The sequence below is a fragment of the Schistocerca serialis genome, chromosome 3, assembly GCF_023864345.2.
Source record: "Schistocerca serialis cubense isolate TAMUIC-IGC-003099 chromosome 3, iqSchSeri2.2, whole genome shotgun sequence".
NCBI lineage: Eukaryota > Metazoa > Arthropoda > Insecta > Orthoptera > Acrididae > Schistocerca > Schistocerca serialis.
In genome coordinates this window covers 577,185,357-578,338,789 of record NC_064640.1, presented here as the reverse complement: position 1 = coordinate 578,338,789, position 1,153,433 = coordinate 577,185,357, and the positions used below count along the sequence as shown (strand labels likewise).

General features: G+C 40.7%; 2 protein-coding genes, 1 long non-coding RNA gene and 1 pseudogene across 7 annotated transcripts in view; 2 read left to right on the top strand and 2 right to left on the bottom strand.

Moving 5' to 3' along the window:
* The window catches only part of LOC126470469 (syntaxin-binding protein 5), a 1,027,167-nt gene extending 864,289 nt beyond the window's left edge, over positions 1-162,878 (top strand). For 2 of the 4 annotated variants that reach the window (XM_050098331.1, XM_050098329.1), the window contains exons 16-23: positions 9,909-10,031; positions 29,590-29,712; positions 35,207-35,410; positions 64,027-64,135; positions 100,919-101,002; positions 116,176-116,271; positions 128,746-128,870; positions 151,644-153,158. In XM_050098331.1, the coding sequence (XP_049954288.1) occupies positions 9,909-10,031; positions 29,590-29,712; positions 35,207-35,410; positions 64,027-64,135; positions 100,919-101,002; positions 116,176-116,271; positions 128,746-128,870; positions 151,644-151,906 (1,127 nt within the window). In that variant the 3' untranslated portion in view covers positions 151,907-153,158. Of the gene's footprint in view, positions 1-9,908; positions 10,032-29,589; positions 29,713-35,206; positions 35,411-64,026; positions 64,136-100,918; positions 101,003-116,175; positions 116,272-128,745; positions 128,871-151,643; positions 153,159-162,482 lie in introns of those variants that run through there. The other 2 variants (XR_007586213.1, XM_050098330.1) reach the window with 2 other exon arrangements.
* A 223,894-nt stretch (positions 162,879-386,772) lies between these two features.
* On the bottom strand, positions 386,773-387,343 carry LOC126470202 (uncharacterized). The gene is made up of 2 exons (XR_007586147.1): positions 387,294-387,343; positions 386,773-386,951 (listed from the first exon to the last, which is right to left on the bottom strand). It is a non-coding gene; the product is annotated as an uncharacterized LOC126470202 (long non-coding RNA).
* Positions 387,344-485,514: 98,171 nt separating this feature from the next.
* LOC126470467 (fibulin-1-like) lies at positions 485,515-1,146,456 on the bottom strand. 2 transcript variants are annotated; one of them, XM_050098327.1, is made up of 26 exons: positions 1,146,360-1,146,456; positions 987,440-987,602; positions 962,953-963,040; positions 959,376-959,565; positions 954,610-954,757; positions 908,846-908,955; positions 899,075-899,206; positions 848,829-848,918; positions 815,471-815,620; positions 809,315-809,452; positions 800,982-801,119; positions 787,455-787,598; positions 773,546-773,735; positions 740,656-740,744; positions 690,435-690,602; positions 614,865-615,065; positions 576,727-576,858; positions 574,800-574,940; positions 565,914-566,108; positions 522,957-523,094; positions 518,325-518,479; positions 518,076-518,175; positions 512,061-512,172; positions 511,826-511,965; positions 501,777-501,906; positions 485,515-486,104 (listed from the first exon to the last, which is right to left on the bottom strand). In XM_050098327.1, the coding sequence occupies exons 1-26, from the start codon at positions 1,146,424-1,146,426 to the stop codon at positions 485,702-485,704; spliced, it is 3,852 nt and encodes a 1,283-aa protein (XP_049954284.1). In that variant the 5' UTR covers positions 1,146,427-1,146,456; the 3' UTR covers positions 485,515-485,701. The 2 variants fall into 2 exon arrangements, with proteins under 2 accessions (XP_049954284.1, XP_049954285.1); XM_050098328.1 differs by lacking the exons at positions 690,435-690,602; positions 740,656-740,744; positions 773,546-773,735; positions 787,455-787,598; positions 800,982-801,119.
* On the top strand, positions 595,506-595,623 carry LOC126472358 (5S ribosomal RNA; annotated as a pseudogene).
* Positions 1,146,457-1,153,433: the final 6,977 nt, after the last annotated feature.

Below are 1,153,433 nucleotides of genomic sequence, written 5' to 3'. Positions count from 1 at the left end.
GAGAAATATCTTAATTTTTTTACATGTACAACAACAAATAATTACTGTTGATTTTGCAACAACAAAAAATGCTCTTAAAATTTTATGTAATAACTACTTTCTCAGTCAATGTTGCATTTTTAACTATCTCACTGTGTGATGAATTTTCATTTAATTAACTGCTCAACTCATTCTGAAATGTACGTTTTAAGTGACTCTAAAATAATTACTGTTTTTGCTGATATGTTGTTCTATATTTTGGTTATAACTGAATAACACTGAAAAAGTCTGGTTCTTTTCCTTTTATGATCACTTCTGTGTATTATGTTACTAACAACGTGAAAGGGAAAAACAGGGCAGTTGTTAGTTTTCAAGCGAGGAACTGGAGTATGCACTCGCGGAACACGATTGTCTGCACTGTCAGGAATCCAATCACATGCAAGCCATGTGCTGTCTAACAGATAACACTGCATTTCCCTGTCGTCTGTTGAAATGCTGCACAATTTCATCATCTAAATGTAGGAAAATATGTTTTGGGAAACTGTGAAGATCTTTGCCAGGAAGTAAGCAAGTTGGAGGAAATCTGAAACTACATCCTCTCCTCATGGAAAGGAAAAAGGTGTAACCCAGTACATGAAAATGTTTACAAGATTAATGAATACTTCAATACAGAATGCAGTAATTGTTCCTCATTCTATTATAGTGGGAAGACAAAGGAAGATGTGTGTGTCTATATATATATATATATCATGACAGGTCTGCTAGAAACATCAGAGATTATATTGTGCCCGAGGACTCTTTTTCATAATTTCTTGAAAGTATATCACAATAAAACTTCATTTTAAGTAGTCATATGGTTTGAATGGAATAAGTTTATTAACAGTTCCTGAAAATGTAATTAATTTTAAGCAAATTATTCCTGTACTATAGTAATTTTAGTAAAATTTACTCTTTTTACCAGCTGGCCATGTAAACTACCATCAGTAAGCTTGACTCTGGTATGGAAACTAGCGATATAAAGGGTTAAGACACTGGCTTTGTATTCAAAAGTTAAGTGGAGTATAGATGAAATTCACATTCACAAATTCTAGGATTTTATTTAATTTACCAAGTCAGTCCATGTATGTATCTGAGAGCTTCCTGCAAGGAAGCTAAACCAATTCCTTTCCACAATCTCGACTACCTGAGCTAATTCTTCTTCTCTAATAATATGGTACTGAAGTCCTCTCAGAAATTCCAGCACCAATTCAGATGTTAAGACTTCAAATAAATTTTAAATAGAATAATTGTCATTCAAATAAACGAAGTGAAGTAACAGGAAAACTTTATTATAATTACAATAAAAATAATTAAATCTGCTTCATTGTTAAGTCAATAGAAATCCAGTCCAACATGTGTTGGAGATTAAAAACTTCCTGAACCTCATTGTGACTCTTTTCTTTAAATCTATCCTAGCAAGTTTCACTGCAAGTCTTTTGTGCTGTTAAGACCATTACTTAAGGTGATGTTGGGAAGAATTTCAGTGTGAAGGAACTTAATGTTTCTAGAGGCTCTACATGGAGTAACCCAAGTTTTCATGTGCCCCAAATTTCACATTGAACGACTATGCATATTTTCATCAGGCTTGTGCCCATGTTTATCTCACAAGTTTGCATTTGATAGTAAAGTAGGTAGCCTTGGGTGGTGAGGGAAAAGAGAGGGGGGGGGGGGGGAGGTGTGAATATTCAGGTTTAATTATTTTTTTCAGGAACTAGAGGTTTGTTCTTAGGTGCACAATCAAGGAATATTTGTAATTTTTCAGTTAAATAGCTGAATGCTAATTTTTTTTATAGCAGAACACATTTATTAAAGTATGAACAGTTTGGTTGCGTGTCACAAGTGATGTTCCATATGAAAATTTTACTTTTCAGGTGCTTGCATTATATTTGTGTGAAGTCCATTGGTTCTCATTTGCAGCTGAATGATTTAGAATGGAGTAAAGGGGTCCACTATTGTTTGGAATTGTTAACAAGATAATTCAGAAGGGATTCATATAGTGTAAAAAATAATTACATAAACAAGGCACTATTATTCTCTATACAGGATTTGTAGTGGCAAATCTTTGATTTTGTTGTGCTTGTTCTTTTGGACTGATACAAGTGACATTGTTCTGGCTTGTACCTCTGGATAAAAACAAAGCTGCTGATAAATTTGGGTCAGAAGATGTGCTGATAACAGGAATGACATTTCTTCTACTGTTATGGGACTTGGACAGAAAATGAAGTTTGCCTTTGATATCTTATTTAATTCCATCCCACCAATGCAACAGACTGAAGATACCCATTTGGTAAAACACCATGCCATGCTACATGAAGAACGCCATCACTGTCTCCTACTCATCCTCATCAGAAAGGAATCATCGAGCCTTCAAAGCCTTTTTTAAGGTATCAGACGCTTGATAATTGTATGGGTAGAGATCAGGACTATAGGGCGAGTGTTCAAACATCTCCCACTTGAGGTGACACAACTTCTGCATTATGATATTTGTGATATGGGGATGTGTGTTATTGTTAATTGTGACCAGCATGGAACTTGGTCCGCCATTCTACAGTGGTGGTTTTCAACAGACATTCTGCACAGACATAAATATACTTCATTATCTGCTGAATGTCTGCTGGTGTTTGTTCTTTGCCAGCCAAGGAAAGAATGACAACATGTAGATGCTGTTTGGATGCATTTGGTAACAATATTGCCATAGTTCACATTTACCTCATGCACGTCAGAAAGACACGAATGCCATACTAGTCCCTTACCAACATGTCGCTGCTTATATACCTTCATCAGAGTCATACTACATTGCATCTAAGTTGTGGCAATATACTCAAATGGAAACTAGCACACTGGACTTCAAATGTGCATCTAGCCATCCTGATTTAGATCTTCTGTGATTTTCCTAAATTGCTTCAGGCAAATGCTGGGATGGTCCCTTTGAAATGGCATGGCCAATTTCCTTCCCTCATTCAGTGGGACCAATAACTTTGTGGTTTGGTCTCTTCCCCCATATCAGCCAACCGTGTGTGTGTGTGTGTGTGTGTGTGTGTGTGTGTGTGTGTGTGTGTGTATGTATGTGTGTGTGTAAAAGAAGGGGGGGGGGCCATGCATACTGTTTATATTTTTTTGTCTTTGGTTATATACAAGGATTTACCTTAATTTAACCCAAAAACTTGCTCATATTATGTGAGATTTTTTAATCTGTAAAAGGACGGATGGAAAGGGGAGGGGAGGTTAATTAAGTAATGTTTTTCTGCACATGTAGCTTTGAGTTTGCCACATAGGAAAGGTTGCTTTGAGTGAAATTCTTCATTGTGTCAGCTGTAATAGAGAAGCATTTTCCAGAATTTTCAGTAAAGTGATCAGGGAATAACAGGAGGCGTCAGGAATTTTGCAAAGGTACTACAGCATGTATTTGGGAGATGGTTAATTCTCAGAGATTTTTGTATGTCTATCTCATTACATTTGAGTAATTAATGTATTGGCATGTAGAATGTAAACTTCAGTTACTTTACGCTATGTCAGTTATACATTGAAGCGACAAAGAAACTGGTATAGGCATACGAAATCCAACACAAAGATACATAAATGGGCATTATATGGCAATGCAGTCAGAAATGTCTATATAAGACAACAAGTGGCTGGTGCAGTTGTTAGAGTGGTTACTGCTGCTACAATGGCAGGTTATCAAGATTTAAGTGAGTTTAAGTGTAGTGTTATAGCAGTGCACGAGTGGAGGGACACAGCATCTCACAGGTAGTGATGAATTGGGGATTATCCCATATGACCATTTCACAAGTGTACCAAGAATATCATGAGTCTGGTAAAACATCAATTCTCCAACATTTGGAGGGTATTTCCCACCTATGAAGGCCTTTCTGAGGCCTTCAGCATACTGGATAAGGAAGTTCCTGTCACTGCAGGTACATCATCCTTGGGTGGTAGTCTATATGGGAGGGATTTTTCGGTGTGGAAGGGATGGCAGCTGTGAAAGTGTAGGTACTGTTGGTGGTTGTTGGGTTTCATGTGGACAGAGGTGTGGATGGAGCCATCAGAGGGGTGTTAGGTAGAGAAGGACCAGGTGAAGCGGTTGGGAGAAAATGTGTTAGATTGTGAAGGAATGTGGGTAAGGTGTCTTGGCAGACCAAGGTGCAAGACCAACCCAACCCAATCCAGCCACTCGGCACCTCCTTTTCCAGTCCTGTCACAGGCTTATCCTACCCGTCAGGAGCTGGGCCACCTGTGAAAGCAGACGTCATGTACCAACTGTGCTGCAAACAGTGCACAGCCTTTTATGTTGGTATGACTACCAATCAGTTGTCCACTAGGATGCATGGCGACCACCAAACAGTTGTGAAGATGAAAGTTGACCACCTGGTGGCACAACATGCAACTGAGGACAACTTGTGCAGTTTCAGTGGCTGCTTCACAACCCCCAACCTGTCTGGATCCTTCCCTCCACCAGCAGTTTCTCAGAATTACACAGATGAGAGCTATCCTTACAGCACATTATCCAGTCCTGTAATCATCCTGACCCTAATCTCAGGTAATCCACTGTCCCTGCATGCTCCACCCAGCAGTTTCCTCTTCTTCCATACGGTCACCCCCCCCCCCCCTCCCCCCCTCCTTCCAATTCATATCTACTTCAGTATCTGCCACTTCCCACTGGCTGCTACAGTTGTGTCAGAACATATATCTGCCATCCATCCCCCCCCTCCCTGCATTCCTGGCTGGCAAACTGACTGCCTCCCTCAGAGCTGCTACCGTCCCCCCCGTCCCCAGCCACAATGCACAATGTCAATGTAGGGGCATAGGCAAGCGCGCGCGCGCGCGGGTGCGGGTGCGTGGGTGCGGGTGCGGGTACGTGTGCGTGGGTGTGGGTGTGGGTGTGTGGGTGTTTTTACTCTGACTCGTCAAAGGATAACTCTAAAAGCTTGCAAATTTTTTCCTTTCTTTTGCATGTGCCTATTGACAACTCAGTGCTTCTGGTTTTCAGTGAGTGGTCTCCTTTAATCCAACAGTATTTACATCAGAGGCGCCGACTTGAAAATACATTTTGGGGGGCAAGAATAATTTTATTAGGTACTACATTTGACAGATAACTTCACATTTCCATTTACACGTTCGACACTCCAAACCAGTCCTATTTGCAGATGACACCAGTGTATTGATTGAAGGTGGAAATAGAAAGGCTCGTAGGCTAGTCACAAATGTAAAGATTTTAGCGTGGTTTGTGAGGAATAAGCTACTGATTAACCCTTAAAAGAGGAAAAAAGAAAAAAAAAAATCACCACTATACAATTCCACACACAGCAAAATTAAAAATCGATTAAAACCAAATATTTCTTTGGAAAACCAAATAATTTTGTGTCACTGAAACAAAATTGCTTTGTTTACTTACAAGACAATCTGAAATGGAATTCCCACATCACATTCTTAAATTTTAAGCTATCTAAAATGACCTATGCAATGAGAATTATATGAAACAACACAAGTGCTGAAGGAGAGAGGTGTATTATGCACGCGTACTTTCCCTTTTGAGTTATGAAATCATATTCTTAGGAAATTCCCCTCACAGCATAACAACTTTCAAGAAACAAAAAAAGATTGTGAGGATAATGAAAAATGCAAACATCTGAAACTCGTGCAAACTACAATTGGCTGGCGACTAGCCCCTACCCCTCCACTTGCTGAAACATCAATCACAGTGTCATTTTAGTCGGAGTATAGGTCAGTAGTGGTACAAAACAAATACATAAATAAAGTTGAAGAAACATACCTTAATTTTTGATGGCAAATGTACTCCTCCTCAGATCATTCCTGTATCTGAACTTGTCACATATGGCATCAAGGTCGAGTTTCATTGATTCATCTCTATGGGCGTTGAGAAGGGCAATGACATTAAGACGATCCTGCCTCATTATAGAACGAAGATACGTTTTCACCCCCCACAGACAAGAAAACGATTGCTCAGCGGTGCAGGACGTTACTGGGATTGTCATCACTACATGTATGAATTTCACGTATTTCACTATGTCATCCAACGAACTAATATTCACAGAATCACTACATTGTATAATCTCATGAAACATGTTTCGGTGGAGAAGCGAGCATTCTTTGTCTATATCTGATTCATAGAAAGATAAAATATCAAATGAATGTTTGTTATCACCAAGAAGAAATTGTTCACTTTGATTTACAAACATAATTATTGAGTTTTGAACCGTGATTCCAAGAAGCTGATGGATGTATCCATTGTTTCATAATACAATCTTCTATATCTGTCACATACTTCTCTGAATGTATCTATAGATGAATTGATGGAGTCATCGTATTTCTTAGGGACTTTTCTTCTACGGGGTAATTTTGGGGAATAAACATCCATATCTTGACATTTTGAAGTTACTTCACCCCAGAATGATTGAAAATTGTTTCTCATAAATTTAATAGAAGTTACAAGAGTGGAAATCATCTTATTGGCCTCCTCTAAGTGTAGGGATTTCCTCTGTAGTGCTATGTTTATGGTATCAATGTGACCAAAGAGTTTTACCACAAGTGATGACATGAAAAAAAAATCATATTTCTGCATATTAATCAAAAAGCCGTTTGGTTTGGCCCCAGTGTCTGAATTGTCATTTCTTCAAACATTTAGAAAAAATTCCTGAAGTTCTGTATAGTTGGACAAAACTGAAGACATTGCCAAGTATCTTACGGCCCACCTTGTAGGACAGAGTGGTTTCAAATTTGTAGAGGCATCTGCCTTCAGGTGAGCAAAAAGATCTAACCTTTTAGGTGAATCTCTCACAAAATGTATTGAGTCCTTCATAACATTTAATGCATTTTGACATTCTGGAACTGCTTTAACAGTGTCTTTTAGTGTTAGATTTGAACAGTGTGCAAGGCAGTGCACAAACATAGCTCTCTTCTCCATTACCATAAACCTTGCCTGGACACCATTATATAATCTGGCCATGTTAGCTGAACCATCAAAGCATTGGCCCCTGCAATGAGATGTAGGCAAATCAAATTGTCTCAAAATGTCAGTAATAATATCAAACAGAGCCTTAGCTGTGGTACTTTGTATTGAGTGTAGCCCTTTCTCCTATCTCTAGCAAAGCATCAACAGATCTTATACAGATACTAAATTGCTCTTTGGTGGCTATGTCTGTTGTTTCGTCTGCTATTATTGCAAAATACTCCGCACTCTTGATATCCTCCAATAATTTTCTAAGAAGTGTATGATTTAAAATGACCAAAATTTCGTTTTGCACATCATGGGATGTCCATTTGTAAGTTTCACGCTGTAGCCATATTAAAAGTAGCTGGTTATCTTCACATCAAAGGCATAATAAATTGTCAAATTTTTATGATTGAGAACTTCTTCACAAGGCATTCTTTTTGTTTGGCACTCAAAATACGCTTTTGACATATTTGATTAACACCAGAAGTAGAGAAAATTATTTTGCGATGACAAGTTGATATTTTCTTTGGTGAGAACTGAACCCCTTAGTGTGTAAGGCTTGATTTGGCCTACATTGTTTGTCCAAGTATATGCAAACTAGTTGCATTTCTGTTATATGTTAAAGGTGGCTATATTTATATTAATATCTTCAAATATATTGTGGTAAGGTGTATAAAGGGAGAAAGAATAAATTTCAACAAAGGAACTAAACGCCAGTTCTCATGTTGTCATAGGGAGACAAATCTTGAGCATGTGGATAAGCTGATGAAGTGCAGGATGCAATCCATCTTGGGTAAACATATACCCTTTTCTCATGTATTCACATTAGGGAGTATCTTTTGTAATTATCAATTAGTATCATGAAGACAGATGGGTGGAAAGGGCTAGGGGAAGGGGAGGTCTCCATAAAACCACTGCTCAGTTTGATAAAGTATATGTACAGTATGAATAAGTGTTTGAGACTCTACTCATTGACTAGAACTAGAAGATTCATGACACTGACATGTGATTCAGGCATCAGCTTTTGTGTTCTATCAGTGTGTCTCCAATATTCTCATTAGGATAGTGAAAAGTAACTTTTTGTGATTGATATGACAGATATCGAGACTCTTCTTAGTTGTCTTACTTCTTTGGAATTAATAATACTGGTAACAACAAATTTTTGACTGTAATTTAAGAAGTGAAGTTATGTTTTGGATGTATTTTATACCTTTCCTTGTTCTTCTTTCTTTCATCTCATTTTTTAAATTTATGTCATCTCTTTTTGTCACTTTTGAGGTTCATACTCCTGCTTCTTCTCCAACTTCCCTCACACAGCTAGCACTGTAGCTGCCATTTATACTTATATTTTGTGAATAATACTGTCTGCATCACTTAATGTTGTTGTTAGAATTTATTAAATTTGTGACATGTCTCAAACCTATGCTAAAGTGGGGCATCAACTGCTAACTTTACTGAAACTTTTATAGAAATAGAAGAGCTAGTAGAGAGATGGTTGGAATTGCATTTGAAGTGGCAGCAATAGATACATGTGGACTTTATCTTTACTCATCAGGTTGGCTTTATAATCAGCTATCATTTACCTTTGCAAAACTTTAGTTTTATACACATTTTAACATGATGCTGTGATTTAGATTAAATGCCTAAAACAACTAGACTAATAAATTAGAATTTTGTGGTTAAGACGAGTCCTTGGTCTCAGAGGAGTGGTGCTTACTGTGCAGCCCAACTGGCTCTGCTAACATAAGGGATAGCCCAGCTGATAGACGGAGAACACACCACCAGCAGTTTTTGATAAATTTTAAGAAACTCCAGTGAGGACTAAAATCTCTCTCTTCCTTTAACATTATCTCAGGATTACTGTTTTTATGTGTAAAAACTTCAATTTCCTCTAGTATGTTTAAGTTATATAGTTTTAGTGCTCTGTAGGACACTGCCATGCTTTCACTTGTCTGACTCAATCTGTGCTTTTGTGTTTTAAAGTGCCCTGTTAATGTGTCAGTGCTCCCTCCAAAGAAATTATTTCTAAAACTTGCCCTGAACTTCCTCCTGTTTTACCTTATATGAAATTTATCACTATCATTACAGATTATTTAGTGGACTCTAGAGCCACCATATTTGTTATGTTTTTCCTCTAATTCATGATGCAACATATTTTCCAAGGCGATCTCTGGTTTCAAAATCTATGATGATATTAGCTTTCTTGAAGCTACAGTTAGTTTACAAAATGGGTACACTTTCATACTGTGGGAGCAGTAGGGCACTGATGTATGCTATGCAGTTGGTGCCATGCTTAAGCACAGATTGTATTGCAACTGACACTGAACTTTGTTCCATGAGTTTTAGGTTATGGTGGTTAAATTTTTACATTTGTTAACTAGTAATGTATGTACCGGTACAACACTTCATTCACATTGATCTTAACTACAGGATCTGATAAAAGCAGAAACCAAGGCATGTCACTAATGTAATAAATGAAAGAAATACATGTTAAGTATTCTAGACAGTTTATTCTCAGTTCCTTTCTTGTGAATCTGGCAAATGCTTCATGTCTGCTTTCACATGAGCCTTTTATTATAGGTCCCACAGATAGTCATTAAACCAAACCAAGAAAGTGTTCATATCTCAATTTTGTTATCCTAAATTAAGTTTCCTGTAGTTTTGCTACAAACAGTTCATGAATATGGGGTTGCTTCGTTCAGAAATTCTGTGTTCAATTTTTTATTCACTGTCTTTGTCAAACTGAGCTACTGCTACATCTTTTCTGATGTTGATTTTAAATACACAAACTTAATTCCCAGACCTGAGTGATTCAATGCCAGAAATAGTAGATTTATTTTTTTATTTTTATTTATTTATTTGCAAGTGTTATGTTTGTATAAAGTAACAATATTATATCTGCACGTAAACAGTATGTTTCCTCTTTTTCTCTGTACAGATCCGACGACGTCTCCCACACTATGGGTTGGCACAAGTCTAGGATCTGTTCTGACTATAACAATTAATCTTCCACCTGCAGGAGAGACAAGACTTACACAGCCTGTTATTGTCAGCCCTTGCGGTTAGTATTCTTCTGTAATTGTGTGTTAACCATGTAGTTAATGATGTTTATTTAATTTAACACTTGCAAACTTTGAAGCTGTATTTTAAGGTTACTTGTTTTATTATGTTAAACATCAGCACCATGCAGATAGTAGTCTATTCCAATTAAAAATAAAAGTCTCTGTTTTTATGTGCTAAACTGTTTTGTTAAGAGTGATGAAAAAGTTTGCTTTTAAAGGCAGTTAAAAAAATACAGTCCTTATCGAGTTACATTGCAAACTCCCTCTGCAGGTCTCGTCAGTATTTTCTTATGTTAAGTGTATTATTGATAAGCTTTCATGTCTTTAGTATGTCCTCATGGAAGTAAAACTGCAAAGCTGAAACTCAAAGAAATTTGTGGAATAACTTGATTAAAAGAAAAGAAGGATCAACTGTTAGGACACATCCTTAGGCATCAAAGGCTAATAATGTTCATAATGGAGGGAATTGAGGGGGTAAAAATTGTAGAGGGGGGCACTACAGGAGGTCAATTCAAGTTGATGTTAGTTGCAGTAGATGTGCAGTGCAGAGATGAAGCAGCTTGTACAGGACAGAGTATAGTGGAGAGATGCATCAAACCCTGTCGTCAGACTCAAGGTCACTGCCACCACCACCACCACCACCACCACAACAACAACAACAACAACAACAACAAACAAACAAGAGGTTATTGCAAATAACATATCCCCCCCCCCCCCCCCCACACACACACACACACACACACACACACTGAGGTTTGTAACTAAAAGTAAGCATGTAGCCACTGTGGATGTCTTTCCTTTCTTTTTTAGTTTTCTGTAGACATTTATAAAATTATTTATAATGATACTAATTAATAATAATTAAATATAGCTGTTTTTTATCCATTAAAAACAGTTTGTACAAATCAGATGGGGGAACTTCAGAAAAAGGCAACCAGTGGATGGGCTATTCGCAAGCTGGGAATAGTGCATTAATCTCCTGACATCACTGTTAACTCTTTTTTCTTTTTAGTAGGGAGTGTTCTGCATACATGGAGGAGACATAATTTCAAGAAATTAAGGTGTCAAAACACATACTGTGTTCTGAAATTCAACGTTGAGTTATGGACACATCTATTAAAACTGAAATTGCTGGCATGAGGAAGATTTCTATGTTTTGTTTATAGAAAATATTATTATGTGCAACAAAAGGAAAGAAATCAGAATAAACAAGTAAAGCACAAACACTTTATTAATAAAGGCACAACTTAGCTTTCATTAATTGCTCCAGGGATGGCAGTTTAGAATAGTGTGTGGTTTTCTTTGATACTTCTGTTGCCAAATTGTTTCTAGAATATAGCATCCAAGTAACAACTGTGCTATGCAGTACTGGTGATCTGGCAAGTCCACTCAGCTGCTATGGAAGAGTAGATATACTGTTCAGATTCAGTAATAATGAATACTTTGAAGACAGTACTGTAGTGTACAGTAGTACAGTGAACACCTCCAAGAACTGTGTATTGGTGCACAACAAGAACCTAAACACTTGTCAGCCTGACAACTTTACTCTGAAGCTGAGTAAGTAGTGGTAACGGATTAGTAACACTTTACACACCCTATAGCATCAGATACACAATACCATAGTGAGGTCAATTGACAATACACTAGAACTACTTGTCTGATGTGTCTGTTGTTATAATGAGGCCACATGGCAATGGCACCTGGGAACTTGGAGGGACATGGGATGAGGCCCGTTTCAATTGACCCTGTCTTTGACACTGTGCTGGCTTATAGCATCTTTGTGGTTGTCAACTTCTTGCTTTGAGTTTCAGTATTCAGTTACTTCACAAATACATTTTAACTTAATGTTTGTTGAAGTTCCACAATGTAGAGGATGATGTTATACTTGCTATACTTTCTGCTACAGGAGGCTTTGTGGCGATGAAGGTCTCATGGTGCACATAGCTCTCCTGCACTTTTCTTCTACAGGGAGACTTCAGTACCCACAGTCTGTTATGAGGCTCATAATCTGTTTGGTGTATTTGAAGCACTGTAGAGAATCTAATGATGTATTAACATTTGTGCATACTCAACATTGACAGTCACACTCTGCTATGCATTGTTTCATGGTGATTATCTGTCATAGTCCTCTAATTTTGCTTTACAACTCCTGTAGAACCAGGTCAATAAAAAGTGTTTTAACCTTACCTTAGGACCAACTGCGTTCCACTAAGACAAATAACTTTTCTAACAATAATGTGAAATTGTCTATTAGTCTCTGAACCAAACAGCAATAGTTCTTGGTGAAGTATTTATCTGAATCACAATACAAATTAATATGAGGTGATTTCAGATTGGTTGTATCAGGTCCAAGCAATACATAGCCAATAAACACATCATCAAAATTCCATATACACTACCGGTGGTGTAAATGACAAGATCATAATTCATAGCGCCATACACAATGTAAACAATCACACAGCATTGAGAGATCACAGGTAGATACAAGTCAAAGAACAGCATAGTGAGGAAGAGACCTACATAGGGTGGCCTTACATTTGCCTGTCAAGAGCTCTCATGACTGGCTTGCGATAGTGGCTGTGTTCCATCTTACAGGTGTACTTGCTGGATGTGCGCAGCATTAAATGTGTCAGTATGTCTGTATCTTCCATTTGTATGTCTGGCTGTGTTATTGAATTTCTCCCCTTTTGAAACAGAACTTAGGTTCCAGTACCTGCCTGGCCAGTGTGTGGTAGGGTGACATGTCTGAAGTGTCTGGGAACTGGTTGACACCACTGTGGAAGGCATCCTTAGAGATGTCTGGGGCCACCAGTGACACCATTGGTGGATCCGGAGCTTCTTGCATTTTCCTAAAGATTTCTGGAAGTGAAAGCATCCCTGTGGAATGCAACATATTTTTTGATTCTACTGATGGTGAAGCCAGATCAGCCTCTTTGGGCACATCCCACATGTTGTAAGAAGAACAGACGAGGTGGCCATACTCCAAGCCCATGGAATGGAGAGAGCTATGATGTGCCTGCGATGGTGGTGCTGGTGGTGGTGGTGGTGGTGGTGGTGGTGGTGGTGCTGGTGGTGGTGGTGGAGGATTTCTCAATGTGGGAGGTTGCTGACCAAAGTTGGTTGCATTATCGGCACTGAATACCACATGTTGCAGCCACCAAAACCACCTGTCCCACCTGCTGTTCTGCCACAGACCCATTGATCCACCCTGGATTCTACACAAATGTGCAAGTCCACATCAAGGCCCCCACAAGCAATGGTGTGGCTGCATCAGCTTCATTTTCCAGCAGCAGGCACGGGTGATCTAGAAGTGTCCTCTGAGGGCTCCAAACACTGATGGGTGTGGACACTTAAGAAGCTAGGAAGGAGCTTAGTGCTGAAGCTGATTTAGCAGACCCTAAGGCATTGAGGATTTGTACTTTGAAAGTGCAAACAAATTATTTTAGCCCATTTGAGGCTGGGTAGAGAGGGGACGTAGTAAAATGAATAATGCCACTGTGTGTCCAAAACATTCTGAAATTGGCTGCTGTGAAATGGAGACCATTGATGGGCTCCAGTGCATGGGTGCACACTCTGTTGCAAAGATTGTTTCCGAGGCTCCCGCCGTGGCTACCATTGTAATTTGCCTGGGCAATGTACAGGAAGCTAGAGGAAGAGTCCTCAGTGATTAACCACCTGGACCCCAACAATGGGCCTGCAAAGTCAGCGCAAACTTGGTTCCACAACTGTTTCGGCACAGACCACAGCAAGAATGACTAGAGTAGGGCCATTTTGTGTACCTTGAAAATAGCACACTGTTGCACCATCTGTGCAACATTGTCATCCATACAAGACCAGTAGACATAGCAGTGTGCACATTGCTTCATCTTGGGAATCTCTTAGTGAGATTGATGCATGAGCTGAAGAACCCAACATTGCAGTGAAGGTGACATCACCCAGCATTGTTCATCATCCTTCAAACCTAAAGTTGATGCCAGTAATGAAAAACAAAAAAGCAAAGGCCAGGTGGATCTGCATCAGATAGCTTGGGAGGCCAATCCAACCAGCCACATTTCAGGATCCATTAAAGATGTGAATCACACAGAGATGCCGTAGCACTACATACCCAGTAAACATGTATCCATAATCAAAGTTCTGTCTGGGTTAGTGGTGATGGAAACCACAAGTTAATAATTTGTAGCAGCTAACTGAAGCAGAGACCAATGCTAGGTGAACCGTGATGAAATGTCACGGTTGGTTCTGTGCGTTTCTTCTTTGTCTGTAGCGCGTTCCTTTTGAAATTCCCACTTCGCGCTCTGCTGTTTTCTCAGCCTAGCCAGAGGGCACTGTGGCATTGCTGTGGCTGGCTGCCTGCCGTGTTTGTGGGAGAGCGTTGGTCAGGAGAAGGAATTCTGATTGCAGACTTCTTGGAGCGTACTGGAGGCCATGCCGTTTTGTTGATGGTTTGGCACGACTCATGTCAGGTGTGATTCATCATTAAAGCCATGATAGCAACCAATGTTGCTGTCTTGGTCACAGGTGGATCCAAGGGCCTGGTTGTCCATTGAAACTCCTATCCCACGGATGTCATTGGACTTAAAGTAAGACGTTTTGACCATTATTTGCATCATTTGCAAGCCACCGGGGATTCCGGCATCTGCAGTAATTCGGAGAAGATTATTTGTTTCATCGGTGTGTAAATCATTCAACAAGGAGCAGTTTATTTAATGTTCACCTTATGCTCATGTTCTGCATGTGCTTCTTGTAAGTGTAAACTTGACTCTCATCTTTGTCTGTTGATTTTAAGCACATCATCAAATTCTGAATCCAAGTAGTGACTTTCAATTAATTAGCTGGGTTCTTTCTTTTCTCGTCTCATGATGCATGTTAAATGGCAAAGTAGAATTGTAGACCTTAACTTGCTACCTCATTTGCATGACATCAATGACAGGTCCTAATCTGTTAACTAATTAAGGTGTGTGGTAAACAAAGGTATTTAAGTATGTTGTTTTAAAATATTATCTGAAATGTGTCAATGATTTATGTTGCGCTAGTTGATTCTGGGGTATGAACAGAAGTGCTGGCACACCTGCCATGTAAGGGAATCCTGCTAGTTTTGATTGTTTTGGAAACTTTAATTGAGTGAGAAACTAGTGTGCTTTAGTCCTGCCTTGGGTTAAAGCTGTATTGGGGCTCTGGCATTTGTACTGCAAGCTGCAACATCATCTTCTTGTTTCATGGCTGTTTTGTTCGCAAACTAGGTGTCAGCCCTAACAATGCTTTGGGCTGGGTGTTTCGCCCCTCAGCATTATACTTGGGTTTCAGCTGAGTGTTCAGTCTATTGACTGTCCATCATATGCCATAACAGTAAGGGTCAACCTGTTATCAGTTCATTTCAATAATGTAGTTAGTTGTAAATTAGTACTGGTTCCATTACCTTCTGACCAGGGTTCTTGCTCAATGCTTGTCTTTAAATACGCCACTAACCTGGTTAGCATATGTTGTGGCTAACTTAATCAGTGCTCAATAGCCCAACACAATTTGTTGGACATCAGAAGCCGTGTGTGTGTTATTTATTCCTTTATTCTAGTCAATATATAAGCATGCTATTCTTAATTTTGTTACTCTAGGTAGCCATTAAGTTGCCTTTTTTGGAGTGTTTTGATGGAGTGCGGCTCCTTTGAGTATAGATTTTTCAGTTTCCAATTTAGTGTTTTTCCACCAGTTTTAATTGTGGAATCTAAATGTCTGTACTTAATGTCATATTGTAAAGAAACGAACTTATTGGAGGTTAACTGTCGCCGTAAGGCATTGTGGAAGGTGCACTTTCCTGTTATTCACCTTAATGTTCTAGTCAATGTGTAAATTTGCTAATTATTTTCCCTTTAAATGGAGTGTCCTGCCTTGATGTTATAAGTGACTGTTTCATAACCAGTTCTTTAATGTGCCTATGTGCATATTTATATTTATCTGAAAACTTAAATTGTGTTTGCCTGTTGAACTTTAACTAAAGTGCAGAAAACTGACTCAGGTGTTTATTATTGTTCTAGTGCTATTATCTGTCAAGTGTAACATGCGACATTTTCTTGGTCTGTTACCAGGTGTTAGAATAAATGCAAATTGCACTGAAGTGATGCACTATTTCAGTTGTTCCCATGATTTCCTATCCCCACATATAATATTTAGTTGTTTCATATAAGACTGATTAAGCCTTTGTTGAAATATTGGAGGGAGGTGCACGTGTCTCACTGGGGAGGCTTATATTTGCCCATGTGACTGGCCTGTGGTATTAGCCATGTTTCAACCACCGGTACCTCATCAGGCATGTGGCAACATTACACATTACACATTACACATATCATCATCTGTTTACACCTCCAATAGGGTAGAGTTTCTGATAAAATCAATTCCAGTGAGTACTTTTCAATTTTGGATCCATCCTATCTTGACAGTTCCTAGATTAGAGTTGATTAAGTTAGGTCTGACATAAGAGAGCAGGAGAAATGGATTCCATACAAAAACAGTTGCTGTCATTAGTATAATATCCATGGCAGTGAGTCCAATATAGTTCTCCTTTTTCTTGACTTTATAATTTTCTGTTTTGCTTTGTGCCAACAACTTGACAGTGACAAATGGTAGTTAGACTGTTGGATGTTGGAGGAGTAGCCAGGACTTAATGGTCTCTCTCTCTCTCTCTCTCTCTCTCTCTCTCTCTCTCTCTCTCTCTCTCTCTCTCTCTCTCTCTCGTGTGTGTGTGTGTGTGTGTGTGTGTGTGGGTGTGTAAATTTTTTAATGGGGGAGAAGGGGGGATATTTTTTTTTCCTAAGCTTTCATGTCAAGCATCATAGCCCATATTTGATTCTAAGCTATCATGGTTTCCTTTCTTGGGGAAATCTGAAGGCAGACTCCTTCAAGACACCAGACACTTTTGTGTGGACCAGACAGGACGTGTGTCTTACAGTTTTATAGACCAACTATGGGTATATTGTGTTTTAGAAAGAAGACAATATCTGAATGTGATTGATACCATCCTCCAAGAGCTGATGAGGCTGACAAGAAATGCATACAAAACCATCCCAAAACAAAGCCTCCTTGTGATGAGGTATCACATCAGGTGTATAGGTTCTTGTCTGCCCGAGAATCACAGGGATTACACGCCATTGTTCACCCTCACACGAAATAAATTTTCGTAAATAGTTTATGAACAGTGAGGCCATTCAGTCTTTGAATGAAGCATGATCTAGTGACTCTTCATGTGGGATAAAACACAATCACAACTTAAAGTTGAAATTGAAAATATAACTCATCTGACTGGCAAAGCCCAGCTTTATTTTTGATTTACTGAGATACAGAATGAACTGTACTCGAAGTTATGTTTTAAACACACATTTTATGACAGCTTAAATGGTCAAAAGTATTATTTTGGAATATTCAATGATAGATTTTAACAATTCTGTGTGTGTAATTTTTCCTAAGGCAGATCAGTTTATCTAATGAATCTATTGTACTGAAACATTGTTACACGCAGTCTTTAAGGTACTGCAGCAGGTGAAATTTGCCCTTGCTGAAGAATCCCTTGTATATATTTAGTATGTAGTGGTGATTCAAATTCCCTGCCTAGACCAAGTAGCCACCAAGCATATGAGGTGGCTCCTCATTCTGATGAGTGTTTACCATGAAATACTGTGGCCCGGTTATTACTAGTTGGTCTCTCACTAATCTCCAAAGCCTTCAATTATGTGTCATTGAATAGTGGAGTCTTGACCTGGCCTGATTCATGATTGTGATTTCGATTACTCCCTTGATTGTTGTATACACTTAAGATGAATTTTCTACTTTCTGAATTCCGTTTTGGTATCTGTTAACTTCACAAACTGTACTGTCATTTACCTCTGGACCTGCCTGTTTTGTTACACTAGTCTCTTACATTGTCACCAATGCAAGTTGTCATAAACTGTGTTCTGCCTATAGAGAGTATGATATAAAAGTGGTGATGAGAACTTTCTCGGCATGCAACTATTATTCCAGTGAAGCATGAGTCCCAAGTTTTTAAAGCTGTGGCAGCAGCAGTTTCAACTACTGCAGCAAAAACAGTGGGACATCCAGTGGCAGCCACAGAAGTAGCAACAGCAGCAGCAAGAAAAACAGTGGGAATCCCAACGGCAACTGCAGACATTGCTGTTATAGATGCTGCAAAACCAACAATAGACAGAAGCTACATTTTACTCGCCTCATCTTCCACTATTTTCTTGTTTTTACAAGGCAAATAAGGGTCTGGAGGTTGATTTATGTCATGCTCTCTCACTGTCTTCCAGCAATAAATGAAGTGGGGCAAAAATTACGCCCACTGTATGATCCAAGTAATTTTACTTTTCCTGATATTTGTGGTTTGCTGACTGACTATTATGGTCACCAAACTCACGTTGGTGCAGCTAGGCTCAAATTTAATCAATGTGTTAAACAACATAAGCAATGTTATGCAGCATAGGCCGCTGACATACTCGACTTCAGTGAGCTAGTGTTCGTATAGCAGCTTGTGCTTTTTATTTTGTGACTTTGTTTATCATCATCATCCTCAGTGCCATCTAAAAGATACCAGAACTTGCTTTTGGTCTCTTTTTTTAAAATATTGTGTGTGTCACAGTTTTAGCAGTATATATTTATGCAGCTTGCAGCACCACAGTCAAGTAGACTGGGTGCACACTGTAGAGCAACCAGTTAGTACTCTCGGTTAATTATCTAACTGTGTGCCATGCACTTGACTTCAGTGTTCATACAGCAGCTCAAACTTTTCATTCTGAGACTTTTTCTATTAATACCACCTTCAGTGCCATCTAAAAACACCAGAGTTTGTTTTCAGTTTCTTGTTTATTGATTAAAGATGGATAGGTACTGTTCCTGTTGCATACAGGTGCCGGGGGAGTAGGTCACTGTCTGTAAAAAGCTGAAAGCTATGTTGGCCACAGCTGGCAGGCTTCAGGCTGCTGCTCTAGGCTGCAGTGGCATTGGGGCACCCGGGCTGAATTCTTTGGCATCTCTGGAGCCTATGGTGTCAACTAGAATTCATGATGCCACTGCACCTCCCAATTGGCCCATCCTCTCCAGTGAACAGTTTCCTGACAGTGGCTGGCGAACAATGTTGGGGTCGCGAACATCTGGGCCAAGGGTGAAAATGGGTACTGGCCACATGGCTGTCCCCTTATGTCAAAAAAGTTTGAAGTATTGCCTGCTGCAGAAAGTACATCTGAGCCAGCACAGCACGTCACACCTGTTGGGACTGGGGCTGATCTTCCTGAGAGGTCTGGTCGAGTTCAGAGAATTGGATTGTTTGTCATTGGGAGCTCCAATGCTAGATAGGTGATCAAACCCTTCAGGCAAATAGCAGACAGATTGGGAAAGAGGGCCATCACTCTTTGCATGCTGAGGGGGGTCTCGTGTGGAGGAGACTCTCCTGGCAGCGACTGAGCACGCTGGGTGCACCTGTTTGCAAATTGTGGCTCATGTATGTATGAATGATGCCTGCTACCTGTGTTCAGAGGCCATCCTTGGTTCCTACAGGCAACTGGCTGGTTTGGCAGAGTGGAAACAGAGCTATCAATTTGCAGCATCATTCCCAGAACTGAACACTCACTCTGGTTTGGAATAGAGTGGAAGGTCTAAACCAGAGACTCAGATGCTTCTGTGACAGTATCAGATGCAAATTTCTTGACCTCTGCTACCAGGTGGATTATTGTAGGGTACCCCCACAAAATATCAGATGTGTACTACACGCAGGAAGGTACTACATGCAGGAAGTGGCTACTTAGGTAGCAGAGTATGTATGGTGTCTACATGTGGGTTTTTCAAGTTAGAGAAGTCGCTCCACAGACCAGATAAGAGTCCAGACAGAGTAGCATTTGTCATAGACGATTGGAGAAAGAAAATGTTAAATACAGTATTAATTAACTACTGGAGCATCTAGGAAAGGTACCAGTGCTAATCTCAATTCTAAACTATAACAGTGCCTGCATACTAACTAGGACAGAAAGCTGGCTGAAATTTGAGGTAGTAGCAATGAAATTCTAAATTCTGATTGCAGTGTTTACCTCAGAGATAAGTTGGATGCAGGTGGTGGAGATGTGTTTATAGCAATAAAAAACATGATAATATCTAATGATATTGTTACAGATTCAGAATGAGAAATAATTTGGGCAAAGATAAGTGTTAAGGGTGGGTCAGACAGGGTCATGGGATCTTTATAAACCCCCTGCCTCAGTAGCAGTAGTGGCAGAACATTTGAGGTGAAACTTGGAGAATATTTTGAATAAATTTCTTGGTCATGTTATAGTTTTGGGTGGAGATTTTAACTTAACAGCTATAGAATGGCAGATTCAAGTGACTGAGATGCATAGTAGGGATGGAAGATCATATGAAATTGTTTAAAGTTCTTTACCTGACAGTTATCTTGAGCAGTTAACCAGAGAAACACCTCATGAAAATAGCTTCTTAGACCTACTGGTGACAAACACACCCGAACTTTTTGACTCCACACACCGTCAGGTGGCTTGTGAGTATGGATGTAGATGTAGACTCAGTTAGTGTAGGACAGCAAACCAGTGGCCATAAGGCAATTACAGAATCGCTGAATATGCTTGTAAATAGGAATACTGTACTCAGTGGTCACCACAACCACATGAACTATCCTAACACACTTCCTGAGAGACCTGAATTCTCAATTCATACCACAAACTAGTTATATAGTGCCCCTGTTCATTAGCCTCATTACTCACAGCATCTTACAGATTCCTACAATAATTCAAAATTGGTGTGCACCTGCACTGAAGGGATCATTGGCCAGCATCACCTTTGTTACATGTGTGTTGTCTGTTCTTTCAGATGTGTTGGTAGTGAGTTGTGTGAGCTGAGAATTTGGGTCTGATGGGAGGCATGCTGTCTGTGTGGTTGTAGCGACTACTGTCTCTGAATAGGCATAGTGGATAGCACATCTTCCTGATAAACAGGAGACCTGCATTCAAATCCTGGTCCAGCACAAATTTTCAACCTGCTACACTGATACAAATCAACACCCACTGGCAGCTGATGTCTTTTAATTCCATTGTGTTTCAATTCATAGTGGCTGCAGGATCAAAATGGTGTCTGTTCTTTTGGGCATGAAAGACAGACATCACATGTACACTGAGTGATCAGAAGTAACCGGACACTTGGCTGAAAATGAATTAAGAGTTTGTGGTGCCCTCCATCAGTAATTCTGGAATTCAATATGGTGTTGGGTATTGGCCTACCATTAGCCTTCATGATAGCTTCCACTCTCGCAGGCATATGTTCAGTCAGGTGCTGGACGGTTTCTTGGGGAATGTCACTCCATTTTTCATGGAGTGCAGCACTGAGGAGAGGTATTGATGTCAGTCGGTGAGGCCTGACATGAAGTTGGCGTTCCAAAACATCCCAAAGGTGTTCTTCAGGATTCAGGTCAGGACTCTGTGCAGGCCAGTCCATTATACAGATGTTATTGTCATCCAACCACTCTGCCACAGGCTGTGCATTATTAACAAGCACTCAGTTGTGTTGAAAGATGCAACTGCCATCCATGAATTTCTCTTGAACAGTGCAGAATGTCATTGTAGGAATGTGCTGTGATAGTACCATGCAAGAAAACAAGGGAGTGCAAGCCCCCTCCATGAAAAACACGACCACACCATAACACCACTGTTTCTGAATTTTACCATTGGCGCTACACATGCTGGCAAATGACGTTCACCGAGCACTCGCCATACCCACACCCTGCTATAGGATCACCACATTGTGTACCATTATTCGTCACTTCACACAACATTTTTCCACTGTTCAATCGTCCAATGTTTACTCTCTTTACACCAAGCAAGGCATTGAGTGGCATTTACCAGTGTGATGCGTGGCTTATGAGCAGCCGCTTGACCATGAAATCCAAGTTTTCTCACCTCCTGCCTAACTGTTATAGTACTTGCAATGGATCCTGATGCAGTTTGGAATTCCTGTGTGATAGTCTGTATAGATGTCTGCTAATTACACATTATGACCCTCCTCAACTGTCGGCGGTCTCTGTTAGTCAACAGATGAGGTCAGCCTGTATGCTTTTGTGCTTTACGTGTCCCTTCATGTTTCCACTTCATTATCACATCAGAAACAGTTGACCTAAGGATGTTTATGAGTGTGGAAATCTCACGTACAGACATATGACACAAGTGACATGCAATCACTGGAAGTAGGTGGCAGCACAATGCACCTAATATGAAAAACGTATTTTTCTGGGGGTGTTCGGATACTTTGATCACATAGAGTATATTCTTTTTGTTGTTCAAATTGTATTTCATTGTAATTTCAGCACAACTCATCAAAGAAACTTTTTCCTATCTAAGTATCTCACAAGATTAAAATATGTCTGTCTTGTGTGCCAAATGAAATAGACATATGAAGTTTTTGGCACTTCCTGGTGGTGGTAGTCATTATGAAGTTTACTCTGTTTTGATAGATTCCTGAAGTTCCCAAGATCCCTTACAAAAGCCCTGAGAATCTTAAGTAAGACTATTTCCAACAGCTTCCAGTTGTTAGGGAAGTTATAAAATAAAGTTCTTTGTCCACTCATTTTTCAGTTTTCATAACAAACTGTGTCATTATCATCTTCTTCTTCTTCTTTTCTTCATCATCATCATCCTTTTCTTCTTCTTCTTCTTCTTCTACGGTTTCCAACTCCTTGTTGGGTCTGTTTGGGACATAAGCCTCTCCTGTCCTCCAACCATGTTTCTCTTTCCACTTTGTCCCAGTCTTCTCCCCTCTTCTTCCCACATCCTCTTACACTAACAATGCATCTCTTGGTCTTTCTGCAGGTCTCTTGCCTCCTATTGTCATTTCGTGAGTGTGTCTTAGTATCCTAACAACTCTCATTCTTTCAACATGTCCATACTATCTTAATGTTGTCTTTTCTGTGGTCTCTTTGCTTTGGCTTCTCCTTCACTGTTTCTCTCTGTCTCTCATTCCTTACTCTGTCCATTCTAGTAAGTCCTGTCATGCTTCTTTGAAAAAGTTTGTATCCTGGTCACCTGCCTTTTCTTCATTACCCATGTTTCTGATGCATGAGTGAGTATTGGAGCATAATATGCATGGTATAACATTTCCTTGCTTTTTAGTGGTACATCCTTGCCCCACACCAGTCTTCTTACGCTCTAGAAGAATCCATGTGCTCGCCTTCCCCTTATACTACTCTCGTCATAATTCCTGCCACTGTCTTCTGTTACACTTCCCACATACTTGAAACTTTCAGCTTCTTTAGCACTTTCCGTCTCATACTTATGTCCATTGCTACTGTCTTCTTATTCCTGTCACTTTACAATTCTTCTCATTAAATTTCGACCTATACTGCATCTCATATATTTAGCCTGTCGTGTGTCTCTCTTACTCCAGTTCCTCACACGATTAAATGATCAACAAACACCATTGCTTTCACATTTTCTTCTACTAATCATGCTGCCACTGCTGTCATTATCTCCTCCAAAACAGTGATGACAAGTAGTTGGGATAGTGCACTCCCTTGCTTCAGCCCATGTTTCTGCAGTAATCAGTCTGTCTCCTCTCCTCCTGCATTTACATAACTCTCACTTCCTTGGTACATTTCCTTTGTTCTCCTTATAGTCAGCCTTCAAATTCCCCTTTTATGAAGGGGTTCCCAGATCTTGTTTCTCTTCATGGCGTCATAATCCTCCTTATTGTACAGGAACACCTTTAGTCTCTTGGAGCTGCCTTACTCTAAAAATTATATCCACTGTTGATCTTCTTGGTCTAAACCCATTTTGTTCCTCTCTGTCCTCCTCCAACTATCTTCCATACTCTCTTTTCCAGGCTCTTCTCAAATACCTTGGCAGCTTGACACATCTAAGTAATTCCCATGTAATTTTGATGTAATTTCCTGTAACCTTTCTTACAGATTAGTTGTAAGATTTTCTTTTTCCAGTCTTCAGGTGTCCTCCTTTCTTCCTCTACTGTTCTCATGACCCATAGAGCCACTGCACTCTAGCAGTGCCAGCTGCTCTCACCACATCGACATTTTCTTCATCCAGTGTAGGTGTTTTCCCTCCTTTTATGACCTTATCACTTTCACTACTTCAGTCCAGTTTAGGCCCATCTCGACATCTATATACCTCCTCATGTATATTTACATTGTGTTTTAGTAAATTTTCAGATCATTCCTTCCATGTTGCCTTCATTTTCTGTACATTATCAACTTTCTTTGCTTCTCTGTTGATCAACCTACATATTCCATAATGCGTTTCTTCTTAGTCTTAACCATTACATAGAGAACTCTCTTATTTATCTCACCATCCTCTCCTGTCATTTTTGTCCACTCTGCCATCCATATCCAATTCTCCTCTGGTACCACTCTCTTAGCCACATTCTTCTCAGTGTATTCCTGTTTTTCTTCCTCTGTTCTCTGTTGAAACTATATATGGAATGCATTTTTTCTATGCAATTTCCTTCCTCACTATGGGGTTGGTGCAGAAGTTCATAGAGTTTTTCCATAAGTTTAATAAACACAATAGATACACATAACAGAAGCTTTAATCACTAATAACACATTCTCCTTCATTATTTACAACAATCTGCCAACACTGCGGTAGCTTTTCAATTCCATGACTGTAGAAATAATGTCGTTTCGAAGCAAAGAACTCATCAAGCGAAGTTTGGAGAGCATTTTCATTTGGATAGGAAGTTCCTTGAAGGTGGTTCAATAGAATGTGGAAAAGGTGAAAATCTGAGGATGCAAAATCAGGTGAATAAATGGGTTACAAAAGTGATTCCCAACCCAACTCCTGCATAGCATTTTTTGTCATTCTACCAGAATGTGAGCAGTCATTGTGTAATGTAATGTGTTTCATTCATCTCATAATGTGCACAATTTCAGAACATGTGTCTGATGTACAGGAGACATGTCAAGGTTACAGTTTGCTTATTTAAAATTTTTTCACACTTACAATAATACTTTGTGGAGTGTCTACTTATTTGAAATTTGTCAGACTTACAGTATTTACATCTACTATAACTATCATAAATTTTTATTACATTTTAGGGATCCAGCTCAAAGTATCACTTCGTACTTCATGAAATCTTTCACAGAGTAGTAGCATCGTTTAGTTAGAAAATCATGTAACTTGCATTTTAAAATATTTATCTTCATATTCATTATGTCACACCCTTTTATTGTTTTGTGAATTTTCATTGCTATATACTGAGGAGTCTGAGCATGCAGTTTTAAGTGATGAGAGGTGAGCATAAAGTTCTATTTATGTCTTGTGTCATATGAGTGTTCAAAATGATTATGTTCAAGTAGCATCACTTCATGCATTCTTCTGATTGTTGTTCTGGGATTGCATCTGCAATATGTCTCAGTTGTTGACAATAACTGTCACCGGGAATAAATTTGTAGTAAACCACACTGTCACTGTTTCACCAGGTGCATAACATTATCTGTGTGCACACGTATTTGTATGGGGAGTTGCAGCTTTATTTGGACTGAGCCATTCCTTTCTTTTCCTTATGTTAATATCAAGGCACCATTTCCCGTCACCAGTAACAATAAAGGATAGTTCTTCTTGAACAGTGAGAATCAATAATGTCAAAATCATCCTCCTTAAAACAAGAAAACAGTTTTCTTGCTGTGTTCTGTCCAATGGCATTATTTTCATACATAGTGCAAATTTTCTGGTTGCTTCCACTGCTGTCACCCTCTGTTGAATTCAAACAGAAGAATATGTCAGAAATGTTCAGATCTCTCCACTTGGCACTTCATTTTCTAGGACCCACAGCTCCGCTCCCTATCTCCAAATGACAAAATGAAAGTAACTACAAATAAAAAGAGACAGTTGATAACTAAACCCATAGTAACTGGACTATCAACATGCACAACAAAAACACTATAAACTTTTGCACCAACCTTGTATATCAGTTCACCTGCATGTTTCTGTCAGTCTTTTTTATCACTGGTTCTTCTGCACGCTTTTTCTGCTGCTTCCACTGTTGTTGTTTCAAATTTTTCTTATTACTCCTCCAGTGTTGTTATGGTCTTCAGTCTGAAGAGTGGTTTGATGCAGCTCTCGATGATACTCTATCTTGTGCAAGCCTCTTCATCTCCCAACAACTTCTGCAACCTATATCCATCTGAATTTGCTTACTGTGTTCATCACTTGTTCTCCCTCTATGATTTTACCCCCCACACTTCCATCCAGTACTAAACTGGTGATCGCTTGATGTCTCAGAATGTGTCCTACCAACTGATCCCTCCCTCCTAGTCAAGTTGGGCGACAAGTTTCATTTCATCTCCTCAGCTAACTTCATTTCATCCCTTGGTAAGCTGCTCTTTACTATTTCTGAAATTATTTTTTGGCATTTCTTGTCTTTCAATGTCCACATTCTTGTCCTTCTTTTCTGCCTTCCTGCCCTCTTTTTCACTTGAATCCCTCTAACCGTCACTACTAGGACAGTGATAGCTGTCTAGGGCTTTGGAAGGTAAATAATTCCATATTTGTGTTCTATTTGTGTCCTGCTCACATATTATGAAGTCTACCATAGATTTATTTGCCAAATCATGTTTGTGCCATGTTACTTTATGACTTCCCTTTTTCTTAAACCTGATGTTGCAACTGCAAGTCCATTCCTTTTACAAAACTGTATCAATTGTCATCCTTCCTTGTTTATTCTTTATCATCCTTCAACTCCTAAATTTTGTAATATCTTCCTCTTTCCTTGCACACTTGTGTATTTATGTCTCCTATTATCATGATCTTCTGTCCAGTTAGTTATCCCTGCATTTCTTCTTCAAATTTGTCATCATCTGTAGCAAAACATCCAACATGTGGCACATATACCAGATGGTTATAATTATAGTGCAGCTACTTACAGCAGTTCAGTGTGGGCTGTAATTATTGTATGGCAGTGGAACTTGTTAGATATGCTACTGCATTAATGCAGGACTGATTTACCCTGGACGACAAATTAGTTCCAACTTTGGTGACCAACTGGAGAGCTGGCACTGTGAATGAAAGAAAGACACACAGAACTGTCAAAATTGGAACTAATTTTTTCCCACCGTAAATCAGATCAGCGTTAATCCATTAGCATACCTACCAAGTTTTACTGCCACACAATAGTTACAGCTCACTCTGGACCTCCATAAGTAGCAGCACTTTAATTACAACCGCCTGGTACTTGTAGGATTTCCACCTCCTTCCCTTTCACTTTCATTTTGACTGGCATCATCCTGTCACTCGTTCCCTTTACCTCCTCTTTCAGCCCTCCTCCCATAATCACTGCCACTGCATGTCTTTCTTCTTCCTCATTCCCATTCCGGTATACACTCAGCTTCCTGCATCGTCTATCCTTCAACCTAGTTTTTGACAATCCTAAAATATCCAGTCTCCTTGTATTTAGTGAATCCTCCACTTCTTCCACCTTCCCTGCTAGCGTATGTTTGAAAGCATGTATTTTATCCACTGCCAGCATGCTGGGCCTATCATAGCTGGATTTTCTATCAGAGTTTTCTCTCCAGCCTTTTTCGTCTGTAGGAGGTATTTCAATTTGATCTCTCAGGCTTTTGCAGTGTGACTGATTAATAGTAAGCTTCTGGGTATTCAACAAAGTTGCTTCCATTTTCTGCACAATATGTCAATGACCGACCCAGCTATGTTCCTCAGGTGCTGTGAGTTTTGCTATTTTGTGTACTTGCTACCTGGACTCTCACCAGACTGTGCGCTACTGTTGGTCTCACACCACTATTGATAGCTGAGTTTGATTCCAGACATCCACTGCTCCCTTTGAAGCTCTATCCATTGTAATATGAAGTTGAAGATGGAAATTGAAAAAGTTGGGTCAACTGCCTTTACTTTATGTGTTAGTTAAGAGAAGACCAGATGGATCTCTGGGTCACAGTGTATATAGAAAATCTACACACTCTGACATCTGTTTTGTGCATTGAGCCATCACCATCCATCACAAAGAAATATGGTGCTAAAGACTCTAGTACATAGATCTTGAACACTTTCAAAGAAGGAGAGACTCACTGGAGGGTTAAAACACCTGTGACAGGTGTTCTGAAGGTATGGGTACTGAATGGATGATGCAGTCAAAATCAGGTATGCCTGAGAAAGAGGTTGAGATTGGGACTGGGTAAGAAAAGCCAAAAATGATTATCCGGAAAGATCAGTTGATAACTATGGAAACATTCCTTCAACTAAGATAAAAAGTATTCTTAATTAAGTATAATCAAGGTCTCCAAAAGCCAGTTGTGTACGCATTCCATGCAACTGTGGCATATCTTACGTTGGGCAGACTATCAGAACTGCCAAGGAGACATGCAAGGAACATCAGCAATGTACCTGACTAAACAACCAAGTAAATCAGCTGTCACCAAGCACTGTCTGAAATATAATCATTAAATGAAGTAAGATGAGACCAGTATTGTGATGTAAACAGTAAGTTTCTGTGACAGCATAATGAAGGCATCTATTGAAATAAGGATGTCAGAAAACCTAATAAACAGGGACATAGGTGTCAATTTAAATAATGCTTAGGGTCTGGCACTCAATTTATCGAAATCTCATCAACCATCACTTTCATCAGAATTGGAAAACACTGAGGGAATTTGTTTCACAGAGTATCAGTGAATGCTCTGTGAAACAAAAGAGCATCAAAAGGCACAGTTGATGACAGGAATCAAACTTGATCATAAATAGCAGGGTGAGACCAATAGTAGTTCCCAGTCAGTGAATACACGTAATAGGAAAACTTGCAGCACCTGAAGAAAACTGGGCCGGATTTTGAAATATTGTGCAGGAAATGTAAATAACAACTTGGCTGAACATTCAGCAGCTCACTATTATGTATTTTAATTTCCCTCCTACCTACAGCCAGGAGCTACTGAAGTATTCCCCAGTCCATCACCTGGGAATGCCCCCTCTGGATTTAAGGCTCACTCAAGAGAATAAACTTATGTCACTGTATTACTTAACAGTTTAATTCTCTTGTGCCTTTTATAACCATTCTGAAGTCTGACATTTGTAGAGTATTTAAGAGAGTGTTTATGGCTTGTCAGCATTAATCTGAAGCATTGTGATGATGTGAAAATCTGAACTTCAAACGATTTGTCACCATCAAGGTCATATGAATTTATCAATTTGTACAGGAAAGAGAGAGATTCTAATGATTTATCTGATAGCTTTATAGTTAACTTAACTGACATGTTTCATGGATCACAATTTGAACCCCAGTGACATAGCCGTAAACTAAATGGAAAAAAAAATCAGATAACCATAATGCTTTCTGTACCTGTTCCAAGAACCATGTACTTCTACTGAAAGGCAGTTATGTTGGAAGTATAAATAAATGTGTTATTCATCCTTATCAGTCTTATTTTATGTGATTTATTATTAGTACATATCTACACAAATTGCCATATATTTTTGTTTTAATCTGCAAAACAATGCTCATTGGATTTTAAAATTTATGTCAAAAATGCTGAGCTCTTGAAATTTTAACAAAACTAATTTCCGTACACAGGCACAATTTTTCGGCTTAAGGGATGTATTCTAACGATGTCATTTTTGGACTGTAATGGTGCACTTATACCATATTCATATGAAGCATGGCGCGACGAGAATAAAGATGGGCGAGAAAAAATAAGTAAGTAAAACAACTAAATATTAGTTCTGTAATGTTGTGTAAAATTTTGTGTGTGTTCTGGAAAGTAAAATGTTTGCTGTAACAACATGCACATGTGCATGCATCTGCCCATGTGCTTGGGTGTGTAGAACATGTGCTCGCGCATGTGCTCTCTCTCTCTCTCTCTCTCTCTCTCTCTCTCTCTCTCTCTCTCACGCACACACACATTCTTAATATAGAAATTGGATGAGATATCACTGATGTGAACTTACCTGCTGATGTCTGTTAAGAAGCTGTTTAATTACATTAACACACATTATGCATGAACTGTGGTTCAGGATCAGATGCAGTTCATACCTGTTGATCAAAAAGTTGTCTGGCCACACCAGGCACCAGGTGGAGTATGTGATTTAAACAGATATCTGAATTCATACAGACTAATACTGTGCCTTATTTCTATACATGTAAACAGCCGTGAAGCATCCATTCCTTTACGTAAATGTTAGTGTAACGTTACTTCAATTTGCTTGAAGTACTTACTGATACAGCATGTTGCAGAGTGGTTAATGGACCACCAGAAAGTTGTAGTCCCCTAAGGAAGTCACAGATTTAAAGTTACCTTTTGTAACAATAAGTGATAAAGGAAAACAAAGATGGCAATCTGGGATTAGATACAGGATTCCCCGTTGACACAGCCAGCAATGTGAGTGGTTCAAAGGTGAAAATTGTTCATTCTTAATAGTGTGAATGATTTATCTAAACTAAGTTCTTAAGTTCGTTAACAAAGTTTGATTTGTAAAGGCTGTTGGGAAAGGTATGTTCTGTATTTTGTGTGTCATCCAGTTTATTGAGTTTTTATTGCAGCCTTTGTTTCGAAATCTGAAAAATGAAAATTATTTCAACCTCTTCATTTGTTTTGAAATATTTATTTAGAATTATAAAATATACACTGGTTTTCCATATTGATTTCTGCCTTGTTTGGTATAGTTGATATTTTTATACAATTTGTTGTCTGCAACTATTAAACAACGCTCTGTTTATATACATTTACATATACATATACTCTTTAAACCACTATGAAGTACATGCCAGAAAATATTTTCTATTGTATCATGTTTCAGAGTTTCTAATCATTCCATTCCCATATGGAGCGCAGGAAGAATGAGTGCACAAATCTCTTTATGCACAGTGGAATTAGTGTAATCTTATTCTATGGGAGCAATACATTGGGGAATGTTTGCAGATTACTACATCTGTCAGTTAATATTGGTTCTTGAAATTTAATAAGTAGGCATTTGTGGGATAGTTGGCATCTGTCTTCAGTCTTTGTCCAATTTAAGTAATTCCATGTGTGACTCATTGATATTTTAGTCATAGCATACTATATTTTTTGTTTTGTGAACTGTGATATTTTACACTTCCAAATATTTAAAGTACCGCTTTGAAACCTTACCTTTTTTTTGTGTGCTGCATGTGGATATTATTTAGGTCTGAGATTCTGTTCACATAAAGCTTGCTGACACACAAACCATTATTAGTTTCTGATGACAAATGGTATTAAATATCACATGTAATACACAAGGCATAAGGAGCCATATGTTCTACTAATGTATATAGGAAATTGCTGACTAACTGAAATTAACAGCTTGTTGAAAATGATTACCATAACCTCAACTTTACATATTTGTTTGTTTTGAATGCATGTGGCTTATTGTATAGCTCATAGAGAGACTGAAATACAGTTAAAAGCACTTCTTTGACAAACAGTTGATAAAGTGAGGCCATTATAATCAGGCACTTGATAATGTGGTAGATCGATAGCCCAGCAAGCATCAGAAATTTTCCTGAATTTTTGAGTTGGCATGGTTGACAGTACAGCTGGATGCCTTCAAGAAACAGTAGAACTGTTTGGCATGGCACTTCATCAATAACAATTGTCTGCCTCACTAAGTGATTAATATATATAAAAAAGATGCAGTGACTTACCAAACAAGAAAGCACTGGTAGATAGACACAATAAAAAACACACACACAAATTTCAAGCTTTCGCAACCCAACGTTGCATCATCAGAAAAGAGGGAAGGAGAGGGAAAGACGAAAGGATGTGGGTTTTAAGGGAGAGGGTAAGGAGTCATTCCAATCCTGGGAGCGGAAAGACTTACCTTAGGGGGGAAAAAGGGACAGGTACACACTTACACGCGCACGTGCACACACACACACACACACACACACACACACACACACACACACACACACATATTCATCCACATATATACAGACACAGGCAGACATATGTAAAGGCAAAGAGGTTGGGCAGAGATGTCAGTCGAGGCGGAAGTACAGAGGCAAAGATGTTGTTGAATGACAAGTGATGTACGAGGGGCGGCAACTTGAAATTAGCGGAGGTTGAGGCCTGGTGGGTAACAGGAACAGAGGATATATTGAAGGGCAAGTTCCCATCTCTGGAGTTCTGATAGGTTGGTGTCAGTGGGAAGTATCCAGATAAACCGTACAGTGTAACACTGTGCCAAGATGTGCTGGCCGTGCACCAAGGCATGTTTAGCCACAGGGTGATCCTCATTAGCAACAAACACTGTCTGCCTGTGTCCATTCATACGAGTGGACAGTTTGTTGCTGGTCATTCCCACATAGAAGGCTTCACAGTGTAGGAAGGTCAGTTGGTAAATCACGTGGGTGCTTTGGCTTTGCCTTTGATCATGTACACCTTCCGGGTTACAGGACTGGAGTAGGTGGTGGTGGGAGGGTGCATGGGACGGGTTTTACACCGGGGGCAGTTACAAGGTTAGGAGCCAGATGGTAGGGAAGGTGGTTTAGGGAGTTCATAGGGATGAACCAAGAGGTTATGAAGGTTAGATGGATGGCAGAAAGACACTCTTGGTGGAGTGGGGAGAATTTCGTGAACTTTGGATCTCATTTCAGGGCAGGATTTGAGGAAATCGTATCCCTGCTGGAGAGCCACAGAGTCTGATCCAGTCCTGGAAAGTATCCTGTCACAAGTTGGGCACTTTTGGGGTTCTTCTGTGGGAGGTTCTGGGTTTGAGGGGATGAGGAAGTGGCTCTGGATATTTGCTTCTGTACTAGGTCGGGAGGGTAGTTGCGGGATGCAAAAGCTGTTTTCAGGTTGTTGGTGTAATGGTTCAGGGATTCTGGACTGTAGCAGATTCATTTGCCACAAAGACCTAAGCTGTAGGGAAGGGACCGTTTGATATGGAATGGGTGGCAGCTGTCATAATGGAGGTACTGTTGCTTATTGGTGGGTTTGATGTGGACGGATGTGTGAAGCTGGCCATTGGACAGATGGAGGTCAAAGTCGAGGAAAGTGACATGGGATTTGGAGTAGGACCAGGTGAATCTGATGGAACCAAATGAGTTGAGGTTGGAGAGGAAATTCTGGAGTTCTTCTTCACTGTGAGTCCAGATCATGAAGATGTCATCAATAAATCTGTACCAAACTTTGGGTTGGCAGGCCTGGGTAACCAAGAAGGCTTCCTCTAAGCGAGCCATAAATAGGTTTGTCGTACGAGGGAGCCATCCTGGTACCCATGGCTGTTCCCTTTAATTGTTGGTATGTCTGGCCTTCAAAAGTGGAGACGTTGTGAGTTAGGATGAAGCTGGCTAAGGTCATGAGGAAAGAGGTTTTAGGTACAGTGGCAGGTGATCGGCGTGAAAGGAAGTGCTCCATCGCAGTGAGGCCCTGGACGTGCGGGATATTTGTGTATAAGGAAGTGGCATCAATGGTTACGAGGATGGTTTCCAGAGGTAACAGATTGGGTAAGGATTCCAGGTGTTCAAGAAAGTGGTTGGTGTCTTTGGTGAACCTGCTAAGTGATTATATTCTCCCCAAGAAAATCCACATGTGTATTTGGAGCTTACAGGCACTCAACCAGGATAAGCCATTTGCATAGTTAGTCCTGGCGAAAACTGTGGCATAATCAGTTGAAGAAGCCAAGGTGGAAAGCAATGTAAATGATGATGAGTCAACAACTGATTGCTCTGAATTTGTATGAACGCTAAAATCTGCATCCAGTAATGAACTGAGCAAATTTTCAGCAGCAGAACTTGACAAATGGATTGACATTAACAGAAATTTAGTTATTGAAGAAGAGCTTACTAATGATGTGGTATTAAAAAGTGTTTTCAACCCCCAGGAGGTACCAGAAAACTGAGAATCATGAAGAAGAAATGTCTATGTCCCACATTTCTTGGGCTGAGGCTTCAGAAGCCTTAAAAACTTGTGAAATTCAATGAGAGTAGCCGACAATACACTGCTTCTGAAGTTATAAATCTGAACATTGTTGTTGTTGTGGTCTTCAGTCCAGAGACTGATTTGATGCAGCTCTCCATGCTACTCTATCCTGTGAAAGCTCCTTCCTTTCTGAGTAACTACTGAAACCTACATTCTTCTCAATCTGTTTAATGTATTCATGCCTTGGTCTCCCTCTACCGTTTTTACCCTCCACACTTCCCTCCAATTTTTGTCAACTGACTCTAAATAATTAAAGGTATGAGATCATTCACATGAGTACTAGAATACATTAAATTTTGGTTTTGTGATAAATAACACAGATCTAAAGGCTGTTAATTGAAATAGGTACTTATGGATTACAATTAGGAATAACTTCAGTAGGAACAGGGAGGGGGTGGGGTGGGGTGGGGGGGGGGGGAGGCAGGCAGACTGACTAAAGACTGCAATTAATTGGTAGAATTCTTAGATGATGCAATAGGTTTACTAAAAAAGGCTCACTACACTACACTTGTCTGTCCTCTTCTGGAACAATGCTGTGCATTGTGGGTTCCGTATCAGATATGATTGATGGAGGACACTGAAAAAGTTCAAAAGAGGCAGCTCATTTTGTATTATCTTGAAATAGGGGAGCGTGTGTCATGGATACGACTTACAAGTTGCAACAAAGGCATTTTTTGTTGGGGTGAGATCTTTTCATGAAATTTCATCACCAACTTTCTCCTCCCTTTGTGATGATATTTTGTTGGTGTTGACATAAATAGGGAGAAATGATCATCATAATAAAGTAAGTGCAACCAGAACCCACATGGAAAGATTTAAGTGTTCATTTTTCCCGTGATAGAGAAATAGTCTGAAGGTGATTTGATGAACCCTCTGTCAGACACTTAATTGTGAAATGTGGAGTAATCCTACAGCTAAAGAAACAGAATAATATTAATAATGCCCTTCTGATATACACATTCAGTGTCGTGGGAAGAAAACATTTTGTGCGATATTGTGTGTTTTTTTACCAATGGGCCTTTCCACCACCAGTGGTCATAAGTGTTTAGCAGAACACTACAACTTACCACCATAAGAATGCTGTCAACTTATTTAAATAAATGACCCATAATGAGTGGAAAAATATCATCACAGTTTCAACATCTTATTTCACACACTTTTTCTTACTCTAGGTAATTACAGAGTAAATGCATAATATTGTTTATGTGGCTTTTTTGTGAACTAAACACAATATTTGTTTGTTTACAGAAACACCTACAAAATCCTCATCTAACAATAGAATGTCTCCAACACTTGGTGGACAGCAGGACCAGTTTGGTGATCGTCAGTTTGTTGTGCTAACTTCAGAGAAGCAGGCCAGAGTTGTTGCACTTCCTTCTCATAATTGTGTTTATAGACAACAACTTGCTGAAACAGATTTTGTGGTTAAGGCTGAAATAATTTCACTGAAAGGTAAGGTACACAGAGTGAACATTCAACTTATAGCTGATTAAAGTAGCAATTTTAGGCACATGGCTTAATTCCTGCATCACATTAATGAAATGTTTTTGTTAAAAACTTTCTCCTACAGTAACAAGCCTAGAGTTTCATCAGTATTTAGTTTTGTCATTGTTGATTAATAAACTATTAATATAATGTGTTCATATTTGTATGTGCCTGTTTACCTCAAAATTTGGGAAAATTTGTGACTGGCATGGATTTGCAACTTTATGACTGTTTAAAGCATATGTTAACATAATAATGTGTACATATAATGTAAAGAGTAAACATAACAATTTGCCATACAGATGAGGCAATGAATCATCAATAAATACATAAACAAGACTGAAAACATTGACAAGCTTTTAGACAATGTCATTCTTAGGAGCTAACTAACCCAAAATGTGTGTGTGTGTGTGTTCGTTCATTTGTTTGGAGGAGGGGAGGTTATCCAGGTTTTTTGTGCTCAGCCACATGTTCTGCTATTGGTTGATCAACTGTGCTGTTGGGCACAGGTTCAGCTTGGGTTAACCCCATGGCGATGGCGGGGGGGGGGGGGGGGGGGGGGGCAGTTAGTTCGTGATACATCCATCATCATACAAGACTGTGCTAAAGTTACACTGTATTGTGCACATGATGGCTGCATTCATAGGTGGTACTGCCTCTGATGAGATAGGATATTATTTTTTTTATCATGCATTTGGAATGGGATATGCTAGCTGGGTGCATATGCCATGTTTTGCACCTCAGATTCCAACAAGGATATAAACCATGAGTAAAACTCAGGACAAGACAGAATTATTGCTCATATAAACATGATAACTATTGTCATTTGTTCTGTTTCCTGCTATTCCTTAGTTGCTTTAAAATATGCATTTCACTTCTTTCTATTTATGAAGCACTCTTAGTGGAGTGTAATCCATGTTTCTTTATATAAATATAACAAATGTATTATGTAGTAGTTACAGTATGTTACTATATTATATTTTGTCATGTTTTTCAGATTAGAAACAACTTTTGTAGCACAAATTTCATGAGGTTAAATTATTTTTGATGTTTCTTATGATTTCCAGTGTTGTGTTATTATTGACCTTGGGGATTTTCTTCCCCTGGAATTTTTATCTTGTGCTTCGAATGACTAATGGATGGTTTCCCTGTGCTCCATGTGTTTATGAAACAAGGGACCGATGACCTCTGCAGTTTGGTCCCTTTAATCCTCAAACCAACCAACCAACCAACCAGTGTTGTTAGTCCATATGTGTGGTTCTGGAGCTGCATTCATTCAGTCCCCATGCTCCGGCTGACCAATTTCTGGCATTTTTCCACCCACATTTATTACAACACATCACTTGCACGTGAATGTATCAATCCTTGTGGGAGCGCTAGCGGCTATTCTTTTTTTTTTTTTCTTTTCTTTTTTTTTTTTTTTTTTTTTGTGTGTGTGTGTGTGTGTGTGTGTGTGTGTGTGTGTGTGTGTGTGTGTATAGAGTTCTGTTTGTTATTGTTTTAGTGGTTAATGTGGTCAGTGAGTTATTGTTTCTATTGATTTGGTCATTAAATACTTTCTTTTTCATTGCAAGAGCTCTCTGTGTGTGAAAGTTGTCTTGAAATGTCAGGAGATTTTTGTTGAAATTGTTCACTCTAATAATTTTCATGTTATGTTCCATGTTGGATGGTTGATGTCTGTTTCATTGGGTGTTCTGCAAAGGTAGAATGGTTATTTTCATTCTTACTGCATCTTATACATTCTTTATACCTAGTTCTGAAATTCCTGCCTGTCATCCCAACCCAACAGTGGTGATCAACATAACACAAAAAATTGATCACATCAGAGCAAGAACACTGCAGTATATGTGGAACAAACATAAATGAAAAATCAGAACACTCAGTGACAAAAATAACCAGAAAGCAAAACACAACAAAGTACAACACACTCACAACCACAGATTTCATCCAAAACTAATAAACCTTGCAGATACTGAATTAAAAGAGAGAGAAATGCAGCTATTAGAGAAAGGGCTCAAACACATCATCAGTACAAAAAATAGATAACAACTACATAGAAAACCTGGTTGTAGAAACTGAAAGCATCCTGACAGAGGAAAAGAAATGGAAAAACAACATTGTAAATATTGGGCTAATACTGGAACTAGTGAATAAATAAACAAACAGCATAATCACCATGTCAAAGAAAAAGCAAAACAGAAAAATTCAAACAGAAAACATCTTCATTAAGAAATTAAAAGAAATATTACAATCTAACAAGAACTGATAATAAAGAACAACATATAGGGGAAAAACTAAAGATTTCATATCCTGTAACAGTAACACAACACTGAAATCTGATCCAGCAGCATGTTTTACATGAAAAACAACCTCCAAGACAACAAACACCTACTCACAGAGAAACAAAAACAAGAGATCACACAGGAGAACTCAAAAGCACCAACACTCAGAAGCCAACTGAAGGTTCACAAACCCCTTATTCCATTGAGGACTAACATTAATTTCATGCATGCAACATCATACCAACGAGGCAAAACATATGAACAAAATCATAATGAAACATTATGAAATGAAGAACAGCAAAAGAATGAAAAACACAAATGAACTTACAACACAAAAGACTTACACATTCTACAAACAGCATTACTCATCTTTTTTTGACCTAGAGAACATGTACACCTCAATACCCACTGCAGACACAATAAAACAAATTGAAGAAAACATACTGACATACAACAAACTACTTTCAGACAATACTAATGAAATAACCAAAACCATCAAAGCAATGACATCCCAAAATTACTTTCAGTTTGAAAAGAAATTTTACTTATAAAAAGATGGGCTTCCAATGGGATCTCCAATGTCTGGAACATAGGCAAACATATTCATCAACCACATAGAAAACACAATCTTTGATACAGTCATCATAGAGAGAGGATACAAAATTGTTTACTTGTACAGATATGTGGAGTAAAGAGAGACAGCAGTAAGCACACATTTGATATTTGCAGAAAGACAACAGCCACAGGTACAATTATACATGCTTCATCATCCAACCACAAAATCAAAAATTAACAGCTCTACGACACATATTCCACAGACTAAATAATATACCACTCAGTAAAGAAAACTATGAAAAAGCATCACAAACAATAAAACCCACCACCACAAACAATGGTTACAACACCCATACAGTACAGACTTGGACAAAAAATCAAAATGCAGCTAAAGAAAACTGAAAACTAGCAGAGAACTCAAGCGCCAAAGAATCCCACAGAAACTTCAGCATGCATGCAAACACGAAACAGTAACCCTCCTGGCATGTCTAACAAAAGAGATGGTAACTTTAACTCGCAAACACAAATCAATACACAGTATGGCAAATGCATTAAAGAAACAGGGATTGCACATTGCTTACAGAACAAAAAACACATACCGGTCACGTTTAGAAACAACAACAACAACAGACAAACCAGATAAATAAAAAGGAGCAGGCATATGCCAGTTAGAATGCCAAGAATGTGAATCTGCGTATATGGGGATGGCAGGCAGGAATTTCAAAACTAGGTATAAAAACCATATAAGAAGCTGGAAGTATGAAAATAGCCATTCTACCTTTGCTGAACACCTGATAAAACATGGTTGTTAACCATGTAACATGAAATTGACATGAAAATTATTAGAGTGAACAACCACAACAAAAAACTCCTGACATTACAAGAAAACTTTCACATACAAAGAGCCCTTGCAGTGAAAAAGAAAGTAATTAATGACTAAATCAATATAAATTACTCACCCTGTAAGCCATTACAACAATAACAAACAGAAATCTGAAAAATAACCCAAGCAAATAATTAATCAACCTCTCTCTCTCTGAGAGAGAGAGAGAGAGAGAGAGAGAGAGAATTGGCAACACTATACACTGTAGACACACACTTGTTGATCATAAAATGAAAAAAAATGAAAAATGCAAGTGATGTGTTGTAATAAATGTGGATGAAGAAATGCCAGAAATTGGCCAGCTGGAGCATGGGAACCAAATGAACACATCTTTGGGACCACACATATGGACTAAGACTGTAAGTATCAATGATAATTTAGCCTCATTAAATTTGTGCTACAAAATTTGTTTCTAATCTGAAAAATATTACAAAACGTAACATGGTAACATATTGTAATTACTACATAATGCATGTATTATATGTATTAAAAAAAACCTTGTATTACAGGCCACTGAAGATATTTCATGAATAAAAGCAGCAAAAAGCATATAGCAAAAAAACAAACTGATTTTCGTTTAGTTGCACAGATGGGCGTTATCTCTGTGAATGATGATTGTTATTATTTGTATGAATCTAATCTAACATACCACTTACGAAGGGTCATAGCAATATTTGATAAAGAATTGAGATGTAAATTTATCACTTTTTTATTGAAATTCTCCATACAGGCTTCCTGGTACTTGAACAGTAGTTTTTAGTGGTGTGTAACTGTGTGAAATTTTATATTCATTAAGTGTCAAATTCTAAAAGCCCACAGAATGGAGTCTAACAAGAATGATTTCAGCAGAACTTTTATTGTTTCGAACTTCAGTCTGTATCTTTCACCTGATCACAAAGCATTAATTACTGAATATACGGAATATATATTATCACTAAACTTTGTCCCCCCCCCCCCCCCCTTGCCCTCCCCAACACCACCAGCACCACCCCCATTCACAGCCAAGTTCTGACCCTAGAATTTACAAAACAGTAGAATTTTTGAACACTAATCCAGTTGATGGTTTCATTTATGGTGAGTCATTCCTTTGTCTGAAAAGATTCCAGAAAAGGTCCCAGAAATGATTCACATAATTTACAAATACATACAATACAAGTATTATAAAAAGTCTCAATGATATCATAGAACTGACCCACTGTCAGTATCTGTTCACTCTCTAACTCGTTTTATAGCAGCTATAAAAATCTTTTCATTTGCTGGTTACACATGTGTTGAGTAACAATTTATTTTGTCTGCAACTTCAGTTATAGGGATACTGTCTTTTTCAATGCACAGAATACTTCTTGATAAAGTAAGCTGTCTTGAAAAGGGCTGAAGGCTGATGGAAAGGAGCGGATATAATTATTTGGGTTTGCTAAGACTTAAAACTCACAGAATGGTTTTTAGGTTTCAACACATGCAGTAACAGATTTTACTGTTTAGTGGCTATATATCCATGAATAAACGGTCTGTGCTCATTTGGACAGCACCGTGCACAATATGAGTAGTACTAAAAAAATGCCATTAAATTTCAGTTAAACTGTAAATCAACTAAATACTTAGGGATTACAATCACAAACAACAAAAACTGGAACAGTGGCAAAGAAAATGTTGCTGGGATGAGTAACCAAAGACAGCATTTTATTTGCAGAACACTTAGAAGATGGGACAGAGAAAGTAACGAGACTGCCTACAGTTGCTTGTCTGTCCTCTTCTGAAGTATTTCTTTGGGGTGTGGGATCCTTATCAAATATGATTGACAGAGGGTTGCTTGTTTTGCGTTATAATGAAATTGGGGGGAAGACCATCATGGATGTAACAAGCACGTGGAATGTCGATCATTAAAACAAAGACTTTTTCATAGCAGCAAGATATTTTCATGAAATTTCAGTAATCAACTTTCTCCTCCAAATGCCAACACATTGGGAGAAATTAACAGTGGAATAAAGTAAGATAAATCGGAACACACATGGAAAGATTTAGATGGTCATTTTTCCCATGTCCTATTTGGGAGTGGAATGGTAGAGAGATAGTTTGTATGGGATTCTGTGCACATTCTGCTAAAAATTTATGTGTGAATTGTAGAGTCAGATGCAGATGTAGATGTGTAGATGTAGAAAACCTGCAGCTGTTCAATTATTTGCACTCTTGTCTTAAAGCTTATAATAAAGATTGTTTTTAGCTTTCCTTTTATTCCTTTGATGATTGGTATTTGTGTTATTTGCTGAAATTGTTACAAAGTTTTTCTCAACATCAGACTTTCTCAATATCTCTAAGACATATAAAATCAAATACTTTACAGTTTCAACACTGATGTTCACCAACTCCAACATTCTTTCTATGATGGTGTCATGTGGATTGTAAAACCTAATCACTATTAAGTTTCCTTAGTTGGAAGAATCTATGTCCCTGAAATAAACTGTGCTTCTTTCAGTTCGTTTATTATTTGCTCCTAGCAAACAGCAAGGCTGTGTTCATGATAACTAATTTGGTTTTTGTCTATGAGCATGAGAATTTCCTGTTGAAAACAGATTTAATTATGCCAGTGGTGCAGTACTTGCCCTTAAAACTCTGGTTGCACATAACTGTATGGTATGCAAATATAGCTTCTTGCCCTGAAAATTATTTCTCCATGTCTGAAACTGCTTTCACCAACAGGTAGTTACTGATTTTTACTCTCAAATAGTTATTCTGAAATCCAGCTTCATGTTTATTGAACTTCACATGAGCTGCTGGGTTGGTGTGTACTGTGTACTGTGTCCTCAGTGAAAAACTTTGTAGCATGAACTGTGCACTGGGCATTCTCATTGCGTCCTTTAATAAACAGAAATTCTTATGCTATTAAACTAGTATTGTTTTTCGTTATGTGAATTTATTTGCAAAAGATTAGCATACAGCCGCATTTAAATACCAATTACGTTACTACTCTGTGAACTGACTTGCAATATGTCATTGATATTTTTGTTCAAAGTGACTCTTGGAACATGTAACTACTGTTTAGTTTGCATGTGTGTTTCCCAGTGATAAACAGTGGCAATATTAAGATACAGTTTAGCAAAGTCACTGCTGTATGCACAATAAACTTGCATACAACACACCAAAGATAGAGCACAAAGTTATCTGCAAGACTGCAGTATCATTCCATTTGTGAAAAAATCATTATAATATGTTGAACTGGGAACTGATATGGTTTTGTTTTCTTAGTATGAGTGAAATGTAATGCCAACAAACTAAAAATTCACTCAAGAAAGGCTTGGTTTTAGGACAGTTCTTCAGTTTAGAAATTTTACAAGAATCTCACTACACAAGACAAAAATCAGTGACATTTTGTTGTCCCCAAAGAGAGATTGAGTTGGAGGTGCAGTCGCTATTAAATGCTGGAACGGTCGTTGCTGCCTCGGAATGGGATTTGCCAGATAGTGGGTCATGTTGTACCAGTACCACGGCGAGCGCTGAGTCGGAAGAGTTCTGGTGGTGACAACATTCTTTATTCTGTAAGTTGTCCATACAGAGGCAATGCCACCTGAGCATAACACATGGCCTAGCGTTCGGCTCTTGGCAGCACAAGTGTGCCAAGCTGGTGTGCTACCTTGGTGGAATAGCAGTGGCTGATGCAGCCTTGCAAACTCCTGGCTGTTGTCATGAATCTGGCAGGCAACAGCATATGCTGGGTGGTTGGGAGGCCACTGTCTGTAGTCAGACAGAAGCATAGGTGTGCAGGTGCCAAACCTGCAACCCTTTGTAAATGCCCAGAGTACCAGATGAAGATGCCCTGCAGTAGATCTTCTCTCGGTGGCACTGCGTGAGATGCAGAGTGGTCAGGTCAAGTAGCAGCGCATAGACTGACAGCTGGCTGATGGCACTGCTAGATGTAGTAGAAGCTGCTCGGCCCCCATGGGACTGCCAGCTGGCACATTAGTACCAGTATGTTTTATTTTATACTATGAATGAAATGTACAGCTAGCAAACCCATTGGTCTCTCAAAAAAGACAGTACAGTAATTTGTTTATAAATTTTTATAAAATGAAGTCTCCCTTCGTAGAAGACATTGTGGATATTTTGCTATCCTCAAAGAGGGAATAGAATGGGATGGAGTATTCAGAATAGAATATTTATCATTTCACATAGGATCATATCATTGAAACATTGTTGACTCAGTGAATACTGTTGTGTGCCTATATACGTATATACACTGCAAGATGTGGCAGACCAAAAAAGTGGAGCAGCCAGAAGTGGAAGATGAAATCAAACTTCACATGCCCCCCCCCCCCCCCCCCCCCACACACACACACACAGAGAGAGAGAGAGAGAGAGAGAGAGAGAGAGAGAGAGAAATGGTTAGGGGGGAGGGGGGGGGGGGGTGATATATATCACAATGCAAAAATCTAAATAGGTTTTACATGTCTTTGTCTTTTTTAAAATTTTCCATGCTGCAACCTTTATTTTTTAAGTATTTTTAATGGTTTGTCTTCGTAGTTTATAAATATGGTTGTGTATATAAGAACAACACACAAATCTGTTAAAAGAGGATGCACACGTATACAGAGATGAATGTAAAAATTTGCAGTGTCTGCTACTTGTCTTCCTTTTGTATAAAATCTTTTGAACTGTAACATCATTTGCTTTTCAAGTACTTTTCTTCCCTAAATTTTAGACTTTTTTGTCCTTGAACTTGGTCCATATTTTATTGCTAAGCTTCGAAGTCATGTAATATGGAGCACTTTCAAGCATGATAAACCTGTGACAAGGCAACCTGTAGTCTGACCTATACCTTATTTTTTAAGCATGTGTAAAATAAATTGCTTCAAAAACTCGTGGGGAGTTTTAATCTCAAAGATGGATATTTTATATATGAATGTACAAGGAATTGTCATTAAGTCAAGGCTTTTAATAATGGTTCGCTTGGTTGTCTATTGTTTGTTTCCATCATAGCTCTGATGATTTTTTTCTGTGCCTTGAACATTCCATACAGCTTTACTTTTTCAACACACCAAAAAATTATGCTGCATCCAACAACTGATATAAAACTTGAATGGTGAAAATTTTCTTAATAGCTAAATCAGTTAAATTACTTAGGGCTATTATTGCATAAACAAAACTGTTTAAATGCTTCACTAAGCAATCTACTTGAGCAGTCCATAAAAAGATTATGTTTATAGTAACTCCAAGAAACTTACGAGTCTGCAGTGATCAGTTCTTTGCCCTCATATTTTAACTACTAGATATATTCAGCAGTTGGTTCTTGAAATGTACATCCCAAAATATTGTTAAAAATAAAAATTGGTCTGGAAAAATTAAAATGAATGAGCATGCTACCCATGTGGTAAGGGCTCAGGAGAAGGTGTGGTGTAATTATGGACCAGGATAATACATAGATTGAGTGCACAGCAGAGCACCATTGTGGATGAGGTGGGAAAGATTGTGGGTTGGATGTTCCTCACTTTCAGGCTTGACCATGGGTTATCAACATCCTGAAAATGATTTGGATAAGTTGCTACAGTCCAGGGGGTCATATTTTGTTGCTGGTTCATGGATGTTGTTGCTTCATAAAGCCGCTTGTGTGGATATGACACAGGAGATCTGTTTGTGGACTAGGTTTAGAGAGTGGTGTCTGTGTGCTAATGTCTTAGTAATACCTTCAGCATCCTGTGCAGCAGATTGCTCAAAACTGCAGGTGTGTAATCCACAGCTGGCCAGACTTAATGGGAAATACTTTTAGTTTGGAAAAGAAGATTGCTTATCAAAATGGAGGTATTGTTGAGTGTCAGTGGACTCCATATGGACAGGGTTTTTCGTGGAGGTTTCAAAGAGGTGGACGTCATGTCTGGTGACATGGCATGCTGGACCGAAGATGATCAGGAGAAGTGGGTGGGAGAGAAGGTGTTAGGACTCTGGAAGAACGAGGATAAATTGTATTGGCTGTGGCTACATATCATGAAGATATCATATCATCAATGAATGAAACCATATAAGGGGCTTAAAATCTAAGGTGGATCAGGAGGGTTCCCCTGGATGGCCCATGAACACAATGGCATTTGAGGGTGTTGTATGGGTGGTCAAGGTGATGCCTCAGATTTGTTTGTATATGTTAATCGTGAAGAAGTGCTTCTTAAGGATCGTGATGTAATTAGTCTGGTCTCTAAGGAATCATGTGGTGGATTTAGTAGGAGAGTGGGACAGGTAGAATTCAAGAACAGAAAGGCCATGGGCATGGGGGATATTGTTGCATAAGAGATTGATGTCAGCTATTAAGAATAAGGATCTGGGATCCAGGTGGTAATGGGGTGGAGATGGTTGAGAGGCAATGAAGGGAGTGGTTTTGTGTCCTTGATGTTTGGAAGTTCTTTCAGAGAGAGTACAGTATCTGAAGTGAAGGAGGTCTTACATTACCAGTAGTACCTTGGCCTGGAGCAATTCCCTGTTTATGGAGCTCCCTGTGTGTTGTTTAATTAGTGTGCAGTCTCTCTGGTATCTTCTGTATGACTGCTGGCCTAGGTTTACTGCTTCATAATGGCAACTCGATCTCTCCCTATCTTTTCATCTTTGTTGAACTGTAGGGTTATGATTATGAAGGAATTATCAGAAACAATCTGAACTGATATCATGGTATTTATCTGCCTTAATGCTGTACCTGATATTCCAAACCCAGTGCAACATTATGAGTGCCAAATATTTACCTATGCTTTGTTGACATTCAAGAACATTTAACACAGGACAATTTTTTTTATTCATAATTCTACCACAGCTGTTGTGACATGATTTCTTGATAAAGTCTAATTAATGAATTGATACCATATAATTAAATGTAACAAATTTTCTAGGCAATGAAACTTCTTTTATTCCTCTTGCTGTTGAATTTTGTAACGAAAACCTTAGGATAAGTACAACAAAAACGTTCACAGATGGTGGCAGATTCATTAATTTTATATGAAGCAACATCTATTAAGAAGGCTGGAGACTCCTCCAAACTTCCGTCTTTAAAGAGAACTATGGATGTCGTGGACTAATTACACTCTCTCAGCAGGCAGATTAAAAACAACAAAATGCCCTCATGTACATCCTTCATGTGTTCCTCATATTATGAGGATGGTGCCATGGAAGTATTCAAAATTTCCACAATGCATTCTCACTGCTAAAGCCGTGCTCTGTAAAAAGTAGGTATCTAAGATATGCAGGAAGTACTTTACTCCAGCTTAATGTGCACTTGTCTTGACATACCTCATGTCCAGGGAAAAAGCTTCACCAATATAGTGTCTCTTGCACTGCTGTGTAACATATCTAACATCTTGAGGACACACATTGTGTTAAGAACATATATCCTACAAACATGAATGCTGAGAGTCTGCTGCTTCATGATTATTTGCTTTGGCATGAACTTGAGAGTAAATATTATCTTTCAGTTGATGAAGCAAACATGTCTATACTTTTGGCATACCCATGAAGTGACAAGCATGTAGTATGTCAGTACAGGATTTGGCAGAATTAATAGTGTGATATATAAAAAGAGCATAACTACCAAACAAATTGGCAAATTTATTGCAACACATACTGAAAATGAAGAAAAAGTATACCATTACACATCATGTGTGCTCTTTACTTAGTTTGAAATGTAACACTGTAGAGATCATCATCATTGCATTCTGTGCACTCCTCCAGCCAGCGAACAGAAGTTTACATCATCTGCTGGGATTTCTCCTGCAGCTAAAGAGGAATACCTTGGTTTCATTGCACCCAGTACCTGTAATTCTGTTTACTTGCACCACTGTCTAGATGAAAATGGGTCTTATGTGACATCAGTATGTTGTTTCGCATCAGCAGGTTGCCTGCTAAAAGTTCGAGGAAGCACAAGTCAAAGGTTTGTCAACCAACTTTATTGTGTTTGTTCAGTTTCTGTACGACTTGTAATTTGTGTGGGTGGAAGTACGGGTTATTATGAATGATGTGCCACAGGAAGCAACCTGACAATGTTAGGGCCAAGGCATGTCTGCAGTGCCAAACTGTGATGGGAGACTAGTTACTTTTTATTCCTTGATGGCAAATGCTCAATTATCTGAACTCCACAGGGTTGTAATTACGTATTGCAGTCTTTCCTCAATGCAGGGACAATGATGTTGCCATAATGTGTGACTCAAATCCTCCTATTCATTCTGCCAGACTACATATAAGGTTTATTTGAAAATTAAGGGCCATTTGCTTATATTTAAATGTTGGCAGCTCAGAACAAAAGTTGCATAGATGCAATATCATCTATTGACTGTTTAGAAACTCACAAAGCCATTTTTGTTTCAATAGGTTTACAGCTGTCAGTGGAAGCAAACAATAATGCCTTCAAAAATCTTCACTCCCTCCTATTGCAAACTACATTCTGTGATCCAATTTTTGTCTGCAAAAGGATTTACAGCTCTTCAGATTCACCAGCATGCCTAGTTTATGGACCTAAAGTAATGTGTGAATGAGACAGTGGTGTTGACACTTCAAAAATGGCTGTACAGAAGTCCATGGTGAAGAGTGGTGTGGGAGGTCAGATATCCAGACTAATTAAATTGTGCAACATGTGGATGAAAAACAGTGCTCTAATTGACTGTTGATGATTGGTGCTCTGGCTGATGAGTTTCGTAATATTGGGCACACATTTATTTACATGATTATCATGGAAATGCTTGAATAACACTAACTGTGTGCATGGTGGGTACTAGAAATATTTATGGACCAATACAAAGAGAAAGAATGTTAAGAGAATGTGCATTTTTGTATCAGTATTGGTAAGGTGGATACGATTTGTCTTCCCACATTGTTGCAGGAAAAGAGAAATGGACATCCTGTACCAATACAAAATCAAAATGGCCAATGTAGTGGTGCCATTCATCTTTACCCAAACCAAACAAGCACAAACAGACACATTACCCAAGTTGAAAAACGATGGGTACCATTTTGTGGGAGTAGAAGGGCATTCTTTAGTTGATTTAATGAAACAAGTATTTCACATGTACTGTCTAATGTGAAACGCTCACCACACTGACAAATTAAACACAAAATTGACAGCATGGGAAACTTTCGTGTGCAATAGTATACCTCAATGATAATGTACCTCCATGCATTGCTTCATGTACTAACAAGGAACCACTTTAGTGTGAGGTTGCAAGTTCAATCCTTAGTAAATCTAATTTGAAAGTGTAGCATTAGCAATTATGACAGTTAAAATATTAGCTGCTTATGGCTTACAATATGGGCACCAGGAGGGTGAAAGGAAGTGAATGTCTGGGATGTGCAGAGATCAACCTTTTATGGGATATATGTATTACACTTCACAAAATGGATATAGTCAACATTCAAGAAATGTTCAAAACAAACCATTATCTTGCATCATGAACACCAAATGAAAAATGGCATGCCACAGTGATCACAAAGTTTGTACCATCAAAATCAGAGATGAACTCCTTGGTAGTTACAAACGATGCTGGATGTCCAGCTAGGTGTCCACTCTACAATCATATTTGTGTAGTGAGGTGATGAGAAATGATGGAATGTGATGAAATGCAACATAGTGTGGAACAGTCTGTCATGGAGCTTATAGTGAAACTGGCTATCCTTCAGCTGCAGACAGTGTGTTAATATGTTTTATAGGCACAGAAGAAACGAACATCCAGAGGCTGAATTTTTCGAATGATTCCAGGTGGTATGAATTGCAGTGTCACACACTTTTCAGGTGGGTTAGTTTGCTCTAAAGAACCTCGATTTTTATATGCAGACCAGCGATTGATCAAAAGCAAGTTATTTTGACCAGCTATTGGCCAAAAGCAGTACTCGTACCATAGTTGTAGTTCTCTCATGCTCATTTTTCCAGTCTTGCTTTCTTTGATGTAAATATTCCCTACTGCCCTTGCAATATCATGCACACAAGAAACAAATGTAGGGGGCAGAACACCTTTAACTTCTCACAGCACAATACATAACTTTCCAGCCAATTTATCATCCAGATTAACAACAGATATAATTGTATACAAATGCATTAAGCCACTGATTTTAGTTGAACTTGATACAACTCTCTTGGTATTTCTAATTTTCAGGGTTCCTTTCACATACGTTTCCTCTTTAAATCTTGATTGGTTGGCACTGAAAACAAATTCCTTACTGAACAATGGGATAAATTTGTGTAACTCATCTACAAATTTCTGATGAAATGTCAACTTCAGCAACTGTTGTAAATATAGTGCAATGTTTGCTTTGTTTATCATTGTCACTGCCGTTCTTTATATAAACACCCCAAGCACTGTAGCAAGTTACTCGTTGACTAAGAAGTTCAACTATACTCTGTAGTCTCATGCTTTGCTCACCATTAGATACCTCCACTCCCACTCCCTGTTACCATTAGCAGTGTATACTATGGTTGCATGGCAGACACTATATGGGCCATCGAATGCTGTAAACATCATTGGTCTTCTGCGACCTCGCACTCAAGGGATTCCTTGTAAGAGTAACATTAACTCTTTCCATTGGAAACTTTTTGACCACCACTTAATTTCCCTGACCCCACACCCAGAAACTACTGCATTTTCTTTTACTTGAAAAAAGGCTTGGTAGACATAAATTTGAAGGTGATGAGGAAATGAAAATTATTTCAATTCCCAGGTGGAGAACTTCTATGCAGAGGAGGTAAAGAAGCTATGTAACATTAAAAAAAGTGCTTACACATGTATTGTGATTATGTGGAAACATTAAATAGGTTTGTAGCAAATTAAAACTGCCAATAAAAGCATTTTATAATGGATATATTTTCTTTCAATCTCTCTCACTTGTAGAATATGGCTTGCATGTGAATGTACGTGGTTCACCATTTGCCCCTTGTTACTCATTATGGAATGAATCTTTCATATACTGGTCTTTTTTTTTCATCAGTCTTCTTACTGGCTTGATGCGCCCCGCCATGAATTCTCTCCTATGCTAATCTCTTCATCTCAGAGTAGCACTTGCAATCTACTTCCTCTATTATTTGCTGGATGTATTCCAATCTCTGTCTTCCTCTACAGTTTCTGCCTTCTACAGCTCCCTCTAGCACCATGGAAGGCTTTCCCTCATGTCATAACAGATGTCCTATCATCCTGTCCCCTCTTCTTATCAGTGTTTTCCACGTATTCCTTTCCTCTCCGATTTTGCACAAAACCTCCTCATTCCTTACCTTATCAGTCCACCTAATTTTCGACATTTGTCTGTAGCACCACATCTCAAATGCTTCAATTCTCTTCTGTTCCAGTTTTCCCAGAGTCCATGTTTCACTACCATATAATGCTGTACTCAAGACGTACATTCTCAGAAATTTCTTCCTCAAATTAAGGCCAATATTTGGTATTAGTAGACTTCTCTTGGCTAGGAATGCCCTTTTTGTCATTTGCTAGTCTGCTTTTGATGTCCTCCTTGCTCCATCCATCACTCGTTATTTTAATGCATAGGTAGCAGAATTCCTTAACTTCATCTACTTCATGACCATTGATCCTGATATTAAGTTTCTCACTGTTCTCATTTCTACTACTTCTCATTACCTTCATCTTTCTTCAATTTACTCTCAATCCACAGTCTGTACTCATTAGACTGTTCATTCCATTCAGCAGATCACGTAATTCTTCTTCACTTTCTTTCAGGATAGCAATGTCATCAGCAAATCATATCATTGATATCTTTTCACCTTGAATTTTTTAATTCCACTCCTAAACCTTTCTTTCATTTTCATCATTGCTTCCTTGATGTACAGATTGAACAGTAGGGACAAAAGACTACATCCTTGTCCGACACCCTTTTTAATATGAGCATTTCGTTCTTGGTTGTCCACTCTTAGTATTCCCTCTTGGCTGTTGTATATATTGTATATAACCTATCTCTCCCTGTAGCTTACCCCTATTTTTCTCAGAATTTTGAACATCTTGCACCATTTTACATTGTCATACGCTTTTTCCAGGTCAACAAATCCTATGAACATGTCTTGATTTTTCTTTAGTCTTGCATCCATTATTAACCACAATGTCTGAATTGCCTCTCTCATGCATTTACCTTCCCTAAAGCCAAATTGATCATCATCTAGTGCATCCTCAATTTTCTTTTCCATTCTTCTGTGTATTATTCTTGTCAACAACTTGGATGCATGAGCTGTTAAGCTGATTGTGCGATAATTCTCACACTTGTCAGCTCTTATCTTCGGAATTGTGTGGATGATGTTTCTCCGGATGTCAGATGGTTATGTCACCAGACTCATACATTCCACACATCAACGTGAATAATTGTTTTATTGCCACTTCCTCCAATGATTTTAGAAATTCTGATGGAATGTTTTCTATCCTTTCTGTCTTATTTGATCTAAGTCCTCCAAAGCTGTTTTCAATTCTGATTCTAATACCGGGTCCCATATTTCTTCTAAATTGACTCCTGTTTCTTCTTCTATCACATCAGTCAAATCTTTCCCTCTCATAGAGGCTTTCAATGTATTCTTTCCACCTATCTGTTCTCTCATCTACATTTAGCAGTGGAATTCCGACTGCACTCTTAATGTTATTGCCCTTGCATTTAATGTCACTGAAGATTGTTTTGACTTTCCTGTATGCTGAGTAAGTCCTACCAACAATCATTTCTTTTTCAGTTTCTTCACATATTTCATGCAGCCATTTTGTCTTAGCTTCCCTGCACTTCCTATTTATTGCATTCCTCATCGACTTGTATTTCTGTATTCCTGAGTCTCCCAGAACATTTTTGTACTTCCTCCAATTGAAGTATTTCTTCTGTTACCCATGGATTATTTGCAGCTACCTTCTTTGTACCTATGTTTTCCTTCCCAACTTCTATTATCACCATTTTTAGGGATGTCCATTCCTCTTCAGCTGTACTGCCTACTGAGCTATTCCTTATTGCTGTATCTGTAGCCTTAGAGAATGTCAAGGGTATCTCGTCAGTCCTTAGTACTTCCTTATCCCACTTCTTTGCGTATTGATTCTTCCTGACTAATGTCTTGAACTTCAGCCTAGTCTTCATCACTATTAAGTTATGGTCTGAGTCTGTATCTGCTCCTCGGTATGCCTTACGATCCATTATCTGATTTCGGAATCTCTGTCTGACCATGATGTAATCTAACTGAAATCTTCCCGTGACACCTGGCCTTTTGCAAGTATACCTCCTCCTCTTGTGATTCCTGAACAAAGTATTTGCTGTTACTATTTGAAATTTATTACAGAACTCAGTTAATCTTTCTCCTCTCTCATTCCTTGCCCCAAGCCCCATATTCTCCTGTAACTTTTTCTTCTACTCCTTCCCCTACAACTGCATTCCAGTCCCCCATCTCCCTTTACATACTGTATTACCCTTTCAGTATCCTCATACATTTTCTCTATCTCTTCATCTTCAGCTTGTGACATCGGCGTGTGTACTTGGATTGTTGTTGCTGTTGTTGGTTTGCTGTTGATTCTGATAAGAATAACCCTATCATTAAACTGTTCACAGTAACACACTCTATGCCCTACCTTCCTATTCATAATGAATCCTGCTGCTGTTATACTATTTTCTGCTGCTGTTGATATTACCCTATACTCATCTGACCAGAAATCCTCGTCTTCTTTCCACTTCACTTTACTGACCCCTACTATATCTAGATTGAGCCTTTGCATTTCCCTTTTCAGATTTTCTAGTTTCCCTACCACATTCAAGCTTCTGATGTTCCACACCCCGACTTGCAGAATGTTATTATTTCATTGATTATTCAATCTTTTTCTCATGGTAACCTTCCCCTTGGCAGTCCCCTCCCAGAGATCCGAATGGGGGACTATTCCAGAATCTTATGCTAAAGGAGAGATCATTACGACACTTCTTCAATTAGAGGCCACATGTCCTGTGGATACACATTATGTGTCTTTGATGCAGTGGTTTCCATTGCCTTCTGCATCCTCATGCCATTGATCTTTGTTAATTCTTCCGTCTTCAGGGGCAAGACAGTGCCCTGAACCTCTGTCCGCTCCTCCGCCCTCTATGACAAGGCCATTGGCAGAATGAGGATGATTTCTTATGCTGGAAGACTTCAGCTGCCAATGCTGATTATTAATAAAATTTAAGCAGTGGCGGGATTCAAACCTGGGACCAAAGACGTTTTGATTATGAATCAAAGACACTACCCCAATACCACAGTTACAACATCGTTCTTAATAAACTGGTCTTAATAAACTTAATTAAGCAGCTTCAGTGATATTCCTCTGTGACAAGTCATACCAAAATTTCAATGAGGCCTAAAGACTTGACAGTGTGCTCATTGTGTTGATAAAGACAAAAGTCTGCATGTGTAGTAATATACTCTATTAGAGTGAACCATATCACAGAACGATCTAATATGGGGATATTATTTGAATGATGATGAAGTTCAGTCTTAAGCAAAGCAAGTAGCAGGCTTTTCTTCATTATTAGGATGCAGGGAAACTGGAGTTCCTCTATGAAAATACACTCTGTGACACACAGCAGCATTTTGCAAAGTGCACATATGGATACAAAATTGCTGCAGATTTCAGTGAATATCATTCTGCTACAGTAACCAGTGTACTTAGACCCCTGATATGTGTCAAATTGCTGAATAAAGGATCATGGATACATGATGCACATACACTAACAGAGGATAAGGATACATTGCTACTCACTGTAAAGATGACACAGTGAGTTGCAGACAGGGACAACAAAAAGACTGTTACTCAATTTGCTTTCAGCCAAAGCCTTCTTCAGAAAAGGAAAACCACACACACACACACGCACATGTTGTTTATTCACACAAGCAAGGAGCACACCTGACCTGTATCTTCAGCAGCTCGTCTTGGAATGCATGCTGGTGATGTGCACTTGAGGTGTGCTTGCTTTTGTGAAGGAATATGTGTGTGTGTGTGTGTGTGTGTGTGTGTGTGTGTGTGTGTGTGTGTGTGTGTGTGTTTCTTTCCAGAAGAAGGCTGTGTCCAAAAGCTGAATGCGTAACAGTCTTTTTTGTTGTGCCTGTCTGTAACTCAATGTGTTATCTTTATGGTGAGTAGCAATCTATAATTTTCCTTATATTACTGATATTCTGGCCTGTAGAGACTAGTAATTCTAGGATATTTACCATTTTGTTCTTTTACTTTTGTGCAAAAAACCAAATTTTTCTGAATCCATTGACTGATAATTGAAGGAAAATTGTGACTTTGAGTGATCATAAGAAAGCTCTCCTGGTGACTTGTCCATTATCTATGTGTAATGACATGCTGTAAGATTTCTGGGATTAATAAAAATAAAATGAAATGACTTGGATAATAATGAGTGAAGTGGTTTTATTCTCAGCTGCATGAATCACATTAGAACCTTCTTCACAAAACTGCTGATGTATTCCTACCAAAATGTTAAGGTGAATTTTTGTCATAGTTTTTTTAAAAGAGTAAACTGCCATTTGACTGTGTATTATTATACACTCCTGGAAATTGAAATAAGAACACCGTGAATTCATTGTCCCAGGAAGGGGAAACTTTATTGACACATTCCTGGGGTCAGATACATCACATGATCACACTGACAGAACCACAGGCACATAGACACAGGCAACAGAGCATGCACAATGTCGGCACTAGTACAGTGTATATCCACCTTTCGCAGCAATGCAGACTGCTATTCTCCCATGGAGACGATCGTAGAGATGCTGGATGTAGTCCTGTGGAACGGCTTGCCATGCCATTTCCACCTGGCACCTCAGTTGGACCAGCGTTCGTGCTGGACGTGCAGACCGCGTGAGACGACGCTTCATCCAGTCCCAAACATGCTCAATGGGGGACAGATCCGGAGATCTTGCTGGCCAGGGTAGTTGACTTACACCTTCTAGAGCACGTTGGGTGACACGGGATACATGCGGACGTGCATTGTCCTGTTGGAACAGCAAGTTCCCTTGCCAGTCTAGGAATGGTAGAATGATGGGATCGATGACGGTTTGGATGTACCGTGCACTATTCAGTGTCCCCTCGACGATCACCAGTGGTGTACGGCCAGTGTAGGAGATCGCTCCCCACACCATGATGCCAGGTGTTGGCCCTGTGTGCCTCGGTCGTATGCAGTCCTGATTGTGGTGCTCACCTGCACGGCGCCAAACACGCATACGACCATCATTGGCACCAAGGCAGAAGCGACTCTCATCGCTGAAGACGACACGTCTCCATTCGTCCCTCCATTCACGCCTGTCGCGACACCACTGGAGGCGGGCTGCACGATGTTGGGGCGTGAGCGGAAGACGGCCTAACGGTGTGTGGGACCATAGCCCAGCTTCATGGAGATGGTTGCGAATGGTCCTCGCCGATACCCCAGGAGCAACAGTGTCCCTAATTTGCTGGGAAGTGGCGGTGCGGTCCCCTACGGCACTGCGTAGGATCCTACGGTCTTGGCATGCATCCGTGAGTCGCTGCGGTCCGGTCCCTGGTCGACGGGCACGTGCACCTTCCGCCGACCACTGGCGACAACATCGATGTACTGTGGAGACCTCACGCCCCACGTGTTGAGCAATTCGGCGGTACGTCCACCCGGCCTCCCGCATGCCCACTATACGCCCTCGCTCAAAGTCCGTCAACTGCACATACGGTTCACGTCCACGCTGTCGCGGCATGCTACCAGTGTTAAAGACTGCGATGGAGCTCCGTATGCCACGGCAAACTGGCTGACACTGACGGCGGCGGTGCACAAATGCTGCGCAGCTAGCGCCATTCGACGGCCAACACCGCGGTTCCTGGTGTGTCCGCTGTGCCGTGCGTGTGATCATTGCTTGTACAGCCCTCTCGCAGTGTCCGGAGCAAGTATGGTGGGTCTGACACACCGGTGTCAATGTGTTCTTTTTTCCATTTCCAGGAGTGTATTTACCTTCTTACTATCTAGATTTTGGCTTTTTTTGAAAAAATATGACATCAGACATCAGGATTATGTTACACTGAGAATATTTCAAGTTGGTGGCCAATGTAAAAGAATTTTATAGATCTTCTTAGAAAATGTGAATATTTCTGGTAAAAAGAAAGTTTTTGCAAATTATAAGGACAGTCTGAAACTAAATGAACATATATGCAGTCTACAGTTTATAATGTGTGCACAAAATATGGATACTAATAAACTTCAAGCCACAAAATATGAACAGCTGATGAAGCAAAATGTGCTGAACATTCCACCAGAAACATCGCCATTTTCTGGTAAGTGCTCAAGTGCGATATACAAGGATGGAACTATAAAAATGTTGCAGGACTAAAACAGTGTCATGTTGCTCAAAATAAGAAATTCAGAAACATAGTTAAGTGACTATGAACAAGCTCTAGTGGAAAATCAGAGTTATGATTTGTGTGAAAACACTGAATTGTTAGGCCTGAAATAACTTCGCAAATAAGTTGGAACACACAATAAATTTGATGTGCTAATAATTTACGTAATTCATGTGATTATCCTGAACTGAACCATTCACCGAGTATAGGGCAACAAATAATCAATGAGACCAAGTTCTTATCATAAGTGATAGTCAAGGCAGAAGCTGTGAGGACAAGCTAGGTAATCATTTCATTATGCAAAGTATTGTCAAACCCATTGCACCAATTGAGGAAGTTTTTAAAAAGATGTACAAAGTACTGATAACTTCTTGGTAAAAAAATGTCAATAGTTGTTGGTGGCTCAAATTACACAGAAAAATCTCTGAAAGTGTTTCACAAAAACATGGCAGAGCCTCTGGAATTCATACTGAAACTAATACACAAAATAACATAATAATTCATCCAGCACCTCTTAGATATGATGTCCAAGACATGAAAGGAAACATCAAATCTGTGAATCACATCGTGATAGAAAAAAATTAGTACTGCCACAGATCTGTGAATGTAGAGACTGACTGTGAATTTTGAACTTGAACAACCAGAAATAAATGAATATATAGTTAATGGTCAAATTTAAACAGATATGGAAAGACTGACATAGGTTTGCCTCTTTTGTATGTATGGCATAAATAAAACAAAACCCTAGCACAGTAATAAACCAAACACAAATGGACAAACAGGTAAAAACTTTCCTGAAGAGAAATAACAGGTAAAAATGACTACCATGAAGTGAAAATCCCAAACAAGAACAAATGGACAATTGTGGACCAGTATGTGAACGGAAACAAGCAAACAGGAAGAAACAGTAACACAAGTGTTGCGTCTGAATTTCAAACTACAAATGTAGTAACAAGGCAGTCATTAATGGATATATGAGTAATAAAGTGCAAGTTGGAAATGGTTCAACAGAAGAAAGGCAGAATCTCACATCCAGGGAATCAACAAGCCAAAAGTCAACAAGAAGAATGCCACACCCGGAAAAAAAAAATAAGGATTTTTTTTCGTATTAGAGACACTCCTGCAAAAAGTGAAGTAAGTGATCAAGCAAGAAATAATACACACATCAAAAAAAGTTTTACTTCAGCCTGGTTCCCAGAACTCCTGAAGACAGACATTGACTGTGGATATTGTATCACACACACAGTCCCTTCGAATTTTCAGAGATGTCACTAAACCCACCCAAAGATGTAAACAACTGTGCATGAGCAGTGCCTATTAGACAGAGTGGGTCCAACAGCCGATCAGTTACAGTCATTCCACCAGGAAGGAGGTGCACGGTTCGCGTTGTCTGCAAAAAGTTTCAAATGGCTCTTAGCACTATGGGACTTAACTGCTGTGGTCATCAGTCCCCTAGAACTTAGAACTACTTAAACCTAACTAACCTAAGGACATCACACACATCCATGCCCGAGGCAGGATTCGAACCTGCAACCGTAGTGGTCACGTGGTTCCAGACTGTAGTGCCTAGAACCGTTCGGCCACTCCGGCCAGCCGTTGTCTGCAGTTCAACCATGCCCAGACGGTCAATACCATGGTTCAATCGTGTCCATACTGTTACTTTGTGCCAGGATGGGCTCTCAACAAAGGAAGTGTCCTGGCATCTCGGAGTGAACCAAAGCGATGTTGTTCGGACATGGAGGAGATACAGAGAGACAGGAACCATCGAGGACATGCCTTGCTCAGGCTGCCCAAGGGCTACTACTGTAGTGGATGACCGTTACCTATGGATTATGGCTCAGAGGAACCCTGACAGCAATGCCACCATGTTGAATAATCCTTTTCATGCAGCCACAGGACGTCGTGTTACAACTCAAACTGTGCGTAATAAGCTGCATGATGCGCAACTTCACTCCCAACGTCCATGGCAAGGTCCACCTTTGCAACCACGGTACCATGCAGTGCGGTACAGATGGGCCCAACAACATGCCGAATGGACCGCTCAGGATTGGCATCACGTTCTCTTCATCGATGAGTGTCGCTTATGCCTTCAACCAGACAATCATCAGAGACGTGTTTGGAGGCAACCTGGTCAGGCTGAACACCTTAAATACATTGTGCAGCGAGTGGAGCAAAGTAGAGGTTCCCTGATGTTTTGGGGTGGCATTATGTGGGGCTGACATACACTGCTGATGGTCATGGTTGCCGCTGTAACAGCTGTACGATATGTGAATGGCATCCTCTGACCGACAGCACAACCATATCAGCAGCATACTGGTGAGGCTTTCGTCTTCATGGATTCTGCGTGGTCAATCTGGACCAACAGTGCCTTGATGAACTTGTGGATAATATACCACGACGAATACATGCATGCATCAATTCAAGAGGACATGCTGCGGGGTATTAGAGGTACTGGTGTGTACAGCAATCTGGACCACTATTTCTGAAGGTCTCGCTGTATGGTGGTACAACATGCAGTGTGTGATTTTCATGAGCAGTAAAAAGGGTGGAAATGATACTTATGTTGACCTCTATTCCAATTTTCTGTACAGATTCCAGAACTCTCGAAACCGAGGTGATGCAAAACTTTTTTTGATGTGTGTCTGTTGTCTGTACCTAACTTCAAGTTACTCCTTCTTCTTCTTCTTCTTCTTCTTCTTCTTCTTCTTCTTCTTCTTCTTATCCATTCCAGGTGTTGACAACCATCTTGGCAGTGCTTCTCCTGTCACTTGCAGCTGTAAATAGCTCTGTAGATATTTTAGATGTCCACATTCTGATGTTCTTAAGCCAGGATATTCTTCTCTGGCCAACATTTCTCTTCCCTCGTATTTTTACTTGGAAGATGTCTGGAGGAGATGGTATGTGTTGTTGTTCCGCATGATGTGTCTTGCTTTCACGGTGGCCAGTACTTCTTTCTCTTTCTTCATTCTTCGTAGAAGTTTGACATTTTTGACATGTGCTGTCCATGCTCCATCAGAACATTCAATTCCTGTTCAATAAACTTAATGAAATAGACATAATCTTAAGTGACCTGATTGATATTGCTGGCTTATGCTTTACCGAGCTTTTGCTTAGTCAAGACACATGAAAGCTGTCATACAACCATCAGTTCAAACTAGCAAGCATGTTTTGTAGGCAACTATATAGGTATGGGTATACCATAGCTGTATATACGTTAGAGAAAACATGGAATTCAGAAGTGTAACTAACTATAATAATGTGGCCAATGAAAAAGATAAAGAACTCTGTATAGTTGATGTACCATGGCAAAATACAGTTATTGTTTGCATAGATGGGTCATCGTATGGAAACAACAAAGTGTTTTATGGTCACATGGAGACATTTCTGGAAGACAATTAATTCTCTCATGAAAAATATAATCATATGTGATAACTTCATACTGATTTCTTGAAGTCCAATAAATTCCACGATTTCCTACAGCTTTTTGATAAAAGCCCTATTATAACTGAACCAACTTGGAAAAAAGAAATGGCAGCATACGTCACTGACCAGAGTTTGATAAATACACAAAAATCTCTGTGTAGCACGTAAGTGGTAAACACAAGTTTTAGTGGTCACTATGCTCAAATTTTTTTTTAAATAGTTTCTCCCAAGGAAAAAAAATCACATTTCATCTGTTCAAAAAACAAACATGCAGGGATAGAGATATTATGTCAAAATCAGTAGAGATTATATGAATATTAGAAAGCAAAATAAGAGACCTGATGTCATTACCTACTTCAGAAAGTACTAATGAATACCAACACACATTATTTCAGAAATAAAAAATAGACAGACTAGTATGTAATTCCAGGAATAAAACTAAAGCAATTTGGGAAAACATAAAAAGAAAAATAGGCACAAGGTAGGTTAATCATGGTGCAGTTAACAAACATATCTCAGCAGTTGGTAAATACATATCATAAAAAGCAGCTCGGCAATAATAGCATACAGCCAGATCAAAGCATTCATACATAGATATTATTCATGTATCCATCAGTACCTGAGGAACTATACTAAATTACCTAATAAATATTCAATGGGTGCTGAAGAGATACTAGATGCTATCATCAAAAATACCAAACTTTTATTTCAAAACCACTAGTAGACAATGTAAACTCATCATTTGAGAATGATGTATCCCTAAATAGACTAAAAACTGCAAAAGTAAAACCTGTGCATAAGACTGTGTCAAATGTGAAATTATTACCTATAGGCCAATACTAGTTATGCTGCGATTCAGCAAAATTATAGAAAAAAATGTTTCTTGTAAAATTTTCAATCTTCTTAAGTAAAGAAATGCTGTAAATGACTCACGACATGGGTTCAGAGCTGGAAAGTTAACACAGTTGGCATGCTTTCCCTCTTTAAATGAAAAACTAAGTGCAGTGGATGATAAAAACAGATATCTTGTGTATTTCTTGATCTTAGTAAAGCCTTCAATGTCAGTGGTCCTGATATTCTCTCATTTCAGTGAAGTAATTTTGGAGTTAGATGCCATTCTGTAAGGTGGATCCAGTCGTACCTTCGCAATCAGTAGATTACAGAAATAAAGTACAAAGACAATAGGACAAGAAGAATCTCTAGTTGCTACGCTAATGAGCAGGACATCAAGTATGGATTTCTACAATGGTCAGTTCTGGAGCCTGCCTTGCTTTGCTTTGTGCAAATGATTTGGCTGAAAAAAGTTACAGAACAACAGTACTCTTTGCAGATGAGACTAATATTCTAATTAGATCACTCAGTGAAGATGACCTTCAGAAAACTGCAACTTCAGTTGTGCGAAACTGAGCACCATGGTTCAGAACCAAAAGATTCATCATAAAGTTTGAAAAAATTGTCAGTTAATTTCCAGGCCATACAAAACCTCCAACTTGCAAACACTGTTTTCCACTCTGAGTGAAAACTGTATTAAATATGAGTGATACAAAATTCTTAGACAAATGTATTCAGGAGGATTTGAAGAGGGCATTGCACCTTAACAATCCAAACAAAAAGCTGAATACCCTTCTGTTTGCTGATAGAATTTTCTCTCGTAATAAATGCTGCCCATCATTGGTAACACGGTATAATGGCAACACGGTTGCAACTGGTGCAAATTGGGGAATTCTACAAATTTATATATATAAAAAAGAAAAAATAAACAAATTTAAAATACAGGAAAAGATTATCAGAGTGATAAAGCAAGCTAAATGCAGTGGTTCCTGCAGACCACTTACATGACATACTAATATCTACAGAAGGGATTACTTTAAAAGAAGACATCTTAAAACATATCTAAGATTTTCACTCATATGAAACTAGGCAGAAGATTACTTAAAATGGCACTGACATTAAATACATTTAAAGCAAAGTTCAAACAGTTCATGCTTGGCCATTGCTTCTACTCTGTCTCTGAATTTCTGGAGCATTATAATATTTAAAAAGATTTACCAAGTATTGTTGATTGTATCGTTAAGTATAATGTCACTTTGTATTATTATTTGTGATAATTTTATGGAAAGGAAAGATTGCTACACACCAATAGAGAAGATAAAGAGTCACAACAGCCACAGCAAAAATACTACTATACATCTGAGGTTTCAGCCCAAAGGCTTTCTTCTAAAGTAGAAAACACACACACACATTCACATAAGCACAACTCGCACACACATGACCACTCTCTCTGGCCACTGAGGCCAGCCTCAGTCTGGGAGCCTGACTATTAATCCAGCCTTAGTGGCCAGGGACAGTGGTCATGTGTGTGTGAATAGTGCTTATGTGAAAGTGTGTATGTTTTCTACTTTAGAAGAAGGCCTTTTGGCTGAAAGCTCACTTCTGAAAGTAAACACCCGCAACAATTGCCGGAATGGTCCAGGCTGTTGGAGGAAGCATTATGGTCTGAGGAATGTTTTCATGGCATTTCCTGGTGGTCTTATCATTCTGGAAGGTGCACCATATCAACAGAAGTATGCATCCATCCTTGGGGACCATATCTAAGCTTTTGACATGAGGTCACAGTAATGTGACTGGACAGTGTATACGTGAAAATCTGTTCACCCTTGCATCAGATAACTGAGTCCTATTGAGAAAGCCTCATATCTGTACACAATCTAATGAACAGGTACACAATCAAGACGTTCATACAAATTACTGTAGGATACTCCCTCTCCCTATCTCTCTCTCTCTTTGAGTTTTTATTTAAATGACTAGTTTGTGTACACATTTTGTAGTGCTGAAATACTAAAATTGTAGCTCATATCATAAGTGTTCACAGAAGACTCAATAAATTTTTTACAAACAGTAATTCTCAATTTCGAATAATCATCTGAGTGACTCCAAGGGACGTAATAACAGAAGCCAATGAATAGTAACATTTTTTCACAGACTTTTAATACAGATTGCAAGAATACAGTGTAGTAGTTGCTGTACAGCATGAGTCAAACATGATAGAACCTATCATTACTGGAAGCTATTTAAAAAGTTGCTCAGTTTTCAGTGTGGCGTCACAGCTCTTTCACCATATTGCTCTGCTGCTTACAGTCACTACAATGATAGGATACATGTACCATAATATTTGAAAATTATCAGGGACATAGTAATTTTGAATGAAGTGTAATTACCTCACCATAAACTGAAAATGGCTTACAAATGCAGTAAAGAAAAGCTGGTATCTGGTTTTCAAAATATTTCATTTCAGTTTACTTCCCTCCCCTTCTTTGATGCAGCCACCACTCCCCTCTTTGACACTGCCCCTCCCCCTCTTTGTAATAGCCCTGCACCCATTTTGATACAGCTTCCCCTGTGCCTCCTCTTTGACATGGTCAATCTTGCCCTAACATGCCCCACCCTGTCTTTGATGGAGCCCCTGCTGCCCTTTCTTTACAGAATCACCTCACCACCACTTTAACAGAACCCCGACACCCTCTCTATGAAGGAGTCTCCGGTGCCCCCTATTTGCAAGAGCACCACCATATTTTTACAGAATCCCTCTGATCTCTGTTTGATGAAAACCCTCATCCATCCATTTGCCACAGAAACCCAGCCCCCCTTTGCCACAGCCCACAATTACTCTTTGAAACCCCACCCTCCCAAGTCCCTCTTCCCTCTTGACTCTCCCCTTTCCTCATCTTTGACTCAGTTCCCCTTTCCTTTGACTCTGACCATCCCCCCATCTCTTAGATGACGTCACTGATTTTTGATGTTGCTAACCCTCTATAACCACACCACCCCACCCCACTCCTGCCAACACTTTCCTCCTTTGTGGACACCCTCCCCTCACACTGTCAACGACCTCCCCCTGTCAACGACCTCCCCTGCCCTTTGTTGATGCTCCCCCCCCCCCCTCCCTGTGTGTGTGTGTGTGTGTGTGTGTGTGAGAGAGAGAGAGAGAGAGAGAGAGAGAGAGAGAGAGAGAGAGAGAGAGAGAGAGAGAGAAATGTATGCTCAGAGCTTGAACTGAGAAAATATTTTTGTTTCTTATGTCTTTGTTGTTAATTTATACATATTTTATGAGTACACCATGCATTTTATTTTGGTTTACAGATAGTGTGTGCTTAGTGTGCTATATTTCAAATGGCCATATTACTGCCTGCAGCCTACCCAGTTTAAGGCCACTTATTGATATTGAATTTCTACCTTTGCCTGATCTGAGGTAAGTGTACCCGTTTAAAATGTACCTTAGTGAAAGTCTTTTTAACAAAATATTGACTAATTATTGTACTATAGATGTGCGGCACAGTTACATCAACCAATTCTTGCCATGTACATATATCCTCACTTATTAAAATAAAGTGCAATATATTAAATCTTAAAGTTTTTTTTACTTTTTTTTATTGTTTGTTACTGTACATATGTATAATATGTACAATTATGCCTCCAGGAAGTATTACTAAAAAATTAATATATTTCACATCCACAAGAATGTTTGCATGTATGTGTCACTGCATCTGCACACTGAAGGAGCTTTCATATTATATAAAATATGTTTCAGGTACCACACACTGTTTTAACCAGTCCAGAATTTTAAATGTCTTGATATTGTCTTGTGCATCACATTTTGCAGAGTAAAGATTCCATCATTTGAAGCACAAAAGTACACATCACATGATTATCCAAAATATGGAATAAATATGCATATAGTACACATGTTTCTTTCCAACACAGTAGTAGTTGAATGCATCATGAATTTCCACAAGGTCCAATACCAGTATTCTTCCTTTACCCTAAAATAGCATGACACTATCCTCAAGACACCCTTAGTCGACTTCTTGGGTTTTTGACATCAGTAGGTAATAAGACAAGCATACACATTAAACAAGATATAATAAAAAATTGAATGTCTGCCTTAGTAGCAGTCAAAAGTTAAATGTTCCCATATTATCCACAATAAAGGACCCCTATGGATCTGTTTTTAGAGGTGTGTGTGTGTGTGTGTGTGTGTGTGTAAAAGAGAGAAATCAATTTTAATTTAAGAACCAAGGTTTTGTCATAATAAGAAGTTTAGTATAATAATGTTACACAAATTTGTACTCAGTTTATGCTTGTGAAACTTTAAATCTGTGATGCAGAGTCATTTTTATTTTATTTTATTTTATTTTATTTCATTTCATTGTTAACTGTACTCTGATTGTGTCTGGAATATACTCCTAATTTTTGGTGCTCCTAATTTTTTGTGTCAGATAATGTGAAAAATCCATTACTGTTGTTGAGTTCGCCGGCCGAAGTGGCCGTGCGGCTCTAAGCGCTGCAGTCTGGAACCGCGAGACCGCTACGGTCGCAGGTTCGAATCCTGCCTCAGGCACGGATGTGTGTGATGTCTTTAGGTTAGTTAGGTTTAACTAGTTCTAAGTTCTAGGGGACTGATGACCTCAGAAGTTGAGTCCCATAGTGCTCAGAGCCATTTGAACCATTTTGTTGTTGAGTTCAATGAGTACTTTTCAAATAGTTACTTGTATTCAAAGAAATTTAGAGCAAGCAGAAAATACCGTAGTTTTCAGATGATATGTTACAATACTTGGTCAGGTCTTCATGCTGACCAATTTCATATTTATAAATTCATCATCATCATCCTCCTCCTCCTCCTCTGTCCCCTTCCTTTCCCTCCTCTGTCCCACTCCCCCCTCCCCTACTCCTTCTCACCACCCCCTCCCCTACTCCCTCTCACCACCCCCTCCCCCACCACCTCCTTCCGTACCTCACCACCAGCCTCTCAAAACCCAATGTAATTAGGTTTATTAAAGAATGTGATACTGAAGAGTGATGAGAGATACAATTCCACCATTTCTGAAGAAAATAATAATCATTATTTGAAATTGAAACTGACCGCTCTTAAAAAATGGGACAAAACAACACCCAGTATACCAGAAGAGACTGACATTTTCTGTATCATATATATTTGCCAATCCACAATAGAATATTTACTCATTTTGTGAGGAACATATTGGTTACACAAAGAACCAAAGCCTTTCAAAAATGAGAAAACGTGAAAAAATGTGCCATTGTGATAGAACTACACAAATGTCTTATTTATGCAAATGCATTGTAACTTGTCACTATATAATTGTTACTGGCATTAAAAATTTCCAAGTACATGTTTTTTGCTGATGATAAGAAGTATTCCCCTTCAGTACACAATTGTTACTTTTGTTTGCTATTATTTTATGGAGAATGAAAGCTTTTCTCCTACTTTTTTATCTCCAGTCACCTATAGTTATTGTTTGTAACTCATTGTGACTGATTTCAAAACATAAAAGACATCTTCAGACACATAGTGTGGGAGATAGATTCATTATACATTCACAAATGTGCTAGAGCTTAATACACGTTTGAGAGTATATTTCATAATTTCCACACTATGAGCTTAATGGTGAAGCTTTGTGTGATTAAAAACTGATAACAAATAGTAAAAAAAAAGTCTTGTGGGATTCTCTATAGTAAGATATTCAGTAGCTGTGATTCTGATGTTTTGCAGCAATTTGGAAGCAACAAGATTGTGTGTGCTGTGGCATTATGTATTGTATATAGCATAGAGCTCTACTGCCAAAAGTCTGATTGAGGCAATTATTTCCCTGGATTTCCTGCATAAGAGCAGTGTAATAGGAAATATGTAATCTCCAAATAAATCAAAAATACTCGGTTCATCCTAATAGATATATGTAAATTTCTTAAGATGTGAGGTGCAATGAATGTTCTGTAACATTTGAAAAAAGAAGTGTATGAGAACCAAATGTAAGACCTGAATAGCTAGCTTATGCACAGGCCAGGTAAGCTTAAAACTTTGAAGTTTGTGAATTGTAACACATCTTTTACATTAGATTTGAGGATGCCAGTTCATAAGGTCAGTAGCGCCACAAAGATTTTCAGTTTCACTCTCTAAGAGTTTAACTCCTAACACATGTCTATAATATGATTAGAATTTCCAAAAGCATGCTTAAGGGGCAAAAATATGGATCAACTGTGTTAGGTAGTAATATGTTCTACTGAAATTAATTTCCAGAACATAAATTATCAAAACAGTTTAATTAAAACATTTTTCTGAGGACAGGTCCCTAAAATTATTCCTACTTAATCCATAGTTAAAGCATGAATGGCTATGGAAATGATAGATGTGCCCTATAGGAAAATAAAAGAACCCACTTGAGAGAAAAGCAAAGTAGCTGTAAGAATATCAAGAACTGAGATGGCATGCCAGTGCTATGCAAAGAAGGGGAGACAGAAAGGTTCAAGGAATATGTAGAAGGGCTACACAAATAAAGACAAGGAAAGGAAGAGGAAGTGGATGAACATGAAATAGGAGAAGGGATATTGCAACAAGAATCTGGCAGAGCACTGAAAGACCTAAGTTGAAACATAACCCCTGGAATAGGTGACATTCCCTCAGAATTATTAAGGTCGTTATGAGACCATACCATTACAAACCTATTCCACCTTGTATGCAGGATATATCAGACAGCCATAGTACCTTAAGGTTTCAAGAAGAAGGTAATAATTCTTATTCCAAGGAAGACAGAGACTGACAGATGTGAATATTACCAAACCATTAGTTTAATAAGTCATAGTTGCAAAATACTGACTTGAATTATGTACCGACTAATGGAAAGACTATACGAAACTGACCACAGTGAAGATCAGTTTGTGTTCCAGAGAAATGTAGGAACATACAAGGCAACAATGGTCTTATGACTTACCTTAGATTATAGGTTGAAGAAATGCAAACCTTCATTTATAGCATTTGTACATTTAGAGAAAGCTTTTTACAATGTTGACCGGACTATACTCTCTGAAATTCTGGAGTTAACAAGGACAAAATACAAGGGTGAAACAATACTGGATTTAAGAGAGTTGTAGGACATGAAAAATAAACGGTGTTTTTCAATTAAATTAGGAAATGCTTAAGGAACTGTATTGGGAAATGAGAGAGTAGAAATACCCCTGTATATTTGATGATGGCCAAAGTAAACATAATATACAATGCAGGCTGCCAGTGGGAAATGTTGTAGGGAAATGGAAATTTGTTAACATTGAATATAAATTTAAGTGTTAGGACTTTTTCTCTGAAGGTATTTCTGTGTTGCATACCGTTGTATGGAAGTGAAAGGTGGATGATCAACAGGTCAGACAAGAGGAGAACAGAATCTTTTTAAAATGTGGTGCTACAGAAAGTTTAGCCGGAGATTAGGTGGGTAGATCAAATAACTAATCTAGGATATACTAAAAGCATTGAGGAAAAAGAGAGATTTATGATAAAACTAGACTAAAAGAAGGTATTTGTTTATAGGATATGTCCCAAGGCTTGAAAGAATTGGAATCCTCAGTCTGATAATAGAGAGAATTTACTTTGTGCAGGTTTTCTGCAAAAAATTTGCATTCTGCTGTATGTTTACCAGATGTCTTGTTCCCATACAATAATTTTATTTTTTTCTACCTCTATTTAAGCACCTCAGCATTGAGTTGCCATGGAGTTAAACCAGAAACTCCCTAGTCTTTGTAAGCAAATCTGAAACATAGCACTATTTTATAAACTTGCATACAGAGACAGTTTACACAATTCTGCAAAACACATTACTGTACAGATTCACTGTGCCACTCATTAATATAGGCCAAAGTGTACAGGTCATTCTATAAAGCCACTGCACAGGTATAAAATGCAGGCTGCACTTTGAGGATGAAGCATAATCAAAAACTTCATATCATGTGATTGTTAAATACGCAGTAGTGCCCAAAATCTTTAACGTTAACTTCATTTCAACTTTCACAGTAGCGTAGGTTGCTAATGAGAATTTTAGGGAAGGAAGGTACACTATGTGATCAAAAGTATCCCTCACCTGGCTGAAAATGACTTAAAAGTTTGTGGCACTCTCCGTCGGTAATGCTGGTATTCAGTATGGTGTTGGCCCACTCTTAGCCATGATGATAGCTTCCACTCTCACAGGCATATGTTCTGTCAGGTACTGGAAGGTTTCTTGGGGAATGGCAGCCCATTCTTCAAGGATTGCTGCACTGAGGAGGTGTATCAATGTTGGTCGGTGAGGCCTGGCAATGAAGTCAGCATTCCAAAACATCCCAAAGGTGTTCTGTAGGATTCAGGTCAGGACTTTGTGCAGGCCAGTCCATTACAGGGATGTTATTGTTGTGTTACCACTCTGCCACAGCTGTGCATTATTAGCAGGTGCTCAATCATGTTGAAAGATGCAATCATGATCCCTGAAGTGTTCTTCAACAGTGGGAAGCAAGAAGGTGCTTAAATCATCAATGTAGGCCTCTGATGTGATAGTGCCATGCAAAACAACAAGGAGTGAAAGCCCTCTCCATGCAAAACACGACCACAGCATAACACCACCGCCTCTGAATTTTGCTGTTGGCATTACACTTGCTGACAGATGACATTCACCGGGCATTTGCCATACCCACACCCTGACTTCAGATCGCCAAATTGTGTACCATGATTTTTCACTCCACACAACATTTTTCCACTGTTCAATCATCCAATTTTTATGCTCCTTACACCTAGCGAGCCGTTGTTTGGCATTTACTGGCATGATGTGTGGCTTATGAGCAGCCACTCGACCATGAAATCCAAGTTCTCTCACCTCCTGCCTAACTGTCATAGTACTTGCAGTGGCTCCTGATGCAGTTTGGAATTCCTGTGTGATGGTCTGGATAGATGTGTGCCTATTACACATTATGACCCCCTTCAACTGTCTGCGGTCTTTGTCAGTCAACAGATGAGGTTGGCCCAGTCAACAGATGAGGTTGGCCCATATGATTTTGTGTTGTGTGTGCCCCTTCACGTTTTCACTTCATTATCACATCAGAAACAGTGGACCTAGAGATGTTTAGGTGTGTGGAAATCTCGCATACAGATGTATGACACAAGTGACACCCAGTCACCTGACCACATTCGAAGTCCGTGAGTTCCATGGAGCACCCCATTCTGCTCTCTCATGATGTCTAATGGCTACTGAGGTTGCTTGATAAGGAGTACCTGGCAGTAGGTGGCAGCACAATGCACCTAATACAAAAAACGTATGTTTTTGGGGGTGTCCGGATACCTTTGATCACATAGTGTAAGTACTGTAATGGTCATGTTTAAAATTACGTACAGAAAACCACATGAACCAGTGGACTTATCATTGTTTGAGGATAATGGTAGGCCCGATAGCCTATTGCCACTAAAATGTCAGTTTTGCAGTCTTGTAGGGCTCAAATTGCTGTACACTACATGCTTTACATGAATTTTGGTGTCCAGGACAGTAATCACTCATACCGATTGGGGTTTCAAAAATTATAGTCTACCATTTTCACACATCTTAAAGATCTTTAGTCCACTAAATCTCACTACTGCAGCTTTTGGGAAATAATATAGTGGTCAGTAGCTCATTGTACTTCTTCTTCTTCACCGTCTTCTTCATTTCATTGATTAAACATTTAAACCTGTTTGATCCTCACAAATTTTTCCAGCTGTTTTTTCTTTATGAAGAATATGGTAGTCCAGGTGAAATTCCCCTAGGAGAGGCCTGTGGCCTCTTGCAAGAGTAGTTCAGTATGGGACTGCCATTTCATGACTCTTATACTTGTCCTATTTTTCTTTTGGGGTTTTCTTCCCTTATCCAGACTGCTGCAGTTTTAGGGAACGACTGACTCACCCTTCACCCAATCCACTCTGCTGTTCTAGAGAGAGCATTGGTCAAAGACTTCTCAAGGCAATTAAAAAGATTACAGAAAACTTCCTCAGAGCACAAAATGTTGAACTGTAACCTTTTGAGTAATGATATAAACACACTAGAGATTACTAGACTGGATAAATGTAGTAGATGGATCAGTTGCATTCGCTGATGACATTGTCATTATAGTGTGTAATGGCTCCAGAATGAATCTGGCGGAGATGACTGATGATGCATTTGGAGGCCACAAGTGAATGGGCTGAAGGGAATTCCTTCCAAAATGCTTGATATAATTAAAAGTAGTCATCACAAGTTAATTATGATGACATTAGTTCAATAATACATAGAAGCTGTGTGAATCTGACAGATATACCCTGTGCAAAATTAGTAGATCAGGGTGTCTACGACCCGGGACAACCGGGAAATCCGGGAAAAACCCGGGAATTTTTTCATCTGGGAGAAAACCGGGAAAAACCCGGGAATTTTTCGGAATTCCGGGAATTTTTCATTTTTTTAGCTTTCAGTTAAATTTTTGTAATTTTGACTGCAGAATTGATTCTCTAGCAAAGACTGTTATTGTATCCTGCTACTGGAGAATGATACTGCAGCAAGAAAATATAAACGAGAGGGAAAAAAATAAAACTTTAGTGGCAAAGGAAATGTGCAATTTACAACAACAAAACACCGTGCACGCACAAGCGTCTGCAAATAGCAAAAATATGTCAAAGGCCGTAGGGCGCAGACTGTAATTCTTCGCAACAATAAACTGCTTGCTATGAGCATGACGTCACAACTGTTCACATTAGGTTTGTTTGACCAATTGCCAGCGGTCTGTTGCAAATGCGGATTTGACTCGCGTATAAGAAGTACCTTCTCCCGCTTCCCGCTACTTGAACTTCGGCTGTTAGCTGTATCGGTAGTAGCAGCAACCAGCCAGATGCAAACGAGAAAAAATTTTCTCCCGCGCCCTAGCTGCCAGATTCACTCTTGCACAGAGTTGTAGTGGGGAGGGGGTTAACCTCCACGTGTTTACGTTAAGTGATTTCGCTGCTTCTCTTCGTGTACAGCGCCCACATCAAATGAAAACAAAACGGATATCAGGTGAATTAAAATACATTCACATAACTACGGAGGGCAAAAATATATTATTAATTTCAATTTTCTGATTTTATTTTATTTCCAAGTTTGTAGCAGTCAAACATTAATCGCCTTGCAGAACAGTGAAGTTAATTTTGCAAGTTTGCTAAAGAAATTTGGCTTTATTAATCTTTCCGCTGAGGCAGTCATTTTACTTGAAATGAAGTGTTTCATTCTACAGTATTGCCTAGTTCCAACTGTTCGCGGAATTTCAAGTGCACGTTATCATCTTCTGCCATACATGGCATTATGCCATAATAAAGAACCAAAAATGAGATCGCAGAGCACTGGTGCTCCAAGAAAATTTACATCCCAAAAACCACACTGAAAAGCTTAATATCGGATGGGATGTACTTCATTGTGAATCTGGAAAAAGCCAATTTGCACTCAAGCCGAATTATGCATTTTAGTATAGTTTACGAAATTCCGATGCTCTTTGGAGTACCCTCTGATGACCTGTTTCTTTTATGGTGTAATGTAAGCTCTGTTAGTGCTTTATACACACGAACATGCGGGCTTCCTACACCAATACAGTTGCACACGCACAATAATGCCTGTTTTTCTGGCGCTCTCTGGCAACTGGTAAATCGAACCTATTTCTAACAGTCTCTGGACAATATTGCGAACGGTGCTTAGAAAAGCGTTACTTTCAAAGTAAATTTCTGAATTATGTTACGTGTGAGAAAGTGGGATGGATATCTAAATCACAGAGCGTTCGTAACTGAACAGTTTGAGGACCAGCCACTTACAAGAATTTCGAGCCGAGACATTTATGTCAGAATTTTAAATTTACTGGCACATTTGTGTGATGTATCTTAAAGGGTAACACACGAAGGAAAAAAAAAAAAAAAATTACATGTGAAAACTTTGCTTCTGTTGTAGCATGTTAATCTTAGAGACCAAAATTATATGTGAAAGCTTAGCTTTTCTTGTAGATATACTGTACTGTGTACATTAATGTAAACCGTTAACTTTTCCTCTTGCATGTTCGCGCTATGGGACATCGCAACCTCGGTTTCAACGCTCCGGAAACTAACGCGCTGTATTTGGTGCAATTCGAATTTATACTTTCGTAATACGAAAATATGCAGCATATATGTTGCTGCAAATCAAAGGTCTTACCAAAACTTCTCTGCCCCGTCATTTCTTTTTTTTTCTTTTCTTTGTTTTTTTTTTCCCCGGGAAGTTCTGCGCGATTGTATAAAAAGTAACCATTCAAAGGATTGATAAGTTTTACAGTTCCGAGGGAAAACCTACGGAAAACCTACTGTCACTTAGGACAGAAAAAGTGTATTTTCGCCCGGGAAAAAGCATATTTTTTAAACGGAATATCCGGGAATAATCCGGGAATTTTTTTTCCTTGTCCCCGTATACACCCTGTAGATATATGCTGTATGAATCTGAGAGATACATACTATGTCCGTGCAATGCCAGGTATGTGCGTCTCTGTGCATGCATTGGTATGTGAGAAACAAATTGAAATAGTTACACAAAAAATTATACTTTTTTTTTTAATTTGTTAGTGAAACACTGTAAAAAATTATCACATAAAATAGTGAAAAAGTTAGTTTCTCCTTTTAATAATTTGTGCCATATGTTTAATTACTGAAACCAAAAATGAAGAAATAATTCTGTATTTTCTATAGTTGCAGTAATTTCTGGTTGAATTTAAATACTGTAAGAGTAAAGGAGACCACTCACCCAAAAGCAGAAGCATTGAGTCATTGACAGGTACACAAAAAAGAAAGAAAATGTACTACTCTTCAGAGCTACAAAACACACACACACACACACACACACACACACACACACACACACACACGAGAGGAGAGAGAGAGAGAGAGAGAGAGAGAGAGAGAGAGAGAGAGAGAGAGAGAGAACTGGCTGAATGTGCAATGCCAGGATTGTATGTGGAGCTCGAGAAGGGATTCCTTCTGAAAGCTAGCAGGTATTCTTTCTTTTTTGTGTGTGCCTCTCAATGACTCAATACTTCTGCTATTCTGTGAGTGTTCTCGTTTACTCCTAAAGTATTTACATAGAGTTTCCATAGATTTGGTGGATGTTTCCACATCTTATATCAAACTGTAAACTAACCTGGAGGCCACAAGTGAATGGGCTGAAGGGAATTCCTCCCAAAGTGCATGATATAATTAAAAGTCATCATCACAAGTTAATTATGATGACATTAGTTCGATAATATGTAGAAGCTGTGTGAATCTGACAGATATGCCCTGTGCAAAATTAATAGATATATGCTGTGTTAATCTGAAAGATACATATTGTGTCTGTGCATGCCCAGGTGTGTGCATTTCTATTATGTTATCCAGAATTATGAAATTTCACTTCCTCATGATACCATCTGCAAAAAAGCCATTCCAAACTGTCATCACCACTTAGTGTCAGGACCACAGCTTAGTCATGCAAAAGGTATTAAAGTTCATGTTATTTTCTCATACTTATATTTCACACCCTAGTTTTCTCACACATGGAATGACTTTTTGATAGGTGTTCATTAGAAGCAAAAGTCTCCTGTGCTTTGTGCAGAGAGAAGCTATGTTGACTATACAGGATGTAACAATAAGATAAGACCAACTTTAAAGATTCATTGCTCACACATGGCAGAAGAAAATATGTTGGGGGGAGGGGCATGGGTCCTGAAACACTTTATTTCCACCTTAGATCTCTGTTTCCAGAATTCCGTATGGTATATTAATCATGTGAAACACACAAGAACAGAACATACGGGCATACCACATGAAATTCTTTCTTAAACGCGATGTTCATAATGCCATTGGGTTATGTCTGGTTAAGCTGTAAATTCTTAGGTTCACAGCCAGTAATTTGTGTTAACATGCAACCCGTGTCATTGTGTTACTGCCATTTAGCATCAACAGTTTTTCTCCTAGTTTCAATATTAATATCTGTCAACATTTAAGAACAGTTTCTGTGGCAGATGGAAAACAGGTGGTGGACCATTTTCCTGGCCTCAGTGTTCTCCAGACCAAAACCTACTGATTCTTGAGTGCACAGGGTGATTCAAAAAGAATACCACAACTTTAAAAATGTGTATTTAATGAAAGAAACATAATATAACCTTCTGTTTTACATCATTACAAAGAGTATTTAAAAAGGTTTTTTTTCACTCAAAAACAAGTTCAGAGATGTTCAATATGGCCCCCTCCAGACACACGAGCAATATCAACCCGATACTCCAACTCGTTCCACACTCTCTGTAGCATATCAGGCGTAACAGTTTGGATAGCTGCTGTTATTTCTCGTTTCAAATCATCAATGGTGGCTGGGAGAGGTGGCCGAAACACCATATCCTTAACATACCCCCATAAGAAAAAAATCGCAGGGGGTAAGATCAGGGCTTCTTGGAGGCCAGTGATGAAGTGCTCTGTCACGGGCTGCCTGGCGGCCGATCCATCGCCTCGGGTAGTTGACGTTCAGGTAGTTACGGACAGATAAGTGCCAATGTGGTGGCGCTCCATCCTGCTGAAATATGAATTGTTGTGCTTCTTGTTCGAGCTGAGGGAACAGCCAGTTCTCTAACATCTCCAGATACTGTAGTCCAGTTACAGTAGCACCTTCGAAGAAAAAGGGACCAAAAACTTTATTGGCTGAAATGGCACAGAAAACGTTCACCTTAGGCGAGTCACGTTCATACTGAGTTGTTTCCCGTGGATTCTCAGTGCCCCATATACAGACATTGTGACGGTTGACTTTCCCGTTAGTGTGGAAAGTTGCTTCATCACTAAACACAATCTTTGAAATGAAAGATTCATCTGTTTCCATTTGAGCAAGGATAAAATCGCAGAAATCGATTCTTTTAATCTTATCAGCTGCAGACAGTGCTTGAACCAATTTCAGACGATAAGGTTTCATAACTAACCTTTTTCGTAGGACTCTCCATACAGTTGATTGTGGAATTTGCAGCTCTCTGCTAGCTCTGCGAGTCGATTTTCCTGGGCTGTGAACAAATGCTTGCTGGATGCGTGCTACATTTTCATCACTCGTTCTCGGCCGTCCAGAACTTTTCTCTTTGCACAAACACCCATTCTCTGTAAACTGTTTATACCAACGTTTAATGCACCACCTATCAGGAGGTTTAACACCATACTTCATTCGAAATGCACGCTGAACAACTGTCGTCGATTCACTTCTGCCGTACTCAATAACACAAAAAGCTTTCTGTTGAGCGGTTGCCATCTTAGCATCAACTGACGCTGACGCCTAGTCAACAGCGCCTCAAGCGAACAAATGTACAACTAAATGAAACTTTATAGCTCCCTTAATTCGCCGACAGATAGTGCTTAGCTCTGCTTTTTGTCGTTGCAGAGTTTTAAATTTCTAAAGTTGTGGTATTCTTTTTGAATCACCCTGTATTTTTGTTCTGTCATTGCAACTACCAAAATGTGTGATTGTATAGCTGCAACAACAGAACAAAAATACTCTCAAGAATTATAAAACAACTACAGACACTATGGTCACACAAATGAAGAATTCAAAACCTACCAGACTTTTATTAATGGGAGTATCGGAAAATTCTTCCCTATTGAACCATGGTACGAGATGTCCTAGTGCCTGTATTATGAAAGGCTGCAAAACCTTACACAGTGTGCTTCCTGTGATTAATGTTCTGTGAAAAATTGTAATAAATGAGTTCTAATATGAAAACAAAGTGTTGCTTAATAGAGGTCCATAAAATTTATTCTTCTTCTGTGTGTGAGGGATGTACAAATTAAAGCTCTTCATCAAAATCAGAATAAATTGCCTTCATAACTTTATTCTGGGGTATAACTTTTAGGTTTCATGAAAGGATATGCTCTAGCCTGTGTTTATTGCTTCTCATAGTGAAGACAAGTGACATAATGTAAGTGAAGTATACACAGATGGAGTTCAGTATTCCTGTTGTTGCTTGACAAATTTTCCCAACTGTATCTTTAGAATTGATTTTCCAAATCAATCATCACTTTTCAATCAGTGCTGAGTTGGCAGTCGTTATGATGGTGTTGAAGCAGATTATATAGGAAAGATGTGTGGTTTTCCTGAAATTTATTTTTCCATTTTATCATAAGGATGTAGTTTTTTAGCAAATGGCTAAAACCATATAACCACTGCTGAAAAACACATGCTTGTAGCAACAGTTTAATATTATAAGGAATATTTACAGGGTGCTTTCTATGGCCAAAAATTCAAGGGTTTTGTCCTCTAAACTCATATGACATTGAATCCAGCCTCTGAGATAAAGTATACCATTACTGTATGAATGTCTCCCCTGGATAGAGTGATACACCAGTGGGCAAAAAAATTATGATCACTGTCCACTGCAAGGTTAAATGCCACTTCATGTAAGAAAGTACATAACTGAAGTAGACAAACGGGGACTCTACCTATGTAACAGCCTGTAAATCAGAAAATATCCTAGTATAAGCATCTTTGACAAAGGGAAGATAGTTACGGCCTGGCACCTGGGACTGAGCATCACTGAAATGATGATGCTGTTCATGTGCTACTGTCATGAGAATCTATGGAAAGTGGTCCAGAGGTGGTGAAACTATGAGCAGAAAACAAGGTATTGGATAGCCAGTCCTCATCACAGAATGTGGATGTTGCTGGCATGCCCAATATGCAAAACAGGATAAGCTGTGATCTGTGACACATCTGATGACAATGTGTTTCATAACACATTGTTCAATGCACATTGTTGAACATGGGACTATGCAGCAAATGAGCACTGTTCCATGTTGACAAAATGATATTGTTAATTAGAGTGCAGCGTGTAAGAGATAATTGAGACTGGGTCATGGAACAATGGAAACATGTCACATGGCTAAATTAATCACATTCTTTGTTACATAAGGTTGATGGTTGTGTCTGGATACGCCATCAGCCAGGCAAATGACTGCTCAAAACATGCAACAAACCATGGATGCAGGACAGTGGGGAAGTATTATGTTATGGTGGACATTCACTTGGGCTTCCATGGAACATGTAATAGAAAATGAACATTATTGTGGACCACCTGCAACCTTGCATGCTTGGTGTCTTCTTTGACAGCAATGGCACTTTCCATCTAGATAATTGTCATTTCAAAAGGCCAGGATTGTGCTACAGTGTTTTGAGGAGTACGATAGTGAACTCACATTGATGTCCTGGCCACCAAATTCATCTGATCTGAACCTGTTGGAACACATTTGGTATGCTATTGTGTACCAGTGTCACACATACAAGCCACTGGCCCATAATTTGCAAGAGTTACATTACATGTGCATAGATACCTGGTGCTGCATACCTCCAGAAATCTACCAGGAACTTCTTGGATCTGTGACATGCAGAATTGTTGTTGTATTTTGTTCCAAAATTTAACCCATGAGTTAGTAAGCAGGTAGTCATAATGTTTTGGTCCATCAGACTGTATTCCAACATTACATGCAGTACATCACATAACGAGAAATGTTCATGAGTAGTTTGAAGAATACAAAAATATCTCTGCACGAAATAAGTTGATCATTTCGGTAATCAACCCCATTTGTTCACTTGATACTTCCTCTATTAAACACCTAGAATTTTAGACTGCCTCAAAGGTGTGTGTGTTGATTGATCTAAACATTACACTGTGGTATTAACACTGCAGCTCAAATTTTAAGAGTCTAAATACTATATGTGCATTATCATATTCAAAACTCTAAGTATATTCCACTGACATATGAGAAAGAAGACTCCTATTAACACTCCATCATGAAAATTGTTTGCAGATATCCACCTCATGAAATAATTATACTTAAAAAATGAATGGAGTTTCTCATGTGAATGGTAGTTTGGCATCTAACAGAAATCCATATATTATGTGCTGAGTGAACTTCGCTGTACTTCAACTCAGCTTGCCACTTCCTCTCTTCTTGTCATAGTATGATAAAGGTGCTATCACCTAGAATAAAGAGGAATTGAATGAAAGAAGAGGCAGCAGTGGTACTAAAGTAATCACACAAAGGGAAACTAATGTAGCTAGCCTTTATTTCACATATTCATCATCTGATTATATCATATTTCATATGCATTTAAATAACACTACTTATATACACTGCAGCAAGAGAGTAGGTGTCAAGTTACGTATGTCTTGTTCACTTTTAAAGCTGACAATGTGATGTGTTCTTAGACTCCTTTCCTGCATTTTTTGGAAAGGTGTTTATAGTGTGTTCCAGAATGCTACTCTCTAATCTCTCCCAATTGTAAATAGATAACTATGAGTATTTATTTGACCCACTTTATAGCTGTTCTGTACCTATTTTATTTCTTTTAGAATTCTGTATCATGAAATGAAATATTTTTTCATTATTATGCTCTTTTATTAGATATATATTTTAATATCTTACTTTGTAACCTTGCTATTAATCATCTTAATAATGAAATCATTATTATGTAATATGTAAATAAGACAGGTTCCCCCATAATAGGGTACATACAAACAGACAATAAGTTGGCAAACAAGTGCTTAGTTTCTTAAATATAACTATATTTTATTTCTGAAATAAAATGTCTTTCCTTGTATGTAAAATATTAGCAGTGTCAAAGTAATTTGTTCTTAGCTTATATGTTCCCATGTGCATAGAAATATAACCTTCTAGGTAACTTATCATTTGGTTATACTTTTATTTAAATAAGACTTTTTTCTACTGGTGCACTTTGTACATTTTGTGCAAAATTTGTATCAAATTTAACACTTCTTTTTAAAAACATTCTGATAGATGAATAGTTTGGTAGGATCTCTTTGGCCAAGTATGTGACAAATAACCATTCCTTTTATAAAAAATGAGCCTAATTATGCTATCATGTGCTTCAGACCATTTCTATCATCAGAATTTTCAGAAAACCATTCTTGTACTTTCAGCCTCTTCTTGTACTTTTATTCTTTTCATCCATTATTATACTTCACTGCATAACTTATGACACTGATGTGTAAAAACGAACTTCAACATGTAAATAATTCAATTAATCTTTGTTTTTGTATTATATGTAGTGATACGAAAATCATAACAACAATGCTACACACTAAAATGCCCTCTAATGCTTTCATGCCTATGATAATTTTATTTTTTAAAGTATCTATTTATTCATCCAGGCAACAGTGACGTCATTTGTATCCCCATATACTGTTAAAAAGGAACTCTGCAGTTTTTTATGATTGAGAAGAAATCATTTCACTATTTTTACATGCGCAGTACATCTGACATAAAACAGATACACGTTGTGTATTCTGCATAAAATACTGTGTGACGACTGTTTTAAATTCCCAGTTTACTGCTGTATAGGGTGTGGAAAAACAGCCTTGCCCAATGTTCTTAATGCTGTTGACAAATTTGACAGGCCTGCTTCAACAACTTTTTGCAGCGAGGTCCCATGCATATATAGATAGATATGTATTTATCTTTTATATAACCTTTGAAAAAACTGGGTAGGAGGTGGTGCTTTCAGATTTCCAAAGACATTTCTAGATGTACTATGGCTGTTTTTCAATATACTCTTCTGTCAGTGTTTAACAACCCAACATTGGAGTAAAACTCATTGTAGTTCTCCCAGAAAAATATAACTATTAAATTCTTCATTAAAGTGAATGAGGACAGTAACATATTGCCCATAGTAAAATAAAAGTAAGACAGATGGAAAAAAGTAAGTAAAACTGCATATTATTTCAGAAGTAACCACCCTAACTGTTAATATGTTTATCCCACCATGAGACAAGACAGTCAGTGCCTTCATGGAAAAATGTTAGCTATTACTTGTGGAACCATGATTGTACTCAGGCATGCACCTCTTGATCCAAAGAAAATTGATGGCCACATATATTTCTTCAGGGCTCCAAAAATATAGAAATTGTATAGAGAATGTGTAAGGGCTTCCCAGCAAAACGTCTGCAGCACAGTTGAAACAACCTTGGCAACATGTGGGTGGGCATTATCATGCCTTCCATCAACCATTTATTTAATTATTTATTTACATATCAAGTTCTGTAGGACCTAATTGAGGAGCAAATCTCAAAGGTCATGGAACTTGTCAGTATATGAACTTACAACATAAAAGTAATAACAGATAAAAATAAATGCTCATGAACCTGAAAAAAAGTCAGTCCATAAGTTTAAGCAAACGCTATCAGCAATACAATGAGAATCAGCTTCATTTTTCAAGGAACTCCTCGACAGAATAGAAGGAGTGACCCATGAGGAAACTCTTCAGTTTCGATTTGAAAGTTTGTGGATTACTGCTAAGATTTTTGAATTCGAGTGGCAGCTTATTGAAAATGGATGCAGCAGTATACTGCACACCTTTTTGCACAAGAGTTAAGGAAGTCCGATCCAAATGGAGGTTTGATTTCTGCCGAGTATTAACTGAGTGAAAGCTGCTTATTCTTGGAAATAAACTAATATTAGTAACAAGAAACGACAATAAGGAATATACATATTGAGAGGCCAATGTCAAAATACCCAGACTCACGAACATAGGTTGACAAGAGGCTCGTGAACTCACACCACTTATTGCCTGAACCACCCATTTCTGAGCCAAAAATATCATTCTAGAATGGGAAGAGTTACCCCAAAACATAACACCATACGACATAAGTGAATGAAAATAAGCAAAGTAGACTAATTTACGTGTCGAAGTATCACTCACTTTCAATACCATTCGAATAGTGAAAATGGCAGTATTAAGTCTTTGAACAAGATCCTGAATGTGGGCTTTCCACGACAGCTTACTATCTATCTGAACACCTAGGAATTTGAACTGTTCAGTTTCACTAATCATACGCCCGTTCTGTGAGATTAAAATGTCAGGTTTTGTTGAATTGTGTGTTAGAAACTGTAAAAATTGAGTCTCACTGTGATTTAACGTTACTTTATTTTCTACAAGCCATGAACTGAGGTCATGTACTGCACTACTTGAAACCTAGTCAATGTTGCACACAACATTCTTTACTACCAAGCTAGTGTCATCAGCAAACAGAAATATTTTAGAGTTACCCATAATACTATAGGGCATATCATTTATATAAATAAGGAACAGGGGCGGCCCCAACACTGATCCTTGGGGCACCCCCCACTTAACAGTACCCCACTCAGATCCCACATCACAGCCGTTATCAACATTGTGAATAATGACCTTTTGCTGCCTGTTGCTAAAGTAAGAGGTGTACCAATTGTGAGCTACTTCCCTTATTCCGTAATGGTCCAGCTTCTGGAGCAATATTGTGAGATCAACACAGTCAAATGCCTTTGTTAAATCAAAAAATATGCCAAGCGTTCGAAACTTTTTGTTTAGCCCATCCAGTACCTCACAGAGAAAAGAGAATATAGCATTTTCAGTTGTCAAATGACTTCTGAAGCCCAACTGTACATTTGATAGCAAATTGTGTGATATAAAATGATCAATTAACCTTACATACACAGCCTTTTCGATAACTTTTGCAAACACTGATGGCATAGAAATAGGTCTAAAATTATCTACATTATCCCTTTCTCCCTTTTTATAAAGCGGCTTTACTACTGAGTACTTTAATTGCTCAGGAAACGGACCATTCCTAAAGGAAAAATTACAAATATGGCTAAATACAGGTCTAACATGTGCAGCACAGTACTTTAATATTCTACTAGACACTCCATCATAACCATGAGAGTCCTTAGTCTTCAGTGATTTAATTGTTGACTCAATCTCCCTCTTGTCTGTATCACAGAGGAGTATTTCAGGTGTCAATCTCGGAAAGACATTTGCTAAGAAATTTATATGATTTCCTGTAGAAACTAAATTTTTATTTAATTCACCAGCAATGCTCAGAAAATGGTTGTTAAATACTGTACATATATCTGATTTATTAGTAACAGAAATATTATTACTGCAAACTGACTTTATATCATCGACCTTGTGCTGCTGGCCAGACACTTCCTTCACAACTGACCATATGGCTTTAATTTTATCCTGTGAATTAGCTATTCTATTTGCATACCACATACTTTTTGCCTTGCTAATAACATTTTTAAGCACCTTACAATACTGTTTGTAATGGGCTACTGTAGCTAGATTGTGACTACTTCTAACATTTTGATATAATTCCCGCTTCGTTCTACATGATATCCTTATCCCAATAGTCAGCCAACCGAGCTGTCTATTAGTGCTAGTACCCTGTTTAGAATGTTCTAATGGAAAGCAACTCTCAAAGAGTGTGAGAAATGTGTTATGGAAAGCATTGTATTTATCATCTATATTATCGGCACTATAAACATCTTGCCACTCTTGTTCCTTGACAAGTTTTGAAAGACTCTCTATTGCTGTTGGATTAACTTTCCTACGTAGTTTGTAATTAAATACGGCATTGGTTAGAGTACAAAAACCTTTTAGTGTTAAAATTTGTGCATCATGGTCTGAAAGGCCAATCACCCTTTTACTAACGGAGTGCCCATCTAGCAATGAAGAATGAATAAAGATATTGTCTATGACTGTGCTACGGTTCCCCTGCACCCTAGTTGGAAAAAACACAGTTTGCATCAGATCATAGGAATTTAGGAGATCTACCAACATCCTTTTCCTTGCACAATCATGTACAAAATTAATATTGAAGTCACCACATATAACTACTTTCTGGTACTTCCTACAAAGTGAATCAAGAACCCTCGCTAGCTTAAGCAAAAATGATCTGAAGTCAGAGGTAGGGGACCTATAAACAACAGCAATTAGAAGTTTAGTTTCACTAAATTCAACTAATGCTGCACAACTTTCAAATATCTGTTCAGTGCAGTGTCGTGATATGTCTATGGACTCAAATGAAATACTGTTTCTTACATACAGAGCCACTCCCCCACCCCGCAAGGAACTCCTTGAGAAACAGCCAGCTAATCTGTAGCCTGGTAAAGGAAGCCTCTGAATTGTCAAATTATTTAAGTGGTGCTCTGATATACCAATAATTTCAGAGTTAACATCTTCATACTGACTTTGTGAAACACAGCAATATGTGGATGCTTTGTAAAAAAATGAAACTGGAACACCCAGGAATGTTGACAGACGGTATCATTCTGTTACAAAATAATGACCACCCACATTTTGACAAGTTTGTTTCAGCTACACTGCAGATGTTCTGCTGGGAAGCTCTTACACATCTTTCATACAGACTCAATCTCTCTCCATACAATTTCTGTATTTTTGGAGCCCTGAAGAAAGACACTCATAGCCACCATTTTGCCTCAGATGAAGAGGTGCACACCTGGTTACAATCATTCTGTAGGCAACTGCAAACATTTTTCCATTAAGTCGTTGGCCATCTTACCTCACAGTCAGATAAATGTATGAACATTTATGGTGATTACTTTTGAAATAACAAACAGTTTACTTACTTTTTCCATGTGTCTTGTTTTCATTTGACTGTCCCTTATATATGCCTCCTGATACTAAGAGGTGACCAGGCTCAGTCAAGTTGTACTCGCGTGTTTTTTAAAAACAATACATGTTTAAAAAGATGAATGATGAAGTTTGAAAAGATGAACTGTGCTTCCTCTGTATGGTGAATGGTTGTCTTCAATCATATAATTTATTTGTTTCACGTGTAATAGAGCAGTTTCATAATACAGTGTTTTAATACAGGATAAAACACATTGTACATAGAATAAATTTGTAATCTTGTCTTGCAGTAATAAAAAATGAAAGTAATGAAATGTATACTAGAGTTATCGCCATAATTAGATGCGCTTTTTGGCTTTATATCAGTATTCTGTTGATGACTTTCTGATTAATAGCAGTGATGTTGTCTCATCTCTGACCACTGATTACAAATTTCTCTTCGTGTAAACAAGCTACAATTAGGACTTCATGAATATTCATCATTGTTCCATTAAGACAGTTGTCTGAGATAGAAATATTTTCCATAAGGATGGCAATGTGTCATGAGCATGTGGAACACAACAGTGACTCAGCTGCAGAAAACATGCCCAATAGAAATTTCATACGATTTTGGCATTAGTGTACTAATTCAATATTGGAATTTTCAATTTACAGAAAGGTGTTACATACCTTTTATGGTGCATATCACAGTGATCATAGTGCAATATTATCTCAGATGACTTCATGCAAACTGTAAACGCGAAGAAGAAATTACTCTAAACTAATCCACTCCAGTACTTCTGCAACAACCATTGATCAGATTTTTATAAATAAAGGTAAACATACAAGTTGTAAATAATGGATTTGGTGATCACTGTACCCAGATTCGAACAGTAACTATTCCCAAAGACATAAAAAATTATAGCTAGTATCAGGAAATTCAGTGATGAAAATGTAGATTACTTTTGGTCTCTCCTGAGAAAAGCAAACTGGACTGATCTTCACAGTTCAAAGAATACTGGTGATAAGTCTAGTAAATCTACATCTACATCTACAAGATTACTCTACAATTCACATTTAAGTGCTTGGCAGAGGGTTCATCGAACCACAATCATACTATCTCTCTACCATTCCACTCCCAAACAGCGCGCGGGAAAAACACCTAAACCTTTCTGTTCGAGCTCTGATTTCCCTTATTTTATTTTGATGATCATTCTTACCTATGTAGGTCCGGCTCAACAAAATATTTTCGCATTCAGAAAAGAAAGTTGGTGACTGATCACCTCACACTTTTCATTATTTAGCATCAACTGCCACCTGCCACACCATACAGTAATCTTTTCTAAATCGCTTTGCAACTGATACTGGTCTTCGGGTGACCTTACTAGATGGTAAATTACAGCATCATCTGCGAACAGCCCAAGAGAACTGCTCAGATTGTCACCCAGGTCATTTATATAGACCAGGAACAGCAGAGGTCCCAGGACGCTTCCCTGGGGAACACCTGATATCACTTCAGTTTTACTCGATGATTTGCCGTCTATTACTATGAACTGTGACCTTCCTGACAGGAAATCATGAATCCAGTCGCACAACTAGGACGATACCCCATAGGCCTGCAGCGTGATTAGAAGTCGCTTGTGAGGAACGGTGTCAAAAGCTTTCCGGAAATCTAGAAATATGGAATCAACTTGAGATCCCCTGTTGATAGCGGCCATTACTTCGTGCGAATAAAGAGCTAGCTGCGTTGCACAAGAACGATGTTTTCTGAAACCATGCTGGTTACGTATCAATAGATCGTTCCCTTCGAGGTGATTCATAATGTTTGAATACAGTATATGCTCCAAAACCCTACTGCGAACCGACGTCAATGATATAGGTCTGTAGTTTGATGGATTACTCCTACTACCCTTCTTAAACAATGGTGCGACCTGCACAATTTTCCAATCTGTAGGTACAGATCTGTCGGTGAGCGAGTGGTTGTATATGATTGCTAAGTAGGGAAATTCTAGAAAAAATACAGTGACAGTTCCCGCACTATATAGAAACTCCAACCTGCAACATCAGTTTTTAACAATGATGGGAAAAAATGTCTCAATCGTTGAGTGAGACAAAAGTTTTTGATATACATATTCAAGAAAATGTGAAATGGGAAGTGCACCTGAATAAACTAAATAAAAAGTTTAATACAGTTATATGCTGTAACAATAGGCTTGCAAAATACAAGCATTGCATCAGTGGTTGGAATGTAGTATGGTAGGGTCCAGACACTACTGAAGTTCGCAATTATCTTTCAGAGGAACACCATAAGTAGCAAAAAGACATTTACACTATAGAAAAAGATTGTCAGAATAATAAAACGTGCTAAAATACAGAGATTCCTGTAGACCAATATTTAAAGGTCTTGATATACTTTAATCTACTGAGTATAGACTGGAACATCCAGGGATTCATTGCAGGAGGTACAAACAACTTGCAAAGTACACATGAATACATTCTCAGAAAACTGTCTTCAGCAGCTAGTTAGACAGCCCACATGCAACGGAAATATCTTAAACCTTGTAGCTACAAACAGGCCGGACCTTATTAATAGCATCAGTACAGAGATAGGTATTAGTGATTATGATGTCTCTCCATAGCGACTATGTTTACAAAAGTTAGTAAGTCCATCAGGGCAGCTAAGAAAGTGTTTCTGCTAGAAAGAGTCGATAAGCAGTTGCTAGCATCACACTTGGACAAGATACATCTACATCTATACTCTGCAAACCTCCTTGAAGTGCACAGCAGAGGGTACGTTTCATTGTAGGAGGTATTAGGGTTTCTTCTCGTTCCATTCAGGTATGGAGCGTGGGAAGATTGATTGTTTGAATGCCTCTGTGCATGCGGTAATTGTACTAATCTAATCCTCATGACCCCTATGTTAGTGATACACAGGGGATTGTAGTATATTTCTAGAGTCATCATGTAAAGCTGGTTCCTGAACTTCATTAATAGACTTCCTCAGAATAGTTTGTCTATTTTCAAGAGTCATCAAGTTCAATTCCTTCCTTCAGTCTGTGACACTCTCCCAGGGATCAAACAAAGCTGTTACCATTTGTGCTAGCCTTCTCTGTATATCCCCTGTAAGTCCTATTTGGTACAGGTCCCACACACTTGAGCAATATTGTAGAATGGGTCGCACGAGTGATTTGTAAGCAACCTCTTTTGTAGACTGATTGTAATTCTCCAGTATTCTACCAATAAACCAAAGTGTACCAACTGGATTACCCATGACAGCCCATGTGATCATTTCATTTCATATCCCTAAAACGTGATACACCCAGGTATTTGTATGAGTAGGCTGATTCCAACAGTGACTCATTGATAGTATAGTCATAGGATACTACATTTTTCTGTTTTGTGAAGTGCACAATTTTACATTTTGGAACATTTAAAGCAAGTTACCAATCTTTGCGCCACTTTGAAATCTTATCAAGATCTGACTGAATACCTATGCAGCTTCTTTAAGACATTATTTCAATATAGATAATGGCATCATCTGCAAAAAGTCGGAGGGTACTATTAATATTGTCCCTAAGGTATGAACAGCAAGAGTCCCAAAACACTTCCCTGGTCTCAACCTATTTCCCTGGGGCACACCTGAACTTACTTCCACATCTGATGATGACACTCTATCCAAGACAACAAACTGCAACCTCCCTACCAAAAAGTCCTCAGTTCAGTCACAAATTTCACGTGATAACTTGATACCCTATATGATTGTACTTTTGACAATAAGCATAGGTGTGTCATTGAGTCAAATGCTTTTTGGAAATCAATAAAAACTGTATCTACCTGACTGCATAGATCCAAAGCATCCATAAAGAATGCCACATGTAGAACACATGTGTGACCCATTCTTGAGTACTGCTGGGGTGTTTAGGGTCACTACCAGATCAGATTACAGGAAGACATCAAAGCAAGTCAGAGGTTAAATTTAAGTATTAACTGTGTTTTTCTTACTTGTCACTTCTTTTTCCATGTGTTTTAGCCGTTAGGAAGCTTTAATTTTTGAGTACTAGTAACAGTGTTCCATAGAATTTGTGTTTGTTTTGAATACAGTCCAGAGACACTTAGTGCTTATTTTCATTGTTTCCAACAAGAAGTATCTAGTAACCACAGTTTAGTCAACTATCAGCTGCCTTTAGTGAATTAGCAGTCTAGTTAAAAGTTGATTATTGAATTCTCTACAGTAAATTGTTGGTTTCTTAGGATGGATAGGATGTGTGACTGCTGTGTATGGATGCAGGAAGAGCTGGCCACTGTTTGTGAACAGCTGAATGTGCTTATGGCCGCAGTCAGCCATCTTCAGGCTGCTGCCTTGGAGTGTAGCGGCAGTAGGGAGTTTGGTGCATCGCATAGTACACCCCAGGTGTTACATGCTTCACCCATGGTCCCTGCTGTCGAGACATCTTCATGGGTACCGGGCGCGGATGGGCCCAAGGGGACTGGCGGGTTCAACAGCGTTCGCATTGCACGAAACGGAGAAACGGAGGGTCAGTGTGGAAGCTGACCATGTGGCATTGCCCACTCTGCCTGTGAGTAGACAGGTGGTTGCTCCTTCAGCAAGGTCTGAGCAGGCACACGAGGGTAGGGGTTTATTAGTGACTGGGAGCTCCAATGTTAGGCAGGTGATGGAGCCCCTTAGGGAAATAGCAGAAGGGTCGGGGAAGAAGGCCAGTGTTCACTCTGTCTGCTTGCCAGGGGGTGTCATCCAAGATGCGGAGGAGGCCCTGCCGGCGGCGATAGAGAGCACTGGGTGCACCCAACTGCAAATTGTTGCTCATATCGGCACCAATGACTCCTGCTGTCTGGGTTCAGAGGTCATCCTCAGTTCATACAGGTGGTTGGTTGAGTTGTTGAAGGCGGAAAGCTTCACTCGTGGGGTGGAATGTGAGCAGACTATTTGTAGTGTCATTCACAGAACCGATCGCGGTCCTCTGGTTTGGAGCCACGTGAAAGGCTTAAACCAGAGGCTCACATGATTCTGTGGAGATCTGGGGTACAAATTTCTTGACCTCTGCTATTGGGTGGAGAAATGTAGGGTCCCTCCGAATAGGAACACGCAGGAAGCAGTTACAAGGGTAGCGGAGTATGTGTGGAGTGCCTATGTGGGTTTTTTAGGTTGGAGAATTTCCTCCCTAGGCCTGACAAGACACCTCCTGAGATGCAACAAGGTAGCAGTAGGCAAAACGCAACAGGGAATGACAATATTAATGTGGTAATAGTAAACTGCAGCAGTGTCTATAGAAAGGTCCCAGAACTGCTCTCATTAATAAATGATCACAATGTCCACATAGTACTAGGGACGGAAAATTGGCTGAAACTAGTTGTTATAGTTTTGGGTGGAGATTATAATTTACCAGATATAGACTGGGAGACTCAAACATTTATAACTGGTGGCAGGGACAAAGAAGCCTTTGAAAATTTTTTAAGTGCATTATAAGAAAACTACCTTGAGAAGTTGAACAGAGAACTGACTCGTGGCAATAACATATTAGACCTACAAACAGACCCAAACTATTTGAAACAGTTAACACAGAACAGGGAATCAGCGATCATAAAGCGGTTACAGAATCGGTGATTTCAGCCGTAAATAGAAATATTATAAAAGTTAGGAAGATATTTCTGTTTAGCAAAAGTGACAAAAAGCAGATTTCAAAGTACTTGATGGCTCAACACAAAAGTTTTATATCAAGTACAGATAGTGTTGAGGATCAGTGGACAAAGTTCAGAACCATCGTACAATATGCATTAGATAAGTATGTGCCAAGCCAGATCGTAAGAGATGGAAAAGAGCCACTGTGGTACAACAACTGAATTAGAAAACTGCTATGGAAGCAAAGCAAACTTCACAGCAAACATAAACATAGCCAAAGCCTTGCAGACAAACAAAAATTACACTAAGCGAAATGTAGTGTGAGGAGGGCTATGTGAGAGGCATTCAACGAATTCAAAAGTAAAGTTCTATGTACTGACTTGGCAGAAAACCCTAAAAGATTTTACTCTTATGTCAAAGGGGTAGGTGGATCAAAACAAAATGTCCAGACACTCGGTGACCAAAATGGTACTGAAACAGAGGATGGCTACTGGTGATGCAAAATCCCGAAGATTGGCTAAAATTTACAGAGGCGCGAAATTTGGCACGGACTTCAATGCGAGATGCCTTTAATAGGTTCCACAATGAGACATTGTCTCGAAATTTGGTAGAAAATCCGAAGAAATTCTGGTCGTATGTGAAGTACACAAGCGGCAAGACACAGTCAATACCTTTGCTGTGCAGTGCCGATGGTACTGCTACCGACGACTGTACCGCTAAAGCGGAGTTATTGAACGCAGTTTTCCGAAATTCCTTCACCAGGGAAGACAAATGGAATATTCCAAAATTTGAAACAGGAACAGCTGCTCGCATGAGTTTCTTAGAAGTTGATACCTTAGGGGTTGCTAAGCAACTCAAATTGCTTGATACGGGCAAGTCTTCAGGTCCAGATTGTATACCGGTTAGGTTCCTTTCAAATTATGCTGATACAATAGCTCCCTACTTAGCAATCATATACAACCGCTCGCTCACCAATAGATCTGTACCTACAGATTGGAAAATTGTGCAGGTCGCATCATTGTTTAAGAAGGGTAGTAGGAGTAATCCATCAAACTACAGACCTATATCATTGACGTCGGTTTGCAGTAGGGTTTTGGAGCATATACTGTATTCAAACATTATGAATCACCTCGAAGGGAACGATCTATTGATACGTAATCAGCATGGTTTCAGAAAACATCGTTCTTGTGCAACGCAGCTAGCTCTTTATTCGCACGAAGTAATGGCCGCTATCAACAGGGGATCTCAAGTTGATTCCGTATTTCTAGATTTCCGGAAAGCTTTTGACACCATTCCTCACAAGCGACTTCTAATCACGCTGCAGGCCTATGGGGTATCGTCCCAGTTGTGTGACTGGATTCATGATTTCCTTTCAGGAAGGTCGCAGTTCGTAATAATAGACGGCAAATCATCGAGTAAAACTGAAGTGATATCAGGTGTTCCCCAGGGATGCATCATGGGACCTCTGCTGTTCCTGGTCTATATAAATGACCTGGGTGACAATCTGAGCAGTTCTCTTAGGTTGTTCGCAGATGATGCTGTAATTTACCGTCTAGTAGGGTCATCTTAAGACCAGTATCAGTTGCAAAGCAGTTTAGAAAAGATTGCTGTATGGTGTGGCAGGTGGCAGTTGATGCTAAATAACAAAAAGTGTGAGTTGATCCACATGAGTTCCAAAAGAAATCTGTTGGAATTCGATTACTCGATAAATAGTACAATTCTCAAGGCTGTCAATTCAACTAAGTACCTGGGTGTTAAAATTACGAACAACTTCAGTTGGAAAGACCACATAGATAATATCGTGAGGAAGGCGAGCCAAAGGTTGCGTTTCATTGGCAGGACACTTAGAAGATGCAACAAGTCCACTAAAGAGACAGCTTACACTACACTCGTTCGTTCTCTGTTAGAATATTGCTGCGTGGTGTGGGATCCTTACCAGGTGGGATTGACGGAGGACATTGAAAGGGTGCAAAAAAGGGCAGCTCGTTTTGTATTATTGCGTAATAGGGGAGAGAGTGTGGCAGATATGATACGCGAGTTGGGATGGAAGTCATTAAAGCAAAGATGTTTTTTGTCGCGGCGAGATCTATTTACAAATTTCAGTCACCAACTTTCTCTTCCGAATGCGAAAATATTTTGTTGAGCCCGACCTACATATGTAGGAATGATCATCAAAATAAAATAAGAGAAATCGGAGCACGAACAGAAAGGTTTAGGTGTTCGTTTTTCCCGCGCGCTGTTTGGGAGTGGAATGGTAGAGAGATAGTATGATTGTGGTTCGATGAATCCTCTGCCAAGCACTTAAATGTGAATTGTAGAGTAGTCATGTAGATGTGGATGTAGATGACAGACTAAAGGCCGAAATACTAAATGTCTTTTTCCAAAGCTGTTTCACAGAGGAAGACTGCACTGTAGTTCTTTCTCTAGATTGTTGCACAGATGACATAATGGTAGATATTGAAATGATGACAGAGTGATAGAACAACAATTAAAATCGCTCTAAAGAGGAAAGGCCGCTGGACCTGATGGGATACCAGGTCGATTTTACACAGAGTACACGAAGGAACTTGCCCCCCTTCTTGCAGCGGTGTACCGTAGGTCTCTAGAAGAGCGCTGCATTCCAAAAGATTGTAAAAGGGCACAGGTCATCCCCATTTTCGAGAAGGGATGTCGAACAGATGTGCAGAAATATAGATCTAAAATTGCTAAAGTCGATCAGTTGTAGATTTTTGGAACACATATTATGTTTGAGTATAATGACTCTTCTGGAGACTAGAAATCTACTTTGTAGGAATCAGCATGGGTTTCAAAAAACATGATCATGGGAAACCCAACTCATGCTATTCATCCACAAAACTCAGAGGGCCATAGACACAGGTTCCCAGGTAGATGCTATGTTTCTTGACTTCTGCAAGGTATTTGATACAGTTCCCCACAGTCGTTTAATGAACAAAGTAAGAGCATATGGACTATCAGACAAATTGTGTGACTGGATTGAAGAGTTCCTAGATAACAGGATGCAGCATGTCATTCTCAATGGAGAGAAGTCTTTCGAAGTAAGAGTAATTTCAGGTGTGCCACAGGAGAGTGTTGTAGGACAGTTGCTTTTCACAATATATATAAATTACCTTGTGCATAACATCGGAAGTTCACTGAGGCTTTTTGCAGATGATGCTGTAGTATATCGATAGGTTGTAACAATGGAAAATTGTACTGAAATGCAGGAGGATCTGCAATGATTTGATGCATGGTGCAGAGAATGGCAATAGAATCTCAATGTAGACAAGTGTAATGTGCTGCGAATACATAGAAAGAAAGATCCTTTATAATTTAGCTACAGTATAGCAGGTCAACAACTGGAAGCAGTTAATTCTATAAATTATCTGGGAGTAGGCAGTAGGAGTGATTTAAAATGGAATGGCTATATAAAATTAATCGTCGGTAAAGCAGATGCCAAACTGAGATTCATTGGAAGAATCCTAATAAGGAAATGCAGTCCAAAAACAAGGGAAGTAGGTTACAGTACACTTGTTCGCCCAGTGCTTGAATACTGCTGACCGGTGTGGGATCTGTACCAGATAGGGTTGAAAGAAGAGATAGAGAAAATCCAACGGAAAGCAGCACGCTTCGTTACAGCATCATTTAGTAATCACAAAAGCATTACGGAGATGATAGATAAACTCCAGTGGAAGACTCTGCAAGAGAGATGCTCAGTAGCTCGGTACGGGCTTCTGTTGAAGTTTCGAGAACATAACTTCACCGAGGAGTCGAGCAGTATATTGCTCCCTCCTACGTATATCTCGCCATGATGATAAAATCGGAGACATTGGAGCCCATACAGCTGCATACTGACAATCTTTCTTTCCACGAACAATATGAGACTGGAATTGAAGGGAGAACCGACAGAGGTACTCAAGGTACCCTCCGCCACACACCGTTAGGTGGCTTGCGGAGTATGGATGTATATGTAGATGTAGATGTAGAGGTGTGCTGCTAGATCTGTTACCTATAGATTTGAACAACACACAAGTATTACAGGGATGCTCCAAGAACTGAAATGGGAATCCCTGGAGGGTAGGCGACATTGTTTTTGAGGAACACTATTGAGAAAAATTTTGAGAACAGGCATTTGAAGATGACTGCAGAGCATTTCTACTGCTGGCAACATACATTTCGTGTAAGGCTCACCAAGATAAGATATGAAAAATGGTGCCTTTTGATTGGAACAGGAAAGGAAGTGACGTGTAGTGGTACAGGGTACCCACTGCCAATCGCCGTATGGTGCATTGTGGAGTACATATGCAGATGTAGATACAGAAATTAAAATAAAAAAACAGACTGAGAGAAATTTATGCTGCTCCTGGTTTGTTTATACATCTGTGAAGCACTAAGCATCACAATAGCTAGCATCGTAAATGAAGAAAATATCTTAAAGCGTAACTGTGATTTTTACTGTAGTGATATAGAAGCATAACCTACATGTCAACACAGTACACATGACATCCTGTTTGAAATAGCAAGTTAGGAGTGCAGCTGAAAGAGTACTTGCTTGACCTCTTCTTCTAGTCTGCTTCTCAGTTTGTGGAGCACCATGAAAATCAGTATAATTGGTGAAATATCATACTATTCTTTCAATTGTCTTATTTGTTTTTATAAATTGGTTACCAGTATGCAACATGTATTGAATTATTTTTCAAAATCATAGTATATGTAAATAATATTTATTAGGTCAAACATTACTTGTATTTTACCTTAAGTGCAAGCTATGTACTAAATCATGATTTACATGGCCAATAAAGAAATAAAATAATAGTACAAATCACCAACTGATAAATCAAAATAGTGCAGCAATTCAGACACCTGACTAACGTTTGGGAGGAATATGGTTCAGGTTAACAACCAGATTCAGGTTTTAGATGGTTCATCTAAGTCAGTGAAGGCATATTCTTTGTTAGGTCCTGTGAAATACACCAGATGGCAATTTCCTTCCACATACGTATCCTGTCTGAGATTGTACTTAATCTCAGTCAACCTTGTCATCAGTGGATCATTAAACCCTAAACTACTTTCTCTGTAGACTGGGCTATTTAGAAATGACTTGCAACCAATCATTGCAATTCTGTCAATACCTCTCTCTACTTTCCACATACATTATCCTGCACACTTTCCTGGATCAGTAATCATGACAGAGAGGCTATAGTAGTAAAAAAGCATAGTCAAAGACTTAAGGTTTTTTTCCAGAATGAGGTTTTTTACCCTCCAGCATGGCAATGGTCCAGATTACAGTTCATCACTTGTCCTAGAGTTTGTGTATCAGGAAGTTTAATATTACGTGTTAAAGGAAGATCCAAAACTGGAATTGTATAAAATGTATGAATGTAGTGTCATTTCTTCCAAAGAAATCAATTCTGCTACCAGTCACTTTATGAATGTTGTTTTATTTTGATGATTGTGGCACATTTTCCGAATATCTTCTGGTCTTCAGGGGCTTGTTGTTATACACTGAAGTGCCAAAGAAACTCATATAGGCAAGTGTGTTCAAATACAGAGATATGTAAACAGGCAGAGTATGGTGCTGCAGTCAGCAATACCTACATGACAACAAGTGTCTGGCGCAGTTGTTAGAGATTGGTTACTGCTGCTGGAATGGCAAGTTATCAAGATTTAAGTGAGTTTGAACATGGTGTTGTAGTTGGTGCAAGAGCGATGGGACACAGTATCTCCGAGGTAGTGATGTAGTGGGGATTTTCTCATATGACCATTTCATCATAAATCAGAATATCAGGAATCTGCTAAAACATCAAATCTCCAACATCACTGTGGCCAGAAAAAGGTCGTGCAAGAATGGGATCAATGACAACTGAACAGAATCATTCAGTGTGACAGAAGTGCAAGCCTTCTACAAATTACTGCAGATTTCAGTGTTAGGCCATCAACAAGCTTCAAGAAAACATCACTGATGTGGGCTTTTGGGACCAAAAACCCACTCGTGTACCTTTGATGACTGCATGACAAAAAGCTTTACATCTTGCCTGGGCCCGTCAACACCAACATTGGACTGTTGATAACTGGCAACATGTTGCCTGGTTGGATGAGTCTCATTTCAAATTGTATTAAGTGGATGGTTGTGTATGGATGTGGAGAGAACCTCATGAACCCCCGGACTGTTCAAGCTGGTGGAGGCTCTGTGATGGTGTCGTGTATGCAGTTGGAGTGAAATGGGACCCCTGATATGGCTCTGACAGGTGACATGTATGCAAGCATCTTGTCTGATCACCTGCATCCATTCATGTCGATTGTGCGTTCCAACAGGCTTTGGCAATTCCAGCAGGACAGCGCAACCCCCTACACATCCAAAATTGCTACAGAGTGGTTGCAGGGATACTATTCTGGGTTTAAACACTTTTGCTGGCAGCCAGACATGAACTTTATTGAGCATATCTGGGATGCCTTGCAACATGCTGTTGAGAAGAGATCTCCACCCCCCTCGTACTCTTATGGATTTATGGACAGCCCTGCAGGATTCATGGTGTCAGTTCCCTCCATCACTACTTCAGACATTAGTTGAGTCCATGCCATGTCATGTTGTGGCATTTCTGTATTCACACGGGTGCCCTACATGATATTGGGCAGGTAAACAATTTTTTTTGGCTCATCAGTGTATATTTGTACATATGGTCATCTAGTTGTGTATTATTCCTAAGTGAGGTGATAATTTTATGTTTTGGTTTCTCAGGTTTATTTTTCTCTTTATAGAAGAAAGAAAAAAGATGAAACTAAATTTAAAATGTAGTATTTTGCTTGTAGTAACACACAACTAGATAATCAGATATAAGAATACCCAGGAATAAGCACCTGAAAATGAGATAAATTCTCAGATAGTGTCATACTTGTAAAAATAAAGCAACATTCATAAAAGACTGGTAGCAGAAAATTATTCCTTTTGAAAAAATAAACTCATATTCATACAGCTGCATGAATTTCCGTAACAGTTGTGTAATGGACAAAGTACAATTAAAATCTATGAAACTGTCCATTAAATAGAATGCATAACTTTCAAATGAAACTTAACTTGCACAGATTGGTGTGTTCATGAAAACACCGATCAGTGCACCAAGCAGGAGCAAGGTGTAATCAGACCATTCATGGATTGAGCTATAAGAACGTGGAGGAAGAAACAGAACATTTAAAAGTTTCATATAGTCAAAATGGCTACTCTAATGCAGAGATAAATAGAGCATGGCCCTCTGGTACTAATGGTGAGAAACAAAAAGCAATAGAAAATCTCTTTTTGTGCACACCGATAATTAGCATTAGCATAATTTTTAGAAAATGTTGTGTGTATGCAAACTATCAGAATTATGGAAAAAAGAACATGAATATTTTAATTCTTCAAAAGCCTGTGTTCTCTGCCAGCTACAGCATAAATATACAGAATCTCTCACACTTTTGTCAAATGTACATTAGAATGACAGAAGGAAGGAACAAGACACTGGACAAAGAACATAATCAACTGTTGTTGAGACAATACTTATAAAGTGACAGATCTTGTGTTGGTGCCAGTGGACCATCTGATACCACAATTTAAACTAAAGTTTTGTGTATGTTTAATCATCACTACAGTATGGTCTGTAGAACTTCCTATATATGAAAACAACTTCAACATGAAAAGAGGACTAAAATTATGGGTATTGGTGTCAAATAAACCAAATACAACAAACTGATTTGTTGTGTAGTCTCCATGACCCAGAGGAGCTTTCCAATGTTCAGCTGACATCATAATGTAGGCCATTGTGTGGACACAGTGTGTCCATCTATTCAGTTGCTACCAGTAAATCTTTCCAAGTATACATTTTGTGAAGTGATTGGGTGATTTAAACGTCACTCTGATGTCAATCTGTTGTAGAATTTTAGAACATGTTTTTTGCTCACATATCATGTCGTTTCTGGAAACCCAGAATCTACTCTGTAGGAATCAACATGGATTCCGGAAACAGCGATCGTGTGAGACCCAACACGCTTAATTTGTTCATGAGACCCAGAAAATATTAGATACAGGCTCCCAGGTAGATGCTATTTTCCTTGACTTCCCGAAGGCGTTTGATACAGTTCCACACTGTCGGCTGATAAACAGAGTAAGAGCCTACGGAATATCAGACCAGCTGTGTGGCTGGATTGAAGAGTTTTTAGCAAACAGAACACAGCATGTTGTTATCAATGGAGAGACGTCTACAGACGTTAAAGTAACCTCTGGCGTGCCACAGGGGAGTGTTATGGGACCATTGCTTTTCACAATATATATAAATGACCTAGTAGATAGTGTCGGAAGTTCCATGTGGCTTTTCACGGATGATGCTGTGGTATACAGAGAAGTTACAGCATTAGAAAATTGTAGCAAAACGCAGGAACATCTGCAGTGGATAGGCACTTGGTGCAGGGAGTGGCAACTGGCCCTTAACATAGACAAATGTAATGTATTGCGAATACATAGAAAGAAGGATCCTTTATTGTATGATTATATGATAGCGGAACAAACACTGGTAGCAGTTACTTCTGTAAAATATCTGGGAGTATGCGTGCGGAACGATTTGAAGTGGAATGATCATATAAAATTAATTGTTGGTAAGGTGGGTACCAGGTTGAGATTCATTGGGAGAGTCCTTAGAAAATGTAGTCCATCAACAAAGGAGGTGGCTTACAAAACACTCGTTCGGCCTATACTTGAGTATTGCTCATCAGTGTGGGATCCGTACCAGATCGGGTTGACGGAGGAGATAGAGAAGATCCAAAGAAGAGCGGCACGTTTCGTCACAGGGTTATTTGGTAACCGTGATAGCGTTACGGAGATGTTTAGCAAACTCAAGTGGCAGACTGTGCAAGAGAGGCGCTCTGCATCGTGGTGTAGCTTGCTGTCCAGGTTTCGAGAGGGTGCGTTTCTGGATGAGGTATTGAATATATTGCTTCCCCCTACTTATACCTCCCGAGGAGATCACAAATGTAAAATTAGAGAGATTCGAGCGCTCGCGGAGGCTTTCCGAAAGTTGTTCTTCCCGTGAACCATACGCGACTGGAACAGAAAAGGGAGGTAATGGCAGTGGCACGTAAAGTGCCCTCCGCCACGCACCATTGGGTGGCTTTCGGAGTATAAATGTAGATGTAGATGTAGAAATAAAGTCTAAAAGTTTTTATCATGAGGCGTTTTTGCATCATCTATTAAGTTTCATGCCATGTCCAGTACTTAGCACATTGCTATTGTATTTTAATGGTTCAGTAGGTGCTGATATTTGGGGAACAAGGAGCTTGTGGTACTTTGGTTAGCAAGATTTCTCTCTGTGTGTCTGATGATCTTCTGCCACACTCAAAGAGCACATGGATGCAAGTGAATCTCTGTGTTGATGAACTAGCCCCTCAAATGATTGCTACAGCATTTATCTTGGCTTGAATCACAGTCAAACACTACTACATTTCAAGATTTGATGGTTTTTCATGAAAAATAACAGTACTGAAAAATCGTACATGTTGGTGCCTGATTAAGGTGATTAATTAAACGTTAGGATATAGTCATCAGTTCATAAGGGTCAGGTCTCAAAATGTTGTTTAGTTACCTTGATTTAGATTCTTATTTGGATTTTTTAAAATTGGCTTTCACTATTTTCAATAACATGATAAAGATTGTAAGAAGAGCCATGCAGTGATTGACAATAATACACTTGCAGACAATTTCATTACTAGGGACACTGCACAGGTTCCATTTGCTTTCCTGCAGATATTGTGCCAGATGAGATAATGCTGATTTGTAGTTCATCTGCTGAGTAGTGTCTGAAACATCTTACTTCTGTCAGTATTATGCATTTCTAATTGAATGACATTTAATTTCATGTGTCTCTGGGGATATGGAACTGTGAAAGTTCTTCTGATTGTCTGGCTAAGTAATATTGTTGTTTTGCATTATGTTCAAAAAGTAAGTGGTTAAGTATGGTGGGGAAGAAAAGTCAGTGCTAATCGTGCTGCTGTAGAAACCGATGAATTAAAATCATTTAATGGAGCATACATTTAATTTAAGTTGCTAAATATTCCTTTATGTCCGATAATCTCACTCTAAGCATACGTTAAAGTTCATTACCACTGGAGGATGTTAGATAAGTGTGTCAGATTGATGTACAGTGAGCATTTATCATAAACAAATGTGACTATCTTATGTGGCACCTGTGTATAGACCATTAATTTGCGATCAACACACACACTGCGTTATTTTTAATATGATTGCTAACATATGAGAACTTTATTCATGGTTAAATTGTCTGTTATTCTTCTTGTTGTGTGTTAACATGATTTTTTATAAATATTAATCCCTTCTACAGCCTGTCTTCAATGATCTCTTTCCCAATGTAACTATAAGTTAAATTATTTTTGCAGTTCTTGCAATGCTGTATCTTCCATTATTTTCTAATCATTTTATTGTTACTAAACAGTGAGGGTGTAATCTTTTATACAATTAATATCAAACAAACAAATATTTATGTGAGATATTGCCTTTTTCTATTAGAAGCACTTAGACTAAAATAAAATTTTATGGTCATTTGCATTCCAACAAGCAAATACCATGACCCCTTTAAACCTACAGAGATGCTGTTCTATGTAATAGGATTGATTTTGAAGGTGTGTGTGTGTGTGTGTGTGTGTGTGTGTGTGTGTGTGTGTGTGTGTGGGTGGGTGTGGTTTTTTTGCAGAGTGCTTGCTTGCACAGAAGTATAGCAATCTTCCTTTTCATGTTTGTATTCAACACTGTAATTTGTATCTGTACATTAATGTTTTGTAGGATTAGATACAGTTATACTGAAAAACTGTTTTTGTGTGTGATATAATTTTCACTGTTTTATCAAAGCTCATTAATAGTTCAAGAAAAGTGATCTTACAACCAAATAAGTACTTCATAACTGTTTACTGGACTTTAAAATGAGAAGTAATTGATATTAGATATTTTATATGTAAACCAGAGTTACACACAGTGCATGAAACTTTTTTTAACAAACACACAGCTTGCATCAAGTCCACTACTAGTAATTAAATAAAGGAGAAGACATTTGTTATTTCTCTAACAAACCCTGCAATCTTTCTCTCTTCCTCTTAACAGTTTTCAGACAACCAAACAGGGCATTGTAGACCCTATGTTATCCATTTGGGGCCAACAGATGTTTGTTAATGAAGACACAGACCAGTAAGTCGACACACTACTACAGTATATACAGTCTACATCAAGTGAACAATTAAGAAAAGAAAAGAAAGTGAACTAAATCACACAGTAGGTTGAAATAGGGTAAACTGGGAAGTCAAAATTTTGTCCCTTGCTGCTTGGCTTACAAATTGTGATATAACTGAGATTTAGTGTCAGAAGACAATGTATTGTCAGAAGACAATGGGTGAATATTACGAACACAATATGCATGAATGAAACAGCATGTCACCATCTTTGGAAATGAAAATAAAGCATTGTAATAATCTTTGATGGATGATGAGTGGTAATTTATCCTCCACAACAAAGGCAAACAAAACTGTTTCAATTCTCAGAAATATAATAGCCATGTTTTATTGCTTAATATATAGTAGAGCACATAAGCAGTCAAGTCTCTATAGTTACAATACGACCTTATCAGAACAATTAGCTGTGGTGGTTAAGAGTGATTGTTAGTATCTAAAATACCATAATATAAACTCATTAAGAAATGACAAAATTAGAGCAAGAGTTACATTGAATTCCATATTCCAGTAGCATGGTGATGACTGCCTTGACAAAGTTAATGAAATGTGTAGCAATCACCTTCTTATTACCTTCCTTGGTAGACAATGAACCATGCATCAGTGAAGAATACTAAATATGTATGCATTAGGTTACTAAGGCTTTCTTTGATATACATTTTCAGGAACACTTGTGGAAATATTGCATAGTTTGTTCTGTCAGACAGTTCAATTTGTTATCTTGTATCTATTAATATTAGGAAGAGTGGAACATAAAAGTAAGCAAAAATTGGTTGACTATCAGTATGAAACAAGATGAGATGTACTGTAAACCAGATAAGATAAAGAATTCCACCACAAAAGCAGAGAGCTAAAACGTGTTCCTGAAAGCTGACAGTTGTTACACACACACACACACACACACACACACACACACACATATTTATTAATTGATACCTGTATTAAATTTTTTTTAAATCCATTGCCACAGCGAATCTACCAAAACTTCACCAAAATGTAATTGCATTTTACATAATCATGTTCGCAAAAAAGAATTTTGCATATGTAATCTCATCTATGCTCTTTCCTGTTGTTAATTTTGGTCTGAATAAAGTGAAAATTATTTACCAGGTGACAATGCAACAATGACATCTGTATCCACATATACTGAAAAAAAGATAAAACCCATTGTTTTTTATGATGGAGAAGAAATCATCGTAGCATTTTTAGCCTCAATACATCTAATGTAAAGCAGGTACATATTGTTTGTTCTGAATAAAATACTGTGTGAAGTCAGTTTTAAATCCACAGTTACTGTTGTACAGATGGTGGAAACTTGGTCTTGCCCAGTGTTCTCAATACTGGTGACAAATTTGACGGGCCCATTTGAAAAGCCTCTACAGCCTCTTGCAGTGATGGCCTCTGTATATATAGATAAATATATAGAAATATATATTTGATTTTTATGTAGCTATTGAAAAAAAGGAGACTGTTTCAGGTTACCAATGATCTCTCTGGCATGTGATTGTTTTCAACAGAACCTGCATTCATCATTTAAAGTCCAACTATGGCATACATTTGAAAGCATACATCTGGGTGAGGGATAGCAGCTGATGAATATATGAGCCTCAGTATACAGCTTACATTCTGTACATCAAGAAATTATGTCTGTTGGTAAAATAGAGAGATTTCTGGGTTTAAAACAGATAAAATCTTGCACTCTGCTTATTGCTGTGTGAGGACAATAGTAAAAATGATTAGACTGAATACAGAATATTAATAAGAGCAAAATACAAAAACTGTAAGGGGAGCACCACTCAGACTTACACTTATATCACATTTGTAACTCAAGCCAGCCATGGACGCTATCAGATTATGTTCTTAGTTGAAGTTCAGATTTAGTTACAGGTTGCGTTATTTAATTTTGCATGCAGATTTGCGTATATATACATATATATATATATAAAATTTTAAGAAATTTATTCTTTCTAAAAAAAAACAATAAGTATCCACAGCACTAAATGCATGCTTGTTTTGAGCTGAGTTACATATACGTATAACAAAATCTTGCACTTTACTAATTTTAGAACATTTGTTTGCTCAAAATTGCACTTCTTTTCTTTAAAAAAATAGCTAATAAATTACTTTATTCTTATTATAGACTGAGAAAAAAGACTTGCCGAGTCAAGCAATACCATTGATAGTAGTAACTAATGTGTATAATGTAAAAGCATGGTTTGTTAAAATTTTATAAAGGAATTTTGTTTCTGTTAGTATGTTAATTTAGGTACACCATGATGATAATGCATGATATATAATGAAACATTTACAGCTGAAACATTAGTGATAAGATGTACACATTAGTACCAGTGGTTGAAATTGAAGCAGCACATTCAGTTTACTCGCTCTTATTCCTTGAAGGACCTCAATACAGTGTCATATAAGGTTAATTAATTGATTCTGTCAGTGAGGGACTGTTTATCATTTTGTAGTATTCCTATGAAATATGATAAGTATGTCATAACAATGAAATAAGTTGTCTTCAAGGAATTTATTTGGTGTTCATAACAGAGACTTCTTGCGTAGGAAAAAAAAGTTCTGTACTCTATTTTTGACAGTACGATATAGCTACTTTCCCCATTTATTACTGCTGGTCAGATATGATACTATTTATGATGATACATTTGGTGCCAACTTAATGGCACATTTAAGCACAAGGAATGCAGGGAAAAAATCTGTTGGTTTAATAGGGTGCCAACCAAACTGGAAAAATGTGATGGGGATGGTGGGATAGGGGAAGAATCATACAATGCTGCTTGAAGTTCCTACAATTACTTTTCCTTTAGTGTTTGTTCAGTTCATCTGCATGTTTCTCATAAGAACAAGGCAGTGTGGCTGATGGCTCATGTAATGGTCAGTCAGCAATATCCAAAATGCTAAAGAGTGTTTTACTAAGGCTTATTGCTCAACAGAGCAAATGATGACAGAGAAAATTTTCATTAAATGTGACACAGTCCATTTGACTATAGTCGATACACTTTGTAGCTGATAGTGGTAACTCATTTTCAGTATGACCCAAACAAACTGGTAGTAAACTATTTGTTGATATGGCATTGACTGTATCGTTAATGTTTCACAGCATGCATCGTGAAGAAATTCATCAATTTTTCTAGAATTACAACAGTATCTGCACAATATTCCTTATGTCAGCATGTACACAGTATGAGGCTGGATATTCTGGTTCTTTACAATAATTTTTTCCATGAGTCTACATCTACATACAGGCATACTCTGCAAGCCCCCATCTGGTGCATAGCAGAGGGTACCTTGTGGCATTACTAGTCATTTCCTTTCATACTCCATTCACAAATAAAGCAAGGGTTAAACAACTGTCTGTCTGTCGGTCTGTCTGTCTGTCTGTGTGTGTGTCTCCATATGAGCCCCAATTTCTCTTGCTTAAACTTTGTGTAATGATCACAAAGATAATGTTAGCAGCAGTAGAATAGCTCAGCAGCTAGGTTCTCTAAATTTTCTCAGTAGGGTTCTACAAAAAGAACATTGTCTTCCCTCCAGAAATTCCCATTTGAGTTCACAAAGCACCTCTATAACATTCACTTGATGACTGAATTTACCACTAACAAATCTAACGGTATGTTTCTGAATTGCTTCAATGTCTTTGTTTAACCTGACCTGGTGGGATCCCAAACATTTAAGCAGTACTTGAGAAAGGGGTTGCACTGGTGTTCCACACACTGTCTGCTTTAGAGGTGAATTCGCACTTTCCTAAAATGCTCCCAATAAACCAAAGTCAACCATTTACCTACCTCTGTTAATGTACTTATGTGTTCGTTGCGTTTCAAATTACTTTGCAACATTATGCCTGGATATTTAATTGACACAATTGTGTCGAGCAGTACTCTACTAATGCTGTGTTAGAATATTGTGGGCTTGTTTTTCTTACTCATATGCATTAACTTACATTTTTCTATGTTTAGAGCAAGCTGCCATTCATCACACCAACTAAAAGTTTTGTCTGTATCCTCCTACAGTCACTCAACTTCAACACCTTCCCATACACTGCATCATCATAAGCAAATCACAGCAGATTACTGCTTATCCTGTCCATCAGATCACTTATGTGCATAGAAAATAAGAGTGGTCCTATCAAGCTTCCCTATGGCACTCCTGATGATAACCTGTCTCTAATAAACAGTCACAGTCGAGAGCAACATACTGAATTCTATTACATAAGAAGTCTTTGAGCCATGACAATCTGGGAACCTATTCCATATGTTCAGACCTTTGTCAATAGCCTGCAGTGGGGTGCCAATGTCAAATGAATTCCAGAAATCTGGGAATTTGGAATCTGCCTGTTGCCCTACATCCAGGATTTGTAAGATATCATGTGAGAAAAGTGTCAGCTTAGTTTTGAATGACCAATGCTTTCTAATCTGTACTGATTTGTGGACAGAAGCTTTCTTTCTTAAGTAAATTTATTATATTCAAACTGAGAACATGTTCAAGATTTCTGCAGCAAACTGATGTTAAGGATATTAATTTATAATTTTGCAGGCCTGTTCTTCTATCTTTGTTATATACAGTAGTCAACTGTATTTTTTTTTTCTAGTTACCTGGGACTTAGCAATGGGCAAGAGATTCATGATAAATGCCAGCTAAGTAAGAGGCCAGATGTTGCAGAGTACTCTCTGGAAAACTGAATTGGCATTCTATCCTGATCTGCGGCTTATTTATTTTCACCTCTTTCAGTTGTTCCTCTACACCAGGGATGCCTGTTAGGTATTATGTCTTCTGTATGGAAACATGTGCAGCAGTCAGACGGCACTGTGTTCATATGATCATTGTGTATGAATGATTTCTTAAATGTGAAATTTAAAACTTCAGCTTTTCTTTTGCCGTCTTTTATTGCCACATGACTGGTCAACACATGCGTGGATAGAAACCTTTGACCTACTTAGTAATTTTATGTTGGACCAGAATTTTGCTGGGTTATCAGCAGAATATTTTTGCTAAGGTATTATGGTGGTAGTTGTATGCTTTGTGCATCAATCTGTTTACAGAGGCACAAATTTCTACTACCTTTCGCCTGTCATTATTTGTACATTCTTTTTTAAAACAAGAGTGCAACATTCTCCGCTTCTTCAAAATTTCCTGAATTTTGTTATTAAACTGCACTGGGTCTTTTCTGTCCTTACTCCAATCACTCAGCGTGTACTTCTCCAGAGCACAATTTACAATCCATTTGAACTTGGCACGTAATACCTCTATGTCCATTATATTGGAAATGAATTATGTCCATTCATTAAGTGGGATGCTAAGAACTGCTTATCTGAGCAAAACTAGTCTCTCAGCCTTCTCAATGGATTTACAGACTTCAGTAATCATCATTTGTATGATGACATCATGGTCATTAATTCCTGTCTCTATACCAACACTGGCAATAATGTCAGGTCTGTTTGTAGCAACAAGGTCTAAAATTTTTCCATTGGGTATGGGCTGTCAAACTATCTGCTCAAGACAGTTATTGAGAAATGTGTTCAAAAGTACTTGGCAAGACTGCCTGTCTGTATCAGCAGAAGTGAATCCATACACTTCCAGTCTATTCTTGGACTGTCTGCTATGTATATCTTAACTGTGCAAAAAAAAAAAAAAAATGATCGCTGTTACAAAGTAATGCTTACACATATCACCATAGTTGCTAATGGCCACTGGTGAATAATGATTTTGGTGCTCACTTGCTTCTGCAGTGATGTAATATGGAATATTTCACTTTTCATCACTAAGTTTTGTCTGTAAAAGTAAGACAATTACAAGCATTCTTTTTGATAATGGAACTAAGGGTAATCCTGTAAAAACTTAGCTTTCTCTTCTCTTCTAGAGGAGTAAAAAGTTTCTCAGTAGTTTACAGTCATTAAAGGTATCTGACTGTAATGTATGCTTCCATGGTGAAATGTGAATTAATATGTGTCTCTACTGTTTTAACAGTACACGTTTCATTCATATGAAAATTTGTTATTTGGTTATTGTTACAATTTACATGGTGACAGTGTAAAAACTTGCCTAAAAAAGTAGTGGTACTACATTTTTTGAGGTTTTTGTACTGAGAACTTGTTTTCCTCTAAATTTTATGTCAGTTTTAATAAACCTGTTGCAGGTGATATGCATTAATGGTGATTATGTTTTTAGGAAGATCCAGATATATATCTTAATCTTGAGCTTTGAGATGAAAACGCCAGATTCATAAAATTAAGTCTGCTGTTAGAGTAAAAGTGTGAACTGAATGTGGTGTTTCAGCTAAGTGATGCTTGGAAATGTATTTTTTTATTTCAGGAAACAGTTGCACCTTGCGAAATTTGGCATTGAAAATGCATCAGTTGCATGTGTCTTGCAAAATTTTTTGCTTTGCTCAAAGGGCACAAAACCTTCTGCATTCTAAAAGACAAGCATTTGTCTGAATGAGCCATGTGATGAAAGTCTCTTGTGAATATTGTATACCGCAATGTTTTTTGCATGTGCATGTGAATGTGATTATGCCTGAGCCTGATTCTGTGCATGTAAAGTTGGCTGTCAGTTTTCAGAGACAACTTTTGACTCATTTGATAATGTTTTGTATTTCTATATTCCATTATTAATAAACCCTATATTAAAGTTGTTCAACAGGTATATTGCCTTTCTATTTCTCTATGTATAAATCTTTATTCATTCTCTTTTTCCTTCCCAGCTTCCTAAATGAAAGATCATTATTTGAAAAATAAATGAAAGTACATGCCCTACTTTTCTAATTTGAATACAGTGTGAAATGCTACATGGGATAAAAAAAATCCCTTTCCTGACTTAGATTTTCTGTGATATTCCAAAACTACTTAAGGCTAATGCCGAGGTTGCAAAAAAAGCCAATTTCCATCACTAACAATCTGCCAATGAAGCTTGTGTTCTGTCCCAAATGACTATGGCATCAATGAGACATTTTTCTTTCTATTTTTCTCTTCTCAGTAGCTGAACTGTCATCAGCAGTTGTAATACAAACTAGCAACTGAAGCAGATAAGTCAACACTCATTAATCCAACATAACTTTTGTTTCAGCCTGATATCTTCCAAATCCATTTTTAGTAATGAAATGTGGACTACAGTGAAATATAACACAAGTGAACTTAATATTTTTATTCCACATCATTTACAGTTACATCTATAGTATGCAAACAACTGTGAAGTGCATGGCAGAGTGCACTTCCCATTGTACCCTGTTGTAGTATTTCTTCCTGTTTCTTTCACATATGAAGAGTGGGAAAAATTATTACTCAGATGCATTTATGTATGCTGTAATTAGTCTAACCTTGTCTTTGAGTCCCTGTGGGAGTGATATGTAGGGGGTCGCTGTATGTTCCTTGGTTCCTCATTTAATACTGATTCCTGAAACTTCTGAAGTAGGCTATTGTGAGATAGTTGGCATCTTTCCCCAAGTATCTGCTGGTTGGGTTTTTTGGCATTGTGACACTCTCCCATGGGCCAAATGTAGCTTAGACCACTTGTTCTTCCCTACTTTGAACTCATTCAATATCATGTGTGTACTAGTCCTGTTTAGTAGAGATCCCACACACATACTTTGCCAATATTCTAGGATAATTTGCTTGAGTGTTTTGTAAGCAATCTCTTTTGTAGACTGATGGTATTTTCCCAGTATTCTACCAATGAACTGAAGTTTGCCATCTGTTGTACCTATGACTGAGCCTATGTGATGAATTCACATCACAGTCCTAAAAATGGTTATACCCTGCTGCGATACTGTAATCCCAGGTTACTATATTTTTTCATTTTGTGAAGTACTCAATTTTACATTTCTGAACATTTAAAGCAATTTTCCAATATTCATACTACTTTGAAAATGTACCAAGACCTGGCTGAACATTTGTGCTGCATTTTTCAGACAGTACTTCATTATAGATAACTGAAGTATCTCAAAAAATTGCAAGGTTATTATTAATATTGTCTGCCAAGTCTTAAATATGAAACATGGGTAGCAAGGCTAGTAACACACTTCCTTGGGATATGTCTGATGTTACTTCTACGTCTGTCAGTAATTCTCTACCCAAGATAATGTGCATCGGCCTCCCTACAAAGAAATCCTCAATCTAGCCACAAGTTTTGTTTGATACTCCTATGACAATAGTTTCATTAACAATTGTTGGCGTGATACTGAGTCAAATGCTTGTTGTAAGTCAAGAAATACTTCATCTGTGTGACTGCCTTAATGTATTGTTTTGAGAATGTCATGTGAAAGGAACAGGAGTTGGACTTTGCATGGCTGATGGTCTCAGGATCCATTCTGGTTATCATGGAGGAGGTCATTGTAGTAGAGATATTCATTATGTTAGAGCTCAGAATATGCTCCAAGATTATACAACAGATGGATATCAAAGATCTTGGACGGTGGTTCTGTGGATCACTCTTGTTACCCTTCTTGTAGTGTGTGCCTGTAGCTGTGGCATCAGTATTCTTTATCAAAAAACTCGCAAATCTGTATAGCAAGGAGTACTGGAGCTCTGTTAGCTGTATTCACACATGATGCATGATTGCTTTTTCTTTGGCCTGAGGTATTAACCATGTTTGCAATATGTCCAATTCAGAATTTCCATTCATGTACCCTTCGGAGAAATGTGGTCTGGACAAGTATTGTGATGAAATCCCAGTCTATATCATAAAATTAGGTGTGTTCTTTTCCAACTCTTGCATATAATGGGGGTTTTGCTTAGACCAGAAGACCACATTTCTCCTGTGTGAACTGTGCTATATTGCACATGCATCAGAAAATAACATTCTTGAGTGAGACAGGGCATTTTGGAATTGTGCCAACAAATTGTGGAAGGCTGCACTTGCTCCATGTTATTGCTGGATAATTCATTCACAAACAACAGTATAAATCATTGTTTGTTGTTGTGGTCTTCAGTCCTGAGACTGGTTTGATGCAGCTCTCCATGCTACTCTATCCTGTGCAAGCTTTTTCATCTCCCAGTACCTACTGCAACCTACATCCTTCTGAATCTGCTTAGTGTATTCATCTCTTGGTCTCCCTCTACGATTTTTACCCTCCATGCTGCCCTCCAATACTAAATTGGTGATCCCTTGATGCCTCAGAACATGTCCTACCAACCGATCCCTTCTTCTGGTCAAGTTGTGCCACAAACTTCTCTTCTCCCCAATCCTATTCAATACTTCCTCATTAGTTATGTGATCTAACCATCTAATCTTCAGCATTCTTCTGTAGCACCACATTTCGAAAGCTTCTATTCTCTTCTTGTCCAAACTATTTATCGTCCATGTTTCACTTCCATACATGGCTACACTCCATACGAATACTTTCAGAAATGACTTCCTGATGACACATAAATCAATACTGGATGTTAACAAATTTCTCTTCTTCAGGAACGCTTTCCTTGCCATTGCCAGCCTACATTTTATATCCTCCCTACTTCGACCATCATCAGTTATTTTGCTCCCCAAATAGCAAAACACCTTTACTACTTTAAGTGCCTCATTTCCTAATCTAATTCCCTCAGCATCACCCGACTTAATTAGACTACATTCCATTATCCTTGTTTTGCTTTTGTTGATGTTCATCTTATATCCTCCTTTCAAGACACTGTCCATTCCATTCAACTGCTCTTCCAAGTCCTTCGCTGTCTCTGACAGAATTACAATGTCATCGACGAACCTCAAAGTTTTTATTTCTTCTCCATGAATTTTAATACCTACTCCAAATTTTTCTTTTGTTTCCTTTACTGCTTGCTCAATATACAGATTGAACAACATCGGGGAGAGGCTACAACCCTGTCTTACTCCCTTCCCAACCACTGCTTCCCTTTCATGTCCCTCGACTCTTATAACTGCCATCTGGTTTCTGTACAAATTGTAAATAGCCTTTCGCTCCCTGTATTTTACCCCTGCCACCTTTAGAATTTGAAAGAGAGTATTCCAGTCAACATTGTCAAAAGCTTTCTCTAAATCTACAAATGCTAGAAACGTAGGTTTGCCTTTCCTTAATCTTTCTTCTAAGATAAATCGTAAGGTCAGTATTGCCTCACATGTTCCAGTGTTTCTACAGAATCCAAACTGATCTTCCCCGAGATTGGCTTCTACTAGTTTTTCCATTCGTCTGTAAAGATTCGTGTTAGTATTTTGCAGCTGTGACTTATTAAACTGATAGTTCGGTAATTTTCACATCTGTCAACACCTGCTTTCTTTGGGATTGGAATTATTATATTCTTCTTGAAGTCTGAGGGTATTTCGCCTGTTTCATACATCTTGCTCACCAGATGGTAGAGTTTTGTCAGGACTGGCTCTCCCAAGGCCGTCAGTAGTTCCAATGGAATGTTGTCTACTCCGGGGGCCTTGTTTCGACTCAGGTCTTTCAGTGCTCTGTCAAACTCTTCACGCAGTATCATATCTCCCATTTCATCTTCATCTACATCCTTTTCCATTTCCATAATATTGTCCTCAAGTACATCGCCCTTGTATAGACCCTCTATATACTCCTTCCACCTTTCTGCTTTCCCTTCTTTGCTTAGAACTGGGTTTCCATCTGAGCTCTTGATATTCATACAAGTCATTCTCTTATCTCCAAAGGTCTCTTTAATTTTCCTGTAGGCAGTATCTATCTTACCCCTAGTGAGATAGGCCTCTACATCCTTACATTTGTCCTCTAGCCATCCCTGCTTAGCCATTTTGCACTTCCTGTCGATCTCATTTTTGAGATGTTTGTATTCCTTTTTGCCTGCTACATTTACTGCATTTTTATATTTTCTCCTTTCATCAATTAAATTCAATATTTCTTCTGTTACCCAAGGATTTCTACTAGCCCTCGTCTTTTTACCTACTTGATCCTCTGCTGCCTTCGCTACTTCATCCCTCAAAGCTACCCATTCTTCTTCTACTGTATTTATTTCCCCCCTTCGTGTCAATTGTTCCCTTATGCTCTCCCTGAAACTCTGTACAACCTCTGGTTCTTTCAGTTTATCCAGGTCCCATCTCCTTAAATTCCCACCTTTTTGCAGTTTCTTCAGGTTTAATCTACAGGTCATAACCAAGAGATTGTGGTCAGAGTCCACATCTGCCCCTGGAAATGTCTTACAATTTAAAACCTGGTTCCTAAATCTCTGTCTTACCATTATATAATCTATCTGATACCTTTTAGTATCTCCAGGGTTCTTCCATGTATACAACCTTCTTTCATGATTCTTAAACCAAGTGTTAGTTATGATTATGTTGTGCTCTGTGCAAAATTCTACCAGGCGGCTTCCTCTTTCATTTCTTAGCCCCAATCCATATTCACCTACTATGTTTCCTTCTCTCCCTTTTCCTACACTCGAATTCCAGTCACCCATGACTATTAAATTTTCGTCTCCCTTCACAATCTGAATAATTTCTTTTATTTCATCATACATTTCTTCAATTTCTTCGTCATCTGCAGAGCCAGTTGGCATATAAACTTGTACTACTGTAGTAGGTGTGGGCTTCGTATCTATCTTGGCCACAATAATGTGTTCACTATGCTGTTTGTAGTAGCTTACCCGCATTCCTATTTTCCTATTCATTATTAAACCTACTCCTGCATTACCCCTATTTGATTTTGTGTTTATAAACCTGTAGTCACCTGACCAGAAGTCTTGTTCCTCCTGCCACCGAACTTCACTAATTCCCACTATATCTAACTTCAACCTATCCATTTCCCTTTTTAAATTTTCTAACCTACCTGCCTGATTAAGGGATCTGACATTCCACGCTCCGATCCGTAGAACGCCAGTTTTCTTTCTCCTGATAACGACATCCTCTTGAGTAGTCCCCGCCCGGAGATCCGAATGGGGGACTATTTTACCTCCAGAATATTTTACCCAAGAGGACACCATCATCATTTAATCATACAGTAAAGCTGCATATCTTTCTCAAACCTTTTACAATGTGGGCACGAATTGTTGACAGTTGTACATGAAGCTCGGCTGCACTTTTGTGAATGGGTTTCACTGGAGATCTCTCAATTGACTGAGTGATGGTGGTAAATGTCTCCTCTTGGGTTTTCTTATGTCCAGTATGTGGCCTGTCTTTGACACTACCTGAAACAAAAGCACATGACTTCCAATCAAGCAGGGTTGCTTTACAAGGTGGGACCTGGTCAAAGCAATCTCTCAAAAAAAAAAAAAAAAACAAACCTCACTATGTCTGTCACTATTCTCCCTATCTACGGATGTCTATGTAACCATATACTAGCCACTAATCAATCATCATCAGTGTAAGTGTGTGCACTCACGTCAGCCATTGCTTTGCAACTGAAACAATACAGAACTGTAACAAAACAATACAGTACTGCCAATAATGTTTTTTGCAAACTTCAGAACAGATATAACAATGAAACAGTTATTTATTTTCTTTAATTGTGCGAAGTCAAAAGGGGTATAGGGGACTTCTCAGACAACCTGTGGATGGGTGTTACCTGTGATTCACTCCCACTACTGGACACTTTTTTTTTCGTCCAGTGTATTTCATTAATGTAAGAATAGTAGTGTTGGAAAACATAAGAAATATTCTTGTTCACTGTACATGAGCCACTCCAGTTCAGCTCAAGAAATAATACTGTCATATTAAAATTTCAAGGAAAGGTGCTGTTAGTGTTTTCCTCATTTTAGTCATATCCTCTTCTTTTTCTCTCCTTTTCTGTACCCCAGTCCCTTCAACAAAATGTGTATTATACAAATATCTCTGCTGGAACTGCAATGATAAATTAGCAATGTACATTTTGTCTCAGGAAGTGACTGAACTAAGATGCCAATTGATGAAAATGGAAAAGTTTAGTTTTATGTTCTGTGTGGGATAGTCACATGTGTGTGACCCAAGTTGTTTTGAAGTGTAATCTTATTAATTTAAGAACAGTTTTGCTAGTGGTCACTTTACTACAACATATGATATCTGCTCTCCACTTAAAGGGATTTCAGCTTCACTAGAATACCTGCACATAATTGTAGTTGTTGACTCCAATCTACCATCACTTGCTAGCAGTGTGACTGGACCTTGGATTCCTTTTATGTACTTTGCCCCTTTCATATACAAACTAACAAGTATTGAAGACAAAGAATTACGTAAACACACAAATTAATCAGACCATCTATCTTATGCCTTAGTAATTTGAAAGGAACATCAGTTCATGAATAATCATTTTTCTGTTGATTAAATGGGTACTAGTTTTCTTGTGTTGGTTATGTATTTATGCTGATCTTTGTCTCAATTCTTTTTTGCACTGTTTGTGATGTGTTTTGTCTCAGTTTAAACAAATTGCAGAACTTATTATTGTTAATATTTGCAACTAAGTAGAAAACAGTAATACCGCAGTTGCATATTTGCATGGGCCAATAAAATGACCAATTCAATAAACATATTTAAAACCAAAACTGCATGAAAAATCTGTGGAAATGAGATGAAGGTAGATCTTAACTGGATAAAAATTGAAAGCTACAGCAGTGTAAATGCATGTGACCCTCTATATAATTATTAAGCATGATAGATGTTACAATTGTTCTATGGTATAATAATTTGATCAAGGCCACAGCAGATGCTGAAAAAAAGTGTAATTGCATGTTACAATCCTATAAAGTGCATGCAGAAATGTTAAGTGCACATTAGAATGTACAGAATCAAACCAGAATCTCAAGCTTCAGTCGTGTGATTTCTTGCTTGTGCTCTCTCTCTCTCTCTCTCTCTCTCTCTCTCTCTCTCTCTCTCTGCCCTTAGTATGCATTCATACAATAAAACAGTCCTTGCATGTCAACGAGTTTTTTCCACTCACTGTTATATATGATACAGAAATACAGAAGAAGATGATTATAGTTATGCAACATTGTTAAAGATTCACTTGATGCAAACACTTAGGATGCTGCGTCAGTACAAGGACTTTTCTTCTCTTAGGGGAAAAAAAAAGAAAATTGGGAGAAGAAGGAATGTTTGCTAGGAGTATTTAGTGTATTAGATGGTAATTAGGTGAGGGGTGGAACATTGGCAAGATGATAATACAGTTTAGTTACACAGGTGCTGAAAAATTGTGGACAAGGACAAGAAAGGTAAAGTTCATAGCTGCATTGTGTTTTTGCGTGTTACCTCTGTATTGTTGCAGAAACCTCTTGAAGATATTGTTCTCCTGCCCAGTGCTCCTTTACTTGCATTCAGTATTGTTCATTCCCTATCAATCAGTATGGTTTATGGTGGTACTGATATCCTTCTATGTGGCCCATTTGCAAATAAATTGCTCAGTATGATTTGTTCTTTTCTTTTTTTTTTTAATAATGCTTGCTGATTTGTGAGGTTGTTTGCTTAATATCTGTTTGTTGAGCGATGTGTACGTTGTTGCATAGAAAACTGCATTACTATTTTATTTTAAGATGGTTACCTATTTATGTGAATGTCAATATAAATTGGAGGTGAGGGGTGTTGGGATTACATGGTAGCCTAACCAGTCTGCCCAAAGCTGTGTCATAATTCAGTTATCTCATTGTAGTTACTAGACCACTTCTGTAGGTTCCATCTGTTTCAAGGATATTTTGAGAGTTTTAATATAAAGCTAAACGTGTTTCTTAATGAAACCACTGTTATTAATGACTTCGTTGTTAATGCTCACTGATATTTGACATTCGTACTTATTAAAACTGTATGCACTATGCTACAGTAATTACAATTTTTCTCCCTCACCACTTCAAAGAGCATGCACTTTCTGGTAATTTTGTTCACAGTATTCATGTTGTAGGTAAATTTGTTTTCATTTTAAAAATTTGTCAATTGTGTGAAGTCATTTATCTGTTGTATGTGTTTCTTTTGTGATGCATTTATTATTCTGTTATAAAAACAAACTAATACATAAATTGCAGCTTGTGTCAGTGTAAATAAAAAAGCCTTAGTTCTTTCAATAAAGTCTCTACACATCAATGTAAGGGTATTATTATGCTCATTTTGTTGTCTCATATCTGCTTCTATTTTCATGTACCATCCTTAGTGTAAGTTTTGTCATTTTTTTGCAAAGTTCTTCTTTTAGTACACGCCCATTTCTATAATTTGAATTGTTTCATAGTCAGATTAATATTATTTTTGCTTTCATTTATTTTACAGGATAGCAAGGACTTTCTGCTTTAGTAATCGTGGCCACGGTCTTTATCTGTGCTCTCCTTCAGAAGTACAGAAATTTACTGTTTCATCAGAGTTTTGGTAAGTAAATAGTCAAATTTGTGTTCTGTTGTCATTTGTAAGGTGAAAAATAGCTGCCAGGTATTCTGTTTTTCATGTACAAGCATGGAGAAAATTGAGAAAAGTTACAGGTAACACAGAGCTACAGAACATCATCTTCCCATTAATGTCTTTCCAAATCTGTATGTTTAATAAGCCTACTAAATTTCAGCAAGATTTTAACAGCTTGAAAAGTATATAACACTTGTCCACATAGTACATGAAGTGATGATACAAGGGTAATGCAAATGAAAACCTTAAAAGTGCTATAATATTTTTAATTGTGGCAATGAATGAAAAACTTAATGTCATTTTTTGATGTAGTCTCCCTGACATTGAGTGCAGGGATTCCACCACTTTGGAAGTGCGTAGACACCCCAGTGAAGGAATTATTTTGGCCTCATGTGTAGTCAGTCACACACTGTGGTTTTCACCTCATCACCACTTTCGAAATGCCTGCCTCCCATTGCTTCTTTGAGTGAGTGCACCAAACAGATGAGACAATAGGATGTGTGTGTGAAATCTTATGGGACTTAACTGCTAAGGTCATCAGTCCCTAAGCTTACACACTACTTAACCTAAATTATCCTAAGGACAAAAACACACACACACACACACACACACACACACACACACACACACACACACACACACACACACACACACACACGCCCGAGGGAGGACTCGAGCCTCCGCCGGGACCAGCCGCACTGAGACAATAGGACTGAGGTGTGGTGAATGCAGAGGGTGTACCAGATATTCAAATTCAATTTCCTGAATAGCCTCAGCTGTTTCACAAGCTGTATGTAGTCATGTGTTGTCATGCTGTAGCAGTAAACCTAAAGTTAGAAGTCCTTGTCGTTTACTCCTGATTGCAGGGTGAAGTTAATTTTTCAGCATGTCTCAATAAAAAGTACTAGTTACTCTCACTCCCCTATCCATATAATGCTCCAAAATTAGTCCATTAGCATCCCAGAAGAGAATGAGCATGACTTTTTGAGCAGACAGTTGAGTGTGGAATTTTTTTGGTTTTGACAATGAGCTGCAGTACCATTTCTTGCTTGACGTTTTTGTTTCTGGTTGGTGATAGTGGACCTAAGTCTCATCAACTGTAACAATTTTCTTAGAAATGCATCACCTTCAGCATGGAAATGATGCAAAATTTCTTCACAGGCATCAAGAGAATGGTACTCCCTGCGGGTCCGGGGGTTAGAATAGGCCTGAGGTGTTCCTGCCTGTCATAAGAGGCAACTAAAACAAGTCCCTCCCCCTCAAGGGGGTAGTTTGCACCTGTGTCCGGAGACGGATGGTTCCATGACTTACATTTGTGGTCATTTTGGTTTTTCGTTTATTCTGGTTTCTTCCTTCCTTCGTTTGTTTCCTTTCTTTGTCCTTCTCCCTCTCTTACTGTCTTCCTTACTTTATACCTTGCCTCCTTCTCCTTGCCTCCTTCTCCTTTCCTTCTTGCCCACCCTATGGTCTACACCTCGGTGTTTGAGACAGTCTGTCCTTTCCTCCCTCTCTCCCTTTTTCTTCCAATTCTTCTTTCCTCCCTGTGCGTGCCTGAAGGCCGACCCACCCGTTCGGACGCGTAGCTGGTGACGGGGTAATGCATAATTCCCCGTCCTGGGTAGACAAGTAAGGCACGCACGTACCCCCTGGTAAAGGCCAGGCCAATTGGTCCCTCCGTCCGTTTCTCAGGAGGTGTGACCTGAAGTGTAAACATTCACCTAAGGCGGGAGCAGCCTCTGAGAGTGTCCCCACAAGGAAGGAGCGCGCCATCGGAGATCTACTAATCATGGGGGATTCATCCGCAATGGATTTCTTTCCTTCTTCTCTCGTCTTCTGCCCAAAAATGGAAACATGACCAGCCACCAGTGACAAAAGTATTACCACCTGCCCCGAAGTTCCTAGTAGTTTCTAGAACTAAGGACAGAAAGGATTTTTCATCTGTCAACCCTTTCGTCATTCAGAAGGGCGTAGATGCCATAGCCAGACCTATCAAGTCTTGTACCAGGATGCATAATGGTACCTTGTTGTTAGAAACTGAGAGTGCCTTTCAAGCACAAAAACTCCTTCGGGCCACACTCCGGTACACGTTCCCTGTCTGGGTGGAGGCTCACCGCACTTTGATTTCATCACATGGTGTGGTATATACTAGATCAATCAATGGATTGACTGACAAGGAGGTTCAGTCTTTCCTCACTGAGCAGGGCATGACGGCTGTCCATAGGGTCATGAGAAAGGTCGACAATGACCTTGTACCGACCCGGACACTTTTTTTTACCTTTGATAGTGTTCAGCTGCCTTCGTGCATCAAAGTGGGCTATGAGGTTATCTCTGTTCGCCCCTATGTTCCAACACCTACGCGCTGCTACCAGTGTCAGCGTTTTAATCACACCCACCAGTCTTGTTCTAATGCGGCTAAATGCGTCACTTGTGGCAGGGACGCCCATGAGGGTGACTGTCCACCTCCGTCTCCTCGTTGTGTGAACTGTCAGGGTGACCATGCAGTGTCCTCCCGCAACTGTCCCATCTACAAGGATGAACGCTGTGTACAGGAAATTCGGGTCAAAGAGAAAGTGTCCACCTCGGCTGCTCGCAAGCTATTTGCTAGTAGGAAGCCCACGCTGCTCCCAGCATGGAAATACAGTACTGTCCTCGCCTCTCCTCGGACTACCAGGGAGGTGTCGACGCAGACATGCAATCTGACCTTTAGCGCTATGGTTGTCCGTTCGTACAGTGCTAAGATCACCCAGTCAACGTCTCCTCTTCCTCCCGTCACCCATAAGACACAAGCACCTTCATCAGCTTCTGCCAAGACTAAGACCTAAAAGTCAGATGCACGGGCCTTCAAGAAGGAACCGTCCCATGAAGACTTCCTACGTACCCCAAACTCCCAGCCATCGACCAGTACTTCGACTAAATGACCTTCCAAGAAGGCTCATAGGAAGCAAAGTTCTCTTTCTCCGCCATGACGCATTTCTTCTCTTGCGCCATCCATCAGTTGCTGCCCCAGGCCGTCATCCGTTTCGCGGGGCCGCACTGCTGTTAGCCGAACATCTGGCCGTTCACCAGTGGAGGAAGCTCCCCCTCCCGGTCATCTTAACAAGATGGCCGATGAACCTATTGAACAAATGGACAATGACTCTCCGCCAATTGATAGCAGCAGCAGTGCTCACTCGAAGCCAGGCCCTCAGCGGCCTTCGAGGTGACCCCTTCTTGCTTCTCCTTTTTCTTTTTCTTCTCAAGATGGCACTTCTTCATTGGAATATTCGCAGCATTCGTTCCAACTGAGAGGACTTAAAGTTGCTGCTACGCTTGCACTTTCTGATCGTCATAGCTCTCCAGGAAACGAAGCTACGCCCATGCAATCAAATTGACTTGGCACACTATGCCTCTGTGCGTTTTGACCTGCCCCCTGTGGCAGGTAGCCCAGCTCATGGAGGGGTTATGTTGCTGGTCCGGGATGATATCTACTATGATCCCATCACATTGCACACTGACCTGCAGGCAGTTGCCGTCCAAATTACTCTCCCCACTTTTACATTTTACATTTGTACCGTTTACACTCCATCATCGTCTGCCGTTACTAGGGCAGACATGATCCAAATTATTGCTCAGCTACCTGCACCATTTTTGTTGACTGGAGACTTCAATGCCCACCATCCCTTTTGGGGCTCTCCAGCATCCTACGCGAGAGGCTCCGTTAGCAAACCTTTTCAACCACCTCAATCTTGTCTGCCTCAGTACTGGCACCCCTACTTTTCTTTCGCACACAACTCGCACCTATTCCCATTTAGACCTCTCTATATGTACTACCCAACTTGCACGCTGGTTTGAGTGGTACGCACTTTCTGATACGTATTCGAGAGACCACTTCCCTTGTGTTATCCATCTCCTGTATCATACCCCATCTCCATGGTCAAGTAGTTGGAATATCTCCGAAGCAGACTGGGGGCTCTTCTCTTCCAGGGCGACTTTTCAGGATCAAACCTTCGCAAGCTGCAAGTCAGGTCGCACACCACACGAAAGTCATTCTCACTGCTGCTGAATATTCCATCCGTCATACTACTTGTTCTCCACATTGCATACCGGCCCCTGGTGGACCGCAGCATGTAGAGACGCTTTACGTGCGCAGTGTCATCGTGTTATTAAGGAAAGCAAGAAAGCCAGCTGGGCTGCTTTCACAAGCACCTTCAACAGTTTTACTCCTTCTTCTGTTGTCTGGGGTAGCCTGAGCCAGCTATCTGGCACTAAGGTCCACTCACCAGTTTCTGGCTTGACGGTTGTGGATGACGTTCTTGTGGCCCCTGAGGATGTCTCCAATGCCTTTGGCCGCTTTTTTACAGAGGTTTCAAGCTCCGCACATTACCGCCCTGCCTTCCTCCCCCGAAAACAGGCAGACGAGGCAAGGCCGCCTAACTTCCGCTCCTCGAATCATGAAAGTTATAATGCCCCATTCACCATGCGGGAACTTGAAAATGCACTTGCCTGGTCACGGTCCTCCGCTCCTGGGCCTGATTCTATTCTTATTCAGATGCTGAAGAACCTTTCTCCTGTGGGTAAAGGTTTTCTTCTTCGTACTTAAAATCACATCTGGATTGAGGGTCATGTTGCCACATGCTGGCGCGAATCTATTGTTGTTCCGATTCCTAAGCCGGGAAAGGACAAGCACTTGCCTTCCAGTTATCGACCCATTTCCCTTACCAGCTGTGTCTGTAAGGTGATGGAACGAATGGTCAACTCTCGTTTGGTTTGGCTGCTCAAATCTCGATGCCTGCTTACCAATGTACAATGTGGATTTCGCAGGCGCCGCTCTGCTGTTGACCATCTGGTTACCTTGTCGACCTTCATTATGAATAACTTCTTGCGGAAGCGACCGACCATGGCTGTGTTCTTTGATTTGGAGAAGGCTTACGACACCTGTTTGAGGGTGGGCATTCTCCGCACTATGCATACATGGGGCCTTCGTGGTCGCCTCCCTCTTTTTATTCATGCCTTTTTAATGGACCGACAGTTCAGGGTACGTGTGGGTTCTGTCCTGTCCGACACCTTTCGCCAGGAGAATGGGGTGCCACAGGGCTCAGTTTTGAGTGTCGCTCTCTTCGCCATAGCGATCAATCCAATAATGGATTGCCTCCCAGCTGATGTCTCAGGCTACCTTTTCATGGACAATTTTACCATCTATTGCAGCGCGCAGCGTACATGTTTCCTGGAGCGCTGTCTTCAGCGTTGTCTTGACTGTCTTTTCTCCTGGAGTGTCGCCAGTGGCTTCCGTTTTTCTGCCGAGAAGACTGTCTGTATTAACTTCTGGCGCTACAAAGAGTTTCTCCCACTGTCCTTACGTCTCGGTCCCATTGCTCTACCATTCGTGGAGACAACAAAAGTTTTAGGTCTTACATTTGACAGGAAACTTAGCTGGTCTCCACATGTGTCATATTTGGCTGCCCGTTGTAACCGTTCTCTAAATGTCCTCCGTGTTCTCAGTGGTACGTTGTGGGGAGCGGATCGAACCATCCTACTTTGCCTATATCGGTCGATCGTTCTCTCAAAGCTGGATTATGAGAGCTTTGTATACTCCTCTGCACGGCCGTCCATCTTACGCCACCTCAACTCTATACACTATACTCTATACTCTTGCGATCAGAGCGTTCTATACTAGGCCCGTTGAGAGTCTTCATGCTGAAGCCGGTGAATTGCCACTAACCTACCAGCGCGATATACTGCTTTGCCGATATGCCTGTTGGCAATTGTCAATGCCCGACCACCCGTCTTATCGTACCTTTATTGATGACTGACTTGACCGTCAATACGGGTTGTATGTATCTGCCCTGCTACCCCTGGAGTTCACTTTAGTCACCTCCTTCAGCACCTTGATTTTTCACTCCTTGCAACCTTTTGAGTGGGCGAGAGCCAAATGCCACCTTGGCTCCAGGCTCAGGTTCACATTCACCTTGACCTCAGCTCACTCCCAAAGGATGTTACCCCAGCTTCGGTATACCGCTCCCGGTTTGTCGAACTTCATTCAAAGTTCATTAATATGATCTTCATTTATACAGATGGCTCTAAGATCAATGACAGTGTCAGGTGTTCTTTTATTGTCGGGGCACACAGTTTCAAATACCGGCTCCATGGCCATTGCTCTGTATTCACAGCTGAGCTATTTGCCCTCTACCAGGCTGTTCTTTACATCTGCCGCCACCGACATTCTGCTTATGTCATTATCCCTGAGTGCCTTCCAGAGCCTCAGTGATCCGTATCTGGTTCATCCTTTCGTGCCCTGGATCCAATGCTCTCTTCAGCAGCTGGCAGACAACAGTTCTCCAGTTACCTTTATGTGGGTTCCTGGCCCTGTTGGTATCCCTGGGAATGAAACGGCAGATGCCGCAGCCAAGGCTGCGGTCCTCCAGCCTTAGACAGCTTCTTGTTGTGTGCCTTCATCTGATTTTAGCAGGGTCATTTGTCAGCGCATTTTATCGTTGTGGCATGCCAATTGGGCTCCACTTACTGAAAACAAGCTTCGGGCCTTGAAACCTCTCCCCACGGCTTGGATGACCCCTTCACGCCAGGTGGGAGGAGGTCGTTTTGGCCCAGTTACGAATTGGACACTGCTGGTTCAGCCATCGCCATCTGCTGACGGCAGTGCCGGCGCCGTTCTGTCCATGTGGGCAATTGCTGACGGTACGCTACATTTTAACATCCTGTCCGAATTTTAATACACTGCGCATTGATCTTGGCCTGCCATGTACTCCGGATGCCATTTTAGCGGATGACCCAGGAGCAGCTGCTCGGGTTCTTCGTTTTATCCACTTGACAAACCTGTCTAAGGACATTTGATTATACTGTTTTCTTTTAATCCCTTGCCTGTTAATGTGCCTTTTATAGTGTTGTCCTTTTTAGTTGCTGTTTTAACCTTGTGCCTTGCAGTGCATTCATAACTTAGTCTGGGCACTAATGACCACTGTAGTTGTGCACCCTAAAACCACGAGAGAGAGAGAGAGAGAGAGAGAGAGAGAGAGAGAGAGAGAGTGTGGTCTTCTGATTTATCAGTCAACTGACATGGCACCACAATGTTCTGCGCTGTACCAATACTAATCTTCAAACTTGTGGCTATTTTGTCCAGAGTTATGTCTATTCTCCTTTACAAGTTCCTCCACTAACTCAATGTTCTTATCTGTCACTACGTGGTGATCCTGCCCTGGTCTTGGGGCATCCTCCACAGAAGTTACACCACTTTTAAACTTCCTGCACCACTTGCACACTTGCTGCAGTGACAAAGATGAATCACCACACTGTGCTGTAATTCTGTAATGAATTTTGATCAGTTTGACACACACACACACACACACACACACACACTACACTACACTACACAAAAAATGTATTGCTGTTCAATAATGGTGAAGTTGACAGTGGGATGTGGGATGGCCATATTGTTGTGGATGCTGCTGCCTTCTCCTGCATTGTGACATCACTCTGCACCCTGTCAGTCACTTTCTGAACCTTAAGGAACACTACTGGCACCTACCAACTCCATCACACAACTTTTCAAAATTTTATGGAACTTGTAAGGTTTTCATTTGAATCACCATACAAAGTTAGGTGTAGATTCATTTGAAAACAATGAGGACAAATTTATATTACTGCTTGTTTATTTTAAGATTGCAGAAAATGCACTGAAAACCACACTGTATTTAAATATTTGCTTAAAAAGTAATACAGTCCGATCTTTTCTGCATTAACCTCAACAATAATTTGGAATGCAGGTTTTCCATTTCAAGAAGTAGAACAGAAATTTGGCTAAGTACAGACTGTACATACTATGCAATGTTGGGTGGAACTTAAAAAATAAAACCTCAGCAGATAGGGGGTAGCAAGTAAGTGGTTTCATTCATGCAATGGGTGCAGAGCTCTCAAAGAAACTCAGTCGTGAGTTGTGCTGTGATAAGTTAACACGTGTTTGTGTCTCTCGTCACGGAAATGGAACCGCATAATATTGTGCAATCGTATGCCATTTCTTTTTGCATTAAATTGGGTGAAAACATGACGACAACATACGGTAAGCTTCAAAAGGCTTTTGAAGAGGAGGTTATGTCAAGAGCTCAAGTGTTTCATTGGCATCAAATGTTTAGTGAAGTCAGAATGAATGTCGAAGATGAAGACCGCAGTGGACGACCATCAACCTCACGAACGGATGTCAACTTGGCCCGGCTGTGTGAACTCGTATCATTGATTGGAAATTTTCTGCGAAAATGATTGCAGAAGAACTGAACATCAATCAAGAAACAGTTTGACTAATAATAACTAAAGATCTTGGTATGAGAAAGATTTGTGGAAATGTGCCATCCCATACTGCTCTGTCAGTACAGAAATTTTTAACCTCAGAACAAATTTCAGTACTACCACAGCCACCTTATTCACTAGGTATCACTCTGTGTGACTTTTTTCTATTTCCAAGAGTCAAAACAGCAGTCAAGGGATACCATTTTCAAACAACACAAGATGTCAAAAATGCTGTGACGAGGGTCTTGGAGGATATTACAGAAGATAAGTTCCAGAAATGTTACCATCAGTGGCAGAAGTGCTGGAAAAAGTGTGTGCAATCAGAAGGGAATTACTTTGAAGGAGAAAACATGAAACTTGACTAAAACAGTAAGCAACTTTTTTTTCTTTTTTTTCACATCAGTCTCATTATTTTATTGATGCACCTCATATGTTGATCTTCCTTAAAACATGAAACATGGTGAAACAGTACTGTTTGCAGATGACAGTACGCAGATGGATAGAAAACAACAAATTGACCTTAAATGTGAAAAAAAACAGCAGCATTAGTTTCAACATAAACAGAAAACCCATCACCAGTCTTTAAAAATGAAAGATGAGCTCTTAGAATGTATATCAATGACAAAATTTCTAGGGTTCCATGTTGAAACATGACTAAAGTGAACTGAGCATATTACTGCCCTCAGAAAGCAAACAGCTTCACCATGCTATGCACTTAAAATAATAAATTCAGTCTGTAGTAGCTTATACACCAGAAAAACATATTTTGCATATGTTCATTCTCATAATATTATTGGATAATATTCTGGAGAACAACTGAGCAGAATGTATAAACAATCTTTAAGCTACAAAAAAGGGCTGTATGAATTATGACAAAAAGTAACTAGAAAAATTGCCCCATTGAGTTGTTTAAATCTATGGGAATCATGACTGTTCATGTGAATACATTTTGCAAACACTGATTCACATAAAGGAGTACTTCAACTAGTACCCAGCTAACAGTTCTGTACATGAACATGGAACCACATCCAGCCACCACTTACATCTCAGTAGGAAAAACTAAACAAAATCCCAATACAGTGTGCACTATAAGAGACTTAAATTATGCAACAAACTTTCATAAGAGATCAAAGACAGAAACATCAGCTGGGGCAACACTGGCCCACTTTTCCATCTTCTTTGACATGTTAAGTTGCAACTGGTTGACAGGGTACTGGTAAACTGTAAAATATATTTTTAGTATTTATATCTCATGTTAGTATTTATATCTCATGTGAGACGAAATCAATATGGTGTTATTTTGGAAACTGTTTATTACTGCAATATGTTTTCAAAAAGTTGGGGCAATGTTACCTTTATGTGGGATGGCTTTGTCTAATATGTTAAAGTACATTCATAGAAGTTAAAAAATACACTGAGCCCATTTAAACTAACAAAAAATGACAATATATTTAATAGATTATTACTAAAGTTCAATGAATTGTTCAATTCAAAAGCTGAGTTAAATAACCAAAATTAAGAGAGATAAAATGAACAAGGAAGATACTAATTAGTTCATTTTAGGACATCAATCGTTTAAAAGCAGAACACATTATAAATGGCAACAAAAAAATTACACCAAGCTGTCTAGCTTAGGAACAGAAAATAAGTTTATTTTAAAGACTTTGGTATTTGTTTAAATACAATAAATACATCTTTTCAGCTTCAGTTGATGATGCTAAACAGTCACTTCTTTGTTCCCTAGCTATTCTAAGAATGCCTCTCCAATCATGTCAATGTCATTTTTGTTCATTGGTAAGCATTAAAGAAGTTTTGTCTGTTTAATGGGACAGTTCCACATTGCTTGAACCCAGAGAGAAAGTTTTGGACCATGGTTCCTTTTACACCCTTCAGCAGTTCATTTAGTAGCACAGAAAACATTTGACAGCTTAATGGGAAAGAATTCTGTGCAAAACTCGCAATTTCATACCACAATGTATAATTAGAAATTTCTTGTTTTACGCCTCAGTCCAAACAAACAAAGCAATAACAAAAACTCCTTACTAACATTAAAACAACTTCCATAACAAATGGTTCAAATGGCTCTGAGCACTATGGGACTCAACTGCTGAGGTCATTAGTCCCCTAGAACTTAGAACTAGTTAAACCTAACTAACCTAAGGACATCACAAACATCCATGCCCGAGGCAGGATTCGAACCTGCGACTGTAGCGGTCTCGCGGTTCCAGACTGCAGCGCCTTTAACCGCACGGCCACTTCGGCCGGCTCTTCCATAACAGATGAACAGTGGTAAGCTGGAAGATCTCTATTCTGCCCCGACTATCAGACATGTCGCAAAACAAGTGCTGCTGCAGAAACAAATTCGTGAACTATTGAAACAGGGCACAAGCAATATAGCTAGTGCTGCTACCCATTGTTTAAGACAAGAAACGTGGATATTCATTGATGTATGTGTGAGCTTTGTAGCATAGAACCATTTTTTCTTCTGAGCCAATATTGCGCACAAAGGGTCAATGTTACCTAAGCTGATGGAAGTGTAACGCATGCCTTTAGGAATACCATAAAAAGTTTCTGCTGAGAAGTGTTTTTGTACTGTCAAGGCTTATCTGAAATGATATGTCAATTTTGTTGACCATTATGCTAATGATTAACTACTGCAATTAAGAGGCATTTTACAATATGTACAAACATATAATATAGTAAGGCAAATAATTTATATATCTATTTATGTTCTGTAATTGTACACATTTTTGTATTTACACTGATCAGCCAGAACATTATGACCACCAATCTGCTGTTGATATAAACCTGTCCAGGCAATAGCTGCGTCACCTGGCATGGAATGACTGCTAGTCAGACACTAGCCCGATGCATGTTGCATCAGTGAGCATGACATCCATGTGTAGAATTGGGAAGGCATACGATCTCTGTGAGTTTCACCAAGGGCAGATTGTGATGGCCTGGAGACTTGGCATGAGCATTTCAGAAACTGCATGACTTGGTGGGTGTTCAAGGAGTGCTGTGGTGAGTGTCTCCAACATGTGATAAGACCAAGGAGAAACCATGTCCAGACATCGTGGTATTGGGTGGCCGCCACTCATTACAAATATTGGATGTCATAGACTGGGCAGACTGGAAAAACAGGACAAGCAGTGAACTGTGGCAGAACTAATGTCAGACGGTAATGCTGGGCAGAGTACAAGTGTATATGAACACACAGTGCACCAAACACTCCTAACCATGGGCCTCTGCAGCCAATGACCCATGTGTGTGCCAATGTTAACACCATGACATTGGCAACTAATGAAATGGGCATGTGATCATTGGCACTGGATGTTGATGCAGTGGCAGAGCATTGCATGTTCTCATGAATCCCAATACCTTATTCATCATGCTGATGGGAGGGCATGAATCTGTCGTTTTCCAGGGGAATAGCTGCTCGACACTTGTACTGTGGGACCAAGACGAGCTGGTGGTGGCTCCTTTATGCTCTGGGGAAAATTTACATTAGCATCTATGGGTACTGTGGAGCTTGGACAGGGAGCATGACAGCCAAGGAGTATCATACACTGATTGCAGACCATGTGCACCCATTCGTGACGATTACATTTTCTGACGACAGTGGTATTTTTCAGCGAGATAATGTGCCATGTCACAAGGTCAGGAATGTGATGCAGTGGTTCAAGAAACACAGTGGTGAGTTCCAATTGATGTGTTGGCCTCCCAACTTGTCAGATCTGAATCTGATTGAACACATCTGGGATGTGATTGAACATGGTCTTAGAGCCCATGGCCCTTTCTCCCAGAATTAGGTGGCTTGTGGGTACAGATATGGTGTCAGCTTCCTCCAGCGACCTACCAAGGCCTCAACGCATCCCTGCCATGACGTGTCTCTGCTATTATCCGTACCAAAGATGGACATACCAGCTATTAGGTAGGTGGTCGTAGTGTCTGACTGATCAGTGTGTGTGTGTGTGTGTGTGTGTGTGTGTGTGTACATTTTCCTTTACAGGTATTTTATAATAATGCTACTCAGATTTGTTTCCATCCAGGAGATCATTTCTGCTGCTTTATAAAAAAAATTACACACACTTAGGTGCTAGGCCCTCTCTCTTATGTTATCTGTATTAGTACAACCAGATGCCTATGATTTCTTTTCTTTTTTCACAGTGCAAGCTTAGCTGAAATGGTAGGAGATTTATTTCTCCCTCATGACATGCCAGAACCACCCAAAGAGAGCTTTTTCAAAGGCCTTTTTGGTGGTGGCTCACGTTCTTTGGACAGAGAAGAGTTATGTAAGTAACACTAAAATAAAATTTCATATATCAGTTTTGTAGCCTTCAGTATTTAGTTGTAGTATCACATAAAAGTACAAAAAACTATCTTAGCTTTCAGAGCAGTTATTGTGGATTGTGGTTTATTTGTATAATAACATACATAATCTAAATCATTTGATTCAGGTTCAGGAGACACATCAGATTGTGGTAAAATTTCATCATAAACAAAGAACAGCTGATATGTATACATATAGCATTATAATAATAATACAATTGTGTTGTAATTAATACAATAAAATCTGACACTTAATTACCCCCTGCTCAAATGGTCATATCATTATCTATGAATTCTTCTATTGAATAGTGGCATTTCTCCCACAGAATCTGCTGCAGACTCGTTTTTAAAATTTCTAGCTTCATATTAAATATGTTTTTGCCCATTAACTTGTGATGTATTATTATCCCCATATAGTGTAGAGTCCATGCATACAATTTCAGCTGGTGTGTGGGTAGCATAAAATTATTTTTATTTCTTTTGTTGTATGTATGGTTAAAATGATTTTGCTCAAATAATTTATATCTGCTATGTAGAAAGATTATAATTTCATAAATTTATATGAAGGGAACAGATAGGATTTGCAGTTTCCAAATAATGGGCAACAAGACTCTGTTTGCTGTGCAGTACACATGCATCAGACAATTTTCTTTCGCAGTTTCAGTATTCGTGTACTCAAGTCAGTGGAATTTGCTAGTATTTGCATTGCAAATGTAAAATTGCTTAGTTTATTTGAGAGGAAGTCAATATGTGTATTCCAGCATAAGTTCTTTTCCTACATTTAATCCCCGGAATTTGACTGTGTTGACTTCTTTTATATGTTGATTGTTATGTTGTATTTTAAGTTCCACACATTTCAAATGTTTGGTTTTGAAATGTGCTATATGGGTTTTTGCAATGTTCAGTTTCAACCCATTTAACTGGAACCAGTTTTCTAAGGTATCCAATGTGTCTATGATGGAGCTCAAAATTTTTTCTGAATCAGTATCTTCAATTAAAACAGAAGTATCATCTGCAAACAGAACTGATGGTGAATTTGTAATTATGGGTAAGTCATTTACGTAGAATAAGAACAGCATTGGCCCCAAAATGGAGCCATGAGGGACATCTTGAGATACTGTACTCCATTTAGAATAATAGGTCACTGCATCTGAGTTGATAGTTATCATTTGTTTTGTGTTGTGTAAGTATGATGTTAGCCAATTTAGAGCATTGTTATTAATCCCATATTTGTCTAATTTGAAGGAAGCATGTCATGGTTCATGGAGTCAAGTGATTTTCTGAGATCACAGAAGATACATGCAACTTTACTCCTCTGAGCTAGTGAGTTGCCTATCTTTTCAATAAAGTTGTTCATTGCATCCAGAGTGTTTTTTCCTGGTTGAAATCCAAATTGATTACTTATAATAATATCATTTTTTACAATAAAGTTTTTAATCTGGTTTGCAGCTACTTTCTCTAACACTTTTGACAGGACTGGAAGAATAAAAATAGGCCGATAGTTTCCTATTACTTCTCATGGCCCTTTCTTGAACAGAGGTCTGACTTCTGCATACTTAAAAACATTGGGAAAGCATCCCTGTTCAAAAGATTGGTTAAATATTTTAGTTAGGGGAGGTGCTATTATGCCATCCACTGTTTTAATCACTTTATTGGGTATCCCAACCCACCAAGCATAGTTTATATTTTTTAATGATAACGTTTTCCACATCCTTAATTGTGACTTTTTAAAATCTGTAAGATACTGTGCTTCTTGGTGGATTCCAAAGGGATTTACTTTAATCTTACACTCTGCTACGTTAACATCTGACCTTGCCACATTTATGAAGAATTCATTTAAACAATCTGATATTTGAGCTGGAGTTACAATGAAGTTATCTTTTACTGTTAATTTCCTTCTCATGGAGAAAAGCGGGATAGGTCAGGGAAAATTAGAAAGGAAAGGCAGTTCACTTCAGTAGAGTGATGAGGGGCGGTGGGATGCGGATGAGGAGAGGACAGAGAGAGAGAGGGGAGGGATGAGGAGACGAACAGAGAGGGAGGTGGGGGAAGGATTAGAGAGTCTGGGGAGTAGTTATATGGGTGTGGGGGTGGGGGAAGAGATGGACTAACAGAAAATTGGAATAAAAAATAGCCAGACAATGCCAGGCTCCTTAACAAGTAATGACAACAACGATGATGATGATGATGATGATGATGATGATGATGATGACGACGACGACAATAGATAAAGAGGGAGGGGGGAATTTGATGTTAGCAGTGAGTAAGTCTAGAAGGGTGTTGGAAACTTACCTTGTAAGATATCCTATCATTCCATTTCCAGAGTTCCAGGAATCTAGTATTTGGTGGGACTATTCAGACACCTTGTTTGGTGTAGCAGTCAGTCAGGTTCCTAGTGTGATGCTGCAGAACATATTCAGCAACTGGGTACTGCGTGTTCCCTAGATGGACAATCCTTCTATTTCCATTCATGTTCTCACCTAGTTATTTTTTCTGTGCAGTGGACATATGTTACTTGGCAAACAAATGTGTGGTTTTGTAAGTTGGTCTATGTTTGAAACCGAAGCGTGGAAAAGACCCACTGTGATAAAAAAAAAAAAAAATTCTGAGATAATGGAAATTACTGCACACTCTGCTTTAAAAAGAACAGAGAAATGTTGGCAGATAAAAATTAGTAGAAATGCATTAGAGTATCAAAAGATTGATGTGCAAAGCATACAACTTCCTCCATCATACATTAGCAAAAGATATTACCAATAAAATCTGGTCTTACGTGAAATCACTAAGCGAGTTGAAGGCTTCTATTCAGTCACTTGTAGTCCAGTCTGGTGTGGTAGTACAAGACAGCAAAGTGAAAACTAAAGTTTTAGTTTAGCATTTAAAAATCTTTGAAGCAGGAGGATCATGCAGTCATACCATTGTTTGACCATCGCACAAACTCCTGTATGGATGACACAAATACGACCATCCATAGCATTGGCATCGCTCCCCTACAACGTGAGATTTGCTTTTGTGTCAAATAAATTTATAATTTTATGTTTTTTTTTTTTTTTTTTTTTTTTTTTTTTTTTTTATATATATATATGATGTACATTTTTTTGTAATTCTACTCAACCTCCAGGTGGTATCTCTGCTTTTTTCATGGGATTATAATAATTGTGTTTAAGTTTTAAATATTAATGCTCACCAGTATTGGCACCTGGTCACCTAGTAGTCTTCCTGAATGGTTCAATTGCCATAATGATTCAGTTTTACATTGTCTTGTGAGTAAAAGATGTGACTCCATGCCTACATATGACATGTTCACTTAAACTTTGGTATGTCTTCACATTGTACTTTGATATATTTTCTGTTTGTTCTGAGTGGTTAGTTAAGTACTATTATGCGCTATGTATTATTTGTGGTTCTTTTGAATTTTTCAGAAAGTAGTTGATACGCAATCTTTGAGTTCTAGGTATTTTTATAGTATCCATTAACACACTAGTACAGTCTTCAAATTACACTGAAGTGCCAAAGAAACTGGTATAGGCATACGTTTTCAAATACAGAGATACATAAACAGGCAGAATACAGTGCTGCGGTCTCCAATGCCTATATAAGACAACAAGTGCCTGACACAGTTGTTAGATCAGTTGCTGCTGCTACAATGGCAGATTATCAAGATTTAAGTAAGTTTAAATGTGGTGTTATAGTCAGTGCATGAACGATGAGACACAGTATCTCTGAGGTAGTGATGAAGTGGGGATTTTCCTGTACAACCATTTCACATGTGTTTTGTGAATATCAGGAATCTAGTAAAACATGAAACCTCTGACACCACTGCATCTGGAAAAAGATCCTGCAAGAACAGGACCAATAGTGACTGAACAGAATGGTTCAATGAGACAGAAGTGCAACCCTTCTGCAAATTGCTGCAGATTTCAATGCTGGGCCATAAACAACTGTCTGCATGCAAACCATTCGACAAAACATCATCAGTATGGGCTTTCAGAGCCAAAGGCCCACTCATATACTGTTGATGACTGCACAACACAAAGGTTTATGCCTCGGCTGGTCCTGTCAACACCGACATTGGACTGTTGATGACTGGAAACATACTGCCTAGTTCGTGAGTCTTGCTTCAAATTGGAGACAACTTCATAAGTCCATGGACACTGCGTGTCAGCAGAGGACTGTTCAAGCTGTTGGAGGCTCTGTAATCATGTGGGGCATGTGCAGTTGGTGAGACATGGGATTCCTGATACATCTAGGTGTGACTGTGACAGGTGACATTTTCATAAGCATCCTGTCTGATCACCTGAATCTGTTCATGTCCATTGTGCATTCTGACAGGTGTGGACAACTCCAGCAGGACAGTGCAACACCCTACATGTCCAGAATTGCTACAGAGTGGCTCCAGGAACACTCTTCTGAGTTTAAACACTTCCACTGGCCACCAAACTCACCAGACATGAACATTATTCAGCATATCTGGGATCGCTTGCAATGTGCTGTTCAGAAGAGGTCTACATCCCCTTGTACTCTTACGGATTTATGGACAGCCCTGAAGGATTCATGGTGTCCTCCAGCACTACTTCAGACATTAGTCAAAGCCATGCCACATTGTGTTGCAGAACTTTGGCGTGCTCGTGTTTGTGTGTGTGTGGGGGGGGGGTCACAATGTTAGGCAGATGTACCAGTATCTTTAGCTCTTCAGTGTATGTGGTCCAAACAACTTTTGCAACATGAGGGTGTACTAACTTGCTACTGAAAGTGTGTTGAGTGGTGGCAAGGAAGTCAGCGTATAAAGATGGCCAGGATGGTTGTTTCTGTATAGTTCTTAATTGCACTGTTCATTTCATTTCTCCTCCTTTTAATTCAAATTTACTGTGCACTTTATCATTCTATCATCTCTGGAATGAAGTTGGCACAGTGCTTATCAGTAATCTATCCATGACCACCTGTTCCTTCATCTTTGCCATTCACTGTTTTTCATATCGTGTAGGTCCTCCTCATCTGCACTTCCTCTCTGACCTTCCACAACCTGTCCATCTTCCCTACCCAAGGAAGGAACAAATAGTTTCAAAGGCACTTATAGTGGTTTGTAATCTTATATGTGTGTATTTGCAGAACTAAGAATTTCACCCTCTGAAGGTAATTACAGGCAGAAATTCTGTCTCATAATCTGATGCTTTTTTCAAGTGAAATTTCCTTTTGATATGCGAGACGATGCTGCAGAATTTGTATATTCACTTTCAGTAGGAACAGTTTTTTCCATGGTGCTCTGTATTTGTTATATTGCATAGTAAATTAGCTACATAATGTTTGTGATGTATACTGTTTCAGTTAGGATTGAATCCTGCTTTTCCTGTCTGTGACTTAACAAATTTCATAATGACTTCTCTTTTTTTAAGGTAGAATAACAAGTACACTGTTCTTGGTCTACTGAATTTTTGACTTATCCTAAGAAGGGCACAATAAGCCAAAAACTAGTATGAAATAAACAAAAATGAATAGAACAAAAACACTGTACTTGTTATTCAGTTTTGAAATTGTTGGAATTGTTCAACCAAAAGGTACTGGAAGAATCCAAAAAGAATTTCTCCTATTCTTGGCTCATAGATTTACTTATAAATACAGAAGTTTGTAGCATCAACTGTAAAAGGTACTTTCATAAATGTCTGCTGTACATATGTTGGCATTTTGCTTTTGTTATTTCTTTTCCACAGTCAGATAGTGGACACAGTTGGAGAACACTAGTAATGCAACAGAACAGTTCAAACAAAGATGTGAAAAGAAAAGCACCTGAAGACTAAAAAACACAGTCAAATACCACCAACAAACATAACACACACACACACACACACACACACACACACACACACACACACACACACACACACACACGTGCACAAAGTTCTAAAGTTCTACCCATGACTCATAGATCTCACAGACACCAAACTTTGTGGTAGAGAAATGTAGCTATTGCAGAAATATTTAAAATAAAATGTGCATCACTCAGTCCCAAAAGTTCTGAGACTGATTTTATTCCTGGCATAAAAGCGATGTGTGGCATCTTGAACTAATAACTGTAAACAACAGTTGTGCAAGTGATCAGTCAGTTGTCAGCAGGTAGTGTTATAGTGCACATGTGGTCAAAGGGTGTCAATATTGGTGCAGATGGTGCTGGTTTTGTCGTTATCACAAATGCTAATGGAGCAACATCTCAAAATTGAGTGTTAAAGACGTCTTCCAGGATATTTTGTAGAAGAGGAATGTATGAGCAAAGTTTCTCACATGTATCTTGCCTCCCAAACTACAACAACTCATATGAGTGCAGTGCCTGTTGCCACATTTGGGAGGTGGGGATATACTAGACATGGCATACACCTGAGTGGCTCAAATGGCTCTGAGCACTATGAGACTTAACATTTGTTGTCATCAGTCCCCTAGAACTTAGAACTACTTAAACCTAACTAACCTAAGAACATCACACACATCCATGCCCGAGGCAGGATTCGAACCTGTGACCGTAGCGGTCACACGGTTCCAAACCGACGCGCTTAGAACCGCACGGCCACACCGGCCGGAACACCTGAGTGGGAGAACGAAAAATAGGTTAGCTGAATTTCTTGCAGGTAATATATGGTGGGGAGGGGAGGGGGCACCATCACACATAGCAAGATCCCTGTGGTTAGCAGTTTCAGAGGGGCACTTTTTTTTTAGGTTAAGATCATGATTCAGGCAGCACCCTGTTTTGAAAGAAACAAAAACATCAGAAGAGCCCCACAAAATGCTCAATATTGCACAGAAAAGTAAGATTAGCTTATGTCATCACAATATTAGCAGATTGAGTAGGAAAGTAGAAGAGCTTCTTGTCTTTCTGGAAAATTTAGAGACCTCTGAAAAGATAGACATCCTGTACCTGTGTGAGCAGCAAATAACCACAGGGTTTGATAAGTTGTAGATCCCTACTGGGAAATTTTGGAGTATTTATTAGGAATCTGGGTTCCTTACTGTACTATTAGTGTAGGTTTTCTAAAGGATTATGAAAGTAAAAATTATATGAGAACTGCATGTGGATCCTAAAACTTGGTCTCAGTAATTAACTTTCCAACACAGATGGATAAAGACAGTAGGATGTTTTCTTTGATGAAACTCAAAGTAAGAAAAACACTGTTTACTCAATAACAAATGCTCTCTCTGATTGTGATGCACAGTTAGTTAGGACAAATAACATAGTTCCTTAGAGTATGGATACTCCCCAGTAAAAATCAGTTGGAATAATTAATAACTCCAGGACAAATGCTTTTAAGAACAGTTTACAGGAGACGACATATGATGTCATTTATAATTAAACAAATGCTAACATAAAATTTAATCTAGTCAATGATAAATTCAGATCATTATTTGAAAATAGTTTTCTGCTTAAGCTAGACACAAAGGACTAATCTATCCAAGCATACATACAGATGCAGAAGAAATGGTAAACAAAGTTCTTAAAAGTATCATTGACTTGTTTTCTGTGAATGGTCTCAACCTCAATTTTAAAAAGACCCAACGGTAAGTATAACACATGGTGAGGAAATAATAAATAGTGTGGAAACTTCAAAATTCTTAGGGGTCCATATTGATGAGAATTTAAGTTGGAATAAACATGTTTTGGAGCTCCTAAAACAACATAGTTCAACTCCATTTCCATTTAGAATCACTGCAAATCTTGTGGAGAGACAAATCAGTAAGTTGAGATATTTGGCATATTTTCATTCAGTAATATCATGTGGAATAATGTTCTGGGGTAACCGATCTTTAAGAAAGAAAGTCTTCATTGTGGAAAAATGTGCTGTGATAATAATATGTGGTGCTCACTCATCTTGTAGACATCTGTTTAAGGAGTTGGGCATTCTCAATACTGGTTCGCAGTATATTTATTCCCTCATGAAGTTTGCTGTAAATAATCCCCTGCAGTTCAAAAGGAACAATGAAGTACATAATTATAATACTGGAAGGAAAAAATTACATTCGTTACTCCACATTAAGATTGTCTTTAGCACAAAAGGGGGTGCACAATGCTGCAACAAAAATTTTTGGTTATTTACCCAGTGAAATAAAATGTCTGACAGACAGCAAAGTAAAATTTGATAACAAACTGAAGAAGTTTCTCGTTGACAACAGCTTCTATTCCATAGAAGAATTTCCATTATTGTAATGTATAAAAGGTGGTGGGTAGGAATTACTAACTCATATCTACATATCTTTTTTTACTTTTGTTTAAAAAAAAGCAGAGATGTTCAGAATGTAACTTTGTGTACAAATTAATTTGTGGTGTGAATGTATAATGACTTGTTCCACATCATTACAATCTATTGTGCAAAATGACCCATGGAATATGTTACTAACTTACTTACTTACAACAATAACAATGTGTAGAAGCCTGCTGTGACTTGAGTGAAATGCAACATGCAAACAATTCTATTCTGAAAAAATGACAAAGTGCAGAAATTCTCATGAAGGGTCAGTACTTCAATGACATAACTGACTCTGAAGGGGCTGCGATATATAAGTTGAATGACATCCCAAAGAAGGGTTTTTCTGATAGTTCCACAGGGCTATATGAACATTCAGTGCATTCAAGTGGTGGGCGGGGGGGGGGGGGGGGGGGGGGGTAGACTATGGAAAGCACCTGATATCAAGACCACCTTCATAACTTTTTCTCTGTTTTTTATTAATTCAGTCTCAAAACTTTTTAGACTGATGAGGTACACAAAAGTAAATGTATACTTCACAGAAAATCTGGTTACAGAATCTGAGAATATTGTCCTAAAGACAGGGGGAGGATCCAAGCACCATGGACATAGGTCTAACAAGAGAATTAATAGGCAAAGAAATGAAAACCATCATGTATATAAGACAAGAAAACACTAAAAACAAGAGAGACACCTGCAGAATTTAAAACTCTGAAAACACCTGGAGAAAAAGTAAATAAGGAAACCATTGTTGCAACAAAGTTATGCAAGTGGAATATGGTGGTTCTTATGCATAAACAAGAGTACATGAATGGAACATAAGAATTTATTACAGGGAATAAAATTATCACACTAAAGTCATATCTAACAAACATGTTCCACACAAAAATGAAAAATGTTATGATGACTACAGGACACATACTTGATGAGATACAGAAAGCACTTATGTCATATATAGAACCTCACGATCCAAAACATGGTAGCCAATGGAGATTTTATGTAGTGAACACAATTGTGAGACTAGTCATAGATTACAGACAAGCATCCACGTAATTATACCCTCGCTAGACACATGTTAAACACACACACACACACACACACACACACACTCACTCACACACAACAGTACAAAACACAAATGAGGAGACAGTGAAGGGACAATTATTCCATAGTTCTGCTACTGCTAGTCTCCAACCAATGGAAGGGATATGACACAGAATGTTGCATGAAGTCCATTATTCATTCTCAGATGGAAAGGCATAGATTTGAAGAGGTTATAATGTCCTGGGTGCACTGTATGGAGATTCTGCCTTGTTGAGTTCAGATGTCAACTGAAACCTTGGCAACAAGTATGCCTGCACTCATGTTTCCAAGCAGTCCAACATCAGGTCACTCTCTCACCTGAATGTCCACAAACTAGGTTATTGCATGATTGAACCCACCAAACTGATGGAGACCCATAATACGACCCATTTCAAACTCTGTCAGATACTGATAATGCTGTCTCACAAGAGTATGTGGCATCTCCATGTCTTTCACAGTGATTATTCAAAATCTGACACTCTTCACACCCCTTATATACTTTAGTAGCCCTGGTAACAATGCTAAACATGAACACCACTAATGCACTCTGGTGGCCAATCTACCTGTCACTCAGAATAGTAACTCTAATTATTTACATACCTGCCAAGTGCACAAAGTTATATTGACATCTAACTATGTCTACTTGATGCTTCACTTTTTTTGTCAGGCAGTATGTACGTCCTCTCTGATCACGATGAACAATTCCTCACCACAAACAAAGTAAATTCACGGAGAAAAGCAGATTTCATTTGAAGAAACTTCAGGGTTATAAAAACACACACACACACACACACACACACACACACACACACACACACACACACACACACACTAAGTGCATTGAAATTTATTGTAAAATGGAAATGGGGTGATCCATGACTCACAAACCCCACAGACACCAAACTCAAAGATGGTAAAATGTAGTTATTGTTTTAAATCTTTCTACAGTGTACATCACTCATTCGAGAAGTTCTGAGATATATTTTATTCCTGGCATAAAAGCAAAGTGTGGCAGCTTGAATTAACAACTGTAAACAACAGATGCACATTTGATCACTCAGTTGTCAGCAGGCAGTGGACATGGGGTCAAAGGGTGTCAATGTTGTTGTCATTGTTGGTACAAATCCTAGTGAAGCACATCTCTAAATCAAGTGTTCAAGACATTCTCCGGAATGTTTTGAGGAAAAGAAAAGTCTGTGCAGAGTTTGTCCCACACACCTTGCCTCCCAAACAACAACAACTACTACTACTACTACTACTACTATTACTACTACTACTACTACAACTGTGCTGTTGCTTGACTGAAATGCAATATGGGAACAGTTCTTTTCTAGGAAAAAATCATCATGGGTGACGAGACTTGGTGTTAACTATATGAAACTATCATAAAATGACAAAGTGCAGAAATTCACATGAAAGGTCAGCGTTTTGAAAACATAACATAACTGACACAACTCACTGTGACATATAAGTTGAACAAACTCTGACTGGGATCATTTGATATCTTTGCTGCTACGTATAGCTCCCAAAAAAGGACTTCCCTGACAACTCACGTGGCTAGCACATTACAGCAGGTCCATATAACAACAGTCACTACACAGGAAAATTAAAGAATTGCTAAGTCACTGGAAAGTAAAAATGCTACTGGAGATGACAATGTTCCTATTTGGTTATTAAAATACTGCTGCAGCCATGAAAGTCAAATCCTATGCCATATTTTTGACGTGTCATTTAAACAAGCAATAAATCCTGAAAGACCAAATTGTGCAGTTGTAACTCCAGTATAGAAGAAGGGATACAGAGACTTCTATCTATCAGCCTGTCTCATTACTCATAGGTTTTTCCAAGTTTTTAGAGAAATTAATATCTGCCAGGATAGTTAGGCACCTGAGTGACCATAATATCATCATTGAATGTCAGTTTGGATTTCAGAAGAGGTTATCAGCAAAATATTTGCATCTACTAGCAATGTTTTGGAGTCCACCAATAAAAAGCTGAAGATGGTGGGAATATTTTGTGACCTGCAAAAGCGTTTGACTGTGTCACTCACCAAATACTTTTACACAAAGCTAAGTACTTACAGAAAAGTGGTACAGCTGGGAAGTGCTTGATTCGTGCTTTTCTAGCAGAAAGCAGAAAGTTATATTGAATAAGTAGCAGAATGCAGAAAGTTATATTGAATAGTGGAGAAAGTGCCTCAACATCATCAAAATGTGGTACCATCACATGTTTAGTGCCACAAGCTCCAATTCTGGTTTCCTACTTTTTATTATTTTTATAAATGATTTACCTCTTTGTACAGAATAATGTAAATTTACTGTCTTTGCTGATGACACTATAGTACATATCAATAGTTCATCAGACAAATTTAAGGTGTCAGTTAATAAAGTTTTTATAGATATTGTGAACTGGTTTAACATACCTGTTCATTGTGTTAAGTACAGTAAAACAAGCTTTATTCAGTGTCGCAAAACCTCTAAAGATTAAGAGATTGGAAGAAAACTGGACAATTTGTGGATAACTAGGATGGATACTTGATGGATACCTGGGTCTACTTACCAAACTGGTCAAGCCACATCCTAGATCTGCTTTATGCACTGCATGCTTTTATAGATATATAGAATTTATTAAATCACTTTTTATGGGTATTTTCGTGCCATTATGGTTTATGAAATCATCTTTTGGGGAGATCTTCTTAAAGAACTTGAAGTTCTGGACAATATATACAGGGTGTCTATCCTAAGAGACGTTAGGTGCATTTTCTCTACTGTTTTGGTAGATATTTGCAATTTCTTTTTTGCAACACATAGCTGGAGTAAGTTTAAAACAGATGTTGCTCATCACACCTTTCATGCAACACCCAGTGTTGATCGAAAGTGTCAGTTTGTTTCCCATTAAAAACAAAATGATTTTTTAAACAGTAATTTTACGTGCCCATTCAATAGAGCAGTGCCAGATTAGTCTATTGTTTTATCAATGTGTATTAACAGGGGCAGTAAAACACGAGGAGTAACCAGTACTCCAGCAGCGACAGCACCACGCTGGCCTGCACTGACTGCTACAAAAGCGGTGCTCATTCACTGCAGGAGTATTGATTATCCTTCATGTTTTACTATTCCTGTTAATACACATCAGTAACATGAATAAAGTACTGTACTAATTGGGGACCACTCTATTGAATGGGTATGTTACACTCAACTTTAAAAATACTTTTGCTTGTAATGGGAAACAAATCAATGCTTTCCATCAATGCTGGGCACCATATGAAAGATGCGATGAACAGCATTTGTTTGGACTGACTCCAGCTACATGTGGCAAAACACCAGTGAAACTGCACTTGATGCTCCATAGAAGAGACACATGGTATATATATTCTGTGGAGTGTTTCGTTAGGGAAAAAACCAAGAGTCAATTGGAGTCATTACACTAGAAGAAATAAAGGCATCCACTAGGAGCATACAAACTTGAGTATGGTAAAAAATATTTTTAATCCCTCCCTTCAAAAATTAAATCTATAGTTGATGATTAACTCAAGGCAGTTCCTATTTCAAGGATTCTTCTACAGTATAGAAAAATTCCTGAAGCATAGTGTATAATATCCATGTAAATGTAAACATTCAGGTACATTCCCACATCCTTATTTGTGTGCATGTTTGTTTATTATTATAAGCATATTTAAATACTTTATTTTTCTATGGTATAATAAGAAACAGATTAGTACTATTTACATGATTTCATAGAGTGTAACCACAACAAACTCCTAAAACTGATGTGTTCCACATCTTGTGGTGTATTCACAGCACTGATCACCAGAACATAAAATAAATAAATCAACAAACAAATTTACAGGAAAATCACCATAACAGGTGTCAGACACCAAACCACCCACAGTCTCAAAAACAGTCAGCTCTTAGATGCAAGCTCCACAGATTGTATAGATTTTCGCCAGAGAAGCCCAACTACAGTAAGGAGCTAGACATAATAACTCAAATAGCAAAATAATAGCTGAGAATCTCTGGTTACAAAATTAAAAAATAAAACAAGCCAGACAAATGAAGCTACATGCCACACAAAACCAGAGACCCACTACACTCATGACAAAATTGGACACCAACAACATTACTCCACAACAAGGACTTGCCACACTAATATGAAAAGGTTTTTCATAACGGAGAAGGTCTCAAGGGTCATAGCAAAAGTGAAAAAAGGAACATTTTGCAAAAGCCTATTCTCTATATTCAGTATTCACACAGTTTATGACATGTATATGCTGGAAACAGTTAAAGTGAAAGAAGATACTAAGGTCACAAACAGGAACATGGAAATTTACAATTATGATACAGATTTTCAGATGGCTAACAGAAGATTAACCATAATAGCAAAATGCCCCAATGTCAAAGGATATGTTTTTCATAATTTCTTACCAAATGAAGTTAAGATGTTGATGGGAGATAATTGTAAAAAGTGGCTCAGGCAATGGCTTACCCAGAAATGCATCATAACTAGGATTTAACATCAATGATAATGTAAGAAGCAGTCCTGTACCAGCAAGAAGCATAGTAATTGTAGCATATTATAAAATACTTTTTATTTATAGGTGTAAAAATACATACATTGTTAACTATGCTATCCATGTAAAACTATGTGTTATGAGCACATAATAAATATATAAAAAGCATCACAACTCTAAAACTCAACAGAAAAGCTGGTACACACTCACATATGCAAATAAAATAACACACACAACTGTTAACATCCTAAGGAAACAAGGAAGTGATAACTCCATACAGAAACATTTAAAGAGAGAGGATGACACTGACATAGATTTTAAAAAGTCTGGCATTTGCCAACTTTAATAAAACAGCTACAATGTTTTGTACTTGAAATAGATCAGCAGGAACATTTGAAGTAAGATGAAAAGATCATAATAGAGTACGAAATATGGCACCAGTCATTCAACATTTGCCAAGCACCTCTAACATGAAAACCAAAACCCTAGCACAACAGAAACAGACATGAAAATAATTATATTCGGTAACAAAGAAACACTTACTAACAGTGCCAGAAAATTTCTAAATTCTAAAAGTAATCACAGAAAATAAACACATACTAAATGGTGAAATAAACATTAGCAACCAACTACTAAAAATGTAACCAGTAAACAGTAACCCATCTCTAGTCACTGTAAAAATATTATGACCTAATCTGGGCAACCATACTCAATCATGAACACTCCATTCCAGTACCATAAAGAAACAGCTTCAGCAAAGTAATAATTTGAGTGCATGCCTTCCCCTCCCCCAGCTCCTCCTCCTCCTCCTCCTCCTCCTCCTCCTCCACCCCTGCCCTGACACACACATATGTATGTGCAAGGACATGGGCACACCAAACATGAGTACTAAAAGTAAATTTAAGCTTGAGAAATGTTTAACATCTTGTTAAACTAACATCTAAACGAAACCACATTGCTAGAGTGACCACTGATGATGGTTTTGTGTAAAGCAAATTTATTTGGCCTAAATATGATAAGGTATAGTTGTTGCAATGGCATAACCTCCATATTATTTGTTTCTTATTCAGAGTGATCACATATAACATAGGGGTACTAGAGATGTACATGCTACATGCCATATTGGGAGCCAACATTTATTGCCTAATTCAGTTATATGCACTAAGTGCTGTATGTTTGGGTTGCTTCCTGGTGCTGTCTTACACCTGCATCCTGCTTCAGCCTGTGCTGAATATATCTGTTGTATCTGCAGTGACAACTCCACCTGTCATCAGACAGATATCATCAAAGAGACAAAATAAACAGTGATTATAATGATTAGAGATTCCTACTGTGATGTTTCTCTGAGTATGAATTATTCCATTGACAGATACACAAAGTCTGTAAGTTGCTTTCTTTGGTACAGGATACTCTGAATTTTGGTACTGGATCAGAGCCCATCCAAGCTAATACCACACATATTCTGTCAGGGACTGATTTAGACATCTTACTGGCCATAAGAGCATGTCAGCTTCATAGACACATAGACGCAAGAGACATATGTGGACAAGCATTGTCCTTTTGAAAATTGCCACCACGATATTGTTCCATGAGACGTAACACATGAGGGCACAGGATGTCTGTGATGTGCTGTTGTGCTATCAGAGTTCCCTCAGTCACATTCATACCCGAAGACTCCCCACACCATGGTGCCAGGAGTAACATTTCTGTCCCTTTCCAAAACATTGGAAGAATGAGACCTCATCTTAGGTCTCTGCCACACTTTCCAACAATGATAATCCAGGGCAGTGCTGCCATTCACCAGCAGGCTTTGCTCTCTGGTCACAGCATCACTCTGGATGCAGCCGTTTCTGTTGTGTTAATGGCAGCCTATGCATGGGACACTAATTCCGTAATCCAGCTACTGCTAGTCTCCAACCAATGGTGCAAGCTGACACAGCAGGTTGTAGGGAGTCCATTACTTGTTCTCGAATGGCAGATAAAGATGTGAAGAGGTTACACTGTGCTTGGTGCACAATACGGTGATCATACCTTCAGGTAGTCAACTGAAAGTATACCTGCCCTTACATTCCCATGTCGTCCAACATCAGGCCATTGTCACATGCAAATGCACCACAAAGTTGGGTATTGCACAATTCAACCAGCTGGCCAAATGGAGAACTACAATAAGGCCTACATCAAACTGTGCCAGATGCAGATAATGCTTCCTCATTAGAGTACATTACATTTCTGTGTCTGTAGCAGTGATCACTCAACATCCAATGCTGCTTCTTGTGCCCCTTGTATACTTTACCAGGCCTGGTAACAACACTACATATGAACAACACTAATGCACTCTGGTGGCCAATCTACCTATCATGGAATTTTGTAACTCTAATCATTTACATATCCACTGATGGTGTGTATGTGTATGAAGTTATGTCAACATTGAGCCATGGCTTCTGGATGCTTAACTTTTCTGTCAGGCAGTGTATTTCAAATAGTACAGTTCATCGAATTCAACAGAGTGTAAGGGAAATGATGTGTCACTTAAAGAGATTTTTATAGTTCAAAGGGCACTGTAGAATTGTATATAGCCGAACAACTCATACTGGCCATGTTTAATGTTACACTAAAACCATAGGTTATACAGTGTGCTTACTAGTTACTTGGAAGAGTCCAGTATCTGTTTGAGAACATGTTACACATTGTCAGTTTCTTCACCACCTTATTTGCAAATTTCACACACATGTCTAAGTCTTGCGAGTATAGACATCATACATAGCACAAAGGAGCCCCTACCCATCTTGAAATGGGACTCAAACCAGAAGCTTCACCTTGATGAGGCAGGAATGCTGTATCCAGATCATGGAGGCTGATTGTGGTAGTGTCATGTACAGTATATTTCTTATTTCACAGAAAACTGAATGCTTGTCACAAGAGGAAGTGGAGAGATTTTTTTTTTTTTCCCCCCCCTGTAATACACACTCTTGGTCTTTTCATTTTTGAATCCCTTCACGGAAGTGTTCTTAAAATTCAGGTACTTGACTATGTGTTTACTTTAACAAAATTTGTGACAAAGTAAGCTTAAACTAATTAGTCTCACATCTTCTGCCCTGATAGAAGCAGGGCTCTTTTTTCACTATTCTCTTTCACCCCTCACTTGTATATCCTAAATAATTATGTTATTAATCTCATCTGCTCTCTGTCTGCTTCCGTCTCAATGAAGATTAGAGAGCAAAATTTGTTTAATGGTCAGTTATAGTATGAACATGGTAACATAACTCATCACTTGGCCCTCTTACATTTTATTCTATAACTAAATTTGCTATGCAGCTCATTGATCTCTGTGACTTTTTTTTTGCATAATCTACATTTCTGAAGTAGAACATCCACAATTTTGTGCTTTTCATTTGCAATCCATGAAAGAACTTCACTTAGTGACTAGTGACACCCCACTGCCATCTTGCCTCCCCCCCTCCCCCCTCCCCCCCCTCCCCCCCCCCCTCTCTCTCTCTCTCTCTCTCTCTCTCTCTCTCTCTCTCTCATATGCAGTACCCACATTGCCACCAAAATCCAAAATCTATAGTTTTCAAAATATTCCCAGTTTCTCTCATCTTCAATACCCTCATGGCCACCAAAATCTATAGTTTTCAAAATGTTCCCAGTTTAATTATATCACTGAAATTTAAATAAAGAATTGCACTGAATATCATCACAAATAAAATCATCCACCTCTTCTCTACAAATTATAATTCTTCAAACCTCAAGAAAATGGATAAGATTAATGTTCTCCTGACATTGAGGACTTATGAATGGAGCTCTAGCTCATGTGGACAGTGGTAGTGGAGAGAGTTGGGTCTGATCTACCTGAAGTAACCATCCTGCATTGTCCTAAAATGATTAATATTATCAATGAAAACCTAAATCTAGAAGACTAGGCAGGAATTTTGAATGTACTGTATTCCCTCTGCAGCAATTATAATTAGTGGGCTTTACAGTGTTTCATAAAAGTTAGACTATGTGATCAAAAGTATCCAGTCCCCTGGCTGAAAATGACTCAAAAGTTCGTGGTGCCCTCCATTGGTAATGCTGGAATTCAATATGGTGTTGGTCCACCGGTAGCCTTGATGACAGCTTCCACTCTCACAGGCATATGTTCAATCAGGTGCCGGAAAGTTTCTTGGGGAATGGCAGCCCATTCTTCATGGATTCCTGGACTGAGGAGAGATATCGATGTCAGTCGGTGAGGCCTGGCATGAAGTCGGCGTTCCAAAACATCCCAAAGGTGTTATATATGATTCAGGTCAGGACTCTGTGCATGCCAGGCCATTACAGGGGTGTTATTGTCGTGTAACCACTCTGCCACAAGCCGTGCATTATGAACAGGTGCTCAATCTTATTGAAAGATGCAATCACCATCCCCGAAATGCTGTTCTACATCTACATTTATACTCTGCAAGCCACCCAACGGTGTGTGGCGGAGGGCACTTTATGTGCCACTGTCATTACCTCCCTTTCCTGTTCCAGTCGCGTACGGTTCGCGGGAAGAACGACTGCCTGAAAGCCTCCGTGCGCGCTCTAATCTCTCTAATTTTACATTCGTGATCTCCTCGGGAAGTATAAGTAGGGGGAAGCAATATATTCGATACCTCATCCAGGAACGCACCCTCTCAAAACCTGGACAGCAAGCTACACCGCGATGCAGAGCGCCTCTCTTGCAGAGTCTGCCACTTGAGTTTATTAAACATCTCCGTAACGCTATCACGGTTACCAAATAACCGTGTGATGAAACACGCTGCTCTTCTTTGGATCTTCTCTATCTCCTCCGTCAGACCGATCTGGTACGGATCCCACACTGATGAGCAATACTCAAGTATAGGTCGAACGAGTGTTTTGTAAGCCACCTCCTTTGTTGATGGACTACATTTTCTAAGCACTCTCCCAATGAATCTCAACCTGGTACCCGCCTTACCAACAATTAATTTTATATGATCATTCCACTTCAAATCGTTCCGCACGCATGCTCCCAGACATTTTACAGAAGTAACTGCTACCAGTGTTTGTTCCGCTATCATATAATCATACAATAAAGGATCCTTCTTTCTATGTATTCGCAATACATTACATTTGTCTATGTTAAGGGTCAGTTGCCACTCCCTGCACCAAGTGCCTATCCGCTGCAGATCTTCCTGCATTTCGCTACAATTTTCTAATGCTGCAACTTCTCTGTATACTACAGCATCATCCGCGAAAAGCCGCATGGAACTTCCGACACTATCTACTAGGTCATTTATATATATTGTGAAAAGCAATGGTCCCATAACACTCCCCTGTGGCACGCCAGAGGTTACTTTAACGTCTGTAGACGTCTCTCCATTGATAACAACATGCTGTGTTCTGTTTGCTAAAAACTCTTCAATCCAGCCACACAGCTGGTCTGATATTCCGTAGGCTCTTACTTTTTTTATCAGCCGACAGTGTGGAACTGTATCAAACGCCTTCGGGAAGTCAAGGAAAATAGAATCAACCTGGGAGCCTGTATCTAATATTTTCTGGGTCTCATGACCAAATTAAGCGAGTTGGGTCTCACACGATCGCTGTTTCCGGAATCCATGTTGATTCCTACATAGTAGATTCTGGGTTTCCAAAAATGATATGATACTCGAGCAAAAAACATGTTCTAAAATTCTACAACAGATCGACGTCAGAGATATAGGTCTATAGTTTTGCGCATCTGCTCGATGACCCTTCTTGAAGACTGGGACTATCTGTGCTCTTTTCCAATCATTTGGAACCCTCCGTTCCTCTAGAGACTTGCGGTACACGGCTGTTAGAAGGGGGGCAAGTTCTTTCGCGTTCTCTGTGTAGAATCGAATTGGTATCCCATCAGGTCCAGTGGACTTTCCTCTATTGAGTGATTCCAGTTGCTTTTCTATTCCTTGGACACTTATTTCGATGTCAGCCATTTTTTCGTTTGTGCGAGGATTTAGAGAAGGAACTGCAGTGCGGTCTTCCTCTGTGAAACAGCTTTGGAAAAAGGTGTTTAGTATTTCAGCTTTACGCGTGTCATCCTCTGTTTCAATGCCATCATCATCCCGTAGTGTCTGGATATGCTGTTTCGAGCCACTTACTGATTTAACGTAAGACCAGAACTTCCTAGGATTTTCTGTCAAGTCGGTACATAGAATTTTACTTTCACATTCACTGAACGCTTCACGCATAGCCCTCCTTACGCTAACTTTGACATCGTTTAGCTTCTGTTTGTCTGAGAGGTTTTGGCTGCGTTTAAAATTGGAGTGGAGCTCTCTTTGCTTTCGCAGTAGTTTCCTAACTTTGTTGTTGTACCACGGTGGGTTTTTCCCGTCCCTCACAGTTTTACTTGGCACGTACCTGTCTAAAACGCATTTTACGATTGCCTTGAACTTTTTCCATAAACACTCAACATTGTCAGTGTCGGAACAGAAATTTTCGTTTTAATCTGCTAGGTAGTCTGAAATCTGCCTTCTATTACTCTTGCTAAACAGATAAACCTTCCTCCCTTTTTTTATATTCCTATTAACTTCCATATTCAGGGATGCTGCAACGGCCTTATGATAACTGATTCCCTGTTCTGTACATACTGAGTTGAAAAGTTCGGGTCTGTTTGTTATCAGTAGGTCCAAGATGTTATCTCCACGAGTCAGTTCTCTGTTTAATTGCTCGAGTTAATTTTCAGATAGTGCACTCAGTATAATGTCACTCGATGCTCTGTCCCTACCACCCGTCCTAAACATCTGAGGTTTTTTTTTTTTTTTTTTTTTTTTTTTTTTTTGTGGTTTTAGGGCGCAAAACTTCTATGATCATTAGCGCCCAAAACATCTGAGTGTCCCAGTCTATATCTGGTAAATTGAAATCTCCACCTAAGACATGCTGAGAAAATTTATGTGAAATGTATTCCAAATTTTCTCTCAGTTGTTCTGCCACTAATGCTGCTGAGTCGGGAGGTCGGTAAAAGGAGCCAATTATTAACCTAGTTCGGTTGTTGAGTGTAACCTCCACCCATAATAATTCACAAGAACTATCCACTTCTACTTCACTACAGGATAAACTACTACTAACAGCGACGAACACTCCACCACTGGTTGCATGCAATCTATCCTTTCTAAACACCGTCTGTACCTTTGTAAAAATTTCGGCAGAATTTATCTCTGGCTTAAGCCAGCTTTCTGTACCTATAACGATTTCAGCTTCGGTGCTTTCTATCAGCGCTTGAAGTTCTGGTACTTTACCAACGCAGCTTCGACAGTTGACAATTACAATACTGATTGCTGCTTGGTGCCCACATGTCCTGACTTTGCCCCGCACCCGTTGAGGCTGTTGCCCTTCCTGTACTTGCCCAAGGCCATCTAACCTAAAAAACCGCCCAGACCACGCCACACAACCCCTGCTACCCGTGTAGCCGCTTGTTGCGTGTAGTGGACCCCTGACCTATCCAGCGGAACCCGAAACCGCACCACCCTATGGCGCAAGTCGAGGAATCTGCAGCCCACACGGTCGCAGAACCGCCTCAGCCTCTGATTCAGACCCTCCACTTGGCTCTGTACCAAAGGTCCGCAGTCAGTCCTGTCGACGATGCTGCAGATGGTGAGCTGTTGAACAGTGGGAAGCAAGAAGGTGCTTAAAACATCAATGTAAGCCTGTGCTACGATAGTGCCATACAAAACAACAAGAGGTGCAAGCCGCCTCCATGAAAAACATGACCACACCATAACACCACTGCCTACACATGCTGGCAGATGACGTTCAACAGGCACTCATCATACCCTCACCCTGCCATCGGATTGCCACATTGTGTACCGTGATTCGTCACTCCACACAACATTTTTCCACTGTTCAGTCGTCCCATGTTTATGCTCCTTACACCAAGCGAGGCATCATTTGGCATTTACTGGCATAATATGTGGCTTATGAGTAGCTGCTCGACCATGAAATCAAAGTTTTCTCACCTCCTGTCTAACTGACATACTACTTGTAGTGGATCCTGATGCAGTCTGAAATTCTTCCATCATGGTGTAGATAGATATCTGCCTATTCTACATTACGACTCTCTTCAACTTGTCGGCGGTCTCTATCAGTCAACAGACGAGGTCGACCTGTACACTTTTGTGCTGTAAGTGTCCTTTCACGTTTCTACTTCACTATCAGATTGGAAACAGTGGACCTAGGGATTTTTAGGAGTGTGGAAATCTCATATACAGACGTAAGACACAAGTGACACCCAATCGCCTGACCACGTTCGAAGTCCGTGAGTCCCGTGGAGCACCCCATTCTGCTCTCTCACGATGTCTAATGACTACTGAGGTCACTGATATGGAATACCTGGCAGTAGGTGGCAGCACAATGTACCTAGTATCAAAAAGTATGTTTTTGGGGGGTGTTCGGATACTTTTGATCACATAGCATATGTGAGAGTAATGAAAAGCTGAACATGTTTACAGTACATGAAATAAAATATGCTGTCATTGATAAAAGCTACATCTCTTAGGTCCAGTAATTCTATACAGACAGGTTACCATTCAATTATGTACATAAAAATTAATTGTAACCGTTTCTCAGCATATGGACCGTACCCTTTTTTAACACATAAGCTCAGTTATCACCCACCAGTTACCATTAGGTATAGAAACAAAAATACAGTCTTCTCCACATTGTACTTCACACAAACAATGTCATGTAGCATAGTGGTGATTAATTTTTATTACCTTGGATGGCAGTCCCAATTACGAATTCTATCTCAAAGTTTTAACATATTCCAGTGAAAGACATGAATCAACTTCTAACAAAGTGTGGTAATGTTTGATCTTTATTTCACCATTATCAGCTGTTCTAGGATAATATGTATTTTCTGTGCAATCTGCAAGTTTTTTTTGTCATCCTTTTAATCTTCTTCTTCTCAGTTGGTGAAGCAAGTGGCAGAGCTTCTCGTAGTGTGGCCAAGCACATTCCGGGACCTTCTGCTAACATACAAGAAATGGGTCAACGAGTTGGGACTGTGACTGGCGAAATAAGTCGAGCCCATCAGTTGATGGTGGAACGAGGGGATAAGCTATCCCAGTTAGAGGAGAGGTCAGCACGGATGATGTCAGAAGCTGAGAACTTTTCACAGTCAGCACATAATTTGATGCTCAAATATAAAGACAAAAAATGGTATCAGCTGTGAAATAATGGGGCACAAAAGTGGTGAAAATTTTTAAGACTTTCTCCAAAGTCACTTGAAGAAATTGTTCTACCAAAGCAGCATAAAAATGTGGAATTTGTAAGTAGTTTGTAAATATGTTTTGCATAATGTTTTGTGAAAAACTTAAATACCTCTTAAGGATATTCAAACATATGCCTTGCGTGGTAGTATCAGATTTTAGGAAGGTTTTCACATTACATTCAGAAGTATTTAAACTCTTTTAAACAGTTAAACTTAGCTCTGCAATAGAATGTTTGATTCGATTGATTAAAAGTCAAGGAATTTAATAATCTGTGACATAGATCTCTATCAGGCCACAGAAGTAATTGCAGTTGTGAAAGAAAGAATTAATGTCACTGTTAAAAAGGACGTGAACATTGTTACATACCATAATTTACTGTGTAAAAAGTGAAATGCAATATTTTAAACTGTTTCATGCCTTTTGTTCACTTTTTACTTTCTTCCACAATCCTGTCCCTGATCCTGTATCCCAAAATACCATAAACTAGTGCATCAGAGTTGATCCAAAGCAAGCAAAAATTGTTATGTTAGGATGTTATATTCACTACAAAGAAATTTTAAAATGTACAGTAATGTGGTACAAATTCTATCATTATTTTTGAAAGAAAGATAGTACATGAATGTCAGGTTTAAGAGAAAAAAAAATAACAGAAAAAGACTAACAAATAAAATAAAATATTCTTCCGTTTACATTGAACCAAAATTGGAAACAAATGTTGAATGTGGTCAGGGATTGATGTGTACAATGCCAGTTTTATAATTGTTAGTGTATTGCATTTCAGTTAATAAGGTATACATATTACTTTAGAGCATGGTATTGGTTACCTGGTTAATGGTGTATACATGTGACAACAATGTGATATCTACTTCAACCATTATTCAAAGATAAAAGTCCCGCAGGCGGGCTGTTGTGAATGTCCTGTCACAGAAGTGTGTGGGGCCAAATACCACAAACTATGTGGCTTTGTGCCAGCTTGTAAATACTTCAGTGTGCTGATTGTTAGAATAAAATGTATTTATTTATATCTGAATGTGAGAAGTAACATTTGTGTGTGACTGATAGTGTGATTTTGGAACTGTACATATACTCAAAGGGTTGAAAATGCATGTATATGTGTGTATATGTGTGTTGAGGAGAGGGGACAAAGAGAGAGAGAGAGAGAGAGAGAGAGAGAGAGAGAGAGAGAGAGAGAGAGAGAGAGAGAGAGAGAGACTTCATGCCTGCAGTACTTAAGGAGAAACCTACAAATGCAGTATGTTATAACAGTGAAGAGAGAGATTTATCTAAGGCAGGGGTAAGTAGGATAATTTGTAATTACAGTATGAAAATCTCTGTGGCAGCAATAAAGCAGAGAATTCTGTTGTACTGTGTAGTGAAGGTTTTCTTTCTTTAAAAAAAAAAACAAAAAAGAAAGAAAAAGAAAAAAAAACCATGGAATTTGTCATCAACAAATAAAGTTTCGTGAGGGATTGCTGCAATAGATCAGTGTGTCTGTGTGTGTTTATAGCCCTCTCCAATTTCTTTATTGATGTGGAGATGTTTATACTTCAACATATGTAAATGTACCTAAGTGCATGTATATCTTTCAAGTAATACAGAAATATTATTTGTGGTATGACAATGAAGTGGTTGTTATTGAAATTAAAAATTACTTAGCTGTTATATGTGTAACAGGATTTGATTTAAAGTTTTAGTGTGATATATGAAAGATCTTCATTAACATTTGAAACATAGTTGAAGATGTGTTATTGTTTGAAACTTTTATTGTGTTTCTTAGTTTCTGATGTTTGTTTTTAACTTCAAAAAATATAATGTTAGTTTCATGTCAGTCTGGTTATTTGTTACACTGTTAAGCTTTCAAATAAATTAATCATTGATTTCATTTGGTAAACTGCAACATATTTCATTTTGTAACTGCAACATAAAGGCAGTTTTTATTTCCTTGTTGCTGTTTAAATGTTGATGTAATTCTCTGTAGAAGGAAAATGAAATTTCTTGCAGATGAGTAAAAAGTCTGTCTCTAGTTTAAGTAAAAGCATTTGAAAGATGTTCTTCCCTTGAAACGGCATGTGAACATGTAAATAGAATGAGGTTTTTTATCAATGAGAACATTTTGTTAATGGCATTATTAAACTGTTTTAAAAGAATGGTGAATACTGTTAACTGGAAGTATGAATGTAAAGATAGAAATACAGAACATATTTTGTATTTTGTTAACTGAATTAAATTTGTTTATGCCACAGTCTAGTGTTGTTGCATTTGTGAATTTCAAATATATTTTAATGTGGCTGTTTCCATTGTATTTTTAAACATTCATAATCATAGTATGCTATATAAATAAATGAGTAATCATTTCATCATAGTGTTCATTGTATTAAAAACCAGTTATGACATCAGTACTTTTATATTGTCCACTAAAATTTAGATTATAACATTGAAAATTGACGTGTTGTCCTAAATCTTGTTTTAGATTAGCAAAACTAAGAGGAGACCATCTGTACACAATACTGTTACCCACATGGTATGCTTGATAAGTTGCCAGGACAAATTTGTTTCCACTCTGATATGAATAACTATATCAGCTGCTTTGACTCAATGTTACATTGTTACTGAGTCCACTGCAGAATATAAAATACCACATTTTAGGTAACTGTGCTAAGAAGTAATAGTATATTATCTCACTTCCTCTCAAAAGTGACACTTACTAACTCATTAGGTAAGTTTCAGACTATAGGCTTAAATGGTTCAGAGATACAGCCTCAGTTGATCCGCTGTTTTAATAAATGATGTGATGAATGTGGTACTTGTTTTAAAATTGCACATTTCAAAAAAAGTTTTGTATCAGTTCCGAGAGTTCCGGAATGTGTACAGAAAATTGAAATAGAGATCAACATAACCATTATTTCTGCCCGTTTTATTTCCCATGAAAACCACACATTGCAAGTTGTACCACCATACTGCAAGACCTTCAGAGGTGGTGGTCCAGATTGCAGTACACACTGGTACATCTAATACCCAGTAGCATGTCCTCTTGCATTGATTCATGCCTGTATTCTTTGTGGCATACTACCTACAAGTTCATCAAGGCACTGTTGGTCCAGATTGTCCCACTCCTTAATGGGGATTTGGCATAAATCCCTCAGAGTGGTTGGTGGGTCACGTCATCCATAAACAGCCATTTTCAACCTATCCCAGGCATGTTTGATAGGGTTCATGTCTGGAAAACATGCTGGCCACTCTAGTTGAGTGACGTCATTATCCTGAAGGAAATCATTCACAATATGTGCACATTGGGGGTGCGAATTGTCATCCATGAAGATGAATGCCTCGCCAATATGCTGCCAATATGGTTGCACTATCGGTCGGAGGATGGCATTCACGTATTGTACAGCGGTTACGATGTCTTCCATGACAACCAGTTGTGTACACTGGCCCCACATAATGCCACCCCAAAACATCAGGGAACCTCTACCTTGCTGTACTCACTGGACAGTGTGTCTAAGGTGTTCAGCCTGACTGGGTTGCCTCCAAACACATCTCCGACGATGTCTGGTTGAAAGCATATGTGACACTCATCAGTGAAGAGAACGTGATGCCAATCCTGAGTGGTCCATTTGGCATATTGTTGGGCCCATCTGTACTGAGCTGCATGGTGTCGTGGTTGCAAAGATGGACATCACGAGTGCAGTTGCACATCATGCAGCCTATTGCGAACAGTTTGAGTCGTAACACGACGTCCTATGGCTGCACGAAAAGCATTATTCAACATAGTGGCATTTCTGTCAGGGTTCCTCTGAGCCATAATCTATAGGTAGCAGTTATCCAGTGCAGTAGTAGCCCTTGGGCAGCCTGAGCAAGGCATGTCATTGACAGTCCTCGTCTCTCTGTATCTCCTCCATGTCCGAACAACGTCGCTTTTGTTCACTCTGAGATGTGTGGACACTTTCCTTGCTGAGAGGCCTTCCTGGCACAAAGTAACAATGTGGATATGATCGAACCATGGTATTGACTGAAACTTCCTGGCGGATTAAAGCTGTGTGCCGGACCGAGACTCGAACTCGGGACCTTTGCCTTTTGCGGCAAGTGCTCTACCAACTGAGCTACCCAAGCACGACTCACGCCCCATCCTCACAGCTTTACTTCCGCCAGTACCTCGTCTCCTACCTTCCAAACTTTACAGAAGCTCTCCTGCGAACCTGCAGAACTAGCACTCCTGAAAGAAAGGATATCCTTTCTTTTAGGAGTGCTAGTTCTGCAGGTTCGCAGGAGAGCTTCTGTAAAGTTTGGAAGTTTACAGAAGCTCTCCTGCGAACCTGCAGAACTAGCACTCCTGAAAGAAAGGATATCCTTTCTTTTAGGAGTGCTAGTTCTGCAGGTTCGCAGGAGAGCTTCTGTAAAGTTTGGAAGGTAGGAGACGAGGTACTGGCGGAAGTAAAGCTGTGAGGATGGGGCATGAGTCGTGCTTGGGTAGCTCAGTTGGGAAAGCACTTGCCCGCGAAAGGCAAAGGTCCCGAGTTCGAGTCTCGGTCTGGCACACAGTTTTAACCTGCCAGGAAGTTTCATATCAGTGCACACTCCGCTGCAGAGTGAAAATCTCATCATGGTATTGACTGTTTGGGCATGGCTGAACTACAGACAACACGAGCCGTGTACCTCCTTCCTGTTGGAATGACTGGAACTGATCAGCTGTCAGACCCCTCCGTCTATTAGGCGCTGTGCTGCTCATGCGTGATTGTTCACATCTTTGGGCGGTTTAGTGACATCTCTGAACAGTCAAAGGGACTGTGTGTCTGTGATACGATATCCACAGTCAACATTTATCTTCAGGAGTTCTGGGAACTGGGCTGATGCAAAACATTTTTTGATTCATTTCTGGCTTAGAGAGCAGCCAGAATATGTAGACAGAAAGTAATACTACAGAAACCTTCAGTCAAGTAACTATTTTGCATAACTTGCAATGTTAGATTTACACAAACTACTTGTCTTTAACTCGTGAATGGATGGGTTTGATAACACACATCCTGAAGAATAAATGAGTATTTAATTAATTATGGATAGCAGGTGGGTTGGTTAAAATGGTAGATCTTGAATGCAACATGCAGGATGAAATAGATGTTAGAGAGCACAGTAGTTATGCAGATTAGAAAAGAGTTGCACAAGATAGAGTAATGTGGAGAAATGCATCAAACCAGCCTGCAGACTGATGACTACGATGACATGGAACACATTGCATGAACTGTTTATTCATACTGGACTAGTCCAGTAATTCCGAAACACAAGGATTTGTGTAATGAAGAGGATATACATGGTCACAGATTTCCTTATCGCATGGTTAATGCAACACTGGAACTTTTGCCACACTAAAAGCATGCAAAATATGGTTATCCTTCTGCTGAGCTGTCATCTATCTCTAGCAAAGTGTGAGAAAAATTGAATGCAGCATTCAGTTGAATTATAATATTTCAGAAGAAAGATAAGAGCACTCAAAAATTTGAACTTTGATGACCTTGTGAGAAAAGTATATGTAGATCTAGCCAAAATCCAGTATCACATCTTGTTTTCAAAACACAGTTTAATTTGCACTCCTTGGACTTAGAGAGAGGGTACAGTGATTAAGGCACTGATCTCACCTTATGTGGCAGTGGGGTTTAAATCCCCATTCCAATTTAGGTTTCTCACAATTTCTCTAAACTGATTAAGGTGAAAGCTGTATCTGAGTTTGTGCTCTGTCTTCAGCGACCTCCTTATCACCAGGAAATTAAACTTTAATCTTCCTTTTCCAAGTGTTAAGATTTTTCCAATCCCCACCTATCCCAAACATAGGCATAGAGAAACAAATTTCTATACTGCAGGTGTTCCTGAACTACCTCTACTCCTCCGCACCCACAGAATATTCGATTTATAGTTTACCAATTTTCTATCCCCCCTCAGCCATATTAAAGCTCTTCCCCTCAAACAACTAGATCATCATTCCAAACGCTTCCAAGATACTCTTTCATTACTTCCACCTCCAGACATTACTACCCAGGAAGATCAGTGAACACTCTTGAGCACCTGCTTTCTCATCTTTTCAGCTCACCATACCATCCAGACTTGTCCTGTTGAACTTATCTACCTGCCAACATGACAGAAGCTCTCACTGAATAATAAAAAACGCACAACACTGATTTTAACATACCAACCAAGAACTTTAATGCTGCAGAGTTTTTAGCCCTACCCAAAAACCTCACCTTTGGTCCCACAGACAGTCAACTGAATACCATAGTTTTTGACCTTTGACAGCAGAATCATCTGATGCACCATGTCAAATGCTTTCAGCAGGTCAACAAATGCTGTTGATTCTGTTTCTTGTCTATCAGTTTAGTATGCAATTGATGCACTCATAAATGGCAGTTGTTGTTGACATTTTAGTTCTGAATCTGTCAGTCATTACATAGGACATTGTTTTTATTTACAAAGTAGTTGATCCCTGGCACTGATTGGGCATGTATTCATTCCAGTCTTTAATCAGTCTAACTCTTCCTTCACTCTCTTACTGTCCATCTCTTCTCTGCTCTCTTAGTTCATCTGCTCCTATTTTACCTTTCTCTGTTCATTTTCTGTTCCACCTCTCTCTGTCCATCTGCTTCTCCCCTTCTCTCTGTCCATCTCCTCTTCCCCCCCCCCCCCCCCCCGTCCATCCCCCCGTCCCACATCCATCTCCTCTTCCCACCCCCGTCTCTGTCCATTTCCTCTTCCTCCGTATCACTAACTGTCTGTCTCTCTCTCTCTCTCTCTCTCTCTCTCTCTCTCTCTCTCTCTCTCTCTCTCTCTCTCTCTCCCCCTCTCTCCCTCCATTTCCTCCTCTTCCCTTTCTGTCCATTTCCTCCATCCCTCTCTGTGTCCATCTTCTCCTCCCCCAATCTGTGTCCATGTCCTCCTCCCTCCTCCTCTCTCCACATTATCACCTCTACCCCAATTGGATGTTTGTGGTTCTTATCCCCAAAGTATATCTTTCCAGGTAGTAAGTAGTGTGTGTACAGAGATTTACAGTGATGAGCCAAAACATTATGATCACCTGCTTAATAGCTAGTCTGTATGTCTGTCTTTGGAACAAAATACATCACTGATTCTGCATCTCAGGGATCCAACAGTTTGTTTGTACGTATGTGGCATTAGATGTCTATGCACAAGTCATGTAATTCATGTAAATCACTGGCTGCTGATTTATGTACATTCTGATGCCACCGATAGCGACCTATATAGGTTCCATAGGATTTACATCAAGTGAATGTGGTTGCCAAGACATCAATGTGAGATCACTATAATGCTCCTCAAAACACTGTAGCAGAACACTAAGTGCCCAAAACTGGTCAAGAAATTAAATTTCTTATAGGCAACTGGTTGCTTATTTTTTCATTATATAAGACTAAAGTTACATAAAATAGACAAAATACAGAACTTTTATTCCTTAAAAGTGTTTCTTTATGGTTGGTATGGTGGTTACAGAGCAGCTTACTTATATCTAATACATAGCACTTGGTGTATTCTGAACACAGTTTCTTTATTTTAATGTTTGTTTTCCAAATTTCTTTGTTTACACACAAACTATAAATTAGATTGCAGGTATGATCCACTCTGGCAGCTACCATGTTTCTCGATTTATTTGCTTCTAGAAATTCCTGTAGAGTTTTCACAGAGATCTCTGCTTCACTTTTAGCTACCATCATTTGAGCCTATTATACAAATGATAAAGTCATTATCCTGTGTTATTTTTGTCCAGAAATCAGTGTCAACAACATAATTAGTTCCTGCTCCAGGTTTCACTACACTAGTCACTGTTCTGTCATGATTTTTCTCATGGAACAAACTAGATAGATTTCTGCCCATGGCTTTCTGTTAGCGAAAGTACACCAATCTTCTTTCTTGTTCACCCATCTTTGTTGTTTTCATTATTTTCAAAAAGACCATTTATTTTCAAATCAATATTTTTTCAATGTTATCAGAGTCACTTTATTGCAAAACATCATATTTGTTCTTATCGGAAAATGTAACTATTTTTGCACAGTTTGTTGTTCTTTTTGAGGTTCAAGAACTATCTTTGTTCAATACTTTCATCCACTCAGACAATTTATCAAGTTTGTCTTGCATCACTTCATCTGGCTTTTGCTTAGATCATATGTCCCGATTTTCTTTCTTGAGTATAAACGATGTCTCTTCTTGAAGCATTGACAATGAATTGTAAGCTTGAAATTTGTTCATTTAGCATTGTTATTATCATTTTATAATTATCATGAACTCCCTTTTTAAATGCATAACTGTAACTTTTTCTTGAGCTACAATTATGCACTCATGACCATCTTGTAATCCGCTCCAAATTTGTTCCATCTTTCTTTCCTCGGACCCTTCCGAATTACACACATTTCTCAACAGTGGGAAAAAATGGTTATTTATAGTTTCAAAAGTGAGCCTGGCTTGATCATCCTACCTACAGAAAAAGGTTCCAGTAGTGTCATGTTGCACTGCAGCAATTACCTAGCAGAAGATATCTTTCAGCTGTCAGACACCACCAGCTAGAGGTTTTGGTATGGAAGATGTGTTCTAGGATGTCCAGCAAAACCTTCAACGCCTGTTCAAATCTCTTAACTATTTCACCTAAATTCATCACCTTCACTGCCCCAGAATATAAACATCTTCTCTATACACACACATATCTAACTACCCCCCCCCCCCCTACAACTGGTTATAGGCTTTCCCCAGGAGTATTTTCTAGTAGACCAATGCCTATAATCAATTGTCTACAGCCTAATTTTCTATGTCATGGAAACCAACTACTACTTTTAACACTTCTTCACATTTCTTATCCAATTACCACCAAGTCCCAGCGTATGTCTGTTAATGCTGCCTGCCAATATACCACCACTGCCACTACCAACTAGTTGCTGTTACCATTGGGCACTACCTCTCTCAATGTCCTGCTAATTCCAGACCTACCACTCTTGTTCTTATGATGAACCACATCTTCACCCACAGATACATATTATGTGACAGGAATATGTAGAACTAAATTAGTGACACTGTCACGGATTTTTAAAAGGCATCTTTATGTGCCAACTTGGAGGAATTCTGAACTCCTTATCTGCTTCAGGTTCATGAAAAGTATGCTTATGATCTGGACCCAGGGTCAAGACTCTGTCCTCAGTCCTTCATAGCCTTACCTGTATTTTTCATGTATGTTTCATTTTAAGCTGAACTAGCCGTATTCCTGGGTATTGACCCCCATCTGTTTCTGTCTTCTAAAAACTGTCATCCATATGACAACTGTTAACAATATTCTGAGTAAAGAAATACCCACCTGGAGAACCATGCCCATTAGAGCACCTGCTTATGCAACAGAGAAGTTCTGGCCATGGTTCAAATCTGACTGGCAGATTGACAATGAGGTTGGTATGCCAGTCAGCCTGGATGTAGTTTTTAGGTCGTTTCCCACATCCCAATAGGGTAATATCAGGTTGGTACCCATGTTCTGCCTCAGACACACAATACACAAACGTTTAGAAAACTTTCTCAAGCATGCAAATATAATTCACTCTAGTTGGTAGACAGATAGAATACAATGCTTTCATCCTTGAGGGGTGCGGGAGGGGAGGGGGGGGGGGGGGGGGGAAGACAGGAGACTGGTGGGTGACCTAAGACATTTAATCTCCTTAAACCTATAATCAGCAGCAAACTCACTGTCTGAAGATCTTGCTAAGAACTTCATAAAAGCCAGTATTCCCCCTCTCCTCCCCCCCCCCCCCCCCACACTTAGTGCCTCGCCAAACCTAATCCACAAAACCCTAATACTCCAACCACACACAATTACATGCTACAAATTACACCTTAACAACCTTTTCTCATTTCCTGAGATAAAGCAGTGTGTTCCCAAAATCACTCGTCCATTATAAAAGTGATATTCAGGTGCCTACCAAACCTGGTCAGTCCCTATGTCATTCCTATGTCTAAGTTACCAAAACGGCTCATTTCTGGTGAAAGAGCCAGGTAAAATGCCTCTCCTGTGTACGCACAGAGCACATCGTGTTACAGTCTTGACACAGTATATGGGTATATCCTGTTCCATTGGGAGAGGGGCACTAGTTACAGCAGCCATATCATATGATAACTCTTGTGAAAATACTCCACAGACCTTTAAATGGTGTACAACAGGTTGGAAATCCACTGGAATGTTCTGAGTGCAACACAGTCAGCTTTAATGGCTATTTTGTAACCCATTCCAAATGGCTCACAGCCCTCCCTCTTCTTAATGGTTGCATTTCTAGCTTGAATATATGGAAGTCATAGTGATAAGTCTACTTTGTTTGCTTCATATACCTCACTACCTAACTCTAGTCGTCTTACTTTAGTTGTGTTTTTAAACGTTACATTAAGAAGTCCATAAATTTTATTTGTGGATTATTTAATTACTTCTTGGAAGAAGAATACCATATTTAAGGTTGAATAACAAGCACACTGTTTTTGTTCTACTTGTTTATTTTTTTTCTTTTTTTTCTTTTTCAGAATAGTTTTTGGATTGTTGGGATATCTCCAGGAAACAACTGTCATAAAGATTGGCCTTCCTTGTTTAATTAAGGAAGTCCACACAGTTTAGAAGCTGCTGGGTTCATGTTGATCAGATGCCCTAGTTTCATATTTAGGTATTATGCTTTTGCAGGTCTTGGTTTCTAAGTGCTTTGTTAAATGTTTTGGTAGGATCTTTGGTGTGGATATAGTAGGAATTGGGTGTGAGGAGTGGTTTAACTTTCTAAACATCACTTTTGTCCATGAGAACCAAAGTACTACTTTTATCTGGTTTTGTGAGAATGTTGTTATTTTGAATGTTGTTATTTTGAGTAATTTTCATCTTTAGAGTCTTTAATGTGTTCTGGTCCATAGACAATGATGTAGGAGGGTCTAACTCGAGTCATTTAGTGTATGTCATGACAGACTATTGTCTGGTTGCAATGTTTTTGTTTACACTGTATTTTGTATTGACTTTTAATCATCTGACTGTTTTTGGAAGGTTTATGGTGAGTGGCATATTTGAAACCTTTTATTAGCACTTCCATTAACTGTTTCAATAGATTTACTACTCATTCTGAAAAGTTTTGTTTAGATTTTGTTGTTATGGCTGCATTACGATCACACAGATTGTTTATTTTGTGTTTTTGGTATAAGTACATATTCTGAATTATGTTACAGACTTGTTCACATATTTCATTGTCAAAAACATCAAATTTGTGGGTGTATAATATGTGGGAATTGCATGCATTTCAGTTTAACAATGTGTACACATGATGTCCCTGATGCTGTACCACTTTTTTATTTCTTCCTTTATCCATGCATAAATCATGACCTCAATTGCTTTTTCCGCTGCAGTTGATGTGCTTCTTGACTGGCGCACACGTATTTTGGTGTAATATTTAGTTTTTGGCATTATTTATTGAACCAAAGATGTTGTGTTGCCTTTGCTTTTTGCTCGAGTAACCTGCTGTACAGGACTGCTTATAATGTTTAGTTACCCAAGAAATAGTGTCACTTTCAGATGCTAGTTAACTGTTTGCTAAAGATGGCCCAATAAGCCAAGAACTAGTTTGAAAGAAGCAACAGTGTAATTGTTATTCAACTTTAAAAAGCCCGTGAATCTTCATCTGCACATTTCTCTTAGTCTTCCTGTTCTGATAATTTTATCTTGCCCATCCCAGCCCCCTGCCCACTATATCACCATGCAATAATTAATTGCCACTTCTGCCTGCAATGAGTGAGCTCTCTCTGATGCTGGTTTCTATCCTCCTTGCCTGTTGTCCTTCTGTCTCCTATTCCTAGAGCCTCTCCCTTCTTTTTCATTTTCCTCACCTCTCTCTCTCTTCCCCCTCCCCCCCTCCCCCTCCCCCTTCCCCTCACCTCTTCTATGTTCATCTTATTCATTCCACACAGCTACAGGGTGGTTATAATTAATGCAACTACTCTTATAGGTTTAGTGTGGGCTATAATTATCATATGGCAGTGAAGCTTGGTAGATATCCTAATGCGTTAATGCAGAACCAATTTATTCTGGAAAAAAATTATTTCCAATTTTGGTCATGGGGTGAAAATTTGGCACTTTGAATGCAAGAAGGATGTATAGAAATGTTTCCATATGTAATGTATTAGAAATGGAACATTGGCAGAAAATGTCAGACAAATGAGAATGGCATAATGTAGATTTTATTATTAACTGTTGCTTACACAATTTGTTCAATGTGAGTATGAGAAATGTCAACAAGATGCTGCATCCATGAAATGATGTGATCAACTGTTGCTTGCAGCAGTTCTGGTGGAATCTGAGCAATGTGTTCCAGTATATTGGCCTTCAGACCAGGTAGAGACCAAACATATCACTCTTAAATGCGCTCTTTTAGGTACTCTCAGAGCCAAAAGTCACATGGATTCACATCACACAATCTTGTAGGCCATGCATCTGAAAAACCTCTGCAGATTACCCATTTGTGTAAGGTTGCATGAAACAGATCTTCCACTGGGTGACCGACATGAGATGTTGCCCCATCTTGCATAAAAATGGTGGTTTCCACAGAGTTGTGGTTTTCCAAAGCAGAGATTGAATGCTGTACAAGGAGATCTCGGTAATGTGCAGACATCACAGTACACCTGACAGGTGCTCTGGGTGTATTGACTTTATTCTGAGTGAATAAAAATGGATGAGAATAAAGGTTATCATAAATCCAAACTACACAGTCACATATGATGAGTGCAATGGCTCTTAGTGCACAATATGTGGTTTAACAGTACCCTGAATTTGGCAGCTCTGTGTATTCACTGCACCCTGTAGTGTAAAATGTGCATTGTCACTCCAATAAATATTGTCTGACAACATGTCATCAGCTGTGACCTGTGACAGAAACTGAAGAGCAGATTCAGAACATTGCTGTGTATCATGTACAGGTACTAATGTAAAATAGACTGCAAAACTCTCCGTACTGCTGACAATGGGATGGACAAATCTTGTGACACTGAATGAGCATTACCATTATCCAGGGCATGTGCTGGATGGTCACTTACATCAACAGCAATTTTCTCTATAACTTCCACCATGAGGGGATGCCTTCCTCCACCAGGTGCCACACCAAGCTCACCCATGTTTTCAAATTTCATCATCATTGTCATCATCATCATTATTTTTAAGCCATTTAATGACATTAGGCCTCTCCTCAGACCTTTCAGTTGGTGATACTCTCTCAATGCAGCACTTTAATTGCTGCTGTTCACATAACAGTTTCATTCTCTTCTCGATAACCACACTATTCATTCACATTATGGCTTTCAAGTGACAGAGTGGGTGTCACCATTATTGCACCTGGTGGCCACAACTGGAATTAATTTCTTTGCCAGCATTCCACATTAACGCATTAGCAAATATGCCAAGTTCTGCTGCCATATGATAATTACAGCCCATACTTGACCTCCATGAGTAGCTGCACTTTAATTATAACTGCCCTGTATAATGGGATCACAGGATGACTGAATGTGGGCTGTGGTCCACTGTCGAAGATGGGTGCTGGTGTGCAACAGGAGAATGTCCTGGTAAGATTACAATAGCATCTTTAGTACTGATTGTTTACAATTGTGGGACTTGGAAACTGCAAATGATGATGGCAAGTGAGTTGATTATTCCATGATGACATCCGCCAGTATGACATCCTTTGGTTGCTGACCGTGTGTGCCATTGCTGCTGTTGTTGCTGCATTGTGAGAAGCCTGTATTCCCCGGGTGAAGTGTAGGTGTCCCGTCAACAGTAGCTGTGTGTACATCCAACAGTGTCATGCTTCAGTAGCCCAAAGCACAGAAGCCCTTCATTGACATCTTGGCAGAGGTGGCAATGGTTAAGCCTTTGCATCATGCACCCAAAATGGCAGCAAAGTGCTGAGATGCGTGGTCATCATTTTGATGACTTGAAATGTTCCCAGATAGCATGTCATAAAATTTCTTGTCTTTGATACATATGCATTGGTTAACATAACCCAGCATGATACTGTGGTAACACTGCCTGCTGGTTAGGTATGGCTGTTATGGAAATGGAACATGAAAAATTATCAGTTATCAATTATTGAAACTTCCTGGCAGATTAAAACTGTGTGCCGGACCGAACTTGAACTCGGGGCCTTTGCCTTTCGCGGGCAAGCGCACTACCACCTGAGCTACCCAAGCACGACTCACGCCTCATCCTCACAGCTTTACTTCTGCCCGTATCTCATCTCCTACCTTCCAAACTTGCCCATGAAAGGCAAAGGTCCCAAGTTCGAGTCTCGGTCTGGCACACAGTTTTAATCTGCCAGGAAGTTTCATATCAGCGCACACTCCGCTGCAGAGTGAAAATCTCATTCTGTTAACAATTAGTGATTTTCTACTGCTTTTTACGCAAATGGTATGAGTACATTCATGCCATTGATTTGAAATGTTTTACCTATGTCTAGTAACTCTAACAACATAATCTTTTGGTGACTGAGTTCTGCCCTTTGAGTGCATGGGACACAATTTTTTATGTAACGATCAACATTCTGCTTGTGTGCCATCCACCAGTAATTTTTTGCTACTGCGTGTTGTGTAGTTCTGTGACCACTATGGCTGGATATAACTGAATCATGGGCTTGCCACAACAGCTTGAATTGTAATTTTGCTGTACTACTATATGCAACCCACATCTCATCTATCTTTAGGCTCTCTGTCTTCCACACTAAATTGTGGTTGCTTAGTGAACTCCTGACACTGTAGACATTGCTCTGTAAATCAGTGACATTCAAGATAATTGCTTTGCACTTCCTTCCATTCCTCTGTGTACACACTGGCACATTCAGTGGCAATATTTTGCGACTCAGACTGTCTGCATTTACCTGTGATCTACCTGGACAATGTATTAATTCGAAATCAAATTCACTAAGAAATAATGTCCATCTAGTTAACCTATTAGTTGGATCTTTAATTCCTAACAACCATTTGCATACCACATGATTGGTCATTACTGACTAGATAACAGCAGAAGTAAGTTATACCAAAAATAAGGTCTAGAATTTTTTTGCAGTATCTGAATAATTTTTTTCTGCTTCATCAAGATGTATGGATGCTGTGGAATGTTCTTCTGACTTAGCATGTATTGTAAAGCAAAACTGCTAGCACTACATGACAGCATAATATAAATTGCTTTTGGTAATCTGGAAAGGTGAGTATTAGACTAGAGGTCAGTAAGTCGATTAGTTTTATGATCATTATTTCATAATCTAGAGACCACTGAAGTTTCACTCCTTTTTTCACCATTTTGGTGAGAAGTCTTGCAATTTCAGCGAATTTTCTAATAAATTTTTGATAAAAATTGTCAAGGCCTAAATATGACTGTAATTCTTTCACCGTAGTCGGTGTCAGAAAATTTTTGATAGCATCAACAAGTCATTGATCAGTGCATGCACCATTCTGGCCTATAATATGGCCCTAGTAACGGACTTCTTGCAAATGAAATGGCACTTTTCCAGGCGAAGAGCTAACCACAGTGCTGTAGACAGTCAAAAACTTCACATAAACACACTAGCTCCTGGATATCCTTGGACAACATAATGAAATAATCTAAATAGGTCACAAATTGCTTAGATTATAATCCTCACAATACACCATCTAATAGTCACTGGAAAGTAGCTAGCATGTTTTTCAGCACAAAAGGAACGCGTCAATATTAATAATGACCAAAGGGGGTTGAGATTGCTGTTTTCGGACGATCTCCAGATGCTACATCTAATTGATGGTACCTACTTCATAGGTATGATTATTTGTGAAATAATGACACTGGCCCAGATTATCTAGGGTTTCTGTTATACTTTGCGTATGGTAGACATTTGAATTGTCTTCTGGTTTAGATAATGGTAGTCAACAGAACATATATGCTTTGCTGCCATCTGGTGATTTCCTTGGGCTGATGACAGTAGTGGGGCTACAGGGGCATCACCCTACCCCTGCAGTGTTTCCAAATTTATTAAAGATGGTAGATCCAAGATGCTGGCCATAGACGTGACAATTATTATTACTATTATTATTAATAATGTCACACTGACATCATAGTGGGAAATTCAAATTTTGATGGGAAAATAAGTCAATTGGGCCATCTCCACTAACCTAACTCCATCCCCCTGCCCCTCTCCTCTCTCCATCTAGGAATTGGCAGGAAAATGACTCAGTCTGTGTTGGGCTGCCTGATAGAACAGATGTAAGTTTTTATTTTGTATGCAGTGCAGTATATTGTTTAAATAAGCAGGTTGAGCTGTGATTGATCAAGTACTAGGCAGTAGCTCCATCCAGTTTCATCAATAACTGCTAGATGTGGAGTGGACATTTTCGCTATTAGTCTATTGAGATAATAGTGATACATGCAGATTGACTGCTGTCTTTGACGTTCTCCTGGAAAAGGGAACCATCTGCTTCAAAACTGACTTACATCTGCATTACAGGTTGATAGAAAGTGGACAGAGTGACCGGTTAAGGTGTGGTTGTAAGAGGTATAATTTAATGGTAGCCTGATGATAGAAGGAGATGTTGCTACAGGTCATTTATCACACAGTTAACCATTTTTTTCCCCATTATTCTCTTGGGGTGTATCAATTATGTGGCATAACCTGCATTCAGCTCATATACAATTGTGTGTTCGGTGTGTGAGTTAGAGCACCAGCTACATGCAACCATTAACAGCAAAACTCTCCATACCACAGTCATCAAAGGACTTCCAGCCCTCCTCTAGACAAATGAAGATTTATGCAACATACACCATTCCCATCCTGCATCTTGGGGCATAAAATCGAGTCTTCAGTTTCATAGCTATGGTGATTCTAAGTTACTGGCAGGTGTTTGTGAGGTACTGCAGTCCATGTGTATACATCTGCTTGACAGATATTCTGTTTACAGAGTTAGTGGCAGCATGGCATTTAATTTCAGATCTTAAACACTGCTCCTATGCATTTGTCTGTTTCCTTGTAAGAGGCATTCTCCGTTGCTGATGATCATTTTATAGGATTGATGTGAGCATAGTATAATTTCTGAAGTGTGATCGGATGTAAACAGTGGGCGCTATACACCTCTGGAAAGCTATATTGTGCATGTTTGACAAAGAATCCATGTTTTTTTTTTTTTTTTGTACTGAACCCTGACACTAGAACAATACTTCAGAACTGATAGCACAGTTGATTTACATAAAACTGTTCAAACTCCATCCGTCTGGAGCTCCATCATGCATAAAACTACACGTTTTCTTCTTAACTGTCTGTTATATCATCGCAACACTCTCATATCTACTATACACAGCAAAAGGGTGCTAACCTCCTCAACATGCACACATATGGAGAGATCTTGTGCACTTGGATGGGTGCTGTGAGTAAGATTGGTGTGGAACAGTATATGTGAACAGCAGTTATGGACTCAGCTCACTCTGTTCCTTCACAAGACTCTGAACATTGAGCATATAGTAGCCTCTTATTTCTGCTCAGCTGCAAATTAAATTGGTGACACTTGCAGGGAGGGTTGGTCAGAGACAATGTGAGAAGATCTTTCACTCTCTGACCTAATACTAAGAATGCGAGAGTGCTCTGTGACTCCAAGTTGCAAAGGGAATGATTGGCAATCATAATAGTAATTCCAGAATGAGATTTTCACTCTGCAGCGGAGCGTGTGCTGATTTGAAACTACCTGGCAGATTAAAACTGTGTGCCCAACCGAGACTCGAACTCGGGACCTTTGCCTTTCGCGGGCAAGTGCTCTACCAACTGAGCTACCGAAGCACGACTCACGTCCGGTACTCACAGCTTTACTTCTGCCAGTACCTCGTCTCCTACCTTCCAAACTTTACAGAAGCTCTCCTGCGAACCTTGCAGAACTAGCACTCCTGAAAGAAAGGATATTGCGGAGACATGGCTTAGCCACAGCCTGGGGAATGTTTTCAGAATGAGATTTTCACTCTGCAGCGGAGTGTGTGCTGATATGAAACTTCCTGGCAGATTAAAACTGTGTGCCCGCTCGGAACCTTTGCCTTTCGCGGGCAAGTGCTCTACCAACTGAGCTACCGAAGCATGACTCACGTCCGGTACTCACAGCTTTACTTCTGCCAGTACCTCGTCTCCTACCTTCCAAACTTTACAGGAGAGCTTCTGTAAAGTTTGGAAGGTAGGAGACGAGGTACTGGCAGAAGTAAAGCTGTGAGTACCGGACGTGAGTCGTGCTTTGGTAACTCAGTTGGTAGAGCACTTGCCCATGAAAGGCAAAGGTCCCGAGTTCGAGTCTCGGTCGGGCACACAGTTTTAATCTGCCAGGAAGTTTCATAATAGTAATTTAGGCACTGTGATCAAAGTGCTAGAAATATATAGATTGGTATAGGATGCTGTCCAGAATATTTTGGTATATATGTTCAAGAATTAACAATGAATGGCTGTACTACATAGCCATCTATCTACATTCACAATCTAGTGTATAGTACTCACAAAGTAGTGAAGGGGTAGTTTGGCGATGGTATAGAAATTGGGAAGCATGCTGCCATGTCTCTGGTTGGCATTGAAATTATGGACAAACTGGTAAAACTGCTAAAATTGATCACACTATTAGCTGTGGTGCTTATTACAGTACATCGACTGTGTCTTTTCCATCTCGTCCATCCACTGGTACTCTGTTGATTCCCACATTGTGTACATGACTGCAATATAAGGAATCAATCGAAATGGAACACCGAGACATCTGCTACCCTATCACTGTGGAATATGAGATTAAATGTATAGGTCATCAATCACCTTACAGCAGCTGTTTGGAAATGTGCCACAGTGCCACAAACTCTTTCAGTTTCCATATGTTGTGATGTCTTCCGCATTTTTGTCGATAATAAATACAGTCTCTGTCTTTCATTTCAATCATCCTGGGTGTTGTGGGAGCAGCAGCAGCATTATTATTTATACAGTATAGTGTACAGTTTTCTGTGAGAGCCAAAGAATCGAAACATTTTAATGTCAATTTAGCACCTGACACACACTGTGAAGTTTTGGTGGAAAATCAAAATGTATGGCCATGTACAAAGCTCCAGTCAGACAGTGTTTGAACATGTTTCAGCAGAAAAACCAATGTATCAAACAACAATAACAACAACAACAACAATAACAATAACAACACAGGGACCCTCTCTTGCGACTGACAGTCTGTGGGGTATGGTTCCCCTACAGTACAGGCAACGAAATTTTACACTGGTCTGTGCAAGTGACTTCTACCACTGACCACCTACTCCAGTGGACTAGTACCTGTATATTTAATAGAATTACCACATATGGTCAGTGTCAACATGCAGATGGTGCTTGTTTTCGATATATCGGAAGAGAGAGCTGTGGTAAAATCTTATTGAGTTCTCTACCAGGTGATGTTAGCAAAGTTTCTATGGTTCATAGTTTTATTTAGTTGTGTGTTACAAAAATAACAAGGAGGAAGACACTGTGTTGCCAGTGAATACTCGGACACCATTACACTGATGTATTTCTAGTGTGGTAATCATTGGGATACGATAGAGGAGATTAGGTCATGTACAGGAGGGGTATTCGATACTGATGAACTGTGGGTGTTATCCTTCGAAGTCTGTAACTTGGCTGGGGAGGACAACTCTTTCTCGTCAAAATCAGGTGGATTCAAATGCTGTATACTGAAGCCTGGAAGATCTGTGAGAATATGGCAGGTAAGCTGTGACTAAAGTGGAATTGAGAGGTGAGCTCTATACTCTTCTAAGTAATATGGCTATACATATTACAACCTCTCACAGACGCCTCACAAAGCGAGTCCAATGAGAAAATTACAGTTTTCTACAGAGACAGAAATGGCATTAGCAGAAGTTCCATCTTTTGTTTTCTCAATAAATAAGAGACAACATTCTTCCATGAGTTTTGTGCGCTTACAAATTGTAATAGGCAGGCTAAATTTACACCTGTATCCTTACATCACAAGCCATTGTATGGTGTATGGTGGACGGCATCCTGTACTGCTACTAGTCATTCCCTTTCCTATTCCACTTGCAAATACAGTGAGGGAAAAAGACTACCTATATGTTACCCTACAAGTGCTAACTTCTCATATCTTATCTTGGGGATCCTTGAGCAAAATGTATGTTGGCAGCAGTAGAATCCTTCTGTGCTCAGCTTCAAATGCCAGTTCTCAATAGTGTTCCTCGAAAAGAACATCTTCTTCCTTCCAGGGATTCCCATTCCAGTTCTCGAATCATCCATCCACTTATTTGGCAGGAATCAATAGGAATGCATCTATAGGGCTGTATTCTGAGGGGACCCTAGGTCTGCAGACTGGTACACATTTGAAATGTTGTATCAGTACACTGGTATTTTGTTACTGCTCACAGTGTCTGCCTTCCTGGGATATTTTGAAAACACATCCCAGAATGAAACTTCCTGGCAGATTAAAACTGTGTTCCCGACCGAGACTCGAACTCGGGACCTTTACCTTTCGCGGGCAAGTGCTCTACCATCTGAGCTACCGAAGCACGACTCACGCCCGGTACTCACAGCTTTACTTCTGCCAGTATCTCGTCTCCTATCTTCCAAACTTTACAGAAGCTCTTCTGTAAAGTTTGGAAGGTAGGAGACGAGATACTGGCAGAAGTAAAGCTGTGAGTGCCAGGCGTGAGTCGTGCTTTGGTAGCTCAGATGGTAGAGCACTTGCCCGCAAAAGGCAAAGGTCCCGAGTTCGAGTCTCGGTCGGGCACACAGTTTTAATTTGCCAGGAAGTTTCATATCAGCGCACACTCCGCTGCAGAGTGAAAATCTCATTCTGGAAACATCCCAGAACGTTTCAGTTTTGCAGGAGGGATGAGGGGAAGAATATTGTTCAACATCCTGGTATTTACCCCAGCGACTATGCTTACTTCACAAGCCACCATACTGTGTATGGTGGAGGGTATCCTGTACCACTACTAGTCATTCCCTTTCCTATTCCACTTGCAAATACAGTGAGGGTAAAAGACTACCTATATGTATCCCTATGAGTCCTAATTTCTTGTGTCTTATCTTCATGGTCCTCCTGTGAAATTTCTGTTGGCCTCAATAGTGTTCTTCGAAAAAGAACATCTCTCCTCTAGGGATTCCCAATCAAGTTCTTGAATAATGTTCATATGCAGTCTGGTGGTGGAGGCATCATGGGGTTGGAGAAGAGAGTGAAACATCCTACTCTCCCCCGTAGACTGACATGTCTCAGCAGGATTAGTTCAGTAGCAGTATACCAGAATTCTAAGTGACTAACTTCCACCAGGATGACAAGAAAACTGAGACACAGAACGCAAATTGCATTGAATGTCTTCAGCTATTTGATGGCCACCCATCTTGGTATCAGAGGAAGTCCCTGCACCCCCTCCTCAGCTGTTTTCCTCTCCTGTCCTTTTCCTCCCCAGCCCTCCTTCGGCGCGCCCCCCACCTCATCCCCATTTCTCTCCCCTCCTTCTCGCCTCTTTTTCCATTTTGCCTTGTCCCCCTCCCCCTGGCAGATCCTCCCAGGTTTTTATTCATTATCAGTGTGCTGCATTAGTGTTGTGTTTCAGTGCCGTTATACAGTGTCTCCTAGTGATGTGGTTTTAATTGTGTGTGTGACCTATTTATTGTTCATGACTGTTCCATGCAACGCCGGCCATCATGTGGCTGTTTTCATCATTCTATGACTTTTATGCTCTAGCTGTACTTTGACTGGTGCCCTTTAATCTCATGTGTGTTTTTTGTGTAACATACTTTCTTAGATTTTTATCTCCGATTTAAAGCCACCACTTTGTATGCTTTCTTTTCTTCTGTTCCACCTTTTTTGTTTCTATATTCTTCTATGTTTTCTTCTTTACATTGTTTTACATGTCTTTATGTCTCTCAGCTCAAGAGCAGAGCTTATGCTGCTGCCAGCCTACCCCTGAAGAGGAATGGAAATTACAATAAAGGAAAAAGAAAAAAAGTGACTCCTAAAAATCGATCCTTCCAAGAACCAGTGACTCGATCCTTCCGGCTCCTTGATTTTTCTCTTACCATCTGCACTCATCCTATCCACCTCTCCCCCACCCTCACCTACCTTGGACTCACCTCACCTGGATGCCTCATCTCCGATCTATCCAATCCAAATCCCACAACCGCCTCCGTCTCCTTAAACTTTTCTCTGGCCGGATGTGGGGGTTGAATCCCTCTACCATCCCCCACACCTACAAATTCTTGATCTGTCCCATCCTCTGTTATGCCAGTCCCACCTGAATATGCCCTCCCCCCCCCCCCCCCAAATTCTATAAGTCCCTCTAGATCCTTGAGTGGCAGCACTCTGCTTCAACTTCCGTGTACACCTCCCGTCCCTCACGCGGATCCTCTATGACCTGATTCTGTTCCCCCATCTGCTCCTTTTCCTCGAACATATCCGAGTCCTCTACGCCTCCCCTCTACACCTCCCACAGACTTAATCTCCCCATCCCCTGGTTGCTCCTCTCCTCTCCTCTCCAACCCCCACCTGCTGCTGTGTCCTCATCGTTGTGTCCCGCCCACCCTCCACCTCTACACCCTTCATCTCCTTTTCCAAGGCGGCTTCCGTCAAGTTCCCCTCCCAGATGATGCCCTCTCTCCCTCCATTTATCCCTCCTATAAACTCTGACCTTCACCTCCCCCTCCCTACCTCTGTCCTTCTCCCAGACTCCCTCTTCCCCCCCCCCCCCTCCTCCCCTTCCATCCTGTTTTTCCCCGCCTACTCTTCCTTTGACTCCATTCTCTCCCCTCGAGTCCTTTTGCTTTCCCCACCTCTGCCTTCCCCTCTCCTTCTCGTGTCTGCCCTTCCCCCACCTCCTCCTTTTCCTCCACCATATCCGCAAGCTTTATGCTGTCTGCAGGCTTGATCTCCCACCCCCTGGTGTCCTCCTTCCTCTCCGCCTCCCTACCCATTGCCACACCTCTATCACTGTATCCATCCCTCTCTCCACCTCCACACCCTCCATCTCCTACATCAGGGCAACTTCCAGCACATCCCCCTCCCGGATGATGAACTTCACGTGACATCTACCCTCCCTACCAACTGTAGCCTGGCCTCCCCCCTCCCTAGGGCCCCACCTTTTCCTCCACCCTCCTTCCCCCAGGACGGTGCCTGTCTACTTATTGTGTGTCCACAGCTCGTGGTCTTGCGGTAGCATTCTCGCTTCCTGCGCATGTGGTACCGGGTTCAATTCCCAGCAGGGTCAGGGATTTTTCCTGCCTCAAGATGACTAGGTGATGTTGTGTCATCTTCATCATCATCATTAATCCCCATTACTGTCAGAGGAATAGAATAGCAAACCACCTTGCCTAGTATGGCGGTGCGGGTCTCCTGCATCGTCCCCTACGCTCCTCGGAGTATGGGACATCATCATTATCATCACTTACTGTGTGTCTTCATTAGCATTGTCAACACCGTGGTTTTATATTTTAACTTCCACAACTTTCTGCCATTTTACAGTTTTTAAAAAGTCACCATTTTATCGCCTGTTATCTTCTCATTATGTTTTTTTAACTCTTCTGTAGGGTGTTTAGTAGCATATCAAGCTGCCCGGCCCACCTCTGGAGGGGAAATCAAAATTCAATAAAGAAGGAAAAGAAAAAAGAAAGATGTACAGTCCTGTTCAGCTGGACATGGGGATTGCATCCTTACACCATCCCCCAATCCCCCACACCTACAAATCCCACATCCACCCTATCATCTGTTATGCCAGTGTTGCCTGGATCTCCCCCCCCTTGCTTTTATAAGGGCCTCCAAATCCTAGAACACCACGCACTCTGCCTTGCCTTCTCCTCCTTTTCCTCCAACATATCCACATCATTTACACTGTCCCACCTCATCCCCTTCCCCCCACCTCCTTCTTTTCCTCCACTATATCCGCATGCTTTATGCTGTCTGCAGGCTTGAGCCCCCACCCCCTGGTGTCCTCCTTCCTCTCCACCTCCCCACCCATTGCCACACCTCTATCACTATATCCATCCCTCTCTCCATCTCCACACCCACCATCTCCTACATCAGGGCAACTTCCAGCACATCCCCCTCCCGGATGATGAACTTCGCGTGACATCTACCCTTCCTACCAACTGTAGCCTGGCCTTGTTCCCCCCTCCCTAGGGCCCCCCCCCCTTTTCTTCTCCCCTCCTTCCCCCAGGATGGTTTTCCCTCCTCTCCCCACCCCCGAGTCTCTGCACCCCCCTCCTCAGCTGTTTCCCTCTCCCATCCTTCCCTCCCCAGTACCCTTCAGTGCGCCCCCCGCCCCATCTACCCTTCCCTCCCCCACCTCTAGCACCACCTATTCCCCACTTTCTTCTCTTCTTCCTCATACCCATACCCCTGGCACATCCTCCTAGTTTGTCATCAGTGTGCTATGTCAGTGTCGTGTTCGGTGCTATTCTACAGTGATGTCAAGTGCAGTGATTTTAATCATGTGCTGGACTTGTATGTAGTGCTGCTGTCCATGACTGTTCTGTGATATGCCACCTACCACAACTTTTATGCTCCGGCTGTACTTCGCCTTGTGTTCTTTTAATCGTCACAGTGTTTGGTTTTCTGTGTACACAACTTTTTTGATTTTTACCTCCATTTTTACAGTCGTCCCCTTTTGTATGTTATCTTCCATTATGTTCCCCCCCTTTTTTATTTCCTACTTTATGTTGTTTTAAATCTCTCCCTGCTCTGTACTTACTGTCTTTCGGTTGAAGAGCGGCACCTATGCTGCTACCAGCCCACCCCAGATGGGGAACTGAAATTCAATAAAAAAAATAAAAAAAATGCACAGTGCTCCCCTCCTACTCCTCAGGGCTCTCTCTCCCCTATTCCTCCCATCCCCTGAGCAGTTTTCCTCCCTCCTATACCCCCTCCCTCCCCTCCCTTTCCCATGTCTCCCTTCTATGTCTCTGTGCCCCTACCTGACTTGCTTTGCCGTTCCATCTCCTGCCCCACCCCACCCTTCTCCTGCCTCTTGGTGCGCCTCCTGACTCCTCTTTTTTTCTTTTTCTCCCACCCCTTCAGCCCCCTCCCGCACCGAACCTTCCTCTCCCCTCCTTATCCCTCCGCTCAGGCCCCCTATCCCTCTTGAGGTCCCTCCCAGCAGGTTTTATTCTTCGTGTGTGCTCCATCGCTTATAGTGGTTTTTAAGTGTCTCTCATTCTGTGTGTTTATATACTGCAGCCAATTCTTAACTTGTGCATATGACTCCAGTGTCTTTTAAAGCTCCACGACTCGCCAACTGTGTTCTTTTAACATTATGTGGACTTTTTAACTGCCAGACAATGAACATCTCCATGTCAGTGTATATTTTAACCCCCAGTGTCTCAATTTACAATGTTTCTATATCCCCCTTTTCCCGCTTTTTTATGAATAGTTTCCCACTTTTATTTCAATGTAATGTCATTCTGTTGAAGAGCGGCGATTGTGCCGCGGTCAGCCCTCCCCTGCCCATATGGGGCAGGGGAATGAAAGGACAATAAAGAAAAAAAGATGCACGGTGGTACAGTGGATCGCTGTTCTGTTATTATTTTATTCCATCCATATGTTCCTTCCAGCAGCAGCAATTTGCTTGTAGTTTGGCAGGAGGCTAGTCCCCTGTACTTCAGTGATAGCTTGCTGTCCTATAATTACTTCACAATTAGGGCTGTTGGCTAGAGGAGCAACTCTCCAGTACTAGACTAATAGCGAAAATAACCACTCGAAATCAAACAGTTATTGACGAAACAGGAAGGAGCTACTGTCTAGAACTCGATCAGTTGCATCTGAAATTGACATGTTGAATAAGTGGCATCTCTGCCGATATTTGTGTCATTCTCACACGATATTTCGATGGCATAACTTGCTGTCTTCTCCAGGTGTTAACTGAGAATGGTCCTTGAGTGGCTCCAGTCCACTATTTGTATCTGGATGGTGCTGGGCACTCTGTAAATGGTCGACACTGCGATGAGACATGGCGCGACTCCAGTGGTCCCCTATGGTCGCCAGTGTTCCGACTGCTGTCCATGACTGGCTTGGCGATCCTCTGGGTTGCAGTCGTTATCTGAGGTGCGTCAAAGCCGATGTCTAATGTCTGGTGCTTCGTCACATTGCTGTTTCCTCAGTCTCCACATAGGTTTCTTGTTTTGTAACCGGTCCACAATGTGTCGAGTGTTCCACCCGCAGTCTGTGCCTGTCAGGAGAAGCTACAATGGTCGTCTCTATCTGCTCGTATTCCAAACTGCCGTGTTCTGAGGTTCTTGTCGTCATCTGAGGTGTGTCATATCCGACCTGTAATGTTTGGTGCTCTGTCTCATGGCTGTTTTTTCGGTCTACACGTCTGTTTCTTTAGAAATCTCGAAGTGTCCTACGTTGCGTTTTCAGAAACTCAAGAGCCGGATTCCAGGCGGTGCTGAGCTGTTATACAGTGTCAGGGTTGATGAGATTTTCCATGATCTTTATCTCAATGGATTCTTTTATGACACTGTCCGAGTATCTTGGGGTCTCTGTGATAGTCTTCGTGTTATTCTAGCACATCAATTGACCTAGTTCTAAACAGTGTTCCATTATGGCTAATTTTGTTGCCTGTCTGAGTCTGGTGTGCTTCTGGTGTTCTTTACACCTGATGTTCACAGTCCTGGTGGTCGGGCCGATGTAAGACATGTCTCACTGGCATGGTATATTGTAAATACCTGGCTTGCATTGCCCCAGGTCACTTTTTACATTCCGCAGCATTGTCCCAATTTTAATTGGTGCGAAAAATACCCTCTTGATGTCATCTTTCAAGAGAGTTCTCCTGATCTTGGTAGAGATTGCTCAAGCACATGGCAGGTATACCGTCTTCTTCACCTCTTCTGGTTCTTCTTCTGGATCCTGTGGCTGACTGGCAGGTCGAAGTGCCTTCTGGATGTCACTAGAGGAAAACTTATTTTTGCTGAACACCAATTGTAAGTGTTATATTTCTGTTGCCAGACTGTCGGGATCTGACAGAGTATGTGCCCTGTGGACCAGAGTTTTGAACACTCTTTCTTCTGTGCCGGTTGGAGGCAGCTATTGGCTTGCAGGTATACGTCATTGTGAGTAGGTTTGCGGTACACACTGCCAAAATGTGCCATCTGCCTTCCTCTTGAGTAGTACATCCAAGGTTTGAGTTGTCCATCCTTCTCCAGTTCAAATTAATTTTGGGGTGGCGAATGCAGATGTTCCACAAAATCATCTAGCTTCTACCTGCCAGATGACAAAAGTATCATCCTCATATCTGAAAAAAACACTTGGGCTGATATGTGGCCAATGTAAGTTTCTCCTCTTCAAACCTTCCCATAAATAGGTTGGTCACCACTGGCTGCTCATCGCCACCCCTTCTGTTTGCTCGTAAAATTGACTTTTTCCCTGAAGAATTATATCAGAAGACTAGCCATGGAGGAGATGTACTGCAACATCAAGAAGTTGGATAAGCTTTGACAAAGGGAAGGGAAGATTCTGAGTTCTCTCAGTTTCATGCTGAGATGCCAAGAGGGGGTACGTAGTTCCAGTTTTTGCCAGGATCAAGCATAATGTTAACTCCAGAACACCGAACAAGATCAAACACTGAACTAGACTTGCACTGGTATGAGAGAGAGTGCGTGATATGCACCACTGACTATATGTGATGTCCAGGAAGTTTCTGTTTCTCCTCCTTTCCATAGCAGCTTCCTTAACCAATCACGATTGGGACCAGGTTGATGGTGCCTCCTGGTCTCTAGCAGAATGGACCAGGAAGAAGTCAATGGCGTGCCAAGTCTGAGCACCTCAACGACGAAGTGCAACAGAGTGGGGACACATGCAAGGTGGTCAACCTGAGTGATAAGCAGCTCGACGAGACCACCTTAAAAGTACTGAGAAAGGGCCTCAACTTCGCAGAGACTCCCAGAAACGTGCCTGTCGCAGCCCTCATCAGTAAAGTTGAGCAAGCAGCCAACACCCCACCTTCCAGTGTGACCAAAGAGATCCACAGAGAGACCTGCAGGACTCTCACCAAGACCAAGCCATCCAACACCTCAGGAGGTGAAAGGGTAACACTGAGGCAACTCCAGGACGATGACAGCATTGTGTTGATGCCAGCAGACAAGGGTAACTCCATAGTCATCCTAAAGAAGATTGAGTATGACATAAAGATGAAACAACTTCTGGGGGCGCTACATACAAACCAACAGAAAGTGACCCCATGGACAAATTTGACAAAGATGACCAGGGCTCTGCTGAAGGAGACGGGCCTTCCTGAACAAGCCAACAAGAAGATGTGTCCCAAAGCGCCACTACCACCCAGACTTTATGGTTTCCCCAAGGTTCACAAGAATGGGGTTCCACTACGACCTGTTGTTAGCACAGCCACCTATCCCATTGCAAAATACCTGAAGACGTTGCTGGCACCACATGTGGGCAGATATGCACACCACATTTGCAAATCAGAGGACTTCCTATAATGGCTGAGACAACTATACATTGTGGTCTCTGACATCATGGTCAGATTTGACATGGTGTCTCTCTTCACACAAGTGCCACTGAATGACTCACTCATTCCTATTGGAGAGAAGTTTGATGGGGCTCTTCTCGACTTATTTAGGAATGTACTAACCTTGATGTACTTCCTATATGGGGGCGAATTTTGCAAGCATACAGAAGAGGTGGTGATGAGCAACCCTCTACCACAAGTGGTGGCCAACCTATTTATGGAAAGGTTTGCAGAGGAGAAACTTACATTGGCCACATATCAGCCCAAGTGTTTTTTCAGATATGAGGATGATACTTTTGTCATCTGGCCCCACAGCAGGTAGAAGCTAGATGATTTTGTGGAACATCTGCATTCGCCACCCCAAAATTAATTTGAACTGGAGAAGGATGGACAACTCAAATCTTGGATGTACTACTCAAGAGGAAGGCAGATGGCACATTTTGGCAGTGTGTACCGCAAACCTACTCACAATGACGTGTACCTGCAAGCCAATAGCTGCCTCCAACCGGCACAGAAGAAAGAGTGTTCAAAACTCTGGTCCACAGGGCACATACTCTGTCAGATCCCGACAGTCTGGCAACAGAAATATAACACTTACAATCGGTGTTCAGCAAAAATGAGTTTTCCTCTAGTGACATCCAGAAGGCACTTCGACCTGCCAGTCAGCCACAGGATCCAGAAGAAGAACCAGAAGAGGTGAAGAAGACGGTATACCTGCCATGTGCTTGAGCTATCTCTACCAAGAACAGGAGAACTCTCTTGAAAGATGACATCAAGAGGGTATTTTTCGCACCAATTAAAATTGGGACAATGCTGCGGAATGTAAAAAGTGACCTGGGGCAATGCAAGCCAGGTATTTACAACATACCATGACAGTGAGGCATGTCTTACATCGGCCAGACCACCAGGACTGTGAACTTCAGGTGTAAAGAACACCAGAGGCACACCAGACTCAGACAGGCAACAAAATTAGCCATACTGGAACACTGTTTAGAACTTGGTCAATCGATGAGCTACAACAACACGAAGATTATCACACAGACCCCAAGATACTCGGACAGTGTAATAAAAGAATCCACTGAGATAAAGATCATGGAGAATCTCCTCAACCCTGACACTGTATAACAGCTCAGCACTCCCTGGAATCCGGCTCTTGAGCTTCTGAAAACTCAACGTAGGACACTTTGAGATTTCTCAAGAAACAGAAGTGCAGACCGAGAAAACAGCCTGAGACAGAGCACTGGACATTACAGGTAGGATCTGACGCACCTCAGATGATGAACACAACCCCAGAGGACGACAGAGCCGGTCGCTGACGGCAGTCGGAGAACCGACGACCAGAGAGGACCACTGGAGTCGCGCCATGTAGGTGCGGACTGTGGACAGAACATCGACGTGGCGCGGACCGATTACGAGACTCCCAGCACCATCCAGGTATAAATACTGGACTTGATCCACCATAGGACCATTCTGGGGTAGCACCTGAAGAAGACAGCGAGTTATGCGATCGAAATATTGTGTGAGAATGACTTGAACATCCAGCAGAGATCCTGATTATCCAACATGTCAACAGATCGCTGGCAAAGACTGAAGAATTAATGCATCTCAAATTGTTTAAATAAACAACATACTGCACTACATACAAAATAATAAAGATTTATGTCAGTCCTATCCAGCAGCCCAGCACAGAATGAGTACTTTTCCTGCCAGTTTCCAGATGAGGATGGGAGTGGGAAAGGGTCAACAGCACACTTTTGTTGTTGTTGTTGTTGGTGGTGGTGGTGGTGGTGGTGGTGGTGGTGGTGGTGGTGGTGGTGTTGCTGTTGCTGAACTAGGCCAGTTGGTCTCTGGACTTCTAGGTGAACACACACCAAATTTGATATTCCCACCAATAAATTTGAATTTCCTACCTTTTTCCCCAGGCAGCCATCTTGGATTACGTCACAGGAGGGGAGAGGGAGGGCAAACAGCACCCTCTGGTTGTGAACTAGGTCAGTTGGTCTCCAGAACTCAATGTGATCACCCTGGATAGAGCTGTTGTCTAGTGCTCGATCAATGGCAACTCAATCGTTTAAGTAAACAATATACCACACTGCATACAGAATAAAGACTTACGTCCATATTATCTGGCAGCCCAACACAGACAGTCCTTTTCCTGCCAATTGCCTTATGGACAGGAGAGGTGCGGGGGTGTGGAGTTAGGTTAGTGGAGGTAGCCCATTTGATGTATTTTTCCGCCAAAATTTGAATTTCCCGCCATGATGTCAGTGTGACATTGCCACATCTATAGCTGACATTTTTGATCCACCGTGTTGAGTATATTTGGCAACAATGCAGAGTAGGGTGATGCCTCTGTTGCCTCACTATGATGACAATGGGTAGAGATCAGGCACTCTTACTTGTTCCTATGACTCGATTTTGAAGTTACTAGTTTAGAAATTTTTCCATTACAGACTGTAATTACTGCGGGACTCCGTATGGTTTCTTAAAGACAGGCACTTCATTTCGGAATACTTTGTTGAGTTAATGGTGTGGCAAGCAGTGGTGCACGAGGATGAAATTATTCTTCTAAGTCTTTCCATACTCTCCTTGGTCTGTCCTTCTAGAAGTGCAACCTTCTTCCTCAGTATGGTCAAACTGACAGGCTGCCCTACTGTTGCATAATCTTACACAAAATTCCTTTGTCCTAAATTAGCTATCAGAGCAGCATGTGATAGCTGCTCTAGTTCAGAACTAAAGTTATCAGCACTGATGGGCAAAACTCTGCTTTCACATAGAATAAACTAAGTCATGCAAAACATTATACTTTTTCTAACTCTTCATGCACAGACAAAGGCTGAACCACACATAAAGAATGCACCAGCAGATGAGCTCATACATCAACCCAGATTAACTTTCTAGCACCTTTCAGTATGATATACCGCAATTTGACCTTAAAGGACCTTGTATACAGTTTAGGTGGCTCACCCAGCGTCTCGAGTCGTCCTTGTGGCAGTAATGGTAGTTGAACCAAGCGAATCTACATGACCCCCACATACACTGCTCACTGCACAGCACAGCGGATTTAATTCTACTTTCCCAAGCATTCTGTTACTTGCCACAGATACCTGAGATCCAGTAATACATAACTGATCAGATAAAAAGTCTGCCACTGATTTCACACAGAGGTGTCCTGTGTTAATCTTTAGTAGGAAGTTGTACAGTGATATACTGCCTCCTGTACCCTTTAATGTCAGGGTACGAGTTTTTGCTGTGGCCATCTTCCATGACACTACGAATTTCTGTTATTACAACTTCGTTGAAAAAGTGCACAATGTTTACAAGCCTGCCACTGCTGTTCTCTTCAATTAATCTTCATATGACCTATATGATTACTTCTAAGACACTTGATATCTGTGTTAAACTATGTCTCCTTTTACCGCAGTTAGATGACCACATCGGTTGCTGCTGGTGCTACTGCAGTTTCTACTATTTCATTCACAATCTTTGGGAATTCCATATGAACACTGTGTAACATTTCTAGCTGTAAACCTCATAAAAATGCATCCAGTGCTCTCAGCTTCCTGTAATATGGTCCTGTTAGCGTTAGCACCCTGCCATGAGCTCATATGTACTGATATTAAGTTCGTGAATATGCTCCAAAAATACCCTATTGATTCCCCGTATTTTAGGAATATCCTATTCAGCTGTTCAAAGTAGTATCTCGATGTACTTTTCCTCCTATATCTGTCTACCAACCCTTCAATGCAGGGACAAACGCCCTAGTATCTCCTGCTAAAATTTAGTTTAGCTACTCTCAATAAATGCTCATTACTTAAACTTACCAACCTAGTGGCAATCCAAATTATCAAAGAAACACAGACATCATCCCCTGATTTCCCAGAAAATGGAGTGACTTATGATGCACTGTAGCTATCGCTGGTTTGTGGGGCGCTCAACTGCGCGGTCATCAGCGCCTGTACAAAGTCCCAACTTTTACACAGTCCAATTTTATTCACAGCCCAGTCTAGCCACTGTCACGAATGATGATGATGATGATGATGATGATGATGATGATGATGAAATGATGAGGACAACACAAACATCCAGTCCCCGGGCAGAAAAAATCTCCAACCTGGCTGGGAATCAAACCTGTGATCCAGAGGCAGCAACACTAGCCACTAGACCGCGAGCTGCCGACTGTTGATATCGAAATGTATGCCAGGATGTGACTGTCCCATCTTTTAGTTGCCCTAATTTTGTCTGCAACTGCACTGCTTGATTTATCAGCTGCTGAACCGCATCCTGATCCAAAACTTGCTTCTTGCCGAGCTGTTGTAGGCGCTTCAGTCCGCAACCGCGCTGCTGCTATGGTCGCAGGTTCTAATCCTGCCTAGGACATGGATGTGTGTGATGTCCTTAGGTTAGTTAGGTTTAAGTAGTTCTAAGTCTAGGGGACTGATGACCTCAGATGTTAAGTCCCATAGTGCTTAGAGCCATTTGAACCATTTTAAACTACCAGCACAATAATAGAGCATATCCAGAATTAAATTGAAAAGGAAGAAGAAACGATAGAGAAACAATCATACAGTCCCAAAGAAATTGGTAATTCGACACTAACTCATACCACTACATAGGACACTCCTGCTGCAGAACCATAGAACTGACAGCTGTCTTCTGGTTGTTCATCTTCTGGCACAAAGTATTTCACGATGACAGGGTGGTTGGGCATAGGTGGCAGTTCTCTGCCAGAGGTGGATGCAGGTGTGCAGCAGAAGGAGGTCTTAGTGAAGTATCAATAACTTTTTTGTATCTGTTTATTTACAGTCATGGAACTTGGAAACTGCACGTGATAATGGTTAGCAATTTAAATAATCAGTCATGATATTGCCCAGTACGACACCCTCTGGTTGCTGACCATGCATGCTGCTGCCACTGCTGCTGCATTGGAAGAAGCTCGTATTACCTGGTGGAAGTGTATTCAGCACCACAGTGGTAGCTATATGTACTTCCAGTTGCATCATGCTCCAGTGTCCCAGAGCACAGAAGTCTTCCTTTGCACTTCCTTAATCAGGTTATCTTGGTAAGAAATATAACAACATAATGCCAATAAACTTCAACAGTTCTTTATGATAGTATAGAACACCTTGCTTATAAATTTCTGTTCTGCATTTGTTGGGCAGTACTTTGCTGCTATCATATTCATAGGAGACCACCCTCCATCACAATGTACTGTACCTCCAAGCATCGCAATGATATGAGTCCAAAGCAGCTTGAATTTGACCAATATTTGAACTACTACGTGCAACTAAGCCTGTTTTTATTTTTATGTCTTTTACTCCAGGTTCTGTGAATGATTTGTTTGATGGGTCAGTTAACCCAGATATCTCAATCCAACATCATAATTAACAGTAAGTTCTTTGGTGTAACAACACACAAATAACAAACTCATGTATAATATGTATATAGCTTTCCCTGCTATAATGACATTATGTATAAAACTGGCCTTTCATATGTTTGTTGTACCTGATGACAGAAGCAATCATCTGGGTACTCAGCTTTGTCTTGAGTCAGTAGGATGGTTGCATAGTTTGTTTATGGTGTTTTAGCTAGACAGTCTGTAAAATGTGTTACATATACTCTGAAGCAGCCAGAACATTATGACCAGCTACCTAATTGCTGGTACGTCTGCTGTTGGCATGGATCATAGCAGCAATGCGTCATGGCATGTAAGCGATGAGGCCTTGGTAGGTCACTAGAAAGAGTTGACATCATATCTGCACACACAAGTCACTTAACTTCCTTAAATTCCAGGGAGGGGGCTGATGAGCTCTGATGTCACATTCAATTACATCCCAGATGTGTTCAATTGGGTTCAGGTGTTGCGAGTTGGGGGGTCAGCACATCAATTGGAACTCGCCACTGTGTTCTTCGACCCACTCCATCACACTCCTGGCCTTGTGACATGCACATTATCTTGTTGAAAAATGTCACTGCTGTCAGGAAACATGATCACCATTAAGGGGTGTATGTGGTCTGGAACTAGTGTACGATTCCTTGGCTGTCATGGTGCCTTGCATGAGCCCCACTGGACCCATGGATGCCCATTTGAATGTTCCCCAGAGCATAATGGAGCCACTGCCAGCTTGTCTCCGTCCTGCAGCACAGGTGTCAAGAAGCTGTTCCGTTGGAAGGCACCGGATTCGTACACACTCATCTGATGAAGAAGGTATCAGGATTCATCAGACCATGAAACGCTCTATCACTGCTCCAACATGCAGTGCCAATGGTCATGTCCCCATTACAGTCATAGTCGCCAGTGTCGTGGTGTTAACATTGGCACATGCACGGGTCGTCGGCTGTGGTGGCCCATCTTTAGTAGTGTTCAGTGTACTGTGTGTTCATACACATTTGTACTCTGCCCAGCATTGAGGTCTTATGTTAGGTCCGCCACAGTTCGATGCCTGTCCCGTTTTACTACTCTGGCCAGCCTACAATGTACGACATTTGTAATGATGGGTGGCCAACCAACCCGATGACGCCTGAATGTGGTTTCCCCTTGATTTTGTCACGTGCTGTAGACATTCATCACAGCACTCCTCACACTCCCGACCAGTCATACAGTTTCTGAAATGCTCGCACCGAGCCTCTGGGCCATCACAATCTGCCCTTGGCCAGACTCAGATGGATGGGGCACTTTTCCGATTCTACAGACAGACAGCAGGCTCACTGATACTGCATGCACTGTGTGTGTATGTCTGACTAGCAGTCATTTCCCAAAAGATGACTCTGCTATTTCCTGGATGGGTTTGTATTGATAGTTGGTCAATGATCATAATGTTCTGTGTAACACAGAGGTGGACAGAACCATACGAACTGAATGTACAAACTTGTACTGCAGTTCACGCTCTTGTCTGTGTACAAATTAAGTGAGGTCTACTTGATATCACGTAAAATTCTGATCGATGTGCTGCCGCTTTATGACTCTTGTACACAATAACTGGACAGATCAGATACATTTCAGAAGTGTGGCAGTTTTAGTCTATCTCAACACGTTATTCGATAACACAACTGCAGAGAACACTACACACAGTATATTTGTTGTCAGGTTGGCAAAGCAGTGCGACTTGTTTTAACACTTAACGGAGTCTACTGGTACAGAACTAGGGAGCCAAGAGCCCAAGAAGGTTTTCTGCGTAAAGTTTGTAAAGCCAGTGCCTGGTCAGTGTCGTTATACGTCGGTTACACATTTTTCCTCTCTCCATGATCATTTTTTGATTAAGTTAGGAAATTTATGATTTTGATAATGTCAAAGGCAGAGAATTTGAAGGAACTGATAGAAAATTAATTTATGTTTTTCTGTTTCTTTGCCTGATTTGTTAACAACATTAGCATCATCTGCAAAATGACTGATAATTCTTTGCCATCCAAATGAAATGGTACATCACCGAGCTAGTGTAAGAAGAGTAAGAAACCCATGATAAAACCCTTTGGATTGTTGACAGTAATTTCTCCAAAAACTCCGCCCTCCTCCACCGCAACATTTCCACTACCTTAAGTTAATTTTCTACATCCATTTTCTTGAATAAGAGCTAACTTATACATGAGATGAAACGTATATGCCATCACACCACAACACTCTTAACAGATTCTGATAATTGACACAATGAAATGCTTTGCCTCAATGGTAGAAGATCCAAACTGACGGTACTTAGTCACTTACTTTTTTATTATATACTCAGTAAATATATAAATATGTCCGAGTAGAGTAAATCCAAACTGTTATTGACTTAGTATTGCTGTGTCTAATTTTTGACGCAGTTTGCATAAGGAAGGTGCAATGGCCTTGCATGAGGAACCATTCTGTTTTTCTTTCCTTAACAGTTTTAAGGAAGCTAAAGGAAACTTCCAGCATGAATAAATTGGTGGTAAAACCTCAACTTTACCAATTAAAATTACAGCACTTTTTAATACTTAGCCTCGCTATATTAGAAAGGGCTAAGGACTGATTAAGGAATGATGCTGACCACTGCCCAAGCAACGTGTGCCTTACCCCCGAGGTGTAAAATAAATAAATAAATAAATAAAAACTGAAGCTCACATTGTATATTGCAACTACAATTTGAACTTGTCTTAGTACATTAAATAAATTACAGGAAAGTGTAGCTATTAGTTGTCTGCTAAAGAAGATGACATGATAACTAATGAACTTTAAAAGTAAGGTGATTTGTTCCCTGCAAGCGGTGAGATCTGTCACCAACCTACCTGTCGGCTGCTGTCCCGACCGTGGCAGGCACCAAACTTCTTCTTTCTAGCAGAGGTTCAGTTGATAATTGAAATAATGAACAGGACAATAGGTGAAGCTACAGATCAGAAAAAATGCGTCTGTTCTGGTAAAATCATAGTACATTGTACCTCAAGTAGCACACACAAGGAAGGTGAGGTAGCCTGACTTACAAACATGACGACACATTTATAAAAAACGGTTCCTGCCTCTTCTTGATTTAGGTCAAGAATGCTACACAGAAAACGTTCAATCTATAGCGAAGACTTCAATTAACTTAGTCCAACTCCTGGACTATGCGAGAATTCGAGCAGAGAAACCACAGAGAACATTGATTATCGGCAAGAAAGGTAACGGAAGCCTGGGCACGGCACTTCACATAATTATTCAGTAATCATCTTAAATAGCGGCCAGTCTATGGCGTGCCGAAAGATAACCAGTATAACCACGAACGTCGCTGAATGAACATATTGAAAGAACTTAATATCATCTCGAGAGTGGAAGACCACGGCGGAAAACGCTATATTAAACTTGATCACGGATGCCAACGAAGCGGTTGAAACCGAACTGACGTCCGTCGTAGCTGTTCACATCCATTCCACTCAGTCTACTCGTAACTACTGCCTTTCCTTGCCGACTCTTGCTTCTAAAGACGACTGCAGGGGTGTAGAGCCAACCCAACCAGCTTCTGTTACCGCTAGCACTACTGTATGGTGATCAGAGCCCTCAGCTCAGAGGTTGGTGCTCCTACTGTGGTTGGAATTATGGAGAAATGGCGGGCTCTCCTGCGACATTCCGCGGCGAATAGCCGTGACCAGAATTTGAAGCTAACAGGTCCGCCGATAATCGCCATCTAGCGGTGTTGTACACTACTGGCCACTAAAATTGCTACACCACGAAGATGGCCTGCTACAGACGCGAAATTTAACTGACAGGAAGAAGATGCTGTGACATGCAAATGATTAGTTTTTCAGAGCATTCACAGAAGTTTGGCGCCGGTGGCGACACCTACAACGTGCTGACATGAGGAAAGTTTCCAACCGATTTCTCGTACACAAACAGCAGTTGACCGGCGTTGCCTCGTGAAACGTTGTTGTGATGCCTCGTGTAAGGAGGAGAAATGCGTACCATCACGTTTCCGACTTTGATAAAGGTCGGATTGTAGCCTGTCGCGATTGCGGTTTATCGTATCGCGACATTGCTGCTCGCGTTGGTCGAGATCCAATGATTGTTAGCAGAATATGGAATCGGTGGGTTCAGGAGGGTAATACGGAACGCCGTGCTGGATCCCAACGGCCTCATATCACTAGCAGTCGAGATGACAGACATCTTATCCGCATGGCTGTAACGGATCGTGCAGCCACGTCTCGGTCCCTGAGTCAACAGATGGGAACGTTTGCAAGACAACAACCATATGCACGAACAGTTCGATGACGTTTGCAGCAGCATGGACTATCAGCTCGGAGACCGTGGCTGTGGTTACCCTTGACGCTGCGTCACAGACAGGAGCACCTGCGATGGTGTACTCAACGACGAACCTGGGTGCACGAATGGCAAAACGTCATTTTTTCGCATGAATCCAGGTTCTGTTTACAGCATCATCATGGTCGCATCTGTGTTTGGCGACATCGCGGTGAACGCACATTCGAAGTGTGTATTCGTCATCGCCATGCTGGCGTATCACCTGGCATGATGGTATGGAGTGCCATTGGTTACACGTCTCGGTCACCTCTTATTCGCATTGACGGCGCTTTGAACAGTGGACGTTACATTTCAGATGTGTTACGACCCGTGGCTCTACCCTTCATTCGATCCCTGCAAAACCCTACATTTCAGCAGGATAATTCACAACCGCGTTTTGCAGGTCCTGTACGGGCCTTTCTGAATACAGAAAATGTTCTTCTGCTGCCCTGGCCAGCACATTATCCAGATCTCTCACCAATTGAAAACGTCTGGTCAATGGTGGCCGAGCAACTGGCTCGTCACAATAAGCCAGTCACTACTCTTGATGAACTGTGGTATCGTGCTGAAGTTGTATGGGCAGCTGTACCTGTACATTCCATTCAAGCTCTGTTTGACTCAATACCCAGGCGTATCAAGGCTGTTATTACGGCCAGAGGTGGTTGTTCTGGGTAGTGATTTCTCAGGATGTATGCACCCAAACTGCGTGAAAATGTAATCACATGTCAGTTCTAGTATAATATATTTGTCCAATGAATACCCGTTTCTCATCTGCATTTCTTCTTGGTGTAGCAGTTTTAATGGCCAGTAGTGTAATTTAACGGACAACCCGAATCTGAAGTGAAAATTAATTATTTAATTTAAACTGTGCACTTTCTCTAGACCATATGGCAGCATAGGTTGGTGACAAGCCTTGTGAACAATCCGCGAAAAACCTGCACTCTACAAAAGCAGCTGGATAACATCCTTGACAACCGCCGATATTTAGACAGCTGAGCACTTCTCCATTTTCAAGGCACAAATGAAGTGAGAGATCGCTGTGCACAGCAACTTAAAACCTCTGTGGGTAGTGTTCTGTTTTATTTATTTATTTTATTATGGATTCTGTGGATCCATGTAGTGATCAACCATAATGATATGAGGCAAGACAGGTGTACATCGTTATAGTGATACAATAAACAAATGTACTATAACAAAAAAGTAGGGAGAGAGTGACAGTTCTGTTATGCTTTGCGCTGTTGACAGATTTCCCTTCTACATAATCATAAATGACATCATGCATTGTAGCCAGATTTCTCCTAATAGGCCAATTACCCCATGTATAAAAAAGTGGAAAATTGAAAAATTGGTGGGAACTTCAAAAGATTGGCTGTAAATTTAAAATTTGGTGGGAAATAAAAAATAGCCCAGCTGTGCTACTGGGCTTTCTCCTCACTCCTATAATATCACTGTGGGAGTAGGGCTGTTGTCCTAAGTATAAATTGGTTGAAATTTAAAAATCCAAGATGGTTCATTGTCATGTTGGTTTTAAATTAAAAAATTCAACATGGCGGTTTTTGAATAGTGGCTAAGCCTCTATGGGATCAGTATCCAAGATGGTGGCAGACTTGGAATGATGACATAGCTGTATGTTATCAGAATCCAAGATGGCTGACCTGTAATACTGGGGAGTTCTGCATTGTTGCCAGATTTTTGGGGTTTTCTCCCAGATGTCAGTCACCTGAGACAAAGGATGTCTGTTTCCCCTGCATGTCCAAGTCTTCCTGTTAGACAAAAGAAGTTTTTCTGCCACCAGTCTGAGCCTGAGGTTCTGGGACAAAGGGCATTGTCTCCCAAGGTCACCCTCCCTACCCCTTACTGGTTCTGAGACTCAATCAGCCATTATTCACTCAGTCCTGCAGGGTTGTTTATAGCAGTCAGTTCACTTGTGAGATTCCTTGATTTTCTAACATCAAATACTTACAGCTTCTCCTAAATTAAAGTACAATTCCCCCAAAGTCTCCACCTGCCCACTTGTGCTATGCTGTGAAAGTTTACGTCTTTATTTTTAAACGAACACCACACAGAGGGGAAGAGCCCTCCGCACCAAGCCCTGTGCCAGCCCTGTCACCCTGCACTGCTATGGCTGTCCTGATTTGCAAATGGTGTCCATGGGCACTGTAAGGTAACACTGGGCTGCCACAGTACCTGATGCCCAAAGCCAGGCCACTCCAGGTGCTGGCTTTACCCCACTTGGGGCAGCACCCATCACAGCTACCAAGCGCACTACTCTCATGCCACCTGTAATGTCAGCACCAACTGCTCCAACTGTGGGTCAGCCACTCAATCCACCTGCTACTACTGGCATGGGAGCATGATGTTACACCAATGTCTATTTGCCACCCCATTGTTACCCAGAAACTGTCAGATCCCTGCATCCCGTACAGAGCTCCAATAGATACAGGATGTGCACAACTCATGGCCTGAACGTGCAGTGCGAGAGATATGATTGCTAACAGGATCAGTTTTGCCATAATTAGTGGGGCAATGGTGGTTATTAGTGCATTTTCTAAGTGTGGGTTGCATACATTCAGGGGAAGAATCATTTAAGGGCAAACTTGATTGATTTATGACCTTAACAAATTGTTATGCTACTTGATTTATGACCTGCTGGTGGTTGATTTATGCGCCATGGTGATCATCTGTCCTTCTGAGCCAGCCGGGGTGGCCCAGCAGCTCTAGGCACTACAGTGTGGAAACGCCCGACCGCTACCATCGCAGGTTCGAATTGTGCCTCGGGCATGGATGTGTGTGATGTCCTTAGGTTAGTTAGGTTTAAGTAGTTCTAAGTTCTAGGGGACTGATGACTTCAGAATTTAAGTCCCATAGTGCTCAAAGCCATTTGAACCATTTTTTTGTCCTTCTGAGAACCCCCATCCCTCCCTCCCTTTCCCCTCCTCCTCCCCCACCACTGTGGGTAATCCCCAATCAATCATCAATACAAGCACACTTTTGGTACCAAATTAATTGAATAATTAATTAAACTGATCAATTAATTAACCTCTCCCCCTCTGGGAAACCCCCAGCCCTCCTCTCAGATTTCCCCTCTGGAAATTGGCGGGAAAAGAACTCAGTATGTGCTGGAGAGGAAGGATCTCATGATATGAAATTGAAGCCAATGTCAATTACACAGGAGAGGATATACCATTTACTTATAAAGTTCAGTTTTCAGGGATTGGATCTCTCTATCTGCAGGGAAAGGTTCACATCCCGCTATTACATGTCCTAATTACGTAATTACACTGCTGCAGATTGTTGGAAAATTTTTGAGTGATTGCTCAAGTTGACTTGCAGGGATCGACTGAGCTAGTGCACAATACTGTCAGCAGAGGACATCCCACCCTTTCCCCTCGCTCCCTCTCCCCCTCCCTCCCCAACCCAACCAGAAAAAATTGGTGGGAAAAAGACTAAGTCCTTCCTGGAGAGGAAAGATCTCACAACACGACATTCAAATCAATGTCAATAATATACTGCTGCATATTCTTTGTTTAATCAGTTTGCAGGAAACTGGGCTGCTTGGGTAGAGCTCACGTCTGCATCCCACAACCCCAATTCTCATGACGTAATAACTGTAAGCACCAAGGAACGGAAAGAAATGCAGTATAGTAGCCAGTGTTTTGGGTGTGCCACGCATGTGTTTGTCGTCAGCGCGCCGCCGCAGACGTCAGAAGCCACTCAGGGTCTCAATTACAGATCATCATACTAAATACCGCCGACCACGGACTGGAAGTCGGCCTCCTTTGATCTCACGGCCTCAATCGAAGCATCAGGTGGCGGTATGCTGTTGATTGGGAAATTCCAGACTCGCTTCCTGTCTCTGTCCCTCTGGAGAGGCGACTTTCTGTTTGTGTATGTGTGAATCAATGTCTTCAAAAATGAAGGGAGGGCTCCTCAGAATACTGTGTTTCATTTGCTAATGAAGGGAACAAAGGGAGGGCTGACGCAATTTCAGTATAAAAAATAGAACGGAATAGTCCCTTTGCTCTATAATATCAACGTAATTGTTCGAAAATTCACAAGAGTCAAATAGATCACTTAAAACGCTCACCTCCACCTTACAGTGATCTATCTTTATAATAAAACATATTTTCAACGTTTGAGTATCACATGCAGACATTATGCAAATCAAGTAATGAAATTTCCGCCACAAATAGACCATAGCACTAAATATATCCGAGTTTTTGTATGCATTGACATCTGACAATATAAGCACCCTCCTCCATCACAACATTTCCACTAAACATATCTGGTGAAAAAAAATACCATCAATCCCACAAACCTATGATCGCAAAGACCACACCCTCCACCACCCACTGCGTCGCAAAATGGAGAAACAGCTCGACTGCACATGTTGACTGCATTGACAATTTAGCACCAATTCCTGGTACTTCCATGTCTGTCATATCAGACGTTCAGGGACTGGAATCATCATCACAAACAGTCAACTGATCAATTTACGTGGGGGGGGGGGATAATCAACCAGTGCAAACACATGTCATATTTAATCTTCTCAGGCAACACACAACTACTTCTGTTGCCACTCTCCCAACCCACTGGTCACTTTGATAGCCCCACGCTGCCACAAACAAGAGCAGTCAGGCCTGGGCATTCTATGTACGTAATTGCATGTCACAGGTGAAGCTAATCCATGTCTTCCAGTCACCGAAGCCTCGTGACCACTAATGCCAGCAGTCACAGCGCACTGTGAGACAAACAGCTGCAGGTTGGATGTATACAGTAGTTCTAATCAATTCCACCCTGCCATTGCCTCACCTCCCCCCCCCCCCCCCCCCACCCCAATTTTAAAAAATCCACTTCACCCAATTCGAAACGCTCTTGCTTAAATCCGCAGGACAGAACAGGTAGTTGGAATTGTGGAAAGGGGCCAAAAGGGGACTGTCAGTTACACTCAGACACATAACTTTATTTAGTTGCCCAAACAATACAGCAAAAATTTTTGAACTTAGTTATTGGCTGAATAGGCCACACTATCTTGTGCCTTAGGGGCACAACCACTTAAATTTAAAAACGACTGAAAGCCATTAACTTAAAATTCAGACTCAAAACAGAATATTCAGAACGCAGAAGGCCTCACGTAAGTAAGTTCTATAACTTGGCTGAAGGCCCAACAAATCTAACACTTGAAAAGCAAACAAGTTTAATTTAAAGACGGCTGAAGACCCATGATTTAAGGCTGCTGGTAAAATTAATTAAAAAAAACACAAGGCAGAAGGCCTTATCTTTAATTAGGCTGAAAGCCCCACGCAGTCTGATACATGAAACACAAGAACTTTAATTTAAAAACGGCTGAAGGCTGATGTCTTAAAACAACTAAAATAATTTTTAGTAGGCAGAAGGCCCAAAGCTTTATCTTTAAACAATATTATACACAGGCTGAAGGCCCAAACAATCTAAGATTTAACAAGTAAGGAATTTAAATTTTAAAGCAACTGAAGGCCCACTATTTAAAACCCAACTAAAAGCACACAAATTCAAACCATCGGCTATAAGCTATTAAAATACACAAACACCAATAAGAAGAGGCAGTACAGCCAGCGGCGCTCAGAAGTTTTCGGGGTCGGTCTGTACTTGAAATATTAATGTTCACTTAGGGGAGACAGGTAGTCGGCCCAACTATATCCAATCCGCTGGCAACCCAACCAAGAGACAGTCAATGGACCCAACGACAAGACGACAAGACGACTTGCTTTCCACCCAACCAGTGCACAAGGAACTCCAAAGCCAAAACGTAAAAGGCGTAGCCGTCCAAAACCACGTATGTATGAGCTGTCAAAACTACACGCACAGGTTGGACAGCAACAACAAAGTGAGGAAAGGACACTGCCTGAATTTTACGTCAGCGGCCAGGGCAGGTAACTGGAACGCTAACGGCCACAAGGCAGAAAATTCCGCTGGTGCACTTGGACTTCAAAAATCCAAAATACAGTCAAACTCTGCCAGATGGTGGCCAAACTTTCGCCAACTCGAACACTCGCTGTTGCTCATGGGAATACCCCTAAACAGCCAACCATGAAAACGAATAGCACATTGTGAACAGTCTGGCTTCGGTAATTAAATCACCACTCAACGTTGATGTCCTGAGTCGGTGAGCCACGAACCCCGTAGCAATCGGAACAGCTCCCACACACTCCAACACTGCACAGAGACTGCCAGCGGGGCCTGGCCCACTGCACTGCACGGAGCTTTCCTGGCTGATCCACACCAACCGACCGACTGCCACATATCAGCACTAAGACAGCACTAAAATAACTCAGCAGTCGATATTAAAAGCTACACAGTTTCAGGAACACTTGCACGAAGGACTAGACAATACTAACGGCAGCGACTGTGAAGTAACAAGGACGAATCAAGAAGTGGCACATGCAGGCAACCCATAAGCAATCGCTGGCCAATGTACACGTCGTCCGACAAAATGACCGACCGACGACCAACCAAAGTGGTCCACATTCAAGTGATATGTATCGGCAACTGTCAGGCGAGTCATGGCTGTCCAGACCTCTGCAGCCGCTCCCCGACTGAACTTCTGCCGTGTCCTAAGTCAAAAACTGCTAGGGCCGAACTGCACTGCTAGCGCCTCCCAACTCACTGGCAAATCCGAACTAACTCCGAATAAACGACAACCGGGATGTAATAGCTGTCAGCAAAGATAATACGCCAGGGCTTATATCGATAAGCGCCGCTGCTGCCGCTCACGGACAAGCAAGGCGCCAACTCTGTGACACCAGTAATTGAAATTAACATAACGAGGTGATAGTACAGTAAAAACAGGATGTCAAATGAGATATGGCACGAACATATGCCATGCACGGTTCGGGGATGTTACTGACCAAACACGTAGAATTCAGCAGGCGAAACGTAGACTTTCCCCTTTTATACGAGTTATTTTTGAAGACAGAAGAAATTCGGTGCATACACGCATTTTCACATCGCTAAAGTATAGTTACTCGTTGTGAAAATCCACTAAGAGTATTGCAAAGGCTATTTTTCCTCTAAGTATTCTCTCATCAGGTAAAATAAAATCTGTCCTAATCGGCTTAATATCTGTTACATCCTGTATCACAGGACTGGAATATTAAACCCATTTTTGGCTTATGACGGATTGCTACTATTTACCTCTGTCACAAGATCGCACCTAACTTTTGAACTCCCTTAAAGTGATCAAACGCTTCACCACATACTAACTCTCTTAGGGTAACAGCACAGAGAAGTTCTAAATATCAGGTTTATACTACATATCACCTTATAAATTCTGCACTACAGCTGATCTTATTACGATGGTCATCTCTCCCTGTGTAGTGGGAGATTTAAATATTATTAAAAGATATCACTGCAACGAAGAAACGCCCTATTACTGCTCCAACTCCCGAAACATATCCATGGTAACCTGCCAGGCTCCACGTCACTGATATAAAATTGATATGCTAATTAATTAAACTGATCAGAGGTTCACTTTGCATGGTGAGTAATGGTTTTTTTTGTTTTTTTTTTTCATCTGTCAGATTACATTCGCCAGGTAGCTCAAATGGGAACCCCTGGAGGGAGGGCAATGTTATTTTTGAGTAACACTACTGAGAACTGTCATTTGAAGCTGACCACAGACTGATTCCACTGCCGCCAACATGCATTTCGCATAAGCACTGCAAAGACAAGATAACAGAAATTAGCGCTCGTAAGAAGACTATAGGTGGTCTTTTCCCATGTTCTATTTGCGAGTGGAATAGGAAATGGAATGACTAATAGTGGTGCAGGGTACTCTCAAATACATTCTGTATGACGGCTTGCGAAGTAAGCTCGCAGGTGCAGACTATATGTACCTGGGAGCAGTAGTGCAAATTATGTTCTAGCACAGCTTGTTAGTGTAGCTTGCCTACATTCAGGCGCAAACCCATAGTTCTCCTTTGATTGACAGGTCCTTATCCTATTGTCCTGCTAAGTGGATTAACGCCCCCTGGGTATAACCCATCCTTTTGATTGACAGGTTCTAACCCACTTACTATAATGCTTCCCCTTGATTAACAAATCCTTAACCTATTGTCGTCCCACCCCTCCCTCCTCCTCATACCTTCCACCTCCTCCTCCCCCATTCCTCTGGAAACCCACTCGCTGATACAAGCACAATTTTGCTATCAATTTGACTGGCTAATTAATTAAATTGACAAATTAATGAAACCCCATCTGGGAAACCCCCCAGCACTCCTCTTCCCCTCCCACTGCCACCAACTGGAGGGAAAAAGATTTAGTTGGTTGGCCATTTGGCGGGAAATCGATTGCAGTGTATGGAATACTGTTTAAACAATTTAGACAATTTGAAGAATACTCTTTATTTATTTATGGCAGTGTATGGAATATAGTTTACTTATTTATTTAAAGAATTCAGGGGGAAGCCCATCACGGTGCATGGAATACTGTTTAAATAATTTAGTAAATGTGTGGAATATTGTTTATTTAAACGATTTATGGGATACAAGGTGGTGTACCTAATATTGTTTATTTATTTACTTAAAGAATTTGTCAGGAAATTGACTGTGGCATATCAAATACTGTTTCTTTAAACAGTTTCTAGGTGACAATAAAGTATAGAATACTTAAACAATCGTGGCGCATTTTTATTCGGATCGCAAATGGAGATGCAGAGTGGGCTTAATTTATAATTGCTGCCAGAGTCAGAGACGTAAGGGCTCTTACTTTTTATTTTCCCCACTTTTCGAAGCACACTGCTGTCTAAGCACAGACAGGAATATCAGAACAATTATGTATCTAAAAGTTCATGACATATTTCGAAACCCACCACCGATTTCTGCAAATTATGAGAATTTCAGTGGCAAATTACACAACTCAAAAAAAGTTTTGCGTCACGCCAGTTCCCAGAACTCCTGAAGACAGACGTTGACTGTGGATATTGTATCATAGAGACAGTCCCTCTGACTGTTCACAGATGTCACTAAACCCTCCCAAAGATGTAAACAACCATGCATGAGCAACACCTATTAGAAGGAGGGGGTCCAACAGCCGATCAGTTCCAGTCATTCCAAGAGGAAGGGGGAATACGGCTTGTGTTGTCTGTAGTTCAACCATGCCTATATGGTCAATATCGCAGTTCGATTGCGTCTGCATCGTTACTTTGTGCCAGTAAGGGCTCTCAACAAAGGGAGTGTCCAGGTGTCTCAGAGTGAACCAAAGCGATGTTGTTCAGACATGGAGGAGATACAGAGAGACAGGAACTGTAGATGACATGCTTCGGTCAAGCCGCCCAAGGGCTACTACTGCAGTGGATGACCGCTACTTATGTATTATGGCTCGGAGGAACCCTGATAGTAATGCCACCATGTTGAATAATGCTTTTCGTGCAGCCACAGGATGTCATGTTAAGACTCAAACTGTGAGAAATAGGCTGCATGATGTGCAACTTCAATCCCAACGTCCATGGCGAGGTCCATCTTAGCAACCACGACACCATGCAGCATGGTACAGATGGGCCCTTAACATGCCGAATGGACCATTCAGGATTGCCATCACATTCTCTTCACCAATGAGTGTCGCATATGCCTTCAACAAGACAATCGTTGGAGATGTGTTTGGAGGCAACCCAATCAGGCTGAACCCCTTAGACACACTGTCCAGCAAGTAGAGCAAGGTGGAGGTTCCCTGCTGTTTTGGGGAGGCATTATGTGGGCCCGACATACACTGCTAGTGGTCATGGAAGGTGCCATAACAGCTGTACATTACATGAATGCCGTTCTCCGACCGATAGTGCAACCATATCGGCAGCATATTGGCGAGGCATTTGTCTTCATGGAAGACAATTTAAGCCACCAACGTGCACATCTTGTGAATGAGCTCCTTCAGGATAACGACATCGCTCGACTAGAGTGGCTTGCATGTTCTCCAGACATGAACCCTGTCGAACATGCCTGGGATATACTGAAAAGTGCTGTTTATGGACGACGTGGCCCACTAACCACTCTAAGGGATCTATGCCAAATTGCAGTTGAGATATGGGACAATCTGGGCCAACAGTGCCTTGATGAACTTGTGGATAGTTCGCCACGACGAATACAGGAATGCATCAATGAAAGAACACGTGCTAATGGATATTAGAGGTACCGATGTGTACAGCAATCTGAACCACGACCTCTGAAGGTCTCGCTGTATGGTGGTACATCATGCAGTGTGTGGTTTTCATGCGCAATAAAAAGGGCAGAAATGATGTTTATGTTGATCTCTTTTCCAATTTTCTTTACAGGTTCCGGAACTCTTGGAAACAAGGTGATGCAAAACGTTTTTGCTGTGTGTATTTTGTACAGGTGCAGAAACATACATGCCAATTAAACCCTGCAAAGGGGTCTACAGATCATGAATGGAATGAAGTGCAGTATCGTTGCCACCATTTGACATGTCCCACGTGAGTGTCTATAGTCTGGGCGATGAGACAAAGGTCTAAACAGCCCAATGTCTTATTTACAGATCACATTACTAAATACCACCGACCATGGACCAAATACCAGCCTCCTTTGATCTCTCACACCCTAAACAAAGCATCAAATGGTGGCATTCTGTTGATTGGCAAATTCCAGACTCACTTCATGTCTCTGTCTCTTCCAAGAGGCCACTACCTATTTGTCTGTGTGAACCAACGTGTCCAAACATGAAGATGGAGGTATTCACCTCTCCTCAGAATACTGTGTCCCTGTTGACTAATGCTGGAGACAGCCTGGCCAGTTAGCCGTGATGTGTAACACACTGCTTTCCAGGTGGGAAGGCGTGCTGGTCCCCAGCATGAATCCGCCTGGCAGATTAGTGTTGAGGTCCAGTGTGCTGGCCAGTCTGTGGATGGTTTTTAAGGTTGTTTTCCGTCTGCCTCGGCGAATGTGGGCTGGTTCCCCTCATTCCGCCTCAGTTACGCTGTGTCAGCAATTACTGCGCAAACACTTTCTCCTTGTATGTGTACACCATAATTACTCTACCACGGAAACATTAGGGTTACACTTATCTGGTGTGAGACATTCCCGGTGGGGTCCACTGGGGGCCGAACCGCACAATAACCCTGGGTTTGGTGTGGGCGGTGGTGGAGTGAGTGGACTGCTGAAGCCTGTTGTGGAGTTGTGAACGACTGCGGGCTACGGCAGGGACGAAGCCTCTCCATCGTTTCTATGTTGCCATTTCCATACACTACAATACAATACAATGCTGTAGACAAAGGGAAAGCTGACGCAATTTCGATATCAAAAATAGAGTGAAATAATCCATTTGCACTACCCTGCAAAATTAATTGTTCAACAATTTACAGAAGTACAATAGATCGCTTAAAACACTCACCTCCACCTTACAATGATCCTTCTTCATAATAATACATATTTTCAACGATTGAGAATCACACGCATACACTATGCAAATCAAGTAATGAAATTTCCATCTCAAATAGATCGTAGCGCTAAATATATTTGAGTTCTTGCATGGACCAACGTTTGAGAACACAAACACCCTCCTCCACTACAACGTCTCCACCTAACGTGTCCGGTAAAAATAAAAAAAAAAAAATAAAAAAACTATCTTGCCAGCCACACAAACTCGCGATTACGAGTGCACCGTCTGCCGACTGTAGTGTAGCTCTGTCCACGCCAGCCTGGAGAGAGGGACCCACACCCGCACCTGTCTTGTCTGCCCATACCAAACGAAAGATGTAACTATCGAAACGCGATTGGGTTTTTGAAAGTGCTATAGAATTCCTAAATTGGTTCTCTCCCCTACATTCGGAAGGAGGAAGCCTACTGCATGATAGGACAGAGAAAACAGCAAATACGACTGAGAGACAGAATCCACTGCAATGTATTGAAAAGCTTTAAACTCGACACACTTAAACCACGACCTAGTCCGAGGCAGTAGTTGTCATGGATAGATATCAGAGATCACTCAAACACTCGCACATCCTGCGCACTCACCTCCCAGATGTCCACACACACCCCCAAACGCCGCCGGCCGTTCAGAGACCGAGCAAAACTGCTGTTGCGGCTGCAGCCGTAGTTGTGGACGCCCGTGTACGCCAGTGTGCAACACCGCTGGGCCATGGAGGGCATCCAGAAATGAATGGAGTGGTAGGAATTCGAATGTTATCAATACGTCCAGCGCAAACACCGATCATTCTGTATCTTCTCTCACTCAACATGCACACATTCTCTTCTGTCGCACTCACCCAGCTCGGCAGCACAGCCTAACATAACAGTCGCGACACTTCGCCTCTATTTTGTTGCCTACCGCGCCAGCAGCGCCCCATGCGGCCTATAAGTTAAACTGTTGAGTTCGGCGCGATCGTGAAAGCAAATAGTAGGTGTTTATTTTGATTTCTGCAATGGTTTTCACAAGCGGGAGCGTTTGTAGCGCAATGAATTTCAGCAACAACAGGAAGAAGACACCGAAGGTTTCCTAAGGGTCCTAAGAGGTATACACCATCATGTTACTAAACTGTATCGTCAGGATTCGCGTGCAAACTACATGTGTACTAATGATTAATGTTTCGTTTTAGGAGCAGAAAATGGCTAGTTAATAGCAGACAAGAAGACCTTATGTAAAACGACCCAGTTTACCTGTATAATAATATTAAGTTTTGTTCGGTACATTTCGAACAAAACCAGTTCATGAACGCAGACAATAATAAACTCGTGTGGAATGCGGTACCCACACTGTTTGACATTCCAAACACGCCACCTCAACTGACAATGAAGAGGAAACTGCCACAAAGATTCGACAACCCATCTAAAGCTGTAAAACAGTCCTATGACACAGAAGCAGCCATTGCAACTCTCCATGTATCAGTGCCAGATTCGTCAGAATCGTCAACACAGACCTGCTTTGACGAAAAGTGGTTAGATTAAGTGCAGTTATCCATGTCTTACTATAGCGTGTGGAGTGTCAGAATGTGCAGATCGCTAGACTTCGAGCAAAACTATTACGGAACAAGGAAAGTGCCATTAACTTTAAGTATAGACAGCAACAGAAACTGTATCAGGAAGATCAAGTGAACAAGGACAAACGAATGTTGAAGACTGTAGGATCCCGATATTTAAAAAAAAAAATATGCCCTTGGTTGCTGTTAGGCCAGATTAGAATGCCATTGAAAGAGAAACGTGCTGCCAGATGGAAAGATGAAAATAAGGTGTTTGCTCTAAATTTATTATATTACAGCGCTAAGGCATACAGGCTTTTGTCAGAATGTTTTATGCTTCCATCAGTGCCTTCATTACAAAGGTATGTGGAAGGCATACAAATAAAATGTGGGATAAGTGACAATACAGGGTGAGTCACCTAACGTTACCGCTGGATATATTTCGTAATCCATATCAAATACTGACGAACCGATTCCACAGACCGAACGTGACGAGAGCGGCTAGTGTAATTGTTTAATACAAACCATACAAAAATGCACGGAAGTATGTTTTTTAACAAAAACCTACGTTTTTTTAAATGGAACCACGTTAGTTTTGTTAGCAGATCTGAACATATAAACAAATACGTAATCAGTGCCGTTTGTTGCATTGTAAAATGTCAATTACACCCGGAGATATTGTAACCTAAAGTTGACGCTTTAGTACCACTCCTCCGCTGTTCGGTCGTGTGTATCGGAGAGCACTACAACATACATCGCGTTTCTACAGAATGATCTGCCAACGTTGCTCGAAAATGTCCCACTGGAAACGCGTCGACGTATGTGGTATCAGCATGATGGTGCACCTGCACATTCCGCAATTAACACTAGGCTGACCCTTGACAGGATGTTCGACGGGCGTTTCATAGGACGTGGAGGACGCATAAATTGGCCAGCCCGTTCTCCTGATCTTACACTTCAGGACTTCTTTCTGTGGGGTACGTTAAAGGAGAATGTGTACCGTGATGTGCCTACAACCCCAGAGGATATGAAACAACGTATTGTGGCAGTCTGCGGCGACGTTACACCAAATGTACTGCGGTGTACGACATTCATTACGCCAGAGATTGCAATTGTGTGCAGCAAATGATGACCACCACATTGAACATCTATTGGCCTGACATGTCGGGACACACTCTATTCCACTCCGTACTTTGAAAACGGAAACCACGTGTGTACGTGTACCTCACCCCTCATGGTAATGTACATGTGCGTCAGTGAAAAAGACCAATAAAAAGATGTTAGCATGTGGACGTAATGTGCTGTTCCAGTCTCTTCTGTACCTAAGGTCTATCACCGTTCCCTTTGGATCCCTACGTAATTCAGTGCTCTCCGATACACACGATCGAACAGCGGAGGAGTGGTACTCAAACGTCAACTTTAGGTTACAATATCTCCGGATGTAATTAACATTTCACAATGCAACAAACGGCACTGATTACGTATTTGTTTATATGTTCAGATGTGCTAACAAAACTAACAGGGTTCCATTTTTAAAAAAAGTAGGTTTGTGTTAAAAAACATACTTCCGTGCATTTTTGTATGGTTTGTATTAATCAATTATACTAGCCCCTCTCCTCACGTTCGGTCTGTGGAATCGATTCGTCAGTATTTGATGTGGTTTACGAAATATATCCAGCGGTAATGTTAGGCGACTCACCCTGTATATTCCACCTTGTATTATCTCTGATAATGATAAACCAGTGAATATGTCATTGGATGAAATGTCTCTAATGGCAAATTTAACATATGACAGTCCTTCTGACAATGTTATTGGTTTCGAGGACTCAGGGTTGACACACACAGCTAAAATTGTCAACAGTGTGTTGGTGATAATGATTAATGGCATTGTTTCGTGCTTCAGACAACCTTTGCTGTACTATTTTTGTAAAGGAACAGTGGGAACTATGCATTTGACTGCTATATTTTATGAAGTAGTCAAAAGACTTAAGGAAAATGGCTTGGTTGTGAAGACTTGTGTGACTGACCAGGGTTCAAATTTTGTGGACTGTGGAAAGAGACTGGTAGTTACACAAGACAATGCAAGTTTGATATATGAAGAGAAGAAGACCTACATCTTCTATGACACCCCATATTTGCTTAAGAGTATCAGAAACAACCTGTTTAGGTATGTCATAATTCATACATCAAATGATGGTTTGGTTGGTACTGCTTCTTCTGCTTCTTGGAAGGACGTTTCTCAGCTCTACTCAAATGACTTGCACAGAAAATACAAATTAGCTCCCAAACTCACCAAAAACACTGTCGAACTGACAGCTCTTGCAAAAATGAAAGTGGGTACTGCGGTTCATGCCACACAGTGGCAGCTGGTATTGACACACTTGTATTTTGTGGTAGTATGCCATTATCTGCAATTGGCACTTCAGACTTTTGTCAGAAAGTTAATGCCATTTTTGATATCTTAAATACATACAATGTGAAAGGGCTGTGCATCAAAGGAACTGTATCAGGATTGATTCAGAGCATCTGGATGTTCTCCATGTAATGAAGCCATGGATTCACTCTTGGAAATTTGTAGACTGTGATGGGAAAGATTACTGCTTGAAGATAAAATGTGTATAGGAGCTTCTAAGCAATATATGTGCTTTGGAAATGCTTGCTGCTGAGTTACTGACTGGAACAGAATTGTACTTTTTCTCACTTAAAATTAACCAAGACACATTAGAAAACTTTTTTTCAGCTATAAGGCAGAGAGGTGGTTTTTGCAGCAACCCATCTCCAAGGCAGTTTTGTGCTGCATTTAACAACTGTACACTAAGTAAATTGATAAACTCTTCTAATGTGGCAAGCAGTAATTGTGAAGGAATTGACTGGAGTCAGGCAATACTGGTCATGAAATCTGCTCAAACATTAAAGGTCTCACCATTGTTAAGCAGTAGTGATACAAGTTCTACAACAAAGCTACCAAATGTGGAAGTTCCAGCAGACCTTGGAGAACAAAACAGTATGAGATATGTGTTTGGCTACATTTTGAAGAAACTTTTTTCTTTACATAATTGCGTCAAATGCAGGAATCATCTTGTAGACAACAGCCAGTACTTAGATATAAATGACAAATTTTATTGCCATTTCAAATGTTATGAAGACAATTCTCGAAGCTTGGTTATTTGCAATGAAAATGTTAGTTTATTTTTGAGGGATTATGAAGATCAGATGGCTTTAGTTTTTGGTGAACATTCTCCCAAGAAACTGTGGTGCATTATATGTGGACTTGTTGATGGCTATCCCAAGTTTTCCTCCTGGATGTAGTGAAGAAACTAAGCTGCTGTTGATGAAGATAATTCTTAAAGTGAGACTCGTTTACCGGCTGAAATATTGGAATCAAGACTTAGTTTCTAACAACAAGAAAGCAAATAAGAAACTGAAGAATAAGACTCATTTGGGCTGCTGATTTCTTTGGTATGTATTTCATTTACTTCTGTTGTTAGCCACTTAATTTTCCTTGCTTCCTTCGTGTGATGACAGATTGTTTGAAAATTATTCAAATATTGGATTTTGCGTGAAATGTAATGTAATCAGCTAATTAAAATGTTTTCAACATATTTCTCCCACTATTTAGCAGTTTCTTGACCCACTTAGAATAATATAAAGATGAAGATCATACTTGTGGCAACAGGCGACAATGACTACAACACAGCCGTGCGGGATTAGCCGTGCGGTCTAGGGCGCTGCAGCCATGGACTGTGCGGCTGGTCCCAGCAGAGGTTCGAGTCCTCCCTCGGGCATGGGTGAGTGTGTTTGTCCTTAGGATAATTTAGGTTAAGTAGTGTGTAAGCTTAGGGACTGATGACCTTAGCAGTTAAGTCCCATAAGATTTCACACACATTTGAACATTTTTTGACTACAACACAGTAGGCCTACGGAACGATAAATGGGCTGTAGATCCCTTTTGCATGTAGAAGTACATGTCTGTGCTTCATAGTGTGAATCTGTGTGTTTATGGCTCAAATGGCTCAGAGCACTATGGGACTTAACTGCTGTGGTCATCAGTCCCCTAGAACTTAGAACTACTTAAACCTAACTAACCTAAGGACATCACACACATCCATGCCCGAGGCAGGATTCGAACCTGCAACCGTAGTGGTCGCACGGTTCCAGACTGTAGCGCCTAGAACCACTCGGCCACTCCGGCCGGCTTGTGTGTTTATATTCTTTTGATATCAACGTGGTAAGCTGCAGTTCTATCCAACGTCACAAGTGTTTCTTCACGAATGTGTTGTAGCTTGCCACTCGATTCATGGTTTTTATCCATACTTGCGCTTTTTTTATAATCATTTTTTGAAACATCTATGCCTTCTGATACTACACAAACTCTTGAAGGCAAGAAAATAACTCAAATATTTCGTAAATTACGTAGAAAATGGAAGCAAAACATACATTATGCTTACGACGAGTCTAACGTTCACCTTTCTTGCCGCTTGGAGCGATAGTGTCGCTCTATCCGTCAAACGGTAAAAGCTTTTACAGCGGTGAGTGTCGCGACTGTTACGTTAGACTGTGTCAGCAGACGTGCGTCTCGCGGGCCCCGAGGAATCGCTTCATGACGTCATCAGTAAGGCTGAAAGCGTGACAGCGCTGCCTGGTGACTAGACCTGTAAACAACTCTGTTGACGTAAGTGACGTCACACGTTGGCCACAGAGTTTGTACAGACTTGCCCTCAGCTATTGTTTTGGAACGTCAAATCAATCCAGATTGTTTGAATGAAGCTTCCATTAACAGAATTAAATGTAGAAAGAAGGTTTGAATGCGAATAATCTGGATTATGGTGACATAATAATCCGCAGCGTAGTCAAAGTTACACATTAGAGTTTTACGTTATTGATTGAAGCCAACTGATAACAAATTATTGGTCGAAAGGCAGAGTGATTTATAGCATAACACATATTACACATTGAGGACAATGTGTATAAATGTTTTTAACGCATTAACTGCAGCTTACCAATGTAGGCTAACTACCACTGAGACGTTTGCAGCACGAATTTGTCTTTGAACCCATACCAGCAGTAGCAAATGCGGAAAAACAAATCAAATATTTTTCCAGTTTGTGTACGATATCTGTAAATAATATGCATCAAAACACGTCGGATGATTGTTCATTTTCTAATATATGTTTTTTGGGGATGACCCAGTAGTTTTATTTTTTTATTATGAGAAATGCATTAAATGTGGGAAAGTGCATTTAAATACGCCGCAAACAAATATTAGGTAAAGCCACACATCTGTCTGTTATCACAACCGTTATTTCTCATTCGCTGTGTTCCACAACTGTCGACGAAATTATCGCTTTTCAACCTAATGTAGACCTCAGACTATGCTACAAATAGTTATTACTCCAGCCAAGGTTTCTAGGGAAAGGGGGGGAAGGGAGCGAAATCCAGTATAGTGCTCTAGCCCAGATATGTGCTCTTGCCCAGTGTGTGTTACCGATATGCTTAAATTTTGATCGCCGTTTTTCTGTAAACAAACAGCTATATGCCAATCACATCTTCCTGTATGTAGTTTCTCAAAAATCCAGTTTATGTGATCTTAAGATAAAAAGAGCTCAATGAGGGAATATTAATAGATCCAAGCAGTAAGCCTACTGACATCTCCAAATTGTAAGACTGCTATAGATGCAAGTCACTGATTGTCAGAGTGTATCAGTGGGACAAAACATTTGAAGTAAATCACAAAGCTTAGGTTAGTTCAACTATTACTTCTTATTGTAGTAGGCAGTCACAATTTTCTTCCGTATTTTGATGTACATACATACTACACAAGCAACCAAATGGTACCTGGTGGAGGGTACCTTGTACCACTACAAATCATTTTCTTTCCTGTTCCACTCGCAAAAAGAGAGAGGGAAGAAAGGCTATCTACCATCCGAACCCAGATTTCTCATGCCTTCTAAATTTTCTCAATAGTGTTGTACAAAAAGAACATTATTTTCCCTCCAGGGATTCTCATTATACTCACACATAGTTTGAAACTACTGGTAACCTATATAGCATCCAGACTCTGAGTTGCTTCAATGTGTTGCTTAAATCTGACCTGGATCTCAAACATTGGAGCAGTACTCATGAATGTATCACATTATTGTTCTATACGGGTGGTGTAAGTGATCTTCCCCTCATTTCCAGTCACAAACTATATTCATCTTCCCAGAGGAAGGAAGTAACAACCCTGAAAGCTAGAAAGGTTGTTTTTTTTTTTTAAGTGCTGTTTTTCTCTCATACTTTGTACAAGTCATTTCATAATTTTACAATGAGTACTGTCAGCTGTTCATATAATGGTAACATTAAAATCCTGTTAATTTGAACCTTAGTGTTAACATTAACTAGCAATTGCATTTGTGAGTCAAACATTATGTTTAATTATAGTTATAGAAGGAGAAGCTAATAAAATATTTTTTTTACTTTGTATTTTTTTATTACCTTAGGATTTTCAGTTTTCTGCCTGATGTCTAGCAGCAACCTGTTAAAGACTTTCAATCAGAATGTGATATTCCATTCTGAATCGTAGGCAGGGATGTATAGCCTACATGGACATTGTTTTTACTTCCAGTATTTTGCAAGTTCATTTCACTGAACAGAGTAAAATTACCCCTATTATGAACAACAAATACTATTAGGGAGTAAATATGTTGACATGTAAGTGAAAGACTCCGAAGGGCTCTAAAAAGACTTCTGTAAGAAGCTGCTCTATCAATTTTACACAATAATTTTACTCACATGGATAAAATGTTTTGTTAACTTGCCACATCAGATTTGAATAAAATCGCAAGCTTTTCATAGCAGCCTCCATCACCGTCACCAGTAATGGTACTGGTGTGGTGTACTGTAGCAGCACATTAAAAGTGAAACTTCCTGGCAGATTAAAACTGTGTGCCCGACCAAGACTCGAACTCGGGACCTTTGCCTTTCGCGGGCAAGTGCTCTACCATCTGAGCTACTGAAGAACGACTCACACTCGGTACTCACAGCTTTACTTCTGCCAATATCTCGTCTCCTCCCTTCCAAACTTTACAGAAGCTCTCCTGTGAACCTTGCAGAACTAGCACTCCTGAAAGAAAGGATATAGCGGAGACATGGCTTAGCCACAGCCTGGGGGATGTTTCTCATTCTGGAAACCCTAAAAGTGTTTCAATTGAATTGATTCTGCATTATTTCTCTTGCTCATGTCCTTGACTTTAATGCTACCAAGTTGTGTTCTTGTACAGTAATTAGTTTCCATGTTATAACATGTTAAATATAGAAAGTTTAACTGTAACCAAGCAGTAGTTTTCTTTGATGACAATATCAGTTCCAGTGCACAAGTGAATTTCAAAATCTGTCTTGTGTGGTGAAAATCCATTACTGCTGCTATCTTGTGCTGACAATGAAATGACTTTCATAGAAATACTGAATTATTTCATTTGTAATACAGTTTCATAGTTTTTGTAGTTGCTCATGACCTTTACACTTGCATGCAATAGATGTAGCATCAGCATACAGAACTATCCTTGAATTTGGGGAGCAGTATTTTGTCATTTACATAAATCGACAAAAGAAAGTATCCCAGTACAAAGTCCTGGGTACCCTGTATTACATATCAATAATTTTAGATCAGTGTATGCCACTTGCCATTTAAATCAGACTAAGAGCAGCCGACCAGTTGCAAAGGATAAAGTAATCTTTACCTAGGTTTCAATAGATATAAATCTATCTTCTTCAGAAGACGGCCTGGGGACAATGAACATCGTAATATATATTAAGGTATGAAACATGAGTCAAGAATGAAGTTTAACATATATTAGGAAAATATTGTATTACAGGTTGTGAGAAAGGTTCTTGGTACTTACAGTATTATAACAACATGAAGTGATATGTCCTTATCGTTTAGGCAAACATCTGCATAGTTACATTAATCATGTAAAATATAGCCCTGAAAACAGGGCTTGTCAGACAAATAAAATAGGTACATAGAAGTTGCAGAGCGCCTAAGCGACTGAGTAAAATCGGCCAGCGTAGTAGCACAGCGGCCAGGGCAGGTGGCGCTCATGTCGCGAACTATGTGCCGATAGGCGTACTGAAGTAACATTTGAAATATCAATATTAAATGCGTTCTTAAATAGAGTGATAATAAATAAAATGGCAAGCATTTAACACTCCCGTTATGACATTGTGGGAGGTATAGGAACAATAACGTAGATACATACATCAAAAAGACAGGTGGCGCTTCCGCCGTGAGTTACAAGCAGTGGTCTATATAGCCAAAATATAAAAGTTATATTATCATATTAGTGAAGCCCATAGAACATATATAAGTCAAAACATCAAGAACAATCAGTAATGGCTTTTAAGAAAATTATGAGACCTGGTCTACAATCCAGTTACTACGTAATATAGAATAAGAGAAAATTACATGAGGGCTCCTGTAGTGGCAGCCATACATCGTGAGAAGAACACATTATATGAACGGTAGTAAACTGAAAGATTTGAAAGTGCATTATAGCTTCCTGAGGAAATAGACTACTGAGGTTACTATCATTAATGTTATATATTAAACAGTACGGGTTTAAAGCCTTCGAAAAATTGTTTACAGGCAAGGTTCAACTGATCATTCAGTATATTGCCGTCTTTGAGCTCTAGATGTTTAAAAATAAATAGCTCTTCCCACAGATCTAGTCTCCGTCTAGTCTCCTTAGTCTGATTTACGTGGAACCGTTGCTGTAGCGCAGCTATGTTTAAAGTACCACTTGCCATTCTTAAGAGTGAAAACTGATTTGTGTTAGATAAGGTTTTATTAAACTGTGAACAATTATCAGCATTATTACCCAGCCGTTTTCCCAGAGTATTTACTATCTCTCTCTACAAGCAATTGATAGAGATTAGCTTTCCCATCTATAGCTTATCGCAGAAAGTTCAGTAACACCTTCAACATGTAAGGAATTGAGCACCAACTATTGGCACTTTTTGCAACATCACCATAAGGTTTGATATCCCTACTGAAAGACGAGCAGAAATTTTTTGTTAATTGGTGCATAATAAGGTTCTTTTTTGGTATACCAGTGCTCAGTATAAAACTGAAACATCTGGTTTATTAAAACATGCTATTATGTCCAAATCATTGTGCTTACTTCCTAGGCTCGTAAAGTTTTGGAGGATGATCTTTGTTCGCAGGTTGCATTGTCACCACATGTTTTTTCTTTTTTTTGTTTGTAACCATAAATATCCTCATTAAGTAAATCAGATGTACTTGTCAAACTGGGAAGAGGACACAAAAAGGTCACACATGTACAAAATAATAATAAAAGGAAAGATTCAAAACGAGTTTCTTACAGCAAAATGTAAATCTTAATTGTTTTTGGATATATTACTTACTTATATCCTTCATTCAAAAACTTAAGAAGGCTGTTAGTTTAGTGTCTTCAAGGCATAATGCTGTTTCACTGAGCATCGCAACAATCAAGCCTGAGATAGTAGTGTACTATGATACTACCTATGAAGAAATTGATGCACTGGATGCGAAGTGCACTGTTTAGTCTACCCAGCAGGTGTTCCAGAAGATGGCCCTGCACTATTCTATAGCATCGTGAATATTTGTGTGGTATATACATTAGTGATATATTCATCACTGACAGAAAATTTAATAATCACATTTTTCCTTCAAGTTTCTGAAATGGCAGTTGATGAGATCATATCTGAAGAGACAGCTATCAACCCACACTTTCAGCATGAAGTAGGACTACAATTACCAGATTTCTGAAATGTGGATCCAGTAAACCTAGAGCTGCTCTAGGAAAATAAGTAAGATGTGACATGTGTCCCAGATCAAAGATGAGAAAATGAAAGGTTGCTGTATTAGTTATAGCACACAAATATGCAGTGACTAAGAAGTGTGAAATGACTGTGTTCAAAGTTATGTAGACTTGTTTAATTCCTGGTTTAAGTCATTCACATTATTTCATTGCTGTGTTCCCTGCTGCCATCCATTAATACCAGAATGTCAACAACTACTTTGTTACTTCAAAATCTTCAACATGTTCACTGTGGCTGACACAAAGGTCAATAAGAGCTACTAGCCACGAGCTTTTAAGTGTCAGCTGCAGTGAATGTGCAAAACAAGAAAATTTTTGCTATTTAATTTAAAGTCCTATTCAGCTTCCTTTTTCAGGCGTGTTTATTTTTAAATATTAAAACTGATGAGAGTTTCATTACAAGACCCCTAATTTTGAAATCTGGATGACATCATCCCAGCACTGCAACAAAATATGCACCATACACAACAGGTTCAATGTAATCTCTCCTCTCCACAAATTTGCACCTCAGATGTGTTATATGTCTTATATATGTTATACATCATATAATACTACAGTTAATTTTCCATATATCTGAGCAAAACGAGTTATTGTGTGTCCATGTTTATCTCATCTAGGCATTGCATCTTTCCCTTAACTTCAGTGTGCTTTACAATAAAATTTGTATGAAAAGTTTTCTATGTAAATTACCTATTCTACAGCTAATGCTTGTGTAACCCAATGTGCCATTCAGGTGGGTTTACTCGTGTGTCAGTATAATTGTCAGGTTTGGTTTGAAAGGGGTTCTTGAAATATATTCCCACATAAATTTTTATCTATTCTCGGTTGCAAAATATATTATACACTGTCAGTGCCATTTCAATGCAAAGATTTTAAATCATGCTGGGGAATATACCAATAACACAGTTGCAGCATACCTCAGAAATTTAATTTTAGTTGCTTCAACCACAATTACGGACCAAATCTTGCACTGCCCTGTTTTGTGGTATTAACCCGTTGGCTGGCATGAAGGTGCCGGTGGTCACAGCAGATTGCTCTGCTGGTAACAACCAGGTATCAGCAATTTTACACTTTAATCTTACCGAGGAAAAATATTTACTTATATTTGATATCCCTTACGATTTCAAGACAATTTTTCGATTTGCGGTATTTTTATTTAAATCACTACAAAGTTATTCATGAATTCAGTTTTAGATACATATTTAACATAATATATTTAACTGTGTAAAGGATAATTCCTGAAACAGTAATTAGCATTCTAGCTGTATCTTTTTAGCCAAGGCTGTACAGATGCATATACTTCACACTAGTTCCTAAACTACTGCTTAACACATTGACTACCATGCTGCTGACAGCAGAGCAGCACAGTTAATGCTGTATTCCAGACCTAATCATGTCAGGGCCAAGAAATGCAGAAGATAATCTCTCAGGGAGTACTATAATCTAATAATGTAAAATTATAACTAAAAAGGCCATTTCCAGTTATGTCTACCAAGCAAAAGTATGCTTTGAGTCAGTGATTTCTTTTGCCATAACTGACTGTGAACACGCATGCCATAGGATGGTGAATATTTATACTTTGCCTGTGAGAAGCAGCTATGCACATAGTCCAATTTATGTTGAAATTATCACCTGGGTATTTTAATTAAATTTGGTCTACTATAAGCAACATGATAAAGGAATCAAAAGAAAGACACACACAGATTTAATTTCTTTATTAACAATGCTCGGATTTCCACATCACCATGGAGGTACCAAGCTGGATGCGTTACTCGTTTTTTTACATGGCGAGGTTCCCCAGTAGGCCTATAAACCATGAAACAGACAAAAAAGCTACTTCTCGTTGTCTTCTCTTCCTTGGACTTTCACTTCAGAAACTCTGAAACATCCATTACAAAAACACATTACACCACTCACAAACCTGGATTCAGTCACTGCAATTCATATATATTTTACTGTCAAAAATACTGACTATGATCAATGATTAATTGTGAACATTCAAAATTTTCAAATGTGCAGGTTACTGTTAGAATACAGTTACTACACAATTTTTGATCAGGAAAAAGTTACGATGATTGCAACTTAAATTCCGAAGCCATTTTTTATGAGAATACGCCCTTACCACAAATAATCCACATAGATGCATTGAAAGAAACTTTACTGAGTAACATAATGCATCAGAATACTATAGGCACAAAGAATGAAATTTCTGTAGATTTACCATACATTTTACTTTTCTAGCGCATGATAAGATTACTAACGGAAGTTACTTACCGTCCATTGTCTGGAATATAAACTATCCTTTCTCGTCTGCAAACACGTGCTTTTGCAGCAAGTATTATCAATTTTTTTCCGTGATTGAAAAGCTGTAACGCACGCAAATCCCGCCATCATACACAAATCCACAAGGCATCAGCATTTCATGTTCAAAGAATATCCGCGTTTCGAAAACTACCAGCGATATTGGCTTGCATGAGAGACGACGTCATGCCATGATATGACGTCATGATTCCTCGGGGCCCGCGAGACGCTTCTGTGTCAGTAGTGACTTCGCCAGCCCTCGCTGCCTTGGGCAAGATCAGACTGGTCGGCGCATTGTTTGAACCCACAGGCTGAGCTAATCTGTTACTTCCGGATGCGAACTCCTCGTGATCGCCGCTGCAGCCAGCCGCGGTGTACTGCGAAACAAGCAGCTGCAGTTTGGACGTATACAGTAGTTCTAAACAGTTCCACGCCGACATAGACGCCTAGTTTAAAAAGCCCAGATTACTCAACCCAAGACAGCGATGTGGTTGACTATACACGTCGAATTTCTCATGCGAAATATATATTCCTCCCATTTTTACGAGTTATTTTCGATGGTAGAAGAAATCGGGCAATACGCACGGTTTCACATCCCTAAAGTGTCGTTACTTGTTGTGAAAATCCTATACGGGATTATGGCATAGACTGTATTTCCTCTAAGTATTCTTTTATCAGGTAGAAAAATATCTTTTCTTGTCTGTCACGTCCTGCATCACAGGACTAGAATATTTAACTCAGTTTTGGATCACAATGGAGAGCTAAGATCTAGCACTATCACAGTATGCCTTCTCACTTTCAGACTCTCCCTTAAGCTAACAGCAAATAGAAGTTTTATATTACATATCACTTTATAAATTCGACACTACATCGGATTTTATTACGATGGTCGTCTCTCGCTGTGTAGGTGAGAGGCTCTAATATCGTTAAAAGATATCATTGCAACGAAAAAAGCGCCAAGTCAAGAATCATATCTGTGGTGTCCTAACCATCACCTCAAACCGCCAGGCTGCATTTCAGTGATATCAAATTGATAGGCTAATTTATTAAATTGATCATGAGAGTCACTTTGTGTGGAAAGTAATTTTTCTTGTTCCAGTAGTCGGATTGCACTCACAAGGTAGTTGAAATGGGAATCCATGGAGGGAAGACTATGATCTTTTCAAGGAGCACTATTGAGAACCAACATTTGAAGCTGACCACAGGAGGACACTACCACCAGCAACAAAGATTTTACGTAAGGACCGCGCTATTAGAAACGCCATCACAACTACCATGTTACCGTCACCCTGCATAAAAGGCGGTCTTCGTTCTGCAGGCACACGCGGGTCCCTGATAGCGTTACGATTTTTAGTAGAAATTCTGACTGTGATTTGGAATCAAGTCCGTCCAGTCAACCACTTACTTGCGTTGGATCCTACAGAGACGTCTTTTAACGATTACAGCCACTGGCGAATCATATTCGTGCCACCCTCATATCTCGAAATGAGTCACCTTTTTCGAACCTATCTGCTACAGCAGATGTGTTGTGGCCGGTTCCCATGACCCGGTTCCCCCATTGGTGGACCCAGTTTCGAACATAGAACACATCTCTGGATGTAGCGCGTGGTTGACTGCCTTCGCGCCCTATCCCAGACATGACGTGTTGTGGAGCCGCCTCTCAACATCGCTCTGCATGGCAGATCCACTGTCAGACTGTATCGTGGATGTGGTATATTATGGATCTGCATCCCAATATCACTCCGGATATTATGTTTGGGGATCCACCTTCAAGCCCCATTCTGGCCATGATATATAGGGGTATCCGCATCCCAACATCGCTCTTGATATAATGTGTGGCGGATCTGCACTCGAACACTATCTCAGGCCTACTCTGGGTCATGGGAGCTGTCCATGATACATGCACAGGCACAGATATACAGAAAATAGAGCAAGCACACTGCAAGTGTAGAATATGTAGTTAGATGCATTTCGAGTACAGAGTTGTACTATGCCGTCCGACCAGAAAATTAGTGCATTTGCACTAGCTGTTGGCATCTATACTACATTTACAAGCATTTTAAAATACAGAACAAGAAGTGATGTTATGATCGCCTGGATAGAAGTGACAAAAAATAGACAAAATTACGAAAATTGAGGGAAAATACGTATAAATTGAGGGAAAATTCATCGAAATGTGGGGAAATTTAGGGTGAACTTGAATGTCTCGTGCTTGGTGCAGCACAATTCTTGTACCTGGGAATGTGTATGCAACAGCAAGAGGAATAAGAGAAAACATTGACATGGATGCACCGCCAACCAGGGAAACAGTCATTTTTCGTCGACAGCGATAAGGCTGTTGAAATAGAACGTTTAACCAAATGTAGAGTAATAAATTTATATACACTCCCGGAAATTGAAATAAGAACACCGTGAATTCATTGTCCCAGGAAGGGGAAACTTTATTGACACATTCCTGGGGTCAGATACATCACATGATCACACTGACAGAACCACAGGCACATAGACACAGGCAACAGAGCATGCACAATGTCGGCACTAGTACAGTGTATATCCACCTTTCGCAGCAATGCAGGCTGCTATTCTCCCATGGAGACGATCGTAGAGATGCTGGATGTAGTCCTGTGGAACGGCTTGCCATGCCATTTCCACCTGGCGCCTCAGTTGGACCAGCGTTCGTGCTGGACGTGCAGACCGCGTGAGACGACGCTTCATCCAGTCCCAAACATGCTCAATGGGGGACAGATCCGGAGATCTTGCTGGCCAGGGTAGTTGACTTACACCTTCTAGAGCACGTTGGGTGGCACGGGATACATGCAGACGTGCATTGTCCTGTTGGAACAGCAAGTTCCCTTGCCGGTCTAGGAATGGTAGAAGGATGGGTTCGATGACGGTTTGGATGTACCGTGCACTATTGAGTGTCCCCTCGACGATCACCAGTGGTGTACGGCCAGTGTAGGAGATCGCTCCCCACACCATGATGCCGGGTGTTGGCCCTGTGTGCCTCGGTCGTATGCAGTCCTGATTGTGGCGCTCACCTGCACGGCGCCAAACACGCATACGACCATCATTGGCACCAAGGCAGAAGCGACTCTCATCGTTGAAGACGACACGTCTCCATTCGTCCCTCCATTCACGCCTGTCGCGACACCACTGGAGGCGGGCTGCACGATGTTGGGGCGTGAGCGGAAGACGGCCTAACGGTGTGCGGGACCGTAGCCCAGCTTCATGGAGACGGTTGCGAATGGTCCTCGCCGATACCCCAGGAGCAACAGCGTCCCTAATTTGCTGGGAAGTGGCGGTGCGGTCCCCTACGGCACTGCGTAGGATTCTACGGTCTTGGCGTGCATCCGTGCGTCGCTGTGGTCCGGTCCCAGGTCGACGGGCACGTGCACCTTCCGCCGACCACTGGCGACAACATCGATGTACTGTGGAGACCTCACGCCCCACGTGTTGAGCAATTCGGCGGTACGTCCACCCGGCCTCCCGCATGCCCACTATACGCCCTCGCTCAAAGTCCGTCAACTGCACATACGGTTCACGTCCACGCTGTCGCGGCATGCTACCAGTGTTAAAGACTGCGATGGAGCTCCGTATGCCACGGCAAACTGGCTGACACTGACGGCGGCGGTGCACAAATGCTGCGCAGCTAGCGCCATTCGACGGCCAACACCGCGGTTTCTGGTGTGTCCGCTGTGCCGTGCGTGTGATCATTGCTTGTACAGCCCTCTCGCAGTGTCCGGAGCAAGTATGGTGGGTCTGACACACCGGTGTCAATGTGTTCTTTTTTCCATTTCCAGGAGTGTATGTCAGATCACAAGCCCAGGTGTGACCCTAAAGTTATCGGTACCCACTTTTATAAAGTGTCCTTAGCTAAAGAGCATTCATTGTATTACCGTCTAGGATGACTACATTACGCGTGTTTGATACTGTGAAGGAGTTTACGTGTTATAAACCCTAACAAACAGTATCTACTCTGTGCTTCTCTGTACTCTCCGTCAATCACAAACTTGCTGTGTCAGCTAGCAAACAGTTGCTATATGGGGACGTTCTGCTGTATGTGTACTGAGGTAATAGGGATACATGTGAGGTGACTGCTGTCTTTGATGCTTTCCTGGAAAAAAGAGAACCATCTGCCTCTAAACTTGTATGGATCTGCGTTAAGGAACGCTAGGAAGTAGATGAAGTGACTAGTTGTGAGGGAGATGTATCTGCAGAAAAACGGGCAATCGCAATTGTAAATTACGCCCTGCAATCAAAGTGCTAGAAATGTGTAGGACGCTGTCTGGTATACTTTGGTATATATGTTCAAGAATTAACAATGAATGGACATACTACACAGTCATCTATCTACATTCACAATGGTACTCGCAAAGTAGTGGAGGGGCGGTTTTAGCGATGATACAGAAATTGGGAAGCATGCTGCCATGTCATTGGTCAGTGTTGAAATTACGATAAAATTTAAAATTGATCCCACTATCAACTGTGGTACTTATTACAGTACATAGACAGTGTCTTTTCCATCCCATCTGTCCACTGGTACGTTATTGATTACCACATAATGATTGACTGATGTCACTTGTGAAATCTGCTTTCGCAGGACAGAGCAGATCAGGTTGTGGAAAGGGGCCAAGGTCAATTACTGTTAGTTATACAAGAACACACACAACTTTATTCCTCAAACCAATGCAAAGTTTTCTCTTTAAAACAACAAAGATAATTCACAGCTGACGGCCCAAGTAACTCCTCCAAAATAAGTTTAAATGATTTCTTTAACCACACCAGGATTTAGAGTAACGGATGAAGGCCTTACTTAAGTAAAATTACAATATCTTCTCGGCTAAGGGCTGAAATAATATTTCAGATCAGCCAAGGAAATTCTTTAAGGGCAGCCAGCATGATCCATCTCCTCCATTTAATTTTAGCAAATAGAAGGAACATTTTTTCTAAAACAATTAAACATATTGTTCTGAAATTTGGACTACATGTTAAGTGAATATTTCTCTATAAGGTTATAATGTCATGTTAGGAAATATTTATTGGTTTTTGTTTTACAATTTTTTTAAACAGATGTTTATTTTTTCTCTAAAATTTTGCACTTTTTCTTCTATAACTCTTGAATTATACAATATTTTTTTTACAATTTGTTATAAAAATGAAGGAAAAGAAGTAAACAATATTGTGTATAAATTTCATTGATATACTGTTAGCAGTCTTTGAGAAAATGTTCCTCAAAGATGATAATTTTAAAGTTACAGGAAATGGTTTCCAAAGTTTTTTAATACATTCCTGCCCCTTATGAAGGATTATCAGCATCCTCTTCTTTATCCAGTGATAGTTTCCTTTTCACTGGTCTTTTCTTCCCTTTTGCTGCATGTTGTAGGCCTTTGTCTCTTCTTCCTGCCCCCTTAGTCTTCCTTCATCAATTAGGCGCATTGTGGAAATGGTGTTGTGTCCTGGCTGGAAACCTAAACGTTTCAGCACATCACATTTGATAATGTTTCCTTCATTGTATGTTGCCACTGCATCATGCACTCCAAAATGCAATGTTTTTATCTGTACAAACACTCTTTTAGGAATCCTAATCCAAATTAAATTATTTACAGTTTCATTTGGATTTTTTCCCCATGTAAACACTTTTCCAATAAACTTTGCTGTGATAAATCTCTCAATATGGGCTTAATTACATCAATTACAACGTTTGGAAAACTGTTTTTATGGGCATATTCCTTTCCTGATTTGCACTTACACCATGAGTCATCACCTGTGGGGCACAGTGCATGTTGTAGGTGCTCATTTGTTGATAATGCCCATACTGCTCTATTCATATGCTCAATGCTTCTTGTATTTTGCCTAATTGTACACCCATAATACCTCTGCAATCTACCAATTGCTTCTGGGATCCAAATGTCTGCTTTAGTTTGTGCAAGTGAGCCCCCATGCGCTTCTGCACATGCCCAATGCACTCCTGTATTTTAATGTGAATTTCATTGCCATAAGGTTTGAGATCCTCTACAGCTTTATATACCTTAGAATCACCATCTTCTAGATAGTTAGTGTATTGTACATTATACCACTCCAGTGATCTGGAAAAAATTGCTTTCACTCCCTCTACTTCGGTCGCTCCACTCGTGCCGTGAAAATTTGCTTCACAACTTTCACTATGATCGTCCTTGGTATTGCCCTTACATCTCCAATGTTTTGAGAGAATAGCAACATCAATTACTTTTCAACTGTCTCCACTGGTAGCTGTCACAACTCCATTTACAGATTTATGACCTCTTCGTTGCCATGATCCATCTACAGCAACAGTTAAATCTCCACAATTCCAATTATCTGTCACAGCTTCTTCAACTGCTTTCTTCATTGTTGCTTGAGCAACATCTTCAGCAGAAGATCCCACCAATTCATTATAAAATCCAAACTTGGTTGGTGGTTATGGCAAGTTCCTAATTCCACATAACATTGTCCCTGTAGCACTGCCCTTGTCAATGCAACTCAAGCCAAACACTAGCCTAACATTTATATCATACACCTTTTTTCCACTATTACCACTATGAGGAATACTGTTAGAATTAGAAAACGAAACTTCTGCAGCACATTTGTTACACTTCAGTAACATTTTACATGCCAAACCAATGTGTGAAGTTATTTTCAATTCCAGTCCTCTTTCTTTACAAACTTGGGATAATATGTTATGGTTCAAAATATTAGAGGGCAAGAAAATGTTAATTATTTCATTCACATGATTCCTGTCAGTTTCATAGTTTTCAAATTTTTCTTTGGTGTCACAAAGTTTGTAGCTGGAAGAAGTTCTATCACATTCATTTGGAGTAGTCGGTGAAGCAGTCTGAGCAGCATCTCCCTTTGAAGCAACGAAAAGTTTCTTCTTCCACTCATTGTGCCTTTTCCTAAACACTCGATTGCTGAAACGGGGCATATTGATATCCACAAACCAAATATGTAAAATAGGTACAAGCAAAATTCGTCAAATACGCGAAATTGAACAGCTAAACAAAGCAAACTCCACAAGTCAACACACACGGTATAGCATTTATGTTTACCGATATGAACAGTCACTTGTCACAGAGATAAAGCCATACAACGTTGTAAAACAAAACACTGTCTAGGTCCGCAAAGATATCCTGCTTGCAGCCAGCGAGCGGCGCCATCAGAGCTGTTAAGGCCCGTCCACACGCAACGATCTGTCTGCGCAAATGTCTGCGCACATCACATCTGCGCAGACAGATCGTTGCGTGTGGACAGCAGATTTACACCAACCTGAGGTGTGTGCAAACCTGGAAGTTGGAGTTGGAGGTTTGAGCGAAACCTCTCAAATCTGTGGGTTCAAACCACATCTGCGCAGACAAGTTGGAGCGTGTGGACAGGAGATCGCCACAGATCTGGCGCGAAACAGCTGTTTGCTCAGTCTAGTGTTTGTATTTGTGCGCACAGGGCATTAAAATGGCTGATACTCGTCAGTGTTCTCGAGAGTTTGTAAGTGAATTCATTGAAATATATAGAAACCACCTATGTTTGTGGAAGATTAAAAGTAAAGAATATAGTGACCGAGACAAAAAGACAGCACCATACAATGCTCTAACTGAAAAATTGCGGGCAGTTGACGCCTCGGCAAACAGAGAAACGGTAATTAAAAAAAAAAAATTCGTTGCGAACTGGCGAAATTATTTGCGGATGGGTGTCGAAACTTATAATTATCTCTTAAAGCTTGTAACCCCTCATATTATGAGAAAAAATACTTGTATGAGAAGGGCAATTTCTCCTCATGAACGGCTGGCGGTAACATTAAGATTCCTAGCAACAGAAGGAGCTACAAGGATTTGGAATTTTCAACTGCAATATCGAAACAAGCGTTGAGTAAAATAATACCCAACACATGTGAAGCTATTTACGCTGTCCCGAAGGATGAGTTCATGAAGGCAAGTCAAGTAAATTAAGTCTGTCAGCGAACTGTTTGCCGAAAAGAGTTATCCAAAGTTCAGAAATCTAGAAGATCTGGTGCAAGAGTAGATCAAGTAACCAGCCTAGGTTATGGTATTTTGATCTACTTGGCTTTCTTAGTGATCAAGAAACGTCAAGACCAAGCAGGAGTACAATTGAAGATGAAATTGGAGTGTCAATGTGCCAGGAAATGGAACACGAGGTAATGTAAAACAAAACAGGTTCGCCCTGCAACTCTCGCAGTAAATGTACGTGAGAAAACTGCTTTCGCTTTAGCAGCCACTGTCTGCACCATTTTGACCGCTTTCTCTGTTTCCTGCGGTTGGTCTGAATGTTTTTTGCAACACAAGTTGCGAACACAGACCACAACAGAACTTCCTCCATTTCTATATTTCAAAATAACTGAATTAAATTTTTTACGTTTACGGAGAGCGTAGTCGCTTGCCACTGATATTTCTTTTCTACACCGACAGATGGCGGGCGAGTAGTAGATTGGGATTTGTGTCGTGTGAACACACTACATTTGCAGCGATCTTTTGCATGTACAGACATCTGCGCCGATGTCTGCGCAGACAGATCGTTGTGTGTGGACCGGGCTTTACACCAAGTTGCTACAACCATTTACACGGCGCGTCAACTTTGCAGCGATTAAAAACACACTTAGAATTCACTTAGAAGGGTGAAACTTGATTTGTTTTATTCAGAAAACTCCAAATAATTTTTTAATAAATAAAGCCAAAAAACGTTAATTTTGTAATTTTCGTCATTCCGGCTCCCCTTAAAAGTCAAGCTTTTACAAATTCCGGCTAAAGGCCATACTAAGGAAAATTCAAGTTAATTCTTTGGCTGGAAGCCTAATAAAAAAAATTCTTTATATAATAAAGAAAGACTTTAAAGATAATCCTTTACACAGTACAACAGAAAAACATCTTAAGGAAACTTGAAGTATCTTGTCGACTGAAGGCCCAAGCAATTACTCAAGAATAGTTAAAGACAACCTTAAGATCAACATTTACTGCAATGGCTGAAGGCCATTTCAAGAACTCAAAATAATTAAAGAGAAACCTTACAGACAAGGATTTACATATTAAAGCCACAGATTCTGAAACAAACGTGGCTAAAGGCCTAAGTACAGAGCAACAAGAATTTTAAATGAAACACTGCTGAAAGCCTAATCTTAAAGTTGTTATGAAGTTTGGCAGAAGGCCATATACTAAAACATAGAATAGACAATATTAACACATGGCTGAAGGCCTGGCACAGTATTTGTGACCAAATAAAATGACAATCACAAGCAACAAACAGTGGTGCTCAAATGTGTTCCAAGGATTGGCCTGGGGAGGAAATTCTAACCACAGCTTAAGTGAGACAGACAGCCAAGGATATCACTAAACAATCGGGTTGCAGCATGACATACGGACGGCTGACAAACCAACCAACCACCTAATGAATTCCCTTCCACCCGAACAACAGCATGACAACCAAAAGTACCTGCGCAGATGAGGATTGCAGCAGTATTATGTCTTTATAATTGGCGTATAAACACAGTCAAGCACAATAAACTCTCAAAGAGAAAGGGAGAACAACACCAAGCTGTCAAACTACATGCCGTGCCGGACAGCATGAACATGGCAATGAAAACACACTGCCACAAAACTACGCTAATGACCAGGGCAGGTAACCGGAATGTTAATGCCGACAAGGCAGAAGATGCCGCTGGTGCACTTCACTAATAAATTATAATCATTTCAAAGGTTAAACACCATATGGGGAGACGGCTGCAAAATTTTGCCGACTCCAACACACCATCATGTTGCTGCTTGTGGGGACAACCTAGGGTGCAACAACCGGCAATCAACGAAGAGATGTCACAATGATTGAGCTTTCATGACAGGTTTACTGATTACTCAACTCCAGTATGCACGTGCGGTGGGCGACGAACTTAGCAGTTCCCGCAGCTAGCGCCACACACCTCCGACCGCGCGTGCACGCCGCCAGTGGCTCCGGCCTGATCACACACCGCAGAGACTTCCCCGCTGCAACTGACCAACTGCCACACGCACCATGACACAGAAATATAACTGCCACACCAAAGAAGTTAGACCAGTATCACTATCGATAAATGCTGCTGCTGCCACTGATGGAGGGAAGTGAGCAACTTGTTCAGATAGTAACTGAGGGAGGAACAAGACGCTACTCGATGGTGACGAAATGCCCAAAAGAAAAAACGGCATTAACGCGAGACGACCAATGTTTGTGATGGAGAAAGAGTCTTGGCGGAGAGTCGACACAATCCAGGGATGGCAAGCAATAGTGATCGGGTATATGACTTCAGTATGAGGAATCAATTGAAATGGAACACCAAGCCATCTGCTATCCCATCAGTGTGAAAGACGAGTTTCGTAGAGGCTGGCAGTCACCTTAGAACACCTGTTTGGAAACGCTCCACAACGCCACTAATCTCCATATGTTGTAACAGTCCTTTACTTAAAATCATCATGTGCATATGTTGTGGGAACAGCAGCATAATTAACACCATACAATGTCCAGCTTTCAGTCAGAGCCAATGGATTGAAACGTGTTAATGTCAGTTTTAGAGCCTGACATAGACCTCGAGGTTGTGGTGGAGAAAACAAAATGTATGGTGGTGTAAAAGCTGTGTCATACAGTGCTTGGACATGTCACAGTAGAAAAAAATGTATAGACACTCTCTTGTGACTGATAGTCTGTGGGGTATGTCCCTCCTACAGTAAAGATGATGAAACTTTACACTGATCTGTGCAAGCGACTTGAGTCACTGAGTGGATCAATACCTGTTTAGTTAATAGGACCGTCACATATGCCCAATGCCAGCAAACCGACGGTATTTGTTTTCGATATATATGTCGGAAGATAGGATCACGGTAAAATCTTATTGAGTACTCTGTCGGATAGAGTTAGTGAAGCTTTTATAGTTTGCAGTTTTTCTCTGTTGGATGGTACAAAATAACTACAATAGACAGAATGTTTGTGTGACGGACGTGAATGCTCCCTGAGGGATGCTGATCTCCTTCAGACTGTACTACATTTAAGTGGTTTGGAGACATGCAGCAATGAAGTACCAAAATCCTCATCCTTCTTTCAGTTCCAGTACTGTCTTTCATAATAGCTGATGCTGCAGGAGAAACCTTTGTCTTGGCGCTGGCCTTACACATCGTGCACAGTTGGTGGAGCTATGACAATATATCCCCATTTCCACCGAGTGGTCAAAAAAGATGGTCCTGTCGCATTAATGCAGGTCAACCTGTTTCTCCACGGCGTGCAGAAGGTGGTCTGACTTGTGTTCAGTTCCGACTCAAATTGGGATGATGACATGGCCGAAGCTGCAGGGAGGGCGAGGCGGAGACTGAGGGGCAGTCACAAGATGCCGATGGACTGCCTAAAGCCACATTTCAGTTTTGATGTAGCAGATAGGTTCGAAAAATGTGACTCTTTTCGATGTATGAGAGTGGCATGAATATGATTCACCAGTGGCTGTAATCATTAAAAGACATCTCTATACGATGTAACACAAGTATGTGACTTGATCCCAAATTGCAGACAGCATTACTACTAGAAATCTGAACGCTATCAGTGACTCTTGTGTGGGCCTGTAGATCAAGACTACTTTTTGTGCAGGTTGATACTAACATGTTATTTGTGATCGGGTTTTTAATAGTGCAGTCCTTACGCGAAATCTATGTTGTCGGTGGTAGAGTCCTCCTGTGGTCAGCTTCAAACGTCGGTTCTCAATAGTGTTCCTCAAAAAGATCATCGTCTTCCCTCCAGGGATTCCCATTTCAACTACCTGCTGAGTGTAATCCGACTACTGGAAAAAGAAAAATTACTTGCAATGCAAAGTGACCCTCATGATCAATTTAATTAATTAGCCTATCAATTTGATGTCGCTGACATGTGGCCTATCGGGTTGAGGTGATGGCTAGGGCACCGCGGATATGATTCTTGACTTGGCGTTTTTTTTCGTTGCAACGATATCTTTTAACGATATTAGAGTCCCTCACCTACACAGGGAGAGATGACTATCATAATGAAATCATATGTAGTGCCGAATTTATAAAGTGATATGTAGTATTAACCTTATATTTACAACTTCTCTTTGCTGTTACCTTAAGAGAGAGTCTGAAATGAGAAGGCGTCCTGTGACAGTGGACGAAAACTGAGTTTAATATTCTAGCCCTGTGATGCAGGACATGACAGATAAGAAAAGATACTTTTCTACCTGATGAAAGAATACTCATGGGGAATATGCCTATGCCATAATCCCGTATAGGATTTTCACAAGTAACGTTATTTTACCAACATGAAAACGTTTGTATTGTCCGATTTCTTGTATCTTCGAAATTAGCTCGTATAAATGGGAGGAATATAAATTTCGCCTGAGAAATTCGAGGTGTATGGTAAACAAGATCGCTGTCTCGGATTGGGTAAAGTGGGTTTTTTAATCTTGGTGGCCTATGTCGGGGTGGAATTCTTTGGAACTACTGTACACATGAACCATGGACCTTGCCGTTGGTGGGGAGGCTTGCGTGCCTCAGCGATACAGATAGCCGTACCGTAGGTGCAACCACAACGGAGGGGTATCTGTTGAGAGGCTAGACAAACGTGTGGTTCCTGAAGAGGGGCAGCAGCCTTTTCAGTAGTTGCAAGGGCAACAGTCTGGATGATTGACTGATCTGGCCTTGTAACATTAACCAAAACGGCCTTGCTGTGCTGGTACTGCGAACGGCTGAAAGCAAGGGGAAACTACAGCCGTAATTTTTCCCGAGGGCATGCAGCTTTACTGTATGATTACATGATGATGGCGTCCTCTTGGGTAAAATATTCCGGAGGTAAAATAGTCCCCCATTCGGATCTCCGGGCGGGGACTACTCAAGAGGATGTCGTTATCAGGAGAAAGAAAACTGGCGTTCTACGGATCGGAGCGTGGAATGTCAGATCCCTTAATCGGGCAGGTAGGTTAGAAAATTTAAAAAGGGAAATGGATAGGTTGAAGTTAGATATAGTGGGAATTAGTGAAGTTCGGTGGCAGGAGGAACAAGACTTCTGGTCAGGTGACTACAGGGTTATAAACACAAAATCAAATAGGGGTCATGCAGGAGTAGGTTTAATAATGAATAGGAAAATAGGAATGCGGGTAAGCTACTACAAACAGCATAGTGAACGCATTATTGTGGCCAAGATAGATACGAAGCCCACACCTACTACAGTAGTACAAGTTTATATGCCAACTAGCTCTGCAGATGACGAAGAAATTGAAGAAATGTATGATGAAATAAAAGAAATTATTCAGATTGTGAAGGGAGACGAAAATTTAATAGTCATGGGTGACTGGAATTCGAGTGTAGGAAAAGGGAGAGAAGGAAACATAGTAGGTGAATATGGATTGGGGGACAGAAATGAAAGAGGAAGCCGCCTGGTCGAATTTTGCACAGAGCACAACATAATCATAACTAACACTTGGTTTAAGAATCATGAAAGAAGGTTGTATACATGGAAGAACCCTGGAGATACTAAAAGGTATCAGATAGATTATATAATGGTAAGACAGAGATTTAGGAACCAGGTTTTAAATTGTAAGACATTTCCAGGGGCAGATGTGGACTCTGACCACAATCTATTGGTTATGACCTGTAGATTAAAACTGAAGAAACTGCAAAAAGGTGGGAATTTAAGGAGATGGGACCTGGATAAACTAAAAGAACCAGAGGTTGTACAGAGATTCAGGGAGAGCATAAGGGAGCAATTGACAGGAATGGGGGAAATAAATACAGTAGAAGAAGAATGGGTAGCTTTGAGGGATGAAGTAGTGAAGGCAGCAGTGGATGAAGTAGGTAAAAAGACGAGGGCTAGTAGAAATCCTTGGGTAACAGAAGAAATATTGAATTTAATTGATGAAAGGAGAAAATATAAAAATGCAGTAAATGAAACAGGCAAAAAGGAATACAAACGTCTCAAAAATGAGATCGACAGGAAGTGCAAAATGACTAAGCAGGGATGGCTAGAGGACAAATGTAAGGATGTAGAGGCCTATCTCACTAGGGGTAAGATAGATACCGCCTACAGGAAAATTAAAGAGACCTTTGGAGATAAGAGAATGACTTGTATGAATATCAAGAGCTCAGATGGAAATCCAGTTCTAAGCAAAGAAGGGAAAGCAGAAAGGTGGAAGGAGTATATAGAGGGTCTCTACAAGGGCGATGTACTTGAGGACAATATTATGGAAATGGAAGAGGATGTAGATGAAGATGAAATGGGAGATATGATACTGCGTGAAGAGTTTGACAGAGCACTGAAAGACCTGAGTCGAAACAAGGCCCCCGGAGTAGACAATATTCCATTGGAACTACTGACGGCCGTGGGAGAGCCAGTCCTGACAAAACTCTACCATCTGGTGAGCAAGATGTATGAAACAGGCGAAATACCCACAGACTTCAAGAAGAATATAATAATTCCAATCCCAAAGAAAGCAGGTGTTGACAGATGTGAAAATTACCGAACTATCAGCTTAATAAGTCACAGCTGCAAAATACTAACACGAATTCTTTACAGACGAATGGAAAAACTAGTAGAAGCCAATCTCGGGGAAGATCAGTTTGGATTCCGTAGAAACACTGGAACACGTGAGGCAATACTGACCTTACGACTTATCTTAGAAGAAAGATTAAGGAAAGGCAAACCTACGTTTCTAGCATTTGTAGACTTAGAGAAAGCTTTTGACAATGTTGACTGGAATACTCTCTTTCAAATTCTAAAGGTGGCAGGGGTAAAATACAGGGAGCGAAAGGCGATTTACAGTTTGTACAGAAACCAGATGGCAGTTATAAGAGTAGAGGGGTATGAAAGGGAAGCAGTTGTTGGGAAGGGAGTGAGACAGGGTTGTAGCCTCTCCCCGATGTTGTTCAATCTGTATATTGAGCAAGCAGTAAAGGAAACAAAAGAAAAATTCGGAGTAGGTATTAAAATTCATGGAGTAGAAATAAAAACTTTGAGGTTCGCCGATGACATTGCAATTCTGTCAGAGACAGCAAAGGACTTGGAAGAGCAGTTGAATGGAATGGACAGTGTCTTGAAAGGAGGATATAAGATGAACATCAACAAAAGCAAAACAAGGATAATGGAATGTAGTCTAATTAAGTCGGGTGATGCTGAGGGAATTAGATTAGGAAATGAGGCACTTAAAGTAGTAAAGGAGTTTTGCTATTTGGGGAGCAAAATAACTAATGATGGTCGAAGTAGAGAGGGTATAAAATGTAGGCTGGCAATGGCAAGGAAAGCGTTTCTGAAGAAGAGAAATTTGTTAACATCCAGTATTGATTTAAGTGTCAGGAAGTCATTTCTGAAAGTATTCGTATGGAGTGTAGCCATGTATGGAAGTGAAACATGGACGATAAATAGTTTGGACAAGAAGAGAATAGAAGCTTCCGAAATGTGGTGCTACAGAAGAATGCTGAAGATTAGATGGGTAGATCACATAAATAATGAGGAAGTATTGAATAGGATTGGGGAGAAGAGAAGTTTGTGGTACAACTTGACCAGAAGAAGGGATCGGTTGGTAGGACATGTTCTGAGGCATCAAGGGATCACCAATTTAGTATTGGAGGGGAGCGTGGAGGGTAAAAATCGTAGAGGGAGACCAAGAGATGAATACACTAAGCAGATTCAGAAGGATGTAGGTTGCAGTAGGTACTGGGAGATGAAAAAGCTTGCACAGGATAGAGTAGCATGGAGAGCTGCATCAAACCAGTCTCAGGACTGAAGACCACAACAACAACAACTGTACACATTCAAGCTGCAGCTGTTTGTTTCGCAGTGTTCCGCGGCTGGCTGCAGCGGCGGTCACGAGGAATTGACAACCGGAAGCAACGGATTAGCTCAGCTTGTGATGGGTACAAAGAAGGCGCCTACCTGTCTGATCTTGCCCAAGGCAGCGACGGCTGTCGAAGTGACCAGTGTGCGGGGTGAGCACGACAGAAGCGGACGTGAGCGTGTTGTGTGAGAGAAGATTCAAAATGTAGAATGTTTGCAATGGACGTATTGATAATATTCGAATTTCTTCCACTCCAGTCATCTTTGGATGCCATCCATGGATGGGGGTGATGCACACTGGCGTACACGAGCGCCCACGACTGTGGCTGCAGTCGCGACCTTAGTGTTCCCCGGTCTCTGAACAGCCGAGGGCGTTTGAGTGGCTTGGTGTGCTGTGTGTGGACGTCTGGGTGTGAGTGTGCGGGATGTGCGAGGGCTTCTTTGATCTCTGACATCTACTCAAGGCAACGACTACGGACTGGGTTGTGGTTTAAGTGCGTCGGGTGTAGAGCTTTTCAGTACACTGCAGTGGATTATATCTCTCAGTGGTATTTTCTGTTGTCCCTATCCTGTCACGCAGCAGGACTTCCTCCTTCAGAATGTAGCGAAGAGAACTAATTTAGGAATTCTATGTTGCTTTTTAAAACCCAATCGCGACCTCAGATTCCCGATTGATAGCGATCTCGGACATCTATCCATGACAACTTATTACTACGGACTGGATCATGGTTTGAGTTTGTCGTGGTTAATGCTTCTCAATATATTGCAGTGGATTCTCTCTTACAATGGCATTTGCTGTCGTCTCTGTGCTATCATGCAGTAGGCCTTCCTGCTCTCCTTCTTCCAAATGTAGTGGGGAGAAGTAGCTAGGAGGTTATTAGCGTTCTATAAACCCAATCGCGACGTCAGATTCCCATTAGATAGCGATCTCTGACATCTAGTCATGAACAGCTTATTACTACCGTTTGGACCGCGATTCATGTGTGTCGTGTTTATTGCTTCTCAATACATCGCAGTGGACGCTGTCTTGCAGTGGTATTTGCTGTTGTCTCTATTCTGTCACGCAGTAGAACCTTCCTTCCTCCTTCCGAATGTAGCGGAGATAACTAATTTAGGAACTGTATAATACTTTTAAAAACCCAATCGCCTTTCAATAGTTTCATTGCGCGCACGCTTTCGTTTGGTAAGGGCGGGCAAGACTGGCGCAGGTGTGGGGGATCTCTCTCTCTCTCTCTCTCTCTCTCTCTCTCTCCAGGCCGGCGCGGACGAGCTACACTGCAGTCGGCGGACGGTGCACTGATGATCGCGAGTTTGTGTGATCGGCAAGATTTTTTTTTTTTTTCACCAGACACGTTTAGTGGAAACGTTGTGGTGGAGGGCGTTGTTCGTGTTCTCAAACCTTTGTGCGTACAAGAACTCGGATATATTTAGCGCTACGATCTATTGGTGACGGAATTTTCATTACTTGATTTGCAATATGTTTGCGTGTGATATTCAAACGTTGAAGATGTTTTATTATGAAGAGGAGGAGGTGAGTGTTTTAAGCGATCTATTTGAGTGTTTTAAGCGATCTATGTGACTCCTGTAAATTTTTAAATAATTTATTTGAGAGGGTTGTGCAACTAGGTCATTTCACTCTATTTTTGATATCGAAATTGCGTCAGCTTACCTTTTGTCTCCAGCATTAGTTAACAGGAATACAGTATTCTGAGGAGAGATGAATACCTCCATCTTCTTGTTTGAAGACGTTGGTTCACACAGACAAACAGGGAGTGGCCTCTTGGGAGAGACAGAGACATGAAGCGTGTCTGGAATTTGCCAATTAACAGGCTGCCGCCACTTGATGCTTTGTTTAGGGTGTGAGAGATCAAAGGAGACTGATAACTTGTCTGTGGTCGGTGGAATTTAGTAATGTGATCCGTAATTAGGACATTGGGCTGTTTCGACCTTCGTGGCGGCGCACGGACGATAGTTAAACACACGGGACATCTCAAACGGTGACTACTATACCGCATTTCATTCCATTCATGATCTGTAGACCCCGTTTTTAGGGTTTAACTGTCAGTGCAGTATATATATATGTATCTCAATTTGTACAAAATAGTTTGCCGCTGCAATTCGCATAATTTGTCCGTCTGCAGAAATCGGTGGTGGGTTTCGAAAAATGTCATGAACTTTTAGATGCATAATTGTTCTGATTTTCCCGTCTGTGCTTAGACACCAGTGTGCTTCGAAAAGCGAGGAAAATAAAAAGTAAGAGCCCTTACATCTCTGACTCCAGCAGCAAATATAAACTCAGCCCACTCAGCATTTCCATGCGTGATTCGAATAAAAGAGCGCCGCAATTGTTTAAGTATTCCGTACTTCCTTGTCACCTACAAACTGTTTAAAAAAAAAAAAATATTTGATACAGCAAAGTCAATTTCCTGACAAATTCTGTAGCTAAATAAATAAACTATATTACAAACACCACCTTGTATCCCATAAATCGTTTAAATAAACAATATTCCACACATTGTCTAAATTGTTTAAACAGTATTCCATAAACTGCAACCGATTTCCCGCCAAATGGTCAATCAACTGAATCCCGCCAGTTTCTGATAGGGGGAGGGGTGGGATACGTCTGGAAGTTTTCCCTGAGGGGGGTTAATTAATTTATCGATTTAATTAATTAGTCAGTCAAACTGATATGAAAAACTTGCTTGTATCGGCGAGGCGGTTCCAGAGGGATGGGAGATGAGGAGGTGTTGAGGGAGGAGGGGGCAGGAATGGGGGGACAGTAGGTTAAGAATCTGTCAATCAAAAGTAAGGATTATCCCCAGTGGGTCATGACCTGTCCATCAAAAGGATGGGTTATCCCCAGGTGGTCTTAATCCTCTTAGCAGAACAATAGGTTAAGGATGATCAAAAGGGAACAATAGGTTTTTCCTTGAGTGCATGCCTGCCTCTAAATATAGGCCGTCCGCACTAACAAACTGTGCTAGAATATAGTTTGCCGTACTACTCCTGGCGCACTAAAGTCCAAGGACTTTCCGTGATCATTGCCGAATTGATTCTGCTCTTGCTGCCTGCAATGGTCGGAATCCAGGATCCGTTCACCTTGAGGCTTTATACTTCCTTGTTGGAGCTATTCTCACGTTTGTGTATTCTACAGCTTCTCTGAACAAGTGGGTGTGATAGTTCATCTCTAGAGCCGTGTCAGCGAATTTTACTATATGGTCGACCTGACATAGCGCATCCTCCACCACGCCCGATTTCTCCACTTGCCCCAACCTGCAGTGCCGCTTATGTTCTGTGATCCTGGTGTTGACTGATCGTCCAGTCACTCCAGCATAAACTTTTCTGCATCTACGTGGTATGCTGTATATTCTCGACATTGGAAGACTATTTATAAACTGGCAAAGAAGATCAAAGAACGTCTCAGATTAGCAAAGGAGAAAAGGGACTTACAATGTCAGGAATATACAGCAAACCATGCACATCTGTAAAAGCTTATGTTGACATGTCTGGACGATCAGTCAACACCAGTATCACAGAACATAAGCGGCACTGCAGGTTGGGGCAGATGGAGAAATGGAGCATGGTACATATAGTGTACAGCCATGAGCTCGACTCCAGCCCATCACCAGCAGTGGAGGGTGAAGCTTTGACAATGCCAGCCACTCAAGCTGGCGAAACATCAGAAAAATCATCAAAAAAACGTCAACTGAAGAACCCGAGATAGAAGCCAACAGGCAGTTTGTCAACACGTGGCCACAAAAGCCTTAACAATTTTGTACTTCAAGGGAGTTTGAAAATGAGGAGGCATCCTGTGACAGAGGTAGATCTTAGCACTCCGATATGAGCCAAAAATGAGTTTAATATTCTAGTCCTGTGATGCAGGATGTAACAGATATGAAGCTGATTAGAACAGATTTTTTTACCTGATGAGAGTATGCTTACAGGAAACACAGCCTATGCCACAATCCCATACAGATCTTCATAACCAGTAACGATACTTTAGCGATGTGAAAACGCGTGTATGGCCTGATTTCTTCTGTCTTCGAAAATAACTCAAATAAAATGGAGAAATCTACATTTCGCATGCGAAATTAGAGGTGTATGGTCAAGAAAATACCTGTCTCGGATTGGATCAAGTGGATTTTTTAAACTGGGGGCATATGTCGGGGTGGGATTGGCTAGAAGCACTGTATGCATCCAGGCTGCAGCTGTTTGCCTTGCAGTGCGCCACAGCCAGTGGCAGGAGTCGTCACGAGGCTTCAGTGACAGGAAGTCAGGGATTAGATTGGCCTGTGACATGCGGTTAGGTACAAGAAATGCACCATCCTGTGTGCTCTTGCCCACGGCATTGGGGCCTAGCGAAGTGATTAGTGTGTTGGGTGAGCAGAGACAGAACCAGACGTGTGTGTTTGCTTGACAAGGTTCAATATACTGCGAGTCTGCGCTGGACAATTATTCCCTCTATGCAAATAGATCAGTTGACTGCTTGGTGATACTCTCTCCACTTCCTGAGCGTTTGGTATGGCAGGCATTTGAATACTGGCGGATTGGTGCTTAACTGTCGATGCAGTCGATGCTCGCAACACAGCTGTTACTCTGTGGTGCGATGTGGTGGATGGTGGACAGCACGCTATTGCCAATCGCGAGTTTATGTTATCACTAGGGTATTTTTCACCAGATACGTTTAGTGGAAATGTTGTGGTAGAGGAGGGTGCGTTTGTTGTCAAATTTAGGTGCATAGAAGAACTCAGATATATTTAGCTCTACGATCTGTTTATGGTGGAAATTTCATTACTTGGTTTGCATAATGTTTGTGTGTGATACCCAAACTTTGAAAATATGTTTTGTTACGAAGAAGGATCATCGTAAGGTGGAGATCTATTTGACTCCAGCAAATTGTTAAACAATCAATTTTTGATATCAAAATTCCGTAAGCTCTCCCTTTGTCCCCAGCATTAGCTAATAGGAACACAGTATTCTGAGGAGAGATGAAAACCTCCATCTGCGTGTTTGGAGAGGTTGCTTCACACACACAAACAGGAAGTGGCCTCTTGAGAGAGAGAGAGAGAGAGAGAGAGAGAGAGAGGGTCAGGAAGCGAGTCTGGAATTTCCTGATCAGCAGAATGCTGCCACTTGTTGCTTTGTTTGGGACCGTGAGATCGAAGAAGGCAGACATCCAGACTGTGATCGGTGGTATTTAGTATCGTGATCAGTAATAAGGACCTTGGGCCGTTTTTGACGTCTGTGGCGGCGTTCATACGACAGGCACACGTGCAGGGGACCCCAAATGGCGACTACTATGCTGCACTTCTTTCCATTCCTCGGAGCTTACAATTATTATGTCATAGGAAAGGGGGGTGGAGGGCGCAGACTTGAGCTCTACCCACATGGGGGAGCCCTGTCTCCCACAAGCTGATAAAAAAAGAATATGCATCAATAAGTTATTGACACCGATTTGAAATTCATGTCATGAGGTATTTCCTCTTCAGGAAGGACTGAATCTTTTTCCTTCCAATTTTTTCTAGGAGGGGTAGGGAGGGAGGGGACGAGGGGTGGGGATATGACATCCTCTGGTGGTAGCACTGGGCACTAGATCACTCTATCCCTACATGTCAAGGTGAGCACACACATGAAAATTTTCTAAAAAGGCAACTCCTCCAATCTACAGCAGTGTAAATATGTAATTAGGACATGTAGTTACTCGGTGTGAGCTTTTTCTGCCAAATAAAGAGATTGAATCCCTAAAAATTGAATTTTATAAGTAAACAATATGTCATCTTCTATGTAATTGACATTGTCTTCAGTTTCATATCATGAGATCCGTTCTCTCCAGCACATACTAAGTGTAGTTCCCGCCAATTTCCAGATATCGGAGGGTAGGGGGTGGAGGTGGGACAGGAGGGCTAGGAGACTTCTGGAGGGAGTGGTTAATTAATGTATTGATTTAATTAACTAGTGAATTAATTTGATATCAAATGTGTGCTTGTATCAAGCAGGGGGTTTCCCAGAAGGGTGGGAGAGGTGGATGGGGATGGAGAGGGGTGGAGGCTTTATCAGAAGGATGGATTATCTTCAGGGGGTCATAAATCAATCCCCAGGGGGTCATAAACCAATTAACAGAACAATTCGTTAAGGAGGGGGAGAGAGGGTGATAAATCAAGTTTGCCCCTGAATGTATGCTTGCACTTGAATGTATGCAACCCACACTAACAAAATGCGCTGATATTCCCATTGCCCTTCTACTGCCATATTCTGTTCATAGCTGAATATGTTGTTATTCATAGCTGGAACTAAAAGTGTTTGTTTGCCTTGCAGGTTGAAAACTGCCTGTCAGACAATGATGTTTTTCTTCTACCAGGCTGAGTTTCCAGTTTTTCCCACACCTGTACCACATTCCAACACGAAAAAATATATATCTGCAGAGCTATTTATACCAGACAAATGAACATCCACTTGTCAAGAATCTGAAGAAATATTCGACATAATGGAGAAATTTCAGTGCCATCGAAGCAAGAGATATTCTAACATTAGTTTCCTTGTTACACAGAACTGCAATACATTGATTACCCACTTTATTTCCTTGAAGTTACCTACATTGCATTATCGAAATAATATACATATATATGTATAAATTGTTTAAACTATTGTATATCATCGTTTATATATATATATATATATATATATATATATAATAGTTTAAACAATCAAGTTTGGAGTTGTGTTGCCTTAAGTTTCATTCCACTTGGCGTGTTCTTACCACCTCACAGTCTGGCACACCATGAGCCAGGAGCCACATCACCATCAGCTGGTCAGGTTCACACTGAGCTCTGCAGGGCCACATTGGGCCATGGCAACTGAGTCCTACTTGTTCCAGAGTCGCACTGATGACAGCTCCATGTAGAGAGACACCACAGGCATATTACCTAGTCCATAACCTAACATGAAGTTGTATGTAGAAGTTCCAATTTCCAACGCAATTTGGTGTTGTGATTTGCGCATGTATGAGCTGAGTTAAAGTGATGGGAAATAAGAAAAATGCTGGAAGCTTAAAAGTAACTCATAACCTAAACTGAAAAAATTGTGATATATACATTTGTCTTTCTGATGGTGGACCCTAGTGCAGAAGCTCTGAAGCCTAAAAAATAGATTCAGGTACTATGCTTGCAAAATTCATCACAAATAAAAATTGTGTGTGAAATAGATGGCAGCCATTTACTGGCAGTTATACAACCTACCTCTCCAGTACTGCTATGAACTCACCATTATTATATGCAGCAGCCTTGTATCAAACAAATTTGAGAATGAAACACAGTTGTACTCATTCACAAGCCAAATCATAACTGTTTGGGGTCCTTTGGTTTGGAACCGAGTGGAGGGTCTCAACCAAAGGCTTCCTCGTCTCTGTAACGGTTTTAGATGCAAATTTCTGGACCCGCATTATCGGCTGGGGATTTGTAGGACTCCCCTTGATATGTCAGGGGTGCACTACACAAAGGAAGAAGCTACTCGGGCAGCAGAGTACTAGCGGAGTTTTTTTTTTTTAGGCTTGGTGGTAGTTTGATGTACCCTCATGAACCCTCACCAGTCGATACACATGTAGGGAAATCAGACTGCGTTCAGAAATCAGACAGTTCGACTATAAAAATTTTACTCGTAAATTGTCGAAGTATACATAACAAATTTCCCGAAATTGGTGCCCTCCAGGAAAGTTCCCAATCTCAAATTATTCTTCGGACTTAGAGATGGCTAAAATCCGAAGTAAAAAGCTCTGGGATATTTAGTGAGTCTTCGAATGTTTATCAGAAACACAGATTAGACATCGAGGGAGGGGAGTGTCGACAAAAATATTGTCTTTACTGAGTTGAAATTGAGTGTGATATTGAAGTTATCTGGTCGCGCATAACAGGTGTAGGTGAAAAATGAAATGTCGTGTGGAGAGGGCCTTCCATCGGGTAAACTGGTCGCCTGGTGCAAGTCTTTGTAGGTGACGCCACTACGCCGACTTGTTTGTCAATGAGGATGAAAAGATGATGAGGACAACACAACATACGGTCCCCGAGTGGAGAAAATCTCCGACCCAGCCGGGAATCGATTCCAGGCCCCATGCATGGCATTCTGCTAAGCTGACCACTCAGCTGTGGAGGCTGACACAGGTGTAGGTGAAACCACGTTAATGTTTGGATGTTTTTACCGACTATCCGACTCCACTGTGACAGTTCTAGAGTCAATCAAAGAAAGTCTATGGTAAGTTGCCTATTAATATCCAGATCATGCGATACTAGTTGGTGGTGACTTTAATCTACCGAGGATACACTGGAGCATGTATGGTTTCACTGCAGGGGGTACAGACAGATAGTCTTGTGAACCCGTTTCAAATACGTTTTTCGAAATCTGTCTTGAGCAGCTAGTTCGGCAGCCCACACGAAATTGAAATATCTTGGACCTTGTCGCTAGAAACAGGCCAGACATTATCAGGGATTTGTGATAATGATGCCATCAAAGCGACTACGGTTACTAAAGTTAATAAATCAATGAAGAAGGCTAGGAGAGTGTTTCTGCTAGATAGAGCAGATAAGCAGTTGTTAGCATCTCACTTAGACAATGAACTGCAATTATTTAGTTGCAGAACGATGGCCATAGGCGACTTATGGGCAAAGTTTAAAGAGATTGTCAATCGCGCTCTGTACAAGTATGTGCCTAGTAAGTGGATTAAGGACAGAAAAGACCCATCGTGGCGTAATAACGAAATCTGGAAAATTCCGAGGAATCAAAGGCTGTTGCACTCTCGGTTCAAAAGAGGACGCACAAATGACGACAGACAAAGGTTAGTAGACATTCGTGCCCCCGTGAAGAGATCTATGCACCAAGCATACAACAGCTACCATCGTCATACCTTGGCTAAAGCTCTGGCGGAGTACCTGAAGAAATTCTGGTACTATGTAAAATCGCTAAAAAGGTATAAGGCTTCCATTCAGTCATTCGTTGACATGTCTGGTTTGGCAGTAGAAGACAGCAGAAGGAAGGCCAAAATTTTAAATTCCATGTTTAAGAAATCATTCATACAGGAGACTCATACAAACATAACATAGTTTGACCATCGCAGAGTCTCACGTAACGTAGTAATAAGCATCTGTGGAATAGAGAAACAACTGAGAGAGAAGAAAACAAATAAGTAGCCAGGTCTGAATGGAATCCCAATTCGGTTTTGCAAAGAGTGCTCTGTGTCTTGGGCCCCTTATTTAGTTTCCATTTATTGCGAATCTTTCGACCAGTACAAAATGCTAAGTGACTGGAAGAAGGTTCAGGTGACTTCTGTATATAAGAAGCGTAAAAGAACAGTCCTGCAAAATTATAGACCAATATCCTTAAAATCAGTTTGCTGCAAAATTGTACAGCATATTCTGAATTCAAATATAATAAATTTCATAGAGACCAAAAAGCTCATATCCACGAATCAGCACACTTTAGAAAGCATCGATTGTGCAAAACACAGCTTGCTCTTTTCTCACATGATACACTGCTAACTATGGATCAAGGGCAACAGGCTGATTACATATTTCTTGTACTGGCATAAGCTGCTGCCAGCACAACAGTCGGCAAAGATGTAGTGCCAAGATCGATAGTAGGCGCTGGAACAAGTGTACCTATTACTAGAAAGGCCAGAGACACACCAACAAGTAACACGCCGCCAACACCATCTCAACAGCATCGATTTAGGCCGCCGTCGGTGGCCAGAGGGCCTCACTAATTCACTAAGTTACACTCCAGTTTAGCATCTGTCAGTCCATTCGAAGAGCAGGTATAGTTCACATCGCAGGTTATAACAGTACATAGCGACCAGATTAGTGTGCATAGTGAGACTAGCAGTGACACTAAAATTTGTAATAGCAGGATTACCGATATTGTCTGCAAGAGGACTATTACTCATGAGCTTGTACCACAACACATGGACTCTATTCAAGTTAGGTATCCAGTTAATGCAAATAAAGAACCATATTAATCCATGTGTTCATTTGCGATGTAGAAAGAGGATATCAGCCATATATAAGAACATCCTCTCCCTTGCTTCCTTGCGGTACAAGACTCTACAGTGATGATGAGGATACTACATTTCTAGATTTCTGAAATGCATTCGACATGGTACCCAACTGCAGACTGTTAACAAAGGTATATGCATACGCAATAGGCTCCCAAATATGTGACTGGCTCGAAGACCTCTTAAGTGATAGAACCAGTTTGTTGTCTTTGATGCCGAGAGTTCATCAAAGACAGGGGTAACATCAGGTGTGCCCCTGGGAAGTGTGACAAGGTTGATGATATTTTCTATATACATAAATGATATGGCAGACAGGATGGGCGGCAATCTGCAGTTGTTTGCCGATGATGGTGTTGTGCACAGGAAAGTGTCAAAGATAAGTGACTGTAGGTTGCACGGGATTAGCCAAGCGGTCTGTCCCGGCGTAGGTTCGAGTCCTCCCTCGGGCATGTGTGTGTGTGTTTGTCCTTAGGATAATTCAGGTTAAGTAGTGTGTAAGCTTAGGGACTGATGACCTTAGCAGTTAAGTCCCATAAGATTTCACACATATTTGAACATTTTTGACTTTTTGCTGATACAAGATGACTTAGACAAAATTTCTACTTGGTGTGATGACTGGCAGCTAGCTCTTAATTTAGAAAAATGCAAGTTAATGCAGATGAGTAGGAAAAACAAATCCGTAATGTTCAAATAAAGCATTAGTAGTGTCCTACTCGACATAGTCACGTTGTTTAAATATCTAATTTTGTGAAGCGATATGAATTGGAACGAGCATATGAGGATTGTGGTGAGGAAAGCAAATGGTCGAATTTCGTTTATTGGGAGAATTTTAAGTAACGTGTGGTACATCTGTAAAGGAGAGCACGCTAGTGAGACGTATTCTTGAATACTGCTCAAGTGTTTGGGTTTTGCACCAGGTCGGATTGAAAGAAGACATAGGAGCAGTTCAGAGGTGATCTGCTAGATTTGTTACCAGTAGGTTTGATCAGCATGCAGGTGTTATGGATATGCTTTGGGATTTCAAGTGAGAATCCCTGGAGGGAGGAAGGCATTCATTTCGAAGAACACTGCTGAGAATGTTTGTAGAACCGGCATTTGAAGCTGACTGCAGAACGATCCTTTTGTGGTCGACATAAGTGTGCAGTAGGGGATGATATATGACAAATTAGGGGTCATACAGAGGCGTATAGATAGTCGTTTTTCCTATTCTCTTGCTCTATCTGCGGGTGGAACAGGAAAGGAAACAACTAGTTGTGGTACAGGATACCCTCCGCCAAGTGCCATATGGTGGCTTACAAAGTATGTATGTAGGTGTAGATGTATGAGCAGTGGGACTATGGACACACACACCCCTAGCCTGTCTGCCACTCATGCCACAGCATCGACGTGCATGGCTTGACTGGTGCCATAAGTTGATTACTTGGAAGATGGAATGCTGCACTGTGGTATTCAGCAATGAAAGCAGATTCTACCTGCAAGCAAGTGATGGCCGTTTTCGCATACAACACAGCCCTGGTTAGTGCTGTTTCATAGAGTGCATTCGTCCAAGACACACTGACCCCACTACAGGTGTTATGGCGTGGGATACGATAAGCTACAATTGTCGTTTACCTTTGGTCTTTCTAGAAGGGATGCTAAACTGGGCTCAGTATGTGCAAAATGTTGTTAGACCCTTTCATTCGCCGTTCTTGGAACAGCAGGGTGATGCATTTTTCCAGCAGGATAATGCCCACTCACACACTGCCCGTTTAGCTCAGCATACTCTGCAAGATGTGCAGCAATTTCCCTGCACAGCACGTCCCCAATGGAGCACGTGTGGGATATGATGGAACGAGAAGTGACTCGTGTGGCTAGTCAACCAACAACTCTTACAGAACTTCTTGAACAGGTCAAGTAGGAATGGTATAATTTATCCCAGGATAGTATTCGCCATCTGTACCATCGACTGGATACTAGAGTCATACACTCAGCTCCTGCAGTTCCGCCCATGTAGGATACAGCACATACTAAAATGGATGTTTCAACATTGGTCGATATCTGGTACCTCAGAACTGCTTGTGCTATTGATGTGTAAATGTAATCATTTCATGTATTCTGTATGCACTGTTGCAACAATTAAACTTGAGTGAATAGGAAACCCCTAACAGGATGTACTAACTTTTTTTCAGCAGTGTATATGTTATGTGCAAATGAAGTAGTCCATATTCTGGGACAAATTTTTGTACATTTTTTGTTTTAATGTAGGTAGACACACATATCTATAGAAAGTGTTCAGTTTTTACAATAGGCAGACACCACTGCATTGCACACCCCCTTTCTGTGTGAAGGGATGCATTTAAAATTCTTTAAAACTTTTGAACAGTGAATACCTGCACCTAAAAATTAGACAGAAGAGCAGACATAGTTCTAGCTCTGCATTTGAGATGGCAGCAGCTGGAGCAGCTGCTGCCTGGCCCAGGTTGGCCAGGGACTGCAGCAGCCTGGTATTGTCTCACAGTTTCTGTGGACATCATCTGCATCCACGGTCAGTGGCGGTAGTGAGGGGCAATTGAGGAGGAACAGGGATGGCATAAAGGACCCTTTTTCCCAGTGTGGTGTTTGTTTCAAAATAAAGACATGAACTTTCACAGTATAGCACAGGTGGACAGATCGAACCTGAGGGGGGATTGGACTTTAACTTAGGAGAAACAGTAAATGTGTGACTTCATTGGATACAAAACCAAGAAATTCTATAAGTGAGCTGACTGTTATAAGCATCCTTGTAGGTTTGAGCTAGTAGTAGCTGAGGAATAGGGGAACATGACGCTGAAAGTACGTCAGCAGGCAAGTTCAGATTGAGACAGGTTTGTACCTACATGGGGAAGAACCATCCTTTGTCTCAGGTGAGACAGTGCCTTTTGTCCTAGAATTGGTACAAGGAGGGACAGTGACCATGAGAGACAGTGACCTTTGTCTTAGAGCCAAAGGCTCAAACTGGTAGGAGAAAAACATCTTTTGTCTAACAGGCAGGTTTGGACCTGCAGGGGAAACAAATACGCTTTGTCTCAGGTGACTGACACGAGGGGAAAAACCCAGGAAATTTGGCAATGATACAGACCCCTCAGGATTCCAGGTCAGCTGTACTGGAATCTGACATAAAACTACAGCAGTATCGCAGGTCAGCTATGTTGAATCGCCATCTTGAATTCTGACATCACAGAGGATGTGTCAGTATTCAAAGGCCGCCATCTTAAATTTTTGGATTTTACAGCAACATGACACTTCACCATCTAAGATTTTTTAATTTTCCACCAATTTATACATAGCACAACAGCCTATTGTAGCACAATTGGGCTATTTTTGAATTTTCTTACAAATTTTGAATTTCGAGCCAGTGGGGGAGAATGATGATCTGCAAAGGCGTCTTAATGAGTCATTAGTGAATTTGATACTGCAAAGCAGCACTGTGCTTGCAGCTAGCCTTACTTCCCCATTTTCAGGGTTCTCCAGGCAGCTCCACCCTGGCCTTCAGTTGATGGTGCTTTGGATTCTTTGGTTCCCACCTCTGTGGATATGCCAGGCGTACATGTGCACACTTTCATATAAAACTTAATGGACATATGGGAAATACACACAAGGGATGACGAAGTGTTGGCAGAAGTCGCCAAACGGAAGTTACAAGGTGAGGCTCACACTTATGTAAATCCCGTTGAAGGGCTGAGAAATACGAAGTCATCTGATATCTTTGCAAAAGCAATAGTGGATAGATATGGAAATAGGTATAAAGTTAGCTACAACGGAAACAAATTTTTCACCTAATGTCAAAATTCTTGAGTGGTTTTAGAATGCTTTGTTGACTAAATAAATGTTATATTGTGCCACATGTATGTACTGGGGGAAAGTAATGAAAGGAACAAGAAAATACTGAGTGAAGCTGAAGCTCACTATTTGGATGTATTAGTTCACGGGCTTTACCACAGATATTATAGGTGCTGAGGTGAAGTGTGCTTCACTGACCACACGAAGTATGCTGTACTATACGATTTTTCGTTTCTATGTGAAGAGGCCTAACAATTAGTTAAATCTCCCAGCTGGGTAACCCCATTACAAGTGCTTTCATTGCTGAAGTGCGCTGTACTCGTTCGAAACGTCCAGGTCACAAGGCTCCTATGCGCTTGGCACCAGCTTGTGACTACTGTAGAAAGATCGGACATGAGAGAGCAAATTGTCTGATCTAACAGCATTACTCAGCAAGCCAAATAGTTTCCTGAGATGGTAAAGGGACTGCATATAGGAATGCGAATACAGGAAATGTGAACAGAAGCAGTTCTGCTTCTGCCCCTCACTCGCCTGCTGAAAGTGAATCCAGTAAGAGAAGTAGTCTTGCTCAGGTGGCAAAAGTAACTTTTCAGTGTGAGATCTATGGTAGACAGTCTTCCTTTATCACTGATACTGGCACACAATAAGTTATACGTTGCATGGACATGTGGTGTCCATTCTTTCGGATATGTCCAAAAGAGCAGACACCATGCGGAATCCGCAACTGTGATACATATTATGGGAATTGAGTGGAAAAAGGAGGAAGGAAAGGATAGGGAAGGAACTACTGATATCAGCTGCATCGGGAATTGATGTGGAATCAACGATGATCAGTGAAAATGTGTGTCAGACTAGGACTCGAACCTGGGATCTCCTGCTTACTAGGCAGTTGTGTTAACCACTATGCCCCTAACCACTGCCCCACATGGACACGGTGTTTATCACAAATGCATGGTCTATGTCCGTATTCTGCCCAGCTGACTCACACTCCCATCTAGCGCCAACTGTGTGCAGTTCCTGTTCATGTCCTCCACGTCGGAAAGAATAGACACCGTCCATTCATATAACTGATTCATCTCGATGGGTAATGAATTCACATCCTTCAATGAGGATGCACATTTATGTTCGACCTCAAGCAGGAATCTATAATTAGCGAGTATGGAGGACATGTATGAGTACTATGGATAGGTGGCACTAGGTGGGAGCGTGGGTCAGCCAGGAAAAGTGCTGAGATAGTCTGTGCATTTGTGATAAACAATGTGTCTTGGTGGTGCAGTGATTAATGCAAATGCCAAGTAAGGAGTAGATCCCTGGATGGATTCCCTGTCTAGCACACATTTTCGCTTGCCACTGATGATCCTGCATCAATTCCAGATGCTACTTAGTTCATTCCCTTTCCTTTCGTTTCACAACCTCATCACCTTCAATTCAGATAATATGTATTACAGCTGCACATCTCTGAAAGAACAGACACAATGCATTCATGTAGCTGATTTGCCTCAATGGGCAATGAATCCACACTCTTCAGTATGGATGCACTTTTACGTTCGACCTCCAGCAGGAATCTATAATTAGCAAGAATGGAGGATACGCATGTGGACTGCAGATAGGTGGCGCGAGGTGGGAGTGTGTGTCAACCGGGGAGCGGGCTGCCTTACTCAATTCGTTTGTGATAAACACTCAGTCTGGATGGTGCAGTGGGTAACACAACTACCTAGTAAACAAGAGATCCCAGGTTCAAGTCCCAGTCTGGCACACGTTTTCACTTATTGCTGCTGATTCCACATCAGGTCCTGATGCAGCTGATATCATTAGTTCCTAGCATTTACTTTCCTTTCTTCCCCCTCCACCCTCAATTCATTCACATGAGTATTTTGTTTGTTAAATCTAGTCACAATCCAGAACTGAAACTGCTGCATTGTTGAAAAAGATAATTTACCTAAAAGGTTTAAAAACTGTGGAACCAAAAATGGATGGAGGGAAAAACTACTTCACACTCGAAGTTGGTTGGGAGCATAATCACGATTTCGATGCCATCTTAGACAAACATTTCCTGTGCCATTTTCTACACACAGTTAATTTCCACAGAGGAATTCCAAATTGGGAGAAATGTTCACCATTTTGGCAATTTTGCCACTAAGCAGACAGGAGGGAGCCCAAAACAAGTGACCATGTTCCGACAGTCAACTAAAACATATATCAAATTGAAGTTAAAAAAGCCGAGTAAATATCAGCTGGTACAGGGAAAATCGCTTGGATAAGGGTGAAGAAAGAATTTTTAGTTGGAGATTTCTTTTTAGTGGACTCACTAACGAAAAATGAAGTTTAGATGGGAAGCAGATGTGTGAAGTGAGGTGTAAGTCGAATGAGTGCATGTGAAGAGGGTACATTTTTGACAGAGAGGATAGATAATTTTTGAAGCAGAGCCACTAAAATTCCCTGACGAACCAAACGTGCCACAGCACACAAAGTAAATGCCGATGGGACAATGGCCTGAAAGAACAGTTTATATAAATTCCACCTCACTTACAAGCAGCAAAAACTTTAACACCTGTGTTAGGCGGATTGGGGTGTGTTATACCCTATTGTAGCGGCAACACAGTTTAGGATAGGGAAAGTTAGTTTTGTGCGATATTCCGAGCACAAGTTACAGCCAGGTGGAGGGAGGATTGCAGTGAGTTAGGCATACCAGCAGTTGCAAAGGCAAATAGAGGCCACAGGGGCGTAGAACTGCCGGAGAAGGCACACTCAGCAGTTTTCATGGCGCAAGACACAGGAAGAAGGAGGCCACTGGCCAACCTAAGTGTTGTGCATACGTGACTCAGAGCGGTGTGTTAGCAAAACAGAGGCACACAGCCAAGTATAAATAGGTGCCGTTTTCTAACGAGATTCAATTCAAGTGTGAATGCTCTCCTGGACGGCGCGGCATGTCACACCACCGGCTACACACAGCAGCAGATGGGGCGCCAGCATTCCAGTCCCCAGCGGGTCGTTGGTTTGACCCCCTGGTGTTGACGCGGGGACCGTAGCCAGCCAGCCAGCAGCAGGCTCACTACCGCGGACAGTCGTCCTGGCTTCCAACACATGCCGGTGACAACCGGGGCGAGGGTCACAGACTCAGCTGCAGGTCACGGCCACTTGTTGTCGCGGTGTCCTAAGCCACGCCAGTGAAGGAACACGGCGCGGACCATCTTGCAGTTGTCAGCGGGCCGCTTGGCGGCTCCTCGTAGCGGCGCAGAGGCAACGAGGACGGGGACAGCTGAGTTGGCAGGGACGCAGACCGCCGAGTCAACTGTGGCACAGCATCCTGACAACATCGCAACTCCGCTGGCGTACAAGGCTGGCTCAACACAGCATTGCATTACACGGGCCGCTGAGGTGCTTCCTCAGTATTGCTGGGCCCTGTGACTCAGACCAAGAGGAACGAGGGCACTGTAGCTAAAAAGAAGTAAATCACTTGGAAAGTTCTCGCCGAGTTTTTATACGGCACCTCCCAGCATGCATCCACTATATTTGGCATTCATCCACTACATTTGGTGTCAGAATATTGGACGTCGTCTCTACAGTATGACATTCAAGCCCACCATCTGCATTAAAGTCACAAGATGTGGTGATTTTTGACCAGTTTTCTTTTGAGTATTGGACATTTTCTTGCCTTTTTCTGTTCTTTCGAGTATGGCTCCTACCAAACCACATTTTAGATGTTCTGCGTGTTCATAGTATTTTTTGTTTGCAGAGTAAGTGTTAGTGTGTTTGGGGTAGTAAGATTTATTAGTTTTTTCGTGGCATTTAATTACTTTTGTATTGGTTTATGATGATACTGAGTGTGATGATATGGAGCTGTAGGAAGTCAGGTTGTTCGTATACTTAAATATTTTGTTTTGGGACTAACTGGGAATGAAAGCAGCACAATGGCAGAGTCAGGGACGTGAGGTGTGTCGGAACCAGAAGCGGTACGGATTTTGATGGGAAAAGTAGCACAATTGACAGCAGACAATACGCAGTTGAGAAATGAATTAACATCTAGAAGTGAGCAGGAAACTGCATCTGATCAGTCGTTGGAGACTGATCCAGCTGCCGTGAGTTTGATTATTCCGTTTTCTGACAATGCATGTGAGGATGTGTGTTCGTTTGTGGAGGACTTGGAAATATCAGCTGTCATGAATGGTTGGTCTGATGAACAGTTGTTACATGTAGCCAAGATTAGATTAACGGGTGAAGCGAAGACATATGTAAGGTGTTCTGAGGCCTTAAGGAAGGCAGGTCAGTCTAAGCAGTTGAAGGAGGGGCTTTTACAAAGGTACAAGAAACAGAATAGCGCTCGGTACTTTAGGGAGAGGTTAAGTACAATGACAAAGAGACAGGGGAAGACGATAGAGAAATTTGCGGACAGGATAAGAGAAATTAACGAGTATACTTACGAGTCGGGTTAGAGCAATGAAGTGAATAGTGTTCTGTTTCCGGAGGCCGAGCAAAGGACACTTGATAAATTTTTGAGAGGGTTACCGGCGCATATGTCATGGAAAGGGCGTGAAGGGAATCCAAAAGATTCAGCCATTCAGGTGGCAATCCAATGTGAGGAGATATATGTGGCAACAGGGGTACGTGATAGTCAAACAGTGTTTACAGCAGGTATAAAATGCTATAAGTGTGGTCGAACGGGACATGTGCAGAGGCAATGTACCCAGTCACCGAGGAATAAAGGAAGGGGGGGAAGTCAGCAGCGTGGTGGATGGAGATGTGGAGATAGGGGAGGTGGACAATCGTTAAAAGGCAGAGGGGGCCCAAGATCCATCTAAGGGAGCTCCCGTTTAATTTCAGTGCTACAAATACCTGTGCAGAGGTGGAATGTTCAGTGGTAGGATCCATAAGAACTAAAAAGTTTAAGATTTTGTTGGACACAGGGGCGCAAGTGTCAGTGGCTACTAAGAATATAATGGGACAAAGGAAGTTAGACCCACCACGTTACAGGTTTCGTGGAGTGGGGGATAAGGAGGTCACACCTTTAGGGTCAGTGACAGTTGACTTTCGAATAGAAAAGTCCGATTTGATGCATACATGGAGGTAGTACCACGGGTAAGCGAGGGCTATGACATGATCCTAGGAGTAGATTTCTTGCATCAACATCCCAAAATTGACCTTGAACTGTGGAACTTGGTGGTATGTTATGTCAGCTAGGGGAAACTGTTGTCAATGCAGAGCTGCCGCGAGGGGCGTTCAGCGTAGTGAACAAACCAACTGAACTGCGCATATTAGCATTAAGGCTTAATTCGCGTGAGTGTGTGTCTAGTGGCACCGGGAAGTCGCTTTGGGTAAGTGTGGAGTCGAATCTACCTGTGGGTATGGTATGTGTTATTGAACCATTGGAGGATAATGATGTTTTGGGTTCACTGGGTTATTTTGTGAAACGTAGTGTTGTACGCGTACAGGAGGGGAACGACGGGTGAGTAGTTCCCGCGAACGTGGATAATTTTAGCGCTGTAGACGCGAATTTGAGAAAAGGAGTTTCAGTAGCAAATTTGGATGTGCCAGATGACTAAGACTGGTGTTCGAGAGGTAGGCGAGCGATCAACCACTAACTGTCGATAGAACTGCATTGCCTGACAAAATTAAGCATATGAAAGGAGGAGAAAGAAAGCATATGGAAGAATTATTGTAGGAATTTAAGGATTTGTTTTTTCCACTAGGGCCGTTACCAGCAACTTCATTAGTTCAACACAGGACACCAACAGGGAATGAAGCAACTGTTTATCGTAAACCATACGGAATACCGAGGTATTTGCCGCCGATTATGGAGAATTTCATTGATCAGCAGCTTGCGGATGGTATTATAGAGCATAGTAATAGTTGCTGGGGAGCGGGATTGTCGCTGTGCCTAAAAAAATCTACGGAGGGATCTAAGAAATACAGGTTCTGTTGTGACTACCGATACCTCAATAATAAGACGGTAACGGACGCATCGGACATATCGGAGGACAGAGCCAGTATTTTTCTACGATGGATTTGACAAGTGGTTATCATCAGTTAGAGGTGGCTCCAGAGGATCGTCCAAAAACTGCTTTCTCTACATCTGGAGGCCATTACCAGTACATTAGAATGCCATTCGGTGTCAAAAACGCTCCGGCAACGTTTCAGAGGGTGCTAGACAGTGTCTTGAGGGGTTTGAAACCACGGCAGTGCCTGGTCGATTTGGATGACATTATAGTGTTTTCAAGTAGTATGGGGCAACATAAGAGCAGCTCGTTTGCCGTTGAGCCTGGAGAAGTGTCATTTTACAGTAGAAGAAGTAAAATATTTGGGTCATATTATCAGTAAGGACGGAGTGCGAAAAGATCCGAGGTTGGTACAGGCTGTAAGGGATTTTCAGGAACCGAAAACAGTTAAGGAAGAGCAGTCATTCATCGGAATTTGCAATTTCTATCGAAAGTTTGTGAAGGGTTTTGCAGATTTAGCACAGCCATTGACGCGATTGCTACGGAAGAGTGTGAAATTTGAGTGGACAGAAGCGTGTCAAAAAGCGTTTGACAAACTGAAAGAAGTGTTTACATCAAGTCCGGTTTTTGTGTTTCCAGATTTTGAAAAGGAGTTTATATTAACATGCGATGCATCGAATCAAACATTGGGGTGTGTTCTTAGTCAGGAAATTGATGGGAAACAACATCATGTAGCCTATGCGTCTAGGCAGTTGAATGCAGCAGAGAGGAATTACTCAAAAACACAGAGGGAAATGCTTAGTGTAATGTATGGAATCTCATATTTTTTATGTTATTTATATGGGAGAAGATTTCAGGTAGTGACAGATCATGATGCATTGAAGTGGTTGTTGGGGTTGAAGGATCCGTTCACTAGACTCGCTAGATGGGCTGTGAGGCTTAGTGAATTCGACTACAAAGTGGTGCACAAGCCTGGCAAGAAGCAGGGCAATGCAGATGCACTGAGTAGGAAGGTGCCAAAAGTAGAAGTCATAGATTGTGAGCTAGCAGTATGGCAAGAATTACAGGACGCGGACAACGATTGTAAATTGTATCGGACACAGCCACAATTTAATATGTACGATGGTCTTCTGCGCAGGGAAATGAAGTTAGGACCAAGGGTAGTAGTGCCAGCGAAGTTGAGGGATGAGGTTTTAAAGGAAGCACATGATCACGTGTTATCTGGTCATGGAGGGTGTACAGCGACGAATAGGAGCGTGGTGGAGAGGTACTGGTGGAGAGGTAGGAAAGTAGATGTGGATCAGTATGTCGAGAATTGTATACCATGTGCGAAGAGAGCGGATTTGAGTCGGAAACAGATACAGCTACATCGATTACTGGAAGCGACACGTCCATTCTCTTTGCTGGGGATTGATGTCTTAGGACGTTTTGGGAGAACACCTTCGGGGAACAGATTCGTACTGATAACAATAGACCATTTTTCAAATTACGTGGAGATGGTGGCTGCGCCAATGGTCGCGCCAATGGCAGCAATGGTCGCGCAAGCATTAGTAAACAACTGGATTTTGAAGTTTGGTGTACCAGAGACAATAATTACTGACCAAGGGATCAACTTCATGTCAGATTTATTGAAGGAACTGTGTAAATTTTTGAACATAAAGAAGCTGAGGACGAGCGCATTGCATCCACAGGCCAACGGAAGGACAGAACGCGTACACAGAACAATCGGGAAGATGCTGAGTTTTTATGTGGATTCTCATCACCATCAGTGGGACGAGTACTTGTAGCATGTTGTATGCGCATACAATGCAAAAGTCCATACAAATACCGGTTTGTCTCCACATGAGGTAGTGTACGGGCGAAAAATGCCAGAGTGGTGAATCTGTACGTTAATTCACAAGGACAATTCGGAATGTTTGTAAACGGGTACAAACGGCGAATACAAAGGCTCTGGAAAGGCAGGAAGACGCAGTAAAGCGGAAAGGAAGTTTACCGCAGTATAGAGTGGGGCAATGGGTAACGCTGTCCAGCCCCTATACGCAAAAAGAGAAAACGAAGAAGTTCCTCACGAGGTATCAAGGGCCATACCAAGTTGTTGAGACCACATCCCTCGTTAATGTTAAGCTTCAGCTGCCATCTAGAACAACGATAGTACACATTGGGTGGTTGCGGCGATTTAAGGGTTGCCCGGATGTGATTCCAGGCGGCCCGGGTTCCCGGGTTCGATTCCCGGCGGGGTCAGGGATTTTCCCTGCCTCGTGATGACTGGGTGTTGTGTGATGTCCTTAGGTTAGTTAGGTTTAAGTAGTTCTAAGTTCTAGGGGACTGATGCCCATAGATGTTAAGTCCCATAGTGCTCAGAGCCATATTTTTGATTCCAGGTGTGTCACAGGAAGGAAAGGGGAAGAAAGAAAGAGTGAAGAGAGCTGCTAAGCACAGAGAAAACCAGGAAGATAGAGTACAGCATAAAGTACCGTACGCTTTGCGATCCAGAAAGTAGTAGAGTATTTGTAGTTTTTTTTTGTTTGTTTTCGTGTCATGTATCATTGGGTTTGCATAGATTAATTCGGCATTGTATTTTATATGTGTTTACGAGTATTGTGAGCCTGCTGGGGCAGCAGCCTTTTGAAGAGGGAGTAAGGGTTATGGTGATCCCTGTCCTCAGGTCACTGAAAAGGGAAGTGTAGCGTCTGACGTATGTGGAGTGTTGTTGGAGGAGAAATCAAACGCAGTTCTGGAGAAATAAATTTTGCAGCAAAGCCGTAATAAATATGTGTTGAAACATGTCATAGTCGTACGATTTCCTGTTTAAATTTTTAGTTATCGACAGTGCTGTGTCAGGGAAGTCGTGTTTACTGCACCAGTTCATATAATGTAAATTTAAGGATGAAAGTAGTCACACAATCGGTGTTGAGTTTGGATCAAATATAGTGAATGTTGGAGGAAAATCTATGAAGCTGCAAATATGGGACACATGCACGGTGCAGTTATTTTTAGCCAGGGTGAAAGGAATAGACTGTCCAATGGAGATCATGGAGCCAAACTTCAGCTTTCAATGGGTCGGGATGCATTGGATCGTCTCCACCGTCGAGAATTTGGTATACTAGCAAGTTGTTTTGAGCGGGGAGTATTTGCAGAAGCAAAACTTATAGAGCTCGAGGAAAGCGGAATTTTAATCAATGGAACTAAGTATAACACAATAGGACTTTCCACCTGCCAGCGTCAATTTCAGGAGTCACGCAATGGAATGTTACGCATCCACAGCTGTACTGACCAGAAGCCACTTTAGATTGTTGCCAAGGCAGAATCTGACCTTTTTAAATCAAAAAATCAAACTCTGGAACCAGGTCTGTTAAGATCCGTAAACCAGTTCATTTTAGAGCAAGTGCGGCGCATATCAGCCGAACAGATTGTTCAACATGTCGTGCAGTATAGGGAAAGGCAATGGCAAATAACGATCATGTTAAGCACCTCTGTGGCAGATGTCTTCGCGGCCTTAACTTTGTTATATGTTGTTTTCTTTCTGATCAGGTGGAGAGCTAATTCCAAAAGGGAACCAAGGGTAGTCCAAGTCCCAGTGGATTGGATACCGAGGGCATGAGACGAGTAGGTAAGGGGTTGATCGAGCAGTGGTCGCCCAGTAAGGAATTTTTACGTTTTGGTTCATGTCATGGTTTTAAGAGGGCGCTAGACCACATTTAAGTTTTCTAGTTGTAAGGAAGTGTGCCATAGGAGCCGACCCAAACATGTTAAGAACTAGTTAAGGGTCGACCTGGGGCCCGGTCTTTCCTAAGAGGGGAATAATGTAGCGGCACCACCGTTTAGGATAAGGAAAGTTAGTTTTGTGCGATATTCCGAGCACAAGTTACAGCCAGGTGAAGGCCAGATTGCAGTGAGTTAGGCATACCAGCAGTTGCGAAGGCAAATAGAGGCCACAGGGGCGCAGAACTGCTGGAGAAGGCACACGCAGCAGTTTTCATGGCGCAAGTCACAGGCAGAAGGAGGCCACTGGATAACCTAAGCGTTGTGCATATGTGACTCGGAGCAGTGCGTTAGCAAAACAGAGGCACACAGCCGAGTATAAATAGGTGCCGTTTTCTAATGAAATTCAAGTGTGGCTGCTCTCTTGGACGGCGAGGCGTGTCACACCACCGGCTACACACAGCAGCAGATGGGGCACTGGCGTTCCAGTCCACGGCGGGTCGTTGGATCGACTCCCGGACGTCGATGCGGGATCTGTAGCCAGCCAGCCAATGGCAAGCCATTCCACGGCTCACTACCGTGGGCAGTCGTCCTGGCTTCCAACACACGACGGTGACAACCAGGGTGTGGATCGCAGACTCGGCTGCAGGTTGCAGCCGCTTGTCATATCTGCGTCCTAAGCCACGCCGGCGAAGGAGCACGGCGTGGACCATCTTGCAGTTGTCACAGTTGTCAGCGGGCCGCTCAGTGGCTCCTCGGAGCGGCGCAGAGGCAACGAGGACAGGGACAGCTGAGTCGACAGGGATGCAGACCACCAAGTCAACTGCGGCATCCTGATGACACCGCAACTCCGCTGGCTCGACACAGCATTGCATTACACATGCTGCTGGGGTGCTACCTCAGCACTGCGGGGCCCTGTGACGCAGACCAAGAGGAATGAGGGCACTGCAGCTAAAAACAATATATCACTTGGAAAGTCCTTGCTGAGTTTTAACACGGCACCTCCTGACACCCATCCACTACATTTGGCCTCCTTCCACTACACTATTCTTGTTGAATTTGCGACTTTGAAGAAAAGGAACAACTTTCGGTGATCTCCTTAACGTACCACGAGATTTTATTTGGGTGATGCTAGGCCTATAGCCCATAACCATACCAGTTGTAGTCAATTGTAGAAAAAAATATTACAGATCTACTAGAAACAGGAGTAATCCAACCTTCTTACCGGCCAAGGGATCTACCCGTGGTGAAAGTTCCCAAGAAACCTAGCAATAGAGAAAAGGCTTATCGGATTTCCATAGATATGAGAGTGATCAGTAAGTCTGCAAACCCAAGCACCTGCCGCCTTCCAAGGATCGATAACACATTGGATCACCTTGGCAAATGCAAATTCTTCACCACTTTATATATATCGTGCAGGTACCATAAAATACCTCTAGGTTGAAAGATTTGAAAAAGACAACTTTGTTGCGCCCTCTAGTCATTATGAATACCTGAGGATGCCCTTTGGCCTCCAAAACTCTCCTGCTATATTGAACGTTTTGCTGATTTACATTTAGAGGATTTAAAGCTGACTATGTATTTAATACACCAGGATGACATAACTGTCTTTGTACATAGGACGAGAGAGAATGCAATGCAACTTAGAAACATTCAAACTCGTGTTAGTGACATTAATCCAAAGTTGACATTAGAAAACTACAGTTTTTCACAATTACAGATACATCGTCTAGGCCATAAGTTCAGCATTTGGTGTAGGACCAGATCCATGGTTAACGGATAAAGTGGACGATTTTCGAACACCGAGGAACGTAAAAGAATTGCAATCGCTTTTCGGGTTATCGAACTATTATTAATGCTCCCTGGAGAACTATGCAGCCACCACAAAAGCTCTCATAAAAACGGTAAAGAAGGGAACACCTCTTGCACGGTCAGACCTCTACAAGAGTAATATGTAAAGACTGAAATAAACCCTTACAAGTTCATCTGTCTTGGTTTATCCAAGTTTGTCACAATGTTTTATCGTGTCATGTTATGCTAGAGACTTTTCTGTAGGCTGCATGTGAAATCAAATACAAGCCAGCGAAGAAAAAACAACTGGTTACACATGAAAATAAAATGTCGTATGGCTAGGGCCTCCTGTCTGGTAGGCTGGTCGCCTGGTGCATGTCGATGAGGATGAAATCAGGATGAAGACAACACCACAGCCAGTCCCCGAGCACAGAAAATCTCCAGCCCAGGCAGGAATCGAACCCGGGCCCCTCACATGGCATTCTGCCGAGCTGCACACTCAGCTGTGGAGGCGAACATCAGCACAACCCAATCATGCTAAGCAAAAGTACAGCACCACAGGAAAAGAGCTTCTGGCAGTTGTGTTTGGCACTCATGTATTATGTATATGGACGACAGTTCATAGTTATAATCAGTCATGCAGCTTCACAATGGCTATTGAGTTTAAAAATCCCAGCAGCAGACTTGTTCGGTGAGCCTTAACAAATAAAAAAAAAAAAGCTTCAGTGAACATGACTGCATATTCAGACACAATCCTGGCAGGCTATATCAAAACGTAGATGAGTTGAGCAGGAAAACCTATATCCTACAAGTTCAAATGTTCAGATGTGTGTGGATTCTTAAGGGACCAAACCGCTGAGGTCATTGGTCCCTAGACTGACACACTACTTCAACTAACTTATGCTAAGACCAACACAAACACCCATGCCCGAGGGAGGACTCGAACCTCCGGCGGGAGGGACTGCGCAGTCCGTGACATGGCGCTTCTAACCGCGCGGCCACTCCACTCGGCGATCCTGCAAGTAGACGATGTAGTTACTGAGGAATTAAGAAAAATACAAGAATCAGATGCTGAATATAAGACGTTGGCTACTTCACCGGATTTTACTGCAATAGATAACGTATTATATTAGAAAACACATCTTGGAGAATGGACAGTGGTTGCAAAGACTGCCTGAAGGTGCGTATTTCAGCAATGACAGGATGTTTTGACATCGAAGCAGTTCAGAGGCGGACTGCTAGATCTGTTACCAGTAGATTCGAATAACACGTACCTAAGTGTTACGGAGATGCTTCACGAACTCAATTGGGAATCCCTGGAAAGAAGGCGACGTTCTTTTCGAGAAACACTATTGAGAAAATTTCGCGAATCAGCATTTGAAGCTGACTGCCTAACGATTCTACTGCCGACAACATACACTATGTGATCAAAAGTATCCGGACATCCCCAAAACATATGTTTTTCATGTTAGGTGCATTTTGCTGCCACCTATTGACAGGTACTCCATATCAGCGACCTTAGTAGTCATTAGACATCGTAAGAGAGCAGAATGGGGCGCTCCGCGGAATTCACGGACTTTGACCGTGGTCAGGTGATTGGGTGTCACTTGTGTCATGCGTCTGTACTCGAGATTTCCACACTCCTAAACATCCATAGGTCCACTGTTTCCGGTGTGATAGCGAAGTGGAGACACGAAAGGGCACGCACAGCACAAAAGCGTACAGGCCGACCTCGCCTGTTGACTGGCAGCGACTGCCAACAGTTGAAGAGGGTCTTAATGTGTAATAGGCAGGCATCTCTCCAGACCACCACACAGGAATTCCAAACAGCATCAGGATCCACTGCAAGAACTACGACAGTTGGGCGGGGGTGAGAAAACTTGGATTTCATGGTCGAGCGGCTGCTCATAAGTCACACATCACGCAGGTAAATGGTAAACGACGCCTCGCTTGGTTTAAGGAGCATAAACACTGCACGATTCAACAGTGGAAAAACATTTTGTGGAGTGACGAATCACGGTACACAATGTGGTGATTCTTTGGCAGGACGTGGGTATGGTGAATGCCCAGTGAACGTCATCTGCCAGCGTGTGTAGTGCCAACAGTAAAATTCGGAGGTGGTAGTGTTATGCTGTGGTCTTGTTTTTATGGAGTGGGCTTGCACCCCTTGTTGTTTTGCGAGGCACTATCACAGCACAGGCCTACATTGATGTTTTAAACACCTTCTTGCTTCCCACTCTTGAAGAGCATTTCGGGGATGGTGATTGCATCTTTCAACACGATCGAGCACCTGCTCATAATGCACGGCCTGCGGTGGCGTCGTTACACGACAATAACATCCCTGTAATGGACTGGCCTGCACAGAGTCCTGACCTGAATCCTGTAGAACACCTTTGGGATGTTTTGGAACGCCGACTTTGCGCCAGGCCTCACCGACCGACATCGATACCTCTCCTCAGTGCAGCATTCCGTGAAGATTGGACTGTCATTCCCCAAGAAACCTTCCAGCACCTGATTGAACGTATGCCTGTGAGAGTGGAAGCTGTCATCAAGGCTAATGGTGGGCCAACACCAAACTAAATTCCAGCATTGCCGATGGAGGGTGCCACAAACTTGTAAGTCATTTTCAGCCAGTTGTCCGGATACTTTTGATCACATAGCGTGCATTGCGCGAAAGGACCACGAAGATAACATACGAGAAATTACGGCTCATGCGGAGGCATACAGACAACCGTCCCTCGCTCTGTTTGCGAGTGGAACAGGAAAGAGAATGACAAGTAGTGGAACACGGTACCTTCCGCCACGCATTGTCTGGTGGCTTGCGGAGTGTCTATGCAGATGTAGATATAAGTGGTGGAGTTATTACATCTTGTGCTGCTGAATATTGTCACATACATAACTTGAAGATGTCACACGAACTAAATGTACCACTGCACAAAGAAAGAGAGCTTTGTACATGTCGCGAGAATATTTAAACACTTACACGTTTTCTTTCTGAGTAATACCGCCACACTCAAACACGGATCCTAAAAGAAAAAGATAGTGACACAGTTCTGAAATCGTCCCAGAGACACTTCACGCGCTTTTGTGGGAAGTACACTTGTCTTAGAGCACGAACTGCTCCAGGAGTTACTAAATCCAACTGAATACATCTGTAATACAATTCCAAAAATATCAATGTACAGTAGTTTGCCTCAATTATGCAACGTATATCGCAACAGCGGAACATGGATTGTAAAAACAGACTACGACAGACTTGTGAAACCGTTCCTAAGACACTTCGTGCGCTTTTGTGGGAGATCAATTTGTCTTCACGCACGATCTGCTTCAGGAGTCACTAAATCCAACAGAATATGTCTCTAAACGCACTTTCAAAAAGATCGATACACACTAGTTAGCTTAAATTTTGCTCGAATATGGACACCAAAAAGATCGCAGCACACTTGTGACATCTCCCTGAAAAACTTCACACGCTTTTGTGGGAAACAGATCCCCAAACCGATATCAGCTGCAATTTCTGATTTTACACGTCAAAACGACGATATTGGGAAGTCGAAAAAATATCTCTATAACTCTAAACAGGACGCTCGCCAATTTTCGAATTTCAGCTGCTTGTTTGAGGCACTGCCAGAGAGAGAGAGAGAGAGAGAGAGAGAGAGAGAGAGAGAGAAAGAGAGAGAGAGAGAAAGCTTTCTGAGTCCTACAGCTGCTGTGATGTTCATCACTTTTCTGAAACGGTCAGTGGGCTTAGTTTGTATTTGCTGCTGCTGATGGAGTCAGGGGCGCTATTTTCCCCACTTTTCGAAGCACATACCGCTGTCCAAGCACAGACAGGAAAATCAGAACAATTCGAAGCACTATCCTACAAATGAGAAAAACGGCTGGAATTTTCGGTGTCCTACAGCTGCTGTTCTGGAGACGCTCAAAAGCCACAATGGCAGATGACTGACAGCTTCCTGCCAGAGATGAATGGTCTGCTTGAACTCGTCTTTGAACACTTGCACAAAGAAGACACCACGTTACTCTCACAGCTTTCGGTAGATACCTTACCGCCGTCTTGTGCGAATCAGTCTGTAGATGCTCCTGTGCCCTGCACAAAGGATGTCTTGTGAATGAATGCAGCATTCTGATCGGCTCTTACTGAATTTACCCGCCAAACTGCTGCTGCTGCCAGTGTAGGAGCACTGTCCGCCATTTTCAGTAGATGAGACTTTCAGCAACAAAACTATTTTGTACAGATCGAAAAGAAAAAAACATACAGCGGTCATAGTACACAGACAGTTAAACCCTGCAAAAGTGGTCTACAGATCATGAAATACGGAAAGAAACTTGTGTATGTGTGTGTGTGTGTGTGTGTGTGTGTGTGTGTTCCGACGTGTCCACAGAAAATGGTTTTGCCCTGTGATAATGGAAGGTATGTATTTGGGATGGAAACTGCGATTGTCGTAAGGGGAATTTTTTTACGTGGAAAATTATGTTCAGTCATAAGAACGTTACAGATATTTATATTTCCAGAGTCACAGCCGGCAGGAGGGAATATTTGCGATACTTTGCTCATAGTTGGATGTCGTCCAATTGAGGTTACAATCGTAATATTTAATTGGAAGTACAGTGATAAAATACAGTATATGTGGCCACTTTCCTAGGACGATTCTGCCTGGTGAGTGGGTAATACTCGTTGGCAGAGGCCTGTGATGGGAACTATTGACGTTTCCCGATTCTGGTGGGAGTCGGCTGGGGTACACGCATGTAGCTGACTAAACCGTGTTGCCCTCTAGACCAAGGGTTCCCAATAAAATTTTCTCGAGGACCCCCTCATCGAGCATGATTGGTACTTTGTCATATCACAGTATCAAGTACCTAAAAAAGCCAAATTAAGAGTCTTTTTATACGTTTTCTATTTTTGGTACTTAGAAAAAACATTGACATATTCATTATAGAAAAAATATTGAGCTTAAAACTTTTACAACTTAGCCATCATTGTTATTGTTAAATTTTTGATTATTGCTCAAAACCCTTGTCTTCAAATCTGGGTGTTTAGTATAAGAAACTCCTTAAAAAAATAATGGCTGATTGTCGTCTGAAATGCGAGTTTCTGTTGTTAGTTGTAAAGTTAGCTGTCAGCTGCAAAGAGGCGGCGCGCGCAGTCTAAGGCATACAGCAGAACTATTGCCTCTATCTAATTCTAGTTTTGCGCTAGAGTGTGCTAGTGTCAGTTGGCTCTAGGAAGACGCTAGACGCAGAATATAGGGTTCGCTAAAGCTCTGCTCATGCAGGAAGCGGCCAAAAGAAAAAATCTGTTAGCATACGAAATATATTTAATCTACTTTGTATACTAATAGCATCTTGCGGGCCCCTCTGGCATAGTTCGCGGACTCCTGGGGGTCTGCGGACCACCTGTTGGGAACCACTGCTCTAGACGGCTGTATGGCGAACTAATACTCAGTAATGGTTGGGCAGCCTTCGTGATGGTATGTGTTCTCCGTGGAAATTTGAGAAAATTCAAATGTGTGTTGGCGCTTGACCATTATTCCCTCTCATGTAAATTGTCTGGTTGACTGCTTCCGCACATTTCCCATCTTTATTTGGTTGGAAGGCCATTGATTCTAGTGTGTGCTTCGTGCGTCTAGATGGTGAAAAACGGGTGGAAGACACGTTTGCTGCTTCTCTAAACATGGGAAACACCTCAGCTGACTTTGTAAAATAGAAGGATGATTTGGAATGTATTATTTCATTGACATCAGTATTCGCAAGTGGAACCATTAGTTTTCTCTATCCTTTTCGAGTTTTCATGCAAAGATCTTCGCAAACGAGATACATTTTAGTTACTCAGTGGTTTGCATTACGTTCCACCTCGCTTAAGTTTTAGGTTTCTAGAGGTATAATTTCCAGTCTTTATCTTTGGAATTATACTGTACAAGCGATACTGCTATGCATGCGAAATTGCTGTGTGCTTGATATCGAGAACACTCGCGTAAATCGTATGATATTCTGCAAACCACGTGAAAATACATATGTTCTTGTAATCTCAGATTCTGGAAATGGGTGTAGAAAGCAAGCAATCAGGTTGGGGCAGGAAACAGTAATGTCTTTGTGCCGAGGGGAACCGGCCCAGCCTTTGTACACCAGTATGGATTGCGACCGCTTGTAACGCCGGAAATGCATATCCTCCTATTTCCATCTATTGTACTATTATTTTTTTCCTTGTTTTGTTACCTCAAGAGATGACATTTCTGTCTCTTTATATATTGTAATTGTTTTACTGTTTGTATATATATATTTATGCACTTATGTCGATGTATAATTGGTTTGTTTCGTAAATATTATTTGTATTTTTACGCTGGGTCTTGCCTAGGGAAAACTGCTATCGAACGATTACATCGATGGGTCGTGTGAAGAATCAAAGTGTGTAGGATCTTTGGTAGTGTTAACTCTGCCGCGTGGAGCGGCGGGCAGAGAGAGTCTGGCTGGAGTAGCGAGTGGAGCAGGTGTGTTGTGTGAAGCTCCCGCGAGTTGCCGCGCTTTCGGGGTTTGGCAGCATGTCATTGCGCTCGACTTGCGATGATAGTTTCTGACATGGTGTCGCGGACGGGAAGCATTAGCTGGCGCACATCAAGAGCCCGTTTCGTCTGGTGACCGTGTCGAGAAGAAGGCGCGCCAACATCCAGCTTCTGCAACAGCGACGGCCGACAATGAGTGACTGTCGCCACCTCCTCGATCGACGACTTCAAACCTTCAATCAACCAACAAGGAAGACTAAAAGCACGTAAAGTTTTAGAACTGTATGGCAGACCTCAGCTTTTCAAATTGTTCCATTTGCCTCGCAAAATTACAGCAACTTAGCAGGAACCTTTGTTGCTCATTGTCCCAATTGCATTACCAAGCAGGGTCCCTTCCTTTTCCGAAATGAACCCGAGTGTCGTTGAAATTCAAACGCCAGCATAATTCCATTTCAGTGCTTTAATTTCAAAGTTCAGTTAAAGTATTCATAGCTGGCTACAATTTAGATTACGCAAGCACAAATTAAGAGTGCGAGTTTTGTTACCGTATTTTAGCTTACCTGTGACTGCAGCTCAGCTTGGTACGTACTAAATTTTACTATTGTTAATTGTTCATAATCATTTAATTCAAGTTCAAAGCTAAATCTCTTATTTCTAAATTGCGTAGATTCAAGTAGCTTTTGAAATGATTGTTGAGGTAGTCCAAGACTAACCGTATTTTACTGAATTTCGATGTGCTTAAGAAAGAAAGCTTCTTATTAATTTCAGTCACTAAATTAACTTTCAGTTTTCCGGTTTTATTAATTCTTTTGCTAAATTAAGTCAGAGTGCAGCGAAAGTTATTACTTCTGACAAACTTTCAGTTTTCACACTACACGTGTCAACCTTCAGTTGCCACGTTTCTAGTGCTAATTATATGTGTAATTACCTTTCTTTTTCAGTTACTATAGTAATTGTCCTTAGGACTGGCGACCGTAATTTCCCCCAAATCTCAAATATCTAATTACCGCTAGTTAATTGTTAACGTGACGGCCGCACATTTACTTTCTTCATTAACTTTACCCCTTTTCAAATTTAATTTCCACCAGTTTCATTTGCATTTTTCCTTTCATTTAGATGTAACCCTTTCCTCCCTCTTTACCGACAGATTAACTTCGGTGACGATTGCTTTTCCCAAATTTCCATTAGGTACACGCGGTTTAATATTTTCACTGTCATTAAGGTCGATAAGTGAGGGGGAGGTTACACGCTGTCCATGGAGGGGTCTCTCATTGCTCATCAGGGCAGCGAGTGTGGGAATAGATGACTCGTGGTCATTGGCTGTGGGATGACTGAGCGACCTTGCAGGAGATATCTACTGCTGTGACTATATATATATATGGTGAATGTGCTTATGCTGTATGTCTTCACGGTACATGTACGAGTGCCTGATGATCAGTAGCTATATGCAGAATGCAGAAGTGATGATTTTGCATGGCGCAGGATTTGTTTACTACATCGATATGGTATGTGGTGACATAGCCTAGCTGGAGAGCAGTTTCACACTGAAAAATCAAGCTTTCCTCGACAGTAGCAGAGCAATGTAATTGAGCAAGTTTCTTTCCATATTTCATGATCTGTAGGCCACTTTTGCATGATTTAACTGTCGGTGCACTATGACCGCTGCATGTTTTTCTTTTCGCCACTGAAAGTCTCATCTTCTGAAAATGGTGGACAGAGCTCCCACACCGGCAGCAGCAGCAGTTCGGTGGGCAAATACAGTAAAAGCCGATCAGAATGCTCCATTCATTTACAGGACATTCTTTGTGCAGGGCATAGGAGCCTCTACAGACTGGTTTGAACAAGACGGGGCAAGGTATCTACAGAAAGTTCTGAGAGTAATGTGATGTCTTCTTTGTTCAAGTGCTCGAACACAAGTTCAAGCAGAACATCCATCTCTGGCAATATGCTGTCAGTCATCCGCCATTGTGGTTTTAGAGCATCTCCAGACCAGCAGCAGTAGGACACCGAAAATCCAGCCATTTTTCCCGTTTGTTCTGGTTTTCTCGTCTGTCTGTAGACACCAGTATGTGTTTTGAGAAGTGAGGAAAATAACTCCCCTGACTCCAGCAGCAGCAGATATAAACTAAGCCCAGTCACTGTTCCAGATAAGTGATGAACATTACAGCAGCTGTAGGACCCAGAAAGTTTTCTCTCTCTCTGGCAGTGAGTTCCAACAAGCAGCTAAAACTTAAAACTTGAAAATACCCGATATGTTTAGAATTACAGAGATATTTATTTCGACTTCTCAATATCGCCATTTAGACGAGTAAAATCAGATATTGCAGCTGATATCGTTCCCCACAAAGGCGCGCGATGCGACTCAGGAATAGTGCTTCATGGTCTGTTTTTACAGTCATGTTCGAGTTTTGCGGTATACATCACAAAATTGAGGCAAACTACTGTGCTTCGATCTTTTTGGAAGTGTATTTACTGATGTATTCAGTTGGAAATGGTAACTCCTGAAGCAGTTCATTCTCAGGGACAAGTGTACTTCCACAAAAGCGTGAGAAGTGTCTCTGGGTCGGACTGTGTCGTTATCTTTTTCTTTTAGAGTTCGTGTTCAAGTGTAGCTGTGGCAGTATTCCTCAGAATGAAACGTATAATTATTTAAATAGTCTGTAGCAGCAGATATAATATCTCCTAAAGCAGCTCATGTTCAACGACAAAAGGTATCTGTGCACCGGGGATGGGGAGGATGAGGAAGGATGCGGGTATTTCCAACCTGACCGGAAGTGTTTAGCGACTATCACGTGACCGTGCTGTAAGCCAGCACACTCCCTGGCTGTGGCGTGAGCTGGTGCAGAAACTTCGGGCAAAGAACCCGGCATGTTGTCTCTGTTCCAGCAGGGGGCAGATCCTCTGGGGTAAACGTCTTACTTCTTGGACTTCAGAAGACTGGCTGACTGGACTTTTATTGAATTATCTACATTTACAGCACACACATTTATCGGTATGAGTTGCGAAGTGTAACTTAGCCCATATTCTTCTTCACCAAATATTAATACTATCGATGCAATCCTCAAATGCTAATGTCCCTCTTCTCCAGCACAGGCACCTAGTCCATTGAACACAACAAACAATTATATCTGTTCTCCCAGGCCAGCAGCTATACACAGAGTGAGCACTTTTCCTGCCAGTTTTTCCCCAGATCGCCATCTTGAATTACGTCATGGTAGCGGAGAGTGGGAGGGAAGACAGCGCCCTCTGGTGGCGGTACTGTGAACTAGATCAGTCAGACTCCGGACCACATGGTGAACACACTGGATGGAGCTAATGCCTCCGACAACTCAAATTGTGTAAATAAACAAAAAGAAAGACTTATGTTCGTCCTATCAACAGGCCAGCACAGGCTGACTCCCTTTACCGCTAATTCCCTAATGGGGGAGGGGAAGGGAGGGGATTAATGTATAGAAAATAAAGACTTACGTCTATCCTATTCAGCACATCAGCACAGACTGAGTCCTTTTCCTGCCAATTTCCAGATGGTGAGGGGAGGGGAGGGGAGGGGAGGTGTGATGGTAGCGGAGGGGAAGGGAGGGGTGAGGGGGGTAGGTTGGTGTAGGTAGCCTAATAGACCTATTTTCTCGCCAAAATTTGAACTTCTTGCCATGATGTCATTGTGATTTTGCGACATCTATGGCCGCCATCTTAGATCCACCATCTTGTGTAAAATTGTCAACAATACAGAGTGGGGCCATTCTCTCTTTGTCCCACTACTGATGTAGATGTAGCACACAGACATCTAATAATGGAAAAAGATCCACACATGCATTTATTGCAGCCCATTACTGATGTCTGCAATGGAAGAAAGATGTAGAACATCATATTCAAAATTTTCTAAGTGAGTGCAAGCACAAAAGCCAATCATATCTCTTCAATCTTTAATGGAGGGAGCAGGACCTTCTGAAACTTAGCACTTGATACTGTGTGACAGGTGTCTGTATTGGCCAAAAATAACAGATGTGTTTTATCTATCATTGACCATTTCTCTTGCTATAATACAGGGTGTATCAAAAAGAATCATCCAGTTTAAAAAAAATAGCTATTATGTTATTTGAGATATGTGCCTGAACAACATACTGTAGGAAAGAGCAAACTCTCGAGTTTTACATGGTTCCCAGAAAGTAGCAGGAGTGTGCGCCCACTTCAGGTTGTTTGTGTAAATGTAAATCTCCAGGCCATCCCTGAGTGTCTGACACAAACGTCGAATGCATCCACCATAGTTTCACAAGGAGTCCGCAAAAACTCTGTTCATCATGCAGTTGGATGATTCGAACGACTTAATTTACCAACAGGATGGGGCACTGCCGCACTGGCGTTTGGAAGTGTGGGAATTTTTTAATCAGAGGATTACTAAACGATGGATCAGCCACACTGGACCAAATTATTCAGCCTTACATTACTGGTCTCCAAGGTCACCAGACCTGATATATGTGATTATTTCCTGTGGGTGGTTTATAAAAGACTCTGTTGATGTTCCTCCCTTACCTACAACAATAAATGAACTGAGACATCACACAACAACAGCTGTGGAAGTTGTAACTCAAGACATGCTCACTGTGGTGTGGGAACAACTTAAATACTGCATTGACATATGCCATGCAACTCAAGGGGGGCATATTGAACACCTATGAAAAGGTATGAAAAAAATGAATTTTTGAGTTTCCCATTCATCCAAAAAGAAAATTCATTGTGTATATTTATCAGTTTCAGAAATATAGACATACCAAATTGGATTATTCTTTTTGATACACCCTTTATTGTGATAACAATGGAAGATATAACTGCTGTGACAGCTCCAAAAACATATGTCACTCATTTAGTCTACTATCCCAGACGCCAATATAACATACCAATGAACAAACTTTATGTTCAGTCTTATGGCACAGGTGTGGCACCTACTCAAATAAGTGGAGAATCATGCCATGTCACCCTACAATGATGGAAAGGTTGAAAGCACCCATAAAATGGCAGTCAAAATGTTTACACATTATCTGAGCAGTTCACACTCAGACCTGGATCATTAATTGCCATACATCATTTCATCATACAATGGCAGTGTACATGATAAGAGGTTTGACTCACTATGACGTTGTTAATGACTGAAAAATATGTTTTTCTTTCGAGATCGAGAAACTGCCATCTGAAACACATTCCAGTGAAGTCAAGTACCTGGCTAAAATATTAAAGGTTACTTGGAAGGCAGTTCTCCAGACCTACACAACCATGTCCTGGAGGCAACAGCTCCATAGTCGAAAGAATTGTACGATGTCGCAATACCATGTACGAATTACGTGATGTTATGACACACTATTGCGAAATTGAGCGTAACTAGGAAATTCGTATGTCCCTTGAAGGCACTGTTCCACATACTGTATTTCTCGTGTTCTTTCAGTGTTGAATAACAACTCTCAGTTCACAAGACTGTAGTTCACTTTGATCGCTTAACCAAATGTGAAGGTAGCGATATATCACCTCCTTTAGTGAATCCACCAAAGCTCAGAAATAACTATTCAACACAAGAGATAAAGCCCAGTAAAACTGTTATGTAGTGTGCAGTCTTTAAAGGGAATTAGGGGTAATTTATTATAAACTTTTTTTGAATTGGAAACATTTTCTTTCCTTCTACTCAGGAGTCGTCTCCTGGGAAACCATACTCCTAATCATAAACCTCAGGCAGATCATTAGTTAATGGTATTTTTCTGCTTTTCACTCAAGAATATACCCCCATTGGATGTCCACTCTTCAACCTGACCCCTCCCATCCTGTAGATTGCTGTAAATGCAGTTAGATAAGACCCACCATTTGATCCTAAAACCACTGCATTTTAGTGACTGGGCGCCATTACGAACATGATTCATGTCTTTGGGCTTCATAGCTCCCACAACGGCCACATCTGGTTTTTGTTAACCAACACAGTGGGGCATGTGACTCCCCCATGCCACCTGGCACACTCTGTCCTGATAGATGGCCTCAGTGCCCATCTGATGCTTGCTGCTCAGCACAGACATTTGTGCCTAGCGTGAATACCAACTGCTGTTGCCTCTGGCCCATGCCAAGTGCCAATGCAGCTTGCAGTTTCTCTATGGCTCGCTTCCGTAGCAAGCTGCCATACCATCTGTCGCCGGACAGTCCTTGCCGCTGTCGCCTCATGTCGCATTCATCCCTGTGAAGGTTCAGCCGTTGATACTAGGTTCACCACCGACTTGCGAGTGTCTCGACATCACCTCGCCACTGCAGTCACACTGCTACCGTCTCTCTGATGGTCATACATTCTCTGCCCCATCACGTCACAATGTGTCTCGATCCGCATGTGCTGCATGTAATGTACGTGTCACCAGCATGTAATGTATGTGCCGCCAGCCTTTGCCTTTGATCTCCTGTCGCTGATCTGCTGGTGAACGACTCTGAAAGTGTGGAAGCTGAGAAGGCTAGCAAACTATTTTTCTTGCAGGTGTTGTGTCTGGTCGACATATTCTTTTGTCTTGTTTTGTAATATTGTTAGCCATTACATTTTGTATTCGTTTGCTTGTAACTATGCCTGAGACATGCTCCCAGCAAGAAAGCGCCACTGAAGGTGGTAGCGATGGGCCTATTAGAACTCTGCACGAGCAGGTACATAAACTCACATTTAGAAAGATAGAGGAGAAGTATGAGCAGGTACAGATGAAGGAAACTGTGATGAGGTCAGATTTGAATGTTCAGGCTGCTCTTGAGGGGCCTATGGAAGCTGAAGCCAGTAAGGCTGCCTCACAACCCACCATTGTGAGCAGCTTCCTGGCAGTTACATTCATCCTTTCTTTCTAGGGATGATCTACTGAAAACGTATCTTCTTTTCTGAAAAATTCGACGATGTCAGTCACTTTTTTTTGTGGCCAGACAGTTTCCTGTTGAATTGGAGTGAATGATGTTATCAAGGGATGCAGGTACTTGTTTAGAATCATTGTACACACTGAAGAGCGCGAAAAGTTATGAAAAGTTGCAGAGGTGTTAGCAGAGAGGTATTCATGGAAAAGGGGAGTCAGTTATTATCGTGATAAGCTATCCACCTTGTGGTAGAGAATGGGGGACGGTTTTGAGGCATTGGCCAACAGATTCCGAATGATTTCATGTCATACTTCGGGAAGAACATGTAATGATGTCTTGTTACAGGAAGTTGAAGTGTAGGCAGTGGATTTATTTATCCACAGAATAAACCTGCAATTTGGTCATGAAGTCGAGGTGGTGTCACCATCTTCTTTACATGAAGCAGTCCATTTAGGCCTACTGCTTGAGGAAGCATGGCAGTTTGTTTCAACCCATTCATGCAATAACGATTCACTTCCACTGTTTACAAACGATTCAATGACATACACTGAAGGCAGACAGGTATACCATAGACAGATGTCAGTCTCTTTATTGTCTTAATTGTAGGAAGACTTGGCATTTGGGTAACTACCCTTGGTCATGGGTAGAGCGAATCGTAGCTGTGACATATTCGAGAATTACAGAGGGAATGAAAGAATAAACGAGGGAAACGGTCCACCTCTTCCCGCTCTCCAGTAAGTGCTCTTAACCCATTTAATTTTTGTGGGTTGAAAGAGGTGGCAAATGTGAGTGTACTTGGAAAGATGCAACAAAGAAAAGTGACCGATACAGATGCTCAAGTGACTGCACTGTTCATACCTTCTGGCGATAAGTGGGTGCTAAAGCCATCCCACTGCCATATTAGAGAAAGAGGAGGAGATTAATTAGTGTTTAACGTCCCGTTGACAACGAGGTCATTAGAGACGGAGTGCAAGCTCGGTTTAGGTAAGGACGGGGAAGGAAATCGGCCGTGCCCTTTCAAAGGAACCATCCCGGCATTTGCCTGAAAGGATTTAGGGAAATCACGGAAAACCTAAATCAGGATGGTCAAAGATGGGATCGAACCGTCGTCCTCCCGAATGCGAGTTCAGTGTGCTAACCACTGCGCCATCTCGCTCGGTGCCATATTAGTTGTTTGGGGGCTCAAATAATTGATCCTGTAGGAACTTGGAATGTGAAATTGGCAATTGATGGGAGAACATATGAATTTGAGATGGCAGCGTTGAGGAAGTGAGGGCAGAATTTTGATGTAATCCAGAGGAATTACTTTCTGCACCATTATCAGAGTTTGATTGGCTACTGGTGACACACTGCTTGATTCACTGGAACAATTCACCATTTCAGTGGCCACACAGATGCAAGAAATCTGAGGCCTATTTTTCGCCATCTTACTGAATGGCATATCTTGGTGTTAAAAGCCAACCCCCCTGTAACCAATTGTGGTGGCACTGGAAGCCTTCTCTGGTTGATGGCCAAAACCCAAGAGCCTAAAGGAGCTATTTTTCTTGTTGGCCCACTCACCAAAAATGAGGCTCTTGAAAATCTGGCTAGTATAAAAGAGACAGCTAATGAGAAATTGCCTCCAGTGGGAGGAAAGAAGTTACAGAGGGATAAGAAAGAAAATGATTGCTCATAAGAGATATTTCTACAATCATGCCACCCTTGAGAAATCACTTGCAGGAGAAATTGTCACACTTATCAGAAGCAGACTGAGGCCTTTTGCATCCAGTAATAGAAGGGTTCGCGTGATAGTTTGAGCTGAGCTGATATTTCCCAGCCACTGACTTAACATAGCACAAAGTTCCAGGAAACCCAGACGAATAGGGTAAAAATACCCTCGAATACAATACCACTTTCAGTCAGTTGTGGAGGGATTTTCAGCAAAAGCTTGATGCTGGAATGATACAACCCTCCTTCAGTCCCTGGGCCTCATCTATAGTAATTGTACCCAAAAAGTTAGTTACTGGTGAGAAATCTTATCGCTTGTCTGTTGATATGCAAGCAGTAAATAAAGTTACAACACCTTATACACATCTCCAACTTCATATATATGAAACCTGGGATACACTGGAGAATCTCAACATTTTACTGTTGCGGATATGAGGTCAGGCTAGAGTCTGATTCCTATTGCCCCCAAGACAGGTCAAAGACTACTTTTGAAGATGCCTTTTTGTTTAAGACATGCCTGCCACATTTCACCAATTTGCAAATTTGTTGTTACGAGGATTGAAAGCAATTATACACGGTGTTACAAAAAGGTACGGCCAAACTTTCAGGAAACATTCCTCACACAAAGAAAGAAAATATGTTATGTGAACATATGTCCGGAAACTTTCCATGTTAGAACTCATTTTATTACTTCTCTTCAAATCACATTAATCATGTACCAGCGTGACTTCAAACACTTTGTTACAGAAAATGTTCAAAATGACCTCCGTTAGCGAGGATACATGCATCCACCCTCCGTCGCATGGAATCCCTGATGCGCTGATGCAGCCCGGGAGAATGGCGTATTGTATCACAGTCGTCCACAATACGAGCACGAAGAGTCTCTACATTTGGTACCGGGGTTGCGGAGACAAGAGCCTTCAAATGCTCCCATTAACGAAAGTCAAGAGGGTTGAGGTCAGGAGAGCGTGGAGGCCATGGAATTGGTCCGCCTCTACCAATCCATCGGCCACCGAATCTGTTGAGAAGCGTACAAACACTTCGACTGAAATGTGCAGGAGCTCCATCGTGCATGAACCACATGTTGTGTCGTACTTGTAAAGGCACATGTTCTAGCAGCACAGGTAGAGTATCCCGTATGAAATCATGATAACGTGCTCCATTGAGCGTAGGTGGACGAAACTAAAATGAGCACTAACATGGAAATTAAGCGTTTCCGGACACATATCCACATAACATCTTTTCTTTATTTGTGTGTGAGGAATGTTTCCTGAAAGTTTGGCCATACCTTTTTGTAACACCCTGTATGCTTTGTTTATTGAAACGACATTACTGTATTTTTAAAAACAAATGAGGAACATGCCGAATGGCTATGGAGTGTAACTTAATGATTAAAAGAGACATGTTTTTATTTGACATTGGAGAAATATTCTTTTGCAGGATCACAGGTTCATTTTATCATTTTGGCTGGGGTGAAACCAGATCTGCAACTTAAAGAAGCAATAGAGAATTTTCCTACACCTACTAACACGGAGGATTACAAAGTGTTTTGGGTCTTCTGAATTGTTATCGCCAGTTCGTTAATAATTGTACCACAGTAACAAAGGTATTAACAAAATGGTTGAAAAAAGGGTTTACTTTTTGGGACTCTGTGAAATGTGAGACTCCAATGCAACAGGTCAAAGATATTTGAATGACTTCTGCCTTGCTGATATACCCTGATTTTGAGAAACTGTTTATACTGTTGTGCAATGCATATAATTTTGCTGTGGAATGCATTTTAACTCAGGAACTAAATTGGAAAAGAAACCAATCAGTTAGGCTGCTCACCGACTCAACAAGGCAGAACTTAATTATACTGCAGAAGAGAATGAATTGTTTGCTTTGGTGTTTTGAGTTAATTGTTCCACATGCTACCTGTATGGTGGAAAGTTGACAGCGGTAGCTGACCACACTTCCCTTTTGTGGTTATTGAACTTGAGGGACCCCAATACTCAACTGATGCAGTGGGTTTTGAAACTGAACAAATAAGATTATAATGTGCATCATAAACCAGGTAGATTTCATCAAAATGCAGATGCATTAAGTAGATTGTAAGCAGGTGAAGTGCTGGAGCTGAAAGAAGCTCTGAGCCAGAATGCCCAATGTCAGCAGTATGCTACTCTCCTGGATTTCATATCTTAATATGATATTCTATATCGCAAAACTCCCCTTGGGAACTGATTAGTGAGATTCAAGGCACTTTAGCATATTACAACTGCCCAGTGCCATGATAGTATTAAGTTCAGTAACAGCAGAAATATGCTACTTGCTGTGAGCTACTGGTGGAAAAATTTACAGTGTGACATTGAGAATTACATATGTGCATGGCTTTATGTGCACAGTGGGCGCGGCAGATAGAATCATGGATTCCATTGCAATCTTTGCTGGAAGCTTTTACACTATATTTGATTGTAGTCTTGGATATTATAGGGCTTTTCCTACATACACATCAGTAAAATAACTACATCCTGTCAATTATTGATCACTTTTCACAGTTTCTGGTTTTGGTTCCAGTTGCCGATACGATGAGAGAGACCATAGCAAAGGCCTTTGTGAATCACTTAGTATTACTGTTCGGAAGTTCTGATGCCATTTTGATGTACCAAGGTACAAAATTTATGTCTGGCTAATTTGTCCTAGTTGCTAAGGATTAAAAAATGGAGAAACATCCCTTCCATCCTAAAACCGCAGGTTGTGTCCAATGGGTTCATAAAATACTGCAATGATGCTGTCTTATTATGTAAGTAAGACACCTAACTTTTGAGAACATTATCTGCCATATATGTTGTCTGCCTATAACAACAGAATTCATAAACCAACAAAATATATGCTCTATGAAGTAGTATTGGGATGCCCAATGCGATTTCCCTTTGATTTAGATAAGTTGCATCTGGTTGTTGATTTGGGTTAAGCGAAAACTTTAGCCCACTGACTTAAAGCGATATGGAGAAAGATGGACCAAAGGAACCTCAAGGCACCTAAACAGATTTAGAGGGGCAATAAAGGAGCAATATTATTCCCATATCGATGGGGTGACTGGGTCTTGTTACGGAACCCAGCTATTAAGTAGGAAAACCAAAAAGTTCTCTCCACCATATGAAGGAAAATATCAAATTGCGCTTTTGATGTTTCCAGTCACAGATGAATTATGGTTGGAAAATTGCTCCATAATCGTCCATTTTGATAGTTTGGAAACTTATTGTAGACGAACTGTGCCGCCCTTCCCTGTTGTATCTGCAGAACCTCTTTATGACAAACCTAATATTGCAAAGGATACTTGGAAGCAAAGCGATATTCTGTCCCCACTGCAACCTCAATATACTTTGCATTATAAGACCTCTACACTTCATGATAGTGGAAGTAAAGAAACTTTTTATTTGCCTTAACTATTACTGTCCTGTGGGCAAAGAAAGAAAACTAATCCTCTAAAGACATGTAACTTACAAGAAGTGATTGGTTACAATGGAGCATCTCAGCTGATCACAACAGTTCTTCAGTTTCTCTCTTTCCTGTTGTGGTCCATCATACCATCTGTTGTCTCTCCTGATGTTGAGTCGGCAGAGGACCAAAATTTTGGAAAGTAATCACCTTAATCTCCTTAACTTGTTCCACTGTGGGTGATTCTTTCTCTGGTCTCGTTGGCTTGTTACTTTATGTCTTGTGTTGACGCCATTAAATGTTTTCTCACCTTACTGTACTGCACTGCCAGCTCCCATACTGCCAAGATCAGGCTCTTGCCTTTCTCCTCTTGCAAATGAGTGCTACATAACAAGGCATCCAGCACCACCCTGTGGTGCTGTCTGCACTGGCTTTTTACTTTACTATGTATGTATTATTACATTCTGTATGCACACCTGATGGATATTCCAATGCAAAATTGTTTCAGGTTCGAGAGGGTCATAATTGCTAGGTCAGAGAGTATCTTATTACCAGCCAAAAACACCTAAGTTAACGGCTGATTTCCGGCAATTATAGCACACACCTTTAGCAACCTGCACAGGTAGCTATGCATGTTAAAGCACCACTTCCAGGACAAGGAGGTGCGCTGGATCTGGATTGAATCTGGCCAGTAGATTGACGAAGAGGGGCAGTGTGCCAGTCAGCCTAGATGTGGTAGTTAGGCGGTTTCCTACATCTGACTAAGTGAATACTGGACCGGTACCCAAGTCCAGCCTCACGTGCACGATTTGCTGATATGTCGAAAACTTGCACACTTTCCAATGAACCACATTAACATCCAGACAGTTGTGGTATGCACATTCCTTCCTGGGAAGTAATGGAGTGGCGGCAGGAAGGGCATTAAATCACCATACCAAATCCGTTAATAACTATACAGACTCTGTGCAGATGCGGAGAAAAGGCACGAGATAGGAAGTAGGCCATACCCTTAGCAGATATCATTAGGACATGGTAGTGTAATAACACAGTGCAAAATGTACTGCATCTAGAGGTTTATACATAATGGCACACTACCCCAGTACCCAGACCTCTCAATTACTTATCCTCCTCGACTAATGTGATTTTTGTAGCAAGTGTTACCATAGTCAACCAGAAATATGTGACATAGATTGTCCAATAAAGATATAATAACTGGTTTCATCATGCAATGATTTAGGACTTTGTTATAGGCTCTAAAAGCAACTCACGTTTTCCATTAGTAAACTACTATTCCCAGTCTCCAAATTGTCACTCCTCCTTATGGTACCACTGGAAAGTCACTAACATCGATAACTTACTATGTGAGGCAGTTAGAACATTCGCTCACCATGGTATCACAAAATATCTCTAATACAAATACATCTTCATCACATACGCAACATACTGTATTTTACTTTTAATATGACCACTGTGACAGTAGGACACATGTTTCTCCCCTTTTCGTGACTCGTCTGGAAGTGGTATTCCTTCACTAGGCAAAAGTTCTAGACTGAACTTTTGACTGTTGCTCGTAACACCTTTTGTGATGTATACAGGGTGTCTCTGTAAGAGCGTGCAAAAATTTAACGAGACATAGAAGATGCTCCTCTAAACAATTTGAGGTAGGGAAGCTGGGGTTGGAGAAGCCAGCTTAAGGAGATAATAGGAACAATACCACATTACTGTGTACTTTTTTTATTTACGTTAGTCAACTGCAAATACCATCAGTGACACAATGAACGTACCATTTGTACTGTATGTTACAAAATGTGTTGAAAATGACAGCCACCAACCTCAACACAAGTATGACATTGGCAAACAAGATTCTGACACACCCTGACAAATATCAGTGGTATGTTTCGAATCATATGCAGGCAGCTACAATTCTGGTAATTAATTCCATCTCCATATCCACTGTGGTGAATTTAGATATCCCCACAGCAAATAATCAAGGGTATTCAGGTCAGGTGACCTCTCAGGCCATGGAGTAGGACCTCCCCTTCCAATCCAGCGACCAGGAAATACTGTTCTGGTACTGTTCCGTTGTATTGTACTGTCGGTCTTTGAATAGCACTGAGTAATAAATGGGTCTGTCGTTGATGCATTACACGTTATGTCTTGGGACAATGTAAGTACGATATAACAGAGCTACCTAATGGACAAGTAAACAAAACCTGCATCATGACTTCCTGGTAATCAGGCTCGTCCTCCTTGTTTCCTTGCAGGAAATAAGGAATTTACAAGTAAATAAACAGTACAGTATCTGTAAACTTGTACGTGTGTTAGTTGTAAATAAGCTGCAAAACAGTAATGCTAGACAAAGCGGTAGACAAGTTTACTTCCATATCTCCTTAAACTGGCTTCTCCGACCTCAGGTTCCCTGCCTTAAATTGCTCAGTGGAGCATTCTCTATGTCCTGTTACATTTTTGCACGCTCTTACGGAAACACCCTGTATAAAGACGCACAGCAGTTGGACGAATTTAAAAGAAACTCCGCGAGTCATGCATGCTAGAACATAATCACAGGTGCTAGCTAAGCCTGCAGGTTGTTCTGTTGTATTTGACCACGACTGGCACCTGCGCAATGTCCTCTACAATTGAAAGTTTCAGTCATGGTCAGAACAGTGTTCTGTGTGTTCGTGAGTATATTATGTTGGAGCTAAGTGAATTCTAAAGTGGAAAAATTACTGGTATTCGTATGGAGGGCTTTAGTAACCAAGGAAGCCGAAGTCTTTGGTGTTTCAAGAGCCACCATATCAAAGATTTATACAGCATACAGGGAAAGTGTAAAAACATCATCTGATAAGTGGCAAAGCAGATGAAAGTGTGTGTTGAATGGTCATGACAGACTGTCATTGACGAGGACTGAGGTAAAAAATAAGAGGACTACAGCTGCAAAAATCACTGCAGAACTGATGTCGCAGTCACGAACCCTGTCATCACCAAAACAATACAAAGGGAGCACCATAAGCAGGGAATTACAAGGCGAACTGGAATTCCAATACCACTAATCAGTGATACAAATGTCCATAACAGAAAAACAGGATACTAAAGACATAAAAGACTGACCACAGAAAAATGAAGGAAAGTCATTTAGCCAGACGAGTCTTGTTGCACACTGTTACCAACTTCCGGCTGAGTATAAGTCTCGAGTGTGGAATATGGCGGGGGTTCAGTGATGATTTGAGTAATAGGACTACCTTCGTATGGCCTCACTCTGAATTGTTGCCAAACTTATTCAAGATGGCGGCCATGACGTCATCAAAATTAGTGGAGTGTGGACTTGGCAACAGTGCATGACATCATACAAGATGGCTGATTTTGGCGGGAAAATAGATCAATTGGGCTACATCCACTAACCTAAACCCCAGGAAATTGGTGCGAAATTTGAATTTTGGCGGGAAAATAGACCAACTGGGCTACGTCCACTAACCTAACCCCCACCCCCTAGAAAATGGCTGGAAGTTCAAACTCCAACAGGATAATGTCTCGAAAACTGTACTTTTATTTATTATTATCATATATTTTCATTTATTATTATTTATGATTATTATTTATACCATGCACGTGTGTTCGCTATGAGGTCCGGAGTCCAACTTTGTTAGTTCATACCCCTGCCAACAGAGAGTGCTGCCATGACGTTATTCAAGATGGCGGATTTTGGTGGGGAAAACAGGCCAGTTGGGCTACCTCCACTAACCTAACCCCCAGAAAATTGGCGTGAAATTTGAATTTTGGTGGGAAAATAGGTCAATTGTGCCATGTCCACTAACCTAACCCTCCAGAAAAAATTGGAGCCAAATTAAAATTCCAACAGGATAATAGCTGCAAAACTGTAATTGTCTTTAATATTATTCATTATTATCCATTATCATTTCTTATCATTCATTATCATTTATTATTATTATTTATTTTTATTGGCCTACCCCGACCGGTGGGAAGAAAACCATTTGCGTTACATCCATAACAAAAATCTCTCACAAGTTCAATTTCCAACACCATGATCGAACACATGTACAAAATAGTCCACATCCTATGAACTTTGACTGTCACTGCTAACCTATCAAAATCGCGTCAAATAATAAACTGAACTTGTACTAACCTAATTCACATCCTCTGATTCTGCAAGGAAAAAGGACTGAAGTCTTTATTTAAAGCAGTACAGTTATCACTGGTTCTCCAACAGACTTAGTACACATCTTGGAGATGGCGACACACAGTGCGCTCACCACTAGGTCCAGACTCCAACTGACTTAGTTCAAATCATCGCTAGAAGAGGAGGCTATCCCTGGCGCCACCAATCAGCGGTAGCCCACCACTGGTCCAGCGGCCGCCCGGACTGCGCAGGTCCAACGGAGTAAACACGTTTTGCTTGTTCGAACGTGCTGATTCTGACGTCACAGTGGTAGGTTGTTCGTTCACCACGTGTATTCGTCCCTCCCACACGTTTCACGCCAAAATTGTTCGCCTGAGAGTGGAATCTTCCCCCAACGTCACAACAGTCGGTTAGCGATCCACCGCATGGTTTTTGTGACAGATAAAGAACACTCTTGGTGCCAAAGTTGTTTGCTGGAGAGTGGAATCTGCCCTGGTGTCACACAACCACTGGTCCATCACGTGGCGTGCTCGACAAAGAATGCTCTCGCTAAATTAACTGACTCAAGATCATCTGCTCTCTCACACACGCGTTCTAACCAGACATGCGTGTTGCCGCCACCCACCGTCACAAACCCTTGATCGCCACCTCCATACCAACACTGGACATAGTCTTCTGTAAATATGCTAACACCCACATCGCGCATTTAAGCTATCAGTTGCTTAAGTACTTAATCGCATTTCAATTTTAATCATATTAAATAATTCAATTTACAATTTAATATAAGTATGAAAAGCGGTTCAATTATCTAATCTCAACTACTTTCAAGGTCCAGACTGCCACCTTTTCCTAGGAACCAGCGCCTAGATTGAATTCTGGCAGTAAAGAAAGGTCACTTGCGCTTTCTCTACCAACCTAAGAAAATTGTTGGAAAGAAAGGACACTTGTACTAACCTCAGCCACCTGATCACCACTTCCTCCTAGGAAAAAGCGCCTAGTTTGAATTCTTCTGGTAAAGAAAGGTCACTAGCGATTCCGCCATCAACCTAAGAGCCGCGCAGGATTAGCCGAGCAGTCTAAGGTGCTGCAGTCATGGACTGTGCGGCTGTTCCCGGCAGAGGTTCGAGTCCTCCCTCGGGCATGGGTGTGTGTGTTTGTCCTTAGGATAATTTAGGTTAAGTAGTGTGTAAGCTTAGGGACTGATGACCTTAGCAGTTAAGTCCCATAAAATTTCACACACATTTGAAGATTTGAACCAACCTAAGAAAATTGTTACAAACAAAGTTCATCACCACTAACCTAAGTCTCGAGGACGCAACCTCTTCCTACGGGTTTCTGGTAAAAGGACTCAGCCTGCACTAGGCCCATGGATGGAGGAACAAATGTACTTTATTTAGGGATGGAGTATATGTATCACAGAACACACACACTGACATGTACCACACCATACAGACCTGCAAACCATTCCTACATAACTCATTTATAATGCTGAACACAGACGCTTGCTAATTGTAAACAGTTAAAATTAACGCATCACACAGAGACATACAGAAAGCAGAGCAAACGCTCTCCGAATGTGGAAGTGACATGATGCAGTCAACTGCAGTGCTATATAACATGTCCTGATCAATGCATTTGGGCTAGGGAGTGGCATCTGCGCTACTTTTACAATCAGTTTTACAACACAGAAGGAGATGTTATGTCATGATTGCATGTATAGATCTGACCTCAAATTTATAGAATTGCGAAAAGTGACCAGGGAATAGGTGTATATCGACCGAATATAGAGCCTAATGCGGTGAACTTGAGGAAGTACTTTGCTATGTTCTGGTTCGCACCGAACAATTAGTATATCGGACCAAGTATGCTGCAACAAGAGGAATCCCGGAAAACGTGGACATCGAAACGAAGGGAATAAGGGAGGGAGTCAATTTTTTTCACATTGTGGTTGCATTATATTGTATGTGTATTGGGGTACAAGTGATGGCGGATGTATCAGTCACATGACATAGCCTGCATTCTACTCGTATACAGCTACGTGTTCCGTATGTGTTTTTAAACACTGTCTACTTGCGATCGTTAACGGTAAACCTGTTGGTCATCAGAGGACTTACAACTCATGTGTGAAGAAACTTGACACACTCCTCTAAAGGAGCTTTCATTTATGTGATCACCCCTGTCCCATCTTGCGTGTAAAATCGAGACGTCAGGCTCATAACTAACTTAGTGGTAAGAGCTTATGATGCACTGCAATCCCTGTTTACGCATTGCCTGACTGATGCGCCATTTACAGATTTAGTGACGGAATGACTTGTAATTTTCACATGTCGGATGCTGCTGCTTTGCGTTTACCGGTTTCCTTGTAGGATGTATCCCCCGCTAGTAATTATCAGTTTATGTAGGCCTTATGCAGGCATCATATAATTTCTGAACCGTGATCCGATGTGAACAGTGGAGACTATACATCTCCGCAAAGCTATATTGCGCTCGTATGATGCACAGCAATTGTTTTACCATTCGATAAGATAGTTCAGTATAGAGAAACTGTGGAGGAGGATGTGTGTCTGATAGGGGGGAAAGGTTTTAGATCTAACATTATAGCCAGTTTTTAAGTGCAGAACGTCGCAGTCTTAGGAGTGTGCGTGTTTATGTTCTCTATCTTACCAATACGTTCCAAGTACAGATCTTAGACTCTAGAACAATAATTTAGACTTGATAGCTGCTTTGATTTAGGTAAAAATGTATCCAACTCAATTCGTCTCGAACTCCATCACGTATAAAAATAAGTCTTTTCTTGTTCTTCTTAACTGTATGCTATTACTTTGCGGCACTTTGAAATCTGTTACTATACATCGATAAGGAGTGCTAAGCTCCTCGAGATGGTAACATCTCGAGAAATCTCGCACGCTTGGATGGGTTGGGACTTGGAAAGCTATGTTCATTCATGAGACGTGGAGTGTAGTGCTCTTCTTCTGATCGCTTGGAGATAAATTCTCTAACAGTGCTGCAGGTTGTGTTGGTCAATGATGGTGTGAGGTTGGTCTTTTACCCTAAGAAGGGGAGAATGCTCTGTGACTCCCATGCGCTGAGAGATAGATCGTAAATTAAACATTATGCTCGAAGTGTTACAAATATGTAGAGCGTTGTCTGATGTACTTTGATCATGTATGTGTTCAAGAATTAACAATGAATGCACGTACTGCACAGTAATCCACCCACATTCGCAATCACACTCGCAAAGTGATGTAAAAGGGGCTGGTTAGCTGTGATACTGAAATTGGGGGCCATGCTGTCACATCAATGGCCGGTGCTGAACTTAGTGTAAAATTCTTCGAACTATCAAGTCTGTTGCTTAATATACAGTACATCGAAGGTGTCTTTTGCATCACATCCGCGCATCGGTTACCATATAATGATTGAGTGAGATAGTCTGTTTGAGTTGGGTGAGAAGTTTTGTGGGTGGGAGACAACTTCTGGGGATTGCTAGCAGCTAAACAGCGATCTCGTACATGAGTGCAGAATTACGAATAACTGGAAATGGAACGCCAAGCCATCATCTGTTCCGTCACGGCGACATATGAACTTAAATGTAGAGGTCATTAAAGACTTTCGCACGCTAGTTTAGAAACTCTCCACAACACTGCCAAACTCTTCTAGTTTCCTTATGTTGTAAGTGTGTTTTATTTAAGAATAATTCAGTGTTATGCTATCCACGGTAAGAATATGATTTACATAGTGTGATGTCTAGTTTTCTGTGAGAGGTCGTGGATCAGAGCGTCTTAATGCCAGTTTAGAATGTGACATAGAGGTAGAAGTCGTGGCAGAAAAAAGAAATGATTGGCAGTGTACAAAGCGCGTTAGAAAACAGTGTTTCAAACAAGTAAACAGGCCACAGTGGGCGTTTCTTTCGATTTACAGTGTAGTACGTGGGATACGATCTTTCTCCAAGAGTAGAGGTGATGAAACTTTAAACTACCCTCTGTAGTGTATCAATAAGTGTATATTTAATACGTTTGTTCGACCCAGGGAGCAGTAGCGGCAGCAATTTGAGGGGTAAATTCAGTGAGGGGCGAAGTATGCCGTCAGGGCTGCACGCTGTGCTATTGTGGGAAGCATTGCGAAATCTCTCTATCTCCTTCTCTCTGTCTCTGTCTCTATGTCCGCACTGGACCCCCAACGCAGCTGTGCGTCAACGCGTGAGTAATGGCATCTATGTGAATTCTATATCGGATGAAGTTATTTGAGCTTCTATAGTTGTTAATTTTTGTCTGCTGGGGGGGGGGGGGGGGGTAGAGACAGGTTCGAGATAGGTCACTCATTTCGAGATGTGATTCACTTGTGGCTCTGATCCTTCTCAATCAGTCATCACCTTAACTCAGTGGATATATAACGGAACGTCTGACATGGTATCGAGACAGAATACGTTACACATACTGGATAAATATTTAGCGGCCTGAGGGAGTTGCAAATACCGGTCACATACTGCGTTCCTTAGACGAATGATTTTCAAAATTCATCGGGTGTGTGTGTGATACGTACGCATTTGAAGATCGGGTTTATCAAGTGTATCTGTTTGTGTAAAGGAAATGTCTATGTGCTGTTGTAGGGGGGTCTGTGGTGGTATTGATTCGCATTCTCACGTTAATGGTAGCGGTCTTCCGAATGCATATGCCTGTTGGAGTGTAGGAATGTATGATAGTTAACTTTACCGTGTTCTAGACGACCGAATAGCGAACTAAGTATGTCCTGGGCTGCTTTCGTGATCAAGTGCAACTTTGAGAAGATCGCGCGTTTGCGGTGGAACGTTATTCCCCCTCATGTAAATTGTTCGGTCGACTGCTTCTGCACATTTGATGCCTTTACTTAGTTGAAGGAATATGGATTGCGGTGTGTTGGACAGACGTTTGCCTGTTCTCTAGACGTGGGAACGACCATAGTTGGTGTGTAGAGAATATTGATCATCTCGGATCTGTTAGATGACCCACTCCGGTATTCGAGAGTGCGAATATCAGTTTCCTCTACTTGTTTCTAGTTAGTCAATGGTTTACAGCACGCTGCACATCTTTAAAGTTTGGTGTTTGTGGAGAAATAATTTACAGTGTATATGTTGTGCATTATGCTGCGTTAGCAATCGGGAGGCTAGTGCGATGTTCTTGATATCGAGAAGTACATCGAAAATTGACGGTACTCGGTGATATATTCCCTGGTTGGAGATTGGTTTGACGGGCCAATATTCTTGGGAGTATCGTTTGTATTTGATGACCTGTACATAACTTTGCGATGTTTAGTTGTCTGTGAAAAATGGTGATCAGTGTAAAATAGTTTATTACCATTGAGTGTAGCGTCTGTAGAAAGAAAGAACAGTTTGAAGGTGAATACATTGAGGGAACTATCTGTCCGTGCAAATTAGCAATCTTTGCAAAATAACGACAGAGAGCCCCAGAAAGAAAAGGTGGATGGTGCTTCGATAGCGACGGCGTTAGTAATTCGACTGGTAAATTCGATAAGAGCTAATGAGAATGCTCGATTGATTGTGATGTGATATAGCAGCGGTGAGAACATTTGCGTAAGTTGCAAGCAGGAAGGCTATCACGTTGTGTCCGGGAGGAAGACTGGATTAGGCGATATTTTGGTAAACAGATTCTGTTATGGGAAGAATTTCCGTGCATACAAGCTGAGGCATGAAGAAAGCAAGCGTTAACTATTTCTGGGACACTATTCAGTCCCTGAGAGGTCAACTTGGCTCTTATTTTTTGCAAAGAGATGTGACGTAAGAATAATGATGAGAACGTTTTTGATGGCGAGTCGTCACGCAGACGTTTCGCGGCGAGGCGAGAGCCATGCTGGGTAGTTAAGTATGGTTAAACGTGTTTGTGCATGTGTGTGTGTGTGTGTGTGTGTGTGTGTGTGTGTGTCAACACACTCTGCATTCAACAGCAGGGACAAGTGGCACCTGGAGATGCCTCGAATATGAGACTGGTGTGAGCACTGTTTGGAATACAACTTTCACCGGTGTTCGGTGGCGGCGGCTGGCGGCTGCGATGGAGCATGTGAGACCCGATTTATGGCTGCCTCACTTCGCGAGGGTTGTGGCGCGCGCGGTGAAGCGTCAGTCAATCGTCACTTATGGTCCGTTAGAATCGCTAAGGGGGGAAAGTAGGTTCTGCTGTTGTAGAACGGAATTCTGAAGCGTCTTCGCTGGACCACAGTTAGAGTGAGGGTAGAGAGGAAGGCCGAACGCGCGCAGTTCTGCTTGGAGTGTGCATTGTGTGTAAATAAACGCCCTGTCATTAACAGCGCCTACGTACAACTTTGGCCTGTGTTCGGCTGCAGCTCGCGGTTGCGCTCCTGCCCGATAACATCAGCACGTGTGTGTAGGTGAACACGTATTTGGATAGGAATTTCTTAGGTGTTATGTATGAATAGGAGGTGCCGGCACCCCATGCTTGCGGAAGCCGAGCAGGGCCTGTGCGCGGTTTGGCATCTGAGGTATATGTCACTTATCGCTACCTCCTGTGTACTCAATGGACAGGGGGGCTGTGGACTGTGCTTGTGCGCGTTGATTGCATTATTTCGGGAGCGGGTCTGTAGGCCTTCATATGCGCTATTTGAATAGTTTACGAGTACTTAGCGTGTCTACACATCATTGTGCTGTATTATTTAGGAGCAGTTCGGAGGTCTTCAATGAAATTATTTCGGAAAATTAGGAGTTGTTTGGCTATTTAGACGTAAATGTTTTGCACTATTTACGAGCGGTTCGCATGTAGTAAGGCTGTGCGATGTGTTATTTTTAACTGTTTACAATTAGCAAGTGTGTGTGTAGATCATTATAAATGAGTTATGTAGGAGTGGTTTGCAGATCTGTATGGTGTGGGACATGTCAGTGTGTGTGTTCTGTGATACATATACTCCATCCCTAAATAAAGTACATTTGTTCCTCCATCCATGGGCCTAGTTCAGGCTGAGTCCTTTTACCAGAAACCCGTAGGAAGAGGTTGCATCCTCGAGGCTTAGGTTAGTGGTGATGAGCTTCAGTTGTAACAATTTTCTTAGGGTGGTGGCGGAAGCGCTAGTGACCATTCTTTACTGGCAGAATTCAAACTTGTCGCTGGTTCCTAGGAGGAAGTGGCGGTCAGGTGGCTGAGGTTAGTACAAGTGTCCTTCTTTCCAACAATTTTCATAGGTTGGTAGAGAAAGCGCAAGTGACCTTTCTTTACTGCCAGAATTCAAACTCAGCACTGGTTCCTAGGAAAAGGTGGCGGTCTGGACCTTGAAAGTAGTTGAAATTAGATAACTGAACCGATTTTCATACTTATATGAAACTGTAAATTGAATTATTTAATATGACTAAAACTGAAATGCAATTAAGTACTTATGCAATTGATAGCTTAGATGCGCGATATGGATGTTAGCATATTTACAGAAGACTGTGTCTGGCGTGTGTACGGAGGCGGCGATCGAGAATGTGTGACGTAAGCGGGTGGACGCCCGCGGGGCGGTGGCGCGGAGTGTGTCTGGTTATAATGCGCGCGAGAGAGAGCATACGGTCTTGAGTCAGTTAACCTAGCGAGAGCGTTCTTTGTCGAGCACGCCACGTGATGGACCGGCGGTTGTGTGACGCCAGGGCAGATTCCACTCTCCAGTAAACAACTTTGGCGCCGAGCATATTATTTGTCTACCACGAAACCATGTGGTGGATCGCTAACCGACCGTTGTTGATGTTGGGGGAAGATTCCACTCTCAGGCGAACAATTTTGGCGCGAAATGTGTGGGAGGGGGAAATACACATGGCGAACGGACAATGTACCGTTGTGAAGTCAGAATCGTCAGGTTCGAACGAGCAAAACAAGTTTACGCCGCTGGACCCACGCGGTTTGCGCAGCCGCTGGGCCAGTGGCGAGCTATCGCTGACCGGTGGCGTCAGGGGTAGCCTCCTCTGCTGGCGATGATTTAAACTAAGTCAGTTGGAATCTGGACGTAGTAGCGAGCCCACTGGGTGTCGCCATCTCCAAGATGTGTACTAAGTCTGTTGGAGAACAAGTGATGACTGTACTGCTTGAAATAAAGACTTCAGTCCTTTTTCCTTGCAAAATCAGAGGATGTGAATTAGATTAGTACAAGTGCAGTTTATTATTTGACGCAATTTTGATAGGTTAGCAGTGAAAAAACATAAGTGACAGTCAAAGTTCGTAAGATGTGGACCATTTCGTACATGTGTTTGATCATGGTGTTGGAATTTGAACTTGTGAGAGATTTTTGTTATGGATGTAACGCAAATGACTTTCTTCCTGCTAAAATCAGCCATCTTGAATAAATAATAAATGATCATAATAATAAATAGAAGTAAAGTTTTCGAGGCATTATTGTGCTGGAATTTGAATTTGTTGCAATTTTCTAGAGGTTGTAGGCCAACAAAAATAAATAATAATAATAATAATAATAATAATAATAATAATAATAATAATAATTAACGATAGTGAATGATAATAAATGGTAATAAATAATAATAAAGACAATTACGGTTTTGCAGCCATTATCCTGTTGGAATTTGAATTTGGGGCAATTTTCTAGTGTAGGTAGGCCAATAACAATTAATAAATGATAATGAATAATATTAAAGACAGTACGGTTTTGCAGCCATTATCCTGTTGGAATTTGAATTTGGCGCCAATTTTTTCTGGGGGGTTAGGTTTGTGCACATAGCACAATTGACCTATTTTCCCACCAAAATTCAAATTTCGCGCTAATTTTCTGGGGGTTAGGTTAGTGAAGGTAGCCCAATTGGCCTGTTTTCCCAGCCAAAATCCGCCATCTTGAATAATGTCACGGTGGTGCTCTCTGGTGGCAGGGGTATAAACTAACACAGTTGGATTCCGGACCTCGTAGCGAACACACATGTATGGTATGAATAATAATCATAAATATTAATAAATGATAATAAATAATAATTAATGATAGTAAATGATAATAATAAAGGCAAGTACAGTTTTCGAGACATTATCCTATTGTAGTTTGAACTTCCAGCCATTTTCTAGGGGGTGGGGATTAGGTTAGTGGATGTAGTCCAGTCGGTCTATTTTCCCGCCAAAATTCAAATTTTGTGCCAATATTCTAGGGGTTAGGTTAGTGGACGTAGCCCAATTGACCTATTTTCCCGCCAAAATCAGCCTTCTTGTATGATGTCATGCACTGTTGCCAAGTCTACACGACGCCATCTTGGATGACGTCATCGCCGCCATCTTGAATAAATTTGGCAACAATGCAGAGTGAGACCATACGAATGTAGTCCTACTACTGATTTGGGTAGACATACCATAGTATTCCATGGGCCCCATTGGCACTATGCAATGCTGCATTACTGCCAAGGATCTTTTTACCATTTTTGGCTGATCAGGTCCATCCCACTGTACAATATCTGTTCCCCAATGGTAATGCTCTGTTCCAAGAAGACAGATTTGTTTACACAGCTCGCATCTCCCAGTACTGGCTTTGGGAGCAGGAGAATGAACTGTCACATCTCCCCTGGCCACCACTGTCTTCAGATTACAATTTCATTGAGCCTTTGTTGTCTGCTTTGGAGAGAAGTGTGCATGGTCACTACCCATCTCCATCGTCGTTACCTGAGCTTGTCACTATTTTGCAGAAAGAATGGTATAAGATTCTCTTGAAAATCATACAGGACCTGTATGTATCCATTCTGAGACTATAGAAAGCTGTTTTGAGCGCCATAGGTTTCCCTACATTACATCAGGCATGATACTGTGTTGTACTGTTGTTGTTTCCAGATTTTTGTACACCTTCTGTACCTATCAGCAAGGCTACATCAAATGCAATTCATTTTTGATACAGTCACAGTTTGGGAGTAGTCGTTACGATACAGCGAAGCCATCACCAGAATGGTCATGTGGTAGACCATATTAACATCCAGTATGAATAGCGAAGGATATAATGTCTTAAGCACATCTTTCTCTCTTCTCAACTATGTGTTACTGCAGACTGGAAAAATGACTGTGGGTTGTATACTACCTATATGCTTTGTGTTTATACCCAGTTTACATCACTTATGTCATTTACGTCCTGCATTGAGCTAACATTGCATCTGCCCATTTTGAGTCACACCTTGTAGCCACTTCGGATTCATAAGTCCATTAATACAATATACTTATACCTCTCACACAAACACAAATTCTTAATTGGTCCTGATGTGCTTCGTTTCTTTCCATACAGAGACAAGCTGTTATATGCTGCCCAGTTAAGGGTATTCCAGCAGTTTGGCTCCTCGGCCACCTTTTGCACCACCTTTGTATGCCAAGTTTCCAGCGTGTTCTGTACTGAATAAACATAGATAATGAATGTGGTCAGTTTCCCTACCACAGGAACAGTATAGTAATTGACATGTGTCAGCCATGTGTCTGTTTCACTTGCACCGCACACAATTTGTTTTGGTTGTGGGCAATCGGTACCCCCCTAATTACTAAACACCAGGTTGTGTCTTTCACTTGGCAACCTTATTGCTATTCTCTGTGGTTGTATGCCCCCCCCCCCCACAATTTTTTCTGACTGTTTTAGTGTGAGGGGTGTCTTTCACATCACTGAAAATACGTAGTAAATTTATGTCTGTGTGCTAGCTCCACCTTTCAGTGTGGCTATGCTTCCAAAATCTGGTTATGACTCTAGAGCAAAGTTCCCTCTCCAAGGTAATGGCCTAATTCATACACATCCACAATCCTTCGACAGAACAAAAAATACTTTCAGGCCTGGCAGGTAGTATAGTTGGCCCATGCAGTCTACATGCTGCCATTTATTGCTCACCAAGGTAGCCATCACGGTTGGCCTAGGCTTCACCCTCTTACTATGGCATGTGGCCATCAGCTTGACGGCTACATGAGAATGTTTAGCGCAAGTAATTGCCTCCTCTCAAGTCTCAAGATTTCTCTATGAGTATTTTCCGTTGAACAATGCTAAATTATCATTCACATGAGCTTCCCATACTTCATGTGCATACTGTTTCAGCCATTTGAGCTATCCATTACTTATGTCCATCTGCAGAGAGCCACAACACTGTGACACATCATGGGTGTTGACTTCAACAACCAACGGGAAAGGTGTCATAATGCTACCTTTGCGGTTCTCAGGCACATACCTCTGTGAAAATTGATGCTTGAATAGTGCTTGAAGGAGTTGGAGGAAAAGTGTTTGAAATAAATGCAAAGAAATGCTGAATATTCCTTGACTGATGAGCCATCCTATACATCCTCTCTCCTTCTGTGGAACAGGTGGCTACAAATTTGTGGTTCCATATTATTCTATACATAGCTGGGTTGTCCAGATGAGGCTTAAAAAGCTGTTGGAGAAATTTATTATACATAGTTTCTAGAAAAGAAAATGTCTTATTCCCAAAAATCACAGCCTAACAATGCAAATGATCTATGAATGAGAGATAGCTCAAAATTCTTACACACAATTAAGGTCATTAGTCAAAGCATTTCCCAAAAAATTCATTCAGATATTTACTATATTTTGGTACTGACAACAATATTTATAATTTTATAAAAAACGGAACACTATTTCACTGCAGTACTATTTTCATTGGAACCACTGACTGCACAAAATGATTCAAATGGCTCTAAGCACTATGGGACTTAACATCTGAGGTCATCAGTCCTCTAGACTTAGAACTACTTAAACCTAACTAACCTAAGGACATCACACACATCCATGCCGGAGGCAGGATTTGAACCTGTGAACATAGCAGCAGCACGGTTCCAGACTGAAGCGCCTAGAACCGCTCGGCCACAGTGGCTGGCTACTGACTGCACAGCTTGGGAAAAGAGTCAGAGTACAGACAACAATCACATGAGTGTTTTAGGCCTCCAATTTCCTTCCCTGACGCTGATCTGTCAAAAAGACAAGTAATTTATTTTACTACAACAAAAATACTTAAAAATCTAGCTCAAATATCACCAACATCATAATCATGTTATAAATTTTTCAGCAAATAGTAGGCAAGGGAGGTAGAGGATGACATTCTAAATACCTGTACCAATTTTTGTGAGTTTAACTTCAGTTATTTAGGAGAAATGTGTATCTGAATGATGAAAATTCAAGTTTTTGCTAAATCGCAAAAGAAGATTTACAGATTTATTAACTTACCATTACGAACGTTTAGAACATTCCAGCTGCATACTCCAGTTGTCCTCCTGTTTCCTTATCCTTCATACTCTTTCTCTTCATCCTTTTCTTTGTCCTCCTGTTTCCTTATCCTTCATAGTCTATCTCTTCATTCTTTTCTTTATCCATAACTCCTTGGTAGCACCTTCTGCAGCTGTCTCTGCTTCAGTTACCACTTATCAGTAGCAGTTAGAGCTGAATATTGCACCATCATTGAATGTTATTATTGCATCCATTACACCAATCTTCAGCACTGTCAGCCCATCAAATACAGTTTTGGTTATTCTCTCTCATATAAGCTGTTGAAGCTTTCATCTGCATTCGGAGAGAGACCATGCATACATTTCCTAAGTAGATTTTTATTTGCCAGATCCCTATATATAGGCCTAATTGTCTCCATTACAGCAAGTGGTAAGGAATGCTTGTGGTATATTGTAAGCCTGTAGCATTGCTCAACCAGTACTTGCGCCACAAATCTTCCCCTTTCGGACACAAACCATGCTGTGGGGTTTCATTTGTTGACACTCTCTGAAACCATGTTGCCCAAACAGCTCGTCTCATGTTCTCCAAATCTCCTACATTTCTTCTTATTGCTAGTCCATAATATTGGGTCAAAGAATCAGTTTCACTTTTTGTAAAACGACCTGGACCACCTATGTGTTTTCTGTCTGACAGTTTTTTTCCATTGAAGTCTTTACATAATTTTCTCAGCCGAACTCCCATTCCTTTTTGTACATGCAAAACCATTCAAGCTTCTCTATCAGAGTATTCCCATATGGTCTGTCATTAACAACAGTAGAGTGTCCTTTACAGTCTCCATCCTCAAGATAGCCTACGTACCTCACACCACAGCTGACCTCTAATCTTCTAAAAAATGTTTAGAACTCCTTTTGTTTCCATGTTTCCACTTGGGTCATCAAATTTCTTTACACAAACATGGGTGCCAATAAATTTACTTGAACAACCCTGGCAGTGCTTTGTTAGACATTCATAATCTAGCATATTACCGGTACCAGTTTCAGTAAATGTGGCAGTAACAACCCCATTCAGAGAAGTATGACCTCTCTTAGGCCAAGATCCATCAAATGCTGCTACAATGTCTGTATTCTCAGACAAAGCTACTGCTTCTTTTGCTGTTATTGTCCTTGAATCTTCACTTACACCACATAAAGCATTATGTATTAATTTATTGTATCTGTCAACCCTCAATGGAGGTGGAGGCAAACCCATCACTGCACAAAAAGTCTGGGCAGCTCTCCTTCCCCTTCCAATACATCACACTGCATAAGCAAGCTGAATATTTACACTGTAAAGTCGACTATCAATTACTGTCGATGTCACAGATTCACTGTGCATCTTACATGAGGTACAGGCATTCACTAACCGATCTGAAAGACCCTTCCTTCCTGAAAGCCCTCAGAAACGTCAATACTATCTTCACAATTACAGTACTTACATTTCACAGCACTCTTCAAAAGTCTTGACAGCATATTTACGTGCACGATAACATTTCCATCGTTATTGCTGCTCACAATACTAGTAGGCTTGTTCTTATTACATTCAGAAAGCGAAAGTTTACATCTAGAAGCACTGCCTGTAAACACAGTTTCGGCAGGCGACCTTTGAAGCAACTGATGTGCATTATAAGGTTGTGTTTGGAACTGGTTGCCGTGAAACTTTCGTTTGGGGCTAAATTTTTTTACTCTTGGCATTTGTAGCACATGAAACACACACACAGAAACAAGACAACACACAATAACTGCAAAACCACACATGTATGAAATTCCGAAATCATATACTCTCAGATCGTTGTTTACATTCGAACCATAGCCTTCTAGACACGCCTATACTTTGGTTCCGGGAGTCAGTGCCTTCTAGACTACACCTATGTTAACGATCCGTATCTAATGATGGAAAAAACGGAAGAACAAAATAATGCATCATGTATTCTGACACATTTCAGACTGACAGATGGGTGTGGCCCCCGTGCAGCATTATGTTCAACCTCAATTTTAGAAAGAACAGAAAATGATAATGCCCATAAACTATACATTTTTGAAATCAGCATGAAACGTTCTTTTGTATAGACCAGAATTTTTTTTCAAATTTTTGGTATTTTCACGAGCATGTCACCTTAACATAGTCAGTAGTATGTCATACAGGAGTAATTGTAGCAGTATTTCTACGCTTAAAAGTCTTTTATGCAACATTTCTTATAAACAAAATGTACACCTACTATGGATTTTTACACCAGACATAAAATATGGAACATGATGTAGAGCACATAGGATATACGAAGTACAAGTGGAAACTACAAGATGTGACACTTGATGGTGCAACAGTTTCTTGTTCTGTATTATTGACTTACATGCGTCCTGGATAAAAATGGCTCTGACTGACATTAATGTACACTTGACCTTGGGTATAGTGGAAACAAGTGACCCTGACCATGAGCCTCAGGTTTCGCATCCTGCCTGTACACCATTCCTCCCCCCTTGCCCTCCTCTCCCCCATGGACCAATGAAATTAAAGCTCACCTCCCTCTACCCCTTTTATTACTAGAGCACTTGAGTGCATGGCTCCATTCTTTAGCTACACTCCATAGTGAGGGGGAACCATTATGTTTGTTTGTGGTCGGGGTAAGGGTATTTGTTATAAAGTATTATTATTATTATTTTTATCATTATTATTAAAACTACGTAAGTTACACAATTCGAGTTTTACAGTGAGGACCAATGCGTGAATATTTGTTAAAAACAAATAAAATTTAATATTATTACAGTTACGCGAATTTCATCATTTGAGGTGTCAGCAGAGACCACCACCAGGCAGAAACGTATGTGCTCTCATTTTCCACATGTTTCGTATTACTCCATATTTTCCATTCTTTTACGTTTTTTTCCACGATTTAACTTTTTTCCACATTTTTACATGTTTTCGATAGTCTATGTATAAATGTACAAGAATACATGTTTGCATTGCACCGAATTATTTAACAACTAAACCGCTGTTACAGAGACTTTAAATGGTAAACAAAGAGCACAGAACGATTTATAAACAAAATATGCATTATTTAACGGCAAATACGATGTTGCAGAGGCCTTAGAGATAAACAAATACCATAGCACGATAGATAAACATAATAAACTCTTGCTACATCATCACTACTTCAGTTGCTTGTGAATGTGTTAAAACGAGTTTGTTCTCACAACTGGTAAAAATAATGATGTCACAGGGAAATCACAGTAAATATAAACTAAGTTTATGACGTCATAGGCCGCAGGGGGTAGCCGCGTGGTCTCAGGCGCCTTGCACCACGGTTCGCGCGGCTCCCCCCGTTGGAGGTTCGAGTCCTCCCTCAGGCATCGGTGTGTGTATTGTCCATAGCGTATTTTAGTTTGTTAAATTAAGCAATGTGTGAACCTAGGGACCGATGACCTCAGCAGTTTGGTCCCACAAACATTTTATGATGTCATACTAAAAATTATGAGGTTTACCGATTTCCAAGACGCTCATAAATACAGCTAGTACAATAAATACACTGCTAGATCACGAGAAACTCTCTGGGTAAAGATGGGTCGAACGTGACCAGCGAGTTGCCAGTGCGGTAGGCAAGACTTCGAGCGGCTGCAGCTGCGGCCATTACCGCCGTCTACCCCAAGCCGCGAACGGGAGAGCACACCCTGTCCGCTCAACATTGCGCCTACCCATTTCCCCAAGGAATCTGTAATATTTTATAACGCAACAGACCTGGTTGATGGCGGAAAAGACACTTGTACGAAAGCATCCACTCAGTGAGGGCCATCCCGCCCACACGAATGTCGACACACGGGTCCCGACACGTCGGCGGAAAAAAATGGGCGGCTTTGCAGATAAATGACATGCCGTCCGACCCCTTTCACTCTGGACCAGTAAGAAGCAAGCGCCCCTAACCATCCTGCTTTTAATACTAGAGAAACTGCGTGGATGGCACTAGTCTTCGTCAGCCAGCGCTCCAAGTCGAAATAAAAAAGAATAAGATGACAATTAACCTACCACACACAATATGTTAAAACGGATAAACCATGCGTTATTAATGTGTGACGCCACTAAAGGTCTCCTAGATAATTATGGAAAAATTCGAAGTATTTGCACTTCTCTCGCCACCCGAATGAGACTGAGCAATGACTGTAGTGCAGCGAAAGTAAACTACTTCTACTTACCAAGTCGTCGACTTTCCGAGGCCAGCGACACATCTTCCACTAAGCGAATGCAGCCGTAGGGAGCAGCAGCATTCGCGTGCCGTCTGTCGATAAGCCGGGATGAATAACAATTTCGTCGATTATCGCTCGACGACATTCAAAAGACGCACGCGTGAACAATATGGAACCGAACATGTACGTACAAGGAGCAGCATGTGTCTGCAGGAGCTACAGCCAGCGCTGCCGATGCCGCCCCCATCTGCTTCTGACGCCGCCCCCGCCCGCCTCTGACGTCACCTCCGGCCGCCACCACCGCTGCCACGCGCCGCCGCCTCCACTCAGCCTAGAAAATAACACCAAAGTTGCAACGGGTCGAACACATCTCTTTAGGAACGCACTAGCCTAGATAGCTACCGACACACACATATAGGTAGCCGACGGTATTCAAATTGCGGACACCGCGCGCTCATTAGCTGTCAGTAACGACCAGGCAACGATCGAACGGTAACTGGCAGAAGTCTCCCCCTCCACGATCTGTCCGCTCTGTGTGCACATCAAACGGCTGGAAATACCAGTAACGCCCATGCCTACTTATTATCACTCGCAGGCAGAAGGCGACACCGACCAAAAACGTACTACAGCAGCGCTGTGTTAAACACACTTTAATATTCTTCGTGACATATTCTCTAATTCTTGGAGAATTGTCCAAACGAGGTTGCAAACGTTTGTTTCCTTGGTGTCTATTTCGTTGGATGCAAACTTTATGATACTTTGCAGTTTGTAAGTTAGCAGTTAAAGTCCCACGTCACCTGCAGAACCCTGTTAAGTTAGCAGTAAAAGTCCCTCGTCACCTGCAGAACTCTGTAACAAGCTCCTTACTAACATTGTAGAAGGCCTTCTCTGAACCAATCTCTTAAAATTAGATTTGTTAGCGGTAGACCTCATCAACACACGGATGTTTTTGAGATGCTTCTTGATCCCAAGAGAGAAGACGTCGCTTTTTCGCAAAAATTTATAGAATCGACATGCGACAGTACCTGTCACTGCTGAGTGGTTGGTCTTCTAAACAGCAGTCCATACGACAAAATGAGTTGCGTCTTCAGTTGCAGTTACTCGTACCTTACGTACTTGGGGTATTCACGGCTCTGTTTAAAAAGAATAGCTCGATCAAGTCATAGGGTCGAGCCACGCACGGCTGCTTTCATGCCCCGCAGCTAAGTCGTTGCAAATAATAGCCTGTAGCTGTGATCCTGCTCTCAAATAGTCTATGCAATGACTAGAATTGCGCGTTAATAAATTTACAGAAATACAAAATAAAGTTAAATGAATAATTTAATGACGGTGGTTCTATTCTAATGTTTGTAATTGGTCTAGACGACTGAGAAAACGTTGAATGATGTTTACTCAAAAAGGGCCGTCTCAAATAAACGGGAAGTGATTCCACAATATTCATTTAAAATGCAGACAGAAAATACCTTTACCAAATGCAGTTAAGTTATATTGAGAGTGGTACGAGAATGGTAGCAAGATCCCCAAACTAAATAATCATAAAAGGTATGCGAAAACTAAGTCAATTTCGTAATCACAATAAACGAAATATTTACCAGCTCAAAATAATTTAAAGTTCAACGTGGTGATTCACAAGCAGACACACGATACAAATAATAGTAACTCATACTCAGTCTATCCTCAGTTACGTAATTGTAGTGGCAAAAGTTAATGTCCTACTACGGAGCACATTCAGACCTCTCGAAATATAGATTTCCTTGAGAAATTAAAATATGATAAAGGCCGTTCACCGTCCCGGATCTATCACCCAGTTCACACAATACCACAGGCATGTCTGATTTCTTCCAGAGTGAACATCCAGTTGCTCCTTTCAAGATCCAACCGAAAAGTGTCCTCAAAAGTTAAAGTCTCATAGCGACTGTTCACCACCCAGAATCTATCACCCGTATGTCTTCATCACGCATGTTACCACAAGCATATCTGAATTCTTCAAGAACTCGACATGAAGTGTCCTTAATCGCTCCCTTGAAGTGCCCCCCCCCCCCCCCTGCCTTTCTCTGGGTACGCCCATGCTCAGATCAGTCACAATAATTACAAATAAAGGACTGTTCACAAATAAATAAGCTAGTATCCTTGTGCAAGTGCGCTCACATTAAATGACAACGAATTGTCGTTAAATATTGTATAAACAGTTATTTATGCCTTCTTGACGTCAGCGTCTTTTGATTCTCTCTTCAACTGTGGTATCTGCTATGATTCGTTCATCATGAGAATAAACGTGATGTAAGCATTGCACTATGTATTCTTCCGCGTTTGCTGGAACCTCATTGGATTTACGTTTCAAGTGGAACTGCGCCCAAGGTGTCTCGAATATTGTCAAATACGCTAGTAAAAAAATGGCTCAAATGGCTCTGAGCACTATGGGACTTAACTTCTAAGGTCATCAGTCCCCTAGAACTTATAACTACTTAAACCTAACTAACCTAAGGACATCACACACATCCATGCCCGAGACAGGATTCGAACCTGCGACCGTAGCGGTCGCGCGGTTCCAGACTGTAGAGCCTAGAACCGCTCGGTCACATCGTCCTGCTTTCGAATGTCATTTAATTTTTAAGCAAAATGAAATACTACACTGCAAATCTCCCACAATATGCTCCTTAAACGACTAGACGAAAACCGCAACACGTTATCGTTTTTAGCTAACGTACTATTGCAATTAAAAACAAGAATGATGAAAATTCCTGGCTTAACCACGGGGTAATTTTTCTGCATAAACTATGTGTAATTTAAGAGAGTATTGAAGCATTTCACCGTATAGTTAAACATTGAAGGCACTGAAGATATTACTCACAGTCAGTCATCTGGTAATCTCTTAGTTCCTTCCTTATCCGAATCCGAGAAAAAATATTTCCGTTCTTGAAGTGTCATCTGCTACGTTGATAACGAGCCTATCAATAACAGAATCTACGAAGCCAACTAGGCATTTTCTCTTCTTTTATGACGAGCTGTTCTACATCACGCCATCGTTCGGCAGTGACATGTGAAAAAGCTGCGTGCGTTAGTTCCAGTACCTCTGGCAGCTTCACAGTCTTGTTACTTCTAGTGCCAAATCCTGTAACTTGGCTCCAGATCAGTTCTGTTGGGTTCATATTGTAATGGTACAGTAGCAAATGTAAAAATGCAGCATTTGTATGATGTGATCGATGCTGTAAAAATTATTGTTTTTCATGTTAAAACGACGGACCTAGTCCAGATAAAGAGGATTTGGTTTTTCATTTTTGCCTTAAAAATTAAATTGTTATGTTTTCTTAATTTAAGCAACTTTTGTGAACAGTCTTTCATAAAACATCGATAATTAAGAATTTGTATTTGAAATGGAAACAGGAATTTCCGTCCAATACGTATTAGAAACAAGAAGACGTACATTATTTATAAAAAAGATGATGAGTTTTATAATTACGGGATGTAGGTATTACAAACCGAACGAGAAAAAGAAATTATTATTGGGAGCGTTGAACTTACAAACCATTACGTGGATTTGGTTCACATCCCACTACTCTATCGACTGTACCAACTGTACGCAGACTATTTCTAGGCACTTTTTAACCATGTTCCAAGCGCGTGTTTCTCTGCGGAACAGAATGCAGCCTCAGCCATTTTCATACTGCGCATTGACAGAGCGACAATCAGAGCACAAAGCTGCAGAGGCTGTGACTGTACACGATTTTTTAAGTAGAAACAACAGAGCTGAAGAGTGATTATGAAAAACGTTGATGGCTGTTAGTACATTAGAATATCTTAAAGTTTCATTTAACGTAATTTAGTAGTAAGATATCTAATACATAAGTAGGACCTACTTCCAAGAGCGCAACGACACCAGTGTACATGTGGTACAGCTTCTGACCAATCATCGCATTTATGTTTGTTTACATCAGGTTTATTCTTATGATGAACATATTATAACACATGTGACTGACCACTTTTAAATTATAACAGTTTATTAATAGCACATACAATCAACGTTTAAGTAAAGTTACTGGCAAAATAGTAAACTATTCATTAAATAACTGCACAAGTATAACAATATATGAGGTATTCGTACTGTATTCATTTGCTGTGTAAGTGTGGAGAGAACGATGTTCGCCGGTCGGTGTGGCCTTGCGGTTCTAGGCGCTTCAGTCTGGAACCGCGTGACCGCTACGGTCGCAGGTTCGAATCCTGCCTCGGGCATGGATGTGTGTCATGTCCTTAGGTTAGTTAGGTTAAAGTAGTTCTAAGTTATAGGGGACTGACGACCACAGATGTTAAGTCCCATAGTGCTCAGAGCCATTTGAACCATTTTTTGAAAACGATGTTCTGACAAACATTTACGAAATAAAAAAGATAGAGAGACCATAAGTCAATAAATAAAATAGGCACAATTGAGTGGCTTTCTAGGATTACAGCTATCGTGCAATGCTATCATCTCAGAAATTGTTTGTTGAAATCACACGAAGCATTTACAAGTTGTTAATTCAGAGGTTCGTTGTGAAAATGTTTATTCACTGTGAAATATTAACTTTTGATGTTTTAAAGATACTGAAATGTTGCTGTGTCACTGGATGTGCCTCGTTTATCTGAGGTCGCCGATGTATACAGATTTGCATTAACATTTGTCTGCGAGTTATTGCTGAATCTCAAAGAGCTGTAACTCTGTCATTTCTTGGCGCATCTTCGGAACAAAGACCATGCGGATAACGACTGTCCAAATTCCCAAAAAAATGGCTCTGAGCACTATGGGACTTAACATCTGAGGTCATCAGTCCCCTAGAACTTAGAACTATTTAAACTTAACTAACCTAAGGACATCACACACATCCATGCAGGAGGCAGGATTCGAACCTGCGACCATAGCGGTCGCGCGGTTCCAGACTGTAGCGCCTAGAACACCTTCCGGCCCAAATTACCATCCTTGGGATTTTCCCCGTTTTCAGCCATGCGTTTCTTGTCTCTGCAGATTCACCCACCTGGGGCAGTCGTGTGCCGTCGTCCCGCCGCCTTGTACACAGCCAAGAAAGCAACTTCAGCTCTCCCTAGTACAGGCCCTTGCTGGACGAATAACTCGCCCTCATATTCGTAACGTTACAGACATTCACAGCTTACTACATACTTGTCACGTAACATATGAGAAATTAGGTCTCATACAGAGGCCATTACATTATGACCACCTATCTAGTAGCCAGTACGTTCACCTTTGGCACGGATAATAGTGGCGATGCATCGTGACGTGGAAGCAATGAGGTCATGATCAGTCACAGAAGGCAGTTGGCACCCCGTCAACACATACAACTCACCTAATTCCTGTAAATTCCAAGGAGGGGATCGATGAGCATCAATTATGCCCCAGATGTGTTCGATTGTGTTCCGATCCAGTGAGTTGGAGGGACAGCACATCAACTGGAACCCGGTACTGTGTTCCGTGAACCACTCCATCACACTTCTGGCCTTGTCACTTCGCGTATTATCTTGTTGAAAAATGCCACTGCCTTCGGGAAACATGATAATTATGAAGGGGTGTAAGTGGTCTGCAGCTGGTGTATGGTTCTTCATGGCCTCATAGTGCCTTACGCGATGTCCACTGGACCCATGGATGCCCACGCGAATGTTCCCCAAACCATAATGGAGCCACTGCCAGCTTGTCTTCGCCCTGCAGTACAGGTGTCAAGGAACTGTTCTTCTGGAAGATGACAGCTTCGCGCTTTACCATCAACATGATGAAAAAGGTATCAGGATTCATCAGATCATGCAACACTCTGTTACTGCGTCGACGTCTATTGATGATGGTCAGGTGCCCATTTCAGTCATAGTTGCTGATGTCGTGGTGTTAACATTGGCACATGCACGAGTCGATGGCCGTGGGGACCCATCGTTAAGAGTGTTTGGTGGTGTGTGTTCAGACACCCTTGTACTCTGCCCAGCATTAAAGTCTGGTGTTAGTCCTGCCACAGTTCGCTGCCTGCCCAGCCTACAACGTCCGACATCTGTAAAGAGGGAAGGCCGCCTAACCCCACGACGCCTGGATGTGATTTTACCTTGGTTACGACACGTGTTGAAGTCACTCATCACAGCATTCCCCGAACACCCAACAGTACGTGCAGATGCTTGTGTCGAGTCTCTGGGTCATCACAATGTGCCCTCGATCAAACTCAGATATATCTCGCACCTTCAACATTCTGCATATGGGCAGCACGCTCACTAAGGCTACATGCGCCATGTATGTGTCTGACTATCAGCCATTCCTCGGCAGGTGACGCTGCTATCACCTGGATGGATTTATATCGATAGTAAGTTGGTGGTCATAATGTTCTGGCTGGCACAATATGCGCTATTAACCGCGACCTCTCTGACAGGAAATCACGAATACCAGTCACATAACTGAGATGATATTTCATAACCACGCAATTTCACTACAAACCGCTTTTGTGGCACAGTGTCAAAAGCCTTCTGGAAATCTAGAAATACCGAATCACTTTGAAATCAATTGTCAATAGCATGCAACACTTAGTGTGAGTAAAGAGCTAGTTGTGTTCCACAAGAACGATGTTTCCTAAATCTGTGTTGACTGTGTGTCAACAGACCTTTTTCTTCGGGTAACTCATTGTGTTTGGACACAACATACGTTCCAAAATCCTGCCGCATATTGACTTTAATGGTGTGGGCCTGTAATTTAGCGGATTATTCCTACTACTTTTCTTGAATATTGGTGTGACCTGTGCAACTTTCCAGCCTTTGGGTACGAATTTTCGCCTAATGAGTGGTTGCATATGATTGTTAAGTATGGAGTTATTGTATCAGCATACTCTGAAAGGAACCTAGTTGGTATATAGCCTGGACCGAAAGACTTTCTTTTATTAAGTGATTTAAGATGCTTCCCTACTCCGAAGATATCAACTTCTAACTTACTCATGGTGGCAGCTGTTCTTGATTCGAATTCTGGATATTTACTTCGTCTTCTTTGGTGAACGAATTTCGGAAGGCTGTGTTTAGTAATTCTGATTTAGCAGCACTGTCGTTGATAGTATTTCCATTACTATCGCGCTGAGAAGGCATCGAGTATGTCTTGCCACTAACGTACTTCACATACGACCAGAACCTCTTTGGATTTTCTGCCAGGCTTCGAGACAAAGCTTCGTTCTGGAAACTACACTGAAGCGCCAAAGAAACTGGTGTATGCATGCGTATTTAAATACAGAGAGATGTAAACAGGCAGAATACGGTTCTGCGGTCGGCAACGCCTATACAAGACAACTAGAGTCTGGCGCAGTTGCTAGATCGGTTACTGCTGCTACAGGGGCAGGTTATCGGGATTTAAGTGAGTTAAACATGGTGCTATAGTCGGCGCACGGGCGATGGGGCTCAGCATCTCCGAGGTAGCGATGAAGTGGTGGGGATTTTCTCGCCCGACCATTTCACTAGTATACAGTGAATATCAGGAATCCGGTAAATCATCAAATCTCGAACACCGCTGGGGCTGGCAAAAGATCCTGCAAGAATGGGACCAACGACGACTGAAGAGAATCGTTGAACGTGACAGAGGTGCAACCTTTCCGCAAATTACTGCTGATTTCAATGCTGAATCATCAACAAGTGTCAGCGTGCGAACCATTCAACAAAACATCATCAATATGGGCTTCTGGAGCAGGAGACCCCCTCATGTACCCTTGATGACTGCATGACACAAAGCTTTACGCTTTGCCTGATCCCGTCAGCACCGACAGTGGACTGGTCAGACGAATCTCGTTTCAAATTGTATCGAGCGGACGGACGTGTACGGGTATGGAGACAACCTCTTGAATCCATGGACCCTGCATGTTAGCAGGGGACTGTTCAAGCTGGTGGAGGCTCCGTTATGGTGTGGGGTGTGTGCGGTTGGAGTGATATGGGGCCGCTGATAGTCTTGATACGACTCTGATAGGCGACACACACGTAATAATCCCCTCTGATCACCTGCATCCACTCATGTCCATTGAGCATTCCGACGGACTTCGGCAATTCCACTAGCACAATGCGACACCCCACACATCCAGAATTGCTATAGAGTGGCCCGAGAAACACTCTTCTGAGTTTAAACACTTCCGCTGGCCGCCAAACTCCCTAGACACGGACATTATTGAGCATATCTGCGATGCCTTGCAGTGTGCTGTTCAGAAGAGATCTCCACCCCCTAGTACTCTTACGGATTTATGGACGGATATGTAGAATCCATTGCGTCAATTTCCTCCAGCGCTACTTCAGACATTAGTCGAATCGATGCTAAATCGTGTAGCAGCACTTCTGCGCGCTCGCGGGGGCCTACACGATATTATGCAGGTGTACCAGTTTCATTGGCTTTTCAGTGTATTATAAAAATCTCGCATTGAAGTCCGCGCTACGTTTTGAGCTTCTGTAAATGAGCGCCAGCTTTGGAGATTATACACTCCTGGAAATTGAAATAAGAACACCGTGAATTCATTGTCCCAGGAAGGGGAAACTTTATTGACACATTCCTGGGGTCAGATACATCACATGATCACACTGACAGAACCACAGGCACATAGACACAGGCAACAGAGCATGCACAATGTCGGCACTAGTACAGTGTATATCCACCTTTCGCAGCAATGCAGGCTGCTATTCTCCCATGAGACGATCGTAGAGATGCTGGATGTAGTCCTGTGGAACGGCTTGCCATGCCATTTCCACCTGGCGCCTCAGTTGGACCAGCGTTCGTGCTGGACGTGCAGACCGCGTGAGACGACGCTTCATCCAGTCCCAAACATGCTCAATGGGGGACAGATCCGGAGATCTTGCTGGCCAGGGTAGTTGACTTACACCTTCTAGAGCACGTTGGGTGGCACGGGATACATGCGGACGTGCATTGTCCTGTTGGAACAGCAAGTTCCCTTGCCGGTCTAGGAATGGTAGAAGGATGGGTTCGATGACGGTTTGGATGTACCGTGCACTATTCAGTGTCCCCTCGACGATCACCAGTGGTGTACGGCCAGTGTAGGAGATCGCTCCCCACACCATGATGCCGGGTGTTGGCCCTGTGTGCCTCGGTCGTATGCAGTCCTGATTGTGGCGCTCACCTGCACGGCGCCAAACACGCATACGACCATCATTGGCACCAAGGCAGAAGCGACTCTCATCGCTGAAGACGACACGTCTCCATTCGTCCCTCCATTCACGCCTGTCGCGACACCACTGGAGGCGGGCTGCACGATGTTGGGGCGTGAGCGGAAGACGGCCTAACAGTGTGCGGGACCGTAGCCCAGCTTCATGGAGACGGTTGCGAATGGTCCTCGCCGATACCCCAGGAGCAACAGTGTCCCTAATTTGCTGGGAAGTGGCGGTGCGGTCCCCTACGGCACTACGTAGGATCCTACGGTCTTAACGTGCATCCGTGCGTCGCTGCGGTCCGGTCCCAGGTCGACGGGCACGTGTACCTTCCGCCGACCACTGGCGACAACATCGATGTACTGTGGAGACCTCACGCCCCACGTGTTGAGCAATTCGGCGGTACGTCCACCCGGCCTCCCGCATGCCCACTATACACCCTCGCTCAAAGTCCGTCAACTGCACATGCGGTTCACGTTCACGCTGTCGCGGCATGCTACCAGTGTTAAAGACTGCGATGGAGCTCCGTATGCCACGGCAAACTGGCTGACACTGACGGCGGCGGTGCACAAATGCTGCGCAGCTAGCGCCATTCGACGGCCAACACCGCGGTTCCTGGTGTGTCCGCTGTGCCGTGCGTGTGATCATTGCTTGTACAGCCCTCTCGCAGTGTCCGGAGCAAGTATGGTGGGTCTGACACACCGGTGTCAATGTGTTCTTTTTTCCATTTCCAGGAGTGTACATTCATTTAAATTTGACATGCTTTTTTCGTTGTTTCTGCAACAGTGTTAGACCTGTTTCGTGTACCAAAGGGGATCAATTTGTTAATTTATTTGGTATAAATCTCTCGATTGCTGTCGATACCATTTCTTTGAGTTCAAGCCACATCTGGTCTAAATTACATTGTTAATTCGCAAGGAGTGCAGACTGTCTCTTGGAAAGACGTCAAGTGAATTTTTATTTGCTTTTTCAATAAGTTTATTTTTCGTTTATTTTTGAAGGATTTGGGGGTTACAATATTCACTCTCGATATGACAACCCTGTATTCACTAATCCCTGTATCCGTTTTGATGTTCGCTTTTAGCTCAGGATTATTTGTTGCTAAAGGGTTTTCGCAAACTGCTAGAAATAATTTTCAGATAATGCGTTTAGCACAATTTCGGATGATATTTTATGCGTACCTCCAGATTTAAACATGTATTTTCGCCAACATATCGAGGGTAAATTAAGGTCGCCACCAACTTTAATTGTATGAGTCGGGTACATTTTTGAAAGTCGACTCAAGTTTTCTTTGGACCTTTCAACAATTGTATCATCTGAGTTCCGAGGTCACCAAAGTGATCCAATTACACACATCAAAAAAAATTTTGCATCACCTCGGTTCCGAGAGTTACGGAACCTGTACAGAAAATTGGAATAGAGATCAACATAAATATCATTTCTGCCCTTTTTACAGCTCATGAAAACCACGCATTGCATGGTGTACCACCATAAGCGAGACCTTCAAAGGTTGTGGTCCAGATTGCTGTACACACCGGTACCTCTAATACCCAGTAGCACGTCCTCTTGCGCTGATGCATGCCTGTATACGTCTTGGCATACTATCCACAAGTTCATCAAGGCACTGTTGGTCCAGATTGTGCCACTCCTCAATGGCGGCGATTCGGCGTAGATCCCTCAGAGTGGTTGGGGGGTCACATAGTCCATAAATAGCCGTTTCCAATCCATGCCAGGCATGATCGATAGGGTTCATATCTGGAGAACATGCTGGCCACTCCAGTCGAGCGATGTCGTTAACCTGAAAGAAGTCATTCACAAGATGTGTATGATGGGGGCGCGAATTGTCGTCCATGAAGACGATTACCTCACCAATATGCTGCTGACTATCAGTCAGAGGGTGGCTTCGTGTATCATACATACATTATGACGCGCCCATGACCACTTGCATCGTAAGTCGACCCCACATAATGCCACCCCAAAACAGCAGGGAACCTTCACCTTTCTGCACTAGCTGGATAGTGTGTCTAAGGCATGCAGCCTGACCACGTTGTCTCCAAACACGTCTCCGACGATTGTCTGGTTGAAGGCATATGCGACACTCATCGGTGAAGAGAACGTGATGCCAATTCTGAGTGGTCCATTTGGCATGTTGTTGGCCCCATCAGTACTATGCTGCATTATGTCATGGATGCAAAAATGGACCTCGCCATGGACGTTGGAAGTGAAGTTGCACATCATGCAGCCTATTGCGGACAGTTTGAGTCGTAACACGACGTTCTATAGCTGCACAAAAAGCATTACTCAACATGGTGGCGTTGCTGTCAGGTTTCCTCCAAGCCATAATCCGTAGGTAGAGGTTGCCCACTGCAGTATCAGCGCTGGAGCAGGCTGAGCGAGGCATGTCATCGACAGTTCCTGTCTCTTCGTATCTCCTCCAAGTCTGAACCACATCGATTTGGTGCACTCCAAGACGCCGGGACACTTCCCTTGTTGAGAGCCCTTCCTGGCACAGAGTAAGAATGCAAACGCTATCTAACCGCGGTATTGACCGTCTAGGCATGGTTGAACTGCAGACAACATGAGCCGTGTACCTCCTTCCTGGAGGTATGACTGGAACTGATCGGCTGTCTGACCCCCTCCGTGTAATAGGCATTGCTCATGCATGGTTGTTTACATCTTTGGGTGGGTTTAGTGACATCTCTGAACAGTCAAAGGGACTGTGTCTGTGATACAACATCGCCAGTCCAAATCTATCTTCAGGAGTTCGGGGAAATGGGGTGATGGAAAACTTTTTTATTGTGTGTATAAATTTATTATTATACATTTGATGGTTACCCACTTTAAACATTCTGTACCAATCGTCTGTTGACAAAAAAAATGACTGTTTTCCTGGTTCCGGATGCTTTCATATCAATTTTTTACGTATTACTCTTGCTGTCTCATACTCGTTCCCATGCACAAGAATCTTCTGCACCAAGCGGAAGACTTGCATGTACCCACTCATTCTTCTCAAATCGCCCGAATTTGTGACATATTTTGCATCAATTTATGAGTATTTATCCTCTTTTTTCGTAATTTTATCGATTTTATGTCACTTATGCCCATAGGATCATGACATCACTTCTTGCCACATATTCTAAAATTGCTTGTAAATGTGGTACAGTTGTCAATACCTAGTCAAATGCACTATTTTTCTAATCGGGCAGCGTAGTATAGCACTGTTCTCAAATGACTCCAGTCACCCCCAACCACGTATTCTACAGTTCCAGTGCATTTGCACTATTTTCTGGATGTCCGATCACCATTCCCCTGGCTGGTGGATCCAACTTCGAACATAGATCAGATCTCTGGACGTAAAGCATGATGGATCCACCTTCTAACCCTATACCACGTGTGTTGTATTATGTATGCATCTCTGAACATCGCTCTGGATATAGCACGTGGCAGATCCACTTTCAAACCCTATCCCGGACATGGCATATTGTGGATCCACATCTGAACATCACTCCGGATATAACTCGTGGTGGATCCACACTCGAACACTAACTCGGGTCTACTCTGGGTCATGGGAACCATTTGCAACACATACACAGACATCCATAAAATAGAGCTAACGCACTGCATCTGTAGAATATGTGGTTACCACCAGTTCCTTGGGGGGGGGGGGGGGGGATGTCCGCACAGCCCTGAGACGAGACAAAGAAATTACCACCAACGTTCTGAATTCCCGCCAAAATATTCGCAATTCCTGCCGATAGGGTAGGTTGGAAGAGAGTGAGGGGTGTGTGTTGGTGGTTTCCTAAGGGGTTGGGAGGAGGAGGGGGAGGGGGAGAGGTGGAGAACAATAGGTTAATGACGTGTCAAGCAAAGGAGAACAATATGTTTGCCTTTGAGTGCATACTTGTCTCTGATGTAGGCAATCTGCACTAACAAAATGCGCTCATGTTCTCTTTGTTCCCCTACTGATATGAACCTGATCATTAGTCCCAATTGTCCTTCATGGCATGATGGATGTTAGCTCTACTGTTCCACAGACATATCTAATGCATCCTTATTGGCGCTTTACTGTCAGCTGAAATTCTACAGTCCATTCGAGTGCGGCATTGTATCCTTAGGAAGCGCTCATGGTTATTTGTATGTTTAGAAACAACGTCAATGGTGACCTTCTGATAGGCAGAGGATCAGTCATATCAACAACAAACCTTCATGACAAATCATAGTGATGTAAAACTTTTGTTGGTGTGTGTATTTGAAAAATATGTGTAAAAAGCGTATGGATCTTAATTGATAAACATCCCAAAGGAAAGAGGATGTAGTCATCAGTTCCCAAATAGAAAAATGTATAATTAGAGAAAGGATAAGAGGAGAATCAAGTGTCTTCATGTATTGAGTTACTGTGATGTTTATCAATGTAGTCTTCTGTGTTCTTGGTATAATGAGAAGGTATATGCATATTTATAATGAATACGAGGCTCCAAAAAACTCACACTAGGGCAAGGCCATTCACCAAGTACCAGAGTCAGCACTCGGTAGAATGTCCTGGCCACCAAGGACAGAGGAGAGGTGAGGCAGAAAGAGTGTCCTGCATCTTTGCACTTCATGTAGCTATAGGAAAGAGCTGTCCCAGTCACAGCCTCGCTTGCAGAGGCCAATACTTGTGTCGTAAGGAATGAACAAGGTATGCATTCTCTATCTATGGGAAGTGTTTGAAGGGCACTAGAGCTGAATGGCATTTATTGCATATTCCTCAAGAAGTTCCTATGCATGGAGTGGGCTGGGATATCCTCAAACTATGAACGTCACAAGTCGAAAGTGAATATAAGATTTTGAAGATCTCAGATACAAAAGTTTCAGAAGCAGCAAGTTTAGGCAATGACAACGGCAACATTGACAGTGACGTCTGTGACAGGCTAGAACCATGAATTGACAGAAATATGTAGAGAACAAACCTATGTAATTGGAGGTATTTTACCATGAGCTTGCAGTTCTTTGTAATAAGTTAATGAAATACAAAAAAAGAGTACAGAATAACTTGAATACCACTTGAATCACTGCTTGAGAAGATTCTTTTGGTGAACTGTATGTACAATAGTCTGTATGAAGAGAATCAGACTTTTATTGTCCCATGACATAATACATAAATCATTGATTCAAAATACAGGAGACTCGTCAGTATAGATAATGTACCAGAGATACACACAGTGCATAAAACAAAGAACAAAAATAATCGTAACTTACAAAAATCATTACAGATTTATTTCTTACCCTACAAAGAAATCTTAATCATCATTTAAAAATTCCCGACTAAATAGTAACATTTTTGCAGTAGAATGACGCGTAATTTTACCTCCAGGAGACCTAGTTCCTTATAGGAAACGATTTTCCTTTTTAATTTATTATAAATTTTCTTATCCATATATTGAGGAGTCTGGAAGTTGAATTTAACCTATGAGATGACTGCACGGAATTTTCTTTGTTTCTCGTGTCACACATATGTTGAAAATAGTTTTCTCGTTAGCACACATTGATATGTGCAAGTGAGACATTCTCAACAAACCAGCCACAAGCAGCAGCGCCGGTATACTAGTTTCACACATGTGTCATAGAAATTCCTTATCCCAGAACCCAAAATCAGGTCAAGTATCTGGTTAGTGTCAACGTGTTTTCTACCTAGGGAGAAACTGTTACAAAACTGTGGGAGTGAGAAGTAAGAGTGTGGGGCTGCTGTCAAGGAAAGTATAGACAAAAACAGAAACAGTGGAAAAAGCATTTGTCAAACATTTGGTATTACAGACTGATTTGTCATATGGGATGGTGAGCTGCAGGACAGCAGCATCACATGATGTGTATGCTACGACGTGTGAGAAGAAATTACAAAATGCTGACTTCCTTAGTCAGGGTTTAGCCGATATTTTTTTTCTGCTTGCAAGCAGGTTGTCAGTAGAAAAACGTGATTGAGTTGCTAGCATGCCAAATACATGCTCTTCAACAATACAGTCCTTTTGCATAGGCATAAAAAATTATTGACAAAACCCCAGCTGTGAACTTAGTATATAACAGTTATGTATCAAGAAATAATGACTATGTTTGAAACTGTGTTAACGAAATGAACCCTCTTATGCTCTTACAGAGGTGGTTATGCAGGGTGGGTATGAGCTCCCGTTCAAGGTCACAGATGACGTCACTTCTGATGTTGTGTAATAGGGTGAGATATATTCAAGGACACCTCATCATACTTGTGCAACAGGTAAGGACTTCTGGTATCATGTTACATAACTGTGCAACTTTGGGAACAAAGGATACCAGCAATCCCCTCCCCCTGCCTCTCCAGGCCAATGCAGACCCCTGATAAGAACTACCAGAGTCATGTTACACAATAGGGCATATGAGTGCAGATCATAGGTCACTGATATCATTCTGGTGTCAGGTTACACATGTTCTTAAGAGGGGGTATTAGGTTACATACACTATGTGGTCAAAAGTATCCTGACACCCCCAAAAACATACGTTTTTCATATTAGGTGCATTGTGCTGCCACCTACGGCCAGGTACTCTATCAGCGAGAATGGAGCGCTTCACGGAACTCACAGAAATGAAACGTGGTCAGGTGATTGGGTGTCTGTACGCGAGATATCCACGCTCTTAAACATCCCTAGGTCCACTGTTTCTGATGTAATAGTGAAGTGGAAACGTGAAGGGGCGTGTACAGCACAAAAGTGTACAGGCCGACCTCGCCTGTTGACTGACAGAGACCGCCGACAGTTGAAGAGGGACGTAATGTGTCATAGGCAGATATCTATCCAAACCATCACACAGTAATTCCAAACTGCATCAGGATCCACTGCAAGTAGTACGACAGTTAGGCGCGATGTGAGAAAACTTCGATTTCATAGCCGAGTGGCTGCTCATAAGCCACACATCACGCCAGTAAATGCCAAATGACGCCTTGCTTGGTGTCAGGAGCGTAAACATTCGACGACTGAACAGTGGAAAAACGTTGTGTGGAGTGACGAATCACAGTACACAATGTGGCAATCCGATAGCATGGTGTGCGTATGGCGAATGCCTGGTGAACGTCATCTGAGAGCGTGTGTAGTGCCAACAGTAAATGTCGAGGGCGGTGGCGTTATGGTGTGGTCGTGTTTTCCATGGAGAGGGCTTGTACCCCTTGTTGTTCAGGGTGGCACTATCATAGCACAGGCCTACATTGATGTTTTAAGAACCTTTTTACTTCCTACTGTTGAAGAGCGATTCAGGGTTGGCGATTGCATCTTTCAACACGATCGAGCACCTGTTCATAAAGCACAGCCTGTGGCGGAATGGTTACACGACAATAGCATCCCTGTAATGGACTAGCCTGCACAGAGTCCAGACCTGAATCCTACAGAACACTTTTGAAATGTTTTGGAATGCCAACTTTGTGCCAGGCCTCACCGAGCGATATCGATACCTCTCTTCAGTGCAGCACTCCGTGAAAAATGGGCTTCCATTCCCCAAGATGCCTTCCAGCATCAGATTAAATGTATACCTGCGAGAGTGGAGGCTGTCATCAAGGCTAAGGGTGAGTCAACACCATGTTGCATTCCAGCATTACCAATGGAGAGCGCCACGAACTTGTAAGTCATTTTCAGTCAGGTGTTCGGATACTTTTGATCACATAGTGTATGAGGCAATTAGACAAGGATACCCCCTCCCTTCCCCCCAGACCTGCCCAAGAACATGGAATACAGCCGTAGATTCGAGGTCACTTCTGGTGTCAGGTTACACTCGACATTGGGTGCACTGGATACAAATGGCCTTGACAGGGTATATTATGTTACACACTCTGCCCAGGCATCCAGACCCTTTCCGCCCCCCTCCCCACCACCACCTGGAAAAATGTGATTAAATCTTCCCACTCCCTAGCCCCTTTATGGCTAGAGTAGTATTGCGGGATGCGCCATTTGGGCTGTGTTCATCACAGGGAGAGCACGATCGGATTTTTTTCGCCGTCTAGGTGTTGGTATTTGTTGTAAATAGTAACAAAAGCAAGTTATTACACTTACATAAATTCGATCATTTGAGGTCTAGAGAAAGGATCAGTGGGTGAGTATGTTTTAATAACAAATTAAATTTAATATTATTATGAGGGTTAGCTAAAAAATAATACCTCTAAAGTTTCTGTCTGGTCTGAATACTGGTTGAGGTATTAGATATCATACATATTACTACATCAACTTTCCTGCTTCGCTGAAGCAAGTTGCAACCATCTGCGACTAGGGGTCTTTGAAATGTAATGTGCAGCATGACGGTGTGTATCGTAACTACACTCCTGGAAATTGAAATAAGAACACCGTGAATTCATTGTCCCAGGAAGGGGAAACTTTATTGACACATTCCTGGGGTCAGATACATCACATGATCACACTGACAGAACCACAGGCACATAGACACAGGCAACAGAGCATGCACAATGTCGGCACTAGTACAGTGTATATCCACCTTTCGCAGCAATGCAGGCTGCTATTCTCCCATGGAGACGATCGTAGAGATGCTGGATGTAGTCCTGTGGAACGGCTTCCCATGCCATTTCCACCTGGCGCCTCAGTTGGACCAGCGTTCGTGCTGGACGTGCAGACCGCGTGAGACGACGCTTCATCCAGTCCCAAACATGCTCAATGGGGGACAGATCCAGAGATCTTGCTGGCCAGGGTAGTTGACGTACACCTTCTAGAGCACGTTGGGTGGCACGGGATACATGCGGACGTGCATTGTCCTGTTGGAACAGCAAGTTCCCTTGCCGGTCTAGGAATGGTAGAACGATGGGTTCGATGACGGTTTGGATGTACCGTGCACTATTCAGTGTCCCCTCGACGATCACCAGTGGTGTACGGCCAGTGTAGGAGATCGCTCCCCACACCATGATGCCGGGTGTTGGTCCTGTGTGCCTCGGTCGTATGCAGTCCTGATTGTGGCGCTCACCTGCACGGCGCCAAACACGCATACGACCATCATTGGCACCAAGGCAGAAGTGACTCTCATCGCTGAAGACGACACGTCTCCATTCGTCCCTCCATTCACGCCTGTCGCGACACCACTGGAGGCGGGCTGCACGATGTTGGGGCGTGAGCGGAAAACGGCCTAACGGTGTGCGGGACCGTAGCCCAGCTTCATGGAGACGGTTGCGAATGGTCCTCGCCGATACCCCAGGAGCAACAGTGTCCCTAATTTGCTGGGAAGTGGCGGTGCGGTCCCCTACGGCACTGCGTAGGATCCTACGGTCTTGGAGTGCATCCGTGCGTCGCTGCGGTCCGGTCCCAGGTCGACGGGCACGTGCACCTTCCGCCGACCACTGGCGACAACATCGATGTACTGTGGAGACCTCACGCCCCACGTGTTGAGCAATTCGGCGGTACGTCCACCCGGCCTCCCGCATGCCCACTATACACCCTCGCTCAAAGTCCGTCAACTGCACATACGGTTCACGTCCAGGCTGTCGCGGCATGCTACCAGTGTTAAAGACTGCGATGGAGCTCCGTATGCCACGGCAAACTGGCTGACACTGACGGCGGCGGTGCACAAATGATGCGCAGCTAGCGCCATTCGACGGCCAACACCGCGGTTCCTGGTGTGTCCGCTGTGCCGTGCGTGTGATCATTGCTTGTACAGCCCTCTCGCAGTGTCCGGAGCAAGTATGGTGGGTCTCACACACTGGTGTCAATGTGTTCTTTTTTCCATTTCCAGGAGTGTATAATGGGCGATAAAAAAGGTTCCGTTTGAAGACAGTACAGTCCAGAATTGTTATTCCAAACATACAAAATCACCTTGAACATTGAGGCAATCATCCCACCGCAGCAACAGGTTAAAGATACCCATTTGGTAAAACACTTTGTCTTCTTGTGTGAAGAATTCCGTCAATACTTGCTGCACGTTTTTGTCTGACAGAAATCATCGACCCCTTAAGGCCGTTTTTACTGGTCTGAAAGTGAGATAATCGCAGGGGGAGAGAGCAGGACCATAGGGCAGGCGCTTGAGTGTCTCCGACTTGAGTTGACGTAACTTTTGCATTAAATTTATGATATCAGGCCATACAGTATCATGGAACACCAATAGTCCACAAAAGTGATTTTCAGTGGACATGCTGCCTTCATTTGCCAATGGATGTCTACCAGTATTTGTCCTTCTACAGCCAAGGAGAGAATAACAGCACTTTGGTCCTGTTTGAACGCATTTGGTAATAACAATGCCATAGTCCACATTTTCGTAATTACCACACATATATCAGAAAGATGCCAATGTCACACCAATCGTTTGCCTACATGTCAGGGCTTATATACCTGCATCAGAGTCGCGACATGTTGCATATATGTTGCAGTATCGCCCTCAAATGGAAACCTTTTGATTGCCCCTAATATATCGGTCTATGTGAAACTGCATGCTGCCATCGAGTTTCTAACTGCAGAAAACGTGCCTCCAATTGAAATCCATAGGACAATGAACTCTCTGAATGGTGAGAGCTGCATTGCGACATCGGCAACAGTCCAACATCTTGGGTTCACTGCCATCGATCATTCTGCATATAGTGCCTACTTGATTCCATCCGATTTTCTTCTGTCTCCAGAACTTAAAGACTACCTTCGAGGACTTTACTTTGAGAGCGATTAAGGGGTGTCATCAGAGGTGAGGTTCTCGCTCTGTCAACAAAGTCAAACGTTCTATAGTGCCAATATCAACAAAGTAGTCTCTTGTTAGGAAAATGTGCTCATCGCCAAAGTGACTATGTTGATAAACAAGTATGTAGATATGAAGAATAAAGATGTAGAGCATCAATAAAGTTTGTTTTATTTAAAAATCTTTGAGAATTTTCACATTAAAAACACAGAGACGTTACTTTTCAGCCGGCTCTCTTACAAATACATGAATTTCGCATTTCGAGGCATAAGAACAGACCACACCTAGGCAGATATGTACATACTCTCCTTTTCCATATTTTCCACAGTTTTATGTATTTTTCTTATTTTCCATATTTTTCACAGTTTATGAATTTTGCCAGTATTTCCATGGACTAGACGTAAGTGTATGAGATTATATATACTCTTACTCAGTGGCTAAGCTAGAAGATAAAATAATGTCCCAAAAATTCACAAATTAAAATTTACATTTATGCAAAATATGAAATGTTTTTGCAAAATTCTACTAGTAGAAAATTTTATAAATTGCACAATTAGTGAAGGTTTTAAAACTGAAATATATGTATATAGAAATGAAGCTAACAATTATCCCCTGAATAAAATTTTATTATTTTTATTGACTTTTGCACATATAAATCCACACATTCCATATATCTACACTACAGTAAACTATAATCTATTGACTTGTATATTTTGCATTACGTTACATTACATAATGTCACATTAAAATACATCAGTTTTTGTGTATACTCCACACACTGAAAGCCTTTTCAAAATTAAAGTACTTTCGAAATGGCCATTCAGTATTAATCATTAGAAGTTTACTAATTCTTTATGCAGAAAGACAATTCCTGATTTTTGAATTGTTCATGCAACTAAATCATCACCCACAGGTAACTGTGTATAGGTTAATGCTAGCGGCATATTCTATAACTAAATCTATAAGAGGGAATTGTTCACTCATCTCACTAACATTCATTAATTCTACCAGCTCGTTGAATTTCATTCCATTGCATCTAGTTCTCAATACCTTCTTAAATAATGGTTGGTTGGTTCGTAGGTTTGGGGGAGGGGACCAAACAGTGAGGTCATCAGTGTCATCAGATTAGGGAAGGATCGGGACGGAAGTCAGCCGTGCTCTTTCAAAGGAACCATCCCAGCATTTGCCCAAAGAAATTTAGGGAAATCGCGGAAAACCTAAGTCAGGATGGTCGGATGCGGATTTAAACTATCATCCTCTCGAATGTAAGTCCAGTGTGCTAACCACTGCGCCACCTTGTTTGGTCTTAAATAATGCTCATTCCAGTAATAGATCATTTAAATTTATATACATGGCAGAGTTGCTTTGTACATTTATTTCTGTGATCCGCTTATTGCCATACTCATCATATTTTTTGTAGTTTTTAGGATATAGTACATTAAATACTGCTGTATTATCTAAATCATTCGATCTCTCATTTAAATGTATAAGCGGGTTATTTAAGAATTTGCAAATTGTGTACTTAATAACACTTCTACGCTACAGTGAATTTTGCATTCTGTTTGCACAAATTCAAACTCACCTTGAAGTTCTGGAGGTATTTTACCAAGAAAATAACTGTAATTTGGACCATGTTTCAATTTAAGGTTCATAGCCCTCGTATGCACGAGTTCACACAAATTTATGTGCGCCCATTATCTAAATTTATCTTTTGAGAAGTCAAAAACAATTTGTTAACAAATTGTCACAGGGACTACTACACTTTCCTCAAGTTTTTGCAGAATGCAGCCAAGTCTTTGACAATATTTTGTGCTTCTAACCCCTCTTGAACTGAATTGTTATGGCCCACCATGATTCCATGCCTCCTGAATGTATTGGATTGACAATACAAAATCCTGAATGTAAAGAAAAAAAGACAATATTCACAAAAATTTCACACACTTTAGATATCTTAATGAGGTAGCCGCTACTGGTCATTTATCTTTTTCCAGCATGGATACCAAAGAATTCCGGTGTATATATTGTGAATTTATTGCCTCTTGCAGCAATTTTTTTCCTTGGTTCAGTGATTAATTCTTGCATATCTTTTAGCACTTTGGAATTCTTTGGCGACTCTTCAAGGTAGTTATAAATTCTGTTTAGAATATCTAGACACTTTACAAGCTCTGAACTGTATTCAGTTGCTTGACTCACAGCTACAGCTAGCTGATGGGCCACACAGTGCACAGATAATATATGGGGTTAATTGTTTTTAAAAAAATGTTACCATCCTAGATCGAATCCGTGTTGTAACAGGTCCACCATCAGCAGCAATTGAGGAGCATTTTCTCTTATCAATGCCATGCCAATGTAAAATTCCTACAACAAATGATATATACACTCCTGGAAATTGAAATAAGAACACCGTGAATTCATTGTCCCAGGAAGGGGAAACTTTATTGACACATTCCTGGGGTCAGATACATCACATGATCACACTGACATAACCACAGGCACATAGACACAGGCAACAGAGCATGCACAATGTCGGCACTAGTACAGTGTATATCCACCTTTCGCAGCAATGCAGGCTGCTATTTTCCCATGGAGACGATCGTAGAGATGCTGGATGTAGTCCTGTGAACGGCTTGCCATGCCGTTTCCACCTGGCGCCTCAGTTGGACCAGCGTTCGTGCTGGACGTACAGACCGCGTGAGACGACGCTTCATCCAGTCCCAAACATGCTCAATGGGGGACAGATCCGGAGATCTTGCTGGCCAGGGTAGTTGACTTACACCTTCTAGAGCACGTTGGGTGGCACGGGATACATGCGAACGTGCATTGTCCTGTTGGAACAGCAAGTTCCCTTGCCGGTCTAGGAATGGTAGAACGATGGGTTCGATGATGGTTTGGATGTACCGTGCACTATTCAGTGTCCCCTCGACGATCACCAGTGGTGTACGGCCAGTGTAGGAGATCGCTCCCCACACCATGATGCCGGGTGTTGGCCCTGTGTGCCTTGGTCGTATGCAGTCCTGATTGTGGCGCTCACCTGCACGGCGCCAAACACGCATACGACCATCATTGGCACCAAGGCAGAAGCGACTCTCATCGCTGAAGACGACACGTCTCCATTCGTCCCTCCATTCACGCCTGTCGCGACACCACTGGAGGCGGGCTGCACGATGTTGGGGCGTGAGCGGAAGACGGCCTAACGGTGTGCGGGACCGTAGCCCAGCTTCATGGAGACGGTTGCGAATGGTCCTCGCCGATACCCCAGGAGCAACAGTGTCCCTAATTTGCTGGGAAGTTGCGGTGCGGTCCCCTACGGCACTGCGTAGGATCCTACGGTCTTGGCGTGCATCCGTGCATCGCTGCGGTCCGGTCCCAGGTCGACGGGCACGTGCACCTTCCGCCGACCACTGGCGACAACATCGATGTACTGTGGAGACCTCACGCCCCACGTGTTGAGCAATTTGGCGGTACGTCCACCCGGCCTCCCGCATGCCCACTATACGCCCTCGCTCAAAGTCCGTCAACTGCACATACGGTTCACGTCCAGGCTGTCGCGGCATGCTACCAGTGTTAAAGACTGCGATGGAGCTCCGTATGCCACGGCAAACTGGCTGACACTGACGGCGGTGGTGTACAAATGCTGCGCAGCTAGCGCCATTCGATGGCCAACACCGCGGTTCCTGGTGTGTCCGCTGTGCCGTGCGTGTGATCATTGCTTGTACAGCCCTCTCGCAGTGTCCGGAGCAAGTATGGTGGGTCTGACACACCGGTGTCAATGTGTTCTTTTTTCCATTTCCAGGAGTGTATTTCTCACAGTACATCCTGTTAGCGGACACAGTGTTAAGTAGTGCATGTGCATCTTCTCGTTCTGCACTATTTTTACACACATAATTAGAGTTTCTTTTTGAGTAATATTAGTAGACTTGTCTATCATAATTTTGGATGAATATCATCAGTAATTATTTTACGCATTGCATCCTCCATATCATGAATGCTATCATAACTTTCATAAAATACATTGCTACTAAAAGTTAATTTGGTCAAAGAAAGTTTATATGCAGTTCCTTTAACACAGATACCTTCTTGTAGCAATATTTACCTTCGTTATTGCTTAGATGATTTTCATAGGGGCTACTACACTTTCCTCAAGTTTTCACAGGATGCAGCCAAGGCTTTGACAATATTTGGTGCCTCTAACCCCTCTTGAACTGAATTTTTAGGGCTCACCGTGATTCCATGCCTCCTGAATGTATTGGATTGACAATACAAAATCCTGAATGTAAAGAAAAATAAAGACCTTTTAGGTGTCACAGATCTACTTATATCTAGCTTAGAAGTTAGAATGAGAAGTAGGATGTACTTGTAACAAATCTAATTCAATTTAAAGATTAACACAAGAATAACTGTGAACTGAATTGACAAATTGATTAGTTTGGCATTTATAATTTGAACCATGAGCATCTTTTTCAGGGGAACCTAGTTTGAGTTAGATACAAGAAATCATTTTATAATCAGCATTAGCATTACTGTCTATAACTGTTTTATCCTGGTATGTTCTCCCATTTGTTGTGAATGTTGATTAATACACAGCTTACTTGGTGATCGCCAAACAGGTATTCTGTTTTGGGTTCTCACAAAAACTACATACAATACGGGACAACATATCGTTTGTTTGAGTGACATAGTGTTACAGTCTGTTGAAACCTGAAAGGTTATGTTAGTAACCTCTATTGCTCGGTTCTGTGGCAGACCGTTGCCGCATTCTGGAAGAAAAGTCAACATTTCGTTCGTTTTTGACAGACTGTTAAGGTTTGTTTGTGTTTATAACCTAACAGGGATCTCCCTGCCCCAGTGACAACTTTCGCTAGGCCTAAAAGAACAAAGTTCTACACACACCCATTCTCTCATCTTGAAGAGAAATGAAAGGGGAGATAAAAAAATCGTTTATTTCTCTGGCAGAATGTTATCGCATTTTTGCAAATGCTATTTTAAAGTTTGTCCCGTTCTTTGACCTCAAGTAGCAAAAAGCAACAAAAGAGACTGCAACTCAAACCATGATTTTACTGAAAATTATCGCAAAGAATTATTAAACAACAAATATGCTGTTGTAGAGACTTTAAATGTTAAATAAGGCCACAGAGCAATTTATAGGGAAATTACAATAAATACAAATTACCACAACAGGTTCTATAACAACAAATATGTTGTTATGGAGACCTTAAAAATAAACAAATAACCACAATGTTATAGATAAAAAAATAACTCTTGCTACACCATTGACTATACTACTTGTGTCTGTATGTGTTATAACGAGCTTGTTCTCCAATTGGAAAACTCATGATGCCATAGCAAATTCTTCATAAACAGATGATATGATATCGATACAAAATGAGCATTGTCTTGCTTTCAACTACATAAGTTTCAACGACTTTTCATGGTGGCCCAACTACCCACTCCCGATACATATAGATCACATTACATGCATAGGAGACTTTTTAGAATATTTGGTATGGTACAGGATACGAAAACAAATATTCTTGCAAAAAAATCTTCATTAGTTTCGACATACACATTTACACACGAAAACAATTCTTTGTTTATTTTTGTTTAGCATAATTTCAGTAATATGCAGCTTACTTTTTAACTTAACTTAAATATGCATTTGAATCATGTAATTCTTTCTCCAGCCAGTAATTTGACAAGTGCAGAGAAGGTGTGTTCTCGAATTCTAATGCATATTTTTTTTCCTATAAACTATCTCTTTTATGGCTTTAACAGTTAGCTCTGTTCCTGCATTTGCACATTCTTACGGTATATCCAAGTAGAACTTTAAATTTACGAACTCTGCAAACGCATTCCACCATTAAATGTTGTCATCTCATTGGTTGTAAATTCTGAAAATGGCTGTTCTGTTGCTATGTGCATAACACCCAGTCTATCAGATCTAGATGCAATGTAACCACCCTTTTTAAGTGGAGCCAAATGGGAATGGAGCTTTATAACCAGATTTTTCGTGTTTCTTTCAATGTAGTAAACAAGCTCGAATCCGTCATTTATATGAGTACTCAAATATATGACTTAATACCATTGCTATTAACTGTAAATGTTAATATATTATTTTTCCATTTGTATGCAGATTTATCCATACACCATGTTGAAAGTGATTTGCGGCCTTGCCTGTACATCTACAATGACTTTTCCTTTTTCCAGTGCAGATTACATTCCTCCTTTGTGGCAGCTATTTCTGTCATATACTCCAGTTTTTTATTTATTTTATTTTTTAGCTTCGATCTGATCCCTTACCTGGTTCCTTTTTCGTGCACATAACACATTAACTGCAGCTAAAGCAGTAATTTCCTTAATGTGGAATGGTTTAAGTCTGTGAGATACATAGATTATTTCTCTTAGTATTTGTAGGATGACGTTATTCATGGAAATCAAACAAAATTTAGAAATATCTTTAGCTGATAGTATCATGTAGAAAAATGTCCTGGATTATGAGAAGTATGTGCCCCTGCCTTAATATAGCACTTTTGTGTAATAGTTATATTGTCTTCATTCGAATCTGTTTTATGAATCTCCACATAGTTTAAGCAAGTAGTTAAAACTGTATGCAGTCAGAAGCTTTTCTCGTTCTTGATTGTCTAGAAGATTTACTTGCACACAAGTCAGTTTCCAGATATTATTATTATCACAGCAGACGAACTGCAGGACGCTGTTAAACACCACACACCAGCTGTTCTGTAAGTTATTCATTAGTAGAAACCACATGAATATGATAGAAAAGGAACTACAATCGCTTAGTAACGGAAATGCATCAGGACAAGATGAGAAACTTATAAGGTTGGGTGGTTGGTTGGTTTGGGGGAGGGGACCAAATAGTGAGGTCATCAGTCCCATCAGATTATGGAAGGATCGGGTAGGAAGTCCAGCGTGCTCTTTCAAAGGAACCATCCCGGCATTTGTCTGAAGTGATTTAGGGAAAACACAGAAACCTAAACCAGCATGAACGGATGCGGATTTGAACCACTATTCTGCCGAATGTGAGTCCAGTGTGCTAACCTCTGCGCTGCCTCACTCTGAGACACCTATATGTTTCTACAAACATTGTGTGAAATAACTTGCTGCCCATGTAGCAGCAGTTTGTTAAATTCATTTATTGAAACTTTTCAGAACGTTGGTCCGAGTTTTGATTAGTAAATGACTAAAAAACAATTTTTTTACGGTTGCTGGTTTATTTCGCCGTTTTTCTTGCATGTAAATATAATGTCATTCTTTTCATCTCATGATTTTTCAAATTAGAGTAATAGTTTAATATATGACAAAACTTCACAAAACAGAAAGAAACCAAAACGTATCTGTGTGGAGCTTTATCATGACAATGACATAACTCACATTGTCCCACGGGGCATCAGCTTATGACCAAGACCAGTTTACATCACAGAAAATTTTGGAAGAAGTTGCACTTACCTATACTGTGACACAGTGGCGGTTCGTCTTGTGGCACAATGGAGCAGTGAACACCCATAGAATTATTCGCTCCTGAGACAATTTTGCAATGCATGAAAATTTAAAATTTAAAATCATCCATTCTCTTGCCTTTATGACACGTAAAATTATATATATATATATATATATATATATATATATATATATATATATATATATATATATATATATGATCTTCCTCACCAACGTATTCAGTTATGTTTGAAACTGGCGGTCATCTCTCAAGTGTTCTGCTCGACGCACCCCGGAAGACAACATTCCAGCAGCTGTGTTTGTTAGCGTGGGAAGGAGAAGGGAGGGAGGCAGCAGTGTCTCCTATCCTGAGCACTGCAGCAACTTTCAGCCGTGTATCCACCAGGAGTCTCCACTTACTCCCCTGCTGTAGAACCTTGCCGTGATGCTGTTCCTCTTACTCCCCAGTCGGCCCGCCAACATGACTCGCAAGTGGCAGACTTCGAATCTAATTCAAATCTACACTATTCTGCAAATTATCATATCTGTTGTGTTACTGATCGCTGTGAGCAGTTATATTTCTGAAATTGATATATCGACAGAAGTCTAGTCAGTGACGACAGGTAGGCGTTTTCTCTTGTTTGTTATCAATACTGTGAACAGCTTTTACTGTTTGCTACATGGGTAGATTCGATACACAGTTGCGCGTTTGAAAATGTGAGTTTCCAGATCTGCAATATCTACAATAATAAGTTAATATGTGTGATACTTCAGTGCAGATGTCTGGATCAACGACTTAGGAGACTGATGCCCGAGATCAAATTAGCGAAGCAGACCAAAAAAAAAGTATTCAGACCAGGCATGTACGAAGAAGTAGATGGATGTGCGATTGCGATATCACAAAAAACTGTTCTGTTTTCTGTGTTGTTTGTTTGCAAAAGAAAATGGGGGTGTGAAAAAATATGGATGCTAAGAGGCGTAGACAATCTTGGGCATTTAACATAGAAGTTAAAAAACGGGAGCAGTTCAGATCATATACGAACACATACATAGCTAAAGCACAATATTTTAAGGAAACATGATATAATACAACAACTGGGCAGTGCTTATTGGCAATTAGCTGAAAGACACAATGATTATATTCGCAAATATCGTTACACATTCCCTAAAATTGTGTATTGGATTAAAGTTTGCATTGTTTCTGAACTCGCCCTTCAGGACATTATGAATTCAGTGGCTCATCAAATGTAGGAATTTTCCACGGTCTTCTAGATTTCACTGCTGGATTTGATGCTGCACTTAGCGATCATCTTTCGAAGGCTACAGTTTTTAAAGGCACATGTAAAGATAATCAGAATAATTTCCTTTCCTGAATGGTGGATGTTTACCATGACCAAGTAAGAAAGAAAACTGCTGCCACTGATTTTCTAGCAGTTATCACAAATAAGACAATGTTATTTCAGCAATTCTACTGTTTGTTTTCACAGTTATCAGGATAAACCCATAGAAAAGTTTTAGACTTTCCTCACTCGTCCTGAACATTATCCAAAAACGTTAGCAGAATCGCTCTGAGAAACGTTCCTGTATATTGTGGATAACACAAGTAAAGTGATTTCCCAGAACTACGATGGTGCAGCTGTTGTGAGCGGCCGTTGTTCAGGTCTACAGACTCTTCTCAAAGAACATTTTAAACATACCTATTTCGTTCATTGTTATGCTCATAAGTTGAATATATTTTAACCTAAGCAACGAGTCAGAATACGAATGTTAGAAACTTTTTGCTAGCCTTAGTGGTCGAGTAGAAGGTCGCCTCGGTGTGTGCCTGGAGATAAATAATTTCCCAGGCGGCCACATGTAAGGCCGCCCTGTTAGTCTGAACAACAGTTTCCAGGTGCTGTCTGTGGCTGACACTGTCCGTCAGCCAGATGCAGTCGTTTGTCCTGTTTGAGAGGAAACCTCTCAGCCTGCAAGATCTGGTCAATCACAGAGGGTGGGATTGTTGGTACTTGGGAGCTCCAGTGTTGGGCTTGTTATGAGGCTGCCAGGGAGAAAGCCAATGTTCGCTCCATGTGCATACCAGTTTGGGTCATTCCAGATGCGGAAAGGGTGCTTCCAGAAGCCATGAAGAGCAAAGGGTGCAGCCAGCTGCAGGTGGTGGCTCACGTCGGTATCAATGATGTGTTTCGCTTTGGATCGAAAGAGATTCTCTCTAGTTTCGAGTAGCTAACAGAAGGGCTAAAGGCTGGCAGTCTTGCTTGCGAGACGAAAGCAGAGTCACCATTTGCAGCATAGTCGGCAGGACCGACTGCAGCTCTCTAGTACAGAGGTGAGTGGAGGGTCTGAATCAAAGGCTCAGACAGTTCTGCGATCGTTTAGGCCTCAGCTTGCTCAACTTACGCCATAGGATGGTTGGGTTTCGGGTTCCGCTGGATAGGTCAGGAGTCCACTACACGCAGGAGACGGCTACACATGTAGTATGGGCTGTGTGTCGTGGGCTGGGCTGTCTTTTAGGTTAGAGGTCTCGGGGTAACACAAAAAGGGCCTCAGTCTCAAAGGGTACAGGTTGATCACAGGAAGTACGTAGATCCAGGACCCATCGATATAACAGTTGTAAATTGTTGTATCTGTGTTGGGAAAGTAAAAGAACTCCAAGCGCTAACAGAAAGCACTGATGCTCAAATCGTTATAGGAACTGAAAGTTGGCTAAAGCTGGAGAAAAGTTTAGCCGAAATTTTTGCAAAGAACCTAACAGTGTTCAGAAAAAATAGGCTAAACACAGCTGGCGGTGGCGTCTTTGTTGCTGTTAGAAGTAGTTTATCTTGTAGCGAAATTGAAGTAGATAGTTGCTGGAAGTGAGTATGGGCAGGGGTCATACTTCGCAAACGGAATGAAATAAAACAGACATAAAAAAAAGTTTTGCATCACCTCGGTTCCCAGAATTCCTGAAGGTAGACATTGACTGCGACTATTGTATAATAGACACAGTCCCTCTGACTGTTCAGAGATGTCACTAAACCCGCACAAAGATGTAAATAACCATGCATTAGCAGCACCTATTAGATGGAGGGGGTCCGACAGCCGATCAGTTCCAGGAAGGAGGTACACGGCTCGTGTTGTCTGTACTTCAACTATGCCTAGACGGTCAATACCGCTGTTCGATCGCGTCCGCATTGTTACTTTGTGTCAGGAAGGGCTCTCACCAAGGGAAGTGTCCCGGAGTCTTGGAGTGAACTAAATCGATATTGTTCGGACATGGAAGAGAAACAGAGAGACAGGAACTGTCGAGAACATGCCTCACTCAGGCCACCCAAGGCCTACTATTGCAGTGGATGACCGCTACCTACGGATTATGACTCGGAGGATACATGACAGCAACGCAATAATGCTTTTCATGCAACCACACGATGTTGTGTTTGACTAAAACTGTGCGCAATAGGCTGCATAATGCGCAACTTTACTCCTGACGTCCATGGCGAGGTTCATCATTGCAATCACGACACCATGCAGCTCCGTACAGATGTGCCCAACAACGTGCTGAATGGACTGCTCAGGATTGGCATCACGTTCTCTTCACCGATGAGTATCGCTTATGCCTTCAACCAGACAATCGTCGGAGACGTGTTTCGAGGCAACCCAGTCAGGCTGAACGCCTTAGACACTCTGTTCAGCTAGTGCAGCAAGGTGGAGGTTCCCTGCTGTTTTGTGTTGGCATTATGTGGGGCTGAAATACGCCGCTGGTGGTCAAGGAAGGCGCTGTAATGGCTGCACGATACGTGAATGTCATCCTCTGACTGACAGAGCAACCGTATCTGTAGCGTATTGGCGAGGCATTCGTCTTCATGGACAACAATTCGCGCCCCCATCGTACACATCTTGTGAATGACTTCCTTCAGGTTAACGACATCGCTCGACTAGAGTGGCCAGCATGTTATCCAGACATTAATCATACCAAACATGCCTGGGATAGATTAAAAAGGGCTGTTTATGGACGACGTGACCCACCAACCACTCTGAGGGACCTACGCCGAATCGCCATTGAGGAATGAGACAATCTGGACCAACAGTGCCTTGATGAACTTGTCGATAATATGCCACGACAAATACAGATAATGCAAGAGGACGTGCTACTGGGTATTAGGGTTACTGGTGTGTACAGCAATCTGTATAGTGGTACAATCTGCAGTGTGTGGTTTTCATGAGCAATAAAAAGGGTGGAAATGATGTTTATGTTGATCTCTATTCCAATTTTCAGTACATTTTTTGGAACACTCGGAACTGAGGTGATGCAAAAAATTTTTTATGTGTTTATATGTCGGGTCACAAGCCCAGGTGTGAACCCAGAGTTATCGGCAGCCTCCTTATAAATTTTTATAAAGTGTTCTTAGCTAAAGAGCCTTGTATTACCAGCTGGGGTGACTGCAATATACAACTACAGAATGAATCGCGTGTTTGACCCTGTGCAGGCCTGTTTACGTGTTTTAAACTCTAACAAACTGTATTTACAATGTGTTTATCTGTGTTCTCTACCAACCATAGTCATACGATGTGCACTAACAAAAACATTACAAACAGTAGCTGCGTGGATTCTTCTTCTTATTTTTTTTAGCAAAGTTCTGCTGTATGTCTATTGAGTTAATAGTGGTACATGGGAGTTTACTGCTGTGTTTGATGTTTCCCTGGAAAAAAAGAGCCATCTGCCTCTAAACTGTCATGGATCTGCGTTAAAGGATGATACAAATTGGATGGAGTGATCGGTTGAGTGGGGTTGTAGCGAGGTATGATTTAATTGTACACTGATGATGCATTCTAGGTAGAGGGAGGTGTTGCTCCATGCCATTTATCACGCATTTAACCACTTTTTCCTTTGTTCTCTCGGGGTGTATTAGTCGTGTGGTATAGTATACAATTGCGTGTTTTGTGTGTGTGTGACTTGGAGAATTATCTATCTGCGATCGTTAACAGCAAACGTCTCCATGCCTCAGTCATCAGAGGGCTTCCAACGAATGTGAGATGATGAAACATATCCGTCAATGTAAAACCTGTTTCGTTGCCCTCAGAAGAATGAAGATGCCGTACTCCATTTTTCTCACATCTTGGACATAAATCGGGTCTTCAGTTTCATATAGGTAGGAAGCGGTTGTTACTATACTTTTCATGTTCGTCCTATCCAAAATGCATCAAGTGGATCGTTGGAGAGGGGTCAGGTCTTTTTAGTAGGTTGGTGTATAACACGCGCAAATATTCTCGTAGAAAACCAAAAGTACATGGGTATCTCAGCAATACGATCATATACATACGGAAAACTGTGGAAAAAAATATGGGAAGTGACATAAAATCAGAAAAATTCGAGGAAAACCTGGTATAATAAAAGAAATTGACGTGAAATACGTATAAATTGAGGGAAATAGCATGAAATATGTAAAATGACGAAAACCTAGAAGATTATGGAAACTGACTGAGAATACATAAAATTGGAGCCAAATACTATGAAAAGAGCACTGAGCAAAATCAATAAAATTGCTTTTTCCGGAGGAGGAGAGTAAACTGATGTTACATATACACACCTTAATAGTCGAGAGTGGAGGCATTCTAGAGACGTGGCGTGAAGGCGAAACGGCAATATTATCCTGCACATGAGCAATACAACCCAACATCGGCCATAACTTTTGTGTGCCAGAGGAAGGTTACCAGGGGCGGTGGTAAACTTCGGTAAGACTGTTACATCTCCTCTGACTACTAATCGACGTTTTTCTTCCTTCGTATGCATTTTCAGCTGTCTACGATCATTTTATAGGGCTGTTGTGAGCGTATCATAATTTCCGAACCGAAATGGGGCTTGAACTTTGTAAACGACAGGCGCCATACATCTCTGGAAACCTATGTAGTGTTTTTATTACAAAGAATCGATGTTTTCTTCGTTGTTCAAGGTAGCAGCTTTATACTTTACAGTTTGTCACCATAGTTTATCATGGAGAAACTTGCAGGGAGAAAGTATGTCAAGCGCTGGGAATATATTTTTCACACTGGAACATTAACAGCGTTGTATTCCACATTACTTATAGGTCGGAAGCTGCGCCGCTGTAGCAACACATCGTTTTTTAAATGCAGAACCGTGAAGCCTTAGGACTGTATGTGTTTATGTTCCACGATCATTTATTTCTTACCAATCCTTCTTGGTACTGACCCCAGACACTAGAACACTACTTCTGAAATGACAGCACAGTTGATTTACGTAAAATGCTTCAAACTACGTCCTTCTGGAGCTCCAGCATACATAAACCACACGTTTTTTCTTCTTCATAACCGTATGTTATATCATCACAACTCTCTCATATCTGCTATACACCGACAAGGGGTGTTCACTTCCTCGACATGCGCGTATCTGGAGAGATCTTGTACACTTGGATGGGTGCTGTGGGTAAGATTTGTGCAGAACAATCTTCACTGAGCAGCAGTTCTGGACTCCGTTCGATGTGCATAGTGTGCATATAGTAGCCTCCTACTTATGGCCAGCTGCAAATTAGATTGGTGACAGAGTTTCAGCTCTCAATCTTCAACTTTATCCTAAGAATGTGAGAGTGCTCTGTGATCCCCAGCCGCATAGGGGAAGATGGGCAATCGTAATCGTAAATAACGCACTGTGCGTGGTACTAGAAATATGTAGCTCATTATAGGATTCTGTCTGGTATAGTTAGGCATATATATATGTTCGAGAAATAACAATGAATGGACGTACTACACAGTCATCTATCTACATTCGCTGTCTCGTATATGGTAATCGCAAAGTAGTGGAGGGGTGGTTTAATGATGATACAGAAACTGGGAAGCACGCAGCAGCCTCATTGGTCCGTGTTGAAATTACAGAAAAACTTGTAAATTTGCTAAAATTGTTCACATTGTCAACTGTGGTTCTTATTATAGTAAATACACAGCGTCTGTTCATTCCCATGAGCCCACTGGTACACTGTTCATTACCACATGATGATCGACTGACATCACTTGTTTGAGATGGAGAGAGAATGTTAGTGAGAGCGACACCCTCACAGGATGGCCTACACGAAAACAGTGATTGCACACATGACTGCAATATGATGGATCAATCAAAACAGGACACCTAGACACTGCTCCCACATCATTGTAGCAGATGACTTTAAATGTAGTTGTCATCAATCACCCTCGGACAGTTGTTTGCCGGCCGGGGTGGCCGAGCGGTTCTAGGCGCTACAGTCTGGAACTGCGCGACCACTACGGTCGCAGGTTCGAATCCTGCCTCGGGCATGGATGTATGTGATGTCCTTAGATTAGTTAGGTTTAAGTAGTTCTAAGTTCTAGGGGACTGATGACCTCAGAAGTTAAGTCCCATAGTGCTCAGAGCCATTTGAACAGCTGTTTGGAAATACCCCTCAAAGCCACAAAACTCTACCAGCTTCCATATATCATCTTGTCTTCTGCATATTTTTGTCAATAAGAAGCAATGCCTCTGTCTTTCATTTCAATCATCCTATGTGTATTGTGGAAGCAACAGCAGCATAATTTAAACCATGCGATGCACAGTTTTCTGTGAGAGCCAATGGATTGAGACGTGTTAATGTCAGGTTAGCACCTGACACAAGCAGTAGGACAACCTTCGTGTCACCCTAATGGCGTCATCCGAGATGGCGGCCATGAAGTCAGTTGATGACGTCATCTAAGATGGCGGCCATGATGACTGATGATAAAGCAAGTGCCAGACCTCCCCTGCCACTAACCCCTGGTGAGAAGTTTGAATTTTGGCGGGAAGATAGTACAACTGGGCTACCTCCATTAACCTAACCCCCACCCCAGAAAATGGAAGGAAGTTCAAATTACATGAAGACAATACAGCACACCTAAGAAAATGGCGGGAAAGAAGGGGCAATTGGGCTACCCCCCACTAACCTAAGTCACATCGCCCTAGGAGCAGGGGGAAGTTTGAATTTTGGAGTATCTCTACTACTAACCTAAGAAAAAATGGCGGAAAAGAAAGAACACTTCGACTAACCTCAGTCACCTGACACACCACCTCCTCCTAGGGATTCGTGGGAAAAGGACTCAGCCTGCACTGGGTGCTGGAGAGAGGAAGGAGTGTACTTTACTTATTTTGGAACAAATTATTTTGGGATGCGGTGTATTTATCACAGTGATACAGAACACACGCTCTGGCATGCCACACAGCATACAGACCTGCAAACTACTCCTAAATAACTCATGTATAATCCCCTACACATGTGCTTTCTAATTGTAAATTGTCAAAATAACGCACTGCACAGCCTACAGACATGCAAACCACTCTTAAATAATGCAATACATTTACGTCCAGAGAGCCAAACAAGTCGTAATTTGTCAAAATAATAATCCATCGAAAAGACTCTGCAAACATGCTTGCTTATCGTCAAATGTCGAAATCATGCACCAGTCTTTATTGAACCAATTGGAGACAGCACCACCATCCAGTGGATTCGCCAGGAGGTCTGCACTCCAACTGACCTAGTACACATTGCCACCACCAGAGAGCACTATCATCCCTCTCATCAGTTCAACAGCTTTCTCTCTCTCCTGCGATTCTAATGGGACACGTCTGATGTGCCTAGCCTGCATGTGCACATAGTGGCGTCATAGCGTACAGCCCGCAAGTGCATACGGACGTCGCATCTCTATCTAAATAAGCACCAAGTCGTCCTCTGAGCCATGCGGCTGCGTGTTCACCGCTGCTGACTTCATTCCCTTCTGTACCTGCACTCCAGCGAAGATCTATTTGCAAAGCAACTCACCCTAACAGACGCTATAGAGAAACTGTTCCACCGCTCGTGACATGTGTGTGTGATGTGCCTACTGATGTCTCAGATTATGCAACAGAAATCTGCTCGTGATTGTAATGGTACTTGTGGGACGTGTATAGCCAGCGTGTGCATAGTGATGTCACAGCGTACAGCCCGCATACACATAGAAACGTCACAGATCGAGCAATAGAAATCTGCCCACAATTCAAATGGAACACGTGGACGACGCTAACCCGGCCCCGACCCCTCCCCAACCGCGACTGCCACAGCATCGCTCTGGCGTCCATGGGTCGCCCTCCCTCAGTCTAGAGGGTTAGGGCTGCAGCAATCACACCTGCCGCCACACTCCCAGTAAGTAGCCGCTCACACCTACTCTACTGTCACGTCCTTGCTGATCACGTGAGGTACAGCCCACACCCATGTCCACCTCACCACAGAGCTCCAGGGTGCACTCACACCAATCCAATTTGCGAAATGCCTCTGGGCTGCACGTGTATTTACCATTGCTGCCGCTATACCTATGTATACTGACATCACAGACCCCACTATAGAAACCAGTTCCAGAATAGCACAGGCTGCTTTCCCCCTAGTGATCCTAATGGACGATACAAGCTGCATCCAGCCATGCATACCTGCCACAGCATGACTGACACCCTGCCAAGAAACATCCGCAAGGCGACTCGCCATCTAAAAGGTTCTCTATGTTATTCTGACGTCACATGGCTTTGTAAAATAAGAGCCAAGTCGACCTTCGGAAATTGTATAGGGTTCTAGAAATACACTCCTGGAAATTGAAATAAGAACACCGTGAATTCATTGTCCCAGGGAGGAGAAACTTTATTGACACATTCCTGGGGTCAGATACATCACATGATCACACTGACAGAACCACAGGCACATAGACACAGGCAACAGGGCATGCACAATGTCGGCACTAGTACAGTGTATATCCACCTTTCGCAGCAATGCAGGCTGCTATTCTCCCATGGAGACGATCGTAGAGATGCTGGATGTAGTCCTGTGGAACGGCTTGCCATGCCATTTCCACCTGGCGCCTCAGTTGGACCAGCGTTCGTGCTGGACGTGCAGACCGCGTGAGACGACGCTTCATCCAGTCCCAAACATGCTCAATGGGGGACAGATCCGGAGATCTTGCTGGCCAGGGTAGTTGACTTACACCTTCTAGAGCACGTTGGGTGGCACGGGATACATGCGGACGTGCATTGTCCTATTGGAACAGCAAGTTCCCTTGCCGGTCTAGGAATGGTAGAACGATGGGTTCGATGACGGTTTGGATGTACCGTGCACTATTCAGTGTCCCCTCGACGATCACCAGTGGTGTACGGCCAGTGTAGGAGATCGCTCCCCACACCATGATGCCGGGTATTGGCCCTGTGTGCCTCGGTCGTATGCAGTCCTGATTGTGGCGCTCACCTGCACGGCGCCAAACACGCATACGACCATCATTGGCACCAAGGCAGAATCGACTCTCATCGCTGAAGACGACACGTCTCCATTCGTCCCTCCATTCACGCCTGTCGCGACACCACTGGAGGCGGACTGCACGATGTTGGGGCGTGAGCGGAAGACGGCCTAACGGTGTGCGGGACCGTAGCCCAGCTTCATGGAGACGGTTGCGAATGGTCCTCGCCGATACCCCAGGAGCAACAGTGTCCCTAATTTGCTGGGAAGTGGCGGTGCGGTCCCCTACGGCACTGCATAGGATCCTACGGTCTTGGCGTGCATCCGTGCGTCGCTGCGGTCCAGTCCCAGGTCGACGGGCACGTGCACATTCCGCCGACCACTGGCGACAACATCGATGTACTGTGGAGACCTCACGCCCCACGTGTTGAGCAATTCGGCGGTACGTCCACCCGGCCTCCCGCATGCCCACTATACGCCCTCGCTCAAAGTCCGTCAACTGCACATACGGTTCACGTCCACGCTGTCGCGGCATGCTACCAGTGTTAAAGACTGCGATGGAGCTCCGTATGCCACGGCAAACTGGCTGACACTGACGGCGGCGGTGCACAAATGCTGCGCAGCTAGCGCCATTCGGCGGCCAACACCGCGGTTCCTGGTGTGTCCGCTGTGCCGTGCGTGTGATCATTGCTTGTACAGCCCTCTCGCAGTGTCCGGAGCAAGTATGGTGGGTCTGACACACCGTTGTCAATGTGTTCTTTTTTCCATTTCCAGGAGTGTAGTTAACTCTCGCTTTTTGATGTCTCAGCTTGTATGCACGGAAATTCTTGCCCTATCAGGACCTGTTTACGAAAATAGAGCGGAATAACGCCGAATATATTCCTCACAATAGCTTTAATGTGTCACCCCATCCATAACGTGTTACCCTTCATGTTTTCAACACACACAAACGTTCTCACCGCTATGTAGAGACTACTATATCCCAGCACAAAGGATCTGCATGAATTGAGCATTATGACTGGTTCTTATTGAGTTTACTGATGCCATCGGCATCGAAGCACGATCCACCTTTTCTTTCTTTCTGCAGACGAGACTTTCAGTGATAAAATTATTTTGCACAGATCGCTAAATTGCATTGACAGTTAAACCCCCAAAGTTGTCTACAGATCATCAAATATGCACAAGACTCACAAGAATATTGGAAGCCAGGAACATGTTTACCAGTGTAACTACAATGAAATATTACGATTGCTGCTACAGTCTGACACCGAGTGATGTACAGGTAATGTCTCCTCTTGACGGCTGTGATTTGGGAACGAATCTCAGTATCTATAGTGCACATAATTTTCCACGTAAAAAATCTCTCTCATACCCTCGTGGTTATTGATGTGCTGAATCTATATGTCCCTCACGATAGGACACACAGTCATCCTCTCTAGTCATGCCACAAAATAAACCACAATAGCTTTACAATGCAATATACAGTATACACTTTTTAAACAACATAAGGCCACAGTAACTTTACAATGCAATATAGACACATTTAACACAAACAGTGCCGTTAACTTTTATATCTGTACAGCACCCAAAAAAATTGTGGAATGCCTACATTCACACTGGCTATGTGTCAAGACGCTTCTCAGTCCTTGGGAAGCACCGTGGGCCTTTTCTTTCTTTCTACACACGTTACATTCAGCGGCAATAAACTATTTTACACTGATCGTCATATTGCACTGACAACTAAAACTCGTAAAGTGCCATACATATCGTCAAATAAGCTAAGACTCTTACTCAATTACACTGCTATCCCACAGAGGACACGAACTTGAATATTAGGGTGCGAAACTGATCTCCAACCCAGCAATATATAACCGTGTACCGTGTCAATGTAGTAAACATACAGTTCATATCCTCCGCCGCACAAAAGCATCCCAAATGGCTCTGAGCACTATGGGACTTAACATCTGTGGTCATCAGTCCCCTAGAACTTAGAACTACTTAAACCTAACTAACCTAAGGACATCACACACATCCATGCCCGAGGCAGGATTCGAACCTGCAACCGTAGCGGTCACGCGGTTCCAGAGTGAAGCGCCTAGAACTGCACGGCCACACCGGCCAACAAATGCATCCCTTTTGCTTCAGAAAGCCGACAGTGGATTGAAGCCACTCTCAGAATTGTTGTGCAAAGACTGTCTCGTTTCCCCTCCTCAGTACAACCGTGTTACTGTTTCTAGTCCGGACCTGCCTGTTTGCTCGCATTTCTACACCCATCTCCAGACTCTGGGATTACAAGAACATATATAATTTCGCATGGTTTGCACACAGCAGAATCCCACCGATCAGTCACGCAACTTAATACGAAGATATAGACTGGGAATTTTTCTATACAAACCCGAAACATTTAGCTAGTTGGAGCATGCTCTAGACCACTGAGTAACTAGAGTTTTTAGGCTGTTTTCCATCTGCCTCGGCGAATGCGGGCTGGTTCCCCTTATTCCGCCTCAGCTACACTATGTCGGCGATTGCTGCACAAACAAGTTCTCCACGTACGTGTACACCACCATTACTCTACCACGCAAACATAGGGGTTACACTCGTTGGGTGTGAGACGTTCCCCAGTGGGGGGGGGGGGGGTCCACTGGGGGCCAAAACGCACAATAACCCTTGGTTAGGTGTGGGGCGGTGGAGGGGTGAAATGGACTGCAGCAGTCGTCGTGGGCTTGTGGACCACTGCGGCTGTGGCGGGGACAGAGCCTCTCAGTCCTTTCTAGGCCCCGGTTAACACACAACATACAACATACAAGGTGTTTCTAATGTCTAGAGAACCGGCAAACATGTCTTCCGCCTTCTAGACGTGCACACCACAGTCGATCTTCTCTCAACTAAGTAAACATGGGAAATGTGAAGAAACGTTAAAGTAAACAATTCAAATGGGAGGGAACAATGGCCCAGCGCAAACACATGTCCATATTGAATCTTGTCAAATTTCCACGCGATCACATAAGCTATTCAACACATACTAAGTATTAGTTCTTTATTCAGTCGTCTAGAGGACAACACGGTTAATTCATCTACATTCATGCACTCCAACAGGTCTCCCCATTCAGAGGGCTTCTACCGTTAATGGGAAACATGAGGCATCCTGCACAGGTCACCAGCACTGCACTCAAGCACGCACAGTAGTTACTGCGATAGGGTATTTTTAACATGTGGCCAATTACGTCTCTCTTTCTAAGACACATTGGTAGCAGTCCTGAGACCTCAATTGTAACATTTAGTTGTAAGTACAAGAATAAAATACACTCCTGGAAATTGAAATACGAACACTGTGAATTTATTGTCCCAGGAAGGGGAAACTTTATTGACACATTCCTGGGGTCAGATACATCACATGATCACACTGACAGAACCACAGGCACATAGACACAGGCAACAGAGCATGCACAATGTCGGCATTAGTACAGTGTATATCCACCTTTCGCAGCAATGCAGGCTCCTATTCTCCCATGGAGACGATCGTAGAGATGCTGGATGTAGTCCTGTGGAACGGCTTGCCATGCCATTTCCACCTGGCGCCTCAGTTGGACCAGCGTTCGTGCTGGACGTGCAGACCGCGTGAGACGACGCTTCATCCAGTCCCAAACATGCTCAATGGGGGACAGATCCGGAGATCTTGCTGGCCAGGGTAGTTGACTTACACCTTCTAGAGCACGTTGGGTGGCACGGGATACATGCGGACGTGCATTGTCCTGTTGGAACAGCAAGTTCCCTTGCCGGTCTAGGAATGGTAGAACGAAGGGTTCGATGACGGTGTGGATGTACCGTGCACTATTGAGTGTCCCCTCGACGATCACCAGTGGTGTACGGCCAGTGTAGGAGATCGCTCCCCACACCATGATGCCGGGTGTTGGCCCTGTGTGCCTCGGTCGTATGCAGTCCTGATTGTGGCGCTCACCTGCACGGCGCCAAACACGCATACGACCATCATTGGCACCAAGGCAGAAGCGACTCTCATCGCTGAAGACGACACTTCTCCATTCGTCCCTCCATTCACGCCTGTCGCGACACCACTGGAGGCGGGCTGCACGATGTTGGGGCGTGAGCGGAAGACGGCCTAACGGTGTGCGGGACCGTAGCCCAGCTTCATGGAGACGGTTGCGAATGGTCCTCGCCGATACCCCAGGAGCAACAGTGTCCCTAATTTGCTGGGAAGTGGCGGTGCGGTCCCCTACGGCACTGCGTAGGATCCTACGGTCTTGGCGTGCATCCGTGCGTCGCTGCGGTCCGGTCGCAGGTCGACGGGCACGTGCACCTTCCGCCGACCACTGGCGACAACATCGATGTACTGTGGAGACCTCACGCCCCACGTGTTGAGCAATTCGGCGGTACGTCCACCCGAACTCCCGCATGCCCACTATACGCCCTCGCTCAAAGTCCGTCAACTGCACATACGGTTCATGTCCACGCTGTCGCGGCATGCTACCAGTGTTAAAGACTGCGATGGAGCTCCGTATGCCACGGCAAACTGGCTGACACTGACGGCGGCGGTGCACAAATGCTGCGCAGCTAGCGCCATTCGACGGCCAACACCGCGGTTCCTGGTGTGTCCGCTGTGCCGTGCGTGTGATCATTGCTTGTACAGCCCTCTCGCAGTGTCCGGAGCAAGTGTGGTGGGTCTGACACACCGGTGTCAATGTGTTCTTTTTTCCATTTCCAGGAGTGTATATATGTGAGTGGGGAAGTTGAGGAAGTACTTGCGTATCTTCTGGTTCGCACTGAACAATTTGTACATGTGAACAAGTGTGCAGCAACAAGAGGAATCCAAGAAAATGTCGACATCGAAATGAAGGGAATCAGGGAGGCAATCAATTTTTTCCCCACAAGGCAGCATTATACTGTATGTCTATTGAGGTACCAGTGATACACACGAGTTGGCTACTGTATCTGATGCTTTTCAGGAAGACAGATAGCCATCTCGCTCTAAACTTACTTGCATCTGTAATAAGGATAACAGAGGGTGCATGCGGTGATCGACTGAGATGGAGCTGTAACGAGGTACGATTTAATGGTTGACTGATGGTGCATTCTAGATGAACTTCGATTTATGCGATGTACTCCATCCCCCCTGTCACATCTTGGGTGTAAAATTGAGACTTCAGCGTCATAACTAAGTTAGCAATAGGTGCTTGTGAGGCACTGCAATCCCGTGTACACATTTGCTGTTTACAGAGTTAGTGATGGAATGACTTGTAATTTCCATGTCGGACGCTGCTGCTATGCATTTATCTATTTCTTGTAAGAGGTATTCGCCATTACTAACGATCATTTTATATAGGGCTGATGCAGGCATAGTATAATCTCCGAACCGAGATCGGATGTGAACAGTGGGTGCTATTCATCTCCAGAAAGCTATATTGTACTCGTATCACACAGAGCCATTGTTTTAAGGAAGTAGTTTTTTCGTTTTACAGTTCGATAGCATAGTTTATCGTATAGAAACCAGGAAGAAGGATGTTTGTCCTGCGCTTGAAATATATTTCTTACATTGGAAAATTTAACAGTGCTACATTCCATACGACTGATAGGTTGGAAACGGAAGTGATCTAACATTATAGCCCATTTTAAGTGTAGAACTTTGTAGCCTTAGGAGTGCGTGTGTTTATGTTCTGTCTTACCAATACCTTCCAGGTACCGATCCTAGACTCTAGAACAATACTTTAGAGTAGATAGCCTGGTTGATTTTACGTAAAAATGCTTCGAACTCCATCCGTCTGGAGCTCCTTCGCCCATAAAAATCATTCGTTTCTTGCTCTTCTTAACCGTCTGCTATTACATCACGACACTTTGAAATTTGTTACTATACATCGATAAGGAGTGCTAAGCTCCTCGCCATGGGTGCATCTCGAGAAATATCATGCACTTGGATGGGTGAGGACTCGGAAAGCTCCATTCATTCACGAGTCGTGGAGTGTAGCGGTCTTCTTCTGATCGGTTGCAGATTAATTCGCTAACGGTGCTGCAGGGCGGGTTGGTTAACGACAGTGTGAAGAGGGTCTTTCACTCTGTAATTTTACCCTAAGACAGCGAGAATGCTCTGTGACTCTCATATGCATAGATATAAATCGTAAATTAAACACTGTGCTTGAGGTGTTAGAAATATGTAGAGCCCTGTCTGGTATACTTTGATGATTTATGTGCTCGAGAATTAACACTGAATGGACGTGGTGAGGAATCATCTATCTACATTTGAAATGATACTCGCAAAGTAGAGAAGGGGTGGTTTAGCTATGATACTGAAATTGGGGAAACATGCTGTCACATCATTAGCCGGTGTTGAAGTTACTGTAAAATTGCTAAAATTGTTCCGACTATCAACTGTGCTGTTTATTATTACAGTACATCGACAGTGTTTTTTCCATCCCATCCGTGTGCCGCACAGGATTAGCCGAGCTGTCTCAGGCGCTGCAGTCATGGACTGTGCGGCTGTTCCCGGCGGAGGTTCGAGTCCTCCCTCGGGCATGGGTGTGCGTGTTTGTCCCTAGGATAATTTAGGTTAAGTAGTGTGTAAGCTTAGGGACTGATGACCTTAGCGGTTAAGTCCCATAAGATTTCACACACATTTTTTTTCATCCCATTCGTGCACTGGTGCGCTGTTGGTTACTACATAATGGTTGACTGACCATGCTTGTTTGAGTTGGGGAATGAGTTTTGTGAATGGGTGACACCTTCTGGGGGTTGCTAGCAGCGACCACATAAATCAGTGCAATGTAAGGAATCAGTCGAAAGACAGTGCAGAGCCATAATCTATTCCATCACTGTGAGAGATGAGTTTAAATGTAGAGGTCGTCAGTCACTTTTGGACAACAGTGTGGAAACTCTCCACAGTGCAACCAAACTCTTCTAGTTTCCTTATGTTGTAACTGTTTTTTTTTTAAATCATCCAGTGTTTAGGTAACAGCAGTAATAATATGGTTTACACATTGCAACGTCTGGAGGTGGCCCAATTGACCTATCTTCCCTCTAAAATTCAAACTTCCCGTTATGGAGGCCATGGCAGAGGGTGTGCGGCACTTTCCAGCCACCTTGAGTAGTGGTACTCGCATCATCAGATAACGTCACGGCAGTCATCTTAAATGACGCCAATTGCGTCACAGTTCAACGTCTTGGATAACAGTACTTTGGGGGGTGGGGGGTGATGTCCTTGTTGTCTGCGAGAAGCAGTAGATCAGAACGTCTTAATGTCAGTTTAGAACCTGACAAAGACCTCAACGTCGTGGTAGAAACACAAAATGTTTGGCAGTGTACAAAACGTATTAGAGCAGAAAAAAATAATGTTTCAAACAACGAGACGGGGTCACAGGGAGCGTCTCTTGCGGCTTACAGTATGGTCTGTGGAGAATATGGTCATATTCCTATGGTGCAGGTGATGGAACTTTAAACTTCTCTGTGCTGTTGATCAATACTTGTATATTTAATAAGATCTTCACATGTGCTCGATGCCTGCACGCATGCGGTATTTGTTTTCGATATATGGGAGGAGGGAGATGCAGTAAAAACCTTATCAAGTTATCTATCGGGTGAAGTTAGTTGAGCTTTTATAGGCCGTAATTTTTCTCTGATGGATCTGTAGCATTTGTGTGTAGTTTTGAGAAGCACCACAATGCAGTAGCAAAGTCCATGTCCTTCCCCCAGTTCCCGTATTGTCGTTTATACTACTTCGTGATGCAGGAGCAGGCTTCGTTTCCCTCGAATGGTAAAAACACAGTTCTGTCGTAGTAACTCAGCTTTGCCTGTTTCTGCATGGATTGCAGGAGGTGGTAGATATAGTTTCTTCTGACCCCTACTCAGTTCCGACTTACACTGGAACGATCACGTGTGGAAAGGTGCAGGGGTGGTAGCGTAGAGTTTGCAGGATGCCTAGGGGCTACCTAAAACGACGCGGTAATTTTACTGTAGCAGATAGATTCGAGAAAGCTGGATCGTTTGGAGATATGAGTATGCGAGAAATATGACTGAATAGTGGTTGTAATCATTTAAGGATCCATTGCAGGTATGTGCGTGAATGGAAAGACTTGATTCCAAATCCCAGACAGCATTTCTAGCGGATAGCTTGGCATTAGAGATCTGAAAAGCTAGTGTACATTTCTTATGACCTCAATCATCACACCATCTAATACTGTTTGTGATCCTTCTCAATCAACCATTGCCTATAGCCCAGTGGATATATCACGGACCCTCTGACATTGCATCGAGACGGAATGTGTTACAAATACTATAGAATTATCTAGCTGGGGCGGTGTAAGGGAGTCGCAAATACCGCTTACGTACCACGTTCTTTAGCCGAATCACTTTCAAAATGCGGTAATTTATAACGATGTTGCACTGTCGGCGACGTGTTGTTCTGATAATACACATTCCTACGATCACCGTCTCGATATTTGTCTGGAAAAAACCACCTCATTCAGAGGTAATGACGTACCTCGATATATAAAGCCAGTACAGCTTTTAACATTGATGCTTGTGTGCAACTGTAGAACCAAGATCGCTTGGGACAGTAACATACAGTAGTTGCTGCTATGGGGCTTTTTTAACATGTGGCCGATTATGTCTCTCTTTATAAGATACATTGGTAGCACTCCAGAGACCTCAATGGTAACATTTAGTTGTAAGTATAGGAATAAAATATATATATGACCGGTTTCCTAGGGTGATGATTCTACCTGAGCGTGCTTGACGTGCAGCGCTGGTGACCTGTGCGGGGATGATTCACTTTTTCCTTTAATGGTAGAAGCCCTCCGAATGGAAAGACCTTTTGGAGTGCATGAATGTAGATGAATTAACCGTGTTGTCCTCTAGACGACTGAATAACGAACTCATACTTAGTATGTGTTGGTTCAAAATGGTTCAAATGGCTCTGAGCACTATGGGACTTAACATCTATGATCATCAGTCCCCTAGAACTTATAAGTACTTAAACCTAACTAACCTAAGAACATCACACATATCCATGCCTCAGGTAGGATTCGAACCTGCGACCATAGCGGCCACGCGGTTCCAGACTGAAGTGCCTAGAACCACATGGCCATACCGGCCTGCCTTAGTACGTGTTGGATAGCTTTCGTGATCGTGTGGAAATTTGACAAAATTCAATTTGGACATGTGTTTGCGCTGGGCCATTATTCCCTCCCATTTGAATTGTTCGGTTTACTGTTTCTTCACATTTCCCATCTTTACTTAGTTGAGAGAAGATCGATTGTGGTGTGCACATCTAGAAGGTGGAAGACACATTTGCCAATTCTCTAGACATGAGAAACACCTTACTTGACCTAGTAAATTATAGGAATGATTTCGAATCTGTTACGTCACCGAGATCGGTATTTGCCGGTGGAAATATCATTTTTCCTCTGTTTGTTTCTAGTTACTCAGTGGTCTAGAGCAGGCTCCATCTATCTCAAAGTTTCTGGTTTGTATAGAAATAATTCCCAGGCTATATCTTCAGAATTATGTTGCGTGAGCGATCAGTAGGATACTGCTGTGTGCAAACCATGCGAAATTAGGTTTGTTCTTGTATTCCCAGAGTCTGGAGATGGGTGTAGAAACGCGAGAGGGGGAGGGGGGGGGGGGGGGGAAGAGCCAGTCTTTGCACGACATTTCTGAGAGTGACTTCGATCCACTGAAGGCTTTCTGATGTAAAAGGGATGCTTTTGTAATGCGGAGGATATGAATTGTATGTTTGCTACATCGACACGGTACGCAGTGATATATTGCTGGGTTGGAGATCAGTTTCACGCTCTAATATTCAACCTCATGTCCTCCATGGGAGAGTAGTGGAATTGAGTAAGAGCCTTTCTGTATTTGACGATATATATGGCACTTTGTGAGGTTTAGTTGTTGGTGCAATATGGTGATCAATGTAAAATAGTTTATTGCCACAGCATGTCACATTTGTAGAAAGAAAGAAAAGGCAGACGGTGCCTCCATAGAATGGAGAAGCGTCGTGACATATAGTTGGTGTGAATGTAGACATACCACAATTTTTTCAGGTACTGTACAGATACAAAAGATAATGGCACTGTTTGTGTTAAATGTGTCTATATTGCATTGTAAAGTTACTGTGGCCTTATGTTGTTTAAAAAGTGTATACTGTATATTGCATTGTAAAGCTACTGTGGTTTATTTTGTGGCATGACTAGAGAGGATGACTGTGTGTCCTATCGTGAGGGACATATAGATTCAGCACATCGATAACCACGAGGGTATGAGAGAGATTTTTTACGTGGAAAATTATGTGTGCTACAGATACTGAGATTCGTTCCAGAAGTATAGCCATCAAGAGGAGACATTACCTGTACATCACTCGGTGTCAGACTGTAGCAGCAATCGTAATATTTAATTGTAGTTACACTGGTATACATGTTCCTGGCTTCCAATATTCTTGTAAGTCTTGTATGTATTTAATGATCTGTAGACAACTTTGGGAGTTTAACTGTCAATGCAATTTAGCGATCTGTGCAAAATAATTTTATCACTGAAAGTCTCGTCTGCAGAAAGAAAGAAAAGGTGGATGGTGCTTCGATACCAATGGCAACAGTAATTCGGCGGGTAAACTCGATAAGAGCCAATCATAATGCTCGATTCATTCACATCCTTTGTGCTGGGATATAGGAGTCTCTACAAAGCGGTGAGAACGTTTGTGTATGTTAAAAACATGAAGGGTAACACGTTATGGATGGGGTGACACATTAGGGCTATCATGAGTAATGCATTCGGCGTTATTCCGCTCTATTTTCGTAAACAGGTCCTGATAGGGCAAGAATTTCCATGCATACAAGCTGAGACATCAAGAAAGCTAGCGTTAACTATTTCTAGAACACTATACAATTTCCGAAGGTCGACTTGGCTTTTATTTTACAAAGCCATGTAATGTCAGAATAACTTTGAGGACCTTTTAGATGGCGAGCCGCCATGTGGAAGTTTCTGGGTGGGGAGTCAGTCACATAGGGCAGGTATGCATGGCTGGATGCAGCTCGTATGTTCCGTTAGGACTGCTAGAGGAAAGCAGCCTGTGCTATTCTGGAACTGGTTTCTATGGTGGTGTCTGTAGGTATAGCAGCAGCAATGATAAACACACATGCTGCCCAGAGACGTTTCACGTATTACATCAGTGCGAGTGTGACTTGGAGTTCTGTGGTGAGGTGGACATGGTAGTGTGCTGTACCTCATGTGATCGGCAAGGACATGACGGCAGAGGAGGTGCGGGTGGCTATTTACTGGGGGTGTGGTGGCAGGTGTGATTGCTGCAGCCCTATCCCTCTAGCCTGAGGGAGTGCAACCCATGGACGCCAGAGCAATGCTGTGGCGGACGCGGCCAGGGCGGGGTTGGGGCCGGTGGCAGTGGCTCCCACGTGTTCTGTATGAATTGTGGGCAGATTTCTATTGGTCGATCTGACATCTGTATATGTATGCGGGCTGTACGCTGTGACGTCACTATGCGCACACTGGCTATACACATCACACAAGTACCATTACAATCATGAGCAGATTTCTATTCCATAATCTGTGATGTCAGTATGTGCCTCACACACACGTCGCGAGTGGTGGAACAGTTTTTCTACAGCATCTGTGAGGGTGAGTCGCTCTGCAAATAGGTCTTCGCTGGAGTCCAGGTATAGATGGGAATGACATCAGCAGTGGTGAACATGCACTCGCACTGCCCAGAGGACGACATGGCGCTTATTTAGATAGAGATGCAACGTCCGTATGCATGTGCGGATTATATGCTATGACGTCACTATGCACGCATGCAGGCTAGGCACATCAGACGTGTCCCATTAGAATCGCAGGAGAGAGAAAGTCGTCAAACTGATGAGACGTATGATAGTGTTCTCCGGTGGTGGTACTGTGTACTCAATCAGTTGGAGTGCGGACCTCCTGGCGAACCCACTGCATGGTGATGCCGTATCTAATTGTTTAAATAAATACTGGTGCATAATTTCGACAGTTGACAATAAGCAAGCATGTTTGCAGAGTCTTTTAGATGGATTATTATTTTGAAAATTTACGACTTGTTTGGCTTTCTGGACGTAAATGTATTGCATTATTTAAGAGTGGTTTGCATGTCTGTAGGCTGTGTAATGCGTTATTTTGGCACTTTACAATTAGCAAGCGCATGTGTAGAGCATTATACAGGAGCTATTTAGAAGTAGTTTGCAGGTCTGTATACTGTGTGGCATGTCAGAGCGCGTGTTCTGTATCACTGTGAAAAATACACCCAATCCCTAAATAAATTGTTCCAAAATAAATAAAGTAGACTTCTTCCTCTCTCCAGCAGCGCAGTGCAGGCTGAGTCCTTTTCCCACGAATCTTTAAGAGGAGGTGGCGTGTCTGGTGACTGAGGTTAGTCGAAGTGTCCTTTCTTTTCCGCCATTTTTTCTTAGGTTAGTAGTAGAGATACTCCAAAATTCATACTTCCTGCCAGCTTCTAGGATGATGTGACTTAGGATAGTGGGGGTAGCCCAATTGCCCCTTCTTTCCCGCCATTTTCTTAGGTGTGCTGCATTGTCTTGATGGAATTTGAACTTCCTTCCATTTTTCTGGGGTGGGGGTTAGGTTAATGGAGGTAGCCCAACTGTCCTATCTTCCCGTCAAAATTCAAACTTCTCACCAGGGGAGCATGGCAGGGGGTGTGTGGCACTTGCATTATCAGCTAACGTTACAGCCGCTATCTTAGATGACGTCATAAACTGACGTCGTGGCCACCATCTTGGATGACGTCATCAACTGACACCATGACCGCCATCTTGGATGACGTCATCAACTGATGTCATGGTCGCTATCTTGGATGATGTCACTCGGGCGACACGAAGTTTGTCCTTCTACTGACACAGACCTTGAAGCCATGGGGGAAAAAAACAAAATGATGGTGGTATATGTAACTGTATTCATGCACTGCTTGGATGTGTTACAGCAGAGAAAAAGACACTTAATCAAACAACATAGGGACCGTCTCTTGCAATTGATAGTCTCTGGGATATGGTCATCCTACGGTACAGCTTACAAAACTTTACACTGGTCTGTGGAAGCGACTTCGATCACAAACCACCTGCTTTGATGAACCAATACCTGTATATTTAATAGTATCACCACATATGGTCAATGCCACCAAGCAGATTGCACTTGTTTTCTATATATCACAGGACAAGGACATGATAATATGTTATCGAGTACTCTAGTGGATGACGTTAGCAGAGTTTTTATATTTCACAGGTTTTCTCTGTTGGATGGTACAAAATACTGGCGTGGGAGAGATTGTTTAGGTGACTGACATGAATGCACCCTGAAAGATGCAGATCTCCTTCAGAGTGCAGTACCTGTATGTAGTTTGGAGATGTATCAAAATTCAGTAGAAATCCTCATCTTTCTTCCACTCCCTATATGATATGGAGTCTTCCTAATTTTGCCAACAAGGAACACCACTGTGCTCGTACTATCTTTTCTGCTACCTCGTTTTGCAGGGGGAAGCTTCGGTTGGCGCTGGCCTTACACATTATACTCAGTTGGCGGAGCTACGACATCATGTTCCCATTTCCACCGAGTGGTCAAAACTGGTACTGTCGCATTAACTCAGCTAGTCCTGTTGCTACCTGGGAAGCAAAAAGTCTTATATATAGCGCTCTCTGAGTTCTGTTCAGGTCCAACTTACATTGAGACGATCACAAGGACGACGCTGCAGGAAGGGTGGGGTAGAGACTGAGGAACAGTTACAAGATGCAGAGGGATTGCCTAAAAAACAGCGCTGTAGTTTTCGCTGTATGGGATCCTTGGCAAATAAGTTCTAGAAATATGACTGGTTTCGAGATATGAGAGTGGCAAGAATATAATTCACCAGTGGCTGTAATCTTTAAAAGACATATCTACAGGATCCAATGCAAATATATGATTGAATGGATAGACTTGATTGCAAACCGCAGGCAGCATTTCTACCAGAAAGCGTAACGCTATCAGCGACCTGTATCTGTCTGTAGACGCAAGACCGTTTTTTTACGGGGTGTCAGTACCATAGTCGTTATAATTGTGTTTTTAATAGTGCAGTCCTTATGCGAAACGTATGTTGTGGGCTCTACAATCCCTCTGTGGTCAGCATCAAATGTCGTTTCTCAATAGTGTTCCTCGAAAAGAACATCGTCTTCCCTCCATGGATTCCCATTTGAACTACCTGGTGAGTGTAAACCGACTGCTCAAAAAAAGAAAACACTCGCAATGCAGAATGACTCTCATCATCCATTTAATTAACTAGCCTATCAATTTGGTAACAGTGATATGCCACCTGGTGGATGGAGGAGATGGCTTGGACACCACGGAATGATTCTATTTCGCTGCAGTGATATCTTTTCACGAAACTTCCATATCTCACCTACATATGGCGAGACAGGCTCTCACGATTTGTTTTGTAAACGCTAGTATGATATAGCATTGCATTGGCGAAACAGGACCTGCCGCAGTGTACAAAACAGCTACATTCTGTTGAATTATAGCTTCCTGTTGTCGAACACAAAACGATTGTGTTTTTTTCCGAATGTGAGCCAATGACGTGAAAGGTTGTGCTCTCTTATGTTAATTCACGTGTCTTAAATGTTTGTAATACACATGTGCATGACAATTTATTTACACACGCTGATTTTAACGCGATAGACGCTCTCAGGTCGTGTAATTTGTCCATAAAGATGAAAGAAATTGATTAACATAAATGTTTATTCTTCAGAGGTTAAATTCTCGCTGTCTCTTTATTCCGATGACGGTTCTGCAATAACGAGGACATTCTGCGGTGATAAGTAGTTTTCACATGAAAATAGTGGAAGTTTTTCCCGTCCGCAGCTCGTGGTCGAGCGGTAGCGTTCTCGCTTCCCGAGCCCGGGTTCCCGGTTTCGATTCCCGGCGGGGTCAGGGATTTTCCCTGCCTCGTGAAGACTGGGTGTTGTGTGACGTCCTTAGGTTAGTTAGGTTTAAGTAGTTCTAGGGGACTGATGACCTTTGATGTTAAGCCCCTAAGTGCTCAGAGCCTTTTGAAGTTTTTCCCGATTTTATGCAGGGTGGACAGTCTCTGCAGATCATCTGTAATCGGCGTCAGTGCACTTCGTTTGATGTCGCAAAATAATGAGATGCGAATTGTATTCTACAGTTGAAAGTAAAGCTATAATTGTTTTGCTCATAAACTAAAATAAAATGACAACATTTATTATCGTCACAATTGTGTTTTCCTTTTTTAATAGATGCTTGATTATAGGAGATGCACTGATGTTAAATACAACTGTTACAGTCCAGTGTTCAGAACGGCGTGGTGGCCGAGTTCAATAAGCGGTTGTGGCTTTTAGACAGAGGGTCCAGTCTTTCTGAGACATACGATTAACAGATTGCGAGAAAGAGTTGTGTTGACGTTAAATGAAAGTGTTTTCAATTGCAGAACGACAGGCCTATTGGAGGCATTGGGGGCGTGCCTAGTCTGTGTGAAGTCACCACTGCAGGTGCGCCCCCTAACCATTTGGGAGGGGGGGGACATGTAGGGGTGGGGCTTTGTCTCTATACTTTAGATGAACAAGTTGCACTTTGGATGGCCGTCGTTTTATCTCTTATTGTTTAGTTGACTATAGATGCTTTTGTGTTGGCAAAGGACAGTCGTCTCAAGGCTATCAGTGACCGCAGCCAGCTAGCGTGTGCCAGAAGAGCTGTTGGCCATAGAAAAGCCTATGTCCCCCCTTAGGTGGATGGAGGGAGGGATGAGAGGGATGAGGGAGGTAAGAGGGCCTTGAAGTTCGGCAGTTTGTGAGCGCCTGTCGAGGAGAATGCTGCTCAACTACTGCCCCCTCTGCAGTCTTTTGAGACGATGATTTCCCCAGTACATGTGTTGCATTATGGTCCGTTCATTATGAGTGCTGGTTTTTTTCATGAGAATTTCGAAGTGTAATTAGAACAGTGATGCATTTTTTTCCATTAGTTGCGCCAGTATGTATTGACTTCGATTACCTGAGCTGCAGGATGATTTTTGAGCAGGCGTCTGTAGTGAACTTCGACATCACAGAGTGATGGATACTATCTTCAGCTGTATACTTACAGGTAATTCACTTTTCAAACTCCTCTCTGTCCAGCACCAGCATCTCGTCGTTGAACAAAATTAAAGGTAGTACCTTACACCCCAGCCTTTTTCCCACCAGCTTGTAGGTGAAAGACAGAGTTTGAGTGCGTCCGTCACTAATTTTGAGTGGTATTGTGAAATTTTTTCCCAGCAGGATAATCCCATTTGTTTGATATCATAAATTTTTGAACTGTATTGCGATTTGAGGCATTCCTTGTGAAGCACTATGCATATAGTTGTGTAATTAGATCTGACCTTTATGATCAATTATGTAATTAGGATCGATCTTTACATCAGTTTCCCAACCAAAATAAATAAAAGTACACTAACCTAACCTTCCTCTCCTGCATCTGGGCAGTTTCCAGGTGTTGGGGTGCACTTGTGCTTTCCATCCCCAAGGACCAGGGTTTGAGTCCCAGAAAGGTCACCACCATTTTTAATGCCCCACTGATTCCAAGGCAGCAGAGCTGCTAGGCCCGCCTTATATCCCCAATGTGATTAGATGCTGCATTCCTATTGGCTACTGTCAAATTCAGGTGCCCCTGGTGGTATAATTGTGTTACGGGGGGTGCACTTGGGCTATCCTTCCAAGAGGACTGGTGTTTGAATCCCAGACAGGCCAACATCATTTTAAATTTCCCAGCAGTTCCCAGGTGGGGTGTGGGGTTGGATGTCAACACAGTCCTGGGACAAAGAAATTCTCACCACAATTCGAAATTCCCCCAACTTCGAAATTCCCACCAATATGGTAGGTTGCGGGAGGTGGCAGGTTGGAGGTTTCCTGAGGGATTAGGAGGAGGAGGGGAAGGGGAAGGGGAAGGGGCGAACAATAGGTTAAGAAGAACAATAAGTTTCCCCCTGTGTGCATACCTGTCCCTGATGTAGGCAACACGTACTAACAAATTGCGCTAATGCTCTCTTTGCCCCTGTGCTCATATTATCATGTTAGTTGCAGAAGGCCTACAACCAGGAAGCTGCTCGAAGTGTGCACTGGAGTCAAAGTGATGTCGTGTGCACATGAAATCAGTTATAATGATGGGTAGTGTTGAGAATTTACAGCACACAGGCCATCCATGTTCGTCAGGTTCATACAATGACCGATATCTAAGATTTTTGAGTCAAAGCAACCGTGGGCTGACTGCTTCAGAACTGAAATTAGCCTTTGAAAAGGCTACACGACATTGTGTATCGCAGCAAACTGTTGGGAGACGATTGCATATGTGAATCATCTTTCCTGACGATCTTGGCGAGCCCCACCTCATACACCACAACACCATGGACTCTGTTACAGATGGGCAAGAAATCATGTTGAATGGATGCCCCAGGATTGGCGTTGGGTGTTGATTAGGGACGAAATTCGAATCAGTTTGAACGCTGATAAGTGCAGACAATGAGTCTAGGGACCACCCTATAGTATCAAAAGATTCCAACACTGTGTCTCACATGTGCAACGAGGATGAGGTGAAATGATATTCTGGGGTGACATTACATGGGTGTCTCTGTACACCTCTCACAGTTGGTGAAGAAAATTTACATTACTGCTGCACGGTACAGGGACGAGATTCTGCAACCAATAGTAGGACTATATCACTAACATTTTGGTGACAACTTCGCCTTGATGGATGATAAATCGCGTGCTCATTGTGCTTCTTGTGAACACGTTCCTTCATTATGCTAGGACCACCCAACTGGGGTGGCCTACCTGTACCCCAGAAAGAACCCAATCAAATATGTGTAGGATCGACTAAAACGAACTGTTTTTGGACGTCGACAATGACCACACACACTGTACGATTTACACAGAGTCGCCATTGAAGAGTCAGACAGTTTTAAATAGGACTGGCTTGATGATCTCATTGACGGTTTGTCACGATGGATTCAAGCCTGCATCTGAGCAAAGGAACATATTTATTTATATTAGCGCAAAAAAGCTGTTTTAAGGAAATACCTTTTTTATCTATATACAAGAGAAGCGAATAAAAAGCGACTAAAGCGGAGAAAATAAAGCGACTAAAACGGAGAAAGTGTTACATTGTTGCTAAACCATTGTAAATTTTACTTCTCCATATTTTATTCAAAGAAAGACATAATTTATAGTTTATGCATAGTTAATTATAATTACAAGGCCTCCAGTGGTATGTCACATACAAAGTAAGTACAAAATATCCTCTTTCACACCTTGTAATGACAATATGAGCTTGGCAAGAACCGCGAGTTGGTGCCAACTGCAATCGTAAAATTTACGAGGGTTTAGTAATCTAGGGTTAAAGCAGCAAAAATTCTTTACAACCGAAGTGGCACTAATATGGACTACTTCGTGTAGCTGGCTATTTATTTGTATGTATTTGCTAACAATAGTTTTTCACAGAAGCACATTGTATATAAATGTATCTAGAAATATTATACATCAATTGATTCCTATAAACTTTAGCAACAACAGATAAAAGACGATGACATTAAAATCACAATTTTTGGTACACTATTACGACTACTAGTGGAGCTTATGTGTACTAGCCACCCACTTAATTATTATAATTTCCATAATAATACATTGCTATTAGTACTGAAACAAACATTAGACAAATATACTGATCTGCCAGAACATTATGACCCCTGACCTACTATCAATATAAAACCATCCAACTGACAGCAGGACCGATGACCTCAGCAGTTTGGTTCCATAAGTCATTACCACAAATTTCCAAACTGACAGCAGCGTCATCTGGCGAGGAATGACTGCTCGTTATACACACACAAAGGGCATGTAGTATCAGTGAGCGTGCTGTCGATGTGTAGAATGGGGAAGGTGCAAGATATTTCTGAGTTCGGCCGAGAGCACATTGTGATGGCCCGGAGGTTCAGCACAAACATTTTGGAAACTGCACAACTTGTCGGGTGTTCGAGTAATGCTGTGGTGAGTGACTTCAACACATGGCGAAACCAAGGTGAAACAACATCCAGACGTCATGGGGATGGTCAGTCACCCCTCTTTACAGAAGTTGGATTTCACATGTTGGGCAGCCTGGTAAAACAGGACAAGTGGTAACTGTGATGGAAATAACATCAGACTTTAATACTGGGCAGTTTACAAGTGTGTCTGAACGTGCAGTGCACCAGACACTCCTAATGATGGGCCTCTGCAGCTGTTGACGTATGCATGTGCCAATTTTAACACCACAACATCGGAAACTATGGCAACTGGAGGAAATCTGACCACTTTGCATCCTGCTTCTTCAACAAATTCTCTATCCCTGACGACCCTCATTTTGACTACTTTCTGTTCCATACCATCCATGAACATGCTAACACGGTTGTCCCATCCCTGGTTAGCAGATTCCACTACTTGGACAACAAACAGAATTAAATATGTGTGATATTCCTGGCTGTGGCCACCAGGATTTTATTTTGCTGGAAGCTCGCCTTGATACAGCTTGAGACACTTGAAGTAACATATGGTACAAAAGTGGGGTGAGGTACAAGCAACAGATGGTTGTGATATTCCTGGCTGTGGCCACCAGGATTTTATTTTGCTGGAAGCTCGCCTTGATACAGCTTGAGACACTTGAAGTAACATATGGTACAAAAGTGGAGTGAGGTACAAGCAACAGATGGTACAGTATGTACCAGTCCTATGGGAGAGTCCGCCAATTGTACTGAACTTGCTTCTTACTGGTAGACACATTCGGGTGCTATGTGCCAAAATGCCTAACTTCTCTTATTAGTTGTTTATATACTGTTCGTTGTATTTAACCCAATTTTCAGTATGACAATCTCTTACGGTTACCCTACGAGTTTATCGTTTTTGTTCATTAAATTTCACCGGTTTTGAGAAACATAAGAGCAACGATAGTGCAACCCAAGTGCTTCGGGCACTATCGGGTCGCTTTGGCGCTGGGAAGCGAAGTACTTCAGCTGTGCTAGTCAGACTGTTTCGTGCGTTCTGAAGATCTGGTCACGCAACTCCGTTTCGGTCATTCCGGAGGGCCAGACGCGTAACTCTGTTTCGGGCGTTCTTCAGAGATAGACATGTAAATCTGTTTCGGCGCGGACATGTCGTACTTTACATAGGAAGTTATCAGAAAAGTTACCGTACAGTTAAGAAAGCTATGTCAAGTGTTGTAAAAGACAGTGTAAAATGTATGAAGATGCAAATAATAATGAAACAGAATACATTAATGAGAAGTATCGCCTACCATCATTTTCAGTACTACAGATCTTGCCCTCTGTAGATACAGAGGCTAACCTGGGCAAGTGGCATCCCATAAAAAGCAGAATTACAGGTTCAAGATGACAGCATAGCAGCCTCCACCAAAGAAGATCTCACGACTGACGATCAGTCTTCTGCGCTGGGGACACAACTTTAGAAGACGACAGATTGGTGGAAAGAACACTTAGGGACTCTTATTCAATCTCTCCAGATCTCTGCAGCTTCCAGATCTGACTTCCGAAGGACACACATAATTTATATATGTCAATCTCAGCACATGACCTAAAGTGAGCAGCCACATGGAGTGGCCACGCAGTTAGAGGCGCTATGTCACGGACTGCGCGGCTGTTCCTGCCAGAGGTTCGAGTCCTCCCCCTGGCATGGGTGTGTGTGTTGTTCTTAGCATACATTATTTTAAGTAGTGTGTAAGTCTATGGACCGATGACCTCAGCAGTTTGGTCTCTTAAGAATTCACACACACGCCCTTGCGTGAGCACTTCACAAAAAACGCAACACATGCCCCAGTCATAACCGTGTCGCGTATCAACACCCCTTGATACCACTATCCTCACTACAGGTTACTATCTCGAGCTGTGGAAAACCTCTAAAATCCTACTTTTTGTCAAACTGCACAACCCACTACTGATACCTCCTAATACCTCCCCATCTGCCTTACCTCAGTGTTCAGCAAGTTCTTCAAATCGATCCTATCCCAACACATCCATTTACACCTGACCCAACACCACCTTCTTCCCATTAACGAGTTTAGCTTCTATGCCAATTTATTCTCTGCTGACCAGCTCCTGCACTTCACCCATCTCCTATTCCACCAACTCCACTCCTGTAAATCCATTATTTTCCTCTCCCTCGAACTAAAGAGAGCCTATGACCATGCATCGAATTCTGGTCTCCTATTCAAACTCCAGACATGGGCACTTCCAATTAACTATGTCTGCCTTATTGCATTCTTTCTATTTAACAGCCCAACTTTTGTCACTATTAATAATACAAATTCCCATACCTTCCATTCCACTGCAGGAGTGTCCCAAGAATCTGGCCACTCTCCTCTATCTCCTTTACACTGCTGATATGCCCAAACCACTCCCACCGGCCCACCTCCTTCAGTATGCTGATGAGACCACTTTACTCACTCTCTACACTACACTCTAGATATGGTTCAAATGGCTCTGAGCACTATGGGACTCAACTGCTGTGGTCATTAGTCCCCTAGAACTTAGAACTACTTAAACCTAACTAACCTAAGGACAGCACACAACACCCAGCCATCACGAGGCAGAGAAAATCCCTGACCCCGCCGGGAATCGAACCCGGGAACCCGGGCGTGGGAAGCAAGAACGCTACCGCACGACCACGAGATGCGGGCACACTCTAGATATCCCAATGATCCCTCTAATACACCTGAGTCACTTTACCTGGTGTAGCCAATGGCTCCTCAAAATCAGACCCTCCAAAACCAGACAATAATTACAGGACAAACCACCCATATCCACAACTTCTGCCTCTGTGACTTCTACCTTGCCATGTATGGTCTTCCTATCCAGTTAGGGAACACACTAAAATATCTTGCACTAACCCTCGACCTGAAACTAACGTGGAAACCTCACATACTAAACATCCAACACAGTGCCCACAATAGACAAACTATTAACAGGCTGAACTTGGTGTTTACACCCATCCACTTTTCTCCACACCTAAAAAAACAGTCATCTGAGCCATCCTTTGCTATGCGAGTGTAGCATGGATCTCTGCCCCACCAAAGTTTTACAAGTCCGTCAAATTCTTGAACACCATTCATTCTGTCTTGCTTTCTGCATATATTTATATTCCCCCACATGGATTCTCCATGATCTCTTCAAATTTCCATCCCTGATCACCTGCATCAAAAACCTCCACATCTCCCATACAGTCCAAAAACTAGATTCCAATAACTCCATCATTTGCCCTCTGATCACCAACGCTGGTATGCTGCCACGGCTTCACAAACACATCCCTCAATCCATGAACCTACACACTCTCCAATCCTATCCCAATTCCACTTCAACCAACTCCTTCTCCCACACAATGAGTTCCACTCCAATATTTATCTGTCCTACCAACTTCAACACTTCTCTACCTAGTCTAACTCACATTAGGACTCCTCTCTCCTTTTCCCTCTCCATCCATCCCCATCCCATCCTCTTGTAACCACTGCCCCACCCACATACCACACTAATCCTACCCTCTGTCTTTCCCATCGTCTATGTTCACACTAACCATCTGAATTCCTACCTATCATCTCCATAGTTTTCCTACCTAACAGACCTCTATATTTTTACCCTCACTCTTCAGTCCTGTGGAATGTATTCGCTCCTCCCACAATATTTCTCACCCAGTGCAGGTCCTTCAGATTTTAAGTGAACATGCGGTGCTCCAGTGCTTTTTCATAGATGAATATCACCACATTGTAATTGTGGTTTTTAAATTGCATATATTTTTCATCCTTTTTAGCTATATGTCATTAATCTTTTTAACTCAAAAATAAAAAGAGTCCTCATATTTCTTTCTTTCATCTTTGTTAGATTTTTAAGAATGCTCTTGGCTGAAGAGTGAAGTACTGTACTGCTGACAGCCCGTCCCCCATCCATAACGAGCAAGGGGGATGAAATAACAATAACCGAAAAATACTGAATCCATGCGTTTTTAACCCTCACCTCTTTTTGTCAGCTGCCACAGATGTTCAAATGTATCCCATAAATGGGAATCTCTCATGGTCACCTGCTCATTCGAGTCGCACCAGGAGACGCTCAATGCCAAAAAATCGCGATGTCCTCCAGCAAATCTGCGCACCTACCAGTCTTAAATGTGTGAGGACATCACAGTTGCGCAATGGCCACTTGAAACCAGATGGGCGGCGAAATTTTACTTTATCAGCCGCATCACTCTGCTCTAGAGCAACATTCTCAGCAAATCTACCCTCTAATCATCTGCCAGTCTGTCCCACAAAACATGCGTCACAGTCTAGACATGCAGTTATATCAACAATATCTATAATAGTATAATTAATAAAAGTAGAAATTGTTTCTCACGCTGATGACAGCAGTGACAATAAATTTATTTGTGTACCCAATTATGGGAAAATTAGTGTCAGAATTGCTTCAGTTTTTGAAAAATATACTACGACCATGGCATTCTTAACCAGGATAATAAAGGCTTAATCTTGAGGAACAGTGTTGAAAAAAGAAAAGGATAAAAAGGAACGACTAACGTGCATTTCTACCACCTCGCTCCGCAGTGGCACTCTTTCCACGGTATCTTTGCCCTGTCTGGCCTCTCGACGCTGGAATTATCCTCCAGCCATCAGAAGATTCTACTTCCCAACTCAGTCCTCTTCTTTGCGGCGACAGCTATGATTATATTTTGTGTTTGGTTGGGAACTCAAACGAGTTAAGAGTTAAAATTGTGTTCTATTATGTCAGTACTATACACTGACTCCGACTCTCACTTACATTGCTTATATCTAGATTAAGTTTAAAAGCAACAAAGAATGATGCACCATAGCATTATCTTACAGCACTGTACACCAATCACAAAGTAGAAAGTTGTTCTTAAGTTGATGGCAGCAATGCTAACAAATTTATTTATGTAGCCTATTTTGGGAAAATTAGTGACAGAATTACTTCAGTTTTATAAATAATAAAAAATATACTTAGAACATATACACTACAAACTCAAATCACGTAGTAAATCCAGCCAACAAATCCCTAATCATTGAATAACATTTACCCCAAACACCGTAGTTTCCAGCTGCACCCTCTCCCCCCCCCCCCCCTCTCCCATCTTATTTAGTGATGTTCCACCATTCGTTTGAGAATATATTACTGATGTAACTCTTGTTACCGCTATGAGTCTTTACCAAACCCATTGCGTGTTGTTATGCAACTATCTGGCCCTGTACACCAATATAAGTATATAAAGCTATAAATATCCTATTTTAACTTCTGAATGCCTCACATTCTGCAAGGCATCCAATGAGGGAACACTCTATTAAATACTGACCCCTCATCAGCAATTGCTTCTTGGCTATGGGCCACGAGCTCAACACTGAGTATATATCATTATAATGTGTGCACTTCATTTTCTCTGCTCATCATGTGTGCCATCTCCACCCTAATTAATCGTATCTCCAGATTGTTATCTGAAGTTAAGTACCTCTCACGTACGTCTCTGAATATATTTCCATAATGCAGACATATTTCCTCACTCGCTGTCGATTGTATGGAGATGTCATATCGACTGCATCTCTTCCCATTAACAATAAAAGAGGTAGTTGAGTAAATACAGATAGCTGCGAGAATTTCAGTAAAATTTTAGTAGCCAGCAGTGTTCTCTTTGCACTATTTTGCAGCCTGTGAAATTTTCACTTTTCTCCCCAGAGTGCAGGTATGACGTGAGCTCGTGTAAATTCTGACTTACTTCCGAAACAGTCCCATTTGCCAATTTACTACCAACACAGAACACTTCCATTCTATCATTGTAGAAGACATAAAATGAAACTTTCATCAGTTATCGGGGGAAGACGTCCTGTTCGCAAATGTTTGTTCTGTCCTCTTCATTGCTTTGTTAGTAAGAGATCGCTTAACCTAGGTATCCCTATGGATCCCTACCCTTAATATTATGATACTGTTATATGCCAAACACACACTCAAAATGCCACAATTTTATTATGTTTGACATTTGTTTCCTCTTTTTCTTATCCTGTGTCGCATAATTGTACATGGCCCAGGGGGGTAGTGACGAAAAATAGCGATATGTGGTTCACCTGAGGTCCAGTAATCGTAATTAGAACATTATGAATCCTGTACCAAGTATCTATTGCAGAGAGCGTCTGGTGCCAATAGCGCGTGTTTTCAAGACGTGAACGGAAAACTTAAGGTGTTGATAAAATTATACTGAATTACTCATAGTATCCCCACAAGCACACAGCAAGACAGTGCGGCCAGGTTCCGCTTGGTTACCACTCACAGTGGCGGCACAAGTCAGTAGCTTCGTTTTCGAGTTGTGTCGCTCTCGTCAACATAATGAGAGGGTATTACGCGAAATATTGAGTTTAAAATGGAGCAGACAGTAGAAGAAAAAGGGGCTACCCTGCAGCGAACTTGTGAAGCTATTATACACCAACGTTTCGACTTGGTATTTATGGCATCTTAACTTTTTACACATACATTCAAAAAGATAAGGAGTATTTAACGCATTATACTACCACACCCACTATCAAATGTGTTGTTTGGCTATAACAATAACAGAACTGCAACTTATGAATATAATTTGTAGGACCCATCTTAAGAAATGCTTGTGCTGGTTTTAAAATTTATGTGTTACACTTCCCCTTTAATTGTTCTTTTGTTCTTGAAACACCTGAGATAGCTATATATGTGTTCCTACATTTCATGGTGCATGTAAGTGGGCAGAATTAGTTTAACTATGCAGCTTATATTCATGCCAACTCTGAATTTTCCTGCAGTGTATTGTCTTGTGTCATAATTTATTTGCTGCATTCGGTGTAGTATTGTATGTAGGTTATCTGTAATTTTAAAAGGTGAGCTATGAGGAAAGATATGTGTATGTAGCAAAAAAATAAAATAAAATAAAATAAAATAAAATAAAATTTTACCCATGGAGGTGTATATTGCATAACTTCAGTTAATAATTTTAAATATATTTTAGCTTCTCAATATGCTTAAACCTGTTGTTGTAGCACACATGTCAAATTCACCACGCTTTGTTTATTTATAGCTATTCCTGTTCGTTTAAGCTTAGAGCCCCCACACGTCATTTAGGCGGCAGCTTCCATCTGTGCAGCAGCTGCACAGGTGAGTGCAGTATTTCATTTATGAATTGTTTACTAGCTTCGAACTAGAAGGAACTTATTTCGACTTACATGTGTCCTTTGTGGCTTAAATTCTTAAATTTCTCGCTTGTTTGCGTGTTTACTAGGCACAGTCCCACGTTTTAATAGCTACATAGTATATAGTTCCGCCATCATACAGCGGCAGGGAGGGGGTGGGGGGCGGGAGGCATTGAAACTGATAAACAAACTTCCAGTGTCATGACCTTAGTTTGCTGCCAAGTCACTTGGAGCGTTGCCAGTTTCTCAGTTCTTCCCCACATCGTTTTCTTACTAGGTGATTTTAAGTGTACCACCTTTTTTTCATTTTGTAGGAAGCAAAAGCTGGTTTCATCACAATATGATCCTACTGGTCACTTATTGTATGTATTACATTCTTTGAATTGCGTTGAAAATGTGTTGCCTGAATTCTTTTGGTCAATGTCCACAATTTTGAGTTCTATAAATGATTCCATATTTGTGTTTGTCTCATATAAGACAGAAGCTGCTTTCATCATTTGTTGTTCTCTACATTGATGTATTTTTGCTTCTGCTAATGACTCCATGTATTAACTGCTCGATTTAATTGTGTTGTAACTACATTGCTCACATTCTGCTTTATTTTTGCTCACAACCTGTTTCTGTGCTTTCTCACATTTACTGGAGAACTCTATGTCAGCAACTTTTGACAGAATTGGTACTCAACTTTATTACATCCTGTCACGGAATGTAATTCTGCTTTCAATGGTGTTGCTTCTTGCCACTGAGTATGCTCTGTTATCTTTATGATGAGCGCATTCACTTTTGCGAATGCTACAGTGCAACAGTAGTTAATACAAATGTGTTCATGGGCTACAAACAATCATTTTTGCAGAAATCAATGTACCAAAATCATCCAACCACACCAATGAGAATTTTATAGTCTTTCATTAAACGCAAGAAATCACAAAAAATGGATGTGAACAAAGATAAAGTAGAATAAAAGCAATATACTTCAAATGAATTTAAATCAAGCAGTTCACACGCAGATTCATAAGCAGGAGCATGAGCTCACAGAACACCATGTGATGAAACCGGATTCTATTTTATATGAAACATAAAGTAATATGGAATCACTTACTTCACCCAGTCTTACAGATGCGAGGAAACAATGAAGGATAATTGAGCGACACACTTATAATGTAATTCAATGGGAGCAACACAAAGAAGAAGTCTTAGTCACTAACGCAATATGATGAAATTAGTTTCTGTGTGTCATGTAATGTCGCATGATTTTTAGGTTTTGACATGTGCTAAAGTGCAATTATGTCTATTTGATACTGACTGTACTCTCGAAATTGCAATACTGAGTTTTAAAAATAAGTAATTTTACAGTCAAAAGGTGATCCAAATCTCATTTACAAAATTTTATATTAATTACTATCAACCCCAGCTATGAGAAACTAATCTATGTTTTAGATCAAGATTTCTCGAATGTATTACCGTACAAGGTCATAAAAACATATCCAGGTTTCCAAGCACACACATTACCACTAGATTATCATGCCCATCCATGAAATGAAAACGAAAAATTCTTTCATCTAATATTCGTATTTCGCAAAGCAAGAATATGGATCATTATCGCATGTTTTCTCATATTCGAAGTTTACTGCCAGGCTACTAGGAGTGCTACTGTCATTCTTTGTTTCCCTATTGTAACATGGGATGTGTATTGCACATATTTCTTGTGTTTTGTAGGCAGAAGCTTCCGTCCCTGTGGCAGAGACACAGAGCTAGCGTTTCATTTATGAACTGTTTAACGTGCTTTATTTTGATTTACTTGTGTGCTTTGTAGCTTAAATTCTTGAATTCCTTGCGTGTTTGTGTATTTACTAGGTACAGTTTTGCATTTTAATAACTGTGTACATTTCTACTGTCTGTATCACAAAAGTCATTTTTGATTGAACAAGATGTTATAGCTCTAAGGCATCTCAGTTAGACAGTGGCTTCCGTCCCAGCCCCCAGCAAAGAAGAGCACAGAATTTCATTTGTGAATGTTTTATGAATTTTTGACTAGATGCGACTTATTTTGATTTACTTGTTTATTTTTTATTTATTGATTTAGTTCGAGTACCATAGATCCATATGTGAACAGATCACTAGCTATAGAACATACCATTTATTACAAATTACTTGCATAAAGACTTTTCAGTTTACTTGCCATGTCAAATTCAGCTAAAATTCCAAGCTTTCCATGACTGCCTGCATCATCAGCGTCAAGGGCTAAAACTGACTGTTTTGAACTGACGCTGACGCTCCATTGGTGAGCTCTTCCTTGCTCAGCATGTTGAGTGGTGAAACCATAAAAAGAAAACAAAATCTTATCTATATATCTTTGGTGATGATTTCCTGTGTTTGGTACCAGAAAAATTATTCTCGCAGCATCTCAGACGAACAGGTGGTTGGCCTGTTGTGTGGTTGGTGGCTCAGTTCTTAGACAAATCAGTTGCAGGATTGGACTGCCTTCTCATAGAAGGATCTCGTGACGATGAGGAATCTGTCCTGCAGGAGCGAGATGCCAGTGTTTTCATGTAGCAGACGAGTGAGATATTCCCTCAGAAGATACAGAGCGATCTTCAGGTTTCAGTTCTGGTCTGTTGTGAACTTTTTATGTTTTTATACTTGTCGTTCCTATGTCTAAGGGATACAGGCGGTCCACTGGAGAGCATCTGCTCTATTGGGACCTTAGCTTAACAGGATTATTTTTATTCATTGACTTTATTTGATAAGATCTTATTTCTAACATTGAAATTTAACTTAAAATGTAGTTCTTCGTTATATTATGAGATTCCTTCGGATACATTGCCTTTGGTTGTATCACTATTTGTGCTGCCCATTTGGCTAGTTTTTGTTACAGTGTGGACATATTAATAATTTGAGATCTGTTTTCTTGTTGTGTAACTTATAAAGTAACATAAAGACCCTAAAACTTAAGCTAATCTTGCGTTTTGTAAAGATGATTCCATGGACTCGTTCAGCATGAAACATTTCTGTAATGTATAAATAAATAAAAGGGAAAATGAATGTTTAAATAATTAAACAATGATAATCAGATGAAAATAAAAAGTTTTTGGAGCTTGGAGCTTGTATGGTCTGTGTTTTTGTTTCCTCTGGAGTTATTCTGGGTTTATGTTGGATCTTGGTCCAGATCCAATGCTAAAAGGTGAGGTGATGTTGGCGTGTCTTGGGCCAGAATGTATATTTTTGCTGCTTGATTGTGATCCTGTATTGTGTCTGGGTGTGTTGTGTATGATTATTCATAGTGTGAAGGTGTATTTGTATTTTGGTTTGTTTTTGTGTCTGACGTTGGTCGTGAAGATTTCTGTGAGGTCTGGACAGCTTGTCAATACTTGTTGGTCATAATGCACTCAGAGCAATGAGTCTCTGGTCTGTAGGAATGTGAAATAGGCTTCTTTGTTTACTCTACTCTAGGAGTTGACACTACAAATGGAGCTGAAGCAGTGAACAAGACTGAAAAGATTTTTTCCTAAAACACAACTCAGACAGACATTGCCAGGGGTTACTAGGGGTGCAATAAATTACTTCCTTCCAACCCTTATTAGAAAGTACTGTCTGCAGAATTCTGCTATCAGATTGCATGACAAAGATATCCCACTATTTTTGCATAGAAGAACAAACAACTTTGTACAATATATCGTGCAGCGAATTCCATCAGCAGAAGTTTAATTCACTGCAAGATCAATGAATGTGAATGGACAGTTTGTTTTGTGTGGAGTGCAATGTCCAAAGACTGTAATTACATTGTAAGCTTTGCTCCACCAAATTGCACGTCTGAAGATTTTCAGAGGTATAAATATCCATGCAAGTATTCCTGTACAATATTTATTTTTCACCTAGAGTGGAGTTTTGATAAAATGTGAGAATGTCTTGATGAGAGGTATGGAGTTGGCTTCAGAAGTGACTCTGCAGGAATTTCACTTGAAAACAGTAGCAATAACAAAGCAGCTGAGAAAGCAAATATAGAGCAAGGCATCGTAGCATTCATTTGAAGGGTCAGCAATGACACAGAGATTATATGTATTTTTAACTGCTCTTTACGTAAAATGCAAATAAGCTCTTTGTCATTTCTGACCCATAAGATAGAATACTTTGAGGTGTTTATGTTGGGCTCTTATTTTAAACTTTGTTGCACTTCTGAATTGTGAAGTAGTTGCAGATAGAATATATGTTTCTGAGGAGTGGAGACAAGTTGGTAGTGTTGTACTTGTGAAATCTTTAAATTTTGAGTGAAAGATTTTAACTTGAAAGAGAGCTTGATTCAGGTATGGGAAAATGTTGAAAGGGAAATAAGGAAAAAAGGAATTAGAGATATCATAGAAAGTGGCATTGAGATGTCTTATGTCTGGTAAGAATGTACTTGCTACCATTTGCTTCAATACATTTCTAATGTTTCATATGGACCCAAGAAAAAGATAAAGGTTAGCTTGTTGTTGAACATGTGAAATTGATCAACATTACACCGACAGACGTGCATAGTACTTCCTGGGTATGGTATCTGGTCAGCAGTGTCATTGAGGACCAAATGAAGTGAGTATTAAGTATCTGAAATGTGCTTTAAAAGCTTCATGTATATCAATTACGTAAGATGGCGGTGAAAAAAGGTACGCGAAATTCGAGTTCCGTGAAAATCGTGAAACAAAATGAGTTTCTATGCAACCAGTGCAGAAAAACTAGTTTAATCCAACCAGGGAAATGTTATTGCTGTAAGTTAAAAGTAAAAAACGTATATGAAACCATCACAAGATCGAAAGCAAGTGTAAAGACAGAAGCAAGTTCAGTGCACAACAAGTGTAAACATTTTGACGACTTTCGTGTTGTGATATCCGCAAGAAATAATGAAATAGAAGTACTAAAAAGGACTGTAATCCAACTAGAGAAACAGTTGGAAAATCGAGACTGTAATAATCAAGAAGAACATTATCAACACAAGCTCCAAACAATATCGGACACCAGTGAAGTAAACGAAAACAGTACAGCAACCACAAGCACAAAACTTGGACTTATCAAAGTAACTGCTTCAAATAAAACTCCAAACGAGTCTGGAAACAGTGTAGCTGAAAAACAAGTGAGTCCAGAAACTATTAAAAAACAACAGGAGTCACGTTCCGTGAAATCTACTAGTGTTTCAAAACATGACCAACGCAAAAAAGTACTAATTTTTGCCGATAGTCACGGTCGTCAACTGGCGGAAAAAGTGACACACACACAGTCAAACGTAAGTGTACAAGCATTTATAAAGCCAGGGGCAGGAATGGAAGAAGTTACGAAGTCTCTTGCAAAATCATGTGATAACCTTGACTTTAATGACTGTGTCGTAATTTGTGCAGGCGCAAACGACGTTGGCAGAGATAAAGGTAAAATACTCATCACAGTTCTCGACAGTGTGCTGCCCAAACTAAACAAAACAAACGTAACTGTGGTAAATCAACCACATAGGTATGACTTACCGCCCTGGTCATGTGTAAACAAACTGATAGAAAGAGTGAACATTGAGATAAATGAACTGTGCAAAAAATATCCTTATGTGAATCTAATAGATGTCAGTACATTAAACAGAGACATGCATACCAGTCACGTCCTACATTTGAATTACTATGGTAAACAGTTCTTGGCTTAAGAAATCTGGCGTCTTGTAAACAAGAAGCACAAAAAGATTGCAGATCAGAGTACCTTGGAGAAATGGATCACTAGGGAAGACTCACCTCGCCCAACTAGAAGAAACATCAGGCAGCCTCCTCATCTGAATGATTTTTTACTGCCAAAAGCAGTAGCTACAAATTGCACAAACAAGAAACATTTAAACTGAAGGTAGGTGGCACTGTAGATTTTCCCATAAATTCTGTAATAAAGATCTTTCACCAAAATGTTCAGTCCCTAAGCAATAAAGTAGAAGAACTAAATATTTTATTAATGCATGAACTAGAGGATATTTCCGCAATGTGTCTTTCAGAACATTGGCTTGACGAGAACTTAATTAAATCTGTCTGCCTACACAATTTCACTCTGGCTGAGTACTATTGTAGACCTAGTGGTCACTATGGAGGTATAGCCATATATGTAAAAGATAATATAGAGGTTACTAAAATAGATAATGCCACCTCCCTAAGCTGTGAAAAAGACTTTGACATGACAGTGATAAAAATTGCAAATTCGCTCTCCAACGGGAAAGTTTGAGGTATTTTTTGAAAAAATGGAAATTTTCTTAAATAAGCTGCATAACACTAGGCATGATGTTGTAGTATGTGGTAACTTCAACATATATTTTCTTAGTAAATGCAAACAGAAAACTGCCCTTGGCAATCTCATTAAAACACATAACTTTACAGCCACAGTTAAAGTTGCAACAAGAATAACACCAACCAGTCAGACAGGTTTATATCAAATCCAGATTGATAAAGAGAAATTGGAGTGGTCAGTAAAAGTGTTTAACACAGGATACAGTGACCACAAAGCTCAAATACTTGCCACCACAAAGGAAGGAAGGCCTGTTAAGAATAACTTACTAAAGGTCAAGAGAAGGATCTACAGGCAGAAAAGCATTGACCACTTTAACTCACTACTGTGTACTGAAGACTGGTCTGATGTCTATGAAAAGTAAAATCTGAATTCGAAATTCAATATTTTTCTAGAAAAAATGGTATAGCATTTTGATACAGCCTTCCCTCAAAAAATGGTAAATATAAGAGAGAAGACAAGAGGAAAGGGATGGATTACTAAGGGAATCAGAACTTGTTGCCAGAAAAAAAGGGAGCTCCACAGAATCTGCAAAGTAAATAATGCCATTGAGGAAATGCATACTCACTACAAAACATACACTAAAATCTTACAAAAGGTCATTAAACAGGCAAAGAGAATGTACAATGATTACTACATAAATAATTCTACAAATAAAGTGAAAGCTATATGGGACATCATTAAAAAAGAAACTGGCAAAAATAACAGAACTGAGGAGAACATTGTCTTGATACACAACAATAAAAAGATTTTACAGCCTAGAGAAACAGCAAACATATTCAACAAATACTTCGCTAGGATAGCTGAAAATTTAACAAAAACTAATTTTAGTTCAACTTGGCATCAAGTGGTAAACAAGTGCAACAGTAATAAATTTTCAATGTTTGTGGACCAAGTAAGCAGGGAGGAGACATTGAAGGCTGTCAAAGAACTAAAGACAGCATACTCGGTAGGAATTGATGGTATACCAAACAGAATCCTAAAACTCTGTATCCAAAATATAATTGACCCCCTTACTCACTTTTGCAACTGTTCCCTAGAGTCAGGCATCTTTCCAGATCAACTAAAAACATCAAAAGTCATTCCCATTTTCAAAACTGGTGACAAAGATGAAGTAATAAACTATCATCCCATTACATAAACATCCCGTGTCTCAAAAGTAGTAGAAAAAATGATGTGTAGTAAGTTGTTAAAGTTTATAAACAAAAATAGTGTGCTACCTAATACTCAGCATTGCTTTAGAAGCAAGAAATCAACGGAGACAGCAATCTATGAATGCATATTTACTGTATTAAAAACAATAGATGAAAAACAACAACGAACAGGTATATTTTTGGACCTAACCAAAGCCTTAGATATGCTAAACCACAAAACCCTATTGAAGAAGCTAGAGCACTATGGAATGAGGGGGTTGGAAAATGATTGGATTCATTCATTTCTCAGCGACCATAAACAAAAAGTATCCATCAGACATATAGATGATAAAGCACGAATAATCACAGAATATGTATCATCAGAAAGCCCAATCACTTACGGGGTACCGCAAGGGTCGGTAATGGGACCCCTACTTTTCTTGTTATATATCAATGATTTGGATATACATATTGATTCCCACAAAGTAATACTGTTTGCTGACGACACGACAATACTGGTAAAAGCAGCAAAAAATTAAGATATACAAGAAGAAGTAAACACAGTTACAAAACATCGAAGTAACAGGACAGCAGAAAATCAGTTGATAATAAACTACAAGAAAACAGTAGCCTTAAATTTCCATAACCACCAAAACACCACATTTATATATCCAGAAATAAAAATCAATCAACATCGTATTGCAAATGATGAGGTTACAAAATTTCTCGGCATCTGGATACAAAGAGACTTAAAATGGGACAAACACATAGAACAAATTAATGCCAAGCTGAGCACGGGCTGTTATCTTCTTAGGGTTCTCAAACGATGCATAAATGAACAGGCACTATTGTGTGCCTATTAAGTGTACTTCAATGCCCATCTCAAGTATGGACTCATATTCTAGGGAAATTCCCCAGCAGCTCAAGGGCCATTCAGAATACAAAAAAGAGCCATTAAGATTATGACAGGGAGTGGCGCTCGACAGTCCTGCAAACCAATATTTAAAACACTAAATATACTACCTCTACCATGTATGTTTATTGTTGACACACCAATGTACATAAAAAAGTATATGATTGGAAATGATGATAATACTTTAAAAAACAAAGATATACATAATTATAATACTCAAATAAAATACACTCCTGGAAATTGAAATAAGAACACCGTGAATTCATTGTCCCAGGAAGGGGAAACTTTATTGACACATTCCTGGGGTCAGATACATCACATGATCACACTGACAGAAACACAGGCACATAGACACAGGCAACAGAGCATGCACAATGTCGGCACTAGTACAGTGTATATCCACCTTTCGCAGCAATGCAGGCTGCTATTCTCCCATGGAGACCATCGAAGAGATGCTGGATGTAGTCCTGTGGAACGGCTTGCCATGCCATTTCCACCTGGCGCCTCAGTTGGACCAGCGTTCGTGCTGGACGTGCAGACCGCGTGAGACGACGCTTCATCCAGTCCCAAACATGCTCAATGGGGGACAGATCCGGAGATCTTGCTGGCCAGGGTAGTTGACGTACACCTTCTACAGCACGTTGGGTGGCACGGGATACATGCGGACGTGCATTGTACTGTTGGAACAGCAAGTTCCCTTGCCGGTCTAGGAATGGTAGAACGATGGGTTCGATGACGGTTTGGATGTACCGTGCACTATTCAGTGTCCCCTCGACGATCACCAGTGGTGTACGGCCAGTGTAGGAGATCACTCTCCACACCATGATGCCGGGTGTTGGCCCTGTGTGCCTCGGTCGTATGCAGTCCTGATTGTGGCGCTCACCTGCACGGCGCCAAACACGCATACGACCATCATTGGCACCAAGGCAGAAGCGACTCTCAACGCTGAAGACGACACGTCTCCATTCGTCCCTCCATTCACGCCTGTCGCGACACCACTGGAGGCGGGCTGCACGATGTTGGGGCGTGAGCGGAAGACGGCCTAACGGTGTGCGGGACCGTAGCCCAGCTTCATGGAGACGGTTGCGAATGGTCCTCGCCGATACCCCAGGAGCAACAGTGTCCCTAATTTGCTGGGAAGTGGCGGTGCGGTCCCCTACGGCACTGCGTAGGATCCTACGGTCTTGGCGTGCATCCGTGCGTCGCTGTGGTCCGGTCCCAGGTCGACGGGCACGTGCACCTTCCGCCGACCACTAGCGACAACATCGATGTACTGTGGAGACTTCACGCCCCACGTGTTGAGCAATTCGGCGGTACGTCCACCCGGCCTCCCGCATGCCCACTATACGCCCTCGCTCAAAGTCCGTCAACTGCACATACGGTTCACGTCCATGCTGTCGCGGCATGCTACCAGTGTTAAAGACTGCGATGGAGCTCCGTATGCCACGGCAAACTGGCTGACACTGACGGCGGCGGTGCACAAATGCTGCGCAGCTAGCGCCATTCGACGGCCAACACCGCGGTTCCTGGTGTGTCCGCTGTGCCGTGGGTGTGATCATTGCTTGTACAGTCCTCTCGCAGTGTCCGGAGCAAGTATGGTGGGTCTGACACACCGGTGTCAATGTGTTCTTTTTTCCATTTCCAGGAGTGTATAGCTTGCATGTACCCCAAGCCAGTACCAGTTTGTATCAGAAAGGTACATGCTATCTGGGTATTAAACTCTATAATAGACTATCAAATAGTATAGAATGCTTACAAAATATTAGTGCTTTTGAAAGATCTGTCAGAGAATATCTACAGTACCACTGTTTCTACTCAGTAAAGGAATACTGGGACCAGAATAACTGTTAAGAAATAAAGCTACTGTAATTTGTAACATTGTATTATTGTAAGAACTACAACTATTGAAATTGGTAGCATGTTGAAAAATGATTATTTAAATATGTATCATTTTGAACTTAGTAATAAGTCCAATATCATCCTGTACACTGTACTACACATGATCAAAGGACTCAATAAATAAATAAATAAATAAATCAGTTACCTACATATTGCCTATCTACCTCCTTGGTTTTAATGTTCTTAATTAATACTGTTCTACTGTTGAAGGTTAATGCAAGTCTGAAATGACATGCAGAGAAATTGCAGATACCACAGATAAACAGACACTGCTAAGTAAGATTTATTGGTTTCAGTTATGGAGTAGTTCTGGGCAGTCAGTCCATGGGAAACTTCACACCAAATTGCATCTATTCCACAGATAGCTTGGAAGATGGATAGTATTGCTGAACAAAAACCATCCATGTAGTGTTTCACATGTTTCTCAAATCCTCATTTGTATTGGCATATAAATGTTTGCAGCTTGATTGTAATTTGTGCATACAGTTTGGCAGAAATCCTAAAACTTCTGTAATGAGAAGTATACATTGTTACTTGGGCAAATGAAATACAAATCAGCTTCAGTACAACTACCTTACTGACTTTATGCAGAAAAATATATTTTTCACTACTGCTCCTTTAAAATTCACAACTGTGACAAAGTTTAATCACAGAACCTGGCATAAAAATCTCCCTTATTTGTATTTTATACAGCTCTTCTCTTCTGACCCTTCCTTGATGTATTCCTTAGGAGTTACTTCTCCACGAAGGCACAAATGTATAAAAATTACAATAAGAGAGGTCTTTATGCCAGACCTTGTACAACTAAGCCACCTCACTTCATGTTATTGCTGGGAATTTGATGACACAGCTCTGGGGAGACCGTAAACTTGAGGATTTGCTAATTGTAATGCTTTCACAGAGTTGTTGACCAATTAAAGCACTTTTTTAATGTTTCAGTTTTGCTGCAGTTGTATGTAAGGTTATAAACCTGTTTTCAAAAGTCCCTCACCTCAAATTGCTCCAAAGAAATGGTTAAGGTTTCAATATAATGCTATGTTGGATTTCAGTCCACGTGTCAACACTTAAAAATGTCTAGTGCTTTACTGCCAACACGTGATACAGTTTCAATTTTTAAAGGCTATTGTGTTACATATTAGCTAAATTGTGAACTATCCATTTAAGCACGGTACCCGTGGTCTAGGGGTAGCGTCTTTGATTCATAATCAAAACGTCTTCGGTCCGGGTTCGATCCCCGCCACTGCCTAAATTTCGGCATAAGAAGTCAGCCTCATTCTGCCAACGGCCTTGTCAAAGAGGGCGGAGGAGTGGATAGAGGTTCAGGGCACTCTCTTGTCCTAGGGGTGGGAAATTGCCCCTAAAGGCGGAAGAATCAGCAATGATCAACGACATGAGGATGCAGAAGGCAATGGAAACCACTGCATTAAAGACACGTAACGTGTATCCACAAGACATGTGGCCTGTAATTGAAGAAGTGTCATGATAATCTCTCCATTGGTAAAACATTCCGGAATAGTCCCCCATTCGGATCTCTGGGAGGGGACTGCCAAGGGGGAGGTTACCATGAGAAAAAGATTGAATAATCTACGAAAGGATAACGTTCTACGTGTCGGGGCGTGGAATGTCAGAAGCTTGAACGTCGTAGGGACACTAGAAAATCTGAAAAGGGAAATGCAAAGGCCCAATCTAGATATAGTAGGGGTCGGTGAAGTGAAGTGGAAGGAAGACAAGGATTTCTGATCAGATGAGTATCGAGTAATATCAACAGCAGCAGAAACTTGTATAACAGGTGTAGGATTCGTTATGAATAGGAAGGTAGGGCAGAGGGTGTGTTACTGTGAACAGTTCAGTGACCGGGTTGTTCTAATCAGAATCGACAGCAGACCAACACCGACAACGATAGTTCAGGTATACATGCAGACGTCGCAAGCTGAAGATGAACAGATGGAGAATGTGTATGAGGATATTGAAAGGGTAATGCAATATGTAAAGGGGGACGAAAATCTAATAGTCATGGGCGACTGGAATGCAGTTGTAGAGGAAGGAGTAGAAGAAAAGGTTACAGGAGAATATGGGCTTGGGACAAGGAATGAAAGAGTTTCAGCCAGTAATAGCGAATACCCTGTTCAAGAATCACAAGAGGAGGAGGTATACTTGGAAAAGGCCGGGAGATACGGGAAGATTTCAATTAGATTACATCATGGTCAGACAGAGATTCCGAAATCAGATACTGGATTGCAAGGCGTACCCAGGAGCAGATATAGACTCAGATCACAATATAGTAGTGATGAAGAGTAGGCTGAAGTTCAAGACATTACTCAGTAAGAATCAATACGCAAAGAAGTGGGATACGGAAGTACTAAGGAATGACGAGATACGTTTGAAGTTCTCTAACGCTATAGATACAGCAATAAGGAATAGCGTAATAGGCAGTACAGTTGAAGAGGAATGGACATCTCTAAAAAGGGCCATCACAGAAGTTGGGAAGGAAAACATAGGTACAAAGAAGGTAGCTGTGAAGAAACCATGGGTAACAGAAGAAATACTTCAGTTAATTGATGAAAGGAGGAAGTACAAACATGTTCCGGGAAAATCAGGAATACAGAAATTCAAGTCGCTGAGGAATGAAATAAATAGGAAGTGCAGGGAAGCTAAGACGAAATGGCTGCAAGAAAAATGTGAAGACATCGAAAAAGATATGATTGTCGGAAGGACAGACTCAGCATACAGGAAAGTCAAAACAACCTTTGGTGACATTAAAAGCAACGGTGGTAACATTAAGAGTGCAATGAGAATTCCACTGTTAAATGCGGAGGAGAGAGCAGATAGGTAGAAAGAATACATTGAAAGCCTCTATGAGGGTGAAGATTTGTCTGATGTGATAGAAGAAGAAACAGGAGTCGATTTAGAAGAGATAGGGATCCAGTATTAGAATCGGAATTTAAAAGAGCTTTGGAGGACTTACGGTCAAATAAGACAGAAGGGATAGATAACATTCCATCAGAATTTCTAAAATAATTGTGGGAAGTGGCAACAAAACGACTATTCACGTTGGTGTGTAGAATATATGAGTCTGTCGATATACCATCTGACTTTCGGAAAAGCATCATCCACACAATTCCGAAGACGGCAAGAGCTGACAAGTGCGAGAATTATCGCACAGTCAGCTTAACAACAAATGCATCGAAGTTGCTTACAAGAATAATATACAGAAGAATGGAAAAGGAAATTGAGAATGCGCTAGGTGACGATCAGTTTGGCTTTAGGAAAAGCAAAGGGACGAGAGAGGCAATTCTGACGTTACGGCTAATAATGGAAGCAAGGCCAAAGAAAAATAAAGACACTTTCATTCCCGGCTGGGTCGGAAATTTTCTCCGCTCAGGGACTGGGTGTTGTGTTGTCCTAATCATCATCATTTCATCCCCATCGACGCGCAGGTCGCCGAAGTGGCGTCAAATCGAAAGACCTGCACCAGGCGAACGGTCTACCCGACGGGAGGCCCTAGCCACACGACATTTCCATAGGATTTGTCGACCTGGAAAAAGCGTTCGACAATATAAAATGGTGCAAGCTGTTCGAGATTCTGAAAAAAGTAGGGGTAAGCTATAGGGAGAGACGGGTCATATACAATGTGTACGACAACCAAGAAGGAATAATAAGAGTGGACGATCAAGAACGAAGTGCTTGTATTAAGAAGGGTGTAAGACAAGGCTGTAGCCTTTCGCCCCTACTCTTCAACCTGTACATCGAGGAAGCAATGATGGAAATAAAAGAAAGGTTCAGGAGTGGAATTTAAATACAAGGTGAAAGGATATCAATGATACGATTTGCTGATGACATTGCTATCTTGAGTGAAAGTGAAGAAGAATTAAATGATCTGCTGAACGGAATGGACAGTCTAATGAGTACACAGTATGGTTTGAGAGTAAATCGGAGAAAGACGAAGGTAATGAGAAGTAGTAGAAATGAGAACAGCGAGAAACTTAACATCAGGATTGATGGTCACGGAGTCAATGAAGTTAAGGAATTCTGCTACCTAGGCAGTAAAATAACCAATGGCGGACGGAGCAAGGAGGACATCAAAAGCAGACTCGCTATGGAAAAAAGGCGTTTCTGGCCAAGAGAAGTCTACTAATATCAAATATCGGCCTTAATTTGAGGAAAAAATTTCTGAGGATGAACGTCTGGAGTACAGCATTGTATGGCAGTGAAACATGGACTGTGGGAAAACCAGAACAGAAGAGAATCGAAGCGGAAGGACACGTTCGTAAGCTCAAAGGTGGACATCAAATGATATTACACGTGGACTCCATCCTCCGCCTCCTTGGGTGGGATGGGGGACAACTTTTAAATCTTAAATGGAAACACGCATTTTTTATTGCAGATTCGGATTCTCTATAAAAAAAGTAATCAAGTTTTGTCTGAAACCTTTTTTAAACCATTGACACATTGCGCTGAAGTCGATAAAAAAGTAAAATTGGGGAAGAACTCTGATTTTTTTACAATTATCCGAAAAAGGCGCATCAAGTCGATAAAGAATGTGCACCATTTCTTTCGTTTCGCCAAATTGAGCTATTTTTGTACAAAATGTACTGTATCCTACTTTTAGCTTTACCCAAGAACAACGACATGGACATAGTAGAATGATGTTCCCATGGGGTGCTTCATTAGTGTGAGTCCCCTTGCCTCTCACAATTTGGAGAGCTTAATTAATAAAATTAGCCACGAAGAAATTGTTCAAAATTATCCCCATTTACTTCAATGCACAAAGCCAATTGTCTGCGAAAGTTGGCCACAGTTTTGAGCAGCACATCCCGTGGTATGGCTGTACACGCTCTTCGAATGCATTGCTCCATATCGTTTCAGGTTGTGGGCTGAATTTCGTAAACAATATTTTTTAAATAACCCCACAAGAAAAAATCAGGAGATGTTAGGTCTGGTGAACGCGGAGGCCACTGAATTGATCCGCTGCATACTATCCACCAACCAGGGTACCGTAAATTTAAAACGTTCCACACATTTTTAGCATAATGGGGAGCTGCTCTGTCCTGTTGGAACCACATTCATTGCCTAGTTTCTAAGTCAACATCTTCCATTACCTCCAACAAATCATCACGGAGAAGTTGTAAATAAGATTCCCCAGTAACATTTCAGTCAAGAAAATACGGTCCTATCAAGTAACTGTTTAAAATTCCACACCAGACCATTAACGACCATTTGTGTTGATTGTCAACGGGGCTGTGCCAGTGTGGATTGACAGGGAACCAATAATGACAATCATGATGACTTAATTCGTCATTGTTTTTTAATGCGGTTTCATCAGTGAACGTAACATATATAAAATAAAATCATTGTCACTTCTTATAATTTCCAAGGCCCATAGACAGAAATGCACGCATATTTGCATATCTTTCGGCATTAATGCCTGTGTCAGTGTGATATGATACGCATGATATTTATGTGTCTTCAAAATCCTGAAAACGGTTGATTTTGGTATTTCAGTTTCTCTCTGAATCACATGACTACTACTTTCAGGATCCAGTTGAACACAGGCTAGAACGGTAAGGGCACGAGTATAATTTTCATTGTATTCGCAATGATAAGGTGGACGGTTCATGTATTCATTTCGAGCTCAACGTGCAATGTCGAATAATGTTTTCACTTGGATGTCGGCTGCTTGGGAAACGATCCGCATTCAGTTGCGCAGCTGCAGCGTAATTGTTATGGCATTCACCTAAAATTAACATCATATCATCAATCTCTGTAGGAGGATAGTGAGCCATGTTTCGCTAAAGAATAATTTACTTTTGTCAGTTGATGTTTACGGTTCACAATCTGAAAATGAAAATGAAGTGACGTCTGATCGCATTGCACCAATCTTTATACTGAGCCATAGTTCGCAGTATGGCCATGGTAGCGCCACAGTCTGGTGAGTAATGCAACTGTGAAGAGTTCCCTAACGAGATTTTAATACCATTCCACCTCCCTCCATCAAAAACTGTGGCAGATAGGATACATTTTGTAACAAAATAGCTTAATGTGGCGTAATGGAAGAATTGGTGCACGTTTTGTATCGATTTGATGCCTCCTTATGGGATCATTCTAAATAAATCGGAGTTCTTCCCCAATTTCAATGTTTCTCGATTTCAGCACCATCTGTCAATGGTTTAGAAAAATGTTTCAGACAAAACTTGATTACTTTTTTTATGGAGAATCCGAATCTGCAATAAAAAATGGGGGTTTCCATTTAAGAGTTTAAAGTTGCCAGTTGGCCCCCGCCCCGCCCAAGGGGGTGGGGGCTGGGGGCTGGGGGCTGGGGGCTGGGGGTCATGTGTAGTATCATTTGATGTCTTCCTTTGAGCTTACAAACTTGTCTTACCCACTATTTTGAGCCACTGTATAGTTTTCGAGATAATCTCATCAGAAACTTCAGATGGACCACCCTATATATATATATATAATCCTTTAGCTTGGTGACTTGAGTTTCGTATATAAGGTATTACCATTTTATTGGGAATGGGGCAGTAACAGATCACAAATTGTGTAGAGAAGGTATCTAAATTAGTAAGGTTTATACTAAAGATTACTCACCAAAACCAGCAATACAGGCTGCATTTAATAGCACTGCATAATGGTGATGCCTCAGTGAGGCAGACAGAAACCTTGAGCTTTTTAAATAGTCTAGTTCAGCACGCGCAAATCATATTCATCAAAATATGTGTTTCACACGAGATTAAGGAACCTTTTGGTATTGTGTTTCATGTAATTTTGCACACTGTTACTTCTCTTACCCTTCCTCAAGTTTTTCTTCTGCATTTATTGCATTGTTTAAAGAGGCTTCTGTTACAAACATAAGCAGTTCATGTAGTTACCATATGTGACTGATATTGCTTATGTATCACAATCTCATATTTCAGCTTCAACCTGTGGTTGCTGGTCACTTTTACTGTGGAAGTGCCCCCCAGGGGGCTCGCCACTCTTTGGTGGGTTTTTGCTTGGCTACCACGGAGCCCCTGCCTTTGTAGCATCTTTTCTGTCCCATGCTGCATGTCTGTCCTCTGGCTGTTCTTTTTCCCCTCCCTTGGGGAACATGTCTGGGCTGTTTATGGAAATGTATTCTGCATTTTTGGTAGTCAATATCAGAATATTCTCCACTGTTTTTCGTTCCTTTTTTCTTTCTTTGTTCATCTTCTCCTATCATTCCTCCACTTCATCGTTTGAGGTTCCTCTTTTTCTTCTTCCTCCCTGTGTGCTCCTGATGGCTGGCCAATGTGTCTGATGCTTAACAAGTGACTGGGTAAAACGTAGTTCCCAGCGACAGGTCGACAGGTTGCGTTCACACGTACCCTCTGATACAGACCAAGACCAGGGAGAGGTGATTGCCTGAGCTGCTACGTTCCCAAACTGCCGATTGGTCCCTCTGTCAGGTTTTCGAGGGTGTGACCAGAGGGGTGAACAATCACCTAAAGCAGGTGTACCCCCTTCCGAAGGTGGCCCGTAGTTGGAAGGAGCGCACCATAGGAGACCCTGGCAATTATGGAGAATTTTCTCGCAATGAGCCAATCATCTTCACTATCAATGGCTACGAAACATAAACAGAATGAGGATAACAATTCATAGACCTGTCCAGCTGCACCACATTCCCTCGTGTTTTCACGTACTGAAGATGGTCAGTCCTTTACTACAGTAAATCCGTTTATTATTCAGAAAGGTGTTTATACCGTTGCTGGCCCTGTAAAGTCCTGCTCTCATTTACACAATGGCACTTTGATTTTGGAGACTACTTCCAATTCTTAAGCAAAACAACAGCTTGCAGTTTCACTCCTCCATGGCTATCCTGTTCATGTCAAGACCCACTGGACTCTGAATTCTTCCCATGGTTTTATTTACACTTGGCTGATCGATGGTCTGACTGAGGCAGAAATCCAAACTTACCTCTCTGATCAGGGTGTCATAGCAGTCAATCGGGTGATGAAAAAGTAGGTGCCTTCTTAGTACCGACGTGCACTCTCTTTCTCACTTTTGATAGAGTGATTCTTCTGTCAAAGGTCAAAGCATGCTATGAATTTATCACAGTCAGACAGTATATTCCGAACCCAATGTGCTGTTACCAGAGTCATCATTACAACCATACTCGAGAGTCCTGTCCATACCCAACCAAATGTGTAGCCTGTGGTAGGAGTGCTCACTAGGGCGATTGTCCGCCTCCTTCCCCCTGCTGCATCAAGTTCAATGGCGATCTTATCGCCTCCTCCCACGATTGTCTAATGTATCTCGATGAGTGGGCTATCCAGGATATCTGGGCGAAGGAAAAGTGCCTTACCTGGTCGCTCGCAAGTTGTTGGCTAGTAGAAAAACACTGCATTCTACCATCTGGCACCTACAGTACTGTTCTTGCTATATATCACTCCACGAAGGATATGGCCATGCAGACATGTGACCTCAGATTTAGGACTGTGGTTGTGAAATCACACTGAATCATGGTGGTGGCCCTGTCTCCTCCTCCAGCTACGCAACACGCCACCAGACTATTTCCTCACGGGGCAAAGTCCCCAGCTACACAACTGGCAGGCTGGAAAGGACAGAAGGAGTATCCTGTGAAGACGTCCTACGTCTCTCCACCCAACCAACGTCTGAGTCCTCCTTTGCCAAGCGAAAAGGCTCCAAGAAATCAGACAAAGGCAAACGGTCTTCTCCTTTGCTAACTCGGAGATCCTCTATGACGGTGTCGCCACATGATACCCTTATGACAGTGTCGCTACATAATACCCTCGCCTGGCCAACCTCCATGTCGCCAGTGCACACAACCAACCAGTTTTCTGCCCTCGACTCCACAGTCTGACAGAAGGAGAATGCCGATGCTCCTGTAGACCTCATGGAGCAGGATCCTACTGCCTCTGTGTCCTGTAGCAGCGAGTCTTCGAATGCTGGCACTCAGCAGCCACCGAGGTGGCACCCCTTCATTTTTTCCTTGTCATCACTCTCTTCCAATGCAACGTTCACGGTCTGCTATCCAACAAAGAGGATTTATGGCTGGTCTTAGAATCGTAGCGTCTACTTGTTCTCTGCCTTCAGGAAACAAAATCGAGTCCTCACGACCGCTCTGAGCTCTCGCATTTCTTTCCAGTCTGTTTTGATCTTCCCCCCGAGGATGGCATTCCATCTCATGGAGGACTCGTGCTACTCATACAGGATGACGTTCATAGTCAACCCATCTCCCTGACCACGTGCCTTCAAGCTGTTGCATTTAGCCTTTTCCTTCCTCAATTGATCTTTTCCCTTTCTACCGTTTACATCCCTTCATCATATGATGTCACCAGGGCAGACTTCCTCCAGCTTATTGGACAGCGACCTCATCCCTTCCTGCTGCTTGGTGACTTTAACACACGCCATCCCCTACGGTGTTCTCTCAGAACCTGCCCAAGGGGTACTCTCTTGGCTGACCTTTTCAGTCAACTTAACCTCTTCTGCCTTAACACAGGAGAACTCACATTCCTTTCAAACTCCACGCACACCTATTCCCATTTGGACCTATCCTTCTGCACTGTCCAGTTTTCCCATCGTCTCGCGTGGTCCCTTCTCTAATACATATTCGAGCGACCATTTTTCATGTGCTATCAGTTTGCTGACTCCTACCCCTCTTATGTGCACACCCAAATGGCAGCTTACTAAGGCCAACTGGCGGCTTTACTCCTCCCTGGCGACCTTAGACGAACAACATTTCCCCAGTTGTGATGACCAGGTAGAATATCTTACAAATATTATGTTTACCACCTTAGAACGTTGGCATTCCTCGCACTCCCTCTTTACCATGCAGTGTCCCAGTTCCTTCGTGAACTGAGGCATGCTGCGACGCATTTCGCAGGTGGAGATGTGCCCTCCGCGTTTTTAACGGTCATCCACTCCCTTTTCTGTTGTATGGAAAATCTTCAACGGCTCTCTGGAACCAACATACTTTCTCCAATTTCTGACCTGACGGTAGCAGACGATATCGTCTTAGACCATATTGCTATCTCCAACACTTTGGGCCGCCATTTTGCGTAGGTTTCGAGCTCCTCCCGCTATCACCCTGCCTCCTCCATCGGAAACGAGTGGAGGAGACTTGGGCGATACCCTTCTCTTCTCAGAATCGTGAGTGCTACGATGCCGCCTTTACTGTGAAGGAGGTAGATCACGCTCTCACTTCGTACCGATCCTTCATCCCAGGGCCTGAGGATGTTCACATTCAGATGTTGCAGCACCTTTCTCTTGCAGGCAAGCACTTTCTGCTTGATATGTACAACTGTATCTGGGCAGAGAGCACGTTTCCCAGACAGTGACGTGAAGCCACTGTCATACCCATACATAAGCCCAGTAAGGACAAACACCTTCCTTCTAGCTACTGCGCCGTTTTTATCACGAGCTGTGTTTGCAAGGTGGTGGAACATATGATTCATGCCCGGTTGGTATGGTGGCTCGAGTCTCGCATTTACTAACCATTGCACAGTGTGGATTTCGTGCGGGCCATTCTGCAGTTGACCATCTCGTCACTTGATCCACCCATGTCACGAATGGTTTTCTGCGGAAATCCCAGATTGTGGCCATGTTTTTTGACTTGGAGAAAGCCTATGACAACTGTTTGAGGACTGGTATGCTCTGTACTGTCTACATGTGGGGCTCCCATGGCCGACACCCCGTATCTTACACGAATTTTTAAAATACTGTGTTTTCTAAGTACATGTGGGTTCTGCCTCGTCGGATACCTTTATCCAGGAAAACGGTGTGCCTCAGGGATCCGTCCTGAGTGCCATACTCTTGTCTATCGCCATTAACCCTATAGTAGCCTGTCTCCCACTGAGCATTTTTGGCTCCCATTTTGCTGACAATTTTGCCATCTATTGCAGTTCTCCACAGACCTGTCACACTGAGCGGCATCTTCAGCCGTGTCTCGATCGTCTTTACTCATGGAGCATCGACAATGGCTTTCGTTTTTCCACTGAATTTCTGGCGGCGCAATTGGTTACTTCCACTGTCTTTACAGCTTGGGCCTACTGTTCTTCGATTCGTTGAAACTATGAAATTCCTGGGGCTCATACTCGATAATAAACTTTCTTGATCCTTACCTGGCAGCCCACTGTACGCTGTCCTTCAGTATCCTACATGACCTCAGTGGTACTTCCTGGGGAGCAGATCGAATTACCCTCCTCCGTTTGTACCAGTCCAATGTCTGTTCAAAACTAGATTATAGTTGTTTCGTTTATGGATTTGCACGTCCATCCCTTGTACGCTGTCTCAATACTGTCCACCATTGTGGCATCCGTTTGGGCACTGGCGCCTTTTACACTAGCCCTGTTGAGAGTCTGTATGCTGAAGCTCCCGAACTCCACTGTCCTACCACTGTGACTGTCTCCTCAGAAGATAAGCATACCGTTTGTCTGCCATGCATGGCCAGCCATCCTATGCCTCCTTCTTAGATGAGTCCTTTGATCGCCAGTATGGAGTGCATCCGTCTTCTCTGTTACCTCCTGGAGTTCGTTTTCGGCCCTTGCTCCGTCAGCTTAACTTCACGCTATCTGCAACTTTCCCGGTGGGTGTAAACCTTTCACCACCTTGGCTTCATGTGGCGGCGCATGTTTACTTTGTCCTTCATTCGGTTCCTAAGGACACTAATCCAGCCTTGCTCTATTTCCTTCAGTTTCGCGACCTTCACGTCAAACTTCGCGATAGTACCTTTGTGTACACTGATAGCTCTCGCACTGAGTGTGGTGTTGGGTGTGCCTTTTCATTGGCGCCAATGTTTTTCGGCATTTACTTATGGGACACTGCTCAGTATTTACAGCATAGCTCTTCACTCTGTATCAGGCCACACAGTACATCCGGTGACACAGGCTTTTCAATTGTGTCACCTGCTCACTCTCTCAGTGCCCTTCAAAGCCTCTGTGTGTTGTACACCGTCCATCCCTTAGTGCAAAGGGTCCAGGAAAGCTTTCACTTGCTCATTCTTGATGGAGCCACTGTGATGTTCATGTGGGTTCCTGGTCATGTCGGTCTGACAGGAAACTAGGCCGCTGACGCTGCCGCCAAAGATGCAGTCCTCATAACGTGCGTCTCGTGGGCCCCGAGGAATCGCTTCATGACGTCATCAGAAAGGCTGAAAGCGTGACAGCGCTGCCTGGTGACTAGAACTGTAAGCAACTCTGTTGACTTAAGTGACGTCACACGTTGGATACAGTGTTTATACAGACTTGCCTTCAGCTGTTGTTTTGGAATGTCAAATCAATCCAGATTGTTTGAATGAAGCTTCCGTTAACAGAATAAAATGTAGAAAGAAGGTTTAAATGCAAATAATCTGGAATATGGTGACAATAATTCCGCAGCATAGTCAAAGTTATATATTAGAGTCGTACGTGATTGATTGAAGCCAACTGATTACAAATTATTGGTCAAAAGGCAGAGTGATTTATACCATAACACATATTACGCATTGCGGACAATGTGTCCAAATGTTTTTAACGCATTAACTGCATCTTACTAATGTAGGCTAACTACCACTGAGACGTTTGCAGCACGAATTTGTCTTTGAACCCATACCAGCAGTAGCAAATGCGGAAAAACGAATCAGATATGGTAAAGGATGCGTAGTGGAACGCCCATTGCATTTTTCCAGTTTGTGTACGATATCTGTAAATAATATGCATCAAAACACGTCGGATGCTTGTTCATTTTCTAATATATGTTTTTTGGGGATGACCTAGTAGTTTTATTTTTTTTATTATGAGAAATGCGTTAAATGTGGGAAAATGCATTTAAATATGCCGCAAACAAATATTAGGCAAAGACACACGTCTGTCTGTTACCACAACCTTTATTTCTTATTCGCTGTGTTCCACAACTGTCAACGAAATTATTGCTTTTCAACCAAATGTAGACCTCAGACTATGCTACAAATAAAGTTATTACTCCAGTCAAGGTTTCTAGGTAAAAGGGGGCGAAATCCAGTATAGTACTCTTGCCCAGATATGTGCTCTTGCCCTGTGTGTGTTACCGATATGCTTAAATTTTGATCGTTGTTTTTCTGTAAACAAACAGCTATATGCCAATCACATCTTCCTGTATGTAGTTTCTCAAAAATCCAGATTATGTTATCTTAAGATAAAAAGAGCTCAATGAGGGAATATTAATAGATCGAAGCAATACTGACATCTCCAAATTGTAAGACTGCTATAGATGTAAGTCACTGATTGTCAGAATGTGTCAGTGGGACAAAACATTTGGAGTAAATCACGAAGCTTTAGGTTAGTTCAACTATTACTTCTTAATGTAGTAGGTAGTCACAATTTTCTTCCATATTTTTGTGTATATACATACTACACAAGCAACCAAATGGTACCTGGTGGAGAGTAACTTATACCACTACAAATCATTTTCTTTCCCGTTCCACTCGCAAATAGAGAGAGGGAAGAAAGGCTGTCTATCATCCGAGCCCTGATTTCTCATGCCTTCTAAATTTTCTCAATAGTGTTATACAAAATAATACTCGCACACAGTTTGAAACTACTGGTAACCTATCTAGCATCCAGTCTCTGAGTTGCTTCAATGTGTTGCTTAAATCTGACTTGGATCTCAAATTTTTGGAGCAGTACTCATGAATGTGTCACATAAATGTTCTATACTTGTGGTCTAAGTGGTCTTCCCCTCATTTCCAGTCACAAAACATATTCATCTTCCCAGAGGAAGGAAGTAATGACCCTGACAGCTAGAAATGGTTTTTTTATTCAAGTGCTGTTTTTCTCTCATACTTCGTACAAAGCATTTCAGAATTTTACAATGAGTACTGACATCCCGACATATAATGGTAACATTAAAACACTGTCAATTTGAACCTTAGTGTTAACTAGCATATGCATCCTTGAGGAGACGCTAATAAAATAATTATTTTACTCTGCATTTTTTTAGTATCTTGGGATTTTCAGTTTTCTGCCTGATGTCTAGCAGCAACCTGTTAAAGACTTTCGATCAGAATCTGAAATTCCATTCTGAATCATAGGCAGGGATGTATAGTCTACATGGACATTGTTTTTCCTTCCAGTATTTTGCCAGTTCATTTCACTGAACAGAGTAAAATTACCCCTATTATGAACAACAAATACTATTAGGGAGTAAATATGTTGACATGTAAGTGAAAGACTCCAAAGGGCCCTGAAAAGCCTTCTGTAAGAAGCTGCGCTATCAATTTTACACAATAATTTTACTCACATGGATAAAAGGTTTTGTTAACTTGCCACATCAGATTCGAATAAAATCGCAAGCTTTTCATAGCAGCCTCCATCACCATCACCAGTAATGGTACTGGTGTGGTGTACTGTAGCAGCACATTAAAAGTTTTCAATTGAATTGATTCTGCATTATTTCTCTTCCTTGTGTCCTTGACATAAATGCTACCAAGTTGTGTTCTTGTACAGCAATTAGTTTCCATGTTATAACATGTTAAATATAGAAAGTTTAACTGTAACCAAGCAGTAGTTTTCTTTGACGACAATATCAGTTCCAGTGCACAACTGAATTTAAAAATCTGTCTTGTGGGGTGAAAATCCATTACTGCTGCTATCTTGTGCTGACAAAGAGATGACTTTCATAGAAATACTGAATTATTTCATTTGTAATACAGTTTCATAGTTTTTGTAGTTGCTCATGACCTTTACACTTGCATGCAATGGATGTAGCATCAGCATACAGAACTATCCTTGAATTTGGGGAGCAGTATTTTGTCATTTACATAAATCAACAAAAGAAAGTATCCCAGTACTAAGACCTGGGTACCCTGTATTACCCTATCAGTAATGTTAGATCTGTGTGTGCCACTCGCCATTCTTAAGAGTGAAAACTGATTTGTGTTAGATAAGGTTTTATTAAACTGTGAACAATTATCAGCATTATTACCCAGCCTTTTTCCCGGAGTATTTACTATCTCTCTCTACAAGAAATTGATAGAGATTAGCTTTCCCATCTATAGCTTATCGCAGAAAGTTCAGTAACACCTTCAACACGTAAGGAATTGAGCACCAATTATTGGCACTTTTTGCAACATCACCATAAGGTTTGATATCCCTACTGAAAGACGAGCAGAAATTTTTTGTTAATTGATGCATAATAAGGTTCTTTTTTGGTATACCAGTGCTCAGTAATAACTGAAACATCTGGTTTATTAAAACATGCTATTATGTCCAAATCATTGTGCTTACTTCCTAGGCTCGTAAAGTTTTGGAGGATGATCTTTGTTCGCAGGTTGCATTGTCACCATGTTTCTTCTTTTTTTTTTTTGTTTGTAACCATAAATATCCTCATTAAGTAAATCAGATGTACTTGACAAACTGGGAAGAGGACACAAAAAGGTCACACACGTACAAAATAATAATAAAAGGATAGATTCCAAACGAGTTTCTTACAGCAAAATGTAAAACTTAATTGTTTTTGGATATATTACTTACTTATCTCCTTCATTCAAAAACTTGAGAAGGCTGTTCACTGGATGTGAAGTGCACAGTTTAGTCTACCCAGCAGGTGTTCCAGAAGATGGCCCTGCACTCTATACCATCATGAATATTTGTGTGGTATATACATTAGTGATATATTCATCACTGACAGAAAATTTAATAATCACATTTTTCCTTCAAGTTTCTGAAATGGCAGTTGATGAGATCATATCTGAAGAGACAGCTATCAACCCACACTTTCAGCATGAAGTAGGACTAGCAATTACCAGAATTCTGAAATGTGGATCTAGTAAATATAGAGTTGCTCTAGGAAAATAAGTAAGATGTGACATGTGTCCCAGATCAAAGATGAGAAAATGAAAGGTTGCTGTATTAGTTGTAGCACACAAATATGCAGTGACTAAGAAGTGTAAAATGACTGTGTTCAAAGCTATGTAGACTTGTTTAATTCCTGGTTTAAGTAATTCACATTATTTCATTGATGTGTTTCCTGCTGCCATCCATTAATACCAGAATATCAGCAACTACTTTGTTACTTTAAAATCTTCAACATGTTCACTGTGGCTGACACAAAGGTCAATAAGAGCTACTAGCCACGAGCTTTTAAGTGTCAGCCGCAGTCAATGTGCAAAACAAGAAAATTTTTGCAATTTAAAGTCCTACTCAGCTTCCTTTTCCAGGCGTGTTTATTTTTAAATATTAAAACTGATGAGAGTTTCATTACAAGACCCCTAATTTTGAAATCTGGATGACATCATCCCAGCACTGCAACAAAATATGCACATACACAACAGGTTCAATGCAATCTCTCCTCTCCACAAATTTGCACCTCAGATGTGTTATATGTCATATATATGTTATACATCATATAATACTACAGTTAATTTTCAATATATCTGAGCAAAATGAGTTATTGTGTGTCCATGTTTATGTCATCTAGGCATTGCATCTTTCCCTTAACTTCAGTGTGCTTTACAATAAAATTTGTATGAAAAGTTTTCTGTGTAAATTACCTATTCTACACCTACAGCTAATGCTTGTGTAACCCAGTGTGCCATTCAGGTGGGTTTACTTATGTGTCAATATAATTGTCAGGTTTGGTTTGAAAGGGTTTCTTGAAATATATTCCCACATAAATTTTTAAGTATCTTTTCTCGGTTGCAAAACATATTACACACTGTCAGTGCCATTTCAATGCAAAAATTTTAAATCATGCTGGGGAATATACCAATAACACAGTTCCAGCATACCTCAGAAATTTAATTTTAGTTGCTTCAGTGAATGAGAATTACGGACCAAGTCTTGCACTGCCCTGTTTTGTGTATTAACCCGTTGGCTGGCATGAAGGTGCTGGTGGTCACAGCAGATTGCTCTGCTGGGGCCAGCACTGATCTCATGGTAACAACCAGGTATCAGCTATTTTACACTTTAATCTTACCGAGGAAAAATATTTACTTATATTTGATATCACTTACCATTTAAAGACGATTTTTCGGTTTGTGGTATTTTTATTTAAATGACTACAAAGTTATTCATGAATTCAGTTTTAGATACATATTTAACATAGTATATTTAACTGTGTAAAGAATAATTCCTGAAACAGTAATAAGCATTCTAGCTGTATCTTTTTAGCCAAGGCTGTACAGATGCATATACTTCACACTAGTTCCTAAACGACTGCTTAACACATTGACTACCATGCTGCTGACAGCAGAGCAGCACACTTAAAGCTGTATGCCAGACCTGGTGGTGAAACATCCATTACTAATCATGTCAGGGCCAAGAAATGCAGAAGATAATCTCTCAGGGAGTACTATAATCTAATAATGTAAAATTATAACTGAAAAGGCCATTTCCAATTATGTCTACCAAGCAAAAGTATGCTTTGAGTCAGTGATTTCTTTTGCCATAACTGACTAGTGAACACGCATGCCAGAGGATGGTGAATATTTATACTTTGCCTGTGAGAAGCAGCTATGCACATAGTCGAATTTATGTTGAAATTATCACCTGAGTATTTTAATTAAATTTGATCTACTATAAGCAACATGATAAAGGAATCAAAAGAAAGGCACACACAGAATTAATTTCTTTATTAACAATGCTCGGATTTCCACATCACCATAGAGGTACCAAGCTGGATGCGTTACTCGTTTTTTTACATGGCGAGTTTCCCCAGTAGGCCTATAAACCATGAAACAGACAAAAAAGCTACTTCTCGTTGTCTTCTCTTCCTTGGACTTTCACTTCAGAAACTCTGAAACATCCATTACAAAAACACATTACACCACTCACAAATCTGGATTCAGTCACTGCAATTCATATCTATTATACTGTCAAAAATACTGACTATGATCAATGATTAATTGTGAACAGTCAAAAGTTTTCAAATGTGCATGTTACTGTTAGAATACAGTTACTACACAATTTTTGTCAGGAAAAAGTTACAATGATTGCAACTTAAATACCGAAGCCATTTGTTATGAGTATACACCGTTACCACAAATAATCCACATAGATGCATTGAAAGAAACTTTACTGAGTAACATAATGCATCAGAATACTATAGGCACAAAGAATGAAATTTCTGTATATTTACCATACATTTTACTTTTCTTGCGCATGATAAGATTACTAACGGAAGTTACTTACCATCCATTGTCTGTAATATAAACTATCCTTTCTCCTCTGCAAACATGTGCTTTTGCAGCAAGTATTATCAATTTTTTTCTGTGATTGAAAAGCTTTAACGCACACAAATCCCGCCATCATACACAAATCCACAAAGGATCAGCGTGCCATGTTCAAAGAATATCCGCGTTTCGAAAACTACCAGCGATATTGGCTTGCATGAGAGACGACGTCATGCCATGATATGACGTCATGATTCCTCGGGGCCAGCATATGATGTCATGATTCCTTGGGGCCCGCGAGACGCTTCTGTCATCATAAGGCTAGTTCTTACATTGCCTCTGACGATCTCTGTATTGCCCGTTTGTCAGCAGGTGGTGTCACTTAGGTATCACCACTGGTCCCCCCCCCCCCCCCTTACATGCGAACAAGCTCCGGATTATTAAGCCTCTCCCAGTGGCTTGGACGACCTCCTCTCGGTTCTCTCGCCGCGAGTAGATCATTTTAACTAGGTTGCATACTGGGCACTGTCTTGTTAGTCTTCACAATGTAAGTGGTGCTCCGCCACCACTTTGTGCACATTGTGCTCAACTTTTGACAGTCCACCATTCCCTTTAGCTGTCATCTCTACCATCAATTGGGATTGACGTGTAATAGATTTTAAATCCTCTCTTTGTCTTTGTGTTCTACAGTTTTGTGGTGGGTGCACATGACCAAGGTTGTTATTTCTCCCTAAAACAAAACAAAACAAAACGATCAGCAACAGTCTGTATAGAGTTCCCCACATAACTGTTGGCACACTTGCAAGCAATTTGATACATTCATGGTACTGTCAGGCTGAGGTTATCCTTGACTGGTCGCAACATTTCTTTAATTTTTCTAGGTGGCGGGAAGACTGGTCCGATTTCTTGGCTGTTTAGTACTCTACTTATCTTGGTAGTTGTTTCACCACAGAGTGGAAGCCCTGCTCCATGTTAATCCTCCTGGCTTCTTTGAACGGTATAACATCTTTGTTTCCATGACAGCGTTGATCTAATATCACATACAGAATACCCATTACTTCTGAATACCGCCATCAGATAATTAATCTTGGAGACGATGTGGTCCTTGTCTAAAATAGTCCTGGCTCTATGTACTGAGATGTTCAGCCTCGCTCTCTTCTGAGCTGGATGGTCAAAGCTACACCTGTTGAGACATACAATGTATACTATACAAATAATCAATGAACTGCTGTAGCCCTCACTGCCATGTGGACAGATTAAGAAGGTATCATCAACATATCTCAGGAAGCAGGAAGGCAAAAAGGGAACAATAGTCAATGCTTGCTCTTCGAAATCCTCCATGAAAAATTTATCTGTGGCTGGTGATTATGGTGAACTCATGGCTATTCCATCAGTCATTTTGTAATACTTTCCACTGTATGAGAAGTAAGCGGATATCAGTGTGCCAAAATAATTTTAGAATTTCAGAGGAGAAATTGGTGGACCACATCAAGGCTGACTGTGACTCCATTCGGACCTGTCCTCATCTGCTTTTTGGTGCCAACAAACATTTGTGAGATTTTAGTATAATATCTACAGTGGCTGACTATAGGTGTCAGTAATTTAGTTAAGTACTTTGCCAGCCTGTATCTAGGAAACCTAAGATACCAGTGGAAGATCGGTTAAAACTGTTGGCCACCCAGTACCTTGACAACATTCCACATGCAGAACTCATTATTCCAATATCAATGCAACATGACTCCCTGTCATGACTGTGTAACCTACAGATTTCTGAATGAATGCCCCCTCTCCTTCCTGGAAATCCTAGCCACCATTTACAATAGAATCCTGCACATGGGTTTCTATCCTGAGCCACAGAAAACCTGTTGAATCCTTCTATACTTCAAACCTAATAAACCTGTCACTGACACCTCTTCCTACCGCCTCATCAGCCTCACCTCCATGTTCAGCAAGGTTTTGAGTACATCCTATCCTGATATAGAAACACCCACAACAACACCTACCCGTTCCCGCACATCACTGTGGCTTCTGTCCCAGGTTCTCCTCCAATGACCAACTCCTATACCTTACTCATCTCCTATCCCACCAAATCAACAACTGCAAATCGGCCATTTTTGTCTCCTAAGATTTTGAGAAAGATTTTGACCATGTATGGCATTCCGAGCGCCAGTTCAAGCTCCAGACCTATCCATTTCCCACAATATATAAGAAACTATCAGCCTCGATTGCGGTAATGAAACCAACCTTTACCTAGGTTTCAGCCTAAGTAATTGAGCCTTCTTCAGAAGATATACCTGAATCTATAATATGTCTAAAAGGGCATGGTCTAGAAATAAAACTAAAACAGCCTGAATAGGCGTAATCATATTTCAGGCTGTTTTAGTTTTATTTCTAGACCATGCCCTTTTAGACATATTGTAAATTCAGGTATATCTTCTGAAGAAGGTTCAATTACTTGTGCTGAAACCTAGGTAAAGGCTGGTTTCAATGCCGCAATGGAGGTCGATAGCTTCTTATATATTAGATTATCACAATTGTTGTCTGTTCTCCAATGTTGAAAGTACAGAACATTTCCCATAAATTGTATCTGCCTCATCACATTCTTTTTCTCTAACTACCCTTCATATGTCACCATCAACACCAACTACTGTATCTTCTGTCCCACCGCATGTGTGCCCTAAGGTTCCATCCTCTCGATTCTGTATGTCCTCTACACTGCTGATATTCCAAAGCCACCCCCCCCCCTCCTGCTCATGTCCTCCAGTATGCTGATGACACTGCTTTTCTTGTCTCTACCGTACCATCCAGAAATCCCAATGACCCCTCCACCTCCATCTCAATCAGTTCACCTCCTGGTGCAACCAGTGACTCTTCAAAATCAACCCTATCAAAATAATTATAGCTCAAACCACCCACAAATTCCGCCCCCATGACTTGTACTTCACAATTTACGACCATCTTATCCAGTTAACTAACATACTAAAATACCTTGAAATAACACTTGATTGTTGACTAACATGGAAGCCCCATCTACTAACCATTCAACAGAAATGCTGCAACAGACTAAAATTACTAACTAGCTAAACATTTGGATTTCACCCTTCCACAATCCTCCACACTTATAAAGTCCTGATTCGAACCATCGTGTGCTATACAAATGTGGCATGGGTTTCCGCTCCTCTCTCCTTGTATAATGCCCTACAGATCATTGAACACCATGCAGTCCATCGTGCCTTTTGGATCCGCTTACCCTCTTCCACACTCATCCTGTACCAACTTATAGAATTCTCCTGCCTACTCTTCCATCTTGAACACCTCCAAATATGCTATGTTGTCCATAAACTCTATGCTACCCACTTTGAAGTTTCTGCCTTGCTCACTGATCCTGGTACTCTGTTACACCTCTACCACCACATCCCCCAACGCTACACCTCCACACCCTCCACTTCCCCTCCCAATGAAACTTCAATCACCTTCCCTTACCCAACTGTGAAATCTGCCCTGATACATACCCATCCTAGCAGATTTAGCATATCCCTACCATCCTCCCCTTCTGCTCCAATCCTCTTCACCTGCTTCCTAAGTCTTGGTTTGGAACTGCATCCCTCTCCCCTCTTCATCAATCCCTCCTCAAAACATTCATCCACACAAACCCCCTTCTATGCACTACATTTAAATGATACATTTCCATCATATCCTTATCCCTGACAGTCTACAGCCACTCATCTTTTCACTAATCTATGTATCTATTTTTCCCTTATGCAACTGTCTATCTGTTTTTATATATTTGTGGGCAACACTCATTTTCCATTCATCTGTGCTAATTACCAAATCAACCTTTTATATTTTAGCTTATGCAGCTGATCATCTGTGTTGTTATTGTACAAAATATTTAATTTTGTCAACCGACATGTCCAGCTTTCATATTATGTTTTTCAAATATTTACTCTGATGCGGATGAAGAGCGGAAAATTGTGTCTGCTGACAGCCCAGTCCCCACCCTTATGGGGCAGGAGTATGAAATAACTACAAAGGAAAAGAAGAAGAGAAAGGTCATAACAGTTTGTTTAACCCTTGACAATAATGATGGAGGTAATCATTGAAAGTATGGAATTATATTCAAATTTGACACAGCAAATAAACAGAGAAATTTGTGTGCAAGGACCCTGTTGTGAAAACCTTCATAGCCATATTACCAATTACTGTTTGATACCTAAGTACATTGAACTTGCTGTAGGTCAACATATGTGCTACCATACCATACTGCACTTTGGACTATGTAGAAAAGTAATATATTTACGTTTATGTTACACTATATACACACAAAGAACGGTGACTCTGCCAAATGAGAAACAAATATGGGTCTAACCATACTAAGGAGCTAAAATAAGCTTCAAATTATTAAGTGAATTTATGCAACATACACCACCTCCATAGGCAAAAATAATTTCTTTAAAGCTATATACACTTATTTTTCCTCACCATTCATTTCTTAAAGTTATATGTTCTAATTATATAACATACATTCAGTTCCTTTGGTTTAAAGTTGCTAACGCTATACATCAGTTGTTTTCAGTTATGACATAATTTTACAATAAATATATACAATGAACATACGTTTCATAGACATTATACATCACTGTTTGTGATCATAATTATTGTTAAAATTGCAGGTGTATTACGAAATTATCATTGTACTAAGAAATTCATCTATACTACAGTTACATATGTTTGTGCTTCGCAGCTTAAATTCTCAAATTTCTTCTGTGTTTCTATGATTTCTAATCACAGTTCTGTGTTTTAGTGTCTATTTAGTGTATAGCCCCGCCATCTGTATTGCAACATTAATTGGTTAGTGTTTCAACTGACAGTTGCAATTGTAAGACATCTCAATTAAGGCCTGGCTAAACAGAATTTGGCCTGGTGGTGCGGCTCAGGAATTGGCAGATGGCAGCGGTATACAATGGCAAGGGACACCACATGCGCATGAGCGACTGGCTGCAGTTGCTTTAGCAGCTGTCACGCTGTGGAATCGGCTGAAATCTCGTAGCAGCTTGGATATGTTCCACCAGTCGACAGAGCCGCCTACCGCTGCTGCTGCCACAGAGCAGTCAAATGTGCCAGCAATGCACACAGCCACTGCTGCCGGCGGTGAATCTGTATTCTGGTCTGCAGCAGGCTGGTAGTCGCCACGTCAAAGCGGGCTATGACTGACTGATGTGACACAAGTTTCGTTAGTGCAATTGCCAGAGAGAGCCAGAAAACACACGTTACTGAGCATGCTAAGGTACGGTGATGTAGGATTTGCTATGCTCATACGCCTTTAGTTGCATTTCTATTTGGAATTTCGTGTGTACTGGGGATCAAGTGAACATATGCAGCAATGTGGCATGTTTTTCAGAAGGGACATACTAAGTTATGTACTTAGGATAATTATATCCTATCCAGATGAGAAGTGCAAAATAAGAAAGCAGTCCTTGGCATAATGTTCACTCTAAACCCAAAGTACCCTAATATTTTCTTATGTGCTGACTTTAACGCAGATTTTTCTCTATTCGTAATCTGCAATACTGTTATGTAGCATTTTCAATCATACAGTTGCAATTGTAAGACATCTCAATTAAGGCCTGGCCAAACAGAATGTGGCCTGGTGGTGCGACTCAGGAATTGGCAGATGGCTGTGATATACAATGGCAAGGGACACCACACGCGCATGAGCAACTGGCTTCAGTAGCTGTATCAGCTGTCACACTGTGGAATCGGCTGAAATCTCTTAGCGGCTTGGATGTGTTCCACCAGTCGACAGAGCCCCCTACCGCTGCTGCTGCCGCAGAGCAGTCAAATGCGCCAGCAATGCATACAGCCGCTGCTAGTAGCTAGTACGAAGGTATACAAATTTATTGTAAAAATAAAAATAGTTGTTTGTGTATGCCAGAACTAAGGACAATAAGATATAATGTTTTTCATAACTGTCCCAAACTGCATAAAAAATTAACAGTTTGGTCTTTGAAACCAAGAAACTATACAACTGGCAGTTTATATGCTACTCTAAGAATAAATATAAAGCCATTTGTGCACCTAAAACGATAAAACACGTGTGCTGGCAGCCTATAGTTTACCAAAGAATGACATTCTGTAAATTTAAGATGTAAACAAAACAAGTTAAGAACTAATGTAAAGAAGGTACCAGACAGATGTTGAAACACGTCATAGTATCGAAAAACGTTGTGTTTCACGGAAGGCAGATTTGTAAAAGGAACCATTTATTGTGCTAAAACTGTAATATATTTAAAAAAAATTTATTCAATACTACTGACCAAATTTGGCTGATTAGTCATCTTCAAGCGAACGTATACATATGTTGGTATGTATATAGCATTAGATATTATATTGTCATAAAAACAGGACATCACAGAATACTCCATGAGCATCAGAATCCTGTAAACCATACAAGAATGCATAATTCGGCATAACTCTTAACATCCCAAGTGTCACAGACCGCTAGCGTTTATTGTTACTTTGTTGCTAATGCATAATGGTGGGGTAGGAGATTACAAAGTTGTGTAGTTGCTCTTTCCCGAAGCTACCATGGTTTCCTTTGTCAGTAGCCATTTGAATAAGACGTCTACCTGTACTATTACTGCTTCTTTGATGCTAGCGGTCTCTGGGACCGCACCTGGGACTTTCCGTTATGGATTCAGTAGACAGGTCTACGTTTACTGTTCATGTTACAGACCCTGATTTTGAGGATGCTGTTTTAAAATGGTTTGGAGACAGTTTAGGAAGTGATGTTGGATCAGATAGTGACAACTAAATTGAATGTGAACATAATACAATACAGGAACAGTGCGAAAGTGATGACGAATTTGTTTTACCACCTGTGTATTCGTTGAACGAAACAAGTGATCAAAGCGAAGAAGACAGAAGTGTAGAAACTGAATCTTTAGCTAAAGGTGCTGCTAGAAATACATCAGGTCGAACAAATATTGCTGGTCGTCGAAGCCTCCTCCAATAATGGTCAATGGCATTATTTTTTCACATGTTTGACATAAGTGGGGTGAATGCCTTTGTCCTTCACAGTTCACAGAAGGAGAAATCTCACGTGAAGCATTAATTTTTTGAAGATGTCTGTGAAGTCATTGGTGACACCACAGATAAAAAGCGGGACAACTGGTATCACATATCCCCTGAACTTCGTGCATGCCCCACTGTGTTTTCAGTGTAGCATGTTAATCTATTTTACATCTTTGGTGTTCTTTAATAACTAAAGTCAGTATTTTATGTTTAGTGGTTGATAATACACACCTGTCTGTGGTTGCTCTGTATGTTATTGTTGTTGTACGTGCTTTGTGTATTTTCAAGTACTGGTATTCAAATATTTGTTTTTTAACAAAATCTCAGCAGGTTATGGGCCTAGGTGCGTGTTAAAAGGACACATGTACGAAAGTAATAACGTAACTCTGTGATAAAGGTTTTTAAATTTATCTCGAAGAAGACGTTTTTGAAGTTGTTAATTCCAAGCAACCAACGATGGATTCAACGAGAATTATCAACATCGGACTTCGGGAATGCAAAACAAATTGGAACACCTGGAAATACAAAATAAGTATTTGTCTGCGAGGAATTCCTGGCGCACTTGATGTTGTGGAAGGGAGGTTAGTGACACCTAGTATTCTTTCAGAAAGTGCTACCGTTGAACAAAGAGTGATCTACAAAAGTGCATTAGAAGCTTTTAACAAAGCAGACAGCAACGCTCTACTTGTTTTGACTGCAAATATGTCGGAAGAAACTTTGCAGAAAATAATTCGTCTAAATACAGGGTGTGAAGTGTGAACAGAATTACACAAAATATTTGATGGTGTCTCTGAAGAAAAAGTTTACAACCTTTGTTTGCAGTTCTTTAGTTACAAAAAGGCTCCTGAAGACGATATTGCGACACATACTTCCAAACTTAAAAAGTTGTGGAGTGAATTGAAGCAGGAAGTGGTTAAAGATATCGTAAATAATTCAGAAATGCCTGATTTGTTTTTGATTTGTAAAATATTGGGTACACTACAAAAAGATTATTTTTCATTTAAATCTAGTCGGATACTAATGCCTAGAGATGACAGAACAATTGATAATTTAACAAATCAACTGTTTGCATATGAAAAAGCTTTGAGTACAAAGGAGGATGATTTTAGTAAACAAGAAGCCCTCACTACAGACTCATCAAGGCTGTCATTTCAGCAAGTAAATCCAGTGGAGAGAAAGAAGAAAAAGAAATAAGAAATTAATATGTAATTACTGAAAGAAACCCAACCATACAATTAAAGTGTGTAGAAAGTGGGCAACTGATGGCAAACCTCCAAAACCAGATACCACAGATACAAATATGCTACTTCTTTCTGTGAGATTCTGTGATGAACTCTGAATGTATGGTTCAAAAAATGGCTCTGAGCACTATGGGACTCAACATCTGAGGTCATCAGTCCCCTAGAACTTAGAACTACTTAAACCTAACTAACCTTAGGACACCACACACATCCATGCCCGAGGCAGGATTCGAACCTGCTAGCATAGCGCTCTGAATGTAGAAATGAGGACTGGTATATAGACAATGGTGCAACAAGACATATTACAAATGATAGGAATTGTTTCAAGACATTTCAGCCTTTCCTAACGCAACACTCAGTTACTACAGCTAATGGTGACATAATTGGAGCAATTGGACAAGTTTCAATAGACATTGAAGCAGCAGTTGAAGGAAAATGGAACAGAATTACCTTGACAGATGTATGGTATGTACCTCAGATTCATGAGAATCTATTCCCTGTTCTTGCAGCACAGGTTAAACATCCAGAAAGTAAATTCACATCAACTGTAGAAATTTGTCATCTTAAGAATGATAATGTCACTAGGTTGGTAGGTGTCTATGATCGCTTTGGAGGCCTTTTTAAAGTTGCTGTAAGAAATGTGAAACCTGGCTCCTTCAATTAAGTGAATACCACTAGCAGAGACAATATGTTGCAGCTTCATCATGAAAGATTTGGACACCAGAACAAGCGCCTTGTGAAGTCTGTACTTTATAGTGAGTTAAATATTGAGGTGGAAATGGACAGTGAACTTTGTGAAGGCTGTACTTATGACAAGGCACATCATTCACCATTTGGCACCAGAAAGAGGACAGAAGAACCAGGTGAGCTTATTCATGCTGATGTATGTGGTCTGTTTCAAGTACCTTCTGTGTCAGGGCACCGGTATTTTGTCCTTTTCAAAGATGATTGTACAAAGTTTAGGGCAACATATTTCATACAAGAAAAGTCTGGAGCTGCAGAAAAGTTAAGGTAGTTCATAGCTGAAGCAAAAGCTGCTGGACACACCATCAAGGAACTTCTGAGTGATAATCGGAAACAATTTGACAAAAAACAAGAAAAAGAGATTCTTCACAAAGAGGGTATAATTAAACGCTTCACAATACCACACACTCCAGAACAAAGTGGGTGCAGTGAAAGAGAGAACCACACAGTTGTGGAAACTGCCAGAGCTGTAATGCATGCACACGGGAACATTCCACAGAAACTTTGGGCAGAGATGGTGAACACTGCAACCTACATTCTGAACTGGACAGGGCCTTCCAGTTTTCCAGGATCATCTCCATATGTACCGTTGTATGGAAAGAAGCCAAGACTGAAACATCTGCGGGTGATAGGCTCCACCTGCTATGCTCATATTCCAAAACAACAGAGAAGGAAGATGGACCGAAAAGCACTGAAAGGTGTCCTTATTGGATATGATCACAATGAGGGTTACAGAATTTATTGTGGAGACGTGTGAAAACTCATTAGGTCACGAGATGTCATCTTTTAGGTGAGGCCACTGAAGAGTGAGGAAAGTTCAACTCTTCAAGTGAATGTTTTCAATCATCAGGATCCAGCACCTCAGACTGAAGACGAGTATGGTATCGATAGTGAGAGTGAAGAGGATGGCAGTTCCTTGGATGTAGATTAATACCCTCAGGAAGAAGGTCAGGAACACACAAGTGGAGAAGCTTTATCACATCTGTATGATTGGTTAACCCTCAGAATTACACAAAAATTTAATGATTATGTAATGCACCTCTCGATATCTTTCCAGGAACCAGAAACTTACAGCGATGCCATGAAGTCTGTTCAAAACCATTTCTGGAAGGAAGCCATGGATTCTCAAATAAAAGCTCTTCAAGAAAATAAAATGTGGGATCTGGTTGACCTACCATATGGAAAGAGGACCATTCCTAATAAATGGGTGTATAAAGTTAAAACAAATGCTGATGGCTCAGTCAATAAATTCAAGGCAAGGTTGGTGATTAAGGGTTATTCGCGGCAGAGAGGAGTTGACTATGATCAGACGTTCAGTCCTGTAGCTAGAGTGTCTACCATTCGAGCACTACTGTTTCTGCAAGTGAGAGCATGAAACTTTTACAAATTGATGTTCTAACTGCTTTTCTTTATGGTGATTTAAAAGAAACTATTTATATGTGACAACCTGAAGGATGTGATGATGGGTCTGGGAGAGTATGTCGCTTGAAGAAAAGTCTATATGGACTGAAACAGGCTCTGTATTGCTGGAATAAGTTCTGTAATCATCTGACTAAATTGGGCTTGCAGAGGTGTGAAGCTGATCTTGTCTTTCCATGAGACAGAAAGGCTGTAAGAAAATATTCCTTGTGCTTTATGTTGATGACGGTCTTATTGCAGCTCACAGTGAACAGGAAGTTGAAGACATTGTCAGTGATTTAAGAGAAGAGTTTAAAATTACTTCAGTGCCTGCTTCATTTTTCTTACGTCTGGAAATTGACCAACAAGAACATGGAACTGTATGTGTAAGTCAAACTCATCACACAGAGAAAATATTAGAGCGTTTCAACACGAAGAACTGCAAGGCTGTAACTACACTCATTATATGATACGGAAGAAAATAACTTGCAACTCTGAATTTCTGTACAGGCAAGCTATTGGAGCACTGATGTTTTTGATGGCTGGGACACGTCCTGACATTGCATATGCTGTCGGTGTTGTATCAACAACTCTTGAAAAACCAACAGATCGTGATGCAGTGAAAGTTGAAAGAGTCTTACAATACCTGAGAGAAACAACAAATTAAGGACTTTTATTTAACAACAGTTCTAAGAAGCAGGGTTTAGAGTGTTATAGTAATGTTGACCATGATGGTGATCTTGGCTCTGGGCGCTCAACGTCAGGTGTTCCTTGTCTGTATTCTGGGGCACCTATCTCCTGGATTAGTCAAAGGCAATCTTCTGTTGCCATATCCACAACTGAAGCTGAGGTTGTGGCTGCCAGTGAAGCTGCTCGGGAAATTGACTTGATCAAAAAGCTTCTGACAGAATTGGACTAATTGGAGGCAACACCAGTTCTGCAAGTTGACAATGAAGCTGCTATCTGGCTTGCCCAGAATCCCGAGCTTCACTGAATAATGAAGCATATTAGCATAAGGCATTTCTTTGTTTGTGAACTAGTTAGTGCTGGTGAAATCACAGTTGCAAAAGTAGACACTGAAGAACAGCTTGCTGATATACTAACAAAGCCACTGTTTTCCATTAGATATCAGTATTTATGTAATAAGATTGTACTTTGCAAGTTATTAAATGGGGGAGAGTGTTAATGTATTTTACATCTTTGGTGTTCTTTAATAACTAAAGTCAGTATTTTATGTTCAGTGGTTGGTAATACGCACCTGTGTGTGTTTCTCTGTATGTTGTTGTTGTACTTTGTGTTGAACCAGTACCTAGTAAGCCATGTGTATTTCCAAGTATGCAAATATTCGTTTTCTAACAAAATCTCAGCATAGCAAAAGAAACGCAAAACATTCTCCACCTGTGACCCAAAAATGAAAGAGAAAGACACAGTTGCCATTGTTGCAAGAAGAAAATCTAACTTGAAATCTATACAAAAATTTCCAGCGAGTACAAAGCAAACCTTTGAGAAGGAAACTAAACACCTAAAAAGTATTTTTTATATTTTGCTATTACATGAACAATAAACAATAAAAATACAGCAAAAAGTAAAATTTGAAGTGCAAGGTATTTCTGTTTAAATGCATTTTTGTCGTAAAAATTAACTTTCAAATTTATTTGACTATATTTTTGTGTGGTATTAGTGCAACCTTTAGTATAAAATGTGAACAGTTCAACTGAATGTAATTTTTACAGCAATTTAAATATAGTGGTCACTCAGACCGCACCTGGGACAATATGTGTCAAAGAAAATGACCTGGGAAGCTAAGGGGTAAAGTGCAAATTCGTATGTTCAGATTCATACTGAAGCAGGCCCCTACCTAATATTAAGCTTATTGGTGTGGTTTTCGGGTAGCCAATTTTCTTGGAATGCCAGTGCTGTATTATCTCATGTTCGGTTTTTGTTATGACATAATGCCATACAAGCCTGAAGATGAAAATGTGCACTTGAAATTAAGCAACCAGTTCAAACTAGGCAATAGTGTCGAATGAAACATTTTGTTTCAAGTCAATTGACTGCCTCTGCAGAACAGATTAATAAAAGACAGATTTCATTAGCAAACCAACAAAAATAACTTTAGTGTTGTGCAAGTTTGATAATGCTTGATTGCTAATGATGTGAAAATAAAATGAAATTAGAAAACTGAAACTAATAATATATATTAGTGTTCTGTAATTATGTGAATGTATTTTAATTTACTTGATGGCTCTCAGCCATAGAAATCTATATTGTTTTCATTTGATGTTAGAGTTCTAAATGAAAACAGCAGACTCAAAAAACATAAACACAGGTCACTTTGAGATTATCGACCTCCCCCCCCCCCCCCCCGCCCCATTACAACTCAAACTGCTTTGTGCATGTGCGAATTTGGCAGCCTAGATGCGCCAGAAAAAAAAGGTGGTAGCATCTGGCTGCTTGCTGCTTGCTGCTACTGCCCAGACAGCTAAAAGCCAATTTTCAAGTAGCCAGAACCAGGAGAAGGTGCTTTCCTTTTGTGATTTCAGCTCTGTACATGTGCGTGAGCCCACTAGCAATTGCTCTAACGAACCTACTGCAACAAGCGTTTTAGTGACATTGCCCAGTTGTCGTGGCTGAAGACCACAGGCTGGGATGCCAGTCCAAAAGCCTGGCCAGACAGAATGTGGCATGCTGAAATGGCCTATTGCCCTGAGCCATGACAGCAGACCCGTGTCACTGAAATGCATGTTGTTGCATGGTGCCAGTCACATAGAAGGCACATTTGATTCTACAGCCACCAGCCTACCATAGTGGCTGGCACCAGGTTGTCGCAGAATTAAGGTTCGCAGTCTTGGCTGGTGGCTGTGGGCATCTACTGGCCCATTTTACTGCTGTGTTCTAACAATGACAAGTGAGGCAGCAGCTGTGGGAGGCTGGTCTGTCGTATCGGTAAGTGCATAGTTCATGCAGTGTAAATCATTGACGCAGAAGAACTTATCAAGGAGGTAAGAAAATACAACTTCTTGTATTAAGTGTGGAGGGATATAGCATCTAAACTAGATCAAAATAGAAAAAATTTTAATTTTTATGCATGCAATATATTGCATAAAATTTAATGAAGTGCAGTACAGTATTAAGTACTGGAAATTAGTTATTTCGTATTACATCTTAAAACATCTGAAAGGTATACTGCAAGTATGTTAGCAATTAAAACGGAAAGTAACACACAGAAAATCGAAAGAACCACCCCCTTTGTTGAAACTGGACTTAATGTTAGGCAATTATGTGCCTCATTTAAATGAAAATTCATTGGCCAGCCCCACATGGTATTTATGACGTCAGAACAAATTATTTCCCTACTTGTTTCTAACACTAACAACCGGTGCTATTCCATACAGCTGTTATGTAATACAATTTACAGCACTATCTCCAGTCATATGGGGAATATCTTGGACATAATTTCGTCTATGTTCCCAAAAACTGCCGTTTGCTTAACATTTGACGTTCGTAAAAAGTTTACCTACACAGTTACGTATAAATAACCCAAAAATAGGTGTTACATTTTGGATACATTTTTGCAGAGGTGTCGAATGGTTCTCTTTTCTTTAAAAGTATCATTTGTTCAAATGTGAAATTGTAATAGTCCAAGAAACTGCCCTTACTGAAAATGCGACATAGTTTTCTCTGCAGTTAATTGCGTTATGATATACTAGAGTGTATGTCTCAGTCGTTATGACACACTCAGCTTGTTAAGTGTTCACAGAGATTTCTTGCACAGTCGTGCTAAACATTCCAAATTTTAATACACACTTGCTTTACTGGCAGAATATTCTACCTGAAGTGAAAATGCGGATATTCTGCTTTTGCTAGTTGTTGCCAGGTGTGAGGAAAAGCAACATTTGGTAATAATGCAAATAATAACTGGCAAGAATAAGTTATAAATTTCACAGGATCAGTGCTGAATACTATAGGACTGTACCCTTAGGTGACAAAAGTCATGGGATAGCGATATGTACAGCTACAGATGGCAGTAGTATCAAGTAAACGAGGTGTAAAATGGCAGTGCATTGGCAGAACTTTTGTTTTTACTCAAGTGATTCATGTGAAAAGATTTCAACGTGGTTATGCCCGCACAAACGGAATTAACAGAAACTGAATGCGGAATGTTATTTAGAGCTAGACGCATGGGACATTCCATTTCGAAAATCGCCAGGCAATTCAATTTTCCGAGATCCACAGTGTCAAGAGTGTGCCAAGAATACACATTTCAGGCATTACCTTTCATCACAGACAACATAATGGCCAACGGACTTCACTTAACGACTAAAAGCTGCAGCGTTTGCATAAAGTTGGCAGTGCTAACAGACAAACAGCACAGTGTGAAATAACAGCAGAAATCAATGTGGGACGTGCAACGAACGTATTCGTTAGGACAGTGAGGCGAAATTTGACGTTAATGGGCTATGGCAGCACCGACCAGCGCAAGTGCATTTGCTAACAGCACATGGCCTGCAGCGCCTCGCTTGGCCACGAGACCAAATCGGTTGGACGACTGATAAACCATAGTCTGGTCAGATAAGAGCTGATGGTAGGCTTCGATGTGTGGCGCAGACTCCACGAAACCATAGTGCAAGTTTTCAACAAGGCACTACGCAAGCTGGTGGTGACCCCGTAATGTTTAACGTGATATTTGTTTTGTGGGGCACTCAACTTCGCGGTCATCAGCGCACATACAAAGTCCCAAATTTTACTCAGTCCAATTTTTACACAGTCCAATCTAGTCACTGTCACGAGCGATGATGATGATGATGATAAAATGATGAGGACAACACAAACACCCAGTCCCCAGGCAGAGAAAATCCCCAACACAGCTTGGAATCAAACCCGGGACCACGTGGTCCAGAGGCATTAACGCTAGCCACTAGATTTCCATAACAGCGTGGTTTGTGTTTGCATGGAAGGGACTGGGTCCTCTGGTCCAACTGAAGCGATCATTGACTGGAAGTGGCTATGTTCAGCGACTTGGAGATCATTTGCAGCCATTCATGGACACGTGCCCAAACATAGATGGAATATTTAAGGATGACACTATCCTATGTCACTGAGCCAAAGTTCTTCACAATTGGTTTGGAGAATATTCTGGACAATCCTAGCTGAATCACAGCAAACATTTATGGGCCATAGTCGAGAGGTCAGTTCATGCAAAAAGTCCTGCACTGGCTACACTTTCACATGGATGGCAATAGAGGGAGCGTGGCTCAATATTTCTGCAGGTGGCTTCCAAACTTGTTGAATACATGCCACATCGAGTTGCTGCACTACACCAGACCAAATGAGGTCTGAGACGAAATTAGGAGGTATTGTATGACCCTTGTCATGTAAGTGAATAGTCAAATGAAGTCCATATTTCAGCGGGAACAGCAGAATATCATAAGAGGCATTTCTGTATGATACTAGCTGTTAAAATCTCACTGAATTTCCACTTGAGACATCTGCCATTATTATTATTTTTTCCTAGAGATTTGAAAAGCGTAGGCCTACATAACTGTTTCAGTTTTTATATGCAGTTGGAAACATAAAAATGAAGTAGAAGAACTTAAGAGATGTGCACGTAAAACACAAAAACTTGGCTAAAGGTACAATTTTTCAGGGTGTAAACAGGTCAATATCATGGCCATGGAGTGTTATTGTTAGCTGCTCCAAGCAGAAGACGTGTTTTGTTGATGCTGCACAGTTTTCGCAATTTTGACTGAAATAAATTATCGCTGCAGTGCTTATCTTCGGGATGCCAGTGTTAAAGTTGCCCTAGAAGCAAGTAATTAAAAAAAACTATGCGCTTTGTAAGTTTATTCACGTATAAAAGGAGACTTACGAATTTTCCTTTGTGTGAGATTACCGGTGCCATATATGTGTACCGATTCGGTATTCTTGATTCTTGTATTTCATGGTTCAGATTACTTTTGCAGAATCCTTCACTGATAGTGTCAATTCTCTTTTGTATCGTGATGTATTACGAAATTCTGAACATTTGCAACTGCTACGATAATCTCATACTATTATTGTCAATTGTATGCATAAATTTAAATTATGCTCTTTTAGAAATTTTTAACAATAGTAGGCCTATCATCGTTCAAAAGCAATAGCTCCCTAATTTCATTACTCAATTACTTGGGAAATAGGTTTGTTTTTAAGAATTTTCGGTTGTTTACAAAAGTATTTTTTGAAGATTTGTGTAACTGAAAAGTGTTGTGGTGAAGCCCATATTTCGAAATCCTGATGCGGTTGGGAAAAAATTTCTCTGCTGCCCCCTGCAGACTTGAAATACAGGTATTTATTAAAGTTTTCATAACATGTGGACATGTTTTTTGACTGCTATGAATTCCAAACTTAAAACTGTGCTTTAATAAAAATTATGAATAAAAAATCAAGTATTACACAATAAATATATGAGTAAACACAAACAGTATCATTGCACTTTTATAAAAATTGAATAGAAACAATACAAACAACTTATATTACATTTAGAATCGTACCAGGGGAGAAAACACTGAGTATTTAAATAACAAAGCGATTTTCCTTGCCCTGTCATTTGCAGACAAGCTTATGGTTTCTTCATAGTCCAGATTCACTGTCAAGTTTGATTCAGTAGCAAGGACACCAATATAACTAAGGCGTTCCTGTTTTCATGGCGTCCACAAATAATTATTTATGCATCTCCGGAAGGAAATAATCTTTCTGTTGTGCAAGCTTCCTGCAGAGTTCTATAGGAAAGTATGAATCATTTTCATTTTTTGCATGAGAGAAATAGCTTTTGAAATTTGAACATTCAAGTACAAATGCTGAATCTTTAATATCTGAAGTGTAGACATATTGAAACCTGGACGAGACTTCTTAGATTTCAAGAGGACTTTAGTTCTTCGGGTCTGACAAAAGAATGGTTCACTGGAGTCATTACAGGAAGAAACTTCCTCATTCAGTTCTTCATTCAGTTCACCCCAAATCACAAGCTAGGAAATCAGCATCTCATCTGATACATTAGTTTCTTCAATGGCTGAATCAGATTTATGAAAAATTGTTTTGTTTTCCGTATCCTGGTCTTCACTCTGTTAAATTTTAGCAATGTTGCAAAGAGATTTAAATTTTTTCCTATCCTAGATTCTTGGAGACTCCATATCACATTTTAATTTCTTCCAGGCAATCAACTAAAAGACTATACAACTTCAGAACAGTGGCTTGCAACTGCTTACTTGTAACACTGAATCTTTCAAGAATTGAATCCCAAATTACAGTCATAAAAGCTGTCTCAGAACTACACAGTTTCTTCATTATGCCTCTTTCTTCATTATGCCTCTAACTTCAGATTTCAACAAAGACCTGTCACTTTCATTCCCAATGATTGATAAAAGTGCTGTGACGATTGGCTCGCCATTTTTGTTCAAGTTTCCACAAGCTTCTTCTCTAGCAGACGATCAGGTTGTAGAGAGAAATTTAACAGTCAAGTTATCTTCTCTCAAAAATGTGCTTGGATGTTTTCATCACCGACTAGAACCATGTTCTTTATATAATCACAAAAATTGCCACCTCCTGAAACCTGCCACTGTGGGCAGTTGTCCAGTTTGCCCATCTCCCATCTCCTAAATAGGGCTCTGTTTGTGGTTAACTTATTTCGTAGCAAATCAGCGTTTGTGATTTACTGTTAATGTTAAAGAATATTTCACTCCAAATTTCATATAATATCAACATGAACAAACATATTTTTGAGAATTTTTTGGAAGTTACCATTGGTGTGTGCATAACCTATTTTGTAGGAAATTGGCATTTGTGATTTAGTTACTGTAGCACATATTATAACTAACACTTCGTGTTACGCCTAGTTTTCCTTTCAATAGATGTGTATGTTATCCACATTTAGAGTAAGTTAACGCTATTATATAGTTTGTTAGTGACTATAACCTCAAAAAGCTAGGAAACTAAATATTTTTACTTCGGATTTTTCTGATGCCTTAATGGAAATCTCGTTTTGTGTATTAAATGCTTCAGCTGTTAAAGGGACTTAGTAATATTTCTTGTTTAATAGAGTAAAAGATAATCAGAAAATTTATTATATTTTAAAGTTGATTGTTAACTGTCCTGTAAAACACTGCACCAGCCGCAGTGTGGCCCCAATATGAATGCTGTTCTCAAACATGGAATGAGTGAGTTGACGTCAAATGTGGGATGTGATATTTGATGTTCGTAAGCAGCTGCATATTGCCCTGACTACTGTCTGTCAAATAATTGCCAGCTGCTGCTAATCAATGTTTTGGGATAGCTCCCAAGAATCACATATGAGAATTACAAAGAGTATCTCAAGTACTATCATCTCCAGAGAATCCTGGCTCTCCACAGAAAGTACTGGACATGTCATTAGTTGTCCACTTGACTGCTGGTTTCGTGTCAGTGTTGGTCTACGCTTCCTGTACAGAGTAGACAAGGGCTATGGAGGACTCAGGAGGTCACTGTGAAACGTTCCCTTAGATAAATTTATGAATGACTGTGCTGATAAACCCCTTACATTATTTGATTTTCAAACAGCTGAGCAAAACGGAATGTACTCAGACATTTCTCTCTTTACTTATTCTGATCATCACTAAACTGACACACAATATTTTTAGCGCAACGCAATCTGACTTTCAATAATCCCTACAAAAGAATAGCCCTGACTAACAATAACCTATACCTTTCATGAATCACTTACCTCACAAAAATCTTCGTTACTCGAACTACTGCAATACAGTGAGCGTCAATACTGCCAGCTAAATAAAAGATTCTAACTACTGAAGTCACTAACTACTGATAGGCATACTTAGTAAATGAAAGATTTTGATAGAGAACAAACAATGTATTACCTCAATAGTGTTCAAATGTCATTATATATATATATATATATATATATATATATATATATATATATATATATATATATCAGTTCATGACATCCAGTCTTACAAATGTACTCTCTCTGATGGACACATGTCCAGATCATTCGCTCTCAAAACTCTGCCATCTCACTCCCCACATCCACCACTGCTGGCGGCTCACCTCCAACTGTGCAACGCTACGTGTTGTTAACAGCTAACTGCCCAACACTACAATAGCAAATTCCAACAATGCAAACCAGCCACAGACTGCACACTGCACAGTCAGTGATTTTCATATAGAGCGCTACATGGCGTTACCAACATAAAAACCTAAACAGCCTATTTACATAGCCCCCATGCTCCCCACAAAAAATTTTACAAATTGTTTTGGGCAGTGGGTAATACAGATTTGAAAAAAAAAATTTCATAACTACAATAACAAAGAAATCAAATGCACACACTTATTGATACAATGTTGGTCAAAAGCTAAAATTTTCTCACAGTCCATAAAGACAGTCCTGATCATTCAACACAGTAAAATTGCAGTGTTTTTTTTTCTCAAAGCCTGAGCAGCAAAAGAAAGTGCACATGGAAGTAGTGGATTTCCATGCAGTCTTGAAGAAGTAGTGTTGTCCTTCCAGCTGAAAGACAGTGCTGATTCTTGACATGTAGACAGGTAATGGGTCACAACAGAGCAAACCCACCACAGAGTCAATCGACGTTTTGAAGAGTATTGGTAGGTAGGTCATCACAGAGCAGACCCACTGTAGTCCTGGTAGAGATTACGCTATTGGTGTGCCACCAGAGGTGCAGGCCCACTGCAATCCTTGTAGAGATTGCCAGCAGCCATCTGTTGCGACTGTGCAGGTGCACAATCACCATCGAAGAGTCTTTTGGACAATATACCAAGTCCATGACCCACCACTTGTGCACTCACAAAGTTTTTGGAATTGACCTTAGAACCAGCAATGCTGTTAACCAGTCCGTTGCTGAATTATCAACACATGTGCAAATGCTAACAGTCCCCCTTTTTTTCTCACATATTCTGTGTGTACTATGACCAACAAAAACGTGTGCAGTGAAATGAAACTTAGTTAAAAGAACTGGTGTCTATACAATTATAAATTTACAGCAGAAGATTACAATTACAAAGGTACAAAATACATCATTAAAAAACATAACAATACAGATAACATTTGTAGTAGTACAGGCTTTACAAAAGAATAGAAATAAACATGTACATCAGTGTTGCAGGAATTGTGACATAAGTAAATATATAAAATAATGAGAATAGTTTTCGAAACATTAATTTCACACATGAGCATTAAAACAGAACAGAATAAATAATGTCTAAACATCTTTACATAGAAAGTAACGTATTATTAGAAAAATTCTACAACATATCTCTTATTAGATAAACATATAAAGACAGGAAGAACACAAATACACAAGGGTATACAAACACCTAGCGGAATAACACAAAAGGAAAGGAGAGGGTTTGTTTTACTGCAGTATTTTGCAAACAAAACTTTCTTTACTTCTTGGCGATCTCCCTTAATTCATCATTATTCCCAAAAAGTCCTATCTATACATGTTGTCCCTAAATCCTACTGTTTTGTTCATATCCTCTTTCTAAATAAATTTTTCTCATTGTACAATACTCATTTTTGCCCAAATATTTTTCATATAACTTCTCAATGCATTCTTTCCCTATTCTTCATAGTTAGTTTCTTATATAGTCTACAGCTAACATAAATCTACTGAGCTCAGATGCAGAAACTAAGGGATGAGGCAATGCAGCAGCACAAAACAATTAACACAAACAGCAATGACAAAAAAATGCAAATTGGCAAAGCAAGCAGCAGTATATCTAAATTAACAAAGCAAAAAAAAAGCAACGTTACAACTAATGTGAGGTAATGTGCAGCAACAAGAAAAATAAATCAGTAGTAAACTGGCTTAGCAGAGTAACACAAATTAAAATTGAGTAGCACTATGCCTGGCAAACAGCAGCAGCAAATGCAATAACTTATATCTAAACATGACAATGCTCAAGCAGAAAAAAATATTACGTTAAAGATGGCCATGTCTAATACTTATGTCACATCTTAGCACTAGAGTGACGCATCACCTTGACTTACTCTACGAAACAAGTTACCAAATCGTTAAAAAATTATTTATGCAATTCCTGTGAAGGGAAATGTCTATTTGTGTTCCACTTTTTTCTTTTCTTTTTTTTAAGAAAGTAAATCATAAAATTATTGTTTAATGGATCTGTAGACAGAAAATATTTACATTAGTAAATCTATTAAATTTTATTTTAACCAATGCTGCAGTGCAGATAGAAACTAGATATTAAACAAAATGAGCAAGTAAATACATAAAGCAAGATGTCAAACGTCATTCAGTAGCCAAATGGCATTTCACAAGGCAGTAAAATATCTCTCAACTAGAAAGACAGTAGTCATAATCAGGTGGCAAATATAAGAATATTTCACATCAGTTCATAAGCATTTCAGTAAGTAGCACAAAGTACGTGCTCCACAGTATAATCATATGTTTCCAAGTAATAGTGTGTCATATTTGCGATGCTTTCTACAAAGGAATGTCAATAGCGAGGTTAATGGCCTCCTTTTTTTCACCTAATGGCTTTTTGTCCAGGCAACTGGCACAGCTGGGCGCCCATTATGCATTGTGTCAAGATCACATACCTTCCTTAACGAAACATTTACGACAGATGTCTCCGCTACAGTGACAGTTCGATACCAATAAAAATTCACAGGTCGAAAAATTACAGTAGAAATGTGTAGAAACGAAATCACATGAGTAGCAGTTTTGTGATATATTCACGCATGGACACACAAGTCATAACTCTTAAAGTACGATTCTTGGTTTCCAACATCCTTTTTCACAAACCAGAGTCCCTAACCACTACTCATTATTCCTTACCTTATTACACATATACATAGTCGTCAACACTTCTTCAATATTTCATCATAATAAATACATAGCTTAATCAAATTCCTCATATAGCATCAGCTTATTGATCATAAACATAATTCAACAGCGTCGTCGTAAAAATATCATCATAACACCTCAGTCAAATCTCAAAAACGTCGTGGCTTTCTGCAATAATTTCAAAACCTAAAAAAAATCTCTGCTCATTTCAATAGTGTCATCTACATCAAATGTACTTTAAAAATCATGATCCCATACCAAATACATCATTCAAAGCTCACATAGTATCACAATGGTTCTGAAAAAATATGAACAGTTCACGAAGTACGGACAAAATACAATTTCATAAGTGTGAAGTTATCCAACTGTGTAATTACGTAAACATCTGTCACTGATGTAGTAAAAAAAATGGTTGTCTCTCTCAGTTAAATGATCAGATAGTTGTGTATCTTATGTGTTAGAGAAATATGGTACCGGTGTGTAAAGTTGTATAAGCAAATACCATATTAGCTCGGGCTCCTTGTGCTTGCCAAACACATGGTACACAAAGTAAGCGTGTACCCCCTTAGGATTAATGTAATTATACCCTCAGCTGTTACCGATTACAGCAATGGAATGAAGTGTATCACGGAAAACCTTTGTATCTTTGTAATACCCAAAATCTTTAAAAATAAATGTTGTAAGTACAAAATTCATCACTCAAATACGTGTACTGTAGCGCTAAACTGTGCATCTTGTTGCAAGATAAACTCTGTCGTTACTCAAGGGTAAAAAATGTGCCAAGTGTAGTAATTATCGTCGTCCGTAAGCAAAGTTCTGTAGAAGTCAATGTACGTATTTCGTAATAAACAAAAGTGAAATGCTATGCATATAGATATCGTAGTTATTATGTAATTACCCTGATCAAGAAAGTAATATACTGTAACGTATTGTTGTGCTACGAAAAAGGCTGTCTCATTGTAGCTATACCACAAAAGTTACTACTAAAACATGTTTTACTTTCCAGAAAAATTCAGAAAAACTGTGCAGTTATAAAACAGATACAGTACAAAAGAAACACTGTAAATTGTGTCACACATTAGTAGCGTCGTGATATAATCGTGTAGCTGTCAAAGAAACCAAATACTAAGTCATCTTTAATCTCACAGAAAGTACTTCAAATAAAGAATGTCTTTTCAAGTAAACCAAAATGTTGCATTAAAATCTCATTAGCTGTATATGTTCTACGTATGTAAGCCTTATAGTAGTTACGTAATCGTGCAACTAACAAGTAAGAATGTACACACACAGTAACACTGTGTCATCTGTTCACTATAACAATGCATTTGTAATTACTTGTCTAAATAAGTTCCCTAGGTTCTTGACTGGATAGTCAACTTTAAAACATAGTTGCATGGTAACAGTTTCTAAGTGTGACAAAGAGTACTAGTAACGTGAAGTGAAAAATTTTATAGCAAAGATTAAGTTAAAAAACAGATGATCTCTCAATAAGCGGTATTACATGTGAAATGTGGCGCAATCCTTTACTCTTCCTAGTATGAAGAGTTTCAACTTCAAAGCAATTATCATGTTATATACGTTGGTAAGGGATGCTAAAAATTTTGTTAAGGCTAGCGTCTATGTTATTTTTCTCTGAGCTAGCCAGCGCACGTGACTGCCTGCGGTGCGAGTCATTGTCTGTCTCTTTGTTGGCGCGCATCGTTATTAGGATTAGGAGACCTAACTTCTACAAATTCTTCTTGTCAAGAGCGCCCTGCCCTGTTTGAAGCCCGCCAGTTTTGATGAAATTCAGGTCTGTTGTTTTGTTGGTAGTTTACATTGTTTCTTTTTTGTCGGTCATGTGGTGGAGAATTTCTCCCGGAATCGTAACTGCACGGTGGACCGTTGTGTCTGAAGTTATTCTGTCTTCCTTGATGATAATTATTTTGGTTCCCATATTGTCTGTTTCTCTGATTGTCTACTACTATGGATATGCGATTTTTCTCTGTAACTATTACTACTTTGCCAACGGTTGTCATACGGGTGGTGTCTGTTTTGGTCACAATTTGCATTGTAAGACTAGCCTTGTCATGTCCAGTTACTATTTCTTTCATCGCGGATTTGTGACGGATGTAACCTGCAATTGTTGTGCTGTTTTCGCGTTCCGCGATTGTCAGTGTCAATTTCCAACTCTTGAAACAGTCCCTGAAACGCTCCAATGTCGTCTTTGCAACGTCCTGCCAAAATAATATGTCGTAAATGTTCAGGCTATTTGATTAAGCAAATGCGGATGAGTTCTGAGGGGCTGTATGGTTTTGAAAGGTACTGATTCTTGTGCAATATGTCATCAAAATATTTGACAAGACTGGAAAATTCAGATTGTTCGAAATGTTTCATCATTATGATGCTGTGTTTTACTCGGTCTTGTGTAGCTTGAGACCAATATGCTGAGAGGAAGGCATGATAAAATTCTCCTTCACTGTGACAATCGTGAATGACCGATCGCATTCTTAAAGCTAGTTCATTCTCTAAGTAGCCACACATAAATTCTAACCTGTGCTCCAATGACCAGTTGGGAGGAAAACAATGAGAGAATGCTTGTGGATGAATGTCGTTTCCAGAATTCTTAAATGTTTTTAATTTACGTGTAGTAATGAACAGCTTATAGTCAAAATCATCATGTCGGCGAGTAGCATATCGTTCATTCTTACTTCGTTTCATCGGTTCCATCTCAAAATTCGGTGTACCTTGCCAATTTCTTTCATAATTTCCGAAGTGCCCTGTGTTATTATTTTGTGGCTGTTCCGTATTTCTATGTCCCTCTTCCAGTATTGGAGCGCGAGTGTCCTCTGAAATATGTAATTCTTGTATTCCCAGATTTCTCTTTTGTACTGTGTATTCATTTGATTTTGATTTTGTTTGAATTTTCTAATTTGTTCATACTCTTCTGTGTCAGTGAAGGCTACCGGTCTTGTGTCATTCAGATCATCATCTACCTTTGTAGATAAGTTAGTGAGATGATCCAAAAGTTCAGCTACTTTCTCCGATAGTGAACTGATTTCCTCAGTGTGTTCTTCTGAACCAAGTTTCAGAGTGTCCATTTGTGTTGAAATCGTATCTACTGTGTCCTTTAAGTTTTCCTGAGTTTTTGCAAGTTGCGTAACCGAATCGGTAGATGCCACTGAGTCAATTTTAGCTTGCAAGGTGTCGTGATTTTCATGAACAATACTTTTCAGTTCTTCTATGGCTGCTTCGTAATTCTGTAATGCATTTTCATGACGCGAAAAAATAGGTTGGAAATGCTCACAAATTTGTGTTTTTACGTCATTACAGACTTTTTGATATTTCGATTCGATTTTAAGCAACTCAGCAGTTAAACCTTCACGTGTTTGTTCAAGTGTTTGTTCCATTGAGTCTAACTATTGAAGCTGTTGCTGTGTATTTGTTTCTGATTTTGTTCCACCGTGTCTAACTTTTGAAGATTTTGTTCTATTGTGTCTAACTTTTGAAGCTTTTGTCTCATTTGTTGCATTAATTGTAATAACAATGCACTGGTGTCTGAAACATGTTCCTCAGTGCTATTTGGCAGTGCGTTTGAACCGGCAATATTCGCATTTTGAAAAACAGAAAATGTGTCTTGACTTATTTGAGAAAACGGTGATGACGCAAAACCTGAATCTACAGTATTTGCAAGATTGTGTCCTGTCATTTCGGTTTCCTGAGGCGAGCTGTTGCCGACCGATCGATCGATAATGCTTCCCTGTTCACTAATTGTTTCACTGTCTAGACCATTATTTGCCGCCCACTCCATTTCCCTATGCAAAATTACCAAATTACTACTTTGAATGGCCGGCTGGAGTGGCTGTGTGGTTCTAGGCGCTACAGTCTGGAACCGAGCGACCGCTACGGTCGCAGTTTCGAATCCTGCCTCGGGCATGGATGTGTGTGATGTCCTTAGGTTAGTTAGGTTTAATCAGTTCTAAGTTCTAGCCGACTGATGACCTCAGAAGTTAAGTCGCATAGTGCTCAGAGCCATTTGAACCACTACTTTGAATGTCTGTTAATTCATTACACGGTGGTGCTGATAAGCTATGCTTGTCGTCACTATTATTTCTCAATTTAATTTGGAGCCTAGTGTTACGTTTTTCACACGCCATAATTATCACATATTTCACACAATAACAAGAAAAGCACAATTTGAAGAGCAAAAATAAGAAAACACATTAACATAGCACTGAAAATAATACCTAGTTAATTGCAATCGCAGCAGCGAAATACTTGGTGCAAATCTGCATGCATGCCACAACTGTTTTACTGTACAACAATGAAAAACTACATCTACAAAGGAAATTCTCTGTATAATTAAGTGCTAGCAATAAGCAATAGCTACACTAATTACACAAACTACAAGAAAAAATCAGAAGATTCCAGTGATGTATCCTGGCAGGGTCACCATATGAAAGTCCCCTTAGAAAAATTTATGAATGACTGTGCTTGTTTGTGTGTGTGTTTGATTTTCAAACAGCTGAGCAATACTGAATGTACTCAGACATTTCTCTCTTTACTTATTCTGATCATCACTAAACTGACACACAATATTTTTAGCGCAACGCAATCTGACTTTCAATAATCCCTACAAAAGAATGGCCCTGACTAACAGTAACCTATACCTTTCATGAATCACTTACCTCACAAAAATCTTCATTACTCGAACTACTGCAATACAGCAAGCGCAAATACTGCCAGCTAAATAAAAGATTCTAACTACTGAAGTCACTAACTACTGATAGGCATACTTAGTAAATGAAAGATTTTGATAGAGAACAAACAATGTATTTACCTCAATAGTGTTCAAAAGTCATAATATATATATATCAGTTCATGACATCCAGTCTTACAAAATTATTCTCTCTGATGGGCACATGTCCAGATCATCCGCTCTCAAAACTTCGCCATCTCACTCCCCGCATCCACCACTGCTGGTGGCTCACCTCCAACTGCGCAACGCTATACGCTGTTAACAGCCAACTGCCCAACACTACAATAGCAAATTCCAACAATGCAAACCAGCCACAGACTGCACACAGCACAGTCAGTGATTTTCATATGGAGCGCTATATGGCGTTACCAACATAAAAACCTAAACAGCCTACTTACAACTGTAAAAAAACAGGTTTGAGGTGCTGTTCATCAATGAAACTGAAATTGAGCCAATGGGATTCATTTCACTTGTTGGGAAACCTGCAAGTGCAAAAGGCTAGGGTCTATTAATCGTTGGCAGTTCAAATATACGATGAATAATGGTACCCCTTAGCGAAATGGTAGAAAGCTGCAGAAAGGAACACCAGCCACACTCAGTGAGCGTGCCTGGACACGTCATTTAACATGCTGTGGAGGCTATTCTGGCAGCCACAAAGAGAATGGGGTGCAACTAACTGCAGATTGTAGTGGACAATGTAACAAACGAAGCCTCTCATCGGTACTCTGAGGTCATACTTGGATCACTCCAGTCACTGGCGAAGAACATTGAGAAGACTGGCCTTGAGCATGGAGTTGTAAAGAAGCTTACAATTTGCAGCATTGTCCCCAAAACTGATGGTGGTCCGATGAATGAGTGGAAGGATTGAACCAGAGACTTCGAAGGTTCTGTGACAGGCTAGGCTGCAACATCCTGAACCTGGACCATATGGTTGAGAAGTGTAGGGTCCCCCTAAGTGGATCAGTACACATCAGAGGCTGCTACTCAGGTAGCTGACTGTGTGTGGGATGCACATAAGAGCTTTTCAGATTAGGTGACTCTCCATCCAGTCCAGATAATGATAGCTGCAGGAGACCTGGAAATATTAGTGTAAGATCGAAAGGAATTATCTCCCCTCCCCCCCCCCCCCCTTCAAGGTCAGAGTATTAAAATCCTAGTGGTTAACTTCTGAAGGTTTCATAACATTGAGACAGAGATTGAAGTGCTCTTAAAAGAACTGAAGGTCACACAATACTAGGTGCAGAAAGCTGGTTAAAACCTGAAGTTGACAGCAGTGAGATTTTTGGTGTAAATTAAAAGAGTATATCGAAAGGACAGGCTAATGGGAAACGGAGGTTTTACAGTTTTCGCAGCAGACAAGAAACTGAAACAGACCAAAATGGAAATGGGAGCTGCATGCGAGATTCTTTGGGCAAGAGTCAGTATCAGTGGTTGGCACAAAATTGTAATTATATTCCACTATCGACCTCCAGACTGAGTTCCTGATGTAATGAAAACCTTCAGAGAAAACCTCGGTTTGATTCTACATAAGTTTCCCAATCTTACTATACTTACTTTAATCATCAAACAATCAACTAGAAAATTATAGTTTCGTTAGTAGCGAGTGAGCCGAGACATCCTGTGAAACATTACTAAATTCCTTCTCTGAAAACTACTTATAACAGAAAGCTCAGAATCCCACTCATGATGGAAATACAGTAGATCTAATGGCAACAAACAGACATGACCACTTAAAGGATGTCTGCGTCGAAATTGGTATCAGTGACGAAGTGGCGGTTGTGGCAACAACGTTCACGAAAGTACGAAGGGCAACTAAAACAAATAGGAAGACTGCTAGATAAAAAAGCGGTGGTGTCATATCTCAACGAGGAACCTGAAATTTTTAGCACAGGACATGAGCATGTAGAGGAAATATGGATCATTTTAACTGAATAGCTGACTATGCACTGTACCCAGTGGAACAGTTCATGATGAAAGGGACTCTCCATGATATACAACACTGTGAAGAAACTCCTAAAGGAACAGAGGCATGTAAAACTAAGCATCGAACTGTAGATAGAGAGCTGCTGAATGAAAAGTGTTTGGCTATCAAGAGAGCAATGGGTGAAGCCTTCAAAGACTGCTGTAGCAGCATGTCAACAAATGATCTTTCACAAAACCCAAAGAAATTTTGGTCGTATGTGAAGGCTGTTAGTGGCACCAAAGTTAAGGTCCAGTCATACATGGATGAGACAATAACTGAAATTGAGGGTAGAAAAACAAAAGTGGAAATGCTTAACTCGGTTTTCAAATGATCCTTTGCAAAGGAAAAATCAGAGAAAAACCCCAATTTAATCCTCATACTACTGAAAAAGTGGTTGAAATAAGTCTAAGTGTCAGCGGCGTAGAGAAACATCTGAAGTCATTGAAACTGCACAAAGTTCTAGGGCCCGATGGAATGCCTATCAGATTCGATACAGAATTTGTGACTGAGTTAACCTCTCTTCTAACTACAATTAATCGAATAGATTCCATGAACAAAAAATAGTGCCCAGTAGTTGGTACAAAGCACAGGTTTTACAAGAGGGTTAGCAGAAATAATCCACTGATTTGCTGTAGAATCTTAGAAAATATTCTGAACTCAAACATAATGAGTTACACATCGATCATGTGAACTCCAACCCGCACATTTCTCACATGACATTCTGAAAGCTTTAAATCAAGGCTGTCACGTAGATGCAATACTTCTCGATTTCCGAGAAGCATTTGAGTCAGTGCAACATCTACGCTTATTATCAAAAGCACGATCGTGTGGAGGTATCAAGTAATATTTGTGACTGGATCGAGGACTTTTTGGCAAGAAGGAAGCAGCAAGTAACATCGAGTGTGCTTCAGGGAAGTGTTTAGGGACCCTTGCTGTTCATGTTGTATATTAATAACCTTGCGAGCAATGTTAATAATAAACTCAGACTTTTTGCAGATGATGAAGTGATCCATAATGAAGTGCTGTCTGAAAGAAGCTGCATAAATATTCAGTCAGATCTTGATAAGATTTCTGAGTGGTGCAAAAGATTGGCAACTTACTTTAAATGTTCAGATATGTAAAATTTCGCAAAACGAAAAACGTTGTATCCCATGTCTGTAATACCAAAGTGTCACAGTTGTAATCGTTTCACTCGCAGAAATACTTGGTTGTAACAATTTGTAATGATATGAAATGGGACAAGCGCATAGGTTCAGTCGTGGGTTATTTGTACAATATTGGTGAAATGCAGTCAGTCTGCAGAAGAGGTTGCTTACAAATCACTCGTGATTTGTAAGCAACAGGGTAGCATGGTAGCATGGTGATGTCATGCTCAAGTATGTGTGGCCCGTAACAAACAGAGCTAACAGTGAATACTGAACATATATAGAGAAGGGTAGCATGAATGCTCACAGGCTTGTTTGATCCGAGCGAGTGTATCACAGAAATTCTGAAGACACTGAATTGCCAACCTCTTGAAGATAGGATTAAACTACTACCCCGAGAAGGCCTACTTACAAAGTCTTAAGAACTGGATGTAAACGATGACTCTAGAAATGTACTGCACCCCCTCACATATCGCTCCCATAAGGATTGTGAGGACAAGATTATATTAATTGCAGCACGCATGGGGACATTTAAACTATACTCTGTTCATCATAAGAATAAACCTGTTGTAAACAAACGCAAACGCGATGATTGGTCAGAACACTGGTGATGTCATGCTCTTGGAAGGTCCTGCCTATGTATTAGATATGTTATTACTAAGTTACATTAAATAAAACTTTAAAATATTCTAATGTATTAATAGCCATCAACGTTTTTCTTAATGACGCTTTACCTATGTAGTTTTTATTCCAAAAATCGTGTACAGTCACAGTCTCTGTATTGTTGTGCTCTGATTGTCGCGCTGTTTACATGCAGTATGGAAATGGCTGAGGCTGCTTCCTGCCCCGTAGTGAAACACGTGTGAGGAACACGGCTAACAAGTGCCGAGAAATTGGTTGCTCTTCATGTTTTTCATAAATTTACAGAAAAAAATCGGCTATGAAGTTTCCTGAGGGACTGTTTTTGATACACCTGAAACACAAATACAGATTGGATATGTAGCGGGATAGGTAGCGCCGTAGATTGGTAAGCGGCTGCAACTCATGGATCGCTGGTTTAAATCTCACCTTGCTCATCTTTTTTGCGTTCAATTTGAAATACCTACAAATCATATTTGTAAAATTCACCATCATTTTTATGGATAACGCACGTCTTATTGTTTCCCATTACACATTGCACGCGCAATTTCTGTTTTCATTTCAAATATAAATCCTTACTTACCGATATTTTATGAAAAATTGTTGACAAAAGTTGCTTAAATTGAGGAACCATAATTTAATTTTTAGGACAAAAATGAAAAATTCAATACTCTTAATTTTGTCTATGTCCATTGTTTTATACCACATATGTAATCTCACACGAACCAGAGTGATGAAGGTCGTAGAAACATGAAAACAATCATTTTCACAGCATCGAGCACACCATACAAATGTTGCTTTTTTTTTTACATTTGCCACTGTACCGTTACAGTATGAACCCAACAGAACTGATCCAGAGCCAAGTTAAGAGATTTGTCGCGAGGAATAACAAGACTATTAAGCCGCCAGATGTACTGGAACTAACGCACGCAGCTTTCCCACAAGCCACTGCCGAACACTTGCGGGTGTAAGAGGGCACAACATAAAAGAGGAGAAAATGTGACGCAGAGGTGGCTTCGCGGATCCTGCTGTTGATCGATTCGTTGTCAACGTAGCTGATGACCGTTCCTTAACTGAAATGCATTTCTCACTTTCGAATAAGGAAGGATCTAAGAGCTTACCAGACGACTGATGTTCAAATGTGTGTGAATGCCTAAGGGACCAAACTGCTGACGTCATCGGTCCCTAGACTTACACACTACTTAAACCAGCTTATGCTAAGAAAACCACACGCACCCATGCCCAGGGAAGAACTCGAACTTTCGGCGAGAGGGGCCGCGCAATCCGTGATATGGCGCCTCAAACCTCGCGGCCACTCAGCGCAGCCCAGACGACTGTCTGTATTTAATACCTTCAGTGGCTTCAGTATTGAACAGTACGGTGAAATCCCTGCAGTGTGCTTTTGCATCGCACATAGCTCGCTTAGAAAAATTACCCTGTGTTTAAGTTAGGAATTTCCTTTATTCTCGTTTGTAATTAGAATACTATGTTAGGAAAGAACGAGAGCATTTTATACTTTTCAATTGGTCGCCTTAGATGCGTGCGGTAGTGCTAGAGTTTTGCTGTATGTTATTTCATTCTCTTTAAAAATTAAACGACATTCGAAGCTATATTGTTTCTCTCCTCGTCTCTTTTTACGTCTGAAATGCAACTGCTCACATCTTTGCAGGTTAGTCTGACCAGCTGGGTGGCCAGAGCTTGTCCAAGTTAAATGCACCGGCAAAGCTATTGTCCTGCATTATTGCTCAGTTTGTGTGCATGTAACACAGCATAAAACGTATCCTTATGCTCTTACTTCCGCTCTACGTGAAACGAAATCCAATGAGATTCAAGTAAACGCAGAAGAATACAAGGTGTCATGTTTACAACAGACTTATTCTTAGGATGAACGGAATATATCATTCTTCCCGCTCTCCATACCTGAATGGAGCAGGAAAACGCCCTACATTGGGATGTACCGTCTGCCATGCACTTCACAGTTGTCAGTAAAGTATAGATGTAGATATAGATGTTGTTCATAATCACGATCAGTAAAATCAAATGTTCCTTCTTCAGGAGACACAGTAACGGGTGATAGCGAAAGACCGCCAGTTGAACTTTCAGATTCTACAGATTCACTTACAAGGGGAGGCCGCCAATTGTGAAATTCAGATTCGATTCATACTACGCATAATAAAAGCTCATGGCCAGAGGTATAATGTGGCAAAGTACCAAGATGCACTTCTAAGCCGTTGTCGAGAAAATCGACAGTTAAAAGAAACCGTTGCGGTGAAATACTCTCTACGATTACTAATTTTCTACACCGTCGTGGTGCAGCGGTAACCGGTCGGATTCGTATTCCGAAGGTCGCCGGATCGATTCTCGCGCCATGCTATCTTTTTTTTTAAGTATTTGTTTTTTGTAATTCAAATATTCCACCTAATCTCAGTGAACTCGCTGCACATGTTGTTACAAATATTGGCACAGTAACTGAGAAAGAATCTTCGGACATGAATTGCGCTAACACCTCACTGCCCAACCTTTGAAACAATTCCCAGCAATCTGTTGCAACAATTATGCATATAATAAGTTGTTGAAAGTCGTTTGTCGTGGAAAAACTGGCGACTTCGAACATCATTATGTTTTCCGCAAACAAAGTTGTATTTCACAAATGTTATTAATTATCTTCATAATGTTAACTACGTATAGTTAACGGAAGACGCAGAAACGATATTCCGAAACGAATACGTATAGCGTAAGTCAAACGTTCGAATTAGAATAGAGACCCCACGAACACAAACTTGCTGTGGCAGGTATGAAATATAAACTCCGTTACTCGCTCGTTACACTTGAAAGACAGATGTTGAATGGGCCGAAACGAGCCGCCGCATAACAGCGTAGTTGCCTGCTAACTTCGAAAGAAGGTAGATGCGGTCCCTAGCGCAACTTATAACATCGTCGAAAATCAATGCGGACGTGAGAGCTTTGGTACACACTGTTAAACAAACGGAAAAATGGAGGAGGTACAATTGGAGAGCGATCCGCCTTCACCAACATGCATATTGCATGGCGCGAGATTCGAACCGGCGACCTCCGAATTACGAACCCGAGCGCTTACCGCTGCGCCACGGCGCTGTAGAGAAGTATTAATCGTAGAGAGTATTTCACCACAACGGTTTCTTTTAACTGTCGATTTTCTCGACAACGGCTGAGAAGTGCATTTTGGTGATTTGCCACATTACACCTCTGGCCATGAGCTTTTATTATGCGCAGTATGAATCGAATCTGAATTTCACAATTGGCGGCCTCCCCTTGTTAGACAGTGTTGCTAACAACTGCACATGGAGAGTAATCACAGTACGAAACCACGGAAATTTTGGCACCACTCACAGCGCAAAAGATATCACCAACAAAGAAGTTACGAATGCAAGGGCCAAGTGCTGATGTTGAATACGAAATTAATTACTTCTAAACAAATATCAACATGAAGACAAGCATGATGAAGTAAATCGTTTATTTTCAAGCTATCCAAAAACATACAAACGTTTGATAGTTCGGGCACAGGCAAAACAAAGTACAGGTGGCACAGAAATTGAACTCGCAGAATTAGATGAGCAACTTCCAACACATTTCTCTCCGCCTTTCAACAGACGCAGCTCCACCTAATCACTGTGTCGGCTCCACCTAATCTCAGTGAACTCGCTGCACATGTTGTTACAAATATTGGCACAGTAACTGAGAAAGAATCTTCGGACATGAATTGCGCTAACACCTCACTGCCCAACCTTTGAAACAAATCGTTCACACAAATAACAAAACTGTAGTTGTTTGGAAATAAGAATAATATTATGTAAAGCCACTGTTTTGTAATTGTGAATACACAATATAGTGAACTTGTTTCAAAGAATCTGTTAACTTTCTCTTCACACAGATTGGCTTCCTCTAGTTGGGTTGGGTTGTTTTGGGGAAGGAGACCAGACAGCGAGGTCATCGGTCTCAAAGGTTTAGGGAAGGACGGGGAAGGAAGTCGGCCGTGCCCTTTGAAAGGAACCATCCCGGCATTTGCCTGGAGCGATTTAGGGAAATCATGGAAAACCTGAATCGGGATGGGCGGACGCGGGATTGAACCGTCGTCCTCTCGAATGCGAGTCCAGTGTTTAACCACTGCGCCACCTCGCTCGGGTGCTTCCCTCTCGTTAATTGTAACTTTACACAAATATATAATATTGAGTAACTGCTCGAAAAACTCGTGAGGCATTCTAAAGCAATCAGAACAAACATATTTTAGTTCATAATAATATAACATAATTTGGAACTAAAATTGGAAATAGTAGATTTACGTCTGTGTCATGTAGCTTATTTTCTGTCTAAGTGATCAGTAAAACTGCTCTTTGGGCATTATATGCTTTGCGTCTATGCTTCCAAGGCAGTTCAGGAACCTCAATGTTCTGAAAATTCTTCCTCAGATTTCACCCACATCTCTATTGTAAGCGTAGTTAAATACTTGGGCTGTAGAATACTCCAAATTGCATGACATACTCCATTTATAATTTCTGATACTGTTGAGTGTGCCAGTCGAAAAAAAAAACGATGTTTTGTTGACTGTCACGTGCAGCCAAATATCTGGAAAAAGGTGAAATAATTTTCGCTGACAGAACGAAAAGATTAATTAGAGTGAGGAGTGCAACTAGGTGTGCGTTCCTAATAGTTTAATAGCTTATTTTGTTGGTGGGAATAGTTTTATAGGTAGGATGGAAGTACTGATATCAAAAACTCAAGTTACAGTATTTAATGCTTGTTATTAATGTACACTGCTGGCAAAAAGATTGCAACACCAAGAAGGAGTTGTGCGACATAAACGAAACTTAGTAGGCGTGTTTCTACATATGAAAAACGATGTCTATTCAGATTTCACGTCAGTCGCATAAGAGTGAACGAGATCGCGTAATAGGGCTACAAGAAGTTGTGTTTCTTCTGCGATACTGCAAAAAGACTTGCAGGAACGTAGCCACTACATATAACTGCTGGCAGCGGTGGTCACGAGAACATACGGTCGCAAGAAGACCAGGCTATGGACGGCCACGTGGCGCGGTTCTGCCTCGTTGCCAAGGAGGCCCGTGTGTTGGTTAGGAGGTCAGCTGAGGGCCTGCAACCAACTTGTCTGCATGCTAGATACACTAGACCTGAGGATGCAAGTCGTGTTTGCTTTAAATACACGCTTTAACGATTGTGAGAGAGAGCGTGAGAGTTATTGGCTGGGGTGAGATTTCGTATGACAGCAGGAGCACTCACGTGGTTGTCCCATGCACTCTGACTGCAGATTTATACATCAGTTTTGTTATTCGACTTGTTGTGCTGCCATTATCGAGCAGTACTCCAGGGGTTGTTTTCCAACAGGATAACGCTCGCCCACATACTGCTTTTGTGAACCTACAGAGTGTCGACATGTTGCCTTGGCCTGCTCGATCGCCATATCTGTCTCCAATCAAGCATACATGGGACGTCATCGGACGACAACTCCAGCCTCATCCACAAACAACATTAATCGTCCCTGTATTGACTGACGAAGTGCAACAAGCGTGGAACTCCATCCCGCAAAATGACATCCGGTACCTGTGCAATAATGCATGCTTGTATTCAACATTCTGGCGGTTACATAGGTTATTAATGTACCAGCAGTTCACTGTTGCAGTGGCTTGTCTCGCGCTTGCAGTAACCTGTGATCTTGCAATGCTGGGTGATTCCAGCAGTGATGGTTCATAGTGCAAGGCCAGTGGATGGTATGGATATAGTTGATTGTTGTACGCATTCAAGAAATTCAGAGTAGGTAAAATATCCCCTTTTCAATGGATAGAACATATATACAAGGAGGGAATGTTCATAGAGCAGCTTTGATATCTGCAGTTGCAATGACGTACTTACGTTTTATCGTGAGTTCTGTTCTACTTCTGCGAGAGCTGCTCTCCTGAAAGGTAACCTGTCTGCTCCAACATGCCATAGAGCAGCCGTATCTTCTTTGGAATAACTGCTTTCTCAAATGGTAGTGTATCCGTTCCAGAGTGGGGTAGTAGCATCACGAAACATGTGATGGCGTTACAAACCTAACATACTGATGTCTATAGCTGTTCCCGCGTGTTTGGGAACACTGCCGTCCCAAATTGATGCAGCAGCTTACCCAAGCCATGAGATCACAGCTAATCATCAGTGAGGTGTAGCAACCGTTCTGATTATGAAGGCAGGCCTGCCAATATTCCCTCTGTGAACTGACACTTGCAGTTATGAAAGCATATGATCAAGATAGTTAACCACTATATTTTGTTTTTTGTATTTTTTTTAATTTAGTGGAATTCGAATGGTTATTCTGAGTGCTTGCCGTAGACGAGAAGTAAAAGCAGCTTCTCAAGCTATTAACTTACTACAAATAGCCTATCAATATAACAGCGGAAACTTACGCAAGAATGCATTAGTTCCGCACGAGACAGCTCACAGCGGTGACATCTAGCAACACGAAATGATAACTATATTTTGATAGTCTGCTAGCACGTAAAACAAGCATAAAATGAAGTATGAAATGTCTTGGATTTGGCTCTCATACGTAAAGCAATGGCTATAAGAAGGCATTTAATGAAGTATAGGTTGGGAATCTTGGCATAAAAGAAATATTTTTGCTGTGAATAAACAATTTTATTCGACAGCGAACTGAATGTGAAACTATATCGCTACTTACAATTGACGTCTTACGAAAGTTATTACATCACACATTCATAATTTTCTGCAGTTTGACATTCTTTTACGATGACCGAGATGCAGAAGAGTCGTTTATTTTATTTACTTTTGCTTTAATCAGCACCGTAAAGTATTTGTTGACCAGTAAGAGGAAACAATTTTTGCAAACACCCTCTACGGGAGCAGAATGACTTATCAGTGTATGGACCAATTTGTTTGTAACTTCACAAGTGTTTTCCAATAAAAAATTACTAAAAAACTCCTGAAAATTTTGGACATTGTAGAAGACAAGAATTTTGCACACTCATTGCGGAAAAACATTTTGCTTTTCATACTTTTTTACAGATATTTAAAGGTATCTGGGTCTTGATAATTTTGTTCAGTTGACATTAAAGCAATTTTACCCTCATTGTTCTCAATTCTGCTTATGGCCCATCAAATAACGTAATTATCTGCATTTCTTTGTGCAGCATTTACCGCATCTTTAACTTCATCAGTGGTTGCATAGCAGATAGACCTATTATTGACACCAACTGTGAGGTTCCTCATCTGCAGATCTTTCCGTGTAATAAGAAATGCTCCAACATTGAATTCACAGCTACTGCTTTGTGATGGGGATAACAAGCTGTTTATCATAACTGCCCTAAGCGAAATTTTGATGCATCTGGGGTAACATTGTTCCTTCTTTACTTCTCACTATGGCAAATGCATTTTCTATACAATCCTGTTTCAGTCTTTTGGTAAAGAGAAATTTAATATGAAACCTTCCATTTAATTCTGCCCACAAGGACTTTAGAGCAGTGATATTATCAAGCGAACTGTGGATCCACTGTGGATTTTTCCATTATTAAGAACAAATAGCTGCTTTAAATTTTCCTGAATTTCCAACAGTTTCTGTAAATGTTTAGTATCACTACAAAGTGGTTTTCTATACTGTTTGGGATTACTTCATTTTGATGAATTGAAAATGTCAAATAGGTTATCACACATTTCAATGAAAACAACTCTAACAGCAGCTGAGGGTGGCAAAAAACCAAATACCACAAGCAACATAGTGACTTAGGGTTCTCACTGCTAAACACACCCTCATTGATGAGACTGGAGGGAATGTGATGCATAGTTTTGTGAGCTTGGGGGCAAATCTAGTTGCAACTACTGAGTCTTTCTTATAAAATTCTTCAATGTGAGTCCAGCTATAGACTTTTCCTTTCCACTGAAAGTCATATTTCTTGAGTCAATGGGGAGCATTTTAGAAAAAAAATATTTTTTCTCCATTCACTTCAATACATGGAGTTTTCTCATTTGTACATTATTTGAACCTTGATCACAAACTACAGTTTTAGGATTTGAACCAAAATGTTAAACAACATATCTTTTATTACCTCCCCTGACATGACTCCTTGGGACAAGTAATAACCTATTGCAAACTTAAAATTTAAGTACAGATCTTTGACCATCACTGCCATGGCTTGGTTACATAACTGGCGATCAGTTATCTTTGAATCACTACAAATTTCTACACCAGTGTCTCAAAACCTACAAATAACTCATTTGGTGCACTGTAGGCCAGCAGTAACTCAAGTGACATTTCATCAAATACTACTGACACAATTTTCTCCTCTGGTTTCATTTTTTCAGATTTTAGTTGTAACAAATCAAGCACTAAGCTATTAATACCCGCCTTAACTTCTGAATTTTGCAACCAGCTCCCCAGTGTTCTTGGAGTAGGTAAACAAAAATATTTCTGCAAAAACCTGTACGATTTTGGTGAACAGAAATGAAGAACCAAAGCAAAGCTCCTGTCTTGTTTTGTATACCTTCTTCCCTTATAGGTCCTGTTTTTCATAATCTCCTGTAGGTTGATAAACTTGCCTGCCATATCATAAGAAACATACCTTTTAGCTGTGCTGCACTTCATTACTTTGCATTTTAAAACACACAACTCAGATCTCAGAGCACGAATCACTCCTTTGTGTCTCGATACTCTTTTCTGTGACATTCTACACTTTGCAATTAATGGAAAACATTTTTCACACTTTTTTTCCACTTTGGATATGAAGCTATTGTCCCCTTCTGTCTGAATGTCAGCGACTGATTCTTGTTGCTCCACTTCCTCGTCTCGCCTTCTCTTCTTTCTTTCTATTGGGCAAAACTGAGGGAACAGAACCAGATCAAAAACTGAAACGAGGAGAAAAAGTGATGTATGTAACAGCAGTAATGTAACAAATCATTGGACTGGCGTTAAGGGGACCCGGAACGTCCTATATCTCCAATGTTAAATGTAAGGAACATTTTCTTATGAACTATTAACACCAGAATGATGAAACTTTTACAGTATAATATTACATATATTTAATTCCATGTACCATATGGATTTTAATTTATTTGTGTTTTTTGGGAAGATATTAATTATTTTGTTACTGAAAATTATTGACACATTTCTTGGCATAGTATCTTTGAAATAAAATCTGTTATCAATTTTGTATCACAAAAAGGCTATGATACAAGGTGTATATTGGCACTGTTTACATTCCTTGAAAATTTTAAGTCTTTATCTCTAATAGTTTAGCAGAAAATATTCCTTATATGGCAAAAAAGTAAACTTGTGGAAAACTAGTTTCAAAGTTTCACTAGCATTTTAGTGGAGTCCAGCACCATAAGAGGGGTTTTCACTGTCACTAGACATCTCCCCATTTAGCCTTCTTTTCACACCTTTCATTCTTTGTCTAGCTTGCTTCTCACACTCCATTTCTTTCCTTTCAGCATCCCGTTTCCTCTCATTGTCTATCGACATCATTGCACCCACCATGTACTTTCGGGGCATCACAACCAACTTCTGCAGCACATTGCACTTTATAATGTTACCTTTGTTGTACGTAGCAATGGTATCATATACTCCAAAATGAAGAGTATGAATTTCCACAAACACATTTTTTGGGATTCTGGTCCAAATTACATTATTCACACTCTCATTTTGATTTTGTGTACGTCCATGGAGACATTTCTTCATAAGTTCAGTTGCAGAAAGATCTCTGAAAATTGGTTTTATAGCCTTCATGACAGTTTCTGGTAGACTGTGATGATGCTTGTATACACGTTCAGATCCCTGATATTTGTTGTACTTGCACCAGGAATTGGGTCCCTGTGGGCATAGTCTATGTAATGATTCCTCGTCAGTCAATAAGGTGTGGTACTAAAGTGCCATTACAGCCTTTTCAATTGCATCAACACTGTGAGTATTTTGTCTTATTGCCAGTTCATAGCCTCTCTGCAATCTGTTGATTACCTCGTCCGTCAATTACATCACTGAGTACTTGGCCTTTCATTGTGGTCTTCAGTTGACACAGCCTTATTCCCATACGTTTCTGAACATGACCTATGCACTTCTGTTTAGTAATGGTAACATCATTTCCATTAGGTTTCAGCTCAGATACAGCAGCAAAAGACTTCGAATCACCATCACCCAGAAACTGTAGGTATCTGACCTAGTACCACAGAAGAGAGCGACTGAAAATGTCTTTCACACCGGAAACTTCCATGGCCTCACCTAGACCCACTGTAATTCCTTCGGCAGTTTTCTGCATGCTCATCCTTCACTCTTTTAGAACACCTACAGTGCTTGGATTTAATTACAACATCTATAACTTTTGTAGTATCAGCACTTGTTGCCGTTATTATCCCATTATGTGAAGTGTGCCCGCACTTCGGCCACGTACCATCTAGTGCGACAGTCAGGTCCCAAGGGTTCTGCACATCTGGAATTTCTTCATTCATCGCCACAGCCTCCTCCACTGCTTCTTTAATGGATTCTTGGGCAATATCTTCAACACAGGATCCAACAACCGAGTTATATTTTGAGAATTTCGTTGGTGATGATGGTGGTAGATTACACCACAAAACATTTGACCAGTAGAGTATCCCTTACTGATTGACCTTAGAGCATAAACACATCCAATATTTACACCATAGTAGTTGCTTTTCTCACTATCAGTTTCACCTTGGCCTATTTCGACATATTCTGAGTTCCAAAATGAAACACTGTAATGACAACTAGTACAATGGAGACAGATTTCTGCTGCAAGTCCCATGTGTCACTTGACATTTACCGACATACTCAATTTGCAACATTCCTTACACAGTACTGAACTCTCAATCACATTTGAGAGCAATGAAATGTTAATTATTTCGTTCATATTATCCTCACTACACTTCTCCAATAAACTGCAGTATTTTTCAGTTGATCCATGCAACTTCTTGCTTGTGCTAGAGACAAGAGTAGATTTCACTTCATGAATAACCTCACTATTTTCAGAATCATTTCCCAAGGTCGGAGAAATTGTCACAGTTCCACTAGTGTACCTCGGAGGAGGCTTCTTCCTCTTGTAATATCTGTTACTAAATCGATGCATATTTGATAAATTCCAGTTATGCAATAGAAATACAACACAAATCATGCAATAACCACCAAATGCTCAATGTAAACAATAGTATCCAAAGACTACAATATGCAGAGAAAACAATTGCCTATCAAATCGTGTTGCCAACATAATATAAAGTCTTTCGAAAGACAGGAAGTTTTGAAAAACGATGTTTTTCAATGTCGCGACATGCCCTCTACAGCACATTATTGAAAACAACATTTTCAATACTTGGAGTTGAGCTACAGGTAAGATTAATATGTCATTTTAAAGAGGAAGATCTGTAGTATTTTATTTCACAATAAACTGAAAACCCAAAATTTCATCATTTTTAGCCATTTCATTGCTTTACAAACAATTCTTACCCTTGGCTTAGTAAATTCTTGTTCCTGAAGTCCTCAACAAAATGATCAGAGCATACTACACGACTCCTATTTAAATGCTCTGACCCTTCTTATCTAAATATTTTGCCAAGATCTGCCCTCCTACTTCGAATAACTACTGTTTGCATTCAAAAATAACAAAAGCAAAGTTAGAAATAATAACTTTCTCTATTATATGATGTACAACTAACTCACTGAAAGACACTAACCACAAATTTACATTAATATTTACATTTCTTTATTCCTCGAGAATCTGCAGACTTTCAATCACTTTGTTGCTGGTAATTATTGCAACCATATGTGGCACAAATAACATCTGTACCAGCCATTTTCAGCTCATAAGCAAACAGAAACTTTCTTTCAAGCAAGCTTTCCTATGCCAATCTGTTAGTATTCATTTCCAACCACCAGGGTATGCTGCAATTGCTGTCACACACTCTCGGCCATATTTTCAGCTATTATCTATATAGGCTATTTGCTTACTAGCTAGCACACCTCTCACCAACTTTACAATACAAAAAGAATTAACAAAATTATTTTGAGTCAGACAGTTTTGACTTTAGCACCAGCTAGTCGATTTTCTGGTACACTTAGAGTATAAGGACATCAATAAATACTTTCATTTTCTTTGATATTTCCACTGTCATATTACTAAGTGAAATTTATCCCAGTCAGTCAAGGATATTATAAGAAAGTAAGAGACTGTCTATAATAGAACAGTGCCATATCTCAAGTTTATTATTATTACCTTTATTACCAATGCTATGTTATTCACCAGCCACAGTTGGGCAGACAGTGTCAAGATACAACATTATCAAAATACATGGATTGCGTCACTCAAGAGTCGATTCGACAATGATTACGCACAATTTTTTTAAATAGTTGGAAAAATTTATTCTGGAATATCTTAAAGCAGTTAATGAAATTGTAAAATATTGGAAAAACGATTTTGATGGAGAGAGATTCATAAGCAACAGAGATATGTTTTTGCAGTTTTTCAAAAGACGAAATGAACATGCAAAGAACTTGAAGGAAGTCGTGCAGTTTTTTTAAAAAAAGGAATGGACTAGGGAACTAATCCCAGATTTTGTGTTTTCTTCACTTGCATATTAAAATTTTTGGATTTTCATTTTGTAACAAACGAAGTATTTCTTTTTGACACCAGTTAAAAAATTATTCAAGACCAACAACGTTGCAAGATCGACACAATCTTATCGCTATTTGGCATGTTTACTGCAGCACTACCGTTAAAATAGATTTAAATGATTTGATAAATACATTTATTTCATGACACACAAAGTACAGCATGGATTTTCCATTGTGCAAGCGGTTTTTTGTATTGAATGGCAATTCACTAACCAAAAACATTCTAGGAATAATTTGTAACTTTATGGCAGTTTTAATATCTAAAAAGTCCTCTTTTTACATATACCAAGTTTTAGGCTGTTGAAATTTGTTATTTCGCTGACCAGTGTCTGAGTTCTAGGTATAAGATACTGATTAGTGCCTGTGTTTTTCTTTTTTGTGTAGTTTATGCTTTCAACATTAGAATTAACATATTGTTGTGATATTTTTATACAGGTATTTCTCATTGTACCATTGTTTACTTAACAGATCAGGTTGTATTCCTGACATTGTCCAGGATTATAGTGAGCCAGTTTAGTAAGATAATACTATAATGTATATGAGACTGTTGCTTCTGTATTTGGCAACATACACAGCAGCTCCTACATGCTATTTATTCTGCATTTTATAGTACCCACTATTTATATCACCTGTATACAGAGGTGTAGGTTAGTTGATGATTGCAATTCAAATGATTACTTCCCAAGATCTAGGTTATACGAGTGATGATTAGCACTTGAGTTCTAATTTCTATAATAATACAGTTTAATCGTGCCACTCTATCAATATTATGCGCCTTCAGAAATTAACTGATACATGTCCATGTACCTTTATATATTTTATTACACCAATGTATGATTAAATTATCTTGTTCTGTATGAGTGGGCTAAGCTCTTTTTGTTTATTGCTGACACAACCTCATAGTTGACAGTTACATATAAATAATCTATTTCTTGTGATGTCTCTGCTAGGAATTACTAATTGATAGTCTGCTAAGGTCATGTCCAGACATTCATGATTTACAAAATGTTAGAGATTTGTTGATTGGACTTATGCCTTTATAGATTGTAAGTTAGTATATTACCCTTTACCTGTTAGTACCCAATTACTTGCAAGTAAAATTCTTTGGATGGCAGTTTCATCATCCTTCAATGAATGCTCTATGTCTTCACATTGCTGATAACATTGACTCCTTTTAATAGAATGTTCTTCTAAGATAAACCTACAGGTATAAAGTTTCTATTCAAGTAGGATAAAATAAAGGGAAACAGTATTACCTATGTTGAGAAGACGCATTGGCTGAAACCAAGGGGTGTGGAAGAGCACCATCTATTAGAGATCAAAACATGGGTTTCACCCAAGCTACATTGACTAGAAAGGTAGACTATTCCAGCTAGTATGCTCTGACTGGACAGCAACATGTTATGTCACTTTGTAGCCAGGCCAGTTTAATCATGCCCTCGCTAATGGGAATCTCACATAGTAAAACTATTTTTCATATCTCTTCTCATTCGATTTTGTAGCATCTCATTGATGGGGTTCAAGATGATTTGAAAGAATTAGTTTTTGGAATATTCGAAAGGAAATGTTAAGCAGTAAAAGCACTAATGACAACACTTGTTAATATCCTAAGCTAGCTGTAGATTAATGTCAAAAAAACTTACCACTTAAGAACGTGACTATGCTGAATGTTTTACAGTTTTACGAGCTACTTTAGTTCAGCCACAACATTATGACCACCGACCTACTATCGATATAAACCCATTCAGGTGATAGCAGTGTCCTCTGGCGAGAAATGACTGCTACTCAGATACACGCATGGTGCATGTAGTATTTGTGAGCGTGCTGTCTGTGTGTAGAATGGGGAAGGTGTGTGACCTATCTGAGTTTCATTGAGGGTAGATTGTGATGGCCCAGAGGCTTGGCACAAGCATTTCAGAAACTGTATGACTTGTCGGATATTCGAGGAGTGCTGTGGTGAGTGTCTTCAGTGTGTGGTGAAAACAAGGTGAAACCACATCCAGTGATCAGGGGGGTTTGGTGGCCACCCCTCATTACAAATGTCGGATGTTGTAGGCTGGGCAGACTGCTAAAACTGGACAGGCAGTGAATTGTGGCGAAACTAACATCAGACTTAAATGCTGGACAGAGTGGAAATGTGTCTGAACACACAGTTCACCAGACACTTCTGCTCCTCCATGGCCGAGGACCCATGCAAGTGCCAAAATTAACACCATGACATTGGCAACTATGACTGAATCGGGCACGTGACCATCGGCACTGAATATTGGTGCATGGCAGAGCGTTGTATGGTCTGACGAATCTCAATACCTTCTACATCATGCCAATGAGAGGGCACAAATCCGTCGTCTTCTAGGGAAACAGCTTCTTCATACTCATTCTGCAGGATGGACACAAGCTGGCAACGGCTTCATTATTCTCTAAGAAACGTTTATGTGGGCATCCATGGGTGCAGTGGAGCTCATGCAAGGCACAATGACGGCCAAGGAGTATCGTACGTTGGTTGCAGATCATGTACAGCCTGACATGGTGATGGCCATGTTTCCCAATGGCAGTGAAATTTTTCAGCAAGATAATGTCACAAGACCAGGAGTGTGATGGAGTGGTGGAAGGAACATAGTGGAGAATTCCAGTTGATGTGCTGGCCCCCCAACTCGCTAGATCTTAACCTGACTGAACACATCAAGGATGTGATTGAACATAGCGTCAGCGTTCGTCGCTCCCCTCCCTAGAATTAACGGAAATTAGGTGACTTGTGAGTGCAGATATGGTGCCACTCTCTTCAGCGACCTACCAAGACTTCATTGCTTCCATGCTATGACTCATTGCCACTGTTTTCTATGCCAATGGTGGGCACACTGGCTATTAGGTAGGGGGTCGTAATGTTCTGGCTGATTAGTGTATTTAGAGAATCTTTCGATACAGATAAGGAAACTTACCTCATGATGGTGACACGGAAACTTTATTTTGAAGTTGCTGAAACCCACTTCATTGGACTCCATTTGGCTGTTTTATTCAAAATTCTGATGCAGATGAAAGTTCTCATTCTTACATACAAATCAATGATTTTCTATTCGATTGCTGGAAACCTTGATTGTCCTGGTGATGCTAATGATTGCATCACGCGTTTGCAACGTGAAATATTTGCCCCATGAAAGGATGAACAAATAATTTCGAAATCTGAAACTGTAGAGAACCACTCAGGTGACGTAGAAGTAAGCCCATCTTTCTGAAGTACACTTTTCCAGTCTTGTTTAACTGTTAATTTTGCATCGACATGGTATTTTGCTGTTGTTATTCCTAATGAACTGTCAATATTTCTGCACTTGAATGCAATGTATCCTGGCAAGTATTTTAATGCATCATGAGTAATCTCTACATTGGAGATCAAAGAGTGACTAACACTGCAGTCTCTAAGCAAATCTTCTTCATGTAAAGTGTCATGATGTGACGTGTGAGCTACTTTGTTGCACAATTCAGCAGAAATAAAATTCTCGAATTCAACCATTGTTTCTTCTGCCGAAGTTTCATCTTTGTCCTATGCAATGGAAGCACCATGGTACAAAAGTATATTTGTCGCATTGCCAGTCAGTATTAGTTGGCAAATTACAATTTTAACCTTGAAGGGTGTCAGATTATTATAAAATGTACCAAGATCACGAATTCTAGAAAAGAAATTTTGAGTACAGTCTAGATTCAGTCTAGCAATCAGATGTGGGTTTCCCCAGCATTTTTCACATCTGTTAAAAGTCTAAAAAGTGAATTTATTGATGTAACAAATCCTTTTTGGAATGGAAGGAAATCCCTTCAGCGAATTTTCTTGACTTCTGACGTTGAAACTATAGCCATTTCTAAGAGCTGCTTTGTGATCTTGAGTGTATCTTGAATTCAACACAACTAAAATGACACTTATCAATTCGATGAAGTTTCCTTCGTGATCTTTATGGAGAATGTATCTCAGAACTTGGGCAGTGTGACGTGAAAATAGGTGTCCACCCACATTCATATGAGCTTTCCATATGTGATAAATGATCGTAAGATCACTCGTCTGATGCCGCAGAAGATACTCTATTACTGTCTTTGTAAATAACATATTGTCAATCAGGATGATACAGTCATGAACAAAGTGGTTTCTTAACAATTTTAGCAAATACAATATGTCATAAGAAATCATATTTTCCTTATGTTATCTGCAGGATGCGAAAAATATGTGCTAGGACACACCGTGTTGTTTCAACACTCCTGAATTTTTTGCTGAGGCCGAGCGGTTCTAGGAGCTTCAGTCCGGAAACGCGCTGCTGCTATGGTCACAGGTTCGAATCCTGCCTCAGGCATGGATGTGTGTGATGACCTTAGGTTAGTCAAGTTTAAGTAGTTCTAAGTCCAGGGGACTGATAACCTCAGATGTTAAGTCCCATAGTGCTTAGAGCCATTTGAGCCATTTTTGTGCCCATATCACATGTAACTGCTACAACACGAACCCCAACTGCTTCAAGTTCTGCAATAATTATCTGCCGACCTAGCTGTAATGAAATCCAGTATAGCCTTTAAAATGCCTGGCTGACACTTAACGTACTTTTTCCATTTTTGGAACGTTGATTGACAGGGCAAATGATACTTCTTTCTTCTTAGATAAGCATATGCTTTACAAGTCAAAGCTCTCAAAGTAATGCATTATTCTCCGAACTCCAATTTACACTTTTCTTTTTTTTCTTCATGGGTCGCCGAATTTGTCCGTAATGAAACACTGATACAGTATAGTTTTCACCTCCTTACTTACTCTTCCCTGTATTTTTACTAGCAGCAACAGATGTTCTGTGGGATACGCCCTGTTTCTCAGTTTTCATGATAGCTGTAATTTTTTTCTCTAGTAAAGCATTTGTGTTCTTCACAATTCCTTAATTTCTGGCTCTTTGATTATAACGATCGGATCAGAAGGAATTTCTGTGTTGACTAGTACAGTTTTTTTTCCGCTGGGAGACGGAACTTCCAATTGTTTAAGAGCCCTCAGGTTTATTTCCATGCCAGATAGGTATTTTCTGTAATGTAATGCACCTGACTTCAGCGTCTTTCTTGTAGGTAAACACAACAACTCATTTTGCTAGTCCTTTTGTAATCCTGTCGACGAAAATGTTCAGAACTAAGAGACGACGATTCCCGTTGGAGTTCTATACCTTTTGGAAACCGATGGTAGAATGTACATTGTTCTATGCCCAGAGTTCCTGCACTTAGCAATAGCACAGTACGATGTGTTTTTACTCATTTTACTCAGATTATACTGTGAACAACTCGCAAGATTAGAAAAGATACCACTTCCTACCAGAATACACCAGAGCTCATGAACTAAACTCTTAAGAAGTGAGACCTCAACAACTGTGCGCATCTCATAGACACGGCGCAGTAGCTGCCTAGTGATGTCATGCCTCGCCAGCGCTGGCGTCTGAGAAACGCACGTGCGGGAATCTGAAATACACTGCCCTGGGTTTCACCATTAAAACCCTGCATGAAACTAGCCCTCTCTAGTTAAAGCCACTGAATTCACACTCTCGTCTGAGCATTTCTTAGATATGACATTATTTTTTGGAGGAATACTGATAATTTCCGGCCGGTGTGGCCGTGCAGTTAAAGGCTCTTCAGTCTGGAACCGCGTGACCGCTCCGGTCGCAGGTTCGAATCCTGCCTCGGGCATGGATGTGTGTGATGTCCTTAGGTTAGTTAGGTTTAAGTAGTTCTAAGTTCTAGGGGACTGATGACCACAGATGTTCAGTCCCATAGTGCTCAGAGCCATTTGAGCCATACTGATAATTAGAGAATAGAGAAACTAATTTGTTGTGAATTTTCATTCTTTTAGAGCGAACTAAATCATGACAAAATAGCCGATCGTTTTATTTTAATTCTATTAGGAGTATTAGTTCACAGTACATGAGCCATCCAATCATTTCACTAATAAAATGAATGATTTTCAGAATGTCAGCACTGAAAGAACATGACAACGTTGTATGAAAATTGTCTGAGGAGTGGTGCATTTTAAGTAATCCTGTTAAAATGGAAAATGTACACTTAATATCAGGTAGCTCCACTGTCTCTTTCATACACATTTCCCCTCCCATCCCCTTTATGAGCATGTTTGTGTCAATCTGCACACTGACAACTTCGTTTGACAGTTTTGTGCAGTCAGGAATATAAATATCAATTATGATTTTTAACTTACCATATAATCACTATTGCACTTACATTCAGATATGATGTCCTTAAAAAGGAATTTAAACAACAAATGAGTTATACGTTTGAATAAATATTCTATTTGCAACAAAACAGTAATCCACTGTTTTGTGAAATTAAATCTTTATATAACTTTCTCAAACAAAACATGAAACTTGTGAAGCAATGTACATTACCAAAAACCTAATTGACTGTCTTTCAAAGACAATTAGGTTCATGTTTTGCATCTAGCTTTATTACTGTGGACAACGATAGTAGTAGGGCAAAGAGAGTTCTGAGACAATTTTTTTGTGTTGGTTGCATACATTCAGGGGCAAGCATACAGCCAGAGGCAAATTTGATTGATTTATGACCCTCCAGGGATTAACTGATTTATGACACTCTGAGGATAATCAGTCCTAATGAAGAACCCCTCCCCTTCCCTTTCCCTTGTGCCTGCAACCACTTTGGGAAATCTCCAACCTTCTCCCACTCCCCCTCATCCATAAAAGCGCACTTTTGACGACCCCCTGGGGTATTCCATCCTTCTGAGAAACCCCCAACCACTCACCCTCCCCTCTCTTTCTTCAATACTTTACAAAAACCCACCAAGTGAGGTGGCACAGTGTTCAGCAAACTGGACTCACATTTGGGAGGACGATTGTTCAATACTGCATCCGGCCATCCTGATTTGGGTTTTGCGTGATTTCCCTAAATCGCTTCAGGCAAATTCTGGGATGGTCCCTTTGAAAGGGCACAGCCAACTTCCTTCCCGAGCCTTCTCTAAACTGATGAGACTGATGACCTCACTACTTGATCTCTTCCACCAAATCAACCAACTAGGAAAACCCTGCAAATACAAGCACACTTTGATATCAAATAAACTAATTAATTAAATTGATAAATTAATTAACACCTCCTCATCTGAGAAATCCCACAGCACTCCCCTTCCCTGCCCCACTTCTCCTCTCCCCACCCCATCTTGGGAATTGGAGGAAAAAATACTGTCTGTGCTGAAATGCTGGAGAGGAAGGACATCGAGTAGTTTATTTATTTATTTTGGGTGCTACTCTGTCGGAAATTTGTTCGAAAAACTGAGCCCCTCCCCATTCGTTCTCTCTCCTCCCCACCCTGCCCCCACCAGGAAAAATGGTGGGAAATGCACAGTATATGCTGAGCTGTTGACCTGGAAGGTCCAAGTATTACCTTGTCCAACAACTACATGTCCTAATTATGTATAATGCTGTAGATTGTACGTGTTGTCTTGTTAGAGATTTTTCATTTGAGTGCTCACCTTGATGTGCAGGGATCACCTGAGGTAGTGCACAATGCCACTGCCAGGGCATCTCCCAACCCGCAACCCCTCTTGTCCCTTCCATTCCCACCCCTCCCAGAAAAAATTGGTGGGGAAAAATGGCTCAGTCTGTGCTGAGCTGGTGGACTGGAGTGATCCCAAAACAGGAAATTCAACCACATTGCATAGAGCATAATAATATAAAATTCAGTTTTCATATCAATTGGGAGGGGTTGGATCTCTTTATTTGGCAGGAAGAGCTGATCATTCTCTGCTGCTTATGTAATTTTGGAAGATGCAGGTCTTATAAAAACCCATCAAAAAGAAGTAATTAAATACATAAATAATTTGCTTTTTTCAATCACACAAGGATTACTCAAATTGAAATCGACCACATTTAATACACTCATACAGGTTGTACTAAGCATATCTGGCAAAAAACTACTCAATCACATCCTCGTGGGCCGCACCAACATGCCAGTCCACCAGCAAGCCTTTGAGTTCTGAGCACTGGACTGGGAGGCACTGGTCAGCCACAGAGGAGTGCGTGATACTGGATGTCAGCTTCCTTTGAAATCTGCTACCAGACTCGCTTCCTATTTTGTTCCCAAACATGCATCATTCAAATCAGGTCAGTGGAAGCAGCTTCTCCATGCACTCACCCTGGTGTGCAGATACTGACTGAACTATTTCACAGTACCACCAACAGAGGAAGCTGAGAGAGGAAAGCTCCCCAGCCATTGTTTCTCCAACCTCCTCCCCTCACTCTTCTAGATACTTCCTGTCAGACATGAGGTGGTTGCAACGCTGTGATATTGATACCTGGGAAATTCCTCTCGAAACACATGCTCTCTGTCCCTCTTCTTCTTCTCTCTCTCTGTCTCTCTCTCTCTCTCTCTCTCTCTCTCTCAAGAGGTTATTTCCTGACCAGAGAGCTTGTCATGTTGCTCTGGTAACTACACTATCCTCTTTTGTCCTGAATCTAGTAAGGGAGACGTGTTAAATCCCCAGCCCTTACCAAAATGCTAGGCTGTGAATGTCTTGAAAATAGTCTATTTGCGCTACTCCCACTCAATCAAACTGATTGACTAATTTATTAAATCGATACCCTATGTGTGTGGCAATTTTTCTATACTTCTTGTTGGTGGATACTAGGACTGGCATATTTGTCAGAAAATTCTGGGCTATCCTGAATTCAATCCTGCAACTGGCCAGTTTCCAAACCCAACTGTTTCCCCTTCTGGATTTTCCTTGTCTCCTATTGGTGAATACTGGCACAGCCAGGTCGACTGACAGGAAATCCATTATGTTGGAGGTAGATGGAAATGATAGTAAGAATTTCAGATTTCAGCTCAGTTGCACTATGTCCTTAAACAAGTTGCAGGAGACAGGACAGGAGTTTGACTGGAGTGTGCTCGGAATACCACTATCATAAACAATAAATTGGTCAACTGGAAATTTGACGTCATGGCTGGAAGCAGTACTGTATAAAATGGTAGTTGCAATTTCAACTTTCGATGGGAATTTATACCGTTTTGGTTGTGCAATTCCCGACCACCTAAAGGTACACTAAGTGGATTTTTATAGCACTATATAATTCTCAACTTGGCTCTCTCTACCACACCAGGTAGAAAAAGGAGGGGAAAGCACCTACTGTATGATAAAATAGTAACAACAACAAATCCATCTACATTTAAACAAATATCAATCCACCACTGCAAGGCAGAGTCCACTGGGATGTACTGAGAAGCACTCAATGCTGCACACAGCAGCTGGCACAAAATGGACTGGGCACTTTGTAAACACATACACTTAAACCACGATCCATTCCTCAGTAGATGTCACAGTAAGATGTTGGGTATCATCGAAATTTCCATAGGCCACTGCCATGCGTTGGCCATGCTTTCTACTCCACGCATATCTGCCAGCATCCCGACAGTGGCCATTCCAGATGCTCAAAGGTCAGAGAGAGTGCCTCTGTGACTGCCCAGCCATCAACTGATCAATTTACATGCGGGGAATAATTGTCTAACAAAAACACTTGCGATTCTGAATCTTCTCAAATTTCCACATAAAATTCAGAGGATACTTGCAAGCACACGTGATTGCGAATGCCTAACACATACTCAGTATTAGTTTGCTAATCACTCTTCCAGGGGGCGACACAGTTAGGTCAACTGCATGCTTCTACATCACCTGACCTCTTTGGAAGTTTGAGCAGCAGCTTGCAGCTTAGGCCTAAAGTGTCCATTCCTTCCAGGCTCTGGCTACCTCTTCCATGTATCCGTATGCCAAGTTGTATCATCCTCGGAAACCAGCCACGTACTTCTCAGTGCAATTACAATTAAAAATTATGACCATAGCGCCAATCTGGTGACATTCAGTAATGAGCGAAGTATCAGTTTCCCACATAAATCAATATCCTCCTTATGGCTGGACATCATTTTCCAAGTAAAATCTTTTATACCCCTTACGGTTATCAAAGCATTCAAATCGCAGTTTTCCACATCAAATCTATACCTCGCTTACGACTGGGCATAGTCCCACCTCCATCTTTTTCCTTGCACATGTCGGACCACTGAGCACAATAATTTAACACTTGAACACATACACATTTCTGATTATTGGTTTATATGTGTATAGTGATAGAAAAAATTACGAAATGAATCAATGATGCCTTACAGTTGGTACTCATCAATGTGCTGAAACCACAAATCTCCACTTCAAATCCATCGCCCCACCCCCCACCCGCCTTACCCCGTAGGATATCACCATTACCTCTGATGATTACCACTCCAACAAGCCAGTCATATCCATAGCAACACTCTGAGCTCTATTTCAAAACCAGCTACCACTTTATTGAACCTATCAGTGAAGGATCCTGAGGACAACTCTAGATGGTCCCTCTCAATGCATCTCGTAACACTTCCTCTGTCTTTAACTGACGCTGCTTGCAACACTGCTTCATTTTTATTTGGATCTGACCAGAAGTGGGAGGATACTATGTACTATACCTGATATGTTCAACGTCTCATGAAGGAAAACATTGATCTAAGTTCTTCATAATCAATACACCTCGATATTTTGCTTTCAGAAAGAGTATAGTTTGTGATCCAATATTGTACAACTGACAGACGCTAGTGATATAGACCAGTATTCTCGTTTCAGTACTTTAACTGCCATTCTGTGAAGTCTGTTCCTTACCAACCTTACTCACATCACCCATCCAATTACACACAATCTATTTAGATGCATGCAAGCTGAGGTGGTTAGCACTCCCTATAGGTATGTTATAGATAAGAGGCTGATACATTTGAGAGTGTGGTGCTGATGTTTAACAAGAAGATGAAGAGGAAGAAGAAGAAGAAGAAACATATGGTTTACACATGATGGAGCTTCAGGTGGAAGGAGTTTGAAACATTTTATTTAAATCAGTTGTGCTATCTATTCTGTAGCATTGTTGTAGTGTTTGGATTCCATACCAAGAAGGTACTGGAAAGAGAGAAATTAACTTAGAACATAAACACGCCCTCCTTAGGCTATACAACTCTGCAATTAAATATCCTATAATGTTAAAGCAGTGCGATTTCTGATACATTAGTTGCGTGGAATGGAACACTGTTAATACTCCAAGGCAGTTCCATCACTTGACATACATTCAACCTGCAATTTCTCCCACTAACTATCATGAGAAACTTTAAGACAATAAAACTAATGCCTTTTACACCAAAGGAGAAGAAAAAAAAACATAGATTCTTTGCCATACATGCACTATATAGGTTTTGGAGATGTTCACATCCGATTACAGTTTGTAAATTATGCTGTGCTCGTATCAGTCTGCCACTTGTGGTACGGAGAGGTTTCAGGTTATCGACTGCAGGCAAATATCGCTCAGGGTCACACAAGAAACACGAAACTGTACATGAGTCGAAAACAAGTTATACCATACAACTGAAACAGCCTGAGAGAACAATGGAAAAAATGGTTAAATGTGTCCCACATCTCCCTCTCTCTAGAATGCATCATCAGTCCACCATTAAATCATACCTCATTACAACCCTTCTCAACCGATTACTCCATCTACTTTCTATCATCCTTTAATGCAGATCCATGTCAGTGTAGAGGCAGATGGTTATCTTTTCTAGGAAAGCATCCAAGACAGTGGGAAACTTGCATGTATTCTTCTTACCTCAACACACATATTGCAGATAATATGATTTGTTGATGAGAGAAGTTGTCGAGAACAGTAGTTTTGATACAACAAAAATGAAAGTTATAGAGGCCTGACCTAGGCAGTTTCCTCATCCGTCATCAACAACAGAATCATAGACAAAGTTCATAGTTCTACTGGACTCCAACATATGAACAATCCATTAATCCGTGGATCATTTCAGCAATACCGAGGACGGAGTGTGGGTGGGAATTTACCAATAGCCACTATCTATCAATCAATGTGTAATGATACTGTACTGATGGTGAAATCTGGAGACCGATCTATTTATTTAAGACATCCCAAGACCAGAACACCTACAGTCTGTTCTCGATTCTGATTGACCAGATGGCCTGTATGTTAAATAACTTCGTAGAAGTGACGAAATCTTGACATCTCGAGGGACTGAGACGTCTGGGAGATTCAGGTATTGCTTTCGTAGAAGTTAGCTGGACTCTCCTAAGTTACTCTTTCTGCATTAAGTGTCTTAGTTCTTCCTGCTCGGGCATACGCCGGCTATTGTGCGAGAAGGTACATAACGTATATAAAAGACATGAGGGCCTTTTAATTGTAATTACGTGATAAATACAAGATAATGACGATGTGTCGGAAGGGTTTTGATACTGGGAAGCTATGGTAGGTTGTGTGAAACGACACCCAGCTAGTGTGGACATACCATAATTTTTCTGACGCTATATACCAATAAATGATAATCACACTACTTGTTGAGAATCTTATGCCGTTGGAACGTAACGTTACTGTTGTCAGTGTTTCGACATATCACCAGACGTGTGTGGGAAGTGATCAGACTACTACTACTGTAAAAAATTGCGTATGTCTAGCCGTAAGGGGGGGATAGATTTGACTTAGAGAATTGCGGTTTCAGCGCATTGACGGGTATATCCGACTGTAAGACGTGATAGATGCATTTTGTACCTTTTTTGGGCGCTGTACACATATAAACGATAGTCGGAAATTTATACGTGCTGGAGTGTAAAGTTATTGTGGTCAGTGTTCCGACATGTTCAACTTCAAGGTGGGTTACACAGCTCAGGGTCTGAGATGATATGTACCGAGATACAAAGTACCGACTCACACTGGGTCACATGGTGGCAGCTACTAGCGTAAAGGTTTAGACTGCGTTGGCTTCCTACAAAATACATGGCCCAAGGTACCATCATCCTGTCTCCTGACCAACACATCAATGAACAGAAGGCAGTCATCCTTTTCCATCCTCATTATGAAGCATGTTTCAGTTGTTCAAGCAGATTGACTTGAGATGATGTAAAATACTGCACAAATTCTCGCTTCCATCAGGCTAGGTGCTCTTAAAGGTAAGTTATTTAGGTTGCAATAACAGTTAATTTAGTGCAAAGTACTCATTAAATACATGTATTAGTGCATTTTACAACCTTACCATTAAAGTTATAACTTTTCCTTTCATACTAGTCCAGAAAACGTGAATAGATCATAAAGGTTAGTTTGCAGTCGTATATTTGCCTACGTTTTGGCACAGTTAACTTAGAGAATCCCATTTAATTCTTCCGTTTTCCTTTGCAACAATTTAAGAACAGATCTCCATTCACCATTAAGTTAATATTTCCAGAAAGTAGCGTCAATCTTAAGTTGTTTGGTTCAGAAACTTTTGCACTAGTAGTTTGTTTACACACAGTTTGCGTACATTAAAATTACATCCTGTCTGATGAAGTTAATTAACAGACACTGCAGTTAAATGAGTACTGAGTTTTTGTTGTAAGCGGAAATAATTAACTTTTATGGTGGTAATAATTAACTTTTTATGCCATATCATACAAATGAAGCGCCAACCTGATTTTTGCAGCTGGTATATAACGAAAATCTGTGCAGTGTAAAGTGTACTAAGCGATTTAATTCTATTTTTAAGCATGAAATCTGTGTTGCAATGTGCGTTAAGTGTGGATGTTGACGTATAATCAAGTAGGGAGTGATATGTGTAGACTATGGGGTGGAATTTCACTGGGGTGACTGTAGTATGGAAATGGGGAACTCATCGATGCTCTCCCATAGAACTGTAGGCTCTGCAAGAAAGAAAAGAGATTCATTGAGCCGGAGGCAAGGATTTTTGCCTCAGACTGAACTGGAACACACAGAATTTGAGTTAGATAGATTGAAGGTGGAAAAAGACTGTAAGAACTAGGTAAAGGTAACAAGCAATGAGCGAAAGGGGCACATTTCTTCAACTTCATCTACATTTGAGCTTACAGTATCGAATGAGTTTGACTTATTACCTGAAGTGGGAGGAGAAGAGCCTCATCCAGCTGTAGGTCACAGTTGGGTGCAGCAGACTTCTAGTAAAGAAACTTAGTGTAAGTCAAACAAAAGAGAGCGAAAAGAAAAGAGTCTTGTTGCTAGGTAGTAGCCATGGCAGGGGTGTAGTCCAGATGGTATAGGACAAAATAGGTACAAGATACCAGGTCACAAGTATTATAAAGCCAAGTGCTAGCTTTAGCCAGGTGAGAAGAACCCACAGGGAATTTGTACAAAGATTTTGGCAAAGAGCATTGGATAATTGTAGTATGTGAAGCAGTGAACAGCCTGGCTGACAGTAGTTACAGCATTAGGGGTGACCTGGATGAAACAGGAGTAGCAAATACAAGCACAAATGTGAGTTTTGTGGAGATCCTGCAACACTGAGCAGACTGCTACTGACTGAAATGAAATCTCATATGAGTTCAGTGCCTGTTGTTACAATTGAGAGATGGGGTTATACTCATAATGGCCTACAGAGGGAAAGATGTTGTAATTAGGTATAAGTACAACACAACAGGTAGACTGAACACAACTTTATTCCACGGAATCAGTATCAACTTGAACATGGTATTCAGCAGGAACCAGTAACATACACGAAGAGCTGTAGCAATACACATAGAGAACTGAGGCTGAGCGTAGCTTGGCTACCCTTAAATAGCCTGGGGACTGTGGTGGGCTCTGACACACACACACACACACACACACACACACACACACACACACAAAAAAAAAAAAAACCACGCATAAGTGTGAGTATGCATGAGTAGCCCTCTGCAGATTACACAACACTGCTGCATGTGTTGCCTTTTGAAAGTATTCACATGCATTGTTGCATTTCTTCTCTCTTAGGGAGATCACGCATTCTTCAGACATCCATGCTGTCCTCCTTGTCCACTAGGCTCTGACTAAGGTGATGTGCTGCTATGGGAGTCTATGGTCTGAAGTGCTTCAGGTGCTGATACATTCTGTGCCCATCTTCCCGTATCACACTATATGGCAACGTATGCGATGCTAGGGCTGTTTTCACGTCGACCTTAGGCAATGTCTCTGGTGACACTGCTCATGGTGCTGATGATACTGGTATTAGCAGTTGCCCAGGAACGGGTGATAGAATCCGTGATTATGGTGTCAGAGGCAATAGAGGAACTGCTGGATGGATGCCCTTGCCCAGACAGGAGTGGAGAACTGGCAGCAGCAAGTGGCGGGATGTCCCATGTGGACAGGCTTGGAGGCGATGGTGTGAAATCAGGGGGTGCCAAGCCACCTGCGTGAAGGCAAAGTTAATCATTTGCCTTGAGCAAAGGCCATCCTCCATGTCGATGTTGCAGAGATGCCACCCCTGGCATCTGGTGATGGTACCTGGTATCCATAGGTGATGTCTGAAACCACATGCCAAGACAGCGACACTGAGCCAGAAGAGGTGCGGCAGCCGTACGGGTTGACATCCAGGTGGAGGATACAGGAGGTGCAGCAGTGTACTGCGCTGGCACCTATGGAGTAGCTCTGGTGGGCTCTTCTCGACGAATGGCAAGAAACATTATTAGGAGAGAAACCAATCTAAGGTAACGTCGGATGAAGAGCTGGCAACATACTTTTCCATCTGAGTTTTGAATGCATACTCTCAGCTGAAAAATGGTTCATATGGCTCTGAGCACTATGGGACTTAACATCTGAGGTTCTCAGTCCCCTAGACTTAGAGCTACGTAAACCTAACTAACTCAAGGACATCACACACATCCATGCCCGAGGCAGGATTCGAACCTGCGACCATAGCAGCAATGCAGTTTACTCTAGGCAATTTGCCTTACCGTTAGATTGTGGATGCAATGCTGGGGCAAGGATGTAACAGATACCATGGGAAATGCAAAATGCCACAAACTCTTGCGATGAAAATTGTGGACTGTTATCGAACACTAACGTCATGGGCAAGCCTTCAAGGGAAAACATTTTGGGCAAGGCTGTGACAGTGGCAGTTGTGGATGTGGAATCACAATGAATGACGTATAGAAAACGAGAATATGCATCGATGACCAACAGCCAATAAGTGTCGAGAAAGGGGCCAGCAAAATCCACATGTATACAGTCCCATGCATGCGACGCCATTGGCCAAGGGGTCAACGATGTCCAGGGAGGTGCTCGGTGCATCGCACACTGTGAACAGGAGGCAATCAAGTGGGTAATGTCACCGCCGAATCTGGGCCAAAACACATCGTCAACAGGCCAACACTTTTGTGCAAGACACACCCCAGTGATCTGCATGTAATAAATGGACAACCTCTGAACAAAGCACTGAGGGGATCACTACCCGGGGGGCTATGCGAACTGTTTGTAAAAGCAGAACACCATCTATAAGAGAGAATCAATGTTGAAAGACATAATAATTACGGAGGGGGTCAGGTGCATGAGAAGGTGGTACAAATATTATGACCTTGTGCAAAATGGAATCTGACGCTACAGTCTTTGCAATCCATGTGCTAGTTACGGGAAAACCATCACCCATCTGCTGTGCACTGACATCAATGTGGAAACAAAGCAATTCCTCCTGATCAAATCCTAGATCCAGACCGGCCCGCAGACAGCAAAAAGCATCACCATTTGCATGTTGATTTGTAGGGCATAAACGAATCTCATAGTTTTGACATGAAAAGAAAAGAGCCAAACATAGAATGTGATGAGCTGCTCTATCTGGTAGTAACACAGAAGGGCTGAATAAAAAAACCAATCATTTATGATTGGTGACCAGGTGGAATTTGGTACCATAGAGAAAAACATGGAATTTCTTCACAACATATACAATGGCCAAAGTTTCCTTTTCTATCTGAGAGTACCTAGTTTGAGCAGGTATCAGCATTTTTGAGGCATACGCAATAGGCCACTTGGAGCCATTGGGATATCTATGAGGTAGCACCGCCCCCAACCCATACTGTGAAGCGTCCACCACAAGGACCGAGTGGAGGCCTGGTTGGTACATCACTAAGCAGGGTGCAGACTGCAACATGGTCTTAAGAATGGAAAACATGCTTTCACAAACCAGCGACCAGCAAAACTGAGCCCCTTTGTGCAGTAGTGCATGTAACAGCTGCACAGTTATCACTGGCCCAGGCAAAAATTTATGGTAGTAGGTGACTTTGCCTAGAAAAACCTGGAGTTCTTTTTTGAGTGACATAGGGTGTGGAAGTGACACAATAGCAGAAACATGTTGATGCAGGATTTGAGACAATCATGAGAAACTTCAAACCCAAGCAAATGGTATAAGATTGAAAAAAATTGACATTTTTCTAAATTACACTTCATCTCAGCTGCTTGGAGGACAGAAACTACAATGTCATCCAAATAGTTTGCACAACCCAGCACAGACACTGTAAGTTGTTCCAAACAATGTTGAAAAATAGTGGGAATGCTGTCAATTACAAAAGGCAACCACAAGTATTAGTACAATCCAAAAGGAGTATTGATAATTAACATACGTTGTGGCTCTGTATGTAAAGGGAGTTGTAAACAGGCATCCAACAAGTCAATTTTTGAGAAATATTGATCACCTGACAACTTTACAAAGAGTTAGTCCAAGCATTGTATCAGGTATGTACCCACTGTAGATTGTAGATTGACAGAAACTATAAAATCGCCACAGAGGTGTAACTGGCCCAACTATTTCTTTACTATAAGTTAGGGGGTAGACAATTAACTCAATGCAATAGGCCAAACAGTACAGGATACCATGAGTTGATCTAATTAATCTTTGACTTGTTCCCTAAGGGCCACTGGAATTGGACAGCCCCAGAAAAAATGAGACCAAGCAGAAGGTTTCATGGTAACGTGCACTTGAAAATTGTTGGCGTATTCCGATCTACTAGAGAACAAAGATGACAACTCAGAACATAATGCATCTAACAATATACAGCACTTGTTCAGACACTAAATTCACTTCATCTGAAATGGTAAAACCAAACAGCTTAAAAGCATCTAATCCAAAAACCTTCTCCGTACATGCATCACCTATGACAAGAAATGCTAGTTACCGGATTTCTAATTTGTGGGTCACTGGGATAGAGAATTGGCTCAGAATAGGAATACTCTGTTTATTGTAATGTACTAACTTTCATGATACAGGGAGAAGCGTAGGGGAGCCCAAGTTCATATAAGTTTGTAAGTTTAACGGGGTTACTGCAGCTCCTGTATCCACTTGCATGTGGATACAGGACCATAACATCAACGAAAAGATTGTTTGATGCAACGGAAATAGCTGAAACAAAGTTTGCACCCATATCCATACCAGGATCATTGAGCTGAATCTTGGCATTGCAAACAGAAGCAGTATAACCTTTTTTGTTGCAATTGTAACAGTAGCCCAGCATTTTGGGCAGTCTGAACGTTCATGATTAATGAAACAATAAGGACAGGATGGGAACATGGAATGCATACATTGTTGTTTACTGGCCTGTGTACTTGGTTGGTGCGGCTGCTGCTGGGACTGAGGCCAGCCATCTTGGTGCTGTGATTGTGTGCAGACCACCATGACCATTTCTTCTCCCTGCAAACTATCTGAAGCTTGGTGTGGAGGAGAGAGTTGGATTGCTGATACCTGATAGCATGACTTAATTTTGTTACCTGCAGCTCGCAACACCTCAAATGACTGTGCAAGGGATGGATTTTCACACTGGAGGACAAGCTCTCGCACCTCATGACCTGGAGCTAAATGAACGATAGCATCTCTCAACATCAGATCAGCATATGGCTTTTTATGCACATTGGACACAAAATGACAATGACAACTTAACACATGGAGTTCAGATGCCCATGCTTGATAGAATTGATGTGGTTGCTTCTTGTCAGTGTCAAAACTCAACCCAAGATGCAATAATATGTGTGCACTTACAGTAGTATTTTGCAAGAAGAACACACATTTGGTCAAACATTAAAGAAGACAGATTCTGAAAGGAGGTGAGCTAACATAGGACTTGATACATTCTTGACAATATCCATGAAAGGAACAAGGCATGACATACAACAGCATCAGTAATCTGAAAAACTTGAAAGTGTTGTTGTAGACATTTCATGTATACATCCAATTCCTCAACAGTCTCATGTCTGATCATATGTAGAAAAGGGAAGCGGATAAACCACGGGGGCCACTGAGAGCATAACAGCATGCAACACAGACTGAAGAGCATGCCGAGTAGACAAAACAGAAGCCAATGATTGAGGTACCTGTGTTTGAGTGTACAGTGCCTGTGATTGGGGGTGCAATGCTGTGGTGAATGATTCTTGATGTTCGACCAACCGATGCAAAGTGTCTTCCATAACACCATGACCCATCATGAGAATAACAAGAGAACCAACCAGAGTAGAAAGTCGTGCAGAGAACAGGACCATACTCGTTCCCAATCATGTAGTAATTAGGTATAAGTACAACACGACCAATAGACTGAACACCACTTTATTCCACAGAAGCATTAACAACTTGAACACAGTATTTAAGTGACATTCAGCAGGTACCAATTATGTACACAAAGAGCTGTAGCAGCACACATAGAGAACTAAGGCCGAGCACAGTTCGGCTAGCTGTAAATAGACTGGGACGCATGGTGGGCTCTGATGGTGATCTCTCTCTCTCTCTCTCTCTCTCTCTCTCTCTCTCTCTCTCTCTCTCTCTCTCTCACACACACACACACACACACACACACACACACACACACACACACACACACACACACACACACACACACAAACGTGCACGTCTGAGGTGCCCTCATGGGGGGGGGGGGGATGCATCATCACAAAAAGCAAGATCCCTGTGGTTACTGGCGTCAAAGAGACACTATTATTGGTATAGAATCAGGATTCAGGCAACATTCTTTAAAAGAAGTCCAGATAACAGAATAGCCCCACAAAATACTGAAGTATGCACAAAAAAGTAAGGTTACCTTATTTCATCAAAGTATTAGAGGATTGAGTAATAAGGTAGAAGGGCTTCTTGTCAGTTTGGAAAATTTAAAGAGCTCTGAAAAGATAGACATCCTGTGCCTATTTGAGCACCACATAACCACAGTGTTATGAGTTACATATAAAACATTACACTCCAGCAGCTTACTCATGCAGCACTAATATGGAAAAAGGAGGAGTTTTTACATATATTAAGACAAAATACAAATTCAAAAATATTAATACAAATAGAGTTTGTGGTAATTTTGTAGATAGCACAGTAAGGAATTTAGATTCCTCATAAGCAGTTCAAAATCTCTCAGCGGGAATCTATATAAATTTACAATGGAAAGTGAACTGTTTTGCAGTATTACCGTATTTACTCAAATCTAAGCCGCACTCGAATCTAAGCCGCACCTGAAAAATGAGACTCGAAATAAAGGAAAAAAATTTTTTCCGAATCTAAGCCGCACCTCCAAATCGAAACAAAGTTGGTTCATTGTAACATGAGACACAATTTAGGTCAATGAAAGACGATACAGCTACAGTAGTTTGGTTCGAGTTGTAAGCTTAGCAGTCACGCTTTACCAGGTAGCCATTGCTATGCATCAGGCGCTCCGTTCGTATTTATACGGGTACCCTTCCTTTTTCATGTGCTTCGTCTGGCTTGAATCGATTGCTTATTTTTCTCTGATCTGATAAGTGCCGTTTTCTTTGTTATAGGTGTTTACGTCACTCTAAGCTAAAATGCATTACTGTACTGTGTCATGCCTTGTTTGTCACATTCTGATAGAGCGTGTTTACGGCCTGTCGCCGCTCGCGGCATGGCTTGCTTTTGTGCGCGCTACCACCGCTTACAATATAAAAAAAAAAGAGGAGAGGAATCGTCTCAGCGAAACAATGGCAGGAGACTGCTATTTGTTGTTACTTACACTGCTGCTTTCTTTGATAATGATCAACAAGAACCAAATAATAGACTGCATATGATAGAACATGTTCTGAACGAGAGTTAAGCGAAAATTTTTCTCCGTTTGAAAATCTTTGCGGCCGCTTCTTTAGTACATCAAATTCCGTACAGAAATTAGTCATCTTAGATTTAAAAATCTAGTCAGTTGCCGTGCTTCATTTCTGACTGTATCACTATTAGGCATAAGAATAATATGAATATAAACATGACACGATACGTATATTCTTCCACGTTTGCTGTTGTCTCCCTCTAGTTTCGTAGCTTATTAGGCAGACAGGGTTTAAATGAGATAGCAGCAAACACGAAAGAATACATGGCAAAATGTTTATATTCGTATTATTCTTATGGTGAAGAGAATACTGCATGTGATTCACATTTCATCAGGTTCCTATTAGCAACCATCTCTTCTCACAGGTAGAAAAAAATTCAGAACGTAGAGTTGGTCATATTGACAAACATCCCCAACAGTCTTGCCAGTCGGATTTTCGTAGTACATAGAAATTCTGCTACATTCGAAGATGAACAATACGGAATTTGTATTTACTTCGTTGGATAATGTATGAAAATGCAGTGGTCGAAACTCGGGGCGGAGCAAAAAAAAGCTCGTCTTCCACCTTTTTTTTTTTAATTTATTTACTGACGCAGAGGTTTTGGCGCCAGTATTTATCTTTGCAAAGCATGCCTGTGTAGCGGTACATATATTCGACGGCAGAAGTTACTTGTGGCGGCATCTACCAACATTTTTCAGAACTTCCGCTTGCTTTGCACTCGATTCTAAGCCGCAGGCAGTTTTTTGGATCACAAAAACCGGAAAAAAAGTGCGGCTTAGATTCGAGTAAATACGGTAATTCACAAGCATACACTTCTATAGTTTACAAGAGATGACCTGGGATGAAATTTGTAATGAACCATGAAATTTAATCCATCCCATGATAAATTTGTTTCATTATTTGAAAATAGCATTTAGCATAAGTTAATCAGAAAGGACATTAAACAGCCATGTGAAAAATGATGAATAACTGGAGGGCTTAAAGTATGTCGTGAAAGGAAAAAGGAAATGTATTTGTTGGAATGATCAAGCAGAGATCCTGCAGTAGTTGCACACTACAAAAATTACTAAGAAAGGTTATTCAAGAATCAAGCAACATGCTTATAAGGTGATAAATCAATAATTCTCACAACAGACTTAAGGCTATATGGAATGTAATATTAAGTAGAAAGCACAGGGATAAGCAGTTCAAGAGAAAAGTAACAGCTTTATGTGGAAAAAGTAACTCACACAAAATTCAGTTATATGAATGTATCACCAACGTCTCCTTCTGAAATTAAGTAAATTGTCTCAGAAATAAGAGCTCAATGGTTTTATGGTGTTTCTAACAGATGAATTAAGATTTGTTTACTTATAACAAGCCCAGTCTTATCTGAAATATGTAATGCATCACTAACTTAGGGAATTTTTCCAGAGAGATTGAAATGTGCCATTGTTAAACCTCTCTTTATGAAATGTGGTAAGAGAGATGTCAATAACTACTGAACTGTTTCACTGTTGGCATTTTCCAAAATCTTTGAAAAGATGGGGTATTTGAGAACAACAACAATTATATTCTCAGTAAATCACTATTTTGATTCCAGAAGAGTTGCTGTACTGAGAATGCCATTTACATGTTCACTCACCAAATTAACAAGTATTAAATAACAAAATGGTGCAGGTTTTTATTTTCTATGACCTATTCAAGGCACTTGACTTTAATCACAATATTATCTTAGATGCTTTATAGGATGGATGGTATACCCGACCAATGGATAATGTCATATCTAAGCAAATGAATGCAGAAAGTTGTAATTAGCAATTTAGCCAGTATGGTCAAGGGACATTCATCTGACTGGGGAGAAATCGTGTATGGGAGCCCAAGGCTCAATGTTAGGTCCACTATAGTTCCTCATATATGTGAACAATCTTCTGTCTAATACACAATAAGGATAATTAGTTCTTTTTGCAGATGACACTAGTATTGTAATCAATCCAAGCATACAAACAGAAACAGGAGAAATGGTAAACAATGTTCTGAAAAGTATCATTGACTGGTTTTCTGTGAATGTTCTTACCCTCAGTTTTAAAAAGACACACCAATGATAAATGTAACACATGTAAGGGAAACAAAAAATGTAGTGAAAACTTCAAAATTTTTAGATGTCCCTATTCATGAGAATTTAAACAGGAAAAAAGCACATTTTGGAACTCCTAAAGCAACTTATTTCAGCCACATTTGCAGTTAGAATCATTGGAAATCTTGGAGAGAGACAAATCAGTAAGTTGACATGTTTCCATTCAATAATATTGTATGGAATAGTGTTCTGGGGCAACTCATCTTTAAGAAGAAAGTCTTCATTGGTCGAAAATGTGCTCACCCAAGATCATCTTGGACAGCTGTTTAAGGAGTTGGGCATGCTGACTAATGCTTCACAGTATATTTATTCCCTCATGAGGTTTGTAGTAAATAATCCAATACAGTTCTAAAGGAACAATGGTGTACATAATTACAATACCAGAAAGAAAAGTGGAATTTACTACCCCACTAAAAAGGGTGCACAATGCTGCAACATAAAATTTTTGATCACTTACCCAGTGATATGAAATGTCTGACAGGCAGTAAAGTAAAAAGAGGAAACAAAATGAAGAAGTTCTCCTTGACAAATCCTTCTATCTTGCAGAAGAATTTCTGTTATTAGAATGTGTAAAAAATGGTGGGATGGGATTAGTAACTCACATCTGTATTTCTTTTTTAATAAAAGCTTATAAATGTTCAGCATGTAGCCATTATAAAAATTAATTTTGTGATGTGAATGTAAAATGACTCTTTCCACATCATCATGATTTATCATGCAATACAATCCATGGAACATGAAACTAACTAATTAATTAACAAAAAGAATTGTCTACATATCAAAAAACCCATATAGGTATCAACGCCACTGACACCAGGACACATTCTTCAAAATCTTCCATAAAATGATTGGGAACAATTGCTGACATAGGGTTCCTCATCCTAATTTCATCTGTCTGCTCACAGAACTAGTCATTGAGAAAGGAAGTAGGTTGAAGTCAATGCATAGAAAAGAAAGTTAGTTAATTCAACACTACACACAGCCTTAATTATCCATAACAAACTTGACACGGGAATGTGAGTAAAGATAGAAACAATGTCAAAACTTACTAAAATAAGTCATTGAAATGTAATCCCTATAACTGATATGTGAAATATACTGAATTCCTAATATATACATTGACTTACTAGTGGGCTTCAACAAAGCAGCAAGGAAAGGTGTTTTGCTACACTGTATGTCAGAGCACCTATATTACTGGCATTAGGCCTGAGAGGAAACACTTCCTTAGGGATTTTCAGAAGGCCATATAATTTAGGAGAGACAACAGAATATGAGGTAAGACTCTTGATAGTAGCTAGAGGTAAGGAACTATTCTTCTGGAGGGTGACAGTCTTGCTCTCAACTTTTTGCTGTGCCAGTACTGAGTCTGTTATACACAGATAGTAAAAAATATATATTTTATGAACATAACCCCACTTGTTCAACACAATCGTAGCATTGCCCTTGTCCATAGGGAAAACAACAATATCAGGGTCAACCCTGCGAGAATGCAAAGCAATCCTCTCTGCTTCTATAACATTACTCTAGGGCAAACATGCACCCAACAACACATGATATTCTTCTCTCTTAACCTCCTCGTAAGCATACAAAGCTATTAAAAAACAAACTGTTCAACAGAACTTGTAAAATAAACTGCTGACAAATGTTTATGTGCTGGTGTAAAATTTAGTCCTTTCCCTAGCATAAATAAAGCTCTCAAGATATAATATCATACTCCAAGCCAGAGAAATGTTCAAACTCAGCTGAATGCTGGGCAGTGACAGAATGAAATTCCCAGTTATGCAAGGCCCAAGAAGCACCATCTAGCCAATCCCAAGAAATTGCTGAAACTGTCAAAGCAATCCTCAACTGAAGCTCAAAATAATCCTTAAGAAAAGAATCATAAGAAAATGTTGAAATTGTCAAAGCAACCCTTAAATGAAGCTAAAATAATTCTTAAGAAATATAATCCAACTGTCAGCAAGAATGTGTAATTATGTAATGAATTGCTGAAAGATTGTGAAAGCTGTATGTATTCTGACAGTCATGACAAAAGAACTACAAACATTTTATGAAGCAAGGCAATCAACGAGTAAACACCATTAGGTTCATTAAATCAGAAGCTCCTATGTAAAAAATCATTAAGAACCACTCGAATAACAAATGGTACACAGTAATAATACCAGGTGTCAATGATGTTTATAAAAATGATTTCAAGGGAACATACAAAATGACTGATGCTACTGGATAAGCAAGCAATAATCATTGTAGGAATTCCACACAGATACAACTTCCACATTTCTCCTGTGTAAACAAAGAAACTGAGAAAGTAAACAGACCGTATTACAAAATCTGCCTTTCAGAACACATTCTTCCTACACACACAGAATATGGTCATGGAAATTATGAAGAGTACTTATCATACATCTAGTTCAGCTGCCATTTCCATATCTCAGACAATCATAACAGTTCCAGACAATGCTAATCATGTTCATACAAAGTGCAGTGAAATGTTCCAAACCTCAGGGACATCATCAGAGAATTCTCCTCAGGCTGACACTACACAGACAGTGTCAACACCAAATACCTCTCAAGGAATATGTCCCAGGAAAATTTATGCAAGCATTTTGAAGACAGCAACAGCAGGTACAACCTCTCCTATGGAAATGAATACACAGGAAACAGTAGCAGTGTCCATAGAGGTGAGCAGAAAGAAAAAAAGTGCCTTCTTCCCACCTGAATGATTTTTTAGTAGGAACAGACCAAGAAAAAACACAAGACAAACAGGGTCAGAGTGTTATCTGAGATAAGTGGTTCATCAGAAGTGACTAAAGGCAGTATTAATAAGTAAAACAAAACTAGCTTTCTCCCATTTCATGTAATGCATCATAACGTTCAATCTCTAACCAACAGATTATAAGAACTAGAAATAATACTAGACTCCGACCTAAAAGTTGATGTTACCTGCATAATGGAGCACTGGCTAAAAAAACTGCAAATACAAACTGTTAAATATACTTGGTTGCTCTTAGGCAATTCATTCTGCTGATCTCATTATACAAATCGTGGGACCGCTATATTTGCAAAGCAGAATATAATGTTCAAAAAAATCTAAATACATGCTGATTTCATTAAGGAAAAAGTATTTGAAGTGACAGCTATTGAACTTACTAACATCCACCGTACCATTGTAACTGTATACAGGTCATCTGAAAGTGACTTTGAGGACTTCATGAGTAAATTTGAAATGATGTTAAATAGTCTAGATCCAACAAAAAAAAATCAATTATGGCGAATTTAACACTGATTTTTTTGAAACTGACAAAGTGCATACATGAATTACTGAACATGGCAAAGAGTTTCAATTTAATCCTGAGTTTAAATGCACCACCAAGACTCATTAACCATTGCAAAAAAAGAACTAGATCAAATTTTTATTCAAGAAACCCACTCTCTGCACAATAATAAAATAGTAAATATAGGCTACAGTGATCGTAAGTCTCTGTTGCTAAAATTGGAGTTATGTATATAAAAAATATCATCCATCGAAATGATTTGAGTACAGGGATATCAGTGACAGTAATATAGCAAACTTTTGGCACCTATTAAGCTGGGAAGCATGGGATGATGTGTTAAGTGAAACAGATGTAAACAGAATGTTTAAGAAGTTTCATGGAACATGTCAATACTATTTTGGCATAGCCTTCCCACTCAAGCAACGTAAATTAAAACCTACTAGAAACAAAAGTTGGATAACTACAGAAATAAAAATCTCCAGAGTAAAGAAAAGATTTCTGCATTCATATAAAAACAAAATATTGTATCACTGGAGATGCAAAATTACATCAGACAATGTTAACAATTACAAGCCTATAGCTCAGCTTAGTGGTTTCTCAAAGATCTTTGAGAGAAGCTCTTTTACAATAGATTGCTAGAGTTTATCAACAAAAACTCTTTGTTGTCAAATCATGAGCATAGTTTCAGGCAATCAAGGTCCACAACCACAGCAGTCTATGAATTCCTGTATGCTATCCTAAAACCTATAAATGGAAAGGAAATGGCTCCTGGAATCTTCTTGCACCTATCCAAAGCATCTGATATTATAATCACACTATTCTATTATATAAATTGGAAATAAATGGAGTTAGAGGTATTCCGAATGATTAGGTTAGTTCATATCTCACTAACCGACAACAAAAAAGTTACTCTTAAACAGTATAAGAACAACATACACATAAAAAAGGTACAGTGAAATATACTATGGGAAAAGGGTTAACATTAGGTCCAATACTCTTCGTTTTTTATATAGATGACCTGAATGAAACTGTCCATGCCAAACATAAAACGTTGTATGCTGATCGCACCAGTGTTACTGATTACAGTGTTAAACCAAACAGACATTCAAACAGCTACAAACACATCGTTGTTGGAGCTAACACACTAGTTTGAAAGAAATAAACTTATCATAAACACACACACAAAACAAAACAGAAGTTTAAAATTGGTTAATAATGTAAAACTCCTTGGAATACAGCTGCAGAGTGACCTAAAATGGAACACACATATTAAAGTTGCTATGGGTACGTGGCACAGGGTGTAACAGAGAAACAGTAAACAGGCATATCATGCACACTTCCAGTCAGGAATCAGATACGGAATACTATTCTGTAGGAGTGAACCTTGTATTCAATCCATATTTAAAACCCAAAAGCAAGTTGTCAGAGTCATATGCAACATAAAGAAACAAGACTTGTGTCGCCCTCTTTTCCCAACTTTACAGATACTGAACAATCCCATGCTTGTACATATTTGAAATGATAGTCTTTACAACAGTATATTTAGGAACCTCCGATGCATATCAGGTCTGTGCACAGTCATGGAACAAGAAATGGCAATAACATCCATGTCTCCTATGCCAGGACATCTACCTATCACAAAAGTGTTCTTCATAGAGGTATGCAATTACATAATCTCCTTCTTAAAATCAACAAATTATTAAAGGAAGAATGCTTGTTAAAAAAAGGAAGAAGAAGAAGAAGCAGCAGCTTAAGTCATTTCTGATGGATCACAGCTCCTACTCTGTAAATGCATTCCTCACCAATTGTAGTGGAATCTTATAATGTGTTATTATCAAATGTAATGTAGCAGTCACGTCTGTGATAAATCATATTAGTTGTATTATAACATTGTATTAACATAGTCATTTGCATTTGTATCAAACTTGTGATAAATTCTATATTTGTGTGTGTGTGTGTGTGTGTGTGTGTGTGTGTGTGTGTATCTCCTTTGTATTCTTTACTGACTTGCTCTATATCTGTTCAAGATGTCACAGGACCAAAATTAAATAAATAAACAAATAAATAATGCATCCTCACATGATAATCCGTACCAGATCGGGTTGACGGAGGAGATAGAGAAGATCCAAAGAAGAGCGGCACGTTTCGTCACAGGGTTATTTGGTAACCGTGATAGCGTTACGGAGATGTTTAGCAAACTCAAGTGGCAGACTCTGCAAGAGAGGCGCTCTGCATCGCAGTGTAGCTCGCTTGCCAGGTTTCGAAAGGGTGCGTTTCTGGATGAGGTATCGAATATATTGCTTCCCCCTACTTATACCTCTCGAGGAGATCACGAATGTAAAATTAAAGAGATCCAAGCGCGCACGGAGGCTTTCAGACAGTTGTTCTACCCGCGAACCACACGCGACTGGAACAGAAAAGGGAGGTAATGACAGTGGCACGTAAAGTGCCCTCCGCCACACACCATTGGGTGGCTTGCGGAGTGTAAATGTAGATGTAGATAAAGAGCTAAACTGACCCATTGCTTGGTAATGTTAGCAGCATGGGAAATAATGTGATTCTCTACTTTGGCAAATATAGGAACAACATTATGATCTCGACACTGCAACAAAAAAAAAAAAAAAAAAAAAAAAAAAAAAAAAAGTTCTCATTGCAATGTCACTCTTCAGCTATTAAGTATATCTAACTTCTTCAAGCAATGATATATTCCATCCCTGTAGAAGCAAATAATGTGAAATTTGAGCTTATCCCAGTATATCCAATGTGTTTTGTATTTCAGCACGTACAATCTTTTGATTATTGACTGGCATAATCCTACCCACTGATAGTTTAAGTTACCATGTATGGAAATCTCTTGTCTGATGTGTGCCTTGAAAATGATGGAGTATTCACCTGTTGAAATATTGGTTGTTTTCATGGACATCAACTGACTGCATTAATGTAAGTTATTTGAAGATTTTGCAGTTCCTTCCTTGAGATGCTACGGAAGGCATTCAAACCACATACTATCCAGTACATATTTCTTTATTTATTCATTAGTATTCTGGATGAAAATTGGGAAATATATTGATGATAAACACTACACTGCATGTTTATCCACATTACATTTTTTCTTCCTGTCTGTCAACTTCATTTGCCAGGCATTATTTAAAGATTGGTGGATACATTTGCTTACATTACCTGTATTTGCCATACATGTGAACCACTGAATATGTCTACAATCTAATTATTTCACATCTTGTTCATCATTAGCCTCCGTCGACCATTGCTGATGGTTTGTGTACTTGCATATAAAAGTGTAGAAGGAGATTTTCCAGGAAAATATGCAGCCCCTCTTTGATTCCATACTATAAAATTTAGAGGCTATGATTCCAGCATATAAAGGAATTTCCAGTCAAATAGATTTTTTAATTATTTATTTTGGTCAAAAAATGTATTCAGTAGTGTTATTGTGGATACAACTAAGATATTAACCATCAAAACGTTACTAGTGTTGACAGGAAAGTTATAGTGAAGCCTAATTAGCAAAGCAACTACCCTGAAATTTGCATGTCTGAAAGAATCAATCATTTCCTTGACTCATTATTCAACAGCAAATAACCCATTTTTATCCATAATAAATGATTTTATTTCATTTTGAGAGCAAGAAAACTTATGGTATTAACATTTTAATTTTTTCTATGCTACAGTCTATCACCCAAAACCACTTGTGCATCACAGGATATGCAGATGTAGCTATTTGCCTTGCAAATTTCTGTATATTTGTAACTGTTTTCACCAATAGGTAGTAACCAATTTTACATCTTGACACATTATTTTGAACACCAGATTCCCGTCTGACTTCACATGAGTTATAATATCAGTACATCCTCCAAGACCAGCCCATAATTCTGCGCTAAAAACTGTAGTCAATATTCTCATTCTGTCTTTTATGACTGGGAAGTCTTGTAATACTAATTTATGGTTTACTTTACACTTATATTTCCCTGTGACAGACATACGAAACCGTACACTAATATATATCAAAATCATAGCTGCAAGTGTATAGAATAAACTACATATTAAACTGTAATGTGTGACATAATATACACAAACAACAATACTGCTTCAGTAGGTAAACAGTGAAGTCCTTGCATGTCATATTGTTGATGGGACTGTAAAACCTTCAAGTTTTTGATAATGCTGATATTCTGTATTGAACCTGAGTCTTCACACAACTTAATTTTTCAGAAGTATGAAGCTTAATTCCAACATTCCTCAAATTCATGCAGTAATGAAAATAATTCAAGGGAAATTCTAAAAGAAAGTATCCTGTTACATCAGGTGTTTACTTTAAAAATAAGAAGCACACTACAGAAGATGGAAACCCAGGACATTTTGCTGTCCCCAAACAGTGTTTGGATACACCAGGACAATTTCTTAAAAAGAGGGACTACCCTGGAAAAATCCAGACAGATGGAAACCTTAGTCATGACAGCCTGGGCCATACTCTTTTTCATTTAGCTCTCTGCTTCCTAACTTAACATTGATATCAGGATTAATTTTACTGAATATTTTAAATACAATCTTTGGTAACAGTTAATTTATAAATAACTAATGTCTGAGGTCTTTTGTCAATTTCAAATGGTATTCTCATTATGAGAACCAGTTTTGTAGGCAGTGTGCCATTTATACTGTGTATTAATAGGCCAACAGCTACTGTCCAACAGTTGCAAAATCTAAAAGAAATAAGAAGGTTCTGCTGCAGAGGATGCTGAGCGAACAAAGGGCAAAATGAAGATATGATGATGATTGAACCAACCTGGGCCCTTTTTATATAGCCCGCAGGCAGAGGAATGTAACTGCAGTGCTGCACAGTCAGTACATCTGCGAGAAAGAATGGAACCACCTTGTGTTCAGAAGTCATGGTTACAATTTATTCTTATTGCCATGCAATCCTATTGGAAACTTTAGCATTGTTTGAACCATGAAAAAATGTTCCAAAGTGTAGATTTTGAAGTATATTTACATACAGAAAAGTACGGACTGAACTTAGGTGACGTAGATGTTTCGTTTTTTTTTTTTTTTTTTTTCAGTAACTGTAAAATTTTACCATGAGTGAGAAGTGTGGGCTGTCATAGGTTTGCGAGTAGTAGGTTACAGTGTGGAATTTGTTCAAAGTATTTTCACTGGGAGGGGGGGGGGGGGGGGGGAGGGGGGATATGCAACTGGGAAGCCAGTAGGCATTCTAGTGAGATCTTCTACTGGGGATACAGAATTTGCAGTAAAAATAAGTTGATAGAGGAGCAGGAGCGTATGATCTGTGTCCTTCAGGTGCAGCTACAATATGCAAAGGAGGAACTAGATAGGTTGAGGAGGGTGAAGGGAACTGGAGAATGGGAACTGGCAGTTGGCAAGAAGGCATCGAGGAGGAGGAGGAGGAGGAGGAGGAGGTATTCAAATAGCTGTACTTTGCGTATATGCAGTAGATTTGACCAACTGTCGGAGTTGAGCGGAGAGGAGTCTCTTGTAGCTGTAGGTGTAAGAAACAGGCAGCAGTCCTTAGCAGTTAGGGGGCCTAAGTCAGTTGCAAAGTCTAACAGAAATAAGAAGGTTCTGCTGCTAGGTAGTTCACATGATAGAGGTGTGGGCCTGCAGTTGCAGCAAGTGCTGGGGAGGGAGTACCAGGTCACCAGCGTTGTTAAGCCTAGTGCAGGGTTGGCTAAGGTGACTGACAGCATAGGGGAGTTATGTAGAAATTTTATCGAGGAGGACCAGGTAGTGATAGTGGGTGTGGCACGGAATAGTCTTGATCGGGACGGGGAATGTGATGTAGGTGGTGACCTGGTAAAGATAGCTACTCAAACTGGTGGCACTAATGTGCGTTTTGTGCAACTGTTTCAGCGTCATGATCAGCCTCATCTTAATGTGGCTGTTAGGTGCGTTAACATGGGGCTGGATGGCAGAGCGCACAGGTCACATTGCAATGGTGTCAGTTGAGTGTATCAGTAGATCAGGTTTCACTAGGCATGGCCTGCACGTCAATAGGTATGGGAAGGGGAAGCTAGCAAAACTTATATGTGACAGGGTAGTGCGGGGTGGTGGTATCACTCATGGAAAAATTCCTGTAGTAGTTGGTGTTAGAGCTTCACCTGATAGTTTTACCTGCTTAAAGGAAGTCCCTCTAACTAAGGAATCATCTTCAAAGGACATCATGTTTCCAAGTAGAGAAGGAATTAGCATATTTCATCAAAATATCAGAGGTATTAGAGATAGAGTTAGTGAACTGCTTATAGATGTTGACTCTGAAATTATTGGTATATTGGAGTACCACTTAAATAATTTGACAATTCAGAGGCTTCCTTTACCAGGATACAGCTTAGCTGGCTGTTTTTCAAGAAGTTCCTTGCGGGGTGGTGGAGTGGCCATGTACGTAAAAAAAATAATATTCAGTTTGAGTCCATAGACATATCACGCCACTGCACTGAACAGATATTTGAATGTTGTGCAAGGGCAGTTGAATTTAATGAAGCTAAACTTCTAATTTTTGTTGTTTATAGGTCCTCTAACTCTGACTTCAGAGCATTTTTGCTCAAGCTAGAGAGAGTTCTTGATTCACTGTATAGGAAGTACCAGAAATTAGTTATATGTGGTGACTTCAATATTAATTTTTTTATATGATTGTGCAAGAAAAAGGATGTTGGTAGATCTCCTAGGTTCATATGATCTGATGCAGATTGTGTTTTTTCCAACTAGGATGCAGCGGAACAGCAGCAAAGCCATCGACAATATTTTTATTCATTCTTCATTACTAGATGGCTATTCTGTTGGTAAAAGGGTTAATGGCCTTTCAGACCATGATTCACAAATTTTAACATTAAAAGGCTTTTGTACTCAAATAAATGTCACATGTAATTACAAACTATGCAGGGAAGTTAATCCAATGGCAATTGAGTGTTTTAAAACTCGTCAAGGAACAAGAGTGGCAGGATATTTATAGTGCCGATAATGTAGCTAACAAATATAATGCTTTCCTTAACACATTTCTCATGCTCTTTGAGTGTTGCTTTCCATCAGAATGTTCTAAATGGGGTACTAGCAGTAAAAGACAGCCTGGGTGGCTGACTAGTGGGATAAGGATATCATGTAGAACAAAGTGGGAATTATATCAAAATGTTATAAGAAGTCACAATCAAGCTGCAGTTGCCCATTATAAACAGTATTGTAGGGTGCTTAAAAATGTTATTAGGAAGGCAAAGAGTATGTGGTGCACAAATAGAATAGCTAATTCATATGGTCAGTTGTGAATGAAGTGTCTGGTCAGCAGCACAAGGTTGATGATATAAAGTCAGTTCGTAGTAAAAATATTTGTGTTACTGATAAATCAGATATATGTACAATATTTAACAATCATTTTTTGAGCATTGTGCTGATTTTCGGCACAATTGTGTTCCGGCCGTGAGTGTTAAGGTCAGTATTGGCCTTGCCAGAGATACTGGGGTGCAAGTTGGCAACGGGGGGCCGAGGAGAGGAGGGTTAGAGAGTACTGAGCAAGAAGGGCAGAATGGCAGAGTGTTGGGGTCCGGATGGTCCGAATTATGCATTAATAATTTTGGCACTCTGTGGTAATGAATTGATGGTGAAACCGAGATGTTTGGGAATTCAATGCTGCTGTCGAATGATAAGCCGTGGACTCTGCAATTCTATGGATGTAATTTACGGTGAGCTGTGGCCGATGTCGTTTGTGGGTGTTTTGCCATGGGAGATAAACAAGACATCATGGGCCCAACCTGAACACACTGTGCTTTAGGATGTTTGCCCACAATAAAGATGTCATGATACTGGAGAAGAAAGCGGCGGAATACGGTACATCTATTAACCTTCAGTGAATTCTGCGGTGTTAGTTTACTTAACTGTGTGGAGACTGAGCAGTAACTGTCACTTGTCAATGGATTTTACGATGGTGTAAAAGTGTGGCCAATGCCGGATGGGCGTTGTCATAAAGTTATTATATTTCTTATTTGTGAACATAATTTTCTGTAATCAAATTACTCATTGGACAGATTTGAAATTGTCAGTGCTGCGCTGTAGTTCAGCAAGTTATAAATCCTGGAATTTGACAAATATGCTAACTGTGAGTGTGGCTGCCCGTTCTCAGTAACATAGCCCCTCCTAACCTGCGCCGTGAACACGCTCTGGTTAGAGAATTTCAAAAAATCATGACCAACCCTCAATTACAAATCCATGAAGATACTCACAACATCCAAGGAAACCGACTCCAGTCTAGGCATCCTCCACTAAAGACCGCACAGGCTCTGCACCAAACCAACTTTAAAATAAATGACCAATGGAAAGAGGAATGGGAGAGCAGAACAGCAGTAAACTGCCACAGTATGCCATGCATCTTTAGTAAACCAAAAGGATTTGATTGCCCTCGCAAAGTTTGGTCAACTCTTAATCACATCAGAACCAACTGTGGGAGATGCGCCGACTCTTTACACAGATGGGGTAAACTTCCTTCGGTTGCTTGCGACTGTGGCGCTGAGAGACAGACGGTCAAACACATCGTGCAGGAATGCCGACTAGGGGCATACAAGGGTGACCCACAGGATTTCCTAATGGCGACCCAAGAGGTAATCGACTATTTATTATCTAAGCTGGACGTCTGCTTGTGATTGCTCTTCTGTGAGTGTAAATTTACAATTGGCGGTGTCCTTATATACAGACTGTTATTTATTGCTCTGTTTATACATATGTGATTTTTTTTTTAAATCGTGTTGTTTCTGTAATTTTTACTGTGATGTTATGAGCCATACACTAAATAAATAAATAATGTGAGTTTTGGATATGTTTTTATATCTGCGTGTTAAATGAAAGTAAGTTTTGAAATTTGTAAAGTACCTTTCTACCATTACAATTTTGTAAGTTTTTATTTGGAAGTGATGTTGTTTGCTACTGTTATTGGTTGAGAATTTATTACCTGATTAATCAAAGGAACAGTTTTTTAACCAGCCTTTCTATGAAGTGTTTTAAGGCTTGTTTTTCAGTTAACTATTATTAATAAATTACGTAAATCAGTAATGTTGTGTAAGCAGTTATTGAAGGCACCCATCTCCATTAGACAACCAACTATGGCCAGTTGGGAATGGGCATTGATGTAACATTAGAAGACTAGAGGCTATTTGTTAAGTTGTGGCAACACTAATCCTGTTGTTTGTTGTTCTTGTTGAAGTGTCTAGTTGCCCCTAAGTTAAATACTAATTCCGCACATTGGTAGCAGAGCATGGTTGATTGGCTAGAGGAAAGTGTCTTCAAACTGTCAATAATTAGGTTGTAGTATAAGATTGCTTGCTACTATTTTGGACCTGATACTGCTGTAATTATTCCAGAATGGCATTGAATCTGGTAAAGGACGCGGATTTATTGAGGAGAAGTGAGTTGATGTATGAACTTCAAAGGAGGGGTTTGGAATCACAAGGCAATGTAACTGAACGTAATATGCACCTCCCGGTTATGATAAAAGTTACTGAGAAAGGAGAAGTAAGTTTGGCCGCTGCTGCTATAGTTGCGCCGCTTGAGGACGTGTTGGAATGTGTTGATGGTTTGGATATGGGTTCACTAACTGCAAATCAGGTTAGGAGGTTACAAGCAAGACGTGCCCATTACCTAAATCTGGTGGATGATTTAGTAGGTATGGAGAGGGAGGAAGAGAATGTAATAAGGCATAATTTAAAGTGAATCAGTGATGTGCTGGCTTGCATCAGAGGAGTGGAAGGTGAAGCGGAAAGTGTAGTGGGGCAGGTTGAGCGACGACGTGTAGGGGGGGGGGTGGGGCGTTTTCAGATTGGCCATATTCGAAATTACCTCACCCCATGTACGATCATTTGACAGGATGTAAGGGATGGTGTTTAGATTCGGTGGAGAATATTGTGGAGTTTTTGTATTTCATCATTGGTTTTCAGTGAAAAGCACAAGCTGTTAACATGACGGACTTGGAAATTTTAAAACTCTTAGTGGGATAGGTAAAGGGAGAGTTGGTACAACACCTGTTGAACAAAATTCAGGAGAGACTAATGTTGCAACAATTTAGAGGAAAAATTTGCACCTTGATTCCACCCCATGCGTTGCAAGAATTAATTTAGAGGGAGTATAGTCAAGAGCAGGGGGATAATGAAATGATTGTCGACTTTGTCGAGAGAGTTAGAGAGAGTGCGCTAGCCTTGTGCCTGCCATACAGCGATAGAGAAATTGTGTTGCATATTGTTCAAGGATTACAACCAGTTGATAGACAGAGGGCAGTATTTGGCAGGACACCACAAATGTTTTCCGAGCTGAATGAATTAGTAAGGCACATCCAGGCTATTATGTGTGTAGACTCATTGACGGTGGGGCAAGCCATTAATTATGAAAGGTTACGTGGACAGGAGAACCGATTGGATGAGATGGAATGGAATGGGAATGTTCAAGCGAACAGTAGGAATATGAAGGAAATTACTTCTACGAATCAGCAGCGGGAAAAGGAAAGTAAGATAAGGTGTTGGATTTGTGGGAAGTTGGGTCACATCACTAGGAATTGTCGGAAGAGTAAGCCAGAGATGTCCTGACAATTACAACAAGAGGTACAATTGGAATGGAAAGAGACTTATGTGATAAGTAGAGGGGAGGAACAGGGTTTACTTTTTGTATGCTGTGTTGTGAATGAAGAACCTGTGTGTGAGTTGTTGGACTGTGGTAGTGCTATTGCAGCAATCAAAGAAAATTGGTTTAACCGTAACTGTGTTATTTGTAAGTGGAGCAAAATAGAAAAGGATACAGTTAAATACAAGGTGGTTAATCAGTCCAGTGTAAGAGTGAAGGGTGTCGTATGGGTTAAACTGAGAATTAGGGATTTCACGTAGACTGTGAGGATGCAAGTGGTAAGCAGGCTTGCCACAACATGCATTCTAGGAACTGATGTTATTAAAAAGAACAGATTGGTGACTGTTTGAGGTGCAAGCCAATTTGGCTCCCGATTTAAACCAGGGAAGAGTTTTGAATTTTGTAAGCACCAAGGGGAAGATTCTGTGGCAGTTGTGACTAGTGAAGAGGCATTACAAACCAAAAAGTGACAAGAGAAAGGGTTGTGGTTGGAACATTTGAAATTAGCAGAGAAAGAGGAAATACTGAGAGTATGTAGTGAATTCCCGGATGTTTCGACAGAGAGGTTGGGGGTGACGTCTCTTGTGGAATATCACATTGAATTATCTGGAACGTGCCTATTAAGAAATCACTGTATAGGTTGGCTCCACCTCGAATGAAATTGTCAAAGGAAAGACTGAAAAGATGTTAGATCAGGAAGTAATTTGGCCCTTTAATTCAACATACGCTGTGCCTATATTTCTGGTCCAGAAACCCGATGGGAATTATTGCCTGGTGGTCGATTATAGGGATTTGAATAAAAAAGTGGTATTATGGTCAGTACCTCTTCCTGACCTGCATTCTTGTTTTGGATGGTTTTGCGGTGCAAGGATATTTACCACCTAAGATTTAAACCAGGCTTATAATCAAATTCCACTCACGAAAACTTCCAAACCCATTACGGCCTTCACGACCGATTGGAATATTTACAAAGTCAATAGGGTTCCATTCGGATTATCTATGGGTGCTGCAGTTCTGTCTCAGCTCCTAGACAAAATATTCTTGGATATAAAGTTTAAGTTTATATACCACTACTTGGATGACTTAGTAGTTTATAGTAGTTCCATGAATGAGCATTATCAACATTTAAGGGAAGGTGGTGGTGGTGGTGGTGGTTGGTGTTTAACGTCCCGTCGACAACGAGGTCATTAGAGACGGAGCGCAAGCTCGGGTTAGGGAAGGATTGGGAAGGAAATCGGCCGTGCCCTTTCAAAGGAACCATCTCGGCATTCGCCTGAAACGATTTAGGGAAATCACGGAAAACCTAAATCAGGATGGCCGGAGACGGGATTGAACCGTCGTCCTCCCGAATGCGAGTCCAGTGTGCTAACCACTGCGCCACCTCGCTCGGTTTTAAGGGAAGGTTTAGTGAGGTTAACAAAGGCAGGTCTTACGGTGAATCCAGCCAAGGTAGAGTGAGCTTGTGCATCTATGCACTTCCTTGGTCATGTGGTCTCTCCGGAGGGGATAACCATTGCTGAGGAACGGGTGTAAGCTATAAAGCAGTTGTCCATCCCTAGAAATGTGAAGGAGGTTGTGAAGTGTGTTGGGGTAGCAAAGACAATACAGCTCATCTCTCTCAGATAAAGCCAGGTCCATTACTTATTCATTCTGGGAACTTAAGGGAGCCATGATCAGCAATTAAAGGGGGGTAGTATCTGCCGATTTTCGGCGCGATTGTGTTCCGGCCGTGAGTGTTAAGGTCGATATTGGCCTCGCCAGAGATACTGGGGCGCCGAGTGACCCTCTGGCAACGATGAGAGGAGGTTTGGAGAGTACCGAGCGAGAAGGACAGAATGGCAGTGTGTTGGGATCCAGATGGTCTGAATTGTGCAGTAATAATTTTGGCACTCTGTGATGAACTGATGGTGAAACTGAGACGCTTGGGAATTCAATGCTGCTGTGGAATGATAAGCCATGGATTGCCATGCAATTGTATGGACGCAATTTACGGCGAGTTGCGGCCGATGTCGTTTGTGGGTGTTTTGCCATGGGAGATAAACAAGACATCGTGGGCCCAACCTGAACACACTATGCTTTAGCGTGTTTGCCCACAATAAGGCGTCATGATACTGAAGAAGAAGATAGTGGAATACGGGACGTGTATTAAGCTTCAGTGACTTCTGCAGTGTTAGTTTATGTTGTGACTCGCCGATCTTTCAAAGTGCCGCCACGCAGTTAAGCGCATCCTCTACATGCAGCGCTGTCTGCCAGCCATGCAGCAGCAATGCCACCTAAGCGGCCAGCCAACCAGCGGCCGCTAGACTCGGACTCAGTTACGATTTGACTGTTAAAATGTACACACGTCTACTCTGTTTACTTCATCTATGACTTTCATGTATTGCGTCTTCCTTGAAATGTATTTGTTCTACTTGAAGTTATTACAATTGGTGACGAGGTAGTGATTTTTCTTTTCCATCGTTGACCCACATGTTTCCATGGCTACTTTAGAGCAACTATTGCAAGGTCTCATAGAATAGTAAATGCTTCTAACAAATGCGATTCATGATTTCATCGCGGCATCAAACGCGGGGCATCTCTCGTTGTTGTCTCTAACTACTTTTCCTCCTTACGATGAGACGCCGGAAGACTGGTCTGATTACGAAAAATGTCTTCGATAGCACTTCTTGGCATTTCATGTCGCAGACAAACAAACATGTAAGTCTCTGTTCCTTTCATGGATTTCACCTCAAATGTATCGGTTGTTGTCACAATTGGCTCCTTTGAAAGATGCTGCATCTTTGTCCTTTGCTGAAATGTGCTCACTTCTGTCCGTATATTTTCATAAGCAAATGCATGTGGTAGCCTCTCTTGTTGCCTTTTATCGTTGTCAAAAACAACCGAATCAATCCTATCGCGCTTGGGCTGCTGAACTTCACGGCCTCAGTTGAAAGTGTCAATTTGTTACTGAAGTTCACAAAGAATCCTGTGCCGATTCCATGGTACGGGATGCTATTATCCGATCGGCGCCTGACAAAGAAGGTAGGCAACGTGCCCTTCAGTTGACACATCCGACTCTAGATGAAGTCCTATCCGTTGTTCAGTCTTTTGAAGTTTCTTGTGCCGCTGGAGCACAAATAGAGGCATGGGGTGACGTCGGGAAATACAACCTCTGAGCGATGTTGACGAAGCATGTGGCGTGTCCCCGCCAGCCGACGTGGCCGCAGTACGCTCCCAAGTGCAGCCTTGGCCTAACCGTAAACAAACCTCTAAGAAACTGCAGCAAAACCCACGGCAACTTCCTTCATGTCCGTGGTGTTTTACAAAACATTCACAAGAAGATTGTCCACAACGTTGGGCCGTGTGTCACAAATGCAAAAAAAAGGGTCATGTGTCATCCGTTTGCAAATCTGACCGCATACATGATGTTCATGAACATGACGCTGATTCTGATTCTTTGTTGTCTGTCAACTGTACTTCTTCCCTTTCTGGGAAGTTATTCCTCACTGTCCAAATACTTGGTCGAGATGTTCGCATGCAGGTGGATACTGGTTCTGCTGCCACTATCATCAATTATCAGATGTATCTTCTGTTGGGTTCTCCAATCCTGTCACCTGTCACAAGGCAATTATGGACTTACACTGAACAGAAGATTTCTCTCTTGGGACAATCTGATGCTGAGGTATCTTACAAATCTGTTGTTCGCACTGTTCCTATACTTGTGGTCGACCATAGTAACGCGGAGAATCTTTTCGGTTTCGACGCCTTTTGCGTTTTTGGGTTCTCCATAAATGACTCTGTCAATATCGTCTCTGATGCTATTCCTTATGCTCAATTGGATTCCTTGTCAACGACATTTTTGTCCCTTTTTCTCCTGGGTTAGGCTGTGCAAATGACTTTGAAGCTCATATCACGCTCAAACCCACTGCTCGACCTAAGTTTCGGGCTCGGCACATTCCTGTGGCCCTTCGTGATCAGGTCAAACGGGAGCTGGATCGTCTCACTGCTTCCGGGGTCTTGCTTCCTGTCACTTCCAGTGAGTGGTCCTCTCCTGTCATTGTTGTTGCTAAGCCAAATGGTGGCATTCGTCTCTGCGGCGATTTCAAAGCCACTGTAAATGCTCAATGCCTTATCGACACTTACCCTATGCCTCGACCTGAAGAACTGTTCACTAAACTTGCTGGAGGCTAGTATTTTTCTAAACTTGACCTGTCAGAAGCTTATCATCAACTTCCTCTCGACGCTGCTTCCCGGCGGTTTCTGGTCCGTAACACACCTTTCGGCCTCTATCAATACCAACGATTGCCATTCGGGGTTGCCAGCGCCCCTGCTCTCAGTGATTCTTGGAACAATTATTGCTCACTGTCCCTGGGTGTATAAATTACCAGGACGACATTGTTGTCACTGGCTCCACCACTGATGAACATCTTCAAAATCTCTGCACACTTTTTCATGTCTTACAGACTGCCGGTCTTAAGTGTAATCTTCAGAAATAAAAATTTTTTCAGGCATCTATCACATACTTGGGGGTTTCAACTCTCTCGGGATGGTATTTGTCCGCTTCAGCAAACTTTCCCTTCGATCGATGCCCTTCCTTGCCCTACATCTGCTAAGGAACTGCAGGCCTTCTTGGGGAAAATAGCATACTATCACAAGTTTTTACCGTCTGCTGCTTCGGTGGCTCAGCCGTTGCATCGCCTGTTGTATAAAAACGTGCCTTTTCACTGGTCCGCGTCATGCGATGCGGCTTTCCAGAAATTGAAGACTATGCTGAAACAGGTCCCATGCCTGGCTACTTATTGACGTGGCCAACATCTTGTTCTTGCCATGGACGCCTCTCAATACGGGGTTGGTGCAGTCCTTGCGTACCGTTTTTCCGACGGTTCTGAACAACCCATTGCTTATGCCTCCAAAACGCTCACGGATACCCAACAAAAGTATTCTCAAATTGAAAAAGAAGCTTTGGCCATTATTTATGCTCTTCATAAGTTTGGTGTTTTTCTCTATGGCTCCAAATTTCATCTTGTTACGGATCACAAACAACTTGTTTCATCCATCAACATCACTTCCCGACAAGGCTGCACACCGCCTCCGGCGTTTGACTCTTTACTTGTCTCGTTTCAATTGTGAGATTCATTTCTGGCTGACGGCTCAACGTGCAAATGCTGAAGCACTTTCTTGCTTTCCAATGCGTCCTGATCTGGCATTCGATAGGGACGAACTTTTGTGTTTCCACTGGGATGATGCCGAGCAGCGGGTTGTGGATGGGGGACCGGCTGGTGGCTGCTACGGGTTCTGACCCTACCCTCTCCCAGGTTTTACGCTGTATTCAGAAGGGTTGGCCAGATCGTCTGTCCGCTAAGACTTCTGATCCATTGTGGAACTACTATGCTTTGCGTTACCGCCTCATGGCTAGGGATGGTGTTATCCTCTTTTCCACCGACAATGCTACGCCGCGTATTATGGTACCTGCGTCTTTGCGTGCTTCAGTCTTGCGCCTCCTTCACCAAGGGCACTGGGGTGTCTCTCGCACAAAATCTCTGGTGCGCTGTCATGTGTACTGGCCCAGCATCGACTCTGAAATCGCACACATGGTCACTGCCTGCGGCCCTTGTGCGTCACAGGCCGCAGACCCGAAGTCATCTTTGTCACCGTGGCCTTTGCCTGAGAAGCCCTGGGAGCGTATTCATGCACCTGAGAAGCACTGGGAGCGTATTCATGCTGACTTCATGGGACCTTTTTTAGGTACTTACTGGCTTCTCGTTATTGACGCCTACTCTAATTGTCCTTTCATTGTCCGTTGCACGTCGCCTACCACTACGGCAACCACCAATGCTTTAGCTCGCATTTTTTCTTTGGAAGGCCTTCCCTCTACTCCTGTTACTGATAATGGTCCGCAATTTGCCTCTTCTGATTTTGTGGATTTTTGTGCCCGTCACGGCGTCATGCATGTCACGGCCCATCCGTTCCATCCACGGTCAAACGGTGAGGCTGAACGACTGGTCCGCACATTTAAGGCTCAGATGAGGAAACTCCTGACTTCTTCTTCTGCTGATGATGCACTTCCCCAATTTCTGGCTTCTTACCGTTTCACCCCCATGGGCGACCACAGCCTGGTTGAGCTCTTACATGGCCGACAGCCCTGCACCCTACTTCATCTTCTGCGGCCTTCCACCTAATGGCCGCAGGTGCCTTTGCTTGACCGGTTCACCGCCGACGACCTTGTATGGGTACGGGGATATGGCAGGTGGCTAAAATGGAGTCCTGGCCGCATCTTACAACACCGTGGCCGACGCCTGTATGAAATCCAGACGGACACGGGTGTTGCAGTGTGTCATTCGGACCAGCTTTGGCCTCGTGTGCCGGCAACGCCTGTTCGAGATGCCGCTACACCACCTTCGGCTCTACCTGATGTTTGGGATACTGGAATCTCTCATTACTCACAATGAAGTCCTCTCACCATCATACTGGTGCCAGCACAAGAACTGACGCCACCAGGAGACGTGCCCATGCAGGAACCAGATGACCATCATCTGTCAGAGCAACTCTACTCGCCGCCTCCTCCTCCTACGGATGCGGACACATCGCCCAAGTCTCCTGTTATAACTACCGGACTTGCTGCAATGGGCAGATTGGTGCACGGGGCCCCAGCAGATTCGACTCCTACGTCTCCTGTCATCTCGACCCGTTATCATCAGGAACACTTCCGTCCGTACGGGAAGCCTCCTCCTCGAGACTTTACGGCCAGTCAAACAACACCTATGGACATTAGCAATCTACAGGCCACCTCCATCAAGACCTGTGCAAAAAAATCGAAGGGGGGAAAAGTGTTGTGAGTCACCGATCTTTCAAAGTGCCGGCGCGCAGTTACGCGCGTCCTCTACATGCGGCGCTGTCTGCCAGCCATGCAGCAGCAGCGCCACCTAAGCGGTTAGCCAGACAGCGGCTGCTAGACTTGGACTCGGTTATAATTTGACTGTTAAAGTGTACACACATCTTACTCTGTTTACTTTATCTGTGACTTTCATGTATTGCGTCTTCCTTGAAATATATTTGTTCAACTTGAAGTTATTACAGTTTACTTAACTGTGTGGAGACTGAGCAGTAACTGTCACTTTTCAACAAATTTTACGATTTAAAAAGTGTGGCCAATGCTGGATGGGTGTTGTTGATGAAGTTATTATATTTCTTATCTGTGAACATAATTTTCTGTTATCAGGATTAGTCATTGAACAGATTTGAAATTGTCAGTTCTGCACTGTAGTTCACCGGGTTATAAATACTGTAATTTGACAAATATGCTAACTTTGAGTTTTGGATATGTTTTTATATCTGCATGTTAAATGAAAGTTAATTCTGAAGTTTGTAAGGTACCTTTCTACCATTATAATTCTGTAAGTTTTTATTAGGAAGTGATGTTGTTTGCTACTGTTATTGGTTGAGAATTTATTACCTGATTAATCAAAGGAACAGTTTTTTAACCAGCCTTTCTATGAAGTGTTTTAAGGCTTGTTTTTCAGTTAACTATTATTAATAAATTACGTAAATCAGTAATGTTGTGTAAGCAGTTATTGAAGGCACCCATCTTCATTAGCCAATCAACCATGGCCAATTGGGAATGGGCATTGATGTAACATTAGGGGAATGGAGGCTATTTGTTGAGCTGTGGCAACGCTAATCCTGTTGTTTGTTGTTCTTGTTGAAGTGCCTAGTCACCCCTAAATTAAATACTAATTCTGCACAGCATTGTTGGTGAATTAAATAAAATTTAGTTTCTACAGGGAATCATATAACTCTCTTGATAAATGCCAAAACTGATGTCTGAAATACTCCTATAAGATTCAGACACAGGGGAGATTGAGTCAAAAATTAAATCACTGAAGACTTTGGACTCTCATGAATATGATGGAGTGCCTAACAGAATATTAAAGCACTGTGCTGCACATGTTAGCCCTATACTTAGCCATATTTGTAATTTTTCCTTTAGGAATTATCAGTTTCCTGATCGTAGTAAAGTCACATATAAAAAGGGATAAAGGGATAATGTAGACTATTTTAGATCTATTTATTGAAAAGGCTGTGTATGTAAGGATAATTGATTATTTTGTATCGCATGATCTGCTATCAACTGTACAGTTTGGCTTGAGAAGTCGTTTAACAACTGAAAATACTATATTCTCTTTTCTCTGTGAGGTACTGGATGAATTAAACAAACGGTTTGAATGCTAGGCATATTTTTTGATTTAACTAAGGCATTTGATTGTGTTGATCACAAAATATTGCTCCAGAAGTTGGACCATTATGGAATGGGGAGTAGCTCACAATTGGTTCACCTCTGACTTTAACAACAGGCAGCAAAAGGTCATTATTCACAGTGTTGAGAATGGCTGTGATGTGGGATCTGAGCAGGGTGCAGTCAAATGAGGGGTGTCCCAGGGGTCAGTGTTGGGGCCACTCCTATTTCTTATTTATATAAATGATATGCCATCTAGTACTCTGGATAACTCTAAAATATTTCTGTTTGCTGATGACACTAGCTTTGTAGTAAAGGACGTTGTGTGCAACATGGGTTCGGTTTCAAATAGTGTAGTTCATGACATAAGTACATGGCTTGTAGAAAATAAACTGACACTAAATCACAGTAAGACTCCAGTTTTTACAGTTTTTAACACACTATTCAACAAAACCCAAGGCTCTAATTTAACAGAATGGGCATATGATTGGTGAAACTGAAAAGCTCAACTTTCTATGAGTTCAGATAGATAGTAAACTGTTGTGGAAAGCCCATGTTCAGGATCTTGTTCAAAGACTTAATGCTGCCATTTTTACTATTCGAAAGGTATGTGAAGTAAGTGATTGTTTGACATGAAAATCAGTCTGCTTTGCTTATTTTCATTCACTTATTCCATATGATATTATATCATACACTCCTGGAAATGGAAAAAAGAACACATTGACACCAGTGTGTCAGACCCACCATAATTGCTCCGGACACTGCGAGAGGGCTGTACAAGCAATGATCACACGCACGGCACAGCGGACACACCAGGAACCGCGGTGTTGGCCGTCGAATGGCGCTAGCTGCGCAGCATTTGTGCACCGCCGCCGTCAGTGTCAGCCAGTTTGCCGTGGCATACGGAGCTCCATCGCAGTCTTTAACACTGGTAGCATGCCGCGACAGCGTGGACGTGAACCGTATATGCAGTTGACGGACTTTGACTGAGGGCGTATAGTGGGCATGCGGGAGGCCGGGTGGACGTACCACCGAATTGCTCAACACGTGGGGCGTGAGGTCTCCACAGTACATCGATGTTGTCGCCAGTGGTCGGCGGAAGGTGCACGTGCCCGTCGACCTGGGACCGGACCGCAGCGACGCACGGATGCACGCCAAGACCGTAGGATCCTACGCAGTGCCGTAGGGGACCGCACCGCCACTTCCCAGCAAATTAGGGACACTGTTGCTCCTGGGGTATCGGCGAGGACCATTCGCAACCGTCTCCATGAAGCTGGGCTACGGTCCCGCACACCGTTAGGCCGTCTTCCGCTCACGCCCCAACATCGTGCAGCCCGCCTCCAGTGGTGTCGCCACAGGCGTGAATGGAGGGGCGAATGGAGACGTGTCGTCTTCAGCGATGAGAGTCGCTTCTGCCTTGGTGCCAATGATGATCGTATGCGTGTTTGGCGCCGTGCAGGTGAGCGCCACAATCAGGACTGCATACGACCGAGGCACACAGGGCCAACACCCGGCATCATGGTGTGGGGAGCGATCTCCTACACTGGCCGTACACCACTGGTGATCGTCGAGGGGACACTGAATAGTGCACGGTACATCCAAACCGTCATCGAACCCATCGTTCAACCATTCCTAGACCGGCAAGGGAACTTGCTGTTCCAACAGGACAATGCACGTCCGCATGTATCCCGTGCCACCCAATGTGCTCTAGAAGGTGTAAGTCAACTACCCTGGCCAGCAAAATCTCCGGATCTGTCCCCCATTGAACATGTTTGGGACTGGATGAAGCGTCGTCTCATGCGGTCTGCACGTCCAGCACGAACGCTGGTCTAACTGAGGCGCCAGGTGGAAATGGCATGGCAAGCCGTTCCACAGGACTACATCCAGCATCTCTACGATTGTCTCCATGGGAGAATAGCAGCCTGCATTGCTGCAAAAGGTGGATATACACTGTACTAGTGCCGACATTGTGCATGCTCTGTTGCCTGTGTCTATGTGCCTGTGGTTCTGTCAGTGTGATCATGTGATGTATCTGACCCCAGGAATGTGTCAATAAAGTTTCCCCTTCCTGGGACAATGAATTCACGGTGTTCTTATTTCAATTTCCAGGAGTGTATTTTGGGGTAACTCTCCCCATTCTAGAAGGATATTATTGGCTCAGAAACTGGCGATTGGCGATTTGGGCAATAAGTGGTATAAGTTCGTCAACCTCTTGACAACCCCTGTTCTCTAGTCGGGGTATTTTGACCTTGGCCTCTCTCTCTCTCTCTCTCTCTCTCTCTCTCTCTCTCTCTCTCTCTCTCTCTCTATATATATATATATATATATATATATATATATATATATATATATATATAAAAAACAAAGATGATGTGACTTACCAAATGAAAGTGCTGGCAGGTCGACAGACACACAAACATACACACAACCTTTCCCTCTCCTTCCCTCTTTCCTGATGAGGCAACAGTTTGTGTTTGTTTGTGTGTCTGTTGACCTGCCAGCACTTTCATTTGGTAAGTCACATCATCTTTGTTTTTAGATATTTTTCCACGTGAAAGTTTCCCTCTCTATATATATATATATATATATATATATATATATATATATATATATATATATATATATATATACACTCCTGGAAAGGGAAAAAAGAACACCTTGACACCGGTGTGTCAGACCCACCATACTTGCTCCGGACACTGCGAGAGGGCTGTACAAGCAATGATCACACGCACGGCACAGCGGACACACCAGGAACCGCGGTGTTGGCCGTCGAATGGCGCTAGCTGCGCAGCATTTGTGCACCGCCGCCGTCAGTGTCAGCCATTTTGCCGTGGCATACGGAGCTCCATCGCAGTCTTTAACACTGGTAGCATGCCGCGACAGCGTGGACGTGAACCGTATGTGCAGTTGACGGACTTTGAGCGAGGGCATATAGTGGGCATGCGGGAGGCCGGGTGGACGTACCGCCGAATTGCTCAACACGTGGGGCGTGAGGTCTCCATAGTACATCGATGTTGTCGCCAGTGGTCGGCGGAAGGTGCACGTGCCCGTCGACCTGGGACCGGACCGCAGCGACGCACGGATGCACGCCAACACCGTAGGATCCTACGCAGTGCCATAGGGGACCGCACCGCCACTTCCCAGCAAATTAGGGACACTGTTGCTCCTGGGGTATCGGCGAGGACCATTCGCAACCGTGTCCATGAAGCTGGGCTACGGTCCCGCACACCGTTAGGCCGTCTTCCGCTCACGCCCCAACATCGTGCAGCCCACCTCCAGTGGTGTCGCGACAGGCGTGAATGGAGGGATGAATGGAGACGTGTCGTCTTCAGCGATGAGAGTCCCTTCTGCCTTGGTGCCAATGATGGTCGTATGCGTGTTTGGCGCCGTGCAGGTGAGTGCCACAATCAGGACTGCATACGACCGAGGCACACAGGGCCAACGCCCGGCATCATGGTGTGGGGAGCGATCTCCTACACTGGCCGTACACCACTGGTGATCGTCGAAGAGACACTGAATAGTGCACGGTACATCCAAACCGTCATCGAACCCATCATTCTACCATTCCTAGACCGGCAAGGGAACTTGCTGTTCCAACAGGACAATGCACGTCCGCATGTATCCCGTGCCACCCAACGTGCTCTAGAAGGTGTAAGTCAACTACCCTGGCCAGCAAGATCTCCGGATCCGTCCCCCATTGAGCATGTTTGGGTCTGGATGAAGCGTCGTCTCACGCGGTCTGCACGTCCAGCACGAACGCTGGTCCAACTGAGGCGCCAGGTGGAAATGGCATGGCAAGCCGTTCCACAGGACTACATCCAGCATCTCTACGATCGTCTCCATGGGAGAATAGCAGCCTGCATTGCTGCGAAAGGTGGATATACACTGTACTAGTGCCGACATTGTGCATGCTCTGTTGCCTGTGTCTATGTGCCTGTGGTTCTGTCAGTGTGATCATGTGATGTATCTGACCCCAGGAATGTGTCAATAAAGTTTCCCCTTCCTGGGACAATGAATTCATGGTGTTCTTATTTCAATTTCCAGGAGTGTGTGTATATATATATATATATATATATATATATATATATATATATATATATATATATATATATATATATATATTGTGTGTGTGTGTGTCTGTATATGTGTGGATGTATATGTGTGTGTGTGCGAGTGTATACCCGTCCTTTTTTCCCCCTAAGGTAAGTCTTTCCGCTCCCGGGATTGGAATGACTCCTTACCCTCTCCCTTAAAACCCACTTCCTTTCGTCTTTCCCTCTCCTTCCCTCTTTCCTGATGAGGCAACAGTTTGTTGCGAAAGCTTGAATTTTGTGTGTATGTATGTGTCTGTTTGTGTTTCTATCGACCTGCCAGCGCTTTCGTATGGTAAGTCACATCATCTTTGTTTTTAAATAAATAAATATATATATATAAATAAGAATCAGCTTAATTTTTCAAGGAACTCCTTAACAGAATAGAAGAAGTGACCCATGAAGAAAATCTTCTGTTTACTGTCATTTCTTGTTAACATCAGCTTATTCCCAAGAATAAGCAGCTTTCACTCAGTGAATGCTTGGAAGAAATCCAACTTACATTTGGATCAGACTTCCATTACTCTTGTACAGAGAGGTATGCAGTATACTGCAGCATCTATTTTCAATAAGCTACCACAAGAATTCAAAAATCTTAGCAGTAATCCATGCACTTTCAAATCTAAACAGAAGACTTTCTTCATGGGTCACTTCTTCTATTCTGTTAAGGAGTTCCTTGAAAAATTAAGCTGATTCTTATGTTATATTGTTGACTGAATTTACTGAAACTTATGGCTCATCTTTTATGGATCCATAAACATTTCGTTTTGATCTGTTATTACTTTTATATTGTAATTTCATGTATTGACATGTTCCATGACCTTGGAGATTTGCTCCTCAATTTGGTCCTATGGAACTTGACGTGTAAATAAAATTAAAGAGTAGTGGACTGAAAAAAGCTGAAGAAGGTTATATAAGCCCCAACCCACAATTAATTTGCTTGTAATGGTAAGTGGCTGATTTTGCCAGGATGTTTTTTGCAGATCGTACTTTTCTAGTTAATATTAATCAATGACTTAGCAGCTGGGACAGAGGATTATGAAATTGATATTTAAGAGCATGCTCACTGGTTAAAGTGAACATTTCATACATTTGTTTCATGTTGATCTTTCAAGTGAACTTAAGTAGTAGCAACTCATTTAATTAAAGACAGTAATCACATGCTGCTAAATGTGTGTAAATTTTAGATATGTGAGAGTGTGAGGTCTGTTTTGAATGGTCACTTGTACCTCTAATTAACAGTTCACAGCAAATTATAATGATCTTCAGCAAGGTAAAATGTCAGCTTATCGGATTGTTGTAACCAAATATTTACGGAAGATCAATGAAGTTCTGTTAAATAAATGAGGGGGTGATCAACTTCTACGATATTCTTCTATGTTCTATATCATCTTCTTTGGCAAATTTTAAGTGTCATGTGATACAACTGCTATTATAATCTACTGTTGCTGCCAAGATGGGAGCAAATTATGCAGCCATAAAAATAGTCACCCACCATTCTGAAGAATTTAAGGTAATAATGTAGAGTAAGAACATCTTAAAAACAAAGTAAAAAATGTTTTGCTTGTTATCACTGCTACTGAGATCAGTAACAAAACCCTGACAAAAGGAAAAAATATGAACTGTATCATTAATTAATAGAACAATGGGAGAAAAAATGCAATGCACAAATTATAAGGTGAGGTAATTACTGGGTTATTCCAGTCAAATCACATATCCATAATAATAATAATAATAATAATAATAATAATCATGTTCTGTTATTACCAAGCAACAAACCTAGGAACCAACACAACTGGATACAGATCACAAGTATACACAACATTTATTACCAGATACCCAGAATTAAAATTTTTAACAGAACAATGACTAACTGATCAGATCCGTGTAATAATCAAAAATAACAGGATACCCCAGTCAGAATTAGAAAAAATCAAACAACAAGTACAACAAATACTGGAACAAAATAATGTGCAATCAGAAGAAGAAGAAAATACAGTAATGGACTTAAACATCCCAGAGCAAACAAACAAAGAACAACACGCATCAATTAAACAGTCAGAGGAAAACGAAATCTTAAGACAGCCACCAGAACAAGCACAAATAGAACACGAAGTGACACACATGTTAGATATAGAAGAAAAATTTCAGCTGACATATATAGAATACAAAGACACAAATACAGACATTAGACCATTCTTGCATAGACCGCCAAATAACCCACAAGTCGAAACAACAATAAAAACTATCAACACAATCATATACAACAAAATAAATGAAAACACAACTATGGAACTACACTAAATGTACACACTAGGCAGAGATCAGAACCAACCAACACACAGAAGAAACCCACAAAACCAGCATGGCAACACAGGCTACAGATCAGAATAGAAAAACTGAGAAAAGACATCGGACAGCTAACACAATTTATAAGAAATGAAATGTCAGAAAAAAAACGAAAAAGGTTAGGTAAAATCTCACAACAAGAAGCGATAGAGCAATTAGATGAAAAGAAGCAGAAATTACAAGCATTGGCCAAACGACTTAGAAGATACAAAAAAAGTGAAAATAGAAGGAAACAAAACCAAACATTCAACACAAACCAAAAGAAATTTTACCAGACAATAGATAACACACACATTAAAATAGACAATCCACCAAACATAACAGACATGGAACACTTTTAGAGCAACATATGGTCAAACCCGGTACAACATAACAGGCATGCACGGTGGATACAAGCAGAAACAGATACATACAAGGTGATACCACAAATGACTGAAGTGATAATTTTGCAACATGAAGTCACCCAAGCAATTAATTCTACTCACAATTGGAAAGCCCCTGGAAAAGATAAAATAGCAAATTTCTTGCCAAAGAAATTCACCTCAACACATTCACATCTAACTAAATTATTTAACAGTTACATTGCAGACCCACACACATTCCCTGATACACTTACACGTGGAATAACTTATCTGAAACCTAAAGATCAAGCAGACACAGCAAACCCAGGTAAATATCGCCCCATAACATGCCTACCAACAATATACAAAACATTAACTTCAGTCATTACTCAGAAATTAATGGCACATACAACACAGAACAAAATTATAAATGAAGAACAAAAAGATTGTTGCAAAGGAGCACGAGGATGTAAAGAGCAACTGATAATAGATGCAGAGGTGACATATCAAGCTAAAACTAAACAAAGGTCGCTACACTATGCATACATTGATTACCAAAAAGCTTTTGATTGTGTACCCCACTCATGGTTACTACAAATATTGGAAATATACCAAGTAGATCCTAAATTGATACAGTTACTAAACATAGTAATGAAAAATTGGAAAACCACACTTAATATCCAAACAAATTCAAATAATATCACATCACAGCCAATACAGATTAAGTGTGGAACATACCAAGGAGACTCATTAAGTCCTTTCTGGTTCTGCCTTGCTCTGAACCCACTATCCAACATGCTAAATAATACAAATTATGGATGCAATATTACTGGAACATACCCACACAAAATCACACATTTGCTATACATGGATGATCTAAAACTACTGGCAGCAACAAATCAACAACTCAACCAATTACTAAAGATAACAGAAGTATTCAGCAATGATATAAATATGGCTTTTGGAACAGACAAATGTAAGAAAAATAGCATAGTCAAGGGAAAACACACTAAACAAGAAGATTACATATTGGATAACCACAGCGACTGCATAGAAGCGATGGAAAAAACAGATGCCTATAAATATCTAGGATACAGACAAAAAATAGGAATAGATAATACAAATATTAAAGAAGAACTAAAAGAAAAATATAGACAAAGACTAACAAAAATACTGAAAACAGAATTGACAGCAAGAAAGAAGACAAAAGCTATAAATACTTATGCTATACCAATATTGACCTACTCATTTGGAGTAGTGAAATGGAGTAACGCAGACCTATAAGCACTCAATACACTTACACGATCACAATGCCACAAATATAGCATACGTCACATACATTCAGCAACTGAAAGATTCACATTAAGCAGAAAGGAAGGAGGAAGGGGATTTATCGACATAAAAAACCTACATTACGGACAGGTAGACAATTTAAGAAAATTCTTTATAGAATGAGCAGAAACTAGCAAAATACACAGAGCAATCACTCATATAAATACATCGGCTACACCACTGCAATTTCATAACCACTTCTACAACCCTTTAGATCACATAACATCAACAGATACGAAGAAAGTGAATTGGAGGGGGAGGGCACTACATGCCAAGCACCCGTATCATCTAACACAGCCACACATCGATCAAGACGCATCCAACACATGGCTAAAAAAAGGCAATATATACAGTGAGACGGAAGGATTCATGATTGCAATACAGGATCAAACAATAAACACCAGATATTACAGCAAGCATATTATTAAATATCCCAATACCACAACAGATAAATGCAGACTTTGCAAACAAGAAATAGAAACAGTAGATCACATCACAAGTGGATGTACAATACTAGCAAATACAGAATACCCCAGAAGACATGACAATGTAGCAAAAATAATACATCAACAACTTGCCATAAAACATAAACTAATAAAACAACACGTTCCCACATACAAGTATGCACCACAAAATGTACTGGAGAATGATGAATACAAATTATACTGGAACAGAACCATTATAACAGATAAAACAACACCACATAAGAAACCTGACATCATACTCACCTATAAAAAGAAGAAATTAACACAACTAATCGAAATATCCATACCCAATACAACAAATATACTGAAGAAAACAGGAGAAAAAATTGAAAAATACATCCAACTGGCTGAGGAAGTCAAGGACATGTGGCATCAGGATAAAGTTGACATTATACCGATTATACTATCAACTACAGGAGTTATACCACACAATATCCACCAGTACATCAACGCAATACAGCTACATCCAAACTTATATATACAACTACAGAAATCCGTAATTATGGATACACGTTCAATTACCCGAAAGTTCCTAAATACAATGTAACATATTCCGTACAGTTAAAAGGAAGTCATGCTTGATGAAGGTCCGTGTCACTTTCCATTTTTAACCAGACCTAAGGTCTGAGAAAAATAGAAATAATAATAATAATAATAATAATAATAATAATAATTATTATTATTATTATTATAGTGCCAGCATGAAAATGTTAGTGGAAAACAGTAAAAACCGAGAAAAACAATATACCACTCAATACAGTATTCGTTTTTTCTTTTTTTCTTGTTTAATTTTTACAGTGTATAATTAAAATTACAGATGTTCACATTGAGGAAATTCTTATGAAAATGTTGCTATACAAATTATTGTTATTTACACCAATGTAATAAAATCATGAAGTGATGATCTTTACAGAAATAAATTTAAATACTTAGTTACTCATACAACACTTGCATACTAATCTCTCCACCTGATTCTAAGTCATCTTCTTCCAAACTCTTTTTTTATTATTCAGAATAGAGTACATTTGTGATTCAAGCTATGTTATTCACGTAAAATTTAAAGTTTTTATAGTACTACACCTTTCACAATTGATAAAATAATTGCCCAATGTAATTCAAATGAAGGTGGCACTAGTTGCAGCAAATATTTGTCAGGTTCACAATGCTAAAATTAAAATTCATACTGAGAAACTACTATAAATAACCTTGCGACTGCAGATGCAGAGAAGAGTCCATTGTGATACAGCTCCATTGTAAGTTGGAGTTCAATTTCTTGAGGACCTGCCACTGAGCGTATCAAGGAGATTACAGCTTGGTTAACTGCAGTTCGCCGTAGACGGAAGTAATCCTTTGTAGCTTTTGGAATTCCTTCAGGTGCTCTTGCATCTAGTAGTTCCATTTTAAAACTGACTGTCGCAGTAGAATATATTCCTCGCATTGTAAATAAATCTAGATGCCCTTGTGGTATTGGAATGTTTGATACAAATGTTATGAAGTTGAAAGAGTATGTCATTGGCAAGCGAATGCATTCTATATCGGATTCATGACACAGAAATTGGGCTCGCTTGCATCGGCTGTAAAACAAAAAAAAAGTTTTCATATAATATCAACATAGTTTTCATTGATTATAAATAAAGAACTTATGGTATTGACAAAAAATATATTCTATTTTTGTGCTTCATACATATGAACTTCCCAATTCCTAACATATTTCATTAACTAACAATATTTTCAGTTTTACACTATTTTTGTCGTGCCTTTAAGAAATATTTAAAAAATTCATTTTATCGTAATGGGTTCTTCAAATGTTTGAACACTAAATTTGTCTCTGGCCATACAGAGATACAGTAGATTATCGCAAAGCTAAGTCAATTTAATAATGGTGTCATGCAGAAGTGTGAACTGTATATTTTAAAATGATTGGGTTATTAATTTTTATGCATTTATTTCACTTGTAAAGTTTACGGTCTTCAGGCTCTCTCTTACACCTAACCACATCTCCTTCATCAGTTAACATTACAGTACGCATAATACATATGCTATACATAATAATAATAATAATAATAATAATAATAATAATATTGACCTACTCATTTGGAGTAGTGAAATGGAGTAACACAGACCTAGAAGCACTCAATACACTTACACGATCACAATGCCACAAATATAGAATACATCACATACATTCAGCAACTGAAAGATTCACATTAAGCAGAAAGGAAGGAGGAAGGGGATTTATCGACATAAAAACCTACATTATGGACAGGTAGACAATTTAAGAAACTTCTTTATAGAATGAGCAGAAACTAGCAAAATACACAGAGCAATCACTCATATAAATACATCGGCTACACCACTGCAATTTCATAACCACTTCTACAACCCTTTAGATCACATAACATCAACAGATACGAAGAAAGTAAATTGGAAAAAGAAAACACTACATGGCAAGCACCCGTATCATCTAACACAGCCACACATCGATCAAGACGCATCCAACACATGGCTAAAAAAAGGCAATATATACAGTGAGACGGAAGGATTCACGATTGCAATACAGGATCAAACAACAAACACCAGATATTACAGCAAGCATATTATTAAAGATCCCAATACCACAACAGATAAATGCAGACTTCGCAAACAAGAAATAGAAACAGTAGATCACATCACAAGTGGATGTACAATACTAGCAAATACAGAATACCCCAGAAGACATGACAATGTAGCAAAAATAATACATCAACAGCTTGCCTTACAACATAAACTTATAAAGCAACACGTTCCCACATACAAGTATGCACCACAAAATGTACTGGAGAATGATGAATACAAATTATATTGGAACAGAACCATTATAACAGATAAAACAACACCACATAACAAACCTAACATCATACTCACCAATAAAAAGAAGAAATTAACACAACTAATCGAAATATCCATACCCAATACAACAAACATACAAAAGAAAACAGGAGAAAAAATTGAAAAATACATCCAACTGGCTGAGGAAGTCAAGGACATGTGGCATCAGAATAAAGTTGACATTATACCAATTATACTATCAACTACAGGGGTCATACCACACAATATCCACCAGTACATCAATGCAATACAGCTACATCCAAACTTATATATACAACTACAGAAATCTGTAATTATTGACACTTGTTCAATTACCCGAAAGTTCCTAAATGCAATGTAACATATACCGTACAGTTAAAAGAAAGTAACGCTTGATCAAGGTCCGCGTCACCTTCCATTTTTAACCAGACATAACGTCTGAGACAAGAAAGAAATAATAATAATAAGTATAGTAATGAATATATGGCATTTCACTGTTGTTAGTCTTATTAACATTGTCATAAATACTGCCCCAATTACATTCATTTTTTATATGAAGTGCATGGCAGCAGTGCAGAAGGTATAAATGGAGAAGGTGAATTGTCAGGAGGAGATTAAGAAGTAATAGGGTAAATTTAGCAGATTAAATGAAAGAAAGAAAACAGAAATAGAAAGCCATGAGGAAAGCATGAATGCTGTTTACAACTTGGGAGATATATTAGTTTGCTGTTAGAGGGATGGATGAGAGGGAAACCATACTGATGATAACATGATAAGCATTAATCCTCTTGAATACAGTGTGATTTTGGATCAAACATAGGTTATCGGGAACTATGCTCAAGACTTATATGGTTGGAACTAAGAAGTAGATGTATTTAGTGCTATACATAGTCAGAGGCAGGGTGCAGGACATATTGTATTTTGTGCTCCAACTAGATTTCCTGCATGGTATAACATTTTTTTCTTTCCAGTTATCATCCAATATTAACATGAACTCTTTATCTTTTTTCTAAGCAAAGTGAATACACAAAAAAGCACAAAAGGGGCAAGAATGAATTTTCACTCTGCAGTGGAGTGCACAGGTATTTCTAACTTCCTGGCACATTGAAACTGTGTGCCAGACAGGGCTTGAATCCAGAACCTTTGGCTTTACCTGGCAAATTATTGGGGGGAGGTAAAGCTATGCAGGTTGGTCATGAATACTGACTGGATCCCTCATTCATTAAAGGCAAAGGTTTCGTGTTCAAATACCACCACTTAATCTACCAGAAAGTTTCATAAAAGAACTGTTTCATGAAAACGTTTACTAGTTAACTTCCAGTGTGACTTATTTGGGTTTAGTTTAAGACAAAAGTTTTATGTCCATCAAGATACTGATCGAAGGTTCTTATCTGGTACAGCAGCAGAATGTTCAAATTGTTGCAGCTTTCATAGAACTGTGTATCATCAGCATGTAAGTGATAGTTATAAGAATATGCCACAGAAGAAATATCATTTATATACAGTGAGAAAAACAGTGGACTAAAAACTGAACCTTGTGAGACTCCTCTATGCAAATTCCTGCTTGAAGACTTCTCCAACCCACAGACAACTTGTTGATATTTGCTTTTAAGTTAGCTGTCAAACTACAGTACTGAACTGTTTGAGAAAATCATCTGTTTTTATTTTCATAAGTAATAGATCAAAGTAAAACGTATCAAAAACCTTGATGACATCAAGCAGTGTTAAAACTATCACTTCAAGTCAGTCCATGGCATATTTTAAGTCATCTGTCAATTTGATTAATGCAGTTGCTGTGATATGATATTTCCAGAAGCCTCATCAATATTTATCAAGGATGTTGTAAATTTTAAGGCAGTTCATCAGCCGTTCATGAACAACATACTCCAAGGCATTAGATATTGTAGATAATATGCTGATTGGCCAACAGTTACCTGGTGTTTTAGGATTATCGTTCCTCGGATGTTGGTCTAATTAAGCTTTGTTTCCATTCAGTAGGTTAAGTACCACTAATAAGAGAGAACTGAATATGTATGTTAGAAGCAGAATAATAATTTTGGTGAAGTTTTGATGATTCTTATACTCACTCCATCAATACCTAGGGCCTTATAAGAGATTCTCATGATAACTGCTTTCTAAACTGCATGTCTAGAAACACGTTGTACAGAAAGTGCAAATGTTATCAAAGTACTACTATGTGGTTGAAAATTTATTGCTATTTGAGTGCTGACTAGTGCAGAGAAAAAATCAACTTCATCTGCGGAAGATTAAAAAATCAGACTTTGCTTTTTTATGCTGAAGGTGCACAGGATTTCACTTGTTGCATACAACAGAACAAGCATAAATGCTTTTGGCACTGTACACATTTTGCTTCACTTTGTTCCCGACTTTTCTGCCTACTTCATAAAGCTCAAGTACTGGATTTTATTGAATCTTCTGTTAATACAGTCTCACCTACTCATCATCTGACAGTTCCACAGCTTGTTGTGTAGCAGGAGCTCTCTTTGCTCTCTTTATTTTGACTGTGTGTTGAGGGGCATGTTTGTCATGAAGAGCTATATGCCTGTGACTGAATTCCCAGACTTTACAGTGTAATGTCAACTCATTGCTTACATCCTACCATTGGGTATCTCAACTGGCTTTTCTAGGGCACCGTGATTGACTTGTTTCACATGGCATGCCTTTCCTAAGGGTGATCATAGTCACAGTAAACCAGGCTGCCTACCATGGCCATCTGTAGGTTTCAGCAAATGACAGACTAATTGAAAGGAGCAGACTGGTCAATGGCAGGAATAGTTGCTGACAATGCAAAATAATACGTACTGCCCTAAGAGGTTGTATTTTTCTTAAGCAGTGATCAAGAATTGGTAGAGGGAAGGGCTTCAATAAAAGTAACTAAATGATTTAGGAGGAAGTGGCATTGAAATAATAGGTTGCTATCAGAAGAGGTAAACTAAATACAAATTTAAATTAATTTCTGATGAATTAATTTACTTAAATATGAAAGGATATACTACATCCATTGTATTGTCTGAGGACATGCAGCTTGCTCCAGCATCGACTACTCAGGACGATGTAACCATTGGAAGAATGGCTTTCTACAAATCAGGGTATGTAATGTTAGATTCCTTAATTGTATGGGTGGGTTAGAGAACCTGAGAAAAGAAATCAATAGAATGAAATTTGGTACTGAGAAAATCAATAAAGTATGGTGTCTGGAAGAACAGGATTTATGGTCAGATGATTATAGGGATACCAACACATAATAAAGTATGAATAATGCAGGAGAAGGTCTGATAATAGACAACAAAAAGGAGTGGGAATGAAATACTACAAAAAGCAGAGGGAAAAGATTATCACAGATGAGATGGATACAAAGCCCAACCCTTCACAGCAGAACAGGTGTGTATGCTGACTAGATCTGCAGATTATAAGAAGATTGAAAACATGTAGGATGAGATAAAAGAAATTAATCAGATAGCTAAGGAAGAAGAAAATACACTTCATGGTAAAACTTAAGGATGAGATAGATAAAGTAACATAATATATTAACAACTCAGTGGAAATGAATGACAGTGTGGGAGCATGTTTCCAGAGGTCTTCCATTTATGCTCAGGAAGTTGGACATCACATGGCGTGAGGTCTGCACGTAAGTGAGCCAGTTGAAGGAACAGGAAAATACAGTGTGTCTCAATCAGTGAACAGTTACAGTGCACTGCGGTGTTGTTCTTCATTACAGCATCGCCTGGAGACAACATATCGATGACTTCATACAGGCAAGGATAACTGAGAAACTGGAAGATGGGTAAGTCTGACGAGTGTAGCAGAAGGATTTGGTTTTGCTCACAGCATTGTTTCACATGCATGGGGAACATTCTCAACCACAGACACTGCTGCCTGAAAAAGAGGAGCTGGCCGATCATGATGAACTACAGCAAGCAGATGAATGGCACCTTCTGCAACAGGCACATCAAACAGTGGGTGCAATACATTTAACAGAACTGCAAAGCATACAATCTCATGCTCCACAGTGGCATGGAGACTGCATGAGGGTGGTCTCTTTGTCTGATGACCAGAATGTTGTGTTCTTGTGACATACACACATTGAAGGCACCAAACGTGATGAGAGCAGATGAAAGGAGATTCAACCTGAGTAGTGATTCTGGATGTACCCTCATACTGCGAGAGGTGGGAACACAGAGTGCACCCAGGGACATTGTCAAACATGGTCATTTTGGTTGTCTAGGTCTTATTGTGTGTGGAAGCATAGTTGAATGAGTGCACTGATCTCCGAACTTTGAACATGATACACTCACTGGCAACATTTAGTGTAACATTGTACTCCTTACCCATGTATGTCAGAGGTGCATTCCATCCTTACTTCTTTTTTATGGATGATAATGTGTGACAGCATCGAAAAGCACAGGTGAAGCTCTTTGAATGAGAGGATATTCAGAGAATGGAAAGCCTTAAATACCATCAAACATGTGTGGGATGCATTGGGGACATGTATTGCAGCATGCCCACATGCACCAATGACCATCCAGCAGTTGTCAACTGTGCCGATGGAGGAATGGAATGCCCTAACACAAGAACTCCTTGCCAGTTTTGTGGCCGGCATGGGAACATGTTGCAGAGCAGGCATTGCTGTCTGTGGTGATCATGGACCCTATTAAGAATCAGGACCCGCCTTTTGCAATGTGTGGGAATAAAAGTGTCATTTCTATTTGTCTCATGGTGCATCTCTTTCAATTACCTTCTGTTCTATACTGTAGCAGTTCTTTCTATCCAAGGTTGAAGTTTAACTGATCATGTTACTTGGCAGTTACACATCATGTGAAAGTTACTTTCACACCAGTTTTGCACACCAGTGTATATAATTTTAGTAAGGGACTGGAATTTGATTGTGGGAAGGGAGTGTAAGAAAAACAGGAACATGTACTTGGAAGGAAGATATGAAGGAGGAGCTGCCTGGTAAAATTTTGCACACAACAAATTTAATCATTGTTAACATTTGGTTTGAGAAACATGAAAGAAGACTGTATACATGAAGGACTCCTGGAGACACTGAATAGTTTCAGATAGGTTATAAAATGGTAAGACTTGGATTCTGAAACAAATTAAAAACTGCTAAATGTTTACAGGAACATTCTAAGCATAATTTATTGGTTATGAACTTCAGTTTAAAACTGAAGACATACAGGATACTGAAGAGATGGGATGTGGATAAATTGAAAGGAAAAACATGTTTTTAGAAATTTTAAATCGCGCATTGGGCAACTCAAGTGAAACAGGTTAAAACAATGCAACAGAAGGTGAATGAGTAAGTATGAGAGATGACATAGTGAAGGTAGTACAGGAACAATGTGATGAAAAGACAAGGTTCCATTGAAACCTTTGAATAATTAATCTACATCTACATACATACTGCACAAGCTACCATATGGTGCATAGCAGAGGATACCTTGTACCAGTACTAGTCATTTGTTTTCCTGTTCCATTCACACATAGAGTAAGGGAACGAAGTATATCTATATGCCTCCATACGATTCATAATTTCTCTCATCGTTATACCCCCTATGTGAAATGTACATTGGTAATAGTACAGTTATTCTGCAGTTGGCTTCAAATGCTGGTTCTATAAATTTTCTCAATAGTGATCCATGAAAAGCACATAATCTACCCACCAGGGATTCCTACTTGAGTTCATGAAGCATTTCTGTACTACTCATGTGTTGAACGAACCTACTGGCAACAAATCTAGCAGCTTGCCTATGAATTGCTTCAATGTTTTCTTTTAATCACACCTGCTGGGGATCCCAAAGACTCAAGCAGTACTCAAGAATGGGTCACACTAGTGTTCTATACAGGATATCCTTTACAGACAAACCACACTTTACTAAAATTCTCTCAATGATCTGAAGTTGACTTTTCACCTTACCTTGTACAATTCTTACGTGCTTGTACCTTTTGTATCACTTTGCAACATTAATTACACCTAGATATTTAATTTGACATGACTGTGTCAAGCAGTACACCACTGATCTACATCTATGCTCTGCAAACTACTGTGAAGTGCATGAGAGCAGATACGTTCCTTCGTACCAGTTATTAGGGTTTTTTTCCCACTCCATTAATATATGGAGTTTGGGAAGAATGATTGTTTAAATGCCTCCATGCATGCTGTTATTAATCAAAGGGGGTTGTAGTACATTCCTAGAGTCATACTTTAAAGTCAGTTCTTGAAACTTTGTAAGTAGGTTTCTCAGGGTAGTTTACGTCTATCTTCAAGAGTCGGCCAGTTCAGTTTATTCAGCTTCTCTGTGGCACCCTCCCATGGACCAAACAAATGTGTGACCATTCATGCTGCCCTTCTCTGTATTCATTAAATACCTCCTGATAGCCCTATTAAGTGTGGGTCCTACACACTTGAACAGTATTCTAGAATTCAGACATGAGTAATTTGTCAGCAGTCTCCATTTTAGACTGGCTGCATTTCACCAGTATTCAACAAATAAACTGAAGTCTACCATTTGTTTTACCCAAGACTGAGCATATTTGCTCATTGCATTTCATATCAGAGTTACACCCACATATTTGTATCAGTTAACCAATTTCAACTGTGATTCCTTCCCTCGATATGTTGGAAAAAATACTTGTTCAAAACCGGTGGTAGGCAGAAAACATCTTCCGAGATTGTCCTAAATGCTTTCTCCGAAAATTATTTCAAGCAATTAGTCCATGAACCCACGCGAATTGTAAATGGTTGCGAAAACACACTTGACCTCTTAGCCACAAACAATCCAGAGCTAACAGAGAGCATCATGACTGATACAGGGATTAGTAATCACAAGGTCGTTGTAGCTAGGCTCAATACCGTTTCTTCCAAATCCACCAGAAACAAACGCAAAATAATTTTATTTAAAAAAGCAGATAAAGTGTCACTAGAAGCCTTCCTAAGAGACAATCTCTATTCCTTCCGAACTGACTATGCAAATGTAGACGAGATGTGGCGTGAATTGAAAGATATAGTAACAACAGCAATTGAGAGGTTCATACCTCATAAACTGGTAAGAGATGGAACTTATCCCCCATGGTACACAAAACAGGTCTGAACGCTGTTGCAGAGGCAACGGAAAAAGCATGCAAAGTTTATAAGAACACGAAATCCCGAAGATTGGCTAAAATTTACAGACGCGCGAAATTTGGCACGGACTTCAATGCGAGATGCCTTTAATAGGTTCCACAACGAAACATTGTCTCGAAATTTGGTAGAAAATCCGAAGAAATTCTGGTTGTATGTAAAGTACACAAGCGGCAAGACACAGTCAATACCTTCACTGTGCAGTGCCGATGGTACTGTTACCGATGACTGCGCCGCTAGAGCGGAGTTATTGAATGCAGTTTTCCAAAATTCCTTCACCAGGGAAGACGAATGGAATATTCCAGAATTTGAAACACGAACAGCTGCTAGCATGAGTATCTTAGAAGTAGATACCTTAGGGGTTGCGAAGTAACTCAAATCGCTTGATACGGGCAAGTCTCCAGGTCCAGATTGTATACCGATTAGGTTCCTTTCAGATTACGCTGATACAATAGCTCCCTACTTAGCAATCATATACAACCGCTCACTCACCGATATATCTGTACCTACAGATTGGAAAATTGCGCAGGTCGCACCAGTGTTTAAGAAGGGTAGTAGGAGTAATCCATCGGACTACAGACCTATATCATTGATGTTGGTTTGCAGTAGGGTTTTGGAGCATATACTGTATTCAAACATTATGAATCACATCGAAGGGAACGATCTATTGATACGTAATCACCATGGTTTCTGAAAACATAGTTCTTGTGCAATGCAGCTAGCTCTTTATTCGCATGAAGTAAGAGCCGCTATCAACAGGGGATCTCAAGTTGATTCCGTATTTCTAGATTTCCGGAAAGCTTTTGACACTGTTCCTCACAAGCGACTTCTAATCAAGCTGCAGGCCTATGGGGTATCGTCTCAGTTGTGCGACTGGGTTCGTGATTTCCTGTCAGGAAGGTCGCAGTTCATAGTAATAGACGGCAAATCATCGAGTAAAACTGAAGTGATATCAGGTGTTCCACAGGGAAGCGTCCTGGACCTCTGCTGTTCCTGACCTGTATAAATGACCTGGGTGACAATCTGAGCAGTTCTCTTAGGTTGTTCGCTGATGATGCTGTAATTTACCGTCTAGTAAGGTCATCCGAAGACCAGTATCAGTTGCAAAGCGATTTAGAAAAGATTGCTGTATGGTGTGGCAGGTGGCAGTTGACGCTGAATAACGAAAAGTGTGAGGTGATCCACATGAGTTCCAAAAGAAATCTGTTGGAATTTGATTATTCGATAAATAGTACAGTTCTCAAGGCTGTCAATTCAACTAAGTACCTGGGTGTTAAAATTATGAACAACTTCAGTTGGAAAGACCACATAGAAAATACTGTGGGGAAGGCGAGCCAAAGGTTGCGTTTCATTGGCTGGGCACTTAGAAGATGCAACAAGTCCACTAAAGAGACTGCTTACACTACACTTGTTCGTCCTCTGTTAGAATATTGCTGCGTGGTGTAGGATCCTTACCAGGTGGGATTGACGGAGGACATCGAAAGGGTGCAAAAAAGGGCAGCTCATTTTGTATTGTCATGTAATAGGGGGGAGAGTGTGGCAGATATGATACGTGAGTTGGGATGGAAGTCATTAAAGCAAAGACGTTTTTCGTCGCAGCGAGATCTATTTACGAAATTTCAGTCACCAACTTTCTCTTCCGAATGCAAAAATATTTTGTTGAGCCCAACCTACGTAGGTAGAAACAATCATCAAAATAAACTAAGAGAAATCAGAGCTCGAACAGAAAGGTTTAGGTGTTCATTTTCCCCGCGCGCTGTTCGGGAGTGGAATGGTAGAGAGATAGTATGGTTGTGGTTCGATGAACCCTCTGCCAAGCACTTAAATGTGAATTGCAGAGTAATCATGTAGATGTAGATGTAAATGTAGATGACTCATTGATAGTCATAGAATACTACATTTTTTTAATTTTGTGAAGTGAAAAGATATGTATTTCTAAACATTTAATGCAAGTTGTCAATCGTTGCACCACTTTGAAATCTTATCAATATCTGACTGAATATGTATGCAGGTTCTTTCATGTAGTGCTTCACTACAGATTACTGCATGACCTGAAAAAGTCTGAGATTACTTGCGAGGCCATTAATATACAACATGAACAGTTAGGGTGCCAACACCCTGGGGCACATCTGAAGTTAGCTCTACACCTGTTGATGACTCTCCATCCAAGATAACTTGCTACTTTCTACCAAAAAATCCTTGATCCAGTCTCAAATATTGCTTGATACCCCCTACAATCATACTTTTGATGTAGTACTGAGTCAAATGCTTTTTTTGTGGCTGAGAAGTACTGTGTCTAGCCTTGTTCCAAGGCATTCAGTAAGTCATGTGAGAAAAGTGAGAGTTGAATTTAACATGATCAGTGTTTTCAGAATCCATGTTCATTGGCATAGAGAGCATCATTCTGTTTGAAATACCCCATTATATTTGAGCTCATAATATGTTCTAAGACTCTACAACAAATAGATGTCAAGGATATTGGACAGCAGTTTTGTGTATTACTCCAACAAGCCGTCTTGCAGATGAGTGTGATACAGCTTTCTTCCAACTATTGGGCCCGGTTTTTTGTTCAAGGGATCTATGATACATTATAGTTACATAGTTCCTCTATTTACTCCTGTCCCATGCTAAAAGTCTCTATTTCCACACTGAGATATGACACTGCTGCTTTTTATCTCATTTATTGAACATATAAATCTTTCTACTTGTTTAAGTTGTCCTTTGTACTTTGATAATCATTGTTGCCACAACTGCCTCATGGTCACTGATACCAGTTTCTATTATGGTAATTACTGAAAGCTTCACACATTTCTCTCATGACAGCCAAACACGTTTCATTCAGCATCTCTCTGTCTATAGCCTGATGCTTTGTTTTATAACTGCTATGCAATAGTCTCCATTTCTTTAGAAGTTTCTTTACACTAACTGGAATAGTCTCTTCAACATACTGAACGAGACCGCCAGCATACACACTGAGTGCATGTGGTGTTCCTTCCTGCCATTTTCCTAAGGAGTACCATTACTTGCTGTATGTTTTAATTGCTGATGATTAATAGACCCTTATACTCTCCTCTTTACAGAGGACTCAGCAGGTTCCCCAACACGTGAAGTGAGTTGCAGTGGCTCAATTTCACTTTCAATGAAATAGAGCATTTCATATTTGTTGATTCTTTGTATCTTCCTACAGTCACTTGACAATGACACCTTTCCATACACCAAAGCTTCTTCAGCAAACAGCCTCCTGCATGGATGATTTCTTAAACATTGTATTTTTTGGCACCTTCTACTGCTGTACTAGACCAGTCAATGAGTGATTGGAGAGAAGCCATTGACTTGCTTAGAGATTTTACATAGGACCAGGATTTTCTTGGGTTCTTGGCAATATCTTTTTATGCTTTGTGCCTCAATGTCTCTACAGAGATACAATTTTCAATCAACTTTTGCCTGTCATCATTTGCACATTCTTTTTTTGCCAAGAATGCAACAGTCTCTACTTCCTCAGCAATTTCTGAATTTTGTTATTAAACCATGGTGGGTCTTTTCCATCCTTAATCCAATTATGTGACACATACTTCTCTAGGGAGTGATTTACAGTCCATTTAAACTTTGCCCATAATTCCTTGATGTTTATTTTGCTCAAACTAAATGACAGCCATTCATTTTCCAAGTGGGATGCTAACAACTGCTAATCTGCTCTTTCTTGCAAAAATACTCTCCGAGGCTTGGATTTATTAACTTTAGTAACCATTGTTACAATGATGGTATCATGATCACTAATCCGTGTCTCTATATCAACACCATCAATAAGGTAAGGCCTCTTCGAAGCTACAAGATCTAAAATATTTCCAATGCTGCTCAATGCAGTTTCCATAAAATGAGTTTGAAATTAATTCACAAGATTGCCTGTCCATATCATCTGCAATGAATCCATAGATTTCCAAGTCTACACTCAGTAGGTTAAAGTTGCCTCCAACTAATACTGCATGATCTGGGAATTTTCATGCTACTGGGCATAGACTTTCTTTGAATAATTTTAGAACTGTCATGATGGAATTGGGTGGCTGCTAGAAACATCTGATAACAACCTGAGCTTGCCTAGACCTGTTTGGTACATGTGTGCAGATAATTCACAGTTAGTCTCAATTTTGACCTCAATAGACACAATATTTTATTTGACTATACTAAACACTACCCCTCCTTTGGTGTCCAATCTGTCTTTTCAATATACATTCAATGCATCACTAAAATATTTCAGAGCTTTCTGCTTCAGGTTTCACTTAGCTCTTAGTTCTGACAATAATCTGAGCATTACAACTTTCCTGGAGGGCAGGAGACATTAAATTTAGCCGATGAAAGAAGAAAACGTATGAGGGCATGCTGGAAACTAATGCCTCTGAATTTGTTACATGAAAATTCTTGAAGCTTTTAAATAAAACAAACTTTATTAACATCCTACAACTTTATTCTTCATGTCTATATATTTATTTCTCAACATAGTCACCCTGGCAAATTTCTCCCAACTAGAGACCATATTGTTGATACCACCACTGCAGAATGTTGGACTTTGTTGATGGAGTCACAACCGCACCTCTGCTTGCTCTGCTTCATAACTATCAAAGTGAAGTCCTCAAACGGGTTCTTTAAGTTCTGTAAACAGATGAAACTCACATGGAGCCAAGTCAGGATTGTATGACAGTGAAGTGAACCCAAGGTGTCAGATTGTTGCAGATGTCGCTGCACTGATGTGTGGTCTGGCACTGCCATGCTAAAGGTGAGGGACAAGCTTTTCAAAATCATACACACTGACATAATTACATAACACATTGCTATGCAAAAAAGGCTACGGATGTCTAAAACGTGAGACTCAGAAATCACAAAATAGCAGAACAGATATTCTACAGGAGAAATGCAGAGCTATACAAAAGATAGGTACCTCAACAGGAAAATTAAGGAAACCATTGAAGAAAAAGGAGAAGTAGCTTTAAAAATAACCAGAGCTTAGATGGAAAACCAGTACAAAAACCACAAGAGGCTGAATTGCGGCAGGGATTTATAAAAGTGCAATAATAATGAAAGGAACTTAATGACAATATTACAGAGAGGGAAGAAGAATTGGATGAAGTCAAGATGGGTAGAGCAAAACTGCAAGAATAATTTGACAGAGCACTGAAAGACATATATCAAAACAAGGTTCCTGGAGTATACAAGATTCCTCAGAATTGTTAAGATCTTTGGGAGAACCGACATTGACATAGCTGTTCCACCTAGTATGCAGGATATATGAAACTGGCAAAATACTTTCAAACTTCAAGAAGAGTGTAATAATCTCAATACCAGAGGCTGCAGGTGCTAACAGGTGTGCTTATTACTGAACCATCAGTAAAATAAGGCATGGCAGCAAAATGCTAACTCACATTATATACAGAAGACTGAATACTGGAATATCTCATAGAAGTAGACCTGGGTGAAGATCAGTTTGTCTTCCAAAGAAAAGTAAGAACAGATGAGACAATATTGACTCTATGAATTTGTTTTAGAAGATAGACTGAAGAAAGACAAACCACTTCCCCACACAACCCCCAACAAACCACTTCACAGTGGTTTATAGAGTGTAGATGTAGATGTAGATATTTACAGCATTTGTACCTTTACACAAATGATTTGGAAACACATTATCAAATTTACAAAGTTATCAGAGATAAATATAGAGAGTGAAGGTTATCTACAACTTGTACCAAAACTCAACTGAAGTTACAAGTGTTGAAGGACAGGAAATGGAGGCAGCAGTTGATATGTGAGGGGGAGAGTTCTAATCCATTCCCATTGCTATTAAATTTGTTTACAGATCATTAATGCAGAAAACTGAGGAAAACATTGAAAAATAAATTAAAATTCAAGGAGAAGAAAGCAAAACATAAAGGTATGCTGATGACATAGTACCTGTGCCAGAGAAGCAAAAGATTTAGATGGTAACTTTAATAGTGTCTTGAAAAGAAGCTGTAATATGAACACAGATAAAAGTAAAACATGGGTAATGGGATACTGCTGAATTAAATCAGGTGATGTGGTGGGATCAGATTAGGAAATGAGGCATGAAAAGCTGTAGAACTGTTTTGCTACTTGTGCTATGAAAAAAATGGTTCAAATGGCTCTGAGCACTATGGGACTTAACTTCTAAGGTCATCAGTCCCCTAGAACTTAGAACTACTTAAACCTAACTAACCTAAGGACATCACACAGATCCATGCCCGAGGCAGGATTCGAACCTGCGACCGTAGCGGTCGGGCGGTTCCAGACTGAAGCACCTAGAACCGCTCGGCCACTCCGTCCGCCACTTGTGCTATGAAATAAGTGAAGATGGCAGAAGTGAAGAGGATATAAAATGTAGGCTGGCAATAGCAAAAGAAATTTTTCTGAAAAAGAGAAATATATTAAGACTGAATGGAAGCCTCTTCAGTAAGTATTTTTCTGCAAAATGACCTTATATGAACATAAAACATGAAGAATCTGATACTTCATCAGTAGGAGAATTATAGGAAAGTAATGTTCAGATTGAGAAGGGCTGTAGGTGAAAGATATTGCCTTCAAGAGAATAACAATAAAAAGGTGATAAGGGAAACAGAGGGTAACATATAATGTAAAAAAAATGACAATAGTGAAATTTTCAAAACCTAAAAACCTAGGGAATGCACCTAGCACATCATGTTTTATCTTAAGGATCTGATATTAAAGTAATGTAATGCGTTCATTCATTTCTATAGTTGATACATTCTCATGCCCACTGATATTTTTCTACAAAAAGAGAGAAAAAAGCACTATATAGTAATTTATCAGCATTTTAAAATTTTTACATAGTAGTGCAATACTTCATCACAACTTCAACGTATTGTAACAGCTGGAACAAACAATTCTACTTAGGAATCAGGAAATGGTTCACATATTCCCACACTGATGTTTGAAAAAGAAATAAATAATACCTATATTCCCCTGTATAGTTCTTGTAAAGCTTTTAACTATACAAAAGAATGTATGTGACTGTATTGCTAACAAAGACTGAAATTATGTTATATGGTTCACTGTGCTCAATAAATTGTTCGACACAAATAATGCTTCTTGACAGGCAATAAATAGGTCATCATAACACAATGAGACATAGTGTTGAATGGAATCATATCTGAATACTACTCCAAGCAGGAAAATTTGAAATGTAACAAGCCAGATGTACTCTCTCATTTCTGTTATCAAATATACTTACTTCTTATGCTCTGTGTCTCTTACAAAATTAGGAGGACAAACTATTCTGTTGCACTGATAACTTCCTCTGGTATTCAGACAGTTGTCATCTGGGCCATGGCACACATTTCCAATGAGACATTCATCAATATCTGTAAAAATCAAAAAAATAAAAGTTACATCAAGAAGACACCACTAACAAGATTTAAATTATGATTTTCTCAGAATTCAAAATATGTGTTTTTCAGTCCTAATGATAGCCTTTCCAGGCAACACTTTCAGCAAATATCTTGGTTTGTGGCATGATGCAGCACTCAAACTACATGGCTTGCTGCTGATAATTTGTCTTTTGCAGTAAGAGGGTTGGCCTCTTAGTTTACCCATATTAGATGGTTCAAATGGCTCTAAGCACTATGGGACTTAACATCTGAGGTCATCAGTCACCTAGACTTAGAACTACTTAAACCGAACTAACCTAAGGACATCACACACATCCATGCCCAAGGCAGGATTCGAACCTGCGACCATAGCACCTAGAACTGCTCGGCCACAGTGGCCAGCTACCCACATTGGACATAACATTTGAATGTACAACATTAACTTTGATTTGTGGACATTAAAAGTAAGAGAGCATTTGCTGAAGACAGATAACTAAAATCAAAGAACTTACAAGTAATGGCAGGATAAAAAATGCACATCAGAGCAGTTATATGTAAGGACTATTAATCTCATGACATACAAGCACAAAAATGCATCACTGCCGCACAGCACCCCTGACGTACATTGCAGAGCACCCAGTATGTCATGATGTTTGAAACTGATTGGCAACTGGCTCTTATGTGAGATGGATGTCCTGGCAGCATTGAAGCTGCTGTCTGTGGTACAGGTGTATCTGCTGACTGTTAATTGGGGTTCATCAGCGTCCTGGAAGTGTGATTTGGAACAACTCTGCATTCGCACAGTGAAACAGGTTGTCTGAGAGAAGTGCAGGTGTGTTTCTCATATGTGTACACATTGTGGATTTTGTGTAATACCTCATAAATAGAGCAAACTGTGGTCCCTGATACCCTACTGACACTGTGGGTGCACTGGCTGTTTGAGAAATTGTATGGTGAACTACACTTTAGAGCATGTTGCCCAAAACATTTGTGATACCAACATACTGGTCTTGGGATCGATACTGGCACCCTTTAGTTGCTGCTGCATGCACATCTGTACTACCAGGGCTTCCACTGTAGTTTGCAAGCTTTGGATCTACTCAGAAACACTCAGGGGGTATTGTGTCATAACAGCTGCACAATATGGAGTTGTCTCCTCACATGAGCTGAGAAGGCATCTGTCAGTTTCTGCCTACCAGAGGGCTGGTGTTGTCATGGCAATTGTTGTGGCAACTCAAGTGTCACATAGACTTTATCGGTGACCTATCTACAGCAATTTGTCGTCTGATTAATGGAGCATATTGCCAATGCTGTTTGCACTTGTGTTGGTAGTTGGTGCTGCAAAATTTAAAGTAAGAAAATGTCAGAAACTTTGGAGCTGTCTACTAGATTGTGTAGATGTTGCTAGAACTCTGATGAGTATTGTTGCCATGTTTGTCGTGATATATTACTTGTGTAACTCTGAGGTCAGTGGATTTTATATAGCAAGAAATTAACTCATTTTTCTTGTTGTAAGTTGTCTGGTGGTGGGTGCACTATAATGTCCAACACCAGTGCTGTGGTTTATTGGTCCAAATTGCTTATGACCAAAGTAAATATCTCATGATATGTGAGCACTGCATAGTGAATGCCACATTATTGTACTGCGTAGGGTACGTTCAGAACTGCTGAGAGAGTAAGTTCTAAAATCTGTGTATTGCTGTGTAGCTCATTAATCTTGTTAATGATGGCATAGAGTAGATTAACTTTTATTCATGAATGTTAAAAATACAATATCATTTGGTGAAGATAACTAAAAGCATATTACTTATAAGTGATGGCAAAGATAAAAATTGAACATCAGAGAGGTCACATGTAAGGACAGCTAATCTCATGGCACACAAGCACAAGAATGCATCACTGCTACTTGGGTTTAACAATGCTTGGCTCAAATTCACATGATATGATTCTTGTATTTGTGTATTCTAAAAGATTACACAAACATTGTTAATTGATGTGTGTTACATGCCACTTTGAAGCCACAGCAGCTGTCAACTGCACATTAAGGCTTGGTCAGACATGACGCTGGCTATCAGTGTGGGCAAAACATGCTGATGCGCCTGCAACTGTAGATAGTCAAGCATGTCACAGGCTAATGAGTACATTAGCTGCTGTGCATGACACTGTGTTCTCACTTTCCTGGGGCACATTGCCAATGGTAGACAGTATGCACACGATGTTGAATGATCTCATTGGAGGAACTTGGTTTGAAGGGATACAATGCCAATTACTAAGTTATTTTTATCGAAATAAAGCATTCTTAATTTTGGGTTAACTTGTTGTCTGACTGCCCATCAGTAGTTTATTTATTATTAGCATTACTGTTCATTGTCTGTTGGTGTGTTACTAACGAAAAAAGTTCCACAGGGGGTCTGAAGCCTGAACTGGCAATTTATCTGGTCAGCCCTGTTGAAAAAACCAAATGACCTAGTGGAGAACTGGGTCGACAGCAACGGCAGCTGCTTTGCGCGACCTCATAATTGGGAAACCTTTGACTACAGCCTGCATTTCAGTATCAAGATGGAAGCAAATCAATTCTTCATGAGCAAAGTCAGGAGCAAGACTCACAAGAATGTGGGACAAGGCGTCTGCATTGGCATGTTTAGACGTAGGTGAAAAATGGATTTTGTAATTTTAGTGAGACAAGAACAGCACCCAGCATTGTACGTGGTGTGCTGCCTTGTCAAGCAAGGAAGTGTGAGGTTTATACAAGGAAACAAACAGCTTATGGTCAGTAATAAGGTGAAACTTGGAGCCACACAAAAAACATGAAATTTCTGGAGAGCATATACTAAGACAAGAGCCTTTTCTTTCCACCTGAGGGTAATGTTGCTGTGCTGGAGTGAGAGATTTTGTGGTGAAAGCAACAGGTTGTTCAGAGCCGTCAGCATATTGATGCCCAAGAACCACACTGAGGCTGTACTGTCAGGTGTCAGTCATCAAAACTATTATCCGGAGAGAATGTAATTAAACTAGGGGCCGAGAGTAGTTTGGATTTCAACATCTGAAAATCATGTTTGCAATCTGGTCTCCAGCAAAAAGATACAATCTTGTGTATCTAGGCATGCAACAAGTTAGCCAATTTGGCTGCTCCTAGCAGGAATTTACGGTAGTAAGCTATCTTCCCTAGGAAGGCCTGAAGCTCCTTTGTGGACAAGGGGTGAGTCATAGATGTGGTCTGGCAGAGGACGAACCCCATCCCATGAGACCTCAAACCCAAAATAAACAATAGAAGGTTGAAAAAAGTGAGATTTTGTGAGGTCACTCCATCAGCTTGCAGACTGAAAGGCAGAAAACAAAGTGTGCAAATTTTTCAAGTGATCAGCCATGGAGGAACCTATGATAACAATATCATCCAGATAATTAATGCAAACCCAGGATAGGCACTGTCAACTGTTCAAAAAATTGTTGGAAAATAGCAAGGGCACTAACCACACCAAAAGGAAGGTGCAAATAATGATAGAGAAAAAAAAAGAATATTCAAAACCAGAACTTGCCAAGACTCTTAGTCCACAGGAACCCGCAGATATGCTTCAGACAAATCAATTTTAGACAGGTGCTGGCCACCTGATACTTTTGCCAACAGTTCCTTCTGACATGGGAGAGAATACATGTCCATGATCAACTGCATGTTGACATTAGTACTGAATTCGCCACAGAGTCGAACAGCTTCTGAATTACAACCAGCTGAGATGAACATTCACTAGCCATAACAGATTGCACCCCCTAGAGATTGAAGTCTTTCCAGTACTGCTTTCACTTGATCTTTCAGGGGAGCAGCAATATTTGTGCATGACAAAAACAAGGTCAAGCTGGGGATTTCAAAGGAATATGAAAGCAGAAAAATTCGTAACAAACTCTATACCTTCTGAAAACAAGTCCAAAAACTCCTCACACAGAGTTTCCAACTGAAAATATGGTATCTGATTGGACACAAGGTGAACTGTGTTGGTGATACAAAGTCCAAATGCCTGAAATTCATCCATCCCAAACAAGTTTTCAACACTGGTAGCAGCAACAACCAAAACTATAATGGAACGAACCATTGACTTGTGAGAGGCAGATACCATAAGTTGTCCCAACAGCACAATGTTCTGTTTGTTATAAGTGACCATCTCCCACATGACCTGTCTCAACAGCAGTGAGCCTAAACTCACATAGGTTTGAGAATTCAATAATGTCACTGCAGCACCTATGTCAACCTATAGCTGGTGCACTTGGCAAAAAATGCTTAACTCAATAAACAACTTGGGAGAGGTCACAAGCATTGGAGTCACACAGTTTATGCCCATGTATGTATCCTGAGCAGCCTTTGGTGAACGACACACGGAGGCGTTGTGGCCTTTCTTCTAAAAAGCATTACAATGAGGCCAGTGCTTAGGGCATGCCAAATGTTCATGCTGGACAAAACAGAAAGAAGAAGATAGAAACAGGGAATGCTGATGCTAGCACTGTGGCGGTCGTGGTTGCTGGGACTTACCTAGGACTGTTCAGCACTGGGTCTGCATGTTTCCTGCCAGCAATGCCGGTTCCTTGTGCAAGATATCTGCCGTCCCAGTGGGAACATCATGTGACCCTACTGCCACATGCCCCACATTTCAGTTTGCTCACCTGCTGCCTGAGAAACTTCAGAAGATTGTGCTATTTGCAAAACTTCTACCAACGGGGTTTTTTCACAAACTAAAGCCTTCCGGTGCATTTCCCTGTCCAGAGCTAAACAGATAATTGCATTGTGCATCACAGAGTCCGCATTAAGAGTCGTTATGGGTATCAATAACGAATCAACACTTATGGCTAAGGCCTCGAAGTTCAGCTGCCCAGTCCCTGTGTGACTGGTTTGATTTTTTGTGACATTAGTAGAGTTCAACTCATGCTGCTATGACTTACATTCATTTGTGATAGTAGTTGGACAATAAACTACACATGTGATCAAAGTAAGAACTGCAGGGCATGTAGAGGAAAAGTGGATGGATGGACCAGTGGAACGGTACTCTGTCTGTTAATGGAAACTAAGTGGTCACAGCTGAAGTAAACTGTTCAATCATGTTCAGTCAGGGCCGGTACCTTGGTGTTCACAATGACTAACTTGATGAAACTGCTCTTAAAGACTGCACATACAGAAACCATTCCATCTTCATCCTCAATCGTGTAGTAACCAAGTAATACACAAAAATGTTCCAAATAACACAAATATGGCTTTATTCATAAACCTCTGAACAATAATGGAAATAAACCTCTTCTGAATCCACATGTAACAAGACACAGAACAACTGATGCGAGTGGGAAACTCAAAGAAAACAAGGAGCATCAGTCAGCACTGCCCGCACATATATAGTCGCCAGTCGCTGGCAGACAGTGGGTGGAGACCACACTGTGCGCATGTCTCCCACCACAAGTGCCCTCCCTAGGCCAGCCCAGGCTGTTATAGTTGGCATCTGATTCATGCACACATGTGTGGCGACATCACACTCGCCACACTCACACGCATTAGTAGCAGGATGCAGCAGTTATCACAAAATTTTGTTTGGTAGGGCTCACAACACAGGTTGAGCCTAGAGTGTCTATGGATTGTAAATACAGTCCTGCATAAGAAGGAGGAGAAGGAGGAGGAGGAGGAGGAGGAGGAGGAGGAGGAGTACACGACGACGACGACGACAAGAACAAGTTATTCTACATCCATATCTATATCTGTTTGGTACCTTTCACAAGGTGGTGGCCAAGTGAAAAGCATGATAATAGTGCTCATCAAAACATACATTCTGACTATATTTTTTGATCGTGTTTTTGTTCTTTTTTGTCTGTTTCACATTTTTAAAACCTTTTGCATTACTTTTTTGGTTATTATTTTGAATGTTTCTTGTACAGTGATTTATTTGGATGACTCTTGGAATATACTATAGCCCCCTGTATATTGCTCCCATAGGGATTATGAAGATAAGATTAGATTAATTACAAAACAGATATGGGAATTTAAACAATCACCCTCCCTGCACTCCACATGTGAATGGAACAGGAATAAGACCTAATAACTGGTATAATGGGAAGTGCCATCTGCAACATATTTCACAGTGTTTGCAGAGTATGTATGTAGATGAAGGTATCAGTTATTGCTATTCAGTCTCTCTCTTCACATCAACTTCTTACATTTTAGTTGAGAAAGTAGGGAGTCAAGGATTGGTGACTATTTTTATTTTGCTAGCTAAACTAATTTTTGTAATTTTATTTAGCTTTTGTGAGCTACTGCTTCTGCTACAGTAACTTGTAAGCACACAAAACTGACTTTTTTAAAAATTGAATGAAATATTTTTATCTACTTCTAAGTCATGTCAGTGACAGGACCTGCTACTCCATAGGGTACTCTTGTCAGTAAATTAGGAATGGCCAGAATACCTGCAAAAAAGTGTCAGTCCATCATACAGGACACTCTTTTCTTTGCACCCCATCTCAGCACTACTGACAGTATCATATTTTTAGATACAGAAGAAGAAGAATGTTGAGTTATTAACCCATCATTCTTCTAAACATGTATCCTTCAGTTGTTCCACACATCTTGCTTGAGGATATCCAGCATGAAGTTGCTTGTATATCACTATGTTTAGTGACCCAGAATCAATTCTGCAGTAGAAAATACGGACTGCAACTAACATTCTTGCATCGAAAACTAATACGTGACCACTGTTCCCTTTCATTCAACATCCAAATCAGAAGTGTAGAGAATAGTCATCAACTTAAAAATACAAGTGTGAAAGGTCACAGTACTAACATCATCCAAGGAAACCCTCACTAGCTCCCTTGCTACATATCAATTCACTCTTATCAATAGACATAACCTGATCAAAATTTTGCTTGGTAACAGACTCAAGACATTATTTGACATTCTGAGCCTCACACACACCTGATACTTCTGTGGGCTTCCAAACTTGGTGGATTCAAGGCATTGTGATGCCACAGGATGATGTCGGTTTGAAGTTGTGGCCGATATACCACAGGGATCAGCTTCAGCCACATTATTTGTCACAGACTGTGCCCCATTCTAGATGATCAAGGACAGAGACATGCAGGACATCTGAAGGACACATAGTTCCACTGGCAGACATAAGCCAACATCATCCCCACCACTGCCCACACAAATACTGTTCCCAGAGCGGCATTATGACCTGTACACCTGCTGTGAGCTGCACAGCCTTAGAAAACTATTACAGAGTAACAGTTGATGCACACAGAGACAGAGCTCTGGCTTCCTCTCTGTCTCTCTCCTGGCACTCATTTTGTCAGATGCAAGTCCATAACTTCACAACCTGTAGACCAGCCCTGCCACTCGCCGCCCCCCCCCCCCCCCCCTGCCCCCTAACATTACTCCCAGCACTGCCCCTGCCGTTTTCAGGCCTACATGCCTATTAAAGGGGAAAGGATGTAGTATCCTACGAAGCCAATAATGACTCAGACGTGAAAGCAGTGACGTTAGCTATGTCCAAAACCAAAACAGCGTCGTCTTCTGATCCTGTATGCGCAGTGCATCATTGGAGTGTGTGGTGGGTGTGGCCTCTTGTGAGCCATCACTGGAGGGTAACTATCTCTGTGGAGGTGCATTAAACAGACGTCGCAGCCCCCCACCCCCTCTGACAATGCAGTGCATTGAATGAAGCTCTTAGTAATGGAAATGTTAGTACCTATTATTTGACTTGGGTATGTTATCTCATTTACACTTGTGGATTTCTGCTCTGGTACTATGAAATTTGGCTTGTTATTACTTTGGCTGGTTACTGGATATCAGTTGGTTTGTTAACTCACAACTTCATGCAGCACTCTTCTCATCAGATAGAGAATGACTTTTGCAGCTTCGCAACCCAAAGCAGTTACTGCATACAAGTGATACTATCTTCACTGATAGTACAGAAATGAATAAAATATCAAATAGAAGATGAAGAGTTATTAATCATAATTACAGTGAGGAATTCAAATTAATAAAAATGAAATTAGGACAAGATAAATAACATGAAAAATTACATCTAAACATAAATAATAACCTTTTCTATTCAAATAATTAAGGGAAAAAGAACAATGAGAGTTATGACAAAAATGATTTTGCAACAAAATTAAGGAAGACAAGGAAAGGTAACACATCTAACTCGGACTATTATATCTGCAGTAATAGCTACAATACACAGAACTGTAGGGACCTCTATGTAGAATGCGTAAAGGGGCCTTACACTCCAAGATGTGGGAGAAATCATATGGAATAGTATGTTGTCAGCTTACATCAATTAGTTAGGTCAATGAGAAAAATAAATTCACAGCTAAAATAAAGACATTTATAGTTGCCTTGCAGAATCTTCCAGAGTTCATCATACACAAGAAGTGGGAGTACTGTTTAAACTACATTGGTGTTTTTACACAAAAATGTTTCTAGGTTTAGTTTGACTTTACTAGACACATTTGTACAGACAGCATATAATATACACGATGACTTGATGTGTTCAATATCGCTGTACAAACTGACTGAAGTGTAAATAAATAAATAGGTAAAATATAAGTGAGATAGCACTGAGATATTGCATTGTATGTATTACACTGAGATATTGCAGTGTATGTATTATGATATAACACACTAACTAAGAGTCTTGTTGTGTAGTTTTATGCCATTTCTGAAACAACTATATGGTCAGCTTGGCAGCTAATAAAATGAAATATACTGAACATTTTTGTATCGGTACCATGGGTTATATATGCTTTTGAGAGATAGTAACTAGAAGTAAATGTTTAATCAGCTGTTGAAGTTTTCCATCTTTCCAAGATCCTTGGCACTTATTTATAATCCCTATTTATCATTTAAAATGTCTGCAACTTCAAATTTGGGACATGTTATGGATCAATAACATGCTTGAGATTTAAGTTCTTTCTCAATATATGAATATTCCAGTGCAAAGAAAATGCATCGAATTAACATTGTATAATGCATGGCAGAGATAGTTTCTACCAATATTATTCATTTCCTTTCCTATTCCATTTGCATATGGATCACGGAAAAAAATGACTGTCACTCAATACATATCCAAATTTTTCTTAACTTATTCTCATAGTGTCTACATGAAATAGGAGAACTGTTGTATAGTAACTCGTGAATAGCTCTTCTTTAAATTCACCCACAAGGTTTTTACAAAAGCAGTGTTATTTTTCTTCCAAAAGTTCACATTTAACTTGCCTGAATAGCTCTATTATACTTTTAAGGTGTGTACCAACACCTAGTAGCACATTTTTGAATTCATTCAATTTCTTTTGTAATGTCGACTTGGTTGTAGGTGCCTCCACTGAAACAATACTCTAGGATACACCACACAAGTATACTGTATGCAGTATTCTTTATTGCTGCATTGCACTATCTTAGGATCCACTCAAGAAGTTAAGTCTTCTTTTTCCCTTTCAAGCTATTGATTTCTCACATCTGCCCCTTTCCATATCATTTTGTTTACTAATAACCTAATTTATTCTATTTTTATAGGCTTCCTAATAAATTATAAAATCAAGAAAATTCTTAGGAAGATAGAAAAGATACACAGAAGAAAATCAGTAACCATAAAATACTAAAACATTTTACAAGTTGAACACTAATTATAAAACCGCAAAGGACTTAAACTTAATTACTTTGTATGTATTCTGTGAATTGAAACTCTAAAGACTGTAAAATACACAAGAGATTCATTCTGATGCATTTTCATTGGAAAAAGAAAAAAAAGAAAAAAAAGGTTACTGTAGGAAAAAATGTGATAGGACACACACACACACACACACACACACACACACACACACACACACACACACACACAAAGGCAGACATTATTTCTTTAAGATGTAACTGAATCTCAAGAATACATACCATGGCATGTTCTGCCATCAGCACCAAGACGATAACCACTTGGACAGCTGCATCGGTAACTTCCTGGTTCATTTGTACAGAAACCAACACACAGCTTACGGTCTTTGAATTTTTCACATTCATCTATATCATCACATGATCTGTGGAAAATTAAACAGACTTTAATTCCAAGATACACATTTTGAATATGAAACAATCTCTTCTGCAGGCAGATTTAGGTATGCATCATGCTTACCGATTATCAATATTACGCACATATCCAGCATCACATGCACATCGATATGATCCCCATAAGTTTATACAATTTTGCTGACAAATTCCTGCTGTCTCTGAACATTCATCAATATCTGTAAAGAATAAAGACTGATACAAGTACTTACAAAGAGTGAGCATTTGCTAGTTATTGAGAGATAGAGTACAAGATGATTTATATTTATAATTACTATCACACAATATGGAATTAACTGAATTTCCAGCCTTTTTCATCTGTTAACAGACTGGGAAACTGTAATTACACCATCTTCAATAGAGATGTGAGAAAGTTGTGGTAGTAAATTGCAGTTGTGGATTATTGCCACTTAGCAAGCCTGAAGAGTATGTTTGACAACCTAACTGAAAATTTTATATTAATTCACATGTGATGGCAGGATTATTTCATGGAGTGTGAGTATTTTGTCATATATGTAACTGCTAAGTGAAGGTTGCTGTGAATATTGCCTGTAGAGCATAGGACTCTGTTGTTGTTGGTTGATGATAATTATGATGAGGTTGATAGATAAGAATGTGAGCAGGTGAAATTCAGTGCTGGCATAGAGCCCACTTCTCTTCAATTCAAATTTCAAGGTTGAAAATAACGTCTTCTTCTTGTTCTTGTTCTTCTTCTTTTTTGCCAGTGCCACCTGTGAATCACAAGGGTCTCATCAAACACCTGTCTCCTCCATTCATCTCTTGACTTCACCAGCCTTCTTCTGTTCTGCACTCCTAATCTTTTCAGATCCATTTCCACATTATACAGCAATCACAACCTTGGACTTGAGCGGTTACACTCTGGCTTTGCAAATAGCACCTTCTTTGTTATTCACTGTTCTTCCATTCTCTGCATATGTCCCAAACACTTTAACATTCATCCCTAGTTCATGAAGTTCTGGATTGGTCCTAATTTCCCAAGCACTGTTATCACGGACTGCTCCATATATCTTCTTCAGTACTTTGTGTTCCATGTATCCATGGTATTTCTGGCTTGTGTTATTGTCCATGTTTCAGATCCACATGTAATAACAGATTTTATAATCATTTTGTAAACTGCCATCTTCAACTGTCTTAAGATGTTGCACGATTGTAGCAGGTTAAGGACACTGTAATATCACCTGTTGCCTGCAGCTATTCTTGCCTTTATCTTTGTTGGTAAAATATTATCTTCCATAACAATTCCTCCCAAATACATAAAATAATTTACTCTTTCAAACCCTTCAAACTGCTCAACATTTCTTCACCTTGTTTTATTTCTGGAGTTGATCATATACTTTGTTTTTCCCTTACTTGTTTCACATGCCAAAACTAAATAGTTTCCCAGTAATCATGGTTAGACAATAAGTTGAGAATGTGGGTCTCACGGGAGCCGTGCCAGAGCTAAGTCCCTGCAGTCGCACTATCCTCTGTGTCCTCAGTGGCTCAGATGGATAGAGCATCTGCAATGTAAGCAGGAGATCCTGGGTGCAAGTCCCGGTTGGGATCTTATCTCCCCCACAGATCTACAGTTCCTCATCTCCAGCTAGAGTCACTTCTTCCAATGTTGGTTCCTCTCCATAATTATTGCTATCAACTTGTTCCACCAGTTCTTCTGCATATTCCTAGATTTCCCCAGATTTCAATAGTTCTTTAAAATATTCTTCCCAGCTTTCTATAATTCTGGCTCTTCCTCTGATCTGCTTTCCTTATTTATCCCTACATATCACTGTGCAAGAATGCCATCCTTATTTTATCTCTTTTATTCCCTTAAATAATCTTCTAATATCCTTTTCATTTCTATGTTTCTCAGTGTCTTTGAATCTATTTTTTTTCCCAAATTCTCTCTTTTTCCTTCAGCAAATAGTTTTGCTTTAAATCTTTTCTCTTTATACATTTGTCTGGCAGCCAGAGTTTCTCCCTAGAGCATCTTATTCCCTGCACTGTTCCATCTGTCAATCACCTTCTCACAGTCATCATCAGACCACTCACTTCTTCTACCTTTGTTTTCCAGTTCTAGCTTGGATTCCATTGTCCGTGATATTGTTCTTTCCATTAGTTGCCACTGCACCTCAGAGCTAGCTTTCTCCTCAATGACAATAATTCTCCTCCCTTCATCCATTTCTCTTTGGAATTCTGTTCTTCCCCTCTCATTGGTAATGACTGGTTCCACATTAGAATTCCTTTCCCTTTCTACACGGTTATAAGTTGTTGTCAGTATCTCTGCTTACACCTTGCCACCACCTTGGTCTGAATCAATATCTGCCTTCCTTCTCACTTTAACATTCTTAATGTCTGAGCTATGCCTTATTTGGACAAGTTCATGATCTATTGTCCCCATCCAAAGATTTCCATGTCCCTTTATGGATATTCTTTCACGGGAATATGGTGTTGTTTATGGAAACGTTTTTGCTTATAGTGAAATAAACCAACTCAATCCATTGTCCTCGCACTCTTCATGTAGATTGTAACATATTCGGTCTCAACAGGGTTTCCCAACTTGGCATTCATATCTCCTAGAATCACTGACACATTATTTTCAGCTATATGTGTCTTCAAGCTGTTCATAAAAAGAGTCTTTAGCTGCACATAACTCGCATTGCTAGGATTCGTACCAGTTGTCCTGTGACATGTATCATCACACTAGCACCTGTTAATGATCTTGCTTTGCAAAAAGGTGATATTTCAGTCATGGCATAATCTGCCTATCCTGATTTAGTTATAAACTGTACTCAAGGGAAGTACTAACATTGCTCCTACATCACTTTCTCTCTGCAGTCTCACCAGATTCATGGCACTGTAATAGTTGCCCAAATATAAGATAGAAAAAATTGGGGCAAGGGCGTTTTAAGTCCAAGAATTCCCTTGACAGTTTTTGATAAACATTTACTCTCTTTCATTCAAAAGAATACAATAATTACACTATACAATGGCAACATTTAACACAGGTACTGGCATTAAATTATCACATTCAGGGTCATGAAAATATAATTTGTTATGGTAATTTGATTGTAATAAAGATTTGCATGTCTTCACCCATAGTCTTTGAAAACTACTATTTGTATCACCATGAGTAATAACTACATAAATGCAACAGAGTTTATACAGTCATTCATCTTTAGTTTTTAGTTGTCATTTATGAAAGAGTAAAGTTGCTACATAAAAGAAAAAAATGAATTACAGTTTCTCAAACATTTCTTCATTATACAAATGACTCTTCTAGTAGATGTTTTACACAAATACTTTTTCTATAACTGGCATTTAGTTCTGTGTGTTATACGAAGTGTGTTGGCAGTCACCAAACACACCAAACAGTGAGACATTACTACAACCAATATCATGACCACTACCAGAGTGTCAGGCTTCCAATTTCTCTTTGTGTGTCTTGTACATCTACATCTACATTTACATACATACTCCGCAAGCCACCTGATGGTGTGTGGCGAGGGTACCCTGAGTACCTCTGTCAGTTCTCCCTTCTATTCCAGTCTCATATTGTTCGTGGAAAGAAGGATTGTCGGTATGCCCCTGTGTGGGCTCTAATCTCTCTGATCTTATCCTAATGGTCTCCTCGCGAGATATACATAGGAGGGAGCAATATACTGCTTGACTCTTCGGTGAAGGTATGTTCTCGAAACTTTAACAAAAGCCCGTACCGAGCTACTCAGTGTCTCTCCTGCAGCGTCTTCCACTGGAGTTTATCTATCATCTACGTAACGCTTTCGCGATTACTAAATGATCCTGTAATGAAGCGCGCTGCTCTCCATTGGATCTTCTCTATCTCTTCTATCAACCCTATCTGGTACGGATCCCACACTGCTGAGCAGTATTCAAGCAGTTTTGCTTGAACTACTATGAAGTGCCCTTCCCTCTTTTGGTATGATTCACCTGAATCCCATGCTTACTGTCATTCAAGTACTCAACTAAGATAGGAAAGGAATCTCAAGGTGATAAAACTTAAATCAGTTTTAAGTATGTCACTATTGACCTACATATTCAGTAACTGTTGGATAAGGTTTTCCAAGAGCACTTCACTACTCCTGGAATCAAAATATTCTCAAACATTTCATTAAAGAAATTACTGTTAGCATTGCAAACAGCTTAAAAGTTGCCAATAAGATGTTCATGTCATAAGTTTCTTTCTTTATTCTTGAGTTCCCTTTTTCTATGAACAACAATTGTATGATGAATCAGTCAAAAACATAAACCACAGGGCATCTTGGAATCAAAACACACAAAAAATATTTAACATGTACATTTCTGTATAGAAAAAAGATGACAAATTTTCTTATTGTAAAATTTGCTAACTTTTACGCGTATTAAATTAATTTCATTGTATGTAAAATTAGATACCTCTACAATGACCATCACAAACATGATATAACCAAGTATACACAACACCAAGATACACTGGCATGCAAACTTTAAGGAAGGAAGTAACTTTTGCATAATAATCCACAGCAAAGTAATGTAGCTTGATGGCACTTAGTGCATATATAGACAGGACTGCTGCATTATAATACAGAAGGTAACTGAAAGAAATACACAAATCAGAGGAGCAGGAATGACACTTTTGCTCAAAGGCAATAATTGCAGTGCAGTCACTGCATGATTGTCCCCTGGACATTAAAAGAGATGGGACATGGTTTTTAATAAGGTGAATGACCACCATGGACAGCAATGCATGCTCTGCAAACTGCTCCCTTGCTAGCCACAAGGTTGGTAAGAAGTTATTGTCATTGGGCATTCCATTCCTCCATGAGAGCAGCTGACAACTGCTGGTTGGTCATTGGTGCTTGAGACTTGTTGCAATATGTCTCCAAAATGCATCCCACATGCATTTTATGGGATTCAAGTCAGGGGAATGGGCAGCCCTATCAATTTGCTGCATATCCTCTTGTTCCAGAGGCTCTCCACCTGCACTGATCAATGTGGTCCCGCATTGTCATCCATAAAAAGCAGTGAGGGCTGAATGCACCCCTGAAAAGATGAATTTGGGGGAAAGAGTACAGTGTTACAATAACACGGACTGGTGACTGTATTATACTCAAAGATTTAGATATCAGTACACCTATGCAACATTATGCCTCCCCACACCACAACACTTGGGCCACCAAAATGATCATGTGTGATAACACTCCTCTGTGTACTACCTGTTCCCACCTCTTACCATATGCAGGTATGCAATGCACCCAGGAACACTGTCCAACATGATCACTTTGGTGGCCATGTTTTATGGTGTGGGTAGGCATAATGCTGCATTGGCGTACTGACCTACAAATCTTTGAACATGTGACACTCACCATACAATGTTGTTGTCATACTGTACTCCATCCTCATGTGTATCTCTTCATAGGTTCATTTGACCTTAACTTCATTTTTATGGATGACAGTGCATGACTGTATCGAACTGCACAAGTGGAGGTGCTCTTGGAGTGAGAGTATATTTGGTGAACAGCCTGGCCTGCCTGTTCCCCTAATTTACATCTCATAAATAATGTGTGGGATGCATTGGCAAGACACATGCACCAACGACCTTCCAGCAGAGTCAACCACACTGGTGGAGCAATGACTGCCGTACCACAAGAACTCCTTACCAAACCTTTGGCCACCATGGGAGCATGTTGCAAAGCATGCATTTCCATCTGTGGTGATCAAACACCCTATTAAGAAGAATGTATGTCCCATCTTCTGTAATATCCTTGGGACCATCATAAATTGCAGTGATTTTAGTGAAATTATTGTCTTTGAGTAAAAGTGTAATTTCTGTTTGTCTCGTTGCATATTTCTTTCAGCTAACTTCTGTACTATACTGTAGAAGTTATTTCCACATATGGTCCAAGTTTCATCAAGCCATGTTATCATAGTGACACATCATGTGAAAGTTTACTTTCATCCTTAAGTTCTGCACACTAAAATTGCATGACTTCATTTGTAAATAACACCAACTGATAAAATGCTGATATTTAACAAGCCATAAAGAAAATTTGTACTAAGACACATACTATACAACAGTTAAAATTACCTAAACATGTTCTTCCTCCTGGTTCCTGTCTAAATCCTTCCTTGCATATACAATCGTAAGAACCTGGGGTGTTGCGACATTCTGAATTTCTGGCACATACCTGCTCACAGGAAATTCAATCAAAATTAAAAACATTTTGAATTCACATGACTAACATAATTCTGAAATATGATATTTGTGACTTATAAAACAAAACAAATTAAGTGAGAAAATTACATATAACAATTAAAAAAAAAAAAAAAAAATTACCTGTCCTGAATAGCGATTACACTCGTCAATATCATGGCATTCCTTTTTCCAGATGGTGTAGCCACTTGGGCACTTGCATGCATATCCTCCAGCTGTATTTTGACATATTTGAGTAGGTCCACAGTCATGCTTGTTGAGGAGACACTCATCAATGTCTGTAAAGCAATGTGATAATTTGTAATGTTCATAATTATAGAAGATTTAGTAAATTACTATAAAAAAGTAGTTTCTATGCACACCAGACCAAAAATTAGTCACCCCAGAAGACATCATGCTAATAACAGGTAATGTCACCTTTAGCCTTGATAATGACCTCAATTCAGCAAGCCGTGCAGAGTGGCTACGTTACAGGCGCCCTGCACCGACTGCGCGGCCCCTCCCGCCTCGGGCGCGCGCGGGTGCGTGTGTGTGTGTGTGTGTGTTTGTGTGTGTGTGTGTGTGTGTGTGTGTGTGTGTGTGTGTGTGCGCGCGTGCGTGTGTTTTGTTCTTAGTATAAGTTAGTTTAAGTAGTGTGTAAGTCTAGGGCCGATGACCTCAGCAGTTTGGTCCCTTAGGAATTCACACGCATTTGAACAAAATCCAGTTCAGCAAGAAACAGAATCCACCAGTTTCTTCCTTATCCAGCTGAAGCAACCAACTGATGCTTATATACTGTAGAGTCATTAAATTGCAGCCATGTTCACTGCTACATTTCAAGTGCAGATCTATGAACATGGCTGTTGTAATCCTGAAATAAAGGATACTCACCATAAAGATGGAGATGAAATGGCAATACTTGGCCACTGAAAGTGTTGAAATAAAAATCCTGGTTCATGATCACAGTGACCTAAATCAGCATGCTCACATCATGCCACAATAAATACCAAAACATCACATAGCTACTTCTGGCCTGAATGACACTCTCCGCACACTGCAGATTAAATGCCTCATTGGGCTGTCAGTGCCGTCTCAGTGATTTCCATCATTTGAAAAAAAGGAAAAAAAATCATGACTTGTTGGGCCACATTACACACTTCCAATTAGCTACTTTCCATTTTCTTTGTTGTTTGGCCCATTGAAAATGAGTAACTTTATTTGACACTGAGAGCTACAATTTTTTGCAAGATGTCCAACTCAAAACGACCATTGCATGCAGTTCCCTTCACAGTGGTTGCTCAGAAACTGGTTGAGATCAACTGCGTTCATCAGTACCAGAAATTGTGACTGAGTTAGAAATCAACTGTCACTGACAAGGCATGACACTTGTTCCTGGTCCCTATCAGTTAGGATCTTTTTATGATTACTATTTTTACGCAGTGTTACATGGTTGCAAATGGTACACCATTATTTGTGGACATGTTTGACAGTCAGTGGTCATACACCACAAAATCAGTTGATTTCATTAATGGTTTTCTCAAGGACACATCCAAACACAATACATCCATTTTTTAATTTTCTCACTTCTCCTCCTTGAGCCATATTCCTCTGCTGATCCCATACAACCAACTGGTAAGTACACTGAAATTCATTGCCATGATTTACATTAGTGATGGAGGGTAAGATGTAACTGGCCAATGTTTATTTCAAATACTATACTGCCTTGGCAGCAAATCTCATCCCTTTGTCTGTTTTGCTACTCCACTAATGTTTATGTGAAAATATGTTGTACCTTATCATCAGTACAGTTCATGCATCTCCCTTTATGTAAGATACTGTACTGCCTAATTATAAGGAAATTTCATCTTTGTCATTGTAATATACTACAGAGGGCATGGAAAAGTAAAAATAGGAGTAGATGGTACACAATTCTGGTGATGTGCATGATACATAGTAATTTTTATTATGTTGACATATATCTATGATTATTTTTGTTTTTCTCACACACATTAATCATTATGTAACATCATCTGAAGTAATTTAATGAGAAGGTTCATCATCGTCAAGAGCTTTTTTGGCGTCTGTCATATAAACAAGATATTGTGCCATTAATCCTTTCAACTTTGTCTTTCCCTATACCACTGACTGCAAGCTGTTTGATGATGGGTGAGAGGATGTGTGGTCAGCAGCACCCTTGCTCTTTCCCAATTGCCAGCAAACTGTTTTGTTACTTGATCAATTTTTGTAATTTTGCACAAAATAGAAATTATTTTTCATTCAGTGGTTAAGGTCATCAGAACATTTAACCTTAGTCATAAAGTATAAACAATTGTGTAAACTAATATACCAAAAAAAATTGTTTACCTGACCTTTTACAAATATATGGTCCTCTCACTGAGAATATCGTGTATTGTTCTAGGCCATTTCCTAACAATTTCAGATGTCACATTAGACCTTGATGTACTGCCCATAATGTGTATCATTGCTAGATTGGAAACTGACTGCAAGCCCTAGACAGCCTGACAGAGCCCTAGATAGTATGACACCTGCATTCTTCTCAGCAAATAAAATACAGTGATCCAAAATTTATTACAGCTGAATGGGTTATACTGATCTGTCAATGATCTTGAGATCTGCAGATCAAATAAATTTTATATTGAAAGTTAAGATGACATACACCACAAGTTTGATTATGTCAAGTTTTATAAAAATACAATGAGTTGAAATTTGGCACTTGAGTAATTATAAAACTACCTTGGGATGTAATTTATCAACTGTGATGGGTCTTCACATCTTACAATTAGGTCTCATTTGACAGTGTTGATATACCTAGCTGTATGTGTGGAGAGGTTATACTATATCAAATGAATTACAATGAACTATGACTCCTTTATCTACATGATGAAGTAAGCTTGATCTGTCAGAAGAACTTTTGGTAGGTTCTACATAGTGACAAGCCTGAGTAGTGCTACTGTACAAACATTTACTCATATGTTAAGCTGATTTCCTTTGGTGAAAAAGAGGAACAAAACAAACTTAATCAACAAACATGTGACATCAAATGTGTCTTCCACGTTATAAATTTCATAGTACTTTAACTTACAATGAAATACTGTAAAACACGCACTAAGACAAAAAAATGACGCACTATGAAGGAATTATCAGAATTTGATGGAAGTAGATGGATGTGATGTACAAATACAGACAAATAAATGATTAAAATTTCAGAAAAATGGGATGATTTACTCAAGAGAAAGCGCTTAACAAATTGACCAAGTCAATAATGTGTTGGTCCACCTCTGCCCTTTATGCAAGCAGTTGTTCAGCTTGGCATTGATTGATCATGTTGGTGGATGTCCTTCTGAGGGGTAGTGTTCCAATTTCTGCCCAATTGGTGCATTAGATCATCAGAGTCCCAAGCTGGTTGAAAGACTCTGTCCATAATGCTACAAATGTTCTTAATTGGGGAGTGTTCTGGTGACCTTCCAGGCCAAGGTTGGATTTGGCAAACATGAAGAAAAGCAGTAGAAACTCTTGCCGTGTGCGAGCGGGCATTGTCTTACTGAATTGTAAGCCCAGGATGGCTTGCCACAAAGGGCAACAAAACAGGTCACAGAATATCACCAACATGCCACTGTGTTGTAAGGGTGCTCAGATGACAAACAAAGGGCTCCAGCTGTGAAAAGAAATGACACAACAAACCATTGCACCTGGCTGCCAGGATATATGGCGGGCAACAGTCAGGTTGGCATCCCACTGCTGTTAGGGGCTTGTCCAAACATGTCTTTGACCTGGTATCTCACTGACTGGACTGAACTTGTTTTCATTGATGAGTTCCACTTCAAACTGCGCCCCAATGACCAGCAAAGATGTGTCTGCAGATGCCCCAGATAATGGTAGGATACCAACCTGACTGTTGCTCCTCATATGGCCTGACAACCATGAGTGATGGTCTGGGGAGTCATTCCTTTTCTTAGCAGGATCCATTTGGTTTTCATCCATGGTAGCCTTACAGCACAGCAACACTGTACACCCTATTTTGTTGCCCTTCATGGTAAGCCATTCTGGGCTTACATTTCTGCAAGGTAATGACCACCCACACACAATGAGAGTTTTTACTGCTTGTCTTTGTGCTTGCCAAACCCTACCTTGTGCAGAAAAGTCATCATATCTCTCTGCAATTGACACTGTTTGCAGCATTACGGGCAGAGACCTCCAACCGGGTAGGGAATTTGACAATCTAATGCACCAATTGGACAGAATTTGGCATGATATCCCTAAGGGTATATGCAACAACTCTGCCAATCAATGCCAAGCCAAACAGCTGCCTGCATAAGAGCCAGAAGTGGACCAATGTGTTACCGACTTGCTCAATTTTTTAAGTCCTTTCTCTTGAATAAATCTATTTTTCTTAAATTGTAATCATTTGTTTGTCTGTAAATGTACATCACATCACTGATTTCCATCCCATCCAGATAATTCCTTTGTGATGTGTGTGTGTTTTTTTTTTTTTTTTTTTTTTTTTTTTTTTTTTTTTTTTTTTTTTTTTTTTTTTTTTCGTAGAATGTATATGCACCAGTGGATAGGATGCAGTAAGCAAGTAGTAATTAAGGCATAACAATTTTGCTTTGGATACAAAAGATCAATTTTTTAATGTTAAAAGAAAATGGTACTTTGGCAGTCCTGGTCAAACAAATGTAAACTATTATTAAATAAACACAAAGAGTGTTAACTGATGACTTCCACAATTAAATTTTATTTTGTAATGTATCTTACCGAAACACTGTGTTCCCTCTGGATTAAGCTCATATCCTTCAGCACAGTGGAGAAGATTGACACACCTATAGGAGCCCATCTCGTTCACACAGCGCTGATTTCTTTTGCAAGCACCAGGATTCTCACATTCATTTATGTCTGAAAAGTCCAGTATGTGATCTCAAATATTATTAATTTTCTTTGTACTAATATAGTAAGGTTAGTAGAAACATATTTTGTTACTGGATTTGAAGCTGTCCTATGATCAACTTCAGTATAATTATGCCAGTTTTAAATTTCTACGTATGCAATAATTTTATGCATAGTGAGTACATTAAGCATCTCTCAATTTTATAGACACAACACAATACATCAAAAACTTTCTCTACAATCATTCATGAAATACATTGATATATGACACAAAGTTATGAGCACAAATGCTCTGAATGGAACAAATGTTGATTGGCTGCTCGCCAATGTACACAGTGTGGTGAATCAATGTCTGCAACCTTCTTGTTTGGAATACTTTAAAATTCACACAGACAGCAAATAATTGCTAAATAGAACTACTGACTGGAGGCATGAGGGCTCTGCTGATTCGTAATTAGCATGCAAACTAGTCATGTTGCTTCCACATTCTGATAAGAAGATTTACTCAGGCCTGGGCTGATGCTGTTTAGAGCATAGATATTTCGAAATTTAGAACTGTTCACGAGTCTGAGCAACTTTTAAGGTTCTGGAAGGATAATGTACCCTGGTTAGTGTTGTCTAAGACCCTACTGCCATGTGAAAGTACCTGATGTTGATATTCTGGTCCAAGTGAAAGAAATTTGAGGGAAGTGAGGTAAGGAACTACAGGAATTGCTTTACTGCATGGAGACTGTGTCCTCTGCACCCACATTTTGCAACAAGAAGTATCACAAAATGAAATGTAATATGGATTAATAAACACAGCTGCTTAAAATACATTTTGTTTAGAGACCTTAAGGGGAGATGGTGACAGAAATCATGAAAAAAATCACAGATCTTTTTATTTTCTTATTTGAAACAAAATATAATCGAGATAGATTATTATCCTAAAATTTTCTTTGATATTCAAACTACAAATGGTATAAAAAATTAAAATCATAAGCAGTGTAATGTGCAATGCCCACTTCTCAAGGTACCCTGTGGAGGAAAAATTTTCTTGTTCAATTTTGCCTGTGAACCTGGAAAATATAGCTTTAGAAGGCTGTGTTTTTTTTTTGTATATAACATCAGAGTGCTGTGGAGCCATTTTGTGGTACAAGCAATGTGTTGTAGAAGGCTGTGGAGCATTGTAAACAAGTTTTGTGCTGTTTCGTGGAATTTGAGTGAAGATGGATTTATTGCCTTATTCTTTTGGCATGGTTGAATAAATTGATCGTTTTTTACACTGCCTAGGCCTGGTAAAGTATTCAAAAATATAGTAAGTTCCATATTTCCAATATGAAGCGAAAAACTTACATTAAGGTTATGGTAAAGCCTGCAGATGCAGACATTAGCTTGTCTCCAAGTGCATCTAAACTAAAACTTAGAAAAGGTATTGTATCAGAAGAAACAAATCATAGCAGAAATACAGGTTTCAGAGTTGTGGATCTGTAATTGGTGGCAGAAGCACTTAGAAAAGCCTGCAAGTGCTCTTTTTGTGGATTAAATATGAATTTTGTGGACGATGGAAAGAGGGAGGGTTTGGTTTTGCACATTGCACATTTTATGTCAAAACTGTGATGCTGGCACACCATTCAAGACATCAAAGGCCAGTAATAGAATATATGAAGCCAATATGCGATTTTTTTTATGGACTAAGATGTATAGGGATTGGAAGAATGGTGGAAACCTGTTATGTGGTATTATCAACATGCCTGGTCCTCCCCTACAATTTACAGCAATGAACACCATTCTCCTCAACATAGTTGCAGAAGTAAGTGAAGAGAGCATGAAAATGGCAGTCCAGGGGGCAATTCAAGAAAATTGTGTGGCAGTTAATATCAAAGATATAGCAGTTTCCTGTGACAGTCCTGCATGAAAAGGGAGCATACTAAAATGCGTGGAGTTTCAACAGTCATTAGTGTCAACACAAGTGCCTTGCACAAGAAATATAATAATGTAGGTAAAGAAACAGAATGGTAAGAAACTCACAAAGTTAAGTCAGTCCTGTGGAAAAGAATGCACTACTAAAAAACCAGAGTGCTTCGGCCATATTCAGAAGGTTATGGGTGGATGATTCAGAAGACTTGTTGCAGAGAATAAAGGCAAGCTACTAGAGGATGGAAAGCAACTAGGAGGTAAAAGCAGACTACCAAAGAAAAGAACTGACAGCCTGCAAGTCTATTATGGTGCTGCAATTAGAAATAACCTCACAGATTTGGACAGTATGAGGAAGGCAGTATGGGCCATTTGGTTTCATTACTTGCTGACAGACACTACCCTCAACATGGCCTATATTCTAATGAATGGTGCAAATTTATGAAAAGCAAGGAAAGTGGGGAAGCTATAGCCATAAAAATAATCTTCCTTATGAGGTTGCAATGGCCATTAAACCAACTTTTCATACACTGGATTCACCAGAACTGCTGTCTGATGGCAAAACGCAGAAGCTAAAAGAAATTTTCAATGTCTTATTTGGAAGATATGTCCAAAGACTGTGTTTGTTTCCAATTTGGTAGTGAAGATTTCTGCTTTGGAAGCTGTAGCAGTATTCAATTATGGGAATGTGGCAAGACTTCACATCCTCAGCAAGGTGGGCTTTACACCTGGAGTCTTCACTGAGCAGATCATCGATAGGCAATGAATCACAAAGGCAGAGACTTCAGTACAGAATATAAAAAAAACTGCTAGGCAAAGGAGGAGAGGAGCTAAAAGAGCTGCAACAGATGATGAGGAAGAACTGGAATATTGATATGGGCAGTTTTAACTAAGGTATGATTTAAAAAATTTTGAAACATTACATCCAAACCTTAAAATGATTTTTCTGCAACTTAAGGTTTTCTTCTTTCAGGAACACATATATCAGAAACCATTGGAAGGATCTTGATGAAATTTGGCACACCTATTCTTTTACATGGAAGCAATATTTAAATGGGAAAAATTTAATCTAGATGTTGACAGTTTTATGGTTGATAATATATGGAAAATTTGTCTGTAAAAAATGTTCAAATCCAAAATGTTGCAGAAAACAATAGAAATAATCTACCAAATAGTTACTGCAGTTAATTGTATATTTATAGTCTAGATTACTTTACTGTAGAAAAAATTGAAAAGTGCACCTTAAAAAATTCAAAATTCTCTCACAGTTTTAAAATGTTATTAACAATTCCATAAAAATTATTTAATGCATATTGGATCCCTATACATACATGTACAAATTTCAGTGAGACTGAATAAAAAATGACAGAGATATGGATTTACAAATATATAAGTGCATGACTGCCACCACCTCTCCTTAAGCTGTAGGGGCCCAATGGCCTCACCACAGGGGTAACACCAGTTCTTGTCAGATCACCAAGGTTAGGCACAGTTGGGCTTGGCTAGCACTTGTATAGGTGACTGTCTGGTCTGCCGATCACTGTTGGCAAGTGGGTTGCACTCAGCCCTTTTGAGGTAAATTGAGGAGCTACTTGACTGAGAAGTGGTGGCTCCAGTCACGAAAATTGACAATGGCCAGGAGAGCACACCTCCACACCAGCATCGAATCACTACTAAAGGCTGGTTTTCTTTTCAAAATTGCAGAGCTATACAAAAAATGGCTCTGAGCACTATGGGACTTAACTTTTGAGGTCATCAGTCCCCTAGAACTTAGTACTACTTAAACCTAACTAACCTAAGGACATCACACACATCCATGCCTGAGGCAGGATTCGAACCTGCGACTGCAGCGGTCGCGTGGTTCCAGACTGTAGTGCCTAGAACAGCTTGACCACACCGGTCGGCGCAAAGCTATACAGCTTCCTAAGATAGGTTGATGGAGGTGGAAGAGAAATTAAATAACATGAAATGGAATGCAGTTAGGATACCAGAAGAGTGGAAAAATGTGAATAGCAAATATAATTAAAAATCAGGGAATATGTTTCACTGCAGAGGTTCAGAGTAAGAAGGAAATTCAGCTGCAGGAAAAAGAAAATTAAAAACAATATTATAGATATTGAAGCTATCACAGATGGAATAACAAGCCTTGTTTTAAAACCAAACAAAATATACTCCATAAACATTATTCAAGTCTATGCACCAGCATACCCACATTCTGATGCAGAGGTAGAAAGCCTCCACAATAAAGCAACTCACAAATGACAGAAATACCCACTACAAGATGATAATGAAGAGTATTAATACATAAGCAATAGGAAAAAAGGGCTATGACACCAGAAATGACAGAGGTAATAAGTTGTGGTGCTTGTATACTGCTATGACATATCAAATATTACCCTTACCCATGTCTGCTGGACGCAAGATCAAAGGTGACATGGCAGAGAGATGAGCTTTTGGCATGTGTAGAAATGGCACAAAGGCAATCAGTCTGCCAGATTGGCTAGTAATACAGCAGATTACTATATCACTTGATGCAAAACCTGATCCAAAATTTTTGAATATAGTAATCTTACATCATCACTGTTAATAATTTATTTCTGTACTTTACATATTCCATGGGTTCATGAATATTGTTATAAACAAAGTATACTATTGAGATGTCAAAATATTATTGTTGGATGTAAAACTGTTTTGGAACATTCTGGAAGATAACATGACAGCCTTAAAAATATTTACAGTGTTCTGACAAAATAACTGACTATAATAATTTGTACAGCATTTATTCTATATTCTGTGAAAATTTAGGAGTCATAATCATTACATAATTAATGATAACTGAGAATTTATTACAAGTAATTGTTATTGCACATAACTTGCAAAAATTCATGTCGAAAATGTTCATCAGTTAAATTAGTAAACTTATCCAACATTTCCCTCTGTTTTCTGAAGTGTTGGGGTATCAGACTTTTTGTGAAGACTTTTTTATTATAAGTCAAATTAAGTACATGTTCAAATAATGGATTGTAATATTGCAATTTCTGTACGTTATTTATACCATGGTGGCATCACTGTGGCAGTAGTTGCAGGGCATAAGCTGAAAGTGTAGTTTTGAGTGAGTCATAAAGTGGTTTTGTATTTTTGTACTCATCAGTACACAATGTATAATTTTAATTTTCTGAAAATATGGAAAGTTTCTCGGAAAGTGAAAAAACAGTGTTATAAAAACATAGTGCTAATGCAGTTAACCCTTTAACTGTTCTGGACGTGTTAACATGCACGCCTTTGTACCTGTCCCTGTGTGCTCTGAACGTGTTTATGCATGCCACCAGTCCTTCTACCTGGTACTCTGAACGTGTCTACACGTAGACACGTTCAGAGTACCAGGTAGAAGGACTGGTGGCACGTGTGAACACGTTCAGAGCACACAGGGACAGGTACAAAGGCGTGTGAGTTAACATGTCCAGAGCAGTTAAAGGGTTACTAAATAGAAGTGCAATTGTACACAGTTTTTCAGATTATTATTTATGATGATTGAATCCAGACAACAATCAACTCAGACTAAAAAAAAGTATCATTTATAAACAATTTTATTCCTGCACCACCATCTGATGCTATTAACTCTCAATGATGTACATCAGTTGGTTCCAATCAGATTACTTGCAAATAACAAATTTAATATTTTGCTAAAACTCAAGTTTGATCTATAATTCCATGGTAATGTTAGAAGCTTGTAGAGTTTGATTTTTAGTACTGTGCACAATGGAACAATGTTTTTTTTCTTCTATGCTGGCAAAACTGAATCAAAAAGAGGAATGGCTAATTCAAGAGAAAATATGAATATTCTGAGTGTTCACATACTCTGAGTACACTTTAGATCAATGTAGGAATATTTTCATGAATTCAAGATATAATAAACCTGTTGTTAATTATAAACTGTTTCATTTCATGACCCCTTTCCATCACAGTTGTTCACTGAGTCAGTCATATTGAAGAGTGGCAGTATCAGGTTGAGAAGATACATGTCACATAGGCACACTGTTATGGAAGTTATTGCAGTGATATCTGTATCTCAACAGTAACTTTTCCAATAATGTTGTCTAAAATAGGCGGATGCTGAATCAATTAGACAGCAAACACCACCTCAAATATGTTAATGAGCCAAATGAGACAGGCAGAAGTGATTAAATCTTCAGATATGACTGCTACAATGAAGAGGAAGACAAAAATAATACATGAATTTTCTTGCCTAAAATTGGACTGAAAACAAGTGGATACACTATGGAAAGAACAAAGAAAGAGGACAGAAGAGCAAAAATTGATGAGTACATCCTGGAGGGGCAGATGCAACATCACAGCACACAACAGCAGACAGTAATAAATGTGAGTATTGCACAGGCTGTAGGGGAGTAATTAGAACTGCTGCAATAGATGATAAAAACTGCATGTGATGAAATTTAATATGCTAAACTTCTCTGTGCTGAGTAATACTTCTGGACCAGTATTTGTGAGTGTAGAATACTAAAATAGAGTCACTAAGAGGCAATAAACAAGAGGATATATCATATTTGGAGGATTATCAAACAGGAAATTTAAGTCACATGGAATCTATCCTAGCAGATGGTGAGGCACTGAAAATGTAACTGCATCCCAGCTGATAAGGTGGGATGACACTGGGACAAGGCAAGATGAGGGTGAGAACAAATACACAGAACTCCAAAGACTGGATTACAAAAAAATACAGATTGCATCTGTAGGATAGCATATCTTATAGAAAGGAACAAAAATCAATTGAAAGCAAAAATTGCCAGACAAAGTAACAGAAAAAAACTGAAACAGAAATAAAACTTGCAAACAACAGGCAGGAGAGGAATCTGGAAGACCTGAGATGAGATTTGAAATCAGAAATTCAAGCATAAGGAATAATCAGGAAAAACAAAGGATGAGCTTTTGAGAAAACATTTAAGATGTGGAAAATAGAAGTAAATGTGGAGGAAAAAGTAGAAATTGGTAGTGGGGAAAGTGGAGAGAATAATCATGAGGACAGCTGCAATATAGAAATAATTAAGGAAGGAGCTAAATCAGAAATGCAAAATGATTGTGGAAACAGGAAATATAAGACTGCAGATAACTCATTATAAATAATGGGAGTGTCCATCAACAGAACAAAGTCTTTAAATGAGAAGGAGTTAGCTAAAGAATTTGAGGAAAAGGAGGATGAGATCATATTGTTTCTGGTAAAGAAGGAAGATGATGATTATGATGAAGAGGGAAAAGAAGCGGTATACTCAAGAGTAAACAAATAAATGGAAAAAGAGAACTGCAGAGAGAAAGGAAAAATATAACAAGAAAATAAAAGTAACCAGGATAAATATTGGTGACTTAATAAAAATCCAAAAAAATCAAAAGAGATTAACTCACAAATATAAAATTTTATCACATATTTAAAGCACCATTTCCAAATATATTTACCCAGCAAATCCAAAGTCAAATAAAAGAATCTGAGATCCTGTAAAATAAAAAAAATAAACTTAGGCTATATAGTCATGAAAACATGGAAAAAAAATTATGTGAAAGAGACTTGACCAGAAGAAGAACAATAGCAAGGGGCATATATGAGTAGTAATTTTTTATTTTTTGTTATTTATTACACCTTTCTCAGAATTGCAAACTGAACATTAAATAAAATCTTTCTCTTATATAAACAAACAGTTGCCTTAGACATTTCGAAAAATACATATTGGTAGAAGAAGAATATGTAACTTGATTTGAAAATTTCTCACAGTATTTGTCAACTGTTGCTTAAGTGCATCTTTTTCAACTATCCAGTGTGATGAGATTTTCTGTGTATTTTCTAAGTATGTAAAAGATTACTTAACAGCACTGTGTATGATCTGCTACACACTGCCTGAAAAAAAGTGAAGCATAAAGAGAACATGATCAGAAGTCAATGTAACTTCATACACATACACACCGCCAACAGGAATGTAAATGATTAGAGTTGCACTACTCTCTGACAACAGCCAATAGAATGCTAGTGTTGTTTGTGTTTAGTGTTGTTAACAGGCCTGGTGGAGTATATAAGGGGAGCAGAGTCAGATGTTGGGTGATCCCAGTGAGATGCATAAAGATGCTGCATACTCATGGGAGACAGCATTATTAGAACCTCAGAAAAGAATGAAAGGGGCCTCACTGTAGGTCTCCATTTGGATGATTGCTCAAATCAGGCAATATCCAAATCTGTGGGGCATTTGTATGAGATAGTTGCACAATATTGGGCTGCAATGGAATACACAGGCAGACATACTCTGCCAAAGATCTGGTTGACCAAATCTGACCACTATAATGGTGAATTGTCATATTGTGCAACAATTCACATCTGCACCTGCCATCTGGGAAAAAGTAATGGACTCTGTGAAACATTCTGTGTCAGTGGCCACACTAGGGAATTACCATCCCATGCATAGGCTGCTGTTAACACCACAACATAAACAGCTATGTTTGCAATGGTGCAGTAATTGGGAAGCATGGACTGTTGTGAATAGCATTACTTTTTGTTCAGCTATCTCAGTTGTGCACTATCCCGGATGAACATCGTCATCAGCAAGTATGGCAGTGACCAGGGGAGAGTTCCCATTCTTCCAATGTTTGGGAGAGGTATGGCAGTATTACTCCTGGTGAGCCATTGTATATGGCTTCAGATCACAGTTGGTAGTAATTGAGGGAACTCTGATAACACAACTACACGTTCCAGAGATTCTGCATCCTCATGTGTTACCTCTCATGAGACTGCATCATGGTGCCATTTTTCAACAAGATAATGTTCGGCTACATATGGCACATGTTTCTATTAACTGTCTGCGTGATGCTGAGGTACTCCTGTGGCTAGCAAGATCCCCACATCTGTCTCTGATAGAACATGAGTGGGACCAATCCAGATGCCTCAGTTCCAGTATACTGTTGCGCACCAGCTTTCCTCAGGGGTAGATAAAATTGCTTTAAGACACCCTTCCCAACTGAATTAGTGCATGCCTCCAGGCCAGACAGGGTGCAACATCATACCAATAAGTGGGCTCATACTGCCTTGTACTTTACAAATTTGCCTCAGTTTTGTAATCACTCAAATAACACCACATGTCTATTTTTGACAAAGGCCTTGTGGACCAAAAACTCACTTTCTGAAGGTCTTTTTGTTGTGCCTATCTGCAACTCAGCATCTTTGCTGTATGGTGAGTAGCAACTATCCCTTTCATAATATTGTTACATTCTGTCCTGGATTTTCCATTGTTTGATTTTACCCTCCCAACCCAAAAAGTTTCATTTTGCTCCCTCCTCCTCTCCTGGGTGCTTTACTTTTTGTCTGGTGGTGTAGTAAACTATCAATGTGTTTTTGAATTTGAGTCTATATGATAGCATTTATTCATCTTCTATAATTCTGTGATGCAGTGTGTTTTTCTGAATCTTAAAGCATGTCTACACACAATGCCTCTTTCCTCATGTGCAATTGCAGACACACAGAAATAAAAGCAAATGCACGAAAATCAAATGAAAGAACGCACATACACAGGTATGATCTTGTGTCCATAAGTTGCCTCATTGTGCAAACAGACTGCTATACATCACTTCTTTGCTCAGGAGTTTGTCCTGTATTTATTGTGATGAAAAGGTGACAGAAAAAGAAAACACAAAGTCAACTGTGCATAAAAAGGTGTCTAAATAACACAAGTATGAGAATTACAAAGTGATTGTGATGTTTTGTTTGCAAATTTCTGGAGGTCACTGGAATATTTCAGATTTTCTACCTGGGAAACTGAGGTGATGAAGGATGGCAATAACAATTTGCTAGCTGGTAAACAGTGACTTATAAGACAATTTCAACTATTTATTTTGCATTTCAAAACAAAGAATTTCTGTGATTACTCCTGAAACTGAAAAACATGTAACGGAGGTTCTTAGTCATTACACGAAGGTTAATTGACTTTCTGTTCATCATTTGTATTTCATTTTATAAAAAAGTTGTTCACACAACTTTACTCATAAAATATTATATATATTAACTTCCCTGGACTTGACAAATTTGGGAATGTTGTAATCGCGAAAGCATTATGGAGATGATAGATAAACTCCAGTGGAAGACTCTGCAGGAGAGATGCTCAGTAGCTCGGTACGGGCTTTTGTTAAAGTTTCGAGAACATACCTTCACCGAAGAGTCAAGCAATATATTGCTCCCTCCTATGTATATCTCGCGAAGAGACCATGAGGATAAAATCAGAGAGATTAGAGCCCACACGGAAGCATACTGACAATCCTTCTTTCCACGAACAATACGAGACTGGAATAGAAGGGAGAATCGATAGAGGTACTCAGGGTACCCTCCGCCACACACCGTCAGGTGGTTTGTGGAGTATGGATGTAGATGTACAGGGTTATTACAAATGATTGAAGCGATTTCACAGCTCTACAATAACTTTATTATTTGAGATATTTTCACAATGCTTTGCACACACATACAAAAACACAAAAAGTTTTTTTAGGCATTCACAAATGTTCGATATGTGCCCCTTTAGTGATTCGGCAGACATCAAGCCAATAATCAAGTTCCTCCCACACTCGGTGCAGCATTTCCCCATCAATGAGTTCGAAAGCATTGTTGATGCGAGCTCGCAGTTCTGGCACGTTTCTTGGTAGAGGAGGTTTAAACACTGAATCTTTCACATAACCCCACAGAAGGAAATCACATGGGGTTAAGTCGGGAGAGCGTGGAGGCCTTGACATGAATTGCTGATCATGATCTCCAGCACGACCGATCCATCGGTTTTCCAATTTCCTGTTTAAGAAATGCCGAACATCATGATGGAAGTGCGGTGGAGCACCATCCTGTTGAAAGATGAAGTCGGCGCTGTCGGTCTCCAGTTGTGGCATGAGCCAATTTTCCAGCATGTCCAGATACACGTGTCCTGTAACGTTTTTTTCGCAGAAGACAAAGGGGTCGTAAACTTTAAACTGTGAGATTGCACAAAACACGTTAACTTCTGGTGAATTGCGAATTTGCTGCACGAATGCATGAGGATTCTCTACCGCCCAGATTCGCACGTTGTGTCTGTTCACTTCACCATTAAGAAAAAATGTTGCTTCATCACTGAAAACAAGTTTCGCACTGAACGCATCCTCTTCCATGAGCTGTTGCAACCGCGCCGAAAATTAAAAGCGTTTGACTTTGTCATCAGGTGTCAGGGCTTGTAGCAATTGTAAACGGTAAGGCTTCTGCTTTAGCCTTTTCCGTAAGATTTTCCAAACCGTCGGCTGTGGTACGTTTAGCTCCCTGCTTGCTTTATTCGTCGACTTCCGCGGGCTACGCGTGAAACTTGCCCGCCCGCGTTCAACCGTTTCTTCGCTCACTGCAGGCTGACCCGTTGATTTCCCCTTACAGAGGCATCCAGAAGCTTTAAACTGCACATACCATCGCCGAATGGAGTTCGCAGTTGGTGGATCTTTGTTGAACTTCGTCCTGAAGTGTCGTTGCACTGTTATGACTGACTGATGTGAGTGCATTTCAAGCATGACATACGCTTTCTCGGCTCCTGTCACCATTTTGTCTCACTACGCTCTCGAGCGCTCTGGCGGCAGAAACCTGAAGTGCGGCTTCAGCCGAACAAAACTTTATGAGTTTTTCTATGTATCTGTAGTGTGTCGTGACCATATGTCAATGAATGGAGCTACAGTGAATTTATGAAATCGCTTCAATCATTTGTAATAGCCCTGTAGATGTAGTCCCCAGAATACACTACAATGGAGATTGCATTTTCCAGTTTAGTGTTTTTTGCATCATCATTCTTCATTTCAATTTATAGAAGTTGAGGAGCTACAAATACCTTGCCTTTTTTTTGTTCACATATCAGGCTCATCAATTATTGTGCTATTAACTGCCTAAGCATGAATATTCTAATGGTTTCAGTGACAAGAGAAGCGGTGCAAAACTGGATTGCGAACTTCACACTTCTCTTACTATAGCTGACTTACTTGAAACGTTTGGCCAATCCTCTTCTATGGATATGAGGCTGCATAAATCTCCAGAACTTCTTCTCTGCAGAAATAATGCTGGTTAGAGGAACTAAAAAAATGCTCTCTCTCTCACTAGAAATAACTCGGTACCCTCATACTTTCAGTTCAGTTCACATATATTTTAATTTCCACGAGTTTCATATAAGCATACAACCTCTTGCAACTCAACTACGCCAATAACCATCAGATACTATTAAGTATAACTAAAATGTGGTGGGTTTAATAACCAACAGAAATTCAAAAACAGGTCTTGCTTCTAGCAAGTCTAACACAAAGATTAAGTAAGAGTCTCTAGACACATCATGTTTCAATTGTCTATAACAATTACAGTTATTTGACAAACAAGGAATACAGGCTCTATGGCGCAAGCGGCAAACACTTGTTGGTGTTGCTCGTCTGACGCACTTCTTGTCTTCCCATGATAAGTATCCATCCTGCACACACAGACATGTGTTGCACAGTAAATAGGCTCTCTCTCTCTCACACTTATGTTTAAAACTTTGCGTGTTTGAGGCGGCAGAAGGTCGAGTGGTTGCAGAATTTATGTGGAAATTCTCGAATCACTACGTATCCCCCTCCTTAGATTGAACAAGCAATATTTTATACATAATTACCATGTACATTAATATCACATAGGATAACACTTCATTTTACAACAATACATCTTTTTCTATTAATAATCATAAATACTCTTGTTCATATTGCTTGGTCATTCCTTTTATCCAGTCAACTACAATTATAAAATGTGAACCTTTCAATCCATGTTGGAGTTAGCTCTTTCAATGTCTAAAATTCAAGAGGAACAAATTTTTTGTTTTCTGCTCTTTTTCCAATCATAAATTCCTGGTGTCATGGACCCTTGAATATTTCATCCTTTATTCTAATTCTCTGTACTACCTCTTTAGTACATAATGGCCTCATTACTTATAGCAATCTGTAGTCTGGAGGAACTCTGGGCAAAATAAAACTGTTCCTATTGACACCCAGAAAACATAATAATGATAGTGAAATATAGAATTCAAACTTACCAGAATGATACCTACAAAATGTGTGACTTCTGGCACGATACTGTCCTTTTCCCTTCGGATCAACATTTATACCTTATACGTGGGTTGACCCTATGAGTGCCCTTCCTCACTCTGTTTCAGTAGGTACGCCCCTTTAAATTCCTATTCTCCTATGGTACAGGACAATCCCCTTCTTAGTGCCCCTGTCCACACAGTGTAGGTCAGCCTTTCTTAGGTCTGCCTATCTGCCCTATCATTTCAATAAATGCTGGGTGTGCCCTCCTTATCCTTTATGAGTAGGCCTCTAGGTTCATTACCAGACTATACATCTTTATGTACACTATAATTAAATGGCCTCTGGTAAAATTACAAAATCTATTTCACACTCACTTTTTAATAATTCATTTAGTACCCTGGAGTCGTCCTCTACTTTTCAACTTTTATACTCTTGGTATATACTCTATCTCTATACACTATGTATACAAATGTGTTTACTTGTGTTATAAGAGTCCCACTATCCTACAAGTCATCAAAATATTTGTCAAACTGACCTTCCTTAACAATTATCACAAACCCTTCCTCTCTGGCTTTGGTTTACTCACGCTTCCTATTTAGGTATACTCGATGTAAAATAAGCATATTTCTTCTATACTTATGCACATAGGCCATTTGGAATGATCATTGTTCTTATATATCCTTTCCCTCTACAACGCTTTACAGTTCTCCCCTTTCGATGTGTAAGATAATTGTTTGTGTAATTGTATTTTTTGTGTGTATGTATAAGTATGTTTGTGTAGCCTGATTCTTTGGCCTACTTATATACAGTAAGTTGTAGGTTATTGGAAAACACGGAAAATGAGAAGGACTTCTGCGATAAAAGTAGCTGAATATAGAAAGAGGGAAAGATAGATAGGTACCCAAAGACAGGAAACCCTTCCCACCCCCATTCCCTAGGATCCCTACTTCGCCAGTACTTGAGTGAGATGCCAGAGGAGGTATGGTGTTAAACGTCTCCTACATAATGGACATTCTCACCTTCATCTTTGAAGTCCCTGAAGAAAATTTTAGCAACCCCTTTGGAATGGCAAATGGTGAAGAATCAGTCACACTGCGAGGGTTAGCCATGATTTATTTGTTAGTGTAAATCATGCTTTAATATATAATACCCATCCCTTCCAAAAACGATAGAAACCCTCCCATCTACATCACATTTCATAAAAGGTATAAAATATTCTATACTAAATAGAAAATTATACACTACGATAAAATAGTTGTTTAGTCATTAAGCTTATACTACATTTTTATACACACATAAGAGATTATGTTCAGTTGATGTCATCTAGATATCATTCTGTTTGAATAGTACCATTCTATTCTGTTTTCCATTCATTGCATTTCACGTTTAGAGATCACTGTTTATCCATGATTCTCTTAAGTCTATTATCTTTTAGTTATATTTAGTTTCCTAGGTACTAACCTTATAGGATAGTTTAAGAATTTAAGAACAGATTACAGAATAGTTTAAGATTTGAAGGGAATTTGGTGCAGGAAAAATAGTACAGAAGAAACACCAAAAACAACTAGGGATCACTCTGCCCATTAACTAAGAATGTTAATGTTCCTGGGGGACAGATGTGACCCTGCCCGATCCCATGGATCTGACATTAACCTCACTTGATTACTTACAGACCAATACTTCTCATTAAATTTTGTGTGAATCCTTCCCCACAACAAAACAATTACCACTTTATTAGGAAACACAACATTAAGTAAGGTTATTCTATTTTCTACTCTGTCCTGGATAAATTTGAACTCTTCCAACAGGTTGTCCATAACCTTAGTAGCATCAGTAAGTTTGGAAAAAGCAACCATCGAAATGTTTCCGGAGATTATACTCTCGATAACTTCTCAATCTTTAATTAGTTCAAATTGTTCTGCCAAACCACTTAAATTTCTAATGCCAAAGTTGGCTATTTTTCCTTTAAAACTTTGTCCTATATTATCTACTCACAAACCAAAAATGCGTGTAGTAACACCTGGGATCTTCGATTGAATAGTCAACATTACTTCCTTAGGTCAATCTGTGCTCTCTTTCAAAGTATTCATTTCCTCACTTACAGAATTAAATTTAACTTTACATACATTTTCACAAGATTTTAATTTTTTATTTACATTGAGTTCTTTATTATTACATTTGTCTAAAACATCAAATTCTAGTTTCTTTGTCAAATACACTCCTGGAAATGGAAAAAAGAACACATTGACACCGTTGTGTCAGACCCACCATACTTGCTCCGGACACTGCGAGAGGGCTGTACAAGCAATGATCACACGCACGGCACAGCGGACACACCAGGAACCGCGGTGTTGGCCGTCAAATGGCGCTAGCTGCGCAGCATTTGTGCACCGCCGCCGTCGGTGTCAGCCAGTTTGCCGTGGCATACGGAGCTCCATCGCAGTCTTTAACACTGGTAGCATGCCGCGACAGCGTGGATGTGAACCGTATGTGCAGTTGACGGACTTTGAGCGAGGGCGTATAGTGGGCATGCGGGAGGCCAGGTGGACGTACCGCCGAATTGCTCAACACGTGGGGCGTGAGGTCTCCACAGTACATCGATGTTGTCGCCAGTGGTCGGCGGAAGGTGCACGTGCCCGTCGACCTGGGACCGGACCGCAGCGACGCACGGATGCACGCCAAGACCGTAGGATCCTACGCAGTGCCATAGGGGACCGCACCGCCACTTCCCAGCAAATTAGGGACACTGTTGCTCCTGGGGTATCGGCGAGGACCATTCGCAACCATCTCCATGAAGCTGGGCTACGGTCCCGCACACCGTTAGGCCGTCTTCCGCTCACGCCCCAACATAGTGCAGCCCGCCTCCAGTGGTGTCGCGACAGGCGTGAATGGAGGGACGAATGGAGACGTGTCGTCTTCAGCGATGAGAGTCACTTCTGCCTTGGTGCCAATGATGGTCGTATGCGTGTTTGGCGCCGTGCAGGTGAGCGCCACAATCAGGACTGCATACGACTGAGGCACACAGGGCCAACACCCTGCATCATGGTGTGGGGAGCGATCTCCTACACTGGCCGTACACCACTGGTGATCGTCAAGGGGACACTGAATAGTGCACGGTACATCCAAACCGTCATCGAACCCATCGTTCTACCATTCCTAGACCGGCAAGGGAACTTGCTGTTCCAACAGGACAATGCACGTCCGCATGTATCCCGTGCCACCCAACGTGCTCTAGAAGGTGTAAGTCAACTACCCTGGCCAGCAAGATCTCTGGATCTGTCCCCCATTGAGCATGTTTGGGACTGGATGAAGCGTCGTCTCACGCGGTCTGCACGTCCAGCACGAACGCTGGTCCAACTGAGGCGCCAGGTGGAAATGGCATGGCAAGCCGTTCCACAGGACTACATCCAGCATCTCTACGATCGTCTCCATGGGAGAATAGCAGCCTGCATTGCTGCGAAAGGTGGATATACACTGTACTATTGCCGACATTGTGCATGCTCTGTTGCCTGTGTCTATGTGCCTGTGGTTCTGTCAGTGTGATCATGTGATGTATCTGACCCCAGGAATGTGTCAATAAAGTTTCCCCTTCCTGGGACAATGAATTCACGGTGTTCTTATTTCAATTTCCAGGAGTGTAGTTACTCTGTGTGTCACTAAAGTCAGTGAACAGTTGGTCTACATGAATGTTCAGAGAACTTGTTAATTCTTTCTCTAAATCTACACTCCTGGAAATTGAAATAAGAACACCGTGAATTCATTGTCCCAGGAAGGGGAAACTTTATTGACACATTCCTGGGGTCAGATACATCACATGATCACACTGACAGAACCACAGGCACATAGACACAGGCAACAGAGCATGCACAATGTCGGCACTAGTACAGTGTATATCCACCTTTCGCAGCAATGCAGGCTGCTATTCTTCCATGGAGACGATCGTAGAGATGCTGGATGTAGTCCTGTGGAACGGCTTGCCATGCCATTTCCACCTGGCGCCTCAGTTGGACCAGAGTTCGTGCTGGACATGCAGACTGCGTGCGACGACACTTCATCCAGTCCCAAACATGCTCAATGGGGGACAGATCCAGAGATCTTGCTGGCCAGGGTAGTTGACTTACACCTTCTAGAGCACGTTGGGTGGCACGGGATACATGCGGATGTGCATTGTCCTGTTGGAACAGCAAGTTCCCTTGCCGGTCTAAGAATGGTAGAACGATGGGTTCAATGACGGTTTGGATGTACCGTGCACTATTCAGTGTCCCCTCGACGATCACCAGTGGTGTACGGCCAGTGTAGGAGATCGCTCCCCACACCATGATGCCGGGTGTTGGCCCTGTGTGCCTCGGTCGTATGCAGTCCTGATTGTGGCGCTCACCTGCACGGCACCAAAAACGCATATGACCATCATTGGCACCAAGGTAGAAGCGACTCTCATCGCTGAAGACGACACGTCTCCATTCGTCCCTCCATTCACGCCTGTCGCGACACCACTGGAGGCGGGCTGCACGATGTTGGGGCGTGAGCGGAAGACGGCCTAACGGTGTGCGGGACCGTAGCCCAGCTTCATGGAGACGGTTGCGAATGGTCCTCGCTGATACCCCAGGAGCAACAGTGTCCCTAATTTGCTGGGAAGTGGCGGTGCGGTCCCCTACGGCACTGCGTAGGATCCTACGGTCTTGGCGTGCATCCATGCGTCGCTGCGGTCCGGTCCCAGGTCGACGGGCACGTGCACCTTCCGCCGACCACTGGCGACAACATCGATGTACTGTGGAGACCACACGCCCCACGTGTTGAGCAATTCGGCGGTACGTCCACCCGGCCTCCCGCATGCCCACTATACGCCCTCGCTCAAAGTCTGTCAACTAAACATACGGTTCACGTACACGCTGTCGCGACATGCTACCAGTGTTAAAGACTGCGATGGAGCTCCATATGCCACGGCAAACTGGCTGACACTGACGGCGGCGGTGCACAAATGCTGCGCAGCTTGCGCCATTCGACGGCCAACACCGCAGTTCCTGGTGTGTCCGCTGTGCCGTGCATGTGATCATTGCTTGTACAGCCCTCTCGCAGTGTCCGGAGCAAGTATGGTGGGTCTGACACACCGGTGTCAATGTGTTCTTTTTTCCATTTCCAGGAGTGTACTTTCAGATTTGCTACTTTATGGTTTAGAGTGTCAAATTCATTCCTTAGTAAACCTATATTTGTAGCTTGCTGATTTAGGACTTCATTTTGTTTATTTAAACTAGAATATACCACACTCATTTCTTTTCTTAGGGTTTCATTTAGTTCCTTACTTAAAGAAGCCCCCTGGTCATCTATTTTATTATTTAATTGAGTATTCATAGCATCTAATTGAAGACTTTGAGCATTTAGAGTTGTATTTAGTTCCTTTCTTAAAGAAATATTTTGAGCATTAAATTCTTTACTTTGTGCATCTAATCTAGAATTTAATTGTAAACTCTGAGCTCCTAGATCTTTACTTAAAGTAGTAATTTGGGCATTATGAGCTTTGATTAAATTCACTACTTCAGACCAGTCTGGCATTTCCCTACTCACCGTCATGGCCATGGCTGGTTCTGATATTTCTCCAGTTTTTTTAGTAATATCCAAATTCCCCTTACTTTTAGATCGAGTTATCATTAAAAAAAATCAACTCTGAGTATAATAACTATACTAACAGTCTATTATTGAACAGTGTCCTTAACTTCACACTCAATTAATTGTCTTTCGCTCACCCGCCGTAGAGTTTTAGTCTGCGTCGGCGAGCAGGTGTGCAATCGGCGCCAGTGAACAGCATGGGCGCTGGCAGCATCGAAGGTTGGTTTCAGCATTGGTGACAGTGAACGGATTTGTGGTCAGCACTGGTGAGCATCAGCTGGTGTCGTCGGCGTTGGTTGCTGGTTACAGGGTCCACGCCCCCGAAAAGCGTGTGAGGTCCACACTGGATCTTCATCATCTCATCGTAACTCTTCGTAGTCTAAACTGTTGAGATTTTCCTTGTGTCTTTTCTTGTATGGTATTTATTAATTTTCACCCCTTTTTACCATTTATCGAGAATCCAACTCTGCGAAACAATTTCCCTGTCTTGTTACCTTTGGTTGCTATGGCAACTCACAATATCTTTTTATCTTGATTTTGTTTGAAAATTCCTCTTTCTTTGAGTCCTGATCCCATCAGTCACCACATTCTAATGGTTTCGGTGACAGAATGTGTAAAGATGGACTGCCGTCCCTGTTAAATAAGTAGGCAATTCACAATGTGTTTACGCCTCATAAAATTCTCTTCTTAGATGTAAATGTCTCCATCTTGTTGCATTTCACTTGTACTTCGAACTTTAGAAACACATTTCATTAACATTTACAAACGAGTTTGGTTTTAGAACCACTCGGAAATTAAAAAACAGGTCTTGCTTCTAGCAAGTGCAACACCAAGATTAAGTAAGAGTCTCTAGACACATCATGTTCCAATTGGCTATAACAATTACAGTTATTCTACCGACATGGAATAATATGTAGTTACTCCTTGCATCCTCCATACAGGTTCTATTGTGCGAGCGGCAAACACTTGTCGGTGTCAATTGGCGACTGTCGGTGTTCTGTGCACCACAACCAGATAATGGATATAATTCGAAGGAGAAACAGCATTGGTTGTATTTTTTTGTTTTATTATCTGCAAAATCGATTTTTCGTCACTTAGTTACCATCCTCAGTGCTGTAATATACAATTAAAATTGGTAGGCACTGGTATCAACAAGCTTAGAGTGATCATATAAAACTTGTCGGTGTCGCTCATCTGATGCAACTCTTATCTTCCCACAATAAACGTCCATCCCGCACACACAGACATGTTTTGCACAGTAAATAGACTCTCTCTCTCACACATTTATCTTTAAAACATCACGTGTTCGAGGCGGCAGAAGGTCGAGTGGTTTCAGAATTTACGTGGAAATTCTCGAATCACTGCAATATTTGTCCACAATTGGCATTCACAGTGGTGAATGTAGAAAATAGATTTGATCTGTTGCTTCAGTTACAAGCTGGTGAGCCTCAAGCACTTGTAGGTGTAGATAGGGCACAACAAACTTTCGGTAGCAAATTGAAAAGTAAGAATGTAGGGAAATCACTAAAGAGAAAGAAAGTGTTGTTACGTAGTTCCCATGGAAGAGGTGTTGGCCAACTTTTGCAGGATGAACTAGGATCAGAATACCAGGTCACCAATTTTTTTAAACTTAGTGCTGGTCTGGAACGGGTGACAGATGACTTAGGATCACTTTGCAAAGATTTCATTAAGGAATACACTGTGATTATAGTGGGTGGGCCAGGTAATAATATTGACAGAGATCCTGGGTACAGTATAGAGTGTGACCTGTCAAAGTTAGCTTCAGCATCGAAGCATACTAGTGTTGAGTTTGTATCTGTTCTTGGGCGCCATGACTGACCTCATTTGAACTTTTCTGTCAGGAGAGTTAATTTGGAGTTGGAACGGCTGCTTATGTCGGGTGCAGGGTCACACATTGGTGTGGTTCCTGTTGATTCTCTTAATATGTGGGATTATACTAAGTATGGTCTTCATCTTAGCAGGAAAGGGAAGGGTAAACTGACTGGAAAAATAGCAGGAAAGTTAAAGGGGGGAGGCACTGTCATGAATGATAAAATACCAGTGGTTATAGGGTTCACAAAAGATCCTTCTTTAGGGTAGGGAGGACAGAAAGAAACCACGTTTTAAGAGAGGTTAGGACTGAGACAAATCTTCAGTTTGAGAAAGAAACCAAAAAACATAATTCTAGCTTATTACATCAGCACAAACAGCTGTTAGTTAAGAACTTTCAACATACAGCAGAAATTTCAACTCTACCCAATTTTAACCCAGTCAATGTGAAATGTCAGCTATCTTTATTGCATCAAAATATTCAAGGACTGGGAAATAAATTTATTAATTAGAATTAGAGTCGTCAAACCCAGCTGACATAATCTGCCTCTCTGAACATCATGTGACCACTGGTATAGAACTTTTAAATGTTACAGGATTTAGGTTAGCATCTCACTTCTATAGAGCAGACATGGAGAAAGGAGGAGTTGCCACATTCATCAGGAACTGTCATAAATTTAAGAACATAGACACTCATAAATTTTGCCTAGAACAGCATATGGAAGCATGTGCAACAGAAATTGAATTTCATAAAAAATCCTTCATAATATTAAGTGTATATCGAGTACCTGCAGATAACTTTAATCTGTTCATAAACCACCTTGAATCTGTACTGGGCCATTTAACAACCAAAAGCAAAGAAATAGTGGTTGATAGTGACTTCAATGTAGATTTCCTTAAAGACTCTCCCAATAAGAACTTATTTGAGTTAGTAACACTATCATTCAACTTAATTCCCACTGTAAAGTTCTCAACTAGGGTAGCCAATTGCTCACAAATAGCCATTGATAATATCTTTATAGAAAAGACCAATGAACAAAATTATATTACAAAAACAATAGTCAGTGGCCTCTTAGACCATGACATGCAGTTCCTTCTGTTAAATGTTAGTACTGAACAGGATATAAAATCTAAAATCAAGAGGGTATTCAATAAGACAAAAATTGATTATTTTAAGACACTCCTCAGAGACATTCACTGGAGTGATATTTATAGTGCTCTTGGCATGAATGAAAAACATAACACTTTTGCTAATAAAGTGCTTACCTTATTTGAACACTGTTTTCCCCAAAACTAACCGAGGTTAGAGCAAAGTCTACAAAGAAGCCATGGATTACTCAAGAAATAGAGGTATCTTGTAAAACAAAAAGAAAACTGTATCTGTCAATACGAAATAGTTCTGATGTTGATTCTATAGCACATTACAAGATATACTGCAAAATATTAAAGACTGTAATACGGACATCAAAGCAAATATATTACAAGGAAAAGATAGTCATATCAGATAACAAAATAAAGACAATATGGGATATAGTGAAGAACTAGACCAGTACAACCAGACATGAAGAGGGGCAAATAGCATTAAGACTAAATGGTACATTAGTGACAGATGTGTATAGTGTTGCAGACCTTTTTAACAAACATTTTATAACTGTTACTGAAAAGATGGGGTTGTCAAGTTCTGTAGATGCTGCCATGGGATACCTCAGACCAGACATTTCAATTAACTTTCATAATATGAATTTGACCCTCACTACCCCAGCAGAAGTAATGTCCATCATAAAATCTTTAAAAACAAAAACATCTAATGGGTATGATAAAATATCAACAAAGTTAATTAAAGAATGTGATTCTGAGTTAAGTAACACATTAATCTATCTGTGTAGCCAGTCATTTATGAGTGGAATATTTCCTGAATAGTTGAAATATGCTGAAGTTAAGCTACTGCTTAAGAACAGAGATAAAGAAATAGTGTCAAATTTCCGCCCAATTTAACTTTTGCCAGCATTCGCAAAAATTTTAGAAAAGGTAATGTACAACTGACTTTATAACCATCTTATCACAGATAACATACTGTCAGAATCACAGTTTGGATTTCTAAAGGGTTCTGATATTGAGAAGGCTATCTACACTTACAGTGAAAATGTACTTAATTCATTAGACAAAAAATTGCAGGCAACTGGTATATTTTGTGTTCTCTCAAAGGTATTTGAATGTGTAAATCACAATAACCTTTTAAGTAAGTTAGAATATTATGGTGTAACAGGAAATGCTGCAAAATGTTTCAAATATTATATCTCTAGCAGGAAACAAAGGAGGTGTTATTAGGAAAAAGACATGTATTAAGCTATCAGGCATCATCTAACTGGGAACTAATTACATGTGGGGTCCCACAAGGTTCCATCTTAGGGTCCTTACTTTTTCTTGTGTATATCAATGACCTTTCATCACTAACATTACCAGATTCCAAATTTATTTTGTTTGTTAAATTCTTGGGATTACAGCTTGATAATAAATTCAGCTGGGAGGAGCACACCACAGAACTGCTGAAGTATCTAAACTGAACTCTATTTGCAATGTGAATTCTGTCAGACACAGGGGATATAAAAATGAAAAAGGTTGCATATTACACTTGCACAACATAATAACATATGGGATTATTTTTTGGGGTAATTCATCAAGCCAAGTTTACCAGGCACAAAAACGTGCAATAAGAGTTATATGTGGTATGAACTCAAGAACATCCTGCAGAGGCCTGTTTAAGGAACTAGTGATACTAACTAATGCATCCCAATATATTTATTCCTTAATGAAATTTGTCATTAAAAATATATCACTCTTTCAAACCAACAGCTCAGTTCATGGGATCAATACTAGAAATAAGAATAATCTTCACAAGGGTTTAAAGTCACTTACTCTTGTACAAAAAGGTGTGCGTTATTCAGGAACACACATTTTCAATAACCTGCCAGCAGCCATAAAAGGCTCATTATATATAGTACAATCTAACTTCCGCACCATTTCAATTAAGTTAAATGTTCATTGTAAATAAGTGTTGTAGTAGTTCTATTATATGTTTATTATCTTATAAATAAAAAGATTTTTTTAATTTTAAATTCATTGTATTAATGCGATCTTAGTAAATGAATGTTGTAAAATGATCCTTTCCTATAGTGTTAAAAAAATTGTTTTTCTGACATGTTCTACATCCTGGAGGACATCCTCACTACAGATCAGTTGGAATGAAAGTAAATCTAATCTATACACTTTTCATATATTTGTAGGCTACTTCTTCTCTGTTTTCCTGCTTTGAGACTTATCTAATTCTTTGCAGTAACATGATTGGAGATGTTTTATGTAATACTTGACACTCAGGACATCACATCTCAAATTTTTATTCAAGTAGACTTCCAAAGTGGCATTCCATATGTCTTCACTTTGTCTGTAATCATCCATAAACTTCAGCATGCTGTCCTTGGAGTCAACAGACATACTGCACATAAATCACCTTAAAGCATAACCTCAACATACTATATAACAAACACACATGGGCCCCAGATGCCTGTCATCTGCTAAACAGTGCAAAAGATTCTCATCTAACATGCTATACACAATTATGCATGGCCTCCACTGCAAGGGAATGATGGAGACACAAATCTGCATGTATAGTTGTGCTATTGGAAATGTAAGCACATGTGCAAAGTTGAACAGAAAAAAGGCATGGTGTGGATGTGCCTTTAGATCAGTTCTCCCCCTCAATGAATGGATAAAATAGGAAATGTCGATAGGTCCTATTCCAATGAAGTGACCTTCCTGACTTATACGTCGCTGTGCTAAGGTGGCGAATTCCACAGGAGTTTAATGTAAGTGGGGATTGGATGACTGCTGGTTTAACCATGAGGAAGTCAGGGCAATTTCTCATTGTGGAATCAAGAAATTGAACGTGAAGGTGGATGAATATCACTAAAAATCAATGACGGGAGGCTGCAGAAGGCAGGAGAAACCACCACATTATAGATCCTTAAGGATATCTCCTAACAAACACATGGTTTGAAGTTCGTAACAGAACATGTAAAGCACCAGTTGGTAGTGTTAGATACCAAATCAATTATATTCTTGTGAGACAAAGATATGGAATCAAATCAAATCTGGTCATTCATACTCTGGTTTTAGTATTGATAATGACCATGTAATAGCTATAGCTAAGCACAATATTAGATTTAAAAATAAACAAAGTAGAACTGAGAGGAACTGATCTATTAAGAGACCAAAGAATAAATATATAGTGGAGGAATTTAGAGTGGAAGAGGATAATATATCTGAGGAAACTGTAAACTGGAAGGAAATACAAAGAAGTATTATTGGAAGGAGTGCAAAATGTACAAGAGAAGAATAAACAGAAGGCAAGGAAACCATGGATTATACAGGAAATACTGAAGGTCATGCAAGAACAAAATAGGTTGGGAAAAATAGATTTTGACCAATACATAAAAATCAAAAATAAAATAACGTATTTGCCATATAGGAAGAGATACATGGATGTGACAAATAAGAAGGGAAATAGGAGAAGACCTAGCTAAAGCAAATACAGATAAGATGTACTCAAAAATTACATCAGTACTCTTGAAACATACAAACCATAGGAACATAACAGAAGATGAAAAGTAACATTCTATTTGGACATGAAAAAGAGCTGATGGGTGGAAATAATACCTTGAAGAACTGTATGATAGTGAAAATGTCAAAAGTAGTTCACATTACATAAGTGTAATTGAAGAAGTGAGAAACAAACTACTAGGACCACCAATTACCGGCACAGAACTCAACAATTCTTTAAACAGCTTGAAGAACAAAGTGACAAACAGATTACATCGCTGCTAAGTTACTGATGAATGCTGGAAATAAAGTGAAAGAACATCTGTACATATTTATGTGTGTCTGCCATGAAGATGGAACACTACCAATAGAATAAATAAAAAGTAAACAATACTGTAGCTAAGACAGAAAATGCCATGAGTGTTCAAATTATAGAATCTTGGCAGTACTAATCCATGCTTTACAAAGTCTACTCAGTATTGTTAAGGAAAGACCTAAAAGCTAAAATTAACCAACATATAGGAGAACACCAATTAGTATTTAGGAAAGGAAAAAGATACAACAAAGTTATAATGGCACTATGAATGGTGTCAGAAAGAATTAAGATGAACAGAAAAATCTGTGCCACATTCATAGACATAAAGAAGGCTTTTGATAGAGTGGACTGGAAAGATAAGAAACTGATTCTTATTCTATACAAACACCAGAGCACAGAAATAGACATCAGTGTCACTGTAAAAGAGGCCAGTGTAAAAGAGGTGTTCAACAAGGCTGTCCTCTTTCTCTCATTTGCTTAATTTATTTATAGAAAGTACTATACAAACAATGAAAAGCAGCACAAAAGGGATCAAAATTAATAGTAAACAAACACATTGTATTCAATTGGTGATCCTATATTAGTGTTAGCAAATTCTCAATAGGATTTGAACTGAATGTTAAAAATTTTTTCTGATGCCTCGGTCGATCACAAACTTAAAATAAATGCCAGCAACACTAAAATAATGGACAAATAACAGCAAATGAATACAAATATAAAGATAGGAAATAAAACGCCGATGTAAGTAAATAGTTTTTGCTACTTGGGAAGTACAATAACAGACTACAGCAGAAGTATAATGCATACTAAAGAAGAATTGTAATGACTAAATAAGCATTCACAAATTCATAATTTACAAACAAATAACCACATTAATAAACAAACAAGAAATAAATTCATAAAAACATTTATTTGGGATATTTGAAGCTATGGTTGTGAAGGATGGACTCTGGGGAAGTGAGAAAGGAAAAAAAATAGAAGCAGTAGAGATATGATATGGAGAAGAGCCATGGACACTTCTTGGACAGAAATGAAATCTAATGAATAAATAATACAAGAAACAAGAGAGAAAATGGCATTGGTTAACATGATACAGAGGAGAAAAAATAAATGAACTTAACACATATTTTGGCAAAAAAAAAAAAAAAAAAAAAAAAAAAATCTTTGGAGGAAAAAAAAATCAAGAGGCAATCCAGAACATCCATGGTACAAAGTTTTATCTGTGGAATGAACTGCAGCAACTACAAAAAATTGGTACAGATGATGCAGGACAGAGAAAGATGGCTGTATCAACAAGTCATAACATTTAGTGTCTCATTATGAGGTGAATTTTGATAACTAAACAATATTGCTATATTTGAAATTTTGGAAGTTTTCTAACACACAGACGTTTCAGAATGAAAAAGGAAATTTTTGCTAAAGGAGGTGTGACACATTAAACTTTAACATTTTGCTTTTTTATAATACTTTTGTGTTATAAAAACTTTGTAAGACTGTTGTCAAATGATTGAAATAAGAATGTGTATTTGCTGTTTTCCATTTTGTCATTCCCAGGATCTCCTAGGATTTTTGGCTTGGTAGGATTTTTTATGTTCAGTTTTGAATTTTCCATAGTGGCTATAGGGATTTTCTTTTATTTAATGGAGATTCTCTTTTATATATTTTTCCATAGTTTCATTTCATACCATTCTGGGAAAACTTTTAGTGGGGGACATAAGCCTATGGATATTGATACTGTTACACTGAATCATATCTCACCATTATGCATCTCTACTGGACCCTAGATCATATGTGGCATGGGGATGCCCCAGTGGCAAGAGATTGAGGTGAGCTTTTGGCACCTGCAGAAATGGCACATAGGAAGTTAATCTGCCAGATTGACTCATAGAGAGAAAATATATGAGTCAGGATGCATAAACGATGGTGAGAACAGGGGCATGAGTAGTTATCTATGATTAGTATTGTGCAAAATGGAACATTACATTTTTCTTTACAGCTAATGAAGGGAATAAAAAAAGGGCAACAGCTACCTAAAGTGAAAATCTGAATGTTCTGTGTGTTCATGTACACTGAGCGGATTTTATATCAATAAAGGGCTCTTTTCATGAACTCAGAACTTAATAAAACTGTTCTTAATCATAAGCTCTTTAATTTCAAGATCCCTTTTCATCACACATTATGTTCACTGAGTCAGTCATATTGAAAAAAGCCATAGCAGTCAGAGAAGACACATGTCACATAGGGACATGATTATGGATGTTATTACAATGACGTGGCAGGAGTAAGTTATTCACAAATGCTGTCTGTGAACTGTCCGATGTTGAACTGATATGACAGCAATTGACTGAACAACTTACATAGTGGAAAGTACATGGTTGAATATAAACTACAGAAAGAGTACAGGAAAGAATTCCTTATAGTGTTGCACTGAGTGGTTAATAGGCACATAAACAACACTGACAAAGTTGCTAAGTTTTGGACAACATCCATCTTCAGAGTTAAAGACATAAAGTAACTTTTCAAGTGAGAGAATAGAAATTTGGCTTATGAGAATTTGTTTTAAGAATATAAAGATTCACTAGATTAAACTAAGCAACTACTTCAACATCTCATAAAGTGAGGATTATGTGGACATAGGTGAAAGGGGACCTCCTTGGTGGGAGGATTGGTACATGGTGCAATCAGCCTAATGAAGCCAGTAGAGGAGACAGTTGATCGAGAGGGAGTGTCTCGAAGGTCAAGAAAGCCCACAATGGGCAGGAGAGCAGTGTGCTGACCCAATGTCACTCCATACTGCATCCAGTGACACCACTGGCAGAGGATGACACTGTAGTTAGTTAGTCATGATTGGCCAATTAGGGCTTTTTTGTTTTTTACCTGCATCCCTTCATGCTTAATGTCTTTCCCAAAAATGGTTGAATGTTCCGGCAGGATGACTGACATGTTAAAAAGGCCAAAATCATGGTACTGTGGATGGAGGACCACAGTTATGAATTCACATTGTTGTCTTCATCACCAAATTATCATGATATGAACTCAATGGAATGCATCTGGGATGCTATCAAAGGGCCTGCTCTACATGCATAACCACTGGCCTGTAATTTACTGAAATTGTGTGATGTGTAAACAGACATCTGGTTCTTTATACCTCCATAAATCTAAACTGATTTGTTGAGTCAGTGTTGCTGTATTGCATTCTGAAAGTGAACCGATGTACTCTTGTGCCCACAAGTTTTTGGCTTGTTGGTGTATTTAAACCACCTCTGTTTTGCTGATGACACTTTACTGTTGGTATTCAGTGCAACAACTAATGGAAGATAATAATGGAAGATCAAAAGTAGACATGAAAATCAATTATTATAAGATTAACTTAACGTCCAAGTGACGCATTGGATAGAAAGTTATACAGATTAATGAAGGACTTTTTTTTATTTATAGCAGTTGGAGATAACAGCTGGATGGATAGGAAAATACATAAACAGAAGAGTAAAACTATCATAGAGTGCTTTTGATAAACTAAACATACTTTTCAAAACTATACTTTAAACATCCCTGAAATGGAAAGCTAATAATCAATGTGTATTATACATTTCGACTTATAACAGTAAGATATGAACAGTTAATGTAAAAAATCATTGTAAAATGGATGTTTTTGTACTGAGCAGTAGAGAGGTGCATGTTGGAGATTGCTGGAGAGGCAGGAAAATAAACAAATAGATCATGGAACACACAGGAGTGGATGAAAGTATTATAACTGAAATGAATGATGCCGTAGTATACAGAGAAGTTGCAGCATTAGAAAATTGTAGCGAAATGCAGGAAGATCTGCAGCAGATAGGCACTTGGTGCAGGGAGTGGCAACTGACCCTTAACATAGACAAATGTAATGTATTGCGAATACATAGAAAGAAGGATCCTTTATTGTATGATTATATGATAGCGGAACAAACACTGGTAGCAGTTACTTCTGTAAAATATCTGGGAGTATGCGTGCGGAACGATTTGAAGTGGAATGATCATATAAAATTAATTGTTGGTAAGGCGGGTTGAGATTCATTGGGAGAGTGCTTAGAAAATGTAGTCCGTCAACAAAGGAGGTGGCTTACAAAACACTCGTTCGACCTATACTTGAGTATTGCTCATCAGTGTGGGATCCGTACCAGATCGGTCTGACGGAGGAGATAGAGAAGGTCCAAAGAAGAGCGGCGCGTTTCATCACAGGGTTATTTGGTAACCGTGATAGCGTTACGGAGATGTTCAATAAACTCAAGTGGCAGACTCTGCAAGAGAGGTGCTCTGCATCGCGGTTTAGCTTGCTCGCCAGGTTTCGAGAGGGTGCGTTTCTGGATGAGGTATCGAATATATTGCTTCCCCCTACTTATACCTCCCGAGGAGATCACGAATGTAAAATTAGAGAGATTAGAGCGTGCACGGAGGCTTTCAGACAGTCGTTCTTCCCGCGAACCATACACGACTGGAACAGGAAAGGGAGGTAATGACAGTGGCACGTAAAGTGCCCTCCGCCACACACCGATGGGTGGCTTGCGGAGTATAAATGTAGATGTAGATGTAGATGTAGATGTAGATGAAAATGTCTCTTTTTATGATTCCAAGAGATGTAAAAGGACTGAGACCTAACTGGAGGTAGGTAGATAAAATCTGAAACATACAAGAGCAATGTGGGAAGAAATTATGATGAGACATTTATCTAGAAGTGAATGTTAATTAGTTGCTGCTGCTGCGTATGATGACAGGAGTAAGTCATGATCACCTACTTCACAGGTTAGGCATGGATGTCTGTTATGTACCATCAGTTCACCTTTTCCTTGATCTCACCAAACAGTAGCCTGTTTTGGTAGTTCTCCGTTTTGGGAAATATAAGTGAAAGATAAACTTTATAGGAGCAGCCAAGTGTGCAGTATGCAACAAAATCAACCTCAATAAGAAAATGGAAATAAGAATATAATACATTAGAAAAGAGATTTTGTAGTACATAAATAATTAGAAAACTACACACCATGGAGGCTGAGAAGTTTTCACATATATGCAACATAATATTCACAAAATAATACAAATTGTGTTGTGGTACAATGGCATGATTCATGTGATCACTGATCTGTGAGCTGTGATGAATCAAATATCCTTTATGGTTATTATTTAATATGAATATTTATGATAAAATGGTACTGAAACATAATTTTAAAGTGTCAAATGCCATAATGGAACTAGTATTGGCATGAAATAGCAAGCTCTGTTCATGCTAAGTATAGTTATATGAAACATTCACAAAGAAATGAGCTAAAGGCTGTAAAATGTAAAGTGCTGAAGGGATAGTGATGCAATTGCCTATGGAAGAAGGTGTGGTCCCTATAACAGTGCTGGCATACTATATTCACCACTAGAGGGACAAGGACATGTGCACCACATGTGATGATGTGCATGTGGTAACCATCAACTGCACTCACTCATGCTAAAAACAGACAATGAAAGCTTCACAAGAAGAATAATGGGGTGTACTGCATTTCCTTACAACAGAAGGAGTGTTGGGAACAGAAATTCATTGAAGAATGGTGCAAGTGTACAGAGAGCACTACGCGTTCATTGCAATTCTGACCATCAATCTGACCTCTGGGGCAATGGCTGCCACTGTAACTTACTGGTCTTCAATTATGGGGGCAACTGCCTGCTGGGAATGGTATCAGTAATGCAGTATGGCATTCGAGATTGTACATCATCAGACAATGAAAACTGCGCTTCCTTGAATCACTTGGGCCATGCGTTGCCCCTCGCCATGGACATGCAGTGTCCTTCATACACTTATGCCATTCTTTAATGAAGTTCCATTCCCTGCACTCCTGCTGTAAGGTAACACACTATACTCCTTTGTTCTCCTACAGAAACCTCCATTTCTCTGTTTTCAGCACTACAAGCAACTACAATCACTTATTAGTGGAAAGGTGTTGGAACCAGAGGAGATACCTGTAAGAGTCTACAATGATTATATGAAAGAACTAGCAGCAGATTACTGTACGCTGCTGGAGAAACAAAGGGTACCTAGCAACTGGAAAAAAGCACAGGTAATTTTCATTTTCAAAAAGGGTGGTAGGACAGATGTGCATAATTATAGCCCTATATTGCTGACATCACTCTGTTTATGAAACATTTTTTATGCCCAGGTATTGTGACATTGTTTGAGAATAAAAATCTTTTCCATAAAATTAAACATGGATTACAACAAACAAAATCTTGTGAAATTCAGCTTGTACTGTTCTTCCATGAGATCCACAGTGCTGTAGACATCAGTATTCAGGCTGATGCCATGTTCCTAGATTTCAGGAAGGCATTTGACACCATCCAAAAAAGTAGTTCAGTGAAAAAAATTATGAGCTTACTAAGTATTTGATCAGATTTGCAACTGGATTCAAAACTTTCTTGCACATAAAACTCAACATGTCAGTCTTAATGGAACAAAATCGATAGATGTAAAGATAATTTCAAGAGTACCACAAGGAAGTGTGACAGGACCGTTACAGTTTACAATATACATGGTGTTCAGGTTATTCAAAGACACTTAAATATCTCAAAAAATACACATTGGATCCAAACAATTTAAAATTAAAATTTGTTCGTCCTGTATGTTGGGAGGGCGGGGGGGGGGGGGGGGGGGGGGGGTGAGAGAAGCTTTAAAATATGAAATGCGAACCCACATTTTTTATTTCATATTCAGATTCTAAATTTTAAAACATATGTAAGTTTTGTCTGGGACTTTTTTTTCTGTGACAGGATGATATGGTAATTGGAAAAATTGAAATGAGTAGAAAATTGTCTGTTTCAAAATTCTATTCAATTCCACCTGAATTAATGCCCCAACTCCATGCTGTGAGGCAGGACAGGCAATTATTTCATACTTTTTAATGAGGAATTCCATTCTCAACATTGCATTCCTCCTACAAAATGAAATGGGGACTGCTCAATGTGCCAATGTGGCCATGGAGCAAACTACAACTTATCATAACAGGCAGTACAATGCAATCAGAGATTGCTTTTCTTTCAGAAGTAGAACTAAAAGTATCTCTAAACATTTCATTACATAAGTAGTTTTTACTGCCTGCACATCTACAATTCATTCCTAGAACAGAATTGTAAGTGCACAATGACTGTTGCAACTGTAGAACAAAAAACTGGAAGGATTCTCATTTATGGTGAATTTAGGAGAATTGTTGTTGATACTGTTGCCTTGTATGCTGAGTGCTTTCCAGATAATGTTCACTCTCATCCTTTTTTTATTTAAAAAGTTGTAAAAGCCTTCATGTCTTATGGCACTGTAAACACCAAAAAAGGAAAATGGAGAAAAACTGTTACAGGAGAAGGTAATGACATACCTGTACTAGCAGCTGTTCACCAAAACCCCCAGATAAGTACTCAGCAATTAAAATAACATTCCGGAATTTTGCTAGGTAGTGTTGTTAACATATTGCATTGTTATGAGTACCATCCATATCATATTTCACTGCATCAAGAACTTCATGGGAATGATTTTCATAATTGAGTAGCATTTTGGGAATGGGCACTTCAACAAATTCAAGTTAACTCCAATTACTTTGCTAATGTACTATTTTCAGATGAGTCTACATTCACAAATCGTGGTAACATTAACTGGCTTAACATAAATTACCGGAGGGTAGAAAATCCCCACTAGTTACAACAAGTTGACAGCAGTGTCCTTGGTTAGTTAACATTTGGTGTGGAATCATAGGGAACAAACTCATTGGTCCCTATTTTATTGACGGCACTTTGAATGGAATCAAGTACAGTACCAAAATCTTTTGGACCAGGAAATACCAATACTACTTGAGGATGCTGTCTTGGATGTTCAACAAAGTATGTGGTTTCAGCATGACTATTGCCCATCGCATTACTCAATGCAAGCACAGGCAGTATTAGACTCTATTTACAATGATCGGTGGACTGGCAGAGGGGTTCCTTTTAATTGGCCTGCTAAGTTGCCTGATTTGACTTCAATGCATTTCTTTCTGAGGGGTTATCTAAAAGACAAGGTTTATCAACAAGTGCAACAGACCATGAAAACATGGCAGAATGCATAATAAATACTTGTGCTGAAATTCCTGCAGGTAGGCTTCTGTCCTGTGCACAGTCATTTGAAGAAAGGATCAATAAGTGTATTGAAGTTGAAGGTCAAACATTTGAACACTTACTCTAACTGGAAAAAACACTCCAATATGTGAAAGGCAAGGGAACTCACATTAATGAAGCACCCCAAAGTGAAAAGAAAATTAGTACACCCACATTATGGTTCATGGTAATGCTAAACATAGTTTTTGACTTAGTATTAAATGAAATCGGTGAACATTTTTCAGGTCACAATGCACTGCCTTTTAAGATGGTGCATTGAGCAGTCCTTTTTTATTTTGTCAGAGGAATACAACATTGACAATTGGGTTTTGAATTGAAGGGTATGAAATAATTGCCTGTCCTACCCTCACAGCATGAAGTGTCACTGGATAGCATTCCAAAATATACAATTTTCTACCCATTTTGATTTTTCCAATTACTACATCACCTGTTGTGAAATGAAAACAAATGTTTCAGACAAAATTTTAATACTGTAAGGAAAAGATAGATTGCTACTTATTGTAAAGATGACACATTAAGTTGCAGACAGACACAATTAAAATACACTTACACACACACACACACACACACACACACACACACACACACACACATTACCATCATCTCTGGTAACTCAGACCAGAACGCTTGCATATTTACAGTAAGTAGCAATCTATCTTGTTGATATTCCAACCTGAGGTTTCCGTTGTTTGATTCAGACAAAACTTCTGTACTGTTTCAACAGAATATGAATCTGCAATAAAAGTGGTGATTATCATTTTAAAATTTCAAAGTTGTCTCCCCCACACATGGGTGGGGTGGGGGACTGACTTTGGTATCACTGATGTCCCCACTGAGATGAACAAATTTTAACTGTAAATTGTTTGGATCCAATGTGTAGTTTTTGAGATATTTCAATGTCTTCAGATAAGTGATCTAGTAGAAAATGTTAGAAGCCCCATAAGACTATTTGCAGATGATGTCATTGTCTACAAGAAGGTAACACTGCCAAAAGACTGTAGTGATTTGCAAAAGGACCTGCAGAGGATTGATGAATGGTGTGGGGATTGGCATTTATCCTGAATGTAAATAAATGTAACATACTGTGCATACAAAGGAGAAGAAATTCATTACTGTACAATTACACCATTGATGAGAAACTGTGGGTAACAGTATCTACCCTACAATATCTAGAAGTAATCAGCCTGAGGGACCTTAAGTGGAATGATCACATAGAATAATACTAGGAAAAACAGATGCTAGACTGAGATACATAGGAAGAATCTTATGGATATGTAACTCATTCATGAAAGAAGTGGCTTACAAAACACTTGTTTGACAGATTCTCAAGAACTGGTCATCACCCTGGGACCCTTACCAGGTAGGATTAATGGAGGAAATAGAGACGATAGAATGAATAGCAGTGTGCTTCATCACAGGATTGTTTAGCCAAGAGAATTACAGAAATGCTCAACAAACTCCAGTGGCAAACACTACAAGAGAGGAATGATTAACTACTGAAATTTTGAGAGAGAACATTCTGAGAAGAACTGGACAACATATTACTTCCTCCCACACAGGTCTCACAATATGACCACATAAAAATAATTGAGGAATTTGAGCCAATACAGAGGTTTGCCCATGATCATTCTCCCCACACACCATTTGCGAATGGAACAGGGACAGGGGAACAGACAGTGGTGGCTGAGGTGGCGAGGGGTGGCGGGGGAGGGGGGGGGGGGCGCTGGGGAGGATGCTACACCTCACATTACTAGGTGGCTTGCAGAGTACAGATGTAGATGTAGATACTGAGTCCAGTGGCTGATCAGAGTGTGCATTTGCTCACTCTGTCATCATGTGGGTGTATGCCCATGTCCCTCTAGCAGTGACTTTGGGGCTTCAGTACTATAATAGGAACCACACCTTCTGCCGTAGACGACTTAATTGCAGTCCTTTCAGTACTTTTCATTTTACAGCCTCCAGCTTGTTTCTTTCCGAAAGGTCCTTATATATTAATGATTGTCAAAGGGATGAAAAAAACTGTGTGTATTCTGTTGTTCATATTCAATAGCAAAGATGATGTGGAAGATGTTAGCACTAGGGAATGTATTTATTTCAAAGCTGAATGAAAAACATACATGTTGATGTTGACAATACATCTCACCAGGTGAGATTTATGCATCTTCCACTTACTCTTTTCATTGAGCTTCAGCTGTTGATAAAGTTTATTTTGACTGAGGTAATGACTTAAGATGGTCTTGATTTGTTATGAAGAAGACATGCTATTTATGCATTATTAATTAAAACATGATTTTTGCTAAGAAACTGCAGCCTATTTCAATACTAATGACAGCAGTCTCAACAAAATAGATCATAGCACTGATATAACTTATGAAATAAGAATTTTTATACAGTGATTTAGTGGTTAGGTGATAAATAATGGGACATTGTGCTCTTTTCTAGTGAACTGAGTTCGCATGATCTGCATTTATTTTATTAACTCTTTTACTGCTCTAGACATGTTTGTTGGTGCTGCTGCTCCTATCTCCGTGTGTTCGATATATGTTTAAATGTGCCACTAATCCTTCTGCCAGATGTTTTACATGTCATCTTGCTGACCTCTGTGTGCTACAGATGCTATAAATATGCTGTTGCTCAGGTATTTAGGTGCTCTGGATGTATTAAAATGCTGAATTATGTTTCTGTCCTGAGCACTTAGTAGCTTTTTGACATCTGGTGGGCACAGTTGAGAGTGTGTGTTTGCTGTTGTGATCCTGTGCTGCCATTTTTATCTTAATTTCTGTAAAGAAAATGGCACATTTTCATCTTAATTTTCTGTGAAGAAAATGGTATGTTTCCATGGTTGTACAGAGGAATAAATCTTGGAGATTGCAACTAGAAGAGACAGTGAGAATGCAATGCTAGTGATGACTCTTTGACAAAGTATCAAAGTAACAGTCCTGAGCTGTATATATCAGATGGTACAACACATCCATCTGTTTCTAAAAGAGATGAGAATTGTTCAGAATCTGAAATGTTTGAAACTGAGGGCAAAATGTGTAGCAAAAGATGTTACATTAGAGATACATTTGATTCGACAACAAGTTGATTTTGCCCATTTTGTGTGTGTCTGATCTTTGATTTTCAGGACTCACATTTTGATCAGAGCAAGATTCCAGCATTCCATTATTTTTCCTGATATTTGTAACAGAAGATATGATTAAATCTATAGTAGACAGAACCAACAGATTTTATTTACACACCAAGGCAACTACACCAGAATCAGCAAATTCTCAGGCATCAAGGTGAAAAGAAACTGGATTTGAGGAACTGTATTCCTTCATTGCTATTTGTTTGCTTATGGCTTCTATGAAAAAATTAAAATTAGTGATTACTGGTCTAGGGAAATACTCTTGAACAATCAATTTTATAGTGAAATTATGTCCAGGCATTGTTTGCTATTAATTTTTAGAATGCTTCACATTAGCGACACCCTCACCAATAATGAAGGAGACAGGTTGTTCAAAATCAGAAACATCATAGATAAATATTATGGAAAATGTGGTTCTGCCTTGAGCAAACACTATTATTCTGTTTTAATGCCCAAACAAGCACTGGAGAATTTTCTCCAAATTAAGTGGGTTCATTTATTCTCTCTCAAATGACACAGAAAGAATTTTTTTGCATCATAATAGTGTGTTAAAGATATGCTAATTGTATCATTAATAATTTTTAGAAACTAGTACTTCAACATAGTTAAACAATAAAACAGTGAATCTTTGTTGAGGACAGAGGAATAAATTTTGAGATTCTACATAGAACAGACAATGATGTAAGATTAGGAGAAGGAAAGAGCGATAATTTCATTCTAGGACAAAAATTTGGCAAATTACATAACATAACATGAAAAACCTTGATTAACTGCAGATGACAAAGTGGGGCAAAACAACAGCTATACTGAAAATGTCAGATAGCCACATCCACATAAGTATGTAACACTAAGGAATATGTCTTTCTTGTTAATATTTACTACTAATAATTTTATTAATATAAATACCATAATCTAGGAAATTGTTATTTATTATGATGCCAAAATTCTTTGTGTGTTATTTGATAGAGAGTAAATGAACCCACTGAAGGTAGAGTAACTTCTCTGAAACATGTTTTACTATTAAAACAATAACAATTGCATTTGCTCATGACAGAACCACATTTTCTTCATTATGTATTAGGAATCAAATGCAGACAACAAGAAAGAGCTTCAACCACAACATGATTATCATTGATAAAGTATGTATCATATTCCAAAGCACACTTAATCCATATCACAAACTCTGCATTGATGAAATGCCTATTGTTGTTCAAAGAGCACTTACCTTTCAAACAGTATATTCTACCCAGACAAAGTAGGTGTGGAATAAAAATATTTGTATTCTATGATTCTCAGACTGATTATATTCTGGATTTTATTGTATTTACAGGTGCTATGATGGAAGCTGGTTTCCAGAGTTTTGAGAAATGTGGCAATATAGTGGCAACACTCATTAATTAACATTCAGAATGGGGGCACAGTCTTTATGTTGACAACTGTTATTCAACCCAAGACATGTTTCAACAGGTAGGAGATGAGATACTGGCAGATGTAAAGCTGTGAAGACAGGTTGTGAGTCATTCTTGGATAGCTCAGTCAGTAAAGAACTTGCCCACAAAAGACAAAGGTCCCAAGTTCGAGTCTCAGTTTGGCACAGCTTTGATCTGCTAGAAAGTTTCATATCAGCACACACTGTGCTGCAGATTGAAAAATTCTTTCTGGAAACATCCCCCAAGTTGTGACTGAACCGTGTTTCTGCAATATCCCTTTTTCTGGGAGTGCTAGTTCTCAAACTTTTGCAGGAGAACTTCTGTGAAGTTTGAAAGGTAGTTGATGAGATAGTGGTCTAAGTAAAGCTGTGAGGACAGGTTGTGACTCATTTGCCGGTAGCTCGGTTGGTAAAACACTTGCTTGTGAAAGACAAAGGTCCCAAGTTTGAGTCTCAGTGTGGCACACAGTTTTAATCTGCCAGGAAGATGCATATCAGCACACACTCCACTGTAGAGTGAAAAATTCCTTTTGCGGTTCAAGACACATTTGTTTGGATTCTAGCCATGGATCATCTGAATTTGGCTTTGGTATTGCAGCTGATGATCAATGACAGAACACATGTTTATTTGCCTGAGGGCTCAACTTATTGTTAGATGAACAAATTATAGCTGTCTATAAGTACAACTAACAATTCCCATAATGTTATTAAACAGCCACAGAACATTTATTATTAATGCTTTATTTGTTTACACAGCAAACTACCAACCAAAATTTGGTACCAGCAAAATTACTGGCTGGAGGGGCAAGTAAATTACATATCCCCTCCACATTTAGCACTCACTTCCTCCACCATGGCACATTACTTGGGTCCTTAGTTGGCATATATTGGCAAAAGTTTGAAGCCACTGGTCAAACAGCATAATTATTTGTTTCAGGACCTGATTGCTGACTGTTGAGATTTTACATTACTGCAGCAAAGAGGTAGCAAGACCCAGGGCCAGCTTTAGAACAATTTTCTGCACAAGTAACATGTCATTTGGCACCTGCCCCTCCCCTCCTTGAGACATTAGTTGTCTTTCCTAGAGCTTTCACTCATTTCATAAATGTACTAATCCCCTTCTGTAGCTGAATGGCAACACTGATGCTCTGCATGTAGTGTACCTGGGTTTGATTAGTAGTGACAGCAACACTTCAAACTGACACACCTATCACTGAAATGGTATTAGACAAAAACATATTCACCAAGCTGTGAGCCACATGAGATTTATTACTTATTTATCTGTAAATATTATAATAACATTTTGTTATTACATACAAGGTGGATCACAATTGCAGCAAAAACTAACACTTCTGAAAGTACACATAAATGTGAGCCTACAAACAAGCCATTTACAAGACAACTGTGGATGTACAGTTATGAGCCACCACTGACTTCTGTATGAAATATCATCCTAGTTAATACAAATGAATTTGAAAAGTAAACCTTCAGATTAAGTATCCACCTACATTGGTTCAAATTTCCCATATGGTCAACTTTGCCTTGTGCAAGGTCAAGGAATGTGGAACATGTATAACAGGACACAGGCACATTTTGCTGATGATGCGAGATGACATGTAATGCACCAACATGGTCTGAGATAGATAGGTAGAGCACAGCCTGTGTGTATCATGGTCTCTAAGACCACATGAGATCAGTGCTATGGATTTTTCTGCCTTGGATCATCTCAAAAATCAAGTGTACAGCACTCTCACTGACACTGTTGAAGAGCAGTGAATTGTACAATCATGTCAAAATTTATGATATGATCCAGAAAGCTTTCAAAGAATTTGTAATTCACTGCAGTATTATAACCAAATGAGAAGACGAAATGTGGAGCACCTCCTTTTGAAAGGCATGACCATACAGTAAATTGTAACATGTAACTCAATGAAGAAGTATTTTATTTTTTGTTAAGGCAGCCCTTGGGTGAAATTTGAACCCATGTTAGATGAAGACTTAATTGAAATGTTAATTATTTAATACAGATTTGCACTAACTAGGCAGTATGTCATACTCAAGCCAGTGGCACCTTGTAAGGACACATTTACAATTATCTTGCAAATGGATCATTTGTGTACTCATGTTTACTAGAAAGTTCTAGCTTATGTTATTGTATTTCACCTGTATCAATTGTTGATACTAACTATGATATATTCCATAAAAAAATTTTGCACTTCGGCACTTCTGACACCACCCTTAGCTTTGCATCACAAGCGGCCACATGTGTCACTTGGGCTTTGATATGTTGACTGCCACAGGGCCAAGAGTGGACACAATAGAGATCAGCACTTGACACCATGTGTCTGCAGATACCTGCAATCTCCACTCTGTTTAGTACAGTACATCTTTGGATGGTGCATATGTAATACAATCAGAGTCACATGTGGCTTATTAATGAAATGCATATCAGCACACACTCCACTGTAGAGTGAAAAATTCCTTCTGCGGTTCAAGACACATGTAATGTCAAAGTGATCTTTGGTTGGAGACAACTTACCAGTTTTGCCTTGGTCACAGTTGTGGCTTCTTACAGTTCTATCTGCTGTAGATTTCTTGTGGTAATGTGCATTAATTTATCATTCTTACTTCAGCTGATGCTGGTTTACAGGAAGTTGAGTACAATATCTCATTCAGTGCTCTCTAGGAGCAAACAAAGATTACCACAGTCTCATGGTCCAATATCAGGAAATACAAAATACCACTGCCTGACAATTACACAGGAAAATAATAACAGAATATAAAAGTGTGAAAGAGATGCCAAGAGTGTTATGTGAAGATTTCTGAAACGTATGAAAGACCTGAAGCTTTGAAATGAGTGAAGCAGGTAGTCACAATCTAACACCTTTGCCCATGTTATTATTCACAGACACACTGATTGCTGTGTACCTCAGTTCTATTCACCTACTCAATAAATTGTACATTGTATACATGATCATTTCCTGTGTTTTTGTTTATAGTTTACCTGTTGTTTACAATTCATTTTTGTTCATAATTCTTATTGAAAGATAAGTAACCTGCTGCAGCTAGTATTCTCATGGTGCAACAAGTTACAGTGAGACGTCATATCTGGTCGCATCCTAGATGTTTTTTTCACAGCTTCATCGTATAAGGGACATACAGAAATAAGGATGAAGAAAATAACTTTAAATAAATGATTTCCAAATTTTTTTCTAACATGAACTGACCTGGTCTGGCTGTGTGGCTGAGACTCTGCTGTGTCCACCAGTGGTGGTTGCAGTAGCCACCAGAAAGATCGCGGGAGGCGCACATCGGCACGGCGTGTCATGGACGGTAGTTGCCGCAAATAGAGTCCCATCCACCAGAGGGCACGCGAGAATTTGGCCGCGCCAGGGGAACAACAACAACAACAACTCAGGCAGCACGGGCCAAGCCCAGTCAGTTCACATTGGGCATGCCAATGAGACAGTTCCCGGTCTACTCTGAAGTGCGACGGAAAACGTGAACCATGTTATTACACAATTGGCGACGAGGATGGGATTGTTCTTTTGCATGTTGCGTTGTTGTTCCTGTTTCGCGGCTTATCCGCGCCATGGAGGATTTAGTGCGGGTTTTGGTTGAGCAGCAGACAGAGCTCATGGCCACCATGAAACAAGTGCTTCCGGTGTTGCTCTCCACACCGTCTGCTCCAGCGCCATTCCCTCCTCCCTTTCCCCTGTATGACGAGATGGCGGAGGATTGGGACGCGTACAAACATCGCCTTCGGCAGCATTTACAGGCGTTTCATGTTGCCGATGCGGAGGTATGTCATGCTCTTTTCTTGTCTTGGATATCTCCCTCGCTGTATCAAGTTTTGCGGCAACTACCGTCCGTGACGCGCCATGCCGATGTGCGCCTCCTGCGATCTTTCTGGTGGCTACTGCAGTAGTTAATGTGTTAAGGCAACTCTGGCAAGAACTCCATAGTTGAACGTCAGTGAACTGTGATGGGGCAACTTTGTGGACCAAGCACATTGTCACTACATAAACCGTGTTAGTGATAGATGTCTGTTCAGTAGTAGTCAGCTTCAGTTCTTTATGAAGCTACTTGGACAAAATGACAGTATGTTTACATTTGCAGGCCGAATGAAAGGCTTCTTCTTGTACACAGAAGAATGAAACACAAGGGGCAAGAGAATTCACATACCTCTCCCAGTTAATTCTTAAACAGGTTTCTTTCTTTTGTTTCTTGATAGGACACATCCTATGGTACGAAGAAATCATCAGTTTGGTAATGGGTATAAGTGTGGGGCGTAAAATTTGTAGAGAGAGAGAGAGAGAGAGAGAGAGAGAGAGAGAGAGAGAGAGAGAGAAAGGTGTAGCAATTCATCAGGAGAAAAGCTTCACACTCTGAAACTGCAATAGTCTAAATAACTTATACATTTACTGTATTTATGTTGTATCAGAGCTGACTAAACACAGAGCAACACATGGAATTGCCACTATGTGTTCCATGAAATACTGAGCACACAGCAAGCCAAGCCATGCAAGTAACTCAACTTCAGGTAGCATTGTGATTGCTATGCCTAATTACTTATGATGATGCAGTGATCAATGTGGCAAGTGGCAACATCTTCGGTAGTCAAGAGGTTAACACTGAATTAGTGCATGAAGATTGGGTAATGCTTCTGCTTGTAAGTGTTGTTATTAAGTTACAATTTATTGGTTCTGATAAATTTAATCTAAAGATGATACAGCATATTTGAACAATATGTGACATCTGTTTGTTGGGTCAACTGTATGAACATCTTACCAACACATCTGCCTTGAGGTCCAATTTCATATCCTGGATTACAGACCACACTTCTGCATTCACCAGTTTTTAGTAGTATTTCTTTGTCTCCACAGCGTTTTTTCTCACAGCGAAATGAGCCAAGGGTATTGCGGCACTGCCACATTGGACCCAGGTTACGGCAAGTGTCTGTTCCTAACAGGCATTCATCATCATCTGAAACACAGGCATCTTACAGAAACATGTAATGGACAAATTAAAATGGCAGAATGGTTGCCTGATGTGCATCTGCAACTTGAGCATTCCACTGCAAGTACACTGCATGGCTAACAAATACTACAGCCACCTATACAAAATGCAAGAGTCAGTAATGCTTGAGCATGACTATATCTTTGGTAGTAAACATCTCTTTACAGACCTTCAAGCAGCAATAAGTGAATACGAAGAGATAATGTAATAGCTCAGGTTAAGTCTATTTTATTGAAAATTGACTCATGAGACTACAATGTTTGTAAATACAGGTAATTTGGTACTAACAATAATGCAGCAATCAGCTGCTATTATTTACTCATTGGACATAATTTGAAACACCACGAAAGCAGTATTTCAACAGTCCCACAGAATTATTTTACACAAGTAGCAGCCTGAACACCTCATTTGTTCTCACATTATCACCCAGTTTTTAGCTCATTATTATGGACACTCTCTCTTTGTACAACAATATGCACCCTGCACATGGCTTTAATGACACTTAACACTTTAACTCAATATCATTCAAACTCCAAACCTCTTATTTACATTATTGCAAACAAGATGATCTACATTATTCTTTGATATGGCTAAACAACAATCACAGGATGTCACAACACCTTATACAGATGGTACAGGACCCTAAAATGAGTATTTTGAGTAAGGAAACAATGACCTGAAATTAGTGTTTCAGGTGGTACAAAGTCTTTAATGACCAATGCATTTAAGTTACATGTTTGTAAACTGCTTAAGATTTATAACAACTGTCTACTGCATTGCAGTTTCTGGCATTATCTTGAAAAATAACACACTATCATCTGTTCATGGCTGGTATTTTAAGATGGAACTTTTTTATTACAGGGATTTGCAGACACACATATAATTTAAGGTGTAGCAAGACGTAGAGTCTAGAAAGAAAAACACACTTACGGAGAAAAATTTCACAGTAGGCTCATTCTATCTGGAAGAAATGAGTAGCATTTATTATGAACAGAGAAGTTGTCAAAGTTCTTAACAAATAATTGTTCACATAGTAGAATTTAAGAGTATGGTGTTGGATCAAATGGGAAAAGATTAATCTGTAAGCACCTGTTAGCTTACCCATGAAATAAACATATTAAAGAATACTTTGTAGAAAAGGAGCAGTGGTGTAACAGCAGTTACACCCCCTCATAAACATGTGCAAGCAATGTGAGCAAATGATTTTCAAACACAGGTTTCTTCAGTTAATTGGTTGCCTAGTGGATTAACACAGTGCAAAACCTACTAAAGTTAGTATTGCTCAAGGATAAGGCATCTAGCAATGTGCTGATATCTTTAACTGTTGCAGTATCTATGCTTGGAGCAATTAAAACCCATATGCCACACTTATCTCAGATCTCCTGGAACAACCTTCTGTCAACTTGTTGACTAGAGGCACCTAAGTTCAATAATAGGACATCTGCTGCTACCCCATTTGAGTCATATATACAACCTAGTTTTTTTCCAAGATGCACTTCAACAGTTGTTTAAGACAACCTCCCACCATTCATGAGGGGATGCAGTTTCATCATGCTGATGCACCAGCATGCTCATATATTAATACTATGAGCATCTGAGCAACAGAAACCCTTGTCAGTGGGTTAGAATGGGAGGTCTCATGTCATGGCCAGCATGATTTCTGAATCTTGCAGATGTTTCCTGTATGGTTACATGAGTTGCCATTGTATGAAATCCCAGAAGAAACTGAAGGGTAACTGATGTGTAGAGTTCTAACTGCCTGTCTGATTGTACAATAGACAAAAGGGACAGTGAAAAAACTGTAGAAAATTTTATGGGCACTGGTAGTACTCACTTTGAACAGTAACTGTAAGCTTAAGTTATTACTATAAACTGTAATTTTTTTCAAAATAAAGAAATATAATGTAATTTCTGAGCATTATTTCACTACCTGAAAATACTTCAATAAGGATCCTCTACAACATTTATAACTCAGCATTCTGTACATTGTTGTACTTAGTATTAACATAGGTAGCCAGGTGTCATAAGACCATATGAACATCTAGTGAACATGCCAATGTCATTCATTCATGCCACATGTAGACCAAAAATAGAATGTTACACCTGAAGTAGTGTCACCCACTGTCATTAGCTTACACATTTTGGAAGATCAGGAAGCAGCAGTGAATTTTCCTGCAGGTTTCTTAAATAGATTGTTTGCAAGTTCTCATGATAGGTAATACTGTTTCTGTCTTGTGATTTTTCATGTATGAAGGAGTCAAAACTGGTGTTATTGTCTATGCAATACACCTCCAATAATCATGCTCTGTGGGAATTTGCATGCTATCTCATTTGTGTGATGTCGTAAATCCAATTCCCAGAAGTGTAAGCAATTCTGCAGGGGTAGGAACTGTCTTGCATGAAAATATCATAAGGACCACTTGTGCCTTGTTTTGCACCATGCTAGAATTTACATGGAAATGTCCAATCTGGTACAGTCATGCCTTTTAATCAGCCATAATAATATGACATGGTGGTGGATGGGAGCCAATGTAATGAACTTAACCATCTTTTGAGCATAAAGACAAACAGTGTTCAGCCATCATGAAATAGATCTATGAGACATATGACTACCATATAGTATTAGTGAGACTAGTGGACTAGTTCCTTGCCCCCCATACAAGTTATCTGCCAGTCTGACCAACAAGTTCTCCATACTCTGTAGCACAGATATCCAGCTATTTCTCTGATAACAGCTGGTCTTTTACATCATGAGGTCACAATTTTTTGCCACTCTTGATGCAAATGCAACGGTGGCGACACATTGTCTCTTCTCATGTTATTCTTCCATATTGGGACAGACTACTTTTAAGAGCCCTTCAGTAGTGTGTTGGAGATTGCAACACAATGACATGCACAGAAATTGCATTGTTCTGTACAGAAACTGCATTATTCTGTAGGGATTGCTACACTTACTTTGGAGATTGTGTCTACAATAAAATCAAGCCTTATTTATTTATCTTTATTTGTCCAAGGATCATCTCAAAATGATACAGGATTTGCCATTGTAATGTAGTGCCAATCAGTAGGCCAAACTATAACACACAGCATACATAACATGCTTTAAGATGACAGGACAGGTAGCCTATGGGGATAGAACAGGTGGTCAGCCATGGCCTTGATTCAGGAATCACACCGGAATTTCCCTTAGCAATCTAGGAAAACCATGGACAGTCCAAATTGGAATGGCCAAACAGAGCAGTTCCATCCTCCCAAATATGAGATCAGTGTTCTAACAACTGCACTGCCTCACTTGGTAATTCTCCATTGTATAATGTTGCTTCATTTACACACAAATTGTTTCAGGCAACTTGTAATACAAAATATAATTTCCTTTTTCACTGGCCACCCACTGAGAACACCTGCTGATGACTCCTGCAGAATTTCCAGTCACTTTCAACGTAAAACATAGTTCTGCTCTTCATTACCATTCATACTAAGACACCCACAGATGACTCCTAGACTAAGATGATGCAGCTGTGCACCTTGCCTCAATTCCGGACTCCATATTCAATTATGTGCTACTGTCCACCCAAAAAACTATGTCAATGGATATTACTGTCATGCATTATACATCTTCATACATGATCCTTGTGAAAACAGTAAACCATATTATGTACTGAAGTATGACAAGCTGCTGTAGTTATCCCCTTTCACTACTACCCACGAGTCTGAGTCCCCTAAGTAATTTTTAATTGTGTGATATGGATTACTTGTGAAGAACATTTCAGCTGCCTTATCAAACAAATATGTTTTGGTAATCTTTTTCACTTCCTTTGGCAATTTATTATACAGTTTCATCCCATGATATAAAATGCTGTTTTGAGTAAATGTAATTCCAAACTTGCTCTTGTTCCATCATAGTGTATAGGACTATTAGTGCAGTATTTAGTAATATTTTCTCTGATATGCACCACAGATAGGCATATGTACACACTTGGTGCAGTAAGGATATCCAGAATGAGATTTTCACTCTGCAGTGGAGTGGGTGCTGATATGAAACTTCCTGACAGATTGAAACTGTGTGCCGGACCGAGATTCGAACTTGGGACCTTTGCCCTTCACAGGCAAGTGCTCTACCAACTGAACTACCCAAGCACAACTCACACCCCATCATCACAGCTTTACTTCTGCCAGTACCTTGTCTCCTACCTTCCAAACTTTATAGAAGTTCTCCTGCGAACATAGCAGAAATAGCAATCCTGAAAGAAAGGATATTGCAGAGATATGGCTTAGCCACAGCCTTGGGGATGTTTCCAGAATGATAATTTTCACTCTGCAGTGGAGTGTGTGCTGATATGAAACTTCCTGGCAGATTAAAACTGTGCCGGACCGAGACTCGAACTTGGTAGGAGACGAGGTACGAAGTAAAGCTGTGAGGACGGGGCGTGAGTCGTGCTTGGGTAGCTCAGTTGGTAGAGCCCTTGCTCACGAAAGGCAAAGGTCCTGAGTTCGAGTCTCAGTCCAGCACACAGTTTTAATCTGCCAGGAAGTTTCAGTAAGGATATCCATTTTTTAAATACCTCTTTACAATGAGCCCGACTACTAACTTCCAGTTATTATTCTTAAGGCACTTTTCTGCAGTTTAAAAACTGTGTCTATGTCTTGTGTCTTTGATCCACAGTAAAGAATCCTATAGCTAAGAACTGAGTGTATGTAGGCATAGTATGCCACCACAAGACACTGTTTGTTGTGAACTGATGCTGACACCCTAACATCATAGTGTACTGATGACATTATTTTTGCCAGTATTTTTGTATGTTGATGCCATGTTAACTGACAATCAATGCTCATCGCTAAAAACATTGTGCTTGCCACAAAATCTATAGATTTAACATCAGTGCTTAAAGTGATATAATTGCTTCCTCTCTTTATGCTGAACTGCATACTGTTTGTTTCCTTTATGTTCAATGGTAATTTATTGCTTCAGTTATTTTTGAGAATGAATACAGCCATGAAAATTGCTTTAGTTTTCAATGCTTTCAGCATTACCTTTCTTTAGTAAGGGCACCACTCATACATACTTGATGTACTCTGGGAAACACCTCAAGTACAGGATTCACTTATTAATTTTGTTAATACAGCTTGTATGCTATCTATTCATGTCTTCAGAACAGAGACAGGTACCTCATCTATACCTGCTGACTTCTTATTTTTTTAATCATTATACTGTCTTCCTAAATTCAACCTCTGTTGTGGGAAACAACATCATTGTGCTTCATGTGTAAGTCATTGTGGGTGCTACATGTGTTTTAGGAAGATTTCACTGCAGGTTCTTCACAATACCAGAGAAATAATCATTTACAAAATTTGCTAATTCCTGAGGACTTTCTATTAATCTCTCCCCATCTCTGATTCATATGTTTTTATCCTTGTGTGTGTCTTTTCTAGCTTCTTGTTTTATAACATCCAACACCACTTTGTTATTATTTTCTGCATTGTACATCAATTTATCATTTAATGATTTTTTTCCCCACAAGCAGTACTCTCCTGTATATTTTTAATACATGTGATAGTACCCAAGGAACTATGTATCAGTGCAGTTCTTTTGCAAAGAACTGAGAAATTTAAGTCTCTGTGAAGACCTTCTAATACCTGCAGTTATTCACCTATTTTCCTTAGCTACTGCTGTAGAAATTGCTACTTTTAGAAATCATCAAAAATCAATTTCAACAATTTGCAAAATTTGGAGAATGTGTCATCTATACTGCTTTCCATTAAAACTTCATCCCAGGTTTGATTTGAAAATGTCCTACAAAATGTATGTACAGTATCTTATGATCTAACAAAATCCTTTTGTACACCTGCATTTTTGTAGGTTTCACTGAGCCTGTATTTAGCTTCATTATCGAACAGAAATGATCCAAAATGCCACTTGAGATCTCTTATAAATATTAACATGGTCTAAAGTTGAAGTTGAACTTTCTGAAATCCTCATAGCTGTGTTTACCATTTGTGTCAAACCAATAATGTTCAAAATATTTAGGAGGTTATTACTAATTTCACCTCAGCACCTGTGTTGATATTCATGTCTCCATATATTATTACACCGGTTTTGGGGGCTGAGAACCTTTACAGGACTTCAGTTAATTTGTCGAAGAAAGTGTCCACATTACCACTAGGTGAGCAGTAAACACACAGAACAACTAGCTTCTTATAGGCAACTTGCTTCATTATTTCAATTGGTGACAATTCAAAATGTTAAGATGTGTGCTACCCCTGATATACGAGGGTGGTTTGAAAAGTGTGTGTGATGTCCTTAGGTTGGTTAGGTTTAAGTAGTTCTAAGTTCTAAGGGACTTATGACCTAAGATGTTGAGTCCCATAGTGCTTAGAGCCATTTGAACCATTTGAATCAAAACTCCACAAATCATTGCGAAAGTGCATAAAATGGTCACGGAGGATTGACGACTGAAAGTACGAGATTGGTGCTGTGACTCTTGACACTGGATCAAAAATGCATGAGAACTGACATATTGGAACTATAGTTGGGCCATTTTAGTTGAAACGAACAAGATTTTTTACACTGGTTTGTGACTACAGATGAAACATGGGTGCGGTACTATACCCCAGAGACAAAACAACAGTCAAAGCATTGGAAACGTGCTGATTCTCCACCACAAAAGAAAGCAAAGACAGTTACTTTGGTGAGAAAGGTCATGGTATCAGTGTTCTGGGATTTGAAGGGAATTCTGTTCGTAGACTATCTCCCCACCAGGCAAACAATTACTGGAGAATACTATGCTAACCTTCTGGACAAATTGCAACAAAAGATACATGAAAAAAAGGCCAGGTTTAGCAAGGAAGAAAGTCAACTTCCATCAAGACAATGCGCGCCTGCACACATGTGCCATTACCATGGCAAAATGACACGGACAAAGGTATTAATTGTTGCCATACCCACTTTATTCACCTGATATGGCTCCGTTAGACTTCCATCTCTTTCAAAATCTGAAAATTTTCTTCATGGATGAAGATTCACTTCAAACAAAGAATTGATAGCCGGAGTTGACAACTCCTGGCCTGGAGCAAACTCATTTTTGAGATGGGATCAAGGCCCTGGAACATTGTTGGACCAAGTGCATTAATCTACAAGGAGATGACATTGAAAAATAGAAAAGTTTAAGTGATGTAAGTACTTTTTTCTATTCTGTTCTGAGAACTTTTCAAACCACCCTCGTAAAACATAATCCCCACTCTTTAAGCTAGACCTACAGTAGCAACTTGCACATTCATGTGATGGTAGCACTATATGCTGCAATTCATCATCTCTACACCAGTGCTCTGTAATGCATACTAATATGCTGCTCAAAGACTGTAATTCAACTTTAAGCTGGTGTACTTTAGTTTTAATGGACTGCTACATTCTGATGAATAATACAGAATTCTGAACAAACTTCCATGGTGCTTGCACACTCCAGTGGGAGTACATTCTATTTCCTGCATACACAGTGCAGAAGTCTCTAAGCTGGTTGAGATACTTTTAACACAAGGTAGCCTCTTGTCAGGGTTTATCCTAAAAAGGCTGAGTTCTCCTACCCATGACAACAAGTACTTGACCCACTGACTATACTCTCACTAATCAACTCTACCAATTTCTCTTTCCCAAACCTGTTGAAGTGCAGACCATGTTTAGTGTAGCTCCATCTCCTGACAGTTTCCACTGCAATGTGTGCCCAGCTGGCAGTCATCAGCTCCATCTCCAACTCTGTACTGACATACTTTACACTACCAAGACGAGGGAAAACATGCTATTGGAACAGCCCTACCATACTCACACTGGTGCCACTAGCTAGGGAAGCTATCTTATTCAGGTTGCCACCTATGTTGTATGCTCTGCTCCTGTTTAGGCTGTTACCTGCCCCACCCCTATCACTACCTGAACATCTTTCATGAAATCCTTACATGAAGGCCATAAACACACAGTCACCTGAACCAGTCCAGCAATCAGCTTGAAAATGCTCATAACTGATACTCTTCCCCTTGTAAGCTAATTTGTGTGTGTATGTGTTTTATTTCAGTTATCACCAAGGAAAGACAATATCCAATAACTGAGAAACATTTTCAGCCTTGCTTTAGTGACTGTTGTCTGCTGACTGTGTCAGCTCGTGTAATTCATATCTGATATAGCATCTAGCTGATGATATTTGGATTTTTTTTTTGACAGTAATACAATGGGAAACCCATGAAATATTTTTGGTGATATTACTGATTTGTAATACTGACTTTTTAAAGATAAAACACTTATTACCTTATATGATCATGCACAACTAATCATCAAAAGTTCTATTTATTTGAATAAAATATCAGAGAAGAAATTTTATGAATTACGAGGCCTGCCTCTAGCATTTTTATGCAAACTGTCTGAGAAATCTCAAAATTAGTTCAGAGCAAACATGTGTTTCTTTCAACAATGTCTACAACATACATTCATATTTCTATGAATGCCTCATGTATAAAAGTTATGGATCATTAAATTAATAAAACTCATTTTAACATAAATACCCTTCATTATAGTATTGGAAACCAAACATTCAATGCTCATATGGGAAGAAAACAGGTAACTGCAGTTAATGATAAGACCACAGAGTATAAAAACGATAAAAAAAGCAAACATACCTTCACATTGTCCTGTTTGTGCATTAAGTGTGTATCCTGTACCACAGCTTGTTACACGAATGCAGTGAAATGATCCAATAGTGTTATCACACCTTTGAGTTGGCAGGCAGTCGTGTTTGTTAAGCTGACATTCATTAATATCTGAAATATATTTACATACATAAATATACATGGATATATCTTCTTTCTGGTACCAAAAGTGCAAACAGCACAACATTCCTGAAAATACAATCAGTTACCCAGTAACACAGATACACTATGTGATCAAAAGTATCCGGACACCTGGCTGAAAATGACTTACAAGTTCGTGGCACCCTCCATTGGTAATGCTGGAACTCAATGTGGTGTTGGCTCACCCTTAGCCTTGATGACAGCTTCCAATCTTGCAGGCATATGTTCAGTCAGGTACTGGAAGGTTTCTTGGGGAATGGCAGCCCATTCTTCATGGAGTGCTGCACTGAGCAGAGGTACTGATGTTGGTTGGTGAGCCTGGCACGAAGTAGGCATTCCAAAACATTCCAAAGGTGTTCTGTAGGATTCAGGTGAGGACTCTGTGAAGGCCAGTCCATTAAAGGGATGCTATTGTCGTGTAACCACTCTGCCAGAGGCTATGTATTATGAACCGGTGCTTGATCATGTTGAAAGATACAATCGCCATCCCTGAATTGCCCTTCAACAGTAGGAAGCAAGAAGCTGCTTAAAACATGAATGTAGGCATGTGCTGTGATATTGCAACACAAAAAACCAAGGGATGCAAGCCTCCTCAATGAAAAACACAACCACACCATAACACCACCACCTCTGAATTTTACTGTTGGCACTACACACGCTGTCAGATGACGTTCAATGGGCATTCACCATACCCGCACCCTGCCATTGGATCACCACATTGTGTACCGTGATTTGTCACTCCAAACAATGCTTTTCCACTGTTAAATTGTCCAATGTTTACGCTCCCTACACCAAGCGTGGCATCATTTGGCTGCATTTACCGGCGTGATGTGCTGCTTATGAGCTGCCGCTCGACCATGAAATACAAGTTTTCTCACCTCCTGCGTAACTGACACCAAGCAATGTGGCACAGTGGCTAGCGCACTGGACTTGCATTTGCGAGGACAATGGTTCAATGTCGCGTGCGGCCATCCTGATTTAGGTTTCCCATGATTTCCCAGAATTGGTCCAGGCAAATGCCAGGATGGTTCCTTTGAAAGGGCATGGCCGACTTCCTTCCCCATCCTTCCCTAATCCAATGAGACTGATGACCTCACTGTCTGGTCTTCTCCCCTAAACAACTCAACCCAACCTAACTGTCATAGTATTTGCAGTGGATCCTGATGCAATTTGGGATTCCTGTTTGATGGTCTGGATAGATGTCTGCCTATTACACATTATGGCCCTTTTCAACTTCCGGCGGTCTCTGTCAGTCAACAGATGAGGTTGGCCTGTATGCTTTTGTGCTGTACATGTTCCTTCATGTTTCCATTTCACTATCACATAGGAAACAGTGGACCTAGGGATGTTTAGGAGCATGGAAATCTCGCATACAGGCATATGACACAAGTGACACCCAATCACCTGACCACATTCGAAGCCCATGAGTTCCACGGAGTGCCCCATTCTGCTGTCTCACAATGTCTAATGACTACTGAGGTCACTGATATGGAGCACCTGGCAGTAGGTGGCAGCAAAATGTACCTAATATGAAAAACGTATGTTTTTGGGGGTGTCAGGATACTTTTGATCACATTGTGTAGGTCTGTACACAGACAACACTGTGATTCAGGAGTTCATTTCATTAAAAAAAAGTTTTCTTAATGCCTGCAATACAAAGCTCACTAAGCCTATGAATAGCAGAATTATAGAACTTAAAGTCTTCTATGAGGAGAAGCTAACAGAAATAAACATATAATTTTCACACAGTGCTTACCAACACAAGCCTGAAGTACTGGATCCAACTGAAAGCCAGACTTACAGACACACAAAAAGCTCCCAGGGGTATTTTCACAGTTCTGTGTGCTGTCACAAGGGGATTCACCCTCTTCATGACATTCATCCACATCTAAAATGAAACAAAGGTGATTTAGGTTGTGTGTGTTTAGAAATGTTCTTTCTACAGTCCTTTCGCATTGTTAGTATTTTAACAGAAAAAACTTGTGTGACAAGTGAGTTCTGAACATGGTATGATAACTAAACTATAGAGTGAAACTGCAAGCTACAAATAATTAGAGGATATTTCTCCCTTTCCTCTCTCTCACTTCATTAAGGCTATCAAACTGCCCTTTCAATTGCTTATGGGCTCAAATTAATCATTCACACTACATATTCTTACTACTGCCTGTAAAGCTCAGAAGTATTGGAATATAAACCAATATGGACTTGCAACACTTTCTAAATGTATTCATAAACTTCTGTGACTCACTCCTTTTTAAGTACACCTCTGTTACCCAATAACTGAGTATTTCTTGTCATTTATATGATGCCTCAATAGAAAATAGTGTCCGCCTCCATAGCTGAAGGGTCAGTGCAGCAGAATGCCATGCTAGGGTCCTGGGTTCAACTCCCAGCTCAGTTGGAGGTTTTCTTCAATCAAGGACTGGGTGTTGTGTAATCTTCATCCTCATCAACATGCAAGTCATGCAGTCTAACTTACAGGAGGCCCTGGCCATATGAAATTTCATTTCAATAGAAAATACTCAACTGTTACAGAAACCAAGGATCCTTACCACAACAAATCCACCAATAATCACTGTTTCAAACAGAGCTGACCTCTGAAATTTCCTATCATATTAAAACTGGGTGCTAGACTTGCCTCTGGGTGGCAGACTGGCCTCAAATCTAGAATGTTTGCCTTTTGCAGATAGATGCTTTACTGACTGACGTGTCCTCACAGCTATATGTTCACCAGTAAATTTTTCCTACGTCCCAAACTTCACACATGATCTCCTGACTACCATGCAGGACTAACACTCTTGGAGGAAAGGAAATTGCAGAGAAATGGGCTTCTTCCCAAAATGGATTTGCTCTCTGCAGCAGTGTGTGTGCTGATTTGAAAAATGTCCTGGCAGACTGAAAGTGTGTGCAGAACCAAGAATTGAATCTGGAAATATTCTGACAAATTTTAATTTTTATCTCATGATAAATTATATGAGATGACTGGTAAAATGATCATAGTTTTCCTTTGTCTTCAGCAGTAATCAAGTTCTTTATGAAATATTTCAATAAGCATGCCTTAAATGCATCTGCCCAACTTCTTTCATTAAGTTGACAATGTATTTGTGACCATGCCACATGACTTCAAAGCTCCTCAGCAGTCGGTAAATCAGATTAATAGTTTGTGCCTTAATATTAACTAATAGAGTTGAAGTGAAAGAGATTGAAAGTTGTAATTTTTATAGTGTGTTATTCTATTGTAAATCAGATGGGCAACTTGGCTACTCTTCACATTGCAAGTCAATGCATTCTCAATTATGTTTTAGCAGGCTAGGTCTCTTCTGCCCTGAGCAGAGAGATGTACTTGTTCAATAATGTCAAGAAGATGTGCCCATGGCACCCCTACCTTTCTGTGACAATACATCAAAAACATGCAACGTTCATTAGTTAGTTTATTACATGTTCTGCAGATAATTTGCATGTTTTTATTTATTTATTTTATAATGACTTCTGTTCATAACAGTATCGTTATAGATGCTAGGATATGGTATGAGTCAATTCTTTTCTTACAAAATTTACAATAATAAATTCAGATGAGTAAACATGGAAGAGTCAAGCTCTAACTCACATCAAAAGACATCCTAATACATGAAAACAAATATAGTATGTTATACAACAGAACAAGTACTCACATTCATGCATTCCCTGAGACATTCATGTTGGTACTCAGATCGACTGATGTAACATCTTGATATATGAAAATGAACATAGTACATACCTTACAACAGAATGTAAGAGTCTGTACTCATGCATAAAATGAGATATCCCAGAATACGTCAAATAGTTGAAAATAAAAATGGCATATTTTCAGAATAAAATATAAGAATTTGTACTTACGTATACAAAGAATGAGACATACCTATAATAAAACTCTATATTTTTTAAATATTAGATGACTGTCCATCAAGCTCATATAATAATAGCTGTAGGGGACCCACAAGTGTCAGTATAAGATACAAAGAAATTCTCCCTACAGAAGAGAGCAATAAAATCCTAGTGATTAACTGCTGAAGGATTCACAGCAAATTTTCAGAGCTTGAATCTCACCTAAAAAGCTGTGGAGCTCACATAACAGTAGGTGTAGAAATTGCAACTCTATGTGAGATTGTCTGTGCAATTCTCTGTATCAGTGGTGGGCATACATTCATAACTGGATCCTTCTACTGACCAGCAGACTCATCCTCAGATGTAACTGAAACCTTTGTAGCAAAACTTAAGTTCACTAGTATATAAGTTTCCCACTCTTACTGTCTTCACTGGAGGAGACTTTAATCATCCAATAACCAATTGGGAAAACTACAGTTTTATGAGTGTTGGGCATGACAAGACATCCTGAAAAACATTATTGCCTTCTCTGAGAACTTCATAGGGAACATTATTGGGAAGCCCACTCATGATGGAAATACAGGGTATTAAAAAAAAAAAAAGTATTTCATATTCTGAGAGGTGATAGTATGGACCAAAACAAGACAAAAATGACCAGAAAACATGGGCTCCAAAATGTCTACCTTGAGTGGTATGAGTACTAGTTCATATTCACTACTGTGGAACACATCTCTTCTACAGTAAGTTTTTTGCTGTTACAAATGACCTGCAGAATTCAGTAAATAAATGAGGACACATCATTCTGTTATTGTGAATTGGCAAAACCAATAAATGTGAATGCAAAATAAAGTTGTGGTAATATACTGATACGTAGTGTAGAGTGATGTTTATGTTTGTACCATATTAAATACACTTTGGTACATTAGAATGTCTGCTATTTCACACAAACAGAATAATGCATTCTCATTTATTTACTCCATTAAGCAGGTTGTTCATAATAAGAAAGAGCTTGCAATAGAGGAGATATGTTGCACATTAGCAAAGATGCTCACACTATAATAAATGAATAATAAATAAGTTCTCATAGCAGTTTAGAGCCTATGTTTACAGGATGCTTTTTCTTATTTTGTTCCATACTATCACCTCTCATAATATGGAATACCTTTTTATAAAATCCTGTATCAAAAACAGACCTGACCTCTTTTAGGATTCTGTATTAGACATTGTCACAACAATGGTTACCAAAGTACAAAGGGCAGCTAAAAAGCAGAAGGTTTTATATGTTGAGCAAAATGAATAAAGCAGCAACATAACTAATGAGGAGGTATTGAACAGAATTGGAGAGAAGTGAAATTTGTGGCAGAGCTTGACTAGAAGAAGGGACCGGTTGGCAGGGCGTATTCTGAGGCATCAAGGGATCACCAATTTAGTATTGGAGGGCAGTGTTGTTGTTGTTGTTGTTGTTGTTGTGGAGTTGTTGTTGTTGTGATCTTCAAGTCCAGAGACTGGTTTGATGCAGCTCTCCATGATACTCTATCCTGTGCAAGCCTCTTCATCTCCCAGTACCTACTGCAACCTACATCCTTCTGAATCTGCTTAGTGTATTCATCTCTTGGCCTCCCTCTACAATTTTTGCCCTCCACACTGCCCTCCAATACTAAATTGGTGATCCCTTGATGCCTCAGAATATGCCCTGCCAACCGGTCCCTTCTTCTAGTCAAGCTCTGCCACAAATTTCACTTCTCTCCAATTCTATTCAATACCTCCTCATTAGTTATGTTATCTACCCATCTAATATTCAACATTCTTTTGTAGCAGTAAGGAACTCAAAACATTTAGATCTGGAGAGGAGCATGTAGAAGAACTGTGGCTTAGGATTAGAAGAATAGTTGACCATGCACTTGATAAATTTGTATCTAGTAGAGAACAGTTGATTATTGGAGGGACCATATGTGGTAACAGTCACTGTAATGTGGCTGGTAAAGAAAGAGACTATTGCATAATAGGTGTAAAACAGAGCATAGGGCTATTGGTAAGGAGATACTAAATGAAACGTGAAACTTCCTGGTAGATTAAAACTGTGTGCTGGACCGAGACTCGAACTCAGGACCTTTGCCTTTTGCGGGCAAGTGCTCTACGAACTGAGGTACCCAAGCTCGACTCATGCCCCGTCCTCACAGCTTTACTTCCACCAGTACCTCGCCTCCTACCTTCCAGACTTTACAGAAGCTCTCCTGCGAAACTTGCAGAACTAGCACTCTACATCCACATCTACATGATTACTCTGCAATTCACATTTAAGTGCTTGGCAGAGGGTTCATTGAACCACAATCATACTATCTCTCTACCATTCCACTCCCGAACAGCGTGCGGGAAAAATGAACACCTAAACCTTTCTGTTCGAGCTCTGATTTCTCTTATTTTATTTTGATGAACATTCCTACCTATGTAGGTTGGGCTCAACAAAATATTTTCGCATTGGGAAGAGAAAGTTGGTGACTGAAATTTCGTAAATAGATATCGCCGCGACGAAAAATGTCTTTGCTTTAATGACTTCCATTCCAACTCGCGTATCATATCTGCCACACTCTCTCCCCTATTACGTGATAATACAAAACGAGCTGCCCTTTTTCGCACCCTTTCGATGTCCTCCGTCAATCCCACCTGGTAAGGATCCCACACCGCGCAGCAATATTCTAACAGAAGACAAACGAGTGTAGTGTAAGCTGTCTCTTTAGTGGACTTGTTGCATCTTCTAAGTGTCCTGCCAATGAAATGCAACCTTTGGCTCATCTTCCCCACAATATTATCTATGTGGTCTTTCTAACTGAAGTTGTTCGTAATTTTAACACCCAGGTACTTAGTTGAATTGACAGCCTTGAGAATTGTACTATTTATCGAGTAATCGAATTCCAAAGGATTTCTTTTGGAACTCATGTGGATCACCTCACACTTTTCGTTATTTAGCGTCAACTGCCACCTGCCACACCATACAGCAATCTTTTCTAAATCACTTTGCAACTGATACTGGTCTTCGGATGACCTTACTAGATGGTAAATTACAGCATCATCTGTGAACAGCCTAAGAGAACTGCTCAGATTATCACCCAGGTCATTTATATCCTGAAAGAAAGGATATTGCAGAGACATGGCTTAGCCACAGCCTTTGGGATGTTTCCAGAATGAGATTTTCACTCTGCAGCGGAGTGTGCGCTGATATGAAACTTCCTGGCAGATTAAAACTGTGTGCCGGACTGAGACTCAAACTCGGGACCTTTGCCTTTCGCGGGCAAGTGCTCTACCAACTGAGCTACCCAAGCACGACTCACACCCTGTCCTCACAGCTTTACTTCCGCCAGTACCTCGCCTCCTACCTTCCAAACTTTACAGAAGCTCTCCTGCAAACCTTGCAGAACTAGTACTCCTGAAAGGAAGGATATTGCAGAGACATGGCTTAGCCACAGCCTGGGGGATGTTTCCAGAATGAGATTTTCACTCTGCAGTGAAGTGTGCGCTGATATGAAATTTCCTGGCAGATTAAAACTGTGTGCCGGACCGAGACTCGATCTGGGGTCCTTTGCTTTTCGCAGGCAAGTGCTCTACAAAACAAAAGTGGAAATGCTGAACTCCATTTTCAAATGTTCCTTTATAAAGGAAAATCTGGGGATATGGCCCCAATTTAATTCTCAACCCATTGCAAAGATGAGTGATATAGACATTAGTGTTGGCAGTGCAGACAAACAGCTGAAATTGCTAAAACTGAACAAAGCTAAAGGGGCCGATGCAATTGCTATCAGATTTTATACCAAATTTGCAGTTGAGTTGTCCCCTCTTTTAACTACTAGGTTGGTGCATAAGTTTGTAGCATTTTTGTCCTGCAGTTTGAATTCTGAATTGTGGTTCATTTGTCTTATAATGTACATAGTCAAAATCATTTGATTCAGGTACAGGAGAGGTGTCAAAATTGTGGTAAAATTTCACCATAAACCCAGAACAGCTGATGTTAACAAATATAATTTCGTTGTATATACATACAATAAAATCTAACACTTAATTACTCCTTGCTCAAATTCTGGCTTAATATTAAATATGTTTTTGGGCATATACTTGTTATATATTGTCATCCTATTATACTGTGGAGTCTGTGCAAATAATTTCAACTCATGCGTGGCTGGCATAAAATTGTTTTTATTTGTCATGTTATACCTGTGGTTAAATTGATCCTTCTCAAACAATTTTAGTCTGCTGTGTAGGAGGATTATAATTTCATATGCTTATATGGAGGGGACAGTTAGGATTTGTTTCCAAAATAATGGGCAACAAGATTCAGTTTGCTGTGCAATGCACATGTAGCTGACAATTTTCTTTTCCAGTTTCAGTATTCGAGATACACTACTTGAACTTTCCCAGAAAATTACACCACATCTAATAACAGATTTAAATTTTTTTCTGTAACCAAGTCAGTGGAATTTGCTAGTATTTGCTATGCAAATGCAAAACTGCATAGTTTATTTGATAGGAAATCAATATGTGTATTCCAGCTTAAATTCTTGGTCCTAGGAATTAGACCATGTCCTAGGAATCAGACCATGCCAACTTCTTCCATAAGTTGACTGTTAAGTTGAATTTTAAGTTCCACACATTTTGAATGTTTGGTTTTGAAATGTTCAGTTTTGCAATGTTCAGTTTCAAACCTTTTAACTGGAACTAGTTTTCTGAGATATCCAGTATGCTTACAATGGAGATCGGAATTATTTCTGCATAGTCACCTTTAATTAAAACAGAAGTATCATCTGCAAACAGAACTGATGGGGAATTTATATTTATGAGTAAGTCATTTATGTAGAATAGGAACAAGACTAGTCCCAAAATGGAGCCTTCAGGCACACCTTGTGATACTGTACTCCATTTAGAATATAATTCACTGCATTTGAAGTGATAGTTGCCATTTGTTTTATGTTGAGTAAGTATGATGTGAGCCAATTTAAAGCATTGGCCTTAATCTTGTAGTTGTCTAATTTATAGATAAGCAAATCATGGTTCACAGAGTCAAAAGGTTTTGTGAGATCACAGAAGACACCTGAAGCTTTACTCTTCTGATACAATGATTTGCAGACCTTTTTGATAAAGTTATTCACTGCATACAGAGTGCTTTTTCCTGGTTCAAATCCAAACTGGTTACTTACAATAATATCATTTTTTACAATAAAATTTTTGATCTAGTTGGCAGCTACTTTCTCTAACATTTTTGACAGGATTGCAAGAATAGAAATAGAGTGATAGTTTCCCATGTCTTCCCTTGATCCTTTCTTGAACAGAGGTCTGACTTCATCGTACTTGGTATCCCAATTGCTATAAGATTATTTATAGATCATCATTTTCTCATTTGTAGTTCACTGTTGCTATAAGAGTTTACATACTGTTATTTGGAGATAGTGAGTGTAGCCTTGAATGCTCTAGAAAATGGAGTGCCAAGTGGACACCATTCTGACATATTCGTCTGTTTGAGTTCAATAGAGGGGTGATGGATGCAGAGGCAGCCAGAAACATTTGTGCTCTGTATGGGGGTAATGCCATTGAACAAGCATGGCAAGAAAATGGTTTGCTATTTCAAGAAGGATTGTTTTCACATTAGTGACTTTCCATGTTCAGGAAGACCATTGGGGTTTGATGAAGATTGTTTAAATGTGTTAATGCACAATGATCCAGAACTGGCAGATTTGATGAACTGTGATCATTCCACAATCATGCGACATTTGCATACAGTGTGAAAGGCTCAAGAACTGGGTGTACAGGTACCCATTGCTCTAAGCCAAAATCATAAAAATCAGTGGGTGGTCATATGTGCATCTCTGCTTGCTCATCATCAATTGGCTCATTAACAACACTGACAATTCCAATCTTGTATTGTTACTGGTGATGAGAAATAATGTTTTTATGCTAACATAATGCAAAGAAAGGAATGGTTGACGCCAAAAAAACAAATCTAAAAAGATAGTGTTATGCATCTGATGGAACAACGATGGTGTTGTGTACTACAAATTGCTTTCCTGAAGTGTATCCATCACTACTGATATTTATTGTCAACAGCTGAGACATCTTGCAGATGCAATCCATGAACAATGACCACAAAGTGTGAAGTGATGCTACTCCACCATAACACCTGCCTGCATTCTGCTAGACTGACAAAGAACAGTATACAGGAGTTGGGTTGGGAAGTCATTTCGCACCCATCTTACTCACCTGATCTTGTGCCCTCAGATTTTCAAGTTTTCCATTCTCTATTGAACAACCTTCATGCAACTCGCTTTCTGGACAAAAATCACTTTGAACATGGCTCAACGAGTTCTTTGCCTCAAAACAGTCACTGACTCAAAAAGATACCCCAGCAGTGGCAGACCATATATTATTGAGGACTAAAATCTCTGTTATGTGTATCTGTTGTGTTTATTAAACTTATGGAAAAATATTATGAACTTATGCACCAACCTAATGTAATCTACTGTAGATCCCTCAAACAAAAAATCACGCCCATTACTTGGAAGAAAGCCCAGGTCATACCAGTATACAAGAATGGTAGCAGAGCTGGTACACAAAACTTCTGTCCAATGACATTCATCTGATGTAGAAATTTATGAGATATTCTGAGCTCAAACACAATGAGGTACCTTGAACAGAATGTTCTCATTCATGACAATCAGCAAGATTCCAGAGACATTGATCATGTGAAACCAAACTTGCACTTTCCTCACGTTATATCCTGAATGTCATGGATCATGGCAGTCAGAGAGACACAATATTTCTTGATTTCTGAAAAGTGTTTGAATCAGTACAATACCTACAATTATTATTGAAAGTACAGTTTTATAGGTTATCAACTGAAATTTGTGACTGGACTGTGAATGACTCGATAGGAAGGGTGATGCATGTTATTTTTGATGGAGTGTCATTGACAGATGTAAAAGTAACTTCAGGTATTCCCCAGGGAAGTGTGCTGAGACCCTTGCCATTCATGTTGTATATTAATGATCTTGCAGACAATTTTCATTCGAAACCTGAGACTTTTTGCAGTTCATACACTCATCTAGAACGAAGAACTGTCTAAAAAAAAACTGCACAAATCTTTAGTCAGCTCTCAATAAGATTTCAAAGTGGTGTAAAGATTGGCAATTTTCTTTAAATGTTCAAGAATGTAAAATTATCCACTTCAAAAAAATGAAAAACACAGTATCTCTTCAACAACAATGTCAATGAGATACAACTGGAATCGTTCAACTCACACAAATTCCTGAGTGTAACAGTTTATAGGGATATGAAGTGGAAGGATCACATAAGCTCTGTCATAGCATGTGGCAGACTTCAGTTCATTGGCATAAAAAAGGAATCAGTTTACACAGGAGATTGCTTACAAAGCACTTGTGTGACCCATCCCAGAATGTTGCTCAGGTGTGTGAGCCCTGTACCAAATAGGACTAATAGGGGATATTAATTGTACACAGTGAAGAGCAGCATGAATGGTCACATGTTTATTTGACACTTGGGAGAGGTGCTGGAGAAACTGAACAGGAAGATGATGCAAACTATTCCAAGAAAGTCTGCTTTCAAGAACCAGCTTTAAATCATGAATCTAGGAATATAATACAATCTCATATGTATCACTCCCATAGAGATTTAAACAGTCATTCTTCCTGTGTCCCACATGTGAATGGAACAGGAAGAAGTTGTAATAACTGTTGCCATGGGAGGTACCATTCGCTATGCACTTCACAGTAGTTTACAGAGACCGGAAGTAGGTGTAGATAAATGGACACACTCATTTATACTAAACAAAGTCAACCATGATTTTTGTGACATGCATTCCTTCAATTTGCTCTTGATTTTGGTGTGTATATCCTCTTTGACTTTTGATTCGCTAAATTATGGGAATCTCTTCATGGTTCATTCTTTACAAAAAATTTCATTCGACCTAACTTTATGTGTAAATGTGGATGTAATACCTTATTGGGATCAACTATTGACTCAGGCAGGATATATTTCACACCTAGCTGTAGAGAATTTCTTCTAGGTCAGTGAGTTTCATCCTGTAGGGCCACTAACAGGTTAAAAGTAAAATTTTGAGAAGGGGCACTGGAACACTGCAGTAGCCACCAGATGCTGTGAGCGTGGCATATAGATATTTGGGTTAAGATAACAAGTATGTGAAATTATTGTGAGATGGGTTAGTCTAGCTCAGTGTAACTTTCCAGCATGGGCAAGATGGTGTCTTCATCGTTTGTGTTTTTGTGGCGTTGCCAAGTGCATGACTCGGAGCAGCATATTGACACAATAAGGGTACTCCTATCTGGTATTAATAACTGTTGATTTTCTACCAGAGGCAGTCTCAATCCAGCAGTACCACCAGGATGCTGGAGTTATGCCAGATGAGGAGATGACACAGAGCTGACAGCCGCAGGCACAGGTTTGAGTCCTCACCAGGGTACATCCTTAATCCACAAAGTCCGCCATCAGACTTGGTTCCACAGTGCACCAGGGCTGCCAGTCTGCTCCAGCAGCTGCCACACTTCAGCCAGGAGGCAGCGGGTTGCACACTGGGCACAGAAGCTGCTCTCCAACAATCCACTGGACATGCCTCACTCTGCTCATCTTAGCTGCCCGGGTGTGGTCATTTATCAAAGAGGGGCTACCTCAGCAAGATTCCACTGCATACCACTGATGTCACTGCTGTGGCTCATGCAAGACAGTTCCAAGTCCATTGCCAAGTGCAGATGTCAACAAAGAGGGGTGCCAGCATGTGTTGCAGCTAGCTGGATGGATGCTAGCAGCCGACTGATAGACTACCAGCCCACTCCTGTGAGGAAGGGGCATGATTGCCTCCCCACTGAGCCACACAATCAATGATAACTGGGAAATAAAGTGTTAATTTTGACAGCCACTTCTTCCTGAGCCTTATCACCCTGCTTTCCAGCCTCATTCGTAAGCCACCCGGCCTCCTAATAATGTAGCCACCTCATATCAAATGCAGGGTCAGCTATACACTCAGGCAATAAAAGTCATGGGACAGCAAGACGCACATTTACAGATGGTGGCAGTATTGTGTACACAAGGTATAAAAGGGCAGTCAATGATGGGTATCCGACGTGAAATGGTGTCCGACGTGAAATGGTGTCCGACGTGATTATGGGAGCACGACAGGAATTAACAGGCTTTGAATGTGTAATGGTAGTTGGAGCTAGATGCAAGGGATATTCCACTTCAGAAATAGTTGGGGAATTCAATACTTTGACATCCACAGTGTCATTACCTCTTACCAAAGACAACACAGTGGCCAACGGCCTTCACCTGATGACCAAGAGCAGCAGCCTTTGGGTAGAGTTGTCAGTGTTAACAGGCAAGTAACACTGCATGAAATAATCACAGAAATGAATTTGGCATATACAATGAATGTATCCATTAGGATAATCCTGCAAAATCTGGCGATAATAGGATATGGCACCTGACGACTGACATGAGGGCTTTTGCTAACAGCACGACATTGTGATGCAGTGCCTCTCATGGGCTCATGACCATATCAATTGGACACTAGATGACTTGAAAACTGTGATCTTGTCAGATAAGTCCTGATTGCAGTTGATCAGAGCTGATGGTAGGGTTTGAGTGTGGTGCAGACCCCATGAAGACATAAACCCAAGTTGTCAACAAGGCATTGTGCAAGCTGGTGGTGGCTCCACAATGGAGTGGTTTGTGTTTATATGCAATGGACTGGGACCTTTGGTCCAACTGAACTGATCATTCGATGGAAATGGTTATGTTCATCTACTTGGAGGTCATTCACAGTCATTCATTGATCTCATGTTCCCAAACAACAATGGAACTTTTATGGATGACAATGCATCACATCATTGGGCCACTATTTTTCATGTTTGGTTTGAAGAGCATTCTGGACAATTCAAATCAATGATTTGCCCACCCAGATCACCCAACATGAATCCCATCAGACATTTATGGGACATAACTGAGAGTTCAGTTCGTACTCAAAATCCTGCACCAGCAAGACTTTCGTAATTATGGATGGCTATAGAGGCAACATGGCTCAGTATTTCTGCATGGGACTTCCAATGACTTGTTGAGTCCATAACACATTGAGTTACTGCACTATGCCACACTAAAGGTCTGACCCAGTATTAGGTTGTATCTCATGACTTTTGTCACCTCAGTGTAAAGGGACGTCAGAAATACCAACATTACCTTCAGTGGGCAGTAGGGGTTATGTTGTCCACACAGTGTGATGCCTGGAACATGATCTGCAGTGTCAACATGGTAGGGCAAGAGGAGAAACTGTTAATTACTTTTTATGTGTGTGAAAGGCTTGGGATCACAGATGGAGTGTCACTGTAACATGAAGGTTACTCTGTTTAGAGTAGAAGAACCAGCTGATGTGTCTGAATTTTGTGGCAGCAGTAAAGAGCATTATTTAGGGCCTGTGATGTGTTCACAGTGTAATCTGTTTGGCAATTCTGCATCCTGTGCTGAATCTGTATCTGTAACTTGTTTTAGGGGCAATTGTTTTTGTCATGTTACAAAGCAGTGAAGAGATTCTAGATGGTTGATGGTGATGCACTTGGTGTAATTGTTTTCTTTTTGTCATTTGGTAATTGATGTTTATTTCTATTGTGTATGAATGAAGGATGAAGGCATTGTCACTGGGTTGGAAGCAATTCAAGCATTAGTTAATGAGGCACTGTGATGAAGAGCAGAAAATACAGCCTTAAATAATAAGCTCACAGTCAGAAATGAGGAGTTAGTGTTATTCAGGGCACCTAGCCTAGTAATAGATCCAGCTGCCACTAGCCTAGTCAGTCCCTCTTATGAAAGGTCATCTGAGGATGTTATGTTGTTTGTGGAGGACCTGACAATGTTGTCAAGTATTTGGGGTTAGTCCAATAACCAGTTGTTGCAGGTAGCAAAGTTGCATTTAATGAGAGAGGCAAAAACATTTTTGAGATGCACTGAAGTGTTGAATAAGGTGGAGATGATGAGCTGAAGTGTTGAATAAGGTGGAGATGTTGAGCAATTGAAACAGAGGCTTCTGCAGAGATCTAATAAGCAGAATAGCATGAAGGTCTTTCAAGCACAGTTGAGCACTATTATGAAGAGGCGAGGGGAATCCATGGAAGATTTTGCCAACAATATGAAAATCAAATGAATGAACTGTCTCAGAGTGATGAAGCAAATGAAGTTTTGCTGCAGAATGCTGAGGAGAGGGCACTTGATGCTTTCCCAAGAAAAAGAATAAGAATCTTTATTAGCCATTCAGTATTTTCTTATACAATGGGCTTTGTCAATAAGTTCAATTACAGTATAAAGATGGTTATATTCTCATAACAATGTATATATAAATCATATGAATGTTAGTGTAGTACAATAGCAAACATTTGGAATTTTATATAGTGTTAATTTCACAATAAAAAAGAAAACATTATACAAATTTATATTAAGCGGGGATTATTCATGTTGATGACACTGTGTCATTATCATATACATGTTGATAACGCTATGTCATTATCGTAAGATACTGATACAAATATAGAGCACTCGAAATAGGTCTATGCCTATATGTTGGATATTGTTTTTCCAAATTTAGGTCCTACTACAGGCAGAGGTACCTTTCTCTATGTTAAAACAGCAAATCTGCCATATTACAATCTTTATATTCATCAACTGAGTAAAATGCTTTACCTTTGAGCCATTGACCCAATGTTGTCTTAAATTTATTTTTAGATACTGTTTGTACAATTTTAGGGAGCATATTAAACAGTTCGAGGCCTACATATTTGTAACTATTATGTATCTTGGACAATGTAGAGTAAGGCAGATCAATTGTGTTGTTTTGTCTTGTATTATGGGTGTGGACAGATGACCTAAGGGGATATTGAGCTATGTTTTCTTTTACGTGTAATAAGCAATATTACATGTACAAACAAGGAACTGTCATGATGCTAAGTTTTTTGAAATGTTTCCTGCATGTATCCCGAGGAGATAAACCCGCTATACATCAAAGAGCATTTTTTTGCCATCTAAAAATTGATACTGAATTGGGAGAATTTCCCCAGAGCAGAATACCATATGAAAGATGGGGGTGGATATAAGCAAAATATGAATGCAGCTGTAAATTTTGGCTGACATTATTCCTAAGCTTATAAAGTAGGAACATAGCATGTGCAAGTTTAGAACAGGCGTATGTGATACGTTTATCCCAGCTAAGTTTCTGGTCAATCATCATTCCTAACAGTTTAACAGACTTATTTTCTTTGTCTGATACCTTCAAATTAAAGAATATTTCCTCATATGAAACTTCCTGGCAGATTAAAACTGTGTGCCTGACCGAGACTCGAACTCGGGACCTTTACCTTTCGCGGGCAGGTGCTCTACCAACTGAGCTACCGAAGCACGACTCACGCCCGGTACTCACAGCTTTACCTACGAGGTACTGGCAGAAGTAAAGCTGTGAGTACTGGGCGTGAGTCGTGCTTCGGTAGCTCAGTTGGTAGAGCACTTGCCCGCGAAAGGCAAAGGTCCCGAGTTCGAGTCTCGGTCGGGCACACAGTTTTAATCTGCCAGGAAGTTTCATATCAGCGCACCCTCCGCTGCAGAGTGAAAATCTCATTCTGGAATATTTCCTCAGTTTTTGTTTCATTTATGTATAGGGAGTTTGCATTAAACCAATGAACTGATTTTTCAAATACTATATTATTTTTTTCTCGTACAGATTCAAGAGTCTGTCCTGAATCGATAAAAGTTGTATCGTCCACATAGAGGACTGTTTTACAGGGTAAATACTATGGCATATCATTAACATACACTACAAACAGGAAGGGCCCAAGTATGGAGCCCTGTGGCACACCTCTTTTTATTGTTTGTGGGTTTGCCAGCTGCCCTATTACACTAACAAATTGTACTCTGTTGCTTAAGTAGGATTCTAATAATTTCAGGGTGTCCTGTTCCATGCCATAGTGTCTTAATTTCATGATCAAAGTACTATGAGATACAGTGTCAAATGCTTTACTCAGGTCTAGGAGAGTAGCATAAGAGATTAATTTGTTTTCAAAGCCATCTTATACATCACTAACAATATTTTCAATCACTTAAACTGTGGATAGTTTAGACCTGAATTCATACTGTGAGTTACTTAACAGGTTATTCCTCTCAAAATAGTGATTCATTTGTTGGTGAACACAGTCTTCGATTATTTTAGATATTATTGGGATTAATGACATAGGGTGATAGTTACTTGGATTTGATTTATCTCCTCTCTTAAATATGGGAATAGTTACTGCTATTTTCAAACAATCAGGAAAAATTCCTTGCTGTAATATGCAGTTAAACTGTGGATAGTTTAGACCTGAATTTATACTGTGAGTTACTTAACAGGTTATTCCTCTCAAAATAGTGATTCATTTGTTGGTGAACACAGTCTTCGATTATTTTAGATATTATTGGGATTAATGACATTGGGTGATAGTTACTTGGATTTGATTTATCTCCTCTCTTAAATATGGGAATAGTTACTGCTATTTTCAAACAATCAGGAAAAATTCCTTGCTGTAATATGCAGTTAATGAGAGTGGTTAGAGGGGACAGAAGATCACTTGATATCTTATTTACTACAAAGTTTGACAGACCATAGAAGTCCTCTGCTCTGGAACTACTTAGTTTGTCTATTGCTTTGCTAACATCATTTTCAGTTACTGTTGCCCAGCAGAATTTATGAACTACATTCTTATTTAAACCGAAAAGGGTTTTTTAATCAAGCATGGCTTTGGGGGGAGACAAATCTTGTTTTAAACTGAAGTTAACAAAGTGTGAGTTTAAGATATCTTGGGCTATGGGTATAGTTAGTTGAGTTGTTGGTCTATTTATTTCACTTTTAATTACTTCCCAGACAGCTTTACAGCTGTTTCTAGATTTAAGAATATAGTTATCATTTGCCCTACATTTTGCCAAGCTTATTTCAGATCTATAAATTTTTCTTATTCTAATGCACTCACTGCTGTTATGAGATCTGTCCTTAAACATAAGAAGCATAATCCTGATGCTGTTGAGGTATGGTATGAACCAATTATTTAGTCTCTGTGGTTTACAAGCTTGGTTATTATTCTGTTGTTTTACTAATCTGGGACAACACTCATCAAATATTCTTGCAATTTCCTCTACAAATAATTTGCTTGTGTTATTCACACACATATCTTTGTGTAAGATGTCATTCCAGTTAACTGACCTTAATCTAGTTCTAAACTCTCTCATGTTGCATTCATTCATAGGTCTAACAGTTTTGTGTTGTTCATCTGAAATGCTGACTGGGACTGTAATCCATAGGCCATCATGGTCAGCTAGGCCTAACTTGACTACTCCAATTTCAACATTATTTTCGTGGACATTACTTATTATATTGTCTAAATATGCATTATACCTACTAGGCTTATCATTTAGACAATAGCAATCAAAACCTCTTGAGCTATCCAAGAATTCCAATATGATATGACTCTGTACCCCTTTCCTAAGGGGTTTGCCACCAGATATGTCAAGGAGTGTGCACACAGGGACATTTAAGGATCTCCATTCAACTGAGAAATTAGCGACGAAGTGTGCAGAGATTCTTGTGTTGATGGAGGTGAGGGATACTTGTGGTACATTCTCTGCAAATTTGAAGTGTTACAATTGTGGATGTACAGGGCACATGCAGAATTAGTGCCACAAGCCTTAGTGTAATTGGGGTGGTACGGTTCATCAACACATTATGGTAATGGTAGTAGGGATGAACAGGGAAGAAGTAAGCAGCCATTAAACAAAGAGGTAGCCAAAAGCCCACTGAAAGGCATTGTCATTAAAATTAGCAGCAACAAGTACTTATGCAGAGGCGGAATGTGCAATAGTGGGTCTGCTCAAGGGATGGAAGTATACATTCTTATTAGACACAGGAGTGCATATGTCAGTAGTCAGTAGGAAACAAGTGGATGATGGAACTCAACATGCTACAGATTGTGTGGTGTGGGGGACTATGATACAAGGCCACTGGGATCAATGGAAATATATTTTTTGGTGGAGGCAGTATGTGGAAGTGGTGCCTCATGTAAGCAAGTGTTACAGCATGATCCTGGAGTTAGACTTTTTGCATGAACATCATGCAATGATTGGCCTTTGGCAATGTGTGATGGAACTTAGTGGGAAGATATTCCAGTTAGAGGAGACCATCACCAATGTAGATCTGTAGCAAAGTCCATCCATCATAGTGGGTAATTTAATTAAACCATGTATAAATACATTAAGTCTTTATTCACATAACTAAGTACAAAGTGGCACCAAACATTGCTTTGAGTGAGTGTGGAGCCAGACTTACCAGTCGATATGTTATGCATAATAGAACAGCTGGAAGAGAATGATGTATTAATATAATCCAGCAAGTTGTTTGGTTAAAAGGAGTACCATATATGTACAGGAGAAGGACAGCCAGAAGGTAGTACCTGTCAAGATTGACAATTTTGGAGCCAAAGAAGTTCTGAGGAAGGAGGATTGCTGCACAGAAGGTGAAGCCACGAGTAGCCATGGGACACCCACAACAAGGAACCCCTTCAGTGCGAAGTCACAAGTTCAGTCTTTGGTAAGGCTCATTTGAAAGTGTTGCATTAACATTTATGACAGGAAGAATATTAGCTGCAAAAGACTCACCATATGCATCAGGAGGGTGGCAGAAAATGAGTGTCCAAGAGGTGCAAAGGTCAACCTTCTATGGGTTGTACATATTACATTTCATAAAGTGGACATTGAAGATACGTTCAGAACAAACCATTAACTTACACCATGAACACAAAATGAAAAATTGCATGCCACAGTGATCACAAAGGTTCACAGCATCAAGATCAAAAGTGAACTTCTTGGGAATTACAAATCATGCAGGACGTTTAGCTAGGTATCCACTATTAAAGAACACATATAGAATCAAACTGGTGTAATGGGGTGACGAGAACTAATGGATTGTGATGTCATGCAACCAAATGCGAAACAGTCTGTCGTGGAGCTTATCGTGAAATTGGCTATCCTTTAAGGCATAAGTGCAGATAGTGCAGTAATATGTTTTATAGGCACGGAAAAAAACACACATCCAGAAGCTGAATTTGTATAGTGGTTCCAGGTGGTATGAACTGCAACATCACACACTTTTCGGGAGGGATAGTTTGCTCTAAAGCAGTACATGATTTTTACACACAAACCAGGAATTGAGCAAAAGCAAGTTATTTTGATCAGATATTGGCCAAAAGCAGTGCTCATACTATAGTTGTAGTTCTCTTATGCCATTTTTCCATGCTTACTTGCAGTGATGCAAATATCCCCTAATGCTCTTGCAAGATCATGCACATGGGAAAGAATCACAGAGGCAGAGCACCTCCAACATCTCTCAGTACAATAAATGAATTTCGAGCTAATTTACCATCCAGATTAAAAGTCAGTATAATTCTTTATGAATGTGTTAAGACATTGATGTTAGCAAATCTCAATAAAACTTTCTTGGCACCTCTAATTTCCAGGGTTCCAAATCCACAGTTTGTTGTGCATTGTCAAGTTGACTCTGTTTTGTTATCTTACGTCTCCCAATTCTGTAGTCCTATTTGAAGTTAGGGCAACGGCCTTGCCACAGTGGATACACCGGTTCCTGTCAGATCACCAAAGTTAAGTGCTGTCGGTCGTGGCCGGCACTTCGATGGGTGACCATACGGGCCACCATGAGCTGTTGCCATTTTTCGGGGTGCACTCAGCCTCGTGATGCCAACTGAGGAGCTACTCGACTGAATAGTAGTGGCTCCAGTCAAAGAAAACCATAAAAACAACCGGGAGAGTGGTGTGCTGACCACACGCCCCTCCTATCCACATTCTCCCATGAGGATGACACAGCGGTCAGATGGCCCTGATGGGCCACTTGTGGCCTGTACACGGAGTGCTTTTTTTTTAATTTGAAGTTATGCAACCATGCACAGCTTTCTTTGAAATCACTGTAATGTATGTCACAGGCAATATGATGAGCATAATGTAATAGGTTACTATAATACACATTCTGTAAATTATATCGAGCAACCTTGAAGTGCACAAACATCAGTTTTTGTAACAAGTGCACCTTGTCCTCCCTTGAATATCCATAGTTTTTCTTATGGTCATATTGCTCAGTACTTATTCGAAATCTGTTCATAACAGTCTTTTTACTATGCTACAGATGATCTTCCATGTATGTAACTATGTTTAGTGTGTGTTCCTTGCACGACATTTGTCCTTTACTATGTTTCACTGGAGATGGGATTTGTGGCGTCCCGTCTGATAAGGATGATGAACTACATGGGCTCAACACCTGTTATCATTGAACTCCTGATGTATATTCTCTGCACAGTTGAGCGTATATGATACCACACATTCTAGTGACTCATCTTGTTGAGTCCACAGCTCGTGGTCTAGTGGCTAGTGTTGCTACTTCTGGATCACGGAGTCCTGGGTTTGGGATTGCCTCTGTCCAGGGACTGGGTGTTTGTGTTGTCCTCATCATCCCATCATCATCCATGTAACTGGCTAGGGCTATGTACAGATTGGGAATGTGTACGGGTGCTGATGACTGTGCAGTTATGCACCCTATAAACCAAACATCATCATCATCATCATCTTGTTGAAAAGCTAATATCTCAGCTGCCATTTTTTTCTCACTCTGTGAAAGTCCTTGGGTTCATTTTTGACAAAATGTCAACTTAGGTGACTGTTGTTGTAAATATAATGCAACGTTTCCTTTGTTTATCATTTCATTGCTGTGCTTTGTATCAACACCACTAACACTGTATGCGAGTTACCCATCAATTAAGCAATTCAGCTATGCTCCATGGCCTCATTGCTGTGCTCATCACCGGATAACTCTAGTCCCACCCCATGCTGCCATTAATTGCCAATACTGTGGTTGCATGGTACACAATATGTGGGGTATTGAATGCCACAAACATCATTTGCTTTTTGAGAACTGGCATTCAAGTGGTTCCTTGTAAGACTGCATTATGTAAGAACATTGTATAGCCATTATGCATCATTGCAGTCCACAGTACCAGTGAACTTGAACCGAAAGTGATTTGTATTATTGGTAATAGTACAATATTTTTGTTATCAGCTAGTTTCATAATGGAAAAAAATTAAAATGTATTTGTATGATGTGGGCTATAAATTGTAAGTAATAGCATATGCTGAAGAATGTGGAAACAGAGCAGCTGAGCTACATTTTGGCCCTCCTCCAACAGAAAAAACCCATTTGCAATTGGCGGGCTAGTAAAGAAAAACTGAAAAAAATTAGGAAGACTAAATGTGCAAATAGACAACTGAATGCAAAATGACCAAAACTAGAAGATGACACATTAAAATGGTTTTCAGGACATCGTCAAAATGGCACTGGAATTAATACAAAAATTATTCAAATACATGCTCATAAGCTAGTGCTACGGTGGAGCTTAACAGATTTTAAGGGTGGAGTTAGTTGGCGCTGCAGGTTTACGAAGCATCATGGACTTAGGATGCGACCCAGAACTAAAATATCTCAGATAATTCCACAAGAGTATGAAGAGAAAATATTATCTTTTCATCACTTTATTATTCAACATCGAAAGAAAACTAGTGTGAAACTAAGCCAAATAGCAAATATGGACAAACTCCTCTGACATTTGTAAGTGCTGAGTACAAGAACTGTTGCCATGAAAAGTGCTAAAATATTAATTATAAAAACAAGTGGACATGAAAAAATGCACTTCACTGTTGTCCTGTCATGTTGTGCTTGCAGTGCTACACTTAGCCCAATGATTATTTTCAAACACAAAACAATGTCAAAACCTTCCCAAATACCACCAGGTGTTGTTGTTCACTTACATAAAAAGGGTTGGATGAATGAAGCTGATACAAAATTATGGATTTACAGAGTGTGGGAGAGAAGGAAAGGTGCTTTATGGAAGAAGAGTTCTCTTCTTGTTCTAGATCAGTTTAGAAGTCACTTAAAAAATTCTGTGGAAGAAAAACTGAGACAGGGAAATAGAGAGCTTGCTGTTATTCCAGGAGGGCTTACTTCACATCTTCTTGTGCTAGATCAATTTAGTAGTCATTTGAAAAATTCTGTGAAAGAGAATTTGAGACAGGGGTATACAGACCTTGCTGTTATTCCAGGAGGACTTAATTCACAATTGCAACCTCTTGATGTCCTGATAAATAAACTGTATAAAGTGTATATGAAAGAAGAATTGAAAAATGGATGATGGATGAAATCCAAAATGAATTCACACTGAAGGGAGCTTTAAGACAACCTACAATCAAACAAGTGTGTCAGTGGATAAAACAGTCATGGTCTAGAGTGAGAGAAGACATTATCGTTAAATTTTTCAAGAAGTGTGGCATAAGTAATGCTCTCAATGGCAGTGAAGAACACCTTATATGTGAAAAGGACAACAATGATGACAAAGTGCAAGAAGAAGAAGAAGAAGAACAAGAAGAAGAAAGTTCAAGTGACAATTTTCAGAGATTTGAAGGTCAGCTTAGTTTTGTAAACTAAGAATTTCTTTAGTCTGACTTTGCAATGTAATAAGAAAAATGGTAAAAATGTTATTTTTTTAAAAAAAATTGCTTAAAAATTAAGGTGTGTCGTATAAGCTGTAAAATATGGTGATAGTCCATTGCGATCAGGAATCATGGTTGAGCTGAAAAAAATCTACAGACTGTTCCAAGAAATACAAGTTTTGTTTTGTTTATGTCATCATAATAGTAAGACTGTAACAGATCCATAACACCATAATTCAACATCACAGAGACCATTGATAACTTGAGGCTACGCCAGTATTTCTCTACCGTGCATTTAAGAAGTTGATACCGTATTCTGGTTCTGGAGGATTACCTGACGACAGCTTTTTTGTTACCCTGGGGCCATTACCAGTATCAGACGACCATTAGAGCTGAAGAATGCTCGTGTGATGTTAAGCATTTGTTGGACAGAGTGTGGAAGGGGGTGAAGCCTCATCAGTTTCTAGTTTACATGGATGATTTAATTGCATTTTCAGGGGACATGGAAAGACATAGATGATGTTTGAGAGGAGTTTTTAAGAGGTTGTGGGCTGCACATCAGATGTAGAGTACAGAGAAGTGTCATTTTGTGTTGGAGGAAGTAAATTAAGGGCACATAATTAGAAAAGGTGGCGTTGAGAATGGATCCAAGGCTGATGCAGCAGTGGGATTTTCCTGTCCTGAAGACAAGTAAGGAACTACAGTCATTCATGGGAAACTGGTACACCTTCCTAATATCATGTAGGGCCCCCACGAGCATTCTGAAGTGCCACAACATGATGTGGCATGGACTCGACTAATGTCTGAAGTAGTGCTGTAGGGAACTGACACCATGAATCCTGCAGGGCTGTCCATAAGTCCATAAGGGTATGAGAGTATGAGGGGGTTGAGATCTCTTCTGAACAGCATGTTACAAAGCATCCAAGATATGCTCAATAAAGTTTGTGTGTGGGGAGTTTGGTGGCCAGAAGAAGTGGTTAAACTCAGAAGAGTGTTCCTGGAGACACTCTGTAGAAATTCTGGATGTTTGGAGTGTCACATTGTCCTGCTGGAATTGTCCAAATATGTCGGAATGTACAGTGTGTATGAATTGATGCAGGTGATTAGACATGATGCTTATGTACGTTTCAACTGTCAGAGTCATATATAAATGTATCAGGGGTCCTAATCACTCCAACTGCACATGCCCCACACCATTACACAGCCTCCGCCAGCTTGAACAGTCCTCTACTGACATGCAGGGTCCATGGATTCATGAGGTTGCCTCCATACCCGTACACGTCCATCTGCTCGATATAATTTGAAATGAGACTCATCTGACCAGCCAACATGTTTCTGTTCATCAAAAGTCCATTGTCGGTGTTGACAGGCCCAGTCATCAAGGGTACACAAGTGGGCCTTCAGCTTCGAATGCCCATATCAATGATGTTCCATTGAATGGCTTGCACGCTGACACTTATTAATGGCCCAGCATTGAAATCTGCAGCAATTTGTGGAAGGATTGCACTTCAGTCCTCATTGTTACTGTTCTTGCAGGATCTTTTTCTGGCTGCAGCAATGCCAGAGATTTGATGTTTTACCTGATTCCTGATATTCACGGTACACTTGTGAAATTGTCATAAGGGAAAATACACACTTCATCGCTACCTCGAAGATACTGTGTCCCATCACTCGTGCGCTGACTGTAACACCACATTCATACTCATTTAAATCTTGATAACCTGCCATTGTAGCAGCAGTAACCAATCTAACAATTGCGCCAAACACTTGTTGTCTTGTATAGGTGATGCCAACGGCAGCCCATATTCTGTCTGTTTGCATCTCTCTGTATTTCATGCCTAAGCCAGTTTCTTTGGCACTTCAGTTTATATGGAGTGACATATTTTCAAAGTTACCTTTATAGGAAGCAGTTTAAAATGGTGAACAATTATGTTGTACTGAAATGGTTATTAGTGCTGAAGGACCCATTCAGCAGTCTGACAAGATGAGCGTTAAGACTCAGTGAGTTTCCAGAATGAGGTTTTCACTCTGCAGCGGAGTGTGCGCTGATATGAAACTTCCTGGCAGATTAAAACTGTGTGCCCGACCGAGACTCGAACTCGGGACCTTTGCCTTTCGCGGGCAAGTGCTCTACCAAATGAGCTACCGAAGCACGACTCACGTCCGGTACCCACAGCTTTACTTCTGCCAGTATCTCGTCTCCTACCTTCCAAACTTTACAGAAGTTCTCCTGCGAACCTTGCAGAACTAGCACTCCTGAAAGAAAGGATATAGCGGAGACATGGCTTAGCCACAGTCTGGGGGATGTTTCCAGAATGAGATTTTCACTCTGCAGCGGAGTGTGCACTGATATGAAACTTCCTGGCAGATTAAAACTGTGTGCCCGACCGAGACTCGAACTCGGGACCTTTGCCTTTCGCGGGCAAGTGCTCTACCAACTGAGCTACCGAAGCACGTCTCACGCCCGGTACCCACAGCTTTACTTCTGCCAGTATCTCGTCTCCTACCTTCCAAACTTTACAGAAGTTCTCCTGCGAACCTTGCAGAACTAGCAATCCTGAAAGAAAGGATATAGCGGAGACATGGCTTAGCCACAGCCTGGGGGATGTTTCCAGAATGAGATTTTCACTCTGCAGCGGAGTGTGCGCTGATATGAAACTGCAGAGTGAAAATCTCATTCTGGAAACATCCCCCAGGCTGTGGCTAAGCCATGTCTCCGCTATATCCTTTCTTTCAGGAGTGTTAGTTCTGCAAGGTTCGCAGGAGAACTTCTGTAAAGTTTGGAAGGTAGGAGACGAGATACTGGCAGAAGTAAAGCTGTGGGTACCGGGCGTGAGTCGTGCTTCGGTAGCTCAGTTGGTAGAGCACTTGGCCGCGAAAGGCAAAGGTCCCGAGTTCGAGTCTCGGTCAGGCACACAGTTTTCATCTGCCAGGAAGTTTCAACTCAGTGAGTTTGACTATGAACTGATTCACAAGCCAGGAGAGAAACCTCAAAATGCAGTCTCACTAAGCAGGAAGGTAGCAGTAGTGCAAGCACTGAGTCATGACCTTGCTGCATGAAAGCAACACAGAAAGCTGACAGCAACTGTGAACAATACAGGACACAACCACAGCTCAGTATGTGTGATGGTCTTTTGGGCAAGGTACTAAGTGAGGACCATGACTGTTGTACCAGCTAAGTTGAAGGAAGAAATTCTAAAGGAAGTGCATGAACATGTGCTGGGGAATTCAGAGAAACAAACTGAAGGGTAACGGACAGATACTGGTGGAAAGTAAGGAAAAGAGATGTGGATCAGTATGTTAAGAATTTATGCAGTATTCAGACTTGAGCTGTAAGCAAGTACCACAGACTGCCAGAAGCTTCAAAACCATTTGAGATGACTGAGATTGATGTGTAAGGACCATTTATCTGGCTTCCAGCGGGGAACTGTTTTGTGTTGATGATAACTGATCATTTCTCTCGGTATGTTGAGATGATATCAATGGTGAACCAGCAAGTGGTTGCAGTCACAAAGGCAATGGTCAACAGATGGATACCAAAGTTCACAGTACCAGAAATGATGATTATGGGTCAGAGGATGAATTTAATGTCAGACATGATGAAGGAATTATGTCATTTATTGCATGTGAAGCAGTTAAGAACCAGTCCACTTCACCTTCATTCAACTGGAAGAACAGAATGGGTGCACTGGATGATGAGGAGGATGCTGAACCACTATGTGAACTATAAAAAAATGACTGAGACACATATCTTTCATTTGCAATGTGTGCATACAAGTGAAAGGACCACATCAGTACATGTTTGTCACTCACAGACAGAAAAATTCCATCACAATTTGATATGATTAATTCAAAAAGAAGCAACAGTGGGGAGTCAGTCCACGAGTTCACAAAAACAGCAACAGAGGTGTGGAAGCAAGAACAGAGGGTGAACATCGAGATATTGGAGAGACAAGAGGAAGCTCTCAAATTTATTGGAAGCTTGCTGCAGTATAGAACAGGACAGTGGATGATGTAGTCTAGTCATTATACACTGAAAGGCAAGACAAAGAAATTTATGACGAGGTAGCAAATGTTTATCAGGTAATAGGAACCATATCACCTATCAACATCAGGCCTGCGAGGTTGATGGTAGTGTATGTGGGATTCGACCATTCAGACCTCTGTAGCCCATGCCGAGGATAGTACAAGTGGAACAAATATAAAAAGTAAGAAGGAGGAAATGGAGGAGTACATGGGAAAGTGTAAATGAACCTGTGCAAGAAGTGCTATTTGCATTGAGGTCAAGGAAGTAGCAGATGTATTTTTATTGATTTTATTGATGAATATTTAGGATATTATGTGTGGGGTACCCTGAGTAGTATGTTAAGGGAAAGCATATGAATTTTGTACTAGAACAAGGTTTATTTAGCTTTAATTATATGAAAGATACTGACCAGTGACAGCAGAATTTTTAGAGTGGAGGGAGGAGATGGAAGTCCCTGTTCTCAGGTTCCTGTACACTGATAATTAGGATGGGAAGGATGCTAGTTGTGATTATTTGTGGTGGTGTTGTACCTCTTCATCTGGGGTGCTTCAGAACCAACATCTGGAGGGAGGAGTTCTGTTTGCCAGACAAGCGTATATGGTGATTACTAGTCATCAATGGATATTGTGTTTAGAGTTTAATGCATGGGAATTCCAGAATGAAATAAGCAGGCTGGAGGAGGTGTTTCCTAATTTGTGATGAGTAGCCAAGAACAGGGGAGTACTTCACAAAGTTTCAGGGGAATGTGAGAAATTGCTTAAAGCATATGAGCAGTTGTGAGGCAACACTGTCTTCCCCACAAAGTCAGAAGAGAGGTTGGATGGAAGCTGGGGGAAGGATTTTGAAGACTGTGTTTAGAACAGCAGATGCTGGTGACATAAAGGAACTGAACAGGACAATGAATGCAGTGAAGGAGCTGCCCACGCATAATAAGTCGGTGCAGTGGCAAATCATGCAAATAGCGAGATGGGAGAGCAGAGTGTTAAACAACATACATATGCTCTGAAAGCTGAAAAACAAGGTGAAGGACTATGCAAAGGCATCAGAGACCACTGTGAACCAGGGTCTGCAGTCGTGCAAGCATGAGTAGAAGTACTGCACACAACAGTCACCATACAAGACTACTGCAATTGCTAGCGGACAGCATCTAGGATGCAAGAGTGAAAATGATCAGCTTCAAAGAGGCTATGCATCACATGTTACATGCACAGTTGAGTCCCATCTTGTTGTATCTGCCAGAATTGAAAAGAGTGCAGAGAGAACTTACTTCAGAGTCAGGATTGAAAGCAGAGCCTAGTGAGCAGAATCTGCATTTCTATTATCATATGGTGTCTGTGGAAGTGAGGACAGATCGGGCATGATTGTACCTTTTGATTGGGATCCTCATGTCAGACAGACATGTGCATTTTAAGTGCTACATCATACACTATTATCAGTTGACATTGGGAGCAATAGGGAAATTTGTGGAGGTGAGGACATGAGGTGTGTTGCTGATGTCTGAAGGACATAACCATCCAGTGATGACAGCTGAAGAGCTGTGACAATGCCAGAGGGGGAAAGTTACAGTATTTACAGCTTATGTGATTCAGAAGGGTACGAATGATGCATAGTGCTGTTATTCATGGGGAGAGGAGGAGGTCGGCATTGTCTGAGGGATATCGTGGAAACCAGGCTGTATTTCTAGCAGGCAGGTCTGTACTTGATTTGTTCCATGTATGACAGTGTGGTTGCAGTAGCAAGTTGTTATGAGCAAGAAAGGTTCATGGGGGTGAGATAGTGGGAACTGGAAGATAGTAGGCTGTTGATTAATGGGTCAGTGTGTAACATAAAAGAGCCAACTTTCCATCTGCAAACCATGATGATCAGAGTTACTCACTAGAACATAACACAGCCACAGCAGTACTGTCTGAATGAGCCACTGGAGATACTCATAAGCAGAACCTCAGCATTTCTGAACCATATGTGGAAACCAGGCCTGATCCATTCCCTGAAGCAATTAATAGCCACTCAAGTAAGGTGAATCTCTGTGGAACAGGTAATGCAGCATGTTAAACTATATCAGGAAGGGCAATGATGAGTAACTGTAATACCTAGTGCCATAATGACTCTTAACTTAATAAACCTCAGGCATTACCTCTCATCACAGACAACACCGAAGCCAACGGCCTTCACTTAATGACTGAGAGAAGCAGCAATTGCATTGAGTTATGAGTGCTAACAGACAAGGAACACTGCATGAAATAATCACAGAAATCAATGTCAGATGTATGATGAATGTATCTGTTACAACAGTAAGACTAAATTTGGAGTTAAAGAGCTAAGGCACCAAACAACCAATGCAAGTGCCTTTGCTAACAATACAGCATTGCCTACAGCATCTCTCCTGGGCTTGTGACCATATCTGTTGGACCATAGATAACCAGAAAACAAGGCACTGTGCAATCTGGTGGTGACTCCGTAATGGTGTGGGTTGTGTTTACATGGACTGGACTGGGTCCTCTGGTTCAACTGAACCAATCATTGACTGGAAATGGTTATGTTGGCTACTTGGACACCATTTACAGCCATTCATGGTCTTCATGTTCCCAAACAATGATGGAATTTTTATGGATGACATTGCATTGTGTCACCAGGCCACATTTGTTCACAACTTTGGACAATTCATGGGAATGATGTGGCCACCCAGATTGCCAGGCACGAATCCCATTGAATATTTATGGGACATACTCAAGAGATCAATGAGTGCACAAATCTTGCACCAGCAACACTTCCACAATTATGGATGGCTGTAGAGGCAGCATGGTTCAGTATTTCTTAATATTTATGCAGGCAACTTCCAATGCGCCTAGTGACTTGGTGAGTCCATGCCACATTGAGTTGCTGCACTATGCCTGACAGAAGAAGGTCAGACATGATACTAGGAGGTATCCCATGATTTTTGTCACCTCAGTGTAAATCAGAGGAGAGTGATTTTCATTTTGTGGCATCATTATCGTGGGCAAAGAGTTCAAAGCCTAACACAGGACATACCAACATTATGTCATCAAATACATTTCCAAGAAAGAAGTGACATGAACTGCAAAAGTCCTTGAAGTTGCTAAGCTCTTTCATGCATCTGGAAAACTGCTACCAATAGCATTCTTGTGTTTGCAAGATCCCAGTGGAAAATTCAGTGCATGGGTCTCTCAAGAAGGCAAATATCTCCAAAGGGAATTTGTTAACATTTTTGTACATGCTCCAACTCTGGAAAGCTGACCTCCCAATTGTATCACTCATATATGGATCATGTTGTGAAACCTTATGTGCAGCAAAATAAATTTTGGCTGATACTTGATCCATAGGGTGGCCAAACTGACATTACAGTCTTTCACAGATAATGATGCTCAACCAATCTGCACTGTGAAAGTGATATCACAGAAATGTACTGGGCCGCACAGGATTAGCCAAGCGGTCTAAGGCACTGCAGTCATGGACTATGCAGCTGGTCCTGGCAGAGGTTCGAGTCTTCCCTCGGGCATGGGTATGTGTGTTTGTCTTTAGGATAATTTAGGTTAAGTAGTGTGTAAGCTTAGGGACTGCTGACCTTTGCAGTTAAGTCCCATAAGATTTCACACACATTTGAATATTTTTTGAAATGTACTGCTCTTTGTCAGTCAAGTAAAGCTTTTGTGACAGGGGAAGAATTTCATCACATGACTTCAGAATCGTGTGACATAACACCAGGGCAGAGAATTACAATATAGGGCAGATGCTATCAAAATTCATGTGTTGGTCAATAACAATCCATGCCTGTCTTGGAAGATATGCTTTTATACACTTGGCACACATCCAAACTGATATCTAATAGATCTTTGTCAGCATCATGAATAAGATATTTTTTTCCATGAACAGTGTACCAGAAAATATGTCAATGCAGTGAGATTTTGTTTATTTGTTTGGCATAGTGCAAGAAATACGTTGACAGAGAAAAAGAAAATCCCAGCAGCAAGAAGGAGTTAGGCGACATAAACGAAAGTTGGTAGTCATATTTCTACATCTGGAAGATAATGTCTATTCACATTTCACATCAGTCACATAAGAGTGGTGCTAATAGAGCCACTAAGAGGATACAAATCATGTTTGCTTTAACTACACCCTGAAATGGTGATTATTGTTAGTTACCTTTAGGATAGGATGTGGTGAGATGATGTTAGTGAAAAATGGCTTTAGGTAACAAAGATGCCATTATCAACACATTTTAATGAAGTCATGTAATAGGACTACGAGAAGCTGGATATTCCTTCTGTGATATTGCAGAAAGACTTGGCAGGAATGTAGCCACTGTATGCGATTGTTTGCAGCAGTGGTCATGAGAATGTACAGTCACAAGACTAGGCTCTGGATGAGCATGTGGCACTACCAAGAGAGTAGACTGTCATGTTAAGGATATGGCTCTGGTGCATTAGACTGCATCTGTAGCAGAAATTTGAGCAGCGCTTGACACCACAGTGACACAATGAACTGTTACAAATCAGTTACTTCAAGGACAGCTGCAAGCCAGATGCTCTGTAGTATGAATTCCACTGACCCCAAACCACTGCCATTTTCAACTTCAGTGGTGTCAAGCAAGAGCTCATTGGAGGGTAAGGTGGAGGTCTATTTTTTTATCTGATTACTGCTGGTTCTGTCTCAGTGCCAGTGATGGCTTTGTACTGGTTAGGAGAAGGCCAGTTGAGGGTCTGCAACCAACCTGTCTGCGTGCTACACCCACTGGACCTACACCTATAGTTATGGTCTGGGGTGCCATTTTGTATGACACCAGGAGCACTCTCATGGTTACCTCGTACACCCTGACTGCAAAATTGTATCTTAGTCTGGTGATTCGATCTGTTGTGCTGCCACTCATGAATGGCATACCTGGGGGTGTTTTCCAACAGGATAATGTTCACCCACATACCTCTGTTGTAATCCAACATGCTCTACGAAGTGTCAACATGTTGTCTTGGCCTGTCAGTCACCAGATCTGTCTCCAGTTGTACACATATGGGATGTCATCAGACAACAATGCCAGCGTCACACACAAACAGAATTAACTATCCCTGTATTGACTGATCAAGTGCAACAGGCACGGAACTCCCTCCCACACACTGTCATTCTGCACCTGTACATCACAATGCACACACATTAGCATGATTTTATCCAACATTCTCGCAGTTACACCAGTTATTAATGTACCAGCATTTTGCAGGTGCAGTACCTTATCTTGTGCTTACATAAACCTGTTATCCTGCAGTGATAGTCACTTAAATATGTTACCTAGACTAATTTATTCCCAAAATTTCATTACTCTACGTTACTTATTTTTTGGTGTTGTGATTTTTTTTTGGTCAGTGTATTTATGTTTTGCCTGTTTCTATGGTAAGTTCCACCCCACTGGTTGCGAGAACACCTGCGAATAGACGATAAGCTATAACTATGGATTAATATCGTTTAAATGTATTTTTGTTTTGTGAATCATGATGGGATTAACTGTAAGTATGTTATATATGCTTATTTGATTATTATATCACAGCTGCCGATGTTTTATTTCAGAAACAGATGAAGACAAGTATTCCGAATATCAGAATATAATCAGATACACAAAAAAAAGTGTTGAATGCAAAATATTGGTTGTCTAATGTCTTGACTGCTCAACTACCATGTAAAAACATGCTTGCTCATGAAATTACGTATCAGAGTCTCTGTGCCTAGCTGCCCACCTCACTCACAGCTGCAGTGCTCAAACTGCAAGAAAAGGCCATCAGGGTGATGAAAAGGCACTATAGAGCCAATTGAATAGATCTGTTCATAAAGCAAAATATTTTGAAGTTTGAGTGAATATCTTCCAAGCTGCAGATTTCATTATGAAAAATATTGAGCACTATGCAGCAAACACCTTCCTACAGAATACTGAGTACAGCTTCATAGAAATATAGTATCTTTTAGAACTGGACAGAAAATCTAAAGTTGGAATTCAAACCAAATTGTTTATCAAATTATATAATAAACTGTCAAAAGATAACGAAGATACAAAGATGTGAGTTAAAATTCATTTGAATATTTCTTCTAAATAAGTATAGTAAGGAAAACTTTGACAGAAAGTAAATAATTTAAGAGTAAAGGAGGCCACTCACTGAATAGCAGAAGCACTGAGATGTTGACAGACCCACAAAGAGAATAAAAACTTTGCCATCTTTCAGAAGAAATTCTTTAACATGATAGAGTACAAATATACATACAAAAAGAAACACACACACACACACACACACACACACAAATGCACATGCACACACACTACATTGTTTGGTAGGTGCACACTGTGTGTGTGTGTGAGTGTGTGTGTGATGATACATGTATAGCTTGTAAATTATCTCATGTTACATAAAAATTTTCAAAGTCTTTTATGACATTTCTGATTTTTTTGTGATTGTGATTTTCTTTTTAGTTTTGATCATATAAATTTGTGCTATTTTTGGCAATTTGTGGCAAGGTTCTATGGGACCAAACTGCTGAGGTCATTGGTCCCTAGGCTTACACACCAGTAAAACTAACTTATGCTAAGGACAACACACACACTCGTGCCTGAGGGAGGACTTGAACCTCTGACCAGGGGAGCCGTGTGGACCGTGACAAGGCACCTCAGACTGTGTGGCTACCCCGTGTACCTTTTGTGTTATTGATGGTGTAAAGATTACACTTATGACTATGTATGTGATTATGTATGTATTAAAATTCATGCAGTGAAAATATTCTGCATATGAACAAATGATTAAAAGCTGCTCAACAACTCACAGAATCAGCTTTTATCACTTAAACAAAATCAGTTAAGTCATTTGTGATTCATGGTAACTTTGAAATTGTGCAGCAGGGAGAAGTACATATTTAAGTCTCATGCTAGCCTAAAAGTACGAGATTACTAAAACTGTTGGTTAAGATTGTGTCCCACCCCTTTTTGTAGTCAGTTCTTCATATGTAGGATGGATAAAATGTAATGGCAACACTAGTATAATTCATGCCAGACTTTATTGTCAGACATTTGCTGTATTACATGACCTCAAGATAATCACCACTCATCTCGATCACCGTCGCCCACACACATGGAAGGCATCATACACTGTCAGTGCATCCAACTGTGCTGAAGTCTCACAAGGACTTCTCTATGCCACTGTGGTATCCTCTTGTGTTGTAGCACATACCAAGCCGTAATCACATAGGCTCATAGCAGGTGAATACAGTGATGATACAGTATCAGCCCCCACTCCCTTAAACATACGCAGGAGCTGCTGCATGGGGTTCACCACGCAGAATTGTGCATTGTCATGAAGGATGATGGGATGCAGTGCCAGAAAGTGCCATCACTTGTTCTCATGGTGGGATGAAGGTTATGTTACACATTGTGCAGTGACCATCTGCCCCTATGGTACAACATGACGCAGGATTAAGCCATATATAACTTAAGCCACAATAACTATCACTTTGGCACCAGCTAGTTCACAGAGCATTTTCTGTGGGTAAGGAGAATGAGGACATTTCCATTCATTGGGTCAGTTTTGAATGATATCCCTGCCATTCTGAAACACCTTCACTCATTCCGTTGCCATATAGTACATCAATACTGCATCACCAAATGCCCTGAAAACATTGTTGTGCACTCAGACCATATGCCAGTTCAATCCTGACCCATGCATTTTTTTCATGTTTCCTTAATATACTGTTAGGGTGCCTGAACTGGCCATCCACACTTTCAGACAATATACACTGCAACCAACTCAAACAACGGCCATCACCACTAACTGAACTACCTCAACTGACCTTCTGCTATCAGCTACATACAGCACACATGCCATTGGATGCATATCCTTCATGTTACGGCACTTTTGTCACTACTTTTTATCCAAGTCTAGTAAAAATATATTTTACACTAAGTTTGTAACTACATTATTTGTGTATTTACAAATAAATTTGAAGTAACTCATTATACATTTTTTTAAATATAGCTGGTTATCTGTTAATTAACAATGATTTTCAGCTTTTACCTCCTATATGTGTCCAAGAAAAAGTCTCATTTATTCCCAAAGGTGCCAAATCCCAGTGGCCCATAAAGTCCACACTGTTTTCATTTCAAAGTTTCCAGATAAACATCCAAAATTAAAATTACACAAAACATCCAAAACACACTTCATCAACAACAAAACAAGAATAAACTGTATCATTTAGTGGGTTACCAGTAAACTGCATATCAAATACAGCAGCCAAAGAGATTGGGAGGATGGATACAGTACAAAATCATGTACTTCCTTTGTATCCCACCTTGCCTAAGTAGTCACAAGCAGTGTAGAAGTCAGTATTAAGCAAACTGCCAAAAGTTCTCAATGAAAAAAGCACTGTGCCTTGTTATATGTTACCACAAAGGCAAGATGTTGTTCAGTTGACCCTGCCTTTGAATGTGACACCATATAGTGATGTATAGCTTACTCACAAATCTAAGCAGCTACAAATATACACTGCTTATGGCAGCTACAAATATACACTGCTTATGGCATATCACTGAGACCAGCTCTCCATTATTTGAGAATGTATCTCTGGGATGAGTGTGGTGCACATTTTAAAGGTCTGATTAGTGCTGGGCTCCTTCCCATAATCACTAGTTGACAATATTACTTTGTTTGGTTAATGAGCAAATTGTTGCAGTGTGCAGTTTCATAGATCACAACACCATCAACAGTTCCATATACCTTTGGTAGTGTTCTGATGTGTGAATTCACTGAACTTAAAAATAACACCACAGGCACAAAATCTTCCAAATGATAACTCTTGTCCTTTTTTCATTTTTTATTTATTTAAATGTCAAGTTCCGTAGGACCAAATTGAGGAGCAAATCTCCAAGGTCATGGAACATGTCAGTACATGAACTTACAACATAAAAAGTAATAAAAGATAAAAATAAATGTTCATTTTTTAATTCAAGTGGCAGCTTATTGAAAATGGATGCAGCAGTATACTGCACAACTTTTTTCAGAAGAGTTAAGGAAGTCCGATCCAAATGGAGGTTTGATTTCTGCCGAGTATTAACCGAGTGAAAACTGCTTATTGTTGGAAAAAAACTAATATTGGTAACAAGAAATGACAATAAGGAATATACCTATTGAGAGGCCAATGTCAAAATACCCAGACTTGTGAAAAGAGGTCGACAAGAGGTTTGTGAACTCACACCACTTATTGCCCAAACCGTCCGTTTCTGAGCCAAAAATATCCTTCTAGAATGGGAAGAGTTACCCCAAAACATAACACCATACGACATAAGTGAATGAAAATAAGCAAAGTAGACTAATTTACGTGTAAAAATATCACTCACTTTCGATACCATTTGAATAGTGAAAATGGCAGTATTAAGTCTTTGAACAAGATCCTGAACGTGGGCTTTCCACGACAGCTTACTATCTATCTGAACACCTAGGAATTTGAACTGTTCAGTTTCACTAATCATATGCCCATTCTGTGAGATTAAAACGTCAGGTTTTGTTGAATTATGTGTTAGGAACTGTAAAAACTGAGTCTTACTGTGATTTAACATTAGTTTATTTTCTACAAGCCATGAACTGAGGTCATGTACTGCTCTACTTGAAACCGAGTCAATGTTGCACACAACATCCTTTACTACCAAGCTAGTGTCATCAGCAAACAGAAATATTTTAGAGTTACCCATAATACTAGAGGGCATATCATTTATATAAATAAGGAACAGGAGCGGCCCCAACACTGATCCCTGGGGCACCCCCCACTTGACAGTACCCCACTCAGATCCCACATCACAGCCGTTATCAACATTGTGAATAATGACCTTTTGCTGCCTGTTGCTAAAGTAAGAGGTGAACCAATTGTGAGCTACTCCCCTTATTCGTAATGGTCCAACTTCTGGAGCAATATTGTGTGATCAACACAGTCAAATGCCTTTGCTAAATCAAAAAATATGCAAAGCGTTCAAAACGTTTTGTTTAGCCCATCCAGTACCTCACAGAGAAAAGAGAATATAGCATTTTCAGTTGTCAAATGACTTCTAAAGCCGAACTGTACATTTGATAGGAAATCGTGTGATATAAAATGATCAATTAACCTTACATACACAGCCTTTTTGATAACTTTTGCAAACACTGATGGCATAGAAATAGGTCTAAAATTATCTACATTCTCCCTTTCTCCCTTTTTATAAAGCGTCTTTACTACTGAGTACTTTAATCGCTCAGGAAACTGACCATTCCTAAAGGAAAAATTACAAATATGGCTAAATACAGGGCTAACATGTGCAGCACAGTACTTTAATATTCTACTAGACACTCCATCATAACCATGAGAGTCCTTAGTCTTCAGTTATTTGATTATTGTCTCAATCTCCCTCTTGTCTGTATCACAGAGGAGTATTTCAGACGTCAAGGCATTTGCTAAGAAATTTATATGATTTCCTGTAGATACTACAATTTTATTTAATTCACCAGCAATGCTCAGAAAATGGTTGTTAAATACTGTACATATATCTGATTTATCAGTAACAGAAATATTATTACTGCAAACTGACTTTATATCGTCAACCTTGTGCTGCTGACCAGACACTTCCTTCACAACTGACCATATGGCTTTAATTTTATCCTGTGAATTAGCTATTCTATTTGCATACCACATACTTTTTGCCTTGCTAATAACATTTTTAAGCACCTTACAATACTGTTTGTAATGGGCTACTGTAGCTTGATTGTGACTGCTTCTAACATTTTGATATAATTCCCACTTTGTTCTACATTATATCCTTATCCCACTAGTCAGCCAACCGGGCTGTCCATCACTGTTAGTACCCTGTTTAGAATGTTCTAATGGAAAGCAACTTTCAAAGAGCATGAGAAATGCATTATGGAAAGCATTGTATTTATCATCTATATTATCGGCACTATAAACATCTTGCCACTCTTGTTCCTTGACAAGTTTTGAAAAACTCTCTATTGCTGTTGGATTAACTTTCCTACGTAGTTTGTAATTAAATACGGCATTGGTTAGAGTACAAAAACCTTTTAGTGTTAAAATTTGTGCATCATGGTCTGAAAGGCCATTCACCCTTTTACTAACAGAATGCCCATCTAGTAATGAAGAACGAATAAAAGTATTGTTTATGACTGTGCTACTGTTCCCCTGCACCCTAGTTGGAAAAAACACAGTTTGCATCAGATCATATGAATTTAGGAGATCTACCAACATCCTTTTTCTTGCACAATCATGTACAAAATTAATATTGAAGTCACCACATAGAACTACTTTCTGGTACTTCCTACAAAGTGAATCAAGAACCCTCTCTAGCTTAAGCAAAAATGCTCTGAAGTCGGAGTTAGGGGACCTATAAACAACAGCAATTAGAAGTTTAGTCACTAAATTCAACTAATGCTGCACAACTTTCAAATATCTGTTCAGTGCAGTGTCATGATACGTCTATGGACTCAAATGAAATACTGTTTTTTATGTACAGAGCCACTCCCCCACCCCACAAGGAACTCCTTGAGAAACAGCCAGCTAATCTGTAGCCTGATAAAGGAAGCCTCCGAATTATCAAATTATTTAAGTGGTGCTCTGGTATACCAATAATTTCAGATTTAACATCTATTAGCAGCTCACTAACTTTATCTCTAATACCTCTTATATTTTAATGAAATATGCTAATTCCTTCTCTACTTGGAAACATTACATCCTCTGGAAGTGAGCCCTTAGTTAGAGGCGCTTCCTTTAAGCAGGTATACCTATCAGGTGACTTCAGTCTAAAAAAGGTGCAGCTCTAACACCAACTACTATAGGAATTTTTCCATGAGTGATACCACTACCTCCACCACCACCCAATACACTGTCACCTATAAGCTTAGCCAGCCTCCCCTTCCCATACCTATTTAGGTGCAGGCCATGCCTAGTGAAACCCCATCTACTGATAGACCAAACTGGCACCACTGAGATGTGATCCATGCCCTCCGCCATCAGTGCCCTCCCCAGCCCCACATTAACGTGCCTAACAGCAGCATTAAGGTGAGGCCAATCATAACGCTGAAACAGTTGCACGAAATGCACATTAGTACCACCAGTTTGAGTAGCTACCTTAACCAAGTCACCACTGACATCATATTCCCCGTCCCTATCGAGACTGTTCCCTGCTCCACCCACTATCACTACCTGATCCTCTTTCATAAAATTCTTACATAACTCCCCTATGCTTTCAGTCACCTGAGCCAACCCTGCACTAGGCTTCACAATGCTGGTGACCTGGTACTCACTCCCCAACACTTCCTAGCTATGCTTATATATTCATGATACATTAATGTCAGATAACATAAATATGACATACTTACCAACACAATTTTTAGTGAATGTGTCGAATGTGTACCCAGTTTCACATGTTCGTGTACCTGAAGATGTATTTCCAGAACTGTGTGCATCAACAGGTGGAAATTGAGTCTGTTTAAGGATGCATCGATAGCCACCAAGTTCATTAACACACTCTTCTGACTCTAGATTGCAAATCTGTAAGCCTTCTTCACATTCATTTATATCTGGAAAAATGATAAACAAGTGTTAATATATATATTTTTTTTAAATTATGAAGTGATGAGGAACTTACATTTACACTGTGTGTCACCTCAGAAGAAATATATGCTTCACTGATTAATTTTCCCTCTTCTGTGCAATTAAATAACAATATCTTATCTTATTCAATCAATTCTAATACAGAAACAATTGACAGAGGAGTTTCTGAGATTAATAAAAAAGATCTCATTCAATCAATCATATTACTGAAACAATTGACAGAAGAGTTTCTGAGATTAATAAACAAGATCTCCTGTTCAAATATCTACAAGCCTTGTAAATCTTAAATTTTGAATGCAAATTATATGGGGAGGGCACTATTTTATGATATTCTATATAGTATAATTAATCTATTATATTAATGGTAAACATTGCATGACTAGGGTGTTGGAAGCTGCAAATTCTCAATGAAAAATAACTTCTGAAGTTTTAACAGTATTTATTGATTTCCAAACTGGCAACTTCCTAAAAAATGTGCTAACATTTAATACAATCAGATGAGGGGAAAACACTAGTGTCCATTCAGCTTACCTTCATTCTACAGATTTTACATACAGTACTAATCCACTGTTGCAGTCTCACATGAGCTACTTCCTCCTCAGTTGAGACAGTTTAATAGTCATCAATAACTATTTTTACCTTAGAGATCAGGGAAACCTTTACAGCACACTTTGGCATTGGCTTTTCAATAGAAGATTTGAGTCCACACACTGACAGCCCTTTCTTTCAAATGCGGCAACAATATTTTAGTCCACCCAAATGATGGTGCAATTTAACTGCTAATTTTCTTACAAGGTTCCAGTTCATTATGATCTCTTTGATGACCAGCATTACGTATTGTACACCTATCAACAAATAACAGCACTTCGCCATTGTTCCCATGTAAAACACTTACTCCGTCTAGACTTGACATTCATGGGAAATGTATCTGTTCTTCACAACAAAAATACTTGCCAGTCTTAACAACAATTTCCATCTGTGTGGCCAGCTTTCTACACAAGCACATTTTTCATTTCATTTCAAGACCTCTACACTTAATCATTCATCTCAACACTTGGAAGGAGTGTGACTCTTAGTACATAGTACTACTCTAGCCCAGAATCATTAATTTCAGAGAATCATAGTCTATCAGGCAATGTTTTTCTGAAGACAATCACAGATTGAGGCTCCACCAATTTACTCTTTCCCCACTTTCCATTGTTCTACAAAACATCTGCTATCTCCTGCACAAATGTTAAGCCCGGTATTAACCCATTACCTTGATATACTTCTCATACTAGTGTGATTTTATTTGCTGAAAAACTTGCCTATGCTGCCATGTATCACTATATTATCAAGCCCCATGAATGGTGAAGTCAAATTTATCTAAGGAGAGACACCTCTGGAGTACTTCATGTTATATTTCAGTTCATGTGCATATGTTATTCATTTCTCTTTCTGGAATTTTCGATTATGAAGAGATCAGAAGAAACAAATAGGCGTGGGTAGTGTCTACTGCAAAAGAGATAGAGTGCATTCTCTGCAACACAAAGGCAGTAATTATGATGGCTAATCAATAATATGGAAGAATTAAATTCTTCTTCCCAGCTTCAAAGTCTCAGGATACATCGTAAGTGGGAAGCTGTTCTACGGAATCTGCTTGATTTCTATTACACACCTAGTATCAACTTAGACTAATCCCTCTTATTGTTGTCTATCTCATTATCCTCTCTCCTTCCACTCATCATTTCCCACCATATTAATGACAGTTTTACCCACAATCATTTTATATTACTTGTTTCCTCCTTTGATTTGTTTTATATTTTGTATTTTAAGTCATGTCTTTCTTACTCTTTTACTTTGTCTCTTCCATTACCTCATCTACTGTCTCCTCTGTCCTCTTACAAAATTCCTGGCTCCAAATGTTACTTTTTTGCCAAGTTTTTTATTGCATCTGTCAGTTTTCTGTTGTCTGGAGACTTGAAGATAGTCTACATTTATTTGGCTTCAGGTTTTTTATTTAAGATTACAAATCTGTAATATTTCCATGATATAAGACACAAAAATGTGTACTATAACATTATGGAATCTACTGAAGTAAGATACTGGTTTGAGCAATTTTTTTTTTAATGTACAGTGATCTAATGGTTTTTCAACACAAGAAACAGTTAGTGTTACATACACTTTTGAAGCCCAAGTTTGTATCTGAATTATAACTATCTACATGATAGTTCATTCTGTGTATGTGCAGTGTTAAAGAACTTAAAAAGTCAAACACACATGTATGCCGTCACCCTCCCCCCACCCACCCACACATGTTATATTGTTCTCTCTCTCTCTCTCTTTGTGTTGTGTGTGTGTGTGTGTGTGTGTGTGTGTGTGTGTGTGTGTGTGTGTGTTTGTGTGTGTGCTCTTACTCAAAACTCTGACAATATAGCCAAACTAATTTTCCCTGAGATTATTGTCTTTGAAAAAGAATAATTTAAACAATAAATACTTTCAAGAGAGACACCTAGTCCAAAGAATTCAGTAGATATTGAATGAATTGTATTTTTAATTATGCTCTGGAGCCATAATTTAAAGAAGAAAATTATATTTTTGAGGTATGTCTGTCATGAGTTTCTACACGTTTTTGTTTTGTTTCTTTGATAATGGAAAACTCCAAGAGCCTTACTAGGGCCAGATAACTGAAATAATGTCAGTTGTCACAGAGTGTAACAGAATATTTATTTTTCTAAAAGTAGTTACTTAATGCTTTATGACAAATGTCTGTAGGCTAGCCACAACCACTACATATTTTTAGTATAATGAGAGACCCACTTAGGGCTGGGAAATACTTAAGCAAAAAGTACATGTATTATGTGAAGTTCATCTTCCTCCCAAAATGAAGAAAGACTTTCATTATATTACTTTTCACTGGATGTCATTATATTACTTTTCACTGGATGAGAAAATACTTGATATGTTTATGGTGTGTTTTTGCCAACAGTCTACAGGCTTTTAAGAGAACAGGATTAAGTTTCTGTACTGTTTAACTAGTATTTCATCAGTACACCCTATCAGAAATAGACAGCTGTTCATCTAACTGAAAATAATATTTTGTATTTCTTAGTAAGGACTGTTAACAGCTTCATCTGGAAGATGTATTTTGTTTGGCTCCATATTTTCACTGTTTTTAGGGGGATAAACTAATACTGAAGTGTTCATCATTGGTACAATATTGTAGAAGGTGTCATGAACCCACACAGAGCAAACTTCAGGCATTTTTGACATTTATTTACATATACAAAATGACTTATGATATTTCCTTTGTGCACAAGTGAGATCACAAGTGTCAGACAAATTTGCTTTGGAAATCTACATCTTAAAATTTTATGTAGAACTTGAGCATTGTTTCCCCATTATCTTTCTATGACTGTATGAAAACTTGTGTGCCTTGTGATACACTGTGTATATTTGAATGTACATCAAATATTAAGCTCTCCTACTAATTACTGTCTCCTTTCCAGGAAGTGCAGGGCCTATCACAGCTCATCCACTTGACTGTGAATAACATGTAACTGGTAGGTCTAGGGCCGATGTATAGGAGAGGCAGGGGACCAGGGAAAACTCAAGGTACTACTCTCATCCCACTAACCAATAGGTTTGGGGAGGGGAGGGAGGGAGGGGGGGGGGCGAGGGAGAGCAAATACTAAAGGGTAAGGGTCTGTTATTCATTGGCAGTTTGAATGAGTGATGAGTGGTGAATTACGGTATCTATTGGTTAAATGGCAGTAAGAGATGGGAGGGGTCATCTTGTACAGTCTGTATGTATGTCTGGAAGCATCATTCAACATTTTGAAGAGGTTATTCTGATTACTATTGATGTATGAAAATTGGTTTCACTGAATTGCAAACCAATATCAATGTTGTGAAAATTTCCTTGGTTGCTGAATAAACTATCTTCTATTATTAAATTAATTTACCAACTAAACCACGTTCCACTCTCAAACCAAATTGACAAAGTCCTTTGGGAATATCATTCACATTTATTTATATGACCTTGCACACAATTTTCGTGATAACCTCAGACTTCTTGCAGATGATGCAGTTACCTGTAATGAAGTACTGTCTGAAAGCAGCAGCACAAATATTCAGTCAGATTTTGATAAGACTTAAATGTGTACAAAAGATTGGTAGCTTGCTTTAAATGTTCAGAAATTGTGTATTTCACAAAACCAAAAAACATAGTAATCTGTGACAACAATATAAATTAATCGTAGTTGGAATTGGTAAACACATATAAAATACCTGGTTGTAACACTTTGATGGGATATGAAATAGAACAATGACATAGTCTCACTCAGAGATAAAGCAGGTGACAGACTGCAGTTCTTTGGCTAAATACTACGGAAATGCAATCAATATAGAAAGGAGACTGCATACAAAACACTCATGTGATCCATCCTAGAATGCTTCTCATGTGTGTGGGGCTCACACCAGATAGGACTAACAGGGGATATTGAATGGATCTAAGTAAAGGCAGCATGAATGATCCACAAGTTTGTTTGACCCATGGGAGAATGTCATGATGATGCTGAAAGAACTGAACTGGCAGACACTTGAAGTTAGATGCAAACTATCTTGTGAAATAACTGTAAGTGAGAATCTAGGAATTTATTAGCAAACTCCTGTGTATAGCTCTCATAGGGATCACAAAGAGAAGATCAGACTAATTACAGCACATACATAGGCATTTAAGCAATCATTCTTATCTTGATCTATATGTGAATGGAATGGAAGAAAGCCCTAATAACTGTACAATGGGGCACACCCTCTGCCATTCACCTGAGAGTGGTTTGCAGAGTATATATATACATGCATATACATGTTGATGTATAAGTAGGTGGGACTCAAATGATGCCTACTGAAAGTAATCCTCTGTTCTCCACTTACACTTTCTCGCTCTCTTATTATCTTGGTCAGACACTGTGATTTCCAAACACAGTCATTATTAATACTAATTAAACTACTCACAATACACAAGCTCCTCCTACAGCTGTTTATCATAAGCAGTCCAGTTCACTACACTTAAAGAGCATAAATTTCAGTAGAAAATGTGTATGTAGCTATTTCAAAATCTAGACAGATGCTTTCCAGCAATGAAACTAGAAGGTAGAGCTAATCCTTTTTTTGTTGTATGACTGAAAATGAACATAGGAAGTAGAGCGTGTAATTTCATTTAGGTGATGGACCACCTGGACCCTCCTTTGACTATGTCTTTCGTTGGTTTCACTTTCCATTCACCCCCCCTCCAAAATAATATATATATATATATATATATATATATATATATATATATATATATATATATATATATATATATATATAAAAATCCATGCTCCCTTACTATTTTTCCCTCTCTTCCTTTCCTTGCTATTGAATCCTAGTTTCCCATCACAATTAAATTTTTTGTCTGTTTTTGACTCAATATGATACCAGAAATGAGAGATGTTGAATGCAGCCAGAATTAGCTGAGAAGCCCAACTTGATTTTTCTTAGCACAATCTTCCAAAAGGAAACAAATAGTTGAAATAAAAATTAAATTTATTGTATTTTATCAAGTATCATACCCACAATCCCACCCACGCATCCCAAAATGGTACTCTGCTACTCTGTCCACACAGTACTTGAAATGTCCTATTCCATGATTATGCAACATCTACTCTCAACTCCTTGCCATATGAATCATACCAATGAGGAGAATGCAAGTACAAGCCTGGCCCAACACAACCAACTAGCACATCTATACTCCTGCTCTGTCACAGACATTTGCTGGCCTATCAGAGGCAGGACCACATGTGGAAACAGTCATATCATACAAGGTGTAAGAGTAATCAGGCATATTTTCTCTGGTGTTTCAGCAGATATTTGCAACACCATTTTCACATTGTGTAGCTGGAATAGGCCCAAACAACTAGTGCTCATCATATCTTTTATGCAATGCCCAGCATTGATGGAAAGTGTCAGTTTGTTTCCTGTCACAAAAAATATGTTTTTTAAAGTAGAATTTTTGGAACCCATTTGATAGGGTGATCCCATATTGGTCTAGTCTGATATTCGTTTTATCAATATGTGTTAACATGGATAGTAAAACACAAACAATAACCAGTACTTGAGCAGTGATAGAACTGCCCTAACCCATGCTCGCTGCTACTGCCAAGCATCCAGTGCTACTAAGTCACTGCTAGATTGCCATGTATTCTTTGTGTTTTACTGTCCATGTTAATGAATATTGGACTAGACTAATCTGGGAACGTTTTATCAAATGGGCATGTAAAATTTTAATTTAAAAATAATTTTGTTTGTAATGAGAAACAAACTGACACCTTCTGTTGTCACTGGGCATTGCATAAAAGACATGATGAGCAGTAATTGTTTGGGCTGACACCTGCTACACAATGAAAAAATGAAATTGCACATATCTGCTGAAACACCAGAGAAAATGCGTCTGACGACACTTGGTACATAAACTCTGCTGCAACTTCTGCACAGTATTTTTTCTGGTCATGATCATTAACCAGCTGTCCACCCAAATGAATAGCCACAACCAAGCTGTGGCCAAGAGTAGAGTTGAGCAAGCAGTAACGGAACATGATGCCAAATACTAGATGCTTGATTTCAATGGCTGCTTCACAACCCATACCATCTGGATTGTTGTTCTAACACCAGTTTGTCTAAATTAGGTAGATTGCAACATTCCTTGCAACACATTCTTTGATCTTCCAAGCTTCCTGCCCACAGTATCTACTAGTCCCTCTCCCACATCCATTCCCAATTCCACCCCTGCACCATAACCCTAATGTAACCTAATTCACTCATCTATCACTCACACCCTCTTTGCTACAGTCTCCCTATTCCTCTGTAGTATCCTCCTCCTTTCAGTCCAGTCCTCCACACAACTCCTCCTGCCCGTGGCCAGAATAAGTACACTTGTGTCACATACCTATCCAATGCACCTGCTGCCACACCCTCCCAGCTTTCAGCCATCCTTCCATAAACTCTAATTTCTCTCCCACTCCCTGTCTGCTTTTTCCTCTTGTACACTTCACCGGACACTACCCCTTACACCAGTCAAGCTGCAGTGTCACCACAATGAAGCTATGCAGCTATACGCAGTGTAAGTAAATACTGTAACTCTGAAGAAAGATTTATCTGACGGATTAGCAACTTTCTCAGTTGTGTTTATGTGTCAACTACATGATGAGTTGTTTCCTTGACTCCTTCCACTGCCTGTATTCTGACAAAAACTTCACATTATCACATTCATGATTAGAGGTTTATCAGATTAAATGACGTTCAACATGTTACAAAATGAAAGTTGTACACAAATAGACAAAAGAAGAAATTGTTTAACAAAGATACTTATGTAGACAGCAAAAAACGTTGCAATCATGAACAAAGCAAAAGAACAGAAGATTTCAAATGAAACAAGACAGTTCTAAAGAAAAGGGAATAGTTTGAAGCAAATAATAGTATGTACATGGTAGAATGTACAGTATTGAACACAACTATTTGGAAATGTCTTTAACAGGATGTGAATGTATACAGTGAAAGTTTAATAAGGGAGGCTACTGAGAACAAGACAGAAACATATATGACTACAAACTACCATGGGTGCCCGAAAGGGAGGTCAGTGGGGGCGGCTGCCCTAGTGAGAATTTGCTTAGGGCCCCAATTTTTATACCCTAAATTACCTGGAAAATTATGACCAAAATGACCTGAATATATTGATAAAATGGCATAAAATGATAAAAAACATATGTGAGAAGAGTTATAAAATGAAATAGAGTAATGGAAACTTGACGGAAGGCTGTAACTGAAATTACAAAATGGATAATTAATTTAAGATCATATTTTTCTTGAAGAAATATCATCATATGGAGATGTACAGATACTGTTGTATCACCACCTTAGAGCTACTGCAGTTTAAGATAGTACACACGCTGAGGTTCTTGAAGGAGAGGGAATGTCTGTTGTTGGACAATACACGATTGCAGTTACAAAATATTTCATCATTTGTTGTAAACCGGAGTGTGCACTTTTATATTTTCCTTTTGTTGCAAAAGCAAATCTGCTAAACTGACACATGAATATTGATACTTCACAAATGGATATTATGTTTGGTACAATATTGCTACAAAATATTGATATTTTTGTTTCGACAACCCTACCTGGTACATATTAAGTCACATGAGCATGACAATGAGCAGATGATCCATCAGTTTATTTTCAACATGTACGAATTCATTTTTGATCAACATTGTTGCATTTTTCCAACAGGCGCATGCATAGTTCATTCACTCTAACCTTGAAACTCTGGAAATGTGTCTTAAATGGATGTTGAACACAAATATGTAAAAATTGAAGTAAAAACCTTAAAAATGAAAGCATCCTTAAAAATAAAATATGGTACAGTGCCTATAAGACGAAAAGTCAGAATGTGATGAAATGTAGTCAAATTAAGTCAGGTGATGATGGAATTAGGTTGGGAAATGAGATGCTAAAAGCAGTAGATGAGTTTTTATATTTGGGCAGTGAAATAACTAATGATGGAAAAAGTAGGGATCATAATGACAAGAAAACCACTTCTGAAAAAGAGGAATTTTGTTATCATCTAATGTAAATTATATGTGAAGTCTTTTCTGAAGGTATTTGTTTCGAGTGTAACTATGTACAGAAGTGAAATCTGGACAATAAGCAGTACATACTGAAGCTTCTGAAATGTGGTGTTCCAGAAGAATGTTAAAGATTAGCTCGCTAGATTGAATAACAAATGAGGAGGTACTGAATGGAATTGAGGAGAAAAATTTATGGCATGACTTGACTAAAAGAAGGGATCAGTTGATAGTACACACCCTGAGGCATCAAGGATTTGTTAGTATGGTAATGCAAGAAAGTGCGGTGGCTTAAAAATTGTAGAGAGAGGTCAAAGTTGAATACAGTATGCAAGTTCAAATGGGTGTAGGTTGTGTTGGTTATGCAGCGATGAAGATGCTTCCACAGGATAGACTAGCATGGAGTGGTGCATGAGACCAGTCTTTACACCACCGCCACCACAACCACCACCACCACCACCACAATGGCAACAAGAACAATTTACCCCATAATATCTGGGATTTTAGTAGTTGTGACAAATGCATAGCTCATAAGAGCAGAAAGATTTTATGAGAATGAAATTCAGGCATTACTAATAAGATATAATAAAATGAAATGAATCTGCTGACTGACAGTGATGAAACTACTAAATGTGTACATGGTCCCATTAGGATATCCATGGTGAGAGTTCCATCTCAGAACTGTTGCTTTCCTGGGAAAAGGAAGAAAGTCACCAGATGGGATACCAAGTCACTATGTGTGCATATCTTCATAAACCTCAAGTGGTAATTCAACAACTGCATAACAAACCACACTAGACAGAAGCTAACTTCTTGAAAATTCAAATAATGGTTAACAATTGTCAGGCACTAATTTAAAGTAGCATATTGTTCTATATTTCTTTTTGCTTGCTGAAGGATTGTTGTTTCATACTGATCGACACTTGGTGGTATAGAAATACAGGGTCTTTGTCATAGAACCACTGCTTACCTATGTGATCTAACAATGGATGACACTTGTAAAGCAATTGTTGTAAAACAGCCTTCTTTAATTAGTTTCATAGTCACTACTGCAGATAAACACCACAACAGAGCTTGAAAATCTCTACATTGAGCTGTCATGAAACTCAGCTGATTGGTACAGTGTGACAGTGTTGTTGGTGGAGAATGAAATCAAGTTATCTCTCACTGTTTCTATTGTCAACAAAGAACTATAAACAAACAGTGGCACATGTATGTGGTTTACTTAGAACATTGTGCAATATGAGGTGTAATAGAGTGAAAAAATTACCAATATTTGGAAGTATTTTGTACTTCATAAACAAATGAAAACCAAAAATGAAAGTGAGGGAACTGAAAAATATACTCTCTGTGATGATATATCACAAGAAAATAGCAACTCAAACTCAATATCTCTATTACAAATCTCAGTAATTATACTGCTGGAGAAAATACAGACCTTGCCAGTACCTCCTGGCCTGTATTTCTGATACCTGAAATTTAATTGAGAACGAGGATACCTACAATTCACTAAAGTATAAGATTTTATTGTATCCATGCTACTTGACAAAAACTATAATTTCAAGAATGACTTTGGTGGCATAAACATTTAGATTCAAATGGCTGTCATTATTTCGATGACTGGTTTATTTTAAAGCTTAAAGGTGCACTTTGCAAGTTGTGTGCACTTTTCTGGGCACATATAATACACAGCAGTCATCACGGCACATCCATAGGCCATTCATTCAACAATTGCAAAAAGCTACATAAATCTGCAAAAATGAATGTGAATTCAGAATGAGATAAAGATGCAGTTGAAAAGTAAAGTAATTTTTGTTAATTTTATGACAAATAAAACTAAGAGTATAGAAGAACTAGTCAATGAGAAATTAGTAGCAATGAATCTTGCTGAACTGAAATCAGTTGTTTGTAGCACATTGTCCTATGCATTACATGACTTGCCTTTTAGAGGAAAAGCATATTCAAATGCTGCATTTGATGACTGATCACAGTTTAGTATGCAATCAAGTGATGACAAACATTGTGGAAACATTTTGAAAGTGCCCATAAAAATGTTGCCCATATTTTCATGTAACCGAAAAGATTTATATTCTGAAACAAACTATATGTTTTTAAGTTATGCATTATCCTACATTGATTTGTAAACTGATGTTGAAGCTTGTGGTGCTGGTTCTAAAGTACAAATGTGGTAAATATATCCATACAAAAATATTAATGGCAGTAAAATAGATAATTGACAGAATAGGGCTTATGACAGGACCAATGGAAAATAACATAAATGGTGGGGAAACTTAAAATCTGAGAATGGCTTTACTATAATTACACTGTTAGCTTGTTTATGTTTATAACACTGACCAGGTACTAAAAGGGCACTGTGAAAACCTATAAGAGAAAATGATGAGCAGATAACAATGTTCTCAAAATTTTGAAATCACATGTAAATGGAAAATGTTTGGCCTTAAATAAAGTAAAGCTGTCATCAATCCAAAGATTGTTTTGAACACCACAGTGCTTTACTACACATGGTCCTGTTGGAGATGGTATGCCACTATATTTCTCTGACCTATGAACTGACTTACCATCTATTATAGGAGCTACAGTTTAATGTGGATGCTGAACTATGGTGCAACTCAGCATTTTTCACATCACCAAACATTGCCAGAGATGAAACATGATAGAAAATATTTTGTCCCTATTGTCATGAAGACCTAAGGGCACCCCTGCACACCACATTTCATTAGCTGAGTTTGAAGATGACATGGTAAATTATCAGAGAGAACAGTGTCCATTATCCATGTGGTTTCTATGATACTGTGTGGTATAAAAGGATCTGAGAAGGTTTTTCGTTGGTATTGTGTTGAATATTCTTGTACTATTAGTGCTTCAAAGAGCACAGAGGCAGCACCCAGCATAATGTAATAGACTATCCCCTTCAACACAAGAACAAGAACCTGGAAAGATTTATAAATTATTGTATAGGGAAAAGGAACACAGACATGTAATATGAGATTCACAAAAAGTGCATATTGGCAAAGCAGGAATGGCTAGAGGAGAAATGCAAAACTGTAGAAGTGTGCATGGATGTAGGAAGGATGTATACAGCTTATTGACAAAATTAAAAAGAAAGACTCCAAGAAAAACATATAATTGCTATTCCAGACAAGGTAGGTGCTGAACAGGTGCGACTATTACTGAACCATCAATTTAATAAGACATGTTTGCAAAATACTGACATAAATTTTTACAATCTAGTGGGAAAACCAGAATACCAACTAATCCAGCATGTAGTCTAAGGAAGGAGGATGGTGGGTATACAAGAACAGTAAGTGAGACACTGGATATGCTCCTCAAGACTTACTTCCCTCAGTGCACTCTGGCAGATAACACAGACCAGGAGTCAGTCTCTGAGAGGCACTAGTTTACAGGTAATCAAAAGGGAAGACTGATTATTTAACAGAGAATGTGTTTATTTACAAAAATAAAGTAAAACAAAAAATAAAAATACAATGGGCAGTGGGAATATTTCAACCATTCACATTACCAGCCTCAACAGTCTCTTGCCAACTGTACTGCAACAAGCAGGGGAGGCTTTAATTAGATTCCTATGTAGAGTGTTTAGGGTCATCCAAGTAGCAGGAATAATTTATTATGCTTGGAGGACAGTGAGGGTTATTTCCATTCTGAAGCTGGGAAGAACTGATCATACCAAGGCTAAGGATATGAGACCAATTACTCTGGCCTCCTTTCATCTAAAGACATTAGAAAAGCTGGTTAATGTGCATCTTATGGGGAAGAGGTAACTGGGGTTCCTCTACATATAAACCAACATGCATACCAACCAGATAAATAATCTAAAACAGCACTTCAACAAGTTGTTGGGAACATTGAAAAAGTTCTACACATTCAGGAAATAGCTCTCTGCATCTTCCTGGATATCTAGGGGGCTTTTAGCAATATGACCTTTGACTGCATGGTTAGAGTTGCAGAAGAGCATGACACTGAGACCACCATATGCAGGTGGATTAAGGCCATTCTAAATAGAAAAAAGGTAGAAAACACCACAGTGAATGAGAAAATGGTAGTCAACACCACTTGGGGGTGTCTACAAGGAGCGATTTTGTCCCAAGTACTGTGGAACCTAATGGTGAATGTACTCACTGATGAGATAAATACTAGAGGCTTCTTTTGCCAAGGATATGCAGATGATTTAGCCACAGAAATGCTTGGCAAAATTGGTAGTACTGTTATAACACTGGCACAATGTGCACTAGACACTGTGGAAGACTGGTGGAGAAAACAGGATTTAAAGGTAAGCCCCAAAAAACTGAGGATGCAAATCTAGAACAAATATTGAAATCTCAATCTCTTCAATGAAGCTCCCTCAGTGGAGGGAATAGTAACGTATTTAGGGGTAACCCAGAATGCGAAACTATCAGGGACCCCTCATATAAACAATATATGTTCCAAAACAAGAAGTACTCTTATGAGCACTAGAACAGCCTGTTGTAAAACCTAGGATCCAAACCTGAGGTGTGTGTACTGGTTATACAACACTGTAATAAGATCTATGGTAATTTATGGGGCTACAGTATGGTGAATAAATTGGAAGGTGGTTGCTAAAGTGGCAAAGTGCAGAGGGTGACCTGTTTAGCCACTACAGGCAGAACTGACAGCAGACCCACTGCTGGGATGGACATAATGTTGGACACGTCCCCATTACACCTTTGGGTTACAATGGAGGCAGCTACAGGGGTATACAGATTAAAAACTGGAAATAACGGGATTACAATAACAGGATTCCTTTGGGATATCCAGAATCTCACACCATTATTGTGAGAGTGGTAAATATAGGAATGGTTATGGAAATGCTGTTTATTAACCTACAGCTGCTTCAATACACCTTTCAATTTAACAACTGGAAGAAGAGAGCAGTGGAAAAATGAATCACAACACTGTTAAGGAGATACAGCCTGGTTCAGAAACAGATAAAGGTGCTGGGGCCAAAGAATATGTAGTAAAGCCTCGACTAGAGACAGCAGTCTCTCTAAGGAAGTTGGTCACAGTATTCCAGGTGGAAATATTCACTATCAGAGGGTGTGCAGAGGAGAATTAGTGTAGACACTACAAGAATTGTAGCATCTACATTTATACAGACAGACAATCAACTCTGAATTCTCTATCAGCCAAAGATCATTACAGAATGCCATGAAGTCCTTAGGAGACTAGGGGAAAGCAACAGGATAAGCCTGCTGCAGGGTAACTCAGGAATTAGTGCCATTGCAGAAGTTGAGAGACTGGCCAGGACAGGTGCGCCAACTCCATTTATTGGCCTGGAACATGTACTAACTGACGCTAAGGTGATGGTAAAATCAAAACTACATAACTGGATAAGGAGGCAGCACCCAGAATATTGGACTGTGATCCAAAAACAAAAATGTGGCAAGTTAATGATGGTGAAGCCATGTTTCAAGAGAAGTTCTGCAGTCCTTAACTTGAACAGGAAACAAATTAAACTCATGGTAGGACCCATCACTGGCCATGGGAACTTAAAGAAACACCTACACACAATGTGTGTAGAGGAAGAAGCCCCTAAATGTAGCCTATATGGTGAGGAGAGTGAAACCACACCACACGTAATCTTCCAATGTGAAGCTCTAGAAGACAAAAGACACAGCATATATGGTTTTGTAGAGCCTGAAGGAATCTTGTCTAATTAGAAACTAGTGAAACATCTTCTATTAATTCTTAAGGGTACTGGTTGGCTTTACTGGAATCACAGTGAGTGAAGCCACACAACAAACTCAGCTTCGGTGTGGGAAACACCTATAATAATCCACCAGGGGAAGATCAGTTTGGGTTCCAGAAAAATGAAGGACAGCTTACGCATAGAAAATCTGCTTTTATAGCATTTGCAGATTTAGAGGAGGCCTCCTTCAATGTTGATTGGAACAGACTCTTTGCAATTCTGAAGGTATCAAGGATAAAACACAAGGAATGAAAAGTTATCTCCAACTTGTACAGAAACCAAATTGCAGTTAAAGAGTTGAAAGACTTGAAAGGGACGCATTAGTTGAGGAAGGAGCAAGACAATTTTGTAGCCTCTCCCTGATGTTATTCAACTTGTAAACTGAGCAAGCAGTAAAGGAAACCAAAGAGAAATTTCAACATGGAATTAAAATTCAGGGAATAGATGTAAAAATTACAGATTCGCCAATGACATTGTAATTCTGTCGAAGATGCAAAGGACTTGGAAGAGAAGTTGAATGGAATGTAGTCAAATTATGGCAGACAGTGTTGATAGAATTAGATTAGGCAATGAGAAACTAAAAGTAGCAGATGAATTTTGTTATTTGGAGAGCAGAATAACTAATGGTGGGTGAAGTGGAAAGGATATGAAAACCAGACTGGTAACAGCAAGAATAGTGTTTCTGAAAAAGAGAAATGTATTAACATTGAATACAAATTTAAATGATGAGAAGACTTTTTTGAAGATAGAGAGTATTGTGTAGTCAGTATAGAAGTGGTAACAGCAAAATGAGTGGCCATGAGTGCTCCGTGACTTCATACATGGACCAGTGATTGTGTGTACCTGAACAACCAGTCCATCATTGATACTTCAACCCTTTTAAAACTGCTCAATTTGACTGTTGGTGATGTGCATATGAAGTGAAAATGTCAAGGGACAATCACGGCTAAACAAAGACCAGGCAGACATCATGTATTGGCAGAATTGGACTGTTGTCAAAAACCACATGAAATCAGCAGAAGGAGTCACTTTTGAGTTCCAAAGTGTTACCAGCAGTCCAGTTCACACAATGACTACGTGTAGGGAGTTAAAAAGACACTCATAATCCACACGTTATTGTAGTTAATGCTAAGTGACAACTGATGAGGTATATAAGTTCATGCCACTGGACAAGGGATGAATGGATATGAGTGATGAATCATGCTATACCTTGTGGCAATTTGATGGAAGGGTTTGGGTGTGGCAAATGCTTGGGGAAAATTACCTGCCATTGTGTGTTGTGCCAAGAGTAAAGTATGGAGGATGTGGCATGGTGGTGTTTTTAATTGTTAGAGTTTGGTCCCCTAATTATGCTTACAAAAACGCAAAATATGGAAGGATATGAACACAAGTTACAGCACTGTGCACTGTGTACAGCAGAGGAATGGTTTGGAGGTGATAGTCATTGTTTCGATCTGACACTGAAGCCTGTTATCATGCAGCTGCTGTGAGGCAATGGTTTGTGGAGAATAACATTCCTGAAATGGACTGGCCTGTCCAGAGTCCCAAATTGAAAATGCTTTTTGATGAATTAGAATGTTGACTTTCCTCCAGACCCCTGCATCCAACTAAACTATCTAAACATTCAGAAACCTAGTTGAAGGTGACCTCAACAGAGTTCAAGCCATAATAAAGGCAAATGGTGTTTACTAATTTGATGTTCACTAATAGGTGTCCAGATACTTTTGATGAGGTAGTATGTTAGGCAGGCAGTAATAAGTCAGACTGGGGAAAAAAGAAATATGTGGCACAATGGGACCAAACAAAGGGATCAGTTGATATGACAGATCCTGAGGCATCAAGGTACTGTCAATTTAGAAATCGAGGGAAGAGAGAGAGAGAGAGAGAGAGAGAGAGAGAGAGAGAGAGAGAGAGAGAGAGAGAGGGGGGGGGGGGAGAGAGAGAGAGAGAGTTTTGTTAAAATTTTTAGAGGGAGACCAAGGCTTAAATACAGCATGGAGGTTCAAATGTACATAGGTTGCAACAGTTTTACAGAAGTGAAGATACTTGTACAGGATAGACTATGGTGGAGAGCTGCATTAAACCAGTCTTTGGACTGAAGACCACCACAATGACAACAAAAACAACAGAGCTGTCTGTATTATTTGAATTCACTGTGTTATTCGGATCATCAGAACTTTCCATTGTCATATTATTCTGAGCATTTTTTTTTAAACATATATACAGATTTGATGGGCAAACTGCTGTAGTATTCCCTCTCCTGGTGCTTAAACTAAGAACTAATGTGCTTTTACAGTATGTTTTCCACCACAGTGGCAAAATGGTCCAGTTTATTCATCACTCTTCTCTGGGAATTACTGAGATATAAACGATGATGAAAGTAAGAGTAGACCGAATAATGAATGCCTGTCACTCACCATCAACAAGAGGAATTGATCAAGGATAAGGCATTGATACTAGTACATAATATGGAGTATTTTCCTAAGAGAATTCTCAACATCTGCCAAGAATGGTGCAAAATATTTTCTTGCATTAACTTGGCCACTCTTTTTCAAATAAGAGAGTGTAAGGAAGAGTTAATAAATTTATTAAATGTCAAAAGTCACATTTCTTGATAAAAATATTTTTCTAAGCATACATGTTGTCACTATATATGTGAAGACTATTTAGTTAAATGAGTGTGGTTGTGTGATAAACATAAAAACACAGAGGAGCACATTGCAGTCAACACAGCATATATACTCCTCAGGGGACTTCAGTTAGAATAATTAATGATTCCAGGACAAACATTTTTAAAAAATACTTTACTGGAGATTACACGGGATGAAATTTGTAATGAACCTAATGTTGACACAAAATTTAATCCATTCCATTTTAAATTCATATCATTATTTGAAAATAGCTTTCCACATAATCTGATCAGAAAGGACATTAAGCAGCCATGTAGAATACCATGGATCCCTAGAGGAATCAAAGTACATATGTTGTGAAAGGAAAGGGAAATTGCATCTGTTGGCAAGAACAAGTAAAAATCCTGCAGTATGCAAAGGTTACAAAAGCTAATCAAAATTACAAAGAAAATCAAGGAACATGCACACTATGTCTCAAATCCATAATTCCAACAACAGATGTAAGGCTTTGTGTAGTGTAGTAAAATGAAAGGCAGGACAACAAGCCACAAAAGAGAATAAAATCACTAGCAATTTAAACAGAAGGGCTATCAATGATAAGTCACAGGAAGCAGATATATTTAATAATCATTTCTTAAATGTAGTAGAAAATAGGGACAAACAGTTCAAGGGAAACATCAAAAGGGTGTCTTGAACAAGCAACTTACATAAAATTCAATCATATGGTGGATGTTTCACACACATGTCCTTCTGAAATCGTGAAAATTATACATTCTCTCAAAAATTAAATCTCATCTTGATTTGACAGGGGTTTGTAACAGAATACTAAAGACTTGTTCCCATACAATGAGCTCTGTTTTTTCTGAAATATATAATGCATCACTAACTCAGGCCATTTTTACAGAGAGATTAAAATATGCCATTCTTAAACCCTTCTATAAGAAAGGTGATTGGAGAGATGTTAATAACTATCAACCCATTTCACTATTGACATCATTTCACAAAAATTTTGAACTTAAGCAACACTAATGTCTCCAGTAATGAACTATTTGGATTAATCTTCTCAGATACCCATGTATGTTAAAGCCTCACTTCCATGACAGAAATAAGTGCAAGCCCCAGATAATCTGCCCAGCAGATTAACAATGAGGGTCAGTGTGCTAGCCAACCTGGATGCGGTTTTTAGCTGGTTCTCCACATCCAACTGGGTGGAGATGAGGCTGGTAGTCAAGTGCAACTAGGTGGAGATGGAACTGGTACTCAAGTCCAACCTCTGTTACATGATTTGCAAATATTTAGGAAATTTTTGTGCATTTCCACATGAATAGCACTACATGCAGATGGTTGGGGTACACTCAGTCTGTCCCAGGGAGTAAGTGGGTGGTGACAAGGGGGCATCCAGCCACCCCTTAAATTAACCATGCTACAATGGTTAATTACCATGCCAACAAAAAGGCACATGAAAAAACATAAGTAATCACAGAAGAGTTGCACAACTGAGAATGCCATTTACACATTCACTCACCAAATCTTACAAGCACTAAATAACAAAATAGCACCAGTTGTTATTTTTTGTGACCTATCTAAGGAATTTGACTGTGTGAACCACAATACTCTTCCAGATAAACAGAGGTTTTATTGAAGTAATGGTATAACAAAGCAATGGATAATATCATATGTAACTAAAAAATTCATAAAGTTATACTTAATAATTCAAACAAGTAGGCAGGAAAGAGTCTACTGACTGGAAAGAAATCACTTATGAGGTTCTGCAAGATTCAATCTTAGGTCCACTTCCCAAATCTGTAAATGATCTTCGATGTAGCATTCAACCAACAGACTTAGTTCTTTCTGTGGATGACATTAGTACTGTATTCAAGGCAAACATATATACAGGAACAGAAGAAATAGTAAATAATGGTCTTAAAAGTATTAATGAGTGGTTTTCTGCTAATGGTCTTGTTCTCAGCTTCAAAAAGACATGACATATTCAGTTCTGCACATCTAGAGCTACTACACTAACGATAAGTGTAACACATGATGAGGAAAGAATCACTAGGGTTGGTGAGGAAATAATAACTAGGATGGAATCATCAAATTTTTTTGGTGTTCACACTGATGAGAATTTAAACTGGAAAAACAAGTTAGTTCAGCCACATTTGCACTTTGAATCATTGCAACTTTGGGAGAGACAAATCAACATATTTAACATGTTTTCTTTCAAAAATGCCACATGGGATAATGTTCTGGGGTAACTCATCTTTAAGAAAGAAAGTCCTCATTGCTCCAAAATGGGGTGCAATAATAATATGTAGTGCTTATCCATGATCATCTGGTAGACACCTGTTTAATGAGTTAGGCATTTTGACTACTGTGTCACAGTATAATTATTCCCTCATGAGGTCTGTTGTAAACAATCCACTGCAATTCAAAAGGTACAATGGTTTACATAATTACAATACCAGAAGAAAACAATAATATTCATTACTCCACATTAGGGCTGTCTTTAGCACAAAAAGAGTGCACAATGCTACCACAAAAATTTTTGACTACTCACCCAATGATATAAAATGTCTGTCAGACAGCAAAGAATTTCTAAGTATGTAATGTGTAAAAGGTGGTGGATAGGAATTATCAACTCACAACAGTAATACATATTGTGAGTGCATGCACGTGTGTGTGCATGCATGTGTGTTGTAGAGGATCAGAATGTAGCCGTATTTACATATGAATGTATAATGTGAATGTAAAACTACTCATTCCACATAATTATGACTAACTGTACAAGCGATCCACTGAACATGAAACTAACTAACAATAATAATCACTGGCTTGATAACTTCTTTTCCCATTTACAACATGCACAGTGTTGCCCATTAGGCATTGCTCATGAGAGACAAATAGTTGCTTATACTTTTCGTGAATTTCCAACTTTTGGAAACTGTAAACTTTCAAGGTAATTTTCCGCACATGCATCTGTTAGCTTCAGTGTGTGGTCCAAAGACTTCGCTTCATCATAATATTTACAATAAAAAAAACTGAGTTCAACAATAGTATTTCCAAAAATCACAAAGTTGTAAGGATGCATAATTTGATCCCACAATACTCCTGGCTTCAATCTCCATACCTACCTCCATCTCCATCCCATGCACCCACTTCATTCATTCTACAATTACACTCTTCTCTCTATAATTTCCCTCATCCCCTGTTCTGTCTCCTCCTTCCAGTGCACTTCTGCACTTTATTATTGGACAATTGTATTGGGTGGTTGAGTTTTGATTAGTACAAAAAATGAACTATGGTTCAGCTGAACTCAGCACTCTACATTGTTTAAATGTTATTTCTCTGTCAGCCAGAGCAGTTACAATCTAGTGACACTATGAAAGAATAGAGTTCACTCAATGCAAATACAACTTGAGTAAAGTAAATATTAAGGAAGCAGGTGGTAACATTCCCACAGTGATGGAAAAAAAAGCTGAAATGTTAGACAAAGGAGAATACTAACAATGAAAACAAATGAGTGCAGATCATAATTTGCCTGATAAGAACCCTTGAAGATGTCCTCTAATTAATGTAAAAAAACTTTTAAAAGTCTCTCATGAACAATTAACAGCAGAGTAAGAAAGGGAAATTTGAAGCTTTTACAGAGAACAACTACTAATAATGACTGAACATCTCTTACAAAAATGCATCAAGGTTTGAATAGCAGCAGCTAAATAATTCATGTTAAATTTTTTATTACTGAATGTATGCTGAAACTGCTGTGACAACTGCACTCACATTGACAAACAGAAATATTAACACATGTAAAGTCAGTTACCAAACTCAAATTTTTGACCAGTACCAAAATGAAGTTTTCCTCTATGGCACAGAGTTTACATGATAGATCTAGATTCTGAAGGTCTGTAGTTCAAATAAAGATCAGCTCTTAAGATTTTTTTTGCATCTGGCAAAGTTTGTTAATGTGCAAAATTATGTGCTGCATTGTAGATTGGAGTCAACATTACAATCTAAGTTCCCATATATCCATATGGATTAGTCTGTTCTGAGGAAGACAAGAGCATACCATCCCCAGAAGGACCATGTTCAGTAAGTAAACTGTTTATTATTTCAAAAGTAATTGCCATAATAGTTAATATATTTATCCCACTGCGAGACAAGATAGTCAATGTCTTTACGGAAAAATATTTGCAGTTGCCTATGGAACCATGATTGTACCCAGGTGTGCACTTCTTTATCCATATGAAATTAATGGCCATGAGTGTTTTCCCTCAGGGCTTCAGATGTAAGGAAATCACATGGGGAGAGATCAGGACTGTATTATAGGTTGTGTAAGGGCTTTTCAGCAATTCTTCTCTGCCCACATTTTGCCAATATTTTTTAGAGTATGTTGCAGAAGTTTCTCTGGGAAGCCCTTACACATTCTCCATACAGTACATATTTCTCCCCCTGCAACTTACAAAATTTTGGAGCCCTGATGAAAGGAATTTGTGGCCGTAGATTTGCTTCAGATGAAGAGGTGCACACCTGGGTACAATCTTCAGTCTGTAGGCAACTGCAAACTTTTTCCATGAAGGCACTGACCATCTTGTCTCACAGAGGGATAAATGTATTAACAGTTTTGGTAATTACTTTTGAAGTAATAGACAGTTGCTTACTTTTTCAGTACTGTGGGTAAAGTCAATATAATTTTTAGTCATCACTGGAGCTGCATTGGTCTGCATATCTGTTAGGTACTTCAATTCAAAGACACACCAATCACACAGGAAATGCATAAAGAGCAAACAAGAAGTAGGTCAATATTCAGTAAGATGTGGATTTGTTAAACTCATGGCACTGCCAGACCTTTGACAAATCCAATGATCTTTCAGAGTTGAAGATAAAAATCTTCAAACAAAACTCTGATAACTCACTTCATATGTGACTTTCATTCTTGCTTTCATTCTTGCTTTCATTTACTAATGAATCACTATCACTATCCATTCTCTTGAGGCAGTAGTAACAGTGGGAATTCAACATTAAAACTCATATTCTTTGACTCTAAAAATGCTATGAAGTGCCACACAACATGAAAAAGCTGTCAGTGATTTTGTCAGTACTATTGTGCCAACTGATATAAGTAATGTCACTCAACAATACATATAAATGTATTACAACCATGAAACAATGGCCACATTTTTGGCAGGGAGTAATTTATTTATGTTGATTACATACACACACAACTCTGAAATTCTATGTATCATATAACATGGGATAATAATCTGCTACTCATTGCATATACATGAACTAAGGATGAAGTATGAAAGTGTTAACCATATAACTAAAAAGACTGATTACAGTACAGCTCTCCAGATTCACAATGAAACATACTTTATAATGGATGCACCTGCACTGTCAAACATAGACTATAGTAAGAAACCAAAACCTCTTTTAAAAAATGGAAGAAATAAAGACATTGTGTGCAGTGATTCATTTTCTGCCAATACAAAATGGCTTTGACTGATGATTGTGAAACACAGGAAGTTGGAAACTCCTCCACCTGTTATGTTTCTCCTCCCATGAATAACTAAACATGTCACATCAAAGTGTCAGCATTCTAAAAATGTTCTTCAAGGCATAATTTAATTATTAGCATGTGCACTGCATTTGTAATGAGGAGATTTTGCTATTATGTTTAGTTTTCACTGTGAATGTGTTACTCTGGTGAAGTTATTCAGCCACTCAATGTTGTGACAGAGTTTCTGAGATTTAAGTTGATTGTCCTTTGGCACAATTAACTATTGCTAGGTATTTTGTCAAGAGTAGGTTTACTGCCCAAAAGCTTTTGAGTAAGAATTGTAACAAAGTGCAGTATGTACTTTTCCTTTACCTGATTATGAAAGGGAATTGTGAAACAGGAGCTGCCCACCAAATGTGAATATGACAAAAGTAGAGGTAAATGTGACTGATCTCTAACTTTAAATTCTGTATGGGCTATATTATTGGGATTATCCTTTTGTCACTGACAGTTTTCAGCCAGCTGCAACTAATGAATGAAGAGACACCAGCTACTGAGAGAACAACAAAGCAAGCAAATGGGATTAGCTAAAAGTGGTGAGTACAAATAGAAATTTCAACCAAATTATGTCTTACTTCAGGGAAAGTTATCACCACAGTTACAACTTTAAATAACCAGAAACCATATCCCAGCATGCTATCACTATAAAAATGTTAGCTTTGTAAATGTCCACATGCAAAAAAATCCCATTTCAGGAAAACATAAATAATTTTCCATTCCAAACCAAATAAAAATTGGTTTCCATACTTTTTGAAGATGATGTATGTGCCAGTTCGCTTTGGAAAACTAAATCTCTTCATCTCTGAAACATACCAAATATATCTTTTTTTACAATTCAAAATTTCTCTCTGACATATTTCATTCACTCCTTATGTAAGTGTGGATTCTCTCTCTCTCTCTCTCTCTCTCTCTCTCACACACACACACACACACACACACACACACACACACACACAGGAGATAAGTGCATGTGTTTGCCACATTCACAATTTAAAAGAATCATTCAGTAATGTGAAACAACTCAAATAAATATATTCATAGATCATAGCAGCTAACGGAAACTGCTCCCACTTGCTCCTTTAATTAATGTTTCTTATGGACAGGCAGATAAACCCTTTTAAATTTATCTGTATATACTTGGGTTTGACAGCAAAATTAATACATAGCAGAGCACCTGCCACTTTCAATGAAGCTTTTGCTTAATCAGCTCTTTAAGAGTAAAAGTTAAGAGTTCCATGCTCCATCAACAATGAGCTGTTGTAGTCATACTGGTAAAAAACCATTCATCTGCTAATGTAATATGCTGCATAAATAAGTAAGCATGTACACTAAAAAAAAAAAAAAAAAAAAAAAAAAAAAAAAAAAAAAAAAAAAAAAAAAAAAAAAAAAAAAATTAATAATAATAATAATAATTTGGCCACTATAGACAAAATGGCAGAAGATTCAATCTTTTTGGCAACATCAGCAGAAAAACCAGCCCGTGGCTAAACACTAGATAGACGAAAAGTCACTGATACAAGACATATGACATGTCCAACACTTGCTGTGTAATTGGTTATGCCTCATGAGCTGTGAATTACTTACTTGGCTGGCTGATAGAGGGAGCTCCAGAACTTCAGGTGGCTACAAACCACATTATGGACCTGACTGAATGTCTGAATTGCAGTAACAGCAATTGGACACCAAGGCATAGGAGGCATGGCAGCTATAAAACTTTGAAGAATGTGCTTACAAGGGCTGGCTATCTATCACTCATGCTCAACTGTTTAATTGGAGATAACTAAGAATGAAAGTCTCTTTATACCAATATATACTTTTTTCAAAAATTGAATATCTTTGTCTTTTGCAAACTGAAATTATAGCTTTGACCATTGTGAAATGAAGATTAATGATATGAAATTACCTACCATGAGCATATGGACTCTTATGATCAAGGAGATTACTCTCGAGTTTGTTTTCATAGTGCAATGGGTTGAGCTGTGAAATAATAATATGAAACACAGAGTTCAATTCAACAAGCTCTAATATTGTGTTCTGTTTCAGCAAGCAAATTTACTGGAAAGAAAATGATGGTGAAATTTGGGAGAATGGTTACCCAAATTATACAACTGAGCAAGAAATTAACAAAATCATTCACCTTACTGTGTATTGGTCGCACTGAAATTCAATGATATTTCTTCTTCAGAAGGCACCAAATGATATTGTGTCTTATGTCTGAGAAAGTTTCCAACAACAAAAGATATTTCTGGAGAGTGATTCTTTAAAAGAAAACAAGCATGAAAATCATTACCAGTTCAGTGTAAGAAATGTTACAAATTCATACAGCTACACCAACTAATAGTCATAATCTGTAAGTCTTTAGAAGCAGTCAATTCATTTTTCTGAATAAAATAATCACATGGTACATCAACCAACAGTGAATGAATGATGTCATAAAAAATTGTTGTGTACCTACAAACAACCCTTAAGCCTATCATGAATGTGCATGTGCATTATTATCAGATTAGTAACACTAAAATACTGGATCAGTTATTTATCAAGTGAAGTGGCAAAGTAAATAGCACAATGGACTTGCATTTTGGAGGATGAATGTTCAAATTCATGTTCAGCCCACAGTTATGTTTTCTGTAATTTTTCTAAATTGCTCCAGGAAAATGCCAGAATCGTTCCCTTGAAAGGGCATGGCAAACTTCCTTCCCCATACCTGAAACATTCTGAGCAAGTGCTCAATGTCATGTCACCTCAATGTTAATGAGACATTAAACACTAATCTTCCTTCCTTCCTCCCTTGGATCACTTACTTGTCAGAAAATGTTAACTGCAAGAAACAGTCTGTCATGGACTTTTAAATATAAATTATGCTCACAATGATAAGCTTCACAGAGAAGTTTGAGCTCAGACATTTGCATCTTGAATAATGAGGTCACTGTAGTTAATTGGTTTCCATATTCAGTACATACACTGAGCAGATTCAGAAGGATGTAGGTTGCAGTAAGTACTGGGAGATGAAGAAGCTTGCACAGGATAGAGTAGCATGGAGAGCTGCATCTAACCAGTCTCAGGACTGAAGACCAGAACAGCAACAACAACAACATATTCAGTACAGTTTGTAGGATAAAATCCCAATCATTAGACCAAAATGATGATAGCAGTAAAACTTATGATGCACTGTATCTTCCTGTCAGTGGTGTAATCCAGCATAACAATGTATCAAAATACACTATTATATGTCTGCTAATCTCTTCTGTCACTGAGTGCCAAACTTTCCACTACAGTGATGAAAATGGATGCATAGAATCTAGTATAATGTTGCTGTTGTGAAATACAGTTCTACCAACCCTTCTATGGTGTAAAACATCCAGTTTCTTCATGATGTTTATAATATTATTCCAATTTTCACTGTACATAACTTAGGCCTCACACACAAATCCTGGGACACTGCAAATTGCATGAATGCACCTACAGTTATTTACAGTCAAATTAACAACAGACTAACTGCTCCCAAAACGAAAAATGAGAAGGACGAGATGAGGAAGAAGGTGGTGAGTTGAGCTGCAATAACAAGGCAGACCATCATGGTAAAAAAGGCACAAGACACAGAGCAGTGGAAGAAGTTGATAGAGGACTGTACCAGTAGTGGGACACTAACTGCTAATAACAAAAATAACAAATAAACATAGACAAACAGATGAATACATCATTGGGTTCAACTCAAATCAGCAACCTCCATTTAACTGTAATATATGTGTCATGCTGATTATGGATGGATAGCCATAAGTGAAGTACTATCAAAGGGTTCTAAAATGTAGATTTTCACGGCCGGAAATATCATGTCCATTATAATTATCCGGGCTGTTATGCCGTGGTCGGTTGATGAATTTTGTCTCAATTCCCAACGTTTCTTCTCCGACTGCAGGAGACATCTTTAAGGGGGTCCGTAGGTCGATGTAAGGTCCAACACATCCACTGGCTCGCTACTGACTGCCGCTAAATTCTGTGTCCGCGCACTCCCGCACCGCGGTATGATGTCACGTGTTTCGAAAACGTCAGTGCAATTGGCCGCTGTCCGTCGCCGTCGATCGCCATTGCCATCACCCAGTAGTGGATGGGTGGTACACATCTTCTTTAACACCGGCATCCATATACCTTTTAATTTCATGCCCTCCTCCTTTCGGTTGAAATTATTTGGGTGTTTAGCGATTTCGATTGCCTCCCTGTAGAGCCTTTCGTAGTATCCGCTTGTGGCCGCTAGTACTTGCGTCTCCTCAAAACGAATATTGTGGTTCCCTGGCTGGAAAGAATGCTCCGCAACAGCTGATCATTCCGTTTCTCCTCTTCTACAGTTTCCCTTGTGCTCTTCCAAACGTTTAGAAACAGTTCTTTTAGTTGTACCCACATAAACATCACCACAACTGCATGGGATCCTATACACTCCAGCTTTTTCTAAAGGTTTTCGAGCGTCCTTGGCCGGCTCAAGGTATTCCTGTATCTTCCTGGTGGGCTTGTAAATTACAGTAATATTCCACTTCATCAAGATCCTCCCTATTCTTTCCATTACATTTTTAACAAACGGCAGGAAAACCTTAGATTTTGCAGTAGCCTGTATGTCAGTATGATTTCCGCATGGCTGCCTCAACGCACATTTTGTTTTGGCGGACGAATATCTGTTCTTCATTAGTGCATTGTGGAGATGTTCCATCTCAGTGTCAAGCAACTCAGGTTCACAAATATTTCTAGCTCTGTCTGCTAACGTCTTGATAACACCCCGCTTCTGTTGTGGGTGGTGGTTGTGGTGATGTTTATGTGGGTACAACTAAAAGAACTGTTTCTAAACGTTTGGAAGAGCACAAGGGAAACTGTAGAAGAGGATAAACGGAACGATCAGCTGTTGCGGAGCATGCTTTCCAGCCAGGGAACCACAATATTTGTTTCGAGGAGACGCAAGTACTAGCGGCCACAAGCGGATACTATGAAAGGCTCTACAGGGAGGCAATCGAAATCGCTAAACACCCAAATAATTTCAACCGAAAGGAGGAGGGCATGAAATTAAAAGGTATATGGATGCCGGTGTTAAAGAAGATGTGTACCACCCGTCCACTACTGGGTGATGGCAACGGCGATCGACGGCGACGGACAGCGGCCAATTGCACTGACGTTTTCAAAACACGTGACGTCACACCGCGGCGCGGGAACACGCGGACACAGAATTTAGCGGCAGTAAGTAGCGAGCCAGTGGGTGTGTTGGACCTTCCATCAACCTACGGACCCCCTTGAAGATGTCTCCCGCAGTCGGAGATGAAACGTTGGGAATTGAGACAAAATTCATCAACCGACCACAGCATAACAGCCGGATAATTATAATGGATATGAAAGGGTTTTTAACTTATGTCAGCTATGGCATCCATTGTTGACATGTCTCCCTTGTCACGATTATTATGATGACTATGACAAACAATTTTATTCAACTACAAACCTGTCCTCCATTGTGGTCCTAGTTGTAGTTGTACAGGAGTCAGTAAACATCTGCAGTACACACCAAAGTGACTCTCTTCATGTGCAAAAGCGACCCTCTCTCCATGTGTGTTACATCAGTGGCACAATGTCTTGTTTTATTTATCCTAAATTTCCACAACATTGATTAAGCAGCAGTCACACTTACTGGAAAAGCTATATAAATTCGTCTTAAGTATTACTACAGGAACTGAAAAAGAACCCATGTACTGGAAACTGCAGATAAAAATCACTTACAAGGGGAGGCCGCCAATTGTGAAATTCAGATTCGATTCATACTGCGCATAATAAAAGCTCATGGCCAGAGGTGTAATGTGGCAAAGCAACAAGATGCACTTCTCAGCCATTGTCGAGAAAATCGACAGTTAAAAGAAACCGTTGCGGTGAAATACTCTCTACGATTAACAATTTTCTACAGCGTCGTGGCACAGCGGTAAGTGCTCGGGTTCGTAATCCGAAGGTCGCCGGATCGAATCTCGCGCCATGCGAATTTTTTTTTAATTATTTGTTTTTTTGTATATATATATATATATATATATATATATATATATATATATATATATATATATACCACCAATTGTCTTCTCCGATTTTTGCTGATATGATACGATACGAGTGGTATGCATCAAACCTGACGAATGATAGAACAATTTTTCAGAATGTCAATCAGGTGTGTATCCCAACAGATAATTAAAAAAAAAAAAATTGTTCTTGTAAAAACGCATCGTTTATCAGATGTGCTCGATGTCGTGCTGTTTTCTGTTTCTATGATAACTATCCCTCTGGTTCGTGCTATACTCCAGCTACTTCTGGTCACTAATTATTAATTATGTGCGAGTGTATACCGAACTTATCAATAAATTGTATCCACTTGAATATTATTTGTGACATTGTGTTTTATTTCAAGTTTTATTTTTCCACGACTAACGACTTTCAACAACTTATTATATGCATAATTGCTGCAACTATATATATATATAAAATGGGGGCAGGGGATATGTGTCGACAGTGCACCCATAAGAGATATTAGTCAACACACCTGACAATGGCGATGTGTCTGATGGACTCTACAGATCAGCAGTATACCTGCAAACTTTTCAATCCACTATTATCTGGAGACAAACTGAAGCATCAGTTTTTTTTACTTTTGTTTAAGAATTTGAAATTGGACACATACCCATTACAGTGGCCCATATTCTTGATATTATCATTTGAAAATTAGGCCAAATAGCCATTCACTCTGTTTTATTGTTATTGTTATTACTCACTAAACGTGCAAAAACCAACACATCTGCTACAAGAAAATTATGGTACCTTTGGCCGTATTCAAGTTGAGAACCTCCATCTACAGCAGAAGGTTGAACAGACAAGGTTTTTTTCTGTTCATTTAGATATATACAGGGTTTCTCTCCTAAGAGGTGAAGAGTGACTGGAGTCTGACCAAACAAAAGGTGCTCATCATGTCTTTCATGCTGCGTCCAGTGTGGACATAAAGCATCATTTTGTTCCTGTTACATAAAAAATGATTTTTAAAGTGAAATTTTACATGCCCATTCAGTAGAGCAGTCCCAGGTTAGTCTACTGTGATTGTTTTATCGATATGTATTAGCAGAGACAGTAAAAAATTGAACAATAACCAGCACTCCAGCAGTGACACCATTACCCTTTCTCACTCTGACTGCTACTGTGAAGGATGCAGTGCTACTGAGTCATTAGTGGATTGTTGTTTATTCTTCTTGTTTTACTGTCACTGTTAATACAAAATGATAAAATAAATATTGGAGCAGACTAATTTGGGAGAGCTCTATTGAATGGGCACATATAATTCTGATTTAAAAATAATTTTGTTTGTAATGGGAAACAAACGGAGGCTTTCTGTTCACACTGTGTGTCACATGAAACACGTGACGAGCGGTAGTTGCTTGGGCTGACTCCAGCTATGCAATGCAAAAACAAAATTGCAAATATCTGCCAAAACACCAGAGAAAGTGTGCCGAATGACTCTTAGGAAACACACAGTGTATATATTTAAGGCAATCAACCATGGACACAGACTTATTATAGCCACCAATTCCTTTCACTAACTTTTGGAATTTAACAACTTTACAGTACAGCCATCAATGATTTTGTCAAATTCAATCACATTTCTTAAGAATCTGTTCATAATTTTTCACTCAGGAACACTCATAGGCAAACACAACCACTACACTATTGTTGCAATGTGCAATAGACTGGGGCATTGCACCATCTGGCACAAGTGCAGCAAAACAACCTCATAGGGAGAGATGTGTGGTGACTACACACTACAATGTAAGAAGACATATTCAGTGTACAGGAGCATTAATTCAGGAAGCTAACAAATGGGTGCAATAGCCAGCACCTCTGTACTGTGATGTTGGGCTATACTTCTGCTCTGGCTAGGCTCCCTCAGCAGCTGACTAAACAAGAAAAGCAGAATGAATGAATTCATCAACACCAAATGGTGATGTCCTGCTATTATGCTGCTCTTGTAGAATTACTGGCCAGCAGACTCTCATAAATATCTACCAAATCAGACTCTCCCTCTAAGATATATCTACTTGATCTCAGATGCTCGCCAACATTCTCTGTACACAACCATATCAGCGAGTGTTTTAGAGATCAGAACTGTTAAGGTAGTGTAAATTCACTTCTCTCCTTCTCACTACAGCACTGCAAGTAAGACAAGCCTGAAAATAGTGGCACCATGATCCGTTCCTACTCATTGACTCTTTACCTCTTACTGAAGCATTAGGGAGTGTAAAACTAGCAATGACATAATAAAGAGGTTGAGTGCACAATCTTGTTGTTGTCATGTAGCACTGACAAGGCAAAAATGGTCATCTCTCTGAACCAGATGGCCTCTAATGAAGCTATGTTTTGTGAGACTTTAGAGGATGTAAAAAAAATGTTAAGTAATGGAGTGTACATTATTACAAATGTGCTCCAGAACAGAGCGAGTGATATCTGGAGAAAGTTTGAGGCTGCAGTCTGTGCTGCAGATGGTAAACATACAAAGTCCGTACAGTGCAAGCAATATGGTTGTAATTTTTGTATATTCTACCTCCACCATGAAAAACATAAGAATACTGTCAAAAAAATGGGAACAGAACCTTTGTTACATCCCTACAAACAAAACGTCCACTATTTGTGATTCATTAGCACTCATGTGCTGCAAGGATCTTAGATCATTTAATATGGTCTGTATGTCTGGTTTCAAAAAGGTAGCCCAAGCAATCAGATCTGTAGAAGCTGAAATGGGTTGTTAAGTTGCTATGGAGGCTATACTACCTTATCTGACTACTGTTAAGAATTGCGTAATTTCCATTGCACACAATACTATAAAACGTACTGCTCCCACAGTTACTGCTGCTATTACTGATAAAATGGCCTCTTTTCAAACTGATTATGAGGACAGATGATGCACATAAATCAACATATACTACAGTGACTGCCTCCACTCTTAGAGAAATGTGTGGTTTGGAGAATAGAGTACTCTTTACCAACCCATTTCCTGTTAAGGAAAAAAAAAAACAGTATTTAACATTTTACTAGAGATTGTTCACAATTCTGAGTCCTTGCAAATTTCTGAGGACTTAATGAAGTCAGCACCTATCCCAACAAATCAAGGTCCTAACAAAGTGGCAGCTCTGGAAGCCTTCACTAGACTTTCTTGCACTTGTCATTGTCTTAGTACTTTGTTCAAACATACCTTTAAGTTGGGGATTTTAACATTTCAGCAAGAACAAACTCATGTAGGAGAAACAACAAATTTGTGTACTGAACTAGTGTCATATTTTTACAAGGGTTGCCATTTCGAAGAGACTCACAAAGGCACGCAAACAAGAAACTGATGTCTGATGGAACACTTTGTTAGACATGCTGGTTTCATTATGTGATACTCTGATCATAGTTAAGTAGTACCTCCCACAAAAAGAGTTAAGTAGATTCCAGAATATAGTTGAGCAGTGCCTAAATGAGCTTGTCATTTTTCTCAAGTCACTCAAAGAAGCTAGTAATGATATTGAAAGAGACAACTATACAACTCTCCATTTAGCACTTCTCTGGTGGTGTAAACTTCTGGATAAGCACTTGAGTCCTATTGAATTAGATAGTGATGCCATGGCAGTACTTAAATTAAGATGCATAAGTTATATGGATAAAAGGAATGATAAGATTAAACCGCACTTGTATCACAAGAACACGAGATTTTTGTGTCCTTCATATTGTGATTTTTTAATGCTGATGATAGAGGTAATGTTTACAAAGAGGTGGAAATCTGTGTAGAAAACATTTCAGGTGAGTGGGCAACTATATATGCCTATTATTCTATGTCTTGAAACATGATTACTAATGAATGCTGCTACAAATGGCAATCCCCTTTCTTCTGAATTACACCAAAACTGCAGCATCCATTCCAGACATATGCCAGAAGACTGGATCATGCAGATGAACACCACGAAGTATCGTTGTTGTATCACTTAACTGCTGCTACCAAAAAAGATGCAATGGTGGAAACTGATATTCTTGGATGGTGGAAGGAACATGGAAAGACAGTACCTTCTCTGGTATGTGCAGATATTCAGTAATTTTATGGCAATATGTTACTTAAACTTATTGACCCTTTCCAAAGGTCTCCTAAAAGTACCTAGCTGACAGACCTTGATAACCAACAACAGATATAGTTGATATAGTTGCATTTCTCGTAGGCATTGTTAAATGATGCTGGGCTGGTTTTTAATCTAGGTAGCTGAGAACAGACATTTTAAACCAGTCTCTATTGTTGCAAGAGGTAGAATGCCATGTACAATATTAACAGATTGAGACTACTAACAAATACCAATAAGTCAATTTCATCAGTTTGCATATGTTTTTTGCCATGGTAGCTAGTAGTGAGATGTGTAGCACATCAGTCATTTCAGCAATGTTTTGAAGAATATTGTAAATTTGTTTTAATATTTAATCACTACTCAGATAAACCACCTCATACTCATACCCTGTTTTCTTGTACTGTCTCACAGATTTGGTAACTTGTGGAAAGTCTGTAGGTCAATGTAACTGTTAGATTTTCTCTGGACAGAAAGCATATACTAAAATAAATTTTTGACAGATTTTGGAAACATTTTCTCCCACTCCCACTACCCCCCCCCCCCCCCCACACACACAAATATAAATACACATGTAGATATAAACCAATCAGTATTAGTAAATAACAAGCGATCCCCTCCGGATTCATACAGGTGGCATTAAGTATTGATGAAAGGATGACTTGTTTTGCAAAGTGACAATAAATCATATATACAAATATTCCTTATGGATCAGTCTTATCTCTTAGTGAAAACTGTATCGAAAATCCCTGCAGTGGTTCCTCAGCTTACCCTTCACATACGGAGTTCAGACAGGGAAACCATGGCAGGGGACTTAAAAGTTATAATAAACATAGATAATTATCATGCTCAACCATTTTGCATCTAAAGGCATTGCTGCGAATCTTCAGTTATACTGGTGAACTTGTACTCACTCTCCTTTCCACACTTGTACTTCCCAACTGACTCGAGTTAAGTGTTGTTGGTTACATGGACAGTGGCAGAGACTGGCGAGTTGAGTCTCCAAATGATGCTGATTCCATAAAGAGACTACTGTAGCACCTGATTGGATATCCAGTCATCGTCTCACAGACTTTATCTACAGCAACAGGCAACTGCGTGAGCTGGGGCTCAAATGCAGATGACTTAGCACCTTAGCACTGCTGGGCCTACCTCTGGGTGACCCCTTCATGCTGGTGGCTACTTGTCTAATAGAAGGCCTTTCCAGCCTGGGCTATGATTAGCCCAGTCTCACTGTTGCTGTACACCAATTTCTGAAAGCTTCCACCGATGCCAATGATCACCCAGTGCAGATGTATATCATTGATGTCAACCATGCTGGGGCCTGTGATGAGTCTCCTCTGTACTGTATTTTGCGGAATGAGGTGAGACAGCAATATGGATGGCATTCTCATGTGTCAGCCATGGTGCACAGCCCCTGCCAGCTATGCCAATTTTATTGACTCCAGAGGATGATGCAGCTCACAAATGCCACTGCCCATGTCCACCTACTGGCTACTGCTCACTGAGCTCTGTGGCTCAATATGTCATCCCAGGCTTAGCTGCCTCTCATCCAGCAGCTACCACACCTCTGTACACCACACAAAAAGAAATTTGATTTGACCAAGGATGTTTTACTATTGGTCTACTCCTCGTTTCCAGTTATCATCAGCACCACTCTCAACCAAGACCCCTGCAAAGAAGTGACCTTACTTACTGACCTTCACATAGCTGTTTCTTCCATCACAATCACAATTGAGGTCCCAACCCTGGCCTCTATGTCTGTCATCAGAAGTGTATAAGTCTGGCACTGCTACATCTGGTGTCAAGATTTGACACTGGTATCTGGTGCTGGCTCCAGGACTGCTTCTCCAGCAGCAGCATGCAGTCCACCAGTATGAGTTTGGTGAGTGACTTTTTGTTTTGGCTTTTTCTTTGGTTTTTGGCCATGAAGCATAGATGAGATACTGATAGGGATCTCAACGTAGAATCTGTAAAACTGGAGGAAAGCTGGAGGAACCAGCAGATCTACAGCAATTTAGTGGCAACTGTAAGGAATATTAATTATGTCCAATATGGTAAGAGTATTGTAAGGGCATGTGTTATCAAGTGTGCAGGCAGTGCCTGCTATGTGTAACACATGTTGAAGGTATGAGCGTGAAAAGCACATCAGTGTTCTCGGATGTGTTGGGTTATGATGCACCATAAAGTTTAGTGTAATCTTTTCTTATATCCCTGTTTGTGTGTTTATGGTTGTTAGCCTTCATTTATATTCTCCTTTTAGGCAGAGGTTGCACAAATGACAGGTGTAATTGTAGTTGTATAATTTTCTGAGATTATGTGTGTTAGTTTGTACAGTTTGGAATAGGCAATGTATTTTGGTAAGAGCAGGGGTTATGGCAAATTGTGTTAAAATATGTGGCAGTGGCAGTCATGTGTAGCCAGTCAGTCAGAATGTTATGTTGTAATAAGCACTATGCTAGTAGTGTATTTAAATGTCCATATAATCTTTTTTTGTTTTTTTAACAATGTAGGAAAAGATAGATTGCTAGCTACATTAAAGAAGGCACATCAAGTTGCAGACAGACATGATTAAAAGACACTCACATATAGCTTCTGTCCACAGCCTTTATCAGTAAAGACACACACACACACTCGCATGCACACACACACACACACACACACACACACACACACACACACACACACACACAAAAGCAAGCAAGCACACCTCACACATACATGACCACCAGCTCCAGCACTCGGGGCAGAATGCAAAATCTGCAAAATCATGTGGGGTGCAAGCAGAAATCTGAGGTTGTGGGGCAGGGAGGTGGGAAAAAAAGGAACAATAAAGGAGAGGAGAAAGGAAAAATGGGCAGATGCATTGGCAGAGGGCTGTAAATAAACAGGGTGGGAGACAAGAATGGGGAGGAGATGATAGGACAGAGGGGGTGGAAACTGTTGGGTGGAGAGTATGTTGTACAGCTAACTCCCATCTGCACAGTTCAGAAAAGCTGGTGGTCGATGGAACGATCCAGATGGTGCAGGTAGTGAAGCAGCCATTGAACTGAAGTGTGTTATGTTCAGCTGCATGTTGTGCCACAGGATACTCTACTTTGCTCTTGGCCACAGTTTGGCAGTGGCTGTTCATCCTGATGGACAGCTGGTTGGTAGTCATGCCAATGATTGCAGCGCAGATGGTAAATGACATGGCTGCATTCACAGATGGCCTGGCCCCTGATGGGGTAGAATAAACCTGTGCCAGGAGTGGAACAGGAAGTGCTGGGTGGGTGAATTGGGCAGGGATTGCACCTGTACCTTCCACAAGAATATGATCCTTGTGGTGAGAGGTTGGGATTCGGGGTGGCATAGGGATGAACTTAGATACTATGGAGGTTGGGTGGGTGACAGAACACCACTTTGGGAGAGGTGGGCAGTACCTCAGGATGGATGTCTCTCATTTCAGGACACAATGACAGGTAATCAAAGCTCTGGAAAAGGATCTGGTTTAGTTGTTCCAGTCTGGGGTGGTACTGAGTGATGAAGGGGACACTCTTTTGTTGAAGGGGACACTCCTTTGTGGCTCGTTTTTGGGGATGGTGGTAGGATTGACATGGTGAGGGAAAATGGCATGGGAGATCTGTTTACGGACTAGGTCTGGGGGATAGTGCCTGTCTGTGAAGGTCTGGGTCAGACCCTCAGCATACTGAGCAAGGTAGTTTTTGTCATTGAAGATACAACATCTTCAGATAGTCAGGCAATTTGGGAGGGATTTTTTGGTGTGAAAGGGATGACAGCTGTCAAAATGCAGGTACTGTTGGTGGTTGGTGGGTTTAATGTGGACAGAGGTGCAGATGGAGCCATTAAAGAGGAGGAGGTCAATATCCAGGAAAGTAGCCCACTGGGTTGAGGAGGACCACATGAAGCAGATGGGAAAGAAGGTGTTTAGGTTTTGAAGAAACACAGATAGGGTGGAAATTGGAAATTTGTGGTAAGGTCTTATGGGACCAAACTGCTGAGGTCGTCGGTCCCTTAGCTTACACACTACTTAATCTAACTTAAACTAACTTATGCTATGGATGCCACACACACACAGCCATGCCAGAGAGAGGGCTCGAACCTCCAACGGGGAAAGCCGTGCTGGCCGTGACAAGATGCCTCAGACTGTGCGGCTACCCCGCACAGTCAGATAGGGTGTCTTGGCCCTGGATCCTGATATATCATCAACAAAGCTGAACCAGACAAGAGGTTTGGTGTTTTGGGAGGCTAGAAAGGTCTCCTCTAGATGGCACATAAAAAGGTTGGCAGAGGAGGGTGCCATGTGATTGCCCATGGCTATGTCATGAGTTTGTTTATAGACCTTCCCTTGAAATGAGAAGTAGTTTTGGGTTGGGATAAAGTGGGTAAGGTGTATGAGGAATGAGGTAGTGGGTTTGTAGTCTGAAGAACATTTGGAAAGGTAGTGTTCAATAGCAGTAAGACTATGGGCATGAGGGATGTTCATGTATAGGGAGATGGTGTCAACAGTGACAAGGAGGGATCCAGGAGAGAACGGAGTGGGGATTGTGGAGAGTCAGTGAAGGAAGTGGTTGGTGTCTTTGACTTGGAAGGCTAAATTACAGGCAATTGGTTGGAGGTGTTGGTCAATGAGTGATGAAATTCTTTCAGTAGGGGCACAATATGTGAATGTGAGAGTCTCTTAATTGTGCCTGTCTGTAACTGATGTATCTTCTTTATGGTAAGTAGCAATCTATATTTTCCTACATTGTTGATTTTCCTACCTGGACTTTCTGTTATTTGATTTTTGCTGAATTTCTTTCTTCCAGCCTAAAACCCTGTGATGTGTTCCTTTGTTACTCTACTTTATAGCATTACTCTTCTCAGTATTCATTCCTTCTATACTTTCCTGTGTTTATTCACCACCTTCCCAACTGCATCTACTTCTGAGCCACACTGTATCAATGACCGTCCATGCACAACACACTCTTCATGACTGCACAGATTATTGATGCAGCATCTAATGCCCCAGATTCTTTCCTCTGATAGTCAATTACATTTATTCCTATTGATCACATTTCATTCCTCATCCTGACATACTTTACAGTTTTGTTTCCTTCACCTGCTAATGCCCTATTAACTTTCGATCCTCAACCTAACCCATCACCCTCCCTCTTTGATTATCACACACACACACACACACACACACACACACACACACACACACACACACACACACACACACGTTTCTGAGTGTCTTTATGTATATTTTACACATCTTTATGTGTCTTTTCACCTATCCAGCTCCTCTCACAACCATCAACAGCAATTTTGCCCATTTCTGCATTGGTCCCATTTGCTTTCTACCATTCCTGCACAGTGGACCCTTGCTCCATTTTTCTGTGCCAGTTCAGAAAACTATCATTTCCCTGGCTAAAACCTAGTCCCACATCCTGTTCCTCAAATGCTTCCTAAACCATGGAATCCTCCCAAATGGCCTTACTATAAAGATTCCTTTCTCTGGATTCCACCACTCTTTTCACAATGACCTACATCTTTTCAGATTCTGCCAATCTCCAGCTCTCACAAACTTGGTAATGCAAAAACAACATCTCCATGGCACAGGAATCACAGAACCACCTCTGCTCCCTCCACAAAATACTACTACTCTGCAATTAGTACTCTATGCATCACATATGTGAAAATTTAATCCCTTGCTCTCCAGCACCCGGAAGAGCATTCCAGATTACACCTCCATAAATTATCCAACCTCCTGACATCCTACTGCCTCCTCAGGGCGCCACTATTCAACCCCTATCATACCCACAGTGTTCCTCCTCATCCACCCCTCACAGCAGCTAACAGCTAAACTCTGCCTAGGTGACCTTTCCAACTTGCCTCATTCCCCAAAACTCCCCACCAACCCTCCACCAAATCCAGAGTCAAAACATTTCTGTAACACTTCCTATTCCAGTCCTGTTGCAGGTTTATCCTACCCCATCATGGGCCAGGCCACCTGTGAAAGCAGCCATGTCATTTATCAGCCCTGCTGAAAACATTGCCCAGCTTTTTATATTGGTATGACTACCAACAAGTTGTCCACCAGGATGAATGGCCATACCAAACTGTGGCCAAGAGAAAAGTAGAGCACCCTATGGCATGTGATATCACGCTTCATTTGAATGGTTGCTTCACTACACAAGCCATCTGGATCCTTCCCTCCACCACCAACTTTTCTGAACTGCGCAGACAGGAGTTATCCTTACAACACATTCCTTGCTCCCTTAATTAGCCTGGCCTCAACTTATGGTAACATACTGTCCTCACACTCTCCACTCAACATTTTCCACCCCAACTGTCCTATCATCTCCTCCCCATTCTCATCTCCCATCTTGTTTATCTGCAGCCCTCTGCCAATGTATCTGCCCATCTTTCCCACTCCTCTCCTTTATCGTTCCTTTTTTCCCCATCTCCCTGCCCCACAACCTCATGATGATGCCCCCGTTGGCAGTCTGGTCTCTGTACACTCCACCAGACAGTGTTCATCTCTCTCCCCACCCATACACTACTATCTCTTTGCCTTCACCTTCACCATCCCCTCCAGATTGCTGCTTCATCCCACTTGATGTTGCATTCTGACCTGAGAAGCTGGAGTTGGCGGTCATGTGTTGTGAGGTGTGCTTGCTTGCATGTATATGTGTGTGTGTGTGTGTGTGTGTGTGTGTGTGTGTGTGTGTGTGTCTTTACTGACAAAGGCTGTGGCTGAAAGGTACATGTGAGTGTCTTATAATTGTGTCACAAAAAGCAAACTATCTTTTCCTACATTGTTGATATTCCTACCTGGAGTTTCCATTGTTTGATTCTTTTTAATTATTAGAGAGCCAGTCATGCTAATTTCAATAGCACAGGGGGCTACCATGGAGAAAACATTGCATATTTCATGAGCTGAAATGTTTCAGTTGGTTGCAAGCAATGTGAGTACGTTTATGGAAGTAAAGGCTTAGAAAGAAGACACTGTAGCTTTAGCAGTGGGAGAAAAAGGCAGAAAGGAAAGAAAAAAACGCTGGTGTTTAGATACTCCTGAGGCAATGGAAAATACAGAGAAAGAATGAGATGCTTAGTGGGAGGAAACCATCAATTATGTTTTTCCAGCACCATAGAGTGTTTGGACTTTCAGGAAGCATGAGGAATTCAGAAACAGGGGTACTTGTGTGGGAGCAGACAGTAGAAACAAATGCCAGGAATTAAGAGCTGTGGAAGGAAACAGGCCTGTGTTTATTTTACCAGCCCCCACAATATGGCCAACTTCTTTTGTACTCATTAAACCTGCTGACACTTTGAGGAATGAAGGGAAACGAGAAAACTGTTGGGACAGTTTCATAACATGTATGAATGAGATTCTTAGGAGATTAAAAGAGATTACTGTCACTTAACTCAGTTCATGAAATAGTTATGTTGCTGAAGTTAAGGAGAGTAGTGCAGAATTATCAGCTTCATTATCTGTTGCAAATGTTGTGGATTACGTAATAGTGCAGACACACTTATTTCTGAAAGATGCAGATTCACCTACACCAGTGGTAATGATACATCCACAGAATGGGAGAGAAAGGAAGAGAAGAAGGAGCAAGCATGTGTGCTTAAGGCTAATAACTGAGCTGACAAGACCAAATCCTTTGCAGAATGTGTGCCTCAGTATCAGATTGCAGTTAACGATACCTGCAATGTTATGGGTACTGAATGTAACAAAAAATGAAGTGTTATTGTTCACCGACAGAACTCTGTAGATCTTGGGGAGCATTGTTCCAGTGGAAGAGGGCAGCTCCAAATGTTACTTTATTGCAAGGTTCACCAACCATGAATGTGGCACTAAAACTGCAGACATATACGGTAAGATGGAACAAAAACAATAAAAGGTAGTTGGTTTCAGTGAGAAAAGGTACAAGAAAGTATGGCTTTGCAGGATGTAGTCAATCTGCATTTACTTGTAAAGTAAAATTAAAAAATTGGAACTGCTGACTAGTATGTCATGAGTGGTAGTACTAAATGTAGTTTATGTATAAGCATAGTTACAAGGATGTATTTTCTGAGGAAACAAAAGGTGCACTTTTATGTGAAAGACATAGTTTCAGATGATGTACCAAAACAGTGAGTTAAAGAACAACACCTGATAAATGAAAGAAGATGCTGAGAATAAGAAATAACTAAGTGGAATCATTTGCTGAGGCATAATTTGCTAATGGAATATGCTGAAAAGGCAGAGTTTGTAGTCTCACTTTATTAATTGTATATAGCAGTTAGTAGATAACCTGTAGCAAATGAGGATTAATTAAGTAGAAAACTGCTTGGTAAACAAGGAGGGAAATCAAGCTCAAGAAAAAAACTGAAAACTGAGTGGAACTATTTCCCATTAAGTGATGTTTTAAAGGTAGAGTTTTGGTAATTTCATTGTGCTAATATGTTATGCAGAATAATGTAGGTTAAGGAATAGCCAACGAACCATGTGGTTTATGCTACACTGAGTAGTAGGGAGAGGAGGAAATCTGTATTCATTTTATATTATTACATTAACTTGTACAATGTGTCCACATGTTCTTCACAGAAGGGAGAAGTGATCCATCATACTCTAGTCTTGGACATTGAACTGTGTGGTGCCAGTGTAGCAAAATGAAGTCATAGAGAGAGAGGTGCAATCATTGTGGTGAACGCGCACTATGGAGTGAGAAGATGTATTCAGAGTGCAAGGCAACTCATTCAGGAAGCTAATAAAGCACCAAAACCTAGCCAGTGCATCTGAAGAGTGAAGTTTAACAATACAGAATGAGTGAAGTCATCACCACTCATAGGCAACACCTGGCTACTATGAACTGTAGTCTCCCTGGCTGCGAGTCCTACTGTTGGAGAAGTACTGGCCACCAAACTCTCATAAATATCCCCCCAAATTAGACCCACTCTCAGATGTACTCAGGTACTCTCACATGCTTTCCAGTGTTCTCTGTACACAACTGTACTGGGGTATCTATGTGATGCCAATGATCACCACACCCATCTCCTGACTTGGAGACATAGACTACTGCAATGCCTGATGGGGTATCTAGCCATCAACCATGGACTTTCTTCCAGTAGCAAGAGGCAATTGCCTATGTTGGGATCGTATGCTTACAATTTAGCACTTTTGCACTACTGGGTCTCCCTCTGGGTGACCAGTTCTTGCTAGCAACCACCTTTCTAGTTGGACACCTTTCTGAGCCTGGGCTGGGGGGCCGCTCTGTCTCTCTGTCACTGGGCACCAGTTCCTGAAGGCTTCCATCAACATTGATCATTGCCCAGACTAGCACACATCTTCAACATTAACTGTGCTGGGGTCTATGGTTTGAGTACTGTTTTCTCCTGTGCAGTATTCCACATCCTGAGACAGGTCACCATTGTCATATACCAGCTACGGCGCATGGTACCAGGCAGCTATGACCATCCTATTGACAACAGTGGGTGATGCAACTTACACTTGCCACTGACTAGATGTTCCTGCTGATGATGGCTTGCTGATCGCTGTGTCTTATTATGTCATCCTGCAGTTGACAAACTCTCCTCCAGCAGTGGCCACACCTCTGTACCGAACATGAATAAAAATCTAATTCAATCAGAGATGTCTTACTAGTAGTCCGCCGCTCACTTCCAGTTACCACCAGCACTCTCAACCCATGTCTGGCGAAGAAGGCAGTATTGCTTCCTGGCTTTCAAATAGCCATTTCCTTCACCACAGTAGAGGAGGTCAAACTGCCTGCTTCTAGACTATTTAGTTGTAGTCAAGTGTTGTGGAGAATCTGTTGATAAATTTTACACATATGTCATAACTGTCTCATTCAATGATACTGCACACATTATCACACCCCACTAGTATTGACACTCGTCACCACAACTATGCACTGCAAAAGTAAGAAAATAATTTATAACTGGTATTAGGGGTTTGTTAATCATTTAGGGACAGACAAGCTTAGTAAAACTAACAGACACAATGAACTTGCTTTGATGCCTAAATGTTTAATCTGTTCCACTACTATAGCATCTGAAACTGTTGCTTTAGCATTTTTGACTTCTTAATAGCATTGTTGAATTCTTCCATGCTGATACCAATTATGGGATCAATAGTCTTGATATCTGTTTGTCACTGTATTACATTATATTTACGCAACCCTCAATTTTTCAGTTAAGCCAGGGCTGATATGCAGTAGGACCAGAAGACAGGCTGATTTTTCCATGAGCTATCTTGAAGGCATTATTCTATCTTTACAACAGACTCCAATAGTTTTGACTAGTTTCTGACATGTCAATTGCTTTAAGGGCTGTAATTAAATGATTCTGTTTGTCAACTGCTAATACTGGTGTCACTGCTAAACAATTCTGATACCTCTCTCGGATCAAGGGTGTAACTAAAACTGAGAAAAATATTCGCATAATATAATGTACTACATCAAGTGATATAATTTACACACCATCCGCTAACTTTGAGGTTGATGGTGACATGATCATCAGAAACTCTTGTTTATTGCTTCCACAATGAGGTCTAAGTTTGCTTCAGAAGAAATTATGTTGTCTACATATATTCTCAATTTATTGAGTTCATCAGGCACTCCAGGCAAATCCAAGGATCCTGGGTTCAGCAAAAGCCATCTGCACACCTGACCTCCCATTCAAAGCAGTTGCAGTGTGATGTCTTCTTTGCGTCAGTGCAGTTGCTTCATTCGTTGATGCTGCTGCACGGCCAAGCATGCCACTGGGAGCTATGCTGAGGTAACACTCAATAGTCTGGATGACCACAAACTCTTCTAGAATACTCTAGTAAGGAAGTACTGCCAAATGAAGAATCTATATACTGAATGAGATTTCCTGACTCTGCACTTGCAGTGGTACTGGTAGAATGCAACCCACAGTTCCTGTATGTGTCAATCTGGGGAAAAAGTAACCTCCTTGGCTAATAGCAGTCCCCACATCACTGACGGTATTATATTTTGTCTCAGAAGAAGAGTCAGTTCCAACAAGAAACATTACAGAACAGTAACTGGCAGGACCATTTTGATGTGGTAAGTGGAAATGAACTCATTTTTATTTTTTCCCATGTGATTAGATTGATAACACAATGTCTAATTGACCAGAAAGGAGGGCTGGTGAAAGGTTCAACTGCTGAAAGGAGCTCAATCAGTGATTTAATTTTTTCTGTGGATGTCAAGTGTTATCATTGTAAGCAACTTATGGCAGGATGCTGTTTGTCACAATGTAGGAAATGTGGATGAGTAGGGCATCAGAAAGAAGATAGCAGACAGAAGCATGGGGCTTTATAGAGCATCAAAAGATGGGAATAATAACCTATAGGGCTGCCAAGCAGTGCTCCCAGTAAAATTAAGCACAACTAAAATGAGTGTGGAAGTGGAATTCAGCTTAACTGGCTTAGTGGATGGAAGAGAACATAATTTTTTACTGGATACTGGTTTCCTGGCATCTGTTGCAAGTTTTGACATCACAGGAACAAATGAGGTTTCATCCACTGTGACATAAATTATGTGGAGAGAGTGGAAGTGATGTATGTTCAATAGCATCAGCTATACTGGACTTTTGGGAGGGGGTAAAGCATTTTCAGGGACGCATGGATAGTTTACCTCATATAGATGATAGTTTCTGTGCAATCTCATTGGAACCTTGGACAGCATGTACTGGAATTCAATGGTTCATTGTTTGATTTGGGGGAAACTGCTATCAATGCCGCAATGCTACAGGGTTTGGTTATTGCAAAACAGAAACCAAGTAGACTGTGCAACACCACTAATGATTAATTTGTCTGATGAAGTACTGCAAGATATGGGAAAACTACTATAGGTGAGTGTAGAAGCTGATATGCCAGTAAAACAACTGTATGTGGCTGAGAAACTAAAGCAACATAAGAAGTTAGATAAGGTACAATGTTTTGCATACAGGAGTATGGTATGTGTACAGGCACTGGATACTGAGCAGGTAGTGCCCATCAGAACAGATAACTTTGAGACTGATGACTCAGACTTGTTTGAAGGGTCACAGCTGCTTTAGTACCTACACAAGTGCAAAAATACCACTAAGCAACAGCATTTGCACAAGGGTCCGTATGGACTGACATTTGTGCTACAACAAGCTGGGGAACAGCACCCTGCAGGAAGAAATGAAAACTCATCATGCAAGCCAATCTATGGGGAAGCAGAAAGCCCAAAATTGCACAGTGATGTGCATGAGGATGAACACAATACACAGCATGTGAGGGGGGTTGAAAACTGAGAACACGGAAATGACACATGGCACGAGGCACAAGGCAAGGGCCGTGACGGTTGAACTTAGCAATAGAACTGCCCTGCCCAGCTTACTGCGGCTGACAATTAAACAGTTCCATGTATCATGTGTGCCCCCCTGCAGCAGCTGTCCGCACTATTCCACCACAATGACCACACCAGCTCATCTGCCTCCATTGTAGTGTTCACTGGTGGGGTTACTAAATCCCTTCCCCTGAAAAGGCCATGTATAGCCATAGATGACCAAGCTTGGGCCACAACCTCCAGTGCAGAACCATCGAGAGTGCCAGAAACTCATTCAGTGGACTGACCATTAATGGAAACAATGCTAATGCCAAAATGGTGTGGAGGGAGAGGCAATGGCCAGTCCACTGGAAGTCAAGTCCATATCCACCAGTGATGGGGGACAGTAAGTGATGGATGATCAGGAGGGGAAGTGGGCTGTAAGTGGGAGCCAACACCTGAAACAATGTGGCTATCAACATTCTCAGATATAAAGCATTGTTGGCCACTGTGACCCAGGGCATGCAAGCCAGGAAGCAACAAATCCTGGTGAACACATGGCTGGCATCCATGCAAACATTCTGCCAGACAGTACGTGTTGACTGGGATTTAGAGAACCAGAAAATCAACAATGAATCATTGCAGGAAGAGACAGTCACAGACCTCTTCATTCTGGACTTGAACATATACATGAACCAGGTGAAATGGGGCAGTGATTAGAGGGTGGACACCCTTGTGAAACAACAATTTTCAACCTCCTGCAAGATAAATTGCTGACCATTATTGCACACTAGGGTCCTGGGGGATCTCTTTATGGCAAATATGACTGACAATGCATGATCAGGTAGAATATCTTTGGCTTCCCCCTGACAACCATGCCTCCATCCTTGCTACCCTCCCTGTTTTCCTTTCCCTGTTGCTTCATAACCTGGGTTGTGAGTAACTGAATCCACTTTCCCTTCTTCCCTTTCTTTCCCCTCTCTCCCTCCTGATGAAGGAACATTTGTTCCGAAAGCTAGGAACGTAAATTTTCGGTTCTGTTTTTTGTGTATCTATCAGCTGTACTGAGCTGAGGTAAGTACTGGCCAGCCCCTCTATCTCTTTGTTAGTATTTGTTTTAATGCATGATCAGTGGCAGACAGTGATGTGGAGGACAGCTTGGCTATGTATATAAAATGTAACAGGCCATCGACAAGCAACAACCTTATGCTACCCAAAAATGAACCCACAAAATCAATATGCATCCTGTCCGAAGGGTGCTCCAGGAGCAACCAAAGGGAAACCTGGTATGGTGTACAGCTTGGTTCTGTGTATAGGCCCCAAAAGTCTGCGCCAGGTGTTCAATGTCCCGAATGATCATCAGGCAGTAAACGCGATGTTGGGCCAATACCTCCATATGAATCACATCCCAGTATAATGCATACTCCAGTTGCTCTATGCAAGGATGCAATGCTGGGGGATGATCACTCAACAGCATTGCTTCTCTGGAGTAAGCATGAGGACTGTGGACAATGTTGAGTCAATCACATAGGAGAAAAAGCATACATCAAGCCATAACTGCACCCGAAAAGATGTGTGTGTGTGTGTGTGTGTGTGTGTGTGTGTGTGTGTGTGTGTGTGTATTTGGGGGCTATTGACAAACATTAAGAACAGAATTACTTAACAAAGTACAGTGTCTATGGATAACACTTTACTAGCTACTTCTAACTTGCATGTGATTGAAAAACTGAGACTGAAGTACTAAGGACAATTCAAAGGGGTGGAATCAGACCAAAACTAAGGGAGTCAAATCTGTAAAAAAGTACATTTCATTTTTTTAAGTAGTATCATTAATGATAAGGGAATGCCACCAGATCCTGGGAAATTAAAAGCAACTGACGATTTTTATCCAACTCATAATAAAAGTCAGTTTACAGCAATGTTTCGACTATTTGGATTTTATAGGAAATTTATTGCTGGTCACTCTTTTAATAGCCCATGCTTGAGTAATTTATTGAAGAAAAATATAATCTACATCTATACTCTGCAAGCCACCTTACAGTATGTGACAGAGGATACTTTGTGTACCACTGTCAGTCAGTTTCCAGTTTTCCTGATCCAGTCCCAAATGGTTCACGGGAAAAACAACTGCTGGAAATGCTGTGTGGGCTCAAATCTCTCTCATTTTACCTTCATGGCCTTTTTTGTGAAATTTACAGAGGAGGAAGCAATATATTGGTTGACTCTACGAGGAATGTATGCTCTTGGAGCTTAAATAGTAAATCACACCATCTCTTGCAGTGTTTGCCACTGGATTTTGTGGAACATTTCCATGATGCTATTTTGTGTAAAGAAATATACTGCTCTTCTTTCTATATCCTCTATTTCCTCTATCAGTACTGTCTGGTATGAATTCCAGACTGATGAGTAATATTCAAGTACTGGTAGAACAAGGGTTTTGTAAGCTAACAAATTTGTGCGTGGACTACATTTCCTATGATTCTTTCAATGAATCTCAGTTTGGCATCTGACTTACTCATGATTCATTTTATGTGGTTGTTTCATTTCCACTCATTCTGAATACATACTCCCAGATATTTTATGGATGTAACTGTTACCTCGATTTTTTTTGGTAATGTGTTAATCATATAACTATCAGTCTTTCTGCTTTTTTATACACAGTAACATTACATTTGTTTATACTGATGGTCAATTGTCAGTCCCTGAGGTAACTGTCAATCCTATGTAGGTCTTGTGGCATTTCACTACAATTTTCCAAGATTGCAGTTTCTCTGCATACAACAGTATCATCTGCAAAAAGCCTCATGAAACCTCTGACATTATACACAAGGTCATTTATATATATTGTGAAAAGTAATGATCCTATAAAACTTCCTTGAGGTAGAACTGAAGTTACTTTTATGTGAAGATTTCTCTCAACTTATAATTATATGTTATTTTCTGTTTGCTATAAACTTTTCAATCCAATCACACATCTGATAATCCATATGCTCATATTTTGTTCATTATGTGACAGTGCTGAACTGTATCAAACTCCTTCCTGCAGTCAAGGAACATGACATCAACTTTTGTGAATGAATCCACTGCCTTCTGGGCCTCATGGGCAGATTACATGAGCTGAATTACACACAATTATTTTTTTTTAAACCCATGTTGATTTGAAGAGAGAAGACTTTTCGTCTCCAGAAATACCACGATATGCAAGCATAAAACATTTCCAAAATTCTACAACAGATCAAAGTCAGAAATATAGACCTTTAGCTTTTTGCTTCTGTTTCATGACCCTTCTTGAAGATTGGAATGACCTGTGCTCTTTTACAATCATTAGGAACACTTCATTCCTCTAGAAACCTATGGTAATTTGCTGTTAAAAGAGGAACAAGTCCTTTTGCATACTCCATGTAGAATCATATTGGTAACCCATAGAGTCCCCTGTTCTTCCCTTCATTGAGTGATTTCAGTTGTTTTCTATACCATGGTCACTTATTTTGATATCTGTCATTTTGTGCAACTGCTTAAAGAACTACAGGGTGATCTGCCTCAGTCAAACAGAGTTGAAAAAATATTTTTAGTTTTTTGGCCTTTGTGTTATCCTCCATTTTGATACCAATAAGGTGTTAGAGTGTCTGGACAAATGGATCTGATCTGTTTGCTGATCTAAGCCAAAAATGTTTTAGGATTTACCATCAAGGTGGTAGATAGAATTTTACTTTCAAATTTGTTAGTACTTTGCACTTGACTCCCCTTATACTAATTTCAGCTTTGTTCAGTTCTTCCTTGTCTGTGAGGATTTGGCTATGTTTAAATTTGCTGTGAAGCTCTCTCTGCTGTTGAAGGAGCTTTCTAACATGCCTATTGAACCATGGCCAGTCTTTTCATCCCTCACAACTTTGCTTTGCACATACATACCTAAAGGATGTTTCACAGTTTTCTTGAACTTTCTTCATTGGTACTCAACATTTTTAGCACTGGAGACTTTTTAGGTAATCTGAAACCTGTTTCTTGTTGCTTTTGCTAAGCAGAAAGATCTTCACATGTTTCTTTGTATTCTTACTTGCTGCCATGTTCAAGCAATGCTGTAATGGCCTTCTGATCAGTAATTCACTTTTCTATGCTAACTGAGTCAAAAAGTTTGTTTGTCACAAGCAGATCTAAGATGTTACTATCACCAGTTGGTTCTCTGGTTAACTGCTCATGGTAATTTTTGGATATGGTACTTAGAACAATTTGACACAAGTCTTTGTGCATAAAATCCATCCTAATCACTTAAGCCTCCCTGTCTACAGCTGGTAAGTTGAAATCTGCACCTAATATTAAAACATAAGTAGGAAATTTACACAAATATTCTATAAGTTTCCCCTCAAATTTTCCACCACTACTTCTCCTGAGGAAATGGGTCTCCTGTATGCAAACCAAATGGACTGCAAATGTATGTCATCAGATGAATGAAACACAATCCACAATTCTATGAAAGCATATAGTGATCTTGTTTGATCAACATTCAACGTTTACCTTCACCCAGATCATTTCCCATATGGAATCTGTACCAACCTCACCAGATTTTATAATGTTTTATATCTACATACATGTCTCCATAAAGGCATTTAACAGATCCGATATATATTTCTTCCAATGCTGTCGCTGTTCCTATGGCTCCTGCTTCCTATTTTGTAACACATTGTTCACTTGCTCCCTGTAATTACTAAAATTTGGTAAACAAAAAGAACATGAAATTCTCTTAGATAAGCATGAGCCGGCCATGGTGGCCGAGCGGTTCTAGGCGCTTCAGTCTGGAACCGCGAGACCACTACGGTTGCAGGTTTGAATCCTGCCTCGGGCATGGATGTGTGCGATGTCCTTAAGTTGGTTTAAGTAGTTCTATGTTCTAGGGGACTGATGACCTCACCTGTTAAGTCCCATAGTGCTCAGAGCCATTTTTGATAAGCATGAAATACAAATTTTAGCAGTTCAAGAAACAAGATTTTTGGATGAAAATGTTACAGAAACCAAAAACCATAGAATTTTTAAGGGTGAACCAGTAATAAAAATGATGAAAGCCATGCCAATACTTGGTTCCGCTTTCTATGTTATTAAAAATTTAGTAGATAACATTACAGAATTCAAATCCGGTTCAGAAAGACTACATCTTCTCACAGTTAAATGCAAAAATAAATAGTATACCTTTGTTAATTGTCATGCACCCATTAATGATGACAATAAGAAAAATCTAAGTAATGCAGAAGCATTCTGGGAACTTCTAGAAGAAGAAATATCAAAAATTCCAAAATCAAATGTTTTTATACTAATGGGGGATTTTAATGCAAAAATAGGGAGGGAAAAATCATTTCGAAAAATAGTAGGATATTATCCAGGTCATAAAAGAACAAACAAAAATGGCATAAGACTAATCAGTATTTGTAGAACATTTCAAAAATTCTTCAAAAAATTACCAAAAAAGGCAAAAACATGGATCTCTCCAAATCCAATGTTAGGGGAGTTGCAGTTAGATCAAGTGGCTATTTCTAAATGCAATTTTAAAGAAATCATGAATGTAAAAGTAGCAAGAAACAGGGTATTTGATTCTGATCATTACCTGACTAAGCTTAAACTGAAACTTCTCCACAAAAAAACCAAAAGAGACAGCAAAAATTAATTAAATACACTACTGGCCATTAAAATTGCTACACCAAGAAGAAAAGCAGATGGTAAACAGGTATTCATTGGACAAATATACTTTACTAGAACTGACGTGTGATTACATTTTCATGCAATTTGGGTGCATAGATCCTGAGAAATCAGTACCCAGAACAACCATCTCTGGCCATAATAACGGCCTTGATATGCCTGGGCATTGAGTTAAACAGAGCTTGAATGGTGTATACAGGTACAGCTGCCCATGCAGATTCAACAAGATACCACACTTCATCAAGAGTAGTGACTGGCATATTGTGATGAGCTAGTTGCTCAGCCACCATTGACCAGACATTTTCAATTGGTGAGAGATCTGGAGAATGTGCTGGCCAGGGCAGCAGTCGAACATTTTCTGTATCCAGAAAGGCCCATACAGGACCTGCAACATGCAGTCATGCATTATCTTACTGAAATGCAGGGTTTCGCAGGGATTGAATGAAGGGTAGAGCCATGGGTTGTAACACATCTGAAATGTAATGTCCACTGTTCAAAGTGCTGTCAATGCGAACAAGAGGTGACCGAGATGTGTAAACAATGGCACCTCATACCATCACGCCGGGTGATATGCCAGTATGTGGATGGCGAATACATGCTTCCAATGTGCGTTCACCACGATGTCGCCAAACATGTATGCGACCATCATGATGCTGTAAACAGAACCTGGATTCATCCAAAAAAATGATGTTTTGCCATTCGTGCACCCAGGTTTGTCATTGAGTACACCATCGCAGGCACTCCTGTCTGTGATGCAGTGTCAAGGGTAACCGCAGCCATGGTCTCCGAGCTGATAGTCCATGCTGCTGCAAATGTTGTCTAACTGTTCGTGCAGATGGATGTTGTCTTGCAAATGTCCCCATCTGTTGGCTCAGGGATCGAGACATGGCTGCACGATCTGTTACAGCCATGCAGATAAGATGCCTGTCATCTCAACTGCTAGTGCTATGAGGCCATTGCGATCCAGCACAGCGTTCTGTATTACACTCCTGAACCCACCGATTCCATATTCTGCTAACAGTCATTGGATCTCGACCAAGACGGGCAGCAATGTCGCAATACGATAAACTGCAATCATGATAGGGTACAATCTGACCTTTACCAACGTTGGAAATGTGATGGTATGCATTTCTCCTTCTTACACAAGGCATCACAACAATGTTTCACCAGGCAACGCTGGTCAACTGCTGTTTGTGTATGAGAAATCAGTTGGAAACTTTCCTCATGTCAGCATGTTGTAGGGGTTGCCACTAGCGCCAACCTTGTGTGAATGCTCTGAAAAGCTAATCATTTGCATATCACAGCATATTGTTCTTGTTGGTTAAATTTCGCATCTGCAGCAAGTCAGCTTCATGGTATAGCAATTTTAATGGGCAGTAGTGTATAATACGGACAGGCTCAACATCACCAAAGAGGTAATAAAAAATTTTCAGGATGAAATTAAAGGAACTAAATCAGGGAAATGGGGAGAAATATTGAAAGAAATCAACAGGGCAGCATAAAATGAAGAAGAAATCTGATGGAATGAAATCTGTGAAGAAGCAGTTACAGAAAGAACAAAGCAGTGGAAGAAATGGAAATGTTCTGGGAAGTCTGAACACATTGATGCATTTAGGATGCAAAGGAAAGAAACATCAAGAATAATAAAGAGTGCTAAAAGATCTTTTGAGAAATCACAACTTCTTGACATACAAAACAACTTTGTAAAAAATAACTCCCAGAATTTCTATCAGATGTTTAAAAGTCATTTAAAAGGCTACCAAGCTCCAGGTATTTGCTTCACCGATGAAAGTGGTAAAGTAGGCCGAAGCAACAGCCAGAATTGTGAAATACTAAGAAAGTACTTTGAAAACTTATTAAACTGTGAAGAACCAAACTGTAAGCTAGAATTCCCAGATCTCCATGCAAATACAGAAACAAATCCACCACCTACAGCTGAAGAAATTAAAAAAGCAATGAGTACCCTGAAAAACAACAAAGCCAGTGGAGAAGACTCAATTACAGCTGAACTTATTAAATGGTCTCAATCAAAACTTATAACCTTCAGCTCATGTTTGAAGAAATACGGGAAACTGAAAAGATACCAGAAGACTGGAAAGAGGCTCTCATCCATCCCTTGCACAAGAATGGTGACAAGCAAAATGTAAATAATTACAGAGGTATATCTTTGTTGCCAGTGAGTTATAAAATATTTTCAACACTACTACTAAACAAGGTAGAAGCAACACTTGATAGCCAATTTGGAGAGTATCAGAGTGGATTTTAGAAAGGGCAGATCTTACTCAGAACAGATTTTCAACCCAAAGTGCATAATTCATCACAGACTTACAAACTTCAAAGATATAGATGTAACATTTATAGATTTTAAAAATGCATTTGATTCAGTTGATAGGGAAACATTAGATAAAGTGATCAGAGAATTTGGCATCAAATCTAAATTGGCAAATCTTATTCGTGAAAGGCTCACAGACACCAAATCAAAAGTAAAGTTTCAGGGTGAAATATCAAAGGCATTCAACATAAAAACAGGTGTAAGGCAAGGTGATGGCTTATCTCCACTCTTCTTTAACTGCGTACTAGAGAAAATAGTAAGAGAATGGAAACAAAAACTAAAAGAAGAGAAGCTATCACCAATCAGACTGGGAACTAAAAACAAAGGTATTGAAATTCACTGTTTAGCATTTGCAGATGATTTTGCCATTCTTCCTGAAAACCTAACAAATGTTGGAATACAAATCAATCTCTTAGAAGAAATAGCCAACAAAGCAGGTTTAAGAATATTTGTAGAAAAAACAAAATTTATGACAAATATAAAAAATGCTCTGGAATCCCTAGCAACAGATATTGGCAAGATAAAGAGGGTAAATAAATTTAAATTTTTGGGATAATTTATCCAAGAAAATGGCTTAGAAAAATTTGCTGTAGAAGAAAGAGTACATAAAATGGAAAGAGCTTATGGAATAACTAGGAATGTCTACAACAAAAGGTGTCTGTCTAAAATTTTGAAGATACAGCACTACAACACAATAATAAAACCAGAATGTCTTTATGCAAGTGAGTGTTTAGTACTGAACTACAAATTACACAAACTTGAAGTCTTAGAAAGAAAAATCTTTTGAAAAATACTTGGACCATCAAAAAATACAGAGGTATGAAAATTAAGAAGCAGTGAAGCAGTTCATCGCAACATAGAAAACATAAATGAGACACTACAAAAGAGGCTTCTGCCATTTTTTGGACACTTATACAGAATGAACAGCAACAGGTTAACCAAACAGATTTTTAAATATCTTCAGGACAAGAAGTCAACAATAGCCTGGGTACAAGAAGTTAGGAAAGATTTAGAAAGAAACAATATAAGTGAAAAAGATGCAACAGAAAGAGAGAGTTTCAAGAGGAAAGTGTTAAAAATGGAAGGATTTCAAGGCAAGATGGATAAGAAGACAGGGTGAAAATGGTCTGAGGAGAGAAAAAGGATACATAGTGAAAAGATGAAAGAATACTGGAGGAAAAAGGAAGAACAACAAAGAAGGAAGCATTGAAATTGGTGCATGGTCCTTAAATGACCCAAACAAAGAAAGAAGAATGATAATATCAAACAGACTTTGAACAATTGTATGTAATTAATAATTACTGTATACATAAATACATTTAATAAATTTTAAAGCAAGAAAGAATATAATTATAAGTGTATGATTAAAATTTAAGAGCACTGATAAGCTCAGTGTTCAACACCATAAGCTCTACACACACACACACAGACACACACACACACACATTAAAATTTAACCAAGTATGAAATATACTGATTGTTAAAAGATTATAAATAGGATAAGAGCTGTGACCATGTGGTTGATTTGTGGCTCATTATTACTGAAGACTCAGTTATAGCTCAGTTACATCTTAGTTTTTGCTCATTATTGTTACACTCTTCTATGTTTTGGATTGATTTTTGTTTGGTGTTATATGAATAATTCAAATTTCAGTGCTTTGATGAGTTTCCCATAATTAGTGTCACATCTGAAGTGAAGCAGAAAGAGATCCAAAGGAAAAATAACGATCCACTATACAAGCTAAATACATTTCAATTTTTTATCACATGTCACCCTGCAAATATTATTACTGCACTACATTAACAGTTACATTTGCTATAAAGTGCTTAGGTTTAACCTAAGAACATGTTTATGACAGAGTAGTGGTTTTAAGTTATAAGGTACATAGGGACTTTCATTCTTATTTAATTTTAGTTAAACAGTTTAGCCTAGTTTGAATGGTAGGCCCTGAGCCCTAATAAACACATTATTGAGTTTTATAGCTTTGATGTTCCTAACACAAAACTTAAAAGTCTTATAAATTTGATGCCTCATATGTGTTGCTGTTGCTGAGATAGGAACATTCAGTCATATCCGTAATCTGGTTCGTAGCCAGCAGCATGTCTGGAAGTGCCCTCTACATGGCAGTCAAGTAAGTAATTCTTAGCATATCTGGTAAAGGTAAATAGACAGTGAGCATCAGATATCTCACGTTCCCCGTATCAATGACCTGATTTCTCTGCTTAACATAATTTCACGTACCAGGTTTCTTGATGCTACTGCCAAACGGACCAAATTTTCTGCCATTCTGTCTACAGAGGCCCAATCTTTTTTGTGGTCACATGTACATAAAGTTTAAAGTTGAAGGCATTTAAATATTAATTTATGTTGTAAAAGAATTGTATTTGCTTTTGTAGACTATGCCATATGACATTAACAGGAATTTTCCCATTAAAACTTTCAACTGACATAAAAGTCATTAGTAACATTCACCTTTATCTAGATTTTGAGTACCTATGAGTCCTTTGTTTCCTGCCACAGATATCTGTTAGGCTGTCAGAGATCATGCCACGGACCAGCTGTTCTCCTGTTATTGGCAAATGGTCTGAATTTTCTGTCATTTTGTCTACATAGGCCCAATCTTTTTGCTGTCACATGTACATACAGTGTCTACTTGAAAACATTTAAATACTAATTTATGTGTTAATGAAATTTTATTTGATTATGCACAGTACACCATACAACATTAACAAGAATTTTCCATTTAAGAACCTCAGGTGACAATGATCTCATTAGTAACACTCACCTTTATGTTGATTTTGAGTACCTTTAAATCTTTTGTATCTTACCATATACAGACTGAATCACCTAAAACATACACCACAAATATTGTGTTTGTTGTTGAGGTCTTCAGTCCTGAGACTGGTTTGATGCAGCTCTCCATGCAACTCTATCCTGTGCAAGCTTCTTCATCACCCAGTACTTACTGCAACCTACATCCCTCTGAATCTGCTTAGTGTATTCATCTCTTGGTCTCCCTCTATGATTTTTACCCTCCACGCTGCCCTCCAATGCTAAATTTGTGATCCCTTGATGCCTCAGAACATGTCCTACCAACCAGTTCCTTCTTCTTGTCAAGTTGTGCCACAAACTCCTCTTCTCCCCAATTCTATTCAATACCTCCTCATTATTTATGTGATCTACCCATCTGATCTTCAGCATTCTTCTGTAGCACCACATTTTGAAAGCTTCTATTCTCTTCTTGTCCAAACTGTTTATCATCCATGTTTCACTTCCATACATGGCTACACTCCATACAAATATTGTCAGAAACGAGTTCCTGACACTTAAATCTATACCCGATGTTAACAAATTTCTCTTCTTCAGAAACACTTTCCTTCCCATTGCCAGTCTACATTTTATATCCTCTCTACTTTGATCATCATCAGTTATTTTGCTCCCCAAATAGCAAAACTCCTTTAATAGTTTAAGTGTTTCATTTCCTAATCTAATTCCCTCAGCATCGCCCGACTTAATTCGACTACATTCCATTATCCTCGTTTTGCTTTTGTTGATGTTCATCTTATATCCTCCTTTCAAGACACTGTCCATTCCATTCAACTGCTCTTCCAAGTCCTTTGCTGTCTCTGACAGAATTACAATGTCATCGGCAAACCTCAAAGTTTTTGTTTCTCCTCTATGGATTTTAATACCTACTCCAAATTTTTCTTTTGTTTCCTTTACTGCTTCCTCAATATACAGATTGAATAACATTGGGGAGAGGCTACAACCCTATCTCACTCCTTTCCCAACCACTGCTTCCCTTTCATGCCCCTCTACTCTTATAACTGCCATCTGGTTTATGTACAAATTAAATAGCCTTTTGCTCCCTGTATTTTACCCCTGCCACCTTTAGAATTTGAAAAAGAGTATTCCAGTCAACATTGTCAAAAGCTTTCTCCAAATCTACAAATGCTAGAAATGTTGGTTTGCATTCTAAGATAAGTTGTAAGGTCAGTATTGCCTCACGTGTTCCAACATTTCTATGGAATCCAAACTGATCTTCCCTGAGGTTGGCTTCTACCAGTTTTTCCATTCATCTGTAAAGAATTTGCGTTAGTATTCTGCAGCTGTGACTTATTAAACTGATAGTTTGGTAATTTTCACACCTGTCAACACCTGCTTTCTTTGGGATGGAATTATTATATTCTTCTTGAAGTCTGAGGGTATTTCGCCTGTTTCATACACCTTGCTCACCAGATGATAGAGTTTTGTCAGGACTGGCTCTCCCAAGGCCGTCAGTAGTTCTAATGCAATGTTGTCAACTCCTGGGGCCTTGTATCAGCTTAAGTCTTTCAGTGCACTGTCAAACTCTTCACGCAGTATCGTATCTCCCATTTCATCTTCATCTACATCCTCTTCCATTTCCATAATATTGTCCTCAAGTACAATGCCCTTTTACAGACCCTCTATATACTCCTTCCACCTTTCTGCTTTCCCTTCTTTGCTTAGAACTGGGTTTCCATCTGAGCTCTTGATATTCATACAAGTGGCTCTCTTTTCTCCAAAGGTCTCTTTAATTTTCCTGTAGGCTGCATCTATCTTATCCCTAGTGAGATAAGCCTCTATATCCTTACATTTGTCCTCTAGCCATCCCTGCTTAGCCATTTTGCACTTCCTGACGATCTCATTTTTGAGATGTTTGTATTTCTTTTTGCCTGCTTCATTTACTGCATTTTTATATTTTCTCCTTTCATCAATTGAATTCAATATTTCTTCTGTTACCCAAGGATTTCTACTAGCCCTCGTCTTTTTCCTACTTGATCCTCTGCTGCCTTCACTACTTCATCCCTCAGAGCTACCCATTCTTCTTCTACTATATTTCTTTCCCCCATTCCTGTCAGTTGTTCCCTTATGCTCTCCCTGAAACTCTGTACAACCTCTGGTTTAGTCAGTTTATCCAGGTCCCATCTCCTTAAATTTCCACCTTTTCGCAGTTTCTTCAGTTTTAATCTACAGTTAATAACCAATAGATTGTGGTCAGAGTCCACACCTGCCCCTGGAAAGGTCTTACAATTTAAAACCTGGTTCCTAAATATCTGTCTTACCATTATATAATCTATCTGATACCTTTTAGTATCTCCAGGATTCTTCCATGTATTCAACCTTCTTTTATGATTCTTGCACCAAGTGTTGGCTATGATTAAGTTATGCTCTGCGCAAAATTCTACCAGATGGCTTCCCCTTTCATTTCTTACCCCCAATCCATATTCACCTACTATGTTTCCTTCTCTCCCTTTTCCTACTCTCGAATTCCAGTCACCCATGACTATTAAATTTTCGTCTCCCTTCTCTACTTGAAAAATTTCTTTTATCTCATCATACATTTCATCAATTTCTTCATCATCTGCAGAGCTAGTTGGCATATAAACTTGTACTACTGTAGTAGGCATGGGCTTCATGTCTATCTTGGCCACAATGATGCGTTCACTATGCTGTTTGTCGTAGCTTACCCGCACTCCTATTTTTTATTCATTATTAAACCTACTCCTGTATTACCCCTATTTTATTTTGTATTTATAACCCTGTATTCACCTGATCAAAAGTCTTGTTCCTCCTGCCACCGAACTTACTGTAGAAATGGAAAATGCTACTGATCTGCAGTTTTCACAGAATGGATTGGTAGTCGGGGGCTCGTACTGTTAGCCAATAAACAGACTGTAATAATACTTTGAAAGTATTTTTTTGGTGCAAACATTTACTATTTTAAGTGGAACAATGCCTCTTGACATTAACATACTAAAAGTAGGACAAATTCGAATGTCAGTGGTGTTTGTAGCAGGATTCCACTATGAGTTGTTTGTGAGATATCATATTTTGAAAAGTTCCCAAATTACACTTGAACAATACCTGTGACTTATACAATACCTGTGGTAGCCTGCTCTAAAGAACAACATGAGTGTATACACTAATTATGTAGATTCTGACCAGTAGCGAGACAACTGACCATGACAGTCTGTGTTAAAAACGACCGGCAGTGGTTGTTTGGTTCATTTGGGGTAGGGGACCAAACGGCGAGGTCATTGGTCCCATAGCATTAGGAAAGGATAGGGAAGGAAGTTGGCCGTGCCCTTTCAAAGGAACCTTCCCGGCATATGCCTGATGCAATTTAGGGAAATCATGGAAAACCTAAATCAGGATGGCCAATTGTGGGTTTGAACTGTCATCCTCTCTAATGTGAGTCCAGTGTGCCAAACACTGCACCACCTTGGTCACTACTGGCAGTGGCAATACATGCTTCCAGTCTGGTATAGAACTACTGCTGCATACGTCCTATCATTTCACCAGAGATGTCCAAGCAGGCTGCAGTAATACATCATTCCACATCATAGTGTGCAGTTGGTATGTCCTTGTAGACAGTGTCCTTCAGCATTCCCCACAGAAAAAGTCTACAGGCATCAAATCTGGGAACAGGCTGGATAAGGTACAAGTTCTCTGCATCCAATCCAACAATTTGGAAAAAATTTGTGAAGACATGCTGCAGTACTTCGCGTTCTATGGGCTGGACAGCTATCATATTGGTACCACAGGTTCCTCTTGGACTGCAGAGGAATGTCTTCTAGCATCTGTGGAAGGAAGTTGTGATAGTTGTGCACATTCAGTGTTCTGTCTATGAAACGTGGGTTTATGAGCTGATAGTTCACTATCCCACACCACATGTTTGCAATCCATGGATACTGATGTTTCACCTGATGAAGACAATGGGGATTGTCAGCAGACCAATAGTGCATGTTTTGGCAGTTTACCTGGCCATGATTGGTAAATGTAGCTTCACCACTAAACAAGATACATGATGCACCTGGAGTATCCTGTCTTAATGTCTATGTACAGAAGTTAACACGATTATCATAATCATTTCTATTCAGCTCTTGATGGAGAGAGATGTGATAGGGGTGGAATCTATGTCCATGGAGAATGCTTAGGACACTTGCCTTACTCTACAACTTCCTCGTGCAATTGCACAAGAGCTAACATGTGGATCAACTGCAACAGCAGCAAGAACATTAATTTCCCCCTCTTCTGTCATCACTTGTTTCCTTCTCTTATGTTGCCTTGGTGTTACACTAAAATATTTGTGTGATTGTTTGAAGAGGTTGATAAAAATTCCCAAGATGATTGACATCTATTGGGATATATTGATGCATAAATCAGATAAGAATGAACTGCATTCTTCCTACACCCTCCACACACTATGAGGATGTCAACTTTTTCTGTATTGGTAAATCGCATTGTCCACTCATGACCTACTACTTGAACTGTCACACACAGACTGACTAGCAAGTTGCATTGCACTCAAGGAATACAAGCACACTGTAAGCAAACATAACATCGTCATACCTATCAACTACACAGTTTGAATGGCATAAACAAGTGTAACTTTGGAAACTTTTCACAACCTGAAAAATTGTAAACAGTTCACACCACACTCCTATGACAAACACCACTGACATCTTAACTCACCCTACTTTTAGATTGTTAATGTCAGTAGACACTCTTCCATTTAAAAAAGTATACAATTGCACAAAAATAAACTTTTTAAGTATTATTTCAATCCATTTATTTGCTAACAATATGACCCCCTGACTACTAATCCATTCTGTGAAAACCACACATCAATAGCACTTTCCTTTTCTGCAGTATTTGTGGGTGCATGTTTTAGGTAATTCTCCCTGTATATCTACAGGTAGGCTGTTAGAGGTCTAGTGCTAGAATGCAAAATAAGAGACTGGCTTACTACCTCTGAATTATAACTACTTTTCATTTTGCATTGTATATTTTTAAAAATTTGTGTACCAAAAAGTCAACAAAACAGGAAAATCGCAACTAATAGTATATGGAGTATAATCTTTGTTGATATAATGGTAAGAGCTGGTTGCAAGAATATGCTGAAGAAGATAGTGGGATGGGGCTTAGGGGTAGGGGGTGGCATAACCTGTAATTGGATAAAATATAAATTTTAGAAATACCACCGAACATGCATCACTCATGATTGAAAGGCAAACAAATTTGAAGTGACAGTGAAAGATGTTTAGCTAGAAGTTGGGAGATGCATAGATAAGAAAGCAGCTGGTGAAATCTTTACAAATGAATGAAATTAATTAGGGAACAGGAAGATGAAACAAACAAAAAAACTGACAGCCAGATAAAATGGAATTAGGTACATAAATGAGGCATGAAAAAAAAAAATTAGGCTTAGATCTGACAGGTTATACATTTTGTCTCATTTCCTTGAATTTCATGAAATTCATTTTCATTTCACACATGTCTATTGTAGTCATTCATACTGTGAGGCTAACTTTAGTAGCCTCAGTGGATAACCATGAGTAGTAATCGTCATTTTAGCTAGGGCTTCATGTTAGTGGAAAGTATGACACAACCATTGTCTTCAATGTATATGTCCTCCTGGCTTAATTCCTCATCTATTCCTGACCATACTGCAATATGCACTTAAAGATCCTACTGTCTACAGTTGATTACAGTAAAAATCCTAGGTCTTGCCATTTTCTGCCATTACCACTTTTGTTATTAGCACTTAATCTCTCAATTTTATTTTCTGTCTCCTCTAGGTTTACTTATCTTAACTTTTGGCTCCTTTCCTGCAGGAGAAGTAATGCAAATTTAGATGGGGGAGTCTTGTAATGTAAGAGAAAAAGTATGAGTGGATAAGTAATTCAGAAATCATCCCAAGCTATATAGAGCTTATGTGAAAGCAAATAAATAATAGCAAGGAAAAATTGAAATAAAAAATGAACCATTCTGTTACAGCATAATGATTGTCAGTAGAACAGGTATTTATCAGCTTTGAAGTGGGTGCTATAGAAAAGTCCCTGAAAGTCCCATGAGTAACCATGAAATATGAGAAATGGGAGGCTGATAATGACAGAAGATGAAGCTGCAGACAAAGTTAGTCATAAAAAGCAGGCAATAGGAGTAGAGGCAAGGTATGAGGCTACAGTGGAGTACATGAAATCAGAAGATATAAGGCAACTATGTGGAACTGAGATGGAAGAAGATGAGGAAAGGATGGAGGAATGTACCAGAAGAAAATGTGTATACACATATGTACACTGATGTGAGACAACACTGAGGATGAGTTAGTAGGAATGATGTACACAGCACAGGTACACACAAAATCTGTGTATGTTGAGTTCATGTACAGTTTCCTGTGGATTCAGTAACTTCCTGTTTCATATCCCATTTACACTTTTTCTCTTTAATTTTATCATGCATGACATTAATGAAAATAATACTGCACATGAAATGTAGTAAAAACTGGGACAGTATTTCTTCATGAGACCAGGGCATGTGGCTTTGCATTAATTTCTCATAACTTAATTTTTTAATTTTCATAACTGGCAAACCCACTTTGAGTTATACTCATGAAGCCAATCACTTTCATGACCTAAAGTTTTGCAAAGAGTGGTTGGTTAAGCCTCCAATCACACATTCTTCTTAGGTCAAAACTATGGATAACCTCTGACAATAAATATTGCTGCCACACAATCAAAAAATATAATTTGGAAATAAAGAGTTATAAAATCAGCAAGTTAAGAACCACAGTGCTATGAAGATATAGCTGGATGATGAATGTATAAACTATAAATCAAATTTGTAAGCTCTAACAATGGAAAATCCAGGCTGGAATAATTACAATATTATAAAAAGGATAGGTTGTTACTCACCATATAGAGGAGGTGTTGAGCTGCAGTCAGGCACAACATAAAGACTGCTAACAGGTGAACATTCAGCCAGAAGGCTTTCTTCTACAGTAGACAACACACACACAAACTCATGCAAGCATGACTCACACACATATGATCACAGCCACTGGCCACTGAGGCATGCTTAGCTGCCTTTTTGTTGTGCCTGTCTGCAACTCAACATCTCTTCCATATGATGAGTAGCAATTTATCCTTTTCACAATACTGGATGTATAAACCCTGCATTAAATGCCATGTTGTACCACTGACACCTGATATTGAAATCTTTTATTATGGTTACGAATTTCGATTGTTCCTACATCCTAACCACCACCAGGCATACGACATTTTTCAATTACAGAGGCTGTGTTCACTCTTTCAGTCATTCATTTTCATTCATACATCATGTTTCATGAATCCCATCGTTAAAGAGAGCCTTCAAGGATGTGAAACAAGTCAAGTTATACGAGGGTTATTCCAAAAGTAAGGTCCGATTCGCCGTAACTATTGAAATTTGGCGCCAATGACAAAACACGCATGCGCGCCGACTCCCGGCAAGCCTTGCGCATCAAACGCCGCCATTCGCTTTGTTACTGTTGCTGAGTGTAGTTCACAGTGTCACTTTACAATGTTTAAGAGAATTGATCAGCCCGCCGATTGTGAAGTAAGGGCAGTGATACGGTTTTTGTCTGCAAGAAACAATTCAGCGGCGGAAATCCATCAGCAGATTACTGAAGTGTACGGTCCTAACATAATGAGCGACAGTAAAGTGCGCAAGTGGGTGCGAGCTTTTAATGAAGGACGGGATAATGTGCACGATGAACTACGGTGTGGCCGACCATCAGTGATTTCAGACGATTTGGTCAATGCGGTTGACAAAAAAATTCGTGAAGATCGCCGATTCACTATTACAGTCGTAGACATGCATTTTCCGAATGTGAGTAGAACAACTTTGTACAGAATTGTGTCTGAACATTTGAAGTTTCACAAATTGTGTGCCTGTTGGGTTCCCAGGCTGCTTACTGAGCCCCAACGAATGAAAAGAATGGCTTTTGCTCTTGATTTTTTGGAGCGATATCATAAGGAAGGTGACAGTCTTTTAGACAATGTTGTCACAGGGGATGAGACATGGGTTTCTCACATCACTCCAGAGTCTAAACGTCAGTCAATGCAATGGCGTCACACGTCATCGCCAGTCAAGGTCAAGGCAAAGCAGACAATCTCAACACGTAAGGTTATGGCGACTGTGTTCTGGGATAGACGTGGAGTATTGTTAGTCGACTTTATGGAGAGAGGAACAATGATTAATAAAGCCACCTACTGCGCTACCCTGACTAAACTTCGACGTGCAATCCAGAATAAGCGACGTGGTCTTTTGTCGTCTGGAATCTTGTTGTTGCATGACAATGCCAGACCCCACACTGCAAATGAAACGCAAGCTCTGATCAAGAAATTTAGATGGGAACAGATGGACCATCCTCCTTACAGTCCGGACCTGGCGCCAAGTGATTTCCACCTGTTCCGTTACTTAAAGGAGTTTCTCGGCGGCAAGCGCTTCGACACAGATGATGAAGTGAAAGAAGCAGTTAAGGACTGGTTATCGTCACAGGCGGCCAATTTCTATAACATGGGCATTCAAAAGCTTGTTGAACGATGTGACAAATGTTTAAATAATTATGGAAGTTATGTAGAAAAATAGATAAAGATGTACGGAATGTAAATAAAACAATTGTTTTGAAAAAACATTTTAGTTTTGATTTTTTTTTTTATAACCGGATCTTACTTTTGGAATAACCCTCGTATATTAACATACAGAATCAATCACTGCTGGGTACTTCTGTAAAGGATACTAACAACAAATTATGACAAGCACTAATCTAGTCAAAATTATGATTATGGTAATTACTTTTACATTATTTCATATATGTAAAAAAAATGCTACATTGGAAAAAGTACTACTCAGCTGATGTTATCATCTAATACTTGAAACAAAGCATTTTAACTTTACACAGACCAATATATACTGAGGATCTATGTGATAAAGATATTTAAGATCATAGAATTTACATTCCTGAGTCTAAATATTCAAATATATTGTAGAAGGAATGGTTGATGAGCAATTATTTTAATCTGTGTTTAAGTAATTGGGGATTTTCAATTTCTTGCCTTATCTCCTGGCAACCTGATATGGGTTTTCACACCAAAATAAAATAAATAAATAAAAGATTTAAAAAAGAACTCCATTCTGAACCTCAGACAGGGATGCATGGTCTGTATGGAAATTATTTATACTTCTAGTATTTCAACTTCTAATATTGTGAATTACTGAGTTCATCCTAAATTCACTCTTTTCGATAGCCACAAATGCCATTGGAGAGTATATTTATTGGCATTTTAAGAGCAAGAATCTCTAGGTTCCTGAGGAGGATTCTTCGAAACGTTCAGTTATCAACTTAGCAAAATATTCTTATTGCACTTGTCTCACCTTAGCTGCAAAGCTCCAGAAGGTTATGTCTCAGAATATGAAACATTCTCATTTGTGATAAACATGACTAAATGAAAAACTACCTGACAAATACTATTTTATATTGAATTGTATCCAGATGATCTGTTTTGTAAGAGATAGTTCAAAATAGGTTAATTTTCTGCATATCACTATCAAAAAAATAATAAATTAACAGTTCCTGCTACAGCACAACTTCTTGTGAAGCCCAGTTTGGATAGAGTATGTGCATAAGAGTGCACTGCAAAGTAAAGAGCACCCCTGTGCATGAACACAACGACATATCAGTCTGATTGTAAGTTATGCACTGGTGTCACATCAGTTGTTGACAGTCTCTATAAGATACAATGAGGTGACAAAAGTCATGGATATCTTCTAATATTGTTTTGGGCATCCTTTAGCCCAGCATAGTGCAGCAAATCAATGTGGCACGGACTCAACAAGTCACTGGAAGTCTCCTACAGAAATATTCAGCCATGCTGCCTCTACAGGCATCCACAACAGCAAAAATTTTTCTGGTGGAGGATTTTGTGCATGGCTGACTTCTCTATTATGTGACATTAATGTTCAATGGAATTCATGACAGGCAATCTAGGTGGCCAAATCATTCACCTGAACTGTCCAGAATGTTCTTCAAACCAACTACAAACAATTGTGACATGGCACATTGTCATCCATAAAAATTCCATCATTGTTTGGGAACATAAAGTCCAAGAATGGCTTCAAATGGTCCCCAAGTAGCCGATTATAACCATTTCGAGTCAATCATTGGTTCAGTTGGACCAGAAGACCCAATCCAGTCCATGTAAACACAGTCCATACCATTATGGAGACACTAACAGCTCACACAGTGTCCTGTTGACAACTTGGGTCCATGGTTTCACAGGGTATACAGCATGCTCAAACCCTACCATCACCTATTACCAACTGAAATTGGAACTCAACCAACTAGGTCACAGCTTTCCAGTCATCTATGGTCTAACCAATATGATCACAAGTCCAGGAGAGATGCTGCTGGTGGTGTCATGCTGCTAGTAAAGGCACTTGCATTAGTTGTCTGGTGCCATAGACCACTAATGCCAAATTTTGTCACTTTGTCCTAAAGGACGTGTTCGCTGTACATCTGACATTGGTTTCTGTGGTTACTTTACATAGTGTTAACTGTCTGTCGGCATGGGTAACTCTACGCAAACCCATTAAGTGAAGGCTGCTGGCCACTGCGTTGTCTGTAGTGAGAGGTAATGCCTGAAGTCTGGTATTCTCGGCACACTCTTGACACTGTGGATCTCTGAATATTGAATTCCCTAATGATTTCTGAAATGGAATGTTCCATGCATCTAGCTCCAACTACCATTTCATGTTCAAAGTCTGTTAATTCGTGTCATATGTCCATAATCATGTTGTAAACCTTTTCACATGAATCACCTGAGAGAATAAAAGACAGCTCCACCAATGCACTGACCTTTTATAACTTATGTATCCGATACTATTGCTATCTGCATATGTGCATACTGCTGTCCCATGACTTTCATCACCTCAGTGTAGATGTCTAGTACAGCAACATAGGACCCAGCTGTGGGACTTAGCATTTTACAATAAAGGAACGGGTATGTTTGGTAATGCTGGTGTAATGCAGACACTTTAATGTACCAGTCTTAGATGTGGAATGATTTAAAGTATGATTGTGTAATATACTGGTAGAAGGCAGGCTTTAACTACTTCATTTACTATGCTATGAAACTCAGCAAGTCCCCCCCCCCCCCCCACACCCACCTCCCCACCCCCCTCCGCCCCTCCCTGAGTAGTTTACATTGGTAAGTTTCCATTTGTTTATGCTGCCAGCTCCATGAAAAATGCACTTTAGGAAACAGAAAACAAAACTACTCAACATGTTTTGACCATGACAGGTGTCTTCCTGTAAAGCTTGAATTATGTTCAGTTCCATGTCTACAATTAAGTAACCTTGTCAGTTCTCTCTATAGCATTGTCAAGTATGGGTCAGCTGGCTGCGAATGTCCAACAAGGGCTCTGTGATATACTAGTCAGGCCATTTATGCTACAGATTCAAAATCAGTATTCTGCAGGTTATTTAATAATTGAACTGGCTGGAAAAATAAAGATAATACCAAGGAACAATCTAAATCAGAAAAAAACACTCTTCATTGGGCAAGAAATGCTGCAGCATCTCAACAGAAACAATAATGCATTGAATTCTTAAATACAGCCAAAAGAAGAAAACAAGCAAAGACCTTGTCAGAGAAAAATTGTCAAAGTTTTTGCAAAAGCAAATATTCCAATCACAAAGGTCTTATCATGGAGAATAAAAATTACTTATTCTCCAGAATGAGATTTTCACTCTGCAGCAGAGTGGGCACTGATATGAAACATCCTGGCAGATTAAAACTGTGTGCCCGACCGAGACTCAAACTCGGGACCTTTGCCTTTCGCGGGCAAGTGCTCTACCAACTAAGCTACCAAAGCACGACTCACGCCCGGTACTCACAGCTTTACTTCTGCCAGTATCTCGTCTCCCACCTTCCAAACATTACAGAAGCTCTGCTGCGAAACTTGCAGAACTAGCACTCCTGAAAGAAAGGATACTGCGGAGACATGGCTTAGCCACAGCCTGGGGGATGTTTCCAGAATGAGATTTTCACTCTGCAGTGGAGTGTGCACTGATATGAAACATCCTGGCAGATTAAAACTGTGTGCCTGACTGAGACTCGAACTTGGGTCCTTTGCCTTTCGCGGGCAAGTGCTCTACCAACTGAGCTACCGAAGCACGACTCACACCCGGTACTCACAGCTTTACTTCTGCCAGTATCTCGTCTCCCACCTTCCAAACTTTACAGAAGCTCTCGTGCGAAACTTGCAGAACTAGCACTCCTGAAAGAAAGAATACTGCGGAGACATGGCTTCGCCACAGCCTGGGGGATGTTTCCAGAATGAGATTTTCACTCTGCAGCAGAGTGTGCACTGATATGAAACATCCTGGCAGATTAAAACTGTGTGCCCGACCGAGACTTGAACTCGAGACCTTTGCCTTTTGCGGGCAAGTGCTCTACCAACTGAGCTACCGAAGCATGACCCACACCCGGTACTCACAGCTTTACTTCTGCCAGCATCTCGTCTCCCACCTTCCAAACTTTACAGAAGCTCTCCTGTGAAACTTGCAGAACTAGCACTCCTGAAAGAAAAGATACTGCGGAGACATGGCTTAGCCACAGCCTGGGGGATGTTTCCAGAATGAGATTTTCACTCTGCAGCGGAGTGTGCACTGATATGAAACATCCTGGCAGATTAAAACTGTGTGCCCGACCGAGACTTGAACTCGAGACGTTTGCCTTTTGCGGGCAAGTGCTCTACCAACTGAGCTACCGAAGCATGACCCACACCCGGTACTCACAGCTTTACTTCTGCCAGCATCTCGTCTCCCACCTTCCAAACTTTACAGAAGCTCTCCTGTGAAACTTGCAGAACTAGCACTCCTGAAAGAAAAGATACTGCGGAGACATGGCTTAGCCACAGCCTGGGGGATGTTTCCAGAATGAGATTTTCACTCTGCAGCGGAGTGTGCACTGATATGAAACATCCTGGCAGATTAAAACTGTGTGCCTGACCTAGACTCGAACTCGGGACCTTTGCCTTTCGCGGGCAAGTGCTCTACCAATGAAGCCACCGAAGCACGACTCATGTCCGGTACTCACAGCTTTACTTCTGCCAGTATCTCGTCTCCCACCTTCCAAACTTTACAGAAGCTCTCCTGCGAAACTTCCAGGATGTTTCATATCAGTGCACACTCTGCTGCAGAGTGAAAATCTCATTCTGGAACCATCCCCCAGGCTGTGGATAAGCCATGTCTCCGCAGTATCCTTTCTTTCAGGAGTGCTAGTTCTGCAAGTTTCGCAGGAGAGCTTCTGTAAAGTTTGGAAGGTGGGAGATGAGATACTGACAGAAGTAAAGCTGTGAGTACCGGGCGTGAGTTTTGCTTCGGTAGCGCACTTGCCCGCGAAAGGCAAAGGTCCCAAGTTCGAGTCTCGGTCGGGCACACAGTTTTAATCTGTCAGGATGTTTCATTACTTATTCTACTTTATTAGTATTTTTTTCTCCACTGATCCATTTCATAACATAAGGATTCATCTTCAGGCATGTAGCATGGTAACCTTCTAAACTGGTATCTCAAATCATTTGCTTAAAAATTAATTTTGCCAAGAAACATATGCTAGTTTTGCAAAAAACAGATGCAACATTTTCAGGTCCCTGATTATGCCATCAGACAAAATTCAGTGAAAGTGTGTGAAGTATGCTTGCAATGTTGTTTGCAAGTCAACAAAGTCAGTGAGATTTCTTAAGGTAGAACTGTGTTTTTTGGTTAACATATCCACAAGCTGGTGGCACCTTAGTTTATTAACCAATCAGGAACTTCACACATGAAGACTCAAAGTGTGTGCCCCCGATACCTACATCTGGTACATATAAGTAACGTTTCTTTGGTTGGAATTTCATAATACAAGTTTTTGCCATATTAAGGGTTACAGTGCTGGCTGTGAAGCATTTGTAAGCCTGTTCCATTATTCTCCTGCCTGTGTGTGCTATGGTTCTGTTTGCACCTTTAGCAACATACTTGTGTAATCAGCAAACATTACAAGTTTTGAAGAATCTTCCAAGCCCTCTGGTAAATCATTTATGTAGCCCAAGAACAGGAGCAGGACAAGCACTAAACTTTGTGCCACACAATTTTTAATGTTTCCCCACTCTGAATTTAATGTTATGCTTGTTGGAATATTTGCTAATTTGACCCTTTGTTTTCAGTTGTTAAGATATGACTCCATCAGTGCAAGGGGGAAAGCCTTCAATGCCACATCATTTTAGTTTCCCCAGCAAAATTTTATGATCTATAGTCATAGCCACAGCAAAATCACAGAAAATACCACAAATGTTTGTGAAAGCTAGAACACCAAGAAGGAGACATGTTTCCAATTAAATTTATTTCACAGATTAGGGATATGACAATACACAAATGATTAGCAGAACAGAACTTCACTAACAGTGAGAATTCAATATGGTATGAAGCCACCATGTACTGCAATCAGAGGCTCTTGTCATAACAGCATGGAATGAAGAGGGCCTGGATATACTGCAGGGGTACATTTGTAGGCACATCCACAAAGCATCAACATTGGGTCAGAAGCTCTTTGAAAAAGGCTTGCATATTCCTTGCCCCATGTGGCTGGGCACTGTCCTGCTGAAATATGGCATTTCAAGCTGCATGCATCCATCTCAGTGCTTAAGGCTCTAAAACCTCTCTGATGCTGCAGTTGCTGTTCAGATTGCCCTCAGTAGGTATGAGGTGAGATGACATGTTGCAGCTAGTTGTTCCATAAGCTATTGAACTTAGAGTTTTTCCTATGCCACTTAATGATGCAATCTGTCAGATTGCATTCACCATGGCAGCATCTAACACCTATGCAGCTATCACTGTAGGAAAAGTTATAACTGGCCATTGAAGTTGACACTTACAACACATTGCATTAACACAGATTGGTGTCTTGTGAACATGGCAGATGTCATGCCACATCCCTCTACTATACGCAGATTCAATGGCATGCATACTAGAGTCCTGCATGACTGAGTACGCGAGCACAAAATACGAGATGGGACGAGCACACCCTAAATGGATAGGCTGCCTGCACTAGTTCTAGTGACCTAGACTGAATACATAGCACGTAACTTCAAACACATTACACGTGTCATTATCCGTGTGAGACTGCAGCCAGCTTCTCATTTGGGGTGTGTCTCTCTCTGTAATCATGCAGCGTGAGGGAGCTAGTGCAGTAAGACCTAAGATTGAAGCCAGTGTTTACACACTGAAGGAACGGGAAGGTCTAAAAAGCCAAGTATGGAGTACATTTCTGCTGGTTGTAGACAAAAACAGTGCATCTACTGGGTACATATTGTGCATAAACTGCTCCATATTATTGTGTTTCCAGTTGGGAACTACTCATTTAAAGAAACACAGTTGCAGGAAACCTCACAAAGATACAGCTCCTTCAGGGATACCACCAGTAATAAAAAATAGTATTACAGCAAAGTGTGTTGCAATGTGTACTAAAGATATGAGACCTTTTAATGCTGTTTCCGGTGAAGGTTTCAGAGAACTAGGCCAATAATTAATATATCTAGGTGAGCATTTTGGAGAAGTTGACATGGCAGATGTCATGCCACATCCCTCTACTATACGCAGACATGTCAAAGAACAAGCAGATCCAATCCGAAACAGCATAATGCCTTCTGTTATTGCGGAAGTTATTAATAAAACAAGTGCTGCAACAGTTGATATGTGGACTGATTCGCATAATCAGGAGCACTATTTGATGCTTACAACACATTGCATTAACACAGATTGGTGTCTTGTGAACAATGTTTTATTTACAACAAAATTCCCTGACGTTAAGAAGACGGGAATAAATATTATGACATAAATTGAAAAGAGGATGGCTGATTGGGACATTTTGCCACACATGTTGCACAGTTTTGTTTTTGTCTCCAACCAGGTTGCCAATGTAATAAAAGCTTTGGAAAATCACGAAAGGATTCCTTGTGTTGCTCATTGTATAAACACAGCACTTAGCCATACTTTTGATGAAGATAACTTCTTGTTAAATCATGCCACGAACATCGCATCAACAATAAATACTGCAAAATGCATTGTAAGGTACATTAAAAAAGTGGCCTCTGCTCATCTTTGAAATAATCATTGAAGCAAGAGGTCTGCACATGCTGGAACAGCTTGTACACTATGCTGGAATCCTTACACACTCAGTATAACAAAGTTGCTGTTTGCTGATGGAAAAGGACTCTGCTTACAGATTGCAGGGATATGGTAATGAGCTTGCACGAAAAATTGCACATTTTCTGAGACCATTTAAAGAGGCCACAGATGAATTAGAAGGCGAAAAAGAACTGACAGTCCAGTTAGTTCTTTGGTTTCACAAACTGCAACAAATTTGCAGTGTCAATGACACTGACTGTCAGGTGAGTAATTACTGCAGTTAAAAGCACTGGTTTGTTACGATACCCAATAGATTTATAATTAACTAGCGTAATTGATGTGTACTAACAGATATGTATTTTTTAACAGGAGGTACAAAGGATTAAAAATTGAGCCTAGACTTCCATTTGTGAGAAGACTGTGATCGCTTCCAGACATAAAACTGCTACATCTTCTATCCGTGATCGTATTGAAATATCATTTTACTTTCCAAGTGCTTTATGAATTTAGCTGTGTCACGTACTCATTCTTGAAAACGTTACTTTTCTATTAAAAGAGAGAGTGACAGAGATAAATACATTGTGTGCATGCGTGTGTTTGTGTGTGTGTGTATGTGTGTGTGTGCGTGTGCGTGTGCGTGTGCATGAGAGAGAGAGAGAGAGAGAGAGAGAGAGAGAGAGAGAGAGAGAGAGAGAGAGAGAGAGAGAGAGAGACAGACAGACAGACAGAGAGGCATTGGATTTGTACAGTACAGTGCAGCAAGCCGGGGTGAGGCGAGTGGTGACCGGTCATGCTCGGTTATCCGCATGTCCGAAATCCGGACAATAGACATGGGGCAAGTACATGACCGAGCCAAGTCGTGTGGGGCCAGAAACGAGCGGCTCAGTCTCCCCGTCAACAGACGAGCTGTGACCAGTCAAACATTGAATGTTGCAGCACTCTAATGCATACCAACAACCAAGCCCACAGTAGATGACATGAAACTGTTGACGCAGACATGTCCACACCCATTGAAGTGCTCTAATGTTTAGCCAACACTGTTTTCTTGGCCATGGGGACAAGATGATGGTCATCCTGTACTGAGGGCACTTTGTGTGGTCCGGTGCTTGCTTGTCACTGTATACTATCCTCTTCAATCCACTGGTCCCACACATGAATCGAGGTTGTAGCAACTCACCCTGTATGAGCCTCACTGTTAATGTATGACAAGCACATTTCCTGGGGATCAATCATTCTCTCCTCTTTGAACTCACTCACATGCTGATATTGCATATTCTGTCATCACTAAGACATACTGGCATTTGCTTGCATATTTCCACTTCATGTCCCCAACTGAGCATGACATAGCACTGACCTGCCAAATCATGAAAAGCTCTTACGCTTATATCCAGGCCAGTTCTCTGGAAGCTTAATAACTTTTATGGTTCCACTGTTCTACACATCCTCCATGTGTGGAATGATTCAGACCATTCCTTGTAGATGTTGCAACTTCCACAAACAGTAACTTATATTGCATTCTAAGAAGAGAAGCCTTTATGTAATCCACACTGAGCAGTTGCTGAAAGATTAATTTCAGAAAAATGGTTCAGTATTCTGTTGTAAGTTACTTTCGCACAATTTCTAAGAAGGAGTGAGATTTACCTGTAATTAAAGGTTAGTTGCTCTTTTGTATATTGCTGTTACTGTGGCATATTTCAATCTTTCAGGAAATACATTCTGACCCTTCTACTGATTACAAACATAATTCAAGAGTGGTGCTGTCAAGTCAGCTCTAGATTTCATTACTTTAGCTGAGATACCATCATAGACAGTTAAGTTACTAGTTTCTGGTGATCTATTGATTTTTGTGGTCCCTCTAATTCATGGCTTGCCAAAACAGATATCTAATGGTGGAGTATACATTATGTGTCTAAGTAGTTTATTGGATCTGCTTTAAGTGGACAGTTCTTTGTCTCTGTGTTTTCAGTTACTTTAAGGAAAAATTAATTGAATTTAGTATCCAATGGCTTTAATTTTTTATCATCTGTCACACTACTAATGTCATTTGGGAGTTCAGTACCATTTACCTTGCCAAATTTATTTATTTCATATTGATATTTTGAATTTTTTGTGTGTATAGTATATAGTTTTTCCGTTTTTGAAGACATGCTGAAGAATTATGTGATATTGCTTATAGCTCAGTTTTAAGTCTTGATTAGACTTAGTCCTTTGTGTTGATACATACATGATGTGCTCTTCATAACATGAACAATATGAACTGGGCAACAAAACTCAAGACACAGCATTGAATCATTGTTCAGAAAATCCAACATGCCAGTAATATAATGGTGCATGAAGTTGTCATTCAGACATCTAATACTGATGCTGCTCCAAAGTTAATAAGACTCCAGAGGTTGGATGTGTTGTACTACTATATTATTGATACATGGGTCTTCTGAACAACATGTAAGTTCTATCTTTTGAATAATGCTGTAACGAGTATGTTTCAACATTATGTAGAGTGAAGTCAATCATATTGTGCATGTGTGTGTGTGTATGTGTGTGTGTGTGTGTGTGTGTGTGTGTGTGTGTGTGTTTTCAGACAAATACTGTCACAGAAAAAGAGCTTGTGGCTAATGATGATTAGTAAAAATAAAAATTGATAGAAATAATTAACTGGTGGTTATGTAGGTATAGCATGAAACCAGCCATTGTTTTTGAATCTGATACAATTTATTGCCCCATTAACTAGTTTTTCAGCCACTGTAGGTTCACAATCTGATGCAGGTATTACAAGAACATAATATTTTGGATCAAGTGCAGCTAGATGCTAGAACTATGGAAGCTATGGAGCCAGCAGAAATAATGGAAATTTAGTTAAGAAAATGTTTATGAAATTAAAAAGTCTGCAGGCTCAAGGAAACTGGTTAAGGGTAAAATACATATCAATTTCAAAATGTGACTGGTTGCAATTCCACAAACATAACCACCAATTTAAATCACAGTTTCAATTCATCATCCACAATGGCTATAAAGCAATAACAAAGATTTTCATTGTAGCTGATAGTAGTACAACATCATTTTCAATAAACATCTGCAAGCTGTGGAGCACCAACTACTGAAAATGTTTAACAGTTTTTTAAAATGAATGTTGGTAATAAACTCAAAATGAAATACATACTTCTCTCTAGCAAAATGAATTTCAATAATACTTCTTACCAATAATGTTTACCAATTATTTCATATACCCACAAGAACTAGCTGTAAAATGTAAGTTTACATTCAGCTCTTTCATTAGTGTATACCTCATGTTTATAACTTTGCTTACCTACACACATGTGCAGCTTAACATCCCATCTGTATCCTGGAATGCATTGGTTGTAACGGGGACTTGGTTTGTTTGGTAAATTCTGGCAATAGTAAGCACCTTCTGTGTTGACACAGACTGAATACCTTCTGTCACAAATATTTGGGCTTACAGCACATTCATCCACATCTGGAAAAATGTTATAACAAATATAATAAACTATTGAACTTGAAAGTATTATTGTAAATTTATTTGTGTATACTATGCAGTAGAGCCCATCATTGGGGAGAACCCTAAGGAATGTGTAATAAATCAAAATATAGATTACCATGGAGATGAAACCATGATAACATGCTACCGCTGGATTCAGTAACTATCATTGTCACAAAGCGGCAGCTCATGTTATTTTTTAATGACAGTTTTTATATTCCATTTATTACTAAACAGCTACAAAAAGTGCTGAAGGGGTAAAGTTTTCATGTACTTTATGAACAGAGACTTATTTACAGTGAACATTGTTTCTCACAAAGATCAAAGCTTTCCAAACATGACATCCAAACATTCCTTTAATTCATAGGAGGAGTAACTAACATAACATTTTGCATTTAGTTTCGAATTTATGGAGAATCCTCATTCCCTGTCTTACATCTGTGGGCCGTATGTAATTTTTGATCATGAAAAAAGGAACTTTTTTTCTGGGTGGAACAATATGTAAAATAAATAACCACTCACTATTCATATTAGCTTTCAAGCTCTTCCTTTTTCTTTCGTGGAAGTGAATACTCATGCACAACCACACAGACAACCAAATGCATACACCCATCCAAGCAAGAGTTCGAAAGCTATATAAATAGTTTTCTTTTTTTTCCACACATGTGAGCCATAAGTGAGTGGTTACCTTCCCTTTATTTTACATACTTTCCTTTTCCTCTCAATTTAATATGTTTAATTATTAGTATGGATGAAAGTGTGAAGGTGAAGTAATATGATAAACAAATAATTATTGCATCTATTAACTGAGTAAATGAGACATACACTCAGGAAAAATTTGTAATGTATAATTCACCAGTTTATGGAACTGGAGACATGAAAATCAGATTATTCAGTTAGATAAAGAGATGAGTATTTTGATATTTGCAGGTTTCCTAGATTTCTATGTTTAATAAATTGTCCTAATAAGATATTATGTTGTGATTAGTTTGTAGTAGATGATGTGGGATAGGTTGGTTGATTCGGTGGAAAGGACCAAACAGTGAGGTCATTGGTCCCATCCCATTAGGGATGGATGGGGAAGGAAGTCAGCTGTGCCCTCTCAAAGGAACCATCCTACAATTTGCTTGAAGCAATTTAGGGAAATCACAGAAAACCTAAATCAAGATGGCTGGACATGGGTTTGAACTGTCATCCTCCAGAATGTGAGTCTAGTGCTAACCAATGCACCACCTCACTTGGTGATGATGTGGAATAATGTAATTTAATACTGATAGATCACTGGCTTTGATGCTTCTTACCCAATCAGAAGAGAGTACATTCATGCACATTTTGTGGTCTAGAAAAGTGCTATGTGCAGGCATAGCCATCATAATAATGTAATAGTAGCTCTGAATGTGTGTAATAATTTTGTGGTATTGTTAGTTGAACTTGACCTTAGAGTGCTGTAAATTGATCACAGATGGTTGATAAAGACAAACCCGCAAAATTTATGATTTTGTGCTTCAACTTTAACTTTTTGAATAACTAAAAATCCCATGGCAAGTTATACAAGTCACAACTGAGAACTGAACATTTGAAGAAACAGATTTGGATAATACAGAGTGAGCATTGGAAAAACATCAATCATACATTTATAAAGATTCCAGCAAAAGTTTGGTCAAATACCATAATTTGGGTATTATGAGTAACTGTAAATGTGTGTGTATGATGAAACTGTCAGATTAGCACTGGTCTGGCCATGTTTTGTATCAAAGAAGTAACAGTACAGGGCGTTTCAAAAAGAAAGAGCAGATTTCAAACATTTATTTCTCAAAAACTACAAATGATAGAAACACAATTCAAACGTTTCTTGTCAGAGAAAGGTTCAAAGTTTTTCAATGGTCCGCGCAGAAGTTCCATGCAAATCCGCAGTGGCGCTGGCGTTTGTTTGTAGGAAAATGGCGACGACACCACAGGAACGATCATTTTGTGTGCTGCAATTTGCAAAGTTAGAGTCCATTGTTGGTGTGCAACGTGCATTCCGCCGTCAATTCAACAAACAGCCGCCTCGTCATAAGCAAATTTATGAGTGGCATCACAGATTCGTAGAAGATGGTTGCATCTGCAAGCGAAAAAGCACGGGTCGTCCACGCACATCGGATGAAAATGTCGAGCGTGTCCGTGCAGCTTACGAAAGGAGCCCTAGAAAATCCACGGCACGGGCAAGTCACGAACTAAACATGTCTAAAACAACGGTATGGCGCGTTCTGAGTAACCGTCTGCACATGAAGCCGTACAAACTGCAGTTATTGCAAGCATTGCGTCCTGACGACCACAACAAAAGGTTCGAATTTTCAACTGCAATTCTACAGGACATGGAAGAGGACAATTTTGCCGAACGATTAATTTTTTCAGATGAATCAACGTTTCACATTTCTGGTAAAGTTAATCGGCATAACGTACGAATTTGGGCGAGTGAAACTCCGAGGGACGTTATTCAACATGAAAGAGACTCACCAAAGGTTAACGTCTTTTGTGCAATTTCGGTAAACAAAGTTTATGGACCTTTCTTTTTCATGGAGAAAACTATCACAGGAACCATTTACCTGGACATGTTAGAAAACTGGCTATTTCCTCAACTTCAGGAAGATTCAAATCACTTCATCTTCATGCAAGATGGCGCCCCACCACACTTCTCTGAACCTGTACGACGGTACCTAAATAACACCATTCCAGGACGGTGGATTGGAAGAGCAGGAGCACAAGATCAATGTCATCGTCTGTGGCCTCCCAGGTCACCAGACCTTACTCCCTGCGATTTTTATTTGTGGGGGTACATAAAGGACTGTGTTTATGTCCCACCTATGCCCGCTACTCTTCAAGAGGTACGACATCGAATTGTTGCGGCCGTGAATTCGGTAACTAAAGACCAGTTGCGTCGTGTGTGGCAAGAAATGAGATACCGGTTTGATATTTGTCGTGTAACAAATGGTGCTCATATTGAGGTACAGTTTTGATATTTGTTGTGTAACATTTGGTACTCATATTGAGTGAAGGACCGTTGGAATTGTGTTTCTATCATTTGTAGTTTTTGAGAAATAAATGTTTGAAATCTGCTCTTTCTTTTTGAAACGCCCTGTATATTGAAGTTTTCACTCACAAACTATCTCTCAATCCACAGCTCAGCTATCCTGAAACTAGAAAAACTTTTGATGTAAACTTTAGAGGCAGTTACTATGACTGGTTATACTACAGCTCAACCAGTGATGGAACATTGTTTTTTAATTTATTAGGTGTGAACTGAACTGTTGAAGAAGAAAAATTCAATGAAAGGTGAATCAACATTTCCTGTAGGCAACACGTAACCACACCACTGCAATGTGTCTAGTCTCTCAGGGAAGAATGTGAAAGCAACTAAAGATTGTGGTGCATGTTGTAACAAAAATGTCTGTCATCTGGACTCCCAAGTGATACTTGGATCAGGAGGGTGAGAAGACTAGCTTTGTTCACAGATTTCAATGAAGCTCACAATTTGCAGCATTGTATCCAGAACTGATCATGGTCCCTGGTTCTCAGTTGAGTGGAAAGATTCAATCAGAGACTTTGCAGGTTCTGTGACAAGCTTGGCTGTGACTTCCTGTGCTTGTACCATATGGTTGGGAACCGAAGAGTCCTCCTACATGAGTCCATATGTACACTCCACATCAGAGGCTGCTACCCAGTTAACTGACTATGTGTGGGGAGCACATAATGGTTTTTCAGAATATTGAAAGGCATCTCTGCTATCATCTGCAGAGGAATATTAAGTGGAATCAGCTGAGCTGAGCGAAAATGTGTACTGGACCGGGATTCGATCACGGGATCTCATCCTTACTAGGAAGGTGCAGTAACCACTGTGCCATCTGGGACACAGCAATATCACAACTGCACAGACTATCTCAGTATGCCTCATGGCTGATCCACACCCCCATCGAGTGCAACCTATCCACAGTCCCTGTCCACTATACGCCTGTTCACTACTTACAGATTCCCACAGGAGGTCAGACATATTTGTGCATTCACACTGAAGAAAAAGGATCCATCACCCAGCCAGGCTTATCAACTATTTGAATGCATGGTGTCTGTTCCTTAGAAAGAACAGACACCATGCAGATCCAGCAGCTGTGAAACACTATACATAAATTGAAGGGGGATCACTGCTATCATCTGCATCAGAACATTAAGCAAAATCAGTGGCAATGATTGAAAATGGGTACCGGATTCAAACCCAGAATCTCCTGCTTACTAGGCAGGTGTGGTAACCAATTTGCCATCCAGGACACTGTGTTATTGAAAGTGCGCGGGCTATCTCGGAAAACCACATGACTGAACCACATACTCATCGAGCATCACCTATCCACAGTTCCTGTCCATTATACTCTTGTTCGCTACTTAGAGGTTTTCACTGGAGCTCGGACATATTTGCGCATTTGAGCTGAAAAAAGTGGATCCATTGCCTAACCAGGCTTATCAATTATTTGAATGCACAGTGTCTGTTTTTTATAACAAACAGACGCCATGCAGATATAGCAGCTGTAAAACACTATATGTCAATTGAAGGGTGATCACTGCCATCAGCTGCAGCGAGACATTAAGCAGAGAGCAGGAGATCCCAGATTCGAATCTCGGTCTGGTACACATTTTTGCTTGTTGTAGCTCATTCCACTAAATGTCCTACTGCAGCTGATAGCAGTGATCCCCCTTCAATTACACATAATGTTTCACAGCTGCTGGATCTGCATGGTGTCTGTTCTTTCTAAGAAACAGACACTGTGCATTCAAATAATTGATAAGCCTGGCTAGGCAATGGATTCACTTTCTTCAGTGGGAATTCCTGTGGCAATCTTTAAGTAGTGAACAGGAGTATAATGGACAGGGACTGCAGATAGGTGGTGGTCGATGGGAGTGTGGACCAGTCATGAGGCACACCGAGATACTCCGCAAAGTTGCGATAATGCTGTGTCCCATATGGTGCAGTGGTTACCACACCTACCTAGTAAGCATCACATCCTGGGTTTGAATCCTAGTCCAGTACGCATTTTCACTAGTCAATGCTGATTCCACTTAATGTCCTGCTGCTGCTGATAGCAGTGATCCCCCTTCAATCTACAAATAGTGTTTCCCAGCTGGTGGATCTGTGTGGTGTCTGTTCTTTCAAAGGAACAGCCACCATACAGTAAAAAAATTTTTTTTGAGAATAAGCGACTCTCCATCCAGATAATGATAGCAGTAGGGGTCGTGGAAAAGTCAGTATAAAATCGAAAGAAATGTCCGCTAAAGGTAAGAATGTTAAAATCCTAATGATTAACTACTGACACATTTGCAACAATGTAACAGAGTTTGAAGCACTTACAAAAAGCTGTGGAGCTCACATAATATATTATGTACAGAAGACTGGGTAAAATCAAAACCGATGGCAGTGCAACATTCAGGGAAAATTTAAACATACATTCAAAGGATAAACAAATGGTAAATGAAGGTGGTGTATTTGTTGCAGTACACAACAAATTCAAACCCACTGAGATAGATACCAAAATTGCATGCAAGATTATCTGGGTATGATGCAGTATCAAGTGCGGGAATGAATTTATTACTGGATCCATCTATCCATCATCAGACTCACGTTCACTGGTAAGTAATTTTCCCTGATAATACTGTAATTATTGGAGGAGACTTAAATCATCCAAAAATCAATTGGGAAAACTACTGTTTTGTAACTGTTGGGCATGACAAGACATCCTACAAAACATTACTAATGCATTCTCATAGAACTACCTAGAACATATTGTCCAAAAGTTCAGTCATGAGGGGAATATATTGCACCTAGTGGCAACAAATAGGCCCATGTCCTCATAGAAACTGTTATCAGTGACAATGAGGCAGTTGTAGCAAGAATGATTACTGAAGTACAATTGTCAACTAAACCAAATAGAATGATATACATGTAGATACAGGCAGCAGTGCATATTTCAATAAGGAACTCAAAGCATCCAGCTCTGGGTAGAATGATGTAGCAGAACTGTGGTTCTGGCTTAAAAGAATAGTTGATTATGCACTGGATAGATATGTACCCAATACAATGGTTTATGATAGGAGGGTTCCTTCATGGTATACAGTCACTGTAAAGAAACTTCTAAGGAAACAAAGACTCCTGAATAATAGGCTCAAAATAAAGCATAGAGTTATAGATAGGAAAATGCTAAATGAAATGTGTTTAAATTGCAAGAGGGCAATGCATGAAGCCTTCAACAACTACCATAGCAGAAAATTATTCAATAATCTCTCACAAAACTTAAAGAAATTCTAGTCATATGTAAAGGTCGTTAGTGGTACCAAAGCTAGTGTCCAGACACTCATGGAAGTTAATGGTAATTGAAACTGTGGGTTGCAAAGAAAAAGCAGAAATGCTTAATTCCACTGTCTAATGTTCCTTTACAAAGGAAAATCCATGAGTATTGCCTCAGTTTAATTCTCATACCAATGCCGCAGTTTAATCCTCATACCAATGAACAGATGAGCGAAACAGATATTAGTGTCACTGGCATTGAGAAACAGATGAAGCTGTTAAAACAGAACAAAGCTCCAGGGCCAGATGGAACGTCTCAGATTTGATACTGAAATTGCAACTCAGTTATCCCCTTTTAATTATAATCTACCATCCATCCCCAAATAGAAGAAAGTGCTCAGTAGTTGGAAGAAAGTGAAGGTCACACATGTCTACAAGAAGGATAACAGAAATGACCCAAAGAACTGTTGTTGAATATCCTTGACAATCACTCGTCAAATTTCATAACATATTCTGCACTAAAACGTAATTATGTATCTCAAACAGAATGATGTCCTCCAGAACAACCAGCATGATTCTGAAAACATAAATCATGTTAAACACAGCTCACACTTTTCTTTCATGATGTCCTGAAAGCCATGGATCAGGGAAGTAGGATAGTTGCAGTAATTCTTGATTTCTGAAAAGCTTTCATTTGACCCAGTACTACACTTGCACTTATTACCAAATGTATGATTGTATGGCATATCAAGTGAAATTTGGGACTGGATTGAAGATATCTTGGAAGTAAGGACAAAGCATGTTATCTTGGATGGAGCATTGATAACAGATGCAGAAGTAACCTCTGGTGCCTCTCCAGGAGACACTACCAGGATGAAGCACTGTCCGTGTGGGTGGAGAGGTTTGTGTATCTGTGAGAAGCTTAAGGCTATGCCGAAGGTAGAAGACCAACTGCCGTAAAGGCTATAGCTGATAGATCAGGTGAAGAGTGTCCCACAACATCCTGTCTTCCTTATCCACTGCTAGTCCTTACCCAATTTCCTTTTCCAACCCAAGGTGTGATGTGATCCATGCCAAGGGGTGCATGACACATAGGAAGATGTGTTGCAAGTGGAGCCTCAGGGGTACCAGGCGACCTCCCTGAGTAAGTAGCCCTACACTGCATGGGGTTTTCGTGGTGTGGACCATGTAGATCCCAAAATCTCGTGGGACCAAGATGGACACGAAAGAAAAATTAATAATAATAATAATTTAAAACAAACTGAGGGGCAAACTGAGACCTCAGACACCCAAACATTGGGGTCAAAAACAATGGAATGCACTCCCACTACTGAATCAGGGTCTAAACCTGAGCCAGTAGTGGGAACTGTAATTGAGAAGTTGGACCAGATCAAGATTAAAGCCTTGTCTGGGGCCCAGAAGAGGAAATTCCTCAGTGAACAGAGACAAAAGGAAGGGAAAGAATGGCTTCCCAAACACAAGTGGAGAGAATTAAAAGGGCTTGAGCCCAAGACCCCCAAGAAAAAACTGTCTCAAGTTGAAGGGGATATGCAGACCACCACAACATCAAAGACAGGTAGCAAGAGGATAAGGAAGGAATCCAGGACTCCCTCCTCCCTGGATAAGCAAGCCCAGAAATAGTTGAGGCAAGAAAGAGGGAAACAGACCTATAGTACTGCAGTCCTGGTTTTTAAGGTGGCAGTTATCCAGGAAGCTAGGAAGCTATCCGCTGGTAGCCATCAACTCGCAGCAGGAGGAACTTGTACAGATTGCCCTCTTTGGAAAGATTGGGGGGGCGACACTGGTCCAGGACCCAACTTCATGAAGATCTATCTAGATTGTGGTGCCATCATTTTTGTCTGTGAGGGGGTGCACACAGTGAATTGGCTTAAGGACTTAAGGACAAGGTGCCCATGATATCCCTGGGAGAGGATGTGAAGCTGGTGGTCAAGATGGCAGCAGAGCTTCTTAATACTACAAAGGTATCAACATGGGTGCCAAAGATCCTTAAGGATGTCTCTCTAAAGACTCTGTTTGAGAAAACAAGGATCCAGAACCCAAAAGTCTCAACAGACGACTGGAGAGTAATTAACAAGAAGGCTGTACTGGAAGGATGAACCATGGTGGTGGAGGTCGGAGAGAAGTCCTGTGAGACAAGACCTGAAATTGTTTTTAGGGTTCACACAGGTCACTGTCAGGGTAATCAAAGACCTCAAAGGCAATGATGGCAGCAAGATGGAGACTGGAGGTGGGGCAGATTAATCTGCAGCACAGTAAAGGGGCTACTGCTGCCCTGAGACGCTGCCTGGGGAGACAGGAAGTGGACGGGGCCCTGATACAAGAAACATCCTTATATAAAGGGGGTGTATCAGACCTCAGTGGCACTGGTAGTAAGTTGATTTATGCTAGAAATCTAAGAAACTCCAGAACATGCATCTATGTAAGAAATGGAATTTCTTTCATGCCAGTGATGGATTTCTGGTCCAGGGACCATGACCATCAGGATGCTGCAATGTGACGAAGGTATCACAAGGGAAATTGTTTTGGTGTCAGCATACCTTCCTTATAAAGGCAGCTCTCCTCCTCCGTTGAAGGTGAGGAGACTGATAGAAGCTTGCCATCAGCAAGATGACCTACTGTTGGTTGGATGTGATGCCAGTGCCCACAACCTAGTGTGGGGCAGCAAGGACACCAACAGTAGGGGTGGGTATCTTCTTGAATTTCTATTGTCTAACATTTTTTAGGTCCTGAATAGGGGCAATGAACCTACATTCAGGAATAGCAGAAGGGAAGAAGTAATTGACATAATCTTTGGTTCCATGATGATGGGCAGCCTTGTCACACAATGGCATGTGGCGTTGGAGCCATCCTCATCAGACCACATGTACATTAAATTCAGGGTTGCAATGGGAATTAGACAGACCATGGCCTATACGAATCTCAGGAAAACAGGCTACGAGACATACAGGAGGGACCTTGACCTAAGCTTATTGGAAATTAAAACCTCAATAAGGAATCCAGTAGAGTTTGAGGAAGTAGCAGAGACTGTTACCTCTGCCATAGTGACCTCATACCAGAACAAGTGCACAGTCACCAAGAAGTGCATAAATAGGAGTGTGCCTGGTGGAATAGTATCTTTGAAACACAAGGGAAACAGGTACAACGACTGTTTAACCTTGCAAGACATAAAGGACAATGGACAAACTATCATGAGGATCTTGTCAATTCCAAACTTGCAATTAGACAAACGAAGGAGGCATCCTGGAAGGCATTCTGTGAGGAAGTGGAGAGTACAGCTGCTCAAGCCAGACATCACAGAATCCTCACTAGAGTACCAACCAATCCAGGAGGAACATCAAGGAAGGAAGATGGGGAATATACAAAGACAGCACACGAGACACTGGAACTCCTCCTCAAAACTCACTTTCTTCAATATTCTCTGGTGGATAACACAGACTGGAATGTGATCCCTGAGAGACAATGGTTCTCAGGCACTTGAAGAGATACCTGGGAATCGGCCAAGGAGTGTGTGGACTTCAAGAAAATCCAGTGGGCAGTGGGAACATTCCAACTGTTCAAGTCACCCAGATGGAATCTTTCCAGCTCTCCTGCAACAGGCAGGAGAGAATCTCAGAAGAGTCCTATGCAGGTTATTCAGGATTAGCCTAGCAGTAGGAATCATTCCCAATGCTTGGAGGGCAGTGAAAGTTGTCTTCATTCCAAAGCCAATTGATCATACCAAGGCCAAGGATATGAGACCAGTCAGTCTGTTCTCCTTCATTCTTAAAACATTGGAAAAACTGGTTAATGTATATATTTGGGAGAGGAGGCTAATTGGGGCCCCTCTACATTCAAACCAGCATGCATATCAACCAGGTAGATCATGTGAGACAGCTCTCCAACAACTCATTGGGAGGGTGGAGAAAGCACTTCACTTTCAAGAAATAGCCCTCTGCATCATCCTTGACATGGAGGGGGCCTTCAATAACATGACCTTCAATTCCAGGGTAAGGGCAGCAAAGGTGCATGGCCTAGGGACCACTATATGTAAGTGGACTAGAGCCATGCTTAGTGGAAGGAAGGTAGAGGCTACCATGATGAATGAAAAGATGGTAATTAACACCACTTGAGGTCATCCACAGAGAGGTGTTCTCTCCCCTCTCTTGTGGAATCTAGAGGTGAATGAACTCACTGAGGAACCAAATTCCAGACAATGCTTTTGCCAAGGATACACAGATGACCTTGTCATAGTAATATTTGGCAAATTTGCCGACACAGTTAGAAATATGTCATAAGGTGCATTAGACATTGTGCAAGAATGGTGCATTAAACGGGGTCTAAGGTTTAATCCTAAGAAGACTGTTGTGGTGCCATTCATGAAGAGGCATATCCAACACTCAAATTGGAATCTAAAGCTCTTCAATGAAACTCTACTTGTGAAGGGGATAGTGAAATATCTAAGGGTAACCTTAGATGAGAAACTAACATGGACCCCTCACATTAAGAGCATCTGTTCCAAGGTGAAAGGTACTCTAGTGAGCACCAGAAGGGCTTGTGGCAAAACTGGGTTGCAGCTTAGGAGCTTGCTAAGGCACAGAGACTAGCCTGCTTACCCATAACAGGCACCACACCAACCCCTGGGATGAAAGCCATGCTGGACATGCCTCCACTACACCTTTGGGTCAAGATGAGGGCAGCAGCTGGTGCATACAGACTTAAAACTGGTAAAAATTGGATCTCACTGGGATATCCAGAATCACACCCTAGGATAGTGAGTGAGGTAAATATAGGAATGGCTGGGGAAATGCCAGCCAACTACATAATAACTCCCAGCTGATTCAACAGGCCTTATAATATAATAATTGGAAGCAGGAAGCAGTGGGAAAAAACAGTTCGAGACCATACGGGGGACACTGTTTGGTTCACCGATGAGTTGAAATCAGACCAAGGTTCTGGGGTAGGGGTGTATGGTGTTCAGCCAAGACTGGAGGGCCTCATATGTCTAGGAAAACAGGCCTCAGTATTCCAAGCTGAAATTACTGGCATCAGGGCATGTGTGGAGGATAATATTGAATAGGTGCTACAAGGACCATAGCATTTACATCTATTCAGACAGCCAGGCAGCCCTGAAATCACCGGCAGCTCCTGTAACAAGATCTAAGATTGCTGCAGAATGCTACAGGGTTCTGGTGGAGCTTGGGGGAAGCAATAGGGTAAACCTAGTGTGGATCCCTGGCCACTCAGGCATCTGTGACAATGAACAAGTCAACAGATTGGCCAGAATGGGGGCAACAACAGAACCTATCCTGACAATCACAAAGACTATGATCAAACTAGAACTACAGAACTGGCTTAGGAAACAGCACATAGAATACTGGACCAAGGTCTATAAACAAAAACAGTGTAAGGTAAGGTTGCCTAAGCTGTGTTTTAAAAGGAGCTGTATAATCCTGGGATTGAACAGGAAAGAGATTAAACTCATGACTGGACTGATGACTGGCCATGGGAATTTCAAAAAGCACCTACATACAATGAGTATAACAGAAGAAGACCCTAATGTAGGATCTGTGATGAGGGCGAAGAAACTGCATCACGCCTAATCTTCAAATGCATCTCATTGGAGAGCAAGAGATACAGAATTTTTGGGACAACTAGACCCGAAGAAATTGCTTCTAACAAAAATCTGGTAAAGGGGCTCCTTACAATATTTAAGGGCATTGGTTAGCTTTACTAGATATACAGGGAGCAATACCACACAATAAACTTGGTTTCGGTGTGGGCACTGGTGGATTAGACCAAAGATGTTTTAGCTTCCCTGTTGAAATGAAATCACATCAACCTCTGGTATGTCCCAGGGAAGTGTGTTGGGACCCTTGCCGTTAATATTTTATATTAAAGACCATTCAGGCAACAGTAATAACAACCTCAGAGTTTTTGCAGATGATGCAGTCATCTATAATGAAGTAATGCCTAGGAAAAGCTACCTAAATATTAAGTCAGACCTTGATAAGATTTCAAAGTGGTGCAAAGATTGGGAACTTGCTGTAAATGTACAAAAATGTAAAACTGGGCATTTCACAAACTGAAAACAACCATAGTATCCTATGACTACAGTAGCAACACATTACAACTCAATGTTAACTCATACAAATACTCGGGTGTAGCACTTTTTGAGTTAGTTAGTGAGTTATTTACAAGTTCAGAGAATCACTTCTACAATTACTCATAATTATGGGGGAAAAGTCATTTTTATTCAAATTGCAAATTAATTTGTAAATATTGCTACATGCAGAACATTTATAAGACTTTTTAAATACACAGATGTGAGTTATTAAATTCTACCCACCACTTTTTACACATTAAAATAATATAAATGCTTCTACAGAACAGAAGGAGCTGTCAAGAACTTTCAAATCATAATGATTTTCAAATCTTACTTTTCTGTCTATCAAACATTTTCTATCACTAGCCAAGTAATCAAACGTTTTAGAAACTTCACACCCTATTTATTATTTCCTAACCATGTGTTGCATTTATCATTGGTGTAGCAACACTAGATGTGCAGAACTGAATATGTTGTGTCTTTTTTAAATTGAGTTTGAGACCATTTGCAGAAAATCAGTCACTGATACTTTTAAAAACATGAGAAAGTATCATGGAGATGCTGAAGAAACTGAACTTGCAAGAAACTTGTAGATAGATGCAAACAATCCAGAGAAAGCCCACTTAGAAAAACCAGGAGGCAGCATTAAAATATGAATCTATGAATATACTACAACCCCCTACATATCACTCTCATAGAGAACATGAGGACAAGATCAGATTAGTTACAGCATGCTCACAGACATTTAAATAGTCATTCTTCCCGTGCTACATACATGAACAGAATCAGAAGAAGCCCTAATAACTGGTACAATGGGAAGTACTTTTTACCATGCACATCACAGAGGTTCACTGAATGTGGATGTAGATGTACATTCAGACATCAGTTATTGTTACTCAGGCTCTTCACATCATTTTCTTACATTTTGGTTGGAACAGTAGAGTCAAGGATTGTGACATAATTTTGTTTTTATCACTAAACTAATTGTTGTGATTTTTTAGCCTTTGTGAGCTCCTGCTACAGTAACTTGTAAGCACGCAAAACTGACATAATTTGGGAGTAGCTAACATATTTTATTCATTTCAGGTACGTCCAAACGAGTCTAACAAGAGAAATTGAATGTAGTCAACAAATACAAGAGAAACTATCAATATAAATAGCTTTTGGCTTCAGTTTGCTTAAAATATTGAGAAACTAAAGACTGTGAACACACTGGAAAAATCTCAGCACAGCACAATGAGAGTTCCTTGAGATTTCAGCATTGCAATTAGATGATATTGAGTTCTTGCACTGATTTTTCAGCTGATAACCAGACAGCCATTTTCTGGTGAATTTTAGTACTAGAAATCACTAATGCTATGTTTATACAAAACAACTGGGGTGGCAGTGCATGCATATGGGTCTTAGCTTCATTACCATCCTCTGTTAAATTTAGTGCCCTCTATTGTATTGTGCTGCATCGGAGATGTGCTGGCACACTTGTAATGGTGTTATTAAATGCACACCCCCTTTTGAACTGCACACCTATGGCATTCAAATTTGGTAGTCATACTGAGTAATTATACATGGATGTGGTACCAGGTTTGTAATTTTGTCTCTGTGAAAAAATTCAAGAAATGACTGGGTCCTGAAATTTACCAAGATGAAAATCACTAGCCTGAAAATAAGGTCATCCACCAAAAGTACTTCAATCGAATCTCAAAAGTATCTCATTGTTGAAAGGTTTTTGTGCTAGAATAAACCAAATAATGTCTTTGAAACAGATTCACATTTTACAAATCTGGAATGATGTCAGCTGTTTGTGACACATGAAAATATGTGCCAGACCATGACTTGAACCCAGATTTCCTGCTTATTGTAAGTGGTCACCTGAACCACTTCAGCTACATGAGCACATCTCCATGATTGATCCAAACTTCCACATGTCCCATGAAGTTACAGTTGTCACCTATGGTTGGCTTACAGGGCAATGAATGGAGAGTGTGACAATCTTGTTCCCCTCAATGTTCCTGTATTTCACATTTGGTCTGTCCATTGTAGGCTTTTCCACAATGGCTTGGTATTCTAGATATATTTCACAAACTCACATCATCCTTCACTTCCTTGAGAACAACTGAGGTCTTTTTTGATAGTACATTTGCCATTGTGCCATTTTTTTTTTTTTTGTTTTTTGTTTTTTGTACAAACATAGTGATGCATATAAGTATCCTCTAGATGTCAAATTAATCATAAGATGGCTTCCTAGTTTGAAGTTGAAATAATGAGGAAAAATGTTGGCCTCAACCACCTGCTACTCTAAAATGTGATGACACACCCCAAAGTGCAATGAATAACAAGCCACCATTTGACTGGTGACTGATACTACAGTGAATGTAGAGAAGTCTACCTAAGTATTTGAGTAACTAGTTGCAAACCATGGTTGTTCACAGCAGCCTTTACCATACCTTAATAATCATCAATGCAGGAGCACTGCTGATAGCATAGAGCATGTGATACTTTCAGTCACTGTGACAGTTGATATGTAACATCCATGGAAGATGTATACTGCAGTAGTCATATAACATTACATGCACTGGCCTTCTGTGCATCAAGCTTTGTATGATGGGAAGTCAAAAAATAAAGGGGCTTTTGCAATTTCTCACTGTAGGGCTTGGTAACACTGCTAGCATCCAGGAATGAAATATTGTCATCTACAACAATCTTACAGAACGTGTAACTCTTATTCCTGTGTTAGTCATTGTATTGTAGCAAACCATGGAACATAGCAACTCCATTTTCAATTTGTACCAAGCAGGAAATAAGAGCAGTGACTCACTTTTTGTTGGTGAATGGTGTTAAACCTGTAAAAAATATTTGTCGAATGCAAGTGTTGTATAGTGACAGCCCTTTATCGCAAAGCAATATCTACAAATGGATTGAGCATTTCAACCAGGGAAGAAGTTCTCTATGTTATGAGGAAAGATTGGCAGGCCACTGATGTCAACAATTGAGGACAATTTGGAGGTCATTGTGGGTGTGGGGAGGAAAAATAGCTGAATCACAGTGGACAAAATCGTCAATACATTACATATATCATTCATTGTACAATGTATTCCATCTTACACAACAGGCAAAATTTTTGCAAAGTGGTACTCAAAGAAATGGCAGTGCAGCATAAGATCCAAAGCATGGACATCTGTTGTAAGCATTTCACCCATTATCATCACGAGGGAGATGGATTTTTGCAGCAAATCATTACTGCACACAAAACGTGGGTGCACTATCATGTACTGGAAAGTTGGGCTGTGAGCTTGCTTTGGAGACACCCATTATCACCAGAAGTTGAGAAATTTAAATGTAAACCATCACCTGGCAAGATTATGCTAAAACTATTCTGGGACATGGTAGAAGTGGTAGCCATTCATTTCACCTCAAGAGGTGAAACTGTGAACAGTGAGAACTACTGTGGCATGTTACGAACTAAACTGAAGCCTGCAGTCAGATCCAAATGTTGCAGAAAACTGTGAAATGGTGTCATCTTCAGCAAGATAATGCTTGGACACATTCTGCCAAATGGACAGCCGAAACAATAAAGAAGTCAATGATGTGGTGCAAAAACGGTTACAGGTGCAACCAAAAACCTTTTTTCTGACAGAATCAAAAAACTTGTGAAACATTGGACAGAGCGCATTAAAGTGTAGCAAGGTTGTGTAGAAAAATAATGTATGTTTCAGTTTCCTATCATTATCACAGATAATTTCCGGTGATTTCTTTACATATTGCATGGATGCATCTTTTTTTGAGTCTTCTGTCAAAGGCTGTTTGATAGAGATAATGTACACCAGCACAAAGTGCTGGAATTCTTAAGAATTATCTTCCGTAATTTGTGGTGAACTGAAGTCTGTCTCATGGGCAGAAGTTACATTTCTTCCCACTTTTAGCTGTGGTCAGAAGTCCTATATAACTTAAGCATGAAGTTTTCTACTTGTTTTTTGAAATTGTTATTGTGTTTATTGATCTCCTTGGCTTCTTGGAACAAATAGGTATGGTAACTCCTTTTTACATGTAGAACATGTGTTTTGGTGAATTTTGTACAATATTCTGAATCACTCAGTGTGTACTCAGCCACAGCTGATTCCTTCATCTGTCCAAGACTTCAGTTTAACTTATGTTCCATGTTCCATAATCTGAATCATCCCATCATTCTTATACATAGCATGTCACATGTGTACAGAATTCAGTAAACACCTGAGGAAAAATCAGAGATATTCACTGATTTTCTTCATTGGTGTGTCATGTTTTCTGCCATGTTTTCACAGACTGAACATTATCCGCAGGATATATGGCAGGTGGGCTGTATCCAGAATTTCTCTTTTAAAAGTGTCACTTTGCCATATACTAGGTTTTGTCATACTTTAAATGTCCTCCATGGAAGATCCTTGTCCCTCAGAATAAATTCCAAGTGTTGTGTTTTGAAACCACATGGCCACAGCTTATTCCCGCACCTGTTACAAGATTATTGATTATACACCTATTTTGGATCAGGTGATGAGTCAACAGCTTAAGTAAATACTGATATGCATTCATAGGTTTTTTGTTCATGGTGCATCCAAAGTCTGCTCCATCCCTCATAACTAACATGTCAAGGAAGCATCTCCATTTCCAAAGTAAAATTATATGGTAAACTGAATGCTGGCATGAAGATTGTTTATGTTTCAGGATGTCACCAAGCCATTCCTTACCAAGTCTCCACTGGATGAAGATATCATCCATGTGTCTGTATCACTCTGTAGACTTCCATATTCTGAGTCCAGAGATTATTTCTTGAAATTAATTCATACAGAAACTGGCCACCACCAGAGTTAAAGTACTGCCAGTCGCTCCTCCATGTAGCTGTAGCAGTAATGTCAAATGTTTTGCCATTTAGTATCTCAGTGACCTATGAGCACTTACCCAGATGGTATATATCTACATCAATACTCCACAAGCAAGCTGATGCTGTATGGCATGGTGTGTGGTAAGGGTAATGTACGTAGTTATAATGTACTTTTAGTAACTGATATAACCGAGGTGGCAAGGCTAGACAGATGGACACGTTCTTATGTTTCTCCACAGGGAGAGAAGATGACTCAATAGAATGATTTGGCTCTCACATAATATGCTGTGTTGTGTCCAAAAGGGCATTACTGCCAACACATAAACTGTTGTCAAGACACTTTCCTGTGAAAAATATGAAGAAATACACACACCAAGATTGCCAGACATTTAATTGGGAGAGATCAAACTGATTGCAATCTAGAAAGAAAGAAGCGATGAACTATTAAGTGGCTTAATGTTGACATAAACATATTGGTTCAGTCTGCTGACAAAGGGAATTCAATTGTTATCATGAAGACTGAAGACTATGCCTGGAAGATACATGGGTTACTAGGTCTAACAACTTACAGAAAACTAAAAATGGAATGGTATCCCTGGAGGGAAGGCAGTGTTCTTTTCGGGAAACACTATTGATAAAATTTAGAGAACTGATATTTGAAGCAGACTGCCAAACGATTCTGCTCTCACCATCATACATCGTGCATAATGACCATGAAGATAAGATATGAGAAATTAGGGCTGATACAGAGGTGTGCAGACAGGGAAATGGACGATTGAAGAAAGACATAAGCAATTCATAGGAGGGCTGCTAGATTTGTTACTGGAGCTTTGAGCACCTGAAGCATCTCTTGTTTGAACTTACTGGTAACAAATCTAGCAGCCCTCCTATGAATTGCTTATGTCTTCCTTCAATCCAACCTGATATGGATTCCAAACACTCGAGCAGTACTCAAGAATAGGTCACACCAGCATCCTACAAGCAGTCTCCTTTACAGGTGAACCACTCTTTCCTAAAATTCTCCCAATAAACCTTCCCTACCACAGTTCCCACATATTTGTTCCACCTCATATTGGTTTGAAACGTTATGCCCAAGTATTTAAATACTGGGCTCTATTATTTAAGAAATCTTTGAGTCACTCACATATCATTGAACTTATTCCATATGCTCAGGCCTTTGTCAACAGCCTGCATTGGCTCACCATGTTAAAAGCTTTCTGGAACTCTAGAAATATGGAATCTGCCTGTTGCTCTTCATCCATAGTTCTCAGTGAGAAAAGGGCAAGCTGAGTTTCACATGAGTGGTGCTTCCTAAAACCATGCTGATTCATAGACATAAGCTGCTTAGCCTCAAGAAAGTTTTTTATATTTGAACCTGAGAATGTATTCAAAGATTCTGCAACCAACATTCAGTTTATCACAAAAGAAAAAAAAGCATAAACAGATCAATGTTTTAAGCATGAGGAAAGGTAGAAACCTGTTCCACACCCTGTACCACAACCTAAGCACACAGAATGATATTTACATAAACCATCCAAAAAAATTTTTGAAACTAGAAGAGGAACACAAAGAACAGCTTTGTAACAAATGCAAGAATAATATTTTAGCCTTGGCATCTCGGTTGTGAGATAAAACCCATGCCATTCTTTCTGGGGATTACTGGATATTCCAAGAAAGAATAATTAATGTATGAAAAATCCAATCATCAGTCAAAATGATACCTTTAAAAAAGAAATTTGGTCTTTTCTACTATACATACTTCAGGTATGATCCTCTCTGGCATTCATACACAGGTTGGTGGACTGAGTCAGCCATATATTTTGAAAGCATGGCAAAAGACAGTTTATCTAGGAAAAACATGGCAGAAGCTAGATGGTGTAAGAAAATCAGTAAGCGCCTCAATTTGGCTAAAGACAAATGGGTCCTCCTCAGAGCGTACAAGTTTCAAAGTGGGATGGCACTCCAATAATGACTATGGATAGGCCCTTAGACAATGCCTCCACAAGTACATTTTATCTTTCCCCATTAGGTCCAATTCTGTCCACTGTAAGCAACACAGGACAATTCTTTGAGAATCCCAGCCACTCATTCTGGCAAAATATCAGATTGTCAAACAAATGGCCATCAACAGAAATACCCAAATGCATAAAGGCAATGCATTCTCCTAATATTGTTTACATGTTAGGAATTGTGGGAACTGCCTATCATTATATCTAGTTTGTTTACTACATGTTTTTGAAGACTCTCTCAAATATTCCAGAACAAATAATTTTTTCCACGTGGGAGTGTCTGCTATTTTGAAATTTCCCAGAAGATTAAAATCATATACTGGAATATAAACTTTTGTGGGCACTGCTCCTCCTGACTGAGGTATCTGGGCACAGCTCACAACCTGCCTTAACAGCTATACTTCCTGCCAGTACCTTCCTCCTACTATCCAAGTATAAAAGGAGCTCTTCTGGATAACTTGTCAGACTAGCACTCCTGGAAAAAAAGATGGCTTAGTCTGAATGAACCTTTGACTCTGAAATGACTTTTGCACTGTTGTGAAACTTCCTGGCAGAATGTAACTGTGGTACTCAAACTAGGAACCCATCTGAACTATCTTGGCATGATCCACCCTCTTAGTCTCAATCTGGCAAACAATTTTAATTTGTCACAAAGGTATATCAAATATTATCCTTTTCTTCAGTATATTCATTTCTTAACGAACTTTCTCATAAGTAATGCATTCTTCTTTCATACCAAAAGCTCAGTTCATCAAATGAATACAGAGTATAAGAACAATCTTTATAATGACTTAAACTAATTCACTTTGGTCCAGAAAATGGTCCATTATCCGGGAACACATTTTTAGTATCTTACCAGCAACCATAAAAATTAAGCTAATAATAAATCACAGTTTAAGAGGAGCCTAAGAGATTAATAGGGGGCCAACTCATTCTACTTCTCTGATGAATTTCTCAGTAAATCATTTGATGAACTTATTAGTAACCCTCTCGTATAATTTAAATGCTATGTAATATCTGATTTCAGCATGGAATCAGTGAAGTAATGCAACTTGTGGAAGTAAGCCTCACAACTATTTTGTTTTTGATAATGCTTGGCTGCAATAACCTTGGTATTAACCTACATAGTTTTGTATGTACATGTTTAAATGTTTGTGCCTGACATTTTATTAATACATTAGAGAAAAGTTTATGAGATTTTGAATTTTTCCACATGCTTGAGGAATATCTCACATATGATCCGTTGAAGAAACATCAGTGTATTAGTTATTCTGTTAATCTGTATTATGTATCACACTATTTCTAACATGTTTCAGATTCTTGAAGATTTGACCATTGTGTGTCTATACAGTGAACAGTGTATCTAACCTAAAAAGAAGCATGATAACTGGAACTGGGCTGTGGCAACATGCACAAAGAGGATCCAAATATTTTTTCAGTAAAATATGATTTCTGAGACCTTGACTATAAACTTATGCATAGGTTTTGTATCATGAAAAGAACAGTTGCATTGTTTAATTGTATTTATGCAATGCCACCACATTGTAATACAGTCAAAACCAATAGTAGCCTTTGACAATATCCAACCTAACAAGTGACAAAATGTTATTCCACAAACTTTGCCTAAGAACATGGTCTAAGTTTTAATTATGTTTCCAAGGAAGTAGGCACTAACTGTTGAAAGTAGCACTGTATGACCAGAACCTTCATCAATAACATGTCTAACAGTCATGACAAATTGAATTATAGGCAACTGGTGCATTGGAGAGAGGGTGTTCTTGTTGCCACAGTGAATGGAGAAGTTCCACATATAATTCAAATGTGACATTATCAGACTTTACACTAAATACTGACATGACATATGAATGTGGGAGTGGTAAGACCTGTAATATCAGCACATTTGATTACTGCCAGATGTTGAGTTCTTCACACACTGTTACGTCAAAGATGAGCCAGGAGCAGCACAGTTTGGTGAAAATTGCTGCTACCAGAGTCATCTGCCACAGACAACATTGTGTTGATAATGGGTGGACTACGTGAAGTATTATGTATTGTAACAGGAAATAGATAGGCCACAGTGCAGAAAATCACTAGTCGGTTCAACAGTGGGCAACAACAACCAGTGAGTAGCCATACCACTGAGAACCACCTCCTTGCTACAGGGTACAGATGCCATCATTCCACTGATGTACCCCTCTTCTCTGCACGTCAAAATTCACAATTAACAGGATTGTATCGTCACTGCCATTAGATGCTCAAAGCATATAAAAAAAGTTACTCAAAAAAGTTACTCATTGTCAGGTTGACAAGTTGCAATATGTCAGTACATACTGACAGCAGCGTTAAAGTACACTTAAAACCACATCAGACAGTGCAGTCCACTTGCTAATAGTTTTCATTCAGGCCAACTGGATCTGGTACCATGCACCGTGGAATCTGAATCGGCGCCAGACGTCATGGACGTCGAAGACCCGTTGAGGTCTCTGCACCATCGCGTCGTAAGCTGTGGCGGCACGTGCCTCCTGGCCCACTTTTAGTGTGAGGGCGCCACAGTTGAACACGCGGTCCCAGCAGCCAATAGCAGTGCCCCCAATAGCATACTTAAGCACTGGCCTCTCACCCAGCCAGTCAGTCTAACCTTGCTTACGTCAGTTTACACCTCGCTTTGCACTAGACTGCTTACTTCCTGGTTCGTGTACGAGTGGATGTGTTTGTTTCCTTGTGACTCTGTTGTTTGGTCTTGTTGTATTCATTCTGTCTTTCGTTGGTCATGTCCATCCTCTTCCATTGTGTTGTTGTTTGTGGGCCTCTCCGCGGGTCCCGCCGTGCTTTCCGTCATTGCAACCCCCCGACCGTCCTGGTCGCAGTTACAACATTTTCGCAACGAGATCAACGGTGATCATTGTTGGTATGGAGGAAAGTTGGTCTGTCTGCTGGAGCAACAGCAGCAGCTCATGCAGCAGCAGCAGCTCCAGTGAGACATCTTACGAAAGTCGCTGCAGTTGCTAACGGACAAAGTCGATGCCCGGGACGCGTTACTGCACCAGCTTCCGAGTCCTCGGGTGTCCGATGCTTTCCCGCATCTGCCGTCATTTCCGCCCTTTAAAGATGCTAAAGAGGACTGGGAAACATACTTACATAGGCTGAAACAACATTTCATGGCTTTTCAAGTCACGGACGACTCCTTGCAGTGGTCGTTGTTTTTGTCTTGGGCCTCTCTGGACACGTTCTTTCTTCTCCGCAAGTTGGCACTGTTGTCTGATCCTGTGGCTCTCTCTTTCCAGGAGATCTGCCTTTTGCTGACAAACTATTATTCCTGACACTACCATGTAGTTGCCTCTCGGCTGGAGTTCCACCAGTACCATAAACAGCCTGGTCAATTGTATCGTTCCTGGACTTGCAGGGTCTCAGCCGTCGATGCGATTGTACATGCACCAATCAGCAGTGTAAGGCTTTGTATGCGGACTCCCTGATCTGGAATGTGGCGGTTCAGCCGGCTCCTGACCCTGAGGTCCGTACTGCGGCATTGAAACTCGACAACCCCTCCTTGGAAGAGATTCTCCGCATTGCCCACTCCTTTGAAATTGCTCAAGCGGCTAACGAGCGTCTTATGGCGCAATCGCAGGTGGCAGTGATAGCGGCGTCACAGCAGGTTCCACCTTTGCAACGTCAACATGGCCTGGCCAACAGGGGACAGCGCCATCGGGACTCCACGTGTTCCGACGTATCTATGGCGTCGGCACCTTCGGTTGCCCCTCGTCGCCGGTCATGCAGCCCACTTCCGTTTTGCCCACAGTGTTTTACTGGCCATTCGTGGGCTGTTTGTCCCCACCGCTGGAAAACGTGCACTCTGTGTAACAAGGAGGGCCACATCTGATCGATATGTCGTAGTCGCTTGACTCGATCCAGTCCTGCACCTCCTGGGCCTCACGATACCGTCCATGCTCTGCAATCGGTCATCCCGCAGGATGACCCATCAGGGCGGAAGCTTTTCCTCATGCTCCGCATTTTCACAGAGGATGTCAGTTTTCAGGTCAACACTGAGGCCACCGTTTCCCTCATTAATATGGCGACAAATACACGGCTGGTCTCTCCTGTGTTGTCACCTCCCTCTCGCTGTTTGGTCGCCTATGGAGACGGTTCCATTCCCCTTCGTGGGCAGTTTGTCATCCAGGCAACATACAAGTGTGTTCCGTGGCTCCTTACCCTCTTTGTCATCGACCATCTGTTGGCTTCGAATATTTTTGGCCTGGATGCATTTCAACTGTTTGGCTTTTTAATTTCCGACGAAATTAAGATCATTTCCACAGCTGTTCCCTTTCAGGACTTTTTACGATCTGTGCCCTGCTTTTGCGTCAGTGTTTGCACTGGATCTCAGATGTGCTTCCAGCTTTCAGGCGCACATCACCCTCCAGCCGGATGCACAGCCTTGCTTTTTCCAGGCCCGGCCCCTTCCAGTGACCTTATGTCCAGCGGTCAAGTAGGAACTTGATTGGCTCCAGGTCGCTGGCATGCTGGAACCTGTAACTTACAGTGCATGGGTGACACTACTGGTGGTGATACAGAAACCCAATGGGTCCCTTCGGCTGTGTGGGGACTTTGGCGCTACAGTCAATGCTCAGTCCCTCAATGACACTTACCCCATTCCCCGACAGGAAGACCTTCTTGCCAAGCTTGCCGGGGGAGAGTATTTTTCCAAGATCGACCTGGGTGAGGCATACCACCAGTTGCCCTTGGATGCCAAATCTCAGAACATCATGGTTATCAACACGCCTTTTGGATTGTATAAGTACAAGCACCTTCCCTTTGGTGTCTCTTTGGCGCCGGCCATTTTCCAGCGATTCCTGGAGCAGCTTACACAGCCTATCCCTGCATGTGTGAATTATCTGGATGACATCTTGGTCACCGGGCATTCCCACCAGGAACATTTGCAAAACCTCAGTGCCTTATTTCACGCTCTGCAGTCTGCTGGTCTATGCTGTCGGCTGGACAAGTGTTGTTTTTTTCAACCGGAAGTGGAATACTTAGGCCACTGGCTTAGCAAAGATGGAATTCACCCATCGGGTCGTAATGTCACAGCTGTTGAGGCCCTTCCTCATCCCAAGGGCTAATCGGAACTGCAGGAGTTTCTGGGAAGGTTACTTTAAAGTTCTTGTCCCAGGCGGCCTCCATTGCTCAACCCCTCAATCACTTGCATCACAAAAGGGTACCTTTTTTTGGACCCCTGCCTGTGACCAGGCTTTTCTCCGTTTAAAGGCAATGTTGGGCTCTGAACAGCCCATCGCTTATGCCTCTAAGACGTTGACCCCAGCACAACGGAACTACTCCCAGATTGTAAGGGAGGCCCTGGCAATCGTGTTCGCCATCCAAAAATTTCACACCTATCTCTTTGGGGCAAAGTTCACCATCCTGATGGACCATAAACCCTTTGTTACACTTTTCAGACCCCACTCTCACCTTCCCGAGTGGACGGCTCAACGTCTCCAGCACTGGGCATACTTTTTACGTAATTATGCTTACACCATCCGGTATAAGCCCACCGCCCATCATGCTAATGCCCCAGCACTGGGCATTGTTTTTACGTAATTATGCGTACACCATCTGGTATAAGCCCACCACCAATCATGCTAATGCGGATGCTTTGTCACGTCTCCCAGCAGGCCCCGATCCTGCCTTTGACCAACAGAAGGTCCTCTGCTTTCACATTGATTATGCCCGCCGGGATGTGCTGGACGGTCTTTCTCTGATGGCTGCTGATGTTGCTGCAGCTACCCGCCGTAACCCTGTCTTGCGGCAGGTTCTCAACTACGTGGTCCACAGGTGGCCATCCTATGTTACTCATCGGATGCAGTTGGGTTCCAGCCCCTGGCGCCACCTGTCCCACAGGCTCTCCGTGGTCAATCATGTCCTTCTGTTGGCCACAGTCAGATGCCCACCGGGTAGCCATCCATCCGGAATTGCGGCTCTGGGTGCTCAGTTTGTTACACCGCGGGCACTGGGGTATGTCCTGTATGAAAGTTTTGGCTTGCCGACATGTGTATCGGCCCGGCATCGATGGTGATATTGAGCGCTTGGTCCATGGGTGTACTGTCTGTGCGCGTCACCAGGCAAGCCCCCCTCACTTGTTTGCACCCTGGCCTGTGCCTAACCGGCCCTGGGATCATATCCATATCGATTTGCGGGCCAGTTTTTGGGATCCATGTGGTTATTCATCGTTGATGCCTACTCCAAATATGCCTATGTTGTCCAAATGGCATCCACCACCACGGAGGCTACCCTCACAGCCCTGGCCCAGGTTCTCGCCATTGAGGGCCTGCCCCACACATTGGTCTCCGCTAATGGTCCCCAATTCACAGTATCCTCCTTCCACGACTTCTGTCAGGCCAACGGTATCAAGCATATCCATAGCCCCCCTTTCCACCCTTCGTCCAATGGCGTGCCGGAGAAACTTGTCCGCACTTTTAAACACCAGTTGACTAGGGCAGTCGACAAATCTTAAACCGTGTTGGCCCTCACACTGTTTTTGAGCAATAGGGGTAGGCTGGTCTACACTCATCAAATGAATTTCTGCTGAGCTTTTTTGTACTCACACACAGGAGTGTTGACTGAGTAATTGAATCGTAATGTTTATGCCTAGTGGTTGGCTTGTATTGTTACTTTTGTGTGCTTGAGAAATGCCATTCTGTTCTGACTTTGAAAATTTAACTCTCTAGATGCTTAACAGTTCAAATCAGAATATTTACCATAAGGATAGTGTAGTCAGCAATGGTGGCAGCATAGTTAGTGCAGTTAGTAATCTGATAATATATAGTGAGGTTATCATGGTTTCAAAATATGAATTAATCTGGGTGAAGGTTAGCATTACAGGTCAGTAAAAAATGGTAATCAGGTGCTTTTTTAGACTGCCTGGGTAAGGAGCTGTAGTGTTAAAGAGCTTCAGAGAGAACTTTTAGAATATTGTTAATAATTTTCCTGATCATGCCATTGTAATAGGGTGTGACTTCAACTTGTGAATTATAGATTGGGAGAGTCATGCTAACAAAACTGGTGCCAGAGGCAGGGATTCATGTGACACTATTCTGAATGTTTGTCTGAAAATTACTTCACACAGCCGGCCGGGGTGGCTGAGCAGTTCTAGGCACTACAGTCTGGAACCGCGCGACCGCTACGGTCGCAGGTTCGAATCCTGCCTCGGGCTTGGATGTGTGTGATGTCCTTAGGTTAGTTAGGTTTAAGTAGTTCTAAGTTCTAGGGGACTGATGACCTCAGAAGTTCAGTTCCATAGTGCTCAGAGCCATACTTCACACTAATAATTAGAGAACCAACTTGTGAAGATCTCCTATCAACAGATAGACCTGAAATCATTGAATCAATTAACATAGAGTACGGGATCAGTGATTAAAAGTCTGTGATGGCAACTATGACTAAATATTTTACGATGAATGTTAAGAAAGGTAGGAAAATATTTTTGCTTGGCAAGCTTGACAGAATACAAATTGCAGAGTGTCTGAGTAGTTGACATTAAAATTAAATATCCAGTGCTGCAGATGAAGATGTAGAACACAAATGGAGAAAATTCAAAAGCATTGATCAATTTGCCTTAGACAAGTATGTTCCAAGCCAGGTCTTAAGGGATGCAAAAGACCCACTATGTTAGAAAACTCCTACATAAACAAAGAGAGCTCCATCACAGATTCAAGATAAGTCATAACCTAGCTGACAAACACAAGCTGAGCAAAGCGAAAATGAGTATTAGGAGAGGAATGAGAGAAGTGTTCAATGACTCAGAAAGTAAAGTTTATCAAGCAATCTGGGTAAAAGCCCTAAGAGGTTTTGGTCATATGTAAAATCAGTAAATGGTTCAAAATCCTCTATCCATTCACTGAATGATCATAGTGGCACCAAAACAGAAGATAATGCAAGATTGTAACATGCTCCCTCCATTCAATCAGTGTACAAATATCAAAATGGCAGATATAGAAATAACTGATCGCAAAATAGCAAAGGAACTACAATCACTTAGTAGTGAAAAGGCATTTGGACTAGATGAGATACCTATAAGATTCTACAAAGATTATCTGAAACAATTTGCTCCCATTCTGACTGCAGTTTGTTGTAATCGTTGGAGCAACAAAGGGTACCGGTACCTAGAAACTGGAAAAAGTGTTGGTCATTCCCATTTTCAACAAGGGTTGCAGGACAGATACACATAATTATAGGCTTATATTGTTGACCTTCATCTGTGCAGAATTATGGAACATGTTTTATGCTCAAGAATTATGATGCTTTTGGAGAATGAAGATTTCCTCTATAAAAATCAACATGGATTTTGCAAACAGAGATCTTCCAAAACTCAGCTTGCTCTGTTCCTCCATGAGATCCATAGAGCTGTGGACAATAGTCTACAGTGATTGATGTTGTGTCCCTTTCTTTGGGAAGGCATTTGATGCTGTCCCAGACTGGACTTTGGTGAAAAAATATGAGCTTACCAAGTATTGGACCAGATTTTCAAATGGATTCAGGACTTCCTTGCAGATAGAACTCAGCATGTCACTTTTAATCGAAGAAAATTGACAGATGTAAAGGTAATTTGCAGAGTACCACAAAAAAGTGTGATACGACTTTCATCTCTTACAGTGTATATAGCAGAAATCATCAGAGGCTCTTTCAGATTGTTTACAGATGATACGGAGGTCTATAACAAAGTAGTAATGCCAGAAGACAGTTAACTGTGCAGAATGACTTGCAGAGGATTGGTGACTGGTGTAGGTTCTGGCAGTTGACACTGAACATAAATAAATGTAGCATGTTGTGCATACATAGGGGAAGAACTCTACTACTGTACAACTAAACTAATGACGAAAAATTGCTGGAAACAGTATCTACCATAAAAGTGCAATGACCACAAAAAACAAATAGTAGAAAAAGCAGATAACAGAGGCTGAGATTCATAGGAAGTATCATGAGGAAATGTAACTCACACACAAAGTAAATAGCTTACAAGGTGCTTGTCTGACTGATTCTTGAGTATTAATGGAAAATCTCATATAAGATGTGAAACAAATACTAACAAAGAGATAGAGGGGCTGGCCAGTACTTACCTCAGCTCAGTACAGCCGATAGATACACATAAAACAGAACTGAAAATTTACATTCCTAGCTTTCGGAACTTTGTTCCTTCATCAGGGAGGAGAGAGGGGAAAAAAGGGAAGAAGGGAAAGTGGATTCAGTTACTCACAACCCAGGTTATGAAGCAACAGGGAAACGTAAACAGGGAGGGTAGCAAGGATGGAGGCATGGTTGTCAGAGGGAAGCCAAAGATATTCTACTGTAAGTACTGTGCCAGCTTCAAACCAAAGAGGATGCATACAGAAGTAAAGAGGTATATAGTATAAAGATAAACACAACTATGTAGGACGAAAAGATGCGTGAATGGCTAAAGAGGAAAGGGAAAGAGGAGAAGACTGAAGAGTGAATGGGAGTGAGGTTGTTTAACGTAGGTTCAGTCCAGGGGGATGGCGGGATGAAAGGATGTGTTGGAGTGCAAGTTCCCATCTCCGCAGTTCAGAGGGACTGGTGTTGGGTGGGAGAAGCCAAATGGCACATACGGTGTAGCAGGTTCCTAGGTCCCTAGAATTATGCTGGAGGGCATGCTCCGCTACTGGGTATTGGGCATCTCCTAGGCGGACAGTTCGTCTGTGTCCGTTCATGCGCTCAGCCAGTTTGGTTGTTGTCATGCTGATGTAAAAGGCTGTGCAGTGCAGGCATGTCAGTTGATAAATGACATGTGTAGTTTCATACGTAGCCCTGCCTTGAATTGTGTATGTTTTACCAGTAGCGGGGCTGGAGTAGGTGGTTGTGGGGGGATGCATGGGGCAGGTTTTGCAGCGGGGTCGGTTACAGGGGTAGGAACCGCTGCGTAGAGAAGGTAGTCTGGGAATATTGTAGGGTTTAATAAGGATGTTACGGAGGTTAGGGGGGCGACGAAAGGCAACTCTGGGTGGTGTGGGGAGAATTTTGTCAAGGGATGATCTCATTTCAGGGGTTGACTTGAGAAAGTCATATCCCTGGCGGAGTAATTTGTTGATGTTTTCGAGGCCAGGATAATATTGGGTGACAAGGGGGATGCTTCTGTGTGGTCTGGGGGTAGGAACATTGTTGTTGGACGGGGAGGAATGTATTGCTCGGGAAATCTGTTTGTGGACAAGGTCTGCAGGATAGTTGCGGGAGAGGAAAGCACTGGTCAGGTTATTGGTGTAGTTGTTGAGGGATTCGTCACTGGAGCAGATACGTTTGCCACAAATACCTAGGCTGTAGGGAAGGGAGCGTTTGATGTGGAAAGGATGGCAGCTATCAAAGTGAAGGTACTGTTGTTTGTTTGTGGGTTTGATATGGACAGAGGTGTGGATGTGAGCTTCAACAAGATGAAGGTCAACATCCAGGAAGGTGGCTTGGGTTTTGGAGAAGGACCAGGTGAAATTCAGATTCGAAAAGGAGTTGAGGTTATGTAGGAAATTAAGGAGTGTTTCTTCACCATGAGTCCAGACCACAAAGATGTCATCTATAAACCTATACCAGGCCAGGGGAAGCAGCTGTTGGGTCTTCAGGAAAGCCTCCTCCATGCGGCCCATGAAGAGGTTGGCATAGGAGGGAGCCATCCTGGTTCCCATGGCCGTTCCCCTGATTTGTTTGTAGGTCTGGCCTTCAAAAGTGAAGTAATTATGGGTGAGGATGAAGTTGGTAAGTGTGATAAGGAACGAGGTTTTTGGAAGATCTTCGGGTGGGCGTTGGGAGAGGTAGTGCTCGAGGGCAGAGAGACCATGGGTATGTGGGATGTTTGTGTAAAGGGATGTAGCATCTATGGTGACAAGAAAGGTTTCAGGTGGGAGAGGAGTGGGAATGGATTTGAGGCGTTCTAGGAAGTGGTTTGTGTCTTTGATGTAGGATGGGAGTCTGCGGGTGATAGGTTGTAGGTGCTGGTCTACCAGAGCTGAGATACGTTCGGTTGGGGATTTGAAGCCTGCTACAATGGGACGGCCAGGTTGGTTCTCTTTGTGGATTTTGGGTAATAGGTAGAAGGTAGGGGTACGTGGCTCAGGTGGAGTGAGTAAGTCTATGGAAGCCGTTGTTCCTCTCCCGCAACTATCCTGCAGACCTTGTCCACAAACAGATTTCCCGAGCAATACATTCCTCCCCGTCCAACAACAATGTTCCTACCCCCAGACCACACAGAAGCATCCCCCTTGTCACCCAATATTATCCTGGCCTCGAAAACATCAACAAATTACTCCGCCAGGGATATGACTTTCTCAAGTCAACCCCTGAAATGAGATCATCCCTTGACAAAATTCTCCCCACACCACCCAGAGTTGCCTTTCGTCGCCCCCCTAACCTCCGTAACATCCTTATTAAACCCTACAATATTCCCAGACTACCTTCTCTACGCAGCGGTTCCTACCCCTGTAACCGACCCCGCTGCAAAACCTGCCCCATGCATCCCCCCACAACCACCTACTCCAGCTCCGCTACTGGTAAAACATACACAATTCAAGGCAGGGCTACGTGTGAAACTACACATGTCATTTATCAACTGACATGCCTGCACTGCACAGCCTTTTACATCAGCATGACAACAACCAAACTGGCTGAGCGCATGAACGGACACAGACGAACTGTCCGCCTAGGAGATGCCCAATACCCAGTAGCGGAGCATGCCCTCCAGCATAATTCTAGGGACCTAGGAACCTGCTACACCGTATGTGCCATTTGGCTTCTCCCACCCAACACCAGTCCCTCTGAACTGCGGAGATGGGAACTTGCACTCCAACACATCCTTTCATCCCGCCATCCCCCTGGACTGAACCTACGTTAAACAACCTCACTCCCATTCACTCTTCAGTCTTCTCCTCTTTCCCTTTCCTCTTTAGCCATTCACGCATCTTTTCATCCTACATAGTTGTGTTTATCTTTATACTATATACCTCTTTACTTCTGTATGCATCCTCTTTGGTTTGAAGCTGGCACAGTACTTACAGTAGAATATCTTTGGCTTCCCTCTGACAACCATGCCTCCATCCTTGCTACCCTCCCTGTTTACGTTTCCCTGTTGCTTCATAACCTGGGTTGTGAGTAACTGAATCCACTTTCCCTTCTTCCCTTCTTTCCCCTCTCTCCTCCCTGATGAAGGAACAAAGTTCCGAAAGCTAGGAATGTAAATTTTCAGTTCTGTTTTATGTGTATCTATCGGCTGTACTGAGCTGAGGTAAGTACTGGCCAGCCCCTCTATCTCTTTGTTAGTATTTGATTCTTGAGTATTGTTCACCAATCTGGGATACTTACCAAGTAGGACTGATAGAAGAGAGAGAGAGAGAGAGAGAGAGAGAGAGAGAGAGAGAGAGAGGAGATCCAACAAAGAGCAGCACATTTTGTCATGCGATCATTTAATTGGCATGAGAGCATTATTACAGAAATGCTAATCAAACTCCAGTGACAGACATAACAAGAGGATGTTGTGCATCATGGAGATGTTTACTATTGAGCCCAGTTGTTCCCACCGATTGTTTGAAGATTTCAAGACTTCAGTCAATGCTCAAACACAGGTGGAAATTTATCCTCTGGCCAGAAGAACTCCCTACCAAACATGCTGGAGGGGATACTACTCCATGTTCGACCATGTCGATGCATATCTCAGGTTACCCATAGATGAGGCATCACAGAACATTGTTGTCATTAATATGCCTTTTGGATGATGTAAGTGCAAGCAGCTCCCACTTAGCATTGCCTCGGCCCAGCAACTTTCCAAAGGTTTCTGGAACAGCTGACACAATATCCTATGCCTTGCATCAATTACCTGGACAATTGCACTGTTATGGGACCCTCCTCCCAAGTGCCTTTGTGAAACCTCCACATCCTTTTATGAGCTTGCAAGATGCAGGCTTGCATTGACATTTGGAGAGGTGCAGGTTATTTCAGCCAGAAGTTGAGTGTTTAGGGCAATGGATAACTAAAGAGGGAATTAGACCCACTGATCAAAATATCACTGAAACAGACTCCTTACCCTGCCAGACAACTTACATGAACTGCAGGGGTTTTTGGACAAAATCAAAAGTTATTCCAAGTTCTTACCCCACACAGCTCACATTGCACAATCCCCCAATCAGCCACATAAACAGGGTGTGCCATACAACTGGATTCCTGCTTACAACTTGGATTTTACCCAATTGAAAATCATGCACCTCACACCATTACCTACTGGTCACCTGTTAGCTCTGGTGGCCAAAGCATCCACTTATGTTATCAGTGCAGCCTTTGCACACAGAAATAGAGATGACCCCTAACAGCCTATAGCATACATGTCCAAAACATTGAACCCTGCATAGCAAAACTATTCCCAGATCGAAAAAAAGGCATTGGCAATAGTGGTTCCCATTCCAAAATTTCATGTCAACCTTTATGGGCTGCAGTTTTCTTTAATAACAGATCACAGGCTGTTGGTGCCATTATTAGTGCCACATGCCAGCCTCCTGGAATGGACAGTGATGGGCATTGTTCCTGAGTGCACTCAATTATACTATCCATTACTAGTCCACGGCACAACACTCCTATGCCAACACCCTGTCATGTCTACCCGGTGGCTCAGACTGTGATTTTGACCAACAGGAAGTTCTCTGCTCCTGCGTCAATGCTGAGTGGCTACACACATTGACATCTTCCCCATTATGGCTGCTCATGTTGCCACTGCCACATGCTGAGACACCACCTAGCGGCAGGTTCTCCACAAAGTGAGCCATGGCAGGACAACTTACCTCACGTGACAGTTGGCAAATGAGTTCAGCTTCTGCACAGTGCGCACACAGCACAGGTGGTATCCTCACAATCTTTCACTCCATGGCCAACCCCCAGCCCTCCATCCCATCACACACACACACACACACACACACACACACACACACACACATCTGGAACCATATCCCTCTCTAAGTACCCATATGTTGTTGCTAGGGTGTCCACCACGACCGATGCTACCATCACTGCCCTGGCCCAGATTTTGACCACTGAAGGGTTGCCTTGCACATTAATCTCCAAAAATGGGCCACAACCCACAGCATTCACCTTCAAAGATTTCTGTAAGGTCAATGCACAAAACATTTTTGTAGCCCTCTCTTCCTTCATTCCCAAAATAGTGAAGCAGAACGTCTCGTTCAGACAATTAAGCAGCAAATGAAAAAAAGCTGCTAAATTCTCTGCCACTACACTGGCCCTCAACTTGTTTTTGAGCACTTATCGAACTATGGTGATTAAGAATTGTAGCCCCACTGAGTTCCTCCACTGGTGGCAACTGTGGACCCTGCTTCATCTTCTGACTCCACCTCCTTTAGAGTCTCCCCTCCTAGTTTTTTGTGCCAATCATGGCTGTGTGGGCCCACTCCTATTAGAGTACTGAGGCTTGGATGCTGGCAACAGTAGTGGAGAACCACAGGCAGCAGGTTATGTTGGTCCAAACACAAAATGAGGTCAAGTGCCACCACCACAACCAGTTCCAGCCTCAAGAACATTCAGTGTCTCCTCCACCGCCTAATAATGACAATGTGGTGAGACAGCTCAAGACCCTGAAGGCTTTCTATGACTCCCCACTGTTGCAACAGGAATCCCTTTTGCATTCATGTGGTCGATGGAACCCCAGGAATGCCCATTGTCAGTGATGTTTTGATGAATGCTGTCAAACATCCTCACTTTCTGCAGACAGCAGTCAAAAGAACTGGGTGTTTGCCCATGCCTCCATTCCATCACCCATGCCACTGCCTGGACCATTTCCTCCCATATGCAGCTGTTTCAGAGAGGGGGGGAGGGGGAAATTTTATTTCAGGCTCCACAGAAGGTGAATGTCTGCCAGAGGAAATGGACCTTGATGCCCATTAGAGAGCATTGTACTACCATAGCACTGTGCTCTTATAGGAAGCATGCCACCAATCTTGCCACATGGATATGTCAGCCAATAGTGTTTCTTGTGATCAGTACAAATATGACCAGTTCCTTGTTATCAGTATAAATATGACCACCCAGTGAATGGTCAGTCATTTCTGCACTCACATCCAACATTGTCGATTGCTGTCACCACTGTACTACAGACTATTCGATAACAACCTCACTTAACTTTTGGTTCTTCTCTCTGGTTGTGATTCAGATTGTCACTCTCTTTGCTCTTGGCCTGTTGAGATCATTTTTACAAAGGTTTCTGCTTTGCACTTGGTTGTTGTTAGGATGCTTTGGGCTTGTCTTGATTTGTGTCTAATCCACCATCATTCACCTGCGTTTAGCTCATCTATCTCTAGGCATCATGTTCTCTTCTGCAGGAGGCCCTTTCATCTTGTGACTTCACCCATTTCTCTCCTGGTTTCTGATGCATGGGCTGATTTCTGATTATTCACTGATATAGCACTTATGTGTCATTGAGACACAGTTCTATTGATCAAGGAGTATATACAAAGCAGATTATCAGTACTGATCAACATAAAATCACAAGACCCCCCATTAGAGAACACTAAATTGCTAGCAACTTACTGTGTGTTCTGGAATGGCCAAATTTCAATTATTTATGCCTTACTTTTACATGGACAGGTGATGCACTGCAACAGTTAAACTGCAACAATCTAAAACAAAGTTTCTGACTGCCTAAATTGTGATGATGTTACACTTTTATCACTGTTTTTCTATTTTAATAAGGTGAGAATACTTTCCATATCTCAAGAGAAGGAAAGGAGGACAGTCCTAAATGTAGCATTCCTGAATACATTAGATTCAGCATACTAACTCATCTGGTCAGGAGGAACATTAAGTATCTCAGTCCTGGTTGAAGGAGCCATCAGGGCATTTTTTTCAATTGATTTACAGGAACAACTAAAAATCTACATCAGCATTGCTGGAACTGAATTTGGAGCTTGTTCCTCCTGCATTCAAAATCAGTCCCGTAAGTACTCTTTCATTTTGTGTACTACAGCTTTAAGGAGTCAATGGTCATATTGAATAATTTCTTAGACATCCAATTGCAGTGTATAGAGATACTTATTCTACTTCACAAGAAAGGACACACACAAAACATTAAGTATATACCTACCATCCCCCTTTCGATAAAGTGCAAGTTAGTAACTAACAATATTGAAGAAAAGACATTTTTAAATGTTTAACACCACAGCTGCTATTTATTTGTTGACTGACTACTTTGGGCTTTGCCTATTATCACAAGCCACCTATCACAGAGAAGAAAATTTGTTATGATTGGATGCACTGAATTTGGATAATAAAGGTATCAGTGACAAAATCATACATATAGCAACTGCTTATATATTTATATTTAGGATACATTTAATGTGGACTGTTCTGTTTATGTCATCATACTTAAATGTATCTCATAATGTAAATGAATATAATAGAGGGAAACATTCCACGTGGGAAAAATATATCTAAAAACAAAGATGATGTAACTTACCAAACAAAAGTGTTGGTATGTTGATAGACACACACACACACACACACACACACACACACACACACACACACACACACACACACACACACACACACAAAATTCAAGCTTTCGCAACCCATGGTTGCTTCATAAGGAAAGAGGGAAGGAGAGGGAAAGATGAAAGGATGTGGATTTTAAGGGTGAGGGTAAGGAGTCATTCCAATCCTGGGAGCGGAAAGACTTACCTTAGGGGGAAAAATGACAGGTATACACTCGCGCGCGCACACACACACATATCCCACATGTGTGTGTGTGTGTGTACGAGTGTATGCCTGTCCTTTTTTCCCCCTAAAGTAAGTCTTTCCGCTCCCGGGATTGGAATGACTCCTTACCCTCTCCCTTAAAACCCACATCCTTTCATCTTTCCCTCTCCTTCCCTCTTTCCTGATGAAGCAACCATGGGTTGTGAAAGCTTGCATTTTGTGTGTGTGTGTGTGTGTGTGTTTGTGTGTCTATCAACATACCAACACTTTTGTTTGGTAAGTTACATCATCTTTGTTTTTAGTCATAATGTAAATGGACAGATAAAATGTCTACTCACCAAGTGGCGGCAGGGGGATACACACACACACACACACACACACACACACACACACACATACACACAAGTCAAAAGTAAATAAGTTTCACAAGCTTTCGGAACCAGTGGCTCCATCTTCTGGCGGAAGAGATAAAGGGGAAAGAAGAAGAGTTAAGGAAATGGACTGGAGAGGTTTAGAGAAAGGTGTACAGTTTATAAAAGTCACCCAGAACTCCAGGTCATGCAAGACTTACTGGATGGGATAAGAGTGTCATTCCTTCTCATCCCATCTGGTAAGTCTCCTCTGACTCAGGGTTCTGGGTGACTTTTCTAAACTGTACCCCTTTCCCTAAACGTCTCCAGTCCTTTTCGTTCACCACTCTTTCTTCCCCTTCAACTCTTCCACCAGCAGAAGCAGCCACTGTCTCCAAAAACTTGTGAAAGTTATATCCTTGTGTGTGTGTGTTCCCCTGATGCTGCTTGGTGAGTAGATTTTTTATCTTTCCATTTACATTATATTGTCAATAATTGATTATTTTCATTGTTAAATGTATCTCAGATACACAGTGAAAGAGATCAGAATTGTCGTTAGACCTTACTGCTCTGTGTTATTGTACACATATATATTTTCCTTATGATGTGATCCATTTGACACAATATTTAATATAAAATGGTGAATTTGTTCTTGTTGGGTAACACTGTGAATCACACCAGCTTATTTATTGGAGGTTTTAGGGTGAACTTTGACAGACGTTGATGCAAAGAATTTTATTATAAGGTTTTATATAATCTCTGATATATTCAATTTATTTCGTGATTGTATTAATATCACTGGCTATATGCAGTGTGAGACATAGTATTCCACCATGTCAGAGCAGTACAATAAATTTTTGTTTCCTTTTCAGAGCTATTTAACAGGAAACATACTGTTTCATTTATATTTCAATGGAGTCCACCTACAACACTGCAATCAGTAGTTGCTATAATGCAGAGTTAGTCAACAAAGCATAAAAAAAGAAATTAAATAGAAAAGAGAAAAGCATTATCTAACATGAAATCATGCTGACAAAGACTGAAGCAAAAAAGAAAGATAAATTTGTAGTACTTCCATACTGGGGACATGTATCAGATAGAATAAACTGCACACTAAAGAAAACAAATCTCAAATAGGGTTCTATATCAGCAATATATTAACAACTAACATCATCCATAAAATGGTAAAAACACAACAAAATAACAATTCTGGCATTCACAAAACTGAATGCTGTAAATGTAATAAAGCCTATATTGGACAGACAGGCAGAACATCAAAAACTAGATGTAGAGAACACATAAACACTAACAAAAATCACAATTCAGTTTCAACACACACTGAAAATAATGAGAGAAATCTCACTATTTTACATGTCTTCAAAAGCCAGTAAATGGACATTTTAGAAGAAATACACAATCATCTACATTCCAATAACTAAGCACCCAGAATAAATGCTAAATGAACAAATAGAAATTTACAGTAAAACGTTCTTAGGAAACGTCCATAACTCATGACTACAACTGATTCATAGGATTCTTAAATAGTGCCTTAATCAACATATGAATTGCCTACCATCCTAGCTTAACCATCCACCAAATACAAGACTACAAATTATACACTGAAAATTATAACAACATGACAATACTGTCATATGTGGATTCCATTAAAATACAAATAAAATGATATTTTTCCTCCTAAATAGTGCTGAAAAGGAAATGAAAATTTATTGTACATCTGAGATGTGATGGAACACTGTGTCTATCACTGGATATAGTCAGTGATATCAATATAGTTTTGAAGTAAACTGATATATCTGTAATTATATAAGACATTATAATAAAATTATTTGCATTAACATCTGTCAAAATTTCCGATAACACCTATGATAAATAAGCCAGTGTGACACACAGTGTAATCTAATAAGAATAAATTCTCTATTGTATATAAAATATCTTTGTCATATGGATCACATCATTCTGGATACTGGAGGTATTACACCAAAAAATATGTATACTATGTACATTAACATAATCCAGTAAGATGTAATTACAACTGTGACAGCTTTTAATGCAGATCTGAGATACATTTTAGTGTGATGGCATAAACAGAACAGTCCACACCAAACATATCCTAAATAAAAATATGTAACAAATGTAGAGGGTTGCCCACTCTAGGCTGGAACTCCTACTATTTTGTCAGGATATGTGGCCTGAGGACATATGGAGCACTGTTAACTGCCAAAAAAACAACATTAATTATTACTCAATTTAGTGTTCAATATACATCTTGTAGCTGTGGACTCAGCAATGGCCAGTTGCTACATAGGCTGTAGTGGAATCTGCTGTCTTCAGTGGCAAACTCAAGACTACTGGAGGTCAGTGTGTCAGACAAACTGTAGGCTGGCACTCGTGATCTGGCAGGTTGTCTGCCTGCTCATCTATATACACTTTCTGTGTGGCAGATCACTGCAAATAAGGTGTGACTGTGGTGCATGTGTAATTGGTTCACATGTGACCCTGAGAGTGATCAATCCCGCTGTGGTGACTGCCTGCTTTATCCCATTGGATGGACTACAGTGTCTGATGCTGTGAAATCTAATGTGATGTACGCTGATCTTGGACCGTCAGTCAGATAGGTTCTCTGGCTCATACAAAGGTGAAATATAAGAGCAGCTGTTGCTCTGAACTGGTGGTAGTAGACTCATGGATGACTCATCAGTGGCAGCTGGACGCTGGTGTCAGTTATCTGTAGTTTCAAAACTGCTGTCATTATGTCAGACATCAAGAATATGACTGGCACAGTGTGATAATATTGGAACAATCTTACACAAGATGTTACAATACAATAAACAGAGAATTGAGTGTGAATGACATGGATGCCATCAATTCTACTGATCAACTGTCTCTAAACTAACTGGTCAGGGTACTTATATTGAACTGAGGAGAGGCTTTGCTGTGAGATATCATTCATAGTCACTGAATTGGTCCCATATATTATGAGTGGTCAGCAGTCTCTACCTGCTACATCTGCTTAATGGCTATATTTTAGTACTGTATCTGCTCCATCAGTTCCCTGATACACATTATTGCATACATGTAGTGTATCTTACTTAATGTTATGGGGGCAACAAAGGCAGATTGGCATGTGCTTGTCTTACACTCTTCTGCTCAGCTCACTCACAATCACATATGGAACTGCTGATGTTGCACTCTTGGTGATGAACTGTGTCGAAACGTTTATGCCTTGTGTCTGATTTTTGTTGACATATCCCTGTGCTGAAGCAATGATGGGCTTGGGGACTTCAACAACTTTTTACTCTCTCATTCCCATACTATATCAGTGCCTAACAGTAGTTACCAAATGAAGCATTTAATCACCTTTATTACCCCTATTTGACACATTCACCCATCACAAATTTTCTTCTCTGTAATATGTGACTTGTCAAAATGGACAAAGCCTGAAGCTAGTCAGCCAATAAATAAATAGTAGCTTTGACGTTAAACATTTAAAAACATATTTTCTTCAATATCTGAGAGCTGCAAGACATGACATAATGAAAAATGTTTATATAACTGAAATCACTTTTTAAAGTAAAAAATGAATTTGTACAAAAGAGAAAAGTGTGAGAGTTACCACTTTGCACGGTTCTCATAAATTTTGAGAAGGCTTTTGGTTCAGTTCCAACAAAATCTGTACTAAAATAAGGCACAAATTCAACTTGTGCTAGCATGCAGATGAGTACATATCTAAATGTTGGACTTCATTTGGGTTGCAGTACACTCATAATAGAAAGATGATGCTGGCAATGAGACTCCATATCTCCAAAACTATTCCCAGAAGCCTGAGAAGAAGTTTTCAGATCGATGAAGTTTCAGGCATTACCCATCACCAGCAGAATCATCATTGCACAAACAACACGTATTTCTTGTAATAAGTAACTTACATCCATCTTTCATGTAATATTTATACCGCTGATCATGGGCAACACCCAAAACTAGTCCGGCAAGATAAAGAAAAAGAATTTCTATTCTTGTAATATCTAAAAGGTGGTGGGAAAGATTTAATAACTCACATCTGCAGTTCTTTTTCTTTACATGTCCAACTTACAAATGTTCAGTTTGTAGACATATTTACAAATCAATTTGCAAAGTCAATGTAAAATGGCTCATTCCAATTCATTATGATTTATTGTGCATATTGATCCGTCGAACATCAAACTAATTACTAAAACACTATCACAAAGCAGTTTTGTTGAACAGTTAATTCATAAGATGATGTAATTACAATTTCTACAAGCTGCAGAGCACCAAACATACACAATATAAGGAATATACAGGGTGAAGCAAAATTCGCGTACTCAGGCTTTGCAGTCTGACTCCTCACATGCCAGCTATAAAAAAATGTCTCTCACAAAATTTTGTCAGGCGAGTGTATCTGGAAGAAAAAGAATGCTAAAGAGTGGCAATTTGGCAACACTGTAACTACATGTATGGTAACTACCTCTGTCAGCACATCTCAGTTGTGCTGTACAGTTGGTGTAGTGGATAGAGTTTTGGGTTAGCATGCAGGAGGTCAAGGTTTCGGTCTTGTGTTGAGGTGCATTTTATTCTTTTTTTTTATTTACATGTATCCTAAATTTATAACATTTTGTAACACTGAACATAACAAATACGTGGTTAGACAAATAAGAAATAGTTGAAACAAGTGACCTGTCATAGGACAGAATAACTATGAAACCAATGTCAATTTCGAGATGCTAAAGATGATAGCACAGTAAAATAACACAACATCTACTTGTCATTTATACTATATGAAATATGAGCTCTCAGATGTACACATTAGCATCCAGTGACAATAATAATGCCCATATTAATGACCACATTATCTTCACAATCGAATACATTGTCCTCAGAGCAACAAATGCTCAAAGCAACCTTCCTGTTCATACAAACATTGCGCAACTCGCCGGATCATAGGGCTCGAGATCCTTTGCAGCAAAGCTGCATCCACAGTAACAAGAGCAGCATGAACACACGCTACCAATTCTTCCACATTCATCGGCGGGGTAGAGTACAAGTGCTCCTTCAGGTGTCCCCACAGGGAGAAATCCAGGGGATTTAGATTAGGTGAACATGGTGGCCATACAATTGGACCTTAATGTCCGAGCCATTTCCCTGGAAATGTTCTGTCCAAATACTTTCGCACATTGATTCCACAGTGTGGAGGTGCACTATCATGTTGGAACCATATCCTCTGCCAAACATGTAGTGGAACATCCTCCAGCGCATCAGGCAGATAGTTTGAGAGGAATGCAGTCAGGCAACATGTAGGGGCCCAAACACCTGTTGCCCATTATTTCAGGCCAGACATTGATACCAAAGTGAACTCGATATCCACGGTCATGAGTGACGTGCAGGCTAATTTCATACCAATGGTGGGCACTGTGCATATTGAGGACACCCTCATGAATGAATGCTGCAGCATCTGACCATATAACAATGTTTACGAAATCATCGTTGGCTTCTTGTTGTTGTTGGAACCATTCACAGAACTGCATCTGCTGATGGTGATCTGCAGGATACAGGTGTTGTGTGAAAGTATAATGATAGGGGTGCAGCCCATACTCGTGCAGCATGTTAATGACCGTGCATTGCGGGACACGCAGCTGACTTGCTACGCTACGTGTACTTCACTGAGGTTCTTGGTGTATGACCTCCAGAATAGCTTCATCAGTAGCTGGAGTATGATGAGTCCATGGATGACCTCTGTCACGTGATGGTGGAAGGAGAGAACCTGACTCCCAAAGGCGCAACTCCAGATGACAAAACACATTTTTATCTGATGGCTTTGATGAGGATATCTAACAGCATATTCATGAGCGCCAACACCAGCCCTGTTATCAGATGCACCAAGGACATGAGGCATATAAACATATTCATCATTTGTGTATATGTCTGCCACACTGGTTTAGAGGTTTACAATGAAAAAAATTTCATACACGTACGCGTGTACATTGGAGTCTGCCAAAGACACGTTACTCCTTTCACAACTAGTTCCTGTCAGGTGCATAGCACATACAATATAAACACACCATCAGTCCTGCGCACTGTTCCACCTAATGCGCATTGCCCCTCTGACAGATACTGTTCTGACTGATTCATCCCGACACTGCTAATTGTGAAACTGTGAAATTTTCAGTTTTGAATTACACTGTTTCCCTAATGTTAATAGACATGATTTTTCCATAATCTCATAAATAGAATAATAATAATAATAATAATAATAACAATGCATTGAGATACATACTAAACATCATGTGGTTACCAGACTCAATGTTGAAAGGCATAATTAGTGGGAATACGGTGATAAAACATACAAATAGTAACCGAGTTTGGACATTATTCGCAAAGCACATTGTTAGTCCTACCGGTAACATAAGTCCCTAATGAAATGTAATGGATCTGAATGAAGCAAGAATAATAGTTGGTACTAATCTATGGGACCAGTGGAGAAGAGTACAAAGAAAACTGGTTCCGCATCTAATAGATGAAGTGGCGCAAATAAATTGATGCCCATGATGTGAAAAGGGCTTCTTTCAAAGCTGACCAATCTTCCATTCCTATGACTGTAGTATGTAAGTGAAAATGTTTTCTGGAGGACAAGCTGCAATCACTGTTGACTAGTAATATGCCAGATACCGTACCACAGGGACTACATTTACCATGTGCCTCAACCAAGGATTGAACCATCAACCTACTGCACGCTAACTCAAAACTCTATCCACTGCACTAACTCTACAGCACAACAAATATGTGCTAACGGAGATAGTTACCATATATGTGGTTACAGTGTTGCCAGACTGCCACTCTTTAACGCCCTTTATCTGCTGGATGTACTCACGTGATGAAATTTTGTGACAGACATTTTTTTATCATTAGCATGTGAGGAGTGGCACTGTGAAGCCTGAGTGCACGAATTTCACCTCACCTTGTATGTTAACAGAACATGTTTGAATCATATAGTTCTGCTGATGACACTATACTGTTTTCCTCTAGTGTAGATAAACTTCAACAACAAGCAAGGGAAGTTATCATAAACTAAATTAACGTATAACCAACATATTGACAAATGGTTCAAATGGCTCTGAGCACTATGGGACTTAACTTCTGAGGTCATCAGTCCCCTAGAACTTAGAACTACTGAAACATAACTAACCTAATGACATCACACACATCCATGCCCGAGGCAGGATTCGAACCTGTGACCGTAGCGGTCATGCGGTTCCAGACTGTAGCGCCTAGAACCGCTTGGCCACCCTATTGACAAAATAGTACAAATTATATATAAGGTCATGAAACCAGTTCATGAGTTTTTGTATATAGGGCTGCTGATGGTGAGTGGATGTTGAGTAAAAAATGTGAACTGAACAGTGGCCTGGGGTGTTTTTGGTAACTTAAATAGTTTTCAAAATTAAACTTCCAATGAATCCAGAACAGAAAGATCACAATAAATGTTCATTGCCACATTAGATTTATCACAGTAAGAAATAGACTTCCAATGTGAAATTCATTCAAGAACTAAGGGGTGCTCAGTGAGTAATGGAAATACTGCATGTTGAGAATTACTAGAACAGACATGAAAATAAACAGATGGATCTTGACAGAAGTGGTATATATAATTATGACGACAGTAACAATGAGGAGGAGGTGGATGGCATATGAGGCAAGGCAAAGAGATGGCAGATAGACCAAGGACGTTCCTTGATGGATTCCAAGAGATAAGAAAAGAGCAAGATGATAACTTTATGGAAGGTGGATAGATAAAATTAGAAAACATGAAGCATTAACATGGACACGTATAGCTGTGTGTGTGTGTGTGTGTGTGTGTGTGTGTGCGTTTCGATGAGTGGTCATTTTTACTCCAAAAGTATCAACATTCTATGAGAACTTTCCCACAAAATTGAAGGTAATAATGTGTGGAAATGTCTACATGAACCCTTCAGGCAATTGTAGAGGTCATATGGCTGATGATGATAAATAGATGATGATGATGATGACGATTATGATTATGATGCTCATAACAAGTGAATAATTTACACAAAATAATATTTACAGGTGCCACAATGGAAGTATTTCAGTCAGATGCAGATTACCTGCTATCTTTTCTACAAAAAGTAAATTATTAAGGAACAATCAACCAATGGAAAATCCAAGACGGAATGTAAGAATATTATGAAATGGAAAGTTGCTACTCACCATATAGCAGAGATGCTGAGTCACAGATAGGCAAAACAAGAAGACTGTCACAATGCAGGGTGAGTCACTAACTACTGCCATCAAGAATAACTCCGAAAGTATGATAGGAGCTGAGAAGTTTGTGGGACAAAAGTTAAGTTGCATAGGACAACGGCGGCCATAATATGACATTGATGTTTTTATTGCTAGGTGGGGTCATTTCCGAGATATGAAAATCAACTCTCTCTCTCTCTCTCTCTCTCTCTCTCTCTCTCTCTCTCTCTATATATATATATATATATATATATATATATATATATATATATATATATATATATATATATATATATATGATGCTATAGTTTGGTCCTTATTTGCTGACAGGGGCCATTGAGACGAATCCAGTGATGTGTAAGAGTAAGGTCTTTGAAGGTCAACAATGGTCACACAGGTGGCATGAATGTCTATTTACAGAATGTGTTTGAAGTGATGACCATTGGTATCAACACAGTGCTGCAATATTCTTATCATGGATTGAGTGGTATTCCTTATCACATCAGCACTTTTCAAAGTACATGCTCTGACAATTCTCTCTCACATATCTTAAGGTGTAGTTGGAACATCTTTATAATAAACAATGTTTTTTATAAATCCCCACAAGAAAACATCCAGAGGCATCAAGTCAGGTGAACAAGCCAGCCACAACACATCTCCTCTGCATCCAATCCAATGATTTGGGAATTGTCTCTGCAGCTCATTTGTAGCCATCAGTGAAAAATGTGCCGGACACCCATCGTTGTGATACCACATTCCGTTCCTTGTTCCTACAGTTATTTCTTCCAATAACAGACCTAATGTTCCTTGCAGGAATGTGGTGTACATCCTACCATTAAGATTTCCTTCAATGAAATAGAGGCCTATAATTCTGTTCTCCAGAATCCCACACCATACATTCACTGACCACGGTTTTTGGTGTGCAACTTGCCACAGCCAACGTGGATTTTCAGTTGCCCAATAATGCATGTTATGAAAATTAACATTTCTGTGGTTCATGAATGTAGCCTCATCAGAAAATAAAATAAAATTAATAAATTTATCATCCCTTTGTATCTGAAGTTGAGCAGATCAGCAGAATTCAATGCGTCGCATATAATCCATACCAGTTAATTCTTGGTGGAGACTGATATGGTAAGGATGATATTTATGGCGATGCAGAACACAAACAACACTACTCTGGCTCAAGCCAGACTCCCTTGTGATGTGATATGAATTAACACAAGGTTCTTGAACCACAGTGCCGAGAGTACCAATTTCCATTTCCTCGTTAGTAACTTTCCTTTGCCGGATATGTTTCTGATGAGTTAAAAATCCAGTTTCTCTAAATGTATCATACACTTATTTAAATGTATGATATGTAGGGTGAGCACATTGAGGCTATCTTTCAGCATATCTAAGTCTAGCTCTCACTGAATTTCGTTGGCATTCTTCGTAAATGAGAAGCATATCGACTTGTTCTTCGAAGGAATATATCATTCACATTCACTTGATTCGAAGATACTCGTCTTACCATTCCTATTAGTGTTGTATTCCAAACCTGTTGAACAGTGTTTACTTGTCAATGGCATGTTAGAGGGATATGCTGTATTCGGCAAATATTTACTATTTGCACGATACATAAGAGAGAATTGTCAGAGCACGTGCTTCGATAAGTGCTGAAGTGATAAGGAATGCCACTCAATCCAAGATAAGAAGATTGCAGCACTGCATTGACACCAATGGTCATAACTTCAAACACCTTCTGTAAACCGATGTTCATGCCACCTTTGTGACCTTCAAAGACCTTACTGTTACACACGACTAGATTTGTCTCGATGGCCGCTATCAGAAAATAAGTACTAAACTATAGCATCTCATTTAAAAAAACAAAGTTGACCTTCATATCTCTGAAGCGACCCCACCTAACAACACAAATCCCAATGTCATATTATGGCCGCCGTTATCCCATGCAACATTTGTCCCACAAGCATTTCATCTACTATCATACTTTCAGAGTTATTCTAGGTGGCAATAGTTAGTGACTCACCCTATATAAGCTTCAGCCAATGAGGCCTTTGTCAGAAATATATGAGACACACACACACAAACACACACACACACACACACACACACACACATACACACACAAGCATATGCAACTCACACACACATGACTGAAGCCTCTGCCAGCTGAAGCCAGTGTGGCCTCAGCTGCCAGAGGCTGCAGTCATGAGTGTGTGAGTTGCATATGTGTGTGTGTGTGTATGTGTGTGGAAAGCTTATATTGCGCCAGTCATTTTTTTGTGCCTATCTGCAACTCAGCATCTCCACTATATGGTGAGTAGCAACTTTCCTTTTCATAAGATTAAAGAGTATTAACACACAAAATTTCCTACTCTTGGAATCAGTTTTGATGTAAAGATACAAAATGTACCTGGAATGTACCATGCAACAAAGCTTTCTAGTTGCTAAAAGTGCTCTGCTGCATAAAACTCCAGATGGGTTGGAACAGCCCATAGCTTATGCTTCTAAAACATGACTAAACTGCTTACAGATAATGAAGAAGACAATCTATCAATTTTAAGTTAAGAAATTTCATGTACTATTTTTGAAACACAATCACATTTGATAACAGACCAAAAACTGCTGATCACACTTTTAAAGCCAACACTCCCTCGATAAAAAACATAGTGCCTCTGTAGGTGTACTCTGTTTCTTATTACTTACAATCATTCACTGCATTACAGTGCCGCCACACAGCTCAGCACAACAACAGTGACACCTTTTATGTGTGCCCTCATAAACAGTTAGTCTTGTATGAAGAATTATTGGATGACAGTCTTCAGCACACATTAGCTAATTTTACTGTTCAGTATTCAAAGTGGTGAAATTCTCATAGTGAGTACTTTGAACAGTGGTCAAGTATGTCTGGCATTGATGTTCAGATCACCTACCACAACATATTTTTCACTCCACTATCACCTAAATGAGAACTATAGCTTCATTCTACTGTAAACAGAAGATACAGAATGTAAGGTGACATTCCAAATGCCCTTCAGCTGGTGATTACACCTGCACCGCCCATCTCACTGGGGGATAGAAAAAATGAAAACTCTGGCCAGGTGGCACATTTCGTTTTCTGGCATCAATGCTGATATTGATTGAGTACTCTGGGATTGGTATCACTTGTGTCCACAACCAAGTGGTGACCCTTTCAACTTTCTGTACATCACATGGATGATGGTCACATCAGACACCACAGTCTTGACTCAGGTAAATAAATTCAGTGGGGCTTCAAATACCACAGTATCAGTCAGAGGCCTTCAGTTTGCTACCACAATTTTTGCTGGAATTTAGCACCTGACCACTATTCCATTCCAACCAGTGTCTGCACAGAAGTCAAGTTGAAAGTGATGGTAATGGCATCCTCTGAGGAAGCCATCAGTATCTCCCTCACTCTATCTTCATTCATGACCATGGGCCTATGAAGGTGTTTCATGAACTTGGGCCCACGAAAGACTTTGGATCAGCTTTGCCAGTCAAAATAATGCCAGGAAACAAAGCACGATGCCACATGTTGCACAAATGACAAAAATAGATGGAAATATGGTTTCCTCATTCATTGTTATGGTTATTAGTATCTGTAATTTTTTATTAACACTAAGAAAAAACTACATTTTTGCAACATGTAATGCCTCATGAATGAAAATGTAGATAGAGCTCCTAAAATTTCACATTTATTTCTGACTGAAATCTTTTTAAACCAGTTGCAATTATTTTTACTTATGTAAGCTGGTTAAAATTTGATTTAAGTGTTCACACCTATTTAACTGCACTATATTTAAAGCATTTAATATTATTTTCACTTACATCACCTGGCTAAAATTCATTTTAAGTGAAGCAACTAGTTGCCACTTATGGCTAGCAGAAGCTAAAACTGTTGTATATGATCACACATGAACATAAATGATTGAAGCAACACATTTAACCTAAAGGAAACCAATAAAAAGCCATATATATTTGATATATCATTATGTTATTACAGCATTAAAAAAACAGTAAAGCATCCAGAAGATGATGAGGAAACAAAATGAAACTTCTTGTGTTCAGGGGGTGTGTGACGTTAGTTCAATGATTACAAAACTGAGTCAAATTTACATAGGATTTAGTAGTATGAACCAATTATCAGTATGATGTTAAAATCACTCTGGCCTGGATGCAGGCACTGACTTGGTTGGGAATGGAGCTATAAAGCCATTGTATCCTCTCCTGAGGCAAGCTAGCCCACAACTGTTGATACTGGTCCTCAATATCCTGGGTAGTGGGACTGGGACAGAGTTCATAGTCAAGCTGGTCCCACACAGATTCTATCAGGGACAGACCTGGGGTTTGCTGGCCATGGAAGTACCTGAACATCATTGAGACAGTTCACACAGACACTTGCAATGTGTAGGCAAGCATTGTCCTGTTGAGAGGTGAAACACAAAACTGTCACATGAGAGAGAACACTTGAGGACATGGGATGTCTGTGATGTACCATTTTTGTGCCACCAGAGTTCCCTCAGTCACTGTCAGTTGTAACCTGAAGTCACTACTCATATCATGACACTAGGAGTGACACCACTGCGGCTCTCCAAAACACAACAGGAATGGGACCTTTCCCCACGTCGCTGCCGTGCTTGCCGACAACAGACACACGAGGTAGTGCAGAACTGTGATTCGTCAATGAACACAATGCAAAGCCATTTATCAGCAGTCCATGTTTCCTGATCATGGCACCACTTCAAATGTGTTCAATGTTAATGACAGCCTATGCTTGGGAGTAATTCTCTAGTTGGGCTGCTGATAATCTCCAGCAAATGGTGTGGGATGACACAGAACATATCAAGTAGTCCGTTACTTGTTCTAGGATGGCAGGTGCATAATGTGTGCTGCTTCCTTGTGGTGGTTAGATGTGGCTGAACAGAATCTTGGCAATAAGTATGTCTGCTTTCATGTTCCCATGCACTCCAACGTCCTGCCACTGTCCTGTCCAAATGCCCTGCAATTCTGGAAACTGCACAATTCGACAAGCTAGGCAAATGGAGACGTACAATGAGGCTCCTTTCAAAGTCTGTCAGGTGCTGATAACACTGTCTGACATGAGTATCCAGTATGTCCATGTCCTTCACAGTGATAACTCAACTTCTGATGCTTATATATCCTACCAGGCCTGGTAACAACACTATATATTAACAAACACAATTCACTCTGGTGCCTGTTCTACCACTCAGAGAGAATTGTGTCTCTAATCATTTACATATGCGACCAATGGTGTGTACATGTACAAAGTTACATTGACATCCAACCATTTCTTCTGGGTGCTTTCCTGTTTTTTGTCAGGCAGTGTTTTTCTTAAATGTGCTTCACCTTCACACTCCCCAGAAAGTGATTTCTTATATCCTTGAGGACAGTTGACATTTGTGTCACAGATGAAGCTGCCATTGGTATTTCTGCATCTGTAAGAAACAATTAATTTCTTTCTAATAATAATCATCACATTATCATTACTAAACAATGATTACTGTAGCTGAAGAGAGGTGTTGAATTAATTGCAGAAATACTGTTTACATTCTTTGCAAAGGACAAAAACCACTTGTAGTTGGCCGGGCACTGCAAAAACTCAGACAGACATGATTGTTAATGCAACAATAATTACGTACAGCCTCAGAATTCTATATGGAAATCTACACAACCTACCAACACTGCAGTCTGGGGCAGTTTGTAGACAGATGAGCTTCCTTTTGCAATACATGTTAATGGTCAAGTGGTGAATGATTTACAATCAGATTACTTCAGTTAGCTTGAGATCAAAACTGCCCATAGTGTAAGGGAATATAACATTATCAAGCTTCAAAAATGATCTACTTTAAATTCATAATCTAGCCAAATGTGGGACGATATAAACAATCAGTGACATTAGACTTTATATTGATATGTTACTCATTCACGTTATTAATTTCAGATCTGATTTTTTTGTCTTTGAGGTTCTACTTTTGAGAAACTGTGCTGGAAAGCTGTAAGGTGCTAAGCAGAACTGAGATATATGCTGGCCACCCAGGATGAAAGGGAATGGGCAAAAATCATGAGGTACAAGAACTTCAAACGCATTAAGAATATTAATAGCTCTCCCATGCAAAAATGGAATGCAGTCTTTCTTGCAATAGTATACATCTCAAAGGATTACTGTATTTAATTATGAAGTATGATTATGATTTCATTTTTCAACAAAGGAAGAGTGATAACTGCAGTAGCTACCAGAAGGACCGTGGGAGATGCACGTCGGCACGGCGTGTCACAGACAGTAATTGCCGCAAGTAAAGTCCCGTCCACCAGAGGGCACGCGAGAATTCGGCCGCGCCCTCTGCCGGTGGAACAACAACAACTCAGGCAGCATGGGCCGTGCCCAGTCAGTTCACATCAGGCAGGTCAAGCAGACAGTTCCCGGTCTACACTAGGTGAAGTGTGACGGAAACGTGAATCGTGTTACTACACAATTGGCGACGAGTAGGATCATTCTTCCGCGTGTTGCATCATCGTTCCGGTTTCGCAGCTTATCCACGGCATGGAGGATTTAGTGCGGGTTTTGGTTGAGCAGCAGATGGAGCTCATGAAACAAGTGCTTCCGGCGTTGCTCTCTACGCAGTCTGCTCCAGCGCCGTTCCCTCCTCCCTTTCCCCCGTAAGACAAGACAGCGGAGGATTGGGACGCATATGAACATCGCCTTCAGCAGCATTTCCAGGCATTTCATGTTGCTGATGTGGAGGTATGTCATGCTCTTTTTTTGTATTGGATATCTCCCTTGCTGTATCAAGTTTTGCGGCAGCTAGCGATGTTGCAGGAACCCTCGTCCTTGTCTTTTGATGCATTGTGTTCATTGCTGTCTTCATATTATCGCCATCACATGCATGTTGTGGTGGCTAGGGTCGAGTTCTATCAATACAAGAAACAGCCCCATCAGTCTTACTGGGCATGGGCCGCTATCCTGCTCGGTCTTAGTGGCAAGTGTCATTTTGTCACAGAGCAGTCGCGGGAGTCGTATGCCCATGTTATGGTGCGCGACATCATTGTTCGTTCGGCCCCTGATAGGGAGGTCCGGCAATGGGCCCTGTAGTTGGAAGACCCTTCCCTTGAGGAAGTCCTGTCCATTGCTCAATCGTATGAAGTCTCTCATGGTGCAGGTCAACAGTTGGAAGCATGGTGCGACGTCGCGGCGGTTCAGGGCGTCCGGGGTGGATGACGTGCGCGTGGTACAATCCGGCTGCCGGCCCCTGTTACTGTCCTGTGTGTCGTGCTATATACATCATGATTGGTCAGAGTGCCCCCAGTGTTGGGCTGTTTGTCGCAAATGTAATAAAAAAGGACACATTGCTAAAGTCTGCCGCTCAGCCTCAAAAGAATCGAAGGAAGCAGGTACAGAGGACATGGACGTTGACATCCAGGAAGTTTCATTCGGCCAGGCTCCCGACACATCGGCACACAAACTCTTTATCAAGGTGTCGGTTCGGTCATGCCAATTACAGCTACAAGTAGATACAGGTGCAGCAGTTTCCTTGTTGAATGCACAAATTTACTCCGACCTTGGGTCGCCCCCGTTGGCGCCAGTTTACCGGCGTCTATGCGGTTATGGTAAGCAGTTCATTCCCCTACTGGGTCAATTCACTACCGACGTTACTTACAAATCAGTCACTCGGCCTCTTACTTTTATTGTTGTCAGTGATGTGAGCTCCGCTAACCTTTTTGGGTTGGATGCCTTTCAAGTTTTCAGTTTTTCTATCGCAGACACCATACAGTTGGTCTCCGAAGACGTTCCCTATCAATCATTGGAATCTTTGATCTCTGACTTTAAGGATATATTTGAGGAGGGCCTGGGGCATGTTTCAGACTTTGAAGCTCACTTGACGTTGAAGGTGTCAGCTCGCCTGCATTTTCTATGAGCAAGGTAGATCCCCTTGGCTCTCTGCCCTCAGGTAAAAGCAGAGCTAGACTGGCTGACAGCCCTCGGGGTCGTTCTTCCCATTTCTTCTAGTGAGTAGGCTTCACCCCTCGTTATTGTCAGGAAACCCTCGGAAAATTATGTCTTTGTGGTGATTTCGAGGCTACCATTAATTCCCAATTCCCTTGCCTCGTTTTGATGAATTGTTCTCCGCCGTGGCGGGAGGCCAATATTTTTCGAAAATCGATCTTTCGGAGGCTTATCATCAGATACTACTTGATGAGGACTCCAAACTGCTGGCAGTCGTCAACGTCCCCGTTTGGCCTTTACCAATACCAGTGGTTGGCGTGCGGAATATCCAGTGCCCCGGCAATATTTCAGCGTTATCTTGAGCATGTCACGTTGACAATCCCTCATTGTATTAATTACCTGGATGACATAACTGTCACAGGCCGCAGCACGAAGGAACACTTGCACAACCTTTGAACCCTCTTTCTCAAATTCAGGGTCATAGGCCTGCGTTGCAACCTGCGTATGTCGAACTTCTTCCAACCGTCCGTTGAGTATGTGGGCTACACCATCTCTCGGCATGGCATCCAGCCACTAGGAAGTTTGGTCCAAGGTATCATCAACCTTCCGTGGCCCGCTTCGCTGAAGGAGTTACAAGCCTTCTTAGGCAAGATTGCCTATTACCACCGGTTCATTCTCAGGGCTTCCACCATAGCCCGCCCCCTGTACTGCCTTCTGCGCAAGGGTGTTCCTTTTGATTGGTCGCCTGCATGTAAGCGAGCGTTCACCTCGTTGAAGGGCCTCCTCACGTCAGCGCCTTGTTTGGCTACTTTTGACCCCAATAAGCCGTTGGTCCTGGCTACAGATGCTTCGCAGTATGGGGTGAGGACGGTCCTGGCCCATTGCAATGCGGATGGCTCCAAACAGCCACTGACATTTGCATCTAAAACTCTTAGTCCCATGCAGGCCCATTACTCCCAGGTGGAAAATGAGGCTTTGGCCATTGTCCATGCTGTTACCAAGTTTCACCCTTTCTTGTATGGCACGAAGTTTCAGTTAATCACTGACCATAAGCCATTAATATCGTTATTTTGCCCCGCCTTTCAGATTCCGGATAGTGTGGCCCACAGACTACAGCACTGGGCCTTGTTCCTCTCTAAGTACCATTATGACATTCATTTTCACCATACTGGACAGCATGCTAACGCTGACGCTCTTTCCCGTCTTCCAGTGGGCCTGGATCCTAAGTTCAATCGGGAGGAGATTATGCGTTTTCATTTGGATGTGGCGTGACCCGAAGCGATTGATGGCTTCCCGATCGCTAGTTCTAGAGTCACCAGGGAAACGGCAGCTGACCCGGTTCTCTGGCAAGTAGTTCGCCTCGTTCAGCACAGCAGGGGTGGTCGTCCCAACCTCCAGGTCGGGCCTCGGACCCTCTTCGTAATTATTTTGTTCTACGAGACCGACTCTCAGTCTTGGAAGGAGTTCTCCTTCTGGCTACTGATGATACAGCTCCTCGCATGGTTGTTCCTGCAAGTTTGAGAAGGGAGGTCCTCACGTTATTACATGAGGGGCACTGGGTTGTTTCCCGTACTAAAACCTTGGCTCGCAGACATGTGTACTGGCCCGGTATTGACAGAGAAATTGAGCACTTGGTGGCCGCCTGTTCCCAGTGTGCGAGCCAACAGGCATTTTCCAGGTCAGCGTTCTCTTCATGGCCCCCTGCAACCCAGGCATGGGAATGTGTTCACATCGATTTTGCCAGCCCGTTTCTCAATGGCTTATGGCTCATTGTCATTGATGCTTATTCCCGATTCCCATAGGTGATTTGCTGCTCCTCAACCACTTCAGAAGTTGCAATCCAGGCACTAGCAAAAATCTTTTCTGTGGAAGGTCTGCCAGTCACCCTGGTATCGGACAACGGACCTCAGTTTATTTCGCAGACCTTCCAGGATTTTATAGGCGCTTCGGTATTTGGCACGTTTGCTCTTCCCCCTTTCATCCGCAATCGAATGGGGAAGCCAAGTGCATGGTGCACACATTTAAGACGCAGATGAAAAAGTATTTGCACGAACCCCCTGTGGAGGTGGTGCTGACGTTTTTCCTGACGGTATACCAGACCACACCGATGGGAGAACGCAGCCCCGCAGAGCTCCTCCATGGGTGCCAACCTTGGACTCTGCTGCACATCCTCCAGCCTGGTGCTCGCCAGTCTTCGCAAAACAGGATACCCGGCTTTCCACCAGGTATGTTGGTCTGGGGACGTGGGTTTGGTCGCAATCCGCGTTGGATACCGGCAGTGGTCCTGCGCTGCAATGGCCGCCGGCTCTATACCTTGCAGGTGGGGGACCAGGAGGTACGTCGTCACCAAAATCAGCTACGTCCACATTTGGGCACCCACCCTCCAACCCCTCGGGCGCCGGCTTCCCCATTGCCAGCACCTGTGTTGTTTTCTCAGGGGATGCTACTGCCACTCCCACCTGTGACTCCGCCACACTGTGATGGTTCTCAGCCTTGGCGGCCTCCAGTAGCTCCAGCACTGGCCTCGCCATCGTTAGAGATGCCCCGGCGAGAGATGGCCCCCCTCGCAGGCCCGGTTTCTCAGGAGGCTGGTTCACCTGTGGTCGTCCCTTCCCCATCGTCCCCGCCACTGGGTCTTGCCCCTCCCGAGGTGGACCGGGATCCGGAGTTCGACGGCTTGTTGCCCGTTCTGTCCCGGGCTCCGGTGGTGGGATGATGGGGGCCCTCTTCCTGTGGGTCACTTCCAACTGTATTCGAAGGTTCCGGCTCGAGGACTGGCAGATCCCCTTGACTCCAGCCTTCCAATGGATGTGGAGGTCATCGCTACTGCACAACGCTCCACCTTCCGATGCAGTGGATTACAGTGGCTTCACTCCTTGAAGGAGGAGGAGTGCAGTAGCCACCAGAAAGATCGCGGGAGGCGCACATCAGCACGGCGCATCACGGACAGTAATTGCCGCAAGTAAAGTCCCGTCCACCAGAGGGCACGCGAGAATTCGGCCGCGCCCTCTGCCAGCGGAACAACAACTCAAGCAGCACAGGCCATGCCCAGTCAGTTCACATCAGGCAGGTCTAGCAGACAGTTCCCAGTCGACACTAGGTGAAGTGCGACAGAAACGTGAATCGTGTTACTACAATAACAAAAAATATTGTAAGAGCCATTTTTTCACAAAACACATTTTCAGTGCTATTGTGTTCTCGGTACTCTGTTGCATGCCCTTAGACTTGATGCAGGTGCTAAATTGTGGAGGAGGTCTTTCACACATCGGTTAGTGGATAGCACATGGTCTTTGTGCCAAGCTGTGCTTGTTTTGTGATTCCATGATTGTGGTTTTTGCTAAGTACAGTCCAAATAGGTAAAACACCTAATGCTGTATTTCTGTACTTGTAATACCACAAATTAAATGTAGAGCCTCAGCATTGATGCAACTTGGAACAAATATTTTCTTCCGTTATTTTGTCGCAAACTGACATTTTTGAGACTGTAGTTGAGTACAGAATACACGATGATTCTTGCAAAGAAGAAAACACCAACCAGCCACAATTAATAATGCTTTTCATTACACATTTAGCGCCATTATGTTTCAAATCAACATGTTCATCTTCAGATGGTTGCAAACAGTTACATTACATTTGCTTTTGTTTACATTAGTTGCTGAAAAGCAGCCAGCAAAAAATGTACATAACAATTTTAACATAAATGTGAAGATGCACCTGTCAATTCAGAACCAATAACAGCACCACTTGTGTCAATAAACAGCATTATTAACCGTGGTTGATTGCTGTTTTCTTCTTTGCAGTTGTAAAAACTTTCTTGTTGTGACTTTCTTTGCAGCTGTAAAAACTTTCTTGTTGTGACTTAGAACCAGTTTCCTGGTATGGTACTTATGATGTATTTATGTTCTAATTTACCAAAGAAAATTGTCAATTTTTGAAAATATAATGAAAATGGATAGATGGAAAAGCCCATTCACCAAGTGGCAGAAGGAGAGAACATGTCTAAAGATATTGAAATTTGCAAACTTTTGGAGCAAGTGACTTCTACTGGTAGAAAAGCAGAAGGGGGAGGAAGGTGGGTGAAGGAGAAGGACTAGTGAGGTTTAGAAAAGGGGGAGAGTGCCTGAAAAGCTGCCTAGTACATCGGGTCAGGGGAGACTTCCAGGAGAGGATGAGAAGGAAAGACCAATTGTTTGGGACTCCACCAGATGAGATATTCAAAGCTGGGAGCTGAAAGATGGAGGATAGGTAATATGCAAGACCAAGATTACTGACAAAACATTGTGCACAAGTTAATAAGAGCAGAAACCTAAGTGCATTGTAAGTGGTAGATGTGTTGGTGGGAAAAAAATACACAGGTCAGATAATACAAGGTATAGAAAACTGAAATGGAATGAATAAAGGAAAAGTTACTGAGAGAAATGCTGAGACTAAAGAAATTAACCAACATTAAGGCCAGATGGGTGGTGAGCACCAAGGATATATTGTAATGCCAATTCCCATCTGCAGAATTCTGAGAAACTGGTGCCTTGGGGAAGAACCCAGATGGCACATGTAGTGAAACATGCACTGAGGTCACAACTGTGATGTTGTAGAACATGTTCTGCAACAGGATATTGTGTGTTGCCATTATACACCCTCTGACTATGCCTATTCATCCTAACTGATAATCTGGTGGTAGTCATGTCAATGTAAAATGCCAAACAGTGTTGACATAACAGTTGGTACACAACGTGTGTCATTCCTGAGATGGCTCTTTCTTTGATAGCATATGTCTTGCCAGTTACAGGGCTGGTAAAGTCACAGGGAGAGGAGCCACAGGGTAGGGAAATGGGTGCAGAAGGAGCATAGGGTCTGACAAGGACATTGCGGAGATTGGGAGGGCAACGAAAATCTTTTCTATGTGTGATGGGCAAAATATCAGGCAGAATGGACCTAATTTCAGAGCAATATTTTACAGAGTCATAGCCTTGTCTAAGTAGCTGACCAGGATAACACTCAGTGAAAAGAGATGTATTTCCACCCCAAGATCCAAGGGGTGGCAATTTTAGGGGACGAGAACCATGTTGTGATTTTTCAGTGTGTGCATAGTGTACGTGATGTATCTGCCAGGGAAATCCCTGTTGTACCAAGAAATAAAAAAAAAAAAAAAAATTCCACAGACAAAAGGGGACAGTGCTATACAATCTGAGCTGAATAAACTTGAACTGGTAAATACCAATCATTGTTTGTTTATGTCGTTGATGGTATGCATGTGATAAGCAATGTTATAATTATAGTGAAATACATACAGTCAGACTACCAGAGTGGAAATAAACCGCTAACAAGACTAACAGATAAGAAAAATTACATACTATCTTCTCAGTGTATCCAAGAAAATGAAATTTTGATAGAAAAATTTTGGCCAGATTCCTTCACTACTAAGGGCCAGTTGTCCAGCTCCTGTTTAGCAGCCACGGAAGTTCTATTCTTGGAATAGCATGGAAAATGCATTGTACAAACATGTAATAATGCCTAACTGGAGAATAAACACAGGATAAATAACTGCTGAGTCTGGCAGGTTTGATGAAGTTAACAGGAGAATAAGTTTTGGCAACAGCAGAAATAGCTACAGAATTAGTGATGACAAGATCGTTTGTTAGAACGAGGAAAGAGAAGAAAGGTTTAAATCACACAAATTATATGGAAAAATATGAAGATTCCAAGTTTGTATAAAAACTTTTTACTACTACTAATTTTAAGTCCTATGCTTGAGAAACTGAAGAATATGAATGAAATATGAAACTATTTCCCAACATAAAACTTTTTACTTGTAGTAGGCCTAATAGGCATTTGATACTGGAACCTCATCAATTGTATTCAATCATGTTATTTATGTAAATGGGGTTTTAAAAATAACCATTTGTGTCAAAACAGAATCAATTATTCGGTGTGTGTTACTATTGCTGCAATATTAGAAAAGCTTATTTCATTTTACCTAGCAGACAGTCACAAAATAGATGTAATCAAATTGAGAAACCACACCAGTCCTGGGTACTATTCATATTAACAGCTTTTTCAGTATCAGACAGTGAAATTTTGGTTTTTCATGTAACAAAACGTTTGACAAAATTTGATAAGGTAATAGATTCTTGTGCATAAAGGAAAGTATGCCATGTAAAGCTGTAGCAAGAGTGAGAGAAAAAATGCTGGGATCTAAGGATTGAAGAAATGTATACTATCTTACCTGTCTCTTGTCTTTACTGGTTTTATGTTTCCTATATTTAATTTTATGTCACACAAAACAGAAAGTTCTTAGCTAACAGGCAATAAAGAGTGCAAATTTTCTATAGAGTTCTTTTTCTCCTGGTCACAAATAATCCCACCCAGCATTAATTGTGAGTTTTTTAGGGATAGTGGAATGTCAGAGTAGCTGACGAGGAGCAGGAAAGCCACCACAGCACATTTTAATTTCCACTGTCCTAAATATAGGTCTGATGGCTACCATTACAAAATACACACATTTCAATTCCACAGAGTGAAATACAATGACATGCAATAGAGAATGCTGTGTGAAGAGGTGTGGCACTGCACTTTGGCACACTTAAAATCAAATAAGATGTCTGACATTTTCTTGGACATATATGTTTTATATATCAACCTTTAGAAATTGTGCACTACAAAATGAACACATTTTTGAAAAATCGATTTTTTGTTCATTTTTTACATCCTCTCTCAAATGCTTGAGTGGGTGGAGGGAGGCACCATTATCCAAATTTTACCCCATTTCAGAAATGTCGTAGATCTGGGGTTGTGAATTCCTCTGTTTTTTTGGAGGCATCAGCAGTGCTAGGATTGGATGTGACAGCCTGGGAAATCTGCTTTTTAACTGAGCTGGTGGGGTAATTACATCCAGCGAAGGTTGAAGTGAGAATGGTAGTGTTTTCCTGTAAAGAGCCTACATCTGAACAAATATGTTTGCCATGAATGCCAAGGCTGTATGGGAGGGAACATCTGACATGGAGAGAATGATAACTGTAAAAATATAATTAAACCTACTAACACAGGACAGTACTTACATTTTGATAGCTGCCATCCTTCCCATGTCAGCCATTCCCTCTCATACAGCCTTGATATTTGAGGCAAATGTATTTGTTTGGATACAGGCCCTTTACAGCAGGAGAGCACAATGATTCTGAACATCAGATGTTATCAGAGTAACAAATCCATTAGGAACATTTAAAACCTTATAAAGCTGCCCAAATTGATTGTTAGTGATGTGATTGTGAAGTGGAAACATGAAGGGATGGCCACAGTTAAACCAAAATGAGGTAGACCCCATGTGCTGAGAGACGGGGACCATTGAGCTTTGTGAAAGGTGGTTGTAAAAAATTGCATGAAGTTAGCAGAAGGAATCTCTCACAAGTTTCAAAGTACTACCAGCAGTATGACTAGCACAATGACTGTGTGTAAGGATTTAAAAACAATAGCGTACAATAGTTGAGCAGTTCTTCACAACCCACACATTTCTGTAGTCAGTGTCAAGTGAGACTTGAGGTAGTGTAAAGAATGATGTCACTGGAGAGTGTATGACTGGAAATGAGTGATTTAGGGAGATGAATCATGCTGTATCCTGTGTTAATCTGATGGCAGGATTTGGGTTCAGTGAATCCTTGAACATAGCCTGCCATCATGTGTAGTGCCAACTGTGAAGTACTGACTGGATGGTGTTATGGTATGGGGGTGTTCTTCATGGTTAGGGTGTGGTCCCCATATTGTTTTGAAGAAACCTAAATACAGAAGAATATGGCAATATTTTGCAGCATTGTGTACTGTGTCCAATAGAGGAACAATTTGGAACAATGACTCTTTGTATCAGCACAACAATTCACCCTGCAATAATCAGCATCTACGAGGCAATGACATTTCTGATATAGATTTGCCTGCACATATTCCTAACCTGAACTGAATGGAACACCTTTGGGATGAGTTGAAACAATGATTTTGCTCCAGACCCGAGTGTCCAGCATCACTACCTTATCTGGTTTTGGCTCTTGAGAAAGATTAGACTGTCATTCCATCACAAGCATTCAGACACTTCATTGAAAGTGTTCTCAGCAGAGTTCAAGCTATCATAAATGTGAAGATTAAATACACTCCATAGTAATGTCCACTAATTGGTGTCTGGATACTCTTGATCAGGTAGTGCATTGCAGAACAGAGGAAGCTAGAAGTTTGTATAAAGGATGTTGTAGGAGTAATGTTTAGTATTCAGGTATATCACAGGAATGAGCATTCAAAGCAAAAATGTCAAATAAACAAGTGTCCTAAAATGCATAACTTAAGAAGTGAAACATGGACGATAAATAGTTTGGACAAGAAGAGAATAGAAGCTTTCGAAATGTGGTGCTACAGAAGAATGCTGAAGATTAGATGGGTAGATCACGTAACTAATGAGGAAGTATTGAATAGGATTGGGGAGAAGAGAAGTTTGTGGCACAACTTGACCAGAAGAAGGGATCGGTTGGTAGGACATGTTCTGAGGCATCAAGGGATCACCAATTTAGTATTGGAGGGCAGCGTGGAGGGTAAAAATCGTAGAGGGAGACCAAGAGATGAATACACTAAGCAGATTCAGAAAGATGTAGGTTGCAGTAGGTACTGGGAGATGAAAAAGCTTGCACAGGATAGAGTAGCATGGAGAGCTGCATCAAACCAGTCTCAGGACTGAAGACCACAACAACAACAAGAGTTATGAGCACTTACTCATTTTTGGTACTATAAAACAAATCTCTTCTACTGCAAGCTCTTTGCTTTCCATATTTTGGGAGGGGACAGTATGGACCAAAACAAGAAAAAATTGTTTAGTTAACATGGGCACTGAAATGAATACCTGATGAGCTATAATCACTTGTTTAGTAGAGGAGATGTGTTCCACAGTAGCAAAGAAGAACAAGTGCTCATAACTCATAAGGTGTGCATTTTAGAACATGTTAAGTACACATTTTTGCCATGATGTTCAGTTCTGTCATATCCTTGAATACTGACCATTCCTACTGGGACACCCCGTGTGTAAATTTGAGAACTTTAGGTATTCTGTGTTCTGTGTAGTTGAATGTTCATTGATACTGAATGATATAAAAGGCTGTTTGTTTTACTAACCACATCTGGGTGTTGTAGAGAGTGTAATAATGCTGATGACAACATTTCCAACATCAGAAGATAAGATAACAAATACAGTGATGTTGCTAATGAAGCTAGTGATGGAGATTCACATCATATTTGACAGGATGATGACAGTGAATGGGATGTGCCATTGCATACATTGTCATGAAGTGCATATGAGTGTCCTAGTACTGTCCATAGCTTAAGATATGGCTGTTGAAGGATCCTTGCAAGGCGAGCATCTGCATGGTAGAGGTGAGCTGCATTGTATTACTTATAGAGCACACCCAGGATTGCTTTCCCATGTTAATGCTATGGTGGGCAATGCACCCGGAATATTAGATTGTTTGCAGATTAGCAGACAACCAAGTTCAAACTCTGCATGGGCCCACATGCCTCACAGGCGAGGCCCCAACTGCCACTCATGTTCACCTGAGGTTGAATAACACATAGGTATAATAAGTGTGAAAATCGTACTTGGTAACAGTTGACAGTCATAGTGGTGATGGTAAGGAGGTTTTTTCAGAACAGTGTATTCTTAGTTATTCTTAGAGTGTTATTTTGCTGAAAAAAACATTTGCATGGGTAATGATATACATATGCACTGCTGTATATAGTTAAAACATAATGAGTATGGTAAAATATATCTGAACCCACATTGAGTGATTGTTTGGAGATAGGTGCAGGGTATTGCACTGTGCACAGTGCGTTATTGCAGCCTACATATGTTCCAAACCTGAGTAACTTGTATAAATTATCTCACATTCTGATTAGACATTAACAAAAATGCAACTGCACCAAGTACATTTCACTTTGTACGGCACCATGTACAAGTATAGGCAACATTAATATTCTAGCAAAATAATACTGATACACAGCAAACAGGGACTTACATGGAAACAAGTGTTTTGACTCTGTGGTTTTCAGAAATGATGTATAAGTGAACATTTGTTCTTCATAGGCAGCAAATTTTGGTGAACATTTATTTTTAAAGTACAACATATTTTGATTGTTGGAATTAACATAATACTACAATAAACTACCGAAGACTGTATCCAAGAAGTACCTCTAATACAGATTTCCACGAAGCATTCCAAGGCTTAAACTAATAATGCCAAGTGAGTAGATATGTTGTATGATGTGGAGTGTCACTCCTCCTTCGCTATGTGGAACAGCAGTTGCTTAGGATTATGATTATATAGTGTTGGTGGACAACAGGCGGTACAAGGTACTGGTAGCTGTCATTGTGAAGTGTCAGCAAAGTAGACAATGATACTTCAATGAAATTTCTACTCTGTAACCAGCTGTGACTTTGTGACAACTCACCTCACATGACCATGTACACTTGAGGAGAGGGAGGGAGAGGGAGAGGGAGAGGGAGAGGGAGAGGGAGAGCGAGAGAGAGAGAGAGAGAGAGAGAGAGAGAGAGAGAGAGGGGGGGGGGGAGAGAGAGAGAGAGAAAGAGAGAGAAAGAGAAACACCACCTCAAACAAATTATTCCGACATGGATGTGTATGACCCTAGTTGTTTTTGTACCCTAAAACAAAACAAACAAACATACAAATGAAGAAATTACCCTAATGGAACAGAAATTAGTAGATGTGATGCCCAAATGAGACAACTGACCCAACTGTCCATGTTTTCTACCAAAATATACAATAAACACAAAATATGATCTTGGAAATCAGATTTTAAAGAATTATACATGAGAGTTAGTACTGGCAGTGCAGAACCAGGAGAAAACCAGGCCACCTGCAAAGTCATTTGGTAATTGCTAGTGGATTGTGTAGTCAGGACCTTTACAATGCCTCTGTGATGACAGGCTGCATGTGCTGACACTGAGACAGCATGCAGGAAGTATTGCATCCTGATTATGAGAACTGAGTTTCCACCCCATTCCTGACAATTTGGCAAGACTCACTAACACCATCATTACCATGAAATCAGCAGGGGGCAGCAGTATTTAAGGACATGTGAGCCAGCTTGTCACCATCAAACAGATGGGCAGTTATGTGATGTTGAGCCTGAGCTGCTCAGTACTGTGCCGATGATGCAGACACCCCTACCTTTGCTGTGGAACATGAACTGCTGCCTGCCACCTAAGCATGCAGGTGCCACCTGTAGCTACGTACTTTGTCATCATCCTGAGAGTATGACATGAAGGTTCAGTCATTCCTGTCCTCACCAGGGTATATTCTGGGCCCTGCAGCACAGCATCTTCAGAGCCGCCACCAACAGCCACACTTGCTACTGTCAGTAAATGCAGGAATCAGGTGACATGGCAGCAGCTGCAGCAGTAGAATACACAGTGAGCACACACTATTGAAATACCATGATATTTTCAATGCTGCCAAACAAACTGTAAGCAAGCCTCAGGAAAGAACCCATTGTAACCATCATCAGTCCTCCTTCAGGAACACATTCTTCCTCGGCAGGGAGTCCTAGCTCACACTATCCCATCCTAGACATACTGTTGGAATTAGCTTCAGAAGTGTGCCCTTTACCTCTACCGTGGTTACAATTTTTGTCAGAATGACTGCTGAAAATGAAGACGGTCAGCCACAAGGCAGCAGCCAGAGACATGGAACTCTTGCAGCAGGGATGCCCTACGCAGAAAGATGTGTAAGGGTTGAATTCAAAGTTTTTGGGCCTGTATAGTGTATAGTTATTTACCTATCCTTTTTTCTTCCTTTTCATATTTGTTTTGGGTTGGTAGCAAGAAGACAATATGAAAAAAGCAACATTCAGCTCATGAAGATATTAAGCAGTTAGTACATCAAGTAACTCAGTTATAGGCAGAGCTAGGGCAACTACTGGACACTAAAATTGCTGAATTGTTCACCCCATTTCAAAACAAACCAGAGGAGGATGTCTTTGTATTTTTCAATAATTTAGAAACAGATACCAGGTTGCAAAATTGGGCAGCTGCTGAGTGTAGTCTACCTAAAACTGGCAGGGAATGCTAGGATGTACATTATGAGGCACAAAAATTTGCATGAAGCACAGTCATTCGATAACTTCGGAGGAGAGTTGGTGGACAGATATAGGAGAAAGAATGCATTGAGTTACTACCATGAACAACTTAATAGTATGCTTCAAAAGCAAGGGGACTCAATACAGAGTTTTGTAGCCCATTTTCACAAGATTAATGTAAATACAGCTGAGTTCAAGGAAGATGATAATCCAAGAAAGTAATTTTACAAGAAGCTGAGCAGACAGCACTTGACACATTTTTATGGGGGTTACAGCAAGAAATGTCATGAAGAGTTCAACAGTTCATAGTTAAATGATAACAAGTTTCAAAGTGGGGGAAGTAACTTCTGGGTTGATGTAGAAGTGATTCCCAATGTTGGAAATGGTTATGAAATCATTCTTGGGTTACATTTCCTTGTTGCACATTACACCAAAGTTGACTTGGAATGCCGGCCGCAGTGGCTGAGCGGTTCTAGGCGCTTCAGTCCGGAACCGCGCGACTGCTACGGTCACAGGTTCGAATCCTGCCTCTGGCATGGGCGTGAGTGATGTCTTTAGGTTAGTTAGGTTTAAGTAGTTCTAAGTTCCAAGGGAATGATGACCTCAGATGTTAAGCCCCAGAGTGCTCAGAGGCATTTGAACCATTTGACTTGGAACAGCATATAGTAGAAATGCATGGAGCACCATTTCATCTTTCTTTTACAGCTGAAAAACCATTACTGTCACAAGGATCACCCCTAGGGCAGGGGTGGCTAGCTAAACTATGTAAAAGGTCCCTTAAAGCCAACTTACAGGATATCATACTGACAGGTACTGGAAAGATAATCTGGATTGATGCAAAAGCTGATTTGCTGGTGAAATCTAGGTGTATTGTTGAGCCTTTGTCTGAATACGAAGACTTTGATATGGTGAAATGTTTTGCAAGGAATAGTTTACCCTACATCAGAGAAATTGAAAGATGCAAAATAGTGCCTGTCAGTATTGATAACTTCAGCCCTGAGGACGTACAGACATCATGTGGGTAGCATATTTAGAGGGACAGAACAAGGAGGAGATGGAAACATTTTGAGAAATACATAGAGCTGTTTGATCCTCGTGGCCCACTGCCTGCCGCATCACTAGCTCAACATTATATTCATACTGTAAATGAAGTTCCTGTTTATGAGAAACCATATCATGTTGCTCAATACCTACAGTGTGTCACGGAGGACTTTATAAGTCAGTAACTTAAAGACGGGATCACAGAATCAAGTAATAGCCCCTGGTCATCACCTATTGTCATTGTACCCAAAAACTCAGCAGATAGCAGCATCTACATCTACATCTACATGATTAGTCTGCAATTCACATTTAAGTGCTTGGCAGAGGGTTCATCGAACCACAATCATACTATCTCCCAACCATTCCACTCCCAAACAGCGCGCGGGAAAAACGAACACCTAAACCTTTCTGTTTGAGCTCTGATTTCTCTTATTTTATTTTGATTATCATTCCTACCTATGTAGGTTGGGCTCAACAAAATATTTTTGCATTCGGAAGAGAAAGTTGGTGACTGAAATTTCGTAAATAGATCTTGCCGCGACGAAAAACGTCTTTGCTTTAATGACTTCCATCTCAACTCACGTATCATATCTGCCACACTCTCTCCCCTATTACGTGATAATACAAAATGAGCTGCCATTTTTTGCACCCTTTCGATATCCTCCGTCAATCCCACCTGGTAAGGATCCCACACCCCACAGCAATATTCCAATAGAGGACGGACGAGTGTAGTGTAAGTTGTCTCTTTAGTGAACTTGTAGCATCTTCTAAGTGTCCTGCCAATGAAACGCAACCTTTGGCTCCCCTTCCCCACAATATTATCTACGTGGTCTTTCCAACTGAAGTTGTTCGTAATTTTAACACCCAGGTACTTAGTGGAATTGATAGCCTTGAGAATTGTACTATTCAATGAGTAATCGAATTCCAACGGATTTCTTTTGGAACTCATGTGGATCACCTCACACTTTTCGTTATTTAGTGTCAACTGCCACCTGCCACACCATACAGCAATCTTTTCTAAATCGCTTTGCAACTGATACTGGTCTTCGGATGACTTTACTAGATGGTAAATTACAGCATCATCTGCGAACAACCAAAGAGAACTGCTCAGATTGTCACCCAGGTCATTTATATAGATCAGGAACAGCAGAGGTCCCAGGAGGCTTCCCTGGGGAACACCTGATATCACTTCAGTTTTACTCGATGATTTGCTGTCTATTATTACGAACTGCGACCTTCCTGACAGGAAATCACGAATCCAGTTGCACAACTGAGATGATACCCCATAGGCCCGCAGCTTGATTAGAAGTCGCTTGTGAGGAACAGTGTCAAAAGCTTTCTGGAAACCTAGAAATATGGAATCAACTTGAGATCCCCTGTTGATAGCGGCCATTACTTCGTGCAAATAAAGAGCTAGCTGCATTGCACAAGAATGATATTCTCTGAAACCATGCTGATTACGTATCAATAGATCATTCCCTTCGAGGTGATTCATAATGTTTGAATACAGTATATGCTCCAAAACCCTACTGCAAACCGACGTCAATGATATAGGTCTGTAGTTCGATGGATTACTCCTACTACCCTTCTTAAACACCGGTGTGACCTGCACTATTTTCCAATCTGTAGGTACAGATCTATCGGTGAGCGAGCGGTTGTATATGATTGCTAAGTAGGGAGCTGTTGTATCAGCATAATCTGAAAAGAACCTAATCGGTATACAATCTGGACCTGAAGACTTGCCCGTATCAAGCAATTTGAGTTGCTTCACAACCCCTAAGGTATCTACTTCTAAGAAACTCATGCTAGCAGCTGTTCGCATTTCAAATTCTGGAATATTCCATTTGTCTTCCCTGGTGAAGGAATTTCGGAAAACTGCGTTCAATAACTCCGCTTTAGCGGCACAGTCGTTGGTAACAGTACCATTGGCACTGCGCAGCGAAGGTATTGACTGCGTCTTGCCACTTGTGTACTTTACATACGACCAGAATTTCTTCAGATTGTCTACCAAATTTCGAGACAATGTTTCATTGTGGAACCTATTAAAGGCATCTCGCATTGAAGTCCGTGCCAAATTTCGCGCATCTCTAAATTTTAGCCAATCTTCGGGATTTCGCGTTCTTCTGAACTTCGCATGCTTTTTCTGTTGCCTCTGCAACAGCGTTCGGACTTGTTTTGTGTACCATGGAGGATCAGTTCCATCTCTTACCAATTTATGAGGTATGAATCTCTCAATTGCTGTTGCCACTATATCTTTGAATTTGAGCCACATCTCGTCTATATTTGCATAGTCAGTTCGGAAGGAATGGAGATTGTCTCTTAGGAAGGCTTTTAGTGACACTTTTTCCACTTTTTTAAATAAAATTATTTTGCGTTTGTTTCTGGTGGATTTGGAAGAAACGGTATTGAGCCTAGCTACAATGACCTTGTGGCCACTAATCCCTGTATCAGTCATGATGCTCTCTATTAGCTCTGGATTGTTTGTGGCTAAGAGGTCAAGTGTGTTTTCGCAACCATTTACAATTTGCGTGGGTTCATGGACTAACTGCTCAAAATAATTTTCGGAGAAAGCATTTAGGACAATCTCGGAAGATGTTTTCTGCCTACCACCGGTTTTGAACACGTATTTTTGCCAACATATCGAGGGAAGGTTGAAGTCCCCACCAACTATAGCCGTAGGAGTGGGGTATTTATTTGTTACGAGACTCAAATTTTCTCTGAACTGTTCAGCAACTATATCATCGGAGTCTGGGGGTCGGTAGAAGGAGCCAATTATTAACTTAGTTCGGCTGTTAAGTATAACATCCACCCATACCAATTCACACAGAGTATCTACTTCGACTTCACTACAAGATAAACCACTACTTACGGACACAAACACTCCACCACCAATTCTGACTAATCTATCTTTCCTGAACACCGTCTGAGACTTCGTAAAAATTTCTGCAGAACTTATTTCAGGCTTTAGCCAGCTTTCTACACCTATAACGATTTCAGCTTCTGTGCTTTCTATTAGCGCTTGAAGATCAGGGACTTTCCCAGCACAACTACAACAATTTACAACTACAATTCCGACTGTTCCTTGATCCAAGCATGTCCTGTATTTGCCATTCACCCTTTGAGATTGCAGCCCACCCCATACTTTCCCGAGGCCTTCTAACCTAAAAAACCGCCCAGTCCACGCCACACAGCCTCCACTACCCATGTAGCCGCCAGCTGAGTGTAGTGAACTCCTGACCTATTCAGCGGAACCCGAAACCCCACCACCATATGGCGTAAGTCAAGGAATCTGCAGCCAACACGGTCGCAAAACCGTCTGAGCCTCTGATTCAGACCCTCCACCCGGCTCTGCACCAAAGGTCCGCAGTCAGATCTGTCAATGATGCTGCAGATGGTGAGCTCTGCCTTCAACTCATAAGCAAGACCGGCAGCCTTCACCAAATCAGATAGCCGCTGGAATCCAGAGAGAATTTCCTCAGATCCAAAGTGACACACGTCATTAGTGCCAACATGTACCACCACCTGCAGCTGGCTGCACCCTGTGCTCTTCATGGCATCTGGAAGGACCCTTTCCACATCAGGAATGACTCCACCTGGAATGCACATGGAGTGAACACTGGATTTCTTCCCCTCCTTAGCCGCCATATCCCTAAGGGGCCCCATTACACGCCTAACATTGGAGCTCCCAACTACCAATAAGCCCACCCTCTACGATTGCCTGGACCTTGAAGGCTGAGAATCATCCTCTGAAACAGGGCAGGCAGCTGCATCTGGCTTGGCCAGAGACAGAACCTGAAACCTGTTTGTCAGACGCACCGGGGAGGCTTTCTGATCAGCCTCTGGGGACGTCTTTCGCTGCCTGCCATGCCTTGGAATGACCTCCCAATCAACCACAGGCGAGGGCTCAGCCCCACTGTGGGCAGCAACTGGGGCAACCACAGCAGCAGACTGATCTGGGGACAGACGGAACCAGGTTGACATCCCCGTGATACCCAAGTCTGGCTTCCCACAGTGGTGCCCATTGGCAACAGCCTCAAGCTGCGTGACCGAAGTCAGCGCTGCCTGCAGCTGTGAGTGAAGGGATGTCAACTCAGTCCTCATCTGAACACAGCAATCACAGTCCCTGTCCATTCTAATTGACGTTGAACAACAGTTACTGAAACACGAGTCTGTGCCTAGATAACGCAAGGGAAACACGCAAAGAATGTATGAACTAACCTGTACAAATGCCTAACAACTGCGCTACAATCTGCCTGAATTTACGATTACAGTAACTAAAACTCAAAATTACACCTCCTATATGAAACTATGTAGCAAATAAGTGAGCTAGGAGTATATGACTTGCTGCTGGCAGCTGCTTATCCAATGATAGCAGGGAGCACACTGGCTGTGACCAACCGACACTGGCCGTTCAAAACAAAAACAGAAGACAAACAACTACGCGAATTTACACTATTCAGGTAGTAAAACGCGATGCTACAACTCTCAAATACTATAATATGCCCGAAATTTATTAATTAAACAATACAAGTACCCAAAAACACGCAAAGAAATTAAGAATTAAACTATGTAACAAATAAGTGAGCTAGGAGTATACGACTTGCTGCTAGCAGCTGCTTATCCAATGGCAGCAGGGAGCACACTGGCTGTGATCAACTGACACTGGCCGTTCAAAACAAAAGCAAATCATATCATTTCTGTTGAGACTACTGCTGGTTTGTTGTGAACATTTCTTGAATGTCAGTGATGTCCATTTTGTGAAGTGTAATAAATACATCCTATAGAAGGTTAATTTCTGCAACTCACAGTTAGTCATTAGCAGCTAATATTTTTAGTGAGACATGCTGGTCACGGGATAACAGAATGCACAGCAGCACAAAATTGCTGGTGGGAAAACGCAGACATGATGTTGAATGGTGTGTCAGGAACTGTATTCCTTGTGCACAAAGGCTGAAACTCAGTCAACAAAGGATTATCTTAGAAAGATTACCCAAGGCAGATAAACCATATCAGATGATTGGGATGGATATTTTTGGGCCATTCATGCAAAAACTAGCAGAAAACCATTATGTTTTGACAATAACTGATCATTTTTCATGTTTTATTTTGAAGACAGCAACATCAAACTAGCAGGCTGAATCAGTAGCACATGCAGTGAAGATCCAGTGGATATCATAGTTTGGAATGCCTGAAACAAATAATAACTGGTGAAGCATCAAATTTTATGTCTGAATTAATGTTGCACTTACAACAATTATTGCACATTAAGCAACTTTGGACTAGTGCTTTACAACCACAGACAAATGGTTGAACAGAGTCCCCCTACCCTCTGTGACAGTTCATGTCAGTTGAATTCATCCTTTTAAGAGAACCATAAATATGCTGCCTCAACTGTCAGTCACATCTTTGAAAGAGGGGAGGGAAGAATGTGGGAAAAAGGAAAGAAGGAAAAAGTTAGGAGTTAGGCAAGAAGAATGAGGTAATTCTGTCATTACTGTCTCACATCTCTACATACTTCAGTCGTGAGCCAGAGTAATAAACTAACAACAGGATTTCCTCTTCCTTTTGGGAACATGGCTCTACCCTAGGGCAGAAAGAAGCAGTTTCAGCATCAAACATTGGGCTTGGGACAAAAAGGAAAAGGAACATGAGAAGTTCGTCACAATTGGCCTACTATGCTGTTGCTGGGTAACAGAAGCCCTCAAGATACATCCTCTAACAATGTCAAATCACCAGTGAACCTTAAGATTAGATTGTAATATTTGGGCTCAAGAGAATGAAATTTGGAGGTTGGAAGACACATCTGGCAAATTGCAGCTCACAGTAAATAATCAAACAGTGATATACAGGGAGAGTATCACATACTGTGGTCAGCTTTTGCACAGCTACAGGCATTACTACATCAGATGATGTAGTTAGTCCAGCGAGTGTGATGAAAAATGGGGTTGTTGGACACAGTCAGTTATATTTTGACAATTGTTTTCAAAACAGCCAACACAGTGGATCTAGAAAATATTAACAGGTCATTACAATAAAAAGGCAGTGGGGAAACAGCTGGCTTGCACACTACCCAGCTCGCCAGTCTGGAAAAAGACAACTGTGCATTTTGGCTGCAGCGCTAATGGACCACAATCAGGCAGCAGCTGATGCAACTAATCATGACTGAGACATATTCAGTGACTGTCCAGATAACTTAGACAGTTAACGATTGCAAAAATAGTCTGCAACATTGACGACAGTATCACTGATGCATACATGAAACAACAGGAAGCCATGTTACACATTTTTCTTGGGCATTAATACCAATAAAATCCAAGCCATATTACTTGTACTATTATAATTACTAATAGGAGTAAGGAAGAATTTCTATCACTATACCTGACCACCATTATGAGAAAACAAATGGACACAAATTTGGAAAGTCATACTCAGATAGCATGGCGTGGAAAACTGTACAAAAATTTGTGTAGTTGAAAGTGCTCAGAATACTACTGGTGCTACCAAACAGACAAACTCATGCCCTCCTCTTTGTGAATAACAACACTGCTGAGCTTACCAGTCACCAACTGCACTGCAAAACATGTGATACCATTCTGGGATCATGTAAGTTTTCATTGTTACACTCCCAAAATTATGCTATAGAATGTCTGAAAGTAGCAATGTCTGGCAAAACAGAGTTTTTCCAAAGAGCAGGTCTACATTAGTTATATTCTGTAGCAAACCAAAAAGTTGTATCTTTATTTGTTACACACAAGGTCAAAAAGTGGCATACAGTGAATAGAGCTACACGGTCAGGGGTTGTTAATGGTACCTGCCTCTCAATGGCACAATGCTTCTGCTATTTAGTGAGTGGTCTCCTTTATTCTTAAGGTTCAATTCTCTTTTCTATTCTTCCTTAAATTATCCTGGTCAGCAGCTTGGATGCATTAGCTGTCAAGCTGATTCTGTGTTAGTTCTCACATTTATCTGCCCTTGCTGTCTTCAGTACAGTGTGTATGACACTTTTCCAAAACTCCAGTTACATGTCTCCTGTCTTATAGAATATACACACTAAAAGGAGTACCCATTTGGTTGCCACTTCACCCCAATGATTTTAAAAATTCTATAGGAATGTTGTACACCTTCTCTGCTTTGTTTGATTGCAAAAGTCCCCTAAAGCTCTGCCAAACTTCTACTCAAATACTTTGTTCCTATGACCTCCAAAATTTATTTTGCCTTTTCTATATGCTGAATCTGTGTATCTGATGAATATTTTCTTCTTGATTCCTTTGCATTTTTCCTGTATCCACTTTGCTTTAGCCCTTGAACTGCCAACTCATTTCATTTCTGAGGGACTTACATATCTGTATTCCTTTCATCTCTTGAACATTTTAGTATTTCCTTGTTTTGACAATCAATTGACATATTTCATCTCTTGCCCATGATTTCTTCACCTTTCTTATACCTGTATTTGATGGCCCAATGTCTGTGATCACTCTTTTTATAGACATGCACATGCACCCAAGGTGCCTACTGTGGTATTCAGTACTGCAATACCAACAGGCTCCACCTGTTCCAACATGCATCATCATTCATCAGTATTTCAGTACCCACCCCCTTGTGTGTTGATTCTTTGTGATGATTGTCTTAAACTTCAGCCTACTCTTCATCATTGCTAAATTGTGATCTGAGTCTATATCTGCTCCTGGGAATACCTTACAATCCAATATCTGATTTCAGAATCTCTATCACACTATGAAATAATCCAGCCTGTATCTTTCACTGCCTTCTAGTCTTTCTCAAGTGGAATCCTTTTGTGATTTTTGAACAGTGTACTTGCTGTTACTAGCTGAAACTGATTGCAGGTCTCAAAGATAATTTTTTCCTATCTCATTTGTATTATTGAGCTCATTTTCTCCTATATATCTCTCTTCTGTTGCATTTCTCACTTTTGTTTTCCAAGTATCATGATTTTTATCTCCCTTTGCATAGTTAGTTATCCTCAAGACTTCTTTAATCTCAGTACCTTCTGCCCATGATCTCAGCCTACATCTACTCCTTGGAATGCCTTAGAATCCAGTATCTGATTTCAGAATCTCTGGCATGAACACTAGAGCTGTAGTTGATGTTATTGTGTAGGGGTACACTGGATACCCCCCCCCCCCCTCCTCTATGAGGGTTCAGGACAGTCAAGTGGAGAGGTGGTGGTGAGGACCTGTATCACACCCATTGTGTCATGAGACAACATAAAAATAAATATCAATTTATTGTTGAGAGTTTTACAGTGACTCAGTCTCAGGAGGGTGCCGCATGGCGCACCAGCACCAGTCATGTAATCTGTGGTTCCAGCCCTTGGTGTTGCCTTTAGTCAGTTCTGTGGCTGTGTGCAGGGTGGAGTGGTGGACAGTGTGTCCCCACAATCTAGTGTAACTGTGGACATCTGGTGAAGCCTCATCACTCTCATAGAGTGTAGCTGCACTTAGGTTTGCCTCCAGAAATTGCCATAACCCTGATAACAGTTCTCATGATGGTGAGTAGGTAAGGTGCTACAGGCACTAAAAAGGAGTGGTGGCACCAGGTGCCCAGCTCCCAAGTTGAACAGCTTACAGCTGGACAGATAAGTTCTTCATCCACAGAAGTAGACTCGATCATAGCTGGCAATGTTTTATGTCACCAGGTGGCCTTGCAACAAATGGAGCTGGCCTTCCATCAGTATCTGTGATGCAGATGGAAAGACCAGACTCTGTGCCTTGAGAGCAAGGAAGGGGAAGGATATAAGGTGGTTTCTGACAGGATTTCCCTGTAAGGCTGAATGAATATGTTCCAGTTTTCTGAGCCTGTTAGCATTCACTGCTGAACTAATGTTACAGTTCAGAGCATTCTTTTATGCAAGGTTTGCAGCCTGAAAAGCATTCTTGTATAGTCTTTAGGTGTAGTTACTATTCACAGCCCCATTAACGGAATATTGTTATGCCTCCTTTGCAAAGAAGTTATGGTGTGGATTCAGGTGTTCCTGATGCTCTCTCTTGCACAGTCTGTGGCAATGTGCTCCTTCCTTGTTTGTGTTCCAGCACCATCAAGTGTTTACACTTGTTATGCAGCCACTGCATATCGGGTAGTTCATTCCAAGCAGCTCAAAAATTTTATTCTTTGCTCTAATACTATTTAGCTGTGCAACTGTTGATTTGGTTTTGATTCTGATGAGAATAATCTTATCACTTCACTGTTAATAGTAACTCACTCTTCACCTCATCTTCCTATTCAGTACTAATCCTATTCTAGTTAGATCGTTTTCTATTCTTATTTGTAATGCTGTATATTTGTCACACAAGATATCTTTATTTTCTTTCCATTTAACTTCAATGTGACCACTATTACATATAGATTCAGCCTTTGCATTTCCCTTTTCAGATTTTCTAGTTTTCCTATCGTAACCACATTTCCCATATTCCAAGGTCCAACTCTTACAATATCATCATTTCATTCATTTTTCAGTCTGGTATTTATTTAATTACAATTTATGAGCATCAAGCCAGCACAATGATGGCTTTTGCAAATGTCGGACATAACAATATGACAGAAATTGTGTTACGTATTTCAGATGTTGCATCTTACATCTATGTTATACATTTATTACTTTGTGCCTTGTTACTGTTTCATATCACAAGCTATGTCTTAGATTTCACTGAATGAATATAAACATTTTCCTCATGGCTACCTCTTATGGAGATCCAAATGGGGGACTAATCCAAAATATTTTGTCAAGGGAAAGATCACCACAATTACAGGCCACATTTCCTTTGGGTAAATATTACTATGTCTTTAACACATGGGTTTCCATTGCTTTCTGCATCCTTATATCATTGATCACTGCAAATTCATCTGCCTTTTATGAAAGTTTCCCATCCCAAAGCCAGAGCATGGCCTGAACAGTTGTCCATTCCTCTGTACCATTCTGACAAAGCCATTGGCAGAATAAGGTCAACTTGACTCCTTATACCAGAAATCTTCAGCCACTATAGCTGATGACTTTTATTCTATATCAAACTAGTGGCTGGGATCGAACACAGGTCCCAGGACTTTCAGAATACCATTCAAAGATAATATCCCTAGACCATGATAGCACACTGTGATCAAGAGTACAGTAACTGAAAAATACCAGTGTGCAAAACGTAAGCACAAACATAATTTTCACTCGATGTGCCATTTTGCAATAACATAACTCAATGAAACTTGGAACACCCATGGAAAGAAATGCTACAGTATAGTAGAAAAGGTAACTGAAAGAAACACAATGAGAAATCAGAAATGGCATTTTCATTCAAATATAATAATTACACTAATGTCACCTTAATTTATGACAGTCTCCTGAACATTAAAAAAGGTGGACATCATTCTTAATATGATGTGTGATCACCACCAACAACACTGGATGCTCTGAATGTGCTCCCATGCTAGCCACAAGGTTGATAAGGAGCTCTTGTGATATGGCATTCCATTCCTCCACCAGCATGGTTGAGAGCTGCTGGGCGGTCACTGGTACACGTAGTCATGCTTCAGTGCATATCCCCAACACATCCCACATGTGTTCGATGGACTTTAAATTGGAGGAACAGGCAGGCCTCTCTATTCACCACATATCCTCACATTCCATGAGCTCTTTCACCTGTCGTTTTTGATGCAATCATGCACTGTCATCCATGGAAATGTAGTTAAGGCTAAATGCACCCCAGAAAAGATGGACATGTGAAGGACTACAGTTACACAATAAGGCTGACCAGTGAGTGTGCCATGTTCAAAGATTTGGTGGCCAGTACAGCCATGCAACATTATACCTCCCAACACCGTAACATTTGGACCACCAAAATGATCATGTGTGACAATGTTCTTGAGTGCATTATGTGTTCCCACATCTGACCATATGAAGGCACATTCAGAATCACTACTCAGACTGAATCTACTCTCGTTCAAGAAGAACATGTGACCCCAATCCTTGTTGGTTTAGTTTCTATGCTCTTCGCACCATCTCAAACGCTGATGCCAAAGTGCATTTGTCAACGGAACACAAGATACTGGTCATCAGGCAAAAAGACCACCCCCATGCAGTCACTATGCCTTTGTGGAGCATGAGATTGTGTGCCTTTCAGGCCTGTTAATTGTGGCTGGAATTGCATCTCCTATTTGACATGGGTACCTTCTTGCCAGCTGCACAATATAATGGTCATCTGTTAGTGTAGTTGATCATGTGCGACCAACTCCTCTCCTTCGGTCAGCAGTGCCTGTGATTCAGGACACTCTACAGGCACATGAAACAGTTCTGTGAGCAATACCAAACTAATGGGTTACTCTCATCCTACTTCATCCTTCTTCCAGTTACTAGATCATTCTTCTGCACATGAAGTCACCCAAATGTTGTGTCTGGGCCATACTGCAATTAAGGACACCACCACAGTGCTCTATAAATGCTTGCTGATACACAAACTGTCTTTCTCCATTCCATAAACTGCCTGGTGTTGTGGGGCCTGCTCCATCTGTTGCTATAGTCTTGCTGACCTCACATCATATGATGTCTTCATTATGTACACAAATGGGAGACATCTGGCAACAAGCTCCCACTTTCATCCATTTTCACTGGGTTTTTAAAATGTTATGTACTTTATCTATTTCATCCTTTAGTTTTGCACAGCAGTGTATATAACTGTGAAAATTGAAAGAGTTAATTGCTAAGGGATGGTGGTGGCTGTATAAGGCAGTAAGGTGACTGAAATGGAAATGGGATAACACTTTTGTAATGTGGTAGACCTCTGACCACAGAGCAGAGTAACAGCAGCAGCAGCTTATCTGTAGTACATAGTTTGTTTACATTGTTTAATTTAGTGCTATTCTAACTTACTTCTCAGCAGAAGTGAACAGTAGCTGATCATTTAGCTGTTTTTAGTAGCACTATCTATTTATGTTGCAAGAATTTGCATATTTTTCGATCTGTTGTCTTGAGTGAGTTTACTTCCTAGTGTAGTTTCCCGCCGCAGAAGTCCCCAGTGTTGCTCTGTTTACTGGATTCTATGACCTTTGCAAATAGTAAATATTCAGTAGACCTCCAGCCTCAGATCCTCGAGTTTAATCTTGTGTTTTGTAAGTGTATATTCAATTAATCAGTAGTGTAGCATTTATTCAGCTGTTTGTTTTGAGACTAGTGACCATTCTAATCTGCATAGTTAGCTGCTCAGTTCTGTGCCAGCTACTGCCTGTGACACATTTCCGAGACATCAAGTAATGTATTTAGATTTTTCTGTGTTTTTAATAGTATATATTTGTTTGAAACATCAGGAGGGCAACAAGTTGCTTATCTCAGTTTTTGCAAGCTTTTACGGTTTACTCTTCAATTAGTCTTGCTAGGATGGGTAGTACATGTGCCTGCTGTGTGCGGGCACAGGAGGAGCTGGCCATAATTCATGAACAGTTTAATGTGGCTTTGGCTGTGATCAGTCACCTTCAGGCTATTGCCTTGGGGTGTAGTGTTGGTGGAGATTTTGGAGCATTGCATGGGATACCTCAGGTGTCACATGTTTTGTCCAGGGGCTCTACTGCTGAGGCATCTTCTAGTGCACCCAAAGCAGTGGACCCACAGGATAAGTGGCAGGTGGTAACAAGTTAGCGTTGCTCAAGACGGAGGACCAATATTGAGGCTGGCTGTATGGCATAGCCTTTTCACCCTGTGAGTGAACAGGTGGCTGTTCCTTCAGCAGGGTCCAAGCAGGAACACATGGGCAGGAGTTTGCTAGTTATTGGGAGCTCCAATGTTAGGCACATTATGGAGCCCCTCAGGAAAATAGCATTCAGGGCTGTAAAGAAAGCCAGTGTTTGCTCAGGATGTCTGCCAGGAGGGCCTCATTCATGATGTGAAAGTGGCCTTGCTTGTGTCTATTGAGTGTGCAGGGTACAGTTGTCTGCAAGTTGTGGCTCACATTGGCACTGACAACACCTGTCGTATGGCTTCTGAGGTCATCCTCAGTTCTTAAAGGTGGCTGTCAGAGGTGGTGAAGACTGCTGGCTTCGCATGTGGGGGTGCAAGCAGAGCTTGCAACTTGCAGCATCATTCCCAGAGTTGACCAGGGTCCTTTGGTCTGGAGCCAAGTGTAGGGTCTCAGCTGAAGGCTTCATTGTCGCTGTGATGGTCTTGGCTATTGATTTCTGGAACGATGTTATTGGTTGGGGATTTGTAGGACTCCTCTTGATAGGTCAGTGGTGCACTACACAAAGGAAGCAGCTACTTGGGTAGCCAAGTACTTGTGGAGTGCACATGAAGATTTTTTAGGCTAGGCAGTAGTTTGAGGTACTCACATGATCACTCATCAGTCAAAACACACATTGGGAAATCAGACCATGTTCAGTGTAAAGAAAGTTAAACTGTAAAAATTTTGCCAGTAAACTGTCGAAGTACTCATAACAAAGTCCTAAAATTTACTGCCCTCCAGGAAAGTTCTCAACCTCAAATTATTCTTGTGACTGAGAGCTGAAGTAAAAAGCTCTGAGATATTTAGCAAGTCTTGGAATGTTTATTGGAAAGACAAATTAGATGCAATTGGAGGGGGAGTATTCATTGTAGGTGACAAAAATTTTGTCTCTACTGAGATTGAAATTTAGTGTGTTAGTAAAGTTATCTGGTCATGCATAATAGGTCTAAGTGAAGCCAAGTTAATTGTTGGATGTTTTTACTGACCATCCAATTCTACTATGACAGTTCTAGAGTCATTAAAAGAAAGTCTATGGTTATTTATACATAAATAGCCAGATCATGACTTCAACCTACCAAGTATAGGTATGTGTATGGACTCATTGCAGTTAGTCTTGTGAAGTACTTTTGAATACATTTTCTGAAAACTGTCTTGAGCAACTACTTTGGCACCCCAATGGAAGTATCTTGGACCTTATAACTAGAAACCGGTCGGACATTATCAATGGTATTAGTATATACATGGGGATTAGAGATCATATCATCATAGCGACTATGGTTACAAAAGTAAATAAATCAGTCAAGAGGAATAGGAGAGTGTTTCTGCTAGAAAGAGCAGATAATCGGTTGTTAGCATCTCACTTAGACAATGAACTACAATCATTTAGTTCCAGAATGATGGACACAGAGGAATTATGGGCAAAGTTTAAACAAACTGTAAATTGTGCACTGGACAAGTATGTGCCTAGTACAAAGTAAGTGGATTACAGATGGAAAAGAACCACTGTGGTTTAATAACAAAATTCAGAAAATGCTGCACAAGCAAAGGCTGTTGCACTCTTAGTTCAAAAGAGAACATGCAAATGACAACAGGCAAAGATTAGTAGAGATTCATGCATCTGTGAAAAGATCTATGTGCAAAGCATACAACAACTACCACCAACGTAGCTTGGCTAAGGATCTGGAAGAGAACCTGAAAAAATTCTGGTCCTATGTAAAATTGCTAAGTGGGTCTAAGGCTTCCATTCAGTCACTCATTCACCTGTCTGGTTTGACAGTAGAATATAGCAAAAGAACAATGAAGTTTTAAATTCCACATTTAAGAAATTGTTCATGCAGTAAAATCATACAGACATAGTGCTGCTTGACAATAGCACAGAGTCAAATATGAATGACATGAGAATAAGCATCTCTGGCATAGAGAGACAACTGAAAGAGTTGGAGACAAATAAATCAGCAGGTCTGGATGGAATCCCTATTCAGTTTTACAAAAAGTACTCTACATCATTGGCCCCTTACTTAGTTTGCATTTATCATGAATCTCTCGACCAGCACTATGTATCAAGTGACTGGAAAGAAGCACAGGTGGTTCCTGTATATAAGACAGGTAACAGAACAGACCCACAAAATTACAAACCAATATCCTTAATATCAGTTTGCTGCAGAATTCTAAAGCACATTCTGAGTTCAAATTTAATAAATTTCCTAGAGACTGAAAAGTTCATGTCTACAAATCAGTACAGCTTTAGAAAGCATCGCTCACATGAAATTCAGCTTGCTCTTTTCTCATATGACATACTGTGAACTATGGATGAATGGCAACAGGCAATTTCCACATTTCTACATTTCCAAAAAGCATTCGATTCGGAACCCCACTGCAAACTGTTAACAAAGGTACATGTATATGGAATAGGCTCCCAGATATGTGACTGGCTCAAAGACTTCTTAAGTAATAGAGCTCAGTATGTTGTTCTCAATGGCGAGTGTTTATTGGAGACAGGGGTAACATCAGGAGTGCCCCAGGGAGGTGTGATAGAACCATTGCAATTTTCTATATGCATAAATGATCTGGCAAACAGGGTGGACAGTAATCTGTGGATGTTTACTGATGATGCTCTAATGTATCTGAAGTTTAAAGATAAGTACCTATTGATACAAGATGGCTGACCTAGACTAAATTTCTAGTTGGTGTGATGAATGGCAGCTCACTCTTACTGTATAAAAATATAAGTTAATGTGGTTGAGTAGGAAAAACAAACCTGTAATGTTCGGATACAGCATTACTAGTATCCTGCATGACAGTCATGTATTTTAAATATGTGGGCGTAGCATATGAAAAGGAAAGAGCATGCGAGGATTGTGGTAGGGAAGGCAAATGGTCAACTTTGGTTTATTGGGAAATTTTAGGAAAGCGTAGTTCAGTTGTAAAGGAGACTGCATTAAGGACACTGGTATGACCTATTCTTGAGAACTGTTTGAGTGTTTGGGATTTTCACCACATCGGATAGAAAGAAGACATCAAACTAATGTTACCAATAGGTTTGATCAGCATGTAAGTGTTACAGATAAGCTTCAGGAGCTCAAATGGGAACCCATGGAGGGAAGAAGACACTCATTTCAAAGAACACTACTAAGAAAGTTTAGAGAATCGGCATTTGAAGCTGACTGCTGAGCAATCTTACTGCCACCAACATAAATTTTGCATAGCGACCATGGCAATAAGATATGAGAAATCACGGTTCATATGGAGGCATATAGATAGTGTTTTTTCCTTGCTCTATCTGCAAGTAGAAGAGGAAAGGAAACGACTAGTTGTGGTACAAGGTACCCCCCACCATGCACCGTGTAGTGGCTTGTGGAGTACGTATGTAGATGCAGATGTAGATGTAGAGATATTGCTCCTCATATCAGAGATCATAGGATTCAGTAGTAAAAAGAATTTCTTTGCTGTAAATAAAGTAAATTACAAAGATGGTATATCATTAGAGATGCAGCACAAACTCAAAGTAGAAAAGGTTGTGACAGGCAATTAACGATTGCTTTTGAAAGGGAACATGCTGGCACTTGCATGGAGTGTGTAAGAAGTGATGAGAGATACACCAAATGAAGGACATTATTTCAAGAAAATGTGCTGCATTAAAACTGATAGCACAGTTTCTTTTGCATAGTGACTGATTAATGTTTTACATGATGACTAGTTTAATGATAAGAAAGTCACACCAAGATTATCTGAAATATGTAATAGAGTTCTATGCAATGAGTTTGAGGTGAACTAAAGACGATTTAAGCCAAAAATCTGTTGGAATTTGGACTCTTCACTCTTGTGTCTCAATCAAAAACTAATGTGTGAGATCAGCTCACTTGCTCAGTGCCCTGACCTACTATTTCTCCTTTAAGATCAAGAAAAATACCAATGGCTAAAGCATTCAGTCTCTGAAGATTCTGTTATGAGAGGTTACATAAGACAACAAACAAATTTTGGTGTAGCTAAATGAGATTGAAAAATGAAGTGGTAATTATTTGAGATCAAGTAGAAATTTGGACAGTCAATACTTATATGCCATTAGTAATTAAATATTCCTTATCAAATAAAAACAAAAGAATTTTTGTAGAAAAAGTATGAGAATGAATAGTTTCTGAGGAATTGAAATCGGCGGCTAAAAGGAACCATAAACTTTATTGTCAAGGACCTATAACTATTCTTATGAATTAAGTAATCATTAAGTTCTATTCTTCCTAACAAATGTCAAATTAAGCTTAAGAGAGACTTATGTACACAATAATGAGAATATATTTTAATCACTAATAGTGCTTACTAATTTTAAGGAAAACTTTTTCAATATTTTTCTCAGTATATTGGCATTATAAACTACATAGGGTAACTTTCACATAAAAATAAAGAAAATCATGTATTAAAGGGCTTGTACCTCTCTGCTGGTTTGTTACAGTTATCAAGTCCTTCTTGGCACTCATCAATGTCAACACAGTTCTGAGGGTTTTCTGCATCAGTTCTGTAGCCTTCAGTACAGGAAGGATTGCACCAGAATCCTCCTAATGTGTTTACACATCGTTCTCCAGGGCTGCATGTATGTTTACCCATTACACATTCATCAATATCTGCCAACAATGGAGTATTTTTATATTTTTCATTGTTAAATAAATAATTCTCTTCCTAAATAACTGCTTGAAACAATTGTACTTGTCAGCTAACTGGTATACATGCATGAGCTTTTGAGACAGAGAGCATTGGAGAAGAGCACCCTTGTGACATCAATGTGAATGGGAAAGTAGACATATCATGAAAATTAGATATTGCCAGTCCTTGTACTAGCCATCAGAATTGACATTCCCAGAAGCATTAGTCTGAAATTTCCTGGCATATGAAAACTGTGTGCTGGGCTCTGATTCGAACCTTCAAACTTTGCCTTTCACATAAACACTGTCTATAATCCTGCATGCCAAGAATGTATTACCAAAAAATACTAGAGGCAGAGGAGTAAACTTCATGCCAAAGATGAACTGAACACTTTTAGAATGGTTTTAGCAACAGCAGCAAAGCTTCTGACTTATTGGAAAGAAATTCAATTCCACCCGCCTATCTGAATGTGGGAGCTAACATCTGACATAGCTAGCAACAATTAATTCAGTATACCACAAGTTTCTCAAGTGAGAATTTAAAAAAAAGATTTTCCTGAAAAGCAATTTTACTTAACAAACAAGTGCAAAATATATAAGTGGAAACTGAAACTTAACAGCTCATTCTTCATATTATTCCATGAACTAATTTAGCTTATCTTTTACACAACACTGAAGCTAATTCAGGTTGGTGAAGTAACTAATATAGGTAATTTCACCTTTTGAACATTGAAATGTAATTTTCAATAACATCATGTCAAATAAGTCATTGATATTACATCCATCCATCACTAGGAACATATATAATCAATTTCCTTGGTTACAGTAGAACTGTTCAGTTATGAACAATAAAATAATGAAAGATACTGCAAAAATACTGTTTTTGTAATGTCTGAAACCTGTAACAACTTTGATTAAGATGTTGTCCACTTACTATGCAACTGCTAATCATAACAGCATCTAATTACTTAGTAATTACTGAAACTCACAAAATGAAATCTTATTGACAATATGAACAAAGTGGTTATTTGGACTACAGTAATACTTATTCAAATTCTGCTCACACAAAAAATAATTTATGCATATTTGAAACCAGAAACATGTTAGGAAGATTTGGGATGGAGTAGTTTCTGTGTAATTAACAAAACTGTAGTTTTTCAGGCTTTTCTGATGAATCTGTTGCAAACACACTTCTCAGGTTTTCCGCTGGATTGTATTGTGTAAATCCCATAACATTCCATCGATATATCTGCTTGATATCTTCAGGTGATGTTAGTTTCTGCTTTCACTGCTGGAAGAAGCAACTGACGATAATCACGTGGTGGCATCAATATTTATCTAGCCAGGAGCAGGCAATATGCATGCACAGAAAATACTCACTGTTGGAGGAGAGTAATGCTCCTAGTGCCTCCTGCTGGGAGCCACAGGAAGGCCTCCTTTGCATGCACTGTGGGCAACAACTGTGCTGCCAGACACTCCTATGGTTAAAAGCTGAATTAAATCTCAGCAGGACATTGCGTCGAGTCACAAATTGGAAGTTCTTGTTTTCCCTGTTTTGATTTAATGGCAACCAGTGCTGGATATTAGGCAGTATTCAAGTGAAAACCTGCATCCCTGTTGATAAGACTATCCACTGTATGGATGTGTATGGCCTCCTTAACAACAAAGTCCCAGAAATATGATACTGGGGGTAAAATTCCAGTCTTTTCATAAAACATGCAATGCCCCATGTCCAGGCAATGTTCTGCCACCGCCGATTTATCATGCTGCCCCAGACATGTATGACAATGGTGTTTGACACAAAGTTCGTGGACAGTTTGGAATGTCTGCCCAATATAAGATTTTCCATATTGGCATGGGATCTTATACATGCTACATTTCCTAAGGCCAAGGTCATCTTTGACTAAGGGCAATAAATTCCTCAGTTTTGTTGCTGGCAGAAAAACACACTTAATGTCATGCCTTTTGAGCATTCTTTCTATTCTTGAATACATGCCACCAATACAGGGCAACAATACAGTTGCAATGGGTGCCTTCACATTTTCATTTACATCCCTGCTTTGAATTTGCTCAGAATGGAATGCTTGGCATATCAGAGTAGTCATTCTGTTGGAATACCATTCTTAGCTGTTGTAGCTCACCAGGTAGACCATCGGCATATCTGACCACATGTGCTCTATGCACCAAAGAGTGTACGACACTACTGCATTGTCCAGGATGATGACAGCTTGTGGCCTGCAAGTGTGACCACCATATCCAAAATTCAGAGGACTTCATTGGATGCCTGAAGACACTTAAGCTACAACCATCAAATCTTTTGTTTGGCTTTGAAGCTGTATCTTTATTTACAAAAGTACCTCTGCAGGACTCATTAGAGTTTATCAGCAACAAGTTTGAGAAAGACGTTGTGGAACTGTCTAAACATGTGCTTACATCAACTTATTTCTTATTCAGTGACCAGTATTTTGAGCAAGTGGATGGTCTCACCATGGGAAGACCTCTGTCTCCCACGGTGGCCAACTATGTTTTGGAAGACTTTGACGGAAAAGCATTGCAGTCGGCAAGTCTCAACTTTCCTGCTTCTAGCAGTTTGTACATGATACATTTGTGATATGGTCCCATGGAATAGACACATAACCTGTGTTTCTCTGGCATTTTAACTAGCTCCATCTGAATATATAGTTCACAAAAGAAGTGAAAAAATACAACATTTTATCATTCCTGGATCTTATGATCAGAAGAAAAGTTAATGGTACGCTGGGACATGGTGTCCACTGCAAACCAGCCCACAGGCCACAAGTTGTCATCTTTTGGTTGGCTTTGAAACTGTATCTTTATTTACAAAAGTACCTCTGCAGGACTCATTAGAGTTTATCAGCAGCCAGTTTGAGAGAGACGTTGTGGAACTGCCTAACGCGGACACTCTTCGGTACATAGAGCACATGTAGTCTCAGATGCAGACAGTCTACCTGGTAAGCTGCAACACCTAATTACAGTATTCCAGCAGAATGGCTATTCCAATAGACAGATATGCCATGCATTTTGTTCTAAGTGAATTCAAAATAGGGATGTAGATGAAGGTGTGGAGGTACCCACTGGAATGCCGTTCTTGCCCTTCATTGGCAACATGTCTTCAAGAATAGAAAGAACCTTCAAAAGGCATGACATTAAGTGTGTTTTTTGACCACCAGCAAAATGAAGGAATTTACTGTTCTCAGTCAAAGATGACCTTGGGCTTAGGAAATGTGACATGTATCAGACCCCATGCCAATGTGGAAAATCTTATATTGGGCAGACATGTTGAAGCACACAAGAATGTCAAGTTGAACGCAATCGTTACATGCACCTGGGGCAACCTGATAAATCAACAGTGGTGGAGCATTGCCTGGACACAGGGAATTGCATATTTTATGAAAAGATGTAATTTTTATCGCCAGCATCATCTTCCTGGGAATGTTTTGTTAAGGGGCCCATTCATATCTGTACAGCAGACAATGTTATCAACAGGGCTGTGTGTTTTCAGTTACACACCACCTGCATTCCAGCACTGGCTGCCATTAAATCAAAACAGGGAAATAAAGGACTTCTGAATCATCTCTTGACACAATGCACTGCTGAGGTTTAATTCAGCTTTTAATCTGTGGAGTGTCCAGCAGCAAAGTTATTTAACTGCAGCTCCCAGTAGAGGGCACTATGAGTGCTGCTTTCCTTGAACTGTGGGCATCTTCCCACACATGCATATTGCCTACTCCTGGTCTGATAAATTTCAGTGCCGCTGTGCACTTATCACTGGTCGAGTCTTGCAGCAGTGACAGCAGGAACTACCATTACCTGAAGATGCTGAACAGTTGCATCGATGAAATATTGTGTGGTTTACACAGTATGAACTCGCAGCAAACTGAGAAGTGTATTTGCAACAAAAATGTAATCTGCATTGTTTGTTCAAAGTATTTCAATGATGTTTCCTAAAAACAGAAGAACTGTGGTTGAGTTTGTATCACATTTCATGAATTTCATTTGTAACTACCGGATGATATTATTTTTTGTAACTATAGATAATTTATGCAATTGTAATTGTAACTGGCAGTTTGCTGTATGTAACAAGGTACTGATTTTTATGAAAGGTATACAAAGAGTGTAAGTGGGGGAATAGGGTGGGGGTAGGCTGATGCAACATTTCAGTGAGGACTCTGTGACATAATAAATAGTACACCTGGAACAACAACAACTGTCTTTAGGCAATTATTGAGAATCATGCATTTCTCCGGCCTGTTTTCACTTAACAAATTTCCAGGAGACTGCACCTGCAATAGAGCATCAAGAACAAGAATAGTTGATGACATTAATTATTAGTCTGATGATACTGAGTTAAACCCACCAAATTACAAGAAAAGGTTCTGTTAACATTACAAAAAGATGATTAACATTCAGTTTATTTTCATTCTTTGACAACCTTTCTTTTATCCCCAGTGCTGTTTCCATTAGACCACAAAATTTAAGAATTATATTTAATGTAACTAGTTTTGTGATTTGTTAATTATTGCTTATATCCAGGCAATATGAATTCCTATTAGTATTATGTTACAGAGAATAAGATTACAGCAATGAAAATCTGAATCATGAAATGTGGAAGAAAATCATATAAATGTCCAACTCTCGAAAACACAATTGTGGAAGACCTTCAACATATTCTATGTCAACCAAAATCAGACATCATTCTGCACACCTTCAATATTGACAAAAATCGGGTGTTGTAGTTCACTGCTTGCACTTATTTCTAAATTAATAGGAAATTAGAATTAAAGCTTTAAACAACTGTTTTCTACAATTATTCATGCTGATAATATTTTATGTAAATTAATTAATAATATCCTAGACAGTTCTACAGTTTATGTCAGGTGAACTTATTTTTTTATTATGTCCAGTTCAGGAAGTACTCATAAGCAATAGCATCATGTTATAGTGTTACTTTACCCAGGCAATCATGGAGTATTATAGTTGGTAATAAAGCCACAAATTACTCATATATTGTGATACATTATCTGTTCCTATTATATTTCATAGCTTTGGCAATTCATATTTTTTTGATGTTGATTAATATTCATGACTGGAAACCTTCAATTTTTCTGCCATGCTGTTTACTGTCTTTTATTTTAAAAATCTTTCAAAACCATCAGATTATTCAAACTTAAGAGAATGTAATTATAGCTCAATGTATTTATTGAGGTGTATCACAGTCTGTAAACTGTCAATATAAATATATCTTTGATGCACGTTTACGTTGCTGCAAGCTGTAGTAGAAAGTCAGCGTTGTGCTGTGGAAGAAAGTAGCTGAAATGTAACCTGTCTCCATAGCACCCAAGTGGGATATATTGTTAATGTATCAAGAAATGTGGAAAAGTTATTTTGTGATTACTCAAAAGTGAAGAACAGAAAGGGAAGTTATTTTAATCTGGTGTTACATTTTCAAGAAGTAACATTTAATACCTGTTTATGTTATTTTAAGGGCACAGCTAATCAACATTATTGGTGACTTCATTTACAGAAAAAGATTAACATATTGTCATTAAACATTTACAAGACCCAGGTAATCTGTTGGCAAAATCATATACAATTAAATTACAGAACAACAGGTTGCTACAACAACAACAACAACAGTACCATCAGCAACTGAAGCATCAGACAAAATATGAGTATTGTTATAATTATGAAAAATCCATAATAAACAGTGTTAACAAAAACTTATCTAGGTTCCTTGTCCTTTTTTTAACAGTGTGGCCTTGCAGCACTGATGCTAAGTACAGGATTTAAGTTAACATCTTTCAGTTTCAGTATACTGTATAACAACGTCAACAATCATGACAATAACAGAGAATATTAAGTGTGTGTGTGGGGGCAGGTGGTGATGGGGAGAGGGATCAGCCAAATCAATACAATGTGAGTGTAAAATTATATGATTCAGAAATAGACAAGAAGCCAGAACAGGACGACATAATCTCAGTACTTTTGGCAACAATGGGAGAGATGCAATCATTAATGAAAACAAACAGTGATAAGGACAACTTTATATTAGAAAGTGTAGAATCTGCTATAAAAGCAAACAGTGGATCATGAAGTGGAATAGAAATCAACAGTGATAAAGTCAATTCCAAATTAGAAAATATGGTCTCAAGAACAGGAGGGCTAGAAAAACTCATGAAAACTAACAGTGAACAGGTTAACTCCAAGTTAGAAAAACAATAAATTCCAGTTACAACTGTTTGAGAGAAACAATTAGAAATAAAGTGACAGAAATAAAACCTGCATTAGGTAATATTCTAAAAGAAACTTCTGTTAAGGTCAAACCTGTGGTCAGAGAAGAACACACAACTGAAACAGACAGTAATATTCCTGTTGTAAATGAAACAGTGTAGAATCAACTTTACTATTCGTGAACTTGCCCATTACAAAACTTAATCAAATTTCAGACAGTACAATTGTGTCAAACAATAGCAATCATATTTTACAGGAAACAAGTGTGAAAACTTTACCATCTGTGAACTTAGCTGCAATAAACTGTAACAAATCCTTAAAAAATGCTTGCAAATTCTTTAGAAAAAGAAGTATTTTTAAGAGCAGAGTTGAATTAAAGACAGAACTATAAACAGAAAACATTTAAAGGAAAATCAACATCTGTGACCCAATGTGACCAGCTAACATGTAATCATTTCCATTGCATGTTATTGTGAAAATTATAGTTCTAAGAATGTTTTGACAAACTTAAAAGCAGGATAGTGGGAATGTGCATATGTTGGCAGTGTTACTAGTAAGAACAACTAGGGCTAATCAATACACCAGTACCAAAATCTGAAGCAAATGAAAAAATGTTTCATAAAACATCTTTTGCTGTCATTCTGTCTCCTTATATTTTGTATAAGCAGTTATGTATTAAGTGGACAATGTCATAAGCTCATACATTGATGTCACAGTGGTGACACCAACTTTATTACAGTACAATAATTAACAAATTGAGAAAAGCCATGAATGTTGTAGGTGGTTATTATGTAGTCACTGTTCATACTTATGCCAGAGAATGAAATCTAAATTTGTTGCAGAGAAATTTGCCATGTATGATGTTACTGGAACAATCCATATGGTGAGATAAAAATCTGGATACGCCCCTATAAAAGTCAAACAGTGGAAGGAATCATAATGGGCTCTGGTTTGGGGTGTCTGTAAATGGGAGCGCAACTTATAAGATCTATGGCATCAGTGTTGGTCATTTTGAAGTCCACCATATTGGATTTTGGTTATGTGTTTCATATGCAAAGGGGATCATGTGGCACATAGTTTTGAACTGCCTCTTTCTCAGGAATACACATATGAAATCTGTTTTAAAATATCTTCAATTGTGTAGGAGTTATGACCTGTTAAAGTTTAGGATACTTGTCAGAGTTGGCATTACAGCATATGCTCAATATGACCTCCATTGTGCTGGACACACAGCTGGCAGGTCCTGCTGCACATGTCAAAGGATCTGTGGGTAAACAGGAGACACACGCATCCTCAATACACCAGCAAAGATGGGCTACATTATTGATTTTTAACTTATACACAATTGATTTCAAATATTCCCACAGATGAAAGTCAAGAGGTGCAAGATCAGGGGACCACGGTGGCCATTCAATAAGACCCCTCCTATCTATCCAGTGATTTCCAAACTGTTCATCCAGAAATTTTCTGACTTCAGTAGCAACCATCTTGTTGGAAGAAGGTTGAGAAATCACCCTGTGGATTCAACAGCACTGAAAGCACCCAATCATGCAGCATGTTAAGATATCTGTCCCCATTCGAGACTCCATGAATAAACAACAGACACAAAATTTCCACACCAAACCATCACTTTTTCAACACCATACAGGGATCCAACCCCGAGGGGTTTGCAGCTGACCAGTAATGATGATTCTGTTTGTTTACTTCTTGCACATAAAAATTATCTTCATCAGTGAACAACACCTGTTGTTGAAGAGCCCATTCTACAAATTGCTTCCGATGATCAGGATCATCTGCGCAACTGTAACTTGTACAGGTGCCACTGAAGTGTGTGCAACACATGCTGGATTGAATGCTGACTGGACATTGCTGTTAACCACCGCTTACTGCAATGTGGACCTTTCACAAATGATGCAACAATCACTGCAGCAGTCTGCTCATCAGTGGCTGTTCCTGGATGTCCATTATGTGACTTGTCCACCACAGAACCTGTTGCCTGAAATTTATCCAATAACTTGGATACTGTCATGTGCACATTGTCATTACTTTCAGGATGCCGGGCACTGGAGTTAGCAGCAATCACTCTGGTACTATGTCCACCACTCATTAACCCAATCTCAATGCATTTCTGCTGTGTAAGTACCACTGTGGATCATCCTAACAATGGACAGATTTGATCACTATGTAATTTCAAACTTTAACAGGTCACTACACAAATAAAGTTACCTTAAAGCAGATTTCATATGTGGATACCTGAGAAAGAGTTATTCAAAATGATGCACCATATGACATTCTTAGGGTTTGTAACACACCACCCAAATCCAAGATAGTGGATTTCACGATTGCCACTGCTGCCGCCATAGCTCCTGTAAGTTGCAGCCTCACCTGCAGACACTCCATACCAAACATCATTATGATTCCTCTCACCATTCAACTTGTGTAGGGGTGTATCCAGACACCCTGTATATGATTTATCCAACTACTATACACTAATAACCTCATTTCAAGATCACGAACTTTTTCATTGTAATCGAAATACCTATGCCTTATTAGTACAATTAAATATGGGAGTCAGACTGAAAATAAACTTAACTGTCAATATGAGAATAGTCAGCAATTATTTTTGCAATGCAGGGAAGAGTAATAACATGAAATAAAAATATAAGGTTAATTTTTGCAGTCTATGTCAATTGTCAAGTTTTGATATTGTTGGAAGAATAAGTTTAGCAGAAGTATTGTCAGATCCAAGGGTGTATTATGTGATGTTTGAAAACTGCAAGGTAATGTATTTCTTGAGTAAAAATATATGATGTTGTCATGTGTAAAATAAGTAAATCACATGTATAGCATTATTCATTTAGGGTGTTATAAGGATGAAGATTATGGCACTATGGAGATATTTGATGTTATGATGATTTAAGTAAAAGGTTGTTTGATACTAATGATAAGATACTGTGTGTAGTTATGAAAGATGACATGGTGAAATTAATGTTGCTGTAGCAGTTAAGTTTCTGAAGCACTTGTTGATGGTCAAACATATCTGTGGTATGTTCATCTCGATTAGAAACATTACAGAATTGACAAAGGAATGATCTGAATGAAGCAACTAAAGTGAAAACATGAAGTGATGATCACAATAATGTAGCTTACTATAAAAAGTTGACAACAAAATATACATCTAGTAAACTGTCTGACTTAGTACTTGCAAAATTGAGATTAAGTGAGAATATGAAACAGTTTCTTCCTGTGAGACCAACTTAAAATAATTTCTAGTTTAGAATTAAATACTCTGCAATTCTGTACAATATTTTCATTTGACATAGGTTAGACATTGAGACTAACTACATACAATTTGAGACTTAGAGTGAGTAACTATCTTACTGCTGAGAATCATTGCAGATTCTGCTTTACTGTTTTTTTGTTTTTTTCCCTGCCTCCCCCCCCCCCCCCCTCCTCCCATGGAGCTCCTAACTTAGTTGTTAATAGTCAGGATGTAAGGGATTGGAGAAAGTTTCTTTGATTATGTCACATCCTCTTCTGATTATACCTCTTTGATTATACCACATCCTCTTCTGATAAAACTGTATGGTAATATACATAAGACTGGGGAGGGAGGTAGAATTTATAAAAAAAGAGCTTGATACCCTATTATACGATGCATGTCCTTTAGGCAATGAAATATACATTTGCTTTGTCTTGAAATTAGATTTATGATTACTTGCTGTATTTATAACCTATGCATATATGATGGGAAGATATCAACAAGTTTTTTATTATGCAATGGTGTTTAATTTTAGTGCTTACTGGAATTCATACTTTACTTTATGCCTTTTCTCTTTTGTGATCAAACTTTCACATTTGTTATGTCATACCTTCAACAAAATGAATCTTAGAATAGATATATTTTCAGAGACTTATGTTTGACTGTACCTAGATGATGAAACTGGTATACAGACCATGACAAGTATAGCCAAAGTCATGATACAAGTAAGGAATATGTAGAATGGAACTGAGACCGAATGTGGAGTAAGATGACTGTACTTTAAATTTACAGTGGACTAAAATGAGTATTTGTGAGTGACAAAAACAATAATGTTTACTGAAAACAGTTGTAAAGGAAATGTTCTTGAAATCGATCTGAACTTAAGACCAGGGTGTGAAGTGACGTGTTGGGGAAAAGTAAGAAATAACTTTAAAATATTTTTGTAATAACTATGTAAATGTGTTCCTATGTCATTATCCACACAGAAACAGTGAAATTCATAGAATTACACAATTTGATGCAGCTTTGTGCATGATATTTGTGTGTGTGTGTTAAAGTGGTGGGGAGGGGGGGGGGGGGGTTACAATGGGTCTTTGCTCAGGCAATCATAGAGAATTGTAGTTGAATTGAATTGATGATACAGCCACAAATCAATCATATATTATGATACATCATCTATTCTCATTACACTAAAGCACCAAACAAACCGGTATAGGTATGTGCATTCAAATACAGAGATATATAAACAGGCAGAATACAACACTGTGGTTGGCAGTGCCTATGACAGACAATGGACAACAAGTGGCTGGCGCAGCCGTTAGATTGGTTAATGCTGCTAGAATGGCAGGTTATCAAGATTTAAGTGAGTTTGAATATGGTGTAATAGTCTGCACATGAGTAATGGGCCACAGTATCTCTGAGATAATGATGAATTGGGGATTGTCCCCTACGACCATTTCATGAGTGTGTCGTGAATATCAAGAATCTGGTAAAACATCATATCTCTGACACTGCTGTGGCTGGGGAAAGATCCTGCAAGAACCAGACCAATGACGACTGAAGAGAATCATTCAACATAACAGAAGTGCAGCCCTTCCATAAATTGCTGCAGATTTCAATGCTGGGCCATCAACAAGTGTCAGCTTGCAAACCATTCAACAAAACATCATTGAATGGGCTTTCGGAGCCAAAGGACCACTCATGTACCCCTGATGGCTGCATGACACAAAGATTTACACCTTGCCTGGGCCCATTCAACACCAACATTGGACTGCTGATGACTGGAAAAATGTTGCTTAGTTGGATAAGTCTCATTTCAAATTGAAACGAGCGGATGGACATGTACGGTATGGAGACAACCTCATGAATCCAGGCTCCATGCCTGTCAGCAGGGGACTGTTCAAGCTGGTGGAGGCTCTGTAATGGTGTGGGGCATGTGCAGTTGGAGTGATATGGGGCCCCTGATATGTCAAGATATGACTCTGACAGGTTATATGTATGTAAGTGTCCTTTCTGATCACCTGCATCCATTTATGTCCATTGTGCATTCCAATGGACTTGAGCAATTCCAGCGGAACAATGCGACACTCTACACATCCAGAATTGCTACAGAGTGGCTCCAGGAACACTCTTCTGAATTTAAACACTTCCGCTGGGCACCAAACTCACCAGACATGAACATTATTGAGCATTCTGGGATGCCTCGCAGCATCTTGTAGGGGCTCTACACGATATCAGGAAGTTGTACCAGTTTCTTTGGCTCTTCAGTCCATATTTCATAGCTTTGGTGATGCATATTGAGCATATTGATTAATATTCATGTTGGAACCTAGAATTTTTGTGCTGTTAATTTAATACGTGGTACGTAATTTTGAGAGCACAGATTATCAACATTAATAGTGACTTTGTTTAACCCTCAAGAAGGCGTGCTGTTTTTTTTATAACAAGAGCAGATGCATGGCATACTTTGTACACATGTAAAGAATAACTGTCTTTATGATACAAAAGTATACTTGAATGAGCAAAATCACAAGTTGATCTTAGTTTCATTAAACAACAAATATACATCACAAGTTGATCTTAGTTTCATTAAACAACAAACTTACATTATATGAGCTAAGTCACCATTTCATTAAACAATAATAAAATAAAAATTCTTCATATCACTGTTGCCACATATAAGTGTTATCCCACAGTAATGACCCACTCAAATCACTGAACAATGCAGTTGCATCAGATCCCAGTCAACCACTTATTCAGTTGCTAATTGTCTCTTAGACAGCTGTCTCATCGTACAATTGTGCTGCTAGCTTAGAATATGAGTCATTTTCTTGCACAGATCGTAAATATTTTTCTCACCTAGCTCACTGTTTGTTTTATACTATTGCTGCCTAACTTGGACATATGACAGTAGAACTTATCAATGCATTGACAGAAGCAATAATGAAGGAATAGGTATGGGCTCACGATTGTAAACAGGTATGCCTCAGGTTAAGGAAGAAATTGAACATATTGTCATTAAACACTTATAAGACCCAGGTACCCTCATGGTGAGATACACCCCGATCAAATTACAGAATGATGAGCTAAAACACAACAAAAACTGCAGCATCGAACAAAAAGGGGAGTATTGTTGTAATTATGAAAATTCCACAAAAAACAGAGTTAACAAAAACTGCTCTAGGTTTCTTGTCCTGCAACTAATTTAAACAGTTCTAAGTCTGGTAAACTTCCTCCAACAGAATTTCATATGGACTTTATTTTGACGGATTTTAACAATATTTTGATTACAAGCAGTATCGGTTCCCATTAGAAAGTGTAAATTGCATTGTAGAAAAGGTACAGACTGATTTCATATGAATGAAATACAAAGATTTAGATTACAAGATCAGGACATTTCTCACCACACAGATGAAGCATTGAGCACTGTGGAAAACAACATGTCACACTGAGAATTCCTGAGAACAATTCTTCTTCTGATCCCAAATACTGAGGAGCTGGGGTAGGTGGTTATGGTTGGTGAAGCAGAACAGCATGGGCATAGGAGTATGAACACATGTATGGCACTTGAAGATGCAAACTAAGGTACTGGCAGACTCATATGCTGGTGGGAGGAAGATGGCAAAAGCAAGATAAAAGGAGGTCATATGAAACGAGGAAATATGACACAATGAGACAGAAATGGCAAGGGATGAACAGCATGTTAAGTTGCAAATGAAGCAAACAGAAGGCAGAAATGTTAATCAAGATGGAACAGAGAACGAAGGGTAGGGATGGGACAGAAAAAATGCCAAGGGTGAAGACAGAACAGGAAACTAGAAAAAGGATTAAGTCAGATGGAGGAAACGAACTGGTAGAGGTTGAATCCATAAGGATTATGAGAGCATATTTTATACGGAACCCATTTTGTTAATAATGCCTTGCTCATTTAAGCAGTTTAACAACTCCATTAAAAAATCATCTCATTGATTATACTAAAAGATAACTGCAAAATTTCTTGTTGCTGGAGCCCCATACTAGTGATTTTTGATATATTCAAACAAAACTGACACATTCTTTATTGTTTCAGGTATTTTTACAGAGCATGATTTCAAACTGCATCTACAGCTGGTATCTCTCTTATTGATGAGTAAGAGAATCAGTTAAAATTTGCGTAAATGATAAATATATATCAGACTACTATTTACCTTCACACTGACGTGTATTTGCATTTATCTGATAACCATCTGGACAGGTGGGTGGTCTGCAGACAAAGCTTCCAGGTGTATTCACGCAAATGTCTCCAGTTTCCAATGAACAGTTATGTAAGTTACTTATACACTCATTTATATCTGCAAATCATAAATATTGTTACTGTTATTTTCAACTGAAGATCTTTAAATAATGTCTTATTGAGAAAGAAAATCAACTCTTTAATTGACTCACATGATAAACTGAAGCATGATGGGGCTGGATATTGGAAAGAAAAAAATATATATTTAATTTTAATCCACTGTATATTATGGAATTACCTACATTTGTGCAAAACCGAAAATCCTTGTTTTCGAGATCTAGTTTACTGTCTCAAGATGGTCTCAATATCTATGAGGCCTTGACTGTTGAGAACTGAGGGAAAATATATCAAACACTTCAAGGGGAAAGAAGGAGATATCAACACAAAAATAATTCACAATTAAAACAGAAACTAATACACTGAGTTTTTAATGTTTAGGACAACTGATGACAATGAACAGATGGACAGCAAAAGAAATAGAAAGAGCAGTTAAAAGAGGCTGTAGTGCTTTTGGTAAATTAAATGGAGTTTGCAAAACTAAGCTTCCAATGTACAAACTTTACAGTTAGTTTTAATTACCAGTTTTTACTTATGGCAGAGAGATATGGACTTTTAATTCACCATTCAAAAATAAGTGTTTGTCAGTGAGAAGTGCAGAGATGCATGTTGGTAGTGCTATGAGAGGTGGGAAAAACAACTAAACCAGCGAATAGACAGGAGAAGAAAATGAAATCATGACCATAATTAAAAATGAAATGGAGCTGGTCAGGAGATGTAGCCAGGTGAATGGATGGTAGATGGATAAGGGAAATAACGAAAGACCAAAGTGATGACATAATGAATGGTGGATATATGACATTATAAAACATACAGGAACAACATGGACTGTATAGAGGAATGTTGGAAACAGTCTGTAAAGCTTGTAAGGGTGTTGCAGGGAAGGTTGTGCTGAGTAATAATTGTTAAAAAACTAATACATTGTGGAATTTCTGAGTTAATTAAGACTGAAGTTAGCCAATAAGGGTATTGTGCATGCAAATTGAAGTGGCCCACTAGATACAATTAGTGTCAGTTGTTCTCATAGTGTAGATGATAGCACACAAGGCTGCTCAGCCTTTGGTTTTATTCAGTCCTTACTACCATCTCACAACCAACTTTTGTATTACTTTCTTGTTTGGTTTTGGGAAACCATATGAAGAATGCCATCCCTAGCGTGCCTCTTGAATTTGCATGTGCAGTGACCTGACTGGATAACTGCAATCTAACTAACTTGGAAACAGTGAAATATACCAATTTTTTTCTTAACAATTATTTCTCAGCACAATCTACCTTAAGTCACTCTTACAAGCTTTCCAGACTGTTTCTGACCACACTGTGCAGCTGAAGCTGAAATGTATAGAAAAGTATAGAGTAGGCCTTTGGTCTTTATTTAGTAGTGGAGATCAAACTGCTGTTGCTGTTGACAGTGATGATATCAAAATATTAAATCAAACAGAATTACACACATATAAATTCATTTCATTTATTTATCCAAAATTATCTGCGTACACAAGTGTGTACACGCAAAACACACACACACACACACACACACACACACACACACTTACAAGAAGTACAGAAAATTTGATAGTAATATTGCAGTAAAGAAACAATTTCTTTGATATATCTACAAAAGAACTTGAACTACTTGCATCAGGAGATTTTGCACTGGCCAGCTTCAAGTCTTTTGCATTTCACATTTTCTAAAAATTTGCTACTGAATAGAAGCAGTGATCTAATAAAACTATCCTTAAGGATTTACTGAAAAGAGAAAATAATGAAATAATGATTATCTTGTGTGGAAGACTATTGTAAATTTGTAACAAACAATTTGTAATGGAAGTTTTAAAAGCAGATATTTTTACTGACTGGACATGAGACTTTTATTTTTGGCTCTGTATCATGCTCATGGGTATTACAAGGTTCTAGCATATTCATACAGTGGAGTGACATGATGGCGACTAGAAAAATTGGCTTACAAGTATCTGTTGGTTGAGTATGTTAGATTGCTCTTACAGTTATTTTCTGAGTTAAGAAAATGACAGAACTATAGTCCTTTCAAAATAACTTCAGCATTGACACTTTGGCAGGAACATGCAAGTGGCAGTGGAGGCAATTGCATCCTTTCAGGCTGGAGCAACTGTGGTTATTATATATAACTGGTGGTGACCTGGCAAAGACCTACCACATGTACCCGATTGCATGGATGGTCCATCGAAGTTGGTTTGTGGATTGCAAGGAGCATGTTTATACATTGTTTTTCCTATGAGTTTACTAGAACATGAGAATAAGGCAGGTGCTCCATAGCTTTGTACATCTGTTTTGTTTCCTTTTTTATGAATAGGCACCAATTTGGCAGTTTTTAGACAGTCTGAAAATGTGCCTACCAGAAAAGATGAGTTGACTGCATCTGCACGATAAAATGTTTGTAATGTGTCGCTTTATTATGTTACTCTGGAATACTATCAATTACCGATGACATTTTCTTAAAGTTGCAGCCAACTTTCATGTAGATTTACTTCAGAAAGATATACTGGAGAGACACAAGTGTGTGATTTGTTTTTCTGTTTGTTTGTTCTACCTCTTGAGGCATGGGCTATTAAACTGTTTGTGATATCTGCATAACAATGATGGAAAAGATATGCCATGTGTTAGGGGTCAGTAACTGTCATGTTGTCATGATTCAGATTGACATTTTAAGGGATATTTTACATTCTTCCTTCTTTATTACATTCAAAGCTGCGTGGCTTTTACTTTCTGAATCTGATATACACTTATCAGTGGCCCTTTTCCTATTTTACATGGTGTATAGCTTTCCTGTAGGCATGAATGTATTTATGAATCTAACTGTTCAGATAAGGGGGCATTTTACTGTATTTTATTGCATTTGAAAAATTCTTTTTTCCCCAACTGTCAGAATTTTGATATGTTTTGTTAAGCATCCCTTTACTCTTGGACTTTTGCCTCTTATTACTTGTGTTTTAAGTGAGAAGAACTGCAAAATAATAGTTGAAAGTACTAGAGAATTTCTCAAAATTTTTATTGGTGTCTAATATTTCTGGAACTTCTTCTCATCTCTCTATTGACAATAGGGAATAGAATATTTGCATGTCATGTTACCGTATCTTCTTACTGTTACAGTTCTTTAAACATTCTGAAAGGGCAGCAAGTAGCATGGAAGGAAAACAAATTAGGTTTCACAATCACTAAGACTCGAGCTTTGAAAGACTTGCACTCAAATAAGCCAAAAGACATACATATAACACTTTTTACAGAATTTATGGATTCATTAGGGAAAGTGGCACCAAATGACTATTCAAGTTGGTGTGTAGAACCTATGAGACTGGAGACATACCATCAGATTTTTTAAAACACACCAACCACACAATTCTAAAGATAGCAAGGGCAGATAACTGACAGAATTATCATGCAATGAACACCCAGTCCCCAAGTGAAGAAAATTTCTGACCCAACCAGCAATTGAACCTGGAACACCATGATTTAGAGGCACTGATTGTTAATTGCAGGCTTGGCTTTAGGAAAGATAAAGGTAACTGAGAGGTAGTTCTGACATTGTGCTTGATAATGGAAGCGTGATTTAAGAAAAAGCATTAGACAATGCAAAATGGTGCAAAAGTCTGAATTTCTCAGAAAAATAGTTATAAGCTGTAGAAAAGTCTGTTAGTATACAATAAATATATGAACCCAGAAGGAGCAGTAAGAATGGAAGACCAAGAATGAAGCACTTGGATTACAAAGGGTGTAAGACAAGGATGTAGCCTTTCTCCCCTACTGTTCATTCTGTACTTCAAAAAAGCAATGGCAGAATAAAACATATGCTCAGGGGTGGGATTAAAGTTCAAGATGGAAGGATATCAATGATAAAATTCGCTCATGACACTGCTATCCTCAGTGAAAGTGAAGAAGAATTTCAGGGCACACTGAATGGAATAAAAAGTCTAACAATCAGAGAGTATGGATTAACAGTAATCTGAAGAAAAATAAAAGAAATGAGGAATGGCAAAAATAAGCTTACTGATGAAGTTGACATCAAAGTTCATGACCCCGAAGTATCCAAAGTTAAGGAATTCCAAGTTTTTCCGTGGTCAGAGGTTGGTGATTCCACACCTTTATATTCAAGTAATGAAAAGCCACTCCAATTTGTAATACAACCTGTAATAAGTCCACAACCAGTTTCAGCCTTCACATCAGGCCATTTTTAAGAGGATCTGAAAACTATGCTGTAGGGAATGAATGTCTTTTGACATTGATTCTCTAGAGCAAAATTTTCAGATGCACTTGAAAATGGCCTGATGTAAAGGCCAAAAATGGTTGTGGACATAATAACATTTTTATTAGCAACTGAATTGGCTTTTCATTAATTAAGGAAATCTGCTAACTACAAAGCAAAATACAGGAATTCTGCTGACTACAAAGCAAAATAATGTATGACAGATGAAGCAAACAGGGCATAAAAAGCAAACTAGCAAAGGAAAAGAGGGCATTCCTGGCAAAGGATGTCTGCTAGTATCAAACATTGGCCTTAATCTGAGGGAGAAATTCTTTGTATGTATGTCAGGGGCATAGCATTATGTAGAAGTGAAGCATGGACTGTGCTGGAAACAGAGAAGAGAACTGAAGCATTTTATATGTGGTGTTATATTCCTGGCCAAGAGAAGTCTGCTAGCATCAAACAGAGGAAGCAATTTCTCAGAATATACGTTTGGAGCACAGCATTCTATGGTAATGAAACATGTACTGTGATGACACCAATACAGAACACAATTTAAGCATTTGAGAAGTGGTGCTACAGACAATTTTTGAAAATTAAGTGAACTGATAAGGTAAAGAATGAGGAGGTTCTCTGCAGAATCAGTGAGGAAAACATGGACAAAAGAAGGGTTGGATATAGGACATCTGTTAAGACATCAAGGAATAACTACCATGGTACTAGAGGGAGCTGTAGAGTGTAAAAGCTGTAGAGAAAGACAGAAACTGGAATACATCCAACAAATAACTGAGGACATAGGTCACAACTGCTGCTCTAAGATGAAAAGGTTTGCACAGGAGAGGAATTCATGGTGAGTTTCATCAAACCAGTCAGAAGACTCATGACTAATATAAAAAAAAATAAAAAAGAATGCTGAAAATTTGGTGGACTGACAAGATACCAAAGAGAAGGTCCACACAACTGAAGAGAATAGAAATATGTGGAGACCACTGACAAGAAGCAGGGAAAGATTGATACGACATGGATTAGACATCAGGAAGTAATGCCCATAGTACTAGATGGAGAAGTAGAGGGTAAAAACTGTAGGGAAAGATAAAGATTCAAATACATCAAACTAATCGAGAATGAGATTTTCATTCTGCAGCAGAGTTTCACATTCAACTAATAACTGAGGGCACTGGGTGCACATTTTACACAAGAGAGGAAGTCATTGTGGGCCACATCAAACCAGCCAGCTGATTGATGGGCAAAAAAACTTATATTTACACAATTTGCAGTAAAACTTGTATTTACAAATGCCTGATTGAGGGCAGTAGCCATAGTTTTACTTATTCTTATTGTGGATGTTATTGTTTGTTTTAAGTTGAAAGTATCTGTGATGTTCAGCAACAGTTCTTTCTTTCTGCTGGTTCCAAGAAAAGCCATGTTGAAATCTCCACACAGCACTATTGATTTCCTGTCTAGATGAAATCCATTATGCATGAGTCATAATTTCAATTAGGTGATCAATAGATACATTTGAATCACTGACTTCAACAAGTGTTAGCAAAAAGTTGCTTTTTGAATTGAGATGCTGAAAGTTATCTGTAGTGTTACAGTTCAAGCCTTGTTTGATTAAAATTACTTTTAAGATATTGTTGAAACTTAGTGAAGAAATATGCTGAAAGAGAAACATACATTGCATACAATGTACAGCATTATATCAGTGTTGCTTTTCTCTCTCTCTCTCTCTTTCTCCCCCCCCCCCCCCTCCCTCTCTTCATCTCTCTCTCTCTCTCTCTCTCTCTCTCTCTCTCTCTCTCTCTCTCTCTCTCTCTCTCTCCCCCCCCCCCTCCCCTCCATTTTTTTGGATGCACTAAAATCCTTACCACTTGTACACTATCATTTCACTTTCAAATTTTAATTTTTCATTGTCAGGGATGCTAGACTCTGAGAAGCTCATCTGTAGAAACCAGCACAGTTTTAGGAAACAGCAGTCATGCGAGACACAGCTGGCTCTCTTTGTGCATGATATACAACAAGCTCTAGACACCGGCTCCCAGGTTGATGCCATATCCCTCGACTTTCGAAAGGCATTCGACTCAGTTCCACACTGTCGCTTGCTCCAAAAAGTGTGCACTTATGATCTATCTGATGACATATGCAGTTGGATAGAAAGTTTTTTAACAGACAGAGAGCAGTATGTTGTCCTGAATGGGGAGACTTCAACAGAAACAAGCAGAACATCAGTTGTGCCCCACAGCAGCATAATAGGTCTACAGATTTTTATCATTTACTTAAGCAATCTGGATGATGGTACTGACAGCAGCATTAGAATGTTTGCTGATGATGCTGTAGTATACAGGAAAGTAGTATCACATGAAAGTTGTGAACAAATCAATGAGGTTTTCCAGAAAACAAATGCTTGGTGTAACGACTGGCAGTTATCTCTCAATATTAGTAAGTGTAACCTACTGTGTATAACAAAGCAAAAATCCCCATTAATGTACAAGTACAAAATAAATGCCCAGTCTTTGGAAGTGGTAACTTCTATCAAGTATCTGGGTGTGACTATTGGAAATGATCTCAAATGGAACAATGAGAATACACAACTAACAGATAAGGTGAACCCTAGATTGTGGTTTATTGGTAGAATCCTGAAGCAATGCATTCCTTCAACAAAGGATATTGCTTACAATACTTTAGTTCGTTCAGTCTTACAATATTGTTTGTCTGTATGGGACCCTTACAAGTTGAGTCTGATTCAAGTGATTGAGAAGGTCCAAAGAAGAGCGGCAAGATTTGTGACAGTTACATTTAGCCATCATAAGAGCATTACAAATCTCACAGAAAGTTTGAAGTGGGACACACTTGCAGATATACAACATGCTAAAAGGAAGGGGCTGCTCACTAAATTCCAAAATCCAATCTTCAACGAGGACGTAGAGCATATATTATTACCAACAACTTTCATATTGCACAATGATAAGGGAAATCAGAGCTTGTACTGAGGCATTCAGACCGTCATTTTTTCCTTGCATGATGCGAGAGTGGAACAGAGGGGGAAGGGAGGGCGGGATATGACTTTGGCACAAATAGTGCCTTCTGCCACACACTGCTAGGTGGCTTGCGGAGTATACATCTAGATACGTAGATGTAGAAGAGAGCTACTGGAATCTCAGATTAAAGGGCACTGGGGATCAGCCGATGCTCACAAAGCCTTCACACATATCTGGACTGTGGAACTATACAACTATCAGAGAGAGAGAGAGAGAGAGAGAGAGAGAGAGAGAGAGAGAGAGAGAGAGAGAGAAACCGCAACTTTCAATGCCACTGATTCCATGGCACATTCCTCACAATCTTTCATAATGAAGCATCAATAACAGGTGACAACGGGTTCCCCATCGTAACTTCAATAGATGACAATGGCTTCCCCATTGTAACTTCATTTGTCTGTTCATGAACTGGTTATACTTTTGAGATTGTTACATGTGTAGTTCACTGTGTCTGCTGAATTTATGTTGCAGTTTATTAGACTTGTCTGGTAAATAGTGTGCACATAAGACTTTTACAACTTTTTGTATTTGTATTTCTACACTCACATATCTTCATTTAATATAGTAATAATTTATTCTTCGCTGTCCATGTTAAATTGGAAATTTAATTTCAATCCACAACATTGCATGTGAAGCCACATTATTTTCCCTTTTGATCTGATTTTGCAGAGATTATGAGATACACAGATTTATGTTTCACACAAATGGTTCCTTTAGAGGTTCATTTTTTGTAGTAGCATTATTTGTATCCTTCTGTTTGAACATTATCTACAGACAATGTTGATGCTATACTTCCTTTTCAGATTCAAACTTATATTTTTTTAGTCACTTTGTTAATTATAGGCATTTTGATATGAAATGTGTTTTTTGATAATAATTCACAATCATAATTTTACAAATACAGCACACTTCCAAACTATTGCTGATAATATTTTTAAAACTAAGACTCCCACTGTTAATATTCAGAGTAGACAACATGGTGACTGTGTCTGTAGATTACCCACTTCTTTTGCTAATTTGTCAGTTTCCGTACTGAGAAAATAATTTTCACCAGTTATGCTTACACATAATAGTGATAGTTCAAGTTTTTCACTTTCGTTGTTTACTTAACATTTTTCTGCACCATGAAATGTATGTGCGACTATCTCCATGAATCCCTTCACTGAGGGATCAATGTTTCCACAACAAAAATGAAAAATACTATTAAATAGCACACAGATAATATTATTAAAAGACACCTCTAATAAAACAAGAACAAAAAACACATCATGCCTGAACCATCCACTTCTTTTCTGTGTTTAGAATCTATTGGCAATGAAGCCCTTTGTGTTAACTGATGGCTATATGATAACAGCAGACAGAAAAAATGAAGGACTAGTAAAAAAAAGTGTTGTAAAAATACTTAATATCAAGATAGTTTGCATTCATCAAATAAAACACATTAGTTTTCGTATCTACCCTACTTTCCTTGTTAAATGCCCTTTGCATCACAACTTTGGGCTTTATAGCAGGTGGATCTATCATTTGAGGACTGTTAAAAAATTCCAGAACTTTGTCCACAAGAATTTTCTATGCTTACCTTTTACTTTTTGTGCCTGATCTCCTTTGAAATACTCTACTCCATAGTTGATACACCACTCCCAATGTCATTTCCACTGCCAGATGCAGCCTTGCTATGCCTCTTGCTGGATCATGTGAAGCACAGTCTGCAAATTTTTTTTATCTTGTCTATTGTTGCAAATCTTCATCCTTTCTGCAGGGTTTTCAACTTTGGAAATAAAAAAAAAAAGGTCCACGTGGGCCAGGTCTGGAGATTACAGAGGATGAGACAGCACAGCTATTTCATTTTCTGTGCAATAGTTGTGGCCAGAAGGTATGAATGTGTGGGTGCACTATTGTGTTGCATGGGCCATGGATTGTCTCACCACATTTCAGGCCATTTCTTTCTCACATTTTCTCACAGGTGTCACAATACATCCGAATAGTACCATCAATTAACTGTGTGTCCTTGTGCTACAAATTCATGATGAACTAATCCTTCAAAATCAAAGACGCTATCAGCATGACTCTGACATTTGACCTGACATCATGAGGTTTTTTTGTCTTGGAGAATATTTCCCGACCTATTGTGAAGATTGAACATTGGTGTCAACATCACAACCATAGGTCCACGTCTCATCACTAGCTATGATCTCTTAAGGAACATCTCATTCTCATTTGTGAATCCAAAAGCTTCACTCATGAGCCAAGGGACAAACTTGGCGGCAACACGATGCATTACAAGATGCTGTGTCAGGATTCCATGAAATGTTATGGTCTTCTGCAGTCTCTCAGACAGTCAATCTTCAATTGGCATACAAACTTTAATTAGCATTCGTGACATGAGCGACATCAGTAGATGTCGAACGGTGTCCTGAACAAGGATCATCTTTAACTTCCATCTGGCCATTTTTAAACCATATGTACCATTTGTAACACTGAGTAAAGCTTAAGTACTCATCACTGTAGACTTCCTGCATCATTTGGTGTGTCTCGTAAGTTTCATGCAAAATTTAATGCAGACGCTTTGCTCCTCTAACTCTGCCATCTCCAAATTCACAAACTGTGTGACATAGCATTCCACTCAGTACAGCATTGAACCATAACTAACAGACATATAACAATGAAACTTTAAGCAGTTACACATTAAACACATGCATGTGCATGGATGCCAAATGCATTTAGCTCCAATGCGCCATTGCCTCAAAATTACAAATGTTCTGGAATTTTTTGAACAGCCCTCGTATAAAAATAATGAAATGAGTTCATTCATTTGCCTAAATCACTGTGCATGTAAAATTATCTTTGTCCTTTTGTCTCCCTGCAGTTCATTAGAGATGTGAACTTAAATTTGGGCTATTATATTCTATTATTCTTTGCAATGCATTTTGCATAACTCGTTTCTTTCTTAAACCAGGGTTCCCACTTCATTTCTCACACATCAGTTTATTTTATATTAATTATTAATGTATCATGCTTTTTGAGCCATTTAAGACATGATAACTTTGTCATCCCTTGGTAGGATGCTACGGCATTTAAAAATTAAAATCTGAAAAATGTGAATATTCAAAATGTATATTTTCATGCTGCAAATAGGCATTTTGTGCGTAAAAGGAGTCAGATAATTTATGTTTAGTTTTATACATGAGATAAAATGTAACTTGGGTAAAATGGACGTTATAGTATCCTGAACCGAATATTAAAACCACAGTCATAAAGTAGTTAAAATCTGTTTACACTGTGGGCAAACTTAGCAGATATAGTAATTTAATGAAAATTTATAGCGCATGACTGGTGAAGAGAATTTACACAAAAATTAGTAAGACTTGGGTGTCAGAAGATACATTGAAAATTTTAAACTTAGTTTTGCATTTGAATGGCTTCCCCTGGACACAATATAATTTGCAGAAAATATTAAAATTATTTCACAGCTATGGGACAGGTTCTTCTTAGTACTTTATAAAAGTGATTATATAGAGAATGACACTGGGACTAAAGCAAGAGAGAAGTAGATGCCATTTAGCAGGCACCCATGAAGAAATCATAAGATTAAGGTAGGCTAGGAAGAAGGATTCAGTTCGTTTCTTTATTAACCACTTATAGTGCAATAGGTTTGGACATTAATAACAATTTTTACATAGAAGAAACATTCTTAAATACTAATGTCAATAGTTTTGATTTCAAATAGCTATGATATCCTGTAAAATGCATGTTTTGGTAAGCAGTCATAAATCTTAACTTTGAAAATATTATAAAACAGGGACTGTGCATATATCAGAAATTTAATGAAACATTTTAAACCTGTTATTTTATGTTAGTTTGCAGTTTATGTGCCGGCCGCGGTGGCCATGCGGTTCTGGTGCTGCAGTCCGGAACCGCGGGACTGCTACGGTCGCAGGTTCGAATCCTGCCTCGGGCATGGGTGTGTGTGATGTCCTTAGGTTAGTTCGGTTTAAGTAGCTCTAAGTTCTAGGGGACTTATGACCTAAGATGTTGAGTCCCATAGTGCTCAGAGCCATTTGAACCATTTGCAGTTTATGTCAGCCTGTTTCTTGGCATATTGAAATCTTGTTTGAGTTTACTGTTGTGAAGGCATGTATTCTCTCTGGTATTGCTCTCACTTAATGCCACTTTTGACATTAAGCAATGCTGTACAGATGTATAGGTTTGCAACTGTCACTATACTGGGCTTGATAAAGAGGGGTTAAGTTTTATTTTACTCATTACTCTGATTACTTTCTTTTCAATGTTCAGATTTTCACTGACATAACAAGAATGTCACCATATCAGTATGACATAGGAAATTTTTGACAGGAAAAGGCCAAGCTATGCTATTTTCAGATATTATTTTGTGTGACCGCATCTGTCAGTTCCTGCATGAGATGGCACACACTAGTTATTATCTTGCAGACATGGCTAACATGTTCCTCCCTGTTTCATCTGGAATCAATGTAAAACCATAACAATTTTACTGATTTACTTTCTGCAGTTTTAGTTAAACCCAGAAATGGTTCAAATGTTTTACCAGAACTACAAAGATTCAAAGAAAATCTGCATAACACACTACTGAATTAGCTCCTACATGTAAGGTAAATTATTAACGTCAATGATGAACAGAAAAAGATCACACATTTCCTTCAGAGAAGAACATAATTTTTTTAATGAGATGAACTGTCTCTTGTTGTTTAAATAGGTCTTGATTATAGCTAAAGGTGGGTTTTGCATGGCATAAAATTCCAGTTCTGGAAGTAGGGTGTCAAAGGTTATACAGTCAAAGACTTTGCTGAGATTATACAGTACAACAGATACCAAAGCTTTATTTTCATATGCAGTTACCATCTGGTTAACAATAGCAGTGACAGAAGGGTGAACTGATAGAGGTACTCAAAGTACCCTACGCCACACACCGTCGGGTGGCTTGTGGAGTATGGATGTAGATGTACATGTAGACAGCAATAATGGTATTTTTACCATGTTGGAATTAAAACTGTCTGTTGGAGAGGAGATCAAAGTAGTTATTTAGTGGGTTGTACATAAGTAACCCAAAAACTTTGGAGAAAATAGGAGCAGCAGTAATTGGTCATTAGTTTTTGAACAGATGCTTATCTGCCTTTTTAAAGGTTGATATAACTAACAGTTTTGGGTTCATCAGGGACAACTCCTGATTCTAAACATGTTCTTCTGGAGTTGGAGAACCTTGACATAGCTTTTATAATACCTTTGGGGGTGACAACATTCCAGTGGAAGGCAAACCTTCTGTGTGGCTCAGTACAAAGCAGACCTAATGCACATCTGCCATTTTCCTTGATTATGTTTTCCATCACGCTAACTGAAGTTAGAAAGTACTCGTTTACTCCTTTTGGGTCCCATACTGCATCTTGTGAGTGGAAATGGAAATTTTCTTGATTGATATGGCATAAGCAGTTATTGGGTGCACCTCTTAAATAATATTCACGAGTTTGTCTTTATTTCACATTCATAAGCTCCAATTACCTTCCGACACACTTCTTCACCTTGTTTGTCTAAATCAATAACAGAATTAAATATACAATATTACTGAGTTGGTAGATAATATTACATATTAAAATGTCATACCATAAATTGAGATTAATAGAAATACCAAGATGCAATAAAATTAAATGTTGGAGGATTGATCATTACTAATAGAATAGACAAGCCACCTATCAGCAGACAAGCATAATATACAAGGGATGATAATGTAATAAGCTTTTAGATAAAGAGTATCTTCAGCTAGCCGCCCCCCCCCCCCCCCCCAACCTAACCCTCTTAATTCCCCTGCACACCCACCAACTTTCCGTTTTTCCGTTTCATCCCCCCACCCCCCCACCCCCCCCAATTGCAGTATCATAAAAATGATGCTGACTTAATTCAATACTAACAGTAGGGAAATAAGATAAGAGTGGAGTCTGAAGGAGTTTAGTAGCTAACTGGGATGATCAGTAGTGCATTAGATGTATCCAAAAAAAATTTTTTAATGACAACAGATATTTAAGAAAAAATTTTTATTTAAAATTATATTAATAAGAAATAAGTAAAAAAAAAATATACTGGTGAAAGATAAATTCAGCTAACTTACCAGTACACTGCCTAATAAATTCATCATACTGGAAGCCCGGCATACATTTTATTTCACATTCATAAGCTCCAATTACATTCCGACACACTTCTTCACCTTGTTTGCATCCATGGATGTTTTCCATACACTCATCAACATCTGCACAGAATGACATGAATACTTTAAAATAGCAAGATCAACATTTGCTCCACTGTTCCAATAGACTGGTACTGTGGAAATTAACTCCATGCTCAATAAATCAATTTGTACATGGGTATACTGTGTAAAGTTGTTTACCATACACTGAGGTGAGAAAAGTCATGGAATACCACCTAATATTGTGTTGGATCGCCTTTTGCCCAATGTAGTGCAGCAACTCAATGTGGCAGGGACTCAACAAATTGTTGGAAGTCCACTGCAGAAATATTGAGCCAGTCTTCCTCTATAGCCGTTCATAACTGCGAAAGTGTTGCCAGTGCAGGATTTTGTGCATGAGCTGACCTCTCAATTATAACCCATAAATGTTGAATGGGATTCATATCAGGTGGTCAGGGTGGCCAAATCAATTGCTTTAACTTGAATTTTCTTTGAACCAGTTGTGAAATACTGTGGTCCAGTGACATGGCGCACCACACTCAAGCCCTACTATCAGCTCTTACCATCTGTAACCAGAACTCATCTGACCATGCCATGGTTTTCCAATCATCTATGGTCCAACTGATATGGCTCATTAACGTCAGATTTCACCACACTGTCCTAACAGATATATTCTTCATACATCCCAGACTAATTTCTATGGTTATTGTATGGAGCCTTGCTTGTCTATTAGCACTGACTACTCCACACAAACACCACTGCTCTTGGTTGTCAAGTGAAGACCATCAGCCGCTGTGTTGTCCATGGTGAGAGGTAATGTGTGGATTTGGTGTACTTGACACACTCTTGACACATTGGATATCAGAATACTGAGTTCCCTAATGACTTCCAAAATGGAATGTCCCATGTCCCTAGCTCTGACTACTATTCCTCATTCAGAGTCTGTTAATTCACAGTGGGTCACCATAATCACACTGGTAACCTTTTCAAAATGGTTCAAATGGCTCTGAGCACTATGGGACTTAACATCTGAGGTCATCAGTCCCCTAGAACTTAGAACTATTTAAACCTAACTAACCTAAGGACATCACACACGTCCATGACTGAGGCAGGCTTCGTACCTGCGACTGTAGAAGTCGCGCGGTTCCGGACTGAAGCACTTAGAGCCGCTCGGCCACTGCGGCCAGCTGTAACCTTTTCATATGAATCACTTGAGTACAAATGACAGCTCTGCCAATGCACTGTCCTTTTATACCTATTCAATACTACCATGATTTGTATATGTGAATATTGCTATACCATGACTTTTGCAACCTTTGTGTATAGCTACAAGTCATGACCAAGCACTGTATTTTTCATGTTGATGGAGTAATATACAATGGAAAGAGACAAGATATTCCTTACTGTGTTACCATTATAAGATCATTTTCCATTTACCTTCAAGTGACATGAAGCCACTGGAAACATGATCCTTGATGTCCCACAAGAATTGACTGAAATTCTCTGTAATTAAATTTGGCTACTAAGTGTCAAGAACTGTAATACTGTTTGGATATCTATGTGATGCTGAATGTGTAAATTTTAACCACAAACATTTAATAAATAATTACTCTTCAGAAATGATGGTTTTTGTGAGGTATTTATGCTTCAGAAAACTGGCATAACCAAAAAATACCTGAAGAATTAAAAAGTACGTCAGCTCTGACTCAACAGGCACACAAAATTTATATATGTAGACAGGAAAAAATCATTTATTTGTATGGAAAATTTCTGCATAAGTATTTACATATTTTTGTGGAATTTTTTGATGATACAGTGTTAATTTTCTGTGAGCCTATTTGTTTCTATTGTTCTATATATTTGGCTTTTTTCATTGTTTCTCTGTGTTATATTTAGCAGGAGTATTAGATGGCTACCAACAGACTGAATTAATCTGCAAATTAGTTTGCCCAGATTTCTCAACAGTTTCACAGCAATACTGTGTTCTGTTGATGGGGAGTGTGGATACTACTCTTTAAATTACAATGGAGAATATTTGAGGTTGATGGTCTCTCTCTCTTTCTCTCTCTCTCAAACACACACACACACACACACACACACACACACACACACACACACACACACACTGAGAATGATTTAATAATACAACAGGGGTATATTTAACATTATGATGAGTTCATCTATAAATATGAGACAAATTGAAATATGGTTGTAAGTAATTATGTCACACTATAAAACAATGGCTATAGTAATCTTGATTCAGTGTAGTGAATCTAAGGGAGATAGAAACATATTGGTAATGTGTGTAATCTAAATCTACAAGTGTTACAAAAAAGTATAAATAGATGCACAATGAACTAGCAATCAAATGTCCCTCTTTAGAACAATTAAATCTCATTGGTATTATAAAATCACTTTAAGGGATATAATCACTTTAAGGGATATCAACTATTAGTCATCTCTACAAAATGTATCACAGTACCATTACTTTGACGTCAATTAGTTATTTCATTATCATTTCCATCACATTGTTTGGGCCTCATTTTGTTACCAGTGGCAAACATTTTAGTTCTTCTTTACCCCAATAGTGCTTTTGTGTTTGACTATTAGAAACCAAAAAGAAACAGTCTATTCCAAGAGGGTATCATCTGTCTTTCTCACAATTAATAATGAATTCCACAAATGAGCATTAAACTATAGGATAACAGATAGACTGAAAGATATGAGTATCATTGCAATGGTTTAACTTGTGAAGCAACAGTGCAATTTAAAGTCACTCTGAATATCAACTGGACAGGGGGAATCTAATGTAGATGAAAACACTGGCTGAAATTATTGTAGAAAATAGATGTATGTGGGTGGGATGATGGCAAATTTCTTTACTATATATGTGTAATATTGTGACACCATGCAAATTTTGTAATTCATCTCTGTAAACAAAAATCAGTGACTGCACTATTAAGAATAACAACATGTAAAAATTCTTTATGCATGAATGCAACGACTATATAGCATTTGTGAAAATTTTTCTCACTCACAGTTATGGTTAAACAAGGTACTGCACTTTCCATTATAGCATTTATTACAGGGAAAGGCTTATTCCAATTATAAATTAACTTACCCTTTCTGTAGGTGGTGTGTTAGTAAAGCAGAGCAGCTTTGTCCATGATAGGAGGCAGATAAGGAGTAATTGCTGCAGACTGAAGGCAGTAGATGTAAATAAAAAAGTACATATTCTTCAAAAGATTTACAAAGCTTCCAATACTTTGGTTTAATGTTCAGTAATAATTTAAAAAAATTATTATGCTAGATGTTAAATAATTACTTTACTTGCAGAAAAGTAAAATTCTTCATTAATTTGCATTTATGATATAAATGTGTTAGTTACATGCAATAGAAGTGCAGCAAAACAGAAAGAAGTTATGATTTTTAAAGAAATATTCAAAAATCAATCAAGTAATTTTACACACACCATGCCTAATACTGAACATTTACATGCACGTACCTTGAACTAACACAAACTCATAATTAGACTTTCCCCCGACATGCATTAGTCAAGGATTAAAGAAAAAAATATTGGGAAACAAGACAACTGTTTCCAATAATTATTCCTCAATGGATCACTTGTACTCTCCTATGGCAACATATACTCTCTTATGCCAATATAATCAAAATTTAGTACATGTAAAAATAATAGCAGCCATTTTCACTCAGCATTATTCCTGAAAAAATATTCTGATTCAAGCAGTTAATCACTGTGTGAGCAAATACTGTCAAACAGTTCATAGTTAAGGATCTATCATTTTCAATGAAGCATTCAGTGAATATTTGTGCTACCATTATCAGGTGATGCCAACAAAATCATGCTGCAAATTTGCTATTAATGTGCTAGTCATACTTCTTCACTTCCATCAGTGACTGCTTCTTTAGCACCATAACTTGCTGATATTATAAACAAAATGCTTTCTGAGTACAAATTTGTTGTTGTTTCACATGTTGGACCATGATTCATAAATGTACAAACTCTTATTTTGATGATGGAAATTTCAGGATGGAATCAACAACAAAAATGAGTAAAGGCAACCAATCACCCACTGAGTATTGGCTCACAAACTGAAGTATTTGTTACTTGTACAGAAGGGGGTAAAGTATGCTAGCACTAAAATCTTCAATACATTGTATAGTGATATTAAATGCCTGAGAGGTAATATGTTTTTGTAGAAGACTTTTCTGCAGAAATAAATAAAATCTGTTGAGAGTATGGTACTGAAAATCCTTGTCGAATGTAAGTAATTTAGGAGTGAAGTCAACAACTTCTGGATTAGTAGAGACATGAATAAGACTGAAAACTTTGCTAGTTTTTTGGCCTAATCCTTATTCAAGCTAAAGTGTGTGTGTGTGTGTGTGTGTGTGTGTGTGTGTGTGTGTGTGTGTGTGTGCATTTGTGTGCATGTGTTACTCTAGTTTGACAAATAATTAGTCAAAAAACTACTGAAGTTTTCAGTCTTGTTTGTGTGCCCATCAACAACACAACATCTATGCTATTCTGTGAATTCTTATCTTTACCCAAAATTATTTTTGTTTAAAACCTGTTAACTGTATCCCTCATGTGCTAATAGCATTTAAGAGAAGAGTTTATTAAGTTAATATTAAAATGTCTAACTTGAGAACTTCACTTAATTATTCATTTATTTTCTAACCTTCTAAGCTAATATTGCCAACAATATTTTTGTGCGAGAGACTTACAGAATCATGGTGAATCTGCTACTTTTTGTAATTTTCTCCTGATTACTACTACTGCACTCTTGTATTGAAACTATTAATATACTGTAAATGTATCTATATTCTACATATTGATTGCATATGTATATGTCTCTTTTTTATATGTACTAAGATTATATTTTATGTATTGATTTGCTGCACATCCAGATAACTAGTTCATACTTATGAATCTATGGAATGCATAAACCAATTTTTAAAACAATAAAGAAATAAAAAAATAAAAAATGTGTGTGCTGTTGCCTTTTCTAATTTTTGTTTGATGTGTGATTTTCAGAGTTTTCAGTGCTGGATTTAAGGTGACACTTGTGCTTGTCAAACATACCTTTGGTGATATTAATTTCCTCTCTGCCCTTGATGAGAATCACTGAAATCTGTTACTACGACAAGGGACATTCAGCCAGTTGCATGGCAAGGAAGGCCAACTTTGACTGTAGGATTTTGTAAGCGTGTGTGTGTAAATTGGAAAAATTGAGCTGTGATTATAAGGTTTATTTTTGTGTTTTTACCCACTGTCCAGTGTCTTGGATACAAAGTGTGTGTTATCATAATTCAATGCATTATTTACACAGTAGTTTGCACATATGAGTGTATTTTATTTAGAAATACTGCCTCTCTCAAACTCTGCAGTATCCTCATCACCATCACACAAGCTGAGAACCATTATACTTAGTTTTGTACATGTAATCCATCAAAATAATAAGTGAGTGGTCAGCTACAAAGGCTATATTTTACATATATGAATTGACTATTTTTTAACATGGTCACAATGGTGCTAGAGGAGCAGGTGCGGATCAAATGGGGAGGGGGGAGGGGGCGGAGAGAGGGAGGGCTCCAGGAACACCATCTCCACCCCTTCCAAAAAATTACACATTTATATTTTATATATTTCAGTTTGCAAATTTATCAGCTAACTTTTGATAAACAAAGAACATAAAAACTAAGAGTCTTAATAATTGCAGAAATTCAAGAAAACTGAACTATTTCTTAATGCAGGGTACTTTTCAGTTGTTTGCCTGTAGGCTTGTGCATGTAGATTGCCTTGGAGAAAACTTTCCAGTCAGGTAAAGTAGAGCATTCACAGGCTAACTGTACCTGTTGCCAATGAGAAATTCCACATAGTTTGTGAGTACACAAGTAGAGCCGACAAAACAAAGGAAGGTGAGTGCAGCAAGACAGAAAGGTAAAACTCATCCAACAAATGAAAAATGATGGTGAGATTGCCATCACCAAATGGAGGTGGAAATAACTGAAACAAAAAGCACTCCCCGTGATTTACACACTTGCATAGCCATAGTCTGCAGACCTTTATTTGCAATGGTAGTGCTAAGTAAACTGCTGTTAATGGTGAGTGCACACTTTGATTTTATGCTATACAATTTATCATATTGTGAGGAACAGTGCTACTATAGCTCTCAACACAATTATATGACACATCAACTTCTCAAACTTTTGTATGACAACTTTTAAAATGATTTATTTTTACGAACTGTATTTTTTGGAATTTATGCTGCAGTGTTGTATTAAGCACTAATGTAAACAAATTATTATTACATTAACACCATTTTTATATCTTAGTGTTGTGAAAATCCTATTATCTGTCGCATTGGAAAGTGATAGTGGCAAAAGATTACATTTAGGGGAGGAACAAACCAACTGTGACCCCCTTACCCCAACAAACAAACAGTGGCTCCCTACCTGTGAATCATTTTTCCTTCTCTCTCTCTCTCTCTCTCTCTCTCTCTCTCTCTCTCTCCCTCTCTCTGCAACAATGTTTTCAACCTTACTATCTGGGCATTTTTTAACATGGCCCTGCTGTTCCTCATTTAACCATAATACTTTATGAGACCAGGAAAAAAGATATATGCCTCATTTTATGAGGCCTTGCAAAAGCTATACAGGCCCATTAAAAACAAATGTGGCATGCTGTCTTCAGGCAGTGTTTTGCTGCAAGACAGTGGTTGATCAGTTCCAGTTTCATCAACTGAACAAATTCAACCAGTCAAATGGAAGTGATGGATCACATTTCCTGCAGGCCACAGACAGAACCACTAGACTTCTACCTCTTCCTGGAGGTAAAACAGTAGTTGGGTGTATGGCATTTCACCTCAAATGAGAAACTGGAACACTGTGATAGCATGACTCAAAAGATTAGCAGCAGTTTCCCCCTTTATTTGTTTACTGTTGGAACTAGAGTAAACTGTATGCCATTACAAAAAAAAGTCTCAATCAACATGGTAATGATTTTGTTGAAATATAGTCTGTACATGTAAGTAGTATAAGTACGTAAATCATTTTAGATATTCACACTTATTTTAAATTTGAACTCCACCAAAAATTGAAAAAATACTGCCTTCATATGTGAAACAATGGGATAATCTGTTACTGAAGATCTGTGACTCAAACTCATGCTCATCATTCATGAAAGTGACGAGATTGGACTGAGCAAATGTTGGGAATTTGTACGGGCACTGATAACCACACATTTGAGCACCCCCCAACCCAGACATCATCATCATCATCATCATCACCACCATCATCAAACTCATAAAAGTTGTGTAATTTCAAAAACTGCTATATATCCAAAAAAGAAGAATCTCAGGAGTCTTTTTTATCTTCTTATTAGTGAACAGCGAAAGTGACCTTTGAAATGAGGATCTACCGAGTGCTGTGGCAAAACATACACTGCCACCATTATTAACATGGTATAAGACCAATGTAAAAGATAAAAGCTTTTAATGTTTACGAGATCAGTTGTCACTGAAGGCTGCATTAACATGTATTTGTGTCAGTAAGAACACTGGATTTGCATTTAGGGGAGGTGTCATAAATTGTCAAAACAGGCAATTGCTAGAAAGGTTCCTTGAAAAGAACACGTGAATTTCCTTACCTACCTTTGTTCTATCCAGTATGATTAATCTATAATTATCTCATCAGCCACATGACATTAAACATCAATCAACCTATAAATAGACAGCAAAACTTCACAAATGTCACTGTTCCAGTTACAACTTTCTGAGGCTGTTTGCAAGGGAATGGTCCAAATACACTTTACTGATGGCATTAGTGGCAGAGATAAGTCATGCAGAACTGAAAACTTTTAAAAGGTGTGCTATCGACTATGCTTAAGAACATTCAGAGTAGCAAGTCTCTGCCAAGATAGGAGTGTATTGCTTCCATCACCTTGATCTCCAGTGATTGTAGGAAGCAGAGCTTGATGACAGCAGCAGAACAGAAAAATGACAGAATGTACGTACTGCCCACAAAGCAAGAGGAATTGATGTCACCAGTATCACCAGTGGGTTTTGGGATGATTTCTTTTTGTGGTTCATCGAGAGCCTCTCAAATCTTAACTATGCTTCATCACACTAAAATTGTTTGGAAGAGGTGAAAATCTTTCTTTATTTTTATTTTTGGAAAAAATAATATCAGTCTTTTTCAGGATTAACTTAAGCAACAGATAATTTTAGAGGTCTTACCTTCACATACTGCCAACTTCTTATTGAACTTGTATCCAGCTGGACATGAAGCAGAGCAAGTGAAATTTCCTTCTGTATTTTGACATACTGGTTTATCCCCTTGGCAATTATGAAGTCCTCTCTCACATTCATTTATGTCTGGAAATTTTTGGAAAATTTAACACTGATGACATTTGTTGCAACAAAGTGCTGTTTAAACTGCTATTTTCTTCTTTATTATTACCCTCTGATGAAAGTGTTCTTGAAACATATTCCAGCAAGAATTCATATATTTTCATTGTGCATCTGCTTTTGGGTATAGAATACACTAAGATCAATAAGCATGTGTTCCTACACAGAGCCATGTAACAGTACATATAAACACAGATCATTAGAATATACAAGGCCTGTTACTTGCAGTAAGGTGGTACTTTTCTATGTCAATCTGCTACCATTAAACTACAATATTTGTACACACAAGGACTTGACAGAGACTTTGTATCAGAACCTATACAACCTACAGTGCTGAATATGATTCAATGGAAAGAAATAATATTGATCACCTTACTTGTATAGAGATATTTGTTTAGCTAGCATGCTTTATATTGAAAGCACCCTGTAAATTTTTTTCTTTTTCTTTTAAGATGCTTGTGAATTATTGCCTTCTTATATTGGCTAGAATATAAAATGATACTACTGTAGGGTTAACAAACCTTCTCTTAGGGTGTAACACAGTTCACCCTTTTCATATACATGGCATCATGCTAGTAATAGATGTAGGCAAACAGGTAGATTCTGTCTTATACATTTCTGAAATGTGTTTGCCACTGTACCACATCACTGGCTGCAATATAAGATCATACTGAGCATCTTCATAGATGTCTGACTGGTTCATTTAATATGTAGTTAATAGCACACAGTTCATTATAATGGATGGAAAACATTTTTCAGAAATGAAAGTAACATCAGGTGTGCTCCATGGAAGCATAATAGGACATCTAATGATCTCAGCATACAGAAACAATTTACCAGATAGAATCAGCAGACCTATGGGATTGTTCACTGACAATGCAGTTGTCTGCAGGAAATTACCATAATTGGATGATTGTAAGGAAGCAGATAGACTTAGATGAAATTCCCTCTTGGTTTAATAACAGTTGCCCTCTTTAAATGTGGATAAATGTCACATAATACCTATTATGAAGATAAGAGAACTCAGTAGTATCCACTTACAAGATTATATATGAACATTTTCAGCATGTAAAGTTGTATAAGTAATTAGTTTTAATACTAAGAAGTAATATGAAAGGATTAACACATACAATTAGTATTAGGGTATGAATAAAAGATTTGGATTTGTTGAAGGCATTTGGGAAAGTGCAGTGCATCCGTAAATGCAAAGACACTAGTGTGATCAATTCTAGAGCATTGTTACAATGTTTGAAGTTATTATCTGGTACATATCACAGCAGAAAAATTCCAAGTTGCTAGGATTGTAACAGGTTAGAATAGCCCATCCGAATGTGTAAGAGATATTATCGTGGAACATACATGAGAATACGATGGCATAGATCTCACAGAAAATTGTTGGGTAAATTTAGAGACCATTTATTTGAAAAAGACCACCATCTTATACCTGACGTAGGGATCATGAGAATAAGATGAGAGAGATTAGGGCATACACAGAACCATACAGACAGTAATTTTTCTCTCACTAAATATGCAACTGAAATAGGAGAGAAAGCCAATAATACTGGAATGAAGTCCTTCTCTCTATGCACTGTAAAGTAGCTAGTGGAGTCTCTATGTGGATGTTGGCCAGTGTGCTTCAAGCTACAATAGTTGAAAAGTTGCACTGCTTCTTATTTCCAAACTGCAGCTTTCCAAAATGAGTGTTGCAACTGAAAATTTCATAGAATGAGAAATTCATTCTGCAACACATTTTTAGACTTAAAAATCTTGAAATTGTTGACAATCATCAAGAAATTTGTGCTGTACAGAGAGCAGATTTAAAGAGTGAAGGTGTAGAGCATCAATGGTGTAATCCGTGTACAAGTGGAAGGACACATGTTCATAGCAATAACAGCTATGGCCATCTATAGTCAACAATGAGCTGGAACAGAAAACTGACAAATGATTCATAAAAGACAGCATTTTATGTTATCTCAATTTTTTGCAGATTTCTCAAGATGATTTGTATGATGTGGTGCCCAAACAATTATGATAGCAAAAGTTCCCAGAATTTCCTTCTGAGAACCACAAGACTCACAGTACAACTGTTTCTCTGAACTAACTTTTTCGTTATGATGCAAAAGGTGAAGTTCTGTTGAATGGAATCTTGATTGGAGATGAAACTGAAATGTTTCTCATGCTAACACAGAGACAAAAGAGGAGTCAAGGATGTGGGTCATACTGTCTCACCCAACAAATCAAAGCAGTATGCAAACTCTGTCACCCAGAAAGGTTATAACTATCATTCTGGGAAGTAAAAGGAATCTTCTTAGTGTATTTTATGAATTTTGTAAGGGTAATCATTACTGAAGCCTACTGTGAGACATGAGTAAAACTTATAGGAGCCATTCAACACTATAGTGTTCAGCTACATTCTCGCCAGCAAAGACAAAAACTGTTGCATCAGTTCAAACGAAACATTAATTTCAGACAACAGAATTTTATGTTGAGGGAATTTCTCAACTTTCTGTGATATGCAATACATGCTTAAATCTGAATGGTAATTATGTAGAAAAGTAGTGTACTTTTAAGATTTTCTAATACATTTTCTTTAACAATTCCAGTATTTTATTTATTGCCTAATGGGAGTTACTTTCGAGATAGCCTTCATGGCAGATAAACCACAACTTCTGAAGAGCTTTGATTATGAAACTTCCTGGCAGATTAAAACTGTGTGCCCGACCGAGACTCGAACTCGGGACCTTTGCTTTTCATGGGCAAGTGCTCTATCATCTGAGCTACCGAAGCACGACTCATGCCCGGTCCTCACAGCTTTACTTCTGCCAGTATCTCATCTCCTACCTTCCAAACTTTACAGAAGGTAGGAGACGAGATACTGGCAGAAGTAAAGCTGTGAGGACCAGGCATGAGTCGTGCTTCAGTAGCTCAGATGGTAGAGCACTTGCCCGCGAAAAGCAAAGGTCCCAAGTTCAAGTCTTGGTCGGGCACACAGTTTTAATCTGCCAGGAAGTTTCATATCAGCACACACTTCACTGCATAGTGAAAATCTCATTCTGGAAACATCCCCCAGGCTGTGGCTAAGCCATGTTTCCGCAGTATACTTTCTTTCAGGAGTGCTAGTTCTGCAAGGTTCACAGGAGAGCTTCTGTAAAGTTTGGAAGGTAGGAGGGGAGATACTGGCAGAAGTAAAGCTGTGAGGACCGGACGTGAGTCGTGCTTTGGTAGCTCAGATGGTAGAGCACTTGCCCACGAAAGGCAAAGGTCCCGATTTCGAGTCTCGGACGAGCACACAGTTTTAATCTGCCAGGAAGTTCCATATCAGTGCACACTCCACTGCAGAGTGAAAATCTCATTCAGGAAACATCCCCCAGGCTGTGGCTAAGCCATGTCTCCGCAGGATCCTTTCTTTCAGGAGTGCTAGTTCTGTGTGGTTTGCAGGAGAGCTTCTGTAAAGTTAGGAAGGTAGGAGACGAGATACTGGCAGAAGTAAAGCTGTGAGGACCAGGTGTGAGTTGTGCTTCTGTAGCTCAGATGGTACAGCACTTGCCCGCGAAAGGCAAAGGTCCCGAGTTCGAGTCTCGGTCATGCACACAGTTTTAATCTGCCAGGAAGTTTCATATCAGCGCACACTCCGCTGCAGAGTGAAAATCTCATTCTGGAAGCTTTGATTATGTTCATTGAGCACCGAAATGTGAAATATAGAGTCCACCAGAAAAATGTACACACTCTTTGTCAGGCTCTATTGAGATATCAATACTGTCACTCAATTTGAGTTACGAGTGTGTTGTAGTATGGCCCTTGGCTCAACAGATGTTATTACTTTCATCTCAGTATTGAGAAAACAAGATGGCTTGAGCATGCTTGACATTTGAGCAATGAAAATGTATTATGAAGTGGTTTTTCAAGTTTGATAATGTCATTGAAGTGCAGAGTCAGTAGAGGTGGGAATTTGATACAGAACCACCAATCCACCTAACATTAAATGCATCATTGACAAGTTTGAACTGTATGGAACAATTTTTGATATTCACAAAGGAAGATCAGGAAGATAGTGTACAGCTACAAGTCCTGCTTTGTTGGCTCTTGTGTTGGAAGCATTATATAATTCTCCACAGAAGTCTGCTTTGCAATGTGCACATGAAATGGGTGTTAGCAGTACAAGTGTATGAAGAATTCTGAAAGATGAAAAGTGGAAAGTTTGCATTCATGGTTACTGCATGTGATTAATGGCGATCCTGACTGCCAAATGCAATTTTGTGAGCAGTATCAGCAAATGGTAACTGATGACGAGCAATCTGTTATGAAGGTAATGTGGAGTGACGAGGCACAATTTAAAATTAATGGAACCATGAATCAGCATAACAGTGTGTACTGGGCATTGGAAAATCCACATGTTTATGTGGATAAAGTGGTCAATCTACCACGGGTTCATGTGAGGTGTGGACTATCATCTAGGGGCTCTACTAGGATCCCTTTTCTTTGATGCTACCGTCACTGGAGAAATGTACCTGGAAATGTTATGCACATCAATTTTGCCAGGTACACATACTTTATGGAGTTGATGAACGGGTCTTCTACCAACAGGATGGGGCGCCACCACACTACCATCTAGATATATGAGCTTTCTTGGATGACAGTTTTCTGGAGCACTAGATTGGACGAAGGGGGTCCATTAAGATCCCTCCATGGTCGCCAGATCTAACACCTATGGACTTTTACTTGTGGGGTACTGTGAAAGATAACATCTATCAACGTAAGCCATGCATGCTGGAGGAACTTCACCAGGAGATTACAGGAACATGTGCAGCAATCTCCACTGTAACAGTGACTACCATAGTTGCGCAACTGCTTGTCATCCTGTTATGTATATAACCACCAATGGTGAACATTTTGAACATTTAAAGTAACCATGAACTGAAGGTTGTACAACATGTAAGATCAATTATTAAATGTAAAATAAACACGAAAGTAATATTTTCATTCCTTAAAGTGTGTATACATTTTTCTGGCAGACTCCGTACTCTCCCCAAAGTTATATCACAAAGTGATACTGCACTGCTCCCTGTCTCTAATCAAGTCCTGCTTTCAGTGCCCACACCAAATGAATAATTTTGATTTGAATGACACGTCCCACATACCCAGCCAGTGCATCATATTCTAGACCTGTCATACTTACATCCTACTCCATTAGAGACTGGGTCATTTGTGAAGTAGCATTGTATCAACCAGCTATGCTGCAACCAGTGTGCAGCTGTTTATGTGGGCATTAGTACCAACCAGGTATTCACACTGATGAATAGGAACAGATGAACTGTGGCTATGGGCACAGTTGACAACACAGTGACAAACCCTGTTACTCAGTGTGGTTGACCCTAAAGGCTGCTTCATAACAGATACCATCCAAATCATCACCTCAAGCACCAAATTCTCACAACTGTGCAGATGGGAAAGAGCCCTTGAACACATCCTTTAATCCCATTGTCCCCTGAACTCAGTCTTCATTGATCTCTGCCCTTTATGCTGTGTGCCTCTGTACAACACCTCCTCCCCAGCAGTCTGCTTCCTATTCCTATTTTCCTTCAGCCAGTATGTTTACCCTGCAGCATAAACACACAGTCTATTCTGAACTACTCCCACCCTTGATATTTGTATATAAAATTCCATTTGTAGTATCTCAATGTGTTTGATGAACGACTCATTGGATACACATACATACTTCCTGAATTCAGAAATGACTTCACATCCTTTCACTATTCTATGCACATTTTTACTTATATAATGCATAGCACTAAGAACTTCAGAGCACAATGAGTCCCTTAAAGACAATTTTTCTTTTCATTCACTTAATGTGAGGAGAATATTATTGAAACAATCTGCAGATGAACAGACTGAAGGGAAAGAAATCAGAAAAACAGTTGTTTAGCTGTGCATTTATATTATAACCTTTACACAAATAAATTTATGAAACTATGTCAACAACTTTACCTTCACAGATTTGGTCTGCTTCATTGAATGTGTATCCTGGTCTGCAATCTTCAGCCAGCACTTGTCCAAAGCACACAAATGATCCAATTGTATTTTGACATATACTGAAGTTTCCACAGATGCCCCAGTTCAGGTCACATTCATCTATATCTTTAATAAGAACAAACATCTGACATGTACATAATCCATACAATCTTACAGAATTATCATTAGTTAGTGAATGGTGTTTTATGACAATTATTTGACATAGGGTTAACTCCTGTGAGTCACATAAAAACGTTGAATTGTATACTCGGTATATTTCCAGTCAACTATCTTTCATTTAAGACATTCATATTATATTATTTACTTTGGGGTTATGCAATTTTCATTTCAGATGTCATTCGAGACACCAAAAGGCACACAATACAATACAGATGTCTATTGAAAATAATGTAGAATAGCAGAGAATGTCATCTTATGAAAGCATAAGAGTGGTATATTTTCTTTCTGTAATTTATTCAGTTGTATTAAAATATTTTCATTTACCATAAAACTTCTATATATAAAGCATCACTGGGTACAAAAAGAAGAGAAGGAAATGGTTTCACATCTGCCATGTACTCATATTGTAATTGTTTGATTGCACCGAATTTATATCATCTCCTCATGTATTAAAGTTCATTCTATTGAATTGTCAGTGGAGTACATAGATACATTTACATTACAAGGTTGCATTTCTACTATTTAAAATAAATGTAATATCTAACAATAGTAGGTTGCAAAAGGAACTGTGATATTAATCATCACTATACCAAACAAAAGAAAACAAAATGGCTGCCTCCCTCTGAGCTGCTAGCTACCCATCTCCAATCCCTCTCCTTGCCTCTCATCTCCTCCTGCCTTTATTTACCCCACACTACACAACCCTATTGCAGCCAGTCGACCTGTTGAAATGCAGCACTGGCACTGACAGTCCAGCCGGCACCATTTAGGGGCACAGGCATGTGTATGCATGCATGCGTATGTGTATGTGTTTTCTGTGTATATTTTCCTATAGCTTGTAACAGGATTACTCTGAAAGATAATACTTTTTATTTCTTCTTGTGTGTGTCTACTGACAGCTCAATGCTTCTGCTTTTCAGTGAGTGGTCTCCTTTACTGAAAAGTATTTACACCCTACCAGAACTTTCCAAAATATTTAAACAAAACAAAAACTTACTTTTGACTGAAATAAACACATCCTTGTGCCAAAAAGGTCCTTTTTAGATGGGAGTTCAACTTTATAAAGAATTTCCCAAAGAGATATAAGCAAATAATGGGGCCAAAACGTTTGCAATATGCTTAAAGTCATATGTACAGTATCATTGCTTTTACTTCATTGAAGAATTTTTAAATTTACAAAGTGTATTATACAAATATTTAATATGTAAAGTGCATTATTTTTTAATTAAATATCTACTCACAAAAATCAGTTTTACCTGTATACATGTAAACTGATGTCTTATGCACAGGCAGTTTTTGTAGACAAGAGCACCAATTAAAATACAGTATGTTGTTGTTGTTGTTGTGGTCTTCAGTCCTAAGACTGGTTTGATGCAGCTCTCCATGCTACTCTATCCTGTGTAAGCTTCTTCATCTCTGAGTAACTACTGCAACCTACATCCTTCTGAATCTGCTTAGTGTATTCATCTCTTGGTCTCCCTCTACGATGTTTACCATCCACTCTGCCCTCAAATACTAAATTGGTGATCCCTTGATGCCTCAGAACATGTCCTACCAACCGGTCCCTCCTTCTTGTCAAGTTGTGCCACAAACTCCTCTTCTCCCCAATTCTATTCAATACCTCCTCATTAGTTATGTGATCTACCCATCTAATCTTCAGCATTCTTCTGTAGCACCACATTTTGAAAGCTTCTATTCTCTTCTTGTCCAAACTATTTATCATCCATGTTTCACTTCCATACATGGCTACACTCCATACAAATACTTTCAGAAATGACTTCCTGACACTTAAATCTATACTCGATGTTAACAAATTTCTCCTCTTCAGAAACAGTACAATACACTCTCAGTTTAGTAGCTTGTGAGAGTTTCCCAAAGAAGCCAAATGAAAAGATTCATCAAAGCATCTATGCTATCATGAAGAAAAATATTTAATAAAAGCAACTCAAGTGAAAAGGACAGATAATATAAGACAATTTGCCCATCTACTTTGTGAGGTCGTAGTACTGATCAAAACAGTAAAAATAAGTCCAATAAACATGGGTACAAAAATGAATAGTTTCCGAGATGGCTGTGTAACACTTGGTTGCAGATATTAGCACAATTGTTGCTTTGGTGCTCCACCAAATGTGTTGGCAGGGTATTATGGCATCTTACTCACAGTGCTGTACCTGTCATTAGGTGGTCTGCAGTCAGTTGTGTGGTTTCAGTTGTGTTATGGGCTACATTAGTTTTCATCACGTTTGTGTGCCATATTGTACAGTACTGTCAACGCTGGGTGTGTATCATGGTGTTTTACCTTCTTCAATAAATGGATTCACTTATGTGTGTTTTTGTGCTGTTTGTGCATACAAATGGTGTAGTATATTTACATTTTCTCTCTTCCACATCTTGTTAACAATGGAAGCTTCTACTCGACAAGTGAAATTGTGGATATGATACTCTGCTATGGCTTAGCAAATGCAAGTAGCCTGCAAGATCATGCGTTCTACACTGAAAAATATCCACAGTGCAGAGTGTCCTTGGATAAGCTGTAGAATGAAGGCTTTCATGACCGGGTGACATGGCTGTTGTTATACTTTCCGGGATGTGAGGTCGTGGTCCAAGAACTTTTCTGCTCCTTACATTTCGTCCAGAACTGTGCTGGACTTCCTCAGAGGCGCTGCTCCGCTGAGTCTTGCCGGCAAGACTCAGTGGAGCAACGCCTCTGAGGAAGTGCAGCGCAGTTCTGGATGAAACGTAAGGAGCAGAAAAGTTCTTGGACCACGACCTCACATCCCGGAAAGTATATCAACAGCTTGGATAAGCTGTTCAGCAGACTTCTCCACCATCTCAGAAACACAGATACCCTTACACCTCAGAAGACAGACAGTGGAAGGCTCCACACAGTCTGCATGCCTGACATGGAGGATCATGTGCTACATTGGAGAAAAAACCCCTGAGACCAGTGTGTGACAATTAGCAGCTGTGGAAGGCATGACTCACTCTCTTATCTGTGGGCACTTCATGAACAATTGCTGTACTTACATCATATACAGCACATTCAGGCCCTAGTTCTGTCAATGGCTGTTGCAGAAGTGTGCCACAGATCCACTGTCCACATTCAAGATTTGATTTACTGATGAGGCAGGATTCACAAGAGATGGTGTTGTGAATATCCAGAAATAGCATGTATGGGCAGATGTAAATCCCCAAGAAATACAGGAAAGAGGCATTAACACTGATTTTCTATCAACATATAGGGCAGGCACACTTGGCGATAGATTAATAGAGCCACACGTGCTACCACAAAGGTTAACAGAGGCGCATTATGTGGACTTTCTCATTTATTTATTGCCTACCTCATTTGAGGCTGTGCATTGCAGCAACAAATATAAATGTGGTTCATGCATGATGGTGCACCAGCACACTTTCATCACAATGTGCACAAACATTTGATGCAGACATTTCATGACTGCTGGATTGGTTGGGGGCGTTGCTCACACATTGGCCTGCTTGTTCCACAGAACTCAATCCCTTAGGCTTTTGGTTATAGGGCCACTTGAATGAATTGGTCTATACCACACCAATCAATGATGTGCAAACACTATAGGGTAACATATTCAATATGTGCCAGCAGGTACAACAACAATCAGGTGTACTTCAAATGGTGCATCATTCCTTACACAGGAGGCCAGAGGGGTGCACTGTCATGAACGGATGCCACATTGAATACCTCCTCTAAACACATGTTTATTGCACAAAAAAATGCATTTCTAGACCCATGTTTATTGTACTTATCTCAGAAAATATGCATTTACAGCCCCATGTTTGTGACTTATTTTTCTTGTTTCGATGAGTACTACCACTTCTCAAAGCATTCAACACTTTTTTTGAACACTCTGTACTCTGAATGTCTAGTGAAAATAATATAAATCATTTTCTTATTATTGCTTTAAAGTTTATTCTTTCAATACGATTTTTATTACATGAGCATACTGAAAAGTGGAGCCTCTGAATATTTTATGTGAATATTCTTAAGCTTTTTAAATAAAGCAAATGTTATTCTTCATGTCTACATAATTGCAGTTCTTGGCCAGTAGAGGATTCTGAATTCTAGTATGTTGTCTATCTGCTTAGCTGGGTGGTTATGTGTGGGTTATGTAGCAGGGCCAGGTTCGATTCCCGGCCAGGTTGGGGATTTTCTCCACTCATGGACTGGGTGTTGAGTTGTCCTCATCATCATTTCACCTCATTGACAGCACACAAGTCACCCAACGTGGCGTTGACTGAAATAAGACTTGCACTTGGCGGCTGAACTTCCTCGATGGGGTCTCTCAGCCAACAATACCATACACTCATTTCCATTTATGGCATGTTAACATTGTGATGTGTAACATAACTATGTCAGTGCAAGAGAAATAGCGTGCTGTAATTCAGTTTTGAATTCAAAGAGTTTATCCACATACGGAGCACCCAATCCTTCAGCAGAATAATGCAAGACCACACACAAGCACTGCAACATATTCAACACTTCGATACATTTGGTTCACTGTCATTTACCATCATCCACACAGTCCCAACCTGGCCCCATCAGGTTTTCATCTGTTTCCAAAACTTAAACAACATCTTCAAGAACGTCACATTCATTGTGACAAAGGTGCAAGCAGAGGTGAGACCGTGGCTCAGTCAACAAAATCAAACATTCTACAGTGATGGTATCAACAAACTGGTCTCTTGGCAGGAGAAATGTATGTGTCGCTATGGTAACTATGTTGAAAAATAAATGTTTAGAAATGAAGAATAATGATTTAGAATGTTAATAACATTTGTTTTCTTTAAAAAGCTTTAAGAATCGTCATCTAAAAAATTTCAGAAGCATACTTCTCAGCATTTCCATGTATTTTTCATTTTTTATTTGCAGGTGGTACGGAGGATACAATGAATGGGAGGCAGGCCTGCACGTGCAGCAGAATAACAAAGATGGTGCACCTATATCTGGATGTGCAGCAGCCCAGTGCATCATCAGTGATGATGTACCTGCAGCCTGGCCTGTCATCAATGATGTACCCATGGCTAGAGATGCAGCAGCCTGGTACATCATCTACACTGTACGCATGGCCAAATGTTTATCAGCCTGGCCTGTCGTCTGTGATGTACTCATGGCTCATCCCATCATCTGCGATGTTCCCACAGCACAGCATGACAGCTGTGGCCCATTTGCTGTGGGATATGTCCAGTGGCTGGCTACAGTCGACTAATCCACGGTTGCTGGCGCATGTGAGGACAGGATCTCACTCCCCTGTTTTGGTAACTTGAATGTGGCTACTGAGACCTTACCTCTTCCCTTAATGCTTGCCAAAGTGTCCTGGACAGGGAGCTGCCCAGATACATTGACTCATGTATCCTACCATTAAGTGAAAAGCAGTTCAATACTGTGAACTCAACCCCATCACCTCGCCTCCACACCAGCCCTCAAAGAGGGAAGTGAGGCTGGTGAGGAGAAGAGCACTGTCCAGATTTGGAGGGGGAGGGGGCTAATGGTGTACAGAAAGATAGGAATACAACAATCAGTCGCAGTTCTATTGGTATTTTATTATTCTTGCATATTCAGATTTCAGCTATAAACAGCTGTTTTCAGTGCTAAAATACAAGGAAATCACAGAACTAGAACTGATCTATGTAAAACAATAAGTAAAACATCACATTATCCAACAGAAATGGTGGGGGTGGTTCACGTACCCCAGCAATACAGATAACCGTACCATAGCTGTAACCACAATGGAGGAGTATCTGTTGAGAGGCCAGACAAATATGTGGTTCCTGAAGAGGGGCAGCAGCAGCCTCTTCAGTAGTTTCAGGAAAAAAAGTCTTGACTGATCTGGCCTTGTAATATAAACCAAAATGGCCTTGGTGTGCTGGTACTGAGAACAGCCGAAAGCAAGGGGAAACTACAGCTGTAATTTTTACTGATGACATGCAGCTTTACTGTATGGTTAAATGATGATGGTGTCCTTGTGAGTAACATATTCTGGAAGTAAAATAGTCCCTCATTCGGACCCCTGGGCGGGGACTGCTCACAAGGACACTTATCAGCAGAAACAAAACTTGCATTCTACAGATTGGAGTGTGGAATGTCAGATCCCTTAATCAGGCAGGTAGGTTAGAAAATTTAAAAATGGAAATGGATAGGTTACAGTTAGATATAGCGGGAATTTGTGAAATTTAGTGGCAGAAAGAACAAGACTTCTGAACAGGTGAATACAGGGTTATAAATACAAAATCAAATACGGGTAATGCAGGAGTAGGTTTAATAATGAATAAAAAAATAGGAACATGGATAAGCTACTACAAACAGCATAGTGAACACATTATTGTTGCCAAGACAGACACGAAGCCCAAGCCTACCACAGTAGTAAAAGTTTATATGCCAACTAGCTCTGCAGATGATGAAGAGATTGAAGTAATGTATGACACTATAAAAGAAATTATTCAGAGAATTAAGGGAGACAAAAATTTAATAGTCATGGGGGACTGGAATTCGATAGCAGAAAATGGAAGAGAAGGAAAAGTAGTAGGTGAATATGGACTGGGGGTAAGGAATGAAAGAGGTAGCTGCACGGTAGAATTTTGCACAGAGCATAACTTAATCAGACCTAATACTTGGTTCGAGAATCATGAAAGAAGGTTGTATGTGTGGATGAGGCCTGGAGACACAAGAATGTTTCAGATAGATTAAGTAATGGTATGACAGAGATTTAGAAACCAGGTTTTAAATTGTAAGACATTTCCAGGGGTAGATGTGAACTCTGACCACAATTTATTGGTTATGAACTGCAGACTAAAACTGAAGAAACTGCAAAAAGGTATGAATTTAAGTAGATGGGACCTGGATAAACTGAAACAACCAGAGGCTTTAGACAGTTTCAGAGTGAGAACGATTGACAAGAACAGGGGAAAGATGCACAGTAGAAGAAGAATGGGTAGCTATGAGAGATGAAATAGTGATGGCAGCAAAGGATCAAGTAGGTAAAAAGATGAGGGCTAGTAGAAATCCATGGGTAACAGAAGAGATACTGAATTTAATTGAGGAAAGGATAAAATATAAAAGTGTTGTAAATGAAGCAGGCAAAAAGGAATACAAACATCTCAAAAATGAGATTGTCAGGAAGTGCATAATGGCTAAGCACCGACGGTTAGAGAAGAAATGTAAGGATGTTGAAGCATGTATCACTAGGAGTAAGATAGATACTGTCCACAGGAAAATTGAAGAGACCTTTGGAGAAAAGAGAATCACCTGTATGAATATCAAGAGCTCAGATGGAAAACCAGTCCTAAGGAAAGAAGAGAAAGCAGAAAGGTGGAAGGAGTACATAGAAGGTCTATAGAAGGGCAATGTACTTGAGGGCAATATTATGGAAATGGAAGAGGACATAGATGAAGATGAAATGGGAGATATGATACTGCATGAAGAATTTGACAGAGCACTGAAAAACCTACGTTGAAACAAGGAACCGGGAATAGATAACATTCCGTTAGAACTACTGATAGCCTTGGGAGAGCCAGCCATGTCAAAACTCTTCCATCTGGTGAGCAAGATGTATGAGAAAGGCGAAATACCACCAGACTTCAAGAAGAATATAATAATTGCAATCCCAAAGACAGCAGGTGCAGACAGGTGCGAAAATTACCAAACTACCAGTTTAATAAGTCACAGTTGCAAAATACCAACATGAATTCTTTACAGATGAATGGAAAAACTGGAAGAAGCCAAGAAAGATCAGTTTGGATTCTGTAGAAATGTTGGAACACGTTACGCAATACTGACCCTATGACTTACCTTAGAAGATAGGTTAAGGGAAGACAAATCTACATTTCTAGCATTTATAGACTTAGAGAAAGCTTTTTAAAATGTTGACTGGAATACTCTCTTTCGAATTCTGAAGGTGGCAGAGGTAAAACACAGGGAGTGAAAGGCTATTTACAATTTGTACAGAAACCAGAAGGCATTTATAAGAGTTGAGGGGCACATAAGAGAAGCAGTTGTTGAGAATAGCGTGCAGATGTTAAGAGCCTCCAGACACAAATATTATGCTGATTAACTTTCCTGATACATGAAGGTTGCATGATCTCAGAATAAACATCCTCTCAGGAAGCTGGGATTCATGTCAATATGCTATAGCATAGGTGGAGCAAATTATTGTTGGCATGGTTTGCTGTTCTGCATCAGATGCAGAATTTGCACTTAGTAAGCATACAAATGATGATACTTGTGCACTACATGATGGAGTGTTGATTGTGGTACATTTAAGTTGCCCAGATACCTACCAAATTCACTTATGTGGGCTTCTAAAAAGTGCTTATCTTAAGTCCTCCACTGCCTCTTCCAAAACAATATGACATTCACCATCAGAATGTTTCAGAACACTTCTAGTTGCCAGAAACTTATGATACCATTGCCTGACTGTTTAGACATCCAGTGAATCACATCTGTACAACCTACAATCTTTTATTTGCACAGTAATCAGTGATTTTGTTTCTGCAAACCACATCACTGCTTACACAGATTCATGTGGAGTCACCATTTTTGCTTCATATGATCATGCTGCACTCTGGCGACAACTGTTGAGAGTTCTGAGGAAGAGATATAAATTCTTTGTGATGTTCTAGCACATGGTGTAATTTCAGCCAGCCATGCTTCACAAAGGTGCTGCATGTAACCTACACAACAGGTGACAGAGGAAGCACACGGAGCTCGAGAAAGAGCTGAAATTGGATGGCAGTTGGTCCCCTACCACTTGTCTCACAGAACTGTCAGTCACAAAGTAATTTAATCAGAATATAGTGAGAGTTTTTTGTAGTATTGTCTTTCTACAGCTTTCCGTCATACATATACTCCTATCTACTCTGCCTCTTCACTGTTACCTCTGCCACGATTTTGAAAAGCATTACATTAGATTTACCAAAATAGAGAAAATCCTTTGAGTGAGTAGGATCACCAATATAAGGTGTATAGGAATAGCAATACAAATATACTCTTTGGGCCGGTCATGCAAATCAATTTATGAACACAGAAAGCCTACTAAAAACTTAATTTTATTCTTAATGAATGTCACAGCACAATGTATGATGATGAAAAAATAGAGAATTTAATCAAGTGTGAGGTAGAACAGAAGAACAATGTGACAAGATTCCACTACCTATGGTTTGCTGTGACAGCAGCAACCTCAGTGGTACATGAACTCAGTGCTGGAAGGAGAGTCTCATCATTTTAGCAACAGTCTCCCTAACATTGCCCGTCTAGAAGTTGGCACATGGTACAATGTGATAACACCTACGAAACTAACCTATACCACATTAACTGGTGTATTCAGCACCACAGTTGTAGATTCTAATCACACATTGTGTGTATTGAGTGGTTTCTTTATTCATATGTCTTCTACTGTAAGAAATTTATTTCATGTTTATACAATCTTCAGCTAATTATTCAATTTTATTACAAAAATTAGTAGGTCAAGAAATATTTTTGTAATTGTTGTATAGTCAATAGTTCTGGGAAATGAGCTTTAACATTTTCTCACATCAAAAGTTAAATGTGCAATAGAACACAATCTATGCACAAACACTGAAATCATATTAGCAACAAACTGTCTGACCTAATTAAGCTGTAACTAAAACTTTAGTTGAAAACATTGTTAAGACATGTAAAATAATGCAATTTCACACAAAAACTGTAATATATTCCAGACTATGATTATGACAATATATTTTCTGTAATGTACAGTGCTCCATGATGTGTGTAACTGTTTGCAGAACTAGTACTTATTATTCTAAATTAACAACTGCACAGTTTTCAACAGTGTAAAATAATACTTGTAATTACTTTGAAGTTTTTTAAGATGATGTGGCAGTGACCACCTTAGTTAAGCCCAGTCTTTGTAGAGTCAGTGAAGTGGAGTTCAGTCTTTGTCAAGTTCAGTTGTGATTTTAAATCTCTACAATGTTTGTGAAATCTGATGTAATTTTAACTTTCATAAGGATACTGGAAATCAAAATAAATACCTTGGGTACATCAATTTTTAGTTACAGTGCTACTTTCATATTACAATGTGTGAGGAACATTCTCAGCTACAAAAGTTACTCCTCCAGCAACTTATGACTAATGAATTACCACCACCAACAATGGACTACTATGGAAGTTCAGTTAAATTAAAGTAAATGCAAAACTTATATTGACTATTATTCTTAAAAAGCTGCTTAGTCTTTAAGTCAAGGACAAATTGGATTTTTTTGGTAAATCTGGAAATATAACCCAGATTTGTTACAAAGAGACTTCTTGTTTCACTATGAATACCATTGGCCTCCCTTTTGCAATAGACTTTAGGAAATCTTCCACATTTACTCATCCCACATTGCCAGTCTAACTGGTCATGCATGCATGCTCCTTTTTCAGGAACAACAGAAGAATAAGTTTCTATTAAGTTTCCTGGTAAGGTTGAGAAGGTTGATTTTGTATGTTATTAACACCATGTCTTCTTTGTCGCATTTGAATTTAATGGCTTTGCATGACACGCAAGCAGCAGTCAAATGTGTACTGTGCTGTTCCTATGTTATCTCCCTCACTTAAGTCACTGACTGTCTCAAAACAATAGTTATAAATATATTCGCACAAGTCTAGCAACACAGTAATAAATGAAAACATTCATATCATTACAGTTACAGTCGTATCAATAACACTTATAGAAAAGTGAATTATCAAAAGTTTTAAGGAAACTTGATTATATATGAATTATATAGGAAAAGAGGAACGAAAACTACTTCAAAGAATAGATCTCAGTCCCAGTCTGATACACAGTTTTAATCTGCCATGACTTTTCATTTTAGCACAACACTCTGCTGCAGAGTGAAAAATTCATTCTACATACTTCAAACAAACTTATTACATTTTTCACATTGAGAAAACAGAATGTGGTGTTCAAATAATGACAATGTGTTCATTTTATGGAGAAATGATGATGGCAACTAAGTGACTATACTATCCCTTTACTTTCAATATCTAACACCCAGTGTACTATGGAAAGTGAGAAAGTTAGTCAGTTAGCCTTAATTGGGATTCTAGTTACAAGCAATGAAGAATACATAGCCCTCATGCTATGCAGCAAGCCACTATACATGTACTCATATCAACAGTCCCACTTAAAAACAGTATTATAAGCATGATTGTAACATATGCTAAATATTTATAACACCATCAAGACTTTAAAAATGAGGTGCAGGATTCCAAACACAGTTATTAAAGAAAAAATATATACGAGATTAGGCTAAAAAACAACCAGACTGATATTTTACAGCCAAACACTACAATCCTCACAGTCAAACACGACAATGTTGAGTCACGTGGCTGCTCTCTCATAACATTCCTGCTACCCATTCACCTGCCAACCCCTCAGCAGCCAGCACCAGTAGAGTTGATCTTGAGCAGCAGCTGACACTGACATTGTTTTATGACTTAAGCAAAATTTGTCATTGTTACATACAGCAGCATGGAAAAAGGGTGATGAAAAGTCGACTCAGTGAAGGGACCATCAGTGGTGTTGCTGAGTGAACTTGTTGATTGCTCCAAGAAGAAAGAACATAATCGTAGGCTGGTCCCTCCTCTCTACATTGAATGCAGAGGCATAGGATGGACCAAGCTACATGGCAGGATATCGAGCTGCTGCGATCTCAGTCTTAGCATTGAGTCTGCTGACACAGATGCTGTGGTAGAGATTCAGATAGTGAACATTGCTGATTTCATGGCACTAAAAGGTGCTGTGGCTGCCTACACTGCCGTAGTACCGAAGAAGAAGAAGAAGAAGAAGAAGATGCCACCAAAAAAGTGTGAGATGATGACCAAGGTGCTCCTCTGTGGGCTACCTTGAATCTGCAACAAGACAACAGTCAAAGAAAGGCTTCTACGTGCTGTGGTTTTGGTGATACAGCTGTCAAACTGAGTAACCATATGAACTAGAAGAGGCTGCCATTGTTTGCCACCACCATGCAAATAACAGGTCACATCTTCATGCTGCAGAAGTTCCAAGGCTTCCCCGAGCAAGTTGAAGCTCTACCTCTAGGCCTGGCCCCTAAGCCCCAGTGCATTATGTGTCCAGGACAGGGACATGTGGCTAAGTTTTGCCACAGTGCCCTGACATGCATCAAGATGGGCCACAAATCACAAACTGGCATGGCTGCCCGGCCTTCTCTGGCCAGTGCAACCAAGTGGTGAGCAGATGACAGCAGGTTCCACTTACCGTGAATGGCCGGGAAACCAGAGACCAAGAATATGCCTTTAGAAGTTAACTGCACTCACTGCTTTGAGGAGTGGAAAATATGCATGGAGTGACATAAGGATAATGGAGGGCAGTATATTGTAAGGGATAATGTCAAGTTGTGAAGAAGAAAAAATACAGAATGTCTTATACCTAATCCTGCTATTTATGAAAAGGATAGTTGCTACTCCCCATGTAGCAGACGTGCTGAGTCACAGATAGATGTGCCTATCTGCAACTCAGCATCTCTGCTATATGGTGAGTAGCAACTATCCTTTTCAGAATGTTGTTACAGTCCATCCTGCATTTTCCATTGTTTAATCCAGCTATTTTTTAGTCAAACATTGTGCTCAGCAGGACAGATTAAATGGAGACTGAGAGGTGTGGCATCTTTTGCACTACACTTTGCTTCCAAATTTTCTTGCAGTAAAAGATATAACTGTCTGTATGTTTGTAAACACAATACAAGTCAGTCTATAATCCACTGAATAAAATTATTAAGTGATAGCTAAAAACATAGATTTCCTCATGGCTTTGGGATGGATCCATATCAAATCCTATCTGCAAGCAGGAAATTATATATGAGATGATTAGAATATTCTGTGAACACTACCATTTTGGGCACAAAAGACAATGCAAATAGGAACAACATGAAATCCTGCTATGCAAAGTTGTGTAAAAGTGATAATGTCAGATTTGGGAAAAGCACTATAGTTCAGAATAATGTCAATGAATATTACACTCACTTACTGACTGTGTCATTTCTAACTGTACAGTGAAATAGCACAAGATTTTGTAGTCATTAATCCCATTATTAATGCACACGTATTTTGAATTCTTTACCATTTTTTGGGACAATGAACTAATCTATCTCAGTCATCTTGAGTGCTAAAACAGTTCTCATCAAGCCTACCTTCCAATGATACAGTTTAATCTGCAAATAAGCTTAGAGAGTTGCTAACACTGTTAACAAAGTTTTTCTATTTAATGTAAAATACGGCAGTTTAATAATTACCTAGCAATGACTGTTCCAAAAAAGGCAACTAAAACTGGCTCTACAGGATTCAACTTATTTTGAGACATTATTTTGGGTTTTTCCTTCAGCTAGTGCAGTCAATAATTTTCAGAAGTGATCAGTTTCATGTGCTTCATCAACACAAATCAATCTTTGGTAGCTGTTGTGAGCAGAAGTATTGTGTATTTATCACTGCTGCTGCTGCTGAATGAGTGGCTTTATGAAGTCGAATGACCATGTATGGTGTGCAGGTATTTGAAGATTGTGTTTGGAACCACTAACTTTGCCTAGAATTCTTGACTTTGACACCTGGGGTTTCAGTAAAATTGGTCTTGGAGAGGACTTCAGCAGTTACCACCACCTCCTACATCACAGTTATCAGCAAAGAGAAGTGAGCAAGTATCCTGGACTCGAGGGGTGGAACTTCCACCTTCATGCACAGCAACAATGATGTGAGTACTATGCACTTGAGCTATGCTGGTTTTGGGCTGAGGACTGTTAAGTTATACAATTTACCTTCCAAACTTGAGCATACTATCTTGCATCAGATGTTCAGGTTTTGGGAGCCCATTGTAAACATAATGATTTGAATTAATTCAAATTACCACCTACAAAAACAATTAGTTCGCTGCATGGGCATAGCCAGGATTTCACTTCAGGGAGGATTCAACAAAACAGATATTGTAATTACATGGACTTGTAATAGAACACAACAAAAATCTTTTAATGCATAAATCACATTTACATAAGGAAACTGGAATATGTTGATTGACTAGTTTTGATTGTAACTAACAACTATCTTCAGATAATGATCATATTATGAGGGCATGCTGAAAAGTAATCCCTCCAAATTTTGTGTGTGTAAACTCCTAAAGCTTTTTAAATAAAACTGGTGTTATTAACATTCTACACATTTGTTTGTCATATCTACATATTTATTTGTCAACATAGTCACCCTGGCAAAGAACACATGTCTCCCAATAAGAGACCAGTTCATTGATACCAGCACCATAGAATGCTTGTGCTGCTTCATCTCTGTTAAGGTGTTCTGAAAGTTTTAGAAACAGATGAAAATTAGATGGGGCCAAGCTGGGACTATATGGAGGATGATCCATGACAATGAACTCAGGGCATCAGATTGTTGCAAACATCACAGCACTCATGTGGGGTCTGGCATTGTTATGCTGAAGGTGAAGATGCTTCATGTGTGGATGAACTCTTCAAAATTGAAACTCGATTACAGCACACTGTTTTTCATACTCCTGCATAGTTACATTACACACCATGTTACATGCTACAATTCAGAGCTCTCTGGTGGCAGAGGGCTGCAAATATGTAGACACAAAGAATAAAGATTTAGAATGTTAGTAATTTTGTTTTATTTAAAAAATTGTAAGTTTTCACATAAAATATTCAGAGGCATTACTTTTCAGCATGCCTTCATAAATGCAGGTTCAACACTAACTGTATGCACTGGTAATAAACATCATGCAGTGACATGCATTTGTGTAAGTGACATGAATAAGAAATTTGGTACTAAGTGTAATAACATAACTGAGTCTGGTTGTACACCATACTCTTATGAGACTTGGGTTGAACAAATTGCTTGTACCAGTGCAAATCACATCAATCATTAACTTGCAGTTGTATGACATTTTTTCCCTCAGTTAGCAATTCATACAGGTTATTGATTGATATGATTTGTATGGTACAACCAGTTTGTTCAATCTGTGTCTCATACTAGTATGGTGTATGGCAGGCTCTGTTCTGTTGTTACGGTTAGCACCAAATATTTTACTCATGTTGTTTTCTGCACAAATGCATGTCACTGCATGATGAGTATTATTGGTGCATCCAGTTTGTGTTCACCATTCTATGTGATTATGATCTCAAGATGGTTGTTTCTTGCAGCTAAAACTAACTAGCTTATTTTTCTTGTGTGAATGTGATCCAAGCATTAATAGATTTTTGAATTTTTTTTTTTTTTAATTTTATCAAATAATGAGTTAGTGAGTGGGAGAAGCATCACAATGACCATCATGAAGAGAAAAGTACATGGAAAAGAATTCACATCTTGCTCTATGCTGACAACACACACACACAACTTCCACTTAGTAGGTCCACTGATCATAGGGCATATGCAATGGTATAAGTAAGGAACTAAGTTTTGTGTTTTATGCATCTTTGACAGTTAAAGTCAACTGACATGGACATTTGCTCAGATTTGTCATTACTGGACAGGAAGGAAGCAGCATGGCCTTTGCAAGGAACTATTCTGGTATTCACCTAGTGTACACTGGGACTCTAATGAAAACTTAAATCTGGATGGCTGGCTCTGTGTTGAACCTGGATCTCCTGAATGTGAGTCTAGTACATTAGGCAATACGTTACCCCTCTCAGAGCTATGGTAGAAATGACAGATGAAGATTGCAAGCCTTCACGAAAGTGCAGAATAGGAACATCTATGTTTGAATGTGGTACTTATTGATAGTAATGGGGTACTTACTGATAGTAATGGATATGAAATTTAGTTAACTATGTTGTAACAATGTCAGATTACTAAGATTGGCAATGGCCAGCTACTGCATGAAGTTGACATTCTTTTGCTGACCCTTGGGCTGACTGGTTTCAACTACGGCTTGTAGAAGTTTTCTTGGCAGGTCTGCCCCCTTTTTCTAATTGGTGCTTGTCAGCAGAAGTCAGAAGTCATCGTGCTGTGTATGTTCTGTCTAAGGTCCTGTCAACTGTAACAATCAACTTACTAAGTGTTAATATAATGGAAGGAAACATTCCACGTGGGAAAAATTATATATAAAAACAAAGATGAGGTGACTTACCGAACAAAAGCGCTGGCAGGTCGATAGACACACAAACAAACACAAACACACACACAAAATTCAAGCTTTCGCAACAAACTGTTGCCTCATCAGGAAAGAGGGAAGGAGAGGGGAAGACGAAAGGAAGTGGGTTTTAAGGGAGAGGGTAAGGAGTCATTCCAATCCCGGGAGCGGAAAGACTTACCTTAGGGGGAAAAAAGGACAGGTATACACTCGCACACACGCACATATCCATCCACACATACAGACACAAGCAGACATATTTAAAGACAAAGAGTTTGGGCAGAGATGTCAGTCGAGGCAGAAGTGTAGAGGCAAAGAAGTTGTTGAAAGACAGGTGAGGTATGAGTGGCGGCAACTTGAAATTAGCGGAGATTGAGGCCTGGCGGATGACGAGAAGAGAGGATATACTGAAGGGCAAGTTCCCATCTCCGGAGTTCGGATAGGTTGGTGTTGGTGGGAAGTATCCAGATAACCCGGACGGTGTAACACTGTGCCAAGATGTGCTGGCTGTGCACCAAGGCATGTTTAGCCACAGGGTGATCCTCATTACCAACAAACACTGTCTGCCTGTGTCCATTCATGCGAATGGACAGTTTGTTGCTGGTCATTCCCACATAGAATGCATCACAGTGTAGGCAGGTCAGTTGGTAAATCACGTGGGTGCTTTCACACGTGGCTCTGCCTCTGATCGTGTACACCTTCCGGGTTACAGGACTGGAGTAGGTGGTGGTGGGAGGGTGCATGGGACAGGTTTTGCATCGGGGGCGGTTACAAGGATAGGAGCCAGAGGGTAGGGAAGGTGGTTTGGGGATTTCATAGGGATGAACTAACAGGTTACGAAGGTTAGGTGGACGGCGGAAAGACACTCTTGGTGGAGTGGGGAGGATTTCATGAAGGATGGATCTCATTTCAGGGCAGGATTTGAGGAAGTCGTATCCCTGCTGGAGAGCCACATTCAGAGTCTGGTCCAGTCCCGGAAAGTATCCTGTCACAAGTGGGGCACTTTTGTGGTTCTTCTGTGGGGGATTCTGGGTTTGAGGGGACGAGGAAGTGGCTCTGGTTATTTGCTTCTGTACCAGGTCAGGAGGGTAGTTGCGGGATGCGAAAGCTGTTTTCAGGTTGTTGGTGTAATGATTCAGGGATTCCGGACTGGAGCAGATTCGTTTGCCACGAAGACCTAGGCTGTAGGGAAGGGACCGTTTGATGTGGAATGGGTGGCAGCTGTCATAATGGAGGTACTGTTGCTTGTTGGTGGGTTTGATGTGGACGGACGTGTGAAGTTGGCCATTGGACAGGTGGAGGTCAACGTCAAGGAAAGTGGCATGGGATTTGGAGTAGGACCAGGTGAAACTGATGGAACCAAAGGAGTTGAGGTTGGAGAGGAAGTTCTGGAGTTCTTCTTCACTGTGAGTCCAGATCATGAAGATGTCATCAATAAATCTATACCAAACTTTGGGTTGGCAGACTTGGGTAACCAAGAAGGCTTCCTCTAAGCGACCCATGAATAGGTTGGCGTACGAGGGGGCCATCCTGGTGCCCATGGCTGTTCCCTTTAATTGTTGGTATGTCTGGCCCTCAAAAGTGAAGAAGTTGTGGGTCAGGATGAAGCTGGCTAAGGTGATGAGGAAAGAGGTTTTAGGTAGGGTGGCAGGTGATCGGCGTGAAAGGAAATGCTCCATCGCAGCGAGGCCCTGGACGTGCGGAATATTTGTGTATAAGGACGTGGCATCAATGGTTACAAGGATGGTTTCCGGGGGTAACAGATTGGGTAAGGATTCCAGGCGTTCAAGGAAGTGGTTGGTGTCCTTGATGAAGGATGGGAGACTGCATGTAATGGGTTGAAGGTGTTGATCTACGTAGGCAGAGATGCGTTCTGTGGGGGCTTGGTAACCAGCTACAATGGGGCGGCCGGGATGATTGGGTTTGTGGATTTTAGGGTCGCTTAGAGGAAGCCTTCTTGGTTACCCAAGTCTGCCAACCCAAAGTTTGGTATAGATTTATTGATGACATCTTCATGATCTGGACTCACAGTGAAGAAGAACTCCAGAACTTCCTCTCCAACCTCAACTCCTTTGGTTCCATCAGTTTCACCTGGTCCTACTCCAAATCCCATGCCACTTTCCTTGACGTTGACCTCCACCTGTCCAATGGCCAACTTCACACGTCCGTCCACATCAAACCCACCAACAAGCAACAGTACCTCCATTATGACAGCTGCCACCCATTCCACATCAAACGGTCCCTTCCCTACAGCCTAGGTCTTCGTGGCAAACGAATCTGCTCCAGTCCGGAATCCCTGAATCATTACACCAACAACCTGAAAACAGCTTTCGCATCCCGCAACTACCCTCCTGACCTGGTACAGAAGCAAATAACCAGAGCCACTTCCTCGTCCCCTCAAACCCAGAATCCCCCACAGAAGAACCACAAAAGTGCCCCACTTGTGACAGGATACTTTCCGGGACTGGACCAGACTCTGAATGTGGCTCTCCAGCAGGGATACGACTTCCTCAAATCCTGCCCTGAAATGAGATCCATCCTTCATGAAATCCTCCCCACTCCACCAAGAGTGTCTTTCCGCCGTCCACCTAACCTTCGTAACCTGTTAGTTCATCCCTATGAAATCCCCAAACCACCTTCCCTACCCTCTGGCTCCTATCCTTGTAACCGCCCCCGATGCAAAACCTGTCCCATGCACCCTCCCACCACCACCTACTCCAGTCCTGTAACCCGGAAGGTGTACACGATCAGAGGCAGAGCCACGTGTGAAAGCACCCACGTGATTTACCAACTGACCTGCCTACACTGTGATGCATTCTATGTGGGAATGACCAGCAACAAACTGTCCATTCGCATGAATGGACACAGGCAGACAGTGTTTGTTGGTAATGAGGATCACCCTGTGGCTAAACATGCCTTGGTGCACAGCCAGCACATCTTGGCACAGTGTTACACCGTCCGGGTTATCTGGATACTTCCCACCAACACCAACCTATCCGAACTCCGGAGATGGGAACTTGCCCTTCAGTATATCCTCTCTTCTCGTCATCCGCCAGGCCTCAATCTCCGCTAATTTCAAGTTGCCGCCACTCATACCTCACCTGTCTTTCAACAACTTCTTTGCCTCTACACTTCTGCCTCGACTGACATCTCTGCCCAAACTCTTTGTCTTTAAATATGTCTGCTTGTGTCTGTATGTGTGGATGGATATGTGCGTGTGTGCGAGTGTATACCTGTCCTTTTTTCCCCCTAAGGTAAGTCTTTCCGCTCCCGGGATTGGAATGACTCCTTACCCTCTCCCTTAAAACCCACTTCCTTTCGTCTTCCCCTCTCCTTCCCTCTTTCCTGATGAGGCAACAGTTTGTTGCGAAAGCTTGAATTTTGTGTGTGTGTTTGTGTTTGTTTGTGTGTCTATCGACCTGCCAGCGCTTTTGTTCGGTAAGTCACCTCATCTTTGTTTTTATATATAACTTACTAAGTGTGTTAGAAAAGGATTAATACAATTTCATCCTCATTACTAAAAATAAGTGTCACAGTTGAATGTATCTACAATGTATCTTCATGAAACATTGATACTTCCACATCTTCCATGCTACATCAAAAAATGCTAGTTGTTTATCTTTTGATAAACACTTGTTTCATCACCACAAAACATGCTATATCTGATAATTTGCCAATTTGATAAAAGTATTTCTAGAAGGATAGTTCTAGAGCATTAAAATGAGTTTTCAATAAGTAAAATAAAGTGTCAAAAAACTTAACGGTTGGTAAATACCACCATTTATCAGTTTTATGGATATTGCATTCTTAATGACTCTCAATTTTTTACCTTCCATCCAACATGTTTTTTCAGTATTTACTCTAGTGGTTTCATTCATTTACCAGTACATTATGTCTCTGGATTTTGTTGCTCCACTGTCAAAAACATGCTTTCTGCCAGGTATTTTATTGACCGCTGCTGAATTTGGCAGTGGAGGAGACACTAAGTGTATACTGAACATTTTTTATTTATGTTCATCGTGGAAGCCTATGCGATATCTGACTGTTTTATTTGTGGTGAAAGTGGACTGAGAAGATCTGACATAGCAAAGGAAAAAGGCATACAAATATTTATTGAGACAATTAAGATAAGAAGGGACAGTAACATGTTGCTTCGGTGAACTTAAGGCTTACTGCTGTTGTTCATGAGAAGTGCTGAAGGATCATTATGCTAAAAAGGGTATGGTGGAAAATGAGTCCCACATTTATCAATCATCTTTTCAAAAACTTTATCTTGAAACAAACTATTTATTTTGTGGGGAAGATGCACACAGATAGGATTATAAGCACATGAAAAACAATAAACATAACTTTTTTGCACTCATCTATTGATCTTGGTTTTTGAGATATTTAATTTTGAAATCAGGAGCTCCTTCGCTAGACAGCCTGTATAAAAAAAAATCATAAGTAAATAGTAAGAAGTAACAACAGAGTGGGCTTCCAGGAATGAGTGTCTCAAGTAAAATTTCGTGTAGGACCAATTGAAGATCATCTTGTTGTTGAAGATAAATACAAAGGTAATTGTGCAGAAGGATTTTTCAAATATGATGTTGCAGTTCACAGTAGCACTGGACAACCAAAAGCACATGAGGCATCTGCCTGGGCAAATTTCATTTTTGAGCATTTGGAAGCAAATGAAGGAGAATGACAGTTCACACTCTACAATATTCTGAAAATTATATTGGATACTTCCTAAAGATGAAGATGAAACAAAAATGACTGTTCTAAAAGTTCTATGAAGATTTGTTATTCATTGGAAAAGTAAATCACCTTAAGAAAATCATATGTGCTTTCGAAACACAGGCTATTCCACCTTTATGAACATGCAGTATGAGGCCAAAAGTGAAGCCCAAAAAGAAGGAACAGAACTGAATGGTTGAAACCATTGCTGTAATTATTGAGGGCACTAGATCATGAGTTTATGAAGTGGAGATGTATCTCCCTTCAGACATGTTCTTAGATAAAGTTGAAAGTGGCATCCAAAGTCACTGAAATAATTTTTTTGGGTGATCATTTGTCCAAAAAAGAAAGAAGACCATTCAAATCTAAAGATCACAGCCAACTGCAGGCACACTCTGTTATTTCAGCTGCAAGACTGAGATACTTTGTTGTTAATACACAACTAGGTCTTGAGAAAATGGTACATAAAAAATATTTTACATTTACAGAAAACCCACAACAACAACTGACATTATCTTAAATGCAACCTCAAACTACCTGCAGAACCACAAATAAGCAGCAGTCAAATACATGTTAAACAGGCTGAACAGGAATCCCCTAATCATTTCTGATTATCAGAAAGAGCTAGCCATTATAAAACAAATAGCACTAAAATGGACACAAAGAAACAATGGTAGATAAACTAAACAAAAAAATAAAGAGATAAATAATGGAAAAACTGACTAAACCACACTAACTCATACTACTTGCACCTCAACAAAAAAGGGCATACAATGACCTACCACAACAAATTCACACATAAAATAGGTAACATATTCAAAAAAATAAGGCATAAACATTACTTACAAAACAAACAACTCAATACAAAAGCACATCCCAAATTTGAAATCAAAGCCAGACAGATACGAACAATCTGGTATCTATCAGCTCAGTTGCAGAGACTGTGAAAAGATGTACATTGGAATGACTGGCAGGACATTCCACACAAGATATAAAGAACATAGCACAGCATTTAAATATGGTACAAACCATTCAACATTAGCAAATCATCTAAAATGAGAACACCATAAAGCAAGCAATATTGTAAAAGTTATGAATATTATAAAAATTGGTAAAGACAGACACCTCCTCCCTTTCCAAGAAAATTTCCACATACAAAAAGCATTAACACAAAATAAACAGTTGCTCAATGACCAAATAAACATTGGAAATCAGACTCTATATAAAATAATTGATGAAATTACATGAAAAAGAAAAGAGCCTTTTCCATTCTTCACCCCCTCCCATTCTCCCATAACCCCCCACCCCACTCATAATTTCATTTCATTTCTTGCTCCTCACCATCTCCTCTAACTCACACTCCATCACACTGCTATACACTTACATCTGCTCATCAAGGTTTTTCCCTCCCTAGAAAAAAATCCCCCAATCACTATTCCTTCCCTACTCTTACATAGTATATAAATAAACAGAAACATAATTAAATATAACTACACACATACTATAATCTAATAAAAAAAAGGTTGTAGGTCAAAGACAAAGTAGTGGAAAGGTTATGTTGGGAACATTACAAAACACAAACCACAACACATACCTAGGAGTAAAAAAACAAACAGAATACAGTGTGGTGCATAAAAGTGTGTTGTGAAAAACATAAGAAATGTGTAGTGCTGCAGAACAACATAAAATTAGACCAAAATTATCAGTGTCTAACACAGCAAAACAATGATGAGCTAGCAGAAGGCATTTTCCAATGTAAGCAAGGAGTCAAGAGAAAATCACTGTAAGTACAAATCAACATATTCTTAATGAACTGTTTTTTTTTATCAAAAAGCAAATCAAAATGTAAATAACTTAAATACAGACCACTGAGGGTGCTTTACCTTAATAAATTGAAATGCGCCTGGTGAAAAAAATCATGCATTTTTGTAATTGCAATGACAGAACAAAAATACCCTCAAGAATGGATTAACAGATCATGTAGATGTGCTATCAGCTTTTGAATTAACTACATAATGACAACAGACAGTTTGATGTATCCCGTATGCAAAAAACAGTAGAAACACTCTACACAATTCCTTTATCCAGTTTTTGTTCAACAGTTTGGACATCCATTTGACAAAATTAATAATAAACATACCAAAAGACATGTAAACAAATTTTTGTCCTTTGTTTAATGTTATTCTGTTAATTTTATTGTTTCCAAAATTGTTATATTGATGCATGTGATATCGATTAAAAAAATAAATGGCAATACTTATTTTACAGTTACATTTCTCTTTCTTAGATGTTTTGAAAACCCCTTTGATGCTTTACTACTTTCTCTTATAAAATTTTGCATCAAGCTAGTCATGTATATCATATGGCATGTATTATATGATGGGCTTATTTCAATAGTGGTACAAGTACATTTTTGTTCATTCTGAGATACAGGGTTCTAAAGTTAAATGAGCACTGAAAATTCTGCAGTTCAGATACCAGAAATATTCAAGCATATGGCTTCTTGCTAGAGATGAACCTTTCTTTCTGTTTGTTTCAAATACTCATTTCAGAAAAGCATCAAAGACAGAAAAGTGGAGGTAATGGACTTGTACCACTATTGAAATAAGCCCTTCATATAACTGTAAAAATAATAATAATAATAAGCAGAAAGGAAGGAGGAAGGGGATTCATCGACATAAAAAAACCTACATTATGGACAGGTAGACAATTTAAGAAAATTCTTTCTAAAACGAGCAGAAACTAGCAAAATACACAAAGCAATCACTCATATAAATACATCGGCTACACTACTACAATTTCATAACCACTTCTACAACCCTTTAGATCACATAACATCAACAGATACGAAGAAAGTAAATTGGAAAAAGAAAACACTACATGGCAAGCACCCGTATCATCTAACACAGCCACACATCGATCAAGACGCATCCAACACGTGGCTAAGAAAAGGCAATATATACAGTGAGACGGAAGGATTCAGGATTGCAATACAGGATCAAACAATAAACACCAGATATTACAGCAAGCATATTATTAAAGATCCCAATACCATAACAGATAAATGCAGACTTTGCAAACAACAAATAGAAACAGTAGATCACATCACAAGTGGATGTACAATACTAGCAAATACAGAATACCCCAGAAGACATGACAATGTAGCAAAAATAATACATCAACAACTTGCCATAAAACATAAACTAATAAAACAACACGTTCCCACATACAAGTATGCACCACAAAATGTACTGGAGAATGATGAATACAAATTATACTGGAACAGAACCATTATAACAGAGAAAACAACACCACATAACAAACCTGACATCATACTCACCAATAAAAAGAAGAAATTAACACAACTAATCGAAATATCCATACCCAATACAACAAATATACAGAAGAAAACAGGAGAAAAAATTGAAAAATACGTCCAACTGGCTGAGGAAGTAAAGGATATGTGGCATCAGGATAAAGTTGACATTATACCAATTATACTATCAACTACAGGAGTCATACCACACAATATCCACCAGTACATCAACACAATACAGCTACATCCAAACTTATATGAACAACTACAGAAATCTGTAATTATTGATACATATTCAATAACCCAAAAGTTCCTAAATACAATGTAACATATACCGTACAGTTAAAAGGAAGTCACGCTTGATGAAGGTCCGCGTCACTTTCCATTTTTAACCAGACCTAAGGTCTGAGAAAAATAGAAATAATAATAATAATAATAATAAAGATGGATTGTAATATTTCACACACCAGCCATTTCTCTCTCTTGCATAATAATAATTAATATACACATATAAAAGACACTCACCATTGTAATAACAATAATTTCTGCAGTTTCAAGGAACCATAACAAAGACAGTAGTTCTGAGCTGCTGCCGTGTCAACAAATGATTTTTTACTGTGTCCAGCCTCAACAACGGGTGACAATTAGTATGTATCTGAGTGGTGTCTGTTTTGTCAGATATGTCCAACACAACAGACATCACATGAATCTACACATATTTACAAAAGGAGATAACAGCTCCTCGATGTTTGTTGCAGTGCAGATGCATGAACATAGTCCGAAATCCTGAGGGAATCAGAATTTGTGAGCAGAGAGTTTAATGGATGAGAGATGCTGCATTGTATCATGTGATAAGTTAGAAATTTGATTCAGTCAGGGATCATGTCTAGATGGCCAGAGCATTTAAGCAGCTGCTCATGAGAAGTGGTACATCCAGGTTTGAGTTCTGGTACAGCGCAAATTTTCACCACTGCATAGCACAATGCCATGTGCAGCTAGCTGTCATGATTTCCCACCCATACTTCTTTTCATTTACTTTCTATTCCTATATCTCATGTTTACATGTGACAATTAGGGTAGCCCTCATGCAGGGACAATGCTACCTGGACTTCATTTGACTCCATACTAACCACATTGCTTTAAGGCTCAAAAAGAGAACACGACAAGTGGTATAACCCAATTTCACAGAAAGTTTGCTCATTGGAAGAGGAGTCACAATATGTGAACACGTATCCTGGCTTATCCATAGATACTCAACTGTTCATGAGAAAATAATGGTCAAAGCTTTTGATGAAATTTAGATGCCCTTAAGGACACAATAATCTCAGCTGAAATGGTGGCACAGTGCCTGGGATTGTGACTTCTAACATTTGTGCCTTATGTTTGAAAGTCGATTATTGTTTTTATTATTTTTTATATTTTATTTATCTACTCATGTCCATAGGAGGTTACTACACAAAAGTGTCTTTTCAAGTTAGGGGATACAAGGGCATTACATTAATTGCAAAATCAAAAATTTGGTTTCACAATAAGGGATATACATTGTTGTTCATGAAAAATGCAGTCTTCATTAAGATTATGTTTTGTAACTGACTGGCCAGTGCAGTACTATGTGAAAGGGTGGAATCTCTTAGCATTTAAGTAGAAAATCAATATAACCCATTTAGCTTACCACACCAAGCAAAAATTTTTTTGGTTAGACTAAATGGATCCTAAAATGTCAGAGGAATTCTAATACCATTATTCTGTTGGCTACAACACTTAGAATGACAACGTGTGCAAAGTGGACAATAACACTGCAGGGAGGAGGATCTTTGAAATGAAATCTGCGGCAAATAATAAAAGGGATATAATGTGTTTTTTATAGATTTAAAGTGACAAACAACATATAGAGCCCTTGCAGTGGGAAAAATAAATTTATTTTTGACTGAATACCAAAAAAATGGGCCATACAACTTGAACAAACCATAGACTATTGATCTGGTGATTCTTATTTAATTGTTTCAAAGTGTTATATGAAAAAGTTAACACAATGAGTTGCCAGTTTGTTTCCTGTAACTGCAATCTTACCTCTTTTTGTCTGGCCTTCAAATGAGAATGGTTAGCGACTAAAAAATTCATTAAAAATTCAGTTATCTATTCACAGACAGGTGGCTCTGACCAAAGGAAGTGTTTAGCAACTGGCAGGCTATATACAAGTGGTAGTCATGAATTTTTAATAACAACCTAAAAAAAAGGTTACATGATAATTTTTCAGTTTGTTAGCAGGTACATGTCTGTATAGTTCTGGAACACAATGAATCTACCATGCCAATGCCACAGTACCACTGCACACCATAGAGGAGCCAACAGATAATAGCACAGCATATTGATGAAGTGGAATATTGTTACAGTAATTCAATATCAGCAGCAGTGAAAATGATGCAGGAATCCAGAAGACTTAATTATTAATGTGCTGTGGCATTTTGCTTTGGATCCTCTAGTGGCACTCTCTGAGATGCAAGTATTTCAATATTTACCAGAAGTGCAGATATGCACCTACAGCAGAGAGAGAGAGAGAGAGAGAGAGAGAGAGAGAGAGAGAGAGAGAGAGAAAGAGAGAGAGAGAGAGAGAGAGAGAGAGAGAGAGAGACAGACAGAGAGAGGGGGGGAGGGAGGGAGGGAGGAAGGGAGAAAAAGAAACATTGTGGGGGCCAGGGAGAGAGAGGGGGGGGGGGGGGGGGAAGAAACTTCCTTTTTTACTTTATTTTATTATTCCCTTTTTTCAAGGTGCTAGTTAAATCTTTTAACTATTCCTCATACTTGGCACATGCACGGAAGAAAAAATGAAGAAATATATAAGTTTGATATCCCATCACTTATAGACCCATTACAATCAGACCACAAATGGTGTGTGAATTGCACATGACGTAGACATTGTTTTTTTCAAAGGGAAAATCTCAACATTTCCCTAAAGTTATTTTTACTTAAATCAGAATAACAAAGTGACTGACATTTTCAAAATTACAGAGTAGTAACATGAACAAAACTGAGCATCCAGGTGTGTGATGGGGTGATACTGTATATTTGCTTTAATCAATGGACATGATAATGCTGTGAAAGCAACAGTTGTGTTGTTACTCTTAATATATAAGAATGAATGTGATTTGCAGGACTGTGATAGTCACATCATTTTCAGTGCACTTTCCCTGCTAGCTTACACTGAGTAAAACAGTGGAAAATCCATGATGGTATGTAACAATATTATGAGAGGGAAAGTTGCAACTCACCATATAGCATAGATGCTGAGTCACAGATACGCACAACAAAAAGACTTTCACAACCATTAAGGCCTTCTTCAACAATAGACACACATACTCACACACACAACTGTTGACTAAGTATTGTTATGTTGAGTAAATACGTCACACAGGGAAACAAAGACCATTTTAAAAATCAATTACAAGAGTTATGTTATTGGCTTCAAGAATCATACTCAGTTGCCTGATTCATCAGGAATCTGAAATAAGAAAACAATATGACAAAGATGAAAAGAATAAAAGGCATTACTAGGATCACTCTATGATGGGCTGTTGCTGTGGTAGGAATCTCATAAACAATCAGCAGTGAGTCTGTTACTCTCTCCTACATATAAGGAAGAAAGAAAAATCACAGTTTATCATCCTGTTGATCATGGTGTCACTAGAAACTGAGCACATGCTCGTACAGGAATGGAAATCAGTCCTGTCCTTTTCAAAGGAATTTTATCAGCATTTTCCTTAAATGATTTAGGGGAACCACAAAAACTTAAATCTCAATTTTCAGGCATGAATTTGAACTGCTATAATTCCAAATGCAAACCCAGTGTCTCACTACTGTGTCACCTCACTTGAAAACTTAAATCTGGATGATCAGATGGGGATCTGAAACTTGCTTCTTGCAAATGGGAGACCAATATCCCAAAACCACTGTGTCACTACACATCATGGTATACGGCAAGATGAAAGGCTGTAACACAGAAGTAGCAAAGGGAAGGCTTTGACAAGTATAGTCTAATTTAGATGTAAAACTATGAGTAAATCCTTTTTCAAGTATAAGTGTATTTAAGAAAAGGCAAATATATGGAGTAATGAAAAAGAGCCATTACGAAACTACAGAATAAACTACAGAATTAAGAAAAACAGTAAGAAAAGAAGAGGGCCACATACAGAATATGAGTAAATGCAGAAAAAGAACAAATAATAGAAAAAAGGAAAATCAAATGAGAAAAATAGAAAATGACAGAAGTACAAGGTGTACAACTTTGCTTCCGCCATTTGCCAACAGATGCCAGGTAAGTAACAGTCGAAAGAAACAGATCGCAGATGTCAGGCAGTTAGCTTGGACTTTGGTCAACATAACCTCATTCAAACATTAGTCAATTTGTGTCTGCATCATAGAGTTGTTCTCGACTGAAAATGTCAGTTTACGAGTCTAATTCTCGTCATTTGTGGGAGGTGTTACTGTTTTTTTTCAATATGAAGAAAACAGCGGCTGACTCTCATCTAATGCTCTCAAGTATGTATGGTAAGGATGCTATTTGTGAAAGTATGTGTCGTAAGTGGTTTCAATGCTTCAAGAATGGTGATTTTAATGTTGTAGACCGGCATAGTGGTGGAAGAGAGAATATTTTCAAAGATGCAGAATTGGAGACATAGCTGAGTGAAGATTTGCGTCAAACTCAAGAAGAAATGACATGATTAGTGGGAAACACAGTAAGCCATTTCAAAATCTCTCAAGGCTATGGGCATGATTCAGAAAGAAGGAACTTGGGTCCCGTGTGAGCTGAAACCAAGAGACGTTGAACGGTGTTTGTGAACAGTTGTTTTAGAGGCAAAAACAGAAGGGATTTCTTAATCGCATTGTGACCAGGGACAAAAAATGGGTTCATTATGAGAACCCTAAATGCAAAAAAACATGGGGATATCCCACCCATGCTTCCACGTCGATGGCCAAACCAAATATTCCTGGCTCCAAGATCCTGCTCTGCATTTGGTGGGACCAGCTCAGCGTTGTGTACAATGAGGTGTTAAAACCAAGTGAAACAATCACAGGTGCTCATTATTGAATGCAATTAATGTGTTTGAGCAGAGCATTAAAAGACAAATGGCCGCAATACAGCGAGAGGCACGATAAAGTGATTTTGCAGCATGACAACGCTCGACCCCATGTTGCAAAACTGGTCAAAATGTACTTGCAAACATTAAAATACGAAGTCCTACCCCACCCGCTGTATTCTCCAGACATTGGTCCCTCTGACTATCACCTGTTTTAATCAATGGCCCATGGCCTGACCGACCAACACTTCCAATCTCATGAAGAAGTCACAAATTGGATCGATTTGTGGATCACTTCAAAAAATGAACATTTTTTTTCGACGTGGAATTTATACACTGCCTGAAAGATGGGAGAAAGTAATGGCCAGTGATGGAAAATACTTTGAATGATACATGTGTAACCAATTTGTTTTATTAGAGCCTCAAATGTTGGGGAAAAAATGGCAGAAGCAAAGTTGTTCACCTTGTAAATAAAGGTATAAAATAAGTACTCTTTCTCTCTGCAGTGGAGTGTACAGTGTTTTGAACTTATTCTCAGATTAAAACTGTGTCTTGGGCCAGGGATCAAACCTACTACACTGTTTCGAACATATTCCCAGATTAAAACTGTGTATTGGGCCAGGGCTCAAACCTGGGACCTGAGCTTTTGCAGATAATTCTGAACCATCCAGGCATGGCTGCTGTATATCTTACTGGACAAGTTTGGATCACTCAGTTGATAATAGTATTGCTTACAAAAGGCAAGGTTCTGGATTTGAGTCCTGCTCCTGCAAATATTTTCAGTATGCAAGTTTCAAGTAACAGCAGATCAATGCAAGTATAGTGCAGAGATTCAATGTAAATAAAGTAGAAATCTTAACAGTTTTGACATTCCGGTATAGGAAAGTAGAATAACACTCTTGTATTGCAGAGTATGTTGTACAGTTTTGTACTTTACATCATCTGTGACTATGCCCATTAATTTCTACAGAGTGGTGATGGCCTTCAATCAAGGACACATCTGAATCCATATATCTGTCTTCAGTCTTTGACATTGTGCAGCAGCTTTAGTGTTTTTACCATCCAGTGGGGCATTTGAACATCCCTGTAATAAACTGTTTATCAGCTGCTATGGAATATATTGTCTTTGGTAAAACTTAGGATAGTGACATTAGTCAAATAACTGGACATATGGAGGCTTTTAAGCAGTCATTCTTCCTGCAGTCCATATTGTGACTGAAATGTGAAAAACCCTAACATGTCATACCATGCACTTCAATGTAGGTTACTGAATACATGTAGATGTACAAGCTGAAACCATTTTCCCTGAAACCCAAACAATCCTAATATGAGCAGTGTATTAATATGCAATAATAAGCATTTCTGTGGCAATAAATGTATTCTCATTTCTTCCATAAACTTACTGTGCTATGATTTCCCCATTGGTAGCATGATAAAGTTGAAATGCCAGTAGTATTATGGTTGGTGTCAGTAATGGTAAATAATTTGGTATGAGAATCCAGTTTTAGGACTGTTTTAGCCCAAAAACTTATATCTATGCAGTCATGGGAAAAATTATATGCAAGTTTAGAAAAAGCTTGCTTGCACTGCACATATGACTTTAGTTTCCAAAAAATTTCTTACCCTCTTTTACATTGTTTTAGGATTAGTTGATAAAGCAGTTTGAGTCTGTGGAATTTGGTTGCATTGTTATGGGACAGTCTGGGTTTAACCAGAAACAGACATGACTCCAAGCTTTGGAACTGTTTATTGCACATTTATTAGTATATGATGTAGCCAAGGATTTAGTTAGACTCCATGTTGGGAACTATTTATGAAGTAATGGAGTTTGCTCAAGCCAAGACTCATTTTTAGTGAATGACTTTAAGTTATAATTCCACTTAAGGGAGACATTAAAAGAAAGTAACTCCACAATCATTTCCATTGGCATCCACATCATCTTCTGCAATATGATGTCATTTGGATATGGTAAGGAGGGTTTGGGGAAGGCACAATGCTCCCACAGCTGTTGTCAGCTTTCCAGAGCTTGAAGCTGCTACTTCTCATTCAAGGAACAGAGGCTGAATGCATCTGTTCCTGTCCTACCACCAAGGAAAACTACCTTCATGTGGCAGGCAGACACCCTGACCTCTTGGCTATAGAGGCAGATCCGAGTGTGGATTTTGCAAGGTAATAATAAATAAAGGGATTAGGGATATCAAGTCCCGAAATGAAATTAGAGTTTATTTTCACAGTATGTTATGTTTGGGCCACAGCTATGAAGTTCAGGTACCCTTTATGAAAAAGTTAATATATCTCCACCCCTATGATTAAAATGATAAAACAATAATAATATGGTCATTATATTAGTGAAAACTCTTTGAACTGCTTCCAGGATCATTAGTTATTGTTACTCTGAGACAAACAGAACACTGGGATGTGGAATGCTGGAGTGCGTGTTGTTTAGCCATCTCTCAGCACCACAGCTTGTGTGCAGGAGTCAGCTGGGATTTCCTCAGTGGCTGCATGACGTGGTCCACAGTGTCTATAGCCTTGGCAGAGACAGATTTCCAGCATTAGTGCAAATGTCTCCCTCTGACTGTCACTGTGCAGCAAATCAAATTCTTGAATGTTGTGTGAACTGTGGTAAAGTCCCTTCCATGAAGGCTCGCATTGAAGAGTCTACCCTCAAATTTTGCAGTGAAATCTATCAAACAAAGTGAATCTCTCCCCTTGCACTCGCAGGTGTCTTCATACATCTGATGAGTCATCTCAGGATATGCTTCTGGTAAACTGTTTCATTTTGCAATGGTTTTCACAGATATTTCATAATGTCCTCTTTTTGTGCACTAAGATCACTCATACACTTGCCAGGAAAGTTTTACTGTGAAAGCATTCTTTTCTTGTGCCAAGTAGTATTTTTTCAGATACCTAAAAATTCTGTGACCAGCGAATATGTCATTTTGACAGCTTGGTCTTTGAGAACTTCCTTTTGCCTCCGAACTGTATGTGATCCTACAGCTAGCTATAACACGTACTGGCACATCTCAGTCCCATCTGCCAATGACTCTTTGAGTCCCTCCTGTGGTGTGGTAACTTTCTCATCTTCTCTGTCTGTGGCTTTCATTGAACATCTCCAGACTCCTAACAGCTATCAGCAGCTAAAGTGAGCTGTGCCTGGGATAGTACTGTGGGGCGACAAAGCTTTCCCCCTCTGTCCCTGTACAACAGGCATCCTACTTCGTGGGCAATAGGTGTCTCATTTGTCTCTTCACTATAATGTCCTGTCATTAGCAGCACTTGGATTTTGTTAATTGTTTAAAATTTTGAATGTTTTCTATTTCACATTTCTAACCCTATATGAGGTACACAAAAACAGCACACCAGTTGATAACCTTCTGAGACAGACAATTTTTCCTGTACTACTTCAGATTTCTTTGATAATATATTCATTACCTCTTATTTTGCTGTCAGAGAATTTGTTAGATTGTGTTCCAGTATGCATTTTATGCGTGTGTAACATTTCAACAGTTCTGTGTTATTTCTACACTTGAGATTTACCTTATCTTATTTACCACAATACCGGTGTTTGCAGATGGAGCATAAACCAACTCTTATGCCTTTTTTGGAGCACATATTACATACAAAATGACCATATATTAACAAATCAAAATTATATGTTTTTAGAATTGTATTATCTGGTTCCGCCTAGCATACATCATGTGTAATTAATTCAAGTGAAAAATAAGCAAAGGCAATATAACTACACAACAAATAATGATGAAATGTAGTGCAGGACCATTCATATTAAGCTTCTTACAGTTTTCATGGCACCAAAACTTGTTAACCTATGATTTACTTTTTATACTTTATGTATTAAACTAACACCTGTTTGGAGTATCTTGAACTGAGCTTGTACTTACCATCACACAGTTGTGAAGATATGTTATATTTGTAACCAACAGGGCATCTTCCCAAATTCATATCACTACCATCATCACCTATACCATCCCCTGTAAATGAGATCATCATAAATGAAGAGAAATTTCAAGAAAATCCTAAAATGAGATAGTTCACAAGTATTAATTAATCCTGCTACAAAAGTTTGGTTCCAAACAAGTAACATATAAAGACAAGGAAAATATTTTTCAGTTATCACAATTTTTTAAAACTATTAAATTTGTGTTCATTCACATCTGAAAACAAGATTTACTTTTTCTCTTGAAGCATTTATTGCCAATGAAAAAGCATGTAAACATACTGAACAATATTATAAAAAGGATAGTTGCTACTCACCAAATAGCAGAGACACTGAGTTGCAGATAAGCACAACAAAAGAATGTCACAATAAAAGCTTTTGGCCAACAAGGCCTTTGTCAAAAATAGATGACACACACACACACACACACACACACACACACACACACACACACACGTAAATGCAACTCACACACATAACTGCAATCTCCGTCAGCTGAAGCCTCAGTTACTGAAGATTTATAAGATGTATAAGAAGTCTTCCCCAAACTTCAATAGTTAAAATATGGGCAAATGAACTATATCATTGACATGCTTTCTTGAATATGACCCATATGGTGTCAGTCACAAAACTGCAATCACAGGTGATAACACCAAGAATGTCAGTACTAAGAAAATGGATGATCAAAGAATAAAAGCATATAAAATAGCTACCACCTCAGGCAAATTGGAAGAAATAATGCAGTACACTTTTGTAGAAGAATAGGCCATGCAAAGACTTCCCACAAGATGAGTATCATATTTGTTGATGCTAGTCAACAGTTTGAACTGGTTTGAAATGAACCCAACTGACTTTATACAATGATTGACTACTGCAGGTGACACATGGGTTCAACACAGCATGCCAGAAATTAAACACTTATAAAAACAGAGGATAGAAGCCACTGATGTTGCACTTAAAAAAGCTGATTCCATCAAGTGGACTGCCTATGACTAATATTTACTGGAATATAAAATGAGTTGTTATGTCTATTGCATCACAACATTTAGAATAACTGGTAAATACCATAATGGGGTCAACAAAGGACAGACATTGCTATCTCAGAACCTGGGTGCATACTAACTATACAAATACTTTGCAAGAAACTGTAATAAATAATTTCCCATGCGAAATAGTCAGAAGTTTTATTAATAATGACTAGCAGCTAAAGGTGATCCTCTTTGGAGGGTCTGATCTGTCAATAGGCTGTTTTTGATAATTCACTTCCAGGCAATGTAAGAGAAAAGCAACTTTTGTCCAAGTTATTTAGATTTGACATACTGCTTGGGACTAACCAACACCCTCTGAACAAATGACACATAAAATGAAGTGTAAATATTATCTACTCATCAAAGACATGTAGGACAAAGTACACAGATCTAAACTGGGGCTAAAGGAATGATTTAGGTCCCCTGCCATGCTCCTAAGGAACATACATTCCTATATTGGGGGTGCTAATCAAGAAAAATAACAATAAATAGTGGGGTATGCTAGAAAAGCCATGCAATCTGGTTCGAATACATCATTCGTAAAGGCTAACAACTACAGTAAAATTTAATAAGTTACTACTGCTTAATCAAGGAAGGCCCTCACTCACGGTGGAGTCTTTGGACAGGGCAGACTACGAATGGCTTATGGCCTTTGTTCCTTGTCACTTGGTGGTAAATGGGTGGTGCAATCTAGGAATGGCGAGTGGCTGTCTGTATACTGGCTTGGTGGCAGAAGTTCCTAGGTCAGTTCTGTGTGTGATCTGGGTACAGCAGTGGAACATTCAGAAGAATAACATGTGAGGGTGGCTTTATGTGTATGGTAGAAATGTTCCACCATGCCGTTAGCTGCAAGGTGGTAGCTGGTGGTATGGTTGAAACTGGAGCCACAGGTGGCTGTCAGAGATCTGAAGAGAGTTGAGGGGAACAGGTTGCCACAATCTGTAGTGATGTGTGGGCATCCAAAGCAGGACACCCAAGTCCGAACAAAGGCAGCAGCCACAGTTTCAGCTGAAATGGCAGGGATAGGGGTGGCCTCCAGCAAGCAAATAAATCTGTCAGTAATTATCAACAGATACAGTTATCCTTTGGAGGAGGGTAGTAGGTATCTGTATCAGGCTTTGTACAGCCGCAGTCAATGGAAGCACCTTGAGGAAATACAGCTTGGGAAGGTGGCATGGAAAACACAGCAGCACTCTTCTTGTTAAACAAACCATGACAAAACACTGACTGCTGTTCACGCATACTCTGGCAAAGTGTGCCAGATGACGACGTGAGCCAAGTGGTGTTCTGTGGGATGAGCTGCTGAGAGCATGGCTGGGAGTTGTTGCCTTACTGAAGTGGAAGAAGAGACTGCTCGAGTGATGGTACAACAAGTGGGACATCTAGAAAGTGTGGCCATCTAAGCTCTACCTCTAGCAGAAGTGACCAGCGAGAATGTTGGGAGCTGTGGTGATACCTGGGCTGGCAAGAGCTTGGTTGATCACTGTTTTTCAGTCTGTCTAGCCCGTTGTCTATTGCTACAGCTGGATATGATGGAAGGAGTCACCACAGGGCTGCATAAAAGTGCACTTTTGGTACAAAAACCACTGCCAGGCCAAGATATTTTCTCATTGATTTTGTGATATTTCTTTTAGATATTGCTATAATGAGTGAATAATATGAAGGCATGCTGAAAAGTAATGTCTTCAAATTTTTTATGTGAATATTCTTAAAGCTTTTTACATAAAACAAATTTTATTAACATTCTACATCTTCACTCTCCATATCTACTCATCTGCAGCCATCTGCCACTAGACAACTCTGAACTGTAGCATGTAACATGATGGTGTGTAATGTAGCTATTTTGGTGCGTGTGAAATGACACGTTGTAATGTCAGTGCCAGACCACGCAAAAGCACTGCAACATCTGCAACAGTCCTACGCTTTGGGTTCACTATCATCATTCTCCATACAGCATCAACGTGGCCTCATCCAATTTTCATCTGTTTGCACAACTTGAAGCATCCCTTTGAGCACCTCACTTTGATAGTAATGAAGCAGTGCAAGGAGAGGTGTGATTGTGGCTCTGTCAACAATGTCAAACATGCTCCAGTGCTGGTATCAACAATGAGGTCTCTCAGCAATTAGAATGACTGTGTTGAGAAATAAACATGTAGACTTGAAGACTAAAGATGGAGAGTGTTAATAAAATTTGTTTTAACCAAAAAAGCTTTAAGAGTGTTCACATTAAAAAATTTCAGAGGCACTAATTTTCAGCACATCCTTGTACTTCAATAAGTTAGATGCCAGCACTTTCACAGATTGATTACAAAATCTTTGTTTGTGTTTTATGTTTAGGATCTGATATTTTTGTAATTAATAGTTAACAGCATCAATCAACAGCTGAGTATTAAGTGTGCCCACTGCTGTGAAGTGTTCTCTAGTTCAGGAATTTTTTTCTTCATTGAAGTACCAGAAAGGGGTGCACACAGCCTTGTAATGATAGTTAATAGTGTTGACTGAAAAGCCTGGGAAGCAGACACTCATCGGGAGATCCATGTGCTTACTTTCACCTCCATACTGCATCTGAATGTCATCACTGTCAGAAGATGACATGGTAGCTGTACACCAGGATGAGACTGATTGACTGAGGGGGTTATGGGACTAAATAGTGACATCATCAGTCCTGCGATTCAAAAGTTACTTGTGTAAGTTAGAGGGTCCACTAAAAGTGGGCACATTCAGTCAGAGGGGTCAAGCTATAAAGTGAGAAAGTTAAAGCACACACGGCAGAAAGGGCAGGCCAAATCTAAAACCTTGAGCAGCAGAGGAATAAAAGAGCAGTATTTGCATGGGGGAGTGGCCATGGGTCCCAGACCCAGAAAAGATGAAGAGACACCCCAACAACAACAACCCTGTCCCCACTCCAGGAGCAAAGCAAAACCTTATAACTCAAAATAAAAACAACTTTCATGTAGGAAACTGACAACAAGTTCTACCATCCATGAATTGTCTCCTAAAATTAAAGACAAGGGATCTGGAAGGCTATACTTAGTATGAAGGGTCAAAAGAAGGGGACATTCCACCAATATATGGTATACCGTCAGTCTGGCTCCACAGTTACATTAAGGGGGTTGGCTCATTACACAAGAAAAAACAATGTGTGAGCCTAGGATGACCAATGCATGGACAGAATAAGATAGTGGACTCCCTCCAAGATGAGTGGAAGGAAGAGCACCAAACTGCAGTAGTCTCCTCAATTGTGTGGAGCTTATTACTGAAAGCAGTAGCACACCAGTTGTCATTCCACTTTTTGGCAAAGACAGATTTGATGTGTATCCACATATCTGCACCTGGAATCATGAGAGGGAATGGGGAGGGGGGTAAGTATCTGCCTCTCTAGCCAAATGGTCAACCAGTTCATTCCCTGGGATGCCCACATGACTTGGGACTGTAAGGAAGACAATGGAGCAGGCAGCACAGCCAAGAGCAGAGAGGAGTTCATGGATAGCAAAGACAAAAAGGGTGATGAGAGTAGCATCGGTCTATAGCCTTGAAGCTACTAATTGGATTGATACATATTAAAACAGTGTGGAAGGAGGCCTGAGAAACAAAATGGAAGGCTCTGTTAATGGCTAGCAGCTCTGCTATGAACACATTACATGATACTGGTAGTAAATGGTGTTCCATTCCAGTAGGAGACAGAAAAGTGTATCATACCTTATTTACTGTTTTAGAACCATCAGTGAAGAAGATTGTAGCACCCTGGCACTCTTCAGGCATGGAACATACTAGGTTTCAGAATACGATAGGGGTAACATAGACTTTAGGACCCTGAAATAGGTGGGTCCTAATCTGTGGTCAAGGCACCATCTACGGGTTTGTGTGTGTGTGTGTGTGTGTGTGTGTGTGTGTGTGTGTGTGTGTTGGGGGGGGGGGTGCATGAAGAAATACACAAGGACGCATTCCAGTGGGTGTTGATGGAGATCCTGACAGAGGAAAGTGAGTGAGATGCATTCCAACTAGCAATCCCATCCAAGAGCAGTTATTAGGAGGGAAAAATCCCATGTTTGCAAAGAGGACAGGGTGCACAGGATAGTCAGGGAATCATCGAATAATGATTGTGTAAGAAACCAGGAGTTGGCTGCATCATATTTGTAAAGTGGGAATCCCTGCTTTTGCGAGGAGACTGTCGACAGGACTAGAGTGAAAGGCACCAAAAGCCATACGCACCCTAAAATGATGAACAGGGTCAAGTAGTTTCAGAGTGGATGTAGCTGCTGAGCCATAAGCCTGACAACCATAGTCTAATCTGGTAGAAACCAGAGCATGCTAAATATGGAGAAGAGTACCATGTTCTGCACCCCAAAATGTGTGAGCCGGGAGGTGGAGAGCATTACGTTTCCACGTGCAAATAGTCTTCAAGCCATGTCAGCTTTTTACCAAAACTAAGGCCCAAGAAACAGGGCTGTACTACAACATCTAGGCACTGGTTGCCTAAATAAAGTTCTGGATCAGGGTGTACTGTGAGTTGATAGCAAAAAAACCATAGCCAGCGTTTTGGAGGAAGAAAGCTGGAAGCCATGGGAGAGGAACTACGCAGAGGCCCATCGGATGGTGTCTTGGAGCTGGTGTTTGGCATATGCTACTGAATGGGAGCTGCACCAGATGGAAAAATCATCAACATACAATACTGGGGAAATCAGAGGCCCAACAGAGGTTACAAGCCCATTGATGTCAATGAGGAAGAGTATTACATCTAACACAGAACCCACCGAGAGATTGTTCTGCTGGATCTAATGGGTGCTAAGTGAAGTGCCAACTCAAACGCAGAAGAGCCAGCAGGATAAGAACTCATGGATAAAAATAAGAAAGGGGCTGAAAAGCCTCAGTTATGGAGGGTAACTAAAATGTGATGGCACCAAGCTGTGTCATATGCCTTATTTAGGTCAAAGAAGACTGCGACAATGTGTCAGCAATTAGTAAAAGCCTGTAAGATTGCTGTTTCCAATCTGAATAAATGGTCAGTTGTAGATCGTCCTTCCTGGAAGCCACACTGATATGGGGCCAATGGCCCTGAGATTAGAGTATCCAACATAATAAGCTAACCATCCTCTCGAGCAGTTTACAAAGTATGTCGGTCAGGCTAATCGAGTGATAGCTGTCGAGAGATGTTGGGTTCTTCCCAAGCTTAAGGTCGGGATAACTATGCTGTCTCGCCATTGTGAGGGGAAGACACCTGTGAGTCAGATGTGATTGAAGACCCTGAGGAGATGTTGCCTCTGGGTAGTGTCCAACTGTTGGATCATTTGGTTGAAGATGGAATCTAGGCCTGCGGCCGTGTCATGTGAAAAGGTAAGAGCCTGCAAGAATTCCCATTCAGTGAAGCATTCATTAAAGGGTTCAGCTTCATGAGAGATGAAACAGAGGGGGGTTTGTTCAACTTAGTATTTCTGCCAGAGAAAGATAGCACTATAGGAAGGGGATGCCCATACTGTTGCAAAGTATGTCGCAAAGCGTTCTGCAAGGACCGATGGATCAGTACACAGAGCACCCTGTAGGATAAAACCCTGGACAGTTGATTGTTGCTGGTGGCTCAGAAGGCTATAGGGCTTGGATCAAACCTGTGATGAAGTGGCATACATCCCCAGGGAGGAAACACAGCACTCCCAGCATTCCCTTTTACTCTGCTTAAGAAGGTAGTGATCCTTAACACTGAGATGCTTAAATGTGATCAGGTTGGTCTGGGAATGGTGTCATTTTAATCATAACAGTGCCCATCGGTGGTCCTGGATAGTGACTGCTACATCCTGGGTCCACCACAGTACCAGCTGACAATGAGGGGGACCTGTGGGTAGGGGGATAGCAGTGCCAGTGGCATGAAGAAAAATGGCTGAGATGTCTTGAACAACAGTATCAATGAAATCCGAGAGAGAGGTGTCAAAGTGCACATTTGAAGTATATAAAGGACAACTGACTCTGCAGAATGCCAACCATGTGGGCTTGTCTGCCTGGTGGCAGCAGAGGAATGATAGAATCACAATGATCCTCATGGGGAGACCAACATAGGAAAGCCAGAAGAGCAGGGAAGATGATCATGAGATTGATAGCAAAAAAGATGCTGTGAGCAGTGCTGAAGTGGGTAGGGGAACCATCACTGAGGATACACAAATCATAGTCTGTAATAAGATGGTTGATTAGAAGACCCCTACCTGTCAAAGTGGCACTCCCCCACAGGGGATGGTGTGCACTGAAATGCCCAAGGAGGAGGTACAGGAGTGGGAGTAGCTATATTAAATGGCGACTGCTGGGGTTGTTTGCACTTGTACTGCTATTTCTTCCAGGTTGGTATGAAGTGGGATCCAGTCAATAATGACATTGGTACAAACCAAACTGCAAAGCCCTTCAGGCGCTATCTCACAGCCAGCACAGTTCTGACAGAACATTAGCAATGAAACTTTGGAGAGTGGTCATCGCAGAAGTGTGAAGACAAAGAGCAAGACAGAATGCAGAATAAGAGGAAACAAGTTGTTGTATTTCTGATAGGTGACGGTAATATTCATTGCAATTCCAACTTATTATCATGTAGTGAGAGTCCAGATTAGACATAAAGAAGTAAAGGGGGGTCATTCACCTTGTCAATGGTCATCACCAATGAAAATGGGGTGACATCCATAAAAACTGTGTCAGATTTGGAATTAAGAGGAGGGGGAAACGCCGCCACCCCCCCCCCCCTCCCCCTGGGATGCCCAGGAAGCCTCGTCATTAGATTTGCGCTGCTTCTTATTCTCTCTCGGAGGGTGGGAGGAGGTGTTATCAGTAAGGGAATGGGTGGCAGTAATGTCCAGATTGGACAGAGAGCAAGCAGCTTTGGGCCCTCAGAGCATGGGTCCATCGTCTGACCTGAGGCTGCAGGCTTCCGATCTTGAGAATGCCGGGGAAGGTGTTCCAAGAGGGAGCCCCATCCTTAGCAGGAGCCAGAGAAGATGATGTCTTGAATGTATGGTTTGACATTGCACCTGTATACCATTACCTTGACCTTCTCGGGCAGGGTACCCCCTCAAATGCCAGACTAAAAGCACCAGTGTCTAAACAATGATCCTTTGGGCCTCTCTGGACACACTGGATGAAATTAATGCCATGTCATTCTAGATTAGCCCCAAGTCCATCATCATACTGGAGGAGAAGGTCCCTATGAAAATTTACACCCTTTGTCATATTGAGAGACTTTTGAGGAGTGATATTCACTGGGAAGTCTCCTAAATGGGCACAGGCATGAAGCAGTGCTGACTGATTGGCACAAATTGTCTTTATAAGGAGGAAGCCAGATCTCACCTTGCTTAAGGACTCAACTTCATCAAACTTATTTTCAATGTGTTCCACAAAGAAAAGGGGTTTCGTGATGGCAAAAGTCTCCCTGTCTGTCCTGGAACAGACCAGGAACTGCAGAAAGGGTTTTGCCTCAAGCCAGCAGGCCTGGCTCTCCTCTCAGGGGCTAGCCAAGGGGGGAAATGCCAGGTAGATAGAAACAGGAACTGAGACAAAATTATTCCTAGGAAGAGACACGGCCGTGGAAGACCGGCCAGAGGGTTTAACATGTTTAATGTGCTAAACGTCTGCCCTGGTACCACCTGCTCTGAAAAGAGGCTCATCTTGTGGGTGTCATGCAGCCACAGCAAGGCCACCTGGCAGGACAGCTGTTGCTGGGAGTTCTGATGCCCCAAAAAGATGGGCATCCACTCCTAGGCTCAAAAGAGATGTTCGCAATGCAGGTACTAGCAGTGTGATTCCTGTTGTGTCAGGGGCTCAGCCAGATGGTACATAACAGCCCCACGACACAGACTGGCTACTGAGCTGATGACCTAGCAAGGTGGTGAAAAGACTGTGGCAGGGAGGGAAGGGAAGGGGGAAAAGGGAGAGGGATATGGAGAGGGAGAATAGATAGAGTGGGAGAGGGACCCATGGAAAAGACAACAGAGAGGGAGTTCCTCCCCATCTGGCTCACACTACAGATTTCAGATTTGGAGATGGATGTCAAACCCATGAGGACACCAAGAAAGAGAGGCCAAAAAGAGGAGGAAAAGCAAACATACCAAAACTGCAAGACAAAGCGAAGTTAGGAAGATAGCCAGGCTGACATAAATAAGAACACCAAGAGAGGGAAAGGAAGGAGCAAAGGGAAAGGAATAAGGACAGGTAGGGAGAAGGAAGAGGAAGGTAAAGCAGCCCAGAAAAGAAGACAGGCTGTAATAGCCTGGAGACTTGTGCATGCCACACATGTACCCACAAAAGAGCTGTGGGCCGCCTTGGGGGCCAGGATGAGAGAAACCCATCTATAGTGAGGCAACATTCATGAAATTAGGAAGGAGAAAACACAGCAAAATTTTTGTAGGGGAACCAATTTTGGAAAAAGGGATTTAAGAATTGGGTCTTCTGTATGTCATCATGTCCGCCTTCATAGGTGATCAGATAATGTAGATGACTCCCATGAAGGGGACCTAGATTCAAGTCCCAGTACTCCCAGGGATTTTTCCTTGGTAGGAGGACTGGACCGGTGCACTCAGCCTTGTGATGCCAACGGAGGAGCTACTTGAATGACAAGTAGTGACTCCAAGGTCTGCAGAGCAGACAACCTTGGGCAGACTAGTCTGCTGACCCCACACCCCTCCATAATGCATCCAAATGATGGCACTGGCTGAGGATGACATGGCAGTCAGTCAGTCCTGATTCGTCTTTCTGTGGCCACAGTGGAGGAGTTTTGGATTTTTGCTTTGTCTGTCATTGCCACTATGTTTACAGAATATCTAGAAAGACAGCTTTGATCGATTAGTGATTTAATATTTAGCCCAAAAGTTCTTAGGATCTTCAGTCTGGTTGGCAGACTGACTTTCACTTTCAAAGTTGTTGAAAACTTCATTATGGTTCTCTGTACACTAATCCTGGCTTCGTTCAGTTTTTGTTTGTCTATGAGACAATTTGAAGTGAAGCTCTCTTTGCTCTTGGACGAACTTTCTAACACAGATGTCAAACCACAGCAAGTATTTACCATCCCCAACTTCACTTAGCACGTACCTGTCTAATGTGTATTGTACTACAAGGATTGACTGAAAAGTAATGCCTCCACCTCCGTAACTCTTCAACAGTTGGCAGCATTGGTATGCGGCAGGTACTGGCTTGTATCATATAGCTTCTTCTCTACAGCTCCAGTCGGTGGGAAGCTTTGGCATTGAATGGTTGTGTTGGTACAATGTAAAATATGGAACCCTGTGCAGACAGTCAGTCAATGCAATTTAAGCAATGTGCAGTCATTGAATTCTTGACAGCAGAAGGTGTCACCCCAAAGTAGATTCATCAGAGAATGAAAGCAGTTTATGGTGATTGTGTTGATGTGAGTACTGTGCATTATTTGACAAGTAAGTTTAAAGATGTTGAGGTGGGAACATCTGACCTGCGTGACAAAGAAAGAGTTGGACATCCTGTGACAGCGACCACCGTGTTTCACAAGCAAAATGTTGACAAGATTGATTCAGCACAATTGTCTTATCATCCAGAGAGAAACTGCGAGCACAATCAGCATTTCACAAGAATGTGTGGGTCACATTATTGCTTTGCTTGGCTATTGGAAGATCTGTGCACAACGGGTACCCCAGATGCAGAACTTCAGAGACTGAATGTCACCACCATATGGCATCCTCCATACAGTCCGGATTTAGGACTGTCTGACTTCCATCTGTTCCCAATACTGAAAGACAATCTGCGGGGACATCATTATGCTTCTGATGAAGACGTTGAGAGAACTACGAGACTGCGGTTGCAGAAACAGAGTGTTGACTTCTTTCATGACAGCTTCAGAAAAGTTGTTCATCATTGGCAGAAATGTATCCAATTGGCTGGTGATTATGTGGAAAAGTGAATATTGGTAATAAAAGATCACATTCTAAGGATAATTTCTGCATTTAATTTATTAAAATATTCCCATCCAAACCCAATTAATGAAGGTGGAGACATTACTTTCATTCAACTGTCATATACTCTCATATTTTGTCCATTTATATTCAGTATTTTCAGTCTCGGAGATGACTATTTCGTGTTGACCACTAAGATAACCTGCAACCTATTTCTTGTCACATTTGTATTGCAGAAGTATCTTCCTACCTATCTTTAAATTCCTATTAACAGCAATATTCAGTGATGCCACAATGACCTTCTGATCACTAATTCTCTGTTCTATGTTAACTGAGTTGAAAATTAAACAGCTGTCTGTAAGAAAGAGATACAAGATGTTACCTTCATAAGACAGTTCTCTTATTAACTGTTCAAGATTATTTTCAGATAAGGCATTTAGACTAATGTCATACACTTCCCTGTCCCTAATACCTGTCCTACTAACTCAAATCTTCCAGTCTGGTCTACTATTGCATGACTGGGAAACTTCTCCTTGTTTTCCCTCAAATGTTACACCACTACCAATCCTGTGTCCTCCTGAGACACATCATGTAATCTGCTACCACAATAGCCACATTTTACGGTACATCAGTACATGTCGTGCATGCCTGACCTACTAAGAGAAGTCCTACAATTCTCCAGCCAATATCAGAGATCATGAAATCCACATACAACACAAAAAGAATTGTCTTAGCCTCTGCTTCATACATTCAACTTGGTTCCAACCAGAGGACCACAATCAATCCTGGGAATGAGCTGGAAAACTCTACTTCCACCCTGTGCATAAGGCTGGCTGGCTTCAACAGAGAAGCCAGTAGCCCATAAGAATAGAGGACGACCTCTGAAGCTAGGTAGCAGATGTCATTCATGTGCCATGAGCCACAATTTGCAGCTGGAGACACTCAGTGTGCTCAATCATTGCTGCCCTTTTGCACATCTCAAATGAGGTACTCTGCATCCAAACAGAGTGGACACTGGCTTTACTTGCCACACCTGGCCACAATTTTCCTAAGTGCTGAGTAGTGCCATCACCCACACAATGTTGGACCACCAATGACCAAGAAACCCATCCTTCATACTTGTCTGGACCCGACCAGAATGATCAAGAAGATTGCTGATAATGTATACCTAGTGTGAAATAGCTCTGATAACATTAATAAAAGCAGCAGTGAAGAGTGTGCAAAATGTGAAAAGTTGAACATTTATAATGAAAAGAAGTGCAGTGCATGTTTCATTATTGTATTATTGTAAAAATATCAGATGAAAGAATGAAAAAAATGGGAAATTTTGCTAATGTAATCATGAATATTGTGTCCACATCGTAATGTGATCAACCTCATGCTGTTCAAATCATATGCATTCTGAAAATTGCTATTGCAATAAGTGTGCCATAAAAGATATTATGTATGTTAAATGAAAAATTTTACACCCCTAAAGATGTGCAAGTGCCACTGAAATAAAAATTTTGGATTTGTTGCAAGTGTTTTGAAGAAGACTAGAGATCAAAAAGTGATCAGTGCAAAATGTGAAAGTGAAGTTATAACAAAGCTATTAAATGAGAACATAAAATTAATATGAAAATATGACATCTTGAAAGAAGAAAACCTGTAGTCTTATGTCTTAAAATATAAATGCAAACTGAAAATGCAAAAACAACAATAGGTGTTAACTAATGAAATACAAAGACAGGACACACTTAGCAAACACACTGAGAATGACGATGTTCACTGGAAAATTCATACCTATATTATGATTTATTGATAGGTGGAAGGATGTATGATATTAGGAATGGTGTACCCAGTTCAGGACAGCCAGCAACAGTGGTTATCTCTCATAAAGACAGTTTGCTAATGAATTAAACATTTGCCTCAACTGAAGGCTCTGTTAAATGTAGAAGCTTCTAGCAGCCAAGATAAAAAAGTGCATACCGGGTATTGATGAAAAACTGGTTTGAACCACGTATGTCCTGACATAAATATGCTAGTCAGTGAATTCAGCGATGTGAAAAAATATGCCCCTAGTGAAGTGTTTGTCCTCACAGAAAAGTAAGAAAATTTTAGGGAATACCATATTATACAAACTATAAGACACACTTTTTCCTTTGAAAAATTGCCTCCAAAATTCAGGTGTGTCTTATACTTAAAATTAATATAAAAAAGATCAGTGTTTGATTTAAAATTCCCATCAGTCTTAAAAATGGCCATATATTTGATGCCATGGAAAACCTATCTCTATATCTGAGTAGTGAAGCAACTTAACTCACTTAAAAAAAGCAAATATTCTGGTCCTGACTGTATACCAATTAGGTTCCTTTCCGAGTATGCTGATAGAATAGGTCCATACTAAACAATCACATATAACCATTCACTCAAAGAAAGAACCATCCCCAAAGACTGGAAAGCTGCACAGGTCACACCAGTTTTCAAGAAAGGTAGTAGGTGTAATCCATTAAATTATAGCCCAATATCATTAACATTGATATGCAGCAAGATTTTGGAACATATATTGTGTTCAAGCATTATGAATTATCTTGATGAGAACATTCTATTGACACACAGTCAACACAGATTTAAAAAACATCTGTTCTTGTGAAACACAACTAGCTCTTTACTCACATGAAGAGTTGAGTGCTATTGACAATGGATTTCAAATTTATTCCATATTTCTACATTTCCAGAAGGCTTTTGAGACAGTACCACACAAGTGACTTGTAGTGAAATTATGTGCTTATAGAATGCTGTCTCAGTTATGTGACTGGATTTGTGATTTCCTCTCAGAGAGGTCACAGTTTGTAGTAATTGATGGAAAATCATTGAGTAAAACAGATGTGATTTCTGGCGTTCCCAAAGGTAGTGTTATATGTCCTTTGCTGTATAAATGATTTAGGAGACAATCTGAGCAACTGTCTTGGTTTATTTGTAGATGATGCTGTCATTTACCAACTGGTAAAGTCATCAGAACATAAAAACAAATTGCAAAACTATTTAGAGAAGGTATCTGTATGGTGCAAAAATTGGCAATTGACCCTAAATAATGAAAAGTGTGAGGTCATCCACATGAGTGCTAAATGGAATCCATTAAACTTCAGTTACATGATAAATCAGCCACAGCTAAGGGCTGTAAATTCAACTAAATACCTAGGAATTACAATTATGAACAACTTAAAGTGGAAGGAATACATAGAAAATGCTGTGGGGAAGGCTAACCAAAGACTACATTTTATTGGCAGGACACAGAAAATGTAACATATCTACTAAAGACACTGCCTACACTACACTTGTCTGTCTTCTTTTAAAATACCGCTGTGCAGTGTGGAATCCTTACCAGATAGGATTGACGGAGTACATCAAGAAAGTTCAAAGAAGGGCAGCATATTTTGTATTATCACAAAATAGGAGAGAGAGTGTGACTGAAATGATACAGGATTTGGGGTGGACATATTAAAACAAAGACTTTTTCATTGCGGTGGAATCTTCTCACATGATTTCAATCACCAATTTTCTCCTCATAATGCGAAAATATTTTGTTGATGCTGACCTAAACAGGGAGAAATGATCATTGCAATAAAATAAGGGAAATCAGAGCATGCACGGAAAGATATAGGTGTTTCTTTTTTCCGCATGCTGTATGAGAAAGGAAAAACAGTTAATTATTGTGAAGATGGTACAATTAATCCTATGCCATGCACTTGAATGTGATTTGCAAAGTATCTATGTAGATGTCGATGTATCTAGTTACAAGGGATTCAACTGGCAGCAGCTAACATTGTCTCCCTCCCACCCCGCCAACACAAACCCACAATACTGTCTAGCCTATGATGCATTGCTGCAGTCTATGGTGTCAGTGAACTTGAATTGAAAGTGATTTGTGCTATTGGAAACAATACAATATTTTTATTAGCAGCTAGTTTTGTAATGGAAAAAATAAAAGGTATTCATATGATGCAGGCTATAAATTGAAAACAATTCAATATGCAGAAAGACATGGAAACAGAGCACCTGAGTGGCATTCTGACCCTCCACCAACAGATAAAACCATTAACGATTGACAAGCTAGTAAGGAAATTTGAGGAACATGAGGAAGACTAAATGTGCAAATACAGGACTGAATGCAAAGTGGCCAAAACTAGAAGATGACATATTGTCACATAGAGGAAGGTGTAAGTAGATGAATGACGAACACTGACTTCACTTAACAAAGGTTTATTCAGCACTTGCACATACAAGCGTGCAGAGCAAACTGCCTCCAGCCAGAACACATGCAGTATATATACAGCTACAGAACATTCCAGTACAATGATTCTTGCCATTTGTGGATACTTCTAGAACATACTAGAACCAAAGATAGAAATTAAAACATTTCAGTTCAGATGAGTTGTGAACTCACGAACCTCCATGCAACAATCTAGTATCATAACCACTACACTGTGGTGACTGCACTACTCAGCTTCTTCTGTGACGTTGCTCCCTCCTTAAGAGAACAGCATCCTGGTGTTATGTCCTCCTAGTCCGCAAACGAGTAATTGGTCCTGCATACTCCGACTCCCGATGACTGATGTTCACCCTGGCGGTGATCATCTTAGAACTTCCCTTGCCGCTACAATCTTCACCACCTTTCCACTTGTTGCCTCTCACTGGAGCTTTGAATTTACCCTGGGTTGCAGGATCCTTATAGGGCTTCATTCTTAGGATGTGGATCATATCTCTGATCTTTTGTCGTCTTATGTCGGGGTCAAAATCCTGAACTTCATAAGTAACATCAGATAAGTGTCTTACAAACTTAAAAGGTCCTAAGTAGTGCCTGATGAGCTTCTCGGAGAAACCAACCTTCCACACAAGAGTGAAGATCCAGACGAGGTCACCAGGCTGATAGACAACAGGGCAGTTACTCACATCATTCCTTCAGTAATCATTTTCTTGAGCCTGCAGTGTGCAGAGTCAAGCTAACGATCAAGCTTTCTCAGCTCTGGTTAAAAACTCGCTGATGGAGTCATCGTCCACGTCATCCAGAAGTAATGGAAACACAGTGTCCATTGTCGTCATTGCCTCCAGCATACTCCGACTACCAATGACTGATTCTCACCCTGGCGGTGATCTCAGAACCTCTTTTGCCGCTACACTCTTCACCAACTTTCTGCTAGTTGCCTGTTGCTGGAGCTTCGAATTTACCCTGGGTTGCAGGATCCTTCATTTGATGGACCTGGACAGTATGTCTGATCTTTCATCGTCTTGTGTCGGGGTCAAAATCTTCAACTTTATAAGTAACATCAGACAATTGTCTTACGACCTTATAAAGTCCAAGGTAGTGCCTCAGGAGCTTCTCTGAGAGACCAACCTTCTGAACAGGGGTGAAGATCCAGATGAGCTCACCAGGCTGGTAGACAACAGGGCGGTGGCTCACATCATACCTTCAGCGAACGTTTTCTTGAGCCTGCAGCATGCGGAGTTGAGCTAACTGCCGAGCTTCCTCAGCTTTGGCTAATAGCTGGCTGATGTACTCATTGTCCACATCATCAGGGTGTAACGGAAACACAGTGTCCATCATCATTGTCGCCTCACGCCCATGCACCAGGAAAATTGGCGTAAATCCTGTGGTGTCTTGTTTGGCCATATTGTAGGCAAACGTCACAAAATGTAGCATCTCATCCCAGATGCTCTGCTCAACATTGATGAACATTGAGAGCATGTCAGCCAAGGTCTTATTAAGGCATTCAGTAAGCTCGTTAGTTTGCGGATGGTAGGCAGTCGTCATGTGATGAGTAATGTTGCACCAGCCGTTTATCTCTGTCACAAGATTCAATTGAAAAGCTTTCCCTCCATCTGTAATAAATGACCTTGGGGCACTGTGTTTTAATACTGTCTTCCATGATGAATTAGGCTACCTTGGATGCTTCAACTGTTTTCATGGATTTTGTAATGGCATAGCATGAAATATAATCAGAGCAAACAATAATCCATCTATTGCCACTACCAGACATTTGAAATCGTCCGATGAGGTCAATCCAACACGCTGGAAAAAGCGTTTCGGCTGGTGGAATTGGTATGAGTTGGACAGGTGGTTTCTGAGGAACTGCCTTTCTCCTCTGCCTCTACTGACAGTGCAACACACAGTGACGGACATTCCTAAATAAACCTGGCCAGAAAAATCTCTTGTGAATTTTATCGTATGTCATAATAAATCATAAATGTCCAGCCTCAGGTGTGTCATGGAATTTCTGTAGAACATCTAAGCGCACGTGTTTAGGAATCACTGGTAGCTACCTCTTTCCGAATGGATCAAAGTTTTTCTTGCAGAGTAATCTATTAACTACCTTAAATTGTCCTTTCACATCCTCTGACCAATTTTAGGCAAGCATAATTTGAGATAGCTTGACGTCCTTCTTCTGCTCAGCAGAGAGATCCTGGAGTGCAGTGAGACAGTCACTATCTTCATCAAAGTCTTGATGGTCTTGCACAGGGTTTCTTGAGAGACAGTCGGCATCTTGGTGTTTTCTTCCACTTTTGTACACTATGGTAATGTCATATTCTTGAAGGCGTAGTGCCCACCTGGCGAGTTGGATCCTTAAGACCTGTCAACCAATAAAGTAAATGATGGTATGTAACAACTATGAATGGCCTTCCACAGAGATACTTTCAAAATTTGCACATGGCCCAGATCACAGCAAGACATTCTCTTTCTGTAGTTGAGTAGTTACTCTCAGTTTTTGTAAGTGTCCTAGAAGTGTAGGCTATAACCTCTTTTCCATCCGAGGAAGCTTCTCACTTTTCTAATACTTTTAGGAATAGGAAATTCCGTTATAGCTCTCACCTTTTCTGGAACTGGCCACTCACCTTCGTTTGACACAAGTTGTCCAAGTATTTTGATTTCTTTTGCTCCAAAGAGACACTTTCTTGGATTAAGTTTCAGTCTGCCTTGTTGGAGACACTTAAGAACAGCTCTCAGTCTTTTTATGTGTTCATCAAATGTCTCTGAGAACACTCTAATGTCATCTAAATAACAAAGACACATTGTCCACTTCAGGTGCCTTAGAAGATTATCCATCATTCGTTCAAAAGTTGCTGGTGCAATACACTAACCAAACGGCATTACCTTAAACTCATAGAGGTCTCAGGGGTGATGAATGAAGTGTTGTCACGATCATCCTCATCTACTTTGATATGTCAGTATCCCGAGTACATGTTTATGGTGTAGAAAAACTTAGCCCCCTTCAGACAATCTAGCATATCATCAATTTATTCCAAATAGCGCACGCGCGCCCACACACACACACACACACACACACACACACACACACACACACACACACACACACATTTTCTGTTTTTAGTTTAATTGTGTATTACTGTGTGTTAAGTGTGTTTAATGAAATAACTTACTGCATTACCTGAAAAATGTTCTTCAAATATGACACATGCACTTGAAAAACTCTATGTTTGTCTGCTAATGTAAAATAATCTATAAAAATGCTAATGTTCATTTGTTTCCATTCTTAAATCTTCAAAATTAGTTCATCAATTGCTTTCATTTGACAGAATGTTGCCATCAAATTCACATATGTGTTTATACGCACCAATGATACGACTGCAAAAAGTTATAATAGGGTATTTGACTGTTCAGGAAATCATCCTCACGGATATTACCATTAAGTACATATCATAACGTAAGGTTCAGCTGAGATGAGTGAGAAGTATCTCTTGTCTCGTCAAAAAGTAATGAATAATATTGTGATGAGCGTATGCTACTCAAAATTTGCTCTGAAATCTCTTTCCCACAGCATGAACTGAGAGCATTTTGAGTTGTCTTACTAATATATGTATGCTTTTGACGAAGCTCCCTCCCAGGGGACACAACCTTATAGTAGGCACCTTCAGTGCCGGGCGGGAGGGTTTGCGTTCTTCGGTGTAGTCGAGAGCTATGCCGGCGGTAGCATAGCTACTGGCAGAGTATCCCAAGCCGGACTGGTCTCGACAGAGGAGCCAGACAAAGTGTGTCCCACAACATAGGGCAGGGAGGGCTCTAGAGGCGTAGTGAAGCCAGCTTCCCTAGAGGAGTAAACCTCATACAAATCCTGGTCCTCCAGGTTGGGGGTTGGGCATGGGGCTAATAACCCCATACTGTAAAAAAAGAATATTACGGAAATTCAACAGAAGCCTCGGAAACTGGATGGAAAGCATGTATCATGACCCCGGCAAAGGAAACGGATAAAGGATCTAACAGTAGCATCATGGAATGTGAGGACAATGCTTCAGCCTGGAAAAATGAAAGAAATAGCCAATGAAATTTTAAAATTCAAATATGATATTGTAGGGCTACAGGAAATAAGATGGCAGGGGAATGGGCAGATAGATAAACCTGAGTACTCATTGGTATATAGTGGACCAGAAGAAAGAATAGGCCAACTTGGAACAGGGTTTATAATAACTAGGGAAGTTAGGAAAAGCCTTCTAGAATTTGAACCCATAAATGAAAGGATGTGCAGACTCAGACTAAAAGGTAAATTTAGGAATATATCAATAGTTAATGCACATGCACCAACAGAGGGAAAAGAGGATATAATTAAAGAACAGTTCTATGAAGACTTGGAAAAAGTATGCTGTGCAGTACCTAAATATGACCTGGTGCAAGTAATAGGAGATTTAAATGCAAAAATAGGGAGGAATGAACATCCGTATAGAGTTTCTGGGAAATATTCACTACATGAAGAAAACAATGAGAATGGAGACTTACTATGCCAATTCGCAGCAAGGAATAATATGATTACTAAAAGTATCTCCTTTCCACATAAAAGGATCCATCTGGGTCAATCAATTGACCATATTTAAGTGATTGCACGCCACTCCACGTCAGTTATGGATGTACGGAGCTGCAGAGGACCAAACTGTGATTCAGACCACTTTTTGATAAAATCAGTCTTGAGAGAGAAACTGTCACTAACAAAGGGCAACAGAATGGGAAAGATGATGAAATGGAATACAGACAAACTGAACATCCCTGATGAAGTAAAAAAATACTAAGTAACACTAAGCAGAAAGTTGAGCAATGAAGAGACCACAGTAGGAGTAGATGAAAGGTGGAACAGGTTTGAAAAAGCCATTAAGGATGCTGCAGAGGAAATAATAGGCATAATAAGGAACAGAAGAACCTAGGAGTGGTTTGATGAAGATTGCAGGTCAGCAATAGAGGAAAAGAACAGGGCAAGAACAAAAGTGCTACAGAGAGAAACCAGAAATAATGTGGAACAATATAGAGAATTAAGGAGAAGAGCTAACAGACTGTGCAAGAGAAAGAAAAGAGAGTGGAATAAGAAGAAATTTCAAGAACTAGAAGAACTAAAGGAACAGAGTGAAATAAGAAAGTTCTATCATGCCATAGGCAAAATGAAGAATAGATTCCAACTAAAAACAACGGCCTGTTCCAGTAAAGATGGGAAAATTATAAGGGAGGAAGAACAGATAGTGGGAAGATGGGCAGAGTATTTCAAAGATACACTAAGCACCAGCCTAGAAGATGAAGAGATAGCTGCACAGGCGGGAAGAGTGGAGCTGGAAGTAGACAATGAAACCAATGAGGCAAGAAAGCCAACACTACAAGAGGTCTCCCAGGCTGTGCACAAGTCAAAAAACAATCGAGCCCCTGGGGAAGACAGCATAATTGCTGAGTTAATAAAAACTGGTGTTGAGGCTGTAATAAAGGAACTGCACACATTAATATCAGATATATGGGAAACAGAAACTATGCCAGATAATTGGAAAATTGGAATAATAGTCCCCATTTATAAGAAAGGGGACAGAACAGCATGTGAAAACTATAGAGGTGTAACACTCCTAAGTACAGTTTATAAGATCTTCACAAGTATATTAAACGAAAGGATACAGAAGTGTGCAGAAGGCATACTAAGGGAATATCAGTGTGGCTTTCGACCAGGCAGAGGAACAACGGATCAAATATTTGTGATAAGGCAAATGATGGAAAAGTTCTATGAATATGATATAGATCTGCATTTCTTATTCATCGATTTGAAACAATCCTTTGACAGCATAAATCGGCAAGAACTATACAGAGTACTGAAAGAAGTTGGTATATGTGCTAAATTAATAAGACTAATCAGAATGACAATGACAGAGACAAGAGCAAAAGTAAAGGTCCTTACCAGAACAAGTGATAGCTTTGACTTTAATAAAGGTGTGAAACAAGGGGATAGTCTCTCCACTGTCCTATTCAACATAGCCCTGCATAGTGCAGTAAATAAAATCAACAAAAGAGGCACCATATTTATGAAAACTAGCCAGATATGTGCATACGCTGATGACATTGCTATAGTAGGAAGAAATACCAATACACTCCTAGAAACATACCGGGCAATGGAAACAGAAGCCTTAAAAATTGGTCTCATAGTAAATGAAAACAAAACAAAATATATGGTAATGTCACAATCTGAGGCTAGAAGAACCCCTAAAAACCTAAACATCAATGGGAAATGCTTCAATGGTGTGTCCTCTTTTAACTACTTGGGAGCCCTAATAACAAATGATAACAGTATTGGAAAGGCTATAAGGGAAAGAATACAAGCAGGAAACAGAGCTTACTTTGCAAATATGCAGCTTTTCAAAAATAGCCTTGTTACAAGAAAAACTAAACTGCTAATACAGGGTGAGGCAGTGAAACGGCACTATTTCGATAGTGGTTGTCGGGCACGGAGGGGGGTTGCGAGAGTGGGGGAAGTGACCTTGGGCGTCTAGAGTGGTGGAAGTTTCAGTAGCCATGGAGCATTGGTCGAGTGCGCAACGTGCATATGCCGTAAAGGCATATTACAAAAACGCGGATAGTGTGGTTGGTGCTCATCGCGCCTTTCGTCGTGAATTCAACCTGCCGCCACGGGCTCCCGTGCCATCAAGGAAAGCCATTCTCCTTTGGGTTAAAACCTTTGAAGCTACTGCTAGCACAACAAAGAAAAGAGGCGGCAGCACAAAAACAATCCGGACACCCGAGAACATTAATCGTGTGCGCGAAGCGTTGGGACGAAGTCCGTGAAAATCCGCGAGACGGCACAGCGCAGAACTTGGTCTCAGCAATCGATCAGTAAGACGGATTTTGAAGAGTGACCTTCACTATCATCCATACAAAATGCAGGTAGTGCAAGCCCTTAAACCTAATGACTACAATAACCGTATACGCTTTTGCCAGTCAATGCTTAACGTTATTGAACGAAATGAAGAAAGAGTGCATAACTTATGGATGAGTGATGAAGCCCACTTTCATCTTAGTGGGTACGTAAATAAGCAAAACTTCAGATATTGGTCCTCAGATAACCCGCACGAGCTTCATGAAAAACCTCTCCATTCTGAAAAAGTAACAGTCTGGTGCGCAATGTCATCTCGTGGAATCGTGGGGCCCTATTTTTGGGAAGATGAAGATGGCAACACAGTGACGGTAAACTCTGGACGTTATGCTGACATGTTGACCATTTTTGGTCTGCCTGGAATTGATCGACATGATCCAGATGCTGAAACACTCTTCCAGCAAGATGGTGCAACAAGCCATACTGCTAATGTCTCAATGGAATTGCTCAGACTTGCATTTCCACGACGTCTAATCAGCAGGAATGGCGATTTCCCCTGGCCTGCCCGTTCACCAGATCTGACGGCACCAGACTTTTTTCTTTGGGGCTACCTCAAGTGCAAAGTCTTCCAGGAAAATCCACCAAGAACAAAAGAAGACCTGAAGGAGCGAATTCGACAGGAAATTAACAACATTCCAGTACAGATGCTACGAAACGTCATGGGACAATCTCATCTCAGGCTTAGACAATGTGTGCAAAACCAAGGACGACACCTCACTGACACCATATTTAAAAAATGATTGTTTTTAAGTTAAATCTTTAATTTCCACTCTTGTACTTGAGATCCATGTTCAACTATTATGATTTTACTTGTAAATAAATCTTTGGTGGTTTTACAAAATCGTGCCGTTTCACTGCCTCACCCTGTATATAATTCCCTAGTCCGCCCAGTTATCACATACGGCTCAGAGGTATGGACGTTGACAGAACACGATAAAAATGCTCTAAGAAGCATTGAGCGGAAAATACTACGCAAAATCTATGGGCCAATAAGGGAGCAAGAAGGCTGGAGAATACGCTACAATGCCGAATTACAAGAGTTAATACAAGGCAGGGACATAGTAAAATTTGTGAAATCTCAGCAAATACGATGGCTAGGACACTTGGAGAGAATGGCAGAGGATAGAATTCCAAAGAAAATGATGAAAGGTATGATCCATTCAGTTAGGCGAAAAGGGAGACCTAGAAGAAGATGGATTGATGAGGTAATAATGGATATCAGCAATATGGGAGTCCGGGGGTGGAAAAGAGCAGCAAATAACTGAGAAGTGTGGAGGGAGATTGTTGAAGAAGCCAAGGCTCACCAAGGGCTGTAGAGCTACTGAAGAAGAAGAAGAAGAAGAAGAATTTGACGAAGCTGACTGCAGGTGTTGGCTCTGAGCACTATGGGACTTAACTTCTAAGGTCATCAGTCCCCTAGAACTTAGAACTACTTAAACCTAAGTAACCTAAGGACATCACACACATCCATGCCCAAGGCAGGATTCGAACCTGCGACCGTAGCAGTCACGCGGTTCCAGACTGTAGCGCCTTTAACCGCTTGGCCACACCGGCCGGCTGACTGCAGGTGTCTCTCCAGTTTTGTATCACCAGGAGACACTCTAAATCTTAGCAGTTCTCTAAAATTTCCTTCGTTCACAGCAACAATGGGGCTCTCGGAATTTGCCTGTTTATGAAATATCTGTCCATCATTTCTGTCCATGGAATGGTAGATTTTGCCGCCAAAGGAAAATAACCGTTTTGACTATAGGACGAAGTCGTTCCCTGTTTCCTTCCACCTCTTTGCTGCACTGTTGGTGTACACCAGGGGTCTCCAAACTATGGCCTGCAGGCCAAAACTGGCCCGCGAGGGCTGGCAAACCGGCTCGCATTAGTTGGCCGGACATCCCCGGTATCCGGCCCGCCAAATACACTCCTGGAAATTGAAATAAGAACACCGTGAATTCATTGTCCCAGGAAGGGAAAACTTTATTGACACATTCCTGGGGTCAGATACATCACATGATCACTCTGACAGAACCACAGGCACATAGACACAGGCAACAGAGCATGCACAATGTCGGCACTAGTACAGTGTATATCCACCTTTCGCAGCAATGCAGGCTGCTATTCTCCCATGGAGACGATCGTAGAGATGCTGGATGTAGTCCTGTGGAACGGCTTGCCATGCCATTTCCACCTGGCGCCTCAGTTGGACCAGCGTTCGTGTTGGACGTGCAGACCGCGTGAGACGCTGCTTCATCCAGTCCCAAACATGCTCAATGGGGGACAGATCCGGAGATCTTGCTGGCCAGGGTAGTTGACTTACACCTTCTAGAGCACGTTGGGTGGCACGGGATACATGCGGACGTGCATTGTCCTGTTGGAACAGCAAGTTCCCTTGCCGGTCTAGGAATGGTAGAACGATGGGTTCGATGACGGTTTGGATGTACCGTGCACTATTCAGTGTCCCCTCGACGATCACTAGTGGTGTACGGCCAGTGTAGGAGATCGCTCCCCACACCATGATGCCGGGTGTTGGCCCCGTGTGCCTTGGTCGTATGCAGTCCTGATTGTGGCGCTCACCTGCACGGCGCCAAACACGCATACGACCATCATTGGCACCAAGGCAGAAGCGACTCTCATCGCTGAAGACGACACGTCTCCATTCGTCCCTCCATTCACGCCTGTCGCGACACCACTGGAGGCGGGCTGCACGATGTTGGGGCGTGAGCGGAAGATGGCCTAATGGTGTGCGGGACCGTAGCCCAGCTTCATGGAGACAGTTGCGAATGGTCCTCGCCGATACCCCAGGAGCAACAGTGTCCCTAATTTGTTGGGAAGTGGTGGTGCGGTCCCCTACGGCACTGCGTAGGATCCTACGGTCTTGGCGTGCATCCGTGCGTCGCTGCGGTCCGGTCCCAGGTCGACGGGCACGTGCACCTTCCGCCAACCACTGGCAACAACATCGATGTACTGTGGAGACCTCACACCCCACGTGTTGAGCAATTCGGCGGTACGTCCACCCGGCCTCCCGCATGCCCACTATACGCCCTCGCTCAAAGTCCGTCAACTGCACATACGGTTCACGTCCACGCTGTCGCGGCATGCTACCAGTGTTAAAGACTGCGATGGAGCTCCGTATGCCACGGCAAACTGGCTGACACTGACGGCGGCGGTGCACAAATGCTGCGCAGCTAGCGCCAATCAACGGCCAACACCGCGGTTCCTGGTGTGTCCGCTGTGCCGTGCGTGTGATCATTGCTTGTACAGCCCTCTCGCAGTGTCCGGAGCAAGTATGGTGGGTCTGACACACCGGTGTCAATGTGTTCTTTTTTCCATTTCCAGGAGTGTATTTGAGGTGGTACCTATACTGCCAACAATTGAGTTTCGAGGCCTATCGTGACCAATACACCCAGACATTCGCTCTGCTACCTGCTACAAGACTACATAACTACACTTATTGTTGCACCGCTTGAAATAACAATGCGTTGACATACTCTACCTCTGTTACATCTTGCAGTAGTAGTGTTGCTAACAATGATTTTGAGATTTCATTAACTTTGCAGGACGCTTTCATGAAGAATGTGCAGTGACATACTTTTTTGTCAGTAAAATTCACCAGAATAAAATACGCCAGAATTTCAGTCAGGTATGTCCACCAATCAAAATTATGTAATTAAATAAAAATCGTTGTTCGTTTCAGTGCTAGCTATTCCCACAACCTTACATTTTTGCGATTTCATCTTTCCTTTAGCTTTACATTATGGTGATCATGGAGTGCTAGGGTGCTTTAATCGCACTAGGTAGATCTTGGCCCTTAGAACTTCGTGGAGGAGTCAATGTGGCCCGCAGACTAAAAAGTTTGGAGACCCCTGGTGTACACGGTTGATTACCTCCAAGTGAGGTTTATTGAACATATTGCATTCCCCCATTCTACAGCTCTTCTGTGATAAATGTGACTGGCATGTGCTTCCAAATCGCCATTCTGCCCTGCAATATCCTTGAAGTTTGTCAGCAGTTTGGTCACAAGCTTTCGCAACGGCACAGTTTTTTGACCTCTGCCAATGCAACCAGTAGCAAAAAACGGACAGTATTGACAAAATAAAGCTCTTCTTGCATTGAAAAGACAAGTCAAGGGGATCTGCTGAGGTATTTATTCTCAAAATATCGCTTCACCTCTTTACCTTTGATCATGTGTAAGGAAAATGGGAACTCATAGTCATCTTTCGGTTGCCAAGGTTTCGATAAGAGTTGATATTTTGTGCAGTCATCAACATGTGCTCCCTGCCGCCGTTGGATAAGCAGCTGCAGCAGCAAGTCATATACTCCTCGCTCACTCATTTGTTACATAGTTTAATTCTTAATTTCTTTGCGTGTTTTTGGTACTTGCATTGTTTAATTCATAAATTTCGGGCGTATTATAGTATTTGAGAGTTGTAGCATCGCGTTTTAGTACCTGAATAGTGTAAATTCGCGTAGTCGTTTGTCTTCTGTTTTTGTTTTGAACAGCCAGTGTCGGTTGGTCACAGTCAGTGTGCTCCCTGCCGCCGTTGGATAAGCAGGTGCAGCAGCAAGTCGTATACTCCTAGCTCACTCATTTGTTACATAGTTTAATTCTTATTTTCTTTGCGTGTTTTTGTACTTGCATTGTTTAATTCATAAATTTCGGATGTATTATAGTATTTGAGAGTTGTAGCATCGCGTTTTAGTACCTGAATAGTGTAAACTCGCGTAGTCTCCTTCCGCCGCCGAGCAGTGTCAGCAGTGCGCAAGTAGCAGCATTACTGCATTTACTAGGCAATCTTGTATTTTAATAACCGTTTAAATTTTGTTGATTTGTTTGCGCTCTCTGTAGATTAGTTCAGACGTTCTTTGCAAAACAGATTTTAGCATGGATAGGGACTGCAACTGCTGTGTTCGGATGCAGGCTGAGTTGGCATCCCTTCGCTCCCAGCTTCAGGCAGTGTTGGCTTCGGTCACACAGCTTGAGACTGTTGCCAATGGGCATCACTGTGGGGGTCCGGATGGGGGTTTGTCGGGGAGGGCCAGCTCATCCCACGCATCCCCTGATCGGACTACGACTGTGGTTGCCCGGGATACTGCCCACATTGAGGGTGATCCCTCACCTGTGGTAGAGTGGGAGGTCGTCTCAAGGTGTGGCAGGGGGCAAAAGACATTCCGGAGGGCTGAACGGAAAGCCTCTCCAGTTTGTCTGACGAACCGGTTTCAGGCTCTGTCTCAGGCTGATACTGATCTTCGGTCTGACATGGCTGCTTGTCCTGTTCCAGAGGTTGCCCCTCAGTCTGCAAGATCCGGACAGTCGCAGAGGGTGGGCTTACTGGTAGTTGGGAGCTCCAACGTCAGGCGCTTAATGGGGCCCCTTAGGGAAATGGCAGCAAGAGAGGGGAAGAAAACCAATGTGCACTCCGTGTGCATACCGGGGAGAGTCATTCCAGATGTGGAAAGGGTCCTTCCGGATGCCATGAAGGGTTACAGGGTGCACCCATCTGCAGGTGGTCGCTCATGTCGGCACCAATGATGTGTGTCACTATGGATCGGAGGAAATCCTCTCTGGCTTCCGGCGGCTATCTGATTTGGTGAAGACTGCCAGTCTCGCTAGCGGGATGAAAGCAGAGCTCACCATCTGCAGCATCATCGACAGGACTGACTGCGGACCTTTGGTACAGAGCCGAGTGGAGGGTCTGAATCAGAGGCTGAGACAGTTCTGCGACCGTGTGGGCTGCAGATTCCTCGACTTGCACCATAGGGTGGTGGGGTTTCGTGTTCCGCTGGATAGGTCAGGAGTCCACTACACGCAACAAGCAGCTACACGGGTAGCAGGGGTTGTTTGGTGTGGGCTGGGTGGTTTTTTAGGTTAGATGGCCTTGGGCAAGTACAGAAAGGGCAACAGCCTCAACGGGTGCGGGGCAAAGTCAGGACATGCGGGGAACAAGCAGCAATCGGTATTGTAATTGTAAACTGTCGAAGCTGCATTGGTAAAGTACCAGAACTTCAAGCGCTGATAGAAAGCACCAAAGCTGAAATCGTTATAGGTACAGAAAGCTGGCTTAAGCCAGACATAAATTCTGCCGAAATTTTTACAAAGGTACAGACGGTGTTTAGAAAGGATAGATTGCATGCAACCGGTGGTGGAGTGTTCGTCGCTGTTAGTAGTAGTTTATCCTGTAGTGAAGTAGAAGTGGATAGTTCCTGTGAATTATTATGGGTGGAGGTTACACTCAACAACCGAACTAGGTTAATAATTGGCTCCTTTTACCGACCTCCTGACTCAGCAGCATTAGTGGCAGAACAACTGAGAGAAAATTTGGAATACATTTCACATAAATTTTCTCAGCATGTTATAGTCTTAGGTGGAGATTTCAATTTACCAGATATAGACTGGGACACTCAGATGTTTAGGACGGGTGGTAGGGACAGAGCATCGAGTGACATTATACTGAGTGCACTATCCAAAAATTACCTCGAGCAATTAAATAGAGAACCGACTCGTGGAGATAACATCTTGGACCTACTGATAACAAACAGACCCGAACTTTTCGACTCTGTTAGTGCAGAACAGGGAATCAGTGATCATAAGGCCGTTGCAGCATCCCTGAATATGGAAGTTAATAGGAACATAAAAAAAGGGAGGAAGGTTTATCTGTTTAGCAAGAGTAATAGAAGGCAGATTTCAGACTACCTAACAGATCAAAACGAAAATTTCTGTTCCGACACTGACAATGTTGAGTGTTTATGGAAATAGTTCAAGGCAATCGTAAAATGCGTTTTAGAGAGGTACGTGCCGAGTAAAACTGTGAGGGATGGGAAAAACCCACCGTGGTACAACAACAAAGTTAGGAAACTACTGCGAAAGCAAAGAGAGCTCCACTCCAAGTTTAAATGCAGCCAAAACCTCTCAGACAAACAGAAGCTAAACGATGTCAAAGTTAGCGGAAGGAGGGCTATGCGTGAAGCGTTCAGTGAATTCGAAAGTAAAATTCTGTGTACCGACTTGACAGAAAATCCTAGGAAGTTCTGGTCTTACGTTAAATCAGTAAGTGGCTCGAAACAGCATATCCAGACACTACGGGATGATGATGGCATTGAAACAGAGGATGACACGCGTAAAGCTGAAATACTAAACACCTTTTTCCAAAGCTGTTACACAGAGGAAGACCACACTGCAGTTTCTTCTCTAAATCCTCGCACAAACGAAAAAATGGCTGACATCGAAATAAGTGTCCAAGGAATAGAAAAGCAACTGGAATCACTCAATAGAGGAAAGTCCACTGGACCTGACGAGATACCAATTCGATTCTACACAGAGTACGCGAAAGAACTTGCCCCCCTTCTAACAGCCGTGTACCGCAAGTCTCTAGAGGAACGGAGGGTTCCAAATGATTGGAAAAGAGCACAGATAGTCCCAGTCTTCAAGAAGGGTCGTCGAGCAGATGCGCAAAACTATAGACCTATATCTCTGACGTCGATCTGTTGTAGAATTTAGAACATGTTTTTTGCTCGAGTATCATGTCGTTTTTGGAAACCCAGAATCTACTATGTAGGAATCAACATGGATTCCGGAAACAGCGATCGTGTGAGACCCAACTCGCTTTATTTGTTCATGAGACCCTGAAAATATTAGATACAGGCTCCCAGGTAGATGCTATTTTTCTTGACTTCCGGAAGGTGTTCGATACAGTTCCACACTGTCGCCTGATAAACAAAGTAAGAGCCTACAGAATATCAGACCAGCTGTGTGGCTGGATTGAAAAGTTTTTAGCAAACAGAACACAGCATGTTGTTATCAATGGAGAGACGTCTACAGACGTCAAAGTAACCTCTGGCGTGCCACAGGGGAGTGTTATGGGTCCATTGCTTTTCACAATATATATAAATGACTTAGTAGATAGTGTCGGAAGTTCCATGCGGCTTTTCGCGGATGATGCTGTAGTATACAGAGAAGTTGCAGCATTAGAAAATTGTAGCGAAATGCAGGAAGATCTGCAGCGGATAGGCACTTGGTGCAGGGAGTGGCAACTGACCCTTAACATAGACAAATGTAATGTATTGCGAATACATAGAAAGAAGGATCCTTTATTGTATGATTATATGATAGCGGAACAAACACTGGTAGCAGTTACTTCTGTAAAATATCTGGGAGTATGCGTGCGGAACGATTTGAAGTGGAATGATCATATAAAATTAATTGTTGGTAAGGCGGGTACCAGGTTGAGATTCATTGGGAGAGTGCTTAGAAAATGTAGCCCATCAACAAAGGAGGTGGCTTAAAAAACACTTGTTCGACCTATACTTGAGTATTGCTCATCAGTGTGGGATCCGTACCAGATCGGGTTGACGGAGGAGATAGAGAAGATCCAAAGAAGAGCGGCGCGTTTTGTCACAGGGTTATTTGGTAACCGTGATAGCGTTACGGAGATGTTTAATAAACTCAAGTGGCAGACTCTGCAAGAGAGGTGCTCTGCATCGCGGTGTAGCTTGCTCGCCAGGTTTCGAGAGGGTGCGTTTCTGGATGAGGTATCGAATATATTGCTTCCCCCTACTTATACCTCCCGAGGAGATCACGAATGTAAAATTAGAGAGATTAGAGCGTGCACGGAGGCTTTCAGACAGTCGTTCTCCCCCCGAACCATACGCGACTGGAACAGGAAAGGGAGGTAATGACAGTGGCACGTAAAGTGCCCTCCGCCACACACCGTTGGGTGGCTTGCGGAGTATAAATGTAGATGTAGATGTTTATCTAAGAAACTTCCAATGTCATAGAGGACACTAGACCCAGTATATGAATTAGACTCAGAAGAAGTAAGCGACCCCGGCACATTACTAAAACTGTCACACGCAGTAGACTCAGTGGGTTGGGAAGAAGCTGAAGCAACAGGAGTCACAACTTCAGTACTTTCCTCAACATCAAGCCAAGGTCCAGAAGGTGGAGTACAAGCCAAAACTGCCCACTTATGGACAGGCTGTAAAAATGAGTCGATGTTTTGGGTTCATTTCACTGACAACGGTTGTCGTTGATTTGCCTGTGGGATGAAGGAAAGTAGTGTTAAAAGCGGTAAGTAGTTCCATATTCAAGAAGAAGAAAGGAAAGACACACAGGGGGCATAAGCAGAATGGAACTCGCAGCAATTGAAGTGGACAATTTCTTAATTCATATCATTAAATTTTAATTTTGTAATGACCAATTAAATAAAACAAAAATCTGAGTCAATGAGTTACCAATTCTAGTACAATGTGCTACTAACTGATTTCAGGGATATAAGGGGGAAATGTAGACTACCCATTTTTTCTCATTGAAGCTATTACAGTAACAACGATTTCCTAGACCATAATAAATGAAGTAAACCACTAGCAGTAACATAAAATCGATTTTTATTTAAGCTAATTGAAAATGTAAATGCAACGCAACCTGTTACCAGTGACATGTGTGGCACATGATAAAGATAAGGCGTGAAGTTTATTTGCTTTTACTTAAAATTTGTTGTGTTTGTATTGAAATCTAAAGACAAAAGTCTGTTGATGTGACTGATACAAAAATTTGCTTGTAGCAGAATGGCCTTTTCTTAAAATTTGTTGCGTTTATGTAACCGATAAACCATTTCCGAAGACATGATGATTCTGGGAAACTCTAAGACCATTTGTTTATTTGTTTCTTTGCCTGTTCTTATCACACTACAGGATGTGTTGCCATGTTTTTTTGGCTTGAATGTTTGAAGAAGGACTCGTGAGGCACCCACCCTTTGTTGTACAGATTTTGACTTCTAATTTACATACGGTAAAAGTTTTGTGAATGCTGAGTGAAACAGGAGTTTTCAGTCTAGAACATGCTGACATTGCACTATCAATATGCAGAAAGCCAAACACGTTCTCTGAAAAGCAAACTAAGTAAAGCTTGATGTTTTACGTCTTGTCAAAAGCTGTGGTTACTGGAGAAAGAACTTTCGATCTGAGGTTTTAGATTATTGGAGAGGAAGGAACTTTTCAAGGCAACATACCAAAAGTTGCCTGGTGCAATAAGTGAAGCCACAGATATCCACATCTTGATGGCCCGACTGAGGACTGAACACGGGCTCCAAACGCTTCATTACGTGTTTTGCACCAAGCTTGATATGTCAATAATGAAACATTTGAATTATGTGAGGGTCTTATTTCAGACTCAAAACACTGTATATAACATGCAAACAACTGGGTCCTTGACAAATTTTGGACATAAAATTGAGTTCTCAAAAACAGAAAAGAAACTTAGAAAAAAATGTGCTCCATTACTAATTATTCATGGTTTGCTATCACTGTATCAGATGCAGATGTACAAACACACCATACCATAGCTTTCTCTATTAGATAGTCCTTTAGCACGATTTGAAACCAGCATACTATTTGCAAATCAGTCAGATCCAAGAGTACAAAACACCTTAGTTCATGCAGTTGGAAACCTGAAGAACAATGCCAAAATGTTTAGCAAGCTCCCACATAGCGGCCATATCATGATGGTCTATAATGCGCTTTAGTGAAAGATTGTTACATATTATAAGTGATCATTATCTGCAGTGCTAAATATGTCACACAGAAGTAATCTTTTTCTGTGAATGTAGCATTTGTTGACATTATGAACTGCTATACAAACGAAGTCGCGGCTATCACACAGTAGAGAATAAAGTGCAAATGCTTCTTCATAACAAAATCTGTTGGGACAACAGGTTGAAAAACGGGACTGTCCCTATCACTACAGGATGTCTGGGCACTTTACCTAAACTTTGGATTATGCTTTTTGATACAACCATATTCGGCACATTTAGGGCTTTTAGAAACTGGAAAATGTTCAGAATTTTTGCTATTGTAAATTTTCAAAATAAGGAGAGGGTTATTAATTTTTTTAAAATTTTTGTTCAAGTTCGATGTTTTATACCACCAGAATAAATTGGAGATGAAAAAAGAAAATAAATAAAATGATTGTTTTTGCATAGCAATCGCCCCGGTACCTGAGGCCACCTACTGTATGGCAAATAGTTCAAACGACCGAGCTGAATGTCAGTTGTCACCTTTATCTGTAGTGCACTATCAAATCCATAAGTTATGTATGACATCCTTTCCAGCAGCAAAAAATATACCAGTTCATATAATCAATAAAGTAATGAGACTATCATTTGCACAGGAGAGGTCAAGTGATGAGAAAGCGTACTGTACGTCTTTTAGAGCAACTAGATAACTTCCTATTCCTGTACTTCCAGAAGTATGGGGGTGTTTGCTTGTACTCCCACACCTTCAAGATGTTTCTATAAAAATAATGCCCCACTGAAAACTACGGGTAACGATAACAAATTTGCACTGCACTTAAAATCAATTGGGTCACGAATACAAACAAACAGTAATCTAATGAAATGGGATAACTCACTCACTCTCCAAACTTCATTACAAAAAATTAATAAAGTCTATGAAAACTCACCATGGTATTTCTAACAATTTCCACAAATAACAGAAACGGCGAAGGTTAGCAACTGCAGACGTCTTCCAACTGCGGAGTGCGGCCAGACTACTGCATTCACGCGGAACGCTGCGTGTTCGTAGACTAGCAGGTAGCAACATAACAGGGAGTCCTATAACCTGCCTCAGCCAAAAGCCAACATGACACAGGTCAGACTGAGACCACCGGCTGGTGGCCACCCAAAGCGTTCGCACGCTGTCAGTTTCTTAACAGTCAAACCACACCTCAACACAACCTTCTTGACTTCAGCGGTTCGCAGTAGTTTCTAATATATGAATGTTTTCTGTCAAATCACGCTTCTAGGCCTGCTACAGTGGTGACATACAGTACATTATCACTATCGTGTTTCACTGAATTTGAGAAGCAAAAAATGCGAAGCCTACGTTTCTTTTTTTACGTTGTTTAACAACTTGTTGAAGATGTGGTCATTTGAGACAGCTTAGTTATAACTTATTGTAGCTTAATCTACAGACATCACTAACCTTCGCGTACGCGCGGCTCATGACAACGCCTAAAGCTGTTCCACTACAGCGACCGAGCACCATTGGGTTTTCAGAGTCCTGTGAAATACTTATGAACTGGTGGCGAAATATATACTATCAATAAAATCATGTGGGAGGAAAGCAGGTGGGGAATGATGGCATTATAGGATTCAGAAACAGGATGTAAACAATAAAAATTCACGAACTAGCAACAGGAGCTCATTTTTTCTTTAAATATAGTTATGACAGTTTAGTAAGCTCGAGAGCAGATTATTCCTTCTACTCTGGCAGTTTCCTTGGCTATTTGCAAAAACCAGTTTGTTTCTTCAAGATTTGACTTCCGAAATAAGCAAACAATTTAAAGCAAAGCCACAACTCTTAAGTTCTAACACTGTTATGAAATTCATGCTTTTTTCAGATTGCGGTAGAAGCATATGCTTAGTACTTCAGAAAAATTTATATTGATGAGGAAAACGCATCTTCCTCAGTCTTTGGCAGAGTTGCCCTCTTCACTTTGGAGAAAGAGAAATGAAGCTGAGTTTTCTAGATTTCAGTATCTGTTTCAATCTGCTGACCGTAACATTTATATTCTTACTGTATGAGAGAATGGATTGTGAATGAATCCACAGACATTATTTTGTGTACATTATTACATTTGGCTAATTAATATTTGTTCACATTCCGCATCAAAAGTGAGAAGAAAGCCAAAATGGGGGAGAAGCGTTCATCCAGATTGAAAATGTGCAATTGCAGAATAAAAGGGACTGTCCTAAGGTTTTCACTATTTTCAACTAATGAGAATATTTTCAAGTATTCCTTTGGTGTTCATCGCTTAATTATCAACACCATCTCTTTGCAAATTGCCACTAGAAAAAAATCTTACACACACACTGCAGGGAAAGTGCTAAAAAAGGGTCACAGATCGCTCATGCCTCAGTGAATACTATCATTTTATTCGTAAGTATAGTTGTTTCTTCTGTAGTTTATTCGCTAAATGGAAGAGGCTTCAAGGTCTCTTTTTGAATTGTTACATCAAACTGCATGCCATTGTTTACATCTTCGACTTCAAGTAAAACATGCTAGATAGGCTGACGTAATCAGCCCCTAAAGCAGTCGGAAAAAAAAGATTGGTCACGCACTGGAGGGAGGTGGGGGGGGGGGGGGGCAATTGCCCCCATTGCCGCCGCCCCCCCCCCCCCCCCCCCGATAGGCTGACGTAATCAGCCCCTAAAGCAGTCGGAAAAAAAAGATTGGTCACGCACTGGAGGGAGGTGGGGGGGGGGGGGGGCAATTGCCCCAATTGCCGCCCCCCCCCCTCCTTGGATCTGCCCCTGATTCCAGTACAATGATTCTTGCCATTTATGGATACTTTTAGAATGTACTCGAACCAAAGATAGAAATTAAAACGTTTCAGTTTCAGTTTTGAACTCATGACCCTCTGTGCAACAATCTAGTATCATAACCACAACACTACGGTGACTGCGCTACTCTGCTTCTTCTGTGACAATATTGAAATGGATTCAAGGACACTGTCAAAATGGCACTGGAATTAATGCAAAAATGATTCAAATACCATAAATCTTTCAAGAAGTGCAGAATAAGTAACACTCTCGATGGCAGTGAAGATCATCTTACATATGAAAAGAACAACAATGAAGAGGAAGAGGTTGAAGAAAAACAAATGAGGAAGCCTTTAGTGTCTTATAGTCTGTAAAATACAGAATAACTATGGTAAATATCTACTCAGCCATGGATGCAGATTTACAGAAGTACTTTGTAATTGTTATGATCTAAAAGCATGTAGACATGCAAAATTAGGTGAACCAGAGTGAGAAATCATCAAAAACGTTTTAATGAACAAATCAAAAAACAAAAATTGTCACAGTGTTTTAATTGTTGACATGAATGATGTGTATTGTAATGAATTAGGAATGCTGTTCTCTGTCTAAAAAGTACAAACAGTTCAGTGGAGAACCAAAGCGTAACTGTTATTGGAATACCACATACGTGTGTTCTCATATCTACTTCATTGTAAATGCAAAACTAAAGTAATAAAGAATCAGATCCAAACAGTATGCAAAGTTTATCCACACCCAGAATTTTTGGCGTCGCTTTCTGTGAGAGATACACCTCCATAAAACATAGCTTGCACCTCAATAGAAGAGGCAAGTCACTGCATGTAAAAAAATGTGTGAAATGTTGAAAACACATGGAAAGCAAAGTAGCAATGAGTCACTGCCAACCACAGTAATGAACTTCCAACAATACATTTCTGAGGGAAACCACGCAGGAAATATATCTTTCTCGAATGCAGCAACAGCAGCAGAATGACCAATGGCTGTAGTACCACCATCAGTATCAACAACAACTGCAGTACCAACAAAACTAGCAACATCTACACCATCAACATCATCTGCAGCACAAACATCAGTAACAGAAGCAGTATCACCAGCAGCAGTTACAGCAGTACCACCACAAACTGTAACAAAAGTTTCACCATCAACAGCAGTGGCACCAGCAGTAACAACAGTGCCATCAAAAGGAAGGAAAAGAGATACAATAGAAGAAGCAGTGTGAAGTGTTATGAGTAGATGTAAAACAGTGCCTCCTCTTCATATGAATGACTTTAGTCCAACAACACAGGAAGAGGAAGAAGTCCATAAGATAAATAATGTGTAAAAGCTTTAATAACCTCTCATCAAACTGTTCAATCCAAAAGGACCAACAATTTTGATCTTAAAATTAGCTACTTTATCATTTAAGGAGTAACTGATTAAAAATTATTGTAAATAATTATGGACTAGATAGTGAGTTTGATGTTTTTTATCTGAATGAACACTGGGCTACTGAGAGTGAAAATGGCCTGCCACAATTACAGGGAATGGGTTACAACCACAATTCTCTTCTTGTCTGAAGTGTTAATCATCCATGTTTCACTTTCATAAAAGGCTACTGTTATAACCTTTAATCACTAATAAATTGCGTGGATACACAAAAGTAGAAACAATAGCGTGTTACATGCTATTAACTCCGTATCTGTCATTCGACTGCCATGCTGTGACATGCGGCCGGCGCCGTTCATAGCCAGGTGGCTCTCCCGCGCTCGGCCGAGCTGTGGAGCGCCTCTATCGCCGTGTTCGCGTACTGACGTAGCGGCACTTTTAAATCTTGTGGCATTGTCACAACATTTTTCCCCCCTTGAACAAAAACACTCACTTCCTTGGAGACACGGACAGTGCGGAGACATCCATGGCCTCTTTGGAGGCCCCGAGAAGATCCCGCGGAGAAACACGAGAGTATGGTCGAAAATGTCAGGACAGAAGCTGGCACGTGGAACGCGCCTCCTGGACGAGATGATGGGGGAAAACTCCGGAGCAGCATCCATAGGTGTCGTGGACCTGGGGGTGTGCCCCAGCAAGATGGGTCCCGGAGAAGGCAGCGTCGCGACTGGGGCCGGTTCCGGCGTACTCGGAAGCGGTAGCGACGTCAGCTGCAGCAACACGCCCGGAAGATCGGCAGCAGCGACAGGACTGGCTTCTCGGGCTGGTGGAGATGGAAGAAGGGGCGGTGGCACCGGCATGGCCACCACTCATGGGCGCATCTGGTCGTAATGGCGAACAACCATGCCGTCGTCCGTACGTATTTCACATAGCCGGCAGCCGCGAAGAGCCTGGACCACCCCTGGAATCCATTTAGGGCGAGATCCATACCCTTGTGCCCACACGTCAGCGCCCACCGAGTATTTTCCCGCACTAGGGGACACAGTACAAGGCCTGACAGGGTGAAGCAGGTGCAGTAGAGTGCGCGGTTGGCGGCCATGCAAGAGTTCAGCAGGGCTGCGATCACCCAGAGGCGTGAAGCGATAAGAGCTCAGAAACTGCAACAGAGCGTCATCTGTGGAAAAATCACTAAGGAATTTTTTCATCTGGCTTTTGAAAGTGCGGACAAGGCGCTCGACCTCCCCATTCGTTGCGGATGGAAGGGCGGTGCTGTAACGTGATGAATCCCTTGTCCAGTACAAAAATCACAGAAGGCCTGCGAAGAGAGGCTGGCACCACGAACTGTGGAGATGCGCCATCCGTGGCCAGAAGAACAACACCATCATGAACAGACAGACGAAGGCACAAGGCATGGTAGTTGCGAAGGGGATCCGATGCCTGGCCCTTTGTCCTGTCCGGCCAACCCCGTTGAACAAAACCGATCACCTGACGCAGGACCGGGTCCCGCGCAGTAGCCGATGTGACCTGCGAACCTGTAAGAGGAAAACCCTCGACCGCATGATGTTCTTCCTCATCAATGTGGAAACAGAGTAGTTCATCTCAATTGAAAACCGGGTCGGGGCCCATCGGCAAACGCGACAACGCGTCAGCGTTGGCGTGCTGGGCCGTGGGGCGATAGTGAATCACATAGTGAAAACGAGACAAGTGTAAGGCCCAACATTGCAGGCGGTGATCTGCCTTATCTGGAAGCGACGCTGAGGGGCTGAACAGAGAGACCAGCGGCTACTGTGTCGGTGATGAGGTGAAACTTAGAACCATACAAAAAAATGCTGAACTTTTTTAGAGCATAAAACTCGTTTTCGATTTGAGAGTAACGCCGTTGCGCATCGTTGAGGGTCTTGGAAGCGTAGGCGATGGGTCGTTCCAACCCATCCTCATACCGATGGGCGAGAACAGCCCCTAGGCCATACTGTGATGCGTCAGTCGCCAGAACCAAGTGCTGACCCGGACGGAATGTGGCAAGACAAGGCGCTGACAGCAAATGAGCCTTCAGGCGGACAAAAGCCTGCTCACACTCGTCGGACCAGCAGACAAGTGGAAACCAAGATAAACAATGGAGGGTTGGAAGAACTGTGACTTGTCCAGATTGCACTTCAACCCAGCTGAATGCAGAACCTGAAACAGTGAACGCAAATCGCGAAGGTGCTCCTCAGCGGAGGCCCCCGTGACAACAATGTCATCCAGGTAGTTGATGCAGCTGGGAACGGAAGCCGTGAGCTGTTCCAAAAACTGCTGAAAAATGGCCGGCGCGGTAGCGACGCCAAATGGTAACCACTGGTACTGATACAACCCACAAGGAGTGTTGATGACGAGAAATTCCTTGGAAGACGCATCCAACGGCAGCTGATGGTACGCCTCCGATAAGTCAAGTTTGGAAAAGAACTGGCCCCCAGCGAGCTTGGTAAATATCTCCTCAGGACAGGGAAGAGGATAAGTGTCAATGAGGCTCTGAGCGTTGACAGTGGCTTTAAAATCACCGCACAATCGCAGACGCCCGTTTGGTTTAGAAACCACCATGATTGGCGATGCCCATTTGCTGGAGGTAACAGGAAGGAGAATCCCTGAAGCTGTTAACCTGTCTATCTCAGCCTTGACAGGCGCACGCAACGCCATCGGAATAGGGCGTGCCCGGAAAAACTTAGGGCGAGCTGTAGGTTTAAGAGTAATGTGGGCTTCAAAATCCTTGGCCCGACCCAGACCAGCAGAGAACACGGATGAGAATTCAGAATACAATCCATCCAGCTGTTGATACGGAATATCCTCAGATATGAGGTGCACATCATCATCAATGGAGAACCCGAACAACTGGAAAGCATCATAACTGAACAGGTTTTCCGTGACCGCATGATCCACCACATAAAACATGAGGGCCTAACAGACTTGTAGGCAGTGGAAGCATCAAACTGGCCAACGATAGGAATTGTCTGCTTATTATAAGTTCGCAGATTTCGCGTAACGGGAGACAAGGGAGGGGAGCCCAACTCCAAATACGTGCGAGAATTAATGAGAGTTACTGCAGAGCCAGTGTCCACTGGCATGCGAATGTCTTTATCCAGAACATGAACAGTAACAAACAACTTATTTGTTTGAGAAAGCACACAGTTAACATCCATGTCCGATGCCTCGTCCTCGTCGACAGGAACTTTAGGGGACTGACACACAGAAGCAATGTGGCCTTTTTTCCTACATGAATTACACGTGGCCCAACGTTTTGGACACGCGGCCCTGTCATGCTGTACAAAACAACGTGGACAAGAAGGAAGTGCGGAACGAACCTGCTTCTGTGGTTGCTGTTTTCGCTGCGAGCGTGGTGGCCCAACGTGATGTTGTTGACGCGAGTGAACCGCCGCCACATCGTCATTCCCCTGTGAAACAGGCAAATTGTCCGCGTCGAAAGTGGTCTGCACAGCGCCCACATCACACCACGCATCTATTTGCGCACCAGCAGCGTGAGACACTTCAAAAGATTGAGCGATGCTGAGAACTTCCGACAACGATGGGTTTGGCAGTTGTAAAGCACGTTGCCGAACTTCTTTATCAGGAGCAAGACGTAGAATAGCATCCCGAACCATTGAATCAGCATAAGACTCATGATGAGTGTCCGTGACAAACTGACATTTCCTACTCAGACCGTGTAGTTCCGCCGCCCAAGCCCAGTAAGATTGATGGGGCTGTTTATGACACCGGTAGAATGCCACGCAGGCGGCAACAACGTGGGTGTTTTTTCGGTAATAGTTAGACAATAATTCACACATTTCTTGGAAGGACAGAGAGGCAGGTTCCCGCAGAGGGGCTAACTGAGATAGCAGCTGATAGATCCGTGGGGAAATCCAAGATAGAAATAACGACTTACACATAGGAGCGTCGACAACGCCGAAAGCAAAGAATTGTTGCCGCAAACGCTTCTCATAATCCTCCCAGTCTTCAGTGGCCTCATCGTAAGGAGGGAACGGAGGCGGAGAAGAGGAAGACAGATGATGAGTAAGCGACGTCGACAACGCCTGAATAGCAGCCGTCAGCTGTGTTTGTTGTGCCTGAATAGCAACCGTCAGCTGTGTTTGTTGTTCAATGAGCGCTTGCATAAACTGTTCCATGTCTGCCATGTCTGCCCCGACACGAACACACAATTCCACAACGCAGGAAAAAAAAATATCCGACCTCGTCGCCAGAAAGTGTTATAACCTTTAATCACTAGTAAATTGCGTGGATATACAAAAGTAGAAACAATAGTGGGTTACATGCTATTAACTCCGTATCTGTCATTTGACTGCCATGCCGTGACATGCGGCCAGCGCCGTTCATAGCCAGGTGGCGCTCCCGCGCTCGGCCGAGCTGCGGAGCGCCTCTATCACCATGTTCACGTACTGACGTAGCAGCACTTTTAAATCTCGTGGCACTGTCACAACAGCTACACTTCAGAAAAATACCTTCCAGAACGACTTCCTGAGACTTAAATCTATATTTGATGTTAACAATTTCTCTTCTTCAGAAATGCTTTTCTTGCCATTACCAGTCTACATCTTATGTCCTCTCTACTAAGGCCACCATCAGTTGTTTTACTGCCCAAATAGCAAAACTCATTAACCACTTTTAGTGTCTCATTTCCTAATGTAATTCCCTCAGCATCACCTGATTTGGTTTGACTACACTTAACAGTTATTGAATTTGATAACAGTAATATAGCAAATAGTTAGTACAGAACATTGCACATGAAAAGTGATGTGGTAATCTGGGTTAAACAATAACTCAGTTACTTAGTCACCAGACTGGATCTAGATTTTTTGTGTGAAGAAGAGAACTTTGAAACTGCTAGTATAGTTACTGACAGTTTTAAGTTAGTAGTAATATCCTTGTAAAGATCACCACAGGGTATCATCAACAAATTTTTGAAAAATTTGACATGCTGTTGAATGTACTTAGAGAGAGACTAGTTGGATAAATAACGATATTGCAATTGATAGAGGTCTGAAAGCAGGTTTTAATGAAGCAACACATAAATGTGGTGTTATTTAACTGAAAAACCTACTAAGACACTACAATTTACACTCTATCAACAACAGGCCCACAAGACTCAAGGATGTCTTGATCATATTTTTGCCATTTTTAAAAATACAGAAGAATTGACTAAACTTTACTGTAGGCCTTCCATGCTCTGCTTTTGTTTGTAGCATAGTGTACAATCACTTGTCAGGTTGGTGGTAGTCAATTGGAGGATAGTACATAGTTGCCAATGATGAGCTATTAGCCAGAAACTATGAATCACTCAAGCTACTTCTTTACATAATGCTTTCCGTGCAACTGATATATATGATATACAGGAGGACAATAACAGTCTGAAAAGCTTGTAAAGGTTTTGCCAGGGAGGTTATGCTGAGAAATAATTTTTAACAAAAAAAAAAAAAAAAAAAAATTCAATACATTGTAATGTTTCCAAGTTATTTAGAATTGAAGTTAGCCAATCAAGTCATTGCATGCACAGATTCAAGCACTTGCATGACGCTAAAATGCAGTAACACACAGACATCTGTGAGTCTGTTAATTATCATTTGTTCAAAAGCTCATTACCAGTTAAAATGTGCCTTTTTCAGAAGTGATAAATTTAAGCTATGTGAGCAAAAGCTACATCTGTTCAGTCTGAGGAAACCAAATGAGGAATATGTTTGGTGACTCCATCACAGGCAGGCCACTTTAATTTGTGTGCATGACAACCTCACTGGCTAACTTTAATGCCAAATAGCTCACAAATGGTGCAATGTATCGAATTTTTTCTTAACCGTTATTTCTCAGCACAATTTCCTCTGCAACACCCTATTGAGCTTTTCAGACTGTTTCTGACCAACCTGTATACAAAAGATTCATTCTGGGTGGTTCTGTAGTTAACTGTGTACAGGAACTTTATGATTTTGTATTGAAATGGATCTCAACAAATGCTTTCAAAGTATGAAATATTTGTAATCACGGGTGGCTGATACTAATTAATTCATGCTAAATACAGAATTTTGCTTGAAGTGATGGATGAACAAGAGTTTCTTGCATTGTTATGGTGGCCTTTCCTTAATTTTTGGCTATTGCAGTATAATGGTGTTCTGTTATTGGTATACATAGTATTTTATGATGAAATGTTATTAATGATGTAGTCTGAAATGTGGAATCTTCGTGGCAATGACAGACTATAGTGGCTGTCATGAAAATAACTCCAAGTCACACTTGTAGTCTGCAGGCATGAAGCACCATGTTTCTGCAGCTTCGTAGCTTTGTTGACACTTATCCACTGTAACAGTGAAGGAGGTCAGCACCAGCTGAATGTTCAGTGTTCCTTTGCAGTAGCATGTGTTCACGTGTGGTGTCAGTCTTCTGTGGATAGGTAGACTAACATGTTTTTTAGTGAGTGAAATGCAGAGCATTGGCCTATGTATAGTGCTACTCTGGTTGGTGTGTATAAAATGCAAAAAGACAATTGGAAGCAATCAAAAATTGTTGTACAGAATGTACTGAAGTCTTTTACTGATTTCGCCAACAGTGAAGAAGTCCCGAATAATATAAATTTTATGCAAATTCATAAACTGACAGCAAAAGCCTGTGGTATTTTTGAGTTTTCTGTAGGCCATATTAACACAGCAGTAACACTGGCAGAACCTCCTGATGTGAACACATTGTGATTATCCAAGAAAAAGATATTAAAAAATTGAAATTTACAGAATTTGACAATTTTAACAAAGAGCCCATGCAGAGAAATGTACTTGGATGATCTCTGTGGAAAAATTAATTATTATGGCTCAGAAGCTTCCATCTTTCATCTTCTCCATTCATTTGGTCCCTGCTTCAGAAAGTGTAATGATGGACAAAAATTTTTAATGGAACACAGAAACATTGCAGCAGCAAGAGCAAAGTTTTTGAATACAATACATTTATTGCATGCTAAGAACAATAGGCCTTTGCTGTACTTACAATGAATCCCTTGAGTGCAACGTCACAAGTTCAATCTTTAATAAGACTCACTTGAAAGTGTTGTGTTAACAATTATGACACGGAAAATGTTAGCTGCTAATGAGTCACCATTTGCATCATGAGGGCACTAGAAAATGAGTGTCTGGGAGGTGCAGAGATCAACCTTCTATGGGAAGTGCATATTACCCTTCACACGGTATGCCACAGTGATCACAAAGTTTCACACCATCAAGATCAAAGGCAAACTCGTTGGGAGTTACAAATCATGCGCGACATTCAGCTAGGCATCCACTCTTAAATAATGCATATAGAATCAGACTGGTGTAATGAGGTGATGAGAACTGATGGAATGTGATGGACATTCAACCAAACACGAATCTGTTTGGTGCTTATCATGAAACTGGCTATCCTTTAAGATGTAGCTGCAGATACTGTGATAATATGCTTTATAGGCATGGAAAAAACAAATTTCCAGAAGCTAAATTTGTCCAGTAGTTCCAGCTGGTATGAACTGCAATGTCACACACTTTTCAGATGATAATTTGCTCTAAAGGAGCACAATTTTTAAACACAGACCAGGAATCAAGCAAAAGAAAGTTATTTTGACCAGTTATTGGCCAAAAACAGTACTCATTGCACAACTGTAGTTCTCTTCCACCAATTTTCCCACTCTTACTTGCTGTGACATAAATATTCCCTGCTGCCCTTGCAAAATCATGTACAAGAGAAAGAATCATGGGGTAAGTTTGTTTATCTCATCTACAAATTTTTGGGCCAATTTTGCAGTTTGCTGTGCATCATCAAGTTGACACTTTGTTTGAAATTTTTTATCTTATGTCTTCCAATTCCGTAGCACTAATAGAAGATATGCAACCAGCTACTGCTTCCCTTGAAATCATTATAATCTGTGTTGTGCACAATTTGATGTGCATAACATAGTACAGCACTATCACACACATCATGTAAACTGTATCAAGCATTCTTGAAATGTGCAAACACTAGTTTTTGTAACAAGTGCACCTTGTCCTCCCTTAGTTTTTCTGATTGCTGTGTAATTATTCAAATATGTTCACAATTGTTTTTTTACTCTGCTGCAGATGATCTTCCATGTATGTAATTATGTTTAGCACCCACCCTTGGACAACAACTGTACTTTACTTTGATCAACTGAATTTGTGGTTCCCTGTTGGATAAAGATGATGAACTACATGGCTTGACACCTATTTCAATATCACTTTCACTTGTTAAGCACTGGATCCTCATCTACAGTGTCTGCATAGTCGAGCATACATGACAACACACATTCCACTGATTCATCTTGCAGAAATACTAATATTTCATCTGCCAGTTTTTTCTCACTCTGCAAAAAGCCTTAGGTTCCTTTCTCATGAAATGTCAACTTTGTCAACTGTTGTTGTATATATAATGCAATATTTGCTTTGTTGGTTGTTGTCATTTCTCTGCTTTGTATCAACACCACTACCACTGTGGTGAGTTACTCACTGACTAAGCAGTTTGACTACACTCTATAGCCTTGTGCTGTTACGCTCCCCATTGGATACCTTCAGTGCCACCCCCTGTTGCCATTAGCAGCCAACAGTGTGGTTGCATGGTAGACAATATGTGGGGCACCAAATGCCATAAATATCATTAGCCTTTTGTCACCTTGCACTCAGGGGGTTCCTTGTTGGATGAAACTTTGGTTTCACAAAACCATACCAATAAGTATACATGGCATGATTCCAAAGGAAATGGTTGTTTGAAAGTGTATATTGGTACATGTGGCAAACTAACCATTGCCCCTACAGGTCCATTGAACACAGGCTCTGTACCAGAGGCCAAACTTGCTTTTTGTGGTAGTAAAAATTCTTGTCAATCCAACTATCATTCAGAAATGAAAGGAGAAATTTTTAAGAATAGGTTCATTTGATTATTGTCTGTGCTGGAAAAAGGCTCTATTAGTGTGATGAATAATGCCATCTATCATTCCATTTAAATAGAGAGGCTGTCACGTTCAAATTGTCACAAGGTAAACATTATGGAGAGGCTGCATAGGAAGAATGTTTAAGTTTCAGTCAATGAAATGAAAGCTGAACTTCTGTCTAAAGCAGAAATCCTACGTGCCAAAAACATATATGAATTAAATCAGATGACAAACAAAACTGGACACAAAGTGGTATGCCTACCAGCATATCACTGCCAGTATAACTCTTCTGTGCTGATCTGGGCCAAGGTTAAATGAGAAGTGGTGAAAAGAACACCACTTTCAAACTTGATTATATTGAGCAGCTAAGACATGATGCTCCACATAAAGTTACTCAGTATGACTGGATGAGGTCTGTAAAACATGCTGAAGTACTGCAAGCAGCTGATTTTTTGAGCCAGGGCATAAGAGACGGTTTAGTGAAACCTATGATTGTACACCTGGCTGAAACAAGCCATAGTGAAATTGAAGACATGATGATGATGACTACGCTCGAAGATCAGTGTACAGTCCTAACTGTCACATCACTGTATAGTCTAAGTAATAGCATTACTCCCACATTCTCTAATTATTTTGCTTGTTTGTTTTTCCTTTTGGTATTTGTTCTACCTGTTCTAGAGCAGCCTACATATATTTATTTAACCTATGTTTGTTACAGCAGATGATTTACTGCTGAGGCAGGCAGGGTCATTGAATGGTCTTCTTCCTATGTCACTGGTTGCCCAGGTTCCCTGAGTGCTGCAACATTTCATGAAACTGTCAAGCAGTCAGTGTAAACCGGTCTCACAACAGTGGGGCACCAGCGACCTTGTCCAATTCCCGTGTCATGAAATCCTGCAGGAGATGCATGGCAAGCTTTAGAACTCTGCCTTGCAGGCCTTAGATAACAGAGATGACTATCACCTGCATCCCACACATTATGACCATGTATTCAATTGCTGGTTGGGTCATCGCTAGATATAGCATGATGTCACAGTGAGGTGGCAATGTTGACTCAAGAGTTTATTAAAGGGGAAAGTGCTTGTAGACAGTCAAGTGATCTGCCCCTAACCTCACTAATATGTGTTCCCCAGGTGAGAAAACTGTCTAGGGTTACCCAAAATACTTTGCAGTGTGATACCATGGAATGGGGCTTTCCTTAATCTGCACTGACTGAAGGTCCAAAGGCATTCTGTGCCTCATAATTATTATGACCTGGCTTTTTGCAGCACTGAATTTCAGACACCACTTAGTGTCCCAGGTCATGTTGCGTGTCCTCTACAGATGATGGCACAAGATATAAACTTCTAGGTAGTGAATGTTGAGTGCTGTATCATACGCGTAAAGTTTGATTGTCGTTCTCTCCATCTTTTGGACATCTGAGGTATACAGAAAGTACAGCAAGGGGCAAGGACAGACCCTCATGGCACTCCCACTAGTACAGGCCTTGCTGCCAATACATCATCTCTGACATGACACTGAGTGTGCGATTACACAGGTAAGATGTGTGATGTTGATACCCCCAATAGAAAGAATTTGTAGAAGAGTCCCTCATGCCATATATATTCAAAGGCCTTGAAGATGTCCAGAAGCACCACCCCTGAGTACTTCTGATGCTCCAACACTCCCATTGTACAGATTCTCAAAGACTTTCAAAATGGCAGGGAACAGTCAACAGTTTTGCAGCAGTGTAGCATCTTTTCCATGTTCAGGAATGGCAACTACCTCTGCATGATTTCAAGTAGTGGGGCAGTCACCAGTCCTAATGATTAAATGGGTACAGAAATGGGTCAGAGGGTGCCAGGTGGCAGCTGCTTAAGTGTAGGATACAGCACCTTGTCGTAACCTGCAGCCTTCTTAGGGTTTAGATTATGAACTTGGATATCCACTTCCTCCCCAGTAATGGTGTCTATGGCATAACTTGCTGCCTTGTCCACAATAAATAAAGCTAATCTTTGCCACATTTATGAGTGTGCTCCACGTCAATCACATCCTCTACTGGCCTGAAGTCATCTACAGATGTGTCAGCCAAAACACTAATCTTGGTGTCAGGTTAACAGACAACTTGTTTGCCGACTTGCAGGGGAGGAAATGCACTGCCATTTCCTTAGGAATTGTTTTGTAGTTATCCAGGTAATGCCACTGTCATGTCAAAGTGTGGCCACCTTGCCTGCCCAGTGTCTGTTTCTGTGGTTTTCCAATGGCAACTTTATCTCATGCCACAGCTTGGCCACCTTGCCTGCCCTGTCTCTGTTGCTGTGGTTTTCCATTGCCACCTTCAGCTCATGCTGCAGCTGATTGAAGTGGTGTTTTGTGGTAGGGTACCTCATTAACTGCATTCACAGAAAATTCTATTTGTTGTGTTTTATCGCTTTTGGTACCTCAGAGGGCAGCTGGCACCATCGATTACTTACCCTGTGTAGCCCCTGGAAATAGCAGCATCTACTGCTTCAGCTTTATGTCGGTTAGCTGCCTTATAGTTTCATCAGCACTGACAACATTTGGATCTGGCACAACATCGAGCTAGTCTTGCAGGCTCTCCCAGTCCACCTTGCCTAGCTCACTGCACTGTTTTGCTGGCTCTACATCATTGATTTCCACACTGAAGATGACTGGGAGATGGTCTGCTGGCAGAGCACGCATCATCATTGCGATAATGAGGTGTCTAACACCCCTCAGTACCACTACATCCAGCATATCTCATGGCCATTATTGTTGTGACAGATAGTGGAGTCATATGACCCCAGGCTGGCCGCGGTGGTCTCGCGGTTCTAGGTGCGCAGTCCGGAACCGTGCGACTGCTACGGTTGCAGGTTCGAATCCTGCCTCGGGCATGGATGTGTGTGATGTCCTTAGGTTAGTTAGGTTTAAGTAGTTCTAAGATCTAGGGGACTGATGACCACAGCTGTTATGTCCCATAGTGCTCAGAGCCATGGCCATATGCCCCCAGGATTGCTGCATTATGCTGCCTAACCACACACAGCAGGTGGCATCCACTGATATTTGTGATGCTAGAATTCCATTCAGAGTGTTTGGCTTTGAAGTCCCCTGGGTCAAAAAGTTTGAAACATAGAGACATAAATGCCTCAAAGTCTGCTGGATCTAGGAACCTCATGGTGGCTGCTATGCAGGCACAAAAGTAATTTAGCCTGACGATGTTGATACTGCAATGACAGTGGCTTCAACCATTCTGAATTGTGGCAGCTGCACTACAGCGTGCTTGAAGGAGGTCTTTATGTAAATAGCCATACTTCCTCCTGCAATCAGCCTATTTGCATAGTGGCACTTATATTTGCCCACTCACATGAAAACACCAGGCTTAAGGTGAGTTTCTGAGACTTGCCACACGCTGACTGCTTTGTCTCACAAGAACTGCTGAAATTTCCCGGCCTGTGTTCTTATGAAGTTTGCATGCTAGGCTCAAACTGTTAACCCAAGTGTGGTTCATCAGTAGGGGAGACGGCATATAGAGCACATATGCAGCACATTCTTGAGTACAGCTTTAGTGTTTGGGATCCTCTCATTAAAGGACAGCATCCAAGCATTTCATAAATGTGCTGCTAGATTTGTTGCCAGTAGATTTGATCCTTATGCAAGTGCTACAGAGCTACTGCATGAACTCAAATGGGAACTGCTGGAGGGAAAGCAATGTTCTTGTCATGGAACCCTACTGAGAAAATTTAGACATGACTGACTGTAGAACAATACTATTGCTGTCACTGTAGACTTTGTTAAGGACCATGAGGAGCCATAAGGACAGTTGGTTTCCCATTCTTTATTTGTGAGTGGAACAGGACAGGAAATGACTAATAATGGTACAAAGTACCCTCATCCTTGCACTATGTTGTGGCTTGTGGAATATGTGTGTAGATGTCAATCTAACACACAACCATTCCTTTGTATGGTGTTTATGGTTCATTCTCATACCATTATTTGTGGTAAAATAAACACCATTCATGGATTAGAAATTATGCCTGTTCTGACTGTGTGACTGCTGTCCACAAGGCAGTATGACAGGCTATGATCATGGAACATGTGATCAGCATGTCACCAATCCTTCCAGCCATTATTGCCAGTAGATAAATTGTGTTGATGCTGCTACTTCTTTATTGAAGCAGATCCTCATTTTGCCTCACAAGCAAAAATATTTAAAGACAAATTATAAATCTACAAGAAAGAAAATATACACTCAAGAGAAAGTACTGCAAATTGCTTCAAGTTCCTATCCAAATATCAATATAATGCAGAAAATTAATTAATTTTAGATGCATTTGTCACAAACTATGACACTACACCATCATCATGGAGAAACTTCTGGAAATTCTTTTTCTTCCATTCACTATCAGCTAATATCATGTGATACTAGAAAAATACAACCTAAACAAATAGATATGATGCTAATAAAACTATATTTTGAAATACATGCCTTGACTGTTTATTGCAAATAAACAATAGCTGCCTTACCATGATGTGTTGGCTGGTGGGGCTTGCTGATTGTTCCATCTCTATTCACACAGACATATCCTCCAGGCTGATTACGACATTCCTGTGTCTGGATATCACAAGAATGAACTTCTAGTGCACATTCATCAATGTCTACAAAAGTAAAAAAGAATATTAATTGGACGATTAACAAAATTTTACCATCATTCTTGTCTGCTACACAAGTTATAGAATAACAAATGAACTAGAAGTGAGAAATGCCAGAGCAAACAGGTGTAATGAAGGTCTTTTTGTGGTTTAAATTCATATAACATAGAAGTATAAGCAAAAACCATTAGCAAAATTACTAACAGAAATTGCATTAAATGGGAAAACATTACTCCAATTAGTGTTATATTTATTGACTAAACTGAACACAGCTGACAATTTTTGAAATATTTATAGAGAAAGATATGATTCACTTGCTGTACACTATCCCAGAATGCTCCATTAAATGTAACAGATATCATTATGGTATGGAGAATTACATTTTAAGGTATTATGTACTTTTCCTCTTCTTTAGGTGGTACTGTAACTACCAAGAATTGATAATTTGCCTCATAAATGCTTTATATTTCTTGTCATTTAAAAAGTAGTTCTACACCACATACGTTCACTAACATCTTGAACTTTTGGTAGCAAGTCAACTATGGTCTGCAATATACTGTACCAATTTTGTCTCCTACAAATCACTAATTATGAACTGCAGAGTTCAAATATTTGTGGCATTGGTAAATGAGCTATGTAAATCAGTTCCTAAGCTCAGTAGCTTTTATGTATTGACAAATAATCAAAGATGGAATACATTATGTAAATGAAGATAGACTGCTACTCACAAAATAGACTAGATTCTGAGTAGCATGTAGGCAAATAGAAAAATGGAAGAAGTTTGTTTTCCAACAAAACAAAATCTTCTTCACAGTTAAGAAACACACACAACTCACACAGCCAATCTTGTCTGCAGATACTACTAACTCATTGGAGCAATTACAAATCTAGCCTTGTTTAGATACCGTGGAAATGGAAGAGGTGTGGAGTAAGGTTGAGAGGAGCTATTAATGATGGTGCTGAGGTACAGGTGCAAGCAAGGGCACATTAGGAGGAGAAATGACAAGAGGAAAAGGACAAAGTACAGGACAAATTTAGAGAATACAAGGTAGGAGGAAAAGAGAGTGGAAAGAAAAGGCTACTATGTGTGAGTTGGATGGAATGATGAGTAATAAAGTAATAGGGGAAATGCGAGCCTGATGTTGGGAAAATGAGGGTGGAATAAGGTGATGAAAGTTTTCTATCCAGTCCCGTTACAAAACTGTAAGCTGGAAATAAAGCGAAGGTTGTCATATGCTACATACTAAATGAGTACCAATACTCAAAACCAGTACATCAAGTAACAGATACAGGACATAGCATGTGTAGCAATATGATGAGGTGAGAAGCACTTCATATATCACAGAACAAAATGATACTTGCCACTGTGCAGGTGGCATGTGACATGCCAGCTCTCCCCCTGCCAGCTGGCAGCAGAAGCTGCCACAATATCAAGGTATTTATCCCAGTGTCACTATCGATATCGACTGTAGACAGGGATACTAAACCCTTCTCCTCTAAAATCAGCATGTAGGGCCAATAATGGTAGTGTTTGTTCTGTTGCTGGCAGAAAAAGGTGGAGGAAGGTGGGGTGGCATGGTAGAGTTTCTTGGCTTCTTGCCAAGGGTTTGAGCAAAACAGCCTCATCTGGACTGTCCAACTCAGACGTCCCAGATTGGTACTATGGGGAGATGGAGCTGGCAGCATGTCAGAGGCAGAGTACTACTGGGGCTAGGAGAGGCATAGCTGGTGCGAGTGGTTCCACATCCATGTGCTTCCACACACTGGCCCACTAATTTGCATGCTTTTGAGTGGGGTAAGGAGGGTGCAGACCATAGCATTGTGTTGGCAGTACAGGTTGCAGCTAATGGAGGTGTCAGGCACCTGGGTCAAATGTGGATGTGCCATTTGCAACAGCAATCATTGCCAGAACTGGTTTTGGTGACATGGCAGGAGCTCGTGACTGACCACATTGTCAAACAGCTTATGCCCCTTGTAGCCTACAATGAACTCCTGTGTCGCCATGGATGCTGGCCAAATGTACATGCCCAGACACAGGTGCCCTACATGTAGATGACCTGCACTTCATCTAGGCATACTACAAGGGGTGTAGGAGGCCTAGCAGGGTTCAATGAATGCAGCTGTGCAAGATTTTGGCTACATTGGTACCTTTGATAGGGGTGGACCGGTACATGGTGAAGAAGCTGTGGATCGCTTCATGGGCTGAAATGTCCATATCATCTGCTCCACCTCAGCATTGGTGTCTGGGTAAGAGGGGGTGTTGGTCAGATGCTCAGTGCCATTGCAGAAATGGAAAGCCTCAAACTGTGAGGATGTGAAAAGGGAAATGTTGTCAGACACAAGTGTGTGTGATGCTCCCTTGATCACAAAAACTTATAGAATTGCTACCATTTTAATGGTAAAATCTATGAGAAGGTACAGTGGAATACTGCATTAGCTAGCAGTAGCTGGTGAGCATGCAGTGTCATCATTTGAGCAGTGACGTTGATTTATTGTGATATGGGCTAGGCTCGCATGGTGTAACCTGCCAACACAGCAGTAATGCATGGCACAGGCAAGACAATTTCTCCATCATCAGGATTTCTGTGGTATTGTTGAGTATGTGACTGGAAGTGGTGCAGTGGCATAATGACTAGCCTGATATCTGGAATAAATAGCTGCAGATTTTGCAGTAGATTAATTCACAGCCCAGCAGTCTACAAAAATGAAGGTACTACACCAGATGAGGAAGTGGCATGAAGCTGCCATAAGCAGCCACCAGTTTGGGTCTCTGTGGTGGTATCAGCTTCCTGCACTGAGTGTACCCTCTGAACTGGCTGCCACAACACAGTAGGCCTTCCCAGCTCACTCCAGCTGCAGCTGTACTTTTGCCCATCTGCAGTGGGTCACATCCCAGGAACAGTAGCCACCTTCTGACAACGGGGTGGTGGGTGCACCTCCTTGCTGTATTCTTTGACTGCCTCTGGCGTTGGCTACCTCTGCAAGATTCCTATCTCCATATGCCAGTGATGAAAGTGCTGAGGATCAAACAACAGTGGGTGCATGCAAGGCACCAAGTGTAGGTTCCAGTAAAATGAAGTGCGAGCATGCATTGCAACCAACTGGCCGGCTGCTGAGAGCCATCTGGCCAGCTACCATCCCTGTTTTCGTGGGTTGGAGTTACGGTCACCTCCCCGTATTGACACAGTGCTGATGTAACATAGAAAATAAATTACTGATTTTGTCAGCCACTTCCCTTTGGGCCTTCATCGGCCTGCCACCCAGTTTCAGACATCAGCCATTTGACATTCTGACAATGTAGTCAGCCGGGGTTGGCTATAGGCTTAAGAGAGGGCATGGATCATAGCATGGGTTGTCAGTGACAACATCTATGTAACAATGGTATGCACTCTCTCCCATGGTTGATCTGAGTGCTGCCATGGAGAAAAACCTTGTGCTGGGGCCATCTGGTTAAGGGAGCACACACTACAAGAGTGGCATACACATTCAATTTCAGCATGAATACAGGCCACCAGGCCATTCTATGTGCCACTTGGCTAAGACCTTCATGCATATTATCCTCAAATGTGAATGTTGAAGGACGATGCAGTGCTAGAGGGGGAGGTGGGATGAAGCTCCACCTTTCAGTGTAGTCAGTGGTTTACCTTAAGATTCTGTCTGTTATGTAGCAGCACCACTGTTTAGGATAGCAAAAGTTAGTTTTGTGCGATATTCTGAGCACAAGTTACAGCCAGGTGCAGGCCGGATTGCAGTGAGTTACACATACCAGCAGTTGTGAAGGCAAATAGAGGCCACAGGGGCGCAGAACTGCCAGAGAAGGCACACACAGCAGTTTGCACAGTGCAAGCTACAGTCAGAAGGGGCCCACTGGAGCAATTTAGGAGTGGTGCGTACGTGACTCGGAGTGGCATGTTAGCAAAAAAGGGTGCACAGCCGAGTATAAATAAAAAATTCACTGAAGTGTGACAGCTCTCTTGGACAGTGAGGCGTGTCGCACCACCAGCTTCACACAGCAGCAGATGAGGCACCAATGTTCCAGTCCATGGCGGGTCATTGGTTTGACCCCCTAAGGCCAACACAGGGTCTGTAGCCAGCCAGGCAGCCAGCCAGCAGCAGGACACTCATCGGCTCACTACTGCAGGCAGTCATCCTGGCTTCCAACACATGGCAGTGACAACTGGGCCAAGGGTCGCAGACTCGGCTGTGGATTGCGACCACTTGTCGGCGCTGCATCCTAAGCCACACCAGCGAAGGAACACGGCGTGGACACTGTTTGAACACTGGACAGACTTCCATATGGATGACATGATAATAAGCATTCCTGGTGTAAAGAAACAACTGTCCAAAGTGAAGACAAATAAATCACCAGGTCCCAATGGAATCCTAATTTCGTTATACAAAGAATATATGCAGCATTGGTCCCTTATGTAACTTGCATTTATCATGAATCTTTCACCCAGTGCAAAGTCCCAAGTGACTGGAAAAATGTGTAGGTGACTAATGTTTACAAAAATGGTGAAAGATTGGACTTGAAAAATTACAGACCAATATCCCTCATGTTGGTTTGCTGCAGAATCCTTGAACATATTCTCAGTTTGAATATAGTAAATTTCATTAAGACCAAGAAGCTTATGTCCAAGAATCAGCATGGTTTTAGAAAGCATCATTGTGTGAAACTCAGCTTGCCCTTTTGTCACATGATATACTAACAACTATGAATGAGGGGCAACAAGCAGATTCCATATTTCTAGACTTCTGTAAAGCATATGACATGGTGCCTCACTGCAGGCTGTTAACAATGCTACAAGCATATGGAATAGGTTTCTAGATATGCAAGTGGCTTAAAGACTTCTTCACTGATAGAAACCAGTATGGTGTCCTGGATGGCAAGTGTTCATCAGAGACAAGGATATCATCACGAGTATCTGAGGGAAGTGTCATAGGAAAGCTATTATTTTCTATATACATAAATGAACTGGCACAGTGGGCAGCAATCTGCAGTTGTTTGCTGATGATGTTGTGGTGTGCAGCAAGGTGCAAAGTTGAGTTATTGCAGGAGGGTACAAGACGACTTATGAGGAACCCCTCAAGTGCAAGGTCACAAAAGACCAATTATGTTCACAGCATTCGAAGCACCACATATTTTCTGCCATGAAACCACAATATTGGCTGCTAATGGCAACAGGGGACAGGACTGGAGGTATCCAATGGTGAGCACAGTATGAGGCTACAGTGCATAGCTGAACTGCTTAATCTATGAGTAACTCTCAACATGGTAAAGTGCTTGCAGTGTTGATGCAAAGCAGTGCAATGGCAATGATAAACAAAGCAAACATTCTATTATATCTACAACAACAGTTGCCAAAGTTGACATTTCATCAGAAAGGAACCCAAACAATTTCACAGAGTGAGAAAAAAGTGTCAGATGAAATATTAGTGTTTCTACAGGATGAGTCAGTGGAATGTGTGGTGTTGTATACACTCAACTGTGCGGACAATGTACATGTGGAGTACAATGATGACAATACACACTCAACAAGTAAAAGAGATATTGAAATAGGTATCAAGCCATTTAGTTCATTGTCCTTGTCCGACAGGGAGCCACAAATCCTGTCTCCAGGGAAATGTAGTAAACGACAATTGTTGTTCAAGGAGCAGGTACTAAACATAATTACGTATATGGAAACTCATCCACAGTATAGTAAAAAATATTATGAACTGGTTTTGAATAAGTGTGCAGCAATATGAGTGTGTAATCCATCAGAAAAACTAAGGGAGAGCATGGTGCACTTGCTACAAAAACTGGTGTTTGCACATTTCAAGGATGCTCAATACAATTTAGAGGATGTGCGTGATAGTGACCTACTATGTTATGCACTTCAAATTGTGCACAAGATAGATTATAATGATTTAAATGGAAGCAGTAGATGGTTGCATAACTTCAAACAGCACTACAGAATTGGTAGATATAAGATAAAGAAATTTCAAACAATGGATCAACTTGGTGACACATGGCAAACTCCAGAATCGGCACAAAAATTTGTAGATGAGATAAACAAACTTATCCCATCACTCAATAAGGAATTTTTTTTCAGCACCAACAAATTGGGATTTGAAGAGAAAACACATATGGAAGGAACACTCGAAATTAGAGGTAACAAGAACAAGAGAGCTGTATCAAGATCAGCTAACATAATCACTTTAACACATTCATATACAATTACGCTGACTGTTTACCTTGGAAGTAAATTTTCTGGAAAGTTATTTATTGTGCTGCATGAAGTTGAAGGTGCTCTGCCCCCTGTGATTCTGTCTCATGTGCATGACTGCAAGGGCAGTAGGGAATATTTACGCCACGGTAAGCAAGAGTGGGAAAATGGTTGGAAGATAACTACAACTATGGCATTATCACTGCTTTTGACCAATAGTTGGTCAAAATAACTTACTTTTCCAATAGTTGGTCAAAATAATTTGCTTTTGATTGATTCCTGGTCTGCATTTAAAAATCATCCTCCTTTAGAGAAAACTATCATTTGAAAAGTGTTTTTTTCCATGCCTATAAAGCATATTATCACAGTATCTACAGCTACGCCTTAAAGGATTTCCAGTTTCATGACAAGTGCCATACAGATTTTCATTTGGTTGCATGCCATCATACTCCATCAGTTCTCATCACCTTGTCACACCAGTCTCTATACGCATCTTTAAGAGTGGATGCCTAACTCAATGTCTTGCATGGTTTGTAACTCCCAAGGAGTTTGCCTTCAGTCTTGATGGTGCAAAGCTTCAGGATCATGGTGGCATGCCATTTTTCAGTCAGTGTTCATGGTACAAGTTAATGGTTGGTTTTGAAGATTTCTTAAATGTCAACAATGTCCATTTTGTGATGTGTAATACATACTTCCCACAGAAAGTTGATCTCTGTACCTGCCAGACACTCATTTCCTAGTGCCCTCATGATGCACATGGTGAGTAAATGGCAGTTAATATTTTTATGTCATAATTGTTAACACAGACTTTCACATGAGCCTTACTAAAGGTTGAACCTGCAACCTCACACTCAAAGGGTTCCTGGTTAGACAAAATTCCTAGTTGGTGTGATGAATGGCAACTAGCTCTAAACATAGAAAAATGTAAGTTAAAGCAGATGAGTATGAAAAATAAATCCTTAAGGGTTAGATACAGCATTAGTAAGGCCGGTATTACACTATCAAATTTCTTTGTCCAATATCTTTGTCCAAAATCTTTGTCAAAGATATTTGATAGTGTAATAGGGACTTTGTCAAATGTCGTCCAATATTTGATCAAATCTAGGGCCTCGCTGTATATTTGATCAAAGAAACCGCTTGTCTTCTGTTCACTGCAATGTGACACGTTACCACATGGAGCGCTAGCATCGCTGCAGCGTTCTGTCATCTGTAGTGTTTTTATAACCATTGCCGGTAAATACAATTGGTGTGTGCCGACAACTACAAAATTAATAGAGATGTGTGAAGCTGATGAGGCGCTTTACAATGTGAGGCACCCTGAATACAAAGATAGATTAAGAACATTGGAGACTTAACCTGACCTAACCTAACATTACCCTCTCCTGTAGCAAGGAATCGGAGTGTTATAGTGAGCCTGTCTTCTGAAGATGTAGCAGTTCTTAAGTGAATATTGTGCTTTGTAATATGAGGATACACTTCATTGAGCACATACAGAACTGTGTGCTCATCCATTCTTAAGTAATTGATGTACGACTTGACGTCTTCCACTGTAAGCTCACGTAACAAGTTTTGTTGAATGCTTTTATCGTGTCGTCGTAAAACCCACGGCTTCACCCAGATTAGATTAGTTTTTCGTTCCATAGATCCGTGCTGAGGAGATCCTCGTGGATGTGGAACATGTCGATTTTTTTAAGCTGAAATAACAATACTAATAGTATGAATAAATACAATACATCATTTGTTTCTATTAAAAATTTCGCCAATGGAGTAGAAGGAGTTGGCCAGTAGTAAGTCTTTCAGGCTCATTTTAAATTGATCTTTATTTCTAACTAAATTTTTTATGTTTCCTGGCAAATTATTGAAGATGAGTGTTCCTGAGTAGTGGACCCCTTTTTGAACTAAAGTAAGTGCTTTTTAAGTCCTTGTGCAGATCATTTTTGTTCCTGGTATTGTATCTATGAACTGAGTTGTTTGTTGGAAAAAGAGATATATTATTTACGACAAATTTCATTAAGAAGTAAATATACTGAGAGGCAGTAGTTAGTATACCCAGTTCTTTGAAGAGGTTTCTGCAGGACATCCGTGAATTTACTCCACAAATAATACGTATTACACGCTTTTGGACCTTGAAAACTTTTGTTTGACTTCAAGATTTACCCCAAAATATTATCCCATATGACATTATGGAATGAAAGTACGCAAGCTTTTTCATTTTTATGTTGCCTATGTCTGCTAACACTCGAATTGCAAATACAGATTTGTTACGGCCTTTCTGCAGTTCTGTGGTGTGCTCCTTCCAACTAAATTTATTATCAAGTTGTAATCCCAGGACTTTTCAGACTGTCAACCTCGTATGTATGGTTCCATTTTTTCCCCCCACTTCTTTTCCACATGTGCACACAATGCAATTGGAGTACGTAGAACTGCTGCGGTTAATAACAAGTTGTTGTCAGCCATCTTGAACTTTGACGAAAAATTTGATGACAGTGTAATACCCCTTGTAGCGCTACGTCAAAGATCTTTGTCAAATATATTGGACGGAATATTGGATCACATCTTTGATCAAATCTTTGACAAAGAAATTTGATAGTGTAATACCGGTCTAATATCTTGCTTCCCGCAGTCATATTGTTTAAGTATCTGGGCATAATGTTGCAAAGTGATATGAAATGGAACAAGCATCTGAAGATTTTGCTAGGGAAGGCAAATAGTCAACTTCGTTTTATTGGGAGAATTTTGAGAAAGTATGGCTCATCTGTAACAGATACCTCATATATGATGCTACTGTGACCTATTCATGAGTACTGCTCCAGTGTTCCAGATCCGTACCAAGTCAGATTAAAGGAAGACATAGAAGCAATTCAAAGGTGGGCTGCCAGATCTGTTACTGGTAGGTTTGAGCAACATGATAGTGTTGCAGAAATGGTTTGGGAACTCAAATGAGAATCCCTGATGGGAAGGTGACGTTCTTTTCGAGAAGCACTATTGAGAAAATTTAGCTAAGTGGCATTTGGAGCTGACTGCAGGATGATTCTACTGTTGCATATATATATATATATATTGCGTAAGGACCACAAAGATAAGAAACAAGAAATAAGGGCTCATGTGGAGGCATACAGGCAGATATTTTTCCCTCGCTCTATTCATAAGTGGAACAGAAAAGGAAATGCAGAATGACTAGTAGTGGTATAGGGTACCTTCTGTCATATACCAAACTGTGGCAGATGTAGAATAAATCAAAAGTCTTTCCTGTATCAACCCTACACTTAACTAAACCATCATTCTAGGTCAGCTACCTGTCTAAATATTCTTACAGTGCATAGCCATAATTAATTCTGTAGCTTTTGTGCCTCTGTATCTTATTTTTTAACCATGGTGCTCATTAAAAAGTACACATCCAGATATACAGTTCAAAATAAGTGTCATCAGTTCTTACCATTGCAGGATTTCCCATCAGCACCCAGCTGGTATCCAGGATAGCAGGTACATTCAACAGCTACTCCTGTATCCAAGCACTTGTGAGCACATGGGTTATTCTGCTTACATCTGTGAAGTCACAATAAAGAGTTTAAAATCAGAAAATTATTGGTGAAGTGAAATATTTGTGTTGTCCACTATGTTACATTGAACGATTTTCAGCACAGAAGATGCGTCCTTTAAAATCATACAAGAAATTCTGTGTCATCTCATGTCTAGGATTACAGACTTGCAACCTGATGATGTGTGGTGGAGTCAAAGATGGAACACTTGCAGCCGGCTGGAGTGGCCGTGCGGTTCTGGGCGCTACAGTCTGGAGCCGAGCGACCACTACGGTCGCAGGTTCGAATCCTGCCTCGGGCATTGATGTATGTGATGTCCTTAGGTTAGTTAGGTTTAATTAGTTCTAAGTTCTAGGTGACTGATGACCTCAGAAGTTAAGTCGCATAGTGCTCAGAGCCATTTGAACCATGGAACACTTGCAAGAAATACTCGGATGTTGGTATGGGCAGCCTGATTTACCAATAGTTCTAGTTGAAAAGCTGGAGCAAGGCTGTGTGAATTGGTGTTGTCTTTAGCTCTCAATTTAGGTAAACTGTGTTTGTTACTGTGTTAATTTGAAACATCTGGAAAATATTGATTTCCTTATTTATTTACTCACTAATCATTTAGCCTGACCACATTAGGATCCTAAGGCCCTCTCTTACATTTGAGCAGGAACAATGCACACTAAAGATACTACAAAATCTTTCCAACAACAGCTGCTACCACTACTAGAATAACAACTGACACGAACAATAATAGTAAAGGGAATTTAGAATGACATAGATTAGCTTAGCACATTGGAAGTCCTGTTTAGTGTCATCAGAAGTGAAATGGAAGAAGGAGGAGGTGAAGACTGAAATGACAGTGACAATGGCTGTTACGAAAGAACAGAATATGAACAGAGAATTCTGTTGACAAGTGGTAAGGAAAAGTTGTGGCAGAGTGGTGCTGAAGAGAGTGAGCTGGAGAAAATGTGGGAGGAATGGCTATTTTGCTAGACGGTGGACCATTAACTGTCTTTTGAACTTTGGAAGGAATTAATTTCTCTCGTATCTTGAGGATTATGGCTCCAAAGTCTGGTTCCTGATTAGAAAATAATTTAGAGAACATGGCAGTATTATGTTATGGTACACAGAGAATTCTACTTTGTTGAGAATGACTATTTCTGCTGTGCTGCTCATGTAGTAGTGTAACAGTTGAGGACAAATAAGAGGGAAGCAGTGATTGAGAAGATAACACAGCAAACATAAAGTATGATAGTCTCTCTGCTTATCAGCACATGGCCACAATAATTTGCCAGTGTGATATGATCGAAAAAGTGTAAGCCACAAATATATGTTACACAAGCATTCATTGCCAGTTTCAATGAATGGCAGTTTCTGAGAATGTTGACACATCATGAACATATAATGAGAAGGGCAATGGGCCCAATACTGATCCTCATGGGACGTCTGATATGACATCCCTCCAGTGTGAACTTTTTGTTCCAATCATTATACATTATTGGCAAGTTGTAAATTATGAATGGAACCGTAATATGGCACTAGAAAAATTTTGACTTGTGAGTTTAGCAAGTAGAATGAAAAAAGAAATTAATGGAATGAAGAAACCATATTTCTTGTTAAGAAGTTTTGTGACCTCAAAAGAACACCTCATGTGGTTTTCATGCAGTACAGCACATTTTTAAATGGTCTTAAATTTCAATAATGGTCTGCACCCAAATAGGAAGGGTTTTGGGAAACAAGTACCAACTTTCTGCCTGCTACTCTTAGCCAGATACAGTGAGTTTTCAAACATAAGTTACATAATTTGAAGCCATTTAGGAAGAGCTATGTTGTTCTACTCTGCAAATGGCCCCTTCACAATTGCTGAAATGTGTGTTGAAAACTGGTGCTATGTGAAGTGCACATGATTCCCTCAATATATAGTTCTCACAGAGCGACTCACCAAATTATGCCATGTGAAGGGTACTACAAGATACCTCAATAACTAGGTGCAGTGGTGTAAGAGCATGCATTCAGTATGCTGACAATGCAGAAGACACTGTTCAGGATCTCTGAAACAACGAGTTGCTACACATTACATCACTGACAGGCCTACTAGAGGCACTGACATGATGGTAAAGCTATGGCTGAATCTGTAATGATTACACCTGGCACTTCAAACCTCTTATGACTTAGTGCCCAGGACCACTTCTGTTTCTGCTACATCTGCGAGATGCCAGATATGGTGCACATGTCAGAGAAACTGGTGAGAAACAATGATGATGCAAGGAGAGAAGACCGTCTGCAGTCAGGCCTCTAACCCATGCCGCAGTTGAGCAACAGGGCAGATGAATGGCAGACCGGACACCGCAAGAGCAAGGCAGTAGTTATCTAGGCTACAACAAAGTACGACAAACTTTTGACACAACGATGTCAACAGATCATGCATGGGCCACAATTCAAATCAAGACCAGAGAGGAAAACCAATATCAAAGTGAAGTTGTTGGCAAGTAGTCAGTAGTATGATGGAGATAATGATGAATGCTATCAGACAAAGAACACGACTGCCTGAATGGTAAAGGTGATGGAGTACATCATTGGAGATGGGCATAAGTGCTCAATAACAAAGTAAGGGCTGCCATAGTGGTTGAGGATTTGATAGCCTTCTTCATCTGCTGCTTAAAAGTCTGGACCAGACATTCAGCTTCCCATTGGAGGAAGGATGGAAAGGAGGAATACAGATCTGTTCGATGCCATTAGTGGCACAGAAGTCCTCGAAGGCAGAAGTCATGAATTGTGGGACACTGTCGGAGACCAATGTGTGGGGCAACCCTCCGATGGCCAAAACTTAGGCCAAGGCAGTAAGAGTAGTCTGGGTCATGGTGGATGCCATGTGTATGACATAGGGGTACTTTGAATAAGCATCCACAATGAGCAGTCACATAGAACTCAAAAATGTGCTTGCAAAATAGATATGAATGTGGTCCCAAGGGAGGCAAGGAGTAGGCCAGGGGGCAAAGGATTGAGGGACACCATCTGGCGGTGGGTGGATGCTGTGCATCTAGGGACCATCTTCTCAATGTTGCTGTTGATCCCTGGCCAGTACACAGGGAGCTGTGCCAGTGTCTTCATGCAGGACATGCTCCAATGACCCCAGTGAAGCAAACTCAATACCCAACAATGCAGTTCCGCCAGAATAACCACTCGATGTGCATCCATCTCAGTAACTGAAAGGATGACACCATCTGCAACTGAGAAGTGGTAAAAAAGCTGTTTTCATTGGCAGATTTCTGTCGTGAAATGAAGAGTGAGGTAATAGGGACAACCATGGATTACATAGCAAAGGTAGGGAGGGATCCTGGTGTGTTGCAGCAGAAACACATATGGCCATAAGGGGAAAACTGTCCAATGGATGTTGATGTTAGACATAGATGTGGAAGCAGAGGACCACCTGTGAGTGAAATCCAGGTCTGAGCCAGGTGGTATATGGTACAATGCATCAGCATTAGGATGCTGGGCTGTCGGCTAGTACCAGATAGTATAATTGTAAGCACTGAGGAACAATGCCCAGTGCTAGAGGCATTGTACTGTTCATCATTGGAGATTGGAATGCAGCCTGAATAATGCCACCAATGGCTTGTGAGCCATAATTAGAGAGAACTGTGTGCCACTCCTCCACAGTGTCACTTAAAGGGGGAAATGATGGAGGACACGATGTGGTGTCAATTGCAAAGGGTGTCAGTCCATGGGGCACAGCAGGCTTTTGCACATGAAGTTTGTCCGCTTAGAGTTCAAGAGACTTTTGTAACATCAAGCTGGATTAGCAAGATGGCTGCTGAGTGAGATCACAGGTATTTTCTTCGTCTGCTAAAAAAACTTATTTAAGAGGGAATAGTGTCAAATTCTAATCTCCTTTGTTTTGTATACTTGCTGTTTGTTTCCTTCGTCACACAACTGAATATTAGCATTCCAGCAGCACTTGTTCTTGAAAAAACTTGTTCTTTAGCTAAAGTCCTGATAATCGTGATATAACGCAAAATTTTGCATGACATAAACACAAAAAATTCTATTCAAGTCTTCTTGATAGTGCAAAATTCATTTCAAAGAGTCTGCTACTAGATTCATCAGTGTCTATTGTGCAGTAAAAGTGTAATTAAATGTTTCTAAATAGTATTCGTATTGTTTACTAGTTAGATAGACTCGATCTAGGCCTAAAATGTTCCAGTTATAAAAGTTTAAAAACCTGACCAAACATGCCTGATAATGTAAATTCTCTAAAAGCAAATTAATTACAAATTCATTCTTCTGTTATTGTATCTCTAAATCAGTACAAAAAAAACAATCACCGCACATAAGACCTTTGTGTTGTTTTTTTTGTTTACACACAGCCAATCTCACATCCTTGACAAATTTAAAACATTCTTTAAACTTAATTATTATTTTGAAACTGACCATGAGTGAGAACTGTGGGAGCTGTTATAGGGTAGTGAGTAGAGAGATTTGTTGCCAATCTTGTAGGAAACATTTTCACTGGGGTGGGGGATGCAGTCAGGCGGATGTTGGGAGAACAGAACAGGCTCTCTCCTAGAACTGCAGAGTATGCAGTACGAACATGTTGTTTGGGGAACAGGAAAGGAAAATCTGTACCCTTCAGGCACAGCTGGAGGAAGCAAGGAAGGAACTCATAAGGATCAAGGGAGATAGAGGGGAGGAGGGTGGTTGGGAACTGGCAGCTGGTACGAGGATACGAAGAAAGAGAACAAAATCTGACAGTTTTATCATCAACACCAAAAACAGGTATCTACCACTGCCAGAGTTAAGTGGAGAAGAGCCTCAGGTAGAACGAGGAGCAGGAAATGTAGAGCACACTTCAACTGAGGCCAAGAAGCCTAGGAATGTACAAACTGTTAGGAAGAAGAAAGTGCTGCTGCTAGGTAGTAGCCATGGGTGAGGTGTAGACCCTCAGTTACAGGAAAGCCCCTTAACAAATATAATAAATGAATCCTTCACATCGGGGACATTTCCAGAGCAGTTAAAACAGGCAAGAGTTTTACCTTTGCTTAAGAAAGGTAATGCAGAAGACACAGAAAATTACTGGCCCATTTCCCTGCTGTCAGCATTCTCAAAAATAATAGAAGCAATTATGAAATACAGATCAATGAATTACCTGAATAAATTCAATATTTTAAGCGAATCAGTTTGGTTTCCGAAGTGGCAAAAATATGGAGTCAGCCATAATAGAATTCACAAAAGTTGTATTTGATGCTCTTGATAAAGATGAGTGTGTCACAGGCATATTTTTGGATCTTTCTAAGGCATTTGATACAGTCAATCACAAGATTCTACTAAATAAATTAGAAGCATTAGGAATAAGAGGGGTAGCTAATGACTGGTTTTGACCATACCTAACAGATAGGGTACAAAGAGTAGAGATAACACATACTTCAGATAGATCCAAACATTTAGTAAAACACTTATTAGAAACAAAATGCATTAATATAGGGGTTCTGCAAGGTAGCATATTAGGACCAATACTGTTACTGATATACATCAATGACTATCCCAGTAGGGTTACTCATGGTGAAAAAGTCCTCTTCACTGATGACAGTAATATTTTAGTCACTGAGAAAGCAAGAGAACCCCTTGCTGAGAAAGCAAATGAAACAATTAAGGAAGTTTATGACTGGTCAATAAGTAATAAAGTGACATTGCACACAAAGAAAACTAATGTCATGGATTTCAATTTGAAGAGGAAAAATGACAATGTTAAATTAAATGTAGATGGCACCTCTATAGACTGTGTAACAAATGCAAAATTTCTAGGAATGAATACTGATTCTCAGTTGAAGTGGTCTGAACACACAAAGTTAATTGCAAACAGAATGTCAGCAGCATGTTATGCCCTTAGAATCCTATCATCAGTGTTTAATATGCAGTGTCTTTTAGTTACATATTATTCATATGTACACTCAATTTTTAGATATGGCATTCTTTCTTGGGGAACAAATGCACAAAATATGAACACAATTTTCAAACTCCAGAAAAGAGCCATACGAATAATAACCAAAAATACTAGTCGAGCTCATTGTAAAGATCTGTTCAGAACACTGGGGATTTTAACTGCTCCATGTGAATACATTTACCAGTCAGTTGTACACATCAAAAATAACACTGGTAATTACTGTACAAACATCTCTGTCCATGAGCATGCAACAAGAGATAGACTCAACTTACAATTACCAAGAAAAAAAACATAAAACTCAAAACAGCATTTTCTACCAAGGAATAAAACTGTACAATAAATTAACAAAAGAGATTAAAGAAATTGCAAAAATACACTTATTTAAAAAGCAGTTAAAAAGTACCTGTTATGCAATACATTTTATACATTGAAGGATTACTTAGATAAAACAGAGTAGGGGTTTGATAAAAAATGTTATACAAATAAATAAATAACAATAGTACTGATTATAAAATATCCAAAATTCCACATAACACCTTCACTTTATGATTTTTCCTTCTTTTTTCCTTTCTAGAAAGTCTTGTCCCCAAGCTATGCATAGCACAATACTAACACCTCTTCCTCTTTCTGAGCTCAAAATCTCCCTCATTATGGAGGGATGCTGACTCAGTTTTCAGGATAGCAAATGGGGAATTGTGATACAGAAAATGGCCCAGGGATCACAAGTGTGTGTGTGTGTGTGTGTGTGTGTGTGTGTGAAGTGTTATGAAACAATGTGTGTATAGTGTGTGCAGTGACTGATAGTGAGATATGAGTGAGCAATGTGGCATTACATTATTTAATAAGTTATTTGTAAACAAATTATTGTATACCAGGAGTAAACCAATGATTGTCTCTAACTAGAAGTCTGTAAATATACGTGTATACAAATTAGCTTAGTTTAAATTGATCTAAATTTGGAAATACTTTGACATGTCCTATATCCTTGTAAAAGAGAGATCTACAGATGAATAAAGCTACTACTACCACTACTACTAATCTCTGTTGGTCCATCACAGCCAGGGGACATTGGCTGGTAAGTACTTTTCAATGTCAATAAACTTCACCAAAAGTCACATATTTTATGATATTTTATTTTATTCTGAAAGCAACCAATTTCAGCAGTTCATTTTGCCCTCATGTCTTTGTATGAAGCATTTATATGACTGGAATTCATGATATCCAGTGGTTTATGGTGCTATACAATAAGTTTGTTTATTTGGATAAAAGCGTATTGGGCCTGAAGATGGCAAGATGAATTGCTGAAACTGGTTGCTTTCAGAATAAAATAAAATATCTTAAAATATACAGCTGTTGGTGAAGTTTATTGACATTGAAAAAACTTCTGTAACAAGTCTGTCTGTATCTGCTGCTGGTGCATCAGCTGCTGCTTTTGCTCGAGCAGACTAGCCAATTTAGCATCCATGCTACAAAACAACTTCCTTTTTCCTCATCACCAATTGCTATATCTGCAAGTACCAGATACTGGTGTTCACATCAGAGAACAGGCAAGAAAAGATGATGACCCAAGGTGGGAAGACCTCCTGCAAAAAAATGGCTCTGAGTACTATGCGACTTAACTTTTGAGGTCATCAGTTGCCTAGAACTTAGAACTAATTAAACCTAACTAACCTAAGGACATCACACACATCCATGCCCGAGGCAGGATTCAAACCTGCGACCGTAGCGGTCGCTCGGTTCCAGACTGTAGCGCCTAGAACCGCACGGCCACTCCCGCTGGCAGACCTCCTGCAGTCAGGACTAAAATCCATGTCAGAGTTGAGCAACAGTGCAGACAACGATGGACCCAACACAACAAGAGCAAGGCAATAGCTATCTAGGCTACAACTAAGTGCAATGAACTTTCAACACAATACTGTCAACAGATCAACTATGAGCCACAATCCAAATGGAGACCAGACAGGAAAACCAATATCAAAGCACAGTCATTGGTGGCTAGCCAGTAGTATGGTGGAGATAGTAACAAACACTATTCAGCAAATTACATGACTGATTGAATGGATAGGGTGCGGCGGTATTATGCGAGCCATGAGGGGCATTACTGGCCAGCATATTCACGTGGCAAGACGATGGCACACTCACTAAGTGAGTGCAGCACTGTGGCAACACTGTCCTCTATTGGCTATGGAGATCCATTTGTTTTGGCAGGCATTCAATTTCCATGTGGCCTGATACCAGAGTTTCAGAAGCATTACATAAGCTAGCTTGTACATACACTGCCAAATTCAGTATGACATTCTCAGTTAAGCAGTGATAGCCAGCTGTTAGTAACAAGTATATCTGTCTGCCATCTGAGATGAACCATCACAAGCTGTTACCATCAGACTCTGCCTCAATGGCTGCTGACCAGTGTCTGCACCAAGTCTGAATGCTGCAGACTTGGCACCTTCACACCACTGGGCCAACCACTGGGTGACTACAATCTAGTGATGGCCAACCACCTGGTGGGCTGTGGCTTCAAGTATGGGCCATCTAGGAACCCAGTCATAATCATCGAAGTGGGCAAACAGTATTGCTGTACACTTAGGTGACAAAAATTATGGGATACTGATACGCACATATACAGATGGTGGTAGTATCAGGTACACAAGGTATAAAAAGGCAGTTCATTAGTGGAGCTGTCATTCATACTCAGGTGATTCTTGTGAAAAGGTTTCCAATGTGATTATGGCTGCATGATGGGAATTAGCAGATTTTGAATACAGAATGGTTGTTGGAGATAGATGCATGGGCCATTCCATTTTCGAAATTTTTAGGTAATTTAATATTTTGAGATCCACAGTGTCAAGAGTGTGCTGCTAATATCAAATGGCATGCGTTACTTTTGGACAATGCAATGGCTGATGGCCTTCACTTAAGGACCAAGGTAAGGTGTCACATAGTGTGAAATACCCACAAAATTCAATGTGGAATGTACTATGAACTTATCCATCAGGACAATGCGGTGAAATCTGGTGTTAATGGGCTATGGCAGCAGATCCTATGAAGCCGTGGACCCAAGATGTCAACAAGAACATGTCCAAGCTGGTGGTGGCTCCATAACGGTGTGGGCTGTATTTACATGGAATGGACTGGGTCCTCTGGTTCCAATTGAACTGATCATTGACTGAAAATTGTTATGTTTGGCTACTTCAAAATCATTTCAGCCATTCATGGACCTCATGTTCCCAAACAATGATGAAATTTTATGAATGACAGTGCATCATGTCACTGGGCCACAATTGTTCAAAACTGGTTTGAAGAACATTCTGGACAATTCAGGTGAATGATTTGGCCACCCAGATTGCCCAACATGAACCTCATCAAACATATATGGGACATAACTGCGAGGTCAGTTCATGCACAACAGAATTCTGTACTGGCAACACTTTTGCAATTATGGAAGGCTGTACAGGCAGCATGGCTCAATATTTCTGAAGGGGAGTTCCAACGACTTGTTGATTCCATGCCACATCGAGTGGCTGCACTACGCCAGGCATAACAAGGTCTGACACAGTATTAGGAGGTATCTAATGACTTTTGTCACCTAAGTGTACACTGGCCAGTGTGGGCACAAACCACCATCATAATTCATGCTGGAGGCCATGGTTTGATCCTGCCTCAACCAGTACATACCACGTTGAGCAACATGGGCCAAGCCAACTACTTCAGCGCACATGCTGTCTGTCCGCCATGTGCCACACAGTGATGCTTATGAGTCAGTGTCGATGCCACTGTGCTGATAGCAGCACCTTGCCGGATGCCTCCATCACCTGAGGGAACACGCAGTGTGTGTCCTTCTGGCAGGCTACTACTGACATGGGCACACTTCACAGGCCATGGCTGCCTACTTCACGGAGGCACTGGTCAGCTATACAGTTCTGCATCCACTGCTGTAATTATTATGCAGTAAAGGAATAATGCAACCAACATTGTTTCCATGACAGTCTGCCACTGACACACTCCACCAGTTCCCCAGCAGCCATGCCCTGGGAGGTGAACTACATACATCCTGACCTCTCACAGACACCTTTACCTGCCACCAGCAGAAACTGTAAACCCTGACGTCAACAGGTGGAGTCAACAGTTCTCTGCTGCCGAGCAGTGTGTCAGCAGTGTGCAACTAGCAGCATTACTGCATTTACTAGGCAGTCTTGTATTTTAATAACCATTTAAATTTTGTGTTGAATTGTTTATGCTCTCAGTAGATTAGTTCAGACATTCTTTGCACAACAGTATTTAGCACGGATAGGGACTGTGACTGGTGTGGGCTGAGTTGGCATCCCTTCACTCACAGCTTCAGGCTATGTTGGCTTCGGTCACACAGCTTGAGGCTGTAGCCAATGGGCATCACTGTGGGGGTCCGGACGGGGGTTTGTCGGGGACGGCCAGCTCGTCCCACGCATACCCCGATCGGACTAAGGTTGTGGTTGCCCAGGATACTGCCCACATTGAGGCTGACCCCTCACCTGTGGTAGAGTGGTGGCAGGGGGTGAAAGACATTCCGGAGGGCTGAACGGGAGGCCTCTTCATTTTATCTGACAAACTGGTTTCAGGCTCTGTCTCCGGCTGATACTGATCTTCGGCCGGACATGGCTGCTAGTCCTGTTCCAGAGGTTGCCCCTCAGTCTGCAAGATCCAGGCGGTCACAGAGGGTGGGCTTACTGGTAGTTGGGAGCTCCAATGTCAAGCACGTAATGGGGCCCCTTAGGGATATGGCTGCAAGGGAGGGGAAGAAAACCAATGTGCACTCTGTGTGCATACTGAGGGGAGCCATTCCAGATGTGGAAAGGGTCCTTCCGGATGCCATGAAGGGTACAGGGTGCACCCATCTGCAGGTGGTTGTTCATGTCACCACCAATGATATGTGTCGCTATGGATTGGAGGAAATCCTCGCTGGCTTCCGGCAGCTATCTGATTCGGTGAAGACTGCCAGTCTCACTAGTGGGATGAAAGCAGAGCTCACCATCTGCAGCATTGTCGACAGTACAGAACCGAGTGGAGGGTCTGAATCAGAGGCTGAGATGGTTCTGTGACCATGTGGGCTGCAGATTCCTCGACTTGTGCCATAGTGTGGTGGGGTTTCGAGTTCTGCTGAATAGGTCAGGAGTCCACTACACACAGCAGGTGGCTACACGGGTAGCAGAGGTTGTGTGGCATGGACTGGGTGGTTTTTTAGGTTAGATAGCCTCAGGCAAGTACAGAAAGGGCAACAGCTTCAAAGGGTGTGGGGCAAAGTCAGGACATGCGGGGACCAAGCAGCAATTAGTATTGTAATTGTAAACTGTCAAAGCTGTGTTGGTAAAGTACCGGAACTTCAAGCACTGATAGAAAGCACCAAAGCTGAAATCATTATAGGTACATAAAGCTGGCTGAAGCCAAAGACAAATTCTGCCAAAATTTTTATAAAGGCACAGACAGTGTTTAGAAAGGATAGACTGCATGCAACCAGTGGTGGCTTGTTTGTCGCTGTTAGTAGTAGTTTATCCTGTAATGAAATAGAAGTGGGTAGTTCCTGTGAATTATTATGGGTGGAGGTTATACTCAACAACCAAGCTAGGTTAATAATTGGCTCCTTTTACCAACCTCCCGACTCAGCAGCATTAGTGGCAGAACAACTGAGAGAAAATTTGGAACACATTTCACATAAATATCCTCAGCATGTTATAATCTTAGGTGGAGATTTCAATTTACCTGATATAGACTGGGACACTCAGATGTTTAGGACAGGTGGTAGGGACAGAGCATCAAGTGACATTGTACTGAGGGCACTATCCGAAAATTACCTCAAGCAATTCAACAGAGAACCGACTGGCAGAGATAACATCTTGGACCTACTGATAACAAACAGACCAAACTTTTCGACTCTGTAAGCGCAGAACAGGGAATCAGTGATCATAAGGCCATTGCAGCATCCCTGAATATGGAAGTAAATAGGAATATAAAAAAAGGGAGGAAGGTTTATCTGTTTAGCAAGAGTAATAGAAGGCAGATTTCAGACTACCTAACAGATCAAAACAAAAATTTCTGTTCAGGCACTGACAATGTTTAGTGTTTACGGAAAAAGTTCAAGGCTATCGTAAAATGTGTTTTAGACAGGTATGTGCTGAGTAAAACTGTGCAGGACAGGAAAAACCCACCGTGGTTCAATAACAAAGTTAGGAAAATACTGCGAAAGCAAAAAGAGCTTCACTGCAAATTTAAATGCAGCCAAAACATTGCAGACAAACAGAAGCTAAATGACGTCAAAGTTAACATATGGAGGGCTATGCGTGAAGCTTTCAGTGAATTCGAAAGTAAAATTCTATGTACTGACTTGACAGAAAATCCTGGGAAGTTCTGGTCTTACATTAAATCTGTAAGTGGATCAAAACAGCATATCTTGACACTCTGGGATGATAATGGCATTGAAACTGAGGATGACACACGTAAAGCTGAAATACTAAAGACCTTTTTCCAAAGCTGTTTCACAGAGGAAGACCGCACTGCAATTCCTTCTCTAAATCCTTGCATGAATGAAAAAGTGGCTGACATCAAAATAAGTGTCCAAGGAATACCAACTGAAATCACTCAACAGAGGAAAGTCCACTGGACCTGATGCGATATCAATTCGATTCTACACAGAGCATGCGAAAGAACTTGCCCCCCTTCTAACAGCCATGTACTGCTAGTCTCTAAAGGAATGGAAGGTTCCAAATGATTGAAAAAGAGCACACGTACTTTCAGTTTTCAAGAAGAGTCATCAAGCAGATGCGCAAAACTATAGGCCTATATCTCTAACATCAATCTGTTGTAGAATTTTAGAACATGTTTTTTTTCTCGCGTATCATGTCATTTCTGGAAACTCAGAATCTACCCTGTAGGAATCAACATGGATTCCAGAAACAGCAATCATGTGAGACCCAACTTGTTTTAGTTGTTCATGAGACCCAGAAAATATTAGATACAGGCTCCCAGGTAGATGCCATTTTCCTTGACTTCCGGAAGGCGTTCGATACAGTTCCTCACTGTCGCCTGATAAACAAAGTAAGAACCTACAGAATATCAGACCAGCTGTGTGACTGGATTGAAGAGTTTTTAGCAAACAGAACACAGCGTGTTGTTATCAATGGAGAGACATCTACAGACATTAAAGTAACCTCTGGCATGCCACGGGGAAGTGCTATGGGATCATTGCTTTTCACAATATATATAAATGACCTAGTAGATAGTGTTGGAAATTCCATGTGGCTTTTCGCGGATGGCGCTGTAGAATACAGAGAAGTTGCAGCATTAGAAAATTGCAGCGAAATGCAGGAAGATCTGCAGCAGATAGGCACTTGGTGCAGGGAGTGGCAACTAACCCTTAACATAGACAAATGTAATGTATTGCGAATACATAGAAAGAAGGATCCTTTATTGTATGATTATATGATAGCGGAACAAACACTGGCAGCAGTTACTTCTGTAAAATATCTGGAAGTATGCGTACAGAATGATTTGAAGTGGAATGATCACATAAAATTAATTGTTGGTAAGGCGGGTGCCAGGTTGAGATTCATTGGGAGAGTCCTTAGGAAATTTAGTCCATCATCAAAGGAGGTGGCTTACAAAACACTCGTTCGACCTATACTTGAGTATTGCTCATCAGTGTGGGATCGGTAGCAGGTTGAGTTGACAGAGGAGATAGAGAAGATCCAAAGAAGAGTGGCGAATTTCATCACAGGGTTATTTGGTAAGCGTGATGGTGTTATGGAGATGTTTAGAAAACTCAAGTGGCAGACTGCAAGAGAGGCGCTCTGCATTGTGGTGTAGCTTGCTGTCCAGGTTTTGAGAGGGTGCGTTTCTGGATGAGGTATTGAATATATTGCTTCCCCCTACTTATACCTCCCAAGGAGATCACAAATGTAAAACAAGAGAGATTCGGGTGTGCAAGGAGGCTTTCCGGCAGTCGTTCTTCCCGCAAACCATACGCGACTGGAACAGGAAAGGGAGGTAATGACAGTTGCATGTAAAGTGCCCTCTGCCACACACTGTTGGGTGGCCTGTGGAGTATAAATGTAGATGTAGATGAAAGACTGGATTGTGGGCATCACTGACAGATTCAGCTTGTGATTTTGATGATACAATGTGGTGAAGGAAGATTACACTGTCATGTGGCCAGTGAAATGCACGCAGTGCAGTCTGCTGAGTTGCAGCATACCACATGCATAGTCAGCAACCGTTAAGTGTCACATACTGGTCTACTGGTCACTTAACCAAACAGTAAAGGTATAACGACTACATGCAGTGTGACCACTGCAAGGGCCAGTTGAGGACCAACAAATGAGGTCCCAGCTGTGTTACATTCTGCACATGGGCTAGCCGAGGGGAGTTCTGGGCTGAACACTGTATGTGGCTTATTGTGCTACATAGCAATGGCACAGCAAGAAAGCATAGACCAGCTGGGGTGAGAAAGTGTTGGTGTCTTTCACACATACTGCTAAGAGTGGAGTGCCCTTGAGAGGAGTGATCTGGAGGCATCACCGGCACCAATGAGATATGTTTGAAGCACACAACTAAAGACAATATTGTTCCCTTGCTTACGACCAAGCAGGTCACACTCTTTAGGAGTGCCCTTAGCTAAACTGCTGATCCTATTGTTTACTCCCTACATTCTAAACACTACACTGACACCAAGGGAATGCTTGTTTTAAATGGTGACAGAAAAGTCATTCTCTCTTCTCAAATGTAGGTGCTTGCTGCACTCTTTCAAAGGCAAATCATTTGGAAACCAGCAGATTCAATTAGTTACTAGTTTGGGTTTCATTGTGACTGAAACTGATAGTATCTGTTAGATGCTTCTTAAGGTCTAGGCATCTCCACAACACGTGGTTTTAAAAGGGTTTTCATATGGAAATTTTCTCCTCAAATGCTCCAGATGGTCACAAAATTTTGCCCTACAAAAGGGAAAAGCTGGCATTGTGTATTAGTTATCTGGGCTACTGTTAGCATATTTGTTAAATGCCGCAGAAAGGATGGTCACAAGTACGTCATACTGTCTTATTTTGCTTTCAAAAGACCAATGTATGTTACATTGGCTCTGGTGTAGAGCGACTTCCACATATAGCTAAGTAATTTTAGCATTAGACTCACTGTTCACTTTTTTGTTTTTCATCTAATATATTGTTATATCAAAAGATGAATGGCAGTGTCTATCAGTGGACTGTGAAGAACAATTGTGTAGTTAATTCAATGACAGAATTAACATAGGGTAGTGAGAGTTCAAGATGACATAGTAGTTGAGAGAGGTTAGATATAACAACTATGTAGTGTTTGCTGTAATTAATCAATTTTATGTGTGAGTTAGAATATAAATTTTGTTTAATTATAGTTTTAATGGTGACCAATTGGTTTACAGTTGAATAAATTTGTATCTAATTGCACGGCCCAAAGTTGTAATAGAATGATGGGAGAGGCACAGAGGCAGCCAGCTTATAGCAGATGAACTGAAGGTTATGCAGAAAATATTGAATGTTTAGTTGGACACTGATATTAAGAGAGAAGGGTACATTGGTTGAGGACTCTAGAGAGGCCAGATGTTGCTTCATGTAGGTTGCTGTTTTAATGAAATGGGGACTTGGTTGGGAGACTCCAGAGGGTCCACATAAGTTGAAATAAGTGGTTCATGTAATGTTAAAACAACAGCTGATTCCTCAAACTGGGGGGCTATCAATCACGGGGTCCCACAGGGTTCGGTCTTAGGTCCTTTACTGTTCTTGATATACATTAATGACTTACCATTCCACATTGATGAAGATGCAAAGTTAGTTGTTTTTGCTGATGATGCAAGTATAGTAATAACATCCAAAAACCAAGAACTAAGTGATGTAATTGTAAATGATGTTTTTCACAAAATTATTAAGTGGTTCTCAGCAAACGGACTCTCTTTAAATTTTGATAAAACACAGTATAACAGTTCCCTACAGTAAATGGCACAACTCCAGTAATAAATATAACTTTGAACAGAAGTCTGTAGCTAAGGTAGAATTTTCAAAATTCTTCGGTGTGTCCATTGATGAGAGGCTAAACTGGAAGCAACACATTGATGGTCTGCTGAAACGTCTGAGTTCAGCTACGTATGCTATTAGGGTTACTGCAAATTTTGGTGATAAGAATCTCAGTAAATTAGCTTACAATGCCTACTTTCATTCACTGCTTTCATATGGCATCATATTCTGGGGTAAATCATCATTGAGTAGAAAAGTATTCATTGCTCAAAAACGTGTAATCAGAATAATTGCTGGAGCCCATCCACGGTCATCCTGCAGACATCTATTTAAGGATCTAGGGATTCTCACAGTAACCTCACAGTATATATATTCACTTATGAAATTTGTTGTTAATAATCCAACCCAGTTCAAAAGTAATAGCAGTGTGCATAGCTATAACACCAGGAGAAAGGATGATCTTCACTATGCAGGGTTAAATCTGACTTTGGCACAGAAAGGGGTAAATTATGCTGCCACAATAGTCTTTGGTCACCTACCAAACAGCATCAAAAGCCTGACAGATAGCCAACTAACATTTTTGTGTAATGTAATATCTTGTACAGACATCTTTTATTAACCTGACACATTCCACATCATTATGAAGTGTCATATTCATGATCTATGGAACAAGTATTAATCTAATCTAATCTAATCATACTTCTGTTTCCAGAGGATCTGAGTCTCTTACATTCAGATTTCTGTCTGCAAGTCTGAAGACTCAGGGCGTTTTGGTTCTAGTAAAAGTGAATTTGGGTCATAGACATGAGTAGATCGAGACTATCAGTTTTAGAAGGAGCAGTGTTTCCTGAACTGTATTGGGTCCAAACTTTGCTTTTATTCAAAGCATATCTTGATTTAGAAGATATACATGTGGTTGAACTGTTAGAATTTTGAGCACTCAATGCATTTGTCTTGGCTTGGCATACTTATGCCAGTGGAATTACATGTGAGCATTAAAGTTGTTTTGGGAAGTGTGGTCACACTCAGGAACTATTAGAGATGTTATTTGCAAATTGTTACTGAGACTTGAAGTCTGTCTGGTAAACTGACTGCTGCTGAAGTGATAGAAATAGTGACACTGATAAATTTTTTGTATTAAATAAATAGAACAATTTAAATGAGTTTGTTGTGCCACCTAGTTTCGTTAGAGAAATCGAACCCTAGCTACATAAATTTAATCACAATACAGCTAGCAGGTCTCCTAAGATGTTATAAACTTGAGGGCATGATAAAGGGAACTATTTTACAATGATATAAAATTGCCCCTAGACCAAAACATCAAGGAGCAAAAATTTAGAGTAAATATACTTGTATGTAATAATGTTCCCCTACATAGGGAGAGTTGTAGTTCTCAACATGGAGTCAATGCTCACACTGCATTATTATTGCCTTTGTTTGTTCTCTGTCCTTGTATTATTTTTTTTAATTTGGTGGAAAAAGGTTCCACAATGTTGCAGTCAGAGCCCTAGGGTTTTTCCTCACAAGAGGCATTTCAGGCTTTGGTAGATCAAAAAGAACCTCTAAAGGTAAGGAACATATAAATGCATAAGGTGTTAACTGAAGGGAGGGAAGGTAATCTTCCTTCCAGTGTGAGCACATGTTTACTAGTATATATTCTTCATTTGGGCAAAACTATGGAAAATATGTTGGGATTCATAGATGACTATGAAGCTGACATACATCTACATCTACATCTACATCCATACTCCGCAAGCCACCTGACGGTGTGTGGTGGAGGGTACCTTGAGTACCTCTATCGGTTCTCCCTTCTATTCCATTCTCGTATTGTTCGTGGGAAGAAGGATTGTCGGTATGCCTCTGTGTGGGCTCTAATCTCTCTGATTTTATCCTCATGGTCTCTTCGCGAGATATACGTAGGAGGGAGCAATATACTGCTTGACTCTTTGGTGAAGGTATGTTCTCGAAACTTTGACAAAAGCCCGTACCGAGCTACTGAGCGTCTCTCCTGCAGAGTCTTCCACTGGAGTTTATCTATCATCTCCGTAATGCTTTCGCAATTACTAAATGATCCTGTAACGAAGCGCGCTGCTCTCTGTTGGATCTTCTCTATATCTTCTATCAACCCTATCTGGTACGGATCCCACACTGCTGAGCAGTATTCAAGCAGTGGGCAGACAAGCGTAATGTAACCTACTTCCTTTGTTTTTGGATTGCATTTCCTTAGGATTCTTCCAATGAATCTCAGTCTGGCATCTGCTTTACCGACGATCAACATTATATGATCATTCCATTTTAAATCACTCCTAATGCGTACTCCCAGATAATTTATGGTATTAACTGCTTCCAGTTGCTGACCTGCTATTTTGTAGCTAAATGATAAAGGATCTGTCTTTCTGTGTATTTGCAGCACATTACACTTATCTACATTGAGATTCAATTGCCATTGCCTGCACCATGCATCAATTCGTTGCAGATCCTCCTGCATTTCAGTACAATTTTCCATTGTTACAACCTCTCGATAAACCACAGCATCATCCGCAATAAGCCTCAGTGAACTTCCGATGTCATCCACAAGGTCATTTATGTATATTGTGAATAGCAACGGTCCTATGACACTCCCCTGCGGCACACCTGAAATCACTCTTACTTCCGAAGACTTCTCTCCATTGAGAATGACATGCTGCGTCCTGTTATCTAGGAACTCCTCAATCCAATCACACAATTGGTCTGATAGTCCATATGCTCTTACTTTGTTCCTGGATCTTTGGAGAGATGAATGGCTATTGCAGATGGTCAAATTGCACTTATTATATGAAGCAAAGGTGTACAATATGTATCACAAGGAGTTGAAAAATGTGTGTAAATTCTAGCAGTCTAAGGAAGGGCTGTTATAGCACTAAAGGAAACACAGTAGCATGAGGCTGTTTTGTGAGCAGCTGAGTGGAGTGTCTCACAAGGTGAATGAATTGGTGAAAAATTTTCTGGACAGGATAGGTAAAGTTATATCAGTTGAGGGAGAACAGTGAGGCAAACAGATTTATTATTCAGGAAGCACAGCATATTGCATTGGATGCTTTTCTAAAGGGGCTCCCACACAATATGTCAAAGAGGATGGTGGCTACAGAAAACGTAAGGACCTGGCCACAACCATTAGTGTAGCCATGAAGTCAGAAAAAGTGTACATAGCAACAGGGATATAAGAGAAAAGCAGTGTATTCTCTACGGGCATAAGGTGTTGTAGACGTGGACCACATTTAGAAGCAGTTTTGCCAACTACAACATAATCAGTATGGAGTGATCAGACAAGCTGAGCAAGATAGTAGGAATAAAAAATGGAATTGGCAATTATGTAATAACAGGGCATTAAATGACAAGGGGAAATCCAAATCTACCAGAGAGCATTTTCAATAAGTTTCAGTGTCATGAAGAAGATGAACGCAGAGAGAGAATGTTGCTTAATTAGCATAATAAATGGTTAGAAGCATACGTTGTTGTTGATGACTGAGTCTCATGTGTCTGTGGCAAGTTTGGACCCGTTGGGTAAGAGGAGACTGAACCCTCCACATTGCAAGTTACATGGGGTAGAAAATAATGATGTGGCATTGCAAGGTTCAGTGACTAGGTTTTTGCATCAGAGCAAGACAATTCTGAGAGCATACTGAGGCTTTGACCCATGTACATGAAGTAAACTGCACAATCTTAGATTTAGATTTCTTAAATACTTATTGCAAAAATTAATCTTTTGCCGTGCATCCTGGAACTCTGCAAAAAATTTTCTGGTTGTGGAATACTGCCGCCAGTGGTGTACTGTTGCAAGGTTCTCCTGTCATGAGGGTAGAACCAATTAAACTGTGTCCAGTGTCATTAACTAATTCCCCCTGCCCACCATGTATCCCAATGCAATTCTTTCTTTCCTATAAGAATCAAATTTGGCTGAAAAGTATATATTTATTCAGCTTAAGATAAAGAATTAAAATATGTTATTGCTTCTCGGCCTACCAGTGACCTGATAACACCTTTTCATGCTGTTTTTCAATTATTTGATTCAACCTGTGTCTCGATTGTTGTGCTGCATTCTTTGCTGTGGGAAACAGATCACTTGTTGGACATTAAAATACACAAACTATCATTTGTCAGTGGCAGGTTAGTTTTTTTAAAGTACATAACAAAATATAGTAATTATGGTTGGGCACTAGCCCTGATCATGTTTCATCACATGTTTAGCTATAAATGGATCCATCTACTTCTGAGCTGCCTATAACAAGGCATCAAAGATGTAGTACACCTACATCTATATCTGCATCTTCATCCACACTCCGCAAGCCACCTTATGGTGTGTGGCAGGGGGTACCTCGAGTACCTGTATCGGTTCTCCCTTCTATTCCAGTCTCGTATTGTTCGTGGAACGAAAGATTGTCGGTATGCCTCTGTGTGTGCTCTAATCTCGTTGATTTTATCCTCATGGTCTCTTCGTGAGATATACATAGGAGGGACCAATATACTGCTTGACTCCTCAGTGGAGGTATGTTCTCGAAACTTCAACAAAAGCCTGTACCGAGCTACTGAGCATCTCTCTTGCAGAGTCTTCCACTGGAGTTTATCTATCATCTCTGTAATGCTTTCACGATTACTAAATGTTCCTGTAAAGAAGCATGCTGCTCTCCGTTGGATCTTCTGTATCTCTTCTATCGACCCTATCTGGTACAGATCCCACATCGGTGAGCAGTATTCAAGCAATGGGCAAACAAATGCACTGTAACCTACTTCCTTTGTTTTCAGACTGCATTTCCTTAGGATTCTTCCAATGAATCTCAGTCTGGCATCTGCTTTACCAACAATTAATTTTATTTGATCATTCCATTTTAAATCACTCCTAGTACATACTCCCAGATAATTTACAGAATTACCTGCTTCCAGTTGCTGACCTGCTATATTGTAGCTAAATGATAAAGGATCTTTCTTTCTATGTATTCGCAGCACATTACACTTGTCTACATTGAGATTCAATTGCCATTCCCTGCACCATGCGTCAATTCGTTGCAGATCCTGCTGCATTTCAGTACAATTTTCCATTGTTACAACCTCTCGATATACTACAGCATCATCCACAAAAAGCCTCAATGAACTTCCAGTGTTATCCACAAGGTCATTTATATATATTGTGAGTAGCAATGGTCCTACAACACTCCTCTGCGGCACACCTGAAATCATTCTTCCTTCGGAAGACTTCTCTCCATTGAGAATGACGTGTTGCATTCTGTTATCTAGGAACTCTTCAATTCAATTACACAATTGGTCTGATAGTCCATATGCTCTTACTTTGTTCATTAAATGACTGTGGGGAACTGTATCAAATGCTTTGTGGAAGTCAAGAAATACAGCATCTACCTGGGAATCCGTGTCTGAGTCTCGTGGACGAATAGTGCAATCTGGGTTTCACATGATCATCTTTTTTGAAACCCATGCTGATTCCTACAGAGTAGATTTCTAGTCTCCAGAAAAATCATTATACTCAAAGGTAATAGGTGTTCCAAAATTCTACAACTGATCCAGGTTAGAGATATAGGTCTATAGTTCTGCACATCTGTTCGACGTCCCTTCTTGAAAATGGTGATGACCTGTGCCCTTTTCCAATCTTTTGGAACACTAGGCTCTTCTAGAGACCTACAGTACACCACTGTGAGAAGGGGGGCAAGTTCCTTTGCATACTCTGTGTAAAACTGTACTGGTATCCCATCAGGTCCAGCGGCTTTTCCTCTTTTGAGTGATTTTAATTATTTGTCTATCCCTCTGTCTTCTATTTTGATATCTACCATTTTGTCATCTGTACGACAATCTAGAGAAAGAACTACAGTGCAGTCTCCCTCTGTGAAACAGCTTTGGAAAAAGACTTTTAATATTTTGGCCTTTAGTCTGTCATCCTCTGTTTCAGTACCATTTTGGTCACAGAGTGTCTGGACATTTTGTTTTGATCCACCTACCGCTTTGACATAAGACCAAAATTTCTTAGGATTTTCTGCCAAGTCAGTACATAGAACTTTAATTTTGAATTCATTGAATGCCTCTTGCATAGCCCTCCTAACACTAAATTTCACTTTGTGTAATTTTTGTTTGTCTGCAAGGCTTTGGCTGTGTTTATTTTTGCTGTGAAGTTCCCTTTGCTTCGGTAGCAGTTTTCTAACTTGGTTGTTGTGCCACGTACGATGGTTTTGAACTTTGTCTGCTGATCCTCAGCACTATCTGTACATGAGATAAAACTTTTGTGTTGAGCTGTCAAGTACTCTGAAATCTGCTTTTTGTCATATTTGTTAAACAGAAAAATCTTCTTACCATTTTCAGTATTTCTATTTACGGCTGAAATCACCAATGCTGTAACCACTTTATGATCACTGATTCCCTGTTCTGCATTAACTGTTTCAAATAGTTCAGGTCTGTTTGTCACCAGAAGGTGTAATATGTGGTGTTAGGAACATTGATGACCTGCACCACATTTCAGCAAACTTTTTGTCAGGCCACTGTTGGGCCAGTACACAGTACATGCAAGACATCAAATCTTCCTCTGCAGAGAATGATTTGAGACTTGATTTGCATGATGAAGTGATACAGGGCACATGGAAGCTGGTTTGGATGAGTATAGGTACAGACCTACTGGTTATTATCTTTCGTGTGATACAGACATTGGTATACAATGAAGAACTAGATACACTTTCATGTTTTATATGCAGGAGTAGTGTACACTTACAAGAAGTAGATGAGGAACATGTGATTCCTATCACTGTGGAGATCTGTGGTGCCAATGAAGTGACTTGTAAAAAAGGATTGTTGTTTGCCAATTTGGATGTTCTGGATGAGAATGTATTAGACAGGTCAAGTGTGAACGTCAGACATAAGCAAATCACCAATACACCCGCATTACATGCAAAAGTTAATTATTCAGTCCTTGTGAGCCGTTGCTGACAACATCTGTAACACAGCATAGGATTCAAACTAGAAATGGACAAACTTGTTCATCCTTGGGAACTAGTTCACTGGTGATCATTCTTTTTTGGGAACCATTCATTATTACATGATCACTGTTCATTTGTGCATGGTATATGGTTCCTATGAGAAATTTAAAATTAGTAGTGTAGGTGACTGAAGGATGGAAGAGGACAAGAGGAGGCCCCTTGCCTCCCCCCTGGAGTACTGAGTTTTTTTTATTCATTACAGAATTCTCACGCACTTGTAGAAGTATGTTACGTGATTCTGCAAAACCTCTCCTTTAGCCAACTGTAGTGTTATGTGGCTGATCACAGTGAAATAATATAAGGTGGCGCGCGAAAAACTGGCCCCGAGTACAGACTGCTCACCAATTATGTATGATGTGTTGATTGCTATTAACAGAATAAAGCACTCCATCTTCAGGCCACAAGTGGGCCATTGGGACCATCCAACCACTGTGTCATCCTCAGCTGAGGATGCGGATAGGAGGGGCTTGTGGTCAGCACACTGCTCTCCCCGTCATTATGATGGTTTTCTTTGACCAGAGCCGCTACTGATCAGTCAAGTAGCTCCTCAATTGGCATCATGAGGCGGAGTGCATCCTGAAAAATAGCAACAGTGCACATGGCAGCCCAGATGGTCACCCATCCAAGTGCCAGTCATGCCAGACAGCACTTAACTTTGGTGATATGACAGGAACTAGTGTATCCACTGTGGCAAGGCTGTTGCCCACAAGCAGAATAGATAAACATGTAATAATTAGGCAGTAAAGAAATAACAAATAAGCTAAAGCAAACAACAACTTCTAAACAATAGATGACAATTGGTGGGTGACAGTGAGCAGTCTAGTACTCAGGCTGATTTTTGTGTGCTACCCTGTACCACAGACATAATATTGTGGAAGTTACCATATTATTTTTACTTAATATGAGACCAGACACTCAATTATGGAGCACAGGCTTCATTCAGTTGTAAGTCGGCCTGCCTTCCATAACAATGAACATGCTGTTTTACCTTAGGTAAAAAAAAGACAAAAAATGGACACTTGTGTATGCTGTGCCGACCTCCTTTGCATGTGTAATAACAAAAAAAAAAAAAAAAAACTTGCCTCTTTATGTCTTCTGCTGTTCATCAAAATAATGAAGTAAGCTGATGTGCCCTTTTGTTACCTGGAAAGATTTATGTATTACATGCAACATAATTTTTATGTAATATACATAATTATAAAATACACTTTAATTACTGGCCTTGGACGCTGTTTAGGAAATGAAAAGAACCAGAAGTCCAGAGTTCAAGAAAGGCTTGAAACAGATCTAGAATTGGTGTGCGCAGCAAATTAAACAAACAACAACTCGAAACTGAAGTAACTAGGAGCAGTCAGCAGTGGAACTGCAATGAGTGGGCCTGCAAAGGGGACGAGTCCAACTGAGGGACACCATGACAGAGAAGGGAACACGACTGAGGCTGAAATGAGACCAGCTGACATGCGTTGCAGGAACAAGACCAACCATGTCTCGTTCCTGGGCACTATAAGTAGAAAGCCGTGACCAAAGTGAACTATGAAAGACCATTTCTTAGAATTTGTTCTTGCTTCTTCCATTCATCTTGGTGAACCATTCCTTTGGATCCGTTAGTTTGTGAAGGACTCATCTCTAATTCGGGCTGGAGAAAAATCTCCTATGTATCAAAAAGTGCACAGGGAATGTAATCATTTATAGCCAATAATGGAGGAGTTTATTAATCAGCAATTAAACAAAGAAATAATATAAAAAGTGATAGTCCCTGGACAACACCAGTCATTAATCAACCAAAACGGTCTCAGGCAGTACAAAGAATTATGTTTTTGCTTGCAGCTATCCTTATTTGAATGCTAGAACAGTTACAAATGCATCTCCAATAGCAAATATTACCAACCCCCTAGATAACTTGGGCCACTGCACAGACTTTTCCACAACAGACCTGAAGGGTGGTTATCATCAACTGGAAGTACTGGCAGAGAACTGGCCAAAGAAGTTTAAAGCTTCATCAACACATGGTATACTTGGATGACATTACTGTGTTTCCAAAGGTTATGAAGGAATGTGCACCACGATTGAAAGAAGTTATTAAGAGGTTGGTTGCATTCCACATGACTGATGTTGACTACAGATGAAGTGCCATTTTGTGTTAAGGTACATGATTAGTGAAGACAGCATTAAAACCAATCCAAGACTGATACTAGCAGTGAACACTTTCCCAGCACCACAAACGACTAAAAAACTACAACCGACTAAAAAGCTACAACTATTTTTAAGATTACCTAATTACTGTAGAAATTTTATGATGGGATTTGCGAGTATAGCAAAACCACTGATGCAGTTGTTGTAGGAGGATGTAAAATTCCAGTGGATGACTGAATGTCAAGTCACATTTGAGAAGTTGATGGAGGCAATAAAAGCTAGCCCTTTATTGGTATTCCCAGAATATGAGAAGGATTTTATCCTGTCATGTGACACACCAACCAGCTGATAGGGTGTACTCTAAATGAAGAAGAGCAGAATAAAGAACACTTAGTGGCTTACACATCACAGAAGTTTAATAATGGTAAGAAGAATTACTCAAACAAGGAAAAGGAAATGTCAAGTTTCATATACGGTGTCATGTATTTCAGGTGTTATATGGACGGCAAGAGATTCAAAGCATTGATGAACCATGCAGCATCACAAGACTCTTCAAGCAGCCTGATTTGTGGGCACTGAAATTGAGTGAATTTGACTTTGAAGTGAATCACAAACTGGATAGTTACATGGTAACACAGATGGACTGAGCAGGAAAATTGGTGTAATATGAGCACTTGGTTGTAGCATCCCAGAACGGCAGAAAGCACAGACTGCTGATGGAGACCACAAGCTATTCAAAACGCAGCTTCAGTGTCCCATTCATGATGGCTTCTTATCTAGGACCATGAGGCTTGGGCCACAGGTGACGGTGCTTGCTGCAGTATGAGGGGAAGTATTAAAAGATGTGCATGACCACATGTTATCTGGGTGATCAGAACACAGGATACGAATCATAGAGTTGCTTAATGTTGTTGATTGTGGACACAGAAACAGTATGTGAGAAACTGTGTGTCATTTGCACAACGTGCAGACTTAAGCCATCAGGAGATACTGCTTCAGAGGTTACCAAAGGCAGCCTAACCATTTGAGATGATTGGAATGGGCATGTTAGATCCATTTAGCCAATGCCAGTGGGAAACCAATACTATTACAGACCATTGTTCACAGTATGTTGCAGTGATCACCATTCCAAATCAGCAAATAAGTGTACTAGTGTAGGCAGAGGTAAACAACTGGTTACTGAAATCTGACATCCCTGGGTTGGGGCACCAATTTCATGTCAGAGCTAATAAAATAACTGTGTCATATATTATGTATATAAAACCTAAGACCTATTCCATTGCACCTGCAGGCTAATGTAAGGACACAGATATAATGTGTTCTCCAAACAATCATCAACGAGATGCTGAGCTAATATGTCAGTAGTCACCATAATGACAGGGATGTTTACCTACCATATGTTGTGGCTGCGTGTAATTCAGTAGCACATGATAGCACTGGTCTCTTAGCATATAAGGTGGCACATGAAAAGTACCTTACATGCATGTCTATTTTCTTATTCATTTTTACACATACTCCTGCATCACCCAAATTTGATTTTGTGTTGATAACACTGTACTGTCCTGACCATACACTGATCAGCCAGAATATGATGACCACCTACCTAATAGCCAGTATGTACAAATTTGGCACAGATAACAACAGTGACATGGCATGGCATGGAAGCAATGAGGCTTTGAAAAGGTGCTGGATGGAGGTGGCACTGCAACTGCACACACAAGCCAACTACTTCCCATAGATTCTGGGGAGGGAGTTGATGAGCTCTGACTCCATGTTTAATCATATCCCGGATGTGATCAATCAGGTTCAGGGTCTGGCAAGCTGTGGGGGCCAGCACATCAATTGGAACTAGCCACTGTGTACCTCAAATCACTATCACACTCCTGGGTTGCGACATGGCACATTATCTTGTTGAAAAATGTTACTGTCATAGGGAAACACATGACAGTCATAAAGGGGTGTATGTGGTCTGCAAACCAGCATAAAATGCTCTTTGGTCATCACAGTGACTTGTACGAGCTCCGCTGGACCCATGGATGCCCATATGAATGTTCCCCAGAGCATACTAGTCACTGTCAGCTTTTCTCCATTCCACCGTACAGATGTCAAGGACCTGTTCCCCTGGAAGATCACAAATTTGTGCCCTCCCATCAGCATGATGAAGATTCATCAGACCACCCAATGCTCTGCCACTGTACCAATATCCAGTGATGATGATCATGTGCCCATTTCAGTCATTGCTACTGATGTTGTAGTGTTAACACTGGCACATGCATGGGTCATCAGGTGTTAGGTGCACTGTGTGTTCAGACACATTTGCACTCTGCCCAGCATTAAAGTCAGATGTTAGTTCTAAAACAGTCCAGTGCCTGTCCTGTTTTATCAGTCTGCCCTGCCTACAACATATGACATCTGTAATGAGTGGTGGTTGCCCAACCCCACGATGTCTGGATGTGGTTTCACCTTGATTTCAACATGTGTTGTAAGCATTCAGCACAGCACTCCTCAAATTCCTGACAATTTATGCAGTTTCCAAAATGCTCGTGCCAAGCCCCCAGCCCATTGCAATCCTCCCTCAGTCAAAACTCAGATAGAGCACATGCCTTCCCCATTATAATCATGGACAACACGCTCACTGATATTACTTGCACCATGCATGTGTCTAACTAGCAGTCATTCCTCGCCAGGTGGTGCTGCTATTGTCTGGATGGGTTTATATCAATAGCAGGTTGGTGGTCCTAATTTTCTGGCTGATCAGTGTAAGACACATTCTTCCTGCCACCACATATCACCAGTTCTCACTATGTCTAACTTCAACCCATCTGTTTCTCTTTTTAAATTCTCTAATAACCTACTACTAAGTAAAAGGATCTAATATTGGATGCTCTGACCTGGAGGATGCCAGTTTCATTTTTCCTAATGACAACAAACTCCTGAGTATTCCCCACTTCTATATCTGAATAGGGGACTATTTTATCTCCAGAGCATTTTAGCCAAGAGGATGCCTTTTTCATTAAGCCATACAGTAGCGCCGCATTATAAACAAATAAAAAATAAATAATAATAATAATAATAATAATGGGTTAGTTACCCCTTGCTTTCAGCCATTCAAAGTGCCATCACAGCAAGGCTATGATGGCTATGTTACATGGTCAGATCAGATAATCATCCAGACTACGACCCCTTGAACTACTGAGAAGGCTGCAGCCCCTTTTCAGGAACCTTGGGTTAGTCTGGCCTCTCTACAAATATTCTTCTGCTCTAGTTGCACCTATGACAAAGCTCTCTGTATTGTATAAGCATTCAAGACCTCCAACCTTGGCAAGTTCTGTAGTTCATACATTATGACAAAGAATCTGTTCAGCCATCTTGATTTAGGTTTTCCATGATTTCCCTGATTTGATGATTTGATTCGATTTATTTCGTGTTCCATAGGTCCAACTGTGTTGGATACACAAGGACGTGGAACGAGTCAGTTTTTTACAAATACAATCTGATAATCTTATAGAATATACAGAAATCTGAGTAAATAATTATATAAAAATTTATACAGTAAATTCTTTGGGCAGCAATACAGAAAAAGAAAATACATATTTTCTTAGAATCCTTAAAACACTACAGAAAACAGATACAGAGCACACACAGATACAGAGCTCAGGCTAAATAAAATTCTTAGTGGCATTATGTCAACTTGTATTGTATAATATTAAAATATTACACTTTATTTAGTTAAAAATTCATCTAGAATGTTTCTAGCAGTAATATTTTTAGTGCTTTCTTAAACTCACTCTTGTTATGAATCTTTGTCTTTATTTCGGGAGGAAGAGTGTTGAAGAGTTTTGCTCCAGTGTAGTGGACACCCTTTTGTGCCAAGCTCAAATTTCTGAAATCGCTCCACGCAAATGCTGGGATGGTTTCTCTGAAAGGGCATGGCTGACTTCCTTCCCTAATCTGATGAGACAGATGACCTCACTGTTCGGTCTCTTCCCCCCAAACACCCCAACCCAACCCAACCAAAGAATCTGTTTCCCTTCTGGAAACAGTTTATTGTTAAGTTTATGGAGTAATGAAGCTCTCCAAGAAATTCGAAAAAGGTTCAAGTCACTGACATTTTCAAAAGTGTGATCAAGCATATGTGTATAGCTACAGGTCTATATCGCCAATATCATTCTGTTGTAGAAGTATGGAATATGTTTCACGTTTGCTTTTTAACACATTTTTGGAGACTGAATATTCCGTCAGAAGAAATCAATATGGATTCTGCAAAACAGCAAACATATGTAACTCACTTCACAATGTTTGACCATAAGATCTGAAGGGCAGTAACATACTGGCATCCAGACTGATGTCATGTTTATTGACTTTCATAACATACTCATATCTATTGTCTTTTGGATCTCATGTGTCAAAAACACACACACACACACACACACACACACACACACACACACACACACACACACACACAAAACAACAACAACGACAATGACAACAACAACGACAGTGAAGCACCCAGGAACAGGAAACAAAGAGAAACTTCAAGGGTTTAGAGGATATATGATGTTGAGTGACTACAAAATCAAGTCAAATTTACAGGGAACTTGGCAGTATGAGTCCACCTATCAGTATGATGTTGCACCCCCTCTGCACTGGACGCATACATTGATTTGGTTGGGAAATGTGTCATAAATCAGTTTTTATCCTCTCCTGAAGAAAACTGGTCCACAACTGTTGTAACTGGTCCTTCATAGCCTGGATGCTGACACTGGGCACAGTTGATGACCAAACTGGGCTCACACATATTGGGGAAACATATGACACGCTTCCTGGCCACAGGAGTACCTCAATTTCACACCAACAGTTCATAGTGTGTGGATGAGCATTGTTCTGTTGAAAAATTGCACCATGTTAACCTTGAGAGTTCTGTTTCCTTTGCACCATTTCACTCATACATACAGGAAAATATGGGCAAGCCAATTTGATTAATAACCACTCTGCAACAATCCAGAACTCCAAACTGCTCCAAACTGTAATATATCATTATGATAGACACGATGCTGTTCAGAGCCATGAATATATCACAAAACAAGATGAGTATTAAAACTTTTCTACTCATTGCAATAACCATTTGAGAACTGTCTTTCTACACTACTGTTTCCATCAACTACAATTTTGCATTTTAATAGCTGTTTTATCTAGCTGAAGAAATGCAGTTTATTCCAACCAAGTTATGTAAGACAGATTTTTGAAGTGAAGATAGGGAGTGGTTGTGTCAGACCATGCAGTCTAACATCAGGCCATTGCACACCCGAATGCCCTGAAAATCTGGATACTGCACAATTAAACCAACCAGCCAAATGGAGACCCAAAATGAAGCCCCTTTCAAAATGTCAGGTGCTGATAACACTGTCTCACATGAGTACAGAGGACCACTGTATCATTCGCAGTCCTCACCCAGTATTTGACACTCTTCATGTCTCTTGTATGTCCTACCAGAGCAACAAGAGCACTCAACACGAACCACAATAATGCTATATGGTGACACTGACCATTCTAAGTGTCACAGGGAATTGCAACTATTACTGCATATAAAATTCCTGATTGTGTGTATGTGTACATGTCCTAGTATGTCAGTCCCCTGTTGTTCAGGTTTCTGTCACAGTTCATTCAAGACTCAAATCTTGAACAAACTGTGACAGAAAACTGAACAACAAGGGACTGAACAACAGGGCACTGATACTATGAAATAGTGCATTGGTAATGGCTAGGCACTAGCCAAAATCTAGATTGGCCTAATAAAGCCTGAAAGAAAAGGCCGGCTGATTGCTGTGCTCTATCACTTGAAACTTTAAAAACAGTTCCCGGCTACCGGCTGAAAAAATCGTTATTGTAAAGTTTTTGAGATGTAAATTTTTGGTACATAAACTTTCAGTTTGGACCTAAGGTCACTGACTACTTTTAAAGATTCTGAAATTCTCAGTATGTTAGACCACTGTTGTTCGGGTTTCTGTTGCAGTTTGTTAAAGACTTGAGTCTTGAACAAACTGTGACAGAAACCTGAACAACAGGGGACTAATGTACAAGGAGATGCATTCATACTATGAAAGAATGCATTGATAATGGCTAAACACTAGCCAAAATCTAGATTTGCCTAATAAAACCCGAAGGAAAAGGATGACTGATTGTTGTGCTCTATCATTTGAAAGGCAAATAAGAGCCATTGAGTGCACCCACATCCCTACTGAAAGGTAACTTGATGTTTTTAAAGTAACATATTCCTCATTAGTCTTATGAAGCCCTCATTTTCTGCAAGTCACATTGAGGGAGACCACAGTTTTTCATTTTCCCACAGTTTGGAGACACCTTGCAAAATCTAGTGCCAAAATACGTAGATGCAAGGCAGATATCAACACAAAGGTTTAACAAAACTATCAGATTTCGTGAATGAGAAGACAGGAAGTTTAATCTGAACCTCAAGCAGCAGAATGTGCTTAATGAAAATGATGATGACAAGGCCCATGAAGTGCTGGAATAGGTCATTGGAGGCTCCATGAGGCTGTTCACAAATGATGCTGTTGCAGATGCCAGTTTATCATGAGAATAAATAAATGTGACATATTATGCATAATAGCTGAAATGAACCATTATTGTTGGATTTCACAATTAGCACTCTATGGTTGGAATCAAAAATAGTCATAAAATGTCTAGGAGTATGCCTCTGGAGTGACCCTGAATGTTTTTCAGTAGCCCCCCCCCCCCCCCCCCAACACACACACACACACACACACACACAGACCACTTATTTTATTTATTAGTAAAAGTCATTGTATTTTATTTTTAATTTTTGTGCCATAATCATTTCAAACATACCTTTCATCATGGCCATTCACTATGTGAATGGTATTTCTACTTTTATTAGCTGCAAAATTAGAACATTAATGTTATATTTCGACAGCATATCTTACTATCATCTTCAGGTGATACCTGTAAAATGAACGACTTTGCTACATCACACCTCTCTTAGAATAATCACTCTGCATCCCTTCTCTCACTATCTAGCTACATGCTACATCAGTTTGAGTGCTGGGGGATGTGACAACTAAATGATCGACATGAGCTCCGGTCCTCCATTGTTTCTGCTGATCCTATTGGTTATGAAAGTTGTTTTCAGTCAACATTGTGACTTCAGTTGTTCAAGTGCTGGGGGCCCCACTTTACTGAGAGTGAAGCCACTGTCTCCACGGATCAGACCATTGACTACTCTTATTTCAACAGCCTCTTTTAGAGCACATTGCTGAAAATATGATGTCTGTCGTAGCACTTCCATTTGTTCATATTTCATTGAGCCCCTGTAGTTATGCAGTCTCCCAAAACCATAGCTTCTGTAGACTCTACAAAAAGCTGCATTAAAGTTTACATGCTTCTTCAGTTATGTTCATGACACATTTGTAGTGTGGTCACATAGATGTAAAGGGTTTCTCGAGTTCCTCCAACATCTGAACTCTCTGCATCCCAGCATGGAAGAGAATGGCAAAATCACCTTTTTTGATGTCCTACTTAAATGCAAAGTAGTCAGAGCTATAGGACACATTGAGTCCAGGAAAGCCACCCACATTGATTGATACCTGCATGCCTCAGTCTGCTATCATTCTTCATAGCGTGAGTATGTGCTACATATACTGGTCAACAAGGCCTGTTTAATACTGGGTGAAGAAAGCCTGCTACTTTAACTCAACCATCCTAAGGACATATTAAAGAAAAGATAAGATGATAAATAAGTGCAGTATGCTTTCAAGCAGAAGGTACAGGGCCAGAAAATAGAACACAATGAGGGGGATAAGATAATTGTGTAACTGCCATATGCTGGAAAAGTATCAAACAAAATCAGCAGAACCTTGGCTTGACACAACATTAAATGCATTTTCCACCTGCCTTTGAAAACACATGTGCTATCAGGTATGGTGAAAGGTGACTGGGGGATGTATAAACTGCGGTCTATCTTATTCGGTGCATACATCAGGCAGACTTTACGGCCAGTCGAGGAAAGATGCCAGAAGCACAGAACACACACCAAACTCAAGATATCCAAAAAAGCTAAAGTTGCACAACATTGCTTAACTATTCAAAGAAATATGAGCAAACAGAAGTGATAAGACAGACCTCACCTTTTGGCATTTTGTTCTACAGGAGGCTGCTGAATTATGAGTGGCTGATGGGCTAAACAATACATAGAGTGGCTTTACTCTCAGTAAAGTGTGGCACCCAGTGTTCAGCCAACTGAAGTCACACTATGGGCTGAGAACAACTTCCACATCCAACAGGCTCAGCAGAAGCACTGGAATTTATATGTAGCATTCGGCAGTCATGTTTCCCCAACACTCCACCCCATGCGGTGAGCAGCTGGGCAGTGAGGAAAAGGGTGGGGAGCGATAATAGCATAAAGGAGGTGAGATGCAACAAAGGTGCTCACTGTATAGGTATCACTTGAAGATGACAGTATGATATGCTGTTGAAATATTGATTTTCCTAAATAACTGCGCTTGGCTGGACACCCAAGAGCAATACATATAACTAGAACATAATCAAAAATGTAACATGCATTCACAACGGTGAGACACTGTGAGGAAGTTTTCAGTTCAACCCAGGACAATGTTTGTCACTATGGTTAAAAATGGTTCAAATGGCTCTGAGCACTATGGGACTTAACATCTGAGGTCATCAGTCCCCTAGAACTTAGAACTACTTAAATCTAACTAACCTAAGGACATCACACACATTCATGCCCGAGGCAGGATTCAAACGTGAGACCGTAGCAGTCGCGCGGTTCCAGACTGAAGCACCTAGAACCGCTCGGCCACCGCGGCTGGCTGTCACCATGGTGACCAGGAACATTATGACAAGATCTTTCCTCTCATTGCTTACCAATTAACTGTGATAAGAATTTGTACATACACCAGAATTTTAAATGGTTACTTCCAGATCAAGAGAACTATGCTACCACCCATTAGTGACTTTCCCTCAGATAGCATATGAAAAGCACTTCAGATAAATTAAAATGTTAATCATACTGTCACGTAGAAGAAGCTGTAAATAGATAAATGACGAACACTAACTTTACTTAATGAAGGTTTATTCACCACTTGCACATACAAGAGCGTGGAGTGAACTGCCTCTGGCCAAAACTCATAAAGCATATATACAGCTACAGAACATTCCAGTACAATGATTCTTGACATTTGTGGATACTTCTAGAAGGTACTTGAACTGAATATAGAAATTAAAATAGTACAGTCCAGGTGAGTTTTGAATTCATGACCCTCCACACAACAGTTTAGGATCACAACCACTACACCACGGTGCTACTCAGCTACTTCTGCAACATTGCTCCCTCATTAAGAATATAGTGGGAACGAGTCATTGGTCCAGCATACTCCGACTAACAATGACTGATTGTCGCCCTGGCGGTGATCTCAGAACCTCTTTTGCCGCTACACTCTTCACCACCTTTCTGCTAGTTGCCTGTTGCTGGAGCTTCGAATTTACCCTGGGTTGCAGGATCCTTCATTCGATGGACATGGACCGTATGTCTGACCTTTCATCGTCTTGTGTCGGGGTCAAAATCTTCAACTTTATAAGTAACATCAGACAATTGTCTTACGACCTTATAAAGTCCAAAGTAGTGCCTCAGGAGCTTCTCAGAGAGACCAACCTTCCGAACAGGAGTGAAGATCCAGATGAGGTCACCAGGCTGGTAGACAACAGGGCGGTGGCTCACATCATACCTTCAGCGAACGTTTTCTTGAGCCTGCAGCGTGTGGAGTTGAGCTAACTGCCGAGCTTCCTCAGCTCTGGCTAATACCTGGCTGATGTAGTCATTATCCACATCATCAGGGTGTAACGGAAACACAGTGTCCATCGTCATCATTGCCTCACGCCCATACACCAGGAAAATTGGTGTAAATCCTGTGGTGTCTTGTTTGGCCATGTTGTAGGCAAACATCACAAAATGTAGCACCTCATCCCAGATGCTCTGCTCAACATTGATGAACATTGAGAGCATGTCGGCCAAGGTCTTATTAAGGCATTCAGTAAGCTCGTTAGTTTGCGGATCGTAGGCAGTCGTCATGTGATGAGTAATGTTGCACCAGCCGTTTATCTCTGTCACAAGATTCAATTGAAAAGCTTTCCCTCCATCTGTAATAAATGACCTTGGGGCACTGTGTTTTAATACTATGTCTTCCATGATGAATAAGGCTACCTTGGATGCTTCAGCTGTTTTCATGGATTTTGTAATGGCATAGCATGTCATATAATCAGTGCAAACAATAATCCATCTATTGCCACTACCAGTCATTTGAAATCGTCCAATGAGGTCAATCCAACACGCTGGAAAAAGCATTTCGGCCGGTGGAATTGGTGTGAGTTGGCCAGGTGGTTTCTGAGGAACTGCCTTTCTCCTCTGCCTCTACTGACAGTGCAGCACACAGTGACGGACATTCCTAAATAAACCTGGCCAGAAAAATCTCTTGTGATTTCTATTGCATGTCATAATAAATCATAAATGTCCAGCCTCAGGTGTGTCATGGAATTTCTGTAGAACATCTAAGCGCACGTGTTTAGGAATCACTGGTAGCCACCTCTTTCCGAACGGATCAAAGTTTTTCTTGCAGAGTAATCCATTAACTACCTTAAATTGTCCTTTCACATCCTCTGACCGATTTTAGGCAAGCATAATTTGAGATAGCTTGACGTCCTTCTTCTGCTCAGCAGAGAGATCCTGGAGTGCAGTGAGACAGTCACTATCTTCATCAAAGTCTTGATGGTCTTGCACAGGGTTTCTTGAGAGACAGTCGGCATCTTGGTGTTTTCTTCCACTTTTGTACACTATGGTAATGTCATATTCTTGAAGGCGTAGTGCCCACCTGGCGAGTTGGATCCTTAAGACCTGTCAACCAACAAATTAAATGATGGTATGTAACAACTATGAATGGCCATCCATAGAGATACTGTCAAAATTTGCACATGGCCCAGATCACAGCAAGACATTCTCTTTCTGTAGTTGAGTAGTTACTCTCAGTTTTGTAAGTGTCCTAGAAGTGTAGGCTATAACCTTCTCTTTTCCATCTGAGGAAGCCTCTCACATTTCTAATACTTTTAGGAACAGGAAATTCCGTTATAGCTCTCACCTTTTCTGGGTCTGGCCACACACCTTCGTTTGACACAAGTTGTCCAAGTATTTTGATTTCTTTTGCTCCAAAGAGACACTTTCTTGGATTAAGTTTCAGTCTGCCTTGTTGGAGACACTTAAGAACAGCTCTCAGTCTTTTTATGTGTTCATCAAATGTCTCTGAGATCACTCTAATGTCATCTAAATAACAAAGACACATTGTCCACTTCAGGTGCCTTAGAAGATTATCCATCATTCGTTCAAAAGTTGCTGGTGCATTACACTAACCAAACAGCATTACCTTAAACTCATAGAGGCCTCAGGGGTGATGAATGCAGTTTTCTCATGATCATCCTCATCTACTTTGATATGTCAGTATCCCAAGTACATGTTTATGGTGTAGAAAAATTTTGCCCCTTTCAAACAATTTGTGGAAGAGGGTAAATGTCATTTTTAGTTATCTTATTAAGCTTCCTGTAAACAACACAAAAGCACCAACTGCCATCCTTCTTCCTGACGAGAACCACTAGTGATGACCATGGGCTCTGCGAGGCTGCATGATGTCATTCTTCATCATTTTCTCTACCTCGTCACGAATCATTCAACATTTCATTGCTGACACACGGTATGGTCTCTGGTTTATTGGTTGATGGTCTCCAGTTCTAATCCAGTGCTTCACCATTGATTTGTCTAATTTTCTCTTCACCTGTGGATTGACGCATTCAGAGAACTCTTGAAGAATGGCAAGTAGCTTCTTCTGTTGTTCCTTAGTGAGATCTGGTGATAGTCGAGCTAGAAGATCTTGTCTCATTGTGGTAGTGCTAATTTCGCCCACAGACTTGGTATTGGAGGCTTCTATGATGCCCAGCTGTTCTGCAATTAACGGCTCATTGTTTGCTATGCACAATCACATGGATCTGCGGTTCTCGGTGACAGTTAACTATCAAATAATTCATCGAATCCATTTTTAAATGAGATGACAGAGGTTGGGATGACCAAGTTATTCTTCAGTGGTATGCTTCTCTTACATTCCACTACAAGATCCATGGGTTGACACATGGCATGACACATGACAGTTACCTTTCTAGTGCTGACTGCAAGAATGATCACTTCACCCAGCACACATAGTCTCCTCCCATTCGGATGCGAATCTTCCTGTCCACAGTTTCTCATCTCATCTAGCATAATCTTCGAGCAATCACAATCTATAATTGCATGAGAAGCTTTTAAAAAGTCCCATCTGTGAATGACATCATGCCTAAACTCTTGTAAGACGATGAATTCTAAGGTCTGTGTATGGCCACTTATACCCACATGAATGGTACATCTTCCTGTAGGTTTTACATATTTCTCATTAGCCATCTTCAGCAGAGATGTTTTGTTGTCAGTGAACAGGGTTTTCTGCAACTGGTAATGGTACTTCTCCGAAATGACTGAATGTGATGCTCCGGAGTCCTCAAGAGCTTGGGCTGGTCAGCCATCCATGAGGATATCAATGTAGTTTGCTATCATTTTTATAGTGATCAGTGGAGGAAGATTTTTCTCTTCGGTGGCCTCACCTCCAAGTAAGGTCACACCCTTTAGTTTTCCAGGTTGCGGTGGCTAGGTGATCGGCTGGAGCTTCTAAATGGCAGTGTAGACCTTGATCAACATGTTGGGGAGCGTCGTCTCCAGTGGCTAGCTTGTGATGATGGTGACCTACATCATCCTGCACCCCCATCTTTTTGTTCATCTTCATCGTCCAGAAGTTGGCGTTGGCTAAGATCGGTCTGCTGTCTTCTGGCACAGGCATCATCAAATATCTGCTGCCTTTCTCTACAATATAACACCACATGTCCCAGTTGTCCACAGTGGAAACATACTGGTTGGTTATCCTGGGTCCTCCAGGGGTTAGTCTTCCTCGGTGCCCAAACAGGTTACTCATGCAGCATTGTAGGAACATAACTCCACCTGGGTCTCGACTTTTTCACTGTTTTAAAGGGAAATGAAGGACAAGAGATTGGGTTCAATGTCTGTTCCACTTCCTCCCTTATGACCCCTTGAAGTGTCTTGGTTTCTTGCTCGCATGCAATCCAAGTGCCTTCTGAACACGCAGTGTCATCTCATATGTTAAATTTGGCTATACACTCATATACCTCCAGCCATTTGTTTGGTCTTGGCCATCATCACCAGAGAATCCGGAAGGATGTCTCATGTGGTGGCACACAGTTGCTGTCATTGTAACGTCTTCTTCTTCTTCTTCTGTCTCTGATAGATTGAGATCTGTTGAATATGGCTCAAACTTGGGTTACTAACCACATAAACGGTGGCTCTGTTGTGGCCTGATGGGAGCCACTATGTCGTCAATAATGTGCACTATCACAAGGTAAAATACCCAGCGCCTCCACCAGAATAATTTCATGTGGAAGTAGGTGTAAGTAAATGAATGATGAACACTAACTTCACTTAACAAAGGTTTATTCACCACTTGCACATACAAGAGCGTGCAGCGAACTGCCTCCGGCCAGAACACATACAGTATATATACAGTTACAGAACATTCCAGTACAATGATTCTTGACATTTTTGGATACTTCTAGAATGTACTTGAACCAAATACAGAAATTAAAATGGTACAGTACAGGTGAGTTTTAAACTCGCGACCCTACATACAACAGTTTAGTATCACAGCCACTACACCATGGTGTTACTCAGCTTCTTCTGTGACAGTATAGTTAGTTTCAAGTTCCACTGATCATTAGTAAAGTTAATCATAGTTGTGGGGGAATGAGTCATTTTACATTCACACCAAACATTCATGTGTAAGTATGGCTACGTCCTGACTATTTACAAGTGCTTTCTTTATTTTTATTTTTTTTAATAAATATGTGAATTATTAATTCCTACCCACAACTTTTTACACATTACAAAAATAGAAATTCTTCTTACAGAATAAAAGGAGTTGTCAAGGGGAATCTTTTTCAGTTTTTTTTTCATATTTAACTTTGCTGCCTGCAAGACACTTTATATCACTGGGGAAGTGACCAAAAATTTTAGTGGCAGCATTGTGTCCCTTTTGATGCTAAAGATAACGTTACTGTGGAATAATGAATGTAATTTTTTTCTTCGGGTATTGAAACAATTATGTATATCGCTGTTCTGAGCTGCAGTGGATTATTTACAACAATCTTCATGAAGGAATAATTATATTATGAAGTAGTAGTTAAAATGATTAACTCCCTAAACAGTTGTCTGCCAGATGATTGTGGGTGAGCTCCACACATTATGCTTACAGCAGGTTTTTAAGCAATGAAGACTTTCTTAGAGATGAATTGTGCCAGAACATTATTCCATTTGACATGTCTCCCCGAAGATTTGTAATGACTCAAAGTGCAAATATGACTGAAGTGAGTCTTTTTTGGAGTTCAAAAGTGTGTTTTCTCTAGTTTAAAGTATCATCAATATGGACATCTAAAATATTTGATGTTTACACCCTAGTTATTATTTCCTCATTGTGAATTACACTTATCATTGGTGTAGTACATCTAGATGTGCAGAACTGATTACGGTGTGACTTTTTGAAATTGAGAGTAAGTCCTTTTGCCGTATGTAGGTTTGGACTGATTACAATACTAGTTTCATCTTCAAAAAGAACTAGGTCTGCATGTTGCATATTGGATGAAAAGTTGTTTGCATATGTGAGAAACAGTAGTGAACATCAGATTGAGGCTTGTGGAAGCCCTTAACTGGTTTATCCCCACACAGAAGAATATCCCCTCCTTACATTTGGTAAAATTATTGAGTACAATTTTCTTAATTCTTCTAGTTAGATATGATATTATTGATTGGTTGGCTATACCATCAACTCAACAAAGCCTCAGTTTATCTGGAATATTGTAATTCACACAGTCAAGTGCCTTACGCAGGTCACAGAAAATACCATCTGGTGCTATTTTGCTATTTAATGCCTGTAAAATTTGGTCTCATTCTCAGTTGATCAACTCGTCTGAAATCCAAACTGTGATTAATTGAAAATATTATTGTTGCTCAGGTTGGATACTATTATAGCAGGACTGGCCATAACATGCAAAACTGTAGGTGTGCACAATGTGCAGGCCATGTGTGGGCCAGGGCTCGGTCTGTCTCAACTTCTCTCAATCCTTCATGGAAGTACTCAGTATGGCACAACATTTGATGTAGTAGAGCAACATGGCACTGTTTCATCTGATATATGGTGTGGTATTTTTCAAAGTGCCATCACTTTGTATTCGTCACTATTTGCTTGTGGTTTAAAGGAAATGTAAAAGAACAATTGTTGTTGCAGTGGCATATACACTCAAAAAGAGGCAGCTAGAAACATACTGTCACGATCACTGAAATATGAATGGGAATTGTAGCACTTTTTCAAAGAGAATGACAAAAATTCTCTGTGTCTATTATGCAGTAGCACCACAAATATACTATACAATGGCATTACACCACAATGCATAAGGAATTTAAAGATTTAGTTATAATGAAAGAGAAAATCTCGTTGGCAGTACTGCACAGTAACTTGATCTCAATATGAAAATCATTGTGTTTGTGTTCTTTGCATTTCCCCGTAGAAATCCAATGTGTTTACAGTCTGCTGTACTATTTCTTTAGTTTTAGCCAGCAAAAAACTGTAGCAGCCCATCATTAAATGCTAGCTACAAAATAAAGCTCAAAATTGCCAGATCTAATAAACCTTTCAGTGATGATGAGTTCATTAAAGTGCACATTGTTGGGACAGTGGAACTCATGGTGCTATTGGAGGTACAGAAGTTCTTCAAAATCAGTCTTTCATGACAAACGATAACTCACCAGATAGCTGTTACACCAAGGGGTGTCTATGTCTACAGGCAGTTAATTGACAATCACAGCAAGTTCATTGCATTCTCAATTGCTCTACATGTCGATCGACATTTTGGACACAGTACAACTTGCAGTTTATGTTCAGGGAGTCAACAGCAATATGCATATGACAGAAGAACTATTAGATATGGTGCCAATGCAAGACATAATCAGAGGGATAGACTTGCCAAAAATCATTGAAGAAGCAATTGAAGCCCTTGGCCTGAATTAGAACATGATGGTCTTAGTTACCGCCAGTGAAGTGCTAGTGATGTGAGTGGCACAAAATGGGCTCTTAGCATTGTTGCACAAAAAATTACAATGATCAACAAACCATTTGTGTTTAAGCCATTGTTTTGCACACCAAGAAGCATTTTGTGCTAAGTTTTCGGGGATAGAGCATGTCATATGAAACTGATGGTCTGAATAGTAAATTTTCTAAAGTCAGATGGACTCTTACAATGTCACTTTAAGCAGTTTTTGATGGAACTACAGAACAGTATAGAGATTTTCTACTGTGGTTAGGTTGAGGGGCACACATGGAATGATTTTTCGAGTTAAGATCTACTATTGTTCAATTCGTGAAGCACAAAGGAAAGCATGAACTAACATTAGAAGATTCAGAATGGATTACAAACCTCACATTTTTAGTTGACTTGACTGCCTTTAATATCTGATTTAATGGGAAAGGTGGATGTATTTACAATCAAAATCACATTGTGAAAGAAACAACTTCTGAAAAAGAAAATCTTCCATTTCTCTAAGTTCTCTGGTGTTAAAGAAAATGTGAATTTTCAACAACTCATTTTGGTGCTGGAAGAAATACAGGAACATTTTTCAAATCATTTGTGGGACACTGCCAACCTCACATCTGTTTTTGAGACATTTCAGGACCATTATTTGTATCAGCTGATACTGCCCCTGCTCATTTGCAAATCAATTTGATTAATCAAGAGTGTAATTTCTGATTAAAGACCAATTCTATTATGTTACATCTGTCCAGAAATTCTGTGAAGCTTTTCCTCAGGAAGAGTTTCCACATCTCTTTACTGAGACTATAAAAGTGATATACTGTTTGGATCAACATATGTGTATGAAAGATTTTTTCGATAAGGGAACTAAATAAGTCATGATTACATGGCAGCCTGATTGATGACAATCAGATAAATTACCTGTACCTGTCAATGTGCTGACAGTTTATACCAGATATCAATTTTATTTTGTCTTCAGTGAATCAGAAGTAATTAAATAATGATGAGAATTGTCTTTTTTTCCTGATATATTTTATTGAGAATTGTAGCCATGATACCATGACTAGAGAAGTGATAGGTAATAATTTTTCCCCTTAACATGTAGATTAAATCCTTAATGGGATTCTATAGAGACTATTTGTTTTTGCATCTTTTTCTATATGTAAGTTGAAATGTTGTAAGAATTTTACATGGGACTATGTGGCTCACACAATATTAGTGATGTAATGTAGTTGCAAACTCAACTTCAATTTAATTTTTATTTTTATTTTTGTAGACATATGCACTTATACCAACAGTCAGTAAGAGTGTAACACTGCTGTCCATGATACATAGCTTAAGTTTCTTGAATTTTCTAATATGGCATAATATGAAACCAAGTCACATGCGAGCCAGTCTGTGTTCTGGGCACAACTCTTCTACTGTCTAAGCTAAACAGCGCATCTGCAGTTCTCACTCAGACAGCATAGCAGGGTGGTTGGGGAAATGGGCACTGAAATGAGAGAGAGTGGCCAGTGTGCCAAAGGGCCACACATATGCAGAGATCCTGGTTGCCCCTATATTATAGAATACACTAACTGCTCAAACGTGTTTGAAAATTATGTCAGTATGAAATGTAGCAATTGGTATTGACATCTCTATCACCTAGTGATGATCCAACAGACCAAAACCACAGGGCAGAATATTTTGTGTTTATGAATAGATTTCTTAATTTTAGTTACAGTTCTCCTAATTTTTAAGATAATACAGCTGTAACTGAAGCAATTTTTTTCATGCAAAAGCTATCATTAAGAAAACTAAGCAATGCAGATGAGTGAGCAGCTTGAGAGAACTACTACAGAGACCAACTTAATCAATCCCCAGCAAATTTACTCTTTCTTGAGATTTGTTCCTTGTAATCAAAATCATAACAAATAAGTTGCAACACACACAACCAACAGGAATTATACAAAAATAATTCCCACATATACTTCAATTCCTTATCTGGAATTCAAAATTGGTTCTTCATGTTCTGATACAGAAGTCTTAACAGCATGCCTACAGATGTGAAACAAGAAAGTGGGTATCACTACAGATTTAAAGAAAAAGTAAATTAAAAGCACATTGCAGAATAATATCTTCTGTAAATAATTGGGGTTCCTAGATTCAGGGATAAAAAATCACTGTTACTAACATTATTTGTTACAGTACTGCTTACAGCCTAACTGTTTGCATAAAAGTTAAACAAGGACTACTGGTTAAACAATAGCTCCACAGTATAAATGGTACTTCTACTCTTTTTTAGGCACCAACAGATTATAGCAAGTAATCTTTGATGGCTGTTAATTTTTAATATGAGAAAACTTGCTGACAAATTAAATCATTGTAGTGGACTGTGAGTTTACTTGTACATTTATCTTTCATGGAAAATGCCCTTACCACCTGAGATATTCATGCAAAAATTGTGTCACATTTTTAATCAGTTGACACACTATGTGATCAAAAGTATCTGGACACCTGACTGAAAATGACTTACAAGTTCGTGATGCCCTCCGTCGGTAATGCAGGAATTCAATATGATGTTCGCTCACCCTTAGCCTTGATGGCAGCTTCCACTCTCACAAGCATACATTCAATCAGGTGCTGGAAGGTTTCTTGGGGAATAGCAGCCCATTCTTCACAGAGTGCTGCACTAAGGAGAGGTGTTGATGTCGATCAGTGAGGCCTGGCACAAAGTCAGCATTCCAAAACATCCCAAAGGTGTTCTATAGGATTCAGGTCAGGACTCTGTGCAGGACAGTCCCTTACAGGGATATTATTGTCATGTAACCACTCTGCCACAGGCCATGTATTATTAACAGTTGCTTGATTGTGTTGAAAGATGCGATCACCATTCCCAAATCGATCTTTAACAGTGAGAAGCAAGAAGGTGCTTAAAACATCAATGTACACCTGTGCAGTGATCGTACCATGCAAAACAACAAGGGAATTTTTCCACTGTTCAATCGTCCAATGTTTACACTGCTTACAACAAGCAAGGCATCGTTTGGCATTTACTGGCGTGATGTGGAGTCTATGAGCAGCCGCTCAACCACGAAATCCAAGTATTCTCACCTCCTGCCTAACTGTCATAGTACTTGCAGTGTATCCTGATGCAGTCTTGAATTCCTGTGTGATGGTCTGGATAGATGTCTGCCTATTACACATTACGAATTACGACCCTCTTCAACTGTCGGCAGTCTGTCAGCCAACAAATGATGTCAGCCTGTACACTTTTGTGCTGTATGTGTCCCTTCATGTTTCCACTTCACTATCACATCATAATCAGTGTACCTTGGGCTGTTTAGGAGAGTGGACAACTTGCATATAGAAGTATGACACAAGTGACACAAGTGACAGCCAATCACATGACCATGTTCGAAGTCCCTGAGTTCTGAGGAGCTCCCCATTCTGCTCTCTCACAATGTCTAATGACTATTGTGGTCACTGATTTGGAGTACCTAGCAGTAGGTGGTAGTGCAATGAACCTAATATGACAAATGTATGTTTCTGGGGGTGTCCAGATACTTTTGATCACATAGTGTAAGAGAAAGGATATGAGTCATGGATAGATAGTTCAGTAAGACATCACCAATAAAAAACTACGTCCTAAGTTCGAGTCCCCATCTGATGTACAGTACTGATTTGTCTGTGTGTTTCATAACAAAATCAATCTTGTTGCTCAGTGAAAAGTTCTCTCTAGAAATTTTAATGCAGCCTACATGTGGGCTCACTGGCTACATTTGGATGGACAAACCAACTATGTGTTCACTGAGGTTCTTTCAGTAGCAAACTGTAGTGTTTGAGCAAGAACACAACCTTCAATAATTCTGGCTCAACTATATCTTAGGGTCGGTTCTGTACTGCTGCCTTTTGGCCCAAATAATTAAACATCAATGTGACTTTGTACAACACTCAGTGGAATTTTATAGAATTAAGCACATGTTTTCAAATATATTAAATTAGAATTATTAACAAATGAAATGAGGTATAGTATTCCAAAGGATAATCAAGTAGCCTAATGCAACTTGTAAATTCAGTTGCCAAGTGAAGAATCAAACAAAGAAAGCATGTACAAAAAGTTAGCAATACATTTCTAAATAGACTTGCAGCAGATACTTAAATGAATCAATCAACAGACAAGAGCAGAGCAAAGCAAGTAAAGCTTCAAATGAAAAGTTCCAAACAGTTAATGGACAGAAAGTTATTTTTTGTGGATCATGGATGATTCAAATCAATTTTGAACCCTTATCACCAATGCTAAAGCTGTACTCCTGCCTGAATTTTAGTCATACCTGTTAGGTAAATTATCTTGTTGGCATGATTTTCCATCAGCCATTAAAGAGAAGCCTTCTCTACATTCACACCGGTACGATCCTAGAACTGGTATACAGATGTGAGCACAAAGTTCTCCAGGCAATGTGTCACAAAGGCTCTCCAAAGCTGAAACAACCAGTCATGGCATACAATATGAATTATTCTTACAGTAGCAAGGAAAGTGAATTTTAATGTATGCATTGACTTCAAATGTATTATGTATGACAAGATAAACATTAATAGTTATTACACTAACAGCTCTAGTTATTAAAATGGGAAAAGAATCAGACATAACTTAAATGTACTAAGAAAAATTAAAAAGAAAATATGAAAGTGTGTTTTCTGCCAGGGAATCAAACCATACAACAAATTGCCCAAGCAAATGAAAGGTATAGCTAAAACCAAAATTTTTAAGAAATACCTCTTTAATAATACACTCCTGGAAATTGAAATAAGAACACCGTGAATTCATTGTCCCAGGAAGGGGAAACTTTAATGGCACATTCCTGGGGTCAGATACATCACATGATCACACTGACAGAACCACAGGCACATAGACACAGGCAACAGAGCATGCACAATGTCGGCACTAGTACAGTGTATATCCACCTTTCGCAGCAATGCAGGCTGCTATTCTCCCATGGAGACGATCGTAGAGATGCTGGATGTAGTCCTGTGGAACGGCTTGCCATGCCATTTCCACCTGGCGCCTCAGTTGGACCAGCGTTCGTGCTGGACGTGCAGACCGCGTGAGACGACGCTTCATCCAGTCCCAAACATGCTCAATGGGGGACAGATCCGGAGATCTTGCTGGCCAGGGTAGTTGACTTACACCTTCTAGAGCACGTTGGGTGGCACGGGATACATGCGGACGTGCACTGTCCTGTTGGAACATCAAGTTCCCTTGCCGGTCTAGGAATGGTAGAACGATGGGTTCGATGACGGTTTGGATGTACCGTGCACTATTCAGTGTCCCCTCGACGATCACCAGTGGTGTACGGCCAGTGTAGGAGATCGCTCCCCACACCATGATGCCGGGTGTTGGCCCTGTGTGCCTCGGTCGTATGCAGTCCTGATTGTGGCGCTCACCTGCACGGCGCCAAACACGCATACGACCATCATTGGCACCAAGGCAGAAGCGACTCTCATCGCTGAAGACGACACGTCTCCATTGGTCCCCCCATCCACGCCTGTCGCGACACCACTGGAGGCGGGCTGCACGATGTTGGGGCGTGAGCGGAAGTCGGCCTAACGGTGTGCGGGACCGTAGCCCAGCTTCATGGGGACGGTTGCGAATGGTCCTCGCCGATACCCCAGGAGCAACAGTGTCCCTAATTTGCTGGGAAGTGGCGGTGCGGTCTCCTACGGCACTGCGTAGGATCCTACGGTCTTGGCGTGCATCCGTGCGTCGCTGCGGTCCGGTCCCAGGTCGACGGGCACGTGCACCTTCCCCCGACCACTGGCGACAACATCGATGTACTGTGGAGACCTCACGCCCCACGTGTTGAGCAATTCGGCGGTACGTCCACCCGGCCTCCCGCATGCCCACTATACGCCCTCGCTCAAAGTCCGTCAACTGCACATACGGTTCACGTCCACGCTGTCGCGGCATGCTACCAGTGTTAAAGACTGCGATGGAGCTCCGTATGCCACGGCAAACTGGCTGACACTGACGGCGGCGGTGCACAAATGCTGCGCAGCTAGCGCCATTAGAGGGCCAACACCGCGGTTCCTGGTGTGTCCGCTGTGCCGTGCGTGTGATCATTGCTTGTACAGCCCTCTCGCAGTGTCCGGAGCAAGTATGGTGGGTCTGACACACCGGTGTCAATGTGTTCTTTTTTCCATTTCCAGGAGTGTACATTGAGCATTACTTAAATAAGCAAAGTAAGGTTTAATAAAAAATGTTGCAGCTGACAAAAATTTACAAAATAAAACATCTCTGTCATTCCACAATATATTTTCAGAGAATAATGCATTTTACTACAAAACAAAGATTTGTGATGGAAAACGCTAACCTTGTTTCACACCCCTGAGCTCAACATCTCATTTATTGTGGAGGGATGCTCATTCAGATTTTACAGAGAGACAAATGAAGATGTACAAATAATGTAATGGAGAGGCAGGTGTATCAACATGGTCCTGATGTCAACTGAAAGGATGTGTGTGCAGTGCTATCATTCCTGAATGAAATTTGGCATTAAAAACATATTCCTTTTTCAAAGCAAAAGCTCAGTTCATGGAGCAAATACTAAAGGAGTGATCAAGAAGCTTCCATTCAAAGGCTGTACAGTCCAGAATCAGCGTGCCAATCAGGCAAATTCACCATGAATACTGACACAATCATCCCATGATGCACCAGGTTGAAGATATCCATTTGGTAAACACCATGTCCTGCTGTGTGAAGAAGTCCGTACCTGCCTTCTGCATTCCTCGACCATCAGGAATCACTGACCATTCAAGTCCTTTTTTGAGGGACTGAAGGCATGATAATTGCATGGGAAAGAGACCAGGACTATAGATGGGGTACTCAAAAGCCTCCCATTTGGATGAGACTGGCGTCCCAGATTGACCAGCATCTTGTGTCAAATCTCAGCCACCACAGAACTTTATATGAAGATAGTAACTGTTCTCAAAAGAACAGATACCATTGATGACCATGCAGCTTCTCTAGAATAAATGATAATTAATTAAAACCCTCAGCTGCCGACAGGTGTTGTTGGTATACCTCGATGGGGGCAGCTGAAAATGTGTGCCCCGACCGGGATTCGAACCCGGGATCTCCCGCTTACATGGCAGACGCTCTGAGCCACTGAGGACACAGATGAATAGTGTGACTGCAGGGACTTATCCCTTGCACACTTCCTATGAGACCCACATTTCCAACTGTCCACAATCTACATACATAATGTTCCTAACAGATATTTGCCCATCCACTCATTACTTGCGCCAACTAAGGTGACGATTCCTGTCTCACAGGAAGCGTGCAAAAGATAAGTCCCTGCAGTCACACTATTCATCTGTGTCCTCGGTGGCTCAGATGGATAGAGCGTCTACCACGTAAGCAGGAGATCCCAGGTTCGAATCCCGGTCGGAGCACACATTTCCAGCTGCCCCCATCGAAGTATACCAACAACACCTGTCGGCAGCTGAGGGTTTCAGTTAATTATCATTTATACCACAGAACTTGGTGCACCATTCCACAATGATGATTTTTGATGGACATGTTGCCCCATACACACTCTTCATTTTATGATGGATATCTACTGGTGCTTGTCCTTCAGCAGCCAAGAAAAGAATAACAGCATTTTGGTTCTGTTTGGATCCATTTGGTAATAACGTCATCATAGTTAACATTTCTGCACTCACTGCATGCACATCAGAAAGACGTGAATGCTACACTAACCCCTTGCTACATGTCAGTTCTTGTATAACCAGATAGGAGTCGCGCAACATTGCATATACACTGCAGCAATGCCCTGAAGTGGAAACTCTCTGATTGCCCCTTACTAAAATAAGAATAATCATCATTAAGACTTAAAGTTGCTTAAGTTGCTCCAGAAGGGTGTCCATTATTCAGGAATGCACATTTTCAGTAGCTTACCAGCAGCCATAAAAAGTTCAATTACTAATAAAATTCAGTCTAAGATGAGCCTAAAGGATTTATTGGTGGGCAACTCCTTCTACTTCACTGATGAATTTCTCAGTATAACCAGCTGATGTGCACGTACAAACCTGTAGCATGCTGGAATAATTGCAGGTCAGCAATCAATACAGTGACAAACCAGGCAAAGATGAAAATTTCACTTTTTTTATTTACTCAATGACTAGTTTTGGGCTGGGACCCATTTTCAAATCATTGTGCCAGAAAGTCAAAATGGTATGCCCAAAAATACAAAAACTGTGTCAAAAATATATGTGTGTTATGTAACTGTTCATCTGCAGTTCATAATACATATATATTTTTAACATGGTTTTTGTATTTTTGGAAATACCATTTTGACTATTGGCATGATGATTTGAAAATGCATCCCAGTCCAAAACTAGTCACTGAGTAAATAAAAAAAAAGTGAAATCTGCAACTTTGGCTGGTTTTTCGTAGTACTGATGTGTGTATATTGCTAATAATATCAAATAATGTGGGTGTTAGAACTCTCTGACTTCTATACAAATTAAGTGCAGTAATGTGATCATCGTAAATAAGTGTTGTAAAATGATTTTTCTATTTGATGATGCATGGCTACAATAGCCTAAGAATTATTGTATGCAGCTCATTGTATTGAACAAGGCTGCTATCACCTTTCAAATGAAAATGTATTTAGGATTTCTGGATTTATTCCACATCCATGAGGACCACTTGGGATCTGTGGAAGGTACTTTACCATATTTACTAGTATTTTTCTTTGTAAATATTAATTGTGTATTCTCATTTTCTGACATGTTCTCCTCACCATGGATCTATTGGAATGAAAAGTACATCTAAGGTAATCTAATGTAAGTGCAATGTGTGCAGTAACTTGTGATGAAATGTTAATAAGCTGTGTTACACTAGTAAGTCACAAATGGATATTAACAAACTCTGAGACAGCAAAGGAACCTCTACTACCAGCTGCCACCAGAGTGGAATTTACAGACAAAAAAATTACTATCACAAAAATTGATCTCACATTTCCTCTTGTTTCTTATGCAGGTATCCATCACAAAAAAGTAAATAAATAGTTTTTTCAAAGACATGATTAGTGCTCACCTGGTAATGGTGGTGTTGATATTATCCCAGGATTGTCTGCAGGTTCTGAAAACTTTGTACTGGAGGATACTTCAGCACAGCAAGTCTTGTATGCTTGATCCCATGGATGACCCAAGGAAAATGACTGAAAGGTGCATCCCATTGCCATTGATCCCGAAAACAGTCCTAATTTGCATGCTTCACAGCAGTCCTGTACAGAAATTTTTAATAAAAATTAAATAACAAATAGACCAGAGATAAATATATATGATTATTAGTTTAAATGAAAAAATTACTGTTTGTTTCTATTCCACTGACAAAATTTCTTAGTAGACTGTTTGATTTGTGTCTTATTAATAATATAAAATAATATGGTGTTACTGCTCCACATCTTCAGTGCAGTAGTGTGATCAATGTGTGTTGTAAAATGATTTCCTGATGTAATGATATGTGGCTACAAACAGTTTAAGAAATATAATATGCATGTCAATGTATTGTACAATTACATGTTTCATGAGAAGTTTGTTATTACCTGCAAAATGAAAATATGCTTAAGATGTTTTATTTATTCCACATCCTTGATGAACATTTGACATAGCATCTGTGGAAGGGACATTAGCAGATCTTTTTTTTGTAAATATGTATTTATTCATTTTTTATTAGATGTCCAACATCCTTGGGGAAACCCTCACCATTGGCCTATGGAACAAAAAGTATTTCTTATCCAATATAACACAATCTTTCTTTTGTGTATGACAGTCATTAGCCCCATAATTATAAGTGCTCAGTACAGGCATGTAGATGAGCAAGTGTACTTTCAACAACAATTGATGAATGGAGCATTTTGTTTTGTGTTTTCTTATAGGACCTTTCTAACTGAAATGCTGGACTTCCTAATTGTTCTTTACAATGCAGGAAATGCTGAAAAATGGTTCAAATCTATACCTCTGACAGGAAAAAAAGGATGTCACTTGGGAAGAAACATGCAATGAGGCATCAGGCATCATTCAACTGGGAACTAGTTAATTACCTGTGGTACAATACAAGGTTCCATCTCAGGGTCCTTACTTTTTCTCCTTTATCTTGATGATCTCTCATTAGCAACATTTCAGCTGCCAAGTTTGTTTCATTTGCAAAGGATACAAACATTGCAGTAAATACACTCCTGGAAATTGAAATAAGAACACCGTGAATTCATTGTCCCAGGAAGGGGAAACTTTATTGACACATTCCTGGGGTCAGATACATCACATGATCACACTGACAGAACCACAGGCACATAGACACAGGCAACAGAGCATGCACAATGTCGGCACTAGTACAGTGTATATCCACCTTTCGCAGCAATGCAGGCTGCTATTCTCCCATGGAGACGATCGTAGAGATGCTGGATGTAGTCCTGTGGAATGGCTTGCCATGCCATTTCCACCTGGCGCCTCAGTTGGACCAGCGTTCGTGCTGGACGTGCAGACCGCGTGAGACGACACTTCATCCAGTCCCAAACATGCTCAATGGGGGACAGATCCAGAGATCTTGCTGGCCAGGGTAGTTGACTTACACCTTCTAGAGCACGTTGGGTGGCACGGGATACATGAGGACGTGCATTGTCCTGTTGGAACAGCAAGTTCCCTTGCCGGTCTAGGAATGGTTGAACGATGGGTTCGATGACGGTTTGGATGTACCGTGCACTATTCAGTGTCCCCTCGACGATCACCAGTCCTGATTGTGGCGCTCACCTGCACGGCGCCAAACACGCATACGACCATCATTGGCACCAAGGCAGAAGCGACTCTCATCGCTGAAGACGACACGTCTCCATTCGTCCCTCCATTCACGCCTGTCGCGACACCACTGGAGGCGGGCTGCACGATGTTGGGGCGTGAGCGGAAGATGGCCTAACGGTGTGCGGGACCGTAGCCCAGCTTCATGGAGACGGTTGCGAATGGTCCTCGCCGATACCCCAGGAGCAACAGTGTCCCTAATCTGCTGGGAAGTGGCGGTGCGGTCCCCTACGGCACTGCGTAGGATCCTACGGTCTTGGCGTGCATCCGTGCGTCGCTGCGGTCCGGTCCCAGGTCGACGGGCACGTGTACCTTCCGCCGACCACTGGCAACAACATCGATGTATTGTGGAGACCTCACGCCCCACGTGTTGAGCAATTCGGCGGTACGTCCACCCAGCCTCCCGCATGCCCACTATACGCCCTCGCTCAAAGTCCGTCAACTGCACATACGGTTCACGTCCACGCTGTCACGGCATGCTACCAGTGTTAAAGACTGCGATGGAGCTCCGTATGCCACGGCAAACTGGCTGACACTGACGGCGGCGGTGCACAAATGCTGCGCAGCTAGCGCCATTCAACGGCCAACACCGCGGTTCCTGGTGTGTCCACTGTGCCGTGCGTGTGATCATTGCTTGTACAGTCCTCTCGCAGTGTCCGGAGCAAGTATGGTGGGTCTGACACACCGGTGTCAATGTGTTCTTTTTTCCATTTCCAGGAGTGTAGCAAATCAAGTGTAATCTTAGAAAGATCAGTTAATGAAGTTTTCATGGACATCAACATATGGTTCCTAGCTAATTTTTTGTCACTAAACTTTGAAAAAAATGCACTATATTCAGTTCAGAACTTGTAAGAGGACTAAAAAAGACAATAAAAGTGGACAAAGTCAAATTCTTGATATTACAACTTGATAATAAATTCAACAATGAGGAACACAACACATAACTGCAGAAGTCCTATACAAATCTCTATTTGCAATGTAAATGTTGTCAGACATAGGGAATATAAAAATGAAAAAGCTTGCATATTATGATTACTTTGATTTATAATGCCATACTATTTCTTGGGGTAACTCATCAAGTCAAACTGAAGTGTTTTAGGTCCAAAAATATTGTCACAATAATTATTTGTGGGGTGAACTCAGGAATATCCTGCAGAGGTCTGTTTAGAGAACTAGGGAGATTAACAATTGCTTCCCAATACTTTTATTCCTTAACAAAATTTTTCATTAAAAATATATCTATTGTTCAGACTAACAGCTCAGTTCAGGGACTCATTATTATAATAAGAATAATCTTCACAAAGATTTAAAGTCTTTTACTTTGGTCCACAGCGGTTCATTATTCAGGAACACACATTTTCAATAACTTGCCAGCAGCCATTAAAAGTTTAACTATCAATAAAGCACCCAAAAGTCTATATTGGTGCTCAATTCCTTCTACTCCATTGATGAGTTTAAGAGAGAACCAACTAGTGTGCACTTGTTACTAATAGTATCAAATAATGTGAGTATTAGTACAATGTGTCTTCTCTACAAATTCAATGCATTGATTTGATCTTTGTAAATTAGTGTTGTAAAGTGATTTTTTAATTTAGTATTTATTGCATTTTAAATTCAGATACGTTTAACATTTTTTGAGTCATTCCACATCCATGACAATCACTTCACTTGGGACATGTGGAAGCTACATCAGCTTATTTGTTTTTAATTGTAAATATTTATTGGGTGGTTTTGAGGATCTGCTCACTATGGATCAACTGGAACAAAAAGTATCTGTCATTTAATCTAATGTAATAAACTGTGTTATACATTGTTACCTTGTGAAACTGTCCTCCACATTTATCTTCTGGAGTACAGTCTTTCCCTGATCTTGCTGCTGTTTTACCACTTTCACACAGTTCGTCTCTGAAAATAGTATGTACACAACATTACAGTCATTTACATTTATTGTCTGATAAGAAGACAAAATTGGAGAGGATATTTGGACTTATTGTAGGTGTATTTGACATTCAGTCACGTAAGAATAGGAAATCAGCTCTCATACATATTACCAAATATGATCCACAACCATATAAAAATTGTAATCAATCTGCAATGTCTATTTCACCAACACACCCACAGTCTTTTTATTTCTCTCCTTTTCTGCTCCTCCCCCCCCCCCCCCCCCCCCAAATCTCTGACAAACCACCCAACTGCACATAGTTACTCTAACCTCTCCTCACTTCATCCCTCTCTATGCTCTCATAAGCAGCACTTTACCATCCCCCACCACTACCCTACTATCCCTCCCTCTCCCCACCCCAGCCTCCTCTTTAACTCCACCACTCAGATTGCTTCTGCCACCATGCTGTGTGTATTTTGTTAAAATTGATAAAATGAAATACAGCATAACTAGAAAATTATTTGTTTTGTTTTGGACTGTTTATTGCCTGAAGAAATACACAAAGAACAACAAAGGAACTATGCAAATAGGATAGAAATCAACAGATTTAATGTACATTTAGAGACAAACAAATGATTACAATTTCACAGAAATAAGATGGTTATTCAAGACAAAGAGAGAGAAAGAGCTTCACAAATTGAGCAAGTCAATACGTATTGAGCCACCTATGGCCCTTATGCAAGCAGTTATTCAGCTGGGCATTGATTGATGTCCTCTGCGATATCATGTCAAAATATGATGATCATTGCAGTAATACTTCGGATATCATGACTTTCCCAATACCAAAGCACTTTTCTTCATCCTAATACAAGGATTTTCGTCATTCTTAGTTCACAGCTATGGGCACCTATCCAGTCTTTGACTACTGTTTCATTTATGCCTGAATCGTGGATCATGTCTCATCCATAGTGATATTCTTATTCTCAAAATCAGTTGGCTTCTTTCTAAGATGATCCGGATATTCAATTTTGGTTTTGTTTTTGGTCAGTATTCAATAAATATGGCACTGAGCTTGCAAAAATCCTTATCATCTTGAATGTACTTTATTTTAAAGCTGTTTATGCATAATGCCACCTGTTATTTCAAACACTTTTGATTGCTAATCATTAAATTTCACATTATGAATGTTCTTGTTGGTTGCAGTTTTGGGACAATGAAGCACTGAAAGTAGCTAGCTGGCTCTTACCTTTCAGTTCTAGGGAACTGTTAATTGCATTTGACACCTCACCTCAGTTATGATTAACAGAAGTTTTTATAGCTAGGCTCAGTTATAGTGAAATATTTTATGAGTTGAAATTTTATACCCCTCACCTCCTCCTGAAACACAAATATGGCACTGCATTGCATAGTCCAATAAATGTAAGTCTTCAGCTTGTTGTTTTTGATTTATTCATTTATTATTGCCTTTAATGCAGTTTATACTTAAAGTAGTTTCTAATTGTCCCTAATTGATGATGCATAGAAAAGGTGAAATACATCATATGAAGATTAAATAAACCTATCTTGTGCAACCAAGACGGTTTTTTCTGTTCTAAGTATCTATTACAGTTGTTGCACCAATTCCACTGTGGTAATCATGGAGTGGAGTGATTTTAATTTCAGAAGTTTTGAAGAAATCTTTCCCAAAATCATAAAGACCCATTCTGTATTCAAAGAGGAAATGATGTGCTCCGTGTCCCTGTGCCAGCAATAAAAAGATCAATCATTACTGTACTTGCTGCAATCATCCAGTTTGCCAGATTGATCATTTGGTGGTGTGTGGAGAGAATTTTGGGCGAATACTGACCATTTGTGAAAGACTTTGTATGAATTTATATTTGATGTTCATTATATGCTGCTAATTTTCCATACTCTATATGTTCATCTCACAGCAATCTATTACTGTTTCCTGTTATTTCTAACACAATAAACTAGTTTAAATTTTTATGTTTCATTTCATTTCATTTCAGTTCACTGTTATGCAGGATTATGTAAACTTTTTTTCCTATTTTGATTTATGTTGAGTTTTTTGTGTTAAACTGATGTTTGCATTGTAATATATGATAATATGAAATTTATGAATAAATACTTGTGATAAAACTAAAATAAATTAATCTTCATGGCTAAAACAATGTGGTATCCTTTTGGACCCCACAACACCATTTATGATACAAAGAAGTCACCACTCCATTTGAGGGTTAAGGGTGGATATCCAACTGAACATCCTGCATGGTTTGTAGCTCACAAGGAGTTTGCCTTTGATCTTGATGTTGCAAACCTTTGTGATCACTGTGGTGCACCATTTTTCATTTGGTGTTCATGGTGCAAGTTAATGATTTGTTCTGAACATTTGAGAAATGTCGACAATATCCATTTTGTGAAGTGTAATACATCCCACAGAAAGTTTATCTTTGAACCTCCTGGACCCACATTTTATGTCACCTTCCTGATATTCTCCTGATTCACATGGTGAGTCATTAGCAGCTAATATCTTTCTTGCCATAACTGTTAAACCGACACTTTCAAATGTGCTTTACTTGAGCTTGTGACCTCACACTCACGGAGTTCCTTGTGAGACACAGAAGAAAATGCACAATGAATAAGTTCTAAACCAGTAATAATGATAAACAAAAGGAGCATTTGATAAATCTCTTAACTTCATATAGCCTGGAAGCAATAGTACCTGAAATTACTAGGTAGATCTAACACAGTAATTGACCACATTTATAATTTTGTGGATAGCTGTAGTTCAGCAGCTGCAGAATATTACATCACAGATAAAAAAGTCAGTGATCAGTTGCACAAGAAAACCTTTATTTGGTTCACCTAACCAGTTTCAACAGTTTAAACTGTTGTCTTCAGAAGTGGCGCAAATCGTTAACAAACCAATGTCAACAATAAGAATCGGACATTCATGCTCTTTGCTACAGAGTCTGTTTCATTGACTCTGTAGTAAAGGACACAGCCATCTGATTCTTATTTTTGACATTTGTTAACTAATGATTTGAGCCTATTTAAGTTCTGAAAATGACAATTTAAACTGTCAAAACCATTTAAGTGAACCAAGTATAGGTTTTCTTGTGCAGCTGACTACTGACTTTTTATCTTTGGAGGAATGGACAAAGTGTTTATAAACAGCCTTGTTATAATGATACTAAAGAAACAGAGACTGGTTTCTGCAAGAACTTGACAGTTAATTTGGAACTAAGGATAATAATTAAGTAGAATTCTGTGGTCAATGACAGATATATACAAAGAAAATTCATTACTGATAGCAGCATAAGTGTTGTTAACAATATGCTGCAGAGAGTTAAATGGGACAAAGACCCACTGCAAAATGCAGATAAAAAATTTGAGTAATGTTTCTCTAATTCTAAATATTGGTATGATGTGGCATTCAACATTGTTGTTGTTGTTGTTTTGTTGTGGTCTTCAGTCCAGAGACTGGTTTGATGCAGCTCTCCATGCTACTCTATCCTGTGCAAGCTTCTTCATCTCCCAGTACCTATTGTAACCTACATCCTTCCGAATCTGCTTACTCTATTCATCTCTTGGTCTCCTGCTATGATTTTTACTCTCCACAATGCCCTCCAATACTAAATTGATGACTCTTTGATACCTCAGAACATCTCCTACCAACTAATCCCTTCTTTTTGTCAAGGTGTGCCACACATTTCTCTTCTCCCTAATTCAAGTCAATACCTCCTCATTAGTTATGTGATCTACCCATCTAATATTAAGCATTCTCCTGTAGCACCACATTTTGAAAGCTTCTATTCTCTTCTTGTCCAAACTATTTATCATCCACATTTCACTTCCATACATGGACACACTCCATACAAATGCTTTCAGAAATGACTTCCTGACACTTAAATCTATACTTGATGTTAACAAATTTTGCTTCTTCAGAAATGCTTTCCTTGCCACTGCCAGTCTACATTTTATATCCTCTCTACTTCAACCATCATCAGCTATTTTGCTTCCCAAATGGCAAAACTCATTTACTACTTTAAGTGTCTCATTTTCTAATCTAATACCCTCAGCATCACCCGATATAATTCGACTACATTCCACTATCCTTGTTTTGCTTTTGTTGATGCTCATCTTATATTCTCCTTTCGAGACACTGTCCATTCCATTCAGCTGATCTTCTAGGTCCTTTGCTGTCTCTGACAGAATTACAATGTCATCTGTGAACCTCAAATTTTTATTTCTTCTCCATGGATTTTAATTCCTACTCTGAAATTTTCTTTTGTTTCCATTACTGCTTGCTCAATATACAGATTGAATAACATTGGGGATAGGCTACAACCCTGTCTCACTCCCTTTCCAACCACTCCTTCCCTTTCATGCCCCTCGGCTCTTATAATTGCCATCTGGTTTCTGTACAAATTGTAAATAGCATTTTACTCCCTGTATTTTACCCCTGCCACCTTCAGAATTTGAAAGAGAGTATTCCAGTCAACATTGTCAAAAGCTTTCTCTATGTCTATAAATGCTAGAAACATAGGTTTGCCTTTCCTTAATCTATTTTCTAAGATGAGTCATAGGGTCAGTATTGCCTCACATGTTCCAACATTTCTATGGAATCCAAACTGATCTTCCCCGAGGTTGACTTTTACCAGTTTTTCCATTCGTCTGTAAAGAATTCGTGTTAGTATTTTGCAGCCATGGCTTATTCAACTGATAGTTCGGTAATTTTGACATCTGTCAACACCTGCTTTCTTTGGAATTGGAATTATTATATACTTCTTGAAGTCTGAGGATATTTTGCCTGTCTCATACACCTTGCTCACTAAATGGAAGAGTTTTGTCAGGGCTGGCCCTCCCAAGGCTATCAGTAGTTCTAATGGAATGTTGTCTACTCCCGGGGCCTTGTTTCAGCTTAGGTCTTTTAGTGCTCTTCTGCTTAGGTCTTTTAGTGCTCTGTCAAACTCTTCATGGAGTATCATATCTCCCATTTCATCTTCATCTACATCCTCTTCCATTTCCATAATATTGTCCTCAAGTACATCACCCTTGTACAGATCCTCTATATACTCCTTCCACCTTTCTGCTTTGTCTTCTTTGCTTAGAACTGGGTTTCCATCTGAGCTCTTGATATTCATACAAGTGGTTCTCTTTTCTCCCAAAGTCTCTTTAATTTTCCTGTAGGCAGTATCTATCTTACCCCTTGTGAGATATGCCTCTATATCATTACATTTGTCCTCTAGCCATCCCTGCTTAGCCATTTTGCACTTCCTGTCGATCTCATTTTTGAAATGTTTGTATTCCTTTTTGCCTGCTTCATTTACTGCATTTTTATATTTTCTCCTTTCATCAATTAAATTCAATATATATTGTGTTACCCAAGGATTTCTACTAACCCTCGTCTTTTTACCTATTTGATCCTCTGCTGCCTTCACTATTTCATCCCTCAAAGCTACCCAATCTTCTTCTACTGTATTTCTTTCTCCCATTCCTGCCAATCATTCCCTAATGTTCTCCCTGAAACTCTCTACAACCTCTGGTTCTCTCAGTTTATCCAGGTCCCATCTCCTTAAATTCCTACCTTCTTTCTCCATTACAAACAATAAAATCATAGAACTAAAAATCAAATTCATGGTTAACTCCAGATATAAAAAAGTTGGCAATCACACTTAGGAATCTGGGAAGGTAGGAGAAGGATAATGACATACAGCCATACCTTAGATGTTATGGAAATGTCTGTCAGAAGCCTATATATGCTGCATAAAAAGTTGAATGATGACTTTTTTACTAGAAATTGTAGCAAAAAAACAATCAGTTTGGATGGCAGTAAATGGCAACTTGGCTAAATGTAAAGTGGAAAACAGTAAGCTAATCATAAATGAAGAAGGAAAAATTATTAAAGACTGTGAATATGTTGATAATATATTTAATGATGACTAGACAACTGCAGTACAAAACGAAATTAAGAACGGATGAAAAACAAATAATAAAAACATAAAAGTTACCATAAATGGAAAGATTGTGTTTTTATGCAGACTCATATCCAGAGATAGTGAATGGGGGGGAAAAAAATCTTTTTCATTTGATGTCATTCCTCAGAGGGTGATTAAACATAGGTCAGAAAATATAAATACCCAACAAGCTGATATAATGAATACTTCCTTTTCTAGTGTATTCCCATTTACGCTTAAACAATCAACAATGAAGCCACTTTGTAAAAAGGACTATACATTTAACAAACAAAATTACAGACCAGTATCTCAACCATATGGCTTTTCTAAAGTAATTGAAAGAATATTATTTACAAGACAGTTAAACATTGTGAATAAATACAAAATAGTCACCAATGTACAGAATGGTTTCAGAAAGAACAGATCAATATTGAAACAGCTGTGTATCACTTCTTGAAACAGGTTCTAACTCCATCAGATAAGGAGGAAATAAACTGTGAGTTAGTTTCATATCTGTTGTAGGTGTTTTGTCTTACTCATCCTGTGCTGCTGCACAAGAAACTGTATTGTTGTGTCTGTGGAGCAGCCCACAGTTGGTTTAAGTTGTAGCTATGTGCTAAGTAGCAAAGAGCTGAAATATCTCATGATGGTAGACTGTATTACTCAACATGCCAGAAAGTTAAGTATGGAGTGCCAAAAAATTCTGGGTTGGTTTCACTACTGTTAGTTTTCATAAATGTGCAGAGACAATGAAGTTGCTTAAATTCCAAAAGAAATCAATCAGAACAATGTTGTTCAAACAGCAAAAAGAACCATGTAAACCATTCTTTAGGAAACTGTGTATATTACCCCTCTCATGCCAACACATACTAGACCTGTTACATTATGCGAAGAAAAACATCAGTAAATTGGATAAGAGTGCAGATAGTTACCACCACAATACAAGATCAAAACATTTACAAAGGTTGGTTCCTGATTCAACAAAAATGTACAGCAAAGATATTAAATATATGGGAACAAAATGTACAACCATCTCCCAACACAAATAAAGATCATCATGGAGTTAAAGTATTTTACAGCAAATTTAAAATCACTCCATCACTGTTCTCCTTCTGGCCCTAGTCAGGTGGGTCATATCCCTGTAGACGGCCCAGGTGCAGGATCTGTTTCGTACATCAGTTCACAATCTATCCTATCCCTGCCACTGGCATTTCCTATCAAATTAGAGACAGCAGCTACATCATGTACGAACTCCACTGAAATCACTGCACAGCATTGTACATGACTACAAAACAACTATCCAACTGGATGAATGGGCAGAGGCAAAATAAGAAAGTACATAGTACATTTGCAAAGAAAAAAGGAAGAAAGTAAAATTAAGGGTTAATACCTCAACAATGATGGGGGCATTAGAGATGGAGTTCAAGCTCAGGTTGCAAGAGGAGAGGGAAGAATATTGGCTATGTACTTATTAAAGGAATCATCCCTGCTTTTGTCTTAAGTGATTTAGGGAAACTACAGAAAACCTAAACCTAGATGCCCAGACAGGGATTTGAACTGCCTCCCAAGTGCAAGTGTAGTATCTAAATCACTACACCATCTCACTTGGTCTATTGTAGAGAATTCAGTGCAACATAATGTTGTTCTGTTGACTTCTTCAGTGTCTGTACTACATGGATACTGTCCCCATCAACACAAGATTTTCTTAACTGCAACATATCCTTCATTCTCACAACCTCCCTGACCTGAACAGTGAGGTCATGTCAGTTTATCGTTTTAGATTTTAGCAAACCACAATTATAAAAAATATTATTGCAGTTAAAGTGTATGAGTGTTGATAATTACCTGACATGCATACAGAATGCACATCCAGAATTCTGATCTTGTGGAGCATCAATTTTCACTTTTACAGGACGTACACTATTTTTTTCCAGTAAACCTGGGAAAGCATTCATTACTAGGCATTACGAACATGAATTGCTATTTTTCATTGTTTGTTTGTTGATTAATACAATTTCAGTTATATTATTATGATGTTCAGTTTTTGAGCAGCATTTAGTAATTTTATATGAACCTGCTTCAGCTAACCACTTCAAGGTTGGCTCAGCTTTGCAGATCATGAAGAGCAAAATTTTGTACAATGAATTTTCCTCATTGGCTTACTGTTGTTCTTTTTTCTTTTTTAAAAATGATATCAGATTTGTAATGAGTTATGCGACACACATATAGTCCATTAACTTATCGTAACAGGGCTCCACAGCTTCTACGAACTTTTTAAATGATGTCATGTTGCTTTCAGCTGTCAGTGTTTTATTTCATGATAGCAATTTCACCATTATGCCATTTTCAAGCATAAGATTTCGACATACGGGTTCGTATTAGGCAAAAATAATGTAAATCTATATGTCAAAATCTTGTACTTGATAACAGCATAATGCCACAAGATAATGTAAACCTACATTTCAAAATCTTATACTTGACAACAACATAATGCCACAATTGCTATTGTCAAATAAAACACTGACAGCTGAAAGCAAGATGACTTCATCACAAAAACACATACAGTCAGTTTTTGAAGGGGATATCAGTGTTACAGGTTTGTGTTCCCCAGCCATTTCCTGTGGTGGTTGTTGTGCGTAAGTAAGCAAGAAATTCACTGTGGCCCAGCCACAGAACTACAGTCTATAATAGAGAGATAAAGGAAATGCTGAACAAGAGGCATACTCTTCAGACTGGAATAAAAATAGTAAATTGTGAGTTAAATAGAAGGAAAAGTAATGTCTGTGCCAGGAATATGTAGTCATATCTTCTTTTTCTATCTGTCATCATCTTGTTCTCCTTCCTCTTCTTTTCTGCATACATAAATCAAAGAAAGCCCTTTGCCCACTTTTGTTGCCCAGTACGCACATGAAGTGGAGGCCAGATTCATGCTAATCTCAGGAACAGCTGTAGGAATTTTGTTACAGTTTTACTGATAGTTAGATTGATTTGCAAGGAAGGCTTGTGTATATAATTCATAAATATTTCGTGCTAATTAGCTGGATTATGATGAATTGAAGTCCACTCTCACATTCCTTTGTCATTCAGTGGTGATAGGTGAAAGGCTGCCTGACTGCTGCCCCATACCAGTGCGAGCATTACAACTTGTTTGTGAATTGCTCATTCTAAATTTAAACTTCCCCTGAAATTTTATGCTGGTGACACTTGCAGCATCTGTAATGCTTCAGTGCAAAGAAATAATGTTACATTTATGCAGTATTGCACTCTGATTGTTTGGGATGAGTTTCTGATGTCCCCTAAAATACTTACTGAACCATCACACAGAAAAATGCAACACTTGCATAACAAGAATAGCCTTATGGATGGCTGCAGCATTTTCTTCTCTCCTATCTAATCTTTACTACTAATCACAACACGGATGGCAGCACATGAAGTGGAGGCATCTGTCACTGCCATCTCGTGTTGAACTGCACAACTATTTAAAAGCATCCATACATTTTATACATTAAATTTTCTCACTGTGTTTTCCTGTCTGTATGTGAAAGCTACTCTCAGGAACTATTGTAGGGATTCTGATACAGTGGTCAGTAACAGACTGATTCACATATTGTCATTCTTGGTTCAAGGCTCTGTCACCATTGCTCATGCCAGTGTTCATTATTTCAGTAGCTTGGCTCATAGTTGTTTTCATGCAACTGCTGTCAGTGTCTACTCACAGAGCAATATGAGTGGCTTTTGTCTTGATGGTTATCTTCATTTTCATTATTATGGTGACATCTCTGTGATACATAATCAAGAGAGTTTGCTCCATCTTTACCACTCCCTGTGGCAGTGATGTTTCTCGACTCACTTAAAGACACCATTGTCGTGGGTGTGTGACCCATTGTCATTTTCCATTCTGGAGTTTGTACATTTTGTGCTATCTGTGCATCCTGATGGAACAAGTCAGTGTTGTCCAGTACAGGAATGAAGTGAAGGCCACTGAGTCACACTGAATAATCATTGCCATAATCTATACATATCTACTTCTTCTATACATATCATCATTTAAAGTTCCCCACCTAGGTTTCTGTCAGCATGTTCACGCTCATCTTAGGAACTTCTGCAGGGATTTTCATATGGTTTTCACACACACAGCTTCATTCAGATCAGACCTGCCAGGATATGATTGTCACTAATAGACAGACTGATATGTGAGGAAAGTTTATGTATACAATTGATAAATATTTCGTGCAAATTGTCAGAACTATGATTAATTAAAGTCCCACACTACTGAGAAAACAATGGTATTGCCATCTAGTGGTGAGTGGCAGAATGCAATGGAATCACACTATCTTCAGCAGCCTGGTGCTGCAGTGATGCTACCTACAAATTTTACATTGTGCCGGGTACTTCATAACAGCATTGCATGGCAGAACATACTTCGTTCCAATGCTGTGCAGCAGATGGTACTTTGTATTAATGTGTTATGTCATTAGGTACTTCGTATCGATGTTGTATTGCAGACAGTGCTCCAAACTAATGTTGTGTGGCAGATGGTACTCTGTACCAATGTTGGGCAGTGGAGATTGATTTTTATCAATGTTACTCGGCTGAGGGTAACCATACCAATAATAGGTGGGCGAGAGTGCTTTGTACCAATGTTCCATGGCAGAGAGTGCTTGGTAATGATGTTTCATAGCAGAGATGCTTCGCATCGATGTTGTGTGTTGCACGGCAGAGGGTGCTCAATACTAATGCTATGTGGTAGAGGGTGTTTTGTACCAATGTTATGTGACAGAGGACGCTTTGTACTGATGTTGTGTGGCACAAGGTGCTTCATAGGGGTGTTACATTGATCAGAGTGCTTTGTGTCAATGTTGTATGGTCAAGGATGCTTCTTACCCATGTTCCATGGGGGAGGGTGCTTCTTATCAATGTTATGTGGCAGAGTGGCTTTATAATCACGGTTTGCGGCTGAAAGTACATCACAGTGACAATGCGTGGCAATGTTATATGGCAGAGGGTGCTTTTTAGTGATGTTTCATGGCAGAGGGTACTTCATACCAGTGTTGCATGGCAGAGGGTGTTTCGTATCAATGCTGTGTGGGAGAGTGTGCTCTGTAACAATGTTACATGGTGGAATGTGCTTTGTACAAACATTGTGTGGTGGAGTTTGCTTTGTATAGATGTTATATACCACACGGTGCCTCATAACGAAGTGCCATAACAAGCTGCATATTGATTTTGTATGACACAGGGTGCTCCACAGCAGTGTTGCATGGCCGTGAGGGCTTCATACCAATGTTGCTTGGCAGAGGATGCTTTGCACCAGTGTTGCATGACAAAGGCTGCTTCATATCAATGTTACATGGCTGAAGGTGCTTCATAACATTGTTTCATGGCAGGCTAAAGACCGATGTCACATGGAAGAGTGTGCTCCATACCAACTTTGCATGGCCAAGAGTGCTTCGTACCAATGTTGCTTGGTAAAGGATGCTTCATACTAATGTTGCATGGTAGAGGGTGTGTTACACAGATATTGTTTGGCAGAGGGTGTTTTTACTGATGTGGAGGGTCCTTTGTACCGATGATGCTTAGCAGAGGGTACTTTTTACTGATGTTTATGGCAGAGGGTGCAACTTCATCATGTTATATGGCAGAGGTACCTTCGCAGTGATGTTACACTGGGAAATGTGGAATAAAGTCACACAGTAAATGACACTCGCTTTGGACTGGCATGGGAGCCAGGGAGCCACCAAGTAGGCATAGCTCATGCTGAACTCTGTAGCATCTGAGTGCACCATACTGTACTGGCATTGCAGTTTGGCAGCCAGTAAATGGCTGTAGCTCATGCCCAACTGGTACTGCAATGGGATGTGTGGTAGCTCACAGCTCCTTTCACTCTTACAAGGTAGTCATTCCAAACACCAGTTAAATGTGAAACAGGTAACATTTATGCCTCCTGAGAATTCCCTGGCACGTGTGGCTTAAATCATTTCAATTATACAAAAATGATAATATTCAGTCACCTTATATTGTTCTCTGAATTTCAATCACAACTCTATCTAGTGGCCTGTAAACAAAATTACCCCTACGCCAGACAAGTTTTCTGGCCACAGATAGGTAGTGTGTTTCTCCAGCTGCTCCTGCTGTGCTTCTTAATGAAATAGTTCACAGGTGAATGGCCAGATGTCAGTATCCAACAGGCACCATATTTCAATATGTGACCATGTTGCTGTCATTAGTGGCACTGATGAACTGACTGCTTAGAGGTCAGTGTGGCACTTCTGTCTCTTCCTCCCCTTCCTCTGACTTGCTACTCTGTCTGCTGTCTGTGCTCAGCATCTCCTCCCCCACTCTTCCTGCTGACACACTGCTCCATCCTCCATTCTCACCCAGGTACACAAGCAGGTGGAACTTCTGCTGTTCCTCCGCCTGCCACTAAGGTCAGTTTATTGAGGGATATATCCTTCCTCTTCTTAATCAGATTAATGTAGGTTACCAGGCCTTACTAACAATGCTTCCCATGAACCATGGACTCTGCTGTGGTGGGGTGACTTGCAAGCCTCAATGATACAGGTGCAATGCCAGGTGCAACTGCAATGGAGGAGTATCTGTTGAGGGGCCAGCAAACATGTGGTCCATGAAGAGGGACAGCAGCCTTTTCAGTAGTTGCAGGGGCAACAGTCTGGATGACTGACTGATCTGGCCTCGTAACATCAACCAATATGGCCTTGCTGTGTTGGTACTGTGAATAACTGAAACCCAGGGGAAACTGCAGCCATTATTTTTCCCTGAGGGCATATCGCTACACCATATGATTAAATGATGATAGCATCCTCTTGGGTAAAATATTATGGAGGTAAAATAGTCCTCCATTCGGATCTCTGGGCAGGAACTACTCAGGAGGATATTGTCATCAGGAAAAATAAAACTGGTATTCTATGAGTTGGAGCATGGATTGTTAGATCCCTTAATCACAGAGGTAGATTAGAAAATTTAAAAAGGGAAATGGATAGGTTGAAGTGAGAGGCAGTAGCAATCAGTGAAGTTTGGTTGCAGCAGGAGGAAAAGGACTTCTGGTCAGGTGAGTGCAGCGATATAAATGCAAAAACAAATAGGGGCTATGCAGGAATATGTCTAATAATGAATAAGAAAATAGGAATGTGGGTAGCTACTATGAACAGCATAGTGAATGCATTATCATAGACAAGACAGATGCTAAGCCAATGCCCACCGTGATAGTGCACATTTATATGCCACCTAGCTCCACAGATGATACAGAGCTTGAAAGAATGTATGATAAGATAAAAGAAACTATTCAGAGAGTTAAAAGAGGGGAAATTTTAACTGAGGCAGATGAATGAGATTTTATAGTAGGAAAAAGAAGAGAAGACAAAATAGTATGTGAATATGAACTTGCAGAAAGGAATGAAAGAGGAAGCTGCCTGGCAAAATTTTGTACAGAGCATAATTTAATCACAGTTAAAACTTGATTTAAGAATCTGAAAGTAAGCTGTATACATGGAAGAGACCTGGAGACACCAGAAGGATTCAAATTGACTATGTTATGATAGGACAGAGATTTTGAAATCAGATTTTAAACTGGAAGATATTTCCAGGGGCAGATGCGGGCTCTGAGCACAATTTATTGGTTTTGAGATGTAGATTATAACCCAAGAAACTGCAAAAAAAGTAGGAACTTAAGGAGATGGGACCTGGATAATTTGAGAGAACCTGAGGTTGTTGAGGCAATGGAAACTTTGCGTAGGAATATCAAAAATGTAGGAAAACAGATAGATTGCTACTTACTGTAAAGAAGACACTTTAGGTTGCAGATAGGCATGATTAAAAGACATTTACACAAAGCTTTCAGCCACAGCCTTCATCAGCAAAAGAGAAACAGAAAAACATACACCATTCATACATAGAAGCAAGCACACCTCATGCACACATGACCGCCAACTCCAGCAGCTCAGGCCAGAATGCAACTATAATGTGGGAGGGCAGTAGCAATCTGGAGGTGGTGGGGAAGGGGACAGTTGGGGAAGGGACAGTTGTGTATTGGTGAGGGGGCAGAGGAATGACCATCTGGCAGAATGGGCAGGGACTAGAATGCCAACAGGCACAGCATCAGGAGACTGTGGGGTGTGGAGGTGGGGGAAAAAAAGGAGCAGAAAGGAGAGATGCAGGAAATGTTGGCAGAGGGCAGCAAAAAAAGAGACTGGGGGACAAAAATGGGGAGGAGATGATAGGACAGAGGGGGTGGAAACTGTTAGGTGGAGGGTGGGGCCGGGATTATTATGGGAGCATAGAATGTGTTGTCACAATAATTCCCATCTGTGCAGTTCAGAAAAGCTGTTGGTGGAGGGGAGGATCCAGATGGATCGGGTAGTGATGCAGCATGTTATGCTCAGCTCCATGTTATACCAAAGGTGTTCTCAGCCACAGTTTGGCGGTGGCCAGTCATCCTGGTGGACAGCTGGTTGGTAGTCATACCAATATAAAAAGCTATACAGTGGTTGCAGTAGAGCATGCCTGCTTTCACAGGTGGCCCAGCCCCTGATGGGGCAGGATAAATCTGTGACAGAACTCAAATCGGAAGTGCTGGGCGGGTGGATTGCGCAGGTCTTGCATCTGAGTCTTCCACATGGCTATGATACTTGTGGCAATGGAGTGGGACTGGAGTGGCATAGGGATGGACTGGGATGTCGTGGAGGTTGAGTGGGCAATCAAACACCACTTTAGGAGGTGTGGCAAGGATCTCAGCTATAATGTCCCTATTTCAGGACATGATGATAGCTAATCAAAGCCCTAGCAAAGGATGTGGTTCAGTTGCTCCAGTCCAGGATAGTGCTAAGTGATGGGGAAGGCACTCCTTTGTGGCCAGTTCTTGGAGGAGTGGGAGGATTGGCGGTGTGAGGAGAAATGGCGCAGAGGTCTGCTTGTGGACTAGGCCTGGGGGATAGTGCCTGTCTGTGAAAGCCTTGGTGAGAAATGCAGGAAGATCTGCAGCGGATAGGCACTTGGTGCAGGGAGTGGCAACTGACCCTTAACACAGACAAATGTAATGTATTGCGAATACATAGAAAGAAGGATCCTTTACTGTATGATTACATGCTAGCGGAACAAACACTGGTAGCAGTTACTTCTGTAAAATATCTGGGAGTATGCGTGCGGAACCATTTGAAGTGGAATGATCATATAAAATTAATTGTTGGTAAGGCGGGTACCAGGTTGAGATTCATTGGGAGAGTCCTTAGAAAATGTAGTCCATCAACAAAGGAGGTGGCTTACAAAACACTCGTTCGACCTATACTTGAGTATTGCTCATCAGTGTGGGATCCGTACCAGATCGCGTTGACGGAGGAGATAGAGAAGATCCAAAGAAGAGCAGTGCGTTTCATCACAGGGTTATTTGGTAACCGTGATAGCGTTACGGAGATGTTTAACAAACTCAAGTGGCAGACTCTGCAAGAGAGGCGCTCTGCACCACGGTGTAGCTTGCTCGCCAGGTTTCGAGAGGGTGCGTTTCTGGATGAGGTATCGAATATATTGCTTCCCCCTACTTATACCTCCCGAGGAGATCACGAATGTAAAATTAGAGAGATTAGAGCGTGCACAGAGGCTTTCAGACAGTCGTTCTTCCCGCAAACCATACGCGACTGGAACAGGAAAGGGAGGTAATGACAGTGGCACGTAAAGTGCCCTCCGCCACACACCGTTGGGTGGCTTGCGGAGTATAAATGTAGATGTAGATGTAGATGTAGACCCTCAGCATTGTGAACAAGAGAGTTTTTGTAACGGCAGATATGCCATCCCCAGGTGGCTAGGCTGTATGGGAAGGATTTTTTGGTGTGAAAGGAATTACAGCTGTCAAAATGCAGGTACTGTCAGTGCTTGGTGGGTTTAATGTGGACAGAGGTGCAAATGGGGCCGTCAGAGAGGAGGAGGTCAACGTCTGTCTTCATTTCTTCATAACCTCAATACCATCTCTGCCATCCATTTCACCTGGTCCTTCTCAACCCAGTGTGCCACCTTTCTAGATCCCATGGAAGACCCAGATGCACAATGGCTGCTTCACTACCTGAGCCATCTGGATCCTCCCCTCCACCATCAGCTTTTCTTAACTGTGCAGATGGGAGTTATCCTTACAACACATTATCCACTCCCATAATTATTCCGGTCTCAACCTATGGGAACATACTGTCCCCACACCCTTCACCCAACAGTTTCCATTCCCCCATCCCCCGTCCTATCATCTCCTCCCCATTCTTGTCTACCAGCCTCTTTGTTTGCTGCCCTCTGCCAACACACCTGCCCATCTTTTCCTGCTTCTCTCCTTTTCACTCCTTTTTTCCCCACCTCCCTGTCCCACAACCACCTGATGCTGTACCTGTTGGCATTTTAGCCCCTACACACTCCCCCAGCCAGTGTTCGGCTGTCCTCCCAACCATACACTACCATCCCTTCCCCACCCCATCCAGATCACTGCTGTAATTCCATGTGATAGCTGCATTCTGGCCTGAGCTGCTGGAGTTGGCAGTCACGTATGCATGAGGTGTGCTTGCTTCTGTGTATAAACTGTGTGTGTTTCTATATTTCTCTATTGCTGGTGAAGACTGTGGCCGAAAGCTTTGTGTAAGTGTCTTTTAATTGTACCTATCTATAACTTAACGTGTCTTCCGTACAGTAAGTAACAATCTATCTTTTCCCATATTGTCGATGTTGCTGAGAGTTTCAGAGGGAGTATCAGGCAATGATTCACAGAAATAGTGGAAAGGAATACAACAGAAGATGAAGAGGTAGATTTAAGAGACGAGACAGTGAGGGCAGAAGATATTCAAATGGATAAAAAGACAAGGCTGAATAGGAAGCCTTGAATATCACTGAAGATACTGAGTTTACTTGATGATAGAAAATTAAAAATTCAGCAACTGAAGAAGGTAAAAGGGAATATAAAGTCCAAAAATGAGATTAACAGTAAGAGCACAATGGCTTAACACCAATCATTAGAGAACAAATGTATGGATATATAAGTATACATAACTAGGGAAAGAAGAAACTGTCTATAGGAAAATTAAAGAGGCCTTTGGAGCAAAGAGAAGCAGCTTTTTGAATACCAAGAGTTCAGGTGGAAAATCAGTACTAAGCAGAGAAGAGAAAGCTGACAGGTGGAAGGAGTATATGTTGGGGGGATACAAGGGAAATGAAATTAAAGGCAATATTATAGAAAGGGAAGAGTATGTAGATGCAGATGATATGAGAAATATAATTCTGAGAGAAGGATTTGACAGAGCATTGAAAGAGATAAGTTGAAATAAGGCCCCTGGAGTAGATGACATTGTCTGAACAACTGATATCTTTGGAAGAATAAGCAATTACAAAACAATTCCATCTGGAGTGCAAGATGTATGACACAGGTAAAATGTCCTCAGACTTCAAGAAGAATGTAACAACATAATTCCAGTTCCAAAAAAAGCAGTAGCTGACAAGTATGCATATTACCAAACTATCAGTTTATTAAGTCATGGTTGCAAAATACTAAGATGAGTTCTTTACAGAAGAATTGACAAACTGCTTGAAGTTGATCTCAGGGATGATAAATATGGGTTCCTGATAAATGTAGGAATAAGTGACACAATGCTGATTCTTCAACTTAGAAGATAAAGTAAAAAGAGACAAACCTACATTTATAGAATTTGTTGATTTAGAGAAAGCTTTTGACAATGTTTACAAGACTATACTCTTTCAAATTCGGAAGGTAGCAGGGACAAAATGAATGGAGCAAGATATTCATTACAACTTGTACAAAAAAATAATTGCAGTTAAAGAGTCAAAGGTTATAAAATGGAAGCGGTAATTGAGTAGGTAGTGAGACAGGATTGTAACATATTCCCAGTGTCATTCAATCTTTACATTGAGCAAGCAGTAAAGCAAACAAAAGGAAATTTGGGGAAGGAATTAAGAGTTCAGAGAGAAGAAATAAGAAGTTTGAGAGTTGATGATGATATTGTATTTCTGTGAGAGAATGCAAAGGACACTGTAGAGCAGGTGATCAGAACGGACAGTAACAATGGTAATGGAACAGAGTTGAATTAAATAAGATGATTCTGAAGGAATTAGGTTAGGAAATCAGAATATAATAGTAGTAGATGAGTTTTGCTATTTATGTACACTATGTGGTCAAAATTATGCGGACACCTGGCTGAAAATGACTTACAAGTTCGTGGCGCCCTCCACCGATAATGCTGGAATTTTGTGGTGTAGGCCAACCCTTAGCTTTGATGACAGCTTATATTCTCACAGGCATAAATTCAATCAGGTGCTGGAAGGTTTCTTGGGGAATGGCAGCCCATTCTTCATGGAGTGCTGCACTGAGGAGAGGTATCGATGTTGGTCGGTGAGGCCTGGCACAAAGTCAGTATTCCAAAACATCCGAAAGGGTTTTTTATAGGATTTAGGTCAGGACTCTGTGCAAGCCAGCCCAGTACAGGGATGTTATTCTTGTGTAACCACTCCATCACAGGCCGTGTTAAAATATGAAATTGCCATCCCTGATTTGCTCTTCAACAGTGGGAAGCAAGAAGGTGCTTAAAACATCAATGTAGGTCTGTAATGTGAAAAACATGAAAAACACAACCACACCATTTTACTGTTGGCACTACACATGATGGTAGATGATGTTCACTGGGCATTCGTCATACTCACACCCAGCCATCAGATTGCCACATTGTGTACCATGATTCGTCACTCCACACAACATTTTTCCACTGTTCAATTGCCCAATATTTATGCTCCTTACACCAAGTGAGGTGTCATTAGGTTTTTACCATTGTGATGTGTGGCTTATGAGCAGCTTGTCTGGCTATTACACGTTAGGACCCTCTTCAACGGTCAGCAGTCCCTGTCAGTCAATTGACAAAGTTGACCTGTACACTTCTGTGCTGTACATGTCCGTTCACATCTCCACTTCACTATCACATTGGAAACAGTGGACAAAGGGATGTTTAGGAGTGTGGAAATCTTGTGTACAGACGTATGACACAAGTAACATCCAATCACCTGACCACATTCCAAGTCCGTGAGTTCTGCAGTGTGCCCCATTCTGCCCTCTCACGATGTCTAATGACTAGGAGGTTGCTGATATGGAGCACCTAGCAATAGGTGGCACCTGATATGAAAAACATATGTTTTTCGGGGTATCCAGATACTTTTGATCATATAGTGTAGTTAACTAACTGATGATGGCCAAAGTAGAGAGGATACAAAATTCTGACTGGCAATGGCAAGAAAAGTGTTTATGAAGAAAAGAAATTTGTTAACATTGAATATAGATTTAAGCATTAGGAAGTCTTGTCTGAAAGTATTTGACTGAAGTATAGCCTTGTACAGAAGAGAAACACGGAGATTAAACGGTTCAGACAGGAAGAGAATAGAAGCTTTCAAAATGTGGTGCTACAGATGAATACTGATTAGATGGATAGACATGTAACTAACAATGAGGTACAGAATAAAATCTGAGGAGAAAAGCAAATAGTGACACAACTTGACTAAAGGAAGAGACCGGTTGGTAGGACACATTCTGAGACATCAAGGGATTGCCAGTTTAGTATTGGTGGGAGTTGGGGGGAGGGGCAGTTATATTGTAGAGCAAGACCAAGAAATGAATACAGTTAGCAGGCTCAAAAGGACGTCAGTTGTAGTAGTTACCCTGAGATAAAGAGGACTGTACAGGATAGAGTAGTGTGGAGAGCTGCTTCAGGCCAGTCTTCAAACTGAAGACCATGACAAAGACAATAACAACAATGACAACAACTACTACTACTTTTAAGGATGTACCCACATTCATGATTGATCAGTGGTTCTCTGAAATGAGTCTTGATGGATTCTTTGATGAGCGGAAGTTACATGCTGTGTCAGAACCTTAGTAAGGTTGTAACCCAGCCCCTGTAATTGTGACAGGCCATGATCCATGATTGTGTACTTGTTAGGCTGCTGCAGTGTGGTATGCCATTCATGTTCTCAGCAACAGTATGCACCATCTGACCTACATATATGTCTTGCCATATTGGTATGGTATCTGAGAGACCAATAATTTCAATAGTCTGAGGTCTTCTTTGATATAACCCAGCAGTGACTGTGTTTTCACTGGTGAGCAGAAAAATGTCTTTGTTCACTGTTACTGGACAATTTGTCCTATCTTTCCAGATAATGAGCCATAAAAAGGATAAAAAACAATGGCCGCATACTCCTGAGGTGTCTCTTCTGTTTCTGCCATTTGTACAGTGGATGTAGGATGTAGGGCTGTCCAAGTTTTCCACTTGTTGTAGTTGTTCTTCTGGAACGCTGTCCTCAGATGGTCAAGTTCTTCATTGAAAATTTCATTGTAAAATAGGATGTGATCCCTATCTACCTATGTTGTGAGCATGTCACCCCTCTGTGCTGGGTGGTGGTAGCTGTCTGCAAATGAGCATAGGTCTTCTTCCAGTACATGCTATGGGCCAACATGCTGTTTGCTCTTCTTTTTATCAGGACAGCCTGAAAGGGGATGTCCTGGTGTATGGAACTAAGACTTATGAGGAAGTCATTCATCTTGGTTCTTCCATGTGGTCATATGACAAAAGTGTCACCTACATACATAAAAAAACAAGCAGGTTTCCAAAACTTTGATTCCAGGAATTCCTTCTTGAAATGTTGTAAACATACAGTGACAGAAAAAAATCACATCATCAAGGAGAAGTTGTGCGACATAAACGGAAGTTGGTACACATGTTTCTACATCTGAAAGATGATGTCTATTCAAATTTTGCACCAGATATGTTTGAGTGGAGCTATTAGCATCACTAAGAGGATGCAAACTGCAAATTAGGTTTTCTTTAACCCATTAGCTTATACAGCCGGCTCACAGCTGGTCACAGGCTTCAAGTATACTCTTACATTGCCAGTTGTGAGACAGGTTTAGCAGCTAGAGTTTCTTCTTCTCTGTTAATACATGGCATGACATGTCACATAACAATGGAAAGTTGAGAAATTCATCTATTTAGTGTTGTATGACACATTGGACTTCTTTCAATATTTTGAGAGGTATAAGCAATTGATTTTCAGGTTTTGTTATGTTTATCTGCCAGACCCCCCCCCCCCCCCCCCCCCCAGTCCCAGAAAGAAAACATCTCCAGAAATTGTACATTGTGCAAACAAGGAAGGAGAAAAGTGATACATGGTACAAATGTAAGAAATGTCTGGTGGCATTGCACATGCCTGTAGTTTTTCAGGCATACCATGCCAACAAAAACTTCTAAAACAGTATTACATTCACTCCTCATCACTTCAATAAATAATAAGGATAGATTTATAAAGAATTCTTATCAAAAGATTATATAATTCTGAGAAAAGTGTGTAAGACAACATGCTGATTTTTGGAAATTTAAATAGTAAGTAGTGGGTTGACTATGGGGAAAAACATTATTAAGTCGATGAGTTAAATACATGCTGTAACGACAGTGAGTGTTAGTTACCTCTGAGATTGGATGTGATGAATTGATGTTAGACACCATTGTCAACACCTCACTGGGTGCGAACAAGGTTGTGTAGTAGGGCTATGAGAAGCAGGATGTTCATTGTGCAATATTGCAGCAAGACTTGGTAAGATTGTAATGTACAGTCTCTTGAAGACCAGGCTCCTGAAGCCCACATGGCACTACCCAGAGGGAAGACCATCATGTGCTGTGTATGGGTCTGAGCAGTAGTTGGCACCTGCTGTTTAACTAAATGGATTTCATTGGATTTTGTATATGATGTATTATATTTCAGGCTAAAATTTATAAAAAGAAATTAATTTGTTAGTACTCTGTACATACAGTTAAAGTTATTCTTATTTTAGAATTATTTCAAATTACAAAATATCTGGCATACTTAAAATTCATATTATTAATTACACAATCTAATGCTAATTATTAAATTTATTTCTGGATTCATTTATAAAGTAATGTTATATCTTTATGATGATTCCTGTGTTGTCAAGAAAGTATGTAAACTCATTTCGCTTTGTAAAGTCTTTGGAATACAGTTAGTACTGCAGAATGTAAGTAGTAGTGGGCATGCCTCTGATGGAAATGCATGTTTCTAATCTTGTCAACAACAATGTAATTTGCATTCTGAAGTGAAAATCATGAAGTTGATGTGACATAGAAGAATGGGATAAAATAAAAGAAAATCATAGCAACAGATAGTACTTCATCAGTTATTTAGCCATCTGGAACAAGAATGGGATAAAATAAAAGAAAATCATAGCAACAGATAGTACTTCATCAGTTATTTAGCCATCTGGAACCCTATAAGTCAAAATTTCAGCTGCATGGATGTACCCCTAGACTCAAGGACTGCGCCAACAACAAGAGGAAATGAAGATAAGTAAAAAGTTTCTTTTTTCTAATGCCTCTGAAAGCTTTCAAAACTTGTGCAGAGACAGAGAATTTTAATAGTGGTGTGTACAAGGGTAAGATTACATAGTACAGTTCAGATCAGGAGGGACTCTCCTTGGTGTACAGTCTCTGTGAAAAACTTCTACGGAAACAACAACTGCACAATAGGTTTAATACAAATCATAATGAAACTGAGGATATATGACAAATTAAATATGTATGGATGTCAATAGAGTAATGTTTGAAGCCTACAGTGACTATCTGAGACGTATCTTATTGAAAGCTCATGAAACCCAAATAAATTCTAGGCTTATATGCAGGCTGTTAGTAGCAACAAAGTTAGTGTCTGCACACTTACAAAGCAAAAGCAGAACCACTGAACTCCATTTTCAAATTTACCTTCACAAAGGTAGAGCCAAGAGTACTGCCCCAGTATAAGTCTTGCACCAGTGAAGATGAGTGATAGGAATGCCAGTCAGATTCTGTAGAGACTGAGTCTGACCCCCTCTTAGTATAGGCCTACCACTGAGCCTTCAAAAAATAAACTACGCCCAGTGACTGCAATACGACACAGGTTACACCCATCTACAAGCTGGATATCAGATGTAATCCACAAAACTACTGTCCAATATCATTGACATCTATCAGTTGTAGAATATTGGAACATGTTCAGAGTTCGAATATATTGAGGTACCTTTAACAAGTTCAAACATATTGAGGTATCTTTAACAGAATGCCAATCAGCATGGATTCCAAGAACATCAGTAATGAGAGACCCAATGTTTCTCATACGACACCTTGAAAGTGACTGAATAAGGCAATTAGATAGATGCAGTATTTGTTCACTTCCAAAAAGCATTTGGCTCAGTACAACACAAATGTTTATTAACAAAAGTACCACCATGTGAGATATCAAACGAAAGGTGTGAGTGGACTGAGGATTTATTGATAGGGAGGATGTAGCATGTTATCTTGGATAGAAAGGCATCAGCAGATGTAGAAGTAACTTCAGCTGTATGGCAGGGTAGTGTTTTGGGAGTCTTGCTGTACAAGTAATGTAATTAATCAAGTGTATTAATAACCTGGTGTGGTATATTAATAGCGAATTAAGACATTTAGCTGATGATGTATTAGTCTATAATGATACTACACCTCAATACAATTGCACAAGTTTTAAATCAGATGTTGATGTGATTTAAAATCGGCGTAAAGATTGGCAGCTTGCTTAAAATGTTCAGAATTATGAAACTGTACACTTCACAAAACTCAGAAACATAGTATGGCAACAATAGCAATGATTCACAATTAGCATCTGTCAACTCATATAACTACCTGGATGTAGTAGTTTGCGGGAATACAGGATGGAATGATCAGTCCTCGGTAAGACATGTGGTAGACTTCGGTTCATTTATAAAGTACTGGGAAAACGCACCCAGTCTAGAAATGAAATGCTTACGGAACACCCGCACAACACACCTAGAATATTGCTCAAGTGTGTGAGCACCGTACCAAATAGGATTAACAGGGGATACTAAATGTAAACAAAGATGAGCAGCATGAATAGTCTCAGTGTCATTTGATTTATGTATGGAAACGTTGAAAAAACTGAACTGTTAGATGCCTGAAGATAGCTGTCAGCCATCCTACAAAACCCTACTTAGTTTCAAGAAGCAGTATTAAATGAGAAAACTACAAATATACTAAGCCCCATAGACATCACTCTATTACCAGTAAAGACAAGATCATACTAACAGCAGTATGCCTATGTGCATTTAAGTTGTCATTCTTTGTACACTCCAGACATGAATGGTATGAGATGAAACCATAATACATGATACAATGGGAAATAACATTTGCGATGAAAATCACAGTGCTATGCAGTGTATGAACGAAGATTTAGAGAACAACAGCTCTGTTAGACAATAGCACATTGGTGCTCGTTTCATTTTTTCTTCTTTTTGAACAATTTGATGCAGTCAAAGAGTGACTTAGGTATTCAAAACAATCATCTGAAACAAATGATGAACAATGAAGGAATCCATGTTATGCACATTACCTTTTAGTTCGAGTACAACAAATTTCAATGGTTGATAAACAAACACTCTGCTGCTCTCTTGGTATTCCAGCAACAGGACTGGGATATTCACTGCAGAGAAATGGGTTTCCAGCCCAGCTTTCTCCTAGTGAACAACACATGGATAAAACCATCTCCATGTCACCTGTAAAATAAACAGTCTATATCAATTTACTTGCTACAGTAGGTATTCCAATAAATTCCTCATACAAGATTTTTCAAAGTACCAAAATAAGAAAACGTGTAATGCTGGAATTATCAGGGCCATCCAGTCTGCTAATCCTCATCCAATGAAAGACAAGAAGGCACTGTAGAAGGGAAGAGGATTTTCACAAAATAATTGAACAACAGATGACATAACACTGGTAAAATGGGTTGACAAGAAAACAGTTGTTGTAGATTTAAGTTTTTTGGTAAAGGAGAAACTGAAGATGAACGCTGATACAAGGAAACAAATAAATGATACTACTTGTCGAACCAAGACTGTAAAACTCTACGACCCTAGCATAGGTGGAGTTGATCTTTTTGACGTGTTGCTGTCATATTACAAAATTTTTATAAAATCCAAGAAATGGAGATACAGAGTAATTTTCCATGCTGTTGATTTTGCTGTGGTACAGAGCTGACCGGAATACAGGACAAGTGCCAAAGTAATTGATCACAAAAATGAAGAAAATAATACGTATATCTCCTAAATATCAGGATGAATGTGACTGATGTTCTGGTGATAAGTGGGAAGGATATCTCCAATAACGATAAGTATAATAATAATAACAATAAAGGGGGGAGAAGTGCGGGCATCTGCCACACCTTCAGATATTCCTCTTCAAAGGCAACGAGGAGAAACTAGGCCTCCTGTAAAGATTCAGTATGATGAAGCACAACACTTGCCTCTTCACGAAAATGGCGCAGTGCCTACTATGTGCAAATTTCCATAATGCAAGGGACGTCGTGGAGTAAAAATGTGAAAATTGTAATGTACATCTTTGTTTGTCAAAGGAAAAGAATGGTATTCATTCATTTCATTTAAACTGAAAGGAGACTATGAAGATAATTTCCTCCGACATACTTGTTAACTAAAAACATGGAGAATTTTATATCTATTGTGTCCATAAAACAATTCACATTTAAGTGCACTATGTAAAAATATTTTTGTCTACAATGATTTCAGTGTTGTTAAGAGTAGATATATTATGCAAAATGTAACTTTTACAAAGAAATCAGGGGACTACAATTAAAAAATCACGAGATTTCAAGCAGTACACACCATTCGTCAAAAAGTCAGATTTTTATAATAAAAAAATCAAATCAACACACAAGAAACGATCGTCATCTTTTCAGTCATTTCAACGTCTTTTGTGTTTTCCTCAAACATTATCATCACTTTTTGAGCATTTTTACCAATGATTTTGAACAGTCACATCCTTTGTTCAAAGCCTTTTTATAAATTTCAAAGAAAAACATCGTTAATTTTCAAGCATAAAATGTAGATATAAAAGTTTCAAATCATTTCCTCATATTTAGTTTAAAAATTTTGTCATGTTATTCATTATAATCTACTTGTTTGTTTTCCCTTCCTTTATATCTCAGTTTAATATTTTCATATTAAAAAACTGAAAATCCATCTCCTTACTAGTTTTCGATATTTGTTTGGAAAAATAGTTTTAAACACGTTATTTTGTTATAACCAATTTTTTGTCCATATTTAGTCTTCTAATAACGACATCCAGTAAAGTTTTACAAATCATGTATTTTTGTGTCGTTAAGTTTCTTAAAGAATTTACTATTGTTTACATTAGAGCATAAGTGGGGACTCCATTCTTATAGAAAAAATATTTAATATATAAATCTAAATTTATTCGTTATGGAAAAATAAAAAAAAATATTTTCCCTAATAAAAATTTTTTCTAATACATTAAGATAAACAATTGACAATTTTTCTAAGACATCGAATATGAGTAATGTATGGGATGAATTGAAATTTGATAAACATATTTTTGGTGAGAGAAATAATGAACCACAAGAGAAACATACGATATTAAAGTGTATGTATTATTCTTTATTACGATGTAATGTTCCTTTAGACATGCATGCATGGCCGAAGCAACATGCACTGCAGTGTTTACAACTGTTATGAAATACATTACATGCATTCGCAGTTGCGAATATGGCTTACCATCAGTTGTATACTGGAATGGTAAAAGTCAAAATTTGTGCCGGACCCAGACTCAACCCCAAATTTTCCGATTATTGCGAGCAGTGCCTTACCATTTGGCTATCTGAGCACGACCACAGCCTGACTCAAATCATATGTCATCAACCATGCAAGTCATGGACAGATAACCTAATGGTAAGGCACTGCTCGCGATAAGCAGGAAATCTGGGTTTGAGTCCCAGTGCAGCACAAGTTTTCATAGTCGCTGTTCCATTATACAGCTGATGGTAAGCCAAATTTGCAACTCTGAATACATATCATGTACAAGAGAAACAATTCAGTGTAACGTTCTCAAATATTATTTCAAATCATCTTTAATTATAGAACATTTCAGAAATATAAAACATAATAATGTGGTTGATTATATTAAAGATACTTACAGAGATTATGTAGATGAATTTGAATATTATAGTTATAACCAGGGGTTGGGAGGGGGAGGGAGTGGGTTTGGGGAAATGGGATATGGCTTAACATAAGGAGAGTTTGGGTCCTAACCGACAAAATGGTAAAATTTGGTGTTGCTTAAAGTAGTTTTTGGTAAATATTTTGGAGTCCAAGGTAAAAAATGTGTATTAATAAATAATAAGACATCTATTTTAAGTTAAATGATTTTTATTGGTTTAGGTAGTAAGCTATTTGCCACTCTTATTCTTTTGTTAAAATGTGTTTGGAAAACATTGTAACCTATACTGTACATAATTATAAAAAAAGATTGAATCTGTTGGAGTAGTATATTCACTGATTTCTGAAGTCATTTTATCCAGTGTAATATGATACTCCATGGAGGGGGGGGGCTATAGCCCCCGTAGTCCCCCCCCATTTCCACCTCCCCTGGTTGTAATGAAAATTTTACAATAATTTGGAAAGAAATTGAAAACTCAAATTCTCTCTTTTTATGACTATAAAAATTCCAAATTATTAGTACAATTTACCAATAAACAAATTACCAACATATTACAACATATTAAAATATTACATTTATGTTTACATATTATTTTTAAAAGTTTCACACTCATTATCCAAAATATTCGAAAATTAAAAATTCTCAGATAATATTCTATTTTACACATCATACATTAAATTCTTTTTTGTGTGCATAATTATATACAGAAGTGTAACTCCAGTATTTTATCATTAATAGTAGCTCGTAATTTCATTGTCTTTTTTGTACTGCTGGAATATTTTTTCTGTATGTCATGTTTATGACATAAATAGATTAAGTTGTAATAAAATTATGTGGATTAAGATCAGCATCTTCTTTTAATTGTGTAAAGCATTTAAAATCACAAAATGAACCATAATATTCTAAGTAATAATCTGGTGGCTCAACAATTCACATTTATTGTGGAAATATTTCATTTCTTTCATTTTTCAAATATAATGTACATGATTTGACATGACCTAAAATGGTGAATCAATCAACTGCTTATTTTTACGATTAGTCTGAAACATAACAATAATAAAATAACGCATATCAAAATCTTTTTTTTTTTTTGGTCATCACTCTACTGACTGGTTTGATGCGGCCCGCCATGAATTCCTTTCCTGTGCTAATCTTTTCATCTCAGAGTAGCACTTGCAACCTACGTCCTCAATTATTTGCTTGATGTATTCCAATCTCTGTCTTCCTCTACACTTTTTGCCCTCTACAGCTCCCTCTAGTACCATGGAAGTCATTTCCTCATGTCTTAGCAGATGTCCTATCATCCTGTCCCTTCTCCTTATCAGTGTTTTCCACATATTCCTTTCCTCTCTGATTCTGCGTAGAACCTCCTCATTCCTTACCTTATCAGTCCACCTAATTTTCAACATTCGTCTATAGCACCACATCTCAAATGCTTCGATTCTCTTCTGTTCCGGTTTTCCCACAGTCCATGTTTCACTACCATACAATGCTGTATTCCAGACTCTACTGAATCAAAATAATTTGTTATATTTATCACAAAGTTTTTATTACCACTTAATCCTGCTTTTTCTGTAGTCCCTAATTCATAAAAAGAAATCGTTATTTTTAGACTTTTCAATATAATTCTTTATTTTTCAAGTTTATAATTTGGCTCATATTTAACAACTGGCGTATGAGTTCCATATTCTTCACTAAAATTTTATATCAGTTTGGTAACGTAGCTTTTATTTTAACTCCAACTTACTTAAAAACAGCTCAACGATATTTAATGTCATTTGAACTCGAGTTTAAAGTAAAAATTATAGCTAAATCATCTTCCACATTACTTTTCTATAATCTTAAAAAAAGTCATGAAAAGTCTCCAGTGGATATAATACTTCTGTTTTCTTCCTCATCATTTTACCATCATTAATTACATGTTCTTCTATACAAGTTAAATGTCACAAATGAAATAAATGCATGTTTGTTGCTAGATAAAATATTTTTCCTTCTTTACAGTTACAGAATCAATTAATTTTTATTAGTTTTCTATCATATGGAGGATAATCTGATCCATCAGCTGTAACAATTTTAAAATATATGTAGAACTGAGCAAGATTTGGATCATCAACATTTATGTTAATTTCTACAGCATCATTAGGAATATTTAGATTATTTCTACTTCTCTCATTCACTGGAAAAGAATAAAACTGACAGCTATCAATCTTTTAGATTTATATAGAATAGATTTTATTAATTCATTTCTAAAATAACTGCTACTGTAAAGTAAATCTAATTATTATCTTCATCAGTAACATTTATTTCTAATTCCCCAGTTTTATCATGAATTGGAATAAACAACATAATTTGGTTCATAAATTATTGGTGCACCAAATTCAACATTAGGCTTCAATTAAGCAATAATATTAGTTTAACAATGAAAATAATGATTTTTACAAATATAAGTTAAATTCAAAGTAACATTAATTAATTCAAATTGTATATTTTTTGGAATATTATGAGCAATAATTTAAATTAATTCAAATGGTATAATTTGCAGAATATTGTTAGCACTAATTTTTTCACTATCCAGAATAGTTTGATTATTAAGGCCCAACATACTTTCAATATTATCTTTTATGTCCATATACAATTTAATATTACTTTCAATATTAATTCTGTTTAAAATTTCAACTTAAGATTGTGTTTTAATAAATTTTTCTAAACTTTTAAACTATGAGACCAACAGGAATTTCAAGTTGTTTCTCCATCACAATACAGTATATTATTTTTTGATGAAATATCTAGAGTTAAAAATGTTAAATGAAGGCCAACTAGTGTAACTTTGCTAGAACTATGGCTCATCAGCAGAGTTAATTTTTGTTTGATTACTGATAAATTACCACTTAATTGAAATAAGTGAGTCATTCACTACTAATAAATTTTTAGTACTTAAATGAGCAAAGCAGACTGGGATCCAAAACTGAGAATTTTTAACCTAAGTCAATCTGACATGTTATGGTCAGTACAAATGGATCTGGAAAAACAACATTAATGATCAATAATTATTTCTTAGCTCCAAGATAGTTAAATTGGAATAAAATCAATCATTTATATGTTTATTCTACAAGTTTAGATCCATAAAAATATCAAGAAGTTAGGAAAATATGTAAAAATTTAAGAAGGATATCAATATTTTATTGAAATAATGATGAAATTATAATATAGGATGAATGTGAAAGTAATTCTGTTGTTTTATTTGATGGTTTTATTCTTGAAAAGCAGGACGTAGTTAGAGAATATTTTACTAGTAGCAGAGATAAAGGAATAGAATGGTTTTACTTAGATCAAAGATAACTAATCAATTAGTAAGAGATACTCTAAATTCTAAACATATCTAAAGATAATATGATAGAAGTTTAAATTATATTTACCACAAGTTTGTTGATGGAGATTAAAAATTTGATGATTTCAAAGAAATATGTAGTAAATGTTCGAATGAGGATCATTTTAGATTTTTGACAAGAAAGTTTAATAATGGAAAAATAGAACTAAAAGTAAATATTTTCGAACCATATAAACAACTAATATGTTTTTATCTTAATTAAATGACCTAAAAATATAAACCAATCATTGTTATAAATTATTTATTCATTAAACAGACTTTAAAAATAACATACATATACATAAACATTAAACATGGCATATAAACATAAATATTAAACAGAAACATAACCATCATAAACAAGAACAAGAACATTAAATAAATTGCTAACGTTTTGCATCCAAACTAATGTTGGGAAAATATGATCCAGAAGTTGTTAAATGAGCTGAATCAAATAAAAGGAAAGTTTAGGAATTAAAAGAAAATTTTAAAAATAGAAGAAAAGATGATGTATAGAATATGAGCAATTTTAAAAAAAGATCAACCTGTGATTCATGCAGCCAAACAAGTTAAACAAGGAATTGAAGGCTGTAGGCGGAAATGTTCTACAAATAAATGATGACTAACTGAAACTCTCAGCTGCCGACAGGTGTTGTTGATATACATCGATGTGGACAGCTGAAAATGTGTGCCCCAACCGGGACACACATATTCAGCTGTCGACATCAATGTATATCAACAACACCTGTCAGCAGCTGATGGTTTAAGTTAGTCATCATTTATTCCAGGGAAAAGCTGCACGGTCATCAACAGTATTCTGTTCTTTCGAGAACAATTACTATCTTCATTTATGATGTTCTAAGAGCTATCAAAGAAAATGAAGTTGAGAAATAAATTGTTTCTGAGACTTATCAATATTTAGAAAAATTTGAAGATGTACCACCAATTCATTACACATTAAGAGGATCAGAAATACAAGATACATTAAACAAATATGAAGACCAAAATGAAAATATTGACAAAAACATATGTAAGTGAAAGAATGTTGAAATATATTAACCATAGTGAAGACAACTTCGTTGATGTATGTAGTATTTTTGAGAAACATGCAGTTAAAAACTCCTGTCAATACGATTGTCATAAAATATTGATTAAAAATGTTAATGTCAATGTAAAAGAAAGCAATGCCCTTATAACAAAGACTGCAAAGGGAATGCTGTAATCGTTGATACTCAGAACGAATATGTGTCTAAGACTTTACAATTTTTTGAAGGGAATAATGTTTGAGATCTAGATAAGGATCCGACTTACATGATACAAAAAGAAATTAGACTTGCCATTAATGGCGCTATGTATTTGTTTAAACCACTTCATAAGAAACAGTTTATTAATATGAATCCATACGCCTCAAAATTGCATTCCCAGTTTGAAGCACATAAAATTTACCACCAATATGTCTGATCATACAGAGTATGAACAGTGCATATCGTAAGTCAGCAAGGTTTCTTCATGAAAAAAAAAAAAATTGAAAAAGTCTCTTGCTTTTAGAAATAATTATTCTGTCGTCAACAGTCAAAATCTAGGCAGTAAAATCAAATCCGCAGTTTGTTCAAGATACTAAATTGTTTTCACTAGATATTACAAACCTATATACAAATGTACCTGTTCAGACACCTGTTGACATCATTCAAAAAAATCTACGTACTTTTAAAAAAGATATTTCTGATGAGGAGATAACTGACCTAATTCGTTTGCTAAGAATAGTGGTAAAATACAACTATTTTGTTTTCAATGGCAAACTATACCATCACCCTGAGGGCCTAACAATGGGTAATCTACTGGCAGGCACCTTGGCCGATATTTTCATTAATTCGCTGGAAGAAAAATCCTACAATAGTTTTTCAGCTGCTGATCTGCGTATTTTGTCGTATTCTCGGTACGTAGAAGACATTTTGATCATATACAGCGGTTCCCTGGAATGAAATGAACAGCTGTTTGAAATTTTTAGTAGTCTTCATGAAAAAAATCAGCTTCACTTGTGAATTAGAAAATAACGATGGTCAGCTTGATTACTTGGACATTTGTACAGCTATTGACAACGACAGACTTTCGTTCGGTATTTTTTGAAAAGCCACTAATACTAATCAGATTGTGCCCAGTAGTTCACTGCATCCTCAATCCTATAAAAAGGCATTTTTACATTCAGCTATTCATCATGCAGGTTCTATAAGTTTTTCACCTGACAAGCTTAATGAAGAGATGAATTTATTAAAAAAGCTATTGCAGTTAATAATGGCTATGATCCCTCGTTAATTGAAAAGATCTTCAAAGTCAAAACAGACGCTAAAGTGACTACGGTACTTTAGGCATCAGTGCTGTTTCTGACAATAACAAGTAGCTACAGAAAGTTCTTTCTGTTCCATTTTTGGGCCCTATTTCCTATAGAATTCGTCGTCTTCTAGTTAAAAAATATGGATGGAAAGTTACGTTTCCCTCTGACAATAACGCAAAAAAATCTTATTCACAATCTCAAGACCACAGTTGCTCTTATACACAATTCAGGAGTTAATAAAATCACGTGTGATACGTGTCCCGTTTATTATATAGTACAAACTGGAAGCTCTTTCAGTGAGAAGTACAAGGAATATTTATTGGGAAAAAGAGGCATTAATGCACATTATTCCATTTTTGAATATTATCTTTTAATTTCTGGTCGCAAACCGAAAAGTGTTGATGAAATTTCCATTATGCATAGGGAAAAGAAAGGTCGTAGGCTCGACGTACTCGAAGAGCTGGAGATTTTCAAGTATATTTCTAACAAGGGAACCTCCCCATCGCACCCCCCTCAGATTTAGTTATAAGTTGGCACAGTGGATAGGCCTTGAAAAACTGACCACAGATCAGTCAAGAAAACAGGAAGAAGTTGTGTGGAACTATGAAAAAATAAGCAAAATATACAAACTGAGTAGTCCATGTTGAAGATAAGCAACATCAATGAGAATGCAAACTTAGGAGCGCCGTGGTCCCGTGGTTAGCGTGAGCAGCTGTTGAACATGATGTCCTATGTTCGAGTCTGCCCTCGAGTGAAATATTAAATTTTTTATTTTGAGCACATGTTCAGATTTGCTTGGACATATGCAGGATTTGACGGTCTACCCACAGAAAAATTTGAAAACGTTAAAAACATATGTTTTGACAGAGCACAGGGAAAACTATGCTACTGTGAAACTTGCATTCATTTGTTGTAGTTTATGTGACAAACTCTTATGTTTTCATAACTTTTTTGTGAGTGGTTATCACATCCACAAGAAAACCTAAGTCAGGCAAGGTAGAAGAATCTTTTTACCCATTCGCCAAATGTACAAGTTAGGTGGGTCGACAACATATTCCTGAAATGTGACGCACATGCCGTCACCAGTGTCGTATAGAATATAACAGACGAGTTTTCCTGTGGAGGAATCGGTTGACCTATGACCTTGCGATCAAATGTTTTCGGCTCCCATTGGAGAGGCACGTCCTTTCGTCTACTAATCGCACCGTTTTGTGGTGCGGTCGCAAAACACAGACACTAAACTTATTACAGTGAACAGAGACGTCAATGAACGAACGGACAGAACAAAACTTTGCGAAAATAAACTTTTCACTGGAGGGAAGACTTAAACCAAGAACCTCTCGTTCCGCAGCTGCTCACGCTAACGACGGGACCACAGCACTCCTGAGCTCACACCATCCTTGATGTGACATATCTTCCGCATGGACTACTCAGTTTGTATATTTTGCTTATTTTTTTCATAGTTCCACACAACTTCTTCCTGTTTTCTCGATTGATCTGTGTTCAGTTTTTCAAGGCTATCCACTGTGCCAACTTATAACTAAATCTGAGGGGAGGTGCGATGGGGAGGTTCCCTTGTAAGTGCGATGGCTTCATCCTCAATGAACGGTTACAATTACGTAACAAAAATCTTTTCAGTGGCTTTAATCCGCTACTCGTGGAATTTTGATTCCTTAATTTTTTTTACTATGTTTACCTTCCTCTAGTTCCGAAACATCTTTTTCTTCGAATCTCATGGATGTACAGTACTAAAGTTGCCTTCATGTAGATATTTTCGGGATTGTGCAGCCGTTTGTATAAGTATTCCTTAATATCCTGTGTTTTACGAAGTGGTAATTTAATAGATGGCTCTGTTACACATCATTTGCTCGACTTTTCTATATTTTCACCAGTACATTAAGCTCACTTCCTTTGTATTTTGTTTTTATAATTAAGCGTTGTGTAATTCAGTTATTTCTGTTATAATGTCTCAAATTGGCACATTTCACTGTCCGCGCCCGATAGGAGGCGCAGTTTTTATTGCCTTCATGGCATCAATGTAAGCCATTGAACTGCTCAGTCTGATGTTGTTGCTATCAAGGCATACGTGCCAAAGGCTTGAACGTATTTCATTTTGATTCTTGAATGGAGCATATCTGCTCGAAACTTAGACCACTGCTTTCTCGCAATGTAATTTTACATAAGTAACCTTTGTATGCCACGACAGTTGTCATGTTGGTTAATAATTTTGTCAAACTTAATTTTCTATGTATTATTTTATAGGGTTTCTTAAAATTTTATTCTGATGAAGACATCCTTAGTGGTGTCAAAACCTAGGTCAATGTAACAGTTATTTGCAACCGGCTGGCTGGGTGACTCCCATGCTGAAACTTATACACTCCTGGAAATTGAAATAAGAACACCGTGAATTCATTGTCCCAGGAAGGGGAAACTTTATTGACACATTCCTGGGGTCAGATACATCACATGATCACACCGACAGAACCACAGGCACATAGACACAGGCAACAGAGCATGCACAATGTCGGCACTAGTGCAGTGTATATCCACCTTTCGCAGCAATGCAGGCTGCTATTCTCCCATGGAGACGATCGTAGAGATGCTGGATGTAGTCCTGTGGAACGGCTTGCCATGCCATTTCCACCTGGCGCCTCAGTTGGACCAGCGTTCGTGCTGGACGTGCAGACCGCGTGAGACGACGCTTCATCCAGTCCCAAACATGCTCAATGGGGGACAGATCCGGAGATCTTGCTGGCCAGGGTAGTTGACTTACACCTTCTAGAGCACGTTGGGTGGCACGGGATACATGCGGACGTGCATTGTCCTGTTGGAACAGCAAGTTCCCTTGCCGGTCTAGGAATGGTAGAACGATGGGTTCGATGACGGTTTGGATGTACCGTGCACTATTCAGTGTCCCCTCGACGATCACCAGTGGTGTACGGCCAGTGTAGGAGATCGCTCCCCACACCATGATGCCGGGTGTTGGCCCTGTGTGCCTCGGTCGTATGCAGTCCTGATTGTGGCGCTCACCTGCACAGCGCCAAACACGCATACGACCATCATTGGCACCAAGGCAGAAGCGACTCTCATCGCTGAAGACGACACGTCTCCATTCGTCCCTCCATTCACGCCTGTCGCGACACCACTGGAGGCGGGCTGCACGATGTTGGGGCGTGAGCGGAAGACGGCCTAACGGTGTGTGGGACCGTAGCCCAGCTTCATGGAGACGGTTGCGAATGGTCCTCGCCGATACCCCAGGAGCAACAGTGTCCCTAATTTGCTGGGAAGTGGCGGTGCGGTCCCCTACGGCACTGCGTAGGATCCTACGGTCTTGGCGTGCATCCGTGCGTCGCTGCGGTCCGGTCCCAGGTCGACGGGCACGTGCACCTTCCGCCGACCACTGGCGACAACATCGATGTACTGTGGAGACCTCACGCCCCACGTGTTGAGCAATTCGGCGGTACGTCCACCCGGCCTCCCGCATGCCCACTATACGCCCTCGCTCAAAGTCCGTCAACTGCACATACGGTTCACGTCCACGCTGTCGCGGCATGCTACCAGTGTTACAGACTGCGATGGAGCTCCGTATGCCACGGCAAACTGGCTGACACTGACGGCGGCGGTGCACAAATGCTGCGCAGCTAGCGCCATTCGACGGCCAACACCGCGGTTCCTGGTGTGTCCGCTGTGCCGTGCGTGTGATCATTGCTTGTACAGCCCTCTCGCAGTGTCCGGAGCAAGTATGGTGGGTCTGACACACCGGTGTCAATGTGTTCTTTTTTCCATTTCCAGGAGTGTATATGGTGGCTAAGAGACAGGCATGTTTAAAACTGTAAACTATCTACAGCAGTTTAATGTTAGGATTGGAATCGTTGTTTAGAGACTGGTAGAACATTGGGGTTGCAGTTCTTCAGTATTTCACAAGGCAGCGAAGCGGTACATAGAATTACAAATAACATTCAATAACAGTCAGTGCATAAAAATACACTTGGATTTGCCTGCGTCGTCCAAAACCCGCGTTGATCAACAAAAATATCGTCCAAACGACGGTGGTTGCATTTTCTACAAAATTATTCAAAATCCGTCATTATCAACCCAAACGACAAAATATAGGCCAATCTGGTCACCCAGGCGGTACTCAATTATGATAACCCGTTGGGATGCGGAACGATGTGGAGGGGTTTGTGGAGAATTGAAAGAGTATGTGATGACAGCACATTCGATGCGTAGATCGTTCGTTTCTAAGATAATTTTTTTAAGCTTACAACTTGAATTCGACCGAGCCGACTGCACCTTCGTCCCTCCACCCCCCCCCCACACCCCCACCCCCCACCCCCAATTCGTCCAAAATCTATTTACGCTTTTGGAATACTATAATAACTGAAGCCACGAATTTCCTGCATAACTAAATCTTAAAATATGCTTGCATTAATGCACTACCAAATGACGAAACATTCACAATTAGAATGAAAACATCAAACACGAGAATTCCGTCTTTTGTTGTGATGCATTTTGTTCTGTTTGAAAAGAATGTACAACAACCAGTTTTCGTAAATTCTCCACCAACTGGGGTAGCTCTGGGCCATGGCGCGCTGAGCTAGCAATGCCTGAATTGTGGAGGAGAGGGGGTTCGGATCCATCCGCTGGAAATCTTGAAAATGGTTTTCTATGGTTTCCCACTTTTTACTTAGACAAATGCCGGGGTTTTTCCCTTACTATAGGCCACAGCCAATTTCTTCCGAATCCCTTTCATTCCTTGAAAGTTTCCATCCCGTTAAAGATGTAGTCTCTCTGCTTAAATGAAAAGAGCTTCATCGAATGCAGGTGGATCATCTCCTCAGAGACTCATGATACTAAAACTCGTAGTTATACTGGAAGGTGGCTAGCGATCGTCATTTTGTAGTACGTATCTGTGCATACAGATGGCTCACCTGGGGAACGGTGCTATCATGTGTTCAAGCTTTACTGCAAGAACGACGTTCTAGTGTGAAATGTCTTATTCGTAATAACATGGAACAGTGAGTCCAACAGTCATAATGCTAATGCATTCCTCAATAAACGTCACTTAAGCGACAAAGTATGTTGTTCATCGTAGAAGATTTTATTAGCATCGTAGACTGTATAACCTTATTGTCATGGATAAATACTAACTCATTTATGATGTCGCATATAGTAGAGGTCTACCTGAAATTAATGCGTGACCCCATGAGAAGATCCCAAAACTGTAACTCATGGTACTTGTGTATTACATTTTGTTTTATGAATAAATTTGGTTACTATAGTTTCAGATTGCCTGCTAAAATAATAATTTTTTTAAAAAGAATTACTCGATCACTTACGGCAATTGAGACTGAATTGAGAAACTTGGGATGCTATGACGTGCTGAAGAAATTCTGACTTGGTTTCAAGAATGTTGTAAGTTTAAATATAAGATTGTTGTACGAGAAAATAGCTATTTTCAAATGAGATCTGAACCCTTTTAACTTTGTAAGATATTGAACCTAACGTTATGATTCTTTCAATATGCGACAGAGAACATTATGTTAGAAGAGAGAGTTGTCTTTTGTTAGCAAAGAAGCAATACATGACATGATAATTTTAATGGAGTGAAGTTATACTGCCAAATAAAGAAATATTTAATTGCACATTTGGGTATTTCTTGTACAGGGTAAGAAACAGTGCCGCACTTGGAGGTCGACATGTGAGTCCTGATTCCAACTGAAGACAAAAGTATATCTGGCAAAACCTAGTCCCACTAACAGGTTTAAAGTAAATGCGATTTGAAAAACGAGGTCCCGGCAACAGAGTGCGTGCAGCATGGCCAACAACACGTAGCATGAACTCAGCGTTGTGCCAGAGCTATCTTATTAGCACACTGAGACGACGCAATACCATAGGGAATGGATATACACACTCGTCGATGTACGAGTCACGTTCGTCCCAAACCTTTTTTCCAGTGAAACTAAAAAATTGTATCCAATTCACACCGCCGTATGCTGTATCTTGTATACATCTTTATGTTACTCTTACCTTTATTTAAACATTAAGACATAACATGAACGTCTTACAGACGTAAATGACCACTTTGCTTTGTCCATGGCACAAATAAAGCCTCTATAACATACACTGAGCTGACAAAAGTCATAGGATACCTTCTAATATCACTTCGGACCTCCTATTTCCTGGTGTAGTGCAGCACATCGACTTGGCATGGACTCAATACGTCGTTGGAAACCCCTACAGAAATACTGAGCCATGTCGCCTTTATAACCGTCCATAATTTCAAAAGCGTTGTTAATGTAGGATTTTTTGCACGAACTGACACCTCAATTATGTCCCATAAATGTTCGATGGGTGGCCAAATCATTTGCTCGAATTGTCCAGAATGTTCTTCAAACCAATAGCGAACAATTGTGGTCCGGTGACATGGTGTACTGTCCTCCATAAAAATTCCATTGTTGTTTAGGAAGAATGTCTGCAAGTGGTCTCCAAGAAGCCGAACATGACCATTTCCAATCAATGATCGGTTCAGTTGCACCAAAGGACCCAGTCCATTCCATTTAAACACCGCCTGCACCATTATGGAGACACCACCAGCTCGCACAGTGTCTTGTTAACTTGGGTTCGGGGCTCTGTGGCTTCTGTGCGACACCCGAACCCTATCATCAGCTCTTACCAACTGAAGTCTGGACTCGTCTGAGCGACTCACTGTCTTCCGTTCACCTAGTTTCCAATCAATGTGGTCACCAGCTCAAGAGAGGCGCTGCAGGAAAAGCTGTGCTTTTAGCAAAGGCGCTCGCATAGGTCGTCTGCTGCGATAGCCCATTAACGCCAAATTACGCAGCACTGGCCTAAGAGATACATTCGACGTACGTTCCACATTGATTTCTGCGGTTACTTTACGCAGTGTTGCTTATCTATTAGCTCTGACAACTCTACCCAAACGCCTCTGCTTTTGGTCGTTAAGTGAAGACCGTCGGCCACTGCGTTGTCTGTGGTGAGAGATAATGACTAAAACTTGGTATTCTCGGCACACTCTCTACACTGTGGATATCGGAATATCAAATTTCCTAACGATTTCCGAAACGGAATGTCTCTTGCGACTATCTCCAACTACCATTCCGCGGTCAAAGTCTGGAAATTCTCGTCCTGCGGCCATAGTCACGTTGGAAACCTTTCCACATGAATCACCTGAGTACAAATGACAGCTAGATAAAGGCACTGCCCTTTTATACTTCGCGTACGCGGTACTACCGTCATCTGTGTATGTGCGTATCACTATCCCATGATTTTTGTCACCGAAGTGTTACAGTTGATATCATAATATCGTCTGTATTCAATGGGGTACAAAAAACTACAATAGGTAGGCTCCACTAGATCGCGCACTACGCTATGTACAATAATTCCATTCTCTCAGAACATTGAACCTCCACAACCAATCCATTTCCCTGGGAATGCTCCATTTAAATAGTTACGTGTGCGGTCCTGAGGCATCGACTGCACACCGGCCGCGAAACGGCATCAAGAAGGCACTGACTCGCGCCAATGGAAAGAGCGGGCAACGTCACACCCCAAGGAAGACAGAGCTCAGCATCATTACTGACAAGTGAGTAATAGGAAGGCGATACTTACCCTGCGTTCAGCGAGTAATAGGGACTAAAGTAACTGCATGTAGGAAACACAGGAAGCCACTTCATAACGAGAAGTTATGTTTCTTTCCTTTTTACACAAAATTTTGCATTAATTTGGAAGCGTTACGTACAGATCATTTTGGATTCCTGCCGCCGGCCATCGCAACTTCTCTCCTCCTCTGTTGGTTTCGCTGCTGACTCCCACAGTAGTCGACACATCTAACGCCGCAGATTACAGAACCAACGCTGCCTTCGCTCTTCGCCGCTCCGTCACAGCGCGTCACTAATACTTCTCCCTTTTCTTTCAGAGGAGCATTGCTACTAGCTCTGTTCTTTCTTGCAGACTAGCCGCAACGATACCGCTACTTGTATATTTGCATTACTTATAATTTGTTGCGGCGCTCGTCTCGTTAAAATGGCCTCTAGCCTACCTCCTACACCACCTGCGCCTACACCTCCGGCTGCTGCTGGCTTCGATCTAATGCAGTTTATTCAGTTTCAGAACCACAAAATGTCGGAGTTGATCATGGCAGCCCAGCAGCTCATTAAAGCACAAGCTGCTACTTCATCAACTCCGTCACAACAGCCAGCCCCAACCATAGCACCAACTCCGTGCATTCCATCCTTCTGTGCTTTCAATGAACAACAAGAGGAATGGAACGAGTGGTACGCTCAGTTCGGCGCTCATTGTGCTACACATTAAGTGCAAGGTACTGTGAAACTTTCTGGTTTCTTGCCAACGGCCGCCACGTGTCGCTCGGAAGTTAATCCCGACTAGTAGGCCGGAGCTGCTAGTTTTTGAAGATTAAGTTTCCGTCCTCAATAAGTATTACAAGGATCAGACATCCCATTAGTGGGTCCCAGAATTTCAGGGTTTGACACGCAAGTGTTATTGTCAATGTAGCTGTGGATAGTAATATAGTGACGCCATGATTAGTAACGCCATTAAGTACACTGTACTAGAGAGTAGCATTCATGAACAAATTCTCAAACATTCTGATCCTACTTTAAACAAGTGTTACAATTATTGAACATCAAGATCCATTAGATAGTGCTACAGAAAACTTTTGTATCGCTCTCATTTCCAGTGTAATGCAAAGTAACGAACAGGTACTGAACATCAAGATCTATTAGATAGTGCTACAGAAAACTTTTAGATCGCTCTCATTTGCAGTGTAATGCAAAGTAACGAACAGGTACGCCTTGCAACCGGCCACCACACATAAACAGTCCACCACACCGTGGTCGGTGTAAAAAAGTATCAATGGGTGTGTCTACTGTGAAAACATGTCCCTGCTGATTTTCCACCCTTTCTTTCTCCTTTCATTTGCTTGTGTCTTTGTCCCGCCGTTTTCGCAGGGTCGGCCTAGTTGTGATCGGATTTGCCACAGTTAATTGAAAGGGTGGCTAGATGCCCATCCTGCCACCACCCCGTACCCCCCGGGATGGAATCAGTGTACCCCAGCTGTCTGCATATAGAGTAAATCATGAAATAGTGCAAACGTGGTGCAAATGTTCAAATAGTTCAAATGGCTCTGAGCACAATGGGACTTAACTGCTGAGGTCATCAGTCCCCTAGAACTTAGAACTACTTAAACCTAACTAACCTAAGGACATCACACACATCCATGCCCGAGGCAGGATTCGAACCTGCGACCGTAGCAGTCGCGCGGTTCCGGACTGTAGCGGCTAGAACCGCTAGGCCGCTCTGGCCGGCGGTGCAAATGTCTGCGAGTCGTTTAACTGAGGTGGGGACGTGGGGACCAGCCTGGTATTCACCTAGTAGGATGCGGAAAACCGCCTAAAAACCACATCCAGGTTGGCCAGCACTCCGGCCCTCGCCGTCAATCCGCCGGGCGGATTGGATCCGGGGCCGGTGCACCTAACTGAGTCCAGGAAGCAGCGCATTAGTGCTCTCGACTAACCTGGCAGGACCCGCTGCTTTCCCACACATAAAAGACAAAATTGCCCTTCGCGGAATGCGACTTGCTTTACCTGTGGAAAGCCAGGTCATTAACTGTTTGTGTGTTTGGAACAGAAAAATACCTCTACCCACGTTCCACATTTGACAAAATCTTGCTCGAAACTTAGTTCATAACGGTCAGGACATTCGAGTGCTTGGTACATGTAGTTTGCTTGCCACCTTACGGTATCACACCAGAACACTGACATTTACAACTCTGCGTTCACGAGACTTTGAAAATATTTTTAGGTTAGGTTCATTCGATTTGTTTGGTATTCGTATTCAGGCCAATGCACTTTCTGCTTCCTGTTGGTCCTGATTCTGAATTCGATGCTACTGCCGCATCTTGTCAAATTGACGCGCACAACATTGAAGTTTTACAGACTTTTTCCACTGCGCTATAAGAAAATTGCACAAGCCACAGAAGCAGACATTGACTTGAACCTATTCTTGTGTTACATCCATACTGTTTGGTCCCATTCCGTGTAAACTATAGAGAATTCTTTTTCGCGCCGATGTTATGCTCTTCGACATAACTTCTCCGTCCAGCACAGTATGATTACAGAATGACTCTGGACAATCGTGTTTGCCTGTTTCTCAAGTGTTGCAAAACGATGTGTTGAAACTGCTCCACCGTGGACATTGGGGAATTGTCCGCACAAAACAGCTCGTCAACACTGCACTTGGCCAGGCATCGACGCCCATATTGAACAGATGACATCACAGTGTCGCACTTGTGCGGTTCCTCCCCAAACGTTCTCAGTTTGGCCCCAGTCCCAAGCTATATGGCAACGAGTACATATTGACTTTGCTGGTCCCTTTCGGAACACTTGGCTTATTGTTGTGGACTCTTTTACCGAATATCCATTTCCGGTGCCCATGAACTCGACTACGTTGGGTAGTACCATTCAGGATTTGTCATCTATTTTTTGTTTGTAAGGTTCACTTGAACTGTTGGTTACAAATAACGGACCACAGTTTATGGCACAGCCGATGGTATCACTCACCTTACCAGTGCTCTGTTTCATTCTCGGCTGAATGGAGACGCTGAACGATCTATGTGTACGTTCAAGCAACAGATGAACAAACTGCATGCCTCCCACATACGGAAGCAAGCGCTGCTGCTCTTGCTCTCAACGTACCGCTCCCAGCCCCGCGACGGAGCTTCTGCTTGGCCGGCGCCACATAACACTGCTCCAGTTGCTACATCCACCACAGCACATGGTAAATTCCAAGTCTGGAAGTATCGCTTTGTGCCTAATAATTCTATTCTTTGCCGGCCGCTGTGACCGAGCGGTGCCAGGCGCTTCAGTCCGGAACCGCGCTGCTGCTACGGTCACAGGTTCGAATCCTGCCTCGGGCATGGATGTGTGTGATGTCCTCAGGTTAGTTAGTTTTAAGTAGTTCTAAGTCTAGGGGACTGATGACCTCAGATGTTAAATCCCATAGTGCTCAGAGCCATTTGAACCATTTCTATTCTTTTCGGAGTTTTTGGTCACACCAGGTGCTGGGAGAGAGGAACAATTCTTCGAAATTTGGGCGTCTCTTCGAGATTTTCTGACCGACGTTCCCCTCGGAGCGCAGAACAGATGGGGAGCGGACTGGGGTTCGGTGTCTCCGTTCGCCTCCCGGCTCCTCACGCTACCCTCCTTCCTGTCTCCCCTGCCCCGTTGTCGTAAGATGACCCCCATACACGACAACGGTGCGGCATTTTTTATTTGAGGGGGGGGGAGGGGGAGGAGTGTGCAGTCCTAAAACATCTACTGCATACCGACCAGTGCAGCGCCGCGAAACGCATCAAGAACGCGCTGAACCGTCCGCCAATGGAAACAGCGGGCAGCGCCACACCCCCAGGAAGACAGGGTTCAGCGCTCCCTTTCAACGTTGATTTAACCAGCTGCCCATCGTTGGTCGGCCCCATTTTGGATGCAGACCTCGAGAACATCAGTACTGAGTAACAGGAAGACAATACTTACCCTGCGCCCAGCGTTCTGCGAGTAGTGATTGTGGGTAAAGTAATTCCATGTAGGAGGCATAGGAAGCCACTTCATAACGAGGAGTTATGTTTCTTTCGTTTTTAGAACTAGAGTGCCCCATTAATTTGAAAGTATTATGTACAGATCATTTTGGATTCCTGCCACCGGCCATCGCTACTTCTCTCCTTCCATCTTTGTGTCAGTGCTGACTCCCACAGTAGCTGACACAGCATTACGCACATTCAATTCAAACTATGGCGGTGCACCAGCATGCTGAAACCATAGTCGTCACCAAACGCCAAGCGCAACCTTTGCTAATGCGTCAAGCAAAACACTGCAAAGAAACATACGATACAGTGGCGCATTCTACTTGTCCAGCATTAGGTAAGAACCTAACATCACTCCCTCGATTCCAGCAAATAGGTTTATATCAAAGCGTACCTGAAAGTCGGGTTCATCGGTGACCTGTGGGTTGTGTTCAGACTAATAATGGCTGTTGTGGAAGTTGAAAATACCTTCACGAATGAAACTCGATTCGTCAGTCCATATCACATTATTTACAAAATGATCGTTGTCTTCCACTTGGTGCAAAAGCTGTTCACAAAACTGTACTTTTCGGATATGGTCTTCTTGCCGCTGGTGTTGAATTAACGTGTAAGGCTGTGGATGCAGTTCATCGTGCAACACTTCAACAACCAGTCTTTGAGATATCTGAAACAGCCTTACAATATCACAGGTACTTCGACGGGGTGATTGGTGAACGGTTGCAAGAATCGTGTCCTCTGAGGAGCACGTCTAGTCCTTGGACGAGCTCAGTCCATTACATGCGGACGAAGATTAGCGGTTTCCTGAATGTGTTACTCCACGCGACGGAAAACATTCTTATTAGGATGGCTCCTTTGAAGCTACTGTGCAGCATACGCACGAGGAGCAGCAGCTTGTTATTGGGTGCACCCAGCACCAAAACCATATCAACGTATTCATCAACTGTGTACTTCATAGGGGAGCCGCCCTACATGAACCTGCCAGGACCAGTTACGGCTGTGCACTGCTTATAAACGACGAGAACTAGGAAACGGAAGTCTCAAAAATAGAAAAAAAGGAACCGGAAGAGAATTCGAACCCTAGTTCCATGGTGGATGTGGATTTGATGTTCAAGCAGTGTACTCAGTGAGCTACGACAACTGGCAAGCTAGTGTAGGCTTGTACATGTACCTCTATACATTCTGATGTGCTGCACAGTAAGACAGTGGTGCCAGTTCGTCGTTTTGTATATTTTTCAAAATGTATCCGCTCTCATTTTGCTAGATACACATTTGTCTTGAATCTGAATGTGGAACTGCATGCCTACATACGAGTGCCGACTTTTCTCTTCAACCTATACATGTGGTTTCTCACCTAACTTCTAATTTTAGGAATCTTAACAAGAAAAGATGTCATGATCACGTAATCAACATATAAACTCGTATTATGTCCCAGCAAACAAAGCTGTAAAATGTAATTAAGACTAGATATACGGGAATTTGAATAGGTAATAATCTAAGTCTGCTCGACACAGCATTTTGGTAGAAATAGAATGTGTCACGTTTACATGACCAGGGGTTCTGTAACCTGACGTCACGCTCAACGCATTCTGTGATTGGCGCTGCTGACCTGCAGGTGCAGCACGCATCAGCGGTAGCGGTAGTGGTTCGAATGTGCAAACTGCGATACAGAGCCTGCTATGAAACGGCACCGAGGGCATTTCCATGGCAACCTTGCCGCTACCACACCATTTGCCGCGCCGTAGAGCCTAATGGGAACCGGGACTAAGGCGGCATTCACGTTGCATGCCAGAATGGGTTGGGATGGGATGTACTGGTCCACGCCACGTCTAGGTGGCACAATCCACCGTCTTAGAGTATACACACTGTTCTCCGATTTTCATGCTGTAAAAACTCTTGACTTTATATCAGACTACACCACATCGTTTTATGAACTTACTTTTTTCTTCAAAACTTTACTTTCCTCGAGAGAAAAAACACCTACTTTTGGTTTCGCATGTTTTTTTAGTTCTGCAATGTTTCTCAATCGATTTCAAGAAAGTATGCGGTTAAAAAGTCTGATTTTTGTATACGTGATATTGTAGCATCTTATCTTTTCAATAAAACATTTACCTTTTCGCAATATGTAACAGTCAGTGTCAAATGACGGCATATTTGTCAAACATGTGCACTTGATTTACAAATCTTCTTGTGAAAAAGTTTGATAGCGGGTAATTTACTGTTAGATACGTTTTAGACCAAATATCATTGCGAGAAAAATACAGTTAATACTACAAAACAGTTTTTGAAGTGGTAGTGGTATCTTTCTCCGTTCACAAGTAAATATGAGTTATTGAATGGCGTCATTGTCACGATCATAAGCCTATGAGTTCGTGCGTATTTACCGTAGTGTCAAACTTTGCAGGACAGAAAAAACGAGTTACTAGCGGTCACTGCAGGTCTAGTGTCGGTCTCTCGCGTTCTTTTTATGATCCTTGTTCAGAAAACTCCAACTATATACGATTTTTTCCCTCGGTGATTACAGTAGGCCACACTGTACATTATAAAAGGCAAGCAATTGTTTATTGTCAATATCCAGCAATTAGTATAATGTACATTTAGTATTTGGAACTATAAGATATGAAGAAATTAATCTGAAACTTTGCTGTGGATGGATTGTATCAAAAGCTTGCGATATTGTACATAATTGCTTTGTAGTGGGAGATGAAAAACGACAGAGGCCTAAAAATAGAATGACAATTATAGATGTTTCCAACTCTAGGGTGAATAATGCACAACAAGATGTTCCGTTTTGAAATTTTCATATTTGTATTTCTGTGAGAGCAGTGTACTACAAGTTGTAAATAATTACATCTCATTTATATCCCTAAAGAGCACTGACTTAAAGTTTTCTATTTTAACAGGAAGTGGGAGTTAGGATTTCATGTCTGTCGATATCTAAGTAATTGGAGACGGTTAACAAAAAGAATAATGGGTAGGTTCAGCGTACCTTCAAGCACAGTGGGGTCATCACACATTACTGCCGAGCGACGATCGATGATGTTGTGCGTCTCGTCGATCTTTTCTTTTTTTTGCCCTTGACGCACCAAGCTGCACTGGTAAGTGGTAAGGGAATCCCCACTCCTCGACAACAGCTGACGTCGTAAATGACATAGGTGCAACCATCAGTTTTTCACCGCCATCCAATCTATGCTTAGTCTAGAACAATGATTTTATTCTTGGTATTGTTTTGACAGTTTAGTGAGTCGTCGAGCTTTTATGCACAGAAGAAATAAGAGGTTATGGGCTCATCCAATGCACAGCGACAGAAATTTAGCAGCGTTTTTTACTTTACATAAGGAAGTAAAAACTTCCTTGAAAAATTTTGTTCATATTTCAGGCTAAATCATATTTCAGTATGTGCTGCAAAACATTCAAGACCGGAGGCACAACAGAGAAGTAATTAGCGTCATCATCTTCATTAATATCTTTGTGTCCCTTCACCAAAAGTATTTTGTTCATTTCGAGTTGCAAAAATTCAGTGTTTTTGCCACTAGTGTTTTATTTTCTCCTAATGATGCAGTAGTCGGCAGTGGCGATGGTTCATTGACTAGAACCAATGACGACATCTCTGACTGATCTTTGTCTTGTGACACCGGTTCATAGGAGAAAATTTTTGAAGTAATTCCATTTGGCTCACTGGTTCTCTTTCCATTGACAAGGAACTGTGCATAGTTCTTTGAATTAACATAGCTTTTGAGAAACCAAGGCTAAACGAACCTACTTTTCGATCGATCACCTGCCCTGATTTTTCCAAATTTTTCATGTTTTTCTCTGTTACTGTGTTTAAGTTGTTTCTATTTTAATGCCACCGTTTTGATATGACTAATAACAAAATGGTGTAAAAATGTGGCTCTTTAGTTCTCTATTGTTACAGATGTATGAAAATAGATGGAATATGTAGATGTAGATGGACCAGGTAACCTTGCATGTATCATGACAATACTTGTAATTTATCCTCACTGATTGTGAAACGTGAAAGAACTATTTCTTTGACGAAAAGAAAAGAAAAGAAAGTTTGTGCAGTGATACTTCCGATAAAGGCATACAGGAAGCGTCTGATATATGTACTGCACAAGCTGAAGCAGAGCTCAGCAGCTTGTGCCGGCAGTCGCCTCGCGCCGGAAATAATAAACATTGTGGATGACCATGATCAACTGTCCGTGGTTTCCTTGGGGGATGTGAGTGGGGGTTGAACATGGATACATCTAGACAATGTGTGTAACCTGACACTGGAAGTCTTGGTGATCTTGGGAGATAAGATCGTTATGTTGCCTTGAAACGGCACAGATGCAAGCTGGAGCAGAACCAATTATTTCTGGTATTACTGTTTTATGAACGATTGGAAGTTAATTATGACAGTAGAGAGATATTAGAGAGATGATAAGCCATACTATTAAACGACATGTAGCTGTGGTTTCGGCGCGGTGTAGGTCGATGGCGTGTAAGTTGAGAAGAATTCCCTGGAGGAATATGGTGTTGGCGTTTAGTTCAAATTTCAAAGCTGATTTGAGAGAACAACAGTCAAGAATTGCTCTGTTGGCCGTTGGTGCCGACGATTAACAGGAAAATAAAAAACCTTTCAACAAAATCTCTCGAGGTGAGGCTGTATTATGCTAGGAAGTATATCGGAAATTACTAGGAATAGTCAGTTAAGTATCATACAATGTAGGCTTTCTCGTCCAGTCCTTACTTCAGTTAGCGAATCTGGCATGGGACCTGATGTAACATACCAACAATCTCAATCTCAGCTGTGTACCAGTGGCTCCTTTGTTTTATAGCCTTTTTTGTTTTCAGCAGAGTAGAGAGCGATCTGGACTATTCCAAGTTACTTATGTGAGGCTCACTACAGTGGTCGAAGTAATCGCCAGTGAGATAGTAGCTAAAGTGAACTACTTTTTATCTTTATCTCGCTGTTAATAGCAGCGCAGTCGCCCTTTTTCTAGCGACAGTGGTGGCGGAATGTAAGGACTCAGATCGGGGCTTGCTGTGCTTCCTATCAGTGTTCATTCGTCATATTTTAGTACGTGCAGTGGACAAAAACTATACGGTTTGAAGGACATTGCACGCCGTGCATCGTTGATACCGGGATTTAATGATATAGCAAAGTTTTGTCTAAACCGTGTTATCAGAAATTGCTTGAGCAATGCTTGCTGCTACAGCTGTGCGTTGTTACGTTTGAAGTTGGGGTACTAGCACGCCTAGATAATAACATAAAAGTTTTGGAAGAGCTTTAATATCAACTGTTTAGCGCAAATGCAAGCAGTTGAAAACATGGGGGTCCGCAGAATTTTATTGAAGAGGGTAGAAGTTTATAAAACTGCTACTGTTGATATGGTGATTCTGAAGACGCGTCATGTCCCAAAAACTAAATATTACAGGAGCTGCACAAAACGTATTCTACACAAAGAGAGGATATTGTCACGGCCCGTATTAGCCTTTATACCCTTTTATTCTCTGTTTTACGTCAAATGAGTTGTGATTATTATCCAGTCTGTCTATACTGTTAGAACTATGCTATTATTTTTATCTAATTTTGTGGTTTTATTTTATTAGTACACTCATCTAACAATATTTTTATAATAATTTACATTAGCTAGCAAAACACGTGCAATGACGGAAGAAAATCCCAACACCAATAAGGAGTTGCGCGAGATAAACGAAAATTGTTTGACATGGTTCTACGTCTGAGAGATGATGTCTATTCAAATTTCGCGCCAGTCGCATAAGAGTGGCGCTAGTAGGGCCACTCTGATGATGCAAATCAGGTTTGCTTTAAATATGCACTGTAACGGTTGTCAGCGTTAGTTACGTTTGAGACTGGACGCAGTCAGTTGATGTTAGTCAAGAATGCCTTTGAGACGACGAAGAGGCCAATTAACAGCTCACAGAGTTTGAACGAGATCGTATAACAGAGCTGCGAGAAGCTGGATGTTCGTTCCGCGATACTGCGGAAAGATTTGGCAGGAATGTAGCCACTGTACGTGACCGCTGGCAACAGTGGTCATGAGAATGTACGGTCGCAAGATGACAACGAACGGCTATGCGACATTACCGAGAGGGGAGACCATCGTGTTCGGCGTACGGCTCTGGTGCATCGTACTGCGTCTGCAGTAGCAATCTGAGCAGCAGTTCGCATCTCAGTGACAACGAATTGTTACAGATCGGTTAGTTCAACGACAGCTCCGAGCCAGATGCCCTGTAGCGTACATACCACTGACTCCAACCAACCGCCATTTGCGACTTCGGGGGTGTCATGCGGGAGCTCTCTGGAGAACAGGGTGGAGGTATGTCTGTTGCGATTTCTGACGAAAGCTGGTTCTCCCTCGGTGCAAGCGAGGGCCGTGCGTTGGTTAGGAGGGGGCCAAGTGAGGGCCTGCAAGCAACCTGCCTCTGGCCTAGACGCATTGGATCTACCACATGGACTTACGGTCTAGGGTGTGTTCTCGAATGACAGCAGCAGCACTCTCGTGGTTATCTCATGCATTCTGACTGCACATCTGTACGTCAGTCAGGTGATTTGAATGATTGTGCAGCCATTCACGAACAGCATTCCAGGGTATTTTCTCCAACAGGATAACGCTCACCCACATACCGTTGTCGTGAGCGAACATGTTATACAGGGTGTCGACATGTTGCCTTGGCCTGCTCGATTGCCAGATCTGTCTCCAATCGAGTGCGTATGGGACATCATCGGGCGACAACTCTAGCGTCAGCCACAAACAGCGTTAACCGTCACTGAATTGATCGGCCAAGTGCAACAGGCATGGAACTCCATCTCACAAACTAACATCCGGCACCTGTACAGCACAATGCATGCAAGTTTGCATCCTTGCATGCAACATTCTGGCGGTTACGCCGGTTATTAATGTACTATCATTTCACATTTGCAATAGCTTATCTTACGCTTGCATTAACCTTTGCTCTTACAATGTTAATCACTTAAATATGTTACCTAGACAAATGTATTCCTGAAACATCAGTAAACTACGTTAATTATTTCTTGGTGATCGGATTGTTTTCCGTCAGTGTGCAATCTATTGTCACTTTATCACAGAATCTAACAAGCTAACTAATGAAACACCTAGAGTGTATCTAAAGCGTGATCTATTCAACACTCGTAAATCATTAGTAAGGCAATTGAAATCAGAAGATACACTGAAAAATGGCCGTTTAATTTTTATATCCCTTCCTACACTTCCTTCCTGCTTAGTAACATCAACAGGTGTGTGGCAGTGCAGAACACACAGGCTGAGACAGAAGCCAGCATTTACGATCAGACAATCCACCTGAATCTTTTATATTTTTAAAAAAGCTATAGAAACTCTGTATTGAAAAGTTAAAGCTGTTTTCAATGACAATGTTGTCTTCTACTGACTGAACCTCGAGAAAGAAGAAACACTCCATTTACTATCAGTTTTGATTGCATACCTATTGGAGCAGATTCCTTACACGTCACTGAATTTAGTTACAATGTGGAACAATGCATTGCTGAAGGCTCCTACTGTTTTATGCAGTCAAAAATAAAAACACAATGCACACTTAATTTCGCAGCTGCAAGCAAAACTGATAATTGTGTACTTCTCTGTTCTGTTAATAAAACGAATGCTTGATAAAATTTGTTAATACACAAAGGGATAAAAATTACAACTTGGATAACAGGGTAGTTTGCAGTCAATTGACCATGTTGAACTTGGTTCGTGTTATATTACCAAATTTTTGAAAAACGTCAACCCACCCCCTGTTACAAAAGTAAGTTGAAACAAATACCAGCTCTTGCCTCTTTTAGGTGATGTTGGTGAGATTTACGTTCAAACATGCTGCGTCGTATTGACAGCTCATGAACCATTTGCACGTTCTTCTTTCCCTCGTACTATTTTACGTGCAATTGCTATCTCAACAGCAGTACTTATTAGAGGACAATGATCAGAAGCCGATAATCATTATCTTGAGCAGAATGCAGCCTCATTTAGTCTGTTTTAAGCTTTAATCTTGCCTCACACGTAGCACAGAACAGCTCTGTCTTTCCAGGGGTACACACCACTAAGAACTGTTACGTACTGAGCGCATATATGCAGTGCGCCACTGCCTCGCGGGGGTGGGGTTCCCCAACTTGTGGCCGGATACATCCGAACATTTGCAAATTATCGGCTAATCAGGGCGAGATTACACTCTTTGGCAATTAGTATTTCTCTGTCGTAATTACTACACATTTCTAATGAAGCAATTTTAAGTACGAAAACAATATAATTACTACAGTCACATAGAGTCGATAAATACAGTAAACGGTATGAGACATATGAAAAAAAAGGTCAGACAAAAACATATAAAGCTGTGGTAGATGTGCGTAACGTGTCAGAGTAATTACGTTGGTTTAAGTGTTAACTCGATATTTTTTTGAAGGTCGATCCCTTAGGTGGCTAAGAGCTAAGCAGATTTCATTACCTTTTGTAGTTACAGTTTCGTACTGCCTTAATTAAGATGACGTATTATATGACATATAAAGCACACTACCTCGTCTTTAACACAACGAAGACGTCCAGAAAACCAATCGAAAACTAAAGTAAAACTTCCAAAATTATCACCAGAAGTTCTGTGAGGGCACAATACTAAATTAGACGACGTGAAGATGGTCTCGTAGCCCGATAAAGGTCCGGCCAAAATAAAAATAAAGCAAGCAGCTTTGTGTATGTATCTATAAATAATGTCATTAGTGTATTTCATTAGGGTGCAGAGTACACTGTATTAATAATAGATTGCAGATGCCACTTTTTGAGTTAATTATTCAAAGTATCTAAGAATTCACGACATAAGGCTACAAAATACTCACAAAATATCTCTTTATTCTTATCCCTATAACGTTATGTTTACACTGAAAATTAAAAATCTTAAGTTCGAAAAAACTGAAGTGAGAAGTTCCTGTTGGATATCAAGAAAACGAACAAAAAATACGACTGAGCAATACTTCTCAAAGAGAAGACAGGAAATAAACTTACAAAATACCTTATTCAACTCTGATGCCATATATAACATTGTTTGCTTACAAAGCCTCACATCTGATCATATTAATAGATTTCTTGCATTATTTTGATGTCCCCACTTTTCTAATTGTCGACTGACATAATGAAAGCTAAATCAAATATGGTTTCAGCCTATATTTCTTCGCCTTGAGAGCTATTACAGGCCACGTGTACACATACATCTTGGAACTTTGGCCAATGCCGCAATTAACGGCCGAGGAGGAGAAACAAGAAATGCATTTTCAAAAACGGCGGAGAAGGAGAAACAAGGGATGCATTTTCAAAAACAAAAAACAAGGTTCAGCACACTGACATATGAACATCAGTATCAGCTCAAAAGTATACGGGCACCCCTAGGTAAACGGAACTGACTGCTATATGTCATAAGAAGCAAACCCGCCAGCGTACAAAGAGTGGGGAGTGTTGTGTTGTCAATGGATCAGCACTAATAGCAGAATGGGTCGGCAGGCGGTTCAGTGACTTCGAACGGTGGCTTGTCACTGGATGTCACTTGCAGACATTTCAGTTCTTCTAAAGCTGTCCTAGTCTACCGTTGCTGATGTGACTGTGAAGCAGAAACGCGAAGAAACAACCACAGCTAAACCAAGATCTGGGAGGCCTCAGGTACTGACGGACAGGATCCGTCGAACAATTCAGATGGTCTTGTAAAAAATCGCACGAAATCTGCAGAAGGAATCACCTATGAGCTCCAAAGCGCCATCAGCAGTGCAGCTAACTCAGTGACGGCGAAAAGTGGACAAACCTCATATTAATGGTCACTAACTAATAGCTGTCTGGATACTTTTCGTCAGATAGTGTATATCTGCATCTTTATATGTACACCACAAGTCTTTGTTCTCCACATGATGGAACGGCACGTAATAACACTATTAGTGGCCTTAGTCCAATTCCATTGCGGCATAGGGTCAGAAAAAGATGATTGCCCAAGCTATGCATCCAAGAGATACATTATGGAGGCAAGAAAATTCTTGCACAGTCTTCCCCGTACAGCGTGTATCTAAATTTACCCTGCAGCGTTTCGTTGTAGCAACATCAGCCCCTTCCAAAACTTCTCCTTTCACTATCACCAATACACCTTTCGATAGGCTATATGAACCTGTTTCAAATCCAGGAATATGTCTCTGAATCTGATCAATGCATTTTTGGCAAGTACTCCAAACACTGAGCAGTTTTCTAGCATACATCACTCTAGCAGCTTGCACGCGCTTTTTATTGTACACGCATCACGTTTTACTAGAATCCTCCTAACGAACTTATATCTTTGACACTCCCTCCCAAAAACGGACTTCATGTATTCACCAGATTATATATTGTCCAGCACAGTGCACTGGATTTTTTTTTCAGTCAAAAATTCTTTGAATCAGTTTCAAGAAACTCCATTCCAACTTTATTTGACCTCTGACATTGCAACAGGATATCGCAGAAAACACCTGCTGCTTATTGCCAGCTCGCTCGCTAGAACCCACAGTTAACTACTTTTCCTATGGAAGTTTCATCCGAGAAAAGTTTACATTCCTCTAGGTCTGGCATCGTTCCCAAACCGAAACAGCGCATTACCACAGCTTCAAGAACATCATGTCGACCTGTATGATACGGGTTCACAAATCTAAAGTAACTGTAAATGTTACAGTCTACCCTCTTTTATGAGATGTAAGAGCTTGTTCTGTGCTGATGAACATAATGTATTACGAAATCAGCACATATCTTGTAACGTATTTTGTACAGTACCACATCTGTTATGGGCAACGTGAGAGTAAGCACTAATACAAGCACATTATTATTATTATTATTATTACCAGTAGTATTAGTGGTAAAATATTATCTTATGTTATTATTATTAGTAGTAGTAATATGGCTATGGGAGTCATGGCACAGTTGACTTTTGCATTGGGGTTACCTACACACAAACTCGGGGGCAATGACCTTGAATGCATGTCATGAGCCACATCCTCTTACATATGTTGTCATCATCAAGCCACACACCCTCCCTTTCCCTCTCCCGTCCCCCACTCCTCCCTCCCCCCTCTCTTCCTCCTCCCTCTCCCCAATTTCCTGCCACCAATCACAGCAATGGAACAAAATGAAACAATCAATCAAATATCCAAAATGGTGTAACTAGCCTGTTTATGCTAGTGTGAAAATTAAATTAAAATAAAAAGAAAGAAACCGACCCCCTCCCCTCGCCCTTCCAGTCAGTCACGGCATAGTACTGAAATAATGTGTAAAAATAACAAGTTCATATAAAATGGCAAAGACACAGGGGTGAGCTGGAAAGCAATGCCTCCAGATTTTTTATGTGAAGACTGTTAAAGCTTTTTAAATAAAACAAACGTTATTAACATTCTACATCTTTATTTTTCATGTCTAGATATTTATTTCTCAACATAGTCACCTTGACAAAGAACACATTTCTCCCAATGAGAAACCAGTTTATTGATACCGTCACTGTAGAATGTTTGACATTTTTGATGGAGCCACAACCTCCCCTCTGCTTGCACTACTTCATCGCTATCAAAGTGAAGCCCTTAAAGGTGTCCTTTAAGTTTCGGAAACAGATGAAAATCGGATCGAATCACGTCAGGACTGCGTGGAGGATGATTGATCATAGTGAACCCAAATCACTGGATTGTTGCAGATGTCGCAGAACTCGTGTGTGGTCTGGCATTGTTATGCTGAAGGAGAGAGTGCTCCAGGCATGGTTGAACTCTCCAAATCCGAAACTCAATCACAGCACGCTGTTTCTGACACACTGACGTAGTTACGTTACACACTGCCTTGTTACATGCTACAATATGGAGCTCTCTAGCGGAAGAGGGCTGCAAATATGTAGACATGACGAATAAAGACGTAAAAAGTTAATAACGTTTGTTTTATATGAAAAGCTTTAAGAGTTTTCACATAAGAAATTTGGAGGCATTACTTTTCAACCTCCCCTCATATTTGCCAATGCATGCATGCACGATCGCGCTCGCGCGACTGTACACGCGCACTAGCGCCCGCCCCCCCCCCCCCCCCACACACACACACACAAACACAAACACACACACACACACACAATGCATAATGTACGACACCCATCTCCTCTCCTCTCCTCCAGTAAGAGCCTGGTATTTTAGCCACCATTTAAATGAGAGAACCAATTTTAATGTAGGCTCATCTGGGCTGTATTCAAAAGTACCCAAATGATCAGAATTATGTATCAAAAAATACGTCACACACCCCTCCCTCCTCTCCTTCAATCAGAGCCTAATATTTTAGCCACCATTAATATGAAAGAGCCTATTACAACGTAGCCCCAACTGGGCTGTGCATCTGAGTGACCTGAATTTTTAATCAAAAAATGCGTCACACACTTAAAATAACGAAAGTTTTGCCAACTGTATTTTTATTGCTGACTTAAGTACACCGTTTATGGACAGGCTCACCAGCCACATCGGTAAATTTAATTTGAATCTACATATCAGTCACTATATAATACGAGAACGCATATAAAACACACTCACTATAAACAGTTGAAAATCAACGTTTCCTTGTGCAATGTAAGTAACAAATTAATAATATGTAGTTGTTGAACATGAGTTTTACTTCAAATACTCTTCTGCAAAACTTCAAAAAAGCGAAATGAAATCAACTAATGGTGTAAACTCCTATTGCTCTTCTTCATCAACAGATGGCTGCACAGGTAAAATGTCGACTGTGCGATCTTACAAGGGAACCTCCCCATCGCACCCCCCTCAGATTTAGTTATAAGTCGGCACAGTGGATAGGCCTTGAAAAACTGAACACAGATCAATCGAGAAAAGAGGAAGAAGTTGTGTGGAACTACGAAAAAATAAGCAAAATACCCAAACTGAGTAGTCTATGCGTAAGATATGCAACATCAAGTCTATCAGCTCAGGACCGCCGTGGTACCGTGGTTAGCCTGAACAGGTGCGGAACGAGAGGGTCTTGATTCAAGTCCTCCCTCCAGTGAAAAGTTTAATTTTTTTTTCAGTTTATGTGACACACTCTTATGTTTTCATCACTTTTTTGGCAGTGATTATCACATCCACAAGAAAACCGAAATCGGGTAAGGTAGAAGAATCTTTTTACCCATTCGCCAAGTGTACAAGTTAGGTGGGTCGACAACATATTCCTGTCATGTGACGCACATGCCGTCACCAGCGCCGTATAGAATATATCAGACGCGTTTTCCTGTGGAGGAATCGGTTGACCTATGACCTTGCGATCAAATGTTTTCGGTTCCCATTGGAGAGGCACGTCCTTTCGTCTACTAATCGCAAGGTTTACCGGTGCGGTCGCAAAACACAGACACTAAACTTGTTAAAGTGAACAGAGACGTCAATGAACGAACGGACAGATCATAATTTTGCGAAAATAAAGAAATTAAACTTTTTAGTGGAGGGAAGACTTGAACCAAGGACCTTACGCTCCGCAGCTGTTCACGCTAACCACGGGACCATGGCGCTCCTGAACTCAAGGTAGCCTTGATGTTGCCTATCTTAGTCATGGACTACTCAGTTTGTATATTTTGCTTATTTTTTCATAGTTCCACACAACTTCTTCCTGTTTTCTCGATTGATCTGTGTTCAGTTTTTCAAGGCCTATCCAGTGTGCCAACTTATATCTAAATCTGAGGGGGGTGCGATGGGGAGGTTCCCTTGTTAGTAGCATGCTTGGTTTAAGAGACAACAGAGCTTTAAATAATTCTTTTCCACAGCAACAATACTTGTCAAGTGTGACAATGTTTTTTCCAAGTCTAAAATGTCGGAGAAAACACACCAGCAACGCTAAACAATGCAATATTTACGTCAAGTACCTGAATGTTATTTTCCACATACACACATATTCTGCAAATTAGTGCCTAAAACATCATTTTTAACTCTAAAGTAAGCCTCGTCCTTGTTTTTCTTAATCTGCCACCACCATATATCTCCTTAAAGAGGGAACCGTGATATACCACCAGGGCAACAGGATCGAACTTTTCAAGTCCCATTCCCACTTCCACTTCCACTGTTGCCAAAAATGTCTCCCTTAAAATGATTACCTTACTGCAGATTGTAAAAATCCACCTACCTGTCCACACTGCAAAACCTCCCATTTTCTTAAACAGTGACCTAACCAAGCTACCCCTCCTATATGCAACGATTTTCACACCACCTCTTCTGCAAAATGTAAGCTAAGTCACAACCTACCAAATCTGAACTAATTTGTTGCTACCCCCATTTACCGCAAAAATTTCCTCAGTCCAATTCCACTGCTCAAGACATTATCTAATTCATCACGACCATACTCCACAACATCCAACATTCCAATGTCTACACACCCTCCAACAAATTTCCCTAGCTGAAGACATTATCCAGTTCATAATGATCGTCCTCCAAAACATCCAACATTCCGATGTACACACACCCTCCAACAAATTTCCCTTGCTTCCTGCTCCATTTTCCGTCTTAGCACTCAAACTAACTACTCCCACAACCAGGTCCACTTCGTCTTTACTCGCCTCTACACTTTTCTATAACCCTTTTTTAGTTCTCACTCACACAAACCACACGTATTCTTGACAATGGCATGACAGCACTACCAAATCGTGTACCACAACATCCGCCCCCTACCTATCAATAAACATGTTTTAATGCATACCCTGTCCCTAAACAATGTCCATACCTTTATCCTAAATGAAACATTCTTCCAACCCTATCACACCTCTCCCTATATCCTCACTGCATAGACAACCCCCTTCCCTTGGCCAGACGAGGTTTAGATTCGCCAACACAAGAACATCTCTGTTCGCCCACAGCCCTTATACAATACTCTCACTGAACACCTTATCATTCCCTCTCTTTCCAAGCCTATGCCACCATCCACATTTGACATAATCAGCTCGTCCTCTATGACTTTCTCACCCACATATACTGTACCTTTCTCACCTATATTATTGCCTTTGACCTCAACATCCATATCGCATCGCCAATAGAACTCCTGCAGTGGCATCAGTTTACTGATTTTCTGCCAGGTGACAGTGTTCCAATCCCATACCACACCCATCCTGAAAGCAACATCACCCCACATGTCGTCCCAGCATTTCCCAACTGCAGAAGTCCGCAATCCAATTGGAAGTGACCATCCACCTATACTCCTCACCATCTCCTACACAGAATCTCATCCCTGTGCATCCCACATGAATCTCTATCCATAAGTTATCCAGGACTACTCCTGCACCATCTGGAATACCTACCAGGACTCCATAGACAACTGACTGGAAGCCACTCTATGACCTACCAACGTCTAATGTAGAACCTGACAACATCCCTCATGCCAAATATTTCCTGCAGCAGACCTTGTCAGATACTATAGCCACCCACATTCCTACCATGGCCATATACCCTCACCATTCCATTCTCTCCCCAGAAGTGCTACTCCCCCTTCGAGAATCCCATCGCATGTACTGCTTCTTCCTGAGAACTCATGACTGGGATACAGTTGCATGCCTGAGGCAAATACAGAGACATATCATTACTGTAATAAATGGAAACAAACGCCAGGACTAGCGCCAGGCATGTGCCAGACTCAATACTACACTCCCTATTAACTTTCAGGTACTGGACAGCATTCTATCGATTCAATTGGCAATAACCCCATGTCTCACTACCAACTCCTTTACAACAATCATTGGTTACCTGACTACCTAAGCAAAGCTGTCCACTTTGCATCCTATCTCTCCAAGATATTCTCTGTCTCTAATTACCCTCACTGATTATTTTCTGTTCCCCACCATCAATGAATGTACAACCACTGCTGTCCTTTCCCCAGCTCCCGGCTTCCAGTACTTGGAGACCATACCACAAACAGAATTAAACACACCAGTCACAGTACATGACATACAGCAAGCACTTTACAAAAAACCAACACATACCCTGGTCACAACTCCATCACCTATCAACACCTTAAATAACGCACCTTCTCCTTCCTAGTCACCCTTGCAACCCTTTATACGACTGTCCTCTCCACAAGTAACTGTCCTGAGCTGTGGAAAACCTCCATAACCCTACTTTTCCTCAAACTGCACAAAACCCCTACAGATATCTCCTCCTATCACTCCATTCGGCAAGGTTTTCGAATTGATCCTCTCCTGATGCCTCCATCAAGACCTGAAACAACGCCACCTCCTTTCCCTTAACCATTGTGGGTTCTGTCCCAATTTCTCCTTCAATGACCAGCTCCTGCACTTCGCTCATGTCCTACTCCACAAACTCCCGTAAATATACAATTTTTTCTCCCTCGATCTAGAGAAAGCTTACTGTTGAGTATGGTGTTCCCGTCTCCTTTTCAAGCTCCATAAATACGCACTTCTGGTTAACTGTGTCCACCTTGTTTCATCCTTCCTATCTAATCAGCCATTCTTTTGTTACTATTAACAATAGTAGCTATTAACAACAGTTACTACGAACCTTCCATCCCTCAGCAGGAGTGCCCCAAGGCCTCATCCTCTCTTCCCTCCTTTACCTGCTCTACACTGCTAATATGCCTACATCACTCTCATCAGTCAACCTCCTTCAGTGTCCTGATGAATCCACTTTCCTCGCCGTCTACGCTACACACAGAAATCCCAACGATTCCCCCAAATCCACCTCAAACAGTTTACTTCCTGGTGTAACCAATGGCTCCTCAACATCAACTCCTCCAAAATTCAGGCAATAATTATAAGAGAAACTGTGTGCACTTTCCACCTTCATGACTTCTACCTTACCATTTACGACTGTTCTATCCAATTAAATAACACACTAAAATATCTTGGACTAATCCTCAAACGGCATCTAACATAGAAACCACACCCACTAACCATCCAGCAGAAATCCCACAATAGACTTAAACAATTGAAACTACTAACAGGCTGAACTTGGGGATTACACCCGTCCATTGTTCTCTGTGCCTAGAAAACCCTAATCTGACCCCCTCTGCTATGCAAATGCTGCATGGATCTCCACCCCACTAAAGTTGTATAAGTCCCTCCAAATCCTCGAACGTAATGCACTCGTTTTTGCTTTATGGATGCATTTACCTTCCTCCACATGGCTCCTCTACCATCTCACCACATTCCCACCCTTCCTGCCCCACGTCTCGGCCGAACCCAGTTCCCCCTGAGCAGCCATAGCGTACGGATCTCCGTGCCGGCACGTTCACAGGAGCTCAGTCCGTCAGTTCACCTGATGATGGCGATATGTATGATCGACGAAATATTGTGCCCGTTGGACACTGTAGACCGGCAGTACACCCGTGGATATTTTGATTATCAAATACGCCGGGAGAAACTCAAGAATCACAATGGATACACTGATTCAGGAGGAAGGTTTTTGTGTATAATTTATAAATATTTCGCACAAACTCTCTAAATTACGATGAATTAAAGTTACGTAGTGAAAACGAGACCATTTCCGTCTAGTGTAAAGCTGACATAATTCGAGAGAGCAGCAGTAACGCGAGAGAGCGGTGAGTCTGATTAAGTTCGCGTCTGGTCTGGTGAACTGGCGGTAGAGCATGTGGCTGGAAATCGGGAGGTTCTAGGATCGAAACTCGCATGGGTTACCTATTTCACTCTGCCTTTTAACCTAGCACTCACCTCTCAACGATGTGGAGATTCGCCAGAAACAAAACGTGGCTTACATTCCACGTTACACTGTAGCTTCCCTTTCCCCGTTTGGATAATTGGATACAAATCACTTAAGTGAGATCCACTTGACTGCAATCGCTTGAAACAGCTACATAGCGAAAAAACATGAGAATCCAAAACGTGTGGTTTTCAGTTCATTATGTGTAAAGTAAAACGTTTTCCCATAATTTATTTCAGCATGGGAATCAGTTTTGCTTCGTATATATAAAAAAAAGTTTTGCAGTAGCGAAGTAGATGACTCAGCTTTCAGCTTTCTGTTTTCCTAGAGTTAGCTTGAGTTAAACACAGACACAAACACAATTCTTTGCGTGATAGGGCGCAAGAGATTATATATATATATATATATATATATATATATATATATACGAGGGCGGTTCAGAAAGTAACCTCCGATTGGTCACAGTGCGGGTTGTGGGGGGAGTAGCGACGCCATCTGTGCGTTCACGCACTCAACAGGTCCGTCGGCATCAAGCCGTGGTCGAGTGAACGTCGTACCTGCGCTAGTTTAGTTTTTGTGGCAGTTTGAAACGTGTGCTGCAATAGAAAACCCCGCCAAATGTGAAGTGCGTGCTGTCATAAGGTTTTTTACAGCCAAAGGATATTCTGCAGCAGCTATTCATTGTGAGCTTTGTGCCGTGTACGGACCAATAGTTATGAGTGAAGGAGTTGTCCGTGAATGGGTACGTTTATTTAAAAGTGGACGAGAAAACGTTCATGATGAAGAGAGGAGTGGTAGACCATCATTGGTGACTGACGAACTCGTTCAGACAGTTGATGCAAAAGTTCGTGAAAATCGACGTTTCTCAATGTCGGAGTTGTCTACTGGTTTTCCACAGATTTCTAACACTCTCTTGTACGAGATAGTGACAGCAAGATTGGGTTACCGTAAGTTCTGTGCACGATGGGTGCCCAAAATTCTTACCGACCACCACAAAACTCAAAGAATGGCCTCTGCATTAGACTTTCTGTCACGTTATGAGGACGAAGGAGAACCATTGTTAAACAGAATCGTGACCGGTGACGAAACCTGGATTAAGTACGTGAACCCTGAGACAAAAGAACAATCAAAGATGTGGGCACATTCAAATTCGCCTACCAAACCAAGAAAAGCCTCGCAAGATTTTTCTGCCAGAAAACTGATGGCAACGGTGTTTTGGGGATGCCAAAGGGGTGTTGTTGGTTGAATTCATGGAACGTGGTACGACCATTAATCAAGACGTGTACTGTGAAACAATAAAAAAGTTACGACGGGCTGTACAGAACAAACGCCGTGGTATGCTGACATCCGGTTTCGTTTTTTTGCACGATAACGCCCGTCCTCACTCTGCTCGCAGAACAACGGCCCTTCTTGAGTCCTTCAAGCGGGACGTTATCAACCATCCACCTTACAGCCCAGACCTGGCGCCAAGTGATTATCACCTCTTCATGCATTTGAAGAAATGGCTCGGGTCACAGCGGTTTGACGACGACGAAGAGCTCAAAGATGCGGTCACAGGCTGGCTCCAGGCACAAGCGGGTGATTTTTATGCAGAAGGAATTTCAAAGCTTGTGAAGAGATACGATAAGTGCCTCAATCGCTATGGAGACTATGTAGAAAAATAGTGCAAAGATGTAGTTGTAAGATGTATATATTAAAATATTTTTATTTGACTTGGTTATTTTTTTAAATCAACCGGAGGTTACATTCTGAACGGCCCTCGTATATATATAATACTTTCAAATTATACAGAAGAGTGGTAGACGAATCTACAATGGTGGAAGAGAGATTCAGGCCATTTAAAGATCATAAAGACATGGGATCGATCTTTCTGAATGGGATCCAGAACTTCTTGCGAATGAATTCACAAGATTGTGAAATACTTTTACAGATGGTTGAGGGACGAATTTAGAAACATGATGACAATTTCAGAGTGCCAATTTCTGCTTCCCTTAGAGTAGCAATTGCAAAATTGGCTCTGAGCACTATGCGACTTAACTTCTGAGGTCATCAGTCGCCTAGAACTTAGAACTAATTAAACCTAACTAACCTAAGGACATCACACACATCCATGCCCGAGGCAGGATTCGAACCTGCGACCGTAGCGGTCACGCGGTTCCAGACTGAAGCGCCGTTAACCGCACGGTCACACCGGCCGGCAGTAGCAATTGCAGTTCGCACTCGTAATTCACTGCAAGTTCTTCGAACAACGAGCAGTGAGACGCTCAACGTTGAAGTATTGTAATGAATATGATCAACGACGAAAGGATAACCTCTTCGTCCTCAGGCTGTGAAGTGATACTTACAGTTTGAAATAATCAATTTTTTTTTATTAATACACTCCTGGAAATGGAAAAAAGAACACATTGACACCGGTGTGTCAGACCCACCATACTTGCTCCGGACACTGCGAGAGGGCTGTACAAGCAATGATCACACGCACGGCACAGCGGACACACCAGGAACCGCGGTGTTGGCCGTCGAATGGCGCTAGCTGCGCAGCATTTGTGCACCGCCGCCGTCAGTGTCAGCCAGTTTGCCGTGGCATACGGAGCTCCATCGCAGTCTTTAACACTGGTAGCATGCCGCGACAGCGTGGACGTGAACCGTATGTGCAGTTGACGGACTTTGAGCGAGGGCGTATAGTGGGCATGCGGGAGGCCGGGTGGACGTACCGCCGAATTGCTCAACACGTGGGGCGTGAGGTCTCCACAGTACATCGATGTTGTCGCCAGTGGTCGGCGGAAGGTGCACGTGCCCGTCGACCTGGGACCGGACCGCAGCGACGCACGGATGCACGCCAAGACCGTAGGATCCTACGCAGTGCCGAAGGGGACCACACCGCCACTTCCCAGCAAATTAGGGACACTGTTGCTCCTGGGGTATCGGCGAGGACCATTCGCAACCGTCTCCATGAAGCTGGGCTACGGTCCCACACACCGTTAGGCCGTCTTCCGCTCACGCCCCAACATCGTGCAGCCCGCCTCCAGTGGTGTCGCGACAGGCGTGAATGGAGGGACGAATGGAGACGTGTCGTCTTCAGCGATGAGAGTCGCTTCTGCCTTGGTGCCAATGATGGTCGTATGCGTGTTTGGCGCCGTGCAGGTGAGCGCCACAATCAGGACTGCATACGACCGAGGCACACAGGGCCAACACCCGGCATCATGGTGTGGGGAGCGATCTCCTACACTGGCCGTACACCACTGGTGATCGTCGAGGGGACACTGAATAGTGCACGGTACATCCAAACCGTCATCGAACCCATCGTTCTACCATTCCTAGACCGGCAAGGGAACTTGCTGTTCCAACAGGACAATGCACGTCCGCATGTATCCCGTGCCACCCAACGTGCTCTAGAAAGTGTAAGTCAACTACCCTGGCCAGCAAGATCTCCGGATCTGTCCCCCATTGAGCATGTTTGGGACTGGATGAAGCGGCGTCTCTCGTGGTCTGCACGTCCAGCACGAACGCTGGTCCAACTGAGGCGCCAGGTGGAAATGGCATGGCAAGCCGTTCCACAGGACTACATCCAGCATCTCTACGATCGTCTCCATGGGAGAATAGCAGCCTGCATTGCTGCGAAAGGTGGATATACACTGTACTAGTGCCGACATTGTGCATGCTCTGTTGCCTGTGTCTATGTGCCTGTGGTTCTGTCAGTGTGATCATGTGATGTATCTGACTCCAGGAATGTGTCAATAAAGTTTCCCCTTCCTGGAAAATTAATTCACGGTGTTCTTATTTCAATTTCCAGGAGTGTAGTTACCCTACAATCGTTTGCGAACAACAGCGTAGCGAAAAAACATGCGAATCCAAAATATATTGTTTTTTCTACAGTTAAATCGTTTTCCGAAAACCTGCTTCAGCAACTTTGCTTCTTTTGCATACAGCGGTCTAAGGCGCCTCGTCCCGGTTCGCGCGGCTCCCCCCGTCGGAGGTTAGAGTCCTCCCTCAGGCGTGAGTGTGTTTATGTTTAGTCCTTAGCGTAAGTTAGTTTAAGTTAGATTAAGTACTGTGTTAGCTTAGGGACCGTTGACCTCAGCAGTTTGGTTCTGTAAGACCTTATTAGAAATTTCCAATTTTTTTTTTTCATACAATACTTTCTTCCAGCAGCGCAGCAAATTACTCAACTTTCCGCTTTCTTCTTTCTTTGAATCAAACCTAGATGTGGACACGATTCTTTGCGTGGCACGGCCAAGAAGTCTTCCATAAAATGTTCACGACGAAGAATTGCGGCAGTGAGTCTCAACAATGCATCACAGTGTATACTAAGCTTCACAAGAGAAGTGCTGTAACACGAGCTAAATATGTACAAGTTTTTTCTTCTTTTTTCTTTTATTTGTGCCACCTCAAAACAACATTCAATACATATTGAATCCCTCATGCACACACATGATTCGCATACAATTCTCATGTTGGTCGTGAACATATTACTTGAATCACGTTGTGCTCCCGTCATTGTTGTCAAATGTCACTCCAAACGCCAATCAATAAGGAACACATGACATTGAAGCCACCAGGCAACTTTCCCGGCATGCACTGCTTACATCGCCTAAGTTATAGGATAGTGATAATATTCATTTACTTAACATAATTCTCTGATTTTCACTCATAACTCTACGCAGTGGTCAGTAAACAAGTCAACTGGCCGTAGATTCTTAATGCTAGCCGTGCGAACCCGGGTTGGGTCGCTAGTACAGTATATACTGCTGCCTATCCCTACCATGCAGCCTTGCTCGCTCACGCGTATTCGCAAGCGGAGCATGCGTTCATCCCACATTCGCCCTTCTGGTGACTTCTAAACTTGACACGCTCTCATTACTGACAAATACACTACTGGCCACTAAAATTGCTACACCAAGAAGAAATGCAGATAAACGGGTATTCATTGGACAAATATATTATACTAGAACTGACATGTGATTACATTTTCACCCAATTTGGGTGCATAGATCCTGAAAAATCAGTACCCAGAACAACTATCTCTGCCCATAATAACGGCCTTGATACGCCTGAGCATTGAGTGAAACAGAGCTTGGATGGCTTGTACAGGTACAGCTACCCATGCAGCTTCAACACGATACCACAGTTCATCAAGAGTAGTGACTGGCGTATTGTGACAAGCCAGTTGCTGGGTAACCATTGACCAGACGTTTTCAATTGGTGAGAGATCTGGAGAATGTGCTGGTCAGAGCAGCAGTCGAACATTTTCTGCACCAAGAAAGGCCCGTACAGGACCTGCAACATGCGGTCGTGCATTATCCTGCTGAAATGTAGGGTTTCGCAGGGATCGAATGAAGGGTGGAGCCACGGGTCGTACACATCTGAAATGTAATGTCCACTGTTCAAAGTGCCGTCAATGAGAACAAGAGGTGACCGAGACGTGTAACCAATGGCACCCCATACCATCACGCCGGGTGATACGCCAGTATGGCGATGACGAATGTACGCTTCCAATGTGCGTTCACCGCGATGTCGCCAAACACGGATGCAACCATCATGTTGCTGTAAACAGAACCTGCATTCATCCGAAAAAATGACGTTTCGCCATTCGTGCACCCAGGTTCGTCATTGAGTACACCATCGCAGGCACTCCTGTCTGTGATGCAGCGTCAAGGATAACCGCAGCCATGGTCTCCGAGCTGATACTCCATGCTGCTGCAAACGTTGTCGAACTGTTCGTGCAGATGGTTGTTGTCTTGCAAACGTCCCCATTTGTTCACTCAGGGATCGAGACGTGGCTGCACGATCCGTTACAGCCATGCGGATAAGATGCCTGTCATCTTGACTGCTAATGATACGAGGCCGTTGGGATCCAGCACGGCGTTCCGTATTACCCTCCTGAACCCACCGATTCCATATTCTGCTAACAGTCATTGGATCTCGACCAACGTGAGCAGCAATGTCGCTATAGGATAAAGCGCAATCGCGATAGGCTACAATCCGACCTTTATCAGAGTCGTAAACGTGGTGGTACGCATTTCTCCTCCTTACACGAGGCATCACAACAACGTTTTACCAGGCAACGGCGGTCAACTGCTGTTTGTGTATGAGAAATCGGTGTGAAACTTTCCTCATGTCGGCACGTTGTAGGTGTCGCCACCGGCGCCAACCTTGTGTGAATGCTCTGAAAAGCTAATCATTTGCATATCACAGCATCTTCTTCCTGTCGGTTAAATTTCGCGTCTGTAGCACGTCATCTTAGTGGTGTAGCAATTTTAATGGCCAGTAGTGTACATTAAAACGCTTATGACACGACACACGTGCTTCACAAAAGAAATATGTCCAATGAGTTCGAATAAGGAAATCCTTACTGAATTGGGTGTCTGAACGCCAACGTGTTTATTCTATTAAACAATGCTGGACGAGATATGCAGTTTAACATATCGGCTCTAGATTACCAGATAGAGAGACACGGAAATGATAGACTGCTTGCACATAAAAGTCAAATAGCATTCCTGAACATATACCTCGGGTTGTTCATCCTATACAAAATGACGTTAGGTGAAAATTCGCAGTGAAATGGAAGGAGTAGCCCATATTAAAACCATCAAAATCTTCGTCAGTTTTTTTAAGGCGCAACAGAAACACTATAACACACGCTTAGATAGTCTGGAAAAATTCAGCAATCTAAGAGTTGGTAACAGCACAATATGGTAAGCAACAAGTGAATAACAAATAAATACGTAACATAAGAAACGAAACAGGAGAGATTTCGTTTTGGGCAAGTTGTGATCATCAATCTATCAACTGATTGTTAATACATGGATCAGGGAATCCAGTTGTTTCCGATCTAAAATTCAAAACTACCTGCAATAATGTGTAAATATCCGCGCTTTGCTCCAACCGTCATTATTGCCTTTTTAGGAAGGAAAATACGATGGTGGTGGTTAGTGTTTAACGTCCCGTCGACAACGAGGTCATTAGAGACGGAGCGCAAGCTCGGGTTGGGGAAGGATTGGGAAGGAAATCGGCCGTGCCCTTTCAAAGGAACCATCCCGGCATTTGCCTGAAACGATTTAGGGAAATCACGGAAAACCTAAATCAGGATGGCTGGAGACGGGATTGAACCGTCGTCCTCCCGAATGCGAGTCCAGTGTGCTAACCACTGCGCCACCTCGCTCGGTGGAAAATACGAACGGCACAACATATCTCAGTGCCTAAGGCTTGAATTTTTCCTCATATAACCACCAGCTGATATGTCCACACGATAATAAGTTTTTATTTTGCAGTATACGTTTACTCCTGTCCGACAGTATTTAATCGTATCATTATTATTATCTTTAGGGAGAAAACGCTTGCTGTAAACAACAATGATTACACAGAAACAGTTACAAGTTTCATAGAAGACTGGTCGCGAACTAATTAAAGGCTTTCTGCACACGCATTTTATTTTATAACACCTTCGCGTTTATTGCGAAAGTTTTACACACGTTAACAAAATGATGTATTCTTTTCGTTCTTTGTTGTTGATCCGTGTAACTGGACCACATGTGGGCGAGCGACCACACACAACGCGCTTACTGGTAATGGTGAGTAATGCTGATACAGCTCCTTTCGCAAGAGTGCCTCCGAGTGCCCGGAGTCAAAATATAAGCGGCCGCCTCGATGTGTCGAGGTCAGAAAACAAGCGTGCCGCTTGTGCGATATGCGCCATTTGGCACGGCTCTTAGCTTCTTTATGGATTCAATTACTGCAGTGAGGCCATCGCCGCGTCTTTTTTTTTTTCAAATGGACTACCGTACGCTTAGCGTAAGTGGCCTAGGACGTCGGTTCCAGACGCAGCTTGTGATAGACACTGACATTCAGCAGGCGTGCCTCGGGAACACAACCAGCCGTTGTATCGCCGTGTTTCTTTTCCATGTTGCAGAGAAGCTTTCGTATTTTTCCTGGTGGCTGATACTCGCAGCGAACGCCAACACTTTCCTTTACAGTTTACCGTCACACTCCTTCACCACCGACAAGAAGTTGTATCAGGACGCTGTAAGTCTTGTTTTTCCTGGACGATTATGGCCAGTGACGTAGCAATTCTTTCAGCTAGGCCTTCGCATATTTTTGACAACTGCTCGCTCTTCTTGTTAAAGATTTCAAGTATTGTTTTCTTTATTCATTTTGTATTACAATTCAGTGGTACCCTAAAGTTTATGAAAATAATCTTTCTTTCATATTAAGGATCGAGTCTTTCTCCAGTTCTAATAAGTTTTTCGTTTGTCCAATTTATCTGTGACTATTGGGCTTTCCGATTTAAACACCCAAAAGTACAGTAGTTGATGCTGTGTAATTTAATACGTGGAAAAAACATATAATTACATTTCACATGTTGACCATGTGAGTACTTTGGACTAAATCATAAAAAGAAAAATATCCAAAAGCTGCCTACAAGGGTCCTGGGTTTTGATACTCGATCCACTGCTAGGAAAGTTATATGACTACCGGTCAGTTATGGGCCTGATGGCATATGCCGATAATGTAATGATCCTCGTCGGTTGTAGCTCGAGAAGCAATGTAGTTCTTCATCAGGTTCGCGATTGGAGACAGATGGTAAAGTTAGCAGTGGCGCCCCAAAAACCGACATTCCGTTTTACCTTAAGCGCCACCTGTTCAGAAATCCATTAATGCGACATAACAATGTGCGCATAAAAAGAATAATAGCATCCAGATACTTAGGTATCATATATAAGAAGTGGGTAAGAGAGGAAGAAAAGTGATACCAAAAAAATAATAAGCTTGGGTAGATGTGAGTATAAGATTCCAATACTAACAATACGTTTGTATCGCGAGGCAACAGTGGTAACAGTAATAACAACAATAATCATTTTTGCAGTACTTTTAACGATGGAGTCGTTCCTACCTTTCATAAAGTGAATGTAGAAATACTGTAAAACTGTAGACAGGAAACAGAGCCTACTGTAGAATATTAGGTAATATGCTGTAATACAAGTAAATAAATAAATAAAATGTTCACAGTCATGAAATGTGAATAGCTCTATGTGATAGTTAACTCATTAAACAAAAAAGTGGATAAATATATGAAGAAGAGGCTGAGCGGCTGCTTTACTGTGAACTCGAAGGTATCTTGTGATGAGTGGTGATGTCAAGCGGCAATATAGTTTCTAATAGTAGTCGCATCACACGGCAGCTGCCGACTGGAGCTGTTCGAGAATAACTTCTAGACTCTTATGATAGATAATTGTCTGAGAATTATCCTGCCGAGATAGAAAGCATACTTCCTAAACTATAAATACATAATTGACTGTATGCTAGTACATACATCAAGGCACGCTGTAAAATCATAGTGATTCCCAAAGCAACCCAAACTGTTAGTACTTTTCTTTGAGTGGACAAAAACATGGAAAAATCAAAAACACGACACATTATAATGCCTAATACTGGGCAGGTAAACCGTTGACATTCGAAACAGTTTCCAGTCGTCACGGAATGGATAAATACTAGTCCAGTATAGTTTTCAAGGGTATCTTATACAAGGTTTAATAATCCTCTGTTTTGCTACTGGTTGGCTGTTATTTCTAATGCATTGAAGAATCTTATACCATTATTCCGGCAAAACAGTGTCAAGTTCAGATAATGACTATGGAGTTGGATAGCGAATATTCACCCTTCTCTCCAATTTAGATCGCAGAGGCTCAATAATATTGAGATCTGGTGACTTTGGTGTCCACGAGAGATGCGACAATTCATCCTCGTGCTCAGAAAACCATTCCTGGACAACGCGAGCTGTGTGAACAGGGGGACTGTCGTCTTGCAACACAGCATCACTATTGCAGAATAAACATCGGGCCATGGAATGGATCGATCAGCCAAAATGGGTACATTATTCTTAGCAATATTGCGACCTTGTAGAGTACCCATTGTGCCCACGGAATACCGCGATATGGCTTCCAACTTATCACAGAACACCCGCCATGTTTCACTCTTGGGACGTAAACTCTTCCCGAAGCTGGAAACAGAGTGCAACGAGGCTCATTCAACAGAATGACATTCCTCCATTGCACCACAGACTAGGTTTCATGGCTTCAGCACCATGTTTTCCTGTTACGAGCATTTGTATCACTGATGGGTGGTTTTGGAATTCCAGGTCGTTTTGCAATTCCCAGCTAATGGAGCGCCATTCGCGTTGTTTTGGCGCTGACAGAGTTCGCGAGTGCGACATTCAATGCTTGTGTGAACTTTGCACCTGCTGTCTTGTTTTTGTCACAATCATCTTCAATGACAGTCTGCCAGTATCGCTCAACACACACTTTAATCCGTGTCGTGTCTTATCGGATGAAGTTTTTACGCTTTCCTGTATGCCGCATAAATCTTCGACACGGTGTCTCTTGAAACACAAAACACTTCGGATAGCTTGGTTACGGCAGCATACACCATACGCGTAACCAATAATTTGTCCACGTTCGACTACACATATAACGCGATCGTACGTATTTCCCTTCACCTCAAAAATGGCTCAAATGGCTCTGAGCACTATGCGACTCAACTGCTGAGGTCGCCTAGAACTTAGAACTAATTAAACCTAACCAACCTAAGGACATCACACACACATCCATGTCCGAGGCAGGATTCGAACCTGCGACCGCAGCGGTCGCCCGGCTCCAGACTGTAGCGCCTAGAACCGCACGGCCACTCCAGCCGGCTATTTCCCTTCACCAATTTGATTCATAGTGACAGGATGTGCAGGGCATGGCTAGGGGTTCGACATAAATAAAGAGAAGGCGCAACCTTCAACCGTTTAAGGGGAGTACGTATGGCGGAACTGGTCAAAAAGTGACATTTTCGGATTATTATCTCTTATTAATATTTGATCTCTCCTGAATAATTTGATGCATTATTTGTCAAAAAATTCCAATTGGAAGTGTAGTTTTTATCATTTCAAAGTTAATAGTGCGTGTGTAAAATTATCCAGTCATTCTGCAATGACTTGCCTAAGTATCTCTCTCTCTTGAACTATTCAATCTAGAAGTCTGTGGTTTTCAGCTATTTATTCCTTGAAATCATGTTAATGTTCGTGTTAAGAGGTTGGATGCACTGCGCAAACAGAAATGGCGGTATAGCACATGCATTTTGTTTATTTACTTTGTGGTTGTCGTGTTTCATAAGTTTTGAACTGGAAACATAGTGGTTTGGTGTGTTATTATACGCTCTTATACCTCTTTTCAACATGACGAAAGGAAAGGGTTGTTTTAAGAAGCGACGTTTCCATGGAAATCAGCATATCACAAAATCTGAATCCAGTGTTGATCCTGAAATAGATTTTTCACAGACCCGTGATAAAGACACGCCTACTAGTGCTTCGAAGAGAAAACTTTGAGACCATGAGGATTTATTTGTTGGCAAAGATAAAAATAGTTTAGGTTATGTTCTTTTAGATTTGAGTGTGTTAGGACAAGTTTTGCAAGATGCTGTGTCATGTAAGGTTTGTGGTGGGCAAATTAGCATCTCTAAGGACTCATCTGCAAGGACTGGACTGGCTAACAAACTTGATATTCAGTGCGAAGTTTGCAGGCTCTCGACATCATTTTGGACTTCTGAAAAGTGCAAGAATGACTTGTTTGAGATCAATGTTAGATTCCTATATGGAATGAGTTGCACTGGGAAAGGATTGACTGCAGCTGAAGTATTATGTGCAACGCTGAACTTGCCAAACCCACCAACCAGATCAAGTAAGTACACAGAAGTAATTGGTGAATGTGTCAAATCAGTTGCTGCTGCTTCTATGAAAGCTGCTGCTAAAGAAGCAGTAGAATTAAATAACACAACAGACTTATCTGTGGCAGTTGATGGTACATGGCAGAAAAGAGGTCACACATCAAAAAATGCAGTTGCAATTGTCACTAGTGTTGACACAGGTAAAGATTTAGATATTGAAGTGCTAACTAAATACTGTCATCAGTGTAAATCAGTTGATGAAACAAGTGAAAGCCATAAAACAAATTGTGCTAAGAATTATGAGGGAACTAGTGGGGGTATGGAGGCTACTGCAGTTGTTTCTATGTTCGGACGTTCACTGAGTACTTGGGGGATGGTGATTCAAAAGCTAACAAATCAGTAGTGGAAAGCCAACCTTATGGTAATAAGCAGAGTGTTAAATTGAATGTGTGGGCCACGTTCAAAAACGGATGGGAACACGTCTCCGAAAATTGAAGCAGACAAAAGGAAAAGAGAAGTTATCAGATGGAAAGACTCTAAATGGTAAAGGAAGACTTACAGACAAAAACATTGATGGACTCCAGCATTATTATGGAATGGCAATAACAAACAATACACATGACCTACAAGGGGATGAAACGAGCAGTGTGGGCTACATTCTTCCACAAATCTTCCACTGATGATACACCTATACATGGTCTTTGTCCACCTGGTGCTGATTCATGGTGCAAGTACCGCAAAGTTCAGGCAGCGGGTAGCGAGGAACAATTTAGGCACAAAAACAGCATACCATTTGCAGTGATGGAAGGTATTAAACAAATACATAGAGAATTAGCTCATCCTAACCTTCTTTCCAAATGTCTCCATGGTCGAACACAAAACACGAATGAGTCTTTCAATAATGTAATTTGGACCCGCATACCAAAAAATGTCTTTGTAGGAAGGAAAACTCTATTTGGTATCACTCCAGGTGCCAACACACTGCAAGCCTTTCAGCGAATGGATCGACTTAGGATCATGAAAGCCCAGAGTGCAGCAGAGGAAATGACTAAAGAAGCAAGAGGCAGGAAAAGAAGGAAGCTTCTAGGTTTGCAGGATAGTCAAGAACAGGATCCAGATAATGCTGATTATGGGCCTGGCTGTTTCTAGAAGCTGGCATGCCTCCATGTGTAAGTTAATATCAAATAAAATGTTTGAACTTGATTTGCCGGAAATGACATTTTTAAAATTATTTGAACCATTATCTCAGGAACTATTACAGATACATATCTCTAATTTTACACTATGTTACCACTTAGTATACTGCAGCTACTGAACCTCCCAAAACATCTCTATCTCTAACGGTTTTTTACTTACGGAAGAAAAAGTGGACTTTTAAAAGAAAATATTCAACAACATTTTTAAAAAATCGTAACTAGCTAATTATTTCTCTATACATTTTGATTCTGGTTCAGTAACCAGAAAAGGAGTGATACTATACATCACAAAAATTTCAGATCTCTATCTGTCACAGGTTCTGAGATAATGGGTCATCAATATTACAAATTTAACACTGTGGGTATGGGACGTACGTACTCCCCTTAAGAAAAATTCGAGTTTGAAAATTTTACGCATGGTAACGTACATGGTATTGTTACTAGCACTGAAGGCGTCTACAGTCGAGCGAGTAAGAGCTTACTGTCAAAAGCGGGGAGGTCTTTAGATCGAAATTCCCTGCTAGCACCTACTTTTTTTCGTTCCCACGTAATTATAACAACAGATGTATTATGATTGTGCAAATTATCAATTTTTAATGGTTCATTTATCATTTTCATAATCCATTTCCTGAAAAAAGGAGGAAAATATTTCGTAAGGATATTAGAAATAAACGAATGCACGAGAACTTTCAATCAAATCAGTATAGTCATTTTATTTATATTATTGTATCCACATTTGTGACAACATGATGTGGTACTACACGAATCAGAATAATACTGATCGTAGAAACACTGGAGACAACAATTATTTGCGACATACAGCACTTGTGATGAACGCTGAATTTTTGCACGTACATGGTTTTTTCAGTGTGTCTACCGTAAAACGAACTTGGGTTACCTTTATAAATGGATGTTAATGGTCACACAAGTTCGTGGCGTATCACGCATATCTGTCGTTAGAGTTACGTGGTAGAAAAAAAAAAAAAAATTACCTGAAGCAAGCCTCGATCCACAGTCCTAGCACTTTCGAAACTTCGCGCTTATGCGCTCGGCTGTGGAATGCTTAAATGCTAGTGAACATACGAAGTATATAAGCACGCTTAAAATTCTTAAACTAGATTTCCTTAAGAACAGTTGAGAGTTGCGTATTCCTGTTTACAAGTCGAAATCTCAGTTGTGCCTTACACACCCTGTCAGTATGAATCAAATAGATGAGGGAAGTTCGTACGGCCCCCTCGTTAGCTCCGACATACACTCAGTTGACGAAACTCATGGGATACCTGCTAATATCGTGTCGAACCTCCTTTTGCCCGGCCTACTGCAGCAACTCGACGTGGCATGGCCGGTGGAAGCCCCATGCAAAGATATTGAGCCATGCTGCTTCTATAGTCGGCCATAACTGTGAGTGTGTTCCCGGTGCAGGGTTTTGTGCACGGAAAGACCACTCGATAACGTTCCATAAATGTTCGATGGGGTTAATGTCGGGCGATCTGCGTGACCAAATCATTCGCTCGAATTCTACAGCACGTTCTTCAAACCAATCGCGAACAACTGTGGCCCAGTTACATAGCGCATAGCCATCCATAAAAATTCGATTGTTTTTTGGGAACATGAAGTCCATGAATGGCTGCAAATGTTCTGCAAGTATCCGAACATAGCTATTTTCAGTGAATGATCTGTTCAATTGGACCAGAGGACCCATTCCATTCCATGTCAACACAGTCCACACCATTATCGAACCACCACCAGCTTGCAAAGTGCCTCGTTGCCAACTTGAGTCCATGGCTTCGTGGGATCTGCGCCAGACCTGATCCCTGTCACCGGTTCTTACCAACTGAAATCGGGACTCATCTGACCAGGCCAAGGTTTTCCAGTTGCCTAGGGTCGAACCGATATGGTAACGAGCTCAGGAGAGGCGCTACAGGCGATGTCATGCTGCTAGCAAAGGCACTCGCGTCGGTCGTCTGCTGCTGTATCCAATTAATGCCAAATTGCGCCGCACTGTCCTAAGGGATACGTTAGTCGTACGTTTCACATTGATTTCTGCTGTTATTTCACGCGGTGCTGCTTATCTGTTAGCACTGACAACTCTATGCAAATGCCGCTACTTTCAATCGTTAAGTGAAGGTCGTCGGCCACTGTGCTGTCCATGGTGAGAGGTAATGCCTGAACTTTGGTATTCTCGGCACACTCTGGACACTGCGGATCTCGGATTACTCAATTTCCTAAAGATTTCCGAAAATGAATGTCTCGTGAGTCTAGAAAATGCATCCAGGCGTGGCTAGGATCTGCATTTATGTTCATCGGTGCATTTCTCGCGGTATTTTCACATTTTTGTCCAACCCCTGTAGAAATCAAATGGACACTTTGAAGTGGTGCTCAGTTCGAAATCTAAAATTTTTCTCAACCTGATTCTACAAGTTGAAAGAAACTATTACGAAATTACTGTTTATGGCACACATACCAGTGGTTGCAATAAATAGGAAGTATTGGTGTTATATCCTCCACCTTGTTCAGAGAGGCGTTGGTATCAATGAGACCTTTTTCATATTATGTTGGTATATATTTCGAAATGTAGAGGGAAATATCAACTTCGAATGTGCAATACGTTTGTTCATATGGCTTTTGAAAGTGGTCGTTCTGCATGTGTTTCTGTGGAATGAGCAAATGACGAGCCGTCATAGCTTCTTTAATTTTGGTGGTTTACAACCAGTGGAAGATAATCCGAAGCTGATAATAAAGGCTGCTGAAGTCATTAGAGGTTGTTAAAGACGAAACACAAGCTCATATTGACAATGATGGGGAAAAATATCCGCTGTGTCCTTTCTAGAGGCGCAGTCGTGGCATCTGCCTTAATCGATTAAGAGAAACCACGGAAAACCTAAATCGGGATGGACAGACAGAGACATGAACACCGTTCCTCTCGGACGCAAGGCTGCTGCTCAACCAGTCTCAAGCAATTCGGAAAGTCAGCAGGCCACTTTGGGAGTGACAATGTGTGAGGGTAAAAATGCTAGAGATACCAATGATAACAAGCGATTAGGTATAGACTCTCCTGCAGAAATGAGTTTCAAAGTTACACTAAACTGCTCAGAAAAAACTTCGTCCACCCCCGTGCCTATCCACAGACGTGTGTGGGCCTGGTTTGCAGGTGAGCACGGAGTGAAAGAATAAGCGACAGAAAGAACCAAAATAAAGGCATTTTTCAACAAAATGCACATCTTTACACATGTGCGAAGGCAACGTCTATTGCTGGGTCACTTTGAACACTGCATTACTCCACGTCGTGCACGGCACTGCTCGAGCCTTTCCCGCTCTTTGAGGTGATCCAGTGTGTGAAGAGCGTTCCTGCGACAAGGCACGCAAAATTTCAACTGGCTCCAACCATACTCAACCGGGTTCATGTCAGCAAATGGCTCAGGAGGTTCCATTTCGTTAATTCTTGGTTTCTGGCTCCTGGTGTTCAGGAGTTCTGAATGTTAGTGCATTTTCGTCTTTCAAGACGAACCCATCGCCAAAACGTTGAGAGAAGGAATGGGCAGTAGGTTGGAGGATTCTGTCCGATATTGCACAGGTTTCAAATTACCTTCGATAGCGATAAGAGGCGTCCTACATCCATACATGATAACAGCACAGAACTTGTATGAGCCACCTCCCTGCTGAACCTATAGGAGTGTATGTTCTTATTGACTCATGGCAGTCTCAGCACGCTTCCACAACGATCATTAGGCGTCAAACAAATTCTGCACTCGTCGATGAAGAGAACCTGACGTCACTGACCCCGGATCCATTCCAGTTGTTCCTTTGGCCACCGTTTTCGAGCACCGCCCTGTAGGAGCTTTTGCATTGTTCTTCGTAATAGACGCCTAGACCCCCTGACTGACTGTGTGGAGACATTTGCGTATAGTCTGTGTTGATATAGCCGTTCCAGTTGCCTTTAAAAACGCAGCAGACAGTGATGTTGCACTCTCTTCAGGATATCTATGAGCCATAATTTGTAGGTATCGGTCATCAGCTGGTGGTGTTGACTGCGGGCAATCACTAACAGTCGAACTTCAATTATTTGTATCTCACGATACAATATGAATGCTCGAATGATGTCACTGTGGTGTACTCCAATTCGGCGAGCAGCTTCTCATGTTGACAACGTTTGTTGCTGTAAAATGACAACACAACACTTTCTAAGTTGGAAACGGCCCTTCCAGGCAAGTAGACAGACTGAAACGTGTAGACAACCCGCACTGCCCATTCACGCACGATTGGAGACACAGCACACATACTGAACCACACCTTTACAAAGGTGGTTATACGTATAAACACTTCCTGTGGTCAAAAGAGTGCTGAGAATCAGTTTTCGAATAATGATAGATTGGAGTATCATATTTAGTTCTTGTGTTATTTGCAAATGTATGAATGGTGGTTTAATATGGGAACATTGACCAATCTCTCCCTAAATACTGTCAAATGTAGGTAATGAGTCTATCTCTCAAAGGACAATGTAAACATGTAAAAACGGAAAGGAAGTGACTGAGCCAAACCAGTAGTTACTTCAGTCAGTCAACAAGTACTCTTATGGTACAAGACTTTCTTCGCCTCTGCTCCTCCTACAAAAGACAGATCAATGACACCAAATATCTAATTTGTTTAGATGTTTGGATGCCTTTTGCCTAAATCAATTTTTTTTTTAGTTTTTATATTTCTTCTTTCTTCCGTTAAATCCAATGGTTTTTGTCTAGTCGACCCTCTGTTAACTTCACTATTCCATCTCTCAAAGCTATCCATTCGTCTTCTACATGATGTCTCAGGAATGGTCAGTATTCAAGGATATGTCAAGAATGATCATTCGAAGCAAAGAAGTCTAGTAAATATGGACTCTAAAATGCATACCTTAAGAGCTAAGAGCACTTCATCTTCGATACCGTGAAACAAATGTCTTCTTCTGCAAGCTCTTTCCCGTCCATATTTTGGAAGGAGGTAGTACAGACCAAAAGAAGGAAAAAACGTCCAGTAGACATTCGCTACTACACTGTGCAACACTTGTCTTCTACCGAACTAGTGCTCATGGTTCTTGAGGTATGCACTTTAGAGCCCAAGTTCAATAGACAATATTTTCTTGTTTTGGCCATACTACCTCCTCCCAAAATATGGAAAGGAAAGACCTAGCAGTAGAAGAGATTTATTTCACAGTATCAAAGACGACGAAGAGTTCGCAACTCTTAATGTATGCACTTTAAAGCCCATGTTGAATGGAAATTTTTGCATCTAATTACAGTTCTTGTCATATCACTGAATGTTGACCATTCCACCTGGGACACCCTGCATTGTGCATCTTTCCTCTTTTTCAGCCGAACTGATACCTAATGCACTCAGTGCAGCGCTCAAAACCTCTGGTTCTTTCAAGTTATTCTGGCCCTGCACCTTGTTGTTTTCATTTGCAGTTTACAACCAAAAATTATTTTTCCAAGCGAATGTTTTGCACCTTAAAATCTGGTTTCTAAAACTATGTCATACCCTTATACACTCAAGCGCCAAAGGAACTGGTATAGACATGCGTCTCCAAATACAGAGACATGTAAACAGCCAGAATACGGCGCTGCGGTCGGCAACGCCCATATAAGACAACAAGAGTCTGGCGCAGTTGTTAGATCGGTTACTGCAGCTACAATGGCAGGTAATCAAGATTTAAGTGAGTTTTAACGTGGTGTTATAATCGGCGCACGAGTGATGGGACACAGCATCTCCGAGGTAGCGATGAAGTGCGGATTCTCCCATACGACCATTTCAAGAGTGTACCGTGAATATCAGGAATCCGGCAGAACATCAAATCTCCGACATCGCTGCGGCTGGAAAAAGATCCTGCAAAAACGGGACCAACGACAACAGAAGCGCAACCTTTCCGCAAATTCCTGCAGATTTCAATGCTCGACCATCAAAAAGCGTCAGCGAGCGAACCATTCAATGAAACATCATCGATATGGGCTTTCGGAGCCGAAGGCCCGCTCGTGTAGCCTTGATGACTGCACGACACAAAGCTTTACGCCCCGACTGGGCCCATCAACACCAGCAATGGATGGACTGTTGATGCCTGGAAACATGTTGCCTGATCGCACGAGTCTCGTTTCAAATTTTATCAAATGGTTCAAATGGCTCTGAGCACTATGGGACTCAACTGCTGTGGTCATAAGTCCCCTAGAACTTAGAACTACTTAAACCTAACTAACCTAAGGACAGCACACAACACCCAGCCATCACGAGGCAGAGAAAATCTCTGACCCCGCCGGGAATCGAACCCGGGTACCCGGGCGTGGGAAGCGAGAACGCTACCGCACGACCACGAGATGCGGGCCCAAATTTTATCGAGCGGATGAACGTGTACTGGTGTGGAGACAACCTCATGAGTCCATGGACAGTGCATGTCAACAGAGGACTGTTCAAGCTGGTGGAGGCTCTGTAAAGGTGTGGGGTATCTGCGGTTGGAGTACATGGGACCCCTCATACGTCTACATACGACTCTGACAGGTGACAAGTACGTAAGCATCCTATCTGATCATCTGCCTCTATTCATGTCCATTGTGCATTACGACGGACTTGAGCAATTCCAGCATGACAATGCGACACCACACACGTCCAGAATTGCTACAGAGTGGCTCCAGGAACACTCTTTTGAGTTTAAACACTTCCGCTTGCAACCAAACTCCCCAAACATGAACATTATTGAGCATACCTGGGAAGCCTTGCAACGTGCTGTTCAGAAGAAATCTCCAACCCTTCGTACTCTTACGGATTTATGGACAGCCCTGCAGGATTCATGGTGTCATTTCCCTCCAGTACTACTTCAGACAATAATCTAGTCCATGCCACGTCATGCTGCGACACTTGTGCTTTCTCGCTGGGGCTCTACTCGATGTTAGGCAGCTGTTCTAGTTTTTTTGGCTTTTTAGTGTATAATCTGTCTGAAACCCTCAAGAAGTTTTAGGTCTCTTCCACGACTACAACCTTCTTTCGTTATATTTAAACAAAGGATTGACAGTTATAAAATTGTCCTCTGTGCAAAATTCTAGCAGGTGGCATTCGCTTTCATTTGCTCCCCCCCAGCCCACGTCCTCCGATTTTTTTTTCTAATTCTTTTACTACCATCGAATTATAGTCCTCCTCACAGCGGCCCACCTTACTGCGCCTCCATCTGTCTGTTCACAGAACTGGTCATTGAGTAAAATGTAAGAACTAAATCCATGTCGAAATAGGTTTGGTAATTCAACACCAAACCTACCCTTAATTAATCATAACGAATCAAACAGAGGAACACATGTAAAGAGTGAGACTTCATCAAAACTTATTAAAATATGGTCGTTCAATGCAATCCCTCTATTCGATGTATGGAATCAGCCGTGTTGCATACGCCGACCTATTAGTGGTCTCAACAGAGTGGCAGTGATTTGCTACAAGGTATTATGGAGCACCAATGTTACTGACAATAGGTGTGAGAGAAACCTCTTCCTTCTGTATCTTCGGAAGGCCATAGAAATTGTGGCAGGGGGAAGCGGACGACGCAACGACAGCACAGTAGGAGTTAGGGTTCTTCATAGTCTCTCGTAATAAGGAAATATTTCTATAGGAGGTTGTTAATCTTCCTCAGAACTCGTTTTGTGAAGTCAGTACTGAGTCTGCGATGCATTGGATCAAATAGCAAATACTGTATCTTTTGAACAAAATTGTTCACATGGCTCTGAGCACTATGGGACTCAACTTCTGCCATGGTCTCCGAGCTGATAGTCCATGCTGCTGCAAACGTCGTCAAACTGTTCGTGCAGATGGTTGTCGTCTTGCAAACGTCCCCATTTGTTCACTCAGGGATCGAGACGTGGCTGCACGATCCGTTACAGCCATGCGGATAAGATGCCTGTCATCTTGACTGCTAGTGATACGAGGCCGTTGGGATCCAGCACGGCGTTTCGTATTACCCTCCTGAACCCACCGATTCCATATTCTGCTAACAGTCATTGGATCTCGACCAACGCGAGCAGCAATGTCGCGATACGATAAACCGCAATCGCGATGGGCTACAATCCGACCTTTATCAAAGTCGGAAACGTGATGGTACGCATTTCACCTCCTTTCACAAGGCATCACAACAACTTTTCACCAGGCAACGGCGGTCAACTGCTGTTTGTGTATGAGAAATCGGTGTGAAACTTTCCTCATGTCAGCACGTTGTAGGTGTCGCCACCGGCGCCAACCTTTTGTGAATGCTCTGAAAAGCTAATCATTTGCATATCACATCGTCTTCTTCCTGTCGGTTAAATTTCGCGCCTGTTGCACGTCACCTTCGTGGTGTAGCAATTTTAATGGCCAGTAGTGTAATTAACGTTCTTCAAAACTGTATAATAGAATTTTGTAATAATTTGAAATTTTGCAAAATACCCCATCCCCATTAATTAATTATGAAAAATGAAAAATTTTGTTATGCCATAAATTAAAGAAGCTTTCAAGCAACATACATCCATGTGTAATAAAGCTGGTTTCTGAAATACTGTCACATAGAACAAGGTGTAATTAAATGAACGACGAACACCAACTGCACTTAACGGTTTATTCAGCACTTCCACATACAAGAGCGTGGAGCAAACTGCCTCCGGCCAGAACACATACGGTATATATATAGTTACAGAACATTCCAGTACAATGATTCTTGACATTTGTGAATACTTCTAGAATGTACTTGAACCGAATATAGAAATTAAGATTGTACAGTCCAGGTGAGCTTTGAACTCACGACCCTCCATGCAAGAGTCCAGTATCATAACCACTACACCACAGTGACGGTGCTACTCAGCTTCTTCTGCAACATTAGCTCCTCCCTAAGAGGACAGCGTCTCGGTGTTACGTCCTCCTAGTCCGGGACTGAGTTATCGGTCCTGCATACTCCGACTCCCGATGACTGATGTTCGCCCTGGCGGCGATCATCTTAGAACTTCCGTTGCCGCTACGCTCTTCGTCACGTTTCCGCTTGTTGCCTGTCGCTGGAGCTTCGAATTTATCCTGGGTTGCAGGATCGTTGTAGGGCTTCATTCGAAACACATGGACCGTATCTCTGATCTTTCATCGTCTTGTGCCGGGGTTGAAAACTTCAACTTCATAAGTAACATCAAACAACTGTCTTACAACCTTACAAGGTCCAAAGTAGCGCCTGAGGAGCTTCGCAGAGAGACCAACCTTCCGGACAGGAGCGAAGATCCAGACGAGGTCACCAGGCTGGTAGACAACAGGGCGGTGGCTCGCGTCATACCTTCGGCGATCGTCTTCTTGAGCCTGCAGCACGTGGAGTCAAGCTAACTGCCGAGCTTCCTCAGCTCTGGTTAATACCTGGCCGATGTAGTCGTCGTCCACATCATCAGGATGCAACGGAAACACAGGGTCCATCGTCGTAGTCGACTAACGCCCATGCACCAGGAAAAATGGAGTAAATCCTGTGGTGTCTTGTTTGGCGGTGTTGTAGGCAAACGTCACGAAAGGTAGCACCTCATCCCAGTTGCTCTGCTCAACAATTACGAACATTGATAGCATGTCGGCCAAGGTCTTACGAAGGCGTTCAGCAAGCCCGTTAATTTGCGGATGGTAGGCAGTCGTCAGCTGATGAGTAATGTTGCACCAACGTTTTCTCCTTGTCACAAGATTCGATTGAAAAACTTTCCCTCGATTCGTAATTAACGACCGTGTTTTAATATAATGTCTTCCAGGCTGAATTTGGCTACCTCGAATACGATGAATTTGGCTATCTCGAATCCTTCGGCTTTTGTAATGGCATAAGATGACAGATAATCAGTGCAAACAATAATCCATCTATTGCCACTAGCATGCGTTGGGAATCGTCCGAGGAGGTCAATCCCAACACGCTGGAAAGGCGTTTCGGCTGGTGGAATTGGTATGAGTCGGCCAGGTGGCTTCTGAGGAACTGCGTTTCTCCTCTGCCACCCTCGACAGTACGATACATAGCGACGGACACTCCTAAATAAAACTGGCCCGAAAAATCTCTTGCGGATTCTATCGTATGTCTTAATAAATCCTAAATGTCCAGCCTCAAGTGTGTCATGGAATTTCTGTAGAACCACTAAGCGCATGTGTTTAGGAATCACTGGTAGCCACCTCTTTCCAAACGGATCAAAGTTTTTCTTGTAAGGTAATTCATTAACTACCTTAAATGGTCCTTTCACATCCTCTGATCACTTCAAGGCAAGAATAATTTGAGATATCTTGACGTCCTTTCTCTGCTCAGCAGAAAGATCCTGGAGTGCAGCGAGACAGCCGCTATCTTCATCAAAGTCTTGATGGTTTCTTGAGAGACAGTCGGCATCGTGGTGTTTTCTTCCATTTTTATGCACTATGCTGATGTCATATTCTTGAAGTCGTAGTGCCCACCTGGCAAGCCGTCCTGTTGGATCCTTAAGACCTGTCAACCAACAAAGTGAATGATGGTATGTAAAAACTGTGAATGGTCTTCCATAGAGATACTGGCGAAATGTGCACATGGCCCAGATCACAGCAAGACTTTTCTTTCTGTACTTGAGTAGTTTCGCTCGGCTTCTGTAAGTGTCCTAGAAGCATAGGCTATAACCCTCTCTTTTCCATCCGAAATATGCACCAGAACAGCACCGATCCCATACGCACTGGCATCTGCGTGTAGTTCCGTAGGTGCTCTCTCATCATACGGACCAAGTACAGGGTCAGTCGTCAGAGCTTTTCGCAGCACATCGAAAGAATCTTGTTGAGCACCACCCCAGATAAATTTAGTATCGGCTTTTAACAACTCTTGGAGTGGTCTGGCTTTGACACCAAAGTCTTTGATAAAACGACGGTAATAAGAACATAATCCGAGGAAGCTTCTCACATCTCTAATACTTTTAGGAACAGGAAATTCCGTCATAGATCTCACCTTTTCTGGGTCTGGCCGCACACCTTCGTTTGACACAAGGTGTCCAAGTATGTTGATTTCTTTTGCTCCAAAGAGACACTTTCTTGGATTAAGTTTCAGTCCTCCTTGTTAGAGATACTTATGAACGGCCCTCAGTCTTTTTACGTGTTCATGAAATGTCTCTGAGGACACTATAATGTCATCTAAATAACAAAGACACATCGTCCTCTTCAGGTGCCTTAGAAGATTATCCATCATTCGTTCAAAAGTTGTGGTGCATTACACTAACCAAACGCCATTACCTTAAACTCATACAGGCCCTCAGGGGTGATGAATGCAGTTTTCTCACGATCATCCTCATCTACTTCGATTAGCTAGTATCCCGAGTACATGTCCATTGTTGAGAAAACTTAGCCCCCTTCAGACAATATAGTGTATCGTCAATTCGTGGAAGAGGGTAAACGTCCTTTTTAGTTACCTCATTAAGCTTCCTGTAATCAACACAAAAGCGCCAACTGCCATCCTTCTACCCGACGAGAACCACTGGTAACGACCATGGGCTCTGCGAAGGCCGAATGATGTCATTCTTCATCGTTTTCTCTACCTCTTCGCGAATTATTCGACGCTCCGTTGCTGACACATGGTATGCTCTCTGGCGTATTGGTTGATGGTCTCCAGTGCTAATCCGCTGCTTCACCGTCGATTTGTCTAATTGGCTCTTCACCTGTGGATTGAAGCATTCAGAGAACTCTTGATGAATGACAAGTAGCTTCTTCTCTTGTTCCTTAGTGAGATCCGGTGATAGTCGAGCTAAAAGATCTTGACTCGTAGTGGTAGCGCCAATTTCGCCCTGACTCGACATGGGAGGTTTCTACGAAGCTCTGCTGTTCGACAATTAACGGCTCAGCGTTAGCAACGTACATGCGTCTTGGAAGGACCTGTGGTTCTCGGCGACAGTTAACTATCCACAATTCATCGAATCTGTTCTTAAACGAGACGGCAGAGGATGGGATGACCAAATTATTCTTCATTGGTATGCTTCTCTTACATTCCACTGCAAGATCCATGGGTTGATGCATGTCATGACACATGACAGTTACCTTTCTAGCGCTGACTGCAGGAATGATCCCTTCATCCAGCACACACAGTCACCACACACTCGGATGCGCATCTTCCTGACCACTGTATCTCATCTCGTCTAACATAATTTTCGAGCGACCACAATCTATAATTGCCTGAGAAGCTTTCAAAAATTCCCATCCGAGAATGACGTCATGACTACACTCTTGTAAGACGATGAATTCTAAGGGCTGTGTGTGGCCACTTACACTCACACGAATGACACATCTTCCTGTAGGTTTTACATATTTCCATTAGCCACCTTCAGCAGAGATGTTTTGCTGTCGACGAATACGGTATTCAGCAACTGGCGCCGGTACTTCCCCGAAATGACTGAATATGATGCTCCAGAGTCCACAAGAACGTGGGCCGGTCGGCCATCCATGAGGATATCGACGTAGTTTGCTATCATTTTTGTAGTGATCGACGGCGGAGGATTTTTCTCTTCGGCGGCCTCACCTCCAAGGAAGGTCGTACCCTTTAGTTTTCCAGGTTGCGGCGGCTAGGTGATCGGCTGGAGCTTCTAAACAACGATGGAGATCTTGATCGGCGTGTTGGGGAGCGTCCACTCCAGCGGCTAGTTTGCGGCGATGGTGACCTACGTCGTCCTGCACCCACATCTTCTTGTTCATCTTCGTCGTCCCGGAGTTGGCGTCGGCTAAGATCGGTCTGCTGTCTTCTGGCGCGGGCGTCATCAAATATCCACCGCCTTTCTCGACAATAGCGCAGCACATGTTCCGGTAGTCCTCAGTGGAAACACACTGGTTGGTTATACTGGGTCCTCCAGACGTCAGTCTTCCTTGGTGCCCAAACAGGTACTTCATACGGCATTGTAGGTACGTAACTTCGCCTGGGTCTCGACTTTTTCACCGTTTTAAAGGGAAATGAAGGACGAGAGATTGGGTTCAAGGTCTGTTCCACTTCCTGCCTCATGATCTCTTGAAGCGTCCCGGTTTTTTGTTTGCCGTGCAATCCAAGTGCCTTCTGAACTTCCTCTCTCACTATCTGACGAAGAACACTTGTGAAATCAGTTGCTTCCTCCATCTCAGACATCGATACGACGTTTGGAAGCCGTTCAAACTTCCTGCGCGTAATTCTTTTTTGATGCATTGTCTCGATATATTGGCACCATTTTATGAAGTCGTCTGTTGTCGAAACCTCCTTCAGGAGTAGGGCTTGATACATGTTCTCAGCAACACTCTTCATGAGCTGTGCAACCTTATCTTCTTCCTCCATTCTAGGATCCAGTATTTTACACAGCTCCAAGACGTCTTGAATGTAGGATGCTGTAGTTTCTCCTGGACGCTGTGCCCTGCACTTTAATTTATCTTCAGTCTTGCACTTCTGTCGTTGTGTCGCCGAAATACTTGCGCAATTCCGCCTGGAATACTTCCCAGCTTGTGAACTTCTCCTCGTTGTTCTCATATCATTGCTTGGCAGTGCCCGCCAAGTAGAAAAAGACGTTAGCCAAACACACGGTGCCATACCATTTGTTAAATTTGGCTATACGCTCATAAACCTTCAACCACTTGTTCGGATCTTTGCATCGTCACCAGAGAACCCGGAAGGATGTCTCATGTGGTGGCACACAGTTGCTGTCATCGTAACGTCCTCTTCTTCTTCTGTCTCCGATAGATTGCGATCTGTTGAATATGGCTCGAACTCGGGCTTCTCGCCACGTAAATGGCGGTTCTGTCGTGGCCTGATGGGAGCCACTGTGTCGTCGATAATGTGCGCTATCACAAGTTCCAACACCCAGCACCTCCGCCAGAATAATGTCACGTAGAAGAAGGTGCAATTAGATGAATGACGAACACCAACTGCACTTAACGAAGGTTTATTCAGCACTTGCACATACAAGAGCGCGGAGCGAATTGCCTCCGGCCAGAACACATACAGTATATACACAGTTACAGAACATTCCAGTACAATGATTCTTGACATTTGTGGATACGTCTAGAATGTACTCGAACCGAATATAAAAATTAAAATTTTACAGTTCAGGTGAGTTTAGAACTCATTACCCCCAATGCAACAGTTTAGTATCATAACCACTACATCACAGTGACGGTGCTACTCAGCTTTTTCTGCGACAATACCAATTTTGGAAATTAAGCTGTACACAATATGTTATCAGAATATTTTCAACATACCTAATTAAAATATCAGAGCATTCATTATTAGTCTAGTTATTTATTTTACTTATTTTTTACATTTTAAATTGTAATTATACGTTTTACGTTCATTTTTGTGTTTTGTTTTTTAGCTTATTGTTTCACATGTGTGTATTTTCAAAAATGATTCAAATGGCTCTGAGCACTATGGGACTTAACATCTGTGGTCATCAGTCCCCTAGAACTTAGAACTACTTAAACCTAACTAACCTAAGGACATCACACACATCCATGCCCGAGGCAGGATTCGAACCTGCGACCGTAGTGGTCACGCGGTTCCAGACTGAAGCGCCTAGAACCGCACTGCCACACCGGCCGGCGCCGTGTGTATTTTAATAATTGAAAATAATAAGTAACTCACTATTTTGATACAAAATCGTTACAGTGATGATAGTCTGTAAATAAATGCTTAAAACATAACGTGTTCTTACACTGTGCACATAAAATGAATGAAATTTCTTCACGTAATATATATGTTGGAGAACACATAAAATAAAATTTAGCAAGATTTCGAATTGTCGCACCTGATCTTCTAAATATCCTTATGTATATCAGGAATATTTCAGTACACTGATAAGCCATGGTGAAAGGAATTGATTATGTACTAGTGACTGTAGCTTAATTATATTCTTTTTCAAGTGGTGACATCAAAATCATTCAATAGAACTAAATCTCAATATCGTCTCTCAACACCTAAAGTCCTATACATGTCACTACTGTACCTGTGCCGTCGAGCTTTTTTGGGATCACCATATGAACAAGTTATTTCACCTCAGGTATGATGGTCTATATGGTTCTCTCGCACTGACAGCCCTAAGAATCTAACAATAATACACACTTTTCTTTCTCACTGGGAAAGAAAACATCTTTCAAATATCCTTTGATCTTATCAGACATTTTTCACAGATTTCTATGCTGTCACAAAGACATCAAAAATTTTTTTCTTAACACATATTTCTCAGTACAGCTTACCCTGCAAGACCCTTACAAGGTTTTCAGACTTTTTGATCACATTGTATACTGCTACTTCTAATCTGTTTTATTCCTGTCAGTGGTTCAAAAGGCTTCCATCACAATTGAAAAATTTGATAGATACCTTCAGATTTTAAAATATAAGTTGACTTTCTTGTCTCATATTCGATTTGTTCAGTATACGAGTACCTCGCAATCGTTTAGGGGCTTCCGTTACCACTGCTAATCGTTTGTATTTACTATAGGAAATATTTTGTTCCCTTTCTGCATTTGTTTTTCCTTACTTTTTATCAGCATTTTGTGCATCATTTACTGACATACTGAATGACCAGGTGGCTTTGGCACACATGATCCTATAGAATATGAAAAAACACTGACTGTTTACAAATCAGGAAATGTCTTAACATATCCTCTGGTAACAAGAGCCCTGGCCAGTAATATCAATGTAAAGGAAATTTCAGGAAGGGTATGTAAAGTTGCAGCACGATGTCAATACTCATGGTGTGAAAATATCAATATAAAGGGTAAATCATCTAAAACTTGCACCGCACATATTGCTGAAATGGAAAGTGCTACTGGTGTGCGGTCTTCACGGAATGAACTGTTAGTTAGGGGCTCGTATTGTTAGGTAATCAGCGTATCGTAATAATACTTAGAAAGTGTATTTTTTGTGCAAACATACACTTTTTGAAGTGGAACAATGCCTATTGACTGTAACAGACTAAAAGTAGGGTAAATCAGAATGTCAGTGGTATTTGTTGCAGGATTCTAGTGCGAGTCATTTGTAAGATATCGTATTTTGAATAGTTCCCATCCAACACATGCACAATACCCGTGATAGCACATAGTAAAGAACGACCACCATACACTAGTTAGGTGGATCTGACTAGTAATGAGACAACTGACCATCGAATGTTCTGTTCAAAATGACCACTGGCAGCGGAAATACACACTTCCAGTCTGGTATGGAACGACTGCTGCACACGTGGTAGCATTTCAGTGGAAATGTCCGAGCAGACTGTAGCAGTATGTCGTTGTATATCATTATATGTAGTTGTTACATCTTTGTAGACAACGTCTTTCAGCTTTCCCCACGGAAAACAGTCTACTGTCGTCAAATCTGAGGAAGGGGCCAGCCAAGGTACAGGTCCTCTGCGTCCAGTCCAACTGTTTTGAAACAATTCGTGAAGACATGCTGTTGTATTTCGCGCATTATGGGCTGGACAGTCATCATGTTGGTACCACACGTTTCTCCTAGTCTGCAGAGGGACGTCTTCTAGCATTCGTGGAAGGTGCTCTGTTAGGGCGCTGCGGTAACTGTGCACATTCAGTGTTCCGTCTATGTGAAACGGATCTTTGAGCTGATGGTTCACTATCCCACACCACACGTTTGCACTCCACGGACGCTGACGTTCCACCTGACGAAGCCAACGACAATTTTCAACAGACAAATAGAGCATGTTTTAGCAGTTTACCTGATTGCTAAATATGGCTTCATCACTGAACAAGATAAATGATACATCTGGGGTATCCTATGCTCATGCCCATGTACAGAAGTTAACACGATTCGCATATCGTTTCCATGTAGCTTTTGATGGAGAGAGATGTGATAGGGATGGAACATATGTCTATGGTGAATGCATAGGACACTTGCCTGACTCATGCCACATCCTCGTGCCAGTACGCGTTCAACTGTAACAGCAACAAGAACATTAATTTCCCGCTCTTCTGTCGTCTCTTGTTTCCTTCTGTTACATTGTCTAGATGTTACACTACCACTTTCAGGTAAATGGTTGAAGAGGTTGATAAATAACTGCCTAGACGGATGACGTCTTTTGGGGTATCATGCTGCATACACCGTACAATAACGAACTGCATTCTTCCTACACTACATTCTCCATGCACCATGAACATGGCAGCTTTTTTGCATTGTAAATCCCATCGTCCACTCACGAAGTACTCCTTTAAATGTTACACACAAACTACCTAACAAGCCGCAGTGCACTCAAGGTACATGCAAACACAGTGTGATCAAACATAACATCGTACACCAACTTCGCAGGTTGAATGACACAAACAAGCGTCAGCATGGGAACTTTTCAAAATACGATATCTCGTAAACGACTCGCACTAGAATCCTGCAACAAACGACACTGATATTACGATTACCTGCTTTTAGTTTGTTAACGTCAATAGGCATTTTTCCATTTAAAAAGAGTATGTTCGCACAAAAAATACACTTTCTAAGTATTATTACATTCTGTTGGTTGCCTAACAGTACGAGCCCCTAACTACAAGTTCTTTCTGTGAAAATCGCACATCAATATCACTTTCCATTTCGGCAATATTTGCGGTGCACGTTTTAGGTGATTCACGCTGTATATTTTTGTTAGTGACATACCGACAACTGTTCGATCAGTTCAACAGGGAAAGTGGAGCAGTTGGACACAGTAAATCTTTGATGCTTTCTTTCTCAATAACTAAAATGAGGTAAATCTTTCTTATGTGGATGATAATGGCTATCCTTTTGCTGACGAGACGACATTTTATGTCGGTATAATGAAGTGAGGCGTCTTACAAATCTGAAATTGACAGAGCATGGAGGCAGCCAAATTTGAAGGTGAGGTAGATGCTTTCACATAATAAAGCAATTAGGTTCTTCTATGTCTGTGGAGAACGTAATGGAATTATTAGCTTTTCGTTAGACATTACTGCTGTACAATACATCATAAGTGGTCATCATCATCAACATAATCATCAGTTTTCAGCTATATACGCAGGTCCTTTGCGTCTCCATTTCCTGTGATCCATTGCTTCCTCCTTAATGTTGGTGTATGTGCTGCCGTCCATCTCATAATCCAGGATCTGAAATCTCTTCCTCCCTCGCCTCCTCTTTTTCCTTCCACATATCCTTCTAAGACTGTTTCTATAAGCCCTTCGTATCTTAATGTATGTCTGGTCCAGTTTCGTTCCCTTCTTTCTATTACATATAGTAATTGTCTTTGCTCTCTGATTCTTCTCAATACCTCGTCATTTTTCATTCTACCCATCCAACCTATTCTTTTCATCCTCCACAATGTCCACATTTCAAAAGCCTCCAAGCCTAACTGCCTTTCTTCTTGTATCCACGTTTCAGCAGCATTAAGGAGGACACTCCAAACAGAACATTTCATTATTTGTTCATATTGCTGCAGACATTTCTCCTTTTCTTGTAAAATGCCTCTTTCGGCACTGCGATTATCGTTTTAATTTCTGACTCCGAGCGAGCGGCTGCAAAAGACGTCTGTATCCCACGTTAGTGGCGGCCGCCAGAAATGAAGGCAATGGAATACCTGCATAACATACTCTCCATTTTATAAGTGGAGATACGATGCTATATTGATAGTCTTGTGGATCGATCATCACAGTCGAAACGTTTGATATCCTTACGGCGTAAATTCATTATATTTTCGTATGAAATTCTGTGAAAGACAAATTGTCGGGTCTGGTGGGCCAGCGGAAATGTGTGTGCCAGGATACTGAGAGGTCGCGTCGGAAATTTTCAAATCGCCTTTAATCTGGCCTTCACCTCTCACCGATATGAGGAATCGCCTGGAACGACCTGTGGTTCGAATTCCATGTTAAACAGTAGTTCCCCTTTCCCAGGCTTGATAACTCGGTAGATGAGGTATGTACGATAGCATTTTACCAGTTTGGAACCAGGGGCAACAGGGATAGGCAACATGCACGTCTGGTGATATGATAACGCTAAAACAGGTAAGTGGCAGATAATCAGTGTATGTGCTAGGCAAGATAACAATCTTCTCCATAGTTCACTGATAAGGGCTGCCGCTGTCAGTTTACACGCTTTTGCTATATTCAAGGTCACCCATGACTCCCTTCTCCCACACAATTATTCAAGGTCATATAGGGCAACCCGTGTTCTACCGACACATCTTGGGCAAGTGGACTAGGTCAGGATGTACTGTGACGCTGGTCACATGATATAAACTTAGTGGCAAACCCCTGGACCAAAGGAAGCTCAGTCAAATGGGGGAAACCCCTTCCCTCCCCCTGGACAAAGAAGATTCCAGCTCCCCCTTATCATCCTCTATATCTAGCACAATGGTGTATGTCTCTTCATTTGAGGACTGTGCATCATGGAGACAGGTACAGGTTTGTCATAAACAAATTATTATTAACAATAATTCTATAGTCACAGGGTTTGGGAATAAAACAATGATGTAATAAATTGACTAATCGTTTACTATTAACAATTTATTTTGCCATTCAATTTTTTATAGTTATTATTTGTTTATTAACAATTTTTCCTTTATTTACAATGCTATTTGTTTCTGATGACATACACACAGTAATTTTTTACAAAGCTGTTTTTTTCTTAAATAAAATAATTTTCTAAGCTAATTTTTTACAATTTTTCTGTATTTACACATCCATTTTTCTTACATACATACAATGGTTTTATTTAAAAAAATACTATTTCTTTCTGCACACACACTATATATATATATATATATATATATATATATATATATATATATATATATATATATACTCTGTTTTCATTCTATATATGACCGAGCGAGGTGGCGCAGTGGTTAGACACTGGACCCGCATTCGGGAGGACGACGGTTCAATCCCGCGTCCGGCCATCCTGATTGAGGTTTTCCGTGATTCCCCTAAATCGCTCCAGGCAAATGCCGGGATGATTCCTCTGAAAGGGCATGGCCGACTTCCTTCCCCGTACTTCCCTAACCCGATGAGACCTATGACCTCGCTGTCTGGTCTTCTTCCCCAAAGAACCAAACCAACCATTCTATATATGATGTTTACATTTATTTAATCATATCATACTGATCATTTTTTTCTTTATACAATACATACAGGTCTGGAGAACTAGCAGCAGCAAGCGAGGAAGGACCCCCCCCCCCCCCACACACACACACAAATACACACACGTACACACACACACACACACACACACACACACACACACACACACACACACACAAATACTCGTATATACAATATTTAAAACACAAGCACAGTGTTCATACAATATGTACACTCACATAGTGTGCAATCGGCCTTGCATTCTCACACACACAAAAATATTACAAGCTGTTCATCTAACAATTACACACACACACACACACACACACACACACAATTTACAAATAAATTATCGAGCCGCATATTCAGTCACTCAGTGAATAGTGTGAGTATGGGAGAGTCCCACTCCACACAAGACCCGTTTGTATGAGAACATACATACACTTGTACACTTATATATAAAATATGGTAAAAATGGGGAAAATATGAAATTATGGAAAAAGTGGAAAATATGGAATAAACGGTAAAAATGCAAAAATAAGATAAAATATGTGTACAACGTAATCACACAGGATATCTATATGCATACACAGAAAGTAGTAGAAATTTGCAATGGAACTATGTGCCTGTAGATCTCTTTGATACTTTCCTAGAAGGCTACAAGTACTGACCAAGGAAGGGAGCTATTAGAGTCATAGCACCATCTGCTCCAAAACTGCCAAATATGTGCACTAAAGGTTGATAGAGCTCACAGATCTCTTCAAAAAAATATATATGGGGCTTGTTACTTTTACAAAGGGTTGGAGAGACACCTGCCACACATACACTTACAAATAAAATCCACTATACAGATGGAGTAACTGGTATATGTAATAGAGTGTGGTTTTAGGTCCTTAACATAATGATTAGATACAAGAGTTTGACTGACTCCGAACGTGCTTTAATAATGGAAAGATGGTGCATTCTAGAGCGACATGGTGGCAAGACGAAACCCTCATACTCCCACTAGTTCTGTGTGCGTGAGGAAACGGTAATGTTTCTCATTTGAATTCTGAATGCTGTGGCATTCGCTCCAAATACATACGAGTTTGCAAGTCATATTTGTTTGGAATCGTAATTATATTTGGATACAATGTAAAGTGTCATTATTCCATAAACGAAAATACATGTGGATCACATATTGACACTACTACAGATGAAATCGCGAGATGTTTGCTCATCACAGGTAGCATGAATATTTTGTCTACATTAGTTATATTAACTCCTAATGTTATTGTTAGGCGTTTGTCTAATCTTTTTATGATTTATTTTACTTTTAACCATTTTTTCGACTGTTCTCTCTAGGAGTATCAGTTGTGGGATATACACTGATTTCGACACATATGTAATTGGCTGTTTTGTAGGAGAATTACCACACGCTGAAGGGAGAGGAGTCCAGAGATACTGTCAGCTCCATTGCTGTTTTACATCTCATCGCTACCGTAAGGAAGGTTAAGTCTGCCTCTGCTGATTCGTCAGGGTCGCTACGTATCCCTATCTGCTAGCCTGCGAGCTCCTGTAATCGTCCTATAGTTCTTGATTTTTAACTTTTACCGTCGTGCATTATTATTCTCTCTTTTTTTTTAAAAAAAAAGCAATTAAACTCTTGCTATAAAGTGTATCTGGGCACAGTTAAAATTATTTTCCTACATTAGCATGTTTTGGTGCGTTGCATAACGAAGTGTATACAAAAAAAATCACATCCACCCTAACTCTGGCCCTGGGGTATCCACCCAAAATAATGTAATTACATCCACACTTCGAGGGTGTGACGGAAAGTGCTGCCATCTTGGTTCTTTACTCTGAGGTTTTTGCTACCGACCCAAATAACTGACTGAACTATTTTTCTGATAGGTAAGGGTCTAATGAAGAATATTGTCTGTCTTTCTATAGCTTTAATTATTTAACGTTGTGCGACGGATTTTACGTGCGTGCGTGCGATGCACCAATTGCTACGGATTATACGCTGCTGATGCAATGTAATTTCTTTTATGATTTTTGTTCACCTACCTCTTTACAGCGGTAGATCTTCGCACTTACGAGATCACAGAAAAACAGTGTTGAGGAAACTGTAACCTAATAACGCCGGAGGCCGCTATAAGTAAAATTTGCTGAAAATTGTCTATGTACTTTAAAGAAATGATTCGGAAAGGGGATGTCACTCGTACTTTAAACATGAAGTTCAAATTTAAACCTTCAATAGATATTTATTGCCGTTAAGCAAGATCATCAGCCCACATTTACGAAAATTACTAAAGTTTCTGCTCACAGTTATCACCATACCTAAAATAGCTAGTACTTTTACCTTCCCAAATTCCGAAACCAATTACTTGTAACACAGTCAATGATCGGCCAATTACTTCTGCACACGATATTCAGTGGTTGTCTTTAGTTAAAGTTTATGCTCGCCATGAAATACTCAGTAAGAATATACTCAGTACCGCCACGCTATATAATTCAAAGTTCACTCGCGATTTTCGTCGGAACGAATTATCACAACACTCTAAAGTATTCATAAACAGTTTCTGGTCACTACCAGATACCATTAACACTGGACCATAACGCGGAAGTCATCCCAAGACTTCCTCTTACACATAATGCGCAAAGTCACATCCAGCATAACCGCCTCCAATCAAAGCTAGCTCGCGACTCTCCTCTCACTCTCCCACTCCTCAAAACTATATCTCCTCGCTAGGCGGCCAACCGTCTCGCTTCTCATTGGCTGTCAGCACTTACGACCAATGATAACTCACTTCTAGGGCGCGGCTCGCGCCAAAATCTAGCAAGCACCAACCACTTCTCTAGGCTCATTGACGTCATCAAATTAAGTAACACAAAACTCTCTAATTAAATAAACAAAACAAAATGAACTTCAAGCTTTACTCTATATCTGGAAATTTATTATGTAGTCGCGAATGATCTGGCTGTCTTATACATAAGCATACATACTTGGACATCCGACATTCACTAGTAGGGGAACCACAAGTGGATTCGTTCCCACGTTACAGAGTTTGAACACTTGCCAGTTCCTGTAGAGAATTACATGAATGATTTTTAATAATGCCGAACGTCCGACATACTCTCACGCACGCATTCTCATTCACACGCACCCTAACACACAATACACATATTTACTTAGAATTCTTGAAATTATTATTATAGAAAAGTCACAGCGGTTTTCTGAAACTAAAAACTTTCCAAATTTATATATGAACACTGAAAGTGTTATCAGATCATCGTACATAGTCACTGAAGGTGAACTATTACATCACTGTATTTATTTAAATTCTTGACTGTCGGAAAATTACGTTTTTTTATGGAATTTTACTAACTTCCAAAATACAACTATTTTTTATCTCAGACTTTGACATATTGTTTGTTTTCCCAACAGAAGGTTGTACATCAGATATGACGTTCCTCAGGTTATTCCTGTATTAGTTATTAATATTTTTAGTTTCGTATAATGTAAGTGGCCTGCCAGCACTACTCCACTGCGCCGGCCGCGGTGGTCTAGCGGTTCTAGGTGCTCAGTCCGGAACCGCGCAACTGCTACGGTCGCAGGTTCGAATCCTGCCTCGGGCATGGATGTGTGTGATGTCCTTAGGTTAGTTAGGTTTAAGTAGTTCTAAGTTCTAGGGGACTGATGACCACAGATGTTAAGTCCCATAGTGCTCAGAACCATTTGAACCATTTGAACTACTCCACTGCTTTCACACGCGCAGCTGCAACAGATGGCCGTGACGTCAGTCTGCAGGACACAACTCGACCTTTACTGACCGTATAATACTCTACCGGCTTACATTGCAGCCCACATACATTCTGAAGTAAAGCTTTTAATAGACAAATGGGTTTCGCGCACTAGTTGTGACGCCACAGTGGGAGTCCATTACGCAAACTTATGCTGTGTACTTGCATAAAATACCGCAGAACAATTTATAAACATTCCTCACAGAGTGCTACTGGTGAAATACTTTGGTTTTTATAATATTTTTCTACACACACTTCAGAAGTTAGTAACGTCTTGATACAGACATGTGGCTGTTTCTTCAGATAGCGCCCGCAGGACTGGGCATCCTCAGTGAGATAACCACCCGCTACATGACCTGCGCAGCTCTAAGGTGTTGTCTCGCTGGCAGAGTAAATAATCATTCTCACTACCTTCTGTTACTATTGTTATTGCGGAAGCTGTGCGTATCGAGATAGTAAAGAATTATTCTCACTACCTTCTATTACTGTTTTTCTTGCGTGCAGCATATGATGCATGGTTAATAATCCAAGGATACAGGTCACGGCGCACCAAAGTTTCAAAGCCTTGAAAAAATGATTTTCTCTTACATCGTCGGATGCATCATCCATGTAATAAACCAGCGCATACATCTACATCTACATCTATACTCCGCGAGCCACCTTACGGTGTGTGGCGGAGGGTACTTATTGTACCACTATCTGATCCCCCCTTCCCTGTTCCATTCACGAATTGTGCGTGGGAAGAACGACTGCTTGTAAGTCTCCGTATTTGCTCTAATTTCTCGGATCTTTTCGTTGTGATCATTACGCGAGATATATGTGGGCGGTAGTAATATGTTGCCCATCTCTTCCCGGAATGTGCTCTCTCGTAATTTCGATAATAAACCTCTCCGTATTGCGTAACGCCTTTCTTGAAGTGTCCGCCACTGGAGCTTGTTCAGCATCTCCGTAACGCTCTCGCGCTGACTAAATGTCCCCATGACGAATCGCGCTGCTTTTCGCTGGATCATGTCTATCTCTTCTATTAATCCAACCTGGTAAGGGTCCCATACTGATGAGCAATACTCAAGAATCGGACGAACAAGCGTTTTGTAAGCTACTTCTTTCGTCGATGAGTCACATTTTCTTAGAATTCTTCCTATGAATCTCAACCTGGCGCCTGCTTTTCTCACTATTTGTTTTATGTGATCATTCCACTTCAGATCGCTCCGGATAGTAACTCCTAAGTATTTTACGGTCGTTACCGCTTCCAATGATTTACCACCTATGGCATAATCGTACTGGAATGGATTTCTGCCCCTATGTATGCGCATTATATTACATTTATCTACGTTTAGGGAAAGCTGCCAGCTGTCGCACCATGCATTAATCCTCTGCATACCTGAACTGAAATACAATTCTATATTTAAGAGCACCAGCAGAAGCGATGGAAGGTATCATTGCCACATACAGCTGCAAGCCAGTGCTATCATGTCTGAAACCACATGCCTACAGATAATCATACTCATTTTCTGTTGGTTGAAATAAGCAAAGGAACGTGGTTTTCGGCTGTAATGAAACGCCATACCTGAAATGATGGTTCATCAGTGGTTAATAAGCGACCGCTATTTGAGTAGTGATTCTACAGGTATGTAGTTAAGAATATTTTCTTTCCCATGTTTGTGTGGCCTCGCTTTAGCTGTAATCATCGTCATCATCATCTTCTTCTTTTTCTTCTTCTTCTGCTGCTGCTGCTGCTGCTGCAGATTGTGATGCATGTGTGTGGACTCTGGGTTGCACCTGCACTTTCTGAAAATAGCGTGGTCAAGCTTTTAATTCCTAAATGCAGTATCTCGAGCCAACATTCAACATACAGCTCTGTGGCAGCGAGTTCTTGCACAGTTCTGTTATTAGTGATAGAAGCTACAAATAACGTGTATTACACCTGAGCTGGTCGCAAAGACATTTTGTTTGTAAGTGAGAAAACGTGTCGGTAGATTTCTTGGAAATTTTCTGCTACTGCCGGTAAATTTGAAGGACTCACGAACGGAAGGTAAATAGCTATAAATAAGCCATAAGTGCAGACCCTTCTGTATAAGAATTCAATTTTACGAGGCGTGTTTTTTAAGTAAGGCCCGTCTTGTAGACACTAGTAGATCGCGCGCATACCGCAACGAAAGCGTGGGTCGTGTACCTGCATACCTCAGGAACAACTGTGTTCCGTTTCAACTCTGTAGCTAACCTGTACGGTTATGTTCTGTGCTTTCAAAATGTTTAAGACTATCAACTCGCCCGCCGCTTGTGACGTTCGCTCAGTGATACGGTTTTTGTCAGCAAGGAACCTGTCTGCTGCAGAAATTCATCGACGGATTTGCGAAGTGTACGGTGATACTGTTATGGGTGAAAGCAAAGTGCTTAAGTGGGTGCGAGAATTCAAAGATGGCCATGACAACGTCAATGATGAGGACCGCTCCGGTCGCGCTTCTTTTACAGACAATTTGGTGGCTTCAGTTGAAGCGAGGATTCGTTAGAACAGGCACTTCATAATAACAGGTCTCCTGACGTGTCGAGATCAGTGCTTTACAACATTGTTTCTGAACACCTAAAGTTTAGGAAACTGTGCTCCCGTTGGGTCACGAAATTCCTAACAGAGGACTACAAAACCAAAGATTTGAGTGTGCGATGAAGTTCTTGACTCGTTATCACGAAGAAGGTGATGGCTTCTTGAGTCAGATCGTAACTGGAGACGAAACATGGGTTTCGTATATCACGCCCGAGTCGAAGCAACAGAGCATGAAATGGACACACACACACACACACACACACACACACACACACACACACATCACGCACTCGCCTGTAAAGGTGAAAGCCAAACAGACTCTGTCCCAGAGCAAAATCATGGCGTCGGTGTTTTGGGATAGGCATGGTGTTTTGTTGGTCGACTTCATACAACGAGGAACCACTATAAATGCAGAAGCATAGTGCCAAACCTTAAGAAAGCTACGCAGAGCGATTCAAAACAAAAGATGCGGCATGCTGACAAAGGGAATTGTCCTTCACCATGGCAATGCAAGACCACACACTGCAGGTCAGACCTGCGATTTATTGGACAGTTTTGGCAGGGAAGTTTTAGACCACCCATCCTACAGTCCTGATCTTGCGCCGAGCGATTACCATCTGTTCCTTCACCTCAAACAACACCTCAGAGGCAACCGTTACAATGATGACGACGACGTTAAAACGGCAGTGAACTCTTGGTTATCGGAGCAGGCGGCAAGCTTTTATGAAGAGGGTATTTTAAAATTGGTTGAGAGGTATGATACGTGTTTCAACAAACTTGGCAACTTTGTCGAAAAATAGAGTGAAGTATGTACTTTCTGAAAACAAATTTACTTTTCTAAAATAACCTTTCGTTGTGTACTTACGTTAAAACGGACCTTACTTAAAAAACACGCCTCGTACAAAAATTTTCTTCAACCATTGGCAAGCCAAAAAAATTATTTCTGTGGATTATAATTTTGTGATAGCAAACACAGCTGCAGAAACAAGTGTGATAATTCAAACTGTAGAAAGTAAGTCTCATTAATGAAATTAGGGACATTTGTGAATGGTTTAGTAAAAAAGGCAGAGTTACATTTCACGTTGTAACTTTCTTTCTAAATACACCATACATTTGCTCATAATACTGTATTAAATGTGACATGACGGTTTTTTTTTCTCATACCAATAAACATGTGAGTAATTGTCTGACAGTTTAAATTAATTACCTTGCCTAGGGGATACTGTGTTAATTTTTTTCACGCGATTCCACTGAAAAGATACGTAAATACTGGTGTAAAAGCATTGTTTCATTACCTTTTGTAATACAGTTCAATTTTTCATTCTTATTACGTTTCAATGAGGATAGGTCTATAATAATTTGAATCTTAAGAAATTAGAAAAATTAATCTCACCAAACTGTAAAACTTTATAACAAATGTTTTACTCTGTACTGATAAAACAAAACCGAGCAAATCTGAAGCAAATTTATGATTGTGTGACATACAGAAACTCTAGGTGAGTCCATCTTAAGGACAGATGAATTTTACTCGCAATTTCCCTGTCTTCTAGTCACAATATTGTCCTGAGGGGAGGGTGGGGATAAATCTGTTAGAATTAATATTCCACGTTCTGAATACATCACTGAACATAAAAACTTCATTTCTGTCAAAAGTAAAGGATAAAAGTTATAAAATTCCATATATGTGGAAATTAAATGTCACAGCATATAGTTGTGTACGTTACAAAAACTGCTAAAAGTATAACAAAGCAGCCCAATGTCATGGTATTAAAATACCTGCTACTCGGGAACTGTCTTTTATAATGTTCCTGTTATCTTTAACAGAAATGTCATCTTCTATAGCTTCATTTCCTGTCTCTCTTTTAAAAATATTGCATATTGATTTTATTTTCTGATCTGCTATTGCCACACAAGTTGTGCATAAGCCTTGAATTTTTTTTACAGAAACTATTTATACGATACTTTACTGTTTATAATATGGAAGTACTTCTGGATCATCACTTGTTCTGGTAATTTTGTCCAATTCTTTTTTTTTTTGTGAAGAGACTCTGATACATAATGTGATCCAGATTTATTTAATGACTTCCTCTTATTACATTTACAATTAAAAAATTACTTTTATAATTGAATATAAATGTGTTAAGAAATATGTTAAATTTAGTGCTACTCCGTATTTTTAAGCTTTCTCTAAAATTTTCTCTACTTTTGCTATTAATCAACCTCACCGTTTTGTTGGTGTGTTTCTGAACTTCACATGAAGGTAACTTACGTGATGTGACTGCGCATTTTTTACCTAACAACCCGTTTACCATAGGATAGGAATGTATCTAACTTCTGCGTGCTGTATGAATAATACATTATCTATAAGTGTGCTCCTATCTTGAGGGGGTCTGGTAGGGTAATTTAAGGACGATCAGAAATTATAAGCAGCTAACATTACCTCTTAATCACTTTTTCTTACAGTTCCCTCAAGAAATTCATATTAAGATCACCAGAAGTGAATAATCCCTTCCTTCTGTCTGCCAGGCAGTACAATAATGCCTCAAAATTTTTCATAAAGTTTTCTCAGCTACCCAGGGAAGTTCTGTATACTTTAACAATCCCACGTACACCATTTTTCAACATGAACTCAGAAGCACCTGCTTATATGTCCTGAGCTGTGCAGAATTTGATTATTTCTATACTTTTCTATTTATATTCCTTTTTTATGAATTTGATAACTACTCCTTATCCTCTTTGGATCTGCATGAATGTGGAGCTAATTTTGTAACCACTTATTTTTAGATTTTCTATCCCACTGATTATATGGTTTTCAGAAAGATAAATGACATCAGTCTATCCAAATACTAAGATCTTGCAAATAAATTAACGACTCATTTACTTTATTTTTGCCTCTTGAAAGTAAACATATACATATTTATACGTGTACATGGTGCAACTGTCGAGCGTTCAACACTACCCTGGCATCAAACTGTTAGCTGCAACCTTGCAAATACTGTTACCTGTGTCCTCCAGAGTTCCAAATGTTTTCCATTACACTAGAGGACCAGATTCTCCAAGGTTAGATCTTATATCATGAAATGTCGATTGGCCAATATCTCCAAACGATTTTCAGAGAAAATAGTATTGATTTAGGATAGTACAAGAGTATTTGAAGAGTATCATTTCCTACTGGATTAATTAACACTGTTCAGCTCTTTTTTTCTCAATATAACTTATAACCTTGAGTTGTTTACTGTTCTAATGACACACACATTTTTTAAATATCAATAAATATATTTAACATAAACAGAAATATTATTTAAACCAAATTTTCCTACATTCTCATACACTCCCCGTTTTGTGTTAGACTTGGGCCTTCGAATGCCATTGGATTTTCTTATCGTCCCCGTTTTCAAATTTTAAAATAGCACAAGCTTTCATTTTCTCTACATATGACTTACTGACTTTACATCCTAGGGCGTAATTGCTATAAATGTAGCATACAATACCAACGAAAATTATAAAATTTTAACGTTATTGCTTTAATAGAGTATTTATATAAATCTTGATGCTTCCAATTATTGTCTACAAACACCTATGAGTACAAGTCTGAGTCAATCTAGTAACAACTGTATGCAACACAGAACAGTATCGAACTAATATTTGATTCACTTTACCGATTTCGACAGTTTATACTGTAATCTTCAGAAGTGAAATAGGGTCAAATCATTAGCAAGCCAACGTCAAAATAAGAATGAGATGGTAGTGCCCTTCAAAGGATTGGCAAAAAATACATCTATAAAGCAAGTATGTTAAAAACAAAAGTACAAAGATTGAACAGTAGAAGGAAAACAGGTTTTTTTATAACAGATGTAAAATGCTTAAGCTTAAGAGCCACAACATCTCTTTGTTACAGAGTCAATAAAACAGAGTTACATTTGTAAAAATATATGATACGTGTGATGAGTGGCAAACAATTGATTGTCAAATTTCACATCGCACATAGCATGTGCGAGAAAAGTCAATCACGAAATTGATAATATGAAGGGCGTTGAACACGCTTATATACAAAGTGTACATGCATACTGTAATAAATTCTGCGACAGTTGAAGCACAAGTATGCATTGAACCTTATAAAACCATCTAAAATGATTGACCAAAGACATTCAACCATGGACCAAGTGTTAAGCAAACAGACATATAAAAATAACATCTTTACTATGTAATGGGATAAGCGAAGGAAAGTGAACCACTCAAACTTTATTATCATTTTATGGTGGCGCCATGGGCCACTGGAAAAGCGGCGATAGGTTGAACTGTTCAGTATCCGGGAGATGCGTCCGGCCGCTGGACGCGCGTTGATAGGAAACGCGAGTAAGTTAGGCTTCGATAGCAGGAAGTGGACGTCGCCTAGTCGAAGGCGTGCGAGGGACCCTAGCACGTGTTTAAAGTTGACTTACTGTGTGGAAACGTATCTCTAGCACATCTAGCTGCTAAGTAAAACTCGGTGTGTGGGAACTAATAAACCTTGATAGGCGTTTAAAAAGTCGGCATGTGACAGTTACACTTTAAATAGTAGTTCGTGGCTATACCTAGAAGACATCGACAGAACGCAAAAAAAATCTACGTTACATAAATGCCATTAGTACATATTCGATAGAAAAAATATAGTAAAATTACTTTAAAATGAGTGAGCAAACCAGCTTCAACTGTGTAATCAGATACAGCAAGAACTGGACATGAGGTAGGCCACTGTAAATAATTTAACAGAGAAGTTATACAATCAAAAAATAATCTGTTTTACTGTGCCAGTTGATCATTCAGCAGACCCGTAGCGTTCAGGCGAGAATGTTTATAAATGTCAACTTGTTTAAAAAAAATTCATTTTGCACCCTTTGTCGACTATATGCAAAAGTAAGTGAGTTTTTCAGTTTTAAGATGTTTTGCTAAGGTTGAGTTAAAAGTATTTTCAAGATGTTTGTTAAGTAAGTGCTCGAGAAAACGGGTTTTAAAAGCCCTCCTTGTCTGTCCTATATAAAATCTCTAGCACACATTGAATTAAATTTTATATATCACAGATTTGAGACATTTATCGGTTGCAGGTCTCCCGTTATGCATAAAAAGCAATTATTAGTGGCAAACGCCATATTGAGGTCACATTTTCTTAACAGCTTGGCAATCCGAATTTACTTGCCCCCTGGGGAAGGAATTGAGAAATATTTTTTCCCAGTGACACCATCTTTATTAAAGTAAAGCAGAATTGGTGTGCTTACTAGTTTTAGCCTTATATAGTTTTTGTACAAGACTAGCCGGATACCCGTTGCTGACAGCAATGTACTTAAGGTTGTTAAGCTCTGTGGAAATAGCAGTTGGACTAAGAGGAACTTCAAATATGCAGTCAATCACAGCAAGTGAAAATGACATTTTGCGCCTAAACGCGTTATAAGAAGAAGCATTAGATTTCCTATGGATGTCAGAAGTTCAAAAATGGCTCTGAGCACTATGGGACTTAACTTCTAAGGTCATCAGTCCCCTAGAACTTAGAACTACTTAAACCTAACTAACCTAAGGACATCACACACATCCATGCCCGAGGCAGGATTCGAACCTGCGACCGTAGCAGTCGCGCAGTTCCGGACTGAAGCGCCTAGAACCGCTTGACCACCGCGGCCGGCAGATGTCAGAAGTAATTTTTCTGTCTGCCAGTCGCAATTTCAAGTCGAGGTAGGCCAGACACAACTATAGCGATGGACCACTTACATATTGTCCTCACTCAGTGGTCAGACACTGTGATCCGAGTGCTACTTCTACGACGACTGCTGCGACTGAACTGGACTTAGCGAGGTTTATTGTGCTGACTGGATTCTCATCTGCAGTTCATAAACGACTACGACTGGGCTTGGTGTCGAGTATTGTACTTGTGTTCTACGTAACCTGCAGTTTTGGGCTTAATAAGCGAGCCGTGTACCTCCACTCAACAGTGGCGACGAGACTCTACAAACCCAGAATGCTACAAGATGGACGCTGCGGTACTTGAAATTCCAACAACAGGTAGCGGCTCAAGTGGAATGACATCAGAAGCAGATGGCCATGCAGCAATAGCAGACTGCACCGTTGACAGCGGCTATCGTGACACAACCTTCAGTGCCACCGTTCCCGTCGTTCCAAGTTGGAACTGATTTCTTGAAAATGTACCTTGGGTTACATCATCATCACTCCGCTAAAGAGTGAAAATCTCATCATTTCACCAATTTCAAAGTCAACTATCATTATCTGCAGAAATCCTTGTTCCTGTCTTGGTCATCTCAGAAAAAATTGTGACCTCTCACGAAATTAGGTTCCTTGAAGTTGTTAATAGTTTGTCGTTCGCTAGGATTTGTGAATTGCTCTCTGAATATTATGGACACAAACCGCTTGCGGTGGATCCACGTTAGAATCCTATCGCCATCATAAAGTGTAAACTGAGTCTTACCGTGACTAGGTAGCTTATCCTACAGGCTTGAGTCATCAGTGCAATTTTGTGTGTGCTAACTAACAGTGTAAGCAGATTCTGTGATTAGGGACTGGGTTATTCCATATGCTCCACAGAAAGATGTTCGCAATCAAACGTTGAAGTCGTTAGATTCTTCCCTGGAAAAAGTGCTCAGAATTACACAAGGTTTAGAATTAATGCAAGAAAGTGAAGAACAGCGGCAAAAATATTTGGAAGTTTCCACTTCATACAGCGAAGAAGGTAAGAGCTACAGCCAAAACATCCCAAGACCATACGAATCCCAAAAATTACAGTTCAATTAGTCATCAGTAGTAAAGCAGGACAGCTTCTGGAACACATAACGATCTTATCACATCTGGCGTCAGGTTACACACATGGGCTCCTTGTTGACCCCCACTCATCCCTTAGGCAACAACTGGGAATTGACCAAGGTCACACAGGTGAACCCTCAACACATCTTAGGAAATTGTGCGAATTATATTCAAGGTCATGACATATTTTGGTCACTTGATATGAAATTGGTGGGAAACACCTCCCTCTCAGCGAATGGGAGCACAATAAAATGGCGGGGGACCCATGGACCGATGAAGGACAGGCATTCCCTCCTCCTCCTCCTCCTCCTCACCCTTATCTTTCATAACTGGGACACCTGAGTGAGAGCAGAGACCTTGATTCCTTTTGGTCCACTGGGCTTCCTGACATTTTATTGTGCTCCCATAGGCTGAGAGGGGATTGCTGCCAATTTTATGTCATATGACCACTACACACAATTGCCTAATATGTGGGAGGCGATTCTCCTGGGTGACTTTAATCAATTCCCAGTGTTCCCCAAGAGGGAGGGAGTGGGGGGTCACCACGGAGTCCAGGTGCGTAACCTAACACCAGATATGTAATCTGACATCACATGCGGTAAGATTGCTACCTGCCTTAGAAACTGCCCAGCTATAACACGATGTCTTCTCTAAATAGGAAAAACAGTCTCCTACTTTATAAGTCATGCTACACACCTGTCCAATACGAGGACATTCAGCTTCTATGCATATCAACAAACTCCAGGTTATCCAAAATAAGATACTGCAAATAATGTTAAAAGCCAATGGTTCATTAGAATCACAACAATTCACAATGACTTGCGTATTAAAACTGTTCAGATGAAACCCGCCCCATATCTGAAAGCTTTTACACTAAATTTTCTCATCCTCAGCCAACATAATCATTCTTCTTGATGCAATAATTTACCAACAGCCGTATGTATTGTAGAATTTTATTTTATAAACTTCTTATGTGCTACCAGTTTCGGCATTACATTGATGCCATCTTCAGGCCCCACACGTCATAGTCGTAAAATCGCTATACACGGAAGTAGCTATATAACTGGATCCGTGAATCAAATCGTTATGCAACAGCTCTTGGTGGCCAGGCGACACAGACTGGGCCGGTTAGCAAACATGGCCACAAAGAGCTGTTGCATAACGATTTGATTCACGGATCCAGTTATATGGCTCTTTCCGTCTATAGTGATTTTACGGCTCTGACGTGTTGGGCCTGAAGACGGCATCAATGTAATGCCGAAACTGGTAGCACATAAGAAGTTCATAAAATAAATTTCTACAATACATACGGCTGTTGGTAAATTATTGCATCAAGAAATACATGCCAGCCGTTGCCCCATGGTCCATAATGGATCAACGAAGATTAATCATTCTTCAGTTATCCGCATATGATATCAGTCACCAGCACAAATATAAACGTCCTAAATTGGTACTGTTACGTCAGTAATACGAACTGAGGCTGACATATGACATACAACACAACAACCATCGTTCTCACGTATTCACAAATGTTACAGGTCACAGATAATTGTAAATAATGTTCTGTAATATTATAAATTGTTATAATGTAATAATGTAAATTGTAAATAATGCTTTGTTCATTTTATAATAACAATCTACGTTGTCCAGTACTTGTGTATAAGGATCCTTGTAAAACCACCAATACTTACAATTTAATTATGATCTAGTTCTTGTAACACAAAACTTGAATAATTGTTTATATATTCACCTTTAACTTGTCATGTTGCGGGGTTTTTCGAAATTTTTATGTACTAGGCATAAGGACCCTCGAGTAGAAACCCTGCAGTACGAACAAATTTTAAAAAAAGGAACATCTAGGAACGACAAACAACAGGCGCCGCCGACAAGGAATCAGGCTGCAGTAAAACAATGTTCTCGCAACCAACCAAGCACTCAGATGTCCACCCTCCTGGAACAGAGGTGCCAAGAATTTCTATTCCAGTAACCACACTGATTACACGACCGTTACATTTCGGTGTATGTCGTGGATGTAGTTTTTACTTTTAGGATATCTGATTTCTGTTATTGTGCTAGCCACATGTTTTGTGTTTACAAGACGTGTGGAACAGTGGATAGACTTATAGCACCACGTGTGTTTGGTTTCATACAGCTGGGAACTATGTTCCAGTATGTCAAAATTTAATTTTGCCATTTTTAAGGATTTAATCCCGACGAATATAAAAGAATAATTATTTTAGACATTAAAGAAATCTTCCTCCTGGTTTTCGACAGTTACAAAGTGTGATACTAAAATTAAGCTAGATGTACGACAGTCGAGATTGTGCAAAAAGTTTCAAGATTATGCCCAATGATCGCCAAATTCAGCTATGTGAGATTTTTGAGCGTGCATGGATCTCGACAGGCTTTGTTCACCACACAAAACATGGAGTTTTCAGAATGGCAATACTACATTGAGGAGACAAAAGTCATGGGATATCGAGATGTACATATACAGATGGCGATAATATCGCCTGCACAAGGTATGAAAGGACAGCGCATTGGAGGAGCTGTTATTTGCCCTCAGGTTATGCATGCGAAAAGGTTTCCGACGTGATTGAAGCCGCACGACGACAATTAACAGACTTTGAACGCGGAGCGATAGTTGGAGCTAGACACATAGGACGTTCCATTTCGGAAATCGCTAGGGAACTGAATATTCCGAGATCCAGTGTCAGGAGTGTAAAGAGAATACCAAACTTCAGGCATTACCTGTCACCATGTGCAACACAGTGGCTGACGTCCTTCACTTCACGATCGACAGCAGTGGCATTTCCGTAGAACTGTCAGTGCTAACAGACATGCAATACTGCTTGAAATAACCGCAGAAATCAATGTGTCACATACGACGAACGTATCCGTTGGGACAGTGGGCCGAAATTTAGCGTTAATGGGCTATGGCAGCAGACGACCGACGATAGTGCCTTTGCTAACAGCACGACATCATCTGCAACGCCGCTCCTGAGTTTGTTACCATATCGATTGGATCCTAGACAACAGGGAAACCATGACCTGGTCAGGTGATTCCTAATTTTAGTTGGTAAGAACTGACGGTAGGGTTCGTGCGTGGCACAGACCCCACGAAGCCATGGATCCAGGTTGTCAACAAGGCACTGTGCAAGCTGGTTGGCTAAAAACTGGTGCAAATTGCTCTGAGCACTATGGGACTTAACATCTGAGGTCATAAGTCCCCTAGAACTTAGAACTACTTAAACCTAACTAACCTAAGGACATCACACACATCCATGCCCGTGGCAGGATTCGAACCTGCGACCATAGCGGTCGCGCGGTTCCAGACTGAAGCGCCTAGAACAGCTCGGCCACAACGACCGGCTGCAAGCTGGTGCTGGCTGCAAAATGCTGCAGGTTGTGTTTACATGGAATGGACTGGGCCCTTGGTTATGTTCGGTGACTTGGAGACCATTTTCAGCCATTCATGGATTTCATGTTCCGAAACAACGTTGGAATTTTTATGGATGATTATGCGCCATGTAACCGGACCACAACTATTCGCAATTGGTCTGAAGAACATTCTGGAAAATTGGAGCGAATGATTTGGCCACGGAGATCACCCGACATCAATCCCATCGAATATTTATGTGACATTATCAAGTGGTCATTTCGTGCACCGGCAACAATTTCGCAATTATGTGCGGCTATAGAGGCAGCATGGCTCAATATTTCTGCAGGGGACGTCCGACGTCTTGTTGAGTCCGTGCCACGTCGAGGTGCTGCACTACGTCGGGCAAAAGGAGGTCCGACATGACATTAGGAGGTATCCCATGACTTTTGTCAGCCCAGTGTATTAAAGGTGCCGTGGAAGAGTGCTACCAAAGTATCAACAACTTTTACACAGTGCACCGAAATGGGCCTCAAAACTGATAGCAGTACGAAGGAAATGTCGCCAGAAATAAAACAGTAGCAACAGCACCTCCAAAAACAGTACACAAACCATCTAGAATGGCTCGGTAAGTCCGCTGTAGCAACAGTGACATGTTGTATTATAAAATACCCACAGCTGAAAGGGATTTACAGTTACAGACATTACAAAATGTCTGAAGTAGATTAACGCTTACTGACGATGCTACAACTGGAGAGGAATGTGTTGAGGCATAAAAAAAGATAAAATTGTGTTCAAGGATTGTATAGATTGGTTTAAGCGCAGTTCCAGTTTACTTTCTCCGACGTTTCATAGCCGTGAATGAAACATGTGTTCACTACTGTACCCAGAGATGAAAAGAGCAGTAATAACACATCAACAAAAAAGCAAGTCTGTTTCCGTCCATAAGGAAAGTCTTTGCAATCGTTTTCTCAGATTATAACTGTGTGGTGCTCACATACTACTTCCAAATGATGAGAACTGGAATATTAAAGTGCAACACTTCTCTAGTGGACGAACTGAAGGTTACTACTGCAAGTAGTGAAAGGAAAAAATTGGTATCCCAACTCAATAATGCGCCCACACCGACAACTCGAATCGTTATTGTAAAATTCTTAGTCTTTCCTTTAAAGTTCTCCTTCTTCAGTCGCATTCGTAGTGTTTCACTCTCGAAGATATTTTTTTTGTACCCAAACCCTATGAATTGTCTAAATGGTTCAAGATTCTTATCAAATAACGAGATTGAAGTTGATACAGACTTTTATTTTACTCCACTGGATAAACCTTATTTAGAAGTTGTGGCTAAATACATACGTGGTCTGGCAATGAAGTAAGCGGATTATTGCTATAAAACATTTTATTAAAAAAATACATATTAAATTACTGCCACCCTCCATATACTCCCTTCCTCTATCCTTACAACGTTCCATGCTAATTTTCCATTGATGGAAACAGTGCTGGAAGTCTTCCTCTATGAGCTCCTTTAGAACACATGCCGTTCTTTCCTTACTGCTTCAATGCAGATTTGACCTTGGGGAATAGATGAAAGTCACATCATGCTAGATCAAGCGAATAAGGTGGATGATCTAAAGCTGGGATCCTGTACTTCACTACAAACCTCTTAACAATCAAGTATGTGCCAGTGTGTTCTTGGTTGGTTGGTTGGTTTGGGGGAAGGGACCGAACTGCGAGGATGGTAGAGAGCATGGAAAGAACAACACAAACAGCGTAGTCCAGTAAACGTGCAAACAAAGAGGGAAAAGGGAAGTGAGGGGAGCAAGAAGAGGAAAAACAGTAGGGAGATGTGTGGAAATGGGGAGAGCACGGATGTCCCAGAAACGCTACCTGCAGTGGGGCACTAGCATCACCACCGACCTGTCCCTACACCCACACCTTACTATTATCACGATGCAACGTGGACAACACTAGGGGAAGAATTCACAAGAAAAGGGGAAACAAAACAGCACAACAGACCAGAAAAAATGTAGGGAAAAGGCGGGGAGAACCTGGTCAGTGTTCAGGTAAAGTCAGGGCCTCCATTATCAATGCCTATGCTAACTGAGGGTCTAAATCCAGAGGAAGATTGAAGGACTTATACCTGAGAGTCAACCCACTTTCACAAAGAAAACCTAGAACAGTCGTAACCATACAAGGGTCGTCCACTAACACCCGAGACAAGGCAGGTGGGAGGCCATATTTAATGCAAAGGGCCAAAAGGCAGAGGCAGTCCAGCAAAGTATGGCTCTACATTTACTCTACATTTATACTCCGCAACCCACCCAACGGTGTGTGGCGGAGGGCAGTTTACGTGCCACTGTCATTGCCTCCCTTTCCTGTTCCAGTCGCGTATGGTTCGTGGGAAGAACGACTGCTCGAATCTCTCTAATTTTACATTCGTGATCTCCTCTGGAGGTATAAGTAGGGGGAAGCAATATACTAGATACCTCATCCAGAAACGCACCCTCTCGAAACCTGGACAGTACGCTACACCACGATGCAGATCGCCTCTCTTGCAGAGTCTGCCACTTGAGTTTGCTAAACATCTCCGTAACGCTATCACGCTTACCACGTAACCCTGTGATGAAACGCGCCGCTCTTCTTTGGATCGAAAAGTTCGGGTCTGTTTGTTATCAGTAGGTCCAAGATGTTAAGTCCACGAGTCGGTTCTCTGTTTAATTGCTCGAGGTAATTTTCGGATAGTGCTGAGGACATTTACGTGAAATGTATTCCAGATTTTCTCTCAGTTGTTCTGCCACTAATGCTGCTGGGTCGGGAGGTAAAAGGAGCCAATTATTAACCTAGCTCGGTTGTTGAGTATAACCTTCACCCATAATAATTCACAGGAACTATCCACTTCTATTTCACTACAGGATAAACTACTACTAACAGCGACAAACATGCCACCACAGGTTGCATGCAATTTATCCTTTCTAAAACCATGTGTGCCTTTGCAAAAATTTCGGAAGAATTTATCTCTGGCTTCAGACAGCTTTCCGTACCTATAACGATTTCAGCTTCGGTGCTTTCTATCAGCGCTTGAAGTTCCGGTACTTTACCAATGCAGCTTCGACAGCCGGTGTAGCCCCACAACTACAAAGGAGGGACGGCTCATTGCGGAGTAAAGAACCATGGGTCAACCTGGTATGGCCAATACGTAGACGGCAGAGGATGGTAGATTCCCGCTGTGAGATGCAGAGGTAAGAACGTCACATGGTGGGAGTATCCTTGATGGCGCGAAGTTTACTGGACGCGGGGTTAGCCTCCCAAGAATCTGCCTACGATTGAGCAAAAAGGGATTTGATGTAAAGCCGTAAACCTGCCCCCCGGAGGGATCACGGAGAATGGTGGGTAGGTGGTTGCCCCCGAGCCAGATAACCAACAAGTTCGTTGCCTGGGATACCTAAGTGGCCAGGAACCCAAAGGAAATCAACCAAACAAGTAGCATCACGAACATAAGCGAAAAGGTCGTGAATGGCAGAGACCAAGGTGTGGTGGGAAAAAAACCGAGTGATAACCTGAAGACCACTGATTGAGCAGAAAAGCTCGGAATCTTTTTACCCGACATTCATTGTCCGTCAGAGAAAAACCCTGCTACAAAGCGGTACGTCGTGGAATAAAACAGTCAGATTCCAATATAGTGGTTTTTAGTGAATGGGGCCGGCCGAAGTGGCCGTGCGGTTCTAGGCGCTGCAGTCTGGAACCGCGAGACCGCTACGGTCGCAGGTTCGAATCCTGCCTCGGGCATGGATGTGTGTGATGTCCTTAGGTTAGTTAGGTTTAACTAGTTCTAAGTTCTAGGGGACTAATGACCTCAGAAGTTGAGTCCCATAGTGCTCAGAGCCATTTGAACCATTTAGTGGATGGGTCCACTTTTCCGATCTACGCGGTTCCGTATAGCGGACCCATCCACTATATTAGAATCCGGCTGCTTTATTCCATAACATACCGTCTTTTAGTGGTGTTTTGTTCTGACGGACAACGAATGTTGGGTAAAAAGATTTAGAGCTTTTCTCCTCTAAGTTTTTTGTCATATGTTCACCTGAAAATGTGGCTTTTAGTGCCATGAAACTGGTAGTGATCCACTAATAATAAAGCACTAAATACAGCTGAAGAGGTTATTAATATCCAAGAAGGCTGCTTAAGATGTTGCAAGGTGAGACGACTAGCAATAGCCGTGCCCCACTATGGAACCGGCCGATGGCGAATGGGGCCTGTCAAGCGAGGAAGAGCAATGCCGGCTCTGCAGGTTATCTTGTCGGACAGATAACGGACGACTTCATCAATGAAACCCGACAAAGAAGTTGGAAACATGACAAAGAAGGTGGAAACACGACCTGGAAGCATATAGAGACCAATCAGCACGATGGAAAGCCCAGCGGGGTAACCTGGCCATCTGAAAGCGGGAAGGGAATGAGAGAATCAACAGGAAGTGTTCACAATCACAGAGGTCGTCATCATGTGGCGACCAGTGTAAGGGAGGAAGGAAAAGAGGGGAAGAGAGCAAAAGATCAATGGCAGGTAAAGTGCCGTATAAAGCACCAGAATGAGTAGGTGAAGCATCATTAAGAATGCAAAAGCTGTGGTCCACAAGAAATTGGAGCTAGTCATATTTTCAATGAGCCTCAGTGTAAGAGAGATGATCCATGGACTTTTACAGTTGTATCAACTTATCTTTCTTGTAAAATGGGCAATCTGGCGAGTGTGGAGAGTGGCAGTCATGAAAATTTACACACACAGATGGCGGTACACAGAGGCTTCCCTCATGGAGTGTGTGTTCACAGAAACCACAGAGAGGGTCCACCGTACAGTGGGGAGACGTATGTCCAAAACACAGTCACCAAAACCACCTCATGGGGGATGGGACGTACAGCTGCACATCATATCTCTAACACATAACCTTGACCTTCTCTGGGAGGATATCCCCCTCGAAAGTCAGAATAAAAGCGCCAGTATTGGTGTAGTTGTCTTTACGACCTTTCTGCACACGTCGAACAAAATGAAAACTGCATCGCTCCAGATTAGCTCAGAGTGCCTCATCAGTTTGAAGGATGAGATCCCTATAAAAAATAATTCCCTGGACCATATTCAGAGACTGGTGAGGGGTAACAGATACTGGTATGTCGCCAAGACGATCACAAGCATGAAGAGCAGGGAGCCTGACCGCATCTTACTGAGAGACTCCAATTCGCCAAACTTGTCCTCCATATTCTCCACAAGCAGAACGGCTTTGTGGCAGTCCTAGTACAGACTGGGTAGCAGGGAAAGTGCTTCATCCCAAGACAGCGAGCCTGGCCCTCCTCTCAGGGTGTAGCGTGGGAAGGGAAGTCTGCAGTGTCATACGAAGCAGCATTCAATGGTCCGTTGCAACTTCAACAGACGGCCATTTGATAATGGCCAGATTTTTGCAGCTTGATACGCTTCATGCGCCGAGCATCCGCCCTGATACCACTCACTCTTACAGGGGCTCCCCCATGAGTGCCACCCAGATACAGCAAGGGCCATCTGGCACGGCGGCCGTTACCAGGAGTTCTGATGCTCCAGGATGACAAGCAACCACTTCCTGACACACGTGGGGAGGAGACAGCTCAGTTATCAGTAGTGTGATCCCTGTGTTGTCAGGGAGCTCAGCCAGATGGGTACACAACAGCCCCACCACACGGTCTGGCTATATGTGCTAGTGACCTAGCGGGGCTGAGAGGGCTATGGCGGAAAAGGAAGACCAGAAGGAAGTGATGGAGAGGAATCCACACCATAGACTGTAGTGAGGGAGTTCTTCCCCAAATGGCTCACACTAAATGCAGAACATTTAGAAGTGGAGGTCAAATTCAAAAAAGGGGGGGGGGGGACCACAACGCCAAAAAGGATGAAAGAAAGAACAGACAAGAGGAACAAAACCAGGTAGATAGTCAGGTCGATATCAATAAGAACACCAAGAAAGAAGGGGGCGAGGGGAGTGAGGGGTACAGTGAAGAATGAAGAATATGCAGCCCGCCAAGGAAGGATGGGCTGCAATAGCACGGAGCCTGCGCAATACACGAACTCACGAAAAAAATGTACAAAAAGAACCGTGAGCCCTCTTGGGGGGCGGGGGGGGGGGGGGGGCAGAGCGTTGTCTGGATGCAGAACCCATGACTTGTTCTTCCACAATTCGGGTCTTTTTTTTCTTATGGAGTTGAGGAAGAACCTCAAGCTAGGAATGTTGATTAATGATTTGACACTCAAAAACACAGTGAAGATACACAATCATATGGATATCGAAAAAAACATTCATAATTGGCATGAATCTTGATTTGCTCATTCGAACTTTTTTCCGCTCTCGGTGAAGCTGGGCCGCTCCATTGCATAGACTGGAGTTTAGTTCTGGAGCACATGTGAAAAACTAAGATTCTTCACGTTATCACTCTATCTAAAAAGTTTGGATCATTTCAATGGTATTCAGAGTGTCAGTACAAACGTTTTCACGAGCTTCTTTTTGTTCGGTCGTGAGAACTTTCGGTACCAGTTTCGCACACACTTTTCTCATGTTAAATTGTTATCTGAAAATTTGCCTTACGCACTTTTTGTGAATTCCTACAGTTTCAGCAATCGATCGAATACTCAACTAACGATCAGTAACAGCATCAGTTTCGTTGTTTTATAGCCACGCCTAGTATACGAAGGTCCCAGGGTTATCTCAACCATGTATCGCTTCATTCACATCCAGCAATGAAAAATGCCGGTTGCACCGAAGTTCTGCATGAACGTTAAACGATAGCTCCTCCCACAAATTGCCCAGGTAAGGTCGGACGGAGACAAGGGCACACTTCTTCCAATAGAACCATACCTAGTATAGCAAGCATCGTTCGACCTGAAGGCAGTTTTGCCTCCTTTTATTACGATGTAATTAAGTAGCTGAATTGAATGTATTAATTTGCAAAATTATAAATGAAATCGCATAATTTTTTATGTCTTGTTTTCTTTGCGAAGGTGAGAACTTTTGAATGTCTCAGTGTACACCGCAAACGCACCATTAGCTTAATGGACAAAGATTGAGAAAGACCTAGTCGAGCATTCACCTGAAAAGATCCAGTGAAACTGTGGAACATATAGCAAAGTGAGTGAACAAAACCAGTTCATTGGTTCAGGCGATGTGTACATCACATGCTATCGAATGTCAGCGTTTCGTCTAACAAATCTTGTTCTGAAAATAATGTTAAATTTGGAAATGGGATCTTCTGTATTTGTGATGAAACACGGTTTATATACAAGTTGAGGGAGCTAAGACAGGCCAACCCAAATACATCCACAATGAATAAATATATCGATATGTGGTTTTCACCACGTTATAGTGGACAACATGGCGAATTTCCTGACGTTCGCAAGTAATGTTTATCGTTTATAGTTGCCGAATTACGACAACGACTTTTTTCTAACGAACTATGTATCTTTTTCTGTGGAATTTGAAATAATGTTTCTACGAGAACTTCCACGACATAAGATGTATGTGCACTACACATCAGAGGCTGCTACTCAAGTGGGTGCACACAAGGATGTTTTTGATTAGGCGACTCTCCATACAATCCAGATAACGATGGCTGTAGTAAACCCAGAGAAGAATCAGTGTAAGATTAAAAGAAATGCCTCCCACAGGACAGAGTATTAAAATCCCAATGGTAAACTGCCGAAGCATTCGTTACAAAGTACCAGAGTTAGACGCGCTCATGAAAAGCAATGAAGATCACATAATACTAGGTACAGAAAGCTGGTTGAAACGTTAAATTGGTGGCAGTGAGATTTTTGGGGAAAAGTGTATATCGAAAGGATAGGCAAATAGGAAATGGAGGTATTTGTCGCAGTAGACAAAAAACTCAAATCCACCGAGACAGAAACTGAAGCTGCATGTGAAAGTGTTTGGGCAAGACTCAGTATCAGGAGTGGGTATAAAACGATAATTGGATCACTCTATCTTCCACCAGACTCTTCTCCTGATGTAACCGAAAACTTCAGAGAAAACCTCAGTTCACTTGTACGTAAGTTCCACAATCATATTGTAATCACCGGTGGAGACTTTAATCATCCAACAATTAACCTGAAAAATTAAAATTTTGTGAAACTTTACAAAATGCTTTCTCTGAAAACTACCTAGAACAGATAGATAGGAATCCCACTCACGATGGAAATATATTGGATCTAATGGCAACGAATAGACCTGACCTCTTCGAGGGTGTCCACATCGAAACTGCTATCAGTGATCACGAAGCGGTTATGGCAACAATGATTACGACAGTACAAAGGACAACTAAAACAAGCAGAAAGATATATATGTTCTGTAAAAAAGATAAAAAATCAGTAATGTCTTATCTCAGTGATGAACTTGACACTTTCAGCACAGGTCTAAACTAGAAAAAAACAGTAATGTCTTATCCCAGTGAGGAACTTTAAACTTTCAGCACAGGTCAGGAGCATCTAGAGGAACTCTGGCTCACGTTTAAAAGAATAGTTGATCACGCACTGGACAGATATGTACCCAGTAGACAAGATCATAATGGAAGGGAGCCTCCATGGTATACAACCAATGCAAAGAATCTTCTAAAGAAACAGAGTTTGCTGCATAACAGGTGTAAACCAAAGAGTAGGGCTATAGATACAGAGATGCTGTCAAGAGAGCAACGCGTGATGCCTTCAGTGACTACTGTAGCAATATATTGTCAAATGATCTTTCACAAAATCCAAAGAAATTCTGGTCCTATGTAAGGGCTGTTAATGGCACCAAAGTTTGTGACCAGTCCCTAGCGAATGAGACAAGAACTGAAATTGAGGGTAGCAAAGCAAAAGCTGAAATGTTCCTTTGCACTGGAAAACCTAGAAGAATTGCCCCAGTTTAATCCTTGTACCACTGAAAAGATGAATGACTAAGTATTAGTGACAGTGGTGTTGAGAAACAGCTGAAATCCTTAAAATTGAACAAAGCTGCAGGGCGCGATGAAGTCCCTGTCAGACTCTATAATGAATTTGCGGCTGAGTTAGCCCCTCTTCTCACTATAATCTATCGTAGATCCATCAAACAAAAAAACCGTACCCAGTTCTTGGAAAAAGGCACAAGTCACACCCATCTACAAGAAAGGTAGTAGAAGTTATCCACTAAATTACTGTCCAGTATCTTTGGCATCGATTTGTTGTAGAATTGTAGAACATATTCTGAGCTAAAAAACAATAAGGTATCTTGAACAGAATGACCTCCTCAATGCCAACCAGCATCGTTTTCGGCAACATTGATCATGTGAAACCCAATTCGCAATTCTCTCACATGACATACTGAAAGCTTTGGACCAGGGAAACCAGGTAGATACAGTGTTTCTTGATTTCCGAAAAGCATTTGACTCAGTACCACGCCTACGCTTATTGTCAAAAGTACGATCATATGGGTATCAAGTGAAATTTGTGACAGGATTGAGAACTTTTTGGTAGGGTGGACACAGCATGTTATCTTGGATAGAGAGTCATCGTCAGATGTAGAAGTAACTTTGAGTGTGCCCGATGGAAGTGTATTGGGACCCTTGATGTACATGTTGAATATTAATGACCTTGCAGACAATATTAATAGTGAAATCAGGCTTTTTGCAGATGGTGCAGTTATCTATAATGAAGTTGTATCTGAGGAAAGCTGCATAAATATTCAGTCAGATCTTTATAACATTTCAACATGGTGCAGAGATGGGCAACTTGCTCTAAATGTTCAGAAATGTTAAACTGTGCACTTCACAAAACGAAAAAAACGTAGTATCCTGTGAATATAATATCAATGAGTCACTGTTAGGATCGGCCAGCTCATACAAATAGCTGGGTGTGACACTTCGTAGGGATATGAAATGGAATAATCAGGTAGGTTCAGTCGTGGGTAAAGCAGGTGGTAGACTTCGGTTTATTCGTAGAATGCTAGGGAAGTGCTACTAAAGAGACTGATTACAGATCACTTGTGCAGCAGGTTCTAGAGCATTGCTCAAGTGCGTGAGACCTGTACAGGACAGGAGTAACAGAGAATATTGAATGTATAAAGAGAAGGGCAGCACGAATGGTCACAGGACTGTTTAATCCAGGAGAGAGTGTCACAGAGATACTGAAGGAACTGAAACGGCAGACTCTTGAAGACAGACGTAAACTGACCTCAGAAAACCTATCAACAAAGTTTCAAGAACCGGTTTTAAATGATTACTCTAGCGATATACTACAACCCTCTACGTATCGCTCACAAAGGGATCGTGATAATAAGAGGGCACAGAGGCATTCAAACAATCATTCTTCGCGCGTTTCATACGTGAATGGAACAGGAAGAATCCCTAGTAAGCCGGCCGAAGTAACCGAGCGGTTCTTGGCGCTACAGTCTGGAACTGCGCGACCGCTAAGGTCGCAGGTTCGAATCCTGCCTTGGGCATGGATGTGTGTGATGTCCTAAGGTTAGTTAGGTTTAAGTAGTTCTAAATTCTAGGGGACTGATGACCTCAGAAGTTAAGTCCCATAGTGCTCAGAGCCATTTGAACCAAACCCTAGTAACTGGTACAATGGAACGCACCCTCTGCCATGCACCTCGCGGTGGTTTGCAGAGTATAGATGTAGATGTAGATGTGTGGGACTTGATCAAATAGTATCAAGGTAACAGCACCGCGAACCACTGTCCCGCCGTCAGGAGAGGAGGTTCCACAGACGCCTGCCCTATCATACCAAGTGTAAACAAACACGTAACTCAGGTCTGGTTCGTGTGCAGACGATTTTACGCTTCCTCAACGACCATTGCAGTGTCCACCAAATTTTCTCTTAAGAGGATCTAGCATTACGTGTAAGGAATGGGACATCCGTCATGTTGGTACCACGCTGATTCCCTTATGTCTAGTGGGGCGTCTTCCGTTGACTGCAGCAGCAGCGTATCTTAGGAACACGATATACTTGAGCGCATTTACATTCCCATCAATAAAACAGATCAATGATGCTGGGTCTTAAAAAACACGCACCAAACGTTGATAGACCACTTCTTTGAGTGAGCGTGGGTTTTCAGCTGACAATTAGTGCATATTTCGAAGACTGACTTGCCAATACGATACTCATCCCTTAAACAAAATTTTGCGCAGGTATGGCACATCACATTGCACTTTTCGTAGATAACACTCTGAGAACGGTAAAAAATTTAGGTAATCATTGTCATGAAGCTGTAGATGCAGCGAAATGTGAAAAGGATGTAATGCGGTGTTCGGAGAACACTCGTTTGGTTGATCCCTCTCGTATTTCCGAGATGCCTCTTAGTGACATTTGCACTGTTTGTTACCGCTGCTAAAATGTTAGTTTAATTTCTTTCAACACTTGCTCTTCTTGTTCTTTGCCGTAGTTTATTCTCCACACTTATAGTTTCTAAAACTTTATTATAATTTTTACAAAGACAGATCGTGAGTGCTTGGCACTGTCTGGGTACACATCAGCATACAACCACACCGCGGCTCTAATGGTTTGGCAACATTCGTAATAAACGATACTCACATTTTCGACTGTCGTATACATTGTTATGTTTCTATAACCTTACGAGCAAGTTATCTGGCATCTACAACAGCAGAATACAGACCAATAGGCTTCAAACCCACAGGTAAACTCAAGAACCATTCCTGTGTTACATATTTGCTTACATTTGGTGTAATAGGATAGGCGATTGTGGTACCTCTCCTCCTGACAGCATGCGGTGGCTTGTGGCGCTGTTACTTTGATCGAGTTCAGTACTCGTTATGTCGTTGAAGTTCTCTTAGAAGCTTCTTTCAAATGCGGCAGAGAAAAGTATATAGCTCCATTAGAGAAAAAAAAATCGATGTCGTAATTCGGCGACTATAAACGATAAAAATTACTCGTGATCGTCAGAAATTCGCCATATTGTCCACACTAGCTCACATCGATATATTTACTCATTCTGGATATATCTGAGGTGATCTATCTTAGCTGCCTTACCCTCTATGCGTATGCATAACACGGCTTAAAATACGATATAAATCTGTGGATAACCTATTTAACTATGAGATTCTTCTCTATTACTTCAACGCGACGCTATGCTCTAATGTTACTTTGTTTTTCTTCGTCAATACTGCACTAAGTTGTGAAGTGGCGCAATTACGAGAGAAGAAATCCTATGGACTTACAATAAGTGCCTTCCCCTCTGAGAATATTTGAATGTGTTTTGGAAAAATGGACCTACGAACAGGTTTTGATGCCAGCTGAGATGGAACAGTAAAAATAGCCAGTGTGTATGGCAATACCAGTTCGTTTGTGGATCATTGACAGCTATCTTATTCTGACAAAGTAACAGAACAAGTGTGAAACGCTAATTCTTCAACAATACTTTTTGCTTTAATCAGCTGTGGATGAGTGATACGTGACAATTCTTCGGTGCCACCTGTTGGCAGCTCGTGTAACTATGTACAATATGTAATATTACTCTTGTAAGTTAATGTATTTAAGTCTTATTTGTTGTATACATACATGCAGCTTACTTGTCACAAGAATATTTTAACACTTCGTAAGACTTTGTATAAAAATATTTGTGAACAACACGCATTTTGGCGAGTGGTCAATCACGAATCGTAGTACAGGGTGAGCACAAAGTCTTGCCCTGATTATAAAGATTAATAACAGAATAACCGTTTCACATAATAAGTTACATTTGATGCCGTTACATAGGTTAGTGTTACTAGTTGTTGTGACCAATAGATGGCGCTAGTGCTCCACAACACCGAAGCGGTCTGTTACATCACGTTAGTTGCTGGCGAAATGGCGTTGGAGCAGGAAAAAGCGCAATGTGTACTTTGGTTTCACAAAACGAAATCGCCCACAGTGTTCAGTGTAAATTTCAGACTTCTTATGGACGCAGCTCTCCTGACGTTAAATCAATAAAGCGATGGTATGCAAATTTTAACGAAACAGGCAGCGCTGAAGATCGTCCTCGAAGTGGCAGGCCTCGTGTGAGTGATGCAACTGTTGATCGTGTTCGACAATCGAGCGATGGGAATTCACTGATGAGCAATATTAAGACGATTGTGTGAACGTGGAAGATGCTCATAGCAGTACTAGACATTATCCAAGACAACGAAGCGAGTGTGTGTTCCATTATTTAAGAAACCGGTGGCACCGGCAGCATTTCCTACGACTCAACGTCAGCGCACTGCCGTAGTTCTGCTAGGCCGCTAGGGCCTGCTCAGTGTAAATTGTGCACTCAGTGCACGCATAAACTCAGAATATAGTTACTGCAGTAAACATTAATTTTGTCGTTCCTTGCGTTTTATTTTGTCCCAGCCTGAAATTTGACCTTCTGCTCTGAATACTAGTAAAAATCATGAGGCAATTATTACTCTCCTAGTCAAAATGCTTATCTAAAGGATCAGATATCAGAAACTTGGTTTCATGGTTGATGGCTCAAATGTATTAATCAGAATCATGTTGCATTACACATGACCATTTGCACTGGAAATTACGTTTTATTTTAAGTCACGACGTTGCACATACATAAATTACGTTCTTCATTCTGACTACCATTTAATGTGTTCAGTGCTGTATGCTTTTGATTACGTAAATGATGTGTATTTGTGCTGACGGTATGAATGAATGTGTTTTTAAATTTTGTCCTGATGGCTATGTATCTTTTGCAAAGCTTTATAAATGAAACAAACGTTATTAACATTCTATAGCTTTATTCTTCATGTCTACATATTTGCAGCCCTCTGCCGCTAGATGGCTCCGGATTGTAGCGTGCAACATGGCGGCGAGTAACGTAACTACGTCAGTGGGTGAGAAACGGTGTGTTGTAATCGAATTTCGAATTCGAAGAGTTCGTCCAAACATGGAGCACCCTCTCCTTCAGCATGACAATGCCAGCTCACAGACGAGCGCTGCAACACCTGCAACAATCATCACTATCATCGAATATCCTCCATACAGTCTCGACTTGGCCCCGTCCGATTTTCATATGTTTCTAGAACTTTAAGAATACATTCGAGGATTTTGCATTGATAGAGATGACACGAAGCACACAGATGTGAAGTTGTGGCTCCCTCAACGAAGCCAAACATTCTACAGTGACGCTATCAACAGACCAGTCTCACGTTAACAGAGATGTATTCGTCACCAGGGTGATTTTTTATACACCCGGCCAGCCTGGATGTGGTTTTTAGGCGGTTTTCCACATCCCGCTAGGAGAATACCGAACTGGTCCCCATGTGCCGCCTACGTTACACGACTCGCATACATCTGAAAACGTTAGCACTAATCCATGGCTTACACCACACGCAGACAGCTGGGGTACACTAATTCTGTCCTGGAGGGTTCGGGGTGGCAGCAGGAAGGGCATCCGGCCACCCTCTGTAACTAACACTGCCAAACCAATAGTAACACGGCCGATACCGCGTGACGCGGGACAAAGGCCCCAAGAATATATATGTATACATGGGTGTACATAAAATCTGGGAACACTTTTAATTATTTATTGCACAAGAACCAAACATTGTACAGATAACGCACATATGTCATTCTGAAGAGAAACCCTAAAGTTTTTTTATGTATACCGCCAGAGCGTAGTTTGGTAATTTGCCGACAGTCAGCGCTAGTCGTAAACATGGCGCGTTCAGGTGCGGAGCGAGCTGTTTCATGAAATGGCTTCCCTAATCACCAGATCTTACTCTGTGCGACTTTCTTCTGTGGGGACACATTAAAGATATGGTGTACGTACCGCTTCTACCACGTGATGTAACAGAGCTCCGGGAGAGAATACGGGAAGCGACTGCCACAGTCAATTCCACGCTGGGACGCGTATGGCAAGAATTCCATTACCGTATTGACGTCTGCCGGATCAGTGTTGCTTCGCATATCGAATGTTTATATAAAAAAAACTTTCAGAGTTTCTCTTCAAAATGCAATATGTATGATACCATCTGGTGAGCAAGATGTATGAAACAGGCGAAATACCCACAGACTTCAAGAAGAATATAATAATTCCAATCCCAAAGAAAGCAGGTGTTGACAGATGTGAAAATTACCGAACTATCAGCTTAATAAGTCACAGCTGCAAATTACTAACACGAATTCTTTACAGACGAATGGAAAAAAAAAATGGTTCAAATGGCTCTGAGCACTATGGGACTTAACATCTATGGTCATCAGTCCCCTAGAACTTAGAACTACTTAAACCTAACTAACCTAAGGACATCACACAACACCCAGCCATCACGAGGCAGAGAAAATCCCTGACCCCGCCGGGAATCGAACCCGGGAACCCGGGCGTGGGAAGCGAATGGAAAAACTAGTAGAAGCCAACCTCGGGGAAGATCAGTTTGGATTCCGTAGAAACACTGGAACACGTGAGGCAATACTGACCTTACGACTTATCTTAGAAGAAAGATTAAGGAAAGGCAAACCTACGTTTCTAGCATTTGTAGACTTAGAGAAAGCTTTTGACAATGTTGACTGGAATACTCTCTTTCAAATTCTAAAGGTGGCAGGGGTAAAATACAGGGAGCGAAAGGCTATTTACAATTTGTACAGAAACCAGATGGCAGTTATAAGAGTCGAGGGACATGAAAGGGAAGCAGTGGTTGGGAAGGGAGTAAGACAGGGTTGTAGCCTCTCCCCGATGTTGTTCAATCTGTATATTGAGCAAGCAGTAAAGGAAACAAAAGAAAAGTTCGGAGTAGGTATTAAAATTCATGGAGTAGAAATAAAAACTTTGAGGTTCGCCGATGACATTGTAATTCTGTCAGAGACAGCAAAGGACTTGGAAGAGCAGTTGAATGGAATGGACAGTGTCTTGAAAGGAGGATATAAGATGGACATCAACAAAAGCAAAACAAGGATAATGGAATGTAGTCTAATTAAGTCGGGTGATGCTGAGGGAATTAGATTAGGAAATGAGGCACTTAAAGTAGTAAAGGAGTTTTGCTATTTGGGGAGCAAAATAACTGATGATGGTCGAAGTAGAGAGGATATAAAATGTAGGCTGGCAATGGCAAGGAAAGCGTTTCTGAAGAAGAGAAATTTGTTAACATCCAGTATTAATTTAAGTGTCAGGAAGTCATTTCTGAAAGTATTCGTATGGAGTGTAGCCATGTATGGAAGTGAAACATGGACGATAAATAGTTTGGACAAGAAGAGAATAGAAGCTTTCGAAATGTGGTGCTACAGAAGAATGCTGAAGATTAGATGGGTAGATCACATAACTAATGAGGAAGTATTGAATAGGATTGGGGAGAAGAGAAGTTTGTGGCACAACTTGACCAGAAGAAGGGATCGGTTGGTAGGACATGTTCTGAGGCATCAAGGGATCACCAATTTAGTATTGGAGGGGAGCGTGGAGGGTAAAAATCGTAGAGGGAGACCAAGAGATGAATACACTAAGCAGATTCAGAAGGATGTAGCTTGCAGTAGGTACTGGGAGATGAAAAAGCTTGCACAGGATAGAGTAGCATGGAGAGCTGCATCAAACCAGTCTCAGGACTGAAGACCACAACAACAACAACAATGATAGCTGTACAATGTTTAGTTCTTGTACAATAAATAACTGAAAGTGTTGGAAATGGAAATTTGTGGTAAGTCCTATGGGACCAAACTGCTGAGATTATCGGTCGCTAAGCTTACACACTACTTAATCTAACTTAAGCTAAGTTACGCTAAAGACAACACACACGTTCATGCCCTAGGGAGGACTCGAACCTCCAACGGGAGCAGCCGCGCGATCCGTGGCAAGGCGTCTTACACCGCACGTCTACCCCGCGCGGCAATTGAAAGTGTTCCCGGACTTTACGTAACCATAGCGCTGCCCGTCAACCGACGAACGGCAAAGTAATTTTGGTTCCTACTGGCATCAGCTATCCAGGATTAAAATTTCGTGACACAATTTTTCTTGGTGGCAACAGCTCGTGATGTTTCAGTTTAATGCAGTTTAGCATGACACTGACCCGGCGTTCGGTCGTTACGCGAACAACATACAAAATTAATTTTTGACGAAAGTTTCTCAGTTACGTTGTATGGTACTGTGGTACTGAAGGTCCTGTTTCGCTATAAGAATTTTGAACTAAGCACTGTCAATGCTGCAGTTGCATTTGGATCAGAGGTAGTATCGAATTTCGTCTTTTTATTCTATATCACTATCTTACGCGTATGAACAGTGCTTCAATATTATCACCAAACGAAAAATGTGTATTAGTGTCGGTCATTACACAAACACAATCCCGAAAAAAAATATCGCAATGGCAAGGAGTTGTGCGACATAAACTAAAGTTGGTAAGCATGTTTCTACATCTGAAAGGTGATGTTCATTAACATTTCGCGTCAGTTGCTTAAGAGTGGCGCTAGTGGAGAAATTATGAGGATGCCAATCAGTCAAGAATGCCTTTAGGACGACGAAGACGGCATTATCAATAGCTCACAAAGTTTGGCCGAGGTCGTGTAATGGGGATACGAGAAGCTGGATATTCGTTCCGTAGTACAGCAGAAAGACTTGGCAGGAGTGTAGCCACTGTATATGCCTCCTGGCAGCGGTGGTCAGAGGAAGGTACGACTGCAAGAAGACCAGGCTGCGGATGGCCACGTGGCACTACAGAGAGGGAAGACCATCATGTTCGCTGTATGGCTCTGGCGCATCGCGCTGCACCTGCAGCAGCAATTTGAGCAGCAGTTGGCATCACAGTAACACAATGGACTGTTGTAGATCGGTTACTTCAAGGGAAGCTCCGAGCCAGACGCCCTTAGCGTGCATTCCACTGACCGCAAACCACCGCCATTTGAGACTTCAATGGTGTCAACGAGAGCTCTTTGAGAAGACTGAAGGTCTGTTGTGTTTTCTGACGAAAGCTCTATCTGCCTCGGTGCCAATTGAGGGCCAGCAGCCAACCTGTCTGCATGCTAGACGCAGCAGACCTGTACCTGGAGTTATGGTCTGCGGTGCGTTTTCGTATGACAGCAGGAGCACTCTCATGGTTATCCCTAGCAGCCTCGCTGAAAATTTGAATATCAATCTGGCGATCTGACCTGTTGTGCTGCAATTCATGAATAGCATTCCAGGGGGTTTTCTCCAGCAGGATAACGCTCACTCACATACCGGTGTCGTAAGTCAACATGCCCCATCACCATATCTGTCTCCAATCGAGCGCGTATGAGACATCATCGGACGACAACTCCTGCGTCATCCACACAACCAGCATTAACCGTTCCAGTTGATTGGTTTGCTGATTTGGTGGGGGGGGGGGGGGGGGACCAAACAGCGAGGTCATCGGATTAGGGAAGGATGGGGGAGGAAGTCGGCCGTGCCCTTTCGAAGTAATCATCCCCGCATTTGCCTGAAGCAATTTAGGGAAATCGCTGAAAACCTAAATCAGGATGGCCGGACAGGTTTGAACCGCCGTCCTCCCGAGTGCGAGTCCAGTGAGCTAACCGCTGCGCCACCTCCCTCGGTAACCGTCCCTGCATTGACTGACCGAGTGCAACAGGCACGAAACTCCATCCCGCAAACTCACATCCGGCATCTATACAACATAATGGATGCACGTCTGCATGCTTGCATTCATCATTCTGGCGGTTACATCGATTACTAATTTAGCAGCATTTCACATTTGTAATGGCTTTCCTCGTGCGCACATTATCCTGTGATGTTGCAACGTTAATCACTTAAATATATTACCTAGACAAATGTATTTCCGAAGTGCCATTACTCTACAATAATTATTACACTCCTGGAAATTGAAATAAGAACACCGTGAATTCATTGTCCCAGGAAGGGGAAACTTTATTGACACATTCCTGGGGTCAGATACATCACATGATCACACTGACAGAACCACAGGCACATAGACACAGGCAACAGAGCATGCACAATGTCGGCACTAGTACAGTGTATATCCACCTTTCGCAGCAATGCAGGCTGCTATTCTCCCATGGAGACGATCGTAGAGATGCTGGATGTAGTCCTGTGGAACGGCTTGCCATGCCATTTCCACCTGGCGCCTCAGTTGGACCAGCGTTCGTGCTGGACGTGCAGACCGCGTGAGACGACGCTTCATCCAGTCCCAAACATGCTCAATGGGGGACAGATCCGGAGATCTTGCTGGCCAGGGTAGTTGACTTACACCTTCTAGAGCACGTTGGGTGGCACGGGATACATGCGGACGTGCATTGTCCTGTTGGAACAGCAAGTTCCCTTGCCGGTCTAGGAATGGTAGAACGATGGGTTCGATGACGGTTTGGATGTACCGTGCACTATTCAGTGTCCCCTCGACGATCACCAGTGGTGTACGGCCAGTGTAGGAGATCGCTCCCCACACCATGATGCCGGGTGTTGGCCCTGTGTGCCTCGGTCGTATGCAGTCCTGATTGTGGCGCTCACCTGCACGGCGCCAAACACGCATACGACCATCACTGGCACCAAGGCAGAAGCGACTCTCATCGCTGAAGACGACACGTCTCCATTCGTCCCTCCATTCACGCCTGTCGCGACACCACTGGAGGCAGGCTGCACGATGTTGGGGCGTGCGCGGAAGACGGCCTAACGGTGTGCGGGACCGTAGCCCAGCTTCATGGAGACGGTTGCGAATGGTCCTCGCCGATACCCCAGGAGCAACAGTGTCCCTAATTTGCTGGGAAGTGGCGGTGCGGTCCCCTACGGCACTGCGTAGGATCCTACGGTCTTGGCGTGCATCCGTGCGTCGCTGCGGTCCGGTCCCAGGTCGACGGGCACGTGCACCTTCCGCCGACCACTGGCGACAACATCTATGTACTGTGGAGACCTCACGCCCCACGTGTTGAGCAATTCGGCGGTACGTCCACCCGGCCTCCCGCATGCCCACTATACGCCCTTGCTCAAAGTCCGTCAACTGCACATACGGTTCACGTCCACGCTGTCGCGGCATGCTACCAGTGTTAAAGACTGCGATGGAGCTCCGTATGCCACGGCAAACTGGCTGACACTGACGGCGGCGGTGCACAAATGCTGCGCAGCTAGCGCCATTCGACGGCCAACACCGCGGTTCCTGGTGTGTCCGTTGTGCTGTGCGTGTGATCATTGCTTGTACAGCCCTCTCGCAGTGTCCGGAGCAAGTATGGTGGGTCTGCCACACCGGTGTCAATGTGTTCTTTTTTCCATTTCCAGGAGTGTATTTGGTGTTGCGATTTTTCTCCCGTCAATGTATAATCACCCTGGGGAATAAATTCTCTAACTATAACCTTTCCTGAAACTGGAGTCTCGAGGCACAGGTTGTTTTCTATTGGGGAGAAACGATCAATAGCACGGCATTGTTTTCGGTTTGATTCCGGTTTCCTGAATTCTACTTCTTCAAGTGATGCTTCTATCTCAGACGGATAATAATCCTAAATGCATGCATTTCCTCTCCTTGATTAAATAGTGATTTAGGCTCTTCGTGGAAATAAATGTTGGCTGGGCTCCTCATACATATGTGTACAGTCTCTAGACATCAAGTGTGGCCCTCACAGTAAAGAGGACTGACTCAGGGTTAGAGTTACACGTCACGTTGACGGCAAATTTATCGCAGGCAAAGCAGAGTTATGGAAACAAATCGGCCGTGAACTTTCCGTGGCAGCCATTCCGGCATTCGCGTGAATTGATTTAGGAATGCCATGGGAAACCTTAGTGGGGATGGCTGAGAGTCCAATGTGCTTATCATTGTGCCAGCTTGTTCGCTGTCACCATAAAGAATCGATGAAACGGAAATGAGAAGCGCTTCCAATTCTTTCTGTGAAACGTGTGACGTTCAATGTACGTACAGCGCCGCTTATTTTTTGTCGATTAGGCAAAATGACGGAATATAGATTTGTCTGAACATTACACAAGAACCACTGCGTGGCAAACTAATCAGTGCAAAGATAGAAGCACTCGCTAGTGCAGTACATATCTCTGCTGGAGCGTATCAAACTTATCACGTACTTTTAGAGGGTACAAATTTGATAATTTATGTAGCTTGGTATTGTGATTGGTAGTTTACAGAATGGCTGATTTGCGATTTTTCACTCGTGTCCGGGAGGAAGGAGGTTCTAACACTCGTGATTTAACATTTCCGTGATTTCCTTAAATCATTTTAGGCGAATGACGCGATAGTTCCTTAAGCGTGGAGAAGGCATATTTCTTTTCTTATCTTTGTCTGATTCGTGCAAATTTATTACTCAGGGCCAACTACCATATCACTGGGTTCCATGAGGACTCACCTGACTTAACTGTACAGAAGGCAATGGCATAGTTACCGGGACCTTGTCATTCACAAGTTCTTAACCTTTACAGGAGTGCACTTATTTAGTGGAAGAAACAAAGCTATAAGTCGTGGTTAATGGAAAATATTTTTAGGGCTTCGTTGCAGGAGGAGGAGCACAAGGCCCTTCATTCAGTACTGATAACGTCCCCGTATCGATGCTAGCGGCTGCGGCTAACAGGACATCCGGTTCAGTAAAGAAACAGAGGACTACACTCAGGAACAGCAGCTGATAACAGAAACAATTGTCTTTGCTATAGTTTTTTGTTTATCACAAGTCGTAAACTGTATGATACTATAAAAAGCTCTTGAGAGTAGTTCACACAGTGTCGCTAAAATCATCAGTTGAAAAATGCTACATCGTGTTATCACACTTGCAAGCTATAGCGCAATTCATATCCTAGCCTACTGTCGGTATTCAGAGTGGCGTCGCACTTGTGTTCCATAAAGATCATTATTAAATGAGTTTGTTAGAGTAGTAATGTCTGATACTCTCTGAAAGACTGTAAACTGGCTCTGCATCGTATGTGCGGCAATGACAGCACTGAACTTCTTTTCACGTCATTTCTGATTATACAATACTCAAGCGAAAGTGTCGCATTTGGTGGTTTCTGTATTATAAGCTTGCGTGTTGGTTGACAGAAAACCCGCCACAGAAGCATACTAGTTTTAATTAAATGTCAACAGATGATGCGTCAGCGATTAAAAGGAAAAATGGAGTTTATATAACAATCCAACTCCGTTTATACTTTCATATTTAAGTTGTATGCGGTATAGAGGTTGAGGAAACTGGTGAAGATGTCTACGCTTGCACACATATATCTCTAGAAAGCAAGAAAGAAAAGATGGTTATTTTAGCAGACCTAAACAGAGTTTATTAACACATCTATTTGTGCGTGGAATCAAGTTGGAAATGGTCTCCTTTACGTTCTGGTAAAGCGCCGCTGCCTAACCTCAATCACAGCTCATGGCAAGTCTTTGAAGCAGGGTCCGTTGCGCCCGCTTGTATTCCGACCTAAGTAGCTACACTTGGACCGCCGTATCCAAGAACAGTTCCTCAAGCCAAGTATCGGTGAACAGTTCCTCAAACCAAACATTCAATTCCGAAGCGAAGAGGTTCTGTAATGTTTTGCTGAAGGTGAAGACCGCTGGCTTATTGCTGACCAATGGCTGATAAGAGACGATGATTTTAAAACTCGTAATATCGCTGATGTTGTTGAATGCGACAGTAAGAAATTCCAGTTTGGTACCGTTTCAACGTACGTAAGAGACTTTTGAGGAACCACGTAGGGCGCACAATAATTGCCAACAAGCTTATATGCAGTAGATGGGAGGCGTCTTTATCCACGATGTTTGAAGTAAACAACTTTGCAAATACGCTGCTGTCGCCGGCATCCCACTCTGAGTCTACACTTGTTAGAGCACACAGTAACAATTAATATGTCTATAGAGAAAACTGGGTATACGCGCTGTTGATATTCACCAAGCACAGTGGTGGTTCAGATTTAGATTTTCAATGGTTTCTATAATTCGCTTATGGCCAGTGCCGTGGAGGGGGGGGGGGCTGTCTTTGAAAGGCGCACGCTCATTTCCTTCCAAATCAACGCTTGTCGTCGTCGTCGAGATATTAAATCTTAATCTTCTTTCGTTCACTATCGAGTCTGTAGACGACTAACATCTCAAAACAATGAACAACTGGAACGATGCGTGCCATCCTCTTCAGCGTCATACGTGCCCCTACGTTTCTACGAAACAATGGAAGTTAATTAAGCCATCACTCAATATCATCTGACTCAAAAGACTAGCCCTTAAAATAACATTGTATCCATATCTGTAGTTCATTTAGTAACGTCCAGTGTATGAGGACCAATGTTACGCCAACATACAATTCACTAGCGCTGGGTGGACAAGAACGTAGAAGGAAATCGGCCAAGGGTTGTTCAAAAGAGTTTATAATTTACGGATACCACTGAAAAATAAAATCAGTATGCTCTGACAAGAATCTGAACCCCACTTCTACCGAATATAAGTACTATTTTGCCCACTGCGCAACCTACTCGCTCCGAGTAAATAATTTTAATGTCTCTCTCTTTGGAGGGGATGTCGGTAACAGATGCATATGAAGGGCATAGTCAGCTCTGTGTTGTTTTTAGTACATAACAATGTGAAAGGGAGGGAGCGCAACTATCACGAAAAGCTCGTGGTCAGTTTCCGCAAGCTCGTGGTCAGTTTCCGCATCTGATGCGCAATTCACAGCCAACAGCTTCTTATGACACATGTCGGATATGATGCAAAACACTGGTACAAAGTCTGCTTATCAGAAACTCGCTCCAGATACCAGCAACGGTTTTCAAATCTGCTTCCTCCTTATTTAGTAACATTCCTGCGTGATTTTTCTATTTTTCCCATGGAACAGAGTACACATATAATATCACCGCTTCAACACAGTAAGCTTAAGGTAAAGTTTGTAGTGCGGACTACCGGTGTGGCTGGAGGCAGAGTACCGCCCTCCTATCCCTCGCAGCATTAAAAGGAGGAGGGGTGGGCAGTCCTAAACCGCGGCCGCCCTTTAAGCGCCCCCGCCCGGGAAATATCCCCGGTACTCATTCTGACAGATGTCTGTAAGTGAATCCAGGTCGGTCCTGAAGGAGCGAGAACGAGGAAACATCCCCGTCTCTACCCAGAGTCTTGCGCTCTACCCACTAGACCACCACGGTCCGACATTCATTATAGTACCGTAGAAAACTGTCCAAGTATTTGTTGTTCATTTATCCATGATGACTGTAGCTATGGATTAAATTACTTGAAAAAATACAGGAACCAACCGCTTTTTATATTATGAAAAGACCGGTTTCAGGTTTATCAAAAAATTGATCAAATGGCTCTGAGCACTATGGGACTTAACATCGGAGGTCATCAGTCCCCTAGAACTTAGAACTACTTAAACCTAATTAACCTAAGGACATCACACACATCCATGTCCGAGGCAGGATTCGAACCTGCGACCGTAGCGCCTAGAACCACTCGGCCACACCGGCCGGCTTCAGGTTTATCACTCATCTTGAATTGGCGGAATACATTTGTATTTATATATTTATATTTATAATATAGTTTATTCCAAATGCATTTTGAACAGTACAACAGTGTTTATCCTGTAATTTGCGCATCTCCTTGTTTTGCATTTATATGCATACCACGCACACTTTTAGGTTCACTAATGCAGCGCAGCATTCGCCATGTGGCAACATATAAATGGAAGGGTGAAGATATAAATATATTACGCCAACTGAAGATGGATAAATAGCCGAAACGCGTCTTGGCGTAAATAAAGCTGTTTGAAAAGTTGCTGGTAGCTGGATTTCTTCATGTACACATTTAGTTGTAATGTTCCAAACGCTAAACGAGTTTCAGCGTATTGCAAAAGACGATCGATCAGGGCGATAATTACCCGCTTTATATAAGGGATAGACATTAATCAGGGGCATTTCTGTGTGACATCCGCTTTGCTATTAGGCTTATCGTTACATCCTTGCCTATATGTAACACATACTTTACACTTAGAATAGATATCCTACCGTGCTAAACTAATAGCGATGTAGTTTGTAGCGCCATCACTTTCCAATTCATAGTCAGTCAGCTATATCTTCTTGAAAGTAGCCAATTTTATAAATACATCAAAAAATTTGAAAGATTTCCTCTAATAAACAGTAGGGGAGAGTGTTGTACATGGAGGGTAGTGTAACTACGTGCGCATTAAGTTTCCTAGTCGGTGTTTCAATCTAGTGACCGATTTTAGAATCATATGAAGACATGCACACTAGGAACTGTGAGAAGCAGATTCCGGCATTTTCTACCGTCTCTGTTCTTGTGAGACAAGAGGCTATACTTTCTGTAGCGTTTGTAAATTTTACGTGAAAAGAAACTCCGCATACAGGCTTCGGCGGACCTATCAATACCGAACGGCTGCCAAGTCGACCTCTGCCAATGACATCAGTGGGTGCGGAATGGAGGGGAGGGCAGGGTGTCAGCAACAGCTCTCCAGGCAGTTGTCAGTTTTCGTCACCTGGAGCCGCTATTACTCGGCCAAGTAACTCCTCAACTGGAATCACGAAGGCTTTGTGCACCCCATTCTAGTCCTCCCACCAAGGAAAAATCCCGGCAGTACCCGAAATAACACGCATCCTCCACATGGCACTCAGCTATGGTGGCCGACGTAAGTATTATGAATTCTCCGTATGTAAGTGCTGAATAATGTGCTGTTTGGAGCATACTTCAGTTACAGACTGCAACGGTGATTAAAATTTTGTTCATTTTTTAAACGAGTTACATAACGTGTGGACGGTGAAGCCACACGTAGTCACTCATGCAACACCTTGTAACTTGAAACGGAAGGAGGTCTTCTACCGTGGAAACGTGATATTTGCAAATGAATGAGTTTCTTTAACATCTTCACAGTTTTTCCTTTCTCGAAAATGGAAATTTGTGTTAGTTGCCAACAGCTTCTATTTAAAAAAACTTTTAACTTGTAACTGGATTTTTGATAATACATCTTCTTAATTTGATTTCATTTACTGATTATTGGTGAAGAGTAGAGTGATACTGTAACACATAGACTGTTCAATACAATATTAACAAGATCTTCTGGACTGCAGCACTTTCAAATTTGAATAAAATATTTCAAAGTGCATGTACTTTGGATCAGTCTTTCACATTTTGAAAAACCTCACTTTTTCGGTGTAAATTTTGAAACTTCAGAATAAAATTGCACCATACAAAGTCAATGCTGTTATACCAAAATGGAATAAGAAAATACACTGCGCAACAAAATTAAACGGTCACTTTTCGAAATTCCATAATTGCCTCCCATTGCGTCTTAGAAATCTGAAATTTGGCTGAAAGGTACGTACGACCTTTCTTTGTAGTGGTACAAAAGCTTGGAGCCTTGAGAGTCGACCCCAGGCTCGGCGACGCTTCAAACAGCAAGATGTGAACACATGCTAAAAGAAGGTCGAAGATCAGAGTTTCATGCGAGGTGCAAGGTGGGTTAATGATGTCACTTTGGCAATAAGTTTCAGCACAATCCTACTCACGTCACCGAGGACGTGTCTCACGATAGAAATGTCGCCATACCCCCTATTATCCACATTTTACCCCTTCTTTTGACACCTCTATGATGGGGGTCAAAACCGCGACACCCACAGTTGAAATAGCGCGGTTTTCTTATTGGCGGCCGATGAAAACATTTCAGACACACCACCACTCACAATCGACACGCAAAAGCCTGAGAGGGTGGCTCAGAGGGCGTCAATGAAACCACCCCTTTCCTTCGGACGCTGATTCCCACACATTTAGCAGTCTAAAACGACAGTTCGCAGTGCGATGACAACAGGACGACGTTCTTGGCAACCTTTGACACGGCTGACATCCCTCGGGCGAGTCAACCCTTCTGCAAGGAAACTGTGAGCTTGAAACCCCAATGAACGTGAGCGCACCCTTTCACAGTGCAATGTGACAGCAATTTTTAGCTCTGGTGTACGTTCAGTGGGGTCGCTGACACACGATATCCTTAGCGAAAGGTTGATTCGTCTGGCCATGTCAGCAGTGTCAAATGTAATCAAGAGAATCGTCCTGTTGCTCATCACACTGTGAAGTATCGTTTTCGACTGCGAAATATGTGTAAACCAACGCCCAAATGGAAGAGCTGGTTAGTCCCGTGAAACTGTCAGAAAAAAGCCTGTACCTTGCAAAATGTGGGGTAGAAGATTTTGTTTTTTTAACTCGTTCATATTGTTGGAAAGGTTAGAAGACCAAGTTTTGCCAACCAAATTTCTCTTGGGTAATCTTTCTGCAGTCAAAAAACTTCGAAAATTTCGGACTTTCTTCAGTTTTTTTTCAAAATATCAGTTTCATTTGCTCCTATCGCTTTGACGTCTATTTTCTTTGTTAAAGAGCACAAAATTCCCCACAAATTTGATTCTTACCATTTTTTCTACTCCCAGTATCTAAGGCGCTACAGCGCGTCAAAAAATACAAATTTTCCAAATTTCGAGCAAAGTGGCAAATTATCTAATTTTTGAACACTGTTATTTCAGTTTCTATTTGTGTAGTATAAACATATTACTCATCATGTTATTCATCACACCAGTAGCGGGAGAAGACAGCGAACCGTGTGATACGTTAGTATCGGCCGTGTCTGATCGGTTTATTGCCTGACGCAACTCATCATCCATTGTTGCTTCCTCGGGCCGTTCTATTGCATACGCTGAAAGTGGCCACCTCTACTTACAGGATATGTTGAGACTCGAAGAAAAAAATGGATTTATCAGAATATGAGAACTTCACAACGAAAGGACATTTTACAATCCGGCGATCAGAAAAGTGTTGGTCAGGGGTTCCTTCTGACATGACTATAGAACAAACATTGATGAGAACCATGAAGAGTTATGGAGGACATACTTCTGGCCGAGGAATTACGGATAGTATATTTACCAGATGGACATTGGGTATGATTCACATGCAGAACATTTGTGAAGAAATTGAGTCGTATTGCGAAGTGAGCGCAGTAACATCAGAACAGCATGTAGATGTAAGAAGTTGTCACATCGAACGAGATGGCATAGACTTGCGTAAGCTGCGTGATTGGTTTTCAGTGCACCCTCCCTTCCCTGAAAGTGATTTTATAATGTCTATCAGCAGTGGTGTTGTCGGAACGGAGGATGTTAATTGTCATATGTGTCACGAAGAGGCGAAAAAGGCATGAAAAGAATAGTTGGTGACAATTTCCACGATGTAAAGTTCCATAGAAAAGATAAAGTTGTGACACTCCTTTCTGCGTTCAATTCTGTAAAAGCTGGGAGCACTAAAATTAATCCTGTTGATCCTTTAACTCTTTTCCAAAGGATTTGTTTAATGAAACAAAGGGAAGAAGAGTTAAAAGCCTTTCTGAAATATGAACTTGCTCCTTACCCAATGTCCCTATTCTCAGAAAAAGGCATGCGAAAAGGAACAAAATCTTCTTTCTACAATGCCTTCGTTCCAGTGGAAGATATGAAGTCAGTTGGACCGAGTAAATTTTTTGTCATTGATGGAGGGTACCTTGTCCACAAAGTGACTTGGACTCAAAATGTTTGCTTGAAGTCAACAGCCCAAAGCTATGTTTCTTACCTGCAACGTCATTTTGGATCTCAATTTGCTATTTTATATGGTGGGTATCCATGTGAAGGAGACAAATGTAGCACAAAGAGTGCTGAGAGGATTCGTAGGTCCAAAAAACATTCTTCTGTTGACGTTGTGGTTGAATCAGAGATGGTAAACCAAGTCCCTCAGGATTAGTTCTTGTACAACGAACGAAACAAGATGCGTTTGATCACACTTCTTAAAAAGGAATTTCTGGAGTGTAGCATTGAAGTACACCAGGTACAAGAAGATGCTGACGTTATGATTGTAACATCTGCCATTTCAAGAACCAAAGATTTTGGAAGTGTTGTCATTGTAGGTGAAGATGTTGACCTGCTTGTGCTCATGACCGGTTTGGGGCGAGGCATTGAAAACTTATTTTTCTTAAAGCCAGGAAGAGGAAATGCAGAAGACAAGTGGTTTTCCACCGCATCTTACAAGTCTGACAGTGAGTATATTCTGTTCACTCACGCCTTTAGCGGATATGATACAACATCCGCTTTTTTTGGTCAAGGAAAAATTAAGTGCTGCAATATTGTTGCGAAAAATGAACACCTAACCTCAGCGCTTTGCACGTTCAAGAAACCACGTGCTACCCGTGAAGAAATAATAACAGCAGGAGAACAGGTTACTATCGCATTGTATAGCGGAGTTGTCAGCAGTTCCCACACACTAGACCATTTGCGGTACCAGCTATTCGCCAAGTCTGCCACAAAATGCAAACTGAATCCTGAATCTTGCACGGTTGCCACCTACACAAGATGCTGCACAGAATCATTCGTTGCGGACTTACCAACAAGTCCAAATTTGGATGGGAAACTGGAAACCTCCTGAGAAATGGGGCTGGAATTACAGTGACCACGGTCCAATACCCGTTATAATGAGACAAGATCCAGCACCTGAAGCACTTCTCCACATGTTTCATGCTCATGCAAGCTGAACTGTGGCGGAGCGTGCTCCTGCAGAAAAGCGGGTTTGAAATGTTCTTCAGTTTGCAAGAAATGTATTGGGGTCAACTGTGAAAACGTGCCAAAATTTTTATATGAAGACAGTGAAGAAGATGTCATGGAGGATGTTGAGGAAACCGCTGACGAAGTCAACGAAGTTGCTGATGCTGACTCGCTATTTACAGAAGAGGTCAATCTGGGATCAACTCTATGTACTGACCCTGAATCCGTAAGTCAAGGTATTTCTGGTGACACTGAGGAACCTGGCCCATCAAAACGTTGAAAGTGATGCTCATATCTGCCTCAAGTGCGCTAAAGTGCGATATTACAAGTACACTCCTGGAAATTGAAATAAGAACACCGTGAATTCATTGTCCCAGGAAGGGGAAACTTTATTGACACATTCCTGGGGTCAGATACATCACATGATCACACTGACAGAACCACAGGCACATAGACACAGGCAACAGAGCATGCACAATGTCGGCACTAGTACAGTGTATATCCACCTTTCGCAGCAATGCAGGCTGCTATTCTCCCATGGAGACGATCGTAGAGATGCTGGATGTAGTCCTGTGGAACGGCTTGCCATGCCATTTCCACCTGGCGCCTCAGTTGGACCAGCGTTCGTGCTGGACGTGCAGACCGCGTGAGACGACGCTTCATCCAGTCCCAAACATGCTCAATGGGGGACAGATCCGGAGATCTTGCTGGCCAGGGTAGTTGACTTACACCTTCTAGATCACGTTGGGTGGCACGGGATACATGCGGACGTGCATTGTCCTGTTGGAACAGCAAGTTCCCTTGCCGGTCTAGGAATGGTAGAACGATGGGTTCGATGACGGTTTGGATGTACCGTGCACTATTCAGTGTCCCCTCGACGATCACCAGTGGTGTACGGCCAGTGTAGGAGATCGCTCCCCACACCATGATGCCGGGTGTTGGCCCTGTGTGCCTCGGTCGTATGCAGTCCTGATTGTGGCGCTCACCTGCACGGCGCCAAACACGCATACGACCATCATTGGCACCAAGGCAGAAGCGACTCTCATCGCTGAAGACGACACGTCTCCATTCGTCCCTCCATTCACGCCTGTCGCGACACCACTGGTGGCGGGCTGCACGATGTTGGGGCGTGAGCGGAGGACGGCCTAACGGTGTGCGGGACCGTAGCCCAGCTTCATGGAGACGGTTGCGAATGGTCCTCGCCGATACCCCAGGAGCAACAGTGTCCCTAATTTGCTGGGAAGTGGCCGTGCGGTCCCCTACGGCACTGCGTAGGATCCTACGGTCTTGGCGTGCATCCGTGCGTCGCTGCGGTCCGGTCCCAGGTCGACGGGCACGTGCACCTTCCGCCGACCACTGGCGACAACATCGATGTACTGTGGAGACCTCACGCCCCACGTGTTGAGCAATTCGGCGGTACGTCCACCCGGCCTCCCGCATGCCCACTATACGCCCTCGCTCAAAGTCCGTCAACTGCACATACGGTTCACGTCCACGCTATCGCGGCATGCTACCAGTGTTAAAGACTGCGATGGAGCTCCGTATGCCACGGCAAACTGGCTGACACTGACGGCGGCGGTGCACAAATGCTGCGCAGCTAGCGCCATTCGACGGCCAACACCGCGGTTCCTGGTGTGTCCGCTGTGCCGTGCGTGTGATCATTGCTTGTACAGCCCTCTCGCAGTGTCCGGAGCAAGTATGGTGGGTCTGACACACCGGTGTCAATGTGTTCTTTTTTCCATTTCCAGGAGTGTATTACACACCCAGAACTGTCAACATTTTTTAGTAACTGACAATGCATTTTAATTGTAATAAAGCTACTTATTTTTAATGTCAACTGTGTGGCTTTTATACACAAGAATAATTACCTACCTAATTACACTCCTGGAAATTGAAATAAGAACACCGTGAATTCATTGTCCCAGGAAGGTGAAACGTTATTATTGATACATTCCTGGGGTCAGATACATCACATGATCACACTGACAGAACCACAGGCACATAGACACAGGCAACAGAGCATGCACAATGTCGGCACTAGTACAGTGTATATCCACCTTTCGCAGCAATGCAGGCTGCTATTCTCCCATGGAGACGATCGTAGAGATGCTGGATGTAGTCCTGTGGAACGGCTTGCCATGCCATTTCCACCTGGCGCCTCAGTTGGACCAGCGTTCGTGCTGGACGTGCAGACCGCGTGAGACGACGCTTCATCCAGTCCCAAACATGCTCAATAGGGGACAGATCCGGAGATTTTGCTGGCCAGGGTAGTTGACTTACACCTTCTAGAGCACGTTGGGTGGCACGGGATACATGCGGACGTGCATTGTCCTGTTGGAACAGCAAGTTCCCTTGCCGGTCTAGGAATGGTAGAACGATGGGTTCGATGACGGTTTGGATGTACCGTGCACTATTCAGTGTCCCCTCGACGATCACCAGTGGTGTACGGCCAGTGTAGGAGATCGCTCCCCACACCATGATGCCGGGTGTTGGCCCTGTGTGCCTCGGTCGTATGCAGTCCTGATTGTGGCGCTCACCTGCACGGCGCCAAACACGCATACGACCATCATTGGCACCAAGGCAGAAGCGACTCTCATCGCTGAAGACGACACGTCTCCATTTGTCCCTCCATTCACGCCTGTCGCGACACCACTGGAGGCGGGCTGCACGATGTTGGGGCGTGAGCGGAAGACGGCCTAACGGTGTGCGGGACCGTAGCCCAGCTTCATGGAGACGGTTGCGAATGGTCCTCGCCGATACCCCAGGAGCAACAGTGTCCCTAATTTGCTGGGAAGTGGCGGTGCGGTCCCCTACGGCACTGCGTAGGATCCTACGGCCTTGGCGTGCATCCGTGCGTCGCTGCGGTCCGGTCCCAGGTCGACGGGCACGTGCACCTTCCGCCGACCACTGGCGAAAACATCGATGGACTGTGGAGACCTCACGCCCCACGTGTTGAGCAATTCGGCGGTACGTCCACCCGGCCTCCCGCATGCCCACTATACGCCCTCGCTCAAAGTCCGTCAACTGCACATACGGTTCACGTCCACGCTGTCGCGGCATGCTACCAGTGTTAAAGACTGCGATGGAGCTCCGTATGCCACGGCAAACTGGCTGACACTGACGGCGGCGGTGCACAAATGCTGCGCAGCTAGCGCCATTCGACGGCCAACACCGCGGTTCCTGGTGTGTCCGCTGTGCCGTGCGTGTGATCATTGCTTGTACAGCCCTCTCGCAGTGTCCGGAGCAAGTATGGTGGGTCTGACACACCGGTGTCAATGTGTTCTTTTTTCCATTTCCAGGAGTGTAGGTTGCCTATTGCAGCTAATAATAGTTCAGTTTCCTGAGACTATTTTGTGTGTGTGTGTGTTCAAATGGCTCTGAGCACTATGCGACTTAACTTGTGAGTTCATAAGTCGCCTAGAACTTAGAACTAATTAAACCTAACTAACCTAAGGACATCACACACATCCATGCCCGAGGCAGGATTCGAACCTGCGACCGTAGCGGTCGCTCGGTTCCAGACTGTAGCGCCTAGAACCGCACGGCCACTCCGGCCGGCTGTGTGTTTGTGTGTGTGTGTGTGTGTGTGTGTGTGTGTGTGTGTGTGTGTGTGTGTGTATGCCTCTTAATGATGTATTTTTATATTTATAGTTTTACAAATACCAGGGCTGAGGTGGCCCACAGTGAACTTCAGGTAGTGATGTAAGAATCATAATAGTTGGGTGCCCAGCAATCCTCATGTTGCATACAGAGAAATTGAATACCTGAAAGTGAGGTGGTAAATCCCAACATATAATGTATTTATACTACACAAACAGAAATTGAAAAAATAGTGTTCAAAAATAAGGTATCTTGCCACTATGCTCAAAATTTGAAAAATTGGTATTTTTTGAGGCGCTGTAGCGCCTTAGATATTGGGAGTAGAAAAGAATGGCAAGAACCAAATTTGTAGAGAATTTTGTGCTCTTTAAAAAAGAAAATAGACGTTAAAACGCTAGGAGCAAAAAAACTGAGATATTTTGAAAAAACTGAAAAAAGGCCGAAATTTTCCAAGTTTTTTGACTGCAGAAAGTTTTCCCAAGCGAAATTTTGTTGGCAAAACTCGGTTTTCTAATCTTTCCAACCATATGAACGAGTTGAAAAAATAAACTCTTCTACCCCCACCTTTTGCAAGGTATATCTGCTATTTGATTGGACTAATAAGAAAACTGCGCGAGTTCAACGCTGAGTGTCGCGGTTCTGACCTCCATCGCAGAGGCGTCAAAATAAGAGGTGACATATGGGAAAGCGAGATGTGACAACCTTCCCATCGTGTGACAGATACAGTGACGTTGGGCAGAATTCTGGTGAAATTTAGTGCCAATATAAACTTATTAACACACCTCACACCTCACATGAACTTCGAACTGTGGCCTTCTTTTCTCATGTGTCGACAGCTTGCTGTTTGGAGTGTCGCCCTCCTTTTGCACCATTACAGAGTAAGCTTGTAGGCACCTCTGAGCCAAGTTTCAAACCTATGCGTTGCAGTCAGAGACAATTATAGGGTTCCGAAAAAGTGACCCATTAATTGTGTTGCGCAGTGTATATTTAACGTCTATTGCCGTGTTCTCTCGAGGCGAAAGTCAGAAGAGTGTGCCAAGATACAGCACTCTCCTGTTCACTAGGAGCAACAAGTAATTACGTTCTACAGATAGACTGTCTCAACAGAACCATAACGGAGTTGGTCTCTAGGAAGAATATTGCTACAGCCTCGTGCGTGGCTGTCGTAGTTCCTAGTGAGTATCTATATCTTTTCTCAGTTGAAACGATGAAATTAGTGATAAAATTGAAAATGTTCGCCGCCAGAAGCTACGAGGGGACTTCAAAAAATAAGTTATAGCTTACTGTGGCAAGCCAAGTCACATCAATCCCGAGTCCGGCCATCCTGATTTAGGTTTTCCGTGATTTCCCTAAATCGCTCCAGGCAAATGCCGGGATGGTTCCTTTGAAAGGACACGGCCGACTTCCTTCCCCGTCCTTCCCTAATCCGATAAGACCGATGACCTCACTGTCTGGTCTCCTTTCCCAAACAACCCAACCAAGTCACATCAAGTTTCTGTAAACAACGGTCGGAGAGTTCTACCAGTCGTTCAGTTCCTCGACGATAGAAATCCGCTTCCTGGTCACGGAGCCATTCGAGAACCGCTGTACAAACGACTTCTGCGACTGATGCAAATCAAATCCTCGATTGGCTGTATACAAGAAATGTATTCGCAGTTGCGAATATGGACAACCATCAGCTGAACAATAGATTGACAGCAATGAAACTTGTGCCGGATCAGGACTCGAACCCGGATTTCCCACTTATCTCGAGTGATTGTCTTATCATTTTGCTATCCAATCACGATTCACACGCAAACTTCCATATGTCGTCAACCATGTGTCTGTAAGCTGTACTCGTACATCCATTATGCATATTCCTGTACAGAGGAGACATTTCACTTTAAAGTCGCTTGCCCGGTGTCCGAGGACAAATACGACATTGCAGTGCCTGTGTTATTCCGAATTACAATGCAAAGTTCCTTCGGGCATGCATACTGCGCCGACTACAGCTATTATGAAATATCAGAAATATATTCGCATTTGCGAATATGGCCAACCATCAGCTGTATAATGGATTGAGAACAATGAAAATTTGTGCCATACCGGGACTCGAATCTGGATTTCCCGTTTATCGCAGGCGGTCGCCTTATCATTTGGCTATCCGAGCACGTCTTACGGCCCAGCAATATTGTATTTAACCGCCAATATCGGGAAATGGACTTTCAAGTAAAATGTCTTCCCTGTACGGGAGTGCACATAATGGGGTTGTTTGGGGGGAAGAGACCAAACAGCGAGGTCATCGGTCTCATCGGATTAGGGAAGGATGGGAAAGGAAGTCGGCCATGCCCTTTCAATGGAACCATCCCGGCATTTAGGGAAATCACGGAAAACCTAAATCAGGATGGCCGAACGCGGGATTGAACCATCGTCCTCCCGAATGCGAGTCCAGTGTGTACACATAATGGATGTACATGCACTGGTTGTAGACACATAGACGTCGTATGGAAGTTCGGGTCTGGCCGTGAGTCGTGCTCGGATAGCCAATATACTGTGATAATTTTACGGTGAATCCGTGTGCAATTTAGTTTTGCCTACAAGAGTCGTACCGTCCCGTTTACTACAACTTGTTGCAACGCGCGTTATGGGCAGCGCGTTACAACGCTATCATGTGTACAAGGCCTTAGCTGAGGAACAGCCCCGGCCCCACTTCGTGGAAAGCGGTCGGTTAGCCGCGTACGCTAGGTTGGAACTGACTGTGGCACGCGGATATGTGCCAAGCAAGACGGCGAATCATGCGCATGCGCGCACAGAAAGTCAGAGGTGCCTGCCACTGACTGTCTATATGTTATGTACTGGCAAATTACCTATTATATTAAACCGTAATTTGTGGGAGAACAAGGCACTAAGTAGATAGAATCCCGATGAGTATTAACTGTTAAACGAGATCTTATTAACTGATAAGAAATTTACTTAGACGTTAAATTCAGCTTGTTAGATTAAAAAACCACATATGATCACCGCTATATTGTATGGTTCCGCACTATCTCGTGAAGGGATGAACAAAGTTACGGTATATGTCCGTAACGCGAGAACTTCTCAGGATTAGGAGAAGGTGGAAATAAAATAATTTCCATTATACATGGAGTAATGCGTCATTTAGTTAACGCGAAATTTGACTAACGTTGTTACGTTATGGCACCACACTGCTACGCATTCATGATTGACTGGGTGTGTAAAGCTTAGGGCATCATTTATGACTTTATGCACAGATGGTCAACGTTGTGTTAGGAAACCTGAAATAACTTAACCAAACAGACATTAACTATAAATATAATATGTAAGATCGTCATTGGCGTATGCTAAAGGGAATTGTGCAAATGGTCACAGGCTTGTTTGACTTGCGAGAGACAGTAACAGGAATGCTGAGGAAAGAAAAACAAATACGCCGCACATCTCGCATAGAAAAATTCAAATTCAGGGCAGAAATTATACATATATATCAGCCCCCTTTCGCCAGCCAGTGGAGATAGCGCAGATAAAGTACGAAAATAACGGCTGGTATAGAGGCGCACAAGCAGTTCTTATTCCCTCGCTCCATCCGTGACGGGAACAGGAACTTTGGCTCTGCGACAGTGACTGGTGCAGTATAGCCGCAGCTTGGTCCACAGCGTTGGCTCGATTCCAAGGCACTGTCTGTTAGCTGGGATGCTGCCTCACAAACCACAAGCCCTCATCGCTGGAGTACTGAGTGTTACAGACTATTCCTGTGCTACAGTGACAGTCGATGGCGCGCCGTGGTGATTCCTACGAACTGATGGCATTGCGAACAGGAACCATTACATGAGGAAGGTTTAGAACCAGAGGTACTACCCCTTCTCCAGGCAACTGCACATGCCATATTTCTGGCCATATGTGGGCAACAGCGTTCTTCGAAGAACGAAAGATATCACTGTTTCCTTGTCTGAGTGTCACCCATCGCACACGTCACGGATGTGGCTGTTCTCCAGCCGACGTTGTTAATGCTCGCCTAGAAGCCGAATAGAGGAAGATTATGTTGTGTCCGTTGGTGCAACGTGGTGGACGAACACTCCAGAACACATCAAACACTATAGGATGATTAAGATATAATAATTTATTTACAATATATATAGTATCGAGTATACGTAATTTTGTATGCTTTAGCCTCTCTGCAGTCTCTCTCTTTGTTCCACCACTACTTTTTTTGCAATATTTACTAGCAGAAGCATTTGTAACAGCGTTGTGCTAGGCTCGAAAAGTCTTGCTACCGACGTGCCAGGTTCGTAAGATCTCACTGTACTGACGTCAGTACGCCCGGCGTGATCTGACAGTAGTCTGATGGTCATCTGAAAACAATCTGAAGCGACGCGTTGTCGCTCTCCCTTCGACGGGTTCTCCGTAACTCCCGTTGTTGGTTAGTCTCGGCACTTGGTGCTTTTCCTACCAGCGGCTTCGTTGCGTCTTCTTCTTCTTGGCATTGACGGTTGTCATGATGGTTTGGGGTGAGACGGGTCTCAGCATGTGGTAACTAGAAAAGCGCACGTAACAATCACTATTACAGGCAATGAGGTGATATGAATTCGGCGTCCTCTTGTGATGTGTGTAACAAGACCTGGCGGCTTTTGGAGAGCCATCCCCAAAAACGGCGCGGTGGCTGATAATTGTTTCTTCTGCGGGAACACGAGCGGCGCGCAACGCGCCTTGTGCGGTCGGTGAAGACGCCGACCATACAGCAGATGACATAGCAGCATATTCAGGTCCTCTTTTATTTTAAACAGCAACGTAAAGACTATTAGACTGCATCACAGGGAGGCTTCACACCATACTGATTTCTCAAAATCAAGAGATGCTCTGCAGTTCTGTACTCTGTATAATTTGTGCGTTGTTATTCACATAATTTGTACTCTAAAATGCGTTTATACCATTTCTTGGTAGTTGCAATTTTCATAGAGCCTAGTGTATTTAATTTTTATTGACGACGAAAGCCAAATGATGGTGTAACAACCCACATTGGATCCACGATGCCATGCGATCTTTTATTTATAAAGTGAAAAAGACAGGAAAATTTTAGAAGAAAACAAACATATAATTTCTTCGAGTGTCATTCAAATAAAGTCGGTATGTCCAGTAAGTGCTTATCAAACAAATAAAGTTCTCCTCGCAGTCTACACTGCATGATCACGGAACCCATGTGGCCTTCTGACCTTCGTTTATCAATGAGCCGGAGAGCATGCTGTCTTCTTGTCTCTCGTTTCTTCGGCGCTAACAGGACTTTTATCACTAATGGTAACAACAGATATACATTCTGCATGTTAATTAATAGCGAAAACTGACAGGGAAAGTATACGATAATACAAGCAGAAGCGTTCTAGTTAACATGGGTTTGCGACACAATTGCGAAAGTGTGGTCACTGATTTCAGTATAAAATATTGTCCTAGTCAGCACAAATGTATTTGAAATGTTAACTTTTCGATTAATTTCCACCTAATTTGGCTCAAATTTCCCTCGTGATCTACATTAACAAGAAATGCATTATTATTTAAGCACGTTAAATGATACTGTATACTCTTAGCTGTTTAAGGATTTGTTCGACGTGCCGTCCTTACATTCAGATGCAACGCTGCACTCGTCTCTGGAGTGAATTACCAATTATTTGAGACATCCTCGGATCATCTCATAAAGCATCACAAGATTGTACAATTCATTGATACAGTTCTTCAACCGTATCAACGGAAATGCTGTACACTTCGCTTTTGTCACGACTCCAAACAGAACTATAAAGAGGATGTAGGTCAGATGATCTTAGAAGGCCGTGGTACAGGCTCTACTTGACGTATGTATCTGGGTCCATATTGGCGCGTTAGATGTCTTACTCTGCAGCAAAATGGAGTGGCGCCCCTTCATACGTGTAACTCTACCAACATTCCCCATCCATTAGCAACGGGCGAATTGTGTACCCAATTAGACGCAGACTTAATCGAAAAGATAACATTTCAAATAAATTCAGGGGTCGGACAAACACATGGCAACATCCCTAGAAATGCATGTTTGTACATAATGCAGATGTTAGCCAACCCTGCAGGCTGCGGTGACCCCGAACTGCGCCTGTGCAATGTCCTCAATGCGTTGCAAGTGTCAGTCACGGTTAGAATGGTGTTCTGTGTAGTTGTGAGCGCATTACATCCGAGCTAAGTGAATTCGAACTTGAGTAAATTGTTGGTGCTCGTATGGCGATTACTTCCGTAACCAGGTGAGGCGAAGTGTTCGGTGTTAAAAGAGATACCGTGTATCAGATTTACACTGCATACAGGGAAAGTGAAGAAAAATCTCCCACTACGTCACAATGCAGACGGAAGTGTGTGTAGAGTGATCGTGGCAGACGGTCATAGCAGAGAATTGTGACAAAAAATACAAGGGCAACAGCTGCAAAAGATACTGCAGAACTGGATGTCGCACTCGCGAACCCTGACAGTGCCTACACAGCACGAAAGGAGCTCCATCAACTGGGAATTGTATAGCGAAGTGGAATTCCGAAACCACTCATCAGTTATGCAGATGCCCGTAAGAGGAAGATGTGGTGCCGAAGCCAGGCAATAGAAGAAAGCCTTTTAGTCGGATGACAACTTGTTGCGTACTGTCTCCAACTTCTGGCCGGGTATGCGTCCCAAGAGTGAAGCGTTGCGGGTGTTCGGCGATGATTTGGGCAGCCATATCGTGGTATGCGATGAGCGCCATGTGTACTCTGCAAGGTCGCATTACTGCCAGGAAGTATGTGACCATTCCGGCTGATCAGGACCACCACACGGTACAATGTTTGTTCCCCAGAGGTGATACTGTGTCCCAGGGCGACAGGGCCACTGTTCACACAGCTCGCATGGCCCAGGACTGGTTTTTTGAGCAAGAGGAGGAATTTTCGAATCTCTCCTGGCCAGCACAGTCACCCGATCTCAATATTATTGAGCCTTTGTGGTCTACTTAGGAGATACGGGAGATTGATTGCTATTCACCACCATCATTGTTACCTGAACTTACTATTTTGCAGGAAGAATGGTACAAGATTCCCTTGAAAGCCATACGGGTCCTATATTTATCCATTGCGAGGCACCTGGAAGCTGTTTTGAATGCCAACGGTTTCCCTACACCGTATCAGGCATGGTAATGCGTTGTGTATTTGATGTTTCCATATTTTTTCAATCCCTGTATGTTCTCACTAGAAAAATATTTCATACTGAAGTCCGAGGTGTCTCGTAGTAATGTAATCACATTTATCTCTTCAACGACTACTTTGCGGAATAATGTTTAATGGAGCGATTTTGCTTCTATTAAAACATACTTTCTCCGTGTCAGTTGTTGCTATTGATTATGATACACGCTACATATTTCAGTTTCTTCTTCTATCTTCAATGTTATGTACTTATCACCTATCAATCAATGTTTCTACGTAGAAATCGATACGACAATACATCGGGAGTCTGAAACTAATTGTTGATAGTTTTGAACGAACCATTTTATAAACATTCCAGAGACAATAACTTATTTTATTATTTTTTATGATATACGCCTGGCAATCTGTAGCACGTAACCCTAATCGGGACCAAGGGTGAACAAACATTAGTACTTAACATTCGTTGATAAGAAATAAGGATTAGTTCCCAATGGGCAAACATGGCTAGAAAAATCCCTGCTACCAGATTCGAGTCCAATGACTTACCAATTGCGTCACCCCGCAAAAACACGATCTGAAACTCCCGTAACATAACAAGAGAAGGTGTGGAAATACTGATAGAAATTCAGGCAATCGAGTAATTTGCAGAGTGGGCTTGTGAAAATGGTGGTGTGTGCGCGAGAAGACCAGCCAGTAATCATGCGCTTTGGACTGGAGATTAACGGAGAACGCTTCTCTTCACGGACAGCTATTAGCGTGACTGCAGACAAGCTTTTATTTGATGAGAAGCCGCTGCACGAAACATTCCTGAAAGAGTTGCCTTTCTATAACGAAATGTTTGTGTGATGGCGGGCTATCTTTACGTAGACGTTAAAAGTCATTGTTATCGACGTTAAATACTAACTGAACATATGTATATAGATGGTATTGTCGATTCTCATGTACATCTTCAGGTTGTAATCAGATATTCAACAGCAGACAGTTTAGCGCACTGGCTGGTCACATGGCTGAAAAGGGCAAATAGCAAGCCCTAAAACAGCCCGCTCTGTCCCCTCTGGGCAGAGAATGAAAAAAAAAAAATGAAAAAAAAAAACTGGCTGGTCGGCTCTGTCTGTACCTGCCGCAAGGTGCCTCTGTCATTAGCGATGGGAACAACTGAATGAAAACAATGAATATGATCGCTTATTGGAAAACAAACGACTCATTCCGTTGTAATTTTACGCATTGGTTGAATTACTATTCATTTACATCTTTCGAGTGAAACCCACCCAGCGAGGTGGCGCAGTGGTTAGCACACTGGGCTAAAATTCGGGGTGACGACGGTTCAAACCCGCGTCCGGCCATCCTGATTCAGGTTTTTCGTGATTTCCCTAAATCGCTTAGTGCAAACGCCGGGATGGTTTCTTTGAAAGGGCACAGCCGGCTTCCTTCCCCATCCTCCCCTAAACCGATGGGACCGATGACCTCGCTGTTTGACCCCTTCCCCCAAACCAACCAACCAAATACGGCACTCTTCCGCATTCTAACGATGTTGCTCCCCGCGGAATCCACACCATAAAATGAAAGAGAGGTCTTGATCTAGCGAAATTACAAGGTCCACCCACACAAATGTGATCACGGCCTATGATCCGCGTCAACACGGAGTAAGCATTCACAGAAGGCAGGTGGAGCACTACCATTGTAGGGTAAATAAAGTTTGTGCTGTTGTCGTCGTAAGGCGGAAACGGTATTACTTATCTAGCGTCCAAAATGGCATGATCATCGGCTTCCCGGCTTATGGGGGAAGCATTTCCGAAACGGCTAGTTTGTAAACTGTTCGCGTGCCGCTGTGATTAAAGTATACCGCGCACTGAAAAATGGCGCTATCCAAAACAGGCGCCGAGGCGAATTTAGTGCACCACGGGCCATAGATAACAAGGGTCAAAGATGGCTGCGGAAATGTGTTCGGGAGAATTCACGTGCAACTGTTGAGAACAGACCGCCCGGATGAACCAAGCGGCTACCAACAGTGCGTCCTCAACGATAGTTCATCGAACGTTGCTGCGTATGGGCCTCCGCAGAAGACGCCTGGTTCGCGCATCGATGCTGACCGCTATTCATCGACGACGAAAGCTGGAATTTGCACGCCAATACCGCAACTGGATGTTCACTGCGTGCCGACAGGTGGCTTTTATGCGTTTTGTGCTCCGTCGGACAGATAGCCCTTGACGTGTACGGCATGAAACGTCTGTAAACAAACAAGGACGGAGCAACAATCGTCGGAAGGGTCCAAGCCAGAGGAGGGAGCGTTATGGTCTGGGGAATGTTTTCGTGGCATTCCCTGGGTGATCTTCTCATTCTGGAAGACACAGTGGATTAACGCATGTTTGCCTCTATCCTTCGGGACTATGTCAACCCCCCACATGCCGTTTATTTTTCCTTGGCACGATTGCATCTACCAGCAGGAGAACGCAACGTGTCACACAGACAAAGTGTACGTGCGTGGTTCGAAGAGCACCAGGATAAGTTAATTGTATTCCCATGGCCACCAGACTCCCCGGATTCAATCTGTGGGACCATCTCGATCGAGCTGTTCACGACATGGATCCTCAACCGATAAAGAAAGCTGCAACTGGCTACAGCACAGGAGTCGGCATGACTCCACATCCCCGTCGGTACCTTCCAGAATTTCAGTGACACTCTTCCTGCACGTCTCGCAGCGGTCTGCGCTGCAAAAGGTGATTATTGAGGCTTTGACAGGTGCTCATATTAATGTGGCTGGACAGTGTATTTGAAAGCCCGCTTCAAGACCCTACAAAGTTTACCAGCGGATAAGTTAGGAAGCCATTTCGATAGATGTGGCTAGTGTTATTTGATGGTTCAAATGGCTCTGAGCACTATGGGACTCAACATCTTAGGTCATAAGTCCCCTAGAACTTAGAACTACTTAAACCTAACTAACCTAAGGACATCACACACACCCATGCCCGAGGCAGGATTCGAACCTGCGACCGTAGCAGTCCCGTGGTTCCAGACTGCAGCGCCAGAGTGTTATTTGATATTATCTATGAACGTTATCAGTATTTGCTGTCACTTTCCAATGACGGATTGCTTCTGAATTCTTGCCTACAAGCAAAGCGTGCAACAGTAATTTCTATTTCCATTTCCTCTGCAGTGACTTGTGCTTTTCCAAATAATTCACTAGTTTTGCGCCTGCTTGCTTTCGGTCATTACTGAGAACGTCAAGGATTCCTGTGATGTGTTCTCACACCGCGACCATTTCTATAGGCAGACAGATTGCAGGACATTAGCTACTGGTTCCAAAACTGCCGAGCATCTGGCTATTGTTTATAAAGCAAAGAGGAACACTGGTTTTGTAATGGCTGAATGCAACTGATACGCATATTTTCTCGTTGCATAACTTCCCTACGTGCACAAGTTTTCTAGAGCTCTCACAACCTTTGGGGAATGTTGAGAAAATTGTCTGATGGATTTGTATTTTTCAGACCATTTGTGATAAAGTGGGGGCATATTTTACTCTCTAAAAAGTTCACAGTGTCTTTCAATGGCAAGAGTATTTCTAATTTCCGCCACTGCATTTGCATCGTTCACCACAATGTTGAGTTTGTGACTTGAACAAAGAACGTATGAGGCTCGATAACATTTCTTTCTAAAAACAGCTTGTACACCGCTCTCTCTGCCTGCCATCGTAGAACAGTCATCGAAGCCAAATCCTACACAATATTCTGCTGAAAGATTATTACTGACCAAGAAACTGTCAGTTGCTTAGGCGATTGATGAAGAATTTCGTGGCTTTAGTTACAAAAACCTACAAATCCTTCCCGGATGTTCACTTTGCTTTCATCGTGGAACCGCACGCCTACTGATCCCCGGCTATGTCTACTGTTTCATCAGTAAAGACGCAGTAAAGCATTGCTTTTTTAATGTCAGGAGCTATATCATCACCACACAAATTTATCAGTTCATTTTGTATTTTCGGCGCTATGTAATCAACACTGCGGCGACGCTTTTATAGCTCTGACTCCTTAATTCGCCGTGACGGCCTATGTGGCCGAGCGGTTCTAGGCGCTTCAGTCTGGAACCGCGCGACCGCTATGATCGCAGGTTCGAATCCTGCCTCGGGCATGGATGTGTGTGATGTCCTTAGGTTAATTAGGTTTAAGTAGTTTTAAGTTCTAGGGAACTCATGACCTCAGATGTTAACTCCGATAGTGCTCAGAGCCATTTGAACCTCACTTAATTCGCCGTCGCAAGAATCGATTCTTAAATTTAATAAATCTAATAAAACACCTTCATCTGCCTGTTTTCCACTAGGACACATATCACATGTACCTCAAAAAACTGTACAAGAAAGAATTGATGACAGTATTTGCTGGTTTTCGTCGATCACTTATTGATGTACGTTATGTGACGCCGTTAAGTAAAACTCGGTTTTAACATGTTTCCGATAGTCTTCATGCATATTCTTGAATTTTGTGAATGGTCTAGTGACAAATGATCTCAAAATGCCTCTAATTGTGCCAGTGACAGGAGTAAACAAAACACAGTGCTTGCATAGGGCACATTGTAGTAGCTTGGAATAAGTTACCCATGGTGCGTTACTAGGAATATGTTACCCATGGTGCATAGTGATATAACCAAGCATGATTAAATTTTCCTTGCATCACTTTCAAATTCATAATTCCTTCAATGGATGTAAGGATTTAGTAACAGCTCCGTTTTCTTTTCTATTGATATCTGGGTAAATAGCCCAATGCAACGATCCAGGTCATTTTCATTGCAGCCACTTTTAATCCAATTTCCGAACCGTCTTTGGACATACATGCTACTTGGGGTGCCGAGTGAGAATTATGAACAGGGTCTGTAACAGTTACAGGTATTGCTGTTGAATCTGATTGTTGTTCAGTGTCAGCCTTAGGTGTTAATTGTGATACTTAATTTTTGTTATGATCGTCATCGCTTCCACTGCCAATAAATCGTCTCCTTTTCCTTTCACGAACAGTACACCCTACAATATAGTCAAATGTAATCCATTTCCTACTATTTAGTCACAGAATGAAAATAGATTTAATATAAATGGAAGACAGATAGATTATCGGAAATATAGTAACTTTCAAGTGCCAAGTACCTGCATTATTTCTTTCACCAGTCCCTGGGCCATAAGAAATTATTACCGTGGTTTGTGAACTTCTTAATATATACATGTCATTTAAACTAATACGATTTTTGGTTCAAATGGCTCTGAGCATTTTGGGACTTAACATCTGAGGTCATCAGTCCCATAGAACTTAGAACTACTTAAACCTAACCAACCTAAGAACATCACACACATCCATGCCCGAGGCAGGATTCGAACCTGCGACCGTAGCGGTCGTGCGGTTCCAGACTGAAGCGCCTAGAACCGCTCGGCCACACCGGCCGGCATAATACGATTTTTGATAAATTCAGCACAAAGCAGATAGTATTTGTAATTCAGGCAACAATCGATTTTATGTGTGGAAATAAACTTAATTTCCTGTTGTAAGCCTCTCAATACATTTCATGCACATTTCATTACGTGTTGTAGAATTTAGTAGAGCTGTTCCAATATACGCAGCATCAGTTTCTGAAGGAAGTGTTACAAGCCCTCTGCTATTCCTAATCTATATAAATGACTTGGGCGACAATCCGAGCAGCCTTATTAGATTGTTTGTACATGATGCTGTCATTTACCGTCTAGTAAAGTCATCAGAAGATCAAAACCAATTGCAAAATGATAGCGCGAAAAGGGGCAGTTGGCCTTGAACAATGAAAAGTGTGAGGTCATCGTGAGTACTAAAAGGAACCCGTTAAATTTCAGTTACACTACAAATCGCACAAATGTAAAGGCTGCCAATTGCACTAAATACCTAGGAATTACGACTACGAACAAGTTAAATTGGAACAACCGCAAAAATAATGTTGCGTAGAAAGCTTACAAAAGACTGCAATTTATTGGCAGAACAATTAGAAGATATAACAGGTCTACTAAAGAGACTGCTTATACTGCGCTTGTCCCTCCTCCGCTAGAGTACTCCTGTGCGGCGTGGGACCCTTACCACATTGGACTGACGCAGGGAATTCAGAAAGTTCAAAGAAACGCAGCTCGTTTTGTATTATCGCGAAATAGGAAGACAGTGGGTCGTGTGAATAAACAGGAGAATATACTTTATTCTCGAAATTTCAGATAACATTCTCAGATTCAGTGGCGTAAATAACGGTCCGGCAATGTGGGGAAGGGGAGTGACATGTCCCCGTGAGGAGAGGGCCCCCAGAGAAGGGAGGCCCCAACTACTTTAGTGAGTTTTTTAAAAACATATTCTTATGTTCGATTATGCCCTGAAAGTCATTAATGAGATGCGGACAGATGCGTGCCAGTAGGCGTTTCGTATCTTTTTCGTTCACTGCTAACAATAATGCTACATCGTGTGGCGGTTAACATGCGCGTTGCACACACATACATCCCGTGAGTAGTGTTGCTGTTTCTGTACACAAGCAGTGGCCGGTACGGCAGCTAGCGCTCTGGAATGCGGTACCTTCTTCAATGAGCATTTCCTTCAGTTGGTGTTGACACAATAGGCTCTCCTACTAACAGTCCCTTAAGTAGTTGTTTTTTGGACAGGCGAAATGTTACTGGGTTGGTGAATAAGTTCAAAGGAAGTTCGCCGGCCGAAGTGGCCGTGCGGTTAAAGGCGCTGCAGTCTGGAACCGCAAGACCGCTACGGTCGCAGGTTCGAATCCTGCCTCGGGCATGGATGTTTGTGATGTCCTTAGGTTAGTTAGGCTTAACTAGTTCTAAGTTCTAGGGGACTAATGACCTCAGCAGTTGAGTCCCATAGTGCTCAGAGCCATTTGAACCATTCAAAGGAAGTTCAAGGCTGATCTACAGAAAATGGGAAAGGTGAAAATCTGAGGGCGCAAGATAAGAAGAATAAGGTGGGTGCGAAATGACTTTCCAACCCAACTACTAGCAAAATGCGGGCGGGCGTTATCGTGGGGTAGCATCACTTCACGCAAGTCTTCCTGGTCGTTGTTCTAGGATTTCGTCCACAATACGTCTCACTTGTTGACAATAAATGTCAGCAATGATGGTTACACATCGGCGAAGCAGGTCGTAGTACAACACAACGTCGTTGTTCCACGAGACGCATAGCATTATGTTTTTGTGGATGTGCGCAGATCTTTGTACGGGAAGTTACTACTTTTGTTTGTGCTCAATCACTCTTTTTTTCCCTTATGTTAACACAAAGATACCATTTCTTGTCACCAGAAACGATACAGGATAGGAATGATCGGTGTTGTTCACGAGCCAATTGATGACGAGCAAGCAGAACAGCACATATGGCCACGTACTGATTTTTGTAGTTCTGGCGCGGACGACGGCTTACGTACTTGACGCTGGAATGGACCATTATGCGTCATATTTAAACAAAATTATCTCATTTTAGGAAACTGTGACAGAGTTCCTGGCCGCGCGGGATTAGCCGAGCGGTCTTAAGCGCTGTAGTCATGGACTATGCGGCTGGTCCCGGCGGAGGTTCGAGACCTCCCTCGGGCATGGGTGTGTGTGTTTGTCCTTAGGATAATTTAGGTTAAGTAGTGTGTAAGCTTAGGGACTGATGACCTTAGCAGTTAAGTCACATAATATTTCACACACATTTGAACATTTTGAACAGAGTTCCTGTTTGGAGCAGACAAAAATATGATATATTTTTAAGCTTTCGTTCGCATAATGTGTTCACCTAACTTACAATAACGAAAAAGTTTCCCGCATGTCGAAAATTCTGTAACATCGACAGAAATTGCGTTTTCATAAACTGCCCGCATATGACTTAATAATTTGTTGCCGCACATAAAACTAAAATCGAAACGTAGTACGTACTCTTCTATGACACTGATATCAGTTACATATTTGCACATTGAATAGTTTGCCTGTTTGACAGAGTTTAATAAAATATAAGGTTATGTGCGTGTTGTGTGCCGGACGCGGCAGGCGACACACACTGAGAACCTTCTCAACAACGAGGGAGATAGTGAGGAACTCCGTCCTCAGACAATATGCTTCAAGTTGAGAACTTTCACAGAGGATGTATTTTTGCTTCGAGAATCTTCTCCAGATAATGCTTTAATTTTCATTCACACGACTGAGTTGGGGTGTCAGTCATTAAAACAGAGGCGTTCTTTGTTGCGCCGAGATATTTTCACGAAATTTTTGTCTCCAACTTTCTCCCCTCAATGAGAAAATATTTTTTTGACGTCCACCTACACGTGGAGAAATAATTATCGTAATATAATAAGAGAAATGAGAGTTCTCACGGAAAGATTTAAGTGTTTGTTTTTCCAGCGCTGTTTGAGTATGACCGGTAGAGAAATAGTGTGAAAAGTGGTTCGACGAACCCTCTGCCAGACACGTAAATGTGCTTTGCAGAGTAGTCATGTAGATTTAGAATTTGTTTATGCATTTTATCGTATGCTACGTCAATTTATATACAGCACATCAAAATATTAATAAATGGTTCAAATGGCTCTGAGCACTATGGGACTCAACTGCTGAGGTCATTAGTCCCCTAGAACTTAGAACTAGTTAAACCTAACTAACCTAAGGACATCACACACATCCATGTCCGAGGCAGGATTCGAACCTGCGACCGTAGCGGTCGCCCCATTCCAGACTGTAGAGCCTAGGACCGCACGGCCACTTCGGCCGGACAATCCGAATTAGAAGATGGGCCAGTGACAAGATAGATACTTAATTTGATCTATTACAAATGTACGGGGCATGACCCTATCATAGAAAATGACACATTTTAAAATTAATATTTTTGCAGCAGAAAAGCATTTCATATTTAAAAGAGCTGGGAAGAACGATGTTGTTCATGTTGGCGGCACAGTGCCCGACAATAGAAGATCGAATTGCCGAAATTTATTATTTCCATAAACTTCCCTGCCGACAACCATGAGCCAAAGACGTAAAAACAATGGCCGGGTCTGCGGGAACGAGTTCAAATATCTTCTCGGGGAGGGAGGAGCTGTTGCGCTCCCCCCCCCCCCCCCCCCCCCAGCCCAGCCCCTCGCTGTATACGCCCATGGAACAACGTTAGCCAACTGAATGTCATAACTTTAATGTAAATTAAACTATTTGAGCAGCACGAACCACTTGCCGGCTTAATGCAGCGCCTAAAAGGCTTGAGGGGACTGCCAGACAGCTGACAGGTAGCCGCTGACGCTGCGAGCTGCGCATCAAAGGCGCCGTGCTAATTTGTCGGCGGGGCGGTCGCGCCATTCCACCTCTGGTATCAAAACTTTTGTGTTAGCAGAAGAGCCAACACCGTGTTACGAGTGGAGGCCGAAATGCACGGGTTTTAGCTCACGCAGGCTGGCGTGAGGAGGGAAGAACTATACTGACGTGAGGTCTGGAACATGACAAGGAATGAGAATTCAGAAAGCGGACATAATTAGTTTGATACTTAACTTTAATCCATTAATGATGAACGTCGATCTTGACGGTACATGAGTCACAATATTATCTGTTCAGAATACATTCTTGAAGACAGTACTTATAGTAACTGAATATGGCGCCTCGCTAGGTCGTGGCAAATGGCGTAGCTGAAGGCTATGCTAAACTGTCGTCTCTACAAATGAGAGCGTATGCAGACAGTGAACCATCGCTAGCAAAGTCGGCTGTACAGCTGGGGCGAGTGCTAGGGAGTCTCTCTAGACTAGACCTGCCGTGTGGCGGCGCTCGGTCTGCAATCACTGATAGTGGCGACACGCGGGTCCGACGTATACTAACGGACCGCGGCCGATTTAAAGGCTACCACCTGGCAAGTGTGGTGTCTGGCGGTGACACCACAAAAACACCTAGAGTAGCCTTCACATACAGTGAGAAAAAACAGGGTAGAGGAATGTAGCTCATCATAGTTCAGCCAATTTGCACCAAATATTTATAAATTATATACACGAACCTTCCGGTGATTGTTAGGTCAAACAACAGGCATCAGAATATGTAGCTCTACCGAGATTCGATCACACGACCTTTAGGATACTAAGCCTACACTTACCGCTAGACCACCACAGCCAACCTCGAGTCCACTCTAGGAAAATGAGACCCACTGATTAAAGTGGTATCCGAAACGTTTTCGCTTCTGGTGAATGTACACGTCGCTGAGAGATGATCGCTTGGTTACAAAATCCGTGGTCCGACCGGGATTCGATACTGAAATCTTGCAGTTTTCAGGCACGCACTACACCACCAGGCCCTACTCGAATCCTGCTCAAGCGTCGCTGCTGTACGCAGTTGCGGCAGCTGCATGGCTAGCTGCAAATCCCGTCGGACCTTAATTCATCACAGTTCAGTCAATTTCCACGAAATCTTTATAAATTATATACACGTACCTTCCTCGTGAATGAATCTATCAACACTGATGGAAAAAAAAACGCAAGACGAAGAAGGAGCTGTGCGAGATAAACGAAAATTGATAGGCTTCTTTCTGCATCTGAAAAATGACGTCTATTCAAAATTTCACGCCAGTAGCTCAAGAGTGGCACTAGTATCGCCACTATGAAGATGCAAATTAGGTCTGCTAAACACGTGCTGTAACGCTTGTGAGCGTTATTCACCTTCCAGATTCTACGTTGTGAGTCGATGTAAGTCAAGAATGCCTATAAGACGACGAAGACGCCATTATCAACAGCTCACTCAGTTTAAACGAGATCTTTAATGGAACTACGAGAAACTGGATGTTCCTTCCGTGATATTGCAGAAAGACTTGGCACGACTGTAGCCACTGTACACGATTGCTAGCTGCGGTGATCACGGAAAGGTATGGTCGCAAGAGGACCGGGCTCCAGACGACCACGTGGCACTACCGACAGGGAAGAACGTTGCTGCCGGCCGCGGTGGTCTCGCGGTTCTAGGCGCGCAGTCCGGAACCGCGCGACTGCTACGGTCGCAGGCTCGAATCCTGCCTCTGGCATGGATGTGTGTGATGTCTTTAGGTTAGTTAGGTTTAAGTAGTTCTAAGTTCTAGGGGACTGATGACCACAGCTGTTAAGTCCCATAGTGCTCAGAGCCATTTGAACCATTTTGAAGAACGTTACTTTAAATCCGTCTTGATTGCAATTTTTTTTATTTATTTTTTTTATTATTCATATATGAATATTATTCATATATGAATAATAAAAAAAATTAAAAAAAATTTGCAATCAAGACGGATTTAAAGTAACATTATAAAATCACTGATTGCTGTTATCCCATAAGACATTATGTCTGTTTTTGCAAAATTTTGAAGAACGTCGCTTTTGGCGTATGGCTGTGGTGCATCGTATTGTGTCTGCAGCAGCAATTCGAGCAGCACTTGGTGCCACAGTGATACAACTGTTACAAGTCGGTTACTTCAAGGACACCTCCGAGTCAGGCGCCCTGTAATGCGCGTTCCACAGACCCCAAACCACCGCCGTTTGCGACTTTAGTTGCGTCAAGCTAAAGCTCATGAGAGGGCTGATTGGAGATCTGTTATGTTTTCTGATGAAAACCAGTTCTGCCTCGGTGCCAGTGATGGTGCGTGTTGCTCAGGAGGGGGCCAGGTGAACGCCTGTAACCAACCTGTCTGTGGCCTAGACACACAGGACCTGCACCTGCAGTTAAAGTCTGGGGCGTGATTTCGTACGACAACAGGAGCGCTCTCGTGGTTATACCAAGCACCCTGACTGCAAATCGGTATGTCAGACAGGTGATTCGACCTGTCATGCTGCCATTCATGATCAACATTCCAGGGGGTGTTTTCCAACAGGATAACGTTCACCCACATACCGCTGTTGTAATTCAGCGTGCTCTACAGAGGGTCGACAGGTTGCATGGCCTGCTCGATCACCAGATTTGTCTCCAGTCGAGCATGTATGGGACATCATCAAACGACAACTCCAGTGTCATCCATAACCAGCATTAACTGTCCCTGTACTGACCGACTTAGTGCAGCAGGTTTGGAGCTCCACCCCGCAAAGTGACATCCGAATCCGACTTCTGTACAACGCGATGCATCCACTTTTGCAGGCTTGCATTCAACATTCTGGCGTTTATACCGGTTACTAATGTACCAGCATTTCACATTTGCAATGTCTTTTCTCGCCCTTACATTAAACTGTGATCCCACAAAGTTCAAAAAAATGGTTCAAATAGCTCTGAGCACTATGGGACTTAACATCTGTGGTCATTAGTCCCCTAGACTTAGAACTACTTAAATCTAATTACCCTAAGGACATCACACACATCCATGCCCGAGGCAGGATTCGAACCTGAGGCCGTACCAGCAGCGCGGTTCCAGACTGAAGCGCCTAGAACCGATCGGCCACAGCGGCCGACAGCACGGAAATGGTACAAACTCTCCGTATACTATCATCACCGTCCCGCACCCATCCAGCAAAAGCAACAGACTAAATCAACGATGTGAAGGCTACACCTTCCAGATGTTCGGGCTTCAGTCTGGAAGTGAATGGCAGCTTGACCTTTAAAACAGGCATTGTGATGAAAGGAATAACTGGGATTCTGAAAGTTGATGTTGGACACCAAGCTTCGCCTTCTAAAGGTGAACCGTGAAAATGCTGGAAATGGTTTTCAACCAGACGATTGGGCGAGTATGACTCGCCTGACTTAGTTATGCGCATGTATACGTAAGAATGACACCACTGGCATCTCACAAGGCAGCTGCTTTAGTCTCTGCTCTACGTGTTGGGCACGGTCAACATTCCGCCATCATAGTTAAGTACAATTATTGTTCCCTACGCTTACGCCGAGGGTATGATCGTATTTACAAATAGCATAAGTACCCTCCTCATGCAGTTCGCATTTTCTTTCACACAGTACTTGAAAAAGCAGATGCATTTCCTGTTGACAAAGATATCAAATTGAGGTTTATTGTTAAATAAGTTCATTGTTAAATAAAGTGGGTTAACAAGAAATATTAAATGTGTTTACCACATCTACGAGCATTAGAACCGTATTAAGGGATAAATTGTGTTCTGGGGGTTGTAACAGGTTGGGAAGGGAGGAGTGGAGGTTAGAAGCTTGAGGGAAGGTAGTTCGCTGGACTGTGGTCATGCACTTCCCCCCTTCATAGATCTGCTAAATGAAGAACGAGCACGCAGTTGCCCTTTCTCTCTACCGCATTACATCACAAAAAGCAGATACAGGGTGTTTCACAAAGCACGGTATTACTGAACGTTCCGCAGATCGCCTGTGACGCAGTATGCAAGTATGCCCGAAGGTGTTTATTTTCCGCAAAGTGCGTTAACACTACATGGAATACAGATATGAATGATTAATAACACTAACGTAAAAAACGCATATGGGCAGAATCTATGTATATCTCTGCATGTTGTTCTACAATGGTTCAAATGGCTCTGAGCACTATGCGACTTAACTTCTGAGGTCATCAGTCGCCTAGAACTTAGAACTAATTAAACCTAACTAACCTAAGGACATCACACACACCCATGCCCGAGGCAGGATTCGAACCTGCGACCGTAGCGGTCGCCCGGCTCCAGACTGCAGCGCCTAGAACCGGTTCTACAATGCTAGAGGGGAATTGATTCTTAATCATCATGCAGGACAGATGTGGCGTTCTTCCGGAAAAGGCGACTTCTACCATCATCTGCCCATGTGCTCGCTTTTCAGTTTACAGACTATATCTCCCTAGGATTTTCAATCCTGTTCTCTTATGTAAGTAGACAAAATAACTTTACTGAGCTCGTGTTTATATACACTCCTGGAAATGGAAAAAAGAACACATTGACACCGGTGTGTCAGACCCACCATACTTGCTCCTGACACTGCGAGAGGGCTGTACAAGCAATGATCACACGCACGGCACAGCGGACACACCAGGAACCGCGGTGTTGGCCGTCGAATGGCGCTAGCTGCGCAGCATTTGTGCACCGCCGCCGTCAGTGTCAGCCAGTTTGCCGTGGCATACGGAGCTCCATCGCAGTCTTTAACACTGGTAGCATGCCGCGACAGCGTGGACGTGAACCGTATGTGCAGTTGACGGACTTTGAGCGAGGGTGTATAGTGGGCATGCGGGAGGCCGGGTGGACGTACCGCCGAATTGCTCAACACGTGGGGCGTGAGGTCTCCACAGTACATAGATGTTGTCGCCAGTGGTCGGCGGGAGGTGCACGTGCCCGTCGACCTGGGACCGGACCGCAGCGACGCACGGATGCACGCCAAGACCGTAGGATCCTACGCAGTGCCGTAGGGGACCGCACCACCACTTCCCAGCAAATTAGGGACACTGTTGCTCCTGGGGTATCGGCGAGGACCATTCGCAACCGTCTCCATGAAGCTGGGCTACGGTCCCGCACACCGTTAGGCCGTCTTCCGCTCACGCCTCAACATCGTGCAGCCCGCCTCCAGTGGTGTCGCGACAGGCGTGAGTGGAGGGACGGATGGAGACGTGTCGTCTTCAGCGATGAGAGTCGCTTCTGCCTTGGTGCCAATGATGGTCGTATGCGTGTTTGGCGCCGTGCAGGTGAGCGCCACAATCAGGACTGCATATGACCGAGGCACACAGGGCCAACACCCGGCATCATGGTGTGGGGAGCGATCTCCTACACTGGCCGTACACCACTGGTGATCGTCGAGGGGACACTGAATAGTGCACGGTACATCCAAACCGTCATCGAACCCATCGTTCTACCATTCCTAGACCGGCAAGGGAACTTGCTGTTCCAACAGGACAATGCACGTCCGCATGTATCCCGTGCCACCCAACGTGCTCTAGAAGGTGTAAGTCAACTACCCTGGCCAGCAAGATCTCCGGATCTGTCCCCCATTGAGCATGTTTGGGACTGGATGAAGCGTCGTCTCACGCGGTCTGCACGTCCAGCACGAACGCTGGTCCAACTGAGGCGCCAGGTCGAAATGGCATGGCAAGCCGTTCCACAGGACTACATCCAGCATCTCTACGATCGTCTCCATGGGGGAATAGCAGCCTGCATTGCTGCGAAAGGTGGATATACACTGTACTAGTGCCGACATTGTGTATGCTCTGTTGCCTGTGTCTATGTGCCTGTGGTTCTGTAAGTGTGATTATGTGATGTATCTGACCCCAGGAATGTGTCAATAAAGTTTCCCCTTCCTGGGACAATGAATTCACGGTGTTCTTATTTCAATTTCCAGGAGTGTAGTTATTTTCAGTTTATAAAGTGAGTTTTTATTTGCAGTTGTTTTTGTAAAATACATTCCTACAAACAATGGCCGAGAAGTACGTAATTTGTAAATATCATCTTGTCAGTGACCTATGTAGTGCTGGTGGGAAAAGTATTGGATTGGTAAATGTCGCATCTTGGTGCTGTGCTGGCAGCATATTGTAAAGGAGTGTTGTAGTCACTTGGTGGGAAATTAATAAATGGCTGGAAAGTTACTGCACTTCTCTCCCCATTAACATTGTGTTACTAGTAGACTGTATAAATCTATTCTATTCATGAATTCCTGGCACTTCTACAGTGGACGGCACTGAATGGAGGTGTTTACCACACATTCTTCCAAGATGGTTATCAATGTTTCTGATGGAGCAGGACTGATTATGTTTAAATCTAGAACAATAATCCATCAGATATGTTCGCAATTGCGAATAGACACAACCTCATCAGTCAAAGAGAATGTCGAAAATGAAAATTTGTGCCGGACCAGGATTCGAACCCGCATTTCCCACTTTACACGAGCGTTCACCTTGAACATTTTGGCTAACCGTGCACGACCCAGAGCCAGGCTCAAACTTCATATGTCGTCGTTACTACTTAGTACACGGATAGCCAACGCGGTTAAAGCAACGGCTCGTATAAAGCACGAAATCTCGATATTTTCACTGTCGTCATTCCCTTATGCAACAGATGGTTGTTCGTGTTCGCAACTGCGAATACATTTCATGTGTCCCATAATGTCTGTAGTCGCTGCAGTGCCAGAACATTGCATCGTTGTTCTTAAAAACACAGGCATTGCAATGTCGTGTAGAACAGTAATCTGCTGTAATGCATCGCGTGACTTGTATTTGAAGTATCTGCAGTTCCATAACACCTAGGCGACCTTCTTCTGTTACAGAAGGATCCAATTTAATCCTCTGGGCCGTTTCTGATGTCGGGAGTTTTGAGGTTGGGGTGATGCATTTGCTACTCTCAAGCTGGAAATCACGGAAAGCCATTGGTGGTGGAGACAATGAAATGGACATTGTCGAATACATACTGACAGTATGTAACACTCCGGGCAGACCGTTGACAGCTCCAGCTGTTGATCTTTTTTATATAATACCTCACTTAACAACTGCAAATAAATACTTAATCAATAAACTGAAAATAATCCACTATTGAAACACTAGCTGAGTGAGGTTATTTTGTTTACTCACGTGCGAGAACTGGACAGGAAAGGCTGTGGAGGTACAATCTGTAAACGGAAAAACCAACAGCACTCGGGGAAACTGCCTTTCCTAGAAGAACGCTACAGTTGCCGTGATGACTGAGAATCAATGTCCCTATAGATAGTTGTTGAACAGTGTGCAGAGATTTACGTAGATCCGTTCATAGGCGTTTCTTGCATTAGTATTATTATTAATTCATATCTGTATACCACGTAGTGTTAACGCGCTTTGTGGAAAATACACACATGCGGACATATCTGCACACTGCGTCGCCAGTGATTCACAAGGCGAGCTGCGGAAGGGTCGGTATAACTTTGTGAAAAACCTACTTGCTTTTTGTGGCGTAGTGCGGTACAGATAATGGGGAATTGCCTGCTAGCTCTTCATTTTGCAGATCTCAGAAGGAGGGAAGTGCATGACCAGAATCCGGCGAACTCCTTTCCCTCACGCTTTTAACCTCCAACCCCGCCTTTTCGCCCTGTTACACCCCCAGAACATAATTTATTCCTTAATACGGAACCACTACACTTAGATGTGGCACAAACATTTAATATTTGTTCTTAACCCACGTTATTAGCAATACACATTAGTTTTATATCGTTAAAACACTATTTTTAATAATCTGCGATTGTTCCATTCCTTGCAATACGGAAACTATTAGTTTTGGGGAAAAAATGAACAGGAGATATTTTATACGAAGTTTAATACGGTTTAATTTTGTACCGGGAAAAATTCCCGCTAGAAGCCGTTGTTTTCGAGATATTGAAGAAAAACCTAAAAAAGTAATCTTTAACCACGCCCCCTCCCCCTCAACACACACACACACACACACACACACACACACACACACACACACACATACACTACTAACACGCTCAAAACCAACGGGTCATGAATTTTAGTTCGTTATTCATTACTCTCCCCCGTACTCCTGTACAAAAATTTGCTACTACACGAGTTTTTCCCCAATTTTCGCTATTTGACTGAACTGTAAAGGAACTGAACTTGAGGACAACATTAAGAAGTGGGAATAGAAATTAGATGAAGATGAGATGAGATGGGAGATGTGATACTGCGAGAAGATACTGGCAGAGCACTGAAAGACCTAAGCCAAAACAAGGCACCTGGAGTAGACGACATTCTCTTAGAATTATTAAGATCTTTCGTAGAATTAACTATGACAAAACTATTCCATCTGTTGCTCAAGACAGGTGAAATGTTCAAATCTGTGTGAATTTCTAAGGGACCAAACTGCTGCGGTCATCGGTCCCTAGATTTATACACTACTTAAACTAACTTATGCTAAGAACAACACACACACCCATGCCCCAGGGATGACTCGAACCTCCCTCGGGAGGGGCCGCGCAGTCAGTGACATGCCGCCTCAAACCGCGTGGACACTCCGCGCGGCCAGGCGAAATGTCTTCACAATTCAAGAACAATATAATAATCGCAGTTCCAAAGAAGGCAGGTTCTGAGAGGTGTGAATATTACCGAACCATCACTTAAATAAGTTATGGTTGCAAAATATTACAAATAAAATTTATAAAAGAATGCAAAGACAAAGACTGATATAAGCCTATGTGGGTGAGAATCAGTGTGGGTTCCGCAGAAATGAAGGAACATGCGAGGCAGTACTGACAACAAGGCTTAATATAGAAGAGACTGAAGGAAGGCGAACTTACATTTTTAGCAAAAGCTTTTGGCAATGCGGACAGGAGTACATTATTTGGAATTCTGAAGGTAGCATCGTTAAACTACAGCGACCGAAAGATTAGCCACAACTTTTACAGAAATAAGACAGTTTGAAAGGACGGCAGTAACTGAGAAGGAAGTGATACAGGGTTGCAGCGTATCATTAATTTATTCTCTCTGTATATGGAGCAATCACCTAGGGTTGGAGAAGAGGAAATAAAAACTGAAAGGTTACGCACAGATGGAGAGACTTGCGTCAAAAAGCTCTATCGAACCAGTCTTCGGCATGAATACCACAAGAAACATGGCGAATTACTTTATAGGATGTGCAATGCCAATCGCTTTAATACACAATACCCCTGCTGTTATAATGGCTAAACGCAGAATAAGTACAAATTACAACAATTACTGAGGTACAGACACTGTTGAGATTACGAGAAAAAACTCGTGGATAGGAATAAAACACGTGTCCACTATGTTTTCATGTAAGTGGCTTCTGCGCGACATTTTCTTTGTTGCTGATACGGTTATCTTGCACGAGTTTGAATATTACTGGTAGTAAATGTACATATCATGGTTGCGGATTATATTTAAAAACTGGTGTTTGTTTTTTCCATGGCCGCTCGGGAGCGACATTTGACAAAAACATAATTTTTTCACGAAACTACATCCTAAAACGGATCATCAAGACTTCGTAGAAGTATTGGCATTATTATTTAGAACATGCCGGACGTAGATTTAAACAGACGTCATGCAGCGACTCTGAATTCGTCCAAAGGTCACAGCGTTACAGAATTGAATTAAATCCTGTGACATCTCAACTCATTAGAGACGGAACACAAGCTGCGATAGAGGGAAAATTAGCTGCGGCTGTTTCCAGGATCTCTACGCCTTGCTATTACCAAGAAGTTAATCAGCGACAAAACTGCTAATATTTAACGTCAACCAAGTAGAAAAATCGCAATCGTTAGGAGTGCACTGCTTTGTAACGAGGTTAGAAAACTTTGACAAGAAAATTACGGGGAAATCACGTCCTTCTTATAATAATAATAATAATAATAATAATAATAATAAACTCCTAATCAATGCGATATGAATACATTTTTATAACATTTTTCCGTGGTGCAATGGCTGAAGTCCTTTACTCCAGAAAGTACAACATGTTATGAATCACAGTCGCCATGTTTTGTTTTATACAGTCACTATGATATAGTACTTTTATAACATTTATAGTCACATTGCTAGGACCTCTGACCACTATGAGGCTGAGGGGGCAGTTGTATATCATAATAAGTTACTTATGTTTACTATATAGCATTTGAAATTTTGACGGTAGCAGGGCTAAAATACAAGGAGCGAAAGGTTATCTACAACATGCACAGAAACCAGACAGCTGATATACGAGTCGAATCGCGAATCGCGGTGTAGCTTGCTCGCCAGGTTTCGAGAGGGTGCGTTTCTGGATGAGGTATCGAATATATTGCTTCCCCCTACTTATACCTCCCGAGGAGATCACTAATGTAAAATTAGAAAGATTCGAGCGCGCACGGAGGCTTTCAGACAGTCGTTCTTCCCGCGAACCATACGCGACTGGAACAGAAAAGGGAGGTAATGACAGTGGCACGTAAAGTGCCCTCCGCCACACACCGTTGAGTGGCTTGCGGAGTATAAATGTAGATGTAGAATTAAACTGAAAGAGAGGAGTAATTGAGAAGGAAGTTAAACACGGTTTTAGCCTATCCCTAGCGTTATTCAGTCTGTACGTTGACCAAGCAATGAAGGAAACTAATCAGAAATTTGGAGAGAGGTGAAGGTTCACAGAGAAGTATAAGACTTTAAGGTCTGCTGATGACATTGCTATTCAGTCAGAGGCAGCAAAGGAACTCCAGGAGCAGTTGTACGGAATGGATAGAGTCTTGAAAACAGATTATAAGATTAATTTTAACCGAAGTAGAACAAGGGATATGGAAATGAGACACTAGAAGTATTTGAGGGGTTTTGCTGTGGCCGAACATAAAAAGCAAGAAAAGCTTTTCTGAAATGGAGAAATTTGAGAACATCAAGTATTAGAGTAAGTGTTTAGAAGTCTTTTGTGAAGGTTTCTAGAGGTCTGGACTGTAGTCTTGAACGGAAGTGAAACGTGGATTCTAAACAGTTCGGTCAGTAAGAGAATATAGTGATTCGAAATATGTCGTTACAGAAGAATGCTGAGGACTAGATGGATAGATAGGCCTAGTGAGTTAGTACTTAACCAAATTAAGGAGAAATGATCTTTATGACACGACTTCGCTAAAGGAAGGGATCAGTTGATCTGGTACATCCTGAAGCATCATCAAGTATTCGTTGGTGTGGTAAAGGAGAGAAATGTGGGAGGGGGGAGGGGCGGGGGAAAAAGTGTAGAGGGAGACGAAGGCTTGGCGACAATAAGTAGGTTCAGACGGATGAAGGCAGCAGTAGTTAAGCAGAGATGAAGAGGCTTGCACAGAATAAACAAGCATGGAGAACTGCTTCAAGCCACAATAACAGTATTTATAGTAAAGTATTTCTCAGCCTGTAAATGAAGACTGCGGAACCACAGATTCTAACAGTCACAAGTGATGATCAGTGGTGTTACCAGATTACTCCAAAGGAAACTTAAAATCGTTCCTTTTTTTTAATCATGTTCAGTTCCCTCCATAAATATATCCGAATTCAGGAAACATACTTCACATCTAATGAGAATCGTGTCAATGATACAGGTACGATACATTTGGCGTTTACACAGAAGGACCACACAACTGAGGACAGATATGTTTGACTTATAGAGAAGCTGAGAAGAGTGACTATCATATCGAGGCAATCCACTTCGAGAATTTAATAAGGAATGTTGAAATGTGATGCAGCTCCTTCTAATAATGCTCCTATCAGTTCGTGAATAAAAGATTTACGTAACAGCAGTTCGCGCATCGGATAATAAGCTGTCACCAACCCACCATGACATGGGGGTGCCACGATTAGCTCTATTCGATGAAAACTGTCTCCACCAGAGTCAACTGCCGTTGGAATAATAAAGTGATGACCTCTTCGCTATAGGTGCAGATGTCATGTTTACTTCCGCTCACTGCACTTCACAGGGCAGACATCAATGGCGCACCGTTCATGAATGGACAGCGATAGCTTTGACTCATAAGTAGAGGTAATCGTTGGCATGCACGAGTACGAGAACGTCGACCACATTAGGCGATGCTAACAGACCACCGTTCAGGGAGATGGTGAGAGTATTCTCATGTGAAGGATGTTACGTGAATTGAAAAGGAGATCTTGATATGTCTACCTTTGTCTCTTGCCGGCGAACGACACATGAACACACTTCTCGTTCAGGTGCATCCATAGGTTTGCCGGAAACATATTACGGGCCACTTGTAACTGTAGTAAATCAGTACACCAGCCCTTTCCACCAGTACTGCACGACATTGGCTTGTGGCTCACCTGACCTCAGTCTTACTGAGCGCATTTGGGATACCATCAAATGAGAAGTGCGCCCCTGGGATCATCTCCGACAACCCTCCTCGAATGTGGACGGCGGTTGGTGGTCACGAATCGAGATAACTACCACAGTAACGTCTTTGCCTTGTGAAGCTCATTTAATAACACGTCACTAAGGCGCTGGAAAGGCTGTTCACGCTGCCAGGTAGACGCCTCATTCAGCTGTTCAGCAGTGAATTGTATTGGCAGTGAGTAAAGGTTCCATATCTCCGGTGTACTGACATCAGTCTCTCGTGACGTGTCTTCTGTAAATGTGTATCATCGTGCACGTAACTGAACAATGAGAAACTAAACAATTGTATCACTAGCTTTAAAAGCATGTCTGATATCGAAATCACGCTGTGGAACGTAGAAGACTTAAAATTCCTACTCAGTATTTTGCCCGATGAAACAATGCTCAGCAACGATATTCTTATCTTCTGCGAAACCTTTCTCCGAGAAGCCTGGAACATGAACGATTTCTACGCAATACATGCACTGACCAAAGATGGGACAGATGGAAGAGAATCAGGAGTGACATGTTACTACGACCCAGCCCTAGGAAAAGCAAAGCACGCAGGGACAAGAGAAAACACCGAGCCAGTTGAACAACCTGCAAATCACAGGATTCTATTTAAGATCCTAACGTTCAGCAGACGAACTGATAGAAATCATAATGATTGCACTGGACCAGAACGAGACACACAACCCCGTTGGCAAGAGATATCAACTGCCGAATAGACTCACCGAATAGCAAAACATTGGTCCTTATAGAGCTCATGGAAGAGAAAAGCTTTAACCTCAGTCAACGAAGCTCAGAATAAAAGCTAAATTTCACACAAAGGCTCTAGTACCATAGACCTTCTGTTTTTCCGCGGGACTTCAGATAAAGCTCCAAAGCTGAACAACCACCGCAGATTCTACGAGCAGTCCGATAAGGAATCACCAACCAGTAAAGGCAAAATTTCAGATCACGTCAATAAAGAGTGACAAACAAACGGAGCAGCGATGGAATCCAAGAAAAATTCATTTCCGACCTACTAGAGCAAAACATAAACGATGAAGAACTACTAAACACAATAGAAAGAGGCAACATTAACGATGTTCTGTGGAACCTAACTACATCCCTGATGCAGTCAGCGTCCCCTCAATCATAAAGAAAAAAAGAAAACACTGGTTTGACAGTGAATGCTATGAAGAAGACACGTGGGCGTGAAAAACTGAACGAGCTGTAAAAGGCAAACGCGAACAACGAAAATCTGAGACGCAGCTACATGCATATAACAAGAACAAGATGTAAAACACTCTTAAAAGAAAAAAAACCAGTATACCCAGATGAATAAAGAGGCATTACATCAGGAAGCAGAAGCAAATGCCTACACAGCCTGGAACCACGGAGAAAACAGACGACCCGAAATATCTCCCCGACAGTATGGGGAAAAACCCTTCATAAACCTACTTCAGAAGAGGAGCTCGTATTATCACATTGAGGAATGCATCCTCTTAACCGAAAATGAAGGAATAACAGCAGATGAATTCTGACAAGCAACTGAAAAAAGCAAAGGAACAATGCTATACACTGTGAAACTCTGGACAGCCTATACAGCAAATGCCGAGAAGTCATAGACATCCCCAGAATATGGTCAGAATCGACAGTTAAAATGGTCTACAATGAAAAAGGATCGCAGAACTCATCGGATTCCTATAGAAGGATCACCTTGGAATGTGAACCGCACAAGGTAATGAATGTCATACCTAAAAAGACCATGACAAAATAACGACTGTGATACCGTGGGAACGGCACGGATTTAATCCTGGAAGACATGAAATATACTCGCAATTGCAAATATGAACAATCATCAGCTGTGTAATGAAATGACGACAATGAAAATCTGTGCCGGACCCAAACTTCCATACGTCGTCAATCACGTGTCTACAACCTGCACTCGGATATCCATTATGTATATTCCCGTACAGGGGAGACATTTTAAGCTGAAAGTCGCTTGCCCCGTGACAGCGGATAAATACGATATTGCAGTGCCTAGGTACTGCATTATTTCTGGAAGGTCACCTACCCAAGCATGGGACACGTTCTCCAGTTCACAAGAGAAGTCCTGTCTAAACGCAACGGTCACGAAACGCAATCTTTGTTGACTAAAAACAGATATTCACTGGGTAAACATGAGTAAAGTACTAGAAAAACTACACTCCTGGAAATGGAAAAAAGAACACATTGACACCGGTGTGTCAGACCCACCATACTTGCTCCGGACACTGCGAGAGGGCTGTACAAGCAATGATCACACGCACGGCACAGCGGACACACCAGGAACCGCGGTGTTGGCCGTCGAATGGCGCTAGCTGCGCAGCATTTGTGCACCGCCGCCGTCAGTGTCAGCCAGTTTGCCGTGGCATACGGAGCTCCATCGCAGTCTTTAACACTGGTAGCATGCCGCGACAGCGTGGACGTCAACCGTATGTGCAGTTGACGGACTTTGAGCGAGGGCGTATAGTGGGCATGCGGGAGGCCGGGTGGACGTACCGCCGAATTGCTCAACACGTGGGGCGTGAGGTCTCCACAGTACATAGATGTTGTCGCCAGTGGTCGGCGGAAGGTGCACGTGCCCGTCGACCTGGGACCGGACCGCAGCGACGCACGGATGCACGCCAAGACCGTAGGATCCTACGCAGTGCCGTAGGGGACCGCGCCGCCACTTCCCAGCAAATTAGGGACACTGTTGCTCCTGGGGTATCGGCGAGGACCATTCGCAACCGTCTCCATGAAGCTGGGCTACGGTCCCGCACACCGTTAGGCCGTCTTCCGCTCACACCCCAACATCGTGCAGCCTGCCTCCAGTGGTGTCGCGACAGGTGTGAATGGAGGGACGAATGGAGACGTGTCGTCTTCAGCGATGAGAGTCGCTTCTGCCTTGGTGCCAATGATGGTCGTATGCGTGTTTGGCGCCGTGCAGGTGAGCGCCACAATCAGGACTGCATACGACCGAGGCACACAGGGCCAACACCCGGCATCATGGTGTGGGGAGCGATCTCCTACACTGGCCGTACACCACTGGTGATCGTCGAGGGGACACTGAATAGTGCACGGTACATCCAAACCGTCATCGAACCCATCGTTCTACCATTCCTAGACCGGCAAGGGAACTTGCTGTTCCAACAGGACAATGCACGTCCGCATGTATCCCGTGCCACCCAACGTGCTCTAGAAGGTGTAAGTCAACTACCCTGGCCAGCAAGATCTCCGGATCTGTCCCCCATCGAGCATGTTTGGGACTGGATGAAGCGTCGTCTCACGCGGTCTGCACGTCCAGCACGAACACTGGTCCAACTGAGGTGCCAGGTGGAAATGGCATGGCAAGCCGTTCCACAGGACTACATCCAGCATCTCTACGATCGTCTCCATGGGAGAATAGCAGCCTGCATTGCTACGAAAGGTGGATATACACTGTACTAGTGCCGATATTGTGCATGCTCTGTTGCCTGTGTCTATGTGCCTGTGGTTCTGTCAGTGTGATCATGTGATGTATCTGACCCCAGGAATGTGTCAATAAAGTTTCCCCTTCCTGGGACAATGAATTCACGGTGTTCTTATTTCAATTTCCAGGAGTGTATAAAAAATGGTTCGAATGGCTCTAAATACTATGGGACTTAACATCTGAGGTCATCAGTCCTCTAAAATTAGAACTACTTAAACCTAACTAACCTAAGGACATCACACACACCCATGCCCGAGGCAGGATTCGAACCTGCGACCGTAGCAGCAGCGCGGTTCCGGACTGAAGTGCCTAGAACCCTCGACCACAGCGACCGGCTGGAAAAACTACATCCAGCACTATGGGCAGAAAGTCAGATCCTCAAGTTAATAGCATGCACCCTACGAAGAAAAACACAATCAGAAAACATGATGGGCTGACACAATCAAAAGGAATCCGGTAAACGAATGGAGAACTGCACGGAGGTCCTACAGGTCTATCATAATCAGTTTACACTCTACGAAAAAAAGAGATGCTCCACGAAGAAAATATCCCAATGAGAAGGAAATCGGTTGATGTGACGTACATGTGCAGACAAACAAATGATTACAATTTTAGGAAATTGGACGATTTATTCAAAAGAAAAAGCTTCAAAAATTGTGCAAGTTAATTATTCGTTGGTCCAATTCTGGTCCTTATGAAAGTAGTTATTCTACTTGGCACAGATTGATAGCGTTGTTGGATGTCCTCCAGAAGAAAATCGCGCCATATTCTGTCCAGTCGGTTTGTTAGATCGTCAAAATCCCGAGGTGGGTTGGACGGCCATGCCCACATGCTCCTAGCATTGTCAACTGGGGAGAGATCCGACGACCTTGTTGGCCAAGTCAGGGTTCGGCAAGCATGAAGACAGGGGGTAGGAACTCTCGCCGTCTTGCTGAAATGTAAGCCCAAGATGGCTTACCATGAAGGGCAACAAAACGGGACAGAGAACTTCGTCGACGTACCGTTGTAATGTAACGGTGCCGTGAATGACAACCAAAGGGAAATGAAATGGTACCCCAGACCTCTGGCTGTCGGACCATATGGTGGGTGACAATCAGTTTGGTATCCCACGATTGTGTCTTCAGACACGTCTTCACTGTTCACCGGGACTCAGCTCGAGGTGGGGTTCGTCGCTGAAGACAATCCCACTCCAGCCAATGAGATTCTAGACCCTGATGACCAGCGAAGTCGTGACTGGTGATGCCCCGCACAACGGTGGGATACTAATTTGACTGTCACCCGCCATACGTCCTGTCAACCAGGAATGATGTTCTGGGGTCCATTTCCTTTCAGATCGGGGTGGCATCCGCGCCATGCTTGCAGCACAGCGGTACATTACGATATTCTACGCATGATTTTGTTGCATTTCATGTCAAATCATCCTAGGGTTACATTTCACCCCGCCCGCACACAGCGAGACTTTCTTCTGCGTATCTTCGTGCTCGCCGAACCGTACCTTCAATTGCAAGGTTTCCAGATCCCTCCCAGATTGAGAACGTTTGGAGCATTATGGGCAGTGCCCTCCAACCAGCTTAGAGTGTGACCCTTACCATACAGTGAGAAGAATTGAGAATGCCGCTGCATGCCCGCTATCAGAAAGAAGAGAGCCCCTGCAAGAAGCCATTAATAAACTGGAAGAATGAATGGTCCCAGAGACACGACCTCGTTATAAATAGGGATAAGACAACAAAATACGCTCAAAACAGGATGCCCTACATCTTAGCAGACACCATCTTCATAACTGAATACTTGATGGCAGCTCTTAACTTGATATCAACCCAGAGACCTTGTAAAAATAACTATAAACCCAAAGATCTTGTAAAAGTAACTAGACTCCTCGTGGAAGCTGCAGTTGTGGGATATTTTGAACCTTCAGTTGGACGCCATTGTGGTGGTAGGGGTCTGGTAACTAGAAGTGTATAATGACTAGTAATGAGACAGACCGAACATTATATATTTATTGGAGCATATACAGTACTTGTTAGTCGTAATTATAGTGCATACACATTCCAGTTTACGCGAAGAAAAAAGACGAAGAGTTGCACAGCGTTTCACTGCAGAAATAAATTCGAGAAAGGAAGCAATATTACCTTCCATAGGTACATGGATATTCTTAGGTGTTTTCTATCTTAATGCAATTGCTTGATAAACATGTCTACAAAGTAACACTAATATAATGAACGTGCATTTATGATCAGGTTTCCTGTTTCAAAACCACAGCTTTTAGAAAAATGGTTAAATGCTGTCGGGAGGAAGGTTTCCGACTGACAGAAAATCATTTGCAATGCTTGGAACTTTTCGAGGAAAGTTGTCTTCTTGCGAACTATGTAAACTGCAGAAGTATGAAAAACGGAGCTGTATCTCTCGTTTCTCGGACCATATACAGCAGAAGGTAAATTATTTCTGTGAACCATAGGAATTGTCATACACTACAGAAATTTAAAGACACTGAGATACAAGCAACAGGAGATTTCGCGCGCAAGTTTAGCACCACAATGGCCACTATTCAGTTCGCCGTAGACCACTTACGCGATTGTCGGGCCTTGTATCAGCTCTACAAAGCGCCACACTCCTGGAAGATAGATGGCAAAAAGAATAAGAGACATAGATCACTGGCTCCTCAACACCCCAGCGATGACAAATAATGAATGGAAGGAAGTCAACTTCCAGTTGCATCTACACACGAGGGTGGCAACCCTCGGGCTACATCACCAACTATGCTCAGCCAAGGGATATTACAGCCCCGGCGATAATTATTAGTGCACCGTATGCGGAGGACTTTACAATACATATCAAACCACCGAGTGTAACGAAAGGACATTGTCACTACCTTATTATGCAAATATGGATAACTTTAGTTAACTAATTAACACCTTCCATAAACTGTTTAATAATATCTTTAATCAAAACATGTAATCTCCACATTTAACCGGGAGACTATGCTTCATCTATGGACCGAAATGTTTCAATTGATAAAATGTATTATTTTGTGAACCAGAAGTCGAAAAAATGTGATATTTTCTTCAAGTTCGATGAGGAATCCTCTTCAGGAGCTAATAACTCCAAAAATACGACGTGTCGGTAACATCGCTCAAAATGCGATTACATTGCTATGAATTTCATAAGCCACAGCCGTGACTGGACGATGTCGTCTTAAACAGGAAAGATAAGGGCTATCACAGTTGACCAGAGGTTGTTACGAGTCGGTTCTACCGACCAATGTCAGTGTGGTTTGCACAGGTATCCTAACTTATCTAGGCGAATACTGATATTGTGCTTAATGCAATATTATACATATATAGCTTCGATGAACAGTTTTTCAAGTTTATTTATGGCAGTCAGCGTTAAAAAAAAAGAAGAACATATTAACATCAACGAACGTTAATTGTTGTAAGCAACGCAACGCAGTTGAATTAGTTTTTAAAATCTATTTCCTGGTTCCTCACTTTTGAGGCATTAATTCTCTGATATATGGCACTCTTTTGCTGTAAGTTTTGGTTCTTGACGTCTTGAAACTTGACAAATCAATTATATTTATAACATTGCAATTTTCGGATTTTGGCCCGCAATAGCTAAATTTTCAACGTTCTACTTGTAATAAGGAGCGTTCATGTATTAGGAACAATAATTACGGAAAAGAACAGTTAGAAATGAACATAATTGTAGAGTCATTTTCACAGGGAAATAGCAAACGCGAGCCAAAAAGTTATCGTAATCTGGATACAACGCAAAGTCGCTGTAATGGGAAAGACTCTAGGCTACGGTATTGAATTAAATTAAGCTAATATAATGTTTGTGTCCCTCTAGTGAAAAGGTAGTGTGATACAGTATACTGGACACATCAGAAAATATAACAAACTAAATCTCAGAGGAGTAAAAGAGTCTGTCTGGTGAGGTGCCATTATCGCCCTTCCTGGAGTTTTTGTGGAGATGGCTATTTTACAGGCCTTGTAAAAGAACTTTCATTTTCGAAGACTAGTGGTTTTTAATGATTCGAATTTAATTGGCTGATTACTAGAAAATAAAATCAGGATCGCCAGACCGTAGCTTGTACGCATCTCGTATGAAAATACTATGATGCTACAGAGACGTGATGTGAAGCTGGTCGAATGTGACGTATATCAAAGTCTCAGTAGAAAAGTATGAGTGTTATGCACTGCTAGGCATTCCGTTACTCAATGTTACACAGAAAACACAAATTATGCAATTACACTTTAGCGCTATAACGAACTTTAAAAAAAAATAGATTAAATTTAATTTTTCTGCGTTTAGCAACAAGATCCATATAAAAAGTTATACAGTCATCTGTGTTATGAACAGTTTACGTGATGTGTATTGGTCTGAGCATTACGATAGGTGCACACTGGATGTAGGTAATAAATTCTTAAGCATACATACTTTCCGACACGTGCATTGTTTCAAATAAGTGGATACCTCTAATATTGCACAAAAGATTGAGGATACAGAAATAATGCTATCGACAAGCCAGAATAGGTAAGGTATTTTGAAGTATGGCTAATGCATTTTCCTTGACTACCGAGATATTGAAGAAATTCTTTTTTAACGGGGGGCATATTTTTAGAGACATTAGGTAGTACTCGAAAAGAAGAATGCAGTGATATAGTTCATTATCTGTGTTTCTTGTTATCATTTCACAAGAAAATCGCCGTGATTTGTGATTGTGAAGACCAGAACCTGCTTCATTCCCATGCGAAAGTCGAAAATGGGGCGGCAATGCGCTTAGTCAGCTGATTTCTTTTTCTTGTGTCTCCCTATTTGCGATTATTCTTGAGCAATGTTTTACTGAAAGTATCAATAGCGTTGTTTCATAGTACTGTTCCTTCGAAGAATTTACAAAAAATGGCTCTGAGCACTATGGGACTTAACTTCTGAGGCCATCAGTCCCCTAGAACTTAGAACTACTTAAACCTAACTAACCTAAGGACATCTCACACATCCATGCCCAAGGCAGGATTCGAACCTGCGACCGTAACGGTCGCGCGGTTCCAGACTGTAGCGCCTAGAACCGCTCGGCGAAGAATTTACAGGGCTGATGGCAATGGATTATTATTCAGTTTATCAAAGGCATGGTTCAGTCAATATTTTGATAGAAAAAAATAATTACCAACCATACTGTGTCATGGTTCTTTCTTTGCGAATTAATACGCTGCGTCAAAATTAATCTAGCCCACTTTATATAATTCTCTATGTATTTAAATGTTTACACTTGCATTGTAACAATAATTTCCTTCAAACTTGCGATAAAGCTATTGGATATCTGGCTAGGAGAATATATTTGATGTACAAGTTACACTTTCTTTTTGTGCAACGTAACCACTGCAAATTCTAACGATCTCTTGACAGGTGATGGGCATGCATGGATTTCTGAGGCCACACCAACAGACCACAGATACTTCAATAATTACACTCATAAGTTTGGCAATAATATTCGATCTTTGGCAAAAACATTTGATAGTCGGCAACAGAAACCAAAACATTGCATTAAAACAAGCGTTCTGTTCATAGTGCTGTGGAATGTGAAAAAAAAACGCAAATTGGCATTCATAAGAAGAAGAACAACACCAAAAATGCAACAGGAGCGTAGTATATAAGAAATAGTCCACGTAACCTGTAAGTACAGTTCAAAACATTACTACTTAATAGGAAATACCAACCACCAGAACTGTTTGTAACTTATAGCCACAGTGACAAAAATGTAAATTAAATAGCTAACATAAGTACATATTCCAGGCCACTGATGATGCCTTGCAGAAAATAGAGGCGAAACGCGTATGGCACTAAAATTGTGTTTTATTCAGTTGCTGTCAGTCGGTCCATAAGTAAAAATTATCAATATACCCTAATATTTACTTGCGTATTTTAGTTCAGTTGCATAATATGTTAAACCGCTGGATTATTATTGGCATTTGTGTCACTTGAAAGTGTGCTATTTAAATGGTTTGTGAAAGTTCGGAGTTAATGGAGACAGGATGTTTTTCAAGTTATTATACAAATGTACTTTCTGTTTGAATGAGAATTTTTCACACAGTACTGTCAAAAAAGCGAACAGTAATTCTGACAGGGCTTCAGCCACGGCATATATGACCTAAAAACTAACACAGCATGGAAATTTGGTCACCTCACGATACCTCGTTTTGTGCAAATCTAGGTAAAACACAATCAACTGTCACCTAATAGGAGTGAGAAAAGAAATTCTGTTTTGTCTGCGAATTTCCATTCAGATATGGATCGGTCGTTAAATGGGCAAATGTTGGTAAAGTTCTGGGAATCAGTCCCAAGTTATTCCTCGGACTTTTCCTGTGATATGTATACATATATGTAAAAATACATAGCTGCACCCTGGTTTGGACTTCTCGCGGGTTGTTAAGTCCGCCTCTATCAGGCTCGGTTAGTCAGTTCATGTAAAACCATGTCTAGAATAGTACTAGCTTGGGTTCAGACCAACTTCTTTCGTTAAGGATGGTAGTGCCGCAGAGTCATTACATTAAAGATATCCAACACATGCAGGGAGCGCCTGTACGTACCGGCAGCGGCGGCGGCGGCCACGACAGCTAGCACCGCGACAGCCAAGCGTAGCGCGCGCGATCCCATGGCGCAGCGGACTGTCCCAGTGTACAGTCGACTGCCGCCAGCCAACGAGACCCCCCTCCAGATTCACCGCCGGCTGCGGCGCGCGCACCCTCGCCTCCTTTCTTTGCAACCACTCGGACGGCAAGGCGACCTTTGTCCCGCCACTTATCGTCCCTTCCTGAGGACAAGGGCATGCTCTCTAGTGCAACGGCAGAGCGTCTTGCTCTGGACATCCGATCCCCAATAAGGTCGTGGATTTTTCTTCGCCTCGTGTTCCTCTCGCAGCTGTCATTAAGCATTCTGTCGTGTTATTAATATGTCTCCTCTCAAACACAACACATTGTTGTTAGCTACTTACGGGAAAGTTCCGGTTTCAGTTCGCGGTGATCGTTTCGAATGATTTAAGATTAGTACGAGGTTATTAGAGACGGTGCATAAGGACATTGGCTGTGTAATTTTCAAACGAACGATTCTGGAATTGCCTTGGTCCTTTAGGGAAACCACAGAAAACCTAAACCCGGGTGAGGATTTGGACTGTAGTTCTCCACTGTATTAACCCTTAACTGATATCAGACGTTTGATACCAGTTTTTGGCGGCCATCCCTAACCATCCGGATTCATTCTGTCTTTTCCTTCGTCTACCTTTCAGTTGAATTGCTGGCTCCATGTAGTGAAAGAGGAGTGCCGTCCGCTCTATTTGACCTTCCGTGAATGGCAGGGCAGGTTTCAGGCACAAGCTGTTGATTAGGGACGCCAAGCTGAGAGGGTCGCCACAGGCATCACAACTGTAAGATTTGTATACAGAATATATCACCACAGTAGCGGCCGCTTGGGGCGCCAGGCTGAGCGCCCAAGTGCAAGATTTATATACAGGGCGCATCGTAATTAGTATCGAAAACTGAGACGAGTGAAAGTGTACGAGAGAAAGGGGAGGGTGGACGCCACATGATAAGTCACTTGCGTGATAAAATATTCTCGAAGCGGCCCTGGTAAAAAGGCAGCAAAATAGCATGACGTATAACACAAGATCTGTGAGCACTCTTTGTAAGACATTTTCATAAATGTTTTGGTTTTTTTGTGATTATTGTGGTTCATTATATTATTGTTATTAGTGACAGTGTCTCGTAATTAATTCGCACAAAGTGGAGTCACGACCAGGTCTATCTCAACATTCAGAACAGGCTGAGTATTTTGCCGTTGTAAGACGAACATTCTAGGTATTATCACTTTTTATGTGCATCGTACGCTTTGATATTTTGAAAATTTTACCTACATCTCTCACACTGAACATTTGGATTTAACAGAAAAAAACATTAAGATATTATATGCCAAAAAGCTTTGAATTCTTTCGAACCGGCCTCGGTAGCGGAGCGGTTCTAGGCGCTTCAGTCCGGAACCGCGCGACTGCTACGGTCGCAGGTTCGAATCCTGCCTCGGGCATGGATGTGTGTGATGTCTTTAGGTTAGTCAGGTTTAAGTAGTTCTAAGTTCTAGGGGACTGATAACCTCAGATGTAAAGTCCCATGGTGCTCAGAGCCATTTGAATTCGTTCGAAACAGAATATTGAAAATTAAAACGTGAATTTATCTTTTAAATTTTCCGTTAAGTTTGATTGTGTTCCCGATTTTATGTCCTTTATGAAAGATAGTCATTACGTAGGAATCATAATTAAATGTTTTACTGATAGATGTTTGAGAACTACAGGAAGGTCCATTTCTACAGAACGGAACTTCAGTACTTCTTTCTTAGTTTGTTACGTTTGCTCTAAGTTATGTTGTGATATGTTTGGTTCAAATGGCTCTAAGCACTATGGGACTTAACATCTGAGGTCATCAGTCACCTAGACTTAGAACTACTTAAACCTAACTAACCTAAGGACGTCACACACATCCATGCCCGAGGCAGGATTTGAACCTGCGACCGTAGCAGCAGCGCGGTTCCGGACTGAAGCGCCTAGAACCGCTCGACCACATCGGCCGGCAAATATGTTTGAAACCGCATGGTTCAAACTGTTGAGTGCAAAAAGCTCTGACAAACAATTTTATACCACTTTCCTTTCAATCTTGTGATACCAGTCGAGGATTAGCTGAACAATTCTGTAAAGTCTTACTACTCCCTCAGAAGCTATATGCTCAGTTTACATTTACATTCATATGCTACAAATCACTGAGATGTGCGTGGCAGAGGGTACTTAGCAGGATATGGAATGCTTACTGAAATTTTGTAAGTAGGCTTTCGTGGTATAATTTGCTTCTATCTTCAGGAGTCTGCCAATTCAGATTTTTCGACACTTCCATGACACTCTCCAGCGAGACAAACATGTGATCGCTTTTGCCAACCTTCTTTGTACACGTTCAGGATACTATTTTAGTTCTATCTGGTATAATAATAATAATGTCGTGTGACTAGGGCCTCCCGTCGGGTAGACCGTTCGCCGAGTGCAAGCCTTTCGATTTGACGCCACTTCGGCGATTTGCGCGTCGATGGGGATGAAATGATGATGGTTAGGACAACACAACACCCAGTCCCTAAGCGGAGAAAATCTCCGACCCAGCCGGGAATTGAACCCGGGCCGTTAGGATTGACAATCTGTCGCGCTGATCACTCAGCTACCGGGGACGGACTCTATCTGGTATGGGACCTACACACCTGAGCAGTATTCTAAAATGAGGTGCACACGTGATTTTTAGGTAATCTCCTTTGTGAACTCACTACATTTCCCTAGTATCCTGCAAATGAACTGAAGTCTGCAACCTGCCTTACCTACAATTGAGCCTATGTGATCATTCCATTTCCTGTCCATACAAAGAGCTACATCCAGGTTTTTGTGCGACTTTTTGTGTGACTTGACTTACACTAGTTGTAAATAATAGTAATTGTAGTAATAGGATACTACATGTTTTCGTTTTTGACGTGCGTTACTATATTTTACATTTCTGTACATTTATAGTAAATTGCCAAACCTTGAACCATTTTGAAATCTAATAAAGCGCAGCTTTTTTCAGACAGTACTTCATTATAGACAACTGAATCATCTGCAAAACACCTCAGGTTAATGTTAATATTGTCTGCCAGGTCAATGATATGAAGTATGAACAGCAAAGGTATCTTCTCTTGGGAACGTATGAAATTACTTGTACATCTGTCGACGACTATCCATGACATGTTGCGTCCTCCGTACCAAAGAATCGTCAATCTGCCGACAAATTTCACTTGATTCCCCATACGGTCGTACTTTAGATTATAAGCGTAGGTATTGTACTGAGTCAAATGCTTTTCGGAAATCAAGAAATAATGCATATACCTAACTGCCTTAATCTATGGCTTTCAGGATGTCATATGAGAAAAGCGCGAGACCAGATTTTTTTGGAAACACATGCTATTTGGCCACGGAAGAGGACATTCTGAGCAAAATACCTCATTATATTTGAGTTCAGAATACGTTCTATGATTTTGCAACAGATGGATATCAATAAAATTGGACGACAGTTTTGTGGATCACTTATGTTACCGCTCTTGCAGATAGTTGTGGCCTGTGCTTTTTTGCAGTCACTGAGCAGTTTTTTGTTCAAGGAATCTACGCTATTTTATGCTTTAAATGGAAGCTAAGTCAACTTCACATTCCGTATAGACCCTGACAGGCATCCCATAGGTCCATGGAGTCTTTTTTAATGTTAGTTATTTCAGCTGTTTCTCAATCCCACTGAAACAAATATCTGCACAGCCCAGTCACATTAATGTGACCACCTGTCAAAGTCCTGAATTTGCGGCGCGGAACGCTGCGAGACGTGAACGAACAGAGTCAATGAGGTTCTGCAAGAAAACGACAGGGGTTGGAGCCAAGCCGACTCCAGTGCCCTGGCCTGTTGACTCCCACAGTAGCCGACACAACATCTGGCGACGAGGATTACAGAACCAGGCTGCCTTTGCTCTTCGTCACAGTGCGGCGTCACTAATATTTGTCTCTTTCCTTTCAGAGGAAATTACTACTAATTGTGTTGTTTCTTTTGCCTTGCTACTACACTATTGGCCATTAAAATTGCTACACCAAGAAGAAATACAGATGATAAACGGGTATTCATTGGACAAATATATTGTAAAACCCCACCCGTCACTTAGCTGGTTTTGGTGTGTGTTCACCCCTACTAATTGACTAACAGATCAACAGAGAATGCAAAACTGCCGCAATATCGGATAACGCAAAAAAGTAATATGGCCCTGTGACTCCTGATTGAACTGTGGTGGCAGTGTTGACATTAATTTATTCAGAATTGATCACTTTTAATTAAAAAGGGGTGCACATTGATGTTATATTCAGCTATTGAACACCAGATGCAAATTTTTAAGATAAAATTAATTAAGAAAGTGACTTGGGATTTCAACTACTTGATTGAAAACAGATGCAGTCGATTAGCACAAATTTATTTTAACTCCAGACCTTCAATCATCACATTATAAGACTCTCCTATCAGGCAGTGGTAATAAATTGCGTTTGCGTGGAGTAAAGGGCGATAACTCAAAAGTAATTCCTATCGACTGACCCAGGCGCAATGCGAAGTGCGAGAAAAATTCTACAATACACGGCCCCTGAAACCCTCATGGAAACTTTACCGACGTGATCCAACAAATTAATCAGAGGCCGGAGCGGGCGCAATATCACCGAATACAGTGTGGCGGAGCGGCGTCGTTGTGTGGACGTCGGCCGACTTCGTGGTGCTGCAAGGCTACGCTCGTCTATTCACTCCTAGCTATCTTGCTCAGTACATAGGTGAACCAAAACTTCCTATCTCCAAGCTCAATCGTTCCCTTTGCTAAGTCCTAAACTGCAGAGATGCTCACTCTTTCTCAGGCAAGCTGAGTCAAGAACGCCACGTCCGCACTCTAGGCAAGCTGGGAATGGAAGACCTCTACGGGGACTTCTCACAGTCCGCTCTTCGCCTCAGTTTCCCCTCCAGCAAAATCACTTACGCCAATTGCAGAGCAAGTCGCATTAATTATGCGTCGCTTCCCAGCGCCAACCAATGCCTGCTCTGGGAAGTGAACAAATTCCCACAAAATTTCCCTTCCTCTCAACTTCTGTTATTTAGCTCCTCCCAGGCCACCCATCAAGGTTAGCGTCTGCACAACACCAAGTTTTCCGGAATTCTGACTCCCAGGAGAGTACTTCAAATTCCTTGGTCCTACGTTTCCATCGGAGGCTGGCGTATTTCATTCTGTCGCTCTTCACCTGATTTGCTTCAGACTCTGCAGACAGTGATTTCAGCGTGAAGTTGCTATAGTCACGAACACGCATATTTTGACCTCTGTTGACCGCTCCACCGTAGGTTTGCGCGGATTTCTCGCATGTTTCACAGAAAACGGGACGAGAGACATTTATCAACAGGCGTACAAGTTCTCCGTCTGTTTCCCGGTACACCAGCATGGAGTCGGGGTCAACCACCCACTCACTGTCACTCATCTTAAGGTGGCTGGAGGCCGCGCCCCATTACCGCTTTCTCAGAGCTTAAGCCGCCCTAAGCTGCCTATTGTCGCTTCCCTTAGCTGCTCCTCCGGCGGCCACAGTCAATTCTGAGCACTTCCCTGGGGTAAACTAGCCTCCAGTAAATCGATGCGTTTCCACAAAGTTTTCATGTCGTGTGAATTACTTTAAAACCATCACCTGACATTAATTATTCCAATACGTCCATACTATACCCCCTACAAGATGCATTGTGCCTTGTCAATCACTTTTGTTCAGCCCTACAGTTCGCTCAACGTGAGTTAGGTAATCTTTAATGACTTCATGTGAGGGGCATAGTTCTTGCCATCTTACAATATTATACTAGAACAGACATGTGATTACATTTTCACGCAGTTTGGGTGCATAGATCCTGAGAAATCAGTACCCATAACAACCACTTCTGGCCCTAATAACAGTCTTGATAAGCCTGGGCATTGAGTCAAACAGAGCTTGTATGACGTGTACAAGTACAGCTGCCCATCCAGCTTCAACACGATACCACAGTTCATCAAGAGTAGTGACTGGCGTATTGTGATGAGCCAGTTGCTCGGCCACCATTGACCAGACATTTTCAATTGGTGAGAGATGTGGAGAATGGGCTGGCCAGCGCAGCAGTCGAACATTTTCTGTACCCAGAAAGGCCTGTACAGGACGTGCAACATGCGGTCGTGGATTATCCTGCTGAAATGTAGGGTTTCGCAGGGATCAAATGAAGGGTAGAGCCACAGGTCGTAACACCTCTGAAATGTAACGTCCACTGTTCAAAGTGCTGTCAATGCGAACAAGAGGTGACCGAGACGTGTAACCAATGGCACACCATACCATCACGCCAGGTGATACGCCAGTATGGCGATGACGAATACACGCTTCCAATGTGGCTGCACGATCCGTTACAGCCACGCGGATAAGATGCCTGTGATCTTGACTGCTAGTGATACGAGGCCGTTGGGATCCAGCACGGCGTTTCGTATTACCTTCCTGAACCCACCGATTCCATATTCTGCTAACAGTCATTGGATCTCGACCAACGCGAGCAGCAATGTCGCGATACGATAAACCGCAATCGCGATGGGCTACAATTCGATCTTTATCAAAGTCGGAAACGTGATGGTACGCATTTCTCCTCCTTTCACGAGGCATCACAACAACTTTTCTCCAGGCAACGGCGGTCAACTGCTGTTTGTGTATGAGAAATCGGTTGGAAACGTTCCTCATATCAGCACGTTGTAGGTGTCGCCGCCGGCGCCAACGTTTTCTGAATGCTCTGAAAAGCTAGTCATTTGCATATCACAGCATCTTCTTCCTGTCGGCTAAATTTCGCGTCTGTAGCACGTCATCATCGTGGTGTAGGAATTTTAATGGTCAGTAGTGTACTTACACTTTGTTGCGGCGCTCCTCTCATTAGTTTGGCCTCTAACCCGCCTCCTATACCATCTGATCGTATGCCGCCTGGTTGCTACTGGTTTTGGTCTAATGCAGTTATTCAGTTTCAGAACCATCAAATGCCGCAGTTGATGATGGTAGTCCA

Coding starts and splice junctions, on each gene's coding strand:
- LOC126470467 (XM_050098327.1), bottom strand. CDS start 1,146,426: ATGGGATCGCGCGCGCTACGCTTGGCTGTCGCGGTGCTAGCTGTCGTG. Junction 899,207..908,845: donor TGATGGGAAATCCTGCAATG/GTAAGAACTGAT, acceptor TTACTTTTGTAG/ACATTGATGAATGTGCACTA. Junction 511,966..512,060: donor GTGCGTAATATTGATAATCG/GTAAGCATGATG, acceptor AATTTTCCACAG/ATCATGTGATGATATAGATG.